This window comes from Callithrix jacchus, chromosome 2 (genome assembly GCF_049354715.1).
Source record: "Callithrix jacchus isolate 240 chromosome 2, calJac240_pri, whole genome shotgun sequence".
Classification (NCBI taxonomy): Eukaryota; Metazoa; Chordata; class Mammalia; order Primates; family Cebidae; genus Callithrix; species Callithrix jacchus.
This window is the reverse complement of record NC_133503.1, coordinates 142,087,525-143,240,957: the sequence shown is the minus strand read 5'-3', so window position 1 is coordinate 143,240,957 and position 1,153,433 is coordinate 142,087,525. Positions and strand designations below refer to the sequence as shown.

The 1,153,433-nt window shown below is 39.8% G+C and overlaps 2 protein-coding genes, 5 long non-coding RNA genes and 1 pseudogene across 29 annotated transcripts; 3 read left to right on the top strand and 5 right to left on the bottom strand.

The window, feature by feature from the left end:
• The first annotated feature begins 124,519 nt into the window (after positions 1–124,519).
• On the top strand, positions 124,520–131,765 carry LOC144581593 (uncharacterized). Its single transcript, XR_013532625.1, has 4 exons — positions 124,520–124,741; positions 126,687–126,840; positions 128,402–128,641; positions 131,518–131,765. It is a non-coding gene; the product is annotated as an uncharacterized LOC144581593 (long non-coding RNA).
• A 59,416-nt stretch (positions 131,766–191,181) lies between these two features.
• Positions 191,182–208,976, bottom strand: LOC144581594 (uncharacterized). Its single transcript, XR_013532626.1, has 5 exons — positions 208,898–208,976; positions 208,190–208,368; positions 206,390–206,488; positions 196,174–197,001; positions 191,182–191,694 (listed from the first exon to the last, which is right to left on the bottom strand). It is a non-coding gene; the product is annotated as an uncharacterized LOC144581594 (long non-coding RNA).
• Positions 208,977–241,820: 32,844 nt separating this feature from the next.
• LOC144581509 (uncharacterized) lies at positions 241,821–245,806 on the bottom strand. The gene is made up of 4 exons (XR_013532400.1): positions 245,759–245,806; positions 243,363–243,368; positions 243,018–243,183; positions 241,821–242,259 (listed from the first exon to the last, which is right to left on the bottom strand). It is a non-coding gene; the product is annotated as an uncharacterized LOC144581509 (long non-coding RNA).
• Positions 245,807–343,934: 98,128 nt separating this feature from the next.
• Positions 343,935–924,949, top strand: MAST4 (microtubule associated serine/threonine kinase family member 4). Of its 23 annotated transcripts, XM_035291488.3 has the most exons (31): positions 343,935–344,609; positions 504,100–504,253; positions 532,268–532,392; positions 618,709–618,783; positions 647,965–647,996; positions 664,793–664,828; positions 805,049–805,137; positions 845,556–845,625; positions 851,288–851,366; positions 856,860–857,017; positions 859,232–859,307; positions 861,061–861,270; positions 867,121–867,222; positions 870,819–870,951; positions 875,473–875,540; positions 877,763–877,848; positions 884,467–884,675; positions 886,031–886,169; positions 887,970–888,102; positions 889,069–889,234; positions 891,101–891,202; positions 896,926–897,048; positions 897,237–897,349; positions 899,723–899,850; positions 900,198–900,433; positions 904,395–904,595; positions 907,639–907,868; positions 908,747–908,869; positions 915,872–916,008; positions 918,029–918,210; positions 918,563–924,949. In XM_035291488.3, the coding sequence occupies exons 1-31, from the start codon at positions 344,241–344,243 to the stop codon at positions 922,432–922,434; spliced, it is 7,956 nt and encodes a 2,651-aa protein (XP_035147379.3). In that variant the 5' UTR covers positions 343,935–344,240; the 3' UTR covers positions 922,435–924,949. The 23 variants fall into 23 exon arrangements, with proteins under 23 accessions (XP_035147379.3, XP_054108196.2, XP_035147381.3 ...); XM_054252221.2 differs by lacking the exon at positions 618,709–618,783; XM_035291490.3 differs by lacking the exon at positions 664,793–664,828.
• Positions 734,224–734,334, bottom strand: LOC118151728 (small nucleolar RNA U3; annotated as a pseudogene).
• On the bottom strand, positions 745,560–754,762 carry LOC118151527 (uncharacterized). The gene is made up of 3 exons (XR_004739887.3): positions 754,360–754,762; positions 753,671–753,761; positions 745,560–749,190 (listed from the first exon to the last, which is right to left on the bottom strand). It is a non-coding gene; the product is annotated as an uncharacterized LOC118151527 (long non-coding RNA).
• A 7,104-nt stretch (positions 924,950–932,053) lies between the features above and the next one.
• CD180 (CD180 molecule) lies at positions 932,054–947,780 on the bottom strand. Its single transcript, XM_035291508.3, has 3 exons — positions 947,533–947,780; positions 935,923–936,089; positions 932,054–934,351 (listed from the first exon to the last, which is right to left on the bottom strand). Exons 1-3 carry the CDS (start codon positions 947,620–947,622, stop codon positions 932,623–932,625), a joined length of 1,986 nt encoding a protein of 661 aa, XP_035147399.2. The 5' UTR covers positions 947,623–947,780; the 3' UTR covers positions 932,054–932,622.
• A 41,946-nt stretch (positions 947,781–989,726) lies between these two features.
• LOC144581592 (uncharacterized) lies at positions 989,727–1,006,437 on the top strand. The gene is made up of 3 exons (XR_013532624.1): positions 989,727–989,815; positions 995,427–995,545; positions 1,006,198–1,006,437. It is a non-coding gene; the product is annotated as an uncharacterized LOC144581592 (long non-coding RNA).
• Positions 1,006,438–1,153,433: the final 146,996 nt, after the last annotated feature.

Sequence of the window (1,153,433 nt, the reverse complement as noted above, 5' to 3'; positions counted from 1 at the left end):
CCACCTGGGAATCTCCTGGTCTGTGGGCAATAAAGATCCGTCTGGAAATGCGGCATCCACTCACCCTCTGAGCTTTCTCTGGGAGCTGCAATCCTGAGGTGCTCCTAAAGGGCCATCTTGGATCGAACCTCTCTGTGGTTCTTTCTATCAGCTCCTCTTCTGCTGCTCCTCATGGATACCTAATCCTGCCTGGGTGCTATGAGCCCTCCCTGTGGGCTGTGTGACCAGGAAGGATCTATTATCCTGGTCTCCACACTCCATTTTAGCAGTTTCCAGCTTCATTGACCACATTAATATAAACTGTCTTCTTTTCAGGCACAAAGATCAACTCCTTCCCAAATGTTCTGATCATGGCCAGCTCATTGATTGTTAATGACTATGAATGGATATTAAAATTCATCTCTGAACCTCTGTTCAGTCCTCAATATGCAAAGAGAGGCTTTTTCCCCCTTGGATGGTGATAAAGATGATGATTTCATCTTTTTTTCTCATGGTCTAATAGGATGGAGACGAATCACGCCCAGGCAGTTTAATTGCATTTGTCATAATAGAGGCTGTCATTCTTTGGATTCTGTTTTATTAGCAGTATTTAAAGATCTACAGCAAATCAGATTGCTGCTCGGTTGGCCTAACAGCATGACATCAATTTAAAAAAAGATGAAAATAAGAGAAAAAAAGGAAGAAAGGAAGAAAGAAAAAGTTAACTAAACCTGTGACAGAGGCTGTTTGAAGCACTGGGCTAGGCTGGGGTCTGCTTGAGAGGGTGCCAGGAGCCAAGGGGCCCAGAGAGGAGCAGCAGGGGAAGGCTGCCTTTGAGGCTGAGCCACTGACCACACACCCTGAGTGAAGGGCTCCTGAGACCTTAGGTGTGTGTGCCCAGGGAGGACACTCAGGTTAGGTCTGCTTTCGAGCTTTCAAGGCTGGACTTTTTCCTGCTGTGGTTTCCCTCCTCTTCCCAGAAAGATCACAGGGTTATTTGGACCTCCATGATTGATGTCTTGAGTGGCTCTTGACTTTGGTGGGCTCCTCAGATCCACCATTTCTCTCTGCTGCCTCGTTTCCATCACTGGATTCACCATCCCTTTCTGGGCTTTCAGGAGCAGGCAGTGATTTTTGGCAAGATTAAGACCTCAGCAGTCCACAGAGGCATGTTTTTCAACTGTCTGGATGGGAAAATTCACTAAGCCTTTGGCTATGGTGGCACCTATGGGTGTCATGTTCTGGAGCACACAGCACTTGGTGGCAGCCCACTATTCTCAGAGGATAGTAGGGATGAGTTTTTAATACTTCGTGACCATTATTTGGTCTGTGGGAAAGACCATCTGCCAGGATCCATTTCCTAGGTGGAGGGAGGGAGGATGCTATGTAGCAGGCAAGTTTTGTGGTTGTATTTCCTTGGCCATTGCCTTAGAGTCTGAGTTTGAAAATCACCCTGTGAGCCTCCCAGTATGTGAGTGGCTATAATGATATATGAATAAATCTAAGCACCTCATGGTAGAAACTTCTTTGATTGACTTTTATACATTTTTTGGCAGAAGCTTCTTTAATTGCTTTTCAGACTTTTTTTTTCCCATTAAGAGGGAAAAGAATTTTAAGTCATCTGGCAGCAATGGTGTGTGTGTGTGTGCGTGTGTGTGTGTGTGTGTGTGAAGAGCTTTGGATCTTGATAATGAAAGAGGGACAGTCCTACCATCTTTCAGGGGCAGTGGTTGGGAGGAAGGTTTGTAAATAAAGAGATTTCTAGTGTATTTCTTACTACAGTATCTATATAAAGACCCAGTACAATATGAACATTCATGTCAGCACCCAAAACTAGACAACCCATGTTAGTCCATTCAGGCTGCTGTAACATACATAAAACCAAGCAAGATACTGGGTGGCTTTATACTCAGCAGAAATTTATTTCTCACAGTCTTGGAGGCTGGGAAGTCCAATATCAAGGTGCCAGCAGGTTCAGTGTCTGACTAGAGCTTGTTTCCTAATTCATAGAGGGTGCCTTCTCACTGGGTCTTCACATGGTGGAAGGGGCAAGGGGCCTTCTGGGCCTCTTTTATAAGGGTGCTAATCCATTCACGACAACTCTGTCTTCATGATCTCTTAACTTCCCAAAGACCCCACCTCCTAATACCATCACTTTAGGGGTTAAGATTTCAACATGAGTTGTGAGGAGACATAAAGAGTCAGTCCACTACAACCTAATGGCAGATTCTGGAAGTGATTCACTATAATTTTAAGGCAGATGGGATTGGACTAGGAGATATCTACCAAAGCTTTAGGTTTTTTTTCCAAAGCAGATTGTCTGAAAAAAAAGTCAAGAGATATTACATGTCTCCCCACAATTTGTCCTCTCACTAAAACAACAGGTCCTATGTAAATTGAAAATGATCAGTTTTACCTTCTGAGTACTCCTCTTTGAGGCTGGAAAAATACATTTTTCCCCTCCCAGGTGCCTCCCTTACCATCTTTCTACAACTAGGCAGAGACTAAAAAAAAAAAAAAAAAAAACTCAAAATTATTTGAGTATATGTGTGAGTGCACGTGAGTGAGAGAGCATGAACATGTAGGTACAATAGCACTATATATTCTGGGAGATGTAGTCTCCATAAATAAAGCATTAGGTAGGAGCAGAGACGTGAAGACATTGGCAGAACTCCAGTCTTTCATGAACTCTGTTAGTTCAAATATAAGGGAACAAGGAAGAAGATATATGTTGATACCTCTGCAGTCAATCAGAGGATTATTAATGAAAACCTTCATGGAACTGAGAATTAGCCTAGGAAACTGGCATATTACACTGTCTTTTGACAAACTTGTTTAGAGAGATGCTTCATTCAAGGAAGATAGAATAACATGGGGCACATAAAAATATTGTGGCGAGTAAAGGAAAGGATATAATATCTGGGCAATTCAGAGGAAAATCATACCTTTAAAAGTCACCACAGAACCCAGAGCACAGAAGAAAATTTCACAAAGATTTTGAACTTTCTTAAAATATGAATCAGGGGAGGAAGTCTAAAGTGAAAAACAGCTGGAACAAAGAGTCCGTTGCGTAAGACTGAAAAGGAGTTAGATGAATCAAGAGATTGACTCATAGCTAGAAGGCAATTGCCGAATTAACAACTACATTAAAGGCAGCAAAAGCAGAATTAGGGTGAAAAAAGTGGGTGCAAATGTCCTACAATCTCCTTTAAAGAGATTTTATTAATAATCTAGATTTTAAACTTCAGATAAATGAAAAAATCAAAGTGGATAGAAAAGAAGGAGAACATACTTAATTCTTTATCTCTAATAGGTGAAACTGAAAAAAACACAATTATCTCTTAGTGCTAAAAGAGATCTATGGCCAAAGAATTAATTTCAGAAGCGTAAAGTTTTTTCATGGAATTAAAAAGCTGATTTTCAAAACCCTGGAAAGTATAAAAACCAACCAAATAAACATAATACTAAAAACAAGAATCTAGAGAGTAAAACATAAAACATAGAATAGGAAATACATTATCTTTATTTAAAGAAATAGGTTCCATGTTCTCATGTGAGGTCAAAAAACATAATCCAACTTTATATTGTTGAAAAGCAATAGATCTAAAACAAAATGAAGCAATTTTTAAATGTAAAAGGATAGGTATATAATGATAATTAAAACAGGGAGAAATGTAAATATGAGGCAGAACATAAGGAACAAATTAAACAAGATTATGAGGCATTTTATGTTAATAAAATAAAATGTTTGCCAAAAATATATAAATGTCTTGAACCTTTATGAACTAAACAATATTGCTTTAAAATATGCAAAGCAATTGCTACTGGACATAGAGAATCCAAACATCAATAATAAAAGTTACTTTGTAATATATATAATTGCTATAGTAGAATTTACAATGGATAATTCTGCAATTTATGTATAAAATTTGGTTTATGAATATAAATAAAAAAACCTTTTTCAGCATCCATGAAAACACAATTAAAACTACTTCAAGTAGACCAGAAAAAAGTAAGCAAAATTTCCAAAACCTAAAAATTAATAAGACAGAAAATTTAAATAATTATAGATATAAAACACTTCTCTAAATAACTTTGAGTCTAAGTGGAAATAAAAACTGCAAGTACAGATGGAGGAAATAAGCATCATCCCAGAGCCTCATTATACCCTTAATTAGAATGTTCCATTTAGGAATTTATGGAATCTTTTTTCTGCATATCATTAAGAAAATACTAGAACAACCTTTCTTAGAATGGATTATGTAAGATTTCTTATAGGCAATGGGTATTCTGAGGTTTCCGAATATATCTTCCTCTTCTTCTTCTTTTTTTTTTATAAGATGGGGCCTCACTCTGTCTCCCAGGCTGGAGTGCAGTGATGCCCATGGCTCACTGCAGCCTCACGTCCTAGGCTCAGGTGATCCTCCTACCTCAGCATCCTGAGTAGTTTGGACTACAGTCATGCACCACCACACTTGGCTAATTTTTGCTTTGTATATTTCATAGAGATGGGGTTTTGCCATGTTGCCAGGCTGGTCTCAAACTCCTGGGCTCAAGGGGTTTGACCTCCCAAAGTGCTGAGATTACATGTGTAAGCTACCGTGCCTGACTCTAAACAGATCTTCTGACTTTACTAGGAGGCAGAGTCGCCCCCTCCCCAAATTAAAAATTTATTTCTTTCAATGTGAAAGCAAAATAAAAAACAAAATTTAATTCCCAAAATAAGCAAAAGCAAAAAACAAAACAAAACCCAAACAATAAAACAAAATAAACACCCAATCAAAAGAAAAAAACCTCAAAAAAACAACAAACTGAAACAAAACAAGATACCACCACCACCGTCACCAATATCCTTGTGATCTGGCACAGTGTAAGAACATTTTCCAATCCATCCCATGTCCAAGGCTTCAGTTTGTCATTGTCCCACTACTCTCTGATTGTTTCACCCATTTAAATGACCTGTGTAGCTCTGTGTGTTTGAATTTACAATCCTTGATAAAGGATAAGAGTTGAAGAACATAGATTCTTATTATCTTCTTTTTGGGTTAACAGCTATTATGCAGGAGTTTGCACTCACTAAGCCTGCTGGTGGCAGGGCTGGGGCAATCACCCCCGGTGCAAAATACTAAGTTCAGTCAAAGTCTGTATTGGGAAGGCTGCAGCAGGGCTCTGTCTGTGAGAAGAGTTAACTACATCTTCCTAAAGCAAAATAGAGAAATGGAAAAATGATTAAGGAATGATTGATAATAGCTGTAGAGTTATTAGAATAGTTTAAATAAGATTTCTTATAGGGCATGGCACTCTAAGTTTTAAAATATATTTTCTAGGTTTACTTCATTCCTAGGTATTTTTCATTCATGAATTTATACTTGCCTCATTCCAAAAAGGATTTGAGGCAGTTCCTAAGACTGTGGCATATTAATAGATGGGGAATGGTCAGCCCCAGGGAAAAGCAAAAGAGAAGTTGATTAATAATAAGACCAGCTAAATGTCAGCCTGCTTTTTATGATCACTTGCACTGACAATTCTAAACAATATCAGTTATAAAATATTCCTCTTTGCCAAGATAGACCACTTCACTATTTGTTATAAATACAGATAATATTTGTATTTATTTAAAATAGATGTTTGTATTTATTTTAAATTGCATATTATTTCATATAAATTGGAATATAGTTTGCATCAATGCTTTATTTGTAATCAAACTTTATTTCCAGTGAAAAATACGCGTGATATTCCTAAAGGATAACTGGTTGGATTTCTATAGTACCTAGCCCATGACTTGCTTAGATACATTAAGCTGCCTTTCTCTTCAGAAGCACTGCTCAGCCATCACCATTAGCCTAGTCCCATTGGTGCAGTGTAAGGTTGAAGAATTAGGAAAAAATCAGATTTTTGGCATGTGTTAGTGTTTCAAGCCTGTATTCTAAAAATGTCAGGAAATAGCACCCTAATTTCTGTTTTAAAAATAACTGTCATGTATATTTAGTGGTTAGCAGGACTGACATTGTGGCACATTCTTCGTAAACTGTTTGTTGGATGAATCTTTTCCTAAAATGGTGCATATCTATAACTTATATCTGTTTGCATTTAATCCACTTTAATTTATAACTCAGGCCATTCCAAGTATCTTCTCATTGGTTCTTCTTCATCAGATTGGGATGTTTATCCTCCCCTGTGGTGAGCAAATGTCACTTTGTTCTTCATAAAGTATTTGCTTAGTGTTTTTTTTTTTTTTTTTTTTTTTTTTTTCTTTTAATTTTTTATTGGATTATAGGTTTTGGGGTACATGAGCAGAGCATGCAAGACAGTTGCGTAGGTACACACATGGCAGTGTGCTTTGCTTTTCTTCTCCCCTTCACCCACATTTGGCATTTCTCCCCAGGCTATCCCTCCCCACCTCCCCCTCCCACTGGCCCTCCCCTTTTCCCCCCAATAGACCCCAGTGTTTAGTACTCCCCTTTCTGTGTCCATGTGTTCTCATTTTTCATCACCCACCTATGAGTGAGAATATGCGGTGTTTCATTTTCTGTTCTTGTGCTTAGTGTTTTATGTTCCGTGAGAGGAAAGGGAGGTCTGCAAACTGAAAACCTTTTCCCTTGGCATCTTGCTACTTTTCAGTTGTTAGGAAGCAGGTCCCACACATGCAGTTTAATATCTTTACTTGACATAGAAATGTTAGCAATCTGCATACGTGACTTTCTTAAGAAGATATGAGGCCCTTGACTATTCTTGGAGGAAACTAAGATAAAGTAAATGTATTTTAACAAAATACAGTGCTTTCTGCTCACCATTCTCTTTATTTTGAGTTATGGACTCCAGCGATATCTTGTTCCTCAAGAAAATTACTCAATTTTCAGGTAGAAAATGATCTGCTCTGTTTGGGTGGGTATCTACTGATTCCTTTTGGCAGTGGTGTGTGCCTGACATGTGGGATGGTGAGGAGGGATGCCTGTGCGGAGTGACGATGTGGCTCCTGCCAGCTGTAAAGCTGCAGAGATGTATCATTTTGCTGCAATTTGGTGTTCTTCTTGTAAGTGGGTCTGTCACCACCAGGCTCATGAGGAAAGGAGCCTGATAGAAAACAGAAACCAGCCTGAGCACTCGAAGGTCTTATGTGTGGCATAGTGCAAGCTAGTGTTACCAGGAGGGGTGAAATTGTTTGCTTTTGCCCAGACTCAGATGGCAAAGGCAAGTGTGGCCCAGATTGAAAGGAGTGCAGGAGGGCTGTGGGCTGTGGCCAGGCTTATCCCTGACAATGCCACCTGTCAGGTTTATCATGCTGGCCACAGGCGAGGTGTTTGGACCTCTAAGTCCAGGTGTTAACATGTAACTTGTACAAATTGTTCAAAGGAGCTCGGGAAGCTGTCAGACAAAAGTGCTGCAGGGAGAACAACACAACTGAAAAGGGAGATAGACAGGGCTGCAATCTCCCATTTTACAGACTTTTCGGTTCCCTCCTTTATATTTCCAGAGGAAGAAAAGGCACAAAATGCAGTTGTTTTATAGCTTGCAGAAAGTGACTTTGACAGGTTTTGGAAGGCCCACAAAGGACTGGCATTGGGGAATAGAAAGTCCTAACTGTCAGAAGGAGAAACAGGTCTAAAGGTTTTTAGGCACTTCTTTAGGGGGTAATTATGAATACGAATTGGAATATCTACTATATTCTTGAAGATGTATTCAAATCCACAACAAATTTTCTTTGGTCATCTCTCCTTTCTCTATGCTGTCAGAGTCCTTGAAAACTTGGTTCCCTAGTGTTACAGCCATATATTCAGGCAAATGCTCCAATAAGGGTTATATTAAAGCTATTTAACAACTGGCAGTGCAAACACCAACCAGTCAAATCGTGCCCCAATGAATCAATACAGATGCACACAACTGGCACAGCTGTCTTAGTACATGCTGGCTGAGTGTCAGCTGGAGATGACAAGGTGAGCTGACCTTGGGAACTTCAGAGTGTCCTCATTAGCTGCCTCACTTCACCGGAAAACAGGCATCCTTGCTCTTTCTCTTTCTGACCATGTCTATTTCTCTGTCACACAAGAGAAATGAGATTTATCAAGAACCAGAATAAGGGCCAGGCATACCAAGGCAACAATCTATAAAAAGCACTTAAACATCACTGGAATAAAAGAGAAATATTATGCCAGTTGACTTAGGGATTCTTAAAAAACTGGCAAAGTATAAATTTCTCTCTTATTGAAATAAACAGTAACCCGAAGTTGAAATATAAGGTAGTAATCTATTTTGATTTGTATTTCCGTGTGGGACAAGATTCATGAGCAAATGCAGATTTTATCACCAACTCTGAAACCTGCCAGCTGATGATTACCTGAAGTCTGGTCAAGCTCAGCTAAGAAATTGGAAGTAAACAAATTATGGTATATTGCTTTGTCCTAGACTTTGTAACAATGGTCATAGAATTTAGAGATTCCCAATAATTTGTCACTGGCACACTGAGACGTCACAGATGGGTACACATGTACTACAAGATATTGTTCCTTTTAGCCCTCCAGGTGATTGGGCAGGGTCTGTGGAGGCAGAGCTCCTGAGCAGCCTCATATGGGGCTCCCTGGAGGGCAGCCCGAGTGGAGCAGAGTCTGTGGTTGGTCTGTGGCACCCCTGGGTAACAAGCATGATGAGCAAAGCCAGCACTCATGGCTCTAGGTTGATGTGCTGTGGGAGGTCACGGTGCTCTACCACTCAGAGAGCACTTGAGCAGCCACCTGCAGCAGAGTACATTGATGCTGCCTGTAGTGGACAAGCGTCCCATGGAGCTGTTGGACAATCTGTGGTTTTGGTGCCTGAGGAGTGGATGGCTGGGCATGGGGAGGGGTAGAGGCTGTATATGGTTCCTGCGGGCCCAGCTCCAGGTCCTGTTTTAGACTTAGTCGCTCTTGCTATGTATTTTAGCCTCTCTTTTTTATGTATTAGTTGTCTAATGCTACTGTGACACACTACCATAAATTTAGTGGTTTAAAAGAACACAGATTTACTATCATAGAGTTCTAGAGGTCAGAAGTCCATAATGGGTTTCACTAGACCAAAATCAAGGTATTGGCCGGGTTGCTTCCTTCTGGAAGCTTTAGGGAAGAATCTGTTCCCTTTCCTTTTTGAGCTTAAAAGACACTTGCATTTGTTGGCTTAGACCCCTTCCTCCAGCATCAAAACCAATAGCACAGCATCAAGTCTCTCTCTGACTCTGCCCTCTGTTTCTCTTGTTGTATCTTCTCTGCCTGAATCTCCTGCCTATCACTTTTTCTTAGAAGGACTTTTGGAGTGACATTGGGTCCACACAGATAATCAGGATAATCTCTCCAGCTTGAGATCCTTAATTTAATCATATCAGTAGGGTCTCTTGCCATGTGAAATAACATTCACAGGTCTCCGGGACTGCAGCTGACATCTTTGGTGGGCTATTATTCCACCTCCCACACATCTGATGGCTTCCCTTGTCTGATCTGCAGCTGATTCACCCCAAAGGATGACATTCATGCCCTCTGTTTGAATGTTGTCATTATTTTGAAATACTTGATGTGAAAAAGTTTATTGGATTATAAATATAGTCTCATCATTAAATTATTTCATTATGATATTGGCCAATGGAAAAAAAAGAGTGGTTAGAGTTTTAAAATATAATTTGGACTGTTATACATTTTTCAAAAAAATGATTTAAAATTTTATATTATAATTATAGAAACAAAATTTCTCATTGGTGTGACTCATGGACTTGAAGGATTATCATTAAAAACTCCTGATCACAAATTATGTGCAGCCATTTCAGCTTTAAAATCTGGTATAAGAAAGTTATGTTTGTTATGTTCATGGAAGCAAACTTGAGTTTCGAACTCTAATTTTAAAAACTGTAAAAATTGCTTGGAAAGCAATATTTAAATTCAATATTTAACATCTTCCTTAATATTTTATATTTAATTTTTTGTCATGATAGCATAGAAAACAACAACAAAAGTCATGAGGTGTTTTATGCCAAGCTCCAAAAAGCTATCCCCGTATCTCCTCCAGATTACCTCAGTGTACAAATATTATCATTTTCTATGTGTGGATAATATGAAAACAAGTTGGAGAGAATGGATGTGAGATCATCCCTTGTGACTGTATAGGACCAACTCATAGCAGTTTTAAAGAAAACACTACAAAATGATAGACAATTTCAATATAAGATTGATTGCTATGTTTAGGAAACATAATAGATCCCTTATTTTGACCATAAAGAAATAAATCTATAGCTTTTATTCATAGAGTATTAGCCTTTCCTCATGCCTACTAGGGAATGTTGAACAAATTCTTATTATGTGAAGGGGTTCCCATTTATTACTCTTCTGTGGGTACCCCTTGTTTTGGTCTTTCCAAATTATTTTTTAAAGTTTCCTTAGATCCCTTTTCTTTTGTGGACACAGGGTCTCATTCTGTTGCTTAGGCTGGAGTGCAGTGGTTGGTGGGATCATGGTTCACTGCAGCCTCGAACTCCTGAGCTCAAGTGATCCTCTCACCTCAGCCTCCCAAGTAGCTGGGACTATAGGTGTGCACCAATGCACCTGGCTGATTTTTAAATTTACTGTAGAGATGGGGGTCTCCCTATGTTGCTCAGGCTGGTCTTCAATTTCTGAACTCAAGCAATTCTCCCACTCAGCTTTCCAAAGTGTTGGGTTTATTTCAGAATCTGTGGGTCTGTTGACTGTTTCAGGACCCTGAATAAATTCAGGTCATTTACCAGGCCTTTACTGGCCCTATGCTGGCTTCAGAGATAGAGAACAAGAGCAAGACATATATAAGAATTATTAGGGAGGATGAGCCAAGATGGCCTAATAGGAACAGCTCTGGATTGCAGTTCCCAGTGAAAATGCAGAGGGTGAGTGATCACTGCATTTTCAAACAAATTTTTACTGCCCACAGACCAGGAGATTCCAGGGTGAAAAAGCACTGCAAGTCTCCAGCGTGGCTGTTTCAGCCAGTGCAGTGGATCTCCGCACAAAAACTCACACAAATCCAGTTGCCATTTCAATTGGTGACTGGTACACCCGGGAAACAGAGTTGCCCATTCAACTGAAAAAAACGGGGGCTGAAATAAGGAGCCAGGTGATCTGGCTCAGCCATTCCCACCCCAACAAAGACCAGCAATCTAAAATGCTCCGGATTGAGAGTTTCACAGCAAGCACATCTGGACCTAGGATGGTCCAGCCCTGTGGGGGGAAGGGCGTCCACCATTACTGAGGCAGTCCACCACTACTGAGGCAATCCACCATTACTGAGGCAGTATGACATTACTGAGGCAGTCCACCATTACTGAGGCAATCCACCATTACTGAAGCAGTCTGCCATTACAGAGAGAGTCCGCCATTACTGAGACAGACTGCCATTACCAAGGCAGTTCTAACTATACCCCTATAAACAAAACTGCAAGGAAGTTCACACAGCAGCTGGGCAGAGCCCATGGCAGCTCAGCAACACCTCTGTTGGCAGACTGTGACTAGGCTACCTCCTCGCTGGGCAAGACATCTCTGAAAAAAGGCAGAAGCATGACAGGAACTTATAAATAAAGCCCCACCTTCCCGGGACAGAGCACCTGGGAAAAAAAGGCAGCCATGAGTTCTGCTGCAGCAGACTTAAATGTACCTGCCCAGCAGCTCTGAATGGAAAAGCAGAGCTCACAGCTCAGCACTTGAGCTCCTATCAGGGACAGACTGTCTCCTGAAGCAGCTCCCTGACCCCCATATACCCAGAGACACCTCATAAAGGAGAGCTCAGGCCGACATCTGGTGGGTATCCTTCTGGGACAAAGATAAAAGAAGAAGAAACTGGCAGCAACCTTTACTGTTCGGCAGCAACCTTTACTGTTCTGCAGCCAGTGCAGGTGATCCCCAGGCAAGCAGGGTCTGGAGTGGACCTCCAACAGTCCTACAGCAGAGGGACCTGACTGTTAGAAGGAAAACTAAGAAACAGAAAGAAATAACTTCATCATCAACAAAAAGGATGTCCAGAGACCCCATCTGAAAGCCACCAACCACTAAGACCACAGGTAGATAAATCCACAAAGATGGGAAGAAACAAGTGCAAAAAGGATGAAAACACCCAAAACCAAAATGCCTCTCCTCCTCCAAGGGATCACAACTCCTCACCAACAAGGGAACAAGGCTGCATGGAGAATGAGTCTGATGAATTGACAGAAACAGGATACAGAAGGTGGGTAATAACAAACTTCTCTGAGCTAAAAGAACATGTTCTAACCCAATGCAGAGAAACTAAGAATCTTGAAAACAGGTATGACAAAATGCTAATGAGAATAAACAGCTTAGAGAGGAATATAATTGAATTGATGGAGCTGAAAAACCCAATATAAGAACTTCACAAAGCATACACAAGTTTCCAAAGCCAAACTGACCAAGCAGAAGAAAAGATATCAGAGATTGAAGATCAACTCAATGAAATAAAATGAGAATGCAAGATTAGAGAAAAAAGCGTGAAAAGAAATGAATAAAGCCTCCAAGAAATACGTGACTATGTGAAAAGACATTTGATAGGTGTACCTGAATGTGATGGAGATAATGAATCCAAGTTGGAAAACACTCTTCAGGATATTATCCAGGAGAACTTCCCCAACCTAGCAAGGCATGACAATATTCAAGTCCAGGAAATACAGAGAACACCACAAAGGCATTCCTCAAGAGAAGCAACCCCAAGGCACATAATCATCAGGTTCACCAGTGTTGAAATGAAAGAAAAAATGCTAAGGACAGCCAGAGAGAAAGGTTAGGTTACCCACAAAGGGAAGCCCATCAGACTTACAGTGGACCTCTCAGTCAAAACCCTACAAGCCAGAAGAGAGTGGGGGCCAATATTCAACATCCTTAAAGAAAAGAACTTTCAAGCTAGAATTTCATATCCAGCCAAACTAAGCTTCATAAACAAAGGAGAAATAAAATTATTTATGAGCAAGCAATTGCTCAGAGATTTCAGCACCACTAGGCCTGCTTTATAAGAGCTCCCAAAAGAAGCATTAAACGTAGAAAGGAACAACCAGTACCAGCCACTCCAAAAATGTACCAAATGGTAAAGAGCACTGACACAATGAAGAAACTGCATCAACTAATTGGCAAAACAACCAGCTAGTATCAAATTGGCAGGTTGAAATTTACGCATAACAATATTAACCTTAAATATAAGTGGGCTAAATGCCCCAATCAAAGGCACAGACTGGCAAATTGGATAAAAAGTCAAAACCCATCGGTTTGCTGTATTCAGGAAACCCGTCTCACATGCAGGGATACACATAGGCTCAAAATAAAGGGATGGAGGAAGATTTACCAAGCAAATGGAGAGCAAAGAAAACCCAGGAGTTGCAATCCTAGTATCTGATAAAATAGACTTTAAATGAACAAATATCAAAAGAGACAAAGAAGGGCATTACATAGTGGTAAAAGGATCAATGCAACAAGAAGAGCTAATGATCCTAAATACATATGAACTCAATACAGGAGCACCCAGATACATAAAGCAAGTTCCTAATGACCTACAAAGAGACTTAGACTCCCACACAATAATAGTGGGAGACTTTAACACTCCACTGTCAATATTAGACAGATCAACCAGACAGAAAATTAACAAGGATATCCAGGACTTGAACTCAGACCTGGACCAAGCAAACCTGATAGACATTTACAGAACTCTCCACCCCAAATCCACAGAATATACATTCTTCTCAGCACCACATCACACCTACACTAAAACTGACCACATAATTGGAATTAAATTACTCCTCAGCAAATGCAAAAGAAGAGAAATCATAACAAACAGTCTCTCAGACCACAGTGCAATCAAATTAGAACTCAATTCAGAAACAACTCAGAACCACACAACTTCATGGAAACTGAACAACTGGCTCTTGAATGTTGACTGGATGAACAATGAAATGAAGGCAGAAATAAAGATGTTCTTCGAAACCAACGAGAATGAAGACACAACGTACTAGAATCTCTGGGACACATTTAAAGTAGTGTCTGGAGGAAAACTTATAGCAATAAATACCCACACGAGAAGCAAGGAAAGATCTAAAATCGACATGCTATCATCAAAATTGAAAGAGTTAGAGGAGCAAGATCAAAAAAACTCAAAAGCTAGCAGAAGACAAGAAATAACTAAGATCAGAGCAGAACTGAAGGAGATAGAGACACAAAAAAACCCTTCAAAAATCAATAAATCCAGGAGCTGGTTTTTTGAAAAAATCAACAAAATAGACCACTAGCTAGATTAATAAAAGAGAAAAGAGAGAAGAATCAAATAGATGCAATAAAAAAGATAAAGGGGATATCACCACAGATTCCACAGAAATACTAACTACCATCAGAGATTATTACAAACAACTCTATGCACATAAACCAGTAAACCTGGAAGAAATGGATAAATTCCTGGACACTTGCACCCTCCCAAGCCTAAACAAGGAAGAAGTCAAAACCCTGAACAGACCAATAACAAGGGCTTAAGTTGAGGCAGCAATTAATAGCCTACTCACCAAAAAAAGCCCCGGTCCAGATGGGTTCACAGCTGAATTCTACCAGGCATACAAAGAAGAGCTGGTACCACTCCTTCTGAAACTACTCCAAACAATACAAAAAGAGGGAATCCTTCCCAAATCATTTTATGAGATCAACATCATCCTGATACCAAAACCCAACAGAGATTCAACACGAAAAGAAAACTTCAGGCCAATATCCATGATGAACATAGATGCAAAAATCTTCAATAAAATCCTGGCAAACTGATTGCAACAGCACATCAAAAAACTTATGCATCACAATCAAGTAGGCTTCATCCTGGGGATGCAAGGCTGGTTCAACATATGCAAGTCTATAAATGTAATCCACCACATAAACAGAACCAAAGACAAAAACCACATTATCTCAATAGATGCAGAGAAGGCCTTTGACAAAATTCAACAGCCCTTTATGCTAAAAACTCTGAATAAACTAGGTATCAATGGAAAGTATCTCAAAATAATAAAAGCTATTTATGACAAATCCACAGCCAATATCATACTGAATGGGCAAAAACTGGAAGCATTCCCTTTGAAATCTGGCACTAGACAAGGATGCCCTCTCCCACCACTCCTATTCAATATAGTAGTGGAAGTTCTAGCCAGAGCAATAAGGCAAGAAAAAGAAATAAACGTATTAAATTAAGAAAGGAGGAAGTCAAACTGTCTCTATTTGCAGACAACATAATTGTATATTTAGAAGACCCCATTGTCTCAGTCCAAAATCTCCTGAAACTGATAAGTAACTTCAGCAAAGTTTCAGGATACAAAATCAATGTGCAAAAATCACAAGCATTCGTACACCAATAACAGACTTAAAGAGAGCCAAATCAAGAATGAACTGCCATTCACAATTGCTTCAAAGAGAACAAAATACCTAGGAATACAACTAACAAATGATGTAAAGGACCTCTTCAAGGAGAACTACAAACCACTGCTCAACAAAATAAGAAAGGACACAAACAGATGGAGAAACATTCCATGCTTATGGTTAGGAAGAATCAGTATCATGAAAATGGCCATACTGCCCAAAGTAATTTGTAGATTCAATGCTATTCCCCATCAAGCTACCAATGACCTTCTTCACAGAACTGGAAAAAACACCTTAAACTTTATATGGAACCAAAAAAGAGCCGGTATAGCCAAGTCAATTCTAAGCAAAAAGAACAAAGCTGGAGGCATCACGCTACCTGATTTCAAACCATACTACAAGGCTATAGTAATCAAAATGGCATGGTACTGGTACCAAAACAGAGATATAGACCAATGGAACAGAACAGAGGCCTCAGAGGCAACACCACACATCTACAACCATCTGATTGAAAAACCTGACAAAAACAAGCAATGGGGAAAGGATTCCCTGTTTAATAAATGGTGTTGGGAAAACTGGCTAGCCATGTGCAAAAAGCAGAAACTGGACCCCTTCCCGACACCTTACACTAAAATTAATTCCAGATGGATTAAAGACTTAAACATAAGACCTGACACCATAAAAACTCTAGAAGAAAACCTAGGCAAAACCATTCAGGTCATAGGCATAGGCAAGGACCTCATGACGAAAACACCAAAAGCATTGGCAGACAAATGGGACCTAATTAAACTCCAGAGCTTCTGCACAGCAAAAGAAACAATCATTAGAGTGAACCAGCAACCAACAGAATGGGAAAAAAATTTTGCAATCTACCCATCTGACAAAGGACTTATATTCAGAATCTACAAAGAACTAAAACAGATTTACAAGAAAAAAACAAGTGCATTCAAAAGTGGGTGAAGGATATGAACAGACACTTTTCCAAAGAAGACATATATGAGGCCAACAAACTTATGAAAAAATGCTCATCATCACTGGTCATCAGAGAAATGCAAATCAGGACTACATTGAGATATCATCTCATGCCAGTTATAATGGCAATCATTAAAAAATCTGGAGACAACATGCTGGAGAGGATGTGGAGAAATAGGAACACTTTTACACTGTTGGTGGTAGTGTAAATTAGTTCAACCATTGTGGAAGACAGTGTGGCGATTCCTCAAGGACCTAGAAATAGAAATTCCATTTGACCTAGCAATCCCATTACTGGGTATATATCCAAAGGGTAATAAGTCATTCTATTATAAAGACATATGCACACATATGTTCATTGCGGCACTGTTTACAATAGCAAAGACTTGGAACCAACCCAAATGTCCATTGATGATAGACTGGACAGGGAAAATGTGGCACATATATACCATGAAATACTATGCAGCCATAAAAAACGATGAGTTCATGTCCTTTGTAGGGACAAGAATGAACCTGGAAACCATCATTCTCAGCAAACTGACACAAGAACAGAAAATCAAACACCATATGTTCTCACTCCTAGGCGGGTGTTGAATAATGAGAACACATGGACACAGGGAGGGGTCAATGAAGTCTGTGTGTCGGGGGGGACTAGAGAAGGGACAGTGGGGTGTAGGGAGTTGGGTAGGGATAACATGGGGAGTAATGCCAGATGTAGGTGATGGGGATGGAGGCAGCAAACCACATTGCCATGTATGTACCTATGCAACAATCCTACATGTTCTTCACATGTATCCCAGAATGTAAATTCGATTATCTATCTATCTATCTATCTATCTATCTATCTATCTATCTATCATCTATCTATCTATTTATCTATCTATTTAAAAAAAAGAAAAAGAAAAGGAAAGAAAAAGAATTATTAGGCCAGGCACAGTGACTCATGTCTGTAATCTCAGCACTCTGAGAGGGGGCGATGAATGGATTACTTGAGGTCAGAAGTTAAAGACCAATCTGGCCAACATGGCGTTTCTACTAAAAATGCAAAAATTAGCCAGTTGTGGTGGCACGCGCCTGTAATCTCAGCTACTCATGAGGCTGAGGTATGAGAATTGCTTCAGCCTGGGAGATGGAGGCTGCAGTGAGCTGAGATGGCTTCAGGTCACTGCACTCCTGCCTGGGTGACAGAGTGAGACTCTTTCTCAAAAAAAAAAAAAAAAAAATTAGGTGGAGGTATAGAGAGAAATAGAGACATGCAGAAGAATGATGAAAGGGCAGCCATTAATTGTTGGCTTGTGTTGGAACACAGAGCATTTGTGTGTGTGTGTGTGTGTGTGTGAGAGAGAGAGAGAGAGAGAGAGAGAGAGAGAGAGAGAGAGAGAGAGAGAGAGCGAGTGCACTGCCTGCCCCCTGCATCCTCAGAAGGAAGTGAGTGAACACAGAAACTCCCTCGTGCTGCCCGGAGCTGCCATTGTTTAGTAGTGTTGTATCACCTTGGTTATTTATGCCTCTACCTCAGATTTCTTACCTGTAAAATGGGGGTAATACCTGTCCTATAGAGTTATAAAATTTTCTATTAATACGCTTTGCTTTTTAGAATAGTTGTAGGTTTGTGAATAAATTGTGCAGAAAGTATTATTTCCCGTATACCCCTTCTTTGCCTTTCCTATTTTATAGTTCCTCTGGGTTTTGACAAATGCATGTCATGTATTCATCATCACAGTATCATACAGAACAGTTTCACCACTCTAAAAATCCCCCGTGCTCCGTCTCTTCATTCCTTCCTTCCTTCCACCCCCACAACTCCTGGCAACCACTGATCTTTTGACTGTCTCTGTAGTTTTGTCTTTTCCAGAATGGCATATAGTTGGAATCACAGTAGGTAGCCTTTTTAGACCAGCTTCTTTCACTTTGAATATGCTTATAAAATTCTTCTATGTCTTTTCATTGCTTGATAGCTCATTTCTTTAGCCCAGTTTGCTTATCCATTAATCTACTGAGGGGTGTCTTGGTTACTTCTGGTTTTGGACAATTATAAATAAAGCTACTATAAACATTTGTGTGCAGGTTTTTGGGTCAATATAAGTTTTCAGTTCATGAGGATAAATACCCTAGGAACTCGATCACTGGAAACTACAAGCCTATGTTTAGCTTTGTAAGAAACTGCTAAACTGTCTTCCCAAGTGGCCGTACCATTTTGCATCCCCACTAGCAATGAATAAGAATGCCTGTTGTTCCACATCCTCACCAGCATTTGGTGTTGTCAGTGTTTTGGATTTCGGCCATCTGTAAGGTTTCCATAAGCACTGAACGAAATGACAAATGTAAATCTGATCACAGGCCCTGGTATAAAGGCGTTCGGTATCCAGCAGCTGTTGTTACTATCTTTGAGTACCTTTCCTCCTTTCCCTGTGCCCTTCTTCCTCTTCTTGGCCTGCTTTAATCCTCTCTTTTATTTGAGGCACAGTTCTCAGTTTTTAATTTTTTAAAACTCTTTCTCCTCCTCCTTGCCAGCCTGTTCCCCTGAACTCTTTGTCACTTCTCATTAGACTTGTGACATGCATGGTTCAAGAATCACCTGCAGTATTAGTCAGGATTCTACAGAGAAACAGACCAATAGGAGACGCTCTCTCTCTCTCTCTCTCTCTCTCTCTCTCTCTCTCTCTCTCTCCATCTATCTGTTATCTATCCATCTATTATCTATTGAATGATCGATCTATTATCTATCATCTGTTATTTATCCATCTATCTATCTAGGAATATTTGTTTTAAGGAATTGGGGGCTCACATGGTGATGGACACTGGCAAGTCTAAAATCTGCAGGATGGGCTGCAGACCCAGGGGAGACCTAGGGGAGATCTAGGGGAGAGCAGATACTGCAGTTCAAGGCTCTCTGATGGCAGAATTTCTTCTTGCTCAGGGGAGACCAGTTTTTTGTTGTATTTAGGCCTTCCACTGATAGGATGAGGCTTACCCACATTATTGGAAGGTTACTGCTTTACTAAAAGCTCACCAATTTAAATGTTAATCTTATCGAAAAACACCCTTACAAAAACATCCAGAATAATGTTTGACATAACATGTGGGCATTGTGACCCAGCTAAATCACATAAAATCGACCACTGCAAGTATGTGGATAGTGTTCTGACATTACATTAGGAGTGAGAACCTTGTTCTGAACTTTTTCTGTCCCAGGCGGCTCTAGCACTGAGGCATATTATAAATGGGCATGATAAATATTGGCTGAAAGGAAGCTTGAGGGAAAGTCCTTTAATTACCTGGTTTCAGATGTAGCACGGGGAGGGATAAGGTGACTGCCATATTACCAGAGGGATCATTTACATTAAAGTATTCCTGCATGAAGGAATTCACTACAGAGGTTAATTTTGAATTATGTGAAAAATTTAAAGAAATACTAAAGATAATGGTATTTCCAAATGAATTAGGAAGGCAAATTATTAACCTTTGTGATTTTGATTACCTGCCTCCTCTCCTTTTATTCCTTTTTCACTTTGGAAGGAATATAAAATAAGAATGAGCTGAAAATATATTTGCAGGTGTCCAAGGTTTCCATGGAGATAAATCTTTGTAATTATTACTGTGTGGGTTGTTAGGAACTCACCTGTGAGGTACAGTGAGTGGAAAGTTCTAAGTCTGTGGCTCAGCCAACGTGACTATGTAACCAGTCTTGGTTGGTGGTCCAAGTCCTCTCTCAGGGTTCCACCTTCAACCTTATTTCTGCTTCCTTCATGTTGGAATTCATACACTGTGAGATAAATACCGCATAGTACAGCTGAAGAAATAAGCAAACAAAGACCAAGGAGATCATAATACATAGGCTGGTGACTATGGTCAGGCAGATGTTAGCTCACAAGGAGAAGAGAGCAGAGGTATTTGGATAAATCCAGCCATCAGGAGCAACAACTGTAAATATTGTCGCATCACACACTTTCAGAACTGCAAGGGTTTTTGAGGGATTAAGGCATAGTTGGAAGGAACACAAGATCGAGAGTCAGAAACTCTGGGTTTAGAACTTCAATCTGCCATACTTATGTGCAATCTTAGCTAATCCAAGTGGCCTCTCTGAATTTCAGCATGATCATTTCTATAGTTGGGATAATAATTATATTTTCTCTTCATAGGCTGTTGGAGCAGTTGAATGAGCTGCCATTTGTGAAGGCTCCATGCCAATATTATTATTGAACTACATTCTTTCATTTTACTAGTGGGGAAGCCAAGATTCAGAGAGGTTGAGTGATTTTTCCAAGGTAGGATATTGATGCTGTAAAGCTTTGTCTTTCCTTCCAGTGCCTTATTGTTGACTCATGGATGATGAGAATCGCTAACATTCATTGAGCAGTTACCGTGTGCCACAAACTGTGCTAAATGCTTTATGTGTATTTTTTCCTCAGCAAAACCTTATGAGTTTGGTACTTGTATCAGTTTCCTACCGGTGCATAATAAACTCCCACATCGAGTGGCTTAAAACAATGCACATTTATTAGCTTACACTTCTGTAGCTTAGAAGTCTGGGCATGGCATGACTGAGTCCTCTGCTCAGGCTCTGATAAGGCTGAAATCAAGGTGTTAGCCAAGCTGTGTTTGTTTCTCGGGGTTTTGGGGAGAATCCACCACCAAGCTTATTCAGATTGTTGGTTGAATTTAGTTCCTTGCAGGTATAGGGGTAAGATTTCCATTTCCTTGCAGGCTGTCAGCTCCTCCTTGGAGGCCTCCCACACTTCTTGCCCCTTGGCCCCCATAGGCAGTTCACAACCTGGTCATTGCTGCTTCTTCCAGGCTAGCAGAAGTTCATCACTCTGGCTTTTGTTCTCTGTGTCCAGTTGAAAATGTTCTGCTTTGAAGGAGCTCACCTGATTAGGTCAGACCCACCCAGATAATCTCCCTTTCTTAAAGTCAGTTAGTGCCATATAACATAACCTAATCATATGAGTGAAATCTATCATCTTTACAGTCCTGGAAATTATGCAAGATGTATATACCAGGGAGTATGCATCTTGGGCTGTCTTAGAGTTCTACCTACCTTGGCACTATTAGTAACATTTCTGTTTTACAGGTGAAGAAACAGAAAGGTTAAGTAAACTGCCTGAGGCCACACAGTAGTAAATGAAAGAGCTAGGAATCAAAACTAGGACTGGCTGCTTCCAGAATCCCTGCTCTTAGGCCATCTGTTATGCTGCGTCTTGTTGCTGCCAAGACCCATGGAGCTCTGACCCTGTTCCTCTGACCAGGAGGGAATGACAGTGCTTGGTCTGACAAAATCTCTGTTGGAGATGGCCATCTACCCATAGTCACCAAAGTTTACCCAATGGCAACGTGGGCCATGAGTATGATTCTTCTGTTTACTATGCTACCTTAGGCCAGCAAAAACATTCTGGGGCCCTTAATTGATGCACGAATCCACTTTCAGGCTACTGTAAGAGCTGATTATGTCAAATGGCCTTTTCAACATCTCTGAAGAGGTGTCTTGCAGGTGCTGGTCTGTTTTGCTTCCTCCCAGGTAAAGCACATGCACTCCTGTGTACACAGTTCTCTCTTATTTTTTCCCCCACCCTTTTGAAAGAGGCATGCGTGTGAGGACAGCAGGTGTCTGGACATGGTCATAGTACCACCTATAGATGCAGAGGGGGAGACGGCCAAGCGGAGCCCATGCTTCATGATGCCCCCCCATCATGTTGCCACATGCCTGCCATCTCCTCCTTCGTGGTGTCTGTGTCTCCCTTCTGATGGGGTGGATCTGGACTCGAATGATGGGGCTAGGGGAAAGTGGCAGCTGGCCAAGGAGTGTTTTATTTCTGCAAGATAGTTCCCTTACTGCTCAGAGGTGAAATAAGCAGGGAAGATATCATGTTCGTATTTTATAGCCCTTACTCACTGTTGACCACTGGAAGAGATTTTTGGGGTTGAATGAAATATTCACAATCACCTACACATTGGCTTTAGTATTCGTCTCCATAGATGTCATCCTTTAAAAACACAACTTAAATTCCTTGGCTTGAATTCCTAAGCTTCTGTACAGAAATCAGGAAGAGAGGGTGTTCTTTGGTTAGAACTCATTGCTGACTAGGGACGTGGTATTTGTGTAAGGGTGGGAAGGAGTGCGATTCTTCCATTGAGGCAGGTTCTGGAAGCCTCAAAGCAGCACATTTGCTAGCCTGATGTATAATTTGGAGATTCCCTGTATGCTCTTGTCATCATTCCAAATGAGTTCCAGTAAACTTCTCCAGGATGCTCTTCCTTATTCCTTGGAAGGTTGTTGATATGGTTTGGCTGTGTCCTCATCCAAATCTCATTTTGAATTATAATGGCAATAATCCTTATGTGTCGAGTGAGGGAAGTGGTGGGAGGTGATTGGATCGTGGGGGGCAGTTCCCCCGTGATGTTCTCCTGATAACGAGTGAGTTCTCATGAGATCTGATGGCTTTGGAAGGCAGTTTTCGCTGCTCTTGCTTGCTCTCTCTCACCTGCTGCCATGTAAGATGTGCCTGCTTCCCCTTCTGCCAAGATTTTAATTTTCCTGAGGCCTGCCCAGCCATGCAGAACTGTGAGTCAATTAAACCTCTTTTCTTTAAAAATTACCCAGTCTCAGGTACATCTTTATAGTAGTGTGAACAAGACTAATACAGTGGTCTCAGGAAGATGAGAAGAAAAGACGGGAACTCTGTTAGCATAGTAACACTTTGTACTTTTGTGGCAAGCATGGTAAACAAGAGGAACATTTATTTGATTTGTTTTCTGGGGAGGCTCAAAAGAACCAACTTGTCCCTCTAGCTTCATTGAGGGAGTACACTGGGAAGGCCTCAGGAGATTGGTTAAAAACAATGAGGGGGCTGGGCATGGTGGCTCACACCTGTAATCCCAGCACTTTGGGAGGCTTAGGTGGTCAGATCACCTGAGGTCAGGAGTTCGTGACCAGCCTGGACAACATGGAAAAATTCTGTCTCTACAAAAATATAAAAATTAGCCTGGCATGGTGGTGCACACCTGTAGTCCTAGCTACTCCAGAGACTAAGGCACGAGAATTGCTTGAACTCTGGAGGTGGAGGTGGAGGTGGCAATGAACTGAGATCTCACCACTGCACTCCAGCCAGGTGACACAGAGAGACTCTATCTGAAACAAACAAACAAACAAACAAACAGACAAACAAATGGGGTTTGGGCAATGGGGAGAAAATGGAAGGAAGGCAAAAGCAAATGGAATAAAGAAAGATGTGGGCCGGGCGCGGTGGCTCAAGCCTGTAATCCCAGCACTTTGGGAGGCCGAGGCGGGTGGATCACGAGGTCAAGAGATCGAGACCATCCTGGTCAACATGGTGAAACCCCGTTTCTACTAAAAATACAAAAAATTAGCTGGGCATGGTGGCGCATGCCTGTAATCCCAGCTACTCGGGAGGCTGAGGCAGGAGAATTGCCTGAACCCAGGAGGCGGAGGTTGCGGTGAGCCGAGATTGCGCCATTGCACTCCAGCCTGGGTAACGAGCGAAAACTCCGTCTCAAAAAAAAAGAAAGATGTGGCCTGTGGGTAAACTGGAAGGCAAGGAAAGGGGAAAAGGGACAAACTCCTGTGAGTCCTCCTTTGACTCCATGTGAATGTGTGGCCACCAAACAATAAGTGATGGACTGAGGTTTCTTGCCCTTGCCCTGGCTATATAATTTGACTCTTGCCTCCTTATACTTCTTTGAGCTCCTCTATTGTCTTATGGGAGTTTCTTGCACAAATACATGAAATAATCTTGAACTTTACACATGCTTTGTCATTCTCAAAGACATTATGTGGTCTATATGACCTTGGCTTTGGTGGCAGGGGCAGAAAAGATCCACACTCAGCCTTTCATGCTCTCTTCTCTTCCCTGGGGGCTTGAAATCTGCAAACCACCCTCCCTTTCTGTTAGGTCTGTCAGTGCTCCCAGAGTGGAGGACATTCATTGGGAGAGGTGTGTCAGGGTCTGACAGGCAGACCCTGACCCCACAACGGATAAATAAATTCACTCAGACACAGACTATAGTGGAAGGGCAGGTTGAGGGAGTCCATGGCTGCCCATCCGAAGGAGTTCACAGCCGCTGGCCCTGACTCCCTGGCCTTGCTGGCCTTTATTCAGGACATATTAAATGACAATAGCTTTGAGTCAACACCACTAGAGGGTAAAGATTAAAGGCCAAGTTCTGAGGCTTAAAGCAAACACCATTTGTGGGTAATAAACTTCCATCAGACCTGTGAATAGGAGGCAGTCAAGCACGGATGGGCAAAGGTCGGTCTTAGGACAACCAGCCCTTTAGATAAACTCCCTTGCCTTCCCCTCTGTTCGAGCCTCAAGATAAAAGAACTAGCCACCTCTGTCCCATTCTTTCCTGAAGCTATGTAAACCACCTGGCATTCCAAGGTGATTTAGTGACTATAATCTATAACTATCTCTAATATTTTTCCTTGATTAACTTTGCCACCACCCTGACTGAACTCCCATACAGATGGGGAGCCATTCTATCTGCCTTAGTGAGGCCTCTGGCAGCAGTGAGTGGCAAAGGGTGGCCACAGGCAGCTGCATCATAGTGGCTCTGGTGGCACCAGTGGGCCTGTAGGCTCCTTGGCTCCCCATGGGCAACAGGGCACTATGTGCAGGTTCTCATCCACAGGCAGCAGCTTCTCCTTGGTGCTCCTATGCCCACACCAAGTCGTTTCTTTCTCATGTGTTCTTCCATGCCTTCTACCCCTTGTATAATCAACTCTCTGCTTCTACCTTTTTCTCCTCGAACCATCTCCAGGAGTGAAACTCCCTGTTTTTGTTCTCTTAGCTTTCAGGTTTGGTGTGACAGCTCTGTGGAGCCTTGCACCCATGGTTAAGAATCCTTACCATTGTTATCATTTTTTTCAAAGGCAACCAACCAGTAGACTGATGGACATATCAATACACTGTAGTGACTAAAGCTAGGGAAGAAAGTATAGGACAATGTACAGTGACAGAAATTTGAAGCTGAACTCCTCTTGACGGCCTCTGTCATTCTACTCATCAGGGTGTTAACTGTTACACAAGCTTTGTCAAAAGGTGACAGAATTCGTCTGTCAATAATGTATAATAAACTTGGGCTGACACCGGTTGCTCTACCAATTTTCTTAAGCTATGCTACAGCAGGTCCTCAGATAATGCCATATTCAGCGTCATTTTGTTATAATGTTGATGAGAAAAAAAATCGCTTTCCAGCTGGGGACACTGTCTATGTGGTTTGCCTGGTCTTCCATGTCTGTGTGGGTTTTCTCTGTGTATTCTGGTTTCTTCCCACATCCCGAAGATGTGTGTGTTAGGTGCACTGGCATGTCTAAATAGTCTCAGTTGGAGTGAGTGTGGGTGTGCATAAGTGCACCCTATGATGGGATGGTGTCCTGGCCAGGGGTGGTTCCAGTCTTGCAGTGTGAGCTGTTAGGATAGGCTCTGGCCGCCTGTACCCTTCAGGTGGTATAAGTGGGTGAATAATTATCTTATTCATTTTTATCAATTTTTTTTGAGACAGAGTTTCATTCTTGTTGCCCAGGCTGAAGTGCAGTGGCATGATCTTGGCTCACTGCAACCTCTGCCTCCCGGGTTCAACCAATTCTCATGTCCCAGCCTCCTGAGTAGCTGGGACTATAGGTGCCAGCCACCAAGCTCAGATAATTTTTGCATTTTTGGCAGAGACAGGGTTTCACCATGTTGGTCAGGCTGGTCTTGAACCTCTGACTTCAAGTGGTTCTCCTACCTCGGCCTTCCAAAGTGCTGGGATTACAGGTGTGAGCTATGGCACCTGGCCTATTCATATTTCTTAAGTGGATGTATAGCTCACATTTATTTCAATATTTAACACTGGAAATGTTTTGGTTTTTATTTATAAGTCTGGTGATGTTTTTGCAACCAGAAATACGCCATAGGAATTTAACTCTGGTTTATATCAAGTAGCCAATGGTAAAGTTGGTGTCTTTTTTTATTTTTTTTGTGGGGGTTGTTTTGTTTTTGCTTTGTTTTGTTTTGTTTAGAGATGAGGTAGCCATCTGGCCTGGGCTGGAGTGCAGTGGTGTGATCATAGATAGCTCACTGTAACCTCAAACTTTTGGGCTTAAGTGATACTCTTGTCTCAGCCTCCCAAGTGGCTAGGAGGACAGGCATGTGCCACCATGCCCAGCTAATTAAAAAATTTTTTTTTTTTTTAGAAATAGGATCTTGCTGTATTGCCCAGGCTGGTCTTGAACTCCTGGCCTCAAGCCATCCTCCTGTGTTGGCCTCCCAAAGCACTAGGCTTAGAGGTTTTATTTTAAGTTGCAGCAGATTGGTTTTATTTAAGTTTATATTAAGTTTAAGATTGGTTTTATTTTAAGTTGCAGTTTCCAAGAACCCACTGATGACATTGAGGACTTACTACATATTTCACAAAAGGGATGGGTGACATGCATATGATTTACTTTTAGAGAATGAAGCAGGGCATGAGTGATTAAGTTATATTTTTCAAATACATATTTACTTATGTATATTATTTTGAATATGTGTTTCAGATAAGATTATTTTATCTATGAGTAAGGATAATGGTACAAAGAACTCAAAAGGATGTAAGCAAAAAGAGATCTATTGGACTCACATAATTAGAAGTCCAGAGATGGGTAGGCATCAGTGCTGGCCTAATCCAGGGGCTCTTGCCCCATTTTCTTAAGATGTTCTTGGCCCTGCTGGCTTCTTACTTCTTCCTGGGCTTGTAGCAATGTCTAGAGAAAGAGTTCAAAGTTGTTTCTAGAAGCTTGAGAAGCCCTTAGAAAATCTTTTCTCGTGTTTTCTAGGTCCATATTCAGTCATATGCTCTTCTGGAACCAATTACTGGGAAGGCATTGGAATGGCATCACCTTTGGAATGTTCTGGAACTGGGAATGAGATTAGTTTTCCCATATGGGCTGCATGGAGGATGTTTCCCTGAATGAAATTAGGGTTTGTTTGGGGAGGAAGAAGATAAAAAGCGGTACCTGGATGATTAAGGCTGTGGAAAAGCAAAGTTCCCTTTGCTGCTGACTCCAAAAAGCTCTCCTTGTTGTTGATGTAACTGATGGCTTACAATTTTTATTAATTCAATGAACATTTATTCAGCCATTAAATCTGTGCTCAGCACAATGCCGATGCTAGAGATACAAAGAATAATGAAAATATTGTCCTATCCCTCAGGGATTTTACAGTCTAGTGGAGGAGACGTATAGGTGAAAAAATTATTGTTAGAAATATATGAGACAATTGTTGGATACAGATAAAGTGGAGTGTTATGAAAACTCAGAGGAAGGAGCAACTAAATCAATGGGTAAGGAGGCTGAGGAATAGAGGTCTGGGAAGACGGGGGAGGCTACCCTAGTCAGAGGGAAGAGCATGTGCAAGGGCACAGAGCCATGGAAGAGGGTGGGATGTTCCAAAAAATAGGACTTACTGTGTGAACATGACACAGGTGAGCATGTGGGGAATGGTGAGAGATGAGCCTTAGGCTCTAAGTTATAAAGAGACTTGGATTTCATCTTGTATATGACGGGGAGGGGAAACTTAGCAGGCAGGGGGTAACAGAATAGGACTAGAAAGTGTGTTGTGGTTTCAGTGTGGAGAAGGAATTGTGGGAGGTAAGACAGAAGGCAGGGAGAGTATTTCAATGGCCAAGTGAGAAATAAAAGGCAATGAGAACCTGAACTGAGCGACAGAGGGACTGGAGCAGAGGTGACAAATTCAAAGGAAATTTAGTGGGAGGAACCAGCTGGTTCTGGTGACTGCCTGAATTGGGGGAGGAAGGGGAGGTTGGGAGGGAGTTGAGAGGGAAGGGATGATGTGAGTCTGGAATGCCTGCTTGAGTGGCCAGATGGTGATGGTGTTGGTAATTGAGATGGGAACCCCAGGAGGAAAGGGGGCAGGTGTTGGGGAGGAAGATGAATTCAGCTGTGGACAACTGAGAACAAAATGCTGCAGCCATTGGTTGTCCTGGATGCCATCTAGGTGGCAATTCCAGTGGCATCCAGGACTACCAGTCTGGAGATGAGGAGAGAGCTCTGGTAACAAGTGGGGCAGGGTGGGATATTTGAGATAGAGGGCCGGGAAAGGTCATTTAAAAAAGGAAATATTCAAACATATTTGAATAAAATTATGAAGCAAGCCATGCAAATATTTCACACAGGTAGCTGGCCAGCTCTCCAGGCTGCTCTTCCCAATGGCTTTAGAGCCGTGGGACGGAGTGTTGGTGGGAAGATGCTCACTGACCCGTAAAGGCATATCCTCCTCTCTCCTCCTCCAGGTCTATGGGGCAGGAGGCTGTTCACCAGTGAGGCTACAGGCCTTGCTGTTGAGTGTGCGGAGGACTACAGTATTCCCTAGCCTCCAGCTATGCCCCCTTCTTTCCCCTTCCCACCCGATTTTTGAATCTAGCACTAGAACGACTCAGGTCTTTTATTTAGGACTTGACTGTAGCCTGTATCCAGCGGCAATGAGCTCCTCTTGATGCAGATACTGGTTCTGGGCACTAGAGGGTTCTTCTGAGGACCTAGCAGCCCTAATGAGGTGGAGGAAAACGTGTCCTCTTAGAATGGTTTCTTGCAGGATTGTGGTACAATGGATTAAAGCGGGGATGTCCACTTCTTTGGCTTCCCTGGGCCATATTGGAAGAAGAAGAATTGTCTTGGACCACACACAAAACATGCTAACACTAACGATGGCCAATAAGCTGAAAAAATTGCAAAAAAAAAAATAAAATCTCCTAATGTTTTAAGAAAGTTTATGAATTTGCGTTGGGCTGCATTCAAAGCAGTCCTGGGCTGCATGTGGCCAATGAGCCGCAGGTTGGACAAGCTTGGATTAAAGCATCATACAGTTTATGCAAACTCAAATTATGTTCTAATTTTGGCTTCAAAGCCACCTTATCTGGTAAATGCAATGACTAAGACAAAATCTCATAAAAGTCTTATTTCTTTTGTTGAATGAATGAATGAATGATGAATACTTTTGCAAAATTCCAGGAGAATTTCCAAAAAGGGATGTGAATAGGAAGTAAAGCAATTGCTGTTTTCCTTAAGGCAAACCCCATTTGAGTGTTATTCTCTGATGACCCTTCCTGCTGTTACTACTCATTTGAGCAGACATTTACTGGCTTTCTGATAGCAAAGCTCTCATAGGAGGGAATCTCTCAGCAGAAGGTGGTGGCTACTGGAATGCTGAGTTCTTGAAGACACATTGGACAGGTATTGTCTTGCTACAGTGAAGCCTTACTGTCATGTAATATACTAGACTATACTACACGGAGTTTATGCTAGCCAGGGCTGAATGGTACGATATTAAAGAACAGCAAATTCATTGGGTAAAAAGGGAGAATGTCTACCTTTTTTGGATAAAAAGTATTTTAAAAATCTAATCATTTCAAAAGGCAACATGCTGTTCGTTCTTGAACGAGGTTCTGCTTTAGTGTCATACTTCCTGCTCAGCTAGGTCTGTCTCAGGCAATACATATTATATTTTTAACTCACAAATGACATATTCTTGCTGCTACAATTATTTGCTGTGTCTAAAGAAAGCAGGTTTATGGTAAGCACCAGTTTAAATAAAAATAAAAAAATACAGCAGGCCTGAAGATATTCTATTCTTTTCTGTTACTGCGGCTACCATATTCTCATTGGATGTGAGTTCTCAAGTTCTGGCCCATGGGGAATGGGCAAGTGAAGACGAGAACTGCAAAACACGATACTCCGACCAGTAGGCAAATTTGGCGAATTCATTGTTTTCCCATCCTAAAAAACAACAGCCCTGAAGTCTTTCATGTCTGAAACCACTAGATGTCACTAGATATCAAGCTTCTTAGAACGGTGCTCTAGGCTTGAACAACCACCGCTCTCCTCATTCTATTAATACAGTATTTTAAAACTCTATTTGTACTGTATACATTTACACATTGAATCTTGCACATTTAATGTGACATTCATTCCTAGGAACAGAGCTACATTCTGACCGTAAGGCAGCTTACTTTTTGGATAGGAATAACTCCTCTAGTCTCTTCTTTATACGGCAAGTGAATTCAGATTTCCTTTGCTATTAAAATATCCTGGTAAAGATGTGCATGATTCGGTTTTCACGTTGGCGAAACACTTGTCCTTTGATGGGTTTTGGCTGACTCAGTGCAACGTGACAGAAGTAGGAGCTTGATTGCCTTGCTTGCGATTTTAGGCTCCTCAAGACAGTGTGATGCTTTCATAGAGGTCATTTCAGCCATCTGGGGCCTTCAGACAGGACCACCATGTAAACCATCTGGGACGAGTGAAGAGTCTGTACTGGTTCAGAGACCTCTATAGAAAAGATCTTTGCTAAAACAAAACCCCTTTCTTTGAAGCCCTTTAATCCCTTTATCTTTCTCCAGGCTTCCTTGTCATATTTTCTATGACAGCTCTCAGGGGACCAAAGCTGGCAGAATTTTCTATGCCTTGGGAATATCTAGCCCCATCAGTAATTCAGACAGTAGGAAGGAGAACTTGTTGTGTGTTCCCAAAGGGGCCCTTCAATTGTGCATTTAATGTTGATGACTTTCTTTGTCATGAAGAATGGAATTCAGAGGTGCATGGACCATACAGTCTAATGTTAAAACTTTGGAGCTATGTCAGGCAAAATTTCCAGAGCTCTTTCACATGTACTACTCACTTTATTCTCGCAACAATCTATTAAGGGAGGCAGGGTGGAAATTTTTATTTCCATTTCACAGGAGAGGAAGCAGCAGTTCAGAGAAGGTAAATGGCTTGCCCAAGGTCCCTCAGCTACAAAAGGTGGTGTCATGACACCCCCTTGCATCTCCAGGCTCTCAGGCTTTGAGACCTCCCTCCCTCAATGACACCAAACAGCTTCCTGTGGTGGAATTGTTAAGGGCGCCACAAGAAGTGGACCTCTAGCAAGGCTGCTTCCTCAAAGCTGGCAAAGGATCAGATACCTGGTGTGCAAGAATTCAGGGCAAGAGCAGAGGAGTCCCTGGTCTCTCTGCTTCCACCTGCCCACCTTCTCAAGGTATCCACCCAAGGCAGACTAAACGATTCGGATGATTGCTTGAATGGCACTGCTTGGTGAAACTGTTATTTAAAGACGTGAAAAAGAAGGGAAGTACAGAGGAAGCCTATAAAAATACCTCAACAACTGCAAGGCACTTCGGGAATAAAAAGCGTTCAAGATACAGAGCTTGTTTCATTCAAAAAAAGAATAACTGAGAAGGACAATTTGAATATTGTTGTCAAGTCAAAACCCAGAGTTTATCCTGGCCTTGGAGTGTAAGAGAAGTTGGACAGGATGGAGTAGACTGAGGCAGTGGGAACAATGGTACCAGGTGAGATGAACTGTGACTGCCTTCCCCAACCCTGAGAGTCAGGCGTGGGTGGCGGAGAGGGCTGGGAGAATTCTTTTGTCAATATCAGGAGCTACTGCTTGACTGAACTACAGCTATAAAGCATTTTGCTAACCTGATGAAAACCACTAGCTAATCACTAAAATAACTTGTTAATCTGTTGAGTGGGATCCTTTTCCTGATGAATAGAGACTTTGAAAAATACTGCTTAATCAATGATGATGACTGAGCTAATTTTCCACCACAGCCAATATTTGACTGAATGGAGCTGAAATTTCCTACTTACCATCCATGGCTGTTGTAAGTAAAAGCACCTGTCTGGTGTTATTTTTGAAAGAGGCCCTACCAGCAAATTCCATGTTTGTGAATTCCTATGTGGCTTGCTTTTCAGGCATATTCTGAAATATGAGTCTTTTCACCAGATGCGTAATTATTTCTTAGGTCCAGCCCTAGTGCCATTTGAGAAACAAGGAGTTATGTTTGCCTTGATTTCAGCAGTTCGTTTTGCAAGACCAGTTCTTCAGTTCTCATTAGAGCCAGTGGTTCTCAACCTTGGCTGCACATAAGAATTGCTTGGTGAGTTTTTAAAAATTGCTGATACTTGGGCTCCACCCCTGGATGTTCAGATTTAACTGGTTTGGGGTGGAGCCTGGGCACTGGTATTTTTAATAAGCATCCCAGATGATCTCATAGGTAATCAGGGTTGAGAACCACTGCATTCGAGCTACACTGGGTGAGCTGCTTTAGAGGAGGCCCTTCTCGCAGGTGTGGGTAATGGAGAAGCCCAGTTAGCGTAGCTTTTCACTCTAGTTTTCTGTTTCTGTGAAAGAAGCTTCATTCAAATAACTTAGTGCAAACATCTACTAATCAGTAATTAGTTTATTTAAGAGCTAAATAATATTTTAGCACCAAAATAATACTTTAACACCAAATTGAAGTGTCTACCATCACCTAGATGTAATATGCACCACAATTTGATCCAATGTTTCTCATCGTGTTTTTTGACCATTCCTATCAGAATCTGAATGCTTATTCACTTGCAGGTTTCTGAGCCCCATTCCAGACCTACCGAACCAAGCACTCTGGGTGGAAGCTCAGGAATCTGCATTATAGCATTTGTTCCAAGAGAGTCAACACTAATGCTTAACTGGTTTTCAATTAGTATTAACCCTGTTTGTCCCGAGGGCACTAGTAAATCTTAGTACTTTCAGCATTTTCTTATGTTTTTACAATTATAAGGCTCCTAGCCAGGTGGTCCCCACCACTTCTGCGTCAGAACCATACTTTTTTTTCCTGTATAGACTGTTGGCTGCTGAGAGGGTTGGCATGGTTTTAACCTTTCTGGCATTTTTGACCAACTAAAATGTCCCTTGTATCTTCTCTCAATTCTGTCACAAAGCAGAAAAAGAAAGAAAAATGAAGTAGCAGCATGGTATCACTGATCTGCTTAAGAACCCCATGATTGTCTATTTTCAATTAGCAGTTTCCCTGCCAGCTGGCCTCTAATGCTCTCCAAGCTTGCCCTGGTAGCAGGTATCCAGCTGCTTCATGTTTGTTGATTTACTTGCATCAAATCGTCCCTTAATAACTGTCTGTCATGGGATCAAACACTTCTGCTTTTGGCACAGTTTTCTCTCAAGAGCTTGGAGTTAGAAAGCCAAGTTCTACTCATGATGTTGAAAACCTGTCATTAGAAAACATGATGTAGGTGTAAGGTAGCTGTAAAATGCTTTCTTCATGCACATGAAATCTTTCAGATTCCTGCTTACTATTGTCCCTCTCCTGGTTCTGGCCTAAGGGCAAACAGATTCTGGGTGCATTCCTCATAATTCTACTATTATGTTGTCTTAAAATCAAGTTGCCTTGACTCCAACTCCCAGCCCACTGAAGGATCAATGTGATGACTTTTGGGTGAAAAGACCAGATTGAGCATATGCTAAGAGACCATATTTCCACACCAAATATATACAAATGCCAGAAATAACTAAATTATTCAAAGTCAAATTAAAAAGAACCAAGTTGAAATCTTAAAAATGAGAAACAGTCATTGAAATAAAAACTCAGTAGATGGGTTACCTTATAAGTTAGATACAGACAAAGAGAGAATTAGTGATTTGGAAGAGAGAACTGACACAGTTTTTCATATTTAGTACAGAGAGATCAAGAGATAGAAATATGTCAGAAATTAGGAATTATGGAGGATAGAATGAGAAATTCCAACATATATCTAATAGAAACTCTAGGAGCAAAGAACAGAGCTTTGTAAGGAAAGAATAGAAGTAATGATAAAAAGCCAAGATTCAAAGATGCAGTGGCTGAGTATTATCTAAATATGGAGACATGGGTTTCTAGAAGGAAACATTAAGAATGCCAAGGATTGAAAGAGAAAAAAAAATCTTTTGGTTAGTTCCATTGTGGTAGAACAGTAGAACATAAAATTCTAAAATCCACCAGAATTAGCTGTGAGTCAACAACAATCAAACTAAAAGCAGACATTTCATTGGTAGATGTCAGAAGATGATAGATACTACTCTGAAACGCTCTAATCCTAGAATTTCTTTATTTTTTTGTAATCCTAGAATTTCATATTCAGCTGTTAGGAACTTATCTAAGCCTAGTCAATCACTGCCTTACTTTTTGGATAAATTTTGGTGGCCTCCAGTGATTAGTCAGATTTCCTTCTGCACAATCCTGCCACCAGGTAGGATATTTATAATGAAAGCAATTATCAGGGTGAATTCTACCATGCTCACAAACATTTGTTGGTAAGCAGGCACAAATAATAGTCATGCTTGTTCTTATAAGGTTAATTAAATTCTATTTCTCCATTCTTTAGGTATTTCTAGGAATGCCTTGCATAAAAGACTCTCTAGAGGCAGATGTGACAATATTCTAGAAGCAGGATCAGCTGACTTTCCTGGTGGAAATTAACAGAGTCCTCTGTGAAATGGTAGAACACAGGTGGAAAGAGAGCCTATTGCTTTGCAGGGAGTTTAGCTGCTGGGTGGACCTAATGTTCCACCTGTACATACAGAAGTGAAGAGGGTACCTGTAGTATATTCTTAACCAGTCTGCAGAGCTTGACCACCAATTATTTCAACAATGAAAAACTATTTCTAAATCATCATGTTAATTGATGCTCTCCTCTGGTTTTAGACAGCAGTATTTAGTGGGCTTGCAGAAGTTGCCTCTAAGGAGTCAAATCTCGAATGGGATCTTTCAATTCTAATTAACCAACCTTGGAGTGTTTATCATTGATTAGGTACTTCCAATCTTAACCAACCAAAACTATCGATTACAACTAGCATATATTCAGCAATATATGTCATGCTAGCTACTTCTTCTGAAGTATTTTAAAGCAAATTGTAGGCTATATAACACCAGCTGGATGATATTTTAAAAATGAGGGAAAAATGAGGACATTTTAGATATGAAAGAATTTGAAGAGTTTACCACTCACAGATAGAAATAATAAAGGATGTTGTAAAGCTGGAATAAAGAGGGACCAAAAGAAAGGTATGAAGTGCAAGAACCAAACCATAACTTATTTATATGTTTAAAAGCAAAATATAACTAAAATTCTGACATAAAAATAAAGGTTCATTTGGGAAGGGAGTTAAAGCCAACTAAAGTTTAGGAGATAGATCCAGATAATAAATAACTTTAAACTCAGTTACAAAAATATAAAGTTAAGTATGTATTTTAAAATCTAAAGAGTAACCACTGAAAGAGTATAAATAGAAAGTGAAACTTTTATTTATTGTTTAAATTTTAAAAAATTAAATTACAAGTTTTATTACTTGAATAACCACCAATAGATTTAACAAAATAGATTTAATTTTACTAAGGAAACATTCACCCATCTATTTATTATGCCACAATAAATTAAATCACTAAGTAATTTTTTTTTAACTTTTATTTTAGATTCAGGTGTTATATATGCAGGTTTGTTAACTGGGTATATTGCATGATGCTGAGGTTTGAGGTATGAATGATCCCGTCACCCAGGTACTGAGTGTGGTACCCAACAATTAGTTTTTCAATCCTCCCCTGTCTCCCAGTATTCCTCGGGTTCTATTGTTGTCATCTTTATGACCCTGAGTACCCAATGTTTAGCTCCCACTTAAAAGTGAGAATATGTGGTGTTTGGTTTTCTGTTTCTGTGTTTATTTGCTTAGGATAATGACCTCCATATGCATCAACGTTACTGCAAAGGACATAATTTTATTCTTTTTTTGGCTGCATAGTATTCCTATTGTATATGTACCTCATTTTATTTATCTAATTCACCATTGATAGGCACCTAGGTTGATTTCATGTCCTTGCTTTTGTGAATAGTGCTGTGATAAACAAGTGCATGTGTCTTTTTGGTGGAGTGATTTGTTTGTTTTCTTCTGGATATATACCCAATTAATGGGATTTGCTGAGTTGAATGGTAGTTCTGTTTTAAATTCTTTGAGAAATCTCCAAACTGCTTTCCACAGTGTCTGAACTAATTTACATTCCCACTAGCAGTGAATAAGCATTCCCTTTTCTCCACAGCCTTGCCAGCATCTGTTATTTTTAGACTTTTTGACAAAAGCTATTCTAACTGGTGTGAGATGGCATCTCATTAAGGTTTTGATTTACATTTCTTTGATGATTAGTGAGGTGGAGCATTTTTCCATATGTTTGTTGCCTGCTTGTATGTGCTCCTTTGAGAAGTATCTGTTCATATCGTTTGCCCATTTTTAAACGGGGTTATTTGTTTTCTGCTTGTTGTGTTGTTTACATTCTTTATAATCTGGATATTAGACCTTTGTTGGTTGATGCATAGTTTGTGAATATTTTCTCAAATTCTGTAGAATGTCTGTTTACTTTGTGTATAGTTTTTTTTGGTGTGCCGAAGCTTTTTGGTTTAATTAGGTCCTACTTGGCAATTTTTGTTCCTGTTGCAATTGCTTTTGAGGGCTTAGTCATCAATTCTTTCCCAAGGCCAATGTCCAGAATGGTGTTTCCTAGGTTTTCCTTTATGATTCTTATAGTTGGAGGTCTTACATTTTTATCTTTAATCCATCTTGTGTTAACTTTTGTATATGGTAATGGTGGCGGGGGGCTGTTCAGTTTCATTCTTCCGCATATGGCTAGCTAACTATACTAGCACCATTTAATAAATAGGGAGTCATTTCCCATTGCTTTCTTTTTAAATTGCATTTTATGTTTCGGGGTACATGTGAAGAACATGCAAGATAGTTGCATAGGTACACACGTGGCAGTGTGATTTGCTGCCTTCCACCCCTTCACTATATCTAGCATTTCTCTCTGTGCTATCTCTCCCCAACTCCCCACCCCCCACTGTCCCTCCCCTATTTTCCCCCAACAGACCCCAGTGTGTAGTGCTCCCCTCCCTGTGTCCATGTGTTCTCATTGTTCAACACCCACCTATAAGTGAGAAAATGCAGTGTTTGATTTTCTGATCTTGTGTCAGTTTGCTGAGAATGATGGTTTCCAGGTTCATCCATGTCCCTACAAAGGACATGAACTCATCGTTTTTGATGGCTGCATAATATTCTATGGTGTATATGTGCCACATTTTCCCTGTCCAGTCTATCATTGATGGGCATTTGGGTTGGTTCCAGGTCTTTGCTATTGTAAACTGTGCTGCAATGAATATTTGTGTGCATGTGTCCTTATAGTAGAACGATTTATAATCCGTTGGATATATACCCAGTAATGGGATTGCTGGGCCATTGCTTTTTTGTTTTTTGAGATGCACTCTTGCTCTGTCGCCCAGACTGGAGCAAAGTAGCGTGATTTCAGCTCACTGCAGCCTCCACCTCCTGGGTTCCAGCGATTCTCCTTCCTCAGCTGGGATTAAAGGTATGTATCACCACTCCTGGCTAATTTTTGTATTTTTAGTAGAGGCAGGGTTTCACCATGTTGGCCACGCAGGTCTCGAAATCCTGACCTCAGGTGATCCACCTGCCTCGGTCTCCCAAAGTGCTAGGATTACAGGTGTGAGCCACTGTGCCTGGATCTATTGCTTATTTTTATTAACTTTGTCAAAGAAAGATCAGATGGCTGTAGTGTGTGCCTTTATTTCTGGGTTCTCTATTCCATTCCATTGATTTATGTATCTGTTTTTGCATCAGTACCATGTTTGGTTACTTATGGTATAGTTTGAAGTCAGATAATATAATACTTCCAGCTTTGTTCTTTTTGCTTAGGATTACTTTGACTATTCAGGGCCTTTTTTGGCTCTCTATGAATTTCAGAATTTTTTTTTTCTTTTTTTAGTTCTGTGAGATTGACATTGGTAATTTGATAGGAATAGCATTCAATCTGTAGATTGCTTTGAGCAGTATGGCCATTTTAGTGACATTGATTCTCCCAATCCATGAACATGGAATGTTTTTCCATTTGTTTGTGTCAGTGGGATTTCTTTCAGCAGTGTTTTATAGTTCTCCTTGTAGAGGTCTTTCATCAATTTATTTGGTTAAATGTATTCCTATGTGTTTTATTTTTATGTGTGGCAATTGTAAAGGGGATTGTGTTCTTTATTTGGTTCTCAGCTTGAACATTATAGGTGTATAGAAATGCTACTAATATTTGTACATTGATTTTGTATACTGAAACCTTACTGAAGTAGAAAGTAAAACTTTTAAACCAGAAGTAGAAAATAAAGATTATGAATGTAAAATTATAGAAGAAATGGACCAAAAGATACACACTAAACTCAGGGCAGCGATTTTCTGGGAGTAAAAGCTTGGGGTGAAAGCAAAAAAGGAGGGATGAGGTTCGTGGATAGACAGCAAATAAAATTGTTAATTCTGCATCATGGTGATAAGGAATTCCAAAATATTAATCTTTGCTATTTTTTGGCATTGTTAAAAAAAAAGAAGTCTTAAGGAAACCACATGCTACAACTGTGGATCAGTTTAAGTGCAGCAGCTTGGAGGAAATCAAAGACTTGGGTAAAAGGCACATGGAATGAATGCCTTAAAAGCAGGAACCAGCTATTTCAGTTGTTATATTAAGTAGAGACTCAATAAACTGTTGTAGGTGCAGGTTCGACTCTGAACATGCATCTACTTTCTTTCTGGGACTCCCAACCTCTCCAAGTAGCTATCTTTCTCTGAAGGGCCAAGATCTCTCTTGGGATTCTCTGCTGCTGTCTCCCTTGATCTATCCCTTCTGAGGGCAAGCCCCAATAGACCCCAAAGTGATTACGGCTCTTTGGTCTAACCTCAGAATGTCTAGCCTTTAGGTATTTTCAAGTTGTTTGGGTTCACTGAAACTTATAAACCCCTCTGTTGAAGACTACTGAATAAACTCATGGGAATATTTGAGGAAGCATCCTCAAAACAATTCCTCACCACTGCTGGCCTATGCCTGGGATGAGAGTATGCATCCTTCACCTTCATTACATGGGAGTGAGTTTCTTGCTCTACGGGCTGTTTATGGCAGCTTTTATCTCTTTGTAGAAGTGTTGTCATCCTTTCTCTATGACTCCAAGAGAACCTTTACTACTGGTGGAAGAATCTTCTACCACTTTGAGATGCTCCCAAAGAAATGGGATACCAAAAGAGTCAACTTCAGGTCACTGGAAATGGCCAAGCTGGACAGCGACCTATGGAGACATGGTGAGAGTGGATGGCCTCTCAGGTCCCTTGTATCTCTGAGATTCAAGGATTCTGGGATGATTGGTGCTAACCCCTAAAATCAGCTTAAACCCTAGGAAACATGCATGGATAAGGGGCCTCTAAGCAACTAGCAAATGTTTCAAGCAAAGAAGTAATGCTATTGGTAGAGATTCCGAGGTCAGATACCTTGTCAGTTTAGCAAGGTATTTTCTAATGCTTCTGATAGGCCTCCATTACAGACAACCATAAATTGCACCTGTGAATAAAGCTCTGCTGCTGCTGCTTCCCCTGTAGTGCAGAACTGACCAGGGACTCCCCTGATGGAAAGCTGTTTGCTTCGCAGCTAACAAAGGGAATGAAATTCTTTTTGAACTCTTTGAGGGAGACCCAGAAATTAAATTATTCTACTGTCTCTTGAAATCTAAAGTCACATGGCATCCATATGGTATTTAGTGCATGCAATCTTGTCGATAAGTTGTTAGGCGCACAGGTTTTGTTTCCTCAATTCATGTATTACCTTCTAGAGGGAGGAGTTGTGTCTTACACTTTGTGTCATTCACAGTGTCGAGCGGGGTATTCAGTACATATTGGTGCTTAATGATTGTTTATTAAATCATTGATATGAGCCAATATAGAGGTTGATAGAAATGACTAAGGTAAGTTTGTTTTAAAGATGATATTCAATGTGTCTCTTCAATAAAGACAATACTTACTGTTTTTTGCTCTTTTATCTTCATAGTCCACTTCTATACGTTCTCCTGTGGGTCATAGGACTGTCTTATGCATCCATACAAAGTGCAAAATGAGATGACATTCAAGAATAAACTGTGGCAAAACAGCTTCAAATCAGCCAAGAAGACAAAATACTGAGGGAAAATTGAATAAAGTTAAATACCCAGAGTAATGCCCCCTAAAGCACATCCCAAAACAAGGATTTGAGTGCATGTAGCTCACCTGGGAGTTCAGCCCAGAAGCCACTGGTAGAGGAGCAGGGAAGTGAGATGAGAAAGGAAGCCAGTAAAGGGTGTGTGAAAGCCAAGGACCTGGCGCTGGGGATGTGGGAGAACGTTGGGAGGCAGTGTAGGACTTTCCCCGGAATATTGGTTCAGCAGCTTTCATTGCTGGTTCAGGGTATTCCTGGGGGCATTAATTCCTTGGCTTTTCCACCTTACCCTGGGTTTCAGCTGGGTATGTTCCCAAGATCAGAAAAAGAGCCCTCCTCAATCAGACAGTCACAGGGGTTCCCAGTAAGCAGTGTTTGTCGTGGTGTGTGGAAGTGAAGCCGGGAGGATGGACAGGTTTCAGAGTGGCCGCTGCAGCCAGCACACACACATGTGCCATGAGGGAATGCTATGTGCAGCCCGGAGGGGACTCCTATGGTGGCAGCCCACATTTCTCCTTTCCTTGTCCCTGTCTCACTGTACCTGACTGTGGCAATTCAGCCTTGGGTCTGAGGTCAGCTTCCTCTGCTGCCCTCTTTCCTGAGCATTAGGTCAGGGTCCTCAGCTCTACTCCTGGGGTCAGGGCACCTGATGGCCAGGGAGAGCCATTTCTGGGCTGAGCACACTGGGGCAACTGAGAGGAGAACAGTGAAAGAAACGCTGTGTAACTCTAAATAGTTGTCACCTCTGCTAAAGTGGTATTTAAAGAGATTCAGCTCCCAGAGGTGTTTTAATAGGTGGCTCTCCATCTAGAAGTCTACAGGATTCCAAAGAAGAAATGTTTCAGGTGTGATTTGGGCACTTTGACAGTCTGTCTGTAGTGGGGCCTCAGGAACACCACATACAAGCAGGAGATCATGGCTCAGTTCCCTCCCTGATCCTGGCTCCACAGCCTCCATCTCCTCAGAAAGGGGACTATAGGAAACCCCATTCCCAGGCCACATAGATGCATCAGTCCCTGTCCCAGTGGCCCATACCTGATCCCATCAACACCGCCAGTCCTCTGCTGGGAGCAGGGTTCTGGGAGAGGGAATTCCCTTCTAGGAGGAGCTAGGCTAGGTAGAAGCCATACAACCTGAAGGGTCTGAGACTACCTGGGTTTGCAGCTCTGTCCACTTACCAGCTATAGGCCTTTGGAAAAGGTATCTAAATTCACTATGTCTCAGTTTCTGCATCTGTGAAATGGGATAATAATAGTACCTTCCTCGTAGGGTATGTGAGGATGAAATGAGTTATTTTGTGAGATGTGCTAAGAACTGCTAGGAAGTGCTGGCAGAATAAGTGTTGTGAGATGTACAAGACAGTGTTGTGGAGGTGACTGCCAGGGATGGGGCTATAGCAAGTGGTGGAATCTACAAGCTGTGTGGCCTTGGAAGAGTCATTTAACACCTTAGACTCTCCATTTCTCTTTGTAATATTTATATAAAGTAGTTGTGAGAATTAAGTGAGGTAAGGATGTAAACTATTGAGCACAGAGTTTGTACCATATAAGACATTTTCAATAAATATTGGAACTGTAGTAAAAGGTCTCGCTGAGGATTTACCTTGTCTTTTGCACAAGAGATGAAACCGCTGTGGTGAAACTGGAGAGGAAGCTTTGTCCTTTTTGGATGAGGGTGGGAAGGAGAGAAGATGAGGTAGGCATGGAATGGGGAGGGGAGAATGAGGAGAGGGAGTGGGACAAAGGGGAGCTGTGAGAATTTATCCAAAGGAAAGGACATCATTATATTGAAGGGCCATCTGCACCCCTGTGTTTATTGCAGCTCTATACGCAATAGCCAAGACCTGCAATCAACCTAGTGTCCACAACAGATGAGCGGATAAAGAAAATGTGATCTATATACACAATGGAATATTAATCAGCCACATGAAGAATGAAATCCTGTCATTTGTGGCACCATGGAGGAAACTGGAGGACATTACCTTAAGTGAAGTAAGCTAGGAACAGAAAAAGTTAAACACTGCATATTCTCACTTATATGCGGAAGCTAAAAATAGTTGATCTTATAGAAATAAAAAGTAAAACAGATGATAAGCTGGGAAGGGTTGGGGGAAGGAGGGATAGGGAGAGATTTGTTAAAGGACACAAGACTATGGCTAGATGGGAGGAGTGAGTTCTAGTGTAGGATGACTGTTTAAATAGCTAGAAGCAGGATATTGAACAGGAGGAGAACCACTGGATTTCAAAGGCTGAAAAGAAAAATCTGCCTGCTTTCTGGGAGTTGGAGGCACAGGCATGCAGATTATAGGGAATTGAAAGAGTCAGAGAGTTCTTGCTGTGTAAATCAATTCTGACAGACAATCCCTGGAATCCTGGAGTATGACTGAGGAAGGAGGGAGGGAGGACCAGCTAAGAACTGCTGTCCTAGAGCCCACTCTGGGGAGAGGGGTGCACAGCATTCGCTGAGCTGGGCATTAAAGTTGACCATCCTTCCTCACAGGACCAAAGGCACAGGGCCAGCACAGGGTGGAGGGAACATCTTAGGCTATGGGCAGAGTTCAAAAGCTATGTTGGTGACAGCAAGGAACCAGGCAGGAGTGGATTGTCAGAGACCAGTGCTTTCCTTGCTGAATGTGGAAGGCAGGCTAGCCATTACTATTGGGCTGTGGTTATTAGGAAAATAGTGAACTTATTGCTTTATGGTACGTGGGTGACTGAGAGACCATTTTATTTATTTATTTTTTTGGTTGGCGGTGGGGGGAAGGGAAGAGAGAGAGAGAGAGAGAGAGAGAGAGAGAGAGAGAGAGAGAGAGAGAAAGCGAGAGAGAGAGATGCATGCTAGCTATGGCCTGAATTAATGGAGCAGGTCTTTGCTCTGTGTCCTATTGGTAAAGATAGGAGAATTCTTTAGTGCTGTAGAGTTGCCTCTTCCCACTGGGGTCTTTGGTCAGGAAAGGCTTCTGTGACAAGAAACCCAGGAGCTTGACATGGACCCCTCCTCACACAGGATACTGACCACAGGCATTTGTAATGACTTCGAAATTCATGCACTACTTTTCTCATTTAATTCTCATGATAACCCTTCAAACAGGCATTCCTTTCTATTTTGGAGACGAGAAAATTGAAGCCTAGAGAGGTGCAGTCGTTTGCCCCTGGTCTCATGATGGAGGTGGTGCTCAAACCCAGGCTGATTTCCAATTCCACTTTGCTTCCCATATCCCATTCTCCCCCATGAGATTTCACAGTGTCTGTGTGAAATGCTCTGCATGCTGGGGTTGAATACGATGGCAGTTCTATTGCACACATTTTTCTTTCTTGCTGGGAGCCTAGGCTTCTTTAAGTGCATAAATAATACATAAATTAGTATGTTGAGCTGATTCCCACACTTTTTCAGCAGACCTTCAGTTCTTCCTGAGATCAATAAAGCTTAAAAGAAAAGAAAAAGCCAACTCAGCTGGTGTGAGGATCCTGGACCTTGCTCTAATACAGACCCTGCTCCTGGAGTGTAAGCCATGCTTGACGGCTCAGCTTTCTTGTCACTAATGAGGTGGGATGTGGTTGTGCATTGAAAATCTAGTAAGGACAAAGTGAGTGCACCACTGATTAAACACGGAGAGAAATTTATTTCCAAGGGGCTGTGTAAGCGGAGAAGCGGGAGAGGTGTGTAAGATTTCTCATTTGTGCAATGCATCCTCTGAACCATTGCGGTGCCACGGGCTGCCGAACTTTCCACAGGAGCCATTAGGGATGAAATCACACTGATGGAATGAAAAGAAAAATAACCAAAGACAACAGGAACAGCTCAAAACACCAGAAAAAGCAGCAACACTATATCTATCCATCACTGCCCAAACCAACATCTGGAAATGAACCCGGTGTAGCTGCTAACAGATGGCCCCTTGGTGTAAGTGGGAGGAGGCACCTGTCCAGGCACACACAGACCTACACTGGCTAAATTTCAGCCCCCTCATGCAGGAAACCCTCTTTCCAGCTGTACATGGTGCCCTGAGTATTCACATGTAATTCTCTCATCTTTCCACCCATTCTTTTTCTCTTGTTTTCCTTTTTTTAAAAGCTTGATAGCTAGCTTTTTTTTTTTTTAAGAACCATGAAGCTGCAGCCTCTGACATGATATGTAGATAAAAGATATCACGGGGATAAGAGCTAGAGAAACTTTAACAAGAAGAGCTTAGACCATTTTCAAAGCTCCTCCACAGTGCACGGAGGGGCCCAGAGCTGGCGGAGCGCTGGATGACATGCTCCTGCTCGCACCAAGGCCTCGCTCTGATGAGCTGGGCAATTGGGGGACTGTTTGAACAGACCAAAGAAAAATATCAAAAGGCAAATTGGAGTCAGGGAGAAAATGAATAGCCCGTGATCTCCAAGGGCGATTACAGAGGTAATGACAAAGCAGGCAGGTTTTTAAAGGGGCTGTTATTCCAAGAAAGGTAATTTTGTTCAACATTTTTTTTTAACTGAAAAGAGTATGAAGAGATCAGCACTAGCTAAATCATCACTGTCAGATAAAAGATAAATCTTTCATTAGGAACCATATCTTTGCATGCCCTTTTGACATTGAAGAATATATTTGATATAAGGATTTGGGGCTTTATCAAAACTATAGTATTCTAAAATAAACAAAAGCACAATGTCATGTTTTATTGGAGAACAGCCATAAAACAATGAAAAGAACTTTTAAGATTAATAGCATATTTTCCCTATAGGAGCTTTGCTCTTTCTGATAGTTTTTTAAGATCCATACGCGTGGAATGTTTGCATATTCAGCAAACATAGGCTTAGATAACAAGAGGAGCTGCCGTTAACCCCTATAGAGTCAGACTCCATCCAGCCTTCCAGTGCCTGCCAAGCTTGAGAAAGGATAAAAGAAGCTCTAATCAAGAAGAGAGCCTCATGAAACTGTCCTGCTGCTCCGCCTCCTGGCACTTGGTGCTTCCACCAGGTCCCTCCTTCCTTCCTCCATCCCCCCTCTCATTGGTCCCCCTCTTACCTGGCCTGGACTGTGCTCCTGCCAAGTCTCCCTGGGACTGGCATTGTGTCCATGTGATGGCTCTTGCCTTTGACTTCCCTAAGCCTGTGCCACATCACTGTACAGTCTGTTCCCATACCCCTGGGGAGAGCTCTGCCACCTGGCTGGTCTCCCAACTCGTTACCCTGGCTGTAATTCCTAGGTTCCTTTCCTTTCATCAGCCCCTAGCTTCTCTGGACATGACCTACTGACCGGCCGAGTCTCCTCCTCCTGCCTGCAGCTGTGTTCCCACCTTTATATCTGTCCTGCTCTGGTAGACAAATACCTTCATCAGGTTTCCAAACCCTTGATCTGGCTTATCAAAATGCCACTTCTTTAGGAAGAGTTCATGGATCTTCATTGAACTCTGCCATTAATAGACTCAGAGGCCCCCGTCTCTGTGTTTCTGCTCCATTCTCTGGTGACAGACTCCTCATCCTCCACCCAGTGGTTTTTCTCTACCAAAAGTCTTTATTACTCAGTGCATGCTTCCTTAGAATGTCAGCTTCTACGTGGCCCATCTTAGCCACCATGTATCCTCTCTCTCTCTCTCTCTTTTCCTTTCTCTCTTTATAGGTTTACCTTTCAGCTTCCCTTAATTATTGCCTCATTCTCTGATATTTCTGAGAAATTTTATTTGCCCAGCTTACATCTTTTATTTATTTATTTTGCATGAGGTTCAAAACATACAAACAAAATGAAAGAGGAAGAGAATTCACCTACAAATTGCTTGTTCATGGGACAGGTGCCTACTTGTAGTCTAATCAGTCTGGCTATAGGTTGTTCATCTACAGAAGGTGCTGTGGATGTGACATAGTTCCTAGCAAGGTCTTAGGGTGAAGCAGCACCATGACATGTCTAGTATTTACCACACTTTATTTGCTATAAAGTAAATAAAGTTTAAATTGAGAAATAATGAAAAGGATCTAGCTATTTCAGATGCATTCAAAACGGCCTTAGATCTTTCTACATTATCACAGTTCACCAAGTCATCCAATCCTCAGGGAAATAAAATTAATGAAATCAGATTCTGAAATTCTGAAAAAAAGAGAAAACACACACACTCAAAAAACAAAACAAAATAAAAAACTCTGAAGAGGCAGCTTTGTGCAGTAGAAAGAGTAGTGAATGAGCCCTAGAAAACTTGGGCTGTAGTCGCCTGTAGTGCCTTGCATGAGGCATTTCTCTGGGGCTGTAGTAGACACTGTGACCCCGTCCTGATCCCCATCACGGGCCCGTGGACCCATCTCTCAGCTGCTGAGGGCACTGAGTGCTAACAGCTCACAGCTGTTCCTTTCTCTGAGACCAATCCACTGCTGATAGCAGCTCCCCACTTTTTGGGGAAAAGCCTACAGCCAGAGCCCCTCAGGCCTAGCCTAAACTTTCCCAAGGTCACATCCTTAACCAGCACTTTCCTCTTCCTTAAACTGCTTGTCTTACTCCCTCAGATGCTTTTCCTGAAGAGCACTCCCTCAATAAATGATGGGCACCTGAATCCCTGTCTCAGGTCTGCTTTTAGTGAATGTGTGACCTAAGATAGCAACTCAGTTTACTTCTCTGTGAAGTGAAGTAGGAGGCTGGGCTGATTAGCTCTGGGGTCCCTTCCTACTCCGATATTCCTTGGTTCTTTTTTGTTCATTATCTCACTTCTATTTCCAAAATATACCAAGCTTAGAGAGAAACTGGTGATAGTATTGGAATAGCAGCGTTTCCATGTAGCTTACTACATAACTCACATAAGCTAAGGGTGTCTCTGCCAATCAGATCTCAACACTTCCTTTGGTTACCCCTGGCAATGGGCTTTGGAAGTGTTGCAGGGGTGACCACTACGGCGTGATTCTTATCAGTGTGCTTGTATTATACACACACAAAGTTCCTGGCTTTCTGAACCATGCAGACATTTCAGAGTGCTGAGTTCCTGGAATGTGAACTGTTCAGTCACTTCTATCAGCCTGTCTTGGTACTTGTCGACACCTAGGCAGGTGTTTGGAAGTCTCACATGGTGTTCTTCACGTAGAACAATGTGTAAGTCATTTAGAGTAATAGGCAGACTGTGTTCCAAGTTATTTGTATCTAAAAAATGTTAGTTGCACATGATTGTATTATTTTCAGTCTTGGCTTGGATCATGGAAAAACTGAAGATGCGTAAGATCATCAAGTTAATGGCACAAACAGCCCTGCAAAAAAGGGATCTTCTCCCAAATTCAATTTCTTACAACATAACTCCTCCAGAGTAATTTTTCTAACCATCCAGTGTCTCCTGTTTTGTCCTTAAAAGTTACCAGCCCGGGCAACATGGTGAAACCCCATTTCAACAAAAAATACAAAAAAATTAGCTGAGCGTGGTGGCATGCACCTGTAGTTCCAGCTACTCAGGAGGCTGAGCCTGGGAGGTCGAGGCTGCAGTAAGCCATAATCATGCCACTACACTCCAGCCTGGGTGACAGAAGCAGACCCTGTCTCAAAAAAAAAAAAAAAAGAAAAGAAAAGAAGGGTTAACAGCCTTTGCTAGAACTTTATCATATGACCATTGTCAAGTAGCCATCAGTGACTTTCACTTAGGAAACTATATTAAACGAACCTACTGAACGTGCAGTTCTTGGTGTGTAACTCAGGATCTGACGGGTTTCTCTTCTACTGACTTCACCTTGTTAGCATAACAAGGCACTCAACACTCCTGTGGCTGAATGAGTTTAGTCATCATTGGGAGATAATAATTATTCCCAAAGGGTTCTCTGAGGGTTGCTTAGGGAATACTTAAGTAGGGCTGCACCCCCAGTGGGGCTCTAAGTCAGCTCACAGTGTTACTTCTAAACACAAACAGGTAGCTAGGGATCATAGCGACATTGAATGCAGAAGTAAGTGGCTTTCTGCTATTTTTGTCCCCAGATCTGAACAGTCCCAAGCAGAGACCCCCTAGGGAGCTCCCTCTGCTTTGGGCCTTGCTTTGAGCTCTGAATGGGGTCTATGGTGGGAGAAAAAAGGACGGTGAAGGATTGGCATTTATGTATGGACTTTGTACTAAGGGGCCTGCCTGCCTTATGCCAAAGAGACCCACGGAGTTGACTCATGGCTCCTTTTATTGTGTGCTGTGTGTTCTCTTCAGTTCATTTTCCTAAAATCCAGGGCTATCCAGCTTCCAGGGTTCAGGAGAGGTATGGTTCAATGGAGATAGGACTGGGAGGCAGAAGACTAGGCTCTAACGACCAGTGTGAGCTTGGCCAAGTCACTTGACCAGCCAGGACTTATATTTCTTCACCTGAAACAGAAGGGGCTGAGGAGAAAATGCCTCTTTTAATCATAGAATTGTGCCATTTTAGACATGGTAAAGTCACAGAAATCATCAAGATCAACTTCCTCATTGATGGATGAAGAAATGAAGTTGAAGAGTCACTTCTGCTCCTGCCAGGTCTGTGCTCAGAGTCACTCAGCATGGGAGCTCTGATCACTGTGACTCCTGATTGTGCACCTGGCAGGTTTGGTGCTCACCCCAAACTTTGATGATGTTGGTGACCCAGAGTCAGTTTCAGGGTTTGGCTTAAAAGTAAACTTTGGGACCCTCTGGACAGTTCCCGGCACCTAATTTGCATGTACTACTCTATCTAGTGTAGGAAGAGTGGGTGTATAAAGATTAATTTTAAAAATTTAGGTTATTGCCAAGTTCCTTACATACCTGATGCTATAATTTGAATGTGTCTCCTCCAAAATTCAGGTATTAAAACTTAATAGCCAATGTGATAGAATTAAGAGATGAGGCCTTGAAGAAGTGATTAGGCCAGCAGGGCTTCTCCCTCATAAATGGGATTAAGGCCATTATAAAAGAGCCTCATTCAGCAGTGTTTGGCTCTCTTACTGTTCTGCCTTCCACATGGGAGGATTCAGCATTCTTCCCCTCAGAGGGCACAGCAACAAGGCATCATCTTGGAAGCAGAGAGACAGGGCCCTCACCAGCTGGCACTCTGATCTGGAACTTCCCAGTCTCTAGAACCATGAGAAATAAGTTTGTTCTTTATAAGTAATTCCAGTTCCAGGTATTTTGTTAAACCAGCACTAAGACTCCTGAGGAGAAGGCGAGGGGTTCATTCATACAATACTTGGTTGGGTGGTGGTGGCAGTGGGCACTGGGTCTGTGTCCTGGTCAGAGCATAGCACAGTGAAGGTGGAGAGAAGATGAGTATGATGCCTTGTTGGTGACAGAGGATATGGGTAATCAGCACACTTCCTGGTGTTACTGATTAAAGGGCTGTGGACTACTTCTGCGAAAGAGTCAGACCTTGGACAGGTTCACTAATTCAATAAGCAGGGACACTACTGTGAGTTGTTTTCCAGGGCTGAACTGAAAGTACACTTGATTGTCCTGCAATGATGGAGTTATAGAGTATGGGGACCCAAGATTAACCTTTCCAAAGCACTTGCTGGGAATCACTCTGGGTGTGGGTGTGGAGAAAGGAGAGAAAAACAGAAAAACTCAGAGTCAGAGTTTGAGGAGGGCTTTGTAAGTGAAGGTTTCTACCATCCCTTGGTAAGTGTGTCCCTTTAAGGAAGAAAGGGGCTGGCTCCCATTTGGATCTACACATCCCTGGGGAAGATCTCAGAATTTTCCATTAATAAACCTAGGAGTTTAAAGATCCATAAAGTTTATGTATGTGGGGAATTGAGTCGGTAGTCAAACCCTTGAATTAAAGCTTGATTTCAGAGTCTTAGTAGGCGTGGGTGAGGTGAGAATGTCATGGGTGCCTCCCCTAAACAAATGAATCATGGAAGAGACCTTGAATCATCTAGCCCCACCTTCCTCCCACCACAGGAATCCCTCACACAGCAGCTCAAACAGATGATCCTGTAGCTTCTGTTTCAATTCTTGCATTGACAGGAAACTAACAAACCTCTTAACAGTGATAGGCTTTAACAACCCACTATAGCTGACGTTAATTGTTAGAGGCTGCTTCCTTGCATGAAATTAAATATGCCTCCCCTTGACCATAGTTCTGCTCTCTAGAGCTAAACAATGATATTGACTTTCAACACACTGTCATTCCAAAGAGAGCTATTAAGCCCCCACCTTACTCTTCCCCCACTGTTTTCTTCTTCAGGCTAAATCTCCTCAGTTCATCCCCTTGTTGATCATGGAACACATCTCTAGACTTCTCTGGGCTCCTTTGGATGTCTTCTGATGTGTCAGCATTAGCTATGGCCTGGCCTCTTTCTTCTCTCTGAAAGCCAAGAGGACCATAGCACTGAGCTTTTCCTGCATGTGGCAGTTAGGAGTTTTCTGAGCCTTCCTAAATGATTTTTTGGCATAGTCTGGCCTGTCCTGTGCCTAGTGACCATTTATGATTGCCCAAAGGTGGGAGTTCTTTGCCAAGGTGGGGATTGTCTGGCCTGGAAAGCTGGTTTTTCCCAAGAAGTGTAGGGGAACTAGCTTGGAAAAGACTTGCCTGTCCTCTTCAAGGATCTGTCTACTCCTTAAAATAGTTCGCTCCTCTCATGTTCCCACAGATCATGGCCCCACTGTGGCCCAATGCCACAGCATAGAATTAATTTTGGTCCTAAAGAAGAGTAGATAAAGATATAGCATTCCTGATATCCATCTGTCTGTCCATCTATCCATCCATCCATCCATCTTTCCTCACATTAATCATTTATCAGCATGCACTAAGCACTGACTTTTTCATAAACCATGAACTAGGCGGGGAAATAGGACCTGTGAGATGTGTGTTCCTGCTGAGGAATCTCTCTTCTCTTCCTGAGCCCCACCCCTTCTGTAAGTAGTCAGAGATTCAAAGAAGGCTTAAGAAGCGTCAAGAAGATTAAGGCAGAGCCTCAAGAAAGTCACAATCTAAAGTAAGTTTATAATGAAACATTTCAATGAGGGGTGATAAGGTTTGGCTCTGTCCCCACTGAAATCCCATCCTGAATTGTAGTTCCCATAATCCCCACATGTCACGGGAGGGACCCAGTGGGAGATAATTGAATCATGGGGGTAGTTACTCCCATGCTGTTGTTCTTCTGAAAGTGAGTTAGTTCTCACAAGATGTGATGGTTTTATAAGGGGCTTCCCCCTTCACTGGGCACTCAATCTCTCTCCTGTTGCCCTGTGAAGAAGTGCCTTCCACCATGATTGTAACTTTCCTGAGGCCTCCTCAGCCCTGTGGAACTGTGAGTCAGTTAAACCTGTTTTCTTTATAAATTACCCAGTCTTAGGTATTTCTTCATAACAGTTTGAGAATGGTCTAATACAGTAAATTGGGACTGAGGGAGTGATGCACTGCTGTAAGGATACCTAAAAATGTGGAGATGACTTTGGAACTGGGTAACAGGCAGAGGTCGGAACAGTTTGGAGGGCTTGGAAAAAGACAGGAAGATGTGGGAGAGCTTGTAAGTTTCTAGAGACTTGTTGAATGACTTTGCTAAAATGCTGATAGTGATATGGACAATGAAGTCCAGGTGGAGATGGTCTCAGATGGAGATGAGGAACTTGTTGGAAACTGGAGTAAAGGTGACTCTTGATATGCCTTAGCAAAGAGCCTGGCAGCATTTTGTCCCTGCCCTAGAGATTTGTGAAACTTTGAACTTGAGAGAGATGATTTAGGGTATCTGGTGGAAGAAATTTTTAAGCAGCAAAGCATTTGAGAGTGACAGAGCATGAAAGTTTGAAAAATTTGCAGCCTAATGATGCAATAGAAAGGAAAAACCCATTTTCTGGGGAGAAATTCAAGCCTGCTGCAAAAAATTTGCATAAGTAATGAAAAGCTGAATATGAATCATTAAGACAACATGGAAAATATTTCCAGGAAGTGTCAGAGACCTTCACAGCAGCCCGTCCCATCACAGGCCCAGAGGCCTAGGAGATAAAAATGGTTTCTGGGCCCAGGCCCCCACTGCTGTGTGCAGCCTAGGTGCCCTGTGTTCCAGCTGCTCTAGCCATGGCTAAAACGGGCCAAGGTACAGCTTGGGCCATGGCTTCAGAGGGTTCAAGCCCCAAGCCATGGCAGCTTCCATGTGGTGTTGAGCCTATGGGTATACGGAAGTCAAGAATTGAGTTTTGGGAGCCTCCACCTAGATTTCAGAGGATTTATGAAAATGCCTGGATGTCCAGGCAGAATTTTGCTGCAGGGGCAGAGCCCTTATAGAGAACCTCTGCTATGGCAGTGTGGAAGGAAAATGAGGGGTTGAGTCCCCACACAGAGTCCCCACTGGGGCACTGGCTGGTGGAGCTGTGAGAAGAGGACCACTGTCCTCCAGACCCCTGAATGGTAGATCCACCAACTGCTTGCACCATGCTCCTGGAAAAGCTGCAGACACTCAATGCCAGCCTGTGAAAGCAGCCAGGAGGGGAGTGTACCCTGCAAAGCCACAGGGATGAAGCTGCCCAAGGCCGTGGGAGCCCACCAGGTGGAGCCCACCATGTGGTAGCCCTCCAGTTGGGAGCATCTGCATGACCTGGATGTGAGACATGGAGTCAAAGGAGATTATTTCGGAGTTTTAATTACTGCCTCATTGGATTTTGGACTTGCATGGGGGGTGTAGCCCCTGCATTTTGGCTAATTACTCCCCTTTGGAATGGTTGTATTTATCCAGTGCCTGTATCTCCTCTAGGAGGTATCTAACTTGTATCTAGGAAGTAACTAACTTGCTTTTGATTTTACAGGCTCATAGGTGGAAGGGACTACTTGCCTTGTCTCAGAGGAGACTTTGGACTTGGACTTGTTTAATGCTGGAATGAGTTAAGACTTTGGGGGAATGTTGTAAGGGCATAATTATGTTTTGAAATGTGAGAACGTAAGAGTTGGGAGGGGCTGGGGTGGAATGATATGGTTTGGCTGTGTCCCCACCCAAATATAATCTTGAATTGTAGTTCCTATAATCCCCATGTGTCATGGGAGGGACCAGTGAGAGGTGGTGATTGAATCATGAGGGCGGTTACCCTCATGCTGTTGTTCTTATCATAGGGAGTTCTCATGAGCTCTGATGGTTTTACTAGGGGCTTACCTCTTCACTGGGTACTTATTCTCTCTTCTGCTGCCTTATGAAGAGGTGCCTTCCACCATGATTATAAGTTTACTGAGGCCTCCCTAGTCATGCAGAACTCTGAGTCAATTAAACCTGTTTTCTTTATAAATTACCAGGTCTCAGGTATTTCTTTATAGCAGCATGAGAAGGGACTAATATAAGGGGACAAAAGGGAATATCCACTTTACAGGATGTATTAAAGGAGATGTTAGAATCTCAGTCAGTAGGATAGAAAAACTGGGGAGGTAGGAAGAAATAGCAAGCTTAGTCCAAAAAGCATATGCGTAGATCACCATTATGCCTTTTGTTTAATTAAAGTTGATATAAATTAATTTGCTGAAAATTTATACCACTCCAAAAGAGAGTAGGATATTTTCCTATTTATGACAAAGGCACATGGATTTTTTAAAATGCCAAGAATCCCTGGCTTGGAGTTTACTGGGAAGAGTTGGGCCCTTCGCTCACTGTTTCAGGTCTCCCTTTCTCCTGAGATGGATGTAGCTATTTTTACTTTCACTGCTTATGGCTTACAGTTCACTGGTTTTGAAGAATGGGGATTCTTTTCTTGGCACACCCTACAAATCATCTTCTGGGACTTTCTGTACTTCGGGTCTAGCTGCTCATGGAGTGAGGAAGCTGAGGAAGAGGAGAGAGGTTAATCAGCAAGAGTTGGCATCTTGTTGCTGTGTCCTCTACCCACTGTCTGGCTTCTCTGCAGTCCTTGCTGCTTCTGTGCCTGCAAACACCCAGGGTTCTTGGATCACCCCAAACCCTCTCCCTTAGCGAAACTGAGTCCAGGCCAAAGGTGGCAGATAGCCCACCACCCGCTGTGTACCACTGGGATGGTGCTGACATTGCAAAGGATGGTGCCCGTGGATGCAGAATAGTCAGTAGTAATGAAACTCCCAGTCGGCTAGGAATGTATTAATAACAGGCAGGGGAATATGCCAGGGTTTGCAGCATCTCATTCAGCTGCCTTGTACCAGCTGCTGGAGCCAGAGGGAACACAGCCCTACCTCCACTTTCTCATCCCTGCTCCCAGAATTTGCTCCATCTTCCAGGCAAGTTTCCCAGGTCAAATTGCCTAAAGATTTATCTCATGTGAGTCCTGGAGGACTATGCTCCTTTAGCTTTGTTTGCTTTACTCAAGCACCTGTCAGTTCCAGGTGGCATTTTTCTGTGTATATACTAGGTGCTCAAAAATGTTGGTTGAAGGAAAGATATATTGGGCTGATGTCAAGAATGGTTTTTGCCAGATAGACTTCTTGAATTCTGGAAATGATTTTCATGGAGGGAAATGTTCCTGTGTGTATTGAGAGTGATGAGCTGGTGTAGTTTTACTACTCACTTAGTTCCCTGCAGAGACGCTGGGCGGAGCATGTGCATCAGAAAGCCTGGAGGTTGAGAAGGAGAGCCTAGCACACTGACTGTGTCCACAAACAGAGATATTAGAGAAGCATCTGGGTCTGACCAGCTCAGGAACCTCAGAGAAGGAGGTGGGCTGCCTCAGGGGAGGTAGCTGACCAGCAAAGCCCCATCAGTCTCAGTAAGAGGGAACAGGACTATATCCATAATTTGCAGGGCCCAGTTAAAATAGAAATGCTGAGTCCCTTTTCCAAAAATTATAGACTTTCAAGATGATGATGGCAGATTATTAAACTAATCACAAACTCTTCTAAGTGCAAGGCTTAGTGCAGTGACCTGGATTATATGGCCCTGGGTGGGATCATTGCCTGTCCCTATTTCCACCTTAAAGGTGGACCAGGGGTAGCAATTTGGGAAAGTATTTTCAGTCATCTTCTCTCTGATGCATTCCTTTTTTACTCTTTCCTTGGCCCATTAGCATTAAGCCTGCTTTGCTCTGGTTGCAAACTCACTGTTTGTTAAGTATTACCCCCTTGCTCCACTCTTAGCAACTAGGAAGTCTGAGGTTCTCCACAGTGAATAATATTCTCTAATCCTTTCAGAAATGTTCAGTGGTATTTTTACCCCCATTTTACAAATAAAAAAACAAATGGTCAGAGACACAGAGTGATTGGGCTACGGCCACACAATTTGTAAATGACAGAACCAAGATCAGGATGGCTTCAAAAACCCATATTCTTTCCATTCCCTACATGGTCCTTGAGGGTATAAGTGGGTCTTGTTAATTTCTGTGTCATCTGCAGGGCCCCACACATAGCAGGCTCTCAATACTTTCTTGTGATAAGAGAAGCAGTCAGAGGTGAAACTTGAAAGAGAGATTTAGGGATCTTGACTCCCAGGTAGCACTCTGCTCACCTGGCTGTGGTACCATCCTGTCTGTTTCTGAGCATCCTAAAATAAAGATAGCTGCCGTATATTAGGAGCTTCCTGGATTATGGAGCTCCACTGATGGTAGGGGTTCCCTTGCTTGGGCTTGATTTGCACATCTTCCTGTCTCTGGTATGCACTGACCTAATTCCAGCCAACTGCGTTGTCCTGGGTGGGTTCTCTGCCTAAACTTCATCTCTTCTGCTGCCCTGGGGAGCTGGACTGATTGGGCTCTGTGCAATTTGCTCTACCCTCTTTTCCCAAAGATCAGCCACAGCAGGTCCCCATCAGCTAGCTCTTTGCTCCTTTTCCCCCAGGCTTCACCCTGACCCCCTCAGCTTTCCATATGCCCCTCCTAAACAGAAGGTAAGCATAATTGCTGTCATCTCTCCAAAAAAAAAAAAAAAAAAAAGAAGAAAGAGTAAGTGAGCACACAAGCAAGGAAACCATTTTTGAATGATGCCAATGAATCTATTCCCTACTCTTGCAGGGTGGGAGGAACAGGGAGATGAACAGTATTCTAGGTAAAGTCATTGTGTATGGCTGATGTCTCATTTTATGCCTAATCAGAACCCATTCCAGGAACCTGTAGAATGTTGGAAGAGCAGGTTTCACCGACATTGTAGGTTCATGTAAAATAAAGCTTAATTGTCTTGCTGCTTTCTAAAGCAAGACACATATGCACTGGTGCTTCTTGGCTTACATGCATTAGTCCTTTTTCATGCTGCTGATAAAGACATACCTGAGACTGGGCAATTTACAAAAGAAAGAGGTTTAATTGGACTTACAGTTCCACAAGGCTGAGGAAGCCTCACAATCATGGTGGAAGGCAAGGAGGAACAAGTCACACCTTACATGGAAGGCAGCAGGCAAAGAGAGAATGAGAGCCAAGCAAAATGGGTTTACCTTATCAAACCATCAGATGTTGTGAGACTCACTCACTACCATGAGAACAGTAATGGGGAAACCACCCCCATGATTGAACCATCTCCCACTGGGTCCCTCCCACATGTGGGAATTCAAGATGAGATTTGGATGGGGACACAGCCAAACCATCTCAGCTTATTGATTGGGTTACATCCTGATAAGCCCTTCATGAGTTGAAAATACTGTAAGTCGAAGTGCATTCAACATACGTAACCTACCGAATATCATAGCTTAGCCTTGCGTATCTTATACATGCTGGGAACACTAACATTAGCCTACAGTTGGGCAAAATCATCTAACACAAAGCTAATTATATAATAAAGTATTGAATATATCACGTAGTTTATTGAATATCTCCTGAAAGTGAAAAGCAGAATGGTTTTATGGGTACTCAAAGTACAGTTTCTACTGAACACGTACCGCTTTTGTACCATGGTAAAGTTGAAAAACTGTACGTCAAAGCAGCACAAGTCAGGGACCTTCTGTACACTTCACTGTGCTTGACTCGCCTACTCTGCCGTGGACAGGTCACGTGGCTCAGAGCCTTGGCTGTGGAAGATTGTCTACAGCGCTCTGCAGCCTGGACCCTTCATTAGATCCACCGCTCTCTAAATTATTGGTGCCTTGCTTAGCCAAAATTCCCCTGAGCCTCTGAGTGTGCCCACTAATTTAAGACTCTCCAGTTCAAACTCTTCTCTCGTTTTCCTATGGGTGTGATTAGGTTAGTACTCTGTGCAGCTTGGGATCTCACTTTCCTGAATTCTTTTTCAACTGGCTTCCAACAAAGAATAAATTGAGAGGACTGATAGGAATGTTCTGCTGATTCTTGCTGTTTGGGACAAGGGAGTGTATTGGCAAGTCTCATTTTGAAATTGTCACTTTTGTGTCCAGAGTATGCAACAGGACAGGTTTTTACATAAATAATGTGGAAAATTGATTGTATGTGCCTGCTGAACCATAGGGAATTTCTCTTTTGGAATCAACATTTAAGACATGCAATTCTGAGAACACTGCAGCTAACTGAAACTTCTGCTTGGAAGATCCTATTCTCTTGAGTCCTTCTGCATGAGCTGGTTCAGGTTTCATCCTATTTTGCCCCTCTCTTTTGCTGTATTTTTTAACAGCAGAGGAAAGGGAGGAAAACCGCTGATCTTCTGATGTTTATTTGATTATTTAGGCTAATTGTTCATTTGCTGGAAAGAATAAAAGACCAAGGGTCTTTAAAATACTACATTCTCTGTGTGTGTGTGCATGTGCATGCATGAGTATTTTTGCACGTACATGAGTGTATTCTTTGTCCGTGTGTGTTGGAAAATGAGATTTGAGCATCAAGCCAAAAATAAAGGCAAGAACATTTTATAAAGAATATTCCCCCCACCTCTTTTTTTGTGTTTTCTCCCACAAGGCACTGCCTTTCAGCTGTAATTATACCCTGTATTTACCACTTGCCGAGAATCACTTACACATGTCCCTGCATACTTGTACATCTTCATGTTTATCTTTCAATATATAATTGTGGTAGAGAGACAAAAGGGCTGATCAGATTTCAGGAGTAAGAAGGAAGACAGAAGCAAGCTGAAATCTGAGACCACAGCTCTCTATAAATGTTTGACTGAGGAAAGAGAATTCTATCTGCTGGACTTAGTGCTCAGACAAAAAGCCTCAAAACACAGGCAGACCTCTGCAGGCCATTAGAAAAACCATTTCTCCAGAATATGCGTCCATATAGAGAGGACAAGTAAAAGGCGGTAAAAGCCTGCCTGAAATTGTAGCCACTGGAGACTGCTGATGAAAATTGTGCATAGCTGAAAGAGCAAATCGCTCTAGTTTTTCAGTGATTGCACTGGATTTTGAAATTAAACCCAGCGGGGCAAACGTATCTGCCTGAGCTTCAAGAGAGGAAGCGGGCTGGTGGACTTGTGGGCTTGTGAGCTATGAGCATCTATTTTTCAAGCTGCAGAGCTCTGTGCCTGCCCCGCTGTAGCATCCATGTGACTAGAGCCTCAGGACTGGTGATGTCTTTTTAGCCTACGGTCGTAGGCAGAAAGGAAGCAGATTTCACCTGGAGAGTGTGGTGGAGGAAGCTAAGGGGCAGTGGTTTAGGTAGTAAATCACAGTTCCTTCCTTTGTTTCTTTCCACATCAGGGAAGCTTTAATCCTACTCCTCAGGCTAAGCTTAGGGGTGATTTAAACAGTTCAAAGTAAAGACCAGCTCTCAGAAAGCCTTCAAGATTTCTAATTTGTTTAGAATGTACTTGGTGCTGAAGGGACAGAGGTGCTGGAGTGTCTTCTTTTTAGCAAGAGTTAGGTTTTAAAGTCAGCTTGTGGGGTGAAAATTGTAGGTAGTCGCAATTAGACTTGAAAATCCTTTAACAAAGTATCCGTCAAGCTGCCTAGACCAGGGAAGGGTGGGGAAAGCGCTGTGGTTGGAGGGGAATGCCTGTCCTCACTCTCCTCTAGGCTCACTTGGGGGATCTACTCTCAGAGAATGGAGTAGGACCGGCAGTATCTAAGTTATTCTTCTCCCAGTCTCATCCAGCTAGCTGGGCTTTACTTGAACTTGCTTAAGTTAAATCCATGTAGGATGCAGTTTTACTCACCAATGTGTGGTCCAAAAAAATGTGCATTTGCCTTATTTGGAAGAGGAGGGGAGTGGGCAGAAAACCTAGGACTTGATATCCCCAGCTAGACCTCAGAGACCTCTGGCCTCACTGCGACACATTTTCAGGGCCTCTAGCTAACAATAACAGCTAAAATACAACACTGAAAATGTGCTAGGCATCCGTAAAAAGCGCTCTATGTATATCAACCCGTTCAATACCTACAATAACTTTATGGGATGAAGCTTTATTATCCCATTTTATAGATGAGGAAACCACATTTTAGAATTCATTCATAGTTTTGTTCCTGAAGTAGCCTACGAAGAAGATGAGTGTCAGGGGTGTATGGGTAGAGGCTATGGCTGGACATTTCAGCCTTTTTCTTGGGGCCTGATGGAGATGTTGTAGGTGGGAGGATATGCACTGCACATCCGCTGGGGCTTGGTGATGCCAGATTCAGCTGCCTTGCTCTCTGTCTCTGGGCCTTTGCACAGGCTGCTCCCTTTGCCTGGTGTACTTATTCCCCCACTTTCACCCTGGTAACTCTTATTCATCTTGTAATTGCCCTATGGGTTCTTCCAACCTGCTGATAGACAAAACCAGTTCACTGAAACCATGGTATAGCAGCAAAGAAAGAGTTTAATTGACATCAGACCAACCATGTGGGAGGACAGAGTTATTAATTAAATTAATCTCCCTGAAGTCTCTGAGGGTAGAGGTTTTCAAGGATAGTTTGGTGGGCAAGGGGCTAGGGAATGGGCCATGTTGATTGGTTGGGAATGAAATCATAGGAGTGTGGAAAATGGTCCTTATGCACTGAGTTCCCCTAGGGGTGGGTGTCGGTGGGGGATCACAGGACCCGTTGAGTCACAAGTTGCCAGTCCAGGTGGAGTCAACCCGTAGTCAGAAATGCAGAAGTCCAAAAAGTTCTACAATAGTTATATTATCTACAGGAGTGATGGGGAAAGTTACAAGTCTTGTGACCTCCAAAACAATGGCTAGCTGTCCTTTAACTATGCCTACATCTTAGCAGAATTAAGGACGTTCGTTAGTTTTACAAAGGCAGTTTAGTTTTGGGAAGGGCTATTATCATCCTTGCTTTCAGGTTAAACTATAAACTACATTTCTCCCCAAGTTGGTTGGCCTGTGCTCAGGAATGACCAAGGAGAGCTTGGAGGTTAGAAGCAAGACGGAGTCAACTATGTCAGTTTTCTCTTACTGTCATGATTTTGCAAAGTTAGTTTGTTTCTCCTGGGCTCCTGTAGTTAGTGTCTGTCACACCCCCTTCCACAACCCTCACTCTGTCTCATTTAGTAGACTAGATCCTCTTAGCCAAGGATGAAGACTTTCCTCTGCTGTCTCCTTAGCACTTAGCACAGTGCCTGGCTCACTGTAGTACTTGGTCAATGTTTGCTGAATGGATGTTGAGTAAGTAAAGAGAATGTAATTTCCTATCTAGTTTCTAAAACACAGACACCTCCCACTTAATATCAGTCATCCACTTCTAAAATTGAATATTATGCACAAAAATGCTAACCAGAGCCCATTTCCTTTTATTTGAAATGGGAAAAATTACAAAATGCTACACATAACCCCCAAATCCTTAGCCAGTTTCTGAAAATATAACGGAAACATAGAAAAATGCCCATATGTAACTAAAAAACGTGTATTAGGGTATAAAATACTTAAAACATTCCTTCACGACCCCAGACTATGCACGTGGTTGTTGACAAACAGCTGCTTTGTGGGCAGTAAAACCTTCTCTTCCCGTGTCATGGCTTTCCTCTCTGGATTTACTTGCTTCTCTAAGTTTTCTTCCAATACTTTCTCAAGTTTCGGGGAACTTTTACAATACTAAGCAAAAATCAAGGTAAATTATCCAAGGCTGTGGAAATATGTTGGGAGCAAGCACGGCACAGGCAGAGAGTGGCTCACACTGAATATGAAATCCTACCAATTGAATCTGGAATTGAACTTGTCTTTTCCCATACATTGTTTGGTTAAAAATAATGCCCTAGTTTTGGGATGTAAATGTATTTTTTTCTAAAATTCATACATCACCTGAAAAATGTTTTCTCATAGCCAGTGCCTTCCTTTCTTCCATCTGTTTTTTCTTTCTTCTTTCCTTTTTTTGCCTTCCTTTATTTATTTGTTTTTTGAAACAGAGTTTCACTCTTGTTGCCCAGGCTGGAGTGCAATGGCGCAATCTCAGCTCACTGCAACCTCCACCTTCCAGGTTCAAGCAATTCCCCTGTCTCAGCCTTCCAAGTAGCTGGGATTACAGGTGCATGCCACCATGCCCGGCTAATTTTTGTATTTTTAGTAGAGACAGGATTTCGTCATATTGGTCAGGCTGATCTCAAACTCCTGACCTCAGATGATCGCCCACCTTTGCCTCCCAAAGTGCTGAGATTACAGGTGAGAGCCACTGCTCCTGGCCTCTTTTTTCTTTCAAAGTAATTGAGTTCATAAAAAATTTGGTTATGACCAAGGAAGGGATCAGAATATGCCACTATGGCATAAAAATTATTCTGAGTAAAAGGCATTTGAGAATCAATAGGTTCAGGAAAAGTCTTTCTCTGCACTCCCTCATTTGCCTAAAACAGAACCTTCCAAAAGAATTCTGCATCATAAATCCTGCTTTAAGGAAGTGCCAGGGGAAAGGGTGGCTCTTGTTACCAGAGATGAGAAGTTGACCCCCATATGCATAAACATACCTTATTAAAATAAGCCGTATTGTACTATAAGGAATTGATTGATGTGATTATGGAGTCTGAGAAGTTCCATGAGCTGCTGTCTGCAGGCTAGAGCCTGGAATAGCTGGCAGTATGGTTTTAGTCAGATGCCACGTCATTCTAGAATCCTATTGACTTCAATAGAAATGGCACCATGATTGAGAGGCCAGGGAAGAGACCTAGAGACAGAGAACAAGACATAGGGTTTATTGGTGGGACTTATATACAGGGATGATCTGATGGGCTGGACAGGAGAACCACTATCATTTGTGACAAACATGCAGTTTGGCATTTTTCACTTAGCACCCTCCACCTAGCAACCTTCACCTAGCAACCTCCATTTAACCCAAAACAAAGGGCCTCAATCCCTTGTACAGCCTGCATTCCAAGGGATAGGCCAGGGGTTCAGATGTCCTTCATACATAAGGAATGAGTTTTTACATTGCCACTCCTGAATTCCTTAGCTTGAGACTCTGAACATACATTCTTCTTAGACCATAGGGTCACTCTTAGGGCATGCTTAAGTTGTGGCTATCAGGTCCTTCTGCCATACAGCCCAAAGGCCTGAACACCAGGAGAACTGATGGCTCTGGCCTAAATTTGAGGGCCTAAGAACTAGAGGAGCTGATGGTGTAAGTCCTGGCCTGAGGGCAGGAGATGAATATTCAGTTCCGGCAGCCAGGTAGAGAGAGTAAATTCTCCTTTCTTCTGCCTTTTTGTTTGATCCAGACCTTCACCAGATTGCATGGTGCCCACTCCTGTTGGGAAGGGCAGTGCACTTTGCTGAGTCCACTGATTCAAATGCTAATCTCATCTGGAAACATTCTCTCAGACACACACAGAAATAACATGCAACTAATTATCTAGGTACCCTGTGACCCAGTCAAGTTGACGCATAAAATTTACCACTTCACTTACTTTCCATTGGTTTCTTTATATGTTTTCCGGTCATTTCCCACCATTTGTTTTCCCTTGAAATCCCAACCCCTTCTTGTTAAGATGGTATATAAGCTCCAAGTTCTAACAGCTTCTTTGAGCCACTTTCTTTGTGAGCTCCCAAGTACATGCATATATACACTTTGTCTTTTCTTTTGCTAATCTGTCTTTTGTTGGTTTAATTCATAGACCCCCAAATCACTGAACCCAAGAGGATAAAGAAAAGTTTTTCTTACCTCATACTTTAAAAAGGTCCACATATTTCTAAACAGGACAGAGAGCTGTCTTTTGTGAAGTTTTTATGAATGATGATGCCAGCACGGATCACTTGTCAGTTTTTTAGGGGACAGATACCTGTCCTTAACTCTGAAGCCTGGCCCTAAAGTGGGCTTGGATCCCATTGAGAAATCTACCTACATGGCTCTTGGCTCCTGGCCATCCCTCCATATCTCTGGTCTATGGAGACACCCCAAATTCTTGACTCCTCAGTGTGATTAAGACACTACATCTTTTGTTATAAAAGCAAGTATCTTACAAACGCAGAGACACTTAATAATTGTTTCTTCCCTTCTTTCACATGGGAACATAACCCCTGAATTTTAGCTGAACATAGAATGAAGACTACATTTTCCAGCCCGCCTGGCAGTTGGTGCAGCCACATGACTGGTTCCCACCAATGGAATGTGAATGGAAGTGATATGGGTCATATCTGGGGTATTGATATTTTTGGAAGCCTGGAGGTCAACCAAGATCGCCAACATTGTCATAAGGCAGTTTTTTTTTTTCTTCCAGCTAGACCTTGTGCAAACTGCTAGAGCTCAAGATTGCACAGCTCGCAGTGAGAAATTGGGAACATGCTCAGCACAGTCCCTGGCGTGAAGGAGGAATTCAACAAATACATGTGTTGAGTGAATGAATGAATGAATAAGTGATGTTAGAGATCTAGGTGTTCATGCTGAATGGTGGTCTTCTTTCATTATTCAGGATGGATGACTTGTGAGTCAAAGACAGACTTAGTTCTATTTTTAGTGCCCCCAGGCTGCTGATTGCTGTCACCTGCACCTCTCCATTACCTGTATGAGATCCCTCTAGGTGGTAGCACCCTCCTTATTTTGTGTGGCCACACATGACCCCAATCCTCCCATAGTATGTTGGGGCCTAAAAAGGAACAGAGTTGAATCTAAAGCAGGTTGTTTTGTGGAATTTGCCAACCTGCCTTATGTCATAGCTAGTTTCTTTCTTTTAAAAATTATTTCATAGATTCAAGCATAGATTATCATATAAGCAAACAGAAACTTACTCCTTGTGTAGCAGAAAGAGAGTATAGTGCCTTGGATATAACAACCTTTTCCCATACAAGATAAAGTAGAAAGGGCCCATTTGAAGCCTTCCAGAGCTCAGTTACCAAGAAGTGCTAGAGTTCTTGGAGCTTAATTTTCTTGTATCTGGTGTGGCTGCCTTGAACTTTGCTCTCAATTGAAACAGGCCTTAGGGTGCACTAACCCTCCTGCATAATAGATCTAGCCATGCAGGAAGGGAGACAAGCCTGATGCTAGCTAACGGAGGCCTTCTGAGCAGCCTGCCTATATCCTTAGCACTGTGTCCTTGGATTTTTATCTTTTTTATTTGGAAAAAATTATCACAAGGACATGGGGCCTAGCAACATTGATTGTCTTGATAGTTTGTTGATTAAGTTCAGGAGATGCTGGCATCTGCAAATACATCTTATTAGGTATGATCAGACAAGTAAACTGTCCCTGCCCTCCAGCATGCTGTAATAATTAACTCTAATACAAACAACTAAAAGTTAATCACAGCAGGTGCAAAGCCAGGTTCTCTTTGTCTGCCTGCAAAACCTCTTTCCCACCATGCTTCATAAGGTGTTAGCTCTGAGACTTGGAACAGGTTCTTTGTAAAGGAGCCTTACCTTTCTGTAAAAGTGTTCCACATATTATTAATTTAATTAGGTTTGAAAAAGGTTAATCATGACATTTTAATAGCTTACGTTTCACATTAATATTCTGAGAACACTGTTTAGCTTAGCCACTTCTGATTCAAAAAGTTGTTTTTCCAGAAAATAAATAGGCTTTTAGGACAATTACAGAAAAACAGCTTTCATTTGATTAAGATGAGTATCTTGTTATTAAAAAACGTTATTGAAATGAAATACATATAAGACATTCCAAAACGTTAAAACTTTAGTTTGATACAATTCATCTCTGAGAGAGGGAGATGAGGCAGTATGTTTATGGAGATTATCTTAAAAGTGGCTAATGTCCTTCAGCAATAGGCAAATTAGTGGACTCTGCTTGTGATGTGCTGTGTATTGTCAACCTAATGTTTTATTTGTTTGCCTGAGAGCTGCAGTTTTCATTAGGGAGTTTAGAGAGCAAAGCAAGATGCTATTTACTATCCTGGCTAACAAATAACCTCTGTTCATGTTTCTTTTGCTATCATGGCTAATTGTTGCTTTTTAAAAATAGCTATTCAATATGCTAATAGATCCTGCAGAAACAGGAATAAACCATAACTTCCTACAGAGGGAGGCAGCAAGGAACAATTCAGTCATACATGCAGGTATGGCTACCATGTGCCAAGTGTTGTGCTAGCTTTGGGGGCACAGAGGCACTGAAGTCAGGGGCCTGCCCCCCAAATACTCCCCACGAACAGTGAGCTGGCATCAATTACATGATTAACCCTCATTATACAGTGTAATAGGTGCTTTTCTTGCCCCGAAGAAATACATGGGACAAGTAGTAATTAGTTCAGTCTGTTGTGACTGGAGATGACTGCAAAAAGCAGTGGGGAGCTGGGACTTGAAGGACTAGATGATTTTGCCAGAGGTAGACTTGCTTAAACTAGTGGTTCTCAAAGTCAGTGGAAAGTGGGGTGTGTGTGTGTGTGTGTGTGTGTGTGTGTGTGTGTGTGTTTTAACCAGCTTTCCAGGTGATTCTGATCCTAACTAAAGCTCAGAACGTGCTGATTCATGGCTCCTTTAGTCAACTGTAAGACATTTGACTTGACCAGAGTTTTGGGATTGATGATGGGGTGCAAGGATGGGATACCAGGCTGTGAAGCTGGAAATGTCAATGGAGGTCAAGTTTGAAGCAAGGGAAGGGAAGATATGAATATTTATATTAACTGTCTGTATGTGGGCTTTTGTAATGATGGTTCTGGTGCCAGGTAACAGGAACCAGCTGGAATGAGCTTAAACAAATAGGAGATTTATTAAAAAGATACCATGAGATCTCATTGCTATCCAAGGGAGAACTCAACAACCAGGCCCCGGAAAGGTATTTTTTTTTTCTTTTTCTAGTTCATATTATTTCCTTAGGATAGATTCCCAGATGTAAGATTACTGGTTCAGAGAGTGTGAACAATTTCATGGCTCTTGAGGCACATGGCCAAATACCTTCTAAAAGTTTGTAGCAGTATGCGAACCAGCATTGCACATAAACACTGGCTTTACCACATCCTTATCAACATTAATTATTTTGTTTCTAACTTGATAGGGGGAAATGATGCATCATTGTTGCTGTTTCAATTGATGGATGATTAATGAAGTCATTAAAATTGTGATTATTGACCAATTGTGTATCCCTCCTGAAAAGAATTTTTTGTCTTTATTTTATGAGGTGAGGACCTACTCTACTCTCCAGGGATTCAGAATAACCATAATTCTAGCAAAATAAAAAGGAAATCATATTGGTTTGGGTAGCTATAGAGCTATCAGCTTAACAATGAGAGCACTGGCATTATTGTCTTCATTAGCAGCTGAAAAGACCAAGGTGCCCAGAGAACCTGCCCAAATCCCAGCTCTGCCACTTACAGGCTTTGTGAGTTGGTGTAAATTTCTGCACTTCTCTGAACACCAATTTCTTCACCTGCAAAATAGGGTTAATCCACCCTATCTATTTATGTGATATTTTGAAGATCAGAATGAGGTCAGATACTTGAAAATGCTTGATAAATTCCAGAGAACTATACAAATGTAAGCAATTGCTATTATTATATTGGCTTGTACAAATGATCAGTCTCACGAGGTTGCATCAGGTCCAGGTCAGGACTTTCGCCACTGATTGAAAAGTGGAAACCTCAGCCTTTTCACTTCTCACGCAAGTGGGATTCAATTCATAGATGCAAATTCAGGAAAGACATTTATTGGGTTTGAGATATTTTTACTCCTACCAGCAGGTGATAGGCCTCACAAATATGTGGAAGGACCTGACATTTCAGACCTCTTGGGCGCACAATTTTCTCCTGTGTCCCTCCCTCCCTCCTTTCCTTCCTTCCAAGTGCCAAGCACTGGGAGTAAATAGCAAGCGAGAGGTGACCCACCTCCATTCTCACGGAGCTTATATAAGCGCTTATTCAGAAGGACACACTGCCCAGGTGTCCCTAGGCTTGGCATGGGTGTTCGGTTGACTGAAGAGTGCTTTAGACTTTATGAGGTGTGTTTATAGCAATCAATATATTTGATTTTTCCAACTTTACATTGTGTGGGACTAAGAGGCATAATATTTTGGAATCAGAAAGGTGAGGTATCTTGCCTAAAATCTCATGGCAGAGTCAGCTGTGGGGCTGGGACCTGTGTCCGTTTCCCTGGTGACTCATTCGGTGCCTTTGTCACAACACTACACTGTGTCCTTTTCATTCCCATATTTGCAGGGGTTGACTTGGCCCTGCTTTGATGAGGGAATCAGAACGGTGGGATTCCCCGGCAGAACCCTAACTCGCCGGAACACTGGCATGCTTTTGTGATGTGTGAAATGCTGCTCCAAACATAATTAAGAAAAGAAAGCTTGGCAGCCAGAAATTAAAAAGCTAAAAGAAAAGAGATACTGTCTGAAAAGTCCCCAGTGACCTAAAAAGCCAGGCAACGGTTCCGCCGGGGTCAGAGGGGCTGTTGCTGGGAGGTGTCCGTGGCGCTGCGACAGCTCAGCTCTGCTCTCTGATGGAAAAATGTCCTGCCAGTCAATGGAATTACTGGAGATGGTTCTGAGGGATAAGGGGAGATAAGTGAGGCAGATAGAAAAGCTTGCAGAAAATTGAATGAAACCAGGAGATGAGATGGGCTAAAAAAAGCAGGTCAGGGAACCTGAGTAAGAGAAGCCTGCATTGCTTAGCCGGTATTCACTGAGGAGGGAGAGAAGAGGTACAGTCTACACACTGGCTGGAGGGGAAGAGTCAGTCTCACATGGGCCTGGGAGTGGCAGTTTCACTCCTTCCTCTGAGTCCTCTGCACATCGTGGCTGTACAGTAGGATGATTTACCCGCCTGATGATCTCCTCCACCGGGCTGTGAATCCTCACAGGGCAGAACTACCGCGTTCAGCTTTTGTGTCCAGCACCTGGTAGGTAGGGTGCCCCGGGCATATCCATGCTAGCAAGCTGGCATGGGACCGTGCGAAGCAATGCCTGCTAAATTTCTGTTTAACACATTAACGTTTTCAAGGCATTGAGATATTTTGCCACAAAATAATAAATGCTACTACATATCAAATACTCCCTGACTTAAGTCAGGAAAGGAGCATGGAGCTGGATTTGGGAAATAATTCTGTCCCATGAATTTGCAGGTGAAACATAGATATGGGACAATTACTCTGTAACCCAGGCCAAGGTGATTTTTCAAAGACCTAAATTTCTGGGAAATACCTTAATTCTCTGCTTTAGTCTCAGGGAAGAATGGTTTCTCTGCTTTAGTCTCAGGGAAGAATGGTTTCACTGTTGGCTTTTGAATCAGATATGGGCTGTACCATCCTGCTTTCCCATGGACAGAAACAGCCTGCTCTCTGGCTTCACCTTCTGAAGCCTGCAATAGAGGAAGATAATAACGAGTCTCTTTTCTGCCTCCTTACTCTCTTCCTCCATCTTTTACCTTCTCCAGCCTCATCCATACACCAATGCTTGTAACCAAGGCAGCAGCTGCCTGAGTGACTCCAATTTCCCCAGCTTTTTGGGACCACCTTCCAGTTGACAGTGCAATAGAATGGTTGAATCTTTTTCTTGGGAAGCCTAGTATTTCCCCAGTATCTCCAAGAATTATGGATAGTCTTTTGTTTCTTCTCTAGCTCCAAGTCCCTACTTATGGTGAATTCTTTCTTGATCTTTTCTCCTTGTCTTTCCCCCAGTGTGTACCGTTTGTTTCTGCATGTCATCTCCCCTACAGGGGCACAGCCCCTTCATTCTCCTGTAATTCCCAGGACAACCATACACACAAAGCGACCTGGCTGAATTTTGGGATGCTGACTTTAGTGAGTACCACTGATTACATTGTTGTATCACATAACAAATGGTTTTCACAAAGTCAGGGGAAAAAAACCAGATATTGTTGGAGCTTCCTCATTTTCATTAGCTCTACAAACCACCATGTTGTTCTGGGTCTTCCAATTTCCTTCCTTCTTCATCTCTCTTTCCTCCCCTCTCCCAATTGCTTTATCCCTCCCTTGCAGATGGCTTTTGGAAACAGACTCAGGAGAAAGAAAGGGAGGAGCTGAACTGAGCCAAACCCAGTTATTCTTCTGAAATTTACCAATCATGGGGTACATTTGGGAAAAATAACTCCCAAGAGGGGGGATAAGAACCAGAGTGGAGAGAGGCCAGGAAAATTCTTCGTTGGGAAACTATTCTAAACCTGTTGAAATGTGCTAGTTTGTCATTGTCTATTCTCAGCCCAGCCTGACTGGCTTTTCATATCTAAATGTAAAACAGTAGCCAGAAGGAGAGCCTGTGATTTTCAGTGCCTCACTGCTCAGATAGTTTCACAGAGCAAATTCCTGCTGCACTTTAGCTGCCACTGTCCCCCTTTAGATGTTAAGTGTTACATGCCAGCCAGCAGGCAGCTCAAACCTTCACTGTTGGCTTTTGTTTTCATTTATTTCATGATAGCTCTCACTTAAAATCAACATTTATTTAGCACTTAATAATAGATCTGGGCTAGGAATGATGGAATATACAAATTTGATTAAGGCATACTCCTGGCCCTCAAGGGAGTCATGCTCTAGCAGAAAATAAACATAAGGTTGTGTCACCTCTTCTAAAGGGCTTTTGAAAAGATTACCCTACACCACCTGTGCAGTAGGGAAGGCAGATGATGACCTGACTTGGACAATGACAAAACAGAAACTCAGAGCTATGAAGTCACTAGTTCAGACTCTCACAGCTAAGAAATGATAGAACCAGAACTAGGACCTGTGATTTTTGACTCCTGATCTACTCTCTTTCCTTCTGTACCATAGGCCCACATTGGGTACATCACATTACCAAAAAGAGAAAAGAGGGTTCCAAACATTATTGGATTGTTTCCACATATGAAAAAAGCTTGCCAGCTCTCGGAAAGAAGAATATGTTGTGGTAGGCAGTAGCTTTCCTCTTTATCTTTTTCTTAAAGCCAGTGTCCAAATCCATCAGCCTTAATAAACCATTTGGGGATGATTTTCAGGAGAATTGTACTCCAAGGGGTGTTTAGATTTTTCAGGTTAGCTAGGTATAAATTGTTGTTTTATGAAAGTTGTTATCCTATTCATGGGTAGATTTCTAAGCAAATATTACTTATGAGAGCTGAATAATTATTGACACCCCAGGGTTCAATAAATACCTACTGAAGATACATAATTAGGCAAATTATATGATAAAGTCTATTTTGACATAATTTACTATTTTTTAAAGCTATTTATCCTCTCCTGGTTAAAGAAAGCACAGAGAAGAAGATGTGAACCATGAGTGTACAAAGCCTGTGAGGTGGTGAAATGCTAGAAAACAGTGAGGCAGAGCAGACACTAAATCCATTTTCAACATTATTCGAATCAGATCTTCATAATGAACTGTCATTTTCTTTATGGAAGGCTTTACACATTCCAGAACTGCTGTCAGCCATATTGAAATGTATGTCTCCAGAGCCACAAAGCAGAGAAAGGAAGCAAAGCTTCACGGCAATACTGAGCCGCTGAACAAACAGCTCGGGAAGACGGTCTGCTTCTGACTCGCTTCCTTATGGTTGAGTCACGTTGATTTGAGGTTTTTGAGTACTTGTAAAACAAAACACAACACATTTACCATTTTAATTGTCTCTTTTACTTTACTCATTCATTAGCACAAATAATTGAGAGTTGGACTATTTGAGATTTCTGTCCCTGATAGTGTCCAAGTTCTTCTGTAGGGCTGTATACAGATTATCCAAATATGTGTAGGCCTTTTCTTTGCTGTGGTCACTGAAAAATATATGAAGGTTGTGTGTGTGTTAGTTTGTATCAAGAAAGTCATGGTGATTGATGTAAATGAACCAGCCCCTAGCATGGTTCCTGGCATGGATGCTTGATTATACTTACTGACTGTAGATAAATACTATTGACTATTGGGCTATAGGCCGCTGATAAATGTAGAATAAATTATCATCACACTATTGAAACCATCACTATGATATTAAACACTTGTCTGCATGTGGCTTGTGTGGTTTAAGCATGTCTTGTCATATTACTCAGTATCATTTAATAAATAATAGCGTTTGAGAATAATAATAATCGTTATCATTTATTGTTTTGTAGGGGCTAGGATCTGTGCTAAGTGTTTTGTATATGTTGCTTCATTTCATCTTCTTGGAATTCTATAAGGTATCATTATTATCCCCATCTTAAAAATGAGGAAATTGAGGCTCTCTTTTGGTGGAAAATTTCTTAACATGAATATATTTAAATGTACCAGTCTAATCCTGTGTCTTCTTTAAGAAATCTTTCTTTATCTTAAGGTCTAAAATATATTCACCTAGATTTTCTCCTAAAGGTTTCAGTTTCTTTTTTAACAGGCAAGACTTTAATTCATCTGGAGTTGACTTTTACATGTGGGACCTTTGATTTTATTCCATACAGACAATTATTTTATTTCCAACTCCATTTAGTTAAGAGTTTCTCCTTTCCCTTCTGACATATCTTGCCAGCTCTGACATACATCAGTGATCCATATGTGCATCCACACAATGAGATATGATACAGCAGGTCAAAGCAGCCTATGTGCAGTGATATGAATGAATCCATGCAATATGTGATGGACTAATGAGGAGAGTGTGTCAAGAACCAAGAAATGTGATGAACCAAATTCTGTCCATCTGAGGTTCTAGGGGAAAAAGGCCAACCCCAGGCTAAAACAAGTTAAATGATTTGCCCAGGCTCACTTGGCTGGGAAAGTGGTAGGGCTTCAAAATTGTAAAACCAGTTCATCTGAGTCCAAATACCAAGCTTTTCCATCCGATAGTGTGGCTCGGTCCGTTTTATAACCTTCCTTGAAGAGATAACATCTATACTTCCTACTGGTAAACAGAATACCATGCAGAGTTAGAAGGCTCTAGAAGGTACCCCCATCTTAGATCCCCGAGGTCCTCGATCCAAGAGGCCATCTCCTCTCTCCCCTGCATCTCCCACCCCCATCTCTTCTAGGCTCCTTTCCACTGATGGATGTGCTTGAATTCTTGATTATGGTTGCATATACTTGCATCTCTTCATCTTGATGAAAGAAGAGCAAACCCTCCTTTGACAGTTTCTCCCTCCCCTCTCAGCACTTGGTGTATCTTGTCACAGTTCTCACTTGCTTATCCCCTTCTTACACAGAAGCCCTGCAGGGCAGGGCCAGCTTTCTTGCTCACTGTTGTGTGTACTACCTAACACGTGACTGGCCAATAGTAGGCTTTTAATAAATATTTGTCTAGTTAATGAATAAAGGCGGTATACTTACATGTTTTGAATCCACTTTTTTCAGTTTTTTCCTCATACTAGATCTCGAAAGAGTCCTGTTCTTGGGCGAGGGAAAGTGAAGTTGTTCTAGATGGAGAACTGATGATGTAGTAAGCCAGCATTGTGGTCCCAAGAACTGCTATCACGTGTTTCAGTTCTAGTAACCGGGTTCTTGCTTCATTCCTGGTTAAGGAGCTTCTACCTCTTAGCTCAGTGCCAGTAAATAGATCCCTGCTCAATACCTCTGGCAGCCCAAAGACATGGTCCTGCAATGAGCCTTGGTTTTGTTTTCATTTTTTAGACAGAGTCTTGCTGTGTCACCAGGCACCAGGCTGGAGTGCAGTGGCATGATCTCAGCTCACTGCAACCTCCGCCTTACAAGTTCAAGCTATTCTCCTGTCTCAGCCTCCTGGGTAGCTGGGACTATAGGCCATGCCACCATGCCCAGCTATTTTTTTGTGTGTTTTTAGTAGAGACGGGGTTTCATCATTTTGACCAGGATGGTCTTGATCTCTTGACCTCGTGATCCACCCACCTCAGCCTCCCAAAGTTCTGGGATTACAGGCTTGAGCCACCGCACCCAGCCGAGCCTTGGTCTTCTTGACTGAGTCCCTGCCACCCTTACCACATGCCCCAACACAGTTTTTCCTCCAGTCTGCAGCCCATGTGCCTCTCCCCTAACACACCAACTTCATTCTGCTTTGTGCCTCTTGCAGGGGCCTTTCAAAGAGCTGCGTATCTTACACATCTTTCCAGAATTTGTCTGCTCACTTTTCTTCATGCAAGTGCCCGTTCTAACATTCTGCTGATCCAGCCACTGTCCAGGAGGTCCTTAGGATCATTTCGGGCAGATCCACTGAGCCCTAGATTCTTGCTGTCCCTGAAGGATGGGAGGGTTGTGGTGGGGTGAGGGGGAGGAGTGGGACAGGAAGTCAGAAGGATAGAAGAAAGGAGAGCTCCAGGAAACTGGTAGCGGTCACAGTCTTGCTGTAGGTCCCACATGCTGTCCAAAGAAGAGGCTCTATCATAGTGAGAGTTGGTGGCCCAAGCTGAGGAGGAAGCATATGTTATTTGTCTTCTATTTCCGATACCTACCACAGAGTCTGAGATAAACAGGTAGTCAGGAGACGTTAGTGGAATGGCAGGAACATATTCTAGTGCAGGCTGTATCCCTAACACCCTAGGTGACTTTGGACTAATCAATTCACCCTGAGCCTCAATTTTCCCCTCTGTTAACTATGGATCATCATGACTCTTGTGTAATTTCAAGGGTGAAATAATTTAGTGCACTTGGGAATGTGACATCAATAATTTCCAATATTTTTTCAGCATGTTGTCCTGTCAGTAAAAGGTTTCAAATATATGTATTCCAATGTAAGTATATTTATGTATTTTTAAATTAGATATTCTTTAAAAATACATATTCTTAAAGAATTTTTAAAGAATTAGGCAAAAATAAATAGAAGTTCTAATGTATTCTTCTTATAACCCAGTGAATAATGTTGTACACCCCTGGATTGCATTTATCTTACTTTGGAGATCATGACTTTAAAGTCTGATATACACATAAGGGGGAAGACAAAATATTAAGTTGTTTTTACTAACTCTAATATATAAATATTATATTAGAGTCAGTAAAATATAAAGTTGTTATAAAATATTAACAACTATAAAATATTAAGTTGTTAACTTCTGACTCTAAATGCATGGTCTTTTCCAATGCCACTTCAACTCTCAGACACCAGCTGGGTGTCCTACAACTCAATTCAGTTCTGACATTATCTACCGAGAGTCATCATTAGATCCCACAAATTAAGGATTTAGTCCCACGAGATCATCCCCACTTTCAGATGCCAGTCACGAGTCCCAGGTTGTCACTGGTACTTCTGAACAATTGGCTATAAATTTAGGGAGTTCCCACAATACACTCTGCAGGTTCAACAATTTGCTAGAATGACACATAGGGCTCAGGAAAGCACTTTACTTAGTATTAATGGTTTATTATAAAGGATAAGATGCATGAACAGCCAAATGGAAGAGATGCCTAGGGCAAGGTATGGGGGAGGGTGCAGGCTTTCCATGCCTTCTCCAGGTGTGCCACCCTCCCAGTACCTCCTTGTATTCACCAAATCCAAATATTTCCAAACCTGCTTGTTTAGAGAATTTTTTTTTAATGGAGGAATATCAATTAAATCATTGGCCATTAATGATTGAATCCAACTGTATTAGTCCATTCTCATGCTGCTATAAAGGACTGTCTGAGACTGGATAATTTATAACGGAAAGAGGTTTAATTGACTCACAGTTCCGTGTGACTGGGGAGGCCTCAGGATACATACAATCATTGCGGAAGGGGAAGCAAACATGTCCTTCCTTTTATGATGATAAGAAGAAGTGCCGAGCAAAACGGGGAGAAGCCCCTTATAAAACCATCAGATCTCATGAGAACTCACTCATTTATCATAAGAAGAGCAGCATGGGGGTAACTGCCCCCGTGATTCAATTACTTTCCACAGGGTCACTCCCATGAGGCATAGCAATTATGGGAACAATTCAATATGATATTTGGGTGGGGACAGAGCCAAACTGTATCATCAATCTCCAGCCCTATCCCCTCTCCTAAGGTCCCCAGGTAGGACTGATAGTTTCAACTGTCTAATTCCAGGTTGATTCCTTTGGCAACCAGCCTTCATCCTGAAGCTATCTAGGGGTCCATCAAGAGTCACCTCATTAGCATAAACTCAGGTACAGTTGAAAGGGGCTTGTTATGAATAACAAAAGATGTTCCTATTACCCCATCACTAGGAAATTCAGGGTTTTAGAAGCTCTGTGTCAGGAAACTGGGACAAAGACCAAATACATATTTCTTATTGTATCACAAATGTTTATGGATTGCTGCTCATATTAACATTTTAGTGGTTAAAAAGTAATGCCCATTTGTTCATTAAAATTTGTCTTATCAATAAAGTACATTGTCTCAATGGTAAAAATATACACCACTTCCTCCACCCCATAGGATTCAGTAAAGTTACTTTCATATTAAATTTTAAAATGCTGATCATAAACATTTATGTTTTTCCTAAGTTGGCTCTCAACGAGAAAGGATGGCTCACCACCAGTTTAATGTCGCTAGTAACCACATGTGTTTCCTGGAAATGTAAATTCTTGTGCTTATTAAAGCAAAATTCTCCTTAGGGCACTATAAATAGATGTTGTGGAGGCATTACCCACATCAGCAGAGAAAACAAGTTTCCCTCTTCTGGCTCCATCAAATAAGTTACATTGGTAATAATCTGGGGTTCATTCATTCCTTCACTTAACAAATACTTATGAGTACCAGGCACTGGGCTAGTCCCTAGAAATAGGAAATTAAACAGGAGTGATAAAGTCTTCACTCTTGTTAAAAGAAAAAACTTCAGACAAATTTAACAGAGTTTAATTGAGCAAACAGTGCTTGAATCGGGCATCCCTGAACCAAAACAGGTTCAGAGACATTCTGGCATTGCCACGTGGTTGAAGAACAGTTATAAACAGAAAAGGGAAAGTGACATATAGAAAACAGAAATGAGGTACAGAAACAGCTAAATTGGTTACAGCTTGGTGTTTGCTTATTTGAACCTGATTTAAACTGTTGGCCATCTTTGATTGGCCAAACTGCATGATTGGTATAAACGTAGGTTACAGCCTGTTTACACATCCAGTTGGGTTACAGGTCACTGTGTAGGGAGAAGCATTTTGTCTGAAATTAAGATATGTAAGAAAGAAGTTTCAGGTTAAATTAATTCAATACCTTCAGGGACTTTACACACTGAGGTAAAAACAACACACAAATGAGATAATTGCAGACAGGTTTAGTTTATGAAGGAAACACTCTCAATGCTGAGACAGTGAACTGTTGGGGTAGGCGTGGAACCACCTGATGGTCAAGGAAAGCTTTTCTGAAGAGGTGACATTTCAGTCCGATCTGAAGGATGGGAAGCCTTATGAGGAGTATGTAAGCAGGCCTTGGGACAGTATTGGAAAGCACGAGCTGGGAAAGGGAAAGCTTGGAGAGTGGTAAGCTAAAGAGAGAGGGGCACAATGCACAGTTGAAGAGGAAGATAGAGACCATCCAGGCAGGAGGTAGAGACCATCCAGGCAGGAAGGTAGACATCATCCATGGAGGGTGGTAGAGACCATCCCTACAGGGAGGTCGACACCATCCATGCAGGAAGGCAGGTACCATCTGATACAGGAAGGCAGAGACCATCTAGGCAGAAAGGTAGAGATCATCTATGCAGGAAGGTAGAGGCCATCCAGGCAGGGAGGCAGAAACCATATGATGCAGGAAGGCAGACAATCCATGCAGAAAAGCAGAGGCCATCCATTCAGGAAAGTAGAGACCATCCAGGCAGGAGGGTAGAGGCCATTTTTGTAGGAAGGCAGGGAGCATCCAGGCACGAAAGCAGAGAGCATCCAGGCAGGAAGGCAGAGATTGTCCATGCAGGAAGGTAAAGATCATATTATGATTTACCTTGTTAAGTCATTGTAAGGAATTGTGATTTTTAAGTACCATAAGAGGTTATTAAAACTCAGGGAAGGACACTGTTTAGGGCATATGCTGTGAATAATGGGTTGCAAGCCTGGAATTGGGGTGGGCGGTTTAGTTGGTATAATGGATGTGAATCACATCTCAAGTATGCAGCAGAAATGTAACTCAATCTTTTCTCCAAAAATGTAGCTTCCCCACTCTTCTAGGTAGTAGAAACTCTATCTAGAGCCCAGCTTGTATAGATTCTAGACAATTGAAGACAAACGCAGTCACTTCAGTATGTATAATTTTAGGGCTTCACTGTTCCTCCTTCTCCTCTTTCCTCTAGGGCTAGTAGGGGTTCTGGGGTTTATTTCCACACCCTCAGGGGCCTGGGGAGCTGTATTCTGCTCCATAGGCAGCATCAGGAAGCCCAGCAGTTTCCCTGAGGTGAAGTCTCTGTTGGATTTTTATCGTATTTTCTTCCTCTTGCCAGGTTCCTGCAAATCAGCGGACCCTAGATTGTTGATACTACCAACTCTACCATGAATTTGAACCTCTGCTAAGCAACTCTGTTGAGTTTTGTCTTTTCTCTGCACTGAGGTAGGTACAGATGCAGGTCACTGTGGGACAAACGCAACAAGAAAAAAACGTCAGAAATAATTCCAAATGTTATCTCTCTACATTTTTTTTTTCCTGGTGAAGCTTTGAATATTTTCTTATGCTGTCTCCCAGTCAACCGCTCACTTCCCACCTCACTGTCTGGCAGCAGGGAGCTGGGGCAGAAAAATAGCAAATCTATTCTTTTTGTGGATGTTCTTTCCATGGACGTGTTCCTCTGAGGCATCCATTGCATCAGGGAAGATTAGGACATCATAGCAGGGAATGCAAAGAGAAAGAAGCCTCTGTTGCACTTTGAAGTATCAAAATAAGATCTTAAATATCAAAACAATAGCAATGTCTTCAGAGAAAATGATGCTCTGAACCTCTATGAGCTAAGGCCCTGGACTAAACAGTAGGCATAGAAGATGTGTCAGCGCAAGCTTTCTCCACCCCTAAAGAGCTGGTAAGGATTTCCCAGGCTACAAGGGCAGAGGCAAAGGGAAGAGTGGTGCCCAGGTGCCCTCACAGAAGGTGGGGAGTCGTTGCTTCCAGAAAACAGTGAAGGAAGGAGCAAAGAATGAGGCCTGATTTTCTTTCAGGGGAAATAGTTCCCCTGTGTGCACCCCTCATACCTTGAAGGACTGGGGGGTGGGGAAAGAGAATTCAGATGAAAAGAAAAGGAGGTCCTCAGGTCAGAGTTAGGTTTCAGTTACAGCTGGGAGGCAGGGCAGGCATTTAGCTGAAAGGGTGAGGGCTGGGGACTTTGTTTTCCACGGAGTGTGAGTTTCAGGAAAGCCTGGGTGTCAGTGTTGTATGAGAAGATCACGTCAGGAGAAATGAAGTGCGTGGTTGGTAGAGAAGAGAAATAATCAGAGGGACGTAGGTCTTGGGTGGGAACCAGGAAACAGGACTGGGACGCTTCCTGGGTTTATGTGACTCTGAGGGTTCCACCCCTAGTCAGCTGAGAAGGACCTGGGTCTCCAGAGGAGCCTGGTGACTCCTACCAGCAGCCCCTGTGACTGAGGAGGCATGAACGGCTTATGGATTCTAAGATGAGAATAACTGTCGTGGGCAATGCAAAGTTCCACATCCTTCCGAGCACTTTGTGCTTTGCCTGGTCCCTACAAGGTACATAGAAAATGGATAACAAAAGAACGAAAATGTGGATTTCCATTGAATTAGTTTGCTAGTGCTGCCATAACAAACTGGATGGTTTAAACAACAGAAAGTTACTGTCCCACATTTCTGGAGGCTGGACATCTGAGGTCAAGGTGTTGGAGGATTGGTTCCTTCTTAGGGCTGTGAGGGAGACGCTGTTCCCTGCCTCGCTGTTTAGCTTCTGGAGGTGGCTATCACTTTGCATGTGTTGACTTGTAGACACACCACCCCGATCTCTGCCTTTGTATTCAGTGCATTCTCCGTGTCTCCATCATCACAAGGTCTCCTTAAAAGTTCCCCACCATATTGGATTAGGAGCCCATCCTGCCCCTGTGGGACCTCATCTCATCAAATTACATCTGCCATGACCCTGTCTCCAAGGAGGGTCATATTTTGAGGAAGTGAGGCTGAGGACTTCAGCATCTCAATTTTTGCGAGGACACAATTCAAGCTGTGACACTTGTCTCTAGCTCCTCTTTTGCTGTGTGGTCTGGGTGCCATCAGCACATTTGAACTACTGATGCCACCTATGGAGTTAGTTTCACACTTCTCATGTGTAGAAATGTAGCTTTTTAAGTTTCCCTTTAGCTTTACTAGATTTCTATCTCTAGTAACTATGGTAACTGATACAGGAAGCCCAATCTAGTCATGCCCAGGTCAACTCAGTCCAATCCAGTGATTTCTCACTCTATTTGGGTTTAAGCTCAGTCACGTTCAGGTATTTCTCACTCCCCCTCCCAACTCCTTGGTGGGACAAGACTGTCCTTTCCTTTGTGGGGATGTTACAATGCAGTGGCATGGAGGAAGTGCTTGGATTTATGGTCATTTGAGCTGACATTCATGTTCTGTGTGCTGAATGGTCTTGATCATTGGCATCTGGTGAAGAACCGCCCCTCCCCGCCACCAGCTTTTGCTGAAGCAGGTGGGGATCACATCTTGGGACCGCGCTACCATCCATGGCTGTATCTCACACTTATGTCCGTAAGACTCCATCAATCTCTTTCCCTGGAGCATGGGAGGATGTGGTTGCTCTCGGCACAACTGCTGGGATGTACAGGATCCTGGAAAGCTGCTCTCTGGCCCAGTGTCCTGGACTTTTCAAATGCCAATTGGTCCTCTGTGGGTTTATCTGCAGGGCTTTTCAATGTCCCAGAGCCCCAGGTAGAAAGTCACCACCTGTCTCTTTTATTCCTGGGTTTCCTGAAACATACTTGAGGGTTCATGTGTCTATTTTCACAAGACGCACTGTTTATGGACTGTTATTATTATTTTTTTTTTTTGAGACAGAGTCTTGCTCTATCACCAGGCTGGAGTGCAGTGGTGCAATCTCAACTCACTGCAATCTTGGCCCACTGCAACCTCCGCCTCCTGGGTTCAAGCTATTCTTCTGCCTCAGCCTCCCGAGTAGCTGGGACTACAGGCACGTGCCACCATGCCCGGCTATTCTTTTGTATTTTTAGTAGAGACGGGGTTTCACCGTGTTGGCCAGGATGGTCTCGATCTCTTGACCTCGTGATCCTCCTGCCTTGGCCTCCCAAAGTGCTGGGATTGCAGGCATGAGCCACCGTGCCCGGCCTGGACTGTTATTTCTTAGGCTGCCTTTAATGAGCTGTAAGCCTCCTGTTCACCTTTGTATCCCCTGTGCCTAGCACAGTGTCTGACACATTGAAAATGTTTAGTAAAAGATCTGTTGAATGAATGATGCGGGAAAGCTACCTTCTGGAGGGAATATGTGCCATCTGCAGTGGATGCTGTCTTAGAAGTTACAATGCAGTGGATAAGTCGTGGGCAGAGTGGAATCCTCATTCAGATGCCAGCCCTGCTGTCCGCTAGCTGCACCACCCTGGGCAAGTGACTTGAGCTCTCTAAGCCTTAGCTTTCTAATAGATGGGAAATGACTTCATAGGTTGGGATTGGGTGTCAATTAGATAATATATATAAAGTGGCATGCCTCCTGCTGCTTAAGTAAGCACACTGTAAAAGGCTACTTTTATTGTTACATTTCAGTGCTTTCTTTTATTTATTTATTTATTTATTTATTTTATTTTGGGCTCTGGTGTACATGTGCACACCCTGCATCCTGCAGGATTGTTGCATAGGTATATACATGCCATGGTGCTTTGCTGTCTCCATCCCCCCACGGCCCGTGACCCTGTCGCCTACATCAGGCATTTCTCCCAGTGTTATCCCTCCCCATCCTCCCCTGCCCCTGCCCTCTTTCCCTCTCCTCCCCTACCCTCCAACCCCACACCTAGCCCAGTGAATGTTGTTCTTTTCTCTGTACCCAAGTGTTCTCATTGTTTGTCACCCGCCTATGAGAGAAAACCTGCGGTGTTTGGTTTTCTGTTCTTGTGTTAGTTTGCTAAGAATGATAGTTTCTACATTCATCCATGTCTCTACAAAGGACATGAACTTGTTGTTTTTTATGGCTGCATAGTATTCCGTGGTGTATATGTGCCACATTTTTTTTGTCCAGTCTATCACTGTTGGGCATTTGGGTTGGTTCCAGGTCTTTACTATCATAAACAGTGTTGCAACAAACATATGTGTGCATGTGTCTTTATAATAGAGCTATTTATAATCCTTTGGGTATATACCCAGTAATGGGATTGCTGGGTCAAATGGAATTTCTATTTCTAGATCCTTGAGGAATCACCACACTGTCTTCCACAATGGTTGAACTAATTTACACTCCCACCAACAGTGTAAAAGTGTTCGTATTTCTCCACATCCTCTCCAGCATCTGTTGTCTCCAGATTTTTTAATGATCGCCATTCTAACTGGCATGAGATGGTATCTCAATGTGGTTTTGATTTACATTTCTCTAATAACCAGTGATGATGAGCACTTTTTCATAAGTTTGTTGGCTGCATATATGTCTTCTTTTGAAAAGTGTCTGTTCATATCCTGTGCCCACTTTTGAATGGATTTGTCTTTTTTTTTTCTTGTAAATCTGCTTTAGTTCTTTGTGTATTCTGGATATTAGCCCTTTGTCAGATGGGTAGCTTGCAAAAATTTTTCCCATTCTGTTGGTTGCTGATTCACTCTAATGATTGTTTCTTTTGCTGTGCAGAAGCTCTTAAGTTTAATTAGATTCCTTCTATCTATTTTGATTTTTGTTGCCAGTGCTTTTGGTGGTTTAGTCATGAAGTCTTTGACTGTGCCTATGTCCTGGATGGTGTTGCCTAAGTTTTCTTCTAGGGTTTTTATGGTGTTAGTTCTTGTGTTTAAATTTTTAATCCATCTGGAGTTAATTTTAGTGTAAGGTGTCAGGAAGGGGTCCAGTTTCAGCTTCCTGCCTATGGCTAGCCAGTTTTCCTAACACTGTTTATTAAACAGGGAATCCTTTCCCTATTGCTTGTTTTTGTCAGGTTTGTCAAAGATCAGATGGTTGTAGATGTGTGGCATTGTTTCTGAGGCCTCTGTTCTGTTCCATCGGTCTATATCTCTGTTTTGGTACCAGTATCATGCTGTTTTGATTACTGTAGCCTTGTAGTATAGTTTGAAGTCAGGTAGTATGATGCCTCCAGCTTTGTTCTTTTTGCTTGGGATTGTCTTGGCTATGCAGGCTCTCTTTTGGTTCCATATGAAGTTTAAGGTGGTTTTTTTCCACTTCTGTGAAGAAGGTCATTGGTAGCTTGATGGGGATAGCATTGAATCTATAAATTACTTTGGGCAGTATGGCCGTTTTCATGATATTGATTCTTCCTAACCATGAGCATGGAATGTTTTTCCATCTGTTTGTGTCCTCTCTTATTTCCTTTTAGAGTGGTTTGTAGTTTTCCTTGAAGAGATCTTTTATATCCTTTGTTAGTTGTATTCCTAGGTATTTTCTTCTCTTTGTAGCAATTGTGAATGGGAGTTCGCTCTTGATTTGGCTCTCTGTTTGTCTGTTATTGGTGTATAGGAATGCTTGTGATTCCACAGTGCTTTCTTTACCTTCTGGGAACTCCTTAGAGCTTACAGATAAAATGGTTACTGTGAGCTCTAATGAGAGACCAGTACTGCTTTTCCTTAAATCCACTCTTGGCTAGTGGTTGAGTTGGGTTGATCAAGCTGAGCTCTTGCAGGCTCTGGAAAGGAGGAAGTGAGAGCAGCATGGCTGACACTTCCATGTTGGGTCACCTGAGAGCCTGGCCATCTTGGGTTTGACACTTGTAGGTCAGCCTAAAGGATACATGATTCTGGCAGCTGCTCATGTGTTCAGATAAAGGGTGAACAAAGTTACTGTGTTTGGTAAACAAAACCACCTTTTTTATTCTAGAAGGTATCAGAAGAAATCTGGACTTCAAATGCCAGAAGCATCAGAGATAGGCTGGAGATTCTAGACTACTGGGGAGAAAAATGATGTATTTTCTGGTAAGAGTTTCTTTTGGCATTTAGGGCATAAACAACACTATGGTCATGTGCTTTTATCACTGTAATGAAACAGTGGAATCTCCTTCTCTTCTATCCATTTTTCTTTTCTTCGCCAACTATGTACAGAAAGGCCCATTTGGGCTGGGGACCTGGTGACATCATTATTTTCTGTCTCTAGGTTGAGCAGATGCCAAGTTGAAGGTTGGCTCTTATTTCCACAATTAGGTCTCACTTTGTTGGGGAAATTTTCCAATGTGCCATTCCATTCTGAGCACCACACTTTAATTTTTGTGGAGGAAACTGAATGGAGTCTATCAAGTCTGAAGGGGTAGGTGAGTTGTCATGGAATACTGACCTCCTTGTTTCTAAAATGCATCAGGGGAAAATAAAATCATTCATGACTGGTACCCATACCCCAAAAATCAATCTTACATTCAGAGTAGAGTTTAATGAAATAAGCAGCTAAACAGAAGGCTGAACATCAGATCCGACTCCTGCAGCAGCTTGCTGCCTTGGTTTTCTTGATTGTAAAATGGGAATCAGAATAACAATCCCAATTAAATTACTGTTAGTTATTTCATCTCCTAATAGCAATAACTGATGGCATTTTTTCGAGTATGATATGCCAGGTGCTGTTCTTCACAACAACCCTCAGAGGTAGGCTTTATTATTTCCATTTTACAGGTAGAAGAAACTGAAACAAAGGGAAGTTAACTAACTTGCCTAGGTTTGCAGAGCCAGGAAGTGCAGGACCAGGACTTGGACTCAGGTAGTCTGACCCGGGTCAGCCTGTCCCTAATCATACTTTCATCTGGGCTCAATAATAAGGACCTGCAAAGATTGCTTGCTGGTGAGTAGTACGAGGTCATCCTCTGCTGGAAGTGAAGTGAAGTGATACAGGAAAAGTGAATTTTCCTGATAAAGGAAGCTTTACTCTCAAGGATCTAAATTTAATATTAGCCATTTGATGAAATCTTTTCATGAACATATCTCTTTTCCTCTATTGTTAAACAGAGTGTGCAAAAAGTGACATGGCCATTTATACCCTGATGTATGTAGCCTATACTGTGAACCTGTGCCAAACCTGTTCTGATGCCTCACTGATACCCCCTAGGCACTTCCATCTCCTACTAACCAATGTTAAAAGGAAAAAAAAAAAAAACCGCAGGCAAGTTAAGTTTAGGAGAGTTTAATTGAGAAAAAAAAAAAAACAATTTGCAAATCAGGCAGCCCTCAAAACCAGAACAGGTTCTAAAAACTCCGACCAGCAACACAGTCAGGCAGTATTTATGGACAGAAAACGGAAGTGAGGTGTAGAGCTCAATCGGTTACAGCTTGTGCATGCCTTATTTGAATCAGTTGGTTGCCTGTGAATGACTGAAGCTCAGCTGCTGTAATGGGACTGAGACTCAGCTGTTGGTTACAAAAGTATATTCCTAAATTAGGCTCTCAGTTAGCTTCCACACTAAGCCAGGCTGCAGTTCATTGCTCTTTATGAAGGACCCAATTGCAGAGGCAAACTCAGGCCAAATTTAGATCAATTTAACACCAAGGAGACAGGCACTGATATTGACCCATTTTTCTGATTATATAACTGAGGCACAGAGAACTGGCTCTGGCTCACAGAGCCTGGATTGAGCCTGGACCTCAATGTAAGCAGTTTGGCTTCAGGACCCTGTGCTCTTCCTGACCGACATTCTGAATTATGACACGGTGGAGTCTGTATGGCATCATGGTGGCAATGACGACCTTTAATGTTTATTGATTCTTGGTTCTGTGCCAAACATTGTGCTAGAAATGACAGAAGGAGCTTGTCCAACCCACAGCCATGGGCTGCGTGCAGCCTAGGATGTTTTTGAATTTGGCCCAACACAAATTCGTAAACCTTCTTAAAACATTATAAGATTTTTTTTTTTTGCATTTTTTTTCATTTTAGGTCATCAGCTATCATTAGTGTTAGTGTATTTTATGTGTGGCCCAAGATAATTCTTCTTCCAGTGTGGTCCAGGGAAGCCAAAAGGTTGGACACCCTTGTGCCAGAAGCGTGATGCACTGCTTCTCACTCAACCCACTCCACAATTCCTTTGAATTAGGTACTGCTGCAATCCTGTTTTGGAGCTCAGGGAACAAAGGCTTAGTAGAGAAGTTAACTAACTTGCCCGACAACACATAGCTAATAAGTGACAGAGTTAAGGTTCAAGCTCATAGGTACAGCACCAAAACTTGTGCTCTTTCAACTATGTAACTCTGCTTTTCCATACTGGCCTCAGTAAAACAGATGCCGACAGTTGCTGGTGATTCACATGAGGTTGCCCTCCCAGGGGGCTGGGCACAAGCTCCTGCTCCTTTGCTGACTTTTTTTCTGCTCAGCTGCTTCTACCTTCCCAAGTTCCAAGTCTTGGTCTCTCTTGCTCAGCAGTTCCCTGAACTGGTGGGATGCATACAGACTGAGCTGTGCTGGTCAGTGCTGGTTATATCCAGTTCACCCTCAGGCTGAGTCTGTCATTCAGTAATTTTGCAAGACGACCTAAAACCTGATCTAAGACCTGGTTCCCATCCCTACATCCGTTCTTTCACCGGGGCAACAATTTAGTGTTTTAAAAAAATCTGTTAGGAGCCATTATTAGATAGTGCAATTCACAGATGAACAGGGACCCTGAGAGTAGTCACGTGCTCCTTTGCGCAGTAGCACTAGGGTTATTGTTTCTATGGCAACGGGGTCAAAGTCATGCTAATAGATGGATATCCCCTCTTCATATGGAATCAGACAATGTTGTCTTCAGAGAAAAATCATGCAGCAGGCATAAATCTCTAAGTTTAAATTACGGTGTTCAAGAATGCAGGCTCATTTGGTCCTGGGAGCCCACGCAGGTTGGGTATGTTGTGAACACTTCATCCTCGTTCCCACTGTCCTCAGGTGTGGTGATTCTCTGCTGCCTCTGGGCTGTATTTGACACATAGACAACTTTGGCTTTGATTCTAGTCCATTCAATTTGCCATGATGCACTATGCAGTCATTTTTCTCTGGAGTCTTTTGCTTTTCCACTGTGGCTGCCAGGACTTGGCTCATTTTTGCTTTTATAACCCACAGAACAATTGATCTCTATTCCTTCCTTTTCTTCTTTCTTTGTCCCTCATTCTCTCCCTTTCTCTCATTCTTTTCTTCCTTCTCTCTTTCCATTCCACCCTTCGACACAAACCTGAAGGAAAACATCTAAAAATAAGAAAATTCAAATCCCTTTATGTTTTTTGTAGAAACCCTATTTATATTTACCAAATATCATTTCCCTATGGGCTTAGACTTTTAAGACAAAAGCCAGAAATATTTCCCGGCCACTTCTGTTTTCCACTCTGACACATGTTTCCTACTGACTATAGATGTACTTTGGAGATATTGCAGATTTGGTTCCAGAACGCTGCAATAAAGCAAATATCTCAAAACAGAGTCACATGATTTTTTTGCTTTTCCAGTGCATATAAGCTATGTTTACACTATAGTCTATTAAACGTGCAAGAGGATTATGCTTACAAAACAATGTGCATACCTGGATTAAAAAATATTTTGTTGCTAAAAAGTACTAACAATCATCTGAACATTCAGCAAGTCACAATCATTTTGCTGGGGAGGGGTTTTGCCTGGTTATTGATGGCTGCTAACTGATTGGGGTGGTGGCTGCTGAAGGTTGCGTGGCTGTGGAAAGTCCTTAAAACAGGACAGTAAGAGGCCTGTCTTGTTGATTGACTCCCTTTCACAAAAGATTTCTCCGTAGCTATGATGTTGTTTGATGGCATTTTACTCATGTAGTAGAACTTCTTTCAAAATTGCAGTCAATCTTCTCAAATCCTGCTATTGCTTTGTCAATTACATTTAAGTAACATTTGAAAATTTTTGTTGTCATTTCAGCAATGTTCATAGTATCTTCAGGAATAGATTTTATCTCAAGAAATCACTGTCTTTGTTCATCCATAAGAAGTAACTCCTCATCCATTCAAGTTTGATCATAGGATTGCAATTCATCTTATAGGTTTATTTCTAATTCTAGTTCTTTTGCTATTTCTACCACATACTCAGTTACTTCCTCCACTGAGGTTCTGAACCCTTCTAAGTAATCCATGAGGGTTAGAAGACCTGTTAATGTTGACATTTGACCTGCTTTTATGAATCACAAGTGTTCTTTAAGGGATGTAGGATGGTGAGTCCTTTTCAGGTTTTCAATATTCTTTACCCAGACCCACAAGAGGAATCACTATGGCAGCTATGGTCTTACAAAATGTTTTTTTTTTAAATAATAAAACTTGAAAGTCAAAATTACTCCTTGATCCATGGGCTACAGAATGGATGTTGTTGTATTGGCAGGCAAGAAAACAGCATTAATGTCCTTGTACATCTCCATCAGAGCTCTTGCATGACCAGGCACATTGTCAATGAGAAGCAATATTTTGATAGGAATCTTTCTATTTTGAGAAACAGGTCTCAACCATGCGCTTAAAATAGTCAGTAAACCATGCTGGAAACAGAAGTGCTGTCATCCAGCCTTTGGTTTTCCATTTATAGGGCACAGGCAAAGTAGATTTAACATAATTCTTAAGGGCCTTAGGATTTTCAGAATGGTAAATGAGTTTTGGCTTCAACTTAAAGTCACCAGATGCAAAGGCCCTAACAAGAGAGTCAGCTTGTTCTTAGAAGCTTTGAAGCCAAGCACTGACTTCACCTCTCTAACTAGGCAAGTCCTAGATGGCATCTTCTTTCAATATAAGGCTGCTTCATCGGCATGAAAGGTGTGTTTAGTGAGCTGCTGTCACCAATAATCTTAGCTAGACCTTCTGGAGAACTTTCTGCAGTTGCTACACCAGCACTTGCTGCCTCCGCTTGCACTTTTATGTGTGGAGACAGCTTCTTTTCTTAAACCTCATGAACCAACCTCTGCTAGCTTCACACTTTTCTTTCGTAGCTTCCTCGCTTCTCTCAGCCTTCACAGAATTGACGAGTATTAGGGCCTTGCTCTGGGCCAGGCTTTGGCTTAAGGTAGTGTTGTGGCTGGTTTGATTTTCTATCCAGACCACTTATACTTTCCCATCTCAGGAGGAAGGCTGTTTTGCCTTGTTATCATGTATGTTTTCACTGGAGTCACACTTTGAATTCCTTCAAGAACTTTTCCTTTGGATTCGAAACTTGACTGTTTGGCCCAAGATGCCTAGCTTTTTGCTCATCTCGGCTTTCAGCATGCCTCCCTCAAGAAGCTTAATCATTTCTAACTTTTGATTTAAAGTGAGATATGTCCAGGCCTGGTGCAGTGGCTCATACCTGTAATCCCAGCACTTTGGGAGGCCCAGGAGAATGGATCACTTGAGGTCAGGAGTTCGAGACCAGCCTGTCCAACATGGTAAAACCCCTGTCTCTACCAAAAATACAAAAGTTAGCTAGGTGTGGTGGTGAACGCCTATGGTCCCAGCTACTTGGGAGGCTGAGGCATGAGAATCACTTGAACCCAGGAAGTGAAGGTTGCAGTGAGCTGAGATCACATCACTGCACTCCAGCCTGGGCAAGAGAGTGAGACTCTGTCTCAAAAAATAAATAGAAACAAAAATAAAATAAAGTGAGACGGGTGCAACTCTTCCTTTTATTTGAACAATTAGAAGTCATTATAGGGTTATTAACTGGCTTAATTTCAGTATTGTTGTGTTTCAGGGAATAAGGAGAGAGAGGAGAATGATGGGGGAATTGCTAGTGGGTGGAGCAGTCAGAACACACACAGCATTTACTGATGAAGTTCACCATCTTATATGGGTGCAAGTTGTAGTGCCCCAAAATGACAGTAGTAACGTCAAAGGTCACTGGTCACGGATTACCACTGTGGGAGGGGAAGGTGACAGCGTCTAGCCACTTCATGAGATTCAGCCAAGACAGAGTTAGAAGGTCCCTTATTATCATGGGATGCCAGTAGATGTGGAGGGTATCTATGGATCAGCTGTGGTCAAGAGCATTTCTCATCCCTTCAGGCCTCATTGGCACTGAGATCACTGACTTATCTCCTGCTCATAGGTGGGCAAATAGCCTAAAGGACAGGAGAGAGGGTGTTCCACATTTATTTGTCTAGTAAGATCTTTTAAATAAGCCTATGTGGTAGCCAGGACTTTTCTTTTTCGTTTTCTTTTTATACAAAAATGAATGAGATAGTTCTTGCTCTTGAGAAGTTCAAAGCCCAGCCTAAGAAACAGAATTTTATGCAGAAAGTTATAGTCCCTAGGGATGTCCGTGTGTGTGTGTATGTGTACGTGTGTGTGCGTGTTGACTATTTTCTTACTTTTCTCATGTCTCTGCCCCAGTCTTCTCGAGAATATTGGAAATATCCTGTCCTGCCTGCCACCTCTTACCTCCTCTTCCCTGGAGCAGGAGGAGTGACTTACCTGTTTGCTGGGAAGGGGAGAAATTAACACCTACTGCTTCACGTGGGAAAGAACAATGTGTTAAATTAAAGGTCCTCATTCTCAAATGGCCCCTTTCCTTTCTCTTTGAAAACAGCTTCCTCATAGCAGCTATGCACACATGTGTTCTCTGTGTGACAAGAGACTGACTCCATCACAGAGGCCTGCAGTGCTCCGGTGGCTCTGGGTGGCCAGGTGAATAAGTCAGGACCAAGACAGGGTGAGTGTATTGGGGCGTGTGGCATATTAGGGAGTTCATTTGGCTGCAGGTGCGTCGCTTTTCCCTGTCCAGCTTCATCTGTCATGTAACACAGCTGATATTGTGAGCTCCATCTTTCAGTCTCACGTGCATTTCTCAATTGATTCCAAAAGCACAGGGGAGGGGTGGCATTTGTAGTTTCCCTTAAATCCTATCACAGGATGAGCACAATAACAGAAATATGAACAGAGAGCTACGGGGTCAAAGAGGAGGGAGTACTAGTCAAGAAAGCCTTCACAGAAAAGGTGACAATTGAGCTGGGACTTGAATGGAAGACATTAGCCAGATGTGACCCGGGAGCTTGACAGCTATCGGATTGTTCTGTCCCTACCTCAGCCTTAGCACAGGGCAGGGGACCCCTCAGGGGCTGCATAGTTGTTTGTGGAATGGAGAGATGACAACTCCTGGAGAACATTCCCTGAGAGGGAAACATGGGAGGGCCGCCTTTCTGTCACGCTTAACCTACCACCTCCAATGGCCCAAGGGCCACATGAATGGTGCACAGCAAGAAGCACAGGGCCCTGCCCCTTGACTGACCTCATATGGACATAACATGCAAAGTGCTGGGTAGACGAAACCCAGAAGTCAGCGATGAGGGTGGAGTGTGAGGATGATCTAGGGCTAGAAGTTTAGAAGTCAAGAAAATGCAAGAGCTTAACATGAAGGGCTTTTCAGAGAAGTTGTGTGCTTAAAAGAGAAACTAAGGAGAACAATTCAGGTGACATGGAGTCAAGACTTTTCTTAATACAGAATGCCATCATTGTTAGAGGATTTCTCCAGGGACTTGATGGTGGGTAAAGCATTAAGGGACTCAAGGAAAACCCGCTGCGCAGGCAGACAACCAACTTTTGTGGAAAACCAAGGACTAGGAAATTATTACTGAAAATTTGTTTTCTTGTGGTTAATCATTCCATGTTTGAGAGCTGGCAGTTTTTCATTGATGTAATTAGTGATTACATTTTCTAGAGGACGTTTTTCATGTCAAGCAGACAATGGCTTCAAAGCCGAGGGAGGATAGAGCTTCCTGGAGAGAAAAAGAAGTGACATACTGACACAGCGAAGGGGTGAAGCTGGATTTGACAAAAGCACCCTCTTGCATCATCAGCTACCTTTAAGCATCAGTAAACATGAGCTAATTTTCAAAATATAGTTGCAACCCTGTAATAACACACCCTTTGGGATCTCCAAGTGACTTGGCTGTGTTGGAACTTTGCTGGTTGAGTCCAAGTTCACCTCATCTCTCTCTCTCCTCCAGTACATACTGGTGTTAAAAATAGTCTTTATCTTTACAGGAGAAGAGGACGATGACAATACAGTGTGATAAGTGTTGTGAAAGGGGTAAGAATAGAATGCTGGAGAAGGGGGACCTAACCAAGCCCAGAGGAAGGTACTGAAGGCTTTCAAAGAGGCCACAATGTCTGAGAAGAGCTGTAAGAGGAGTTACTGTGATTTATTCCTCAGTAGTGGCTGTGAAAGTCTTCCTTGGAGCTAATGCTTCGAATCTGCCCTTCTCTTTATGTCACTCCTGGCTCTTGACTTTTGACCACCTGCCTTACACATCTGTTTGGGACTATTAGTATTATCAGTATTACCAGTATCAGCAGTGTCCCGGCTCCTCTGTACCCTCTTCGTCACCCCTGATTGTCCCAGCTGACTCTTGTGATGCTTATGTGACAACTGACCATGGGTACCAGGTTTGGCCCACTGACTTGTGCCATTTAGACCCCTTGTGTATTAATTAGGCTCTCCCAGACTTGAGGACCAAAGCCATGCTCCAGGATAGGGAGGCTACGTGAAGGTCACCGGAAGTAAGGGGACAGCAGATGTTTCAGCAGCTGTGCAGCCAAGACTCCTGGAGATCTGTGACATGGTTCTGGAGTGATCAGTTTGGCATTTCCTTATAATGGAGGCTCTGGCTCCTGCCTGCCGTGACTCTCTTGTGCTTGACAGTTAGCCTGTCAGTCTTGGAGCTGTCACTGCCTCTCCTGCTGCTGCTGTTTTCCCCTGCTCTGACTTCCCTCTGTCTCTTGAATTTGAGCATCCTCCAGGAATTGCTTCCCAAATTCTGGGTCTAGTTGGCATTGCTTGGGTAGCAGCTTTTCTTTTCTTTTTTTTTTTTGTTATATTATTTTACCAATGTCTATATTAAAGACACAGGGTAGCAGCTTTTCTTGACACAAATATAGGAGTGTATATGCCAGGGGTACCCCATGTCTTCTTTGCCCAGAAGGGGACCTGGGGCATGGCAGCAACCTAGGTCTCCACCTAGGACTGTCTGGTCCTGGGGAGGAGTTTTCATTCCTGACCACACCCTTGGTGCCAGAATGTCCAAGTATTCTGATCACAGATCACAAGTTTTGCCTGTGCTAGGATTTCGACAACATTCTCTACCTTGCATCCCCGGTCTTGATTCCATCCTCACTGTGACATCATAGCTTACTGTCATTAACATTTTATTAGGTTGATGCAAAAGTAATTGTGGTTTTGCCATTACAGGTAAGCCTAATACCTTCTCAAGCTATTATTCTTTTACAACAACACAATCATGTTTTAGGATGGACCATGAGGGCTACTGTTTTCTAGGCTTCGTGATTGACCAGCCCTGCCTCAGAAGCTCTCAGCCTGCCAATCCATGACTCAGCTTTGACTCCTCACATGCTCTGACCACTTACTTGCTGGGCTTTCTTTCACCTCGGCAGACTTCATCTTACTCCTAGCACTCAACTTGTTACAGCTGTAGGTTATATTCCTTTTAAAACAAATTTGCAGCCAGGCACGGTGGCTTATGCCTCTAATCCCAGCACTGTGGGAGGCTGAGGTGGGTGGATCACGAGGTCAGGAGTTCAAGACCAGCCTGGCCAATATAGTGAAACCCCATCTCTACTAAAAATACAAAAATTAGCTGGGTGCAGTGGCACATGCCTGTAATCCCAGCTACTCAGGAGGCTGAGGCAGGAGAATTGCTTGAACCTGGGGGGTGGAAGTTGCAGTGAGCTGAGATTGCACCACTGTACTCCAGCGTGGGTGACAGTGAGATTCTGTCTCAAAAAAATTTTTTTTGCATCATGTCACCTTTTTGCATTTTATAAATATTTTACATTGTTTATAGAGATAGAGTCTCACTATGTTGCCCAGGCTGATCTCAAACTTCCGTATGCACATGATCCTCCTGCTTTGGCCTCCCAAAGTGTTAGGATTATATGCGTGAACCAATGCACCCAGCCAGTTTTCATATTTTAATATGGGAAATAGAAAGCCCCAAGCTAGGGGTCCAGCCCAGGGTCTATCTCAGGCACAGACAAAGTAGGCCAACTCCATAGAGCCCAGGTCCCCCATATGATCTTCTGTCCTGTTCCTGGAAAGCCTTCTAGGTTGCAAAGCCAGCCGTGTGGGACAGCCACACCACATGGCACTCTTTTGGAAACTCTACAGAGATGAACAGAAAAGATTCTATTTAGAGGACACCAAGTTCAGCCTCAAAAGTAACTCAGTAGAGCTACTGGATGTTGCTGAGTTTTAAAAGGCCATTAAGGGTGTATGCTAAGGCGATTTTTCACCATCATAGGAGTCTCCAACGTTCTGCTATTGGCCAGGTTCACAAGCAGCATATATTATGAACTGAAGAGGATATGGGCAGTGTTTCCCCGATTTCAGCCTTTCATACCCTCATCTTCATCATTTTGACTTTATATCACCTGGACTATGATTTGTATTTTTTATTATTCTATTATTATCAACTTGTTTAAGACTATTGAAACAACTAAAACATAATATTCACTTTAATCTTATTCTAATAAGTAGTATCTGTGAAATATTTTTGATATATTGCTTATATTTTTCCTAATTAATATTAAATAAATTCAGAGCAATTATAATAAAATATTTGCTGTGTACCATTAAGTCCTCTTGTGTAGCTACATGGGGACATGTACCATACTTGTTAAAACATAGCCATAGAAGACCTTTAAGTGACCGTAATGGAATACTTTTTATGTCAGCAGACTCCATTCTATTCAACCAATTCACTTCCACTTAAGGGAGGACTTCCAGTGAATTCTCCTTGATGCAGCTATTCCTGATGCTTTGTCATTGTGGAAACCAAGGTCACTTTCACCAGGAACTTTAGTTCTTTACATGTGACAGACTTCAAACTCTCTCAGCTCAACAAATATTTGCTTGCTCACTACATGCAAGGTGCCATGTGAGGTGCTATGGATGGGGCACTCACTCATGGCCCTCCCCCTAAGCAGCTCCCTTCCCCTGTGATGTTATAAGGAAGGCATATTTCCAGAGGATGATGGGAAAGGAATGCAAGTTTCAGTTACTATGATATGATGCTGTGCCAGAAACCCCACTGAGGAAGTCTGTGGTTTAGGCTAGAGGTCTAAAGGGAACCTCTCCCTCCCCTAAAACCCAAACCTTCTGACCACTCTTCAACCACATCAAAGGATAGAAAATGAAACAGAGAGCATAGGAGAGAAGAGGAGAGAGAAATATATGGCTATACTTCCTCAGGCCCATTTACCTCTGCAACAAGGTCTAGTCATGTCCTAGAATTTCCAGTTCAGAGCCTCCCACCACCATCCCTGCATGGGGAGCAAGAAGAAGGGATAATGGAGAAGCCTATCTGGAGAAAGAGGCATTGAGGCAGATCCCTAAAGGGGGATAATGTTTCCAAATTTGTAAGCAGATTTAAAGCCCTCTTTAGGGACAGAAATGTTAGTTCTTTCTGTCATTACCTCTCTGGTCACCCTCCATTCATCTGGTATCTAAGTAGAAATTAATTCCATAAATATCAACAACAGAAAATTATTATGGTAGAGATCCCTGGAGCAATCTCCCCTGTGGCCTGGGTAGCTCTATGAAAATGCCACTATGCAATGACACTTGCTGGCTTTGGTCACCAGTCTGTCTTGTAGAGTAGGAAAAGTATGTAGTCTTAGATATGAGCCTGGTTGATGCGGGATTGGAATACTGCAGTTTGATTTTGTGCCAGTGTCATGATAAGCATACTACTCATTCCTAGCTGTATATGTATGTTTTGTAAGCCTATATTTGAAAGTGTCACTCAGCAACAGTCAGGAGCATACTCAGGGGGAGAAGCCCAATGCCCATCTCTTGGGGTCAGCTTAAGCTGACAGAATCTGTTTTGGGTCCCAGCCACTGCTGCTCCACCTGCTGGGACTCCATGAAATGTTAAGATGGCATCAACTGCCCTTTTCTGCCATCAATATGAGCATAACTCTGCCTAAAGTGGTAAGAAATTGTAACCCTGAACTCCTAACTTCATCTGGGGACACTTCCTTTTCCTCTTCACTGGGTCTGGGGAGAACGGGAGGTAGAATGAAAGCTTAATTCATTTTTGCCTGCACTGTGAGTCTGGCTCTTTTTGTAAACTACAGTTAGATGGAAGAAAAAGAGCCCACTTTATTTCTGCCACAGGAATGAGCAAATTAGTTCTTAAGCAGATGAATGCAACATCGGCTCTGTCACCAGCTCACCAGATGTCTAAAGAGAATGGATGACTCTTTAGACAACAACAACAAACATAGCACTTCATACACTTGTGAGAGACTCAACTGGAAGCTGTCTGCAACCTAGCAATTGCAAAAGGCTACTTGAGACATCTGTCACTTGAAAGAGACCATCTAAGGGACACGTTCCACATCATTTTCACTGAATCCTCTAAGTATCGTTTGTACATTAATTTAGGAAACAGCAAGTGAATACTTTTGAGGGCCTTAAAGAGAAGCCTAGCAGGAGTTAAGACTGAATATTATCCTTTTGTAAGTCCTGAGGGTTGATGGAGAAAGGGTCATTCTGCAATTGTCTTTGTATTTCTTTATGTCTATTTTTGAAAGTGTTACTGGTTATACAAGTCATGTTACATTTTCTAAAATTCATTGATAGGAAAAAAAATCTTTGACCAGACTAATGTATGAATTCTCCCAACAAATCTTTATGGAGTTTTTTTGTGAGTGTGTGTGTACCAGGCTCTAGGCTAGGTAGTGAAAAATGGATGAACAAAGTATGTTTTCTTTTGTCTGAAATAGAGTCTGTGCAGCCCAAGAGCTGCATTTGTTTTTGGTATATCTGGCAGTAGCACCAAACTAAATTTAGTGCTCAGAAGCATTAGCTACTACTTCCCAGGCACAACTATTTTATTTTTATTATTAATAAAATAAACTTTTCTTATTTTTCAACTTGATAAAACTATATTGTGAAGAGATATATTCTCATTGTAAAATTTTTATGCAGTACAGAAACGTTTGTCAGGTCTCTGTACTTTATACATCCTCTAATCGTATTCCTTAGCGACACCATTAGCTGTGTGTAATGCGTGAGTCCGGCTGTGAAACACACACATACATTCACCTGTCACACACACTTATGTTTTATGCCATTTTACACACACACACACACACACACACACACACACACACACACACACCAAGAGCAAGGAGATTGGAGTGGACTACCCCAGGTGCAGGCAATAAGGAGGTGCACTGTTAGAAGAGAATTGTAAAAAATAATACAACGTTCTAAAAGTAAATATGCTTTTTATTAACACCATGGACCAGTAATTCTAAACAATGTCAGGAATAAAATACTCCTCCTTATGAGGTGAACTTCTCTCCCCAGTCCTCCTCCCCTGCTGTTAAGCCTCTGAACATACACACATTTATACATAGGCAAACACATTTATATAGGCAAATATATAAAAGTATATGTGAACACCATAGATCTTTTGTAAAGTACAATTGGAATAATATGTATTATTCTTGAAATATTTTTCTATTAATTTATATTGGACTTAGAAGTACTACATCATTTCTTATATATCAAATTCTTTCTTAATGACTATCCATTCTATCATATGAATGCAGCATAAATTTCCTATCCAAATCTCCTATGTGTGTATATATATATTTACTATTACTATGAAAGATAGATGAGTTTTCCTAATGCAGACAGAGAGTCTTTTTCTTTTAATGGGTAAGTTTACCTCATTTATATTTTTTAAATAACAGATATATTTGTTACACCTAATTTTGTCACACTATTTGGTTATATTTATATTTTCCTTTGATATTGTTTCCTCACTTTTTTTGCTATTTGTTCTGTGCTTTCTTTTTCCTTGTCTTCTAATAATAATATTGAAACTTTTATATAGTTAAACTTCTATTTTTTGTTTTATTAATCTTGGACAGTTTTTATACCACATCATAAGAGAAGAGAAAATTTATGTTTCACACTTTCTTCCAGCTCCTTCCCCTCGTCTTACTTTTTACTTTTTTTTTATACTATAGAGATTTATAAGTTATACCAAGCTGAGCTCTGGGAACACTTACTGTTCAAGTACATTAACTACTTGAACTTATTACACACTCAGTGGTCACCAACAGGTTTTCATCCATGGCTTTCCCATTCGTGACATGACTTTAAACACTTTTTACTTATCTTTGGGTTGGGTTGGCTAGATTTTGTCATCACGTGTCTTTTTGTTTTAAAAAGGCCTCATATATGTGCCATATTATTAGAATTTAACATTATTAAAATTATTTTTCTGCTAATTTTAAATGTAAGACATATGTTTCTTGGGCCACATGTTTCCCCCATCAGAATTCTGTAGAAATTGTTTCACCAACTTTTCGCTCTGAATGTTGCCATCGAGAAGACTAAGGTCAGGAATTTACTTTTTGGGGAACGAGCTTTTTTTTTGAATGCCTGTAAGACTCTTTCCTTATTCTTATCTTCAGGGTCCCACTAAGATAGGGTTCTAATTTGAGACTGTATTTTTCTTTTTTTTGAATTTATTTATTATGCTTTAAGTTCTGGGGTACGTGTGCGGCTTGTGCAGGTTTGTTACATAGGTATACACATGCCATGGTGGTGGTTGGCTGCATCCATCACCCCATCATCTACATTAGGTATTTCTCCTTTTCCTTTGAACAAAAATTTTATGTTCTACAAATTTTAATCAGTAGATTTTCATGTTTTTCTGTATTTCGGGTTTTCTTTTTTCTATCTTTGAATATTTGTTTGTTTCTCCACTTTAGGAAGATGATGTACATGAAAAACCTCCTTACACTGACTATAATTTCAGTACATCTGTTCTTCTGGCTACTTCTTTTTTTTGTGGTTTCCAGAATTTGGCTTTATTTTGCAGTACAGAAATCATTTGGAGCCATTCTGAGACAGAAGTAGAGGCTCTGTGAAGTCAATACTGCATTGCAGCTTGGTCCACTGAAGAAGCTACACCTGAGATACTAAAGATGCTCTACACTTTACCACTTTGTGTTCGCTTCCTCTCCCCTTTTCTCTCATCAGCTTTATTAGGTTAAAACACCACATACAGGCTTTCTCCAAACGACTCCCTATGTCTGGAGTTTGGTTACAATTTTATGCCCACGTAAACCAAAGTTGTGGCTATGCTGTTTGGGTGCTGCCTTAACACTTGACATAACACAAAATGTAAAGTCATAGGGAAAACTTCTGGATGCTGTCCCAAACCATGGAATAATCAATTTAGAATCTCCTGAATGTCAAGAGGACAGATGGCACACAACCTGTATGGATCCAGCTCTGGGGTAGCAGAAGCACATTACTGCAAAGGCACACTGATCAAAAGATACAAATACTGTCTCAAGCATCAATATCCCAATATTTGTTTAAAACTGACCCCTCACTAGAGAAAAAAAGCCAGTTTGGTTGAATTGAACAGAATGTGGTTCTGCGAATTCTGAATAGCCACTCCATGAAAACAAGTTAATGCATAATATTAGAAAGATGAAGGGGAAGAGTATTTACTGGCACAGCAGTCTTCATTCTCTCCATTTTGATTACAAAAGCAGGCCTTACAATATTGATTTCATATGGGCATTATTTGCCAAATTTAAAATTTGTCCTAATTACATAATAACATGTACTGCTGTTAGTCTTCCCCATAGATGTCATTTTTCTTGTGCTTCATTTCCTCAAAGTCAAACTATGATCATGTCATCCTCTTACAGATGTTTTTAATGTCATCACACGTTGTCTCAAAATAACTGGTAGCATTGTATGTGCGGGAAATAAAGATCTGGCTTTCTGCTCCCAATTCTTTCATACCAGGAGGTCACTGATGCTAACAAATTTTTGTTCAGTTGCTTCCAAGAGCTCCAAAGCTGGTCTGATTTCCTTCTCGAGCCCCCTGGTTTCCACAGTTGTACTGAGTATGGCAAGGTACTTCTCTTGTGCCACCACATTGTGCACAGAGGACATCATACAGCCATAGATATCTGACTTTCAATTGACTTGGTTCTGTGGAATAATGATCTGGTAGGAGTTGGCATCACTGGTCTTCTGGCTACTTCTAATGCAAGTATCTTCTCTGTAATCTTTTTTATCATTTGCTCTTTTCCATTTCATTTTGTATGAATTTCTTTTTTTTTTAAATTTTTTATTGCACTTTAGGTTTTGGGGTACATATGCAGAACATGCAAGACAGTTGCATAGGTACACACATGGCAGTGTGTTTTGCCTCCTTTCTCCCCTTCACCCACATTTGGCATTTCTCCCCAGGCTATCCCTCCCCAGCTCCCCCACCCCCCGCTGGCCCTCCCCTTTCCCCCCCAATAGACCCCAGTGTTTAGTACTCCCCTCCCTGTGTCCATGTGTTCTCATTTTTCATCACCCTCCTATGAGTGAGAATATGTGGTATTTCATTTTCTGTTCTTGTGTCAGTTTGCTGAGAATGATGTTCTCCAGATTCACCCATGTCCCTACAAATGACACGAACTCATCATTTTTGATTGCTTCATAATATTCCATGGTGTATATGTGCCACATTTTCCCAATCCAGTCTATCATCAATGGCCATTTGGGTTGGTTCCAGGTCTTTGCTATTGTAAGCAGTGCTGCAATGAACATTCGTGTGCATGTGTCCTTATAGTAGAACGATTTATAGTCCTTTGGATATATACCCAGTAATGGGATTGCTGGGTCAAATGGAACTTCTATTTCTAAGGCCTTGAGGAATCGCCACACTGTCTTCCACAATGGTTGAACTAATGTACACTCCCACCGACAGTGTAAAAGTGTTCCTATTTCTCCATATCCTCTCCAGCATCTGTTGTCTCCAGATTTTTTAATGATCGCCATTCTAACTGGCGTGAGATGGTATCTCAATGTGGTTTTGATTTGCATCTCTCTAATGACCAGTGATGATGAGCATTTTTTCATGTTTGTTGGCATCATATATGTCTTCTTTTGTAAAGTGTCTGTTCATATCCTTTGCCCACTTTTGAATGGGCTTGTTTGTTTTTTTCATGTAAATCTGTTTGAGTTCTTTGTAAATTCTGGATATCAGCCCTTTATCAGATGGGTAAACTGAAAAATTTTTTTCCCAATCTGTTGGTTGCCGATTCACTCTAGTGACTGTTTCTTTTGCCATGCAGAAGCTGTGGAGTTTCATTAGGTCCCATTTGTCTATTTTGGCTTTTGTTGCCAATGCTTTTGGTGTTTTGGTCATGAAGTCCTTGCCTACTCCTATGTCCTGAATGGTTTTGCCTAGATTTTCTTCTAGGGTTTTTTATGGTGCCAGGTCTTATGTTTAAGTCTTTAATCCATCTGGAGTTAATTTTAGTGTAAGGTGTCAGGAAGGGGTCCAGTTTCTGCTTTCTGCACATGGCTAGCCAGTTTTCCCAACACCATTTATTAAACAGGGAATCCTTTCCCCATTGCTTGTTTTTGTCAGGTTTATCAAAGATTGTATGGTTGTAGATATGTTGTGTTGCCTCCGATGCCTCTGTTTTGTTCCATTGGTCTATATCTCTGTTTTGGTACCAGTACCATGCTGTTTTGATTACTGTAGCCTTGTAGTATAGTTTGAAATCCAGTAGTGTGATGCCCCCCGCTGTGTTCTTTCTGCTTAGAATTGACTTGGCTATGTGGTCTCTCTTTTGGTTCCATATGAAGTTTAAGGTGGTTTTTTTTTTCCAGTTCTGTGAAGAAGGTCATTGGTAGCTTGATGGGGATAGTGTTGAATCTGTAAATTACTTTGGGCAGTATAGCCATTTTCACGATATTGATTCTTCCTAACCATGAACATGGAATGTTTCTCCATCTGTTTGTGTCCTCTCTTATTTTGCAGAGCAGTGGTTTGTAGTTCTCCTTGAAGAGGTCCTTTATGTTCCTTGTTAGTTGTATTCCTAGGTATTTTATTCTTTTTGTAGCAATTGTGAATGGCAGTTTGTTCTTGATTTGGCTCTCTTTAAGTCTGTTATTGGTGTATAGGAATGCTTGTGATTTTTGCACATTGATTTTATATCTTGAGACTTTGCTGAAGTTGCTTATCAGTTTCAGGAGTTTTTGGGCTGAGGTGATGGGGTCTTCTAGGTATACTATCATGTCATCTGCAAATAGAGACAATTTGGCTTCCTCCTTTCCTATTTGAATGCCCTTTATTTCTTTTTCTTGCCTGATTGCTCTGGCTAGAACTTCTAGTACTATATCGAATAGGAGTGGTGAAAGAGGGTATCCTTGTCTAGTGCGGGATTTCAAAGGGAATGCGTCCAGGTTTTGCCCATTCAGTATGATATTGGCTGTTGGTTTGTCGTAAATTGCTTTTATTACTTTGAGATATGTTCAATCGATACCGAGTTTATTGAGGGTTTTTAGCATAAAGGGCTGTTGCATTTTGTCGAATGCCTTCTCTGCATCAATTGAGATAATCATGTGGTTTTTGTTTTTGGTTCTGTTTATGTGGTGAATTACATTTATAGACTTGCGTATGTTGAATCAGCCTTGCATCCCCTGGATGAATCCTACTTGATCATGGTGGATTAAGTTTTTTGATTTGCTGTTGCAATCGGCTTGCCAGTATTTTATTGACGATTTTTGCATCTATGTTCATCATGGATATTGGCCTGAAGTTTTCTTTTCTTGTTGGGTCTCTGCCGGGTTTTGGTATCAGGATGATGTTGGTCTCATAAAATGATTTGGGAAAGATTCCCTCATTTTGGATTATTTGGAATAGTTTCAGAAGGAATGGTACCAGCTCCTCCTTGTGTGTCTGGTAGAATTCGGCTGTGAACCCGTCTGGACCTGGGCTTTTTTTGAGTGGTAGGCTCTTAATTGCTGCCTCGACTTCTGACCTTGTTATTGGTCTATTCATAGTTTCAGCTTCCTCCTGGTTTAGGCTTGGGAGGACACAGGAGTCCAGGAATTTATTCATTTCTTCCAGGTTTACTAGTTTATGTGCATAGAGTTGTTTGTAACATTCTCTGAGGATGGTTAGAATTTCTGTGGAATCTGTGGTGATTTCCCCTTTATCATTTTTTATTGCATCTATTTGGTTGTTCTCTCTTTTCTTTTTTAATCAATCTGGTTAGTGGTTTGTCTATTTTGTTGATATTTTCAAAACCAGCTCTTGGATTTATTGATTTTTTGAAGGGTTTTTCGTGTCTCTATCTCCTTCAGTTCAGCTCTGATCTTAGTTATTTCTTGTCTTCTGCTAGGTTTTGAGTTTTTTTGATCTTGCTCCTTTAGCTCTTTCAATTTTGACAATAGGGTGTCAATTTTGGATCTCTCCATTCTCCTCATATGGGCACTTATTGCTATATACTTTCCTCTAGAGACTGCTTTAAATGTGTCCCAGAGGTTCTGGCATGTTGTGTCTTCGTTCTCATTGGTTTCGAAGAATTTCTTTATTTCTGCCTTCATTTCATTGTTTATCCAGTCAACATTCAAGAGCCAGTTGTTCAGTTTCCATGAAGCTGTGTGGTTCTGGGTTGGTTTCTGAATTCTGAGTTCTAACTTGATTGCACTATGGTCTGAGACTGTTTGCTATGATTTCCGTTGTTTTGCATTTGCTGAGGAGTGCTTTACTTCCAATTATGTGGTTAATTTTAGAGTAGGTGTGATGTGGTGCTGAGAAGAATGTATATTTCGTGGATTTGGGGTGGAGAGTTCTGTAGATGTCTATGAGGTTTGCTTGTTCCAGGTCTGAGTTCCAGCCCTGGATATCCTTGTTAGTTTTTTGTCTGGTTGATCTGTCTAATATTGACAGTGGAGTGTTAAAGTCTCCCACTATTATTGTGTGGGAGTCTAAGTCTCTTTGTAAGTCATTAAGAACTTGCCTTATGTATCTGGGTGCTCCTGTATTGGGTCCGTATATGTTTAGAATCGTTAGCTCTTCTTGTTGTATGGATCCTTTTACCATTATGTAATGGCCTTCTTTGTCTCTTTTGATCTTTGTTGCTTTAAAGTCTATTTTATCAGAGATGAGAATTGCAACTGCTGCTTTTTTTTGCTCTCCATTTGCTTGGTAAATCTTCCTCCATCCCTTTATTTTGAGCTTTTGTCTATCCTTGCATGTGAGATGGGTTTCCTGGATACAGCACACTGCTGGGTTTTGGCTTTTTATCCAATTTGCCAGTCTGTGTCTTTTGATTGGTGCATTTAGCCCATTTACATTTAGGGTTAATATTGTTATGTGTGAATTTGATACTGCCATTTTGATGCTAGCTGGCTGTTTTGCTTGTTAGTTGATGTAGATTCTTCATTATGTTGATGCTCTTTAGCATTTAGTGTGATTTTGGAATGGCTGGTACTGGTTGTTCCTTTCTATGTGTAGTGCCTCTTTCAGGAGCTCTTGTAAAGCAGGCCTGGTGGTGACAAAATTTCTGAGTACTTGCTTGTTTGCAAAGGATTTTATTTTTCCTTCACTTATGAAGCTCAGTTTGGCTGGATATGAAATTCTGGGTTGAAAGTTCTTTTCTTTAAGAATGTTGAATATTGGCCCCCACTCTCTTCTGGCTTGTAGAGTTTCTGCCAGGAGATCTGCTGTGAGTCTGATGGGCTTCCCTTTGTGGGTGACCTGACCTTTCTCTCTGGCTGCCCTTAGTATTTTCTCCTTCATTTCAAGCCTGGTGAATCTGATGATTATGTGCCTTGGGGTTGCTCTTCTTGTGGAATATCTTTGTGGTGTTCTCTGTATTTCCTGCATTTGAGTGTTTGCCTGCCTTGCTAGGTGGGGGAAATTTTCCTGGGTAATATCTGGAAGAGTATTTTCCAGCTTGGATTCATTCTCTTCGTCACATTCTGGTACACCTATCAAACGTAGGTTAGGTCTCTTCACATAGTCCCACATTTCTTGGAGACTTTGTTCATTCCTTTTTGTGCTTTTTTCTCTAATCTTGGTTTCTTGTTTTATTTCACTGAGTTGATCTTTGACTTCTGATATTCTTCCTTCTGCTTGGTCAATTTGGCTGTTGAAACTTGTGCATGCTTCGCGAAGTTCTCATATTTTGTTTTGCAGCTCCTTCAATTCATTCATATTCCTCTCTAAGTTATCCATTCTTGTTATCATTTTTTGGAATCTTTGTTTACATCTTTTTTCAAGGTTCTTAGTTTCTTTGCATTGATTTAAAACATGGTCTTTTAGCTCACAGAAGTTTCTCATTATCCACCTTCTGAAGTCTAATTCCGTCATTTTGTCATAGTCATTCTCCGTCCAGCTTTGTTCCCTTGCTGGTGAGGAGTTTTGGTCCTTTGTAGGAGGTGAGGCGTTCTGGTTTCAGGTGTTTTCCTCTTTTTTGTGCTGGTTTCTCCCCATCTTTGTGGATTTATCCACCTGTCGTCTGAGTAGTTGCTGACTTTTCGATTGGGTCTCTGAGTGGACGCCCAGATCATTGATGATGAAGTATTTGTGTTACTTGGTTTTCCTTCTACCAGTCTAGCCCCTGCACTGTACGACTGCTGAGGTCCACTCCAGGTCCTGCTAGTCTGGGGTGCACGTATAGCGGCTGCGGAACAGCGAGGGATGCTACCAGTTTCTTTTTCTGCTATCTTTGTCCCAGAATGATGCCTGCCAAATGTCAGTCTTCTGGATATAGAGGGGTCAGGGAGCTGCTTGAGGAGACAGTCTGTAGTTTATAGGAGCTCAAGTGCTGAGCTGTGGGCTCTGTTGTTCATTCAGGGCTGTTAGGCTGCTACGTTTAATTCTGCTGCAGCAGAACTCATTAAAAAAACCCTTTTTTTCTCAGGTGCTCTGTCTCGGGGCAGTTGGGGCTTTCTTTATGAGTGTCTATTGCTCTGTCCTGCCAACTAGGAGGCAGTCTAGTCACTATTTGCCTGCCGAGGCTCCGCCCTGCTGGTGTGAGGTCTGCCCTGTTGCTGCATGCTCTGCCCTGCTGCTGCGGTCTCCACCCTGCTGCCGTGGGCTACGCCCTGCTGCGGAGTCTCTCTGCTGTGGTGGGTTGCCTCGGCAACGGTATGCTGCGTCAGCAATGGGAGTTTACCTCAGTAGGGGCGGATTGCCTCGGTAATAGCGGACGACCCTCCCCCACCGAGCTGCACTGTCCTGGGTTCAGCTGTGCCCACAGTGAAACTCTCCACCCGGAGCATTTGGAATCGCCATTTTGTTTGTCCCACTGTGCTGGCCCAAACGCTGTTTTCCTGGAATCTCCTGACCTGGCTTACTGTCCAGGTCCCGTTCAATCAGATGGATATGCCAATCTGCCCTCTCAAGTCTCAGATTGCTGGTTCAACAGGGCACCCGGACCCATGCACTTTGTGTGGAGTGCTGTGGAGCGCCGCTGCTGCACTGCGCTGGTTCCCCACGTCTCTTTTATACCTGGGAATTTCCCCATTCTGTGGGCAACAAAGATCCGTCTGGAAATGCGGCCCTGACTCACCCTCCACGCGTTCACCGAGAGCTTCAATCCTGGGTTGTTCTCACCTCGCCATCTTGAGTCCATCCCCCCACTGAATTTCTTGAGTTATATCTCCATATTCCTGTTTTCAGCATTATATATTCTTCTTGCTACCTCTAGTGTGATTGATTTTTATTCCTATGTTTATATTCTTTTAAATTTCTTCTAATACTTCTTTAGTTCATTTTAAAATTTGCTTTTATTATTTTATTCTCTAATCTTTGATTCCATGCTTTTTTTTCCTTTACTTTCCCTAAAGAACCTAAGTTCTGTTTCCTTATAAATAGAGTAAAAGAATATAAAATTTCCTTACCTTTTCTTAAATGATTCTTTTTTTGGAATAATTTGTTTAATCTGCTTATTTTTTGGTAGGTTTGTTTCTTACTTCTTAGGTACTCTCTTTACGTTTTGCATCCTTTGTGCTAATATGTGAAGAGGAGCAGTCTTTACAGGAGGATGTGATCAGGGAAAGCCATGATGTTAATCTGGGAAATGTCTTATCATTTCTCTTTCTCTACCCTGAGGTCACATACGTCCCTAGTTTTCTGATCTTCCCAGTTGGGGAGAGCAGATTATCCAGATAGGAGGTCATTGCTGCTCTCAGTGCCACCTCCAACATACAACTCATTGCTTAAACCTGCTTTTTCTTCTTCTTCTTTTTTTTATTATACTTTAAGTTCTGGGGTACATGTGCAGAGCATGCAGGATTGTTACATAGGTATACACATGCCATGGTGGTTTGCTGCATCCATCCACCAGTCATCTACATTAGGTATTTCTCCTAATGTTATCCCTCCCCAATCCCCCCATCCTCTGCTATCCCTCCCTTGCCACTGCCCCCCAAAATAAGCCCTGCTGTGTGATGTTCCCCTCACTGTGTCCATGTATTCTCATTGTTCAACACCCACTTATGAACGAGAACATGTGGTGTTTGGTTTTCTGTTCTTGTGTCAGTTTGCTGAGAATGATGGTTTCCAGCTTCATCCATGTCCCTGCAAAGGACATGAACTCATTCTCTTTTTATGGCTGCATGATATTCCATGGTATATATGTGCCACATTTTCTTTATCCAGTCTATCATTGATGGGCGTTTAGGTTGGTTCTAAGTCTTTGCTATTGTAAACAGTGCTGCAGTGAATATATGTGTTCATGTGCCTTTATAACAGAATGATTTGTAATCCTTTGGGTATATATCCAGTAATGGGATTGCTGAGTCAAATGGTATTTCTAGTTCTAGATCCTTGAGGAATCCACACTGTCTTCCACAATCGTTGGACTAATTTACACTCCTACCAACAGTGTAAAAGTGTTACTGTTTCTCCACATCATCTCCAGCATCTGTGTCTCCTGATTTTTTTAATGATTGTCATTCTAACGGCTGTGACATGGTATCTCAATGTGGTTTTGATTTTCATTTCTCTAATAACCAGTGATGATGGGCTTTTTAAAATGTTTTTTGGCTGCATAAATGTCTTCTTTTGAAAAGTGTCTGCTCATATCCTTCACCCACTTTTTGATAGAGTTGTTTTTCTTGTAAACTTTTTAAAGTTCTTTATAGATTCTGGATATTAGCCGTTTGTCATATGGGTAGATTGCAAAAATTTTTTCCCATTCTGTTGGTTGCTGGTTCACTCTAATGATTGTTTCTTTTGTGGTGCAGAAGCTCTTAAGTTTAATTAGATCCCATTTGTCTATTTTGGCTTTTGTTACCATTGCTTTTTGTTTTAGTCATGAAGTCCTTGCCTACGCCTATGTCCTGAATGGTTTTGCCTAGGTTTTCTTCCAGGGTTTTTATGTTTAAGTTTTTAATCCATCTGGAGTTAGTTTTTGTATCAGGTGTAAGGAAGGGGTCCAGTTTCAGCTTTCTGTGTATGGCTAGTCAGTTTTCCCAACACCATTTATTAAACAGGGAATCCTTTCCCCATTGTTTGTTTTGGTCAGGTTTGTGAAAGATCAGATGGTTGTAGATGTGTGGTGTTACTTCTGAGACCTCCGTTCTATTCTATTAGTCTATATCTTGTTTTGGTACCAGTACCATGCTGTTTTGATTACTGTAGCCTTGTAGTATAGTTTGAAGTCAGGTAGTATGATGCCTCCAGCTTTGTTTGTTTGGTTTTTGCTTAGAATTGTCTTGGCTATGCAGGCTCTTTTTTGGTTCCACATAAAGTTTAAGGTGTTTTTTTCCAGTTCTGTGAAGAAGGTCAGTGGTAGCTTGATGGGGATAGCATTGAATCTATAAATTACTTTGGGCAGTATGGACATTTTCACAATATTTATTCTTCCTAACCATGAGCATGGAATGTTTTTCCATCTGTTTGTGTGCTCTCTTATTTCCTGGAGCAATGGTTTGTAGTTCTCCTTGAAAAGGTCCTTCACATCTCTTGTTAGTTGTATTCCTAGATATTTCTCTTTGTAGCAATTGCGAACGGGAGTTTACTCTTGATTTGGCTTTCTGTTTGTCTGTTATTGGTGTATAGGAATGCTTGTGGTTTTTGCATATTGGTTTTGTATTGTGAGACTTTGCTAAAGTTGCTTATCTGCTTAAGGAGATTTTGGGTTGAGACAATGCGGTCTTAATATATAATCACGTCATCTGCAAATAGAGACAATTTGACTTCCTCTTTTCCTAATTGAATTTGGTTTATTTCCTTTACTTGCCTGATTGCTCTAGCCAGAACTTCCAGTACTATATTGAATAGGACTGGTGAGAGAGGGCACCCTTGTCTTGTGCCAGTTTTCGAAGGGGATGCTTCCAGTTTTTGCCCATCAGTATGATACTGGCTGTGGCTTTGTCATAAATAGCTTTTATTATTTTGAGATACATTCCATCAATACCTAGTTTATAGAGAGTTTTTAGCATAAAGTGCTGTTGAATTTTGTTGAAGACCCTCTCTGCATCTATTGAGATAATCATGTAGTTTTTGTCTTTGGTTCTGTTTGTGTGATGGATTATGTTTATAGATTTGCATATGTTAAACCAGCCTTACATCCCAGGGACCAGGCTGACTTGATTGTGATGGATAAGCTTTTTGGTGTGCTGTTGGATTCAGTTTGCCAGTATTTTATTGAAGATTTTCACATCAATGCTCATCATGGATATTGGCCTGAAATTTTCTTTTTTAGTTGTGTCTCTACCATGTTTTGGTATCAGGATGATGTTGATCTCATAAAATGAGTTAGGGAGGATTCATCTTTTTGTATGGTTTGGAATAGTTTCAGAAGGAATGGTACCAGCTCCTCTTTTTACCTCTGGTAGAATTTGACTGTGAGCCCATCTGGTGCAGAACTTGTTTGGTTGGTAGGCTATTAATTGCTGCCTCAACCTCAGACCTTGCTATTGGTCTATTCAGAGACTCAACTTCTTCCTGGTTTAGTCTTGGGAGGGTGTAAGTGTTCAGGAATTTATCAATTTCTTCTAGATTTACTGGTTTATGTTCATAGAGGTGTTTGAAATCTCTGATGGTAGTTTGTATTTCTGTGGAATCAATGGATATCCCCTTTATCCCTTTTTATTGAGACTATTAGATTCTTCTCTCTTTTATTAGTCTGGCTAGCAGTGTATCTATTTTGTTGATCTTTTAAAAAAGACAGCTCGTGGATTTATTGATTTTTTTGAAGGTTTTTTTTTTTTTGTGTCTGTGTCTCTATCTCCTTCAGTTCTGCTCCAATCTTAGTTATTTCTTGTCTTCTGGTAGCTTTTGAATTTGTTTGATCTTGCTCCTCTAGTTCTTGTAATTGTGATATTAGGATGCTGATTTTAGATCTTTCCTTGCTTCTCATGTGTCTGGAAAAGTCCCTAATGGCTTCCCTTGGCTAGGAGAGGGGAGTTCTCTGGCCCCTTGCACTTCCTGGGTGATGCAATGCCCTGTCCTGCTCTGGTTTGCCCTCCTGGGGCTGCACCCACTGTCTAATCTAATCTAATCATCATTGAGATGAACCTGGTGCCTTGGTTAGAAATGCAGAGATCACTTGCCTTCTGCGTCGTTCTTGCCAGGAACTGTGCTCTGGAGCTGTTCCTATTCAGCCATCTTGGCAGAAGTCTGCTTAAACCTTCTTTATAATTAAAATGCAAAAGTACCAAATGATATAGGTTGAAAAACAAGTCTACCCCTACACTTAACCCCTTCCCCTGAGGTAACCACTCTTGCTTTTTGTGTGTATTTTTTTTTTTTTTTTGAGATGGAGTTTCGCTCTTGTTACCCAGGCTGGAGTGCAATGGCGCAATCTTGGCTCACCGCAACCTCCGCCTCCTGGGTTCAGGCAATTCTTCTGCCTCAGCCTCGTGAGTAGCTGGGATTACAGGCACGCGCCACCATGCCCAGCTAATTTTTTGTATTTTTAGTAGAGACAGGGTTTCACCATGTTTACCAGGATGGTCTCGATCTCTTGACCTCATGATCCACCTGCCTCGGCCTCCCAAAGTGCTGGGATTACAGGCTTGAGCCACCGCGCCCGGTCATGTGTATTTGTTTTGTGTATATCCTTCTGGACAAAGATTCTATGCATGTACAACTCTATTGTTCAAATAGTAGCACTGTATATGTATGGTTGAGTTTTCTCACTTAACAATATATGCTAGCAATTGTTCCATATTATCATATGTGGTATCTATCCAGTCTCGTTAATGCCGTATGGTGTTCTTTTGGACTCACAGTCAGGGCTTACTGTGCAAGTTCAGGCATTTTTGGCCAGCATAGGGTTTACAAATGATGAGGAGGAAATGTCTTCATTTGTTTTAACTTCTTCCATGCATACTTCCACCTCATGAGTGGCTGGCATTGCCAGGACCCCCTGGAGGCCTAGTAATGGCCAAGGGACAGAGTCAGCAGTCCTCTTGTTTGCAGAAGATAAAAGGACAATCAGTAATCCCTGCTCATAACTATGCTTGGCCAAGCCTAAAATACTAAACTAGAGGAAACTTGACTGCAGTAGCTTGATGAAACAGGTATTAAATGGGAAAGAAGATTATATAAGTAAATATGGTGCTCTAAGATCTTTGTTTTCTCTCTAGTTCCCCTTCCTACAAGAAGGGATGAAAACATCTTGATACCAAAATGTGTTTTGTTTTAGCATGTCAGAAACTTGGCTTATACAGCTGGCTTCACTCTGTACCTAAAATGCTTTTCAAGAAAACAATATAGTTATATCTGAGATTGGGACACAAATTCAAGTTAACTATATCAGATCAATTAAACAGATTTACGAAGAGCTGAGATAAGCTATCTGAAGTTTTAACCTCTACAATATTTTATTTTATTTTTGAGATGGACTCCCACTCTGTTACTCAGGTTGGAGTACAGTGGCATGATCTCAGCTCCCTGTAACTTTCAACTCCTGTGTTCAAGTGATTTTATTGCCTCAGCCTCCTGAATAGCTGGGATTGCAGGTGTGTATCACCACGCCTAGCTTTTTATTTTATTTTTAATAGAGACAGGGTTTTACCATGTTGGCCAGGCTGGTCTTGAACTCCTGACCTTAGATGATCTGCCCACCTCTGCCATCCACAGTGCTGGGATTACAGGCATGAGCCACCACACCCAGCGGGAGAGATTTTTAAAACAAATCTTGGGTCTGATTTCCCAACTTACATCCATTCATGAGGATAGATAGACATTTCTCCAGGGGCTATTTAGATTGCCTTTCCTGGTTAGGAAGAACTCTTTCCTGTGGTGCTTTCGGCTGCAGTAGAATTCAGTGTATTGTCTCCACACAAACCTTTCCACATAGCCGTTAGTAACTGTTGTTGATCTGTTGGTTGTGGTGAGAATGGAAATGTGGTTGAACACTCTTATTTAAAAGGTTCTTTTGTCTGGGCAGGGTGGCTCAGGCCTGTAAACCCAGCACTTTGGGAAGCTGAGGCTGGTGGGTCACTTGAGATCAGAAATTTGAGACCACCCTGGCCAACCTGGTATGTCCCTACTAAAATACAAAAATTTGCTGGGCATGGTGGCAGGTGCCTATAATCCCAGCTTGGGAGGCTGAGGCAGGAGAATTGCTTGAACTCAGGAGGCAGAGGTTGCAGTGAGCCGAGATCACGCCACTGCACTCCAGCCTGGGTGGCAGAGCGAGACTCTATCTCAAAAAATAAAAATAAAAATAAAAAATAAATAAAATAAGATAGTATCTTTTATTAGATGTATATTATGTGCTTATTATATTCCTGGCATTGTGCTAAGCATTTTATATGCATTATCTCATTTAACTTTTACAAACAACATGATTAAATAGAGTCAGACACCTGGGATTAAGTTTTGACTGTACCCGCCCTAATTCTTGGCAGGACTGTTCAACTTCTCTGACTTTGTTTTCTCCTGTATAAGGTGGGGCTGGTGATAGCAGTCACCTGGACAGTTGGGAATTCTATGAGGTAATGCATGAAAAGCTCCCAGCAGAGTGCCTGGCACCTAGTCAGAACTCATAAAATGTTTTTATATATTTGTATTATTACTTTTATTACTCCCATTTTATAAATGAAAAAACTGGGGCCCATGAAAATGGTGTGTCCTTTGTCATGTCATGCAGTCAATAAAATGGAGCTAGGACCCAGACGCTGGGCTGGTTCATGGTAGATACTGACCTGTTACAGATGATACTTCCTGGCCTCTTCCACATATCCAACATCACCTCTCTGGGGCTCAAAACTTTTTGGATGCCTTAACAAGAAAATACATTTGAATCTCCTCATACAATAGATGCATTCTCAAAGACTGTATTCATGTTGATTCCTGTTTTCCCTTGGCTTTCATTATATGAATACTTTTATGATTGTGCCTTTCTTTCTTGCTCAGTATTTTCATTCAAAGATTCATGAACACATTTGAATCCTCCTTTACTCTCTGGAATCTTAATTATTCTTTCAGAGTATTTATGAATTTACTGCAGAATTGTGCCTTAGCTAGAGTTACTCATAGGAGGAGCTCAGGAGCCGTTTATCAAATGTGACTAAGAGCCTCACTAACATGTGTCCCTCCACCAATGAGTTATTACATCTAAAATGTTTTGCTTAGAGCGAAAGATTGTTTTATGTAAAACCAAGCAGGTATTTACATGAGAGAGTTGCTTTTGTTTTGATTTTTTTGAAGTATGCAACTAATTATATCTGGAGACAAGAAGACAGCTTTTGTTATTTCAGTATCCTTTTTAGAAGATAACTCTCAAACTAAATGAAAGTATAGCAGATTCTCATTATTCATGGGAGTTATGTCCTATAAAGTCACTATATACACTGAATTAGTGAGTACTAAACAAGGGGAAATGCAGGGCCAAATTCCTGAGAGTGTCTGGTCATAACATTTTTGTCGATCAGTCAGTACATAACTTTGTTTTAGGTGTGTGTCTGTTTAAAGATATCTTATTTAATATATAGTTGACTCATTAACATTGAACTCATGGCCAGTGGCACTGACTCATGCCTGAAGGAAGCTTATCAAACACTGTATTTTCTCCTTAAGGTACATCACAGGCTTGCTGCACCCAGGAACAACAGCACTACATTTGAGGACCCTTTTAAACAGAGTAATCACCAATACAAAGCACAAAAATGCAAAAAAAAAAAATGTGTGGAGACTTAACACTGTGAACTTTTGTTCCAAGAACCACTGTAGGAACTTACCAAGAAAACCAAAATAATTCACAGATCCTTTGAAAGAAGTGACAAACTCCATGAGACAGGTAAAGAACTGTGAGTTCCCAGAGTGGGAGGGGGGATAGCACACACACACCGTGGAATACTATGCAGCCATAAAACAGAATGAAATAATGGCTTTTGCAGCATCTTGAATGGAGTTGGAGGCCATTATTCTGAAGTAACTCAGAAATAGAAAACCAAATATTTTATGTTCTCACTTATAAGTGGGAGCTAAGGTATAAGGATGCAAAGGCATCAGAATTATATGATGAACTTTGGGGACTTTGGGGAAGGGTCAGGGTTGAGGGATGAAAGACTACATATTGGGTACAATGTACACTGCTCGGTTAATGGCTACACTAAAATCTGAGAAATCACCACTAAAGAACTTATTCATGTAACCAAAAACAACCTGTTCCTCCAAAAACAATTAAAACAAAATTTAAAAATTATAAAAAATGCGAAAAATGTGGTACCAACCATACTACAAAAAGAACACTGGTCTACAGTGTGAAAAGAAAAGAAAATCTTGAGTCCCCAAACTCATTTTGCCAAAGAGAAAAGTTAGACTTGGAGACTGAGTCGCGCAAAAAGACTGCCTTTTGTTGTTTCTGAACAGACAGCTGTACGACAGAAGGCCACAGATTTCCCTGGATAGCCTCCCTTACTCTGACAATGTAAATTGACAGCTCATCTTCATAGGTACAGGACACAGACAAGACTAGAAATTGTTTCTCTGCCTACGCAGGAGACAAATGCATATGTGACTTCTTCCACTACTCTGTTTATTTTATGTTAAATGCACATTCACGAGAATGTGAACACTCATCTCACTACATGTTCTTCCTCTTTTATTTTTCTTTTCTCTTTCCTCTCCTGCCCATTTTTCCCCTTTACATATGAAGCCCTCAAACCCCTCTTTGGAAAAAGTGGGCACCACAGATCCTAATGTGACTTGTATCTCTTTTTCCTGGGTGCATCCTCAACCTTGGCAAATGAACCCTTAAATTGATTGAGACCTATCTCAGACAGTTTTTTTGGTTTACAACAGTAGGAGAGTTGAGACAGGAAGGCCTTGTGGACCTCAGCTGGGGAGCTGTGCACTGAATAGCTCAAATTTTTCACTGTTCTGAAGATGCCCACAAATGACTATGAAAGCTCCCGATCTTGATTCTGAGGTCACAAGCAGATTTTAGCAAGTAGGCACATTTGCAAATCTGGAATCCATAAATGATGAGGATCAACTGGGTAAAGCTTTTTGCCCGGCTTTAAGTTTTAACTTGTGGACTTTGGTAGATTGTTTTCAACAATGGCCTTCATAATTGGTCTCCCAGTGTCAGGCTCTCCACCCTGCAACTCTTGGCTCCCTCCCACTTTGATTCCAGGCTTGGATAATAAACCCGGTACAAGCAGAAGCTTGGAAAGCACATGTGCATTTTCTCTTTCTCTCTTGGACCTCAGCCATCACCATAAGAACCTGCTGGGCTCACCTGAAACAAGGGTAAGGGAGACAAATGGAGAGCAGAGTTGTCCCATACGAGTCCGTTCTAGACCAGATAACCCTGAACAGCCCACTGGCTGTCCACAGAAGAGTGAGAGAGCCCAGCTGAGATCACCCAAGCCCTGTTCTGGATCCAGAGACCATGAGAAATAATCAGTTATTTTTGATTTAAGCCTCTATGTCTTGGATGGTTTGTTGTACATCAGTAATGAACTGATCTGAGACTTGAGCATCTCTAATTTCAATTTAGGGAAGTTAGCACTCAAGATCTTCTGGAAGAGCACCAGGCAGCTATCGATGCTACAGCTACAAATCAATGCATCTGTCTTTTCATCACATGGAAGGTGGAAAAGGAGCTCAATCATTTCAACATAGACCAGAGCTGGGGTAGAACTGAGAGTATGGGTTTTCATATCTAGTTTCCTAGGCCTTGATGAGTAGGTATTCATTCCTTTTTATTTTCTTTTTTGAGATGTAGTATTGTTCTTTCACCCAGGCTGAAGCGCAGTGGCATAATCTTGGCTCACTGCAACCCTCGGCTCACTGCAATCTCTGCCTCGCATGTTCAAGCAATTCTACTACCTCAGCCTCCTGAGTAGCTGGGACGACAGGCGTGTGCCACCACATCCAGCTAATTTTTGTAGTTTTAGTAGAGATGGGGTTTTACCATATCGGTCAGTCTGGTCTCCAACTCCTGACCTCAGGTGATTGACCCGCCTTGGCCTCCCAAAGTGCTGGGATTACAGGTGTGAACCACTGCACCTTGCTGGTGTTCATTCTTTTAGTTGAGCTTTAGTCTGATTTAAACACAGCATGTTATTTAAAGAAATTCCACTGATAATGGTAGTTATTTTATTTATTTTGCACTGAAAGAAAAAAATCAGGCAGGAAAAAGGAGGGGTAGAGGTGGAAAGAAGGGAGGGAAATAATTTCTCATGTTCCAGCCTCAGAACATGAAGGGAAATTCACAAGGGGTACAATACATCAATAACTACAGCATATTTCTCTAGAAAAGCTGCTGGCCCCAAGGCATAATAAAAGTTACACTTAAGAAGCCCATAAACCTTTTAAAAGTCACATTTTGAATCAAAATAATTTTCTTATAAAATATTAATTCTCAAAATGAGCTGTAAAATATGAACACAGAATGGCTTGGGCTATTTTTATTTCTGGCAATAAAGCTAAAATTTCTTAGAGAAAATGACAGCTACTAGAATGTAATTCTCAGAGTCAATGAGTGAAAATGTGAGTCTGAAATTCACTCAGATTCAATTCAACCTTGGAGTGCACAGTTAGCAGCAGCAGGCTCTGTGCTAGGCACTGTAGGTCTCACCCATCCAGGCTGTTAGAGAAACCTCAAAATACAGCTGGAACTCAAAATGCAATTTCAAGGAAACTCATCAATCTTTGGTTACTCTGAACTTATTTTCTGGACACTGAATTTTAAACATGAAAAGGTGGATATGAACTAAAGACACAAACTAGAGGTCATTATTTAAAAACAGAAAAAACCCAAACTCACTTATTAAAGAACAGCTCTCAGTGGAATTGAAAATTCTTTAATTAACTGAAAATTACCTTAGGAAAATTTATGCAAATATGATACGTTTCAGTTAATGCCACAAGAATCAGGTCCCTGGCTTACGAATTTTACTATTGAGGTTTTGGGTACAACAAATATTTGTATGACAATGCATTCCTGTAACGGTATGGGTCCCTGAAGTCAGACTCTCTAGGCTCAAATCCTAACTTTACCATTTACAAAAATCTAGATTTTAGGTACATTTCTTAACTGCTCTGGGCCTCAATTTTTTAATCTGTTAAATGGAGATATTGCTATCACCTGCTTCATATCTTTGCAATGTGCATTAAATGAGTTGATATATGTAAGTGTTCATTCTCTGTCAACTATGAATAAGTATATATTCGCCACAACCAAGAACAAGGCCTTTCTTTGACACTTCCCAAATCCATTCTCTGACTCATCCCTAGTGTGTTGGTTCCAGTTTCATCCATGTTAATGTCTTCCTCTTCTTTCCCCCAGAGTAAATGAATTTCAGGCATTGCTGTGAGAATCCCACTGGGTACACACCCTTCCTATAACATGTGAAATTGAACACTAGTCCTTCCAGATTTGGCTGACTACACCAAATCAGCTTCTTGGAGTGGGAGACTACAGAAAATGGGGACCAATGATCTTAAGACTTTTCAGAGAACCTGTTTCCAGGCTGCTGCTGAACCCATAATGCCTCTCTCCTGTCCTCCCAAACCCTTCCTATCTCTTCCTGCCTCAACTGCCCTGCTTATCTGACAACGTAGAAACCCCCTGGGGTTGCTGGATCTGTGAAATCCCTGCCCAGGGATGGGCCCTATTCATGACAGTCTCTAAGAATATTTAGAGTATTTGTTTACATCTTTGTTGGATTTCCACGTGCTGTATTTGAAAGTAACTGAACTTTAATTCTTTACAAATTCATTAATTCATATTTTTTTTTACATTGAAATAATCTACTTACTTATGGCCCCAAATTTCCAGGGATTTTCTGCCCAGCCCTAGGAAATCTTGTGCATCTGGTGGACTCTGAGGCCAAAATGTACCTGAGTAAACTGAATGTATATCCTTGTTCTCCTTCTAACACTTTTTCAATTCTATTTAAGTGCAATTTCAGTCCAGAGCCTCTGGCAACTCCCTATGGCAGTCGCTGGGCCAACCTCCTAATTGACTGTCGATAGATCAGTTCTCATCTTGCCTTATTTAACTCACATGTTCTCTTGAGCTCCTGTTACACAAACAACATAAAGTGAGGGGGTCACCAGGGGTAAGAAGTAATTTAGAGTTGTAGGATGAGGTACTATTTGGAAAGGCCTGACTTCAGCTGACCCAGCCTCTGGCCATAATTCCACGTCACAGTCTGCACTGACTGTCATCAATCTTTCCTCTTCCAATTAGCCCCTTTCCCTAAAGAACAGTGACTCACCCACAGTTACACAGCATCCAGTACCAAAGCTAATTAGAAGTTAGGTCTCCAAGCAGTTCCTTTCCTTCCTTAGCAAAAATTCTTCCTGTTTCCAGAAACTGGAGTTAAAACAAAGCAAAACAAAAAACGCTGTGGTAGAGGATAATGACGCCTCTTTGTGAGATGGAATCTGCATTTGCATGTCAGCATGTTTGTTTGGGATTAATAAAAAAAACAAAGGAAGACTGAGGCAGGCTGTAATATTATTTGATCATAATAGCAATAATGGCTAACATTTATTCAGCATGAACAACAATCCACACATTGTGGCAAGAACTTTCCATTTTTTATCTCATTTTGACCCCCCACCACCCTCACAATAACCCTATTATTCATTTAAAAGACCTAGATGTAGTGCTTAACATGCACTTGATAAACGAAGAATACAGATGTGATAGGGATAACGTTTTCCAAATATGAAGCCAGTGCATTGGAATTTTGCTTCTCTATAGTCCCTGGTAGTCATTTTCTCCCTTATTTTGCCCCTGGGAAAGGGGCAGGATTGTTTGATGTAACATAGGAAGGTCAAGGATAGAAAGAAAGAAGAAGAGGAAATCCCTTTCCCCCAGCCCTGGGGGCTGTGGGAAGCAGAAGGGGATCATATGGGGGGACAAAGTGATAGAAACATGAGGCCTCTGACTTTGCTTCCTCTGGCTGAAGTCCGGGGGATGTGTGAATGTGTGTTTGAGGTGGCACGAAGGAATTGTTAGTTGAGGTAAAACTTGAAATCAGAGGAGATCTTGATGAGACATCCTGTTTGGGACTCAGGGTGAAAAGTGCCTTGCTGAATGAATGACAACCTTAGCAGCCAGGCTGTAAGGTGGAGAGAATGCCTGGACCCTGAATGCCATGAAACAGGTCAGCAGTGATGACTGAATAACTCCCTATGGTTCATGCCTTTGTCCTACTAAGTAACAGAACCTTAATTTGGGGGTAATCATTGACTCAGTTAAAAGACTACATTTCCTAGTCACCTTTGCAGCTGAAATGGCCATAGAACCAAGTTATGAACAGTGAAATATAAGCAAAATTTGAGTGGGACTTCTGGGAAGGCCTCTTAAAGGAAACCAGCTTAGTAGGGAGACCCTTCCCATCCTTCTATTATGTCCTATAAATTTCTATTTCATTATGTCCAGATGCATCATGTCATCTTGTCACAAGAGTTGATCTTCAGGACAGAAACGTGCAGCAAAGCAAACAGAGAGAGAGAAAGCCCGGCTCCTTGATGGTTTCATGGAACCACCACACAAAACCTGGATTATCTCCCTCTAGATTTTTTAAAGTAAGAGACTTGAGCTTCATGTGTTAACCCATTACTAATTTAGTTTTTTTGTTAGCTAGAGCTGAATGTGATCCTAAGAGATTGCGTCTACGTCGGGTTGGGCTGAAGGGATTGTGGAGCAGGTGGGCATGAGGAGGTGGGTTTACAGTGATTGCGGTGAAGTGAAACTGCCCCTAAGGGCTGAGAGTCTGGCTGCTTAATCTAGGGATTTAATGGAGCCACAGCAGATTGCAGGAATTCACAGTTCCAGTAAGGGCCCAGCTGAGACCAGGTAGGCAGAGGAGTTTCACCAGGCTCTGATTTAGCCAAGCGAATGAACAACGTAAGAGACAGACACTGCCATTGGATAGCAGTGGCCACCCTGCAGCCAGGTGAAGAAAGGGGATAAGAGGAGTCAGTAGACAGCACCAGGGCAAGCCCAGGTGGATCATATTTCCCCAGAAAACTCCCCAAAGGCCAGCTGTAACCATGAGAAGGAGAAACAGGAGGGAGTGAAATGGTGAAAGATTTGGTGTTAATCTGAGAGACTGAATTAACTAAAGAAACTGTTACAAATGTTGGATTGGGCTGATTCTCACTGGACTGAATTAAATTTGTTTTCTTCCCCTACTATCCAGTTGGCAGTGAAGGATATGAGAAGGATCAGTTCAGACACAGAAAAAACAGATGCTCGATACATTTGTTTTGCGGATCTGAGTATGGGGCCTAAATTGGCTTCACCATGACGAAGGTATTTTTACCTCCATTTCACAGATGAGGAAACTGAAACTTGGAGTTCAGTAAATTTAAAGTCACACAGCTCTTAATCATGCTCATATTTAGTATTTCTATGTCTAACCAATTTTAGGTGTGGGGGTGCAACCTGCCTTAGTCCAAGAGAAGGATTGGGTAGTTTGCACAGCCAGAGTTCACTTGCTTTGTGTGTTCATGTTGGATAGTGGATTGAATTAGAATTTATTTTCAGAGCCTCTCCAACTTCTAAACTCCTCTCCGCTAGATTATGCAGTATTTAGGAACTTAGTGATCTTGATCTCACTCCAAAATATATCAGCTTGTGGATATAAACCTATCATTCTTGTCCACTGAGATTGTCAACATATGCCTGATTTTTGAAATGAAAGTCAAAAGCCTATAGATTGGATCCACACATAAAGCAGCAAAACTGAGTCTACTAGATTTAAGGGGTACTGATTTATCAGGGTATATCTAAAAGGAGATGAGAATGGCAAAACCAAAACATTGGTCTTGGATCCCTGAGCAAATCCCCCGAGCTATGTTTTTCATTTTTCATGCATTTGTTCATTCATCAAATATTTTTTGCTTCCAATATGCCAGGCACAGATTGAGTAGGGAAGAAAATAACTAGGAATAGTTGCGTAGAGGCTGATCTCTCTGTGCTCTATTATCTTTTTATCATTTCTGCAACCTTTCCCAATTCAAATATTCCAGTTATTCCAGAAAATGCTATTCAGGCCCTCCAAGTAGAAAACATCTAAAACACAAACATCTTGTAAATTAAATATCCAGGGTAAGAGAAGAGGTATGAGAAATGAATACATAACACCTCCCAAAAGAAGGATTGCTCTCACTTAAATTCTAGAGTTCAGTTCTACAAGTTATCAGTAAGATCTGTATTTATGATTTATATACTTGATTTAGATATTTATGTTATGATTTATATATATATATATAATGTTAAATTATTAATAATGTGCCCTTTGGCCTAACAATCCCAATCCTAGGAATTTTTTTTTGAGATGGAGTCTCGCTCTATTGCCCAGGCTCACATGCAGTGGTGCCATCTTGGCTCACTGTAACCTCCACCTCAGGTTCAAGTGATTCTCCTGCATCAGCCTCCCAGGTAGCTGGAAGTACAGGCACGTGTCACCATACCTGGCTGATTTTTGTACTTTTAGTGGAGATGGGGTTTCACGATGTTGGTCAGGCTGGTCTGGAACTCCTGACCTTGTGATCTGCCCACCTTGGCCTCCCAAAGTGCTGGGATTACAGGAGTGAGCCACCATACCTGGCCAGATTTATCTTTATAGATATATTTGAACATGTGCCAAAAGATGTTTGCTATAACGTTGTATAAAATAACAAAAGTCTAGAAATAACCTAAGTGCCCATAAATAAGGAACCTATGAAATAAATTAAAGCATATTTCTATAGCGGAATACTCTGCAGCCATCAATAAGACTGAAGTAGATCTAGAGATCAACTTTTATGGATCTAACATGGAACTATTTTAGCACACTGTTAAGTGAGAACATTCAAGGGTCTTCCGTATGTCAATATGATGCTACTATTTGATATAGTCCATGAGGTGGGAACATTTATAAAGGAAACAAAAAAAAAAAGAAAGAAAGAAAGAAATGTTTATTTCTTGTTATTGAAAAGAACTTGCTAGATAAAAAACCCTGAATTTGTGCTGTATGCCCTGAATGTGAATCTAAAAAGCAAATTGGTTCCTCATATTAATATAGATCTCTATAGTCAGTTATGATGTGACTGAGATAAGCAGGAGCATAAAACAGGAGTCAGACAGCCTGTGGATTCCTGCAGGTATTGTCCCTGCTTTTTCTCTGGGTGAGGCAGGAAGGAGTGTGAGGAAAGAAGAAGGGAGTTCAGAATCTGGTAGAAACCAAAGCAGGGAAGAGGCAGTAGAAGGCGTGAGACAAGGGTGCTACACGCCTTTGTCTCTCCTCTGATCTCTATCTATTTGGTCTCTCTATCTGATCTCCTCTCAGCAGGAACATCTTCCACTCTAGAGATGCTGCCCCATGTCCCGTATTTGGAGCTGATGTGCTGAAGGATAGAGATGAAGAGGAAGCTGTAGCTCCTCACCAGAGCCAAGCATCCCCTCAGATAGGGTCAGTCAACCAAGCATCCCCACAGCCTGTCCTAGCATCTTTATGTGCCTGGCATTTAGGGTTCATTAATCATTCAGTGGGACAGATTCATCATGGCCAAACAGCTCTGTGTCACCATTTCCCTTGTGAATAGAATATGAACATAATTAAATATTTGCAAAAGGTGGGCGACAGATGGGCTGTTTAGAACAGCCTCATTTATGGTCATTAAATCGAACTTTTTGAAACAGCATCTGGAATGGTGATGGTCTCCTTGAGGGAAGGAATTGTAAACCCCACACTATCAGCTATCTGGTTCCATGAGCTTTCTCAGAATCCCAAGCAACTTTCCCACAGTCCCCCACTCAGGTTCCCAGGTCTCCCCTCCCAAACCCAGATTCCACTGGGAATCTGCGCCCCTGTCTCAGTACCGGAGGGACTCATTCCATACTGCAAAGGTCCTTCACTGCAGAGCAGGAGTTTTCAGCTCTTGGAGAGCAGACAGTGAGGGGATATGGACCCTTACCTCACATGGCACCATGCATAGTCACCCTGCTTTAGCTTGGCCCATTCCTGAATCTTCTTCCTTTCCTAATTGTGCTTGGGAGTGAGATACTAAACTACAAATACTGGTATACAGCTCATTTATGGAAGTAACAAACAGCTCCCATGAGAAGGCTGACATGCATTAGGCTCTGCGGGCGTGGGGATGTCCCGGAGTCCTGGAATCTGCATGTCTGGACTGCAGGGGGTGGTGGAGGCCTAACTACTCCTTTGGCATGTTTGGGTCCCCAGTGCAAGAGTTGTGAAGTGCTGTCTAAGGATGCACAGCTGGTCCTCAACACAGCTGCACTGGAAGCCAGGTTGCTCAGTTTCAGAGGTGTGCTTAGACACAGTTATTTGATGTGTGGGTGGGGTGGGAGGAGGCTAGTTTTCCAAGGAAAAGGGAGAGGCTCTACTTTGTGGTTTCTTCTATTCTCTGGTGACATTAGAGCCCTGCAGGAGTCAGGCCCAAGGACATTAAATGCCTACAAGCTCTGAGGCGCCATACATTCATTCACACTCTCATCCTAAGGTGTCCAGTTTCCTCTAGAGCCTCAGCCACAAATGCTCCTCTGCCACCCTCCCCTCCTTCGTCATGCATCCAGCCATCCCTCCTGAAGACCCAGGGCCTCTTTATCCCTGACGTCCTCCCAGCAGTTCCCGCCAGCCTCTGCCTCCTGGAGTTCAAGCAATTCCCCTGCCTTAGCTTCCTGGGTATCTGGGATTATAGGAGCCCGCTACCATGCCCAGCTTTTTTTCTATTTTTAGTTGAGATGGGGGTCTTGCCATGTTGCCCAGGCTGGTTTCAAACTCCTGACCTCAGGTAATCCACCTGCCTTGGCCTCCCTAAGTGCTGGGATTATAGGAGTGTGTCACTGAGGAGCTTTTTACACTCCCCTGGAAGTGTTGGTAGATCCTGCATAATCTGTCCTCTCTTCTCAACCTGCTTTGAGGAACTTGCAAGCCATGTTTGAAAAGGGTAATGAAGGCTGGTGAAGTGCAAATGCCACAAGCTTCATAGGGGCCTCACGGAGCCTAGAATCCCTGAAAACTTGACCTCCTGCTCCATGGCACCTGCTTCTCCTTGGACTCCAGCAGAGGAAAGGGCATGTGGGTCAGGCCCTGCAGCAGACGGCTCAGGGGAAAGCACGAGTGGAAACAGGCGGCTTGTGCTTCCATTCCCCTGCTTCGTTTGCTTCTTTTCTTCCTTGTTCGTCTCTGACTTGCAGCCTTTAGCTCCAAGCTGGTTTCTGCTCTGCTATCTAGGAGTGCAGTGTTAGAGGAGATGGGCTTCTGGGAGATCTAAAATTCCTGCCTCTACCACTATCAACTATAGGCCGAAATATTGAGGAAAAAGGCAGAATAAGTTGAGAGATTTAGGTGAGATGTGGGAAAGAACTTCTCAATCACTCTAGTACCTACAGACATCAGCACCTTCAGAATTTTTGAAACTCTACCCAGAAAGCCTTAAGGATGGCATAGGAGGAATCTGTATCATTTAGTGTAGGTGTGATTCTGTTTTGAGGTGGAAGGATGGATTAGAGCTGTGGTTTCCCCTGAAACTGGGCAATTTATTAAGAAAAGGAGGTTTAATGGACTCAGTTCCACATGGCTGGGAAGTCTCACCATCATGGTGGAAGGCAAAAGACATGGCTTATATGGTGGTAGGCAAGACAGAGTGAGAGCCAAGCGAAAGGGGAAACACCTTCTAAAACCATCAGATCTCATGAGACTTATTCACTACCATGAGAACAGTATTTGAGAAACCACCCCCGTGATGCAATTATCTCTCACCTGGTCCCCCTACAACACGTTGGAATTATGGGAGCTACAATTCAAGATGAGATATAGCTGGGAACCCAGCCAAACCATATCAATATATAAAATCTTAGATGATACGGGGATCAACATTGCTTATTTTAATATTATTCTAATTTTAATTAAATAAAGATTCCAATTTTATTATGTATTAGAAAAAAGCAAAATTCTAATTTCATGGCTATTATAGCCTAGGATGAGGCTATATAAAGGTGAATCAACACATAGTTGATTTAAGAAAAAACATTAAATGAATAGAATGATAGGCATGATGCAGGAATGGCAAAAACCACAGAGGTGGCACGCAGAGGGCTGAAGCCAGGGAAATGTTGGACTCTGTGACAAAGTTCCCACCCTGGTTTCTCGCTCCCACCACCTTTGTAAGGGTCTCAACATCATTTAGATCTTGAAGGTCTCCTCTCACCCACTTTCAGTGTTTAAGGCATAATGACAGGAGAGATTTCACCTGGCTAATGTGATTTTCAGGTGTTTGGTGAAAAGGCCCCTCAGCCCCACCCTCTTCAAGGGTAATGAAGAGCTCTTCTCCCTGGCAGCAGAGGCTGCTCATCATCCGCCATGCAGCATTGGGTGCACGACCACTGATGAAGATAGAATGACCAGGCCTGCAGCATTATTAATGCCAGCGTCGGATCTTTGAGCGTCTGTAAGTGAAACAGTGACATGCCCTTCACTTAAGCCCAGGAGGACAATGAAAGCTACTGTGCAGCTTGGATGGGAGCCAGAATCAGGCCTGTTGTCAGAGTAAAGAAATTCATTAAAGAAGATCTCATAGCAAGGGCTGATGAGAGGAAAATAAGAGGGGGTGGGTGCTGATGGAGAGGTAGCATATTAAAACTTTTTCCCTTGTGACAGCACGCACAAATGTCCCTGCTGCTCGAGGAGATTTATGACTTAGAGGTCTGGGGAGGTCCTGTGAATGCTGCTGATTACCTAGGCACACATCTGCCAACCCTCCGACTCCCAAGTCATAGTCCCATTTGCCTTCTGGCGTCAGAAGAAAGGGCTATCATGACATCCCTGTACAGACAGTAAGCTGGTAGAATTCCCAGCAGGAGGGTGTGTAGCCAATAGAGAATGAACGCATCTCAAGTCCAGTACACATAGTAAAATGATAGTTTGGGATCTGGATGTTAGTATACTCGGTACAAGTTTGCAAACTTAAAGGAACAAGACGAGTCACATAACTTCAAGTGTGCCAGGAGTATGGGTGATAGGAAATGCCAGAGATCATGCTGCCCACCTGAAGGGCTCCATGCCCCATTTAAAGGGGCAGCCACTACTTCGCACCAGCCAATTGTTTCAATAAGGGAATGCAGGCCCTTGTTCCTAGACCTCTTGAGCATTCAAGAAAAGCTAGACATAGATGTTTTTTAAATATATAGAATCTTCCAACTTGAAAACATTTAATTTACAGTTTAAAATTTTATTTGGAATCTTAAAAAATAAAGAGAAAATACTAGGTGGATCAAACAAAACACATCGTGGATTGGATTTGGCCTGTGGGCCCTGTGGTAGGCAGAATAATGGTTGCACAAAGATCCATGCCCTAATCCCCAGGATCTGTGAATATGCTATGTTACATAATAAAGGAAAATTAAGGTTATAGATAGAATGCAGCTGCTAACCAGCTGACCTTGAGATGAGAAAGAGTTCCCTGGATCTCACAAGTGGGCCCCATGTGATCCTTAAAAGTGAATGAGAGAGATGGAAGAGTCAGAGACAAAGTGATTTGATGTGAAGAAGACATGGTGCAATATTGCTAGCTTTGAAGATGGAAGTGGGCCATGAGCCATGGAAGGCAGGAAGCACTGGAAACTGGCACGAACAGTTTCTCCCCTCCAGCCCTGTTGATCTGTTGATTTTAGCCCAGAAAAACCTGTTTTGGACTTCTCTACTACAGAACTGTAAGGTGATGAGTTTGTCTCGTTAAATCACCAAATTTGTGTGAATTTGTTACAGCAGCAATAGGAACCTAATACAGTCTTTCTTTTCAAACTAATCTAGAGATTCAGATGGGGAATGGTAAATACAGTGAAAATAGGGGAACACTGTAAAACTTGATTTGCCCTTTCTAATAATGAGGGATAAATTGAGAGGATAAATGCTAAGCTTGGCTGCTTAAGTTCCTTAGTGACCATTTTGGTTAAAAATTACCTGCCAGTTAAACAGATGCATCTGAACTTTTAACTATGAGACACTAAGGCTAATACCAGGGGCAGTTTTTGGATCAAAGAATCCAAAATCTGATTCTTTGTCAGAGAATCTCTTAGTCAATAGTACCCAGTTTATAGTGGCAGAGATCCTTAGTGTTTACCACTATCTGTGAGATCTACTGTATTTCTCTGCCTCCCTTGTGGATGAGTTGGAGCCACATGGCCAAAGGGGTGTGGGCAAAAGTGACATAGGTTATTTTGAGGCCTGCTCCTTCAATATTCCCATATGATTTCCAGCTCCTCAGTCTTTCCCCACCATGGTCACCCTGGAAGCCTTGTGTTCCAGAAGATTAAGCTCCAAGACAGAGGAGGGCTGTCTCACCTGTGCCATGAGCAAGAAATATGCCTAACTGTTTGTGTCAATATTATTTACAGTTACTGAGTCTACAAAATGAACAAAACAAGATGGCAGCGTGGATGTGGAGAGACAAGTGAGTTGAAAACCCAGGAGAGATGTGTGCAATTGTTCAGAGCAGGACCATGTTTTGCAAAGTGTGATCGGTAAACCTCTTATGAAGACTGAACACAGGTAGGTGGAAAACAGAACATTTAAAAAAATGTTCATAGGCATGCATTTATTTGACTATGTATTAGAAAAAATTTATTCTAGCCTATATCTCCACCCTGTAATTTCATAGATACTTTTTGCCTAGGAGTCAACTAGGAGATTTATATTTTAGTTATAAAAATTATTAAATAAAAATATATAAGTGGTATATAGATATGGAAGAAAAATGTGAAAGTGGCATTTGAATAACTAAAATTTGAGGATGATAGAAGTAGGCATAGGAAAATAAATGTGGGTTGCAGTATATCACTGGAAAGAAAAGGCAGCCACCATGGCATTTGCTATAGGTAAGACACATTTTTATCTCTAAAATTCTAGGACTTAAAGGAGACCTACCAGCTCCTTGTTGCCTTTATAATCATGTCCAACTTCTTACACTTGGCATTCAAGACATTCTAGATATCTGAAATCTAACAATAGTTTAAGTTGCCAGTTTGATTTCTGTAGATCTGTGCATGATTCTACCACTGAATTCCACCCAACTTGTAAGGCACAGCTCAAATCCCATTTCCTCCAGGAAGCTTTATCGTGTTGCCCCCAAATAAAAGTGATTTCACCCCCTTTAAAAGTCTTAGAGCACCTGTTTCTGGTACCACCCAGACTTTGGTCTTTAAGTAGAGTTATTTGTGTAGACATCTTGCCTTTCCATTTAAATTTTAAGCTCCTGAACAAGATTAATTTCATTAAATTTTTCATACTTCCTGAAAATTTTCAGGAACATACAATCAACATAATTGTTGTTACTTTTTGTTGTTGAACATCTGTTTCTCATGCTTCAGAGCTTTTCAAAACACAAGCCAAGAATTGCTAGATATAGCAGAACTGAGCTCTCCTATGACATGAGGGTAATTTATTGAGCTTTATGTTTGAAGAAATTCTAGGCTTTAATGAAGATGGCTGTTGGGAATGTCATGAGGTTAGTTTATTAAAATGGTTAGACTGTTGGTGAAATGTTTTCAGGCAGGGCGTTCAAATAATAGCAAATGCTTAAACAAATATACCTCAAATGTAAATAACAGAATTTTATTTCTCACTTATCTAATAGTCAAAGCAAATCAGCTTTCCTTGACTGACTGGAATGTGGTCATTCAGGAACCAGGGCTCCTCCTGTCTCATGGAAGAGAGTGGCTTAGCCATTCTCTAAGACCTTGCCAGGTGTGTCCGGCTGGCAAAGACTAAACAGAATGTCAGGAGATGACAAAAGGATGCCAACTCATAGCCATTGGGTGAAAGCTAGTTACATGGCCACAGTTAGATGTTATAGGGATAGGAAATGTAATCCCTAGCTGCTTTCCATCACCGTTCTTAATTGTGCACGCTCTCTAGTCCATAGTTAAGAATTAGGACAGCCCACCAGCTGTCTTGCAGGTTTACCCACCACTTAATTTGACTTACAAAGAAATGTGGAGGAGTTTGGGAAATAATTGGAACAACAGGCGAAAACACAATAAGATGACCTGAGAAACAAGGGAAACAAACAAAGCCCATCTGGAGCCTTAAACTGCTCTCTTAATATTTTTAGGAGATGAAGAAAGCTGAGGTACTGAAGCCCAGGTATGCTGAGTTCTGGAATGTGAGAAGCCTGGATAGAGTGTGGCTCCTCTAATCTGTCTGTTTCTGAGAAGAGTTAGTTTGTGATTCCCATCAAGAAGAGGAGTGGAGTTGCCAGGCGTTTCCATCTCGACAACTGGCTGGGTTATGCTGCTTCTGTGATGGTAACTGCTGGATACGGGAGAGAAGAGCAAATCGCACTGGCACTCAGGTAGAATGCTATTTTCTTTTATTGCATTTTCATCTGTTCTTTTATTTGACCTTTACAATAATTTGGTGTAATAGGGAATATTACCACTTAACAGATTAGAAAAGTGAGGCATGGAAATTACCCAAGACCTCTCATGAATGTCTGAGTCAGGACTAGACCCTAAATTTTCCAACTCTACGTTTAAAGCCAATTCTATTACAGCACAATCTACTCTCTGTTGATTTTAAGCGAACATGAGAAATAGGTCAATTCTGTTCTCCAGTCTTCCCGGTTCTCTTTTCTATATGCTTTTGCCATCTCAAAGATTAGTTTCCTAGTTTCAGTCAACACCTTCTCTTGTTCCCTTGGTTGTGCTAACTTGTCTCTCTCCTACAGCCAATGGCGTTTTTTCCTGGTCTATAATCTAAAAAGATGAGGCTCTATGAGTAGGCATCTTGTAGGTGGATCTTGGGAACATGAGGGCCTGTTCCAGCACCTGCGAAATGTAATTAGACAATCACATGCTCCATAAACCAGTTCTGCCTTCAGCCAGCATTGCTGGAACCATCACTTCTTGCCAGAGTATAAATCACACAAGTCAAGTTTTATAGCTGTGAAGAATTTTAGAAATCAGCCAATCTAGCTATTTAAGTTTTGGCAATAAATATACGAGTAGTTGAAAAGGTTTTCAATTCCACTTGTGATCAGAACAATGCTTTTGATGATGGTTAAAACAAGAAGGTAGTTTTTCCATGTCAGATTGGCAAAACCAAAAATGTATCCAGTGTTAGAAGGGGTTTGGGAATATTGGCTCTCTTTTTATGTTGTTATATGTGTCAATTAGTAAATTTGGGGGTGGGGGTACTTTAGCACACTTCAATGAAAAAATTTAAATGTTGGTTGACACAGCAATTTTATATCTAACAACCCCCATACTTACCGAGGTGCGTAAAGTTGTATGTTCATAAATAATTGTGATCAATTATAATGAAAAAATGGAGAAAACCTAAATGTATTTCAATAGAGGAAGGGTTAAATCAGTTATGAAACATTCATATTGCCATATTGTGAAATTTTGTGGAACTATTAAAAAAATGAGTTAAAAATGTAAAATGGTACAATTGCTTTGGAAAACACTTGGCAGTTCCTCAAAAAGTTAAACCAAGTGTTACCATATGACTTAGCAGAATATGCCCAAAAGTACTAAAAACATATGCCCACATAAAAACTTGTACATGAATATTCATATGGGATTATTCATAATAGCCAACAAATAGAAGCAACCCAAATGTCCATCAGTTGATGAATAAATAAGTAAAATGTGATATATTTATCAAAAGGAATATTATTCAGCCATAACAAAGAAGTATTGATGTATGCTACAATGTAGATGAATCTTGAAAATATTACACTAAATGAAAGAAGCCAGACATAAAAGGCCAGATATTGTATGATTCTGTTTATTTGAAATGTCTGGAAAAGGCAAATTCACAGAGACAAAACAGATTGCTAGGTTCCAGGGACTGGGGAGAGGAAAAGAATGAGGAGTAACTGCTAATCAGTATAGGGTTTCTTTTGATGATGATTAAAATATTTTGGAATTAGACAGTGGTAATGATTGCACAACTTTGTAAACAATATACTAAAAACTAATGCACTGTACACTTTAAAAGGGCAAATTTTATGTTATGTGAATTATATAATATCTCAGTGTAAAAGAATGAATTAGATTTAGTTGTCTGAAATTGAGAGATGTCTGTGGTCCATTGTAGGGTTAAAGAAGTTATGGAACAGCATATAGCCTATTCTTATAACAAACTACATCAGTCATGGTCCAACCAGAAAAATAGAACACTCTCTAAATGTTTAAAGCAGTGAAAATTTAATTAAGGGAATTGATTGAAAAGGTAAAAAAGTACCCTACAAACTTAGGAGATAATGTTATCACAGCTCAGATGCTAAAGCCACTTAGTGTGAGCAGGAACCACGGAGGGTCTTTCTGATGGGAGCTGAAGCCATAGAAGAATGCAGCTACCACCAGAGATGCCAAGACAACCAGGGTGAGAGGGAGAAATGCTTTTGGCTTCTCTCTTCTATCCACCCTCCAGTCTTACCTGGTCACCAACCCCACTGGTCATATCTACTCGGAAGCCAGAGAGAAAGAGAACCTGAGAGAGCAGTTCCCAGAACAGAGAAAACGTGGATCAGAGCATGGATATAAAAACAAACAGGCAGTTGCGCTACATTTTTAATCCCTTTTGCAACCTGACATTTATTCTTATTTGCCTAACAAGAGGCATTTGTCATACAAATCAAAATGTTCTCACTCTCTCCCAACAAGGGGAGACCCAAGGTCCCACTAGTGTCATATCCATTTCAAGTGCATGATTTTAAACTGATACTATCCTTCCCAAAGGTCTGGATGCTGCTTCTCCAAGTCTAGATGCCTATCAACTTAGTTGTAAAGTTAAATATCACCAACACTCATCATAAAAAAAAGGGAAAAGGAAATAATTGAATAATATAAACCTAGCAAAAATATTTATAGCTGCTAGGGTCTACATTTCTGTAATTGGCCATGAGACAGCAGTTAATTTTTATAACTTCCTCTTTCTATCCCCCATTCCCTGTCATGCCTTTACTCAGCACTCCACCTCGTTGGGGTCCTTGACCCAGTGGAGCAACTGAAAACACAGTTCCTAAAGGCTCTAAGTCTTCATGGCCATGCCTTTATTGGATTGTTGTAGTCTTCTGTTGATCTTTACTTGTAAGTAGTAAGAGGCATCTCAGCATATCTCTCGCCTCCAACCATGGCCTCTTTACATTCATTATGTAGTAGCAATCCAATTTCCCCCTTGTTAATTTAAATTGATTTTATTTTCTGTCTTTTGGTGCAGTGAAATGAGGAAATCCAAATAGCTAGATGGCAGTTTTCCCTTCCACGTCCTGTTGAAGCAGTCCTCACTTGGGGACCAAGACTGCAGGAACAGGAAGCAAATCTCTAAGAAGAGGTATAATAGTGAATGGGGTAAGTTCTTATTCTTTGGTTCCCAGACTCTCTTTCTACAGAAGAAAGAGCACCAAGCATTTGCTGCAGTTAAACGCTTTTATTTTGCATTCTATAGCATGGTACCAAACCTCACAGGGTGTTGTCTTTCATCTCACGCTGTAACTGAGTCTGCAATGCACCATTTTATCAGGCCAGGTCCTTCTGGGCAGTTGAGGAATATGGTAAAGCTGGTAAATTCCATGAGTGTAGAGCCACTGCTGTACTTCCTTCAGTATAAAATGTATAACTTGCTCAGAATGTTACGTGAGATATCATGATGGTAAATGAAGAACTCCCCAACTCCATGGACAGTGGTGCTGACAGAAGAATGCAGAGCTCATTATACCAGAGAAGTTTTGGCATCCTGATGTAATTGAATGTAGGTAGTTGAATCCAAGTTTCAGTCAACCAATCAAGAAAACTGTGGAAACTGTTTCCAGCTGCATGAGCTAGAACATGGTCTGGAATCTTGAGTAAGTGAATCCTTATTGATAAATTCAGCCTCATCTCATGTTATTTTCTATTCTTGACTATCGTTCCAATTTACTTGCACAGCTGTACCAGGTTTCTGCTCATATGAATTAGCACGATCTTACATTTCCTTTGACACATAAAATATTTTTTCCCAGAACAGATCTTGCAGTTCTTCCCTGAGAGTATAATGGTATCTGATTCTTTTTATGCATCCAGAGCAATGAGAACTTGTAGGAGTAGGTCTGGAGGAGGATAGTATCCCATTGCAAGAAGCTGCCTGAGATATGATCATTACATTGGAGACTGTAAGCAAGGGAAGGCTAGGTTCCACAGACAGGAGCAGTTGGTCTGGCTCCACAGAAAGGGGGCCGAGAGGGATTTGTCAGTTAAAGTTTCTAAGCATTGCCAAACTACCCAAATATCCTCTGAAGGCTCAGGATCCCACATCTTCTCAACTAATGTCCTAACGTTAGCCTATGAGATGTGGCTAGGTTTTTTGTTAGTTTACATTGTAACTTGCAACATGCACAATTAGATTTTGGGCCAAATCTTCAGCTGTCCACTCAGTGGCTACTAAAAATACAAGATTATTTTAAGGATGCTAAAGAAGCCCATTGGTTCTGTACCTCTGCCTGAGCTGATAGTTTCTTTTCTGTAAGTGTTTGGCACCTTTAGAAGCAGGAGCCACCTAACAGCTTAAACCCATTGAGTGAATGAGTTATAGTTGTTGCTTAATGACAGAGACATGCTCTGAGAAATGTGACCTTAGGTGTTTTTCACAGAATTAGACAGTATGGCCAACTGCTCCAACCACCATGATATATGAGGTCTGCTGTTAATGGAAATGTTGTTATGTGGCTCATGACTGTATTTGATCTCCCAAGTCCTATCTTAACTGGCACATTACCCCAAGCAACCTTTAGGTGATAATTTAAGTAAATGTGTTGCCACTGCCTGCCACATTTTACTTCCATTTGCAAGGAGATAATCACTACATTTGTGCTCTACCAGGTGAGCAACCCAAATCAGAATTTGTCTCTTCTTTCTCCTTCTCTGCCTTCCTCCTCCCCTCCCCCTGTTTCTCCTCCTCCTCTGCCTCTTCTTCTTCCTCTTCCTCCTCTTCTTTTTCCTCTTCTTTCTCTTTCTCTTCTTCTTTCTCTTCCTTTTCATCTTTCAATAGATTTTGGGAATACAGGTGGCATTTGGTTACATGGATAAGTTCTTTAGGTGTGATTTCTGAGACTTTGGTGCACCCAGTACCCAAGCAGTGCACACTGCACCCTGTGTATTCTTTTATGTCCCATGCCCCTCCCACCCTTTCCCCCAAGTCTCCAGAGTCCATTATGTCATTCTTATGCCTTTGCATCCTCATAGCTTCCCACTTATGAGAACCAATCATGTTTGGTTTTCCATTCTTGAGTTACTGCACTTAGAATAATGGTCTCCAACTCCATCCAGGTTGATGTGAATGCCATTATTTAGTTTCTTTTTATAACTGAGTAGAATACCATGGGGTGTGTGTGCGTGTGCGTGTGTGTGTGTGTGTGTGTGTGTGTATTTTCTTTATCTTGATGGTTGATGGGTATTTGGGCTGGTTCCATATCTTTGCAATTGTGAATTATGCTACTATAAGCATGCATGTACAAGTGTTTTGTTTGCTTGTTTGTTTGTTTTTCATGTAATGACTTATCTTCCTCTGGATAGATACCCAGTAGTGGGATTGCTGGATCAAATTGTGTAAATAGTTCTACTTTTAGTTCTTTAAGGAATCTCTATATTGTTTTCCATTGTGGTTGTAGTAGTTTAGATTCCCACCTGCACAGTGTTCCCTTTCACCACATCCATGCCAACATCTATTGATTTTTATTTTTAAATTTTGGCCATTCTTGCAGGAGTAAGGTGGTATCGCATTGCAGTTTTGATATGTACTTCCCTGATAATTAGTGGTGTTGAGTTTTTTTTATGTTTGTTGGCCATTGATATATCTTCTTTGGAGAGTTGTTTATTCATGTTCTTAGCCCCTTTTTAATGGGATTATTTGATATCTTCTTGCTGATTTATTGGAGTTCCTTGTAGATTCTGGATATTAGTGCTCTGTTGGTTGTATATATTGCAAAGACTTTCTACCACTTTATGGGTTGTCTGTTTATTCTGCTGATTATTTCTTTTGCTGTATAAAAGCTTTTTAGTTTAATTAAGTCCCATCTATTTATCTTTGTTTTTGTTGTATTTACCTTTGAGTTCTTAGTCATGACCCCTTTGCCTTGGCCAATGTCTAGAAGAGTTTTTCCAGTGCTATCTTCTATAATAGAATTTTATGGTTTCAGGTCTTAGATTTAAGTCTTTGATCCATCTTGAGTTGATTTTTGTATAAGGTGAGAAATAAAGATCCTGTTTCATTCTTCTACATGTGCTATGCCAATTACTCCAGCACCATTTGTTGAATAGGGTGTTCTTTCCCCACTTAATGTTTTTGTTTGCTTAGTCAGAGATCAGTTGACTGTATTTGGCTTTATTTCTGGGTTCTCTATTCTGTTCTGTTGGTCTACATGCATGTTTTTATACTAGTTCCATGCTGTTTTGCTAACTATAGGCTTGTAGTATAGTTTGCGGTTGGGTAATGTGATGTCTCCAGATTTGCTCTTTTTGCTTAGTCTTGCTTTGGCTATAAAGTCTCTTTCTTTGTTCCATATGAATTTTAGAATTGTTTTTCCTAGTTCTGTGAAAAATGATGATGATTTTTTGATAAGAATTGCATTAAATTTATAGATTGCTTTTGACAATATGGTCATTTTCACAATATTGATTCTACTAATCCATGAGCATAGGACATGTTTCCATTTGTTTGTGTCATTTATGATTTCTTTCAGCAGTGTAGTTTTGCTTGTAGAGATCTTTCACCTCTTTGGTTAGGTATATTCCTAAGTATTTTATTTTATTACAGCTGTTGTCAAAGGGGTTGAGTTCTTGATCTGATTCTCACTTGATTGCTGTTGGTGTGTAGCAGTGCTACTAATTTGTGTATATTGATTTTGCATCCTGAAATTTTACTAAAGTTGTTTCTTAATTGAGAGTCTGTTCCTTAAAACTTACTCAAGAACTATATCATCTAGCAAAATAGAAACTTTTCTGGTGTTTAAAACAAAATGAATCTGCAACAAGGTGAATACACTTACCACTATCGAACTATACACTTAGAAATGGTGAAGATGGTAAATTTTGTTATATGTTTTTTAACCACAATTTAAAAAAACTAGTGTGAGTCTGGTATAGAGAATTGCTTTAATTCATGAGTGGGAAATGAGGGAAGCAAATAGGAGAGAGACCATCTAGTGATCAGCAGGAAGCCACTCCCGTCCCTCTGCTTGAAGAACAGGAGGAAGAGATCATGTTTCTGGACTTACAAATCAATGTCATCCTCTGAGAGTTGGAACCTGGTGGGCCTGTCACATGGGTCCTGAAGCTAAGGAGGGGGTGCCAGAGAAAGCAGAGAGAGGTACTTCCTCCCTCCTACTCTCTAATCTTGTGTCAGTGCTTTCTACTAGCAGAGCTGGCCAGATACCCATAGGTACAAAAGAAGAGCAGGAGAAGGGCAACCAGTCACTTGACCTGTACATTAATCTCTTTGTAGATAGATATAAATGCATAGAAACAATCTCTAGCAACAAACTTATAAAAAATAATAATATAATATTCACTAACAATAGTATATTACTAGGCATTGCAGAGACAACATATAGTCCCTGCCCACAAGAAAATTATCATTTGGGTTAGGGGTTGAGGGGGGAAACAGTTGTGAAAAATATAACACAAATAGGTTTGTGAGGTATGTACAACATTGAAAGAGCACAGTGAGAACTATGCTCTCTTGGGGGTTAGGGGGTCATCAATGAACACATCATGGAGTGAGTAAATTCTGACTGGGCTTTAAGGCCTGAGTAAGAAGTTTCCAGGCAGAAAAAGGGAGAAGATCTATTCCAGGCAAAATAATCATCATGTGCAACCAAACAGTTGTATGAAGATTGAATTGAGTTATTATTGACTAGTTATTCTAAGTGTGAGGTTCTATCTTTGATTACATACATGGTAGTAATTTGGTCAGAATTCTATTTTAATTTTGGAGTTACTTTTTGTTCTCAATTCTCATTTTCAGAGGTCCTTAAAAATCTAATAGACCGTAGCACTATGCCTGTGGTGTCTAATGGTTAAAACAGCCCTATCTGGCCTCAGAAAGAAGAAGCTATAACCATGTCAACAGGCTGTCCCATTCTTCTGTGCCAGGACATGTGGCAGTTCAGTGTCTAAGAGGGTGTGAAAAAGGCCATCTTCCTGCCTCTGCTGACCTCCCACAGACTCCTCTCTAGCACATCTCAGGCCCTTTTCAGGCTGCACATATAGAGCAGAAGCCCCAGGAACTATACTTGTTATTTTGGAAGAGAGGATGGTCAGTAACCAAAAATGACTGCTAAGTAGTGGACTGATCCTATGCATGACCCACTTCACTTCTCTACCTGCACATTGGAAAGCTCCAGGCAACTGCTGGTGATACCAGGGGCAAAGTGAGGGGTAAGGGGTCCTAGCCCTTCCATTCACAAGTCAACACAAGCACACATTCCCAAAGAATATTTTATCCAATTTGTGTGTTATGGACTGAATCGTGTCGACTCCAAATTTGTATGTTGAGCTCTTTACCTGTAATATGACTATATTTGGAGATAGGACCTATAAGGAAGTAATAAAGGTTAAGTCATAATGGTGGGGCCTTAATGTGATATACTGGTTTTCTTATAAGAAGAGGGAGAGACACCAGATCTGTAAACCCCTTCCCCAGAGCATAAAGAAGAGGCCGTATGAGGGCACAGTAAGAAGGTGGCTGACTGCAAGCCAAGAAGCAAGCCCTTGCCAGAAAGGAACCCTGACAGCAGCCTGCCCGTCAGTGGTGGTTTGTTTGGCAGCCCGAGTTGACTAACACACTGTTCTTTAGATTTAAGTGATGTATTCCCAATTACATACAAAGTCCAAAGGGTGTTACGGAATTGGAAGTTGGATCTATAAGCTTTGCAACCTGTTATATAGTCTCTCTAGTTTCTAGGGGTGATCGTGAGATAGAAAAGAGAAATATTAAAACAAAACAAAAAAGACAAACAACTGTAAGTGCAAAATCACAAAACTCATAGGAATCAAATATGCTAAAAAAAAATACAATGAGGGGGGAGGACTCAAGATGGCGCTGTGAGAACAACCCAGGATTGAAGCTCTCGCTGGACGAACGGAGAGGGTGAGTCGGGGAAGCATTTCCAGACGGATCTTAGTTGCCCACAGAACGGGGAAATTCCCAGGTATAAAAGAGACGCGGGACGCCAGGCAGAGGTCTCCGCTGGCGTAGCCGGCAGCCACTGGGGCTCCAGCCCGCGCCGGAGTGCAGAGGCGCTCCACAGCGCTCCATACAAAAGCGCACTGTTACGGGTGCCCTGTTGAACTGGCAAACTAAGACCCGAGAGGGCTGAACTTGAGACTGAACGGGTCTTGAACTGTGACCCAGCCCAGGAAATCCCAGGGACTCAGCGTTTCGGGGAGCGCAGTGCAACAAACAAAACGGCGATTCCAAACGCTCCCGGTGAATAGGTTTTTTTTTAAAGTGCAGCTCCGTGGGGGAGGGGCGTCAGCCATTACCGAGGCAATCAGCCCCTACTGAGGTACACGCCCATTGCTGACGCAGCCTGCCGCTGCCGAGGCAACCCAGTGCAACAGAGAGACTCCGCCCGCAGAGCGTAGCCCGAGGCAACAGGGCGGAGACCACAGCAGAAGGGCGGAGCCTGCAGGAAAAGGGCGAACCTCACACCAGCAGGGCGGAGCCTCGGCAGGCAAAAAGTGACTAGAGTGCCTCCTAGCTGGGCAGGACAGTGAGGCGGACACTCACAAGGAAAGCCCCAACCCCCCCCCCCAGACAGAGCATCTGAGGAAAAAAAAGGGGTTTTCTTATGAGTTAGGTTGCAGCAGAACTAAACATAGCAGCCTAGCAGCCCTGAATGAACAACAGAGCTCACAGCTCAGCACTTGAGCTCCTACAGACTGTCTCCTCAAGCAACTCCCTGACCCCTCTATATCCATAAGACTGACATTCGGCAGACATCATCCTGGGACAAAGATAGCAGAAAAAGAAACTGGTAGCATCCCTCGCTGTTCCGCAGCCGCTACAGGTGCACCCCAGACAAGCAGGGCCTGGAGTGGACCTCAGCGGTTGTACAGCGAAGGGGCTAGACTGGTAGAAGGAAAACCAAGTAACAGAAATACTCCATCATCAATAATCTGGGTGTCCACTCAGAGATCCAACCAAAAAGTCAGTAACTGCACAGAGGACAGGTGGATAAATCCACAAAGATGGGAAGAAACCAGCGCAAAAAGGAGGAAAACACCCAAAACCAGAACACCTCACCACCTAGAAAGGACCAAAACTCCTCACCAGCAAGGGAACAAAGCTGGACAGAGAATGACTGTGACGAAATGACGGAATTAGACTTCAGAAGGTGGATAATGAGAAACTTTTGTGAGCTAAAAGAACATATTTTAAATCAATGTAAAGAAACTAAGAACCTTGAAAAAAGATTTGAAAAAAGATTTGAGGAAATGATAACAAGAATGGATACCTTAGAGAGGAATATGAATGAATTAAAGGAGCTGAAAAACACAATACGAGAACTTCGCGAAACATGCACAAGTTTCAATAGCCGAATTGACCAAGCAGAAGAAAGAATATCAGAAGTCGAGGATCAACTCAATGAAATAAAACGAGAAACCAAGATCAGAGAAAAAAGCGCAAAAAGGAATGAACAAAGTCTCCAAGGAATGTGGGACTATGTGAAGAGACCTAACCTACGTTTGACAGGCGTACCAGAATGTGATGAAGAGAATGAATCCAAGCTGGAAAATACTCTGCAGGACATTATCCAGGAAAATTTCCCCCACCTAGCAAGACAGGCCAACACTCAAATGCAGGAAATACAGAGAACACCACAGAGATATTCCGCAAGAAGAGCAACCCCAAGGCACATAATCGTCAGATTCAACAAGGTTGAAATAAAGGAGAAAATACTAAGGGCAGCCAGAGAGAAAGGTCGGGTCACCCACAAAGGGAAGCCCATCAGACTCACAGCAGATCTCTCAGCAGAAACTCTACAAGCCAGAAGACAGTGGGGGCCAATATTCAACATCCTTAAAGAAAAGAACTTTCAACCCAGAATTTCATATCCAGCCAAACTGAGCTTCAGAAGTGAAGGAAAAATAAAATCCTTTGCGAACAAGCAAGCACTCAGAGATTTTGTCACCACCAGCCCTGCTTTACAAGAGCTCCTGAAAGAGGCACTACACATAGAAAGTAACAACCAGTACCAGCCATTCCAAAATCACACTAAATGCTAAAGAGCATCAACATAATGAAGAATCTACAACAACTAACGGGCAAAACAGCCAGCTAGCATCAAAATGGCACTATCAAACTCACACATAACAATATTAACCCTAAATGTAAATGGACTAAATGCACCAATCAAAAGACACAGACTGGCAAATTGGATAAAAAGCCAAAACCCAGCAGTGTGCTGTATCCAGGAAACCCATCTCACATGCAAGGATACAAAAAGGCTCAAAATAAAGGGATGGAGGAAGATTTACCAAGCAAATGGAGAGCAAAAGAAAGCAGGAGTTGCAATCCTCATCTCTGATAAAATAGACTTTAAAGCAACAAAGATCAAAAGAGACAAAGAAGGCCATTACATAATGGTAAAAGGATCGATACAACAAGAAGAGCTAACGATCCTAAACATATATGGACCCAATGCAGGAGCACCCAGATACATAAGGCAAGTTCTTAACGACTTACAAAGAGACTTAGACTCCCACACAATAATAGTGGGAGACTTTAATACTCCACTGTCAATATTAGACAGATCAACCAGACAGAAAATCAACAAGGATATCCAGGGCTTGAACTCAGACCTGGAGCAAGCAAACCTGATAGACATTTACAGAACTCTCCACCCCAAATCCACAGAATATACATTCTTCTCAGCACCACATCATACCTACTCTAAAATTGACCACATAATTGGAAGTAAAGCACTGCTCAGCAAATGCAAAACAACTGAAATCATAACAAACAGCCTCTCAGACCATAGTGCAATCAAGTTAGAACTCAGAATTCAGAAACCAACCCAGAACCGCACAGCTTCATGGAAACTGAACAACTGGCTCCTGAATGTTGACTGGATAAACAACGAAATGAAGGCAGAAATAAAGAAGTTCTTCGAAACCAATGAGAATGAAGACACAACATGCCAGAATATCTGGGACACATTTAAAGCAGTCTCTAGAGGAAAGTATATAGCAATAAGTGCCCATATGAGAAGAATGGAGAGATCCAAACTTGACACCCTATCGTCAAAATTGAAAGAGCTAGAGGAGCAAGATCAAAAAAACTCAAAACCCAGCAGAAGACAAGAAATAACTAAGTTCAGAGCTGAACTGAAGGAGATTGAGACACGAAAAACCCTCCAAAAAATCAATAAATCCAAGAGCAGGTTTTCTGAGAAGATCAACAAAATAGACAGACCACTAGCCAGATTGATTAAAAAGAAAAGAGAGAACAACCAAATAGATGCAATAAAAAATGATAAAGGGGAAATCACCACAGATTCCACAGAAATTCAAACCATCATCAGATAATATTACAAACAACTCTATGCACATAAACTAGTAAACCTGGAAGAAATGGATAAATTCCTGGACTCCTGTGTCCTCCCAAGCCTAAACCAGGAGGAAGCTGAAACTATGAATAGACCAATAACAAGGGCAGAAGTCGAGGCAGCAATTAAGAGCCTACCACACACAAAAAGCCCAGGTCCAGATGGGTTCACAGCCGAATTCTACCAGACACACAAAGAGGAGCTAGTACCATTTCTTCTGAAACTATTCCAAATAATCCAAAAAGAAGGAATCCCACCCAAATCATTCTACGAGACCAATATCATCCTGATAACAAAACCCGGCAGAGACCCAACAAGTAAAGAAAACTTCAGGCCAATATCCATGATGAACATAGATGCAAAAATCTTCAATAAAGTATTGGCAAGCCGATTGCAACAGCAAATCAAAAAACTTATTCATCATGATCAAGTAGGATTCATCCCAGGGATGCAAGGCTGGTTCAACATACGCAAGTCTATCAACGTAATTCACCACATAAACAGAACCAAAAACAAAAACCACATGATTATCTCAATTGATGCAGAGAAGGCATTTGACAAAATTCAACAGCCCTTTATGCTAAAAACCCTCAATAAACTCGGTATCAGTGGAACGTATCTCAAAGTAATAAAAGCTATTTATGACAAACCAACAGCCAATATCATACTGAATGGGCAAAAACTGGAAGCATTCCCTTTGAAATCCGGCACTAGACAAGGATGCCCTCTGTCACCACTCCTATTCAATATAGTACTGGAAGTTCTAGCCACAGCAATCAGGCAAGAAAAAGAAATAAAGGGTATTCAAATAGGAAAGGTGGAAGCCAAATTGTCTCTATTTGCAGACGACATGATAGTATACCTAGAAGACCCCATCGCCTCAGCCCAAAAACTCCTGAAACTGATAAGCAACTTCAGAAAAGTCTCAGGATATAAAATCAATGTGCAAAAATCACAAGCCTTCCTCTACACCAATAACAGACTTAAAGAGAGCCAAATCAAGAATGAACTGCCATTCACAATTGCTACAAAAAGAATAAAATACCTTGGAATACAACTCACAAGGAATGTAAGGGACCTCTTCAGGGAAAACTACAAACCACTGCTCAACGAAATCAGAGAGGACACAAACAGATGGAGAAACATTCCATGTTCATGGTTAGGAAGAATTAATATCGTGAAAATGGCTATACTGCCCAAAGTAATTTACAGAATCAACGCTATCCCCATCAAGCTACCATTGACTTTCTTCACAGAACTGGAAAAAACCACCTTGAACTTCATATGGAACCAAAAGAGAGCCCGCATAGCCAAGTCAATTCTAAGCAAAAAGAACACAGCGGGGGGCATCACACTACTGGATTTCAAACTATACTATAAGGCTACAGTAATCAAAACAGCATGGTACTGGTACCAAAACAGAGATATAGATCAATGGAACAGAACAGAGGCATCAGAGGCAACACAACATAGCTACAACCATACAATCTTTGATAAACCTGACAAAAACAAGCAATGGGGAAAGGACTCCCTGTTCAACAAATGGTGTTAGGAAAACTGGCTAGCCATGTGTAGAAAGCAGAAACTGGACCCCTTCCTGACACCTTACACCAAAATTAACTCCAGATGTATTAAAGACTTAAACATAAGACCCGGCACCATAAAAACCCTAGAAGGAAATCTAGGCAAAACCATCCAGGACATAGGAGTAGGCAAGGACTTCATGAACAAAACACCAAAAGCATTGGCAACAAAAGCCAAAATAGACAAATGGGACCTAATGAAACTCCACAGCTTCTGCACGGCAAAAGAAACAGTCTCTAGTGTGAATCGGCAACCAACAGAATGGGAAAAAATTTTTGCAGTTTACCCATCTGACAAAGGGCTGATATCCAGAATTTACAAAGAACTCAAACAGATTTACAGGAAAAAAACAAACAAGCCCATTCAAAAGTGGTCAAAGGATATGAATAGACACTTTACGAAAGAAGACATATATGAGGCAAACAATCATATGAAAAAATGCTCATCGTCACTGGTCATCAGAGAGATGCAAATCAAAACCACATTGAGATACCATCTCACGCCAGTTAGAATGGCGATCATTAAAAAATCTGGAGACAACAGATGCTGGAGAGGATGTGGAGAAAAAGGAACACTTTTACACTGTTGGTGGGAGTGTAAATTAGTCCAACCATTGTGGAAGACGGTGTGGCGATTCCTCAAGGCCTTAGAAATAGAAATCCCATTTGACCCAGCAATCCCATTACTGGGTATATATCCAAAGGACTATAAATCATTCTACTACAAGGACACATGCACACGAATGTTCATTGCAGCACTGCTTACAATAGCAAAGACCTGGAACCAACCCAAATGCCCATCGATGATAGACTGGATTGGGAAAATGTGGCACATATACACCATGGAATATTATGCAGCAATCAGAAATGATGAGTTCGTGTCGTTTGTAGGGACATGGATGAATCTGGAGAACATCATTCTCAGCAAACTGACACAAGAACAGAAAATGAAACACCGCATATTCTCACTCATAGGTGGGTGATGAAAAATGAGAACACATGGACACAGAGAGGGGAGTACTAAACACTGGGGTCTATAGGGGGAAAAGGGGAGGGCCAGTGGGAGGGGGAGGTGGGGAGGGATTGCCAGGGGAGAAATACCAAATGTGGGTGAAGGGGAGAAAGCAAACAAAACACACTGCCCTGTGTGTACCTATGCAACTGTATTGCATGCTCTGCACATGTACCCCCAAACCTAAAATGCAATAAAAAGAAAAAACAAAACAAACAAACAAAAAAAATACAATGAACAATTAGGAAAAAAATTCACCCCCCAAAAATTAATTTTATAAAACAGTCTTACCATGTCTTTATAATAATGCTTAAAATATTCAAAGAGCTAAATTTAAAAGGAATCCACAATAAAACATAAAATTATGAAACAGCAACAACAAAGGAGAAATGAAACAATAAGAAGTGAATATAAGGAAAAGATTAAATTAGAATGTTGGAAATAAAAAAATATGACAACCTAAAATTTTAAAACCCAAAGATAAGATAAACTTTAGGCTGGTCACAATCAAAGGCAGAATTAATGAATTAGAATATAGTATTGAGGAGTTCATCAGGATGCAACATAGAGATTGAAGAGAATTTTTTAAAATCTGAAAGCACATTTAGGAAACAAAGTAGATAAATTTAGAAACCTGGACAGATATCTTAATAGGGCTTCCAGAAAAAGAACTTGCAGGGAATAACCAAGAGTAATGTTTGAAAATATAATAGCCAAAGACGTTCCTGAATTTAAGAAAGACATGGTTTTGATTGAAAATGCACCCTGAGAAACAAACAGCATAAATAAGAGTAAACCCACACTGAGACATATTATGGTGAAACTAAAAAATACCAATGATAAAACCAAAAATGCTTTTGCAAGTGACCAGAAAGAAAAAACACTTTATCTACAAAGAGAAAGCGGTAAGACTGACCGCAGACTTCTCGTCAGCAACAATATATGCCAGAAGACAGTAGATTAGTTTCCTGAAAGCACTGGGAGGAATTAACAGGCAAACATAATATTTTACAGTCATGTAAACTATTATTCAAGAGTGAGAGAAAAATAATGAAATTGTTAGAGACTCTGTATCTAGAAGAGTTTACCATTCTCAGAACCAAATCACTACTTTTTTTTTTCTTAGACAGGATCTCACTGTCACACAGACTAGAGTACAGTGGCATCATCAACAGCTCACTGTAGCCTTGATGTCCCAAGTTCAAATAATCCTTCCACCTCAGCCTCCCCAGTAGCTGCGACTACAGCCACATACCACCAGGCCTAGTTAATTTTTGTTTTTTATTTTTTAGTAGAGATGACATCTTGCTATATTGCCCAGGCTGGTCTTGAACTCCTGAGCTCAAGCAGTCCTCCCTCCTCAGCTTCCCAAAGTGCTGAGATTATAGGCATGAGCCAATGTACCCTGCTTAAAAAGCAAATCTTCTGTAAGATGAAAGCAAGAGAAAAGGCTGAATTACCGTAAACAATTGTGTGCATACAAATAAATAAATCTATTTTAGGAAATTTAAAAAAGAATTTTTTTATTTCAATATATTTTGGGGAACAGGTGGTATTTGGCTACATAAATAAGTTTTTTTAGTGGTGATTTCTAAGATTTTGGTGGACCCATCACCCAAGCAGTGTGTAAGGTACCCAGTGTGTGGTCTTTTATCCCTTGCCATCCCCTACCCTTTCTCCTGAGTCTCCAAAGTCTAAATATATGTATCATTCTTTGCCTTTGTGTCTTATAACTTAGCTCCCATAAGTGAGAACATATGATGTTTGTTTGTTTTTCCATTCCTGAATTATTTCACCTAGAATAATAGCCTCCAATTCCATCCAGATTGCTGTGAATGTCATTATTTCATTCCTTTTTATGGCTGAGTAGTATTCCATGATATATACTGCATAAAATGTATAGTATATATATACTGCATAAAATATATAGTATATATATATACTGCATAAAATATATAGTATATATATATATATATATATACATACACACACACACTATTTTTTTTTTTTAATTTTTTATTGGAATTTAGGTTTTGGGGTACATGAGCAGAGCATGCAAGACAGTTGCGTAGGTACACACATGGCAGTGTGCTTTGCTTTTCTTCTCCCCTTCACCCACATTTGGCATTTCTCCCCAGGCTATCCCTCCCCACCTCCCCCTCCCACTGGCCCTCCCCTTTTCCCCCCAATAGACCCCAGTGTTTAGTATTCCCCTTTCTGTGTCCATGTGTTCTCATTTTTCGTCACCCACCTATGAGTGAGAATATGCGGTGTTTCATTTTCTGTTCTTGTGTCAGTTTGCTGAGGATGATGTTCTCCAGATTCATCCATGTCCCTACAAATGACATAAACTCATCATTTCTGATTGCTGCATAATATTCCATGGTGTATGTGTGCCACATTTTTCCAATCCAGTCTATCATCAATGGGCATTTGGGTTGATTCCAGGTCTTTGCTATTGTAAACAGTGCTGCAATGAACATTCGTGTACATGTGTCCTTATAGTAGAACGATTTATAGTCTTTTGGATATATACCCAGTAATGGGATTGCTGGGTCAAATGGAATTTCTATTTCTAAGGCCTTGAGGAATCGCCACACCGTCTTCCACGATGGTTGAACTAATTTACACTCCCACCAACAGTGTAAAAGTGTTCCTTTTTCTCCACATCCTCTCCAGCATCTGTTGTCTCCAGATTTTTTAATGATCGCCATTCTAACTGGCGTGAGATGGTATCTCAATGTGGTTTTGATTTGCATCTCTCTGATGACCAGTGACGATGAGCATTTTTTCATATGATTGTTGGCCTCATATATGTCTTCTTTCGTAAAGTATCTGTTCATATCCTTTGCCCACTTTTGAATGGGCTTGTTTGTTTTTTTCCTGTAAATCTGTTTGAGTTCTTTGTAAATTCTGGATATCAGTCCTTTGTCAGATGGGTAGACTGCGAAAATTTTTTCCCATTCTGCTGGTTGCCGATCCGCTCTAGTGACTGTTTCTTTTGCCGTGCAGAAGCTGTGGAGTTTCATTAGGTCCCATTTGTCTATTTTGGCTTTTGTTGCCAATGCTTTTGGTGTTTTGTTCATGAAGTCCTTGCCTACTCCTATGTCCTGGATAGTTTTGCCTAGATTTCCTTCTAGGGTTTTTATGGTGCCAGGTCTTATGTTTAAGTCTTTAATCCATCTGGAGTTAATTTTAGTGTAAGGTGTCAGGAAGGGGTCCAGTTTCTGCTTTCTGCACATGGCTAGCCAGTTTTCCCAACACCATTTGTTAAACATGGAATCCTTTCCCCATTGCTTGTTTTTGTCAGGTTTATCAAAGCTTGTATAGTTGTATGTATGTTGTGTTGCCTCCGGTGCCTCTGTTTTGTTCCATTGGTCTATATCTCTGTTTTGGTACCAGTACCATGCTTTTTTGATTACTGTAGCCTTCTAGTATAGTTTGAAATCCGGTAGTGTGATGCCACCCGCTGTGTTCTTTTTGCTTAGAATTGACTTGGCTATGCGGGCTCTCTTTTGGTTCCATATGAAGTTCATGGTGGTTTTTTCCAGTTCTGTGAAGAAAGTCAATGGTAGCTTGATGGGGATAGCATTGATTCTGTAAATTACTTTGGGCAGTATAGCCATTTTCACGATATTAATTCTTCCTAACCATGAACATGGAATGTTTCTCCATCTGTTTGTGTCCTCTCTGATTTCGTTGAGCAGTGGTTTGTAGTTTTCCCTGAAGAGGTCCCTTACATTCCTTGTGAGTTGTATTCCAAGGTATTTTATTCTTTTTGTAGCAATTGTGAATGGCAGTTCATTCTTGATTTGGCTCTCTTTAAGTCTGTTATTGGTGTAGAGGAAGGCTTGTGATTTTTGCACATTGATTTTATATCCTGAGACTTTTCTGAAGTTGCTTATCAGTTTCAGGAGTTTTTGGGCTGAGGCGATGGGGTCTTCTAGGTATACTATCATGTCGTCTGCAAATAGAGACAATTTGGCTTCCACCTTTCCTATTTGAATACCCTTTATTTCTTTTTCTTGCCTGATTGCTGTGGCTAGAACTTCCAGTACTATATTGAATAGGAGTGGTGACAGAGGGCATCCTTGTCTAGTGCCGGATTTCAAAGGGAATGCTTCCAGTTTTTGCCCATTCAGTATGATATTGGCTGTTGGTTTGTCATAAATAGCTTTTATTACTTTGAGATACGTTCCACTGATACCGAGTTTATTGAGGGTTTTTAGCATAAAGGGCTGTTGAATTTTGTCAAATGCCTTCTCTGCATCAATTGAGATAATCATGTGGTTTTTGTTTTTGGTTCTGTTTATGTGGTGAATTACGTTGATAGACTTGCGTATGTTGAACCAGCCTTGCATCCCTGGGATGAATCCTACTTGATCATGATGAATAAGTTTTTTGATTTGCTGTTGCAATCGGCTTGCCAATACTTTATTGAAGATTTTTGCATCTATGTTCATCATGGATATTGGCCTGAAGTTTTCTTTTCTCCTTGGGTCTCTGCCGGGTTTTGGTATCAGAATGATGTTGGTCTCATAAAATGATTTGGGAAGGATTCCCTCTTTTTGAATTGTTTGAAATAGTTTTAGAAGGAATGGTACCAGCTCCTCCTTGCGTGTCTGGTAGAATTCGGCTGTGAACCCGTCTGGACCTGGGCTTTTTTTGTGTGGTATGCTCTTAATTGCTGCCTCGACTTCTGCCCTTGTTATTGGTCTATTCATAGTTTCAGCTTCCTCCTGGTTTAGGCTTGGGAGGACACAGGAGTCCAGGAATTTATCCATTTCTTCCAGGTTTACTAGTTTATGCACATAGAGTTGTTTGTAATATTATCTGATGATGGTTTGAATTTCTGTGGAATCTGTGGTGATTTCCCCTTTATCATTTTTTATTGCATCTATTTGGTTGTTCTCTCTTTTCTTTTTAATCAATCTGGCTAGTGGTCTGTCTATTTTGTTGATCTTTTCAAAAAACCAGCTCTTGGATTTATTGATTTTTTGAAGGGTTTTTCGTGTCTCAATCTCCTTCAGCTCAGCTCTGATCTTAGTTATTTCTTGTCTTCTGCTGGGTTTTGAGTTTTTTTGATCTTGCTCCTCTAGCTCTTTCAATTTTGACGATAAGGTGTCAATTTTGGATCTCTCCATTCTCCTCATATGGGCACTTATTGCTATATACTTTCCTCTAGAGACTGCTTTAAATGTGTCCCAGATATTCTGGCACTTTGTGTCTTCATTCTCATTGGTTTCGAAGAACTTCTTTATTTCTGCCTTCATTTCATTGTTTACCCAGTCAACATTCAAGAGCCAGTTGTTCAGTTTCCATGAAGATGTGCGGTTCTGGGTCGGTTTCTGAATTCTGAGTTCTAACTTGATTGCACTATGGTCTGAGAGGCTGTTTGTTATGATTTCAGTTGTTTTGCATTTGTTGAGCAGTGCTTTACTTCCAATTATGTGGTCAATTTTAGAGTAGGTGTGATGTGGTGCTGAGAAGAATGTGTATTCTGTGGATTTGGGGTGGAGAGTTCTGTAAATGTCTATGAGGTTTGCTTGTTCCAGGTCTGAGTTCAAGCCCTGGATATCCTTGTTGATTTTCTGTCTGGTTGATCTTTCTAGTATTGACAGTGGAGTGTTAAAGTCTCCCACTATTATTGTGTGGGAGTCTAAGTCCTTGTGTAAGTCATTAAGAACTTGCCTTATGTATCTGGGTGCTCCTGCATTGGGTCCATATATGTTTAGGATCGTTAGCTCTTCTTGTTGTATCGATCCTTTTACCATTATGTAATGGCCTTCTTTGTCTCTTTTGATCTTTGTTGCTTTAAAGTCTATTTTATCAGAGATGAGAATTGCAACTCCTGCTTTTTTTTGCTTTCCATTAGCTTGGTAAATCTTCCTCCATCCCTTTATTTTGAGCCTTTGTGTATCCTTGCATGTGAGATGGGTTTCCTGGATACAGCACACTGCTGGGTTTTGGCTTTTTATCCAATTTGCCAGTCTGTGTCTTTTGATTGGTGCATTTAGTCCATTTACATTTAGGGTTAATATTGTTATGTGTGAATTTGATACTGCCATTTTGATGCTAAGTGGCTGTTTTGCCTGTTAGTTGTTGTAGATTCTTCATTATGTTGAAGCTCTTTAGCATTCAGTGTGATTTTGGAATGGCTGGTACTGGTTGTTCCTTTCTATGTGTAGTGCCTCTTTTAGGAGCTCTTGTAAAGCAGGCCTGGTGGTGACAAAATCTCTGAGTACTTGCTTGTTCACAAAGAATTTTATTTTTCCTTCACTTCTGAAGCTCAGTTTGGCTGGATATGAAATTCTGGGTTGAAAGTTCTTTTCTTTAAGAATGTTGAATATTGGCCCCCACTCTCTTCTGGCTTGTAGTGTTTCTGCCGAGAGATCTGCTGTGAGTCTGATGGGCTCCCTTTGTGGGTGACCTGACCTTTCTCTCTGGCTGCCCTTAGTATTCTCTCCTTTATTTCAACCCTGTTGAATCTGACGATTATGTGCCTTGGGGTTGCTCTTCTTGCCGAATATCTTTGTGGTGTTCTCTGTATTTCCTGCAATTGAGTGTTGGCCTGTCTTGCTAGGTGGGGGAAATTTTCCTGGATGATATCCTGAAGAGTATTTTCCAGCTTGGATTCATTCTCTTCGTCCCCTTCTGGTACACCTATCAAACGTAGGTTAGGTCTCTTCACATAGTCTCACATTTCTTGGTGACTTTGTTCCTTCCTTTTTGCGCTTTTTTCTCTAATCTTGGTTTCTCGTTTTATTTCATTGAGTTGGTCTTCGACTTCAGATATTCTTTCTTCTGCTTGGTCAATTTGGCTATTGAAACTTGTGTTTGCTTCACGAAGTTCTCGTATTGTGTTTTTCAGCTCCTTTAATTCATTCATATTCCTCTCTAAGTTGTCCATTCTTGTTATCATTTCCTCGAATCTTTTTTCAAATCTTTTTTCAAGGTTCTTAGTTTCTTTGCATTGATTTAATACATGATCTTTTAGCTCACAGAAGTTTCTCATTATCCATCTTCTGAAGTCTAATTCCGTCATTTCGTCACAGTCATTCTCCGTCCAGCTTTGTTCCCTTGCTGGTGATGAGTTTTGGTCCTTTCTAGGAGGTGAGGTGTTCTGGTTTCGGGTGTTTTCCTCCTTTTTGCGCTGGTTTCTTCCCATCTTTGTGGATTTGTCCGCTGGTCGTCTGCTTAGTTGCTGACTTTTCGATTGGGTCTCTGAGTGGACACCCAGAATGTTGATGATGAAGTATTTCTGTTGCTTGGTTTTCCTTCTACCAGTCTAGCCCCTTCGCTGTATGACTGCTGAGGTCCGCTCCAGACCCTGCTTTTCTGGGGTGCACCTCTAGCAGCTGTGGCACAGCGAGGGATGCTACCAGTTTCTTTTTCTGCTGTCTTTGTCCCAGGATGATGCCTGCCTAATGTCAGTCTTTTGGATATAGAGGGGTCAGGGAGCTGCTTGAGGAGACAGTTTGTACTTTATATGGGCTTAATTGCTGAGCTGTACACTCTGTTGTTCATTCAGGGCTGTTAGGCTGCTATGTTTGATTCTGCTGCAACAGAGCTCATTAAAAAACTCTTTTTTTTTTTTTTTTTTCTCCTCAAATACTCTTTGTTGAGGGGTTTGGGCTTTATTTTTGGATGTTCGATGAGGTGTCCTGCCCAGCTAGAAGGCAGACTAGCCACTGTTTGGCTGCCGAGGCTCCGCCCTGCTGTTGTGTGATTCGCCCTGTTCCTGCAGGCTCTTCTGTGGTCTCCGCCACACCCTGTGGGGGAGTCTCTTCATTGTAGTGTGTTGCCTCAGAAACGGCAGGCTGCATCAGCAGTGGGCGTGTATCTCAGTAGGGACGGGTTGCCTCGGCAACGGCTGGCTGCGTCAGCAGTGGGCGTGTGTCTTAGTTGGGGCGGGTTGCCTCGGTAGTGGTGGACGCCCCTCCCCCACAGAGTGTCTTGGACCATCTGCTCGGGATAGTTTGAAATCGCGGTTTTGTTCGTCCCACTGGGTATCCCAAACGATCTGTTCCTGCAATCCCCTGGGCTGGCTTACTGTCCAAGTCTCGTTCAGTCTCAAGTTCAGCCCTCTCAAGTCTCAGGTTGCCGGATCAACAGGGCACCCAGACACGCGCACCCTGTGGGGATTGCTGGGTAGGGCCGGCCGCCGCCGCCCCGGCTGCCGGCTTCGCCAGGCAGACCTACTGCCTGGCGTCCCGTGTCTTTTTTATACTTGGGAGTTTCCCCGTTCTGTGGGCAACAACGATCAGTCTGGAAATGCAGCTCTGACTCACCGTTTGCGGATTCAACGCGAGCTCCAATCCTGGGTTGTTCTCACAGCGCCAACTTGAGTCTAGTCCCACACACTGTTTTTTACTCTATCCACTCATTGATTGATGGGCATTTGGGCTGGTTCCATATTTTTGCAATTGCAAATTTGTATGTGCACAATTATTTTTTGTAGCTATATATTTATTCATATGCAAACAACTTATTACCACTCAGATGGTTCTTTCATAAAAAGATTGTTCTTTCTTTAAGTTGGTAAATTTAACAATTTGTTTAGAAAATAACCAGATGGGGACAGGGGTAGTCATTGTTTAGTTAAAGTGTGCAAAGTTCATTTCATGTTCTATAGGAGGATAGAAATAATGAACAAATTTAGACTTTGTGAGAAAATTTATGGCTAAATGTTTATGTTAAAAATTTAAAGATAAGCACCAAAGAAGATAAACACAATTTATAGACTGCAAGCCGGCAGAGGCAGGGAAAGAAGAAATATAGAAAAATATTATCAATCCAACAGAAGACAGTAAAAGGGATAAGAAATAAAGGATGGTAAGCAGAAACACAAAATGTAGTGGCAAAAATAACTCCACCTCTATCAGTGACCAGAATAAATGTAAAGAGATTATATTCACCTATTAAAAGATAATCTGATTGGATTTTTAAGAGAAAGACAAGTTATACGCTACACACAAGAGCTTCACTTAAATAAAGGCTGAAAAGAAAGCATGGGAGAAGGTGTGCCAGGCATAAACTACGCCGAAGAAAGCTGGGATTTTGGACTAACTTGAATTTAAGGTGGAAAGCAGATGATTCTGAAATCTCAGGTTTTCTCTTTGATCTTTCTTGAGGATTCCACGATGACCTACTGCACATCTATTCAGGGTACCACAGTTCTCTCCAACTCAGTTTTGCAAAACTGACATCCTTTTTCTTGCTAGGCTGTCTCTGGAGCAATTACTGGTCCCACTCTCCACACAGTTGCCCAGTTACCTTTGGTCCCCAGACCTGTCACTTTTTTCATTTGGTCTTGCATTGAGTATTAGGGCAATCAGAATATAGACTGTATTTCTCACTAGGGCCCAAAAACTTCCTGGAAAAGGATAGAACTCATGCCTTTAAGGAGAGTGCCCCCTGGAGCGCCAAGGGCAGAGGCAGGCTCCCTGCAGGCTGATACAGTCAGCAGCAAAGAAATGGAGACTGAACTCTCCTGTCAAAATTGGGTTCTGTCACCCCTGTCTTCTTTCTTTGACCCAGTTCCTCCCAATAAGGAGCAGAGCAGAGCAGCAATGCTGGCAAAGCCCACAGCAGAAAAGAAAGCTCTGCTGAGTGGTGAGAAGTGGCTTTAGGGGGACAGAGGCCGGGAGAACAGCAAGTGCTGTAAGGGTAATGGGTGGGCGGTAGGGAAGGAAACCAGCAGATACAGACCCACCGCTGTCAGTATGTCATATTCTAGCTCATCTGCATGCCTGCCTCAGAGAAGACGGGGAAGAGGGAAGAGAGGGCAGGAAGTGTGGAAGCCTCAGAATATTTTGGCCCTCCTTACATTTGACTATGTCAGTTCCAGGATGTTCACCTCAATCTGGCAGTCGACAGTGCCTTTTACAGCAACACAAATCAAATATTCTATTGGGTCAATGCAGAGCAGTCATTAAGCTACTCACCTCTGGGAATTGGATGCATCATTGTCGTCAAACTGATACTTTGCTGTCAAGCAGGCACATGTCTGACCGCTAAGGCATGGTTATTTCATGACCCAGACTCGACCACAGGGGACAGTAGCTGCAGTGCCCTTGTAAACCCCAGCCCTCCTTCTGCCTAGATCAGCACTCTGCCTTAATTGAATTACGTAAATAATCATTTTTTAAAATGCAACAATGAGGCAGTTGCTTAAACCGAATACATGCATTTTTGGTGGCTCTTTCTCCTCTGTACTTAAAGGGTCAAAGGCAAAGCAACCCTCTAATAGTTTGCAATTCTGGGAGTGACCAGAACTATAGAAAAGTGTCTGAAGAGCAGGGAGGAAGCCCCTCACTTTGACAGGCCTGTGGGATTCCCCCAGGGGCTTAATTACTCTGCTGTCACGATCCTCTGTTGCTGGCCAGAGACTGAGGCATGGACAGACACTTGCACAGTCCGAACGCACGCCTTCCCAGCCTGGCCCCTGTTTGAAGGGGAAGCAGCCAGGGCCCTGAGCCCCAGGAAGACCAGAGCAGGTAGGGCCTCACCCCCTCCAAGCCCCTAGTGGTGGGCGACTGAGGCCTGCCCATCTGCCACACTGCCTTGGTTTTAATGAAAACTGTCCATGTGCTGCTACTCACTCCTAATTATCTGTGCTCTGGCCTGCCTGGCTGACATGTTTATTTTGTGGCTGCCAGACTGGTGGAGATGGTTCTTTCATAAAGAATCACACCGCTTTCAAGTTGAGTTTTCTTTTTGCCCATCATTTGTTTTTGCAAACATTTCAGGATTAATTGAACACTGTTCCCCCTTCCAACCAAAACACGTGCTCGCCTTCCCTGCACAGTATGGCGATCTTGCATTTGATCATCTGCACACTTTCATTTCTGAGTCCCCAGTGCTGACAAAAGACCAGTCTTAAGTAACCCCAGGCCACTGTGTGGGAGAAAATTGAGTTTCATTTCAGATTAGCCTCTTCAGTTTCTGTCTCTGAAAAGCTCATTTTCTATAAATCTAGGTTTGGGTATCTTCAGGCTCACCTTGAGCATGCAGCTGCATATCTTTTGCTCGTCTTTTTAATTATCACTATGGGTTTGGAAGCTTCTACAATATGTCATGTTTTGAATAAGGGAAGAAGGGAAAAAAAAGAGTTAGCTCTGGGCAGACTTTAGAAGGTGTCAAATAAAAATTTTTCTTTTCTAACATAATTTCACCATTAAGACACCGTTGAAAAAATGTAGCTAGGGATTAAAATGACTGTCTCCTTTATCTCTACTATTGCACATCTCATTTTGTAAAACAAAACAAAACCAAAAAACTCTCTATCAACCCCGTTATCACCCCGTTTCTCTCTAGTGTTGCTTAATCCCAGTTGCACAGAAGAATCACCTAAAATGTACATAAAAATGTACCGATGTGTGGCAGGCAGAATAATGGCCTTCCAGAGGTGTTCCCATCCTGACCTCCAGGACCTGCTACCTTCCATGTGGTTAAAAATCTTAGGTGGGAAGATTATCCTGGATTATCTAGGTGGGCTCCAAAAGTAATCACAAGGGTTCTTAAAAACAGAAAAAGGAGGCAGAAGAAGAGAGTCAGAGTGAGATATCACCATGGAAAAAAGGCATAGCGAGATGCAACTTTGTTGGTTTTGAAGATGGAAGAAGGAGCTTTGGAGGTTTGAAAGGGAAAAGAGGCCAGTAGCAGTGGATCACACCTGTAATCCTAGTACTTTGGGAGGCAGAGCGGGGAGGGTCCCTTGAGGCCAGGAGTTTGAGATCAGTCTGGGCCACATGCTGAGACCTCATCTCTGCAAAAAATAAAACATTACTTGTATGTGGTGAAATGTACCTGTAGTCCCAGCTACTCAGGGGGCTGAGGTGGGAGGATGGAAGGATTGCTTGAGGGCAGGAGGTTGAGGCTGCAGTGAGCTGTGATCATGTCACTCCACTCCACCAGCTTTGGTGACAGAGTGAGGCCCCATCTTAAAAAAAAAAAAAGGGCAAGGAAACAGATTCTTAGAGTCTCTGGAAAGGTCTGTAGCCCTTCTGACACATTGAGTTTAGCCCAGTGAGACCTGTGTCAAACTTGTGACCTATAGAATTAGAAGATAATAAAATTGCATTGTTCTAAGCCACTAAGTTTGTGGTAATTCATTGCAGCAACCATAGGAAACTGATACATTGTGTAAATTTTCTCTTATTTATTTTCTGTCTCCTTGAGTCTAAATCTGGTTATGGGTCTTATGTATCTGGGTATTAAGATCTCTTATTGTTGTATTGATCCTTTTACCACTGTATCTTTGTTGCTTTGAAATCTATTTTATCAAATGTGAGAATTGCAACTCCTGCTTTTTGTTTATTTATTTATTTTTGCTCTCCATTTGGTTGGTAAATTTTTCTCCAACCCTTTGTTTTGAGTCTTTGTGTATCTTTGGATACGCCGTTAGGTTTTGGCTGTATCTTTCGATTGGGGGATTTAGTCGATTTAAATTTAGGGTTACTGCCATTTGATGTTAACTGGCTATTTTATCCATTCGTTGGTGTAAATTCTTCTTTATGTTGATGCTCTTTACTTTTTGGTATATTTTTAGAAAGGCTCATACTGGTTGTTCCTTTCTATGTATAATGCTTCTTTCAGAAGTTCTTGTCATCTTTACAATTACCGCCTTTCTAATTCCAATTTATTGATTCCCAGTGCTGGGATTCAAGCAACCCACTGCGCCGGCCAAAATAGCAGCGATAAGACTGATGGTGCTCTTCTGCCCGGGACTCTCTGGTCTGGCTTCCTTCTTGAGTCCGCAACAAGCGGCTCTGCCTTCCCGGAGCTCCAAATTAACACCGGTCAGTAAGGGAACCAGTCCCGTTTACTCTGCATGAAGAGCTGCCGTGCCAAGGCGCCGGCAAAACCGCTATGCCGGCCACAAGAGTAGCGCTGGTGACCCGTGGGGCTCCACCACTAGAAATCTGCTGGTCCGTGAGCGACGAAAATTCGTCTGAAAGTGTGGCGTCCTCTCGTTCTCTGAGCTTTCACTGGGACCTACAAACCTGAGCTGTTAGTGATCAGCCATCTTGGATTTCTCTCACCATAAGCTTTTCTTGATCCAGAACAAGTAAACTCAATAAATATTTATAGAGTTCTCCATTTTAAATACACAAAATATTGATCGGCCATTATTAATACCCATTTTTAGAATGAAGCAATATTCCTGTTCTCTCTCCCTCTTTTTCTTCCTCTTTCTTCCTCTCCTTCTCTCCTTTTTTTACTTTTCAACATCCCAGTACCACACACACACACACACACACACACACACACACACACAAATATATATATATATAGTGACTTTCTGGGAGAGGAGTACCACCAGGTTGCCTAAGAAGGGATTTAACAGCCCAGGTAAAAAACAGAGCAGGTGAAAACTCCCGTATTGATCAGTAGTGGGATCTCTACTAATGCAATTTCTCCCAAAGAAATAGGAAATCTCGTTTCTTAAAAAGAAAAAAAAATTGTAGGTGCTTTCATAAGTCAGGAGTAAAGAATAACGAGAAGTAGTAAAAAAAAACAATAAATAAAGCCTATGGTGATCAAATACAATCTTATTCCTAAAAGACTTTATACTGGAGAATTTGCAGAGACGGGACTTCCCAATACTAAACTCCAAAATTAAATAGGTTTCCCTGGTCCCCGGCAATACTGGGTTGGACATACCTGTCCTGGAGACAAAAAAAAAAAAATTTTCTCTAGACTACCTAAACCCAAATTCTGTGAGGTGGAGCCCGGGCTTTAATAAGGGTTCAAAGCTTCGCAGGTGATTCTCTTGTACAGCAGGCCTGGGTACCACAGAGTTGCACTGTTTCCAGGTCCCCACTCCCCCATGCTCCTCAGCCACTTACAATCTGCTGCTGATTCTTCTCACGCACCAGTTTCCTCCTTGTTGACGAGTCCCCTGGACACTTCTCCCTTCTTACTTTACTCAACACTGGATGCTTGACCATTTCCCTGTGCTGAAGCGGTCCCCGGATTTAGCGTCCCAGATACCATGCATGTGTTTCTTTCGCCTCTCTTGTCATCCTTGTGATTCTCTTTGGTTGCTGCTTTTCCTTGAACCAGTCTTTAAGTGTCGATGCTGGGAAGGGTACACGTTAGGGTCTGCTCTCTTCTCACTCTCCATACTCTTCCCAGGATGTTTTGTCTACCCCTTTGGCTTCTACGTAGTGATGAATACCTACCCTATATATTTTGCTCTGATCTCTTTCCTGCCTTTCACACCTGTATAGTCAACCATCTATCTCAAGCTCAGCATCTCTAATGCTGAACCCATTTTCTCTACCATAATTTCCTTCCTCTGACTATGATGTTATCCATGTGACAACTCGAGCCAGAAACCTAGAAATCATCCTGTCCCCTTCCACTCCCTTGCCTGTTCCTCCCTCAAATCTAATGAATCAATTCTCTCCATCCACTCACTACCACCTTGGTTCAGGCTACCTTCATCTCTACTTGAATTATTGCAAGAGCCAAAGCCATCACTCAAAAACAAAAATACCACGACTCTATGTAAAACACTTTAACATCTCTCTCATTCTAAGGAATAAACTCCAGCTTTTCACTTGTCTTCAAGACATAGTGGCACTTTGCTCCTCTTTTCCTGTCCAGTGGCACCTCCTCCCGTGCTGGCCTCTTTATCCTCACTCCACTCTCTGTCCAAAGTCTATGCCCAGGCCATTATGAACCACCACATTTTAGTTTTCTGAATTCACCATGCTTCCTCTTATCTTCAGGCTTTGCACATACCAACGTCTTCCTAAATATACTCTTCTCCCACTCTGAGACTAGCTAAGTCATTCCATGCATTGGTCTCAACTTAGCTGTTGCCATGGACTTTTGTCATTTTTTTTTTTAGCTGAATAGCATCCATTCACCTCTCCTTCAATATCCTGATTTCCTTCTGGAGAATTAACCCTTTTTTCTTTTGTGTCCCCTTGGTTGAATGGTAAATCCATGCGTCAGGCCCTATTGCAGAAGCTAAAGGGTGTAAACTCATTTCTCTTGTGGTCATGGTACAAGCAGGTAGATGAGCTGTGACCTAAGCTGGTCAATTAGATGCTTTCTTCCAGGACTTTGAATCTTGTACAAATAGTGCAAGGATGAATGAAATTGATATCCTGCCATATTAGTGGCAGGGCTCTGACCAGAGTGTTCTGGCTCAGAGATACTTCCTGGGTTCCTACTTCCTAACCCTTCAAAGCTGCTTTGCTTTCTGCCCTTTATAAGCCTGTTTCTCCAGATGTTCTATTTGTACTCAGTTCCCTTCCATTAAATTCTTTTATATTTAAGTTAGCAAAGGTTGGTTTCTGTTAGCATTTAAACTATATTTTCTCTGGCTCTGTAACCTGGACTGTAAGACTCTCCTATGGGCTTATCCTTCTCATGGTAGTTATTATAATGTATTAAAATGGCACTTTACTTCCTTTTCTCTCCTACTAGACATACATTTTTTGAGGGCAAGGACAATACCTTATTTATTATTGTATACCCAGTGCCAAGGTGGGATATAGTAAGCATTCAACAAACCTTTGAGAACACTGTGAATGCAGTTTCATCCTTTGATGTGAACAGAATAAATATGAAAAAGGCTCGTTGTCTATTGGTTCCAGTGTTTCCAAATAAGCTATTGCCAGCTTATTTAAATTATTGCCAAAACTTTTCACTAAGCCTTCCTCTGTCCATGGGCAAAGCGTGTAGACAATTGTGCAAAGCGTAAAGCAAACCAAATCAAACCCAAATTTAAAATATCAAAATAGAAACTCCCACTTCCAGGAAATAAACAGACATACTTTCCCTATTCCATTCCCTAAATGAAGCCAAACTTCCTAGACAATATGTATAAAACAAACATAAGAAGATTCTGAAAGATGGAGAGAAGAAGACAGACCAATGAGGGACCCCAGAACTCATGCAATTATGAGGTGGTGAGTTGCCTGAGTTTTTTTTTTGCTTCATATGTCTCAGACTCAGAGCTGAAGAAGCTAGCAACCTGGAAACACGAATGTACACTAGTATATAGACAGAACTCCAGCAAAAACCTATTCTTTCTAGGCAAAGGATCAAGAAAGGAATAGCCTAGCAATAGCTGCCCTATTCTAGTCAAACATGCTTTGCCCCATACCCACCAACACTAGAAAAGGATGACGGGAGAGCCTAGGATGTCAAGAGGTATTCAACTTCACTCCTGCTGGGGTGGTATCAGAGAAGCCTGAGTGGGGAGCCAGGACTTTGATCCCCATTGGGTGATAATGAGCACCTTCCTTTCTCCACATGGTATATTAGCGGGAACCACCTAGGTAGGACAGTGGTCTCCAGCTGCATCCATGTTACTGCAAAGGACATGGTCTCATTCTTTTCATGGCTGCACAGTATTCCATAGTATATATGTACCACATTTTTTAAAAATCCAGACTATAACTGATAGGTATTTAGGTTTATTCCTTGTTTTTGCTATTGTGAATAGTGCCACAATGAACATACACATGCATGTGTCTTTATAACGAAATAATTTATATTCTTTGGGGTTTATATCCAGTAATGGGATTGCTGGGTTAAATGGTATTCCTGTCTTTAGGTCTTTGAGGAATTGTCATACTGTTTTCCACAGTGGTTGAACTAATTGATACTTGCACCAACAGTGTATAAGTATTTCTTTTTCTCTGCAGTCTTGCCAGCTTTTGTTTTTTTTTTTTTTTTTGACTTTTTGGTAATAGTCATTCTGATTGGTATGAGATGATATCTCCTGGTTTTGATTTGAATTTCTCTAATGATCAGTGGTGTTGAATTTTTTCACATGATTTTTGGCCATATGTCTTCTTTTGAAAAGTGTCTGTTTATGTCCTTTGCTGACTTCTTAATGGGTTGTTCCCTTTTTCTTGTAAATTTAAGTTCCTTATAGATGCTGGATGTTATACCTTTGTCAGGTGCATACTTTGCAAAAAAATTTTTTCCATTCTGTAGATTTTCTGTTCACTCTGGTAATTTGTTTGCTGTGCAGAAGCTCTCTAGTATAATTATATCCTATTTGTCAATTTTTTATTTTGTTGCAGTTGCTTTTGGCATCTTCATCATGAAATCTTTGCCCATTCCTGTCCAGAATAATATTGTCTAGGTTGTCTTCCAGGGTTTTTATAGCTTTGGGTTTTACATTTAAGTCTTTAATCCATCTTGAGTTAATTTTTATGTATGGTATAAGGAAAAAGTCTAGTTTCAATCTTCTGCATATGGCTAGCCAGTTATCCCAACACCATTTATTGAATAGGAAATCTTTTTTCCATCACTTGTTTTTGTCAAGTTTGTCAAAAATCATATAGTTGTAGATGTATAGTCTTATTTTTGGGCTCTCTATTTGGTTCCATTGGCCTATGTGTCTGTTTTTATATGAGTATCATGCTGTTTTGTTTACTGTAGCCCTATAGTATAGTTTGAAGTTAGGTAGCATGGTGCCTCCAGCTTTATTCTTTTTGCTTAGGATTGCCTTGGCTATTTGGGCTCTTTTTTGGTTCCATATGAATATTAAAATAGTTTTTTCTAGTTGTATGAAGAATGTCAATGGTAGTTTAATGGGAGTAGCACTGAATCTATAAATCACTTTGGGCAGTATGGCTATTTTAATGATATTGAGTCTTCATATCCATGAGCAGGGAATGTTTTTCCATTTGTTTGTATCATCTTTGATTTCTTTGGGCAGTGTTTTGTAGTTCTCCTTGTAAAGATCTTTCACCTCCCTGGTTAGCTGTATTCCTAGGTATTTTATTCTTTTTTGTGGCAGTTGTGAATGAGATTGCACTCCTGATTTGGCTCTTAGCTTGACTGTTGTTGGTATATAAGAATGTTAGTGATTTTTACACATTGATTTTGTATATTGAGACTTTCCTGAAGTGGTTTATCAGCTTAAGGAGTGTTTGGATTGAGACTACGGGGTTTTCTAGATATAGGATCATGTCATTTATAAACAGGGATAGTTTGACTCCCTCTTTTTCTGTTTGGGTGCCTTTATTTCTTTCTCTTGACTAATCACCCTGGCCAGGACTTCCAATACTATGTTGGATAGGAGTGGTGAGAGAGGGCATCCTTGTTTTGTGCCAGTTTTCAAGGGAAATGCTTCCAGCTTTTGCTCATTCCGTATGATGTTGGCTGTGGGTTTTTCATTGATAGCTCTTATTATTTTGAGATATGTTCTTTCAATATCTAGCTTATTCAAAGTTTTTAACATATAGGGGTGTTAAATTTTATTGAAAATCATTTCTCCATTTATTGAGATAATAACGTGGTTTTTGTCTTTAGTTCTGTTTCTGTGATAAATCACATTTATTGATCTGTGTATATTGAATCCAGCCTTGCATCCCCAGGGATAAAGCCTGCTTGATCATGATGAATAAACTTTTTGATGTGCTGTTGGATTCAGTTTGCTAGGATCTTCTTGAGGACTTTTGCACTGATGTTCATCAAGGATATTGGCCTGAAGTTTTCTTTCTTTGTTGTAAGTCCACCAGGTTTTGGTGTCAAGATGATGTTGACCTTATAGAATGAGTTAGGGAAGAGTCCCTCTTCCTCAACTTTTCAGAATAGTTTCAGCAGGAATGGTGTCCCCTCTTCTTTGCACATCTGGTAGCATTCAGCGGTTTGTCCACCTGGTCCTGAGTTTTTTTGGTTGGTAGGCTATTTATTATAACTCAATTTCAGAGCTTATTATAGGTCTGGTCGGGGATTCAATTTCTTTCTGGTTCAGTCTTTGGTGGATATGTGTGTCCAGAAATTTATTCATTTCTTCTAGATTTTTGAGCTCATGTGCATAAAGGTATTCCTAATGGTCTCTGATAGCTATATTTCTGTGGGGTCAGTGGTAATATCCCCTTGTTTCTGATTGTGTTTATTTTGAGTGTTCTCTTGTTTCTTCCTGATTAGTTTAGCTAGTGATTCATCTATTTTATTAATTTTTTTTTTAAAAACAGTTCCTGGGCCTGTTGATTTTTTGAATGATTTTTGGTGTCTCAGTCTCCTTCAGTTCAGCTCTGATTTTGGTTATTTCTTGTCTCCTGCTAGCTTTTGGATTTGTTTGCTCTTGGCTCTCTAGTTTTTTTTAGTTGTGATGTTAGGTTGTTAATTTGAGATCTTTCTACCTTTTTGATGTGGTTTAGTGCCATAAATTTCCCTCTTAAACTGTTTCAGCTGCTTTCCAGAGATTCTGATATGTTGTATCTATCTTCTCATTAGTTTCAAAGAACTTCTTGATTTCTACCTTAATTTCATTATTTACTCAAAAGTCATTCAGGGCAAGTTATTCAATTTCCATGTAATTGAATGGTTTTGAGTGAATTTTAAAATCTTAATTTCTAATTTGATTATGCTGTGATCCAATAGATTATTTGTTATGATTTCAGTTCTTTTTCATTTGCTGAGGAGTTTTACTTCTGATTATGTGGCCAATTTTGGATTAAGTGTCATGTGGCAATAAAAATGCATAGTCTGTTGTTTTGCAGTAGAGAGTTGTGTAAATGTCTACCAGGTCCATTTGATCCAGTGCTGAGTTCAGATCTTGAATATCTTTGTTAACCTTCTGTCTCAGTGATCTGTCTGATATTCTCAGTGGGGTGTTAAAGTCTCCCACTACTTTTGTTGGGACTCTGACTCTCTTTGAAGGTCTCTTAAGAACTTGCTTTATGAGTCTGGGTGTTACTGTGTTAGGTACATATATATTTAGGACAGTTAGCTCTTTCTGTTAAATTGAACCCTTTACCATTATGTAATGCCCTTTTTTGTCTTTTTAAATTTTTGCTGGTTTAAAATATGTTTTGTCCAAAACTAGGATTGTAACCCCTGCTTTTTTGTTTTCCATTTGCTTAGTAGGTTTTTCTCCATTCGATTATTTTGAGCCTATGTGATCTAACTTGGCTCTGTGTCTCCACTCACATTCACATTTCAAATTTTAATCCCCATGTGTCAAGGAAGGGACCTGTAATCCCCACATATTGAGGAAGGGAAAGAATTGGATTATGGGGGTGGTTCTCCCATGCTATTCTCATAATAGTGAGTATCATGAGATCTGATGGTTTTAAAAGTGGCAGTCTTTCCTGTGCTTGCTCTCTTCTCTTACCTGCCACCATGTGAAGAAGGTACCATGTCCCTGTCTGCCATGGCTGTAAGTTTCCTGAGGCTTCCCAGCCATGTGGAACTGTAAGTCAATTAAACCTCTTTCCTTTATGAATTACTCAGTCTTGGGTATTTCTTTATAGCAGCATAAATATTAACTAATGCAGTGAATTGGTACCCAGAGCGTGGGGTACTGCTATAAAGATAACCTGAAGATGTAGAAGTGACTTTGGAACTGGGTAATAGACAAAGGTTGGAACAGTTAAGAGGGCTCGGAAGAAGATAGAAAGACGTGTAGAAGTTTGGAACTTCCTAGAGACTTGCTGAATGGTTTTCACCAAAATGCTGATAATGATGTGGGCAATAAATTCCAGGCTGTTGTGGTCTTAGATGGAGATGAGAAACTTCTTGAGAACTTTTGCTATGCTTTAGCAAAGAGACTGGTGGCATTTTGTCCCTGCCCTAGAGATCTGTGGAACTTTGAACTTGAGAGAGATGATCTGAAATTGTAACTTATGTTTAAAAGGAAAGCAAAGCATAAAAGTTTGGAAATTTTACAGGCTGACAATGTGATTACAAAGAAAAAAAGCCACTTTCTGGGGAGAAATTCAACCCAGCTTCATAAATTTGTGTAAGTAATGAGGAAGAATGTTAATCCTCAAGACAATGGGGAAAATGTCACCAGGTCATGTCAGAGATCTTGGTGGCAGCCCCTCCCATCACAGGCCCAGAAGCCTACGAGGAAAAATGGTTTTATGGGCTGGGTCCAGGGCCCTGCTGCTGTGTGCTGCCTTGAAACTTGGTGCCCTGTGTCCCAGCCACTCCAGCTCTAGTCATGACTTAAAAAGACCAAAGTACAGCTCAGACTGTTGCTTCAAAGGGTGCAAGTCCCAATCCTTGACAGCTGCCATGTGGTGCTGGACCTGTGGGTGCACAGAAGTCAAGAATTGAGATTTGGGAATCTCTACCGAGATTAAAGAGAATGTATAGAAATACCTGGATATCCTGGAAGAAGTCTGCTACAGGGGCAGAGCCCTCATGGAGAACCTCTGCTAGGGCAGTGTAGAAGGAAACTGTGAGGTTGGAACCTCCACACAGAGCCACCACTAGGGCACTGCCTATAGTGAAGCTGTGAGAAGAGAGCCACCATCCTCCAGATCTCAGAATGGTAGCTCCACGAACAGCTTGCACCATGTGCCTGGAAAAGCTGCAGGCATTCAATGCCAGCCCATGAAGAAGCAGCCCAAGGCCATGAGAGCCTACCCTTTGCATCAGCATGCCCCAGATCTGAGACTTGGAGTCAAAGGAGACAATTTTGGAGCTTTAATATTTAATGAATGCCCCACTGAGTTTTGGACTTGCATGGGGCCTGTAGCTTCTTTATTTTGACCAATTTCTCCCATTCATAACAAGAGTATTTACCCAATGCCTGTACCCTGACTATGTCTTGGGAGGAACTAACATTTTATATTTTACCAGCTCACAGGTGGAAGGAGCTTGCCTTGTCTTAGATGAGATTTTGGACTGTGGACTTTTGAGTTAGTGCTGAAATGAGTGAAGACTTTAGGGGAGTGTTGGGAAGGCATGATTGGTTCTGAAATGTAAAAAGTACAATGTTTGGGAGGGGCCAGGGGCAGAATAATGTTGTGTGGCTCTGTTTACCCATCCAAACCATATTTTTAATTGTAATCTCCATGAGTCAAGGGAGAGACCTGTGATCCCCATGTGTGGAGAGAGGTAAGTGATTGGATTATGGGGGCTGCTCCCCTCATGCTGTTCTCATGATAGTGAGTGAGTCTCATGGGATCTGATGGTTTTAAAAGTCATAGTTTTTCCTGTGCTTGCTCTCTTCTTTCTCTTGATGCCATGTGAATAAGGTGTAACTTCTTCTGCCATGATTTTAAGTTTCCTGAGGCCTCCCCAGCCATGTGTAACTATGAGTCAATTAAACCTCTTTCCTTTATAAATTACCTAGTCTTGGGAATTTCTTTATAGTGGTGTGAAAACGGACTAATACACTATATGTATTATTGCATGTGAGATGGGTCACTTAAAGACAGCATACCAATGGGTCTTGGTTCTTTATCCAGCTTGCCACGCTAGATCTTTTATTTGGGGCATTTATCCCATTTACCTTCAAGGTTAGTATTGATATGTATATATTCAAACCAGTCATCATGATGTTAGCTGGTTATTATGCAGACTTGTTTATGGGGTTGCTTTACAGTGTCACTGATCCATGTACTTCAGTGTGTTTTTGTAGTCATTGGTAATGATCTTTCTTGTCTATATTTAGTGCTTCTTTCAGGTGTTCTTGTAAGGCTAAAAATTATCTTATTTATCCTTCACTTGTGAAGTTTAGTTTGGCTGGATATGAAAATTCTGGGTTTGAATTTCTTTTCCTTACAAATGTTGAGTATTTGCCTCAGTCTCTTCTGGCTTGTAGAGTTTCTGCTGAGGTCTACTGTTAGTCTGATGGGCTTCCCCTTGTAGGTGACCTGACCTTTCTCTGTAGCTGCCTTTAACATTTTTTCTTTCATTTTAAACTTGAAGAGTATGATGATTATGTGTCTTGGGGATGACATTCTTGTGAAATATCTTACTGGGGTTCTCTGCAAGAAATAGGATTTCTACATTTATGTATATATCAAACATGTATATATATATATACACACATATATATACACACATATATATAAATATATATATACATAATCATAGCTACTGAATAAGCTATATGTGGAAGCACTGTATATAAATCGAAATGGAATTCTAAAAAATGTTTAAATAACCAGTGAGGAAAAGAAAACAAAAAAATAAAATGACCAACTTAAGCCATAAAATTAAATGTAAATAGTCTCAATTCACCAATCAAAAGACAGGGTTCGGCAGAGTGGATTGAAAAAAGTGATGTAATTACATGCCTTGTACAAGAAACTCACTTCATATGTGATGATATAGGCAGAGTAAAACTAAAAGGATGAAAAAATATATCAAGCAAAGCAGGAGTGGCTATAGTATTGTCAAATTAAGTAGACTTCAAAGCAAGCTACCAGAAGCAAGGATAACATAATAAAATAACAAAAGTGTCAATCCACCAAGAAGACATAGTGATCTTAAATATGTGTGCACCACATAATATAACTGCATAATATATGAGGCAAAAACTGATAGAACACAGAGGAGTGGGCAAACCAATAATTATAGTTGAGTATTTTAGAACTCCTCTTTCAATGTTTAATAGAACAGGACATAAGCTCACAAGGATATAGAATTTATGTATCAACTAACAAGGTTGATTCAAAATTTATAAAGCACATTAGTCAACAATATGGCACATTATTTGAAGTACCCATAAAACATATATCAAGATTGACCACATCCTGGGCCATAAAACAAACCTCAAAAATGTAAAAAGGCTAATACCTGTAATCCTAGTGCTTTGGGAGGCTGAGGTGGGAGGATTGCTTGAGGCCAGGAGGTTGAAGTCATTCTGGGCAATATGAGAAGACTCCATGTCTACAAAAAAAATTGTTTTAAAATTAGCTTGATACAGATGGATTAAAGACTTAAACATAAGACCTAACACCATAAAAAACCCTAGAAGAAAACCTAGGCAAAACCATTCAGAACATAGGCACAGGCAAGGACTTCATGACTAAAACACCAAAAGCATTGGTGACAAAAGCCAAGATAGACAAATGGGATCTAATTAAACCCCAGAGCTTCTGCACAGCAAAAGAAACAATCATTAGAGTGAACCAGCAACCAACAGAATGGGAAAAATTTTTTGCTATCTACCCATCTGACAGAGAGCTAATATCCAGAATATACGAAGAACTAAAACAGATCTATAAGAAAAAAACAAACAAACCCATTCAAAACTGGGCAAAGATATGAACAGACACTTTTCAAAAGAAGACATATATGAGGCCAACAAACTTATGAAAAAATACTCATCATCATTGGTCATTAGAGAAATGCAAATCAAAACCACATTGAGATACCATCTCACTCCAATTAGAATAGCAATCATTAAAAAATCTGGAGACAACAGATGCTTTAGAGGATGTGGAGAAATAGGAACACTTTTACGCTGTCGGTGGGAGTGTAAATTAGTTCAACCATTATGGAAGACAGTGTGGAAATTCCTCAAGGACCTAGCAATAGAAATTCCATTTGACCCAGCAATCTTGTTACTGCGTATATACCCAAAGTGTTATAAATCGTTCCGTTATAAAGACACATGCACATGTATGTTCATTGCAGCACTGTTTATGATAGCAAAGACCTGGAACCAACCCAAATGCCCAACAGTGATAGACTGGACAAAAAAAATGTGGCACATATACACCATGGAATACTATGCAGCCATAAAAATCTATTTGTTTGTATCCTTTGTAGGGATGTGGATGAATCTGGAAACCATCATTCTCAGCAAACTGACACAAGAACAAAAAATCAAATACCGCATGTTCTCACTCATAGGCGGGTATTGAACAATGAGAAAACATGGACACAGGGAGGGGAGCATCGTACACTGGGGTCTGTTGGTGGGGAATAGGGGACGGACAGCAGGAGGTAGGGAGGTTGGGGAGGGATAACATGGGGAGAAATGCCAGATAGAGGTGACAGGGGGATGAAGGCAGCAAACCACATTGCCATATATGTACCCATGCAACAATCCTGCATGATCTGCACATGTACCCCAGAACTTAAAATACGATTAAAAAGTATATATATCAAAAAATAAATAAAATAAAATTAGCTGGATACAGTGGCACATACCTGTAGTATTAGCTACTTTGGAAGTTGAGGCAAGATGATCACTTGAGCCCAGGAGATTGAGGATGCAGTGAGCTATGGTTACACCACTGCAGTTCAGCCTGGGTGACAGTGTGAGAATTTGTCTTGGAAAAAATACAAAAGAATTGAACTAATCAGAGTATGTTCTCTGACACAATGGAATCAAAGTAGAAGTCAGTAACACTGGGTGGTGATGTGGAGAAACAAGAACCCTCATATGCTGCTGGTGGCAATGTAAAGTAGTATAGCCACTATGGAAAATGATGTGGAGGTTCCTAAAAAACAACTTTTAGATCATCCAGCAATTCCACTACTGGATATATATTCAAAAGAAAGAAATCAATATATCAAAGAGATATCTACACTCCTCATTTATTGCAGCACTATTTACAATAGTCAAAATATGAAATCAACCTAAGTACCCATCAATGGATGAATAAATAAAGAAGATATGGTATATATACACAATGGAATATTATTCTGCCATAAAAAACAATCAAATAGTGTCATTTAGAGCAAAATGAATGGAATTGAAAGTCATTATGTTAAGTGAAATAAGCCAAGCACAAAGATAAATATCACATGCTATCACTTATGTGTAGGAGCTAACAAATGAGTAGGTTGGCAGTTACCAGAGGCCAGGAAGGGGAGGAGGAATAAAGGGGGAAAATATATAAATGTATTTATTACCACTGAACTGCACATTTAAAAATAATAAAGATGATATATTATATATGTATGTTTTACGTCAACAACAAAAAAACTTTCAAAAAATTAGAAGGTATTAGACCAGGTGCAGTAGCTCACACCTGTAATCCCAGCACTTTGGGAGGCCAAGGTGGGTGGATCACCTGAGGTCAGGAGTTTGAGACCAGCCTGACCAACATGGAGAAACCCCATCTCTACTAAAAATACAAAATTAGCTGGGCATGGTGACATATGCCTGTAATCCCAGCTACTCAGGAGGCTGACACAGGAGAATCTCTTGAACCCGGGAGGCAGAGGTTGCAGTGAGCTGAGATTGTGCCATTGCACTCCAGCCTGGGCAACAAGAGTGAAACTCCATCTCCAAAAAAGAATAAGAGAAGGTATAAAAAATATCTTCAAATATATAGAAACTAAACAACAGAATTCTAAATAAAAGAAAATGAAATTATAGCATATAACAGTTGTGGAACATAACTAACAGAGTTGAGAGATAAATTTATAGCACTAAATGGATACACTAGAAAAGAGGAGAAGTCTCAAATCAACAATCTAAACTTCTATCTTGAGAATCTCAAAAAAGAAGAGGAAAGTAAGACAAAATCAACAAAATAATAAAGAAAAGAGGACTAGGCACAGTGACTCATGCCTGTAATCTCAGCACTTTGGGAGGCCAAAGCAAGTGGTTCACCTGAGGTTAGGGGTTTGAGATCAGACCAGCCAACATGTGAAACCTTGTCTCTACTAAAAATATAAAAAGTTAGCCAGGCGTGGTGGTGGGTGCCTGTAATCCCAGCTACTTGGGAGGCTGAGGAATTGTTTGAACCTGGGAGGTGGAGGCTGCAAGGAGCCGAGATAATGCCTCTGCACTCCAGCCTGGGTGATAGAGCAAAACTTTGTCTCAAAAACTAAATAAGCAAAAAGAAAAGTTAAAAAAGAAAGAATAGAAATCAGTTAAATTGAAAAATGCAACAAAAAGACTGAAGAAAATCAATAAAACAAAAAGCTAAATCTTTGAAAAGATCTATAGAATTGTCAAACCTATGAAAAATGTCAAGGAAACAGAAATGACACAAACTGCCAATGTCATAAATGAAACAGGGGAAATCACTTTAGACCCTGAAGATATGAAAAGGTATTAAGAGAACACTACGAAAACTCTACACTTATCATAGATAAATTTGACAGTACAGGTGAAATTGATCACTTCCTCAAGAAACAACAAAACTACTACGGCTTACTCAATATGAAAAGAGATAACTTGAATAACTCTATAACTATTAAGGAAATTTAATTAATAATTTTTGAACTTCCCCAAAATAAATTTCCAACCTTAGATTTTTGCACTGGAGAGTTGTATCAAATGTTTAGAGAAATTAATATCAATCTTACAGAATCTCTGCTAGAAAAAAGAAGGAGGAAATAATTCTCAATTTGTTTTGTGAAATTAGTATTGCCTTGATACCAAAATCAAACAAAGACTATACAAAAAAAGAAAACGACAGATCATTGTTCCTCTGAATACAGATTCAAAAATCCTTAACAAAAGATTAACCAATAAAATTCAGAAATATTAAAACATTGCACACCATGAGTGGGAGTTTTCCAGGAAAGCAAGGTTAGTTTAGAATTTGAAAATAAACCAATGCAATCCATCATATTAAGAGGATAAATTGCAAAAATCAGATAATCATATCAGTAGATGCAGAATAATCATTTGACATCATAAATTCAGTACTCATTTTTGATAAAAACTCTCAAAAAATAGAACTTCAACTTGATACAAAGCATCTACAAAACAAAATTCTATAGCTAACATTAAAATTAATAGTAAAAGACTGAATGCTTTTCCTTTAAGCCTGAGAGCAAGACAAAGATGTTCACTGTTATTATTCTTATTCAAAGTAGTGCTTGAAGCTCTAGCCAGTGCAGTAAGGCAGGAAAAGGAAATCAAAGCCATACCGCTTGACAAAGAAGAAATAAAACTGTTCCTAGTTGCAGACAACATGATTCTCTAGGAAACAGCAAAGAATTGACAAAAAAAAAAAAACTCCTAGAACTAATTCAGCAAGGTCACAGGATACAAAATGAACAAACAAAATTTCATTGCATTTCTACATACCAGCAAGCAATGTGGTCAGTGAAATTAAAATTATTATATCATTTACAATCACCAAAAATAAAATATCTAGGTGTAAATCTAACAAAATATTACAGGAATTGTATGTTGGAAGTTACACAATGCTGATAAATGAAATCAAAGAAGATGTAAATAAATGGAGATAAAAACCATGTGCATGGATTGGAAGACTCAGCACAATAAAGATGTCAATTCTCCTCAAACTACTACATATGTATTACATAATTCCTATCAAAATTCAAGCAAAAATTTTTGTTGATATAGACAAGATTACTTTAAAATGTATGTGGAAAGAAAAAACCAAAATAGCAAAATGATTTTTTTAAAAAGAATAAAATGGGAAGAATTAGTTTATCTGATTTCAAGATTTATATAGTTACAGTAATAAAAACTGTGATATTTGTGGAGGAATAAACCCATAGATTAATGAAACAGAATGGAGAACCCAAAAATTAACCCACATAAATATGCCCAACAAATTTTTTACAAGATTTCAGTAGTAATTAGAAGAAGGAAATCTAGCCTTTCCAACAAATGGCACTGGAGCAATTGGACATTCATAGGAAAAAAAAAAGACTTGGCCTAAGTTTCACACCTTATATAAAAATGTGATATGTAAGACAATACATTTGGAAAACAGTGTAGGAAGAGAAAAATAATTCTTAGATTTGGCACAAAAAGTACAATCTATAAAAGGAAAAATTGATACATTAAACTTCAAAAAAATCCAAAAGCTTTTGCTCAGTGAAAGATCGTATTAAGAGAGCAAAAAGACAAGCTACAGACTGGAAGAGAATATTTGCAAACCACCTCCCTAACAAAGGACTAGTTATATAGCATCTATATAAAATTATATATTAGTATCTAAGATTCTCAAAACTCAAAAACAACCCAATTAGAAAATGGACAAAATACGTGAAAAAAATTTCACTGAAGGAGAGATATGAATGGCAAATAAGCACATGGAAAGATGTCTAACATCACGGATTATTGGAGGAATGAAAATCAAAATCATAATGAACTATCACATCACAAATATCAAGATGGATAAATTTAAAAATAATGGTAACAAATGCTGGCAAGAATGTGAAGAAACTGGATTACTCATCCATTGCTGGTGTTCTGGTAACCAGTAGGGTAGTTAATTAAAAAACTAATCATACAACTACCATATGACTCAAAAATTTCACTCCTGAGCATTTCTCCTAGAGAAATGAAACCATGTTCACACAAAACCCTATACATGAGTATTTACATAAGCTTAATTTATAATAGCTTAAAACTGGAAACAATCCAGATGTTCTTCAATGAGTGGATGATTATGCAAACTGGTACATTCATACCATGAAATACTACTCAGCAATGAAAAGGATTGAACCATACATAACACAATAACCTGGATGACTCTTCAGAGAATTATGCTGAGTGAAAAAAGCCAATCTCAAAAGGTTATATGTTGCATGATTCTATTTAAATAATATGCTTGAAATGACAAAATTATAAAAATAGTGAACACATTAGTTGGTTGTAGGACTTAAGGAGGGAGTGGAGATGGGAAGGAAATTAGTATGGCTTTAAAAGGCAACACAAGGAATTTTTGTGATAGGAATCTTTTGTCTTTTAACTGTGTCAATGTCAATATCCAGACTGGGATATTGTGCTACATCATATATACTATATAGTTTTGGAAGACATTAGCCTTGAGGAAAACTGAGTAAAAGGTACATGGGAACTCTGTGCATTATTCTTATGATTGCATGTGAATCTATAATTATCTCAAATTTTAAAAAATCAAATTAAAAAAACTCCAAATAACCAATTTATCTAGATGAGTTCTGTATCTGGCCAAGATGGAGTAAGTCCATCAGAGCTTACCTCTCCCATTAATTACAGATAAAAACTGTGGACAAAAACAAAAAGCAACCACATGAGGACAGAAAGTACCTGAGGACGGATAGTAAACAGAAGCAGGTGAATTATGGAAAGGAGCCACAACTTATAAAAAAGACACATATAGGAGTCAGCATCTCAATTTTCTTCTTGATTCTTTTTGAGTCTCACTCTTGCCCAGACGAGAGTGCAGTGGTGCATGTGATCTTGGTTCACCACACTCCACCTTCCAGGTTCAAGCAATTATCTTGTCTCAGCCTCCTGAGTAGCTGGGACTGCAGGTGCATGCCACCATGCTCAGCTAATTTTTGTATTTTTGTAGAGACAGGGTTTTGCCATATTGGCCAGGTTAGTCTTGAACTCCTGACCTCAAGTGATCCCCAACACCTCTGCCTCCTGAAGTGCTGGGATTACAGGCATGAGCCACTGCACCAGGCCTTTTGCCCAATTCTCTACTGGTTTTGTCCTGAGGCCCTGCTCCAGTCATGGATGGGGCTCTGAGGCAGGAAGCACTGTAGTGTGTGGCTAAAACCCAAAGAAAAATGTCATCTTTCTGGTCAGAGAAAGTGCAAAAAGTGTCCCCTGAGTGCCAGCGAATATGGAGGGAATCTCAGAGAGAAGAATATTGTGTATGAACCTAATTTTGTATGTGAGACCATGGAAGTTCTGGGTTTAATCCCGAGCTGCATATTTATGGAATAGACTCAAGGCAGCATCCCAGAAAAAATTTTGCATATTGAGCTAAGATTTAAATCACTGCCCAAGATCCAGATTAGTCTTTGGATTGTACATGTGAAGGACAGACCTAAAGAAGCAAAGTAAAGAGTTTGCTTTAGAAACTGAACTAATAATTACCACCCACAGAAGGTGTATTAGTCTATTCTCACACCAGATATGAAGAACTACCTGAGGCTCGGTAACTTATGAAGAAAAGAGGTTTAATTGACTCACAGTTCCACAGGCTACACAGGAAGCATGGCTGGGAGGCCTCAGGAAACTTGCAGTCATGGCAGAAGATGAAGGGGAAGCGAGCACATCTTACTATGGTGGAGCAGGAGAGAGAGAGCTAAGAAAGAAGTGCCACACACTTTTAAATAATCAGATTTCATGAGAACTCACACCCCATCATGAGAAGAGCAAGGGAAATCTGCCTCCATGATCCAATCACTTCTCACCAGATCCCTCCCCCAACATTGGGTATTACAGTTCAACATGAGATTTGGGTGGGGACACAGAGCCAAGCCATATCAGAAGGTGAGACAGTATTTGCAGTCTGAACCTAACTAGATTGATGGCCTTCTAAAATAAAAACAGCAGCAGCAAAATCAACACTCTGCAAAGGATTTTAACTGGACTGAAAGTCTACACAACAAAATACCACATTGTCAGTATGCAATCCCAAATTGCTCAATAAATAAAGAACCCAGAACTGTGATCAGTTCTCAAGGGGAAAAACAATCAATAAATGCCAACCCATGTAAACCAGGCATTCGAATTTATCAGACAAATACTTTAAAGTATGAGTATGCTCTAATGAGGGAACATAAGCACACCTGAAATGGGAGGAAAGGTCAACATCCTCAGCAGAGGAAGAGAAACTATAAAAAGAGCAAAATTTGACATTTTAAAGCTGAAAAATACAATATCTGAAATTAAAACTGCACTGGATTGGCTCAGTAATAAAATGGAGAAATTAGAAAAGTCAGTTAGTGGGAAGCTAAATCTGCAGAAATTATCCAATCTAAATGAAAGAGAAAAAAAATTGTTCTCTTCAGTTCATTAAAATGTGCATGACTATTGAAAGCAAAACCTGTAACATCGTCCGGTGGGATTTTCAACATATGCGTATATAATACATATTTATATATTATGCATATGTATATAATACATACGACAACTATGACATAAAGGTCAGTGCTGGAGGCTAAAAGGATCTGTATGGTTTTAAGGTACCTACATTTTACTTGACCTAAAATATTAATTCAAAATAGAGTGTGACAAGTCAGGCAGGTATATTGTAATTCCCAGAGAAACTAAAAACAGTAATAATCCAGAGATATATCAAAAATGCCAGTAAATGAATTAAAGTGAAATTTAAATTAAAACATTTAAATTAAACTAAACTCAACCCCAAAGAAGGCAGGAATGAAGAAAAAGAGGAACAAAAACAGATGACCTACACAGAAAACAAGTAATAAAATGAAGACCCAAATCTAACCATATCAAAAATTAGGTAAAGTATAAATTTAAGGACACCAAGAAATTCATTTTAAGTATGAAGATATAAACTAAGAAGATAGTAAAAGTTGTATCAAACAATAAGAGAAAGAAGGATGGAGGGTCTATATTAATATTAGACAAAACAGACTTGAAAACGGAATATATTACCAGCAGTAAAGGGGGCATTAAATAATGAAAAAGGTATATAAGGAGATATAACAATTCTAAATGTGTGTTCAGAAGTTGTTTTAATAGTTTGATAAAATAACTAGTTGATTAATTTTTTTTTGAGAAGGTGTCTTACTCTGTTGCCCAGGCTGGAGTGCAATGGCATGAGCTTGGCTCACTGCAACCTCTGCCTCCAGGATTAAAGAGGCTCTCCTGGCTGGGTGCGGTGGCTCATACCTGTAATCCCAGCACTTTGGGAGGCCAAGGTAAGGAGTTCAGGAGTTCAGGACCAGCCTGACCAACATGGTGAAACCTCATCTCTACTAAAAAAAATACAAAACTTAGCCAGGCATGGTGGTTGGCTTCTGTAATCCCAGCTACTTGGGAGATTGAGGCAGGAGAGTTGCTTGAACCTGGGCAGTGCAGGTTGCAGTGAGCTGAGATTGCACCGTTGCACTCCAGCTTGGGTAATAAGAGCAAAACTCTATCTCAAAAAAAAAGGAAAAAAAAAGAGACTCTCCTGCCTCAGTCTTCCAAGTAGCTAGGACTGCAGGGGCATGCCACTGTGCCCAGCTAATTTTTGTATTTTTAGTAGAAAGAGGGTTTCACCATGTTGGCCAGGCTGGTCTCAAACTCTTGACCTCAAGTGATCAGTTTGCCTGGGCCTTCCAAAGTGTGGGATTACAGGCATAAGCCACTGCGCCCAGCCTGATTAGAATTTTTAACAGCTTACCTTGGCAATGTAGGCAGAGTCTAAAAAGAATGAGTGTAGGCTTTATTGGAAATTTAAAAATTGTAATTGTGGTATCCCGTTAGTTGTTTCCCAGTCTGTGAAACATACCTTGGAAGAGCTTGTTCTTATCATACAGGGCAGGAATCTTGAGCTAATGTAACAAATGGTTTCTGATGGGCCAACTCCTGATTTCTGACCCTAAAAGGTATTAGTGTTTCACGCTATAACTTTGACCTGGTGTGAGTAATCATAAATGATCCTACACGCTAAAAACAGTATTCTACTTATTGCCCTCAGTCCTAGTTTGCAGGAAGCTTTCTGACTATCAACTGAATGACAGAGATACTGCTGGAAACCAAAGCCGTGGCCTTGGAGATTCTCTCATCTCCCAGCTTGCATGGCCTCTCCTTCTTGGCTGCAGGAGTTCTTGATAAGTGTGTCTGGCCTCACATGCCACTAGCAGGTGTTTCTTGAGTGTCCTTCTTTCCTGGGGTTGAGAGTCATTATCTGACTCTGATTCTTTCTGTATTTTCTCATAAGGTAAGGGAGAGATTATGGGCCAGCCTGTCTACTGGCTTTTGACCCATTTGCCAACTGTTCTTCAAGTCACAGGATAGAATCTATGGAGAGAAGTCAGGAATCAAAAAGATACTGGTGAATTGCTGTAATTAAATAAAAGTATGAGTGAGTTATAAGAAATAAACAGCAGGTCCAGGTTTATGTTTATTCTTTTCTTATCTTTTGTTCTTCCACCCCAAAGCCATTATGTTTAAAAGATCAGTTTCATTATACTCATCCTATAGGTAGGAGGCCACTGTAAGAAACCCTGAGAAAAGTGATAGCAAGGTCACTAAGAGTGAAGCTAGTAAAAATCAAGTTTAAATGGAGGAGGACAAAGAGCACACACATACTCACACATACACATAAACCTACAGTCTGTTCGCAGTCATGATGATCATTGGAACAACCCTCAATAAAACGTGTGCAAACAGAGAGCATATTAAAAGATGAATATTACATGAACAACCGAATTTATTCCATGAATGTAAGGGTGTTTCAATATTTGTATGTTTATTAATGTATTTAACATTAATGGATTCAAATATTAGAGAAAGATTTCCATCAATTTTTTGAGAAAATTCAATATCTATTCTTAATCTTTTTTAAAGTTTTAATAAAATGGGATTTGATAGATATTATTGTGTTATGCAAAACCAGGTATTATACCTATCAGGGAAAGAGTAGAAGCATTCCTATTAAAATCAAGAACAATGAAAGAACACAGCATCACTAGTGTAATTTATTATCGCTTAGTGGAGTTTTTCAGTACAGGTAGAGAAGAGAAAGACATGGCTGAAAAGTCGGGATGTAGGGCATAAAGTTATAATTATTAGCAGATTTATTTGCCTTGAAAATCCAAGAGACAATAAATTGAAATACTGTTATAGTCAGGGAATGTAGCAAGGTAACTGAGTAAAGGTAATACATGGAAATCAATAGCCTTCACATATGCAAATTATAATCGATAGGAACAAGAGGCCCTCAAGGGCAAATACAAAATACGTGAAATACTTAAGAATAAACTTAAGAAATGTACAAGATCTATAGGATGAAAACTTTAAATACTAATGAGGATCACAAAAGGACACTTGAACAAATGAACAACATACTGATAGAAAATTATATCATCATAAAGATATGAATTCTCCTTAAGGTAAACTAAATTTATAACATACTCTCAATAAAATGCAAATTGTAGGTTTTTTGGAACTAGACAAACAAATGCTAAAACTTATATGGCCCTGATTGCTTAATAGTAAAGCCTCTTAAAAAATTTTAAGAGGCTTTGACCTCTTGAAATTTATATGGAAAAAATAATCCAGGAAATCTAGGAAAGTTATGAAAAAAAATGAGGGATTGTTTCTACTAGATATAGAAATGTAATATTCAAAACAATGTGACACAGATGTTAAGTAGATAAATATACTAGTGAGAAAAAAATTAGAAAATCTAGGAATAGATCCTTAAGCATTGAGGAATTTATTTTGTGATTTTCAAAGCAGTGGGTGAGCTGATTATTTGTTGGCATTTAGCTCTGTTCCCAAACTTCCATGTTCCCCTCTGTCACAAAGGTGCTGGCTGGAAGCCAGAGTGCTACATTTCTGGATTTTCTTGTCAGCTGCCTATGGTAAGGTTCTGCAACTGAGGGACACTCACTGGTTGGGACTGAGGAACAAGAGGTAAGAAGGAGCCATTTTTCCGCTTCTGGTGCTTCTTCTGGCCGTAGGAGTAGCATCAACAGCAGGCAACTTGGGCTCCACCAGCATTAGTAAGAATGGTGGTAGTTTAAGGAGCTTCCTTAGAATGTAAGTTCCTGGGTTCCTGCTCAATGTCCATGGGAATGTTCCAAAAAAGCAATGGCCCTGCAGCCAGCAGCTCAGCAGTGAGCATAAACTGTCGGTTTCCCGCCAGGGGCACTAGCAGCATCATGAACACAGACTAGTATCCCTTTCCCCTGTTGCTTCTTTAGCTCTTCCAATTCTTTGTCACAAATTGTTTTCATTACTTTATTCTCTGCTGGAAATATCTAGAGTGCTTTCACATTTCCTAACAGGATATTAGCTGATCCAGGGAGAACATAGCAATTATTCAATAAATGATATTGGCAAAACTAGGTACAGTAACTCCTCACTTAACATTGTCTATGGCGGGGGTTCTCAACCCCTGCCATCAGTCTGTGGAACTGGGTTGCACAGCAGGAGATGAGTGGCGGGTGAGCATCACGGCCTAAGCTCCACCTCCTGTCAGATCACTTGCAGCATTAGATTCTCACCAGATCATGAACCCTATTGTGAACTGTACATGCAAGGGATCTAGGCTGCACCCTTCTGAGACTAGTCTACCCTTCTGAGACTCTAATGCCTAATAATCTGAGGTGGAACAGTTTCATCCTGAAACCATCCCCTGCCACCCTGGTCCATGGAAATACTGTCTTTCATGAAACTGGTCCGTGGTGCCAAAAAAATTTGGGGACTGCTAGTCTATAGGTAATTGGAAACTGGACACATAATTTTATCATAGGCTAATTAGGAGAAAAAAGCATTAAGTTCCTATGGCATATTTCTGGCACAAAACAATCACCAAACTTCTAAATAAATACCCCAATAGCTCTAATATTAAACACTGAAATGAGCATGAGCTATACAAACATTTAAGAAAGATTAATAAAAACAACTAAGATGACTAGCAAATTTGTGGTGAGTCCGTGAGTAACAGCAGGTGTAGTGCTGGTGGGTTAAATGAAGAAATAAAGGTTTGCAAAGTGAAACTTGTGAGGAGCACCTCTTACCACTATGCAGTTCAAAAACAATCATAAATGTGGCAGGCTTGCTGAGTGCTTTTGCACCTCATCATGTATTGTTGTGCATTTTCCATGATTATTGTATACTTCATGAATTTTTACTTTACAGTAATTTGTATTCATGTATTCCTTTTCCAGACTGCTTATTCCAGCTCAGAGTCAGGGTGGCCAGAGCCTATCTTGGCATCTCAGAGCATAAGAGGGGAACCAACTTTGGATAGGACGTCATCCCATCACAGGGCACACTCCCACGCATTTGCTCTTACTCATACTGGGACCATTTAGACATGCCAGTAAACCTAAGGTGCATATCTTTTGGATGTGGGAGGAAACTAAAGTACCTTGAGAAAGCCCACGCAGATGTGGGGGAGAACGTGCAAACTCCACATAGAGAGTGGCTCTGGCTGGAAAGAAATGTTTTTTCTCGTCAATGTTATGAGGAAATGATGGCGAACTAAATGATGTTATTCAAAGACCCAAGGTCAACTTCCAGAACTAAAAAAAAGATTTGATTCCTTACCTCACACTTTATACCAAAATATATTTTAGGTGAATCAGTGATTTGAATATTAAAAATATACATCACAAAAATATAGAAGAAAACAGGCCAGGCATAGTGGTTCATGCCTGTAATCCCAGCACTTTGGGAGGCCAAGAAGGGAGGATCACTTGAGCCCAGGAGTTTGAGACCAGTCTGGGCAACACCATGAGACCTATCGCCACAAAAATTTAAAAATTATCTGAGCATGGTGGCATGCAACTGTAGTCCCAGCTACTCAGGAGGCTGCAGTGGGAGGACTGCAGTGAGCAGTGATCATACCACTGTACTGCACTCTGGGTGACAAAGCGAGACCCTGTTCCTCCTCCAAAAGAGAAACACACACACACACACACACACACACACACACACACACACACGTATATATATGAACACATGGCAGATTTTTAACCATAAACTGGGAAAACAGACTTTCTCTTTCTTTCTCTTTCTTTCTTTCTTTCTTTCTTTCTTTCTTTCTTTCTTTCTTTCTTTCTTTCTTTCTTTCTTTCTTCTTCTTTCTCTTTCTCTCTCTTACTCTCTCTCTCTCTCCTTCTTTTTCTTTCTTTCGAGTTTCTCTCTTGTTGCCCAGGCTGGAGTGCAATGGCACAATCTCAGCTCACTGCAACCTCCACCGCCAGGGTTCAAGTGATTCTCCTGCTTCAGTCTCCCCAGTAGCTAGGATTACAAGCATGCACCACCATGTCCAGCTAATTTTGTATTTTTAGTAGACATAGGGTTTCACCATGTTGGTCAGGCTGGTCTTGAACTTCTGACCTCAGGTGATCTGCCTGCCTTGGCCTCCCAAAATGCTGGGATGACACGTGTGAGCCACTGTGCCTCATCTTGAAGGTCTTTCTAAGATACTCCAAATAATAGAAACATTTGAAAATTTAATTTCATAAGAAAGTTGGCATGAAAAAAAAATCCCACCACAAAGGAAGTTACCAAACAGGGAAAATATTTGCAATGCATATCCACAGACAAGCATCAAAACACCAACAGAAAAATCAACAAAGGTAATGGACAGTTTACAGAAGGGAAATGTGAATGATTTCTTCTAAAAAAAAAAACCCAGAATTCATGAGTGAAGCAATCGGTCTTGAGCTTTTCTTTGTTGGGAATTTAAAAATTCATGATTCAATCTCCTTCCCCATTATTGATCTGTTCAGATTTTCTATTTATTCATGATTCAGTCTTGGTAGGTTGTATGTATCTAGAAATTTCTCTTCTTCCAGGTTATCCAATTTGTTGTGGTATCATTTAACATACTACTCTCTAATGATCCTCAGTTGTAAGGTCTCTTCTTGTTTCTGATTTTACTAACTTGAGTTGTCTCTCTTTTTCTCTTTCTTTCTTTCTTTCTTTTTTTTTTTTTTTTGAAACAGTCTCACTCTGTCATCGGGCTAGAGTACAGTGGCACGATCTCGGCTCACTGCAACCTCCGCCTTCTGGTTCAAGTGATTTTCCTGCCTCAGCCTCTTGAGTTAGCTGGGATTACAGGCGCCACCATGCCTGGCTTTCTGTAGTTTTAGTAGAGATGGGGTTTCACCATGTTGGCCAGGATGATCTTGATCTCTTGACCTCGTGATCTGCCAGCCTTGGCATCCCAGAGTGCTGGGATTACAGGCATGAGCCACCATGCCCGGCCTCTCTTTTTTTCTTAATCTAGTTGAAGATTAGTCAATTTTGTTTATGTTGGAAGGTGTTGGATGTCTATTATTACCTTGGTTGTGGTGATGAGATCATGGGCACTTGCATATGTCCTAGCTCATCCAATTGTGCACATTAAATACGTGCAGTTTTTATATATCAATTATACCTCAAAACTGTTAAAAAAACTCACAATAAGGAAATTGCACATTAAAATCATAATAGATACCATTTCTACCTATCATATTGGCAAAGATAAAAAACAAGTTTGATAACTCACTGTGGCAGTGTTAAAATATATCCACAAATTTTTTGATACCCCTTTTCTTCAAGAGGTAGAGCTTAATTTGCCTCCTTGTGAATGTGGTTGGACTCAGCAACTCACTTCTAATGAATAAGACACAGCAGGCATAGTGGTTTGTGGCTTCTGAGACTGTCATGAAAGGTGTGGCTGTATCCTACTTGTCTCATCTTGGATCACTGTCTCTGGAAAAGGCCAATTGCTATGTCAGGAGGACACTCAAGAAGTCCTGCAGAGAAGTCCACATTGCAAGGAACTGAGGCTTTCTGCCAGTAGTCATGTGAGTGAGACGTTTTGGAAGTGGATCCTCCCACCCTGGATGACTGTACCATTGTCCAACCTCATGAGTCAGCGAGGCAGCTATTTAAGCTATAAAGCATTGTGGTAATTTTTTCTCTCTGTGTGACACAGGCTGGAGTGCAGTGATCTCAGCTTACTGCCACCTCTACCTCCTGGGTTCGAGCAGTCCCCCACCTGCAGCCTCCCAAGTAACTGGGACCACAGGCACAAGCCACTACATCCAGCCAATTTTTTGTGTTTTTTTTAGAGATGGGATTTCACCATGTTGCCCAGGCTGGTCTCAACTCCTGGGCTCAAGAAATCAGCCCACCTTGGCCTCCCAAAGTCCTGAGATTATAGGCAGAGCTGCCATGCTGTAACTTGTTACACAGCAATAGATAACTAATGAACTCTTTCTGCAGCGAGGTGTGTAGGAATAGGCACCCCATAAATTGCTGGTAGAAATGTAAATCAGATCAACTATGGAAACATATTAGATAATATCTGTTACAGTAAAAATGTAATTCCACAAGTGTACTTGCATAGGTGTGAAATATTCATTAAACAACGTTATTTATTATAGCAGTCTTTGTAATGATCAGACTGAAAACAATCTAAATGTGTATCATTACTAGGACTAGTTAAATAAATATGGTACATATCTATGATGAAATTCTATGCAGCTATTAAAGAGAATAATGCAATTCTATAAACAAAGAACAAAACAATGCACAGTATACTACCATTTTATTGTACAAAAGAAAAGAATGTATATAGATTATCTTTGGATAGCTACACATGAGATTGACAGCAGTGGAAAAGATGGGACTGAGGAGTGGGAGAGAACTTTTCACTCCCTGTTTTTGATACTTTTTGAAAGACAATTCTTTCATTATGTGTGTATATTACCTATTCCAAAAGTGAAAGAATTAGAAAACTAAAATAGATAAAAAGTCATTCATGTTAAGAGAGTGCTTATAATGTGTTGCTGATATAAGCCTGTAAAGCCTTCCATTACAATCATGATAGCTGGGAGAATATCTTCAAGCATGGAATATAACTTAAGAAAGTTATGACCTAAGCCATTGTATTTTCTTCTGTCTAGAGAAAGCATAGATTTATAGGAGGTGGATGATCTGCTTAGAGTCTAGATAAAGAGAAATTCAATAGGAAGGATTTGTTGGTGTTTACACAGACCGTGGGAGAAAGGCAGTATTTGGCAGATGTAAGTACTTTAATATTAGGGAAGTATACTTTATGTGATTCAAGAACATTCTGATTTTTTTTGTTTTTGTTTAGGTTCTGTGCTCAGTAAACTTTTAATTACTAATTGTTTCCCTAGTTTTTTACAGGCTCTCTGCTTAATATTAGACACACATATCAGTCACTGAAAAAATACAGATCTCATTAGAAATTTTTAAAAGGCATTTTACCCATTTATACATCAATCTTTTTGGAGTTGAATTTGTGTGAATCAGGCCAAAGAACCAGAACAGCAATGACTGCTCTAAAATGATGGAGTTTCTAGACACATAAAACTGAGGAGCAGAATCCACTTAGATTTCCCTCTGCCTTTGAGGCCTAGTAGAGTAGCCAGCCGATCTCTCTGGGAGAGTTACTCTCAACTTCTAAAATGCAATAAGCATAACAGAACAAAAGGGAAAGCATGCTGAACAGCAGTTCCTCTGAAAAATCCCCATGTGGTTTGATGATGTGATCTAGCTAAGAAGGCTGATGAAAGCTCAGGACCCACCATTACATAGGGACCCCATAATTGAAAATCATTACCCCACTGGGTTCTTCGTGTCTATTTGGAAGCCTTTGACCTTTGTAATTTGAGAGGGATGTGACCTAAGATCCTCACAGACTTCCAGATTTTCTGACACCTATAAGGATATCGTTGGCACTATGAAATACATGCATAATAAAAGTCAAATTAAGATCTGGATATGGAGAAATCAGTTAGGCTCACTCACTAGCTGGATGATTTAAATGACTTAACTGTTAAACTAACCTTGTAGCATCACTTCCGTTTTGTTTTGTTTGTTTGTTCCATAACCAGAAATGACTACATTGCATAGGCCTTTAGAGTCACACACAAATAACTGAAACTGCAAATGTTAACTTGGTGATTGTCAAAAGCCAACTGTACTGACCCTAGGTCTGGGCACCTCACTTAAAGGAATCATTGACTAACTTGAGAGGTTGAGAAGGGGAATATCTGTGTTTATGTATACATTATCCATCTATTCGATTACTCATTTGTTTAACTTAACATTTATTGAACATCTCTTTGCCACGAGCTATAGCATGGTTTTGGTAATCTGCTACTAGAACAGCGTAGGGAACTTCAGATGCACACCAAAAAGAAGATTTAGAGGGGGCATGACAGCTGTTTTCAATCATGTGAAGAGGGAGAGGGCTTATCTATGTTTTTCCAGAGGGCACAATTAGGGAAAGTGAGTAGAGATAAGAAGTCAGACTTGGGCATAAATTACAGAAGAATCTTTGCCTGTATGAGCTGACCAACAGTGGACCCACTGGATTGCAAAACCATCTTCCGGCAGGCCAAGAAAACTGCCAAAGCACAGATAAGGAAGATGGGGCCCAGAAAGTTTTAGTGACCTGGACAAGGGCACATGGCCGGTAAATGGAAGACAGTCCAGGTCATTCAGCCCTTGGCCAGTAACGATTTTAACTTTTGCTTTTTCAACCCCAAAGCTTCATGATGGATTGTAATTTTGATGAAGCACATGCTGCAAGGCTAATGTGTGGGAGTGAGTCCCTGAGCTAGCAAGTAAATACCCACATCTCAGACTTTGAAGTTCCATGCGTGTGGCACACGTAATAATTCTGGTGATGTATAATAATTTCCTTTTGTTTTATTATGAAAAGCAGTTAATGCTTATGGTAATGAACAAAAGTAAAGAAAACTAAGGAAGTGAAGGTTCTTATCAGAAATATGAAGGTTTGCATTAATTAGAGTGGCATGTTAAATTCAATGATGATGTGCATCTGTGAGGTACAGTTGTTTCATTGAATGTTCCATAGTTTTGGCTATCTGCCACAGGAGTATTTGAAATGTTCAAGGAAATGATCAAGAAGAAAAAAAGTATTCCGTACTCATTCCATTGTTTCCCACAAGTTCCCTTGTTCTATTGCTCTAAATAATTAGAACACTAGTTGTGGGGAAGGAGGAAAGATCCCTTATCAAATCTTATGAAGTGTGGGGAGGTATTGCACACAGGTGTCTCATGACGTGGCTTCCCTACAGCCCATGGGAGTCCCTGGCTCCTCGGACTTGTCAGATGTTCCAGGTTGGTGTGACTCAAAATACAGCCTCAAGGACAGGCCCCAAGTCTGTTATGTTTCTGTTTTTCCCTTAAAGGAATAGGCCTATTCTTGTCAGCTCTAGGCCTGAGGCCTTCTTTCAGCATCAACCACTTTAAAATGTTTCCCCAGGATAGCAGAGGCAGTTCAAGCTTAAACACCGAAGCTGTAGTAGGACTTTTCTGGAACTTCCCAGCCCTCCATGTTTCCCTAACATAGTTATCAGAGAGCAGGCTGTAGACCACCAGCGACAGCAGCGGCAGCATTAGGAAGATTGTTAGAAATGCAAATTTTCAATCCCCACCCCTGAGGCTCTGCATCAGAAACTCTAGGGGAGGCCTCAGTGAGCTGTGTTTTAACAAGCCCTCCTAGTGATACTGTCGCAAGCTGGAAGAGAAATGCTCCTAGGAGCAGAAATAATGACTTGGGTTTAATGGTTGGTTTGATGTCCAATCTTGGCCACCCAGCTTTTTCTCCCCCAAAGGAGTGCTCAGGGAAGCCAACAGTGATCTGAACATCTCTGTGTGCATCAAGAATCTACAGGGTTTGTCTGGGATTTCCCAGAACACAGGGCAGTAAGCAGAAAATGTTAGATGCCTTCTGGTTTGGCTCCCTGTGGTCCTGCCAAGGTTTAAGTGGCACCCAGATTTTTCATAAATGAAATAGAGATGTCAGCACACCCATGATGAACCATGAACAATGATCCAGCTTGTAGAAACTGTGCCGAGAGCCCCAGACCAGCTGCTTTTTGTGTATTTCTACCTATAAAGCTGTCAATGTAGCAATTTTGCCAGCTCCAATTTTACATGAGAAAGCCAAACCAAACCGTTTATATGATTCATATATTTATTAATAGAACTTTACCAAATCAAATGTTCAATAACTAAAATAACGGATTCTCTGCCTCTCGGTATGTTGTTCACCTAGTAAATCCTTCAGTCTCAGTCATTTCCCTCCTCCCTTTCTCACTTGGTTCTTGTTTTTCTTCTTTATGGCAGGCTGTGTTTATGTGACAGCTGTTTTACATTGATATAAACATGCACCCCACTCCAGCTGAATAAATGTCAAGAGAACTGTGGGAAGCCTGTTTCTTCCTGTTACATCCTATCCTGCTCTCAATGTGTGTGACCGCTAATGACAAGCAACATTTGCAGACGCCACACCTGTAAGGCTGTCCACATTCCAAGAAGATCCCAGAGATAAGGGAGGTCTGAGTTACAAACCCAGAGTGGACATTCCTCAGCAACACTTGGTTGCCGCCACTCACTGTTTATATTGTTGGTGTATTTACCAAGGCCAGGGTAAAAAACCAGAGACTGCTAAAAGGGGAGGAGGAATGGGGTGGTGGAAGAGAAAGATCTGAACTCGCAGCAGCAACCCTGAAGCAACATCTTCATAATTCAGTGGTTTGTGATTTGGAGAGAGGCCACCACAACACTTCTGGATTTTTTTAAACTAGAATCATGATATTGGTCTGAAGTGTCACATTTCCAGGTGGTGCGCTGGAAATAGTCTTTCTCTTTTCATTGAAGGCAGTTGATTTCAGACTTTAATCCTGAAATCTCTGCTTTTTTCCCTGTGATCTGAAGGAAAGAAACAGGGAAGGAAAGTGGGAAAATACTATAATTTGGATATTCATAAATTCTAATCAGAGAGTCCTGAATACATGTTCTCACTGAAAAATTAACACTAAAAACTTGAGGTGTGGTTCCCTCCAGCTGGAAAGGGCTTGGGAGCCTCAATTCCTGGCTGGAGGGCTTGGAACAAAATAAGGAACCAGTCCTTGTTCTTCCACTTAAGTGATGCCTATTGACAACCTGTGTGAAGTAAACTTCAGGTTTGCGGATAAAAGTAGGCCTCTTCCTATAAACCTCTCCCTGGTTGTTAAAGAAAGGGCAATCTGTTATGAATAGACCCATCTGGGTTGGCCTTTACCTGAGTGGCAGAATTCATTCTCTAGTGTGCTTGTTTTTTCTTTTTTGTTTTTTAACCAAACTCCGTGCGCTAAATAAAGGTCAGTGGAACAGTAGGCAGCCTGTTTCATCCTATTATGTCTCTTTCTTGCTACAAACCAGTTTAGCCTCCAAACCTTCCTGACAATACAAGGCTTTGAGGGTGGTGCTGCCACAGAGCTCTGCATGGCAGGGCTGTCCTGCTGTCCTATTCAGAGTCAATTTCCTGAACAGCATCAGGGTCCCATGGAAGCTGGGGTGGGTGAGATTGTAGCTAAACTGAGGGACAGGGTTTAACTCAGACTCTTGGAGGGTCTTGTGCCCTCACAGGCATTCCCAACATGGACACTGCCCCCTAAACAAAATTCTGGGGCTGGGGGTTATGGGTTGGCAGGGGGTTGTTTGGGAGAAAAGATCCAGTACATGGTTTATGTAAAGACGGTACGTGAGTTATGAAATGGAGGGCATTACTAAAGAAATAGGGGTCCAGGAGCAAATCAGTGTGTTATTACCCCAAGTAGTTCACCATGTACAATTAATTACATTAGAGTGAATTACAGGATGGGGCTCTGAAGGTAACATATATAGAGCACATACAATGCGCTAGGCATTGTTCATAATATATATGCAAATTGTCTCTCCTGCCCTTAATATCATGAATTCTCTCATTTGATCCTCTTAATAATCCTCCCATGCAGACACTCTTATTGTCCTCAATTTCACAGATGAGTAAATGAAGTTTAAGTAATGTGCCTGGGGTCACATGAGTAATTTAAGTGGAAAACCAAGGGATTCTAAATCAGGTGCTGTAAACCTAGCCTTTACTTGTAACCACTGTTAAGAACGAATCTCAAATGTTAATGGGCAACAAATCATCTAGAGATCTTGTTAATAGCAGAAACAGATTCCTAAGGTCTGAGGTAGGACCTGGGATTCTGCATTTTTATCAGGCTCTCAGGAGTTGCTGGTGCTGCTGAACTGCTCCAGGCTTCTGGCCACCTCTGGGTTGGAGCAAAACAATTGGCTCAAAGGCCCAGAGCCTGGCCTCCTCTCTCTCAGCACTGTGCTTCACATTGCACCAGCCCTCCCCTCCCTGAAACCCAGGAAGGAGACCGGGGAAGGGATGTCTGGAATTTCCATTGTGACACTTAATCCTAGGCTTTGGAGAAGGTCTCTGCATCCATGGCCATGCATCCCACCCGCTTCCTGTCCTCATGACCCTAGAGGCCGGGGTGTCCAGCAGGAAGAACATCAAAGCTGTACTGTACAAGTCTGTTCATTTCCCAGCTCCAACCCCTACCCTTGTCCCTGTTCTGATAATTTAAACTACATCCTACAGCCATAAGAAAACATTTTTGTGCATCTCTCATCTGTACTACTAGTGTGATGGAAACCACCCAGGATTGGAGGGCTGGGGCTGGAGTTCCATTCCTACTTCATATCTTTTTTTTTTCCATCTGAGGCTATAAGTTTAATCTTTCTAGCCCTTTATTTTCCCTATTTTTAAGTGGAGCTAATAAAACTTATATGGCTTGAGTCTGTGGCCCCACCCAAATCTCAACTTGTAACCCCCAATGTTGGAGATGGGCCTGGTGGGAAGTGATTGAATCATGGGGCAGATTACCCTTTTGGCACTGTTCTCATAATAGAGAGTGAGTTATCATGAGATCTGATTGTTTAAAAGTGTGTAGCACCTCCCCCGCCCTTCCTCTTCTTCTGGCCATGTGAAGACATTCTGCTTCCTCTTTACTTTCTGCCATGATTGTAAGTTTCCTGAGGCCTCTCCAGCCATGCTTCCTGTACAGCCTGCAGAACCATGAGCCAATTAAACCTCTTTTTTTTTTTCATAAATTTCCCAGTTTCACGTAGTTAGCAGTGTGAGAATAGACTGATAGAAAAACTAATCCCCAGTGTGTGGCCTAGGGATTCTCTAAGGACTAAGAAACTTGCATTTATGAAACAATTTGAACTTCCTTGGAAATAAGTTCTCATTATGGAAATGTGTGAATAATAATATAGGTATTGCCAGAGTCTATGAATGCCTTCTGAGGCATTCAGCAACTTACAATGCTTAATGACCAGTTCTCCTTCTGTTTGGTTTTAAAAACCTCTACTCATTATAGCATTTCCCTGAAGTAGTCAAAGAAAGTGGCTTGCTTGAAATTCACATTTGATTTCATCATCAGTCAAATTCCACTCAAGAGCCAAGACACTGCACTTCTAGAGACAGAATTTCCTATCGCCAACCCAGGCTGTAGTAGCAGTGAGTGGCCGGCTTCTATACATAAACAGGACATTTCCATTGGCTGTCCTAGAGCCAGACACCCTGCATTGGAACCCAAACTGCTTCTTTGTTTCCCTAAAATAGCCAGTCATTTGGTGAGTTCCAGACAGGTTCATATTCCGATCGCCAGTCTGAGAAAGGCAGGGCTGGATTAGTTGGAACAGCAAGAAAAAATTCTCCTGGCATTCTGGGAAGGAATGTAGGCTAAAAAATGTGTGTGATGGGTACTTTGATCCCTATCCAAAGTGTCACTTCTTCTTCTATAGTGTGCGGGAAACTGTTTTTGTCTGTGAGTAAGGCACGATTGCTTTATTCAGAAAAGGAGACATTCACCTGGAGCACTGTCTGCCTGGGAGTCAGGCAATCACATTGTTGAGATGGTGATTTCTCCATTGTTGAGAGTGCTTTCTCTTATACATGGAATGTCTTAATAATCTTTCTATCGCTTCATTACGACGTTATGTTTTTACTTCCCCTGTCTCTTGGCACACAGCATGGAGCTCTCCTGCCTTTTCCCATTTGATTTTCATTTGTTCCCCTGTCGAATGAATGCATTGCAAAGTGAAGGGTTCACATTGCTGGTGACAAGGCTGTGGATTCAGAAATCACTGATAAGCTTGGGGCAGGGCTGCATAAATCTAAATGCACTAAGAGACCTGAAGGGTTGGTTGGTTTGTTTCCTGCCAGTTTATCTTTCAATTTCATGTAAAGAGATGAAATGGTACGTGGGGTTTATAATTCGCCAAATGCCCCTCGATCTAATCAGTCACCCCTCACACTGACCATCCCCTAAAAGCTGGTATATCTGTCTGCTCTGGTCTGCTTCTTTCATTTGTTGCTTTAGTCTTCTCTAGATTTCTTCTATTTCCTCTTCCCTCCACTTCCTCCCTTTTTCTTCTTTTAAGTTTTTACTTTATGTCTGGGACAGCCTCCCACTTGCCTCCCCACCTCACTTAAGACCGAAGTCGAGATGTTCTCCTCTAGTAAATCTGACCACTAGTCAGATTTACATCTAGATGTAATCTGCTATGTGATCCCAGCATGCCTACCTCAACTTTCCTTTTCCCTCTAGTTTCTGATTAATTATCTTTAAAAGTCACAATTGACTATTACCTCTCTTGATAGGTGTGAATCCAATATAGTGTTCCAAACATGAAAATAGGCCTCTTTCCTGTAATCCCAGTACTTTGAAAGGCTAAGAAGAGCAGATTCCTTGAGCCCAGGAGTTCAAGAACAGCCTTGGCAACATAGTGAGACCCTGTCTCTACAAAAAATACAAAATTTAGCTGGGCATGGTAGTGTGCGCCTGTGGTCCTAACTACTTGGGAGGCTAAGGTGGGATGAGCTGTGATTGTGCCAGTGTACTCTAGCCTGGGTGACCTGTCTCAAAAAACAAGGGTGGGGGGATAGAGAAAGAAAATATGCTTTCAGTTGTTGTAAAAACAAAACCAATTCCTTATAATGTACACAAGTCTTCCCTGCACCCAGGTTGTGTTTTGGTTCTGTCCAAACTGACCAGTTCTGTCTTTTACCCAGTTCCCTTTTTGCCCTCTCCAGAGAGAAACACACTTAAGGGCCCAGGGAGGATTGGTTTATTTCAAAGTTTGAAATGCCCCATTCTTTATGGACAGCCAGAATCAGACTCTTTCTGGTGTAGCTTTCTCAAATTGCTGGCTACTGCAGGGGAGCATGGGTTTTACCACCCACAGGCTCCACTTCTTGATGGCTGTTTGACCTTGAGCTGAATATCCCCATCTGCAAAACAGGAATGACAGTATATACCACGTGGGATTGTTGGAAGGCTAAGACAAAGTAATTTATATACAATATTTACCATGGAGTCTGGCATATATATATATATATATATATGTTGTATGTATATGTTATATATAGTTATATATATGTTATATATTTATATATATGTTATATATATAACATATACATCATATGATATATATGATATATATTAGGAGATATATATATTAGGATATATATATATATATCATATATATATATATTAGGAGACCTTCTGGCCAGGCGCAGTGGCTGACGTCTATAATCCCAGCACTTTGGGAGGCTGAGGTGGGCAGATCACCTGAGGTCAGGAGTTTGAGAGCAGCCTGACCAATGTGGTGAAAACCAATCTCTACTAAAAATGCAAAAATTAGCTGGGCATGATGGCAGGCGCCTGTAATCCCAGCTACTTGGGAGGCTGAGGCAAGTGAATTGCTTGAATGCTTGAACCCCGGAGGCGGAGGTTGCAGTGAGCTGAGAACATGCCATTGTACTCCAGCTTGGGCAACAAGAGCAAAACTCCGTCTCAAAAAAAATAAAAAATCTTCTCTCACTTACCCAACTCAGTGCATTTGGTAAGGTATGTCTTTAAGAAAACTTGTCCAGCAGTGGAGCCAGCTGCTGGATAGTTGTTGTTTTTTTTTTTTTTTTCATCCTAATGAAAACACTCAGGACCCTGCCCTGGTTTCTCATGTATGTTCTTGCTGGTAACATACTTTGGAGGCACTGTTTTACCTTTATTTTTAGTGCTTTGGACTTTAGGGAATTGAGTCTTGTTTTATTTTGATTTGTTTTAGTTTAGAGGTGTGTGTGTGTGTGGTGTTTCATTGCCTGCCAGCCAGCCAGCCTGTCCTCTTCCCACTTTCTCATCTTTACTCTTTTCTATCTGTCTTTTCTTAAGGCTTCTTTTTACAAATGAATGGATGATATCTATATACTTCTCAAACACTCAGTGAGACTCAGCCCCTGTCAAACTCTAGAACATCCTTCTTGGTAATTTAAAATAAGGATGCAGAGAGTATGGTCTCACATAATGAACCCTGTCCAAGTTCTAAATCAGTCGATTCAGTGGTCAATACACTGACCACATGCATGTCAGTTGCTCCATAATCACTAGCCCTTGATATGATTTGTTTACCTAGATTGACCATTGTACCCCAACAACTTAATTGTTTTTCAATTTAGTATATTGTTTTTCTATTATTAGTTATGACTGTGGAAATAGCCAATTAGAGAAGAAAACTATTGAATAGGGATACCAGGAGGGCACTTCTGAATCTGTCTGTCAAAATTAGGTTTAGAGTTTCAGCCGGAACAAGGGTACACTAAGGCTCTGAACAAAATTCCTGGGCTGATCACTTTTGACTGATGTGACTGCTTAATTTGGTCAAAACACCTACTAATTTGATCAGATGGCCAACCTGACTGATAATGTATATATAACACTGCATGTACCCAATGGTGCATTCAAAATGGTCTCTATAGCAACTGTTTTCACTTATTCATTTACTCATTAATTCCACATATTATTATTGAGCATCCTTCTGTGTTCTAGGGGTTCTGAAAACTGGGGCTACAATAAGAAACAAAATAGTCTTTGTCCTCACAGAGTTATATTCTAGGGGAGAAATAGATAATAATAAAGAGAGCAAATAATCCATATGGTCATTTTATTTTTTATTAATTAATTAATTTTGAGCCAGGGTCTTGCTTTGTCGCCCAGGCTTGAGTGCAGTGGCACCATCACAGCTCAGTGCAGCCTCAACTTCCTGTGCTCAAGCAATTCTCCCACCTCACCCTCCCTGGTAGCTGGGATTACAGGCATAAGCCACCATGCCTGGCTAATTTTTACATTTTTTGTGGAGACAGGGTCTCACTATGTTGCCCAGGCTGATCTTAAACTCCTGGGCTCAAGCAAGCCATTCTCCAGCTTCAACCTCCCAAAGTGCTAGGATTACAGGTGTGAGTCACTGCACTAGGCCCATATAGTAATTATAACAGACAGAGGTGCTCTAAAGGAAAAGAAGGCAAAGGGTTGGAGAACAATAAAGAGGATCATTTTATATTAAAAGTGATGAGGGTGCGCCAGTCTGCAAAAGTGACATTTGAGCCAGTAAGGCAAACCCAATATGTTGATATCTTCCTGTCTGTCCACCCACTCTCTTTTGGGAGGAAGCCTGGAAATTTTTAGTTTTAAATCAATTTCCCTAAAATCTACAAAAATTACTTCAGAACTGGCACACCATGGCTGTTGCTAGAGCTTTCATTTCTGCAGGTTTTTACAAATTGTAGAAAATAGTGTAGATGAGCAGATTTTTCTGAAAGCCACAGTTTATAATCTTTTCCTTGTCCATTCAAACATGTCTTCTCTAATTTTTGCTTTCATTTATGATTTAAGAGCCCTTGTCTTCACAAAAAAATCACAGCTATTGAAAGAGAACTTAAGCAAGTGCTCAGGCAAAAGTCCATTTTGGGATAGATGAAACAATATAACACAAATAAAGTGTCTCTTCCTTCCTCCTACTTCTTAAATAATATTTTAGTCAAATCCCCCAAACCTTACTCCAAAAAAGAAAATGTCTCTGAAATTCTTGTAGTTCCAATCATAAAATATGTCTGTTGTGAGTTTTTGGTTTCCTGTCAAAGGTTTTTTTCTTCCTTACTGAAATCATCTCCATAAAGTATCTGAAGCAGTTGGGATTGTTCCACAGTATGTTTAGTTGAACTGGGAGGCTAATTGAATTTAGGAGTTTTTCCAAGGGGAGACCATGGTTGCATGAATGCATCAGTGACTACCCATGCAGATTCAACATGCATAAAAGAGAAAGATGCATTCTGTGTGTATATGGAAGCAGATTTCCCCAGGGCCATTTTTTAGTAATAATAACTAGCATTTATTAGTGCTTTCCAAGTACGAGGTATTGTTATAAAACCTTTTTAAACTTATTTTTCAAACTGTGATTATCTTCATTCTATAGATAAGGAAACCGAAAGAGAAGTTTAATAACCATTCTAGGATCACACAGCTAGAATGGGCAGAACCAGGAATAGAACCTCACTTGACTAGATCTGGAACCCACCCTCTTTATTTCTTGTTATACAACCTCTCAGTGGCAATCAATGTGAGTTACATATGCAGCCAGTGTGTACGAGTGTGATATCATGAGTTGCTTATGTCCTGGCATCCTTTCTGGTTAGTTGGTGGCCTATTCTGATTGGTAGGTACCCCTGCTATACTGATTGCTAAAATTTTTTATTCTATGGCAGCTTTAATCCACTTCTCACATCTCCAAGCTCTGGCTCTATGTCCTATATCTCATTTGCAGCAGAGGTCAACAGGGTGTCAGTTTTGCTGCTCAATTGTAGCAAAAATACAGTACAGAAACTGAAAGTATTCTTTGTATTCTTTAAAGATGTGCTGTTTCAACTTACTGATTTGATAAATGAGGAAACTGGGGCTCAAAACTGAGAAGAGGTCTCCAGATACACTCAGCTCAGACCTTGGTCTAGAACCCAGATTTTCTAATCACTGATGATCCTACTGTATATACCTTCTTCCTCCCCTCAACTCCTTCCATGAACTGTGGCCTCAGAAAAGCTCAGCATAGACAGGTTAGGGAGGGGGTTTGAGAAGGGGAAGAAAGGTGGAGAAGCAGAGTAACATTTTTACAACATGGTATACCATCAAAGCATTTGGAGATATTGCCAGAATGGTTGATTCCCATGAAACTGCTCTACCTGGTCCTACTGATCACTCCTCTCTGATTGTCTGTGTGGCTTCATTACTCCTCCCCCCATATATAATATTGATGCTCTCCAGGGGTCTAACCTTAAGCCACTTCCTTTCAAAGAATGCATTCAAACCCATTCTCCTGACCAACTTCCTTTTTTTTTGAGATGGAGTCTCACTCTGTCACCAGGCTAGAGTGTACTGGTGCAATCTTGGCTCACTGCAACCTCCGCCTCCCAGGTTCAAATGATTCTCCTGCCTCAGTCTCCTGAGTAGCTGGGACAACAGGCATGTGCTACCATGCCCAGCTAATCTTTTTGTATTTTTTTAGTGGAGACAGGGTTTCACCATGTTAACCAGGATGGTCTTGATTTCCTGAACTCACGATCTGCCCATCTAGGCCTCCCAAAGTGCTGGGATTATAGGCATCAGCCATGGCACCAGCCATGGCCAGCTTTTAACTGATATCACTTTAATTACCAATGACACATCAATGATTTATATCTATTTCTACGCTCCTCTCAAGATATAGACCCTTATTTCAAGCAGTCTAGGGCCTCAATGGCTCCAGCTCAACATATTTAAAAAAAAAAACATTATTTCCTCCCCAAATCTAATCATCCTCCAATATCCCTCCTCCATGACCCATGTCTTGGTTATGACTAATGCAATAAACCTGGCATTCACAACACTATTGCTCCCTAACTCACCTTCTATTAATTGTCAAGACCTGTTGATTAGACTGATGAAATCTCTCAGATCTGTCTTCTTCTACCCATACATTAATGCAGGCCTGTGGGGATTGCTCCCGTGTGAGGCCCCTAGGAAATGGGCCTCGCCATACGGTGAGCTTGAGCCCGGACACAGATCCCCGGTTGGGGGAGTCGAGCTGAGGGAAAGCAGGAACCGAGAGAGGGACTATGTTATTCTAAATAATTAACAGACATTACTTTATGGATATGAGGATTTGGGAGGCAATGTGTCCACTTTCGGCTCCTTATGGTTTATTGCTTGATTGTGTTCATTTTGGACCCTTGTCACCTTCATTGTAAAATATTAACTTAAGTATTTACACTTGGTAACTTACTTATCGTAACTTACTGGGTGTAACTGTAACTTACGTACGATAACTTACTGGCCGTGACTGTAACTTACTTACCTTGACCTATTGGGCCGTAACCTACTTACTGGAAGTAACCTACTTACTGGGCCTAACCTACTTACTGGACTTAACTTACTTACTGGGCGTAACTTAGTGGGCCTAACTTGATTACTGTAAATTAAGTACATTGATCTGGCATAAACAACTTTGACTTCAGAAAAGTATATAATGAAACGTATTGCAAAAATAAAATTGCTGCTTGGACATAGCCTAAGCCAGCCCTCCAGACTCCGCTTTCCTTTATTCTTTTACTTCCGCGCACTCTCTCCCTCAGGTTGAACGAGACATCTACGTTGGCGGTCTCGGGAACTCCTGCAGGTCGGTAGTCCCCCGGGCAGACGTGCCGGACCCCAACACAGGCCTCCTTAACTTTCTCCTGCATTGAAAAACAATGTTGAATAGAAGTCTAATATGCATATACATTCAGTATACAAATCATTGTATAGCTGAACACACCCATGTGACCAACACCATCCAGGAGCACAGTATTCCTGAACTACATCAAAGTCCTGCTTTCTCAAACACTGGTGGCTGATATTCCACTGCTGATGTTTGTTCATTTTCAGGCCCCAATAGTTACTAAAATTCAGATATCAAAGGTGGAGTAGCATTTCCAGCTATCATCAGTTAATGTATTGAAGCAGGAGCGGCCACAAACAAACCTCTCGAACACCAAACAGGGAAGGAAGCGGTGATTTTATTTGGCTGGGATCTGCGGCAGGCATAGATGCCTCAAGAACTGAGCTCCCCGACAAAGAAAACCCTGGCCCTTTTTAAAGGCTTACAGTCTAAGAGGTGCACCGTGTGAGAGGGTCTAGACCTAGTCTAGAGTGAGAGTCTAGACTAGGTGGGGGTCTGAGCAGTTCAACAAGAACAATACCTTCTGGGGAAAATTCCTCCATACCATGTCTGTGATTTATAGATAGGGTTGTGGTTAGTAGTAGGGGGTTTAATCCTTAACCTGGCCTGCAGCCCCAACCAGTCCTTCCACTGACCTCTGGCTGACTTTTAACTTCTTTTGAAATACAATGTAGAAGGCTAAAGGGGAAGTAGCCTTAGAAGCCTAAGAGGAAGGGGTCATCTTCCTCAGTTTAGCTAAGTGTGTGAATGATTTAAAAGCACAGTTAATAAATACAGAGAGAAAGAGCATGGGCCTCTGGGGAATTGAGAGACAAAAACTTACCCAAGGGTTGGAGGATTTTGAGAGAAGTGGTTAAAGATGCTGATCTACACTGCCAAAGACAAACCACCTGCTTAACTGTTTTGCTAAGGACAGGCTCCCGAGGTAACAAAATAGTGTAATGATATCCACTTGCCCCCAAATGTTCTGCTCCTTATTTGGATTCAGCAATTTGTGGTAGAACTTGAAGGATTCAGAATTAATAACAGCAGGAATAAAAGTGAGGGTGAAACTTCTGAGGCCTTTGAAGTTAGAGTAGGTGAGACCAAGGAATTGAAAATCCATTTATGAGAGTTTGCCAAACTCATGTTATATCAAGTTCATTCTCTGCCTCATGATAGATCAAAGTAAGATGCTCTGTGTTGAACTGCATTTGGGGGTGATCTTGAACAGCACATTACTTATCCGTAATTTGGTCCACAGGAAGGAGCACCTTGCAGCAAGGCTTGTTTAGATAGCTTTCTTGTTTCTTTTCTGCAGGGCCTCTTCTCTAACCTTAAGATTGCAATTTTACCCAAAACTATATTTATGCTTTTGGCCACTACTGCCACAGTCCTACCTATTTAAATAGCTGTTTGTATAGAAAAACTCTCTTGTTTTCTTTATAGCCATTAGAGAACACTCAGATTTACTTTTGATGACTAGAATATAGATTAATATTACTGGCCAAAGATATTGAAAAAAAGGGTCTTCCTTAGGCTGGCTCTCATGCCAAGAATTGTTACATGCCATGGAGTTATGCCAGGTAATTTTTAAGCCCAACTGAAGAGTGAGAAGTTTTCAAATGCAACTGAGTTGCTCCCAACTCTATCAGACACTATTCAATTGACCATGAAGATATCAACAGGCAACTCAGTTCCATTTTATTTCTTCAGAAACAACTGGATGGCTGCTGACTAACTCAGCTGATTCTCACATTCTCAGGCGGAGCTAAGTTATGCTAAAAGAAAGAAGGACACGTGGTTAAAGGAATACTTCATGGATGTCAGTTAAGAATTAATCAGATGCCTATTTGCCCTGCAAAAGTTGGGCTAGAGTGATGAAAGGAAATACTTGGGATATAGTAACACTCATGTACCACACATTTATTCTTTCCTTAAGCAGTCTGTACAGTGCCCGGAACTGTGCTAGTCTCTAAGGCTGTAAAGGCTAGGTAGAAAGACTACAGTCATTTATCTCCCCAGCTCTATTCTCCTTTTTCAGTCCCTGATTTGGGGATAGGGAATCCACCCTCCATGCTGAATCTGTGCAATCTAAGTACTTTTATCCCAAAATTCAGGGGTAGAATGTGTGACTCTGGCTTAAGCTAATTACTGCATTACATTACATTCCTCTGACCATAATAATTGATTTAAGAGATGTCAGGTAACCTAAACTGGTCTAATCAGAGTGAACGTCAGGCTTTTAAGAGAGCTTTCCACAACAAATCTTGCTCTTTCTGCTACCTGAAAGAGTGCTTACTCTTTTGTCCACCTGAAAGTAGTTGGCCACTAAGTACATTTCACCAGCACTTAGAGAGAGTTCCAAAAAGTTAGGATTATCATGGAGCTTAAGCATTAAGCCACTGCAGCAGAAGGCTCAGCCAACTGATGGTTAAGACTGGTTACAGTGAATTATTTGAGCTCAGAATCTAATTGTAGTGGAAGCTAATCCTAAACCCCTATACCCTATAGCCCCATATCCAACTCTTTGGGTAACAGATCAGGGTGAATTGGTCAGTGGATCTAGATAGAAAAAAAAAAGCCTAAGCTGAGTCTGTCTTCAATCTGTATTAACTTAGGATCAAGAAAACAGGTTGGAAGAAAGAGAGCAATAGAAATATAATAATATTTATGGGGGAAAGGAGTGGTTGGATTCTTTCTTTCCCTTTATGTGCTCTTCATCTTCAGGATGATACTGACTCAACTGAATGAAAAGTGGAAAAAACAGTTAAGATTTATAAACGTGTGACCCCAAGTAACCAGCTCCTGGTTTTTTAGTGAATTGACTTGCTATCTGGCCAAATCAAGGACAAACAGCCTTAATACAAGCCTTAAGAGTGTAAAATACGTAGAAAGTAACCAACAACTTCGTAATGTGACACTATGGAATGAAGTGGAGAACCCCCTAGTTTACTCAAAATGCATGTTCTTCTGTGAAATACAAGTTGAAGCAGAAAAAGGGAGGGCTTGGTTACTGAGAACAGCCTGGAGAGATGCTGACTCTGAGATGCAATTTGAGGGCCACAAAGAAAGACACTTCTCTGACCTCATGATTTTGTTAGGAATTTGGGTTTCTTTAATATAGCAGGAGAAATATAGTGCCTAATAACAATCTAAGAGGAGGCATGAAATCATGAAGCCACATCATATGGCTTCAAATGCTGCTAGACCATGTATGTGGCAGTGACAGTGACTATCCCATGTGTGGGTCAAGATGGCCATGGGGAGACTTAAAGAGACTGATCTAAATAATTATAAGCTTGCTTGGTTCAGAGTACACTGAAGTTTATACACCAAACTAAACTATATTATCGGTGCAGTTAATTAGAAATCAAGCAGCAACAGGAGGCCTAAGGTAAAGACCATCCAAGAGCACAGTAATACTGGGAAACACCTCGGGATGGTTGCAGAGCAGGGAATACTGCTCTGGTCCCACGAATGCCTTCTCAACATGGAGACTGTATGAGGGCCTCCTGAAGAGGGCTTATGCAAAGATCTCAGAAGGGAGGTGACCTCTGCTCACAAGATCCAGGAGGGGCTTTGCAGATGGGAGCTGGCAAGGAGGAGAAAAGCCTTGCAGGGCAGAGATCATGGAACACCTCAGGCTCTGCCTAGGTTCTCAGAATCTGGAGTGATTTTAATTACTCTATGTCCTCAATGCTTGGGAGATAAAAGCCCCTTGATGCATTGGGTGTGGTCAGACCGGGTGGCTCCTCATCCTCTATACTTCTGATGCAGCCACACCCTGATAACAATCAGTGATATACGTGTCTTAGAAGGATCTCAAGTGCTCTCCCCACCAGCTATCTTACCTACCCCTTCACCTTCCCCTTCCATGCCTGTAAGATCAATGAGATTATACATATAATAAAAGTGTTCAGAGCCCAGAGCTTGGGGCCAACATGTTTTCCATGCTTGCATTCATTGGTCCCCTGGACCCATGCTGTAAATTCTACTCTTGTGTCTCTATCTTTATTTCCTTTTCTCAATCCCTCATCACCACCGGGACTAAGGTAACCCACTTATGGGGTTGGGCTGGTTCCCAACACCTATGTATGTAAATTTTAACACTGTCATCATCACTTTCATTAAGATGGCAAATATTAGAAAAATGGGGCATGGACACTCAACTTCTAGCTCTCCATCTGGTATGCCTTCCTATTCTTCAGAGGCTGGAGAGGTAAAAGAAGCATAAAGAAGCATTTGCTAAACTCTCTTGCAGCTATAGCTCTTGATGACATTGAGTTTCTTTAACAAGATGCACCTAAAGGAGATTTGAAAGGCAGAAATCAGGCATTGGACATCTTTCTGCTGTTTTTGCTATATTTTTCTGGCCAGCAACTTGTGAAGGTGCTATACAGCACTTTCTCTGGAAGATTTTCTGCAGCAGTATTCCAATGTCCAGTCACTAGTTCCTGAGCATCAAGAGGTGAGGTGTGGAACATCTTTTCCATTTGCGAAGTCAGCACTTCTAGTGGGAACCTCATGAGTGCCTACTTTCCTGCCTGAGGCCAAGGTAGCAGTTCCCCCTGATGACCTAGACTTTCTCATGAATTTGCAAGTACCCATGACTCTTTACTAAATATGCTTCCACTTAAGGTAGCTAAGTGCTTTGTATTTTCTGTCAGTGAATACTGATTGACACAATCACCATGATCTCCCCAGCATTGAGGACGTAGAGTAATTAAAATCACCCAGATTCCGAGAACCTAGGCAGAGCCTGAGGTGTTCCATGATCTCTGCCCTGCAAGGCTTTTCTCCTCCTTGCCAGCTCCCATCTGCAAAGACTCTCCCGGATCTTGTGAGCAGAGGTCACCTCCCTTCTGAGATCTTTGCATAAGCCCTCTTATTATAAACAGCCATCATAATCAAAATAAAGCTGACTGTTTGAAACCAAATAATGAGAAAATAACAAGTGTTGGTGAGGCTGTGGGGAAACTGGAACACTTGTGTACTATTAGTAAGAAAGTGAAGTGGTTTAGGCCCTATGGAAAATGATATAGTGATTCCTCAAAAAATTAAAAATAGAAATTACAATATGATCCAGCAATTTCTGGGAATACATCCAAAAGAAATGAAAGCAGGGTCTTGAACACATATTTCTATGCCCATATTCATAGCAACATTATTCAAAATAGCTAAACAGTGGAAGCAATTCAAGGATTCTTCAGAAGATAAATGTATAAGCAAAATGTGATATATACATGCTATGGAATATTACTCGGCCTTAAAAAGAAAGGAAATTCTAACTTGTGCTACAACATGGACAAATCTTGAAGACATTATACTAGGTGAAATAACCCAGTCACAAAAGGATAAATTATATGCTTCCACTTTAATGACGTGTCTAGAGAAGTCGAATTCATAGAGGCAGAAAGTAGAATGGTGTGTGAACCCTGAATATCTGAGACAGGTCTCAGTTAGTTTAGAAAGTTTATTTTGCCAGGGTTGAGGATGCATGCCCATAACATAGCCTCAGGAGGCTGTCCTGATGACAAGTGCCCAAGGTGGTCATAGCACAGTGGTTTTATACATTTTAAAGAGACATGAGACATCAATCAACATATGTAAAATGAATATTGGTTTGGAAAGGCAGGACTACTCAAAGCAAAGGTGGGAAAACTTGAGGCAGGGAGGAGGCTTCCAGGTCATAGGTAGATAAGAGATGCATGGTTGTATTCTTTTGAGTTTCTGATTAACCTCTCCAAAGGAGATAATCAGATATGCATTTATCTCAGTGAGCAAGGGGTGACTGGATAGAATGAGAGGCAGATTTGCCCTGAGCAGTTCCCAGCTTGACTTCCCTTCCCTTTACCTTAGTTATTTGGGGCCCCAAGATGTATTTTCTCCACTTCTCTTTTTAAAAATCTTTTGGAGAAAGCATATTAAAAGATAATGAGTCTCTGGTCTCAGGTTTCATCTGATCTTTCATGGCTAGAGTGGTTTATTCTTAGTAGGTCCTAAATTATTAGGAAAGTGTATTTTTAGCAGGTTGCAAAGTCTCATGTCCTATTAAAAAATAGGGGGAGGAAGGGAGAACAACAACAAACAAAAGAACAATCCTGAAAAATCAATATAGGCCACATTACTCTGAAATCCATACATCAGCAGGAAGGTATGAAGGTGGTTTATGTATGTAAACAGGGTGCTGTAATTTTCCTTTTTTTGGTGGGGGTGGGGAGATGGAATCTTGCTCTGTCACCCAGGCTGGAATGCAGTGGCATGATCTCGGCTCACTGCAACCTCCACCTCCTGAGTTCAAGCGATTCTTCTGCCTCAGCCTCCTGGATAACTGGGATTACAGGTGTATCACCACGCCCCTCAGAGATGGGGTTTCACCATATTGATCAGACTGATCTCAAACTCCTGACCTTGGGATCTGCCCACCTTGGCCTTCCAAAATGCCAGGATTATAGGCATGAGCCACTGTGCCCAGCCAGGTTGCTATTACTTTCTTCTGAAATTTGAGTTATCTAGCTTCAGTTTCCAGAACCTTACAAAAGCACAGCTTAGTTTTCAGTGAATCCAAATTAGGAAAAATGGGGGGAAAAGAAGGAAAAAAACAGAAAACATTATTTTGAAGACTTGTAGCCAAGAGAAATTAGAATTTGGTCTGAACTATAGAAAATAATAAAAATGGAAAAACATTAGGCAAGACTAGAATCTAACAATCAGGTGTACTATAGTTTTTGAACCTCCAAGCTGTCCTCGTTCATTCCTGGGCATAGGCCGAACTAACTTCGGGGGAAACTTAGTTTGTACTTTAGCTTTGAAACAAAGATAATAATAGTCCTTTCTCAAAACAAATGTTACTGCCTGTGGACTAAACTGACTAAAGCCACAAGATTAGAAGTTGTGGCAATCTTACTAAATTCAAGATGTAGCTGTTTTCATTAAACCAATATCAATGTCTTATTTACTAAAAATTACACAAGCAAAGATTATTTTGTTTTGGGCTTGGTTTATAGTTTTGTAAACTCTGTACCAAATTTTGACACCTGATATGATTTGTCAGGGATAAATATGAAGTTGCTTAATTAATAAATGCAAACAAAAATATATGCTGGCAATTCTTAAGACATGTCTAATATTATAATTTAGCAATTATTTTAAAGCTAGCTTATTTATTAAAAATTTTACTTAAGTTACATAAACTTGAAAAAGCATTTGACTAGCTTTTCTTTTTTCCTCACGAAAGTATTTGATTCAAGTGTTTTTACTTTCTTAGGCCAATTAATTAGAGCTCTAGAGCTCTTTTTTTATATTTTCAGTAGTGAAACATTGTGTACACAACACATAAACACATAGATTTATTAGGCATGCCAATAGAAGTACATCTTATAGATTCACTAAAACCTTTCTCCCCATCTTATACTTTCAAATTCTTGATAATCTGTTTCAGTAGATAACCTGTATCAGTTCTTGATAACCCTAGGCAGTCATCAGCTAAATAGCCTGAAATTTGCATATTAAAGGAAACAACTCAGGTGAAAATAAAATAGTAAAATTTACATCACAAGGTACTGAGAGAAAAAGTCTGGTGTGCTAGGGAGAAATCAAAATGGATGTAATTACCAATTAAACATAAAATTATATACATTATAAAGGCCTTTTAAATACACACACAGATCCTATAGCTTTTAATTAAGAACGTTAGCCATGAGATAAATATAAGTTCACTGGCTTGCAAGCAAAACACCTATTGGATCCAAAGTGTGGTTTTTTAATCATAATAGAAAAAATAACAGAAGATTTAAAGCAGGCAGAAAAGAAAATAGAGAAAAAGGAGAACTTGGGAACTCTATAGTTTGCTGGTTGACCTTAGGTCTCTTTTTCCTTAATGCAAATGTGCACAAAAACCATATTACCTCCATTTTACATAAACTCTTGTAAGTAGAGGTGTTATAAAACCTGCAGAGTACTTACAAGAGGGTCATTCTTGTTTTCTCCTCATTCTCAGAGTATTTGTTTTACACTTTTTTATTTTTAAAGGAGTAACTGAGCTTTAGCCTAGGGCTACTGTGTTGTGGATTGATGTGTGCTGCTTGTGGACAGGACTCCACAGTGTGTCGCCACTGAGGCATTTCTGCTCTCTTATGTGTCTCAGTTTCTGTCTCCAGAGGTCTGTGAACTCTGAGAGGGCTCAAAACATGGAGTGATTAGCCCTTATATGTGTTTCCTGGATGAGCCTTTTAAAATCTGCCTGCTTTAAATCTGCTGTTATTTTTTCTATTATGATAAAAAAGCACAGTTTGGATTCAGTTGGTGTTTTGTCTGTGAGTCAATGAACTTGTATTTATCTCATGGCTAAAGTTCTGAAGTAATATATTTTTTTTAAAATTATTTTTTCTTGGGGATTACCCTTCGGGGCTGCTGCATGTCACAGGGGGTCAACCCCCAAGACACTCCCATGAGGACCCTGGTCACCCAGGGATGCCTTTCAGCTGGGAAGAGCAAAATGCCCCTTTTCTTCAGAGCTGAGAAAGCCCAGTCTCTCATTTACCTGTGAAAACAACAGTTCAGTTCCTCATGCAAATGTGCATGAACAGCTGAACCACGATTAATTTGGGGACAAAAAACAAATAGAGAAGACCCTTTAGAATGCATTCTTCAAACTAGAATTAGGATCGTTAAACAATAACTTCCTAGGAGAAAAAAAACAACAGCAGCCAAGACTACTTCCTGTAAACTGTGCTCAGCCACCATTATACATGCCAAGATCAAATCCTCTCACAGTACAAGGTAATCTCTGGTATCCCCAAAGCCGAAGAGGTCAGGTCATGCAATACAGAAAAACAGAGCTTTAGGCCTAAGAAGAATCTGCCCATCCCATGAGTCTTGAAACTCCACAAAGGAAATAGAACACCCCAAAAGGGGTGAGTGGCACCTTTGTTTTGAATTCTTTAAAGAAGTTCAAGTCATTAAAAACCTATTCTAGATTTCTGGTACTGCAGATGGCAAAAGCGGGGAAGGATGTATAGGGTGGAAGAAACTAAATGAAATAATATTTTTTTTAAGACAGGAAGCAAACACAGACACCAAGTGAATGTTTTGGGGTTTTTTGGGGAATTTCCTCCCTCTTTTGGAGCTATGAGGAATTTTAGTCAAGTTAGAGAAACTTTGTTAAACTGTAATTTGGAGTTCTCATTCAGATTTGACCAAGTCAGATAGATCTGATGGGAGAAAGACCAGAACAAAAATGACAACAAAAACCCCCAACAATATGATCATTGAGCACTCTAATGGTAAGGAGAAATTAAGACCAGCTCCTTGTTAAACTTCAGCCAAGACAAAACTCCAATTCTGCTACTTACCTAAGGATGTGTCTCAGGCTGAAGACTGCCCTCTACCATCCTAGAAGCAGGAAAAAAACTCAAACTTACCCTCGGCTGGGAGTGAGCTCAAAATCCATAAAGGAGTTCCCCGCCTTCCATCATCATGAAAACAGGAAATCTTGCCTTCCTTGTTGGAAGCAAGTAAAACTCGGAAAAAAAAAAAAAAAAAAAGGAAGTTGTACAGCAAAATAAACATTAAATCTTGACGAAATTTTGAGAGATCAGGGATTCTCTGGAGGGGGTGCTCCCAGATCTCAGCAAATTGTCCTATTGGCTTGAGACATAAAGTTAGCTCATGCTGGTACCAAGCACCAATGGGAGATTTGTCAGAGGTCAGGGGTACCTCCACTCAGAATTCTTTTGTGGTTACCAAAAATGTGAACCCCAAATATCTGAGACAGGTCTGAGGTAATTTAGAAAGTTTATTTTGCCAAGGTCAAGGACACAGCCCTGTGACACAGCCTCAGGAAGTCCTGATGACATGTACCCACGGTGGTCAGAGCACAATTTGGTTTTATACATTTTAGGGAAACATGAGACATCAATCAAAATATGTAAAATGAACACTGGTTTGGTCCAGAAAGGTGAGGCCACTTAAAGCAAAGGCGGGACAACTCGAAGCAGGGAGAGAACTTCCATGTCATAGGTAGATAAGAGATGAATGGTATTTTTTTGAATTTCTGATCAGCCTCTCCAAAGGAGGCAATCAGATATGCATTTATCTGTGAGCAAGGGGTGACTTTGAATAGAATGAGAGGCAGGTTTGCCCTGAGCAGTGTCCAGCTTGACATTTCCCTATAGCTTAGCGATTTGGGGCCCCAAGTTTATATTCCTTTCACAGGTGGTTGCTGAGTGGGGAGCAGATGGAAGTTATTGTTCAATAGGTATAAAGTTTTAGTTGGAGAAGATGAAAAAGTTTTGGAGATGAATGCTGGTGATGGTTTCATGACGATCTGAATATACTGAATGTCACAGAACTGTACCCTTAAATGGTTAAAATGGTAAATTATAGTTTGTGTATTTTACCATCATTTCAAAAAAACAAAAAGAGAAATCTAGAAGATAGATTTTCATTAGGAAATACTAAAAGAGGCCTTGGTAGGATGTGGAGAAAGAAAGAATTAAGAGGCAAAATAAAAAATAATGGGAGAGAAGTTCTTGGGTAGCTTGGAGAATGGGTTTCATTATCTGAGAGTTACCTATCTCCAAACTTTTAGAAAAGCAATACATAAATATATTTCAGTTAGTATTATTATTTTTTAAATGAGAAGTAATATACATCTGTACAGTGTTGATGTATGTTACACTCAAGGCAGAATTTCATGGATTCCATATGTCCATGTTTAGATCTCAGATTTAATTCCACAATAGGACATTTTAATCTATTTACAATGTAAAATAATAATGATAATAATATAATTTGAGAGTTGGCATGGAGTAATTGTCCAGGTTAACTTGTAATAGTACACCATGTATTTGCTATAACTCTTCTGTGTGACATCATAGTGAAGATTTGATTCAATTATGGAAGATAATCTGTTGGGAAGAAGTGCCAATGATGTTTTCAAAAGAATCTGTGAGTCCAGGAATACTTTGATTTCAAAGTAATTAATTCCAAGGGGAACCTTTCTGAGATGAAATAGTGAGGTTATCTGGCCATGAGAGCTTTCATAGTCATGAAGAAAAAAAGCACAAATCTTATGTTAAATTGGCATTGCATCAGGAAAAGAGCTAAAAAATGATTGATTGCAAATATAATGTAGGGAATAGGAGCATCTGGTTCACGCATAAATAACGAGGCTCTTCAACATATGGCACTAATTTTCATTTAAGCCTCTGTAATCTCACCTTTTCAAATTGCTGTGCCTTTCTCAAGATGGGCTGCTCTGGGTATCAATGTGGAGCAGATAGCACAGGGGAGAACAAGTGTCTTCCTGGCCTGTTGAAGTGAGGAAGAGGTGTTCAGTATTAATACAAGGGCTTGTGGCGGCTGTGTGTCTCTGGCTCCAGTTAAGTCACAATCACAGCTGAAACCCAAGAATGAAATGGCATTAAGTCCAGTCAGAAGGCTTTAAAGGTTTAAATTCTCCCCATTTCTAACACAAAATTGAAAAACTAGCTTTGGCAAAGCACAAAAAGATAACTTTTCTTTTTTAAGTCCATACCAAAGAGAGTTAGACTACATTTAGCGTCTAACTTTAACAAAACCAGAGGACTAATCAGCTCCTTCAAAGTTGGTGGCATCGATCTTTTGACCTTCCTTTTTTGTCTCTTGAAGAAGAGTTGAAGCATCATTCCTTCCGACTGCGGTGTCCTGTCTTTAGGCTTTCTTAACCTCCGGGCCGCCAGGCAAACCCTGGACACTGGGCCTGTCTGCACGCTGCTTCTAACAACTCACAGCATAAGAAACTGGGAAAAAATACATTTGCAGAGAGGGCTGTAGATGCCCAGTATTTCTGAGGTCATAGAGGGTAATGTTTCCTTTGGATTTAACTACTGAGAAAAATGTCTCTTTGGGAAACATTTCTCCTCGGCGAATGCCACATTTAGGCTTACCTTCTCTCAATTTTCTGAGGAAGGGATTCTAACCCATGGCATGGTCCAGCGTGCCTCACTCTTAGCCTGATCCTGAGTCAAGGCAGCTCACTTACTCAGCCAGCTGCAGCCATGATCTTTTGCATCATAATACAGATTATGTCCTTTTCCTAATCTTTGGGAACAAGTCCTGTTCTTATAAACAGCCATCCTGTCTTCTCATGGGAGAAACGGTGCAACTTTTCATGACCCTTTCTCATAAATCTAATTTTTAATTGTTTTTTTTTTGTTGTTGTTAAACAAAACAATTTTTAAAAAGCTATTCTCTGAGCTTGCTGGTCCCCTGTCTCCCTCTGGTCTGCCCCCTACCACTCCTGAGCAGGAGTCTCACACAAAGTCCCTAGCGCCCAGGGCTAAAAATGAAGCTTTACTAACTAAACCGTTTCATATAGATTATCTCTAATGGTTAAGATAAATATTTGTCTTTTCATTTTTTGTCTTATTGAGAACGTGTTGGAATTTCCCTGACAGTAGAATGCCGAGTCCTATCTCTCATCTCTTTGTTGGGGCAGTAGCTTTTATTTCATGTTCTGCTCCAGGGAAATACAAGTAACTGATTTCGTAGAATTTTTTCCTTCAGAAATGACTCATGTAATTGAGGGTTTGAGGCCGTGTAGACGCAGCATATGCTTTCTCCACTTTTCTAATACTTGAAAAACATCATATTGGTGTCTGATGAATTTTTAATTACTGATTTTAGCTCAGATTTTCAAACTATAAAGCTGATCTCATATTCTAAAGTTATCTTTCAAAGATTTATAATCTTTGCCAGGTGTGGTGGCTCATGCCTATAATCCCAACACTTTGGGAGACTGAAGTGGGCAGATCACCTGAAATCAGGAGTTCAAGATTAGTCTGGCCAACATGGTGAAACCCTGTCTCTACTAAAAATACAGGAAAATTAGCTGGGCATAGTAGTGGGCCACTGTAATCGCAGCTACTCTGGACCTGAGGCACGAGAACTGCTTGAACCTGGGAGGTGGAGGCTACAGTAAACTAAGATTGCACCACTGCACTCCAGCCTGGGCAACAGAGTAAGACTCTGTCTCAAAAAAAAAAAAAAAGGTTGATAATTGCCTTTTTTAATAATGATAGTGGATGAATATATAAGTTTTGAATCTACAGTAATTCCCTGCTGCAGTAAATATAAACAACCAACTGAAATACAAACAAACAACACCTTCTTGTCCAATTTATTTTTTCCTGTATATGTGATGGCTGCTAAGTATGTTCATTTCCCTAGTAAACTGTTCTTCTTAAAGAACATATCCCAGTAGACTGGGACAGGGGATAATTTAGAGGACAAAAGATGAATGAAGGTATATCTGTGTAAAACTCCATATGACTAGTCCTATTCTAGAAACTGAATTATATTTACCCAAATTTCAAAAATTGGTTATTTGCACACATTTCTGGCAAAACTTTGGAAATGCCAAATTATACCAGTTAGGACTTTCAGATTATAGGTTGAAAGCATGGTTAAATGTATTTGGTAAACATAACAGTTACTTGTTGTCTCTGTGGCAGCAAAAGCTCTGGAAAAATCTGCAGGTGGGGAAGGGATGGAGTTGTGACTCTGTACAGCACTTTATAGAGCCAGAAGCAGCTATCAGTTGGGCAGGCTGGAAAAGTGCATGACATCAGATCAGTCTGGCCTCTCTCATTATTATGCTTGAGAACTAAGCTCTGATTTTTTTCTTATCTTGCCCAAATTCCTATCTAAGGGATCTGGAGAATCATGCACTAAAAACTATTGTAGGATATAAGAATAAATAAAAGGCTCCTCTTCAAAGCTTTCCCCTTAGTTCATTACGAATAAATAATAGTTTCTTCAAAGGTTAATTTACTTTAAAGCTTTTTGCTACTAATCTTAAAGCAGCTGTTAGTCATACCAAAGAAAGAAGTGCATCCCGTGTTCTTAGTTCTTATACTTTAGCCTAGATGTTTGCCCTGACAGGCCTGGACAAGCCCAGGCAAGTCTTAGGTCATAGCTTATTCCCCTCCTTATTTGGAAATGTTATTGCTTCTCTAAGCATTCCTCAAGTTAGTTCCTTTTTTCCCTTTGTTCTCCTCTATCTTTACATCTTTAGAAAAGCTTTAAGTTATTAGCCAACTGAGGGCAGCCTAGACTGTGAACTCCAGTTCCAGCCAATGGAATCAGGACACAGCTGTAGGGCAGATGCGTTAGATGTAAATGGCCCTGCCTACTTTGTTCAGTGTCCTCTTGTGGCAAGATGGCTAACAGGAGCACCTTTTCTGGAGAAATCAAAGTTGCCTTGCTGAGAAAATTAAATTTATATTTGAGTGCTACTTCTTTTGCAGCACTGAAAATTCGCATATAACAACCATAAATTCTCATCAGATGGGTTTTATTTAACCGTATATATTGTGACTTATTTTCCAATCTGACTCTGGCATAGTATTATATGACAAAGAAGAAAATCAAATAATTTTACCCCAAAACATGTTTCTTTGCCATACTTCGAAATGACTCTGCAAAACTGTCCTTTGTGGGGCAAAATCTGCATCTGTAGAGAACCTCCATTAAGATAGCTAGATTTTTTTCTTCCAGGTCCTCCCAATCCTGAAGAGATGATTAACTGAGAGTCTAGCACCTTTTAAAGGTTGGAATAGGAAACATGTGTCATCTATTGTCTCTAAGGGCAGCCACTATGAGACTTCAAAAGAACCTTGGTCACCACAATCTTTTATCTCAACTAGAACTATTGATCCCAGGTCTTTTTTTTTTTTTTTTTTTTTCAGATGGAGTCTCACTCTGTTGCCCAAGCTAGAGTGCAGTGGGGCAATCTTGGCTCAGTGCAACCTCTGCCTCCTGGGTTCAAGCAATTCTCCTGCCTCAGCCTCCTGAGTAGCTAGGATTACAGGTGTGCACCACAACTCCTGGCTAACTTTTTTTTTGTATTTTTAGTAGAGGTGGGGTCTCAGCATGTTGGCCAGCCTGGTCTCAAATTCCACCTCAGGTGATCCACCTGCCTCCACCTCCCAAAGTGCTGGGATTATAGGCGTGAGCCACTGTGCCTGGCCGATCCCAGGTCTTTAGACAAACTTAACCAGTTGTTGATCAGTCAACCAGAAAATGTTTAAATTTACCTATAGCCTGGAAGCCCCGCCTCTCTGGACCAAACTAATGTATTAAATGTATTTGATTGATGTCCCATGCCACCCTAAAATGTATAAAACTGCACCCCAGCCACCTCGGGCACATGTTCTCAGGATCTCCTAAGGGCTGCATCATGGGCCATCATCACTCGTATTTGGCTCAGAATAAATCTCTTCAAATATTTTACAGCATTTGACTCTTTTCATCAACGTGCTTCTTCTAGGTGCTTAATCTGATTAAATCTAGTGGAACTTAAAAAAACAACCTCTATGTTTTAACAGTAGTTATAAAAATTATCACCACCATAGCAAAAATAGTTATTCATGTAAATATTTAGGGGGACTTTGCATATTTACTAGAAGATTGAGAAAGTGACTCTGCTTTTGCAAGCTATTTATTTCTTTTCCTGTTTATTTTCTTCTTCACTTTATTATCACAAAGAGGAGACACTGCCAGAAGTTAGTTAATGTGAGGAATATCTAGTCATAGTTTGTATATGGGAAATACAGGTAATTAAATAAAAACATTACTTATATAAATACTCAGTAACAAATGAACCTCCATGGGAAACTTCTGGTTTGTTTGTTCCCTACTAAATTCACCTTTTGCTTTCTTGCTCCTTTCCATTTGTTCCAGCTTGTACTTGCCCCCGTCTCTATCTGTTAATATTACATCATATTATTACAGCACAAAACACAATCCTTTACGAGGCCAGATATGATCTCCACCTTTGACCATTGTACAACTTAATTTCTGTGCCAGACACTTGACACTTAATCCCGAGAAATAGCTTGTATTAGAGTTAACACAACGAAGGTCTTGATTTGACTAGGGCAGTCCAGATTTACCTCAATTCCTGGCATCCCTTCTTAGTTAGTATTTGCCCTCAATTTTTTTTCTAACAAAGACTTACTAATAATGTCATTAAAATGAGCCAGGGTGAGCTTCATAGATCTCCACTTTGCACTTCTGCTTTCTGCCACAATCTCATCTAGCAGTTTGGGGAATTCACACACTGAACAGAGTTTTCTCTTGAACCTGTAGTTAAATATAAAGATGACTAGTGATTGTCTTTCTCTTTTTCCAACATTGTTAAGAGGTAGTGTCAACTAACATTTTCCTTTCAATGACAGCTGGCAGGATACTCACTGATGAAAGCAAGTGGTTGAGATGCAGGCAATGGAGGACAGCTTGCTCCTGCCAGCCTCAGGTGGTGATGGGAGGGGTTGGCACTGTCACTCCAGCTGGACACTTGGGTGCTCCAGCTAAACAGTCCTTCCATCCATTGTGCACTGAGAGAAGGTTGTTGGAATGCTCTTGCTGCAGCGGTCCTCTCCTTTATCATGTGGTGCACACAAGTATTGATTTATTTTATTATTTGGTAATATTTTTTTATTTCATAAAAAACCCTATCATCAGCATCACCTTTATTGTTATTGTTAAGATAAAACCCACAAACAAAAAAACCCACTATGTTAACAAATTTGAAATGTAAAACTCAGTTGTTTTTTAGTATATCTGCAATTTTATGTAAGCACCACCACTGTCTAATTTCACAACATTTCCATCATGCCAAAAAAAAAAAAAAAAAAAAGCCCTGTACCTGTTAATAGTCACTCCCTACCTCCCTCTCCACCTATTCTCTAGCAATCACCAGTCTACTTTCTGTCTTCAGGGACTTGCCTATTCTGGATATTTCATAGAAATAGAATCACAGACAATGCAGTGTTTTGCATCTGGCTTCTTTCACTTAGCCAATGTTTTCCAGGTTTATCCATGTTGTAGCATATACCAGTACTTCATCCCTTATTATGGTTGAATAATATTCCTCCATATGGATATATGACATTTTGTTTATCCATTCGTCAATGAGTGAACATTTATGTTATTTCCACTGTTTTACATTATGAATAATGCATCTATGAGCATTTGTGTATACAACATGTTTTCTATTCTCTTGAGTAGATACCTAGGAAAGGAATTATTGAATCATAGGGTAACTATGTCTAACTTTTTGAGAAACTGCAAAAGTGTTTTCCAAAGTGGCTATACTATTTTACATTCCTACCAGGAATGGAATGTATGAGAGTTCCAATGTCTGGACATCCATGCCAACACTTGTTAATGCCTGCCTATTTGATCATAGCCATCCTAGTGGGTGTGAAGTGATATCTCATTTGGCTTTGATTTAAATTTACCTAATGACTAATAATGCTAAAAGTCTTTCCATGTGCATATTGGACATTTGTGTATCTTCTTTGGAGAAATGTGTATCCAGATCCCTTGCTGATTTTTAAAATTAAGTGGCTTGTCTTTTATTATTGAATTGTAAGACTTCATTATATTTTTATATTAGACCCTTATCAGATATATGATTTGCAAATACTTTCTCCCACCAGTGGGCTGTCTTTTCACTCTCTTGATAGTTTTCTTTGAAGCACAAATGCTCTTAATTTTGATGAAGTCCAATTTACCTATTTTTTCTTTTGTTACTTGTGATTTTGGTGTCATATTTCAGAAGCCATTGCCTAATTCAAGGTCATTAAGACATATACCCATGTTTTCTTCTAAGTGTCTTATAGTTTTATCTTTTACATTTAGTTTTTTTTTTTCATTTTGAGTTAATGTTTCTATATGGTGTCATGTAAGTGTCCAAGTTCATTCTTTTCTTATGGACATTCAGTTGTTCCAGCATAATTTGTTGAAAGGCTGTTCTTCCTCCAGTAAATGGTCTTGACATCCACAGTTATAGGAGTTTATTGCTGGACTCTCAATTGTATTCCATTGATCAATATATCTGTCTATCTTTACGCCAGTAGTACATTGTTTTGAATATTGTAGCTTTGTAGTAAGTTTTGAAATCAGGAAGTATGAATCCTCCAATTTTGCTCTTCTTTTTCATAACTGTTTTTAGATATTAAAGTTACCTATTTAGCCTTAACTTAATGTTCAGTTAATGATTAAATAAAGATTGCTTTCAATGCGTGGAACAAAAGAAATTTCCCAGTCTTTTCAGAGGGGCTTTGTTTGTGTGTTAGGGTACACCTTTAACACTCAGTCAGGATGTTTACTACCTGCTTTAGTCTTTACTTCCCACTCTACAGAGGTCTTTCCTGAGCATGCAGGTAGTGCTGGGTATACATGTAATCTGCTAGATTCCTAGGACTATGTCAGAGCTTTTCAAAGGCCTTATTCCCTAATGCATCTCACTCTCAAAACTTTTCTCTCAAGTCTTTTGGTTCATCTATTATTTGCCCCAGCTATTATTAATATGTATTGCATCAGCAGGGACTGAAACATTTGCCCATAAATGTTTTCACGGAAGCTTTCTGCTCCTGTATCAGTTTTAGCACAAGAGAAGAGTGTCAGTCAGATGAGATCAAGGTAGTCATTTGAGTGGGTCTCCCAGGGAGCCAACAGACAGATCAACTAAGGACAATTTGTAGATGATGTCTTACTGCACTCCCCTCTCCTGGTAAGGTACAGGGAATGCAAGCTGTTACTATTAAGGCTACCATTAAGATGGGGAATGGAGGATTGGACTAGGGTAGGCTAAGATGCCACAAAGCTCATTATTATAACTGAGATCCAGCTCATTTTGCTTGAATAAATGCTCTCTGCATGGCTGCAAGCTTTAGGTTAGTTTTAGAAGTTCCAAAAAATTTATGATCATTTTTGCCAGTTTTTTTTTCATTGTTTTATGGAAGAATAGACTTTGGGAGTTCCTTACCCACTGTCAATTTTCTCTCAACAACAAGCTTTTTAAAACACATATTTAATTTAAAAAATTAAGAACTGAATTTTAATTTCTCAAGAAAATCAATGGTAAATGTATAATCTCAGCAAAAACCAATTCATTTTTACCATTCATCATAGAGGTAGTGGTGATGTCTCTGACCACTTGAATGCAAGAGATACAAATCTGCTAAGAACTATCAAGATCTACTTTAAAAATAGTTATTCTCTGAAAACTGTATCTGAGACAATTTAACATGTGTAGCTGCAGAGATTTATTTACATATCACAATCTTTAAAAGAGAAATATGACTCTTTTAAAATAAAATTATTGCTATTTTAAATTAATTTCTCTCATTTTGACTCCTAATTGCTCTTGTGTATGTACAAAAAATAGAGTGATAACTGTCCATGTGTTGGCTCCATTAGCAAAAGAAGAAAATTACAAACAGATAACTGAGGCCTGTTTTATATTTGTGACATTAGAGGCTTCAGAGTGAAAAGTAAGTCAAGTTGATACAAATGGTGGTTTATTTTTTTCATCAAATTCATGGAGTCAAAGTAAATCTTTTGAAAGTTCATTGCATTGAATTTGAAATATTTGACATCAACGTAGATTTCATTGTAAATACAGTTCAAAAGTTTAACAATGAAAATAAAATAATTTGTTTTTATAGTGTTAATACAAGTACAAATTTTGATAGACCACAGCATTACAGCAATAGCGATGTTCTTACTAAATTAGGAAACTGAGCAGAAATGTATTTGAAATTGATTGTGTGCACACACAATTCATAATTCAAAAAAGCTGTAATATTCTACCAATCAAAATAGAAGTTTTAGTTATTAATATTTATAAATATTTTAATATATGCAGAGTAACAGAACTACGAAATTTTCTGACAAAGCTGATGCTGAATACAGAAAGATAGTTCAATTTGTCTGTAAATGTTTTTCCTCTTCATTGTCCATCATCAGCTGCAATTTAGAAAATGTTGTGCCTTTGGAGAATGACTTTGTAAATTCACCTAAGTGACCTAATATGATATTATGTTATTTTGTAAATAAGTCCTTCAAATCTTGACTGCATTTTGTTCAAAAGCTAGCATTTAGCAATAAACAGAAGCAACATCCTTGACAAATTTTATCCTATATAATTAATTGCCAAAATTACTCTGAATGGAGACAAAAAGGCAATGCTTATGAAAATATTGAACTCAAATATTTATACATTAAAATTTTTAAAGGTAGAATTGAGGCTCTCCTCCATTTAGTAGAATTTACTTTGAGTTTCCTATATACCTCAGCTCCTCTAAGCGTGTATTTTCTAATCTAAAATATTATAATCAGGCCAGGCATGGTGGCCTATAACCCCAGCACTTTGGGAGGCCAATGTGGGTGGATCACTTGAGCCTGGGAGTTCAAGACCAGCCTGGGCAACATGGCAAAACCCTGTCTTTTCTAAGAATACAAAAATTAGCCAGGATGGCGGCACAGGCCTGTAGTCCCAGCTACTTGGGAGGCTGAGGCAGAAGGATCACTTAAGCCTGGGAGGTTGAGGCAACAGCGAGTTGTGATCATGCCATTGCACTCTAGCCTGTGTGACAGAGAGTGATCCTGTCTAAAAAAAAGAAAAAAATATATATATATACATAGTCTACCAAGAGAATTCAGTTTAAGATGTCAACAATATCAAATTTAGTAATTATAAATGCAACTTTGAAAATATTAAATTTTATGAAAAATAAAGAAAAATTATACAAAATAATTACACTTTAAAAAGTATCAGAAAAATAACAATTATATACCACTAGAAAACAAATTTGAAAATTAATTAAAATACATGAATATGTTTCAGGAATCATTATTCTCTTGTTTAATGTTCAGATAATCAAGATAAGAAATTTTTGAAAATTTCACTTTAATATACATAGACATGTAATGTTGCTTGTTAATATGTTAATTTAAATTTTCTAGAAAGTTTTTTATGTTTAAAATAATTTGAATAGAACATTTTTGTTGATCCACTTAAATCATGATACCAACTTGTTAGTTAATAAGCAAAAGTCTGTAAATTATGTAACTGTGGTTATTCTTAGTGCCTTTTTACTCTCAATGATATCCTGGTTTGGATGACAAATTACATAACCCTAGTTATAATTATTTGTCATATGCTTGGAGTGCCTGGACTTCTAGGTAATAACAGTGAATTGACATTAAGTTATCTCTCCTATAAAGCCCACCAAAATGACTCTAATGAAATAAAATGCTTTAAGTCCATAAAGCCAAAGGGTAGAGGCATGAAAACAACAAAGAATGCAAAATGGCAAAAATTGCTGTAAGATTTAAGGCAGATGGATAGGGTAACTGATTAAATAGAGCCAAGATGCTTCAATCCTCCTTTGTGCCTACAGAGGGGCAAGCTTATCACTCCGAAAAACCCCATCAACTTCAGGACTTGCAGAAAAGCACAGGTGAGGCATGAAGGTGAAAACCAGGGTTGTGACTGAGAGAGCCTGGGTAATGTAATGATTACCAGCCTTTCTCAAGTGGGGATTCTGCCAGATGATTAAACCCTGCAGAAAATGGTTTGAGCTACTAATCTCTCAATTCTGCCAAGGATGGCACAAACTTACTGCTACTCTCCATGCATAGGAGAGAAGTTTATTCATTCCCTGCAATGGATGCCTTAGTACATCACAGCTGAAGCCTCTTGCAGTTGGAAACTTCAGGGCCCTCTGCCACTCTGAGCAGACACTGTTGAAAACACTGGATTCTGAAACCCTTGGGGCCCTTCCTCCACCCTCCTTCCTGAATGCCAGCAAGAGGATTTATACTCTGCTAAGGCAGATTAAAAGATTCTTCCCTGGGGAGCATGAATAACTACAGAGAAAAGATCTACAAATACTGACAGTGAAACCCTCCAGTTTACAAGCCCTGCCAAGACCCCAGGTTTTCAATTAACATTTTAGTCTACCTCTTACATATGAGTGTCAACAGATTGCCAGAGGTTTGAAGGAGCCTTGGGTGTGAAAGACAAAGCCAATATCAGCAAATAGCAAATAAATCCCTAGGAGACAGACTGTGAAAAACCTGCAAGCTTTTTTTTTTTTTTGCCAATCAGTTTGAGCTTATGAAGTTGCTCAGGTTAGCCTTGAACTGATGACCTCGCCTTCGCGAGCGCCATGACCTCCAGCGGGAGCCACTTTGGACCCCAATTTTTTTTTTTTTTTTTTTTTTGCCAAAACCTGCAGGCTTTAAGGTAACTGTTAACTAAAAGCCTCAGAGATACATTGCATCCATGAAACAAAAAGAGCCAGAAATGTGTTAGATATAGATGTTTCTGTAGAACATTTAGAAGATAAAGTTGGGGAAATCACCTAGAAAACAATAGAAAAAAAAAAGGAAAACAGGAGAGAAAAAAAGAAGAAAATTAGAGAATGAATTGAGCGTCTAAAAAGAATTTTAGAGCTAAAACATGAAATGGAGAGGAAATTATTAAGGAAAGTATATAAGATTCCCAAGACTGAAGGACTCACATCTCCAGACATAGAAAGTTCTATCAAGTTCCCTGTACAAATAATAATTTCAAAAAGATTCATATTAATGCATACTAAAAAGGGAAAAAAGCAGGTCACATACAAAAGATGAGGAATCAGCCAGACATGTGACTAATACCTGTACTCCCAGCACTTTGGGACGCCAAGGCAGAAAGAGTGCCTGAGCCCAGGAGTTTGAGATCACCCTGGGCAACATGGCAAGACCCCATCTCTATAAAAAATTTTAAAATTAATTAAGCATGGTAGCATGTCCTGTGGTACCAGCTACTTGTGAGGCTGAGGTAGGAGGATCGTTTGAGCCTGGGAGGTTGATGTTGCAGTGAGCTATGATTGCCCTACTGCCCTCCAGCCTGGGCAACAGAGTGAGAGACCATCTCAAAAAAAAAAAAAAAAAAAAAAGGAATCAAAGTAACTTCAGGCATTTCATTGGCACCACAGAAAGCTTGAAGGCAAGGAGCGAGGCCCTTGAAGTCTGAGAAAAAGATTCTATGTTTAGTTTCTATCAGGGAGCCAAACATACTATTATTCTAACTCCTTGGCTATTGTTTTAAGCTACTGTTAACCTCTTGCTTATCAAGTTGCTTATTTACTTCTCAAAACTAGCAGGGTATCTGGAGTTTTCCTTGAAGGAACCCAAGATTTTCCCTTATTTCCATGCTTGGGTGGCCTGCAGGCCCCTAAGAGACATCCCTGCTCCATCTTGACTTCCAAACTAAAATTCTTAACCCAGACAAATTATCAATCAAATATGAGGGAAGAATAAAAGCATTTTCAAACAATTATCTCTCATGCATCCTTAAAGAATAACTAGAAGATGTTATTTACTAAGACAAAATGAGACAAAATAGTTCCTTTGACCCCTTTGTGGGGCCCATGAATGGGTGGCTCACTTACTCAGCCCACAGTGCTCAAGACCCTTGCAGGAAGGGGAGCATGCAGGTGAGTAAGTGCAGAAGCTGGGAGAAGCACCTTTGGGGACCAGTAGGAACAAACCCCTATACTGGCCTGTGGCAGTGTCTAGGTGTTGCCTGTGACCTCTCAAGCCCCAGAGGACATGTGTTACAGTGTGCTCTTTTAGCTTTGCTGTCCAAGGATGGCTTACGTGTTAAACAGCTCAGTGTAGAGTCAGTGTAACAGCCTCTTGCACCAGCACCTGGGTCCTTATCCAGTGCCCAAGAAGAAGGAGGTCATATGGACTTGAAGGATGGTGAATGTGGAGATTTTATTGAGCAGTGGAAGTGGCTTTCAGCAGGATGGGGAGGTGGAAAGGGGATGGAGTGGGAAAACAGTTTTCCTCTGGCTGTAGTCTCTGTACTGCCTTTCCAATCATGTTTCTGATGTCTAGCTGCTTCTCCTCTCAATGTTCAGATGCTTCTCTCTTTTGTATGTCCTTCTCTGCCATGCCATTTCTACTTCTCTGCCAGCAAAGCTTAGGGTTTTTATGGGCAGGCCAAAAGGCAAAATGTGGGCAGGAAAACAGAAATGTGAAGTTCTCATTTAGGACCGTGGGTTCCAACTTGAGGGCAGAGCCCTTGCCAGGAACCCTGCCCTCTTCAACCCAGTATTTCCTTGCCTCCTGTCTGTATCAAAGGGACTAAATCAAGAAAAGAGGAGTCAAGAGATCCAGGAATGAAAATCCAAAAGCAGTGAAGATAAGTCCCAGGATACTTGTGTGCAGCAACCTGGGTGTCAATCGACTCCTCTCGGGACAGAAGGACTAAGGATGCCAGAAGGGAGTCTCTAGGAATGAAATGCAACCAAAAGGTGATGTAATAAGTCTGCCTAATGAGAAACAGTATTAAGAGCAGTTTTATGGAGCTGTTGGAACTGTAGGAGGAATCAGCAAAAAGTACCCAGAAAATTAAGCAAATGGGAAAACAATAAGATCAAAGAAAGGAAATCATAAACATTACTTGGCTTAGCAATATACATTTATTCAACCATAATTGTATACACCTTAGTATTAAGTACACAAAAAATTGTGATTTAATCATGTGGGGATATTGACAGTAGAGGAAAGGAGCCAAAGTTGTAAATGAATCTGTTTTTAAAAAATACATTCATCAAAACTTTACCAGGCTCCTGTTGTGTGTCTAGCTTTGTGCTAGGCTGAGAGAGCAAGGTGATGAAGATATGTCTGTAAGGATTGCACAGTCTGATGGGAGAGATTGCAAATTAATTTGTGTTATTAAGCTATTTCCAGCAAATTCCCTGAGGCCTGGGTTACAGGTGTGCCCATTCCTTTCAGAAAGCTCGAATCCTTTACATGGATGGAAATTTACACTTGAAAAAAAATTCTTAAGTTAGCAATATTTTCACTGCAGGGACCTTTTCCTTGTAAGCTTTTGGTATATTTAGCATTTATTTACACACAATTAAAATGTTGTATAAAGTTAGAGACAGTCTACAATCCTAGATTTCACTTTCCAGCCAGAGAGAGTGTTATATCCTTGGGTCTTAAATATACTCAAGAAATTGCAAAACTTTCTCCTCACTACTCTATATTTATCTCTTGGCAGGGGACTAAGCTCCAGTAGGCTTGCCCATTTCCTTGGGCCTCTATGAGTACCATAGTTCCCCTAGGATTTATTATATTCATGGAACACTTATATGATTCACTTGATTCAGAAACAGGATGTTTGTCCTGCTTTAACATACCACTGGGACAAGTTCTGGTAAGGTCTGAAGGTAAACAAGCTCTTTGACAAGAAAGGATGGCATTTACTGAAAGAAAAATGTGATTAGGAAAAAAAATAAAGCCATTAGACCTCTCCAGCTGAAACTGAAGTCTTGACTCTGAGATTTCTGTCCAATAGAACATCCTGTAATCTGGGAATGTTCTGTGCTATCTAATACCTTAGCCTCTATGGCATTGGATTTGTGTGACTCTGTAGCACATTGGACTATGAGACCATTTAGTTTTTAAAATGTGGTTAGCGAGAACAAGAAACAGAAGTTTTAATTTCATTTAACTGTAATTCATTTAAGTTTATGATAAAATGGCCACATGTGGCTAGTAGTTACCATGTGGGATAATGCAGGTCTAGAAAGAAGCTGCTGTGTTTTCTGGTTCAATAAGTCACTAGATAATTTTTCAGGATTTTTCTGAACCTCTTATTTTCTTCCATTCAGGAACTAATAATAAGAACCTATAACTATAAGGGCCTGATTGATTATTTTAGAGAGAATGTAAAGAGGGAGAAGTAGAGATAGGCTTAAGGAATACAATAATCCAAGGTGGAGGCTGAGGTAGCAGCTAGACATGAGAAAGACAGAAGTACTGTCTTTGGAAGATGAGAGTAATGGGGTGAGGGAGGGGAGAAAAGGGAGGGAGGTAAGGGGATAGAAAGGAGGGAAAAAGGAAAAAAGGAAAGAAGGAAGTGCCAACGGGTTCTCCTTGCCTGCTGCCTAGACAAAGACAATTTATTAAGACAAGAGAATTGCAGTAGAGAGACTTTAATTTACTCAAAGCTGACTTTAGGGGAGATCACAATTTTATTATTACTCACTCAAATCAGTCTCCCCAAGAATTCAGACATCAGGGTTTTAAAGGACAATTTGGTGAGTAGGGACGGGTGAGTCAAGAATACTGATTGGTTGGGTTGGAGATGAAATCATAGGGAGTTGAAGCTGTCTCCTTGCACTGAGTCAGTTCCTGAGTCAGGGGACCACAAGACCAGATGAGCCAGCTGATCCATCTGAGTGGTACCAGCTGATCCATCAAGTACTGGGACTGCAAAATATCTCAAGCCCTCCTTAGGTTTTTCAATAGTGATGTTATCCCCAGGAACCTCCAGCTACATGACTCCTAAACCATAAACTTCTAATCTTGTAGCTAATTTGTTAGTCCTACAAAGGCAGTCTAGTCCTTAGGCAGGAAGGGGGTTTGTTTTGGGAAAGGGCTGTTACTACCTTTGTTTCAAAGTTAAAGTCTAAACTAAATTCCTCCCAAAGTTAGTTTGGCCTATGCCCACAAATGAACAACGACAGTTTAGAGGTTAGAAGCAAGATGGAGTCAGTTAGGTCAGATCTCTTTCACTGTAATAATTTTCTTAGTTATGATTTTTGCAAAGGCAGTTTCAAAATGAAGGAAGGAAGAAAGAAAGCTTAGAAAACACAACATCGATGCATCACTGAGCCTGGGGGCTACAGGCTGCTAGGAGAACCCAGCCTACTGACAGATCACACTACAAGTAGTGTGAACTCAATTCTTTTATTCATCTTACCAAATTAACCACTCATTTATCTAATTAATGTCTTCCAGTTTAAACATTTACATTGCCATGAATAAATATAAATGTACTTCACCTTGGTTAGCATAATTAAGGCTATAATTTTCTTTAAAATTAATAGATGAAATTTAATATATACATTTACTAATTAGCTATTTGAATACCATGTTCACAATGGCACATGTACACAAACACACACTGATAATCGTACCTTACCTCATTTCAGTAAATTACCTAAATCCTTCCTTAATTTATTGACTGAAGAAAATATGAGCAAAGATCTCAAGGAATTTCCTGTCATTTCTCTAGAATGCATTATGTCTTCCCCTCAGCTTGCCAATAAGGGGCTCTAACCTGAAATGCACAACCTGAAACTTTTCACACACACACACACACACACACAACCACACACACACACACACACTGTGCTGCTTAGTTTTTAAATAAGTCTTTCAGTAAATGAATAGATGACTGGACACACACACACACAACCACACACACACTGTGCTGCTTAGTTTTTAAATAAGTCTTTCAGTAAATGAATAGATGACTGGACACACATGCACACACAACCACACACACACACTGTGCTACTTAGTTTTTAAATAAGTCTTTCAGTAAATGAATAGATAACTGGACACACACACACACACAACCACACACACACACTGTGCTGCTTAGTTTTTAAATAAGTCTTTCAGTAAATGAATAGATGACTGGACACACACGCACACACAACCACACACACACACTGTGCTGCTTAGTTTTTAAATAAGTCTTTCAGTAAATGAATAGATGACAAGGCGCATACGCAAACACACACACACAGAGCATGCTACTTAGTTTTTAAATAAGTTTTTGGGTAAATGGATAGATGGCCGGACACACACACACACACACACACACACACACACACACACACAGCATGTTGCTTAGTTTTTAAATAAGTCTTTGGGTAAATGAATAGATGACCAGAATCTTCTGGGAGCTTACTTTCTATTGGAAGAAATAGCAAGTTTCTTTTGTCCAGATTTGGTCAAATCTTTGTCTTCAGAAAAGTATTAAATCTTTGTCTTCAGAAAAGTATTAAAATGAATTCTAAATTATCATAGATCTGTAAATCATGGCTTCAAAAGATACTCCCTTTGGAAAGTGAGATTTAATACAAATTTAAATAATTCGAGTTTGACTCATAACATTATTACCAGGGCTCATTGCCTCAGAGAAACCATTAGTACATCAAAGGGGACTGTTGGAAGAATTAGTTAAAACTCTGTATGTTGATGAAAAAGAATTGACTCAATGGTGTTTATTTATAATGAACACAAATAGCTATAGCAGTACTTCAAGTAACATAATTATATTTAGAACTTTATATTGGGTTCTGAAACACTTTTTGACTTCTTTCAAAAGTCAAGACTTGCTCAACAAGTCTTTAAGGAGCTTAAGAGATTAGCAGGTTAGCAAATTTCAGCAGGTTAGCAAGAAAAAAACAGCACTATTCAGGAAAAGAAAAAACAGATATTTTGGATAAAATGTTCTTCAGAGAGGCTGAAATTTTAGCACATTTTCATTCTCAGCTTCTTCAGTTCTTGTACTAGAAAATTATAAGGGTACATTTATAGTGACATACATTTGTCAGTCAGTGACATTTATTGGGTCTGTCCTCTGCAGAAACGTGAACTGACACAGTGTAAGGGATTCAAACAAACTGCAAGACCCGATCTTCCTCTCAAGGAACTGCACCTGAAAATAAATGAAAAGCGTATTCACAGAATAACATAGCAAGAGCGTGTGAATAGATTAAAATCTCTAGGTACATAATTAATGAAGGCTCATTGAGTAGAGGAATTAAGAGAATTGGGTCAAGTTAATAAGGAAAAGTTTTCATGGAATGATTTTAAACCAGGTTTGAAAGGTGAGAAAGAGTTTAATGGAATGGGGTGAGAGGATACATCCCTCATTGCTTGCCTATCCCCGCTTACAGATGAGTGTAATTTAGGGCTTGTGCAGCCAATGTCATTCTTCATATTGGTTAATGGTGTGACTGAAGCAAGGCAGCATTACACTGAAAATGCTGCTCAAGTGCCAGCTACAGGACAGGCAGGGGACAGGTTGGAATTCTATGATCCTCCTCTCTGAATGGCAAGTTCCAAGCTAACCTCAGATCAAAAGAAATAGCAAGAGTACAGAGCCTTCTTTTTTATTATTATTATTATTATTATTACACTTTAAGTTCTGGGATACGTGTGCAGAATGTGCAGCTTTGTTACATAGGTATACATGGTATACACGTGCCATGGTGGTTTGCTGCACCCATCAACCTATCATCTACATTAGGTATTTCTCCTAATGCTATCTCTTCCCTAGCCCCACACCCACTGACAGACGGTGTGTGATGTTCCCCTCCCTGTGTCCATGTGTTCTCATTGTTAAAGTCCCACTTATGAGTGAGAACTTGTGGTGTTTGGTTTTCTATTCCTGTGTCAGTTTGCTGAGAATGATGGTTTCCAGGTCCATCCATGTCCCTGCAAAGGACATGAACTCACCTTTTTTATGGCTGCATAGTATTCCATGGTGTATATGTGCCACATTTTCTTTATCCATCATTTCATTTATCCACATTTTCTTTATCCCATCATTGATGGGAATTTGGATTGGTTCCAAGTCTGCTATTGTGAACAGTGCCACAATAAACATACTCGTGCATGTGTCTTTACAGTAGAATGATTTATAATCCTTTGGGTATATATACAGTAATGGGATTGCTGGGTCAAGTGATATTTCTATTTCTAGATCCTTGAGGAATTGCCACACTGTCTTTCACAGTGGCTGAACTGGTTCACACTCCCGCCAACAGTGGAAAAGTGTTCCTATTTCTCCACAACCTCTCTAGCATCTGTTGTTTCCTGACTTTTTAATGATTGCCATTTTAACTGGTATGAGATGGTATCTCATTGTGGTTTTGATTTGTGTTTCTCTAATGGCCAGTGATGAGCTTTTTTCCATATGTTTGTTGGCTGCATAAATGTCTTCTTCTGATAAGCATGTTCACATTCTTTGCCCATTTTTTGATGTTTTTTTTTTTGTTGTTGTTGTAAATCTGTTTAAGTTCTTTGTAGATTCTGGATATTAGGCCCTTTGTCAGATGGTAGGAAGAGGCAACTGAGGTCAGGAAAGCATGCTGTACATTTTGAAACTAAAGAATTGCTAAGCAGAGCTGACTCTAAAGGCACCATGAAAGAAGGAGGGCCCACAGGGGAGTGTGCACCCTGTGGACCATGGGTATGGCAATGGAGCAAAAGGAAGCCCAAGTGTCCCCTACAAGGCAGGGGGGAAGTGCGTTCCTAACTACCAGGTGCTGAATACCTGCTTCTGCTTAGATGAGGTGATTGCTCTCTCAAGGAGCAGGAATGGGCTGGGAGCGGTGGGTGGCAGGAAGGGTTACGAGTTCAGGTGATTATGATATGGTGTCGCAAATGTTATCCTAGAGGTAAGTGTGAACACAGTGAGGACTCAGGGACATATGCTTCCCGGGGGATGTCTGAAGACCACAGACCTGGTGAGTAACATTTGACTTTTGAATCAGGCCTTGAAGACTCAGTAGTCATTTTCTAGGTCAAGAGGGTTGGGAGGTCATTTCAGGCAGGAGGACAAGTCAGCAAGAAAATACAGAAGCATGAAAGGGTTGTTTCATGTTTGAGCTACACATCTATTTTGTGAGATTTTTCTGCATCTAAAAAGGTACAGCCTGTACCTTGGAGGAAAGACCCCTATCTTCTGGGCAAGGGAGAGATAAGGGAGAGATAAGGAAGAAATGTTGGTCAGCACGCTTGTGAAAAGTCAAGCAGTGTCATGAATCCAGCTGCTCATTTGTAGGATATCCAGAGGTCAGAAGAACACATTGAACTGCACCATCAGGGAACTGTCAGCAAAATCCCCATTTGCAGTGTAAGGCAAAGGAAAGGACTGAGGAGGTGTCTGTAGGTTAAAAGAGATTTAAAACACATTAGTGAAAAAATGGGCCAGACTGAACTATAGTTTTTGCCACTTGGGTGAAAAGGAAAAACATAAATAAACAAGGAAGAGACTTCTATAGGAGGATTTGGGACCAGGGCACCCGACAGGGTTTTCAGAGCCACTGGAAAGTTCTTTTCTTGGTCTGAATGGTTGTTATAAGGGTGTTTGCTTTTATTGTTCATTAAGCTTAACATTTATTTTGTGAGGTTTTCTGTAGAGAAAAATTTTACCTAAAATTGTAAGTAAAGCTTTTCCAAGGGTGAACTGAGTTCCGTGCAGAGATGAGTCTTAGCTGTAGACAGAGGTCTTGCTGGAGCCAAACCCAGCACCATCCTAACTGAGCCAGAGAGAAGCTGACAGGAAAGACTGAACCTGCTGACGGCTGCAGAGATCAGCTCTGCCTTACTCTGACTGTGAGAGCGCCGATGCTGAAGGCACACTGCGGCCTTCCTGGTGAGCCATCCGCTTCCATACCTGCCTTTCCCAAGGCAGCAGCTTGTATCAAAAAACAGCTAAATAATAAACGATATGTTTTACCTGAGGTTCTCTTTGCTAGAATGCTGCAGATCTTTGCATCCTCCACTTATTGAGTAGCTTTTAATTTTAGGTAAGTTGGCTGAAAACATATTCATTAACTCTTCACTTTGCCTTTTAAGATGGAGGTCAATGTGGGTCTAGGGCAGAAAAAAAAGAAAGAAAAGAAAACCCCCATTCCTTTCTCTCTTACCAATAGTCTATGCACTGTGCAGGCCTGGTGTTGACTTTCAGATCACATCTCCCAGTTCCTGAGACAGTCGCACATGTTTGTTTTGTACCTAGGAGTCAAGCATCTCAAATGGTGGGGGTCAGCATTCAGTGTACACGAGCGCAGCCAGACATTAAGCAGGATAATAATAAAGCAATAAGTAATATGGTTAAACAAATACATTTCCAGTTGCCCTTGTCTTCTTCAAACATCAAATGCAGATGTTTCAGTCCTTATTAGCTCAGTGCTTGGGTCTCTCTCTGCTTTTCCCTGGCATGGTGGAAGCAGCATATCTCGAAGAGAGCTTTCACATAGAGAAGGCTGTCAGCCTCTCTTAAATATGAGCAAGTAAAAGTAACTAAGGACTGTTTGTGTGTGTTTGATGCTTTTGATACCAGCCCTTGTAGTCATTCTGGCTTGCTCGTTTTAATGAGTAAGGTTTGGTCCTTGCTGTCCTCATATGTGTTATTAACTCCACACACAAAGGCAGGGAGGATATGATGGGAATAGCAAGCCAAGGATCAGATGCTTCAGGTCAACAGGACATTTATAAACGTATACTCTTCAATGTCATGACCAAGGTCAACACCACTTGGTAGAGGGAAGAGAGACATAGGAGGAGCCTTGACAGTTTAGAGGGTGGGAACCAGCAAAAGTTAGCTAGCACATACTAGTTATTCATATAAGAGAGAGCTCACTTTAAATAGTTTTCATGCTGGTCTTTTGCACAGAATTTGTGGGAGTCTAAAAACCTCGGCTTCCTAGTATCCTTTTGAAGAGGCTTATTTCAGATAGCTGAGCATAATAAATAGACAGAAAGTCATCTAATTAAGCACAAAAATATTTTAAAAGCTTATTGGGTGGAAAACTTTCTGGAAAATGTTTCATGTACTCTTCTGAGTTGCCAATAGAGTGCAGACTTTAAAAGCCAAGAAAGCTAGAACACTCAGAGCCCCGTTTACTAATTGAATATCCTTTAGTAAATTAATTATCTTACTGAGCTTACATTTCTTAACCCTGTGAAATGGGCACAATTGCATTATATAGTTAAGTATCCAATAAATATTGGTTAATTGTGAGAACCCTTCATTGCTGGCCTCCTCTTGGGCTCCCAGCCAGGCTTCAGTCTTCCACATTTTAGAAAGACATTGTCAGCAGGGCGCTGTGGCTCATGCCTGTAACCCTAACAGTTTGGGAGGCTAAGGCAGGCAGATCACCCAAGGTCAGGAGTTCTAGACCAGCCTGGCCCACATGGTGAAACCCTGTCTCTACTAAAAATACAAAGAATTAACTGGGCGTGGTGGTGGGCACCTGTAATCCCAGATACTCAGGAGGCTGAGGCAGAGTACTGCTCGAACACAGGAGGCAAAGGCTGCAGTGAGCTGAGATTGCACCACTGCGCTCCAGCCTGGGTGACAGACAGAGACCCTGTTTTCAAAAAAATAAAAATAAAATACAATAAAGAAAGACATTGTCTGGAAACATGCTAATGTTTCAGCTGGAAGGTAACAGAAAGGATGGAAGGATACACTTGACAAAGTTGGAAGGATCCACAGTTTGAGGGGTTCTAGAAGGAACTGGGATGTTTGAGTAGAGCTGTGCTTAGGGCTGAGTGTGCAGCATCTGTGTGATATGGTTGAGAATTGAAAGATTCCCCTGCCATCTACCAACCATCATAGGATGCCCCTTTGGGGAAAGACATTAATCCTCTAGAACTTTTTTTTATTATACAGGGTCTTAGAAGGTGTGACGGACATGGCAGGGCAACAATACATAGATCCCTCTTCAAGGAAGGACATGCTGCCCAGCTGCAAGGCGTGTGTTCAGCCACAGCTTCCAGTTGTCACTTCAGGGTCAGCCTCAGCTTACTGGCCAAGGTTATACTCTTTTTGGAACATCTGCCAGCCAGTGTCTGAGCAAGGGGATGACAGCGGAGGGCACTGAGAGCATGCTTTTTTCTTCATGGCTTTCACTTAACAGCTGCGGGAGACAGTGGTGCTAGGCTCTGGCCATTTTGGCCCAACTTTGGAGCCTTCTACTAGGGAGCAGCTCCCACTGGAATGGCAGACACTTTTTCATGTCTGTATCACCATCTGGGGTTCTTCCTGCCCGATCTTGTTTCCTCCGTTTTCCTTTCACAGTGTTACTCCCCAGTAAACCTTATGTACACCTAACCCTGTCTCACCATCTGTCTGCTTCCTGGCACAGAATGGGTCTCATGTCAGCTAGGGCGGGGAAGAAGCATTAGCACAGTATAGACCAGTGAGTCAGGGACCGAGAATGGGCCAGACCTCTGCACAGTTTAAAGAGGATGAGAAAAGTTGTGAGGGCACATGAGGGGAGACTGCAGGCAGCCAGGGGACAGCTGCAAGACTGCAAGATTTGGGGTTAGGGAAGAGGGCAGTGCAGATCAATGCTGTCTCCTTCACCACAAGCTGAGGACCAGACATGGAGGGGATCCACTCAGGGTCACGGTGATCAATCAGGAACAGGGACAGACACATGGGAGGCAGGGAAGTTGCTGAACGGTGCTTTACACAGATGATCTTCAACCTCACAATAACTCTGCCAAGTTCGATACAAATAAGAAACAAATGAGACCCAGACAGTTTTGATACTTGTTTAAGCTGGTAAATGGTGAGAGTCAGCCTGTAGCTCCCTTGCGCTGAGATGCCTCTGGAAAGAAGGAGATGAATATTTTGTACTTTTTTGGGTCCACTCAGCATCTTTGCTTTTGGGAATGGGTGGTCATCATGCAGGCCTGCCTTTCTCATGGTGAAGGGTGGGCGAGGAGGGAGTGGCAGAATGCAGGCTGGCCAGTCAGATTACTCAACACCCCTGGACTTACAGAATGAAATGATCTGGGGAGAGCATGTGACCCAAAGGGGCCAATTAATGTATTACCCTGCCTAGGAAATAATTTGCTAGTGCAGTACTGCTAGGACTGGGGTGTTCTGAAATGTTCTGAAGGGACTTTTGGTGACTTCCTTAAAAGGAAGATATTAACTGAAGTGTAACTACTATAGTCTGCAGATACTCTCTAATCTTGGAAATAATAGTTCAACATAAAATATTTTAAAAGGAAGGGCCAGGAGCAGTGGCTAAGGTCTGTAATCTCAGCTACTCTGGAGGCTGAGTTGGGAGGATCACTTGGGCCTGTAGGAGTTTGAGGCTGGCCTGGGCAACACAGCAAGACATCCATCTTAACAAAAATTAACAATTTAGAAGGAGGGTTGTTGAGTATTATTCTATACTGTCTAGGTCTGAAATCCCAGACTCCAGTGGCTGGCTTACAGCTGCCACATCTTCAGGCTCCATTGATTTGCTGCTTCGTGTCTCATTGGTTTTCTGGAGCACTTGCCTTAGCTGGTGGTTATGGTAGTTCTACCCTCAGGGAAAGTGCTGGTGCTTCTTCTCTGGTTCTAAGACGGTATGTCTGAAAGGGTCTTTGAAAGTACTTCTAGCACTCCTTGTTTCAAAGATTGTGAGTTGTATCATACACAGTTACTCCTCTGCCAACTCTGCCCCAGAGTTTGATTTGAGAGATGCATTCAGTGTTCAGCCCGTCATCCTCAACTGCTGACTTGCTGGCTTCCCCAGCTTTCTATTTCACTGTCTCCCACCCTCCCCACATCATAGTATTCAATGTGTCATTAATATATGTAGTAATTAATTATACATTAATTATTATATGTAATTATAAACAGAGCCAATGAACTTGACCCTGTTTAAGGTGTTGAAGACACAATGGTGAACAACAGACAAGTCTTTGCCTCTGTAGGGTTTGTATTCTTGGGATAACTCACAATTAAATACAAGTCAACATTCAATTAACTGGCCCACCCTATTCCATAAACACACTTCTCTGTGTTCATATACATCCTTCCCCATGCCTTGGTGGAGAAGCTGTCCCTCTATCTACCACCTGGTAACCTGAGATATTTCCTATCCCCTCTTGACTCCTCATGGAAATTTCTCAGTAAATCAATTCCTCACTTGATTTGCTAGTTTCTTCATTTGATTAGCTAATTTCCTTTGCATGTAAATACGAACAGAATAAAGTGAAGGGCTCATCCAGCCCAGTCTTTGGGTGGTACTAAGAAAACAAGTATGGCAATACAGGTAGAGATTGCACGAAAAGCAAACACACCTGTACACATATTAATGCATTTTATCCTTTACTGTCTGTCATTAATCAAATATCTGGCACCCTTTTTTAATGGAAGAAAGTTAAACTCTTTTTTTTGTTCTGTTTTTTGTTTTTCTGAAGTTTCTTTTTTTAAATATATATATAATTTATTGTACTTTAGGTTCTGGGGTACATGTGTAGGTCATGCAGGATTGTTGCACAGGTACATACATGGCAATGTGGTTTGCTGCCTCCATCCCCCCATCACCTCTATCTGGCATTTCTCCCCATGTTATCCCTCCCCAACCTTTCTACTCCCTGCTGTCCCTCCCCTGACCCCCACAACAGACCCCAGTGTGTGATGTTCCCCTCCCTGTGTCCATGTGTTCTCATTGTTCAACACCGACCTATGAGTGAGAACATGCAGTGTTTGATTTTCTGTTCTTGTGTCAGTTTGCTGAGAATGATGGCTTCCAGGTTCATCCATGTCCCTACAAAGGACACAAAAATCATTTTTATGGCTGCATAGTATTCCATGGTGTATATGTGCCACATTTTCCTTGTCCAGTCAATCATTGATGGGCATTTGGGTTGGTTCCAGGTCTTTGCTATTGTAAACAGTGCCACAATTAACATACACGTGCATGTGTCTTTATAATAGAACGATTTATAATCCTTTGGATACATACCCGGTAATGGGATTGCTGGGTCAAATGGAATTTCTATTGCTAGGTCCTGGAGGAATCGCCATACTGTGTTCCACAATGGTTGAACTAATTTACACTCCCACCAACAGTGCCAAAGTGTTCCTATTTCTCCACATCCCCTTCAGCATCTGTTGTCTCCAGATTTTATAATGATTGCTATACTAACTGGCATGAGACGGTATCTCAATGTGGTTTTGATTTGCATTTCTCTAATGACCAGTGAAGATGAGCATTTTTTCATATGTTCATTGGGCCTCATATATGTCTTTTTTTGAAAAGTGTTCATGTCCTTCACCTGCTTTTGAATGGGTTTGTTTGATTTTTTTCTTGTAAATCTGTTTTAGTTCTTTGTAGATTCTGGATATTAGCCCTTTGTCAGATGGGTAGACTGCAAAAAATTTTCCCATTCTGTTGGTTGCTGGTTCACTCTAATGATTGTTTCTTTTGCTGTGCAGAAGCTGTGGAGTTTAATTAGATCCCATTTGTCTATTTTGGCTTTTGTTGCCAATGCTTTTGGTGCTTTAGTCATGAAGTCCTTGCCTACTCCTATGTCCTGAATGGTTTTGCCTAGGTTTTCTTCTAGGGTTGTTATGGTGTTAGGTCTTGTGTTTGTCTTTAATCCATCTGGAGTTAATTTTAGTGTAAGGTGTCAGGAAGGCGTCCAGTTTCTGCTTTCTGCACATGGCTAACCAGTTTTCCCAAAACCATTTATTCAACAGGGAATCCTTTCCCCATTGCTTGTTTTTGTCAGGTTTGTCAAAGATCAGATGGTTGTAGATGTGTTGTGTTGCCTCCAAGGACTCTGTTCTGTTCCATTGGTCTATATCTCTGTTTTGGTACCAGTACTGTGCTGTTTTGATTACTGTAGCCTTGTAGCATAGTTTGAAGTCAGGTAGCGTGATACCTCCAGCTTTGTTCTTTTTGCTTAGGATTGTCTTGGCTATGCTGGCTCTCTTTTTGTTCCATATAAAGTTTAATGTGTTTTTTTCCAGTTCTGTGAAGAGGGTCATAGGTAGCTTGACGGGGAAGCGTTGAATCTATAAATTACTTTTGGCTGTATGGCCATTTTCACAATATTGAATTCTTGCTAACCATGAACATGAACTGTTTTTCCATCTGTTTGTGTCTCCTTTTATTTCCTTGAGCAGTGGTTTGTAGTTCTCCTTGAAGAGGTCCTTTACATCGTTTGTTAGTAGTACTCCTAGGTATTCTCTTTGTAGCAATTGTGAATGGCAGTTCATTCTTGATTTTACTTTCTTTAAGTCTGTTATTGGTGTATAGGAATACTTGTGATTTTTGCACATTGATTTTGTATCCTGAGACTTTGCTGAAGTGGCTTATCAGTTTAAGGAGATTTTGGGCTGAGATGATAGGGTCTTCTAAATATACAATCATGTCGTCTGCAAATAGAGACAATTTGACTCCCTCCTTTCCTAATTGAATACTCTTTATTTCTTTTTCTTGCCTGATTGCTCTGGCTAGAACTTCCAATACTATATTGAATAGGAGTGATGAGAGAGGGCATCCTTGTCTAGTGCCAGATTTCAAAGGGAATGCTTCCAGTCTTTGCCCATTCAGTATGATATTGACTGTGGATTTCTCATAAATAGCTTTTATTATTTTGAGATACATTCCGTCAATACCTAGTTTATTGAGAGTTTTTAGCATAAAGAGCTGTTGAATTTTGTTGAAGGCCTTCTCTGCATCTATTGAGATAATCATGTGCTTTTGTCTTTGGTTCTGTTTATGTGGTGGATTACGTTTATAGACTTGCGTATGTTGAACCAGCCTTGCATCCCCGGGATGAAGCCTACTTGATAGTGATGGATAAGCTTTTTGATCTGCTGTTGCAATTGGTTTGCCAGTATTTTATTGAAGATTTTTGTATCTGTGTTCATCAAGGATATTGGCCTGAAGTTTTCTTTTTTTTGTTGAATTTCTGCTCAGGGTTTTGGTATCAAGATGATGTTGGTCTCATAAAATGATTTGGGGAGGGTTCCCTCTTTTTGGATTGTTTGGAATAGTTTCAGAATGAGTGGTACCAGCTCCTCTTTGTATGTCTGGTAGAATTCGGCTGTGAATCCATCTGGACCTGGGCTTTTTTTGGTTGGTAGGCTATTAATTGCTGCCTCAACTTCAGCCTTCGTTATTGGTCTATTCAGGGTTTCAACTTCTTCCTGGTTTACGCTTGGGAGGATACAAGTGTCCAGGAATTTATCTATTTCTTCCAGGTTGCAACAAGAAGAGCTAACAATCCTAAATATATACACACCCAATACAGGAGCACCCAGATACATAAAGCAAGCTCTTAACAACCTACAAAGAGACTTAGACTCCTACACAATAATAGTGGGAGACTTTAACACTCACTGTCAAAATTAGACAGGTAGAGGGGACAGAAAATTAACAAGGATATCCAGGACTTGAACTCAGATCTGGACCAAGCAAACCTGATAGACATATATAGAACTCTCCACCCCAAATCCACAAAATATACATTCTTCTCAGCACCATATCGCACCTACTCCAAAACTGACCAAATTGAAAGTAAACAAATGCAAAAGAACGGAAATCATAACAAACCGTCTCTCAGACCACAGTGCAATCAAATTAGAACTCAGGATTAAGAAACCAACTCAGAACCGCACAACTTCATGGAAACTGAACAACTGGCTCTTGAATGTTGACTGGATAAACAATGAAATAAAGACAGAAATAAAGATGTTCTTTGAAACCAGCGAGAATGAAGACACAACGTACCAGAATCTCTGGGACACATTTAAAGCAATGTCTAGAGGAAAACTTATAGCAATAAATCCCCACCTGAGAAGCAAGGAAAGATCTAAAATCGACACCCTATCATCGAAATGGAAAGAGCTAGAGGAGCAAGATCAAAAAAACTCAAAAGATAGCAGAAGTCAAGAAATAACTAAGATCAGAGCAGAACTGAAGGAGATAGAGACACAAAAAAACCCTCAAAAAATCAATAAATCCAGGAGCTGGTTTTTTGAAAAGATCAACAAAATAGACCGCTAGCCAGATTAATAAAAGAGAAAAGAGAAGAATCAAATAGATGCAATAAAAAAGATAGAGGGATCGCGTGGGGAGGGATAGCCTGGGGAGAAATGCCAAATGTGGGTGAAGGGGAGAAGGAAAGAAAAGCACACTGCCATGTGTGTTCCTACGCAACTGTCTTGCATGCTCTGCTCATGTACCCCAAAACCTAAAATCCAATAAAAAATTAAAAAAAAAAAAAAGATAGAGGGGATATGCCCACCGATTCCACAGAAATACAAACTACTATCAGAGACTACTACAAACAACTCTGTGCACATAAACCAGTAAACCTGGAAAATTACACTCTTGACAAACCGTGGTCCCACAAAGAAGCTACCAACTGGTTAAATCTTTCTGAAATAATTAGCTCTTCCCATTTTCTGATAATTTTGTCTAAATGTGTTTTATATATATTGAGACTATTTGGTTAGAGGCATAGAAATCCAAAATTGTTTTTTTTTTTTAAATTTTAGTTAATTTCTTCCAATTATCAGAGCATAACGGCCTGTTTTATACTTAATTATTGCCTTAAAGTTTATTTTGTCTGATAATATTGTCATCAATCTCTTTTATTCTTTCTTTATTATATCACGTCCAGCTCCTTATGTTTAAACATTCTGTGTTACTAAGTTTCAGGCATGACTCTTGTAAGTAGCTTATGATTTGATTTAGTTTCTTAAAAAACTAAACTAAATAGCCCCTGTCTTTTAAAGAAGTTGAATTCATCTACATTTGACACAGTTTCTGAGGTATTTAAATTTATTCTGCCTTTATGTTGTGTTTTCCGTGTATCAGTTTGTTTTTTCCTTTTGTTTCCTTTTCTGACTTTTACTGGATTTAAACTTCAAAGAAATCAACTTTTAATCCTTTTCCTCGTTTGGAAGTTACACATTTCATATCTATTTTTATGAGTTTTTTTCTTTAAAAATTTTAACATGCACAGCTAACAAAATCTAAATTATTGTTGCCTAGTATTTTAGTTCCATTTTATTTTCAAAACCTTTGACATCAGTAATTATTGTTAAAGTATATTGAATTTATCATCAGAAAAGAGGCCTCTTTGCTCAACATTGCACCCAACTTCTTCCTTCCGAGTGCAGTTTCCTTTTTTTCTGAATTATGGCTTATACTAGTCCTTTCGGTTGAGGGTATGTGGGTTGTAAACCCTTTCAGTATTTGTCTCAAAATATCTTCATTTTGACCTTGCTTTTGAATAACTTTGCAGTGCATAAAATCTGTAAGTTGCCTGTTATTTTCCGTGAAGATTTGATTCTATTGTTTGTTTGTTTTTTTATTCTGTTTGTTGCTGTTGAGAAATGTACTCTCAGCCATTATTTTATAGATACTCTGACTTCTCGGGTTGTTTATAACATTTTTCTCTTGATCCTTGCATGCGGAAGTTTTGCTACAATATGACTCAGTGTGGAGCTATTTATATTAACCTTGCTTGGGGCTTGTTATGTTTCTTTAACCTAAAGATCAAGCATGTAAAAATTTAGGAGAAAATCTCCACCATTTTCTGAAATATTGCTTGTCACCCATTTTCTCTAGACCAGGGGTCAGTAAACTATGACACATTGGCCAAACCGTTTATTGCTTGTTTTGACAAATAAAATTTTACCGGAACCTAGCCACACACATTTATTCATGTAATTTCTATGGCTGCTTTTGTGCTACAACTGCAGACTTGAAGAGTTGTGACAGATTATATGGCCCATGAAGCCTAAAATATTTACTGCTATTTCTTTACAGAAAAAGTTTGACAATCTCTGTTCTAGAAGCTCATTCTGAAACTTCTATTAGGCATAAGTGGGTTTCATTCTATACTTTGTGTCTTTAATCTATCTCCAGTTCTCATTTTTTTATAATTTTATTTCTCTGTGCTATATTCTGGGTAATTTTCTCTGGAGCATGTTTTAGTTAATATGTTCCTTTAAAATTATATGTAATCTAATATTTAATCCATCCATAGAATTATTTATTCAGTGATTTTTTTCATTTCTGAAAACTTTTTTATGAAATTTTAAAATCTGGCCAGGTGTGGTGGCTCATGCCTATAATCCCAGCACTTTGGGAGGCCAAGGTGGGAGAATCACCTGTGGTTGAGAGTTTGAGACCAGCCTGACCAACATGGAGAAACTACCTCTACTAAAAATACAAAATTAGCCAGGCATGGTGGTTTATGCCTATAATCCTAGTTACTTGGGAGGCTGAGGCAGGAGAATTGCTTGAACCCGGAAGGTGGAGGTTGTGGTGAGCTGAGATGGTGACATCACACTGCAGCATGGGCAACAAGAGCAAAATTCCATCTCAAAATAAATAAATAAATAAATTTTAAAATCTGTTTGTTCTTTGTTCATTATGGCATCTATTCTCTACCTCCATTGTCCATTTTGAATGTTTTAAAATGGATTCATCACCTTTGAGTTTTTATGGTTATTAACCTTCTGTTTGTATCTGCTGCCTCTTGTTATGGTGTGTCATTTCCTTTAGTGCCTTGTTATTTTTGTTTGTGAGCTCATCTTCAGTGAAGATTTGATTTTTCTTCCTGTAGTATTTTAGGGTGTCCCTGGGTTTTGGACATATCACAATAGAGAAGTTTTAATTTTGCTTTTTTCAGACACCTCAAGGATTCAATGCTCTGGAATCAATGTTCACAATATTTTCTTGGCTTAATGACTCCTGCACCTGTAAGCAATGAAAATTTGCACTGCATGTTTGGTACATAGGCTTGGGATTTGGATGTTTTTTAACTGTAGGCTTTTATCACTCTACTCAGACCCCACAATAGAGATAAGCATCTTGTGCCTTACCATTTACTTTTCTGAGCCTGTAGCAAGAAGTTTGAAGTTTGTTGGGATACCTTTTCATCAAGACGGCAACTCTTCCAGAATTCCAATTTTGGCTAGAATCTGATTTTCATGATTTTTACCTTGAGGAGCACAAGGACACATTTCTTGTTCTCTATTCTGACCCCTAGCTTGGGAAAGTGCTCTATCTAGGTTTGATTCCTGGATTCTCTCTTCCACCATGTCCACCCACAAGCATAGCTCTCTGGCTTCTGTTCCTCCTCATTTCCTTAAAAAACACAAACAAACCCATAACATGTAGTAAAGTTGGCATTTGAGGTTGGAGTTCTATGAATTTTAATAAATACAAATTTGTGTAATTAGGATATGGAACATTTCCATCATGGCAAATTTCCTCATTATTTCTTGCAGCTGGAGATTTATTTTAAGGTCAGCATTGTATTCACTTTTTATGTTGTAATTTGTGTATTATTTCTATGTATGTGTTTCAGGAATGGGGGCTGGATAATTCAGTTTGCCATGTTTTCAGGACCACAAGTCAGCTGTGCCCATTCTAACCAAAACACTCATGGTAGTCATCAACAAGTAATCCAATCATCTCGTGTATTAGTCAGGGTTCTCTGGAGAAACAGACCTAGAGGATGTGCGAATACATACAGAGATTTGATTTAAGAAATTGGATCATACAATTACAGAGGCTGGTAAGTCCAAAATCTTCAAAGTAGGCTGTTAGGCTGAGACCCAGGAAGGAGCTGTTGTTGCAGTTCTAAGTCTGAAGGACATCTGTTTCAGAAGACTCTTTCCTCAGAGAGGTCGGGTTTTTGTTCTATTCAGGTCTAGAACTGATTGGATTAGGCCCATCCACATAAGGCAGGGCAATCTGCTTTACTCAAAGTTATCCAATTTAAATGTTAATGTCATCCCCAAACACTTTTATTCAAATATCCAGAATAATGTTTGATCACATATCTAGGCACCAAGGCCCACAAGTAAAATTAAGCATCACAAGTCTGTCTCTTGTCAACTTGGCACCCATATGTATCTTCTTAAACCATACTTAATCATAAAGACAATAACAGGATCACATTTCTACCTAACATAATACAGCTATCTTTTTTTTTGAGATGGAGTCTCACTTTGTTGCCCAGGCTGGAGTGCACTTGTGCAATCTCGGCTTACTGCAATCTCCACCACTTGGATTCAAGTGATTCTCCTGCCTCAGCCTCCCAAGTAACTGGGATTACAGGTGCCCACCACCATGCCCAGCTAATTTTTTCTGTATTTTCAGTAGAGATGGGGTTTCACCATGTTGACCAGGCTGGTCTTGAACTCCTGACCCCAGATGATCCTCCTGCCTCAGCCTCCTAAAGTGCTGGGATTATAGGCGTGAGATGCAACTATCTTATATATAAATGAAAATGTACTAATCCTTTCCTCAGAAAAGCAGTCAAAGTCCCTAGGTGATGCCTAGTCTTCTCCTTGATATCTCATAACTTAAATACTTTGTTAAATTAAGGTAAATACTATGGTATATATCTTATGTTAAGTGATAAAGGGATAAGAGTAGGATGAAAACAAAGATGTTTGATACACACACACACACACACACACACATATAACAAAATAAGGAAGACATGCTCATCATAATTACAGTCCTTATTTCTGTAATGGGTCATGTGGTTGTAGCCAGTACTTATAACTGCCTTCTTCCACTGCCTATTCCACATTCCCTTTGTTCTCATCAAGCACCTTAGCTTGTTATAGTTCTTTACCTGAAGAAAGTGGGTGGGGATGATATCCAAAACCTTCATTCCTGAAGAGTTTGGGCCATTCGTAGCCCAGCCCAGGTTGGATTGTTACCGTTTTCCGTTGACTTTAATCACAGGACATTGTAATACCGAGAGATGCTTTAAGGGAACTCCTATATTCCAGATGTAGTCTTCGTTACCTCCACTGTGGGATAGCAGTCTTATTTCTCCCTGGTAATCAGAATTAACCACCATAGCCAGTATAGCAACATTCTTCATTGCCTGTTGATTTAGAGACATAAGGAGCCCAAAATGGCTGCATGCCAGAATCATTACTGTGATCCTGGTTCAACTAAAACCTCTAGTCTAGCAGAGCATAAGGTCACAGGGACAGAAAACATTTTACTAGTGAGTTACTAGGAGTAATAGTGATGCCACTCCATTACCATCCCTTAATTCCTGAACCCACTAATCTTGGCTGTGAGTACTATATATCCATAGTACTTATATCGGATACTAATTCAAATTATATACAGCCTTACAGAGAACCTTGCCTCAGCTCAGCAAGATATTGCCACCTACATGGAATGAAACTGTAAGGCCTAGCTGTAACAGAGTCTTCAAAAGGCCATTCCACTGTTCCATCAGAATGTTGGGGAACATGGTAAGACCAGTGAATTTCATGAGCATGGGCCCATTGCCACACTTTATTTGCTGTGAAGTAATTTCCTTGATCAAAAGCAATGCTGTGTGGAATACCATGATGGTGGATAAGGCATTCTCTAAGCTCACAGATGGTAGTTTTGGCAGAAGCATTACGTGCAGGGAAAGCAAATCTGTGTCCAGAGTGGTGTCTTTTTATTTTTCCTAGCACATAATGTTCTGGGTCGACCCTTCTTTCTAAAACAGTATATAAATATAAACACAGCTGATTGACTTGTTGCAGGTACCATAAAAACAAAAACAAACAAAAAAAAAAACAACTGGCAGCATGGAAAGGCCATGAAAGAATTAACAGTATTTAAAAACCAGAACAAATTTAATATCCCTTTATCTAAATTTGCTGCATCCACAGAAGTATGGAACCATTCATATTCCAGAAATCAACCTGAGTTACAGAAATTAAAACCTCTTCAAATATATCCTCAATCTTCCCTGGTACTAAGCACAGTCATCTTCTAGAAAGAAACACCAGTGACCCATATTTAAACTAAAGCACACACTGCTTTTAGTAAAAAAGCAAAGTCATTTAAAGCAGCTAATTAAAACACTATTTAAGCAATTGCAATGAGTTACAGGATCATAAAATTGTTAGCAAAGTAGAAGCTTGTCACTGAAGCTTCCACATGATCTTATAAACTAGAAGTAGACTGGTCAGGCTTCATAGACATCAGCTAAGTGAAGGCACCAAACTCCATTAAGTCCTCAAATTTCAGTGTCCTGTTTTTTCTGAGCATCACTAGAGCAAGAAAAGAAAAAGCAATGGTACGAGAACTATACCATAACCTATGATAGGATTAGCTTGAAATTTTAGCCATAAAAGCTTAGTGTTGATTTTCTTAATATATGTAAGCCATCAAGGTCTAGTACTTACTGAATGCTTATATATGCTTGTGTATTGTTGGCCATTCTGGGGAAGGATAAAGAGGTATTCAATACTATGAGATGCTTCAGCGTAACTGAAGAGAAAAAGACTTGGACAATTAAAGCCCAGGGCAGTGAGTATTACAGAGGACTAATTAGATGTGAGAGGTAGTGACTACCGCAGATCCTGGGGAACTTTGAGATGCTGACCAATAGCACCCCACCCTTAGCAGCTATTCACAGCAAAGATGAATTCACGACCACAAAAAAATTATGTTTTGTTCTAATTTGGATAAAACATTTTTATAACTTAAACTACCTAGTCATCTGTGCTGCCTGGAACAAGAACTTCCTAGGAGACCTAGTGATTCTGCCCTGCTTCAATTATAAATTCCACGCCCCATGGAGTTCTTATTCTTATACCTGTAAGGCCTGGCCCAGACACTCCCAGACAGGTGGTGAATAGTGTGAAGGGACAGGCCAACAGTCTCTGCCCTGGGAGCAGCGCATATCTTGGTGCACCCTTCTTGCCAGTGCTATTCTCCCTAACTTTGAACTTCTGAAGTCCCTATGCCTAGGTGTTCTAGCTATACCCGATCCTTTTACGTTGCCCGTTCTCTGGATGGTACTTGCCTGACTGCTGGGGTTGGCCCTCTGTTTCCAGTTCCATCTACTTCCCTCCATGTCCTTCATGGCTTCTCTGACCTGTCATGGAACAGATTGCTCATGTTGGTAGGAACTCTGAATCCTAAATAGCCATTCTGAAAGCTGAATTCACTCTACTGTAGATGATTTCACTCTTTGGATGTGGAAGAGGAAGAAGAGCCTTGAAGTGATGGTCCTCAGAGGTACCGTGTTGGTGTTCTTCTCCACTTATGCTTTTAATGTGGCTGTGCCTCAGGCTCCTGGCCGCAGGCCACTTCTCTTCTTACCCCCACTCTCTCTCCCTGGATGATCTCGTTCTCTTATGCCTTTAACCTTCATCTTTTCTCTGATGAATCCCTAGTCCCACCTCCAGGTTTTAGATGATCTGAGTTGGCCAGGACCTAAGCTGCTAGCCACAGAGGCTAACTCAAGCCCTAAAGTAAATTATCAAAGAGATATAGCGTAGCTCCCAGAGTTATTAGAAAAACTAGAGAACAAGATACGGAAAATAGGCTGGAAGAAAGGGAGGCAAAGCTAAATCACAGCATTTGTCCAGGAAGGTCCCTGCTGTCCCAAACACTGGACGCTGCAGTGCTGCTTTTTGGGAAATAGGTGTTGTTGTCACCTCCAGAATGAATTCTCCACTGAACTTGCTTCTTTGAGCAACTTGCTCCTAATTCAGACTCTCAGATGGGTGAATCTGACTGGCCAAACCAAGATCATATGCACATATCCTAGCTGCAAGGGGGCCAGGAAAACAAAAATCTGGCCTTTTAAGATTTTTATATTGGGATATGGTCTGTCCCTCCTCAGGATTCATTCAGTGGGTAATTTCCCACCTATCCAAAGCTGATGACATCGGGAAGTAGAAATAAATGAGGGAAAAGAGGAAAGCAAAGAATGGAAAAGAAAGGGAAAAAAGAAAAGTTCACCACAGAGACATGTTTTCAATTCCCACTGTACAGCTTTACTAAATCTCCTGCAAACAGCTCAAACTGTGCATCCAAAAATGAACTCTCCATCATTTACCCCCAATGTACTCCTCCTCCTCTCTTTTCTTTCTTGGTATCTGATTGTTTCCTCATTCATCCAGTCACTCAAGTCCCTAAACTCGGTTATTCTCTCTCCCTTCTAATGTCTCTGGTCATTAAATGCTTTGGAGTACATCTACTTTATGTTTCTAAAATGCATCTCTTTTTGTGAAAGGCCACTGCCTTTCCTTCAGGTCCAACACTCGTCAGTTTTTGTCTAGATGAGCATGGGAGCTCCCTAACGATTCTCCCAGCCTCTAACAGTGCTTCATGGCACTTGTCACAGTTGCCACTGCATTTGTTATGGGATTATTTGGTTGTCTCCTCCCCCTCATCCTCTTATTCTACTTGATTCTGTCCTCTTAATGCCATCTCTTTGGTTATCTAACAGTAGAACAGTGAGAGAACCATCTCTAAGTAGAGGGAATTAAGCTGTTTTATTATAATCTCAGATGACTGCCTTCTGCCTTTTCTCACCCTGAGATCAGGAATGCTATAGATTCACAATGTTCCCAGTAAATCTGACTCCTAGAAAAAACGAAAGGAAACAAATGAGAGGATAAGTACATGAAATTTCTTCTCAGGTCATCCTGAGTTCACTAGACCTTGAATGCAGCATGGCGCTTATTCTCATTGTTGTGATAGGAGTGTGGTGACTCGTCTTCTAGATGGTGCCCAGTGGGCCACATGTCTTAGTATGAATCCTTTTCTCTTCTCTCCCACATTGAACCTGGACTGGACCTGTGACTCACTTTAACAATCAGAACTTAGCAGAATCTAGTGCTGGTCCTGGAACTAAGTCTTAAGAAGACCTGGAAGTTTCCACGTCTGTGCTTTTGGAAATTCTGAGCTTCTGTGTTAGAAGAGTGGCTACCCTTCTGGAAACACCACATGGAGAGACCTCAGGAAGAAGCCATATGGAAAGGGAGAGGCCTTGTCCATCTGTCTCCACCAACGCCCCAGGTATATGAGAGAGCCAACTTGGACAGTCTGGTCATGTTGAGCCCCCAGATGCCCACAGTCTCTGACATCATGTGGAGCAGAAGAACTGCCCAGATGAGCCCAGTCAACCCAGTGAATCATGAGAATAAGAAAATGGTTTTTGTTTAAAGCTGTTGTTTTGAAGTGGTTTCTTATATAGCAGTAGATGTCTGAAACAGGGGGCATTGATTATGTGTGTGGTCTTCTTTAATTATTCATTTAACTGAAGTCCACTTCTAGGCATTTAGTATGTTCTTCAGTGGGTTGATATTAGCTATTGAATGCAAAACCCCTCTAGTTCACAATCAGCACAAGTCTCCGATTTTTTAAAAAGTGAACTTATTTGATGGCCCTTATCAATATTTGAAGCACAGAAAAGCACACACATAACAAAACCAGAGCTTCAGGCTATAAATAAGATTGACTGGATTCTACTTGCTCTTTTCTCCAGCAGCCTTAGCATGGTACCATTACTGTGGTCCATTAGATAGTTTTTTAGGGCCCTGAAATGGATTGATCTGAAATTCTCTTGGCAATGAGTAAGGACAGAAGTAGGTAGAAGAACGGAGAAGTTTTAATTTAGAGAAATTTTACTAAGTAAGAGGGAATATGAAAGAAAACCACCAAATTGAATAATGTCCATCATGTTTAAAGATGCTAATTTGACCCACTAGCAGCAGAGAATGAACCTTATCTTATGTTGACATTCCCCCTTACATAAAATAGAGTTGTCACTGGGAAGCAGCTGTCTGGCCAGGAACTGTGTCTCCCAGCACCCTCTGCATCTAGGTGTGGCCATGTGACTAGTACTTATCAATGGAATGTCAGTGGGAGTGACATGTGTCACTCTGAGCCATGGCTTTTCAGAAGTCATTCTTCATTTTCCATGTTCCCTTTTCTATTATGCTGGCTGGATATAAGTGACGTCAAGGCCCTAGGGGATGGCAGAGCTCCCAGATGGAAGAAAGCTGGATGTCTGAGTCATGGCAAAGAGAGCCATTCACCAACTAGGAAACCACCTAGAAATATTACATGGGAGAAATAAGCTTTTGTTGTGTTTGAGCATTTCAAAACTTGAGGTTTATTTATTATAGTAGCTAGCAATTCCCTGATGAATATAGTTGTCCACTTCTTTGAAAATTCACCTAATTTTTTCATAGATGAGATTATTACTAGTTCTGAAATGGGGGGTAAGTTCATTCATTTTCATTAGCATCTATTCTTACATCTATAAAATGGGGTTAATGCTCTGTATCTCCAAGGATTGTTCTCATACCAAGTGAGATAGTATCTCATTTATTGAATGTTACCATAAACCAGGCCCTATGCAAGGCACTTTACGTACCTTATCTCATTGAATTGTCCCAATAACCCTATGAAGTAAGTTCAGTTAGCCTCCATGTTTCACATGTAAGCAAACAGAAGCTTAAAGAGGTTAAGTACTTGTCCCATGTTACACAACTAGTCACGGCAAAGCTAGTATTTGAACACAGGCAGCCTGGCTGCAGAGGCCACATGCCCAGCACCAGGCCTATCTGACTAGGGCAATATAAAGTACCTGGCATGTAGCCTGATACATAATAAATGATCAATAAACATGAATTTTATTTCCCCTCCCCTTTGAAGAAAGAGACAATACAAAACCTAAGTATAAACATATACATTTTTAGTTAAGTGCACAAAAATACACACATACACTAATTTATACAACCTTCCCTCTATTCACATTTATATTGAGCTTTAGTATGTCTAAACTAGAAGTAAAACTAGAATTTCCTGGAGTTCATAGCCAGCACTGCTGCACAATATACATAGGTCATCTCAACCAAGAAGGCTGTTATTTTGTACTCACAGCCCAGCTGCAGCTACATGCTCCAAAGAAGCAGCATGAACACTGAAGAAATGAATCCCAACATGACTAATGCATTTTAAAGTTGCTTGTGAAACATTCATGTTATCGACTTGCTGGAGGAAAATTGACAGAAAACCTAGCTCAGGATGGACATTACTGCAGGAAGTGCAGGAACGCTGGGTCCCTGAAGTGTTTCTCATTTCATTTAATATACCACATATTTCTTGAAGTAAACTAGTTTAAACACCTAGTCTGAAGTATATCTTAGAAGTAAACTGAAGTTGGTAGTTTTGGTCATACAGCTCTTTATACCTGAAGTAGTTTTTTAAAAATTATAAAACCATAATGGGAATGCTACTGTTTCTCTAAAGTCCTATCAACTATTATTAGATTGTCTGTAGAGCCAAGCTCAGAGTGCTTTTTGAAAAAAGATGCAGCAATTTTCTCCATCCGAATTGCCATACCAAGAGTAATCTGTCTTCTGGGCTTTGGAGCTGCTGAACCACTTTATTCTGTTGCCTGAAGTTTCATCAAGGCAATATGCTTAATCAATGTTTGCTGATGTTTATGCTCTAATGCTTACTGACAGCAGGTGCAAAAAGAAAAAAAAGTAAAGTGAATCCCCATCTGCATTAAAAACCTTCCTTAAATTCACCAGCATGCTGTTTTGCTGTAATTTTAGTAGACAGGTGATTTTTCATGGCCCCTTCATGAGTTGCTTTCTCCCCTCTTGCTGGCTCCACTTCTCTGCCTGCTGTTCCCAGAAGCTGTGGTCTCATTTACCCCACATGTGGTAGCTCCTTTCAGGCTATCTACTTGGCTCGTTGATCAACTCTCCTTAGTGCTTGATTTTCATATCTGGTCCATGAAACAGACTCTATCCCTGAGTAACTTAGACTGTTGCTAACTTATGTTATGGACCAGAATGTGAACTTCCCCCTAATTTCAGACCTGGTAACTTATTGACTCTCTAAGTTACAAGAGTTTGGTATCCCGTAACCATGCCAAACGTGGCTATGGGGTACCTCATACCTGAGGTACAGGCATACCTCAGAGATGTGCGTGCTTGGCTCCAGACCACCACAGCAAAGTGACTATCATAATAAAGTGAGTCAAGTGAATTTTTTCCCAGTGCATATAAAAATTATGTTTACCTTATATTGTACTTCATTAAGTGTGCAATAGCATTATATCTATCTATATATTTATAACAACTTAAAATATTTTATTGATTAAAAAATGCTAGCAATCTGAGCCTTCAGGGAGTCATAATCTTTTTGCTAGTGAAGCGTCTTGTCTCCATGTTGATGGCTGCTGAGTGATTAGGGTGGTGGTTGCTGAAGACTGGCATAGCTGTGCCAATTTCTCAAAATAAGGCAACAATAAAGTTTGCCACACCAGTTGGCTCTTCCTTTCATGAAACATTTCTCTATAGTATATGATGCTGTTTGATAGCATTTTACCCACAATAGAATTGTTTTCAAAACTGGAGTCAGTTCCTTCAAATCCTGCCATTGCTTTTTCAACTGGATAATATTTGACCTTCTCTCATGAATCATTCATGTTCTTAATGACATCTGGAACTGTGAATCCTTTCCAAAAGGTTTCAATGCACTTTGCCATGATTCATCAGTGGGATCACGACCTATGGCAGCTATAACCTTACAAAATGTATTTCTTAAGTAATAAGACTCGAAAGTTAAAATTTCTCCTTTCAACTGGGCTACAGAATGGTTGCTATGTTGGCAGGCTTGAAAAAGACATTTGTCACCTTGTACATCTCCATTAGGGCTCTTGGGTGACCAGGTGCATTGTCAATCAGAAGTAAAATTTTATAAGAAATCTTTTTTTCTGAGCACTAGACTCAACATGGGTTTAAAATAGTCAGTAAACCATGCTGTAAACAGATGTGCTGTCATCCAGGCTTTGTTGTTCCATTTATAGGGTACAGGGAGAGTAGATTCAGCATATTCTTAAGGGTCCTAGGATTTTCAGAATGGTAAGTTGGCTTCAACTTAATGTCACCAGCTGCATTAGCTCCCAACAGGAGAGTAAGTCTGTCCTTTGAAGCCAAGCATTGGCTTCTCTCTAGCTATGAATATTTTAAGTGGTGTCTTCTTCCAATAAAAGGTTATTTCACTTACACTGAAGATATGTTTAGTGGTATCCAGCCTCATCAATGATCTCAGCTACATCTTCTGGATAACTTGCTGCATCTTCTATACCAGCCCTTGCTGCTTTACCTTGTACTTTTATGCTGTGGAGACAGTTTCTTAAACCTCGTGAACCAAGTTCTGCTAGTTTCCAACTTTCCTTTTGCAGTTTCCTCACCTCTCTCAGCCGTCATTGAACTGAAAAGTGTTAGGGCCTTGCTTGGGTTGGGCTTTGACTTAATGAAATGTTGTGGCTGGTTTGATCTTGTTTCCAGAGTACTCAAACTTTCTCCATCTCAGCAATAAGCCTGTTTCACTTTCCTATATTTCATGTGTTCACTGGAGTGGCACTTTCAACTTCCTTCGTGAACATTTTCTTTGCATTCACAACTTGGCTAACTGGCACAAGAGGTGTAGTTTTTGGCCTATCCTAGCCTGCCACATGCCTTCCTCATTAAGCCTTGTTGTTTCTAGCTTTTGATTTAAAGTGAGAGATATAAGACTATTCCTTTCACTTGAACACTTAGAGGCCATTGTAGGGTTATTAACTGGCCTCATTTCAATATTGTATCTCAGGGAATAGGGAAGCCTGAAAAAATGGGGAGAGATGGGGAAGCGTACACAGCATTTATCAACTGAGTTAGTTCACTATCTTTGGTGCTTGGTTCAAGGCACTCCAAAAATATTACAATGGTGAAATCAAAGGTCCTTGATGATAGATCACTGAAACACATATAATAACAATTTAAAAATGTGAAATATTCCAAGAATTACCAAAATGTGACACAGATGTGAAGTGAGCATGTGCTGCTGGAAAAATGGTGCCAACAGACTTGCTAGATGCAAGGTTGCCACAGACCTTCAATTTGTTAAAAAAAAAAAAAAAGCAATATCTGCAAAGCATGATAAAATGAAGCACAATAAAACAACATATGCTGTACCTTTTCAGAGACCTCAGAATAGCTTCACTGACCCAGTCTATTTCCAATGGTATACGATGGAAGGGCATTTAACCTAGGGAAGTCCATTCACTTTTATGATAGGCACTTAGCTAATTACCCTTCAATGTACATCTAACTATAGCCTCGTCCTCATTATTATTTTTTCTTTGCTGAAGCAAGGGAGATAAGTGGCTCACCTTTCTGCTCCCCATAAGGGAAGGATAGTTGATAAACTGAAGACAGTATACAAAGCTCTGGGCAGGCATTTTTTCACTTTGGCTTCTTTATTTCAGTTGACTTTAGATTCTTTTAGGCTAAGGTGACAATTTATTATCCATTTCTATTAAAGGAGGAAAAAGGAGAAGAGCTTGGCCTCATAGAAAAACTCCTATTGACTCTCTACGTTATTTTAGTGTTTCCAGGTCTGCTCCTGTCCTGCCAATATGCAGGGCTGCACTGAAGATCATGTAAACTCGAATGTCTATTTTAAAAGTTAAAGTAGTATTCAAAAGGCATTACTCTATCATGTAGCACTCTTAAAATTTTGGTAGCACCATGCATTGACAGCAGACTGCTTTGCATCTCAGGGAGCTACAATTAAGGCAGCAAAATAGAACCACAACATTAAATAACTGTTTAGTTTGCTCTTTCTTGAGGCAGGAAAAATACACCAACTGCCTTAAACAGAAGCACTCCACAGACTCCCTGAGGACATGATACACATTTTAAAACAACTGAGCTGTGAGTACACCACTGCCTCTTTACCAGCATGGCTTCTCCCTCTACCACACATTTCTAAAACACTAAAGGAAGATCTTGCTAAATCAGCTTTAAAAGTAATTTATAAAAGAGAAAAAGAGGTAGGGGTAGAAACCAAGTCCTTCAGGGGGTTCAAAGGCTAGGCACAGAACTACAAGGAAGAGAGAATTAAACAAAGCCATGAGAGAGATATCTCAAAACAAGATGCGTCAGAACCAATAGAAATTCAGGATCAATTGTGTCAGCAGATGAAAGACAAGACCCAGAAAAGTGAAGAGTATTAACTATCACCAGGGGAGACGCATCCTACTTACTAGAGTGAAGCAGACACTTTGTTTCTCTAAGGTGATAAGGCTGGCTTTTGAGTAAAGATCAACCAAACCGAGCAAAGCAGTTACATTTTCCCAGAAGACTGTGGTTAGGAACTGAGGAAAAGGTAAATCTGCTTTATAAAAAGCATTCTAGACAGCTTAGTTATCAAAAATTTTAGAGGCAAGAGTTCAGCCTCCTTGTTAGAGGAACTATTGTACCTAAACAGGGTCTACATCCCCTTGGCAGGTATTTTGTAGGAAGAGTTCCTCTGACTGTGCTTTAGTGAGTGACCCTTGCTGTTCATCTGGCAGGTGAGCAAAAAACCTGTTCCTCAATTTTGATTTAGCAGACTTAAATAAATGTATTGTTGGCTAAGAATCAGGAGCATGGTGTGATGGTAACAGTCAAGGTAGAAAGACTTGGCAGGAACTACTGCACAGATTCATCTAGACTGTATTTAGAGACCTGCAGGAGGAGATGGAGAGTGACAGGCTGCCAGTACTCTGTCTAGCTACCAGGAGTCTGTATCTATCCCAGTGCTGGAATACTTAAAACAATGCTTGAAATGAACCATACTGTTCATGCAGTGCCAATGATATGCATACCTAGAAAAGCAAAAAGGTAACCAAGTATAACTGTGAAATTGAAGTCTTCTGAATGTCTGTCTTTTTGGTTAAGATAAGAAAGCGTGCTGTCTTACCAGGATATGATAAGGACCCATATTCCTGATGGTCCATAGTCAATAGTAAAATAATTCTCAATTCTAAGGAGCAGATGGTGTAAACAGAGATAAAGTATCATGAACAGCAAGTGTGATTAAGTAAATGATTCAAAATGCAACGGAACTGTCATATGGTGGTTATCAATGTTGATATTCACTATATAGCAGTTCCGTTGCATTTTCTAATAGATGTAAATAGAAAAATGGGACAGCTTGGCTATTAATTGAATATTTGTATGGGCTGGGAAATTATTGTTATTGTGAAGTAAATTATCATTGCCATGGGGTATATGAGAAAACGGAACCACAGAAGAGTAAGTTCAGCCGATTTGTTCTGAGGAATGGGTAGGTGTGTCTTGAATGATAACACAGCTTCGGATTTGTTGATTACCTCGTTGTAACATAGTGCCTACTGCTGCTAAGTCCATGTCAGGAATGTGTTATACAGACAGAGTCTCATAAACTCATAAATAGGTTGATTTGGAAAATTATCTCTTAGGAGATTCCAGACAGCTTGTCCTCCCTGATCCCCTCACCAAATCTCTCAGTTGATAGAGTTTAGGTAGAGGATGGGTGAGAAACATTAAGATTTCTGATTAAACTTGGCATTCACCTTAATTTCTTTGGCTTGAAGTATTACTTGGAACAATTTCTTTGACATTTTTGTATTCTACTCAGAGCAAAGCATCTAGCATACTTTTGACCTGTTGAATGAACATGCCAAAGAGATTAAATGATAATTTACCTACCCTCCAAGTATGTTTAAATCTCCCAGTTGGATTGTGGATGCATCCACTGCTTCTTGAAGTGCTCTGCATTTTTGCTTTGTATTCTAGACTATATTATTATATGTGGACAGATTGAGTGAGCCTGTGCCTCTAGACTATGAACTTCACAAGTGCTTCTCAGTGGCTGCCATGGGACAGGTCAGCTAAAGCAGGCTGGAGTTGGGCACTTCCCTTCCTCTAGGTTAACTTCTGATAAGTCCCCAGCAGGTTAGAGTCTGGTTAGAGTTTCTCCTGAGAGCAGGCCTTGTTAAGAACTGAGGGCTTCTGGCATATTTCCGAAGCATTCCTTTTCTCCTCCCATCACCAGAAGCATGAGGGGGATTTTCCTTTGATACTTACTATGAGAAACTGTCAAGCTCTGGGAGATAAAACTCATAAAAGTATGAGAACCTCTCTCTGACTGGGTCCTTCTGGAATTGTTTTGAACTCTCAGACTTGTCCACACAGAGCCTTCAGCAATTTGACCATCACAGCTCAGGATTTCCTACCCCAGTCCTGGTTTCTGAGGTAGTTGCCACCGTGTCTTTGCCCTGGTAAGTCTTGAGTACACATTCACATTTAAAATAATCTTTTATTTCTGGTGAATGGAATGTCTTATCTTTATAAAGTATCCCTCTATCGCTAATAATGCTTTTGCCTTACATTTTAATTTTTATGATGTAGTCACGGTATTTTTATTTTGGTTAGTGTTTGGATGTTATATTTTTTCCATTGTTTTGCTTTTAATCTTTCTATATCCTGATATTCTTGATGTTATCTCTCATAATCATATTTTTTAAAATAAATTCTAGCTGCTGACCTTTGCCTTTTAATGGAAACATTTGGTTCATTTAATGTAATTGTCGCTCTATTAGGAATTAAATCTACCATTTTATTACATTCTTATTTCCATCTTTCTTGCCATCTTTTAGATTGATTAGAGTAGGTTTTATTATTCCATTTCCCATCCTGCCCCTGACTTGGTGGCTGTTCTGATTATCTGTTGTTATGTAACAAACCACCCCAAAAACTTAATGACTTATAACAATCATTTTATTTTGGTCATAATTTTGTAAATTGGGAACTCAAGAAAGGATTAGGCTAGGTACCTGATTTCTGATCCACATGGCATGGCTGTGGAATGAACTTGTAGGATGGCTTCTTTACTCATATATCTGGGCCATGGGCTCTGTGGCCAATCTCTCACTCCCTACCTTCTACTCACTCCACATTGTGTCTCATCTTGTAGAGTCTCCCCATGTGGCTTGTTCTTCTCACTGCACAGTTATTCAAAATACAATCATCGCTTGGTAGCTATTGAGGATTGTTTCTAGGACCCTCTGCAGATAACAAAATCCAAGGATGCCTAAGACCCTTTTATAAAATGACATAGTAGTAGATGCGTATATCCTAAGCACATCCTACCATACACTTTAAATCATCTCTAGATTATTTATAACACCTAATACAATGTAAATGCTATGTAAATAGTTGTTACACTATATTGGGAATAATGAAAAAAGTTTGTACATGTTCAGTACAGGTGCAGTAATTTAGATTTTTAAAAATATTTCTGATTTTCAGTTTGTTGAATCCATGGATGTGGAACCCACAAATACAGAGGGCTGACTGAAGTCACATTTACATACAGGCTGGCTTCCATGAGGCAGACGTAGAAGCTGTCAGACCAATTTATGGCTTTCTTGGAATTGACAGAGCATCACTTTTGTCATACTCTATTAGTCAAATAAGTGATAGAGCCCACTCAAATTCAGAAGAGTAGAGAAACAGAGACCATCTCTTTTTAGGAGAGAAGCAAAATCACATTTCCAAAAAACGTGGGAAGGTAGACATTGCTGTGGCCATACATCAGCCACTGATTATAGATAGACAAAATTAGACATTTTTAAACTGTTTTTGTTTCATTTTGTTTTGCTGCTTGCCTAGAGATGGAAACATAAATACTGATTTATTATGGTTTACTATACATCAATACTTTTGCCTTTTACTTGCCAATGAAAAGATCTTAGAACTTTTAAATCTCTCCATTCTTACATTTATGCCATTGTTTTTATGTATTTTAATTCTGCATTTAAGGATAATCACACCAGAAGTTATTACCACTGTTTTATATATCAATATTCATTTAGATTTTCCCACATATTTGCCCTTTGGTTGCTTTTCATTCCTTCCCATATCTTTGAGCTTCCAAGTGGGATCATTTTCATTGCATGTCCTTTAGTGTTTCTTATAATGTGTGTCTGTCAGTAACAAATTAAGGTTGTATCTTCTTTTTTGTATATTTCACTTTCATTTTTGAAATTTTTAAAATGAATACAGGTTTATATTTTGCAGGTATTTTGAGGATATTGTTCTATCATTCTTTTGTCTCTTGACTTTTCATTGTCTCTATAGAGAAGTGTGATGTTAATCTAATTGTTGCTTTGAAGCTCTTTTGGCTGCTTTTAAGATTTTTCTTCTTTCTTTTTCTTTCTTCCTGATTGTTTACTGGCTTGCTTTTAGTAATTTTGTCATTATATGTCTTGTGATCTTATACTGAATTATTCTGCTTGACATTTGGAGCTTCTTGAAAAGGTAGCTTCATGATTTTCACTATTTTTTTGGAAAATTATCAGTCATTATCTCTTTAAATATGGTTTGTGTCCTTTTCCCTTTATCTTATCTTTCTCGCACTTCCAGTACATGCATTTTAGACCTTTTCCATGGAAATTCTGTCTCTCACACTCTTTCTTATATTTTCTATCCTTATTTGTTTCTGTGTTTCATTCTGGATGTATTCTTCCAGTTCGTGAATTCTCTATTCAACTCTATCTAGTATAAAATTAAACATTTAATGAGTTTTTTTATTTTAATTATTATATTTTCCCAGTTCTAGATTTTACATTCCATTCTTTCAAAATGTAGTATCCAGATCTAATATAGGGCCCTTTATAATGTCTATTATTTCTCTTGTTTTTGAATTGCATGTTCTTTTTGGTTCACGTGACTGATTATTTGTTGCCATCTACTGGTGATTATACATTTTAAGATATAGAAATAACTTGAAACATAAGGATTTACTTTATTTTTGGAAGGCAACAAGGGTCATGGCTGTCCCTTAATCTTAATATAGGGATTGATATTATTTAATGCTAGGCTTCAGTGAGGGCCAGATTATTCTAGTTCACCTTTGTTTCTAAGTTATAGCCTCTATGGGTTCCAAAAAAATCATGGGAATTTATTTGGGATCTTCCTCTTTTGTGGGTCCTGGATTCCAATTTTAACTTACTTCGTGAGGCTGATAAAACCTCTGCTTGGCAAGGCATGGTGGCTCATGCCTGTAATCCCAGCACTTTGGGAGGCCAATATGGATGGATCAACTGAGGTCAGGAGTTTGAGACCAACCTGGCCAACATTGTGAAACCCCATCTCTACTAAAAATGCAAAAATTAGCCAGTTGTGGTACTGCACACCTGTAATTCCAGCTACTCGGGAGGCTGGGCTAGGAGAATTGCTTAAACCTGGAAGGTCGAGGTTGCAGTGGGCAGAGATCGGGGCAATGTACTTCAGCCAGGGCAACAGAGTGAGACTCTGTCTCAAAAAGAAAAAAAAAATCTGCTTAACTTCTCAGTTTCTCAGATGACTTGTTAAATTGTCAGTGCTCTCAGGAGATAAACAGATGTGAGTGCTGAGCTTACCTCCCTGGTTTTTCTTTCTTCTGTATCTTTACCTCATAATTTTTCATTGTCTTACTAGTTCCCCTGTGTTTTCAATGTTCCTTACTAAGTGGGATGTTCCACATTACCTAGCCCAATATTGACAGAACCAGGAAGCCTAGTCTCAATTAATTTAATTATAAAGCAAGTTTTGAATTTTACCTGATCCTCATTAGAGCTGGGATTGATTCAGAAAAGAATGCTAATATTAAAATATATGCCAGTTTCCAGGTTTTTTTTTTTTTTTCCGTGACAGAGTCTCACTCTGTCACCCAGGCTGGTGTGCAGTGGCATAATCTTGGCTCACTGCAACCTTCTGCTTCCTGCCTTAGCCTCCTGAGTAGCTGGAACTACAGGTGCATGCCACCATGCCCAGCTAATTTTTTGTATTTTTAGTAGAGACAGGGTTTCACCATGTTAGCCAAGATGGCCTTGATCTCCTGACCTCATGATCTGCCCACCTCAGCCTCCCAATCCAGTTACTTTTTAAACACAGTAGAATGTGTGAGGCTTACCTTTTCACAAAATGCAAGGCAATCAAAAACTGTTAAATAACAAATTGCCCCATTTTAAGTTCTTATACAATTCTCATCCACCCATGTTAAACCTTCCAATTTACATGACAAAATCAGCCTCTGTTTCAAAATGAACTTTTATGCTTGCAGTTAGAAGCAGAAAACCACTTTCACAATCTGGAAAAGGTCAATTCTACACCACAAGTGGAAAGGGCAGTAACTGATAACTGCTTATAATGCTCACAGCCCAAGTGAATAGCACTATCTAAAGAACATGCTTTATGTAATTTTAAAACATCTATTGAGCAATTCCTGGCTATAAGAGAGTATGCTAAGTTCTACAGCTGACTCACAAAGATGAATGAGTCATAGTCTTTCCTACAGACAATTTAAAGTTTTTCAGAAATTTATAATTATCTATTATTCAAAGAAGAGTCCTACTTGATATTAAGACGTATATTATAAAGGGATAGTACAATACAAAAGTGTGCTGCTTGTCAGGAACAGGCAGATGACCCAATGAAACAAAAGAGAAAACCCGTTAAAAGACGCATAAGTACCTGAAAACTTGGTATATAATGAGGTGACATCCCAAATCAATCTAGAAAGAATGGGTTAGTCAATAAATTATCCTGGGACAAATGGCTTTCCACCTGAAAAACTGAAATTGATCTTGCACATCAAGTAGAATATAAAAACCAACTGCAAAAAGTAAAATTATAAAGTTAATGAAAAAAGTGACAGAGAATATCTTTGTGACTTAAGAATCTCTTAAATAAGACTTTAGAAAGCATACATCCCCAAAATATTAGTGGGTTTGTATAAATATTAAAGATTTCTGAATAATAACAGGAATGATCAATAGAGTTAACAGATGAGTAACCTTCTGTGAAAAGATATTTATGGCATCTAAAATAGACAAATGGTTAATAAACAGCATATACAAGTAATCCCTTATTCAGGTCTCTACCCAAATATTACCGCTTCAGAGAAGACTTCTTTGAGTTTCTGAATACCACTGCCTCCTTACTATCTATTCCTTTACCTTAATTTATTTTTCTTCATAACACCTACCAAAACCCAACATTATATTATATGATTATTTGTTCATTATTCTTTCCTTTCTCTAATAAATCCTAAGCTCTATGGGTTTGATAAAAACCCTAAGCTCAAGGCTTTTTATCTGTTTTGCTGACTTTATTGTCTTAGTACCTTAGAGCCTGACACACAGTACATGCTCAATGAAAATTTGTTAAAAATGAATGAACAAACATCTGAAAATGGACAATCCCACAAAAAAGCATCAAAAGACAAGTATAGGCAATTCCAAGAAGGGGAACTCTCAATGGCAAATATGTGAGGAGATGGTTAGTCTCACATCAAAAATTATAAATAAATAGAAGCTTGAGAAAGCATTCTATGTCCACCAGATGGACAAAAATTTGAAAGTCAGAAAATTAAAAAGGAAGCAGGCAAATGGAACCTTTTAAACACTGCTAGTGGGAATGTAAATTGGTACAGCCATTGTGGAGAGTCATCTGAAAGTATTCAGTGAAACTGAGTGTGAACATATCCTACAACCCTAATTACCCCACTCCTGGATGTACAACCAGATTAACTCTTACACTGATCCAAGAGGGGAAATGTATGCAGATGTCTGTGGAAGCATTGTTTGAGATAGCAAAAAAACAGGAAACACTCTACATGTCCTTTAGTAAAGTACTGGAACAATAAAATATGGCAAGTGTACACAATGGAATATTATGCATCAGTCAGATATAACAAATTAAATTTACACATAATACCATAGAAAGAGCTTTTTCCTTTTTCCTAATTAAAATAAAGTAGTAGAATATTTTAAAATACAATGTATTATCTAAAAGCAGGTGGACAAAATAAATGGCTCTCTGATGAATACAAGTTTTTTTCTGAGTCTGTGGCTCTTGGTAGGAAGAAGATTCCTTCTTTCTAATATCCTAATATCCACTTGTGCTAATCAGTTTGTTTGTATTCAGGAGATTCATTTTCATCTGCAATTTTTGGTCCATTTTAGAATCTGTTTAACATCTACCTTGGGGAATGAAGGGCTATCCAGCGCTGTTTCTGGATCTTAATTCACTTCATAGCTTTGAAATTGAACAAAATTTACTACTTCAAGGTCTCTCCAACTGGGAATGTTGTTAAAATGCAAATTTGGATTCAGTAGACCTGGGAGGACCTAAGAGTCCACATTTCTGAAAAGCTCTAAAATATGGTGTGGATTCTCAGACCACACTTTTTGGAAGGGGTTGTTCTTAGGGAATCTGAGATCTCACCCAGGGTCCAGGACAATCCCTAGATTTATTCACATTCAGCAGAAGATTGCTGAAGTGGCATCTGGGGAACTGTAATGTACAGCTTGTTCCCCAATGCCAGACTAGAGAAAGATGAACATATTACTCCAAAGAGCTCCCATGTAGGAGGTACTGATGCTGGCTCACACCTGAGCCAATTGCATGCATCTCATCCAAACTCCATGTTTAGTGACATTCCAGTGGTATTAATACCTTGAATTAATATTATTAATATTAATAGCAGGGCCGGGAGCAGTGGCTCAAGCCTGTAATCCCAGCACTTTGGGAGGCCGAGGCGGGTGGATCACGAGGTCAAGAGATCGAGACCATCCTGGTCAACATGGTGAAACCCTGTCTCTACTAAAAATACAAAAAATTAGCTGGGCATAGTGGCGCATGCCTGTAATCCCAGCTACTCAGGAGGCTGAGGCAGGAGAATTGCCTGAACCCAGGAGGCGGAGGTTGCGGTGAGCCGAGATCGCGCCATTGCACTCCAGCCTGGGTAACAAGAGCGAAACTCCATCTCAAAAAAAAATAATAATAATAATAGCTTGAAATCAGCCTTGGGGTCAGTATTTACACGATGAAAATTGGCAAATGCTGTTTAGGGCTTTTTCCCCACCCCTCAGAGAGCCAGTCTGACCAGTGTTCAGTAGGAAGAGTACTACAGATGACCTTGGTGTGGACCCTGAACAGCACAGGTGGGAACTCTAATTTCCCACCATGGTTTCTGGTTGGGATAAGAGTCCAGTTTTAGAAGAATCAAATAGTAACTGGGTCCACCTAGAAGGGTGTGACAGAGAAATATAGAGAGTTACATAGGAAAATAGGAAATAAGGCTTTAAAAAAAAATTTCATTTTCCCTATGTCCATGTTCCTCACTCCCAGCAAACGTAGGTCAACAGTAAAGGAACATCACGCTTGCAGCAAGGGATCTGCAGCAGGAGCTGATGAACTCTTAAAAACAAATTTCTCATTTTAAGTATTCATACATATTAAAGTCAGGGAGGGAAAAATAGAGAAAATATATTATTTAGAACAGGAACACTTTCATTAAAGAATTAGTAAGTCGTTAGTGCTAGTTAGCTAAGAGCACAGAGGAATCAGTGCAGTAACTGGGGAGTTGAGTTCCTATTAAGAAACTCCTATTAAGAAATTTCTTCAGCTTATATATAATGGCTTTAGACAACTTCTGTGCATTTTTGGGGGCCATATTTTCCTAGCTTGTAAAGTAAGACAAAAATAACTTTTGCCCATTTCACATCCTTGCAAGTTCCATAGCATGTTGGGATAATAAATTAGGTTGAAATGAAAGTTAGAAATAACTGAAAATGACTTTGATTTATAAAGAAATGCCTATGTACTAGTTATTAGCACCTGCAGTCAGAGACTCGTGTCTTCCTTGGAGAGATTCAGTCCTAATAAAGCCCAGTTGGAAAGTATAGTAAGTACATAAAAGAAGTAAAGGCTATGGAAAATCTCAGTGAGCAACCACAGGAATGAGCAAAGAGCCTGACTAACATCCCTCACCCCAACGATGTGTTGTCATTACTGTTACAGTCCTATATTCCACAAGAAAGTCCTGTATTATAGCCACTAGCTGTGTAATTAATGTCTGTTCAGTGGGCAACTCAGGGCTTTCATTGCTTCTTCTAGATATTTATTAAATTAATATTTGCAAGCACATTTTAGGAGGTTAAACTTTGAGCTGTCTTTTCAAGGAACCAGTATTGTCACATATAATTTATATTCAGATTGAAAATTATAGAAAAACAGCAGTTACAAGATGTATAAAATGTAATCTTAAGTTTGCTAAAAGGTAAAAGTAAATGGTAATCATATGTGCCTTCAGAAATATGGGAGACTATTTACCAAATTATTTCTATGGCTATCTCAGGATGCTGGGATTATGGATGATACTGACTTTCTTTTATATATTTTGCTTCTTTTTCTAAATTTTAAAGCAGAAAGATTTATTATCAAGAAAAAACCCACTCTCTTTTTTTGGGGGTCAGTTTCCATGTTTAAATCTGACACTTTCAACAACATTTCATAAGACCTCAGATTTATAAAGTAACATCTTCAGAAAGAGTTAGGGCATGTAATTTGATGTTCTTCAGTATTGCCAGAGAATTTTGTATCTGGGATATATTTTGAAGCATCAACTAAAGCTTGTAGAGCCCCATACCTCTACAAGAAGCTTTTGCTTAGATGATGAATTGACATTTTAGAATAAGCTGATTTGTCGAGTCACTGTTGAAAGTGAGGATTTTCTATCTCACTCTCTAGCACTTCATCTTCTGGTCGATTCTGCTTCTTTCTGTTCCTAAAATCCTATAACTTGCACAGGCATGGCTTGCCAGCTGGAACTAGAGTTAAAGCAAACTAAGCATTGACATCATCTGGCCCAACACAGAGCCAAGGAAACGAACATGCCTAATATATGTGTGTCCTGATTTACTTTGGAACACTATTCTGTGGCTCAGAGAAGGTCAGTTATACTTTTCCACATCACATCCCAAAACCCACATACCACTGGCCAAAGATGAGAGTGTTACAAATGGTAAGAAAAGACAGAAAAATCCACCATATCATATGTACTCTGAACTGTCTGATATAGGGAAAGATTATGTCTTTGGTGTTAAGTTTAGAATATTTTAACTCCAGTATTTCCATCCTAGACTATGTGACTTCACCTGCTTCTAATTTGCATTTTATGAAAAGAATCTGTGGAGCACAACCCCCCTAGGAGACATTACCTCATCAATCCTCCCTATGGTCCTCTGGGAGAGATGGGGTCAGGCATGATAGGGAATAGAAAGCAGAAATTAGACTTTCTCTTAGAAACTCTACTTAGAGGCTTGGACACCAGTGCAGAAAGGAACGTGAGCTCCTGAGTCCATTTTTGGGGCTCCTGCACCTGGGACCCCCTCAGGGAAGTAGCTCCTTTACTTCAGTGCACCTGTCTCTGATCCATACCGTAGATTTAAGGGACCTTCTGGTAGAAGTGCCACTCTTCATCAGTCTCTTTCCACACAATTTCTGTAACTCCCCAGCATATTCCCAAATCCCTTTTGAATTTAGCTCAAACATATACAGACTATTTTGTTTGGTCCCCTAGTGTTGACTTGTGGTTTTCAAGCTCTTCATGAAAAGTGGAAAAAAAAATCTTTAACACAGGGATGGTGTTTTATGATTTCTGCCACTATTCACAGAACCTGCCTAGCACAGCACAACATAAACCCTATCCTCCACCTATCTCATCTTCCACCTTCTCATACCTCCGCCTGTCTCATCCTTCTCTACTCCTTCACCCAGCCTTATTTTTCTGATATGTATTTATTGCTTATTGTGTGTCTTCCCTCACTAAAATGTAACTTCCTTGAGGCAGGGGCTTTTTTCTGCTTAAAGGAGATGTTCAGCAAATGCACGGATATGTGATGTATATTTTTGTTATAACTGATTGTTGGGAGCTGCTTCTTCAGTTACTCTGCTCTGATGTCTTTATTACTATTTTTAAATCTTGCTCACAGAGTAACCAAGCAAAAGATCATAATTGACAGCTGGGGTTTACAGAGATGATGAGCCCACTTTTAATGGAGACTAGATGAAGGAGGGCAGAGGAAAGTCAGTTGAATTTTGTATGTAGAGGAGACACGTTTTCTGGCATTAAAGAAAGCTGTTAGCCCAAACAATTCAGAAAAATGTACCACCTAATAGAGGGGGCAGAGGGAGCTGCCACTGAAATACAAATAGGGAATCAAGCACTTTGCATTTCTTCAGGTTTAAAGAACCTCAGCACAGGCTGCACCTGAAGGATACTTGAGGTGGGGAAACTGGGGTGCTGAGAGATGAATTTATTCAACGTCACACAGCGACATAATGTCAGGGCTGGCTTCCAGTCAGTGCAGTATACAAAATACCCTCTAAGAAGTATTAACTTGCTCTTTCAAGATGATGCGGTAAGAACAACTCAGGATTGCAGGCCTCAGTGAACATGCAGAGGGTGAGTCAAAGCTGCATTTCCAGATGGATCTTTGTTGTCCACAGAATGGGGAAATTCCCAGGTGTAGGAGAGACATGGGATGCCAACGCAGCTGTTTTGGCTGGTGCGGCCTCTTCGCTGGCACTGCAGTGCAGCGGCACTCCACAACACTCTGCACAAACGCACTGGTCTAGGTGCCCTGTTAAACTGGCAATATGAGATTTGGGAGGGCAAATTAGCATATCCATCTGATTAAACGGGACTTGGACAGTGAGCTAGTCCAGGAGATTCCTGGGAAGCAGGGTTTGAGCCAGTGCAGTGGGTCGCTGCACGGGAAATCACACGGATCCCGGTGCCCTAACAGCAGGTGACTGAAATACCTGGGAGAGAGCCAACTGTTCGACTTTAAAAAAAAAAAGGTGCTCTGAGGCAGGGAGCCAGGTGAGCAGGCTCAGTGGGTTTCACCCCCAAAGGGACAAACAAAACGGCGATTCAAAACGCTCCGGGTGGAGAGTTTCACTGTGGGCACAGCTGAACCCAGGACAGTGCAGCTCAGTGAAGGAGGGGCGTCCGCCATTACCGAGGCAATCCGCCCCTACTGAGGTACACTCCCATTACTGATGCAGCCTGCCATTGCCGAGGCAACCCGCCATAACGGAGAGACTCCGCTGCAGGGCGGAGCCCGTGGCAGCAGGGCAGAGACCATGGCTGCAGGGCAGAGCCTGCAGCAACAGGGCGGACCCCACGCCAGAAGGGCAGAGCCTCGGCAGGGAAATAGTGACTAGACTGCCTCATAGCTGGGAAGGATAGTGCAACGGACACTAATAAAGAAAGCCACAACTCCCCGAGACAGAGCATCTGAGGAAAAAAAGGGGTTTTATGAGTCCTGCTGCAGCAGACTTAAATGCAGCAGCCTAACAGCCCTGAATGAAAAACAGAGCTCACAGCTCAGCACTTGAGCTCCTATAAAGTACAGACCATCTCCTCAAGCAGCTCCCTGACCCCTGTATATCCAAAGAGTCACCTCAAAAAGGACTGATCAGACTGACATATGGTGGGCATCATTCTGGGACAAAGATAGCAGAAGAAGAAACTGGTAGCATCCCTCACTGTTCCGCAGCTGCTACAGGTGTACCCCAGACAAGCAGGGCCTGGAATGGATCTCAGCAGTCGTACAGCAGAGGGGCTAGACTGGTAGAAGGAAAACCAAGTAACAGAAATACTTCATCATCAACGATCTGGGTGTCCACTCATAGACCCAATCAAAAAATCAGCAACTACTCAGACAACAGGTGGATAAATCCACAAAGATGGGAAGAAACCAGCACAAAAAGGAGGAAAACACGTGAAACCAGAAGACCTCACCTCCTACAAAGGACCAAAACTCCTCACCAGCAAGGGAACAAAGCTAGACGCAGAATGACTATGACGAAATGATGGAATTAGACTTCAGAAGGTGGGTAATGAGAAACTTCTGTGAGCTAAAAGAACATGTTCTAAATCAATGCAAAGAAACTAAGAATCTTGAAAAAAGATTCAAGGAAATGATAATAAGAATGGATAACTTAGAAAGGAATATGAATGAACTTGAAGAAGCTGAAAAACACAACACGAGAACTTCGCAAAGCGTGCACAAGTTTCAACAGCTGAATTGACCAAGCAGAAGAAAGAATATCAGAAGTCGAAGACCAACTCAATGAAACAAAACGAGAAACCAAGATTAGAGAAAAAAATGCAAAAAGGAATGAACAAAGTCTCCAAGAAATGTGGGACTATGTGAAGAGACCTAACCTACGTTTGATAGGTTAACAGAAGGTGACAAAGAGAATGAATTCAAGTGGGAAAATACTCTTCAGGATATTATCCAGGAAAATTTCCCCAACCTAGCAAGGCAGGCCAACACTCAAATGTAGGAAATATAGAGAACACCACAAAGATATGCCACAAGAAGAGCAACCCCAAGGCACATAATCGTCAGATTCACCAGGGTTGAAATGAAGGAGAAAATGCTAAGGGCAGCCAGAGAGAAAGGTTGGGTCACCCATAAAGGGAAGTCCATCAGACTCACAGCAGATCTCTCGGCAGAAACTCTTCAAGCCAGAAGAGAGTGGGGGCCAATATTCAAAATCCTTAAAGAAAAGAACTTTAGACCCAGAATTTCATATCCAGCCAAACTAAGCTTCATAAGTGAAGGAAAAATAAAATCCTTTGCGAACAAGCAAGTACTCAGAGATTTTGTCACCACCAGGCCTGCTTTACAAGAGCTCCTGAAAGAGGCACTACACATAGAAAGGAACAACCAGTACCAGCCATTCCAAAAACACACTAAATGCTAAAGAGCATCAACAAAATGAAGAATCTACATCAACTAACGGGCAAAACAGCCAGCGAGCATCAAAATGGCAGTATCAAATTCACACATAACAATATTAACCCTAAATGTAAATGGGCTAAATGCACCAATCAAAAGACACAGACTGGCAAATTGGATAAGAAACCAAAACCCATCAGTGTGCTGTATCCAGGAAACCCATCTCACATGCAAGGATACACAAAGGCTCAAAATAAAGGGATGGAGGAAGATTTACCAAGCAAATGAAGAGCAAAAAAAAAAAAGCAGGAATTGCAATTCTCATCTCTGATAAAATAGACTTTAAAGCAACAAAGATCAAAAGAGACAAAGAAGGCCATTACATAATGGTAAAAGGATCGATACAACAAGAAGAGCTAATGATCCTAAATTTATATGGACCCAATACAGGAGCACCCAGATATATAAGGCAAGTTCTTAATGACTTACAAAGAGACTTAGACTCCCATACAATAGTAGTGGGAGACTTTAACACTCCACTGTCAATATTAGACAGATCAACCAGACAGAAAATTAACAAGGATATCCAGGGCTTGAACTCAGACCTGGAACAAGCAAACCTGATAGACATTTACAGAACTCTCCACCCCAAATCCACAGAATTTACATTCTTCTCAGCACCACATCACACCTACTCTAAAATTGACCACATAATTGGAAGTAAACCACTCCTCAGCAAATGCAAAACAATAGAAATCATAATAAACAGTCTCTCAGACCATAATGCAATCAAGTTAGAACTCAGAATTCAGAAACTAACCCAGAACTGCACAGCTTCATGGAAACTGAACAACTGGCTCTTGAATGTTGACTGGATAAACAATGAAATGAAGGCAGAAATAAAGAAGTTCTTCATAACCAACGAGAACGAAGACACAACATACCAGAATCTCTGGGACACGTTTAAAGCAGTCTCCAGAGGAAAATATATAGCAATACGTGCCCATATGAAAAGAGTGGAAAGATCCAAAATTGACACCCTATCATCAAAATTGAAAGAGCTAGAGGAGCAAGATCAAAAAAACTCAAAAGCTAGCAGAAGACAAGAAATAACTAAGAGCAGAAATGAAGGAGATAGAGACACGAAAAACCCTTCAAAAAATCAATAAATCTAAGAGCTGGGTTTTTGAAAAGATAAACAAAATAGACAGACCACTAGCCAGACTGATAAAAAAGAGAGAACAACCAAATAGATGCAATAAAAAATGATAAAGGGGAAATCACCACAGATTCCACAGAAATTCAAACAATCATCAGAGAATATTACAAACAACTCTATGCACATAAACTAGTAAACCTGGAAGAAATGGATAAATTCCTGACACCTGTGTCCTCCCAAGCCTAAACCAGAAGGAAGCTGAAACTATGAATAGACCAATAACAAGGTCTGAAGTCCAGGCAGCAATTAAGAGCCTACCACACAAAAAAAGCCCAGGTCCAGACGGGTACCATTCCTTCTGAAACTCTTCAAAATAATCCAAAATGAGGGAATCCTTCCCAAATCATTTTATGAGACCAACATTATCCTGTTACCAAAACCCGGCAGAGACCCAACAAGAAAAGAAAACTTCAGGCCAATATCCATGATGAACATAGATGCAAAAATCTTCAATAAAATACTGGCAAGCCGATTGCAACAGCAAATCAAAAAACTTATTCATCATGATCAAGTAGGATTCATCCCGGGGATGCAGGACTGGTTCAACATACGCAGGTCTATAAATGTAATTCACCACATAAACAGAACCAAAAACATAAATGACATGATTATCTCAATTGATGCAGAGAAGGCATTTGACAAAATTCAACAGCCCTTAATGCTAAAAACCCTCAATAAACTCGGTATCAATGGAACGAATCTCAAAGTAATAAAAGCTATTTACGACAAACCAACAGCCAATATCATACTGAATGGGCAAAACCTGCAAGCATTCCCTTTGAAATCCCGCACTAGACAAGGATACCCTTTCACCACTCCTATTCAATATAGTACTGGAAGTTCTAGCCAGAGCAATCAGGCAAGAAAAAGAAATAAAGGGCATTCAAATAGGAAAGGTGGAAGCCAAATTGTCTCTATTTGAAGATGACATGATAGTATACCTAGAAGACCCCATCGCCTCAGCCCAAAAACTGCTGAAACTGATAAGCAACTTCAGCAAAGTCTCAAGATATAAAATCAATGTGCAAAAATCACAAGCATTCCTATACCCCAATAACAGACTTAAAGAGAGCCAAATCAAGAACAAACTGCCATTCACAATTGCTACAAAAAGAATAAAATACCTAGGAATACAACTCACAAGGAACGTAAGGGACCTCTTCAAGGAAAACTACAAACCACTGCTCAATGAAATCAGAGAAGACACAAATAGATGAAGAAACATTTCATGTTCATGGTTAGGAAGAATTAATATCGTGAAAATGGCTATACTGCCCAAAGTAATTTACAGAATCAACGCTATCCCCATCAAGCTACCATTGACTTTCTTCACAGAACTGGAAAAAACCACCATGAACTTCATATGGAACCAAAAGAGAGCCTGCATAGCCAAGTCAATTCTAAGCAAAAAGAACACAGCAGGGGGCATCATACTACCGGATTTCAAACTATACTACAAGGCTACAGTAATCAAAACAGCATGTAACTGGTACCAAAACAGAGATATAGACCAATGGAACAAAACAGAGGCATCGGAGGCAACACAACTTATCTACGACCATACAATCTTTGATAAACCTGACAAAAACAAGAATGGGGAAAGGATTCCCTGTTTAATAAATGGAGTTGGGAAAACTGGCTAGCCATGTGCAGAAAGCAGAAACTGGACGCCTTCCTGACACCTTACACCAAAATTAACTCCAGATGGATTAAAGACTTAAACATAAGACCTGACACCATAAAAACCCTAGAAGAAAATCTAGGCAAAACCATTCAGGACATAGGAGTAGGCAAGGACTTCATGTCCAAAACACCAAAAGCATTGGCAACAAAAGCCAAAATAGACAAATGGGACCTAATCAAACTCCACAGCTTCTGCACGGCAAAATAAACAGTCACTAGAGTGAATCGGCAACCAACAGAATGGGAAAAAATTTTTGCAGTTTACCCATCTGACAAAGAGCTGATATCCAGAATTTACAAAGAACTCAAACAGATTTACAGGAAAAAATCAAACAAGCCCATTCAAAAGTGGGCAAAGGATATGAACAGACACTTTATAAAAGAAGACATATATGAGGCCAACAAACATATGAAAAAATGCTCATCATCACTGGTCATCAGAGAGATGCAAATCAAAACCACATTGAGATACCATCTCATGCCAGTTAGAATGGCAATCATTAAATATCTGGAGACAGCAGATGCTGGAGAGGATATGGAGAAACAGGAACACTTTTACACTGTTGGTGGGAGTGTAAATTAGTTCAACCATCGTGGAAGACAGTGTGGCGATTCCTCAAGGCCTTAGAAATAGAAATTCCATTTGACCCAGCAATCCCATTACTGGGTATATATCCAAAGGACTATAAATCGTTCTACTATAAGGACACATGCACACGAATGTTCATTGCAGCACTGCTTACAATAGCAAAGACCTGGAACCAACCCAAATGGCCATTGATGATAGACTGGATTGGGAAAATGTGGCACATATACACCATGGAATATTATGAAGCAATCAAAAATGATGAGTTCATGTCATTTGTAGGGACATGGGTGAATCTGGAGAACATCATTCTCAGCAAACTGACACAGGAACAGAAAATGAAATACTGCATATTCTCACTCATAGGAGGGTGATGAAAAATCAGAACACATGGACACAGGGAAGGGAGTACTAAACACTGGGGTCTATTGGGGGAATAGAGGAGGGACAGCGGTGGGGGGAGCTGGGGAGGGATAGCCTGGGGAGCAATGCCAAATGTGGGTGAAGGGGAAGAAGGCAGCAAAACACACTGCCATGTGTGTACCTATGCAACTGTCTTGCATGTTCTTCACATGTACCCCAAAACCTAAAATGCAATAAAAATAAATAAATAAATAAATAAATAAAAAGAAGTATTAACTTAAAAATAAATCTATTGGGATCCCACACCTAGAAAGCTTCTATGGTTTCTCTTAATCCACAAAGTATCTTAGCTAGTTTTGCAGCGTCATTGATTACATAGAATTGAGCACAGCATTTTGTACAAGCTTCTGGTTGAATCAGTTCAAACTAGGTTATCCCTCGGTTTAGGTAAACAAAGCAAGCCTTAAAGGAAGACAAAAGTTCCCAGTCTCACAGAACCCCTAAGTAGACATCAATCTGTTCCAGCAGATGCTTACATTGCCTACAGTCTGTGAGGACCCAAATAATCACCATGCAGGAGTGTTCTTCAGGGCCCCACCTTTGAGCCTGTCTTTTGAAAAGCTGAGTGGGGGTGGAATCTGTCACTTCCTATCAGGCTGACAACTTGAGGGCTGCTTACTGACAAGGAGCAGGGCAGAAATGCTGTGCAGGTGACCTGCACGGGCCTTGAATTAAGGGTGAATCTCTCCTTGTCTATTGAGAGCTCATGGTAATCCTTGTCCTTAGAATGGCTCTCTGTCTACCTCTCCTCTTAGGCTGTGCATGTGATCAGAAAGCCAGTCCCTGCTCACTGTCACCTAAATGTTCTTTGTCTCCTCCACATTTACTCTTGTTATCCATCCTTCTTTCTTTATTTCATTTCCCTTCTGCTCTTCCTTTCTCCCTCCTATTCTTTCTCTCTCCCTCCCTCCCTACCTTCCTACCTTTCTTCCTCTCTTCCTCTCTCCCTTACCCTCTTTTTTCTCCTTTTCTCCCAGGATCCTAGGCCTGCCAATGACACTCACAGTCATTGCTTAGTTCTCTCCTGGACAGGCAGGGCTGAAAGAAGTTCCTGACCCCTTCCCTAGTACAGTTCTCAAGAGGTTCTTCAACAGGTAATTTCTTTATTCAAATGAAAACAATATTTCAGGCTATTGTATTAGTCCCCTATTGCTGCTCTAACCAACTGCCACACACTTGATGGCCTAAAAACAACACAATTGATGATTTTATTTCTGAAAGAAGTCCTAGGAATCAAGGTATCACCAGGGCTGAGCTCTTTTTGGAGACTCTGTTTCCTTACTATATTAGTCTATTCTCACATTACTATAAAGAAATAGCTGAGAGTGGACAATTTATAAAGAAATGAGGTTTAATTGCCTCATGATTCTGCAGGCTGTACAGAAAGCATGATGCTGGCATCTGTTCAGTTTCTGGGGGCACCTCAGGATACTTACAATCATGGCAGAAGACGAAGGGGGACCAATACTTCACATGGTCAGAGCGGAGGAAGAGAAGATACAGGAGGTGCTACAGACTTTTAAACAAGATCTCCTGAGAATTCACTCACTATCATGAGAACAGCACCAAGGGGATGGTGTTAAATCATTCATGAAGGATTCACCCCCATGATCCAGTCAACTCCGTGAGGCCCCACTTCCAATACTGGTGATTACAATTCAACATGAGATTTGGGTGGGGACAACATCCAAACCATATCACTTCCCTTTTCTGGCTTTTGGTGGCCATCAGCATTCCTGTTGTAGTCTCTTCATTCATGTCAAAAGTCAGTGACGCAGCATCTTCAAACCTCTTCTCTCTCTGGCCCCTGCTTCCATCATCACATCTCTTTTGACTCTGACCTTCCTGCCTCTTCCTTATAGGGACCACTGTGATTACATTGGATTCACCCAGATAATCGAGGAAATCTCCCCATCTCAAGTTCCTTACCTTAATTACATAGGAAAAATTCCTTTTGTCATGCCACTTTTAGGAGCTGTTGTTCTTGTGTTGTTTTGTTTTTGAGTCTTGCTCTGTTGCCCTGGCTGGAGTGCAGTGGTGTGATCTTGGCTCACTGCAACTTCTGCCTCCTGCGTTCAAGGGATTCTCTTAACTCAGCCTCCCAAGTAGCTGGGATTACAGGCACCTGCCAACATGCCTGGCTAATTTTTGCATTTTTAGTAGAGATGGGTTTTTACCGTGTTGGCCAAATTTGTCTCCAACTCCTCACTTCAAATGATCCGCCCTCCTTGGCTTCCCAAAGCGCTGGAATTATAGGCATGAACCACTGAACCCAGCCCATTATTCTTTGTACCACAGCTGTGAAGCCAGTGATCCCAGAAGCAAGTTACTGGCTTGAACATTCTCATTCAAAGAACAAGCAGCCTTAGGTCCTCTTGTGGGAATGAGCTCAGTTTCCCAAAACAAAACTAATAAATACTGGGCAGGATCATGCTTCTGGGAAAATTGTAGTCTAACAATGATTTGGTCTGGAGAAAGCTGGAGCAGTGGCATGGTTGAGCAGTGCTTCCTTGTACACCAGACTCAAGGTCTGAAGCCCAGCTGTCGCACTTGCTATAGGACCTTGGGTATGTTTGTTTAACCATAAGCAAACCTTTGTTCTAATTATAAAATGGGATTAAAAACTCTTCCCTCATAGGGTTATAGGATTAAATAAAATTCTATATATAATATACTTAGTATGGTGCTTGGTCCATAGATAATGCTTCCTAAGAGTTATTTCTTTTAACTCCTTCCTTAGTGATTAGACTGAAGGTCAAGAATGTAATTACAGTATGGCCAAAAGTAATTAGGTTAAGAGTAATAAAATAGACATTGAGCAATGATATTTTAAAGTAAACTCAGAGGACACACCCACACAATCCAATGGGAACTGACAAAATCTATTTCTTCTCATCGGGCTTTAGTCTAATTACATTTTATGTGTCTAAATTGAATGAGGATGTGTAAAGGAAAACCTGACCTGTCTCACGCTTATGCTTAAGAATCATAGAGTTCGGGCGCAGTGGCTCAAGCCTGTAATCCCAGCACTTTGGGAGGCCGAGGCAGGTGGATCATGAGGTCAAGAGATTGAGACCATCCTGGTCAACATTGTGAAACCCCCTCTCTACTAAAAATACAAAAAATTAGCTGGGCATGGTGGCACCTGCCCAGCTACTCAGGAGGCTGAGACGGGAGAATTGCTTGAACCCAGGAGGCGGAAGTTACAGTGAGCCGAGATCGCGCCATTGTACTCCAGCCCGGGTAACAAGAGCGAAACTCCGTCTCAAAAAAAAAAAGAAAAAAAAAGAATTGTAAGGCCGGGCGCGGTGGCTCACGCCTGTAATCCCAGCACTTTGGGAGGCCGAGGCGGGTGGATCACGAGGTCAACAGATCGAGACCATCCTGGTCAACATGGTGAAACCCCATCTCTACTAAAAATACAAAAAATTAGCTGGGTATGGTGGCACATGCCTGTAATTCCAGCTACTCAGGAGGCTGAGGCAGGAGAATTGCCTGAACCCAGGAGGCGGAGGTTGTGGTGAGCCGAGATCTTGCCATTGCACTCCAGTCTGGGTAATGAGCGAAACTCCGTCTCAAAAACAAACAAAAAAAAGAATTGTAGAAAACAAAATTTCTGCCATTCCCAAATTCGATTGAATCATATGATCTCAGGATTCAATCAGTCTTTAGGTATCATCCAGAACAATCTTCCAACAATGTCAGCATTCTTTGCTCAAACATTTTCCACAACAGGAATTTCACTACCTTTTGAAGTAGTTCATTGCATTGTTGGCCAGTTCTCACTAGAAAGTTTCTCATTTTTAGCCCAAAAAATAATTTCCTAAAGTTTCTATATTTTAATTAGAATTCTCCCCTCCAAATTTGCAAAACTTAATACTATTTGCATATAACAATTTTACAGATGTACCCACTCTGTCTCTTTTCATTTTCAAGTTAAAATTCCAAACATTCCCCAACCATTTGTTATTTACTATTGTTTTCCGGTCTTTCTAAATCTCCTACTTGCCCTTCTCTTACTGTTCTTTGATTTATCAATGTCTCTCCCAAATTGGGTCACCCAGAGCTAAATAGAGTATTTGAGATGTGATTATATTCATGCACAATATGTGAAACACTTATTTTTGTTGGATCTGGATTATATGTCTATTGATGAATTCTGATTGCATCAGTTTTGTTCAAAGTAGTCACATAGACTGTCATATGGCTAATTACAAGCTTGTAGTCAATCAGATCCCCAGGTTCTTTGTAAATAAGCATGTTTCCCCCATTCTTATCTGTTCAATTGATCTACTATGTTTGTTGTACAAACAATATTCCAGAATGATAGATAACAAGGAAATAAGGGACCCAGAATCTTACTAACCTGACATCAGCAATTTTCAGTTGTCCATGTTCTCACACATATGCTTATATAAATTTTACATAGTTTTCATCATAACCTAGATAACATTTCTTACCCCGACTTTAAAGTGTAATATATTAACATTTTCCCAAACGGCTACATTATCTTTTATAATTATATATACCCAGGCTGGAATGCAGTGGCATGACCATAGCTCATTGCAATCTTGAACTCCTGGGTTCAAGCAATCCTCCCAATTCAGCCTCCTGAATAGCTAGGACTATAGGTGCATGCCACCATGCCAAGCTAATTTTTTAATTTTTTTGAGGAGTTAGGGTTTCACTATGTTGCTCTAGCTGGTCTCAAACTCCTGGCCGCAGGCAGTCCTCCTGACTTGGCCTCCCAAAGCACTGATATTACAGATGTGAGCCCTTGCATCTGGCCCTGCCCTGTAACTATGTATTAAAATAGCTGCATTAAATTCCATAGTAAGACATCCCATACTTATCCAACCATTCCCTGTCTCAGACATTGAGGTTGTTCTATCATTCTACATAAATTTTTTCCCTTTGGGGGATTTCAATGTGATCCTTGAACTTAAATGGCTTCTTGGGCCAAAATCATAACTTTATAGTACTCTGTTTTAAATCTCCTCCTTTTTAGTTTTATTCCTGGTCCAGATTTCTATAAGATGGCTTTTCTAATCTCCTTTCTCCTTTGCTCCTAACATCATCTTTCAATTCAGAACAAATATAATAAACAGTAAGTAAGACAAGACCCTGAGACTTAAGTTGTAATATCCACTTTAATTCCTTTGGGGAGCTCATGACTATCTAAAACTCATATAAGAACCTCTGTCGGGCCAGGCGCGGAGGCTCACACCTGTAATCCCAGCACTTTGGGAGGCCGAGGCGGGTGGATCATGAGGTCAAAAGATAGAGACCATCCTGGCCAACATGGTGAAACCCCGTCTCTACTAAAAATACAAAAAAAATTGGCTGGGCATGGTGGCGTGTGCCTGTAATCCCAGCTACTCAGGAGGCTGAGGCAGGAGAATTGCCTGAACCCAGGAGGCGGAGGTTGTGGTGAGCCGAGATTGCGCCATTGCACTCCAGCCTGGGTAACAAGAGCGAAACTCCATCTCAAAAAAAAAAAAAAAAAAAAAAACCTCTGTCAGTGCCTGCCAAAGAGCTCCTATTTCAGGGGCAGTTAGGAAAGCCACCCCTATTGCAAATGTCCTTTTCATACTGGCTGGCTGATGCCTTAAATTAGTGGAGGCCAAATTTTGTAAGTTAGTTGGAGGCAGGCTGTGTGTTGCTTTCACTTACTGTATTCCCAATTAGTCATTGGAAGATCCCAGTGAATATTTATTAGTAGAAGGAATGAAATAATATGATATAATTAAAGACTTAACATTTAAATCAGCCTGCGGGAGATACCACTTCATTCACACTAATGAGTAAATTGCTCGTGTTAGTTATTTCCCTGGGAAAAGGTTTTACTTTAAGGAAGAGGGGTAGGAAGCACTTGAGTTCTGTTTGAGAGAAGAAAGTGATGGGCTTGGGACACCTATAGAAAAAGTACATTGTAATTTTGCCTATGGCCAGCCTTGTACTTTATAAACCTATCTATTAGTGCTATTATTAACCATAGAGACTTGTAACTTGTAGGGCCTGTAGATTCTGCATTATAAAATGTATGAGATACTTTTGTAGCCTTCTGTTTTCTGACTGGCCTGTTTAACTTGGGCCAATGCTGTTAAATAACTGAACCTGCCTTTGATGTTACTACAGAAATGTCTGAGGGTGGAAGTAAGACAATGGGTAAAAGTAAAGACTTGATAGTGTGTATGTGTATGAAGCTCTACTGTTTCTTGCTAAAGAGCCAGCAGGGTGTAGATGATAGATTGATATCCTTTCCTGACATTCTTCACTCAAATCAGGACCTGACTGAGATAAGAAGGAATATTAGGCTGACCAGTTGTCTCAGTTTGCCCAGGATTCTCTAAGTTTGAATACTGAAAGTTCCATGTCCAGGAATCCCTCAGTGCTGGGATAACAGGGATAATTACCCAGTCCAGGATCTGCCAGCAGTCTGATTCTCTGAGAATTAAGTTGAAAAAGGGCAAAATATCCCCAGATTTTTAGAACGTATGGCCAGGCCACATGGCATGGTCTATGGAGGGAACATCCTACTGCAGATTAACTCATTTGTATTTCCATTCATATTTGCATGAGTATGTTCAACAAACCATCACTTAGAACTGTGTTCTGAAACTAGAGGACATATGCACAGCTGATAGGCATATTCTGATGGGCTCAGGGTAGTAAGTATGTCTGGGACTGATGCTCTAGTGAGTACCTCAGTGGTACTTTCTGTCCAACCAGAGCAGTAAGAGACAAGAGATCCCTGAAAAAAGAATGGAAAGGCACCAGTTATTTATAATTCAACTTATGATTTGTATTGATTCATCTTTAGTTTCCAGAATAGAGACACTCTCCAAGTTACTAACCTAGGCTTTGAACATTCATATAGTTAGAGGGACACTGCTTTTCCTCTTGCCTCAGAACAGCTGCACTGCCCCAGCATTTGGGTCTCATTTATTACAGCATGACAAGCTGTGCTGAGTTGGAAACATTTCCTTGTGGTGGATTCATGTCTTTATCGCTTTTCTTGTTCTCTTTTGTTTTTTGATATCCACAGATAAACTCATTATTTCTTCTATACAAATGTTTTTTAACTTTCCCATTTTCCCCTAATTTTCTAGTCATCTCAGTAAAATCTTTTGCCATATTATCTTCTTTTTCCTATCCTGTGTGCCTTTTACAAGTATCTATATTGTTATTGTGTGTGTATATGTATGAATATGTGTGTGCACACGTATCTATATCCTTGTAGCCTGCTTAGATACACCTGTTTTAAGTAAAAAGGAAGGGCAGAGATTTGAGTTAAATGTATTATAGTAAAAGGTTGGGCGTGGTGGCTTACACATGGGAGGCCAAGGCAGGAGGATCACCTGAGGTCAGGAGTTCGAGACCAGGTTGGCCAACATGGTGAAACCCCGTCTGCACTAAAAATACAAAAAAAAAAATAGCCGGGCATGGTAGCACTCGCCTGTAGTCCCTGCTACTGGGGATGCTGAGGAAGGAGAATTGCTTGAGCCCGGGAAGCAGAGATTGCAGTGAGCTGAGACTGTGCCACTGCACTCCAGCCTGGGCGACAGAGCAAGACTCTGTCTCAAAAAGAAAAAAAAAATGTATTATAGTAAAAGCTCAGGACTTTCCATTTCTGAGCACTTGGAGGTGCTTGAAAGATTTCCTTCATAATTTTACTAAAATTTTACCAAAAAATTATTCATCTGCCCCTTTGCTTTCTACTAATTTAACTAGCCCTTTCTCAAACACAGTATTCAAAATAACAGAAGAAAATAATTTCCAACTCATATTTTCTTGTTTTCTTTTTAGAAAATGATAGCTAGCATTGTAGTAGCACCATTTTCTATTTTTTGTTCTAAATCTAAGGCATTTGCAACAATATTAGGTGTTAACGAAGGCTTTACACAGTATATAAAAATGTAAGCACTATTCTATCAGGAATCATTAGAAATAGAGGGAAAACAGGTGGTGATGTGGTCTATAGAATGTGACTAGATATTTGTGGTAATAACAGGGACAAACACATCAGGATTTTGTTCTGTGGGCCTTTATTTGTTATGGGAGAGGCCTCAGAAGTCTTTAAAAGAGACCTGCAACCTTGGATGTGCTTGAAAATACAGCAGAGAGTTCCAGTATGTTCCAGAAAGTTTTATTATACTCCAGTAGGCTCCAGCCTGAGACCATCACTAAGGTGCTACTAAGAGGGTGTCAGTCCTGCATGAGCAAGAAGTGATCAGAATTGCAATCTGCCCTGCAAGTGCAGCATCTCCCAGCCAGAGGAAGAAGCGCAACATCTTCCTCTCCGTAAGGAAGGAAGGGACATCTGTTTTGCCCTTCCAGTGGAATCTGCTTTTCCAGAGTCCTGACTGATGGAATGAGGAGGGCAGTTCTAGGCCATCTGAGTTCCAAACAAAGACTTAAATTACATTTGTATGCCAGAGACTTCTTGTGTTTTATGAAGGTCTTTTCATTAAATCACATGGCAAACCTGTAAAACATAGCTATTACCACTATTTTATAGATGCTAAGTAATTTGCCCAAGGTAATAGTATATTTCACTTCTCTCTCTCCCTCAGCTCCAAAGAATCAAAGCTCTGTTGATTTTTCCTTCAATATGCTATGCACGCTCATTGCCTGTCATTGTCACACCATCAACCCTGTTCCCAGCCAGTGTCACTTCATGCCCGTCACCTCCTGCAATCAGCTCCTAACCACTCTCCTGTCTGCAGCCTACCTTGGCATCAGGACATCCAAATAGCCAAACATTGCTGCTAGGGTTCAATGTTAGAGTCAATGTCATGAAACTGCTTTAGCTATGTCACTTCCCTATCCAAATTGTTCCAAGACCCCTCCACCCCCTTCCCTCTTCAGGGTAACGAACAAACTCTTCAGTGACATCCAAGGTCTTCCATGATATTTCCTCAGGCTACTTTTTCAGCTTTAGTTCCTCTCACCCTGCATGAGTCAAACTGTTTGTACCTTAAACAACACTTAGCCTCCATGTCCACCATTCTGCTTATCATGTTTCCCCACCTGAAATTCCACCTCCCCTTGCAGATGTCCTCCTCTTTCCCTGGAAAGCCACACTTAGGATCTGTACCACTCTACTGCTCTAATCCTTAGAGCCAGGTGACATCTCTTTCATTTCTGTTTAGTGTTGTTACTTTATTTTTTATGGTTATTAACTTTTCATGAATTTCCCTATTTTTCATGTTTTCTCAGTTACATAGGCAGCTTGGGGGGAAAAACCATGTTTTCTACTATTTTGATGTAGAAAGATAATATCTTGAAATATTAATCTTTGTGCTTTTGTTTTCTTCTTGTCCTTGTAAGTGACTTTCCTCCTCTCAGGCAGAGGCATGCACACTCCCTCAAGCAGAAAGATGCAGGCAAAAGAAAAGCAAGATTGTCAAAGTTCTGAGTATGTTTTGGTTTTTTTAAACTTGTTTTTTTTTAAAAAAAATTAATCTGTTTAATCACTACACATTTTTTTGAGAATTAAAGGGGAAAGTATGAGGGTTTTACACCATGCCCAGAGTTCATACCATAACAATGGAATTGGAAGGAGGATGTGGCTTTCTAGAGACCTGCATACTATTCATGGTGCACTCAGCCAAGGAGGCCTCTGTCTGTCTCAAAATTATACTGACACCTATTTAAAATGATCCGCAAAAACATCTACCGCCAATACCATGGTCCAGGACACTCATGACAGCACCAACCCTCAAAGATGATGAAGGCTTTGATGCCCTAGGGGAGATGGAAACAGGAAGAAAAAGCCCAGCACTAAGTCTTGGGCAGGACTTTGTATTCTACTCTCCTTGTATCTGTGGTGTCCCACACAGTAGTCACTAGTCATGTGTAGCTATTGAGCACTTGAATTGCAAGTGTGAATAAGGAATTGAATTAAATAGCTATGCATGGTTAGTGGCTACTGTATTGTATAGAGAGGCTCTAAAGAGCTTAAGCCAATCTATCTGATTCTAATGACTATCAGTGTCCAGCATAATTCCTGACACATAGTAAGCACTCAATAAATATGTCTGAAATGAATTAACGATTCACACTGTACAAGTACTAAATACATGTTGACCACTGTTCAGGATGGATGTGAAGCCTGTCAGCTTCAATGTTCTCTATCTACTGATCTTACAGAAAAGACTGCAGCTTCTTCTATGGAAAAAAAACTATAGGAATTGATTTTTTTCTAGGGTTGCATAATTCCCAAATCATTAACATTAACAGATAGCTAGCTATTGGGCCTGACAATCACTACACTGCTTTGAATCTGAAAGCATTTAAACCAGGTTTGCCAAAAGTTTGAATTATTTTCCTTGTAACACTGGGAACAGCACTTAGGTAACGTGTTTTCTTACTTCTTCAGGTTAGCTCAGTGTTATTATATATAATATGTGTAACCTAATTGTCCCAGACCTTGCCAACCTGTAGATAAAGAGATAAGGCCACATTACTATTCAGGTCACAGCAGCTGCAGTAGTTCAGCCTCTTCATGTCTCTCAGGTATTCTTACCATTGTTTCTGCTGCTGCTGCTTTGTAATAGAACACTCTCCAACTGGACAAAGCCTCCCTGCTCTGGGAGTTGCCCCAAGCCCTCAGATGGCTCAGCCTTCAAGAACACCCTCAGCCTAGGGCTGAGCCCCATTTTGCTTCCTTGGCCCTGAAGCAGTTGTTTATGTTCCAAGTCTCATTACAGGTTTTTTATTTCTTTGTTTCATTTCATTCTGCTTTGCCGTAATGAACAAATAAACCTTTGAGCTTTTGGCTCACCCCAGGCTTTTGAGGATGAAAAGCAGCAAAAGATTCGGCTGAATCAGGTAATCAAGAAATACTCGTGGATTCTACTATATGTAAAACTTCTATTTTTTTTTTTCAATCAGTAGATACTGAATGCACACCATAACACTTAGTATCTAGACATCTTGCCATACTTCTACCTTTCATCTTGAAAACCTGAAAACTGTGCATCTCATACCATGGCGATGCCGACCCATTAGGAATTATCAGCTACACCAGCAGCCAGATGCCAAACCAGAATGGGCTCAGCTGGGAGTCAGTACAAATCATTCCTTTAATCCAGAGGCCGTCAACCCTTCCAGAGGATCAGAATCACCTGCAGGGCTTGTTAAAACAGATGGCAGAGCCCCACCCCCAGAGTTTCTGATTTAGTTTTGGGTGCGACCTAAGAGGCTGCATTTCCAGCAAGTTCCTAGGTGATGCTGGTACTCATCTGAGAAAAACACTTGGAAAGCCATTGCCTTAATCATTTGGTGACTAACTTTCTGGGAGAAGAAAAGCATATTTGGATTGGATGTACGATAGTCCTCCAACTTCATTTTAGCTTTCACATGCCCAAAACATTCCTCAGTAAAGATCTTTCTTGCCTCAATCCAAGAAGGCAACAAATTTGAAATATGAGAATTCTTAATACCTTCATTCTCAGTTCTAAAAAAAAAAAATCAGTTGGTTTAGGGTTTCTGTGAGCTCTTGGGCAGCATGGTTTATACATGGTAGAAAGCAGTGATTCACTGGGGAGTCAAGACATTGAGTCATTTAAGTAAATCCTGCTGTAAAGACTTGACTAATTAGGTGGAGGTTTATCTGCCCTCGCATAAGAAAGAGTCCACTGTCAGATTGAGAGTGTTATTCTAATGATATAGCATAAAGTACTCCAAAACAATGTAAAACAGAAGACAACTCATTTTCTTATCATCATTTGGATAAAATTTCCCAAAAGCCACAAAACATTTACTTAGCTCAATTAATCGATTAACAAATCTAGTTATAATATAGATGTTTTATCCACAGGACAGTCAGCAACATGAAATGTTCACTATCACCAGATGTTTTGCTGTCAGGAAGATACAGTGTCACTTGAAATGTTTTAGGAACCTGGATTTTTCTCCGTATTTTATCGCTCTTCTGGTCAATAAATTCTACTTTCAGTGTAACCAAACTTCACTATGGCAATTTAAACTCCTTTCTCCTTGTTTCTATCTTGTGGATCAGTAATGAACAATAGTGTTAATTATCTATCAGCAATTATTCTTAATTTATTTGAAGACAGTCACTCTTCATCTTTTTCATGCGAAATTACCTCCAACCCTTTTTAAAATTTCCCTCATAGATCCTAATTTCAATCCCTTAATTTGTTCATAACTGTTCTCTAGGCTCTATTTTTTTTCCAGGCTCTTCTTTGAAAGCTCAGAGGCAAATTGGGAATCCCTTGCTCCTAACTGAGGTGCCCTCATCACATGGGTCCTGATGTGAGGTCTCCTAATACAGGATCTTCAAGGAGCTTCTGGGATTCCTGGATGCCCTATCCTTGTTTTGCTAAATCTGCCACCCATGAATTGGCAAAACATTGCATCCACATCTCCTCAGGCTTGAGGAACATGGTGATGTTGCAGGGTTTTGTTTTTAATAGTTAATTAAAAAAATATATATATATATGAATTCAAAGAGGATACTAGTTTTATACAAATTGATTCATTCACAGTTAAATAAAACTGACATTGGGTCCAATTAGTGAATGCAACTCTGCTTGGTTCATTTTTACTTGGGGTATACTTTAAGATGAGTTTTACATAAATGAAAGTGAAGACAGCTCTCATAGATATGTGATGAAAATAATAATTATCTTTTTTATTGTGAGAAACCTATTTCTCTAGGCTACCCCTAGGGAAGAATCAAGCTATATAGATAACAATGGCAGTGTCCTTCATTCTATTCCTCACCTACCCACTTAGTGAGGCCTGAGGCCCTCCAGCCTTCTTTCTTCCAGCAGATTCTCAAATCTCTGGACAGCAGTTATCATTTTTAAAAAATGATTCTGCTAGTGATGATAGAAGAGGATGAAGTTCTCTCCTCACAAATCACACTTAGATCAGCAATTACCAACCTTGGCTGCTATGTTAGTTATTGCTGAATAACAAATTTCCCCAGAACTTGATGGCTTCAATCACCCTTTGTTACCTCGAAGGTTTTGTGCATCAAGAATCCAAGCACAGCTTAGACTGGATTCTTTAGCTGTGGGTCCCTCGCAAGGCTACAATCGCTTAAGAGTCTCCACTTCCGAGTTCACTCACATGATTGTTGGCAGAATTTACTTTCTCATGGGTTGTTGGTCTGAGGTCTCAGTTAGTACTGACCTTTTGGCTGTAGACCCCCCACTTAGTTCCATACCACATAACCTCTCCATAGAGCACTTTACATTATGGGGGCCTGCTTCAAGGGCAGGAGAGAGGGTCAGCAGGACACAACAGTACCAGTCACATGACCGTTGCAGTCTTCAGTAATGTAATTACAGAAGTGGTATCCCATCACTTTCGCTGATCTCTGTTTGTTAGAAGCAAGTCACTAGGTCCATCCCACACTCAAAAAGGGTACACAAGAGCAAGAGAAACCAGAGTCAGGGACTGTTGGGGTTCTGCCTACTACTACTGCACACTAGAATCATGTGGAAGAGGAGCACTTAAACACCCCATGCCCATATTGCCCCCCAGATCATTTAAATTAGTTTTCATACATGAATGAGGTATAACTTAGGTATGATAACAAAAGTACACAATTGTTTAATTACCACCACAATCATAACATAGATTATTTTCAACAACCCAGAAAATTCTCTTGTATCCATTTATAGTTAATCCACTTTTCTACTCCAGCCCCTGGTAACCACCCATCTACTTTCAGTGACCACAATTTTGCCTTTTCTAGAATTTCATGGAAGTAGAATCATATAGTACATAGTCTTTCATGGTTTTTATTTAAAAGAATGCTTTGAAGATTCATTGATGTGGTTGCATGTAACAGTAGTTTCTTCCTTTTTTGTTGTTGAGTGGTGTTTCATTGCATGCATCTGTGATCATTTATTTGACCATAAATCGGCTGATGGACTTTGGACTGGTGTTTGGGTGTCATAAATAATGCTGCTATGAACATATGAATATAAATCTTTGTATGAACATACATTTCTGTTTCTCTTGAATAAATACCTAAGGGTAATTGTGGGTTACATGGTTAAGTGTATGTTTAACTTTACACAAAATGGCCAAGCTTTTCCAAAGTGGCTATTGCATTTTGCATTCTGACCAGTAATGTATGTGAGTTCCAGTTGATCCACACCCTCACCAACGCTTGGCAGGCTGCTAAACTTTAGTCATTCTGATGAGTGTGAAGTAATATCTCATTGTGGTTTTAATTTGCATTTCCTTAATGACTAATGATATTGAGCATCTTTTCATGTTCTTTTTTTCTTTTTGCAAATATTTTTCCAATTCTTAAAAATTTAGAGTTTTTCTCTTCTTCTTACTGAATTGCAAGTGGTCTCTATATTATCTTCATCAAGGCATTTAACAGATGTATGTTTAACAAACATGTTTTCCAAGTCTGTGGCTTGCCTTTTCATTTGCAGGACAACGTCTTTTAAAGCAGGGTTCCTCAACTCCCGGTTCCTAATAGGAGCTGAGCAGCAGGCAAGCAAGTGAAGCTTCGTCTGTGTCTATAGTTGCTTCCCATTGCTCCTAGTACCACCTGAGCTCCACTCCTGTCAGATCAGTGTTGGCCTTAGAGTCTCACAGGAGCACCAACCCTATTGTGAACTGTACATGTGAGGGATCTAGGATTCATATTCCTTATGAGTATCTAATGCCTGATGATCTGTCACTGTGTCCTATAGTCCCCAGATGGGACTGTCTAATCGCAAGAAAACAAACTCAGGGCTCCCATTGATTCTACATTATGGTGAGTTGTATAATTATTTCATTATATATTACAATGTAATAACAGAAATGAAGTGCACAATAGATGTACTGAACTTGAATCATCCCACAACTGTCTCTACCATCCCCCACACCCCTGGTCTGTTTGTCTTCCATGAAAATGGTTCCTGGTGCCAGAAAGGTTGGGGACTACTGTTTTAAAGAGCAGTTTTTTATTTTAATGAAGTCACATTTACTTTTTTGTTTTTCTCTTTATGGTTTGTGCTTTCTGTGTCCTAAGAAATCTTTGCACAAATATTTTTTCCTGTTTTCTTTGGGAAGTTTTATAGTTTTAGCTCTTATATTACGATCTATGTATGAACCATTTTGAGTTAATTTTTATGGGTGATGTAAGGTAAGGGCCAAGTTTCTTTTCTTTCCTTATGAAGGTCCAATTGTTCTACGTCATTATTTCACTACTGAATTACTTTGGTACTTTCATTGAAAATCAGTTGACCATACATTAATGAGTATATTTATGGACTCTGCTGTGATTCATTGATTTAAATGCCTCTTAGATAAATATCATACTTTCTTATCATAGTTTTGTAGTGTAAGGTGTCCCACTTTGATCTTTCTTTACAAAATGTTTTGTCTGTTACTGGCCACTTGCCTTGCCTTATAAATTTTAGAAAGAGCTTGTATATTTCTACAAAAAGATGGCTTAAATTTTGGTTGGGATTGCATTGAATCTATAGAGGAATTTGGAAAGAATTAACATCTTTACAAAATTAAATGTTCTAATGGATAAGATAAGCACAATATACCTCTCCGTTTTACATCATCTTGAATTTCTTGTTGCAATATTTTATAGTTTTCATTGTACAAATATTGTACATATTTTGCTAAATTAATCCATAATTCTTTCATCTATTAATGCTGTTATAAATGCTGTTGGAGTTTAATTTCCAAATGTTCCTTGTTAGTGTTTATAATTACAATTGATTTTATATATTAGCTTTGTATTCTATAACCTTATAAAAATCACTTATTTGTACTAGTAGCTATCTTTTTACATTTTTTAGGACCTTTTACATAGACTGTTTTACTGCTTTCTTCCTAATAGATATTTTATTTCTTTCTACATTCTATTGTAATTTTACTGATTTCTTTCCAATCTATATGCTTTTTATTTATTTTCTTGCATTTCTGAATGATTTTTTAAGCATGATTTTAGCTGTAGTGTTTTTTGTACATGCCCTTTATCAGGCTAAGGAAGTTCCTTTCTATTTCTAGTTGCCTGTGAGTTATCATTTTTAGATGTTGGATTATGTCAAATCTCTTCCTGACATCTATTGAGATCATCATATGTTTGGTTTTTCATCTTGTTTTTAGTTTACTACTATTGTGGGTTATATTAATTAATTTTTAAATGTTAAACTAACCTTGCATTCTTGGAATGAAATACATATGGTCATGATATATTATACATTATATAAATAACTGGGTTTAATTTGCTAAAATCTTATTAAAATTTTAGTATTTTTTAGACTTTCATTTAGAAGGGATATTAGCTCTGTTGTTTTCCTTTCTTTGAATTTTTTTGTTCTGGTATTAAAATTAAGACAATGCTGACTTCTTAAAACAAAAGTACTTGAATAGAATCAGTATTCTTTCTTTCTTGTTTGATGAGTTCTGTAAGATTTATTGCCGAGGTAAAAGGAAGAAACTGAGGCAAGTATAAGAAAGTGAGAAGTTAATTTATTCAGCTCCCTGGTGAGTTTCAGTGGTCCAAGGGGGGGCCAGAGAAGTCGCTCCCGGCTGTGCAGGGGTTTTATGGGGAGGGCAGGCAATTGATAGGGTATTGGGGAAACAAAGAGAAGGCATTTCTATTGGCTGTTGAGGAGCAGAAAGTGCATGGACTTAGAGTAGGAAGTACATGAAACTAGCTGTCATTGGTAGGTGGGCAGGACCTTGGGTATGTGGGCCTGCTGGGGGCGTATGGGGCAGGCTGTTGCTGGGCAGAGTATGGTGGGGCTTCTTTAAAAATTTTTCTGCAGGGTTTTCCAACAGCAGGCTGGAGGTTGGATGCATAATTTAGTGCTGAGTGTGGGCTTGGGTATGGTATGCAGAGGAGGGTGTGGGGAAGCTATGTGGGGAAGCCAGATAATGAGCTTGGGTGATGATGCAGTTATCAGGCACTGGAAAGTGATGAATGTGTCCGTTTGACTCCCAGCAAGGCAACTGGTCTTACAAGTTCATCAATAAAACAGTCTGGGTTTGAAATTTTCTTTATAAGAAGGTTAAATTACAAATTAAGTTACTTTTCTAGATATGAGACTGTTCAAGTTGTCTATACCTCTTGAATAAGCTTTGATTATTTGTATCTTTCAAGGAATTTATCCTACTAATCTAGATTTTCAAAATTATTGGTAAAAATTTATATTTTCTTATTATTCTTTTAATATTCACAAGATCACTGATTCTTTTGTGGTCAGAAGGCATATGCCATGTGACTTCAATTTATTAAAGACTTCTTTTGGCTCAGAATATTATCTATTTTGGTGAATTTCAATGTGTGCTTTAAAAATACTTTTTCTGCTTTTATTAGATGAGCTATTAAACATAGTTCCAAACAGAATCAATTATATTAATTGGTTGACGCTCTTAAGTTTTTTGTGTCTTTATTATTTCCTGTTTACTTGTTTTATCATTGACTAAGATTAGAATTTTGAAATCTCCAATATGAATTTTGTTTTATCTATTTCTTCTTTTGGTTCTATCAGTTTTATTATACTTTCTGTATTTTGAAAATCTATTATTATGTGCACATAGCTTTAGGACTTTTACATCTTTCTGATGAAATACCCTTTCATTATTATGAAATGTATTATTTCTTACTCTAGTAGGACAGTCCAAACTTCTGTCTTCCCTAGGCCACACTGAAAGAAGAATTGTCTTGTGCCACACACAAAATACACTATCAGTAGCAATAGCTGATGAACTAAAAAAAGAAATTGCAAAAAAAGTCTCATGTTTTAAGAAAGTTTACAAGTTTGCATTGGGCTGCATTCAAAGCTGTCCTAGGCTGCATGCAGCCCATAGGCCATGATTTAAACAAGCTTGCTCTAAAGTCTATTTTGTTTGATACTAACACAGCTATTTTGGCTTTTTGTACTTAGTGTTTACACGGTAAATATTTTTCAATTCTTTTACTCTTAACCTATCTTTTCCTGTACATTTAACGTTAGTTTCTTTTTTTTTTTTTTTTGTTTAGGCATCATATAGTTGGGTCTTGTTCTTACTTTTTCTTAAAATATCTGCCTTTTAATTAAGGTACTTAGGCTATTTACATTTAATGTAATTATTTCTGTGGCTAGGCTTAAATCTAATATTTGACTATTTGTTTGATGTTTGTCTTACCTACTTATTATCTTTCCTATTTCCTGCCTTCTTTCAGATTAATACTTTTAAAATGATTTTATTTTATTTCCACTCAGCTTATTAGTGATACCTGTTTGTTTTATTTGTTTTCAATGGTTACGCTAACATTTATAATATACATTTTTAGTTTATCAGAGACTAATGTCAAATAATATTGTACCATTTTACATATGGCTTATGATCTTACACCTGTTATGTGCACTTCTGTACTTTCACTGTTTGTGATTGTTGCTATAAATTTTACTTCATATGGTTTGTTTTACATGTTCAGAATATATATATATATATATATATAATTTTACTTTAATTTTATAAGATTTTAAAAGAGATATGAGCAGTCTTTTATATTTACTCACATATTTACCATTTCTGGCTCTCTTTAATACTTTATGGATTTCCATCTAGTATAATTCCTTTTATTCCTTTAATTTTGCTTGTAGCAAGATGGCCAAATATTGGCAGCTCTGGAACCTCACTCCCAGCGAGAGAGACACAGAAGCTGAGTGGTCTCCACAGTTCTAAACAAGGTGCCAGGTTCATTTTGTGGGTCTGGTTGGACAGTGGGTATAAACCAAAGAGGGCAAGTTGAGGCAGGATGGGAAACTGCCCCACACTGGAGGTGTGTGCAACTGACCAGAGGATCAGGGCTCTCCCCTTCTGGGACATCAGTTCGGATACTGCACTTCACCCAAGCCCTCCACAACCCACAGGACAGGAGATCTTTGCCAGGCTGAAAAGACCCTGTTAGCTGCCTGAACAGGGCTGAGCAGCAACTCTGGTGGTGTCGGGGTTGTTGGCACAGATCTAGGCAGAAGCACTGTCTGCTGCCAAGAAAGTCCTTAGGACGGAGCTACTTGCCCCCTAGAAAGAAAGGGAACCGGGGAATCAGGCAATATGGCTGGGAGGATCCCTCCCCCACAAAGCCCAGCAGGCTGAAGCTTTCTCACTAGACAGTATCTCAGCCAGAACATTAGTTAGAGAGTGAACAGGAATGATCAAGCTTGGCAGGGGGAAGTGCAGCTGCCATTGCAGAGGTAGGCCTAATCTTCCTGAGTAAACAAAAGATGCAGGAAATCTGCTCAGCACCTCCACTGAATCCGTGGCAGCCTAGCAGCACCTCTGCAGGCAGACAAAGGAAAGGCTTCCTCTCCAAGCTGCTACCTGAAATCAAAGCTAGGTAAATCCAAGAAGATCTGAAGAAACCAGTGCAAAAAGGATAAAACCATCAAAGACCAGAATGTCTCACCTACACCAAGGGAACCCAACTCTTCACCAGCAAAGGAACAAAAGAGGATGGAGAATGAATATGACAAATTGACAGAAGCAGGCTTCAGAAGGTGGGTAATAACAAACTTCTCTGAGCTAAAGGAACATGTTGTAATTCAATGCAAAGAAAATAAAACCTTAAAAAAAGGTTAGATAAAATGCTAACTAGAATAACAAGCTTAGAGAAGAACATAAATGACTTGATGGAGCTGGAAAACACAGCACAAGAGCTTCACAAAGCATACACAAGTTTCAATAGCCAAATCAATCAAGCAGAAGAAAGGATATCAGAGATTGAAGATCAGCTCAATGAAATAAAACGAGAAGGCAAGATTAGAGAAAAAAGTGAAAAGAAATGAACAAAGCCTCCAAGAAATATGGGATTATGTGAAAAGACTTAATCTACGTTTGATCAGTGTACTGGAAGATGAAGGGGAGAATGAATCCAAGCTGGAAAACACTCTTCAAGATATTATCCAGGAGAAATTCCCCAATCTAGCAAGGCAGGCAACATTCAAATTCAGGAAATACAGAGAACACCACAAAGATACTCCTCGAGAAGAGCAACCCCACGGCACTTAATTGTCAGATTCACCAGGGTTGAAATGAAGGCAAAGATACTAAGGGCAGCCAGAGAGAAAGGTCAGATTACCCACAAAGGGAAGCCCATCAGATTCACAGCAGATCTCTCAGCAGAAACCCTACAAGCCAGAAGACAGTGGGGGCCAATATTAAATATCCTTAAAGAAAAGAACTTTCAACCCTGAATTTTGTATCCAGCCAAACTAAGCTTCATAAGTAAAGGAGAAATAAAATCCTTTATGGACAAGCAATTACTGAGAGATTTCATCACCACCAGACTTGCCTTACAAGAGCTCCTGAAGGAAGCACTAAACATGGAAAGGAACAACCAGTACCAGCCACTTCAAAAAAGAACCAAATGGTAAAGACTAATGACACAATGAAGAAACTGCACCAACCAAAGGGCAAAACATCCAACCATTAACAATATGGCAGGATCAAATTCACACATAACAGTATTAACGTTAAATGTAAATAGACTAAATGCCGCAATCAAAAGACACAGACTGGCAAACTGAATAAAAAGTCATTAACCATTGGTGTGCTGTATTCAGGAGACCCACCTCACATGCAAATACACACATAGACTCAAAATAAAGGGATGGAAGATTTACCAAGCATTTGGAGGGCAAAAAAAAATCAAGGGTTGCAATCCTAGTCTCTGATAAAATGGACTTTAAACCAACGAAAATCAAAAGAGACAAAGAAGAGCATTACATAATGGTTAAAGGATCAATGCAATAAGAAGAGCTAACTATCGTAAATATGTATGCACCCAATACAGGAGCCCCCAAATACATAAGGCAAGTTCTTAATGACCTAAAAAGAAATTTAGACTCCCATACAATAATAGTGGGGGACTTAAACACTCCACTGTTAATATTAGATCAACAAGACAGAAAATCAATAAGGATATCCAGGACTTGAATGCAGATCTGGACCAAGCAAACCTAATAGACATCTACAGAACTCTCCACCCCAAATCCACAGAATATACATTCTTCTCAGCACCACATCACACCTACTCTAAAATTGACCACATAATTGGAAGCAAATCACTCCTCAGCAAATGCAAAAGAAGAGAAATCATAACAGTCTCTCAGACCCCAGCACAATCAAATTAGAACTCAGTATTAAGAAACTAACTCAAAACTGCACAACTTCATGGAAACTGAACAACTAGCTCCTGAATGTCAACTGGATATACAGTGAAATGAAGGGCAAAAATAAAGATGTTCTTCAAAACCAACAAAAATGAAGACATAATGTACCAGAATCTCTGGGATACATTTAAAGCAGTGTCTAGAGGAAAATTTATGGCAATAAATGCCCACATGAGAAGCAAGGAAAGATCAAAAATTGACACTCTATCATCAAAATTGAAAGAGCTAGAGGAGCAAGATTAAAAAAAAAACACTCAAAAGCTAGCAGAAGACAAGAAATAACTAAGATCAGAGCAGAACTGAAGGAGATACTGACACAAAAAATCCTTCAAAAAATCAATAAATCCAGGAGCTGTTTTTTTTTTAAAAGATCAACAAAATAGACTGCTAGCCAGAAAAAAAAGAAAGAAAAGAGAGAAGAATTAAATAGATGCAATAAAAAAATGATAAAAGGGATATCACCACTGATTCCACAGAAATACAAACTACCATCAGAGATTACTACAAACAATTCTATGCACACAAACCAGTAAATCTGGAAGAAATGAATAAATTTCTGGACACTTTCACTGTCCCAAGGCTAAATCAGAAAGAAGTTGAAACCCTGAATAGACCAATAACAAGCACTGAAGTTGAGGCAGCAATTAATAGCATACCAACCAAAAAAAAGCCCAGGTACAGACAGGTTTACAGCCAAATTCTACCAGACATATGAAGAGGAGCTTGAACCATTCCTTTTGAAACTATTCCAAGCAATAAAGATAGAGGGAATCCTCCCTAACTCATTTTATGAGATGAACATCATCCTGATACCAAAACCTGGCAGAGACTGAACAAGAAAAGAAAACTTCAGGCCAATATCCATGATGAACATTGATGCAAAAGTCTTCAATAAAATACTGGCAAACTGAATGCAACTGCACATCAAAAAGCTTATTCATCACAATCAAGTAGGCTTCATCTCAGGAATGCAAGGCTGGTTCAATATATGCAAGTCTATAAACATAATCCATCATATAAACAGAACCAAAGATGAAAACCAAATGATTATCTCAATAGATGTAGAGAAGGCCTACAACAAAATTCAAAACCCTCAATAAATTAGATATGGATGAAACATATCACAATATAATAAAAAGCTATTTATGACAAACCCCTAGCCAATATCATGCTGAACGGGCAAAAACTGGAAGCATTCCCTTTGAAATCTGGTACTAGACAAGGATGCCCTCTCTCACCACTCCTATTCAACATAGTATTGGAAGTTCTAGCCAGAGCAATCAGGAAAGAAAAAAAAATAAAGGGTATTCACTTAGGAAAGGAGGAAGTCAAATTGTCTCTATTTGCAGAAGACATGATTGTATATTTAGAAGACCTCATCATCTCAGCCCAAAATCTCCTTCAGCTGATAAGCAACTTCAGCAAAGTCTCAGGATACAAAATCAATGTGCAGAAATCACAGGCATACCTATACACCAATAACAGACAAACAGAGAGCCAGATCAAGAGCAAACTCCCATTCACAATTGCTATAAAGAGAATAAAATACCTAGGAATACAACTAACAAGGGATGTGAAGGACGTCTTCAAGAAGAACTACAAACCACTGCTCAAGGAAATAAGAGAGGACACAAATAGATGGAAAAACATTCCATGCTCATGGTTAGGAAGAATAAATATTGTAAAAATGGCCATACTGCCCAAAGTAATTTATAGATTGAATACTATCCCTATGAAGCTTCCACTGACCTTTTGTGCAGAACTGGAAAAAAAACACCTTACACTTCATATGGAACCAAAAAAGAGCCCCCATAGCCAAGACAATCCTAAGCCAAAAAAAATAAAAAAAACAAAAAATAAAAACAAAGCCGGAGGCATCATACTACCCGACTTCAAACTATACTACAAGTCTACAGTAATGAAAACAGCAGGGTACTGGTATCAAAACAGAGATATAGACCAATGGAACAAAACAGAGGCCTCAGAATTAACACCACACATGTATAACCATCTGCTCTTTGACAATCCTGACAAAAACAATCAATGGGGAAAGGATTCCCTGTTTAATAAATGGTTTTGGGATAACTGGCTAGCCATGTGCAGAAAGCAGAAACTGGACCCCTTCCTGACACCTTACACTAAAATTAACTCCAGAGAGATTAAGGGTGTAAACATAAGACCTAACACCATAAAAACCCTAGAAAAAAAATCTAGGCAAAATCATTCAGGACATAGGCATAGGAAAGGACTTCAAGACTAAAACGCAAAAAGCAATGGAAATAAAAGCCAAAATAGACAAATGGGATCTAATTAAACTCCAGAGCTTCTGTACAGCAAAAAAAAAAAAAACAAAAAAAAAAACAAACAATCATTAGAGCAAACAGACAACCAACAGAATGGGAAAAAATTTTTGCATCTACCCGTATGACAAAGGGCTGATATTCAGAATCTACAAAGAACTAAAACAGATTTACAATAAAAAAACAAGCCCATTCAAAAGTGGGCAAGGTATATGAACAGACACTTTTCAAAAGAAGACGTATATGAGACCAACAAACATATGAAAAAATGCTCATCATCACTGGTCATTAGAGAAATGCAAATCAAAACCACATTGAGATACCATCTCATTCAAGTTAGAATGGTGATCATTAAAAAATCTGGAGACAACAGATGCTGGAGAGGATGTAGAGAAATAGGAACACTTTTACACCATTGGTGAGAGTGTAAATTAGTTCAACCATTGTGGAAGACTGTGTGGCGATTCTTCAGGGATCTAGAAATAGAAATTTCATTTGACCCAGCAATTCCATTACAGTTATATACCCAAAGGATTATAAATCGTTCTATTATAAAGACATGTGCACACTCAACACTGTTTACAATAGGAAAGACCTGGAACCAACCCAAACGCCCATCAGTAATAGGCTTGACAAAGAAAATATGGCACATATACACCATGGAAAACTATACAGCCATAAGAAACAATGAGTTTGTGTCCTTTGTAGGGACATGGATGAATCTAGAAACCATCATTCTCAGCAAACTGACACAAGAACAGAAAATCAAACACCGAATGTTCTCACTCATAGATAGGTTTTGAACAATGAGAACATGTGGATACAGGGAGGGGAGCATCACACACTGAGGTCAGTTGTGGGAGGGCTACAGGAGTGGGTGGGGAGCGGGAGAGGGATAATGTGGGTAGAAATGCCAGATATATGTGATGGGGGATGGAGGCAGAAAACCACCTTGCCATGTATGTAAGTACGCAACAACCCTGCATGATCTGCACATGTACCCCAGAACCTAAAGTACAATTAAAGAAGAAAAGAAGAAAAAATTTTGCTTATAATTCATGTTGGTTGGTAATGAATTTTCATTGTTTAAAATACCTCTAGTTTGCTTTCAAATTTGAAATTGTTTTTTATGAGTAAAGATTTTTTTCTTTTTATTTAAATTATTTTATTTTTATTTTTTGTGGCTACAGAGTATGTGTAAATATTTATGGGGTACCTGAGATGATGTTTTAATATAGGCATGCAATGTCTAATAATCACATCATGGAGAATGGGGTATCCATTCCCTCAAGTGTTTGTTCTCTGTGTTACAAACAATCCAATTACTTTAGTTATTTTTAAATGTACAATTAATTTATTATTGACTATAATCACCTGTTGTGGTATCAAATAGGTCTTATTCATTCATTCTATTTTTTTAATACTCATTAACCATCCCCACCTCCCCAGCAAACATTTTTAGATTGACATTTTGTTCTTTTCATATGTTAAAGATGACTTACCATTGTCTTCTGAATTGCATAGTTTCTTATAAGAAGCTTGATGTCATTCTTGTCATCCTTTTTTACATATAATATCTTTCTTCTCTGGCTACTTAATTTTTTTTTAATCAGTGAATTTTAGTAATTTAATTTTAATGTGGCAAAGTACATTTTCTTTATGTTTATTCTACTTGAATTCATTGGGCTTCTTGAATCTGAAAGTTTATAGATTTTATGAAATTTGGAAAATTTTGAGCATTGTTTCTTTAAATATTTTTTGTTCTCTCCCCTCTTTTTTTCTGAGGCTCTAATTATGCATATACTGGCCCACTTGATAGTGTCCCACAGGTCACTATTACCCTCTTCTTATTTTTTTCAGTTGTTTTTCTGTTTCATTTTGGTTTATTTCTATTATTATTTCTTTAAATTTATTGTTCTTTCCTCTTCAGTGTCTACTTACTATTAATTCTACATGGTGTACTTTTCATTTAAGATGTTAGATTTTTCCTTCAGTAGTTTATTTGGATCTGTTTTATAGAAATTTTTTTCTCCATACCATGGTCATGTTTTCCTTTACTGTCTTAAACATATGGCATATTTATAATAGCTATTCTAACTCTTTTTTTTCAGATTCTTGTCTGCTAGTTCCACCATCTCTGTCATTTCAGGCTACTTCTGTTAATTCAGTTTTCTCATACATTTAGTTCTTATTTTCCTACTTTATTGTAGGCCTGTTAATTGGTTATTGGTTGCTACATGTTGTGAATTTTACATTGTTGATTGCTGGATTTTGTGGTATTCTTCTTAATAGTGTTGGATTTTTGTCTTAATGTACAATTAATTTACTTGGAATCATTAGAATCTTTTAAACTTCATTTTAAGTTTTGTTGAAAGAGTGGCCTTTAGTAATATGAGGCTAAAGAAAATCTGATTCCATCCTATACCTTATAGATTATGATTACTTTCCACTCTTGCTCTATATGAACTCTAGGAATTGTTCTGCCTAAATACCCTGATGGTTATTTTCCTGACCTCAGATTGTTTCTGCTCAGACACACACAGATCAAATCAGTACACAGCCAAAGATTGAAGAGAATCCCTCTATAGATCTCTTGAGTTTTTTCTCTGGGCAACTAGTACTTTGACCAACAATATTTTACTGCTTCAGCCTCCCTTAAGTCCTCTTTCTGTATTTTTACTGCATAGAGACTACTGAACTTTGAATTCCCCATCTCTGCACTGCAATCTAAACTGCCTCCTAAACAATAAACTGGTACAATTATTCAGCTGACCTTATTTGTTTCCCCTCTGTCAGGAATCACAGTATCTTGATTCAACATCTACATAGTAGGCACCTTCTAAGATGGCCCCTAATGACCCCAGCTGATATGGTTTGGCTATATGTCCCCCCCCCAAATCTCATCTCAAATTGTAACCCCCACATGTCAACCAAAGGACCTGTGATCCCCATGTGTCAAGGAATGGAAGTGATTGGATTATGGGGGTAGTTTCCTGCATGCTGTTCTCGTGATAGTGAGCGAATTCTCATGAGAGCTGATGATTTTATAAATAGTAGTTGCTCCTGCACTTTCATACTCTCTCCAGCTGCCATGTGTGAAGGTCCAAGCTTGCTTTCCTTTTGCCTTACACCATAATTCTGTTTCCTGAGGTCTCCCCAGGCATGAGGAACTGTGAGTCAACTAAACCTCTTTTCTTTATACATTACCCAGTCTTAGGTATTTCTTTAGAGCAGTGTGAGAACAGACTAATATACCAGCCTACTGGCATTTGTACTTTATATAACCCCCACCTCTCACCTGAGGGCTGGATCTAGTGACTAACAAATAGGATAAAACAAGTGTGAGAGGATGTTACTTCTGTGATTAGGTTATAGAAGGCTATGACTTCTAACTTCCAGCAGACTCATGCTGACTTTTGATGAAGCAAGCTGCCATGTTGTAGAGGTCCACATGGCAAGGAACTGAGGGCAGCCTTTGGCAAACAGCCAGCAAGTAACAGAGGACCTCAGTCCAATGGCCCAGAAGGAACTGAATCCTGCCAACAACCACCTGTGTGATCTTAGAAATGGATCCTTTTCCAGTTGCGCATTTAGATGAGACCACAGCACTGAATGCCTTGATTGCAATCTTGTGAGAGACCCTGTGCCCAAGAACCCAGTTAAAACATACCTGGATTCCTGAACCACAAGAATGGTGAGACAAAATATTGTGTGTTGTTTTAAGCTGCTAAGTTTTAGAGTAACTTTATACTCAGCAATGGATAATTCAATCTAAAAATCATTATTTTGTATATTCTGTCATTTTTGTTCTGTCATCTATGAGATATGAGGATAAATGAAGTCTTTGTTACTCTATCTAGGTCAGAAAGAAGTCCCAAAGCAGTCAAATTTATATCTCTAAAGACAGGACCAACTGCAAAAAGTTGACATATACAGTCAACTACAAAAGCCACTGTCTTAAATCAGTGATTAGTAACCTTTAATGTTCATGTGAATCACCTGGGAATCTTGATAGAATTGAACTACTGTAATCCCAGCACTTTGGGAGGCTGAGGCAGGTGGATCAGATGAGGTCAGGAGTTCGAAACCAGCCTGACCAACATGGTGAAACCCCATCTCTACTAAAAATACAAAATTAGCCAGGCGTGGTGGCAGGCACCTGTAATCCCAGGTACTTGGGAGGCTGAGGCCAGAGAATTGCTTGAACCCAGGAGGCAGAAATTGCAGTGAGCCGAGATTGTGCCATTGCACTCCAGCCTGGGCAACAAGAACAAAACTCCATCTCAAAAAAAAAAAAAAAAAAAAACCATTCCCGATTTAGTAGGTCTGTAAGGGGACGTGTGATTTTGCATTTACAGCAAACTCCCAGATCATGCTGATGCTGCTGGTTTGTGGACCACACCTTGAAGAGCAAGGACTTAGATTATTGAGTGCCTTCTGTTTATCTCATCTGTTGAGAAACTTAAGCTAAGTTACTTAACATCTGTACCAAAGGATATTTGAGTAGCTTTACTCTCTTATTCAAAAACACCACTCTCCATTATCTGGTGTCTCATTTATTTATTAATTTAGCAAATATATATTTTATATTTCTTACATGACAGCCCCTTTGCTAGATAAATGAGACACAGCCTCCTATCTCTTGTACTCTGCAGCCATTCTCAGTTTAGTGGTTAAAGCAGACGTGTAAGGAGGGGCTTTATAATGCAGGCAGATAAGTGCAAAACTAGAGGCACAAACTAATTATGAACTCTCTTTTAGGGTGCAAAGATCAGGGAGTCTTTTGAAGAGGTGATGTTTAAGTTAGGTTTGGAGATATGAATGTCCTTCCCAATGTGTGAGTTGGAGAGCCATGTTCACAGAGAGTAAATACTGGGACTTCCAGCTGTGCTTCTCTCACTGCTGGAGAGCCTTAATCTTGGTGTCTCAGGCCTGGATTTAGAGGCCTTAGGCCCAGATAACTGTTTGCTGTCATGCAAACTGGATTCTTGGTGGTCTTGAAGTCTCAGAACCTGGAGACAGGTGTACAGATGAGCCCTCACTGTCTTCACCCTCTGTGTTTAAGCAAACAAATTCAAGAGATATTATCTTATTTTTAGTCTCAAGTTGGTTTTATTATCAAAAAGTTTCAACTGTCAAAAATTACCATTTTTATCTCTACTCATTTTATCAGAGTGGAGTGTAGGGGCAGGGAGTGGAACAGATAGACTCTAACTCATGCTTCACATTTATTTTATACTTCGCTGTGTTCCTGACTGTTCCCATCAGGAGAAATACACGTTGTGAAACTTCTTTCAACACCCTTCCAAAATGTTTCAGATTAACAAATGAAAGTAATAGATGACCCTAACTATGCAGAAAGCAAAGCAGAGAAGTTTAAGGTTTTCTCTACTGGGACCATAGGGAAGAGATTGTTAGCTTCTTTTGTGCAATGTAGGCTTATGAACTGACGATAACCTGGAGTTTTTCCTGTTGAGGTGGAAAAGTCAGTCCCTCTGTATCGCTCCATAATTTGTCAGTAAAGATTGGAGAGAAGAACAATAATATATCCTCCCTACAGTTAGAACATGAGGCCTCTTTGCTGTTACTACACTGAGCCTAAACTAACTCAATGTCTCCAGAAAGGTGTAGCTATAGAGGTGATAAGTAGTCCAGCAAAGTCCTCACACCTACTTGCAAATTGTAAAGGCACTGGATCTTAGAATTAAATAGAAAGATGTTTGGCATCCATATTTGGAAGATGACTTGCTTCTAACTATGAAGATCCACTCACTGGTATACCTTCCCAATGTCTGAGGAAAGCATCCATGTGAATAATTGCTATTTGATGTTCATGATCCTGATTGTGATCTCCATAAAGAATAAATAGGGCCAGTGTATCAGTTAGCTTTTGCTGTGTAACAAATTACCCCCCAAATTTGGTGGCTAAGGCAATAAAATTGATAATTTCTTGCTATTCTGTGAGGTTTATGGGCACTTCTTATCTAGACTAGCTTAGCTGAGTTTAGATTGCATTGGCATCACTCATACATGTCTGGATTATTTAGAAAGGGCTGGCACAGAGCTTCTATCTGATACATCTTTCATATTCCAAAAGGCTAGCCCAGGCTTATTCACACACTGGTGGAAGAATTCCCAGAGAACAGCAGAAGACGGCAAATGCCAATGTGCAAGCAGTTTTCAAGCTTCTGCTTGCATCACATTTGCTAATGACCCACTTGCTAAAGCTAGTTACGTGATTACAGATCCAAGTGATGAAATCTACTCCACCTCTTGATGAGAAGGCAGCAAAGTCACGTTGAAAAGGGTATGCACATAAGGAATTGCAATCCACCATAAGCAGCCACATCTTGCTTTCTATTCTTAACACTCAGGTTAAATCATCTCACACGTCAGTTACGCCCAGCCAGTCAAGTAAGTGCAGGCTGGTCACTAACGGTAACTTTCTGAATTACTTGTTTATTCATCTCCAAGCTTGCCCCACTTGTTATTCATCTACCACACAGCCACTTAAGTGGCTGATCCTTTTAAATCTCATCCTGTCTCTTGTCTTATTCATTCTCACTTGTCTTTTACCCAAAACACCTAACAACTGTGGCCTCTGGATGTGTAGTTTCTTCACACTGGAAGGCCCTTCTACAGTTTATTTCTCTAATGAATGCTAATGTGTATGCTGATCCGTAACTCAAGTTTAGTTGCTGTTCAATCCTTTCATGACCTCCTCAGTTGGATCTACATAAGCTCTTACACCTGGGCTCTCAGGTCACCTCATTTATAACACTAGGGTTACACTGTAACATCACATCAAAATCCTTTATCACTGCCACTGGCCTATAAATCTCTAAGTTCAAAGAAGGCTTTTGGTCTTCTTCATCCTCTGTCCCTGGTGCCTAGTCCAGGGTCTGGCTTGCAGTAGCTGCTCAGTACTTGTTGATTGAGTACATATGGCACATAGTAAATAAGACATAAGTAATGCTGTACTCAGGTAGGTTATATGGTCTGGTTGGAAAGACTATAAATTTTCCTGTGAAATATCTGGAGAACAATGTAAGTTATTTGCTGTAAGAATTAAGACAGGGAAGAAAATATTTCCTAATTCGGTTTCAGGCGTCTTATGCAGCTTAAGTTCTTCCCTTTCCATTATTTTTGTCTGTCATCATTTTTCTGCAGCTCCAGTAACAACCGCTTTGGGTTCCAATCCCAGTCACTTTTTGACCTCATACAAGTTACCAGTTATCGTCTGAAAATCTCTTTTTCTTCATCTGTTTTCTGAGGATCTGTGAGGATTAAATAAACCAAGACACCTGAAAGCACTTGGCACAGGTCCTGATTCACAGGAGTGCTCAGTCAATATTAGTTTTTCTTAAGGTGCATAACATCATTATTGTAACATTTCCAAGTCCACGTCTACTCTTTTGTTCTGTCCCTAGTCATTCCTTTTCTTTATCATTACAATCACATTCTGGTGACTCTTCTCCCTAACCCATCCTGCAACTTTTACCTGTTTCCCTTTTCTAAAAGAAATATAACCACTTCCTTTGCATGTTTCAGAACCTTCCTTGTTTACCATTGTCTGCAGAATTGAGTTGGAATTCTGGCTAAGGAGGTCAGAACCTGAAGGGGATGGGTTCCTAGAGCCAAAGCTCCTGGGAGGAGATACTCACCTAACTACCACATCCCTGCGCCAGTGAAAGAGGACTGCCACTCAGGAGGACTATTTCTGGAGTGTTTACTGTATCCCAGGACTGTACTGAACACTGTACCTGCCTATGACCCTTTAATCCTCTCAATACCCCTATGATGGCGACGCTTTGCTCTCTTCATGTTATAAATGAGGAAATAGGCTCACAGGACTTAAGTAATTTGCCCAAAGTTACTAGTAGGAGAAAAAGGTGCTATGACATTTAAACCCTTGAACTCAACTAGTACATTACATTACTTCTCTTCAATCACCTGAAACCATTTTAGGGTATATTTATTTTAAGACATTATTAACAAAAAAATGACTAAAATGGTATTTAGTGCTTAAAGATATCACAAATTCTACCAACATGCCAGAGAGGCTTCATGCAGTCTTGTGAGCTCATTTTGAACTAAGATTTACTTAGTTTTATCTTTTTTGCCCAGATCAAACCACGGTTAAATCTTGGTGTTTGGTGGAGGCTTTTCCTGAGCACCATGTTGCTTATAATTTAAATCTCTGTAGAACTGTTTGTGTTCCTGTAGGGAGATCCCTTTACCTGGAGTTTTCTACAGTTAGCTCTGGGAATGCGGAGAGTCCTAAGTATGTGCACGCACTGCTGCTCTCTGGCCAAATTGTGCTTACCCTATGTTGTACCTGGTTTCACTTCACCAAGTATGTGGTTTTCTGGCCTCGTCAAAGCCAAGGATGAGTGGAGCAGTGAGTCACATCTGTGATCATCACTGTTTTCTCTACATTTTACAAGAGAACCCACAGAGACTTACAGGTTTCCATTCTCTTACCTGATCCTTCTTAGATATAATAAGAGATCAGAGAAAAGTGCTATGAATCACTTGGCAATGATGAGGAATGGCCTACGGCAGATAAATGAATATGTCAGGTGTGTGTTTTTTCCAAACCTAAAATATTTGCGTTCAATGCACTTAGCAGAGTTTTAATTACAGGGTATTAAACTCTTGGAGGTGTCATGGTTACTCAGAACTCAATTTGATGATCCTATGTAAAATTATAATAGTTACTGAGATGTAGTTTACATATATTCACAAAGTTGTGTGAACATCACCACTATCTAATTTCAAAACATTCTCACACTACAGTAACAAGCTCTGTATTCATCAGCTATCACTTTTATTACTGCCCTCCTCTAGCTCCTGGAAACCACTAGTCTATGTTTTGTCTCTTTGGATTTGCTCATTCTGGATATTTTATAGAAATAAAATCATACACATGTGGTCTTTCATGATTGGATTCTTTCGCTTAGCATAATGAGTTCAAGGTCCATTCACATTGTAGCACGTATCTGTACTGCATTCTTTTTTTATTGCCAAACAATATTCCATTGTATGGGATATGCCACATTTAGTTTATCCTCTCATCAGTTAATGGATATCTGGGTTCTTTTCACTTTTGGAATATTACAAGCAATGCTACAATGAACACTCACGTACAGTTTTCTGTGTGAACATGTTTTCTGCTCTCTTAGGTATATACCTAGGAGTGGAATTGCTGGGTCATATGGCAACTCTGCTTAGCTGTTTGAGAAACTGCCAGACTATTTTCCTAAGTGGTTGTATCATTTCACATTCCCACAAAGAGTGTATGAATGTTCCAATTTCTCCAAATTCTTGCTGACATTTGTAATTTGTCATTTTCATTATAGCCATCTAGTGGCTATGAAGTAGCATATCTTTCTGGTTTTCAATTTTTATCTTTTGCAATGGACTGAATGTTTGTCTTTCCCCTTCTTTATCCTCTCCCTGCCATGTGAGGAAATCAGGAAGAGGTCTGTCACCAGAACCTCACCATGCTGGCACCTGATCTCAGACCTGCCAGCCTCCAGAACTATGAGAAATAAATGGCTGTTGCTTAAACCAGCATTCTTGTGTTATTCTTGTGGTAGTAGCCCAAACTGACAAAGACATCATGGTAAAATATACATGAGATACAGTTGATCATGTAACCATTTATAGTGTACAATTCAGTGGTATTAAGTGCATTCACAATGTTGTGCAACCATCAGCTCTATCCACTTCCAGACTGTTTCTGTTTCCCAAACAGAAACTCTGTATTCAAGGAACAATAATTCCCCATGTCCTTCTTTCTCCATTGAAGTTTTGACTTGTGTTTTGCCAATGGTTAATGATATTAAACATCTTTTTATGTGCTTATTAGATATATATATATATATATATATATATATATATATATATATATATATATATCTTCTTTGGAAGTACGTCTGTTCAAATCTTGGCTCACTGGTTCAAATGTCTGCCTCCCAGCTTCAAGCAATTCTCCTGCCTCAGCCTCCAGAGTAGCTGGGACTACAGGTGCACACCACCACGCCCAGCTAATTTTTGTATTTTTAGTAGAGATGGGGTTCCACCATGTTGGTCAGGCTGGTCTTGAACTCCTGATCTCAAGTGATCTGCCCACCTCAGCCTCCCAAAGTGCTGGGATTTCAGGCATGAACTACTGAGCCTGGCCCTTTTGATTATTTTTAAATTGGGTTATTTTTCCTTTTATTGTTGAATTATATATTCTGAATACAAGCCTACTGTCAGGTATATTATTTACAAATACTTTCTCTGATTCCATGGTTTCACTTTCTTGGTGAAGAAAGCACAACTTATTAATTTTGATAAAGTTTCATTAACCTATTTTTATTGTTGTTTACTTGTGCTTTTGGTATCATATCTGAGAAGCTATTGCCTAATCCGAGGTCACAAAAATTTACCCCCATATTTTGTCTAAGAGTTTTGTAATTTTAGTTCTTATATTTAGCTCTATGATCCATTTTGAGTTAATTTTTGTATATGGTGTGATGTAGGGATCCAACTTCATTCTTGGATGTGAATATTTAGTTATCACAACACCATATGTTGAAAAGACTATTCTTTCTCCCATTGAATTATCTAAATTAAATTAATTGATTGTAAATGAATTTTCACATGTATTCCATTGATCTATATGTCTATCTTTATACCAGAATGACACTGTCTTGATTACTGTAGCTTGTAGTAAGTTTTAAAACTGGGAAGTGTGAGTCCTCCAACTTTATTCTATCTTTCAAGATTGACTTGGCTCTTTTGGATCTCATATTTCCATATGAATTTCATGATCAGCTTATCAATTTCTACAAAAAAAGTAGGGATTTTTATGGAGATTGTATTGAATTTACAGATGAGTGTTAGTAGTTTTCTCGTCTTAATAATACTATGTCTTTAGATCCATGAAGATACTTTTCCATTTATGTAGGTCTTCTTTAGTGTATTTAAACATTGTTTTATAGTTTTTAGCGTATAAGTGTTTGCGCTACTTTTGTTAAATTTATTCCTGTTTTATTCTTTTGATGCTATTATTTTCTTAACTTCAAATTTGGGCTGTTTACTGCTAGAAATACAATTGATTTTTGAATATTGATCTTGTTTCCTGAAACCTTGCTAAAAATGTTTATTTGTTCTAATAGTGGTTTTTGGTGGTTTCTTCAAGATTTTCTAAAAATAAGATCACATCATCTGCCATAGAGATAGTTTTACTCCTTCCTTTCCAATCTAATGCATTTATTTCTTTTCTTTTCTTTCTTTCCTCTTCTTGACTACCTTATTTTTTAAGAGACATCATAGCTCACTGCAGCTACAAACTTGGGCTCAAATGATCTTCCAGTCTCAGCCTTCTGAGTAGCTGAGACTATAGGCATGCACCACCATGCCTGGCTAATTTTTTCTCATTTTTATATTTTGCATAGATAGAGCCTCATTATTGCCCAGGATGATCTTGAACTCAGGGCCTCAAGTGATTCTCCCACCTCAGCTTCCCAAAGTGCTGAGATTATAGGCATGAGCCACTGCACCTAGTCTAGAATTTCTTTTGTCAGAAGAGAAAAAGTCAAAAAGGGCAAGGCCAAGAATGTCTAAGAACCCAGCATCTTGCAAATAAATCTATTTGTTGATATTCTTATTTTCTCATTCCCCAATTAAGACATCATTCCTCTCTGATTTCTCCATTTAGGAAGGAATGTGTAACTTAAGGCAGAGTACTTCTTTTAAAACATGTTCTTGGACATTACCCAGTGATCCATCAACCGGCGTTTAACCAGTTGTCTTTCACCTCCAATCTCCTGTCTTGTCCTAAACCACCATACTGAACACAAACGGTAGAAAATATACAATTTAAACAATAGAAACTGATGAACTTAGGTTGCTTTTCATTTGTATACCCCAACCACCAGATTATGGCTGTCAGTTTTTTCTTTTCAGCACTCTCACCCTGGCTTGTGATAGCTGCTTTTTTTTTTTTTCTATATCCCCATCTATGTCAGTGTTGGGAAATAAATGTCCCAACTTTGGAGGCTGTGTTTATCATCTGGTCTCTGGTGCACATGTGTTACTTAGCCTCCTTATTACCTGCCCAATGTAGAGAATTTCAAGTGTCTTCATAAATCTAATTTTAATTTTCTCTCAATAAGAACTGAAAAATATATCTAATTATAAGGACGCTATAGGCTACAATAGGAGAATATTGAATTCCTACTAATAACCTGAGAAGTCAGAAATAATGTGTCATTTTTGGAATCACTATATTATAATTTAAGCTGGCACAGCTATTTTTCAGGGAAGCAGTTGTAAAATAACAGAAAGAACAGTATGTTATGAGTGCAGTCCTGGGTTCTGGTTCTTCTGCAGCTAGCTAGGTGTGTGGCCTGGGCTAAGTTGTCACTTGAGCTCTCTGGGCCTGAAATGAAGCGTTTGAACTAAAGAATCCCTCAAGCAATGATGCTTTATGATCCTGTGATGTGAATGAGAGGCTCTGTATGAAAGCCTAGCAAAGTGGGTCTGTGTGCAAGCCAGAGCAAGAAGGCCACAACTTTCATGAAGCAAACTGCAGAGATGATGTCACCATAGCTACCAGGCCAGCAGAGTCTCTTGAAGAATGATTTGCATGAGAGGTTCAATTTTACATCCCAACACACTAATTTGCATAGTCTTTCCCTTCAAGATCACAAAGAGGGAGGGGAAACGTGACAAAATATGGTAATGGAGCATGTATTCTGGATGAGATAATTCTTAAGAACAGAGTTTACAAGGTCAGGATTTCAAGACTAGCCTGGCCAAGATGGTGAAACCCCATCTCTACTAAACATACAAAAATTAGGCAGGGTGTGGTGGCTCGTGCCTATAATCCCAGCACTTTGGGAGACCGAGGTGAGCGAATTTCCTGAGCTTGGGAGTTCGCAACCAGCCTGTGCAACATGGTGAAACCCCATCTCTACTAAAAAAAAATTACAAAAAATTAGCTGGCTTTGGTGGCATCCGCCTGTAGTCCCAGTTACTCAGGAGGCTGAGGCAACAGAATTGCTTGAACCTGGGAGGCGGAGATTGTGGTGAGCTGAGATCACACCACTGCACTCCAGCCTGGGCAACAGAGCCAGACTACATCTCAAAAAAAAAAAAAAGCGAAAGTTAGCCCGGCGTGATGGTGGGCACCTGTAATCCCAGCTACTGAAGAGGCTGAGACAGAGAATTGCTTGAACCCAGGAGGCAGAGGTTGCAGTGAGCTGAGATTGTGCCACTGCATTCCAGCCTGGGTGACAGGGTGAGACTCCATCTCACTAAAAAAAAAAGGAAAAAAAAAAAAGAACAGAGTTCATCTAAGCAGAAGGCAATACAAATTCACAGTCTCTTGAAGATAGCAAATATACAGCCTAGGGAGTTTCCTGTTTGATGTTTCTCCTGCTCTAGCCTAATGGCCATCCTGAAGCAGGGTCAGAGGAAGGCCCAGAAAAGGTCCCATAGCTGTGAGCTTGGAACCATTGCTCACCAATATGTGGCATGTCCTAGTTTGCCCAAGACAGAGTCTGTTTACACTTGTTGTATTAGTACATTCTCACACTGCTATAAATACCTGAGACTGGATAATTTATGAAGGAAAGAGGTTTAATTGGCTCACGGTTCTGCAGGCTGTACAGGAAGCATAGTGGCTTTGCTTCTGGTGAGGCCTCAGAAGCTTCCAATCATGGCAGAAGGCAAAGCAGGAACAAGGTGTTTCATATAAGAGGAGCAGTGCAAAGGGGCATGGGAGATACCACACACTTTGAAACAATCAGAACTCACTCACTAACACAAGGACAGCACCAAGATGGGATGGCGCTAAACTGTTCATGACAACTCTACCCCCATGATCCAGTCACCTCCCACCAGGCCCGACCACTAACACTGGGAACTACAGTTCAACGTGACATTTTGTGGGGACACAGATCCAAACCATATCACCTGTTATCTCAGATAATAATTATTATTGTTATTATTTTGAGATGGTGTCTTGCTCTGTTGATGAGCCTGTAGTGCAGTGTCATGATCTCGGCTCACTATACGCTCTGCCTCCTTTGTTCAAGTGCATCTCTTGCCTCAGCCTCCTAAGTAGCTGGGATTACAGGTACCTTCCACCATACCTGGCTAAGTTTTGTATTTTCAGTAGGCATGGGACTTCTCCATGTTGGCCAGGCGAGTCTCAAACTCCTGACCTCAATGATCCACCCACTTCAGCCTCCCAAAGTGCTGGGATTACAGGCATGAGCCACTAGGTCCATCTGTTTGTGTTTTTTAAGTAATAAAATAAAACATTGTTCAGTTAAATCCCTTCAGTTGCTTCATTTTCTAACAGTATCAGCTTCCATCTATTGTGTACCCACTTGCAGCATGCTCTGGACCAAGACATGAAATCTTACTCACAGCGCCTTGGCAGGGTATCATTAGTCCCCTTTAGATATGAGGAAACTGAGGCTCTGAGAGGAGAAAAATAGCAGATCCAGAATTTGAACCTAGGTCTGTTGGCATCAGAAACCATTTGTCATTATGCTGCTCTGTGCTTTTTGTTTTTTGTTTTTTAAAAAACAGAACAAAGTATTTTTAACGTTCAGGAAAGAGAAGTATTGTCTCATTTGTATTTTTAGATTTAGAATGCTGATAAGAAAAGTAATGAAGCACTTCAAATCATGGCATCGACACCCATTGTGTCTTCTCTCTGTTCCTCAGTTTCCTCTTCAGTAGTTTCTACCTCATGGCAGTGTTGTAAGGATTAAGAGCTAATATACACAGAGTGCTTAGAACAGTGCCTGGTGCACCTCAATCTCTTCATAACTGTTAGTGTTATTGTCCTCAACACCACCGTGGTCACGTGCTCATTTATACTTGAACGAAGTGCCCCTACTTTGCATGCTTCAATAATGAAGCTACTGCTCTCCAGCACCCTCGGCTCTTCCCAGCTACTGCACCTCTGCCCACCTGCCAGTTTCCACTTACTTTGCCATCTGTCTCTGGTTGTATTAATTTCTCATTAACATCCTTTTGCTGTTGTAATTTCAATGAGTACAAAATATGTAACAATTCTATGTTTTTACCACAGAAACATAGTTTTTCTCCTTCTATCAACCACCTGATTCATCCAGCTTTGAAAAACTGCAGGGCTCTGTGGCAATACTTGAAACATTATAATTTGAAGAGGTGAGAAAACTGGGGTCTCTGTGGCCATTTCTCAATTTTGCAATAATTCACAGTATCCCTTCACCCCTGAGTCTCTTTAGCTCTGAAAAATGGAGAGGACGTTTAATTTTGATATTCCTATATGTAATGTATAGTCTTAAGGTAGAGAACTGGTAGCTAACTATTGACTTAGGCATCATCATGGTTGAAGAACACAAAATATTGAGAATCATATAGAAAACATATTTCTAAAGTCAAATACAATCTTATTACTCAAAAGAATAGAATGTTCATTGTTATATCTAATTTTCATGTATGTGTCTTTCTAAATTGTATGTGTGTGTGTATATATGTAAACAAAAATGAGATCAAACTGAAGTACTGTTTTGTAGTCTGCTTTTTTCCTGTTACAAAATGCTGTAAACATCTTTCTATTCCAATAATATTCAGTTCTTTTTCTACTATTTTTGGCAGCAGAACTAATTTTCTAAAAGGAACCACCCCACATTAAGAAAGATCAAATGAGCTTTTGAGGTTGGAAAAGGAACGTGAGAGCCAGGGCGTTACCTACACCGTCTCCTTCTAGTTTTTTTCTTCCCAGCCCTTGTGTGTTGTTGCCCCTGCTATGGTTTGGATATGGATTGTTCGTCCTCACCAAAGCTCATGTTGAAATTGCATCCCCAGTGTGTTGCTGTTGGGAGGTGGGGCCTCGTAGGAGATGTTTAAGTCGTGAAGGCAGAGCCCTCATTCATGGGGAGCTTTCAGTAGTGAATGTGTTCCCATTCTAGAGGGACTGGCTTAGTTCAGGGGAATTGATGAGTTGTTATAAAGCTAGAGGGCCTTTATGTTTCTCTTTACTTATGTCTGCTTCCCTTTGAGGCTCTCTCTGCCATGCTTTAACACAGCATGAAATCCCTGCCAGAAGCCAGGGCCATGACCTTGAACTTCTCAGCCTGCAGAACTGTGAGCCAAATACAACTCTTTACTTTATAAATTGCCCAGTTTCTGGTGTTCTTTTATTGCAACGCAAAATGAACTAAGACATCCTGAGGCACCACCAAAGAACCCTGTGGATCCAGTGATCATTACAGCATGCCAATATATATTTAACCAGTCTCTCTTCATTTAGGTTATTTCCAAACTTTTTCGGTCATAAACAACACTGCAGTGAACATCCTTATAGCTAATCTTGGCACGTGCTATTTATATATTTAATTATTTCCTCAGAACACCTTTTAGAAGCAGAAAGAAATTATACATGTACTGTGACTCAGAGTCACAGTACATGTATAATTTAAGTTTTTAAAAATCAATATCGCAAAAAATGTCTTTTTAGAAAGTCTGTACAAATTAACCTACTAACCTTGGGTATTTTCATTACCAAAAAATCTGGGCCAAATGTTTTGGTTAATGGCAAAACCAGAAAATTGAGAGGAAACACCAGATACCATTAAATAGAGGAAGAGAGACAAGATTCTGTCACCCCACCCTCTCTTCCCCCGACACTCCCTCCCTGAGTTCCCACTTCCCTCCCAAAGGAATTTTGTTCTTTAATGTTTGCAGAGATCTCAAAAGCAAAGGTATTACCCTCTAAAAGCTTGCATTTCAAGGTTAAAAAAAAGATAATAAAATGTGAAGAAAAGTTTGCTCAGTCCTATGAACTGGGCTTAGGACAAGATAAAACATAGAAAACACACTTGAAGTAGGAATTCAAGAGTCAAATGACCCCAAGAAGGTTGGCACTTTGGCAGAACGTGGCTGGTAAAGGCAGATCCAACCTGGCCATATAATGTAGCTTACCCACCACGGTAATCATTCATTTGGCCCACTGGGCACTGGACTAGTGTTCCTACTTCAGTTTAATGGGAAGTCCTTGACAAAGCCATCTAGGAGATCCTTCTTCAGATCACTTCCAGCTTCCTGAGGAGAAAGTGCTGTTCCTGGTCATCTGCCACATCACCTAAAACTATTCTGGTGTCAATAAAATCACACTGGCTTGGGGGAGCAGCCATGGGTGAGGTAACAGTGAAATATCATCTCCTTCAAGTTGGGTAGAATTTTTTCCCCTTTCTCCTCTTAAAGAAGAAATTGGCTTAATTTTCCCAGGAGACACTTGTGTGCTCTGCGTTGGCTATCTTTGACTTGAGGGAGAGCTCTGCAGATTTCTCCGGAGAGGAAAAAGAACTTGAGGAACGAGCTGATGGTAGTAACCTTGGGTACACAGCAATGCTTTACTTTTCTGTTTGATTGCTTCTATTTTAGTAGGTCTCTGAAGGCTTTTAAGCTAGTGTTGTGCTTGCATTTCAAAGAACTTCTAAATTAAACTAAAAGTCTTTCCACAACAATTTCCTAAGATGTACATCATCTGTTAACGCCACACGTTACCAGAGGCCCCCATCTCCAGACTCAATACTGCACCAGGGCAGTTGTACTAAACTGACTGCCTCTTTGAAAACCTGAAACACACCTCATCTACTCAACTCTACTTCCCTAAAGATCCTCGGTGCTGGCTGCACTTCGACACCACTTGGAGGACTTTAGAAAGAGATGCCTGAGCCAGCCCCTGATAGTTGGACACATGTGGCCTAGGGTGGAGCTGGACATTAGACTGTTTTAGGAGCTCCCCAGGTGATTCTGTCAGAGGCCTTTGAACCAGAGCAACTCCATCTTAAATAGGAGCTAGGTAAAATGAGGCTGAGACCTACTGGGCTGCATTCAGAGAGGGTTAAGGCATTCTAAGTCACAGAGTGAGACAGGAGGTCAGCACAAGATACAGGTCATAAACACCTTGCTGATAAAACAGCTTGCAGTGAAGAAAGCTGCCAAAACCCACGAAAACCAAGATGGCCACAAGAGTAATCTCTGGTTGTCCTCACTGCTGTTCTCCCACCAGTGCCATGACAAATTCCAAATGCCATGGAAATGGAAGGAAGATACTCTATATGATCTAAAAAGGGGAGACATGAATAATCTACCCTTGTTTAGCACATAATCAAGCAATAACTATAAAAACAGGCAACCAACTGCCCTTGGGGCTGCTCTGTCTATGGAGTAGCCATTCTCTATTCCTTTACTTTCCTAATTAACTAGCTTTCACTTTATGGACTTGCCCTGAATTCTTTCTTGCGTGGGATCCAGGGATTCTCTCTTGGGGTCTGGATAGGGATCCCTTTCTAATAACAATTTCTATTAAGAATCTTGAAGTTTACCAAGTACTTCTCTAATTTCATCTTTTTGTCTAAGAATTGGGTTGAATTTAAAGCAGTCACATTAAGGAAGTTAGCAAAATAAAGAGAAAGATTGGTAGAGAAAAAAATTCTCCATTTTAACAATGAATTTCATTCTCCTAAAATAAAGCATAAATATTAGGTCAAGGTCATTAACTTACCTGGAGGAAGGCGGAGCCCTGAGGCAAAGACATAGGCAGTGTAGGACAATATGAAATTAAGATCGGTTTCACATATCAACACCTTCTTACAGTATCACTGGTAAATAGCTGGAATGGTTCAAAGCAATCATTCCAAGCCAAGTTCTTGGTGCTTCAGAAGGCTTCTTCCTCTGGATCAAGCACTTAATTACTTCATTTGTCTGGGATCTCATTGTGGAACTCATTACTAAATCCATCAGGACCTAGAGGGTGTCAGGATGATGTAGCAGTCTTATAAATTTCTTTATATTGTCTAGTAATTCTTATTGTACATTAAATGCTTGAGAATGACAGAAAGATGTAACTTATCACTGTGACTGGGAATGACTTTGAAAACATCTTTTTCTTTTTTTAAGAGGAGAAAGAGCAGTGGAAAGAGTCTTTTAAATCTCCAAATTAGTATTTAACTAAGTTAGCATGAAACCTGCTCTCTTTCAAGCCCTTGATTGCTTTATTAGAAGTAATTGCTTATCTCGGTTTAAGAAAATTGGCTGAGACAGGTTACTTGCTTTCATGTCTCATTCATATCCACTTTATATTAAGTATTATATTAAGTATTTTGAATGCATTTTTAACCCTTAATGTTTTGCAGACTAGACAGGAACCTACAGAAAGAAGAGATATGTTCTTTTAACATCAATATATTACTCTTATTAAAAATATCATTCTCACTAATGTCACATGGTCTTTTGGTACCTAATGATCTTGACAAGAACAAATACAACCATGTGGATTTGGAGTCAGGAGAGAATAGGGTCATTTATCTGTGGTACTGTGGGAGAGACATTTTCTTTTTCAATTTTCTTTCTCCGTTTTCTTATTACAATTACTGTTTGGGTTCATTATGATAACTCCCATCATTATGACTGTTCCAGCTCACAAGCTGGAAAAAGATTAATGGTGGAAGAAAATACAGTCTTTGGCATCAGAGCTACATCTAGCTGTTAATATAACAGAGTAGAAATACATGAAATCCATTTATAAGATTTATGCTTGTGATGGAGAAAGTAGTACAAGGTATAAAATGTTAAGATGCAGAACCTGACATGTTGGCAGGTATCATGTGAATTTCAATCATTTATTCATTCACTCATTCTTTCAACAAATCTTGAGCATTAATTATGTGTGCATCTTGTACACCGAGCTTGAAATGAACTCTAATAAGACCCAGCCTGAGAAGGGATGTGGGGTGGGAAGTATGTACATGTTGGCAGTTGGGGATAGAGGGCTTGCTTATCTGGTTTTGAACATTCTGAAGACGAGTTTTGATTCTGATTTATCCGGTGGGAGCCTCTGGGTCTAGGTGTCTGTTGTAATGATAACTAGCTTGTTTGTTTGTTTTAACACAAAGCTTTGTTGAGAGTAACCAAATCTACAAATGAAAATTGTATATCTACTAATTCATTCTATAGTACACAAACAATAAAAGCTCCACAGTGAGTAAATACAAGTCTAATTTCTCTTCACCTAAGAATCGGTAATTCTTCTTTAACTGTTGTAACTGTGAGAAAAGTTCGGTGCAGGCTGGGTTACTTTCTTCCAACATAGTAGTGTATCCATGTTGTTGCCTCCTTCGATGTTTTTCGAGATGCTTTCCTTATTGCAGATCCCTTATTACTAACTTCAGAGAGTAAGACTTTGCTTTTCTAACCTTGGGAGGGTCTGCTGTAGGTCTTGTTTATGGGAATGCACCAAATGTTCCCTCTGTGGGATTTCTTTCTCAGCTCTATATCTTTGGGTGGGGTGTTCTAAAAACCTTTGAAGCAGAAGAGTCATTTCCTGTTCAGAGGACTAAGTGTAAAGAAAGCCCTTTGTCATTGCTCAGAAATGGGCAGTGTATGACAATTGTGCAAGAGCATTCAACACTCTTCCAGGTAGACCTGGGTAGATCCGGGTGTTGCCCTTTAATCACTGCTGGCTCAGTATCATGCAGGTTATAATCAGCACTGTATTAGGCACTGGAGATGCAGCAAAAGGCAGTGTTCCTATTCCCAAGGAGCTTAAAGTCTAGTGAGGAGTCAGACAATTATAGGACCACATGACTAGTGCTAAGATAGTGGTAGGTATGTGAATCTCTGGTGGTCTAATGGTTAAGGGACTGACCTCTGAAAATAGTGGTATGTAGGCAGGGGGTGGGTGCTATGGGATCATAGGGAAAGGTTACTTAATCCAGAAAAGTTCAAATCATTTAAAGTTTTGTTAAGTATAATCAGCAACTGTAGTACTAGGCACTGGAGATGCAACAAAAGGCAGTGTTCCTGTCCCTGAGGAGCTTGTCGTCTGGTGAGGGAGTCGGACAATTACGGAACCATGTGACTACTGCACAAGTTTTCTAAAGTTGATTACTCCAGAATAATCTGGAAACTTTCTCTAAGATATTTTGCAGTTCTATATTAAAATATAAATATATATATATACATATATAAAATAATAAATAAGTTTTGTACTATGTTGTTAAGTTAGCATTCTGTTATTTTTCAATTTCATTAACCCTTAAAATGTGAGATATATCAGGAGGTGGTCAGGGAAGTTTTCCTACGAAGATCTTACCAAGGCTGAGGCCTATGGAAAAAGTGTCAGTAAGCCAGATAAAGCCAAGAAGGAGAGGGAGTGTGTTGTGTAAAGGGAAACAGCATACACAAAGGCTGAGAGAGGCTGGGCACTGTAGCTCATGCCTGTAATCACAGCACTTTGGGAGGCCGAGGCGGGTGGATCACCTGAAATCATGAGTTCGAGACCAGCCTGGCCAACGTTGTAAAACCCTGTTTCTACTAAAAATACAAAAATTAGTCAGGTGTGGTGGCGTGTGCCTGTAATTCCAGCTGCTCAGGAGGTGGAGACAGGAGAATTGCTTGAACGTGGGAAGCAGAGGTTGCAGTGAGCTCCGATTGTGCCACTGCACTTTAGCCTGGATGACAGAGGGAGACTCTGTCACACACACACACACACACACACACACACACACACACACACAGGCTAGGAGACAAGAAGCAATGGGTTTGGAAAGTTGGGTTGGTGCTTCCCATCCTGCACTGAAGAGAGAAGCCTAGAAGTGGGATGGAATGGGGTGGAAGAGTAAGCAGGAGTATGAAAGTGGAGAACCTTATATGTTCAGCAAGGAGTCCAGGCTTTATCTTGAAGGCAATGGAAGAAGAGGAAATAATATAGGCCTTTGAACAGGACTGAAACAAGATTAGATTTCTGGAGGATGAATTGGAAGAAAAAGACTGGAGGCAAGAAGACCAAGGGGATGCTGATGTAATGAACCATGGTAAAGAAGATGGCGATATGAACTTAGGCAAGGGATGATGGACTAGACAGTTACTTGGACTGGATTTGGTGAACTGGCCAATGAGGGGATGAGGAAGAGGGGAGAATCCTATTCCACCTTGGCCAACAGCCTGTGGGTCCAGGATGTTTTATAGGTCAAAATGAGTTTAATTATCCATATTTTAGGTAAATTTGCTGTAGAGACCAAGAGAGCTTTTCATTTCAAATCTCTACTGCATGAAATCACCTTCTAGCTTAGACAACTTAAAGTGCAAATATCAGGAGGCTTACCTCTCCAGGGAGGTACATCTGTTCTTTCTACCAAATGGCGTGGGTTTTGGACCTTGTTATTTTTGAATCAGTTACAGTCTCCCTGCCAGCTGAGGGCACACAACGTTTCATTCCTGGCAATACTGGAGTCAAGGAGCCCTACCTATCCTCACTCTAGGTCTGGAGTTAGAGCCTGTTGAGTCTGTGGTCTTTCTTTTGCTTTTGATATTTAGTTAGTAGGAAAACTGAGAGGATATTGAATTTCATTAACACTTACTTAGAAGCACACTTCCTTAGAAGCGTGGATATTGCTTGGATTCTGAACACTTTGAATCTTCACCAAGAAAAGGAACAAAATGCCATGGGAAAAGGGTAGGAGCTGTCTTTGGTTCTCCTTTAGCTCCAGTCCGTTTCTTGACATAAACTCCCTCCGTCCTTGCAGACCTACACCTATTTGGTCTCTACTGACCTTCATTATGCCCTAACCTGCTTTCCCCTCCCCTCCCCTCTTCTTGAGAATTTTATATATTTTGCCTTTCCATGCTGAACTATGGGTATCCCCTTTCTCCCTGGCCCCCCCACCGTAATTCTGCTGTTGTAGTTCATCCATAAGACAGGCACTCTGTCCTAATCCTGCTCTTAAACCTTAGTGTGCTTCACACTCACTGGAGATGCTTATTAAGCTCCTGAGCCACTCGTACTGTGTTTCTGAATCAAGAGAGATGGGCCAGGGCCTAGGAATCTGCATTTAACAGAAGGTACCCTCCCTGCTCCAGGTGAGTCTGACTTGGTAAGAAGACTACACTTTGAGCAACCCCATACTCTGACATAGCAGAACATAGCTCTACTTTTTCCTCAGGAGACCTGGGTTTAGTTCTAGTGATGCTCTTCACTAGTCCTGTGGTTTTGGGAAGTCACTTCAACTCCCAGGGCTTCTATTTCCTCATCTAAATCCTGGAAGAGCAAGGAGATACATTATGTTAGATACCTTAAACTCCCTTGCCCCATGGCCTTCCCTTCTTTCCTGCCTGGAAAACTCCAAATCTGGATGGCTCTACTCTCTTTCTTCTCTTTCTGCATCCAGGCTACTGAATGTGCTGAGAGAAAGTCCCTGGCCCAGGCCACTGGTGCTGCCCAGATGAGCTTTCAACACCATGCAAAAGATCATGGCCCTCCTCCTTTCAGCAACTTCTCTCCTTCCTTTTCAAATGCTCTGCTTTCTTCTCAAATGTCAGACCCAGCCATTCCTCCTGCATCTGAACATGTGAACTTACCTTTCAACCTGCAGAGAAAGTAGAAGCCATGACAGGAAATCTCTTAACTTCCTACCACCACACCTGCACATGCACTGGCTTCCACACCTGGCCTTTCCTGCTTCCTTCTATTGCATTGTCTCTCCTCCCGGATGCACCATTTTTCTCTCAGATGCTCTGGATCTTGCTCTTTCAGTCTCCTCTATCTCTCCTATATCTTCCATCTCTTCCTCTCTTCAGTTGTATTCCTACCACCCAGAGATTGGTGCTATTAACATATTAATATAATTCTTTTAGGTTTCTTAACAAAATGTGTAAGAGTACATTTTATTATATCTCATTGGGATTTTTATCAATTAAAGTTCAAAATGGAGCAGGGGGAGCAGAGTCACTATGTTATGGGACTTATAGGAATTGGGCCTTACAATCATGGGAGGAGAGAAGTGAAGGCCTGAGGTGGGAAAATTGGAGGAAGAGAGCAGTCATTTGTCAGTCAACTGAGAAGCCAAGCACTTCCTCCTGGATTATCCAGGAGGGTCCAACGTGGCAACAACCGTCCTTATAAGAAGAGGGAGGCAGAAGGATGTGACTACCGTAGTAGGAAAGGTGATGACGACTGAAGCCATACAAGGGTGGGACCTGAGCCAACACATGCAGGTGGCCTCCAGAGCTCAGAAAAGGCAAAGAAATGAATTCTCCCCTAGAGCTTCCAGAAGATACCAGTCCTGCTCACACCTTGCCATTAGCCCAGAGAAACCGATTTCAGACGTCTGGAATTCAAAACTGTAAGAAAATAAGTTTGCATTGTTTTAAGCCACCAAGTTTGTGGTAATTTGTTGTAGGAGCACCAGGAAACAAATGCACATATCCAGCCACAAAGGAGACCATCAAGGGAGCATCTCTGGAGAAGTCTGTCGAAAGCTGCTGCCTCAGTAGTTGGGCGCTCTAGGGATCTGCAGGCATCGAGTGCTGGGCCTGGGACTGCTGTTGGTTGGTTAGAGGGGCTAGAAACAGAAAGAGCTGGACACAGAGCGGAGGAGAGCTGGACCCCACTAGATACTCCTTTGTCTGTCCTTACTACATCTGACTGAAAATACCTGCAGAAAGCAATGGCCACTTTGTCACCTCTAAATTTCATGAGCTCCTCTTGAACCAGCTTTAGCCCATATAGGGAACAGAACTCTGGAACTCATAGTTTCCAGCTTAACCAAGTTGGCACAGTACATTCCAACATAGGATCATATGGTTTTATTGGTTTCCCATCATACTGAACATTATGGCAAGAGAAGTTTACTATATCATGGGATATTCTTCCAAACTAATTTAGAAGAAATGCTAATGAACCATTATTTATTTAACTGTTCTATTATTGCTAACTTAGGATGTTTTCCATTTTTCTCTTTCACAAACAGTGCTGCAGCAACTCTCTGTACATATAAATATTTGTCAGTATCTCTGACATTTCCTGGGAATGGATTCCTAGAAAGGCGATTACTAAATTAAAGGAAGTGAATTTCTACGGAGCTTGATGATTCCTGCCAAACTGCTTTCCAGAAATGATGTATCAGTTTTCATTCCTATTAACATTGGGCTCAGGCCAGCATCGAATATTATATTTTAAATCTTTTCAAAGAGGCATTTCTTGACTATCTCTGATACTGGTGATCATTACTGGCTCAGGAATTGGATGTAAAATGAGCTAGCTGGGACTGATGACACCTTCCTTTTACCTCTGTGGGTACCCACATCTTCAGAAGCTGCACTCTTGATAAAAAGGGACAACCTGTTCTGGTGAGGAATCTAGCATCTTTCAGTCAATAACTTGGAAGAAGTATGTTGCTTAACAATTAAATACAATCCTCAATAAACACATTATGCATAAGAAAAACTGCTGTTCCCATATCAGAAATATAGAAATGGAAATAGAAAGCAAGTGACTTTCCCAGGTATAGCTAGCAAGTCCCTAGCAGAGTCACACTTAGCATTTACTTTCCTGAAATTTTCAATCATGATTTAAGACATTTCAAAGCATCTATATTGTGCCAAAAACTAGATTCTCTATCACACATAGGAAAGCACAAGTTTTGGCTTATCACTAAAGTGCTAAATCACATTAATTGGCTATTTCCCATTGCAAATATTTGAATTAATAAGGATCTTTTCATCACACACAGTTTTAAACATCTTCTTGATTTTCAGTTTTGCTGCAACACAGATGGAAATAAAACAAAACTGTATCATGCTGAAGTGACCCAAGGAGGAAACCTCTCGCATAGATGATTTTGTGCAGAGAGTGAGTAAGCAGTCTATGCCACATCTTTCCCCAAATTTATATTTGAGCTGAAATGTCATGGTTAGATGGATAATCAGTGATTGGTACAGTGAGAAGAGAAATTAGTTTTGACTTAGCTTATCTCCAAACTGCAAAGCATATTTTTATATACAATTTCAAAATGATTATAAAATGATCTAATTTCCATTTATCAGAATTAGAGATGTTGAATGTCTGATGACTGGCTTGCTTTTTGAAATCTTATTTTAGAGTTATCAGACTGTCTGAGATCTTTGGGAAACTTCTGCATTAAGTAAGCCAATTGGCAAATAAATATCCACTGAACGTGTACAAAACTATACAAGGCTGAGCTACAGGGGATGTAGCAGAGATGATCAGTGGTTATCTCAGAGTGCTCTCTCAACCAGCAGCATCAGTAGTACTTTGGAACTGATCAGAAAGGCCCATCTTAGACATAATGGATCAGACACTCTGTGGAGAGGCTGGGCAGTCATGTTTTTAACAAGCCCCAGGGTATATGCTAAAGTTTATTTAAGGACTGCTGATTTCAGGAAACAGCTTAAAACAAACATACACACAGAGTCAGCTCTGGAAAAGAGGAAATATTGTGTCAGGAGCATATCAGAAAATTTGAAGAAGCCCTGAAAGACCAAAGCTGATGTGCTAACATTGGCAGAGGAAACGATAGCCCAAATAATGTAGAAAATATATATTAGCAAGGGAATGAGATGTTTTAGGAGGAACTCCAGAACAGGAGATACTAGAAATGGCCAGGGGAAAAAAAAAATCAAAGAAATAATATAAGAAAAATCCTCAGAGTTGAAATTGACATGTTTTCAAATTAAAAGTATGCACAAAATGCTAAGCAGGTTGGAATAGGCACATCTTGATGACATTTCAGACACTAAGGATGAAGAGAAAGTTTCCAGAGAGAGTAGGGGGAAGAAAGATGACTTAAACAGGAGAATCAACTTGGCATCAGACTTCTCATCAAAAACACTGAAGACTAACAGACACTAGGGAATCACTTAAAAATTTTAAGAAAAAAGTATTTTGAACAAAATATTTGGTTCCTGGAAAAACTAACATTCAAGTTAGAGGACAACAAGAAAATGACAGACAATTTTAAGTGCAAGCAAGTCTTGTTGCATTAAAGAATTTACAGAGGGATTAAAGTTTTAAAATATTGAGCCAGTTGGGAAACTGTATTTTAGTTTGAGAGAAATATTTAGATTATGGTCAGAATAATTCTCAAGAGAACATTTAGCAAAGTTACACATTTTAAAAATCAAAAGCAAGAGTAAAAGAGAAAGAGAGAGAAAGGAAGAAGAAGGAAGGAAGGAGGGAAAGGGAGGGAGGGAGAGAGGAAGGAAGGAAGGAGGGAAGGAAGAAAGGGAAGGAAGGGGAAGGGAAGGAGAGAAGGAAGGGATGGGAAGGAGGAAGGGAGGAGAGAAGGAAGGAAGGTAGGAAGGAAGGAAGGAAAGGAAAGGAAGGAAGGAAGGAAGGAAGGAAGGAAGGAAGGAAGGAAGGAAGGAAGCCGGCAAAAGTTAGGAACAAGTTCAGTTTCAGCAGCTTAGTTAAGTGGCAGAGAAAACTTATGACACTCTGATATCCATTTAGTGGCTTATGTGAAATGAACCAGTTTTGATGTCCAGTTTCTTCCACTTAGAATTTTGTTTTTTACATGTGCAGCAAAGTGTGGCAAGGGCTGCATCCTTGTCCTCCCTTTCATGGCACAAGCAGAGGGCAAAAAATAGATGGACTTCCCTACAGCTTCGTCATTGTCACCAGAAGGACATATAGTCTCTCATAGGAAAACCTCTCTGGTTTTCCTATGAGAGACTACATGCGGTCTTCCTTCATTGATGGAATTGAGGGACAGGAAAGGTACTGTTTGTCCTATGCATCAGTAGAGCATTGGTTTCCTCACATACCCCACATAGAACAGCTGGTTGTGCTTGCTTTGTCTCCCTCACTCCAACATGCAGAGAATGTACAACTCAGCCATTCATTGACAGTAGTTTTTTGACCCTGAAATATGTAAACAGAAGGATGGTCCAAAGTAATCATGAAGTAATCCTCTCATAAAAGTAGTAACAGCTAGCCTCAGGTACAGAGAGATTTCACATAATTCTGATGCAAGCTTCACAAACAGTCTCCTGAGGTGAGAAAGAGATATAATTATTATACGGTTTTTACAGAAGAATAATTTGAGGCTTAGTGGATCAAATAAAACATCCGAGAACATTCAGCAAGTTAGCCAGTTTGTCTCACTCAGTGAGCACTTTCTGTGTGTCAGAACTTGCTGTTCTGAACACATCTTTTAAAAAGGGAGGTAAGTCCTTCGATGGGGAATTTCTTGGCTAGCAGAGGGAGATGGGTGGTAAACATGTAAGGACATAGCAACAAAGATAATTTTAGGTATGGGAGATTGCCATGAAGAGGATAAAATAGGTCAAGTTGCAGAGGATGACTTGAGCTGTGGTGGGAGAGGGGCTGCTGCTTTAGCAAGCAGGTGGAGTTGGGGACGTTCTCTGGATTGAGATCTGAATGTTGAGAAGAAGGCCTGAGAGCACTGGGAAAAGAGGCACCCTAGCAGAGGAACAAGCCCCTTGAGACAGTAATGAACTTGGCATGTTCAAGAGGTACAAAAGCAGACCAATGTAACCAATGTGGTGAACAAGACAAGGCTGGTAGGAGACAGGGTCCAAGAGGTAGGAGGAAGCCAATCATGTAGAACTTTATGGGCCATGATGAGGAGTGTTGGTTCGGGTTTTATTCTAAGTGTAATGAGAAGTTTTGTTTATTTGTTTTTTGAAACATCTTTACCAAGGTATATTTTACAGATTATAAATTCAACTGTTTTGAGTGTGCAATTCAATGCTTTTTATAATTTGAGGAAAGCAACCATCACCATAAATCAGTTTTAGAACATTCTTATCCGTCCAATAAGATCCTTCAGTCCACTAACAATTATTCCTTTGTCCATGCAACTGCTAATCTACATTCTGCCTCTCTAACTTTGTCTTTTCTGGACATTTCTATAATAAAATCATACAATATATGAACTCTGGTGTCTGGCCTCTTTCACCAGGCATAATGTTTTTGAGGTTAGGTAGTATGTGTTAGTAGTCCGTTGCTTTTATTGCTGAACAGTGCTCCATTGTACAGATATGCCACAATTTGTTTATCCATTTATCTGTTGATGAACAGGTAGGTTGTTTCCAGGTTTTGACTATTGTGAATAATGAATGCTGCTATGAACAGTTGTGTACAAGTCTTTATGTGGACATGTTTTCTTTCATTCCTCTTGGATACGTACCTATAAATGGAATTGCTGAGTTATATAGGAGTTTCAGACACTGTCAAACTGTTTTCCAAAATGACTACACCATTTTATGTTCTCACCAGGAATGTATGAAGTTTCTCATTTCTCAATATACTCACTAACATTTGTTGTTGTCTGTTATATTTATGGTAACCATTCTAGTGGGTATGCAACTATATCCCATTGTGGACTGAATATGCATTTCCTTAATGACTAATGAGGTTGGAAGAGTTGGAAACAGGGAAAAAGATATGATATGATTTGTGCTTTGAAGACCAACCTGGTTGCTAAATAGCAAATAGACTATGGGCAGTTGGCTAGTTAGCAGACAGTTGCTATAATCCATAGGGCAATAATAGGGTCTTAGACTTGGGTTATGATAATGGAGGTGAAGAGGAGGAGTTTGAATAGAGATGCATTATGAAGGTAGAGCCAACAGAAGTGGCTGATGGATTGGATGTGGGATGTGGGAAGGAGAGGTATTTAGGCAAACAACTGGGTAGGTAGTGGTGCCATTTTTTGCCAAGGAGAAACCTGATGGAGGAGTAAATATGGTGGTGATATTGGGGTTCATAAACAATACCTATTTGATCACACTACATTTTGGGCGTCTATTAGACATCCAAGAGGAAATGTTGAATATGTAATCAGGAGCTCAGCAGAGAGTTCTGGGTGAGAGAAATTTGAGTCATCAGCATATAAAGGAAATTTAAAGCTTTAGGACCCAGGGAGAGAGTGTGGAGAAAAAAAGAATGGAGTGAATGAAACCCCAGAGGCGTTTTGAAAAAGTTGCTTATGGAGATCAGAGGGTAAGGCTGAAAATTGGAAAATTAGGATTAAGGTAAAGTTAGGCTGAGGGAAGCATCTAGAAATATGTTCATTTGACTGTACTGTCTGTACTGTCCATGACATAGTCACTAACCATGTGTGGTTAAGTGATCATTTGAAATGTGGCTTGTTGAATTGAAATGTAAGTACAAAATGCATACTGAATTTTGAATACTTAGACAAAAACAGAAAAGTAAATTCTCATTAGTAATTAGTGAAATGATATTTTAGATATACGGGGTTAAACAGTTATTAAAATTAATTTCACCGATTTCTTTGTGCTTTTAAAAATGTGGGTACTGGAACATTTAAAATTGCATATGTGGCTCACATTATATTTCTTTTGGGCAGTGCTAGTCTACAATGTTCTACCCACAGTCTCATCCTGGTTTTCCAGAAATGTCTCTGTGGCACATTAAGACCTCCTGCATAGGAACTTGAACTTATATAAGAATTCTGTATTTCCTCCCTTCTCACTACTGCACTTGACTATTCAAAAATTTTTTTAAAGAATTCTGTAGATATTTGCTACAAGCCTTTCTTAAGGTGCTACTAGGTATAGATGACACCCACGACCTAAAAGAACAGTGTCAGTGTCTTGGGTATTTTGGGTACGTGTTTACATTGTGCAGATAGACCAATATTTTAGCAAAGACAAAGCCACATGGATCATCTGACAGTTGTTGAGCTGGGAAACTACTGTTAAAATGGAGATACCATATCCTTGATATTTGTAAGACTAACGTGTCCTTGCTGGCTATAAAAATATTCAATCAAATAAATCCCTTCTTCCATCTGGTTAAATAAAACTTGATTAAATGAAGAGAAACTTCATTGTTTTAACAAGGTCACTGTATAAGTTAGAAATGACTTCATTTTTAAAAATTTTCTTTATCATCTTTGAGATTCTTTACATACAATAAAAATCAGTTTTTCATCAAGTTCTTGTCCTATTGCTATTATGGCAAGACTTTCCCTTCAGAAATAAGAATTCCCTTTGGTTAGAAATCATAGAGGCCAACTGTGCAGATGCAAGGTGCTGAGACTTCTTCACTCTTTTCCCTCACCCCAGTGAATGAGGTCATTTGAACAAAGTAATTCTCTCAAAGGGTAGAGTTTTTTATGTTTTACATGACAGATGATTGGGCAGATTTCATATATAACCCTGTGGGAGTTTTTGCAGTCTCAATATAGAAGTTTCTCTAGTGCTTCTGATTAAAATACAGAATTAAGAGGTATAGTAACAGCTCATCCACAGTGACTTCAACAGTTCAATGAAGGATTGGAGGCTAGTTTTGTGTAGGTTGTTAGAAAATGGAAGCTAGGGCCCTGCACAGTAGCTTGTACCTGTAATCTCAGCACTTTGGGAGGCCAAGGCAGGAGGATTGCCTGACCCCAGGAATTCAAGACCAGACTGCGCAACATAGCAAGGCCCTGTTTCTACCAAAAAAATTTTAACATTAGCTGGGTATGGTGGCCCACACATGTAGTCCCAGCTACATGGGAGGCTGAAGCAGGAAGCTCATCTGCACCCAGGAGGTCAAGGCTGCAATAATCTGTGATTGCACCATTGCACTCCAGCCTCAGTGACACAGCGAGATCCTGTCTCAAAAAAAAAAAAAAAATGAGAGTTAGGAAATATGATTAATCTGCCATATTGATCTAGGTTTCCAGGTGGACATTTCTATAAGGCTAGATCCTGCCTGTCCTACATGTGGGAAGGTCTCTGAGAGTTCAGTACCTTCCTCAGACAAACTTTTAGAAGAAGTATGACTTTTCTGGATGTAGAATACAAAAATTGTTCATTTACTGCTCTGGTTTCATGTATGACAACCTTTTCCATTTTAGTTTGCTGCATCCCTTTTAGAGTTCTACCTTCTATTAATATTTGTAATTGCCCTTAATATTGTATTATTTTGTATGTTACATAAACACAGTTAACATAAGGAGGAGAGGGTTCAAATTTCTATCACTTAGTTTTTGAAGATCTTGAAAGGAAATGGTTCTTTTATGTAGTTCAGGACTGAAGGTAGGGGGCTTTTAAAAACATGCTGCTGGGCTCCTGAGAGTAAAACTTATGTCAGCAACACCTTTATATGTTCGATATATTTTAAGGGGAAGAGAGATCATTAAAGAAAGTGGTCATGCTCTTCAACTGTATAGTCCTGGGAACCACTCACAGGAATAATAGCATTCCAGCCAGGGTGATCAGAGCAGATATGGCTAATAGATTTCAACCCGAGTTGAAATAATACATGATTGATAGGAGCTGCCTGCAGCGCAGCTGTGTTGGAAAGGATTTTGAGGCCACATCTGGGTTCACAGGACAAAGTGTGATTAATGATGTCTGCCATGGTTGTGAGAGGAGGTAGTGGTGGTAGCCACACCATGTACTTTTAATCCCTGAATGATAATCTTCTAATGAATAGAACTGTTCATCCATGAGGTTTCCAGATTGCAGTTGGAAGAATATGGGCATATTCAGACAGCGTGGAGATAACATGATAATTCTATTTGCACTAATTTTATTCAACTTGTAGTCAGAATGATTTCCTGACTTGCCAGAGCCAGTAAATTGGAGAATAAAGTATGTAATATCTGTATTCCCACTGCTTGTCTTAAACTTAAACACAGGACCATAATGTATCCCAATACAGGCGCAAATAGGATGTTACACAGAAAATGGGATATTAGGCTGTTTGAATTATCATTTTAATAAAAATCTCATGTTCCAGAGGGTGGGGATGAATTCTTTTTTACTTGCTTTATTTTATGCTTTGTTTAGTCAACACAGAGAAATGTAAAGAAGAGAGTAACATTTATCCATAATGCCTCTGCCAGGGATAAATATTGCTAATATTTTAGTGTGGAACCTTTTAGAGTCTTTGCTGTGTATATGTTTAAATTTTGGGGATCATATTATAGATCCTGTTTTTAGCTTAAAAATTTCATTTAATAGAATTTAGACTTCCTTCTAAGTTAATAAATATGACTGTTTTATAGTATTTAATGGATCAATAATACCATCACTTCGATGAATACCCTTGTATGTAAATATTTGTTCACTAATTATTTTCTTAGCATAATTTTCTACAAAAGCATTTGCTAAGTCAAATTTATAAATTTTTGTTTTTTATTTTAAGGGCTTTGATACTGTCTTCCAAAAAAGTATTAGCAATATACCTGATAACTCTTGAAGGGTGTGACATAGAAAGCCCAATGCACTTGCTAAGCTTGCTACTCTGAGAGGGCAAGACAGCCTGAACTGCCCCCGTCCACACACCCACACAGTCTCTTTCTCTACTCAATGATATTACCTATCATGATTGTGGAGACCATAATAATTCAAAACTGTGGCAGCCAATTCAGAAGCAGGCATGTGCATTTGGAGCCCTATGGAGTGGAATCAGATAAGATCACAGCAGGTTGGTTGATTCTACAGGCTAAGCATAGTTTCAGCTGTCCCAAGACTGCTGAGCTCTCCGGAGGAACCAAGCAATTCTGCCTTGTACTTCCTAGGACTTGCTGGGTTCATGTCGACAGATTATGCAGATCCCCTGCTTCCTTCTGTTGATGAATCTCTGAGGTTACCTGCAAGCCTGTGGAGTTTGGGAGGCTGGGGAATGGAGAGCTGAAGTCTAGAAGACTGGGCTTCAATTTTCTGGGAGTGCTTCCCCTCAGAATGAACATTCTAAGGAGGGTGGAGTTAGTGACCTCCTTCAAGAAAGGTTCCTGTTGTCAATGAGTGAGTTTTATTCTATCTAAATATCTTTTCTTTTCTTTCTTTCTTTTATATTTGTATAAATTTAAAGGGTACAAGTATGGTTTATCACTCCTGAGATAAGACATATCTATTTTTATCCCATTCCATCATTTTATTTTTCCTTATTTGACCCTCAAAAAGTCCCCTTTGTCATTTGTGTCATCTGAACAAGTGTTCAGTGTTGTGTATGAATATCAAAATAAATGACTCATACATCGTAGTTAGCAGTATCTATAAAAAGTAGGAAATTGAACCTTAAATAATCTATGCCTACACAATTTAGGGGAAAAAGTTGTTTCTGTTTCATTTTCAAATAATAGAATCAATATGTAGTGATTTGAACTTCAGAGGTTTCATTCTCCCTATAAATTGTGGTGTTGGTACCTTTTTAAAACTAGTAACTAGAGCAACTAGGGCAACTACCTCTGCACATTGGAATGAAGAGTGAGCTGGAAGGCATAATAGAAGACTGTGAGCTCATGATTTGCAGGGTGAATTTCCAAACACACCCAGTCTGGAATGAACAGTCATTATCAGTGGTAACGGAGTTTAATTTCTGACCTAAAAATCCACTGTGAAAACACGCACACACACACACCCTTCCCAAGAGACTAGAAAAAGAGTGAAAAATTTTCAAATTCCATTTGTTGGCCAGGCATGGTGGCTCATGCCTGTAATACCAGCACTTTGGGAGGCAGAGGCGGGTGGATCACCTGAGGTTGGGAGTTCAAGATCAGCCTGACCAACATGGAGAAACCTTGTCTCTACTAAAAATACAAAAGTTAGTATTTTTGTAGGTGCATGCCTGTAATCCCAGCTACTTGGGAGGCTGAGGCAGGAGAATCGCTTGAATCCAAGAGGTGGAGGTTGCAGTGAGCCGAGATCATGCCATTGTACTCCAGCCTGGGAAAAAAAAAAAAAAGAAAAAGAAAAATGCATTTGTTTTCTTCTTTCTTTCTTTCTTTCTTTCTTTCTTTCTTTCTTTCTTTCTTTCTTTCTTTCTTTCTTTCTTCTTTCTTTCTTTTCTTTTTTTTGAGATGGAGACTGACTCTCACTCTGTCACCCAGGCTGGAGTTCAGTGGTGCAGTCTTGGCTCACTGCAACCTTCACATCCTGGGTTCAAGTGATTCTCATGCCTCAGCCTCCTGAGTACTGGGATTACAGGCATAAGCCACCATGCCTGGCTAATTTTTGTATTTTTAGTAGAGATGGGGTTTCACCATGTTGGCCAGGCTGGTCTCGAACTTCTAACCTCAAGTGATCCATCTGCCTCGACCTCCCAAAGTGCTGGGATTACAGGCATGAGCCACCAGGCCCAGCCCCATTTATTTTCTAAAAACATATTTTAAAAGTTTTAATTCCTTATTATCAAGCTATAAATAGATTTGATTCCTTTCTCAATATGTGCGGACTGTGCTATATTGTTTGGAATTGTGTCATTTAATTTGATGTCTTCTTACAAACATTTTTTAGTTTCATTAAATATTCTTCAAAAGTGTCACTTTTAATGACTTTGTAGTTTTCCACAAAAATAGATATCAGATTAATTTGACCAATTTCCAAATGATTTCTTTTTTATTATAATATATTCTATAGTAGAAATCTGTGTACATAAATCTTTCTATGCATTTCTGATTCTTTTCTTAGGATAAAAATTAGAATTGAGTCAGTCTGAAGAATTTTACCCCATTTATATTTTAACTTATTTTTAAAAATTGAGATTACATTATATATAGACTGTCACTCAGATTTTTCACTCTGCAAATTGTGGGCATTGTTCCATGTGATTATTTATTGAAAACATGATGGTCTGTTTTAGGGGCTATATGATAATATACCTTTGGAATATGCCATCATTGATCCTGTTAAAGCCATTTCCTATTATTAAATAATACAGTTGTTTCTACTTTTTTGATGTTATAAATATTACCATTGTGGACATCCTTGTATACATACTTTATTTCATTAAGAAAATGTTCTAACACCAAGCTTCAACAATTATCCGCACATAGCTAATCTTGTTTTGCCTATAACTTCCAAATCTCCATTTCCCAGTGGATTATTTTGAAGAAAATAGCCCAGGACATTTTTGTTTCATAAGGTACAATAAGAAGGTGATCATTTGGGGGCAAATAACAGCATTACGGGGCCTTTTTGTTGGACATATCTAAAGTTTTTAACTCAGTAATTTCTTAGAAAACTGTTAGAAGACTCACAAGAAGTAGAAAACAACATTGTTTAAAAAATGTTGTTTTCAAGTAAACATACTGTTCTTAATTTTATATTAGTGCATTTTAGGTTTTGCCCAGTTGTCTGAAAGCAAAGGAGTCATCATTAGGATATTCTGGCCAAAGACTGGTTGAGATAGAGAAAGTAATTGTCGCTCTTCCAAAACAAATGTTACCTTCTGAATATCCATAAATGGTAAAAAGAGAAAATGCTAAAAATAACTAGAAGACATATTTCCTTTATAAATTGTATAAAAATTTTTGTAATTGCACTGAATGCTTTTAGTGCTGCATGTAGGAAGAGAGTGAATGTGTGGTTCATAGGAGGAGAAAACCTGTTCATTGTGATTCTCTAGAAATGGAGTAACAGGCTTTTTAGAGAGTGGTGTATCATGTCCCACCCACACTGAGCTATGTGAGGGAGACTAAAACTATAAACACATCCCTAAAATATTTAAGTACGTCAGAGATCAGTTATCAGTAACAGACACTCCTTGTCCTTAGAATCCAGCTGTATTATCTGCACAGAAAGTCGCCTGCCCCTTTCCCATCCACACTCTCCAGCTTCCTCATAGACGCTTCTTCCTTAGTCAACAAATATGTATTCATTACTCACAGAGGATCCAACAAGATGTTAAGTCTTGCTTTTAAGTCTTTCCATTCACAGTACTATTGGATCAAAATTATTTTTTCCAAACATAGGACCAGTATTTCCTTAGTTCCATTTTTGAAGTCATCTGTCTACTTCCTCTTTTCTTCTCTCACTAACTTTAAGCCCTTTGGTCTCTCTTTGAAGAAGTTGTCTTCAGCCTTCTTTTCTTCTCTCATTTTCTTATTTACCTATCCCACATTTTTTTATTTTCAAAACTATTTTCTCAACTTTGCTCTATTTTCAGGCTCCCATCTAAGATTTGAGTGACTCTTACCATATAAACTGCTCACCTTTACATCCTGGTAAAAAATAAATAAATAATTAAAAACAAAGCAAAATAAAAGCAATAAAAAATACTGTCAAGGCCAAGCATTCAGCCCTAAAATGATTGCCTTGCTTTTCTGCTAGTGTAAAGTTAGCACTACTAAGGTAACCTTATTTTATATATCTTTACTAAAAATCGTAAGTTCTAACTAGAAAAGGTAACTTTGGAAAAGCTTTGCTTTGTGACCCCAGACTATTTGGAAGGCAATTTTACTTATGAAATTATGATTCAGGATTGATTGCTCAAAGCAGAATGAGAGACTTGAAGAGATGGCAAGAACTTCTAGTTTGGGGAAGAGAATGTCCTAGGATACTCATGCTATAATTGCAGAGGAAATATCAATTTCCACTAAGATTTGTGGAAATTTGGAAAGTGGGTGGGGAGGGAGAGGAACAAGAACGTGTTCTAAAAAGAAGAGAGCTAGAACTTGTGGAGAATTTCTTTATCAGTAGCCTAGAAAAGTAAGTGGTTACAGGAATGTTCTGTAATCAGAAATAGACAAACATTTATCAATAAGAGAAAGTGATCTAGAAATTTAAGATTTGGCTCTTGGGAGGATAAAGGGTAAATTAATCATAATTAAACTCATAATAAACCCAGGATTAAATTAAGTAGTGATTAATAACAAGGATTATGAAAAAGGAAGATGTAATTGTATCAAGTATCTGACAGTTCTTTAAAGCCTATCCTAATTATATGTCCTATTTAAACAGAGCAATTAGTAATACTAATAAATATTTGTGCTTGTCTGTTTTAATAAAGAATTTTGCTTTCATGTACAGAAGCATAATTACAGAGGAAAACATACATACTAATCTTTCTCATTTAATAATGCTTATGGGACATTAATTCTGGGAGCAACAAAACCGTAACCACCACTAACACTATGACAGCTAACAATATTTATAGATTAAATGTTTATAGTCCAAGTCCTACTGATGGAATAGAGTTATTTAAGAATTGACCTCAGAAACCTAAATTTACAAATGTGAGGCCCATTAAGAAAGAAGTAAGACACCTTTCTCCTAACAAATAATCATCAGCAAACATTTAAAATGGTGTAATTTGATCACTTACTATGTGCTTAACCAATGTACTTGTATAATACCTTTGAAATATTACCTAATGTATTTTTTTGGTTCCTGTAAAGTCTTAGTTGCCCCGTTTCCTCCCCATTGTATCCAAGGTCTTTATTGTCTAAGAAACTTTGTATACTGCTTAGGATAGAGCAATTTTTACATTCAAGAAAGTTTTCACAGTCCAAAGCAAAGAAAATAGGACTGGGAGCTCAGGAAGAGAATGTGTGGAGTGTTCTATTTACTCTTATTGCATAACAAATCACCCCCAAATCCCTAAGGCCAACCCAGATTTAGGCAGAGAGGACCTAAATCCTACTTCTCAGTGGGAGGAGTATCAAAGAATTGGAAGATGTGTTTAAAGTGCCCCTCAGGGGACTGCATCTTAGTTCAGTTTTGTCAGATCTGTAGATATTGAGTAGTTGTCGAATTGTAATGGTGGAGAGAAAGGCTAAACAGGATGCTAAGTCTATAGACACTTACTGGAGAGAGACTGAAATAGAGTCCATTGAATAATCCAGTTGGCAAGAGTAATGTTTGTGGAGGGAAGTTGAGAAGGTGAACCTGAAAAGTTTGTGGAGACTTGCATGCTAGGCTAAGAATTTTGTCATTTACCTTATTATCAGTGAGCAGCCCTTGACACAAAGGAGAGTGACATGATCGAGACAGTGTTTCTGAAAGATTAATCGGGCATGGAGGTACAAGATCATTGGAAGGACCAGACTATAAGAAAGAAAGTCATTTATAAGGCTGTTGGAGTAATCATAGGGGTGTTGAGGCCTACTTGAATTGAGGGAATGGAGTTTGACACAAGGAAGAAGAGATGATGGGAGAGTTATGTGAAGGAGAAGCCAACAGACTTGATGACTGATTGGTTATGGAGAAAATCTTGCCAACTGGAGAGTTAGTTGCATCCTATGGAGGCGACATGAAATAGCTCAGGTGTCCTGTGCTGGCAGCAATTGTAAGAATTCTTCAACTCTTGAGGCGGTAGCTCCTGTTCTTACACTAGGCATCTGGTTAAATAAGTACAATTAATCTTCATCCAAGCAGTATAATATGTAAGATCATGGTTTTAAATTAGGAACTGCAAGAGTTCACCATAATTGTGAATTTATTCATATTTTTATTTATAAAAAGTACTCGAGAAAACATGATAATAACAATAAGAACAATAGAACCAGCAATTGAACTTCATGCTGTCTGGAATTTTACCCTATTCAAGAAGAGCTCTTGGCTTTCCCTGTTGGTAATTCATATTTCCATTGGTATGAACAGGCCGAGAATGGGTATCACTCACTTTTTTAATTTATGGCCTATTCTATGGCTTTGAAATTAAGTTTGCATTGAGTGTTAGTAGATATTCATTACCTTTCTAAAATACCACTTAAAAAACTGATTGCTTGGGGAGCAGACGGCAAAGGAGACATCTTATATTCAGATAGTTGATCCCATTCATAAAATGCTACATATATGAATTCTCCTGTATTTACAGTGTATACTGTTACTTCTACTAGTGGACCAGGCTGACTCTCCTGGGCTTCTTTGCATCTTTTCTGTTTTAAAACAATCTTTATCTTGTTTCTGGAGTAAAGCTTTTGTGTTCTGTAAAATGTTATGCATGTTGACAGCAAGATATAAATAATGAACCATCTAAAGCAACATTCCAGCTAGCTAACACAATTTAAGAGGCTGATTTATACTGGAATTTTCAAAAAAAGCACAACAAATGAAAAAGAGGGAAGAAACAACCCACTAGAAATGAAAAAATAAGATATAAACAAATCTTTCTTCACAAAGAACATCCCACGTATGGATGCCTGTGAGACTCAGAAATTACTCAGTCCTAGAAGTTGTGAGCCAAGCCTTCTCTGAGGTGCCTTTCTTTCCTCCAAAGAAGTCATAACAGGTATATATAGAGAGATCTATAATGCCTTTCTGTTGGGGAAATGAAAGTACTTTCAAAACAATCTCATAACATTGTGATGGAGGAAATGATGGCAGGTTTTATATTACCCCCATCATGCAGGTGATGGAGGCCCTGATAAATGGAGTCAGTGGCAAAGTCACAAATAGCAGCCAGGCCTTCTGATGTACAGCTACGACTTCAGTAGTTAAATGAAAAATATGTTCCTGGTTTGTTCAGCCCTTTCTCATCTTTCAGAGAGAACCTTTCTCAATTGGTTTTAACCTTTGTTCATTCCAGCACAGACATGCATTCCTCCCACTTCCAAGAGACAGGGCTCCTGACTCTAATTTTAAATTTGAATCCTACATTGCAAAATGATATCACAAACAATAAGTGCTAAGATCAAACATCAAAAATATAGTTGGAGAATCAAACTCATAAAAGCAGAAAGTAAAATGTTGGTTGCCTGGAGCTAGGGGGAGGGGAGATGGAAAGTTGATGTTCAATGTGTATGGTTTCAGTTATATGACATGAAAGAGTTCTAGAGATCTGCTGTAAAACATTGTGCCTGTTGTTAATGATAATGTTCTGTAAACAAAAATTTGTTAAGAGACTGATTTAATGTTGTATGGATTTTTTAATCCCAATTTAAAAAATATAATTGCAATATACCCCTGCCCCAACAACAGCTTTACGACCATATGACTACTACTTTGGGGAATATAGTGATACTTTACTGTTTGGGGAGTTATACACCTCTTTTGAATCTGATAAAAGCTACACATGATCTCCCCAGAAAGATACACATCCACAATTACACAGGCTCCTGAAGCCACTTCCATGGTTCCATGAAAATCTTGGTTAAGAATCCAATATTGTAGGGAGAGCATGGACTTGGGAGAGAACTTGTATTAAGTCTTTGCCCCATTTTACTGTGTGACTTTGAGAAAAAGTATTTAATTTCTCAGCACTCATTTTTCTACTTGTAAAATGGGAATTATGCCCTTGAAGTGGGGTTATTGAGGAGATTAAATACATAATGCACATAAAGCATTTTGTACAGTGTGTAACATTTAGAATGTATTTAGTACATGATAATTCTTTTCCCTGATGAGATATTTAGTGGAGAAATGACTCTAATGTTTGGAGCAGGCATGCTGAAGCTGATGCTCAGGCCCATATCTACCTGATGGCTGAAAACATTAGCTAGGGGCAGACTGGTACAATTAATCAAGGGTTGGAACCTTTTAAAGTCAAATCATTTTGGTTTACCCTGTTAGCCAAATCTTTTACTATTCCTTCTACATTATGATGGTTCCCGGTGGTGTGAATCCTATCTTCCCAAGATAGCATACAAAGCTCCCACATTTCTCAGTTTCTTTGCCGCCAGGGTGCAGTCATGTGACTTGGGTTCTTGCACATACAGATATGTAGATACAGAAGTGATGCATATGAGGAAGGAGGTGGGGCATAGGACATCAATTCTGCAGGCACAGATGGTAGGAAAGCCAACATGGTTTTGGAATCATGAGGAACAGAAATTTCCTTCTCTGCCAGTTCTGCATTGAGGTTCTGAGCACTGGAAGCTCACTCCAGAGCCTGTTTCTTCACTTCTTCCAAAGACTCAGTGAGCGTTCTAATGTCTTTTAGTAATCCACGTCCTATTTAAACCAAATACAATGGATTACATGATTAGTAATTAAGAACCCTGACTTTCATAATGCTTATGTCCCAGCATTTCCTTTTATCTTCCTCCTGCCACAATTCCCTTGTTAATCCTGAAACAAGAATAAATGTAATAAGGGGTCCTGATATTCTTACATGAGTAAAACTTATGTAAGAATGGGGCTTTTTGTAAATAAGGGGCATAGACTCTTCCCACTTTGATTAGGGTTCTGAGAGATGTCTTTGGGATGCCTGCAGGAAGAATCTTGCAGCTTTAGTCTCAAGAGCTCCTCAGGTGTTCCTTCCCCTATTCACCATGTTCATGCAAGCAGTGCTTATTAATTTGGATGTTTTAGGAAGACAAATAGTTGTAAAGAAACTACTATGAGCATAACAAAATAATAGTGGTTTAAGTGGAGGCTTTCTATGCAATTATTATTTTTATTAAAATGAAGGACTATCCAGGAATTAGACAACTTTATTAGATAAACAGATGCTTTTTTCCTCCTAAAATATTTTGGGTTCATTTGATCAGTCTATACAGTGCTTAAACTTTTTTTTGGATAAACACAGGCTTTAATAAAGCTTGTTTAAAGTCGCATAGTGGCAATGGTCTCATTAATTCATTCAATAAGTATTTATCATGAACTACGGTATGCCAGATATTATGTTAGGTGACAGCACAAACAAGATGCTGAATCGGTAAGATGCAGTGTGTTCTCTTGTCCTCAAGAGTCTTATAACCCAGTGGGAAGACAGACAGACAACTCCAACATAGTATGGTGCTAGGATCTGTTGCTTCCAGAACTGGAAATAGTCTTTTTTTTTTTTCTGCCAGGACACTCCTTTTTTTTTTTTTTTTTTTTTTTTTTTTTTAAAGTAGTTTAACCTCCAGTAAGAGGAGTTTCTTCTTACACCTGAAACGTTAATAAAATTGCTAAAATTTGGTGGAAACGGCACTCTTATCAAGGTCAGGAATACATCTTTAAGTTTAGTATCACTAATACCTTTTGGGTTGCATTCAGATGTCTTATTTCCACCTGGACTAAGTGGAAATACAGGTCAGCACACCTGTATTTCTTAGGGTTCCTTGGTGGCAAACAACTGCTGACTTTAGCTAATTCAATCAGAAGGAAATTTTATGGTAGTTCAGAAAATGAAAGGAAAAGCTGGAGAATAAGACTTGGAAAAGTACTGGAACCATAGCCACTCTGGATCTGGTTAATGGGAACTAATTGATAATCTTGTCCAGATACCACTGACCTTGTCTTATTCTTCTCAAAATTCAAAGTCCAAAGATAGCCCAATTCTGGGTTGATAAGATTGAGGCTGCCTTAAATGAAACATGTAATTCCTTGAAAACAAACTGGGATATTCCTATCAAAAGGAAGCAGAATGGATATAGGCAGCCAGATTCCAAATTTGTCTACCATTATGTTTATGCTTTGTGTATGAGGTTCTCATGGTGCTTTCCATGGACATTTTCCTGGGTGGATATTGGCTTTTAACAGAGCTGTTGCTACTTACAATGTTGTTCTCACCCCAAGATAGGAACAAAAGTTATTTTCCTTGTGTAAGGAGAAAGGAAGAAGGGCAGATGGGGCTACTGAGGGCTGAAGTAGTGGTTCTCAATCTTGGCTACCATCAGCATCACCGAGGGACTTTTGTATCTTAATTATTTATTTTAAACTAATTTTAGACTTTAGAAAAGTTGTAAAAAAAAAATAGAAAGATTTCCCTAATGCCCTTTACCCTGCTTCTCCTAGTAACATAATTATAATCACAATATAAGTATCAAGAACAGGCAATTAGCATTGGTTAATTATTTAGTAAACTACAAATTTTCCACGATTTTTTTCCTCATGTACTTTTTTTATTCCAGTATCTTATCCAGGATCCCAAATTGTACTTAGGTGTTACTTTTTAGTTCCTGACACAGTTCATCACACTTTATCTTTCACCACCTTGATAATTCTGAAGAGTAAGAAGTCATTCTGTATAATGCCCCTCAATTTGGGTTTGCTGAGTTTTCTCATGATTGGAGAGAAGTTATGCATTTTTGTCAAGAGTACACAAAGATGAGGTTGTGCATTATAGCAAGGGGTTCAGGATGTTGATATGTATTAATAGTGATGTTCCTATGGTCAAGTTGGTGTTTGCTAAGGCTTTCATTGTAAAGTGACTATCTTTGTATTGGTAAGTATGTTAGGGGAAGGACTTTGAGTCTATGCAAATCCTTTTCTTCTCAGACTGTTGCCTCCAAATTTTGACATACATTTTTGGGTCTTGCCAACCCAAAACGATAATTGCTGTGGTGTTCTCCAAATGGTGAATCTCTCTTTCCCTCTTTTCTATGTTTATTAATTGGAACTCTATTGTGAGGAAGAACTGTCTCTGCTCCTCTGCTTACTTTTAAATTTATTATTAATTTATATGAGTTTGGACTCATGGATATTTATTGTAGTCTATGATTTAAAACCCAATGCTATCATTATTTATTTGTCATTATGATTTGAATTTATTTTTAAATTGCTCCAGCTTTGGCCATTGAGAGCTCCCTTAGACTACCACCTGCTTTCTTTCAACAAGGTTCCATCTTTTATTGACCATTTGCTTAATTTGTGCACCATGAGTTATTTGAGGCTTATTTTGTATTTTCCCCACTTCAGCCCTAAAATCAACCACTTCCCACCTGAGGAACTTGTTAAATCCATACCCCATACCCCAATCCAAGCCAATCAAATCGGAAGAGCTTGGGGTGGGACTCAGGTGTCAGTAGTTTTAAAATTTCCACAGGTGATTCTAATGTGCAGCTGAGTTTGAGAATCACTGGAGTAGAGTGGTACTCTGCTAACCTTAATGTGTCTACGAAGCCCCTGGGAATCTTATTAAGACTGATTGAGTGGGGCTGGGGCAGGGACCAAGAGTCTGCATTTCTAACAAGCTTCCATGTCTGCTCATTGGCAGATCAATGAGGAAAAGGGGGCAAGAAGACAGTATTTCTTCAAGTACCAAAAGCCTTAAAAAGTATTCCCAGGGTTGCAAAGTGGCTTGTTGCTGCAGAGAAACTCATTATTTGCTAGCTAACTATTCAGCATCATTTTATTTTCTAATTAGTTGGCATTAGTGGTAGAAAGAACTACTTGCCATATAGCATAGACAGTCAGGGAGATTGCTCTAAGAATTGAAAATAGAAAATGGAATCCTTTGACTCAGAAAGCAAACCTCCTTAATGAATCAAAGCTAGTTAAATGTATTTGCCTGTCTTCTATTTCCTGAACAGGCAAAGAGTACTGAATAAATCTTTTGGAAAAATGAAAAGTGATAAAAGAACATTTCAAGCTGAAAGCATAGCAAGAAAATCCCAGATGTGAGTATCCATTTTGGAAAGACAAATGCAAAAGATTGGAGTCTTCTGTGGGAAATAGGTCACCATTTTGTATTTTGTTTGAACAGAATCCTCAAGGGAACATCATCCTCAGTTCTTTTTGTGTATTAGCTCAGTTTTTCCAGCTGTTTTTAGAACATGCAATTCCTGTTCAGCTGCTTAGCTGCCTTTGTCTCCTCAAGGTGGTTTGTCTTTAGGAGAATAAGAAGAAACAGGTCCAAAGAGACACAAGGTAGTTAAGATCATTCCAACCACCTTATTTCTATAGAGCCATGCACATTCGCCCCATAAAATGTCTCTTTGATCTCCAAATTAGGCTCATCTTCAGTACTACTCAAGGTTTAGAACACCTGATATTCTTTTGGGGTAGTCCTTTAAAAATACAGATTCCCAGACCTTTGGGTGCGGCCAGGAAGCCAGCATCTCCCACTCCCCTGGCCATCTAATACAAGTGTTCCACATATAACACATTCAGAAACTTTGATCAGAGAGATCAGATCAGCAGCATACTCCTCTTTGGTCCATCATTGGCTTGTTTTAATTTGCTAACTTAGCTCAGTTTCTCATCCTTCTCAACGTCTAGGTGAGAGAAACTAACAGCAGCAATTCACACGATTCCTCTTCCTCCCCTGTTCTTTTTGACCATCATTTAAAAATTATCTGAATTATCTTCTGGAACTTTGTATCGAAACCCTTCCTTTTCTTAGATAAAACAAAACCTTGAGAGGCTCCAGGGGCTTTTCATCCTGGCTGGATGATCAGAAACTTCCATCGTCTGTATCATGCCACAGCCTTGCATGTAAATCAAAAACTCCAGTGTAGTGCACTTCAACAGCCACCTTTTGATAGATGTTTACATTGTCTTGAAATTACACTTTATTAGTCATGGGGGAGTAGGCAAACCCATCATTAATAATGATAATAAAAATAGCCTACCAAAGTTGGATAATATCATCTTCATAATTCAAAGATAATCTGATATTTAGGACTTTTTAGTGTATTATAGAAACATATTTACTTGGGATTTTGCAAAAATATTCATTCTGAGTTTATGATATTCTAATTTCATCTATGTAAGAAAGAAGGATAGTTGACCTTTCTCCCAACCTAACATTTGGGAGAAAGGTAGACTTTCTACTGGGAGTAGACTTAAGGGTGTGATGACTTGTGGGAGTAGACTGGGAGTGGACTTAAGGGTGTGATGACTTGTGCTAGAACATCCTCCATTTGGAAGAGACAGAGCTTGACATTCACAACAGTCCCCACCTACATGGCACAGACAATAGAGACTCCCAGAAGAAATGTCTCCCATCACTTCTGAGAACAACACAGAAACCAGAGGTGAGCATTCAATCACAAAACACAATGAACACTTACCAGATTCCCAGGGGTGTTGTCCTTGAACCAAACACTTTGGGAGCATGTCTCATAGAACACATGGGACTGATTACCTTGGAGTAAGCTGACCTTGTCTCTCCTCCCCTTAGCCTAGTCTGGTTCTGTCATGTGAAGCTACACTATTGGCTTTTCAGAAGTTGTGATTATGTTGTTTTTATTTTTCTGGCTTCTGCCTATGGTGAAACTGCAGAGAAAAAGCTGTGCTTTCACACTCACCTCTGGTTCCACAGCCTCCAACACTAGACACATTTATAAAAAGGTCTCTTGGAGGGGGAACATTTCCGTGAACTGAGGAAAATATTTATTATTTAATTAACAAGATATGAACGTTGAACTTCAGGATTTAGATAAATCAAAACCGATTTTGGTCCAGTGGTTTGCCAACACTCCAGGAAATTTATCCATGGGTCCAACTAGGATACTTCTGGGAACTATCCTGACTCTGTGGTCATCTTCCATTTATAGTTATCCTTTGAGTTAGCTCAGTTCTGCTCTGGATATGCTTAGCCTGGACTACAGTTTATTTCCCTCACAGGGAGGTGTGGAGGTGACCATGTACACACACACACACATATATATAAAAGTGCAATAAATTATATATCTATAGTATATAAATTATATATTATATAAATTATATATTATATAAATTATATATTATATATATTAATATATTATAATATATTATATTATATATTAAGTATATAATATAATATATTAAATATATTATAATATAATTTATAATTTATATAATATATAATTTATTGCACTTTCGGTTCTGGGGTACATGTGCAGTATATGCAGGATTATTGCATAGGTACATACACGGCAATGTGGTTTGCTGCCTCCATCCCCCCGTCACCTCTATCTGGCATTTCTCCCTATGTTATCCCTCTCCAACCTCCCCACACCCCACTGTCCCTCCCGTGGCTCCACTGAACAGACCCAATGTGTGATGCTCCCCTCCCTGTGTCCATGTATTCTCATTGCTCAACACTTGCCTATGAGTGAGAACATGCGGTGTTTGATTTTCTGTTCTTGTGTCAGTCTGCTGAGAATGATGGTTTCCAGCTTCATCCATGACCCTACAAAGGACACAAACTCATTGTTTTTTATGGCTGCATACTATTCCATGGTGTATATGTGTCACATTTTCCGTGTCCAGTCTATCATCGATGGGCATTTGGGTTGGTTCCAGATCTTTGCTATTGTAAACAGTGCTGCAGTGAACATACACATGCATGTGTCTTTATAATAGAATGATTTATAATCCTTTGGCTATATACCGAGTAACGGGATTGCTGGGTCAAATGGAATTTCTATTTCTAGGTCCTTGAGGAATTGCCACACTGTCTTCCACAATGGTTGAACTAATTTACACTCCCACCAACAGTGTAAAAGTGTTCCTATTTCTCCACATCCTCTCCAGCATCTGTTGTCTACAGATTTTTTTAATGATCGCCATTCTAACTGGCGTGAGATAGTATCTCAATGTGGTTTTGATTTGCATTTCTCTAATGACTATTAATGATGAGCATTTTTTCATATGTTTGTTGGCCTCATATATATCTTCTTTTCAAAAGTGTCTGTTCATGTCCTTTGTCCACTTTTGAATGGGTTTGTTTGCTTTTTTCTTGTAAATGTTTTAGTTCTTTGTAGATTCTGGATATTAGCTCTTTGTCAGATGGGTATATTGCAAACATTTTTTTCCATTCTGTTGGTTGCTGGTTCACTCTAATGATTGTTTCTTTTGCTGTACAGAAGCTCTGGAGATTAATTAGATCCCATTTGTCTATTTTGGCTTTTGTTGCCATTGCTTTTGGTGTTTTAGTCATGAAGTCCTTGCCTGTGCCTATGTCCTGAATGGTTTTGCCTAGGATTTCTTGTAGGGTTTTTATGGTATTCGTTAGGTCTTATGTTTAAGTCTTTAATCCATCTAGAGTTAATTTTAGTGTAAGGTGTCAGGAAGGGGTCCAGTTTCTGCTTTTTGCACATGGCTAGCCAGTTTTCCCAATACCATTTATTAAACAGGGAATTCTTTCCCCATTGGTTGTTTTTGTCAGGTTTGTCAGAGAGCAGATGGTTGTAGATGTGTGGCATTGCCTCCGAGGCCACAGAGACCATGTACACTTATAAACTGCAAATTTTGAAGTAGAATGGGAAATCTATTTAGTGGACTACAACTGGCATCTTTATTCTCAATAAAATATAAATTTCAGGCTGCATTACTTAAAGGAAGGGTAAGTATTATTTCATGACATTTTATTTGCATTTGCAAGTATGCATGTGTGTCGTGAGTTCCAGCGTGAAATATATTTCTTTTCTGAGGTTCAGATTTAAAAGGTTAAAGAAATACCGATCTAGTACTTGACTTTGACCTGTAGAGGTTAAGATCACAAATGCTGGAGCCAAATGTTCAAATCTGAATCCTGGCACCATCACTTGCTAGCTGTGTGACTTTAGCTGAATTACTTCTCTGTCATAGTTTTCACACATTTCACAAGTATCATATGAGAATAGCAATAGTAGCTACCTTATTGGGCTGATATGAGAATTAAGTACATTAACATTTTAAAGTGCTTAAAATTCTGCTTGGCGCATAGTAAGTGCCTTAAAAATGTGGGAAAAACAAATCTGTTCCTTAAGTATTTCCTTTTACATATTGAATCAACACAACAAAGTTTCTTCCCTATGGATATTTACAATATAGTATATATATATATATATATATATTTGAAAAAGCTGTCTGTTTTGAGTGGCATTATATTAATACTAGAATACCTAAGAAAGAGAGGCTTGGAACCAGACTGCTGGGTTCCAAACCACTGCTTACTTGTTGTGTGACCTTTCCAGATCCTCAGTTTCTTAATCAATAAAATGGGAATAATAGAATCTGTTTCATGAGGTTGTTGCCAGGATTAAATGAGGCCATCCAGAGAAGATGCAGAGGACTCAGCGATAACAACTACTGTCATTCTTGCTGTCAGTTATTCAGATCATGACTTTGCTTCTTATTTCCATATGTACTGAAAAGCAAACCCTTCCTCTTCTTTTATGTGCATGTCTGAAATTGTCATTTCAGTTCAGCTCTGGTGAATCAACCACATAGGGGCTCAGATAAAGACCAGAACTCCTAAACAGGAAAGTAATTGTGAGGCCAGCGTTACATTCGGACTGCCCCCCTGTGCTCTCTCTTCAGCCTTGCTCTCACAACTTAACTGCCACTAGACCTGCCCTTTTGCCTCAGCAGGTCTTCATATGCCTGTGGATAATTCCGAAGTTTTACAATGAAAGCCTGACAGCTGGAGTCCATTTTGCAGTATGGCCGTCTAAGGCACGATGGACACATCACATTTCCTTCCCCTTCATCCTGAGGGTAGGTAACTGATCAGGACCAAGGTTGCTGTCCAATCTGATGACACCCTTTGTGTGATGTATCACTTGTTAACACCATGATAGCATGAAAGGCTCATTAGCTGAAGGGACTTTCAATTAGGATCCTCCAGTTCTTAAGGACCTTTGGCAAGGCTGTTCACAAAGAGAAATCTAAGATGCTCCAGGACCTGCTACTGTTTTTCTGTAACTCTTTCCTCTTCTCCCACACACACATTGTTTCCTGTAGCACTTATCACAGATTCTAAAATGGATAATGGAACTATATTATGCAGTATTAATCTCTTGCTTGACCATAAGCTACTCAAGGGCAGGGGACCTCACTTATTAATCTTTGTATCTCCTGCAAGCATCTGGCACACATCTCAATCAACATACATGGAATTGAAGTGGTTGAATTTATACCCCAGGTCACTGTGCCAAAGCTCAGAATGGGGCTAGAGCTGAAGGCAAGAGAGGAATAATTTATTTCCCACTGCTGAGCTGACAGCTGGCTTCCAAGGAAATTCCAGTCACTGGACAGGCAGCATCGTCCAGTCCCAGGGAGGGCATAAAGGGCATTCTATTGGTACCTTTAGTGAAAGTTCTTTCTCCTAGTTCTTAGAGGTAAGGAAAATGAAGCAACATGTTCTTCATCCTGTTGGTTTACAACCCAGGGCTAGGAGAACTTACATTGGAATGTGAATCCTTTTCATCATCTGCTTAGCTGATCATACCTAGACAGACAATGAGTAGCACCACAGAGCTCGGTCCTAATTAAATACAAGGACATATGTTGTTATCTTCCTCCCTATCAAAAGGTGCCAGTCTCAGACTTAACTTTTTAGTTTACAAACAGGAAATAGTCTTTAAAAAACTCTCCGTGTAACCAAGCCAGACACTCTGCTGTTGCATTATATATATTTGCTTTAAGCCTGCCCATAGCCAGACAAGACCAGTAGCCATTTACAGTTGAGGAAACTGAGGTCCAAAGAGCTGAAACGGAAAAGCAGAGATTAGAGGTCACCTTCCTTTGGGTTCGCTCACTATGCCACGAAGTTTCTCTTTTCCTCCAACACTCTGGTGGGTCCGCGTGCGTGCGTGACTGTGTGTGCGCTTCCTTTTTTCCCTACAGAGCCCTCCTTCTCCTTCTGGTCTGATTTCTCGATTCCACTTTTTGGAGACAAAGTCCAATTCTCCTCCAAGGTCTCACCATCCCATTGCCGTCTCCCTGTGACGTCCCAAGGATGGTGCCACTCCCCCGCTAAGTTCGGAGTCTCAGCCTTCCGCTTCAAATCTGGGCTCCGCCCCCATCCTCCGGTCCCAGGTCCCCGTTCCCTCGCCCCAGCGCTCCAGCCGGACCAAGGCCGGCGCCCGGGCCCCGCCTCCCCTACCTGACGCCCGCACGGCCGGGGGCGTCGCAGCCTCCGCCCACCGGCGCGCCTGCCCTGCCATTGGCTCTGCGGGCTGCCCGTCTCCTCTCTCCGTCCCGGAGGCAGGTTTTGCCAGAGAAGCCGCAGTCCCGGCGGCTCGGGCGCAGCACTGGATCCCCGTGGAGTGCGGAGCGCGGCTCGCGGACCCGCCCGAACATGTCCCCACGCGCGCAAGCCCTCTGCGGCTGCCGACCTCCGGCGGCTGCGAACTTAGCAGTGGGCTCCTACGGCCCCGCCGCGGCCATGTAGTCGCCGGCGGGGCTCCCTGCAGCCCGGGAGCGGTAGCACCAGTGAGCCAGAGCCCAGGAGCCCGCGTCTTCTCCTGGAGGCGCTGAGTGCGCGCTGCGCCCCCGCCGCCTCTCGGGCAGCACTTTGGGCCGGACGGGGAAATGGGGGAGAAAGTTTCGGAGGCGCCAGAGCCGGTGCCCCGCGGCTGCAGCAGCCACGGCAGCCGAACTCCAGCCTCTGTGGCGGTCGCCGCGTCCTCTCCGGGTGCTTCCTCGGCCGAGTCCTCCTCGGGCTCAGAAACTCTGTCGGAGGAAGGGGAGCCCGGCGGCTTCTCCAGAAAGCAGCGGCCGCCGCCGCCGCCGCCGCCGCCGCCGGGAGGCGCCCTGGGAGCCCGGCCGCCCGCCGCGTGGGCTCCGGCACGCGTGTTGCTCGAGCGCGGAATCCCTGAGCTGCCGCCGCCGCCCCCCGGAGAAGCTGCGCTGCCCGTGCCCGGGGGCAGCAGCGCATCCCAGGAGGAGCAGGACGAGGAGGTGGGCCCCGCCTTTCGCCATCTCGCCCCCTTTGGGTCCCGGCAGCCGGTTGACCCCAGCTTCCCACCCCGCGCGCAGGCGGTGGGCAGGAGAGCGCAGTGGCCGGGAAATGGGGAGGGAACCCACGGGCTCTGCCCGGAGCGCGGGGCAGCGACAGTTAGGAGCCCCACTGTGGTTGTTACCACCGAGTGTGTGTCTCCAGGTGCTGCCAGATGATGTGTTTTAAAAATGTCAGAGAAGCAAACTCCTTCATGTCTGTATCTGCCTTGGTCGGTCTGTGCATGGATGTGATCTGGACACCTGGCAGGTCACCACAACTCAGCTCTCTGATTCTCCAAAGTGGGCGTTGTTTCCCACAGAAGGGCTTGGGCCGAGGGGCAGGGAGTTGAAGGGGAGAAATGGTGCCTTGGAGGTGGGAGGCAGAAGGGCAGCGGGGCAGCGGTAGCCGCGGAGTTACGCGCGGGGGTTTCAGTGGCGCCAGCCCGCCCGCGGGTGGTTTTGGCGCGTCCCCTCTCTGGGAGAAGAGGACTCCCCGCGCTCCCTTGGCGGCGCGGGCGTGCGCGCGCGCCTGCAGCTCCAGTTCAGACTTGTTTCCAGCGTGTCCAGATGAACGCTTGTCACCAAAGCGAGTATAGATCGTCTTATGTTTTGGGGGGCGGAGGGGAGGGGGTTCTGATTCTGCCCAGTTTCCTGGAAGGATATTCCTCCAGAACTTGTGGGTCGCTTCCTGACACGCTGAGCATAGGACCCTAGTGCCCTCCTGGCTGCTTTTTCTGGCTTATTTTCTGCTTTTGGAGGACAGTTACAGAAGCGTACGATTCCTCATGTCTTGAAGATTGTTTGCTTTGGACGTTTCTTGTGGGGAAGTCATCTTGATCAGGCAGGACCATAAATAAAACATCACCCTAACATAGACTTATTGTGAAATTATTTCCTGAGTGCCAGCGTTGTATTTTCCTCATCTCGGATGGGGTTAGCTTTCGTAAATAATTGCCATTGTCCCTTAGAGTAAGCAATCAGAGGCCACTGTCCTGAGTAGCCCCCAGGGCCCCCAGCTTGGAAGCAAAAACTGGATCTGGCACAAGGTGAGAGGAGGCGAGTCCTAGCCTGGCAGAGATGGAATAAGCCTTAGCTGCTTAGCTGGTCCTTGGCCAACCCTCTTGCAGTAACCATGACCCATTCCCTAATTCCCCTAACCCCCATTGCAAGGATCCTGATTAAATGTCTGGAGACTTGCTTTCTAGAACTGTCTCTGCTACTGAGCTGCGAGACCTTGGGTATATCACTTCACTCCTCGAGGTTCAGTTCTGTAATCTGTGAAAGGGGAACTTTAAGTTGACGTTCAGTTTCACATTCATCAGGAATTTCAGACGAATCCTCAGTTCCAAGTCGATCCTAGCAGCGGGATATCAGGAGTTTGCTGAGTGCTTCACCCACCACAGAGCTACATCCTGGCAGAGATGACCAAACCCTGTACTGTCCCAGCGTTCCTCGCTGATTACATCTCCCTTTCAAGATGCGAGGCACGTGTCACGTGTTTGCTCCTTAACTTCTCACTCTGCTTCCAGAGATGAGCACACTGGCACTGGGAAGCTGGGGGTGTATCGTAACTTAATGATTTACCAGTAGATCCTAATTTAGTATTGCAGCTGGTAGATAAGAGAGTAGTTAGTTGCTTTATGCCTTCTGTTTAGCTAGAAGGATGCTCCATGGTAAGTGATGATCTTGCAGGTGGAGGGGAGGGATGTTGTCAGGGAACTTCTGATGTCGCTGATTTACTGCCTGGCCCCAGGGTCACAGTGCTTTGCCTTATTGGAAGTCGATATAATGATAACTTCTTTCACAGGCAGTGCAGTGAGAATTGGTTGACTGAAATACATTTTGGAAAGTGGAATAATTACATAACATGGGTCACTATTTGTGAAATCTCAGAATCGCATATAAACTGATACATATTGCAGTTTATTACGTAGCTTAACCTGTGGCATGGGATGCTGGAAATTGCCCAGGAGCAAAATCTTGACTTGCTGTGAGAATTTTAAAGTGAAACTAAAACAAACCTTGTAGTTTTTTTCCCCTCTTATGGAGTAGAGGAGGGATAATCTTTGTGAAAGGGATTGAAGTCCAGTGCATTTTCTGGTTACACTGGTGATGGTATGGGGCAGGGGGTCATTACTGTTTGTGGGGTTGTGGACCTCTTTAAGGATCAAATGAAAACTCTCTTGTTCCTCTCCTCAAAAAGCACACCAGAGGATTTGGGAATGCCAGGTAATAAACACTCAGTTTAGTGGAAAGATTTTGGTTTAATTTCTAGCTCTGCCACCTGGACCAGCTGTGGGATTGTGGACCATTTGACTTCTGCAAGTCTCAGCTTTCTTACCTCTTAAATGGGAACAATAGCAATAGGGTTAGGCATTTTACACGTGCTATCTAATCCTAGCACAGTAGCCAACATACAGTATCAAATGCCAAGTGTTAGCAAATATTAATTTTTTAAGTTCATTTGTGACGAAATTTTGCAGACTAGACCAAGTTGCATTATCCTGTTGTTTATTAATGCATAATTTATATGCTACCTAGTTTCAGAGACTTGGAGGCTATGTCTACTTAGTTTATTCCCATTTTATGAGTATAAGCTGGGAAACAGTTTTTGTCTCTAGTTGTTTTGTGACAAGGCAGAGTGAGTGTAATGTTATACTACTGTAGCAAGGCACTGTATAAAGCATTAAAAGGCTTGCGTACAACTCAAGAAATGGAAAGAAGTTCATTTTAAAATTGTTATGTCTAGCTTGGTGAATTGATTTTTCCAAAGGTTTTTTTTAATCCCCCCAGTAAGTTATTGTATCAGTTTTTGAAGAGCAGCAAAATTCCAAGTTTCTGGTGTATTATGGCAGTGCTAATTTCTTTGGCAACCTTGTTAAAGCTGTTTTGAATGTATTTAGTAATGTCAACAGAGTTCGACCTATTTTGCTTTATCTTACTGTCAATAATTGTATAAACTTATAAAGTCTCACATACTTAAGTGAGCCCTTTAAGCTTTTGATGTCTTAAAAAACGTAGTTTAATGTGACAGTAATGGTAATTTTTATGTAGTTAACGTCAAATACATGACAGCTAGACATACAGTATGACGTTTGTTTAAGAAAAGTGTTTCTGACTTTTGCTCTTTCCCAAGCCTTTGAATTTGAGGTCCATGTGTGTTGAGGAGGTAGCACACTTCATTTCTGAGAGTTAACACTCTCAGAAGGACTGTTCCTCTGACAATATCTCTGAGATTTGTCTTTAGGCATTCTGCCTTGTCCTTTCCCAGAGCACCCTGTGATGACTTTAAGAAAGTACTTGGGTGCTGTGTGGTAACTGTGTCAGCAAACTGGCAGAGGGCAGGAATTTTGTCTTTGTATGCTTAGCACGGTACGGTTAATATATTAGTACGGGCTCAGTAAATATATGTTGAATGAATGAGAAAAAATGGCATCTATGAAAATAGTTGCACATTTGATTGAAGGGTGCCTGTGTGCACTCATTTATTTTGTCTGTTGTTAATTATGATATACAAACCTCTAGATCTCTTATCAAGAGAAACCTTGTGGATCACAGTGAGAAATGAACGTTTTTTTCCAGGTAAATTTTGAACAGTCAGATCACCGAGGTTCCTCAGAATGCCTTTGAAGAGACCTATATATTAACTGTTACTGACTCTCCTTTTCATTGTGTTTATTAGAACTTGAAATGTGCAGAGATTCTTAGCATGGCAGAAAAAGGCTTAGTAATTAAGGATTTCCAACGCAGCAAGAGAGAACCCAGTCCCTGCTATACTAAGGGACTTTTTTTGTTGGTGTAAGTTGGGAAATGGTTTCCCTTATTAACAATAGGCTTATAGTGATAGGATGATTTTAAATTGTTCTGTTAAGTGGTATATGAACATGAGAACTGCCTTTAATATCATTTTGGATATGCGTATGGGGTGGGGGTTTCCCACATGGTACTAATGCAATAGATGAGTTTTTGGTGTTTATTGGTTAAGAAATTAGCAAAAAGCAAAGAGGAATTCAGCAAAGCTTTTCATTAATTTATATTTTATTAATCACAGAAGCTACCTAATTCTAAAAAAGAAGTAGTGCATAAATCTTGGCATATTTATTATTTAGTCTACTTTTGGACTCTACTGAATTCAGTAAGACCCACAAGATCAGAAATTCAGTCAACCAAAATGTGTGGAGCCTGACTCAGAGACATCGTCCTGGGCACAGAGATGTTTTTGACTCGAGGGAGCTTCTCCTCTATTAGGGGACATAGTCACTAAGCACAAGATTATGAATTAATTGGTTTCAAAATGTGGCAGGTGGGGAACAGGCTGTGAGGTAGTGAGTGGCTGCATTTGTAACTCACTGAGTCTGGTGTTAAGGACTGAGTCAATGAGGAAGGGATCTGTGAGCTGAGACCCACAGAATGAGCAGGAGTTGGGTGGGGGGAGGGGAAGGGAAGGGCTAGATGTGGTCCAGGTAGCAGGAGGCCCTGAAGCAGGAGACAACATGGTGGGTCCATGGCTCTGAGAGCATTCTGGGTTGTTAGGTGTGGAGGAGAGAAGAGCATGCCATCTCATGACATTTGAGAGAGAAGCAGCAGTCGGGTCAAACAGAGCTGTCTGGACTTCATTCTAAAGGCACTGGGAGCCGTTGAAGGATTTGAAGTAAGGAAGTGACCTGATCAGATTTGTATTTTGGGAGGGTCAGGAAGTATGAAACCCACTTGCTGGGAACTGTTGGTTTAGCCTAATTGTTCCAGAGTTGGAATTGATAACCTGAGAAGTCCCCTTAGTAAATTGTGTGGAGGTTAAATGGGGTCATTTCTAGTAGCTTAGGTACTCCAGGTATATACATATACCTTTGAAATATATACATGTGAATATGTATGAAATACATATGAAATACAATAGGAAAATACATATGAAATACAATAGGAAAATAATTTTGATCTGTTGAAGAGAACACCTTAGTGTTAATGTTAATGATACTTTTCACTGCCATGCTGTTGTAACCCTAGTGTTGAAGGAAAAACTTTATTGACATGAAGGGAGAGCCTTGCAAATGCTCATTTCCAGGGTAAATTTCTGGGACAGATTTACCTGGGCTGAGTATGAGGGGGAGACGGTGTGAGGTTGTGCCTCTCTGTTGACAGAAAGCGTGGTGTTTGGGTACTCACACACGTTGACAGAAAGCGTGGTGTTTGGGTACTAACACACATTACTAGAGTCTTTCTTGGATTTTCTTAGAGAGGAAAGATCAGTACCAAAGAACAAAGGCTTTTACTCTCCACCTCTGGTCTGAGGTACTCCAGGGAATGTCAAATACTTAATATTTTGCCAGTGTTTTAGTGACAAAGGCTGTCCACTCAGACCTAGCGGATACAGTGTGGGAATCCAGGTGGATTTTTTTTTTTCTAGTTTGGCTCTGTAGGGAAGGGCATGGAAGTGGGGTACAAAGATGATAGACTGGAAAAAGAATCCTCATAGAATGTGCCCCACAGTGAGAAGGGACATGATCTTGGTGACTTGGCCTTAGAGAAAGACGAGTGGGGGCCAAGGGGTTTGCATCTTAGAAGAGATGATGGTATGTTTTAGATGAAAACCACTCTGTGTTGTTTCTGATCATGTTCTTACATTCTGTATTGTTGCCAGAAAGGGCTTGTGTTCTTTTCCTTCATCCCTTTGGAGCTAGCAGCTGATGTTTCCCTGCACTGAGGTCAGGGTCTGTAGTGACTAAGGGCACAGATTTTTGATCTTGGTTCAGCCACTTACAGGCTGGTTGACTTTTGCTGTGTTATTATTGCAGAGGCTGTTTCCTCCTCTGTAAAATGGGTATGTAGTTTTTATTCCTGAGGGTCGTTATGAGGATTAATGAGATGTTTTATGTAGAGTACCCAGCATGATGCTTAGTGCGTAGTAAACACTCCATAATGATATTTGATACTAATACTGAGTATGGAAAAGCTGGTTTATGCAGAGTATTGGTACCATCAGCACCATAGGAAGGTACATAATAAGCAAGAAACCTGCAAGTCCCTTCCCTGATGGATTATGCATCTAGCATATTTTGTTGGTAATCCTGGCAGGCTCTTTCATTCATGAGTAGGTAGATATGTAACAGTTATCCCTTTTAATTTCATGGGCAGAGCATTCCTTCTGAGATATTAACAGCAAAGCTTTATGGTATATGATTCATTAATCCTTCTATTAAGACACCATCTCTCATTTGCTCATGGAACCTGTTCTTAGTGATCAGTTATTAAATAATATCCTGCAAGTCTTTATGAACATGTAAATTACTAGCTGCACCCAGGGATTTAGTCAGAAGGCAATGTGTCAGCTGTGTGCTGGTGCTGGTGACATGACCATGCACTTCATTTAAGCGTCCTAGAATATTGATTTGGGGATGAGAAAGAAGTAGGAAGGAAATCAGGTGATTATCTGGAAGTCAACCAAGCTTGATTCATACAAGCATGAGGGATGGGGCAAGGCAGGCGGTTTGCAGCCACCCCAACTTCTCAAAGGGGAAATCGGTTAGGAATGCAACAGAACTCTAAAAAAATGCAAGAACTCCTGTATGCAGATTACCTAACACAAATTCTGTTTTGTCTCCTTGGAATGGTATAAACGTTTTGTTTTTTAAGACAAAAATGCAAGTAACCTTGTAGCCCTTTTGATATAACTCAGGTTGGTACAGTGATTGCAGCTCACTTCTCTTCCAAACAACTGGTGTTCTGCCCTGTGCACTTGTTGACATTTATACAACTTTGCATCATTGAGTTCAAAGGATCTTGTTCTCTTTTATATGTCTAGTATTTTGTCTGGCTTCTTATTTGATGACGATATTTTAGGTTAAAGCATACCAAAATACAAAATGAAGCAGAAGTCGGCTTCACCAGCAGTTTCTGTGCATTTGTGTTTCTCCCTCTCTTTGCTCTTCTCTTACCGCCCTCTCACCTGGTTCAGAATTCCTAGGAGGGGTTGGATAATAGTTACCCGTGCTTCCAGGGTTAGGAGAGAAAGCCATGCCCTAAATGTAAAATGTTGGTTCAGGACTGTGGTTCGTGGTACAGACACATACTCTGAAGTCACATTTAAGTGTATGGAACTTGTGTGAAATTCCTGGTGTCTATTCCAGCCTCCCTTAATGAAAAGCAGTCACTGCTTATTTAATGATTTGAATACATAGCTAGACACGTGTCTGTGAGACAGCTTATAAATTTGTATCCTAGGCCTCTACTCTTGCCAGCCCATCAATTTGCCTCTCAGACACAGTCGATATAATTTTGATTATGATACTTACTTCCACTGAACCTTGCAGTCCAAATGCTTTGTAATGATACTGGGGAAGAGGGAATGATGGTAGGTGGGAGGGAGATGGAATACTGACACATTGAACTTCTTTTCTTAACTAATTTTATAGGCTATCATCTGGAAAAGGAAAATTTAATTTTAATGTTCTTGGTTTGTACTTTTGCGGTGTTTTCAGCAGACAGCAAGATCACAAGTGCACCCAATTTAGGGCAGATGCGTGTCTGTTAAACTCACATCAGATGTGGGTCTTTTCGCTTCTGCCTTAGAACTTGGCTAGCTGCTCTTTAATAAGCTGAGAAGTTAGGTGTGTTAGTTCGATGTACACAGATGCTGACACTGACATTCACAAAATCCACACATTTGAAATTACTTCTTAGGGCAGTCATAGACAGCAAAACTGCATTAAGGTATTGAAATGGAACGAAGTGATGAAATCCATTTTCTATATAAACGTTCAACTACTAATTTCACAAATTAGTTTATGAAATAAATTAGTTTCATATAAGCCTATCTAGTTCTACACAAGACAAACTCACAAAACTTGCTTTTCACTCACACCCTTTAGCTGGAGTGGCTTGATTGAAATAACCTCAGTCCTCTTCTGGGCTTCATTTTAAGAGTGGCTCTGAGGATACTTAGGTGCAATGAAGAAGAGGAGGGGAGGATTGCTCTAGAGTAGAAAACTCAGGCCCAGAGAAAGAAATGCAGAAAGATTTTACTTTAGGAGGAGGGTTTCAGACATCTCAAATGAGTAAAATATATATATATACCTGGAAAACCCAAGAAAATGTTGACCTTCCTGTCCTCATGGCTCTTCGCAGACTGGTAAGTAGAAATGCTTTGTTAAGTCTGTGCAAACTTAGTTTGAAAATTGAGGGTGCCTGAGCAGGAGAGTCAAGTAAGAAGACTGTCTCTTTGCCTTACATTTTGGTACTTTACTGTTCAGAATATTACATTGGTAAATTTTAATTCACATACTGTTTTCTTTCCTTGGAACTTCTTGGTTATTTGTTCTACAGGCATTGACCAAGTTTCTCTCATTGGCAACTCTGGTTTATTGTTGCTTGGGGACTGGGACATTCCCCAAAGAACCTGCCAGACCTTCGAGGAGCAGCTTTAATCCATGGTGATGGGTGGGTCCTCACCACGATGCAGGTTCTCTTTTCAGAGGACAAGGGATTAAAGGGAAATGACAACTTTGAACTCTCTTGATTTTTCTTCTTAGAAACATCAATCCACTTTTGACATTAATTTCTTCCTAGAGAAAGCTCAGCCTAAGTGTGTGAGCAACCTGAGGGCAACGGTTTTAGAATGATAGGGTAAGACTGGCTGGGAAGAGTTATGCTAGTAGAGTAACAACAATGACAATTTTGTAACCTGCTAAAATCATACTGTTTTATATTCTTTTAAAGTTATTTCTGAATCATCAGTTTCTGTGTATCAGGTTACCTGTCATTCCTTGTTCTTGTTCTTGCTCGTTTCTTTTCTTCTTCTCTATCTGTAGCTTTGTCATCAGAATTTTAAAAAGACTACAACAAACCACTTTTGCTAGAAGATTGCAGAAAAACCTCTTGTTAAACAGAATGTTTGGGGTTTTTTTTTGGTGACTGAATTTTATGATTCATAAAGGATTAATTTGAAAGTTCTTTTTTTATCTCACCTTGTTGCTTACCTCTTTTTCTATAATGTCATGGTGTGTTTTCCTGCCTTACCATTCTGTGCTGAACAAGCTTTTTTTTTTTTTTTTTTTTAAAATAATTGGATGTCTTGTAGTGCTTTAGGGCTCTCACTCTGAGCACCAATCATCTTTGATACTATTGAAGATGTGAAGGTAGAAAGTGAATATAAAATTGTGCTGTTAACAAGTTATCTTGATTTCTTTTTTCTCACTTTAAAAGCTGAAGTTAGCAACATAAGTTCTGTTTTTGGAGGGTTGCGCTGCATTATTTTTGTTCCTGCTTTGTGCCAGGTTTTGTATATGTTGTTAATATTTGTAGAGTACTTACAGTTTGCACAGCCTTTTCTCATATTGCCTATTTTCTATACATTTCTCTTTGTAAATCTCTCTCTCCCACTAGTTCGTAAGCCCCTCAGGTGGAAACCATGTCATATCAACTCAAGTCTTCCGACAGAGCAGGGTGCATAGCATATCGTGGATAATAATAATAATACATGGCATTAAATTGCAGCCAAGACGTAATGTGTGGCAAAGCACCATTCTGAATGTGAATTTACTCATTTAAATTAAATAGTAAATGAGTTTATGAATTTACTCATTTAGTTTTTACACAAGCCTTTTTGACATGCAATTCATAATTAAGTCGGTATACACTATCATGTTACAGCTAAGTGACCCATTTAACCTCATACAGGTGAGGAAGAGAATAGTAGGGAGATAACGGGACAAGGGCAGGTTTGAGGAGATATCAGGCCTCTTGGTCATATCTGCATCCCAGAGCCTAGCACAGAACCTTGCATGATGTGGCACACAATGATCGATTGCTGAATAAATCATCTGTGCACTTAGCATAAAGGTTTAGATTAAGTGTCTGTGGAATCTGTTAAAGTTAGTGTCAAGACTTAAAGCTGTTATAATCCTTGGTTTTAGGACATCAGTGAATGGGATGAGTGAGTTTCTGCAAATGAAAGCGTTTGCCTGTAAACCAATTCTTATTTTCCTGCTGGCTTTCGGAAATTGTATCCTGCCAGGATAATTCCTGGTTATTCATTAAAATCATACTTGTAGCAGTTAAGACATTTTTGACTACATGTTAAAAGGAATTATTTCGATTTCTGATGAAGTATTGACAGCTAGCTTTAACATCTTAATAGTAATATTGGGCTGTACTCAGTTCTCAGGGTAATGCTGCTGAGAGTAGAAATGGATTGTAGGAATTTCATCAGTAGTGGATGTGTTGGCCTGGAAATTGGGAAATCTATACTCTTGCCTTGGCTTCTTGCTCCGCAAATTATTAGCATCTCTGATCCTCATCTGCGATGAAATAAGAGGTCTTTCTTAGCTCGTTTTTTTTGCTTGCCTCTTATTATAAAACATTACCTTAAAAACTTAGTTTTATCACTCTGCTTTTTTAGGACCTGTTGATTGACGTTTTTCTTTTGAAAGGCTTGATAATTGTTGGTATTTTCTGATTTGTCAGTAGGCACATGTTATTTCTGTCCCCCCAGCTTTATTAAGGTATAATTGATAAAAAGTGTATATATTTATGGTATACAACACAATGTTCTGATATGTATACATTGTGAAATGATTAAATCAAGCAAATTATATCCATCACCTCGCATGCTTACCATGTTTTTCTTTTCTTTCTTTCTTTTTTTTTTTTTTTTGACAGAGTCTCATTGTGTTATTCAGGCTGGAGTGCAGTGGTGCAAGATACTGGCTCACTGAAACCCCTGCCTCCTGGGTTCAAGTGATTCTCATGCCTCAGCCTCCTGAGTAGCTGGGATTACGGGCATGTGCCACCCTGCCTGGCTAACTTTTGTATTTTTAGTAGAGACAAGAGTTTTACCATGTTGGCCAGGCTGGTCTTGAACTCCTGACCTCAGGTGATCTGCCTGCCTTGGTCTCCCAGAGTTCTGGTATTACAGGTGTGAGCCACTGTGCTTGGCCCATTCATTTTTTTTTTTTTTCCTGATGGAGAGAACATTAAGGTCTGTGTATATATTCTTGACAAGAATTCTAGCAGAGACCCTTACTCATGAATTCTGCCTTTCAGATAATGCTTACATAGGAATATATAGATTACTGATATGTTCTGCTTTAATTTTTTTCACAATTATTTAGTATGTCTGTCAGTATCTCTAACAAGTGTTGAGGGTACTGTCTCTCACCTCCCAATCCCTGCAGAGAAGTTTGACTCCAGAGAGAATATGGTCAGTTCCATGTTGTCGTTGTTGTTTTTGAGGTGGAGTTTTACTCTGTTGCCCAGGCTGCAGTGCAAAGGCATGATCTCAGCTCATCATGACCACTGCCTCCCTATTTCAAGCAATTCTCCTGCCTCAGCCTCCTGGGATTACAGGCATGCACCACCACACCTAGCTAATTTGTGTTTTTAGTAGAGTTGGGATTTCCACATGTTGGTCAGGCTGGTCTTGAACTCCCAACCTCAGGTGATCCGCCTGACCCGGCCTCCCAATGTGCTGGGATTACAGGGGTGAGCCACCACGCCCAGCCCAGTTCTGTGTTTGTCTTGATGCTGGAGTACTCTGTTTTGTCGTCTCACCCATTCTAGTTCTCAGGCTTCTGGGTGGCTTTTGAAATACTTAGATACTTTGAATCTCTGAGCATGGCACTTCAGGTTTAGAGTAAGTCTTGTAATGAAAGACTGGTAGAACCAGCAGGGGAAATCAGGTGGAGAATGTGAGACTTTTTTTTCAGTACAGGGTAACTTTAGAACCTGTGAATTAGGATCTTAACTATCTGAGCTCGGACTGTCCTTTAGAAAATGCTGTGGTGTGGCTGTTGAGTTGTTTTTGAAGTAAAGTAATCTTAACACTAGAAGATATTGTTCTAATCACAAAGAATGGTTTTTGATGCTAGCTCCTGGAGACTGAGTGCGGAATTGGATCTTTCTCCCTTAGATTTTTTTTTTTTCTGCAAATCCTTGGATCAGTGGCAGAGTCTGCAGGCTCCAAACAGAAAGGCTTGGGTTTGGATTTTGCTGCTGCCTGGGATGATTTTGCTTGGGCTACATGTTACAAGTCTATCACTCCTGTGTCCTAGACCAACTACTTTTGATTTTAAAAAATTAATCTTTTATTTAAAAAGGTGTGTAGGATCTCTCTTCTCCTAGGCAGTCAGGGCTTTCCTGTGTGTTCTGGACATTAGCTGCTCAGCTCTTGAAGTGGACTAAATGTCTGTTTGCACAGTTAAGTTACAGTCTATCAAAACTTGTTTTTTACCGTTGTGTTGCTTTTCTTTTGTTGTTGTTTTGTTTGTTTTTGAGACAGTTTCAGGATCTGTTGTCCAGGTTGAAGTACAGTGACACTATCTCAGCTCACTGCAGCCTCTGCCTCCCAGGCTCAAGCCATCCTCCCACCTTAGCCTCTCAAGTATCTGGGGCTACAGTTGCATACTACCATGCCCAGCTAATTTTTTTTTTTTTTAATACTGGGTTTTGCTGTGCTGCAGGCTGGTCTTGAACTTCTGGACTCGAAAGGGTCTTGAACTCCTAGGCGGAACTAGGGTGATCCACCCACCATAGACTCCAAAAGTGCAGGGATCACAGGAGTAAGCCACCGTGCCCTGCCTGTTTTGTTTTGTTTTGTTTTGTTTTGTTTTAAACAAAGACAGACAATTCTCAGTTCTGGACTAAGCTATTGGTGAGCTGTTTCATAAGTTCATTTGAAAGTCAGTTGTTTGGAACTTGGAGTGTGTGGTGCTATAGAAACTAATGGATGTGAAGCCAACCAAATGAAACCACCATCTTGGCATTCATCTGTGCTTTAGTTTCCTTTAGCGCCATTACAGAGTACCACAAACTAGGTGGTTTAAACAACAGAAATTTATTGTCTCACAGTTCTGGTGGTTAAGAAGTCCAAAGTCAAGGTGTTGGCAGGGTTTTATGAGGTTGGTGCAAAAGTCATTGCTAGGTTGGTGCAAAAGTAATTGGGGTTTACTAATAGCAAAAACTGCAATTACTTTTGCACCAACCCAATGGTGACTGGTTTTAAATCACCATTTAAAGGAATGATGATCTGTTCAGTGCTTCCTTGTCATCTTCCAATCGCCTCAGGTGCTTCTTGGTTTGCAGATGGCCACCTTCTCTTGGTGTCTTCACATTTTCTCTCTGTACATGTCTATCTCTGTTCACATTTCCCCTTTTTATAAGGCCACCAGTCATTCTGGATTAGGGCTTACCCTAGAGACCTGCTTGATTACTTCTGTAATTCTTGTGTATCTCCACATAGCTTTAAATGGTGATTCGGTTTATAGATCAGCCTACAAAAGCCTAATTAGTTCCCAGGATGATAAATTCCTAGGAATAGGAAATTTCTTCAAATGAAAATTATATAATATTTGTCACTAAGATATAGTTTTCTTAAACCTGAGTTAAATGGATGTTCAGTGAAATGGTGAAGACAGTAGAATTTTGAACGCGAAAAGCCAAAGGCTATTTTACATCCAGTTTTCCCTAGAGAAGTTGAGTGAATACCTGGCCCTGAGCATTGCCCAGGCCCTCTGCCTCTGTGAGCCACTCCTGCCCCTTGGTGCAGTGCTACCTTTAGCATTTTGTTAGAAGACAAGTTCTACTGGGGGTGCTGAAGGCAGGTCTGTCTTCTCTATGGTGTTGGGCACTACAGCAGCTTCTGGGGTGGATGACTATGTGCAGGTAATTCTCAACATCTGCACACCTGGAGGAGCAGGGCCTTATCCTACCTGGTGTTCTGAGTTAGGGAACAGGTAAGTTGGAAGAGGGAACTCACAGACTCAGCCTTCACTCCCAGCCACACTGTGGCTCTGGGGAGCCTCTTAGAGACATGGCCATGACTTTTCTTTGTCTTTAGGACATCTTCATTGGATGCCCAAGACTCTTTCACAAATGGGGGCACATTATTTTAACACAAAGCTAAATGTCTCCTACTGCTTTTCAGCTGATGTCTAACAGGAGATGCCAGTGAAGGCTCAGAATTTAAGAGCAAAGTGGTCACTTCAGAAAATCCATCAAAATGCCTTTAAAAATAAACCAAGTGCTATTACTAGAAATTATTATAACCAAGGGTCCTTGGTCCATAACATTTTTTTCCCTGTGTAACAGAGCTTCTAACACATTTTAATTTGCATGTTCTGTCTCCTGCTCACCAGCAGACTTTAAATTCTCGTATGGTTTTTCTTTTAGTCTAAACTCAGATAATGAGATAGCTCCTGTAGATGAGGCTTTAAATAATTGCTACATGTCTTTGTTCCAGTGGGGACCTTGCATGCAAGTGTGGTTTTTTAGGGGCCTCTTTGTTTTTGGAACCCAAATCCACAGAGTTTGCAGAAGGATATCCGCCTCATTTCAATGTTTTTATTTATTGTGCTGCAAGCCGCTGGTTTTTTCTCCTCCTCTCCCCCATCTCTCTGTCCTTCTCTCATGAGAGGGTTAAAGCTGCACTGTGGAATTAGTGCAATTTGTTCCTCTAAGACATGGCAAAGGCCCCATCAAAGTAGTCTACAGTCAGGTTCTAGCAATGAGAGTGATTCCTTCAGAGCCTCTCTTGATATGTCTTTAGGGATCTTCTGTGGTATTTAAAAGGAAAGTGAGATATAGGTTTTTAAAAATGATAAATATAGTCTTACCAGTTCATTTCATAATGAGAGGTGTAAACCATGGCTGGGATACGTCGGAGGGTGCTCACTTAGTACTCCTGAAAAACCTCTAATCAGATGGGCACTTTCTTGAATTGTTTAATACTGTTACCTGCAGTGTTTAGAAATTTATTTTGACATTTAAGGACCTCTAAGATGTAAATTTAATTACTACTACTACTACTTTCTTTGAATGAACAGTGGTGGATTATATAACAGTTGCCACTAAGATACAGTTTTCTTAAACCTGAGTTTCATGGATGTTCAAAATTTTGTTTCTAATGTGTAATATAGGTTAATAACTTTTAAATCATTTCTCTTAGATCTTGGGCAATCAGAATAATTGGAATTTTGAGGGGTAGCTTTAACATCTTCTCACTTAGGATGTCCTAGAAAATGAGGGCTTAATTACAGCAAGGTTTTATGTGTATGGCTTGTTTTAACCCACATTTGCAGGCTAGAGCTATATCTCTGGCAGTGTTCAAAGTACTGGGCAGGTGAGTGGGCTGAGCCAAATCAACCTCTGAGGTTGAGGCTTTATTTTTGCAGTGCTTCTTGTAGAAAAAGGACAAAATGTTGTTAGAGTACTGGGTGGGTGAAATGTAGGGTCCTGGAGAGCAAGAGTGTTACCTTTGCACTGTTTCACATAGTGAGTGCTGGTGAAGACTTTTTTATTGGTGGTGAGGTTTGGGACTCCCTCAAGTACCCTGGCTGCTGCTAACTCAGCTTGCTTTGGGGAATAGAGCTGGTGTGAAACTGCTAGTTCTTTTTCTTTGTCGAGTCTACAGGTACTGAACCTTGATACTTGCACAGGGCTGTAGGAGTTGATGGGTGGGGAGGGAAGGAAGATGCAAAAGAAATAATGGATCTGGTCAGTGCCTAAAGCAGCCTGTAGTTGGGTTAAGAGACAGAGCACACACAGTGACTTGACCTGAATGTGCACAGTGCACTATCAAGTGAAAAATGGGAGTCAAGCTGAAAGTGCCTACGGAGAGGGAACCAACCTGCTGGATTTATCTGTAAGTGGATTTTCCATGGTGACGTGAACATTTTAAGCATTGGAGAGAAGAAAAGGAGGAGGTTGTACAAGATTTAAATTATTTGGCCTATCAGATATGTTTGCTATAAAGAGTTACAGTCTTGGGAAAGTCTTCTGCTTTTCTCTTTAAAAGTCATAGTTAGGAGGAATAGTATTTGATGGGTTGTGTTTTACATATGTTATAGGTAATTCTGTGTCTGTCGATTAAAAATAACTGAAACATACTATGAGGATCATAGTGTTTTCTCTATTAGTGAAAGTTTATTAGTGGCTTTGTGTAGTATCATGATTGCTGTTTTTTTTTTTTTTTTTAAGATTTCTGTCTTGCTAGGTAATTAAGCAATGTTTACAATTAATGTATGTATATTTAAATGGAGACAGGGTCTCGCTGTGTAGCCCAGGCAGTCTTGAACTCCTGGCCTCAAGCTGTCTTCCTGCCTCAGTCTCCCAAAGTGCTAGGATTAGAGGTGTGAGCCAGTATGCCCAGCCTGATTAATACCATCTAAGTCATTGTCTTAGGAACATTTTGTTTTTGTTTATTGTGGGGCCAGAGTTTGGGGAGAAAGTATGTTTGACAAGAATTTTCCAGATAACCATTTTTTGTAATGTCTTTTTGGGATAGCATTTTCTTCCACTGCTTTGGGATGTCTTTTGGTCACTTATTACTTGAAATTTGTCAGATTTAGAGTGGTGATGATTTTGCCCAGTTAGAATTTCAAATACCACTTGTGTCTCCCCTCAGGTGTAGTTGGAAAAACTGCTTCAAGGAGAAACTCTGAGCCTCTGATTTCTTGACAGGAGTCATGGCTGCCATCACAGTGGAGCCCCCTACATGGGTGAGATCTTGATGTCCTGTGGCCAGGCTGCCCCAGGCCCCAGGAGCTTCCTGAGACCTCTGAGATGTGTAGACTTGCTGACATTCTCAGCAGCCGCAGAATAACTGGTCTTACCAGGCAGAACCTGTGATTTTATAAGGTAGTTTCTCCTGGCCTCAAACCTGTGATTTTATAAGGTAGCTTCTCCCGGCCTCAAACCTATCAGGGTGGCTAATTCTTAGTGTTTGCAGGTGGAGAGGGAAGTGAACCTACTGATGAAAAACCTAATTTGTGAAAAAAAATAAAATAAGCTGGATTTTATCTGTCTCTGTCAGTATTCTGCAAGCATAGGGGAAAAATTCCTTCCTCACAGATTTACTGGATACCAGTCATAGTTTACTGGTGTGGGGCCACCTGTGGCAGCGTGGCTGCTCTCAAAAGCCGTGCACATTTACGAAGCAAGGCAGCCAAGAGGACTGGTGAAAATGAGATTATAGCATGAACGGGGAAAACTTAAAGGAGAAGGTGCTAGGTATAAATGTCTAAGCCAGAATGGAACAATGAGGGCAGTTCAGCTTTTATAATTAACGTTAAATTCTCAAAGGAACTTCTCTTTCACCCTACTCACTCTTCCCTGGCCTGGCACATCGTATCCTTCACCTTTCCCTCAGGAAAAATAAATATGAAAGCAGTCTGTGAGGCCCCATGTGGGTGTCTGGCCAGTTCAACTACTTCAAAGATTCTCTGTCTCAGTTCTTTTTATTATAACCACAGTATGTACTCTGGACTTTTGAAACTTGTAGCTACAACCATGCTATTAATCTTAACTCTAAAAACTAAATATTCACCCTCTCCACCTAGAGCTCACAGTCAACCTCATACATGCATGAAGTGATAGAATAGAAGCGATTCCTGTAAGACTTCAGTCTTGGGGCATGTGAAGCCAAGGAGTTTACCCGCCCTTATTAAATTGGTATTTGGGGTCCCTAGAATTCTTTGACTGTTGATGAGGGCCATGAGATCCCAATCTTGGATTAAGTTTTGAGAAGAATTCTATTGGAGATTTTCTGTGTTGCAGAAGAGAAGACCATTCAAAGGACTCCCAATTTTCTCATTCCCTGGAGAGAAAATTCCCTCTTGTTGTTTGAATTGGCATATTTCTTTTGTGCCAAAAAGAGACAAAAAGACTTGGCTTTACACCTCCCAACGTGATGGGGCTGCCAGAACACAGGTCTGGGGAGAGCAGGGACCTTATGGGTCACATGCAGGGAGAGATCGATCTATCGTCCCCTTGTCTTGGGAGGCAGTGGGGTTCTCCTGCTGGAGATATTTTTGTCTGCAGTGCAAGACAAGGCATCCTTTCTGATGCTTTGTTTTTGGGTGGGGCACTGGTGGCAAAATCATCTTTTTGGATCTGTTAAATCTGTGTCTTGCACTTTGTATTTTCTTTTTCTGGTATTTCAAACAGGAACCAGGACCCTTGTAAGACCTTGCCTTGGGGATATTTGCCTGGCAGGAAACCGAAGCAGTTTGAAGTTGAGGCTCCTCTCAGTTGCTTTGTAAAAAGTTTAAACCTACGGAAGAGAGAATGTTGTGTGTCCTGGTGTGGGAGGGTGGTTCGTTTGTTTTAAAGGAAGAGAGAGACAGAGAGAGTGAGCAGATTTCCCTGGGCCAGGAAGGGAGTCAAGATTAGTGGGTCCTTGGTTACAGGGATTGGGGCCCAGTAAACCTTTTGGTGGTAGCATAAGGCAACAGAGGTCACTGGCTACTTGATGGGCCTGGGGAGGCTGGACTTTAGACACTGGGTTTCCTGCCTGGCAGAGGTTCAGGTGCCATAGGAGCACAGATACGCTGATTTTATGGGCTGTGGGTGACCATGAGGATTTTGGCAGCAGGGACAACAGGCTAGAGGCCCTTCACTTTCTGTGACATCCAGGAATAGCCCTGAGGGATCAGTTTCTACCATAGGCCTTAGAATCAGAATGAGTTTGATCTCAAGAGAAAAGTGGCCAGGCGTGGTGGCTCACGCATGTAATCCAAGCATTTTGGGAGACTGAGGTAGGAGGATCATTTGAGGCCAAGAGTTCAAGACTAGCTTGGGCAACATAGACTCAGTCCCTTAAAAAAAAAAAATTAACTGACTGTGGTGGTGCATGCATGTAGTCCCAGCTACTTGGAAGGTTGAGACGGAGGATTGAGCTCAGGAATTCGAGGCTGCAGTGGGATGTGCTGGCATCACTACACTGCAGTCTGGGCAACAGAGCTAGATTCTTGACTCAAATGAATGAATCAACGAATGAATGAATGAATGAAGTATTGAGACCCAGACAGATTGAAAAGGATCTCTTATCTCAAAGTTCATGTTTTTCCTTCTGTTTCTCCCATTTGCCTGCCCTCAGCAAGGTAGTTGCTTCTTGGATCTGGGCATTACCCAAAGGTCTGCTGATGAACCTACCCTTGCCATGTTGTAATGTTTTCTCTCCTCTCAAGACTGTGAGCTACATGAGAACAGAGCCCTTGCTTGTCTTACTCATCTTCATAGCCACAGCAGTTGCCCCCCAGTATGCAGTAAATCTTTGTTGACCAAATAAATGCGCAGAGGAAAACTTTATTCTGCAGCTTAAGGGAAGTTGAAGCTCTGAAGTGAATGCCAGCCACTGAAAGACTGATAAAAGAAGAACCCCAGGAAAGAGGTCCCCTCACTTTACCACATAGCGCACAGGCAGGTGCAGTGCATGCATTTTTCACATTCAATCCATGTGCCACCCCCCCAACCAGCCCTCATCAAGGTGAGCTGTTCAGAGTTGGATTCAAAGAAGAGAAGTTTTAAATTTTGTTCCCTCAAATTTTAAGTTTTATATGTTCAAATAATACATAGGAATTAGTTTCCAGAGGTCTAGCATTCTAGCTGGCCAGTTGTTACCCATTAGGCAGAACTACCTGGAATAAGACCAGCTCAGGCTGGCTGTACATCTGGGGCTGGTATCTCAGGCCTCCTGGTTCTCTTCCCAAGGGCCTTCTCAGAGTGCTGGTTTAAGGGGGTGAAGCCCAGAGTGGGCCTCTTGGGAGGCGAAGGGCTTCTCTTCTGGATTGACAAGTTCTGAAAAACCCTCAAGAAGCCAGGGTTTTGCTTTCTCAAGCTCCTGAATGGCAGCTAGCAGGGGTCTCTCTGTGAAGGGACAGCTTAAGAGAGTGCCTGGACACCACACACTCTCTTCTGAATAGGCACACATTTCAAAATGTTTGTGAAAGCAAATTCTGGACAAGAAGACTAAGACTTCCTTGCATAAATAGTTTTTAAGTACTGCTCCTTTCTTTCCTTTTACTAGTAAGTTTCCCTGACAGCACTGCCTGCTGGCAGCTCTTCTCTGCAATTGGTTGCTGAATTGCGATGCTCAACTATCTGTGTAATAACATGCTATAAAAACATAGAAAGCCAGGAAAAAGTGGTTTTAACTAAAGTGGCTGAGCCTTGAAAATAGGCACCTTGCACATTCACATCTGGACTGAAAGGAGAACATTAAACCTGTCATTAATGATTTAATTTTGGATTTTTTTCTGGAAGGTAAAGGGAAACATTAAAATGGAGTATGAGCCATTCAGATTACCTTCAAATACAACCAGGAGCAGTATCTCATTAAAATATTTGGGTTTTCTGATGCTATTAATGAGAAGTGACTCTCTCTGGCTGTTTAGCTTTTGAAAATGTGGCTAACACATTGTAGCATGCAGTAGACCTCCACGAAGGCCAATGCTGGGCACTGCACAGGTGCTATATGTGCATGATGGCATTTAATTCCATCCTCAATCTTTCCAGGAAGGTGGGGAATATCGCCATTTCCTAGTTAAGGAACGGGAGGCTTAACCAAGAATAAATTTGCTTATGGTTTGCGTGATTTCAAAACCAGTGCTGTTTCACACTTTGGGTCAGTAAAAGCACAGAGAGGGTATTTTTTTTTCTTTTTAAAAGTTGCTAATGAATGGACATATCAATTTATTGACAGTTACTTTTAAAAATATAAAAGATTATGTAGAGCATAACTGCTGAGCTGTGCCTGAATTCCTGGCTCACAAAATTGTGAGTTAAAATTAAGCAGTGGCGGTTTTAAGCCTCTAAGCTTTGGGACAGTCTGTATCACCCAGTAGACAACCATACCCTTTGTTCTTTCTGTTCCTCTTGCCCACATGCATGCTCATCCTCTCTCCACAATCCACCCTCCCCATGGTACCCTTGAGGAACTTACCATAGAAGCACAGATGTGGAAAGGCAGTGACCATTAACAAAGTAAAACATAAAGCAAACTAATAAAGGGAGAAAGACAATGCTCAGGAAGGCCAGAATGCAATAAGCAGAATATTTAGCCTGTGTTCCTGGCAACTGGTGTTGCGTGGGGAACTAGGTGCTGGGGCAGTAGTTTTGGTCCCTGCTGTGATTCCATTCAAATCCCCTATGGAGCTTTGACAATGTCTACACTGGGAGACCCTGATTCTGGGAGGAATCCTGGAGGCTCCTGACTCTGTGTGTCTCTGTGTGTTAAAGGCCTGTGAGGTGGTTCTGTGAGTGGCCAGGGTTGTAGGAGCACTGGCCTCCTGCCCATTGGCTTGTGGAGAAAGAGAATCTTTATTGCCCAGTGCTCTTTCCTCCCCACGGTCTTTTCTGCACAGGAACTATGCCAGATGTTTGCATGTATCAGCCCTTTTATCGTCATAGCAAATCTGTGAGGGTTCAGGGTAGTACCCCCGTTTTATAGGCGAGAAAACAAGGGTTTCAGAGAACTCAAGTCACTGGGTCTTCCAGTGACAGGGATAGGATTTGAACCCGTTTGTTAGTGTCTGACTTTGTTACTCTGATGTCCCTTGACCTCCCTCAGCATAACAAAGGATTTTGGACACTTGGTTCTACCTGCATTGTTCATGACTCTCTTTGTAACATGTAGAAGACTCTGGGTTTTAGTGTGTATGTTTTTGCTTTAAAACATGCTTACAAATGTATGTCACCACCCCAGCCTAACCTGTTGGATGAACATTAATATCTCATTACAGAACTAAACAGTTTCCTCTGTATTGAAGGGAGACAGACATGCTGGTTTAGAAGGCCTCAGATGAACTAGATGTGACTTTTGGATGTTTATCCTGATCATTTTTGAGTGGATCTTCAAGTAGCAAGGCAGCTATTAGAAGTGTGGTTCCCGTTAGGAATGTTGTGCTTTTCATTTCCTTTAGTAGTCTGAGAATTGCTAGTGCATGTTTTCTAAAAAGAAAAGGATTTTTTTTCCTGACTTTAATTTTGCTGAGTGGATGGATATGTGAGTGTGTGAGGAGACAGGAAATGGAGAAGGAAGCCTACCTCTCTCCCTTTCCAGGCTGTCAGTGTCTTTCTGTGGTCTGTAAGCCTACAAAAGAATGTTTTCCAGCAAAAGCACCATTTTATAAATATAGTATTCTTTTCTTGGCAATGCACTAAATGCTGGCCTGTCATCCCAAATCTTGTGGAGGACAGTAACAGTAGGGATAGCGGAAACAGAAGAAATTAGCAGGTGAAGAGAATAGCACTTGTCTGATACTTTTTGGTCATTTGTTAGTGCTTCCTTCCTCAGGTAGAAGTGTGGCCATTGTGAGGGAGTAACTTTTCCAGGAGTAACTGTAGTAGACGGTTTTACGTTTGTGGACCTGATGGGGTTTCTGCTCTTGAACTTTTGAGTCCTAAACACATCAGGAGCTTGCTGGTCACTGAATTATGCCTGTGCTACCCTCAGAGTAGAGACTTGGTGTGTGAGAGCCCCAGGGTATATGTATTTCACTCACTTGGAGCTGTCAGGTCTTATCAACCTTTCATTAGGAATATTTTCCTCCCCGAAAGCTCGTAAAAATTCATGTTGTAATATCAATGCCTGCAGGAACCTGTGGAATTTTGTTGAGCTGCTTATATCCTTTTCTCTTAATAGATACAGAGATATAGAGAATGATACATTCTCCTCATATACACGGGTACAGGTGTGTGCTTGTGAATCTATAGAGGAGGCGCATGTATGTGCAAAAGTAAGTTTGCTGAGGGAAATGACATAAACTAATTTTCACCCTCACTGAGTCAATGTGACTAAGATATTTCTATGCATGGTCTCAGAAGACTCCATTCTGGGGAATGCTTTAAATTTTATTAACCTTGTACATACATATTTTGCCAGATTCCTATTCAGCATTCTTCTTTACTTTATTACCATAGTGATGCTTTGTTTACTCCTATATCTGGAAAGAATAGTAGATTCAAATTTAAAAAAAAAAATTTATATCAAGGTCACTTTTTTGTTCAAAACAATAGATTTGTAAATTCTTACCAACTCTTATATGTCCTTGAGCCCTATAAAGAAAAAAGTATTTTGTATATATAAAAAATATATAAAAAAAATAAAATAAAATAAATAAAAAATATATAATACCAGAGAATAGGATATATATTATACAAGATCTATAGGGTATATATTTTACAAGATATATAGGATATATAATCTATATAATTCTGATTATACCAGAATTTTAGTATTTTAAATATAGTTCTTGAATGAAAGATTTAGGTTGCCTTTTTTTTTGATGGAGTAAGAAAAGCGGTAATAGTTAAAAATAATTGTTACCTGGTGATTATAGTTCACTGTTAGCAAAATATTCTATAGGACAAATCACATCCCATTATGCTGAAGATTAAACCCTGGTATAGTAGAAGGTAGATACTTCTGTTTTCTCTAGCACTTTCACAACAAATTGATTATATTGTATTGAGTATAAATATTTGTGAGTGGGGAAAATTTGTAGAAGTCTGCAGTACTACTTGCCTTCCATATTAAAACCATATGAAGTTATGCCTGCAAATTAAAATATTGTAAAAGCTCAGTACAATTTTAAATTTTGAACAAAGCTATCTAGTACTTCTTCGTTTGTAATAAAGTATCATTGTGTGAAGTTTGTATGGATGGGCACATCATCTGTGATACTTGCCGTTATAATGGCAGTCAACCGTAACTGATGGCCTTTAAAAAATACAACACAGCGCGGCCTTTAGTAAAACAAAACAGTGTGTAGCATTTCCATGGAAATGCTGTAGGAGAGAAACATTTAGTTCTGTGAGCAGTAGTCTTATTTATGGAATGGTAATTATCTTAACATTTTTGTAAATTATATGAGAAAATATTTGCTAGTTCTTGTTTTTTACATCTTTTTTTCCCTCCTACTTCTGTGTCCATCTCTGTTTTTCTCTCATCTCATATGGGGGCAATTCTGTTTTTACAGGTCCTGATTTTTCAAAAATAAGTCTCACCAGAAGTGATAACTCATTTTGTTAGAATGGTTGCGAGCTCAAAAGTGGAAGATTATGACTTTAGTTGTGACCTAATCAGCCCGAGCAGGTGCATTCTGCAGTAAATCTACAGTAAAAGAGATACTGTTTTAATGTAAATGTCCCCCCTAATCCAGAGAAAGGAAGACATGTATAGGAAATGACAAAGCAGTTAAGTCAGAATTGTTCCTAAATAGATTGTTTTTTTTTCCCCTGAATTCTCTGAGCACCAGCAGCAGTGTCTGTTAAAGTGAAGAAAGATACAAATGAAGAGGAGTTGAGGATGACTGTGTTAATTTTTGTTCTGAGGGATCAGAAATGCTAAAGAAAAATGAAGTCAGAGATTTACATAAATATGTGGGAGCCACAGTAGTGTCATGTTCATTTTAGGGTAGAATTTGATTCTGGGGACCTCAAATAACAGAAGATGATTATATTAAAAATGACCAAGGCCCTACTGTAAGGTAGTTTTAACTTAAATGGCATGTGTCTTGATAGGTCGCTTTATAGTGAGGATCTAGAATTTTTCTCATTCTTCTTTTGTCTCACAGTGTGCTATTGTATGAGAAGCCACGAGCAAAGGTTTGGATAGCATGTCTAATAATCAGAGTATGTAGAGAGAACAGGGCTCCACTCTACTTTGCATTTTAGTTAAGTTGGTTTTTAGAGAAGCACAATATTTTGACTTGAAAGGCATTAGCCATATCTACATATTTACTTGGGTGGTGGTTATAAAAGTATCCTGTATTTATTTATGACACTGTGCTTTCATGTTTTAGGTATTTTTCTGCATGTTTCACAATAAAAATGGTTAAAAGTTGCTAGTGTGTTCTAGACCTTTCAAGTCACCATACCAATTTATTCATTTCTCCATCTACTCAACAAATAGTAATTGAGCACCTGCTGTACATTGGGTACTGTTACTGGAACTCGGAATACAGTAATGGACAAAGCAAGCAAAAGTCCCTGGTCTCATGGGGTTTCTATTGTGCAGAGGGGAGGCAGATAATATGTTAGGCAATGGGTTAGAGCATGAGTTGACAATCGTAAATACTTCAGGCTTTATGGACCAGATGGTTTCTGTTGCAACTACTCAGCTCTGCCACTGTAGTGTGAGAGCAGCCATAGACAATATGTCCATAAAAGGTTATAGCTGTGTTCCAACAACACTGTCATTTACCGAATCGTGCAGTAGGCCAGCTTTGGCCCACAGTCCTCTGTAGTCTGCAGCCCCCTGTGTTAGATGGTAGTGCACCCTAAGGAGAAGGAAAAACGAAAGTGAATATGGAGTGCTGGGGTGTGGGGTGCAGAATGTTACAGTTTTTGGCAGCATGATCAAAGATGATGTCTCCATGAAGGTGACTCATGTAAAGATTGGAACAAGATGATGTGTTTGGACATGTGTCTATCTGGAGAGAAGGGGAAACAGCAAGTGCAAAGGCCCTGAAATGGAGCATATTTGTAGAATACGAGGAATGGTAAGAAGGCCAGAGTGGAGCAGAATGATTATGGGAGAGATTTGTAGGAGTGAAGTGTAAGGCCATGTCATGTCACCTTGTAGGTCCTTGTATGGCATTTTAATTTTTCTTTCTCTTAAGGCTTAGAAGTCAGTTTCATAGTCACTGGAAGGTTTTAAGTAGAAGGATGACATGATTTAATTTTTAACAGGTTCACTGGCTTCTGTATGGTTGGAGTGGAAACAGAATCAGTTAAGAGGTTGCTGCAGTAATCAAGTGACAGATGATGGTGCCTGGAGCAGGTTAACAGTAAAGGTGACAAGAAGCAAACTGGCTCCCAATGTGTATTGAGCATAAACTTGTCAGGATTTGCCCACAGAGTGAAAATGGAAGATAACTGGAAAAATCAAAGAAGACTTCTAATTTTGGACCAGGTGAACTCGAAGGGTAGAGTGCCATTTATGGAGTGGGGAAGATGTAGGACAACCAGCCTAATCACAACTTTGCTGCACAGAATCCTAGACCCAATAAAGCACCAGTCTGAGATGCCAAGCTTACTAAGGTTGTCATTTTCTGGTTGTGCCCTGGTGGCCATAGGTGCCCTGTTCCTAATGCTGCAGCTTGTGCTGTCTGTGGTGGGGTTTGTTTGTAGCCTTCAGTCTGTTGCTAAGTTATGGACTTTGTGCTACTGTGGGTCCCTGAGAGTCTTGAATTCTTATGGGACAGGTGAAGGTGACATATACAGATCCTTTGGGTGAGTCCCTTTTGATCCATAAAGTTATCAAAAGAAACCCTGATGCCCAGTGGGTCACCAGGCAAACCCTCAAACACAAGGAGATGTGTGGGCTGACATCTGGTGGCTACAAGGGCTATGGCCTTATAAGAACCACGGTTCAAAAAACTGATACCAAGGCTTCTTAAAGTCTTAAAAAGTAGAAGAGGGAACATTCCCACACTCATTTTGAGGCCAGTGTCGCTTTTATTCCAAAGCCAGACAAAGACATCACAAGAAAAGAAAACTACAGGCTATAATCCCTGATAAACATAGATACAAAAATCCTCAATAAAGTACTAGCAAACCACATTTAAGGATGGTACATTATGACCAAGTGAGATTTATCCTTGGGATGTAAGGATGGTTCACATACAGTGTGATATACCACATTTACAGCATAGAAGATAACATTATCATTTCACCAGATGCAGAAGAAATATCTGACAAAAGTTAACATTTTATGATTAAAAACTCTCAACCAAATAGGCATAGGAGGAACTTAGTAAAAGCCATATGTAAAAAACCCACAACTAACACTATAATCAATGGGGTAAAACTTAATGTTTTTCCTCTAAGATTTAGAGTAAGGCAGGGATGCCATATGTTATCACTTCTCTTCAACATTGTACTGGAAGTCCAAAGCAGAGAAAACAGGCAAGAAAAAAAGGCATTCAAATTAGGAAGAGTCAAAATTATCTGTTTGCAGATGTCATGATCATATATACATAGAAAATCCTAAAGACTCCACAAAAACTATTAGAACTGATCAGTGAATTCAGTAAAGTTGTGAGATACAAATATAGACATAGAAAAACAGTGGCATATCGATACATCAGCAGTAAACTCTCTAAAAGGAAAATTAAGAAAATCTCATTTACATTAGCAACAAAAAGAATAAAATACTTAGGAATTAAGAAGGTGAGAGACTTGTACACTTAATAGACTTGTACACTTATACTGGTGAAGGAAGTTTAAAACATAAATGGAAAGATCTCATGTTCACAGACTGGAAGAATTAGTATTGTTAAAATGTTTATACTACCCCACAATACAGATTCAATGTAATTAGTATCAAACTCTCAATGATAACTTGTACAGAAACAGAAAAAATAACCCTAAAATTCATATGGAACCACTAGCCAAAACAATCTTAAGCAAGAAAAACAAAGCTGGGGGCATCACACTTCCTGCCTTCAGATTACATTACAATGCTATGGTAATCAAAACAGCATGGTACTGCTATAAAACCAGATATATTGGCCAATGGAACAGAATAGAGAGCCCAGAAATAAACCTACGTGTTTTTGGTCAGCAATTTCTATAAGGGTGCCATGCGTACAATTGGGAGAGGATAGTCTTTTCAGCGAAAGAATAAAATTGAACCCCTGTCTCAGACCATTCACAAAAATCAACTCAAAATAGATCAAAGACTTAAACATAAGACTTGTAATTCTAAAAGTCTTAGAAGAAAACAGGGAAAATCTTCTTGACCTTGATCTTGGCAATAATTTTTTGGATATGACAAAAGCAAAAACAGATGTGGTATTACATAAAACAAAAACGCTTCTGCATAGCAAAAGAAATAATCAACATGGAGTGTTATTATTTTTTTGTACATGGAAAGCACTAGAGCACTACCTAGCATACAAAAAGCATTAAATAACCTTGATATTTTTTTAAACTCTGGTGGTCTCCCTCAGCTCACTGTGACACTTGGCCCTATTCCTTTCCTTCATATGTGTGTGTCTGTATTCTCCAGCAAGATCTTATATTGAATATGGGATTTAGATTCAGATAAATGAAAAGGCCACCTACAGAATGGGAGAAAACCTACCTCTCTTGCATTCACTTTCCTTCTGTGGTCTTTAAGCCTGCAGAAGGATGTTTTCAAACAAAAGCACTTTTTATAAATACAATATTCCTTCATGGCAACACTGTGAATGCTGGCCTGTCACCCCATGACAGGGATATAAGCCTTATGGAGTAAAAATATTAGCAAACTATATATCTGATAAGGAATTAACATCCAAAATATATAAAGAGTGAAGATAACTCAATACCAAAAATGCAAGTAGTCCAATTAAAAAGTGGGCAAAGGACCTAAATAGGTACTTGTCAAAAGAAAAAAATTCAGATGGCTAACAGGTATGTTTAAAGGTGTTCAACATCTTTAATCACCAGGAGTCAAAACCATAAAAAGACAACAGATAAATGTTGGCGAGGATATGGAGGAAAGGGAATCCTAGTACACAGTTGGGAATGCAAATTAGTATAGCCATTATGGAAAACAGTTTGGAAATTCCTCAAAAAGATTAAAAAAAAGAAGCACCATATGGCCCAGCAATTCTACTTCTGGTTATATGTCCAAAGGAATTGAAATCAGGATCATAAAGAGATACTTGTACTCTCATGTTCTTAGCTTTATTATTTACAGTAACAAATATGTAGAAACAACCTAAATGTCACTCAACAGATGAGTAAAGAAAACAATGGAATACTATTCAGCCTTCAAAAAGAAGAGAGTCCTATTTGCAACAACATGGATAGAACCAGAGGACATTAGGCTAAGCAAAATGAGACACAGAAAGAAATATTGCATGATATGTCAGGCATGGTGGCTCATGCCTGTAATCCCAGCAATTTTGGGGGGCCAAGGCAGGTGGATCACCTGAGATCAGGAGTTCAAGACCAGTCTGACCAACATGGTGAAACCCTGTCTTTACTAAAAAATACAAAAATTAGCTGGATATGGTGGCAGGCGCCTGTCAGAAGGCTGAGACAGGAGTATTGCTTGAATCTGGGAGGCAGAGATAGCAGTGAGCCAAGATCATGCCATTGCATTCCAGCCTGGGTACAAGACTCTGTCTCAAAAAAAAAAAAAAAGAATATGGAGTGACATTAGTCAAAGGGTACAAAGTTTCAGTTATGTTAGATGAAGTTCTGAAGATCTAATGTACAGCATAGTGAAGATAATATTTTATTATATACTTTGCTAAAGAGGTAGATCTTAAATCTTCTCACATACACACACACGCACAAATGGTAACTGTAGAGGTAAAGGAGATGCATTTCACAATGTATATGTAGGTAATAGAGATGCATTTCACAATGTATATGTATACCAAAGCATCAAGTTGTACCCCTTGAATACGTACAGTTTTCATGTTCACAGTGTCTCAATAGAGCTGTTAAAGAAAAATAATGGGTTTCCTGCACTATTGATGGTTCTCATTGTGTGTTTTGGAGAAGGTCCAATACTCTTCCACTGCACTGTTAGTACGTTTAAGTAACATGTAAAATACAGCACCAATAAGCAATTTAGGACAATGATGTCTGTTTAAAATGTTCTGTAAGTTCTCTGCTAGAACATTTGCAAATTGTTTCCCAAATGCATCGCAAATTTATGACAGTTAAAGTGCAATAATGATTTAAAGACTGAAGCAGTGTTTTCTGTTTCTCATAAGACAAATGCTTTAGTCTTACCTTTATCTTATTAGAATTAGAGTTATATGTCAGTGCTGAAAATGCCATGCTGTATGGTATAAAAGGTATAAAATCCTTTTAAGGGGTGAGGGTTGAGGTTTCTGTTAAACACCTAAGTGGAAATCTGGAAGTCAGAAAGGACACCCAAGCTAGGGAGCTCTGGGACCAATGGGATCATTGCGATAGCTATCTAATGCCCAAGGCACTTTGTGGCTTACCAGTCAGGGAGATACAAAGCAACTAGCAAAGGGTACTTACTAGGTTGAATGGCCAAAGATAGGAGGTTTGTATTAGTCTGTTCTCATGCTGCTAATAAAGATGTATGTGAGACTAAGTAATTTATAAAGGAAAGCAGCTTAAAGCAGCTTAATTGACTAATAGTTCAACAGGGCTGGGTAGGCCTTAGGAAACTTACAATCCTGGCGGAAGGGGAAACAAACACATCCTTCACTTGGTGGCAGCAAGCAGAAGTGCTGAGCAAAAGGGGGAAAAGACCCTTATAAAACCATCAGGTCTTGTGAGAACTCAGTATTACCAGAAAAGTAGCATGGGGATAATTGCCCCCATTGTTCAGGTATCTCCTACCAGGTCATTCCCATGATACCTGGAGATTGTGGGAAGTAAATGATGAGATTTGGGTGGGGACACAGCCAAACCAAATAAAGGTTTAAAAGGAAAACAGTGGTGTCCTGGAAGGCAAGTAAAATGTTATTCTGAGGAAGAGAATGTGATCAACCATGTTCAGTGCTACTGAAAGGAAGGCAAGACTGAGAAGTGAGACTTCACCAGGGTGGCAGTCATAGACGACTTGGTTTAGAGCGTTGTTCTAAACCAAGAGTAGTGTGGTGTGTTTGCATGAGGATTTTTAGATCAATGGCTGTGAATAATTAAACTCAGCATATGCAATTTGGGCATCTGTGACCTGCATTAGTAACCATTTATCATGGTCATTATCATTTTAGTATTAAAGAAAAAACCTTTTATAGCAAAAACTAGAATTTATTTTTTGCAGAGGTGGGTTTTCACTATGCTGCCTAGGCTGGTCTTGAACTCCTAGGTTCAAGTGTTCCTCCCACCTTGACCTTCCAAAGTGCTGGGGTGACAAGTATGAGCCATGTGCCTGGCCTTTTTTTTTTCTTTTAAAGTATACTCCAGAACTGCAAAATAAGGAAGGTCACTGTGAGTAGATCAAAGATGTAGGAGGAAATTGCTGCTAATCTATTTAGCTAAAATGACATGTTGATTATTTACAGTGATTTCATCTAATGAAGTCAGGTTGAATTCCTTCCTATGGATTATAGAGGGAATTCTGCTTGTGCTCAGAGGATAAAATTAATATCAGGAAATTGGAGTAAAGTGAAATTTATTACTTTTTTTTTTTAACCTTCAATCAACTTGCCCCAGCAAAGGGAAAATTAAAGATAGAGGGAAAAAAAGTCATGGTGAAGTTAGCATATAAGAATGTATGATGGCAGATCCTATGCATTCGCTGAAAGAGGAGGGCCAAAACTTGCTTCTGGATTTCGTAGCAGTATAACAGCCTTGGCAAAGAAGGAAATGTGATTATGTGATTCAGTATTCTGAAAGCAAAAGCAAAACAGTTACTCAGGAGAAGCAGAGCTTTTCTTGGTATTAAGGTCTGATAAAATTTTTCATAACATAGAAAATGTTGAATATTGAATGTACAGTGTCCTCAGCAATGTCCCTGCAATAGATATTCCAGAGTTACCTAGAATTGTATAATATCTTACACTGAGAGATCAAAGCATGATTACATTAGGGACCCAAACAGTGTTACCATTTTTTGGAGAAAATCCTTCACAGCACATATTGGTATTGTCCACTTAAGGTCATCTTCATGTGCTTTGAAAGCTGAGTGAGTGAAGGCTGAGGTCTTGTGGAAATTGAGCCTGCATCACTAATCGCCAATACCCAGGGAGGGGGAGCCAAGGAAGGCTGGGCTTCTTGCTGGAATCCCTTTAGATAAAGGAAACATACTTGGCATATAAAATATGTTCTCCTTGCACCCAGATTCCTCAAGAAGGTTTATTGCAAATTCTGGTTTTGACACTGGTGGTTTTACTGCAAACTAGAAGAGGTGAGTGTATTTTCAGGGAGATCTGCATTTGATACCTGTGCAGTTAGCTCTGTGATGAGCCTGGCAGACTAGTGCCTTGGCCTCTCCCTTTGGAAGCCTTTTTCTTTCCAATCCCAGCTGTCCTGCTCTGTTCAAGTTTTAGCGAATTACTGAGAGCATTTCATATTTAAGATTTTGAACCATTTCCACCTGGGCCCACACATATCTCCATTTATCTCAGTGAAAGAATTTCAAGTGAAGCTTCAGTGTGTTGTACAGCATTTATAGCAGCTGCTATCTGCCTGTCTGCCATTCCATTGGTATAAATTGAAATGTGGTGGAATAATCTGAGCTATCGTTGGAGCACAAGGAATCATCTGCCCATGGCCTCTGGGAGCATGGTCTCTGCTCATGCTGGGAGCTGATGAAAGAATGACTGAGAACCTGTGGACTAATATTAAAACAACTTATTAACAAGTTATTACAGTGCTCAATAATTTTAACCAACTGCAAAGGTGCTTATGAGTAGTTAATATTCACATTTGAATAGGAATATAGTTTTATTATCTCTTCTTGGCCTTTTAGCTAAGGTGAAGTGTGGGAATAGAGTTTTATTTAGAAACTTTGAAATATTTGCCTTAGCTATTTATTAACTTGTAAGTAACAAGGATGGAGCGGTAGGCTTTTTCAGAATGGGGTAAAAGGTTTAATACCAATTTTTAACTTGTTAGGTCGGATTTTTACAGAAAAGAAAGGACCTTACTAGGGAGTGGTTCTCAACACTGGGTGCATGTTAGAATCATTAGAGGATGAAAAAAAATCCTTGGCCCCACTCTCTGGACCAATCAAATCAAACTCCTGGGGATGGGGCCTAGGTATTGCTGAAGTTCCCCAGGTGCTTCTAATGTGCAGCCAGGGCTGAAAACCACTGCTCCAGGATATTACAGACTCTGGCTGTTAGAATGTAGTGATCTCAAACCATAACTTTTTGGTTATAAAGACTTAGTAAAGTATTTAAAACTTGATCAGTTTTGTTCTGTATCATTATGTCAAATCTGCATCCTGTTTTCATCACTTTGGGAAAATTATGACTCTTTAAATACGGTGGATAATAGTTGTAATTTTGGATTTTGTCACTTTGGGGGAGGTGGCTTGGATAGTATCTAGACTGAAGTTTATCCTTGTTCTATCTTGAAAGGGGGACTTTATTATAACATAGGCAGCATAAACAAAGTTGTAAAGGGAGTTTAATATAGGTTATAAAACAAATTTACAAACACTTTAGAGTTTATATTGAAATTTAAAGTATTCACATATTATATATATCATTGTTTCTAAAGGTTCTATAAGGTTGCACCTGGCAAATCTCATCAACTAGTTTTTAACATAGTATGTTTAGTTAAAATGGACTATTTAGAGCTCTTTGAGAAAACATTATTTCATCAGCTCAGTTTTCTCAGATAGCTTAGGGTTAATCCCAGCAGAGAACATCACTACTTAAAAATAAAGAAAGAAGTAGTTCTGTAGAGGGATCTCTCTGAATCTCTGCTGCCTTATAGATTTCTAGATAATTAAACTGTTATATTGGCTCAGGAATGACATTACAGACGCATGGGCTAGGCCATAAAGGTGTTGCATTCAGGAGCAATTGGGAAGGCTGCTGTTTGTCCTTTTTCTGAGTGCCTTCAGCCTACTAGCTTTGGGTTTTACCTTATTTTTATTTTTAAATTTAAGACTTGGTCAGGCTCATACTTTATAGTTTTTCTTGAATAGTCTCCATGTTTTCTTCTCTTTTTTTATTGATTCTAATCTGCCATGGATCTGGAAACCATGTGATCAAATTAGTTAGCATTGTGAATTAGTTAGAATCGTGGATCAAATAAGAATGAATAGGTTGTCAGCAAAGGCCTAAGGACTTCTACAAATAAAATCTGTGAGTTGCCATAAATGGACTGAACTGACTTTTTGTTTGTTGCCTTATTTCTGGTCTTTTACCTATGTGCTAGAAAGCTGTGCTTGATGGTAATATCTAAGTAGAGGGTAAGGAGTTGCTATACATAAAGCAGTGAATGAGGTATAAATGAAAAATCTGGAATTTGGAGTTTCTGTGTTTTGTGTACGCTTTATTTCTAAATCTAAATCTCTTATTTCCATACTGGATCTTGCTGAGGAGGTAAGACACATACACACATGAAGGAGAGGATCCACAGGCCTGCCGAGTGTCACAGTGAGCTGTGGGAAAACAGAGTTGGGAGAGTGAATCGTTACTTAATGCCTTTTGTGTGCTAGGTAATACTTTGTATGTACAGTAAGCTTCCCAATAACACCCCCAAATAATGTAACTTTGGACATAAAGGTGTTGGTGATTGTTGGATGCTTTGGAGACAGGCTAACAGCAGAAGCTTGCCCTATATATAACCTCACAAGAACAAGATTTTATATTTTACATGATTTAACATCTTGAACCCTTTATATAGTATTGTATGAAATTTTATTGTATTCATTTAATCCTTGAAAAAAAAGTGTAGGTATTGCCATCCCCATTTTACCAAAGGGGAAAGTGAACCAAAGGGAACTTAAATGATCTGCCAAGAGTTGTTCAGTTAATAATTGGCAGAGCTGGGATTTGAACTGAACCTAGGCAGTTTGACTTGAGACCCCCACGCTCCTACAAGCTATGCTCTGTTGTCTTGGGAGATGTTTGAGAGTGTTCTATTCGTCAGCTGATTTTGAGTTTTTATTATAATGATATGCTTAACATCATAAAAATATTCTTCTTTGGAGTATTTTCCTGAAAAAAATTCTTAAAATATGGGCATCATGGATGGGATTGTGATTGCCTGAAAATCATATGTTAGAGTCCCCACCACCTCAGAATATGCTGCTATTGATAGTTCTACTATTGTCAGCTTCTGAAGAAAGCTATTAGAAGTAATGTAGAATTATTTCCTTAGTGTTTTTCATTTATACTTTTGCAAAGTAATTCTACTGGAGTGGTAGAAATCTGGGGAGTATTTTTTAAATGCCAGTCCTAATGGTGGGATTCATGTTATTAAAACAAATTGAACAGGGGCTTTAGAGAAGTCATCTGGGCGGCTAAACTCCCCGCTGTGAAATGGGGATGGCAGTGTCTGCCTCATGTGGTGTTTTATTTAGTAGGCGGAGAGTATAGCCATTATTCACCCCTACGTTTGTGTACAGTGCACCCCTCTGCATACTGCAACCTAGAGATCTTGTTTCTAGTTTGTCCACGTAGTTCATTACAAAGTTCTGCTTAAGTTATTTTGATGAAGTGAGCTCTCTCTGTGTATATGTATATATGTATGTTTTATGACTGATGTAGATACTTGGTAATACTCAGTATAAAATATTTTCAAGACTAAAATTTATTTTGGCTTCAATATATAGAATGACATAATTCAGGAATTGTTGGGAAGTGTGAAATGAAGTGTTTTATCTATAGATAGGCAAAATACACATTTACATATGTGTATAGATAAAATAGATATATAAATAGAATAAATCTAAAATCATAAGTAAAATACAGAAATACACATAGTATACACACCCATGTAAATTTAGTGCAAATGAGTTGAATTTTTTCTTTTCATTCATTAACCAGTAATTTAAGTTACTTTTCTGGGGTAGTCTATTCAAATATCCTGAATTTAAGCGACTACTTACCAGTGTAAAAGGGATGCTTTAGAAAAACGCACCATCATTCTTCTGTGGCTTACATATTCACATCACCAGTCATGTACCCCTTGAGGCTCAAATACCCCAGTTTGAGAGCCTGATTCTGAGGCCTTCATTGCCTCCTTGCCCTTGTGTCTGAAAGACCTTCAAGTTAATTTTTGAAGACAGTCTGGTCATGCCTGTAGCTGTTTCTTTGAATGACTGTTCTACAAAGGTGAGAATGCCATCTTTTCAGGAGAAGTTTCCTCAGCACTACCACCTCCAGGTTGTATGAGCTGTAAAACATTTGGATTTGTACCTGACTGGCAACTGAAAGATAAGCATCAGGTGTGTTACAGGGTGTACAACCAGGAATTCATAGACATGCAGTGATCTAACCAGATTGGGAGGATAATAGTTATGGAGACCTGTCTGCAGGTTATGCAGTCAATCGAAAGTTTTTTGATTAAAAATATTTTATCTTCATGCTTTCTTTGCCTGTCATTTGGTCCAGTTTATCATATACCCATTTGTGTAGCAATATCAGGGGTTTCCCGAAGTCCCTCTGGCATCCTGTTGGATTTTGTTGCTGGGAATGTTAGATTTTTAGTAATTAAAAACTTTTAAAGATGTTTTCAAGAATTCAAATATTTTCTCAAAGCATCCACTGGGGACTAGGTTTGTTTATTTTTCATCTAGGTTACCCACCTTTGTTGCTCAAGTTTTAAAAATCTATGCCTATCTTTATTCTTTGGTATATGCTAAAAATTTGTTGCTGGATCCGTTCAGCTTACCAGACAGCTGATTCCTGAAAACCTGGTTTTAGACTTGTTTCTTTCTGAATGGTGTTTTGGCACAAGGCTGTCAGCTTGCACTGTGGCACACTCCTGAGAAAAATCCTTGTGAAACCCTTATTTACCATGAGGATCATCTTACACAGCTGCCTTATTATGAGGACATGGGAGACCTTCCCCCCTGCTCTCAGTACTGAAAGGAGTTGTTCTAAAGTAACTGGTTTGTTTTTTTCCTTAGGAACATTGTTTTTTGTGCAACTCATCCTGTTTCTTCTTCACATTGCCCACGACCACACCAAGAAGCCACAAGGCCTCGCTGTAGTGCCTAGAACTTCAAATTGTGGATTTTCATTGTTGTTTTGATTCTTTAAAAAAACAAATTCAGTCTTTTGCTCATCTTTTTTGAATTCTAAAAAATGCATGTCTTTTTTCCTGCTGATTTCTTCTCTGGTAGAAAAATATGCCCCCCTTTTTGGAGACTGCTGTAGATGCTTTGTTGATGCTGTAGGTGAATGTTGGTGCCAATTTCATGTGGTCTTCTTGCCAATGAGCAGTGGAAGTTGTTTACACTTTGTTGTAGCCACCTGAACCTTGGGGCTGTTGTGAGGACGTTGGGATAGGCCCAGGGTAGGGACTGAGTGGTAGAATCAGCTCTATCCCAGTTGCTTTATGCTCGGCTCACTATTCTGAAGCCCAGCCTGAGCCCTCTGCTTCCTTTTCTTAGGACAGTGCTCTAAAGGGCTCCCTGGTGGTCCTGCCCCATCAGTGCTCCAGATGTGACCAGTTGTGCAAAAAACCCAATCCTGTCTCCGAGATGCAGGTCCTGCCATCCTAGTATTGTCTTTGAAAAGCATTGGGCCTTCATTCACAAGTGACAGCGGTCTATACTAAAGCTCATTGCTGTACATCAAATACATCATTGCTGTTACACTAGGTTATATGCAGACCTAAAGAGCACCAAATCTTCCTGGCTTCAGACAGCATTATGTTGCTTATCACAGGCCTATAGGGGACCCAGTCTCCCTGAGAAGCTGCCTTTCCAACCTTGCTGGTAACCATTCCAGAGAAGGAGCTTTGGGAAGTTTCTGTCAGCAGTTAGATGTCCTAGTCTGGAAATGACACACCAGTTTTGTGTGCACCTTATTTGCTAGAACTTGTCACCTGTTCCAGGCAGTTCCGTTATGTTCCTGGAAAAGGAAAGAACCAGAAATATTTGGTTTGTCACCCTAATGACTAGATCTTGGAATTAGCATTATGTTTTTATTTTTTATACTTACCTTCCTACTTTTGTTCCAGAAAAATGTTTTCTAGGATATTTAAACTTCAGAAAAACAACGAAGTTTGGGGCAGAAATTAGTATAGGAATATATACTGGAACCATGTGTGCAACTGCTGCAACATGTATATCGAAACAAACTGTATGTTTGTGGAAGGTGGACATTAAATGGAAAGCTAAACCTTCTGGCAGCCCATGTGAAAAGGAAACTTGACCCATGAAAAACTTGACCCATAAGATTGTGGATTTTTTTTTTACAGGCAGAGTTGCCCAGCCTGGAATGCAGTGGCATGATCTTGGCTCACTGCAAACCCCGCCAAGATTAGGAATTCTTAACGTGGAGACAGGGGAGATGTCTCTGAGCTCCCTGAAATTGTATGCAAAGTTGGGCATGTGTATTTGAGAGAGAGGAGTCATAGCTTTAATTAGATTCTCAGGGACGTGTATGACCACACTCCCCACCCAAGGTTAAAAATCACTGCATATAGACTTTTTTTTTTTCTTTTCTTTTGAGACGGAGTCTCACTCTGTCGCCAGGCTGGAGTACAGAGATGTGATGTTGGCTCTGCAACCTCTGCCTCCTGGGTTCAAGTGATTCTCCTGCCTCAGCCTCCCGAGGAGCTGGGACTACAGGCACATATCAACACGCCCAACTAATTTTTGTATTTTTAGTAGAGACAGGGTTTCACCATGTTGGCCAGGATGGTCTCGATCTCTTGACCTCATGATCTGCCTGCCTCGGCCTCCTGAAGTGCTGGGATCCCAGGTGTGAGCCACTGCGTGCAGCCAAATATAGATCTTTTAATCAGAAGATGCACCATTGACTTCTGATGCTTAGCCCAAGCAGGAATTCCTTCCTGGGATAATTTTAGGAGATGGGAATATAATAAGTGTTTCCTGCACTTAATAGTAGACACGATGAGTTTCATAGGCATGTTTATTACAGTGCTCCGCAATGTAAACTGATGGGATTCCACAGACGCTAATTCCAGTAAAAGCAAAAATGGCGGGGCGGGCGGGGGGTGTTGATAGCCAGTAGTGGTGGTGGTTGGAACAATAAGATGCTAGGCCAAAACTGCTTTTCTGCTGATCTGACTAATCTAGATGCAGATTAGAGAAGAAAAGGTAGATTCCATATCCTGTAGGTTGTGATCCCTAAACTGAGTTTTTGGTAAATGTCTGGTGGTAATGACATTGTGATTGTATTTACCAATAGTACCTGGGGTGTAGCTTTCCTGTGTTGCATATTTTGTATGGCACATATGGCCAGGATATATGGTATATCAAAGAGAAAGTCATGCTACTTCCATTTGGAGTTGAGCTGAAGGCGTGTCTGGGGAAGTGCTGAGATTGTCCTTAGAAATCTTTCTCTTGCCTAAGAGGATGGTTAGCTTCCATCTTTTTCTATGTCCCAGAATATTTTAAATATGCAAATTATAGTTTTTGAAAGGTAAATACTTTATTATTAATGTGTCATTGTTAAAATCTCAGAAACTTAAAATATAAAAAACATCATTTGTATATACTAATGATCTAGAGATAACGCCACTGTGGAAACGTTGGTAGCCTTCTAGACTTTCCGTACATGCATACACATTTAATAAAACCAAGATGTGAATCATAAAAGACATGATTTATCAGTTCAGTTTTTTCTCCCACTTAAGCCTTTTTTCCATATCAGAAAAGCTAGACTTGTAAAAAGTGATTTTATATTGTATAGATATGCTAAAATGTAACTAATTTTCTATTGATCATAGGATTATTTCCATTCATTTTTTTAAATGTTGCAGTTGCAAACCATGCTTTGATTACACTTTCACCTAAGTATAGCTGTTTGATCCTCTCTTTAGGATAAATTCCTAGAAGTCATATTGCTGGGACAAAGAGTAGATAGGTTTTTAAAATGTTGGATATGGGGGCCGGGCGTGGTGGCTCACACCTCTAATCCCAGCACTTTGGGAGGGCGAGGCGGGTGGATCAAGAGATCAAGACCATCCTGGTCAGCATGGTGAAACCCCGTCACTACTAAAAATACAAAAAAAATTAGCTGGGCATGGTGGCGCATGCCTGTAATCCTAGCTACTCAGGAGGCTGAGGCAGAATTGCCTGAACCCAGGAGGTGGAGGTTGTGGTGAGCCGAGATCGCGGAGCCGAGATCGCGCCATTGCACTCCAGACTGGGTAATGAGTGAAACTCCTGCACTCCAGACTGCTTAATGAGCGAAACTCCGTCTCAAAAAAAAAAAAAAAAAGTTGGAAATGTATTGCCATGTCATCCTTTAGAAAAGTAATATAATGTATGTTAGTATTTTTCGCATACTTTTACCTTTATTAAGTAAAAAAAGTATTAATCTGATTACATGAGTAAAATTAAAATATTTAAACATTTGTGATTAATAATGAAAATATTCTCTTGTTTTAATTTGTACTTCTTTGATAACTAGTGAAGTTGAAAATTGTTATGTTTATGGGCAGCTTGCTTTTTTTCCTCCAATGTGCTTGTGTCCTTGGACCTTTCTCTGCTAAGTAATCAGTCTTTCTCTTACTGATTTGTAAGAGCTGCAAATATTTTTAGAGTATTGATGTATTGATCCCTTCCTATCAAAGTTAGAAATTGTTATATTTGGGGGAAATTTTCCAATTTTTGTGGCTTGAAAATTTTATTATTTTTATTTTAAAACGTTCTTTTGTTGTAGGTAGAAAGTTTTGATATATCTTCTTTTTCTTTTGAGACAGGGTCTCACTCTGCCTCCCAGGCTGGAGTGCAGTGGCATGCTCACAGCTGACTGTAGCCTTGACTTCCCAGGCTCAGGCTATCTGGTCCTCCCACCTCAGTCTCCTTAGTAGCTGGTACTACAGGCATATGCCACCACACCCAGCTAATTTTTGTGTTATTTTGTAGAGGTGGGGTCTTCACCATGTTGCCCAGACTGGTCTCGAACTTCTGAGCTCAAGTTGTCCGCCTGCCTTGGCCTCCCAAAGTGCTGAGGTTACAGATGTGAGCCATCACACCCAGCCTTTTAATGTATCTTCTTTAGTTGTAATTTATTTCTCAGTTTTCTTAATTAAATTTTTATAGTTTTTGTTTCTGTATCAAATACTTCAATTAAATAAGCTACCTAATCTCTGTTCAAGGAATCTTCAAGAGCTCCTTACTCTTACATTGTGGCAGCTCCTGCTCAGGGGTTCCTGCCCTTCTTCGTGTCCTGAATTCCTCTGATAGTCTGGGCAAGTCTTTGGCAGTGGTTTTCCCAGCCACAAATGGTGGAAGTGATCCCTGCTGTGCATAGGCAAAATGTGGATGTGTGGCCTGGAGACAATTTAAGAACAATATTAAAACTGACGAAAAGCTGGCTTCCTTTTCTGTGCCGGCAACCCTAAGTAAGTCGACAATAGATGCCGCTTTCATCCGGGGTCACTCCGGCCTCTCTCCCCTCATTATGCCACTATAGGGTAAGTATCCCTTATCTGAAATGCTTGGGACCAGCAGAATTTTGGATTTTTATAAAAAGTTTTTTGAATGTTTCCATATATGTAATGAGATATCTTGGGGAATAGGACCCAAGTCTAAACAGAAAATTCATTTATGTTTCTTACGTATCTTATACATATAGCCTGAAGGTAATTTTTACAGTACTTTAAATAATTTTGTGTAGCAAACAAAATTTGTGTGCATAGGGCTTTTCGAAAGCAAAGGTGTCATTCTTCCAGCCATCTATGTGGACAATCTGTGGTTGTTTGTCATCACTATCATTCCTGACTCTGAATCTGTATACCTATTAATAAGCAGTTATTTTCTTACACTTCTACTGTGACCTTCATGTCATGTTAGGTGTAGGATTTTCTACTTGTGATTTCCTCTTGGTGCTCAAGAGTTTCAAGGATGATGTTTGGGTTTTTGGTGTAATTAATTGGGTGCCATTTAATGAGATGGGGAAATGACGAAGAACACTTTTCAGGGGTAAAGCAGTAGTTACAGGTTCTGTTTTGTACATGTTAAGTTTGGGATAGTTATTAGATCACGAAGTACATAGTTTGGTGGATGATTGGGTACTTGAGTTGGAAGCTCAGATAGCATATAGACGATATTTAATGGCGTAGGAATTGATGACTTGTGTAGAGAGAAGAGAATGGGCCTTGGCTTAATCCCGAGGAGCTCTGATAGGTAGGGGTTTGAAAGAAGGGAACAATTAGGAGAGCAAGAAGGAGAAGCCAGAGAACTGAGGAAAAACCTGGATGGAATGATGTCATGTGAGCCAAGAGAGGAGAGTATTTCAAGGAGGATGTGGTCAGTGTGTTGATTAGTGCTGTAGTGCTGAGAGGCAGCTTATGTGTGCCATTTTTTTTTTTAAAGAAGAAACAAAACTAGAAAACAACCAAAAATTAGTTGGAGAAGGAAAGGTAGAAGAGGAAATACACTGTGTTTTGTATATTTGATTTTGGAATTAAGTAAATGCTTTACATACTTGTAAAGAAAATTAAGACTTCAAAAGCAACATGAAACAAATTCACATAATTATATTGAGAAAGTAGCATAACTCTTGGGTGGAACTGTATCAAATGACTTTAAGCACGGTGTTTTAGTATATGCCTAAGGAAAAAAACAGCCAAACAGTGCTTCAAATGCTTTTAATAATCATGTTGTTGATAATAGGGATAGTTTCACTATTCTGAGACTGTTATGTGTGCATGTGGATTAAAACAAATGAATAGCTATTTTGGTGGTGTTCAGAACTGGGTTTTTTGATGTGTTTATGAAAGAAGGTAAAAATGTAAGATTAAAGCTAAGTAAGAACCTTGTAATCTTGAATTTAAATCAGTGTTATCTGCATGCATTCATGATTTATTTTTATTTTAAAATTTTTATTATATATATTTAAAGCACATGGCATGTTTTTATATTCATAGTGAAATGATTAGTACAGTGAAGCCAATTAATACATCTATCATCTCACAGTTACCTTTTTCTGTGTGCAGTAGGGCATCTAAACTCTACTCTCAATAAATTTCCAATATATAATACTATATGATTATAGTCCCCATGCTGTCCATTTGATCTCTAGAGTAATTCATCCTACAAAACTGCAACTTTGTATCCTTTGACCTGCATCGCCCCATTCCCCCTTCCTCTATTCTACTCACTTTTTCTATGTATACAACAACTATTTTTAGATTCCACTTATGAGATCATGCAGGAGTTTTCATCCTGTGTCTGGCTTTCTTCATTTAGCATAATGTCCTCCTGGTTTATCCACATTGTCACAAATGGCAGAATCTCTTTCTTTGGGGCTAATATTTCACTATTTGTATAGATAGATGGATATCTCACAATTTCTTTATCCAGTCATCTGTTGATGAACACTCAGGTTATTTCTGTATCTTGGCTATTGTGAATAATGCTGCCATCAACATGGGAGTGGCAATATCTTTATGAGGTGCTGATTTCATTTCCTCTGCGTGTGCCTAGAAGGGAGATTGCTGGATCATATGGTGGTTCTATGTTTAATAGTTTGAGGAACTTCCACTATGTTTTTCATAGCGGCTGTACTTTACAATCCCACTAGCAATGTACCAGGGTTTTTCTCTAGCACCTTACCAGCACTGTTGTCTCTTGGTCTTTTTGATAATAGCCATCCTAACAGGTATGAGATGATATCTCATTGTGGTTTCGATTTGTGTTTTCCTGATTATGAGAGAGGTTGAGCACCTGTTAGCCATTTGAATTTCCTCTTTTGTGAAGTGTCTCTTTAGGTCCTTTGCCCCTTTTTAAATTGGATTTTTTTTTTTTTGGCATTGAGTTTCATTGAGCTCTTTATGTATTTTGGATGTTTACCTCTTACCAGTATGTGGTGTGCTCATGATTTGCTTTATTTTGTTTTTTGAGACAGTCTTGCCCTGTCACCAAGGCTGAAGTGCAGTGGTGTGATCTCGGCTCATTGTAACCTCCACCTCCTGGGTACAAGCAAATCTTGTGCTTCAGTCCCCTGAGGAGCTGGGACTATAGGTGTGTGCCACTACACCCACCTAATGTTTTGTATTTTTTTTTTTAGTAGAGACAGGATTTTGCTATGTTGGCTAGCTGGTCTTTAACTGCTGACCTCAAATGATCTGCCTGCCCCAGCCTCCGAAAGTGCTGGTATTACAGGCATGAGCCACCGTGCCTGGCCTCATGATGTATTGAAAAAATGTATTTGCTTGTTCTTCCACCAGAAAGGCCTAGAAATAATGTTCAGTCCAGTGGCAATGAGCATCCCTAGTGCTAAGATTGTGGTCTCTAAATACTACTTTCCAGCAAGAGGAACTAGGCTTTCTGAGAGAAATGGCTGATTCCAGGTCTGGTGTGGAGAACAGAAATGATGAATCAGCAATAGCTTGTCAAACCAGAAAACAAAGAAGCTGTCAAAGACTACTGAGGTTGTATTCAAAAGGATTCAGGAGTCTCTCATTGGCTATAAATGTGACAGTTTGGAGATCAATAAAAATAACTATACAGGATTGAAATACATTCAGTATATTTAAATCAATGACTTAAAAATGATACCAAAAAACCCCCTAATTAGTCACCTTTGAAGGGTTAGCTTGTTACTTTGAAAATGATAAATAGAAAACAATAACCATTCTGCCTTTCCAGTTGGAATTGTACCTCAGGATGATGAATAATTAATAAGTTTCTCTTTATAGAAGTATTTTAGCTAATAAATGAAGAATTGGTAGATTTAGAATATTACCATTTTGTACACCATAATAAAATAATGGATTCAGGCAACAATCATTAATAATGCCTGATATCACACAGAGACAACCAGATATTATGTATTTCCTGAAGGAAGTAGATAGCATCACCTAGGATATATTCTTAAAAAAAATTGAACCTGGCTCTGTTCAAGTCTTTGGATCTAACTGCCAATTTATAAGAAATATAGTGGAAAGGGGAACATGTTTAATGATACCATGCAGATGCAGTCAGAAAAATCTGAACCAGGAACAACTGTATACAAGATAAACTATAGAGTTTCTTTAAATAAATCACAAATGATGAGAGCATGGAGGGAGGAACCTCAACATTATAAAATACTTAAGTGTATCAATTGTAATGTGTAAACATTATTTTCATCTTGTTCAAACAGACCAACAACATCTTGAGTCAGTTAGGGAAATTGAACAATGACTGGATATTTGGTATTAAGGAATTACTATTCATTTTTTTAGGTGTGATAATGATATTGTGATTATGTTTTAAAAGAGTTCTTTTAGAGAGGTGTACAGAAAATTGATGATATGATGTCTAGGGAAGTGGGCAAGGACAGAGTAAACAAGAATGACTGCTGATTTATAATCGAAGCTGGATTTCTCTACTTAAAGTTGTTTCTTTTAAAAATGACTCTTATTTACACCCTCACCAAGAATAGCTAGATATAAATTATGATGTTATTACTCATGATTATACACCCTGAGAATACTCAATTCTGAGACTATTCAAACAAAACTGGTGGCTGAGCATTTTGTCAGATATTGGTTCTGAATTGTGTATTGCCCTCTCTTACAACACCTGGTGGTTTTCCTCTAGGAGTTTAGGATGGGTGTGGCATTAATAATACCTTGGAGTATTATTTGCTGTGGTTTCTATGTTGTTATTGCTTATATAGCTGGAACGCTGGGAAGAAGAGGTGCCATGCCTTTAGTTTAAATTGAACCCATGCCTTTTTTTTGTAGTTTAAGCAATTATTTATTTTATGAATTCACATAACAAGAAGTCTGGTGGTAGGCTCGATAATATCATTAAGTATCTCAGTTCTTTTTTATTTGCCCTACCAAATCTTCCCGCCCCCCAATTTTAATCTCATATATACATGTATATGATTAAACTGGCTTTAAATGAGCACATTTTTATTGCCCATGCTTTAGCAAACATTGTATCAAAAGTAAGTTAATTTGGAGAACTCAGTGACACCAGTAGGCCTCCAACACTCAGACTCAGCTACATGCATTCATTTTGGGAGTTCTTAACTGCTGGGATCATTCAGACTCACTACCTTCTTTGCCTAACTTTTAGAAATTAACAGTATATTGGAGATTATTCCATATCATCCTTTTTTTGTCATACAATGTAACTGTTTTTATTTTTATTTTTTTTTGAGACGGAGTTTCGCTCTTGTTACCCAGGCTGGAGTGCAATGGCATGATCTCGGCTCACCACAACCTCCGCCTCCTGGGTTCAGGCAATTCTCCTGCCTCAGCCTCCTTGTTTTTATTTTTTTAATACAAGTGCTCACATTGATTTTAAGTACTTTTGCGTGGTTGGAAGGAGTTGGCTTAGAGCTGATGCTTAAGAAATGGGTATGCAATGGAACAATGGGGGCTGGTCACGGTGACTCACACCTGTAATCCCAGCACTTTGGGAGGTTGAGGCAGGTGGATCACTTGAGCCAGGAGTTTTGAGAACAGCCTGGGCAACATAGTGAGACCCCCATCTCTATTAAACAAAAAATTTAAAAATAAATGGGTATACAATATAAAATGTCCCATACAGAAAAGACAGATGCAGTTCAGTAGTATATTTTGATTATTGTGCCAACTCTAAAACTCAGGCTGTTTAAAAGGTAAGGAAAGGAAAGAAGCAATAGGATAAAAGGTCACACCAACATCCTGTTTCTTTATCTGTCTGGTGGTTACATGGTGGTTACTTTGTAATGATTCTTTGAACCTATGCCTTTTGAACAAAAACCACCATGTAAATGTGAATTTCAGAACATGGGCCATTTAATTTTTCTTTCAATGGGCTGAATGATTGTTTAAAAATATATATGGCTGACATGCTTAGATCTGTATTCTAGGGCAGAAATGTTTTCAGGTTGAGTCAGTTATTTGACATTATAGAATTAAACATAAAACTACTTGCAGGATAGAAAAAAATCTACTTGATATGTTTTTGTTTGCTTTCCATAAAATGTCAGGAAAATATTTTCTCAGAAGAAGGGACTATTTGGACTTAGTGCTGAATTCAGGAAATCTGTGAGGAACTTCCCTCAGTATTGAGTTGAAGCCCAGTAATATCTGTGGAAGCCATTGCTGCGTTCCTGTGGTATGAGAGAGACTATATATTATACCCATATATGTCTTCTACTTTAAAAGTTTTGTTTTTCAGTGTTAGTCATATGTAAAGTTCAAGTTAGCAAAAAGAATTAAAAAGAGCGATAATTTAAAGCTGAGAGGAAACAAAACAGATATTGAGGGGATTTTAGTGAGAGTGGTCTTCAATACTTTATTGTTATGCAGAGGACAGATGCCCCATATTCTGTCACCTTCAGACCAGGCCTCAGGCTATATGTTTGAATTTCTCTTTTTTCGACTTTTTTCTGTGCCAGAATTTCCTTGTGGACGTGCTTTGCGTTTTGCTGGTCAAAATGAGTTTCTTTCTTTCTTTCTTTTTTTTAAACATCATACTCCTCTGGGTTCAATCTACCCCTGAAAAATTAAACTGTATTCCTTCTGTTTAAGCCATGATTAAGTTTAAATGCAAATGGAAAATCCATTTGCATCCTAAATTGTTGCTGATGTTTCTGATTCTAGGGGATTTATTGAGCAGGAAAGAAGAGCAATAGCTTGTTTTGTTTTTTTCTTTAAATTACATTTGGGTGACCCAAATAGCTTTCAGGAGTATAAAATGAATTTTGACCAAGAGTTATAATAGTCATTATTGGGTATATGAGTTAATAATGTGTCCTATATTCTGGAGTCTTTCTTATAAATAAAAGTGTTGATCTATAAGCTTTTTTAAAAAAACCCTGTGTTCATGGATTGTTAGTACTTACTGTATTTTAGTAGTTAATAAACTGTTGGAGAAAAGTCCAGTTTGACTTGATTTTTTTTTTCAGATTTAGAAGGAAAATTAATATTCTACTAGATGTAGGTATGAACAATTTCAATAGCTTGTCAAATCTTAAATTCTCGGAATAGTAGCAAACAGCCTTATGTAATACAGATTTACTTATCAGACTTTCATTTCTCTGGGGATTATATTCAAGGGATGTTTAGGAGATTATTGGCTTCATGGCCAGTTTGCATTTAGGCAGAGGAAAGGATGAAAATGCTAATGGCAAAAGCTTATTGTGCCAATCAAAGTCTATGCTTTAGGTAACTTTTGTTCATACATTCCCATTATTTTTCTCTAGTTGCTTTGTTTTTTCATTCAACTTATAGACAGAGATCTTATTGGCTCAGCTTAGTTTAGAGATCGAATTTCTCTGAGAGAGGTACCTACACCTTGTAGAATTATTATTGTTCCAGAACGGGAGTATTCCATCTGGTATGCTTGGCTTCCAAAGGATACAAGTAGGAGTGGTCAAGCCTAAAGAAGCTGGCATCCAAACTGACACTATATAGTCTCCCAAACAGGGATCTGGAAGAGATGACCATGAGGGCACAGTTCTAATGAGTTATGATTTTTTGTTTTAGACAGCTGCATTCGAAGTAGTTGTTTTTGTTTTGAATGAAAATTGGATAAGATGCCATGTATAGGATATTCTTAGGTCTTTAAAATGTACTCGTTCGTTGTCATAGCCAGACTCTGTCCATGGTGGTATGGCCCAGTCTTTTAATTTGGGAGGTTATTTATCAAGGGATAATATCCTGATGACAGTGTCAGAGTATCAGAACTAAGTGGGACCTTATAAATATTCCAGTAGAAAGATCAGAGGTGGGATCGATCTATGAGCTTCTTGGGGGTGGGGGACTGGGAGTTGGGGGAACTGATCTGTGTGCCCAGAGTCGCATAGAAAGTGTTGAGCGTCTGTTTCTTTTCAGAGGTCAAGTGGGGAGGGGAGACACTGGGGCTGTAATCCAAATAATGGTATTGGTGCCCAGGAAAGATTAGAACCACTCTAAACCAAACTCTTTCATTTTGCAGTTGATAAAACTAAGGCCCAGAGGGATGAAGAGTTGTACTTCAAGTCATTTTTCTGAGTCATCAGACAAATAGAGATTAGAATCTAAGTTTCTGTTACTCTGTTGTTTGTAGAGGCGCACTGATTTTTATAGACAGTTATCTAAAACGTGGCATTATAAATTTAATTCTTGCGGACTGAAATGGATGGGGAAAAAGTTATTCCAGTTATTTCTCAGAATGAAGTGCAAAGACGATGCCTAAGCCAATGTTATTTTAATAATATGATTAAAAACTCAGCTGGGGCTTTGGGGAAGTGGTAGTGGTGTTACAAAAAATTGAAAGTTGTGGAATATTTCTTTTGCTTTTATTTTCAAATACATATGTTGACCATTTTCAGCCAGTGGAACATAGAGAAGAGGTTTATGCTTTAATTAATTTAGCAAATGTCTACATATAGAGGGACTTTAATACATTTTTTTCTCCCAACCGCTTAAGTGTCTTGAAATCACAGATAGTATTTCTTTTTTTTTATTTAAGTTTAACAGCCCTTTTATTATTAAATAAGTAAAGGTAAATTAGAATTAAAAATATGTGCTTTTATAAAAAACCAGTTTGAACTGCAGCATTTACAGTTTTACTTTTCAATTTTCAAATGTTGAAACTTTTTGTCCTTCAAATTCTAGTCCATTCCACCTTTTTTTCCTTTTCCTTCTTTTCTCATATATGGAACATTCTTTCTAGATGTGAAATTTTTTCCATCTTTGGTTTTAAAACAGTTTAGACAGAAATATTTTCTTCCCATAGACTTAAAATAGTTGTTTTGTTCTATATCACTAATGTTCTGATTTTACTATAACAGGTTAAAATGTTCTGGAATTGAGATTGAGAGCATAGGAAATTATAGGACATTTGGCAATAATTGAAATAGAGGTTTTTTTTGTAGTCTAATTCCTCTTCTGTCATTTCATAGTTGTTTACACTACAACATATAGTAGGTAAATGTTATAAACAATTTTTTCCATTTAATCAGATATCAGGATTAGAGAATATTTTGGTTATTAATCATTATTAATGGATATATTTTTAAAATGTTTTGATAACTCATTTTTATTGTTTTCAGAGTCCAACATTTATAAGGGATGACACTGGTTATAGGCTGACATCAGAAATTGAACTCTGACAGGAACATAGCAACGTATTTCTTAAATCCCAATTATAGGCTGTGATTTTAACCCTTCTTATAGAAGCCTTTAGCTTCGCTAAGTACTAAAAATTCTCTTCAGTTGCTAGGCTTATAAAAGGGACATTCTGTCCTTACTTGTCATTTTTGTTTTATTTAGGAATAAACAAAAACATGGTGATAAAGTCTAAACCTAATATAATTTTTCCAGGAACCTATATTACTATTGTAAGGAAGAATATAGCATGTATTACCTATATTCATAGAGATATTAATTTTTTAATTCTGCTTTAACACCATGTATTAGAAAATCATTATACCCTCTGCTTCCCACTTAACTCTAATTCATGTTTCACTTACTTCTCAGCTTCAGTGGATGATGTCAGATGTGTCAAGAGCACTTTATGAAATCATTTATCATGACTCTGTAAGAATAGGCCAAATAACTCCAGAGTGCTGTAGCCCCAAGCAGCTACCCTCGCTGACAGAAGCAAATGTCAGATTCAAGATAGACATCAGGTTTCTTTGTAATGCTAGGCTATATAACTTTAAAAGCTTGTTGTATCAATGTGATTGAAAATTTAAATGACTTTTAAAATAACCTTTAAATAAGGTATCTTACTTAGTTGTTTGTCGTTCCTGTTGATTTCCTATTTGGAGATATGCCCTCTGCTTCCAAATGTAATATAACATCCATTGGTTTTCCTAGCACACTTAACTGGCCATAATATTATAGGATTAAGATTTGGGGTTATGAATGTTAGTGCTTTGTATACTGAATTTCTGGCCAAGTCAACTGCCTCTTCATAGTCTGTGTCCCCATTCTCTCCTAAACACTTGGGATGTTTTTTTAAAGTTTGGCTCCAGGATCACTGATTTGGACATCATTTAAATATTTTATACTTCTAAAACAAATCTTTACATGTTTAAAGAAATGGTGAGGTAGCAGAGCCCTTTCCAACACTAGTCATTCTGACCTCTGATTCACCTCTCCTCTCACTCCCCAGTGACTACCCCATGTCCTTGAGTACAACATGAAAATATTTTTTTTCTTTTCATTGCAAAATATCTAAGAAATTGTTTTTACCAAATGACACTGGGTATTGAATAAAAAATCAGAAATGTTTACTGGAGGTTCCAAATTATCATCTAATGTTTTATATAGATAAACCAAATCTAAAAACATTTCATCTAGAATTATCTGCATTATTTCAAATAAAGAAAATAAAGAAGTTAAAATGTCTTAAATAATCTAACTGTGGTATAAGTGGTTTGTAGTTTGATTGAAGACTCAGTATTGTATAACCAAACAAAATTCCTGTGCTGTGGGAGTGATGTGGAGTTTCCAGCTCCTGAACATAGCACAGGAAGTAAATGCCCAATTATCGACTCACACCTGGCCAGCTCCTGCCTCTTTTCCCACTGGCAGACCATAAATGCTTCTTGAGAATTTACTACTTCATTCACTTTTCATACCTCTACTCTTATTGCCTTAAACATAAAGGAAAATATCTGGGTTTTTTAGTTGAACTTTAGAAATGTAGAGAGAAAGGTAAGAATTAGACCTAATTCTAACTACCTGTACTCTAATTACATCTGGTAAGTCATTTACATTATTGATGCTGTACAACTTGAGGGAAATTCCTGACTTCGTTTGAGTGGTAAACGGGTGTGTGTGTGTGTGTGTGTGTGCACGCGCGCGTGCGCGCAAGAGAGAGAGAGAGATTGATTTAGTATTTCCTTCTTATTTATTTTCAGACTTTGTGACAGTGTGGTAATTTGGGCCATAATATTAAAAAAAAGTCATAATTCTGAAGCTGCTTTTTGCTATAGATACCAGTCATTTTAGGGAAGTTTTACTCAGTTATTTTTACTGGAGTTCTCTGTGCTATGATTAGAACAAGAAGATTTGGGAAAGTTTAACTTGGCATGGCAAAGAAGGATCTGAGCAGAAAAATATTTGGTGAAAAAAGAATAAAATGAACAGGATGCTCAAGAGTGAAGTTCAGCAGAAGCAGGAAAATAGAAAGAGCGCTTGTGTTATGTCTTTTCCATAATTGATATTTTGTTTTTTATACTGGAAATGCCTTAGTTGTGTATTTAACGGTAGCAGAGAAAGACAGTAAGGCTTGGTGACTTTTTTTTTTCTTAAATGAAATTATTCTGTTTTGTCTTTCACATTCCTATTGAGTTTTTTACCCAAGTCTCCAAAGAAAATAGCCTTATTAATTTTAATATTTCATTGCAGACTAACAATCTCAGTAGAATAGATTGGTGCTCGATTGAACTGTATCCTGAGATGTTTCTTAATGAAAGCCTTGTCAAATATTTTATTTTTCTTCTGTGTTTCAATATTTGAATTGTCATCTGGTAGAATGACTTTAGTATGCTTGATTTACCAGTACTGCTAAAATGGAGTTGGTTTTTACATTATTTGCAGGGTAGTCATACTTGTAAGTTCTCAAAGTAAAAAATCTTACAGTTAGACTTGGTGTTTTATGATTATGACCATCCAATATGAATTGGGGCTGTTTAAAAAGATTAAAAGTTTAAAAACCTTTAAATTTCATTTTTCTACTTAGAATTGCACAACGGGGTGTCTGGACATACCTTCAGAAGTATAAGTAATAGGTATATGCTTTAGATTTCAAAAAGTACATAAAGAATGTGGTGGTCTCCAAGTGTCTGTGTTTCCTCTCTTGATTGGGAGTTCAGGGTATTCCAGCTTTTGTGATTCAGTGTTTCACGAAAGCCACTGCCCAAACACTGAATCAATCGACTTGGTTGTCTTACCACTTGTAGAGAGAATATTTATGTATAAATGCTCTTATTGAATGTGGACCAAATTTGGGCTGTTGAGTTTTGTTATTCGGACATACTCTGGGTTGTCTGTCAGGTAAATGGATAAAGCATCAAATGAGAGGTGAGAGCAATTGCCGTAATCAGTGCCTGCACACGTGTGTTGAGCCAGGTTCTGTGTGTGTCTCTGTGGTGAGTAGCACAGGGCTCTTCTATGAGCGGCCCATCACCTGGTATAGGGGAGCAGAAGTGGGCTTCACCCTTCCCCTTTTAGTGTATAGAGCAATCTGTGATGCCTTTGAAAGAATCATTTGTCAAGTCCTACCCATGTCTTATCTCTTCTTTTCATTATAGCAGCTCTTCGATTTTTAGCCTTTGGTTATTTTAATTGAACTATTGGAGCATTCTCAGCTCAGAGATCATTTCCACCAGGAGGACTTCCCTGGTCCCATAAACTGGGTCACATCCTCTCCTATGTGCTGCTATAAAACCCTACCTTTGTTCTTTCTGCTGTCTTTTAGCACCATAGACCATATTGGCCTTTGTAATGATATTTCTCCCTCCTTTGTAAGGACCTTGACTATGAGCACTGCCTCTTTCACTCTGAATCCACCGGGCCCCAGCACTTTGGGAGTCTGAGGAGGGTGGGTTACGGGAGCTTAGGAATTTGAGATCAATCAGTACTGCCATCTCATACACTGTGTTATTTGGGGCATGGCATTTTATCAGTTTCTCAATGATTGCCCATTGGCTCCTCACTTTCAGGGCCTATACCAATTCACTTTAAAAAAAAAAAAAAATGTCAATCTTAACACTTCTCATAGGCTAATTGACCATGTTCCAACTTGGACCATGTATTCCAGTCAAGCATTGCCACAATAATGTTGAATGACACTGTCCTCTAAGTCAGCCTATTCAATAAACATATATTCTCAGATTCATGGTCCTGCTGGTAGGATATGGACTTGCAGATCTAGGCTCAGCCTGGCTGGTGGCTCTGCTTCAAGCTGTGGTCTGGCTAAACTTGTCTCCTTGCTCTGGCTTGGACTCCTATCTGTTCCATACACGATCCTTCTCAAGTGTCCCAGGGTGGAAGAGCAGAGACTACTAGGCAGCATTTCTCATGGTGATAGAAGACTACCTGGCTCTACAGAAGAAAAGATAAGCCCTGATCTGTAGCATTTGCCCATTTCTGTGGAGTAAATACTCCTACCACAGCCAATTTCAAGCCACCAATATGACATCACTGGAAAGAACAGCACAGTAGCATACCATTGTAATAATATTTTTCATCATACAGCTGAAATAGACAACCTCAAAAGCATAAATAAGAGGAGAATGTAAAATACTTAAGTTATGAATTTTGAGTATCATTGTTTTGCTATCATTTAATTTTAAGCAAATGTAATTTTTATTAGTATGTTTAGCCAATTGCCCTGTTAAGTTCCTGAAAATTAAATCACCATCATGAGCTGGTACAAACTGGGTCTAGCACATCAGTGGGGTAGCCCAAATGCACACATGGAATACTCTAATAGAGCAGTACTCCAGAACTTCACTGGGTTAACCCAAATGTATAACATGGAATGCTCCATTTTAATATGTTGGTATTTTGATACATTACTATGTTAACCCAAATTCATGTGGTAAAACCTGGGCTCCGAACTGGCACATTGTCACTTCTGTTCATATCCCATTGGTCAAAAGGAGTCTCATGGCAGAGCTCAAAGTAAGTGGATGGACAAGCACACTCTGACTGTAGGAGGAAGAACTGCAGAGTCACATGGCAAAGGGTGTGGCTACATGGAGGGTGAAGAATTGGGGCCAGTGATTCAGTGAATTACTCCTGTTACATACTTGCCATGTCACATAGTAGAGCAAAATCTATATTATGTTAACTGCACTTAACCCCATCTTTGAAGTGTTGAAACCATACTTTTGTGGGAGTATCCATATATGTTCTGTTAGCAGATTTGATTGGCAATCTTTTTTTTTTTTTTTTTTGAAAAAAGTATGTCTCATACAGTGTGATAGCTGCTATTCAGGAAAGATGTTGGGGTAAAAAAAAATGAAGTCTGAATTTTTACTCTCCATATTGTGAAGCTTTCTCAGGCATTATAGATACAGATGGCCATTTCCTACTGGATTGCTACTTTATCATTTGATCTTTCTATACTTAATTTTTTCCCCTGAGGACCTTTGTCTGATATTACATACTCAGCCTTTTTCTCCCATGTTTTAACTTTATGTGTTTGTAGTAGCATTGATAACTTCATAAAATTTGTCAAAATTGTTTTTTGATGGTTTTTAATTCACTTTATTTGGGACAGCATCCAACAGTGATTGTTACCATTGGAAACTTAACTAAATTTCAGATTTACTGGATGACAGTGTCTTACTTTATTTGTGTGTGACAAACTCCTCTGAAATGTAGCATCTTAAAACAATACTATCTGCCGATTTCTGGTGATCAGGAATCTGGATATGGCTTGGCTGGGTGCCTTGGCCTCAACTCTCTCACAGTACTACACTCTAGGTATCGAGCCAGGCCTGCAGTCTCATCTGAAAGCTCAGCTGGGGGAAGATCTACTTCCTAACTCACTCATGTACTTATTCCTAAGATTCACTTCCTCACTACTGTGGGGTGAAGGGCCTCAGTTCCTCACTGGCTGTTGGCTATGTGGACCTCTCCATGGGTGAGAAAAGCCACAGTTTGTATGTTTCTAATGTTGGAAGTGATAGTCCATAAGTTTGCCATGTTCTGGTCATCTGACACAAGTCACTGGGTCCAGCCCACATTCAAGGGGAGGGGAATACCTAGGGGCATGAATCTGAGGAGGTGGTGATTATTGGGGGCGGTTTTAATAGTTGCCTGCCATAATTTTATTGTTGTATGCTGGCACCCTGTAAAATTGTTTCTCTTTTACAGATTAGAAAGTGAGGGAGCAAAGAAGTTAAATTATTTGTTTCAAGGCCAGGATACTAGCATAAAATATAATTGGTTTTTCAGCTTGGATTTTCTTCATCCAAGAAGACAATTTGAAACTTTGAGGTCAAAGCAAATGCCAGAATGTAAGCTGGGCAAAGGAGACGATCATTGTAATCATATCACCCTGCTTTGTGCCAGGAATGTAATAAATATTTAGTAAGTAATGAGTATTTCACAAGTGCTTGTACCGAATGAATGATTAAATGTCAATGATAGTATATAGCTTTCTTAGTTGTTCCCATTCTTGTTTTCTTTGTGTTTATTTCCTTGACAAAAGAAAAAGAGATGGTACAAAGTATCAAAAACATTTAAATTTTAAAAGTTTATCATCTTGGCTAATTTATATTACTGCAACTTGTTTAAAAATGGTTGCTCTGTTTTCCTAAGACTCAAGACTAAAGTAATATAACAAATTTGACAAACTAGTTAAAATTTGTTCTTTATTTCAGAAAAAGGTGTAAAAAACAATATGACATCTATCTAAATATCCATGTTTCCTAAGAAATAGAATTCAATCTTTAAAGCAAGCTGCGAGAGAATAACCTAGTTTTCCTCATTTATTTTTGTTGGCAGTTCTTAGCTCATAGTAGATCTTAAGAATTCAGTTGCCTAAATGTTGTATGTCTATTTCCTTTTAACGATATGCCTGGCTTTGAGAATTTTCTTTGAGTTTGGGCATAAACGAATATTACATTTAGCTTTCTTTAGGTTCCTCTTTTTATTTGAGGGAAAAAAAATTGTTCTCTTTGAGGCAAGCGCTCTCATTGCTTCTCCCCACCAAGTACCAACCTTGAACATTTGAATCACTGGAATCTTTATCTTTGCCTTGTTAATGTGGATGTCGATGCCTTTGTCAGGCCACGTGGCTCTTTCTGTAGGAAGTAGTTCATATCATAGCCTATGATGTCATAACTTTTCAAAAGGGCAGAGCTGTGCTAGATCCATAATAGATTTTCAGTAGTTCATTCCTGCCATCAACCTCATTTAGCTAGTCTTAAGTGTTAACAGTAAGTATAAGGCTGGGCATGGTGGCACGTGCCTGTAGTCCCAGCTACTCAGGAGGCTGAGGCAGGAGAATTGCCTGAACCCAGGAGGCGGAGGTTGTGGTGAGCCTAGATGGCGCCATTGTACTCCAGCCTGGGTAACAAGAGCGAAACTCTGTCTCAAAAAAAAAAAAAAAAAGTAAGTATAAGGACGAATTTATCCCCTTTTTCTGACCAAGAGGTGGCAGTTGAGGGAACTTGTGCAGTCTTCAGTGTTTGTTGCTTCTCTCTTCCCCTTGTCAATACCTTAGCAACCACTCCACCTTTGTGGGTCTCCTTGCCTCCAGTCTTTTCTCACTTGGTGGGTCCTGTAACTGCTGTGCCAGTCCCCTCCCAGTGCCAGTATGATATTTCCTACTCAACCTATGGAGGTTTCTTTTTGGTGATCTCAGATGTAAATGCTTCAGTGTCGCATTCAAGGCTCTTTCTAATCTGGCCCTTCATAATCTGTTCCCATGCTGCCCAGCTGGCCCTCTGTTCAGCAGCATGAGTCTCGCATGTGTCATTTCCAGATGGGCCAGGGTGATTCACATGTCCTTCCTTGGCATCTGCTTTGCTGGCCTCCTGTCACTGTGTAAGGCCATCTGAACTCTTCTCCAGTCCTAATTCAACTCCTCCACCAAAGCCCAGTATAAGTCTGGGTTTCTCCATGTAGCCTCTGATGGCTACGGTCATTCATTCGTCTCTCTCACTGGGTGCTTGTGATCTCTGCCATACCTTTTGACAGTGTGCATTTTTATCTAGTTAGTGTGTTTTGTTTCCTCAGTAAACTTGAAAGTTCTCTAAAGGAGGAGCATATCTATTACTTTTTTCCTTAGAGCCTGGCATAGTGCTGAACCACATATGTGTCCCCAAATTCATTATTCAACAATTATATATTGAATACCTTGTGTTTTAAGAGACACTGTACCAGACATTCAGCCTGCATTGTTAAATGAATTAGATAAAGTCCTTGGCCTCATGGGGCTAACAGATTAGGGAAGGAAGCAGACATTAAATAAACACATGCTGTGATAAGTGCTGTCAAGGAATTAGTGTGCTGTGATAAAGAACAGGGGCTACACATGGGATGGCCAGGGGAGACTCCTCTGAGGAGTAATGTTTAATAATGTCCTGATGCTAAAGGCTAGTGTCTGGGAAATAGAAGTGGTACAGAATAATGCTCCCTTAAGTAGTCAGAAAGGAGAATGGTATCCATCAAACATCCTTTGCTCCAATTGTTTTTATAACGCAATCAAAGGTGGTTTGGTTCTAAAGGACTGTGGTTGCTGTGGAGTAAATACATCTCTCCCGGAGCTTCATAAAAGGACTGAGATTGAGATGGAGCGATCAGAGAAGACACTGGAAGGGAGCTTGAAGATGAGAACAGAGCCATGGAAGGTGCCATTTTGCAATTTTTGATTCAGAGAAGAAATGAGATAAGGGAAAGGTTCAGGTGCACAGAGGAGATAGGTGAAAATTAAAGATTTAACTGTTGAAATTTCTTTTGACTACAAATTAAGTATTAAATGCGGAAATGAAGTTGAGAGGAATTTAACCACTGCATCAATAAAACAATTTTAATAGAACACATAATTAATTTTTCATTTTATTGACAGGTGGCTTTATTCAGAATTATGTTAAGATTATTTTTAAGCAGGAAACAAACAAGATTTAGCTCAGAGATGAGAGGATCACACAAAATTAAATATGGAAATTCTAGGTTGCTGGGATATGCTTTCTGTGATTATGTTTGGTTAGTGGCCAACAAGTGAATGCGTTATTTCTTTTTTTTAGGGAATTTATGAATAGACTGAGTTCTGTCAAATTATTTACATTGAAATTGTAGGTTTTGGTGAAAATCTAGAGACCTAGGTTCAATTATATTTGTTTCAATATTAATAATAATAGCTAATATTTATTGAGTGCTTTACTAAATGCACAACATTGCACTAAATGCTTTGCATTCATTCCTTGTTTTTACCTTCACCTCAGCAGCAACATTATGAAGTAGGCACTGATTTTAGCTCCTGTGATCAGCTCAGACATGTTGTGTCATGATGGGAGTCTTGGAACTTTGGTGTTAAGTGCTTCATAACTGTCTTTAGGGTATTGATGCTTTGCTGTTAGAAGATTGCTACACATTAAAACAAAAGAAAATTGGGGCTCATGGGATTTTCATAGATGACTAGGTTTAAGCATATTGTAGCTGAAGGAGCTGAAAGACATGTAAGTGATTTACTCAGGTTAATGTAGCTGGGTAGCAGCAGAGCTAGAATCAGAACCTAGGTATTTGGTTTCTGGTCAGTAAGAAAAGAAGACAGAGCCAATTTTAGAAACTGAGAGTTACTAGGAGGAACAGTAATCTGGATGTTAAGAGATTTCATTTCTAGGGGCGAATTTGCCAGAGACCAGTGATCTTGATGCAAGGCAACCTTTTGTCCCAAGTTTCTTTGGCAGGATACCAATTTCAGGGTGGGTGCAGCATGATTTGACAGCATATACGTAAACCTAGGGCTTCCTAAGGAGAGAATACAAAGCTCTTTGCTACAAAGAAAGTACCTAGAGTAGTTTCTCTTTCAAGTTTACACCCCAATTTGGGAAACAAGATGCATCACTTTGTAATTATTCTACACTTACTCATGCATCATAATGCGGTGTGAAGTGCATGTGTGTTAACATTCATATTGTGGAAATTGCCTCATTAGTAAACAAGCCAGCCTAGCTGAAGCGTGGTAGGTAGTATCTATTGTGAAGGGAAAGAATGGCTTGATGCAGAACTTTTAATGTGTTTTAAAAAATTGTGATCCACAAATGATTAGCAGTGTCTCCCCCTACATTTATTTTTTAACTTGGAAAATACTTATTGAAAATATAAGTGCTTAGAAATTTAATGGCTTTGAAGGTTCAATAGCGGTGTATAAAAGCTGGGAATGGCATCTTGAAGGAGATGAACCAAGAATCTGGAAATGAAGAAAGCAGGGTGTGTGACTTCCCAGAGAGGGTGAGAATGGCAGGCTTGGTGAAGCGGCCACAGGTGGGCCAGGGGCACAAGTGGGGCTGGTGTAGCAGAGGGGCTGGAAGACCTTTCCACTTAGTACTTGGCTTAATAATGGACTGACCACTGTATGTCAGTATTGCTCAGGGTTAGAGTTTGCTCCATTTTTACAACCCTGAAATAATGTAAATGTTGTGTCCACTTGATCTTTCATAAGATTTGCCTTCTCTAGCACGTTTTCCTCAGAAATTGCCTGTTTGCTTGCTGATGAGGTTGGGAATGTTGTTAAATCCTCTTCCATTAAATTCTGCATTTAACCCTTTTCCATTTAATCAGTAATTGCAACAGCTTCCCTGGGTATGTTAGCTCCATTTAACAGGGGAAAATAAGCTTGTATGTCTCACCCATCAGTCACAGGGTTATCTGGTCTTTTGTAATTGGGATATTGATGAGACTGTGTGGGTGGGACTCTAGATTCAGTTAAAAAAACTCTGATATCCTGCCTTGATTGGGTTCACTTGTTTTTCCATCCAATGCAGAGACAATTCCAAGGTAGCTCACTTTCTTGGCTGAAAGAATGCTTTTTGCATTGCAGGTGCACTTGCTTTCTGCTGTGATTGACTTTATGAAGTAAGAATACCTCCAAGTTTTAAAGTACCCTAAAGTGTTAGGCCCACATATATTTTATAAATTATTAAGTAAAATGTTTTTCTTCTCTTGTGCCTTGGAAAGGGAAAAATGCCTGTGTTTATACCTGTGAGACATAATTCTTGGGTATGGAACACATGTAAGTGCAGATATTGGGTATATTGGTTTCATTTTTCCCAAGCAGAATTGTATTTTGAGAGCTCATATGTCTTACTTTGCCCAGTAGCATCAAATCTCTCTCTCCTTTATGTATTTATTTTTGCAGTTAGCCTGTAAATATTATTCACCCTGTTTCTGAGAAGATTCTGTAAAGGTAGGAAACTTAAAGAAAAATGTTTGTTCCAGAGGTTTTATGAATTATTTCTACTTCATGAATTGATTGCTGATCAGCTGAATAAATCATCTGTCTTTGCCTTTTTTAATGACAACACCATTCATTGTTGTTTGGGCATTTGGGTGTCCAGCCTAAATCAATAGCTTATCTAGTTTACTGGGCGACAAGTATAGAAAAAATTATCATTGTTTTAATAGAGAACACTGTCTTATCACCAAGGAGAATATCTTCAGAGTCTCTAATAGTTTAGCAGTCTGCAAACTGATGACAATTGGACAATGCCCAGAGACCCCTTAACATTCTAATTGTATCTTCATGGAATACATTTATTTCTATCCTAATATTGCTTACAAAAGAAATTGCATGTTCTGTGTTAATGTGCTGATATTCCATCTACCTCCTGATATTCCATCTTCCTCCCCCATTCAGTTGGAATATTTTTCTTCAGCATTTTACAAATGAAGGTAAAATTGGTATTTGTAGTATAATTTCCTGTATACATTTCCAGTTAATTGAATTTTGCTTCTGTAAATGTATGGCTCTGAATGAAAGATACATGCATGAGTAATATCAGCAAGGGAAGTTTAATTTCCATTCAGCCTGAGTTCTGCTTATTTCTGTGTGTTCTTTCTTCCTATTTTGCTGCCTGTCATTTCCCTTATCCATGGAGATGACTGGAAAATGTGCCGTGGTTACTGATGGTTGTATAGGTTCTTTCATTCTAATGGAATGTGACAAAACATAGAAATGGTTAAATGGAACCCACCCATACAGGTTGGGAGATGGCAAAGCAGAAAATAAGTGAGGAAAGTAAAATGTTGAAACATACTTTCTTAAAATGCTCCATCGTGCTTTTATGTGGGGGAATATGTTTGTGTTAAACTAGAAGAATAATTATATACCAGCTTAGGGTATGCATGTATATAATTATGTAATGGATACTAGTGAACTTTGCATGATCAGTTTGTGTTTTCCAGTCCAAGGTAACTTGGTGCTGCCACTTCAGGACCTGGGGGTCACGCTGAAGAGAAGCATTAATTGAAATACATTCAGCATGTGAAGAGAACTGGGAAATAGGAATAATTGGATACAGGCTATGTTTTTCTGCTTTTTAAAATTTGCATCTTGAAAATATATGGGTCACATAGTTGGCTTTTAGGCATAATTATGAACATACCTTTGATTCTCCAGCTAAACATTTTAGGTTGGCCTGTCCAGACTAAAAGGGAATGCAGTTCCATTCTTGAGAAAAACAAAGTGCTGCAAAGACTGGCCTATTTCCAACCAAGTTTTATGTGAGCTTAAATGTGTTAATTGTAGAACTGTTACCGTTTTTCCCCCCTCTTTCCTTTTAAATCAATATCAAATTAAACCTAAGTAAGTGGAATTGTCAAGGCAACAACTAGCATATAGTTTTTCAAGGAAAACACTTTACTGAGAAAAGAATACCCAGTATTGTTAAAACGAACTTTCAGAAAAGCAGCATTTTGTAAAATAAGCATTATGAGTTTGCAGAGTGTGGTGGGAAAAAAGCCTGGTTTGTGAGTTCAAGCACTGTCTCTTTAATGCTTCCTTCATTAGTGACCTTTGCATGCCCCCTGGGTGCCAGACACTATACTCTGGTTTAGAGATGCAGCAAGAAATACATTTAGCTGGCTGGATGGCTCAGGCTTGTAATCCTAGCAGTTTAGGGAGGCCAAGGTGGGAGGATCACTGTAGCCCAGGAGTTCGAGACTAGCCTGGGCAACATGATGAGAGCTAGTCTCTACAAAAAATTAAAGAATTAGCTGGGCATGTTGTTGCATGCCTGTAGTCCCAGCTACTTCAGAGGCAGAGGTAGGAGGATTGCTTGAGCCCAGGAGTTCAAGGCTGTAGGGAGCAATGATTGTACCACCGCACTCCAGCCTGTGCAACAGAGCAAGACTCTGTTAAAAAAATAAATAAATAAATAAAAATTCTCACAACAGCTTGCAAGATAGGTGGGGAAGCTACTTTGCAAGTACCCGGGGTGCCATGGATGTCATGTTGTTGGCGGCAGGAGGCAGACAGGTTCCTGGGAGGGAAGGGATGGGTCCCTGGTGAAACCTCCACTTCAAGCCAGGAACAGCCTGAAGTATGGGGGCTAGGCTGCCAGTTCTGGGTGAAGCCCACAACTAGAAATGAAAACTTCCTTGATGACTGTTTGGCCAATCAGATGGTGGGAAATATATCTTCCCTGTTTGATAGCTGGGATGTAGTAGGGCTGGTTCTTGAACTTGGGTCATCTGATTTCAAATCTGTTATCACTGATGTAACACATTGCCATACGTATCCATCTCAACTGGATGCTGTAACCAATGAGACAGTGGATTTGTAAACAAATGTTAGTGTTTTAATATGAAAGCTGGCCTTAATATCCAGAGTTTTAAAAGATTTGTAGGCCAAATGGTGAGCTAATCAACCCTGCATTTTCCTTTAAAGATTCTATTTTAAAGCCAGTTTAGCTTTATGTAGACCCTAAGTCATAAATTCAGATGTATTTTTTGTCATCATGTACTCATCCAATCATTCATTTCATTTGGCCAACATTGATTGATATTTTTCCATGTCTTTCATAGACTATAGAAATACAAAGATGAAGAAAGCATAGTCTTCACAAGCAGCTTACAGCCAAACAAGAGATCCGTAAATATGACAATGCTGTGTAGTGCATGTGCCACCAGAGGTGTGAATAACGTATTGAGAGGGATGCCTTTCACAAAGAGGACAAGACATTTGTTCTGGTTATCCTGGGATGAATAGGAGTTTGCTGGGTGGAAAAGAGATGGAAGGGTTTCCTTGGCACTTGAAGGAGTGCTTGTGAAGACACAGAGATGTGGTTCACTGCTGTATGTTATCCACAGATGGGTATTTAGCTCTCTATTCTCCAAAACCAGAGGATATGGGATTATAAAAGTCAAGCCTCACATCATCTCAAGCCTGACCATAACCAGGACTTACTTAGAGAACATCTGTAAATATTTAGTAAACCTTTATTCCATGTTGTCTGCAATATCTTGAAATCTGGTAAATACAAGAAAGCCGGTATCACTTGTCTGACCATGGTCTAGGAAACATTGTCTTCATTTGCAAGTCAGTAGTTTTTCTAAGCCTTGGGAAGGATTTTAATTTTGAGGATTAAACTATTTTTTTGATGGTAGCAAATATTTTAGAAATATTACATACAAATAATTATCTTGCTAATTACTAAAATAAAAGTAATATAATTAAATTCTGTAATTCAGACTTGTCATTATGGTGATTGGATTTCCCAACTCCTGTGTGAATTTCTAAAGTTAATTTCATTTAATAAAAGAATGTGTCTTCTTGAAAGCTTAATTTCTCTTAGCAGTTGACTGTTACAGTCAGGCTTTCAATATTACTACCTTGCTAAAATGTGAAAAGTCACATGTTGGCATGCAGCGTGTTTTTACTGCAGTAAATATGCTGAGTTAATGAATGTTGGGAGAGTAGTATTTCCTCTGATCCTCTTGTCATCCCTGCTGTCTGTATCAGTCAGGATTAGATTCAGTGGGAAGAAATGCAATGTGAACATAGTGGTTTTACTCTGATAGAGGTTCTGTATGTTCTCATTGAAGGAAACATGAGGTGGGCAGTCCATAGCTGGTCCAGTGACTCCTATGTTCCTTTGGGAAATCCAGGCCCTTCCTCCTGACATTCAGTCATCCTTGGCCTGTGGGTGTTCCCTCATGGTCTTCAGATGATTGCTCCAGGTCTAGTAATTGCATCTGCTTTCCACACAGGATGAAGGGGGAAGGGAAAAGACATGCTCCCGCTGTGGGCTTGGCCAGAAGCCCCTCTGGCCACTGTTTAAATTCCACTCACTGAGCAGGACTGTTTTGCAGCTACTCATAGTTACAAAGGAGTCCAGGGAATGTAGCTGTATTTTTCCCTTTAGTTTGTGCCGGGGCAAGTTGTTCTTCTGAAATAACTCTGAACTCGGGTAGTGAGAAAGAAAAGGAGGATATTTGGTGACTGCCTATAGTATTTGTTGCACTACCTGCCCCATCTAAGGGTTTTCAGATCTGCCTGTTCAGAGCCTGTCTTTCATGCATTTACCATATCACATCTCTTGATCCAACGAGAGAAAGACCAAAAGTGAAAACTCAGAGCCACAGCGGACACTTGTATTTGCCTTTCATAAGTTAGGAAATAAAATGGACTACAAAAAAGAATTTAATATTTTTAACCAAAGGTTTGAGTTCTAAGAGCTGTGGTCAGTTTTATTAATAGGTCCACCTAAGTCTTTATTTTGAAAGAAACAGCAGGATGTCATATTCTGTTATAAGCTAATATACTTTTTGGCTCCTAACCAAACCAAAAGAGAGTCATGCATTATAGGTGGTATTTCTTTGGTGGTGATAATTAAAACAAGTAGGCTTGCCCTATACTATGCCTGGTATTCAGTGTACTAGTTAATCCCTCGATTTTTTTCTTTTTAATGAGCACTTATCAGGCACTATTCTAGGCTCTGGGGAGATAGCAGTGAAGAAAACAGAAATCCCTGCTTTCGTAGAATTTGCAATATAGAGTGTTGAGTGAGTTCTATATTATCTGATAAATGGGGCTATATTTTTTTAAAAAAACACTCTTTGGACTATTGTTATTGCCCTTCCATTTTGCTTTCTCATCTTTCACAATTTTGTTGGCTATATATGAGGCATACTGGTTAATTAAGTTATAGTTTAACATTTCAGAGAGGCAATCAAAAGTTGCGAGCAGAAAGACTTGCCTTTAGAGTCTGCCAAATCATTTCATTTTAAGCTCTTCATTTCACATTTCCATCATGTAAAGTACCTTAATTACAGACTATTCTATTTCCTAATTAAATATTATAATATAGGCAAGGATTTTAGTTCTGTAGACACTTTGTAATATGCTTAAGAGCACTTAATAGTCTGAACTTTGGGCATGTAAACACAGTTTGTTTTAAAGATAAAGGGACAGTAGTATTTTAAAAGCTATAGTTTAGTATATGAATGGGAAGCATGCTGGATGCCTTTTATTGCGTCCATCTGTTTAAAGACAATGAAAATAATAAATTGAGAAATCTTCTAGGAGACTAGATTATTAGCCAAGGAATATGCCCTTCTTTTGAAAAAATTGGGTGATCTCTTAAAAATATTTAGTGATAGTCCCTTAAAGATATAAAGATATTTAGTGAAGTCTTTAATTGTGGGTTTCTTTCTTTCTTTCTTTTTTTTTTTTGATAGAGTCTCTGTTGCCTAGGCTGGAGTACAGTGGCTCAATCTTGGCTTACTGCAACCTCAGCCTCCCAGGTTCAGGTGATTTTTCTGCTTCAGCTCCTTAGTAGCTGGGATTATAGGCGCCCACCACCACACCTGGCTAATTTTTGTATTTTTAGTAGAGAAGGGGTTTCACCATGTTGGTCAGGCTGGTCTCGAACTCCTGACCTCAGGTGATTCACCTGCCTCAGCCTCCCACAGTGCTGGGAGCCCCTGCACCTGTTCTCCTTTATATTTGTGGTCTTTGCTTGCTGTGCCCTCAGGATTGTATATTTATGCTTATACTGTATGCCACCCACTTCAGTGCATGTGTGTATACATGGATTGTTTTAGTATCTTAATCACAAAGTCCTTTTTAGGAATGGTCTCCTTTGTGATACCCTTGCTTTTTAGGAGTGGTCTTCATCTATTCATATAAGTCAAATTAATCAGTTGATGTAGTTCTTCATTATTCCTGCCTTTGGTGATTATTTTAGTACCTACCATATGTCTGGCTGATTTCTTAGCAGTGAACAAAACAGACAAAATTACTGCCTTCATGGAGTGTCAAATGTAGAAAGGAGACAAACCTAATTTAAAAAATTGATGTCAAATGGAGAAAAATAAAGCAGGTTAAGGGAGATAGGATTGAGAAGAGTTGCTGTCCTTTATTGGTCAGTTTTGGGAAGTATCCTTGAGATGATTATTTAAATAAAGAGTTGGAGGAAGTGAGGGGTGATTCACATGGATGTCAGGAGAAAGGGTGTTTGAGGTAGAGGGAACAGAAGGTGCACAGCCTTGGAAGGAGCATGTTTGACTTCTGACTTGTTTGAGGAACAGCAGTGGAAGCCACTGTGGCTGAAATAGAATGGGCAAGGGACAAGGAAGAAGGAGGTGAGCTCAGAGAGATAATGGGGCAGATTATATAGGACCTGTGGGCCATTTTAAGAACTTTACTTTTTATACTGGCTGAGAAGAAAAGTCAATGGAAGGTTTTGAGCAAAGGAATAAATGACATTTCTTAAGTCTTAAAACCAAGATCACTGGCTACCATGTTGAAGATAGATTGTGGGAGGCCAAGGTGAAGGAGGAGACCAGCTGGAGTTAGTGCAGTGACACCAGGAGTGGGGATAGTGTTTGGGCCAGGGTGGTGGTGGTGGTGGTGGTGGTGGTGGTGGTGGTGGTGAGAATTAACTAGAGTTGCATCCCATATGCATTTTGAAGATTAATTCAAAGATTCACTGATGGACTGGATGAGTAGGGTGTAAGAAAGAGAGGAGGTAAGAAGAGTTTCTGGTATGAGAATAGAATTGGCATTTACTAAGCTGTGGAAGATTGCTAGCGGAGAAGGTGCTGAAAATCAGGAGTATGAGGCCAAGTGTGGTGGCTTATGCCTGTAATCCCAGCACTTTGGGAAGTCTTGGCAGGTGAATCACCAGAAGTCAGGAGTTCAAGACCAGCCTGGCCAACATGGTGAAACCTGTCTCTAATAAAAATATAAAATTAGCCAGACTTAGTGATGGGTGCCTATAATTCCAACTACTCATGAGGCTGAAGTAGGAGAATTGCTTGAACCTGGGAGGCAGAGGTTGCAGTGAGCTGAGATGGCACCACTGCATTCTAGCCTGGGCAATAATAGTGAAACTCTGTCTCAAAAAAAAAAATCAAGAGTTTGGTTTTGGTTTTGGCCATTTTAACTTTGTTGGTGGGCTTACAAGACAGCCAAGTGTAGATATCTAGTAGGCAGAGGGATCTAAGAATCTGAGGTTAAGAGAAGGGGCTGGAAATAGTAATTTGGGAATTATCAGCATAAAGGAGGTATTTAAAGTCATGAGACTGGATGAGACCCTGAACTTGGTAGTGTAGATAGAGAAGAACAAGGAGAGATAAGACTTGCTCAAAAGCCAAGAGAAGAAAAAACCAAAATAGAAATACACAATCCAGAAAACAGGCACCGATTTTAAAATAAACTATCAATATGTTCAAGGAATTAAAAGATGAGATTGTGAATTTTGTTAGGAGAACTGGAAACTTAAAAACAAATGGAAACATTACAACCAGAAAGTGAAATAATCAAAATAAGGAACTTAATAGAATTTTAGAGTCATCTAAAAAGAGTTAGTTAACTGGAAGGCAAGTCAGATGGACATCTTCAGGCTGAAGCATAGATAAGAGCTGAAGAGGTATGTGGTAATGTGGGTGAAAGGTCTAACATATGTGTCACTGGAGTATGAAAGAAGAGGAAAGGTGGAATAGAACAGAGCACTATTAGAAGAGGTAATGAGTGAGAATTCCTCAATACCAAATAAAGAGGAATGGGAGGAGAACTTGATAGAGTGCATATAGAGAATTTTTTGAAGAGTTTTGTGTAAAAGAAAGAGAAATGAGGTAATAGCTATTGGGAGACAAGCAAGTTTTATTTGTTTGTTCCTTTTTAGGTATTAGCACATGCTATGTGCCGATAGGAATGATCCAGGAGGGAGACCAGTAGAATGGGAGAGAGCAGGGACAGTTGCTTTTCATGTACTTTGTCCTTTAATAGGTAATAATAGTTGGGATCCAGTGGCAAGAACAAGATGAACATTTCTTCATGACTATCTCCAAATCCGTATTTGCCTTTAAATTAAACAATTAATGAAGAAATAGATCTGCTGTAAGAATACTATTTCTTAGGAAGTAGAGAAGTATTTTAAATGGTATAATTCTGTCTTTTATTTGCTCTAGTTTTAATAAAATTTAATAGCAACATCTTTCTCATGCCCTCACCCTAGTGATCACCTAACCCCCATCTCCTACAGACGACTTCAGTATGGAGGCACTTAGGACATCTGGGGATGTTTTTAGTAGCAGTATTTGAACTACAGAGTCATTGTTAAGATGGCTAGCTTGGGAGACAGATTGCTGAGGTTTGAATCACATTTTCTTCACCTATTAGGTGTGGAATTTGGGGCAGATTATGTAACCCTTCTGAGCCTCAGTTTCCTCATTGGTAAAATGTGGTGGGATGGTATGTTAGTATCTACTCTATGGGGTTATTGTGAATATTGAATGAATTACTATATGTCCCTAGGGCAATGCCTAGCACATAGAAAATAGTTCATAAATGCTTCTTCCAACTATCCCTGGTTCTGGTAAAACCTATTGGAAGTAGAAGAGTAGTTCTCACATTGACAGTACAGTAGAGCCCCATTGGAGCTTTTAAAAAATACCAATGGCTGGGCACTTTGAAATTCTAGCGTAATTGGTTTTGGTCAGGTCTGAACAATTCAGTTTTTCCAATTTGTAACCAGGGTTGCAGTGGTCCAGGAAGGTGATTGATTTAGTTATTCAGTATATTCCTGCCCTCAAGAATCTTTGCATTAGTCTTAGATTTGCCAAGACCATGTTTACAAAGGTACTTTTGATTGAGCCTTTAAAACTTGACTCATATTTTATTCTGAATGAGCTGGAAATGTCTGTGATGGTAATGATGTTTATCTCTCCAGACCCCCAGTCAGCTTGAAGTGTACCATTCTTGCTTCCCATGTCATATCTGGTCATCCGTATTCTGTTGTATGATTCTCTTTCATGGAACCTTGTAGTCTAATAAAAATTGCACAAATCATACCAAATGAATTGTGTGGTATGCCCAAAATAAAATGGAGTATTTATTGTTGCACACTTGCTTTTCATGTGACTTAAAATGTACAGCCTTTGGGACAGTTATTGTCACATTAACTCCACTGTGGCAAGGCAAGCTAATTTAGTAGAGAAATTGGCTGGAGTGTCTCATCTAATAGAAATAAACATGAAACCACTTTAGTGTCTCTTCTTCTCAAGGACTGCTGTTTTTCCATAAAATTTATAAGCCCACAGTTTGATACTGAAGCCCCTATAACTCATGCAGCTGTGACTTTATAATTTAAAATGTCTCTTTTCTGTAAATTAATAGTCCTGAGAAATGTGAGGCCATTTAAAAATCACAGCATGCAAATGAAATTTTCAAATAAACTTTTGGCATATCTAGTAAAGGGGCCAGGTGACTAAACAGATGCTTATAATGAAGCATCGCCAATGCTAGGGTAAAAATAAGGGTTGGTTTGTGTGCAACCAGGTAGCAGGGCAGTCACTGGGGCTTGACTGGCAGCCCGTGGAAAAGAGGCGGTGTCTGCAGGATCAGGAGGCATAGTCAGATAAAAGGTGAAGGGAGGATGCTAACATCATGCTTTGGGCTAAGGAGGAGAGCATATGCTGGTGAGAAAACAGTGTAGTCCGAGGGAAGTTTGTAGTCCCTTTTTACTCAGAAATGAATTGCTTTAGACCATGACTTCTGTATCTAGTCCTTCTACCCATGGTTGACATTGAAACTTGTACAAAGGAATGATATAAGAAAACATATGGGTGTTTGATTTGTTAGTTGCTCTTCTTTCAGATGGTCCCTCATTCACACCTAGCTAATTACACCAATTAGAAATAGTAGGTTATACTTAATTCACTACTGTACTATAATTGCCAGTGTAGTGTTCCTCTGGGAGAAACCTTCTTTGTCTTGTTTTTCTTTTTCATGAGACTCAGTCACGTTTTAGGATATATGATGATGTTTGCTGCTTATTACATTTCTCTCATCTTTTTATGTGGCCAGAACTAGGTCCCCAAATGCTGCTGGCAGAATTATCAAATGCAGTGACACCCAGTTAGCAACCCCAGAGTTGTGGTTTATCACCAATTCTCACCTAGTTATTCTCTGTCCTTGTTGATGCCGAGTTCCTACTCCACCACTTACGGTCAGTGAATTTTATTTTGTACTTCATTTTACTGCAGACAGACTGAAATGTTACGAACACTAAGATTTGGTATAATTTTGTTTAAGAGAACCTTCAGGAAATCAGACTTTCTCAATAGAACTGTCTATGTTTTTGAGATATGATTTGCTTAATATTCAGAGGTAGTAGAATGAGGAAGCCGGAGATGGGAGGAAACCTGGCTTTGACCAAATTTGATCGACAGCTTCTAGTTGCTGAGATACCAGCAAGAGTGGGACTTAGCAGAGCTGTTTTGGCATGGTGGAAGGATCCAGCGCGGGAGGCATCCGAAAACTACCCTAGACTTGCAGAGGGAAAAAAGCACCCAGGAAGTGTACAGAGCTCTAAAAATAAGGAGCTTACTGGATATAGCGAGACTGCAGCATCCTTAGTACATGTTCCTTTTTCTAAATCTCAGTCTAGTGCTTGCATAAGAATTCAGTTAGAGGAAAACTGTAGAATCAGCATGAGAATTTTCTTCTCCAGCATTTACCACATCTCAGGCTTAGTTTTCAGGGAAGCTGGACTTAAAGAGATAGGAGGGTGATCTTCTCAACCTCCAGGTGATGTGCTCTGGGGTGGGGATGCTCCTTGAAGTCTCATAATCTCGAAATGTGCCATACCTTCTACAGAGTGGGTGCTCCTTGTGGAGAAGGGGGTGTACCCTATGCATATTTATTTAAAATGAGAAGAGATCAGTGGGTGTAGTGAAAAGTACCAGTTTCCATACAGCTCCTTTTCTTTGCAACACTGCATGGCTAAAACACATCTGAGGCTATTTGAGGATGGTTGCTGTGGGAGGAAGCAGGTCAGGATCACATACAAAGGATTGTAGCTTGCTGCAGTCCAGTGGAGGTTCTTCCCCTGGGCTCAGCAGTAGTGGGAGAGGTAGGGAGCAAAGACCAGGCAGGAAAGAAGGGTAGAGCTAAGGCTGGCTGGCACTGGGCTGGGAAGTCCGACAGGTGAGCAGAGTATGAACTTGAAGCTACTGGCTGAAGAAGGTGTTTGAAGTGCTGCTCGCAGTGCCCGCACTGAAGAAAAGGAAACTGTTGAGGGTCTGGAGAGCTTGCAAGAGCTAAGGGGAACTGTTTCTGGAATGAGAGAGCGAGAAGTGCAGTGGGGGTGAGGGTGTGGAGGAAGGAGTTTTGCTTTTGGGCTGGGTCACTGGGTGTTGGCATTTGAAAGGTGACATTTGAGGTAAGCTTTGAATGAAGAATAGGTTTGCCAGGAAAAAAGGGGGCAAAGGCCCCATACAACTTCCTTAGTGTGAAGTTGAATGTCTGTGCAGCATTCAGGTAGTAGGAAGAAATGACAAGAGGTGAGCCTGAGAAGCCAGGTGAACTGCTGGGATGTGCAGGGTTTTCTAATGCCTAGCTCACGTTTGGCCGTTTACGCTGCAGAATTGGGGTGAGTTCCAACAAAGGTGTGGCAGTTAACCTTTTGCACTGCCTGGTTATAATTTTTGTGAGGCTGTTGTGGAAAGTGACAGTCCTGTGCATCTTCATCTTATTCAAAGGAAGTATAAGAGCAAATATGCCAAGGTCAAATATAAATGGCACTTGGAGTTACTGTGATTTTTGGATTAGTCATAGGTCTTGGAGACTCATCTCCGGAGGTATGAATAACCACTCCTTAGGTTGTCTATGGGTCTCAGTTTTAAGAAACATATAATTAAAATATTTTAATTTTTAATACAAGCATACTAATTTGCAATAATTTACCAACTCTTAATCATTGATTTACTTTTCTCTTAGGTGAATTGATTCCTTCTGGCGTTTGCTATAAATCAGGATTGTGGAAGCCATTTAATTGTGTTATTTGGTAAACATGAACTATATTATGTTTTGGATAAAATACACCAGTTACCATGAATGTTTTGGCTGGGGAATTTCTCAGGAAAACTTTTTAATTGAAGGCATATAGAAATATATTAAGAAGTTTTCTTTTCATTGAGATGTAAGGCAGTGTATCTCACTAGAACTGTTTTGCACTGAGTTCCCTATAAGAACAAACACAGAATATGTTCCCAAGAAGATGAAGGGCTATGATTAGGCAATTGGCTAGAAAAAGTAAGCATTTTTTTTTTACCCTTCTGTAACTCTAAAGGTGCGATAAGGATGTTACTTGAAAGTTTTCAAACAAACTATAAACATTACTCACATACTATAGCTTACCTCAGCATAATTATTAATAGCGCACTTTCGCTCTGAAGTGTCCCAATTTGGAAAGATAAATTATTTTGTCACTTTACCTATCCATAGGCCTACCTCCCTGACACAACCACTTTTACAGTGATGTTGCATTTCAGTCTTTTACCATGCATTAGTTTTTTCTTATATAGTTGCTGTGATAGTGTGTGTGCCATTTCATAGTCTTTTTCACTTAATCTCTTATAAGCATTTTCTGTTTTGCTGCACAATTTCTGTATTTTTAAAATTGTTGCTGTGTCAGTTAAAAATGCATTTAGGTAAAACCCAGGTGATATAGTATCTTAACCAATAAGGAGTTTGTCCATTTCTATTTTACTTAGCAAGGGCTGATGAAGTGGCTCTAGGATGTTACCAAGGATGGAGACCTTGTCTTCCCGTTCTTTTGTTCTTTGGGGCCTTTTATCCTCCTGCTGTGTTTCCAGCATCACATTTGTGTTCCAGTGTGAAGAGGCTACAAGAGTGAAGGGTAAAAGGGGACCTGCCAGCTAAGTCTGTCCCTTGGCAGAAATCTTTCCCTAAGACCTATCTAGCAATGTTTCCCCAAAGCGGCAAGATTATCTGGGAAAATTTCCAGTTCTGTGTTGGCAGATGACCAGGAAGATGGGGCTGTTAATGGCTTTTTGGTAGCCAGTCCACAAAATCTGCCACCATCATAAAATAGTCTTTCCTTAACATGGGAATATGGTTTTGGAGATAATAACTTTCCCTCAAGAGTTAACCACTGTCGTACCACTATAAAACTCTATAACATCCATGACTGAGCAAGAATGATGAAAGGTTAAATTGAGCTCTTCTAAGTGAGGTGCAGTGATCTTACACAGAGTCCAAGTTAATTTTTTTTCCTAATATAATTCTGAAAATAAAGCCAACTAATACACTCACTCTTTAAAGAGTATGTGATTCGTTATCCTAGATTGTGGTGAGCCCAACCAACTTTAGAAGGTCATTAAAAATATGAAAAAAAAATGCTGTTTAATTTTTAAAAGCATCTTGTAATGTCAGATGTCTTACAAAGTAATTTCTCCCATTTTTAGCTCAGTTAGAAACTCACCAATGATGTTCATGAATATTTTAATTTGTTCAAGTACGTCTAAGTGTCTTAATTTTGTTTGATTTAAACATATAGTGTATTTTATTTAATATCTGGTACTGCTGTGAATCTAAACCATGTTCAGTAAATTTTGGATACGAATAATGAAATATAATTGATTTACACACAGACATATGTGAGTTTTAGCTCACCACTCTTACTCAGATCATGTGTGCATATGTGCATAACCTACCTTACCCCTGAAGAAAACCTGCCCCTAACTATTGACACTGGGGAAACGTCTTTTTGTCAGTTGAAAACTGTATTAAGTGAAATGTCTTTCCTTTTTTCCTCCTTCTCCCATCCCCCACAGGCAATCATTTTAATGTACGTCTTTTTATTTGAATAAGTTATTGCACAACCAGTATTGTTTCATTTGAATGTATTTTTATTTTCTATCTTATATTGCTTATATTATTTGCATTTAAAAAAGGCATATATCCCCAAGGATTCTGGAAGTAATCAGGAGAGAGAGGAAGGATATGTAGTATCTTAAATTACACATTACATAAATCACCATGTTTCTCAGGTCCCTTTTATATTGGCCTGTCTCTCTGCTGCCTGTGATGCATCCACCGCAGTTTACTTACCACTTTCTCATTGATGGGTTGCTTTTGACTTCTGGCTACCACAGAGAGTGCTCCAGTGAATTTTCTGTCCGTGTTGCTTTCTGGACCTGAGTGAGGAAATCCATGGGATTTATACCAAGGGGCAGGGCTGTTGAGTCACAGAATAATTATATACAATACATCATTTTATAATACTTAAACAGTGTCTGATTGCTCTCTCTAGTGGTCTGTCAGGTACATATCTTCCAGCCCTTACGTGAGGGGTCCTCTGCCTCCCACATCCCTGCCAGCCCTTGGTCCTTTCAGCTTCATGATATCTGCTGATCTGATTGGTGTAAAGCAGTAACTTTTTGTTTTAATTAGCTTTTCTCTAATTACCACTGTTTGAGCATGTGATCAAGTGCATATTATTTTGTTGTGAGTGTTTTCCTCTTCAGTACATTGCCTTTCATATCCTTTGGCCATTTTTTTTTAACTGGAATTATTTTTTGTTGATCTGTAGGAGTTTCTTGGGTATTGTAGAATTTAATCTTTTGTAAGTTTTATACATTTACATTGTATGCTTACACTTTCTCAGCTGCATATTAACTTTGTCCATAGTGGTCTTCTTTAGACAGAAATTCTAAAAGTTGGTGTCGTTATTATAGTCTTTTTTCCCCCCAGATTCCTAGGCCATTAACCTGTCTCCTTTATTTTCTTGGTTTTAGATGTTTTCAAAGTATTTATTGTATTTCAATTTTGAATAAACATCATTTTTACTTAGCATCTTATGAAGTTACCATCTCTTTCTGAAATATAAATTGCTGTATATTTATTTATGGGACTCCAGTAGGCTAGATTTTTGTTTGTTTGTTTGTTTTCCAGACAGAGTCTGGCTCTGTTACCCAGGCTGGAGTGCAGTGGCTGCAATCTCAACTCACTGCAACTTCTGGCTCCCGAGTAGCTGGGATTACAGGCGTGCACCGCCACACCCTGCTAATTTTTTGTATTTTTAGTGTGATGGGATTTCACTGTCTTGGTCAGACTGGTCTCAAACTCCTGACCTCCGCCCACCTCAGCCTCCCAAAGTGTTGGGATTACAGATGTGAGCCACTCCGCAGGGCCTAGGGTAGATCTTTTTTTTTTTTTTTTTTTAAAGATCTCTATGTGGAATAGCTAAACCTTAATAGAAATGGAAAGTTTTAGTTTCTTTCATGGTGTTTGAGCCTTCATCTTTCATTAGCATAACAAACAGGTCTTCTACATGAAACTGTACCTTGCGTTTTTATGTTAGTTAAAAATTTTAAAACAGCATTATGTAATGAAAGGCTCTCAGGATTACAGAAAGTCAAAAAGTGATGAGTTGGAAAAGTCTATTCAACCTTGTTTCTCCAGAAGAGAACTTAGATATATAATGCGAAAGTTAAAACTTCTCAAGAATGTGGCTAATCATTGGGTCAAACAACCTGATACTCCCTTAAAAACAAGAATGATTATACTGCCTCAGAATTTTTGGAGTATAAACTTAGGAAGGATGACTTGGGAATTAAATGCCTTATTGACCTATGTTGGAATAAATCGTGATGACTAATATTTTTGGGGGGAGGAAAAGGTAGTAAGGCGTGAGAGAGTAACTGTCTTTCTTTTAAATATATCCAGAGGCCAACTACCTGCTCAGTTTGCTGTAAGAGAGTTTCCAGACCCTTGTGGGCAAAGACCACTTAGCTATTCAAAGAAAAAAGCACAGGGTTACAAGACTACTACTTGGAGTTCTGGATCCATTGTGAAGGAAAAATACTAAATTCTTGTTTGCTTCTGTATTCTTGTTAAAGAGACTGATAAGATGATTGGAAAAGGTGGGGACAAGACTTGGCGAGAGGGATTAGAAACCTAAGACAAGTGAAAAGATTAGACAAATAGCACCCTTTAGTCTATATGAGTTCAGATTCTCTCCTATGGATGAATGGCATCCCAGGGTCCTGAGAAAACCTGTAGCTGGAATTGCTGAGCTTGCAACTGACCCATCTTTCAGAATTCCTGGGGATTGAGAACAGTGCTATAAGTGGTGGAGATAGTTGCTTCTCATTTTCAAAAGGCATAAGGGTGGATTCTTTTCTGTTGCTATGGACCCTGGCCAGAATTCTAGATTTATTCACCAATAGATTTGTAGGCTGTTGTGAGAGTCTTTGATTGCAAACAACAGAACCCAAATCTGAGTAACTTAAACACAAATGAATATTTTTAGAAGATATTGGACATCTTGATGGAAAAACTAGAGACCCAGTCTCAGAAAATGGCAGGCATCAGGAGAGGCCAGGCAGCTAAGAACACAGCCAGCCTGTGCTGAAGGAATGGAGACCTTAGAAGGCTGCCACAGTGCCCTGCTATAGGACGGTCACTGCTGCCTGCTGGACTCTTGACTCTGCCTGCCATATGCATTCTGAACTGCCCTCACCTTCTGTGCCATGCACTCCAAATGCAGTCCTAGATAGGCACACCTGTTTGCTGAGCCTAGGTAAATTGTCTATGCTCTAGCTGCCAGTGTTCTGGGAGACTATACATGCATTTAGCTTCTTTTTTACCATTCTTAGTAGAAGGTGGAGTTCCCCTCTCCACACTAGGTCTCACTTGTGGCAGAACCCTCAAACATAGTAAGGGTGTTCAGAAACTGGACATCCAAAAGGAACAGCAAACCTTCACTATAGTAGTCCAGAAGACAGGAAAGAGATTGCCTCTGGGAACCAGCGTGGTTAATGACAAGCCGTTCATATCAGATGAAATTCATCCTTTTTGATAGGATTTCTCAGTTAGGAAATGGTTGTGCTGAATTTTAGAAAGGCCTTTGCTGAACTCCCACAAGTCTCATGTCTCAAGTCTCATGTACAAGTCGTAACTGATTGAACATCTGAATCCAAAGAGTGTCGGGTAATGTGAGTGATGCCTGGAGGCATCTCCAGGGAGTGATCCTGGGCTTCTTAATGACTTGGCCAAGAACATCATGGGGAGGCTCATCAAATCTGCTTTTGAAGTTAAGCTGGAAGGGCTAGGGAGTTCATTGACAAAGAGAATTAGGATCCAGAAAGATCCCTGTGAGTTGGAACAAAGAGCTGAATCTAACAGAATGAAATTTAATAGGGAATAAATATTACATCTTGTTCTGATGTTCGGGAAACCAGCTGCGTCTATGTGATGAATAATAAAAAAGGAGCTACTTTACAGCATCACATGTGAAAATGCCTTTTTTTTTTTTTTTAAAGATGGGGTTTCACCATGTTGTTCAGGCTGGTCTTGAACTCCCGACCTCAGGTGATCTGACCGCTTTGGCCTCCAAAGTGCTTGGATTACAGGCATGAGCCACCACGCCTGGCTTGTGAAAATGCGTTTAACATTTAAGTTGAATGGAGATATATGAGTCAAAAGTTTGACAGCTTTTTAAAACTAAAGCAAAACTCCTAGGGTGATCTTACACTGTGTTAGTGGGAATCACGTGTCCATCACAAGGTAGAGATTTGCCTTATTTTGTGTGGCTTAGGTGACACCTAAAACTTCACTGGTTTTTGGACACACTCAAGAATGCTTTTTTGGGCAGAGAGCAACCAAAATGCAAGTGGATGTAAAAGTTTGGCATGTGCAGGGCGATTAAAATGGTGAGTTGTCACCTTGGAGACCTGGGAGACATGTTAGCTATCTAGAAATACAGGCAAGGGTCTGTAAGCAAGCATAGGTGGTGTGACTGTGGAGGGGAAGAGCCAACAAGTGGATGTCAGTTGCAAAGAAGGAGATTTGCAATACCATGTGCTGACTGTGCTTGATGGAAAGTAGTAACTTGCACATCACTTGTGACCACTACTTGTGGCCAACTAGGCTCTTGGGGGATATTCAGATATTTCATGAGCATATTTGCCCATGTTACTTTCACAGGCCTTAAAGTCTCCCTGAATGTTGAACTTCCCCAAGACTCTTTTCCTCACAAGGCTACTGAAAATTTTAATATCTGCATGGGGTTAGTGAAAGACTCAGAATAGCTTTCAGACCTGGGAATACGAATTCATCATAAAGCTGGAAGTCTTAATAGAGAGCAACATGAGACAATAAATATTTGATTTGAAAAGATGGTATCATAAACCAATCGGCAGAGCACTTGCTGAGAATGAAGGTTTTTCTTAATTGGCACCAGGGTGCCGTAACACAAGTGGCCGCTCTTTAGGAGCTTGTAGTCTTCACATTAAAGGCATTTTATTTTAAATGTATTTTCATCCTTAAGATGTCAGTGTGTAGAATTGCCTGGCTGATCAAGGAAATTCTAAAGGTAATTGCTATGGGAGTTTAACTTGCCAGAGACCTAGAGAGGTCTCTTTTATACATTAAAAGATGTAAACAAGTTGCAAAATAATGGTTCTGTCAAGAAAATCACATATTGATTCATCATCCAGTATTGGGAGTTGGGCTAAAGGGTTTATAAAACATCTCCTTTCTGAAGGTCATCTAGTGGAGGGGTGGCTCTAGGATTTTGTAGATTTGTAGCCTGCATGGTCACCTTTCTCAGTGGACATTTATTGAGTGCCTTCTGCAACCATTATTGCAACTGAGGAAAATTCTGGCACAAATATGCAGAATCAAAGTTAAAAGTTCTAAAAGTGGTATTTTCAAGGTTTTTGGCCTTTACAATGCAAACAAGTGCATGTATCTTCTCTAGCCGTAGTATTTATTGAGAGAGATTAGCATAAAAGTAGTTAGCTTGCAGCAGGATTTGAAAATTATAGCCTTGTAAAGGATCCCCAAGTTACAACGGCAATCACCAGAAACTGCATTGTAAAAGACTGTGCTGCTGTCTTGACTAATTTCATTCCTTTGGCATTTTTCCTCCCCATTCTCTAAGCTCTCTCTTGGTTTATTGTTCTGGAATAATGAAAAACTGTCTGAGGGTAAACACTGCCAGATATCCATTTTTGCACTTGCTCAAAGTTCATGTGTTCAAAATTTGGTCAGCAACATTTATTGAGTTCCTACTGAGTGTCAGGGTACTAGTGGTGATTAAAAAAAATTGCTCTCTCCTGCAGGTCTAGACCAGTAAGAGAGATGGAAAAGGAAATCTACTGTGTGTGTCTGCTATGCAAAGGGAGCTTGGGATGCCCAGAGCAGAGGTGTGTGTCTGAGGAAGGGTTCCCAAAGAAGTGATGTTTGAATCATGTCTGGAAAAGTGGGTAGGAATGTACCCCAGGCACACTTATGGCAGGGTGACTCCAGTAGAGAGAATAGCATCTGCAGAGGTTTGGAGGAGGTGGTGGTGGATCTGGAGATGGATTTGGAAAGTGTGAACTTTCGGGCAGGGTTCTTGTGGTGTGGTTCTTTATCAGAATTGCCCAATGAACTTGTTGAAAATGCAAATTCCTGCATCTAATCCCTCCCCTTCCCCTTGAGATCAGTTTTTCTGGAAATGGGACGGGCATGTCTGATTGTGAAGTCAGGCAGAGTTTGGGAACCTTCTTCTATGGGAATTAGAAGTATTGAAGAATCTAAAGTTGCAAGTGCCATGATTAGGTGAGATTTTTAGGAAGATTTTTCTAATCTAATTTGCGACAACATGGATGAACCTGGAGAACATTATGTTAACTGAAATAAGCCAGGCACAGAAAGACACATATTGCATAATTTCACTTACTTGTGGAATCTAAAATAGTTGAATTCATAGAACTCAGAGAGTAGAATGTTAGTGGTCTGGGGCGGGTGGGGTGTGTACGTGGGGAATGGGGAGAGTCGGTCAAAGGGTACAAAGTTAGGATGGGTAAGTTCTGAAGATCTGTTGTACCACGGTGACTATAGTTAATAATTAAAAATTGCTGAGTAGATCCTAAATGGCAAGTGTATGAGGCAAGTATGTTCCATAGCTTAAGTTAAGCATTTCACAAGGTGTATATATATAAACTACAGATTTTTTTTTTTTTTTTTTTTTTGAGATGGAGGCTCACTCTGTTGCCTGGGCTGGAGTGCAGTGGTATGATCTCTGCCCACTGTAGCCTCTATCTCCTGGGTTTACACCTCCATCTCCTGGGTTTACACGATTCTCCTGCTTCTGCCTCCTGAGTAGCTGGGATTACAGGCATGCACCACTATACCCAGCTAATTTTTGTATTTTTAGTAGACAGGGTTTTGCCATGTTGGCCAGGCTGGTCTCAAACTCCTGACCTCAGGTGATCTGCCTGCCTTGGCCTTCTGAAGTTCTGGGGTTACAGGTGTGAACCACTGCATATAGCTTCAACTACAATTTTTGTCAATTATAACTTAATAAAGCTGAGGAGCAGGATGGTAAGAAAAGATTACTCCGACATGAAGTCAGGTGAAAATGATGTGAACTCGGAGGCAGAAGGGATATTGAGATAGTTTGGGGGAGAGGTAAAGGCAAGGATTAAAGCTCTAGTGGGGGCTGACAAGGAAAGCAACACATCTAAATCATATGTAGGAGATGGAATTGGCCAGATTCCGTGGTCAGTTGTATGTGATTAAGTGGGGACAACTCCTTAGTTTCTGGTAGAAATCAGATACCCTGTGTTCAGAGACACATCAGGGGCATTGTTGTGGTAGCTGCCCCAGTGGCATGTGCTGGCTCGAAGCAGCTTCTGTGTCTGAGTATTTTGCCCTCTCTTATATCCTAAGTGAGAAAAGAAGATGGTATGTGTATAGACTCAGCTGAAGAGAAGACTTGGTGAGATTTTTCTCTTCTTCATTTGCATACTCTTGCCTCTCTTCCTTCACCACTAAGGCTCAGTGTATCTGGCAATTCTGAAATGAACCTGTTGCGTGGAAATCATCCGTGGTGATACCGTTCCAATGATTCTAAAGAGGTGGAAGCTGTAGGCTTCTCGGTGGGGGTGGGGTTGCAGGCTCTCCAGCTGGGGAGGCACTTACCTCTGCATGCTGAGCATATATACTTTGCATGTGTCCTTCACAGCAGGCACTCAGCCTGCCATGTGCACAACTATTATTTGTCTCTAACCTTGACCACTGCCACTGGTCTGATGACGGAATTCATCATTCTCCAAAGCCCATATTCTGAATCACTAAACTCAGTGTACAACACTTTTTTCTTTATGTGACAGTTAATATTACTTATATCATTTTCTATTACACATAAACTTTAAACTCTCTGTGTGTAAATTGGCTCCTTCCATCCCATTTGGGTAAAGACTGATCATGGGCAGCTTGAAGAAAAAAGGAGAGCCTTTTGTCCTTAGCAGAGAATCCAGTTTTATTTGTTTGGATTGGGCCTCTGGCCTAAATTTGAAAAGATGCACCTAAATTGGAGGCGAGCTGGGGAAAGGCTGAGAATACACTTTGTTCTGAACCGGGGTCCTTCTTAATTTACTAGTTCCTGGCTCCTTTCATATATAAAGGATGTGCTAAATTGAAGCAGAGTTCTGTTGATGTTCTTTTTTACAGGATTCACTGGTTTGTAATCTAATTTATTTGGTTGTCTTAGAAGAAAATAAGGAAGAGCCATGCAGCAGTTGCTAACCCTGAATCTGTGCTGTCATTCATTGTCTTTCCTGACTCCCTTTGTCCTCCAGGGTACTTCCTCACCTCATTGACAGTCCCCTCTGCAACTGCTGCCAGTGCCCCTCCTCCCTTAGTAATTAAAGAGGGAATGAGAATGTCAATTCAACTTCTCACTGAGGGCTGGCGCTAACCACAGATCTTATTTTAGGGCAAGGCCTTTCCCCTCTAGCTTCTTTAAATCCCCTATTAATTCAGATGCTTTATTTACTGAACAAACAAGCCATGATTTCACAGAGAACAGTGAACAGGGGCTATATTTCTGGGGGAGAGAAAAATAAAGCTCTTTGTGCTGTTCTGCTCATGCTAAAGTGTGGGAGAGGTTTTACCACGTTCTTTGTGGTGTCACTCCCCACCCCCAAAAAAGGAAAGCCTGTAGGTGAAAAAGTAAAGAGTGGAGCAATGTCCTGGGGGTTTTGATAAACGTTATTTTTATGGGCAAGATCTTTCAGGAGTCTTTTCTAGAGGAGGCGTCACCTTGACCTGGAGCAAAAGCACATGAAAGCACATGAAGTCATGCCACTCAGTCTGAATGCCCAAGGGCTCGGGCCTCCCAGCACCTGGGCTGGTTGTTGACATTCTTCTGGGTCTCCCGGTCATGGTGGCACATGCCTTTGGCCACAAGGGAGACCAAGGCAGAGTATGATTCTACTCCAGAAGGTATTAACAGTGTGGTATCCCTCCCAGATCCCACTTTACTTTACCTCTCATACCTGGGCTATACATATGCATACCAAAGGTGCTAACTTTGCAAATTCATGAAGCAAAAATATATTGGGCTGTCAGATTTAGTCTCAAAAGCACTTTTCACAGTAACACTATTTCAAAGCTAGAAGGGACCATTAGAGAACATTTCCATTCTCCTTATTTAACAGAAAAAGACCCAGAAAGATGAAATGATTGCCTCAGGCCCTGTAACTTCTAAGTATTTACAAGCAACTGAGTCACATGTGAATCCAGGTCTCTGGATACTTCTAGATTTGCTTTCCCAGCTGCTGGGCAGGGATGACTTGAGTCAGAGTTTCAGCCAGTGTGGTCCAGGCCACCTGCATTAGATCACCTGCAGTCCATTGAGAATGCAGGTTCCTGGGCCCTACTCCAGAGTGACTGAGTCAGCATCCTGGTGGGGGTTACTTGGCAACCTGCGTTTGAAACAAACTTCCCAGGTGCCTGTCACTACGCTGGTGTTTGAAACTGTCCATGGACGTCCTCAGACTGAACTTGGGCTTTGCCCTTGTTCAGCTGCAGGCTTCTTCTTGAATGTGCTGCTTTGGCTCTAATTGCTTTGCATTTGTGCTTCTCATGCAAAAAGGCACATCTTGGCTGATGAGAGGGCATTGCAGGAGGATCTGGGTGTTCTGGAAGTGAACTGTGATAGGGATAGTGCAGTTAATGCTTATCCAGCTGTATCTCTGCTGTCTTCTCTGTCCTCCCAAGCTGCCTCTTCATTCAACAACAGCAAACTTATTTTTAATTGTCATTGTTTTTCTGCACATCTTTCCTCTAAGGGGCATTGGGCTCCCCCAGATAGCTTTAGCATCATAAACTCAAGTTGGGTTCATTTGCAGGGCTGGCTGATGATGCCTGGAGCGTCAGTTAAAGTGACTGGTTACTCCAGAGAAGGCAGGAGGACTGGACAGCCAGCCAGTCTGTCATGTGTATGTGTGTTAACTGCTTAAATGCGTACACAGGTGTCCAGGCTTTATTTCACATCATAAACACACATGCTTCCTGACCTACATGAAGGCATCTAGGTTGGACAGGCCTGCCGCCACTCCCTGGGATGAAGCTTCACACAGGCAGAAATTAAAAGGCTGCTCCATAGGTCAAGGCCGAGAGCAGTTGTGAGTGGCCCCACACCCAGAAATGGATTAGAGTCCACACCTGGCTTTGAGTGCTTGGTGCCTGAACTGCAGAGGCACTGAAGTTAATATCATCAGCATTTTCATGAATACAAATTACAGTTTAAGTGCTTTCTTGTTCTTATGAATTCTCAAAGAACAATGTGAGGAATCACCTAGACATTAAATGTTTTCACACACGAAAGGTGCTGTGTCAGTGCTGCTAGTAGTGAATTGCGTCAACAGCTAAGCTGAAAATAAAGGTGGGTTCAGTTGAATTAGAGCTCTGGAGTCAGATCTGGTTTGAATTCTGGACCTACTATGTGCCTAGCATTATAACTGCGAAAAGAGGACAATAGTAGGGTCTATCCTTAGAACTGTTACGTTAGATAATGCATAAAAGATCTACTGTAGTGCCTGGCAAAGAGTAAGGAGAGAAGTGAGCATTATGTGTTGTTGCCTTAGAGTGTCATTGGTAGCAGTCTACTTATCTGAAGAGGTGAAGGCGAAGGGAACAACTACATCTGTAAGCGAAGAAGACCATTTTTTTCCCCTAAGAAAAGTGGGTCTTGCTCTGTTGCCCAGGCTGATGTCACTGTATCCAGCTTCGTCTGGATTTTAATTCCTCAAAGCCCCACCTTTGAAGAGGCTTTTTTGTGTTGTACTGTGGATTGTGCTTTAGCCATCCTCTTGGCTGGTGGTAATGAGGAATGCTGGATGGAATAAAGGGCAGGAGAAGGGGTGGTGGGGCCTTTGGAGGAAAGAAAGACTCCCTAGAGCAGTCCTATACCCAGGGCTTCCCTCCATCAGGGATAAGACCCCGAGTTTTAGTGTTGGGTATGCGGTCCCTTCTGATTCATCAGCATCTACCTCACTGTCCCAAAGCATAAGCTCCTCTTTCGCTGAGGTCTTATCAGCATCATTTTGGCTGCCATGTAAAATTTAAATTTCTTAATTAACTAAACTCCCAGTTCTAAATATGGAAGTTAGTCCTCTGGCATCACTTAGGTTGAAGCAAGAATGCCATTAAGAGCAAACTCTTGGATGCCCCTTTGCAGTTTGTTTACTTTGATTTTTATTCTGGTTCATTGAACTGTTGAATGCTTTCTGCTGCTTGGTGACCCTTTGTATTTAAAAGGTACATGTGGTGGTGTTTTCCAGATTAACCTAGCATCTAGTGCCTAACCTGATGTAGTAAACATCTGTCTCCGTACTGCTGTTCCTAAATGTACTATCCTGTACTCTCTTAGTTGACTTGCCTTCAAGACCTTTTCAGCTAGGATCAAGGTTCGTAGCTTACCAAAAGTAATGTAAGATGAAGATCTCAAAGGTAATTTTGTTGTCATGCTGGCATTCATGGGGCAGATTTCCCTGAGCAGCCATGCCTACCTAAAAACAACTCTGGATACATGCAGTTGACCTGCCCTGGGGTCATTAAAGGTTCTGTGCCCCCAGAGGATGGCCTGAGACTGGGATTTGGTTTGCCCCAAGAGCAAGTAAGCTAGACCCCTGGGACCCATCCTCCAGCTTGCTTTTCTAGCTTTGAAAAAAGCAGTAGGCCAAGGTTAAACATTATTCCGCTTGGTACCATGAGGTGGGCTCACAGGTGCTGCAGAGACTGGTATTCCCATCCACCTGGCACCCAAGCATGTCCTTTAGCATGAAAGAAAAGTTGGAGTGTAGGGCAGGGGATTGTGCTGGGAAAGTAGGTATGGCGCCTTAGGAATGACTGTCAGATCACAGGAGTCATGTGTCTTTCACTGTAATCTCTTAGGTGTTGGAGAACAAGCTTTGCTACATTAAGTACTAATGTGGCCGTCTATTTTAAAAGACATAGTAGAGTGAGAGGATGATTAAGGAAGGTCAGTGGGTGATGAAAGCTGAGGCAGTGCTTGCTCTGCAGAGCCTTTTAAAAACATCTTTCCATCCAAATAGGGCACAGATCTAAGGGCCCTTTCCCTGCATGGCCATCCTGGCTAGCCTGCCATGGGCACTTAAAGGCTGACAACGAAATTGGAGGAAAGGGATGGAATCTATTATACAGTTGTCGGAGGGAAAAATGTAGTTGTTTCTTTTCTTCCAGCTGTACCAGGAGCTTTTTTTTCTCTTTTTTTTTGTGTTCTGTTCTCAAAGAGCACTAGTTAATAATTCACATGAAGTTACCAATTAAGTAGAAATTTCATTTGAAGTGACAGTAGGTTCAATTAAATGTGTTTGGAAATCAGGTGCCTAAATTGCTCTGGAAGGAATCTGAATATTTATGTATATATGCATTGTGAATGTGGGTATGGATGCCTGCATGTTTTATACATACACATTTCACTGAAAGTCAGGGTCGAAAAACTGCCTAAAGGGCTAGTTGCTAGTCACGTGTGTAATTAATCACACATATAAAATATAACCATTGCTTTGTGGGCTATAAGCAGAGGGATTTTTATTTTCATCCCAGTGTTCCTGGAAAGAGTAATGCTAGTAATTTTGGGGGACTTACAATTTAAAAGTTGGGGAAAGAGGAAGAGGGGTCACTGTCTCAGTTTAGAAATGCTGCGGAGAGCCAGCAGTTGATGGTATTGAGTCAGCACCTGCTGCTCAGCACTTGCAGGAGGTAAAAGGGCATGATACTGACTGCTACAGTCTAGTAAGTTCTTTTGGCATAAGAGCAAACAAATGGGTATGGGTTTGGGCATGAGTACTTGTAAAAAAAAAAATAATAGCTGGATGGGTGGGGTGGCTCATGCCTGTAATCCCAGCACTTGGGGAGGCCAAGGCAGGCAGATTGCTTGAGTTCAGGAGTTCATGAGCAGCCTGGGCACCATGGTGAAACCCTGCCTCTACAAAAAATACAAAAATTAGCTGAGTGCAGTGGTGTGCACTTGTAGTCACAACTACTTGGGGAGGCTGAGGCGGGAGGATCACTTGAGATTGTGAGACAGCGGTTGCAGTGAGCTGAGATCCTGCCACTGCACTCCAGCCTGGGTGACAAAGTGAGACTTTGTCTTAACCCACCCAAACCCCTCAAAAAGAATAGGTAAACACATAGTCAAATGAGTTTTTCACAGATAATTTGGTGTATTTTAAAGGATCAGAACAGAAAACAAAGAGCTGGAAGAAATTCTAGGGATTAACAAATAAAACATTTGCAGAATTGTTTTAATGGAGATGAACACAATAGACAATTTTGCTTTCTTCCTAGAGAATTTTTTTCTAAAAGAAATCATTGATAAAATAAGGAACGAAAAAAAAATCGTTAATAAAACTAGGGAACAAAATTCCCCCAGAGAATGGTAGTGGTTAAGTAGGCGTTTCATAGAAACAACTAGGTTTACTATAAGTTTGCCCTTTGAGTCGTCTCGGGGAACCGTGTTTAGGAGGGAGAAAGCTTATTACCTCATGCATTGCTATGAAAAGAGAAGTGTTTTCTACTAAAGTTTGCTTTAGAGGAAAAGGTATGCTTGATCCTGTCACTTAATATAGAGGTGAAAAATGCACTCTAGAGCAGTGGTCCCCAATCATTTTGGCACCAGGAACCAGTTTTGTGGAAGACAGTTTTTCCATGGACTGGGAGCGGGGGTTGGGGAGGATGGTTTCAGGATGAAACTGTTCCACCTCCGATCATTAGGCATTAGTTAGATTCTCAAAAGTAGCACACAACCTATGAGAATTGAATGCCACCACTGATCTGACAGGAGGCGGAGCTCAGGCTGTAGTGCTTGCCCACCTGCTGCTCAGGTGTGAGCTGTGTGTCTCAGTTCCTAACAGGCCATGGACTGCTCTGTGGCCTGGGTGTTGCGGATCTCTGCCCTGGAGTCAGACCACCAGATTAAAATCTTGGCCCTAACAATATCTTTGTGACCTTAGGGTATTAACCTCTCTAAGCTTCAGTTTCTTTATTGGTAAATGAGGATAATAACATTACTCACCTCATAGGTGGCTGTAAGATTAACTATATTATGCAAAACAGTACCCAACACAAGAATCTGTTTAACAAATGTTAGCCAGTAGTAGTTATTACTATTATTATTGCTATTGTATCAGTATGGCTGTGTACACTTCCAAAAGTAGATGAAAAATTTACAGAAAAGTCTTGAGTAAGCAAACTAAAGAGTCATAACAAATTTGCTAATTTGGATATTTAAAAATGGGATGAAAAATCTGTCATGAAACGAAAGCTATTTTAATAAGACTTAAAGAAGGGTTCCTTGTTAACATTACTCAGCCATTCCCCATGAGGACATGATTTTTCATTAACTCTGCTGCCAGGATGGCATTTGAAAGTAGCACATTTTCTGGTATCAGAATTCCAATTGGATGCTTCAGATGGATTGCTTCCTCGTTAGTCCATAACTAGCTCTTCCCCTGTGATTCTTCCCTGCCCTCCAACCTACATTTTTGGCTCTTTTAAAAAATTACTTTGTATGTTTCAGTCTGTCCTGGAAGTTTCTCCACCCTACTGTCTTGTAAGAGTTTGTGAGCTCAGAGGGTAGAGACTACAGCTTTAATATCGCCAGATACCTAAGTTGATGCTATGTATATAGAAGGTATTTATATAAAAATTAAGAATATAGCCATTGTATGTTAGCATTATTTAGCTAATTTAAAACTTTTATTTATAGGGGTTTTGAACTGTTTGCTATTTGTAAGACTGGAAGTCAAGTGTGCAAAGAATGTTCTTAAAAATGTGTTTTCAGTGGATTGCTGGAAATCCTAATTTCAACTAGTTGATTTTGTAGCTTTCTTATTGCTAGCAGCTTTTTTTGGTTGTTATTTTAGGTTCAGCAGGTATGCACACAGGTTTGCTACCTGGATATATTGTTTTAATGGTGAGGTTTGGGTTTCTAGTGAACGCATCACCCAAGTAGTGAACGTGGTACCCAATAGGTAATTTTTTTCCCATCACCCCCTTCTTCTCCCACATCCTTATGGAGTTCACAGTGTTTGTTATTTCCGTCTTTGTCTATGTGCACCCATTGTTTAGTTCCCACTTATAAACGAGAACATGCAGTATTTGATTTTCTGTTTCTGAGTTATTTCACTTAGGATAAAGGTTTTTGGCTCCATCCATGTTGCTGCAAAGGACATGATTTCCTTCATTTTTATGACTGCAGAGTATTATTCCATGGTATGTATATGCCACATTTCATGGTTGAATCCACGACTTTGCTATTGTGAATAGTGCCATGATAAACGTAACAGTGCAGGTGTCTTTTTGATAAAACAATTTCTTTTCCTTTGAGTAAATACTCAGTAGTGGGATTTTTAACAGCAATTATTTTAAGGGTAAAGTTTACCTTAAAAATGACTTAAGTTCAACTGTTGTTTTCATTTGAAGATGATGTGGAGTTTTTCAGGTGCAGAGGTGTGGCACACAATGTTAGCTCATGATAAAGTCGTTACATAAGTAGTTGGACTGTCCTTATGTCCAAATCATACGTCCATGAAAATGGTTGAGCATGTTCTTTGTTGGGTAAACCTTTAGCTTGGTTTGGACATTAATACCGAATGGCCCACTATCTATCTATAGTCATGACAGCTTTTGGATTTGGCTTTTTAGCACACTTTCTGGTAGCTTCGCTAGTCTCTGCCCTAGAGCATGTTGATGTCAAGTCTACCAAAAGGAATGGCCTGTTTTCCAAGACAGCTGTGCAACATTGGTGTCAACTGGGCACATCAGTAAGGATGCCTGCAGTGATCTGACACACCCACTCAAATGGATATGAGGTAACCTTAGGAATGTACTGGCAGTCGTATTTCCTGAAGTGCTGTCATGGTTTCAGACCAACTTTGGATGAGCCGAGCCTTATTGGCCAGGCTAATTTCCACAGTTGCCATTTTGGACGGCTGAATTCTGCAGAAGTTGAACCAGAGTGGGTGAGGGACCCTGAGCTATGTTGAGAAGAGGTTGCTGTCGCTTTATACCTCTTATTCTGTTTCCTTGAACGAGAAAAGTACCAGTCTTTCCAGAGACTCTCTTAGATCATTGGTGAGTAGAGTGCTATCTTTTTTTAGTACTTCTGGAATAAGACAGAGGGAAGTATGATTTCTGTATGGTACAGAAGTTACTTAGGGAAAAATGATTCCCATTCTAGTTTCAGTGATTTCAGGGGCTGAGAGCTAGGGTGACTTTGTGGAATCTTAGGCTATGGGAGGGTTGGGGAAGAACCTTGCTTCCCCAAGACTGGCCACTAAAGCCAGTAGGACAGAGCCCGTGAGGACCTTTGCATGGTAGCCCTAATAGTATGTTGGGATTAGAGATGTAGTTAACTGAAGAGGAACATTATGTGAAATTTAGCTGAAAAGCTCTACATTTACACATATGTCTCTACTTCTCTTCATCAGAATAGAACCTCAAAAGGGCATTTTTTTCCAAGCTTTTCAATGTTTATTCTACCCTTAGGAAACAGTTTTAAAAGGAAGATCTGAGGGTCTCTTAGTAACAGTGTCTTCAGTGTCAGTAACAGTCTTGCTTAAACAGTTCCTCTTTTTGCAACTTAAGCTTTAGTGAAAATTAAAACAGTGGGTTACTCTGATCTTTAGAAAATTTCTTCATATTTGTGAAGAACATTAATCGCCACTTAGTATTCTTGTCTTCAGGCTATCTGATCTCATGCTGCTTTTATCATTCTGCCGTCTTAACATCTTGTGAGTGCTTAGAAGAGAGACCAGGGTCAGGAGCAGTCTCTACTGTCCCCTCATCAGAGGTTCTTCAAATCCAGGAAGAGGGGAAGATTTGTTTCCTGGACTTCAAGGAGACAAATTCATTTAAACTGAGCCCCATCCACAATTTAGTGCTTTTGCCTGCCCTTGTCATTGCTGTCTGCAGGAATTGACTTTTAGCATTTTTAGTTGAGCTTTTCTTTTTCCAGGTGTTTCTCTTTCTCTTACTTTGCTTTCCTTCCTAAACCTACCAGTGCTCTGTCTTCTCTGTTAAACTTCAGCCCACTGCTTTATTGTTTATTTGACCTGCCTTGATCTGAAATATCCAGTGGCTTTGAAAGTCATTGGGAGTTCTAGGCCTGCCCTTGTCCAGTGTACACTGGTTAACTTTTAGAGTTTGTCTGTCCCCAGAGTTGATAAATAACATCTTCAGTGACTATGTAACTTTAGCTCAGCATTTCTGATTAAACGATTTACTGTTTGCCCCAACGGTTATTAAAATGCACAGTGCCTTAGGGTAGTGTATTGCACAGTGCTGTCCATATGGAGGGCATAAGGAGTGCAAGAAGGTGATGCCATCTCTACTTATGTTTTTTGAGTAGCCTACTAAGCCTACTGAATAGTAGTAATAATAGATCTTTTGGGCTTTTGTTTTTTTCACATGAAGCCTCCTCTACTGGAAAGCTGTAAGTGTATTATAGACTGTGCTGTGGAAACTTTGAACAGCTAGAATCCTTTCAGTTGCATTAAGCACCATAAGTAATGATTAATCTGTGTGAGATGATGGAAAAGCTCTGACTTAGGGAAACTCCACTCCTGATCCCCCACTTATGCATGTGACCTTGAACAAGTCATTTAGCTTTTTATATCTCAGTTTTATCATTTGTCAAATAAGAACCACCGTACTTGCCTTGTTTACCTCAGAGAATTGTTAAATTGAGGGTCAAATAATGACTGTAGAAGCAATTGAAGACCTTTGGAAACTTGTCAGGGTAAGATATTTAGTGTTGCTATTTAATAAGTATAGGATTCTGAAATCTGGGAAGGGGATTAATTTATATGATTCTCTTGTTTTAGAAACTCCACAACCCTTATTGAGGAATTGTTGAAGTTTGTTTCCCTTGTCCAGGATTAGAAAGGGTTTGCTGTATTTTTCTTGCAGTTATTGCTTCCCAGTTGTGAGCTAAAATTTCAGATGCCACTGGCTAGCAGTTTTTGGAAGATTTTCAACTCCCTTTTCTTCAAATACAAGAATGTTCTGAATGACCCTTATGTTCCTTTCTCTTCCCTTGATTATAGTATCTAAGCAGTTCTAGCCTTTCTTCAGATACTTGTTTGTAGTTCTGAGAGAAGAAAATAGTCATTTAAAGAACTTTTTATCTAGCACTGTTGAAAAATTGAGAAGGTGACTTTAAGAGAACCAGAGCAATAGAAGTTTTGGTGAAGGTGTCATCTCTACTTTGAAAACCTCATTCCTGTTCTTTTTGAATATATGAACATGTTCACTGGTGGTTCTGCTGATGATGCCTTTAGCGGGGTGGCTACTGTTTCTCCAGCAATAGGCATCCTGTGAGGCATCCTGAAGTAGAATGTTGATAGTTGCTTTCAATTTTAGACTGATAAGTAAGGGCATTTGAATTTCAATATACTTACTGTGTGACTGTTACTGAGTATACTTTGACCTATAATACTGCTTTAACGTTATCTTCCCAGTAACTCTCTTAGAGTGACAATAACTTAGGTTAGTAACTTGCCTAGGGTTCTGAAACCATGTAAATGGTGGAGCTGGAATTGCTGTTATTGTCAGTCATTAGCCTAGATAAGTTTTCTTCTTCCTACAAATTTTATCTACTAAAAAATTTTGAAAAAAAGACATTCTTCTTTGGAAAACTAGGGAATGTCAGAACCCTTTGGAGATGGTTTATAAAGAATCTTTTCAGTACCTATTGATTATGATAGATTAATTTTAAATTACCCTTTTCAAGTGTCTTAACTGCCCTAGGGTTTTTGCTAACTCCAAAGAAATGTCTCATATGCTATTACTGCCATTGTTTGATATGCAAAGACTAAATTGAGTAAAAGCTTTTCGGAATGGATGGATTACAGTAAATAAAAGGGCTACATAAAAAATGAACTTGTTGTCTTAGACCATTCAGGTTCCTATAACAGAATACTATAAACTGGGTTACTTTTAAAGAACAGAAAATTTATTTTGCACAATTCTCGAGGATGGAAAGTTCAAGCGTCTCATTAGGGCCCACTTTCTGGTTCATGGATGGCTGACTTCTTGCTGTGTCTTCACTTGGTGGAACAGGCAAGGGACCTCCCTGAGATATCTTTTATAAGGGCATTGATCCCATTATGTGGGGATCTGGTTTCATGATCCAGTCACCCCCTCCACAAAGCCTTGCCTCCTAATACTATCACGTTGGGGGTTAGGATTTTGACATGAATTTTGGGGGAACACAGACATTCAGTCTATTGTTCTTAGTAATGGCCATCTCTTCATTCTCTATGGTAATGATTGTGAGTGTCCCAGGCTGAGAGTTTATTAATACTGTACAGTAAATGCTGCAAAATTTTATTTTGACTCATCCCAGGGTAAGAATTTTACATGTGTATGTGTAAAAATTATAGAAACCCAAGGACATATATAAAATGTTTCTAATGAAAGTTATCTTTTGCTTTTGTGTAGCCTTGAAAGAGGCTGAAGGTTACACTGTACTCTCAGGTATATTATATAAAGTGTGCTTTTTGCGTTTTTTGCACTCTCATGCATGCTCTCACTTGTATGCTCTGTCTCTCGCTCCCTTGCTTGCTCTCTGGCAGTCTCTCAGGTGTTCAGTCACATGTCAAGAGAAACATCTCAAGAGTTACAAGAACATTTAACCTCAGTTCTAACTTTGCTGGGCCTGATACTTGAGCATGCTTATTCTTTTCGTTGCTTTTCAGTATCCCCTGTCTCCCTATATAAGCTCTTTTGTGCTCATATTTTGTTCTTTGTTCAAATCTACTTCTCTTTTGAAGAGTCTCTTGTTTCTTTCTCTCTCTCTCTCTCTCTCTCTCTCTCTTTCTCTCTCTCCCATATTGTAGGACTGTCCTGAGTCACATAGACTAGATCTAGCCTGGAGAATAGCAGATGGAAGATGAACATGGGCTATTATCCTTTGTATGTTAGAGGCAATAGGTGTTCCACCATCAGAACACTTAAGGTGGTCTTTTACTGACTGCTTCTGGGCAGTGGACTTATTAAATCATTATGCCAGGGGTCCTAATATATAAAACAACCAACTTGATTCCCTTACCATTTTTCACTAATTCTACTGTGAGGGCTCTGGTCATGGCCTGCTTTCTAGCTCATTGCTGACTTTCTTGCAATGTCCTTACTTGGTGGAAGGGGCAAGGGAGTAAGTATTCCAGTGGGCTTTGAAGTTGGTTGGTGGTAGCTGTCAGCCAGCTAAGAAGAAAAGAGAAGGAGTGTGCTTATACAGTCTTGTCTGTCAATCGAATAATGAAATCTATTGCTCATATAAATATATTTCTCTGATTTTAAAGTTTGTATGTTTTTCTTTTTTTGTTTCACTAACATGCTCCCAGGTGAACTGTAACAATATCAACAATAGTACAAAGGTTACAAGATTTTACAAGATGGTTTCTAGGGATTCAGCGGATCCCTTGCTCTATTTAACATGTTATTGAGACCGAAAATTTGCAGGTCTGAATTTAGCAGCCAATCCCCTGGGAATGCGTAACTAATGTTTCTTGTAATGCTTTGCCTTGCTTTCAACAAGTCATTAAAGATCGGTGTTGTAATTACGTGGATTATAAATGTTTTACAAATGTTGACTGTGTTTGATACAGTTTTACAATTGTAAGGCATCTAAAAGAAATCTAAAATATTTCAAAAAGTGTGGAAGTTTTATAGGTATAACAAAAGCTGCAAAGTAAAGACTTTATTATTCATCCTCGTATTCTTTTAATAAATTAAGCTCTTTAGGGAAAACCATGATTTGGGAATGAAATCGTTGAACTACCAAGTGTTTATTTTGTTTTCACCTCACCACAAGAAAATGAAAGAAATGCATTTGCCACAATTCACTAACAAGATGAGCAAGATGTGATTTTAGGAAGATTTATTAAATGCCTACTATTATAATAGTGTATATATAGTAATACATATACTATTACATAATATATATATTACATTATTATATATATACTGTTATAATAGGCATTTAATATATATAGCATCAAATATATATATATATATGCTATCAAATCTCTTAAGATTATAAAGCAGTGCTAGATACTATCAAATGTCTTAAGATTACAAAACACAGTGCTAGATGCTATCAAATCTCTTAAGATATGGTCCTCGCTTTCCTAGAATTTTTGATCTAGAAGGGGTGCATTTAGACAGCAAGAAGACATATAGGTGTGCAAACGTGGAAAGAGAAACAAGCTAGCAAGTACTTTGGTAGGAGTAGAAGGTTCTTACCCAAAGTTGTGGTGATCACACAACTAAAACTTTATACAAGGGGAGGGATTTGCTCCAACACTGAGGTATGGAAAAGGCTTAGATAGCTAAGGAGAGAGTATTTTAGGTAAAGGGAATGGTACATGAACATACTTGAGGGGAGAGGTCAAGCTAGATTTCAGTTGGCTAGACTGAATTTTAGATTCATGGTGGCTGGGACTGGTTTTCAAGATGGACTAAGCATCAGAATTGTCAGGGAGCGCATTGAAAGAATAAGATACACAGGACCCACCCTGGAGATCTTGAATTTGAATTTCTTGAAATGGAGCCTGGAGCTTGGGTGTTTTTTCAAAAGCTCCCCAGATGAGTCTAAGGTGTGGGCCTGTCTTAGAACATGCCACTGGCATGAGAGGCCAGTAAAAGTGTGCTGAAGGTCCACCCTTTTCAGTGGTTTCTGGCAGCCAACAGTCCTCTACCTTAGCTCATATAAGTCAGCTTGGAAGTAGGGAAGCTATTTTCTCTGCTGCTGTTGACACTTCCCAGCTGTTCTTTCTCCTTTAACCATCTGCACTCCTCTAATTATCAGTGATGTTGACCTTTTTTTGTGTGTGTGTTTTTTTGAGACCAGGCCAGAGTGCAGTGGTGCAATCTCAACTCACTGCAACCTCTGCCTCCTGGGTTCAAGCGATTCCTCTGCTTCAGCCTCCTGAGTAGCTGAGATTCCAGGCACCTACCACCATGCCCATAATTTTTTGTATTTTCAGTAGAGATTAGGGTTTTGCCATGTTGGCCAGGCTGGTCTTAAACTCCTGACCTCAAGTAATTTGCCCACATCAGCCTTCCAAAGTGCTGGGATCATAGGCATGAGCCATGCCTAGCTGATGTTGAGCTTTTTTTCACATGTTTGTTGGCTGCACAAATGTCTTATTTTGAGAATTGTCCGTGTCCTTTGCCTATTTTTAATAGGGTTGCTTTTTTTTCTTGTAAATTTGTTTAAGTTCCTTGTAGATTCTGGATATTAGACCTTTGTTAGATGGATAGATTGCAAAATTTTTCTCCCATTCTGTAGATTGTCTGTGCACTCTGGTGATCGTTTCTTTTGCTGTGCAGAAGCTCTTTAGTTTAATTAGATCCCTTGTGTCATGTTTTGCTTTTGTTGCAATTGCTTTTGATGTTTTTGTCATGAAATTTTTGCCCCTGCCTATGTCCCAAATGGTATTGTCTAGATTTTCTTCTAGGATTTTTATAGTTTTGGGTTTTACATTTAAGTATTTAATCTATCTTGAGTTAATTTTTGTCTGAGGAGTAAGGAAGGGGTCCAGTTTTCATTTTGTGCATATGGTAGCCAGTTTTCCCATCACCAATTTTAAAATCCTTTCTCTATTGCTTGTTTTTGTCAAGTTTGTGGAAGATCAGATGGTTGTAGATGTGCAATCTTGTTTTTGAGCTCTCTATTCTGTTCCACTGGTCTATGTGTCTGTTTTTTTTTTTTTTTTTTTTTTTTAACCAGTACTATGCTGTTTTTGTTACTGTAGCCTTGTAGTATAGTTTGAAGTCAAGTAGCATGATGACTGTATCTTTGTTCATTTTGCTTAAAATTGTCTTGTCTATATGGGCTGTTTTTGGGTCCATATAAATTTTAAAGTAATTTTTTCTAATTTTGTGAGGAATGTCAATGGTAGTTTAATGCAAATAGCTATTAAATACAGATTACGTTGTAATCTGTAAATTACTTTGGGCAATATGGCCATTTTCATGATATTGATTCTTCCAAACCACAATGAGATACCATCTCATGCCAGTCAGAATGGTGATTATTAAAAAGTCAAGATTAGCAACAGATGCTGGTGAGGCTGTGGAGAAATAGGAACACTTTTAAACCATTGGTGGGAATGTGAATTAGTTCAACCATTGTGGAAGACAGTGTGGCAGTTCTTCAAAGATCTAATACCATTTGACCCAGCAATCCCATGATTGGTTGTATACCCAAAGGAATATAAATCATTCTATTATAAAGACACATGCACACATGTGTTCATTGCAGCACTATTCACAATAGCAAAGACATGGAATCAACCCAAATGCCCATCAATGATAGACTGGATAAAGAAAATGTGGTACATATATAGCATGGAATACTATACAGCCATAAAAAGGAATGAGGTCATGTCCTTTGCAGGTACATGGATGAAGCTGGAAGCCATCATCCTCAACAAACTAACACAGCAACAGAAAACCAAACACCACATGTTCTTACCCATAAGTGAGAGCTGAACAATAAGAACACATGGACACAGGGAAGGGAACAACCCAGGGCCTGTCCGGGGCTTGTGGGGCAAGGGGAGGGACAGCATAGGGACAAATAGCTAATGCATGCAGGCCTTTGGGAGGCCCAGGTGGGGAGGATCACCTGAGGTCAGGAGTTTGAGACCAGCCTGGCCAACGTGGCAAAACCCTGTCTCTACTAAAAATACAAAAACTATCTGGTTGTGGTGGCAGATGCCTATAATCCTAGCTACTCAGGAGGCTGAGGCACAAGAATCGCTTGAACCCACCCAGGAGATGAGGTTGCATTAATACCTAGGTGACGGGTTGATGGGTACAGCAAACCACCATGGCACATATTTGCCCGTGTGACAAACCTGCACATTCTGTACCTGTATCCTGGAACTTAAAGTAAACAAAAACAAAAACAAAAACTCTTTGTCTCATAGTAGGTGTACAACACATTTTTCTTACATGAATGAATCAGTCATTAACAGTACAGCTGTGATTGTGAAACTAGATGTATGATAGAAGCTGCCTGGTTGTGGTTACAGTCATTTATGGTGTTGACTGCAGCCCAGTGTCTTCTGCCCTGTGGCTTTGCCTCTATTTCCCTCCCTTCCTTCCTTGAGGTATAATAAAGGTGTTAGAGCTAAAATGGAAACTGATAATTTTATTTCCTCTATTGGCAGCAAAGAGAATAATTAACTGTAGTTTGAAAAGCAGAATTATATTACCTTTACGTTTCTTAGCAAGATATTTTATAGAAATGATTCTATTATTTCATGATGGAAAATATGTGATGGTTTATCACTCCATTGTAACTTTGCCTCTTAAAAATTTTTGTTCTCTCTTGTTTCTGTATTCAAATTGTCTTTAATCTTGGTAAATTCCTTTAAGCCTTAAATTTTGATATGATGTGCTTAAATATTCACTGAATATTCGCCTGTTATGATGTGATGCAAAACTGACTCTGGGCTGGGCGCGGTGGCTCATGCCTGTAATCCCAGCACTTTGAGAGGCCGAGGTGGGTGGATCACAAGGTCAGAAGTTCAAGACCAGCCTGGCTAAGATGGTGAAACCTGTCTCTACTAAAAATACAAAAATTGGGGCAGAGGACTCAAGATGGCGCTGTGAGAACAACCCAGGATTGGAGCTCTTCTCGTTGAATCTGCAAACGGTGAGTCAAAGCGGCATTTCCAGACTGATCTTTGTTGCCCACAGAACGGGGAAACTCCCAAGTATAAAAAAGACACGGGACGCCAGGCAGTAGGTCTGCCTGGCGAAGCCGGCAGCCGGGGCGGCGGCGGCCGGCCCTACCCAGCAATCCCCACAGGGCGCGCTTGTCCGGGTGCCCTGTTGAACCGGCAACCTGAGACTTGAGAGGGCTGGACTTGAGACTGAACGAGACTTGGACAATAGGCCAGCCCAGGGGATTGCAGGGATTGGGATACCCAGTGGGACGAACAAAACCGCGATTTCAAACTATCCCGAGCAGACGGTCCAAGACGCTCTGTGGGGGAGGGGCGTCCACCACTACGGAGGCAACCCGCCCCAACTGAGATACACGCCCACTGCTGACGCAGCCAGCGTTGCCGAGGCAACCCGTCCCTACTGAGATACACGCCCACTGCTGACGCAGCCTGCCGTTGCTGAGGCAACATGCTACAACGAAGAGACTCCGCCGCAGGGCGTGGCGGAGACCACAGCAGAGCCAGCAGGAACAGCGCGAATCACACAACAGCAGGGCGGAGCCTCGGCAGCCAAACAGTGGCTAGTCTGCCTTCTAGCTGGGCAGGACACCTGATCCGACATCCAAAAATAAAGCCCAAACCCCTCAACACAGAGCATTTGAGAAAAAAAAAAAAAAAGGGTTTTTTAATGAGCTCTGTTGCAGCAGAATCAAACATAGCAGCCTAACAGCCCTGAATGAACAACAGAGTGCACAGCTCAGCAATTAAACCCCTGTAAAGTACAAACTGTCTCCTCAAGCAGCTCCCTGACCCCTCTATATCCAAAAGACTGACATTAGGCAGGCATCATCCTGGGACAAAGAGAGCAGAAAAAGAAACTGGTAGCATCCCTCGCTGTGCCACAGCTACTAGAGGTGCACCCCAGACAAGCAGGGTCTGGAGCGGACCTCAGCAGTCGTACAGCGAAGGGGCTAGACTGGTAGAAGGAAAACCAAGCAACAGAAATACTTCATCATCAACATTCTGGGTGTCCACTCAGAGACCCAAATGAAAAGTCAGCAACTACGCAGACGACCAGCGGACAAATCCACAAAGATGGGAAGAAACCAGCGCAAAAAGGAGGAAAACACCCAAAACCAGAACACCTCGCCTCCTAGAAAGGACCAAAACTCCTCACCAGCAAGGGAGCAAAGCTGGACGGAGAATGACTGTGACGAAATGACGGAATTAGACTTCAGAAGATGGATAATGAGAAACTTTTGTGAGCTAAAAGATCATGTATTAAATCAATGCAAAGAAACTAAGAACCTTGAAAAAAGATTTGAAAAAAGATTCGAGGAAATGATAACAAGAATGGATACCTTAGAGAGGAATATGAATGAATTAAAGGAGCTGAAAAACACAATACGAGAACTTCGCGAAGCAAACACAAGTTTCAATAGCCGAATGGACCAAGCAGAAGAAAGAATATCTGAAGTCGAAGACCAACTCAATGAAATAAAACGAGAAACCAAGATCAGAGAAAAAAGCGCAAAAAGGAATGAACAAAGTCTCCAAGAAATGTGGGACTATGTGAAAAGACCTAACCTACGTTTGATAGGTGTACCAGAAGGGGACGAAGAGAATGAATCCCAGCTGGAAAATACTCTTCAGGACATCATCCAGGAAAATTTCCCCCACCTAGCAAGACAAGCCAACACTCAATTGCAGGAAATACAGAGAACACCACAAAGATATTCCGCAAGAAGAGCAACCCCAAGGCACATAATCGTCAGATTCAACAGGGTTGAAATAAAGGAGAGAATACTAAGGGCAGCCAGAGAGAAAGGTCGGGTCACCCACAAAGGGAAGCCCATCAGACTCACAGCAGATCTCTCGGCAGAAACACTACAAGCCAGAAGAGAGTGGGGGCCAATATTCAACAATCTTAAAGAAAAGAACTTTCAACCCAGAATTTCATATCCAGCCAAACTGAGCTTCAGAAGTGAAGGAAGAATAAAATCCTTTGTGAACAAGCAAGTACTCAGAGATTTTGTCACCACCAGGCCTGCTTTACAAGAGCTCCTAAAAGAGGCACTACACATAGAAAGGATCAATCAGTACCAGCCATTCCAAAATCACACTGAATGCTAAAGAGCTTCAACATAATGAAGAATCTACAACAACTAACAGGCAAAACAGCCACTTAGCATCAAAATGGCAGTATCAAATTCACACATAACAATATTAACCCTAAGTGTAAATGGACTAAATGCACCAATCAAAAGACACAGACTGGCAAATTGGATAAAAATCCAAAACCCATCAGTGTGCTGTATCCAGGAAACCCATCTCACATGCAAGGATACACAAAGGCTCAAAATAAAGGGATGGAGGAAGATTTACCAAGCTAATGGAAAGCAAAAAAAAGCAGGAGTTGCAATTCTCATCTCTGATAAAATAGACTTTAAAGCAACAAAGATCAAAAGAGACAAAGAAGGCCATTACATAATGGTAAAAGGATCGATACAACAAGAAGAGCTAACGATCCTAAACATATATGGACCCAACACAGGAGCACCCAGATACATAAGGCAAGTTCTTAATGACTTACAAAAGGACTTAGACTCCCACACAATAATAGTGGGAGACTTTAACACTCCATTGTCAATACTAGACAGATCAACCAGACAGAAAATCAACAAGGATATCCAGGGCTTGAACTCAGACCTGGAGCAAGCAAACCTGGTGGACATTTACAGAACTCTCCACCCCAAATCCACAGAATACACATTCTTCTCAGCACCACATCACACCTACTCTAAAATTGACCACATAATTGGAAGTAAAGCACTGCTCAACAAATGCAAAACAACTGAAATCATAACAAACAGCCTCTCAGACCATAGTGCAATCAAGTTAGAACTCAGAATTCAGAAACCGACCCAGAACCGCACAGCTTCATGGAAACTGAACAACTGGCTCTTGAATGTTGACTGGGTAAACAACGAAATGAAGGCAGAAATAAAGAAGTTCTTCAAAACCAATGAGAACGAAGACACAACGTGCCAGAATCTCTGGGACACATTTAAAGCAGTCTCTAGAGGAAAGTATATAGCAATAAGTGCCCATGTGAGGAGAATGGAGAGATCCAAAATTGACACCCTATCGTCAAAATTGAAAGAGCTAGAGGAGCAAGATCAAAAAAACTCAAAACCCAGCAGAAGAGAAGAAATTACTAAGATCAGAGCTGAGCTGAAGGAGATTGAGACACGAAAAACCCTTCAAAAAATCAATAAATCCAAGAGCTGGTTTTTTGAAAAGATCAACAAAATAGACAGACCACTAGCCAGATTGATTAAAAAAAAGAGAGAGAACAACCAAATAGATGCAATAAAAAATGATAAAGGGGAAATCACCACAGATTCCACAGAAATTCAAACCATCATCAGAGAATATTACAAACAACTATATGCGCATAAACTAGTAAACCTGGAAGAAATGGATAAATTCCTGGACTCCTGTGTCCTCCCAAGCCTAAACCAGGAGGAAGCTGAAACTATGAATAGACCAATAACAAGGTCTGAAGTCGAGGCAGCAATTAAGAGCCTACCTCACAAAAAAAGCCCAGGTCCAGACGGGTTCACAGCCGAATTCTACCAGACACACAAGGAGGAGCTGGTACCATTCCTTCTAAAACTATTTCAAACAATCCAAAAAGAGGGAATCCTTCCCAAATCATTTTATGAGACCAACATCATCCTGATACCAAAACCCGGCAGAGACCCAACGAGAAAAGAAAACTTCAGGCCAATATCCATGATGAACATAGATGCAAAAATCTTCAATAAAATATTGGCAAGCCGATTGCAACAGCAAATCAAAAAACTTATTCATCATGATCAAGTAGGATTCATCCCAGGGATGCAAGGCTGGTTCAACATACGCAAGTCTATCAACGTAATTCACCACATAAACAGAACCAAAAACAAAAACCACATGATTATCTCAATTGACGCAGAGAAGGCATTTGACAAAATTCAACAGCCCTTTATGCTAAAAACCCTCAATAAACTCGGTATCGATGGAATGTATCTCAAAGTAATAAAAGCTATTTATGACAAACCAACAGCCAATATCATACTGAATGGGCAAAAACTGGAAGCATTCCCTTTGAAATCTGGCACTAGACAAGGATGCCCTCTCTCACCACTCCTATTCAATATAGTACTGGAAGTTCTAGCCAGAGCAATCAGGCAAGAAAAAGAAATAAAGGGTATTCAAATAGGAAAGGTGGAAGCCAAATTGTCTCTATTTGCAGACGACATGATAGTATACCTAGAAGACCCCATTGCCTCAGCCCAAAAACTCCTGAAACTGATAAACAACTTCAGCAAAGTCTCAGGATATAAAATCAATGTGCAAAAATCACAAGCATTCGTCTACACCAATAACAGACTTAAAGAAAGCCAAATCAAGAACCAACTGCCATTCACAATTGCTACAAAAAGAATAAAATACCTTGGAATACAACTCACAAGGAACGTAAGGGACCTCTTCAAGGAGAACTACAAACCACTGCTCAACGAAATCAGAGAGGACACAAACAGATGGAGAAACATTCCATGTTCATGGTTAGGAAGAATTAATATCGTGAAAATGGCTATACTGCCCAAAGTAATTTACAGAATCAACGCTATCCCCATCAAGCTACCATTGACTTTCTTCACAGAACTGGAAAAAACCACCATGAACTTCATATGGAACCAAAAGAGAGCCCTTATAGCCAAGTCAATTCTAAGCAAAAAGAACACAGCAGGGGGCATCACACTACCGGATTTCAAACTATACTACAAGGCTACAGTAATCAAAACAGCATGGTACTGGTACCAAAACAGAGATATAGACCAATGGAACAAAACAGAGGCACCGGAGGCAACACAACATACATACAACTATACAATCTTTGATAAACCTGACAAAAACAAGCAATGGGGCAAGGATTCCATGTTTAACAAATGGTGTTGGGAAAACTGGCTAGCCATGTGCAGAAAGCAGAAACTGGACCCCTTCCTGACACCTTACACTAAAATTAACTCCAGATGGATTAAAGACTTAAACATAAGACCTGGCACCATAAAAACCCTAGAAGGAAATCTAGGCAAAACTATCCAGGACATAGGAGTAGGCAAGGACTTCATGAACAAAACACCAAGAGCATTGGCAACAAAAGCCAAAATAGACAAATGGGACCTAATGAAACTCCACAGCTTCTGCACGGCAAAAGAAACAGTCACTAGAGTGGATCGGCAACCAACAGAATGGGAAAAAATTTTCGCAGTCTACCCATCTGACAAAGGGCTGATATCCAGAATTTACAAACAACTCAAGCAGATTTACAGGAAAAAAACAAACAAGCCCATTCAAAAGTGGGCAAAGGATATGAACAGATACTTTATGAAAGAAGACATATATGAGGCCAACAATCATATGAAAAAATGCTCATCGTCACTGGTCATCAGAGAGATGCAAATCAAAACCACATTGAGATACCATCTCACGCCAGTTAGAATGGCGATCATTAAAAAATCTGGAGACAACAGATGTTGGAGAGGATGTGGAGAAAAAGGAACACTTTTACACTGCTGGTGGGAGTGTAAATTAGTTCAACCATTGTGGAAGACAGTGTGGCGATTCCTCAAGGCCTTAGAAATAGAAATTCCATTTGACCCAGCAATCCCATTACTGGGTATATATCCAAAAGACTGTAGATCATTCTACTGTAAGGACACATGTACACGAATGTTCATTGCAGCACTGTTTACAATAGCAAAGACCTGGAATCAACCCAGATGCCCATTGATAATAGACTGGATTGGAAAAATGTGGCACATATACACCATGGAATATTATGCAGCAATCAGAAATGATGAGTTCGTGTCATTTGTAGGGACATGGATGAATCTGGAGAACGTCATCCTCAGCAAACTGACACAAGAACAGAAAATGAAACACCGCATATTCTCACTCATAGGTGGGTGATGAAAAATGAGGACACATGGACACAGAAAGGGGAGTACTAAACACTGGGGTCTATTGGGGGGAAAAGGGGAGGGCCAGTGGGAGGGGGTGGTGGGGAGGGATAGCCTGGGGAGAAATACCAAATGTGGGTGAAGGGGAGAAGAAAAGCAAAGCACACTGCCATGTGTGTACCTACGCAACTGTCTCGCATGCTCTGCTCATGTACCCCAAAACCTATAATCAAATAAAAAATTAAAAAAAAACAAAACAAAAATTAGCCAGGCACAGTGGCAGGCACCTGTAATCCCAGCTACTTGGGAGGCTGAGGCAGGAGAATTGCTTGAACCTGGGTGGCAGAGGTTGCAGTGGGCCAAGATTGCAGAAAAACAAAACAAAACAAAACTGGATAACACATTCAAGTGTCTTTTTATTTGTATAAAATGGATTGCTTATTTCTCTTTAGATCTTTGAATACTAATGTACTGAGATCATCTTGGGAATGATTTAAGGCTGATTTGCAAATATATTTTTAATGTTTTGTGCTGCATTATAAGTGCTATTTACATTTTAATATAATAAAGCACATTTATTATATTAATTATGAATATAATTAACTAATTACCAAAATAATTATTGGTTATCATTACTAATGACTAACATTATCTTATTTATATCATTACTAGGCATTTTTGAACATGTTTCAACAAATCATGATTAACTTAAGGTTTGCATTCTAGTAAGTGACCAAAACTTGGCTGTTTTTCTTTATAGGTTGCACGGGCATGCAGTGATTCCCATGACCTTTGAGATAAATTATACAACTTGCTTTTTAATGAATTTATTTTAAATACATTTTGAGAGATTATGGAACTGATACTCACTGTCTTCTAGTACCCAGCTGTGTTTTCTCTGTTGTTCTGCCTGGTTCTTTATAATTAATAATGTGTCTCTGTGTCTCTCCTCACAGAGAGGGTTCTGTAGCTCTTACGTCTGATTTTCTGTTTCACTCCTTGCTTATCTGTATTTCAAGCCTAGATGTGTTTATCTTTCTAGTTTTTGTGGTACATTAGGCCTTGGTTTTCTGATCCAGCATACTGAGTTTCTCAAGAGTTCAAAGCATTGCTGTTTGAATTTGGGTGCTTCTTTCGTTAGGTCTTCATTTCAAAGGTTACTTTTTCCTTTTTCTGAACTTGGTTTTCTGTAGACACAACATAAATAATGGAAAAAGTAGTGTATTTGAAATAAAATTAATAAGGTCAGTACTTGATGCTGGAATTTCACTGCCTTGAGCAAGTTGCTTAACCTTTTTTAACCTCCATATTTTTTTTTATCAAATGGAAATAGTGATTTTAGCAAACTTATAGGTTATCATATCAACCTTATAGGTTTTTTTAAATGAAAATTCCCTATGAGAATTGGTTTTCACCTTTTAGAGGACTCTGCTTTACCTAAACCATGAACTTTGCAAGTTAAAATCTTTAGAAAATTAAATTCATATACAGTTCAAAATATACCAGACTACTTTTACATTAATTTTTGTCTTTATTCTTTTGTTACTGAAAAAATGTTTTTCCCTGTGGAAGTGTTTTGGGATATGATTGCTTTTGCTCAGACAATTGTGAGTCCTGAATGAGTGCTACTCCCAGGAACAGATAGAACAGTTTCATGATAGAAAAAGTCTCTAATGTTGATTGGCTCCTTGGCCCTTTCCTCTTTCTCCCATCAGGGGTGGGAGCATTGGCTGCTGGACCTCCTGGTCCAGAAGTGGGTAGCTGCCTTATGCAGAGCAGAGCATCCTCATTCCAGTGGTCCTTCCACCACCATGGGGTTCACTCTTGTTTTTATTCACTCACCACCACCAAGTATTTATTTAAAACTTTCTACAGGCAGGCTTCATTCCAGGCTGTAAAGATAGTCTTTCCTCTCATGGAGCTGACATTAGGTGCAGAGGGAATGCAGAGGTGGGCAACACAAAAATAGTTATGTTATGTCAGTGGTCCAGTGGCATGCTAAGATAAAAATAAAGCAGGGTAGGAGTCCCATTGACGGATGCTGTGCATGTATGTGGGGAGTGATATTTTAGATAAGTTGGTCAGGGAAGGCCTTTTAATTAGGGTAACGTTTGAGTAGAGGCCAGAATGAAATGAGACAGCCAACTTTTAAGGGAATCTGCTGCAGGCGCCTTCCAGGCAGAGGAGCAGCAAGTGCAAAGACCCTGAGGTGGGACTGTGTTTGAAGATAAAGAGGTGAGTGTGGGTGGAGTAGAACAGGCAGGAAAGGAAGGGCAGGCTGACAGAAGAAATCAGAAAGGTACCAGAGACCTAATCAGGTAGGACCTTGAGGCCATTGTTAAGTCTTGGCCTGTTTTACTGAGTGGATGCAAAGTACTGGAGGGTTTCAGTGTGAGGAGTAACATAATTCAACTTACCATTTTGGGAGGATCACTCTGGCTGCTGTGTTGAGAATAGACCACAGGAAAGTGGGTGGAAGTGGGTAGATCAGTGAGGAGGCCACTGTAGGAGATCAGAAGGGGGATGACAATGGCGTTATAAGGAAGTGGCCAGATGTGACCAGAACCTGGACCTATCTGAAGGGTGGACCTCTCAGGATTCATTATGGATTAAATGCATATCCTTGTGGCTCCTTTCCTCTGACAAGGTGGCTGGCATGGCACTGCTAGTGCATTCTCCATCCTTCCTTAGTGTGTTCCTCATGTGGGGAGGGCAGGGGAATGGCGGGGGAGGGAAGGGGAATGGCGGGGGACGGCAGGGGAATGGCGGGGGAGGGCAGGGGAATGGCGAGGGACGGCAGGGGAATGGCGGGGGACAGAGGCTCTCAGCTCAACAATTCCTTTGGCATTTTGAGAAAGGCTTGATTCTCAGCAGACAGATTCAGGAAGAAGATGATGCTGACTTGATAACAGTTCTTAAGTTTTAAGCTTACTTTATGCAGCATTTATGACACGAGCAGCTTTAAAAATGATGCATTTACCAAGCCATTTAAAAATGCTAATAATATTGACTATCTTACATGTATGCATGGATGATCATTGTCATAAAATCACTTTACATTTTAAGTAATATCTAGGTTTATTAGTTGAATCAGTGGGAACGTGGGGGTGTAGGGGTAGGGAGTGGGAGCAGCAAGATCAGCACTCTGTCCTGAGTCAGTGACCCAACTTCTGCAGGGTGAACTCTACAGGGATGCAGCAGTGGGTGTTGTTTATTAACAGCTTTATTGGGATGTACCTTATATACATGAAATATGCTCATCTTGTGTGTACCATTCAGTGACTTTTAGTAAACAGAGTTGTTGTCCTCATGCTCATTTATAGTCACTCCCTGTTCCATCCAGAAGAGTGGTTTTGTTATTCTTAGGCATGTCCAAGCTTCAGAAATAGTCATTAAGCTAGTATATAGAAGATCAAGTCAGGAGGAAAGAAGTATGCTTATCTGTGCGCCAGTTTGATCTCTTTAGGCAATCAGAAAATGTGAGCTGTCCTGGAAACACAAAAATCATAACATTTGGAGCCACAACATTTTATAGGAACCTGAAGCATTAACACATGTAAACATTACTACCTCGTCCATATTTTATAGAAAGTGCAAGACGGTTGTAGGTGGATGAGGTTGGTCAGTGTGTTTTTAGTGGTTGCCAGGGTAGAGGAAGGCCAAATAGACCAGTTTTCATCAACATAATGTTGTTCCTGGGTTAGTGTGTTCCAGAGTTTCATGATTAAGAAACATACTTCTTGAGTACCTGGGTTTTTTTTTCTTCTGTAACCATTTATATCTTATTTTATTATACCATGTCTACTTGGAGTGCTAAAATTACCCTTCTAGAGGTACACACAGTTGGGTTGACTCATTTGTTCATTAAAAAAAATAGTTGTAGTGTATCAAGTATGTATTAAGTGCCAAGTGTTCATCATCAGTTTCCTTATCTGTGAAATGGGGATCCTGAGAATGGCCTCATGGGTTGCATATAAATCAGTTAATAAGTTACTCCTGTCAATGTAACATGCCTCGGTTTTGAGCTACAGGCTAGACTTTGTTGACCGTAGATTCTTCATCTCTGTTGAAAGCGCCTTTCTTCTGCATCCTCCCTGCTGTTTGTTCCTCTGCTCATCCACTCTTAAAAGCTTACTGCTAATCCCTGTTGCTCTTGTTCCTTCACTTCCCTCTTTCTTGTCTTTTGTGTATTCTTTTTTTTTTTTTGAAATGGAGTTTCGCTCTTGTTACCCAGGCTGGAGTGCAATGGCGCGATCTCGGCTCACGGCAACCTCCGCCTCCTGGGTTCAGGCAATTCTCCTGCCTCAGCCTCCCGAGTAGCTGGGATTACAGGCACGCGCCACCATGCCCAGCTAATTTTTTTCGTATTTTTAGTAGAGACGGGGTTTCACCATGTTGACCAGGATTGTCTTGATCTCTTGATCTTGTGATCCACCCGCCTCGGCCTCCCAAAGTGCTGGGATTACAGGCGTGAGCCACCGCGCCCGATCTTGTGTATTCTTTTCATATGTGAGAATCTTGAGCTTGCTTCCTGGAAAGCCGTCAGGGAGAAGTTTTAGATGTTTTAGAGTGCTAAGCAGTCCTAGAGAAGGGGTCACTCAACATAGCACAAGAGTTTTGGTGCTTCCTGGCCTGGGATCAAGCTGTGAATGTTTGGTGCCCATCAAGCCACAGAAATTGTTGCTCCACAGTTATCCGTAGTTCCTCTGCTGCCCTAGTTCTTGGATGAAGATTCATTCCAAAAATGTCCCGTAAACCATCTCTGGAGAGTGGAAATTGGAGGATCAGGTTTCCTGCTGTTTATTTACATGCAGTAGTTTGGAATTCTGCTTGCACAAATTCACTTGAGATCATCTAAAGATTAAACTTACTGTGGTGCCATCTGAATTTCCCTGTAGCTTCCTTTTTTCTGTTTTTAATGGGTATAGCGTGAGCATGTTCAGAATGATAACACCAGAAACCTCACTGTAATCAAATACCTGTGCTGCTTCAGTTCCAGAAAACTCCCAGGTGTGTTTCCAGTCTCTACTGTACATAGGGATGTTTTAAAAGATAAAACAAAAGATATAAATGATAAAAGGAAATCTGAGCCAAATATGTAATTATACAGATGAATGTTGTGTTATATTGGACAGCAGAGGCAAATCATGTTTCACAGGAACAGTTTCAGGTTCCCCTGAGTGCTTTGACACCTCCATTTAAGATGCTGTGAAATGAAAACTTAGTTGATTACAAAACTGCATTTTCAGAATGCATTTTTGTAGCCATATGCCTGGCGCTTACTGTTAAATATTACTTAAAACCTGAGCACTCAAAGCTTCATGAGTTTTTAATCAGAAGATATGTTTCCACGATTCCCTTACCATATATTCATTTTGCTGTAATGAAGGATAATCAGTCATGCAACCAAAATTAATAAATTCAAAGTCCTTTTATATATCACATGAATAGCTAGCATTTTTGAATACTTGCTCTATGTTGGGCAGTGTTTGAAGGTTTTATGTAGGTTATTTTGTGTCATTCTTCAGTACCTCTTGGAGGTAGGCACTGTTATTATTCCTAAAATTTAGGTAGGGAATCAAGGCTTAGTAAGGTGAAGTAACTTTCCCATGATTACATATTATGTGAGTAACAGTGCTGGATTGTAATCCAGTGGCCTTAGCAGGTTCTCTGTGCTGCTTTGCATCTTAAAATATACTCAGAATAAGAATCACTTGTGGAGTTTAATTACTGTGAAGATTCCTAGGCTCTACTTTAAGTTACAAAATCTAGCCCCCCAGATGATGCTAGCTAAGTTGATCCAGGGGCATATTTCAGAAGTATTGCTGTACTGTCCTCAAAATCTTTTTTATCATCAACAGGACAAAGGATGTTAGAGAAATGCAGAGACCTTAGATGAGCAAATCCATGCATTTGATGATGACTGTAATTCACACCAGGGGCAGAGAAGATTCAGTAAATGTCATAAAATGTGTTGGAGGACAGAGCTACGCCTCAAACCCACCATTATTCATAATGCCACATGAAATGGGAGGGCAACTTAAAATTTAAAATGAAATTCATGAGAAGAGATGGCAGTATTTCAGGGAGTAGGGCTCTGTCTTTTGTCCCTTAACTTGCTTTCCTACAGAGAGGCCCTCCCCATCAAGAGACCCGTGTCATCTTAATAAGATTCCAGTAAGAGGCTCCTGAATTCCGGTCCCTCCTTGGGGAGTCCTGTCAACTAGCCAGTGATGTTGAAAGTGCTGGAAGATGTTGCCCTTTTGTGGACTGGATATATGTCACAAACGGGCTTCTGGCTCACCATTTGTTTCTAGCCATTGTTTCCAGCCAGGTTTCTGGCACCAGTGCTGTGATAATAGAGCCACAGCTGTGTGTTCCTCATACCTGGGTTGGATTGCCATTCAGGTAAGAGGTCATTTAGGTATAACAGTTTGCTAAGTCTGCCGTAACAAAGTACCACCAACAGGGGGCCTTAAAAATAGAAATGAATTTTCTCCCAGTTCTGGAGGCTGGAAGTTCAAGATCAAGGCGCCAGCAGGGTTGGTTTAATGAGTCCTTGCTTCTCAGCTTGTGACTGGCTCTCTTCTCTTTATCTTAACATATCTCTCTATCTTCCATGTCTGGCTGTCCTAATTTCCTCTTCTGATAAGAACAACTGTCGTATTGGATTAGGTACTTAACCTAAATACCTCTCTAAAGGCCCTATCACCAAACACAATGAATTCTGAAGTTCTGGGGGTAAGGACATCAACATGATTTTGGGATATGGTGGTGGGGGAGCAGAATATAATTCAGCTAATAACCATGGGAAAATGTTAGCTCATAGACTGATGGAAACCAAGGGCAGGGGTATGTGCTGTGGTAATGAACAGTGGCTTATACATACACCCTGGAACCCAGGTTAATTTCTTTTGGTATCATATGCTCAGGAGTGCTTTATTCAGATAAGACTTCAGAAGAAGAAAGACTTACTAAGAGACAGAGCCTATATTATCATTGATAACAGTAACAGCTACCATTTGAGTGCCTATTTGTACCGGACCCTTTACACGTCAACTCTGGTCCCTGCAAGGATGAGGATGATGCTGGTAGATCCATCGTAGAGAAGACTGAAATTCAAGATAATTGAATGACTTTTCTGAGTGTGTAACACCAACTGAGACTCAAACCCAGCTCTGCAAAGCTAGTCCACGTTTCACTACACTGTGTGGCCTCTGCGTCTCACTTCTTTTATTTGTGGAAAGAGTGCAGGACTTGGAGTTGGAAGATGAAATTCATGCCGTGGCTTAACCGTCAAAATCTGACTATCTTGGGACAAATTTAACTCTGTCTGAACTTTAGTTTCTTGACTGGTCACATGATATTGGTGTTAATATTTCTGTCACTGGCAGTATAAGCATTACATGACAGTGTGCATAAACCTCTCATAAGGTCTAGGTCATGTTGAATTTTGTTGTTAAAGTAGCATTGCATAATTACACAGAGAATCTGGTAGTGAAGCCCATCATACCTAACAGACTCTGGGTGAGCCACTCTGAGCTTCAGTTACCTTTTCTATAAGAAGGAAAGTGGTCCCTGGCATGCAGTAGCAAGTACAGACTGTTCGTCTGACCTCCTTATCTGAATTGAGTTTGCTGTTGGTTTCTGTTTTGTCTAAATTTAGCCTTCCATTTTCTGTTATTATGAGCATCAAACATTCATTTTCCCCTGGTGATGGTGAGCTCCATGTTTGGCTGTTAAGGTTTTAGATGGGCAGGCTGTTGCAAACCCATTTAGTAGCCATTAATCATTTAAAGTAACAAAATACTATCCAGAAAGTGGAGTTTCAGTTTTCCGTGCATTACCTTTGACCGTAAGTGAATTTATTTCTTGGGGTGGTAGCAGTGTTTCTAATAATATAGATGATCAGGGAAAAAAAGCATTAAATGCTAAAATTCCTTAATAATGAGCAAATGGGATCAAAAATGGGTTAGTAATAAGAATTTATATTGATAGATAATTAGGTCTTGCACAAGCCTAATGCACGTAAGTTTCTTTACTAGGACCATGACTGGTTTTCAAACTTGGGTTTCTCTTTCTTCCATGTCTGTCACTTCTTTATTCCAAAGGTACCTGAAAACTTTTTTTTTTTTTTTTTGCAGGTGGCTGTATTACACAAATATTCAGTGACATTAATTTTTCTTCTTCGGTTAATATTATTAAATATTGCACATTTCCAGGAAAGCACTAAGAATATTGCAGATACCACCCAGATTTTGCTATTGCTGATATTTTTCTTTGTTTGAAATTAAAAAAAAATCTGAAGCCTAAAATTTACAGTTTTACTTTATAGGCAACAGGGAATTTGTTATGTTCAGGAATATTGAAGCATCAAAATGAATTTTTTTTTTGAGACAGGATCTTGCCCAGGCTGGAGTTCAGAGGTGCAGTTATAGTTTACTGCAACCTCAAACTTTAGGGCTTAGGCAATCCTCCTGCCTCAGCCTCCCAACTAGCTGGGACTACAGGCATGTGCCACTGTGCCTGGCTAATTTTTTTGCTTTTTTTTGTAGAGATTGGGTATTGCTATGTTGTCTAGGCTGGTCTTGAACTCTTGGCCTCAAGCAATCCTCCCATCTCAGCCTCCCAAAGTGCAGGGGTTATAAGCATGAGCCACTATGTACAGCCTCCAGAAATGAATGTTTAAGGCCAAATCGGCATTCTGGCTGTCTGTCTCTGTTTCTTTTTATAATTATTGTAAAACTTACATCAATTATATAAATTCAATTAGGTTATATATAATACTCATTTTGGTCAAATATTGTAAAAAAAAAATTCCCCAGACTGTTTGAATTCTCACTTTATAACTCACTAGCTTTGTGATTCCTAACGTCTCTGAGCCTCCTGTGGCACCTATGGGTGTTAAGGAGCTTTTAAGCTTTGGAAATGAAGTATTCACTCAAATTTGGTGCCATACAGGCAAGTGTGTAAACCGTTTGAATGTTAGGACTGGCTGTCTCCTTTTCCAGCCAGTGGTTTCTAGTGGCCCTTCATATAGCTTGATACCCTTGACTCTCACAATAAAAGGGAGGAAAAGTGCTGGTCTCCACTACCTCTCTCCTTACTTTCCTGAAGTCAGGCCTTGCCATCTGCGGAGCTGGTGTGATCCATTTCTGCTTTGATCCTACTGACAGTGCTGCAAGCTTAGCTGCTTCCATTTATCTCCTGGATTTAGTAATTTTTAGTTACAGAAATGATGTGACTGCATTGAGATTCATCCTGATCTGATTTGCCAGAGGAAGCACGCAATATTTGATTTTCCAGATGGAGAAATATTGTACTTGTTTTAAATTCTACCTGCAATAGGCAGTGTCTGTTTTACAATATATATTATACCATGTCAAGGTCAGACTATTAAGACTTTTACTCTTCTATTACTTGATAAGTGGACAAAAGAGAAGGGCACTTTAGTAGCATCTTGACCTTGTTAGGTGGCTGCGGTTTTTCTCACTGATCATTTTTCTTCCCCTTCATCTTTCTTCCTTAGATGTGGGTCTACAGACACACTTTACATCTTCTTTAGCCCAGTGAGTTCCTGGGACTTGCCTACTAAATTCTTATTCTACTTTTGTTATGTAAAATAATAGGCTGAGTTTTTGGGGAAAAAATCTAGGTTGTGGAGTCTTTTTTACTCACAAATAGGTATCTTCCTTCTGTATAAAGCATTGGCTGGTTCGTTTGCCAGGAATGTAATTTTTTTCTTGTGGACTCACTGTATGGATTGTCAGTGGGCTTATATTTCCCTTACTGTGTGAGAATGGCTAAACTCTGGCATTGCTCCCAGGTGGTGCTTCCCCAAATGGGATGTATTCTATGAGTCATTTGAATCTGATAATTAAAACAAAACAAGATATAGCTTTAAAAAATGTGTTATTTATGTATAACATTTAGAGAGAACAGTATGCACATTATGTGTTTACAATTTGATGAATTTTCTCAAAGTGAATATGCCTGTGTAACCAGCACCCATATTAAGAAAGCAGTTATTATTCCAGAAGCACCCTCACCTCCTTCAAGTCAGTGCCTCTTCCCCAAGATGAGCACTGTCCTGACCTCTAACACTGGATTAGTTTGGCTGGTCTTTAAACTTTATACAAATGTCATCATACAGGATGTTCCACTGTGTCTTGCTTCATCTACGAAATGCTGTGTCTGTGAGGATCATCCTTGTTGTGTGTAGCAATAGTTTATTCTTTCTCATTTCTGCATGGTTATGCCATTCTATTATTATTTACCTATTGTGGTTGTGACAAATTATCACAAAGTTTGTGGCTTAAGGCAAACAGGTTACTTCTTTTATGGCTCTAGGGGTTGGAAGTCCAAAATCATTTCACTGGGCAAAAATCAAGGTATTAGCAGAGCTCAGTCTTTTTGCAGGCTCTGGGGGAAGAATCCATTTCCTTGACTTTTCCAGCTTCTGATGGCCGCCGAAAATCTTTGGCATGTGGCCCCTTCTTCCATCCTCAAAGCATATCATTCCAGTATCTACTGCCTTTTTATATCACCTTCTCCTCTTCTGTCATCAGATCTTTCTGCTTCCTCCTTATAAAGACACTTTTGAGACTGGGTGTGGTGGCTCATGCTTGTAATCCCAGCAATTTGGGAGGCTGAGGCAGGTGGATCACTTGAGGTCAGGAGTTCAAGACCAGCCTGGCCAACATGGTGAAACCATGTCTCCACCAAGAATACAAGAATCCAGGCATGGTGGCGGGCACCTGTAATCCCAACTACTCAGAAGGCTGAGGCAGGAGAATTGCTTAAACCTGGAAGGTGGAGGTTGCAGTGAGCTGAGAACATGCCACTGCACTTCAGCCTGGGTCATAGAGAAAGACTCTGTCTCACCAAAAAAAAAAGACACTTCCGATTCTATTCGAGGCCTGCCTGGATGATCTTGGACAACCTCCCCATTGTACGACCCTTAATTTAATTCACATCTGTAAAGTCTCTTGGCATGTAGGATAACTTTCACCAGTTCAGGAGATTAGGATGTAAATATTTTGGGGGTGCCGTTTTTCAGACTGCCATGCCCGTTGTGTGAAGATACTGTCATTTATTTATCCATTCTACTGTTGATGAAATTTTTGTGTTGTTTTCATTTTGGAGCTATTATGAATCATGCTGCATAAGTATTGTGCATGTTTTTCTGTGTCTGTTATACACACGTGCTAGTGTATGCATGCACATACACAACACAACACACTTATGTGGTGTGTATATATTTAGGAAGCAGTCACATGGTAAATGTAAGTTTAACCTTGGAACATAATGTCAAACAGTTTTCCAAAGTGGTCGTACCAACTTCTGTCCCTGCTAGTGGTATATGAGGGTGCCAGATATCATTTATAAAGAATAGAGCATTCTTTATAAATAGTTTGGTAGTTTTGTTCCAGGATTAAAGCCATTGTTAGCCCTCATTTTACACCCTTTGTATATGTTCCAGGATTTTTCAAAGCATGTTTGTATGAATAGGAATCTGCAGAGACTGTCTGAGAAAAGACTTATTTGACTTATTTTATCAAATTAGTGGACCTTGCTGGGAGCCTCACACTGCAGATGAACACATTAAAGGTCTTAATCTTGTTTAACTTTATATTTGTTTGCCTTATTTCTGTCAAAGTGGATTGAACTTTGACTCAGTTTCCCTCTTTTGATGTCTCAAACAAACAGAGTTCCAAGAAATACCCTTTGAAAATTCCGGATTGAATCATAACTCAGAATGTTCTTTGCTGAAAAAGTAATGAGAAGTTTCCTTTTAGAAGGGGGGGAAAAAACCCCACTAGTATGTCTTTGAGTATTCACTCCATAAAGACCTATCTATAGAGAAATAAAAACTACCAGAAAATGGGTTGAATTCGCTCCTATTTGGTTTTGTTTTAGTAAAACCTATACATTAGGGAAAGTTGATTTCCAATACTGCAGTCTTAAATTTCACAACAAGGAGCCCGATATATAAAAAAAATTTCTAGTAACTGAGAACAGTGTCAGTGGGATTCATCCAAAAATGTTTGTCCCTGATATACTTATTTTCCATCTGGATCTCTCGACACATTCCCCCACTCCTACCCCTGCTCTTACTTTTTTTTTTACTTCTCTAAACCAGCATGTAACAGAAAATCTGCTTCTTATTTCTTCTTTCTTTTAGTCTTTATTTTTTGTTGTTGTTGACTTAAATTCTAATCTTGTTTGTATGGATGATGTTTTTCCTTGTACCATATAAAGGTCAGGATCCCTGCTCTGAGGCCCACAGCCCACCTGGAAAATACCCAGCTCTCCTACCTCAAGCAGCCCTGTACCTTTCCTGTACCTTTGCCAGTGGTGATCTGGGGAGGACAGGCTGAGACTGATGGGACCATAGAATATGAGTAAGAGAAGCACTGAGAGTGGCTGAAATGTAATTTAGAGGTTAAAATAACCAGTGTATGGATACTCCTGGCCATGCGCTCTGTAATTACTTCACCCTTCTGCCTTGACTTATATTGAGGATCAAGCTAGACATGAATATATTACTCAAATATTAAGAAGTACACTACTCAACTGACACAAGAACAGAAAATGAAACACCGCATATTCTCACTCATAGGTGGGTGATGAAAAATGAGAACACATGGACACAGAAAGGGGAGTACTAAACACTGGGGTCTATTGGGGGGAAAAGGGGAGGGCCAGTGGGAGGGGGAGGTGGGGAGGGATAGCCTGGGGAGAAATGCCAAATGTGGGTGAAGGGGAGAAGAAAAGCAAAGCACACTGCCAAGTGTGTACCTACGCAACTGTCTTGCATGCTCTGCTCATGTACCCCAAAACCTATAATCCAATAAAAAATTAAAAAAAAAAAAAAAAAAAAAGAAATACACTACTCACATAATATTTTACACTATGAAGTTTGGGCTTGTTTACTCCCCTACATTTCCTTTGCATTTCTTCTTCAATTGAACCAATATCTTTACTAGAACTTTTTAATACATGTTTTAGTTTTGCATTACTCATTGCAAACGTTTCATAATCATGCCCTTTTGCGGGGTATGTTGTGATGCTTTTATTAGTAGATGAGTTGTCAGTATTTATCTCTTTCCACAGTGGCTGGTAAGACAAGTGGAGAATTAGAACGGAGGTTTTAATCTAATTTGGTGATCTCAGTTTTAAATCTGAAGACTTAGAAACGAGGCCTGGACCAGATGTCCTCTTATTTTTTTCATGATGGTCTAGTTCTCTCTCAGCGATGACAATTACAATAGCCAAAATTTATTTCCGTGTGCCTGATACTCTCATAAAAATCTTATATATATATATCTCAACTGATTTAATTCTGATGATAATTCCATGAGGAAAGTACTTTTGTATTCCTGTTTTACAGATAGGAAAGTTGAGACGCAGAGCTTTGTTTAAGATCACCAGCTGGTAAGTGGAGGAGCCAGCATTCACACATAGGCGTCTGACGCCACGTCCCTCTTCTTCTTAGTCTTTCTGCTAAACTGCCTCTCTCTGGTGACACAGATGACTCACCCAAGCTGCTCTTTAGTCTCCAGTCTTTTTCAACTACTTAATATACAAGGGGGAGACGTGAGTCGCCTGAGGATGTGCAAATCCGGCCCATTGCTAGTTGTGCATGAGTATGTTCCTGGTGGTTGGGGAGGCCTCTTTAGCCACCAATCTCTCTGCCTTGCCTGTGTCATTGAAACTGTCCACTAGGTTTTGGTGTTTTCTCCTTAGAGAACACAAGAATGGTGCTCTCTGACTTTAAAAATCCAGCAACTGAGAAGGACAGACCTCTCGTTTATGAAGATAACATTGAGAATCCCTCTCTTGATGTGCCAGTGTCTGGACAGGCCTACATTAATCCTACAGCACAGTGATTAGAGCCATGGTCTTCCTTTCTTCTGCATCTCACTTTGGTCCTGTGCTCATACTTGGCATATCCTTCTGCTGGCAAATCCTGTTTCTCCACTGAAAGTGAATTCCTTGCATTTTCTTAAATCCGTATCTGAATATAATGCCCAGAACTTCCTTCATAGCTTTTCCTGCTCTTACTGCTCTTTGTCTTTTTAAAACAATACCACTTTTTGGTTAGTGAATTCTTGCTTTGCCGTTCACTGAGTGGGAGCCCCTGCTCATGTCCAGTCACTGGAGAAACAGTCAGGCATGTCTGTTGTACTTTGTGGTCCCCATAGCTCCTACCTGTGGTTTTACTAGGCTTCTTTTGTCTCCTGCCCTACTAAAGCATTGGCTTCTCTCACTTTCATTCTCTCCTTCCATTGGTATTTGAATCTGTTTACCCCACCTAAGGACAGACCTCTGGCAGACTGGTCTTTGAAGTCAACAGATATGGGTTTATGTTACCCCTGGGGTACATGATGACTTTCCAAGAGGCACTGGGCCCATGGAGAGTAACAAGGAAATTATTTCAGATGTTCGGCTTCCCTATATACTCTTTCCTAAAACAGATCCACATGGGGCACAGCTGGACTAATGGGTTGCCTGGCTTTACCTCTCCCAAATCTCATGTCTTGTAGTCACAGGAAGAAACACCTACTTCTCTGGGTGCCAGAAAAAGGGGCAATGAGAAGATTGTTGTGGCATAGAGAGAGGGCATGAATCTAATGTCTTAGAAATTAGTTCTTTTGCAAATCAAATGTCTTCTATCTTTTTTAAACAAAATTGAATATGACCCTGAACAATTTATGAAAAAATGGTGTTTATCATGTAAGTTTGTATTTATGATTTTTTTTGGGCATAAATCTCAGGAATTTAAAGAATTAAGGGCCACGGCTATCACAATGCTTCTTTAATTCCCATCAACTAGTTTACATAAACAAGGCTTTTGCTTTAATACTAAAAAATGGAATGGAATTACTGTTGAAATATTTCTTATTCTGACAATAAAAATATTCATTTATAGATACCAGTATCAAATCATTTTGTCCATCTCATTGAGGAATGTATTTCCAATAAAAATTTACTTTAATGCTTTAATTTTTAATTATTATGAAATTATACATTTGTTCTGTCAAATTGCATTCTACTAATAGTTTTAATGATAATCCAGATTAAATTTTTAACATCTAGAACCATTTGGTCACAGGAAAATAAATACATTTTTAATTTTCATAACTATTTTTGTTGCAGAAAGAGTATGATAGTGTGATCAATAAACCCTAAAACATGAAGATGCTTTATTGGAATAAAATTCTGTGGGAGAAGTGGAATAGAAATGTAAGTTTAAAGAAAAAAAAAAAACTATAAAAATATAAGTGTGAAAGGAAAAGTTGTTTATGTATATTTTACGTGGATCACTAGGTATGTAAATAACAATGGATACATTTAAAAGATTGAATAAAAGCAGTTTCATTTTAAAATTTCAATATTTACAGTACGTCAGAAATCATATATCATGCTACTATTTAAAGCTAGGATGAACAATTTTAGATTTTTTTTTCTCCTCTCTCTCTCTCTCTCTCTCTCTCTCTCTCTCTCTCTCTCTCTGTGTGTGTGTGTGTGTGTGTGTGTGTGTGTGTATTTAGAGAGGGTGGTCTCACTCTGTTGCCCAGCTTGGAGTTCAAAGGTGCAATTACACTTACTTCGAACTCTTAAGCTCAAGCAATCCTCCCATGTCAGCCTCCCAAGTAGCTGGGACTACAGGTGCACATCACTGTGCCCAGCTAATTAAAAAAAAAATTTTTTTTTCCTGTAGAGACAGTCTCCCTATGTTACCTAGGTTGGTCTTGAACTCCTGGCCTCAAGCAGTCCTCTTGCCTTGGCCTCCCAAAGTGCTGGGATTACAGGCATGAGCCCCTGTGCCCAGCCTAGATTTTTACTTTAAATTGTGTTAGAACATACATGTATTATAAAATTCTTTGTAGACCACTTTTCCAGGGCATCTGACCTGGACAGGTAAGGCTCATGATACAAGGGTATATCCCTTGTTGTGTTTTTTGGCTATCACCTTGACCACATTAACCAGTGAAGTAGAGTCCCATGAACAGAACTCATGTCACCTTTATCAGTTATATCTTTCCCATCTCTTTTGACTCAGTTCCCAATAAACCAAGCAACATCCATTCAAGAAACACAGGGCTCCTAGTGCATTATACATGGGTCTCACAGGTGAAGAGGACAGAATTCTTCCTCAAGGAGCTCATTCTGTAGGGGGAGACCAGCCCTTCTAATCCCAGATGGCGAGTGTTAAGCTGGAGGGAAGCAAGGCCTTCCATGGCACATTGGACCCTGAAGAGGAGGGTTTCCTAGAGGATCCTGGACCTCAGGCTAAGCAGAGTCCTGGAGGATGGGCCAGGACGGGCCCAGGACTATTCAGCCAGGTGAGGGAGGAAGCTACCCTATATTCAGTGACTTGGAAGGTAGAGAAGGAGGGATTCATTGCTGGCAAAAATGCTGTTATGAAGATAGAAATATGGCCAAGATTCTTGAACCACAGGTCAAGGGGAGAGGGAGATGCCTATTTCTATGCTTTTTAAAACATTTCTTCTCTAAATAATTTTCTTATTAGGCAGAGGTCATAGTGGCTATTTTTACTTTTATAAATTAGTAGCTATGCTTATATTCATAAAGAAAAGCCTCCTCTGGCCCTTTTAGTTTTGACTGTTTTCTAGCAAATTGTGGGTGAGTACCATACCCAATGTATTAATTTTGACATATGGTTACACCCAGTGCAGCCTCAGCCAAGCAGTCCCTTGGGGTTACAAAAGCATAGAGTTAAGTTTCCCAACTTGGAAAAAGGCTTTCAGAAATGAGTTTCTCACTCCACTTGAAGTGACTTTGCTACTATTTCCCTGGGGAGGTTGCTAGCCATTTAATGGATCTCCATGTTTGGAAAATAAATTCTTCCTAGCATTGCAGTCTAAGGTGTTTTTCCCCTACCCCTTGACCTCAGATTTGTGTGGTGGAGGCTGCAGCTAATCTTCTTTATGTTTATATTTATAAAACATTTCCAGATGATTATCTCTTCCTGGTCTCATTTGGCTAGTCCCAGGTATTCGTTGTCTCAGTCTTTCCCAGTTATGCATAGCTGTGCTCACTGCCTGAGGGAAGGAAGGAGGCCGTGGGACCGCTGGATCTAAGCCTGGTTCCCACCACCTCCCGACAGCTGTTAGCCTTCCTCCATCCCTGAGCTCTCACTGGGACATGAGGGACTGACTGCATTTCAGCTGTGACAATGTTTTGTTGCTCTTGGCCATTCCACAGCGGCTTACATCCTGTGTGCTTTAAAAAAATGTCAGAGTCTATGGGGTGAGATGCTCAGAGACAGACTATATATATTTAAAACCAGTTTTTTAGGTTTAAATTTTGCTAAGAAAATAAAACATAAGCAAATGAGAGGAACTATATTTGAAGGTTTTCTTTTTTTTAAAAAACATCTTTTACAGTTTGTCTTTCAGTACAAGTGATTAAGTTATGATGTCACCTTGCTCATTAAATTAGGCACCCAGCTGCTTCTACATGTTGCCATTTTGGTATGGTGAAGACTCTTTGGTGTCTTCTGAACCTGAAGACCCCATGAGGGTCTGGGCCAGTTCAGGTGCCCAGCAGAGGCTGATAAGAGAGTGAGTGTGCTTGGCCTGTGGGTGGCGGTATCTGTCTCAGGGCCCATGGCTCTGGCAAGGTCATGTGGTAGATAGCCTTTCAGAGAAAGGGCCTGAGGGTTTTGTGGACAGCCTTAAAGATACCTATTACAGCATTGTTTTGTCTCTTTGAAAATAAGAAAACTGAGCTGTTTTGAGAAATATGTCTGAGTTTTTACTAATGCCTAATCTCCCCAAGTTTATCTGGATATGCTCTATGCCTGTAAAGTTCTTGTAAACCTTCATTATCCTCCTTGAATCTGCTTCCTTATTTGTATCATGCATTCAAGGTCTTCGTCCCTCTCGAGTATTCCATTTGTCTTCTGTGCCTCTTGCTCGATTTTGAGTTTGTCAGTACAGCTCTACATTTGGAAGGAGTGACCTGGCGTCGTTCTTAGTAATAGCTTTGTAAATTCACGTGCTTAACTCAGACTCTAACTTCCCTATTCTTTGGTCTTTAACACCAAGCGGAGTTATACACCAGCATTACCTAAGCAACATCCAATTTCCTGAAGTGTCTGTAGGAGAAGTGGAGGTATTTCAAATACAGAATGGTTGGGGTGAGTTATGGAAGTGAACTGTATATGTTTGGAAATTATTTTCCTTTTTGGGGGCTAAGAATCTAACTCCTTGGACCCGAGTGAAGTTGTATTACTGTAGGGCTAACCACCACCAAAGGCACCACCTTGGGTATGTCTTCTTGCTTGGCTACTTTAAAAGCTTTCTCAAACCCAATGAGTTGTAAGAAAAGACGTTATTATTTCTTTTTGGAGGAAATATAAACTAATTTTTTTCCTTATGAGTCTTCTTCCCAGTGGGAAATCACAGAGAAACAGGGTGGGGAAGCAGGCATAGGAGTTTTAAATGTTTTCTTTCCTAGGTTGAAGAATTTCCTATTTGTAAACTATCAGCTGAGTAAACATTAAGACCAAATGTTTAATGGGTTATACATTATTCGAAATTGTTTACAAAATGAGACAAAACAATCTTGTCCCATTTTTTAAAATTTGTTTTGTAGATTTCCTTTTCTTTTTTTTTTTTAAATTTATTTTACTTTAAGTTCTGGGATACATGTGTAGAACGTGCAGGTTTGTTACATAAGGATACATGTGCCATGGTGGTTTGCTGCACCTATCAACCTGTCATTTAGGTTTTAAGCCCTGCATGCATTAGGTATTTGTCCTAATGCTCTCCCTCCTCTTACTCCCCACCTCCCTGCTTTTCTTAATTAATTGAAATTTGGGCAAATACTAAGATCTATTACATTGTTGAAACAAAATGCAACTAAACTAGACTTTTTTTCCTTAAAGTATTTGTACTTTGCCTGAATTTGTGCTTGAGAATTTTGAAGCAGTTGTCATAGTCATAGTACCTTATCTTCTTTGAGGAGAGCGAAGAGTTATCTTTATAGGGAGTTAAGTATCAGTGATAGGAACAGGTATTCTTGTTAAAATGTAATAATAGTAATATTAATATAGCAGCTAATGCTTATTAAGCATTTATGTGTTTCTGAGGTTAATGCAAATGTTGACATTTAACAATATGGTCACATTATATTTTTTGTGATTTTTTTTTGAAGTTTTGATATCAAGGTTATGCTGACTTCTGAAAAAAATGAAATGGGAAACTTTGCTTGATTTTTCTATACCATGTAACATTTTCAATAGCATAAAAATTCCATTAAAAAATTTGGTAGTGTTCCCCTGTAAATCATTGTCAGCATTGTCTATTTCCATATAGTTATTGAGTTTTTCAGAGTCTACTTTGTGAGTCAATTTTGGATAATTTATATTTTCTTGGGAATGTCTCTTTCATCCATTGTATTTTAATTTTCAGTAAAAAATTATATATATTCTTTATACTTGTATTAAATTTCCTTTCTCTTCTTGGCTTATATCCATTTTCTTATTTCCTATGTTGTATAATTGTATTTTCTCTCTTTCTTGATGAGCTTTGCAAGAGGTTTATTTTATTGATCTTTTCAAAGAACCAGCGGGTTCCACTGTTTATATTCTAATCCTTTAATTTCTGCTTTTATCTTTTTAATGATTCTTTCTTTTGTTTCTCCGAAGTTTATTTGGCAGGGTTTTTTTCAGCTTGTTGAATGGAATTATTTTTTATTGTTTAATAATTTTTAAGGTGACTTTTTAACCTTTTTGGCCTTTTTAAGGTGACTTTTTCTCATTTTTTCTCTCCTCAAACTTTAAACATCTGTCCTTTCATTTTTGCTTTTAGCTGATGACCTTGATGCCTGTATTGGTGAGAAAATGGAAACATAAGAGAGCCTCCAGAGATTCCCCCATCATGTTTTCCCCACTGTCAGCATCTCCACTCTTCCCTTCCCTTCCTGCTTGTTGTCTTAGGTACCTGTTCATGATTTTGCCTAAAGCCAGTGCCTTCCTGTGTTCCCCATCCTGTCTCCTCTCACCTAGTCTAAGGAAAGCTCCCTGCATTTCTCGCCACCTCTTACCTCATCAGGCTTTCCTTCTCTCCCACATCATACATGTCTACATGCAAGTGTGCTGTCATCATTCCATCTTCCATTAAGCTTCTCTTGCTCTTACTTTATCACCAGATACCTGCAATTTTATTGCTCTGCTGTGCAGTCAGATTCCTCTGGAGTTACACTTGCTGTCTCAAATTTACTTCCCCCTACTTTCTCTTGAACCCAGTCTATAAGGCTTTCATCCCTTGCTCCATAGAGACTGCTCTTGTCAAGGTCATAATCACCGATCTCCACTGGTCATTGAAATATAATGGTCAGTTCTCAGGCCTCATCTTGCATGACACAGTTGGTGCCCACTCGTGTAATGTGTGGTCCTCACTTAGCCTCTAGAACACCTCCAACTCTTAGTTGTCTTCCTACCTTAACTGGTTGCTCCTTCTCAATCTCCTTTGCTGGTTATTTTTTTTTCTCTTTGACTTCTTAATGTTAGGGAGTCCCAGAGTGTAGACATAGTCCTTCTCTCTGATCTGTTTTTACCCTGTCTTTGTGATCTCATCTAGTGCAATAGCGATCACCTATGAACTTATCGCTCCAAAATTTATGTCTCTAGCTCTGAGATCTCTCACAAACTCCACATGTGCACATCTAACTGCCTACTCAATATCTCTACTCGAATGCCTAGTGGGTACCTCCAACTTAACCTGTGTCCTGAACTGAACTTCTCATCTACCCACCAGTCCTGTTCCACTGGACTTCTCTAGACCAGGAAATGTCTGCTTCATTTTGCTAGTTGCTCAGGCTCCACCGAAATCATTCTTGACTGTTTATACTCCATATCTAAACTATTAGGCAACTCTTTTTGCTTTACCTTCAAATATATCCAGAATCTCATCACTTCTGACCTTCTGCACTGCTACTCCCTGGTCTAAAACAACCGTTTCTCATTGCAAGTGCTGTAGTCTCCTAAGTGGGCTCCTTGCTTCCATCTCTGTTCCACCCCACCCCCATGGCGTGGGCTCAACAGAGCAGCCAGAGTGATCCTTTTGAGATGTCAACCAGACCACTCTTCCATTCAAACCTCTGAAGTTTTGAGGAAAAACTCAAATTCTTACATGGGACTTGGCACCTATTACTCCTCAGACCTTACCAGTTCCTACTTTTTTATCCCTCATTCTGCTCCAGCCATGTGGCTTCCTTGTTTTTTAGATGTGCCATGCTGTTGCTGTTGTCTCCTGGCTGTTTTGAGCCTCTGTGTAGAAATTTTTCCCTTATCTAGGGGCAAATCCTTCAATTAGCCAAGAGGCTAATTCCCTTAACTCCTTTAAGTCTTCACCAAATGTCATCTTCTCCATGGGGCTTAGAGTGACCACCCTGTTGAAACTGTAGTCCTTCCCCTTCCCCATTTACCTGGTTCTGTTTTTTTTTACATAGTATTTTAAATTATCAAATTATATAACTTATATTTATTTATTTTCTGCCTCCCTCATCAGAATGTAAATTCCAGCAGGCAGCAGGGCAACATTTACTAATGTGTCTCAAAGCACAAAGAACAATGCCTGGAACATTGAAGGAACTCAATAAATATTTGTCAAATAAACAAGTGAATTAAGGCTATGAATTTTGCTGCGAGAAATATTGGCTGCAGCTCATAAAATTTTATATCCAGCATCCTCGTTGTACTTTGTTTCTAACTAGTTTTCTGGGATTTGTAATCTATTTCTGAGTGGAGAGAGATGACTGGTTAGGGAGATAATCAGCTGCATAGCAAGGGAGAGGTGTCTGGGGAGCTATGCCCTCCTTACTTCTGAGACAGAGTCTAAGGATACCTGCCAGATATTTAGTTGAAAAGAAATATGTCTGAGTAACGGAAGTGGTGGAATTATGAAGCAGCTTCCCACCATTTTAAATAAAATCTATTAATGGAGTGAAGTGAGGGTGTTATGAACAGAAGCGTGGGTATGTTTCTGCCTTTAAATCATAGTGGGTACTTTACAGATTTTGACAGTAATTTGTATCTTCAGCAGCATTGGTTTTTGGAGGTAATATGAATAATCACTCCTTTCTAAGTCTCCAGTGGCACGTTAGTGAGAAATTGGGAGAAGCAGCACCAGGAACTTAGATACCATTTTAAATCAGGAATCTGTTAAGGTATAAGTTCTTGGAAGCCCTTGTCCAGAAAGTTAGTTGACCATTTCTAAATCCTAAACGGTTCTTTTTTCTGTCAGTGATTGAAATAATTCTTCCCAAACACAATGGGATCTATTTTAGATTCTAGAGTCTTGCTCTCATATTAAGCCTGATTTATTAAACATCATGAGAAATTGCCTAGAACTAAGTTTGTTCCACTGCTATAGAAGTGGCAGTGCTGTAGACTACAATTGCTGAAAAAAGGTTTAGCTATGAAACTGCTGACTTTGCCCTTTCAGAAGGCTACTTCTGGAATTTTTTAACAATGATGTCTTTATTGATAAGAAAGATGCTAATTATTTTTAATCATATGTTGCGATATGAAGAATTTGATATATTAAGGGAAAGTGCTTGTTCCCTTATGAAAAATTTGAGGTTTCACTGTGGCTTTATAAATCCATGAAAATAGGAATCTTTGGAGGTGCCTTTTCAAGGAATAATCTTAAGTAGATTGTTTTACTTTTTAGTCAGAGATTCTTATATAAAAATTTTCTCACTTAACCAGATCATTTAAGAGGAAACACCAAATAAATTACTTAAAACAAAACTACATTTTTATTAAAACATTACAGGTTATGACTTCTTAGTTTGTGTGAGTCTCATCTGTAGGAAGAACGTTGGTGATGATGAAATTTACTCAGGCAGATTCTCTCCGAAGCAGCTGCTGGACTACCTCCCGTGCCCCCACCCTTCTTTGCTGATGACATGGCCAGGGTATTTCTGGGGATGGTGAGTTGAAGGGAAACAAGGGGGATATTTTAAAAGTTTGACTCAAGAATGTAAACTATAAAATTGTCACTCATAGTGGAATTATTCTCATTTTATTTCTAAGCAAACATGCTGATTGCATGTTGGCCCACTTTACAAGCCAGGTATTAATTTTCTTCCTAGCAGAGGAAAGAGCTCGGTTCACTCTGTTCTCTTTCCTTTTACAACAGTTATAACAACATTTGACTCATGATATTTTAGTTGTAAGTTGTTGATTTAAAACTACACTTATAAGGTGTGGCGCACAGAGGAATACAGGGCATGGTTTTGTGTATTGACCTGTCAACCCTGGTTAACTAGGTTGTCACAGAGCAAGTTTTAAACTCCAACACAGTAAATTATCCAGGTGGGATTCAGGCCACTTGTGATGAGTTATGGATTTGGATTTGGGTTATTCTTGCCTTAGCTTGGTAACAGGAGAGCATATTTATGTATCATGAAATGTAATACCTTTTCAAGTAGTGTTATGGTCATGTTCACTCACGGATGGGGATATGTTCTGAGAAACATGTCATTAAACAATTTTGTCATTTCCCAAACATCATAGAGTGTACTTCTACAAACTTAGATGGTGTGGCCTACTACATACCTAGGCTATTTGGTATAGCCTGTTGCTACTGGGCTACAAACCTGTACGGCATGTTACTGTACTGAATACTGTAAGCAGTTGTAGCATAATCATAAGCATTTTTATACCTAAAAGTATCCAAACATAGAAAAGGTACAGCAAAAATATGGTATTATAGTCTTTTATAATAGATAATTATAATGTATGTGGTCTGTGGTTGGTTGAAACATTATACAGCACTGACTGTATCTTAAATGGTCGTTAATACTTGCTTAAAGAATCTTACTAGTTGATGAATTCAAATATTAGTCTCCCTCTGTAGGCCACAGCCATCCCCTTGTTTCTCTTTGAAAGTTCTGTTCTTTTTGAAAACACTTAAAATGATTATTTCCTTATTTTTCAGCTAATTGTTTCTTGGTCTTAATGAAATATGATGTTATTTTAAAGAAATAGTGGTATTTCTGGTCATAGGATTTTTCTTTTTTAATTTTTAAATTTCTGCCAATTTTGTTCAATTGATATCTTAAGGACAAAGTGACACTATATACTTTTTAAAAAAAAAATCAAAACACCTATATTTTTTATTTGCTCAGAAAGAAACTTTAAAAGATGGCTTTGTGCTTTTTGTATTTACAAATTTGTGTTTTAATAAAAATTACTTAATACATGTGAAATTTAGTTTTAAACTTCAAGAACATTTGCATATTTTATCCTTCTCCTTGCATTTTTGATTTTTAAAATGATTGTAAATATTGGATCTGCCTGTGACTTCTTGTCAAATAAAAGCCTCCTCCCCACAAAGAGTAAGGTGCCTGATGATCCACTTACTTTAGCTGCCTTCTGAGCTTTAATGGTTCTATTATCAGCAAATATGAATGCTCAAAATATGAATACTAAAAGCCCTGTCTTTTATACCTTCATGCCAAAGAAGAAATGTCTTTTCAAAATAGTGTTCACTTCCAAAAGACACTTCTTCACCTTCTGAAAACTTTTTGGATGACCTGCCCGTACTGCAGGTATGGTGATATTGTGACATTTCTGTTTTCTTTTGGTCACCTACCTGATCTGTCTAGCCTTATATTTTTTTCTATCCTGTGTCCATTGAATGAGAAAGAGTATGAGGCAAAAAGAATGCATCATATGTGAGTTTCTGTTTTCACTTTTTAAAATGCAAATATTTATTTATTGTGTACCAACTCTGCAGGAGGCACTATGATAGGTGCCAGGGATTCAAAGTTGAAATAGGTATAACCTCTGAGGTTGATGATATTCACTCATTTATTCATTAAGCAAGTCTCTTTTGAGTGCCTCTTATGTAGCAGTAATAAAACAAATAATTAAGCTGGCATTCCTGGTTGTGGAGATACACACAAACTAGATAATAAGTTAAAATCTGTATACATATATGAACATTGTGTGTGTATGTATGTGTGTCTGTGTATGTACACATAAGTTAGCTAATAGTAATAAGGAACAAAAAAGGGAAACCAGTGGAGGGAGCTAGGAAAGTGGTGGGAAGGCAATGATGGGTTGAAAACTTAGATAAGGTGGTCAGGGAAGGGAGGGAGGGTCTCACTGAAGTGATGTTTAAGACTCAGAGGAAGTAGATAAAATCCTTCTTGCCTGGTGGAAGTGGCAGGCATATAGGTAATCTAATATTCATGGGGGCAAGAGAGCAGATAGATATAGAAATAGAGTATGCTGGAGCCCAGAGTAGGTTCACTTAACCACATTCCAAGGTCCCAGCAGGCCTCATTAGAGGAAAAGACTCCTGGGTGGAATCTCAAAGGAAGAGCAAGAGCACAGAGGCAAGGAGATGACAAGATAGCTGCTTGGATGTTCCTACTGAGCAGTTACTGAGACTGGAGTTGCAGTTGAATTTGGAAGGTGCTTGGAATCAGTTTATGGAGTACCTGGTACACCATGCTAAGGGAGCTTTGATTTGATTCTGTAGACATGGAAGACTTTTAAGTTGGGGACTGACAGAGTCAGATCTGCATTTCAAATAGATCAGGGGTCCCCACCCGCAATCTAAGGTTCTTACTGGTCCATGGCCTCTTAGGAACTAGGTCGTACAGCAGGAGGTGAATGACGGGCAAGCAAGCATTACCGCCTGAGCTCTGCCTCTTGTCATATCAGCAGCATTAGATTGTCATAGGAGCGTGAACCTTATTATGAACTATGCATATGAGGGATCTAGGTTGTGTGCTCCTTAAGAGAATATAATCTTGTTCCCACTTCCAGTCCATGGAAAAATTATCTTCCATGAAACTGCTCCCTGGTGCCAAAAAGGTTAGGGACTGTTGAAATAGACCATTTGGCAAAGGGGTAGAGACTGATTTAAGGGGGCCACGCAATATGGTGGAGAAGGGTTTGGAGACTGTTCCAGTGGTTCTGGTGAGAGATACTTACCTTAGTTAGGAAATGGTGTGCACAGGGAGTGGGGCATAGTGGCCAGGAAAGATTTAGGAAGTAAAGTCAGCAGAACTTAATGGTTGCTTTTAAGGGATGAAGATGAAGAAGAGTCAAGTATATTTTTAAGTTACAGTAAGAAATACACTTAGATCACAACCTGGTACACATGCTGCCAACACACATAACTAACTGATCATAGAATACGTTGCTGAAACAAGAATGTTTTACCTTTCTGTGGCATACTCTGATATTTTCTCTTCCATTCTATTTCAATTTCTGTAAAATGCTAGCATTGACTCACTGCATTGTTTCCACTAATGGGTCAAGATCCACGGTCTGAAAGTCACCCACACAGGCGTCTCTCAGGTTATCCTGCAATGGACAGGATATTTCTTCCTCCTTGAGTTTCCTTGTGGTCCAGTGTACCCAGATGCCTTTCACTCAGTGGTGGGGAGAGAGGAGGAGGGCAGTAAGTAGTATTATTTTTAAGTTTAGTGCCCTATAGAAACATTTGAGGCAAAGTTGTGCTGACCACTTAGTAAGCCAACTGATGGCCACATTGTGGAACAGTTAAAGAGCTGCCCACAAAAATATGTCATGTGCCTCTGCCAAGAGGATGGTTAGTTGTGTTGCAGATGTCATTTATGAGGATTTTTTGGAGGGAGGGGAGAGGGCTATCATGTTTTTCTACTCCCTTTGCTGCCAGAGTGCCTGTTCTCATTAGAAGACAGAGTCGATAAGAGTTTTGGGTGCCAAAAGGGCCTCAGAGGTCATGAGTCCACAGCTCCCTTATCCAAAACTGGTAATTCCTTGGTGTTGCCTGTGGTCATGGGTCACTGCTAACTCCTTATGACTCATTTGGATCACTCTTTATAATGTTGCAGTGGGAAGCCCCCTGCAGCTGCAGTGTTTGCTTCTGGGACTCTGTGTTGGGTCCATGTTGAAAACCATTGTTGGTTTTCTCTGATCAAATAACTCAGGTTGTTAAGCTCTAAAATGGGGGTTAATACTCAGTTTGATTGTTTCATGAGGATTAAATGAGACAACATGTAGAAAGTACAGTGTCTGAGGCACAGGAAACATTTAAAATAAATGGCTACTGTTATTTTCTTCCTGTAACTAAAATATTATGGACATTGGCCTACTTTGCTCATTTTAATTTGCACTAGGAAAGATGTGGAGCCTTTCTCACTTTCATATATAGAATGAGCTAAAATTAAAGTTCTTCTGTTGATGTGTGCTGAAATTTTTAACAGAGTATAGAAATTTCCATGGAAAATAAAATGCATTTGAATTCAGGAAGAAGGATACTAAAATACATCCAAGTTGAGATGGTTCCATAGGTAGCTTCTTAAGGATCTCCGTTTTGAATTTGCTTAGGGTGAACAAAGCTGTTCAGCAGTGCTGGCTTTATGCCCGTGAATGACATATAATTATATATAATATTGAACATTGTAATTTATTTTTGCTGTAGTCCTTTGCGTCATGGGTCTGCAGTGCATGTCAAATGACTAAAGTTAAAATTTTAAACATGAGATTTATTTGAATGATGGAAATGTCATGACTAAGGGATTGATTTCTTTTGACTAGTGCAAGTTAGAGTTTAGCTCAAATCTTAGGTAAAAGCCTATGGAAATAGGTAACAAAGGACACCTTCATTGGAAGAATTTTATTGGGACCAGTTTTTATGTTCTCTTTAAGTCAAATGTGGAAAACAAGATGAAGGAATGTTATTTTCCTTTGGAAGGACATGGCAAAAAGCTCCTTAAGAGAAATCGTGATGGCTTTCTTTATACCAGTGTGTGGTAAGTATAAGTTTATAAGGAAATTAACACCAAAAGCCTGTCTCTTCTGCTTGGGTCCAATGGGGAGGATAGAGGCTTACACTGAGGAGAGGAGGGAGAGAAGATTGTTGAAACTCTTTGGTTCCTGGGTTGCTTGGGTACCATCAGCTTTTTGATAGTTTTTGTTTGTTTTGTAAACACCATACTGTATTCTTAGGGAAGTTAATTGAAGCAAAACCACATAATATTTAGCTCTTAAATTTGCATTTTAGAAAAGAGAAAAAAGTAGAAAAGCACGTAATTGACCCATTTGAAACAACGGATAAGTGTGTGTTTTATTTCAGTGAGTGCAATGATTATGCAATTACGAATATTTAGGTATGAATTTTGTGCTGTGATTTGAGTAAGAATAGTATAGCTTTTATTAATGCTAGGCTTTGAAAGGGGAGATCTGTTAAATGATGGAGCACATTAGAAATCAGGTATTGGGGGTATATGTGTTAATATGAACATTTACATTACAAGTGAAATATCAACAGGCTTTGTTAGATGATGCTGTTGATTAGCTTAAGTCCTTGAAATTCTATACATTTAAACAGCTTGGTACTTTTTTTGCTTCTGTTAAGCAGTGTGCCCACACATTTGGTCTTGCTACAGCATTCTTGTTTCATAATGGAATGTATATTAACTATGCAGGCCCGTCATAGAGCAGTGTTTTAATCATTCTCTATTGATTTATACATCACATCAATGCTGCATATTGAGGGCCTGTTATTCTAAGTCTGCTTTACTGGGATTCTCTTTCTGTCTACCTGACTTGCATAATGTTCTGGGACCCTCTTAATTTTTTCCCACTCTGTGGGCAGCGTCGTGATTAGGAAGGGACAAAAGGTTAGACATATTGTTGCTTTCTCTCAGCTTTCTGAGGGGCATAGGAGAAATAATGGGCTTAGAGAAATATTGTCATTGTCTGTAACTGATAACAGGTATCAGAACTTATTTAAAATTAATAAATGCTGAGTTTCGAGCTTTGGCATGAGCCTGAATGATTTATTGCAAGCCGTAGACACCAAGAGAATGTTTTGCATTTACCAAAGCGGTGGGGTAATGACAAGAGGACTGTCAGGGATCAGCCTAGTGAACAGTGGTTGTTCTTTGAACCCAGGATTGTTGCTACAAGCTGGCCAATATGAATGGGAATAATTTATTTTTTTAAATTTTGTCTTAATGTTAATTTGAGAAAGAGGAAGTATAGATCTGGTTGATGTGGATGAAGGATGCCTACATAGGCTTGAATAAATAAATAGAATCCCCTGACCTCTGTCTGCAACCTAGAATCTCATTTGGATTGAAAGACTAGAGCTAGATTTTACACATGAAGAAAACTCTGCTCACTTCATTATTATTCATGGTGAAATCCCCAAATCTCCTCCCTGAAGTGATATATTCTTCCCAGCAAATTAAAACATCCTCTTTTCTTTTAGAGGCCAAATGATGATGGTGTCAACTATTGATGAAGATGAATAGGTAATTCTTTTCTCAATTTATACATTTCCCCCCCCTACTGTTCAGGATGGGATTTACTCATTTAAACCAAGAGCCAATATTTCATTAACTTTGCTCTCTGTAGGTTGTTCACATTGTGTAAATCTCCTGGTCAGGTAATGGAGGAAAATGTTTGAAAATGTGATAGCTCATCATAAGCGCATTTGACATAAGCATATTTGCTGATGACGGATTGCCAATCACTGGTAATTTAAAGGGATTCTGAGCAGTAGTTAAGGTAGAACATTTTCTTCAAATTAATCAGTTAAGATCGGGATAGCTTAAATTACAAATATCTTTCAGTTTGTAAGGAAAATGTAGATTTTGGAAGCAGATTATCATGTCACTATACCTACACCTTATGCCTACCTACTGTTTTTTTTTTTCTCTACTTAATTCAATTATCATGAAAGAAAATGTTGGTTGACAACATGCCATTTTGCTTTACGGATCCACATATGCCACTCCCCTCCCCCCCAAAAAGGGAAAAGAGTACTTTACACAAATGTTGAAAAATGAGAAACTGGGACTAGAATGGGATAGTTGGCTTTTAAAATTATTTAGATATTGGCAATAGAAATAGATATCATATCCTATCTAAGTAGGTATTGGAACTTTAATCAAGTGTATCTTTAAGAGTTTAACCTAGTTATGCATACTATATAAAATAAGCATTAGGCCACCTCTGAAAATTATTTTGGTTTTTGTTTATGAAAAAACTAAAATGGTCCATGGGTGAGTAAATTATTGTTTAGAGGCATTTTGGAGCTCCCACAGGGATACACAATTGCATAATAACACTTCAGTTTAATCATGACATGTTTTATGATAAAGTAGCATTGGGTGCAGCTTAGCAATATCCAAAGATCAGAACATCTGTTATCTGCAGAGACACTGGGGCATATCTGTCAGATATATGTGTATAGAATAAGGTGTTTCAGTTAATGTGTCATGATAGTTTAATTACATCACCTTTTTTGGGAGTTTGCTTCATTCCACGTACAAGAGCATCCAATGAGATGGCAACCTATTAATTTTTCTCTCTTTACCAGCCTTCAATTATGCTATTGCTTGGTTAGGTAATATCTGCTTATTTCTAAAAGAGAAAAAGAAAAAAAAAGTGTTCATCATTCTATTAAGCTTCCCTATGGCATTTAATCTTGTTTTTGAAAACCACTTTGTCTTGTTTCTCTTTCAGCCTTTTTTGTTGTTGCTAAGAAAAGGCAGTCTTTTTTTCTGGCTTGTAGTCTTCTAGCTATCCTCCCTCCTTAAATATGGTTGGTCTCACCTTTGTCTCCACTCTCATTTCTCTTGTGGTTTCTACATTGCATCTCCCAGATTTATTGCTTCCGCTTGATTTTTTTCCTGCGCCTCTTAGCTGGATTTCACCTGCTTTCTTGATAAATCCATTAGGGTATCCCAGAGGCAACCTGAATTCAACATGTATAAAAGCAAACTTCCTATCTTTCCTCCTCAAGGCCGAGCTACCCTTGCTCACTGCAAGTAAGAATCCCATGAAGATCTGTGACTCTGTCCTCCTTCACCTTCCCTTCAGGTAGGCAGAAAGACTGCTCATTTTACTTTCCAAGTGCCCACCCAAGTGTTCTCCCTTCCTGTGATACCAGTCCCATGCAGGCCCTTCTCAACAGCTTCCTCACTGGCCTCTTTTCCTGTCTCATCTCCTCTATCCAGTTCACTTCCTAGACCACTGCTTGTGTGGTCTTTCTAAAGCATGTGTCTAATTGTACTATTTCTTAGCTTTACAATGTCTGGTTTCCTATGGACTTTCGGTTACTGCTCTCTTCCTCTGACCATTCCTCTCTCTTTCCTGCTAACTTTTTCCCTGTTTTCCTTCCCTCTTTCCCCAGCCACACAAATGAACACACAATTTTCTAATCCTATTTTTACAAATTATGGTTTCCTTTCTTCTCCACTGTTAGCACTGGTTGGAAGACGAGTTCACAAACTAGCCCCAGCTTCCTCTTCTGGCAGACTGTCCCTCCGACTGCCGTTTGTCCCACCTTCTCCATCTTTCCCCCAAGCCCCATTTTCTGACTCAGTTCATCATTTCTTCTACATACTACCACTTCTCAGGCTTCCACACTTTGCCTACGCTGTTGCCTCTGATAGAGAAGCTTTTCTTAACATTGCATCTTCTTCCTGGAAGCCTTTGCTGACCCAGGCAGAACCACTCGCTGCATCTTCTGTGTTCTTCTAGCACTTTGGACACACTTCTCTCCTAGCACTGATCACTTTGTGCTGTAGTTATTTACTTAGGAAGTTGGCTTCTAACTGTGGTTTCTTAAGGGCAAGGACAATGCTTTGTGAACCTTATACATCTGGTGCCTGTGCTATGTAGGTAGTCAACATTTGTTCTTTGACTGAAAAACTGAACAGATGCATACTCCATCTGCAGATGCTCAGCATCTAGTTGTGTTGGGAACTGGGGACAGAAAATGTCCCTTTTTCCACTTGGGTCTTGGTGTATTCTAGCTCATGAGAAAAAGAAGGATGGGACCCGTGTGGTTTGTGGAGTGGGCTGATCAACTTGCTCTGTCTCTTGCCCAGCTGGCTCTTTCCTTTAACTTTCTTCCTAGTATTTTGCCATTCAGTCTCTAAGGCTCTGCTTGTTTTGGAAGATGTGAGAATGATTTTTTCTGTTCCAATTGGAAAGTCCTGCTGTTCTCTACCTGTACCCCCCTACTTTTTTTCACCATCATAATCCAGGTCTTCCTTCATTGAGTTTGTTTTTTATGCTTCAAACTCCATGGCTGGTCTTCCAAATCTCATTCCAAAGCCATATTCTCCAGGGCCACCAGGCAAATCTGTCCCAACCTTTGCTTTCAAGAAAAATGGGTTCCTTTTGCCTGTCAAATACAGACATTGACATATAAGACTTTTCACTAAACACCCCCTCCAGTTGTCCCCCCTCTGTCTCCCTGCCTCCTCCCTCCAACTGTTCTTCTCTCTCTTCCTCTGACCATTCCTCTCCCTCTCCCTCTAACTTTTTCCCTGTTTCCCCTCCCTCTTTCCCCCACCACACACATGCACACACAGTCTAATCCTATTTTACAAATATGGTTTCCTTTCTTCAGATAAGTCATTTACCAATTCCTACCATAGAAATTCATCTTGTAGATAGCTTTCATTCTGTGGGTTGGAACCCATGAGTGGGTTATAAAATTGGCTTAATGGGTCATGACTTGTGTTTTTTTAAAGTGAAATTATAATCAAAGATACCAGAAAATGTGCATTGTAGTATGGCTAAATTATTGCTTTGTGGAATGCTTACTTAGTGGTATATGCCTGCTGGATAATAATCTAAAATGTCTTAGTATGGTTTGTAGTTAAATAATATTGAAAGTTACTGATGTATAGTAGTACAAAACCATGTGTTTCTTCAATATTTAACCAAAAGCTTACTTCCTTCATAAACCCTTTTGTGACAAGATAATCTATACATAGCCCTGCCATGCAAGCTTTTCTGTCACCTTCTTTACCAAATTTTAAACAATTTTGTGGATCAAACTTTGCTTTTCTCCTTCTGTACTATGTCATTTTTGTATTTTTAATGAAAAGTTGTTATTCTGTGACCTTGTATGTATCTACATATTTTGTAATTCTCCCATAGTTACTGTGTGAGACTTCTAAAACTCCCCAACTAGATTGCAGACTTCAGGAGGCTTTTAGAGAATTCTGGGCACCAGGTCAGGTAATAGATCTTAAAGAGCCAAAAGAGAAATAAACTTAGATGATGCACCCAATTCCTTAATTTTTCAAGTGAGGAATTGAGGCTGTGTTCGTCCATTCACATGCTGCTATGAGGAACTGCCTGGGACTGGATAATTTATAAAGGAAAGAGGTTTAATTGGCTCACAGTTCTGCATGGCTGGGGAGTCCTCAGGAAACTTACAATCATGGCAGAAGGGGAAGCAAACACATCCTTCTTCACTTGATGGCAGCAAGGAGAAGAATGAGTGCCCAGCAAAGGGAGAAGCCCCTCATAAAACCATCAGATCTTGTGAGAACTAACTCACTATCACGAGAATAGGATGAAGGAAACAACCCCATGATTCAGTTATCTCCACCTGGTCCCTCCTGTGACACATGGGGATTATGGGAACTACAATTCAAGATGAGATTTGGGTGGGGACACAGCTAAACCATATCAGAAGTTTTCCAGAAAGATCCTCTTTTTGAATAGACCTAATCTCCAGTCATGAGCCAAAAGGAATTGGAGGCATGTAATGAAATGAGTCTCTGGAGAAGATAATATTTAAATGAAAATAAAGATTATATGTCATAGCAATAATGTTATATGTTTCCCTCAGATGCTTATGATTAACTACAGCATGACTTTGATATGTGGCTATGGAAACATGTGAGCTAAAAATACAAATAAATGTCATCTATATTCCCTCCCTCACTCTGTTTGTTCTACCCTTCCTCCCTTCTATACTGAATTCCTGAAGGCTAAAACATGTCTTACTATTTAGAACTTTCTGTGCAAGGTATATATAGCTGTTAGTAACTTGGTACATGCTGTTATTGGCTGGCAAGGAAGAGTGATCCACAGAACTTCCACTGGTTTGGTAGCTCCTGAACTTGAATCTCAGATGGAGTCCAGGGCATTATAGGCTATAGGCTATATTGTGTAATGTGGGCCATTTATCCATTGCACTGAAAATTCTTAACTATTTTCTACCTCATATGCAGCAATTTTTATTCCTTTGTAAATAGAAGAACTTAGCTGAAAATGATGTATCTCTGAATCTGTGTATTTTCTGTTCAAGACTAAATAACCTCTTAATGTTTTCCGGGCTCTCACTTTATAGAACAGTGCTGTCCAATAGAGCTTTCTGAGATGTTGGAAATGTTCTATATTCTACAGTGACCAGTATGGTAGCCATTAGCCACATGTGGCTTTTGAGCTCTGAAAATAGGTTAGTGCAACTGAGGATCTGAATTTTTAGTTCAAATTAAATCTAAATAGCCACATGTGGTTAGTGGCTACTGTATTGGACAGCACAGTGTTGCAAGCTTGAAAACACATCAATTTGTGTTCTTTCTCTCCCAGTTTCTACCTGTTCTGACTCTCCCCACCCCTTTCGATGTCATTCTTTGTATTTGTTCTAGTTAGTCCTTAATTATTCCATTGGACACCTGTTAGCATTCCATGCTCTGCCCTTAAGAATATCCTCTGTCCTGTATCCAAGAACCTGTCTTGGAAGACACTGCAGAAACTATGAGAGGAGATTTTATTTTTATATTTTGAAAATTCTTGGTGCCTAATTTACTTGTCATTCCCGTTTTCTTTCTGACAGCATAAATGCAGTTTATGTAGAGAAACTAAGCTTTTTTTTTTTTAAAAAAGGAACATTCAAGTGAATCTTTTTTTCCACCAGTATTATAGCCCAAAATTATTTAAGCCATTGAAACTAATGAGAAGTGCTCAGCTTGCTATCTTGGAACTACAGAAAATGTTTTATGTTCAGAATTAATCATACAAAATAATTATACTTAGTATCAAAATGAGGTTAAAAATGTAGATCTCACAAATTTCGGTTTCATGCAGATTTCATTTTGGTTCAGTTACTATTGTTTGTAAAAAGTGATGTCAGAAATACTAGCAAATGTTAATTTTATGTAAATGTTACTTATACATGAACATATGTATTTTGTCCCCTGTGATACTTGGTATACAGTAAGATGGAAGGTAGTGTTTTCAGCAACTTGGAAAAGAGGTGAGGCTAATATCTAATGTTACATATTATGTGATACTTGGCTTATTAAATAAAATCTTGTATATTTTTTTTCTTCTGGTAGAGCAAGATATACTTATTCTGGGATCCATACCCTTGGACAATTTATGGATAATCTAAATTTATTAGCAAAATTTTGTTTTTATCTGTATATGTGTTGATTTGGAGAGAAGTGTTGGACTTACAAAGGGATCTGTGACTCTTAAGGTTAAAAGTCACTTGTTAGGTTGAGAGATTCTTGATTGCAGAGGCTATGTTCATCACTGTACCCCCACCCCCATTCCTAGTGTAATGTCATAACATAGAGTAATTACTTGAGAAATGCTTTTGAAATGGAATTGGAAGCCATTTCTTTCACAGGTGACACACTGCCTTTCTTTTTAAGCAGAAGGAATCTATGAAGACCTTTATTGTTTCATGCTTCTGATGTTAGGTTTCCATTATTGCTACAAGATAGGGTGATATGGAACATTTTGTCTTAGAGGAAATAGCTGTGGGATTGGGGGGTTCTGGAGAAGTTATTTTTCCTATTTCTATCACATGTTTTCAGATATCCTGTTTCAAAGCTAGCTCCATGGCAGACCCTAGCACCATCCTGTTTGTTTTAATCTTACCTCACCCGCATACTACTGATCCTTCCTTTCCATCCTTATTCATAAACATTGTTACAGAAGGTAAAGCAAACCTTGGGCTGCTTAATGATCATCTCCCTGCTACCATTTATACTCCAACTAAGAAAGAAGCAAAAGATGCAGAATGCCAGGAGAAGGAGAATACTTTGGCAACCATGTAGTGAGGGATTTTTTGTTTTTTGGTCCTTGTATGTGTGTGACTTGCCTAATATGTGCCTCTTAGCCTGCTGACACACACACATACAACTGGAGCTGTAGGTTTGCTCTGGGTCAGTCACTGAATTACTGTTTAATAAAACAGCGAATTACCCAGAGAATGAAATGCAAGTTCTGAGGAAGGGAAGAAAGGTAATAACGATTCATTGCTGCTGAAGACGACAATGGGTCAGTGTCTGGGAAAGTGATTCCTACTAGGGATATTTTTCTAAGTTCTTTAAGTCTTTTTTTGGATAAACGTGGAGTGTGAGGACATATGGATTAAAGTATCTTTCTGCAGTCCTGCATTCAGGTACTGTTAACAGTGGCCTATGCTTTCCTTTGCTCTTTTGTAGTTCTTCAAGAGTTTGAGTCATAAAGTGTGAATCCTAGAGATAGTATAATACACAGAGATGAAACTGGTTTTCAAAGGTGATAGATGGAAGGCTGTTTCCAGAACATCAAGGTAGCAATGAAGGGTACTACTCTTGTACACTTACAGATGATGAATAGAAAAACCTAGGGTTAGGGACCAAAGAATGCTGTACTTGCTTTAACATCAGTTATATCTGAGTCGTATGGGTCAGCGTGTAGTCCTTTCTGTAAAGTCACTATGAACAGCTCATTTGCATAACGTATGCACACACTCGGGCTAGAGGACACTTGATACAGCAGTAACCTTTTCCTATGTAATAAATTATCCCCCAAATTGAGTAGCTTAGAAAAATGTTATATCCTGGTTTTTTGAGTTTAGAATTCAGGAGTAGCTTAGCTGGTTGGGTGGTTCTGGCTCTGGATAATTCAGGAAGGTACAGCTGGGACTGCAGTCATCTGATGGTTTAACTGGGGCTGGAGGATCAACTTCCATGACAGTTCCTTTATGTTGCTGGCACATAGATGCTGGCTGTTGTCAGGAAGCCTCAGTTCCTCCCATGTGGACCTGTCCATTGGGCTGCTGAGTGTCCTTGTGATGTCCTTATCAATGAGAGAAAATGCAAAGAGGAAGCCACAATGTCTCTAACAGTCAAGCCTCAGAAATTACATGCCACCATTTATGCTGTGTTGTTTTTCAAAAGCAAGCCACTAAGTAGAGCCTGCGCTCAGGGTGAGGGTACTACCTGTTAAAAAGAGGAGTACCAAGGAATTTGTCTGCCTATTATGAGATCACCACACCTGGGCAGCTGAGTCTCTCCTTGGCTTCATATCTCTCCATGTACTTTGATCCCATCTGTCTTCTACTTCTGGATTCTTTCCATGTCTAGGGCACATACTGAAGCGGCTGCTTCATCGTTTGAGGTCCTGTGCTTTTATGGAAAGAGCTTTAGGCTCATTAGAGGCTTCTGAGTGATAGGTCTACAAGACAAGTCATTCTTTTGCTAATATTGATCGCTCCTTACAGTATAACTTCCAAGTCACTCTCTTGACTTCGATCAATCAGAGAATTCCTCAGGACTGCTTGAGGCAGATATGAAAAGAAGAGAGTGAGGCTAATTAGAAAAGAAAAAACTAAAAAAGTCCTGCCTATACCCTGTCTCATCATTTGTATTCTTTAAGAACATAGTTCTTGACTTAGTTCAAGAACTTCCTTCACAGGAAGGACATGTAAGTTGTTCCAAATTGGAACAGCAAATAGGTCTCCTTGGAACTCCTTATGCTGGGTGAACTCTGCAAGGAGAGCTGACAAATTCAGCCACAGATTTTTACTGAATGCCTACCCTATCAGTTGGGAAGGGTGATGACAATCCTTGACCCTCAGTGACATAAAGCACAAAGGTTTATTTCTTACTCATGCTTTATATCCATTGTGGGTTGACTGGGGCTCTGCCTGGCAGTGTCCTCACTCTGGGCTAGGCTGATAGAGCAGCCCCTATTTGGATCAAGCAGTCACTGAAGCAGAGGTAGGTAAGAGTGTTCTGGGGGATCTCACACCCACAGTTAAGTACTTTAGCCTGGACAGGACACACCCTGCCTTTTCTTATACTCACTGGTCAGACCTTGTCACCTGGCCCTGTCCAACCACAAGGGGCCAGAGAGTACAATATTATTGTATGCCCAGAAGGTGGAGAGCCCAACAGAGTCTACTTGGCATTATTGGCTTTCACGCCTGCTATGTTCCAGGCCCCTCTTCTAGCCTCTGGGGATTCATCCGGGAGCAAAACCAGACCCAACTCTCTGCCTTCATGAAGCTTATATTCTAATGTGGAAGGGAGATAAGAAGCCAACAAGTAAAGTGTGCAGCGTGTCAGATGCTAGGTACTGCGGAGGAGAATATAGCAGGAGAGGGCAAGAAATGGATTCTGTGTTCCAAACGTGTTTAACAGAGGCCAGTGTAGGTGGCCACCATGCCCTTGTCCTTGTTGAAAATACTCTGACTTGGGTCTACTTTCTCAGATCTTGATTGTGCTGAATACTTAGCTACTGCCAGGACTTTTGCACTGTGAACCACACCATACTTTTAGGCTGTTCATAAATCCCTTTCGTCTTATTTCTTTGACATTTTATTTCTAACTTAAGTACTAATGCTGATTAAATTTTTGTTATGAGATAACTGTGACTACATAAGACTAAATTGGAAGAAACCTTAGAAGGTTTTTGGTTGATTACTTCCCTCTTTTAGAGCAGTTATTGAAGTCTTAAATTATTGATACCTTCATTGCCATTTTCCTATAGATCTTTTTTTTTTCTCGCTTAATTGGCTACTGTGATGAGGAGTGCTTTATGATCATGCAAAAAGGGCCGTCACTTAAATGCGTTTGTGTGATTTATGTAACAGTCATTCCTAAGTTTTCTAAAGTAATTTTTGAGAGTTGAATTTCCTGCTTTTTCCTGTATTCTCATTCATTGTGAAAATGGGGAAATGGCACATAGTTCTCATTTTTAGTGAAATATCATTTATGTAACATAAAGTGTAAAATTATGTTATGCTTCCTTCCTCAGAGGACACACAGTTGTTTAGGTACATTTTTCTTCAGTTGTGGGGGCAGCAGTCATTCTCATTTCATTTCCTTGACCTCCGTATCCTCTGGGAAGGAATTCTTGGGAGAAAAAGAGGATATGAGTTACACTGGTTTGCCTCAGTCACAGAGGGGTAGAAATAGGTGGTAGAGAATGACTGGGCCCCTTCCTGACCCTGCTCCAAGGAATTTTTGGAAATAGCCCGCCCTCCTCTCTTTTCACATAAATAGAGGCATTTCGACTTTATTCCAGTCGTCTCTTCACTCCCCCTCAACAGCACAACTCTTAACGGCCTGGGGTAGATGTCATCTAATAATAGCATCAAGTATAAGTAGATGTTTATTCATATGGCACATACACCAGGTGTTAAGTATGTCAAGCCTTTTGCTCAGTGTTGGGGGCCCCACATAAGACATCAGGGTTCAGAGTGGGCAGCGACCCATTAAGGAAGAATGGGATGATGTTTTCCCATGGCAAATGCTAAAACAGAAGAATCAGCTGAGCATTTTTGTACATTTTTTTTCTGCCAAGCAGGATGTTATTTTCCATCACTTTTTTTATATCCTGCCTTTTTGTAGGTGACATTTATTGAGGAACACTCCTCGCTCTCCAAGACATGCTGCTGTTGAAGTTTGTCGTGAATGATTTTTAGGTTTCTTATTAGTATTATGTTTAGGCCTATCAGGGAATTAATCCATATCCTTGTCTTGGGAATACTGGGAGGTAGTGAGAAGTCACCAAGAGGCATCAGAGCTGCTAGACCTCTGGGAGGAACTGAGCGTGGATGTGGGTGGGTGGCTGCTGGAGGACTCATCAGTTGTGGTCTGCATAAAGTCGAAACCCTAAATTAAGTTGAAAGGCCATCTCATCACTTGAGGAAAGCATTAAAGGCTGATGTAAACTCTTAAAAGAGACAGAGCAGGCCAGTGGAAGGCAGCAGAGAACACGCTGTGAGGCAGGAAAGATTAGGAAGTTGCTGTATGTCTTGGCTCAGAACATTGGCTGATGATTGATCTTGAGGAACACAGTGAAAAGGTGCTGTCTCTTAAATTTAAATTATGTTAGCTGTGGAGACTCCTCAAGCAATAGCAGTTCCTGCTTGTGGAATGCATAAGTCCACATGGCAAATGCTGTGTTTTTCTACCTTAATATTCTCATTAACCACCATCTCCCAGAAAGAAGGTCTACCGAGTGCTTGTTACATCAGCGCTTGGCTCACAGAAGGTCTGCAAATATTCATTTCCTTTCTCCTTTCTTCTCTCCCATCCATCAATCTTCCATAGTTTGGAAGTGTTTTGTTTGGAGGTGATCTTAGGAGGCTTATATAATGTGAAGGTGTAGGAAGTAGAGAAATTCAGCAAGAACATGATTCAAAAAAGAGGGTGGAAAAGAAAGCAGGCCCAGTGGAGCCTCTTCCACCTGTGCTACTTGGATTGGGTACAGTCGTCGCTTCAATCTGTTGGTCTGTGGCTGGGTGACAGTGCTGGTGCTGCCTGTGGGAAGATGGAAGGGAAGCAGGATGGGAACGGCATGTGTCTGACAGCTAACCGTGGGGCTCTGATACCTTGGGCAAGTCACTTACAAGCTCCAAAAGCCTCTGTTTCCTTATCTGTGAAATGGGGGTGATAATAATACCACATCAGAGGGTTGTTTTAAAGATCAAATGAGATAATGTTCTGAAAAACACTTAAGATGGTGTCTGGCCTGATTGGGGGAGGACTGCTAGATGGTGACCATGGAGAAAGGCGACATTGCTTATCCCCTTGCTTGCTTCTTCTCAAACATACTGAATGCACTCGGACTTCAGGGCCTTAATATTTGCCATTTCCTTCTCCTGGAAGCTTCCGCTCTCTGTACAGCTCACCCCCTTACTTCCTTTGAGTCTTTGTTCCAATGCCCCCCTCTTGAGAGCAGTCTTCTTTAATCCCTCATATGATAGACTAACCCTTGTTCTCTGTCACATCTCCTGCTTTCTTCTTCACAGCCCTTATTACCACCTGAAGAAAGGGACTTTGTTCTGGTCACTGCCATCTGCACAGTGGCCAAGCCACACTTGGCACACAGTAGATGCTCAGTGAATTTATATAAATCAGGCACCCACAAACCTGTTCTGCAAAGGGCCAGATAGTAAATATTTTAGGCTTTGTGGGCTCTGTGGTCTCTGCGGCAGCTGCTCAATGCTGCTATAGTAGGCAGCATGTAGACACGACATAAGTGAACGAGTGTGGCTGTGGTCCAGTAAGATTTTATTCGGCACACAGGCTGTAGTTTGCCAATCCCTGGAATGTCAATATCAGTGAAGGTCAGGAATGTACCTTTAGTGGATATAGTGGTTTGAGCTTGGTGGGAATGGGGCCTCTCAACAGTGGACTCTAAAGGTGACTGTAACCTTTAGAGAAATATGTGGAATTGGAGGAAAAAGAAACCCGTAGCCCTGGTGGAAAGGTGGCCTGGCTTCTGGCAGCTGTGATGATACTCATGGTCAGGGGATCGGTGTGCTTCACCAGCCAGGCCAGTCAGATGGGCATGTTCTCCTAAATCAGAGCTGGTCTTTCATTTCTTGTGAGCTGATTTTTGTTAAACACTTACATGGCAGGGGAATTCACTGCTGAAAATCCCTGTATAAGGAGAGGAAATTGAATTGATCTCCTGTAAGTTCAGGTTTTTATATACCAGAGCCCTGGATTTACTGAAAGGATGAGGATCTGTACCCCTAGAGTGGAGTGCTGTGTTCTCAGGCAAATTTCAAGCTCACACTCAGAACCTTTCTTTAGCTTTTGTTTCCAGCGTTCTGGTCCACATGCCTTCAATGCAGAGTTGGTCCACCAGTGAGGTGCAGGCAGGAAGGGGAAAACAGACACTTGGAGCGTGGGAGACGGTGCTGGGTCAGATGCTGACCGTACAGTTGCTCTCGTGGTTCATCTGCCTGAGTCTATTTTCAGAGTTCTTCAGATGCCAGTGTGTTCACGCTTCCCGAGGCGGGGACTGGTTGGCACTGCAGCTCGTTAGGTTGTTCCCTGGGGTTCTTGCTTATTAGTGTGTTTTGTTTTTGTCCTTTGGGGGGAAAGGAAACAGAATTGCTACTTTTATTGGCTAAGATTGGTTGTAATTTTATTAATAATTTCAGAATACAATTGTTTATAGACGGGGTTACAAAAAACAAAAAGGAATGTGATACAGCTCTCAAAGCGTCCAAGCACTCTTCCAGCTGCTGCTTTGGCCTTATTTAGGCAGCCCCACCCAGTCCTTGGGGGCTGCCTGGAAGACTCAAGGGATTCTTGACAATGAGTTATTTTCTGTTTTTACTACACTGTGGCTTCTGGTGAATACTTCTTTTAGTGGAGTTGTGAACTCGTACCCAAAGGCGAAATCTTTTCCTTTCCTGATTGCATGTGGACATGGGGACATCTCAAGTAACCTTGTGCTCTTGCGGCCTACAGGAGAGTTTTCTTCTGGCAAGTGGATGAGTCAGGTCTGTTCAGAGCCAGATCTTGTCGTCAAGAACAAATACACAGAGGAGGTTTGAGGGATGGTTGGTCAGCTCATCAGAATTCAGAGTACAGTGTAATCAAGTTGCTCACATGCTCATAACGGGGTGAAGAGTAGAATAGGAAGAAAAGTTCAAGTAGATTTGTTTTCTAGGGAATCTGTCAAGCTATTAATTGTGAATAATGGCTTGCACTCTCAATGTACTTCAGGACCTTGATATTTGCAGATTTCCTGGCCTGGAAGCCTCCACCCCTGTGCGACTAGCCAGCTTCCTTCCTTTGTGTCTTTGTTCAAATGCCCCCTCTTCAGAGCAGCCTGCTGTCATTAGAGCCGCCCTCGTGCTTTGTTTCATCTCCTGTTTTCTTCTTCACACCCCTTTCTTCTGTTTTTCTCATTGCATTTCCCACGTCCTCTCTTCCTCCTCATGTATGTATTTCTGTCATTTTCTCCTTCCTCTTTTTCTCTAGTTCATGTTCCCTCACGAGGTTCACAGGTCAGACCTGGCCTGTCTCTTGAGGACGGAGAATTCAGGTGGGGAAGTTTGCCTTGGGATTCAGCTCTGGGATGGTGTGACCTGGGAAGAGGGAAGCTGGGGTGTCAGTGCCATTATCCAAGGTTTCAAAGCAAGCCCTAAGTCCGGGGTGTGCCTCCCGCAGAGGTGGGGCAGGCATTTGGAAATGCTTTGGGCAATCTGGCACAGGTCTGGCACTGGGTCAGAGTCCAGTCCTCCACAGGCTGCGTTTCAGAGGCCGGAGTCCATCAGTGCAGGCCGCTGGGCACGAGGTGGCCCTCAGTACTGGAGATCTGGGGACACAGGGCAGGGAGACTAGTTATGGAGAGGCAGAGACTCAGCCCAGGAAAACAGGGAGGATAGCAGGACAGAGACCCAGTCAGATAGAATTCAGGGATAAGACAGATCTGTGCTGAGCCAGGGGGGCTGTTGATTTAAGGTCTTGGAATTTTAAAATATGTTCTTGTGGATTATACTTAAAATTATTTATTAATAAATATTAAAATTGCATATTATCTATTGTTTTGGCTAAGAGGGAGATGATTGGTCTTCGATTCTATGGCAGGACAGAACCTCAAATAGAAAGAGGAGAGGACACATCTCTGGGGAACTGGGGAGCTAAGCAGGGCGTTGCATTTTCTGAACATCTCTTATTTGGCCACTTTCTTCTCTTTTCCTTTTCCTCTCTCTCTCCTTTATCCCCCAGTCATCTCCTTCTCTTTCTTTGCCATTCCCTTCATGTTCTCTGGTTATTTTTTCCTTTAAGAAGAAATAAAGCTGATAAGATAGCTCACATGACCCAGTGCCCCTCCATCCCCCAGAGCTGTTTCACCCTCTTACATTTGCCAGTTGCTCAGTGGTTGTCTTTCTGAATGATTTTCATTTTAACCACGTGGGGCCCCTGAGCTGCTGAGAATTCATGACTCGTGGTTCTTAAGAATGCTTTTCTTAAGAACATTTATTTTGCCTCTTGGGTTAGAGCTATCCACTGTAGAGTTCCTCAAACTGTTCATTTTTCCTCTTAATATGAAGTCATGAAATGAATATTAATTTTTAGCATTTGTTCAGTTAAAGAGCTTAAACATTATTTTATAAGAAGTATATATTAGTTTTTGCACTGCTATAAAGAAATATGAGTAATTTTCAAGGAAAAGAGGTTTAATGGCTCATGGTTCCGCAGGCTGTACAGGAAGCATGGCAGCTTCTGCTTCTGATGAGGCCTCAGGAAACCTACAGTCTTGATGGAAGGTGAAGGGGAAGCAATGTATGTCTTACATGGAAGGAACAGGAGCAAGGGGTTGCTCTATACTTTTAAACAACCAGATCTCAGGATAAATAACTCACTGTCACAAGAACAGCATGTAGAGAATGGTACTAACCTGTTCATGAAGGCACCACCCCCATGATCCAGTCACTTCCCGCCAATCTCTTCCTCCAGCACTGGGGATTGTAATTCAACATGAGATTTGGGTGGGGATACAGATTTAAACCATATCAAAGAGTTTATTTTAAAGTTTTTTTCCAGAAACTTGTATAAAGTTTATTTTTGGCTTCAATACATGTTACTGAGCAGAAAGTCAACAACTGATTATTTTCCTTTATAGTTCTGAAAAAATGTACTAGGCTGAGAAAGAGTAGGGAAGGGGAAGAGAATAAACAATTGAGAGCATTTTTGATATCAGATATGATCCCAGGAGCTATATATTGAGGAGGATATAATTTTCCTTATTTTATAGATGAAATTAAACTTTGTTCACCTTTATATAGCTGATGAGTGGTGAATGAAGTCCCAGCTGTGGGCTTGCCTCAGACCACTGCCTTCCTGGTTGCCACTGTTTTTTGATTCTTTTGGGTGGTGGGATGTGATGAGCTGCACGACGCCTTCAGCATCTGGTCCATAGGAAGCAGTTGCTGCCTAAAGTAGGGTAGATAAACATCTTAAAGGATCTTAAAGGCCCATGTTATGATGTGTGGTGCCCATGGGGTGGGGAGAGACTATTCTTTCTCTTACCTCTTAGAACATGGTGGATGGATTTGAAAATCAGAAGGAAACTTATTATAGCACGTGTTTAGATAACATTAATTATAAATTATTCAATATCAATCATTGATTAATGATCAATATACAGCTCCTTACTGCTCTGTGCTCCTTCCTGGACTGGTTTCTGGGTGCCTGAGAAGACCATAATCTATAAGAGTAAATGCAATTCAAAGCATTAAGCAATACCAGCATTGCCCTGCCAACAAGGCAAGGAAAATAATTTATTAGGTGCTGGACTACAGCTTTCCTCAAAGCTGCAGAGTTGCTTGTACCTGACTCTCTCCTGACATTTGCCATGTCGTCTTCATGGTTGTGGTTTTGTGTCTGCAGACTTGGATGGAAGTGCCCCAAGGAAGATGACTGTATCTTTTCTGTTTTCTAGCTTTAACCCTTAGCACAATGTCTACTCCATAGTAGACATTTGGGTAAACAAATTTTTCTAAAGCAACTCTGGATTGATTATGTAGGAATAGAAAACCAGAGGAAATCATACACTTGATTGTAACAGAGGGATGAATACTGAGGTACTGCAGGAAGCACAGCGTGTAGGCAGTAGATTGTGGATATAGAAATGTGGGGTCTGCGTTTATGCACCAGTCATCTTTCTAAATCTGGCCATTTCGTTTGACTTGTCTGGGCCTCCATCTTTCAGTAAAACCAAGAATTTAGATTACAGATAATTTTTGGTCCTTTCCACTGCTTAATGTCTTGTGATTCTGTAATTCTCACTTAAAAATTGCTGCTATAGAAACCCTAGAAACTACCTGTATAGCCAGCCAATTAGGATTGAACTGGATCATTTGGACTGGTTGACAGCAGGTTCTAAGAATTCTGTCTTTCTGAAGTCTTCTCAGACTGGTGATGTAAGAGGAGGTTAAGGTTGACTTTCCAAGGCTTTGAGTACCTTGCCACAGTGAGACTTTCTCTGGGACGCAGTCTGGAACAGAGGAATAAACATGGGCTTTGGAGTTGGGCATCTTGGGCTTGATTTCTTGCAGTAACTCCTAATGAGCTGAGAGCTGTGAATGATTCATCTTTCTGGATCCGTTTGCTCTTTGGTAAAATAGGAATAATAATTCTGCCTAGTAGGGAGTCTACTTTCTGGCCAAAGCTGGAAGCAGGCACATAACGTCACATTTTGTGGCATCATGTGGGAATATTCCCCTCTGACTTTAAATGGAAGGAAGATGACTGGTGAGCAGCATATTCTCTTCCTGCTTGTTAAACATGGTCAGACTCTTTAGTTCTGCTGCTGATGGGGACGCCATGGTATCAGGGGAATTTAATGACTGCAGATGAGTAAACAACTTCAGGTATAGATCAAACACCTCAATAAACATCAAGGAAACATCTAGAATATCAAGGTGACAGGAAAACAGGTGATGTATATGCAAAGTCAAATTTGTATTTTCTGTGTTCTCCCAGTGTTATTGTTCCTAAAGTTCCTAAAGATTGAGAAGGGATTCATAATCTGAAAACTGTGCACAAAGTGCCATGTTAAAAAAAAAACAACTATAAAATGATATTAGCTCTATTCATTATTTTTTACATTTTGAGACTGTTGAATATATTGCTTAATCACAGTCAGTTGCAGTTAAGTGCCTACAGTGTGGTGCTCTGTCCTTGGGGCTGTGATGAAATTGTATTGCTGGTGGTGAATGTGTGCATGTGCATGATGTGTGTGTAGTTGTGTGTAGAGCAAATGAATTGACTTTCTTGAAGTTGAGTTGACAGACAGCCATGAGATAGCAATATCAAAGTGCTAATTTACATATTTCTCTTGGAAGGGAACAAAGAAAATCAATTCTCTTAAGAAATGAAACTAGTGATACAGCTCTGTTTATGTGAATGCCATTGTAGTTTGATCTAATACTGTATTTTAGGATGTTTCTGAAACACTTTTTATATTTCTATTGAAATTTGTGATTCAAAGAATTAATTATAAAAACAAAGATGGAAAATGATATTGGTATCTAGTACATCTTCCAGTTTAAATACATTCTATTGATGCATTCTTTTTTTTTTAAAAAAATGGACATTTATTGAGAAAGTGAATTGCAGTGAACAGTTAAATAGTTTGAGTAAATTGATGTTGTTCAGCAAATTATTTGCTTACCAAATATTTGGTGACATGAACAATTTTTGCTTAGATTTTATCTGTGCTCTTCCTCTGCCCTGCTTCCTGTTCTCAAAAGGTTTTAGGGTGACCTACAACGACACATAACTCAGCAAGGTGACACACTTGAAAACAGCTGAAGAGGGACAAAAAAAAAGAGTGAGTGTAAGGCAGGGGTTGTCAACAGTGACATTGCCGATGCTTTGAGCTGGATTATTCTTTGTTGTGGGAAGCTATCCTGTGCATTGCAGGAAATTAAGCCTCCCTGGCCTATAGCCAGCCCAAGTTGTGACAACCAAAAATGGGTTGAGACATTTCCCTGTCTCTTCTGAAGGGTAAGGGGGTGGAGGGGAAATCTCCATGAGTTTAGAACTGCTGGCTTAGAGGGTAAGGTGAAATCTGGACCAAGGTTAGCACAGCAGATGGATCCATGAAGTCTCAGTTGGATATAGGGCATGCTATGCCTGTTGGTGATGGGCTGTGGGCTTTGCCTGGGGATTTCTAGGGACTGAAGTAGAGAAACATGACTAGTTATGTGGGTCACAGGGTTCCCAGTATAAAAACAGTCCTAGTGCATGGAACTGAAAGGATTTTCTCCAGATGTTTTTCCTCCCCAACTCCGGTGAAGCTCCCAGTGGGCAGGGATTTTTGTCTGCTTTGTTCTTTGCTGTTTTGTGAACCGCTGTGCCCAGAGGAATACCTGGCACACAGTTGCTTAATAAATATCTATGAAAAGAGATGGCTCTTCACAGGGAAGGATACTATGCAATATAGGCCCTTCTTTACATGTTTGTAGGAACAGAGTGGCAGGATTTATAGGACCGTTTCTTATAGTATAATTAAATGGAAGAATGCGTTCTGAGTGGCATAATCCAGTGTGAATGTCAGCAATATCAATTAAATAGGTCCCAGGATGCTGTGGTCTAGGACAGTAGAGGTCTTAGTGGTCTGACTCAGTCTACAGACAGATTTTAAGATGCTAGGGAAGGGGCCACTCAGGCGGGCTATTTAAATAGAGCTGCAGGTTGTACCAGATGTCAGGCCAAGGGATAGTGCTGCAGGTTGTACCAGATATCAGCCTAGGGTGATAGTGACATTTATCAGTATCACTTGTTACTGAGTGCTTCCGTGTGCCAGCTCTTTTCATGCATCATCTCTCTGCATCATCTCTGATGTCCAGTCTCAGAGTTCCCTCTTGCCCAGGACATGACGTTGGGATTCTGTTCCTGGCAATTCACACTGGGGCTAGGTTCCTCACCACTGTACTGGTCCACCTCATGCCAAAAACATAGCTGCAGATGCCCATAGCACAGGCGATCATGCCCTGCGCTCTGGAGTACAGGTGTGAGCGTTACAGCCTGGAATGAAGTGAAAGCAGTTTAAATCAAATTCTCACTTGAGCCATAAACAAAACACAAACCAAAACCTTGGTACAATTGTAAAGAGTTTAATTTCCTCGTGAACCATTGATGATGATGTACACTCATAGAGACGTTTGCCTAGACAACGAAATGACTTTGTATATGAAAATGATGATAATAATCATAGCTGACATTCATGGTGTATTTCCTTTGTGCCAAGCACTGTCTTAGGTGCTTCACATATATGTCTCTTCATCCTCACTACCACTTCAGGAGCTAGGTATTTGTTACTAACTTCTTGTGGTTGAGGAAACAGGCACAGAAATAGTTAAATATCTTAATTAGTATAGTAAGTATTGGCCCTCATCTGAGCTCCTAACTGCTGTGGAATTAATATGAATCCAATAATGAGTGTTTTAACTGTAGAAGTCTGTTCTATCAAATTTTAAAATATTGATTGTAGGCTTTGGATTAAAAGTAAATAAAATCCAATTTTGAAATAAAGTCATTTCAGGTTGCCAGTTTGGTTCTTTATTGGGTGGCAGGGATGAGAGAAAGAGAGCAGTTAATTGGGGTTACAAGCATAGTCTCTGCGGTTTTATAATCATTCATCTATTTTTATATCTTTGGTTTCTTAAAATATTTAATATCAAGAAACAGAATAACTGAACAATGTCTTCATAATCTATTTTGCTAATCAGTCTCTTTCTCTTTTTTTAAGCATAAAGACTTTACTGGTGAGCCTCTCATTATGTATGCAGATGACACTGGTGATCCCTTTGAACTAATGAACTTTGGCCTTAGGGCACATACATTCTGGATGAGTCTTTAAAATGCATGTGCCACATCTTGGGAATGAATGTGGGCTTACAGAAAAGAGAAGTGGAATAGGAAAAGGTTGGTTGGATTTGGACAAGTAAATATGCTAGCAGGGATATAGTCAAAAAGTTGAATAATTATTGAGGAATTACCTTTGGAGGTAGCTGTGTTCAAAAATTAGCATATTAGTTTGGTATATGGAACAGATTCTTTGAAACAATGTGGTTTGCCATAACCTGAGGGTCTTTTCCATACATGAAGTAAGTGTTCAGTTTTGTTAAAATACTAGAGACTCACTTTAGTTTCCAGTATGTCACCTTGAATAACATTTAATATAATTTTAATCTATTTTTTAAAATAATTAAAGCCCTTTATGGCATGTGTTTTCTATTTTTTTCCTATTATATTTTAAAGTAAATACCAGAGATTTGCAACTCATTTGCTCTTTCCACAAATATTTACAGGTGCCTTTTATGTAGTCTGCTGTATTTCAGGGATACAGAAGTGGACAAAACAACACAGTGCATAATTTGATGTAACTTTAATTTTAGCAGAGGGAGAACAGCAAGAAACAAGCACAAAATCTCATATGTCATGTGGTGACAGATGCTCTGAAGAAAAGTAAGAACAGGGAATAAAGGTTGGGTGTGCTATTTTACATAGGCATTTACAGAGGGCATCCCAGGAAGAGTGACATTTGAATAGAGACCCAGAGGACAGAGGGACACAGTAGCTAATATCTGGAATATGTCTCAGGTAGAAGAAATGATAAATGTAAGGTCCTGGGTGGGAAGATGCCTGGGGCATCCAGGGTCTGCCAAGAGACCAAGCTGGATCAAGTGGAGTGGTAGGAGCTGGGACTAGGGAGAAGTCCAGTAGTGGAATTGGAGCATCTGGCTTAATGGTTTAGAGGGGTCACTGCTGTGGTGCTGAGAGGATGGAAGCACAGAGACCTCCTGGGATGCTATTGCAAGAGAGAAGGGGACGGCAGGGACAAGGGTGGTAGCCATAGAAATGGTGAAGTGATTTTGGATGTATTTTGGAATTTGAGACTGGAGGATTTACTGGTTTGGTATGGAGTGCGAAAGAGAAGTTAAGAATAACTGAAAGGTTTTGTGACCTGAGTAGCTAGAGAAAACGGAATTGCCATTTACTGAAATTGGAAAAATCTTTCTCTTTCTGCTTATAATGACCATTGTTAATATTTAAAAATTATGAATTATAGAACCCATGTGCTTGGGAATAGAAGTGTCTGGAAATGAGGCTGGAGAAAATTGTCAGTTAAAAGGCTGAAAGTTCTGTGTTCGTGGATAGTTCTAACATGCCTTTTTATAAACAGATGGATGGTATTACTAGGGCTTAGGGCCATAGATAAAGAAATCTGTGGTCCATGTTTGCAGATGGTTGTGATGGTGATAGTGGAGACACTAAGCAAAATGAGATTGAGGCTTGTAAATGATGTGCCTTCACTTTTACTTTTAAAATTTATTCTTTTAATTTAAAAATAAATAAAAATTATACATATGCATATGCATCATAAAATCTTAAAATATGTATATATTATGGAATGGCTAAGTCAAGCTAATTAATGTATGTATTATACATATTAGTTAATATATATTAATATATGTATTGCCTCACATGCTTATCGTTTTTGGGGTGTGAAAACACTTAAATCTACTCTCAGTGGTTTTCAAGAATGTAATACATTGCTATTAAATACTAACTATGTGCTTTTAATCTTCATTGATATGGTGAAGCCACAGTGTCATCGTGGAGGATTCATTTTTTTCTCAGCCTGATAATTTGTAAATAGTGTAGATAATTTGTAATAGGTGTAGAATTCTAGTGATCAGCATTTCTATAGAACTGACAATTTTAGAAACTTTTAATACACCTTTTATCACTTAAAATGCTAACATGTTTCCTGTGATAAACTGCTAGCAAGAGCAGGTATATATCCCTCACTTCAGGTGGTATGCTATGCCCCTGACTTCTTCATTCAATAGTGTGTAAAAGAACCTCTTCCAACTTTTCTATGGCTCTTGTAAGAACTAAGGAGGTTGTAAGAACTAACATAGGAATTTTTAAGCAAATCCAGTAACTACAAATCAGTGTTTGCTATTGGTTCGTGAGGTAAGGTCATACTGCTATTTCAATCCAGGATACTATGTGGCCAGCAGCACGTAGGTGACCATGGAGTAGTGTAACTGGGGGACAGGAGGTTCTCACTGTTCCCTGATTGGATATGTTTTTTTCCAGGTACTTGGGCTCTCACTCACCCAGTAATGGGTAGGAGACTCTGGAGGTGTGGTGCTATTGTTCAAGTAAATATCGGACCCAAAGAGTTTTGCAGAAAAGCAATTTATTAGGCTGAGAGAGAGATAAAGAGAAGTTGTGGGAGAGAGAGAGGGCACTCTCACACTGTCACGGGAGGGGATCCAGAGATGGAATCTGCACAGGTAAGGGGCAGGGGGACTTTTAATCTGGGAGTTACTCCCACCCCATTCAAGTCCTTGTCCCATGAGAGGAGTTCCCTCAGCCTTCTGCTGGAGTGATTATCTTTGACTTTGACATCACGTTGGCCGTCGGGCCCACAACAGAGCTCTTCCTTCCAGGGCTTTTTGTGGGCTTTTCTAAACAAAGGAAGCTCACCTGGGCAGTCTACCGTTCCTGTGCATGTGAAAGTAAGACAAAGAACTCTAGGCTCCCGGCTGGAGATGTGAAAGAAGGCAGGTAGGGCATGTCGCTGGGAAGTTCTTGCCTTTGAAACCCCGCCCCTTGTGGACCCGGGAAGAAAAGTTAATACAGTCCCTCAGTAGGACCTGGCCCTGTAAGAGTACACAGCTTGCTTAGGGAGAGGAACCACAAGTGTTTGAAGTAAGGGTATGAGGCCCAGGCTTAGATGCTCTTGAACATCAGTGAACGTTGCAAGATAGCAGGGTTAGTTTGATTCCTTGTAGTATGAAGACTTTGGGGGTCTGGAAAAGTTGGAAAACATTAAAATGAAATTATTTAAAGGACAAAGTCCAAAGTGACATGTTTGATGTCTACCATAAGCTCTAGGGTGTGATGAAATGTTTTTAAAGGGATTGTGAGTATTTGAATCAGGACAAAAAATGAAAAATAAATTGCAGAGCTGCAGCGGACCATTTTTAGAAGCTTTGACTAATTGTAGAAAGAATAGTAAAGCCAGTGACAACAGAGCAAATTTGGAAAAATGATCTATTTCGAGAGAGCCCTGTTGGGAGTGTGATTTGATGTGAAGAAGGAAATGGGATCTGGAGCATTGCAGTCTGCTTATAGGTTTTCTGCTCATACTGTGCTTAAAACATTTGCAGCCCTCACAGTTCACTGCGTCAATTTTCCCAGATTTAAAATAATACTCCCTTCTTGGGTTGTGATTTTGATTAAAAACCCTGGCTTATGGACTAATAGCTCATGTCTCTGTATGTGTGATGTGTGATAAATTAGATTTCCCCCACTTTTTCTCTATACTTTCTCCTTGATTTCCTTCTCTTTCTTCCACATTTGTTTCATGTCTTTCATGGCTTTGTTGGAAATATGTAAGAAAATTACCTCATTCCTATTTAGGAATTATCTTCTTTCCTCTGCTTGTTTTTTTACCCTCTGTTAATCTGTGATACAGCAGTCTTCCCCAGAGTAATTAATTGTAATTCTACAAGCTGAAAAAATTTAACTTCTGGTGAAAACTAGCAGAAGCTGATGAACCTTAAATGAGAAATATTTGTATTTTCTGCAGCTGCCACTCTTAATTAAAGGGAAATATCTAAGTAGGACGGACCCTAACTTGCTTGATTGCTTTGCAGAGTGGGCATCCATGCTTAGTCCATTTACTCTGACTACTAAATAGTAGCTGTTACGGAACATTTTGTTAAATGTCTATGGCACATTGCCACCTTGTGGCTGCAAGTTTGTCTTGTAATGTAAAAGCATTTTTTTAATGTTAAGTCTACCCGATATAATCTTATGTTACATTTTTTCCTAGTGTTTATACTTTACCTTGCTCACAAAAGATTTGAGACCCCTTATAAGAGTACATAGGATATGGCATAGGAGAACTTAAGAGAATACTCTTGTTCTTAGAAGAGGCATGTTGAAGTATTTGGGAGTGAAGAATCACACTGCCTGCAACCAAGTCAACCGTTCATGTGTGAAGAAAAGGAGAGAGAACAAAAGCAGTGTGGCAAAAGGTTTACAACTCTCCATTGGGAATACAGGTGTTTACTGTGCTGTTCCTGGAACTTTCCTGTAGTTGCCAATGTTTTTCTGAAAAGCTTCAAAGTTGAGAAAATTGGCAGAAAAAATAATTGGGGTAAGAGCACAAAATGGAGCCAAGAAAGAGGCAAAAAATAACCTCTGCGTTCTGTAACGATCTGACTCCAGATTGAACCCAGCGATTTGGTTCTGCTTTTTCTAGAGACTAGACTGAAACTTCACCTTGGAGGCCCTGCTAGGTAGGACATTATGTAATGAACACCCGCCCTCTATGAGTACCTTATGATAAGTACAGCTCTGCTTTTGAAAGGGTGTTTTTTTTCTTTTTTCCCAAGTACACTCTTGAGTCCCTTTTTCCTGTGGATCTGGCTTTGATCTTGGAGTAGATGGGCAGCCAGTTCTTCAAGGGCCTCTTACTGAAGTACTGACCTGCAATGGGTGTGAGATGGTACTTATAGAGAAGTGCTTGAAATCCAGGTGTTAGGTGTTACTCATGAACACAACTGTGCTGAAGGGAATCTTTTAGTAGCTGAACATATGAGGTCTGTTCTATCTCAGCCAACTTGGGAAGGGTTGCTCATAAACAGGATCAAATTTCTTTTTGTGCAATAGTTTTTATTTTGTTTATTTCTATTTATTTAATTATTTTGTATTATTTATTTTTTGAGATAGTGTCTTGCTCTGTTGCTCAGGCTGGAGTGCAGTGCTGCAGTCATGGCTCACTGTAGCCTTGACTTCCTGGCCTCAACAGAGTCTCCTGCCTTGTCTTCCCAAAATGCTGGGATTATAAACATGAGCCACTGCACCCAGCCTGTGCAGTGATTTTTGAATATGATGCAGTGCATAGACAGATGAATGGATGACCTAGTCTCCAGATTTCTATTTCTTATAAATATATCCTTGATAATCTTAACCTGAAAAAAACTCAGACAGATATAACCAGGTGACCACCTCTTTTCCCCATGAAAACAAAACAAATCTCAGTGAAACGGCTTTAAAATGCCCAGCTTTGAATAATGTTACTTGGCTTTTCTGTTTTTAAATTTCTACAAAGTTAACCTTTTTTCTGTACTTTTTTGAGACATCTTTAATAACTAACTGGACATACACATGTGTACATGAATATTTTTGTCCTTTGTAACTATCTAGACACATATTCATATGAACTTACTTGAAGGTGAACATTTTAGAAGGTATGGCTCCATTAAGTATGAGAGGCTTTCTTATAAAAACAGGCAGATCTTGAAATAAGTGTTGTGACACAAGGGATTCTTTGTAGAAAGCTTTCTCTTGAAGTGACTTTGATTTCTCTGATTCTTGTGACAGATTTTCTTTTAAAAAGCTATAAGGTGATGTAGGGATGTATTGATTTCCATTAAGGGCTAGGGTGCTTAGAAATTTCTCTCCTGTACAACACATATTTGTGAGCAATATGTGAATTTTCTTTTGTGACCAACTAAAGAGAATGATCTATTGCTTCTCTATAGAGCAACAATCTTCAATTTTGGGGGAGACCAAGTACAGAAAGACATATTTTATATAATGACCTAGGATATACACACATACACATATAACTGAATAAAAGATTTCATGAAACAATACTTTCCCTTTCTTAGTTGGACTCTGATAATTTTTTTCTATTGCATTAAGAAACACCAGTCACAATCTACCAAACTTGACTTCATGACCCACTAATATCTTGTGACCCATAGTTTGAAAAACACTGCTGTCAAGATTTTGCAGCAATCCAGACTCTCTTTCAGATGGAAGGCGTGACAAAGAAATTCTGAATTCTCTAAGGAAACCAAATTAAACACAGGGTTGGGAGAATGGGGTTTGGAGAAGGAAAAGGAAGAAAGAAAGTGTGCATGATTGGTCTTTCATTCTAGGCTGTGTTGATGCCCTAGTCAGTGATGTCATTCTTCTTCTTTCTGCAGCTTGACCACATATTATCCCCTCCACCCATGCCGTTTCGGAAATGCAGCAACCCAGATGTGGCTTCTGGCCCTGGAAAATCACTGAAGTATAAAAGACAGCTGAGTGAGGATGGAAGACAGCTAAGGCGAGGGAGCCTGGGAGGAGCCCTGACTGGTGAGTCATGGTGGCTGGGTTGAGAGAAGGAATTGCGTTTCTTGTACAGGGTCCTGCGTGGCCCCAGCGTTTCACATGTAATCCACCTGCTTAAGAATGGTCCTGCCTCTGCAGAACATTTCATAAAAATCTTATGCAATCCAGAAACCAGTTAAATTGATAATTTTATTAGTAAACTTTGCTGAAATATAATTTACATGCAGTGACTTATCCCCAGTTTTAAGTGTACATTTGGATGGAATTTTGCAAATTTATACCTCAGTTTACCGCCTTGATCAGGATATAAAATGTTTCCTTTGTTGTTCCTAGTCAAGACCCACCCTCTACTCCCACCCTAAACACCAAATCCTTGGCCCTAGGCAGCCATAGATCTGTTCTCTGTCATTATCGATTAGATTGACCTTCTCAAGGGGTTTATGTTAATGGAAGCATAGGGAGTCTACTCCTTTGTGTCTGGCTTCTTTTGCTCAGTGTGATGTTTTTAAGATTCACCCATGTTGCTGTGAGTATTAGTAGCATACAAATAGGTTCTAGTGTTCTATACTACTTTAGGATAACTATAGTTAACAATTATATATACTTTCAAATAACTAGAGGAAGGATATTGAATGTTCCCAACACAAAGAAATGATAAATGTTTGAGATTATGGATATGCTAATTACCCTGATCTGATCACTATACATTATATGATCGAAAGAGCACTAGTACCTCATGAATGTGTATAAATTATTCTTTGTTAATAAAAATAAAATTAGAAAAGAAACTGCCAAATGGTTTTCTAAAATTGTACCATTTTACATTCATGACTGGTATGGATGAGTGATCCAATTGCTAGGAGTTCTTGCTAACCTGTGGTACATAGATGTATCACATTATGGTTTTACTTATGTTTCCTTGGTGACTGGAGAATAGAGAACATCGTTGCATGTGCTTATTGGACATTTATTTGTATTTTGTGAAGTATTGCTTCAATTCTTTCACCCCTTTTAAAATTTCATTGTTAAAATTGTGAAATGTTCAAATTCAGAAAACTCACAAATTATTTTTGACTTGCAAAATAGCCAAATTAAAATAAGTTAAAGTATAGCTTTTAAAAAGTAACTCACCATTTAAAATTTTACGTTATTAAGTTTAGCTATAAGTCACTGAAAGCTAGATTTCTTTTATTCATCAGAGTGCTTTTTCCTCTACATATAAATATTTTTAGGGAACTTTGTTTCTTAAAATTCCCAAACAGAGTTTTTTTTACATATGATGGTCTCGTCTACCAGTTTAAAAATGGCCTGGAAAATAAGTTGAATTACTCATTTTTTTTGGAGAACTATGGATTTTTGACTTTTTGGAGATTAAATTTCTGGGAACAGAGTGCTTCCTGCCACATGATTAGTGGAGTCTAGGATATCTGACCTAGCGTGCCACACTGCTGGAACAAAGGGCAAAACGACCTCAGGTCAAGGGGGAGAAATTCATCAAAAAAAAAAAAAAATTGCTGAAATTCAAGTTTAAGGCATATCTTTTCCCTTGAGTTTACTGATGCTTTTCTAATGCTTGTTAGGATATTTTCCTTTGCTTTCCTTTTATAAGTGCAGACTGTTTGCTTTTTAAAGTAGGAGATCCCAAAGATTATTCTAAATGTTATAGGTAAGAAAATGAAATTTCAAAGGTTGAAAGACTCATCCTCTGATTAATTTCACTTAGGAAATTTACTTATCTTGATTCAACAGTTTTTGACAGATAGGAGAGGCAGTAATAGTTCTATCCACTTTTGCTAAAGCAGTTTACATAAAGCTTTAAAATAATGCAAACATGAAATTCGGCCTTCAGCTTTGAAAATAAATAGCTGGACTTGATTCTCTTGTCATGATTTTAACAGCTCTAGCAAGTCTATCCTTATACAATTACTTTGCTACACAGTTATTTTTGAGAACTAAATATTTGGTCAGATAACTTTTTAAATGCTTAATAGTCCTTAGAAAAGCTAAAAAAAATCCATTGAACATCAGCCTGTTTTTGAAGACAGCTCCTTGAAAGTTATATTAGAAAAAAAAAAAACAACAACCATTTTTAATTGTTCCTCTAGATACTTTAGCTGAAGATTTAATGAAATAATATATACCAAATAGCTAGTCCAGTGATAGGACCTATTAGTATTATGTGCATAACTAATTGAATTTGGGGGGATTTGGAGTTGATGGGTACATGGGCTCACGGAAATCAGTTTGGTATCTTTATCAGCTGGATTGCTGCTTTGTGTCAGGCGCTGTGTTCATGTCAGGCTCGTGTCAGATGTTGGAACTCAGAGAAGACGGCATCTTCCCTGAATTTTCAAAAATGTGTTTTCCACTAGGTTTAGGTCACTGTAAATAATTACATGTGATCTCACCTTGGACATACCCTTTTGCTAAACTTAAATTAAGTCATACTGGTTTTTCCATCAGAGGCCCATGCCTGATCCAATCTGTTACTTAATGAGTGACCACTTTCTCATTGTTTTACTTTGTTTTAATCCAAGGATCTTTTCTTTGGCAGTATTCTACTTTCCTTAAAACAAAGATTTTTAGTTTTTATAGTTGGACAATTTTGCCAACCAATAATCCTTGATAAGTTTCACTAGACTTTTAGCTGTTTGAGAGGAAGATCTGTGACCCATTTATATATATATTCCTGATAATGATAGCTAACATTAAAAGCTTGCTATATAGCAGGCACTGTTTACGGAATTAGATTTATTGACTTATTTAATCCTCACAACATCTCTATTTGTCTATGAGGTAGACACTGTTATCCCATTTTACACAGAGAACACTGAGGCACAGGCAGGTTGAATAACTTCCTCGAAGTCACAGTGCTCACCACAGCAGAGCCAGGATTTGAACCTAGGCATCGTGGCTCCAGAGTTCTTGCTCACAACTGCCACACTGTTCCTAGCATCATTAGTACCTAGTAAGTTTTAAATAAACTCTTAATTCCAGCAGTATTAACTGCAGTGACTCTTACATGGGAAAATTTATTCTCTCAGTTGGAATTTGTGGCTGACTCAATCTGTACGGCTCCCAGTTGTTTAATTATAAGAGTAAAGTAAAACTAGGCAATTAGTACAAATTTAAAACCTTAAACTTTACACATTGGTTAACTCAGAAATTCGACTGCTTAGAATTCATCACAAGGAAATAGTTGTATGTCAAGAGAATTAACCTTGGTTATATCTAAAGCAGCACCATTTATAATAATTAAAATTTCATATTATCTAAATAGCGACAAATGAATACTGATTAAACATATTATGGTATGCACATAAAATGGAAAACAGTTGTGAACACAGAGAACATATTGTAAAAAAACATGTTTTGATATTGAAAGAGACTCACAATATGTTAATGTGAAATTCCATTGTTAAATGGTCTCATAGTGTCTCATGCTTCCTAAGACTTGCTATATTTGTAATTAAATAATTGTATACAGATGGTCCCCCACCTACTATGGTTTGGCTTTTGACTTTTCAACTTTATGATGAGTTTAGTGGGGTATTAAATGCATTATTGACTTAGGATTTCTTTTTCTTCTGATGGTGGATTTATCTGGATGTAACCCTGCTGTAAGATGAGGAGCATCTGTCTTTAATGAGGAGGAGGAAAACAATTACTTTATGCTAAGGAATTTTCTCAAAATGGAGTGATGGTTGAGTAGGCTCTCTTTAAAAATGGGCAAGTGAAGGATGCTATGGCCATTTTCTACCCTGCAGCTTAATCCATGAGACAGTTTTTGAGCCCAAGTTTTTCTGTGGCATTTGGTGGTGTATCAGTCAGCGATAGTAATGTTGCATAACTGCAAGCATCTCAATGGTAGACAACAATAAGTATTTTTTTTCTTGTTCACATGGCTACAGGTCAGTTGGGATTTGGTTATAGGTCACTCTGGGACATATTGGGTTTGGTTCCAGGATGCAGTTTGGGTCCAGATTTGCTCTATGTGTCAATCTTCTTCTTTAGACCAGCAGCTACCAAAGGCATCCTCTTCTGGTGAAAGACAGGAGCATGAGAGGGCAAGTTCTCCTGTACAGGCACATTTCAAGGTTCTGGTATCATGTCTGCTAATTTTATATTGGCTAAAGCAAAAAGCACAGTCAATCCTGGAGTCAAGGAGTAGTCGCACACTTCATCTTGATACCTTGGCCAGGATGCAGGTAGTCATGTGCCACATAAAGTCATTTTGGTCAGTGATGGGCTGTATGTGTGACAATGGACCCATAACATCATAATGAAACTGGAAAATTCTTGCATGGTAATGTCTTCCTGATCCTGACTCTGTGTAGGCCTAGGCTAATATGTTTGTGTCTTCGTTTTTAACCAAAAATGTTTAATAGAATAAGGATATAAAGAACAAAATATTTTTGCACCGCTCTACAATGTGTTTGTATTTTAAGGTAAGTGTTACAAAAGTCAGAAAGTTTAAGAAGTTCATAAAGTAAAAATTATAGTAGGCTAAGGTTGATTTATTATTGAAGAAAGAAAAATACTTTTTATAAATTCAGTGTAACCTCGGTGTACATTGTTTATAAAGTCTACAGTAATGTCCTAGGCCTTCACATTCAGTCACCACTCACTGACTCACCCACAGCAACTTCTAGTCCTGCAAACTCTATTCATGGCAAGTACCCTATACAGGTGTACCACTTTTTGTCTTTTCTTTTATATTTTTAAGGTAGCTTCTCTGTGTTTAGGCACGCACATACTGGTCGTTGTGTTGCAGCTGCCTACAGTATTAAGTGCAGTTGCACACTGTACACATTTGCAGCCTGGGAACAATAGGCTATACCCTGTGGTTTGGGTGCATAGTAGGCTGCACCATCTAAGCTTGTGTAAGTACACCCTATGATATTTGCACAATGACAGAATTGCCTAAGGAAGCACTTCTCACAGTGTATCCTTTTTGCTAAGCAGTGCATGACTGTATGCACAGTTGTCCCTCAGTATCCACAGATTCCAGATTTCAGGATACTACAGTTCGTAATTGCTCAAGTCACTTATATAAAATGGTGTGGTATTTGCATGTCACCTATGCATATCCTCCTGTAAGTTTTAAATCATCTCTAGATGATTTATATCACCTAATACAATGTAAATATTAATATTCTATAGTTGCTATACTGCATTTTAACATTTGTATTATTATTTTTATCGTATCATTATTTATTTTTGTTTTTTCCAAATACGTTTGATCCACAGTTAGTTGAATCTGGATGTGAGAACTGACTGTCAAGCTGTTCCAGGGGAGTACAGAATTGGAACTGATCATTCAGTCTATCCTGGCTAGCTTCTTTAGAAAAAATCTTTTACAATAAAATATTTTATTTACCTATTTTTAAGTTTCAAAGTAATTTGTGTTCAATGTAGACAAGTTAGAAAATACAGACCATGATAATGAAAAAACCCAAAACCCTGTAATTTCAGTATGCATAGACACTCATGATTGAAATGTTCACATTTTCTTCCCTAACTAAACTTTTGAATCTCTAAGTGCATTAGATTAAAGATGAGAAAATAAGCAGGGCCTTTTTCGCAGGGCTGGCATTTAAACGGCAGACCTGGAGCTTACTATGCACATTACTGCCTGGATTTCTTTTTTATTTTGGAGGCTGATGTGTTTCCTGTCTTGAAGGTCCACAGCTTGCTAAATAGGCACCTAGAAGGCTTGTATAAACATTGACTGAGCTTTGGAGCCCCCTGATGAGGAAGTGGAGCATTATTCTAATCATTATACAGACCCTTAAGTCTGGGCATGGGTATTGTTGGTAGTGTGCCTGACAGCTCACAGCGAGGAAGCTGCAGAATGAGGGACAGAATCTCGGATCTTGAATCCTGGCTTCTTGATATGCAAATGCACGCCCCAAATCCTTGTCCTGCATTCTACAGCTGTGACGTATGTTGCAGCCTTAACAGCCAGAAAATGAGTGCTGCTTTTCCCCATGAAGAGAGTTGTTTTTTTTCCCCCAAATGTTTGGGTTGGTTGGAATGTAAAAGAAAGACAAAAATCTATATATGTGTATAACATGTACATAATAATAAGAAATCAGCTTTGTAGACAATATAAACTAGAATCTTAAAGCTGTTAGAATCATGATGTTCTATCTTGGGAAGAAAGTTGAGAGGGTTTTCTTTTTTGGATTATGGAAATCAATTTGGAATAAAATCTGAAAATTTTTAAAAAGGCATTTTTGAGTGTTTTTTTTTTATTTGAAGAGAGAAAGGAACAATACAATCCCAGAAAACATTCTTTACTTTAAAATTAACCTTTAAGCCATTGCTTTTAAGTACTGTGTAGTATCTAATGCATTTGTCCTCCTAAAGCCCTCCTTTCCTTAGTGTGCAAGGCTGAAATAATTCAGATGAAAGATAATTTATATAATAAATGGCTGTTTTATGGGTAGCTTCTGTATTTTCTAAATATCACACCTAAATACAACTTAAAATCTCCTATACACTCTAGATTTCTTCAGTTTTGTAACACCATCAAAAGAATGCCTGTATAAAAATGGTATGTGTTAAGATAACACACATGTGCTGTGACAAGCAAACCAGAAAATATCAATGGCTTACCACAACAGTAGTTTATTTCTTGCTCATGTAGTAGTTCAAAGTAAATGTTTGCTTTTATAGGCAACTCTCTTCCCACGGTGACTCAGGGACCCACATTTCATCTTCTGGTTTTGCTCTTAATGGCCTTGAGGTACCCCATTTCCAGTTGGCAGAAGTGGAAAGAGAGAGGAGAAATCCTCCTGACTTCTTAAAAGTCCCAGCCTGGAAGAAACATGATCATGGCACTTTCTATTCTTTTGGAAAGATCTAATCATATGGTCATAGATGAATGCAAGGGATGTGTGTGTGTGTGTGTGTGTGTGTGTGTGTGTGTTGGCAGGGGATGGCAGGGAAATATAGTCCCTGCTGGCCTTGCCTCAGCATTCAGCTAGACAAGAGATGGGGGAGCAGGGCACATACTAAGTCAGGAAAGACTGGGAGAGAAATAGATTTTTTTTTTTTTTTTTTTTTTGAGACGGAGTTTCGCTCTTGTTACCCAGGCTGGAGTGCAATGGCGTGATCTTGGCTCACCGCAACCTCCGCCTCCCGGGTTCAGGCAATTCTCCTGCCTCAGCCTCCCGAGTAGCTGGGATTACAGGCATGCGCCACCATGCCCAGCTAATTTTTGTTGTTGTATTTTTAGTAGAGACAGGGTTTCACCATGTTGACCAGGATGGTCTTGATCTCTTGACCTTGTGATCCACCCACCTCGGCCTCCCAAAATGTTGGGATTACAGGCGTGAGCCACCGCGCCAGGCCGAGAAACGGATTTTAACAAAGGCACAGGATGTGATGAATTCCGTTTGGGATATGTTTGAAATGCCAGATGAGACATGCTAAATAGGCATGTCAGGTAGAACTGTGGAATCACAGAAGGAGAGAAGCATCTTCAGAGGAGGAAATGATGTCAAACCATATGTTGGCTGCATGTAAGAGAGTAAGATGAGGACAGGAAAGTCTCATTGGATGGGACAGTGTTGTCACTGAGTAGTCTTGGTCCTGGAGAGAGTATTAGGGTTCTCTAGAGGGACAGAACTAGTAGAATATGCATATATATATATATATATATATATATATGGGGAGAGAGAGAGAATATATATATATAGAATATATAAAATATATACATATATATATTCTATTCTGTGTGTATATATACACATCTCGACACACATATATATCTCTTATTAATAACCCCACATATATAGTGTATATAAAGTATTGTATACACTATAATATATATATATAGTGTATATAAAGTATTAAGTATTAACTCACATGATCACAAGGTCTCACAGTAGACCATCTGCAAGCTGAGAAGCAAGGAGAGTAAGTCCAAGTGTCAAAACTGAAGAACATGGAGTCTGATGTTCAGGGGCTGATGGGCAGGAAGCATCCAGCATGGGAGAAAGATGTAGGCTGGGAGACTAGGCCAGTCTAGTGTTTTCACGTTTTTTTGCCTGCTTATATACTAGCCACACTGGCAGCTGATTCGATTGTACCCACTCAGATTAAGGGTGGGTCTGCCTTTCCCAGCCCATTGACTCAAATGTTAATCTCTTTTGGCAGTACCCCCGACAGGCAGACCCAGGATCAATACTTTGCATCCTTTAATCCAATCAAGTTGACACTCAGTATTAACCATCACAAGTAGGGAAGTATAGACAGGTGCGAGAGTGGGATGCGATGATACAAAGTGGTCATTAAAGAATCAGAGATGGCTTACATCTTGATAAATAAAAGTACAGGTAACTCTTTTGAGAAGAAAATGTACTATGAAAGGGACTAGAAATATAAAGTATGAGCTGATAGGGTATGAGGGGTAAGCAAGAGCCATCTTAACGTGGGAATCATGACAACATGTTTGAAAAGCGCTGAAGTTGGTTTGGGTGAGAGAGAGAACGGCTGAAGAAGGTATTTGGAGGAACAGGGCTGCGTATCCAGAGCACATGTAAAAGGATTGACCTTTTATAGGAAGAGGGGCACTTCCCACATTGTCACAGGAGGAAGAAGGAGAAAACAGATGCCAAAGCAGTTAGTTCAAGTGCACCTATACCATGGAATACTACTGAACAGTTAAAAGGAACAACTGTTGATACATGCAGCAATCTGGGTGAATGTCCAGAAAATTATGTTAAGTGAAAAAGTCAGTCCCAAGAGGTTATACTGTATAATTCCACAGATAGCATTCTTACAATGACAAAATTCTAGAACTGGAAAACTGATTCATGGTTGCCAGGGATTGAGGGAATGAGGTGGGAAGAAGTAGGTATGGTAATAAAACAGTAACATGAGGGATCCTTGTGATGATGGAAATGTTCTTTTATCTTGACAGTGTCAATGTCTGTTCTTGGATTGTGATACTGTACTAAGGTTTTTCATGATGTTGCCATTGGGGAAACTGGGTAAGGAGAAGTACCTGGGATCTTTCTGTATTATTTCTTGTAATTATATGTACATATATAATTATATCAAAATGAGATAATTTTAAAAATTATATCACTAATCTTAATGCATTTGCATTTTTAAAAAAGCAGAGAGTTTAATAGATTTAGTGGCTTCACTTTTCTCAGTGCATTGTGAGAGACCATGGAAGGAAGGGGTGCAGTTGGGAGGGTTGTATGGGAATTGAGGAGATAAGGAAGTGTGACATAGTCTTGAAGAGTAGGAAGGGAAGCTATAAATGTATTAGGATTTCCTGAAAGCATTGACAACCCATTTAAAGTCTGAGATCATGGATTGAAAGTGAAGCCGGTCTACGTGTTTGTGCAAAAGGTTAAAGCACCAGGAAAATTCATAAACTGGGTATATTGGTTCCACAAAACAGAGAGCGGCCTGGTCAAGGGTCATTCATAACAGTGGTGGAGAGGGTAGAGCTGAGCTGTATAGGAATGAGAGGCAGTTTTCCTGCCCATGGTGAGATATTTCTGGGGCTCGAACCAAAGCCAGGGGGAATTTGGAAAGAGGACTAGAAGCTAGGACTTGGGTGCATGGTGGGGCTGAGGAGTGAGCAGTAGGTGGACTGAATTGGACTTAGCCCCTGAAGGAGGACTGAAATGTTAATATAGTCATGCATTGCTTAATGATGGGATACATTTTGAGAATGTGATTTCCTAGTGCAAACATCATAGAGTATACTTACACAAACCTACGTGGTTTAGCCTACTGTAGCCCAAATTGCTCCTGGGCTACACATCCTTAGAGCATGTTACTGTACTGAATATTGTAGGCAACTGTAACACAATGGTAAGTATTTGTGTATCTAACATACCTAGCATAGAAAGGTTTAGTAAAAGTGCAGTGTTATACACTTATGGGACCAGCCTCCGATGTGTAGTCCATTGTTGACCAAAACATTATTATGTGGTACATGACTGTGTTTTGAAATTTGGCACAGTTTGAAATTTTTAAAGGGCAGAGATCTTTACAATTCTCATGATGGTGCTCTCTTGTGATATTCCCAATTTGGGTTCTTGGCTCTTGGCCAATGAGAAGAAAAAACCCAGATCCACATGAATTTACACTTAAGATTTTCCTGACTTAAAAACATCCTGCTGGTATTTGTTTTGCTAGTTCTTAATTCTTATAAAATCACTACGCTGAAGGCACATAACCAAGGACAGGAATTCTCTTGAGTCAGTCTCATGTTTTAGAACTTAAAAAATTGTGTAGTTCATCAATAATGGTTTCTGAAGCTGAAGAATGTCTCTACATATTTTTCTGAGCCACCAGGCAATAAACAGGCAATTCTGTTAGCATCTTCTTACTGGTGACAATGCGTGATTTTAAGAAGCTTTAAAACCATTTAAGAAGCTTTAAAACCAAATGTCTTTATTGCTCCTATGACAATTTATATCCTGGCTATTTTGTTTGCTAACTAGTTGTTCTAAATAGAACGTGTGACTATTTTGATGTATCTTTGTTAAGTGTTGCAATTTCTCCTTGTCAAGAGTAGGAAGGTCTCATGAGACCACGACTTAATGGGCCACGCAGCTGTCAGCAAGTTCCTTTGGCAGATGCTGCCTCCCAGTGGCGCTCTGTCAGGGAGCCTTCTGCCGAAGCTCATCTCCCATGCAGATGGCCTACTGATGAGTCATTGCTCCTCTAACGGGCTTGGCTCACGTGGTGATTCCCAGACCCAGGTCACCTGCCACTTAGGAACTGTCAAGTGGCCACCACCTTGTTCAGAGCCAGGCTGCAGCCTCTTGGAAGCCCAAATCTCTCCTTCAGACATTTTGCACCAATGAAACCTTACCAGGAGGCGACAAGACAGGCATGAGGAGAAAATTAAGAGCCTGAATGGTGACTTTAAGAATCAAAGGCATTTCTCTCACATACCTAGAGGCAGATGAGAGACTGGGCTCTTTGCTTTAATGTGTACCTGAGCTCTGGAGAGTGTTGGGAGCCATGCTTGGTCAACAAATCGGGCACTTCAGAAATCAGTTTTACAGTTCTGTACCTGTGAGTTTGAAAAACTTAACACTTGCTCCTGAGTGTTAGTTAATGTTTTTCATAGGGGGCCCCGTTTCTCTTAAGATACCTGAAGCCCGTTTTGCAGAAGGAAAGGTAACATGGGCCTTCAATCACTGTTGACATAAAATTTCAAGATCACTGGGGCAGGAAAATGCTCAGATACAGCTAAACCGTTATCAGCTGCAAAATAAGTTGGCTGTCCAGACCTTGCCTAGGTGTGTTAGACATGGCAAACCAAACCCAGTAACTGGAATTGTTCAACATACACCAGAGAGGAGGATGTCTGGTAGTCATTTAAAGTTTTCGCTGGCATGACTTTAAAAGTTGTATTTCCATCAGAAGGCTCTGTATGCCAATTCGACTAATGAAGAAACTTAGTAGAAACAAAAAATATATAGAATACTAGGATCCGTGAATAGGAGGCTTTCTCTCCCCATTCCTTTCTTTTTTTTAATGTTCTAGTGTAATTCTACAAATAAGCTTTGGTCCTTCCCAAGGAAACAAGATTAATTTATTGAATCCATATATTAAAAATTTAAGTTACTTTGTTCTTAAAATTCTCTTTAGAATAAGTTTCAGGGCCTTTTTTTTTTTTTTTAAACCTGTTATCAAGGTGTTAAGCTCTTTGGAAGAGGTGAAATCATGTTCCTTCTTCTTTCCACTGCTTTTTAGTTGTGTTATTTTAGTACTTTCCTGAAACTTTCTTTCCTTTAGACAGGATGGATGATGGGCCAGGCATGGCTGGGTGTGGCTTTTCTGTCCTTCATGCACTGTGCACTTTTAGGTTCTGAAAAGCATGCTGATCCAAGCTTGTTTTCTCAGTTCCTTATACATGCAGCCTCTCAGAGGTGAAGTGACCTTAGCTCCTCTGAATCTTTGGTAGATATAAGGAAACCACAAACGATGACTTGATTATATTACAATTAAGAGTGTGAAAGATTTATTGAAATACTAGAAAAGCAGTATGAACTGGTAAATCTCATGCTTCGCATTCTTGAATTACTGAGGAGGAGGAGATAAGGTTGGGAAAGGTAAGAAGGTGGTGGGTGGTGCCATTTCATACTACACTGGAACCCATATGCAGAGTTGGACGTAGCACTGGCTCTTCTGGAGAGCCAGTTACTGTTTGTGTTTCAGTTTCTATTTTACGCTTTTCTATTCCCTTTCTTCATGTTTCAATTTATGGGTTTTTTGTTTTGTTTTGTTTTGTTTTAAGGTTTTACCCTCTTACAGGAAGCGTGGGGAAAGGGTGTCTGGCTTGACATACCCTACTGGGTTCCAAAGTAAAAGGCCAGTGACATTGTATTTCATACAACCACACTGCAGTGCCAGTGAGGTGCTAACTGCTCATGTACTGGAATTGGTAAATTGCACTGTACCTGAATCCCTGGACAACAGAGGGAGGCAGTAGCAGGGTGTGATGCAGTAGGGAGCGGGGGAGATGTGGATCAGAGAATGGGATCACTGAATTAAATGGAATGAAATTTAAAGAAAGCAGGTGACTCACCTGGGTGGAGATAGCATCTTGCCATCTTGTACTGCTGTTTCAGGGTATAAAGGGAAGGACGTGAACTGGAGATTTGAGGCCTAGAGTCTAGCCCCAAGTCAACATCTAAGTAGCTTTCATTGCTGGGTCTCAGTTTCTTCATCTGTAAAGTGGGTGGGTTGGATCCTATACTCTCAAGGTCTCTTTGAGTTGAATAGTAAATAATTTTAGCTACCATGTTAAGAGGGAGGGAAAGTCTTTGTAGAGAAAGGCTTTTCTTCATTTTCTAGTCCCCGCGCCCTCCCTTGAACCCTGTGCACACACACGCACTCTATTTGTTGCTGTTGAAGGAAGTCCACCTTTGCCTCTGTCAGAGCTGATAGTGGGTGTCCTGTCACCTGAGCACACCCACGCCATTCATCTTTTGCTTATAGCTCATTTTTAGTGGCCAGTCAAAGCCACTGGGAATGTAGAAGTGTTTTTAACTTCCCGGATGGAAACTGAAAATGATGCTGACTTTCTGTCAGTTCCACAGGAAAAAGAGTAGGCAAAGAAATGCGAATGCCACCAACCGGGAAGTTGAAAGATTTATAAAAATTAGTGTTTCTGATATATTAATGACTTTGGTGGTGGTAGCCTACATTTGTCATTGTCATGTTCCATTGTCATTCAAGTACTTAATCAACATACATTGTCAGGGCTAAATTTATTTTCTTGTGTCTGCCTAGCCAGATAATTTCTCTGTTCTTTGACAGTCTTGTCTCAGGCACCTGAGTCAGACCTAAGCGTGAAGGGAGAGCAGAGGGTAAGTCCATCCTTGCATTTAACTCATTGCTGACTTGTGAAAGAGAGAATGATATTATTTAAATGTGTTTCCTTTTTTGGGTAAGAACATAAGGGGAATCATGTCATGGTTTGTGTCCTCTCTAAAATTCAGGTGTTGCCAGTTTAATAGTATTTAGAAGGAGGGCCTTTAAGAGATGATTAGGCTATCCTAGGACTGCTCCCTCATGAATGGGACTAAGACCCTTTTACAAGAGGCTTCTTTTACACAGCAGCATTTGGTGAGCTTGCCATTCATTCCTCCTCTGCCATGTGAGGATGCAGCAAGAAGGCCCTCACCAGGCCACGTGCCAGCACCTTGATCTTGAACTTCTAGCCTCCAGAGCTGTGAGAAATAAATTTCTGTTCTTTATGAATTACCCAGTCTCTGTTATTTTGTTGTAGCGGCATAAACTGACTAAGACAAATTGTGACAGCTGTACATTATTAATGTGGCACCAAGTTCAACTTTAAGAAGGATTTAGCCTTGTGCAGCTCCCAGCTTTCCAGTCTGTGAAGAAGAGGCATATACATATATAATTAACATACATGGACATTTATGTGTTTACATGTATGCATGCACACACCACATTGCACCCTTGGTTTTTATTTAGTTTTTATGTAGGATGGCCTGTATTTTTTCCCTGAGTTACTCTGAAGGACAGTTAATAATTATATATGTTATTGACCTTTTGTTAAAACTTCTGAAACAAGTTTTTTTGTGCTCAGATGAAGGAAAAAGTATTTAGATTGGTCTGATAAATTTGAATTCTTTCTTTTGTTAAATAATGAGAGCTGCTTAAACCTACTGTTTCTGTTTTTGTCTTGGTTGCCAGGAATCTCAGTGCAAAGTATTTTATTTTGGTTTTGCTCCATTTTGCTAGCTTTTGGCTGCAGTGGTGTATATATAAGTAACATTAAAGTGGGGAGTAATACATCATGCGCATACCTGCGGCTGTGAGTGTTGTTGTACCCCTGCCCTCTTAGGTGTATAAACTAATAATAAGCATGTAATCTTTAAGGCCTTTTTCTACATTCAGATTCCATTCCAAACATCTTGATCTTACTTTTGATGATTCTACCGTCTCTCTCTCCTTTGATACCATCTTATGTTCTTCTTTTCTTAAGAGAGAGATCACTTTCAATTTGTATTATTTTGTACCTATCATTCCTTTTGCTACTTTATAAATTTCTTGAGGACTTTTTCCTTGTATCCTCAAAGCAAAGCATTGTGTATTTCTAATTCTTATATGGTTGCCAGATAAAATATAGGATATCCAATTAAATTTTAATTCAGATAAGCAACTAATAATATTTTTAGTATCCAGTGCAGTATTAGGAGCATGTATATTTAAATTTACTTGCATTTAAATATAGGTTTGCATCCTGTATTTTGTTTGCTAAATCTGGCCATCTTATCAATAAATACTGGAATCGTTCTGTACCTAAGCTTTATCAGACTTGTAGTCTCATAGGTACAGGCATGGTATGAATGGCAGGTGTTTACAGGCATTACACATAGACATTTCTTTAATATCATTTTCCTCTCTCTTTCTCTCTCTCTCTCTCTCTCTCTCTGTGTGTGAGTGTGTGTGTGTGTGTGTGTGTGTGTGTGTTTTCCCCCTGTAGCTGCTTACTCACATGGGAGTCAGGACCATCTTTGCAGACAACCCCAAGCAGCTCTGATATATGATACACTATACTCTTTGATGTGTAAAAGTCTGTGTGCATATGTCCTGTTGCAACACCTTCAATAGTCACAGTGCTCTTTGTGGATCAAATAATGGGAGATTTAATGCATTTAATGAAATGGCCAGAAGAAAATGACCCAGCTTTCAAGCTTGAGAGATGGCCATTTGGAGGGTAATTGGAGCAACTGACAGACTACCTTCCCCCAACTCAGTCCACTGATTTCCCCATGAGTGTGGCTGAATTTTCTAAAAAAGAATGCTAAGTAGCTGGCAAAACTGTTACTGTAAAACATGAGGCATTGACCCTGGAGTTCAGGGCTACTTAATGTCATCTCAGCTTTCAGAAGTTGTCAGTGGCTAAATGATAGACCACAAATGGAAAGGCTGAATTCCAGCCTTACACCTGCCATTAATTTTTAAGCAGTGCTGAGGCAGACGTGATGCTAATCTTGGCTTCGACTTTTCTCATCTTAAAAACAAGGGCATTGTTTTGTGAAGCAATTGGTGGGTTGTTAGGATTTAATTCAGAGTGCAAGGTTGGATAACAATGGTTCTTAGATCCTTTTGCTTTGAAACCAGGCAGAGTGGTTATTAACTAACGTTCCTCATGCGGGAGGAGGAAGAGCAGGTTATAAAGTTCCTGAGATCTCTCACTTCAGAAGTAGGGACCTTTTACAACTGGCCATTTGGAGGTGCTGGGGGAGATGTACTCTGTGGTATTTTTGAGGAAATATTTTATGATTATGCTCTAGATTTCTTGCTTATTCATTGATCAATATTGACAAGCATTTCTTATGACAAAAATATTACATTTTTCAGGTAGCATACATAGATATTGTTGTTGAGGAAGAATTTGAAATCTATTGGAAGAGACCTAGCATGGAACTAGAAAGTGTTCCAAAAAATAGATGTGATTACATGATTATGAAATACATGATAATGTGACTTAGACTGTATGTAAGAGTTTCCTTGTAAAAACAGACAACCTGTTAAAAAATTTGACTTGTCTGGAAGTTTCTGCATAGGTTATGATCTGGAGTTTATTTTGTCACCTCTATACTGGCTTTTGTTCTTTTTTTTTCTCTTGTAAAACTGGTCCCCACTTCCTTAGCCTCTGTCATAACTGTGAGATATAGGGCTGTTGTCAGAAATGTTTTGTGTCTCAGGGCTGCCAGTGACATTTGAGTGCAGCCATCAAAGCATCTTGGTGAGCAAAAGAGCATCACTGAGTAGGATTCATAATTTCTCCAAGTAAGATATCAAGTATAAGTTGGCCTCTAGGGTATTGAGGTTAATTAGCTTACCTTGAAAATATACATTATTATATTGTGGAGATGGTAGACTCCTTTTGAGATGGTTTTTAGAAGAGAAGATCAAAGCTGTAAGTGACATGATCTCCTCCAGATCAAGTTTAAGGCCTCTGAGATTTCTTCATTATTGTTATCATTATAAAACAAACACTTGAGCCAAACTTAAATATTCTTCTAGACAATGTGTAACTAAATAATGATGAAAAAATATGATCCTTGGGAGAAATATGAGAGACAGATGGAAAGTCAATACACACGGACTGAAGTATCTGATTCTGTTAAATTCTAGTGTGTTTTCACATGTAGGATATTGTGCTAGGTGTGACGTGGGGCTACAAAAACAGATGAGATGCAGAAGTTATGGTGTAGTAGAACATGCTGTGTACAGAAATAAATGGCACTCTGTACACATGCACCTACACATAGGAGCGGGTGGTGTGATGGGGAAGGTAAGGGTAGTAGCCTTCCTGGTTGGCACCATTGGCATCGAATCCACAAACAGGATTCGATGCTAATGGTGCCAAAATGGGTAAAAGCATCCTGGAGGGGAACCTGAACTACCACTGAGTACAAACTGTGTGTTCAGTTTTGTGCTGGGCATTTTAACATGTGTTACTTACTATCATCATCACTAGACACGGGGAAATCGAAGCTCGGAGAGGTAAAGTTATTTATCCAGGCTCTCTAGCTACTAAATGGTGAAAGGAGGATGCAAACTGATATCTGACTGCTTTTCCATTCTGTACTCGTGAGTTCACCTGGTAGATAGAACGAGAAGCAGGTATGCTGTCAGTGCCCAGTGCTGGAGAGAATTTGATCTGGTCCGAAGATGACACCAAGGAGGAGGACTGTTGCCAGGAGGAGCTGTTTAACAGTGAAAAGTAGAGCGGATTAAAATGTAATTATTTATTGTGGGCCTTTTGTCAGATGGTATGATAGATTCTGTGTTTAAATTCTAAATTAGTTCTCATCACCTCAGACGATTGGTATTGTCACCATTGTACAGCATGTCTACAGTACCGGAGGCTTAGAAGATTAAGAAGCCTATTCAAGGTCAAACGGCGGATACATGATCGTAGTCAGGGTTTGGTTTTAGGATTTAACCTCATACGTGGGACCCATGTGATGGACTTGAAATCAACAGTTTGATTTTATGAGTTTAGAAATTAAGGGTGTTTCCCTTGAAAGGGAAAGGATCTGGAGGGGACAGTAAACACATTTAGGTGGAGTGAAATCTTAGAAAGGACTGCACTGATTGGATTGAGAAGTCAGTGTGATGGGGAGGAGAAAGAGATGACTCGTATTCATTTGATTATTATTTTAAAGAGGGCCAGGTACTGGTCCTCAGGGAGGTTTTAGAAAGGTATAGCTAAGGCTGCTGGGGAGAGGGAGGATAGGGAGGAAGACAGAAGCAGGAGCTGACAAGTAGTTTAACAGCTGTTCCACATATCCACAAAATGACTCTGAGAAAAAATGGTTCTATTTATTTGCCGTTTCCTTCCATATATCTTGCCAGCAGCATTCATCAATATCTGTCATTTCCCAGGGGGGTTAGACATGTCTAGCAATTCATTCTACTGAATTATATTTCAATACACGAATTGAAGGAGGCCAGATTGCAGATGTTAACTCTGACCTCTGCCCAGCATTGCTCACACACTGCCACCACCCACCTCTTTGGGTGCCCTCACTCAGGCAGACATTCATTCTAAGCAACGCTGCTTGATGTCAGAATCTTGTTACCATGTTCTCATTAGTGTAGGCTCTATTTAATACTTCTTTAAAAATCAATTTTAAGTTGTCACATTAGTCTTTTGTCTATGCAGCTGGAGTTTGGGGCCAAATCATTATTTATTTTTTGATAAGAATTTTAAATCCAGACACATGCCAGCTGAAGGGCAACTACCGCCTTGGTGGTCTAGGTATAACAGGGAGTTGGTGATCAGGGCTTGTTCTCACTGCAGAATGGAATTTGCTGGGTGTTGGTAAACTGAAAGGCAGTGATATGCTTGTAATAATAGAAACGTTATAGCTTACCAAGCTTTATCGCATGCATTAACTTGGTCCTAATATCTGCCGCTTACTAGAATTTGACTGAGAGTGGTCATCTTGGTGGATAAGAAATTCTGTTTTTTTATGAACAAATTAAGGGAAAGTAAAAGAAAGGTCAAATATATTTCTCTTTAAGTCCCTGACTTTGAATGATTTCCATTTAAAAATAAACTATATGTTAGCGTTTTTGCTCTTTTATCATATCATGGCCAGAGTAACAGGGTGGCTATCTATGAGTAAGGGTGAAAAGATGACTTTATCTTTGAATCACCTTGTGTATTACCCAGACCAAAAAGTTCTTAACACTGCCGCTCTGTTTCACAGTGGCAGTGGCAGCTTGTGTTTCTGCTCCATAGCCTCATGGTTTGTTCAAAGACTTTGATTTCTGTATTGCAGGCCTGTATGTTCTGTCATTTTTCACCAGTCCCTCGTTCTCTCACGGCACGGAATTGGGCTTTTTAGTGAGTCCTTAAAACATTTGTCAGGTACTCAGTCTGTCTGGGCTTGCCTGAAAGAAAAACTTCTGATACCTGTCCCCCTTGCTAGGAGCTTCCTTTCACAGTGTTGCTCTGACTTGCTCACCAGGCTTTTACCATCAGTAATGTTGTTAAGTATGCAATGCTAGTGATAATATTCTAAAAAGTGAAATTGGGTGTCTCGGTGGATTTGAGTCTTGTGGAAAAACAGTTTAGCAAAAGAAATTGGAGCCTGACAGTCTTGACCAAGACCGTGATGGCCTCTTGGCATCACCCTGCTCCAAATATCAGCCTTCCAAAAGACTCATGGGTGCTCTTGATCCAGCTTTTAACTTCCTCATCGGTTGGAGATCATTGGTTAGTAGTCAGTGATGCCTTTAAGTACTTATGGTCAAAGCTCTGCTTTGGACTTCCCTTATGTGAGTAAACACACAGCTTTTTTTTTTTTTTTTAAGGCTAGAATAGCTGCTCAGTATAGGAGTCAGTGAACTTCTGCACTTTCTGGTCACAGGTCTGTTGGTTTCTCAAATTGTATTCATTTATGCCATTAAGAGGAGTGATTTAGCAGCATTGTTGATGCTGTCTAGGTACAGTCATTCTTTTGCGGTGAGGACAAGAAATTGGAAGTCAGTCACCCATGTGAGTGGAAGATGAAGGGAACCATGTCTCTATGTTGTGGGAACACAGCTAAAGATGAATAAGGGAGGCTGTAATTGCCCATGAAGACGAGAGTCATGACGACGAGGGAACAAATGTTTAGGAGTGAGCAATGGGGCAGAGAAGAAGAATCTCTTTGATGGTGATGGAATTAGGGTGATGGCTGCTGAGTCATGGATTCTGCCCAGATTCAGACATGACTCTATGTGGTATTTGCGCCTTCTTCATTTCTTAAGTTTGACAGGTTCTTTAAAAACTCATTTCCCCTAACTTTTAAAATATTGGGAGGGTTATGTTATAAAGTATAATTTGCAAAAGCAGGTGGTTGTGTAGTTAATGTGGATACCTCCTTTTGGACAACAAAAAGGATCCCCATATTTTTTCCTCTTTAAGGTACAGTGATATTGGCCAAGCAAGCGATGGGGGGCAGGTTAAACATTGTGGTAAAATATATACATAACAAAGTTTACCATTTAACATTTTTACATGTATACCATCAGCACTATCTCCAGAACATTTTCATCATCCCAGACTGAAATTCCGTACCCATTAAACAGGAACTTCCCATTCCCTACTCCCCCCAGCCCCTGTCAACCACTGTTATACTTTCTATGAAAGAATGTATTTGACCATTCTGAGTACTTTACATAAATGGAATCATACAGTATCTGACCTTTTGTGACTGGTTTATTTCTTTCAGCATGTCTCCACTGTTCATCTGTGTTGTAACACAAGTCAGAGTCACCTTCCTTTTTGAGGCTGAGTAATATTCCGTTGCTGTATGTATCACATTTTGTTTATCCATTCATCCCTCAATGAATACTTGAGTTGTTTCCTCCTTTTGGCTGTTGTGACCAATGCTGCTAGGAACCTGGGAGTACAAATATCTATTTGAGCCCCTACTTTTACTTCCTTTGTGTACCCAGAAGTGAGATTAAGCAAGGGAGATTTTACTAGACACAAAGGAAGGTAAAATGGCGAGGATGTCCCTCCTCCCAGGTTAGTGGTGGGTGTGATCTTTCTGGGAGCTTCTGAGAGAGCTTCAGTAGAGATGTGTAGGCAAACAGAGGCTGGTAGCCAAAACCTATTAACCTACTATGTACCTGTAAAGATACAGGATGAGAGAACAAGGTTTGGCAACAGAGTCTACCCAGTCTGCCTGCTCATGGCACCAATTCAGAGCCAGCTTACCATTGTTCTTTTTGTTTCTAGTCCCTTAACTTCTGTAGTGCTACCCCTGTTCTTCCTGCATCCCTTTTACGGCTTTCCTTAATTTCTCCCCAAAACCCTTGAGAGCGATATCTGGGCCACTTCAGCTTCCCCTTTTCCTGGTTGGTACCTTAGCGGGATGTACACATTTTTTTCAGAGTTCTCCTGTATGATTGAGAAGCAGAAGTTATATCAAGAGAGTGCTTTGTTATGTAGTTACTAGGTCTTATTTTCTCTTTGATGTCCTGCTTGTAGTCTTACATTAACCCAAAATGTAAGACTGTAGACTGGCTACTAAATGTATGTGGCACTTCAGGTGATATGGAACTTTTTTAATGGATGCTTTCAAATCTAGTCAGGTACCATTATTCTCCAATGATGAAGTAGTTCTCCAGAGACTGTATTTAGTTCGTTTATGGCCATTCTGCTAAAATTATTGCTGACTTGGTATTTTTCCACTTCAGCAGGATACTTCCAGCTTTGGGGTGCTTTGAAAGCGTGTATCTTGGCTGGGCATTGTGGCTCACACCTATAATCCCAGCACTTTGGGAGGCTGAGGTGGGCGGATCACTTGAGGTTAGGAATTCGAGGCCAGCCTGGCTAATGTGGTAAAACCGTGTCTCTACTAAAAATACAAAAATTAGCTGGCATGGTGGTGAGTGTCTGTAATCCCAGTTACTCTGGAGGCTGAGGCAGGAGAATTGCTTGAACCTGGGAGGTGGAAGTTGTAGTGAGCTGAGATTGTGCCACTGCACTCCAGCCTGGGCCAACAGAGTGGTACTCTGTCTCAAAAAACAAAACAATAAAACAAACAGAAAAATGTGTATCTTATGTTGAAAAGATGCCTTTATGAAGTCCTGAAGTCCTGCCTCTTGTTTCCTGGAATTCAGGATGGAAACAAAGGAAAATATATTCCAGGGGAGGTCATATATAGCCTTGATAGAACCAAAGCATGATCTGGGTCTAGATTCAGTAATGTATTTATTTTACTATACACATAACTGTACAAGGCTACAGAACTTCTCACTCTTAACTCTGTTAGCTAGAGGCCCTTTGGCTAAAACAGCAAAAATAACCAGTACAAAAAGGCGATTCAAACAACCCACACCTCTATGGTTGAGACCTGAAAAGTTCTTGTTATCAATCTAGCCAACTGATTCCAACTTTAATACAGACGGTTGTCTGTTGCCTCTAAATTTCTAGTCATGTCAGTAGAAAACATTTGTTACATGTTTCAATAAACATAGTAGAATTTTAGAAACATTTTCCCAAAGAATACAGAGCTAATCCAGTTCCAGTTGTAACAACAAGCTCAATTCGGTATTAAAATAGAGCAGCCAGATTGCCAGGCAAGCTAACCTCTCATACAACAAATTGGAAATGGTATTATCCATTAATTTCCACCCTGTGCAGTTGAATAATGCCATTGACAGATGCTAATTTTCTTAAATTGTAGGCAGCAAATGATGCATGAATACAACAGCAACACACTTTTTAGAGGCTCTTGATAGTCATCAAAAAGTGAATTTATATAAAGTTTGATGTAATCACTATCAACTATGGTATCATGTTAGTGCCTTCTAATGACTGTCTTAAATCCATCTGTTGTCCTCTTTTCTCTATTAACACTAATGGGGTCTAGGCAGGAATAAAACATCCCATGTGTTGTATTAACAGACCCTCCAATTTATAACATTCGTATGATTCCTCAGGACAAAACCTATGCAAATAATGACATCTAAAATCTAACTCATCATTGGATTATAAGCATTTTATTGTATATGTATATAAGTGTTTCCCAATTTATTTTTTTCCAGTGGCTTAACAACATTTTATTTCTTGCTCAGTGTATGAATTAATGTGTGTTCGGTAGCTCTTGGTGTTTCTTATCATAGAAGCTTGTATTTATTGAGTATTCATTCTATATTTTCTATTTTGGGATTTTACAACAGCCCTACAAGTTTGGCCCTGTCCTACTCAGGAACCTGAGGTTTGGAGAAGTTCATGTTGTAAGTAATGGAATCAGTTTGGGAGTTTAGAATAGGAACTCAGAGTTCAATGTTAAAGTTAGCTACGACAAGAGCAATTAATTTTTATCATTACTGGCAAGGATCTTTTTATCTTCTTACATTCGAAGAGAGTGCTAGATAAGAATATGGGCTAAAGACAAATTGGTTATTGGATGTCAAAGTTTTGTCTTTTGGGTTAGGCTGTTGAGGTAACAGAGGAATTAAAGACACACCTTTGGTCTCATTACCAAGATTGGACTTACATGAGATAGCACAAATAAAATGTACATAATAATGTTAAATTGAGTGATTTCAGAGAAGGACGAGATGGCATGCATGCTTGTTCTCAGTGGTCTCTGCTTTACATTACCCTGTGAGATGTAACAAAACTGCAGTATTCAAAGGGTGGCTTGGAGTGTGGGAAGAGAAAGGGTGTGGCTCAGGTGTTCCTTTCTTTGTGTTCCTCAGAGCTGAGTGCTGGTTCTCAATTCTGTTCAGAGTCCAGCTTCTCATTGAACCACACCTGGTCTCACTGAGCCATACCTGGTTTCATTGAGCCAGGGTCCTAGCTTCCATGAATTTCCTGTACTGAGGCCTTACCTGGGAGCTATGCTTGCTTTTCTTCCACTCTCCCACTGGCAGAGAGAGAGCCTTTCCCAGTCGCTGTTGCTGTGACTTTGATGTTGAAATGATGATGCGATTCCTTGTGGTTCCTCTTTGCTTCCATTCCCCATCAACTCTCTCCCCTGACTCCTTGCTTTCTAACCCAGGACCTAAGAGTCCCCGACAATCACCCAGACCCCTGGGGTCCCTGACCTGCGCTGCAGGAACTACCGTCTTGCAGAGTGGAGGGAATGTGCTCCTGGCTAGTTTGCCACACAGGAATACAGAACACATTTTTTGCTAGGAATTATTAAAAGTTAATATTATAAAATATGTACAGCAATTAATAGAGGATAATTCTATACAACCCCATATACCTACCAGCCAGCTTTATCAAAGCTTAATATTTGCTACATTCTCTAGATACATTAAAACATTTCATATTAAATTTATTAAAGCCACAAGTCAAAACCTTAATTCTTCATTTATACTTTTAAGTTGAAGTAGTAAACCCTATTATTTTCTGCTGGTAATTTTTAAAACAGTAAAATATTACAGATCCAGCATACTCCTCCCTGCACCACCTCCTCATTTTCTCTGCCAGAGATGACTACAATTCTGAATTTGCTATTTATCACTTACAAGAAGAAATATTATTTGTTTCAGTATCTTTCAATATTATTCTTTAGCGTGTGTGTGACTTGGCTTAAGAACCAGTTACCATGTTTTATTCTGTTGCTATGGTGGTGGTGGAGGATGCAGGTCTTATGATAATGTGAAGAGTAATAGTATTATTGACTGCTTCCATGGCCTAGGTCGAGTGACTAAGTGTGTTATCTCCTGTAATCTTATCTGCCAGTTTGTAAGGTATTATCCCCCTTTTAGAGATGGGAATATTGGGAGCTTGGAAATTAAGTAAGTTGCTCAACTGCATGTGACTGTAAAAACTGGGTTGCAGACTGGGCGTGGTGGCTCACACCTGTAATCCCAGCCCATTGGGAGGCCAAGGCATGCAGATGGCTTCAGACCAGGAGTTTAAGACCAGCTTGGCTAGCATGGTGAAACTCCATCTCTGCTAAAAACAAAAATTAACTGGGCATGGTGATGCACTCCTGTAATCCTAGCTACTCAGGAGGCTGAGGCAGGAGGATTGCTTGAACCCGGGAGGTGGAGGTTGCAGTGAGCCGAGATTGTGCTATAGCACTCTAGCCTGAGTGACAGAGTGAGACCCTGTCTCAAAAACAACAACAAAAACAAACAAACAAACAAACAAAAAAAACTGCATTGCAGACCCATTTGTGCCTTATTCCAAGCCTGTAGTTTGAATCACTCTGCTCCCATCTTTCCAGGTACTTTTCTCCCTATATATAATATAGATTATTCTTATATCAATATAGAATAATTCTATCTTAATTTATAACTTGTTTTCCACCAAGCATATGTGATGAATATTTTCCTGGGGTCCATTGGGCTTTTGAGTCGGAATCCTGATTTTTGTCCATTTGGGTAGCTATATCCCCTTGCAAAGTTATGTACCTCTATGGGTTTAAACTGGAGATGATAATACCTATTACATACAATTGTTAGGATGTTGCAGTGCCTGATATATAATAAGGTCTCAATGTATTTTAGCTATTATGTTATACTTATGAAGGAAATTTAAGAAAATTATCTGTTCAGTAGTTTTCTTCCTTTTGAAACTTGATCAAGTATTGTTATAATGGTATAGTTTCACTGCATTTCAGTCAGCAAACATTTATTGAACATTCACTAAGTGCCAGGGCCTATAGCAGGTACTGGGGATACAGAAAAGAATAAACTTATTTCCTCACAACAGGGGAATTATAGAGACAATCTAATAATTATGTTCTGTTTTATATTATTATTATTATTTTATTTGTTGAGATAGGGTCTCACCCTGTCACCCAGGCCTGGAGTGCAGTGGTGCAAACTTAACACACTGCAACCTCCACCTCATAGGCTCAAGCGGTCCTCCCTTCTCAGCCTCCTGAGTAGCTGGGACAACACCTGGCTAATTTTTTTTTATTTTTTGTAGAGACAGGCCTCACTATGTTGCCAGGTTGGTCTTGAACCCTTAGGTTCAAGGGATCCACCCACCTTGGCCTCTCAAGGTGTTGGTATTACAGGCATGAGCCACTGCACCCAGCCAAATAATTATTTTCTGCTAAAGGAAAAAAAGATTTGTCAGATTCTTCACTGAATAAAAGTACTTTGCCTTTAATTTTTTTTATTACTACATTAAATTCTCCAAGTTTTTTTTAAATCTACCCTCAGTTTTCTTTAAAATGAAGCATATGGAAGCAGAGCAACAGTGAGGCTATAGTGGGTTCTTTCCTTCATATAAACCTTGACATCGTGTAGCTTCTCTACCTTTTATCATGCCTTGACATGACATGAACAAAACATGAACAAAGAAAATCCAAATAAATACAAACAAAATATAGAAAATGACATAGGAGGGAGAAAAAATGGATTCAGATTATTAGAGGTTTATATATTGTTTACAAGTGAGTTCTTCAAATACTGAGTGATTTCTGTATTAAATCATTTATTCCTATAATATTAATGCAGCATTCCTAAATGCAGCTATAGTTTTCCTGTTCTTCCTCATTAATTACCTGCTTTTGGGCCTACAGGGGACCTATTTCTCAAAGCCATTCTTGGTTCAGCTTTTAGTTCACATTTCAAAATAAGGCAAGGAAAAGATTAAAATTCTAGACTTCAAATGCAACATACATTGCACAAAAAATATGTCTGAATGTTTTCAAGATGGTGATCAGAGAACCACAGTGGGTAATTTTGTTTGAATTTTCAGTGATAGTGTTTGTTTAAATTAATTGACATTTGCTACATTTATTTGCTTGGAAAAGGTCAATCTATTATGTGGGGTTGGCAGGAAGCATGTGACAAAAATCAGTATTACATTTTTTTGTGAGAAAATATAGGTTATAGAAAGACAGTCTAAAGGTAAAATCACTAAAGTCTTGATAGTAATTTTCTCTGGTGTGATGATAGGTAATTTTTCTTCCTTAGTATATATGTGCATTTTCTTCTTGTGAATGAAAAGCCCATCCCAAATAAAAAAGATACTTTTCATTTTTACTACTGTTATGGCTAAATAGTTGACATTTACTGAGTGCTGTACTTACAGAATTCTCTAATCCCCTCAATAACTCTAGATAGTTGAGTCTATTGCCCCATTTTAGAGATGGAAAAACCAAATCCAAGAGAGACTAACTTTCCCCCTGTCATTCAGCTGCAGAGCAGGATTTCAAAAGGAGATCTTATTTTTCTCCAGAGTCTGGGCTTTCACTCTATAATAAAAGAGTAAAAAAGCAATTTTGGCAATTTTTTTCCTCTAAAACTAAAATATACATTTTGAAAGCAGTTGGCTTAAATAAAGCAATGGACCTTTTAACGTGGACAATTGATAGGAGATGCCCCAGCTCCTGTGCTTTGACAGTACTGGTAGTTAGCATGTGCAGTAGTAGTAAACTAGTTGATATACTGCAATCATTATTAACTAGTGCAATATGCTTGTGAGATGCATGCCTGAGGGAAGAATGAGGAACAGATGTTACCTGTGCTGCAGGACCACCAGCTATGCATGCTACAATCCCTCATGATTCTGAAGAGGAATGAGGCTGGAGTCCCCACACATGTGGCCCTCAAATGAGATTCTCTGTGCTGTCTGCCATCTTTTCATTGTCTGTCTTTTTTTTTTTTGGAAGGAAGAATGTCTACTCGTCCCTTCATCATTTAGTAAGTATTTATTGAGCAGCTATTATGGTCAGTCATTGTGCTAGTATTGGGGCAAAGCAGATGAAATTCAAACACAGTCTCTGCTTTTACTGACCTTTATTGCTATGTGAATATTCATGCCCATACTAACATTCCGGAAGTCAAAAAACATCATTTCTTGTGTGTTAATATTAGTCAAGTCCATGTATACCAAGGAAGTAATGTAGTGTGAATTGGTTCAGCTGTTTGACTTTTAAAAACATATATGTCTATATTAGAGTTCAAGGTTGATAAAAATTGCTCAGTCAACCTAGACTGACATTGATGTCCTGATTTATGCAAATGGATATGATTATGTATCCCACATACATGGTTGGATGACCACCTACACTTCAGAGAAAAAGGGGGTTGGGGGAGAGGCACCAGCCTCATTTCATTTTGAAAGAATTCTGTTTCCTTTTATTGGTCATGATCTCCACTTTGTGGATTATTTTCTAATTGAGTCCTAGATCACTTTCCATGTTAGATTTTTTCCAAGAACACTTATAAATGCACACAGTTACTTCTGTGATGCTGAGAATGCTTTGTGTACTTATATATATATCCTCAACACATAGGCAGATGGAAAAAAAACACCTCATCCTGCTTTGATGAGGCTACTCTCATGCAGGAGATGATGTTGGAGGTCAGGGCCAGACCCTGCCACTGGATCTCCTGACTTAATTAGAACAAGTTTTCTCAGGTTGCTATTAATAAATGTTATTACTGGGTATGGCAGAAGTAATACAGAACAAGGTTGGCCGGGAGGAGACACCACACCCCCGCCCACATTGCAGTAAAACTACTACTGCCTGCCTGTCACTTACATTTTCTTCTCTTTAACTCCAACAGGGAGGTACCTCCTTCCAAACCCGGTGGCGGGACAGGCCTGGCCGGCCTCTGCAGAGACGTCCAACCTCGTGCGCATGCGCAGCCAGGCCCTGGGGCAGTCGGCGCCCTCTCTCACCGCCAGCCTGGTGAGTGTCCGCGGGCGCCGGTGGAGGCTGCTCCAGCTCACCACCTCCCAAGGGACAACTTAAGTTAATTTAGACTTACCCACATGTGACGGTAAACACAGATTTGGCAATGTGAAATTCCTTGCTTTCAATGTGCTGGTTTCTACACCTGTACCCAGTTTGGAGGATTTCTCTCAATTTTGGCCCCATCTTTTGGAAAAGTTGCAAGAATAAGAAAAATTCTTAGAATACCAGTTTATCCTTTATCTAGCTTTGACTAATTAACGCCTGGCCCGATTAGCCTCATGATTTTCTTTCTCTTTATGTGTATGTGTATGTATGTGTGTATGTGTACATACACACATGATTTTTTGAGCTGTTTGAGAGTGCATCTTCTATCACAGACCTTTGTTATCACCATTAGCAACTTGAGTAAATTTATGGCTGATACAGTCCAGTTATCTACTCTGCCATCTGTATTTCAGTTTTATCAGTTGACTCATTAATGTCCTTTACAGTATTTTCCCTCCTCCAGTGTAGGTTTCAGTGTAGGGTCATGTGTTGCATTAAATTATCCCTCTTTTCAGCCCCCTTTAATCTGGAATCTTTCTGTAGTCTTTGTCTTTTATGACATTGACATTTTTGAAAAATATTTTTAATGGCTTATTTCTAAGGGAATATTTCTCATGTTGGTTTGTTTTCTCCTCATGGTGAGATTCAGGATTTTGCATTCCAGGTAAGAATGGTACGACACTGGTGATATCATATCCTCTCAGGGAATGAGGTTTGGAGGCCCATCACGTCCATCTGCCCCTCTCTGTGATACTAATTTTGATCATCCGGTCAGAATGTTGCCTGAATTCTCCACTGTAGTTACCACTTTCTCTCTGCAATCTATGAGCAACCTGGGAGGTACTTTCAAGCAATAAAAATTTTCCCCAAGAATCCATTGGTGATTCTTGCCTGGGCCATTCTTTTCTATGTTTGAAAATGGTGAGTTTTCAACTTCACTCTCCATAAATATGTGTGTATTTGTTAGTAGCATGGACTTGCACATTTCTATTTTATTCCCAGTGTAGACCTTTATATTTAATATGATGCTTATTAGAATTTTTTTTTTTTAATTTGCTGGTGGGCCTTTGTTTTGGCCTTTGGCTCAGCTTAGAAGTCTGTACAAGTTACTTTTGCTTGAGTAGTAGGGTTATATGATATGGAAATAGATTTTAAACATTTTTTATTGAAGGTACAAATGATTTATAAATCTGTGTATTGTGTCTTATAATTTTATGCATTGTTAATAAATTATGTTGGATATTTGGAAATAATGCAATAATGGGTAGAGATTTTGTTTAGGTCTAGCCTCTAGTCCTGCTTTTGCCATTAGATAGCTGTGTAAACTTGGACTAGTCCATTTCTCAAATTCTGTCACCTCATTTATACCTCTTAGAAAAGAAGAATCAGGAAATTCCAGAGAAGAAAGGGACTTTATAGATTCTTTAATGCCTCTTATTGATGTTTGCGGAGTTGCGTTGTACAGTAGGACATTCCTCACGCTGATGATCCTCTACCCCATTGCCCCTGTCTTAGAGCTGTAAGCCATTCTTCTCCCAACTCTGCCTGACATGTATCATGGCACACCTTTGCTTTTGTTCTTTGTTTATGCTGATTATCTCCCTGCTAGACTGCAAACCCCTTGAGGGCAGATTCTTGTCTGATTTTTACTTTCTAGTTTTCACTGCTCTCAGCACAATGCCTTGCACATAGAAGGCATTCAGTAAATAATGTTGAAGGAAAAAGTAATTATTTATGGAAAAGTGACAGATACCTTTAGTTGCAAGGTGAGCATGATGGTGTGATTCTTCATGCTGTAATGGGTGGCCTAATAAGGTCATCCATGTAAAACCTCTACGGCTTTGCTGGTCAGTGTGCATCTTACAATTGTGATTGGCCTTAAAGTCCATGTTACAGGCTAAATCCCTTCTAGTTTAACATTGGCCACTGAAAAAATATGGTGACAAAATTCGTGAAGAGATTATTAGTGTCTACATTCAAGGAAATTTCATTAGTCTGCATTTAAGCAATCATATAGTCACATTTGTTTACATATTTTGTGGATTCATTGAGTAACTTGAAGTGATATGTGTGTTCAAATGTGGGGGAATTGGAAAGACAAGGAACCAAATTGGGTTATGTCCAGACGATAGGATTACACTTGATATAACAATTCTACTACCAATTACAACAACATACATTTCAGAAAAGTATAGACCCTCAACATGAGAGTTATTAGTATGTTAGTAAGATATAAATGAAGGCCCTGAGGTTTGGTTGGTATGAATTTTAGTAAATGCATGACCTTTAGTGATTTAAATGCCATAGGCAAGATTGAAGGTATTGCTAACTACCTTCTCAAGGAGGAGATTAATTCCTAGCCTGAAGTATCCAGTTTTCCTTGGCAATGCTAAATGTAGTTGTGTTGCCTCTCCCAGACACATTGGGCATTTCAGATAAATGGCATGTTGCCAATTCATCCTAAGTAGCCTGGTAGCTGGCAGAATACATGCTCAGCCAGTGTCCGCCTGCTGGGACACCAGCCGGGAGTGCTGATGAAGTGTCAGATGTATACTTCATATACATTAATCTGAAGAGGGGAAAACTCATTTTCCCATTTGCTTCCTCCATCTTTCTGTCCCTCCCCACACACATGGGTAGTTTATCACAGAAGTCATAGTCGTCAAAAGCTGGGGGATTTATACTGATGCTGCTTTCTGCCAAGAAAGATGGAAATTTCAGGAGGTAAAATCAGGACCAGTGGCAACTTTTTTCTTTGTAGGCAGATAAGGTTGTAAGTCTGGAAGACAGAAGTTTAAAATCGCTTTTGTGGCCATCATCAGAATTCGTTACTCCTTTTGTACTTTAAAGTAATAGATAGATGGCAGAAGCACCATGAACATTTGTTTCCTGCATTTTTCTCCAATTTTCTGTTTGGTTGGAATCCTATGTTTCATCTTTTTTGTGTGAAGGTTTCATTCACATTCTTCCCATTGAGGTCCTTCTTGACCATCCTATTTCAAACTGTTCCCTATATTGCTTGTCATATATCTCATTTCCTTCATTCATTTTTCTCCATAGTATATCATTGTCCAGTATACTATGTAGTTTGCTTATTGTATTATATATCTCTTACTACTCTAATGTAAATTTCATGAAGGCAGAGATAATTCTGTTTCCCCAGCCATTTCTCCAGTGCCTAGAATAGTGCCTGGCACATAGTAGGGTGCTGAGTAAACTTGTTGAATACCTAAACATACGTCTCCCTTCTGTACATTTTCAGTGCTCTAGAACAGGCTCTTGTAACTTTATGGTTTTGTTTTTAATCTGTGATGTTTTATGTTTACATTATGTAGCCTTACTAAGAAGCTATTCTTTAAGCCAGAGAGAAATTAGCCATGTAAACTTTATTCAGGAATTAAGCTGTAATGGTTCAGTTAGAAAATGAGAATGAAAGGGAAAAGCAGAGTGGTTGAGAGCATGGGCTGCCTGAGCTCAACTCCAGCATCTACCATTTATTAGCCTCAGTTAGGGCTAACTGTGTGGACTTCAGTTTCTTCCTTTGTGAAGTGGGACTGTTGGTGGTAATAACCTCATAAGGTTACTGTGAGGATTAAATGAGTGAACTCTTGTGCAGTACTTTGCATAGTGGTGCCTGTCACTGAGGAAATGTTATCATTAATGTTCTTGGAGTTGGTAGGAAAAGTATTTCTTGGAGGTTGTGAGGTAGCTTTAGGTGGCTGGTATTATCCAGAAGGGAAGAAAACAAGCACTTTTCCCTTAGGAGATTTAAATTGAGGTAGGAGTTTAACCTTTTGTCCTTACCTTGCATGAGGAAGAGTAGCTTGTTTCTTTCCTTCCTTCCTTCCTTCCTTCCTTCCTTCCTTCCTTCCTTCCTTCCTTCCTTCCTTCCTTCCTTCCTTCCTTCCTTCTTTTCTCTTTTCTTTTCTTTCTTTCCTTAAAATGTGCCAACCAAACTGAAGGAGATCTAGAATTCTTAACTTTTTCAAAGGGACAAGGTGCTTTCAGATACTGTATTTTAACTTTAAAATATTAGGTTAGGTGGTATAATTTTATGTTTCTTCAGTGGCTGTCTTTTGACATCACATACATTTCTTTTAATGGAAAAATTATATTTCATGATGTTCTATAAATATTAAAACCAAACTCTTTAAACTAATATATTCAAAGAGCCTTGATGAATATTCATCTTTTTCCGTTTGCAAAAAAAAAATGCATTATAAGAAGTCAAGGAAAATTCACTAAATGTATGCAAAAGTGTATTTTTCCTTTTTAATTCATTCAGAATGTGGAGACATAATGTCAGCATTTATTTAGGGTACAGACTTTATTTGCAGTCGTTTAATATTATATCAATACTTCATTAGCCTTATAGCTCAAACACAGAAACCTGATCCGAAGTCCAATTAGTTAACTCTGAGAGAGTATCTGTTAAATATTGATGTAGGAACAATTTGAATGACCTTGAATAAATTGCTTAACAAAGGTTGTAGAATTCATCTATGAATTAACATTTCTCTATTGCCATCATGACTCAATTCAAAGGCTGCATAATATTCCAGTATATTGATTTATCATAATTTATTAAACTATTTCCCCTTTTAGGTTATTTTCAGGTTTTTCCTACTGTGAATAATGGGAATGAGTAGATTTTAAATAAGCCCTTATTTGCCTCTAATGATTACATCAGGTAGATTCTTGGAGTGGGATTATTGGGGCAAAGAATATGAGCATTGTTGAGGTTCTCCATAGCTCTTGCTAAGATGTTTCTAGGGATGCCATACAAATTTGTCTTTTAGAATGGTAAAGTTCATCTCACTTTACCCTGGTCAGCAGTCAATATTGTCATCATTAAAATGGCTGGTTTGGTTATAAAATAATCATTCTTTTAAATTTATGCTTTAGTGAAATCGATATGGTTATTGGACCTGTTGAAGTCTTACACTAAAGCCAGTGGATAAAGCAAATGTGAAATTAGGGTTATCTGTGCTGCCTCTTGTAACATCTTTCTTTTATTCCCAAATCAGCTTACCAAACCAACTGTTGGTAACCTGTATTGCTCTTGGGATGCAGGAACTGCTGAGTGTGATTACAATGTGTGTAGCTGAAGGCATTATTCCACGACTCAGAGTTTTTTTCATCTGGAAAGTAGTAATCTCAATTGTGAAATAGTGCCTTCAGCTGTGGACATTATAATCAGAGTCTCTGGAGTGTTTGTATTCCAGGAGTAATACATCTCATAGTTATTACCCTCTGAGCTAGGTTCTGTTTATAGTGAAGGGGTGAATTTTCATAACTCAGTACTGAAAAAGCAGTAGGGAGCCCTGAGCAGATTATTATAGGTCAGGCCTAATTCGTGAAGGTAAATCTCATTATAGGCTCACCTGGGCCCATCCACAGAGTAGCTGGTTTAACATGAGTCTGTAAATCAAAGATCAGCTTAAAATGAAGTCTAAAATCCTCTCTGTAATCCAACTATTGTTTCTGTAAAGAGATTCTCTAAATGTGTATTCTTACTGTAAACATGCTTGGGTGCCTAACCGGTAATTATCAGGTATGTGAAGGACATTGCGAATCGGTCTATGAATGAGTGAAGAGCTACATATTTGGGGGAGAAGTTTGTTTTTCCTAAAATGAAATTCTACTCAGAGCAGCCACTTAAAATGTCCTTGTGTTTTAGTATTTTTTCTTTTCATTTTGTGAAGATTAAAAAATGTTTATTACCTTCTGTAGGTGTTGTCCTTCCTGGAAAGGATGGGGCATCAGCTGGAGCAGCTCTCTGCATGGGCTGCTGTGTGGGTCTCTGCGTGGGTGTGCCTGGACAGATGAGTCAAGTGTGGACTTCTTGTTATCAAAGGCCCATTTGACAGTCAGTGAGGCAAGTGGTGCCCATATAGACTGTGTGGGATTTAAAGAATAGAAGCACATGCCCTCTTTTAATTATTTACCATTACAGAGGGGACCAAAACAAATTTGAAACAGCAATATTACACATATATGTACATAGATTTCTATGCGTTAGAGCTTATTTATTACCTGTTTACCCAACTGGTGTACCCATTTAGGAGGTGGCCAACTTGTCCACCAAGCATAAAGAGATGACCCATAGGGTGGTAAATGCCTGCACCTAGCTGTCCTATTCCTTACTGTATCTGTAGCACCAACAACAGTACCTGGCCTGTAATTAGTACTTAGAGAATACTTATTTATTAAACAAACACAGGAGATCTTTCTGTCGTTTTCAGAGGCTCCTGGTGTGCTGTTTCCTGGTGCCCAGTTGAATGGTTAGGCTGTTCAGGATTTTACCGGCTTCCATGTCTGAGGAAATGATTAAGGTAAGGTGGCAAAGCAGTGACGGCCACTGTTACAGAAGTGCCCACTGGTGTGGACAGGTTCCTCTCTGGTGTACTGCTGGAGTGACACAGTTTGTCCTTTCTGGAATCCTATTTCCTCCCATGGTAAAATATCAGCATTGACCTGTTTGCTGTCTTATTCTCAAAAGAAGCCAAGAAATCCATAATAATTAGACAGCAGTTTGTTGGGAGAAAGGTGTTGGGATGTAGCATTTCCTGTCTTGGGAAAAATGAAAAATTATCCTTTTACTTCATAAGCTTCTTAGGAAATTCCTTTTATTGTGGCTCTGGGAAAACATTCCTCCATATGTTTCCTACCTTGTTTTCTAGATATAGTTTTATGGTTAGTATGATGAGTAGAAGTGGTCATTATACTTATTTCTGGTTCATTGGCACCTGAAGCTTCAGTCTACTGTGGGATTCTGAATCAGTGTATTCCTCAGGATGCTTATTGATCAGTTACTTGGCTATTAATGGATTCCCTCTTATTCAACTAGTATGAAAAGCTATATGACACATGGTCTTGCTTTTAAGAAGTCTGTAAACTAGTTGGAAGAAGACTTCTGGAAATCTGAGAGCAAGGTAGAAGATAAACATGCTGGAGAGTTTTCAGCCATGAGAATTCATAGAAGCAGAAGAATGACTTGACCTGCAGGTGTCTGGAAAAACTTCGCAACTTGAACTGAGTGTTCAACGTTGAGTAGGTTTTGGTTAGGCAAGATTCAAGGCCAAGTAGAAATTGTATACAGTGCGATGTGGTAGGAAGTGGTAGATAAAGTAGATAAAGGTGGACAGTGCAGTAGACAGTAATGTTGTTCCTTCCTTCCCTCCCTCCCTCCCTCCTCCCTCCTTCTTCTTCTTCTTCTTCCTCCTCCTCCTCCTCCTCCTCTTCTTTTTTTTTTTTTGAGACAGAGTCTCGCACTGTCACCCGGGCTAGAGTGCAGTGGTGCAATCTCGGCTCACTGGGACCTCCACCCCCAGGGTTGAAGTGATTCTTCTGCCTCAGCCTCCCAAGTAGCTGGGATTACAGGCACCTACCACCACTCCCAGCAATTTTTTTGTATTTTTAGTAGAGACGGGTTTCACTGTGTTGGCCAGGCTGGTCTTGAACTCCTGACCTGGTGATCTGTTTGCCTCGGCCTCCCAAAGTACTGGGATTACAGGTGTGAGCCACTGGGCCTGGCCACATTTCTTCTCAATGTGATATTTCTAGGATAGATAAGAAGGCAGAGGAACCTCCTGAAAACTCAGAGGCTCATGGATATCAGTGATCAAATGAATTCTGACTTAATCTGCACTCTAGAAACCACCAGCAGCAGCATCATGGTGATGTCATATGAGGTGGATGAGGGAGCCTTCACTTAATTTTCCTAAGTTTAGCAAGTCTTTTTAATGTAGGAAATCTCCAAGGTAGAAATCATGGTATCTTCTAGTACTTTAGCCAAAAGGAAGTAAGTCTGTGTGTTTGTTAGATTCAGTGGCTAGATATTCATCGTGGCCTACTGGATTGTGAGATCTTTGTGATCTGACACTGGTAATTCGTTTTTAAGTGAAATGTGGAGCAATGTGATAACGTCCCACTTAGCTCTTTGTGATATACTAAATCTTATTGTTCAGGGCACATAGAGATCGAGACCATCCTGGTCAACAAGGTGAAACCCCGTCTCTACTAAAAATACAAAAATTAGCTGGGCATGGTGGTACCCACCTGTAGTCCCAGCTACTCGGGAGGCTGAGGCAGGAGAACTGCTTGAACCCAGGAGGCGGAGGTTGCGGTGAGCCGAGATCGTGCCATTGCACTCCAGTCTGGGTAACAACAGTGACACTCCGTCTCAAAAAAAAAAAAAAATCTTCAACAATGAGTGCTAAGTAATGGCAGGCATTTTTACAAATAATACATGAAGGTATGAAGCCCTTGCTCAAGTTTTCATAATTTTGACCCTATACTAGGACTGGTTGTCATTCCAAGCCCTAGTGCTTCTTCAGGTTTGTTTCCTCAGATCCCAGACTTCTGTTTCTTCCATCTGTCTTACTTATATGTCTCTGTATCTTTCTTTCCAAGGTGATCCACTACCAGAATTCAAGAAAACCTGAATTCTTCTCTAGATGGTCTCTATTCTAGACCGTCTAAAAATTGAAGATACATTATTGTTTTCACAGTAGGATTCTGTATTTACTGAGTAATAACTGGGTTCTAGTATGTCCTGGATGGATATGTAACCCCAGGAAAACAGGGGTATACATTTATAATTCTTTTCACAAGAATTAATGCCTCTTCTAGTACTGTTAAGTATGAAATATCTCTTCATTGCCTATAACCAGTGTCTTTTTCTTTGATTAGAGATGCCTCCTGCCTTGTTTATATGGGTGCTTAGTTAGGTTCATATGGGTATTTCTTTCATTGTTTGTCTGTATAAGGGTAAGTTGGCATTTCTCTCCCTTTGGTTTCTGAAATACAGTGATGACGTTTAGCTTTATAAATATTGTGAACAGGTGATACTTTGTCCTCCCTTTTTATAAAGCTCAGATTTAATAGTCATTAATTCAACCTGGAAACATTTCTGAGTTTTGTTCTCATTTTCTAGAAACATTCATCTCCTTGACAGATTCACATGGATGGGGGGGAGGGTTGAGGGTTTCTCATCTTTAAGTGCCCCTGGAGTTCGTCACAGTAACTGGCGATAGTGAGGCACCTGCCACTTTTTTTCCTCTGACATCAGACTCCTCTTCCCAGACTCTTCCTTATTCTGGAAAGAAAAGTCTTCTCTATACCACTCTCTTCTCTGCCTGGACAATACCTGTTGCTACTTGAGTGCATGCACTGCCTCTTCCTTGCCTTCTTTACCCACCTTCACCCCAACCGAGGTTACATGACCCTCCTTGGAATTGTGCATGTTGGAACCAGAGCATTTATTATATAATTATATAGGACTGGAAGCATTTCTTCCTGCCTATTCCCCCTTCTCTCATCATTCCTGAATGGCCTGACTGCCTAAAGAACCCAGAAAAATGAGCTGTAGCTGTTGAAGACATGAATCTAGGATATTGCCTTGTGTGGGCTCTTTTAAATGATACCAGATGATATATGGACTTATATTGGGTTGTGCCCATAGCATCTCTACATTTTAATTGAGCTTTGAGAGCCCTCTTTTTGAATATGAACCCTGGAATTGGAGAATTTCATGGATGGAACAGATAGATTTGGGGTCACCCCTTTCTCGTTGTCCAGAGGGATCACACTCTGTGTGGCCCTAACCGAAATTGTGACCAGTTGTATAAGTACTTGATTTAGAATTCAATTATAGGCAGTTTAGAGTAATGTTAAGAGCATGGGCTCCAGTGCCTGGCTACCTGGGTTGGAGTCTTACTTTACCACTTACTAGATATGTGACCTTGACCAAGGAATATAACCTTCCCACGCATCTGGAAAATGGGCATATTGATAGTACTTATCTCATGTTGTTGTTGTTGCTGAAATCAAGTGAGATCATACAACTGAGGCTATCCACTTGGAACACAGAAGACCACAATGAATATTAACTATTATTATCATCTTAGACAAGAGGAGCTGATGTATTATTAGATTATGGAATTTAAGTTTCATTAACTGCACATCCAAAGTTTACGGTTTATAGAACTGATGAAGCTGGCCTTGTGAAGATAAGCCTTTCTACGATTCTTTTCAGATAACTGCAGATCGGCTATGCTTTTTCCAGGGTAGTTTATCAGACATGAGGCTTGTTTGAGATTAGAAGTTATGAGGAAAGGATAATAAAACATCTTTGACATGAGTAGACTTTAAGAGATGATGCCTTAAAATAAAGAGGCATTCTTTCAGTTACATTTTGGTAGATGGGATAAAGAAAAGGTGGGTACATATACACCATTGAGTATTATGCTGCCATAACAATGAACAAGATCATTCCTTTGCAAGAACATGGATAGAGCTGGAGGCCATTATCCTCAGCAAATTATCGCAGGAACAGAAAACCAAATACTGCATGTTCTAACTTATAAGTGGGAGCTAAATGATGAGAACACATGGAAACAAAGTGGGGAATAACAGACACTGGGCCTGCTTGAGCGTGGAGGGTTGGAAGAGGGAGAGGATCAGGAAAAATAACTAAGGGATACTAGGCTTAATGCCTGAGTTATGAAATAAGCCGTACAGCAAACCCCCATGACACAGGTATACCTATGTAACAAACCTGCATTTGTATCCCTGAACTTAAAAGTTAAAAAAAAAAAACAAATAAATAGGCAACTAGAAAAAAGAAACCCAACTCCTTTCTTTTTATTCCTCTCATTGGATTACGCAGAAAGATTACACAAAAGATCAGGAACCTGCTCTTTGTGAATCTTCTTTTTGTATAAAAAATATGACTTGTAGGTGTTCATCATATACAACAAAAAATGTAACTTGTACCAAAGTCTTACTCTCTTTTTAGTTAACATTTTGTATACTACTACTGCAGTACACGTGTATTTGGACCTTTAGAATATTCACAGTTTTTTACTGAAAGTGTTGTTAATATTGCCATCTTTTTTTTGCCTTTGCCAAATTTAACTATCATTTGACCAGGTGTAACAAAGTTAGATGCCTGTTGGGCCTCTAACATTTTTTCTGGCTCAGCCTATCAATAAAAACATTTTTTTTAGTATGCCTCCTTAATATGTAAATGTATTTTAATGTGATTTTTATGTTTCGAGGAGGTACTGAAAGTATTTTAACAGGCCTGTGTTAAAGGACATTTACTGTAGAATTTCAGAAGGGACCTGGAGGCAAATTCTTTTGCCACCATCATGGAGAGAAGAATCTTGGGGTAGGTGATAGGGAGGTTAAGGTGTACTTGGAAGTTTGTGGCCGTGACTATCAGCCAACCTGTAAGGAAGTGTGTTAGCCATCAGTAATGGTACATACCAATTATCAGCCTGAATATCAATGTATGAAATGTTCTATGAAAACTCATGTTCTAGTATTTGTTTTCTAAACCCCAGTTGATTATATTGTGCACCACTGGGGTGCCTGTACCTTGATTTTTAGACCGCTGGAATAAACCACAAGGTCTGCTTTTTAAATCAGCTACAGTAGAGCTTTACTGATTAAAAAGAGTTTTCAATATTCAGTGAAGCTGTCTGTCTTTTCTTTTTGGAAAGGTTTATTTTATTTTTAAGTGGAAAAATAGCAGATCTTTGTTACACATGTCATTAACTGCCACTAAATTGACACAAGTGTTGACAGCTATTGTGAGAACTATTTCAAAGCTAATTATGTTAATTAGAATGTAACATACCAGTAATTGCATGTATTCAAACATCATACCATCACTTTTTGTGTTTTCTTTTCCAGATGTAAGACATTCATTTGTTGCTTGAAAAGCTGCAGAATTATAACTAAGATAACAAATAATTGTCAGCAAATAAAATTGGTTCCTTAGAAATATACTCTAATTGGTTAGCTATGTAAAAGACAGAAATAAATGTTAGCATGTTAAGAATATAAATTAGAAATTGCTTATGAAATCCTTAGTTTTGGGCTTTTCATTTAAATAAGCCCTCTTATTGCAATTAATATTATCGTTTGGTTTATGACCCTTAAAAATATATTCCCTTTCAGCATTTCTTGGGGTTCTAATTTAGCTTTCTTATACATGTTAGACGATTTGCAATTTAGATTTTAATTTGATTTCTATTCTTTCAAATACCATTTTTCTTGTATTTCATTTTTATTTAAAGCATGATTCTCTCTGTATTCATGGAAGCTAGGCATAAACAAACTGCTAGAAAAATCAAGCTATTAAGTGAGCTGAGAACATAAAACATTTTAATAGGAATTTCTTATAACTAAACTAAGTATTTGAGAGCTCAACCAGAGAATTATGGCTTCTTGGAAACAAACTTTATGCGACTTAGTGTTCCTAGTCTACCCTCTCTTACAGGTCTTTTAAAAAAAAAATAGGATTTTTATTGTTGCCTTTAAATCTTTGCCAGTTTTTGCATATGTAAAGGGTTAACTGTGTCTCTGCTTGATGACTTGGGGGCCATCACTTGTTTGAACTTGTTTGAACACTGAGTTTTGGTCTCTGTAGAACTTTAGAGTTTTGAGTATATTTTTTTCTATTGAGAGTCTTAGCATGAGTGTCTCTCTTCTAATTTGAGAGTGTGGGGATTGTTTTATTTTTCCAGTTGTGATCCTCATAAATCACCCCAACACTTTCAGTGCCATGACCTTAATTCTCTAGGACATGCAATATACCTTTCCCAATTAAGTGGACTCATGGTCTGGCTCAAGGGTGATATTATCAGAACGGAAGAACACTTCTTCTTGACCCCTCTTAGAATGACCACTGTGTAATTCTGCTTGCCTATACGGGGTTCTGCCTTATTTTCTCCTAAGATTTTTATTCACTGTTTTGGAGGCTGCTTTCTTCCTTAGCATACAGGCTCTTGGCTTTGCTTTATTTATTAACTGTTCTTCAAAACATAGCAGATGATGAAAAAGACTGGCATGTTTGAGGTTGAGAAACTTAGGACTGAATTCTAGTACTGACATTTCTTGGCTCTGTAATTTTGGACATCTGTTTCTTAACCTCATGGGACTTGGGGGTCTCCATTAATAAAACAGGAATGGTTAATCCTGGCAACATTGTTTTAACAATTGTGGGACATAATTCATATCAGAGCAGACTGCTAAGTATTGGGTGTTCTTTGTGTATTTCTCCATATACATGAGTCTGTTTCTGGACTCTATTTTGTAGTTGGTCAATCCATCTATCCCTGTGCCAGTGTCACGTTTTCTCAATTACTGTAACTTTTAACAAGCCTAAATAACTGATCGAGAAAGTTCCCTCATGCTGTGGTTGATCTTCAAGAGTGTTGGCTGTTTTTGGCAGGTTTATCTTCTGTTTGAATTTGCTCATGAAATTCTGTAAGCTGATTGAGATTTTGATTAAAATTACATTAAAAGTGTAGATCAATTTGGGAACATTGACATTTTTATTATGCTGGGTTTTACTATTCTACAGCATGGTATATTACTCCGTTTACTTAGGACTTTAATGTTTTTCAATAACGTTTTATTTTTTACAGAAAGAATTTGTACATCCCTTGTTAGATTTATTCTCAGTAACTTCAATATCCTTTTAAAATGAACATTTCTAGCTGTTTGCTAATGTATTCGAATTCAGCTGGCTTTATTACTTAAATTAACTAAGATTGCTAACTTACAATGATTCTTATCTGTAGATCTGGAGGAGGGGAAATTTTGTAGAAAGTAATGATCTGCAGGTAAACTGGTGGCTTTTTCCTTTTCCAATCTTTGTAGCTTTTCTTTCTTTTTTCTTATTTTCACTAATTAAGACTTCCAGGATTAAGTTGAATAGACATGGTGATACTACACGTCCTTGTCTTCATCGTAAAGAGAATGCTTTCACTATTGCATACTAAGTATGATAAATGCTATGGTTTTTTTTTTAAAGCTCTGTATCAGATGAAGAATGCCCCTTGTTTCCTTAATTTTTTCTTTTGCTATTAAATGCTTTTTCTACATTGATGGCCATTAATCTTACATTTTCAGAAAAAATAAGACATTGACATGATAAACATGTTTATACAACATTTTCTTGCATTTAGTTTACTAATAATTTGTTAAGGATTTTTCTGTCTGTGTTTATAAGTGGGATTAACCTATAGTTTTCCTTTTATGGACTGTCTTTGGTTTTAATATCAAGGCTATGGTAGCTGAACAAAGTAGGAATGTATATCAGCCAACTATTACTGTAATAGGGGTGCATCATAAATTACAGTTTCCCAGTGGCATGCATCAATAAGGATTTCTTGCTGTGGGTCTGTGTGCTGGCTAGGTTAGCTCTGCTTTGGCCATGGATCTGTGGTTCCATGTGGAAGCATGGCTTCCATCACTGTCTGTCTGGTCTATGTGTCTTCCAGTGGGACCCGGGTGGAAGGGCACTTATCTGTGGTATGTTCTTCACCTGCTGAAGGTTAGAAACTCTTTGAGTGGTGAGAAGAAACAAAGACTAGACTTCGAACTGACACAGTGTCAGTTCTGCCTACTGGCCAAAGCAAGCCACATTATTAAGACTGGCATCAGTGGAGTGGGGAAGTCTATCCTTCTGATAGAAGTAGAGAGTGGGAAGGGTGTATTTCCTAAACAGTAATTTGATCTACCACAGGGAAATGTCCCTCTTTTTCTAATCTCTGGAAGAGTCTAAGAAGGGACTCTTCTGTATGTGGCCTTTAGAGGCATCTGGACTTGCTATTTCCTTTGTGGGGGACTTTTGATTGATCCAGATTTTTTTTTTTTTTTTTTTTTAATTTTTTATTGGATTATAGGTTTTGGGGTACATGAGCAGAGCATGCAAGACAGTTGCGTAGGTACACACATGGCAGTGTGCTTTGCTTTTCTTCTCCCCTTCACCCACATTTGGCATTTCTCCCCAGGCTATCCCTCCCCACCTCCCCCTCCCACTGGCCCTCCCCTTTTCCCCCCAATAGACCCCAGTGTTTAGTACTCCCCTTTCTGTGTCCATGTGTTCTCATTTTTCATCACCCACCTATGAGTGAGAATATGCGGTGTTTCATTTTCTGTTCTTGTGTCAGTTTGCTGAGGATGATGTTTTCCAGATTCATCCATGTCCCTACAAACGACACGAACTCATCATTTCTGATTGCTGCATAATATTCCATGGTGTATATGTGCCACATTTTTCCAATCCAGTCTATTATCAATGGGCATTTGGGTTGATTCCAGGTCTTTGCTATTATAAACAGTGCTGCAATGAACATTCGTGTACATGTGTCCTTATAGTAGAATGATCTACAGTCTTTTGGATATATACCCAGTAATGGGATTGCTGGGTCAAATGGAATTTCTATTTCTAAGGCCTTGAGGAATCGCCACACTGTCTTCCACAATGGTTGAACTAATTTACACTCCCACCAACAGTGTAAAAGTGTTCCTTTTTCTCCACATCCTCTCCAGCATCTGTTGTCTCCAGATTTTTTAATGATCGCCATTCTAACTGGCATGAGATGGTATCTCAATGTGGTTTTGATTTGCATCTCTCTGATGACCAGTGACGATGAGCATTTTTTCATATGATTGTTGGCCTCATATATGTCTTCTTTCGTAAAGTATCTGTTCATATCCTTTGCCCACTTTTGAATGGGCTTGTTTGTTTTTTTCCTGTAAATCTGCTTGAGTTCTTTGTAAATTCTGGATATCAGCCCCTTGTCAGATGGGTAGACTGCGAAAATTTTTTCCCATTCTGTTGGTTGCCGATCCACTCTAGTGACTGTTTCTTTTGCCGTGCAGAAGCTGTGGAGTTTGATTAGGTCCCATTTGTCTATTTTGGCTTTTGTTGCCAATGCTCTTGGTGTTTTGTTCATGAAGTCCTTGCCTACTCCTATGTCCTGGATAGTTTTGCCTAGATTTCCTTCTAGGGTTTTTATGGTGCCAGGTCTTATGTTTAAGTCTTTAATCCATCTGGAGTTAATTTTAGTGTAAGGTGTCAGGAAGGGGTCCAGTTTCTGCTTTCTGCACATGGCTAGCCAGTTTTCCCAACACCATTTGTTAAACATGGAATCCTTGCCCCATTGCTTGTTTTTGTCAGGTTTATCAAAGATTGTATAGTTGTATGTATGTTGTGTTGCCTCCGGTGCCTCTGTTTTGTTCCATTGGTCTATATCTCTGTTTTGGTACCAGTACCATGCTGTTTTGATTACTGTAGCCTTGTAGTATAGTTTGAAATCCGGTAGTGTGATGCCCCCCGCTGTGTTGTTTTTGCTTAGAATTGACTTGGCTATGCGGGCTCTCTTTTGGTTCCATATGAAGTTCATGGTGGTTTTTTCCAGTTCTGTGAAGAAAGTCAATGGTAGCTTGATGGGGATAGCGTTGATTCTGTAAATTACTTTGGGCAGTATAGCCATTTTCACGATATTAATTCTTCCTAACCATGAACATGGAATGTTTCTCCATCTGTTTGTGTCCTCTCTGATTTCGTTGAGCAGTGGTTTGTAGTTCTCCTTGAAGAGGTCCCTTACGTTCCTTGTGAGTTGTATTCCAAGGTATTTTATTCTTTTTGTAGCAATTGCGAATGGCAGTTCACTCTTGATTTGGCTTTCTTTAAGTCTGTTATTGGTGTAGACGAATGCTTGTGATTTTTGCACATTGATTTTATATCCTGAGACTTTGCTGAAGTTGTTTATCAGTTTCAGGAGTTTTTGGGCTGAGGCGATGGGGTCTTCTAGGTATACTATCATGTCGTCTGCAAATAGAGACAATTTGGCTTCCACCTTTCCTATTTGAATACCCTTTATTTCTTTTTCTTGCCTGATTGCTCTGGCTAGAACTTCCAGTACTATATTGAATAGGAGTGGTGAGAGAGGGCATCCTTGTCTAGTACCAGATTTCAAAGGGAATGCTTCCAGTTTTTGCCCATTCAGTATGATATTGGCTGTTGGTTTGTCATAAATAGCTTTTATTACTTTGAGATACGTTCCATCGATACCGAGTTTATTGAGGGTTTTTAGCATAAAGGGCTGTTGAATTTTGTCAAATGCCTTCTCTGCGTCAATTGAGATAATCATGTGGTTTTTGTTTTTGGTTCTGTTTATGTGGTGAATTACGTTGATAGACTTGCGTATATTGAACCAGCCTTGCATCCCCGGGATGAATCCTACTTGATCATGATGAATAAGTTTTTTGATTTGCTGTTGCAATCGGCTTGCCAATATTTTATTGAAGATTTTTGCATGTATGTTCATCATGGATATTGGCCTGAAGTTTTCTTTTCTCGTTGGGTCTCTGCCGGGTTTTGGTATCAGGATGATGTTGGTCTCATAAAATGATTTGGGAAGGATTCCCTCTTTTTGGATTGTTTGAAATAGTTTTAGAAGGAATGGTACCAGCTCCTCCTTGTGTGTCTGGTAGAATTCGGCTGTGAACCCATCTGGACCTGGGCTTTTTTTGTGAGGTAGGCTCTTAATTGCTGCCTCAACTTCAGACCTTGTTATTGGTCTATTCATAGTTTCAGCTTCCTCCTGGTTTAGGCTTGGGAGGACACAGGAGTCCAGGAATTTATCCATTTCTTCCAGGTTTACTAGTTTATGTGCATAGAGTTGTTTGTAATATTCTCTGATGATGGTTTGAATTTCTGTGGAATCTGTGGTGATTTCCCCTTTATCATTTTTTATTGCATCTATTTGGTTGTTCTCTCTTTTATTTTTAATCAATCTGGCTAGTGGTCTATTTTGTTGATCTTTTCAAAAAACCAGCTCTTGGATTTATTGATTTTTTGAAGGGTTTTTCGTGTCTCAATCTCCTTCAGCTCAGCTCTGATCTTAGTAATTTCTTGTCTTCTGCTGGGTTTTGAGTTTTTTTGATCTTGCTCCTCTAGCTCTTTCAATTTTGACGATAGGGTGTCAATTTTGGATCTCTCCATTCTCCTCATATGGGCACTTATTGCTATATACTTTCCTCTAGAGACTGCTTTAAATGTGTCCCAGAGGTTCTGGCATGTTGTGTCTTCATTCTCATTGGTTTCGAAGAACTTCTTTATTTCTGCCTTCATTTCGTTGTTTACCCAGTCAACATTCAAGAGCCAGTTGTTCAGTTTCCATGAAGCTGTGCGGTTCTGGGTCGGTTTCTGAATTCTGAGTTCTAACTTGATTGCACTATGGTCTGAGAGGCTGTTTGTTATGATTTCAGTTGTTTTGCATTTGTTGAGCAGTGCTTTACTTCCAATTATGTGGTCAATTTTAGAGTAGGTGTGATGTGGTGCTGAGAAGAATGTGTATTCTGTGGATTTGGGGTGGAGAGTTCTGTAAATGTCCACCAGGTTTGCTTGCTCCAGGTCTGAGTTCAAGCCCTGGGTATCCTTGTTGATTTTCTGTCTGGTTAATCTGTCTAGTATTGACAGTGGAGTGTTAAAGTCTCCCACTATTATTGTGTGGGAGTCTAAGTCCTTTTGTAAGTCATTAAGAACTTGCCTTATGTATCTGGGTGCTCCTGTGTTGGGTCCATATATGTTTAGGATCGTTAGCTCTTCTTGCTGTATCGATCCTTTTACCATTATGTAATGGCCTTCTTTGTCTCTTTTGATCTTTGTTGCTTTAAAGTCTATTTTATCAGAGATGAGAATTGCAACTCCTGCTTTTTTTTGCTTTCCATTAGCTTGGTAAATCTTCTTCCATCCCTTTATTTTGAGCCTTTGTGTATCCTTGCATGTGAGATGGGTTTCCTGGATACAGCACACTGATGGGTTTTGGATTTTTATCCAATTTGCCAGTCTGTGTCTTTTGATTGGTGCATTTAGTCCATTTACATTTAGGGTTAATATTGTTATGTGTGAATTTGATACTGCCATTTTGATTCTAAGTGGCTGTTTTGCCTGTTAGTTGTTGTAGATTCTTCATTATGTTGAAGCTCTTTAGCATTCAGTGTGATTTTGGAATGGCTGGTACTGATTGATCCTTTCTATGTGTAGTGCCTCTTTTAGGAGCTCTTGTAAAGCAGGCCTGGTGGTGACAAAATCTCTGAGTACTTGCTTGTTCGCAAAGGATTTTATTCTTCCTTCACTTCTGAAGCTCAGTTTGGCTGGATATGAAATTCTGGGTTGAAAGTTCTTTTCTTTAAGAATGTTGAATATTGGCCCCCACTCTCTTCTGGCTTGTAGTGTTTCTGCCTAGAGATCTGCTGTGAGTCTGATGGGCTTCCCTTTGTGGGTGACCCGACCTTTCTCTCTGGCTGCCCTTAGTATTCTCTCCTTTATTTCAACCCTGTTGAATCTGACGATTATGTGCCTTGGGGTTGCTCTTCTTGCGGAATATCTTTGTGGTGTTCTCTGTATTTCCTGCAATTGAGTGTTGGCTTGTCTTGCTAGGTGAGGGAAATTTTCCTGGATGATGTCCTGGAGAGTATTTTCCAGCTGGGATTCATTCTCTTCGTCCCCTTCTGGTACACCTATCAAACGTAGGTTAGGTCTTTTCACATAGTCCCACATTTCTTGGAGACTTTGTTCATTCCTTTTTGCGCTTTTTTCTCTGATCTTGGTTTCTCGTTTTATTTCATTGAGTTGGTCTTCGACTTCAGATATTCTTTCTTCTGCTTGGTCAATTCGGCTATTGAAACTTGCGTTTGCTTCGCGAAGTTCTCGTATTGTGTTTTTCAGCTCCTTTAATTCATTCATATTCCTCTCTAAGGTATCCATTCTTATCATTTCCTCGAATCTTTTTTCAAGGTTCTTAGTTTCTTTGCATTGATTTAATACATGATCTTTTAGCTCACAAAAGTTTCTCATTATCCATCTTCTGAAGTCTAATTCCGTCATTTCGTCACAGTCATTCTCCGTCCAGCTTTGTTCCCTTGCTGGTGAGGAGTTTTGGTCCTTTCTAGGAGGCGATGTGTTCTGGTTTCGGGTGTTTTCCTCCTTTTTGTGCTGGTTTCTTCCCATCTTTGTGGATTTGTCCGCTGGTCGTCTGCGTAGTTGCTGACTTTTCGTTTGGGTCTCTGAGTGGACACCCAGAATGTTGATGATGAAGTATTTCTGTTGCTTGGTTTTCCTTCTACCAGTCTAGCCCCTTCGCTGTACGACTGTTGAGGTCCGCTCCAGACCCTGCTTGTCTGGGGTGCACCTCTAGTAGCCGTGGCACAGCGAGGGATGCTACCAGTTTCTTTTTCTGCTCTCTTTGTCCCAGGATGATGCCTGCCTAATGACAGTCTTTTGGATATAGAGGGGTCAGGGTGCTGCTTGAGGAGACAGTTTGTACTTTATAGGGGTTTAATTGCTGAGCTGTGCACTCTGTTGTTCATTCAGGGCTGTTAGGCTGCTATGTTTGATTCTGCTGCAACACAGCTCATTAAACAACCCTTTTTTTTTTCTCAAATGCTCTGTGTTGAGGGGTTTGGGCTTTATTTTTGGATGTCCGATCAGGTGTCCTGCCCAGCTAGAAGGCAGACTAGCCACTGTTTGGCTGCCGAGGCTCAGCCCTGCTGTTGTGTGATTCGCGCTGTTCCTGCTGGCTCTGCTGTGGTCTCCGCCACGCCCTGCGGCGGAGTCTCTTCGTTGTAGCGTGTTGCCTCAGCAAGGGCAGGCTGCGTCAGCAGTGGGCGTGTATCTCAGTAGGGACGGGTTGCCTCGGCAACGGCTGGCTGCGTCAGCAGTGGGCGTGTATCTCAGTTGGGGCGGGTTGCCTCGGCAACGGCTGGCTGCCTCAGTAGTGGGCGTGTATATCAGCTGGGGCAGGTTGCCTCCGTAGTGGTGGACGCCCCTCCCCCACAGAGCGTCTCGGACCTGGGATAGTTTGAAATCGCGGTTTTGTTCGTCCCACTGGGTATCCCAAAGGATCTGTCCCTGCAATCCCCTGGGCTGGGCTACTGTGCAAGTCTCGTTCAGTCTCAAGTCCAGCCCTCTCAAGTCTCAGGTTGCCGGTTCAACAAGGCACCCGGACAAGCGCGCCCTGTGGGGATTGCTGGGTACGGCCGGCCGCCGCCGCCCCGGCTGCCGGCTTCGCCAGGCAGACCTACTGCCTGGCGTCCCGTGTCTTTTTATACTTGGGAGTTTCCCCGTTCTGTGGGCAACAAAGATCAGTCTGGAAATGCAGCACTGACTCACCGTTTGCGAATTCAACGCGGGCTCCAATCCTGGGTTGTTCTCACAGCGCCATCTTGAGTCCCCTCCCTGATCCAGATTTTTAATGGTTATAGGACTATTCTGATTTTTACATTTTTTTTTCTTGAATCAATTTGGTGCTTTATTATTTCATGGAAATTTGATTAAGTTTGAAAATTATGTTTATGCATTCTATGTGGCATCTTTAGTTTTAAGCCCTTTTTCATTCTTAATATTGTTCAGTTTTGTCTTCTCTCTCTCACTTAATTAATTTTTCTGGAGGTTTGTCTACTTTATTAATTGGGAATGGCTTCTGAATTTCATGTCATGCTTAGAAGATACTTTGTCATCTTCAGTTCTAACAATACTGTCTCTTATTTTCTTCTCATATCTTTATGGGTTAATTTTTAGTGTTCATTCTGTTTGGAACTCATTTTTAAAAGGAGTAAAGGAGCAGTTCATCTTCTTCCTCTTTTTTCCAGACATAGCCAGTTATTTCAGCACTATTACTGGGCAACTTTACTAATCTATAATACTACTTTTTGCATATACTAAATTCCTAATTACATTATAGATCTTTTTCTTGACTCTATTCTGTTCCTTTGATTTGTCTTCCTGTATTTGTATCACATCATCAAATTCTTGTCATTTCATGGTATGTTTAATGACTAAGTAGGACTGGTAGAGGAGCCTTATAATGCTTGCAGTTAAATTTATTTTCACTAATATTTAAAAGACTTCTCACTTTAACATTTTTCTGTCTCTGGCAATATCTTGATCATTTTCTTGGAGAACCAGTGAGGAAAAAAATATCATCTCTTGTGAAAATATTGAACTGCAGCTGCTTTTGTACCGTCACAGTCCTTTTGGGTTGTCACTGGGGAGAGAAATTGTAGTTTTGGCAGTTTTTCTTGTTCAGCTCCTAGCCTGGGCACTGCACAGTGTTGAAAGGCTATCTCCAAGGCTGATGTAACTAGTTCTCTTGGATTTTTATGACATAACTCTGGACCTTGTTGCTTCCTGGAGCAGGACTCAATGATGACTTTAGCTATCAGCCTATGAAGCTGGAGCTGGATGGTGGCAGCTCTCCAAAGGCTGGGGATATTTTCAGAGACAGGAGTTGAGATTGTGAGGTCCAGATCTCCGTTTTCACATGGAGATATGCTTCCATTGCCAATCTCAGGGGCGACTGCATTGATTTTTATGAAGGGAGAGACTCAGCTTAGCAGATGTAAAATTATAAATGCCTCCAACTGCCATGCTAGCTGTAGAGGTGTTCTCTGCTGTAGTAACTTTTTCTTGCTGGCAGTGTCACGTTAGCCAACCAAAGGGGAGGTGAAACATTAATGACTGCACCTCTTTGCTGGGCACGCGCTTTTTCCCTAAACTATCTCTACCCTGAGTTATTTAGAACATCCTCCGCCGCTTGTGCTGATGAGAAGGATGTGCTCAAAGGGGGATGGGTGCTGACAGCACATCAGGAATAATTCCCCTCATCCATCAATCCTGACAACCCTTGGATTCCTTACCCTGTCAGAGCAGGAAGAGGCTTGGGCAGGATTGAATGGTCCCCACTTGTCTGACATTTTAAACAAATCTGCATCTGATATGAAATTAACTAGATGCAGCTGAAGTTGCTGATGACAACAGTTCTCACTAAAGTCAGAAGCTTATAACCTGTCCCACAGGCTGTGGAGTGTCGCATACTTGCATCTAAATTATGAGCATCATCTGTGCCCTGTCTGTGCTGAAAGCTCTTCATTAAGAGGGAAAGACTGGGAGTCCTGTACCAGGACAAATAAAATTATGTTGTTGATCAGGTAGAACTTAATTTAGCTCCCTCTCTCAGGATCATAGATCTGCTTGATCAGTTGGGAAATTCAGGATTAGATAATGCCTGCATGCATTCTTTACTGAATATTTTCTATCATAAGTTGAAAAATTCCCATTGACAATTTTAAAGAATTTTCTTAAGAAAAATCGTGCATCACATACAATCATTCATAACATCTTTGAACATAAATTTCCTTTTTCTTTTGTGCATTCTAGTAATGTGTGATAAAAAATGTGCACTTTTTCATTGTATCTCCTGTTTTCCCCAGGATGCCAGTCTTGGGCTGAATTTCTTATTTCTTATGGTTTTCTTGCCTGTGTGATTTTATTTCTGCCTTTGGCTTTCTTTCCAACCCCATTTTCCTTTCCTGTGGTTCATTATCTGGCAGTGGAACGCTGCGGGCTTCCATGTGGTAGCAGGTGCTAACCCTTTGTCCTGGGCACCATGTCTCACACTACTCTTACCTTCATTAGATTTTTCAAAATTTTTAAATTTTTGTGGGTACATAGAAGGTGCATATATTCATGGGGTACATGAGATATTTTGTTGAGACATCCAAAGCATAATAATCACATCACGGAGAAAGGGTATCCATCCCCTCAAGCATTTATCCTTCAGGTTAAAAACAATCCAATTATACTCTTAGTTATTTAAAAATGTACAATTAAATCATTACGGACTGTAGTCACCTTCTTGTGCTTTCATATAGTAGGTCTTATTCCATTCTTTCTATTTTTGTGTGTATCCATTAACCATTCCCACATTTGATCTCTTCTCACTCATTCTTCTGATTCCCCGTGGCCCACTTCCCCTGTACAGAGGAGTTTGTTTGCATTCTCATGCTCATGGGAACTGTGGGACTGAAGGTGCCCTGTCTGTTGGGCATTTCCTCCTCAGCCTCTCCCTAAACCAGGCGAGGACCTGGTTCGGGAAAGAATGTGTCCCTCAGGCAGCTGCTTCTCTAAGACTGTGCCATCTTCCACCTCCCCCATCAGTGCTTTTTTTTGGCTGCATTTATATCAAAGCCGATATCCCTGCATATCTCTAGATGGCAGCATCCACCTCACTCTGCCTTGAGGCTATGTTGGAAAATAGCAGTTGACTTGCCCCAAGGATAATGTTTACTGTGCTGCCCTGTTCTTCATCACGCATGTTTTTCCTTGCGCTTTCTTCTCTGCAGACAGTCTTGAGGTAGAACATCCAGTACACTCTTTCCCCAGTTTAAGTCAGAAACATGAATCTAATCCTTCTGTCGTGTTCAGTCCAGCAAAACTTTGTTGGGAAGAGCAGTGCTTTACACTGCAGCCTGAGGGTGTTAGGTAATTTTGTGCAGGACTGCTCATGGGGGCTTGTGGGTAGCGCTGCTGTCTGATGAAGGAGGCGAAGTGTTAACTGGCAGGTCCCGTTCTCATAGGCGTGCCCCATGCAGGCTGGGCAGCCCCTCTAGCTTATGAAGCTCTACTTTGGTTTTCTGAACAACTCAGTTTACCATTGATGTCAAATAGCCCCCATATTAACTCAATTAGGTTGTTTTTTGGTTCTGAATACTTTACATTTAGAGTTCAAATCAAGCACAGAAGAATGTTTCATTTTTAAAAATAGTACCGTGTTGGAAATTTAAGCTAGTTATACTTTTTGTTAACCCACCTGTTCTCCCATGAAACTTTGGACTCCTTGAAGCCCAGCTAGGGTCGTGTCTCTGTGTCCTCGCTGTTGGCGGATCAGGGCTGAGACACAGAGTCCTTGAGAAACGTCACTTGCATTCCAGCATCCTCTTTGCCCTGCATTTGGTAGTGCCTCATACCATAGCACAGACATTTATCTCAGAATATAGAATATTTAAACACACATTTTCTCTGCCTTACCTTCTGTGTTCCGGTGGAATTGTGTTCAGATGATTTAAACAAAACCTGGAGCAGCTCAGCAGGTGCCTGTGTTCTACTGGAGGTGGTGCCTGTGTCCCAGGCCAGCCTTTTCCCTGCCTTCATGGAAATTAAACCCACACAATAGAGATGAGCCAGACTGAATGTAAGAAGCATTTTTGTACAGCACTTCATTGGGAGCTGTGCAGGTGGAAGAGGTATTTCTTTTCTGAGGGTACTTTAAAGATGAGACCTAGAATTTCTCCCTGATTGGAGGGATCATTCCTAACTGTTGATGACACTGTTCCTGTGTGTCGGCAGGTATGTATCCCCTCCATTCTATGTTTTTTTTTTTCTTGATGCTTTTCTCTACGTAGTTTGAAATAGGGCCGGGTGCAGTGGCTCACACCTGTAATCCCAGCACTTTGGGAGGCCGAGGTGGGCAGATCACAAGGTCAGGAGATAAAGACCATCCTGGCTAATACAGTGAAAACCCATCTCTACTAAAAATACAAAAAAAAAAAATTAGTTGGACATGGTAGCATGCGCCTGTAGTCCCATTTACTTGGGAGGCTGAGGCAGGAGAATCGCTTGAACCTGGGAGATGGAGGTTGTGGTGAGCCAAGATCGTGCCACCGTACTCCATCCTGGGTGACAGAGCGAGACTGTCTGAAAACCTGCCAACCAACCAGCCAACCAAGCAAACAAACAGAACTTCCTCCCCGCCCCCAAAATGTGGTGTTCAGTCAGCCAGCTTTGGACTCTGAGGGAAAGGTAAATGAATTCTGGGAGAAAACTTACGTGGAGCTGGCCCTTAAGACATTTCTACAGTGATCGCTAATTAGAAATGTTCTTGCCATGTGTCACTTTTCTAATCAACTAGAGGAGCCTTAATGGTCACCCGTGTCACCATTACAGATTCAGAACTCTGTAGCTGTGACTGGCAGTCAATCAACAACAACTTGTAGCGTCCTCGTTTGGGGGATAATCTTCCTTGGAGGAAGAGGTTCAGTCATTCTGTGGTCATGTTCCTTCCTTCATCGCTGCTGATTTGCATTTTCACAGTAGCTTTTTAAATACAGGATGTATGAGAAAGAAAAAATTAAGTAGCCCACAGTGTCGCTACTCTGTTGACATTTTTATAAGAAGTAATACATATACAATATTAGAAAATTCCAAGAACATAGAAAGATACAAAAATGATTCCTTTTTCTCTCTCTCATACTTCTCCCTATGAGTAATTATTGCTATTTGTTTCATGTTCCCGAAAAAAATTTACAATTAAAATATATGACACTTATACACAGTTTGAGACTTGCTTTTGAACTTCTTCTGAAGATCTCTTATAGTAGTACATAGAACTTTCCTGCATCCTTTTTAATAGTGGCAGAGTATGTCATTGCATAGCCACACATTCGTGTAAATTGCCTGACCAGTCCCTGGAGGGATGGACTCTCAACAGTTTTAAAGCCTGTGACCTCTATGATGTCTGGTATGAGAATGCTGGCACATCATTACTTTTAGTTGTAAGGGGATTTATAGTTGGTGAGGTACATCTTCTGGTGTATAGTCAGGTTGCCTTAGAGTGTGTTGTGTTATATTAAATGATAGGTAGTATAACAAATATACTCAAAGTTCTCACTGGCTTAACATAATAAGAGTTTGTTTCTTCCTTACCTATAGGCCATTTTTTTCAGGGCCATGACCAGCTCCACCTGGTCACTCAGGGACTCAGGCTGACAGATGTTCTGCCATCTTTATGTCACTTCCAATGTCCCCCTGGGTGTTGACATCCTGATTGAGATATGGGAGAAAGAGTGTATGGGAAGTGTTAATGGGTCAGATCTTGAAGAGTGGCACACATCTACCCATATTCCATTGTCTGGAACTCAGTCTTGTGACCACACCTACTGCAGGGGAGACTGGGAAATTTATTCTAGCTATGTCCCCAGATGAACAAGTAAGTAGCCAGTTAATGTGGCCAAAAGCATGAATAGGAGTGCCACCAAAGCATCTGTTGCCCTGAGAAGTAGTGTGTCTGGGCTGCCTGCCTTCTTCTCCAGTATAGCCAGCATTGGGCCTACAGTTCTGGAAGGGCTGCTACCCCTCCACTCTGCAATTCTTTCTGCCTTCCTTCCACCGTCCTAGGCTTTACTGACTGTCATAGGGTACTGGCCATATGTATAGATTTTGATCCATACGTGTGGCTGAACTTCAGCAGAGAAGGGAGGCAGCAAAGTGGGATGGGAAAGTGTTTGCTGAGTCCCCCAGAGGACTTCTCTGTGAAAGCAGAAGTTATGATAAAGCTGCTCTCACTTTGCAGAATGACCACATCCTTTCCCTCTGTTCTTCTAAGGGGTGACTGTTTACAGGAAAAACATCACTGGGGGATTTTCAGGCAATGGCTTTCTGGAGTAGAGCAGGGCCAGGCATGCACAGGAGCCAGGCAGAGGCTTGGAGGATCTGCCAGGCAGAAGTGGCTCATGTTGGCCTCTCCTGTGCAGCAGCCACCTGGGCTCCCTCACAGTTGGCCTCTGAGCACTGCAGAGAGAGATGTCAGCAACGCTCTGCTGCCTCTCAGCTCTGCTGCTGAGGAATCCTCGCCTAGCTGTGGCCAGGAATAAACAGCTTATGGCTACATGCACCTTGATTGTTTGAGAATTAGTGAAGATAATATATTATTCTGCAGCAGCCCTCTGCTTTTTGTTTTTAATGACACCATTTTTGGGTAGGAGGAAAAAATAAAAAGCACCCTATATTCATGAAAAAAAGATACCTAAAAGACAGACTCATCTAAACGCATTAGAACTTTAACTGCGAAAACGATCCAGGAAATGTTGGGAAATAGGTTCTTTGTCCCTCTACCCAGCCCCCTCCTTTGCCACTTTTATTTGTTTTTATTGAAATAAATTAGATGCATTTCCAAGCTTGGGAAAGCCTAGGAGTATTTCTGATGATTTGATAGAACATATAATATATCCTGGTTAGGTTAACATCTGTTATCTTAAGCTTTTTAGTAGTCAGTCATGTCAAGAAAGTCTAATCTGTGAACATCTTGGTTTAGCTATCTGTTGGGTCCTAGTGCACTCACATGCAAAGGGAGCAAATGGGCAGATGAAATGAGTTTGACCCATTACTCTCAAATGACAAAGGCATTGCACACTCTAAATAATGGTTTTTGGATGCTTTTCTCAGAAAGGAGAAAAGATATTTAAAACATAGCTACAAATGCAGCAGGGGTGGGTAGAGAACTGGGTGACTTTAGGAATCAATACTAGAATTGTGTACCTTGGCTATAATTTACCAAAACATCTCCAAGTATTCAACAAGATGTCCATGAGTGCCCTAATTTTACAAATGAAGCAATTGATGGCTGACTGTAAACTGCTTCTTAGCTACAGTCTAGGGCTGTGTTTGGATGAGGAGGGAGAGAACTGCAGACAATACGATGCAAGGCTGGTGCAGGCTAGTTGGATAATGGTGAGATCTTATGCATTAGAAGGCCATCGATAAGTCTCATTAACACACAGCCATTGGGTATGGAGCTGACCGCTGAGTCACGCCAGACCAGGAAGTATGCCAAGGAAACAATCAATAGAAGATATATTACTGAAAATTAATATTCTGCTGCTGAATTATTTTTATCGATTTAGGGATTTTGAAAATGGCCTTAGATAGTTTTATGAACAAAAAGCCATTGTATTTCTTGAGCAGAAGACCAGAATAACAGAGGAAATCCCATCTGTAACACAAAACCTTGAAACATGGCCCGGGAAACATAAAACTTATCATCTGTCCTCAGGAGAGCCCCTGCCTATGTTTACTTAGAGAAGTGGTTATCTTGCAGAGCCACATGGGTACAGCTTCATTGCCATGGTCAAATCTTGGCTCCGATAGAACCTGTGTTCAATAAATAGTCAGAAGAAACATTAATAGCATAATCTACAAAGTGGAAAAATAGAAATGCAACGTGTGAAGTAGGTCAGACCATTGAATTAGGTAGATGTAGGGCTGAAGGTGAATGTGTGAGTTTTGAACATGTGGGAGAAGGCTGTGGTTTGCTCAGAAGGACAGCTCTTCTGCATTGCCCTCGGTACGTAGTAAAGCTGTGTGCTGTGGGGGGTTGTCAGTGGGTTTGGGGAGCTGCTGCTCTCAGTCATGTATGCTTACCTCTTCCTGCTCCTTTCTGTTGTTATCTTCCCACTCCCTTCCATTCTCATCTTCCTTGTTCTCTCCTTTTCCTTCTGAAGTCCCCTCCTCTCTTGCAGTTTAGAAGTGTGTTATTTATGAGAAATGAAAAGTGAATACTGATAAGAAGCAGCATCACTGGGGCTCAGTTTACACATCACTAAAATGGAGCATTTGAAACACATGGTTTCCTGCTCTGAAGTGGAATGTTTTTAGGATTCATGTAAGACTGATGGTTCTTATGGATGCATTTCCTGGAAAGTGTTCACGAGAAGAATGTTGTTGCATTCCAAGGGCTTTTAAGGAAGTCGAATTCCTGACAAAAATTTTCTTAGGAAATCTTGCTGAATGTATAGTTATTAACCTTCTTTCACCTTCCTGTGGGGAGCTTTTCATCTCAAGACTTTTCTATTAAGTTGAAAAAAATTGTGTTTGAGATGTATTTTCACAAATATGTATAGCAATTATAGAGGAATGTTCACATTTGGTGAATCTGGGTATAAGCATGTTTCTTATTCTAGCCTTCCAACTTTACTGGAGGTTTAAAAAATTTTGAACTAAAATATTGGAGAGTAAAAATGGACAAGTATATTTTACTCCCTTAAAAAAACTAAGACAAATGAAACAGTTTATTAACTGAATTTTTCGCGGTCACACAAGAGTGAGATGGAAGAACCAGAAAGAGATTCTAGCTGTTCAGTTACCTTTCTTGTACTTTTCGGCCATCTCTGCTCCCGTAGGAAAAGCAGATATAGGAGAGTTTCCTCCAGGCATAGCTTCTGAACAAAATATCTCTGAGTCTTGCAACACTGACATATATTTTTACTTATAAATTATCCAAATGGGAAAACCAGAAGATTGGTACCTAAGTGTCAGTTTTATAAAACTGCTAATTAAACGGCATTGAGTAAATTCACCTACTGAGAAGAAATAGGTAGTTTTAATTCTGAACCTGGAATTTTTATTTCTGACAACTTGAAACAGAAAAATGAGTCCATGGGAAGTAGTATTTAGTTGTGAAAGAAGGAATGTTAGATGCAAATCTGGTAGTTTGGGAGACAAAGTAAGAATTGCATGCTGCACTCTTACATTGCTTTCAGAATTGTTTCGTTGGAAGGTCATTGGGAACATGAGATAGTGTGATAAGGCCTTTAATTATCCTGCTTGTCTGTCATCTCTGGAAAGTTAGGAGACAGGAGCCGAACACTTTCTGATCCATCTGATCCCAGGGACCTGTGTGGGTTAAGAAGAGGATATGTCTCCAGGGGCCACTTTTTAGGAGCAGACAGTGCTGTTTTCCTGGCTCCTTCTCTCCTTTGAGACCTTAGGGAAGGATCTGTTTTTCAGTTTTGTGATGTTACCTGGTCTCACAACAAATTATGAAATCAGAATAACCTGTTTATGATCAACATTTACCTCAAACTTAACGGCATTTGGAAAAAGTTTTTTTTTTTTAAATAACTTTTAAAAAAATTAGTAGAATCACTTATTGTGCCTCCTCAGTGCCAAGGAGCTCTTCTGAGCGGGGTCATCACTGTGGGAGGGAGGTGATCACTTTTATCCTGGCCTGGCAAGCATTGTCCTGTTGTGGGGTATTTTTCACCTTTGGTCACCTCCTTTGTGCCTAATCAAGCTTGAGGAGCAGCCACAGATATGCGGAAGATACCAGCACTCCCTTCTGGCTCATTCAGAGCATCACCTTCTAGAGCACCTTTGATGGGGCAGGCTCCGCGTTTCTCATTATATGATCCTCTTTAACATATTTCTACTGATTTTCATCTCCGAAGAAGACAAGGTGAAGTGCACTGATGAAGGTAGTATTTTGTCCACTAGGTGGCATATCAGCAAATGTTTGCAATGGATGGAGGTAAAAATGGGGATTTTTAAAAAAGATGTGTCTGTTATCCATGTGAGATAAAGGTATGCCCTATGTGCAAGGTGATTCGCCAGGTCAACTGGGGGGAGAAAACGTTCTAATTCTCTCAATGTAACAAAATTGCCGGGAAGAACTTTTAAAATGCTAATAGATTGGTTGAAATTAAAAAGTTTTATGATGTGTCCTGGAGATTTTTTTCTCCCACAGCAGTTGGGCTGCAGATTTCTGCTGCAAGTAAGAGAATGCTGTTAATCCTGCTGGCATTTTGAGTATATAGAATAATGTATGGAAGATGTTTAGACATCCTAGGCTTATGTATTGGAATTATGTTCTGAAAATGGTGCATACTTGAGCTAGAGAGGTTCCTACCAGTAACTTTTAAAAAAACTGGTAGAAGATGTTAGGTATAACTTACATTTGAAGGACTACACTTCATGTTGCTAGAATGCATTATGCATAATCCTTATTGCATGCACAACTAAACATAGCTGAATGAATAGCCCATGCTGAGCATGTATTAGTTATGATTTTTATACCAAAATGTTTAAAGATACTTCTTTTTTGGTATAAAAATGATGACTAATACATGTAGATAATACTGTATTTAAGGTGAATACAGTGCAGTATTTTGAGAGAGACTACATTCACATAACTGTGATTACAGCATATTGTTATACTTGTTCTATTACTATTAATCTTTTACTGTACCTAATTTATAAATTAAACTTTATCATAAGTATGTATATATATTAATAAAGAAAAACAGTATATATGGGGTTTGGTACTATCTGTGGTTTCAGGCATTCACTGGGCATCCTGGAATCTATCCCCAGAGTGTAAGGGGGGTCTGATTTACTTGTATTTCAAAAGAAAAATAAGACTTAAAAAAAATTCTGCCTTTTATTAAAGTATTCAGATTTTGTTATAATTTCCCCCTAAAAAAATTGGTATTATTTCTGATGGCTTAGGGTATTGCTTTACAAAGAAGATTCAGATTTAATTTATTAGGTTTGTCTGTAGGTAAAACAGGATACATACATCCTTTCGAATCCAGTTTTCTTTAGAGGACAGTTGAAGTGCACAATTAACAGGCTCCTCACAAACGTCCTTACCTGCTGGCCCAGAGGAGAGTGGTGACAGGTTTTCAAGGTTGTCAGGTAAGGTATGGATTCATCACCAGAGTTCAGGTGGCATTCAAGAATCCTCAAGGAGGAAAAGAAGGAGGAGCCCGTTTGCTTTTAATAATTGATCCATGTAATGTGTTTAGTAAAGCCAAGAGAGATAGGACTTATCCAATTCACTGAACTTCATTTTTAGAGTAAGACTTAGGAAAAGTGCCTTGTCTTTCCATGAAAATAATAGTCTTTGGTGAAAAGAGATTAAAGGCATATTATTTTATCGCAAGCTTGTCTAACCTGCAGCCTGGGATAGCTTTGAATGTAGCCTAACTCTTTAAGAAGTAAACTTTCTTAAACATTATGAGATTTTTTTGGATTTTTTTTTTTTAAAGCTCAGCAGCTATTGTTAATGTTAATGTATTTTATGTGTGGTCTAAGATAATTCTTTTTCCAGTGTGGCTCAGGGAAGCCAAAAGATTGGACATCTCTGTTCCTGGCCACAAGAATCAATGCTTCCTTGCCCTTCTGTTCCCATGAGTCACCTCTCTCATCCCCACACCTTTCCTCAAGTTTTATAATCATTTATGAGAAATATTACAGGAATATAGTGAGAAAGTCTTTTAGGTATTGAGCTGTTTTATGTAAGAGTGTATTAAGTAGAAGGAAAATACACTCTGTGAATCTGGAAAGAGGGAAAGAGACAGAACTCGTGGGGTCTGGTTTTCTAGACCTGTACAGGTATCGAAGTCCAGGATATTTTGAGGTTGGAGAGAATGGCTGCACCCTGGCTGCCATCACACTGCATTTTCAGCTCCATTACCCCTGTTTGCCTTTGCACATGCTGCTCTCTGGGCTTGGCATGCTTCCCCAGCTTCCCATCCGTCCTCTACCCCACCTAGAATTTCTGCTTCCATTAGACCTGGGATTTCTAAACTTATCTGCACTTTGGAATCACCAGGGGTGACTTCAGAAACTACTTACTTCCAGAGATTATGATTTGATTGGGTTGTTTATGGCCTTAGTCTTTTTGAAATTTATAAAAGATTTTCCATTGATTCTAATGTGTAGATAAATTTGAGAACTGCTGTTTTGGACTCTGTTAACCTTCTCTCTCAAACCTTCCCTTACTCTCTACCCTCCCCTCTGAGTTATTCCTTCCTTGGTGTTCCTGCACTACCAGCACCTGGAGTGTCTTGTCCCTGTGTCTCCACTTATCTCCCCTTATTTTGTTTGTTTACCCGTGTGTCTTTCAACCCCATGACTGCATTCTGGTGGGACTGAGCCTTTTTCCTCTTTCTGTTCTCAAACATCCATCGTAATGTCTGATTCATAGTAGATATTTAGTGATTGGTTTTTGAATCAAGGGGATAAAACCAAATAGTAATACAGTGATTTAAACAAATCAATTCATGCACTTCAGTCTCAGGGCATTTTTATTGTCCAGGTAGATATTTCTCCTTTACTTGAAAAGCACTGACTCCCTAATCTCCTGTTATTGCTTAAAGCAATGATAAGTGTATAAAATTAAAGAGGAATATGTTCTGTTGTGTGGTATTAGCTTGAATCACAAAAACCAGCTTTAGATAAGGGGACAAAGAGGGCTAAGCTTATAGTCAATAACGCTCAGGGAAGTGAGAGTGAAGTGTTGTCAATTTCTAACAAAATAATTCCCCATTGCCTTACTTAAAGAATATTAATTTATCTAATTGATGATAATGTGGTCAATTTATTATAGCATTAAAAATGCAAATCAGCTAATATTCCAAAATATTCATTGATGTGCCTGAGAGTTTTCAAATTTTATTTTATTAGGTGATAATGGGAGGCATAATTGTTAATGTTTGATTCTGGCAAAATACAATTAGTTTCTGTGAAACACATTGTGCATTAATGATATCATTAAGATTAATGAATATAAATGAATGAGCTGGGGATTTCAAACAGAACAGAGGGACTTTATATCAGTGTATAAAACTTGAGATAGATTGCCTTGATTTTTAAGGATAATATGCTAGAGCCCCTATTAAATTCTTATATAAAATAGAAAATAAATACAAGAAATTAAATCAACTTCCAGAAGGATTAAACTTCTTAAACATCTACTGCCATTTTTTGGAAGACTATTGTAAATGGATTTCGATCAAAGAAAGCCATCCTTAAATTTTACTTTAAGAGCAATTTTAAAGACAATTTAAAAAAAAATTTTCCAGGACCTGTATACATAAGAGTGCATGTACATTTTGGTTATAAATCATTGTGCATTTAAATTAGATATGACTTTAGGATGTTCTTGTGTCTTCCAGATGTTCTGCCATCTATTTTTATAATTTTAAAATGTTATTAAGAAAACTAGACATATGTTTATTTTTCTTGAACTAAGAGATGGAGAAAGGCAATACAGAGAGGAGGTGCTCATCAGGGTCTTAGGGAAGAGCCATGGTCTCAATGTATACCCTGATCCCAAGAATCATACGGTATTTTGAGTATTGATGCTTGACTCTGTGGTTTTGTAGTATCAAAAGAAACTTTGACACTAAAAAGAAAAAAAAAAAACAGAACAGATTTCACTATGCTTTGTGCCCTTGTAGTTTAAGCACTGTAATTTCCACATCTTCTTGCTCAACTAGATATATACAAATACTGTGTCCTCAGGTGGTGCTTAAAGTGACTTCTTCCTACGTATATCTCCTTGGTCTGATCTTCACTTAATGCTTCTATTTCTCCCACCATATGCATATGTATGTGTGGGTACGCACACATTTGGTTTTTTATTTGTTTGTGTGTCTATCTGAAAGTTCTGCAGGGCAGTGCATGCCCTTGGATTGCTGCTGCAATGGTGATGAGAAGGACGAGGAAAGTGCAGGAAGAAGGGGAGGGAAGTGTTCTGGAACATGGCAGCCGCCTTGGCCCTGCGTTCTGGCCTACAAAGCCCGAATTCTCTTGTTAGCTCTGCCTTTCTTCTGTGTTCATGACCTTGGGCTCTTCTTGTAACCTCATTATCTCACTTTCCTCATTGGTAAATTGGACCGGTCTCTTCTCTTTCTACTTCTCAAGAAACTGATGAGGATTAATGAGATAGAATCTGGAGCCCATTTTGTGTTAAAAAGAATATACTGAAGGGATGCTAGAAGACAGAGTTAATGTACTAGAGAAGAGGAACACACATTGCTTACTGTGTTATATGATAGAGTCTCAAGGAGCACTTCTCTTTCAACTGTTAACTAGTCAGCAGGTGGCAACCTCATTTCTATTTGCGTCTGAAATGGATGACATGTTAGTGCAGGATGATAGGAAGTCAAACCAAATGTAGGGAATAGGGAGTAGTGGAATGAAGAGCAAGATTCAGGGGGAAACATCTAGACTTCTGCATTGCTACCTAAAATAAATTTAGCTATTAAAAAAAATTTATATATCTCTCTCGGACCTATTTGACTGCTCAGTATTTGTGGAAGTCACCAGAAATGCTTGGCAACGTGTGCAATTGTAATGCAAACAAGATCAGAGTAAAGCCTGTGGTCAGAATCTCAGAATTAGTTTAACGTGATGCTCGTGGGTAGACCAGTGCTGAAGACATTATCTTAAACTGAGGGTTTAAAATAGTCAGCTAGCGCAGGTGGTTCAGATCTGTGTTGTAATACCTGTCAGTATAAAAACACAGATGTAAGAAAGAATGCTTGATTAATTTCATGTGGGATCCCACACTAATTTTAGTTAAAATGTTTGTCTTTGGTCAATCATATTTTAAATTCCAGGGTGACAAGTTTAGTTTTTCTCCTTAGAAAATTTTCCAGAGTTTTTTCCATTTTATGTTAACTTTTTTTTTCGAGAAGTTTGGCTAGGCAACAGTGCATTTAACCTAGAACTTAGCTTCTCCTCACTGTGGGATATTTTTTTTTTCAACAGGATCTCACTCTGTCCCCCAGGCTGGAGTGCACTGGTGTGATCTCAGCTCACTGCTATTTAGATCTCCCAGGCTCAGTTGATCCTCCCACCTTAACCTCCTGAGTAGCTGGGACTACAGGCACACAGCACCACATCAGCTAATTTTTGTGGCTGTTTTTTTTTTGTTGTTGTTGTTGAGATGGTATTTCAAACTTCTTAAACATTTCAAACTGTCTCAAACTCCAGGGATCAGGTGATCCACCTGCCTCAGTTTCCCAAAGTGCTGGAATTATAGGTGTGTGTCACTGTGCCCAGCCATTGTGGGATTTTTTAACACCTATGTAGCCTGAATGTGCTTTTCTAGTCTCTGATGTAGTAACTATACTTGGAATATAGAGTCCAAAATTTTAAAAATAATGATTTTCCTTGATCTTTTATCTCTAGGTATACATTTTCACTTTAGGAACAATTTTAAGAATATTGCTCTGTTTCAGAAGCTCATAAAATTCTTAGATGATGTCAGTAGTATTATCTTTAGTAAACATACATGTTAACATATGAGTTTCTAAAGCTTGTGCAGTTGATAGATATCCTACAATGGCAATACTGCCAACATCACTTCACTCATCTATTCCCATCTTAATCTGTCTGTTAATATGAAATATGGGATTTTGCCAAATATTAGTTCATGGTCCCAGTGTTAGCTGTGCGTCATTTAGACACGAAGGGACATAATTGAAAAAATATATATTGGAGCTATTTCCAATCGTCAGATCTTCATAAATGCTCTTGTATGAAAAAAATGAAGTTCTATTACCCAGTTTTATTAGAAATGCTATATTTTGTTGGATTCGCATGTTTTCAAAGTAGAGAATATTTTCCTGTTGTGATTGATGTTAGAGTATTTATGAGGATAGTCTGCTATATTTCATATGTATATGAGGGTGTCATTGTTAAAATGTTCAAAAGAAAATTATGTATGTGATTTATATTTTATTATTTCCTCCTAGGATGTAATTTTTTCAATACCATGATTCCTGTCATATTGTCAGTAGTGATTTGATGGCTAATATGCCAGAAATAATTAGATAAAAAAAAGGTGATGCAAACGTCAAGGCAATATAGCTTTCTTGTGAGAAGCCTTAAGCAAAATCATGCATGTTACATTGTAGAAATCACCAATTGCATACATTTAAGAAGTCTTCAGGATCGCAGGTGGAAAGGAACATAGCTGAATGCAGGAAGCGTGGGATACAGCATATTTCATAGGTATATGCTTGCTGCTGACCCCACCTGCAATTTTTGCTAAATGAAACGTGTTTTAGAAAATGCCACACTTTGGAGAAATTCAGACTTTTGTGTGTTATCAGTGGGAAGGCGTTAGAGCCACTCTTTTCTTTGGTGTGGAAAAAAATTCCTTCTTTTCCTGGAAGGCAGCTTGTCCTTTGTTTTAGTCTTTCTGACAGGTTTAAAGTCTGTTTTCTTTGGTGAGAAAAAGACATATACAGTATGTGTCTGCTGTTTCTTTAACTTTGTTAACCTTAGAAGTTAGAACTTTATTTTAAAATTTCAAATGACTGTTTTAGAATATAGGGAAAGAAAATTAGTGGTTTTGGTATCTGTTCCTGAGTGTAATATCTCTTTGTACTTTAAATATGTGGAACTGGTTTCCAGTGTTATTTTACTTTTGAATTTTGATGACACTGGTAATTAATATCTGGTTCATTTGTATGTTACTTTAATGAATAGTAAATATTTCTAAAGATTAGCCATTAATAACAGCAGGTAGTAATAGTGTAATATTATGGCATTAATTTTAAATGGTAATAAAGACTCATGTCAACCTTAGCTAAGGATTTAACATGTTCTCAGAGTTAACATTAATGCTGTAGTGTGTGTTTTAGGCACGTGAGCCTCTCCACTCATGATTGGTTTCTGAGCTCTGCTGTCTGATTCGGGAGACTGGTGATGAGGAGGGGCTGATGGGAGACCTTGGTATGCTCAGGACAGGAGCCTTGAAGCCAGGAAGGTAGCTGAGCAGCCTTGTGAAACAGACACTTGGTGTGATAGTAATGGCCTGGAGGAGGAGGAGGGTTGGGAGACAGGACTGTGGGTTCACTAGGGAGGGACCATGTGTCCACAGTGAGGGGCGTGGGCTGCTCTTACCTTGAGGGCAGTGAGACCAGTTTCCCAATTTCCCAGATGGTTGCCTCTTCTTCACTTCCCCAGCTTCCTGATGATAAGCCCATAATATTTTCATTTTACAGACGAGAAACCAAAGCTCAAGGCAGTTCAGGGACTTGCCCAGCCTACCAGGTTTTTCCTTGGCAAAGCCTGCACAAGGACTGGCTGTTAGTGCCTGGTACTTCTAAGTACACTGTGGAGTCATGGCTTCCAGAAAATCAAGGCAGACGTCAGAGTTGGGGTTTTTCCTCCTTTCTTCCTAGCACTACTCAGAACAGAGTGAACAGCCTTGCCCTGAGTCATTTCACCTAAAAGGAAAGAGTGAATTAAGGAGTGGCCTTCAAGGGTAAATTCCAGAAAAAGCATCAGACTAGCAAATGAAGAGCTGCCAAAACCCCCGCAAGTTAGCAGGGATGTATGTTATGCCTGGCATGGCAATGGAAAAGGGGCTCTTGATTTTGTGGAATCCACTTGATTGTAAATAAATGTGTTATATTTAGGACTGTATAATTTTGAAGTCAGAAGGATGAAGAGTTGTTCAAACTCAGAGTGCAGGCCCAGAGACATTTAAGAGGAAAGTAGTAAGAAACCTGTTTCTGGTCAGCCCTCTTCCTCCATCCCCTCCTGCTGAGGGGGTATCTCTAGCTGGGGCCCTGCTGCTTTTTTCTTTTAGAGGCACATGGCTCAGAATTGGGGATTCAAGATGCTCTTTCTGGTATGTTCTGACCATTGACAGCTTATGATGTGCTCATTTTTCCTTAGGAGCTAAAAGATCTGTCGCTTTTCACATTATTAATTCACTTTGAAAGCACTGTTTCCTTCTTTGTTTAAACTCCAGGAGTCAGTAGAACATGGTGTTAGGAGCCCAAACTCTGGAGTTAGCCTGATCAAAGTTGGTATCCTATCCCAGCTGATATGTTTGGCTTTGTGTCCCTACCCAAATCTCAACTTGAATTATAATCCCCGTAATCCCCATGTGTCAAGAAGAGTCCAGGTGGAGGTAACTGGATCATGGGGGCGGTTTCCTTCATGCTGTTCTCATGATAGTGAGTGAGTTCTCCTGAGATCTCATGGTTTTATAAAGGGCTCTTCCCCTTTGGCACTTCTCCTTCCTGCCACTTCATGAAGAAGGTGCTTTGCTTCCTTTTCACCTCGGCCATGATTGTAAGTTTCCTGAGACCTCCCCAGCCATGCTGAACTATGAGTCAATTAAACATCTTTCCTTTATAGATTTCCTAGTCTCAGGCAGTTCTCTTAGGTAGTGTGAAAATGGACTAATACACCTTGGCTTGGCTTGGCTGTGGAATCTAAGAAAGTTATTTAACTTCTCTAAGTGTTGATTCCTCATATGTGAAATGGGGATTATAATGGTTCCTCATTCATGTGGGGATTTAATGAGATGATACATATAAGATACTTAGAACAATGACTGGCACATAATGTGATCAACAAATGTTGGCCATTGTTTTTTTTTTTTTTTTTTTTTTTTGAGACAGAGTCTTGCTCTGTCACCCAGGCTGGAGTTGCAGTGGTATGATCTTGGCTCACTACAACCTCCATCTCCTGGGTTCAAGTGATTCTTGTGCCTCAGTTTTTGAGTAGCTGGGGTTCCAGGTATGTGCCACGACACCCTGCTAATTTTTATATTTTTAGTAGAGATGGGGTTTCACCGTGTTGGCTAGGCTGGTCTTGAACTCCTGACCTCAGGTGATTCACCTGTCTCAGCCTCTGAAAGTGCTAGGATTACAGGCCTGAGCTGTGGCACCTGGACAGCCATTGTTATTAATATTTAGAATTGAAACATGGGGGAAAATAAAGTACAAAAATTAAGAAAATTTAAATATAGACACTAATCTCACAGCTGGGTTGCTCTTTGGCATTCATGATATGATTATACTCACAATAATGGATGTATATATTTTCATGAATCATCTGTTTCTCCTTTGTAACCTTTTATGACCTAATAGTAAACATTCATTGGCCACTGGCAGTTATCTATTAATGGAAAGAAGTAATCAGTGAATGAATGGAGGTATTCATCCACTTGGCCATGTTGACTTACCTCTGAATGAACATGTAGAGAGACATATGAACCCTTGATCTGTTGTCTACAAGTAACCAACAGGATATGTATTTTGTGGCTGTCTACCTTGTTGAGAAGTAGTGATCATGGTCACACTTAACGTAAGAAGATGTTTAAGAGAGATCCCACCCCAGATTGTGGTGATGTTATTGGAAATCACATTCCTAGCACACCAAGAACTCTGACTGGTGGGATGAGAGAAAGGCAACACAGTGGTACTCCTGTCATTCCTCCTTCTGGCTAATGTGGCAGGAGAAACAACTTCTTTATCAGAAAATGATCCTCTCCACTGCCCTCCGACTTCAGCTCCCATGGCTTTCGGATAAGCAGTTCAGTGAGAGCTGCCAGATATGGCTGGATTAGGCCAGTGGAGTGGAGTGGAGTGGAAACTCCTCAAATGTTCCTCACAGCACTACCTCAGTGAACATTTCAGTTGCTGAAGAATGGGTAACATCAGAAGATTTGTTTAGTTTAGGGTAACTGACACAGAACTAGTGAAGAGAGGTAACTTATTTCTAAGTACAGTCATGTGTCACTTAACAGGGACAAGTTTGGAGAAATGTATTGCTAGGTGATTTCATTGTTGTGTGCACTTATACAAACCTAGATGGTATACTCTGTTGCTCCTAGGCTACAAACTTGTACCACATGTTACTGTACTGAATACTGTAGTCAGCTGTAACACAATGGCAAGTGTTTGTATATCTCAACATAGAAAAGTTACCTTAAAAACACAATATAAATGATATTTTATATCTGTATAGGGCACTTATGAATGGAGCTTGCAGGATTGGAAGTTGCTTTGGGTGAGTCAGTGAGTGAGTGGTGAGTGAATGTGAAGATCTTGTACAATACTGTGTACTACTGTAGACTTTACAAATAATGTACACTTAGGCTACACTGAATTCATTAAAAATATTTTTCTTTATTCAATAAATTGACAGCATACTGTAACCTTTTTACTTTATAAACTTTTAAATTTTTTCACTATTTATCTCTTAGCTTAAAACACATATTATGTGGCTGTACCAAAATACTTTTCTTTCTTTATATTCTTATTCTTTAAGCTTTTATCTATTTTTTTAAACTTTTTAAACTTTTTTGTTAAAAACTAAAACACACAAACACACACACACACACACACATACACTGGCCTAGGTCTACACAGGGTCACTATCATCAAGGTGTCATTAGGCAATAGGAATTTTTCAGCCCTATTATACTCGAATGGGACCACTGTCATATATGTGGCCCATCACTGGCTGAAATGTCAGTATTATATAGCACATGACTGCATGTGAAAAATATCTGACCATGTGAATCAGAGGACAAACCCATATCCTTGTACCAAACATCACTGTGAACAGTATTACCAAATGTCAATGTATGCCTTTTTGAAATATGTTCAACCAAATGTTTTCTTTCCTCCTGGTTTTTCTCAGTTGATATTTGGAATTGTTTTTGTTTCTGCAAACCATTTAATTGCAATAATTATTAAAATTTAAATTTGACCCCTTACAGTGACCATGGATTTTGAGTATTCCAGGAAGTAAATTATGCCTATAATAGAGTAGGCCTGTGGTGTATCCATAGAAATATTTTTTTTAAATGAAATACCACAAAACCCCTGGCTTTATATTACAATTAATGACAAAGCCTACCAGATTTTATTATTTGAATACACATGTAAAAGCAATACATATTGAGGCTGGTACTTTGTGCATTGACTCACAATATTGTGAACATATTCCATGAAGGTATAAAATCACAGGAAAAATGAGTTTATTAATGGAAATTAGGCTAGATCCTAATTATTACCTGTGAATAGTGTCATCATTTGAAGTTTTTATTGCATTTTAACACATGGCTTATCTTGATGAGAAAATATATAGCAAAGGGTAAATGTAGCAATTTTCCTTTTACTATTCCCTCAGCTAAGCCATTATTGCTTGATGTTATTTTTCAGCAGCCTTTCATTTTTGTCCCAAATGTTTTTGCCTCCGGCTGGTTTTATTTCTTTAAAACGTATGTGTATCACTTTTCAAAATGATACATTTTGACAGGTAATCGATATTTTTTCATACTAGATTTGATGGCATGATGGTTATAATCCTCATTTTAGACTTAGTTAACGGTGGAACACTCACTTAGATTTTATCTTCAATATTCTTTTGTTAAGAAACATACTTTTCGTCCTTAGCCAGATTCTTGTTTATCACTCCCAGCACTTCCCAAACACCTCCAGATGCAGAGCACCTAAGATGCATGCTCGTCAGCTGATGTTTTGACAGTTTGTCCTCAGAATGTCTTCTGTTAGTACCTCCAACTAGCTTACACAATTGGACACAGAAGATACTTCTGGGCTTGCTACCTGTTTTGTTTAGTTCTCCTGGTGACCCAATTTGTGTTTCAAGGGGAAAAAATGGTTTGCTTTCCCCCTGCCCACCCTTTTTATTTCTCGTTGGAACTTGGTACACTCCACTAGACCACAGTTTTTCTAGAAGGACCCGCACAATGAAGATTGTAGTCCTCAGAGTAGATGTGTATATGAGTACACCATGCTTGGCTTTTGCTTTTAAAATTTGAGCTTCTTGGGTCAAGATATTTTCCAAAATTAGTCAGGACTGCCTTATGCCTCTGTGGGCAGATAGCAATGACACTGTAAGTTGATAAATATATTCGGAGCTGCTGCCAAGGCTTTGTCTAAAACAGTTCTTCACATTCAGGGAACTTTTGTGCTCCTCTCTCAAGAGGGTGACTTGAGGGAGAAAGCAGGCAACAACTGTCATTTCCTTTGTTTTCATTGAAGAGCCAGATTTTCTCTTTGCAGGAATAGATTAAAGTGCAGGTGAGCCTGGGAAGGTTGGAGGTTTATTCTCCACCAGCATCACGGGTTGTCAAAAGATATAGCAAAGCTGGCCCTTTCTCCCTCTCTTAGGTGGTTTTGGTTTCCTTTATTTTGTCCTTTGATTTAAACAAAAAACATAGTTTTAAAAATCTTTTTTAAAAATTCATTTGTGCTAGAATTTGTTGGTACACTTTGACTTGAGGACTGACCAGTTTTTGTGCTGGGTTTTGCTTTGGAGATGGTATTACTCCTGCACATATAAGCAAGAGCTAAAAGCTCTCTGGGGCTTTGTTTCTCAAGTGGTATGGTGAACATGCCTAAGTGGAAAACCCTGACACCCTTCTCTGCTAGGGGTGGCATTTCTTGACAGGCTTCTCTTTGTATGTCTGGAGACATATGCAAAGACCGTTTGGGAACATAAAATTGAATGCTTCGTCTTCAGTGGTTAGATTCATAAGTCCCTCAGCTATTTTTAATGATATAACCTAATCCATTGATAGCAAGCCTAACAGTCTGTTAACCACGAGAAAGAGATGGAAAACTAGTGGAATAGCAGGTGAATGGGTAAGGAACCACTAGACACTTCCTCTTCCTCTCCTACATTTAAACATCACTAGATAACTAAGTTAGGTAAAATCCAGGAATTACTGATTTAAAAAAAACTTTTTATACCTGTCTTCCTAACTTTCAAGAAAAATAATTCTTCTAAGGGTTAGAGTGAAAGAGGTGGTTCCTAGACAAAGTGCAGATAGTCCTTGTATCTCTCAGGTTCAAACTAGTCTCTGAATTTAAATATCTTTAGAATAGACACCAAGGAGGAATAATTTGTTATAAATTGGTAGTATGGTATGTTGCTACTCCTGTGCCATGCCAGTAATGAAAACTTAATATTCATCTCTTGGTTGGTTTCAACTGAAGTAAGATGAGGATGAGTGGAGTAAACAAGCTGAAACAGACTGTGAAATTGCACATGATGGCAATTTTTTTTTAGCTGCTTATAGACTATACATAGGTTAAATATTCCAACTAATGACAGCTCTTAGAATCTCCTCCCCTTTTTCATTTTGGTCAGGTATCAGCAGAATTAAGTTATTATCATGAGAGAAATTAAAATCTAAACCGTTTCTGTCTTTGGGCTAGAAATTGACTGGCAGGTATTTATGTAAATGAATGGGCTTTCACGCTGGGAGGTGTAAAGGGTTCGGTGGCTGGAGAGCAGCTGCCTGGAGCCCTCCGTTTTCAGGTTTGCAGGCAGCATGTGTGTTCTGCTACATTTTTGTTTTCTTTGATGCCTCAGAAGAGATGAACGCCAGGCATAGTGGTGCTGCTTGGCTGACCAGCTGTGCCCTAGTTTTTCACCGTCCCAATCAGCGGCTGCCTCTTACAGAGGTGTCTGTCACCGCTGATTTACTTAGCCACAGTGACCTTATAGTTGCTTCAGAAGGGGCTTGACCCAAAGCTACTGCCGAAAGCCGTTTAGTGGTCTCCTGGAATGCCATGGCCAGCATTTTGAAGAAGGGAAAATAAGGATCTCATGATTTCTGTTTAATAGCAAGAGCCGCCTCCGCCTGGATAAATGCATTAGGTGTCTGAACCCACTTGCTGCTCTCTCCCACCGAACTGCAAGCATCCGTGATCTCCGAAGTTGCTGGAGTGAATAACTAAGCTGGACCAGCTGACTCCGGGCTCCAATCAGCTAGAGCGTGATGTAAGTGTTTAGCAGCTGCGGGGCTCTGAATTAGCGTGCCGAAGTAGAGGTAGTACAGCATGGCTAGACTGTTGTGAGAGGCTCAGAGAAAGCGGAGGGTGAGATGGATGAGTCCAGCATTCTAAGACGAAGAGGGCTCCAGGTAGGAGATTGCTCCATTCTTGACATGTAGCATTGTCAGTGGCCAGCCATTGAGGATTTCAAAGTTCTCTTGTCATTCCTTTACTGGGCACGAATATGTGCATAGTTCTTAGTATATACATGGCATCGCTATACGGAGTTTCTAGTAACAGGTATGACACATCCCAGGGTTCAGTGAGGAAGCTGCTTTTGTCAGAGACAATAGATATGACTTTGAGTTTGACACTTTGGTGGTTTGTTTTTTTACTGGTTATTCAAGAATAGTTAAATCGTGGCTGGCAGTGACAGCTGATGCACTGATCTGGCATGCTGTCAAGTGTCTGGGAAGTCTGTCTAGGGGTAGCAACTCCTTTCAGTTCTGGGAACACAGGACTCAGTTTTGTGTCGGGATCAAACTCTGCTCAGCGGCATCTGTCTGATCGCCTTGCAGTTGTGTGCAGCTGCTGGGAATTTTCCCCATCAGTGAAATGAAAGTTTTTGCTGGCAGCTCAATCAAAGTTTCCTGTAATTTGTTTATGTTGAGATGAGAAAAGATATGTATCTCACTGCCTTGCTTTTTTGTGCCCAAGTTTCTCTAATGAAATTACTCTGACTTTATTGTACAAATGCATTCTGAGTTAAAACTTGGCAAATCAGAAAACTTGGAAAAAAAAAACACATCTGCTTGGCAGTTTGTGAGTTTAAGGAAGCCAAAACATAAGTATGTTCAACATTAGTACAGTTAACTCCTGCATAACTCTTTGTCCTGTGTATGAGTGATATTTTTCTTTGTGAAAGAATCTAATCAGCCATTATTAAACTCTTATATATTATTTTGATGTTAAAAAAATGCTTGGGAATATAGAATATATAGCACATTTAGAAATGTTTCCTTAATATTAAGTCTTTGAATCTCAGCTGGTCTAGCTGTCTGCTTTTTGTTCTAAGTATCAATTATTAATACTAATATTCATATTACTATAATATTAATATTATCATATAGGCAACTAAAGGATTATTTGCAGCTAAACAAAAGATGGATTAGAGAAGTTGAGGTTTCATACCATCTATTGTTCAAACCTAAGTAAACAGACTACCTCCTTACTGAATTTCAGTGTGGTCATTGTTTTTGAATGCACAGTGTGGTTACTCACTGCTGTGGATTTCCTTTCCTTTGTTTTCATCACCCCTATAAAGTTCTGGTAATGCACAGCTGTTTGTCTCCACGTCCTCTTTGGGGTCACTGATTAAATATGGAAAGGCTCTTTGTTAAAAAGATGGTTAACTCTATTAAACTCTGAATAGTTCAGATTATTAGTGACTGGATAGTAATTCTTCTGTGAGTTTTCTCTTTTCTTTAATTGGTTTTAATAATCTGAAAATGTGTTTTTCAGAAAAAATTCTTTTTTGAGTTTTTGTCATTTCTGTAAGATAAATATATTATCACAACTTCAGAGGGGATGGTTGAAGCATATGGTGCTTCTGAGGGGCATGGATTTCATGGGCCTTTAATTTTAGAAATAAAGGAATCATTATTTTTCATTAATTAAAATAATGGAGCTGTTTTTTATTTAAAAGGTTTGCTACAAAACAAAGGAATACTTGTTAATACATTATTAGAGAGCTAGATTTTTATTGTACTTAATATACTTTTACTACACCTGCCATCAACTGTATAATGGATAAAGAATGTTTTCTCTTCTGGATGAGATAAGTCTTCATGCTGTGAAAAATAACAACATAAAAGTGCTTAAAAGTTCTGCCACTTCACGTTTACAACTTTACTGTGGCTTTATACAAAACCTATTTTGCTTTTACGCCCATTGCATCTAACATTTAAAGAAAGACATTACATAGAGTAGCTGTTTTTAGAAATTCCAATGTAAGGAAGCTATTTACAGAATACACACTTTATGTGTTTGTATTACCACAGATGTCACTGTAGAGTTCGTAAGAGTACCGCCACCTAGTGAATTTAAGAATTAAGTTAATTTACTAATATAGCTATGTGGAACATTTGAACATGCCAATGAGGTATACCTGTGTTAGTAAAGCTGGGCTGAAACCTGCACATTTCTATTCCTGGCTCCAACCCTATGTTGCAAGGTCATCCTGAGTAGGTCACACACCCTCATGGTGTCTGTGTATTCTTCTGTAAAATGCAGACTGTAATGTATGACTTTTGACTGTACTAAGTAGATGCATATAACTGAGTTGTTTAAATGCTAAGGGTTATATAATAAATGTACTAACATCTAGGAGGAACTCAGTAAATATTGTTGCAAACCAAGGGATGATTTCTTTATAACATTACATATCATTGCTTATGAAATGAACTTGTTGTATTTATACACCATGTTTGTTGTCTAAATTTTTCCTTAAGTTAGAACAGTTATCAGTAAAGCTAGTAAACATTTCTTTACAGGGATCATTAGGACAGACTAATATTGGTGAGTTTATATTATTTTGAAAAGCAGCTGTGCATTGAATAGATACATAATATGTGAGACTAACCAGGTCTTTAACTTAAAGCCCAATGCCAAAAATCTGGAGTATATACTCTTCTAATTCTCAGAGATCTAATTTTATAATAATATAGTATATGTTTAGTGTAAAATGATGCAGTATGTATTTAGAACCAATTTTTAAAAGTTCAGTACCTCTAGCCTTTGAAACACAGGACTATTAGTGGTGTTTTTAGAATTTGGACTTTGAAAAATTATTTTTAGTCAGAACATACAATTTTTCAAAGTATGACAACCTCATAAAATGGCAGCACAACTGAGTTGTTCATCTTAAGTGACTACACTTTTCCATCTTTTCTATGGACTGTGTTAATATTTCCAGTACTACTGATAGCACTTCAATCACTGCCTTTGAAATGAGAATGAGAGAAAGAGGCCCCAATGGTTTTCACTGTTAGAATCTAGGAAACTTTTCAGATTGCATCTCAAAACACAGTAAATTCTGACGGATGGATAGGCTTGGGCAGACCTTGGACTTGGGGCAATTTGAATTTCTAGACAGGTCTAATTCATCAAAGGATAACTGGCTCCTTTTGGGCCTAATATTCCTCATACGTGGATCATATTTTTTAACTGTCAGGGAAATTAATTGTTTCGGTGATTTCTGTTATATGTTTCACTTTATTTGCTTTAATCAAAGTGTCCCTATCCCTAATGTGATTGATTCTAAGGCTGGAGAACAATGAACAACAGGCAGGCATGACTTACTAAAAGAAAGGGGCATCCCAGAGCAGCTGACAATGCCTCTCCTGCCATCCTCTGGTGCTTTGCTTTTCCTGGCATCATCATCTCATGATCACTCCTCCTTCATCCCCCTACCCCGGCAATTAAATATTGCCATTTCCATCCACCTGCAGACTCTCACATGCAACTGGAATGTGAAAAAATGTTTTCCCTAAATTTCTTATAAGAGGCAGTTAAACAACAACAAAAAACATCTAAATGTTTATCATTTAGATTTCTAGATTTGTGAGTGTATTTAGGTTTTTTGCTTTGTTTGCTTCTCTTTCTTCTAAACATAATCTCGTACTTTCTACCTACATCCCTGGGCCTTCCCACCTTATTTAAAACAACAACAAGAAGGTAACCTTCTTACCCTGGCCTAGGCTCTTATTTTCCAATGGCCTTGGTCTAGAATTCAATTTTAGAAAACATAAAAAGTAGATTCTTATGTTCTGACAGAGCATCAAACTGCCTCTGTCTCGTGGTGCATGGATGTATATTCAAGTTATAATGTCTCAGTGTTTCTTCTGTGTCAACTTTAACATAAGTATGCCTATGTTTACACTTTACCTGAAATTCAATACTAGGATCATTACATGGGAGTATTACTTTGTCTATATTTGAAGACTCTGGGTGGCTATAGGGAAGAAGTCTAGTTGGAGGATTATAATAGAAACATTTATGATAATATTAATTCCTCTTGGGGATAAAGCACTTTTGTTCTTCAGCAATTCCAGAAAGACATTGAGACATCTTTGGGACAGGAAGTATCCATATGGCAAATGAACTTTTTGCAGTTGTGAGTCCTTAGTTTATTAGACAAATCAGTGTTATGTATGAGTGGTATTTCTTATCCATTGGAAGAGTTCAATTTCTGCCTCCGAGATAGATACAGTTCTGTAGTTTCTACTTCCTGATCCTTAGGGGATAAAAATGGCATGTCCTCAAAATTTTATGTTCAGAAAAAAATTCTATTTTATACTCTAACAATTGATTTTAGCAGTGTAAAATAAACACATTTGTTTACTAGCTCCATTTTTGCATATTCTGGCTCTCTGGCACAGAATTGCAGGCGCAGTGGCAATTGTTAATAAACTACAGCATTGTCATTCTCCAAATCATTCTAGTTCCCACCTTTGATTTCTCCATCTCTTGACCTCTGTCACCAAACCCTGTCAATTCTACCATCAAAGTATGTCTACAGGCTAGGCCTAACTTCTCCCACACCTGGATTGTGGAAATGTCTGGTACCCCACTGGACCCAGGCACTTCTCCAGTCCACCCTGCTGCTTAGCCCAGAGCCCATATCACTGCCCTGGTGTAAGATCCTCCTGTGGCTTTCTGTGATCTACTTGAGGATAGGTTAAAAATGCTGCATACTGCGAGTTTAGCCACAGGCTTCCTTTTGGGTCTCATCTCTAAATCTTTGCCTTCCAGATCCCTGTTTCATAACCATGTCTCCCAGTGTTTGGAATCTCCAAACTGTATGCATCCCATTTACCTATTATAACCTTCCTTTATTTTGCCCAAATTCTTCCTGCTTATTAGAGATTAATATGAATTTAAATTTTCATGAAATTTTCTATATTTACTGCATTCCAATTTGAACTTTATAATAGTCATGATTTTATTTGCAATCTAATCCTATAACGTGTTATTTAATTTTTTAATTTTTTGAAAAAGAGTCTGGCTGTGTTGCCCAGGCTGGAGTGCAGTGGTGTCATCTTGGCTCACTGCAACCCCCGCCTCTTGGGTTCTGGGTTAAAGCAATTCTCCTGCCTCAGCCTCCCAAGTAGCTGGGATTACAGGCATGTGCCACCACACCTAGCCAATTTTTATATTTTTAGTGGAGACAGGGTTTCACCATGTTGGCTAGGCTGGTCTCAAACTCCCGACCTCAGGTGATCTACCCACCTCAGCCTCTCAAAGTGCTAGGATTACAGGCGTGAGCCACTGCACCTGGCCTACTATGCTTTAATTTAAGTAATTTATTTAAAATTATTTCATGTAGGAGTATCTTACACTGAAAGTATAAAATCATTGAGGATTAGTGGTTTTAGAGTCAATGTGTGTTTAGTGCCATTGAATAGCTCTGTAACTTGTGTTAAGTTTCCTGATCTCTCTGAATCTCCATGTCCGCTAAATGGAGATAACTAAATGAGGTGTTTAAAGATTGAAGGAGATTATGAATCTTTTAGCACAGTGCCTGGCACATTGTTCTTAGTTAATCTTAGCTCTCTTCCCTCTATCACCACTAAGCCTTGCACAGCAATTTTAAGTAATTAAATATGGGTATCAGGCAGGGTCTGCAATGAAAAGATGGCATACTTGTCTTGGATAATTCGAGAAGAACTTAATAGAGGGATTGTTGGCAAAAGTATGGGCAGGAATTGGGAAAATTTAACGGATGGCGCAGTGCCAGGAGCTAGAAGTGAGAAAGAGCCATCACCACCTCTAGGCCTAAAAGGGTGAGAGAGGAAACAGTTATAGAACCAGTAGACAGCAAAGAAGTGAGACAGGAGCTGTGACCTTAGGTGAAAGCACACAGCCAGTCATATCTGCAGGGCGGGACCAGGGGATATCTCAGCCTCATTTTGTGAACTCTTGTTGTGCTCCCCATTAGCAGAATCGAGGTTGACGCCAGAAGTCAAGGGAGCCCATGGATGTTGTCCATTCAGGCCAGACTCCAGGACCCAGCATGGGGCCGGGAGTAGCTCCAGATGGGCAGATGGAGTACACCTAACATGGTTTATAAGGAACACATGCTGAACTACCCCTTGCTCTTAGCATTTTGCAAGCCAAAGTCAGTGTTCAAGTGTTCATGGCATATATCACTGGGGCCTGAACTGAATTTAGGAATTTGAACAGACTCAAAGCTGCTTTTCGTGAAAAGCCATGCCCCGCCCCGCCCCCCATTGCACACAGCTGTGTGAGATAACATAAACTTTCCAATCAGGCTCCTGATCCTCATGGGAAAATGTTAGTGCATCCCCTTCCATTTTAGTATCTGAAGCACATGGCGCTCCTTTGAATCAATAATGCAGGATACCTGTGCTGCAGGTCCTGCAAGCTGTCTCAGTTTTAAATTGCTCTGCTCTACAGATCCTGTGATAGCTTGGCTCAGAGAAGTGATGTGTGAGAGGAATAGCCCATGAGACCTCTTACCACTTATCTCCTGGATTCCCAGAGGTCTGCCCTATAGCAGGTCCTATCACCAGAATGCAATGCACCTACATCACCCATCTCTGCTCCCCTTGAAACCCCTTTACAGAATTACAACTTCACATTATGTCCTTGGCTTTTATTGAGTGTTGCTAAAAGAAATGACTGTGAGAAAACATCTTTCTGTAAATCTCCCTTTGAAGTCCCTTCCGTTATGTTGTGCCCTGTCTCTTATATTAGGCCCACATGATAAATTAGAGTTCAACACTAAAAAAGTTTATCCCTCTCTAGGTGAACCAGTTTACTTCTTTTAATCAGATAATGAGAGCTGTGACCCATCCTGTGTCTTTCTATTCTTGCCTTAGTAGTCCAGAACTGAGTTTCATGCTCAGTTGCAATAGCTTTATGGATAAAATTAGCTACCACTTCACTGTTAATCTTATGGTTCCTTTTTGAGAGTTGTATGGTTTTATTTATTATATAAAAAATTAACTTGCCTCAAAAGATTTCTTAAGATGACCACAAATTTTTGGTATTGCATTTAAAACAATGAAGTTATTTGAAAGAATGACAAAAGACAAAGGAGACTGAAAGCCCAGCTAATCAATAAACTAGATAAACTATAAAAATTGAGAATTACATGAACTTGGGAAGATCAATATGCATGCAGCCACCAATCATTTTGTTGTCAGCACTAGAGCGTAACTAAATAGGATATTTAAATTTACTTGAAACGTACATTTCAAATAAATTATACGTAACCATAGAGCTTTTTAAAGTGTCTTAGAAATCATTTTTTTTAAAAACATTTTTGGAAGCAACCAAAAACATGGAGATTGGCAGCTAACATGAAATACACGTTAGAAGACCACATTGACGTTAAAATCATGCTTTTGGGCTGGGTGCGGTAGCTCACACCTGTAATCCCAGCATTTTGGGAGGCTGAGGTGGGTGGATTGCTTAAGTCTAGGAGTTTGAGATCAGTCTGGGCAACATAGTGAAAACTTGTCTCTACAAAAAACATAAGAACTAGCTGGGTGTGGTGCTGTGCACCTGTAGTCCCAGTTACCTGCGAGACTGAGGCCAGAGGATTGCTCGAGCCTGGGAGGTTGAAGCTTCAGTGAGCTGTGTTTGCGCCACTGCACTCCAGCCTCAGTGACAAAGTGAGACCCTGTCTAAAAAGAAAAAAATCATGCTTCTGACAAATATTTAATGATTTGAGGAAAAGCTGAAAATAGGGTCAAGTGAAAAAAAGAGCAGGCTAACTGTATATGTAATATATATACAGATGATTTAAAATGTACATTATATGTTGGTGAGGTACAGAGAAAAGGCAATGCTCATACACTGCGAGTGGGAACGTAAATTAGTTCGACCATTGTGGAAAACAGTTTGGCAGTTTCTTTAAGAATTTGAAATAGAACTACCATTTGACTCAGCAAATCCATTATTCGGGATATATACAAAGAAATATAAATTGTTCTACCATAAAGACACATGCACACATGTGTTCGTTGTAGTGCTGTTCACAATAGCAATGACATGGAATCAACCTAAATGCCCACCAGTGGTAGACTGGATAAAGAAAATGTGGTACGTATGGAATACTGCACAGCTGTAAAAATGAATGAGATCATGTCCTTTGCAGCAACATGGATGGACCTGGAAGCTGTTATCCTAAGCACACTAACGAAGGAACAGAAAACCAAATATTGCATGCTCTCACTTTGAAATAGGAACTAATCACTGAGTACACATGGACAAAAAGAATGGAATAAAAGACACCAGAATCTACTCGAGGGTGAAAGGTGGGAGGATGGCGAGGACAAAAAAACAACCAGTGGGTGCTATGCTTATTACCTGGGTAATGGAATAATCTGTACACTAAACTCTCATAACATACAATTTACCTGTAAAACAAACCACAGGTACCCCAGAACCTAGTCAAACAGTAAGCATGTTTTAAAAAAGTAAAAAAAAAAATGTGCATCATACACAGATACATAGACATACATACATGTGTCTGGGTAAAAGACCATGTGGCAACATTGTGCGCACGTGTGTGTGTGTGTTTGTGCCATAGCCTAGTGGGATAGAAGGAAAGAGCATTCATGAACTTTTGAGTGTTAACATTGTCTCTACCTCTTACTATGTGACGTTGGCCAGGCTATTTAATTCCTCACTAATAAAATACTAACACTTAATTTTAGCAGAGTTGCTGAGTATGAATTCAAATGAGGTATAGAAAGCCTAAAAAATATTTACTGAAGCTAACATTGAGAACCTATTTTCTTTTTCTTCGTCATTATTATCTAAAATAACATGAAAATGCACGAGAATGTTAATATTTATTATATCTTAGTGGGATCATAAGAATTTTTCTTTGAACCAATAGTAAGCATGTTTTACTTTATAATCAGTTAAATAAGAGGGTTTGGGGTACCTGTTTTTAACTTCCTTCATTGTCTAAGTAAAACCCTTATGTAGTATTTAGCACCATCAATGAAAGGTCCTTAAAGACTCTTTTCTATTTTGTGCAGTCTTTTGGAATTGAGCAAGATATATCAACTTTAATGTGGTGCATGTCTCTAAACCTTAGGACCTGGTTCATATGTAGCTGGCTACCCCACTGAACTGCCTGGAAAGCTTTCTAAAGCCTATAGTCTGGATACAATCCACAGCAATTCAATTAGCATCTCTCAGTGGTATGTAGCCAGAGTTGAAACCCAATTCTCCCAGGAGATTAGGGGTCCAGGTAACTCCCAAGTCATCAAACCTACAGCTTCTTAATATCCAAATGTAAAGTTTGACAGCCTTTAAAATGTAGGTCAATGCTTTGGTCTCCTTTCTTTGAGACCCGAGTTTTTTTGTAGTTGTTTGTTTTCTTTTCAATGTGGAGGTATATAGAAGGTGGTTATACTCACTGTATTTGTTTGAGTTTCCAAATAACTATGATGATAGTAACATGAGAGCTCAAACCATTAGCCAACCCACCTTGGGGGGCAATTATCATAGTGGGGTAGCTGGAGGCAGCTCTGGACCATTACCTCGAAGGGACCCACAGCACTGGTAGTGTCCAGGTGCAGTTTTATGTTTTTACAATTGCTGGCATATGCTCCATGGTTTCCATTAGGAAACCACCTCAAGGGCATGATAAGACATTTGCTTTGCCCCTTGAAATGTTTTCCTTATGCTAGAGATAATAATGCCTGTGATTTGGAAACCTTTATCATAGATACTCTTTAATAATGTACATGTTTGAGTTGTCAAAACATTGGCTATTTTACTTAGATTGTGAATGCATGTGCTGTTTTGACGAGGTAGTCAAGGCAGAACCCCATTCTTTGCTTTTCCTTCATCAAATGTTTAATAATAATAATAATAGCATGTGTTGAACTGTTTGTGTCAGAGAACTGCGTGCTGTGTCTTAAATTTACACTATTGTACTTTTATCTTAGATTCTAGCAGTACAAAAATGAGTGGACTATGACACTGACCTGTGAGGGGTTTCTGTTATTTTAGGTGAGACACACAACAGTTTCTGAAATAGCAAGTGCTGCAACTTTCATCAGTCAAGATACTGGGGCCCTGATCATGGCGCCCTGCTCTGTCGAAGGAGGCCAGGAAGGCTTCATGTAGGTGGAGATATTTCTGCCAGATGGTGAAGGATGGACAGGCACTGATTAGGCAAGGTGAGGATTCCAGGCAGAGGAAGCAGCAGTGTGTGCTAGGCATGGTGGCTGAACAAGGTGCACCTTTTTCAAGGAATTACAAATAGTGTATGTGGGAAGCAGGAAGTGATGAGCAGAGTCCCAAGAATGATGCTGTTTGTGTGCAGGGATTTGGGCTTTAGAATCTAGCAATGGGAAGCCATTGAAAGACTGAAAGCAGGGCACAGAAATAATTTATCAACTGTGAACTATTCTGTCAACTATTAATAAAGAATACTTAGGAAGAGGCCAAGAATAGAAGCAAGAAAAACAGCTAGAAAGTTAGAAGTGAGGGGATGACAGATGATGCTGCTGGACTGAGGTGGTGACAGTGGAATGGAGAAAAGGCAACTGACGGTAGAATTAACAGGACATGGTGACCTATTGATGGTTGGCAAAGGAGAGATGGAAGAAGCTTGAGGTGACTCTCCGGTTTCAGGAGTCAGGGATTAGAAATGAGCAAGAGATAAATGTGACTTGGATGCTGAGAAGAGAGTTCATTCTGTGAGTCTGGAGTTTGAAGCACTTGTGGAAGCCATCTAGGTGCAGATGTTCAGTAAGCAGTTGGATATGTAGTTTTAAACTTCTAAAGAGAGGTTGAGCCTGGAGAGACTCTGAAGTTATCAGCTTTAATAATTAATTGAACTAGACTATGAATAAGTAGAGAATGCAATTTCTCCCAGACTCATAGATTTCTGTTAGAATAGTTTTCAAGAATTATACCATAATGAATATTTTAACACTTATTTTGCAGGAATGGTTAAAATTACATGGTGCACAAAGTAGTTCTGTGGTTTAGTATCAGGTTTTGAAAATAATATGTCCAGCTTTGAAGATATATAGTTTTTTTTCCCCCAAATTGCTTCCAACTTTGACAACTTGCCTACAAGTCTCATTCCACTACAGTTTTTAAAAGGCAGAATGAAGCGTCTCAAACTAGAGGCCATAATGGAAAAAGCAATTTATTTTTAAATGAAGATGATGGGGTTGGTGTACTATATTGCTTGAACAGTGAGTGAATTTAAAACCTGAGTGAGATTACATCAAATTCAGCCAAGATTTTTGTTCCATTTGAATGGAGTATCTGTAATTGAAGATGGGGGGTTCAACTAAGAAAAACACGTGACATGTACATTTTTATCAGTTTTCTTGCACTCTGTTTCCAGTTTCTTTGTGCATGTGTGTCTGTGTTCACAAAGCCATTACATCATATTGATAATTAAAAAAATGATGCTTTCTTGGGCAACAAATGAGAATACAAACTTAATTTTACAGCATCACTTTCTTTTTGAGCTTCTGCCTCGTAGTTTAGTATGTTGAGAACATGCAGTCCTCAGGAAAGTGGTAGGAAGTCAGAGGTAGGATCTATTACAATGAGCTCAAAATGATTAGAGAAAACATTAAATATTTTCTAACTGGAAATTTTAAAATGGGGAATTTTTCAGCTTTGTGCTAAAATTTAGAAGCTAGGTCTAGAAATATTTCATTTTATATGATTTTTGTCTTAACATTTTCATGATGAGATAGGGATTGTTTTATATTTTTTAATTACCTGTTTTCTCAATTTTAGCATCGTTGTGAATGAAGGTAAAGACTGAATTATATCGATTCAAGATTGATTTGACTATTTGTATTTTTTCATTAAAACTATATTCCAAATATAGATTAAGCTCACAGATTCATTTTCCATTTCTGTGTAGCAATCAAGCTAAGAGACAATATGGTTACTCTTAGTCAAACTTGGACAGTGTGATAGACTCAATCCTCTTACTTTTCCACTTCCTGTAATAGATTTGTACATGCATTCTCTTGCTTGGCCTCATGATAGGCGAGATACTCCTGTCTTCCACCTCTTGACTTCAGGCTCAGCCATGTGACTTTTCATTGGCCAATGAGCTATTAGTGGATGCGTCATGAGCAGAGGCTTAAAATATGATTCTGCAGGTTCAAAGTCTTGTGCTTTGGTCATCTACCTCGAGAAGAACATGTCCAGGGTAGCTACTGCCTGTTTACTCTGGGTCCCAGAAGAAGCCCCTGGGGAGCTGACCTACGTAAACCTGCAGCCAGGAGTTAAGACCAACACACCCACATTCTTCCTCTAGGCCTACAAATGTGAGAATAAGTTTTGTAATGAGTTGTTATCCAGCTTTATGATGACAAAGATGACTAATAAAACAAGCTTATGTTGTGGTTAAGAGCACTGAAGCACACTACTAGAAGCACTGAAGTCTATTCGATTTCTGTTTGAATGTTGACCCAGCACTTATTGGCTTTATTTTCTTGGGCATGTTATTTTCTTCTAACTTTATTTTGCTATCAGTAAGACATATTACTTACCTCCCAGGAGCATGGTAAAACTAAACAAGTTGTGTGCATGTAAATTACTTAAAGCAGTGTGAAGCAGAAAGTAAGAACACCACAAGTTCATAGTAAGTTGTGGCTGCTGTTACTCTTATATTTGTTGACAGCTGAGCCTCCTCGTCTGAGCCTCCCTTGCATCATACAGCTTTCTCATGTTCTACATGTGTGACTCTGGAGCAGGTTAAAACTTTTCTGAGGCTTAGTTTCCTTTTCTATAATATGAAGATACTAAAAATTACTTGACAGGATTATTACGATGACTATATCAGTGGTACGCAAATATCTGTCTTAGTCAGTTCTGGCTGCTCTAACAAAATGACATAGACTGTGTGGTGTGAACAGCAGACATTTGTTGCCCACAGTTCTGGAGATCAAGGTGCCAGCAGATTTGGTTTCTAGGAGGGCTCTCTTCCTGGTTTGTAGAGAGTTACCTTCTTGCTATGTGGTGAAAAGATATCTATGTGTTTTCTGTTTTTGATAAGGGCGTTAATCTCATCATGAGGGCCCCACCTTCTTAACCTAATTTAACCCTAATTACCTCCCAAAGGCTCCATCTCTAAATATTAACAGCATTACTCTGTGGATTAGGGCTTCAACATATGAACTCTACAGTGGGGCGGGAAGCGGATACAAATATTCAGACCACTGTGTTAACACTGGCTAGTGAATGAGTACTTAATAAAAATAACTTTATTATGTTCACTATTCATATATTGCTTCATTCTCTTGTTCATTTCTTTAAGCTCAGTTTTTCACTCCTAGTTTTTGAGTTTCTGTTATGAGCTGCACATGAAGCCTTGTACATTTGACTTAATTCTTGGTTTCTAGCAATCCCTGTTTTCATTACATTGAAGTAAGAAAGACTGTGGAAGGCAGAAAGTAAAGGAACAAAAGTGCTGCAATTAGGAAGGCATATATTAATGAGGTTATTCAAGTAAATAGTGCTTGTGTATTTATTATACTATACTTTTGCTCCTGTAGGCTTTAAAACAGTAACTTTGGAATAAGGGGATTTATAAATGGCAAGAAGTTGCTAATGTGGAACCAGTAAAGGCTTTTGATTGCAGAATTACAAAATGCTAATTAATAGAGATTCAGCATTAGAGGGCATGGTGAATGGCGTAGGGGTGTGGAGTCACGGGGACTCATATATATAGCATGTCTTTAGTAATCGATGTGGCAGAGATGGCATCTAAAATGCTTTTGTTTTAAATGGACAAAATTTGCCAAACACCTTTTTATCTTTCTATCTGGAAAAATGTTTCAACGTGTTGCTTTTCCATCTTCTGATTTTTGTGTATGGTTCCTTTTTCTTCCCCCAAATGTTGTACACTGTCTTGTCTGTTTCATTTCCACGTGTGGGTTCACTGACCACATTAGCTAGTAGCTCCTAGTATTATATGTATCCTGTCCAGAATTCGTTCCAAAGAAAACCTGTGTCTTCAACATACTTGCTTTGAAATTATTTTGATCTGTATCAGTGGGAATAGGTTTTGAGATCCTGGATATTAACTTCTGTATGCCACTTTCTCTAGAAGCTAATTGACTGATTTGAGGTGGAGGCGAGATGAGAGAGTCTATACATTTGACCAATTTCACAGAGCTTACCTTGCAAGCTATTGAAATGCAAATACAGACTAGCTTAGAGAGTCTAAGAATTCACATATTCAGTTCTTTGTTTTCTTCTGAAAAATAAGCATTCAAAATTCATGCACATTCTATTATTCATGTGCCTTATATTTAGGTTCCGCTTGTATGTCTAGATAAATCTTATCACCATTATTTAAAATTTCATGAATGAAACTTTGCATCTCTAATACCAACACTAGCCTAGACCAATCAAAATAATTTGAAATGCAGCCCTTAAATGAACACTTCCGTGTGTCTGTATATATACATTTACACACACACCTATGCCATTGCCTTATGTGCAACTGTCTTTTAAATCTACTCCATGTAAAATGAGTAAGAATTTAAAACTTCTTTTATATTGTTTTGCCTCAGGAAAAAAAATGGAATCTTTGGAATGTGCTGCTTAAAAGGCTTTCATGAGATAGAGCATTAATGTCAAAGCACATTTTCTTTGTTTGATAGTTGTCACATTCGTGGTCCTGAAACAGAATACTCTTTCCTGTGTTGTCCATTCACCTGTATTTTAAAGTCATCCACCACTTTTCGTTTGTCAAGTACTTTAAAAAGAGTATTGTGTGTCAGCAAGATATTTCCTCTGTCATTTGATCTGCTCTGCAAGTTAGCCTTTGTGAACAGTTAATGCCTTCAGAATCCTTTTTTCCCCTAAGCCGTGGTCACTTCTTAACAGAGGGGAGAATGATTTTCTAACCAGATCCAAGACTCCCCCAACTGAGTCTCCTGCCTAATGCCTGTTGGTGCTAGCACTAACATTTTCTGATGAAGTCTTCTATATGTGATGAGGCTGAGTATCCGGCATTAGGTTTGAAAGAAGGAACATAGACTTAAGTGAAGTTCTTTGTTAAGCTTTATGTCCCCATAGAATGTTGATGATGGTTTGAACTGAGCTTTCTGTCACTTTCTGGGAGCCATATCAAACAAGCCTTTGTCAGTTCTCTTTGCTGTCTTTGAAGTTCTGTACTTTCCAGGTAGGGTCAGTTTTCTGGGAAAATAACAAATATTCATGGGAATTTTGATGCACAGCCAGGGTACATTAGTGGCTCCAACTTAGAGCACAAAGGGGTTGGACAAAGTATTGGAATTGGACCCTCTTTCCTAGTTTCATGGATCATCTCAGGTTTTAGCTCCCCACACCCCCAGGCTTCCAGATTTGCTCAGATGGATGTGCTGGGGTGGATAGCAGTGGTGGTGTACGGTGGCTGCATCATTTCCTGCCTCCTCACGCAAGGAGGGTGTCTTTCATTATAATAGCCCTTCCCGTCATTGTCAAACGCTTTCCTTAAGTTGTTTGAAACTGAAAGCTGGTGTGAAGTCTGGCATTCATCCTAATAGCTGGTCCCAGTCTTGTGTGTGTGTGTGTGTGTGTGTGTGTGTGTGAGAGAGAGAGAGAGATGGGGTGGGGGTGGTTATGGGTTATTGGTTTCTGCTATCTACAATTCCCCCTTCCTCCTGGGTTTTCTCAGTTATGGACTCTTGTGACCTTTTCAGCTTTCAGATGCAGACACACATTTATGTTCTTTTCATCAGTATTATGGAATCACTTTGGACATAGTATAAGAATGTTGATTTATTGGAGTATCTTTGGATTTTATCTCTTTGCTGAAAATAGTAATCACCTATATTCTTCCTAGTGCTGTCGTCTCTTGGTATTAACTTGAGATCTGTGGGAATTGTTTTAGCTCCGTGGGGTCATCATTGGACCATCTCACAGGAACATTCATTCACTTGCCCAATGCATATTTGTTGTGCATTTTTGCTTTGTGCCAGGCTCGTTAAACAAGGGGAAATAAGTCCTAATTCCAGTTGTCTCCTGGGAGCTTACTGCCAGAAATGGAGATGGCACGCTGGTAAATAGACATTGCAGAGTGAGTCCTGTGACGGTTAGCCAGACATGACACATAGTAGGTGCTCAAGAAATGGGTAAGTCTGAGAGTGTAAAGAAGTGCTGTAAGAGTACCTAAGAGGACACTTGTCCAGCTTTGGAGTTATCAGAAACCTGGCATCAGTAGTGTAGTTTGGCAGTGATTACTGTTCACCTTACATTTTGAGTACCATTGAGAAATTCAAAGGGAAAGATCCAGTAGACAAGAAGGATATATATGAGCTTGGAGAGATAAGGATGCAAATGGCCTAGAGATAACAGTCTAGGTGTCCTTATGTTATGGGTGCTAAATGAAGCCATAGGAGTGGAGGAGATTACCCAGTGAAAGCAGGAGGGGCAAGAATAAAGGAGGACCTAGGAGATAACACTGACCCATTAAGGTCACTAATCTTTAGGAACACTTTAAGATTAGTGGGCCAAATGAATAAGTAAATAGACATTTATTTATTGGATAGTATATATTTGACCCTCTTCTGTGCTGGGACTTCAGGGATGCATCCTATGTAAGAATCATAAACATAACATTTATTGAACTTTTAAGTGCCAAGTGCCATTCTGAGTGCTTTACATTCATTTCATTTCTACCACAAACCCTTGGAGGAGGTGCTGTCCTCCTCAGTTTTTAGAGAAGAAAACTGGAGAGTTACCTGACCTTTAGCGAATTCATAGAATTAATAACTGGCAGAGTCTGGCTTCAAACCTAGATACCTGGATTCAAATCCAGGCAGTTTGGTCACATTCTTACTGGTCTTACGCTTTTTATTTTTGCCTCTTTCAAGTAGGCCAGACTGATAGCCCAACTTATAGGTATCATCCACTGTGACAAGTTCAGTAGCAGTTATATCCAGGATATCATGGAAGCTCAGAGATGGGTGTGGTTGTGTAGCTATGTGAAGGTGGTTAGTTGGATAGAAAAATTGTGATGAGTCCCATATATCCACACTTCTCCATTAGCCTTGAGGAGATAAAGTTATGATGTCTTTTTTTTCAGTGAAGGCTTAGAGAGTGATACTTGTTCTGGTTATTTTATCCATGGGAGGCAGGATGAGATAACGTCCATTATCCTAAGAGGCAGATTTCCTGGTCTATGGAAGTACACCTAGTTTGTTGCAAGAGATTAATGACTTGAGTCCTGGAGAAAATAGTTAATCCATGACTGTAAATTAGAAAGTATGTAATTGTATCACAAAAGGTATGTTATGGTATAAAATTTCTAGAACATTCTCTTGAAGGCTGAATTCCATAAACTAGTTGGTGTACAGAGAGTCAGGCTGTTAAACGGAGAAATAGGCCAAAAACAGAAGATTTAAAATTTTAGTAGCTGTTTAAGTTAATTTTGGTTCTTGAAATATAGGATGAATGACATTGAAGGGGCTCATGGAGATAAAATGGCGTCTGGAACATTTATTTAATCTTATGGAAAATAATTTTGAGTTGTATATAACATTGCCTATAACTTTGTATGACTTGACTAAATTCAGATCTTCCTGCATTAGAACATATGGTTCCCTGATGGTAACTACTTTCCAGGTACTCATTTCCCCAGTGCCTTCTTTATCAGCCCCTTTTTCCTATTTGGGAAAGATGTTCTTTCTTACTGGAGATTAACTAGGAAATACATGGCCTCAACAATAACTCAGAGCTATTTTGAGTGTCTGAAGAAAGCTTGTTTAGGAAGATGGCAGTGACATGAAAAGTAGGGACAAAAGATAGTTTTGTAAAAGTTGACTTGGATCCACATCTAAGGGAGCATGTGATGTCGATCTGTCTTAATTCTGTCCCAGAGACCAGAAGGATGGCATGTGACCTACACTGAGTCTAGCAGAGTGAATTTCTGTCCTGTTATTGGTACTGCTGAGGCAAAGATGCTTTTTTTGTTGGACATTAATTGGGAGATACAAAACCTTAACAGGGCTGGGCATGGTGGCTCATGCCTGTAATCCCAGCACTTTGGGAGACTGAGGTGGGTGGATCACCTGAGGTCAGGAGTTCAAGACCAGCCTTGCCAACATGGCAAAACTTCGTCCCTACTAAATAATACAGAAACTAGCCGGGCGTGGTGGTAGATGCCTGTAATCCCAGCTATTTGGGAGGATGAGGCAGGAGGAATTGTTTGAACCCAGGAGGCAGAGGCAGCAGTGAGCCAAGATTGTTCCACTGTACTTTAGCCTGGGTCTCAAAAAACAAAGCAAAAGAAAAACAACAGCAACAACAAAATCTCCCAAAATTAGCCAGGTGTGGTGGGAGACTGTAATCCCAGCTACTTGGGAGGCTAAAGCATCAGAATCACTTGAACCTGGGAGGCGGAGGTTGCAGTAAGCCAAGATCTCACCACTACTCTCCAGCCTGAGCACTGGAGAGAGACTCTTTTTCACAACAAAACAACAACAACAACAACAACAAAACAACCTTAACAGTAGCGCAAAGTTACTCTGAGTGTATGAAGAAAGATCGTTTTAGAAAAAGGCAATGCCGTGTAAGATGAGGCCAAGACATGGAAAGAAACCAAGTTCTTACAGCCACTCTGAGGCCACTGGATCAAATGCTGTCCTAAGCAAAACCTCTTGCTGGACTTTTGTGTTGCATCAGTGAATAAATCCTTAATATTGTTTAAGTCACTGTGATTTGGGTGTTTTGTTACTTGGAACAAAAAGTATCCTACTTTTTGGGGATTTTAATTTGCTTACTATTTACTTAAGATATAGATTTTTCTTTTGAATATTCGGAAATTTTTATTTTGGTATCAAAGTAAATTTAGTGTATCCCCCTTCTAAAATGTCTTGCTTTTTTCTTCTACAAAGATTTCTTATGCTTTGTTATTTTACAATTCAAATATGTTTTATATATGAATAATTTGTTTATGGTGACGTTAGAATAGGCAGAAATAAGGTGATAACTTATGGAATGCAAATTATTTCATTAACATTTGTCATAAAATATTAATTTTTCTCTTTTGAAGGATTAGTATGTGCTTTTACTCTACTAACCTCTTAAAAGCAGGCAGATGGTTTTTTGTTTGTTTGCTAAGAATTACTAGGCATGACTTCACCAATGATTAGTTAGCCTCCGTTATTATAATTTTTAACTTAAATGATTTGACAGTGATAAATAGCTGATGTGGCAAGTCTGCACAAAGCTTTATGTGGTTATTGCCTTTTATCACTTGTGCTGTAAATAATTGTTCTCATCTGTCGGCTCTTAGATGCAGTTTTGAGAGGATTAGGATGTATGGAACAGAAAACCCTGCCTAGTGATTTTTTTGAATTCTCTATTTCTTTTCCTTCTTTTCCTCCTCTTCTCTCCAGAGTGTTTACTTGTGAAAGTTGTACTCATGATTCAAGATCCAATTCCATAGACCCTCTTGCCAGACCACATGTATGTCTATAGCTGCAGCGTTTATACACATGGCACTAGCAGCTGGGATGTCTGGTGTGCTCATATCAGAAAACTCTGACAAACATGAAATGATTGCCTTTTATGCTGCCTTCCCCAGCGTTATGCTCTTCCTGCATCATCAGTTGAAACGATGGAATTTTGTTGAGGGTCAGAGCCTCTGCAAAACAGGAAACCCGTTGGACTCAGTGAAATAATGACTCTCAATATCCCCATTAAGGATAATTGGGGGTGTCCTTGCTTTAGGTTTCCTTGGCTCCTTTATGCATCTTTGTATTGTGTTAAAGGGGTCATAAACCAAACTGGAGATCTATGTCTAGAGGCTGAGCCTGCAGTGTTGTTGCAGAGCTGATGGAAATTTTGTGGGGGTTCTAACTTTGTCCAGTTTAGTCTATTCTGGTTCATACCCCAATTCAAAGCTGAGGAAGTAGCCAAAGACAGGAGTCTATCAAGTCTTCATTAAGGAAACATCTGTGCCCTCTTCCCGAGGAGCTGTCTCTCCATTTGTTGGCTGGCTCTCCCTCCTTCTGCATCCAGTTCCCTGCTCCTGTCTGTTCTCGCTTCTACCCCTCTACCTTCTCTTTCCCCTACTCTTCTTCTGCTTTCCTTCCCCCTTTTCTCTTTTTTTGAGACAGAGTCTTGCTCTGTTGCCCAGGCTGGAGTGCAGTGGCACGATCTCGGCTCACTGCAACCTCCACCTCCTGGGTTCAAGTGATTCCCCTGCCTCAGCCTCACAAGTATCTGTGACTACAGGCACATATCACCACACCTGGCTAATATTGTATTTTTAGTAATGACGGGGTTTTGCCATGTTGGTCAGGCTGGCCTCAAACTCCTGACCTCTGGTGATCCGCCTGCCTTGGCCTCCCAAAGTGCTGAGATTACAGGCGTAAGCCACCGCGCCCAGGCCTCCCCCATTTTCTCTTCTCCAGTCCTTTTTATTTACTCCATCTCCTTCTTTGCTGGAGTTCACTTGAGCATTTTTTTTGCCCGAGAAGTAAGCCAGCGTAAGGGGTTCCTTCTGCAGACGCCCATCCCCTAGCCGAGCTCTGGTGAGAGTCTGTGGAACTGCCTCTTGCCTGTCTCTTTCTACCCCATGGGTCTATAAACTTCTTAAGATCAAGAAAATTGTTTTGCCCCAGTTACGTCCCAATACATGGTCAATAAGTATTTGTTATTTTCAAGGGCTGGAGTTAACCGTTGACTTTAATTCTCTTTGTGTTTTTGAGCTATTCCATGAGGAATCTGTTACGTATTATTTTTATAATCAGAGCAGAAAGTTTAAAAAGAAATATAATTTGATAAAAGCTGTTCACACAATAGAGGAGACTTGCTCAAGGTCTGCTCAGATGTTAATGGGGTCCTTGGCAAAAAGCATATTACCTCACAGGCATGAGGCAATTATTTATAGTGGTTACATCAGCCAGTATAGAGATGATGAATTCTGGATTCATGTCCCTGCGCATCCTCTGACTCACTGCAGAATTCCAGGTAAGGAATTTGCCTGATTTGCCTTTTATTGCCTCTGTAAGTCCTCCAGGGTTCAGGTTTAGAGCTTTTCTGTTAAAAAAAAAAAAAAAAAAAAAAAAAAAGTAAAGCATTCTTTTGCCTTAACAGCTGAAACCTGAGGTGCTTTAGAATGAGAGAATTACAGAATTTTAAGTCTAGGAGAGAAACCTTTGACTTGATCTAGCTTCACTTCATCTTTTGGCTAAGAACACTGAATTTGGTAAATAAAATGAACTGAAGTTATCAAAATAGTGAACGTCAAAATCAAGGTGTTTTTGTTCACAGTTGTCAAGCATTCCTTTGTTTGTTCTCTCTCTTTCTACACATAGCGTATGCTTGAGTTCTTCTGTGTGGCCACATTGAACTACAGGTGGAGCGTCTCTCATCTGAAAGTCCAAAATCTGAAATGCTGCAAAATCGGAAACTTTTTGAGAGCCAGCATGATACTACAAGTGGAAAATTCCACACCTGACCTCTTGTGTGGATGGGTCACAGCCAAATCACAGTCAACCTTGTTTCATGCACAAAATTATTAAAATTATTGTGTAAAAGTATCTTTAGGATAGGTGTATAAGAAACACAAATGAAGTTTATGTTTAGACTTGGGTCTTATCCCCAAGGTGTCTCATTATGTATATGCAAATATTCCCAAATACCCCCAAATTTGAAACACTTCCGGTTTTAAGCATTTTGGAGAAGGATTACTCAACCCATATACTTCCAAAAAAAAAAAAAAGAAACTAGTTCTTGCCTAACAAAAATTACTCTATTTCAGAGTGTTAATTAATATCCTTCAGTGTGTCTTCTGATTCAACTTAGTAAATTGTAAAACCCCACCCCAAGATGTTGCCACCATTTGAAGCCTTAAAAAAAAAAAAGCATACATGTGAGAAATGTGTTCTCTTATAATGGAGAGAGGGTTTCTCCAGCAAGTACTGCTTAGGCATTATTTATACTCAGTGCATGCCCAGCAACATTTTCCCATGGATGTTAATGTCTTTTATAATTTCGAATGGTTTCAAATCCTTCTCAGATCGAATGAAATTTTAGCACAATATTTCATCTTGGCCCTGTTTATTGTAAGAGCCATAATCTAATTTGTCTGTCTGTCTGTCTGTGTCTGTTATGTCCAAACGTTCTGTAATATTTCCCAAATCAACCACTTTGAAGTCTACATTCTGCATTTTCTGTCTTTGTATCTATCTATGCAAAGCCTCAGGAAAAAGGCTCAGAGAAGAGAAAAAGAGCTGGGTAGAGCATCTCCTTAACCAGGGTTTAATAGGAGGGTGGGCAGGAGCAACAGTCTAATTGATTAGGCTGCTGAGCAATTTGAGGCAACCTCTTAGTAACAAATTTTTGTTACACAAAATTTAACACCTATGGCAAGAGCCATGAGGATGCTGCAGTGACCTCACATGCATTCTTTTTGTGTTGACCGTTGCTCTCAAAGGACAGTTTAATTCGTGTGAGATACTGTTGCAGCTTGCTGTCCCTTTTATTCCTTGGGACATGACTCTTCAGAGTCGCTGTTTTCTTAATGTTTTAAAAACCTGTGCTACATATCTAAATCGCTTTTTATTTTTATTAGTGCCACATATCATGGGTCACTGTAGTCCCTGCACTTTTTCTCCTTATGGAGGCCCTATTTGTATCAGCATTTCCTTGATGCCGACTTTTTGTACTTTTTGTTGAGATGGGGGTTTTGCCATGTTGCCCAGGCTGGTCTCAAACTCCTGGGCTTAAGTGGATCTGCCTTCCTCAGCCTCCCAAAATGCTGGTATTACAGGCATAAGCCACCACACCTGGCCTATTAACTCTATTTTATAAAAGAGGAAACTGAGGCTCAGAGATGTTTGACAGATTGCCTGAAAACCATAAGGCTTGTCTGTGGATACAAATCTGTTTTTTTGGCTTCACAGTTTGTACCATGGTCTGGCCCTTTCTTACTGCAAAATGATTTTGAGGAAGAAGTTGGGCTGGGTTTTTGCACAGCTGAAATTAATTTAGAATATACGTTTAGCAACATTTCTCCCCTTTAGTTAGAAACACAGATAAATCTTTTGTATAGAAAATACCATTGCAGTGTAAGTTCTCAGAGTTCCATTGTGTATAGTGGGTTTAAGTAAGTTACAGAGATAGCTGTCAGTAATCTTCAAAGGATATCCTAATGAAATGTAAACTATCTTCCCTCCCTAGATAGAATTCTCATTACGTTCTCTTTGGTGAGTAAAGAAAGAGGTATGCAGAAAGTATGATGAACTGAAGAGGAAGAGTGTAAGATCCTGTTTGCAAGTGATAAACAGAGATGGCATATGCTTCTCAACAGTGTCATAGTAGATGGTACACCCTGGTCAAAGCCCAGAGTGAGTCTAAGAGGAAGGCGGTTAATAATCTCAAGTCTTTTTGTGATTTCCCCCCTACATATTCTGGTGTCTATTCCTTAGTTCATGGCCTTAGTTCATGGCCTTGTGCCATGACTGGTAGAGAGTCAAGGTATTGCTTCTAATGAAAGTAAACTTTTGTTCAAGTCATGTTGGTTAAAGTGGATTCTATTAACAGGAAGAAAATTGAGGCATGTTCGAAAAAACTTGCATAACCAGTGTAGTAATTTAATCTACCTGGAGTAAGGGTAACTATTCTAGTCACGGGTTTAATAGGTCACGTGTATGTGTGTGTGTGTGTGTGTGTGTGTGTGTGTATTTATTCTAAATGACCACATTTCTTTAGGTTGCTTAGGATGCTGTGGAAAAGCTGATGGTATTTTAAAAAATAGTATTAAAGAAGTGTTTTATGAGTAAGTGAGAAAGAACTCCCCTGTTTGTATGGGTTTGTCCCTTCTTGTTATTAGTATATGGTGAGAGGGAAAAGTTGCATCACAAAATACGGAAGTCTAACATAAGTGATCTCGTTCAGTAATGCTTACATGTTTATTCTGAGTTTGTGCAGAAGTTACTAAGTCTCATCAGAAAGAGCAGAATGTAGACTTCAAAGTAGTTGATTTGGAAAATATTACAGAATGTTTGGATGTAAAGTTTTTCAATTCACTGCTTCATGGGTTTTCTGCCTGTGGGAATAGTTTTCTGAATGAATGGAAGGAAAAGACCTAATTCCTGCAAGGATTTTTTTGTGGAAAAGGAAATTAGAATTCTGTTCTAAATATATATCTTATGTTTTAAACAGATTGAATAAACCTTTAAGTATCTTGTTAGCAAAGGTATTTTGATTATATGTTTAATAAATTACTTATAGGGTCAGTAGAAATTAAATGTTTATAACACATCATAGTTTAAAGTAAGCTAGGGAAGTTGCATAAATAGATTTGTCACAAATTTTGCAAATTTGCCTTTTCTACGAAGGCAGGGACTGTGTCATATTTATTTTCATTTATTCATTATATTTATTTTTATAAAAGATGATGTCTCCCCTTGTTGTCCAGGCTGGTCTTAACCTCCCCAGTAGCAGGATTGCATGTGTGTACCACTGCCCCCGGCTAGTGTCATTTTTAAAGTTAAATTTTGTGCCTATACTGCCTAGCACAGAGTAGATGCTTATTGAATGAGTCTGTGAAAGAACAAGAAACAGACATCAGACATTCTTTGCCTAAACTATCTATATTCTTGGTGATTTTAAATCATGATTAGTGTGTTACTAGTTATCTCTGGCTTTGTGGCAAATAACTTCAAAACATAGCTGCTTCAAACAACAAATATTTATCATGTCATAGTTTTTGTGCATCAGGAATCCAGATGCAGCTTACCTGGGTCATCTGGTGCCAGGTCTGTTACGAGGTTAATATCAAGGTATTGGTTGGGGCTGCAGCCACTTCAAGGCTGGACTCAGGGACCACCTGCTTTCGAAGTCCACTCAGAACCTTGTCATACTGTCCTCCTCATGGGACAGCTCACAGCATGACAACTCACTTCCATGAGACAGAGGGAGCATGGGAGAGAGCAAGAGAGGGCAGGCAGGTGACCCGTTCTTGGAAGGAGAAGTTACAGTTTTGTAACCTAATCTGGAAAGTAACACCTCCTCCCTTTTGTTGTGTTCTAGTCCTTGGAAGTGAACCACTTTATTCCATACTCAAGGACAGACTACAAAAAGGTTTGAAGACCAGACGCCAAGGATGATTGGGAACCATTGTAAATGCTGCCCCATCAGTTAGAAAAGGAAAGAGATGTGAGCTGGGAGCATCTCCACAGGCAGAAGCGGTCACCCTTTCTTCACTGCTTTGCTATATTTTGTACCCGCCTTGACATTAGCCATTTATGACAAGTGTGTGTGAATTCTGCCTTGCTAGATTATGAGTTCCTTGACGACAGAGACTTCATCCTGTTTATTTTTGTGTCTGTGTTCACATGCTGTTTGACACTCATGTATTTAGAAAATAATAGTGCTATGGTTTGGGTCTGTGTCCCCGCCAAATCTCATGTTGAAATGTAATCGCCAGAGTTGGAGGTGGGGCCTGGTCGGAGATGTTGGATTGTGGGGATGGATTACTCATGAATGGCTTAGAGCCATCCCCTAGGTGATAAGTGAGCTTTTTCGAGATCTGATGGTTAAAAGCGTGTGACACCTTCCCCACCTGCCTCCCTCTTATTCCCGCTTTTTTCCATGTGGGACTCCTGCTCCTCCTTCACCTTCTGCCATGATGAAAAGCTCTCTGAGGTTTCCCCAGAAGCTGAGCAGTTTGCCAGCTTTAGGTAATTTCTTTATAAATTACCTAGTCTTAGATACTTCTTGATAGCAATGCAAGAATGGCTTAATACAAGTAGAATGAATCCATGATTAAGAAAAATACATTTAGAGTTGGACTAGGTGGTGTTTGCTCTCTTCATTTTCGTTCTTCTGATAACAGAGCAGGAGATGAGGATTTGAGGGCAAGTAGCTTCGGGATGTTGTCAAGAAACAGGAATGAGGGAGGAGAGATAAGGAAGTAATGCCAGTGTAATGGAGCTGTGATGGGCAATGGGAATGTCATTTGACTGTCACCTCCTAAGCTACTCTGAAAGAAACACTCTGGGATTGGCTACCTGAAGGACGTTTATTGGAAACCAGAGCATTTATCCACCACCAGCTCCTGTGCTCATTGGTGGTGGTGGTTGTCCCAGGGGAATGGACTTTGTTTCACTTGTCGGCCTTAGCAGGCTCACATGGTTTTGGAGAGTACCTGGGGCAGAAGAAGAAAAGTGTACAATGTGTCTGTTTGAGATGGGACACTTGGCCAGGCCTTGTGGCTCATGCCTGTAATCCCAGCACTTTGGGAGGCCAAGGTGGGAGGATCACTTGACCCCAGGAGTTTGAGACCAGTCTGGGCAACATAGCAAGACCCCATCTCTACGAAAAATATTAAAAAATATCCAGGTGTGGTGGTGTAAGTGGCGCCTGTGGTCTAACTTAGGAGGCTGAGGTGGGAAGATTGCTTGAGCTCTGGAGTCTGAGGGTGCAGGGAGCCATGATTGCACCACTGCACTCCAGCCTGGGTGACAGAGCAAGACCCTGTTTCAAACACCAAAACAAAAGAAAGGGATAGGACACTCTGCATGAGGTTAGTCCGAGCTTGCACTGAGTCCCCACTGTGGCTGATATTGAAGGGTGCAGGGAGAATCTGCGGGATGCGATGCAGGCCTCCCCGCCTCCCAGTTGTGTAATGTCAGTGTTGGCAGATGAGGCACTAAGTCCGGATCCCAGGTAGGACCTTAGACCTTGATGGTTTGGATGGGAAATTGAGATCAGAGACTTGGTTAGCCTTCACCTAGAACTTAAATGGAGAAATCCTTTTGTACAGTATTAGTGGAAGTTTTAAGTTGATTTATTTACTGTTTCCACTTGAACAAAAAGAAAAGAGAGATACGGGTCTCGGTTTTGAAGTTATTAATTGCCCTCACATGTGCCAGTCAATGTCAGTGCTGTCTGGAGGAAAAGATTAGAAGTTCCTGTGTGTTGCCTTTATCAGGAAGACACACACTGACTGATTGCCTTCCTGATTTTAAATCTGATTTGGCTTATATCTGATTTTGAGTCAAATACGTGCATTTGCACAAAGACAGCCCTTATGCCCATGTTACTGTAGGAAGATCTTTTGATTGTGCTTTTTATTAAATTAGACTGTCCTCTTGTTTTAAATAGTGACTAGACAAGAATTATGGTGATATGGTTACATGTACAGCTGTTAAATGTGGTCTTTAAAATAATTTGAAAAGGTTGTGAAATGCTGAATGACATAGAGAATGATATACAAACACCTCTCTATCTGACATCTAAAATTAAAGTTCACATTTTGTCATATTTCTTCAGAGAGTATTTTTTATAAAAGCAATTGGACATTATAAAAAGAAGAAAACTTAAAACATGAAGGAAATACAACAGGACAGAAAACCTCTCTTCAGTCTTTTGTTCTTTTCTCTACCTTCCCTCCTGGAAGCAAACACTGTGGAGGTTTTGATATGCATATTTCTAGTTTATGTTTTTCTCTTACGTCTATATTGTAACTTTTTTTTTCCCCACAGAATAGTTCATACAGATTTAGTTTATTCATTTTAAGTGCTGGTTAGTATTTCATGTCATAAATATACCACAGTTTATCCTTTCCTCCAACAGTAAACGGGTGTTTCTAGTTTTGTTTTGTTTTTCACTATTAAAAACAATGCTTCAGTGGACATCCATGTGTGGATTGCTTGCTGTCTGTATGTGAGTGTGATTCTGTGATCTATGCCAAGAAGCAGAGTTGCTGGGTTCTATAGTATACACATTTTTAACCTTAATGGATATTGCAATAAACTTGTCAAAGTTCTGAATCATTGTACACTCTACCGTATGATCTGTTTTCTTTTATACTAACATTTTGAGACTTTTTGATTTTCACTATTCTGTTTGGTGTGAAGTGACGACTTTGTTGTTATACTAAATTATACCAAAGAGGTTATGTATCTTTTTATAAGTTTAATGGCCATTTGGGGTTTCATGTATTCTAAGTCATATATTTTGCCCATTAATGTCAGTGTTTTCCTTTTTCTATTAATGTATATATTTTAGATATTAGAAATATCTTACTTCATTCTTTAATTTTCTTTAAAATTTACTTATGGTGTCATTTGTTATGTAGAGGATTGAATTTTAATGCAGTTTACTTTTTTAGTCCTTTTTAATGAGCTTGCTTTCTCTACCTATTTAAGAAACATTTTCCTATATGCAGGTTATAAAGTACATTTTTTTCTAAACTTATTTTTTTTAAATTTTTTTGAGCTGGAGTTTCACTCTGTCACCCAGGCTGGAATGCAGTGGTGCACTCTCCGCTCACAGCAACTTCTGCTCTCTGGGTTCAGCTGATTCTCCCTCAGCCTCCTAAGTAGCTGGGACTGCAGGTGCATGCCACCATGCCTGTCTAATTTTTGTATTTTTTACATATTGTAAATACATTTGTATTTTTAGTAAAGACAGGGTTTTGCCATGTTGGTTGGCCAGGCTGATGTCGAACTCCTGAGCTCAAGTGATCCACCTGCCTCAGCTTCCCAAGGTGCTGGGATTTCAAGTGTGAGCCACCACACCCAGGCTTTTTATCTAAAATCTTAAACTTGTGTTTTGACATTGTTTTTAATTTATCTGATTTCTGTTTTGAGTATGGTGTGAGGTACGGATCAAATTTATTTTTCCAGACAGAGAGTGAATCTTTGGCATATCATTACTTAGTGTATCTTTTTTCTTGCTTGTTTCACCACCTCCAGTTTATACTACATTCACATTGGTGTGAGGGTCTGTGTTTCAGTTGTCTAGTTGTTACAGTCTGTTTATTTGTGAGTGAATCCCGCATGATTTAACAACTGCAGTTTTGTAATAACCCTTGACTTTTGTAAGGCATATCTCTTATTTTTGTTTTGTTTTTTTAAATTTAGAATTGATTCAGATATTTTTGGCTATTTATGCTTTTAAGTAAGTTTTTAAAATTGTTTAATTCACCAAAACAAATTTACTACTTATAATTTTGGTTAGAATTACAATGGCTCTTGAAATTAATTTGGGCAGTATTTGAGACTTTCCTTCTTTGTATGTAGTATATGTTTCTGTTAATTCTGTATTCATTTGTGCCTGTTAAGCTGGTTTACAGTTTCCACTATATAGATGTTGTTCATTCTTTGATAGACAATATTTCTAGATACCTTATGATTTTTATTGCTATTGTGAATTGTATCATTTTTCCTTTAATGTTTTCTAATTATTACTAGTATATATAAATACTATTTATTTTTGTATATTGGTCTTGTATCTAAAATCTCTAAGCTCTTTTAATAATTCAAAAAATAATAATATGTATATTAATAGAATCTCATGATATTTTAGTAGAGACATTCTATCAACTGCAAATAGAATAGTTTTTTAATTATTTGCTTTTCTTCTATTATTGCATTAGTGAGAACTTTTAGTATCTTGATAAATCATAGCAATATTATAACCTTGTTTTGTTGTGCAGCATCAGAATTAAATACTGCCTCTTTTTGCTGTCTCTAATCTTTATGTAATCTGTTAGACATACATTAAAATTTCTTATTCTGCCCTCTATGTTGGTAATTGTCATTCTATCTTTTTGGAATTTTGACATTCCTTAATACTATACTACATTTAAGTACTAAAATACTGGAGTTTTTCTTGGTGCAAATACATTTATTTAAGACACAGGTTAGTGTCTCCAGTGACCCTTGGTTCTCTCTCAGTCCCACCACTATTGTCCTTCCTTGCCTCTCCATTGCCTTAAATCTGTTACCTTTCCCATAAACCCTCCTGGTTCCACCACCAGTAGGACTGGATTGGAGAATTTTCTTTTGACTAACTCTTCAATTCATTGACATCTTTAGACTATGTAACAGTTAAAGGTCATCTATATCTTACCACCTATTTTTATCAAATTCAAAGATAGCTAGAAAGGAGTGATACTGAGGAATGAATTAAACCTAGCCCCTGGTTTTGAGGAAAGTGGGTGAAGGCTTGTCGCTGAGGGCAGTATCACAGAAGATGAGTGATTTAAATACAAGAGGAAGAATAACTTAATGAAGACAGCACAGTCCATGAGCATCTCACATCCTCCTGAGTGTGAGTGACAGCAGTGATGGCAGAAGTGAGTGCCATGCTACCTAAGGGCCCATCATCCTAAAAGCTAGGCATGCATGAGACTGTAGGTCATATCGTTTATGGCTCTTTCAGAATTGGACTTTTAATAGAGCAATAGATTTTGGATTAAGTCGGTACTTGGAAGTCCTTAAAACATCTTAGCATACTTGAGGTCACTGAACTTAAAAAGAAACTGAGGCCGGGCGTGGTGGCTCACGCCTGTAATCCCAGCACTTTGGGAGGCCGAGGAGGGTGGATCATGAGGTCAAGAGATCAAGACCATCTTGGTCAACATGGTGAGACCCCGTCTCTACTAAAGATACAAAAAATTAGCTGGGCACGGTGGCGCATGCCTATAATCCCAGCTACTCAGGAGGCTGAGGCAGGAGAATTGCCTGAACCCAGGAGGCGGAGGTTGCGGTGAGCCGAGATTGTGCCATTGCACTCCAGCCGGGTCACAAGAGCGAAACTCCATCTCAAAAAAAAAATAAAAATAAAAAAAAATAAAAAATAAAAAGATAACTCAGTGCCACCTTAAATAAATGATTTGATATATTTTATTAATCAATTATGACTAAGGAGAGGCTCTTTGGGGTGGTGGTTAAGAGCACAGACCCTGGCCAAATTAGATTTGAATTCTAGCCTCACTTATCAGCTCTGTGCCCTCAGACACATTTTTAAACCTGTACACCTTTATTTTCTTATCTGTAAAATGTGCATAAAAGTAGTGTGCATTTCTTAGGGCTGTTATAATGATTACAGTGGTTGATATATGTACAACAGAATGTAACACATAGGAACTGCTGTATGTAACTACTGACTATCTTAAAAAAATAATAGATTCACAAGAATATTTGCTCTTTTAAAGTGCAAATTATTGCCTTGCAGTTTTATTGAGGTAATAAAAAATGCTATCCTGGCATTTTATTTTTGCCCATAACAGAGGTTCACAATTAGAGAACTGTTGCTCATAGCTATAGGTCATGGAATACTCCTTGTTCCTTTGGGAATGCTTCAGGATTAAGAATTAATGAGTTAAAGACAGAAATCTTACAATGTTTCTTTAAATATCTTTCAGCTGCATAAGATTAGCACATTTTTCTTGGCAAAGATCACCTTTTTCTTTTTTGTCTGGAGTATTTTTCGTCAGCGGACTTTCTTGTTTTTCCTTCCGAACACTTCCTGTGCTTCTATCTTTCTGTCATCTGCCCTTATTCTATTCCCCATGCCTCAGCACTTCCCTCCCACCACTTCCCAGCCTCGAACTTAAAAAAAGAACCCAACTTTGTTCATCGATTGTTTAGCATGCTTCCTTCCGACTTTGCATGCCACTAGGCATCTGGGACAATCGGAGTGGAAGTGTGCTGACAGCATGGGAGAGGCACTCTGGATGGCGGTGGCACTTTCATGATGAAGTCAGAATCCCTGGCTGGCAGGCAACAGAATGCAGCGCCTGAATCTGATGCTAGGAAGGCCATCTATGGGGCCATTTGCTCCTAGTCTGGAGTCACTGCTCAGTTATTTTCAAAGAGGTTCGCTCAGGATTTGCCTTCTAATTGGGTTACTGTAACTAGAGTCACCTATTGCTGCTTTCTGCTACATGTGATTTATTTAGATGAAGACAGGGGATCTAGACATGAATGGTCCCCACAAAGTCTGGAGCTCATGGGTACCTGAAGCCCCTATCTAGGCTCTAATGGTTTCATTCAGAAATGTAGAAAATGCTCAAAATCCCCATGAAATCAATTATGTGGAGTTTATAACTGGAAGTGAATTGGGTCAGTGTTAGCGATGATACAAATTAGCAGGTACTGCGAGCCTTCTCTCTACCACTAGTGACCAACCTTTATTAAGTGCTTACTCATACCAGGCATGTGCTGAATATGGTGTATGCATAATGTATCTGATAGCCCTATGGAGGTAACTATTATCGCCATTATACAGATGGGGAAACTGAGGCTCTGCTAGGTATGTAAGGCCAGAATGTAAGCGGGTCATTTAGACCTTTTTCACTATGATAGAGTGCCTTCCACACATGCTATGTGAACCCCATAGGGCAAAGCCTAGCAGTGGAACCACTGTGGGGAGCCAAAATGTCGTGTTTTACATTCTCCCAGTAAAAGTAGGCGTGTGTTAAAGAGTGCAGAATGACATTATGGCAGTGTGACCTGAACGTGAATGAGGATGATTTTGTTTGCATTTGTTTGAAATGTGCAGACAGAGTTCATGTCCTCTGAGCCTTGGGGCTTTTATTAATAAGAGGGAGGGATAAGATGACCTTTCATCCATATACCCTATCCTAGATTTGTAGTGATTACGCCCCTGGTAGAAGATGTAATTATTGTTGTGTTATAGATTAACACTGTTTATTAGGTGTTCAGTGTCCTAATGATGATTTGGGTGTATATGTGGGCTCTTCATCTGTTTCACATAGGAATCTGTGTGGTCAGAAACTGCCAAATGAGAGTGAGTTCAGGCAAATGCTATCCTACCCCAGTTGGCAAAGCCAGTCTGCCTCTCCTTTCCTGGGACCCTGACTGTCCTCCTTATGCCTGCTAGGACAAATGAAACAAGTCAAAACAGCTTTGATGAGTGTAGTGCATCCCTTACTTAATTAAAACCCCAATCAAGTCTAATTATCAGAGCCATATTACTTGCTGGCAATAGTTTGCTTTGGGTACAACTTAGAGCTATGTTGAAAATTTTATTTTGCCTTCAGAAAATTGGTTTACCTTTAGATTTCTGCCCCCCAGATTTCCCTGTGGAAAATTGGTTCTCTTAATTTAGGTATCTTGTAATTTTACTCATTAAAAAATGTGCCATGTGATATCATTAATTTTTTTTCTAAATCGAAGGGACATAAGTGGGCTGACATATGTGCTGCAGTATAATTGTGCTGTGTGTTTGCAGCTCCAGTCAGTAATTACATCCATAAACTTATTGTCTAAGGTAAAATATGTTAACTGGTCTTTGACATAAAATTCATTAATTTGAATCAATATGTAGTGTTTTAAAATGCTCTAACAAAAGATCATTGACCGATGGATATAATGTAGTCTAAGACCCAAACATTTCTCTATGAACATCAGTCAAGGTAAACGTTTTCTAAATAGCTTGTGAATACTATGATTTCCAAAACACAAATTATGAAGGCTACAAGAAATTTGAACTATGACATGAGCCCAATAATTGAATTTACTCATCTATAAAACAGAGTATCTTAGATATTTTTGGCCTTTGTAAAATTGAACTAGCTTTCAGGCAGAGTCTTAGAATTTCAGACCTCAAATCCCCGTGCCTAATTACAGATATGGATGTCGAGGTCTAGAAAGCCGGAGTGACTTGGCCTGCATCTACCACCAGTTGGTGGCCAGGAGGATAATTGTGTCAGTTTCTCTTCCTGCTGCCCTTCAGAGAACTCCCTTCTCCGTGGAATGAGTGGATTCTGTATGGAATGGCTGTTTTACTTTCCTAATGTTGAATAACTTTAAAAGGCAAATTGAAGTATAACAGGTTTGGGAAGTAAATTTGAATTCAAAGTAAGAATTTCATCAGGAATCCAATCCCAGGGTTTCCTTTTGACTTGAGACTGCAGACCTACAAAAATTACAGTAATGTGAAACCTTGACAAAAGAAAAATCCCAGTGATTAGATATGTGGGCTTCACAGATAATATCTAGTTCACCCCTTCAGCATTTCTGGGAAGTGAGAGCCAGAGGAGAAAAACTGCTGTGCGGCTTCCCCGCTCAAATTGTTTGCCTCTCCTCCCATTAGACACATAGGCAAGTCCACTGTGTTTCTTTCTAAAACAGAAAAATGTTGAAGGTGAAAAACATTCACTTTAAGAAATTGCTCTTTAAGAAACTGGGACTGGTCAGAGAAGGAACAAGGGAAGAAGTCCCTGTGGCTGCAGCTGACTTTGGCCCAGTGATTGTGCAGGTGACTTCCGGCTTCAGTGTGACCTTCACTTTGTGCTTTTCCCCATATATCCCTCCTCCTTGTTTCCGTTTCCCTCTCTTCTCCCAACCTCTACCTCTTTCCCTTTTTCTTTTCCTCTCCCCATTTCTCATCCTTTCTTTTGCTCCCTCTGTACCCTTCATTCTTCTTCCTTTTCCTTCTCCCCACCTCCTCAGCTTCCCCATGTCAGCCCCCTGGTGTCTGGTTGGGTTCAGCCCCTTGGGGAGATCCTTGCAGGAGACTGGAGATGAGAAGGAAGGAGGCAGAATGGAGAATGTGATGGAAATCTATGCTCGCTGGCTCCCTGAATGTGGCTTTAGCACTAGATGGCTTAATGCTTTACTGAAAAAGGAAGGGCACCTGTCAGGTGACCTCTTCTCTTTTTGGTTCTGGAAGTGGCTTCCTTCCTTTTCCTCTTTAGGCCTGGGGGTGGCAAAAGAGCCCTACTCATTTGTAAGTAATCCCTTCATTGAATTCTTCTCAAACCACCCAGTGTGAGAGTTAGATCTGTTTCTTGCAGGAATCCTGACTGAAACACTGGATATGCTTGAGCTGATGATGGGTAACTATGAGACACACACACATACTCACACACACACACACTCTCACACACACACACACACACACACACACACACTCTCTCTCTCTCTCTCTCTCTCTCTCTCTTTCTCTCTTCATTGACTAGTTTAATAAATATTTATTGAACAACTATTAAGTGCCAGGTAGAGAACAAATGAGACAAAGTTCCTGGCTTTGTGGAGCTTACAGAAAGATAAACACAAACATATACAATATTATGTAAAGTAATAATAAATGTTATGGCATAAAGAAAGATGGCGAAAAGTAGTGATGGGGGCATCCTTTTTTTAGAGGAGGGGACATTTGAGCATTCCTGAATGAAGCAAATGGGCATTCTTTGCAGAATACATAAGGGAATGTTTTCCAGTAAAGGGAATCCCAGAAACCTTGAGCTGAGAAAGTGCTAGGAGAGCTCTGGGAACAGCACGGAGATCAGTGTGGCTGCAGTGAAGTACGAACTGGGAGCGGGAGTGTCATAGGAATCCAGACAGGCACCCAGGCTGGACCCAGAGAGTAGAGGAAAGGGAAGGGGAGGCTTGGGAGGAAAGTGACATCGTTTGTCTTATGAGGGCATCTTTGCATATTACGGCATCTGCCCTTGGGAGAATACAGAGAGAAAAAGTAACGGAAGAGAGATATGAGGCTATTGCTGGAGTCTTGATGACTCGGATGGTGTTGTGAGTTGAATTATGTCCCTCTGAAAATGTGTGGAAGTCCTGACCCCCAGTCTTGCAGATGGGATGAAGAGACACAAGGAGAAGACAGCCATCTAGAGGCCAAAGTGAGGCTTGGCACAGTTCCTTCCCTCTGCCCGCAGAAGAGCCAGCCCTGCCCACATCTTCACATTGGACTTCTGGTCTCCAGAGCTGTAAGACAGTTTCTGTTGTTGAAGCCACCCAGTTTATACTGTGTTACGGCAGCCCTAGCAAACTCACACAGATGGCTTAGATAAGGTTGAGGACAATAGATATAAGAAAGGGCAGAATTTGAAATACATTACGCAGTTAAAACCAGTAGGATTCGCTGAGGCATTAATGTAGGGGCAGGGCTAGCTGTTTGGCTTATGGGAGAGAGAAACTGAGATCAAGAATGAGACAGCAATGTTGTCTCCTGGGTCATGAGTTAGAGCCACTGGGTAGATGCTGGTATTCTTGCTGGAGATGACGAACACTGGGGAAGGTGGATTTGGTGGGCAAAGGTCAAGAATTGGCAAGGGACATGCGACATTTGCAATCCCTGTTTGACATCTCAGATAGTTGAGATGTGAAGGAGATGTGACAGAGTTATAAATGCCAGCTGTGGTGACCATCACACTCTACCACTGCTGCCTCTGAAACCATACATCTTGGACTGCTCATTTCCCTTTGCGGGCCTTGCTTTAGCATTGGTTTTTCAGAGGTAGGGTGGGCACCACTGGTGGCATGCAGGATTACACTAGTCAGCACACAAATAATTTTAATTTAGCATTTAATATTTTTAAATACGTATAAGGAAAAATGCATATTGCAAAGATACATTTTCAAGATGTTATTACATAGGCCATCATTAAAATTGAAGTATTTAAGTTTTTTTAAAAAAGCAAGTCATCTATTTAAATAAAACTGTTAAGAAAATAGCACAGGTAGTATGTAATAGTACTTGTAGTACTACATGGATATGGGAAAAATTAATAAATGATTGAAAGTTTGGGACACAGCCTAAATAAAGCATTTATTCTGAGTTTCCTATCTGTCTCATCACAAAAAAACATTTTCTTAGGCCTGTTTTTAACTACAAGTCACATCATAAGTAAAGACCAGTATTTGTTTGAAAAACCTGGAAATAGGCTGGGCACAGTGGCTCATGCCTATAATCCCAGCACTTTGGGGGGCTGCGGTGGGCAGATTACTTGAGGTCAGGAGTTCAAGACCAGCCTGGCCAATATGGTGAAACCCCATCTTTACAAAAAATATGAAAATTAGCTGGACCTGGTAGCACGTGCCTGCAATCCCAGCTACTTGGAGGCTGAGGCAAGAGAATCACTTGAACCCTGGGGGTGAAGGTTGCAGTGAGCCAAGATCGTGCCGCTGCTTTTCTTGCCTGGGCAATAGAGTGAAACTGCATCTCAAAAACAAAACAAAACAAAAATCAGGAAATAGAGTACATTGCTGGTAGTTACTGCCAACAGTATTGGCAAGTATTGTTTCCTGGTGTAAAATATGAACATTACAATGAAAAAAGTTAGTTGCTGTCTTAGGGTGTAAATTTCAGCAATGGGAGTATCCTATTTTGGTGACTTACTTTTCAAGCTAATTTGAAAAGTCTGGGTTTAACTGCACTTTTCTGGAGATGAGGGAAAATGATCTTTTCTCCTTACAAGGTTATTAATAATAGAAGTTTTATAAATTGTGATTAATTCCATGGGCTTTTAGAAGCCTATATGTCATAATTGAAAATGTGCTCTACTTCTAAATGGCTCATTTCTTTGATGTTCATTTGTGTTTCTGATCTCTATTTTGATATGCTTGCTAATGGTTAAATCTCCCTGTGTTACAGAGTCTATCAATTGATTTATTTTCATGGAATGTTTTTGACTTTGCATAATCCTATGTGGCTTTACTTATGTTCAGGTGCCCCTTTAATAGTGATTATTTGTAACAGCTTTGTTACATTGAAGTATAGTGTTTAGTAAGAGCTTTGGTTGGAGGTCAGATACAAACTCAGAGTTGAGTAGATACGTTTATTCTCTGAAAATGCATGTGATTCTTTTCAGAATTAAAACTCTTGTTTTGTTTTTTCTTTTGAGTCAGGGTCTTGTTCCATCACCCAGGCTGGAATGCAGTGCATGATCACGGCTCACTGTAGTCTCGAACTCCTGAGCCCAAGTGATTCTGCTGCCTCAGCCTCCCGAGTAGTCAGGACTATAGGACTATAGGTAGTCAGGACTACCACACCGGGCTTTTTTTTTTTTTTTTTGAGATGGAGTCTTGCTCTGTTGCCCAGGCTGGAGTGCAGTGTGTGACCTTGGCTCACTGCAGCCTCTGCCTCCTAGGTTCAAGCATTTCTTCTGCACCAGCTTACCGAGTAGCTGGAACTACAGGCATGTACCACCACACCTGGCTAATTTTTGTATTTTTGGTAGAGATGGGGTTTCACCATGTTAGCCAGGATGGTCTCTATCTTCTGGTCTCATTATCTGCCCGCCTTGGCCTCCCAAAGTGCTGGAATTACAGGCGTGAGCCACTGTGCCCAGCCTATTTTTTTTTAAGTAGACCTCCACATGTTGCCCAGACTGGTCTCTGATTCCTGAGTTGAAGGGATTCCCCCCACTTCAGCTTTCCAAAGTGCCCGGCTCATTAAAACTCTTTTGAATGGACTTTTAAGAAGCAGTCTGGGAGGCTTTCAAATACTTAAATATTCTGTTATTTGTTTTTTCTGGTTTTTCAATGTTAAAATTTCTAGGCTAGAAATACCTAATGACAGATTTTTTAAATAGGACTAATGCTAAAATTGTAGACAGTTTAAAATTTTCCTTATGCCTCTCATTTTGATATACAATAACTTATAGCTGATTTAAAGAATTAGGCTTTTATAAATTGTCTGATGTTAGCTACTAAATTCTCTGGGCACCCATTATTTCATGCCTTATACATTGTTTTCCATAGAGCATTCTCGTAAATATGTTTACATGATGCAAATTAAAGTACTAAGCTATCAGATCTGTAATGTTAAGGGAACAGTAATTTATTTAAAAAGTATGATCTGCAGTGTTAGGGATATTTATAATTTCTAAAATGACTTAATAGGAGAAGGCTTGGTGAAAGCATTTAGCATAGTGATGAAATATGTCTCATTAAGTTTCTTCATTCATTATGCACATGTCGACTCTTCTTTTGTTAGTCTCTAAGAGTTTATTTACATTACTGGGGGTTGCTTCTTTTATTAATGTTAGTTATCCCAGCAAAATGATTTTGGTTAGGTTCACCCAAGCAATAGAATGTGCTTCCTTTTCCTCAAACTAATGGTGAGGAATCCACCCCATCCTCTGCCAGCTCCTCTGGCAGTGAGGAGCCCCTATTTGCATATGTAAATAAGCCATTCAGTTTAGAGCCCTGTGGGGCTTGCCCAGGTCCAAGTTGTTATTTTGCTGATGCTGATGGCATTAACCAGGAGGTAAGTGATACCAGGAGACTGATGTCTCAGTCTGGAATGACAGTACCAGAGTCTGAAGGCTGTCATTTAGAAAGAGAAATGGGTTCTTAGAACTTAGAATTTGGGAAAAGAAAACGAAGTCACAAATTTTGCCATTAGTGTCGAGTGACATAATTTAATGTTTTCCTTAACACGGAAAACTATGTGCACAAATCTGTTATATAGGATCGTCCATTCCCTGTGATAGCACTTATGAGAGCCCTGTTTGCTTTTTCAAAAATGTATAGAGTATTACATAACTGAACTGATATAGCTGTACTTGATTGACTAAGCTCAAAGGTTTATAGTTTGTACCTTCCTTGGATGTGTCATAAGATCTGGTAGGTAGTAAGACTGGGAATAGGGAAAGAAAAATATTTTCAGGTAGGATCTCCCTAAAGTGAAGAAGCAGGCATGTTCAGCTTCTAAAGAATTAAATTCTTCTCAAAGGTTCTCATCTTGTATCTAGCCATGTGCACCGCCTTTCCACAAAGTCTCAGTGCCACCTAACTAACATATACAACACACACACACGCACACACACACACAAAACCATCACATCACAAACCCCCTTTTTTTTTCAGCAATAGAATACCAAATGACTAGTTCATTGAAAATTAAGGTTAGTTTAAGTTATGAGTCACATGAAGAAAAATATACAATTCCTTTATTTTCACTCCATATGCAATTTATTAAATGACTTTAATCCTCCAGGCTCTTCCTTGTTTCTATGAAGATGTATTACTGGAATCTCTGTGTAAATACATTGATTACTTCATAGCCCTATTTGTTCATTGCAAGCAGACTATTGTTACAGATTTATTATACTTGAAAATAAATTAGATAAAATGGAGACCAGGTTTCAAAAACCTAACCCTTGAAGGATGTTCTTGTTCTCTTGTCTCCCACCTACTGGGAGTTTAAGATTCAGATCCTGGGTTTAATATCAACATCTGCCCCCTGCTGAGTTCATGGTACAATTAGCTAATTAAAAAAAAAAAAAACATTTCACCTTGGAGTCAGAAGAAGAGCAATAAACCACAGGTCCAGAATTTAGTTAATTTGCACATTGACTGTAATTGTGTATTTAATGCTGAGATTAATTTTTTTTCCTGATGAGTAGGAGCCTGGCACTGTGCTTTGGAACTCTTAAATCAGTTGTAATCATTCCATAGGGAAGGTTAATAAGGGTGGTTAGTTCTGCAGATAGATTAATGAGGATAATTATTTATTTATATTTGATAACTTCTTTTAGGGAGAAAAAAAAGCTTTAAAACCACCTTTTGATAAACCATTAAGTTGAAAGGAACACTTTTACATCAAACTAAATAAATAATCTATTATGCTTTTTTTCAAACACTGTATTTCTCATGTGAAAACTCTTGATTCTGTAGAAATGAGAAGACATGCTCAGATTTTCGCCTGGTTTTGTTTTGCCCGATATTCAGAGATAGCTTCTCTGTTCTTAAAGCTTTGGTACATTTTCTAGGTCAGCTGAGTTTCAAGACTATTTCCTTGCATTTTTTTTTTCCCAAAGAGGGTAGAGAAAGAATGCATGTTGGTAGGGCGGATACTAGGAAAAACATAATCCTGACTGGCAATCTGCTGTTTATATCATTTCCGTTTTGAAAGGTAAGCATTATACGGTGGACACTGAAGCAGTGATTGTTGGCCACTCAAGTGGGTATGATTGATACATGTCTTGAAAGAAATAGAGCTGTTATTCCTAGAAGGAAAAAAAAAAAGAATTCTTAAGTTCTTGTAATGCAGAAATTGCATTTTTATCTGAGGAGGTCTTTTCAGCTTCCTCTGTTAAGAGAGCTGAGCAAATGCTAGCCCTCATCTGAGGGTCATTTTGTTGCTGGTGTTGGGGTCTCTCACTTGCATGGGGCCTTTAAGCCCAGGGATTTTGTGAGACCGTCTCTCTGTTGCTTTATCTCCTGTTCCCTGTAGTTAATGCTCACAGTGGGCAGTACTTGCTTCTTAAGTTCTTGTTCACTGTTGTCTAGCTCTGAGAGATGGAGAAGTAAAACTCGATACCGTTAATGGAGGCTCCTCTTCCAAAAATTCCCCTTTAAAAAATAGTACCTTGGGTTGTATGTTTGTGTGCTTGGCATGGAATGAACAATAGGGAGGTGTTACTCCTTTCCATGTGATCCACATGTCCAGTATGTATAGGAGGGCATTAAAGGATTGGTCTTAAAAGAGACCACTCTTTCATATAGGTTTAAATTACAAACTTAATGCTACATCTCTGTTTCAGCCAATAAAATATAATATGCATTTAGAGGCAGAGTTTTTGGTGGCTGTCATATACCATGAATTCTTCCAGGATGATGGAGAGAGGAGCTTCTGAGGCAGGAGATTTTTCATGATTCAGAGGAAGATTGTGATTTCCGCATCATTTTGCTCATATCTAAATGGGTGACATGTCTCACCTTAAGAAGACTCTGTAATGCTTTCTGTAATTTCAGGAAGATGGACTTCATATTCAGAGAAATCATGTTCTAGTGTTCCTTAGTATTTTTGAAATAGAGACAATTATAAAGTAATAGAAAAATAATGCAAATTAAACTAAAGTACTAAAAATGAATATTTGATGGGAAGTGTCTTACTGGGTTGTGTTTGTGACTATTACACACATACACATACAAGTTTGTTTATAACAAAATAGCTTGCACATGACGTGCTTTTGTTGGGGAGAACATGCCTTGTGTTTTTGTTATTGATGTTTAACAAGAACAAAATACAGTGCCGTTAAACACTGTCCCTCTCCCTTTTTTGACCATTTCTCCATCCCACGCCCCACCTTCTCCCTTCCCACCTCTCGTTCACTCCCCATCTTCCATTCACTGTCAGGAAGGGCAGCCTCCGAAGAGCCATTTCAACTCAGCCCGGCATCGCCAGAGACTAGTGGACCCAGCTGCTTCAAAAGTGAGTGTGTCTCGTTGCCCTGGGCAGCGGGTGTGCATGGCGACGTGGTCTCACTGCGGTAAACAGGGTGTGGGGTTTTATTTATGCCGGTATATTCCAGGGCTTTAGAATATGGATATTGACAAGAGTCAAAGTCTTCTCTATTAAATCAAGACCATGCACACCAGTGGTGTTCTGGTAAGTGTTTAACAAGCAGTCCTGAAAACGCAACAAATCCCCAATTATAGTATTTGCTGTTTTCCCTGGTATAGATCCACCCACCATGGCCAGTTTCTGGTACCAGTGTGACGTCATTGAACCCAGAGCTGGGAAGGGAGGCCCAGTGGAACACTATTGTAGAGTTGTATTATGTAGTTTTTCCACCGTATAAATACAATTGACATAAACCCTAGTAAAATGTAGCAAACTAAATAGGAAGTGTATCAGTTTTAAGTATCTATTACACTTGTTTTCAATACAATATATTTACTTTAAATTTAGATATTTTTAATTCATAATAATGGCTATTTTTAACAACTGGCTTGGAAAACTCCTGAAAATTTACTGAGCTGGTATAGGTTGGCTCCAGGGCAGTGTTTATACATGTTACATACTTGTTGGGAATAGTCTTAAGCCAATTGGTCATGCCCAACTCGTTTTAATAGATAGCAATAGCCACAGAAAAGTGGCTGAAGTTTTGCGTGAGGATTTGCTCATCCCATGCAGCTCAACTCAGTCTCAGGCCAGTTCTGTATAACAGACTTTTATTAAACAGTTATTAGCAGACAGGCAGGAAGCATTCATGAAGCCGGTCCCGTAAACTCAATGAAGTCCCAGCTTTCTTTCTTTTTCTTAATTTTTATTTTTATTTTATATTTTTGGTGCCGTGACTTGGATATGAGCTTTCCGGCCTTTTAAAGTGCTCCAGTCAAATTTTTCTGGACAGTTCCACTCCAGGTCAACATCTCAACTTTCTGGAGGCACAATTCTCTCACCTTTTTAGTGAGAACTAGGGAATGGGAATCCTCGAACCCAGTTGCTGGACATAAGGCCATTTGGCAATTAAACATCAGATGTCCTGAGGATGCAAATTGTAGACATCCCTTGATTCTCATGCCCTGTTCATACAAGGGTGGAAAATTTTGCCAATTCACTTATCTTAAATCCTACTAGTTTCATTGATGAAGGCCTGTTTTTTAAACATCTGCCACACGAGCTGCAAGTCACTGATTTTAATTTCACCAGTGAAAATCCATTTGAATATGCCAATTAGAAAAATCTCTGGTGTTGAGTAAAACACAGATAGCTCTGATATAATGCTAATTTACCACCCTGGGGAAGTAAATTCTGATTAGGACCACTGACTGTGTATAGGATATAATTTTTTTTTGAGACAGTCTTGTTCTGTTACCCAGGCTGGAGTGCAGTGGCACGATCTCAGCTCACTACAACCTCCACCTCCTGGGTTCAAGTGATTCTCCTGCCTCAGCCTCCCAAGTAGCTGGGACTACAGGTGCCTGCCACCATGCTCAGCTAATTTTTGTATTTTAGTAGAGATGGAGTTTTACCACGTTGGCCAGGCTGGTCTTGAGCTCCTGACCTCAAATTATCCACCCGTCTCAGCCTCCCAAAGTGCTGGGATTACAGGTGTAAGCCACCGTGTCTGACCAGGATATAATTTTAATCCATAAATGTATTACATTGCCTATGCTGAAGTGTTTGAAACTAGACTACAGATTTCATAGCTCTGTCACATTAATTAAGTGTCTAGGGCATCCTTTCCTGCCGAGCCCCAGACAACTCACTTTAGCTCAGTAGCGTTGCGATGAAATTATGAAAGTTCTATTGGTATATGAAGGAGAAAATAGACGAGCTTTGAATAAGTCATATGGTTTCATCATGAAACACGTAAATTTTGCTAAAGTAGAGCACAACTCAGAGTTCGGTGGAGCCTTCTTGGACCCTACCTAAGAGTTTTAACTAATGAGGCACTAAAATACTGGGCGAATTAAGCACATCTACTGTTATACACAGCATGCACCTCTTGATCAGTGGTGTTTTAAGGACTCAGCTCAGCATGTGTTTGTGTTCCCCCTCCTTTTGTCTTGTATTCATTTTATTGTGTCTTGGCATTTGTGGAAATACTGCGCCTCACCATACAGTGTGTTGTTCTATAGTATACTATCAGTTAGCTAACTTTCTCCTACTGGTGATGAGAGTCTTTTTGTTGTTCCATTTTGTTTTGAGCAAGAATCATGGGTTCTTTTTCTAGACAGACTTTAAGAGGAACTCATTAAACTGCCATAGAGAAGATGTCTGTTGCCTTAATGTGCTGTGTGAATTGGTTCAGCCATGTTACCAAGTAGGTTTAAAAGGTCACATTTTTTCCTCCTCAAAACACTGCAGTAGTAGAAATTTGAGGAGGGCCTAAAAATCTTTTCTAACATTAGGAAGCCATAGGAGAAGCCACAATTTGCTGTGTGGATGCATTACTTGGACAATAAATGGCAAATGGAAATGTGCATCTGTATGGCCAATGACCTTTCTTTATAAGCACACTTTGCTTAGATTCTGCACTATATCATTTTCAACTCAATAACCTGAGTTGTAGTAAAGAATGCTTACAAATTACAGGTTCCTGTATTCTGGGGATCAGTAACAAAATGGTAAACCAGCTGCCAAATCTTTTGAGAACATTGATTTTATTGGGAGTCAACATTGAAGAAGTGTGTTCAGATAGAAATGTTTAGCTTTCCAATGGCAATATGATGTGGTGTAAATAATATACTGAACTGGATTGTATGTTGAGCTTTGTCATTAACCAGCTCTGTGGACTTGGGTGATCATTAACACTGAGCCCCAGTGCTCTAGATTTTCTCTTCTGTGGGAGAGAATAAGAAATGTTACGGGCCGGGCGCGGTGGCTCAAGCCTGTAATCCCAGCACTTTGGGAGGCCGAGGAGGGTGGATCACGAGGTCAAGAGCTTGAGACCATCCTGGTCAACATACTGAAACCCCGTCTCTACTAAAAATACAAAAAATTAGCTGGGCATGGTGGTGCGTGCCTGTAATCCCAGCTACTCAGGAGGCTGAGGCAGGAGAATTGCCTGAACCCAGGAGGCAGAGGTTGCGGTGAGCCAAGATCGCACCATTGCACTCCAACCTGGGTAACAAGAGCAAAACTCCGTCTCAAAAAAAAAAGAAAGAAAGAAATGTTATGTTAATCAAATTACAGAGTTGTTGCGTTTTTCCATTAAGGCTCCTTATACTAGATACATTACCATTTAGTCCGAGGCTTTTGACTGGTGTTTCTCAATCCTAAAATCCCTTTACAGGTGTCATCATTCCTTATTCCTTGGAAAGTATTGTTATTAGGCAGTCTTCTCTCAGTATCTTCAGAGGAAGTTAATTTTTAAAAGAGAAATTACTTTAAAGCTATAGGGAAAATATGGACCAGAAATAAGAGGCTCATTTTCTACTCAAGGAGGTGGCTTTTTTTTTAAGCCTGACTTTTTTCTTTGTCTTAGAAAGCCTTTTATGCTTTGAATATAGGAAAACAAGCTTTTAAATCTGTTTTATTTGAATTAGAGTAAAGGGTTGGGGGAAAGCAATAAGATAAGTAATGTGCCTCTGATTGGCTAAGCTTGTCTGTTGGGAATTTCTAAAGTGCCTTTCACTTTGAGAATATGCTCTCACCTGTCTGTCCCTCAGTATGAATGCTGTAATACAGCAAATGAACAAAGAACGAAGCAAAGCGGGCAATAGGAATAGTAGTTCAAAGACCATGGAGCAGTTATTTGTCGAGCTGGTAAAGGCCTCTGTTAAATAAAAATCTGTTTGATATGGGAGGATCAGGGACATGATCTGGTGGACAGAAGAGAACAAGAGTGTACAGAGGATTAGTTTTCAAATCTCCTGGCATTTCAGCACAAAAGAATGATGAAGATTTATTCTAGATGAACTGTCATTTTACATTGGAAGCTTTGCTGATCCAGAATAAATAGGTTCATATAAAGATCGTATGAAATTTTGAGTATGTGAGAGTAAATAGTGGTAGGCATAGCATCTGATAAATTTCAAAACCCCAAAAGTGTTGTAACAGTCTATCCTTCTTTAAAAAACAAACCAATCTCCCCAAATTCACAGATAATCCAACTACCCAAAACCTAAAATACATTGTTTCAAGCTAATATAGGGCTTGAAAATCTTTCATCTTAATTCTCAGCAATTTCTTTACCTTTCTCTAACGATAACAAGGTTTCTAAAACCTGGGCTCTCCTGCTGGGAAAATCAGCCCAGAGCTATCAGAGCAGATGGTCTTCTTTTCTCATTACTATTAAACCTTTTAGGATTGATCCTTTTTTCATTTTTACCTATCCGAAGAATAAGTGTCTTTGAGACCTTAGAAACCCACTGTTCACAGGGGACAAGAAGCTGCCTCAGCCAGAGTTCATAGTTGTATAGATAATATAATATAAAGGCAATGGAAAATCAAGGAATTGTGTTTCTGTCTGTAGCATCAAAAAAATAGGTTGATTTTTAAGCACTAAGGGGATAGGCTTTAAAATATCTGCATTTTTGAGCCTTATTATGCATTGAGTTTCTGGATGGTAATTAACACCTTCTTAGTCCCAGGAATTTCAAGTGTTAAAGAATAATTTCTTCTTTTTTGGAGGGTGTAATACTTGTTACTAAATTTAAGGACATAGAAAGACGGGGAAGGGATTGGAAGACTGGTTGCCATAATTATTCTGGGAGTATTTTAGTCACATAAAATGTTGTACTATGTAAACTTTTTATAAAGGCTTTTAGGGATGATAAATTTCTAATAGAAAATTCTGAGGCAGCATATAGTTTTTGTGTGTTTTTATATCAGTCATCTATAAATTATCTTTGATTCCAACTAACATGAGCATGAATCTCATTTCTGAACCTTATTAACCATGACTTTAAGTCAATTACTTAATCACCCTGAGAAAACCATAGCTTCCTCATCTGAAAAATGGGGAACAAAACAGTAACAGTCTCATCAGGTTATTTTGATGATTAAATGAGATAATACATAAAAAAAATTTTTGCCACATGCTCAGGCACTTAATGAGTACCAAATTGTAATAATCTTTTAAATTATGATTACTGTTACTATAGTTATTTGGTAATCGTTATTTCTTTTTCCCTCGTTTGTAAATAAGTGGCTAGGACCACATGATTGTTGAGTTAAAATGTCTGCGTTATTAAGTCTATACAGTTCTATGTATTTTTATCTTTTTATTAACAAAAATTTTTACATACAGGGTCTCACGTTGTGACTCAGGCTGGGGTGTGGCAGCAGTCATAGCTCGGTGTGTTCTCTAAGTCTTGGGTTTAGGTGATCCTCACGCCTCAGACTCCCAGATAGCTAGGACTACAGGTACACACCATTATACCTAGCTTACGATTTTATTTTTATTTTGGTAAAGACAGGGCCTTGCTATGTTGCCCAGGTTCTCTAACTTTGGGGCCCAAGCAATCCTCCTGCCTTGGCCACCCAAAGTGCTGGGATTACAGGTGTGAGCCACTGTGCCTGGCTCCAGTTCTATTATACTTATTTTTAAATGCTTATTATACACTCAGCAGTGTGTTAGCCATGGAGGAATATAAATTGCAGTATTTAATTCTGTATTTAACTGGCAAAAATAAATAAATAAAGCAGAGACAATAATGTATTGTCTGGTAAACACTATCAATGCAGTACTGATTTGAGTGGAGGGAGATCTGAGTGGCAGCCAGAGAAGGCGTCCTTGAAATGGTGGTTTTCCATGTGGTTCTAGAAGGTGGGGTGGGACTTTTTAAACAGAACGGGCTTAGGCATGTCCGGAGGGAATGTGTCACAGGCCAAGAGGAGATGGAAGTTATGCTCTAGTCATGACCCTCTGGTGGGAGGCACTGCAGCTCTGAGGTCACATGGCCCTATTTTCAAGCTCTGTATACCAGCTGTGAAGCCAAGGGAAAATCTTTTATCTTATCAGTACAATGGGGGAAGTCACAAACATGTACTTCATTAGGAACGCTATAATTAGATGGCCTGGTGAGCCTATTCCATAGAGTGATCAGGCTGTATCAGCCTAAGTACAGCTAGTACTTAGTTAAGTTAGACATAGTGTGCCCTATTACCCAGTGGTCTCAATCCTAAAGAAGTCGTGTTTGTATGAGGACATGTACCCAGGTGCCTTTTGGAGCACTGTCATGATAGAAAGTCAGGGGTTTTGTGGGCATTGACAATTGAATGTGGCAGGGTAAATGGGGAAATGCCATAGAGCACCATTTAGCCATTGGAAGCAACAGCCCAGAGGAACATGCAGCAATACGGATAGAGCCTAAAATGTATCACTATGTGGAACCAAGCTTAACAAATGAGTTCTGCAGTATCATCCTTTTAACGTCATTCAAAAGCACACACCACACAATGTACACTTTATAGAAGCATGTGCAAATAGCTGAATATCCATCAGATACAGACAAAGGTTGCTTGGAAGTAGGAGGGGAGGACCTGGGACTGGAAAGTAGGCATGGAGGTAGGTCAACAGATGGGTGATTGAGGAATAGGAGTTGCCCTACTCTGTCTTCTACACTTGGATCTCCACAAGAAGAAATAGGCAAAGAAATAAGATATAAGGGAGGCCTAAATGCTTGAGAAGTAGATGCAGCCACCTGTAAGGGAAGTGCTGCTGTGGGGAGCAGTGGGATAGATAATACTGACACAGTACTCACAGGGGCCCAACGTAGTTGCAGGTGCTTTACATACCTGTGAACTCCTTTCATCTGCACAGCAACCTGAGGATTTTGGGTACTGTTAGCACCATTTTGTAGGTGAGGAGACTGAAGCATGGTGAAGTTCAGTTACTTGCATAAGGTCGCACAGCCGGTAAAAGTGAAGCCAGGATTCAAGCCAGGTTAGTCTGGCTTTGAGTCCCTGTTTTTAACCACCAAGTCTTGCTGACTCCTGATGGACGTAATAAAGTGCAGACCAGAGGTAAAAATGGCTTCCACAGATGGTACCACTGTCATGGGCCGGGCGTTTGCAACTGCTTCCTCTTTGTGGAGGCTGACCATTTTCTTTCAATGTGTGCATATGTATATAAAACTTTCTATTGAAATATAATATAGACTCAGTAGTATACGGCTTCCTGAATTTCCACAAACTGAGCAAGATCAAGCAACACAAATCAAGTGACACAGAACAAGATGGATAACACTGAAAAACAAAAACTTTCTTTAGAAAACAAAAACTTCTATCATTTGTACTAGGTACTAAATTATGATGCTGGAAAACAACATCATGAAAACATAAGCCTTTAAAAGCAAAAACAATAGAAATGTAAAACATTCCGAAATTGCTAGATGTATAAGGCATTCCTAAAGCATAGAAAAAAGCCTCTACCTTTTCATTGATTTTTTTACTGCAGTTAGTTGCTTCTGTTATGACTGGCCGGGAGGCATGGATGACTCATGAAGGAAAGCAGAAAAATCTCTCAATGAATTTAAAGGCAGCCTCCTGTTATCAAAGGATAAAACAGTTTGAGCTGCAAGCATTAGTTAGATATAAATAAATAGATAAATACCTCTCATCATTTGGATCATAAGGAACACCTGGCAGTGGCCAGATAAATGAATTTTCTTCTCTCCTGGTCATTGTTTAACTCTGTGGGACAACTGTCTTAGATGTTCAATGTCAATTCCTGTGGGCCACATTTGCCAGTTTGCAGGACAAAGCTATGACAACGTGCATCACACTAAAAGGATAATGTTTTCTCCTATTTCAAATGGTCAATTCTCTCTCTTTATGTCCAGAAAAAGTGTCATGTTGCATTTTGGGGCTACTCTTAACATGTCTTCTACCTACCTCGCAAATTTGTACACACCAATTCAGAACCTTTGGGCAGTGAGGTTAAATAACTCACACAAGATCCCAGAGCTAGTAAGAGGTGAAGCAAGAATTCAGACCAGTTGATCTCTGTACTTTACCATCATAGCCTAGTTCTTGCCACTAACATCTAGGAAGGGCTGGACCTCTTTCCTGGGGCTTGGACTGTGCCGGGCAATGTAGGATTTCTCAGGGTTCAAGAGGAAGGCAACCACTATACCTTCTTTTTTTCTTTTTTTTGAGACGGAGTTTTGCTCTTGTTACCCAGGCTGGAGTGCAATGGCGCGATCTCGGCTCACCGCTACCTCCGCCTCCTGGGTTCAGGCAATTCTCCTGCCTTAGCCTCCCGAGTAGCTGGGATTACAGTCATGTGCCACCATGCCCAGCTAATTTTTTGTATTTTTAGTAGAGACGGGGTTTCAGCATGTTGACCAGGATGGTCTCGATCTGTTGACCTCGTGATCCACCCTCCTCGGCCTCCCAAAGTGCTGGGATTACAGGCTTGAGCCACCGCGCCCTGCCTCTTTTTTTCTTTTTTAGCCTCAAGTAATGTGATGTTCATTTTATCTAAGTGCGAGAGAACTCTTTTGGCTTAGAATCACTCTCTCTGGCCCCTGGCTCCTATGTAAAACTGCAAAGCTGACCAAACCGTTTTCATTCTCCTTATAGTTCCTAGCCCAATTTACAAGGATTTCTTTTGTCTCTGTTGGTGTTAACAAGAACTCCAGACCCCAACAATTTTATTGAAAAATAGGCAAAGTAAACAAACGAACAGTTTACAAAAACGCAAATATGAATAAATGGCTCATATGCATAGGAAATTATTTTCAACTGCTTTTATAAGGAAAGTACAAATTAAAAATTGTACTGAGGTATGTGTGTGTGTGTGTGTGTGTGTGTGTATGTGTGCGTGTGTGTGTTTGTGTGTGTTTGTTTTACCTACTGGATTGGCAAAAATCTAAAACTGGGAGTATTTCCAGTTTCTAAAACTGAATCTAAAACTAAAAGTATTTCATAGATATACTTTATGGGAAAATAGCTTACTCTCTTTGTTTGTTTTGTTTTTTTGAGACAAAGTCTCACTCTGTCACCAAAGCTAGAGTGCAGTGGTACCATCACTCATGGCTCACTGTAGCCTCGACCTCCCCAGGCTCAGGTGATCCTCCCACCTCAGCCTCCTGAGTAGGTAGGACTACTGGCGACTGTCATCATGCCCAGCTAATTTTTGTATTTTTTGTAGAAATGGGATTTCACCATGCTGCCCAGGCTGGTCTCAAACTCCTGGGCTGAATCAATCCACCAGCCTCAGCCTCCCAAAGTTCTGGGATTACAGGCATGAGCCACTGGTCTGGGAAATAGCTTTCTTACTTGTAATCCTGGTGGGAGTATAGGTTAGAACAACTTCTGCAGAGGGCAAATTGGCAATGTTAATAATACATGTACCTTTTCACCCAACAGTTCTTCTTTGGGGAGTAAAGCCATCGGATAGACCAGTGTACATGCTGAATGAATCCTGGAAAATATTATTTATTATTGCATCCTTTTTACCAGCAAAAGATTGGAAATAACCCAAACATTTTAGTAGTTAAGTGGACAAATGAATTGTGTTTCATTCATGCCATGGAATACCATTCAGCTATATAAAAGACTGAAGGCTTTGCACTGCTATCAAAGGATCTCCTGATCAGAGGGAAAAATCAAAGGGCCAAATAGTAGACTTAACATGTTTCATTTTCTGTAAAAGCAGGAGAGGAGTAACAATATGTACTCATTAGCTTATGTAATCGTATACTACATATTAGCTCATTTTGCTCATAAATTCTGGACAAGTTCATACAAAACTTACACTGGCTCTCTCTGGGAGAGTAATGTGGGAACTGGGTGAATGGGGGACTAGGTGGAAAGGAGTTTTTTAAAAACTAAATGCGTCTGTATACTTTATAGACCATGGTAATATGTTAACCATAAAAAAAATGTTTTTTTTTTAACATAAAAATATCCAGAGCTTTTGACCCAGGGTTTCTTTTTTTCATTCTGAGCCACCCTCTAAACCTCCCTGATCACTTCTAACCTCTACTGGATTCCTCCTGAATTGCCTAGCTTCTCCTTAACAATGGACCATTTAAGGACGTTCTTCCTCCTCTAAAGTTTATTGCAACAAAAGGAGGAGAAGGTGAAGTAGAAGACTATAGAGCTTACCCGGTTTGTTTTCAGCCTAACATCTCTTTACTTGGACCCATACAAGTAATTCTACGGAGACTGGATTCTACTTATTTTTCCATGATGCTATGTATAGGTATGATAGAAACACAGTATTAAAGCACGAAAAATACCAAAGATAAAAAATATCTTTGAAACTCAGTTCCACTAATGTAATATATACTGAGCATTCACTTTTTGGCCAGGCACTGTGCTAAGTGCTGGAGACTTAGTACTTAGACTGGAAGGTGAGTATAGCCTGCTGCCTTTTGAAGAATCATTCCCTAATCTTTTTTTGAAACACTTCTTATTAAAGTGTTTCAAAAAGTGTTTCTTTTTATTAAAGATCGTACTCACTATGGCTATTAAGATTTTTATTAAAGTGTTTCAAAGTATCGATATTTTAAGTTTGATATTATCACATAGATCTTGAACAGTTTTTCTTTCTGTTGTAAGAGTAACACATATCTGGAAAAATGCAAGTATCGCTGAACTTTCGCAAACTGACTATACTCATGTAATCAACACCAAGATCAAAAACAAAACAGCATCACCAGCCCCCAGAAGATCCTCTTTGTAGCAAATTTCAGATTTTTATTTTGAATTTCCTACTGTTTTGAAGTTTTGTTTTTGTTTTCAAAATCATATTTTTCATGATATTGCTTCCTAACATTCTAATTTATTATCAAGCAAAATGACAGCTGTTTTGATTTTTCTGTTTTTAAGGAAATGATGGGATTTTGAGAACATGGGTAAAATAAAGAATACATGTAAGTATCATACTCACTATGGATCTTAAGATTTCAATTGCTGGAATTTCTGTATTAAGTCCACTTGAATATTGTGACCAAAAACATCTGGGAGGAAAATTGTATTTCGTCAATTTCTCTTTCGTAACACAGGAATGCAGTTATCTTTCTCCTTTTTTGCAGCTGGCAAAAGTTGAGGATTCATAGATGAGTTGTTACAGTCCCACCTCTCCTTACTGGGATTTTTATTTTTAGGACTTTAAAAAACCGGTGAATTACAATTTGTTGACTTTTCCCAGTCATCAGAGTTGTGCTTGCCAAAGACTTGTGTAACAGGAAATTTGCCAAGATGGGATTAGCAATTTGTTTGGAGAAAGGGTGTAGGAAATATTTTAAATTTGAAGGTGAAAAGATCACAGACGAAGTTAAGTATAAGTTACTCAATTTGGCTTCTATTTACGAAGAACTATTATGAAGAATTTTAGGGACTTCTGTGTTTTATTTGCCCCTAAGTCCCCTTACCTGTCAGACAAAAAGAAAAACAAGTCAAAACATAATGAGCAACTCTTTAAAAAAATTAAGTTAAGCATTTAGCTAGGCAAGTTTTATCAAGTTTTATCTTGCTTCTGTGGATTCTGGAAGGAGTGTGTTCCCTAGCAGTGCTTGAGAAGAGAAACCTGGCACAGGTTTTGCTGGCCAGTGCTTGGAGGCCAGTGATGCCTCTCTTTTTGTAACTGGTTTCAGTATCTTGATAACTCTGTTGCCTGTTTTAAGATTTTTCAGGTTATTGTGTTTTGGGATTTTAAAATTTTGTTTTATAGATACTCCCTTTTCATTACCTCACACACGTGTATCTATTTCCTGCCTGAAAAAGATTTGACTGTGATATGCTCATGTATGCTTTTCCTTGAATTTATTCAGCCTAGGATTTGCTGAGCCTCTAGGGTATGTGGATTAATGATTTTCATCAAATTTTGGGATGTCCATGGAAATTATCTACTTAAATATATTTTTTAGACCACTTTCTCTCCTCTCCTGGGACTCCATTAATAGCTATACTAGGAAGTTTAATATTGTCCCACAGATCTCCCACACATCTGTCCCACACAGTGCCCACTTAGGCATTCTTTTAATTTTTGTCTTGTTTTTACTTTTTTCTCTTGGCAGTTCATTTGGGATAATTTCTATTATTTTGACAACTTTGCTGATCATTTATTTTGCTTTACTCTGCCAGTTAGTAAGCCCATTTCATTCTAATATATTATTCAGGCTAGATTTTTCTTTTCATAATTCAGTCTCTCTGCTAAAATTTCCCACACCTCTGTTTATGTTGACATACATTTGCTGCTGTATCCTTTAGCATAGTTACTCTTTAGTCTGTCTGATAACACCAGCAGCTTGACTGTCTCTGTATCTGTGTGTCTTCTCTTGACCATGGGTCATAACAATACCCAGACCTAGCTCAGGCAGGGAGCAGAATGACTCAGCACCCTGCTCCAGTGTATGATGCAGAAGAGGCATAACTTTTTCTGAAGCTAAGTAGTATTTACCTCAGCATTAGTTTCTACCAATATTTAAAATGTTTGGCACCTACTTGAAAAATTATAGATATGAGAAGAAGAAAAACACTCCTATTTCTGAGATTTCCTCTTCCACTTAGGAGGTAGGCTATGACCAGGGACCATTGCTTCACTCTAACAGTCAAAATAAGCTGGGTAAGTTAAAAAAATCATAGTTTAAAAAATCATTAAAAATGCTAAGGACATACATAAATCTTGAAAAAATAAATTCCAGAAATTGGCAAACTCTTCAAAGGAAAGAAGCAGCCCAAGGTTTCTCTCACCCCTGGTGGATTGGCAGGAGGAGGAGCAATCTGCCGTGGATGGGGTAAGAAGGATCAGCCAAACTGAAAACCTACTTCTCACTTCTAGACTTTCTGTCTTCACTCATGTTGTGAGCAGTGGTCTCTTGTGATTGTTTATATCCATGTGGAAATCTCAGAAATAGGAAATTCGTTCAAAGAGACTAGGAAATTTGCCAATAGGGAAAAGAGAACAAAGATAAGCCTTGGCCATTGGTAAATAGGACACAGTGTGTTGTTCTGTCACTGTTATAAACACATGGACATGGTAACACTCCTTATTTGCTGGGTTTATCTTTCTTGTGAACTGCAGGCCTACCTATGGAATGGTTGTCATGTATTTTTGTGCCTTATGTTTATTTCTTTAGAGATTTGATCACTGTAGTAGTACACAAGGGATTTGTTCAGAAACAAGACTAAAAGCTCGATTTGTTGCTGCAATCTTGCAAGTGTACAAGGGGACACTTGATTGAATTACAGCATAAGCCACCTGCCTCTTTGATCATAATACAATTCAAGAGTGAAATTCTAAGTTACTAAGTAAAATAACTGGTATATGGTGTGGTAGTAACTTAGGGTCCATTTTTGGTACAGTCATTCCATGATTGCACAAAAAGTAGGGCTCATATAAACCTCCATTTCCCAAAGTAGCACACCCTATGTTTCCCCAAAAGGTGTTTCATATTAAATTTGGGTAGAACCGGAGATTATGTTTCTTGCTCTTAGAAAATAAAATGCTAATGATTTTAAAAAGTCTTGGGGGAAATCTTAAAATAAGTAAATCTTCTAAGATATATTTAAATAGGTGTTTCTCAAACTTGTTTGAATACAGAACCTTTTAGCAGAGGAACCTTAAGTTTTTCTTGTCAAAACCATTAGCAAAGTGCCGAACTCTCTTTGGGGAAATGTTGAGTTAAATGGACTCTATTGGTCTTTATTTTGGAGAGTATGAATAATTCGTATTGGACCATCGTTCTGTACACCTGGGAAACATCTTCTCCACTGTTTCCTGAGAAGGACCCAGGAAGCTTGCATTTGGAGGAAGGAAGAGCTCTAACCCAGAAGATAGCATGATTGCTTAGGGTCTCCTCATTGTAAGTGTTAACGTTGAAATGCTCTGCCACTGTAGGGGATTCCTGGTCTCGCCTGCCTGACTTGTCCAAGGACTGTCCTAGTTTGCTAGTCCAGGAAAATAAGCTAGGTCAGCTGTCATATCCCCCCAAATGAAAAAAGACAGCTAGCTGCCTAGCCTGCAATTGGAAGGAAAGGTCAATCAATATATTACTTTTCCTTCCATGTGTTCCTTGGCCGCCGGCAGAGTTGTGCCTTCTCACTAGTGGTGGTAATCTCTTCTGCTAAATTTTATTTTAACCTTGCAAATAGGTTAAAGGAAGGGCACAGTTAATAACGTCTTCTCCCATATACCTCTGAGCATATTATTTGGGCTGAATCTTGCTCCTCCTTTCCCTAGCAGTAAGCCCTGCACAGTCCTGTTTTAATGGAGTGTTATGCAAATAGCTGGATTTATTTATTGTGGGAATTTCTCCTAGAGCTCTGTCATGCTCTTGCACAGACAGAATGCAAACATTTTTGTGATTTTTGACAGTAGCTGGGATCTATGTGGAATAGGGGGTTTTCAAAACATTTCTCAGTCAATATGTTTACTCTACTTCACCAGCCATGCAGTGTGATATGGTGCATCACCAGTACTTGAAATAGACTGCAACAGGAGGTCAGAATGAAGCATAGATTTTCTAACACAGCATGTTAGATGAAATGATTTTGTGTACTTTGAAGTGGAAAATTCAATCAGAATTTTCCACACTTTTTTGTTAAAGCAACACTGTTATTTATTGATGAAAGGTAGACTGAGAAAAATACAAAATGCAGAGTCTAGCGTATTGTTCCTGGTCACAGCAAGAAATACTTTTTCTCTTGTAATGAAAGCTTCTCAAGATAAAAAGGGTTTGCTTAAAATACACAGATATGGAATGCTTGGAACATATGCCAATATGTTTAGCGTGTGGGTGGATAAAAATGGAATTCAGCTTTTTAAGAAGTTTGTGTTTCATTAAGAAATGGACTTCATGCTTGATAAATGGCGATTACAATTGACCAGGTAATCCATTTTGGGTTAGTTTTGAAGTAACAGAGTTCATTTGGAAAGCACCTGAGAGTGTCAATAATAAATTCAAGAATAGATTCTCTAAGTTTTCAGTAGTAGGATTAGAGAGTATTTAAATTTATTACTAGTTTTCATCTGTCCTTCGATGCACTGAAGATATATCAGCATAACTACCTATTATGTAGATGAATAATTTATACTTCCAAATTGCAAAAGCTTAGGGCTGCAATGTCAGATTTGTGCATGAATATTTAAGATAGAATAATAATCTAACACTAGAGTACTCAGTGTGTGCCAGTCACTTTTCTAGGTACTTTACCTGTATTATTTCATTTAGTCCTCACAACAACTCTATAACCTCTCAAATCTACAATATCCAGCCATGCAAGAAAGCCACAGAGAGGGTAGGTAATTTACCCAAGGCCATATGGAAGGATGAGGCCGGCACTCACTTTGTCATGCAGACTCCCAAGCCAGACTTCTAAGCCACTCTGCCAGGCCATCTCCTGAAGCTCTGTTACCTCAATATTTTCACCCTGGTAGTCCTAAGTAGGGGCGAGTCAGCCACTTAATTTAATTAGCATATAGGACTTTTGTTTTTAGATTTTCTTTAAAAGAGGCATAATTCTTCAAGAGTCTCTTTTACTCTAGCTGCTAATTTTTTCTGATTGATATACAATTCTATTTGTGTAATTGTTTTCTTTTTTAAACTAGCATTTAAAGAGACAGAACCATTTACAAGTGTTAGTGCAAATTCATCAGCTTGTCCAAATAGTGTAGCTTCAAATGATAGTTTAGGCTGCCTAAAAGTTTGTGTTGTTCAAAGTTCATTTGTTCTAATGTTGAGTCTTTCCACCCCCTTTGTTCATACTATTTTATGATATCATCAGTGTTTGTCGTTGCTATGTGTGTGTTTAAACTTTTATTATGAAGAAAGTGAGTCCAGAATCAGCTATCAGTTTCATGTTTCCAAGGCAATCCAGTGTAATTATGCGTTAAAATAAAACACACCTTCTGTGTAATTCAGTAAGTATGCCAATCCAATATGATCTAGTATAGTTTTTATTTTTCAAAGGAAGAACCTAGTTAATGATAGAAATTAAAGTGAAAACCACCTAAATTCATTCATACATTACAGATGACTACATTCACCTATAATTAGAGTAGGGTCTTTTTGCTTAGAAATTACTTTTATTTTTTTGGTTAACAAAAATAAGAGGCCACCTTATGAACATTTTCGTAAGTCTCAAAAATAAGTGTCCACTCAGTTGCATAGTCTTTGTGATCCCAGAAAACCACAGGGGATCATTTTGACTTTGAGGGATGGATTCTGTCTTGGTAGTGAGAACAAAATTCAGTCTTTAGGAAGAAGCAATTAAAAACCCAGAGCCTTTTATTGCTTTTGATGCTTTGAAAAAAAAAAAAAAGCAAAACTTCACTGCACTGAAATATTTTCTGCTAATTAACTGTCATAAATATGATGCCATTAAGCTTGGACCCTCTTTGGTTAACTTCAAAGTCACTAACACACACTGTGCAGCCCTCCCAAATATATTTTGGAAAAAGGAAACAACTTGACAGATCTGTAATCAATGTTTTCAAGGCTTTTGTTTTTCATAGAACCTAATCCTAATTTAAGAACATTTGTTCATTTTTTTGGGGTAACATGCACCAGCTTTTATGATACCAGGGTTGTGTTGATGTCTGGTGTGCATTTGAATACACAGTTCCAAAGCTAATTTGCAAAGTTTATTTAGTACTAGTATCAGCTAGGAATGTACTTAGCTGCAGGTAACAGAAACCCCAACTAATAGTAGCTCAAGTAAATAGGAATTTATTTTTCTCCTATAAAAATGTTTGTTGGTAGAATGTCCAGGGCTGGTGCAGTATGGAAACAGCATCATCAGGGACCCTGGCTACTTTTGTCTTTGGTCCTTATTTTTAATGAGAGGACCTGACCTTGGACAAATCATGACATAACTTTCCTAATACTCAATTTTTCCATCTGAAAAAATACTGAACATTCTTCCTATAGTTGCTGGATAGTGGTGAGGCTTACATGTAATCCTATATAAGAAAACGTGCCTTTCAAGAATGAAGTTGATTTTTAACACTGCAGTGGCAACCACAGCTGCACTAGTTTTCATAGTCGTGATGTGCAGGGGAGTGTGTGAAGTAGGAAATTGGGGGATTCTGGGATTCTACCTTAACCCATGGTCTTAATTCTTGAAGTTCTCAATTCCAGCATACTTCCAGATGATGCTATTTAAAATAGTACATTGGAGAAAATACTTAAAAAAAAAAAAAGGCAGTTACTGTACCCTGTAACAAATAGAATCTATTACTTATTAAGTGATATATATCTTTTGTAAGCTAATTGTTTATTCTGTGACCTCTTTACAATAAATTTCAGTACCATTAGAGGCTTAAGTTTACATTATTGATTATTTGAATATGTGTGTCATTAATCTCCCATCGTGCTCATACATTTTATATGTACATTTTAACTGTCGTTTTTGCATTTAGATGGAGAGGAATGGCCAGAAGTAGACTTGTGGGTATTAGCTTCATATAGCACTTCAAGAGGTCCCTTGAGCTGATTTGCCAGTAAATTTCTACACTAAAATAGGCTTTCAGAATAGGGACTGCTAGATAAACCACAGGGTGTCTGTAGTAAATAAAAATGATTAATCTCAGCAGAGTACATTCACTATCACTGGTCAAATAGTGTTATCCCATTCTGTTTCCTGCTTCTATAAAAAGCCTTTTTCTTTTTGTATTAAGGTTGTCTGTACTTTTAATAGAACACATGAATTATTATCTGATTTTTAAAAGTCGGTTCGTAAAAGGATATTGATTCTTCAAATTAGGGGCAGTTGAAATGTAAGTTTGTAAGCAAACTGATCCTTTGAAGTGTCTTGGAAAGCCCTGTCAAGAAAACTCATCGTAAATCCATGTGAGATACACCTTTTGAAAAATGATCACAACTCTTAATGACTGACTGTGGACTGGAAAGTGGGGTTGGTGTGGAAAAGCAAACGAACTGAAAAGTGAAAGCAGAAATCTGTTAGGCAGGGTTCTTTCTAGTTGTTGAGTTTTTATGCCCCATCATTGATATTCACTTCTTCTCCAGGGCATTTTCCTTGGTAGTGAGAAGACTCTAAAATCAAGTAAAGCTTTTGAACATTGAAGATGTTTGCCGCTGTTCTGTTGAAGAATACTATAGACTTATAGTGATTCTAAAAGGTGTCTCATATCCACTGTATTAACTAGCTTTTTAGAAGCTTATGAACATTGTAGCTTTTATTGATTCTAGGGAATTGGACCCAACAATAAGCAATAAAAGTCAGTGGTAACTTTCTTCCCATATAGGGTTGTGCAGATCAATATTTTGAATTCGCTGTAATTTGCTGGTAATGGATGGAAGAACTGAAAAAATTGTGGAGACTTGTGGGGCACAGCTGTGCGGTGTGGCCTTTTTATCTAAGCTCACCGTAGGTCACAGGCTTTCTCAACTAACAAGAAACATAGTTAAGTGGCAGGGCTGATATGCATATTTATCAAGAGCCTTTATAAATCTTGCTAGGGAAAAAAGGAAATCACAAAAGTTATCCACAATGACTTTCATTTTATAGAGATCCTGAAGGACCTCTAAATGTACACTATCTTAAAGGCAATTAAAATTCTAAATATCTAGCATTGGTGTTTGATCTCCCTCTGCTAAAGTAATTTTCCTACTGATTAATAACAGTGTGTGTGATTTCACTGAAGCCTAATTTGCTTCAAATCTTCAAATGTATTCACAGCCCTGCACCCAGGTTCAGTATTTAGAAGTGGAGAAGATGTGCAGGTCACACGCCCTTGCTCTTTTATTGAGTCCATGCTGTCTCTTTACCATAGCTCTGTAGTTGTGTCCTACATTCCGTCTTCTAATTCAAGTAGTACACTTAAATAGTCATAGCTGACATCTAAGGGTGCTTATGTTTAGGAACTGTGCCATATGCAGGACATGTGTTAGCATTAACCTTCTCAAAGCTATGTAAGTCAAGCTATATTATCTTCATTTTGTAATTTTGGAAGTTAAATCTCAGGGAAGTTAGAAGTTTGTGAAGGATGCTTTTTAGCATTGTCTTGGATTAGAATATGGGTATGTCTGACTCCTGATCCTATTTGTTTAATCACTATGAAACATACATACTTAAATAAGGATTGTTGTAAGCTTTGAGTCCAGTTGATCTAATATGTGTTTTCTGTTTTTGCTTCTTTTGTTATGAAGCACTTTGCCTTCTCTAATTTGATCAAAACTAGTTTGTTTAATTTTTAAAGTGACGCAGAAACTTTTGTTTGAAAGAGACAGTTCTTTTGTTCTTTGAGAACAAAGTCAACACACAAAATATAATATGACTGTGGGCTGGAAGCTATTAACCTTGATATAATAAATGTACTGTACTTAGTATATAATAAACAATAAACTAGAGCTGTTATTCATATAAGTGCCGGTTGTTACTCAGCAAAACCCTGCAGAGAACCATGTAAACTTTGACTTAGGAGACAGATTTCCCTTAGGTCATACCGACTTGGAAGACAGTATGTATACAAATGTCTGATTCTCAAGCTTGAATTTTTGACATCAAGTGTATAACATGTTAGGAAGCATCAAAACCCATAGAAATTGGCTAGAAAGGAAGCTTGTTTTATTTGTCCATTTACTTGACGTTAACTGATTATTTGACTTGTTACGCTTCTTCTGCTTTAGAAGGTCTGTGTTAAAAGTATCATATTCACAGGGCTTTGCTTCAAATAAAATCAGAGTCTATAAAAATAAGTGTGAAATTTGTTTAGACAGAGTTGCCAAGATCTGTGTTGTGACTCTCCTAAGATTAATTGACAGTGTGTTATATGAATGAAGCTTGATAGTCTACAGGAGGGGTTTGTGGTGCAAATGTATCAAGTCATTACTTGGTGATGAAAAATTATTAACATACTCTGGACTTGGGCGAATGTGGATTCAAAGACAAGCTAAGCCTCTACCAGCCCTGTGACCTTGTGTGAGTGACTTAGCCTGTCTGTGCCTCAGTTTATCTGTAAAATAAGAATAATAATGAAGCTTAAATAAGATAATGTATGTCACCATGTTTAGCTTTTCATTCTAAGCAAAATCTGGGATTTTATCCTGCACTTTCTCTCATATTGCTGCTCATCAGGGACATACTGATGTAACTTAAATGGTTTTGCCATCTTTTCATCCACTTTCAGATTTTCATTACATTTAACTTCTGAAAGGCCCTCTGTGCTTTTGGATAGTCTTTTTTCCTCATCTCTGGATGGTACCCTGTCCTGAGCTCCACTACAGCTGTTCTAAACCAGCCAAGAAGTTAAGCATTTCCTCTCAACTCCTGTGGATCCTATACACATTTCTCTCTTGACTCTGCCCCTCCTCCTCCTCCTCACTGCATCTTCTAGTTCCTGGCCCTCAGCCATGCTTCCTGGAGAATTAAAGAAGTCTCCTAACATCTTTCCCATGTTGCCCTCCCAGAGCCATGTGACACCCTAATGCCAGCGTGATCTTTTTTAACACGTTGATTAGGGCATCCTATTCTTCTCTTTAAAATGTTCCATGAGGCCGGGCATGGTGGCTCACACCTGTAATTCCAGCACTTTGGGAGGCCAAGGCGGGTGGATCATGAGGTCAAGAGATTGAGACCATTCTGGCCAACATGGTGAAACCCCGTCTCAACTAAAAATACAAATTAGCTGGGTGTGGTGGCACGCGCCTGTAGTCCTAGCTACTCAGGAGGCTGAGGCAGGAGAATTGCTTGAACCCCGGGAGGCGGAGGTTGCAGCCAGCTGAGATCGCACCACTGCACTCCAGCCTGGCACCTGGCAACACAGCAAGACTGTGTCTCAAAAAAAAAAAAAAGTTTCATGAGCTCCTCATTGCTTATAAGGTAAAGGCAGCCACTCCCAAACCCTTCTCTGATGTGACCCTGTCCCTTCCTCCATACTCCTGTCCTGCTGATTTTTCCTTCCTGTTCTCTGTTCCAGCCATGCTGTTTCCTGGGAGTGTGTTCTGTTTTACTCCACCCTACCTGACTACATCTGTTCTCTCTTCTGGAATTCCCCTTCCTCACCTACTCCCAAGGCTACCTGGCAAACTCCCAGACATTGCAAAAGAAAGACTGGGCTCAAGTATTGTGTCACTTAGGAATTTTTGAATTGCAAAGACTAGAAAACACAAGTTAAACTGGTTTAAATAGTAAAGAGAGTCGATTGGCCCATATACCAGGAAGTTGAGATATACACAAGGGTAGATGTATTGTTTCAGAGATTTCACCCAAAACCCAGTTTCTACCAGGCTTTCTTGTCTGCCATCTGTGATGCCTGTTCTTGTGGCTGCCATTAGCTTCGTGGGTTTAATGCTGCTGCTTTCCTGTTAGCTCTCTCAGACAAGGGAGGAAGTTCTTTCCCAGAAGCCCTGAGCAAACATCATTTTGCATCTTATTTGCCCTGGTTTAGTCACATGTCATCTTTAAACCAATTACTTTGACAAAAGCAGTGAGTTTTGTCATTAGTTTAATTGAAGCTTATCCTTGAGGTTGAGGGTAGTATCAGTTCCACTATATTTTGTTAGCATGAATAGCAGAAAACATTGAGGAAGGAACAGTCCTGACTCTCCTCAAAGAAACTGATCACCCTCCTCCCTTTTGTATGACTGTATACTTCGAAAAGACCTCTATTCCAGACCTTTCACACTGTATTTTACACTGAGTAAAGTCCTTTATCCCCAGCGTCTGGCACAGCACCAGCCATATCCACCTTTACTAAAAAGTGTGTGATTGAATGAAGGAAACCCATTTTGTTTGCTTTAATCCCCAAATGTGTCCTTGCCTTTGCCCTTGGTAGAAGATTTTTGCCTTCCGAGTTACTGAAATTACAGAACTTCAAGTGAATTGCTTCAGTTTTACTTTGCTCATCTTCAAAAAGTACCTGTTTTCACCTGTTCCTTTCTTCCTCGTTAGGGGAAAGAATTCCCTCTTTTTATTATCGGTACCAGCCCTCCCTGCTTGTGTGTTTATTCAAACCACTCCTTTCAGTCCCTCGCATCACCACTGTCTTCCACTCTCTGGCATTCCCATGGTGGAGTATAAGGGAAAATATTGGAACTGGGTGATATAGTTTCACTTGATTCCACTATCTCACAGCTTTGCAACTCTGGTCAATTGCCAGTCTCCTCTGGGCTTTCCATGGGAAGACTTGTGTTTACTGTCCGGGCTGCCAGCTGATTTTGTGATGAAGCTTATAGACTCAGTTCATGATAAAATCTTGCAAAACCGCACTAGACACTTACATCATGACTCAGAGACTTTGTCTATATAAAGGGCTTATGAGAACTGATTCCATAGTCTTATTTAGGTTTATGGCAGAAAAAAAAAATTGGAAAGAAAGGAATAAGGTAGCTTTTTTTTTTTAATTTTTCAAAGAAAGTGAGTGTTGTGGTTTTGATAAAAGAAAGTTTATGTATAAACCCAGCAAGCATTTTGTATTAGCCTTTCGTGGTTTATTTTGGTGGTGGTGGTGGTTTTTTTTTTTTTTTGAGACAGAGGCCCAGGCTGGAGTGCTGTGGCACCAGCTAGGCTCACTGCAACTTCTGTCTTCGGGTTAAAGCAATTCTCCTGCTTCAGCCTCCTAAGTAGCTGGGACCACAGGCGTGTGTCACCACATGCTGTGAATTTAATTTTTTTTTTTTTTTTTTTTAGTAGAGACGGGTTTCACCATGTTGGCCAGGCTGGTCTAGAATTCCTAACCTCAAGTGATCCACCTGTCTTGGTCTCCCAAAGTGCTGAGAGATTATAGGCGTGAGCCACCGTGCCCAGCCAGTTTATTTTTTTAAACTTTACTAGCACAAATAAATATATGAAAGTGCATTATGATTATAGATACAAAAAGAAAATGACATGAAATCTGTGAAAAGAGAAAGATAGTTTAGGATTCTTCATCCATCTCACATTTCCCTCAAGGATTTTACTGATATGTTACAGGTTGGATAGTTGGACTGTTTAGGCGTTTCTATAGGGATCTCCCTTCTGGTTTTGTAGCTTTACTCTACGGTGTTCATTTAGAAAAACATATATTTATGGGCAACTTACTGGATTTTTCAAGTGTTGTTACAATGTAGACCATTTTTGCCTTCTGATGATTTACAGCCAAGCCTCATATAAGATCTGGTTCTATGGTATGAACTTTTTTGTCCTGTACTTCTGCCTTCACAAGTGACTCTCAGAAATGCACACCAGAAAAATGGGGTCCAAAGCATTTCTTTAGGAGATCCCATCCCTGGATGAACCTGTACACCCAGCCAGCTAATTTTATGCTTTGTCAAATAGTAAAAGCCCCATTTTGAGTACCTTTCTTTGCCTCACACTGCTTCCCACTTGCAAAGGAAATAGCTAAAAACCTGAAACTTTACCTCTGTAATGACAGCCTAGAAAATTAATATTCCCCAAAGAAAAAAACAATCCAAAGGCAAATGTTTTATGTAAACCAATAGTCCTTAGGGGGACTTAAAAGTACCAACCTCTAATAAACAATGTAGGCAAACCACTGTCTCTCTTGAGATCTCTAGGGTTGAGGCTCAGGCATTAGTATTTTTAAAAACTCCCTAGGTGACATTAATGTGTCGCCAGGCTTCAGAACCACTGCTTGAGCTGAATTATCTCATTCCCTTTTATTTTCTCTCCTCTGTTAGCATTTTCACATTCAAGAAATACTGCATAATCTTGCACCTGGTAATAACTCTTTTTGTTTTATATTTGTGTGTTTATCTTGCCCCAACTAGCTTTTAAATGTGTTTTATTTTGTTTTTCCTCATCTGTCCCTAAAAGCGCCTGATATACTGCCTTACACATCTTGGCTTCTTTGAACTCTCTACCTAAATTAATTGTTAGTGCAGAGTACTTGTAGTAACTCAGTTGTAGGATGAGGCCACCGATGACTAATGAAAGAATGATAATGGTGGGGAAGCACAGGCACTTTAAATTTATTGGTATCAGGAAAGTGGTGAGGGAATGGTGTGTGCTGGATATTGCCACTCTGTTTGTGAGTGGGGTTTGGGAGTGGTGGTGTGGAAGGCAAGTTGCTCAACTTCCAAATTCTTTTTGTTTTTTGGAGGAACTCCCAGAGTATGGATCTTGGTAGAGTTGGCCCTGCCTCCCACTACACTAGTAAGGGAGCCAATATTTTCATGCCCACTTTGAAACTGGGGCAGAGACCCAGGTGTAACCCTCGCAGGACACCTGCTAGGAGAGATGAAGTGAAGGTATGCGGGGCAGGTAGCGATTCTCCCTGGAGGCTGAGCTCCCACTCAGTGTTCAGCTGCAGAGGTGTCCTAACTGGGCTGTTCCCTGGGTGTGGTCATATTCTCTGGGTTTAATTTTTTGGTTCCTGCCTACTTTCTGACCTTGTCTCCCCAACCATCCTATTACCTTTAGCAGTGCCAGTAGCTGTTCATACATAGATTGCTTACTTGTCAGTCTCATTCAGTTTCCACTGAAGTCAAGAACTCCAGCTGCTGGGTCGAGCAACAGGTCAGTTAACAGTGTATAGCACAATCCTCCCTTCCTCTTTATATTAAATGGTGAAGCGCCCATAGCTTTGTAACCAGGTGTGTCTTTGTTCTTTTTTCTTTCTTTTTTTTTTTTTAATTGAGTCTCTCCTGTTTCATCTAGCCCCCTTGGCTTTACATAGAATCTCAGGTCATAATGACTCCAAAATCAACCTGCAACCCTGACCTTTTTCTTGCACCCAGATTCTCTGTATAGTTTCCTGTTTGAAAATTTCTACTTGGAATTCTTACAGATGGATGTCTTGAATGTAGCATGTCAAAGCTGAACTGTTTTCCCATCAAACTCCATTTGCTCAGGCCAAAAATTTATGACTCCTCCCGGCTTTCTCTTTCACGCTTCACATCCAATTTGTGTGTAAATCTTATAAAGACATATCTTAAATCTGACTACTCCTTACCATCTTCATTGCTGGTCCTAGCCAGAATCTGTCTCACCAAGAGTATTTCTATAGCATCCTAAAAATTTGATATTAAACATTGCCTTAAAGTAAGCTTAGAATATTTAGATATTTATGTGTTCATTTCTCCTATTCTCCAGCCCCACACCAGTCTTTTCTTCTCCCTGTCTCCCCCTTTTGATACGCTTTCTTTAATATTTTGGAATAATTTTAAATTTATTTAAAATGTATAACATGGCTCAGAAAATTATTGTATACTCTTCCCAGTCTCTCATAATGTTGACATCATACATGTCAAAATCATGACAACATTGGTACATTGTCATCTAAACTACAAACTTTATTTAGCTATCATGAAGTTTTCCACTAATGTCTTTTTTCTGATTGAGGACCCAATTCAGGATTCTTCGTTTATTCAAGAGTCTTTATTGCATGTAGCCACCCTTAGTCTTCTCTGATCTGTGACGGTTGCTTAATTTTTTCTTGTTTTTCACAATCTTGACAGCTTTAAGGAGTACTGATCAGATGTTTTTAGAAGGTCCCTCCATTTGGGTTTGCCTGAGGCTTTTTCATGATTAGACTGATGTTGTGGGTTTTGGAGAGAATGCCACAGGCATCAAGTGGTATTCTTACAAATGGACATCTTGAATACCACTTCTCATCCATCATATCAGAGGATAACAGCATGACGTCAGTGTGATTTACCACTGATGATGTTAGCCTTGATCACTCAGTTATGGTGGTATCCGTGGGTTTCCCCACTATAATGTTGCTATTGTTCCCTTTCTGTATTCTCTTATTTGCAAGTGAGTCACTAGGTCCCAGGCCACTCTCAAAGAGAGGAGAATTAAGCTCTACCTCTTGAAGAAGGGAATATCTGCAAACATTATTTGGACTTCTGTAAATGTCCTATTTTAAATCATAAGTTCACCCTTAGTTAAAAAGAGTTCAGAGATTCTCTAAACACATGCAGCATATATAGCCATATTGTTTTGTTTGTCTATGAATAGCTATTAAATACTAAACATTGTGAATAGTTTTTAAATTACCATTGTGAATATTGCTAGTTCATATAGAACATTGCAGTTTTCTCTCCATCTTCATGAATGAAACAGTTGCTTTCTCTGTCTGAAGCTAAGGATGACTGGGAGAAAGGAGCAGAATCATTTACCCTTCTTTCTTCTCGGACTCTCCAGGAGTTTCCTTCCTGGATTGGAGGGACCTTTTGGTATCCTCAGGCGATTGAGGGATCTCAAAAATAATAGGATTCTCAGACAAGATTAATTTTATTTAATCTTTATTTTTCATGCAAATATTTGTTAGTTAACACTCGAAAGTCAGTGGGGGAAGGATACAGTATCAAGCAAATAATAAACAGCAAATCTAAAAATGTTAAATGTTATTTGAGTAATCCATATTAATGAAAGGATACAGTATCAAGCAAATAATAAACAGCAACTCTAAAAATGTTAAATGTTATTTGAGTAATCCATATTAATGAAAGTCTAGGAATTTTTGATCTTAAGAATTTCTTTAATCCAGTGACAATTAGCATATTGTTTAGTTCAGATGGATACTTCTTGCTGTTGTTTCTCTTTTTTCCCTTTTTCTTTTCTCCTCCAGCTCATGCCTGACAGTAAATTTTTAACACACACTCCACATATGTCAAGCACTAGCTTAGGTTTATGACTCAGACCAATACCATGTCTCATCTAATTATCTAAGTATGTGTTAGTGACCTTATCCTGACATTAAGAAAATAAAATGAGGACACATACACAAAGTACCACAGGGACTTTGGTGATAAAATGCCTTGATGCTGTTCATTTATGTCTGGCGGGTGCAGATTTATCAGCATGTAGCCCTCATTCGTTAGAGCAGGAGCTGCTCCCTGCTCAGGCTGCAATTGCTTAGCCCTCCTGGTATTTGCAGACTTTTGCAGCTACTGTTCACAAGGTCTTGGCCACGGCACATTCATTTCTCTCACTTTATTACCATCACATCTGATTCCAATTTGCTACCAAATTGAGTTTCCAGTCCTGAGCCTGACATTCAAGCCATCAGGTGGATTAGCTCCTTCAGCTTGGTTAGCGTGGTAGCTTCAGGTCAGTTGACTGTGGCCTATTAAATGTCCTTTGCTCCTCATCTTGGAATCTCGGCTACTGTCCTGTGGAGCAGCAGTGCTGGGTTACCCACTGTAACCTTTCTCCTTGTTTAGAACTCATAATTCTAGACCTACTGGAAAGACTTTTGATTAAAAACAGAGTTGGTTTTAATCCCTTATCTTGCTGTTTCAGCAGCTTTTTTCTCAAAGTAAAGCAGCTGGTTTATGCTCGGGTCATTTGGTGGAATATGACTGATGGAACTATTTGGGTCATTCCTTTGGCCCCTTTCCTCTTATATCTTCTGAGTGATCTATTTGCATATATAGTTGAAAGAACATCTGATTTATTATTTTTGTTGTTATTAATGATAACACCTCAGGTAGCTTTTATGTGGCTGTCCAATCAACTTATTGGACAGAGCAGTATTATTCATTTGGTCTCTAGGCCTTCTGGTCTGCAGTGGTATCAATTCCTTTCCAGGAGAAATGGCCAGAGCCTCATACAGTGGTGTACTCTGTAATCTCAGCTACTCAGGAGGCTGAGGCAGGAGAATGCTTGAACCCAGGAGTTTGAGACCAGCTTGGGCAATGTAATGAGACCTCATCTTAAATGTAAATAAAAGTTAAAAAATTAAAGATAAAGTCTGGTGAGCTGTTATGTCTAGGGAATTCTCTCTTTCTTTTCTTTAACCTGAATACAACACCGATTTCTCAATGCTTATCATAACCAAAGAGCCTTGTGCAGAAAATTGCTCATTGGTTTTCTATTTATGTTTCGGTTCCGAAGGAAGACTGTCTTGGGCAGACTTTTCTCTTGTCATTAGGGGTTTTAGTAAATGAAGGTATATTTATGTTTCAGAATCAGGGAGCCAAGTTTAGCAAACACTATAATTTCTTGGAGCTAATCAAGGATTAAAGAAAAAAGCAAAGCAAAACAACGAAACAAAAAGGCGCTTTACCACTGAACCCTAGAGTCCTTGAAAATGTTTGCTATTTGGAAAAAGAAGACAACACTTCATTCCTAAAATTGCTGATTGTTTTCCTTGCTGTTGAACAGTTATATGATTACTATAACTCTGTATGGAAATATATTTTCCGGTTAATAAATAAGGCCTGCTGTGTTTAAAACAGCAGCCACAGAGCTCTCCTCCCCTCTGGTCAGATGCTCTCAAGGCCATTTTCTGTAAGCTGTGCTGGAGTAAGTTGCGCTGTAGATAAGTGATAGGTGAGCCTGCTGTCCATGACAAACATTCAGTACAAATCCGAGACAGGAAAGGTGAGTTTGAAGCTGATGGGGGAATACCTTTTGAAGGATAATGCTCAAGCACCTGAAAGGCAGAAAAATAAATAAGAATTATGGACATGAATAACCAAATTCAGTCACAGTACTCTTCATTTTGAGTTTAAATAGCCAAATGACTCAGGGCTTCCTATTCTTTGATAATGAACAGCAAGTAATTATTCTTGAGCTTTGAAAACTTTATTGCTAGATAGAGGTATTTCTGAATCTATTTTTGTTTATCTTTGGTTGGTTTGATTTCTTGGGTGATTTTTTGGTTTTCCACAGCCTCTTGATGATTAGGTAGATAAGAATCTCAAATTGAGGTAAGTGTGAGGATGTCCTTTTAAAACTCTGAAGCATTCTAATAATTGTAGTGGTTGTCTGATTACCTTTTAGAAGTTGATTAAGCTATTTTTAAATATCCCAAGGAATAAATGCCTGTTTTGAGAAGTAATACCAAAAGGAAATCTTTTCCATTATCATTTAAAGAATAATAAGAAAGTACAATCTTTGGGATGCATAATGTTTTGCGTGAATATATTTCTATTGAGGGCAAATAGTCTGATTTCATTGTCCTTTTCATTGTACCTTTCATTTAATTATAATCCTGTAGAATGTCTCCTACTTCTTATATCTATATCCTGTTTGGATAAGTTTCTGTATGCTCAATTGTAGGGCCATGTAAGTCAACTCAGTATTTTACTGTAGTTGCTTTGGGAAGATTGATGGTTTTGCTGCTCTGGAATTCAGGTAAGCTGTGTTTGCACTTTAAACACAGTGTGTAAAGAGAACCGTGTAAGAAGGGATCCAGCATAAAATTATGACGTTAAAATGTTTTCAGTATAGGAAATGCCAAATCAAGTGTAATGAAGGATGATGCATTCTGTGTTATCCATTTGGTATCCTAGTAATCTAAGCTTAATGTAGCATCACTTATATATGTTTTTTTTTCTTTTGCAGAAGGAGCTGAGTCTCCCCAGAAGAGGAAGTCTGTAAGTAGTAGTATTTTGTTTCCTTGTTTTCTTTTTATTAATATATAGTTTATGAATCTTCTCTGATTTATTAGTGGAAGTTGCAGAATTAATGGTAATCAACTGAATTAAGAAAATAAGCTGAATTTATTTTTAAAAGTCAGACAGTAATGGTTTTATGATAATTTCCAGGGTTTCTTCTATATGGCCATTGTAAACCTAAATGCATATTTATTCCTGAGTCTTAATTTTTTTTAATGCTGTTATATAATCAAGCAGAAATATTATATGGTCAGCAGATAGTATAAATTGATCTGAATCAAGAATTAGTGCTCTTATGTTCTGAAATCCATTTTTCTTTATATTATGGATTTTATGTGGAGTAAATTATGTACTTTTGCATTTGAGTTAGAAACTTCGAATCAGTTAAACTTTCCATTATTAGTTCTAGATCTTATTGAACTGATTCATGAATACTCTTGTAGTAAAATAATGGGTTTATGAATTTTGACTTGATTTCTTTATACTGTGTTATAATCTTTTATTTTTAAGGCCAATAATATATTTGCATAAATCGCACTTTTTTCCATTAGCAAGTTGCAGAATGAAATTGAGGTCAGAATTAACTATTTTCAATATTTGACTACATTTAAGGTCAAATTTGTTATCCAATAGTACTGTGTAAGGGCTGGTCTGGAAACATTTACATTTGATGTCTGATTTAAGTTGAATAAGTTAGTAGATGGAGGAGCTCCTTTAAAAAATATTAGTATTTAAGATAAGTTTTCACCACTCTCATCTTGGTGGATTAAAAGAAACATACGGTGACTGTTGAAATATAAGATTTATTCTTTTGGCTAAATTTTAGAAAATTTCAGCCTTTGCATCTAAGAACCAAAAATTCATCAGCTGTACACATTTCTTTATTGTCCATTTTGTTTCCTGTCCTTTGTACAAGTTTAGGCTGCCAGGCAGACACTGGATTATTATTTTTAGAGAATGTGCCTAGATAAATTGTCACTAGCTTTCAGCTTCCATCTCTCTGTGCTAGAGTTTAACAGAAAATAGTTTGCTATAGGAAATGCCCTTAGAATTAAACTCTTTCCTCTTCTGCATCATGATTAGGACTCTGTTGCCTAAACTTGGAAAGTCCAAACTTTTTGATATTTCTCATGATGAGGCAGAAGAAAAATAGAAAACTACATGAAATACTTTTACAGAAAAAAAATCTCATTTGCTTGTTTGTACCCTTTCTTTTTTATTTGGAAACTTCAGAACTTTAGTCAAATCTTGTTTTTAGCCTTTTTAATAGATTGCACATGGGTTTTATTTTTTATTTCTTGTTTTATCACATTAGTGTTTCCAATAATATAAAGATCGTGTTAATTATGGAATTGGATTTCATGTTTCTATTTAAGGGGCATTTCCTCTTTTGCACTTGTCTAAGTCTCAATTCTGTTCAAGTTAGCTGATAGCCATGAGTTGATGTGAAAATATGTGATAAAGAAAATATTTAAATTTCTTTATTTGAGAAAATGGTGTCTTTACTGAAAAAAGAATGATGATGTAAGTTTGTTTGGAGCCCATCCTTTGGAAACATAGAGGTCTGAATTACATCAGAGCCATTTAAACTCCCCTCCCTATTAAAAGTCAATTGAGCATTCAGATGATGAGCATGAAGCAACGGTATATGTATATGTGAACACTAATCTACCTTTTTTAGTGAATTCTGGGAAAATTAATACTTCCAAGTGAGGTAAACCAAAAGTAAACATGCTTTTTTGTATTTTCTGTTAAACACAAATATTCCCAATGCTTGACATAGCTGTTCTAGAACCCAGTGTCATTCAGCATTTTCAGTGAATACTGTACAGATTACTCTCCTCATGCATGCAAGGTTCTTTTATGACTTTGAGAAAGGGAAAATGGTTTTTAAAATAAATGCTAGAGTGATTTTATACAAATCTAATGAAGAAAGGCAGAAATGTATCTTTATTGGTATCATAATAGTACCTGATAATTAAACCTGTTAACACTTTCTTAGTTTATTTACTGCATACATGCCTCCTCCATAAATGCTGTGAAATCTTTTTATATTTTCTCTCAGAAAGATTGAGGATTTGCTCCTGCTGTTCTTTTCAGTCTTTTTTTTCCATATTAACAGTGAGCAACTGCACACAGTGTGATGTATTTCTTATTGTCTTTGATTATACAGCAAAGTGATCCAACTTGTTAGAGGTCATATACTTTGATAAAGGCTAAAAAGGCCTTTATTTTTATTTATTTGCTGCTTCAAATCTATATGTCTTGAAGAATAGTATTTTTTAAATTGCATTTTTATCATTCTGAAACTTACGGGGTGTTCCAGATTTTTTGGAAAAATTTGAATATTGCTTTAAATGAGCTTAAAGATAATTTTTACATCCAGAATCATGGTAAAAACATGTATTAAATTGAAAGCTTTCACAAATAAAAGACCACAGGAAATGTGTTTCTTGTTATTAATTGAAAGTATGAAAAAGCAAACTATTCTGTCTAGAAAAAAGTTCAGATCCACACTAATTTATTATTTGCGGTCATTTTAACGAGAACTAACTTCAAGAGTCTCTTGCTTTATATACATTTTTAAAAGATGCAGAAGCAATGATTGTGACCTCCTTTTCTTTATGGTACAAAGGGTAATGGACAAGAGAAGTGAAGGAAACTGCTTTCTAGGCAAGATGCTGTTACAAGATAAGCAACTAACTCCAGATCACTTTTCCAGAGGCATTCCAGCTTCCTAGACAGCTGTATTTTAGCTATTTCTCTTCTTTTTCCATTCAATGAATAGCCATGTGCCAAGGCTTCTTCTGATCCCAGATTCTTTCTGTATTTTCCCCCTCATTCTGCTTGGAACTAAAGTCATCTCATTCTCTTATCACCCTCCTTCCAGCTACCTATCAAAATCATCATATAGTCAGATAGTGAAATATTATACAGCAGGTAAAGTAATTAAACCAGTGTATATGTATCAGCAGGTATAATTATCAAGAATATAATGATAAGCAGTGCTAAAAGCAAATTCTGGGTACAAGATGGCATTTATATTATAAAACTTAAAAATATGCAAAACAATAGGTTGTTTCTGAATATGGACATTTACAGTAAAGGTATAAAAACATGCCTGGAGAGCAGGTTTATGGTAAAGGTCACTTACTAGTGGAGGGAATAAAATAAATTGGATTTGAGAGGGCTCTATGAGGAGTTTCATGTATATTATTAATGTGGTAGTGTGTATATGGGTGTTTATATTATACCCTCTACATTTTTGATATTCTTGAAATATTTTATATAAAATATGGAGTGACTGTATGGAAGTAAGATTTAAATTGTTTTAACCCAGTGTTTATGTAGATTTTTAAGTAGTTTGAATAAAAATTGCGTGAACACTCTATTTTGAATAACAAAATATATCACACCTGTGTTTTTTGTGTGTATTTGGTTTATATTGTCTCATAACGAAGGTTGCTCCAAATAAATATGATTTGACAATATCTGAAATATCTACAGTGGCAGACACCAATTGGTTAAATGCCAGAATATCACAGAAAAAAATTATGATGAAAATTTTGATAATCTTGAAATGCTTTATTATATACTCCCCAAAGCCAGGGGATGAAGGAAATGAAATAATAGCATTTGTGATGGTATATTATTACACATAGCTTCAGAACTAGATTTGTTGCTCTAGACTGTTATCCCATCAAAGAGACGTGACTCTGAATGCCTGTTCTTCGTGTTTAACAAGGTGCCTGGTATAAAAACTACACAGTGCAGACAGTCACAAAGTCTGTACAAATCTGCCTCCCCCTCCTAGATTGGGAGCCTCCAAGTGGTGGACCTGCCCTGTTCTCTTAGGTCCTGTCACTGTGCTTCTCCAAGAGGACAAGCTGTGATGCTACAGCTGGATGCCTGAAGCCAGATCCTTCACGGTTTCAATTCATTGTGGAACACATCAACCTTCCGGATGTTGTTTGATTTAGATTTTTTAATAATTAATTTGTATTGTCCATATTTATGGAAGTGCCGTTGTTGTGCTGGTACTTTTATCTAAAATTCACCCATATTTTGAATCCTGAAATTATATTTCTAAGTGGAAAAATTCACTGGGAAGTGTTTGTTTTCAGACAAGGAAAGTGCAAAAAGTAGAAAAGCCCAAGACAGGAGCCCAAGATGATTATGAGCAAAACCAAGGTGTCCCTGGCAGCCATGATTTATTTTTAAAGGACCCCTTTGTATTTTGTTAATTGCCTAAATAAACAGCTCTCCAGGATAGAGATACTTCTTTTTACTTGGGATTCCCTGGAGTGCCTTGATGGTGTTTATACTCTGGAGAGAGGAGCAGGGAATTGGCTCAGGCCAGCTCCTGTGCCTCCTCCTGCTTTTAAATGGTCTTTCAGATGTCTCCGTAAGGAGCAGAAGGAAACTGTATTATCTATTCTTAGCCAATAGAGTCTCCCTGCTACTTAAAATGACCTTTCCTCTACCTTGTTTAATTCTAAGCCGTGGTGCACTGTTTCATGGAGCCTTGGAGGTCTGGGATCTATAAAATTATCTGCAATTATCACATCATTTTAGTAGAAGCAGTGACTGACACTTGGCAGTTTCTTAGCTTTAAGTTCTCGGGCCACGCATGCTTGCTTGCTTGCTTGATTGATGGATTGTTTTATGATATTTGATTGTGACAGCTGTTTTAAATTTATTTTTATTCTAGCCCTTTCCCCCTACCTCTCTGCACTAGTAGACCTGGTAGATCCCGGTGTCTATTGTTCCCATCTTTATGCCCACACACATGCTTTAAGTATGCTTTTAAAAAAAAATATCCAGGGCCTGGTGCAGTGGCTCACACCTGTAATCCTAGCACTTTGGGAGGCTGAGGTGGACAGATCACCTGAGGTCAGGAGTTCAAGACCAGCCTGGCCAACATGGCAAAATCCCATCTCTACTGAAATACAAAAATTAGCTGGTCGTGCTGGCACATGCCTTTAATCCCAGCTACTCAAGAGGCTGAGGCAGGACAATCACTTGAACCCAGGAGTTACAGTGAGCTGAGATCACGCTGCTGCACTCCAGCCTGGGCGACAGAGCAAGACTCCATCTCAAAAAAAAAAAACCAAAACCAAAACAAAGGAATATCCAGCAGCAGCAACCCAAAGCAGAAGCAGCTCCTAGTATGTATAGTAGTCCTGGAAAACTATGTCTCTGCATGCTGAGGAATTGCTGAAAGTGTTTAAATTATCCCAGAGGCAATTTAAAAGGTTTGGCTTATTTTATTTAACTGATCTAGCAACAATACTAGCAGCTGATTACAATATTCCTCTTTATAGAGTTTGTCAATGAAAAAGAGTCAAACTCTGTATAATATTTGAAGGGATTTATTCTGAGCCCAGTATGAGCGACCAAGGCCTGAGGCACATCCCAAGTGGTCCTGAGAACATGTGCCCAAGGTGGTTGAGTTACACTTGGTATTACACATGTTAAGGAAACAGAAGATACCAATCAATACATGTAAATTGTACATTGGTTTGGTCTGGAAATATGGGATAGCTGGGTGGGTGGTGCTTACAGATTATAGGTAGATTCAAAGATTTTCTGACTGGCAGTTGGTTGAAAGAGTTGTGATTATCTAAGACCTGGAATCAGGCGAAGGGAGTGTCTGGGTTAAGATAAGTGATTGTGGAAACTGGGGTTCTTATTATGTAGAAGAGATAGTAAATATCTCTTATCAGAACTTAAGAGGTATGGGACTCTTAGTTTAGTCTCTCCTGGATCAGGAAAAGCCCTGGAAAAGGAAGAGATTCTCTACAGAATATAGGTTTTCCCCACAAGAGACAGATTTGCAGGGTCATTAAAAAATGTGTCAAAAAATATATATTTTAGGGTAAAGTACTTTAATTTCTTTTAGGGCCTGCCATCTGTCATGTGATCCTATACTAGAGTCACATTGTAATTTGGTCTCTTACGCTACAAAGAACCTGTTTTGTCAGTCTTAAGATCTCTGTTTTAATGGCAGCTGGTCAGTTGTGCTGAATTCCAAAGGGAGGGAGGGTATCATGAGGCATGTCCAACCCTCTCTTATCATGGCCTGAGCTAGTTTTTCAGGTTTACTTTGGAATGTTATTGACTGAGAAGGGGGGATTCATTCAATCAGTGGGGGGGCTTAGAATTTTATATTTGGTTTACATGTTTTTATGGTTTTTCTCCATTCACCCTTTCATTATTCAGAGTGGTTGGAGTCTAGCAGGGCTGGCCTTGGAATAAGTGGGCTAGGTATCTACTGGCATTTGATAGTTTTAGGTCTGCTAGGAGGCCCACCCTGCTGACCACAAACGGGATTTCCATCTTAAACACATCTACCACATGTCAAACATGCCAGTACTAGAAGTCATTCTGCTGGATCTTGGAGATGTCTTTGGTACCTTTCTGAAATGTACCTACCTTTAGTCAGGGCAGGTTGTCACCCAAGCTAAATTTAGCATAGCAGAAGACGATTCATTAATGGGATGCCCCTGGTGAACTGGCAAGAATCAAGGTTAGCAGAAAGTTGAGCAGTTGTTGAGAATCATTTTACCATATGAATACATTAATAAATGTATGAAAAGAATAATAAACTTATTTTACCACTCTCTAATTTTGCCTTTCTTGGTTAAGGGCAGGAAAGGGTGTCCAGAGATGAGATGGACAATGAGAGTGACCAACAGAGGGAGAGAATATTGTGAAACAGTAGTTGGGACAGCAAAGCAGGGGAGCTTGATGGTAACTTCTGGGTGGAGCTGGGCCTGCTGGACTTCGGAGATAGAGTTTGTCTTACAGTAGATATATTTGTTGGAGAACTTCCTCCTCAGTTCAGCTAAAGCTGGACTCTTATCATACAACCAGGAAAGATTAGGCTCGTGGATCTATAGAAGGGCGGAGAAAATGGAATTTACTGGGCGAAAAGGAAAAATAACTCTAAGTAAAGTGAGAGTGAGTTGGGATTCTGTCTGTGAGGCAGGTTTCCTACCTCACAGATAGAATCCCAGGTCACCACAAAGGAACAGAAAAGGCCAGGCTTCTTCCCCTTGCAAAAGGTGCAGACTTCCCTAGTCTCTACCTCGTCCTCACAGGGCACAGGTGGGCGTTACTCAGAAAGAATCGGCCAGGAAAGCGTGGGCTTCATCCAGGACCAGCAGGAGGGATTCCAGCCTCCAGACTGTTTTAAGCTTGAAAGTGGGATTTCACCAGGGACCCATGGCTGTCTCCTGTCTCAGTCATATTGAATTGTATGTATTGGAATAGGGTATTTCTAAAATTGGAATTCCTAATTTTGACATAAGATAGGAAGTAAGCTTCTATATAATTGAATAGGCATAGGTTGATGTGCACACACGTGTGTTTGTGTGTATGTGTGTGTGTGTCTGTGTCGTGTATGTGTGTCTGGGTATTTTTTTAAAGGAAGACTTACATTCAGGCCTGTTATGTATCAGAAAATACTGTCTTGACTGCCTGTTTAGAAAAGTAGTTTGAGTAAAATGAGATTATTTCTAGAATGCAAGGAGAGGGAATCACGTTGGTTTTCCAACTTATTTGAATTACATTTGTGAGATTTTCAGCAAAGTAAAGGCAGTATTTCCTAAAAGAGAGGGAAAGAGTTTAAGTCAAACAAAATAAAGGACTTGTAAATCATATTTAGATAAGTTTTAAAATAAATTGTTTTCTTCTTAGCACTCTCTGGTCTTCCCACCCCCACAAATATTGAAGCAATAATTCAAAATATCTATTGTCAAAGCCACATGGAAGTCCAGTGTCATGTTGAATGTTAGAAACCCAAAAACAAAACGAAGAAAAATTCGAGTGTCACATCAGAATTAGCATTTAAAGTGGCATGTTTATATAAAAAGAGAACGGTGTAATCTATCCTGAGAGCAAAGAGAGGATTTCAGACTGTGGAAGAATGTCAATTGCATTTATATATTCATCGAATAGCCAGTTTGGTATTTGGCACGTAATTGCAGCTTTCCTTATCACACATGCATTTGTCTTCTGTGAGGTGGGTAGGGAAGAGATTTGGAAGATAGAAACAATGTAGGATGGATGTTCTTACCTTTGAAAATTATATGAAGACCTTAGTTTTGTCCCTGGGGAGAGGGTGAGGTTACCAGTGGGGAGGTTTATCAAAATATGTGTGCATTGCCAAACACCCTTGGGAATGCAATCAGAATCTAGTGTGTATTGAGGGCAAGGTAAGGCAGAGGCTAGTATACTTTTAACCACTTTTCAAGGTGAATCTAAAATGCCACTCCCAGTTGAGAACTAATGTTCTTAGTTTCAGGGGGTATGCATAGTGGTGAAGTGTGCTTTTGGATAGCCAAAGGCAGGAGCAGAAGTTTCCTATTTCATATTTACTGGAATAACTTTTTAGCAAATCTGAATCAAGTAGGATTGGGGTAAAGATTTTTAGTGAGCAGTCCTTTTCAACAAGGCTTATTTAGAGTGGCCCACTGAGCCAGGCAGGTATCTGTGCTGTCTCACTAAAAGCCACCTTCTCACATCTATTACTCAATAGATAATCAGTCATTGAGCAGCACTTCAGAGCATGGACTCAGAAGTCACACAGCCTAGGTGTGAATCCTGTCTCTGCCGTTTAGCCAGCTGTGTGACCTTAACCTCTATATGCCTTAGTTTCCTAAAGCAGAATGAGGATATTATTGTGTCCTCAAATTGTTTAGAGGATTAAATTAATATTTGTGAAGTGTTTAAAATGGTCCCTGGCATACAATAATTACTGTATGTTTTTTTAAATAAATAAAATATATTGGGAATTATGCTCTTCTTTCTCTCTCCCCAAATCATTTATTTTTGTCCTGTTGAGTTAGGCAAAAGACCACAGAGTAGCCTGGAGAAGTCCCCTTAATGCCAGATCATTGGAGTAGCATTTTTTCAGGGGCTGTTCTGCTTCCGTGAAGAGGTGTGAAAGGGGTAGTTGACCCGATGTCCTTCAGTAGATCTTTCACTTGTACCCTGCATTGGTCAACCCTGAGAACACAAGCTCTTTGCATTGCTGTGGAGACAGACTGCACATTGTTCTGGCTCAATATCATCAGGCCTTGAGGGAACTCACTCCCTGTCCTCAGTGGCCCCTCTTTCAGATTTAAGCCATCCCTTCTCAGCAGGGTAATCAGGCCACTCCTTGAAATTGTGTTTTGGGACTGACAGGTGTTGAGAGAATAATATGCTATATTATAGCTGTCTATATGGAAAATTTTAATCATAGAATTTCAGAGCTGAAGGAAGCCTTAAGAGAAGTCTGACTGAAAATATCTTTATTTAGTAAACAAGGAACTAATGACTCACAGGATTTGAGGCTTGCTTGTACTCAGAGAGTACATATGTTGATTGCAAACCATGACCAGAATTGAGGGTTTCTAAATCCCAGGGACTGGCAAGCAGCCTTTCCTTTTTGAGGTCAATGTGCTTGGGTCAGAAACACAGATATCAGCAAGGGAGTGGGTATTGATATGCTTTGGCTGTGTCCCCACCCAAATCTCACCTTGAATTGTAAAAATCCCCATGTGTCAAGGGTGGGGCCAGGTGGAGATAATCAGATCATGGAGACAGCTTTCCCCACACTGTTCTCATGGTGGTGAATAAATCTCACAAGATCTGATGGTTTTATAAATGGGAGTTCCTCTGCACAGCTCTCTTGCCTGCCACCATGTAAGATATGACTTGCTCCTCCTTTGCCTTCCGCCATGATTGTGAAGACTCTCCAGCCATGTGGAACTGTAAGTCTCTTAAACCTCTTTCCTTCGTAAATTACCCAGTCTTGGCTGGGTGTGGTGGCTCACGCCTGTAATCTCAGCACTTTGGGAGGCCAAGAGGGGCAGATCACCTGAGGTCAGGAGTTTGAGATCAGCCTGACCAGCATGGTGAAACCTTGTTTCTACTAAACATACAAAATTAGCTGGGCATGGTGGCGCATGACTGTAATCCAAGCTACTCAGGAGGCTGAGGCAGGAGAATCACATGAACCTCGGAGGCAGAGGTTACGGTGAGCTGAGACTGCGCCATTGCACTCCAGCCTAGGCAACAGAGGTTGACTCAGTCAAAAAAAAAAAAAATTACCCAGTTTCAGGTATGTCTTTATTAGCAGTGTGAGAACAGACAAATACAGATATGTTTTGTTTTATAAAGAAAGGTGAGCATCAACATCCACGGTATGGCTCAATAAAGGGTAAAACTCAGAGTTTGCTTGGCTTCACCATGCTTGTCATAGTTTCTTTGAATATTTTGGAAAGCAAAGCCCCGAACTCACCCTAAAAGTCTACCCTTACCACTGTAGGCAGAAACCTGCAGTGACATACCTGGCACTACCAGGATGCTGAGTTTACCTCAGACTGATCAAGAGGGTAGTGACAGTCACACGGATGGGCTGTTATGGTCCCAGCTGCAGTAACTGGCAGTCCCCAAATATATTCATTAGCCAATTATCCATGTGAACAGAGCAGCTGAATTCTGAATTCTGTATTGTTCTCTCTTTATCCCCATTGTATGATGGCAAGTTGGGTCCTGGTAGCTCTAACAGGGAACCATGGAAAGTAGGACTTCTCTTGTGTCCCAGTGTTTCTTGGAATCCATGCCATCTCTTCTGCCATTTTGACTCTTGAGACTTAAATAATTCTTTTACTCCTTGTGGCAGTAAACTGTCAGACTTAAGCAACTAAAGGAAAATACATCAAATATTTTTCAGGATTTCTTTCTCTACTTTTCTGAGTTAAGGACCTCACCCTCTGAGGATTTTGGTGGGTCATTTTTTTTTCATCTGAATACACATGTGTTTTCTTTTAATAGGTTGTTTTATGAAGTCACCTATTCTGGGATGATGTTGAGGGCTTTCCTATGCTTAAGTAGGGGAACACGAGATAAACCCATGGAGATGCCAGTAACTGCACACTTCCTTCCAGTGGCCATGTGAACTCTCCTTCATCCCATGCATCACTCAGATAACTTTTGACCGGTACCATAAGGAAATTCTCTGTAGATAGTTTTGTGAACACATTTGCATGAGAGGAAAAAGTTTTGTTGACTACAGTCTATACATTTGATTTGCATGTGGAAATGGGTGGCATGAATCTAATGTAGCATAGACAGACACAGTTAAAACTTTTTTTAGATTGCAAATTCTAATAATAAATTCAAGCCAGGTGCAGTGTCTCACTCCTATAATCTCAGCACATGGAGAGGCCAAAACGGGGGGATTGCTTGAGGTCTGGAGTTGGAAACCAGCCTGGGCAAAATAACAAGACCCGGTCTCTACAAAAAAAAAAAAAAAAAAAAAAATTAGCTAGGTATGGTGGCATGTACCTGTAGTCCTAGCTACTAGGGAGGCTGAGGTGGGAGGATTGCTAGAACCCAGGAGATTGAGGTAACAGTGAGCTGTGATCATGCCACTGCACTGTAGCCTGGGTGACAGAATGAGACCCTAGCTCTAAAAAATAAATAAATGAATGAATTTAAACATGTATATTAGAAAAATAATCTTTCAAGAAATATTTACATATTTTATAGATGTTTATGTGAAGGTATCTTTTATCAAAATACTAATTTAGCTTATGCTTTGTGCTCTTTATTGCACAGAAAAAAATGTTTTTAAACTTTTGGTATGTCATAGAAATCAAAGGGATTAGCCTTTCAGTAACATAAGCACCAAGTGCCTAATTCTTGCTAAATCCTGATGTTCCAGTGCAGTCTTTTATTGTTATTGGTGGTGATGGTATATACTTTTACTTAGAGGGGTCAACTTTGAGGCAGAGATTATCTCCTAGATTTATTTTATTTTTAGGAAATCGAGGAGGGCATTTGATTTGAGAATTTGGTACTGTGTGCCTTCCATATGTGGCTGCTGTGGAACAAGTGGTAGTGTTAATTGCAGGAGAGGGGAACCTTCCCCCTGGACTAGCAGCAGGACAAAGTGAGGGAGAGTTTTGCTCCTTTTCTCAGCTCCTTTTGGCCTCTCTGCCGAGGAAATAAACATTCAAATTTGCTTTGCATGGGGCACTTCAGTGGGTTTACCAGGGGCTTTGTATTTTAGTATGTAAACTATAGTGTTTAGTATCTTAACAAATCAAGAATCAATTATCTGCGAGAATAAGCAGAAGGTTTTTTATGCCTAGAATAAATTAGTTTAAATGCTACAACCAGTCCTTGTAGATTAAAGAAGCACTTGGAAGCGATGAAGTATATTTTTAAAATGTACTCGACATCATACACTGGAATGAAATTAATAGATCACTACACAGGTGTCCTGTCTTAGGGGAATAGTGGTAGCTTTTTAAGGTGGATTTTTAAGGTACTACCAATATGTAGATACAGTTGAATCTGATAGAATCATGGGGAGAAATGTTGTCATCAAATATCTGGCTAAAAGTATATTATTTAATTATTATCTTTGAGAATTCAGGCCACTTAGCTTTATTCTGTTTTTTTTGTTGTTGCTGTTGTTTTTTTTTTCTGCTGAAAGATGTTGGTTGGACATGCCTTTAAGACCACAGTAGAGATGGTGGTGGTTGTGTTGGGAAGCACTTCAAAGGACAGTTAAAGCAAAGAAACTACAAGTTGGTTTTTGTAAGGATCTGAGTCTTCCCTCCCAACACACACCACATCTACAATTTAATATCATCTAGGCCATATTATGTTAATGCACCCAACAATTGTGAATTCTGCTTATGTTAACCCACAGAGGAATTTAAAAACCACAAAACAAAACCTCTAAAACTGCTTCCTTTCATGGATTCCCAAGTAGCATGAACCAATTTCAGCTGTCCCTGCATGGTATAGTAGTGAGGTTTTTCCCAATAGCTAGCATTGGATTTGTTTCTTAAAAAAAAGCATCATTGAGACATAATTGGCATACAATAAACTATACATAATTTAAAGTGCACAATTTCATAAATTTTGACATGTGTATACTCCTGTGAAACCACGAGCACAGTAAAGATAATAAAGTATCCATCTCCCCCAGAAGTTTTCTCCTGTCTCTTTGTCATTGCTCCCACCCCACATCCCCAACCAGGCAACTACCAGTGCTTTCCATCCCTAAAAACTAGTTTGCATCTTTAAAAAATTTTACATATATAGAGTGATACTGTATGCACCCTTTTTCTGGCCTGGCTTATCAGTGTAATTATTTTGAGATTCATCCATGTCATAGCATATGTCGATTAGGGTTTTTTTGCTAAGAAATATCCTATTAAATGACTGTGTCAGTTTCATTAGTCTCTTGCCGCTGGACATTTGGGTTATTTATTGCTTTTAACCATTATAAACAAGCCTGATATATGTGATCTGTAAATGTTTTCTCCCAGCCTGTGGCTTGTGTTTTTATTCTCTTTATAACATCTACTGAAAAGCAAAAGCTTCATTAATTCATTCTTTAGGTGCTTTTGGTGTTGGATCTAAGCCATCTTTACCTAATCCAGGTCACAAAGGTTTTCTCCTATGTTTTCTTCCATAAGTTTTATAGTTTTAGATTGTACATTTAGGCCTGTGATTAATGTTGAGTTGATTTTTATACACGGGGGTGAGGTGTGGCTTGAAATTCATTTCTGCATACGCATCTCTAATTATTCTCGTACCATTTGTTGAACAGGCTATTTTTTCTCCACTGAAATGCTTTGAACTTTTGCCAAAAATTAGTATCTGTGTATTTTTGTTTCTATTTACAGACTTTCTGTTTCATTAATTTGTCTTTATATCAATATATAGTCGTGATTATTATAGCTTTATAATAAGTCTTGATCTCAGAAGCATTAGTCTTCTAACTTTGTTCAACTTTTTTCAAAGTCGTTTTGGCTATTCTAGTTTCCTGAATTGTAGAATCAGTTTGTCAGCTTCTACAAAAAAGCCTGTTGAAATTTTAATTGAAATTGTATTGAATCCTTAGATCAATCTGAGGAGCTATGAAATGTTGACCAGTACTTGCACTGAAATCATAGTCTTAGAGATGGATTAAATATGACAATGTGTAAGCCGATACCGTGTGGAAAGAGGGGATGTAATGGCCCCCAAGATGTGCTGATGGAAGAGAGGAGCCAGACTGGGGAGAATGAGTTGAGTAAGAAGTTATCATAAATGAGCAAATACTTTGTCCAAAGAGCCCCTCAGAGAAGTGCAAGGGATGTATAGTTTGGTGGGTGGTTCAAGGAGCAGCTCAAGTAATGATTTAAAGCTAAAGTCAGAAGGAACTAACCACATTTCTTCTGGAAGGAAGAACTACAATGGAGAGCTCAGACTTGGCATGTAGAGGGGGTAGAAGAGGAAGAGTGTGACTAGAGGAGCTTCAGTTTCTGGGGAGAGGACCACCAGTCCAACACATTGTAATGCAGGGGACACAGAGGGTGATATCATGCTTTAATGATTGCTACAGTGTCTGAGTCCAATACAACAATGAAGGTCAGTTATACACTTGAACTGATTGCTAGGACAGTGTGTCTCCACTGGGGGTGATTTTACCCCCAAAGATGACATTTGGCAATGTCTAGAGACATTTTTGGTTGTCACAACTATTTGGGGACCAGGGTTTCTCCCATTGTCTTCTAATGGAGAGAGGTCAGGGATACCGCTAAACATCCTACAGAACAAGACGACCCCAGAGAATTATCTGCCCAACGAATTATCTGCCCAAAATATCAGCAGTGCGGAGGATGAGAAACCCTAGTCTAGAGCGCAAAAATCAGAAAAGAAGGTGGAGGCCAGCCAGGTGTAGTGGCCCATGCCTGTAATCCCAGCACTGTGGGAGTCAGAGGCCAAGTGGATCACTTGAGGTCAGAAGTTGGAGACCAGCCTGGCCAACATGGCGAGATATTGTCTCAGCTAAAAATACAAACATTAGCCGGGAATGGTGGCACACACTTGTAATCCAAGCTCCTCAGGAGGCCAATGCGGGAGAATCACTTGAACTCCAGAGGCATGAATAGCAATGAGCTGAGATTGCACCACTGTACTCCAGCCTGGGCATCAGAGTGAAACTCCATCTCAAAAAAAAAAAAAAAAAAAGGTTGCTCATAGCTGATTGGTTGCTATGAGATTTCATATGTTTTCTTCTGAAGAGAAGTATTCTCTTGTGTGGTGACTGTGGGAAGTTACCCTGGATCGTAAGGAATTAGTCTGTGGGAGTCTTCTTCAGGGATATTTTCAGAAGATTTCTAAAAAGGTTATCAAATAAAGCTAGTTTAACAAAAGAATAGCTTGACTACAGGTAATTGGAAGAAAATTTTAGCATTTGAATTAGGGTGATTAAGAAAATTATTCTCTTTGGACATGGCATTGTCCATAGATGAGTTTATCAATTAGTGTACTTTTTTATTACAACTAGTAGAAAACCTAACTCACAGTGACTGGGGGACAAAAATTGCCAGCTGTGTAACTAAACAGTTGAGGCTGCATTGGGGGTCTGGTCCTGAGGCTTAGTGCTATCTCAGGGACACAGGTCCTCTTGCACTGAGAGGCTGGCCCCAAGGCTCAATGCTGTCTCTGGGTCATAGGTCCTCCTGCACTGGGGGTCCCGAGACTCAGCACTGTCTCAGGGACACAGGTCCTCTTGCACTGGCTGCAGGCTTTTTTCCTGGCTCATCCCTCAGTAACTGTCTACAGTTTCCAAAGTTAATGGAAGAAGAAGAAATTTTATTCTCCTATCGTTATGGATTTCTCTTTGGTTGGACCATTTTAAACTATGTGTTTAATCATGAACATGGGAGTATTTCTAGCATTACCAGAGCATCTAGCTGAGACCTGCTCTATCCAGTGCAGTAGCCACTAGCCACATGTGGCTGTCAAGCTCTTGCAGTGTGGCTAGACGAAACTGAGATCCAGAAAAAGAATGAGAAATATCTCATTAGTAATTCTTATGTTAATAGCATGCTGAAATGGTAGTATTTGTGGATATATTGGGTTAAATGTTATTAAAATTACGTTAACCTGTTTCTTTCAAAGTAATTTTAATGTGACTACTAGAAAATTTTAAATTGCCTAAGTGGCTCTGAATTGTACTTCTGTTGGAAAACAGTGGCTTAGACCATTCAAGAGTCCTTGGGAATGGAGCGTAGTCAGTTCCACCCAAACCACATGGCTGATACACAGAGGGGAAAGAGATGGAGTGGATATTAAGCACATACCCCCAAATGAACACAGTAGTGAGATGCATAGGCAAAGAAAGAATGTTTGTTCATTTGCTGCTGTTTTCCTAAAGATGAATGTATAGAAATACTACTAATGTACAACCATTTAAAAAAGTTAATAATGTAGTTTTGAAAATTATGAAATTAATGTTGTGCTCATAATAACTAGTGAAACAGCACAAAGATATACAAAGAGGAAGTAAATGATCCCCATCCCTTCCAATCCTTGTCTCTATTCACAGCCTTAGGTGGTCATTGTTAGACTGGTCTGTGTTCTTCCATTTTTCACTTTGTATGCATACAGGTGCAGGTATATTCACATACCTTGATTTGTTGCCGTTGTTGCTACTGCCTGTCTTAACAAGAATGTTAAGCACTCACTCTTCAGTTTGCTTTTGTCACCTTATCAGACTTCCAACTCAGTAGATACAAACTGATCCCATTCATTTTAATAATTATATTATGTTCTACATTATAGATATAGCTCATTTTATTTAACCGTTTTCTATTAACTGACATTCTTGTTCTTTTCAGTACTCCCTTTCTTCCCTACCCACAACAGACAATGCTGCAATAAACATTTTATACCTATATCCTTACGTACTGGTCCTTTTGTCTCCATAGGATAGATTCCCAGAAGTGGAATTGCTTGGTCAAACGGTATGTGTATTTCTAATTTTAATAGTTATCACTTTACCCAGAAGAATAGCAAATCACCTTCACACATAAGAATGCCCATTTCCTACACTCTCACCAGCGCTGGATGTCACTGCCCTTAATTCTTTCCAATCTTATTTTGCCTGGTCATTACTTTAATTTGCATTTCCTTCACTACCACTGATGTTGAGAATGTTTTCATATGTTTACTGTTCATTTACATTTCTCCTTTCTTCATTTCATGCTCATTTTCACTGCCCATTTTTCCAGTTATTAGTGTTTTTCAGTTTCTACAAATTCTTAATGAAAGTATTAATCCATTGTTATATGTATACAAATATGTCTTTGCAGTTTTTATCTGTTTATGATATCTTTTGCTAAATGAAATTGTTAATTATTTAATCAAGTATGTCTGTCTTTTTCTTTATTGCTTCTGAATTATTTGTTTTGCTCAGAGTGGTATTGTCCACCCCAAGGTCATGCAGATATTCTCTTAAATTTTCTCATCATTTTAAAAAAACATTCAATCTTCAACTTACAATTTCGTACATGAGATGAGGTAGGATTCTCTTTTCTTTTTTTCTAGATGGATGACCAGTTACTTAAGTCCTAGTTAATACAAGATCCTTTATTTTTCGTGGGATTGAAATTGTTGTCCTTGTCACATATAAAGATGCCATATATATTTGGAACTCTTTCTGGGCTCTATTCTGCTCCTATCTGTCTATTTCTGTGCCAGAATCTTTCTGTTTTGAATATGCTGGCTTTTCTAGTGACTTGTAATTTCTGGTAAGTCCTCCTTCACTCCACTTTCATACTTTCATGACTTTTTAGCCAGTTATTTTTCCACATGATTCTGGTTTAATAAAAATTTTAAAATTGAAGGAGTTTTATTTCAAGTGCTTTTAAAATGAAAGGTAATATAACACTATGCAATAAATAGAACCAAAAAGTTAATATTTCTCAGTATGGGGATCTCTTTATCTGATGCCACTAATTGGAAAAATATTTACTGAGAAACTAAGGGTTACTACTTCTGTCAGTTTTAATTCTTTAAATGTGATTTACTTTATCTCTGAGATAATTATAAAATTATGCCAAGATGCACGTATTGGGATACAGCCATGACTTTTCAATCATCCAGTAATTACTACATTAAAGCTTAATGGGTTAAAGTTTTCAATGAATGTAAGTTTTTAGCTTCTATGTCTGTTTATGTTCCAAATTATGAAGTATACCCATATCTGGATTGGCTTAGAAATTTGTAAATGTAATGTGAACAAAGAACTGTAACTGAAGTGCACAATAAACCATGTAGTTTGAAGTCTTTTATGATTTAATTCTTTTTAAGCTTAATGTTGAATATTACATGGATTTTGGAAATTGTCACACTTGAGACTGTGGGTAAAGTTTTCTAGTATTTGATATGCTTTTGACCATTCTTAATTTTTAACTTATACTATATTAATATGATATTCACCTAATTGTATTTACTGACATTCTTCTTCGCTTTTTGGCGTTCATTGGCTGGTATAATACGAAAGTAAAAAATACCTTGTGTTTTTCTAAACGCCTCTGAAATATTGGAGCTAAACACTAAAACTCTCTGAGATTAAAAATAATGGTAATTTTCACTTACAAATGAACACAAATGTGAGGTCTCTATTTTACATATGGAAATAGAGGGACATCCCATGTAGGTTCTGCCTATGTTTACTTGATTAAGTAGAAAAAAATTATTAGTTTATTCTGTAGCCAAAAATATAATGGCAAAATGATTGTTATTGTAATTATTACTGAATGATATACTTAGATAAAATAAAATTGTTTTAAAAGTTGAGATTCCATTTGTGACAGGCCTGGCCAATATGGAGAAACTCCGTCTCTACTAAAAATACAAAAATTAGCTGGAAATGGTGGCACATGCTTGTAATCCCAGCTACTCATGAGACTGAGGTGGGAGAATTGCTTAAACCCGGGAGGTGGAAGTTGCCGTGAGTCGAGATCACGCCACTGCACTTTAGCCTATGTGACAGAGTGAGACTCCATCTCAAAAAAAAAAAAAAAAAGAAGGTGATAAACAGTTACCTCCTCTAGTACTTATATAAAACCATCTAGTAGACACTTTATTTACCCTGGTTTTGGTCTCCACTATACTACATTTTTCTCCACTAAAGGTTATCATAACTGGATATCATGGTTGATATAGGCAGAATTTTGTTTGGAACAGTTTCTTTTTCTTTTTTCTTTTTGCTAATGAACAAGAATGCTTTTAATGATGTATGGAGGTTGAGCTATTAAGGGCAGATGAACCAAATTGAGGTAACTTCTGCTGGCCTGTAGTGAAAATTTAAATAGCAAAAAGGAAATGGTAATTATAAGCTGTTTGAACAAGTTGAACCTCTCAGAAGCTAAGAGTCAATCATGATATAGTCAAAGGTGACAAATGATACAAACTATGCTAAATAAAAGGCATATTTTGTTCCAGTATTTTCAAATCTGTATTTTGATCAACTCAAATTGTGTTTCCTACATTTGTTTTAATCATTATCAAAATTGACAGAGTTGATAAATATTAAAAAATAGAGTATATTTTAAGTATAATTATGTGTATCTGTAAATTCCACATTGTTAATTTTAAAGTAAAATTGTTTTAAAATACAGGTAGAATTTGAGATTTAAAAACACATTAAAAATCAATAACAGGTGTCATAAGATTAACAGCTGTTTCTTTTATAATACTTGCATTTAAGTGTTATAAATATGTTTCTCTTATAACTACATTTAATGTTTCTTTTATAATATATTTAAGCCTTTAATTTGTTCGAGGGCTTTCTAATTTCTAATGACTTTGGAAGGTAGAGTTGCTTACATTGGAATAGAGAACTTTTCTGTTTTTGTGAAACAAGTAGACATAAACAACCGGAAAGCCTGGGGGTTGGAGTGAGGATTGGAGTGCGCAGACAGTGTGACTGTGGACTTTATTATTTCCCAAACCAGAAAAGCCGCAGCTGCTGCAGTGGACCAAGATGCCCAAAAAGCCACTTATGATTAAAGGGGACAAAGTGATAAGCTGGGATGCACTAGAATAATAAAATAATGCTCACATGACTTAAAGAAAAAGGTGGGGTGTCGGGGGTTGCCCTAAAACTGCAACATTGGATTAAAAAAATCACATATGTTGACTTAAATGAATCAACTAAGGTTATGTTAGAGCCCCTGAGTCTGACCTAAGGATAGGAAGCAAATGAGTATTCTGTGCTGACCAGAACATGACAGTATACTTCCAAAAATATTTTAGGTCTCATGTTCAAAGCAGTACTCCATAAAGGCCAGGGATATCACTCCTGGTCCTAATGAGGTGAGGTAAACTGGAGCCCACCTTCATTTAGAGGCATTCTTAATCTATATCAAACTGAAACCTACAACCCTTATGTGACATTGTACAATATGAAAAATAGTACCGCTAAAAATTAAAACTGTGGCCGAGCACGATGGCTCATGCCTGTAATCTCAGCAATTTCGAAGGCCAAGATGGGTGGATCACTTAGCTCAGGAGTTCGACTAGCCTGACCAACATGATGAAACCTCGTCTCTAATAAAAAATTCAAAATATTAGCTGGATGTGGTGGCACACGCATGTAATCCCAGCTATTCAGGAGGCTGAGGTGAGAGGATAGCTTGAGCCTGGGAGGCAGAGGTTGCAGTAATCCTAGATTGTTCCACTGCACTCCAGCTTGTGTGATACAGTGCGACCCCATCTCAAAAAAAAAAAAAAAACTGAATCAAGGTCAATGTTTTGTATACATTAAATATCAATTTAAGACTTGTAAAGTTTGCCTACAAATGGCCAAGATAAAATATAACTTAATGTAATGTTCTAATTAAATAATATCTTTTTGTTAAAATGCTGCCTTTATTAAATATTACCTTCATGTATTTGGTACCGCCTTAAATTGTCTTAAAATGAAATGGCACCAGTCTTCCTCTGTATTTTGCCTTAGTCCACCACTAGAGTACGTTAAGCCTCCTCCACACAGGAGGTAGCAAACTACTGACACAACAGATTCAGTGCTCGTGCAGGACTTCCGTATTGCTGAAATCTTAAATGGCTCTGTCAGTGGGAAAGTATAGCATCCCAAGAGAAGATGCAGTTCTTTCAGAGCACGGATCCACTCTGTTTCCGGGCTCACTGTGGGAATTGTAAATCAGCTGTAATTGTGACCTAGTGCTCGTCTTCCCTGCTAATAGGTCTTCTCGCTATTTAGAGATGAGTTGAGACTGCTCCATTTATTGGGATGAAGCCATTGGGTCAGTAGTCAGTGACCCTTATTCTCTGTGCCTTAAAGAGAAATAGCAGCCTCTTTCCTTTGGGAACCTGTTGTGAGTTGGTGACATGTACTGCCAGCTGCATTTAACTTCTAGGTTATGTCATGTTGAAAGACTGTCTTTTAAATTGACACATTGAATTTGGTCCATAGTTATGAATCCCCACAATACTTGTATACATCTCAATGTTTAAATGTCAGCCTATTATTCATTTTCTGCTATTATTTCTGCTAAAAAATGACGAAAATTCTAATGAATGAAATAACTATTTGCACAAAAATACGCTATCTCTGCTAGTGTTGCCTTCCAGCTTACTATTGCTTAGAAAAAGATAGGACTATTGAGATGTGTGAATAGAAAACTTCAAAAGTGAAGCTGTCAAAGCAATGGGAAATAAAGATATTTTAAATATAATTGTAGTTGAATTCAGTAGTGGAAAAAAAAGTCAAAGGATTTCTACTTAATGCCATCCTGAGGTGTGGAACATTTTAAAAGAATGAGTAGGATATTCACAGGAAGGAGAGCACCTCAGCATTCTCCAATTTAGGGCGGCACATGTTCCCCAACCTCCAATTTATCTGACCAGGTCTCCACTGTATCTGTTAAGGCCCCTTCATTTTCATCTTCTCAGATGTCCAGCTGTGGAGCATAAGATCACATTTGTTAGGGACACTGTGATTGAACAAATATTTTTTTACATGGTGCTTTCAGAAGAATTCTTTTATCTCTGAGATGGCCAGGATCCTTGGAAGCCTGAACAATGAAAAATCTGAGCGATCTATTTTGGCAGCAGAACCCTATGAGCTCAACACACTTTGAAGTGGATTGCTCCCCATTGTGGGGTTACAGTAAAAAGTGAGGTTTTTCATAGTCCTTGTATTAATGTCTGCAAAGCCAGATGGCTTTGTAAAATGACTGCAAAAGCAGTATAACTGATTAAAAGAAATTCTGGGTAAAGGCTTTCATACCCTGTGTGAGTCTGGCAGAAAGCATTGTCCTTTTGGGATACGTTAATATTGGGAATCTCACTCTCCTATCTTCAAGGGTCAGCCAAAGACAATTGAGACAGGTGTTGGTCACAGGAGCTGTCAACAGGAAGGCTGAACAAAATAAGTCTAGCTGGCCATTGGGAGAATTGCCACAAAGCAAAATAATGCAACTGGCTGGGGAAGGACGTGCTTTAAGGGCTATAGGTGGATCTTCCTAAGGTTGTGGCTATCACATTCTGTCTTTCTTGGCTTTTTGTGGTCCTAAATCTGCATCCTCTTGTAACCCCCAAATTCCACTGTCTCACACCTAAGGGTAACCAAACTCATGCTTCTTCTCAGTGTAGTCTAAATGACTCCTGATGTTGCAGAGATCTTGCTTTTTGGCTGCTGCTCTAGAAATCATCCTGCCTGCCTGTGTTTGTAACCCTGAATGCTGACCTTAACCTCACAACACAGTCATATATTTCAAATTGTTTGGGGTAGAGGGGGTTGGTGAAACTTGGCCTTGTACGTAGAGGAATTCAGAGATGTGACAGATTGTTCTCTGGCTTCATAAGCTATCATTCAATTATTGGGAAATGGCATTCGGGATAGAAGGAACAAAAAGCTCATCTTAAGGTGCGTTTTAAAAACCTGTCGTAAAAGAGTTAGGTGGCCCTGGTTTAGTTGCTTTTCCATCATCAGGAAACCCTTTAATCCTTCAATGAATGACATATGGTAGGGTTTTAAAAACCAAGCCACCTTGCTGTTCCATTTTCTCCTTGTTGCCATCTCGTCTCCCTGACTCATCAGATTTGAGTCTGATCTGCTTGCAAAGTAGGAAAGGCAGAGGGCCTGGCACCTGTGTATTCAGTTGAAATAGCCAATTTCAGAAGAGTTTGTACATTTTGACCTTTCTGAACTTCTATGGATCTTTTCAAAGAGGGAAGTAGTTCTAACCTGGAGGCATTCTCAAGAATTATTTGGAAAATAAACGGATATGTGTATCCCTATTATTGTGGCCTATCTTTTGAGTAAAAATATAGAATTTGTAATATTTTAATAGGACTGATTGGTTTTTGGAGAAAGTAATTTAAATAATATTTCAATTAATCATGTAGGTGGCCAATTTAGAAAAACTAGAAAATGCAGATAGGGAAAAAAAGCATTTAAATTACCCCATATTGTATCACTTAGGGAAAAGATAGTTTACAAAGCAAAGAACTAAGCTTCTACTTCTGTCTTTTGATGCATTAAGTAATTTTTCCTGTAAGTACTTTCAGTGTTACAGTGTTAGCATTTTATTTTACTGTGAAAATTCTTAGATCATAAAGCGTGAATCATTTTTCTGAATATTTCTATTGTAGAAAAATATAGAAATGTGGAGAAGAAGTTAGTTTTTACCCATAATCTAACTATGTAGGATAGTGGGGACAAATGTTTTACTATGTACTTTTAGACTTTTTTCCTAAATTTTTATTTGATGATTATTGACTCTTGGCATGGGTTTTCTTTCTAGCTGGGAAGTACTTTCTATAACTGACTGGTTTTATGTTAGTTGAGTGCTCTGCTTGCCCACAAAATTTGTTGCATCTTTAAACAGAAGCAGTCAGGAGAGCAAAGTGCTGGATGTTTTTTAGTGGTCACGTAGAGTTGTTTAGGGTACTGAGGCGTTTCCTTAGTTTCAATAACTCATTTTATAAAATTCCAAAAGGTAACATTTTTCCTTCAGCTATTGGTGATAATTTGTTTAGGTTCAGGAATGCTTTTACATTTTATGTGCAGAAAATCACTCTAAACAACACATTTAATAGGTTCCAGTAGTCAACAGAGATGCTATATTCATTTAGGGAATATAACAGATTTTCTTTGTTTTTCCTTAACACTTGGGGCTTAATAAGATTTCCGCTGAAACCAGCACTGTAGCCGTTCTTAGCCAAGTTATGACTTATAGAGTGATATATTGATCATGGAGGATTTCCCAGAGTTCCTCAGGATATATCGTTAATGTAACTTTGTCTATACTGTCCTGCTGGAGTGGAGGCTCCCCAGGGGTAAGGAGTTTTGTTCCCTGCACTATGCCTAGCATGTAACAGGTGTTCCATAAATATTTGTAGAATATTGTTTTGTGTGACTTTTAAATCATGTGTCTCCCTTACTGCCTAACACTCTCATTGACTAACCCTTTAATTAATTGATCAAGTAATTATTGAATATCTACATTAAATTGTTCTATCTTTTAATAAGAACATGCTATGCTCCAAATATAATGGTCAATGTTGAGCCCTCCATTTAATGAGCTTCCAGCCTAGTACAATTTTTTTTTTTTTTTGCATTTAAGTCTTTTATGAGAACAGATGAGTGATGGATTCACTACTAATTAATGTTTTACCAGTCTTCTATATAAAGGAGTATAATTTAATTCTCATCCATTTGGGTTTTTTTGTCAAGGAGAGATTTCAGCATAGGTGATGTAGGCGCCAATTTACTGATATGAATTAAGGAGTTCCAGAAATAGATATCTATGCAAAGTATTTCCCATTGGTCTGGCTTGAATTCCCTATATCACAGTCTTATTGGTGGTGGTGGTGGTGGTGATGGTGAGATAATACTGGTGAAAAATAGATATCAGTTGATAGGAATAAAATTAAAATTTTCTGGCTGGGCATGGTGGCATGCCTGTAATTCCAGCACTTTGGGAGGCCAAGATGGGTGGATCATCTGAGGTCAGGAGTTCAAGACCAGCCTGACAAATACGGTGAAACCCCATTTCTACTAAAAATACAAAAATTAGTCGGGCATAGTAGGGTGCACCTGTAGTCCCAACTATTCAGGATCCTGAGACAGGAGAACTGCTTGAACCTGGGAGGCAGAGGTTGCAGTGAACAGAGATTGTGCAATTACATTCTAGACTGGGTGACAGAGAGAGACTCCATCTCAAAAATATAAATATATGTATTTTTTCCATTATTGTTCCTATGGCTTGAATATATTGATTTGATTGTTTTTGTTTTTGTTTTTTGGGTGTGTGTGTGTATGTTTTGTTTTTGGTTTTGGTTTTTGTTTTTTTTGCTATATGAAGGAAAGAAAGGAAAGAGTTTTTAAAAAAATGAAACTGATGGGACTGTGGCTAAGGAGCACCATCAATTTGGGTGGATTTTCTTTGTATTAAAAGTATAAAGATATGCTAGAGAATAATAAACACCAAATTTACATCAGTGGTTACATCTGAGGGGAGAGAGAAGAATGGAGATCAGAGAGAGTTGCCAGAGCCTTCAGCTGTGTTTCTGTATCCTTTATCCATTTGGGTAGTTAATATACAGATAGGTATTCATTATATGAGTCCCTTCCTAGGTTTTTTAATTAAAAATAAATAAATAAAATCTGGAGAATGGATATGCATGGAAGTGAGATTTCCTCCCATCCACTTTTATCATTAAAGGGTTTGGCTTTCTTCTCCAGCTTTTTTAGCCTCTTCTGTTTCCAGTGTTTTCCAGACAGATCCTGTGGCAAGATGGTCAGGAGAGAAAGAAAGAGAGATGTTATGGAAACAGAGAATTATATTTAAGAGACAGTGACACATAGAATACACTGAGATATTTAACCTTGTTGAATCCTCAGGAGTGAGAGGTTATACCTTCAGATGTGTAATCATTTACTTGTCCTCTTCTTTCACTCAAATGGTTTCTGTTTCTACATAAGCCTTTGATAGCTACATATCCAGGTGTTAATATTACATGTGCAGGCTCTTAAATTTAGGTACCCAATTTAGCAGCACCTGACTTCTCATTATCTTGCTCATTGTAGTATATGATCCCTATCAGGATGGAGGGGCCGTGTGCCTGCCCCTAACTCTCAACCAGTGAATATTCCTGGAACCACCCGTGAAGTCTGCATGGCTAGAGCCCCAAGTGTGTAAATGATAGTGGCTGAAGGGTCTTGAGAAGTAATTTGGTGGAGACAGAGGGTGGGCAGAGAGGCACACACAGTGATGTGGACACTTGAGAGGAAAGGAAGCAATGTGCTAGACCCAGGAAGGTGGGTGAAGATGTTCCATCTGCCTCGTGTATCAGTTTGCTAGGGCTGCTGTGACAAAGTATCACAAATCAGGTGGCTTGAACAACAGAAATTTATTATCTCACATTCTAGAAGTTAGCAATCTGAGATCATATTGCAGGCTCGATTCCTTCTGAGGACTATGAGGAAGAACCTGTTCCATGCCTCTCTCCTAGCTTCTGGTGGTTTGTGGGCAATCTTTGGCTTGTAGAAGCATCACCTCCATCTCTGCTTTTATCTTTCCATGACATTTCTCTGGCCTGTATGTTTATCCCTGTGTCATAATTTCCCTTTTTTATAAGGATACAGTTATATTGATTTACACTTCACCCTAATGACTCTATCTGACCTTGATCATCAGCAAAGATCCTATTTCCAAATAAGGTCATATTCAAAGGTACCAGGTGTTAGGACTTCAACAACTTTCAGGGGGCAGAATTCATTGGATAATACTGCTCCATTCTCATCCTTACTGCTCAAGTCTAGAAGGCAGATTCTACCTGTCAGTAGACATGGCCCAGTCTGAGCGTGTTGTGGTTTCTGGGATGTCTCCTCTTTTCTTACTAAGTTCTTCAGAATGGGGTCCGCAGTCTCATTGATAGACAGTGAAAGGAAAAACTCAAACTTGTTGGGGAGAGGACAGTTGAAGGATGCATTTGCCAGAGTGCAAAGTCAGGAAGAAGTATGAGCTGCTCTTTGCTACTGTTTCTTTCACACTCGATCAGGCTTTTCTTCACACCTCATTAAGGCAAAATCTAGTTTATCAAAATCCAAACAATTCCACTTTCAATAATGGCAGATACCATCTCTACTACATTACCTGTTAAATGGGCCTTTGTGAGTAAACCTGGAAACCTCCTCACTATTTATATTGTTTCTCTAAGAATGTGGGCTGATTTCTCAAATTTACAGATGCACCTTCAGAGCACATCTCTGTATGCTGTGCAGATGAGCTGGGGAAATAGGGTTGGTCAGGACTAGGGGTCACGCCAGCCTGAATTATTCTTCCATGCTGAGTGCTTCTGGAAAGATACAGAAGAACACTCTGGGCAAGGGTGCTCTTCTGTGCTAGGAGGCCATTGCCTGCTCAGGGGTGGTGTCTCCTTGGTGAATGGTGATTCCCCTGAGGTGTAGGAGATCATGCTCAGGTCCAGAATTAAAACTGGCTGATGACTGGGAGAAGCATCAGCTAACCCAAGGTCTGTGTGTATTCGCTGTGCTCTCCAGAGAGAACCAATAGGGAGGGGATGGATGGATGGATAAGAAGGCATTAATTAGGGAAATTTGCTTACATGATTATGGAGTTTGAGAAGTCCCACAACAAGCTGTCTACAAGCTAGAAACCCTGGAATGCCAGTAGCATGGTTCAGCACAATACAAGTCTGAAAGCCTCAGAAGCAGGGAAACTAGTGGTGTAATTATCAGTCTGAGGCAGAAGCTGAGAACCCTGGAGGCCATTAGGGTTAATCCTGGATTCCAAAGGAGTTCTGATGTTCAAGGGCAGGAGAAGATACATGTCCCACCTCTAGGAAATGAAGAGGAAATCACCTTTCTTCTGCCTTTTGGTTCTATCTGGGCCACCCTCTGATTGGGTGATGCCTGCCCACATTGAGAGCAAATCTTCACTTAGTTTATGGTCTCATGTGCCGATCAATCTCCTCTGGAAACACCCTCAAAGACACACTCAGAAATAATACTTTATCTGAGATGTTCTCCAGATTTTTTCTTTTTTTTTTTTTTTGAGACGGAGTTTTGCTGTTGTTACCCAGGCTGGAGTGCACTGGCATGATCTCGGCTCACCGCAACCTCTGCCTTCTGGGTTCACACAATTCTCCTGCCTCAGCCTCCCAAGTAGCTGGGACTACAGGCGCGCATCACCATGCCCAGCTAATTTTTATATTTTTAGTAGAGACGGGGGTTTCACCGTGTTGACCAGGATGGTCTCGATCTCTTGACCTCATGATCCACCCACCTCGGCCTCCCAAAGTGCTGGGATTATAGGTGTGAGCCACTGTGCCCGGCCCAGATTTTTCTTAATCCAGTCAAGTTGACACCTTAAAGTAACCATCACACTGTACTTCCCCTTTGCCTTAATGAGAAAACTCTGCTTTTTGTCAGGGGGGTAATGTTTTAAAAGCTGAAGGAATATACCTGTCAGCCTCCCTCTCTCACAGCTGTACTACATTCTGGCTGATGAGATGTAAGCAGAGGGAATTACGTTCAAGGGTGGACAGCTGGTGGGGATCTTTTTTTCCTTTCTCCTTTCTATCTGGAATGAATTTGTGTTGGCCAGAGCTCCAGCAGCCGTACTGGTCCATGAAATAAACATGAAGATAGACTCTTCGTGCTAAAGATGATGGAACTGAAAGGTAGAAGTGGCTTGAGTCTGATGATTTGGTAGCTAACAAACCACCCCTGCTTCTAAACTTCTTTTACCTAATGAAGCAATAAACTATTTTGCTTAATCACTTATTTGGCTCTCTAGTTATCTGCAGCCGCAGCTAATTCTAACCCATACAGAGATCCTTTCCATAGGAACCCCAATCACTATTCTGTAGAGGATATAGTATGTTCAAAAACAAAAGCCAGCCAAGTGGAATGAAGAGAGTTACTTTCCAAGACCTAAAGAACAGTGGGTCTCCTATATGCATGGTATCTTTTCCCCCAGGCATTTTTAATGTAAGCAGGAAGAGAAGATTGAAACTGTGCCCCCCTTAGCTGCTCCTTTATTTCATAAAATTTCACTTCCTAATACCATAGAGGGTTTTGGCCGTTACCATTTTCTGCTAGCTCACATCGAGTTCCAGTAGCAGCATCTTGGCAGTAAAACACTGTTTTGAGTACTTCATTGCTTTTTACTGTTGTTTCAGAAAGGCGAATAGAAAACAGAAGCATGTGCTGATTATCCAGTAAGAAGTGTAGTTCCCATACACTAAATGCAGCTGACACCACAGGGAAATTTGGCTTTCCAAAAAGGTCTAATCTTTAGCTTCAATAGGCATTCATTGTATTTGAGCCAGTGGTGTGTGTATATGATTGTGATTGAGAAGAACAAAGAGGATGTGAACAGGCCGGAAGTATATCATTGAGGAGTGTATGAGGAAGAATTAGGAAGTTTGAAATTTTTTATGTCTCAAGGAATAAAAACTTCCCTGATAATATGTATTTGACCCTTTGACATGTTTTCAGGAATGTATGAAGCAGGAAAGCAGAGAGTTGCCTTTATACCATTCCATCTGGATTCACTGTCTTTCAGCAACTGAATGATTCTCTGTTAGAGTATTGTGGATTGAGAGGAAATAATAATGCTGAACCTTTGAGGAAGGAGAAGCAGATGGATGGAATTCTTGTGGCAGAACTGAGCTTGTGTACTTGATCTTATGGAAGGTATTCACTCCCCTTCCATTTGTGTAGGATAAATAAAGGTTACTGTAAAGTTTCTTTATCTATCTTGAATTATTCATGCTTCTCTGCATCTTTGGATTTATAGCCAACCCTCAGAGGTGAAGATTTTCATGGAGGACCAGATTTCAGGGAAATACGGCTTCTGAGAACTTATTTTATCTCTAACAAGGCCAAACCGGTTTCTAAGTGTCTCATTTTAAAGTCACAATGATATGAGACCCTAAGTAATATCTACTGCTTGGGGAACTTAGAAGGCAGTTCATGCTATCCATTTATACTTACCTGAGTATATAAAATGATATATTTTCTCACTGAATATGTTTATCTTTATTTTTATGGGGTTTCAGACATTTGCAAGGGTTTTTAAAGGTTTATTTTTAATCACAACTCCTATTTTTTTGTTACTGTTTTTTTCCCTCCAGCTATTAATGTTTCCAGTTGTGAGTTCAACTTTTCTTGGTGCTTATCAGGAACCTAATTCTTTGTTGCGGGTGGAATTTCTGTGCTGGGTTTGTGGAAATCTCTTCCTCCCTATATCTTTTTTTTTGGGGGGAGGGAGTGATGTTGCAATGAGGTTGATGAAAGGAGCTGAGCCAACTCTGCAGTTTTCTTAATGTATTTCTAATGAAGTTATGATAGTTGTCACTTGCTGATGAAACAAGATTGAGCTAGACGTTATGTTGGATTTCATTTATTGATTTCTGGTTGTTCCGTGGCTATCTAGAAAGTGTGGAAATGGTGTTTTCTTTATTCATTCAGTACTTGGCCCCATCACAAAAAATATTTACCTAATATTGAAGATAGCATTGCTGCCTGAAAGGCATGTATATATTAGTGCACTGTATTTTAAAAAGTAGGGAGGATATAGCCTCCAGTTTCCCCAATGCAGAACTATAATAGTTTCCCACTGAAATTACGGCCAGAATGAGAATGCTAACTCCTGGTGATTCTGTAGTATGGTCTTACCAAACCTTTAAAAGTACATGGAAGGAGGCATGAAACCATGTTATCTTCAGGGAATTATAGTTAGTATCCAGTTTTGTTTTTTCAGGGGTGGGAGGAGTGGTAGAGGGAGTATGTCTTGAATAGCCTAGCTGATAAGAAATATCACATTGATTTCTTCCTTTAATGAAACTATCCCTTCTGAATTGCTGTACATAAAAATCTTAACTAATGAGAGGTTTTTATAGATAATCTGTTTGTCAAACTGCAATTTGAATTATTTGAGAGGCTTTTGGAGATGAGTAGGTAAAAAGTCTTCATCAGGTCTGTCACCATTATCAGAAACATGCCAAAACGTTATCAGTTTATATGAGATTGGCCTTTTCATTGGGAATTCTTGGGCATGGAGAGAGGGCTTCAGTCCTAGAAATGAATGTCTTCTTTTATCTTCTAGTTTACTTCCTCAAACAGTAAATTCATAAGATGGTTTTTCCGTAGAAGACTTCAGTTTCATTAATTTATTTTAGCTGGATAACGTGATTTTGGAAGTAGAGGTGACTGAGATCTCAAGGCATATTTCAGGAAATAACAGTTTATTTTCTCACGAAAAAGGGAAAAGTAGAGAAAAAAAGGTATGAGATAAATGCATGTTGAAATTGTGCTTATGCTTTGAATTAAATTCCTTGCATGGCTGATTCTTATTTAAGGCCAGAAATGATGAAACCTTAATCTGAAAGCTACAGTATAGACTGAATAGGTGATGAAACTTTTCTCCATATTGAGATTGGTAATTAGTTATGCGTGGGTCATGGGGTTGATGATTAGTTCTGTTCCTCAGAGCATGTCTGCAATCTTTGATGTCTACTTAAGCTATGTAAATAATTGGCACAGTTTTTGTTATTACTTTTCTATTAGTCTTTGATAGAGTGAAACTTGATATTTTCTCTGACAAACCATGAAATTTAGCAACTAAATCCTTTTATCCATCTAAAGTCTGCACTTGTTGAAAATAAGTCTCAACCAAACATCGTGTTGAGGATTTCAAAATATTATTTAGTGGTTCTTTGGCATCTAGTAAACATAGATATTCATAATTATTTCTTTTTTGTTTGTTTGTTTTTGAGATGGAGTCTCGCTCTGTTGCTCAGGCTGGAGTGCAGTGCCATGATCTTGGCTCACTGCAACCTCCGCTTCCTGGGTTCAAGCGATTATCCTGCCTAGGCCTCCTGAGTAGCTGGAATAACAGGCACTTGCCACCACACACGGCTGATTTTTGCATTTTTAGTAGAGACAGGGTTTCACCATGTTGGTCAGGCTGGTCTCGAACTCCTGACCTCATGATCTGTCCATCTCAGCCTCCCAAAGTGCTGGGATGACAGGCGTGAGCCACCGCACCTGGTCAGCTTTTCATAATTATTTCTAATCTCCTCATAGTTATGTCCTTTAATTCTCACCTAAATACGAATCATATTTTGAAACCCATACACATTAGGAAGCCAGAGATTTTTTGCCTCTTCAATACCTGATATGACTGACTTTTGCATATCTCAAGTTTATTATTAATTAATACATTTAATTCTCCAAAGATTCTATTCATATCTCTTTCATTGAAGTAAGCTAATAACTTAGAGTTCTGGTAAGCTCCCTATGCCTTCATTGCATTTATATGTCCCTTTTATGTGGAAAAATCTCTAGTAAATATTTCAGTGATGATGAACTATTTTCGTAATTTGACTCACTGGAAGTGAGATTGTGAGATCTGGAATTGTAGATATGTGTGTTTAAGCTTTCATCAGCAAAATCTATTAATAATTGTTCCACATTCTTTTACTGCTGTGGAAAAAATTATTTTGGGTTCCAACTTATTTTTGTCTTGATTGCATGCCATCATCTTATTTCTCCTTATTAAATAATGCACCTCTTACAAGCTATTCTTATTTGCTCTTGTTTGGGCATTCTCATCCTGGAATTAGTGGATAGTTTTCAGGAGTCTATGAATTCCCTGAAATTGTATGTAAACGTGTGCATGTCTTTTCTACAGCTTTCCTCTGAGTCTCAAAAGTCTCCTTGACTCCTGAAAGTAAAGAAATTTTTTTGCTTTCTCATGGAACTTCTTCCTCTACCTAAATCTGAAGCTTCTTGTGGTACCATGATCTGCCTGACACTCGTTCATTATGGAATACCTAATGGCAAAGTGGCTGCATGTAGAGATTGCTGAGTTCGATGCTTCCAAAACCAACTGGTAGTAGTTTGTCTTTATATTTAAAGGTGTTCTTCAAATTTAAATAATGTATGAAGGTCATTTAAAAGAAAAAAATCTGTACCCACAATATTGACTTAAATTGGTTTTATTTTAATGATACCTTATTGCTTTATTTATTTTTTTGAGATGAGTCTATTTTGCCCAGGCTGTTCTCAAACTCCTGGCTTCAAGTGGTCCTCCCACCTCAGCCTTCTGAGTAGCTAGGATTACAGGCATGAGCCACCACACCTGGCTTTAATGCTACTTTGTTTACAAAGAAAAAAGTCAGGTATAACTTGTGTATTTAACAGTTTTTCTGCTAAAACAATTTAAAACACAACATAATTGCAAAAAGGTAGCATGTAAAGTAACAATATGAATTTAATATTGCATATTAATGATGATACTTTGCTGAAAGTAAATCACCCTTTACAATGTGAATATACTATTGACTGCTCTGGCAGAGGCTTTCTTTATTTTATTTTATATTTTTGAATTGTTATGTTTATCATAAGTAATCTCAATTCTCCTGTAACTTTTCTGATACAAAGCCCTTAGTGACGATTCCACAATACTCCTTAATATCATTTGGTCCTCACTTCATTTGTGTATTAGACCTCTGATCTTTTCTCATTAGCTCAGGGAAATTGAAGCAGTAATACTTAGCCAACTTGATTATTAGTTCTTATGAAATATGACACTGAAATCATGGAGCTGTATGAAATTAGAGGATAGTAATTATACATTTCCTATTTTGTAAGACTGTTAATGACATGGCAACATAATTTTTTTAATGTAGTAAGTATTCATATATCCCTGAAAAATTTTTTTCAGATTACAGTTCGAATAAAACTGACATCGAATATACTATGAGTAAAAATTGGTGCAAATTACTTTTAGTGAATTAACTGCCTGAACCTAAGCTTTGCAGTTTTTGTTATTTGGCTTTTGCTGTTTCCTTTTCTAAACCCAGCCTTGGTTAAGCAGTCTTATCTGCTACAGGTAAACTAACCTGGCAGCAAAGGAGGAATTCAAAGGGTAGGATGACAGAGAATGTTGGCAAACCGCAAGCTCTGATGAGTAAATAGGTCTCTGCCGTCAGTGGTAACATGGGACCCTTTATTGGATGATTCTATAATTTCTGTAAATATGTTTCCCAAAGACATATGCATTTGAAAGCAATAACTACTATAGTTATGATCATCTCCACAGCATTTTTTCAGGAGGTGAGGCTGCCTTCCAATCTAATTCTGCCACTTTGTAGCTGTATGACTTTGCCTCTGCTAAAGTAGGATGGTGGAAATAGGACCATTCTAGGGATTTTGTGCCAGAGTATATCAAATGTGCTTTTCACAGTCCTTGAATTACGCTTGGCGCAAGTGGATATTTGCTGACTCCTAATACCACTACCAGTACTACAAGAAGAATATTCCCAGTAACGACTCTTCAAATTCATTTCACATGCAGAGAAGAGAAGTAAAGGTCTGAGACAGGCATTCCCCATTTCTCAACTCGCAGTTAGTCATTAGATTTTGATACTCTGTGGTACGATGTTTTTAGCATAGAAGGTGGTGTATTACCATTAGCTTGTTTATGACAGGAATTACCATCTGCTAGGGTACCTGTGGAGGCCAATTATATTGGAACCTTGCAAACTCATGACTACCCTCCAAATCTGCCCTTTTCCAGCCTGGTTATCCCTCTTTTAAATTTCCTCAGCCATCGTTCTAATCTGTCCTTTCTTCCCTTTCTGTTCTGGGAAACTCTAAGGGAAGCTTAGTCAGCTCAGTACCTAGTGTGCCACTTAATGCCAAAGCAGTTGTAGCTACATTTGCCGCTACTGTTCTAGCTTTGTGCTCCTCGGTTGTCAGATGCTTCTCCATAGACACTTCCCCTGCCCCTAGTCTTTAGTTCTAAGGTTAGGTTGTGTTACCTCCATTGAACTGATGTGAATACCAAGGCCCAGAATGATTATTTAACCTGCCCAGGGTCTCAAAGCTAGTAACTGACAGAGGATCCAAACTCCAGTCTTTATCATTCCTTAGACTATTCCCTATTTTCTTGTCTTTTTGTTATTCTTGTTTCAAAACGAGAAAGTGTGATTTTGCGTGGGGCAGGGTCAAGTGTTTCAAATGGACTGTATCAGTGAGAACATATTTATAACAGTCTAATTCCTGGCTTTGCCATGTAATAGCTGAATGATCTTTTACAAGTTATGTAACATCTCTGGTCCTTACTGTCTTCACGCGTACAATGGAGATAGTCATATTGGCATGCTTATCATGTGTTATTACAAAGATTAAATAAAGTGATATTTTTAAATGTACCTTAAACAGTTCCTGATTAATGTTAACCTTTCTGTGGGTTTGTTAAATAACAACAAAAATGTCTTCAAATTATAAAGCAATGAAAATGTCTTTTTAAAATTTATTTTCCCAGCATCGTCTTTTTCTTAGATAACCTTCAGTGCTGGGCTCCTTATGTGGCCCAAACCCTTGCTTTTAGAAAATCCTAAGACTGATGTCTGGGACCTCGCTTATATGCTCTTTATCATTAGCAGTATCTTCTGTGTTACTCAGAAGCTCTTGTACCCACTTCTTAATTACTCAGCCCTTTCTTCTGGATCCCCTCTCTCCTCCTCACTACAGTGTGGCTTTAACTAAGTCTCCCACTGCTTTCTTTCTCTCTATTCACTCTGCAAAGGACAAATTCCAGTAAGCTTTCACTCAATGGAGGTGAAAGGACAAGAATCCAGGCTTTTGCCATGGGAAACACAGTGAGAGAGGCACTCATATTATTTTAAAACACTTATGGTACATTTAGGCGTGAAAAATATTGGGGAGGTACAGTGAACAGGACAGACATGGCCCCTTTTGAACTTCATAAGTACTCACTCAAATTAGGAGAACAAAATTCCTCTGACCAGAAGGGCTAAGGGATACCTCAGTGCAGCTTCATATGTACTGCTTCATTTATTGCACTACCAGACTGTCTTCCTACCTTTGAATCTCTAGTACTTTTAAGTATATGGCACCTAGTGGTCATGGAACAAATGTTAGTGGTCTAATGGATTGGGCATTTATTTTGGTGCATAGTAGAATAACATTTTCTTCCCCTTTTGCTAACCACTTTCTGTCCAGTCAGTTAGTAATCCTCCTCTCCTCACTGATTTGTTATGTCTCATTATATTTAATATGTATTCTTTCTGGTTTTGTTATCTGTATTTTCTTCAGCTATCACTATACTATTTTTAACAAGGGTAGGCATCTGTTTTTGTATTTGCTCTTCTTTTACAGGTTTTTTTTTTTTTTTTTTTTTGAGACAGAGTTTCGCTCTTGTTACCCAGGCTGGAGTGCAATGGCATGATCTTGGCTCACCGCAACCTCTGCCTCCTGGGTTCAGGCAATTCTCCTGCCTCAGCCTCCCGAGTAGCTGGGATTATAGGCATGCACCACCATGCCCAGCTAATTTTTTTGTATTTTTAGTAGAGACGGGGTTTCACCATGTCGACCAGGATGGTCTTGATCTCTTGACCTCGTGATCCACCCGCCTCGGCCTCCCAAAGTGCTGGGATTACAGGCTTGAGCCACCATGCCCGGCCCCTTTTACAGGTTTTTATGTGGTATGTTCATCTCATTTTCTTCAACTATTCGTTTTTTGTTTTTTTTTTTTTCTTTTTTCTAAATAAGTATTAGAATCATGGTTGAGGTTTTCCCTCCATGCTGAATTTCCCTAAGGCATATATTAAAACTATGCATTTCATTTAGGAGAAAGTATCTTCTGGTGGCATCTCATTTTTCTTCTATGAACATTTTTTATATTCAGTCTAATGACACTGGTATTAGTTTCTCTCTCTAAAGTTTTTGTTTTCCTTGTAGTTAACCCATATTTTTATTATGATTATACCTTGAGGGCATTTTTATTTTAGTTTTGTTTCTGTGTTAATAGTTTCTTCTTTTATATCACCTTTTCTTTTTGTCATTGGTAGAAAAACTGGAATTTTATGTATTTCTTGGAATCTATTCAGGGCATTTAACTTTTATATTTATATTAATTCCAGTAGTTTTTCAATTGAGTCTGTTTGACTTTCTAGATATAAAATTATGTACAAATAATGATAATTTTTCTTCTTTCTCAATATTTTTACCTATTTTTGAACTTTCATATTACATTGAATGTTATTCCAAATCATTATTACATAATGATTATGGTAGATGATTTTTTCTTATAATGCTTTTAATGCCTTATTAAGATAAATCTAGACTGTTACTGTAAAATATGCTCTCTAGTATAAGAAATATTAAAATTTAAAATGCCATATTACTTAAAATTTGTTTTTAGTTATGTGGTAATTTTGTCACCTAGTGCCTTGTTCATATTTAAGTGACAGCTTCTTGCTATCGAGAAAGAGAAAATGGCTTCAAGGTAAGAAAAAATTGCCTGAATTTAATGGATTTACATCTTTTAAACAGAAGGATACTGTCTAATTGGCTTAACAGTGGTAATGATTGTGTTATATTCGTGAGTTTAAGGAGGAGTTGGGCAAAGGCCAACCAGGCTATCTGTTGAAAACCTAGGAGAACCTTCACCCTGGGAGTGGGGTCGAATCCGAGATATACCAAATTACACCTAAACCGTAACCAGCCTAGACTGCTCAGCCATGGTTGCACTAAGGTGATTAATTCTCTATCTGCCTATATGAGGAAGAGTAACACACTCTTATAGAAAATAGCATCCTTTAGAACATGTATTCTCAGTAGGCACAAGATTGCTTCTTCTGATGTGAAACAAATATTAAATGTTACAGTGATTTGTGGACCTTCAAAAACCTACAACATATAAACTGATACAACTGGCAGGTTGGGGGAAATTAATAACAAAAAGCCTAAAAAGTTCTTTATGGGGATAATAGTGAAAAATAAAGGTTGGGGAACACTGATTTAGAGCCTTTTCAGTTTTTTAGTACAATACCTGATAATTAAAAGTTACAGATATTCTAAAAGACAAGAACATGTGACCAAAAGAGAGTAGAAAGACCACATAATGTACAGTTGCAATTTTGTTCCATAGATTGGAGTTAGAACATATGTTAGACATTGGAGTTACAACATTATGACTTAAAAATGACATGATTACTGTTAACTTATATTAATAAGTTGATTAAACACAATAGAAGGCAGGATTAGTAAACTGGAAGACAGGTTAATAGAAAACAACCTGTCTGGACCAAACCGAACTAGAGAGGAAATAATATATAAATGTATTCCACTTGCAATCTGTTTGCGATGTACCATCTTTTCCCATATCCTTGCTAAAAATATGTATTTTAACATAGTTTATATTTTGCCAATTTCTGTTTGAAGTGATATCCCATTGTTAATTCACATTTCTCTCACTAACAACATTTTACCTTTTTATTGTATTTTGCTAGTTAGGTGTTCTTTTCTGAGAAATATCAATTCATATATTTGCCATTATGTCTCTGGGGTCATTTGTATCAATTTGTAATTTTTTTCTGAGATAATAACCTTTTGTCATTTCTGTTACAGATAAATTTTCTAGATCTACACATAAAACATTTGTGATTAATATACTGTTTTATTTTACAACAAATAAATCTGGATTTATTTGTATACAGGATACCTCAGAGATATTGCTAGGGTTTTTATTTCCCCCAGACCACTGCAGTAAAGTGACTACAATAAAATGAACATTATAATAAAGCAGCACACAACTTTTTTTTTTTAATTTCCCAGTGCATATAAAAGTTATGTGTATGCTCTACTGTAGTTTATTAAGTGTGCAGTAGCATTCTATCTATAAAAACAGTGTCCATTAGCTAGGCTGTGGTGGCACATACCTGTAGTCTCAGCTACCCAGTAGGCTCAGGCAGGAGGATAGCTGGAGCCTAGGAGTACCAGGCTGCAGTGAGTTATGATCATGCTCATACACTCCAGTCTAAGCAACAGAGCAAGACCCTGTCTCATAAGTATATATTATCTATACACATATTTTAATTTTAAAATACTTTATTGGTAAAAAAAAAAAAAATAAGACCCTCTGAGCCTTTAGCAAGTCATAATCTCTTTGCTGGTGGAGGGTCTTGCCTTGATGTTGATGGCTGTTGATTCATCAGGCTGGCGGTTACTGAAGGTTGGGGTGACTGTGGCAATTTATTGAAATAATTTAACAATGACGTTGCCACACCAATGGACTCTTCCTTTCACAGAAGATTATCTGTAGGGGTCAATGCTGTTTGATAGCATTTTGTCCACAGTAGAAATTCTTTTAAAATTGGAGTCAGTCTTTTCAATACTGCTATTGCTTTATCAACTAAGTTTACGTAATATTCTAAATCCTTTGGTTTTATTTCAACAATGTTCACAGCATCTTCATTAGAAGTAAATTCTACCTCAAGAAATCACTTTCTTTCTCATCCATAAGAAGCCACTCTGCATCCATTCAAGTTTTATCATGAGATTATAACAATTCAGTCACATCTTCAGGTTCCATTTCTATACCTAATTTTCTATTTCCACTACATCTGCAGTTCTTTTTTCCACTGAAGTCTTGAAACCCTCCCAGTCATCTGTTAGAGTCGGAATCAACTTCTTCCACCCTTCTATTAAGGTTGCTATTTTGACCTCTTTTTATGACCTTTTTAGAAGGTTTTTAATGTACTTTGCCCAGTTCCATTAGAGGAATCATTATGGCTGCCATAGCCTTAAGAAAAATATTCCTTAAATAACACAACTTGGAAGTCAGAATTACTCCTTAATTCATCGTTGCAGAGTGGATGTTTTGTTAGCAGGCATGGAAACAACATTAATCTCTTTGTACATCTTCACCAGAGCTCTTGGGTGACAAGGTGCATTGCCAAAGAGCAGTAATACCTTGAGAGGAATCTTTTTCTCTGAGCACTAGGTCTCAACAGTGAGCCTAAAACACTTCATAAACTGTGCTGTGAACAGATGTGCTGTCATTTAGGCTTTGCTGCTCTATTTATAGAGCACAGGTAGAGCAGATTTACCATCATTCTGAAGGGCCTTGGGATTTTCAGAATGATAAATGAGCATTGGCTTCAACTTAAAGTCACCAGCTGCATTTGTTCCGAAAGAGTGAGTCAAGCCGTCCCTTGAAGCTTTGAAGTCATGCGTTGACTTATCCTCTTTAGCTATGAAAGTCCCAGAAGGCCGTATTGTCTGCATTGGTAATCTGTTATTTAGGGTAGCTAGATCTTCTGGGTAACTTGCTGCAGCTTCTACATCAGCACTTGCTGCTTCCCCTTGCACTTTTATGGTATGGACTTCTTTCCTAAAACCTATGCTAGTTTCCATCTTCTGCAGCTTCCTCGCCCTTCTTGGCTCCCATAGAATTGAAGAGAGTTAAGCTTTGCTCTAGATTAAGCTTTGACCTAAGGAAATGTTGTAGCTGATATAATCCTCTGTTCAGACCACAAAAACTTTCTTTGTATCAGCAAGAAGGCTGTTTTGCTTTCTTACCGTTTGTGTGGTCACTGGAGTAGCACCTTTAATTTCCTTCAAGAACTTTTCCTTTGCATTTGCAACGTGGCTACCTGTTTGGTGCAGAAGGTCCAGCCTTCTATCTATCTTGGCTTTTGACATGCCTTCCTCATGAAACATAATCATTTTTAACTTTTGATTGAAAATGAGAGATGTGTATCTCTTCCATTTTTTACTTGAATGCTTAGAAGCCATTGTGGGGTTGATAATTGGCCAAATTTGATGTCATGTCTCAGGAAACAGAGATGCCCATGGAGAAGGAAAGAGATGGGGGAACGGCTAATTGATCAAACAGTCAAAACACATACAGCAATTATCAATTAAGTTCATTGTCTTATACAGACACGGTTTGTGGTGCCCCAAAATGGTGATAATAGTAACATCAAAGATCATTGATCATAGATCACCATAAAAGATATAATAATAATGAAAGCATTAGAAATATTGGAAGAATTACCAAAATGTGGCTTAGAGGCAGGAAGGGAGCACATACTTTTGGAAAGATGGTCCTGATAGATTTGCTCTGTGCTAGGTTGCCACACACCTTAAGTTTGTTTAAAAAAAAAAAAAAAAAAAGCAATTTTCTGCAAAGCACAATAAAAATCGGTATGTCTTTTCTGAAAATTATACTGGAAGACTATATTAGATAATAAAAGATTAGCTTTCACAGCATATTCTAAACAACATTGATAAGCATGTAGACATTATGTTCTATATTCCAGACTGTCATACATGTTGGTATGTGCATGTATCTTATAGTTACCTGTGGTAATTTAGCTTGTTGACAAAAGCTGTTGAGTACTCCCAGTTAGGTTTCTTCAAGACCACTTTTTTGGTCTTGAATTAATTATGTCAGGTGACTTAATGCTTAAAAATTAATTAATATAACCATTGTCTGACTTGTAAATTAAAAAGTCATTTAGCTATAATTAAATAGTTAATGGCTGTCATGCAGTGTGAAATATCACTCTGTTGATATTGGTATGATAATGTGGGTGAAAGTGAGAGAGAGTGAGCATGTTGTGCCCTTGCAGATCTGAAACTGTTTGAATATTGGCATATATGTGTACAAAAAATGTTTATTGATTTCTTCCTGTCATGATAAAGTAGCCATGATCAGCATCATGCTTCCAGTGTTGGAATAAAGGTAGTCATGTCATGAATGATAGTATAACATAAGGATTACTTCTTTCATCTTTGGAAGCTGGCTTTCTTAGTCCTTTCAGGCAACTATAGCAAAATATATAAGCTGGGTGGCTTATAAACAGAAACTTATTTCTCACTTTCTGTTGACTGAGAAGTCCAAGATCAAGGTGCTGGAAGATTCTGGTCAGGGCCTCTTTCCTATTCATAGATGGCCATCTTCTTGCTGTGTCTTCTTCATATGGCTGCAGAAAGGGGTGTGGCAGCTCTCTGGGGCCTCTTTCATAAGGTACTGATGCCATTTATGAGGGTCCTGCTGCATATCCTAATCACTTTCCCCTTCCAAATGCCATCATATTGGAGGTTAGGGTTTTGGTGAAACACAAACATTCAACCACCTCATCTAGCACTGGCCATCTCAATTCTCCTCTTATCACCCCACTTAACCTTAGAAGAGTTAACCTTTCTATGTCTTAATTTTCTTACCAATGAAATGAGGTTGATGATAGTATGTATCTCACTCAATTAAAAGTGAAAATGCACGTTGAGTGCTAGCCCAGAGCAACCGTTTATAAATGGAAGCTATGGTTAGTAGTCCTAGTAAAAATGCATGTTCACATTGTGTTTAAAGGTGCTTCCCCATTTTAGAAAGTTGTTAATTTTTTTTTAAAAGCAAGCATGGCATGCAGGGAAGTTTCAGGAGCCTAAATAGCTCTTGTTGTCATTATCTCATGTACTCTATAGCATACAGTTGAAATATAGTTATATAAAATTAAGATAGTAGCAGATGTCAAGAGACTCATTTGTTTAATGGAATTGCTTGGTGAATGCATTTCTCCAAGTTTTGTGTTTAAGCAAAAGTTATTACTAATAGTACCTTAAACTTTTTAGTAATTATTTGAATAATTTTATTATCTCTTCTGAAACACTAAGATATCAATTACAGTGCTGGGAAATGTGTGCTTAGAGAAAAAAACGTGCTATCTTTTCCCTATGGTAGCATTCTGAAATGTTTTGAGGCTACGCTTAATGAACATGCCATTTTTTTCCCCAAACAATCAAAGTTAGAGCATGATAAATAACAGAAATTTCAAAATCATTACGCAGTAGCAAAGGTGTGTTTTATATTCACTGGTCTCTGATGAGTCAATTTCAGTTTTTAAAGAATCTCAAGCATTCTTATAGTATTAATCTTGTGTTTGACATGGAGGTTGAGACTTCTTAAAGTACACGTAATCCTCTTCCCATTCTTTGCTCTATTGATTTGTTAGAGTTGATGTTTAAAAATTTCTAGTTTTAAAACATTTTGAGGGTATTTTCTGATTTTGTTATTTTCAAAAAATAGCTTACAATTTCTGTTTCCTTCTGAATATCATTGGTGCAGCTATTTGCTTTCTGCATGGCCACGTGAGTTGTGTTGCATCTGTTTCTAAAATGATGTGTTTAATTTTCCACCAGTACGGAAAGTTGGTTGTGAATTGCCTTATGTGATAAACAAATGGGTTTTTAAAGTTGCTTCAAAGGTCATTATCTTCTACCTTTGGTGGTGGTTCTGAGTACTTCTAAAATAAAAATCTTCAAAGCCATCTTTAGGTGATACCCTTCCTTTCCATTATGAGAATGAAATTAAAAATGTTATTAAATTGGTAGTTACTTGGCTTTAAATTGAAACTCTGTATTAGCATAATAGAAGGCACTAGAACTTCTTTCTAAATAAGACTTTCTTTACAGAAGATAGATGCTTTATGAATGTCACTTGCCTTCCTTTTCTTTTTCTAGTATGTGTGTTTTGTGTAACTTCTGATGTTTCTTCTCCCTGTAGTTACAGTAACACATAGACTTATAACTAGGTTTTTAAATTAGTTTCCTATTGCTGTATAATAATTTATCACAAACTTAATGGCTTAAAACACCCATTTATTACCTCACAGTTCTGTCAATCAGAAGCGTAGACAGGGCTCATCTGGGTCCTCTTCCAAGCTCTCCTGGCTGTTGGCAGAATTAGTTTTCTTGCAAGAGTAGAACTCATGTCGCTTCCATGTTCTTTGAGGTTGGCAGTTCTCTGACGCTTCAGTCAAAGATGATTGACTGATAACCTCATCATGGGAGTCATAGCACGTCCTTTCCACAGGCTCTGCCCACAGTCCACAAGACCATGGGGATTATACAGAGTGTCAGTCCTTGAGGGGGGTCTTAGAATTCTGCCTGTCATATCCTAGGTTTTAAAACGGGGAAAGTCATTTAAGGAAGGAAGTAAATGAATATCTGTCAACTAGGTTGCTAGGTACAATGTATAACTTCCATTTTATAAATGAGCGAAACTTAAATTTGCAAAGACTGATTGGCTTGAGATATGACTGATTTAAAGGGCGGTAACAGACATTCTTAGAGGCAAAAACTACAATTGAGTGAGAGCCTGGTTTTTAGTTGTTTTTGCTAAGCAGTTCAAGTTTCAAATGAACTCTCTTTTAGCAGTTCACATTCGGGGGTTGTTTAAAACCTATGAACCTATTTCCCCAAGGAAATCATGCTATAAATGATAAGTTCCCAATTGGCTCCACAAAATCCAACTTCGCACATACTCTCAGGAAAAATTTGTCTTCAGGGTCATCCAGAACCTCTTGGGCCCTAAGCCCTGTGCCCCATGAAGGTAATTGAGGCCTTATGGCTGCCTTGTGTGGGGACAGCTTCTCAGAGATGAAAGTTACTATGACTCATCCAGGGACAAAGAGAAGCATGTACTGTGCCCTTAGCTGTCTCTGTGTCTGCTGGAGGTAGGTGAAGGCATTTGCTGCATCCACTCTGTTTTGGTAGGGAAAGCTTCCAACACTGAGCATTGGGGTCATATTTAATTTATCAATTAGTTAATTATGGTATATCCTATATACAGAATCTTACTGGCTGAATGATCTTTTATAGAGAATCATTATTTAGTGATAGTAGCTTTTTAAGTGGTGCCCATTAAACTTGCAGAGCAGGTTATGTGCTAAACTATTTAACAAGCATCTTTATCCTTTGGCTAGGTTTCTCAACTATGTTCCTTTGAGTCTGTGTAAAGAGATGGCTTATAAGGTGTATATCAAACAGGTATTTATGCATTAGGTACAAGGGTTTCAAAATAATGCAGCCTCTCTTTTTCTCTTCTTCCCATTTCGAGTTCTCTCACGTTCTTCTTGTCTTTAAAATGTGCTTGAGAAAAGAGGGAGAAACATGAACAATTCCCAGGGAATCCCCACAGGAAGGAGGAACCACTCTCAAACTGAAATTACTGAAGAGAAGCGTCGTGCTGCTCATGACTGGAATACAGAGGAGCTGTGTGTGCCGAAGGTCAGATGGGTGATTGCAAAGGCAAGAAGTCAGAGGACGGAATACCTCATGTTATTTTCTTTAACTCTTTTTGTTGCTTTGGTCTCTATTTTTATACCTCAGTATCATGCTTTGTGACTTAGATGAAATTATTGAACTGCTTTATAGCCCTTATTGATGTTTGCTTAAATTTAGACCTTTCCTAATTCTAAATTTTACTTTCTTTTCATTCACTGCCTCAGGTAAAATAAATAAATAAATGAATTCTATTCCCTTTTGATCTTCATTTCAGGTTATTCAAAATGTATGGCTGACAACCTTCAAAGGAATGATACAGGCATTGGATGTTTTATTCAGTATATTGCTGCTCTGCCCTTTTGTGCAGCTATTCAAATTGCTGTGGAAGTGCCTGAAAGGTTGTCATGGATTTTGCCAACAGTAAATGACAAGCGGTAATATATATGGTGAATGTTCCAGGTGTATTGGAAATTACTGTTGCAGCTTCTATTTCATGGAAGTTTGTTTTTCACTTGATGCTAAAAGTTCAGTCTAAATTCTTTAGTCAGATAGATGCAGGTCTTACCTCACATGTAATATGTGGAATAAAAATAATTCGGAATGCAATTATGAGTCAGGAATGCATAAAAGCACATAAGAACTTTTCAAACAGATTGTTTTTTAATAATTCTGTGCCTTTGGGACAAATGGCATTCTTTTTTCTATGCCCTCCCCACTTTAGACGTCCACTTTCTTTTTCATTGGCTGTAGTGAAACTTTGGAAGATCATTACCTTACTGCCCCCTAATGAAATGTAAATAAAATGAATGATTACAGCTTGATTATGGTCTGGTATTTATGAGGCTCCTGGTAACTTGCTGCATAAATTTAAGTATATGAGTAAATTCTCTTAGGGACAGTCAATGTGAGAGTATTTTATTTTTCTTTCTTATTTTTTATGATGTAGTAATTCTTTTCACCTCTGGATTCTTTATTGTTGTTTCTGCCCTAGAAGAAGTAGGGCCACAGAAAATGAGTATATTTTTTCTGCATGACTTTCATGGTCCCTGTAGGGTTTGGACCAGACCTGAGTTGCTGCCTGATCCTGGCCTGCCAAAGGAACACTGAAATAAAGGAACATGGTTTTTTTTCTTCCTGTGCCCTGTCCATCTCCCTACAAAGAAAAATGTATGAGCATTTCTCTCTTCTGCTTTTTCTCTCTTATAAAGCACATCAGATTTCAAGTCTGTACTTTTGTGGAAATCACAGTGTAATGGGTTACAGTCATCTCTGATTCTTCGAGGTTTTGAGTATTTTAAGCTTTCTACTTTGCCATCCAGATATTGGAAGCTAACCTCCCACTCACTTTACTACTCAACACAGCTTCTCTGTGCAGCCTCTTCTTTCTAGAATTGTTATTATAGTGAAATAGCCATATAATCCTCCTCTGACCTGCTAAGCATTTCCCCATGGCAGGAGACTGCTTTTTTCCTAAAGTTTGTACACGTTGGCAAAGCCTGGTTTGGCAGCATATTCCAGATCCCACAGGAAAAGTAAGATATCTTTAATTTAGATTTGAGATCATGGGTATATTTTAATTCTTAATGTTGGGTCTCAAGAATTTCCCCTCTTTATAGTCAGTAGCTGATGATGTGAGGAGGCAGCATGAGACTGTAATTGGTAAAGATATATTAATACTCACTTAATAATCTCATGTGGCCCGGAAACTTTTTAAAAAATCTAATCTCTTTCCCCTGCAAAATACAAAGGAAAATAGAGGTCTAGATGACAGAGTTCTTGTATAAAATGGACTGTCTCTCTTATGCACAAGCCAGGTATCACAGGTTCTATTCCATCCCGCACACTCTGAGTATATAGAAGGAGTGGGTAACCAAGGAGGCTGGTGGCTTAAAGATTTAAACAGGCTGAGGGACTAATTTTCTAAGTTGGCTGAGCAGATGGAAAAGGAAAGGCAAGATGAGAACCTGTGCTGTATTCTGAATTGGATTACCTGTTACAGAGCCAAAGACTGAGTTCCAAAGAACCAAACTTGGAATGTGAGGGTGATAAGATACATGTGCAATCTGATTCCAGGTTTTAGATTATCTAGAGAGGCCCGGAGACTTTTAAAAAAAATGTAATCTCTTTCCCCTGCAAAGGTGGAAAGGTGAATGGCATTACTGGCATTCACGTATAAAATCTCTGTAATATCACCAGAGATTGCTCTTCAATAGCTCTCTGCTTGTTTGGTTACCGAATTATCAAAACATGTGCTTTTATGCTTCTTTCCTACCTCCTGATACCCAAAGCCTTTGTTGTCCCCCTGCTCCCCAAGTTAGGCAGGTACAGTAAAGTCCCTCAGCCTGTCCTTTTCAGGGCAGCTTGCACCACTCCTCCACAGCACTTAACAAGCCCTGTAGCTACTCTTGGTACTAACAGCCATGTCACTGGGCTTTAAAATGCTGTCTGTGTTCATTGGTGTGGCTGGAGCTTAGTAAAGCATGGCAAGTTGGACTTCTTAAGATGGCCCAGAGTGATATGAATTTCTCTAGTCAATAATGGGTAAATAAGCTATCTGGAAATAGTCTCCCAGTTGAATTTAACACCCCTTGTGACTATACTTTTAGTAATCTTTGTTAGCTAATTACCTCTTTGCTTGTCAAGTATTTATTGAGTGCCCACTATGTTGTGAGCACTGTGTTAAGCGCTTAATATTAAACAGTGACTAGAAAAGGCATGTGACCCCTGCCTTCATGGGGCATTTAATTCACACCTCCCAACAAATTTTTAATGGCATTTTTTAAAACATTGCATAAAGTCAGATATATATTGGATATACATGCCAAAAAGTAAGCTGGAGGTACTTGGCAAACAACTATGAATGCAAAGAATAGCAAATAGACAAAAAAATTAAATGAATGAGTACGTTACCTGGAAAAATACTACTGGAATCATTTTGTCAAACAACTTGTCCTTACTGTGATCTGGAAAAGCCTAGCTTACTGTAATAGAAAGAATGCAGTAGTTGGAGTCAGAACTGATTTCCAGTCCCAGCTCAATCAGTTACTAACTATTGATATTGGGCAATGATATGGTTTTGCCCTGTGTCCCCCCCCCAAATCTCACCTTGAATTGTAATGATCCCTATGAGTCAAGGGCAGGACCAGGTAGAGATAGCTGAATCATGGTGGTGGTTCACCTCATGCTGTTCTCTTGGTAGTGAGTGCGTTCTCATGGATCTGATAATTTTATTATTTAAGGGGCTTCCGCCTTCACTCAGCACTTCTCCTTCCTGCTGCTGTGTGAAGTAGAAGGTGTTTGCTTCCCCTTCCACATGATTGTAAAGTTTCCTGAAGTCTCCCAAGCCATGCTGAACTGTGAGTCAGTTAAACCTCCTTCCTTTTACCTGGTCTCGGGTATGTCTATTAGCAGAGTGAGAACAGACTAATACAGGCAAGTAATTATTTTGGTCACAGATAGCACTGTAAAATTTATCCCGTTAAGATTCTGCGTTTTCTGTTATACCTAGGGTTCTATATTTTCCCATGGATTTGTCTTTTAATTCTATTTTTCATGGTTCTGATTTAATTTACTTTTAATTGTCTACTTTGCTTCATTTGTTGGTTTAACGGAAAGTTACTGAGTAGTCTGTTTATGTGTGTGCTCTTACGTATTGCCTCAAATCCTCGATAGAATGATGCTGAGGATAAGTAACTTTTTAAAAGAGGGAGTGCATTTGAGAAGTGTCTGAAAGCTGTAAAAACCTCTAAAATAGATTATTTGCTTTATGAGAGCTACAGCTTGAGACTTTGAGGAATCCCCAAGTTCACAGGCTTGGAAAATTTTTGCAAACTGGTCCTGTTCATGCCACTAGCATATAGTTCAGGAAACAGAACATGATTCTTACGTCAGAACTCCCCTTTGAAAATCCTACCACTGCCTCATCTCACCCTTCCCCATATTCCACCATCTTAACCACTATCTTGACTTCTAATAGCATAGGTTGCCTATACCAGAAATTTGAAGATTGATATATATATATATATATATATATATCTCAATAAAAGCAGAGTCATAGGGTAAATATAGTAGTGTACTTTTTTCTTTTTTTTTCTTAGTTGTGGATAATATACCCAACATATAATTTTCATTTCAACCATTTTTAAGCATACAATTCTGCGCATTAAGTACATTCACATAGTTGTGCAACTATCACTGCCATGCATCTCTAGAACTTTTTCATCTTTCCCAACTGAAACTTTTTCATCTTTCCCAACTGAAACTTTTCCATCAAACACTAACTTTCCATCCCCTCTTCCCCTAGTCTCTGACAATAGCCATTCCACTTTCTGTCTCTATGAATTTGACTACTCTAGAGTAGCTAAATAGAGTAGTAGTTACCTAGAGTAGCCTCATACAATATTTGTCTCTTTGTGTCTGGCTTATATCACTTAGCATAATGTCTTCATAGTTCATCCATGTTGTAATATGTGTCAGAACTTCTCTTCTTTTTAAGGCTGAATAAAATTCTGTCGAATGGGTAATACCACATTTTGCTCATCTATTCATCTGTCAATTGACGCCTGGCTTGCTTCCACTTTTGGCTATTGTGACTAATACTGCTGTGAAAATGGGTATATACATGTCTGAGTTCCTGTCTTCATTTCTTTGGGAATATACCCAGAAGTGGAATTGCAAGATCATATGGTAATTCTGTGTTTAAGTTTCTGAGAAGCCACCGTACCATTTCCTGCATTGGCTGCACCATTTTACATTTCCACAGTTACACTTCCTTTTACTCAACATTATGCTCAACATTGTGTTTGCAAGGCTCATCCACATTACTACATGCAGTTGTGGGTCATTCAGTCTCATTACTGTGTAGTGTTCCATCATGTGAATGTGCCATAATGTACTTAGCCATTTTACTATTGATAAGCATTTGGGTAATTTTCAGCTTTTGGTTATTGCAAGCAGTGCTACTATTAGAGGGTATTTTAAAATTGGGCCTTAAGTTTCTGTAGCTTTGTGACTTTTTTATGGAAATGAAAACATTAAATTGAAGACATTATTTGAACAACAACTCATAATGCTTTCTGATTGTATCACTTGGTAATTTAAATTCCATCAAGTGATGGAATAGCTAATGCCTGTTATCCTAAGAGAAGGGGACTTGCTTATCACATGACTGGAAAGTTTAGGTGTCCAGCTTCCAGCAACACTGACCTTACTCCTGCCTCCTGGCCACATCAGTCCAACCTCTGCTTTTGTCACATCTCCTTCTCTAACTCTGTCTCTTGTATCCCTCTTTTCTCTTACAGGAAATCATTATTACATTAGGTCCACACAGATAATACAGAATAGTCTCCTCATCTCAAGACCCTTAATCATATCAGCAAAGCCCCTTTTGTCATGTAAAATAATATATTCACAGGTTCTTGGGATTGCTACATCTTTAGAGGGCTATTTTGCCTTCCATGATGTGTGTGTGTGTGTGTGTGTGTGTGTGTGTGTGTATGTACGTACGTATTTTTTTCCCACTGATGAGCCAATGATAATGTTCCTCTCCTTTATAACTTTGTGCTTTTTTTTGGAGTTAGTAATTGGGATGTTTCTCTTCTTTTTAGATTATAGGTAGCTGTCTTGAATCCTTTCCACACTCTTCAATAGAACTATAAAACTCTTGTTTGCACTTTCCATGTTCTCAAATATACCAGATTACCTGTAAATTTGTTTTTTCGCAAAGTCTTTTCCTGGGCCCTCCCTTGTTTCTTTTCCAAGCTGGATGATGTGCTCTCTAGGTCTGCTGGATGGTGGCAGTTTCTGGTGATTTCCCTTCACCCTCATTAACATCATGGTAATTCCCTTTACCTTTCTCCATGTACTGCCCTTTCTTTGATCTCATGCATTTCTCTTAAGTGGTTTATTTCATTGTTCATGTGGAGCATGTCCTGCAGGAGCTTCTTGAGAAGAGGTGTACAGGTGGCAAATTTGACACCTTGAATGACAGTGATGAACCCTCTCTGATAGTGGAGAAAGGGGCCCGTGTTGTTTGGGGAAGGAAGAGAAGCAGGAGAGAACAGAGAGAGAGACAGATGAGGAAGAGAGGAAGATGTTTCCACCCTGGTCTTTTCTCATAATGCCTCTGTAGGTTAGAGTCACATCTTAGTCATTTTGCTTCTCTCATGTCTCACCCACAGTGGACACTTAAGATATGTTCTTCGACGAATGAACACATACAGATAGCCTCAGATTTCCTGCTCTTTGAAATCGTAGAGTCCTTAGAAGCCATTAGCCAGCTTCTTATAAAGACCTGCCCAAAAAATGAACTCCAGTTATTAAAAGATGCCACCAAAATCAAACCTGTTTTTACCTCCTCATCATACAGAACTTAAATCTGATACCCCCATTAACTTTTATTCTACTCTTCCTCCTTCACCAGATGATACAATCCTGGGTACCTTAACTTATGTATGGTTCATCTTTGCATCCCTGATAATGTCATAAATTGTATAATGCTCAGTAAAGATTTGTTCCATGACTCTTCATTGCACACACAGCCTTTCTGGTGTGCACTCATTGAGCTGGCCTTGTTCCAGCATCAGAGACTTTGCAGTTGCTGCTCCCTCTGCCTGCAGCACTCTTTCCCCAACTCTGGCAATTTTCATTCTGCAGATGAAGCTTGCCCATCATGTCATCTTCCCAGTCCGATCTAAAGATACTGTTTGTTTACTGCCCATCATCCTGTGATGTGAGTATCTGTCATTATCAGAAATGACCTTATGTGTGTCTTTATTTATTTTCCCTGATAAATGGAGACTCAATAGATGTGCCTTTCTGTTTCATCCACTGTTGTATCTCCACACCTAGAACAGGGACTGCTGAATAAAAGTGTATTAAATGAATGATGTGAGCTGTTGAGAGAATGACAATATTAATAACATCACCTAAACTTTACTGGATTATGTGAGAGGTTAGAGAGCACATACACATTCACCTTCTTTGAAAGTTTTCCTCAACTGTGCATGCCTTTTAAGAATATAGAAATAGGCTGGGCACGGCATCTCACACCTGTAATCCCAGTACTTTGGGAGGCTGAGGTGGGTGGATCATGAAGTCGAGATGAGACCATCCTGGCCAACATGGTGAAATGCCGTCTCTACTAAAAATACGAAAAGTAGCTGTGCATGGTGGCATGCACCCATGGTGGCATGGTGCCTGTAGTCCCAGCCACTCGGGAGGCCGAGACAAGAGAATTGCTTGAACCTGGGAGGCAGAGGTTGCAGTAAGCTGAGATTGCACCACTGCATTCCAGCCTAGCAACAGAGTAAGATATTGTCTCAAGAAAAAAAAAAAAGAAAAAAAGAAAAGGAAAGGAAAAAGAATATAGAAATAATTGAACATTCAGGGAATGCACATGCCCTACGATTTTGTGTATTCCTTATGAGTGCCTTGGATTTAGAAAGGAAAAAGGTGAGAAAATATTGCATTGGGGAGATCTGTCCCTTGAATTTCATCTGAGAAGCCAAAACTCTTACTTTAAACTCCTATCTGCCCAGGTGCATCAGACACATGCAACTGGCTTTATTCTTGAGCCAGCCTATTTAACAATGGCCTCAAAATAAGCAGTGGTGAAGCTTATTTTGTATGTAGTTTGGGTCATATTGCTTTTAAAAATTCCGTATCTAGGTTGCTGTTCCTGAATGGCATGGAGACCCTGATAATTAGGTTTCTGTGACTTAGAGACAGTTCTGAGGCTCTGTCTATAACAAGCCATTCCTCCTGAAAACAGGACAGACGTATATACAGATAGTGAAGTAATATTCCCAGAGAAAAAATGTGGCATGAGAAGCAAAACAGTTACAGCGTTCCTCCCTCACCCCATTTGCATGCAATGAAATCAGAACTGACATGTTAAAATGAGTCAGTGATGCTGAGGGTCCTGAAGAAATTGACCCTTGTCTCTAGAGCAAGGTTTATAGAATAGCAGTTTTGATTTGGGGCTGGATAATTCTATGTTGTGGGGCAGTATCTGTATGCTACAGGATGTTTAGCAGCATCCTGGGCCTCTACTCACTAGAGACAGCAACCCCCTCATTCCCTGCTGTAAAGAGTAAAACCAAAGATGTCTTGAGACATTGCAAAACCTGGTTGAGAACCACTACTCTGGAGAATGCGTAGAAGGATCTAGCCTTAAACCATGCCTCTGGGTTTGTTTAAAACCCATATTTCCACCATGAATGCAGCAGTGGTAGAGAAGACTCCTTAACTTCCACCTTGTCATACATATGTCTTCTCAGTCATACCAGAGTACTGTGGTTTAAACCAATATCTTCCCCACCCACCCACCTCTACCAGAAATATATCACACTACTCTAGTGTAACCTTAGGCTCCTTCTGTAGGCATGTGTGTACAGCTAGTTCACGATGTATGCCTTCCAGCCAGCAAAGGTCTTTTCTGGGTCTTCATATGGTATCTGAACATGTCCCAATTCTCCAGTTTCTTATGACCACTCTTTGAGGTCATTGCTTTGATGCTGTTTAATTATTTAACACTGTGGTGAGCTACAATTATATAAAAAATGAAAAAATCTCTTGAATTGGTGGTTTCTCCAACATAGGGAGGGTCATTCATTCATTTCAGCACATATTTATTGAATACTTATGTGGGCTGCTCTTGGCAGTAGCAATAAACGGCTATAGACAACACACAACACACTTGCCTTCTAGGAGCCTACACTCTGATAGGAGAAGACAGACAATAAGTAAGTATAACATATATTAGGTGAAAAATACATCAAGATGAGAAGAAAGGCTGGGCACGGGACTCATGCCTGTAATCCCAACACTTTGGGAGGGTGAGGCAGGAGGATTACATGAGCCCAGGAGTTCAAGACAAGCCTGGCCAACATGGTGAAACCCCATCTCTACTGAAAATACAAAAATTAGCTGGGTGTGATGGCAGTGCCTGTAATCCCAGCTACTCGGTAGGCTGAGGCAGAAGAATCATTTGAACCCCTAAGACGGAGGTTGCAGTGAGCCGAGATCAGGCCACTGCACTCCAGCCTGGGTGACAGAGCAAGGCTCTGCCTCAAAAAAAAAAAAAAAGAAAGAAAGAAAAGGAGAAAGGCCAGATGTGGTACTTATGCCTGTAATCCCAGCACTTTGGGAGGCTCAGGTAGGTGGATCACTGGAGTCTGGGAGTCTGAGACCAGCCTGGACAATATGTTGAAACCTGTCTCTACAAAAAATACACACACAAAAATTAACTGGGCATAGTGGCATGCGTCTGTGGTCCCAGCTGCTTAGGAGGCTGAGGTGAGAGGATTGTTTGAACCCAGGAGGTGGAGGCAGAGGTTGCAGTGAGCCATAATTGCACCATTGAACTCCAGCCTGGGCAGCAGAGTGAAACTCTGCCTAAAAAGAAAAGAGAGATGAGGAGAAGGAACACTAGATGGGAAGTCTTGTGTTTTTAAATAGGATCAAGCAAAATGTAAAGAAAGTTCAGGAGCAGGAAGTTTGGACATCTCAGTGTAAAAGAGTTCTAGGCAGTGGGAATGGTAAGTGCAAAGGGCAAGAGGCAGGGCTGTGCTTGGTATATGTGAAGGGTAGTGAGGAGTGTTGGGGAGGGAGCTGTAGAAGAGCGGGCGTGGATATGTGCTGTGGACATAGCATATGGAGCCCTGGCAAGACTCTTCAGTTTTTTATCAGATAAAATTTCAAGCATACACTGAAGTGCAGAGAATAGTGTAATAAATCCCTTATTTGCCTATTACCCAAGCTTAATAAATAGTAACCAAAGCCAATTTAATTTTATATACTCTTACTCCCTCTACCCAGATTATTTTGAAGCAAACTCTACATGTATTATTTCACCTGTAAATGCTTTTATATGTGTCTATAAAAGATAGGGAATTAAAGGTGATCATGATCCAATATCACACTTTAAAATGATTAGCTAGTTATAGCAGATAATATCCAAACTGTGTGTGCGTATATATATACATATACACACACATATGTATCTCTATTCAATATATATTTCAGGCTGAAGTGTGTACATATGTAATATGCTGATTTTTCTAAATGCCTGATTATGTGTGTGTGTGTTTATAGTTTGATTAGTTTGATATCAAGATCCATTAAAAAATTCATATATTACAATTATTTGATATGTCTCTTAAGGGTTTTGTTGTTGTTCTTGTTGTTGTTTTTGGTAGAGACAGGGTCTTGCTATGTTGCCCATACTGGTCTAGAACTCCTGGGCTCATATAATCCTTCCACCTCAGCCCCCCAAAGTGCTGGAATTACAGGCATGAGCCACTGTGCCTGGCCTTTTTTCAAACTTTGGGTTCCCCTTCCATTTCTTTTTCTCCCCATTAAATTTTTGAAGAAACCGGGTCATTTGTTCTGACTTTCATATCTAACTTTTGTTGATCACATCTCTGTGATACTGTTTTAACATATTCCCTTGTCTCTATCATGTAACTTGATATTTTGATGGCGAGGCTTGGTTGTATCCAGTAGTGCTAGAGTCTTCTTGGTAAGATTACATTATTTGTGTTGCCTTGAGATGCTCATGATATCTGAGATTTCTCTCTTTGTGATGTCAGCAGTCATTGATGATCTTGGCTTAGATTCCCTGGTTCTTTAGAGTTTGAAAAATCGTGACATTTATGACTGCAATTCCTTCTTTATTTCCCAATTGGAATGAACAATTTCACTATCCATGAGGTGTAACTCACAGGGGAGGCAGAGATGTGCTTGATTCTTTCCCTTTATCAGTTTTCAAGATTACTGTGGTAGTTCTCTAGCATCCTCTCAAGTGATGTTACTTTCTCTTCTCTTCTTGAACTCATGAGTTTAAACATTTGATATGTGTGGTACATTACCATTGTCATTCCTATTGATGCTTGATTATCCCATTTAGGGCCTTTTACTCATAGGGAAGCTGTTGGAGGGTTTTGAACAGAAGAGTGACATATTCTGAAAGAGATCACTCTGGAGTTTATGTGGTCATCAAAGTGTAGAGGGTACCAAGGAGGAAGTAGAGAGACCAGTTAGGAGGAATAATCTGACCAAGACACAATATATTTAGGATCAGGGTGGTTTAGGTGGAAATAGTGGTGGCATTCTGGATATTTTATATTGGAAGGAAGCTTCTTTCAGGGTTTGGAGGGTAGGATGATGAGTTTGCTTTTGGATATGTTAAATTAGGGGTAGTAGAAGGAAATTGAAGTGAAAATGTATTGTAGCCGATTGGCTATATGGAACTGAAGTTTACTTCAGAAGATCTGTGTGTGGAAGGCTATTGAATAATATTCTGATGTGTTTCCTGAGATGATGGTAGACCTTAAAAGGTTAAAGAATTTGGGAATTTAGCTATATTTTTTGGCATACGGTTTACTGATTTTTTTGATTTGGCATATGGTTTACATATGGCTACTGATTTTTTCTTTTCTTTGTTTATCATTGTCTGGCTTGTGACAAACCGCATGCTTTCAAACTTTCCCTGATCAACTTTCCTAAGGAAAGTTGATTCCTCTTTTTTGTGTTCTATTATATCTTGTTTGTTTGTTTGAGTTGGACTCTTACTGTGTTGCCCAGGCTGGTCTCAAAACTCCTGGACTCAAGCAATCTTCTTGTTTCAACATTCTGGGTAGTTGGGATCCATTATATCTTTAGTTTCCTTTTGTGATAAATTACAATAACTTTTTACATTTCTGTCTGCCTCTTGGTGGAGTCCATGACTTTATTTCAAGTATGGATTTGTTACCTCTAATGGGCAGTAGGATTGGTTGGTTCTGTGAGCTCACACTGAGAGATAATGGTACCTAGTTAACATTAACAGATGCCCCAGAGCAAGTTGATAGGTAAGGACCTAGTGTAGAAAAGAGTTCTGAGAGTATCCTATAAACCTTCGCTGGCTCACAGGCACCTTTGTAGAGTTAGAAACAGGTAGCCCTCCAGAAGCTCACAGAGCTGAGGGAGACTTGGTGAAAATGAGAAAAATGAGGTGAAGCAGCCCAGAGCCAGGTGCAGGCATAAAAACACAGAGAACAGACTGGATGTCGGTTCCCACTTCCCTCCTTGCCCAGGGCACGGCCTGAACAACTGCCGGTGCCATCCCTGCCTAGGCAGGCCTCTGGGATGAATAAACACACTGGGATCTAATCCTAGTATAGCCTCCGACTGTGCCCTCTGTTTCTTCATCTGCAAAAAAACGGAGTTTGATTTCATAGCCTTTGAAACATAACTGCTTGAATATACTTGCTATTTCACCGCAGTTTGGCTCTGTCCCTCTCTCTCTCTCTCTGTGTGTGTGTGTGTGTGTGTGTGTGTGTGTGTGTGTGTGTGTGTGAGAGAGAGAGAGAGAGAGAGAGAAGGATGCCTTGTACTTGAAAATTAGAATTCTTGTTAAAATAAAGCTCTAATTAGTTGTAGTGTTTCTTCTCAACAAGCCAGGGGATGCCAAGTTTTAAAACACTTTAAAATGCATTAGAGGAAGTGAGTCAGTTACGTTCTTCATACGCGACAATGGAAGTACACTTAGTGCCAAGTTATGAATGCTGTGAAAAATTAGGTTTTTGAATAAATACAAGGTGAAACTTGCAGGTTTTGAAAGCACATGTTCTCTTTTTCCCTCCTTGTTCATATTAGATCGCTTTTGTAAAGTATACAGCACTGAGGTCTTAAAAATGAGCTTTTCAAAAATAAAAATGCAAATGCCTATCTCTTGCGTTTCCAGTTGGTAGTTTCCTATCATAGGGTTTGCCTGTTCACACAAGTCTTTGCCACACAACAGAGTCTGACTTCCCCCAAATTAATGCAGTTAGTTTATTCCTCTTTCTGATGATTGCCATATATAGAGAAAGATCTAATTATTTTTATGTGGCACTATTCCTCATTTCTTTCTTGGGGACTATGAGTGATTTAGTTAACTCCACCAAGGGAAGTGTAAGACGAGCCTCCACAGGGTGGCTGAATTCTATTCAAGAGCATCACAGGGAGGTGGGGAGTAGTTGACGGGCGCTGAGATAAACTCTTTTACAAGTATGACACTGTTGCTTTATTTTTTTGCCCCAGTCTGCAGGGGCAAAAGGACTTTTCATTTCACTGAGGTGAAAAGTGGGTCTGTGAGTGGAGCGACTTTCTTAAAAAAAAAAAATCAAAAACCAATTACTTGATATGCAGAGCTGCAAGCCTCGTTCCTTTAACAAAATCAGTGCAGTGTGCACTGCCGTTAACCTGAGGAAAGCAGCTGACATCTCTTGATTACAGCTAGAGGTGGAAGGACCCAAACTTGCAGCCTCCCCCTCCCCCTCGAGAGAGTGTTAGTCCAGTCCTTTAGAGAGGTTCGGTTTGGCTCTCTGTCATCACCGGGACGCTAGCAGGGAGTGTGTGTCATGGTTACAATAGAGTGTGCTAACATATAACAAGCATGAAAGCCCAGCGGGAAAGGCTACAGATTCCGGGGCTGACCTTGGAGTAAGTATTGTCTGTCTTTAATATTTTAATGCTTTCTGCATGGCACTTGCTTTCCGGCGACCAATAGCTATTTAGCATTTGTTTGTACTGACAGCCTCAGAGCACTGCAGTGTGAGGTGGAAGAACATGTCTTAAATGCATGGCATTTGGTTTCAGCAAATGTGGACACCCAGACCAGCATTTTGCATTGCAGTCAGAGGAAAAGCATTGCTGCATATTTAAAGTTACTAAATCCCAGTTCTGGAAACATCTTAACAGCTCATTGTGAAAGAATGTAGCAGTAGGCCATGGTGTATCTGTCTTTTTCTCCTTCTCTCTTACTGTTTGTTTATCCCCATGTTTCCTTTTTCTAAAGAAAGGCCTCTGTCTGCATTGAATAATAGAAGACATTACAATGGATTAGAGTCCAAGAGAAGGGTTATTTGTGACATTCATTAAATGTGATCCATGTTTTATCTGTGCAACAGAATATTAATGAACTGTGGTACATTTAGAATCCTCGCTGCAGAATCTCCAGCCACTGCATGCAGTGTGTTTACCTAGTTGAGCTGTGTGTTTGCTTAGCTGTTTTTTTCTTTAACCCGTTAACTCATCTGACTGCCTTCTGATGTGATGTAGCTATATGAACATGTCCACATCTAATCTGTGGCGCAGAAGTTAGACATCTGTGATGCAGGAAGTGTCAGCAAATTTTTATTTTAAATCTGTTAGTCAAAAATGCAGAAGCTGTGAGTTAGTCTGTGCTGGCACACTTAAAATAATAAACAGTAAAATATAAATCCGGTAGAAAAATATAAATATCCCTCTTTCTAACTTACAGCACAGATAGAAAATTACATTTTAGTGGAATCTGTACAGTCCCAATAATCTCATACTGGACTGCCTCCAGAAAGAGACTGCAGGACTGTGCTCAGTTCTGAGGATTAATTATTCCTCTTGAATTCTGTAGATGCATCATACAAGAGAAATTATTTCCTTAATTAATAAAAACATGACATTCTGAAGTGAATACTTTTCTAATCAGTCCTTGCTCTAAAATTGTGCCCTGATTTTATACTGATACAGAGCTCACTTACAAAAAGTTAGAGGGCTCTTACAACCTTCTTGCTAGATGTGACATTTTTCATATTAGAGGTACAAATATTATTTACCCATTGCCCTAATATTTCTCCCATCTCCACCCCCACGCTAACATTCAACTCTACCATCTGTGTGGAATATTTTAGTGGCATGCACTCATTCTTCTACTTAACCCTCCTCTCTCTAGTGTTCTGGAAATGCACAACTAAGTCATAGCTCTATCTTTAAAACCCAGGAGCATTAACTTCCAGCTTTGCTTTTGCCTCTATTTTTTGTTGTGCTGTTTCCTGGTTGTTTTCTTTGGACTTAGTAGATATCATTTCACTTTAGGCTTTTTCTTTCTTTCCTCCTCTTCCTTTACTTTCTTTTTTCAATCTTGCCTACATTAAGAGGAGACACTTCAAAGTAGCTTTTAAAAAAATATCAACTCAGTTGTAACAAACGTTCCATTTTATGATTAGAAGGACTGAATTATGCCACAAGTTGTATGACCTTGCTAACGTCAACACAGGATATAGCAGTCAGCTAATCACAGGGGATCCTTGGATGTTGTTTTGGTATCAGACCACGCCTCCTCCTTCTATCCTCTTATCTTGGTAAATATTACTGTGCATTTAAAGTAGATAATTCTGTCCAGTGGAGGAGCGTGAGAGTAGAATAGATGTCATTGCAGTATGACATCTATTGTACTATTGTACATACTAATGTAATTTACTTTGAACATTTTGTTTACCTTGAAATGAAAAATTACTCCAAAATAGACATAGCTAACTTTACATTCATTCATAGAAAAAGCTAATTCTGCAGTCTTTGAATGAATTCAACTTCTAGCCACTGCAGAGGAATGTTATAATGGAAAGTCTTATCACTGAATCTATTAAAAACAAATTTAATGTATATAATTTTAATTTGAAATCTTAGAGTCCTAACTCACAGCAAATGTGTAGAGCAGTTTTGAATCTTTGTTCATGAGACATTATTGTTTTTCTTTCAGAAGAGTTTATTCCATAAGCACTGCAGCTGTGAAGTATTGCATGAGCCTATTTTATGCTCTGTAGATGCAATCTAGAATTTTCCATCTGATTGTCAACAGCACAGGGCAGTTTCTGATTCCTGTTTTAGACATTGAAATCCTAGGTGTGAGACATCAAATATTTATTTTAGAAATTAATAAGTTGTTAATTTATGCAGAAATTTATGATGCCTAGATGGCTTATGCCTAGCTTTCCAGTTTCTGAGAAAAATCAGTTTTTTTGTTTTTTCTTTTTTCATCGTAAGAATAGAACTGGGTACAGAGACACTTCATAGCACTCATCATGCGCGTTTCCGCATGGAGACAGGGAGCAGTGTTAGTGCCTATGCCTGCCAATTTTAGGACCGGAAGGAATAGATAAGACTGTACTTAGACAAAATGATGGATATATCAGGGGACATTCCTGAGAGCTTTCCAATGAGCTGCTAAGTTAGAGTACGGTATGTTTAACAGCAGCAGCTTTTGAATATGCTCTGAATGTATAAGGAAATAATTCCTTACTAATTCCAAATAATGGTACCAAATCAAAGAATGGTCTTAGAATATATAAAACTTTACACTGTTGAAACATTATATTTTAAAAATTAGAGGATTTTAAGCAATAATTTTATATTTCAGTTTAAGACAAATACAGCCAAGTCTCAATTATCCATATAATGGGAGACAAGGATGGCATTTAGAATTTGCAAACCATCGTAAGCCCAAATCTGATTTTAGCCATTGTTGCCAACTCTGTGCCAATGAAGGGCAAAACTAGCTTGAATCAGCTGAAATGCAGCTCTGTTCCAAGACCTCATTCTCCAAGATAGGAAAACATGATACAATACACAACCATCGTCCAGCAGAGAGGCAAAATGTGTTCTTTAAGAAACTCTCTGCACTAACCAGGCACAGTGATACGTGACTATAGTTCTTGCTGCTTGGGAGGCTGAGATGGAAAGATCTCTTGAGCCCAGTAGTTCAAGTTCAGCCTGGGAGGCATATCGAGACCCCCATCTCTAAAAAAAAAAAAGACAGACACGGTGGTTCATGCCTGTAATCCCAGCACTTTGAGAGGCTGAAGCGGGAGGACCACTTGAGCCCAGGAGTTTGAGACCAGCCTTAGCAACATGGCAAAACCCCATCTCTACAAAAAAAAAAAAATACAAAAATTAGCCAGGTATGGTAGTGCGTGCATGTAGTCCTGACTACTTGGGAGGCCAAGGTAGGAGGATCACTTTGGGCTCAGGAGGTGGAGGCTGCAGTGAGCCACAATTGTGTCACTACACTCCAGCCTGGATGACAGAGTGAGCCCCTGTCTCAAAAAGAACAAAAAGAAAAAAGAAAACAAAGAAAAGCAAAGAAACTCATTGCACTATAGCAGGAGTTTCTATTGTTCACTTCAGTCTGAGAGTTGGGACCAGAATACCTACAGAGTACCTAGCTAATTTTTACTTTGATTTTGCTATACAAAAATAATTGGGTAACTGACTAGCATCAAGTTCATACTTTAATAGAGCTATTGGTTAAATTGTTGTACTATATCTAATTTAAGTTTTGTCTCCCTAAAAAAAAGAGACATGAGGCCAGAAAGAAAAAAAGATGAATGAACTATATTCCAACCACATTGTGGTGAATATTTGAGAATTGGCTGGAATAAGCTTGGTGGTTTGGATGGGAGGGTGAGCAGAGGGAGGCAGGGATTATAATGGTTCATTGACAGCTAGATTTGAGAAGACCTCTTTAGAAGGTAAAATAATGCACAGCTACATGTAAGAATTTTTGAAATTATTTATTTTGAATATACACATAGGAACACTTTTTAATCATTGCCCCTGAGTATTAGAGAAAATGTTGGGTCTTTGTTACAAGGAAGACTTGTTTTTCCTTGCAAAAGTGCTTAAAAACGTATCTTTCTATGTGGAAATGTTAGTTGCTTTGCTTTTTAAAAACTATGATATTTCATCTAAATTTTTATTTGCGTTGTCTTTAACCTAGAATAAAATATACTCAATATAAAATGGCACTGGATTTTCTCTGATGGAAAAATCACATGTCAAAGATATCTGCCAAGTTGCTTTGTGACAAAGAAAAGGCTCAAATAAAAATGGCAGCTGTAGTTTTTAAAATGTAAATTTCAGCAGGAAGTATTTTACTTGTTCTGTATTTTAGAGCTGAAAAGGGCAAGTGATTAGATGATTACCTAGTGGTGTTGATAAGCTTGCCATAGTGATTCTGGCGTAAAGGGAACACTGTCCCTTAACTGAGCTATGCTATTTTTACTGCAATCAATTCTCCCACTTGGAATGACATTATTTTAACTTTCAGTCTCACTCCCAGGAGCCTGAGTCCAACCCCAACCAGCCCAGGCAGTCCTTGTAGTCCTCTCTTGGCTTTTCACTTTTGGAGGTAAGCATGCTCCAGGGCCTGCCCAGGGCTGCTTTGTCTTTCTGTTGGCCCATTTCCCACCACCAACATTTGATTATTTCAGACTCTGCAATCTGCAGTAATTGTTGCCTAGCGTTAACATACAGGGTGAGGAAACTGGTTGAATTGTTTACTCCATGACTTACTTGATCACTTATTCCATTTTGCATATTTACTAATTTCACTTGATGTCTCTTGAGTCATGTTCAACGTCTGTGTATATGTGACAGTTTTTTGTTTTGCTTTCTTAGGAAATGATCTGCACTAAATTCTGTACGTTTTGATCAATATAAAGATACAATTTATTAGTTTCTAGAAAACATTTCCCAATTCATGTGAGTGTATTATACTACCTGTTGCTTCAAAGTATTCTATACACTGTTATTTACAGAATAATGTATTTAAATTGTCTAAAGGGTTAATATTTTCAAAATCTTTTGTAGAACTCCCAGTTATATACTCCTTTCCCCTCACTCATAGGCTGATTCTATTCATTCTTCTCTGTGTGTTGGAGAAATATCCCCGAGGAACTCTTACATTTTAGCATAGTTTGTTATAAGAATACAAGATAGAAAATACTGCTACCATTGTATCTGTAGCATGTATATTCAAATAGACTTTTCATTAATTCACTGTTTATGGTTATAGTAAATCGCCCTGTATCTCATCGGAAGACACACAGAGTCCCCAGCGTCCCTCTCCCCTTTTTAAAATCCTATGGAAGAAAGTAAAATCAAATTCTCCATTGATGAAAAGGACAACTTAAAATTTTTTATGAATACTTTTTGTTTCATAAATGCAAATAAATGACAAAACTGCCACTTACGGACAGTTTCTTAAAAATACTAACTTACAAGCTTTAGATGATATCAGTGGGACAATTTAAAAAATTTGTTTCTTTCATATTTCTAAAGTAAGGCTGAACTGAAATCTGCGAAGAATAATTGACTAGGGAAACAATGACTTGGAATTTTAGTTCTACTCTTCTGCTGATGGGATTATATTTATTATTATAAAAGTGACTTTAAACATAAAAGTTCTGTGTAATAGCTTTTATAAAGCATCCTCTGAATTTAATAGATTCTAAAACATAAGAGTAGCTTTTTTTTTTTTTTTTTCTATCTGGAGAATTCCTTTGCTCTTCTAATTTATCCAACTACAAGAAATTGAACTGTGTTCTCAATTTTTTTCTTCAGTGAAATATATTTTCATTAAATACAGTACTCGTATTTCCTTTTCTTTATTCTTCCTAAAGACAATAGGCTATTAAATATGAAGATGCCATCACTACTAGAAGAGAAAAGAGAATTAGATTCAATGCAAAGGTAGTGCAGAGGAAGATGAGATTCTGAAGATTGTTTTTGGGGAAAAGTTTTAGGGAACTGGTTACGTTTCAGCTGGACCTTGAAAAATCTTGGAGGTTCAGTGGGGAGGGATTGGTGGTGGGGGTGGGTGAGGTGAAGGATAAAACCAGACAGAGAAAAAAAAATCTAGAATGTAAGAAAGCATAGCACACAGTAGAAGTAATGTATGTCACTAGGACACAGCGTATGTGAAATAGAAGAAAAGTTTGGAACTGTATAGAGATTGATGTAAACTTGAAAATTGATTTGGGGTCATGCTAAGTAAGGCGTTAAATACTAACATGAAAAAGTTCGACTTTCATTTTGTAAGTGTTCAGGAGTCAGAAGATGTTTTGAATAAGGAAATGACCAATCTGACCAATATGAAGTATAGATTGTATTTTAGGCAGAAATGCCAATGAGGATGCTAGTACAATATATTATGAGTAACCAGGTCTGGGATTAGGACAATTGCAATAAACTAAATTAAAATTTGCTAAGTAGTTTATAGTTGGCCAACTGGTTTTATATATGTGATTTCATTCCATTTAATCCACCCAATACTATGTGAGACAGGAAGGAATATTGCCTTTGTTTACAGATGAAAATGCTAACACACATAGAGATTTAATAGCTTAACTAGGCTAGGACTCAAAATGAAGTCTCAAATCTTTCCACTGTGACTAACTTGAGACATACACACGTTGCTCTGAGATCATTTATACTGAGTTTTAATTATCTGGTTTAGGTAGACCTTGTGACCTTCTTTAGTCATTTTCATTTCCCCAGTGCCTCACTCTATGTATGTAATGTATTAAGTGTTAGAAAAATGTTTATTAAAGAATGAATAAATGAGTGAATAAGACATAGATGTCTTAGTTACAGTGCTGCTAATATACCAACCACCAAATAAACATATTCAGGGGCTCAAATACAATGGAATTGCATTTTTCACTCATAGATGAAGGGTTTGGGGGAGAATATGCTCCATAGTGTCATTAAGGAATCCAGGGGGATCTTTAACCCATGGCCTTCAAGGATGCCTTGGGCATCAGCATTTAGCTGGTGGAAAGGGAAAGAGCATGGAGGATTGTGCACTGACAGACCTTAAGGTGGCACACATTACTTCCATTCACATTATGACCTAGAATGTAGTGGTCTGACTGTATCTAACAACAGGGAAGACTGGGAAATATGGCTTGCTGGTGTCCAGGAAAAGGGGGACATAAGTTTTGTCAAACAGTTAGCAATCTTTGTTGTAGAAGTTGATGAAATAAAGGTGCCCCATAGCAGCGGTTCAGCAAATAATTTTCAATGAATAACTTACACCGTGATTTCTAGCATTAATGACTTGAACCCCAATAAACAGAGTTAGGGAGGGAGGAAAATGGTGTAATGATGAGTCTGGTCATAAACACAGTGAGAAAGTTCTAGGTAGAGATATCTAGTTGGCAGCTTTGAATTGGGTATCTCTGATAGTGTGCCCCAAAATGATGGTCTAATATTATAAATTGTAAGACTCCAAATATGTTCATGCTATTACCACAAAAAAAGCATTTATGTATCCCTGTGCAGATTTTTTTCCCTCACTTAGATTATGAAGGGTCAAATTTGTTCTTTATTCCTTTTTCATGAGTGGGGCTTGAAGGTCTAGGAGAGAGTGGTAGTGGCATCACAATGTCTGTGCCATTTTGAGGTGCTGACACATAGAGTGTCTAAATATGGCAATGGGAGATTCTATTCTTTTCATAGTAAAGCCTGGAGGCAGGCTGTGCAGAGACATGAGCCAACTCTCCATCTCCAGCTGAACTCCAAGGGCTTCTCCAGGCGAGACTTCCTGAAGGTTGGCCATAAATAAGAGACCTGCGGCTTCCAGGACAGACAGCTCAGTTGCTAAGTAGGATTTACATTTTGTTTGGTATGTCTGGGTAATAAGACCCTACACTGCTGTATGGAGGTTATGGTAAGTCAAATTTAGGCTCAATATGAAAGAAAGGATTTTCTGAGGAAGGTTTCTGAACTTTTAATGGGCTGCCTCATCAACCGTCTTTCAGGCAGGCCAGGCACCCATTGAACTGGAAAGATGCAGAATGTATTCCTGCAATGAGCAGAGGATTAGACCACATTATTCTCAAAGGCCTTTCCATCTTGAAAATGTCACACTCCTTTTAAAAAAATTTTCGAGCAGGGCTGGAGAAAGAGGCAAAATACACACTTTGTCAACAAACTAAACATATATATATATATGATATATGGCCCCAAATATATGTTTATCATTTACCAGTGTGACAGAGAGCATCTTCAAGACTTTAAGTGGAATTTATGTACAACTTTCCTTTCTTCCTTCTGGGGCAATCATAACCACTCAAAATTTCCCATGACCCCCAGTACTTAATAAATTGGCTACCACTTAGGAGCTGTTTGTGTAAGGATGACATCAACACCTTCTGAGTAATATAGATGTGACCTGTGCCAGCTCCTAATCTGGACTGTGATTAGATAGCAAGCTTCCAGAAGAAGCTACCTCATTTCACATTCTCAGTGTCTTTTCTGGCATGTAGCATGCCTCTCTATCAGTAGGGACCCAGTAAGTAGCTGGAGGCTGGGCCACTATGACTCAGTGGCCAAGTTTCTATTATGCTGTAGTAATGTTCTTTTGTATTTCTGTTTCATCTCCCAGCATCTTCCTGGATGATAACCACTCAGGTACCTGCTGGCTGCATGTCCTGTGTTCCTTGTATTTTACTTCTTCCATCCTTTTCTTTGCATCTCCATTTGGTTTCTGGAGTCTCAAAGTGGTAAACACACAGTCAGCTATGCCAGAGTTGGCAGTAGAGAAGGTATGCTGTTTCTTCTTCCATCTCCCAAATCTATCTCTCCCTGTTTCAGCTGTGACTGAAAACACACATGTCACATTGCTGGTAGGCTATAGTACTACTTCCAGAGAAGAATGCTATCACTGTGCTATAAACTCCACGAGGACAACCATTTTTGTCTACTTTTTTTACACATGTATCCACAAAACCTAAAATAGTTCCTGACATACATAGGAGAGGCTCCATAAATATGTATTGATTTAATGAATGAATGTGTTACTCCCTGAGACTCAAGCATGTTCTGATGTTTTTACCTGTGCTTAAACATGAGATACAGCTATATAGTACGTACATTTTGAGAGTGGTGCTGACACCTTGAGGGAAAGGGCTTATATTTTGATTCTTCTCTAAATAGCAAGTTATTAGCCATCAAAAGGTAAAAGCTAACTAGGTATCAATTATAAGTACAGTAAGGTTTGAGGACAAAGTAGAAAGTCATTGTTAATGAAAGTTAAACCCTAGAGTAGATTTACAGATATGCCTGGCTATGGTAAGGGACAGCGAAAATGATACAGAAGTTATGGCAGATCACACACTGAAGAGGGTAAGTCACTCTAAGGAAGAGGAGAAGAATATAAGCTCTGGAGAGCAAGGCCTGTCTATCTTATATACTGCCATCTCCCTAGCACATGTAGCATAATGTGGTACTAAATAACCAGGTACTAATTAGATAATTATTATTATAATTATTGAGATGGAGTTTCACTCTTGTTGCCCAGGCTGGAGTGCAGTGGTGAGATCTCAGCTTGCTGCAACCTCTGCCTCCCAGGTTCAGAGGATTCTCTTGCCTCAGCCTCCTGAATAGCTGGGATTACAGGCATGTGCCACCACACCTGGCTAATTTTGTATTATTAGCAAAGATGGGGTTTCTCCGTGTTGGTCAGGCTGGTCTTGAACTCCAAACCTCGGGTGATCTGCCTGCCTCAGCCTCCCAAAGTGCTGGGATTACAGGCATGAGCTACTGTGCCTGGTCACAAATAAATTATTTAGTTTTTGTCATTAAATGTGTTTTGAAGCAATAAGAGAATTCTGAATTGGGGGCTGCTTTTAAACACCTGACGCCCTTCATTGAGTCTGTGTTTCTTTGTGACCACATTCTGCCTGTGGCTGGGTCACTGCTGTACCTTTCAGGGTTATGGTCCTCCATATCCTCACAGACCCCACCTGGCTAGCTTCATTCATTCATGTTAACCAACTGGTCCTGGAGACACTTGGGTTTGAGACTCTGACAGACTAGAAGTCATGGTGTCTGAATCTTGGTCACTGCCCTCACCACATAGAAGCATTGTGATAAATGCTTGATTATGAACACGTGATAAACTTCTTGATTATGAACACGGTACCAGCCCTGTGGGTGTGGGGCTGCGCAGAGATGAGGAAGGTTGGTAGTGTCAGCTGTCACTGGGGTGGTGTCAACAAGCCGCTTAGCACTCCCTCTACCCTACTCTTCTTGGACCCTCATTGTCTTTATCTATTAATCCCCTACCTCACTGGCAACGTAAGAGTAGTAGCTTATGGATTTTTAGTGCAATAACTTTGTGTGAGCAAGAATGGGAGCATACAGTGGTCCTAGGGAGTGATGGGCAGGAAAGGTAAACAACACCTTATCAGGGAGGGATCCAGCGTAATTGTCACCTAGTCCCATTTTGCCAAGAGCTGGCCCATTTGTCCTCTTGCTGCTTGGAGAGGTTACTGAGTATCCATGGCTGCCTGAATCCCCCTCACTTCACTTGTTGCCATGGTGAGGGGCAGACATCATAGGCATTTACCAAAACACATGGCAATATGTTGTGATTTAGTGTCTCCTTTTCACAGGGAACCTGTAAGACTGGAAAAGTCACCTGACTGCTAAACCCTTTTAGTTTCATTTGAGTTTTAGGATGAGAGGCCCCATTTGTCTTTTTTATTCTCTCTCTTTTTCCCTCTTTCACTTTGTGGAGAACATTGAAAAAATCTGAAGATGCTCGTACCAGATGGTAATTTCTTTGTACTGTAAGACACCAGTTCCTGTGCTTTTGTGGATGTTTAATGGTTTAATGAAATCCCGGAATTTTATTTCTGAATTGTCATGTAGGATCGAATCTGTGTCATGCAGGCACTCTTAGGAATGGCTCAGCTAAGCAGACATAAGCTTGATTAGGAACGTGGTGCCAACCCTGTGGGTGTGGGGCTGGGCAGATATGAGGAAGGTTGGCAGTCTCAGCTGTCACTGGGGTGGTGTGGACAGGCCACTTAGCACTTCTCTCCACCCCACTCTTGCTGGTTTCTGCCAGTGCCACCACCTGGAGACTTCTCTTGCTTTGTAAGAAAGATGATGTGTGTGTGGTATTCCAGAGAAGAGGATAGGGTAGGAGATTTCACGTGGGTAGCAGTGATGGGGAAGGGTAAGCATAATAAACTTACTGCAGAAACATTGTTTCCTTTGGCTTTTCTGAAATATAGTATCTTTGAACGCATATTATAAGCCGATTCGCTATAAAGTCACAGAATGTAGGGGATGAAGTCTTATGAGGTCAGATGGCAAGCAGAGCTTTCAAGTCCATGGGGTCCTGGCACAGCTGAGTCCTGGCAGTGCCTTCACTCATCCATGCATAGACACCTACATGTTCCAGGCCCAGCCAGCCATTCCAGGGCCGTGTTTGTCATGATTTGTGTTTTTTTCACTATGCACTCACCTTTTCACTTTAACTTTTCTGTTATGTTAACTTTTCTGTTTTGTCTACTGACTTGGGTTAAAGGCCCAAATTACTAAGCTAGGTATTTGCATGTGCAGTGGCTTAGTTCCCAGCATTGATGGGGAGCCTGCTACATGCTTGCACTGTTCTTAGTGCTGTTCATATGTTAACTCACACAGTTTTCACCCTGTGGCTGGAAAGCAGGTACTGTCTTCATTTTACAGATGTGAAAACTGAGACACAGACAGACTTACCCATGGAGCCCACATATCTCTGCTTGCCCAGATGTGGATTGATGTATGCCCTTTTATTCCAGTGTGATTATCAAAAGCACCCCCATTTCACTTTCAAAACCTCCAAGTTTGACCAACGTATTATGCCCTTTTCCCAGTGTCTAGAAAGTGACCTGGTCTGGTTCAAGCTCAAGCATCTGGCTGGAGAGCCCGTGCCCCTATTCTGTGGCGTCAAGCCACACCATGTTTCTTCAGGACTTCAGTTTGTGGTCATTTTCACTCGCATTCTCAGTGGAAGATTCTGTTTGCCGGGAGGTGGATGTGTAACTGTGTCTGGAGCTCTCTTGCTTAGTTCCCTAGATGTTTTCAGTCCTCTGTTGAGAATGCACTCATGGGTGTGAGGAGCATGCTTTGACTTGTGAAGCCCGATAATTACTTTAAAAATTTTTTATTTTAGACAGCACCCAGGTAATACAAAGAGGGTTAAATTGGATTTGCTTTGGAAATCAGGCCATGGGCACCAGCAACTCCAGTCTGAACAGCCTGTGCCTTGTTCCCTCAGCCCAGGCCAGCCTGCTACTGCCCTGGGGGTGAGTGTTCTCACCATTGCTGTGCTATTCAGAGGGCTCTGGGAGCCCTTTAAGAGACCAGTCTCTTCAGGCCTGAGTAAGAATTCCCCACCCCATTAGCAAGCAGCCTGGACACTTTCTTGCTCCCATCCACTCTTACACATCTCTTTGGACCTTGTAGCGCAAGATGATTCATTACTGTGTAGTCTTTTCTGGGCCACAATATTGTGATTACTTTACTTAAGCAACTTTTTAAATTTTGGTTTTCAAATATATTAAAATTATTCTATGGAGGCTTAACAGTTTTCTTTCTCAGTTGATCTTCTTGGGGCGAATAAAAATTTACTTTGCTGTGTGTGTGTATGCGTGTGCATGTGTGTGTTGGGGAAAAGTTATGTCCATAGATGTTCCATTTTGTTACTGCATTTCTTTGTGACAAGAGAAAAAGGCATTTCACATCATTTTAAAAAACCTATTTCCAACATTTAAGATGTGGATATAATCATTAACACACCCCCCTTGTTGATATGAGAATGAAGTTGTGATATTCTTTGAAAGCATAAGATAGTTATGATAATGTGAAACTCAGAGATGCCTCAGTAAAAGGAGTAATACAAAAGCAAAAACTTAAAAAGAAATGTCAAATTTCTCCAGCAGTAACATAGAAAATAATGCACCTTGAAGGTGGTGTGAGAATTAATTAGGTAACGTATGTGAAATGTTCCAAGAAGAGTGTTCTTTTTGTTATTATTAGTGTCATATTGTTCTTGCAACCCAGCATTCAAAATGAACTACAAAACCCAACCTTTGTATCAAGGATGTTGCATATTCTAATTGAAATGATGGTGAATGATGAGGTGTTATGAAACTGGGAGAGCTGTACTAATGGTCCCGGGTGAAAAGGAGATGAGCTAAATTTCATGGATTCTTGGGCTTTTCTACTTATTTCTCTGACAATTTGCTCAGCTGAATCATTACTGGCTCCAGTTAATAAAACATTATGGAGATACCCCACATTGAGAAGAACATTTATTTTCTTGCGGTTATATTTTTTCTCTACTCTTTATATAAAATACAAATTTGGCTCAACTTTAATCTGGGTCAAAAGTCACCTGTAATTCTTCCATTTTCAAAATCTCTGTGGCATGCACATGTGTGGATTTTGGGGGCATATGTGCGTCATCCACTAGGAAGTCCTGTTGATTCTGCCTTTGCAATATGCAATGATGACCACTTCTCCTATCCCACGTTAGTTTGAGCCGCTACCATTTATCCCTAGTTTTGTGTAGTAACATCTTAGCATGTCCTCCTGCTTTAGTTCAGCCTTTGCCCTTCTGCAGTCAGTCTCCGTCCAGCTCTTAGAGTGATCTTTGTGGAGTGTGAGCTGTTCCTGCTCAGAACCTTCCTGTGAATGCCCACTATCTTCCGTGATCCTGCTTCCTGCCGTGTCTCACTCATTCTCTCTGGCCTCGTTGAACTCTGCCTTTTCTTGACCACCTGAAGCATGTTTCTGTGTCAGGGCCGATTATTACCTGTTTCTAAAATATTCTTTACCTTCCCCTGCAAATTTCTTTTTTAAATTCCAAACCTATTTTTTAAAAGTTGAAAAAATTGTATGACCATGTTCATCTTGATTCACCAGTTAATACTTGCCACATTTGCTTTCTCTCCTTCCTTCTCTCTTAGTCCCTAGATGTATTTAAAATGTTTTTACCTGCTGCTGGACCATTAGAGAATAATTTGCAGACATTCAGATACTTACCCCTAAATACTTACGCATGTATCTCCTAAGAATAAGTACATTTTCCTGTATAACTACATTATTATGATAGCCTTGAAATTGAATATTATTATATGGACTGTGTCAGCTTTCTCCTATTTCAAAAAATGTGTCTGTAAAAGTTTTTTTTTAATTCAGTATTCAATTAAAGATCATATGTTCCATTGAGTTATCGTATCTATTTCTTTAGTTCCCTTTAATTTAGAAAATTATGGTGTCTTTCTTTATCCTTTAGTACTAGACAACTTTTCTGTTGAATGTCCCACAATTTTGATTTGTCTGGTGGTTTTGTTATCTTTAGATTCAGGTTAAACATATTTGGCAGGTGATGATGCCCTCATAGCATCATATCAGGAAGTCTAAAAGCTGGTGTCTGCCAAATTTTTCCTTTATGGTGATTATGCCTTGATCTTATTAAGTAATCTCTGGGGCAAAATTTTAGTCCATATGAAAATACTCTTCCCAACAAGATTTCACCCAGTGGCTTTTGAATTCATTGATGACTTTGCTTGAATCATTTATTACATTACTGTTTGTCACAGTTTTTTATTTCTACTATTAATTGGTGTTCTTTGTTGAAGAGTTTTCCCTTCTTTCTCTCCCTGCATTTTTAGGAATATTGACTCTTACATTTTTCTATAGAATAAAATGGAAGACGAATACATATTTGGTGTGTAATAATCTATAACCATCATTTCTTTTTTGTGGGTCAAGTTGTCCTAAAATTCTTCAGTGGGAAGCTGAAGCATTTGAAGCTGGCTCCTCGGTCCTTTTAACATGATGCTATTAATCTCTGAGCACCTCCTCACTTTCTGGCGCAAGATGTTCTAACTGTCCAGAACAGCTGAAGGAACACTGAAATGATACCTGGATGGCACTCTCCTTCACTTCCCTAGTGTCTGTACTAAATGTTACTGTATCCAAGGCCTTTCCTCGCCACTCTATGAGAGCACCACCATCACCTTTTAGATTGCTTCATGATGTTTCTTATAGTGAATATCTCACTTGACCTGATACATAACGTTTATTTGTTTGTTATTTATCTTACCCAGCTAGCATGAAACCAACAAATTACCAGAGATCTGCCTCTTTTGATTATCATTGAGTCCCTAGTATCTGGCACATAATATGTCCTCCACAAATACTTGTTACAGAAATGAATGAATGAATGAATTTATCCTCACTTTGAGCCTACATCAAGCTCTTCTAGCTGAGCTGCCACTGTTTTTTTATTTCATGACACTGAGATGAATCGGGCTGACTGCAAGGGGTTTATAGATGTTTGTCTGGAGTTCATTGCAGTTTTGCTTCTAGTAGTTTTTCTGCCTTCTGGTTCTGGTAGTATCTGGAAGTATTACTAACAATGCATTACAAATGTCACTCACTGCAAGGCACTTGTCATGGACAGTGGAAACATTTTATGATGCATTTCCTTCTTCTCTAGCTTCTCTGAACAGGAGGTTTGGCTATTTTAGAAATAAAAAATGAAACACTTGACTATGTTAGAATTTTTTTCACCATGGAATCTAATGCTGGCAACTAAAGATTGAGTAGAGTAAGGGTTTTATTTTCTAATGGAAAAAAATAACTATTTGTTCTGTTCATAATACCTTGAAAGCTTTCATGGGATTTGCAAAGTATAAGAGTTGCTTCTCATCTTCAAAGAATTTCTATTCTAGCTGAGATGGTAAGAATTAAGAATGTGGGGTAAGAATTGTTCATATAGCTGATGCATGTCATGAGCTGAATGGTGGCCCCAAAGATATCAGGTTCTAACCTCTGAAACCTGTAAACATTACCTTACTTAGAAAAAAAGCTGTCTTTGCAGATGTGATTAATTTAAGGATTTTGAGATGAGGGATTATCCTGGATTATCCCAATGGTCCCTAAATTCAATCACAAGTGTCCTTACAAGAGAGGCTGAGGGAGATTTGGCCCCCAGAGAAGCCAGAAGAGGCAAGGAGCAGATTCTCCCCAAGAGCCTCACAGGGAGCTGGCCTATTGACACCTTGATTTTGGCACGTTGACACTGATTTTGGACTTCTGGCCTCCAGGCTGGAAGGATATGTCTCTATTGTTTTAAGCCACCAAGTTTGTTATCGTTTGTTACAACCACTGCAGGAAACAAATGCAGTGGTAAACTGTACATGCTCCCGTTTTTTCCTGGGACCCTGAAATGACTGAGGGCAGTGTGGTGGGCACTTTTGCTGTCATGTTACAGAAGAAAGAGCCAAGGGATAACGGAGCCTAGTGACTTGAACCAGCTTTTCCAACTCTTAGCCCAGTGCCCCTTTCACTGTGGCCCGTGCCTCCTCCTAGTGACTAGAAACAGCACTGACTGAGTGCTCATGATGATAGTTTAAAAAAGACCACTGTGGCAGGAGAGATCAAAGACAAACGTGTGTGAGGTAGAAACACAAGGGCATCCTTAAAGGAGAAAAATATTGAGAGAGTCAAAAGGTGACCAGTCCTGCTCTACAGTCCATGGACATATTCCCTGCTTACATGCTCTTTAGCCTGGACACAGTGGCTCATGCCTGGAATCCTAGCACTTTGGGAGGCCGAGGCGGGTGGATCACCAGGTCAAGAGATCGAGATCATCATCGTCAACATGGTGAAACTCTGTCTCTACTAAAAATACAAAAAATTATCTGGGCATGTTGGCGCGTGCCTGTAATCCCAGCTACTCAGGAGGCTGAGGCAGGAGAATTGCCTGAACCCAGGAGGCGGAGGTTGCAGTGATACGAGATCGCGCCATTGCACTCCAGCCTGGGTAACGAGAGCGAAACTCCGTCTCAAAAAAAAGGAGTTAGAGACCAGTGAGGCTCGAGAATTGCTTGAAACTAGGAGGCAAACAAGGTTGCAGTGAGCTGAGATCATACCACTGCACTCCAGCCTGGGTGACAGAGTGAGACTCTGTCTAGAAAAAAATGCTATTTAACCTTCCAGGTGTTAGATGCCTCTGAGCATTGTGTTCATGTGTTTGTCTGTGCATGGAGAAGAGAATCCCTTGCCATCTAGTTGACAGCACATTTTAGCTTTACCTCATGGCGTCGTTGCCTCTGCTGTTGCCATGTGCATGTGCCATGTACATGTGGGTAACACCAACATGAGACTCCAAGAAAAAGCTGTGGGATGAACCACATGGTTCCAGGCCTCGGAGGCATTATCCCTTTCTGGGAGGCACTCAGTCAGGCTCACTCCTTCCTGGCAGCCATCAGAGCTCTCCTGCTGCAGGCCCTGCTGTGAACTGCTCCAGGCCTCTTGATCTGCACTGCTGCCACCTCTGCATATATGGTGGGGCCTTCCTGTTCTCTAGTTTACTAAACAGTCCTTTTGCTTCTGTGAGCCAAGCACAATACTGGGGAGATGAAGATAAAAGGGATTCCATCCCTCCTCTCAGGAGCTCTCAGACTCATATGGGAAACAGAAGGGAACTAGCTTGACTGAAGATAGCACAAGTATGGAGACAGTAATCTCATGCTCTCCCTCTGCCCACAAGTTTGGAGAAAAGAACGATGTGTTTAATGCACAGGTCTTTACAGTCTTATTCAGAAACCAGGAGATGGAAGGGATTCCATAGGCTGTGGCATTCAGGAGGGAGATCTGGATAATTAGCTTTCCTACAGTGTTGATCTGGAGATGTTGGTGTGATGATTATAATGTGTTATAATTCTTCACCCATTACCTTTATGAAACCTGTAAACTACCTGGGAGCCTTGATCATGCGGACTTCCTATTTAGCTCAGTTTGGGATTAAATAGAATATGGATAACTAAGTACTCTTTTTAACACTTTCAGTAGCCACTGACCCCATCCTCAACTTCTTTGCATCTATAGTTTTCTATTGGCAATGATTGGAAATATAAAAAGAGCTAAATTGTATAGACATCGCGTAGAGAGCAGCAGGCCAAGAGCTTTAAATCAAGCTGCAGATCTCTGTGGCACTGGGGTGTGGGGTCAGCCTCAGGGCCGATATAGACAGTCTCACCTTCATCAATATGGGGATCCTTTCTGTTAACATACATTTTTTTAGATGTTATGAAATCCCCCTACGTCATCTCTCGATTGAGAAAGTAAAAGCAGAAAATGACTGCAACTTCAGAGCACTGAATTTTTAAATTTTATTGATCACAACAGTGGTTATACACATTTGGAAAAAAAAACTACTGACCCTGTATATGACTTTGTTTATTCTGTCTATTGTCAGTGTTTAGACGCACAAATCTCTCATAACAGCTTCTCGGGTGTGAGTCGCTGTTCCTCACCTTGATGTCCCCATCAAGTTCTGCCCTTGGGTTTACCTTGGCTGTTGTTTCCAAAAGGAAAACAGATTATACATGATCACAGTTATAGAAATAAATAAAATGTCATTTGATGTTTGTTTTTTTTTTTTAAATTTTGAGACAGAGTCTTGCTCTCTGCACTCAGGCTGGAGTGCAGTGGCACGATCTTGGCTCACTGCAACCTCCACCTCCCGGGTTTAAGCAATTCTCCTGCATCAGCCTCCCATGTAGCTGGGTCTACAGGCACCTGCCACCATGCCTGGATAATTTTTTGTATTTTTAGTAGAGACAAGGTTTTACCATGTAGGCCAGGATGGTCTTGATCTCCTGACCTCGTGATCCACCCACCTTGGTCTCCCAAAATGCTGGGATTACAAGTGTGAGCCACCGCTCCTGGCCCTGATGCTGTGTGTTTTTGTGAAAGTCAGAATTGAAAGACTTTGGCATAAAATGTATTTTCTTGTTTTGTCAGTTCTTTGTATAGGTTTGTACCTTCCAGTGGCATCTTAGAAAGTACTGGGAACTAAAGAGGATTCAAATTCAGAACCTGGAACCCAGTGATCATCCTGTCTCCAGAGGCATTTTTATTTCTATTCTCTGCTTCTTTGGAGCTTCAAAGTAGATTTTCTTTTTTAGTGTAAAATCAGCTGCCTAAAGTACTGTTGCTGTAAAATCACACACATACATTTTTATAGTGCTTGCTTATTTTGAGGCACTGTTTTTTTATATGCACAAGTCTGTGAATTTGACTGTGAATGAACATGAGAGAGGATATACTTTGAAATTATTGTGATCATTTTAATACAGAACTAGAATCAGAAATGATCTTTCTAGTAAAGTAAAATGCATTCCTCTATTCTCCCTTGACTCTATGAGTTTTACAGTTTTTTAATCCCATCCAAGGTTGGGTGAGTTGTAGTTATGAGAGTAGGGTTTACTAAAGGAATTAAAGACCTAAAATACCCCTATGCTAATTATTCTGTGTTTTAAAATCAGTCTTTAGGAAGTTTTCTTAAAACTCTGTTTAAGTTGTGGCGTATCAGCAAATATAACCCACTTTTGTTAGGTTGCTGTACTAATGCTGTGGGAAAGATACCAAGAAGAGAAGATGTTCTTATTTTAATTTTAAATAGCAATTTAGTTAAGCTAGACACCTGAACAAAAAATGTACTGAGCTACGAATACCACACAAGTGGTATAATCAGAGGCCATGGGAATTTAGGATCAGGATTTAAACTGGACTGTGAAGGTTGATTAGGGGCTAAGTACGTGGAAAGGAGGAGGGAAGTTGGTTGGGGATGTGCAGACGAGCAGGAGTGAAAGGGACGATGTAGACTTCGAGGATGCTGGGTGAGACAGCTTGCCTGAGCACGCACATAAAGTGAGCTTGAGGACAGAAGGGATTTCTGTGGAAGAGGAACATTGGAAATAGACTATAATGTCTCATATGCTAGTCTTGATGAGTTTTCTGTTTTTGGTGTAGGACATGTCTAGAGATTTTTTAACTAGGAAAATAAAATAAACATGGTAGTTTAGTAAGATTTCAGCATGACAGAAATTTAGTCTCAATAGAGTAGAAGGAAAATGCAGACAAAGAATTATAAAAAGCTGAACAGAAAGGCAGCCTTGAGAAGGGGAAGGCAGAATTGAAGGTGTTGTGAAAGAAGAGTTGACAGGACCTGCTGAAGGATGGGAGGCTTTTTACACAGATTGGGAGAATTGTGATGTCTCAGAAGCAGGATCACAATCCATTTGGAAGATAGCAGTTTCACTTTTAGCTGTGGGTTAGTAATATTGAACCTAAAAATGATGGCACAGCAGCCAAGTAGAAAGATCCAGCATGCTGTTGGAGATGCACCCCGGGGATAATATTCAGAACTTCCTATATAATGTAGATGAAGGTGTAGGAGGTATCAACATTCTGCTTTGGAGAAACACCTGAATAGCCTTAAGGTCCAATTTGGGCTCACCCTCTAGATCTGCTAGAGATGCCCTAGAAGCTAGAGAATGATCCTTGGTTGTGGGTGCAGGGACATATTTGTTTGTTTTTTCTACTACTAGGATTGGGCTGCTGGAATTGAGTGTCATTAATACATCAAACTAGCTGTCAAGAGACCAAATTAGCTTGCTTTTGAGATACTTTTCACACCCCAGATACGGAAATTTCAGGCAATAATTTGTCTATCTTGTAGGTTCTTTACAGGTATTAGAAAATGTCATTGAACTTTGTGAGAAACAATGGTTATTGGTGCTCTTCTAGCCCGATGGCTTAACAGTCATTAAGAGTGTAATTCACATGTATATAGAATACATTTAACTTGGAACCATCTGCCTATTACATGTACAGACAGTTGTTGTGCATCTGACCAAATTTTGCAGAACAGTTCTGAATGATGTCATCTTTAATTTATCAAGGGAAAATCATTGTCCAGTACCACTATTACAGCAAGATTCTTTGTGTGTAGAAGTCATTTGAGGAAGAATATATGCCTTCCTAACTTCAAGCTACTTGCTGGATGCAAAATTCTGTTGGGATATACAGAAATGTTTCATCAGTTCTGAGTAGCTGGGTCAGGGGAAGTAGATGAAATTTACTGTCTCTAGCAGTGCCTGAGATGTACATGTCTGGCCAGAGATAAGTCCCCCAAGAGTCAAGGATGTTCTGGTGAGTATAGCCAGCTGCCACCGCAATGCTACGTGCATGACAATGCCTCACACTTGTCTGTGTGTTCATCACTTACACCCACCTCCTTTGAAAAGGATTTAAGATATTTTACATTAAAAAAATACATATGAAATTAGTTAAAAAGGATAAGCAAGAACTCAAACTCTAAGATACTTTTATGTGGCACTTGAGTAAGGTAACTAATCTAATTGAGGTCTAAATTTATCTTGGTTTCCTGATAATTATAGAAGGGAAACAGGATTGATCTCACTGACTAAAGAATCCATGTGTGGTTTTGGAGTTCTGTGCCTTGTCCTTGTGGAATTTTATGGGAAATCTTTTAGGAAATGGCTGATGACCTCAATTCATCAGAAAGGGTGAAAATATATTTTAAACGAGTCCTTTTTGGTATGGTTCAGCAAAGAATGTAAGTTCTGTATTTGTTACAAGAATATTGGTTTCAGCAGCAATCTAATTCATCTAGGGCCACTCAGAGATATGTTTACATAGCACGTCTCTCTTTGCCTTTCAGTTATCACTCTTCTCAACTTAATTTTGACCATTTCCAAGGAGTCTTCAGTTTTAGAATAAATGCTCTGGCTGGGCCTAGAAAGTGTAGTTATTCTGGGGCAGTCAGGAAGAGAGCCTTCTGCTTTTGATGCTGGTGAAGCACCTGAGGACTGGCAGTAGCAAGTCTCTGCCTCTTACCTGAGGAAGTGAACTGCTGGGATGTTTGTTGATCAGGACATTTTTTTCTCATAAAAGAATAAAGACTATGCTACAGGAAAAATAGTGCTGAACTGAGACTGCAAAGCTCTGCACAGTGGAGTATGGGAGAGATCATTTGGGCATTTGACTTTTAAAATCAAAAGTTTGTAACCCTCTACCTTTTCCATTTACTTCATAATATGGTAAAATGTGTGACTTTGAGGGGCATCACTTATTTTTAAGCCTCCAAGTGGGATATTTTGCAAAACGTTACCTAGAATAGCTGAATATGTTGATCTGATGAATATAGTTATTTAATAGTTATGTTTTTTATCTATTGAAAATTATCCGCTCTAAATAGAAGATTGTTTTGGAAAGACGTTGTACTATGCAGTCAATTGTCCATTTCTCTGCTTTAGGAGTGGCTAATAATGGATACTTTCTGACCACATCCACTCAGAACTTCGTGTTGAGAAAGATTCTGAGGCTCCGCCTGGGACGTAGTGGCTGAAAACTGTATAATCAATCAGCAGTATTTACTGCGGTGATGGCAGGATGGGGGTGGGGATGGCATGCACCTGCGCCAGGGATTGACCAATGGAAATTGTGTTTAGAAACTGGCAGGATTGCATTGAATTTATTTTGTCAGAAATTGACCAGAAGCTTCCGATGCTTCTAAAAACATCCTTAGTTTATTGTTCTTGGAGAGCATGGATTCCATAGCCCTATAAACAGATTTGGGTTTTTGAGAGAGAATGCGGGCTAGGGTCATGCTTATTTTTGCCCCATTTAAATTTGAGATTTCATTTTTCAAGAGAGACTTTGATTCTGAGGGCTGTAGAGTAGTATTGCTTCTAGAGGAGCATTGAAAACTCAGTGTCTCTGCCAAGATCAATTGGCTCAGTAATTGTTAAGTGCTCTCTAATTTGAGGACACTTCTCACACACAAACTCTTATGGATTCTCATAAAAACCCAATGAGATCATTCTTATTATTTATTTGAACTTTACCCATGATTTTTTTTTGTGTTTGAGACAGCCATAAAATGATTTGAGGCCTCAATTTTGTGGGAATAGATAGACTAGGTAGAGTTATTTGATGATGTTATTCTTATTTCAAACATGAGGAAATCAGGATTCACGGAGAGAGATTAACTTGTTCAGAGACTTAGAAACTAGGAATTAGCAAGGCCAGGATCCAGTCTGCTCCTGTATAATGGCTTTGCACATCTCAGCTTTCTGTAGGTGACTGTTCTTTTTTCTTTACATCATCGGCCGTATCCCATTCTGAACCACGAGCATCCTGTGTTTGAGAGTGTGCGCTTTCTTTTAACTTCTCCATGTTTCCTTACTTCAGGAGACTAAAGTCAATTCTAATAACAATTTGGTAAAGTGTCTCACTTGGCATGGAGGGTCATTTAGAGACGTAATATTGAGTGATCTGAATGTGTCTGGACATCATGACCTTATACCATGGCATAACTAGGAAAATTGTATCATAAAAGAGTATTTATTTTGCGTGTATTTCTGAAGCCATCCTGACAGTCTATTGGAATCTCCTGTTGGTAGTCAGGGAGAACTATCAGATCCTTAAAAAATGACATCAATAAACAGCACTTAAAGAGCTGACATTAGAAACAAAACTCATGTTCCCCTTGAGAATGCCATATTGCAGCTTAAGCCCATACCCTGGGCTGTCTTGGCTTAGTAACAGCATCTTGCTCTGACGGCCTTTTGTTCTCCCTAGCTGATATTTTGGCGGTGGATATCAGCACATCAGTTAATGTGCTTTCCCTCCTGTAGGAACTGATTTGACTACAGTTATGTTAGCTCATATTTTCTCCCTCATTAAAGTGCCTATCTGTAATTTGTTCGAAGGAGGTTGCCAGCCTGCAGCCACTGTTGGAGCATGGTGCCCTTTTACTGGTGATTAATTTGCACAACTATACAGGGTTCATTGTCTAGCTGGATTTAGTTTTAATATCAATCTGAATTACACTAAAATAGATATCAAGGAATGCTGCCTCACTCATCAGAGAGTTATAGCTTTTATTGAGGAACTAGCATTTATATAGCATTTTTATTTAGGGAGCTAAACAGTGAGCATGCCTGCACTATGTAGCTGACTTCATTTCGTGGAGGTAGATACAGTTTAAAGTTTCAACCCTTTGCTGCCATGGAGCTTTTCCTGTGCTCTTCATGGCTATGTGTACCTTCTTCATTAGTAGGATATGAAATGTCAGGAGTAATCAGTTTCTGCTCCAGGCAGCATTTGTGGGTGAGATCTGTGGTCAAACCAATGCATAGATTTAGTTTTGGAGGCAAAAGTTAATGTCACTTATCTCTGAGGAGCTACTTTTCCATGATCTCAGATGTCCATAGATTAGCCTTGTTCCAGAATCTATATGTGTGACTTTCGAACTGATTATTTTTATGATTTTGATAGAAGCTAGGGATTCTGCTTTAATGGTGAAGAGAAGGTTATTTCAATATACCTAGACCTCCCTCTGAGACATTTTAACTACCATTTGCATGACACTTGCTTTAAGGGACTTGGGGCTATTTACATAGTATCTCTGAGTGCCAGTTTCCTCATCTGTATATTGGGGAAGTTAACATGAACCATTCCATGTTTGAGGATCATTATGTAGCAGGCACAGGGGAAATGATTAGTAAATAGTTTGTACCAAACTGAGGAGGAGGGGAAGGAGCAGGGATTAGAGGTATTTGCTTATGACATGTTGTGATGTAGTTATTTTTTATGTAATGTTGTGATCTGTCAACAGAGGGTTTATGCTAGTGTTATGACTTACACAAAGCTTTATTAGAGGTGGAAATCCTGGAGGAATACAAAGATGTAACATAGGACATCAGAGAATGGAGCTTATAAAGTGAAATATTGTTAAATTCAAACAGGAGGACAGAGAAAGCAGTCCTGGACCACGCCTCTCAGAATCTCCTGACAGTGTTTAGTGACACAGAGGAGGCACTATGTTCATTCACACAGTCTTCCTTTCAGCAAGTGCTTTTGAGAATCTGCCACCAGCCCGGTTATGTTCGAGGCTTTAGGGATACAGTAACATACAGAATAGAGAAAGTCTCTGCTCTCATGGAGCTTATATCCTAGTGGGGTGCAGGGATTGGGAGAAGAGGATGTTACATAAACCAGAAAAACCCTGGAGAGTGACAAGTGAGCTGCAGGGAAATAAAACAGGGGAATCCGTGGCTTCTTTCTTCCTGAAGGAGTGGCATGTACGCTGGAACTAAATGACCTGAAGGCAACAGCCATGAGAAAACCAAAGCAAAACCCTCCCAAGTAAAGAGACCACCCAAGGCAGGAGCAACCTGAAGAAGAGTGGTGTGGGCACAGGGCACACGTGTGGATGAGTGGGCAGAGAGGCCAAGTGCATGGGACTTCATAAATTGGAGTAGGTAGGTTGAGCTTTCCTTTAAGCAGGATGAAAAGAAAGCACTTGATATTTTTATTTTTTTATTTTACTTTAAGTTCTGGGATATAAGTGCAGAATGTATAGGTTTGTTACGTAGATACATGGAAAGCACTTAATATTTTAAAGTAGGGTGATAACATAATAGGATTTGCCTCCTTAAAGTTTCCTTGGTTTCTGTGTAGAGGGTGGTTTGAGCTCAAAAAGCAGTTTAGAATGACAGATAATGTTGCCTCGGACTGTAGGGGTAAATAGTGACATTGGAGAGAAGTAGGTGGATTCAGGCTGTATTCGGAAGGGGAAATGTGTGGAGCTTGCCAAGAGATGAGTTGGAGGATGGGGGCGGCGGGCGCTGGGGGAGTGGAGGAAGACGACAAAAACAAGGATGGATCCTAGATTGTCCACTGGACTAACGGAAGATCATGGTTCTGTTTACACAGGTGGGGAAGACTCAAGAGGGCAGGCAGCAGGATCATGGAAAAAAATTAAAAGTTTTGTTTAGTTTGTGTTGAATTTGAGATTATTATATGATACCCATGTGGAGTCTGGAATTCCAAGGAAAAGTTAGGTCTGGAGAAGTAAATGTGGGACTTTTAGGCAAGTAGGTGGTATACAGGGCCAGGGGACTGGTGAAGTCAGCTAGTGAGAAGTAGCTTCAGGACAGATTCCTGAGACACTGCAGATTGAAATGTCATGCTGAGAATCCAGAGGAGGCATGGCCAGAGATTAGGAGGAAGACCAGGCAGGTGGTTTCAAAGAAGCAGAATGAAGGAGTTTCAGACAGGAGAGTGGTCTCCTCTGTGGAGTGATGCTGAAAGGTTTGTGCCCATCTGTGCATAGGCCATGGAATTAAATGACCAGTTTTAGGAGGGTTCAGGAGAGGTAGGTGAATAGAAGGTAGAATGCAGGTGCTGGAAAAAATGTTCGACCAAAGACAAAGGCGTTTAACATGCCAGCAGCTCGAGAAGCCCTAGACTTTCCTGCTGGGCAAATTGGAGTTCTGGATCTCTGAAAGGTACCTAAGAACTAAGAACTATCCTTCTTGATGCCTTTCCCTTCTTTGTTACCAAATCAGGTTTATTTTTAGTGCCAGCCTTATCTAAGCAGTAGGCCTGGAATGATTTTACAACCTACTATTTATTTTCCTTTTACCTGTAGCCTGCTTGTGTGTGTCTGTATAGCTGAAAAAGCGTTTGGAATAGGTAAGCTAGGAAGTGGGGCTTAGAGGAAGGATTAGGTTTTGGGGTAAGTGGAACAAGGGTGTACGGGATGGGAAGGGAAATCACAACAAAGTCATAGAAGGTAAAAATAACTTTCATATGTGGAGCCGCTTCCTATGTCATAGAATTAGAAAAAAAAAAATGGCAAAGTATTTAGCACAGTAGTGAAAACTCCAGCAGTTAGTACAGCAGCAAGAGAAACCTGAGCTTCATTTATTCCTTGCATTTCACCTACTTCTAAAAAAGACTCAGGTCACCTACATGTAGACCTACATGTAGCACAGTATAGAACCACTCATTCATCCTATAAACATATTGATTGTCGATAATGATCCCACAATAGAGGCTGGGCTACCAAGATGGGTGACCCATGACCTTCCCTCAAATGAAACAGACATGAAAACAGCTGTAATATAATAACAGACCAGAGGAAAGAGGATTAATTCTGTCTAATTCTGTTTCAGCAGGATGTAGGAGGATGAAAAGTTGTCTATGAGGAAGAGAGGAGGAGCTAGCGAGGCATCCAGTGCTGGCCGGGCAGGGTCACAGTGGAAGCAGAGTGCAGGGCAGGTCCCTGGGGAACACAGTGCTGGGAAGGGGAAGGAAGAAACATTATGTGCAGAGTGTGGAAAGGGAAACTGAGCTGAAGCGAGACTTGATTTTGTAGACAGTATGGATACATATGTTTTCACACAGAGAAATACTTGTTCTTTATTTTAGAAAGAAAATCTGTAAAGGTGCATCATATCACTCTGTCTTTTCCTCTGTTTATTTTTAGCCCTGTGTGTTCAAATGCTGAGAGAACATCACCCCTTGGATGAATTGCCACCACATTAAATAAAATATATCTAAAGATCATATTCTTTCCTTTCCAGTACTTTCTCTTTCTCCATGTAGACATATTAAAAATATATGTATACATTTAAAATGTATATATTTATTTATTTTGAGACAAGGTCTCACTGTGGCTCAGGCTGTAGAGCAGTGACATGATCATAGCTCACCGCAGCCTCAACTCCTGGATTCAGTCGATCCTCCCACCTCCTGAGTAGCTGGGACTACAGGTGCACATCACCATGCCAGGCTAATTTTTTATTTTTTAGAGATAGAGTCTCGCTATGTGGCTCAGACAGGTCCCGACCTCCTGGCCTCAAGCAGTACTTCCACCTCAGCCTCCTGAGAAGCTAGGATTATAGGTGTAAGCTGCCCTGTCCAGCTAAAACTGTCTATATTTTGTTTCACACAAATGTGCATGTACACGTGTGTGCTCTTACACACCTCTCAAAATCTTAAGTCCGAGGTTATATAAACTTTCTTCCTCAATGCTTGTGTATTTAATACCCTGAAAAAATAAAATGTTTTCTAATGGACATATTGTAGCTCAGAGGTTTTTTTTAAGTCAAATATGTGTATAAGTGTGTATAAAGTTTATGTGAAAGAAACGAGAGCCTTGTTTTCAGAAGGTCTTCTGTGTCGTGAAGGTGACATGTTTTTGCTTTCTTAAATGACTCTATATATGAAAAAGGAGTCACATTTTTATAGTTTATTTGGTGTAACCCTCCCTCATTGGCATCCAGATATAAAATATGCTGATGAATCCTGCTCAATGTGTTTTGAAAATCAGAACTTTTCAGATGAGCTAGAGGCCTGGACATCTGAATGTCTTAGGACATAAACTGCTCAAAATAATTACTATACTCTTTTTTTTCTAACTTTTTTTTAGGTGCTCCACAGGTTCAGAGAAACTTCTCAAGTAACAGACTATAGAAATGATTCCTAAAGTATGGTGTTTAATTTCAATATGCTTAAGGAAAATCCAGTTTCCTTTGTAAAATGTTCCTTATGTAACAAAACTGTACTGAAAAACTGTGGTATTTTTCTTTCTCTTTATTTTGTCTCCCTATACCACTGAGAAGTTAATGGTTTAAGGAAAATATTTCAAGCCCTGCAGATCATGTCAAATATTTGGTTTGGTAGGATTAATATTTTACTGCAGAGTGACAGTGGTAGTGCTGTCCTAGTTTTAGGGATGATTATGTAAACTAATGAGCCCCATCCATTAAAAAACTTAGGGAAACAAAAAGCTATTTATTATGTGGATTACACTGACTATAGTTAGAGGACACAAATAGTTACAATGAGTTTGCATTTAATTAAAGTTGCTCTTTTTGTGATGCTGAGGTTAATAATTATGACACTGTGCAAATGTTTAATTCCTTTATTAAGAAAAAAAAACTCGGTGGTTTGTTATTTTGTCCTTTGTGCTCTCCTAAAGCTGGCCTAAAGCTGACTTTTCACTTAAGTTTACCATCCTCTGAATTATTTCCATTACAACAGACCTCAAAAATTAAGTTAGCTGGGGTGTTGTAATTGTATACTTCAGCCACTAGAGGGAAGACACTCTAGTATTTATTCTGGGGCAAGAAAAGGTGCTTAATCTCTGATTCTGTGCTTAGTCACTGACCTTTAACCTGAATGTGGTTATCTTTAGCATTGGGATTACCTTTCTCTCTCTATTAGAGAAGAAACTTTGGGAAGGAAAAGGTAGAATTAAGAATATTGGACTAGAGCTTGGTATGTGGAGATACCTGCCTGAAATTTGGGGTTCATCCAGTTCTTTCAAGACATCTTCCAATGGGCGAGCAGCTTTGTTAGGGGAAATGAGTGATTCTTCCAGAACTATTTTTCTGTTAGGTATAAAATAACAGCAACACGACTAACATTTCTGGAATATCATACATCGTTTAAATACTTTAAAAATACTATCCTAGCAATGGTCCTTTGAGGTAAGTACTATATTCCCATTTTACAGAACAGGAAACTAAGGTACTTAGAGGTTAAGTAACTTATCCAAGATCACATAACTAGAAGCTACTGATGCTGTAATTAAAAATATGGGCAGTGGTTCCAGGATCCATGTTCTCAAGCACTATACAATACTGCCTTTCCACTTACACCCAGTTTCTCAAGCACCGAGAGACATTCACAGAGTTTTGACAAGCTTGAGTCAACAAAGAGGAGAGAGATTTTAGTTGAAAACCACAACAAGAAAATTGTAGCATCAAAATTTTTTTTTTGAGACAGAGTCTCACTCTGTCGCCCAGGCTCGAGTGCAGTGGCATGATCTCGGCTCACTGCAACCTCTGCCTCCCGGGTTCAGGCGATTCTCCTGGCTCAGACTCTGAAGTAGCTGGGATTACAGGCACGTGCCACCGTGCCTAGCTAATTTTTGTATTTTTGGTAGAGACTGTTTCACCATGTTGGCCAGGCTGGTCTCAAACTCCTGACCTAGTGATCCACCCACCTTGCATTGTTCACATTTTAACGTTTCTAGTATCAGGTTGTGGCTTACAGCTTTATTCAGAGAAATAAGACATATTTGTAAATGTAACATACCAACTTCATTAATTGTTAAATTCAATGCTCACAGAAACATTGTATATGAAAACAATTTCTATTTGAGATCTTTGAACTTCATGAGAATTCCTAATTGTGTGTGAGGATTACTGAGATATGAAGTGAAAATATAAAATACTTACAGGAAAAAATGTTATGTGGAATATTGGTGTATTTTAATTTGTTTGACACTATGTCAGATGGGACTTCCAAAGGTAAGAGTTTCTAGGACTTTGACATTGTTAAGTGGGATTCGTGGAAGTATATTCAAACTGCACCTGCCTCTCCTTATACCTGCTTGCTCATAATCTGGTTTAGGCTCCTTAATTTCCCTTCAGGAAGCCAGTTATTCTTATCAAGGCTTCAAAAATAGGCCTAGTGTTGAGCATGTGGAAGAGCTGCTTGTCTTCAGAGTGGTTTGACCCAGTCATTGATCAGCTGAAGTTTTCACTGTCTCACTGAGGCATGTGGCAGCCCAGAATTCATTCAAGCAAACTGGGCAGTCTGTGGTATTCAGGAATGGAGGCACAACAGGAATGCAGGTTTGTGGCTTTGATCAAAACCTCTATCCGCAAACAAGCATAGCCCTGTGAATATGGTGAAGCATAATTTTTTCCCCATTGACATTTTAAAACCAGTTCCCTTATAGAAAGAAATACAGTTTTGGACAAACTTAAGGGAATTTCAAATAATTTTCAATAAACAACACAGTCACACTAAGCAAATTATTTTCAATTCCGGAATGAAACATTTTTCTAGGATATGTAAAATGTGATAGTTTTATTTAGTAAAAATATGAAGGAACTTTTAGACTATCTTAAATCTCTGTTTTAAAGGATTTTTACTTCATCTCTCATATTCTTTAAATTTGTAATCAATGCCAAGATATTCAGATACCAGATATACATAAATAAATGAGCTGAGAAATGTGCTTTTGTAGCTTGATTCTTGATCTCCACCTTAGGGCATTTCTGTGCTCTCCGGCAAGCCCTCACAGGTTTCGTAGGGAGACACAGAGGATTGAGATTAGAATTTGCCAGCTGTTGACAGATCTATGGAAAATTCACTATGGTAAGAAGTTAAGATAATTTCATAAAATGAAGTTTGTAAATTATCAATGGATTTCTATTATTCATGCTTGTTTTCTTTTAAAGACCTCTTTAAAAATGTATATGGTGTTAGAAACTATTGATTTTGTTTGGAAATCAATAATAAACCACAGTTAGAAATACAGTCTAGGTTGGGGATGGTGGCTCACACACATAATCCCAACACTTTGGGAGGCTGAGGCAGGCAGGAGAATCACTTGAGCCCAGGAGTTCAATACCACCCTAGGAAAACATAGGGAGACCTCTACTCTACACAGAATTAAAAAAAAAAAATTAGTGGTCCCAGCTACTAGGGAGGCTGAGGTGGGAAGATCCCTTGAGCCAGGGAGATCAAGGCTACAATGAGCTATGATTGTGCCACTGCACTCCAGCCTGGGAGATAGAGGCCTTGTCTTCCATCACAAAAAAAATCCATTTATTAAGTTCGTTTATATTCACATTTAAAGAGCCATATGACCATTCTATATTACTTCTCTCAGTTGTTGATAAATTTATCTGGTCATGTTTCTCTATGAGACTTTTTCTTAAGTTACTTAACTGGATTTGTAAGTTTCTAGGTATAAATCTAGAGTTTCTGGAAATTGGACCGATAGATTACATGTGATTTCTTTGGGGAAACAGATATTGTTTTATTTATTGGACTATTTCTGAGAGAAATAGTTATGAATTTAGTTATTTTCCATTGAAATGCTAATTCTTTGGATAAAAAACTAGGTTCAGAATTATTTCAGTGAAAGCTTCTCAAAAATAATGACTCAAATTTAGGACCTTAAATTGCTACCCCACTCAAAGAAGAAATTATGTTCTAAACCGCTCTGAAATATCAGTCAGTTGAGAAAAGGGATGTTACAGAGACTACAGGCATGAAACGGTCTTCTGATACTTTGACATTATAAAAACTGGCTGGGGCAGGGTGCGGTGGCTCAAGCCTGTAATCCCAGCACTTTGGGAGGCCAAGGCGGTTGGATCACCTGAGGTCAGGAGTTTAATACCAGCCTGGCCAACATGGTGAAACTCTATCTCTACTAAATAATACAAAACTTAGCCGGGTGCAGTGATGGGTGCCTGTAATCCCAGGTATAGGGAGGCTGAGGCAGGAGAATTGCTTGAACCTGGGAGGCAGAGGTTGCAGTGAGGTGAGATTGTGCCATTGCGCTCCAGCCTGGGTGACAGAGTAAGAGTTTGTCTTTAAACAAAAACAAAAACAAAAAACCTGGCTGGCTGGTTTCCATATTCTGGTCTCTTCATTTGTTCACTATTTCCCACTTGTTCTTTCATTTGCTTCCCTTGAAGAGTAGCACATTGAAAAAATTCAGTAATTTTGGCATGGCTTATATTTAGGAAATGCCACCAAGAGTTCTTTTCCCCTTCTCCTTGAAAATTGTCCTTGTTTGGATACTAACATGTTATATGATGTGCATAACCCCCTGGTCCCATGTTGACAGATGGGTATTAGACTCACCCAGACTATTACCTGTCTTGTATCTTTAAAGCACATATGAAATAGCCTTTGTGATTGGGTGACTGGGCCAGTGTTCTCTATTATGTGCAGCAGGCGTCACTCCACAATAAAGCTGAAAGTAACAGACAATAGCTCAAGTTTTAGGTACTTTACAGATACCTGGCAGCTCACTGAAGCATGTCCACTCCTCTTTCTGGGACAAAATCATTGGATGGATCTTTCTGAGCCATAATTTCTGCAGTAATGTTTCTGACGCTATAATACTAGATACAAAGGATAAATAGAAAAATGATTATTCTGAAAGGGGAGAGAAAGGACTTCGGCAGTATCTGATGCCACTCGAGATGTTAAATGTGGTTATGTTTATCTTTTAGCCCCAGGCAGTTTATAGTTTAGGATTTTTGAGCGATTGAAGGATGCGCCTCCTCCCTGAGCCCTCACCAAAGACAGCCTGGGCCCTCCTGCTTTTTTTCTGTGTGTTTTGCATCAAGCAGTGTTATTTGAATGTAGTTATAGTTCCTTCAGAGAAGATGAGTTGGCAGCAAGGCAGATGAATATAGTCATGGAGCAAGTTACTAAAGACTTGGAAATCACTCTCAAAATATATAATGTGATTTAATATATATTATAAAACAATGATAGCAGAAATAAAATAATAAATCACTTAAGATGAACTGTTTCCAGTTTTCTAAGGTGCCTATGAATCTTTTTCTGTATGCATACATGATTTTATGATTGCAATCATAACATAGATATACTTTTTCTGTTGTTTTTTTTATGTAACATATTACCATGCTATATAATCTTCATAATGATCATTTTTGGTGTCTGCATAATTAGTAAATAAGCCATCTACTCTTGATAACTATGAGGAAAATAAAAGAGGTAGTGTCTATATCAAGGACTGGTGGCCTTTTCAGTATTTCGCATCTTCACTTCTGGTTTTCTCTAATGGAAAGAAATGGGGAGATGGAGTGATGGCTACCTCTCCTTGGGAAGCATGTATCTAAATTCTGATAGGTAGCATCATCTACTAAATTCAGACTTCCAAAGTCATGGGTAGACTCTGCATCACCTAAACCTTGTATTCCATCTAAAATTTTCAGTCCCCTCTAAACTGTAAACCCAGCTAGATGGTCACAACTTCTTCATTATCAACTAAACATTAATTCTTAAGCATTAATTCTTAGTCATCAATCTCATCTAAAGCCTTAGGTGAAATTGATTGTCTGTGCAATACAGGCAAGAATGAAATGTAGGAACTGGCAGTTGTGAAAGAGGCCGAAGTGTGTTGGGAAAGGATATGAACAGAGGGGGCTGATTGTGAAACATCACTCAGATGAGCTCATCTGAAGTCTGTTCAACTTTGTACCTCCTCCTAATACAGTGGAAGGTTTCTCTGTGTGAGCTGATATTTCTGAGTGGGGAGCCCCAGACTGTGAGGTGGTAGCCAGCAGATTGCAAACCTTGAGCACTGTCAGTGTAGCACTCTTGATTCTCATCTGTTCTCTGCTGTGGCTGTATGTGTTGATCATGTTTCCAGCAGGATTTAGTTTCTACCTTGGAAAAAGGTCATCCTGCTCGAGTTCCTGTTTTTATTCATCTTTTTAGAGAAGACAAAATAATGCTGTACTTCAGCCATACTTATTGAGAAGGAAAGTAAAAGGCCAATAGTGGTTTTTGGTTCATTTATTAATTAACCATTTAAATATGCCTGAATGTCATTGACTTTTTATTGTTCATTTCATTACTCATTATGCAGATTGTCAATAATGATAGTTCTTTAAAAGAAAATCATCCAGCCAATTGACAAAGGCAACTGATTTTGGAAGCAGCCCTTAGGGCTTATCTGTAGAAGTTGGAGAAATAGAAAAATAACTGTTTTTGTTTTTAATTAACCTTAGAAAAAAATGAGTGTGCAACCATTCATTCAGCTGAGTGTCTGCTGTGTACTTTGAGACATACACAGATGAATAGAAATTTTCCTTGTACTTGGAGATCTTTAAGCATAGCAGGGAATTAGACCTGGAAACCCACATAATTGTGCTACAGTGGAATGATTGCTATAAAAGAGGCATGCATATGAATAACATTCACTGGGGATCCAGGAGAAAAAAAACATTTATGTCTGCAGGAAAAAGTCAAGACCATATCACTGGAGAGGTGACCTTACAGCTCATACTTGAAAGAAGTGCAGAAGGTTTCCAAGCAGAGGAGCTGGAAATTCTAGGAAGAAGAAACAGGATGTGCAAAGGCATGGCAAGGCAAAGGCATGGCAAAGGTCTGCGAAGGTGTGGATGTGCAAAAGCGAGGTGTGGCAGAGCTTACCGGGTCTGAGGAGCTTAAAGTAATTCAATATTTCTGGCAGGTACATAAATGACAGAGGACACATATTAAGGGGTGAGGCAGGACAAATAACAAGGGATCATAGCATAAAGTATTCCATTAAAAGAGGTTTTGATATTTTTGTGGAGTACTTCTCAAATTTTAAGAATCACCTGGACATATTGGTAGAATGCAGATTTCTGGGCTGTGCTTCCAGAATTTCTGAATCGACAGGTGTGCAGATGATCCCGCACCAGTATCTGCATTTCTAACCAGCACTCCAGATGATTCAGTGATGGTAAGACAGAAACCATATATGGAGAAATATTGCTGTGGAACAATGGGGATCCATTCAACTTTGTTTCATGGGAGAGTGATATGACTGCATGCACATGTTTGAGCTGAGCAATTCTGAAAGAATGGCTTCGCATTGACAGTGAGAAGCACCAAGAGAAAGGAACGGTACTGCATTCATCTACACGGGAGATCTCAGAAGCCATGACCAGGGTCATGGGAAATGAGGAGAAAGCATGAAAATCTATTGTTCCTTCATCATTTTATATAGAGTGAAAACCTTTACCCAATTTTCTGCCATTTTCCAATTTTCCAATCTAGCTAGTGTATTTTTCAGTCACTTTTAAGTGGGATTTGCTTTTCTCTTCATTTTTCTATTTCTGCTGTGTACACATCATTTGTTTTTTTTTTCCTTCACATTTTAACCTCCTTTATAATTCTGTACATGCTTCATTTTCTAAATGCTACTTAAAAAGACAGTTCTTTTTTCATATTCATTTATTCATGACTCATCTGTCGCTCTATTGGGTGGCCTGACTGGCTGTTGTTCTTGTTCCTATTAACTGGAGTAACTTTCTTTAAAGTTTTTTTATCACCAGGGACTTTAGTATAGTTGTCTTCTATAACATGTGTGACAGTACATTGAATACAAGAATATTTCTATGGTCAGCACCAGAAATGTTGTCTTTATCTTTTCGTATTCTCAGTCTAACTATATAAAGAAGGTTAAAACTGAATTATCTAGTCTCAGGGAAAATAACAAGTTTGTGTGTTTTGGAGAAAGGAGGAAGTAATCCCAAATTATAGCTATTTAATTCTTTGAAATGAAGAGCATTATTTTTTATCATATACATGTCTGGGTAATGTTAAAAGTAAGTTTGCTTCTCAAGAGTTGATTTTTTTGAGCAGTGAAAGAAAGCTTTCATTATACAACACAGCAGAGGAAGCAGGTCTGGAATTCAAAATTGTTCACATAAATGCACAGCCTCACCAATCTACAAATAATGGTACATATATTCAAACAAAAGCAAAGCACTGTGTGGATTTAAAACACAGTCAGCTTTGAAAATACTCATTTGCCTAGTTGCCATAGACAGGCAAGGATTTATATGTAGAAAACAGAGATATTTTTCATTTTTATATTGTAAAATTCCTGGGAGTAGGAAAGACTTTTTAAAAGCAATTTTAGTATTTATTTTCAAGACTCATAGAGCTCTCATTAATACATATGCATTATTTCATGTGTCAAAAAATAACAATCAAATTTTATGAAAATACCAGAGTAAAAGTGTATTTTATTTCTTAAGTTTGTAAACTCTTCAAAGTATTCTAAAATTCTCAGGAACTTGAACTTTCAGATCATGATAACAGGACTGTCAAATGTCTGGCTCCTGGAAATCAGAAAATTTTTAAACCGTAAAACAACCTAGGCATAGCACATTGGCTCACATGTGTAATCCCAACACTTTGGGGGCTGAGGCAGGAGTATTGCTTGAGTCCTGGAGTTGCAGGTTGTAATGAGCCATGATTGTCTCTTAGCACTCCAGGCTAAGAGACAGAGCAAGATGCTCTCTAAAAGAACACACATACGTGTACACACACACACACACACACACACACTTGTAAAAACCATTAAGAAGTATAAAAGAATAAGTCATAATTCTGTACTTATCGATGTTATTTAAAAATACTTTGCTGGATGGTCATGGTGGCTCATGCCTGTAATCCCAGCACTTTGGGAGGCTGAGGCAGGTAGATTGCCCAAGGTCAGGAGTTTCAGACCAGCCTGGCCAACATAGTGAAAACCCGTCTCTACTAAAAATACAGAAGATTAGCTGGGCGTGGTATCAGGCACGTGTAATCCCAGCTACTCAGGAGGCTGAGGCAGGAGAATCGCTTGAACCTGGGAGGCAGAGGTGGCAGTGAGTGGAGATCATGCCATTGCACTCCAGCCTGGGCAACAAGAGCGAAACTCCATCTCAAAAAAAAAAAAAAAAAACAACTTTGTTGATTTCCATCATTTTTATTCATATACAATTATATATATATTTTAAACAATGTAAATCATAGAACTTCAGTTTTTCCTGATTTTAAAATATTCAGGAGCATTTCCCATTTATTACATTTTTTAAAAAGATATCATTGTTTTAGTTTCCTCTGGTTACTGTAACAAAGTAGCTTATATTTATTTATTCTGTAAGAAACTAGCTTATATTTATTTATTCTCTTAGAATTTTAGAGGTCAGAAGTCTGAAATCAATTTCCTTGTGCTGAAATCAAGGTGTGAGCTGGGCTGATCTCCCTCTAGAAATGCTGAGATGGAATCTGTTTCCCTGCCTTCTCCAGCTCCTAGAGCTGCATTCCTTGCATTTTTTGGCTCTTGGCCCCTTCCTCCATCTTCAAGCCCAGCAGCCTAGCATCTCACTTCAGTGCCACATTGCTGCCTTCTTCAAATATCCCTTTGCCTCACTTTCATAGAGACACTTGGGATGACATTTAAGGCCCACCTGGATAACGTAGGACCATTTCCTCATTTCAAAATTCTTAATTACATCTGCAGAAGTCTTCTTTGTAAGGTAACATATTCACAGGTTCCAAAGATTAAAACCTGGATATCTTTGGAATCTATTATTTAGCCTACTGTAATGGTCTTTACTGGTTTTCTAACATTCTATTTTATGACTTTTTTAGGATTTACTAACAATTGCTCTTGTCTTGTACTTTTGGCTTTTCCCCCAATATTATGCTGTTATAAGGAATTCTGAAAATAATTTCCATATCCACAAATCTTTGTGTGCATACTTGATTATATCTTCTGTATAAATTTTGCATATAAAATTATGCAAATATTTGACTAGTTATCATAAAATGTATCATTATTCAAATATATGTGTGTATGTGTATATTATATGTACATATATATGGATACAGGCATTTATATATGTGTTTGGACACATACAGATATATGCCTACTACATGTATATATATGTATGTGATCATATATAGGTGTATTTGTGTATATGTTTTCATTCTCCAAATTGCTTTCCAGAAATTAGTAGAGAGTACTTACTTCCCTATGCCCTCACCAACATTATTTTTTTTAGTTTTTAGCAGTAAAACAGGTAAAATTGATACTTGAATTACGTTTTGTTTTGTTTAGACAGAATTTTACTCTGTCACCCAGGCTGGAGTGCAATGGTGTGAGTTCAGCTCACTGCAGCCTCCATCTCCCAGGTTCAAACAACTGTCCTGTCCCAGCCTCCCAACTAGTTGGGATTACAGGCACCCACCACCATGCCTGGCTAATTTTTTGTATTTTTTAGTAGAGACAGGGTTTCACCATGTTGCCCAGGCTGGTCTTGAACTCGTGACCTCAGGTGCGCCACCCACCTCTGCCTCCCAGAGTGCTGGGATTAGAGGTGTGAGCCACTGCGCCTGACCTGATTGATGTTCTAATTACATTTTATGATAACTAGTCAAAGTTAACACTTTTCATGTCTGACATTATAGGGATTTCAAATCCCTATGCATTAACATTTCTTTTAAACTTTTTGTTGGTATAGAACTGATAAAACTTAATAAATATAGGTACTAAAGCTTGCTTGAGAACTCCTTGACTAAATAACTTCATGTCCTCTCTGACATATTGTATTTTCTGATGTGTGGAATAATTGGAATCGATCTTAGCAATGGAAGGAAATTCTTATTGTTAGAGAACCATGTGATTTCTACCTCTGTATATGCTCCCTGTATGGTACTTTGATGGAAACTCATACTTCTCATTTTAATGGCATAATTTTCCATAACTTTAGATGTATGACCTGGAAAAAATATTCAAGAAAAGAAGAACGGGTAAATTAACCTTAATCTTAAATTACAGAAAGGTCTTAGTGTCAGCTACTAAAGGGCTAAATATAACCATGCTGACCCACTTAAACCAAATTGACACTTCTTATAATTGCACTATAATTCATGTTCAAGAGCAGTATAAAAAATGATGTACCTTAGACCCAAGCTTTTGGATCAAGAAGCACCTTGTCCTTGAAGTTAATTCCAGATTGAGCGTCTAATGCAATGATTAGTAACTGGGGTTCACTGTTACCATCAAAAAGGATTTAGCTTTTCATACACAACTACTTGTATATTTAAACATAAACACAATTCATGACATATCATAGTTTTTTTTTTTTTTTAGATTTTGAAATTTGAAACAATAGACCTGCCTAATAGGTACAGCTTATATAGATAATGGAATGGACTCATGGACCCATGAAACTGAAATTGAAATGGACAGAAAAAGCTTTTTAAAACGCATACAGTCTTTAAAATATTAGGCACATAGCCCTAACTTTGTTATTACACATCTTTCTAACCTGGACCAAATCCATCCTCACTATCTTCCTTCCCCTGCCCACCCCTTCACCCCCCAGTCCTTTCTCTATCTTTTCTTTCCTTTCTTCCTTGGCTTAATATTCATCCCAATGATGATAGTGATGGTTTAAAGAAGAGGGAATAAAGCCCCTGCCCTCAAGTAGCTCTTACTCTAATAGGGACTGCTAATGTGCATAGACCTATTTGGATTTTGATACAGTGCAAGAACCCTTTCATGGAGGAGCGCTCATGAGCAGAGCCCAGTAGAGGGATATCTAATTCATTGGGAAGCAGCGGCTCCCCTGAAGATCTGCCTAAAGTGACAACAAGGTTGGTCTTAAAACAAGATAGGAGTTAGGTTTTCTGTTTGTCAGGTGATGCACTGATCTCCAAGTGTTGCTCTCGACTTCATAATTGGATTGCTGTCTGGGCTGGAGGCCAGTGCTCCACGTGGTTTACTGATGGATCTTCCAGACAGCTGTTTTAGAATGGAGAGATACACTTATCTCTGGATGTTGCCCAGTAGTATCCTTCTTTTGCATGACCCCTTCCTCCCTGTAAGGATGCCATGCGTTTTCTGACAGTGCATCCATCTCTTCTCCTACAGGAACTCTATTGGGGGACTAAGCCATGGGACTTCTCCCAGGAACTTCTCCTGCTTGAAAGTCAGAAGATAGAGTGCTGGAGTGTGCTTTCAAGACCTGATTCTGCACCTTCCCCAGGCCTATGGGCATGTGTATTCTACTCTACTTATCAGGCATACATATCAATAAGTCACTCACCATGCCCTGGCTTCTCTTAGATTTTGTTAAGTTTTATGCTAATCCTTTTGTGTTTCTGATTTTCCTGGGATCCAGAGAATGCCTGAGAAAGACCTTGCATTCTCTTCCCATTCTGGCCAGTCTTCAGCCTGTCTTTTACTTGCTTTAGACTGTATCCTTTATACCACCTTTGGGGATTGCATAGTTCTTTGCTAAACCTGTCAGGAAATAGAATTCTTATTTTGTTTCCTTTGGTTTTTTTCCTTTTCCTTTTCTCGCTTCCAGGTTAATGTTTTCTTTATTTTACTCATTCACTTTAAAAATCTGAATGTCTCTTACCCTGTGGTCTTATTTAAAAAACATTTTTTTTTGGTATTTTCCAGGATACTACAACCCTGACTCTTATCTAAGTTTTCAGCATTTAGACCTATCTCTACAAGTTCATTTTCATCTATCTTTTTATCTTCCTCTATATTTTAGCAATGTGAGTGCTAATTTGTTTAACACTAGAAACGCTTTCTGTCAGCCTGTTCCTCATTGATGTAACTTTCTTCCCATTTCTTTCTTTCTTTGAGACAGAGTTTCACTCATTGTTGCCAAGGCTGGAGTGCAGTGGTCCGATCTGTGCTCATTGCAACTGCCACCTTACAGGTTTAAGCTATCCTCCTTTCTCAGCCTCCCGAGTAGCTGGGACTACAGGCACGGGCCGCCATGCCCAGCTAATTTTTGTATTTTTTTTTGTTTTGGAGAGATGGGGTTTCACCATGTTGGCCAGTATGGTCTTGATCTCTTGACCTCATGATCTACCTATCTCGGCCTCCCAAAGTGCTGGGATTACAGCCATGAGCCACCGCGCCCGGCCCTTTCTTCCCATTTCTATCCCAGTACTAAATTTTATTTCTTGGGATGTACAAATGGATCAAAAGGATTGCTCATTTAGGACAGCTGGTTTGCAGTTCACAGTTCTAGCCTCGAACTCTCAAGACTGCATTTAGAAAGTGATCAAAGTGGACTTGAAGGTGTGGACAGCTTTGGGGAATTTGTCACTTCTAAGTGCTCTGAAAATGGGAATGGGAAGAGGTCAAAGTTAGTTTAGGGCAAAATCCTTAGACCAGGCCAGGGTCAGGTGGAGTACTTATGAAATCTCAGCATCAACCCCACTCTCCTTAGTGTCTTATTGGGGATGGCCTCATGGCTCGAGTGTCCTGCACAGGGAGCTGACAGCTTTGCTGACTTCACATCCACACTAGAAAACTGAGCCTTTTCATAGAATCTAAGTTCAAGACAAGACTCCAGGCATATTATCTTTTAATATTGTTCTATGTGGACCGGATAAAACCCCTTCCTAAAGGGCCTGTGTCAGTAAGTGGGCAGTAGACAGAATTCAAGTCAGGAAAAAGGACCTGGCATTTTGTTTGTATGTGCAAGGGGAGGTAATAGTGAAGGATTTGAACCTTTCTTAAATACTTATTTATTCCTAAGCATGCATTTTATCAGGATAACAAGCTTATTTTTCAGTTTCATTTACCTTATAAAACCGATGGCTGACAATATCATCCTGATTAAATGAATGAAAATTTTGAATCACAAAGCTTGTCTATTGTTGTATAGGCTTAGTTGTTACACAATAGAAAATCTTGCTAAATATCTGTATATTGACCTAGACCAGCTATAGTCTTCAGAATTTATGGTCTGGGCATGGTGGCTCACGCCTGTAATCCCAGCACTTTGGGAAGCTGAGGCAGGCAGATCATGAGGTCAAGAGATGAAGACCATCTGACTAACATGATGAAACCCCGTTTATACGAAAAATACAAAAATAGCTGGGTGTGTTGGCATGCACCTGTAGTCGCAGGTACTTGGGAGGCTGAGGCAAGAGAATTGCTTGAGCCCAGGAGGCAGAGGTTGCAGTGAGCCAAGATTGCGCCACTGGACTCCAGACTGGTGACAGAGTTAGACTGTCTCAAAAAAAAAAAAAGGGGGGATTTCCAGTAATTTCAGTTCCCTCTTTGTTCTGCAGTTGAGTTTTACTGCAGTTGCAACTGTAGTTTCTGCCCATATAATTATTTTGTAGGAAAATGTCAGTAGTTCTGACAATTTTAATTCTTGTGCTCACTGACTGTTCTACCTTCTGAATCATATGTTCCCAAATCAAGTCAAACAGGTTAGAAGACAAGTCACACTTAAGTGTCACATCTACTTTTCATGAGTGTGGGAATGTATCTGCCACTTTCACTCACTATATAATTCATTCTGGCTCCTCATGCACTTAACCTATTTTTATTTTTTCAGTTTGGATACAACCCAAATCCTCCCAAGCCTTCTAAATGCAAATATATATTAAAGTATATGTAGTTAAAAATACTTATGTCTTTACCCATTCCTCTGAGAATTTTTGTAGAGGCTTTCTCAAAATGCAAAGAGTAGAGGTAGTAATAACATCTGATCCTTGCAGATCGGGGTATTTGTTATTTAATCAAGAGCAGAAAAAAACATTTTATGTCATTGATTTATCCATTTTAGTTGCTATCATCTTTATAGGTTATGTCCCAATACATGGGCATTTCTAGAAAAACTATAGAGCATATGAGAGTTTGGGGAGGTACTGATGTCCTGAGGTCTTCAAACCACCTAGAGGTTGTGTTTTACCCACTGTATCATCTTCAAGTTATCTCTGCTCAAACAGCTCTATAGAAAATCCACTCTTGTTTCAGCTGTTTTCATCTTTGGATCCAAACCCTCTCTCACACAGTTCTTGTAGTTTCACATGGTTGTACTCAACTATTGCTTGTTCCCTAAGTTTTTTCTTCTCTGCTTTCCACACAGAGTTCTTCAACCCATAACTTACATAGCACAAGTTCATGTCCACCTTGATTACTCTTCTCTGTGCATTCTATCATATGTAATTATCCCTCTTGATCTTGGATACCTACAAGTGAGCACAAAAAGTTATTATCTGGGCCTACTTTTAGGAGGGGACATGGGACTCAAAGGGAATTCTCCTTGGGTTTGATTGTGACATTTCTTATAGCCATGTAAAGACCAGAGGAATGTTAGCACTGCCATCTTTCCAGCTATATGATATAGATAAAAATAAGTAAATACGAGAAAGTATTTAGAATTTAACAACGTCTTCATGGAATTCTTAAAAATTCAGTATTCTTTGAGAAAAATTAACATATCTACTAGTACTAATAGTTTCAGTACATCTTAAGAGAAATAAGAGATACCTGGGCTTCTGAAGTATCCATTCAAAAAGGATATTAAATGCCTATATAAACCCAGGAGTTGTCAAGTTCTGAAAATATGGAGATCAATAGAATGTGGCTTTAGCCTTGAGGAACCCAGACTAATAGGGAAGACAGCAGTAAACAGTGAATTATATGCAGTGTGATCAGCGCCCTGGTAGAGACATGTTGAAGACCCTAGAGAGTAGAAAGAAGCACATTGTGGGGTGTCCTCTGCTCCAGTCTTTTTTTTTTTTTTTTTTGAGATAGAGTTTCGCTCTTGTTACCCAGGCTGGAGTGCAATGGTGCGATCTCGGCTCACCGCAACCTCCGCCTCCTGGGTTCAGGCAATTCTTCTGCCTCAGCCTCCTGAGTAGCTGGGATTACCTTCACGCGCCACCATGCCCAGCTAATTTTTTTGTGTTTTTAGTAGAGACGGGGTTTCACCATGTTGACCAGGATGGTCTCGATCTCTTGACCTCGTGATCCACCCGCCTCGGCCTCCCAAAGATGCTCCAGTCTTATATCTGTCAACATAGTGTTCTTTTAGTGTCTGTATACAGCTAACATTTATGTGCAGTGTGTGTGTAGACATTGCATGAAGGGGTTAATGTATGCTGTCTCCCCTTCATTTATGTATATCAGCTTCTTAGAGGTTGGTCCTATTATGGACCCAATATTGCAGTTGGGGAAAATGGGAAGATATTTAAAGCCATAATAAGTGTTGTATCCAGAATTCAGACCCACGATTTTTGCTCTTAATCAGTACTCTGTGTCACCTGACTAGGAGAGGGCCGACCCGAGAGGAAATCAGTTTCATGGACCTTTGAGAGGAGGCTGTGTGTTAATTAAAGGCTAGGGCAGGACGGGTACTTCTCAGACATGCTCCAAGTTGTTCTTGAGATCACAGTTCCTATCAGGTTTTCTCTGGAGGGAGTGAGTAGATAATTGGGATTTGTTTTTTGGTCTTGTCTTTCTTCTTTCTAATGTAGGCCACAATAATTAGATAAAGAAGATCCCACAGCAGGCTTTTTGTTTACCCCACCTACCTTGTCAGTGGACAGACCCTCTACCTTCTCTTTATCCTCCAATTTTTGTAAGCGAGTTTGTTCCTAGTATTTACTGGATGGACTAGGCCATTTTTAGAGGTTATTTTTGCTGAATATATATATTTTTGATATAGTATTTCTTGCCATATTACACCAGATTTAAGACAGCTAATTTAAATTATTTTTTTCTTTATGTACTTCACGCAAACATTCATAGATGGAGGAAGATATTTAAATACCATGCCTTTCTTCTAAATGAATAACAAGAACATTGATTCAGCCCCCCCTTCATTCCGTCCTTTCAAGGTCTAACGTACTTGAAGGGGCACTACTTATAGCATTTGCCACAGAAATGCCAGGTAGTGTCTTTCCACGTCGTGACTGACCATTACCTAGATCTTTAGTTGCTGGCCGTGAAGCCAAACAGGTGTGCACCATGGTCACTGATGGAACAGATGTAAACTCATAAATTTAGTTTACTGAGGTTTTCAGTGACTGTGGCTTCCCGACCGCGTGCTTTTCCTACACAACCAGCGGCGTCCGGGCAGAGGAGTCACGGTGGACTTCCCCGGCTCCCGCGGTGAATCACAGGTTGGCCTCGGGTGCGCTTTGCACACACCCGGAGCCGCGTCGGGTTTCTTTATTTATTTCGGGGACGGATCCATTCCAGGCTTCGGGACGGGGGAGCAACAGTGGAGGCTGCGGGGCTGTCCCGGTGCCTGCTGGGGTCGCACCGAGGCTGCCTGCTCTTTTTCCCGTGAGCCCCTGCTCCCCAGAGGCGGCTGGGGCTGGTGAGGGGAGCCGGGACGCTGGGGGTTAGGGGAGGGCGGGTGGGAAGCTGGGGGCGCGGCCACCAGGCTGGCCGGGGACAGGGCCCTGCCGCCGCCTCCTTCCAGCCGGACCCTGTAAGGGTCCACAAAGGTGTCAGGGTCAAGTCCTCCAATAGGCCCATTTTTAAAAAGTGCTTTCAAGTTTCCGTTTTCTTCTGGAGGGGAGGGCAAGAGCAGCTTTTTCTACTCAAATTCTTTTCCTTGTATGTAGATACCAAAAGGAAACTCGGCACTGGGCATGTTCGGATGTGAATGGTTTTGCTGATAAGCAACAGCCTCCGGAACCAAAGCCTCAAAATAGTCGTCTCCCCCGCCCCCCGCAGAAGCGGCGAATGGTATCTGCCAAACAGATGACAAAGTACCTCGGACTGAATCCCACAGACAGCGTTTTGAGCAGAACACACGGCTCAACTCTTGTAATTACTGTTTATAGCTGGCCGAGGCTGACTAGGAGAGGGCAGACCCGAGAGGAAATCAGTTTCCCGGACCTTTGAGAGGAGGCTGTGTGTTAATTAAAGGCTAGGACGGGACGGGTACTTCTCAGACATGCTCCAAGTTGTTCTTGAGATCACAGTTCCCATCAGGTTTTCTCTGGAGGGAGTGAGTAGATAATTGGGATTTTTTTTGTCTTGTCTTCTTTTTTCCCTTTTTCTTTTCCCTCTCCCTATTTTGGTCGTATGGCCTTGAACCCACAGTGAATTGAAGAAAGCAAGAAATGGATATGTCTGACCCTAATTTTTGGACTGTGCTCTCAAACTTTACTTTGCCTCATTTGAGGAGTGGGAACAGGCTTCGGCGAACACAAAGGTAAAAACGCGGGGATCTCTGCCTGGAGAGGGACTGCTTTCACTCCCTAGGGGCCCACAGGCCGAGCTGCCTGAGCCCCTCAGGAGCCGGGGTTTTGTGTATTGGGTGACACTTGGAAAAGTTTATGCCCTGCTAGGAGACGGGCAATGCTTCAGGTATTTCATCGTCCTTGTGGTTTCCTGGGTAACCCTGATAAATGTGCTGCTCACAGTTTTTCTCCTTTTGAAATGTGGATAATAAGACATTTCCTTGTGAGAGGTGGGGAGAGAAAAAAGGAAGGAGGAGGAGGAGGTACTTTGTGTAAGTCTGTCCCTTTGATTTGATCGTGTTTATCCATTTCATTCGCCCAGATATTGAGACTTCTGGTACTTCTTGTTGAGCCCTTCAGATGTTCCTCTCTATTAAATACTTGATCTTTCTAAGATGCAGATGTACGATGCAAGGATAGCCCAGGTTAGCTATTTCATACTCTCTGTGGAGAGACAGAGCTACATAACTTTGTCATTTTGATTTTTCAGTGGTTTGCTGGCATTTATTACGGACTGGCCTTTTCATTTTGTAACATATATTTGACGGAAAAGATAGGGAAAGAAAAAGAATGTTAAAGTCAAGATGAGGCTCATGCCACAAGTGACAGGCAGTTCCGAGAGTCTGCTGACACTTGTATTGAGAGACTATGATTTTAAAGGAGGCATTTCTCACCACATCAGTGTCCAGCACAGAAAAGTAGGATTGTTGTGGTTTAGAGGGGGCACACCCTCTGAGTTGTGTTAATACTGATTCTTCGTTTTCCTTTAAAACTTGCCTTGCATGTACATGTGAACATGCATGAGAGCAACTGTGCAGTCAGATAAACAGGATGCAGCCTATCAGATTTGGAGCTTCACAATCTCTGTGCTTCAGTGTTCAAAGAACCCAAGAAAACGGCTCGTTCTTTTTTGGTTATACCTATAAGTTTTTGTAGTATAAATGTGGATATATGATGCTTTGGAAAACTTACTTTTTCCCTTCGAAATTTATCATGGTGTTTCTTACATTTCAGAAACATCCTGGAATACACATATACACTGTTTATGTACATGGTTGCATACACAAATCACATGTGCACCTGTGTGTATGAGAGAGACATCTGGCAGGTTTCAAAGTCGTGTTTGCTTTTTGATGCAGTTCAAAGTGTTGATACCACTAAACTATGTTGGATTCTGTAGTTGTGCCTTTTAAATAATGTCACTATTTAAATAATGTTTTTCTCATTCTGCCATATATGGTCAGAGACCCTCTCTTGTCGTATTGCTCATTTTTGTTCAAGTTGTGTCAGCCATGCACCAAATCTCCAAGACAACTAATAAAGTTGAACAGAGGTACATGCTATATATGAACTAGGCCACTGCTCCTCATAGTGATAATTTGCATAATTTCTTGCTATTTCAGCTTGACAGAATCCCTTAAATATTTCTGAGTACTGTATCCTGGCGCAGTACAGCCTCTACTCTTACCTGGAATGAGTTCTTAGAGAAGTCTGTTCTGGCATCACATGTGTGTATCTTAACCTGTAGAGCAGTTGGAGCCTTTCTTCTTCCTATCTACCTGTTGACAGTAATACAGAGAGAGTCAGATGCATGAGGATTCTCAGGCTGCTCTGAGCCTGGCTTTAGGGAAGTACCTATCCAGCCTGAACACTCCAATTCAGACATCTCACACTGACAGAGAGCGTAGGTTCTAAGGTAACCTGAATTCTTCACAGTAAAATGGGAGAGCAATGGGTGAGCTGTTTCCACCCCAAGTCATGAACCCGTATCTTCAGTTTGGCAAAATATAAAGGAAAGTGAATTTTCTTCTCTCTCTTTTAAGAGTAGAGGTTATGACAGCCTATTTGTTACTGGAGATTTTTAGGTTTTGCAGTTTGGAAATAAACACCCCAAAGATCATCTCTATATCCATTGAGTCATTGTCTGTCTCAAAGGGCTAGCATTGCTTTGTATTTATTACGTAGATTCAGAAGGGCAGGTGTTCTCATCTCCAGGGCAGTATATGTGGCTATTGCACACAGTGATCAATTCTGGCTCCATGTCCTCCCCTAAGGACGTAAAACATGTGCTTACATTGTGACTACCCCTTTTGGGATGGATTTCCCTTAACTGTTCTAAATCCTGTTTCCTTTTCCTAGTCTAACCCCATTTCTTACCTGGCTGAGTAGTTTGTCTCCTTTCCAAAGGACCTTTTTCTTCCCACATTGTCCTGTTTTGCCACCCTCAATGAGGGCATCCCTGGTGTCCAGGTGAGGACACTTTGTTCTCACCATCAATCAGATATGCCTTAACCCTTGGGATGTCTCCCATGCCCAAATTTAGTTCCTTTTCTGCACACTTGCTGACTTCAGTGACAGACTGTTCATTTTGAATATTTTCTCCCAGCTATTTGTTCTGATTAACATTGTAATCCGGAGGACTTTATCTTAGCTTTTACTTTAATATCAGCTTCTTGCTTCTATCAAAGAGTGAAATTCAGCTTTGAGCCTGTGAATGAGCATCTTAGAACCCATAAGGATAGAATATTTGTAGCACTTCAATAAGAGCTTGAATGGTTTCAGACTTACCTTAAACCTTTATTATGGTAGAACTTGTCATCATGGAAACCTTTATTATGGAAGAACTTGTCATCATGGAAACCTTTATTATGGTAGAACTTGTCGTCATGGAAACCTTTTGGTTTGCTACATTACATTTGCCATATAGTTCAATGTGATGCTGGTTTGTTAGTTTGTCCTCTCAAAGAAAAATAATTTAAGGTTTTTCTTACAACTCACAGCCCTACTTGTGCGTGTAACTCTTGGGGTTCCTAGGGAAAGAAGCCTACAGACGTACTCTCAGGCCTAGATTCTCGAAGATGGCAGAGTACTGATGAACTGAAAGACTGTCCCTTGTGCTATGTCCCGAGCATGGTATATTATGCCCTTCATTCTTTTTTGTCTTGACCATGGCAGACATGAGATTGTTGGGACACACACTGGCTTTTGTCTACTGTTTTGCTGCAAAGCTTACATGTTCTATTGGAAATAGTTCCTTTTATATATGACTGGTTTTATCACTTCTCTCTCTTTCCCTCATTTCCTCAAGGTAGTCTCAATACAGTCATTCACCTGCTGCTTTGAGGGACAGAAACCTAGGCTTAAATGAACAGACTTGTTACACCAAAATTTCTTGTTTTAGACTGAAGTAATGGTTGCAAGTTTTCAAGATTTTCAGTTTCCTAGGTCTGTGGCTATGTCATTCATTGAGGATCCTCTTACAACTCAGAATGGAAATTAGCTGGCCAGCATTCATATCACTGCTTATGTTTATAGCAGCTTTTCTTTGCCCATTGGATTAAAAACTTTTGGCGGAAACAAATCAAGCTTCTCTTTTAATTATATTTGCTCTCTGTCACACCTTAAGGAAAGAACTACAATTGATTTCTAAATGTTGCTGCTAGGTTTTGAGTTGGGCCTTAGTTTTGCTGAAGTACAGTCTTGAGAATCCAGAAGATGCTTCTGTTTTAACGTCAGTGTTCAGAAATCTGTTGTTTTCATTTTGCTTAAGAGATAATCTCTCAACCTTGATGATGCCTAAATCAATAAAACCATTATCCATGCTGATGGGTAGTTTGTGACTCAGTTTATCACTTTGAGCAAGTTTCCAAATGTGTTTTTCTAAGAACCAAAAAATAAGTTTTGGGGGTTTTTATTTTGGTAGTTGTTTTTTGCAGAATTTGCATTACTCAGCAATTGCTATGAGCAGCAGGTACCTTCAGGGATCTTAAACTAAATCCTGTAGTTGTCAGGATGTACTGAATTTTTTATGTATTCGGCATCTTCCCTTCAGAAACATCTCTAGTGTTTGATGAGTTTTTCCTTTGTTTTGCTTATGAATGTATGTCATGACTATAAGAGGTATAGAGAATCTTCTTCCTTCTTGCCTTGGCATTCCAGGTGTTAGTAAACTTGTACTCACCGCTTTTACCCAAATCCCAATTAACTCCACATTTATTAAGTACCTATTATGTACTGTGACCTAATGCTGAAAGCCGTAGGTATGCTTTCAATGAAGACAAGTAAATGAATAATTGCAAACCAGGGCAATCAAGAAGTATTCACAAGGTACATACAAGCCATGGGAGCGGTCAGTGGGTAAGAGAGAGTTTGGTCTCAGGGAGCCAGAAGAGGCTCCCCATAGAAAAGGTTTTGAAAGATATTTTGGTGTTTATGAAAGTGAAGAACAGGGTCTTTCCAAGGGACAGGAGAAATGGTGTGTACAAAGGCCTGGTGGCCTTGGCAATAGAGTCCCAGGAACTATACATAGCTTAGTATTGCAGAAGCAGAGAGTTGGAAGGGGCAGTACTACACAATGGTTAAGAGAGTCGTTCTGAAGCCCGTTCACCTGGGTTAACATCTTAGCCCTATCATATTAGTTATGTTAACTTCTTTGGACTTTAGTTGCTCCATCTATATAATAGGGATAGGTATTTATCTTATAGGATTGTTTATAGGATTTGTAAGATTAAAATGTATTCATACATGTAAAATGCTTAATGCAATGACTAGCATATAAAAACTCAATAAGTCTTAGCTGTTAATATTATTACTGTCATTATAACATGAAGATGAGTGAAGCTGGGGTGGTGGAGTGCTGAGACACTTGACATTTGAAGGAGTTTGGTTTTGATACTGTGCTGGGGAGACATATCTAGCCACATTGGGGTTTAGGTCTGGGAGTGGGGATGAGACCTGGAAGCCAATTAATAAGTTCTTAGGGTAGTCTATTTAAAAGATTTTGCAGGACTAAAGAATGAAGTGAGACTGTGCCTTTGAGAGAGATTAAGGATATGTATGACATTAATAGAAGGCAATGGGCCTTTGGCTCTGAGGGAAGAAGGATTCCATGATGGCCCTGGGATTTTTGATTCCAGGAACAAGGGAGAGGGAGGAACCACCTGTACTTAATGAGAGTGAGGCGGGGGAAGAACATATATTGCGCTTGCACCTTTTATCCCCTAAAGCTCAGTTAAATCCACATTTGTTGAGGAACTATTATGTACTGAATACTGTGGGATACTTATTCCTTCATTCAGCCAATATCCTGACCCTGTTTCCCATGCTGGGATCCCCACTGTGTCAAGGGACACAGTGATGTTCAAGATACAGCACTTGGGCCTCACCAATAAACAGGTGTCTAACTCAGTCAGTTGCCAAATTGTGGTCAGTGTTCCAATGGCTATAAGCAAGAGCTGAGATGAGAACATAACCATGTGGGGTGGTCATGGGAGTTACTTCCGGTAATGTGGTCAGAGAAGGTCTTTTGAGATGCTAATATTTAAGGGAGCCCCAAAGGATGAGAAAGAACAATTGTGGGAAGAGTTTGGGGAGAGGCATCTGGGAACATCAATGGCACTGAGACCAGAAAGAAAGAGCCCTCTTGGCAGGCCACTCAGTACATAAATCCAGGACACTCAGACAGGCTGTACCAAAATAATAAACGTGGAACTCACTATTAAGACCGTCTGAGAAATACATCAGATTAATACATGGGAGAATTAAAGATACCCCACTTAAGGAGTAGGCAGAAATGCAGCAAGGTATGAGGTACAGGAAAGAGACTTAGTGGGGAAAAGTCCCCTAAGAAGGGAGGGGGCCAGGAGGGTGCTCTCCAGGAAATCCCAGGAGGAAAATAGTCAACATGCCCCAGCACTCCACAGAGAGTTGAAGTGAAGGTGTGTGTTATATCGGGCAACTGAGAACTCATGGATGACTTCGCAGGAACAGGTGCCTCAGGGTGGGGGCGTTACAACCTAGAAAAGAGTGAAGCAAGGACTTGGAGAACATGGGTGGTGACCACTCTCTGTGGGCAGCTAAATATGGCAGCAACACAGCTATAATGGCCTATCCTCTGCACATTCATGGCTGGCCCGTCAGCCCTCTTTTCTGAATCATATCCCCTTACTCATTGTTGCTCACTTTGTTGTCTGCTTCATTTCCCAAATTGGCAATGACAGTTTCTTTTTCACCTCCCTCTGGAAGCTCAAATTTCTTCCGTAGCCTTATGACTGTTCCTTTCTGACATGTTTGTGATGGCTGGAGTTTCTCTTGCTGTAAAGCCCTGACTGGGTGTCTCTGGTTCACACACACCACCTGTTGCTCTCCTGATCCCCTGGTAGTCTAGTCACAGGAGACTGAAGCCTGGCCCCACTTGTTGCTCCTCTCCTCCTCTCCACACCTGACCTGCAGGCTCTGCCCCTCCCTGAGTCCCCACGCCCATTTCCTCCCACTCCTTGCTTTGCCCAGGCCTGTTTCATAGCTGCTTCCTTTCATCCTTGTACTTTGTTTGTGCTCCTGACTGTGTCTTCTGCAGGCAGGACAGGCTTACAAATTGTGCAGGGCTCACCCTGTTAGTCCTTCTCTCATTTCTGCTTAGCTCTCATGTTGCTAATATTCCATGACACTGTCCAGCAACCTGGGCTGCCCTTGCTCCTGACCACCCCTCCCAAGCCTGGTCGGGGATACCCCTAGAGCAGAGGAGAAAACTGAGTTCCAAGCCCAGAGCTGCCAGCAGCTGAATGGCTTCTGTTGAGAGCCTGGCTGTCCCAACCATGGCAGCATTCTTCAGATTCTGGGCATCTAAGTCTTACCAGATACAAAGGATGGGAGCAGAAATATGCACAGATCAAAAATGTTGCTTTTAGCTTCTAGTGTGAAACTTACAGTAGGAGATCACAGACTGTTTTGCCCCTGGAATATGTAGGGGTTTTTGTGAGACAAGAGGGAGGGAGGAAGTGAGGAAAGGAGTGAGAGAGAGAAGGGGAGAGAGAAATGTGTGAGTGCAAAAAGTAGATTTCAAAAGGAATTCATTAAAAATAAAACATGAGAATTATGGAGCATATGTTGCATGGTGAGGCATGGACTATTCATTGCTAGTGTGTGTGTCTTCACTCTCAAGTCAATGGTGGGAGTAGTATATTGATAAATGTACAGTGACGGGTAGAACATTATATTCTTTAATGGTTTTGCTTGCTTCTCTTTACGCATCTATACTATTATCAGAAGCTCAATACCTTTAAACAGGAATCATAAGCTTCAAGATAGAGACCATTTGCCTTCTGGGTTAAAGATTGACAGGTGTTGGGGTCAAGGAATCATTTGAGTTCCTGTGTGGAGATGGCCCATAGAAGAGGAAGCTTGAAGTAGGACTCAATCTGAATAATTTGGGAAAGTCCTCCTTCTGTTGGTTGAAATGAAAATAGCTGGTCTCTCACAGAGAGGGAAACTGGAGGCCCTGGACCTCAGCCTCACCCTCCATACACACCCATCTCTAGTGTGAGTAAGCATGCACAAAGCTATGTTAATCTGAGTTGTCTTCACTACCTGTAACTAGTCATTTGGGAGTGACGTCATGGTAACTGAGTAATCCTTTTGAAAGTTAAATAGTAGAGTCGAGATGTTAGAATGGTCCTGGGGCTACCTGGATGAAAGTAGACACAAAGTGTGCATAAAATCGTCTACTAAAAGTAGAGTCAATATCTGTCGGTAGGATCTTGGTTTTTTTGATATGTGGCACATTTTGTGTGCCAGATCTCTAAATAAAAGTTTATACATTTGTTAAAATTTGTAGTTCTGGTACTCTCCTAATTTCCAGGCAGATAGAAGAAAAGAAAGGAAAAAATTCCGCTAGGAACATGGTTGTAAATTCTGAAAATGTTGACCTTAAACCTTAATAGAGTAAAAGACCTGTGGGAATTTTAGCTACATTAATGTCTACTGGACATGCCTATTTGAGAAGGTAATTATACTAATCTCACAACTGACATGTCATGTTGTTTTGTTTTAAAGAAAGAAAACATAGCAGAGAATTTAGGCTTTGATCAGTACTCGAAGGTAAAATAGATTGGCAAGAAGAATAGGTAGTCATTAATGTATATCTCTTATCTAAGCACCCCATTGCTTACTTTATTATAGAATCCTGGGAATTTTTACATTCTGCTTTTTGGTCCTACATTTATCAGTGACTATGATTTTGTCAGAGTTTGGGGGCTCTTAGCAAACTGTAATTGCAGATGCTAGTACAAAGAAAATGCAGCTCCTGACATCTGGTAAGCCTACCACCATTTGTATTCTGAAGTTCTTGAATAAGCTTGTAGCTGTTCAAAGTAAGTACCGGCCCCCTGTGCTCCTGGAAAGTTTCTAACCTGACACGGAAGTTCAAGTGGCAGTATCTTTTGGAGGAAATATGTTAGATTCTGAGTGAATCACATGGGTGGAGGGAGTGAGAAACTGAAGATTGGTGAAATTTGCTGAGGTCTCCTAGGGTCATAGAATTAGAAGGGGAAGAAAGCTGATGGATTTACCAGGTCCATTTTGCCATATAAGTATTTGTTGAAGCTGTCTTTAGTATGCTTTATTCTATCTAATTTTAAATGTTACAGTATATGTTTATGTCTCAGACTTTACTGTGTTTCTTCCTTAAGCGTCATTATTAGAATATTATCTAGTGATTGACAAATTTCGCAGCTATGAAATTTGTAGAAAATCACTGAACCCATAGCTTACATAAAAAATCACTTATGCATCTTTCACATTAATGTATTCTAAAATGCAATATGATGGATATGTTTAAATTGGGAATTATAATAAATAAATGTTTTACTTTTATAGATGTATGCAGGGGTTCAGAGAAAAAAAATTATGTTTGGCATGGGAAAAACTCCCAGCTGAATAAAACACTCGAGGAAATATGGTAAATGAAGCCTTTGTTACTCTAAAACAATAGCGATTAAGTGGCTATTATGTAATGTTATTTCTTATGTCTGATTTGAGTGGATTGTTGATCTTGGAACTTGAGATATAATTCCTGTAAAAATATTACTTTCACTTGGCTAATCTCAAGACTTTTGATACCAAAATCAAAGACTTTTTCAAATAGATTACCTAGATCAGGAACTAAGCTCTGGAGGTACTGAAGCTATGTCAGATTTTTTTCCCACGTAAAGACTGATTTTATGTACTTGCTATTCCCCATCCTAGTACCCATCCAGATAAATACAAGTAATTTGCTAACCCCAAAACTGGTTGATTGTAAAATTAACCTAGGCTTGCTCAGCCACTGCAAAGGGCAGACATGCAGCAAAACGACTGATAGGCACATCAACTGCCTTGGCAAGTTGAATGGATGATTCTAAGTTTGCATTTCCATAGTAGGTCCCCAAACAGAAGGATTTCTCATCTTTGATCTCAAATGGCCTTAGTGACCAGTGGAGCTAAACAGATGTGGGATAGTTTAGGTGGTTTAGGTAGTAGTTTTTGTTACAGATTCTGTAAAATAAGACTCTAAGCTTATGAATCCTAATTTCCTATATGTTTTAGGATTTGATGTCTGGGGTTACATATTTGAACCATAGAATAAAAGTTGCTATATTTTTACTGTGTGACCTCTAAAATTTATATGTAGCATTCTTTCTCAGTAGATGCCTTCTCTCCTGTGTAGTTCAGGCCAGTTAGCCTCTGAAATCAAGGATTTTTTAAGCTGAAAACTCAATAGTGGTTTTCTTAACATTGGAATCCAGGCTTAAGATCAGAGACCTGCTCTCTTCAGTCCAGTTGTTGGATCTTAGTGCTTTTAATGCTATTTTACCAACATAGCCATGGGCAAAATGCCATTTTAGCAGATAGACTTCATTTTTCTGTAACATTGTGATTGATTATGTATTACTTGATGGCTTCCTATAAAGGAAGCTCTTTAATCAAGAGCAATTGTGGTTTTTCTTACCTTTTGAGATTTAACCTTACAATTAGTCTACCGTCTCACATCAGACCTAGGGTGTTTTGGGGGTCTAAAGGTACAGATATTGAACTGGTTAGATATTAATATGATACACCTTTTTGATACCATTTCTAGGATATAGAAACATTCCATGGAATGGGTCCTAGGTTGAAAATCCATGAGGGAAAAGGGTTCTGACTCTTGGCACTGATAAACACATTCAGAAATGTTGTATTCAAGCCAGAATAAATATATATACCCTTTATACTTTTTTTCAGTTAGCAGAAGTTACATCTAAACACTTATTTTGGCATTAAGGAAGCTCGTCATGACCTATTGTTCCAGAAAGATTATAGTCTTCGTTTTAAGCCAGTTCTTTAGTTCCCATGCAAGTGGCATGCCCAGCCTGGAGCTGAAGAAACAACCCCTGCTTTTCAGACCTTCTATTCTTATAGGTGTGTCCAGCAGGCAGTGGCTTGTAGCTGTTCCTTCAGCCACTTAACAGGTTTGATTTCAAAGCTTTTTAATAGAGAAACTAACATGTTTGGAGGGGATTCATGGCCCAACATTTATGGATTTTGTTGGGAAGTCTCAGGTGTGTATTTATCTTAAAGTATTCGTTAAGGCCTATTAGACTAAAGTCATTGTGTTTGTGCTTTGCTCTGTTTTGTTTTTGCCTTCTAGTCCTAGAATGAATTTGTTAAGATTATCTCAGGGATTGGATTGGGAGGGAGTAGTTCCAAGTCCTGAAGGCTATGTACCTCCTATTTCAATTCCTTTTCTTTGGCTATCTGGAAGCATTGAAGAGGAGTCAAGTGATTATAAATTTGGCCAAAAGACAGAGAAACGGAGAGCTGAAACATGGGAAGTTAATTACATTTACAGATACTTGGAGGGGTTATTTGTGAGTCATGCATCTCTCTGTGACCCTTTTACTGCTTTGGGAGCTTGTGGATGAGCCTGAATCACTCTCTGAAACCTGATAACCTGATAACCTAGTTTGGCTAAGTTTGGCTTCTGTGAATAGGGTGTGAGGATTTATCACATCACCTCATTTTTTCATTTGTATGCCAAATGTTTATTGAGTACCTTTTATGTGAGCAGGGGCCATGATTATCACCTGGGAAACAAAGATGTACAGCATGATCCTTTCCTTCAAGTAGCTAAATGTACTGTTCTTTAGACAGTAACACAGACAAGAATTAGAGTAACAGGTAATAACTGGTAGATCTACCAACATCAGCCGAGGATGAGGGGGGAAGAATATCTTTGCAGACAGTTTGATATATATTGTCTCATTTAATCCTCACAACAACTCCATGAAGGATATGTTATTATATTTATTATACAGATGAAAAATTTGAGGATTAGAGGAATTATTTATGCCCCCACTTCTCACCAGTAGTAAGTGGTGAATCTGGATAAAAACTTTACTGAATTTTATGGCCAAAAGAAATATAGCTCCAACAGCATCCTAATTGTTGAAAATAATATTTGTAAAGCAAGATTTTAGTACCTTTTTAATTTTATAGGACAGTAGCTTCTTGGCAGTTCAAAAGGTATTTGTGGAATATAGAGCTCTGGTAATTTTGATCTTTGGTATAGAAAATTCTGCCTGCTGTCTTGAGGGAAGAAAGTGAAAAATAGAACTAGGTTTTACTTTGTTTTAAGATTGCCACCTGCTGATTCTCTTTCCTATTAATGGAAATTGTAAATGTATTCTGCTGTAATTTCCTAATCTTAAAGTATCACAGTTTACGATGGTGTTTAAATGGGTTTGCGCTTTTAAATTGAAGCTTTACTTACAGTGTAGCTCTGCACAGCTGCTGTCTTCCAGGCCTTTGAATGAGTAACACCACATGCACTCAGGCTTCTTTTTTCTGAGCTTTCCCTTTGTGTCTTATAAAATCCTGCACATTCACATAAATGTATACATTACACACACATTTTGAAATCCATGCCAATCTTGTAATAATGCATATAGTTCGAAATCCATGCCGATCTTGTAATAATGCATATAGTTCATCTCTTAGAAAGGATAGAATTTCTTTCTGCTTCTATGGTAATACAGTGGGTATGCCAGAAAATATCTGTTGGGAGATTTTAGAGATGAATTACTTATAGGCTTCTTTCCTTTTAAAAAATATAATAATTCTTCTTGAAGATGCTGTTGCTAACTGTTTTTAAGGAGATGACTCAATGGCACTCAAATATATCTTTTCCTTTGAGAAAATTACTGTGTTTAGAGAACAGAAAATTAACTGCTTTGTAATGCATAAAAGAATTGCATAGGAGTAGACTATAAATAATCTTCAACACACAAAGGACACAAATATTATGTCCAGAGTTCTCTAAACCACACACACAAAATCTTTACTGGCAGTCTCTTAGCTTTTGGTGATACAATATGTGAGCTGTTTTTGAGGAATAGCTGCCTCTACCTAAGGACGGAATGAAAGAAGTTTTCCCTTTAGGGACTTTTTCAAAGGTTAAAAAAAGTGTATTTTATAACCACTAGTCTAGGCCCAAGACTGACTCAGATTTGTACTGACACAGGGTTAATCACTTCTATTTAGTTCAGGCAACTAGGTGTTAGTTTTGTTTTGTTGAGACAGGTTTATTGAGATACAGTTTACACACAGTAAAATCATCCCTTTTCAGTTCTGTAGTTCAATAAGTTTTAATAAATAAAGTTATGTAGCTAACATACAAATAAAGATATAGAGTATTTCTTTTTTTCTCTTTTTTAAATTTCTATTTTTTTGAGATGGATTCTTGCCCTGTCACCCAGTCTGGAGTACAGTGGTGTGATCTCAGCTTACTGCAACCACCACCTCCTGGGTTCAAGCGATTCTCCTGCTTCAGCCTCCCAAGTAGCTGGGATTACCAGCTGGAGTGTACCACTACACCCAGCTAATTTTTGTATTTTTAGTAGAGGCGGGGTTTCATCATGTTGGCCAGGCTGATCTGGAACTCCTGACCTTGTGATCTACCTGCCTCGACCTCCCAAAGTGCTGGGATTACAGGCATGATCCACTGCGTCTGGCCAGGTATTTCTATTATCTCAAAAAACTTTACATAGATTTAGTAGTTTAATAATTCTAATATAGCATTAGAATAAGATGTTTTCTTTGCTCTCTTTTTCTATTTTATAATTAAGCTTTACATTTTGTTAATATTTCACAATTTTTTCCTAATATCCTTTTTCTATTCCATCCAGGATACTATGGTACACTATGTCACCCTCTTTAAAAATCAGTTTTATGAGGAAGTGATTAATACATAGTTTGATTACATGGTTGATAATGTCAAGTGAAGTACCAGAAAAATGCATCAGAATGAGATATTTGAAAGATAAGGAAACTAAATTGTGTGGACCACTCTTAATATATAATAGGCCATTTGGCTAGGCGCACACAGTTGCTCATGCCTGTAATCCCAGCATTTTAATAGGCAAGAGGGTCACTTGAACCCTGGAGTTCAAAACCAGCCTGGGCAATATAGGGAGAGCCTTGTGTCCATAAAAAATTTTTTAAATGTGTGCCTGTGGTCCCAGCTACTCCGGAGGCAGGAGGATTGCTTGAGCCTGGGAGGTAGCAGCTGCAGTGAGCAATGATTGTGCCACTGTGTTCCAGACTGGGCAACAGAGCGAGACCTTTTCTCAAAAAAAAAAAAAAGTCCCTCTGATACTACATAAATGAAAAACTTATAAGAAACCAGATCGACAGATTTGACTAGCAGGAAATTGTTAAAAATAATTTGGGGGTGTTTACAGGGGAAGGAACAGGGCTGTGACAGTGGAGGACTTGGAAGACATGTAATTTAAGATCTAGACTATGATTGTTGGAAAATAAACATGGAGATCCAGAAGGAGTCTTAGAATTTTTCTATGCAAGTGAAGATGGAACAAAATATGTATTTGACAAAAGATAAATTATTGGTACCTTATTTGCTTTATAAAATAACTTATGAAGTCCTTCTAGTATTTTTATTAAATTTTAATTTTCATAAAACTTATATAACCTTTAAATCTTAAGTTAATACATGCTGAAGACAAAGAATGGGGAAAATGTCTTTTTTAAAAATCACCCATATTTTAGTACTCAGACATAACCACTATTAAACACTTGGTGGAGTAATATTTTCCTGTCTGCATTTGCACACACATGTGCATGCACATCACAAAGTATTATATTTTACCTCCTGGTTTATGATTTGCTTTTTTCCCTTAATGAGATTCCTTTAAATGCCCAACTTTGCAATGGTAAGATTTCTAGAAATTAAAAAAAATACCTATAATACAGAAGAAGACTGGGGCGGGTGGATGGTAAGTCCTGGGGCACATTGGAAAGGCCTCCTCTGAAGGATGCTGTGTTGATGTGCAACCGCAGCCATTGTGGGTGTGTCCACAGCTGGCTTCCTGGTATGTAGTGGAGATGAGCCCATTGACACTAGTGAAAGCATCCTGAGTGGGCTTACGTTTTAGGTCCTGTTTTTCTCCAACTGTATTCGGATCTCTCTTGAAATGCTCCCTTTAAAAACACTAATGCTAGCTCAGAAAGACTCCGATTACCATCTCCGCACAGGTTAAACCTCGAGATCTAAACTTTATCCCTTATGTAGTGAGCAGGCTTGCCAGGTGGCAGGTCAATTAATATATTTTTGCAAGCTGTAGACATGTTTTTCTCCATGGTAGACCAATGAATCCATCTGCACCTCATCTTCCTTCCCCACTAACCTTTGGGGAAAAATCATTATTTAATTTTCAGACATAAGTTGTGCAACTTTGTAAGTGATACTTTCTGCTTTTCTGGGGAAGTAATTTTAATAATTGAAACTTTTTTAACTATAAAGATGTGAAGAACCCTGTCATGGACTAAAATATATGGACATCTATGTTCTATCCAGGGAATTACTTTTTTTGAAAGTTTGGTGTATGGAGTCATATGTTGAAAATCTGATTCATGGAGGTATAATCTGGAATAGACTTTCAGAAACATCAAGTTGAACCCGCCATTGAAAGATGAGGTAATTAATGTTTAGATTAAAATTTCAAGCTGGTAAACAACAGAGATGGTCTGGGAACCTTGTCTTCAGATTCCAAAGTAGGACAGCCATAGTGAAAATAGAATCTTTAATCTCTCAAGGGGAAAAAGTGGAGTGAAAACCTAGTTAAGAATCAACTAGGAGAAGTGTGCTCATATTTATTGCCTATTCTCCCTTGAGTTTCAGGCACTGAACTGTACATGTCACCTCTACAGTGTCTTTTTGCCCTCGAGTGGCAATTCAGATCAGCAGGTGATTAACTGTTTAGTGTCTATGCCTTGCCTCCCAGTTCTGTTGAAAGTTTCTGAAGGACCGATTGCCACATCCTCTTTTAAAGCACTTATGGATAGTGCACTACCTGGTCATGTAATGAGTGAATTACTGAATATATAAATATAAATAAGGTTGCTTTACAAAATTCTCTCAGAGAATGTTGGAATTCTAGGAGCATGACGACATTATAGCCTTTCCACGATCTGCCACATTATCATACAGAATTTGGCTTCTCTCCCCTTTGGTATGAAGGAATTTAGCACTGACTATTGTAGAAGCTTCTCTTGGAAAGACTGTTCCAGCATGTTTGATGTCCTCCATGTTTTGGGATAGATGGGCTTAAATCAGTTACTGCTAAACAAGAAGGAAGGTTTAAGACTTGGCATTTTTCTTTTATTCAAGTTGATACTTCTTCCTCTGTATTCATGCTAAGAGGCCCTTTTCATATAGTAGAAAGGATTTAGACTTTGGATTTGGACAAATGGTTGGAATCCAGAGTTAGACATCTGACCTTAGTAGGTCATCTTACCTCTGATGCTTTGTTTCCTCATCGTTAAGTATGGGAAATAATCAGCAAGCCTTTTTTGTACCATAAGTAAAACAGATTATGAAGCACTTGGAGCAGGTGTAGACAGACTACAGCTTGCAGACCCAATCTGGCCACTGCCTGGTTTTGTGCACTGACCTTTGTTAGAACACAGCCACACTGATTCCCATGGGGATGGTCTGTGGCTCTTTGTGCTACAATGGCAGAGTCCAGTAGTTGCCACAAACTCTGGCCTGCAATTATCTGGCTCTTGACAGAAAAGCTTTGCCAACCTCTTACCTAGGACAGTGCCTAGCAAATATAGAGATTCAATAAATTGTAATTTTACCCCTTTTCCACTGGTTGTTTCAAGTTCAGGCTTCCCTTTAGGCAACCTTTGAAGAAAATTAGTTCAGGCATGGCCTTCTCTGGTAACCCTTCTAAAGCCCCACCCAACTTCTGGAGTATAGCCAAGGCCTTGAGCCATGGTACAGGATAGAACATGTTGAAAGAGCTATCTTCTTGGCTCCCACCCCCTGATATGTGTTATGTCCTGACTTGAATTGTATATAGATTGTGACATATCCCAGTTTAGCTTAGATTATTTCTCACTATGTATCACAAGGTGAATCTAGTTTATACTTCTTCAAAAGCTTCCAGACACAACCCCTAGAACTGGAATTTTCTCATTTGAAAATACACTTTAAAAAAAGTTATTACGAATTACAAATACCGTATTTAGCAAGGGACCTTCTGAAGTCATAAACCAGGAGCTTCTGAAGGACTCTGAGCCATTTGAATAAATAAGTACTCAAGGAGCAGTAAGGTTTCTTTGGTGTGTTCATTTTGCTTCATTTTCTAAGCAAAGTGAATTCACAGTTTCTTAGCAGTTTTGATCAGGGACACCCTAGTGTCTGGTAGTAGACTCAGACTGAGAATAGACTGGTAGAATGTGCCAGGTGAGAACTCACTGATTGATGACCGCACTCCAACTCCCACACACTGCGTAGAGAAAGAAGAGGACTTCGGAGAGCTGTTAAAGGCAGTTAATATTTTTTATTTTAAAAAAATGTATTAAGGAATCATTTTTAGGATACTAAAATAATTTATTTGTTCAATATTTTAACATTTCCTTGTGTCTTAAAAATATTGAAGAAATTATAAGAGCATTACCCAAAATTTTGTAAAGTCCTCCTTGATTCTCTCTGTCCCCTACTTCCAGCATATTTTAATGTTTCTTTTGCTTTCACATAGTACTGTTAGCATTCATTTCAACATGTTGTAATTCTGTATATACTTATCTGAATTCCAAGCTTACTGTGTCTGGAGGCACAGACTTTATGCCAGGATAGCGCCTGGCACATAATAGACACTTAATAAAGATTTATTGAATGAAAGCGCCACACAGTGAGCATATTCGTGCATATAGCTTTTTCTATCTTTTGGACTATTTCCTTAGGATAATTTCCAAGAATAGAGATTTCTATGCCAAAGTGACGTGAACATGTTTATGAATCTTAATACATAATGCCAAGTAGCTTTGTGTCTACTTGAGGTGCCTTCCAAGTTTGTGACTCTCATATTGCATGATACATTATTGCTAGCATGTCTGGTGTTCCATATTTTCTCTACCAAAAAAAATGACAGTAGGGTACATCATTGCCAAATTCAAGTTTGGAATGAACATTGCATATACTTTAGGACGAAGTGCTTCTAAAGAATAAAATTCCCTCATGTGGAACTTGCAGGCAGCAGGGCAAGGTACTGGATAAAAGATAAAGTTACGGGGCAGAGAACTCACGGCGTTTCATTACCACTATGAACTTTTACTGGATTGTCATCAATATTTCAAGGAAGCATTTGAATATTTTCATTTACTTTTCCCCTTTAACACATTTAATGTTCAAACATGAAACATTACTAAATGCAAATTGCTGTTAATACACATTCCACGGTCTGCTTTTATCAAAGTTTGAAACTGTTTGTGAAATGTATAATGCATTTCCATCTTCAATTGATCTGATTTGTGTGTGTGAAATAAGATTGAGCCTCCATGCTGTGACCTTGAGCAACAATAGCTTTTTCTTTAGTTTGTTATTTCTCCTCCCATACTCCTAGAATGTGGCAGGCCCATAAATTACCAATGATGAATAGCCGTGTCTACATTTTGGTGCAAGTATGTAATTGATGAACACATAGAATCACCCAAGTGATAGCTTATAAGATGGCATGTAAAGTTGTGCGGGCTAAGCTAAATAGAGCAAGAACGATGTTCTATTAGAAATATTCTAATGAAAAGGAAGGTTCAACAGATATTCTAAATAATTATGATTTATGATTACTCTAAGTTACATATTCCATTGTATATGTGTTATTTTCCAGCTTAGCTTCAACCACTTCAGTCTCTGGAGAGACAGTGAGATAAAGGAATAAGAAAAACTTCTGATGTCCTAGGTATAGGTTTCAGATAATATCCCTCATCTTTTCTATCAAACTAGAGTCTGTGGGCCTTGACCTACTTAGACATTTTTAGGAGAATCTTTGAGAAGCCAATAATTACATGGCAGCACATAGAGTCCTGAAAAGGACTCTATGAACAATGATGTCAGTGTTTCCAGAGCCCATTGCTTCAAGACCTTAAAGATGCATCTAGGTGGCTCATGGATAATCAAAGTAAGCAAGTCTTTCTGTGGACCCTTGATCCTGTTATTTAGACAGAGCCAAATCTTTCTTATGTGTATTGGAGTGAACATGCTGGAGGATTAAGAACAGATCCTCCTAACCCAAAGGCTTTATTTTAACACTTTGGAGAGATTAGTATTTTTATTCCGAGTTATTTGCAAACTTATGGGTGGAGGGCAGGATGGTGGAGTAATTATGACGTGATATTTTGAGTATTTGAAATACTATTTAGCAAGTGTAGGATAAATATGCCTCCTTATTCATATTCTGTACTTTTAAAAAAATTTTTGTCCAATTATTGCTCCATATCTTCTCCATTCTGTTTATCTCTTTTATTATTTTTAGGATAGAAAAAAAATGTTTAATTGTGTACACATGCAGCTTACCATCTTGACCATTTTTAAGTGTATACTTTGTAGTGTTAAGTACATTGATAGTGCTATGCAGCCAATCTCCAGTACTCCTTTCATCCTGGAAAACAGACTGTACTAATCAAAGAGCAGCTCCCCATGCCCCCTCCCCCAGCCCCTGGCCACCCCCATTCTAACTTTCTCTCTCTATGAATTTGACTATTCTGGGTACCTCATTTAATTGGACTTATGTAGTATTTGTCTTTTTGTGGCTTGCTTATTTCACTTAGCACAATGTCCTCAGGATTCACCCACGTTGTAGAATGTGTTGGAATTTCCTTATTTGTTTCAGGCTGAACAGTATTCTATTGTGTGTGTGTGCGTGTGTGTGTGTATACACACATACACATACACAATTATACAAGCATATATATGGAGAGTGCACTGTTGTGCCCAAAATGTGGGGGATATATATACACACACACACACACATACATGCACACACACACATATGTATATATACTTTGAATGTATAAATACATTCAAAAGACTTTAGAATGTGTTTTCTAGAAAGGAGTGTGTTATCTTCATCCTAAGTAATGTTGAAGTACTATTTGCAGTCATTGAAGATAATCCTCTTTGGTGGTAAATAGGGGAACTGATTTTCTGTTTCTTAGATGTTTGAGTTTTAACACTTAATCAATATCTAAACTTCCTTTTGAATACTTTGAATGAAGAAACTTGTAGATCCACACATGCTGCTGCTGATGAATGACTGTAAGAAGGAAAGAGGTGATGCATGTGAGAGCCCCATGCCTCATTCAGTGCCTAGAACATGCTTCCATTTTATGTTATTTCTTTTGCGGATCCCATGTTTTTTTTTTTTAATTTTTAGCTAAGGTCTACTAGAATGAAACAGTGTAATGAGATGAGCCCTGAAATGTGATTCCAGAGATGTTGTTTTATATAACTGTGTACCCCATGAATATGTACAATTGTTATTTGTCAATTAAAAATAAGAATTAAAAAAGAGATCTTATTTCTGGTCACATTTCTGCCACTGACTAGTTGTGTGACTTTGGCAAGACATTATGGATTCTCTATGGCTTAACTTTTTTTTAAAATTAAGGATTCCCTTGGCAGTATAGTAAAGCCTATGGATGTCATTTCAGAATAATATTTTTAAATGCATAACATAAAATACATAATATTATAAAGGAAACCAATTATGAAATAATCATCAACACATTAAAATGTTTGTGATATATGTGGTTCTTTATTAGCATATCACATGTCAAGATCTAGAGGCATGTCTAGTATCTACCTCTCTATGGTAGATATACTACCATTTGAAGTGATAATGAACACAAATAATATTTCAATATATCTGCAACAACTGTTAATGTGATATGGAAAATACACGGCTAATACTATGACAGTAGATGTATAAACAAAGGAGATGTTACATTTCAGTTTCTGGTTAGTAAAAATAATAATTTTTTTAAATAACCCAAGTTCATGAACCTATGAGTTCTATTCATAGACATCTTAGAAGTCCACAGACTCCAGGTTAGATGTTCTCTGGTGTTTCCAGTGGCTTAAACACTAGTAGTGGATTGAAAGGCTGACCCAGGTGGCCTCTGGAGTTTGTCATGAAACTTGATTATCAGGGGCCTGGCATAACTGAAAGGATGTTATGCCAAAAAAGTAACCTTTGATTTACCTGGTCAGCACTCCAGTCAGAAAAGTACTGGCTTTCATCAGTTAAATTTACCTAGCATGTGGCTAGGAAAGCCCAGCAGTATATTAAAACAAAGAAGAACTATATGAAAAGAGTAGAGTAATTATCACCCAGATCATGTGCTTTTGGAGGGCCCCATGGCCAGGACTTATGGAAATGTGACTAAGTCCCTGCACTTTGTGTAGTACTTTAAAGGAGCCTGTATCTTTCAGCATCTCAGCATTCCTTTGTCATAACTGCACGCCTTTCCCTAATTAAGTGTGGCCATGAATGTATAAAGATTGTGTACTGCACCTACCTACTTGTCAGGCTTGAATTGGTATTGCTCAGCTGGAAAGTAAAATCTTTGAAATACAAAAAAGCTAAGGAATAATAATGATAAAGTACTTCTCATCTGTTAGTCTTAAAGCAGTTTTCTTTCCTAGAGTTTATAAGTGTTTTAATGATCAAGGTCTAAGTATGTAATGAATAAGAGAAGTGGCAAGCAAAATTTATCCTAACCTTTTCAGAGGAGTGAAGACATTTTTTTCTCATTACCTGCATACCTACCACCTTCAATGCTACATTTTGGAGGGGAAAAAATATTTTAAGCGGCAAAGCCTCAAATGCTTTTAAATGTCATGCCACTTGCCTACTACATCAGCGTCTCACAATGGTTTCTAATGGAGAGGAACATTCTTTTTGGGTTTATAGTTGCTGTATAAATGCCTCTGTTTATCTGGGTACAAACTTACCACCTGATAGACTGGAGAGTAGAGCAAAGTGCAGAGATTGATTTGTCTCTCTGCTTGTGAAATATAATTCATGAGACCATCAGCAGAATGCTTTGGAAACATGGAATTATTTTTAGGTTATAAGATCCGCTACCAAATTAGATAGGAAGCATGAAGCATAGACAGTAAGCAATTTTTCCTCCTTTAGTTGCTGCTGTGGATCAATATATTTTATTGACTCTTCTAGTGTTTGCATACAATTTTCTATCATGGTCGTTTATGCTAATCAGCATGAGACAGAATAATTGTAAATCATAGCCCCTTAGACACACTTCTGGAATATTTGAGGACACAGAATTCTGTTTTAAAGAAATGGAAAAACAATTGATTTTTTAATGACTCATGGAGGCTGACATAGATGTGGAGGGCAAGGCCTCCCTCCCTCCTTCTCTTTGGACCTCACTTTATATTAATATTTTAATTCTTAGTGCAGATGAAAAATTCTCTGAAGAGAAATCAGGTTTAAATTAGCCAGTTAACTTTATTTGTGAAAATCCAAATATCTCATGTTAAATATGGAAGGTAGAATACAATATGTCCTATTTTTAATGATTTTACATTAGATTATTAAAAGTTATCTTCATCAAGAACGCGTGTTTATATAATTATTGTAAAAATATTAGGGTTATTGCTAGAAGTTATATAAGGATATTTATCATCTATATTTTTAATGATATAATTAAGAGAATTAGCATAGAAGATAGCAGTTTTATACTTTAATGTTGTACTAAGAAAAGTGGTTTGAGTGCTGTTCACATTTACTGGTAGTACTGAACTCATTGAAATATATAATTATTACCAAAACAAAATAAAATCTATCTGTCTTGACCAGCAGTTCATACAGATGTTCTTTATTTTCATCAGAGCCCAACTATGCTGTGGAAACAAAATTGAATCTAGCTACATACCATATCTCCATATGCACTCACAGATGAATGTAAATATATGTTGTACACATAAGGATCTGGAGGGGCTAATCATACCTCCTGGTACAACTGCAAAAAGAAACACAGATTAGTGATAGGGTCTTAGACGTGGCTCCTCGATGCACAGTTGATTCTAACCATAGAACTGCATCAAAGATGGCAGAGCTTCCTTCTAGTTTTCTTTTGATAATTTCCAACAAAAACTTTACCTGTTGGAATAAAAACTAGAAACTGTACACTTTATAAGAATAAACCTTTTCAGTTTGAAAACATGTTTGTGGATTGTTAAAGACTAGAGAGTTGGATGAAGAAGGAATTTTTTGACTTCTGGTCTGTATTAAGCAATTCAGATAGGAAATATCCTTACTTCCTGGAAGCTATTTTTTAGAGAAGGATCTGTTGTTACGACCGCCTCTAAGTTTAAGACATGCAGAGGAGATTTCACTTGGAGATGAGGCTTGGAATTTGGAGTTGAGTGTAGTTGACTCTCCATTCTCTGCATTTATTTTTTTTTATTAATTCAGTAATACTAGTTGAGCACCTTCCATATGTTAGGGATTGTGTTGGAGAAGCAGTGGTGAAGGAGACAGATGAGTCTCTACCTTCTTGAAAGCTTGCAGCTTTATGGGAAATGCTGTGGAGTTGGGTTTAGATACAGGAAAAGACAAAGAAGTAACAGAATTTACAGTATCGTGTGAGTATATGTCTTACACCCTCTTAGCCATGCCATGAGAGGGGGTTATAGTGGACTTTTAGGGCATCTAAGAGATACACAACAAAAAAGTGGGCTGTAAAAGAAGTCAACAACCTTGATGAGTCAGAAATCATTGAAATGTGGAAGACTATAATCCAGGCCAAAAAAAAAAAAAATACACAAAGCAAAGAGACTCTGGAGTGAGAGTTGAGGAGAAATCCCATTAGAGTGACAAACAGGGAATTTACTCTGAAGGTAGGAGGTGCCACTGAAGGGTTTCGTACAGGGCAATAAGATCACATTTGCCCATAGGAAAGATTTCTGGCAATAAAGGATCGAATTGGAGTTGTGCAAGAAGGAGTCCAGGATGTGAGTTAGAGCAAGCATCACAGGCTTCTGGGGCAGATGATGCTGAAAGCAGGTTGGTGACCGTGAGAATGAAGGGAGATGCTCAGGAACTGGATTCTGCAAGACTGGATGACTAACTGAACGACCAGAGTGAACAGAGTGAAGAAGAGCCGAAGTGGAGGTTGTGCCCATGGTTCTACTTTAGCGTGTTTGATACTGAAATTGGGAACACAGGAAGCAAGATACGTTGGATGAAGATGATAACTTCAGTTTGGGATTCATTGGATAGGAGCTTCTAAAGACACACTCAAGTGGAGATGCTGGATATGTGGATCTGGATGGAAGGCAAGACAATTCTAGGTTGGGAATTAAGAGTCATCCACCACTGGACATGGTCACTCATGCCTGTAATCCCAGCACATTAGGAGTCCGAGGTGGGTGAATTGCTTGAGCCAAGGAGTTCAAGACCAGCCTGGGCAACATGGCAAAACCCCATCTCTTCAAAAATTAAAAAATAAATTAGGTAGGCATGGTGTCATGTGCCTGTAGTGCCATCCATCTGGGAGGCTAAGGTGGGAAGATCACTTGAGCATGGGAGGTTGAGGCTGCAGGCAGCCATGATCACACAACTGCACCCAGCCTGGGTGACAGAGCAAGACCCTGTCTCAAAAAAAAAAAAAAAAAATCCATATACATAAAGATTAATGAAGAGTGCCAAAGTTAATTAGTGTTGAATATTTCTTTTCCAGGAGCTTCAAGTATTTATGGCTTGCTTAGACCCAGGTTAGAGTCTAATGTTTCTAGCCCTCTGCATTCCCAAAAGAAATCAAGGTACGGGTGGGGAGACAATTTGTACAGGATTTAGAAAGTGTTTTCTAGGAAGGACAAGCCGTAGAGCCTTATCTTTCCCATAGGCATATATGTTTCGTTTACTTTGGAGTAATATTTGGGATGTAAACATCTTTGATTGTATGAGGATCAGATACCTACTGAAATTTCATCAAACCACTAGCATGTTTCTTTCAGTTAAGTATGTTGAGGGACCTCACTATTCTGTGTATTTCATCTCTAAGAAAAAGGAAATAAGGCTGGAGAGGACTGAAAGAAATTGAGCACGAAATTGGGGTTGCAAAATTCTATGGCAAGGTGATACTGCTTTTTGATTGTTGGGTTTTGTTTATTTTTGACAAAACAAAAAGTGTTTGCTACTTAGAAAACCTTTATTGGCAGCATGATTTCCGTGTCCATGAAGAAGAAAAGTGAAGTGGACAGAATAGTAGGAGTTTTAGAAGGAAAGTACATTTCCTCATAGGAGAAAGGTAGGAGAAAGGAAGATACAAGCTTATTGCTGTTGACTTTATAATTTAATATTAACAACATTATTGAAATGGCTGGGACTTGGAAAGTTTGTCCTGTTTACAGGTCTGATCTGTAAGTTAATCCTAATTATTCTGAAACTAAGACTCATGTATTATTTGTATACATTTTGAACTTCTCTAAATAGTATGCTTAAATTTTGTTCAATGAGATTTTTTTCAATTAAATAAAAAGGCATATATGTTTAAGGTTGAAATTTACTACTATTTCACATGATTCCTTGTTAAGTGTCATATATATTTAGGAGCATCTAGGAAATTATAAAACCATATTTCAAATTAAATGTATATTTCTGTTATCTAAATATTTTGTATACATATGGGTCATTCACATCCTTATAGGTTTTTATTTAACAAGTCATTTCTCGGGGCAATAAAACATAAAGGCTCTATAGTTACTTTAGTAGTGGCAGGCTATGATATCTCTATTCCATGTTGCTTTTGTTTTATAGTCTTAGAAGCAATATTTGATGGTTTAGAGTTGTTTTCCTTTTAAACTTTGCCTTGAACCAGAGCACTGAATGAGAGCTCTGAAATGACCATCTGATATTTATTGGATATAGCTGTGGTAAAATGACATAATCATCATTTTGGTTTTGAAGAGGTAACCATAGCACTGGTGGCAAAAACAGATCATCTGAGTGACATTTTAACTGAGAAAATAAATACCTTTTCATTTCTGTACATCACCATTTAAGAGCAGTCCTGGGGCAAATTGGTCAGAGTCCCAAGGGGTGATATTTAGAATAAGATCTGTTTTGTATGAGTCATGAGGTTGTGGTTTTAAGCCCTTCCATTCTGTTTTGTAGTTTCAAGAAAGTTAAGTTTGAAACATTAAAACCATACAAACATTGTATATTTGGAACATCTAATGTCTTCTAAGTGTTCTGTACCTCAGCACTTTTTTATCTTGGGTGTTTGTGTCACTCTCTTACAATGTCTCCTTTTATAAAGCCTTGGGTATCTCAGTTGCTTTGTTTTTATTTCGTATTGTAGTTCAACAGAACATTGTGCTAAATAGGCCAAGGTCATAGGTGTTGATTCTGTGCCAATTAACTTTCATGGTGAAATCGTTTTTCTATAGCTTTAGCTGGTATTTCAGAACTTACTGGAATTTGACTACTTTTGTTCAAAGTGTGGATGATGCTGCCTAACTCATTAACTGTTCTGTAAAAAGTGAAACTGATGTCTATTGGGTATAACACTTCCACACAGAATATTTTTTCCTATGTGAGAGAAAGCATTTACTTTCATCTGTGGATGATCTCTGACTCGAGTAAAATGTACGCATTTATTAAACAGATGAATAACAGTTCCTGGTGGGTGGAGATTTATCAGTCTTTAAATTAGTACCCTTTGCTGGTGTCCTCTGCATAGATACAGAGAATCTGTCAGCTCCCTGGTTAGTCCAGCAGAAAGCACTGGGCATTTCCCAGAGTTGATGGCAGAGGAGGGTCGTCTCTTCTCACCTTTTTACCCTGATTTATTGCCCTTGAATTTTTTAATAAGGACATATTTTAAGTTCTGTCTGGGGACTGAGTGCTTGGATCATTCATGCAGTGAACTTTGAATAAGTTGGAAAGATTGGCTGGGCCCTATTATCATAATGGATGGTGACTATTTGACATTTACAGTGGTATGCTCCATTTGCACTAAAATAAATGAATTTGTATTTAGAAATAATTTGCAAATTTCTTTCCCTATCACATTTAAAATAGAGGTTATTTGCATTCAAAGTTAAACACTGAAAAACTGCAGGCAGACTTAGTGAAGATTTGTCAAATACATGTTAATTGGTGTGTCACACCATTAAGCCTGATTGTGCTGATCTATTAGCTGGAGAAAGAGCAGGAATTTTCTTATTCCTATATCCCTAAAATCCAACTTATTATAGTTTCTAAAGAGAGGGGGACTTCTCTGAAGTGAATGTTCCTGTTCAGCCTGCTGACCTTACTGCCTAGTGACCTATTTATAGGTCAGCATGGCAGTTCTCCCTGCTGAGTCCATTTTTATTCCACCTTGTTTCGTTAGAGAACTAATTTGTACAGTCTTCCAGGTGGAGAACTAGATCACTGGTGTCCTTTGCTGACTCTGATATATGTGGAAATGAGTCAGTGGAAAATTCAGTTACTCATTGTGACCTACTTCTGTCACTTGCATTGAAGGTGTGCTTATTTGTCAAAAGCAGTCTGCCCCCCTTCCAAAAACTCTTGCACTGTGGCTGCTTTAACTCATTTAACATAAAGATTCTTTCAGAATGTTTGCAGTTGCCTGAATCTTTCTGTGAATTAACCTGTTGTACCTGTAATCCATTTTAGATTGAGCCCCTGGAGGCCAGTGAAACAATCTGACTTTGTATAGCTCTCAGCACAGCCTGATCCACACTCTCTGCTTTCTCATGAAGATTCTAGGATCTTTAGGAGAAACTTTAAAATGGAAACATCCACTAATTTAAGAAAGGGGGGATTTAACAAAGGTTAGCATTTATTACAGCTAAACTCCCCCACCCACGTTTTCAGCAAAATTTATCTTTTCTCATTTTTATTAGCTTATTCTTTCAGAATATTCATTTATTCAGCAAGGTTTAATCAAGCGTGCCTTTGTGCCAGGTATTGCATTAGGGTCACAGAAAGAACAAGATATATGCTTGCCTGCCATGCCTAGTAGGAGAGCTATAAGGTGTCCCGGTAAATAAGACCAGTTGTAAACACTGTTTTTGTTTTGGGGGAGAGCAGAATTATTTTACGTCAAGACCAAAATAAGGGTGACTTCTTACCTGACTTGATTACTTTCAGCATCATAGCCTGGTCTGTCTGGATCAGAGGGTTTACATATGTCAGGATGTGCGCTGGTTATTTACCATAGAATTTTAGGTAAATGATGAGAGGATTATTGAGAACAACAGAATTCAAAACCCTTGAACAAGAAAATGTTGTATATCATATATGTTAAGCAGAAATACACAAACACATGGTAACTAGAAATAACATCTAGTAGCTCAGATCTGCTGCCATGTCCAATATTGTACAGACCACAAAGTATGAAAAGTGATGTGTCATACTTATACATATACAAAACGAATTTCAACCCAACATTAAGATAATTACTTTATGTTGTAGAATAATATATAAATACTTTTTGCCCTGTTCTAACCATGCTTACAAAGACTTTCAGAATACGAATGAATGGTCATACCTATAATAAATAGAAACTAGTATTTGTTGAGGAGAATGATATTCCTTTGTAAACCCATCTCATTCTTGGCATTTCATTAGTTCTTACTGTGAACATCGAACCCTTAAAAAAAAAACCACTCTTGCTGACTTGGTAACACTTTTTAAAAAGTGGGAGCTATTAACATTAAAGTAACAGTGAAATTTTGCTCTCAGCTAACTGATCGAGTTGTAAGGATTACTTTTTTGGATTTTCACTTCTTTGTGTGTGTGTGGCTTTGTTTTTTTCTTTAGATTGTTACAGATACTTCTCCTTTTTGAAGAAATTACACAGAGAAGAAAACCAGAGTCAAGCTGAGCTACTCCAGGTTTGGAGTAGCATATTGCAAGATAGGCACGATTTATACTCTAAAAAAGATGCTGTGTTTTTTGGCCAAGGAACAGAAACTCCTGGTCAAAATCATAAGTGAAGCAGCCAATTCTAAAGTAACTGAGTGTTAGTTTGCCTTAGTGAAACAGTTACAATGCTAAAGCAGTGATGTGTGGTGCCCTATGAATTTTGTTACATTACAGTGATCTAGATTTTTGTAATAGGATAAGCTGATTAACTTTGACTCTCCTGTGGGAAGACAGTCTGCCTGTGGGTTTCATTTGTTTGTTTCTCATTACCACTGCCACCTTTACCCTGGGATTTGTAACCACATTCTGATAAGCAAAATAAGTTTAGGTTTCAAAGAAAAGTATCAGTTTATTGTCAAATAATGTGGCATTGCAAATCTGCATCTACTTATGCCATCCATCTGCAGATGTGTATAAACAATGAAGTATGAGATTTTTTAACTTTTTTTTTTTTGAGACGGAGTTTCACTCTTGTTACCCAGGCTGGAGTGCAATGGCACACTCTCGGCTCACCGCAACCTCCGCCTCCTGGGTTCAGGCAATTCTCCTGCCTCAGCATCCTGAGTAGCTGGGATTGCAGGCATGCACCACCATGCCCAGCTAAATTTTTTTGTATTTTTAGTAGAGATGGGGTTTCACCATGTTGACCGAGATGGTCTCAATCTCTTGACCTTGTGATCCACCCACGTCGGCCTCCCAAAGTGCTGGGATTACAGGCTTGAGCCACCGCGCCCAGCCGAGATTTTTTTAACTCCTATTTCACTTTAGATATGTAACCCTGTTTATCTATTTGGGCTTAAAGGAGAGAAACTCTTCACGGCAGCTTACTCTTTACCGCAGACCACATTTCAAATAAGAAATTGAGCATAAACCAGTTGGCCAGTGTCTTAAATACAGAATGTCTTATGTAGCTTTGTACAGTCTCTCCATTTAAACAACTTGCCTGAAAGGCTTATGTCTTTTGTTGTGGTGTCATCACAAGCCACACTTAAAGAGTTTGTAATTGTTCCTTAGAGTTAATTCAGATGTTTTCTGCTAAGTTGCCTTTATGTAAGGTACTGAAAGCCACCTGGACCCTGAACGCTTGACGTAATTGAAATACTCTCTGTCCACCACAAAAGTATGGCATTTCTGCAACCTATATGGAAAGGACTCAGGAAGGAAATGGATGGAATCCATGTCAAGTCATACTTGTGGGTCTGTTTAGGCTGGGTAGAGATAGGGGTAGGGGTTATGTAACAATGATTTCAAACCCACAACATCCCTTCATTCTCTTTGGTGCTAGATTCCTAACTTATGTGTTTGCCCCATCAGTTCTCTAGCCAGAAGTTCAATAGCAAGAGTCAGGTGACCTTCCTGAAATGTCAGACACTGCAGTAACAGATGATTCAGTCCATCTCACTAACCCCAGGACTGCGCGCTTTATGCTTTAACAAGTGACAGTGTGATTCTAGTTAGATTTGGCATTGCAGCTTTGACTTTGTAAATTTTCTGCAAATTGGATGTGAGACACGTTGTATTCCAATGCAATATGATAATGACGGCCCAAATATAAATTCAGTAATTAAAGCTCCAAAAGGAGTGAATATATTTAACAATAAAAGCTGGGAAAAGATGACGTCTGTGGAGTTAGTTCTTTATTATTTTAGAGTAGCTGGTTATGTCTAGCACTATAAAAATTGTGTGCTCTATGTGGATTTTCTAAAAGGATAGTATCTTCATTGATGAGTGCACCCATGTAACTCAGAGGGTTAATTTATAAACCAAAAAGGAAGTTCCCCTGTAGGACTGCTGGTTTAGAGTGAACCCTAGAGACATAGTGGTAAAACCTGCATTTACCTCAAACCTCTACAACTCAAGTTGTGTTTGTTTTTTTGTTTGCTTGTGTTTTTTGCATTTTAAATAAAGGAGTCCTTTTTCTTTTGGCTTTGCTATTTCTGAAGTTCACCAAACCTGCCAAAGTCTGGCTGTGTCTCTGCCACATCATTAATAACTATTAGCATGGGCCTGGCCTGGCTTGGCTTTGATTAGCATTGCTGTGACTACACAAGGAACAGCCATTGGATTGTAATTTAAGGTGTGCAAACAGTTCCTTTCATGAGTAAACTGGTCAGCATTCTGTGCTTTGTTTTTGTTTTCATGTTTTAAGTCAGGTTCTGAGGAAGGATAGATTTTGGCTTAAAAAATGGCTTACAGTATATTGATAATTTACTGAAAGACAGTTTGCTGGTATTCTCAAGGGTTGCTGTTGAGTAAGTTAGGACTGATTAGTACTTCTCAACCAAGCGGGATCTACTATGTCAAGTTTTCTACTGTAGCTGCTTGTTGTAGATTTTATGCTGTGGTCAGGTGACACAGAAAACAGGAATCACTTTCTACTCATCAGAGTTACTTATTGTCCAAGCCCACATGGAGTGATATGGCTGGTTTTAAGCTGGGATGTGGTCCTCCTGGATGCCTGTGGTGGGCAGGAACATCTGTAACTGGCACTTGCAAAGTAAGCCTGGCCTCTGTTCTTCACTGGGTGCTGCTCACCTCTTTCCCAAACCACACAGTGCCCACCATGGGGCCTGTCATCTTCCGCCCCTTGGAGTCCTGCACTGGAAAGGAGTAACAGGTCTTTGTTACTCACACGGTTAGCTACACGACCAGACACCACTGCGTTTACATCATATCTAGGGTACCTATAACACCTAATACAGTGTAAATGCTGTGGGGAGGCCAGACACCACTGCCTCCCTCATTCCCCACCCCACTCTCAGGAAAGCAGACCCCTATCTAGGCGTGAGAAGCTTACCCATTGCATTCCCTGTGAGGGTGTCTCAGGAAAGAGCCTGGGTTGGGGCTTGCTGGTAACATGCCTGCCAACATCCACTTCCTTTCCTGGGACCAAAACTCATTAAATGCCCTTCAAGGCCCAGGAGACCAGACTCTGAACACTAAGACTTCCTGCTACAGGGGAAGGAAAAAATGCTTTCTATTCTCTTCCAGCAGAATGAATACCACAAATTAATATCTCAGTAAAGTATCCAGTTGCAGAACCATTGCCCACCCTCTCTAGCTTCTGCCTTTCTGCTTAGAAATTGTGGCTAGCAATATTTAAAAGGTATCAGCTTTTCTTGGTAAAGCTCACATTTTCCAGGTTAAGAGGTTAAAATATTCAGGATTAAAAATTTTTGAAAACTAGAGCACAAGCATACATAGACTCATACTCCCTTATTCCTGCCATGGAGAAGTAATCACCATTATGATTTATGTACATTTTCTTTGTGTTCTCTGTGCAGTAGTCCCTCACTGTCCTGAGGAGTTGGTTCCAGGATCTCCCTTGGAAACCAGAATCTGAGGATATTCAAAATTTGAGGATGTTCAAAATATAAGATGGCGTAATATTTGCATACAACCTACCCATATCCTCCTATATACTTTAAACCATCTCTAGGGTACTTATAATACCTAATGTAATGTAAATCCTGTGTAAATAAATCTGTATTATGTAGGGAATAATGGCAAGAAAAAAATTGTCTATACATGTTCAGGACAGATGCAATTTTTTTCACCAAGTATTTTCTGTCTGAATTTGGTTGAATCCATGAATGCATGACCCACAGATACAGAGGGCTGGCTGTATTTTAACCATGTTTAATACCAGCCTTTGAATGTTATATATTTTCTCCAATATCTTTGTAAGCATTTTTGAAGTAATCCCATCTTGTGGTTATGGCATAGCTCAACTTCTTATTCAGGGTTTTTAGGAGAAAGAGACTAATCATTTGTCCTACACTGTCTTTTGTTCATTGTCACCTCAGAAAAAGGTCAAAAAAAGGATGTATGTATAGGAGAGATTGGTTGCTAATTGGCTTGATTTGAAACAAAAACCTGCCACATAAAGGCAACAGTGAATTCCAGGGTGGTTGTTGAGCAGTCTCAAGTAAAGCGGAAAGGTCAGGTGCAGTGGCCCATCCTGTAATCCCAGCACTTTGGGAGGCTGAGGTTAGAAGGATCACTTGAGCCCAGGTGTTCAAGACTAGTCAAGCAACATAGCAAGTCCCCATCTCTATAAAAATAATCATAAAAATAAGAAACAAAAAAGTTAGTGGCCAAGCATAGAGGTGATTGTTGAGTGCTCCAGCTTCCCTGTTCTTGGAGAGCAAGCCTGTTCAGTGTAAGGCTCAGTCCATGTTCCCTTTGGAAATACGCTCTCTTCCCTCAGTTCTAGACTTTGTCATCATTTGATTTTAGGCCAACGTGACTCAGATAGAACCAGATCTGTATTGTGGGGTAGAGTATTAAAAATGTGTACTTCATTTAGTACGTAAAAAGTATTTGGAGGAGAGAAGAACCAAAAAATGAGCTATCCTAAGAACGATTGTCAACCCTATTTCAATTCCTGGATCTTAATTTAAAAAAAAAAAAAACACTTAAAAAAGATCAGGGAAGTAGTTTTCTTCATTTCTGTACAAATTGATTAACTCTCCTGGATAAGCTAGAGATTAATCTTTTTGAGGTAAAGTCATCTCTTAGAAGAGAGAGTAGAACACTAATCAATGTTCTTTCTCTAAGAGGAAGTTTTAACAGTTGAAAATGACCCATCTCTGAAGCAAAGCTTTGACAATGAGAGCCAGGAGAATTTGGGAGATAGAGTTATCGTTTATAATTAATATATCAACTCTTTCTAACTGTGGTGCTAGACTCATTGGTCAGGTCTTCTGTTTTTTTGTTTGTTTGTTTGTTTTTTGTCTTTTTAAAACTAGAACACAAACATTAATTGTTAGTTCATCTGGTATTTGCTGTAATATAATAATCTAAAAAATCATAAGTGGAATTATGTTTTGCTTAAGTGTATTATGGACACATTAAATAATCTTTCTAGGGACCTCTTCTTTTCCTTCAACCTTTTTTACATTTCTTAATGATAAAAAAAAATTGCTTCTTTGTTAAATATCTTCCCTTTCCTACAACACTTATTTCAGAAAATGCCTAAGATGGAACCACTTTGTCTGTCTGGCTATTGAAATCTTTCTCTAACAGTTGCGTTTCTAATTTAGATGATTTTATATGCTGCTTTACCTTATTTTTGCCTTAGTTTCTCTTTTTTTTTTTTTAACATAGCTTTTGTCAAATCTTAGGTAGACTGATTCTTATTTATTTTTGTCCTCCTAGTTATACAAAGTAATTTAACTGAACAATGGATCTATTTAAAAATGCAAGGAAAAGTCACCCTCCCTAGATTTCCTGATTGCAAACTTCTTGTAAGCACTTGTCTTGGGTCCTGGTACCAGTCCTCTGCCTGGGGCAAGATACTCTAAAAAATGTTGGGAGATTTTTGGTGGAGTAACACAGCTATTTACACATCAGAAAAACAAGTTGACTTAAAACAAGGAAACCAAATTGATGATGGTATTGGTGGAGTGGAGTGGGAGTTAACTTTGTCCTATGAAACTATTTATCACCAAGTGCTAGTCTTCAATTTGTAGAAAGACAGCATAACCTCATGCTTACCACTCATCTGCCTTCTTATACATTATTTTAAAATATTGACACTTTTAGATATAAAAGTAGATGTTCATGCTATTTTTTAAAAAAATAAAATAAAAAATGACATTATTTAAAATACATAGCATCAAATTTTTGGCGGATTGTCCATGAGGCAATCTAATAGTACAAATTGTGTTTGCTCCTTACCATATACTTCTGTGAGTTCAGGAAACATTGCAGCCTATTGTAATAAACAGTTACTGAAGCTAGTATCTGAATGAAGCTAGGCCTCTGGAGAGAGATCCTTAATTTAAGGATGTAGAAAACACTGTTTCTTTTATGTAAACGAGCCCCATAATTTTATGATTGTAGTGCGAATGAAAATATGTTATGACCACAAAGCCAACAAAATGACTTGCTTGGTAGCTATTGACAGGTTTTATTTTCAAGTTGGATTTAACTGCATTGTTGTTTTCAGATGTACTTTACCCTTTCAATAGGATTTAGGGTATATTTAGATAAATACTAATGGGAAGTAAGCAGTAAAAGAGTTCACATTTGTTTCTTTCGTGGTATCATTGATTTCCTTTCAGTAAGTTGAGGCATCCTAATACTGGTCTTGATAGGCAGTTTAATTTCATGTGGGTGAATTATTCAGGATTTCTTTCAATATGGAAAGTTGACACAGTGGGGTGCCATCTGTCTATACCATTGAATTTCTGCTTAGAAATGCTTCCATGTGAAAGTCAGGGATTCCATAACTTTCATAAACAGGAATCCAGGGACACAATGAACAGGAACTCTCTGAGTCACTGCAGGGAATGCAGAATGAGTTTAGGTTGGGTATGTGGTGAATATGGCGACGAGGAACTGATGTGTTATCCTGGAGCTTGGAGTACTTACTAATAAGGACCAAATCTCAGGCTAGGGACAAATGAGTTCATTAAACAGAAGGCTGACCCTGTGAGAAACAGGTGGTCATACCCATAAGAGGTAGGCCAGAGATCAGAAAGTGACTGAAACCACAGTTAAACTTCCCCTTATTAACTGGGGTATTCTGTCTCATCCAATCTCCTGCCATAGTTTTAATCTAATTCACACCACTTAGTGAGGCCTCTTTCTATACACAGATCCCTCTCCTGTCTGCTTTCTTAGAGTCTAGGGAGTTTTTGGGGGATAGTAATGGTAGAAGATACCAGATTAAAGGCATGACATCTTGAAAGAATAAATGCAGCAGAAGAATCTATAATATAGGGTCACAAAGCTATAGGATTTGTAAATAGAAGATTTTTTAGTGTTGAGTTTGCTTTATTTTGATGTATATATATAACTTGTCTCACTAATGCAATGAGTATGTCTCCTTCTGATCTGCTGGCCAGATTTGCTTTCTGATGCATGTTACAATGTGGGTGTTAGTTCTTAGAAGCCAGTGCATATGAGGATGCTTCATATCATAAATCTGATTTCTGGGTTCTCTTGAACACTAAGAGATAAAAAACCAAAAAAAATCATGTAAAAGAAGGTATGATCCAGAAATGTGGATTTGATTTTGAAATCCACTAAAAAACAATAGAATTTAAAAAAATCTGCTATGTGTGTAAACACTGTTCTCTCCCAGGTTGTGTCTGGCTAGATCTGTTGGTTTGGGCAGGCATAAGGAAGGAAGTGCCTGCTTCATGGGTAATTTGTGTGTTGGGTCATCTAACTATGGATCTTTGAGAATACACTGTGGAGGACGGAGTGTCTGTATCATATCATGTCCACATCTCATCTATCTACATGAGCCTGAAAAATCTGTACACAAGTGTATCCTGGGATAAAAATCCTGCCCCACTTGGTAATGTTGGGCTTTCTGTCTGCCAGGTCAGACTTGCTGCCTCCAGAAAAACCTCACAGTCTGTTGTGAAGCTCCATAGCTTGACCCATCTCTTGTACCTGATCCTCAGGCTGCAGATTCAGAAGTCTGGTTTGGTTGGTATCTGAAGAACCAGCTCCATCTCTTAGGTGTGGATTCCTAGTTACCAAGCTCATATGATTACTATGTATGACCAGAATGCTGAGATGTTAATTTATAAGGGTACTTATAATCATTATTGGGCCTAGGCCCCTCAAAAGTCTTATTCCCTGCTTTGTAGACAGTCTAGCAAGATTGTTAAAAGCCCAGGTTCTGAAGGCAGACTGCCTGGGTTTAGATCCCATTTCTCCTACTTACTAGCTCTGTGATCTTGGGCAACTTACTGAACTTCTCAGTTCTTCAATTTTAAAATCTATAAAGATGTGGATAAAAGTAAGTCCTACCTTACAGAATTGTCATGAAAATTAAACCATTGCTTGGAGTGTGTTCAGTGCTTTGTCAGTGTTAGCAGTTATTATTATTTTTGTTCTTTTTTATCACTTTTGGGCAGACCACTCCATGAAACTAATCAGAAGGTTGTCTGCGGACTGTGGTAGCAGAGCAAGACTGGGCTGATGTGCATGGTTTTGACAGTTGTTCCAAATCACTGAAGTCTGTTGAGTGCAGTCCCTTGCATGTTGCTCCACCTTGATGTTGACAATTAGAAGCCCTTGGCTAGTATTTGGGTGGCTACTTTGAACTTGTGGTTCTGAAGCTTTTGTTTTTCTTTGTTTCTAAAGCCTGCCAATTATACTTCTTACTGGTACATGCTTTCTATAACTAGGATAATATTTACATTTACTATCAAGTCTTGCTGCCCTAGAACTAACGTCTTGTAAGAAAACAAATATGCCTGAGAGAACATATACAAGGGAGAAAGACCAGATATTTTATTTGGTTCTTTTTTCTTCCACAACATCAAGTACTCTAGAATTATTTTGATGGCCAAGATTTATAAAGCACTTGCTGTTTGCCAGGCACTGTGATCATTTCCTTACATACATTATCTCATTTAATTGCCACATAGCCCTTTGTGGTCATTGATAGTCTTTTCGGTTTTTGAGACAGAGTCTTGCTGTGTCGCCCAGGCTGGAGTTCAGTGGTGTGATCTCAGCTAACTGCACCCTCCACCTCCCAGGTTCAAGTGCTCCTCCTGCCTCAGCCTCCCGAGTAGTTGGAATTACAAGGCATGCACACCATACCCAGCTAATTTTTGTATTTTTAATACAGACAAGGTTTTGCCATGTTGGCCATGCTGGTCTCAAACTCTTGACCCCAGGTGATCTGCCTGTCTCGGCTTCCCAAAGTGATGGGATTACAGGCATGAGCCACAATGCCTGGCCATGATTATTTATATTATTATCCCTGTTCTTTTCTTTTTTTTTGAGACAAAGTTTTGCTCTTGTTACCCAGGCTGGAGTGCAATGGCGTGATCTCGGCTCACTGCAACCTCCGCCTCCTGGGTTCAGGCTATTCTCCTGCCTCAGCCTCCTGAGTAGCTGGGATTACAGGCACATGCCACCATGTCCAGCTAATTTTTTTTTGTATTTTTAGTAGAGACGGGGTTTCACCATGTTGACCAGGATGGTCTCGATCTCTTGACCTCGTGATCCACCCGCCTCGGCCTCCCAAAGTGCTGGGATTACAGGCGTGAGCCACTGCGGCTGGCTATTATCCCTGTTGTACAGATCAGTAAACTGAGGCTTAGGAGGGGTTGGAATTTGATACTAGATCTACTAATGGCAAGTCCTTATTTCATGGCTGCATTCTCCTATGGAAGTGAGTCCATTTAAAACAGAACTATGTATTCCTTTGTAGAGCAGAGTTACTATATGTTCACATAAGAAGTAGTTGAGTGCATCCATATGTCTCATGCAGATTTCTAACTTCCAGTGTATCCTGGTTGTGGGAGCCACCTAATCTCCCTTCTTGGGCTCTGTTTGCCGGTAATTGGTGGTGCTACTTTGGCAAAACACTTCATTGTCTTCCAGACCTAAAATTCTGTTACTTACCCCACAAATTACAACAGCAAGGAACACTCATTACCCAGACTGAATACTGAGCATCTTAAAAGCCAACATCTTCTGGTAATTCCCCAGCCCTCCTGTCTTTAGCAACAGAATTGGTTCCTTGTGGCCAATTTCATCTTTGCAAAATGAGAGAATGACTAAGAAAACATTAGTGGATGCAAATGAGGAAAAGACGAGACATCTGTCAAGTTAATTAAGGGAAAACATTCCTTTGACCTCTTTTTTTTTGCCCATGCTTTTCACCAAGGTGGGCTATTCTTCCCTCCTTAGAGGCTACTTCCCTTTTCGTGTTGAAAACAAAGAGTAGGGACCAAGCACTAACGTATGGGCTAAACACACAACTAATTTTAATATCCATTTGGCAGTTTTCCTGTTGCTTCTCCATTTAGGAAACATTTTCTTCTACTTCTGCCCATTATCACAGCTTTGACATTCATGTCATTAACAGAATGTCATTTTGCAAGATACTGAATTAGGAGCAGCTAGCAACAAAATATGCTGAACAGAGACACTGGCTTTTTGCCACATGACTTCTCACAGAAAAGAACAAAGTGGAGCTCTGGTGTCGGTTTCACATATTTGTATGTTTGTGTTCCGATTGTGGAGGCACATGAAATCAGGGACAGTTCACTTGTGGGCAGAGCGTTATGCCAAACTGCTATATAAAAGCAAAATGCTGTAGAGCTGGGAGGTGTTAAATAGTCATGCTGTTCATTCTGGGCTTGAAATAAGTTTCTGCTGAGTGTCATAAAAGGAGATTTGGTGGTCATGGAAGTAAACCTCCTTCCCTTTTGTGGGTCAGAAAGAGGCAGTCCTTGGGTCCTCTGAAGGAAGGAAGGAACAGACCCTTTTATTTTTATGGGTGGTGAATAACTATGTAGCTAAATTACAGACTAAAATATATTCACCAAATTAAATATTTCTAGAGGTTGCAAGTTAAACTGAGATTTAATTTCTGTATTGAGAAGGCTGAAATGGGTAAAACTGTATTATAGTAGTTCAGTTGCTATGTGTATATTCAAATAAGTTTTGGTTATAAGGACATCTCCCACTCAAGCTTTTAAAGCCAATGACCATTTCATAAAAGCAAGGAAAGTGGGACATGAGGTACCGGAGAAAAAAGTTCACAGTAAAATTTAACTGTGTTATCTCCAAGAAGAAAGATTGGAACATTAGATTTCAGTTATTGTATTAATTCTGGTTGGGACTGCCTCCACTGTCTAAGATCTTCTTAAGAGTTACTTCCTTGTCCCCGGCCAACTGAGAATAATCCAATGCCATTAAATTAAATTGATTAAGGTAACTTTAACAGTAGGACTTTGAACTTGGTTTTTCTGCTACTTGGAAAAAGATATATCAAATTGTGACTTTAATACACTCATGTTGAGTACAAAACACGGAAGTTAAAAAGAAAAAACAACTTGTTTATGACATACACACATCTCCCCTACCCTCAACACGTACTTGTAGAGGTTTAGAAAACCATTACTTTGTGTTTTGTTTACCTTTTCTTAATTCCCTAGTATGACTGTTGATTTCTCTTTGGTCCCTGACAATCACCGACCTATGGACAGCCAACCACTTGGATGTCTGTCTCATAGGTATTTGATCTGACCTTTCCCCCTTATAAAACTAGCCCCCCCACCTCCACCTCGCCTCCAACTTGCACTCTTTGCTACTTTGATAGCCCAGCTCTAGGTAGGTCAGCCAGGTCATAGCTGCTTTATCTTTGCAGGATGGACTAGACCATGTGAGTTTTGAATGACTTTATACTATGTTTTAGGTAGCATCAGCCCTTGGAGAAATTTCCCACGTTACAGCACTTGCCCTTAGATCAGAGATAATTACCTGGCCTTTCCAATACTTTCTTCCCATCTTCATCTCAAATGGTAATACTCTTTATTGTGTGTCTTTGATCTTTGGGCTGTTGTGCTAATCTTAAATCCAAAAGCCATCTCCATCATTGACTCTCCCAGCCCTTGAGGTCCTTCCTGTAAATAAATGGCCTGCCCTGATGACTTAGAATTCCTGGGGTGGGCATGCATGCTAGGTATCTCTTATGACTCATGTTGCAGATAAATTGCACTAAAACATTAATAGGCATTGAGATATAGGCCCTTCTCACTTTAATTACTTTTTACTTCTAACATTTAAAAAAGTTGGATTTATTCTGTTAATGCAAACATGCTTCCTTCCTCCCACCTTTTTTTTTTTTTCCAAATTAGAAAGGATCTTGCTCTGTTGTCCAGCCTGGAATGCAGTGGAGTGATCATGGCTCACTGCAGTCCCACCCCCTAGGCTCAAATGATCCTCCAGCCTCAGCTGCCTGGGTAGCTGGGACTAAGGCACATACCACCATGCCTAGTTATTTTTAAAAATATTTTATACAGATGGAATTTCCCTATGATACCCAAGCAGGTTTCAGACTCCTGGCCTCAATGAGCCCTCCTGCTTTGGCCACTGAAAGAATTGGGATTACAGGCATTAGCCATACAAATTCCATTATTTCCAGCTTCTACTTAACTTGGATTATTGTGTCTTGCTCCCTCTTTTAATTAGACTGATGATCCCACTGCAGTTTTATTCAGAATGATATGTATGTTGATTGTTCCAGCAGGATGTTTCATACCATGCATCCAGCACCACAGACTTCATCAGCTCTTTGTGTTTTCTTAGCTATGTACATCGCCTTGATTAATCCAGTAGTATTAGACTACATTATATCATCTTAGATCAGTTTAGTCATATAAATTGGACTATATGTTTGTCTTCCATGTTAAATTATAAACTTCTGGAAGGCAGAGACCACATTTAGCCAGTCATTCAAAAGTATTTAATGCATCTCTATTTAATTATTTTTTTTATATATTCTTCTGGGTATCCAAAGAGATTCAGTGTTATATAAAATATAATCCTTGTCCTCAAAAAATGTATAGCCCACTCCTAGGTTGTAAGCTTCACGTACAATCCCAAGTTATGTGTTATGTTATTGAGTAAGTGACCATCAAGTGACACTGTGCTTGCCAGAATTACTGCAATACGACAAGGTGAATATCAGGCACCAATGACACATGCTAATACCATGACATCAGAGCCCACCATGTTAGCCATGTAGAAATAGCTATGTCGACATGTCTACCTTTGAAATCGAGCCACAAAATGGAGAATAACTCAGATGAAATGAGTTGTTAAAATGTACAGTCATGCACAGTGTAACATTTCAGTCAACAACAGACCACATATATGAAGGATCACATATGCAAAGGTGGTCCCACATGATTGTAATATCATATTTTTACTGTATTTCTATGTTTTGGTCCTGTCAACCTGAAAGGAAAAGTCTGAGCCAAAATTAGGATAAGTAGAGAGTTTCATTGGGGCTAAGTTTGAGGATTGCATTCCTGAGCATAGATTCAAGTTGCTCTGCATATACACTCCAATTAGCAGTTACCGGTCGATTTTTTTTTCTTTCTTTTGAGACTGAGTCTCTCTCTGTTGCCAGGCTGGAGTGCAGTGGTGTGATCACAGCTCACTGCAGCCTCCTCCTCCTGGATTCAAGCGATTCTTCTGCCTCAGCCTCCCGAGTAACTGGGACTACAGGCACCTGCCACCACGCCTGCCTAATTTTGTGTTTTTAGTAGAGATGGGGTTTCACCTTGTTGGCCAGGATGGTCTTGATCTCTTGACCTCATGATCCACCCGCCTTGGCCTCCCAAAGTGCTGGGATTATAGGCGTGAGCCACCACACTGGGCCACAGGTAGATTTTTAAAGGAAAAGATAGGTCCTAAATTGTTTACGAAGAATTTACGTTAAAATAACACAAGCTATTAATTGTGTTTGCATTGTTATTTCTGTCTTAAATTCCAGGAACATGAAGATAATGAGTGAAGCAACTAGTCAGAAACGAAATGCCTTTTAACAATTGTCCCCCAGGCATGGTGGGGACGTGACTGAAGTCCCTACTCCTGTCTCTCTGGGCCTGATACATTTGTCTTATCTCACGTAACTCCAACTGCTCTGAGCGATTTTTCTTTTTTCAATACACAAATACTTACCATTGTGTTGCAGTTGCCTGCAGTGTTCAGTACAGTAACATGGTTTACAGGTTTGTAGCCTGGGATCAATAGACTATCACAGAAAGCCTAGGTGTGCAGTAGGTGCTACCATCTAGGTTTGTGTAAGTGCACTCTGTGATGTTTGCACAAGGACAAAATAGCCTAACGATGCATTTCTCCAAATGTATCCCTGATAAGCAACAGGTGACTGTATTTTCATCAGGCATATCACTGAACTTTTGAAATTATTTAGGGAAGTCCTATGAAATGAATGGATAATCCACAATACATAGTATGTTCTGTAAAATCCTAGTGTTTATCGTTTATGAAAATGTGTTTAAAAGCTGAATGAGGATTTATCTCACGCTTTAGCAACAAATTTTTGTTTTATCTCTTTTCCAGATTCTGCCTTAGAATGTAGTTACCTGTGAATCAGTCTTATCTCTCCTTTTATACTTTAAACACTTTGAAGCAACTTCATTTTCTTATCTCACACAGTACTTTGTATATGGGAATAGGCATTCCAGAAATACTTGTTTTATTGGATAGTGCCTTTTCTTTTTTTTTTTTTTTTTTTTTTTTTTTTGTGGGGGAGGAAGGCAGGAAGGAAGGGAAGAAGGACGGTAGGGAGGAAGGAAGGGATGAAGGAAGGAAGGAAGGAAGGAAGGAAGGAAGGAAGGGAGGAAGCGGGGAGGGAGGGAGGGAGGGAGGGAAGGGAAGAAAGGAAATCAAGCAATGAAAGAGACATTGCCGACCTGGATCTAGAGGTTTACAAGTTGATTTCTTTTTTTTTGAGAGAAGGAAAGAAAAAAAAAAAAAAATAAGTAAAGGAGAGGAAGAAAGAGGAAGAGAAAGAGGGAGAGTAAATGGAAATATTGCTTTATTTTGAAATAAATTGGGTATTAATAATGGCCAATCAATGTTTCATTTAAACTAATGGGTAGGTGTGATGTGGTATTGGCAAGAATGTATATTTTGTGTATTTGAAGTGGGGAGCTCTATAAATATTTATTAAGTTTACTTGTTCTGGATCTGAGTTCGAGTCCTTGATATCCTTATTAATTTTCTGTCTCATTGAATCTAAGTCTCCTATCTGGGTGTTAGGATCGTTAGCTCTTGTTGTTGCATTGATCCTTTTACCACTATATCTTTGTTGCTTTAAAATCTATTTTATCCGATACAAGAATTGCAACTCCTGCTTTTTATTTATTTATTATTTATTTTTGCTCTCCATTTGGTTGGTAAATCTTTCTCCATCCCTTTGTTTTGAGTCTTTGTGTATCCTTGCATGTGAAACAGGTCTGGATGTAACATGCCGTTGGGTTTTGGCTGTGTCTTTTGAATGGGAATTTAGTCAATTTAAATTTAGGGTTACTGCCATTTGATGTTGACTGGCTGTTTTATCCATGTGTTGGTGTAAATTCTTCTTTATGTTGGTGCTCTTTACTTTTTGGTGTATTTTTAGAAAGGCTAATACTGGTTGTTTCTTTCTGTGTGTAATGCTTCTTTCAGAAGCTCTTGTAAAACAGGCCTGGTGGTAATAAAATCTCTGAGTTCTTGCTTGTTCATAAAAGATTTTATTTTTCCTTCAGTTGTGAAGCTTAATTTGGCTGGATATGAAATTCTGGGCTGAAGGTTCTGTTCTTTGAGGATGTTGAATATTGGCCCCCACTCTCTTCTGGCCTGTAGAGTTTCTGCCGAGAGATCTGCTGTAAGTCTGATAGGCTTGCCTTTGTGGGTTATCTGACCTTTCTCTCTGGCTGCCCTTAGTATCCTCTCCTTCGTTTCAACCCTGGTGAATCTAACGATTATGTGCCTTGGGGTTGGTCTTCTTGAGGAATATCTTTGTGGTGTTCTCTGTATTACCTGGGGTTGAATGTTGACCTGCTTTGCTAGTTTAGGAAAATTTTCCTGAATAATATCCTGAAGGGTATTTTCCAGCTTGGATTCATTCTCTCCGTTGCATTCAGGTACACCTATCAAACGTAAATTTGGTCTTTTCACATAGTCCCACATTTCTTGGAGACTTTGCTCATTCCTTTTTATCCTTTTTTCTCTAATCTTTTCTTCACGTTTTATTTCATTAATTTGGACTTTGACCTCTGATATCCCTTCTTCTGCTTGAACAATTCGAGTGTTTAAACCTGTGCATACTTCTCGGAGTTCCTGTATTGTATTCTTCAGTTCCATTAATTCACTCATACTCCTCTCTAAGTTGTCTATTCTCAATAGGATTTCATCAAGCCTTTTGTCAAAGTTCCTAGTTTCTTTACGTTGGGCTACAACATGTTCTTTTAACTCACTGAAGTTTGTTATTATCCATTCCTTGAAGAGTGATTCTGTCATCAGGAGGCGCTCGTTCTCCATCAAGCCTTGTTCCATTGTTGATGTGGAACTGTGATCATCTTTAGAGGGAGAGGCGTTCTGACTTTGAGTATTCTCAGCTTTTTTACGCTGGTTTCTTCCCGTCATTGTAAATTTATCCTCCTCTTGTCTTTGAAATTACCAACTTTCAGATTAGGTCTCTTGAGTGGACGTTCAGGTTGTTAGTTCCCAGGGCCAGAGCAGCGGCGTTAAAACTGATGGTGCTTTTCTGCCCAGGATTCTCCTGTCGGGCTTCCTTCTTGTGTCGGTAGTAGGCGACTCTGCCTTCCCGGGGCTCCAAACCTCGGTCAGAAGGGGAAGCGGTCTCGTTTACTCTGCTCCGAGAGCTGCCGCGCCGAGGTGCCGGCGGAACCGCTGTGCCGACCACGAGAGTCGCGCTGGCGACCCGTGTGTTTCCACCACTGGGGGATCTTCTGCTCCGTGAGCGACCAGACTTTGTCTGAGAGTGTGGCGTCCTCTAGCTCTCCGCGCCTTCCCTGAGAGCTGCAATCCCGGGATGTTAGCGATCGGCCATCTTGGATCGTTCTCCCGGATAGTGCCTTTTCTAATGTCTATATGTTCAGCTGTTTCTCTTTTCTTCTACAAAGACAGAAAATTGGGCCAGACCTCACTGTGGATTTATCTTAATGGATTAAATATATATTCCAGGAAGTACTGTGTAAGATAATATAAATTTTCCAGTTGGCTTTCTTCAGAATTTTTGAAAGCTTATTCCTTTCTCTAGCTATTGAAATTAGCCTGAATTTTTTTTTGTTCACAGGTGAAACAGTGTAGGCAACCATTTATTCCCTTTATGATTAATGCCTTTAAAAGTTTTTCTGCTAATAGGAAAGTTAAGTTCAAGTATCAAGCCAATAATATCAATAATTACGTCCCCCTGATCACTATTACCTGGATCATTACATAGATACAAATATGGAAAGGCCTGAGGCACTCGTGCTTGAGCCACCTCAGGATCAGCACTTGCTATTTCTCCAACTTTTTTTGAGGCTATGCAAAAGAGGACAGACTGATGTAACACTTCCATTGAATTTTGGAGCTGTTTTTATACAAACTGATTTTTAAAATAAAATACTATATTTTAAAGCAGAATCACAGGTGATAAGATTGCATTCAAGATGCACATCAATTCGACTTCCCAGCTGGTCTTCCTGCTTCCTCTTTTAATCCAGTAGCCAGAACAATTCTCTATAAACAAAAGTCAGGTTATGTTCAGAACCTTCCAACAGCTTCCCTCGTCATTCAGACTAAAAACCAGACTCTGCCCTGTGGCCTGCAGGCTGCTCCAGACCTGCCTCCTAGCATGGCTCTGCCATCCTCTGCTGGCAGTCTCCCCTGGCTCCCTGCACACCTGCCATGCTGGCCTGCCTGCCCCTCCTGGAACACTTCAGCCTCAGGACCTCTGCTCTTGCTGAATGCTCACTTCCTTGTTTCCTGGTCTTATCCTCTCTCACCTCCCCAGTGAGGCCTTTCCTGACCACCTATTTGAAATTGTGAACTCCCACATCTGCCTTGTTTATAATATAGGAGGAATATAATGCACAATTATTTTTCCTCCATCGCTATCTCATGTAATACAAATTTGACAAATTTGTTACGTTCATTTTCTGCTTTTCCCTCCAAAATGTAAGCTCCCTTGAGAGCAGAGATTTTTGTTTGTTTCGAATAGTACCTAGCATATCTTATGCACTCAGAAAGTAATTTATTGAAGGAGTTAATGAAAGCCTGGGAGGAGCCCTGGTTTCACGGGCCATAGGGAAGATGGAAGACAATCCCAGCAAGTTTCTTAATTTCACATTAGTAGCGAAGAGTGTGTGACAAAGGCAGAGAACAGCTTTGTTCTCTGCCACCTTCTAAGGAGGAATAGTGCTTATCCAACCAGCTGCTAGGTGCAGTCTTGTGCTATTCAGAAAAAGTAGTGGAAATATAGACTTGAAGGTGCCTAGAAAGAAAGGGTTGGCTGATTTACATGAGAAAAATAGTTATTTCTGGGAGAAGACAGGAGAATGTAGGCAAAAATGGAGATATCCAGGTGAAGCAGCAATAAGCAGAATTTGGGGAAGAAGTATCCAAAGAAGATTTTAAGGAATATTTGCTTTATGTTGCATGATATAATTTTTCCTTGAAATATAGCCTCTTATCAAAGACATTTTTCAAGGCTTTTTAAATCAAATGTGCAGGGTTCTAGATCTTTAATGTTGCAAAGAGGAAAAAAGTGTCCATAACATATAATTTTAGTGCATTTAGGAGTCCTAAAATTTGCTTCAAAGTAATAATCTTAAAAAGGAATGAATTAGACCCATATTTATGTTGCCATGGTTAAATCTCAAAAACGTAATGTTGAGTGAAAAAAAAAATAAGTTGCAGAATATCTATAATGTATAGTGTGTGCTAAAGTATAATTTATCCAAAAGTCAAAAACATGACTGTCATACAAATATAAAATGAACATGTATCAAATATTTGATTTAACATATCAGTGAGGGCAACAGTAACATATTAAAACAGATTCAAAGAGATTTTGAAAATCAGACATATATGAATATATATATACACATATATAGTCTGGAATTATGAATTTGCTTATAGATGCAAAACTAGTTAATATCTCATAGGACTGTGATAGTAAAGATTTGAGGTCATCTTTCCTTGGGGTGGATATTAATTGTATCTTCACCAGATAAAATTCATTTACATTATTATGGATAAGAATTATTTGCATTACTCCCAGTTTTCTACTTAACTCCCGTTTCTACAGAGTTTTAGAATCACCTAGTCAATAGAAAAACAATATATATACCTTTACATAATCAAATAATCCACAGGGATTGTCCATTATAAAAGCCCAACAAGCCACTGAAAGGTAACTATTAATATCTTTTGTACAATTTCAAGTCACTGTTTTTTCCTGTTACGTGATACTACTAGTGAAAATATGGAACCACACACATGTAGCGTGGTTATAGATATGGCATATATATATGCTGCCATACCAAGAATGAATGGGAAAGCTACGAGTCCCGGTTGTTTTTTTTTTTTAGAGGGAATTTTGCTTTTGTTGCCCAGGCTAGAGTGCAGTGGCATGATTTTGGCTCACTGCAACCTCTGCCTCTGGGTTCAAGCAATTCTCCTGCCTCAGCCTCCCAAGTAGCTGGGATTACAGGCCTATGCCACCACACCCAGCTAATTTTGCATTTTTAGTAGAGACAGGGTTTCTCCATGTTGGTCAGGCTGATCTTGAACTCCTGACCTCAGGTGATCTGCCCGCCTCAGCCTCCCAAAGTGCTGGGATTGCAGGAGTGAGCTACCATGCCCGGCCTCCCAGTTCTTTCAGTAATTGCCTTTGGGGACTGGAAAATGTTACTGGTTTGGGCTTCTGAGAGTACATTTTGTTCTCTCTCTAATGTCTGTATCTTTTTTAAAGATTGGAATCAAATGGGAGAAATGATACAGTTGCTTGTGCCAGTGTGGTAGGAATTGTTGGATTATTTTTGTATTTTATTAAAATTTTTGAGACCAAAAGAAGTAAGTTTATGACTATCTCATCTATTTCAACCCCTTCATTGTAAAGAAATAGAAACAGAAACCTGCTTAGTTCATGACATTTATTCAGCAATACCACTTTAGCTAGACAATTTCTGCCTCCTGGTCATGCCCTATTTCTTCCACTTCAGCTTTCTTCTTTGTTTAAGAAATATTCAAATGTTCATTTTCTATTAAGGTGTTAGGAAATAGTTAGCAGATGTTCATGGACAGTAAAGCTTTGGTCTGTGATTGGTCTCCTGTGCAAATTTATCAAATTTTCATCAGGATGAAGTAATAATTCTAGCTTTCTAGAATTACCAGGGCCCCTCTTACTCAATTCATGATATTATTACTGCCCCTCAATGGTGGTTAGTCATATGTTCTACTGCATGTTAACCTTTCAAGTCAGCTGTGAATGTAAAAATCATTGCCTGTTGGGGTATTCTCCCCTCATTGTTCTTGCCATGGTCAGAAATATTCAGAATTTATGTCTCAAAGTGAATATAATTTAAAATTAAGTTGGATTTCAACTATTCAGAATAATTGGAAAAGGCCACAGCCTGGTGGGTCTCACAGCTTTTAGAGACCTGGTAGGGGATGGTTAACAGGTTCTTCTGCCAGGAGACAAGTGGCAAACGCAAATGTGAAACTTTTACAAGTCCCACCAAGCCTTTCTTACGGAGCTCTGGGCACAAGGACAACTTCTGCAGAAGTGGAATGGGGTACTTTGAACAAAAAATACATACAACTTCCCCACCTGCCTCCAGCTTAGTAGCCCATATTCCTCTGTCCCTCTCACACTGAGCCAGGCCTGACTTGAATGATGAAATGCATGACCTGTCTATCTTCCTAGCAAATGGGAGGTGCTGTTGGCAGTAATTAAGAAATTAAGAAGCTCCTTGTGAAACTGTTTTTGTGATGGTAACAGTGAACTCAGGGAGCAGGTGTGGTGCCTTGTTCAGTCCTCATTTTCACCTGCTTGAGCAAAAGCCATGTAGACAAATAAAACACTTCCTGGTGGTGACCTCATGTTACTCCACAGCATCTCCACCCAAGCACCTGACCAGCTGTGACATTCTTACATGCAGTATTCTGTCCATGCCTGCTTGCCTCCTGCCCCTCAGGGGCAGCCAGTCCTTCTCCCTCAAGGTCCTATCATCGCAACATCATTCCCCCTTCCCGTTCTTCTCAGATTCCGTCATCAGCAAGGTGCATTTCTTGTGCCCTGTGTCTAAGTTATCTTTCTGTGCCTCATAGTTGCCCCTAGGTGGAGCTTCCCAAGGAGATACCTACCGGATGAATGAATGACATAAAACTAAATGCCTACTTGTGATCATCAGCCCCTGTCCTAATCCATTGTTTATGCCATTGTCTCAAGTTCTTATATGACTATCTTCTCAGGCTAAATTCTGATTTTGCAAGTAGTGACTCTGTGCCATTGTGTTGATAGAACAATAGCAGCCACCTTCCAAATTCAGAGAACAAACTGTGCATCTTATCCACAGGAAAAGTAAGTTTTTCCATGTGTTGCTTTAGCTGGAGAACTGAGAGAGGAGGTACTTTGTGGGAAGTGGTTAGTCCCATGTTTGGCTTTCAGATTGGAGCATGGACATGGTGAACGGCTTCTAGTTCTTGAAGAATGATGTCAAAAGAATGCATTTGGGAATGGAATAGCTGCAACTCGAGTTCATAACTTGTCTTTAGTTTCATTTTTGTGGTCATGTTCCTGTGTCCCTAACGATGAAAACTGGAGATAACTCTTTACAAGCCCAAATTCTTGGATAAGGGTGAATTATAACGAAGAGATTTCTGCAACAGGAGAAGTAGTATTCATGTTGAATCTGGTCAGATGTCACCTGTTTTTCCCTTGGGTGACTTTGCTTGAAAAAAATCAAGGCCCAATTGACTTAGTCATGTTGGTGAAAAAGAAGGAGCCTTTATTTTGCGTGAGTGGAGATGTTTCCTCTGTTTTATCACTTAATGGATTAAATAAGTAGGTGGGGTCATGAACACCTGGAGAGACTGCCTCCCATGCAGCTGCCATAAACTTCTGCTTTCGTGGGCAGAAAACTGTGTGATACCTGGAGGACAGAGGTCAGTTCAGCATTTTGTACCAATGTTATTATTAACATGGGCAGTGCCAGGTGCTGTGGCAACCTAGGTGGCAGGTATAGTTCCAACTCACTTGGAGTTTTTTTTACTGTTGGGGTTAAGTATAGATTTTAATTCATTTATTTGGAATCAGGTACTTAGAGTAATAAGATTAGGCGACTGTCAGATATATCAGAAGCAGGTAGTGTTGAGATTGTATGACTCTTCCCTCCTGTACCCTGGAAAAGTTTTCTATAGAATATCTCGGTAGGGTCCTGGGATTTTAAAAGTAAGTGTGTGTGTGTGTGTGTGTGTGTGTGTCTGTGTCTAAAGATCTAGGTATTTGGGGATGAAATGCAGTGTAAAGTGTCCCTCTACTGTTGAGAATGTTAGCAACAAATTCATTCATGAAGCTAGGACCCCACTTCTTAAGTATAGAGATTTATTTTGTGTACATGTGAAAATATATCTTAGCCTATATTATATAAACACTAGTTTTGCAACTTTGGGATTATTTGATGTTTAAAAGCTTTCTATTTCATTGTTGAGCGAGATTCTAGAAAGTCCCAAGTCTCTTATAATTTTAATATCATCTCTAGCATCATGTTAAAAGGAAAAAAAGGTTAGAGGAGACACTTTCAGTTGTGAATTATGCTTTGATTATTCATGGCTTTTGTCAATAAAATATACCTTTGATAATTTGTTTTGTGTCACATACTACCAGTACATTAAATATGGTAAACTGTTCAAATTGTGAGGTAGTTTGTTTTTAACTTCTCTTTAAACTTGCTCACGTATTCATAGATGGAGTAGCCTTTTTTCTTTCACTCTACATTGCATTCATAATGAATCACCTGTTTATAAAGATTAGTAGTCTTTATAGAGGAGTGGACGCACACAGGATGACTGTAATATTAATCTGTTTGTACATTGACCAAACAAGCATATTTTATTTGGGGGTTTTTATGTGGACATTTCTTTTTGAGATTTTTCTGAATCACATTTTTGAAATCCCTTTTCTACCCCTTTTTGATAGACTTTAATTAACTAATGCAATTGTGAGGTTTTATTGTACATGTTTTTATTTGTTTTAAATCTAATTTGTTGACTGTTTTGCCTCTGGTGGTGTATGTACCTTAGTATGTATGGTAGTGTACATTTCTTAGAAATTTTTTAAGTTTTACTTTAGGACATAACATTTTCTAAATTTATATCAGTATATTTCACTGATATACCTAGTTAAGAAATTCATTAGATTGCTATTTGTGTTAATACACATTTCTTATTAATATTATTTATACATATAAACATTAATAAATATGTTGAAATAGATCTTTAAAAATGATGTAGATCAAATGCTAAACATGAAAAAATACAGCATTTTTATAATAACCTGAATTTCAGTTTATTTGCAGAAAGAAGTTTGCTGACATTTCCAGGATGTAAATCTCTCATTTATAATTTCTTTTATCAACATCAGCAAGTTAATATATTTAATATTTCTGTATTGGAATGAAAGGAGACATTAATTTGAATTAACACTAAATACATTATACAGTATCTTTTAAAAACAGTCAGACTATCTGATTTAATGATTATGAATTTAATAGGTTGAATACATTTCTTGATAGATGAGTTGATAATATCCAACCCACCTTCACAATTAAATATCAAGGGTCTATTCTTATTAACAACTTCTTTAAGGCTGAGTAAACATGATCTTAATTAAACTCACAGATAATACTGGGGGATGCTGATTGCTGCAATGCAGAAAATAAAGTGATGCAACCTGATTTTAAGAAATTATAAATATGGGACTGTTGACAAATGATAATAAGCAGCAAACATCTAAGAGAAGATCAACTCCCAAGTCCGTATTGCCAAAAGAAATTGGGTTTGGTTTTGAAATGTATTATTTGAATATTTAGAAATGTTATCTCACTATACCTAACTTAGAAGTCCAGTGAAAATTTCTGTTTCAGGAACCTAGAATAACAGAGGTCTGTCCTGCATTAAGAAGGCCTTGCAATAAACTCTTTTTTTGTGTGTGTGACGGAGTTTTGCTGTTGTTACCCAGGCTGGAGTGCAATGGCGTGATCTCAGCTCACCGCCACCTCCGCCTCCTGGGTTCAGGCAATTCTCCTGTCTCAGCCTCCAGAGTAGCTGGGATTACAGGCACGCGCCACCATGCCCAGCTAATTTTTTGTATTTTTAGTGGAGACGGGGTTTCACCATGATGACCAGGATGGTCTCGATCTCTTGACCTTGTGATCCACCCAGCTCAGCCTCCCAAAGCGCTGGGATTACAGGCTTGAGCCACCATACCCGGCCCTGCAATAAACTCTTAACGGTGGTTGAGGGCAGCACAGTATAGGAGGATAGAGGCATAGAGCCCTGAACCTTGTTATAGGTGAATTAAATGAGATAACTTGCTGGGTTTTATTACCCTTCTCTGACTACTGTATTGCTAATAGAGAGTGAAGGGCCAATCTGTTTTGAAGAAAGCAAATGAAAATAAGATAATATCCACTTCACCATTTTGTATTTGTCTTATTCTTTGAGGTTTGTTAAAGTTACTTTGAAATCAAATTAGCCATTTTATAACTTCCTACTAGCATAAACAGGAACAAATTGTTGCCTTGTGCCCATGTGTAGTAATTTATTTCAATGCTCTGGATACTCAGGAAAAAACTAGTAGCTAGCATGCTTGTGAAAGAGGACCACCACTATTATTTTAATACACTGGGATCTGATTTTATGATCCTAGACCATTTACCTTAATAAAGAATTTGTAAATGCTGTATACAAGATGAAAAATGGATGAGTGGTGAGATACATTTATCTTAGGCATCAGCTATTCTATTGACAAAAGGCACAAATAAGAAATTTGTCTAAATAATTAGATTTTTAATTAGCGCATCATTGTAAGATTAATGTCATTGCGCTTCATTGCATGTAATTTTGTTTTAGAAATTTTGTGTCAACAAAGATGCTACCTGTGGTTTGCTGATTTGAATCCTTAATTTATCACTTGTGTGTATGGTGTGTTGCATATTTGCAGTCAAGAGCTGGAAGAAGGCATTTGATTATTGCTCCACTGGTGGTGAGGAATATTGATGGTGTTGTGCTATATGAATACATTATATTTTCTAATTTTCAAGAGGCAGCCACCCCTCCAATATTCATGAATGCATAATTGTAATAATTTTAACAATAACATGAGCAGATAGGTTGTGAACCTGGTCCATGTCTACCTGGAACATGCTTGAACAACATTATTGATGCTGTATTCTTTTTAAACTTTGCTTTTTCTTTCCTTCTGATAGTTGCCGAACAAGCAACCGGAAAAGCTTGATAGGCAATGGGCAGTCACCAGCATTGCCTCGACCACACTCACCTCTCTCTGCTCATGCAGGTAATTGATTACCCTTTCTTGAGTTTTGTTTTATTTATTTGTTGGTTTTGAAAATAATACATTTTGAGATTTGGTATGTCTTCATATGTTATCTTTGTGTTCCTGTTGTTTTATCCCTAAGTTGTTGTTTGTGATATGTTAACCCAAACCTTGTCCTCTCTGAGTGTTTGGACTCTGAAATACAGAATTCCTTTTTATATGGGGTCCCTTTTCAATTATTTCTTTCTCTATTTCTAAATGCCTGGATTATACGAGACATGGTTTCCATGTTAGGAATATCCTTGGGAAATGTAAACATGATAATTCGTGTGAAAAGTATTAATGTTAAGAACTATTCAGCATATTTCTCCCTAAAATTGGACTTGTCTAATATCTTATGGTAGTCATTTTAGGGACAATGAAGATTCAAGAGATGAGATCTTTGACCTCAAGTACTTTATCGAATTATAAGGAATGTTAGAGTTGTACTATAAAAACTAGACAATGGAACCTGCTTTATATGGGATGTGTGTGGTTTTTGTTTGTTTTTTTTTTTTCATAGTTCTAGCCATGCTGATGCAAAAAAAAGAGAAGGGTCAATTCCGAAGGGAAAGTCTAGAAGGGTTTAAAGGAGCCATTTGCCCAAGATGTTGGAAGATGAGCAAGACTTTGTTGACAGGTAGAGTTGGAATAAGAGAAAGGGAATTCTCAGTGTATGGCTAGAGTGTGGGATGTGTGTGCTTCATTAAGAGAACATAAGATTGGAGAGGCAGAGGAAGGTCAGGAAGTGGGAGGAAGTTTGACTTTGAATGCCTTTGAGGGTTTAGAGGAGGATCTGTGTTACAGGAAGGTATCTTCAGGACTGTAAAGGATAAAGGTCAGAAGGATGAGCTCTTAGCCCTATTTCACTGTACTCTTGTGAAAACTCTTAATTTGACACTCATGTGTTCTCAGATGATCTTCACTTCATATTTAAATATATGGGTAGCACTCTCACCCAGAAAGCAGCTCTTAAGCTCAAGGGACCTTTCAGTTGAGAATGGGAGTTGTCTGTTATATTGGGGAGAAGAAGGGAGAAAGAAGTAGTTGCTCCTTTAGAGTGAAATTTTATTTTCTCCATAGAAATAATTTAAGGTGGTGAATTAAAAAGATAAAAGATAAATAGGAAAAATTATGACAATGTAAAATGACCGCTAATATCTATAAAGGCCTCTTCCAGGTAAAACGTTAGAGTTAGAGAAGCTCTTAATAGATGAAGACGAGTTCTAGACTACTCACAGCAGCATCATTTGTAATAGCTAAACATTTGAAGTAACCTAAGGATTTATCAGTTGGAAACTGGTTAAGTGATTTGTAGCATAGTTATATCCAAAACACTTGTGCACATAGGAAACAAGTGAACACTGCTCAGATTTGCGTGGATGAAACTAAAATATATTGTTGGACAACAAAGGCAAGTCACAAAAAAATATTATGTAAGCCTTTCATATAAAGTTAACATGCTACATACAATATTTTATTTAGGGATATGTATGTATAAAATATATATTACATGTCCTAAAATACAATGTTTATGTAATATATAAATGTATATATTATATAGTCACTATATTATATTTTAGACATTTTTATGATATAGGAGCCTAAAGGAAAACATGGTAATGTTAAATACCAATTTCATGGTAGTAGTTACCTCTGAGAGGGCCTGAGAAGGATATAATTAGGGAAGAGATGTAAGCAGTGGTAACATTATATTTCCAAAGCTATGTGATGAGGATACATTACTTCTATTACTACCATTTCTGTTTTTGAGACTGATATTACACTACTATCATTAAAAACCCTACAGACGGTCAAACAAGGCCAAATACCTTAATTGGGACATTACTCCAGCACCCAGCACAGTGCCCAGCAGTGTATGCTAGATGCTAGGTGAATGATAGATTCTATTTTTTAGTATATAATTTAGTGATGTAAAGATTTAAATTTCGTCCTCTTTGTAGTATTTATAGCAATTTCATCATTCTCTATGTGCTTGTTGATTAGTCTTTTATAGCTGTGATTTTCTTCACTTCTAATATTTAGAAGACAGAACATGTGGTTAAGACTTTAATGATCATTTTATTTATTTTCTTTTCTCTCATAGAGAGAAGTTCTCTTAGCTTAAGTTCTCTCTCCTTCAACATTAATTTAGAATTTAATCAGAGGAGTAGGCAGAGGGAAGCCTTTCAGGTTCTAAGAGTGGGTTTTTTTCTTTTTTGAGATGGAGTCTCCTTCTTTTGCCCAGGCTGGAGTGCAGTGGTGTAATCTCAGCTAAGTAGAATCTCTGCCTCCCAGGTTCAAGCTATTCTCATGCCTCAACCACCTGAGTAGCTGGGGTTACAGGCATGCACAATGATGCCTGACTGATTTTTTATTTTCTTATTTTTAGTAGACATGAGGTTTTGCCATGTTGGCCAGGTTGGTCTTGAACTCCTGAGCTCAAGCAGTACTCTCACCTCAGCCACCCAAAGTGCTAGGATCACAGGCATGAGCCAACGCACCCAGCATTGCTTTTCTTTGTTACAGAGCCAACAGGGTGTTGTTCTCTCAGAGGCAGTAGAAGCCTGCCAGACATTCTGTGAGAGTAGATTCCTATTTCGTTATAAAAAGAAGAAGAACATGTGAACACAATACAGGACCAGGCCTCAAGTCTTGATAACATGCAGTGCCTCTTCACCGACCATGCCTTTTGCCTCACCCTTTCTGTTACTATGCTCTCTCTCCTGCCTTGGACACAGAGTGCCAGGCGAGGCTTTCTAGACATCTCCAGCCAAACAAGAGAATAAAAATCTTCATCTCTCGGCACTTACTAACCTAAAAAATAAAGTTGCACTTTCTGTTTTTCTTAGGTAGGGATTACATGAGCCAGGCCACTCATCATTGACACCTTGTTTGTACCCATCAAAAGCATTGGTAGAGATAGGGACATTAATTTGTGTACAGGTATCAACAGTGCTGTGGGTGGAAAGAGATACTGGCATGCACAGTGCTCTGGAGCATGTTTTCACAAAACAGTGATTGTGGGGAGGCATGGATTCCTAAAAGAACAGTGAATAGGACAATCTCATTAAAAAAAAAAAAAGAATGCATAGAAAATCAGAGGCTTTTAGTTCTGGGAAGATTCTGAGCATGAAAAATAATCCAGAAGTCCCAAAGGGAAAAAACTAGTGTGTCTCTCCTAAAATGAAAATTTCTGTGTCATAATCTCAAAAGAAACCAAGTAGGAAAAATTGTGCCCATAACTGATTGCTAGTTTACATGAAGAAATTATGTAAATTGATATGAAATGGTGAATGCACCAATAGAAAAAATGGGCAAAAGGTGCAAATACCATGACATAGGGAGAAAATGATCAACAAAACATGAAATGATACTTTATTGCAATTATTAAAAAAATGTGGCCAGGCACACTCACACCTGTGATTGCAGCACTGTGGGAGACTGAGGCAAGAGGATTGCATGAGCCCAGGAGTTTGAACCTAGACAACACAGTGAGACCTCATCTCTACAAAATTTCTAAAAATTACTAGGGCATGGTGGCACATGCCTGTGGTCCCAGCTACTTGGGAGGCTGAGGTGGGTGGATCGCCTGAGCTGGAGAGATCAAGGCTGCAGTGAGCTATAATGGTGCCACTGAACTCCACCCTGGGTGAAAGAGATAGTATCATTCACCTAGCATGGTGCCAAAAACCTTTTTTAATTGATAAAATTCAGTGATAGCAAAGATGTGGGAAAGTGGTCCCTTTCCCATGATCTAAAGGTTGATGTGAATTAGTGTAACCATTTAGTTAGTGGTTATCAATATTGGTGAACATTTCAAATGTGTTTACCCTTTTGCCCGGCAAATTCATGTAAAGAAATTTATCTTACATATATTCTCAGGGAATAATAGAAAATTATAAGTATAGGATTGCTTGTACCTAGCAAATGGAAAAGTACCAGCTTTTTGTTTAAATTGCTCTTCAGTAATGGACTAGTTAAGTAAATAATGATTCAGGGGTATAACCCAGCACTAAATAGTTGTTACAGAGAACAAGGTGAGATTTTCTGTGCTGGTATTGTAAAGATACACAAGATACATTGTTAGGCGAAAACACTGCATGTTGTCATTTCAAGTACATGTGTGTTTTAGAGTGTGTATACACAGATGAAAGCACACTTGTATACCATGCATAGTCATAGAAATTTGCAGAAAAAGAAAGGAGGAACCATTAAGTGTTTAGGGAATAAGAAAGTAGAGAAATTAGCACATAGTGCCTTTCTAATAAAAAGAAACCTCTGAAAATAAAACCCAAGGCGAAGTGCAGTGGCTCACACCTGTAATCCCAGCACTTTGGGAAGCCAAGGCAGGCGGATAACAAGGTTGAGAGATTGAGACCATCCTGACCAACATGGTGAAACCCCATCTCTACTAAAAATACAAAAATCAGCTGGACTTGGTGGTGTGTGCCTGTAGTCCCAGCTCCTCAGAAGACTGAGGCAAGAGAATCACTTGAACCCAAAAGGCGGAGGTTGCAGTGAGCCAAGATTGCGCCACTGCACTCCAGCCTGGTGACAGAGCAAGACTGTCTCAAACAAACAAACAAACAAACAAACAAACAAACAAACCACAACAACAAAAAACAGTATGATATTTGCAGTAGTTTTCTTTTTTTTTTTTTTTTGAGATGGAGTTTCGCTCTTGTTACCCAGGCTGGAGTGCAATGGCACGATCTCGGCTCACCGCAACCTCTGCCTCCTGGGTTCAGGCAATTCTCTTGCCTCAGCCTCCTGAGTAGCTGGGATTACAGGCACGCGCCACCATGCCCAGCTAATTTTTTGTATTTTTAGTAGAGACGGGGTTTCACCATGTTGACCAGGATGGTCTCGATCTCTTGACCTCGTGATCCACCCGCCTCGGCCTCCCAAAATGCTGGGATTACAGGCTTGAGCCACTGCGCCCGGCCATATTTGCAGTAGTTTCTATTGCTGAGTAAGAATTACCCATAATTTACTGGTTTAATCAACATGCATTTATTAATCTTACTTTTTCTGCTCAGGAAGAATTCTGGGCAGGTTTACCTGGGTTCTCTGCTCAGGGTTATAAGGCCAAAATCGAGGTTGAGCTGGGCTCTCATCTGGAGGCTGGGAAAAAAGACAGATTTAGATCATCACCTTTGTAGGACCGAGTTCCCCACCTTGTCCTGGCTATCAGCAAGGGGTTTCAGCTCCTAGAGGCTGCCCTGGCTTTCCGCTCCTAGAGGCTGCCCTCTGTGATCCTGTAGCCAGCAGGGCACATCTGGTCATTCTCACATTTCAAATCTGACTGCTTCTTTTTCCATCAACCAGAAAAAACTCTTGCTTTTAAAAGGCTCACTTGGTCAGGTGAGGCCCCACCCAAATAATCTCTATACTTGAAAGTCAACTGATATGGGACAATTACAGCTGAAAAATATCTTCATAGTAGTATTCATGTTTGATTGAATAACTAGGGGACTGGAATTTTGAGGGGGTCATGCTTAGAATTCTGCCTACCACAGTAACAATCTGTATTTTGATTTAAATGGGTAAAAGTGGTAGTCCTAAGAGTGATACTTAAGAGGATGAGCCACAGAGGAAAAGGAGATAAATAACTGAGACACAGGGACCCCAGGCTTTTAAGGTGCTTAGGTAGCAAATGTAGCCCTGTTGGCCAAATACCTATTCTTTGTGTCTTCAGAGTTGTTTTACTGTGAATTTGCCGGTGGCTACTTTGATGTATTTTTTAAAGGGTTTCTATAAGGAAGGGTGGAAAGGAGTTTCACTTTTCTATTGGGCAACTTTAGGAGTTATTAAAGATAGGAAATCTCCCTAAATATCTGTCTATGTGTATATATAAATTTAGGTTATAAGGAGACTTCATTTCTTAAGGGCAAGTCACCACTGTGTTTATGCAGCTGTGTTCTGCTTGTTTAGGGTAGGCACATGGGATTTTGGCAACAAAACAAAACATCCTGAATCCCACTCTTCAAAATGAATCATGTGAACATTTTAATGCACATCCCTTCATTATCTTCTCTGCCCGCATCCCACAATCACCCATGGGGCTTAACGAATAAAACCCAGCTTGTAACTTAGGGGGTTTCCAAGGAGAAACTATATGACATCATATACATTTTTAAACATAATATCATTATTTCAGAAAACTCTAAGGACCTCCTTTTTCTTTTTGTTTGTTTTACAGTCTCTTTTTGAGCAACACAGAATTGTTTGCAACTTGCTTACCTTACACTTCAGCTGTATCAGTTCCACTCACCTCAATCTTGCAACTCATTCATTAGATGAGACACTAAATTGGATTGGGGTAAAGGCGATGGTTTTATGAATAGGCATGTTAACTCAAACAATTGAAAGTTAATAGTCTGGCAATAAGGTAGAGATAGGAAAAATAAACAAGGCAGACTAATAAGTTCAGAGAAGGCGCTCTGGTGTAGAACAGGGTCAGCAGATATTCCAATGTGCCAGAGATGCTCCTGGGAGTATCACTATTATAACCCACTGCCATCCTTGATATCAGCCTGAAACTTTGTAATATTCTGCTGCCCCAGGACTTTGAACTGTAAACTTGGAAGATCTATATTTGGGCCTTAAGGTATTTAGTAAAACCTGAAATGTTAGTGCACAATGCCAACCGAGCACTTACTCTGTTGACTAGTATGCATATGACTCTTTTGTTTTAAAATTTCAAGAGGTTTTACAGGCTGTGTGGCCATGACTCTAATCTTCAAGACTTGTTTGCTTTAAAAGTGTGTTTCTGATTATAACAGTAAAGCTAATAGTTAGTAAGAAATATGAAAAATCAGCTGGGAAATATAAGTCCTCTGTCAACCTATTACTCAGAGATAATCCCTGTTACCAGTTGATTGTATCTCAGTCTTTTTTCCTGTATATACTGTGTGTGTGTGCGTGCGTGCATGTCTGTCCATCTATATACATGTGACTGAAATGCCTATGCTGAAACTTTTATTTTACTCCCCGCTTATCACCATCGAATATTATTTTTAAAAGTCCTAATACAAGCCAAACATTATATCTTAGTATTTGTAATGTACATGTTTTATTACTATGGGATTTAGAAATTTTCCATACTCATTAACCATTCATATCTCCTTTTATTATTTATCTTTATTTTCATCCTCAGTCCATCTCTTTTGTTTAATTTTTATTTTATTTGTTCATAAGAAGTGAGAATTGATATTAATCTTAGAGAATCTCACCAGTCTCTGTTTCAATTTGCCATTTCTCTTTTTATAAGGGAGATTTTTTAACTAATAGAAGTTACTATTTTTCATTTGTGTGTGTGTGAATGGTCCAATATGTCGGTCTTTTTTTTCTGATTTCTTCCATGTTTGTTGTGTGTAGTTGTATAGAGTTTTGCTTTTTTTTTTTTTTTGAGTTGGAGTCTCACTCTGTCACCACAGTCTCAGCTCACTGCAACCTCCGCCTCCCAGGTTCAAATGATTTTCTTGCCTCAGCCTCCCAAGTAGCTGGGAGTACAGGCATGTGCCACCATGCCCGGCTAATTTTTGTATTTTTAGTAGAGATGGGGTTTTACCATGTTGGTCAGGCTGATCTTGAACTCCTGACCTTGTGATCTGCCTGCCTCAGTCTCCCAAAGTGCTGGGATTACAGGCGTGAGCCACCATGCCCAGCTGAGTTTTACTTTTTTAACAAGACTGGTCTTGCTCTCAACATCACCTGCTCTGATCTCATTGTTTCCTCTCCCTTTCTGCTTGACAAGTTCAGTATCAGTGATGCGTTTCTTTACCTTTTCATACTCAGTCTGTCAGTATAGGGTGACAGTTTTCCTAAGCAGTGAGCAAGTTTTTGGGCAAAAAAAAAAAAAAAATTTGGAATCATTTCTAACCTGTATCAGTGAACCTACAGAGGAGGTAAGTCTATAAGCCAAATGGGCATTACAACAGTTCTTCTCACCTCCCCAGACTTCTACAGGTGACTTATACACACACCTTTCTGCTCAGGTACTTGTGGTCCCATCAGATTTTCATGCAGTGCTCAAAGGAGAGGCCATTACTTATGAATTTTAGTTTGCTGGTGAGAACAATTTAGTCAGTAGAGATGAAAGATCTTTAGGTGCCAGTGAAAGAATTCTGCTTAGATAAGGTGAGACTGGAGACATAGCCCTGAGTGAAATATTGCCTTTGTTTTGTTTACTTTGTGACTTTCATTCAAAAGCTTTCAGCAGGTTTTCCATGCTTGAAATATTATTTCCCAAATGGTTGAACCTGCTTTCTAGATCTTTAATAAAAATGTTCATTCAGCAAGGCAGTGACCCTTCTTTGGCTGCATAGACATGATAGCACGAGACAAACAGTTCCCTCACCTCTTTAAATTTGGGGAATAGGACAAAGGAAGATTATGTGCTCACAGAGTCATAGCAATTAATTGTTAGCCTTAGTAGGAATTAAGTTTGCTGGTACCCACATAGCCACTGTTTCTTTAAAATAATGTTAACTTTCTTTTTTGTTTTTTTCAGAGGGATTTCTGACATAATACATTGCCTTTTTAAAAAAAATTATGTCAGTCTTAACAAAATCAACTTGTAAAACCTTATCTTCAATTTAGAGCACCTTGCTGTCCTCCTCATAGAGTGTCATTTTATGTTGGTAAAATAGGCAAATTGTATGGCTAAACTTTATCCAAGTGATTCCCCTTAGTCAGCCATAGGTAGAGCATCACCTCGGAATCATCTAATTTTATTACAACCATTTTCACTGAGCCCCAAGATCAGATTTCTTATAGTATATATGTCCAAGCTGTGTCATATTACAATGCATCTGTTCTGTGATTTCAAGTCATTTCATTAATCAGTTTCCCTGCATTATGGAGAATACCATCTTTCTGTTTCATGCTGTGCTCCTTTTTTTTTTTTTCCTGTTCTTTGTGTAATTGCCAATTGTTACCTAAGTAATGACACATCTTGCCCTTCCTGCTTAAGGAAAATAATGATAAAATCAGATGGACTGACGTCAGTCCATGTGTTTTCCTAATCTGGGGTATTGCTTTCTGTTGAGTCAATAATCGAGTGTATATACCAACATCATTAGTCTCTGTTAATTCCTTTATGTAGATTCATCTGCCCTGTGCCCTTCATTTATCATTTTGGCCCTTTAAGAAGTCTATAATGTTGACATATAGTCTATTCCTAATAATAATTCAATGACAGACATCGTTCACATTTCCCTAATCTTTGGGTATGAGAGAATTTAATCTGAATGGCCTTTGGGTTAGATTTTTATTCTCTCCTTCATTATAAATTAAAGCTCTTGCAAGCTGATCCTACGTTTAATTTTAAAGCTCCTCCATGTTAACAAAAATGGTAGCACCTTTTCCTTTTTTTAAGAACATGGGTCATCCTGGGCAGCCACCCATAGGGTAGGTTTTTCATTCTGTTTCATTTTGCCTTTTAATGAAAAATTTGCAGCATTTTTGTTGTGTTTATGTATCAACTGGGGATTATCTTTAGCTAGGGTTGGTTGCTGAAGTACCAGTTGGATCTTAATTACGTGTTTTTCATGTTAATTGATAGTATTTAAAGAATGGATGTAGGGTGATAGAGAGTTGATCAAAGGTGACTTCCAGCTTGTTGAGAATATGGAAGACTGGATGGGGCATTTCTCAAGATAGAAGAAACAAGAAAAATGAATCAGAGGTCATACTTTCGAGTTTACTTCCCTGCATATTGGGCCAACTTGCTCATGAGACATATAAGTGATATAAATAGGCAGTTGTTATTCCATTCGTCTGAAACAGAGAGGTTGTGTCTGTGTTGGTGATATCAGTTGGAAGCATTAATTCGCTGATGGTATTTAAAACCATGAGAAGGGAGGGAATCATTGAAGGGAGAGTTTGGAATGAGAAGAAACCAAAGCATGGCTCTACAATGCTAGCATTTTAAGGTGCTGAGAGGACACATGGCCAGCAGGAGACTGAGAAGCAGAAACCTGAGAGGCAGGAGGGAAGGCGGAGAATGCAGTGCCAAAGAATCCAAGAGAGCAGATGGGTGCCCACAGTGAGGAGGGCGTCTGTCTTAATATCAAGTCAGCTAGCTCTATCAGGCACTTCAGAGATGTTCATTGAAATAATAAGTAATTGTTTATAGATAAATGGCCAAAGCCTCATTTGACTCTTGGGACCAAAAATGTAGTATATGCCCCAATGCAAGTCAAAGATTACTTTCTCCCGAAAGAGAGTCTTCCTAAATATTGAAGTACCTACAAAGCCCTATACATCATACATTATCTTAATTATTTTATTTTGAAAGTAGTTTTAGCAAATCTTTTATTTGCCTTATCTATAGTATAATCTACTTTAACCACTGCTAAGCTGAAAGGAGGCTGTTGCCTTTCAAGGTCTTCCGTAATTGAGTTGCCAAGGTGAGACTGATAAACAGCCTCCCAAATCCAAAAGCAGCCAAACAGGGTACTACTTCACCTCTAAAACAGTGAAGTGAACAGTGAAAAAGAAAACTTTCTATTTTTGAAAGAAAATTGACATTGGGACTTATTGCAGTTACTTTTTCCGTAAGAAGAGATTCTTACACATTTTAGAGAGGGAAAGAACTCTTGAAAAACTAGTCTCAAAATCGTCAACTTCTTGAAAGTTATTGAGATAGGAGAATTTTTTAATTTCAAATTTTGTAAAAGAAAATACAATTGGAAATTAAAATAATTGGTTTATCAACTTTGTCCATTTTTGGAGTAGACATTTTCAGATTTAAATCTGGTACAGCATATAATTATATGTTCTATTGCTTAAAATATGTCTAAATTAATAAATAGTATAAAAGACAATGTATTAGTGTATACTAAATCCCTAAAAATTTATATATTCAAGCTGGAAAAATAATTTTCTCATCTGCTAATTGAAAATGGGAGATTGCCTTGTGTCTAGGATTGCTTTTGTTCTAAGACATGTTGAGTGAGCACCTAGAAACTAAAAGGTGCATGTAAATAAATCCTTACCAAGTCACTTCTTACTCTTGTGCTTTGCAGAACGTGGTGGTTTCTGACAGGACAGTTTCAGTGACCATCACAGTGATTTCAGAGGCTTTGGCTTTTCTGTTCCTAGCTCACTCATCACCACTGTTTTCTCCTGTTTATCTCTGAATTTGATTCAGCAAATCCTCAGCTGAATGTAAATACAGACTGTCTTCCTCCAGTCATTAGCTAGTGAGTGTGTAGATTTGTATCACAGGCAAACTAACTGTTCCACAGAGACAAAAGGACTTGAGGCAGGGGCCCTGTTAGTGTGGGATCAGCCAGCTGTCTTCATGAAGTGCCCAGTGCCATAGACAGAAGGCTGAATGCTCAGCACAGACACAGTAGCCTGTACCTATCAGACAACCATAACAGAAGTTTAAAAGTCTGTAATTTAAAATCAAGTATATATACTAAAAAGCATTTTCCTTTTTTTGGCACATTTAAATATCATGTACAGCAATGATATCTCATATCTTTGAACTTATTCACTCTTGCAGCTTCAGCTTTATGATGCTTTAATGCAGATTTTTAAAATTTAAATTTACCGCAGCAATGTGTGAGTACTTCTCTACAAAAGCCATGTAAACTGCAGGCTTTCAAGTTAGGAGTAACAGTGGGTGATTCCAGAGCTTGTCATGAACTGTGCTAACCCAGCAGTTTAGAGGGTTCCACCCTGGGGAGGAGGAGCCCATCAACACTCTGCATTGAGCTGGTAGCATATATTTGGTTTCCCTAGTCTAGAGAGGAGAGAGGTGGATAAAATTTAAAAAGTGTATAAACATAAGAAAAGTCATATAGTTTTAGTGGGGAGATTTTGCTTGAAAGTATTGGAGATATGTTAGATGTTTTAAGCTGTATATATATTCAGTGTAGAAAACTTGGAAAATATAACAATAAAGAAGAATTTTAAAATCATCTGTATTATTGCCCTTAAAAGAAATGCATAGATAAAAGAAAATATAAATAAATAAATAAAATTGTCTGTATTCTTAGCCATTACTCAGAATTAACTACCTAACATTTGAATGTATGTTTGTGTATTTTCTATATGTATATCTATTATAATATAACATGTTTACATAAATTTTTGTAAGTATAAATGTGCAATCATAGATACAATTTTATGTTTGTTTCATTTTCTTTTAGTATTATGTTTTGACTGTTTTTATATGTCATTAAATATCTTTTTTAACCCTAATAGTTGGTTTCAAAAGATACAAAATATTCTATTTTATGAAAGTACCATAACTGCCTCCCCTAATGGACATTTTGGCTGTTTCCAGTATTTTTTGTTCTTATAAGTAATGTTGTGGTGAATAGCATTGTTCATGAATCTTTGTGATCAACTCTGATTAGTTTCTCAGCTTCATCCAAGAAAAATGTTCTTTTAGATGTTGGCCTTTTATTGTCCTGTATTCGTGTTGTTGGGCTTTCCATTATTGCCTGACTTAGATTTTTGAGGCCCTAGAAGCCAGAGATTGTATCCACAGGAAATGCTCTTTAATGCTTGCTGCAAATGACCTTTAATAAGCATCAAGAATGTGTTGTATAGGCACCAAAATAACTTTACACACATCTAAGTACCTCTCGAGTATGTTCTCCCCAGCTGAAACAATACCTAGTTGTGTTAAACTTCCAGGAACTTTATACCCAGTGACATTATGGTGACCTTGTGATGTTAGTGAGATGAATGAAGAAGGAACTATTGCAGGAGGCTACAAAGCTATCACTTTTGTTCCTCCCAGACACTGAGGACTCAACTTCAGTGTAGAAACCCCCATCTGCAATGTCACTCAGAAATTCTGCTACCCGAATGCCTTTGATTTTGAGGTGGTTGACAATTGATGATGTGCTGAATGGTATACATAATAAATACTGGACCTCAGGATAAAAGATTTGGTCTATACCCAGCCCACCCGGTTATCAGCAGTGCTACTTTGGGCAGTTCACTCTGGGTATCAACCTCATCTTTCAAATGGAAGTAGTCAAACTTGCTCTTGAAACCTCATATGATTGTTTACATGGGAAAGTATTTTCAGTATTATAAAGTACAACAACAGTGTCAAGTTTTAAGAAACTACCGAAGGATTATTACAACCAATCTGAATTTATAGCTAGAAATTTATAGCTAAAAATGATAGGACATCATAGTGTGTAAATTCAGAGTAAATTAGGACACAGGCTTATTGGCATCTCCAAGTGGATTATTGACAAAGGCATGTGGCATCCCCTGTAACAGTCTCTGCTGGGATACACTTAGAGTAGCCTATGATATTTTCACTTTGGTATACCAACCTTTGGGGGTCCCTTTGCTGGTGCAGTTACTCTAGTTTAAAGCTGATTTGGGAAATTAATGGTATTTTTTTAAAAATCTACTCCAGTGGATCAGAACCATGGCAGTTCCCAAAGGGGCTGCCTCAGTGATAGGGAGTGGGAAGGATGATGTGGTAGTGGAATTCACAGTCCATACCCTACCTTTGCTTCATTCAACCAGAGAAGCTCAACCTATCCCATTTTGGAATAAGGAGTAATCTTTTGCTTGAGCTGAAGAATTGGTGTACACACACATATACATGGGTTTGAAATCATTCTAGAAAACGGAGACCCAGTACACCTAGTGTCCAGGATCTCGTGACTTGCTGGTGTCCGAGCCAGCTCTGAAGCCCTGCTCACCAGATGTCTGCATCTTGCACCCCTCCCAGGGGGTCCCTGGAATCTGTCCCTGAAGATGCCTTCTAGAAGAATCAGGGAAGATCTGGGACATCTCAAGAGTGAGCCTTGATTCACTCTTCTCTCTGGGTCCTGAACACAGTGTTTAGATTAATGATTTTCTTCATTTAAGTTTCATCTGTCCTATTCTCATGCTGCTATGAAGAACTAGAAACTGGGTAATTTATAAAGGAAAGAGGTTTAATTGACTCACGGTTCTACATGACTGGGAAGACCTCAGGAAACTTACAATCATGGTGGAAGGTGAAGGGGAAGAAAGGCACTTTATTCACAGAGCAGCAGGACAGAGTGAAAGCAAGCAGGAGAAATGCCAGATGCTTATCAAGCCATCAGATCTGGTGAGACTCACTCACTATCACACGGGAACAGCATGGGAAAAACCACCCCATTATCCAGTCACTTTCCCCTAGATCCCTCCCACGACACATGGGGATTATAGGAACTAAATTCAAGATGAGATGTTGGGTGAGGACACAGCCAAACCGTATCATCTGTCAAAGAACTTAGGTCCCCACTCAAAATAGATAGTGGTGGTGGGGTGGGGAGAAACCTGGCTTTTCCAAAAGAAACATAGGCATTTTGTTGTTTACAGGCATTTTGTTGTGATATTTATCATCTGTCAAAGAACTTACGTCCCCCACTGAAAATAGATAGTGGTGGTGGGTGGGGAGAAACCTGACTTTTTCAAAAGAAACATAGGCATTTTGTTGTTTACAGGCATTTTGTTGTGATATTTATCATTTATGGGATGTTTTAAGCATAGAAAAAAATTCTATAGGAATTTAAGTATAGAAAAAAATTCTATAGGTATTTTTTAGGAATGAACTATATTGCTGTGGTACATTAAAATAGTAGTCAAGAGATAAGCAAGGTAATATTAAGCTAGCAGGTACCATGCAACTAAATCAGGAGAAGGGTAGTCAGCAGGGATGGCACCTACCTGAGAAACATGTGGACTGAAAGAGGAAAACTTCTTAACCATTTTCATAAAAACCATGCATTTCCTGAGTATTCTGCTGACTCTCCTGCTGACATCCTTCTCATTGGTGGAGAGTCACTGATACATGTGTACCTAAGGATGACGTCAAAGCATGAGCATTCTAAAGTGGTCCGTCTATTAAGGTATCAGATGAACGGAGAGACTGGCATTTAATTACATGGACTATGCTCATCTTTTTTGTTTGTTTGTTTTTATATTGAGTTTTAGGTTTGGGGGTACATGTGAAGAACATGCAAGGTTGTTGCATAGGTACATACATGACAATGTGGTTTGCTGCCTTCTTCCCCACCTATATCTGGCATTTCTCCCAGTTATTCCTCCTGAACTCCCCATCCCCTGCTGTCCCTTCCTTAGTTCCCCCCCATAGACCCCTATGTGTGATGCTCCCATCCTTGTGTCCATGTGTTCTCATTGTTCAACACCCGCCTATGAGTGAGAACATGTGGTGTTTGATTTTCTGTTCTTGTGTCAGTTTGCCGAGAATAATGGTTTCCAGGTTCATCCATGTCCCTACAAAGGACACGAAGTCATCGTTTTTTATGGCTGCATAGTATTCTATGGTGTGTATGTGCCATACTTTCCCTGTCCAGTCTATCATTGATGGGCATTTGGGTTGGTTCCAACTCTTTACTATTGTAAACAGTGCTGCAGTGAACATATGTGTGCATGTGTCCTTATAATGGAATGATTTATAATTCTTTGGATATATACCCAGTAATGGAATTGCTGGGTCTAATGGAATTTCTATGTCTAGGTCCTTGAGGAATTGCCACCCTGTCTTCCACAATGGTTGAACTAACTTACATTCCCACCAACATCTTTTATCCTTAGATATAAAGGAATTATACTTCAGGTTAATTTTCTTAAAGTTTTATCATGGTCTGCTAACAATCAAATATAACTTTGAACAATTATCTTTTTATTTTTTTGAGACAATCTCCCTCTGTCACCCAGGCTGATGTGCAATAGTGCGATCTCGGCTCACTGCAACCTCTTCCTTTGGGGTTCAGGCGATTCTCCTGCCTCAGCCTCCCTAGTAGCTGGGATTACAGGTGTCTGCCACCATGCCCAGCTAATTTTTTTTGTGATTTTAGCAGAGATGGGGTTTTGCCATGTTGACTGGCATCTAACTCCTGACCTCGTGATCTACCCACCTTGGCCTCCCAAAGTGCTAGGATTATAGGCATGAACCACTGCTCTTGGCCTGAACAATTATCTTAACTTGGCTTTAATTTCCTTTTCTGTTAAATGAGGAGATTGGAGATATATGTATCCATATATATAAATATATATTTATACATATATATAATTTTAAAATATTTTTTCTAAGGCTGTACCTTCATATTTCTAGTTCTTTTGCTTTAAAGAAGATTTTCTTTTACCCTGTGTTCTCAGGATTAATTTATACCTGCTTTGTGTTCTCCACTGGAGGCATGCTTTTAATATTCCAGGTCTAATGACAAATGACACTCTCAGCATCTAAAATATTAAGGAGAAGAGGATGGGTTGGCAGTTTGGATCCAATAGACATAAGATGTGAGGGCATGCCCAGGTGACCCCCACATGTCCTGGGTATGCACTCTGCATTTCAACAGCATCTAGGACATATGTGCCCTTTTGGAAGGAACTTTGAGAGGAAAACAGGTTGTGCTGTGGACCGTGCCTTCCAGGAACTTTGAAGGCCAGGCATCCCCTTGTTTATCTAGAGAAGCAACATATCTCAGTTTGTGATAATTATATCTATCCACCGGAACAATTAGGCCTAAAGCCTATTTTTGCACATGTGGGAAGGCACTAGAAATCTGCAGTTGTTACCAGAGTGATGGGCTAGTGTCTGAAGGAATGAACTTAGTTTTGAAGGCTTTGAGAGAAAGAGAGAAAGCGTGTGTGTGCGTGCGTGCGTGTATGTGTGTTTGTTCCTCGGGGAAAGAACATGCCCTACTTCAGTGTTTAGAGATGCAAATCATCTTAAATAGGCCAAATGCAGGAAATGAAACAAGTTCCTTAATTGGTAAAAAGCCCACTTCCTTGTAGGATCAGTAATTTGGCTTGGGAATGAACACGTTCTAGCATCGTTGAAACTGAAAGAAAGAAAGGTGAATTGGTTCACATTTGGTGCTCTTATGCCATTATTTCAGCAGGAAATGTGGGTTTTAAGCTTATCATTTTAATTGACAGGTTTGATTTCCAAAAGAGAAGGACCAAATGCAAATTATTCTCCCTTCTCTAGAGGCACAGACAGTCTTTTAACACCAAGAGATACGCATACCTCCCCTAACAACACATTTCACATAAGCAGTAGCAGTCTGCCTTGTCAGTGGTTCTGTGATTCTGTTTCATTTCATCCTACTGTTCTTATTGTTGACAAAAATGAGTGATGTTCATTTCTTCTAGTGATGTGAGGCTTTAACTGTTTCTGTCATAAGTATAGTGTGCCTATCTAACCTGAATCTTACTTAGCATTCATTTCCTGAAATTGTCCTTACTAGCAGGGTAGAAGTTAACAATATCTAAATTTAAGTTGCTGACCTTTATATACTTCAGAATAAGCAGTTGACTTGTAAGTTTATGTTTGATAGCTAATCATGTGTTCTGCTTTTTATTAAAATACCCATAACATCTGCCACCACCTACTATTTGTAAAACTGCTATAATACTGGAACCTAGGAATATACCAGTGACCATTCACATCTTTAGTAGGAATGAACCCTGTTACTTGTGTCAATACAAAATCTTGTGTCAGTAGTCAGCTCATGGCTAGACCACAGAAGCAGGATGATAGTGAGATAAACAGGAAACAGAAAATAGATTTCACCTCCTGTACTGCATAACCTGACATCAGAGACTTTATACCTGTGCCCACAATCAGAATATCTGGCAGTCGCCCCCCACCCCACATCACAAATAACTGCATTTTGTGCTGATCAGAGCCATCCATTGCCCTTCCAACAGTATTAACTTTCTGTAGGAGATTTAATAAAGTATACTTTGTAGTATTAAACATCCCACATCAGATAAATTGGGGATTCATTTATTAATCTGTAATAATATGCCTCTGTGGTGGGGGAGCCAGATAAATGGAACAAAATCAATTATCAAAAATACTATCAGTGAAGACTTTCATAAGTTGGAAAACAGTAAAACAGGTACAAATAGTGGAAACAAACAAACCTCTGCTCTAGAAATAGTCTTGTGGCTTTAAAATTTTTAAGCAATGAAGGAAAAACACCTACAAACATCTGAAACTATCTAAATAGAAAAAAAAATTGCTTACAAAGGAATAAAATGCATGTGGACCTCAGTCATACCTTTCACTGGTAGATGATGATGTAATGGCCAGAGACCTGTTGTTTGCTAAGAAGATATAGGTAGGTAGGTAGGGAGGGAGGTAGGTAGATAAAATCATATATTCAAGAACACATAAAATAACTGTCCATGGATCTTTCCTGGAAAAATCACTTAAAGATATACAGAAGATGGCTGGGCACAGTGGCTCACACCTGTAATCCCAGCACTTTGAGAGGCCGAGGCGGATGGATCACCTGAAGTTAGGAGTTTGAGACCAGCCTGTCTAACATGGCAAAACCCCATCTCTACTAAAAATACAAAAATTAGCTGGGCATGGTGGCATGCACTTGTAGTCCCAGCTACCCAGGAGGCTGAGGCAGGAGAATTGCTTGAACCCAGGAGGCAGAGGTTGCAGTGAGCCAAGATCATGCTGCTGCACTCCAGCCTGGGCAACAGAGGGAGACTCCATCTAAAAAAAAAAAAAAGAAGATGACTGAAAAATTTAAATGAACTTAAATTGGAAAGAAAAGTTATAAAAGTACAATAGTATTCATAGAAAAGTGAAATTTTGGAATGATGCTTTAAAATGTAGTATAAATGATACTGCAGTAATAGCAATATAGATCTAGAACTCAAATTAACTAAGATCAAAGACAAGGGTGACAGAAATACACATGTGGGAAGTTCTTTAACTTACTTTGAGGAGTAGAGGAGGAAGCAATTATAAATACTGTATTTTTTTTCAACTAATTAAAATATGCATGCAGGTGTTTTATTTAAACATTTCAGAATAATAACTTACTAGCATGAAAAGCAATTATTTCCTTTTATGTTACTGAAGAATAAAAAAGAAAAATAACCATCCAGCAAGGAGTAAGAAAACTCCCAACTTTACTTTGAAATATAAATGTTAAAATGTGGTAGAAAAGTATAAGAATTATTTACTGTGAATTATTGATATTCTAAGAGTGCTGATTAGTTTAATATTATTAACTCTACAATGCATCATAGCAGCATATCAAATGTTCATCTGAATAGACATTGAGAAAGACCTTGATAAAATTAAACTTTATCCATTTCTGCTAAAAGTTATTTAGACTATGAGAAAGAATTGAGAAATCCATAATGTAAACAGACATCTAAGTTAGACTAATGGTCAGTGTCTTACATTAGTGAAAACTAGGAGGCATTCTGTTAAAATCTCTCCTCCTTAATATAATACTTTATTCTACACATTCTTTACAGTCAGATAACACAAAAAATGGAAACAAAATGTATAATTCAAAGATGGTAAAATCTGTTATAGGACATAAAGAACCTAGAAAATCTAAGAGAATTCAGTGAATACGTCTTGAAATTAATAATGAAGTCAATTGTATATAAGATGGATATATAGAAGTTTATCCTGTTGTATATTTTCAACTATGACAAGTTAGATATGATAGTGGAAGAAAGGGATGATATTCTATGTCAGCATTTCATGCTTTTTTCCCAATACCCCCACCCCACTGCCCACCCTCCAAAAGGGCAGAAAATACCATGCTTTGAAATAACTAGAAGATGTGAAAGGGATTGCTATGGAAACACAACAAAAGTTTATTTGAGAACTAAACTGATATGAATAATGGAAAGATATGTCCTGTTTATTGGAGAAAAGATTATTATTTTCCTCAAATTATAGTTCCGATACACTTTCAATTAGACTTTTCCTGAGTATGTATATTTGTGTTTAACTGTTTTCTTTGTTGCAAACACTGAATGCACTCTGTCTAGTTTAACCAGGGGAGGAATTTATTAAAGTATATTAGGTAGCTCACAGAATTAGTAGTAGTACCAGAGAATGAGCATTGGAGGTCAAATATCCTAGAAGAACACCTAGCCCACACCATGGCACTGTGCCAAAGCAGGTCCAGTTCCTGCCACTCCTGCTCTCTGGATTCCAGAAACTCTTGACACTGTTACACTGATGCTGTCCAAAAGCAATGCCTCTGCTACCACTTTTGTCACCCAAATAGATTTCTTTGACAGGTATTATTATTATTCATTGTTTCAAGCCAAAGTTGAATTTAGTTTAAAACCTCAAAAAAAGGCTAATCTGTATTCTAACTGCAAGGAAAGTTGGAAAGTGCTTGGTGGTAACAGCCCTACAGAGGCAGGACGTGACTCACAATACGGGAAATTTCTCTTACATAGGGAGGTTGCTTAGAAGATAACTGGGGGACCAAAAAGACGACAAATGTTTCCAGTGGTAACTTGATGTAATGACTCCACGGTACATCTAGAAAACTCAGTAGATGCAATTAGCCCAGTAAATTAGTGAGTTGGACTTGACCTACCTGAGATTAACAGGTGTCATTAAAGTGACACTCCAAGCATTCATATATGAATAAGAATTGGAAGGAATGGATGAAAATTGGTGAAGAAAACATCACAAACCACTGCCAAGGAAATAGTTTAATCAACAAATGGTATTGGGAAAAGTATATGAAAAATACTGAAGGTGAGTTTCTTTCATACTATATATATACTAAAATGATTTTCATATGGCTTTTAAATTACCTGTAAAAGTTAAATGTTAAAAAGTAAAATTAATAAATAGTTGAACATTTAATATATTTAGGCTGGAGAAATATTTTGAATATGATAAAAGTAGAAAAAGTTACTAAAAGGAAAAGATTGATAATAGAAGTTTAAAATTCTGTAAACTAAAAAACTCTGTAAACAAAATTAACACACTAACAAATAATACAGGACCTATCTATGAGAAGTATAATGGGCAGAAGATCAATACTGTTAAGTCATAAAGAGGTTTTTTTAATGAACATATGAAAATACTGCCCCACTAAATAAATAGGCAAAGGACATGAACAGACAGCTCACAAAAGAAATAGAAATGACAGATAAACAGATGAAAAGTTCAACCTCTTATTAATAAAATAAATATACATCAAAATAATGAGATATCAGTTTTCACCTGATTTGCGAATATTAAACAGCAAACATGGTAATATTCATTTCTGATGATATAGTGAAATGGCTATCTTCACTACGTTAATGTAAATTTACAATGGTTTTAGAGCAGCTTGAGACTTTGTGTCACGAAGCCTAAAGCTAGCTCACATCGTTTGAACTATTATTTGCCTTTTATGAAATATAATTTAAGAAAATAATCAGAAAAGTACTTAAATATATATTTTAGGATGTTAATTGCAGCATTAATTTGTAATAATTCAAAATTGGAAACACCCTAAACATTAAATACTAAGAAGAGTGATGGTTCTGGAACGTCTGTGTAATAGAATAATTTATAACCATTTCAAAATCATCACATTTTTGAAAAATAGTAGCATAGGAAGATTGTAATTTGTAACTTTATAAAGAGAAGGACACAAAACTGAGTATGGTTTATGATCTAATTTGAAAGTATGTTTGTATATACATGTACACATTGTCAAAAAATAGACACTACAATGTTATATTAGTAGGATTACCAATTTCATTTTTATACTTTAATGCATTTTGCAGATCCTCTACCATGATCATGCGTTGGAGTCAGATTTTTAAGTTATTTTTTTTCTTTTCCTATGGATTTTAAATGTTACACCAGAAAAATCCCATGTGTGTACTGCTTTCACCCTCACCATCTGCCTCAGTTTAAAACAGTTAAACAGTTTTACGTGTAGCATTTTCCAGTATTAGTAGCAGTACTAAAGTTATCCCCTCAGTCTAATTTGTCCTTAGCCCCATGGTAGTGACAGGCATATGCTACTATATTCTACCTAACATCCATCTAGAAATGTATACGTCTGCTGGAGGTTAGTGTAGGATCTGAATGAAGATTGGAGTGGGGTGTTTTTCTTTTTTGTTTGTTTTCCTTTTTAGAAACGGTTTTGCAGTGGCATGATCGTGGATCCCTGTAGCCTTGAACTCCTCAGGCTCAGGTGATCCTCCCACCTCAGCCTCCTAAGTAACTGAAAACTACAGGCATGCATCACCATGCCTGTCTAACTTTTTGTACTTTTTATGGAGACAGGTTCTCCATGTTACCCAGGGTGGTCTTGAACCTCCTGGGCTGAAGTGATCCACCCACCTCAGCCTTTCAAAGTACTGGCATTACAGGCATGAGCCACCACACCTGGCATTGGAGTGTTTTTTATGACACACATTGCTGAGTAAAAATGTCATTGGTAGGGAGTTGAGTTCATTGATGGTGTAAAATATTACAAAATAATTTAGCAGAAGTTTGTCTTCTTTATTTTATAGTTAAAAAATAAATAAATAAATGTCCTAAGAAACATTGTTCTCCATTAAGATTCCAAAATGGTAAATCCTCCAGCCTATAGAGGAAAGGTCAAAATTTTGTTTTGCTCTAACCGTATATCATAAAATATGAAAGCTAAGCACCCCTTAGGCTTTATCTCACCCATTTTTTCCAACTGATAACACATTTTTAAGTTTTTTAATCATACTATGAAATGATTAGCTGTTATAACATTTGAAGTTTCTTATTTTTGAAATTATAATTTAATTAAATTAATAACCAAATGTAGATATTGTTATTTGTTAACTTTATTACATGTCTTGGTAAAACAGAGCCAGGAATTTCTACTGTAGTAGCCCTGGAAACTCGTCCAGGTGTAACATTGGTGAGGTACTAAGGCCTGACACCATCCACCCTACTGCTTCACTGTGGGAGATGCACCTTGATTGCCCAGTGGCCTAATCTAATCCAGTGAACTCTTTCTGGAAAAAAAAAAAAAAAATTGAGCCTGAGCACCCTGCAGGATTTGATACCAGGAACCATCTCCAATTTTTGAGTTGTTACCTTCTCTTGTTTCCTGTGGTGCTTGCTTCTGTATTTCTGTCCTTGTTGGCTCCTTTTGCTTCTTGTGCCATTTTAACTATCGGAATCCCTTGGATCACATTCTCTGTCACACTTACTTGTGGCATAAACTCTTTTACCAAGGTCCTCTCTTTCATGCATGTGCTGATTTTTCCCACAGCTTTATCTTGGGTCTGGACATTTTCTCCTGAACACATGTATCTGTTCACTAACATCCTCTCCATGTGATTCTGTCCCACCAGCACATCAAATCCAGCTGCTACCCAATACCAAATTTATTTTCTCAAATTTCTGTTTATTCTCTCTGTTATTAGTGACAGAATACACCTTGTCACTCAAACTAGAAATCTCAGCATAATCTCCTGTTACACCCTCTCTCCCACTTTCCCTCTGAGAAGTGTTTTACATCTGACCCCTCTCCCCAGCGCCATAGCCACTGGTTCTGGGATTTTGCAGTGACAGAGAACTGGAAGCTGGCTTTCTCAGGCTCACACTTCCTGTCCTCCACCTCCATCAAATCTCTCTTATACATTGAAGCTCGTTTTTTTGAAAGACATGAACTTAATTATGTCTTTTACCTAGTGTAAAACATTTCATGGTTCATCATGACATACAGGGAGTATAGTGGTTATTAAAGTGATTCCCAGAACAGTAGCAGCATACGCTGCCCCTGCCACAGACTAGGTAGAAATACACACTCTGAGGCTCCAACCCAGATCTACTAAGTACGTGACTGTGAAGGGCAGTGCCCAGCACTCTGGTCTAACACATTTTCAAGGTGATTCTGATACACTCTACAGTTGGAGAATTATTGCCCTGTAGGTTCTAAAGCCTGGCTGTGCATTTGAGTCACTTGTGGAACTTAAAAACATACCCAGACCCAAGGCCAATTAAGTCAGAAACTTAAGGTGTCTGGCCTGGTCAGGCATCAGTATATGTCTTTTTAAAAGCTCCCCGAGATTTTGATACATATAAGGGTAGAGAACAACTTAAACTGTAAAATTTACTCTTTTTTTTCCGGCAGAATCTAAAGTAGTGTTTCTGAAACTTGAATGCACAGTGGAGTCACCTGGGAAGCTTTAAAAATGACTGATGATTGCCCTCCACCTCCCTCCCCGTTCTGATTTAATTGGTTTGCAGTGTGACTTGGGCTTTGGGGTTTTTTAAGTTCCCTAGGCGATTTTAATGTGAAGCCAAGGTTAAGATCACTGTTCTAAAGCTAGGATTTCTGAAACACTAGTATGCCTAAGAATCACCTGGAGTACTTGATAAAAATAAGGGCCCTACTCAGGTGACGAATAACCTGGAGTACTGCCATAAAGAATATATCCAACTGGCCCCAACTGTTGTAGTTATGCTTTATCCATCCACTTTGCTCCTCACCATTCACTACTCTGCCTTGATTTCCTACAACTCTCCCTCCCTGGCATCAAATTACTTCACATTCCTTAAATGTGTCTTGCTTAAATCATTGGAAGAAAGTATAGGTTATTCAAGCCAATAAATTGTGCTAAATCAATTGATTAGCTATTTGGAAAAGAGGTAAGCCAGATTGCTATCTCCTTACAACAAATAAGCCTCGTGTAGATTTTTTAAAATTAATTAAACCATTAAAAAAATAAAATAACGCAGAAAAAGCCCAGGTGCAGTGGCTCACACCTATAATCCCAGCACTTTGGGAGGCTGAGGTGGATGGATCACCTGAAGTCAGGAGTTTGAGACCAGCCTGACCAACATGGTGAAACCCCATCTCTACTAAATACAAAAACTTAGCCGTGCATAGTGGGGTGGGTGTCTGTAATCCCAGCTACTGGGGAGGCTGAGGCAGGAAAATCACTTGAACTCGGGATGCAGAGGTTGCAGTGAACCGAGATTGCACCATTGTACTCCCACCTAGGCAACAAGGACAAAACTCTATCTTGAAAAAATAATAATAATAATGAAAGTACGAGAAAAAAAGGATACATTTAGAAAATAATTTGGGATTGCAGAAGGGCTTTCCAAACAAGATACAACACCTAAAAGCCATAAAGGAAAATGATAAATTTGATTAGATAAAAATTTTTCCACCGAAAAGTTACCATAAGCAAAATTAAAAGATAAAGTAAGTGAGAAAAACCAGTCTTCAATATATTGACAGGGTTGCCTTGATGTGGAAAAAAGAAAAGTAGCAATAAAAGACTAACAGAAGAACTCAGTGGAATAAAGTACAAACTCTGGGTAGTTTGTACAAAAAGAAACACAAATCATCAGTTAACATTAAAAGTGCTCAACTTCACTCATAATCATCTGAAGAAACATGAAATGTTATATGATGTGATGGCTATGTTCATCAGCTTGATTGTGGTGATCATTTTTAATCTATTTGTATAGCAAAACATTACATTGTACATCTTAATATATATAATTTTTGTCAGCTATACTTCACTAAAGCTGGAAATATATATCAAGCAATCTGATGTTACCTATCAAATTACCAAAATCTGAAAATATTTAGTATTGGCAAGGTGGAAGGTAGATAGCATCCTATATGCCACTAGTGAGACTATCAGTGCAGTGTCTTTGGAGAGCAAATTTAGCAAGAAGGACCAAAATGAAAAGTGCGCTGTACTCAACTGTACCCAGCAGTTTTGCTCATAGGAATTTAGTTCTTCGAAATGATCGCATAAATATTTAGAAGATATTCATTGAATCTTCAAAACACTAAAATCAGTATAAATATGCATTCATAGAATACTAAGTAAATGATGCTAACTGAAATACTGGAATATTATTTGGTGCTGAAAGATGATAGTAGAGATTTAGATAGGCTGACACAGAAAGTTATAGATAATTTAAAAATAGCAACTAAAGAATTTTAAGATATATAAACATAGGGCATTATATTTGATATGGTATTATTTTGGGAGGAATTTTTATATACATAACATAGTCTTGTGAATATATACATATTTCTAGATAGGTACATACCCTATCAAAAGAGGTCACTTCTGAATAGTGGGACTGGGGATGCAGAAGTGGGGGTGGGGACGCAAAGTCTGGTACAGAGCCTGACAGAAAAGCGTTTGAATGAATCAGTGAATAACAGTCAGAGGTTGAGAGAGGTTTTTTGGCTTTATCATAATCTACTTGAGTAATTTGAGGTTTTTTATGTATATATCACTGCTTTTATAATAAAAATTAAAACATATAAAAGTGTGCAGTTCATTTTTGGGACTCTGTCCCTTCATTTTCCTCTGCCTCAAAGCCTCCTTTCCTTTCACTTTTTCTTCTAGTCCCCCCTGCAAAACTGTCTGTTATTGTCTCTTCCGAATTCACAGCTTCCCTAATTTATCCTTACCACCATGAACACAGAGTCCCGTAGTGCTCTGCTGGGTCTCTCTTCCTTGCCTAGTGGGTTAGAGGCTTGTAGTCAGGGATGGTCTGATTCAGCCTTCTTTCTCCAAAGGCTACCAGGGACCTGCCAAAAAGTAGGGAAAAGTGGCAGTACTTTACTATCTGACTTCTTAGCACTAGTCTACCTTGTAGTCACACCTGACCTGACACACAAAATAGCTGACCATTTCTGACTCCTTGAGTATTCTCAGAATACACAGCTTTGGCTTCATTAAACACAGTCTTCAGAATGGTTAGCATTCCATTGCATCCCTTGTCACTACCAACATCACTTGAAGGAAGCCCTGGGTATTATTTGTTTTTGACTCTCTGGGCCTAGAAAAATGTCCAGCATATATTAACCCTACATAAGTGCTTGCCAAATGATTTTGCCAAATGATAAAATTTTTAAATATGTGTTGTTTAGGTACCTACTTTTTCTTTAAAAGAGGGACTTAAAGACCCCATCATCTTCTTTAAGAGAATAATTTTCTTCTATCTCAGTTCACCCCAGAATACCTGAAGGATTCAACACCTAGAACTAACTGTGGCTGTGTAAGGTATTGATTCTCTGAAGGTTGACATTTGTGCAAACAGAATCTCAAAAGTTGTGTGTGGCTTGAAACAAGCTTCACTAATCACACTTATCAATTATTTTCAGATTATCTACTAAAGATATTGTAGATGAATGTACAGAACATAAGTGAAAGGACCTGAATGGCCATGTTCTATCATGGATAAAGACAAATTATGTTTTATGCAAGAAGGAATGATAAGAATGAGAGTGAATACCCTTAGTTTTGCTTCTGATAATGACTTGTTGAATTTAGATCCCGTGCCTTGATTTTAACATTCCCAATAATTTTAAATATTCTAATATTATATGGACAATATGATGAGCATTCTGCCTCTTAAAAAAATGAAAGCAAGCATGAGATGCACAGATTTTAAGTCAAATATGTATTGTTAGGTTAGGTACTGGATAAAATGAAAACTGGTTTGAACAAACACAAAGTTGATAGTGAAAATGTAACCAAGGTTATGATTAATGTTTTCTCCCATTATATATATAATATATATATTCTTTCAATATATTAAAAATATACATACATTTTTTAAATGTAGGTTTTAAATCTTAGGGAACACAGGAGCCATAGAAGCTTAGCACATGGGGAGGGGTTCCTATGTCATAGGGAAAGGAAAACTGTGTATATAATTGGGTAAGAGTAGCAATAGGATTTGGGGTAGGGGAGGTTATGTACCTGCTTAACCTGGGAGGATACCTGTGGGCATTTGTGATTTCTGGATTATTGACATGGTATGATACTGTTTGTTTGGTTTGATAGGGAAGGAATGTCATATCCTAATGCGGTTTTGAGTCTACTTAGAGGTCAAAGTGAGGTGAATGTATAAAACAGTCATCAAGCTAGTAACTGAGACAAGGAAGCAGAGATGCTAAATTATGGGAGAAAATGGGGAAGTGAAAAAAATTCCAAGACAAGTGGAAGCTTAGAGTATGATTTACAGTACACAAGAAATTCTAAGGCTGTGGTTCTCAACGCTGGCTGCATATTAGAATTATTTCATTTAAAAGGGGTGGGCCAACTTCACCACTATATCTCTGTAACACAACTGCACTTGCACTTCTAAAACTATAAAAATATATATTTTTTCAAATATTGACATACATAGCATTTGATTTTTAAATATTCTAGTGTGATAAAGCATACTTTTTGCGAAAATAAAATTTATATTCCCCAGATATTATAAATATAGAAAGCTAATGTTTTGTAAATAAGATGGCAATTTTTCTGTTATGTGTAATGACATTTTAAATATGTTTCAGAAAGTGACTGGGATTAATCACAATGGGAAAAATAATTTTACAGTGAAGAACTGGTGGACACCACCTTAGCCACATAACCAAAGTTATCAATAACAGGATAAATCAGTGCCGTACCTCTGGATATGTTACCCTGAGAAGATACTTCATCACTTACGTGATAATTGCTCCCCCCGCCCAAATTTCATACCTGAAACTATTTATAAGAAAATACTACGCAACTCAAATTGAGGGACATTCTGCAGAACAACTACCTGCAATCTTTCAAAGTGTCAAAGTTATTAAAGCAGAGGTACAACTGAGGAAGTGTTTCAGACTGAATGAAACTGGAGAGACATAGCAACTAAATGCAATGTGAGATGCTGGATCAGATACTAAATCAAGAGAACAGAATAGCTCTAAAGGCCATTATTTGGACAATTGGTGAGATTAAATTTAAATATGGAATACAGATTAGATAATAACATTGTATCAATATTGTATTTCCCAATTTTGAAAATCAGACTATGGGCATGTAAGAGAATGTCCTTGGTCACAGGATATATATACAAAAATTTAGGTTTATAAGACACTATGTTTCTGTCTTATTTAAATAATATTAAAATATACATTTAAAAATATAGAGAGAAATAGTAATAAAGTAATTGTTTTAAATGTTAAACAGGTAAATCTGAGTAAAGAGGGCAGAAGCTCTCTGTATTATTCTTACATCTTTCCTCTAAATTTGAAATATCAAAATAAGTCACCCAAAAGGGGGGTTGGAATAGGGCCTGGATATCAGCATTTTTAAAACTTCAAAGGTGATTCTGATATGCAGTTCAGGCTGACATCTGTTTATTGATCTAAGGAAATGGAGGAAGTGAACGTGAGAAAAGTATTAGAGGAATAAATGTCTACAGGCCAAGAGTTTCCAAGATTTCCTCTATGCTTTGTGGGAACTGAAAAGTCAGAATTCTGATTTGATAGATTCTTGGCACATCACATATTATTTTATTATGAAGCAATAGGGTTAAATGCCTTTGATCCTTTAAGTCTGAACATACTTCTAAAGTTAGAAATTGAAAAATGATTAACTTAAAAGGAAAAGGAAGAAACCTTTCCACATATTTTGCTTCTTCCAGATAGAACTTGTGGGCCGGGCGCAGTGGCTCACGCTTTTTATACCAGCACCTTGGGAGGCCAAGGTGGGCCGCCTGATTTACCTGTTTAACATTTACAATGATTACTTTATTGCTGTTTCTCTATATATTTTTCACGAGGTCGGGAGTTCAAGACTTGCCTGGCCAACATAGTGAAACCCCATCTCTACTGAAAATACAAAAATTAGCCAGGTGTGGTGGTGGGCACCTGTAGTCCCAGCTACTTCGGAGGCTAAGGCAGGAGAATCATTTATACCTGGGAGGTGAAGGTTGCAGTGAGTCGAGATCATGCCATTGCACTCCAGCCTGGGTGACACAGCAAGACTCTGTCTCAAAAAAAAAAAAAAAACCACAAAAAGAGAAATAGAATTTGTGCATAACCAAGGCAAACAAAACATTTAGCATTTAGCATTTGTTAAATGGGACGACATTAAATTTAGTATTTATTTTTTAACTGAGACCCAAAAGAAAGAGATTTATAATAGAGAATACCTTTAGATTGCATTTAGAAAATTATATGGATAGTTTCATTTAAATACTTTCTCTTTGACTAGAAATTACTCAGCAATTGAAGCAAACAGTCTGAGAAGAGCCAATTTCCTGATAACATCCACCCTTCTTCTAGGCAAAAGGGGGAATTCTTTGTATCTAATTATGTTAAGGAATTAAATCCCTTCATGTAAGATTGAAAAAAATATATGCACGCATTAGATTACATTCTTTAACTCAGAGTCTTATCCAGATTCTGTCTATAATTAATTATGTAAGATTAATATAATGAATTGAGTTTCATGAAACTGCATGAAGCTTAGGAATATCTGTTACAGTGGCTATATTCTTACCTCCCTTCCTTGACCTTACAAATGCTACTCAGTAACTTTAAACAAGGGGTAAATGTAATCTCCTCTCTATTGCTAGGAAGATGAATTACTGTAGATGGGAGGAAAACATACAACTAAAAATCAACTTTCTTCATCACTCTTGACATTCACCAGTCTTTACTTGGGATCACCTTGAGATGTGACATCAATTCAGAGTAATAAGGAAGGGTCAATGAAAAGCTAAAACATTCTCAAGAACCCATTATAACACATCTCCAAGGGATTCCTGTCAATGCCATGGTATTTCAAATACAGTACACAAATTCCAGAGAAACAGCTTCATAAAATGGAAACAGTGAGTGTCTGTGCAAGTCTTATGACAAGAAATTGACCTCTTTTTGGGTCTCTCTCCTACTCCCTACGTGTTTTTCTCTCTGTAACCTCATCAGTCATTCCTTAGAAAACATTACATGTCCATTTATCAACAGTCTGTTGTGAAACAGTACATTTTCTGTAGACTATTGTCATTGGCAGGGTTTTCTTAAAAAGTAAATATATTTAACAGCTTTGGTTTAAAAACGTTTCTTTGTCACATGGTTAAGGATCCAGAATTGGTTTCACGAAGTGAGTCTGGAGTTGGATATACACATCTGTGTCTATCGGTAGATGATTAGCTCCTTACGTCGTGTTTACCTATACTCTGTTCCAGCAGATAGCTCAAAGCCCTGTGCATAAAAAGAACTTAATACATAATTATTAAAGTAAAAAAAAAAGTTTTCAGTTTGCTATATGACAAGGACTAGATTAGACACCAAGAACTCAAAGTATACTTTTTGAGTATATAGATGTATACCTTGAGTTTATCCCTTACCATCACTTACAATTATAAATTATTTAGAGAAAGAGAGAAGTGGAATGTAGTACACCTATTGTTATATTCCATTTAGTTTTACTTATGGGGAGAGGAGACAGAATGATCAAAATGATCATTATCCAAACTTTAATATTTAGCCTGTAGAATTTTCCTTATCTACAAATATTTTACTTAGCATTGTTGACTGGTATTAATGTCTGAAATAGATTACGGCTATTAAATTCATTATGCACTAAATATGAGATTAAAATGTTATTTGCTCTAATGTACAATAAAAATTATAACAGGATTCTTAAATGTTTAGGTACTCTAAATGTTACATTTGAGAACTGCAATTAAGTGTAACATCATTATATATAATTGCATAATTGTGGACTATGAGCATATTTAATATATTTGAAATTATTTTATATGGAGCCTCCTTAAGTTAAAAAAAAAAAAAGACTAAAGCTTGCCCAGGTGTTCAAATTTTGCCCTTAATTCTCTCTCATACTGATGAACCATATTCTCCCTCAGTCTTGTTCATCTCAGTTAATGCCACCATATACCCATTTGCTTCTAAAATCTTTTTTTTTAATTTTTTAATTTTTTAAATTTTTTATTTCATTTTAGCTTTTGGGGTACATGTGCAGAACATGCAAGACAGTTGCATAGGTACACACATGGCAGTGTGTTTTGCTTCCTTTCTCCCCTTCACCCACATTTGGCATTTCTCCCCAGGCTATCCCTCCCCAGCTCCCCCTCCCGCTGGCCCTCCCCTTTTCCCCCCAATAGACCCCAGTGTTTAGTACTCCCCTCCCTGTGTCCATGTGTTCTCATTTTTCATCACCCGCCTATGAGTGAGAATATGTGATATTTTTTAAGTCTTATTTGCTTTCCTTTCTCTTTTATTCCACTCAATCCCAGTTTTCAGCCAATCCTATTGGGTCCGCTGCCAAAACATAGTAGCTCTTCAATAACCCTATCTAAATCACCATCCCTCTTACGTTGTCTATGCTGGTAGCCTCCTAACTCATCTCCCTGCTTCCACTCTTGCCTGCTTAAAGCCCATTGGCCACAGAACAGCTAGAAGAGTCTTTCTAAAATGTAAATCAAATCATGTCATCCCTCTTTACAGAGTAGATGATTAGTAAATATTTCTTGGCTGAATCAGTCAAGCAGTGAGTAATGGTGCTACAGCTATGGAACGGTCAATAAGACAGGAACTGGAAAAACCAAAGATTCAGAGAGCCCAGATTATAAGAAAGCCTTGATTCATTGTGTATAATTCTGTCTTTACTTGAAACTTAAGCATATGAGTCTGCTTCTATTCACTGGCCTGCCTGTGAACACTTGACAGCTTACCCAGAGAATTCCACTGACAGCCAATCAAGGTTTTTTCTTGGCCACTTAGAGTCTAAACAGCTGCCCAGGTTTAATTAATATTCTACAATTATATCTGGAGTGGATCCAGTTTCTGAGACAGGTGTCTAAATAAAAGGAAGATTCCTAGCTCTCTTCATGAGTCACCTGTCTGAGTCTGGTGAGATAGACTCAAAGTTCTCAGGGGAATAGAACTGTTATTTTACAGAGTTCACTCAGGTTGAGGTTCCTGCATCATGCTCCAGTGCCCACTTTATCTGCTGGTATTCATCATGCAAGATCCTGGGTTTGATTCTGTGACGTTTGGTTTTAGGATGTTTAAGCAATGTCCATCTGCCAGGAATCTCCAACAAAGCAATAAGAAACACAGCACTGATTGTTATGGTGCAAATGTCACAACTCATTTAAGGGGATCGTCAAGTAATGACAACAAGGATTCAAATGCGGGCTTACTCTTGATCCACTAGGAGTTTAAATGGCAATTATCATTAATTCTTGGACTCCCCCGGTCCTGATAGAAATTCAAGTCATCAGAAACTATCATTTCACAAACAGACAGCTATTAAAAGCACATTAATAATCTATAGAGGGCATAGCATATGCCTTTTAAAAAGATTTGCAGCTTGCTTCTCTGTGGCAAAGACACAGGACTTCTCCAATCTAATTACAAAGCAATCAAACAATTTAATTAATCTGGAAATCACTTTCTTAACAATAGCTGCCACTAAAATGAGGCACCCTGTGTAGCACCATTAGGTAAAGCATGTTTTTCATACACTGCTTATGTATTAGTCGTGCTAATTCCCCATGGGGATCATGGAGTTAATTACCGACCTAATGCCTGACCACTGCTAAGGTTTACTTTGCCAGGTCAGAAATAGCAGCAGTGATACCTGCAGTCTATAAAGTGTCCTAGCACTCAAACATCCAAGAGCCAGCAAATCCCTGTGAGCAGCAGGATTTTAGTTATAAGCAAGTGCTGCACATATGGGCAGAGAATTAACCGGCACCAGTTTTCATTTGAGAGTCTCTCAGGTATTGCTTTACAGATGGGTGGATAAATTCAGAGAGCAGTGCTATGAGGAGTGAAGGTCATGTATAGGACTCAGGTTTCACTCCGTTTTGCTCTCGTCCTGGGAAGCACTATGCATACACATAGCAGTCAAGTCCTCATCGCTGAGTTTAGAATATATGTGTGTATGTGTGTGTATACACATATATATATATTGTGCTTTATAATTTGGCGTGTTCTAAATTAGCAGTATCTTGATCACTGTATAACAAAATAGTATTGCTAAGTCTTCAGAGACTGAGTAGGAATCAATTTTTATTTTAAATAAGAACAAAGACTTCAAAGATTGACTTCTATCTGCCTAATCTGCTAGTCTTGTAATTCCTCCCTAAGGAAAATGGAGGAATTTCTGTAACACATAACACAAAAGTCTGTAGAATGCCCATTTACCCTTTTCTTCTGTTACCACCACTCCACTTCTCTCCCAAAAAGTCCTGCTGGGGGGTCAGTCATTTTCCCAGTCTACCCACATTGGAAACATTAGTCACTTTTTTAGTCTACATCCTTTTTCATTTGCTTCTTATCCACTAGCAACTATGCTTGGTTTGCCCACCAGAATATCCTGTCTGGGTCTTGACATCCTTCCCTGTCTTGGTCTGGGTCCCTCTTCTGCTACTCGGCTGGCCACTCATACCGAGTACACTCAGGGTAGGTTAGAACCTCTGGCATCTCTCTCTTGCCTCCAAGTATTTCTTAAAGCCTCTAACTAGTCAGTAGCAATAAGCACAGTTTACAGTTCATTGGCTTTCCTGGTCTGAATTGCCTTCGGTCAGAGAGCCTGTCTCAGTTCCATGCCTGACTGTGTTTAGGTTATTTCTTTTTTTCTTTTTTTTTTTTTTTTATAAATCAAACAGAGGCTTTATTTCTAGTGATTAATGAGCTTAGTTAGAACGTTTGGATTTAATCACCTCCCTTCTACAGCTTTTTTTTTTTTTTTTTTCTTTTTATGGTATTTTAGGTTTTGGGGTACATGTGCAGAGCATGCAATACAGTTGCATAGGTACACACATGGCAGTGTGTTCTGTTTGCTTTCACCCCTTCACCCACATTTGGCGTTTCTCCCCAGGCTATCCCTCCCCACCTCCCCCTCCCACTGGCCCTCCCCTTTTCTCCTCAATAGACCCCAGTGTTTAGTACTCCCCTCCCTGTGTCCATGTGTTCTCATTTTTCATCACCCGCCTATGAGTGAGAATATGCGGTGTTTCATTTTCTGTTCTTGTGTCAGTTTGCTGAGAATGATGTTCTCCAGATTCATCCATGTCCCTACAAATGACACAAACTCATCATTTCTGATTGCTGCATAATATTCCATGGTGTATATGTGCCACATTTTCCCAATCCAGTCTATCATCAATGGGCATTTGGGTTGGTTCTAGGTCTTTGCTATTGTAAACAGTGCTGCAATGAACATTCGTGTACATGTGTCCTTATAGTAGAACGATTTATAGTCTTTTGGATATCTACCCAGTAATGGGATTGCTGGGTCAAATGGAATTTCTATTTCTAAGGTCTTGAGGAATCGCCACACTGCCTTCCACAATGGTTGAACTAATTTACACTCCCACCAACAGTGTAAAAGTGTTCCTTTTTCTCCACATCCTCTCCAGCATCTGTTGTCTCCAGATTTTTTAATGATCGCCATTCTAACTGGCGTGAGATGGTATCTCAATGTGGTTTTGATTTGCATCTCTCTGATGACCAGTGATGATGAGCATTTTTTCATATGATTGTTGGCCTCATATATGTCTTCTTTCGTAAAGTGTCTGTTCATATCCTTTGCCCACTTGTGAATGGGCTTGTTTTTTTCTTGTAAATCTGTTTGAGTTCTTTGTAAATTCTGGATATCAGCCCTTTGTCAGATGGGTAAACTGCAAAAATTTCTTCCCATTCTGTTGGTTGCTGATCCACTCTAGTGACTGTTTCTTTTGCCGTGCAGAAGCTGTGGAGTTTGATTAGGTCCCATTTGTCTATTTTGGCTTTTGTTGCCAATGCTTTTAGTGTTTTGTTCATGAAGTCCTTGCCTACTCCTATGTCCTGGATAGTTTTGCCTAGATTTCCTTCTAGGGTTTTTATCGTGCCAGGTCTTATGTTTAAGTCTTTAATCCATCGGAGTTAATTTTAGTGTAAGGTGTCAGGAAGGGGTCCAGTTTCTGCTTTCTGCACATGGCTAGCCAGTTTTCCCAACACCATTTGTTAAATAGGGAATCCTTTCCCCATTGCTTGTTTTTGTCAGGTTTATCAAAGATTGTATAGTTGTAGATATGTTGTGTTGCCTCCGGTGCCTCTGTTTTGTTCCATTGGTCTATATCTCTATTTTGGTACCAGTACCATGCTGTTTTGATTACTGTAGCCTTGTAGTATAGTTTGAAATCCGGTAGTGTGATGCCCCCCGCTGTGTTCTTTTTGCTTAGAATTGATTTGGCTATGCGGGCTCTCTTTTGGTTCCGTATGAAGTTCATGGTGGTTTTTTCCAGTTCTGTGAAGAAAGTCAATGGTAACTTGATGGGGATAGCATTGATTCTGTAAATTACTTTGGGCAGTATAGCCATTTTCACGATATTAATTCTTCCTAACCATGAACATGGAATGTTTCTCCATCTGTTTGTGTCCTCTCTGATTTCGTTGAGCAGTGGCTTGTAGTTCTCCTTGAAGAGGTCTCTTACGTTCCTTGTGAGTTGTATTCCAAGGTATTTTATTCTTTTTGTAGCAATTGTGAATGGCAGTTCGTTCTTGATTTGGCTTTCTTTAAGTCTGTTATTGGTGTAGACGAATGCTTGTGATTTTTGCACATTGATTTTTATATCCTGAGACTTTGCTGAAGTTGCTTATCAGTTTCAGGAGTTTTTGGGCTGAGGCGATGGGGTCTTCTAGGTATACTATCATGTTGTCTGCAAATAGAGACAATTTGGCTTCCACCTTTCCTATTTGAATACCCTTTATTTCTTTTTCTTGCCTGATTGCTCTGGCTAGAACTTCCAGTACTATATTGAATAGGAGTGGTGAGAGAGGGCATCCATGTCTAGTGCCGGATTTCCAAGGGAATGCTTCCAGTTTTTGCCCATTCAGTATGCTATTGGCTGTTGGTTTGTCATAAATAGCTTTTATTACTTTGAGATACGTTCCATCGATACCGAGTTTATTGAGGGTTTTTAGCATAAAGGGCTGTTGTATTTTGTCAAATGCCTTCTCTGTGTCAATTGAGATAATCATGTGGTTTTTGTTTTTGGTTCAGTTTATGTGGTGAATTACATTGATAGACTTGTATATGTTGAACCAGCCTTGCATCCCCAGGATGAATCCTACTTGATCGTGATGAGTAAGTTTTTTGATTTGCTGTTGCAATCGGCTTGCCAATATTTTATTGAAGATTTTTGCATCTATGTTCATCATGGATATTGGCCTGAAGTTTTCTTTTCTTGTTGGGTCTCTGCCGGGTTTTGGTATCAGGATGATGTTGGTCTCATAAAATGATTTGGGAAGGATTCCCTCTTTTTGGATTATTTGGAATAGTTTTAGAAGGAATGGTACCAGCTCCTCTTTGTGTGTCTGGTAGAATTCGGCTGTGAACCCGTCTGGACCTGGGCTTTTTTTGTGTGGTAGGCTCTTAATTGCTGCCTCGACTTCTGACCTTGTTATTGGTCTATTCATAGTTTCAGCTTCCTCCTGGTTTAGGCTTGGGAGGACACAGGAGTCCAGGAATTTATCCATTTCTTCCAGGTTTACTAGTTTATGTGCAGAGTTGTTTGTAATATTCTCTGATGATGGTTTGAATTTCTGTGGAGTCTGTGGTGATTTCCCCTTTATCATTTTTTATTGCATCTATTAGGTTGTTCTCTCTTTTATTTTTAATCAATCTGGCTAGTGGTCTGTCTATTTTGTTGATCTTTTCAAAAAACCAGCTCTTGGATTTATTGATTTTCTGGAGGGTTTTTCGTGTCTCAATCTCCTTCAGTTCAGCTCTGATCTTAGTTATTTCTTGTCTTCTGCTGGGTTTTGAGTTTTTTTGATCTTGCTCCTCTAGCTCTTTCAATTTTGACGATAGGGTGTCAATTTTGGATCTCTCCATTCTCCTCATATGGGCACTTATTGCTATATACTTTCCTCTAGAGACTGCTTTAAATGTGTCCCAGAGATTCTGGCATGTTGTGTCTTCGTTCTCATTGGTTTCGAAGAACTTCTTTATTTCTGCCTTCATTTCATTGTTTACCCAGTCAACATTCAAGAGCCATTTGTTCAGTTTCCATGAAGCTGTGCGGTTCTGGGTTGGTTTCTGAATTCTGAGTTCTAACTTGATTGCACTATGGTCTGAGAGGCTGTTTGTTATGATTTCAGTTGTTTTGCATTTGCTGAGCAGTGCTTTACTTCCAATTATGTGGTCAATTTTAGAGTAGGTGTGATGTGGTGCTGAGAAGAATGTATATTCTGTGGATTTAGGTTATTTCTGACTCCCTTCTGAAGTCGATTTCTGTTTCTCCTCTTACCTAAAACCTGCTGAACTGCCCTCAGATTGAGCTAGTATCCCTTTTCCTTAAGGAATTATCAGTTGCTGTAGCCCACATCACTCTCACTCATCTTCTGTAATATCCTCTGACAGTTAAGAGCCTTAATGATAATTCATGTGTGTATGTATATGTGTGTGTACATATATACATATTTGCATTTTAATTTAGCTTTTGGTGTGACATGAAACAGAAACATCTGTGATTAGTAAGTTAATACCGATGGCTCTATAGTCTTGAAGTAGAAGATATGGGAATTTAAGTTTGGTTTTATAGCAGTGTAGTAGATAAGAAGAAAAGGAGGAAAATCTTTAAGTGATGGACCTAGAAAGGCAGCCTAAGATGCAAGGGCAAAATCTGAATATGGGAAATGGTTAGTGGCAGCCTTGTTTTTTTTTTTAAGAGCAGAGTTAAACTCACCTATCTCTTTATGTATATCTCTGCCCATTCATCCTGAAGGTGATGGGTCACCATGGGGACCATTCACTAATATCCCTAAAAGTGAAAAGGGTTTTAAGTCAATTCCTTGTTTCTTCCTTCTTCAGATTAAAATATATATGTTAATAAGCTCTTTGCATTGTTCTAGTTGATCACATTAAAATCTTCAGATACAGTGTTTTCTTTACCAAGAATACAGGGCTAAGAATTTGGTGCCAGGTTTCTTTGGCAGTATGTTTGTAATTTAAGTGAATTGGTGTAGCAGGGATTGTTCCTAGAATGTCTTGGCTTCAGATAAGCAGTTGTTGTGTTATGCCTAATAATCTACTGGTAGTTTGCTCTTTTTGGTGTGTGAGCAAATTGAACATTTTTCCCACACGAAAAACAAAATTTATATGAATATTTCTGGAATTAGTTTATTTCCTTTAGGAAACAAAATTTTTAGCCATCTTGAAATTTTGAGATTTTTAAAGGAATATGAAGAGAAATACACAAGCTAAATTAGGGGTGTGGGGAGTGGGGATGAAGGCTGTTGAGAGAAGTTGAAAGAACTATATTTAGCTGGGTAGGTAAATGGACAAAATGAATCCTGGATTACTGGATGGCAAAAGCAGAATTCATTTCTCCAGGGGCCCAAGGAACAACAGATGCAAAGCCATGATAAATTTCATTGCAGCAGGGGGAAAAATGCTTCATGATTCTCTATCCATAAAGAAATGGGCTTCTCAGTGCTTCCCGGTTAAATAGCTGTGATTGTGCTGTCTGTCATAAAGTTAATGGCATTTGTTGAAGACATCACTATAAAATTTGCAACCTTAAGTTAATTGAAAAATTTCAGTAGAGATATAACCAGTCCAGAAGTCCTCAAGGTAACACTAAACGTATCCTCCGTAATGTGTTAGTCTATTCTTTCTGTGCACTGGGAATAAATTGTTTACCTTTATAGCCAGGTACTGACTTTAACATAAAATCTTGTATTCCTTACACCCAATTACAATAGTCACTTTCATTAAGAAACCAGTAACGTGGCAATTGGCTTGCTGTTAGGGATTAAACGTAGTTTCCTGATTTATGTTTCCTTTTTCTAGAAGGTACAGGATTGCTTTGCAGCCTTTCCTCGCCCCCTTATTTAAACAAGCTACAGTTCCATGCGGTCCTCAGACAATTCGCCAATCTAATTAAACATGCAGAGGGAAGCAGGGTGGTCTGGAGTGTCCTGAACTTGCCCTCACCAGCTGCCGACCAAGCTTTCTCAATGATCAGCAGCAGGTTGAGTGGGCTAATGGAGAAAGTAACAAGCCCCAGAGGAGCTGCCCTCCTTCCAACGAGCAATCACTGCTCCACACCACCCGCGAAGGCCTGGGGAAGACGAACTCTGCCAGCTTGTGTGTGGCTGTGGCTTTTAGAGCCTGCCCGCCAGTCACAGTCTAGCTATTTAAGAGCAGAGGGATTGTTGAGGAAAATATTGACAAGGGGTAATCCTGCTGAGCCACTTGGCAATGCTGAGATAGATCTGGGTCTTTAAGAAGTAGGTCCAAACTGCTGGGGGTCTTCCTAGTGTTTTACAACTAGTTTTGACACATCCCCCTTTAAAATATATGCTTCAGAATATGAGGATTTATCTTCAGAAACTCAGACTCTTTTTCCGTCTACTGTAAACAGAAAGTACTAAGGCTGCCTGCTAAAATGGAAAACACCTCCAACTGAAGCATATGCTTACCCATGCATCCTGTTCATTGAAATGTTAGTGTCTGGATGGTCACAACCAAGACTTTTACATATTTATTATTCTATCAGACTGAAATACTTGTATTGTTACATCGATGGAGGACTTCTGGTTGGTGATATAGGTGAATGTGTTTATTCATGTGTCTTGCACACTTAGAAAAGTGTGCTGGAACTCATGATCCTCCATCCCCATCTCCTCCCGCTCACCACCATCCCTGGTCCAGGTAAAACTAAAACATTATTGGAGGAAAGGACATTCTACAGAAATGTAAATAAACTTATTTCTAGGGAGAGGATTCTGGATATGGATACTGATACAAAAACAAAATCATGTAGTAACTTTTTCTCTTTTCTCTCTCTCTAGGAAATAGCCCCCAAGATAGTCCAAGAAATTTCTCCCCCAGTGCCTCAGCCCATTTTTCATTTGCACGGAGGTAAGGACTTCTTGTGAGTGGAGGCATAAAGTCTTATAGAGAGAATCCCATTCCCCTTCTTCCCCTCCCCACTTCTCTCCATCCTTGCTGCCCACTTCTCTCCATCCCTGCTTCTCCCTTCCCCGTTTTCCCCCTCCCCATTTCTTCCCCTCCCCATTTTCCCCCTCCCTGTTTCTCCCCCTCCCCGCTTCTCCCTCTCTCCACTTCCCTGCCTCCTCGCTTGCTCCTCCCCGCTTCTCCCCACCCCCTGCTCTTTGCCTTATGAAGCCCCACTCATTATTCTGTAAGGCCTTCTCCAAAGCCCCACTGGCCAAAGGAGCTTAGGCTACCACAAAGCTTTAACACACCTGCTTTAACAGTTTCAAGCCAGAAATTTAGTGATCCCATTGAGAAAAAGCCATGCATGGGGTATGGGGTGTTTTCTGCTTTCTCTTCCTATCATGTTTGTAATTGGGCATCTCCAACATCAAAGATAGATGTCTCATAACTGGACCACTGAGTCAAGAGGAAATGTTTCTGTTGTTCAGAGGATGGCAGGCACATAGTGTCATATGGCAACATGTTCGTTGTGGATTTTCTACTGTAATGTAGCTGAGTCGGAGGGCTATACACAGTCATCTTTTCTGTGTTCTGCATGTGGAATTCATTGGCTTCACCCTGTCAGATGCAAGGCATCCCATTACTGGGTGCCTTCATCCCTCTCACATGCGTAGCTTGTCCTCTTCTGCCTAGGAAAAACACCGAGAAAACAAAATGGCACCTTCAGCCAAGTTTCTGAATTATCAGGATAAACTTGGTTTATGGTCTGAATGTCCTAGATGTTTGCTCAGTTTTCCTCAGAGTGCTAACTACATTCTGAATTGGATTAAAATAGCGCTTAATAAAGACACATAGGTAGGTTAAAAAAGAAGACTTGTTTTTACATACGTGACTAACCAGCAAAACTTGCAGTGTCCTCACAACCAATTGTCAGCATGTCATGCATTTTATATTACTAAGTCTAGAAAAAAAGGATACATTTGCAGCATTTGCAGAATTCTATATAATTAAGATTCCATTATAAATCTGATATAAAAAAGTTTGTTCTTTCATAGTTTAGTTGTTTCCCATCATGTGTTAAATGTCTTTATGTATCTCACCATGGGAACGATTCAAGACTGATTAAAGCATCATCTCCAGGGAACTTATTGAGACCCATACAGTTTTTACCCCTAGCTCCAACTTTTCTTTTTTTAGCTTCTTATTTTAAGTACTGTAAGAAAATGTACTGGTCCCAGAAAGCCTGTTTGCCTAATGAATATTAATTTATAATAGTGCTACTATTCCAAGTAGAAAAAAAATCCTATAAAAACCGATAAATAAGTGTCTATTATAGTCTTTAAAACATATCTCTATAAAGGGGAGAATGCATTTAATTACTGTAAGTAATAAGAAAAATGGAAATCTCGTTATGGAGTGCATTTAAACATGACAGAAATCATAGTATCTTAATTCTGGCAGATTTATAAAAATGAAGAGAATCTAATAAATAGGTGACTGGAGGACAGACGAATCTGGTTTCCATGCTATAAAAAAATACATAAACCCCCAGGCATGTTAATTTTTGACAAATCAACCACAAACCGTGACAGGAGATTATCACAGGAGACCTCTAGTTCATTTTGCATGAATTTCCAAATGGAGTTCCCGCCACACTCTTCAACAAGTATTAATTTAGATTAGGACATGAGTGATCATCATTTTAAACTGTTATTTAAGTAAACAGACCCTGTGCTATGAAAACTCAAATTGGTGAATTTTTATAGAACATCTGGGGTATTTCTCTCCACTTTAGAGTTCATTTTTCCTCAGGCAACATGGAGATTCCACCCCTAGGCCTCTGTTACCCTCCATTTGGTGCACATTGCTGAGCCTTTAAGAAGTAATGTCATTTTGAGACTCCCACATTTTATTGTTTTGTAAAATTTAGTACAACTAAGGAAAGACTGCTCTGTTTTTAAAAGCAGTCTTGGGTAAAGAGATAAAAGTCTGGCTTATTAATCTTTTCTGATCTTTCTTACATTATGTGATAATATTTCCCTAGCAGCCATCCCCTGTAACTAAAGTCCAAGTATAGACTAGAAAGTATGATAACACAGACTTGCTTTCTGTATTTTCAAATGCAGATTTGAGAGTGAAATTATCAAATTAATTTTTTAGTATTAATAAAATGAAAGATGAAAGTGAGAACCATAGCATAGATTTTTGTCTGGAGCAAGGAAACATTTTCACATTGCTGATTGTGGTATTAATATACAATCCACCTGATTGTGGACTGACTTAATCCTTTTTTCCCTGGCGGTGAGATGGAGGTAAAAATATTCTCCTGCCTTTCCCAGGAGTTGTGGAGGTTTATGTATTGCAGATCGCTTTCACTTTCGTTGGAAACACAGAGCCCTCCAAGAAATGCTGTAGTTCTCTCCTACTTGCTTAGTTACTATTCACTAGGTTAAGTCTCCAAGTATATTTCCACAAGCAAATTACTACAACAGACTTGCCTGCTGAGTTCAGGTCATCAGACAGTTGTTGAGTACTGGGCTGGAAGTCAGGCCTGCTTAAGATTATTGGCTCTGGTTATCAGTTTCCAGATTAGAGTGTTTTTCCTCTCCCCTTCTGTTTTTATTCATTTGAATCTGCTGAGTCTGATCTTTGTAACCTCCTAGTTACACCTTCAGAATTCTGGAGTAGATTTTAGTTAGCTATATTTACATAGTTCAACTTGTTCCAGCATCAACTAGAATATTCGGTGTATCACTCCAGGTAACTATCACAATAATTCTGCTTCCTCTGGAAGAGCCAGGATGATACTGGAACTTTTCATTCTTTCTTTGTTGTATGCCATATTAATCTAAATTTTTGTGAGTGGTATTGAAATGAGGGTTTTTTTTTTCTGCTAATCTTTTTGTGTCCTGTATTCCCATCAGATGTTTTTCCCTTCTTACTTTTTCATTTAACATAACACCAAGATTGCCACCCCCAAGGAAAAAGACTCTTTTCAGAAAAGGCTTATTGCATTGGCAAAAATGTAGTCTTGTCTTCTGATTACATTTTATTGGTAGCCACTGCAAAGAAAAGACAACATTATTAGCAGGATCCATATTGTACTTGTGTGATAGCTTTCTTGAAAAAAGGGCATGCTCTCTCTTAAGTACTATATGTAGCATGTATAGTAACTTCTGATGTGCAGTTTTCATGGTAATAAAAATGCAATGGTCCTTTGTGCTCCATTTGAGTAAATAGACACAGACAACTTAGAGAACTTTATGAGTTGTAAATTATTTCTGGTCCATGGCTGTACAGAGTACTGAGCACATTCCTGTTTAAACGTCTTTCTAGTTGTGTGTTTTCCGGAGCAAGCAAATGTAATTTATGCTTCAGAACTAATAAGAACGTGTCTTCTCTTGGAATTGCTCATTCATCTGAAATATGTTCATTAATACCTGAGGGGAAGGAGAGTTAATGAATCACAAAACAAAATCATGGTGGGGGGGATTGTGTCCCTCACTCTTTCCAGAGACAAGTTTCTGATAACTGCTATTGAATGGACTGAATAATTCTTTTAAAATCATATACTTTTCTTACTTTATCAAATTGGAGATGCTTAAGATAAAGTACAGCCCATGGATTCTTAACTATTTAATAAGTAGCCAAATAAAATAGTGTCAATTTAACAATCTAATATCTTTCTAAGTGTGTTATTATAATTACTTTCTTCTTAAATCATTAACATTTTCAGTTGTTTAAAAGTACTTCAAAAGAACATGTAGCTTATCCCAATTTATTTTGTCTGATATATTTACATACATCTTGTTTTGCTTCTTTTTTTAAACATACTTGATTCAATTGTACTCCAATCATGGTACAGAAATGACAGGTAAATTTTACTAAAACCTTAACATTGTAGTAGTTACGTGATTTGTCCACTTGAATTTTTCCATTTTGTTTTGTGGACCATTGCATTTATTGGAGGTTACATCCATGGCAGCCTATAATTTTATGTTTCCATGAATGTAGATTTAGGCTAGAATGTTAGTTTTTCACATTAACATCTAACTGTGACATTTCTCACATTCAAGTCTAATGCTGCTCAATTCCCTAACTTTAACTTACTGTGAATGGATCTCTGGTAAATTTTGTCCACTCTTGTCACTTACTTGGCAAGTTAATATAATCATGAATTACAAAATATTCATATAGGACACTGCAGTCTTACTGATCTAAGAATGCAGTGTTGCTCTTTTTACAGTGTGTTTTTCCTGTTTTACCCCTTGACAAATCTGCATAGAACCTTCAGAATGTTCTGTCGTTTTTAAGGCACAGTCTTTTTTTTTTTTTTTTTTTCTTTTTGAGACGGAGTTTCCCTTTTGTTACCCAGGCTGGAGTGCAATGGCGTGATCTCGGCTCACCGCAACCTCCGCCTCCTGGGTTCAGGCAATTCTCCTGTCTCAGCCTCCTGAGTAGCAGGGATTACAGGTACGCGCCACCATGCCCAGCTAATTTTTTGTATTTTTAGTAGAGACGGGGTTTCACCATGTTGACCGAGATGGTCTCGATCTCTTGACATCGTGATCCACCGGCCTCAGCCTCCCAAAGTGCTGGGATTACAGGCTTGAGCCACCGCGCCCGGCCCTAAGGCACAGTCTTATCCAAAACTGCTTTTAAAGTAATAGCTCTGGAATGCCAGAGATTTCAGAAAATTTGCTTTCTGGTGCCCCCTTCCCTTTGCAGCAGTATTGTTTCCACTGCTGCATTCACTCATCTGAGACCCTTGTATTGACCCTTATTCACGGCCAAACTCCAGCTGAGAAGCCACTCATTCTATCATCACTTGAAGGTAAAAACCACCCACTTTAGGGCTCCTGCCGGCTTTGCCTCTAAGACTGAGGCAAACAACTTTACTCTTTGCATTAAGTTCTATCACTGGTGGAGAAGTTTTTATTCTGCCCCACTGTTAACTGGCCAGAGCTGGGCTGCTTGCTCAAAGACCCTGCAGGAGGCTTTGCTGTAACAAGCCAGGTCATGTCAGAAGGCAGTAACTCTTAAGAGATTCTGAGCATAAGGTCAGTTACTTACTTAATACTAAAGTTATTTGACACTTCAGGCCTGAGCCAGCCAGGAGCCCAATGATCCCTTCTTCCCTAAGCATGATAAGTAGATCCGCTCCCTTGAAAATTTTAAGCAGAAAGTGTTTTGGATGCTAAGCAAGTCCCTACAGGCTCTTGTGCCATGTTGGAAGTCAGGCCCTTCCAAAGATCATTTGCTCTGGTTATCAGTTTCCAGATGAGAGTGTTTTTCCTCCTCCCTTTCTGTTCTTATTCATTTAAATCTGCTGAGTCTGACCATTGTAATTATCCCTGGTATTCATTTTGTCAAAGTCTATTAGTGAAACATCAATAATATGGATCAGCCCATTCACTTTCTACTTGTTTGGTTGTATTGATTCAGTTTAAATAAAAGTCAACCTACTATATAATGTTTGTTTACCCTCACCCTTGCTGAACATTTCCACATCCTCACAGACTATGTTTGTGTCATTTGTTTGAATAAAAATACTTGGTTTCCCTGGGGTTTCCATGTGATAGTACATCAGTGTTGGCCAAAGCTAAACTCACTTTCTCAATAGGACTGATGGACGCCGCTGGTCATTGGCTTCTCTCCCTTCCTCTGGCTATGGGACAAACACACCCAGCTCTACGGTCTCTGTAAGTGCCTGACTTTTTTTTTTTTCTCTCCCTGACAACAAAAGAGCTATTACACAAGCAGTGTTTTCTCTGGGTGTTTCCTGGTAAGAGGGGAAGATAAATTCCATGCGTCTGCCACTCTGAATAAGCGCCGCATCAAATGACGGCCTGACAAACATAAAAGGGGCGTACTTTCGCTGCAAGGTTTGACATTGTAGTGCATAGATTGAGTAAGTTCCAGGATCACAAGTCTGGAGAAGACGGGAAGCTTTCTTTTTAATAACATTTGGTGTAGTTTGGGGGAAGAAACACAGTCTAGTTTTATTGCTTTGGTTCCATGCCAGTGACATTAGTGCTGAAAGTGCCATTGAACTTTGATAGACTGGGTCTTTCTTCTTATGTCGCTTAGAGAGAGGTTCATTGTGTTTTGTTTTCTCTCTCCTTCAAAGAAAAATGAAAAGGCAAGCCTTAATTTCTGCCTTCCAGGTAAGAACTTTTTTTTAAGAGGAGATTAAAACAACTTAGAAGAAGGTTAAGATAAATAGAGACGAGGTGGATCTCTGAAAATAGGATAGAGGGAAAAGGATACTCTTGCCCCAAACTATCAACAAGAGACCTAGCAATTACTGGAAACAATTCAGTAGGTTAGATGTATTTTTTTTTTGTTTGCATTATTGGTCATGTGGGATTACTGTATCTGCAGGGTGGTAGAAACAAGCCTTCCATTGAGAAAGGCCTAGGAGGTTGTAGGTGTTCAATAAATGAAGGGATCTGGCTCTACTTGTGCCAGCCAGGAATGTGGGCCTGTGCCTCATTTTGTCAAAATCTCTGGTTTATTCTTTAGGGATAGCCATCTATTGTATTTTTTATAGCCCCAGCATTGTTTTAAGCACATAGATTTAGCCACTTAATAACACTTGAATGACAAGAAACTACAGCTAAATAAACTCTAACTGATATCACTTCTGCCTTATACTGATGTATTTCCAGAATTCCAAGTATAATTATATAATGTAGATTTTCTGGAGTACCTTTAAAACCAAATTGTTAAAAGCTGTTGGGTTATTTTTACCATCTCCTTATGGTATTTCATTGAGCAGAGGTAATTTATTTTTCTATCCATTATTTCATTTTGTTGTGCTATATGAGTCTATTGTCCATTTAGATCATACTTTTGGAAACATCCTAACCACCTTGAGTGGTTTCAGAGGCACATTAGCATCAGTAAAGGATGCTTAAAAATCCTGAATAGCAGCAATGAATAAAACCGTTAGTAAATAGGCTGGGAGCAGTGGCTCATGCCTGTAATCTCAGCACTTTGGGAGGCCGCGGTGGATGGGTCACAAGGTCAAGATATCAAGACCATCCTGGCTAACATGATGAAACCCCTTCTCCGCTAAAAAGACAAGAAGTAGCTGGGTGTGATGGCACACACCTGTAGTCCCAGCTACTCAGGAGGCTGAGGCAGGAGAATCACTTGAACCCAGGAGGCGGAGGTTGAGTGAGCCGAGGTCAGGCCACGCACTGCAGCCTGGGCGACAGAGCAAGACTCTCTCAAAAAAAAAAATTGTCAGTAAATAATACTGAAGTTATCCTTGATTCTTCTGGCAGTAACTATCTTTGGTTATTGGCCAATAGTTTAGACATGTCTCTTAATTCCAATTTGTTTTTTATTTCAACAATATCACCTTGCATTGCCTTTAGTCAAGTTTTATTATAACTTGGACATACAAATCTCTCTTTTGCGAGTAAAATAGGGTAGAGTTCAAGATTTGTATTCTTTCCATCTTTAGTAAATCATTTACCATTTTTAAAACTGAATCCATAAAAAAAGGTGAGCTACGTAAAATTGAACCCTGTTTGGTACAAATAATTTTTAAAATAATTTTGTTTATAAATACTTGTTATATGCCAGGCCCTGGTCTGACTTCTTAAACTCTGTTGGCTCATTTAATCCTAGCAACATATCCCCTATGATATGTTTTCATTGTATAGGCCAGAAATCTGAGGCACAGAGAGATTGTTTAACTGAGAGATTGTTTACTCTTCCCTTATTTTCTCAGTAAGTATACAATAAGCAGTTTTAGACCCCAGTCTCTTGGCTCTTTTAAAGGAATTTACATATTTCTTAAAGTAAACCTTGTTTACTTTGACATTTCTTAAAGTAAACCTAGTTTATTAATGAAGGTGACCTGGTCATCAGTCAAAATGGAATCGTTGCCGTCTCTAAATTCTGTATGTGCCTAGGGAAGACACCCCTGACACCGTTTTTAGTCATACACAATTGTGTTTCTAACAGCTCTGCTCTGAAGTGTTTATTTTATTGAAGGCATTAATATCATATAATGATTGGGCTCAGTATTCCTGTTTTTCCTCCAGAATTTTAGCTTCCAGAATTATTCCTTTTGCCAAAAGACAGAAGGGACTATTTAGATTATGGACTGCAAGTGCTGTAGTGTGAAAGTTCAATTAATTTTTCTCCTTATTGGTTGTTGATAAAAGTGATGAGTGAAAACTAGAAAAGCTACCTATTTTTCTCAATTTCTTTGTGTTTTTATTCTTTAAATATTAGAGCAAAAAGTGTAAAACTTCTTAGTAGTTGCAGTTTTTTTCTTTTCCAAATCTAATTTGAATCACTGTTAGATTCTCATTTCCCTGGGTTAACCGTTAGTCATTTAGCCAATCAGAAATGTACTTTAGCTATTTAAAGTACATTTAAAGTACTATTTAAAGTAGCTATTTAAAGTACTATTAAAAAATCAAAATGTAGAATATATACAAATAAAATTACAAGCACTTTGAAAATATAGTTTAAACTTTACAGATAATTTCAGCTGTTGATTGAATGCCAGACTGAAATGTAACCATTATAATATCTGTATCCTTTGGCTATTATGGAAACTACAAAATTGCTTAATGTTAAAAATGCTATATTCCAAAATTGGAAAGATTTGGCCAGATGAAGTAAATCAGTCCTCCCAGAGAGTATTCAGTGTTGAGTTTCTTGTAACATCACAGTCTTCAGTTAAAAATAATATGTGGACCTTTTCTAATATATTCAGATAATAATTCTTAATTTGAAATAAGTATTATAGAATTATAGCAGTAGGAAGATACTTTCCCATATGTTTCTTACCAGATAAATTATTTTCTGCTGAGTGAAAGTACAGAAATAAGAATATAAATACTCATAAAAATATGAGGTATGTCTGTAAAATGACATGATTTTAATAAAAAGTAGAAACTTGAATATGCATATGAATATTAGCCTTTGCAAAATGGTTACCTTGAGAGACTCAATGCTGTTTGAGTGATATCATGACTCAGAACATGGTTTTGGAACTCTAACTGCCTTAAGAACTAGCAGCATAATTTTCTGTGTAACTCCATTCTTTGGACCCCTCTCTGAAGTCATAGTTACTGTTCCCGTGCAAGTACAGTTGCATGGTGTCTTATGTGAGACTCTTGAGCCTGCTGTGTTTTGGAATTAATTTTTACTTTTAGAATGGTAACATCCCTGTTCTGTATATAATAGACCAGCAACAGTGGGGCCAGCCACTCATAATCAAATATATTAATATTTTTATAGCAGCTTGAATCAACATTCACACTAAGTAGATTAAATAGCCAAATGTGGGTGAAGGGGAAGACGGCAACAAAACACACTGCCGTGTGTGTACCTATGCAACTATCTTGCACGATCTGCACATGTACCCCAAAACCTAAAATGCAATAAAAAAAAAATAAATATTTTAAACAGCTTCCCATCAGTTCAGTTGGTACTTTGCCACCAAAACAGATTACTGTAAACTTAGGAACAAACTTCTGAGTTTGTGGGTTTTGAAATCTTGGATATAGGATTGTGGACATTGATTCACCTTTGAGACGTATCTATAGATTCTTTTTGTTTGTTTGTTTGAGACAGAGTCTTGCTCTGTCACCAGGCACCAGGCTGGAGTGCAGTGGCGCGATCTCAGCTCACTGCAACCTCTGCCTCCTGGTTTCAAGCAGTTCTTCTGCCTCAGCCTCCTGAGTAGCTGGGACTACAGGAGCGTGCCACCATGCCCAGCTAATTTTTGTATTTTTAGTAGAGATGAGGTTTCACCATGTTGGCCAGGATGGTCTTGATCTCTTGACCTCGTGATCCGCCCGCCTCAGCCTCCCAAAGATCTGTAGATTCTTAGTTCTGTTTTTCTCCTTGCTAATTTCTTCATCTCTTCTCTTATCACTACTGCTTAACTCCTGCTTGCATTGAGTTTGTTTTTTTCCTGATTTCTTGTCTTGACTTAGTTCCTGTGTTGTATTTCTTTTTTCCTAGCAAAAAGTATTTAAGGCCATGAATATACTTACTGAATGGAGTTTTGATTTGTCTCATAAGTCTTTCTAGTAGTGTTCTCATTTTTTACGGCTTATAAAATAATCACATTACATTATAAAAATCCTTTTGTCTCAATATGTACTTGGTAAGTTGTTTTGTAATTTCAAGTTATAGGAATAATTTTTAAGCTTTAGGCATTAATTTCTAGTTTTGCTGCATTGCAGTGCTTCAGTATTTATGAGGGGTATTCTTAATATAATGATGTTTTTAAAACATGCTTACTAGAGCTGACATTTTTAAATAGGTAGTATCTTTCAATATATGCTTATTCTATGTGTTTCCATTTACTAAAAAATTTCTCAATCTCTTTAACTAGAATTACAGAATTTACCTCCACCTAAAAATGAAAACAATAAATAGTTTCTTTGATTTTTAGTTAAATGTTTCAGATTGATTAAAAGCAGAGTTATTTAGCTGTTCACCTTTCCTTTCTTTTCTTGTTTCAAATGTTGAATGATGGTTTTCAAAAAGCAAATCTGCAGGCATGGAACAAAAAACTCACTACCAATTAAAGGGTTTTTTTTTTTTAAGTGATAGTCTTAGCCCTCCCACTCGCCCCAAAGAAAAGGAAGAAAGAAAATTTAATTCCAAATCTGAAAACAGTGGCTTTATCGTGAAAAGTATATTCTTTAATCCGTTCCATTGTACCTATGGCACACACTGATGCATTATAACGAGAGGTTTCATTACCTTATTGACGATCTCAATTCATATCACTGATTTCATGTTATTAACCTAAAAGTCAGCATTTGATTTTGAGCAGCAGTAAACTTGGGAGTGCCATGTTCAGTTGAGAACTAATCTGTGATACAGTGCTCCCTAACACCACCCAAGTGGTCACTTTCTTGCTTTGGCTTTGACTGGTTCCAGTCCATTTTCAGAGCCTAGATTTTCTCCAGAAAGAAAACTATCTTTTGGGAAATTATAAACAAATGAAGCAAAATATGGAAAGCATTTTGAATTCTGAGAGAGAACATTAAGGTATACATTTAAGGCAGTGGTTCTTATAACTTTAACATGAAAAAGAAACAATATAAAGTGGTAGTATCACCCAAGTTTAGCTCATCTATCTCTCCTATTCATTTGAAGAGTTTCTTTCTGAGGTAGTCATGTGACCTCACTTTGATTTGTTTCAGTCATCCTGTTCCTCCCAGGAGAAGTTGCACCAGTTACCATACCAACCAACGCCGGATGAGTTACACTTCTTATCGAAACATTTCTGTACCACTGAAAGCATCGCCACTGACAACAGATGCAGGAACACGCCGATGCGCCCCCGTTCCCGAAGTCTGAGGTGTGTGGGCCTGGCTGAAAACCATTACTTAAATTGGATTCTCTATTTTAAAACATTTTGAGTGAACACTTGGGTCCTTTAGTTCATATGTGTGTTAACTGACTTGCAAACTCCTACAAATATAGTGCAGTGTTTCCATGTACACATAATATTGTTAATTACCATTGAAGGGCATCTTATAATTTTCCTTTTAAATTCTCACAATTTGCTGATTGCTGCAGTAGTAGTAATCATGATGGTCTCAGGGGACTACCTGTGAAAACATCTAGCCATTGGAAATTTCAAGGCAGTGCAAAAGCAGTTAATATTATTATGTTAAGAGGTAACAGCTTGGTGGAAACAGGACAACAAGTATAGGAGGATTTTTTAAAATTCCAGATTCCATATTACAAAATATTAATCTTTTTATTCTCTCCTTTCATCATAAGTTTTACTTTCTCTAAGACTATGAACACAGTTTTAGGAGTTGAAGTTTCTGGTTGCTAAATGTAGTCCACCTGACACTGAGTATAGCCAGTTTTACTGTGAGTTTGTTTCTTCAGAAAGCAGAATCTAAAACGGAGCTTTCTGTTCAGGATGTTTCTTAGGGAGCGCTTTTGAAATTAGCACCTGTGGGAGGGAAGGGGGAGGCAGGATTGGGCAAAGGGAGAAGTCCAGCATCCTAGCCACTCCCCAGAGAGCTGAGGGATGACAGGACTCAGCAGAGTTGCTCCTCTGGCCCAAATGTGCCTTCCTGTATATTCCTACATCAGTCATTGGATTTCTCACTGGATGTGGCACCCTGGGAAAGACTCAGCTTTGGGCAAGATGACTCCTTGCAGCTGATGCCATCCCTGCAGGGACTGACAGCTGAAGTTCTCTGTGGACAGTACTCCTAGCAGCAAGGTAACAGGTCATTCTTTGAAGGAGGGATCAGGACAGAGCATCACCTCATCCACTGAAGTGTGAGATCTTGAGGCTATGGAATTAGTGCCATGACTCCCACCTTTAATGCCAGCACTACTGGTGGCCAAGGAGGGTGAATCACAAGGTCGGGAGTTTCAGACCAGCCTCGCCAACATGGTGAAACCCCGTGTCTACTAAAAATACAAAAATTAGCCCGGCATAGTGGTGAGTGCTTGTAATCCCAGTTACTCAGGAGTTGGAGGCAGGAGAATCACTTGAAACTGGAAGGTGGAGGTTCCAGTGAGCCAAGATTGTGCCACTGCACTCCAGCCTGGGCAGCAGGGCGAGACTTTGTATCAAAAAAACAAACAAACAAAATGCACTTTGATATACTGATTATATTAAAAAATTGTTTATCAGGTGGTCAGTTGAATATAAAAGCTTAATGAGAACCAATTTCCCTTTGTATGTTTTCTATTCACTTAGTCTCATAAACTAATACTAAATATAGCCACACTGGATAATTGTGAGACATGTCAGATTATTCTGAGATATGGAATTAACAAGTGGTTTTACTACTTCATCTACAGGCACTGTGTTTTACTACATTGGTGCCATTTTTTTGTTTTATTAAAGGAATTTCAAAGATGCATAGTATAAGCTGTATCCACCCAGGAATATAAATACACTGAAATTACACAACTACATACAACTGGGAAGGAAGATGAACCTACTATTGAAAAAGTAAAGAAAAATGCACCACAGTTATATGCCTCTGTTTCATATATATAATGCCTACCTCAGCATCCCAAATAAATATTTGCTAGGCTAGAAAATGGATTTCAATTATAATACCTGTGCCATGGAAGACTCCCAGACCTCTTCAGTGGTGTGTGGCAGAGCGCAGGTGTATGATAAAAGCATGAAATCACACTGTTAAACGTGTCCTAGATGTTGCTGTTTGTAGCTACCCTATTTTGTTTTATTTTGCAGTTTATTAATTGTTTTCCAGATCTCATGCAAGCTCATACTACATGCATAATATAATTTCAGTTTACATTTTCTGAACTAGTATTGTATTGTAACTGTGATGATTTTTGTGGCATTCCACTTGAGCTTTCTTTTTCAGTCCTATTCAGAGTGTGTCTGTGTTGGTGGGTATGTATGTGTGCATGTGTACTAATGACTGATTGTGTAGTTTATTATCTAATATTCTTTTCTTACAAAGATTGCATAGTATTTTTGATGCAACTGACTGTTTATAAATAAAAAGCTTATTTTCATTTCATGCTGTGGCAAGTTTAAAAGGCTAATTTGCTTTGCTTGCAGCCCTGGACGTTCACCCGCCTGCTGTGACCATGAAATAATTATGATGAACCATGTCTACAAAGAAAGGTTCCCAAAGGTAATGAATTGAATTGAAGATGCCTAGCATCTAAATGAACAGGTTGCATAGGTTTAGAGTCTGTAAGGTGGTTTTGTTAGGGGAAGTAAGGGTCCAATCTGGTAATGATTTGCATAAAACACCTCCATAGTCTTCTTAGAAAGAAAAAATAACTAAAAAAAAAAATGTTAAGCTAACAACTGCTGAGAACTAGCTGTGCTCTCTCTGTGTGCTGAGCTGGATCTAAAGTGAACCCTGCCACTTGTGCAGCACACACGGGGTGGGCCTGGTGAGGTACCGTAGCGGGGGTCTACTTTGAAAGGCCTCTAGACTGTGCATCTTGTACCCATGTTCTGGGCCTGCTGCTGTATTTTAAGTAGAGACTGTTTTTCTCTGTTAGAAGCCTGTAGATTAGTATGTCATGAGGGTTGTTGGTTTTCTTTTCCCAACCTTACTTTTCTGTGATTTCCCATCTCTTTAGACATTGTATTTCTAACCCTATTAATTTAGAAGAGAAGGCACAGTTGTTGTGTTCCCCAGTTAGACTGGAGGAAGGAACGTGAATTGAGAGAGCAATTGTGAAGAGTTGCTGCCAAGCACCTGGCTGCAAGGACCTGCTCTCACATGGTCTCATTAGCTCACCTTGTTTCCATGCCTTTCCCACCAAAGCATTTCTGCACATTTGGGAGAAGGCGACCACCGCTCTCCATGCTTTTCCTGATTCATCCCCACAACCTGTGTTTCCCTAAGCAGGACAACAAATGAAAATCTTTGGTTTCATAAATCAAGAGTAGCGTACTTATTATTTGTAACAAACCCAACATTTATGTCATAAAGTGGTTTTAGCTATTTATCACATGTCACTTGCTCACCAGGGAAACAGATACTAACTGTTACCTAGTTAATGAAGGTTAGGATATTAGAGAGGGGGAGGAGGAGGAGGAAGGAAGAAAAAGGAGTCTCCCTGCATATATAATTCACGTAAGCAAGGAATGTGGATTAGGCAGTGGGTGACCAGAGAGAATGGAATGAAAGTTGGAAAGGAAATTTTAGGTTTATTTTACCAAGGGAATCCTCTGGGCCTTTTGCATAGGATGTAGCTTTTCAGAAAAAGGAATATGCCGTAAGATGTGTGCTCCTGGCACATTAAAACCTAGCCAAAAAGACCCATTTTTGGCTTAGGTTGTAGAACTCTAGAAACATCCTGATGTTTAAGTACAAAAGCATAAAGAAATAATTGATATTTTGGACAGTCCATCTAAAAGAGCCCAAGATCTTAAATGAAAGCATAACAATTCACAGATACCATTTGAATTACTTGAAGAAGCGTACAGGGACCATTTTACGTTTGATAGAACTCAGAAAAGGGAGGTTATCATTCTGAAATACTCATTTTACTTATGTATCCTCAGATCTTTATTTCACATGCTGAGGCTGCTGCTACTTTTTTTAGCAACAGTTTTAGCTTCACAACAAAATTGAGCAGAAGGTACAGAGATTTCCCATGTACCTGGGAAGGCTATGCATATGCACCCCCGACAAGCATTAGGGTTCATTCGCCCTTTGTGTTGTACAGTCAGTAGGTTTGGACAAATGTCTAGTGACATACATGTGCCATTATTTTATCAGAAGTGAGGCTTTTAAATTTAATTTCTACAATCCTGTTTAACAACTTGCGGGTGTCTCTGAAAATGCTATAAAAATGTGATGGTCAAATTGTTTATACATATGTTTTCTCGTATTACATCCGTGTATACGTGTCTTCTCTAACTAGGCTACTGCTCAGATGGAAGAACGTCTAAGGGAAATTATCACCAGCTACTCTCCTGACAATGTTCTACCCCTAGCAGATGGAGTGCTTAGTTTCACTCACCACCAGATTATTGAACTGGCTCGAGATTGCTTGGATAAATCCCACCAGGGCCTCATCACCTCACGATACTTCTTTGAATTACAGCACAAATTAGATAAGTTGCTACAGGAGGTAAGAATCATGCACCATATAGTTTTCTGATTTATTTGGCTTTTCCTTGAAAAAAATTTTTTTTTCTTTTTTCTTTTTTTTTTTTTTGCTTACAAGGTATAACCATGAGATGGAGTTCACATTCTAGAGAAGCAAAGAAGAAGGAAAAAAAAAAAACTCATGATTGCTACTTGCCATAAATTGATTCTGGTCATTATTTATAGTAACAGAAAATTAATGTAATAACCTTTACAGCAACATTGAGACCCAACTATCTATGACTCTAGGATAAGTAGATAGTGAAGGATTTTGAAGCAGTGATTTTCCCCCTTTAACCATAAAGTTATAAATTGCCCGAGTGTATGTGTGTTATTTGATGATGCTATCTAGTTCTAATATCTGAGAAAGCTAAATGGAAAATTGCTAGCTTCTTCCAGGCTGTGTGTTCTATTAATTAACCAACATGTGGTGTTGGATAGTAAACGGCAACCTAGATTTTCATTAGTGTCAGTTCTTCTTCTAACAAAATACCCAATTTCCAAAATGACAGATAAACACAGGACCTATCTAACACTTGCATGCCTAGCACCTGATAACACCCAGGACAGAAAGAGAGGCTGTATGGGGGAAAGGAATGCATGTGTAATACTGCTCTTCTGACTGAAATTGACCAGCCACAGCCTACAGTGAAACATATTTAGCTTATGTATTTGTATACATTATATTTCTGTATCTCACAGGCCACAAATTATACCTTTGTAAACATAATTATAGATAGTTTCCACTAAACATGAATATGTAAATAATTTCAGAAAACTGAAGGAAAATATTAGCATCCTAATTTTTGAGAATTCTACCTGTCCTTGCCCCTGTAGAATTTAGCTGGTGAGATAAGATCCTTCTCTGGCTGGCAGCTGCTGCTTTTCTCCCCTTTGCCATCTAGACCTTCTGTCCTCTTTCCCGATTTCTCACATTGCAGCCGACTGCAGTCCACTGAAACAGTGCCTTTCAGACTATCCTTAGGGGTGAACACATTGTTTTGGGGTTTTTCTGTCAATCTCTTACTTGGCATGGACCTGTTCTCTCCCATAAAGTAAAAGGAAAATGAGTTGTACAGGAAAATGATCATGCATTTGGGTTTCCTGGCAATGTAAAATTGTTAAATGAGTTACATTACAGTGTAAAATTGCTGTAAGAGTTGCCAAATGCTTAAAATTGTACTTTCCTTGTCACACACAGGTAACAGTTCGTGGACTGGCTCCAGTCCACAGGCTGCCCTTTGACTGCTCTACACTAGAGTAGAAAGTCTCTGTGGGCAGGGACATTGTCTGTTTTGTTAACCTAGGGTGGTATGTGACACGTAGAAGGAATTCAGTATTTTTTGAGTGAATGGCTTCTGTTATCCCTCAGCTCACTGACATCCTCCTTCCTGTCATATCCACTGGATGTTTTACTGGAATATCACTGCACTCAGCAATATTAGAACCCTCTTTTTCTCTGCCTTCCTTTTAATTTATTATTCTTGGGACATCTCTGACCATTTCTTCTCTACCTCTTCTAGGGGTTTCTCTTCCAACTCCTGTTTTCTACAAGGTTTCGCATGATCTCATCCTTAGTCCACTCCTCCTCCCTCTGTCCTAGTGATCTTGTTGGCTGACTTGAATTAAAGACCTGTAGATTCTAATGGCTTCAAATCCTTATCTCAGACCAGTAGTCATGTCTCACATTTCAGAATCATGGGTCCACCTGCCTACTGAATATCTTTCCACCTGGACAGCCCACGGAAGCAGCAGTCCCAAGCTATCTAAAACTAGACTTAGCATTTCCTCAACCACACATGCTTCTCCTGAATTGTTCTCATCTATCGTTGGTACCGCCATCTACCCAGCCTCCTGCTAGAACTGAGAATACTAGGCTCTTCTTTCCCTTCATCAAGCAACCCATTAGACCGTGGTAGTTTACTTCCTAAATATTTCTGCAACCCTTCTTTCCTGTTCTATAATCACTACCTGGCTCAGACCCTCATCCAGCTCAGACCTTCATCCTCACCAGTCTTCCTTCCTCCAGTCATAACTCTTCAAATCCATACTTTTATGCAGCTGCAAGAATATCTATCTAAAATCCTTTGTTGGCTCTATTCTGCCCTTAGGTAAAACCATAATATGGCACGTGGCTGTGCCCTTCCTCTCAGTGCATTTAGCCATAATGCATTGTACTGATCTCTGCCATCTCACTTCACCAGCAGACAGGAGGCTCTTTGAGGAACAGGAATCATCTCTAACTCCCGGTGCCAAGTTCAGCATGTGGTGTTTACTGGTTCCTCAGAAACCGTGGAAGGGAGGAAGGAAGAAAATAGACAAGACTTCATGCCAAAATATTCAACCTATTATAATGTATCAAGTAATCTAATTATGCTGTTGCTTCAATCAAATTAGAGTTCAGAAAATGCTGGAAACACTATGCATACTACTATTTAGGAGACTATTTTGAAAGTTATGTTTGCTAAATGGTGCACTTTTTAACAGAAGAGGCAGACACAGGAATTCTGTAGTCAGCCTCTGTGAGATACTCCTAATTCTGCAATTCTGTCCCAGGGTATTACCATAGTTACAGCTTAGTCCTGTGTTTTTCATTCCTTTATAGGCATGCCCGGGAAAGGGTAGGATTGCTATCCAAAGCTATTTACACTGAAATCCCCTACTTAATTTTGTTTCTCTATGACAGACCCAGCAGTGTTTCATGACAATTAAAATAAAATCTTAGGGTTTCACAGATCGTGTGAATGAACCCTATTACTATTTTTAAGATAGTGATTTTTAAAGAAATTTCTTTGTTGGCCATAGAAGCATCGTATACTTGTGGCATAAAGATCTTGTTGGGTATAAATAAGAATGATTTCTAGTTTATCTTTATAGATAAAGAGCTTCCTTCCATCCTTTTGTAAAAATTTAAACTATTTGCATAATCACATTTACAGTATTTTTCCAGAACTTGGAGCTAATTTGCTGCAGTGGGCTTACCCTTTTTAGACAGAGCCAAATTGTGGAACTTGCCTTCGTTTCCCCAGGATGCAGCTGTCAGTTCCCAGATGTGACATTCTGTGCTGTGGAGCTATCTCCCAGCCATTTTCCCCATTGTCTGTTTTTTGCATAACCCAGGTAAAATCCCCCTAAGATTTGAGCAGCTTAATGTCTTTTTAAATTCCTGAGGCCTTAGACAATTCCAGATGAATGCTTTTATGTCTCCACTCTTTTTGTACTTAGAGAAGTTTAGTCAAAGAAAATAAAATACATAGGAAGCTCTAACCTACTTTCTCAAATTTGGGTCATGGTTACGTTGTTGTTTTTGAGATGGAGTCTCGCTCTGTCACCCATGCTGGAGTTCAGTGGCTCAATCTCCGCTCACTGCAACCTCCGCCTCCTGGCTTCAAGTGATTCTCTTGCCTACCCAGTCTCCTGAGTAGCTGGGACTACAGGCACGTGCCACCATGCCCAGCTAATTTTTTGTACTTTTAGTAGAAATGGGGTTTCACCATGTTAGCCAGGATGGTCTCCATCTCCTGACCTTGTATCTGCCTGCCTTGGCCTCCCAAAGTGCTGGGATTATGGGTTTGAGCCACCACGCCCAACCATGGTTATGTTTTATAGTGGCCAACCCTTAAAATGCAGACACAGGGTATCCATTAGTGTTTCCCCTTTGGAGTTTGCTGGTAACAGCCAGGAAGCAGTTTCTCTTCGAGGGCTAATTGTGTCTTTATTTTATGTTATTTTAACAGAGCTTCTTCTCCCCACTTAAATTGTAGATAAAATACTGTTTAGGTTAATGTAAATTATATGTTTTAGCACTGGTTGTGGCTGATCATTCTTAGAAGTAAAAAAATTGGAATGAATTTATTATTTTTATGATTTTTGAATTGGAATTTCTTTAATCTAAACTGACTTTTTAAGTTTATTAAGATATAAAGTTCTCCTTTCTTTTTGAAGAGACAACCAAAATGTGTTTAAGCTTTTCAGATTTTCCTTATATTCCTGAATTTATAAACCAAAAATTATTAGAAGAAAGTTCAATATCCTGTTCAAAGTGTCAACTAAGAAGTTAGGTAGTTTTTTGCTTCATCTTTAAAGTTTTGTGTTTAGTTTGGTTGATGATAAACCATAAAGAAGATGTAACCATATTTCTTGGCATTCAGTGGACCTTCCAAAAATCTATTTTTGTTGCAAAGCAAAAACTGGGAAGAAAATTTAAAGGCAGTTTTAGTATTTGAGATGCATATATGTATGCACATCGTTATATATGTCGTAGCATCCTTCCTGGTTACTAGGACCTGTCATAGTTACTATTGATTTTCTTTGAACATATTCTATTCTATGATTGTTTACCAATGGTCATTTTTTCTTTTTTCTTTTTTTAATTTCAAAAGTTAAATGTTTTACTTTTGCCTCTTTATGGTTTCTGTACCTGTGTTTTGGAAAATGACTTTTGATTTGATGGCTTAAATTCAGCAGACATACTACTTCTGAGTATAAACATTTTTTATAAATTTTGTCTGCCAGTTCTTTTCATGAGAGTAGGGGATTGGTCCTTGTCATGGTAAAGCACCTTCAAGAATGACTGTAAATATTTATTACCGTGTCTGTGAAATTATATTATGTTGTACCAGCATCACCTTGATATGTTATTTTTAAATCCTTTGTTTTTAAAGCATAAAAACAAAGATTAAGAAAACTTAAAAGTGAACATAGAGAGAAGTTTACATTGAAACCTCTAAAACTTGTTTTATGCCTGTCTTGATATAGATTTATCTGATTTTTTTCCAGAAAATATTATTGAAAATGTAAATGACTATTAACAAACAGCTTTGCTCTCAGAATACTTATTTTGCTTGGAAAATATATAAAATAAAATTTTAGAAGATTTTAAGTTAGTTAAATTTTACCAAGTTAAGTGCCTAGGTATTATTACTTATTCAGTGTGTGAGACTGAATTCACATTTACATACCCAGGTATAGATTCATCATCCAAACTCCAAAATGCTCTAGAATATGAAACTTTTTATGTGCCAACATGATAACACAAGTGGAAATTCTCATACTTGACCTCATGTGATGAGTGCACAAAATTCTTAAAAAATGTTGTATAAATTTACCTTCAGGCTGTATGTATTAGGTGTACAAGAAACATATGAATTTTGTGTTGAGACTTGGGTTCCCTCCTCAAGATTTCTCATTATGAATATGCAAATATTCCAAAGTTTGAAAACAATCAAAGACTGTTGATCCCAAGCATTTTGAATAAAGGATATTCAACTGGTATAAACTTTATCCAGGTAACACTTGAAAAAAGCATTGCACACTTCTTAGGTGTGATGATATAACTAATCTATAGGTGAGTCATATTGTATATGTGAAATATATTTCAAGAATGTGTTAAGTGTCCAGGATAACAGAAGCAGTCCTTCACTGTATTAGCCATTCTTATGTCCAAGATGGTCTATCTGGAAAATCAAGGTTCTTGATCAGCTTCCTACTCTACTTGTACCATGTGCTTACTGTGTTGTAAACTTTTAATGTCTCCTTCATTCATGGTTCACATTAAGCGCCCTTTGATTTGATTTTTAGCACAGATAGTCTATCAGAGCTTTGTAATTAAGGTTTAGCTAATAGAAAGATTTTGTAGATATAGGCGTGTAACGGTGTTTGTTCATTTATATACAGATAATGTCTGTTCTTTTTGTCAGTCTTTTAACAGTATTTTCTAAATCACTTGATTTTTTTTTAGCATTTGCAATGATCTAATTAGCATACTTTGCTGATTTTCTTTTCCATTTAGTGGAGCAACTGCATCATCACTCTCTTTATTGCTTTCTCATAGGCTCATGATCGTTCAGAAAGTGGAGAGTTGGCATTTATTAAACAACTAGTTCGAAAGATCCTAATTGTTATTGCCCGCCCTGCTCGGTTACTAGAGTGCCTGGTAAGTTGCCCCTCAATGTGACTATAATAATTTATTGTTAACTGGGAAAGCAGTAACCATCAGAAAACTCCAGCTTCATTTGGAAAGAGTCAAGGGGAACTACAACTTGTGAATGTTTATGATGACATCGATATGTGACTTGTCCTTCCTGATTTTAAAGAGATTTCTAAGACTTTTGCTGTATTAAGTGATAGTTATATCATATTCTAGTCAAACTTGAAATATAATCATGAAATAATATGCTTGACCTTAGCATAATTACTTTATGTCACAGCTAATTTAAAATGCTTGCTGTATCTCACTTTTTTTGGAGTTGCCAAGATGCAGAGAAGGAATAGAGATAAATGCAGAGATAAATAGTGACCTGTGATTATAATTATTATTTGTCTCTAAAATGTGGCAAGTTAGAAAATAAGTGCTGGCTAGCATCCCATTTGGGAAAATACAGTAGAGCCTCATGTAGACCTGAAGGAATGAGACTTTTAGAGATGGCTAGTTTATTTTGACAATTATATATTTTTAGCTAGGATCAGTGGCTCATGCCTGTAATCCCAGCACTTTGGGAGGCTGAGATGGGTGGACTACCTGAGGTCAGGGAGTTCAAGAACAGCCTGGCCAACATGGTGACACTCTGTCTCTACTAAAAATACAAAAATTAGCCAGGTATGATGGCACATGCCTATAATTGCAGCTACTCAGGAGGCAGAGGCAGGAGAATCACTTGAACCCCAGAGGAGGAGGTTGCAGTGAGCCGAGATCATGCCACCGCACTCCATTCTGGGTGACAGTATGAGACTCTTTTCTCAAAAAATAAAAAAGGAATACAGTTATACATTTTGATCAGTGATCGTTTTCCTGTTTAAAAGTTTTTATCAAAGTCTGATTTGAGGTTTCAGTTAAAACTGTGAACAAATATTAAGCTGTGGACATAAGAATTATTTTATGTCCACAGCTTAATATTTGTTCACAGTTTTAACTGAATATAGGATAATATAGCATCAAAACTCACTTTTAAGTTCCACTGGCTATTAAGGTAATTATAACACCACATACGATACAGCTTTTCAGAAATACACACACACATACATAATACATATATGGATGCAGTGCTTTGGTCTTGCCCTTATTTTAACTACCATCCATAATGGTTTATAATTGTGAAATAGACACAGCACCATAAATATATATCAATGCCTTATAAGACACAGAGAGAAAATCTTGAGAAGAAAGGTAGGGAGTTGGGAGGTATAGGAAAGGACTTTTTATCAATGGTGAGGACCCTTAGAATCACAGACTTAAAGACACCATTTGGCACTGAGTGTCGCTGGAAGGCTAAAGGGAAAAAAATATCTTGGATGCCTCAGGGAGAACTGGGTGACTAGTAAGTCCAGGTAGAAAAGTTAGTTAACGTTTTACTGCCTCTCCTGTTGTAGCTTTTGAATTAGGGACCACATGTTGCTACATGGGTACTTCCAACAGTTGTTTAATTTAGAGGAAAGTGTCATTTAGCATTAAAACTTGTTTTTCTGGACAACAGCAGATATGCTAAGAGCAGATCTTGCTTAAAAGAGGAAATTAACTTTCTACAGTAATCACCCATAATTAGAGGAGAAAAAAATACAGCTTCTCAAAGATAGAAACGAGTGAACTTAGAAGTAGCTCAGAAATACTGCTGCTTTCAAAGTACTCTTTAAAGCTTAGATGAAACTGGAGTTTCATTGTGTTAGGGGATGCTTCCCACAACCTACCATCTTATCCCTGCAGTACCCAGGCTTGCTCTGTCCGTCACTGAAGTAGTTATATATGTAAAAGGCAATGAGTATTTATACTGGTTTGACTTTACTCCATTTGTAGCAAGTTTTTTTTTAATATGGCCTTTAGAAACTCTTGAGTAATTCTCAGGTGAAATGCTGAGATTCCAAACTTGCCTATTTCCGGGATTAATCAAAATGGGAAGGATCCTGGGGGAAAAAAATTCCAGGAAATATAACTGACATTAATAACTGGGCTTTAAATCTATAAGCATAATTGTTTACAACACATAAATATATGCCCTTTGGTATATGCCCTTTGGGCATAGAAGAGAAAACCAAACTTGGTTTCTCCTGCTGTAGTCTCACAATGTGATTCTGACACCAGTTGTGTGAGAACCCCACACAACAAGCAAGCAAGCAGTTCTGCAGCAGACACCAGCTGGGTGGCCTTCAATTCCATTCCAACCCACTATCTACCCAGAAATAGCATCAGATCCTGCAGGTTGAGGGATCAGTTCCTCCACAAGAGTGCCCCTATTTCCAGTACCACTTGCAAGCTCCACATTGTTTTACCTGTGCTTCTCACCATCTGCCTGTAAACCCAGGTTCCCGTGACCCCCTCTTTAGGTTTGATTAGTTTGCTAGAGCAGCTTACAGAACTCAGGGAAGCACTGAGGTTTACCAGTTTATTATGAAATACATTAAAAACTGTGCAGATGAGCTACATAGGGTGAAGCTTGGGGAAAGGAGTGTAAGGCCCCATGGGTGCACTACCTTCCAGAAAAGTCCACACAATCAGCTATCTGGAAGCTCCCCAAATGTAGTCCTTTGGGTTTTATGGAAGCTTCAAATAGGTATGTTTGATGACATCATTGGCCATTCTTGATCCACTTAACCTTCAGCCCCTCTCTGAAGTGGAGGTGAGGATAGGGCTGCAACTCCTAACCCTCTAATCCTATGGTAGGTTCCCCAGACAACCTGCCCTCTTCCAGAGACTTACCCAGGAGTGCCCAGCCACCAGTCAAGTCACTAGAGTACACAAAGCCACTATTACTTTGGATATTCCAAGGGTTTCAGGAGTGGTATTTCAGAAAACAGGATGAAGACCAAAAATACATTTGATATTATCAAAGCATTCATCTGGAGTGTGGTGATTGAAGATTTTTATTACACCCTAGAAGCAACAGACAGCCACACACACACACACACACACATACACACGCACACACATTAAATAGATAGGAAAATATATTCCCAAAATTTTATAGAAGACAGAGGCTTTAATTTCCTATTTTTTCTTTCTTGGTCTTTACATTATGTGAATAGTAGTTACTTAATTTTATAGGTAACTAATAAAAAAATAGTATCTTTGAAGTTTTTCTTTCTGATGTTTTTGGATACTTCTATATTAAGAGAGTTTCCTGCAGCATTTTTGAGTAAATGTATTCTAACATTCCTTTTGTTGCTGGTTGAGTGGAGAAAGAAATTGAATCTCAAATCTTCTGGATGGAAATTCCCAGATTTTATAACTTTGCTAGAAAGGCACAATTAAAAATCAGACCTGTTCATTTCTGATGAGATAGATCTTAAGTGGAGCATAGTACCCTGGAAATGATCATTATCTTTGGGTTATCAAGTGCATAAATATGTTGGCTTAGAATATGAATAGGCTTCAAATATGAAGTGGGAATTACATACTTTTTAAAGCCATTTGCCTCCTTTCTGTGTAAGTAACCTAGAGCCATGTATTTCCAGCAGTTTTATTGTGAATGGGATTTATGTAATAAAACCTCAGACAATTTTGGCTCAAAGAAGTATCCGTCTGTGTTTGTCTTCTACTAGGAGTTTGATCCGGAAGAATTTTACTACCTATTGGAAGCAGCAGAAGGCCATGCCAAAGAAGGACAGGGTATTAAAACTGACATTCCCAGGTACATCATTAGCCAACTAGGACTCAATAAGGATCCCTTGGAAGGTGAGTCCCTGGACTGGTCCTACCTTTGACTTTGTTTGTACTGTCACCTCATAGAAGAAATCTAAGTTGCAGATCTTTATTTTTCCTTATGTTTTGGCTCTATCTGTTGAAAAGTCCATATTTGGGGACTGGTTGCTATTTGAAGAAAATAGCCATAAATTGGGTCCTGAGACGTGAATGAGCATGGCCCATTTTGTGTCTGCCTAGAGTGTGGGTCAGGCCTTGACATCCTAGAAGCCTGACAGCCTAAGAATGCCAGAGTGTCCCAGAAGGGTTTCGAGTTCAGTCTTCACTAAGTAGTTTTTCTCTTGCAGAGCTCAGTTGGGCTCTTCTTGAGAGTACTTTTAATTTTTAAAATGTTGCTAAAGAAATTATCATTAATTAAACTGACATTTTAATTTGGAGGTAATGTAATCGATGATAGATTACTTTAAATTGAATACGGTATTCATAGGTATATTCTTGTTTACTTAAAATATAAAAAAGATGGAGAGTCTATAAAAATGGTTTTTTTAAGCTTATAAAAGGATTTATAGGCTGGGCGCAGTGGCTCACACCTGTAATTCCAACACTATGGGAGGCCAAAGTGGGTGGATCATGAGGTCAGGAGTTTGAGACCAGCCTGGCCAATATGGCGAAACCCCATCTCTACTAAAAATACAAAAATTAGCTGGACATCGTGGTTTGTGCTTGTAATACCAGCTACTCAGGAGGCTGAGGCAGGAGAATTGCTTGAACCCAGGAGGTGTAGGTTGCAGTGAGCCAAGATGGCACCACTGCACTCCAGCCTGGGCCACAGAGTGAGACTATGAGACTCCATCTCAAAAAAATAAATATAAAAAAGGATTTATGATTGACTCACATTTTAAAATAATATTATTAAATTCAATACAGAGAATAGGACGAATCCTGCTAGTGAATTTTGAAAAATCTAATATATGTAAAATACTCCCCCGACAACCTGTTCCTGTTCATGATGATTTAGGATTATCATTTGTAACATTTAGGTTATATACTCCCCAAAAAGACTCAAAACTATCCTTGACTTCTTCATTCAGCATTGTCTTACTGGTTCATTAAATTGAATTTGCAAACAGTGTTTATCTTGTTAAATTGTTTGTAATGGTGGTAAATGTTGTCACAGAGTTTTTTCCATCTGAAGCCAGGAAACCTGCTGCTCTCTGCCCTGCTCTCCAGTTTCCCGGGTTTGTTTGCTCCTATGGCCATCATATCTTTGCTTCCAGTGAAATGATGCATGCATTACAGTGAGATAATGCCAGATAAATTTATACTGTACTGAAAGCAATTCCACAAGAGATTCATCACTTATCAGAGACTGGTGGCTGCTTTTCTCAAAAGTTCCCTGGGGAGAGATTTTTCCCCATGGCTTTTAAATTACCATCTTTACCTTTTTGAATCATGAGTCTTCAGAAATGCTTTAAATCAATGAAATAAAAAGGGCAGATGTTTAATGGTATTTAGATGAGTTTTAAAAATCACTTCAGGCATTACAAAATGATGCCTTGGCTTCCAGCTTCAAAAGCTGACTCTTGGTTCCATTCCATTACTACCCACTGCTTACAAATAATATGTATTTTTCAGATAATAGTTACTTAGCAGAAATTCTATTTAAAACAGAGCCATTTTTTAATTTGTTTTTTTATGAAAATAGTTGGACTGGGGGAGGCTGTCAAAGTAGATTATAGTGACTCTTCACGCCTGTGTAGTTAAGATTGAGTCAGCTCTTGAATCGTAGACCAAGTGAGTTCTTTAGTTTTCTTACCTGACAATAGCTATCATGGTAGGCTGAAGTTTGGTAGGTGAATAACCTGAGGCCCGTGTATAAACTATCTTTATAGAGGCTCTAAAAAAATGAATAGTGATCTTTGACAAGTTCAGAGTTTAATCACTGGATATTGTGTTGTTTTTTAATTGTTGACCCTTAATTTATGATCTGAGGTTAGTTTTTGGCTTTTGTTATTTTTATTTTTTTTAAACTTCTTGCTCCGTTGCCCATGCTGGAGTGCAGTGGTACCATCTCAGCTCGCTGCAACCTCCGCTCCTGAGTTCAAGCAATTCTCCTGCCTCAGCCTCCTGAGTAGCTGGGACTACAGGTGTTTGCCACTATGCCCAGCTAATTTTTGTATTTTTAGTAGTAACGTGGTTTCACCATGATGGCCAGGCTAGTCTTGAAATCCTAACCTCAGATGATCCACCCACCTCAGCCTCCCAAAGTGTTGGGATTACAGGCATGAGCCACCGTACCTGGCCCTGAGGCTAGTTTTTAATGTTTGTTAACATTTGAAATATGACTTTTCCACATAATTTAATAAACAATTACACCAAGATGAGTGGGTCACCTGAGGCCAGGAGTTAGAGACTAGCATGGCTGACATGGTGAACCCCCGTCTCTACTAAAAATACAAAAATTAGTTGGGCATGATGGCGAATCTCTGTAGTCTCAGCTACTTGGGAGGCTGAGGCAGAAGAATCGCTCAAGCCTGGGAGGCAGAGGTTGTAGTGAGCCGAGATTGCACCACTGTATTGCAGTCTGAGTGATGGAACAAGACTCCTAGAAATAAATAAATAAGTAAATAAACAATTAAAAACTTTGATTATTCTACATTTGTTTCCCTTTCTTGCAAGCATCTAAACCAATATACCTTAGGCCTATCCTTTGAAGGTTAGGAATTGGGAGTTTTGGAGTTGAGCTGCCCAGGTTTGCACCCTGAGCCAGCACTGCATGCTCAATGTTCAGTTATTCCAGAATCTAGAATTTATAAATTTTTATCTAAAGGTAATACTCCAATGTTGTTTTGCTTTGGATATGTGAACCTTGACCATCCAAATTGATGCACCTCTTTGTGCCTCAGTTCTTCCATAAAAATGAGATAATAATAGTATTTATTTATAGGATTGTTTTGAGGATTATGTATTTATCTTTGTAATTGCTTAGCATAGTAAGTGCTTAGTAGATGTTAGCTGCTGTTGCTATTTTATTTAAACACTACTAATTTTTGCCCCTTTGTCTGAGAGCCCTTCCAACTGGATACATTTTAGTTTACCTCCAAGACCATAAATCTAAGGTGCTAGTCACACTGGAAATTGACATCATTTAAATGAAACCAAGAAAGTGCATAGTTTGTGCTAAGCTCATTTTTATTCTGGAATTTCCCCTATCGATAAACTGAGAAAGTTATTGTCAATGTCCAGTTATTCCAGAATCCATATTTATAAATTTTTATCTAAAGGTAATACTCTAGTGTTGTTTTGATTCATATCTCTTATGTATAATGTCTGCCCAAAAGGGATAATCATGTTTATAAGAATATGAATACCTAAAATAAGAACCTAAGAAATAATATTTTTAATTATTTAATTTTAAATATAATTATGTTTATTTAAGTTGAAAATTTTAAACTTAATATATTGGGATGCACACAACAATATTTAACTGAAAACTATAACTTTTATTATTCATGTTCAATTTTGAAAAATTGGAAAGTACAAGTAAAAGAAGAAAACTTTAATTACCTGTGAGCCTATCACTCAGATAAGCCCTGTCATAGTTTTAGAGAAAATTATTTTGTGTTTTTAAAATAAAATATGATTTTTTAAGTATAAAAAAGAAAATGAACAGTAAAAGCATTAGATTTTCTCTTTTACCTCTATGAATTCAATGATACATTCCAATGTGAGTTGAGCAATTTAGACACCTTTGTCTCTTTTAACTAAATCACCAGGGTAGTAATGTCAAGCATGTGATATCCAATCCCAGATGGATTACACAGTGTAAGTAATAGTAATAAATAACAATCAACAGTTAATGAGCTCTTAATTTTTAGTCAGTATGCTAAGAGCTTTACATGCATTATCACATACAGTACTCATAAAAATCTCTAAGAAGTAAGTAATGTTGTTTACATTTTACAAGGGAAGAGCTTGAAGTTAAAGGTCAGTCACTAAGTGCAGATAGTAGTGGTAACCGAAGTCTTTTAACCTCCAAATCCCTCTTAACCACCATTATTACTTCCTCTCTGACAAATTCTTAGTGTCTTTGGCAGGGTATTTCTCAGGGCATATGGAGAAATGGAACAAGAGATAAGCACCACAACTTAAGAATCATTCCCTAGTTGTAGTCAGTGCTTATTTGATGCCTGCCAGAACCTGGAAAGACTTGCCTGTCTCAGATACCTGATTCTAAGCAGAGATGTTGACCTACCAAAGCCTTTCCAAGCTGTGGTGATTGCATCAGCCAATGAGATCCTATGCCCAACGTCTTAAGTTCCTATGTCTAGGTGTTTGCAAGAAATGGGGTTCCGGCAAGGGGTATATAATGAACAATTTCAAAATAACAATTGCTGCCTCTTTTTAGATTTAAGATTTTTCCATGGGCACATTGGAGTATAGAGCAGTTTGTTTAATATGGCAGAAATTGTTTTTCTTTTGTTTCAGCTTAGTATTCTTATCCAATTGCGATATTTTTATAAAGCTTTACTGGCTTTTTGTTTTTAAACTTAGAAATGGCTCAGTTGGGAAACTACGATAGTGGGACAGCAGAAACACCAGAAACAGATGAATCAGTGAGTGTAAGTATCTTTCTTGATGAAATATGATGTTGGTTTTTCTGTTTAGCATCTGGAGACTTTGGCTGTATTCGTTTATTTATGCACCAAATGTTTATTATGCTTCTATGTGCAGGGCACTGTGCCAGGCGCTAAGCATACAATTTTAGTCACTTCCTTCAAAAAGAAACAAAACTTAATAAAATATCACATGCAAAAATAGAAATGATAAATAGTAATAAGATCTGTGAAGAAAAAGGACCATGTACTACTAGAATATAACATGAAGATATTTGCCGTAGTCTGTCCAGTTCCCAAAAATTTCCCAAGGAAATGGCACTTGAGCTCAATGTAACAGATTACTAGGGTAAGAAGGGGTAAAAGGAACATCCACAGGGTACATCAGAGGACTAAGAGCAAGGGAGACAGGAGGAACTAGAGCACTTGTGTAAAAACTGGATGCTTAGGTTCCTGTCGTTCAAGTTTGTCAGGTGTTTTGTTTTTGTTTTTTAAGAGCAATGGGAAGTGACTGAACTTTGGAGGAGTGTATGGATATATGGGGGTGGGAAGAGTGGATAGGGAGATAACACAATCAGAGTTATGGATTGAACAAAATCACACTGACTGCAGTACAGAAAACAGTAGTGTGGGAGGAGGAGTGAGGGGTGACCATGTCAAAGCCAGGTCAGAGGCTGCTGCAGTGGCATAGGGGAGAGACTCTGGATGCTGGTGCCTTTCTCCTTAATTGTGAACATCAAAAGAGGAACCACAATGGAGCAGATTAGGGCTTAGGAAAGCAGGAGCAGGTTGTGTATCCTGGGGGATAAGAACCCAGGCTCTGGGGTCAGGTTGCCTGGATTTGAAGATACTCTGCTTTCTACTAGCTGGGGGATGGGGGAAATTTCTCTGTGCCTCAGTTTCCTTGTTTATAAAAGCATAAATGAGATTTTTATATAAAATGGTTAGGACAGTATCACATAGTAAGTGCTAAATAAATGATAGCTGTTCTTGTTAATTTTATTATCTGATTCATAATTTTGAATGTATCGAGACGAAAGTTCCTTTTAAACATACAAGAAGATCCATCAAACTGGCAACTGACACTCAGAGGGAGTTTCTGGTAGAAGTGGAAGTGCCTTAGGAGTCATCCAGGAACATAAATGAGATCACTCAGGTAGGGAAGAGTTAATGAGATTAGGAGCCTTGTACAGAGCCTTGCAGCCCAGAGCAATGAAAGAGCAGTCACAGTGAGTAAATTACCTTCCAAGCCAGTATGAAGTAGGAAAAAAAAAAAGAATAAAAAATTAAAAGAGTAATAGTGAATGACTGAATAAGTAAGTGGTCCCAGTATTGAAGTCTAGAGGAGACAGATATTTCGGGTTGTAGAGATCACATAGCCCCAAGGCCAGAGTGTTGGGTGGGTTATCTTTGTAGACACGGAAGTCACCCTGGATAGAGAGCTCTTGGGCAGAGAGGAAGGTGGGTAGCCAAGTCTTCTAAATAGGAGTGGGACGACAGGGTCAGCAATGACAGTACTGAGTTGAGGATGATGGCGTTTCTTCCAAACAATAGGAAGGGAATTCTGGACTCTTGCACAGGGGAGCAAAGAGCTGGTAACTCCGTCTCCAGACTAAGATAAATGGGGCCTGAGATAATTTTTTTGAAGCATTTTTTCTATTCCTATCCTTTGAGCTAAACTGTTTGAAGAGCTGCTGTCTTTTTGAAACTTGTTTTGTTAGCCATGTTAGATTTCTGGCATGGAAGTAGAGAAAGGCAAGCATTCTATAGTTGGGTGTACCATGCGTCACCTACCACTTTACTGAGCAATGAAGATTGTCACAGGAATGAAAGAGACATGCTGTGTCAGGGATAGAGCCCCATGTAGAGTCACTGCAGCCCATTCTTCTCTGGCTGACTGAAACCAAAAGGAAAGTATGGCATTTTGGAGTTAAATCTCAAAATGTTAAGATTAGGACAAGACCAACCTGAGTAGTTTACAAAATCAAAATCAGGAATTGTCCCTGGTTGCCTGGAAATGTGGATTTGCTTAAGTGACAATGTCACAAGGAGTTTGTCAGCATTGCTGTGGATGAATGCTCTGTAAAGCTGTCCCTCAGGTTCCTGTGGCTGGAATACTGTACTACAACATACTACCTAATATAGCACATAATTCAAGTATTATCTATTTTGCTGATAAAATAATTTTCTTCTAAACTACCTTTTAACTTCCATATTTTGTTTCCAAGAGCTCTAATGCCTCCCTGAAACTTCGAAGAAAACCTCGGGAAAGTGATTTTGAAACGATTAAACTGATTAGCAATGGAGCCTATGGGTGAGTAATTCAAGAGAAGCTCTCTGTTGTATTTCTACACACTCAAGTAATGTATTTATTCTTCACATTTATCTAAGGCCAAATAGATGCTGTATAGGGACTTGACTTTTCAGGTCCTGCTCCTTCCCTGGGGCTTGTGCTGTGCAGCAGAAATCACTTCTTACCGGACACCTCATCAGAAAACATGCCAAGTGACCAAGGAGTTACTTTAGAGGGTTGGAGAAGAAAGGAAAAAATTTGTTTACTCTTCTTTCTGCCTCCTTCATTTTTGCCCTTTTGGGTTAAAAGAAGTACCTGACTCTTGACTGAGATATATATGTAAATATTAAATACTATATTATATATAACCATATATTTATAATTTTCTACATGGTATTACTACATGACAGTTAGCCTGTATTTCCTGTCTGACCAGCAGACAACCTTAAGATAAATGTCTTTAAATAAGTCTGCTTGAAAGTTTAGAGCAGAAGTGTCCAATCCTTTGACTTTCCTGGGCCACATTGGAAGAACCGTCTTGGGCCACACATAAAATACCTTAACATGGACAACAGATGATGAACAGCAACAACAGTAATCACAGAAAACTCATAATATTTTAAGAAAGTTTACAAATTTGTGTTGGTCAGCATTCAAAGCCATCCTGGGCTGCATGCAGCCCGGTGGCTGAGGGTTGGACAAGTTTGAGTAACAGCAATTTCAGTTTAAATTAAATTAAAAGATTTAGCAATCTTTTAGTCTTTATTTTTGTTACCACAATTATTTTTTAATTTTGGGGTTTTTTTTTTAATTAAAAATTTTTTTTTTTTTTTTTGCGATCCTAAGATCTTGCTCTGTCCCTAAGGCTGGAGCACAGTGGTGCAGTCATAGCTTACCCACTGCAGCCTCTAACTCCTACACCAGGATTTTCAAAATTGAACTGTATGCTCTAATTTAATCATATTAATAGTGCTCCTTCCTTGATTCATTTTTATAGACACACAGTTTCCTCCTTGTGGCAGTAAATAGTGACAAGATTCATCTGAGTTACTAACAGTTTAGAAGGCAATTAATGCACAAACTATGACCTGATCCATTTTAGATAGCCCAAGAATTCTAGTTTAATTAAGTGTTAATCCCAATTCCATCTATATATGAAGAGCAATAAACAATCTCATAGACATTTATTGCCGTTTACCACACAGATGAGCAGATGAAATAAAAGAGGTTTTTGTTGTGCCACAAGGGATGTTTCTGTTACCATTTTTTCACCTCGAATATTTTCCACACCATTAACTTAGGAACTTAAATATTTGTGAGTCCCTTCTATGCTTCACTGATTTGTTTTTAGGATTTGTCAAATGCCATATTTCCTGTTGTGGCTTATAAATGCTTTCTTCTGTTCTATTTTTGCAATATTTTATTTTTCAAGGACTTCGTTGAAACTTTTCTATCTAGGAAGGTGGTTCTAGCATGCAATTCTTTGTGGTTTCTATTTGCTTATCATTTGTTTTTTAGTTCTTTACACTTTTGGAAATGACTTGGAGATTTCTTTATTCATTAGGGAGAAGATTAAACTTTGATTTAATGGGTGTGTGGGTTTGAGCACTGCCAGATTTTATTAGCAGTGGAATTCTGGAATAAGATTATCTACGAAGCACCATTTTTAAAAATTCAGGCATCTATCTTAGCAGTATTTGGAGTTCTAACTGGTTGAGTAAATCCATTTGTAGTGCAATTAAACCACTGTATAGTAGTTGAGGTATATCACACTTTAGGGAATAGTTGGGAATATACAAGAAGTTAAACAAGCTGTGAATCAGTAAACACCCAGGATTCAGGCCAAGTCATTAATGGACTCACAAGCTGCCTGTGGGAGCCTCTGCTGATCAGCCGAAACTCTTTTTTTCTCCTCTCTTCTCATATTTAATCTCTCATTGTATTTCTGATAGATTTTCTCTACATTTTAATAATCTTTAATTTAAAATTTGAATGGAACTGCCCCTGTTGATTCACCTAGTCAGTGAGGCTGATTGCAGGCTTATGGGAACTGGCTGAACAAATAAATGTATCTGCTACAGGTGGCTGAACTGAGTTTCTAGAGGCTTTCTTAGGTATCCACCTACAGGGTCTGCCACGCACATCAGTGGCTCAGAGAGACACCAATGCCATGATGCTTCAAAAATTGCTGCAGCTGGGAACTAACCCTCTCATTAGGAAGGGCTTCTATCTGTAGTGCTAAAACACACATGGCTTTCTCCGCATCATACTTGGTGAAAATTCATGTTATAAAGCCAATTTGATAAACATCTGAAATCCTTCTATGTTTAACATGCTTCTGATCTGGAACAGAACAGGACATTTCACTGACTGGAAGTGAAATGTGCCTTTTTGCCAACTTAGTGCTTTATAGAAAGCTGGCGCCATGTGCCCGGCACTGCCCTGGTTTCTTTATGTATGTTCTCTTCTCACAGAGCCCTTGTGTGGTTGTTGATATTATTTCCACTCACATGTAGGAAAAGAGAGGCCTGGAGAAAGAGTCACAGATATCCTGATACTGAGAGGAGCTCTTTTCTCTTTGTAAGGTATCCATTTGTGAAAGTGTTTAGCCATACTTATTGGGGTGTAGATGTCCTACTTCTTCCAGTGAGCACTTCCACCAGGATCTTTAAGTCATAACTTCAAGTATTTTCAGAGTAAAAGAATAAAATGGACTTAAAATTTTAAAAGTAAAAAACTAAATTTGAAAGGCCCATCATTTCTTCCCCACTTTTCCTTTCCTTTTAATCCTGATGCACATGATTCTCTGTTACCTGTGAAGGGGCCCAGGACATGTCCCAGAGAGGCCCATGTGCGCAAGTGGCATACATCCCATTTCCCACATGCTCTCCCTGTAGCCCTTCTCTCAGCTGTCCTCTGGCACATGCACCCACATTCCCACGTGGAGATTTGCTACCACCGAGTCACGTATTGGGCTCTCAGAGTCATGCATAATTTTATACACGCTAGACATTCATGCTCGCAATAGGGCTGATTCATTCTGATCCAGGTCCTGTCAGCTTCTAGCCGCTCTTCCCCACCCTCCCACACCTCAGTTCTGCATGGGTGGGGAGAAGTTTGGCTCAGAGAGTACTAGGGTCCTTGGTTACCTCTTTCCTGCCCCTCACCTTCTACCCTTGGGTTTTCCTGTTTCACAGGGAGGTCAGTGTAGGAAGAGAGGCAGAAGCAGCCTCTTCAAAGGAAGCACAACCTCTGGGACCAGGAAGCAGAGAAGAAATATGAAGCCATATCAGTTCAATGCAACTTTTAACACTGGGAGGTTTCCAGTCCACTTAACAGTGTTACATGCCTGGCTGTCAGATCTCTCCTTGTTTCTCTCTGTCTCTCTCTCTCTTTGCTAACTTTAAGCAGATTTGGAACATCAACTTAAAAGAGGAAAGGTAAATGTGAAAGGCAACAATTATTACTCAATAAACAAATTTCAACCTGACGAATAATATTCCCAAAGCAATACAGAAATGTAAAAACTCAAAAACAGACAAGAAAGCAAACAGAAAATCCACTTACAACTAATTCTAATTAGGAAGTCAGTTTGACCTCTGTTACTTGATCGAGACATACATGTCCTGAGGCAGTGATATTTCAAGCTACCTATAAGATTCTTTTAAATTGGTTTAGATCAGTTTTCCCAAGGATTAACTGGTTATTTTAAGTACATCATAGCAAGGGAAAGCAGAAAGTGAAACAAAATTTTATGAACTGAAAATCTGAGAATAAAGACTAAAGCCATTTTTCACACAGTGCCACAGAGACCCAGTCAGGATGCTGGTCAAATTGGGCCTGAGGCATATTTGTCTTTTATTCTTTCATAAAATCATGTATGATTCCATTCTTCTTCCTTCACTTCCTATTCTCAAACATATTGCAGAGCAGTTGTTTATGTAAGAAATGGTAACTTTCAGTTGAAAATCAGAATAGCCACCTAGTGAGCATCTGTGAAATTCATAATCTACATCTAAGGCTCCTCAGCACTAAACTTACTCCAAACCAAATATTGAAGGAAGAGATAGAAAGTAGCTGCATACCAATTGACTCTCGAGAATAGACAAGCTATAATGGAAAGATACTGGTTCCTCACTGTCAGTATTTTACATTCTTGCTTTCATTTTAAAATATGTATTTCCTGTTTGAAAAACATTTATCTATCAATGCTTATCTTCTATTTAAGGGATGGCCAGGTAATTTCCTGTGCTCCTTTGTATCTCTGTCCTGCTACCGTCATCTGATTAGGAGTAACTCTGTAGTTGGTTGTTTAATTTAAAAGTTGGTCACGGTAGGAAATAATTTTAAAAGATACATATTTTAAACATTTTAATTTAACCTAAATATATGTAAATTTCCTGGTCTTTTGATGGAAAATCTTTTCAAGAAAACCAATATGAACCAGACTTACAATACATTGTTTCTGTTTTCCAATTTTAGCTTTAATGGTGAAACAAAAACTTGAAGCAATATGAATGTAGGAATCTAGATTTTTGTTATTTTTTTCAACTTTTGCAGATCTTGTCACCCACATTAGATCAACAGGGATTTTATTTAGTAACTCAAATTTATTAAGACTTTCTAAAAAATTTGTTTAGTTTTCTGTTAAACAGTCCTTTCCCTTTTTATACTCGTGTTTCATCAGTTTAAATATTTGTTTAAATTAATCTTAATATCAAATCTAGCCAGCAGAACAGATGTGGGAATCCCTCAGAATGGTGGGAGCCCAAGGCTCTGGTCATCCTGAAGAGGATTACCAGTCAGCGTGGAAAACGTTGGGCACCCAGCTTGCTGGTTTACGGTGGGAATGGCAGCACTGGATTGTGACTTGATTATGGGGAGTGTGGTTAAGAGAGCTTTTTACTATCTGATGAAGGAAGAACCAGAAAACAAAAGAAATAAGAAGAGAAGAAAAATGTGAGCAAAGCAAAATAATAATAATAATGTTTAGACTGAGACAAAAATGTAGACATGTGATATGCCAAATGAAGGAAAAAGATGAGCATGATGGGAAGACAGAGATAAAGATACACATATATGAAAGAAAAAGTAATTCCTAGTTAAATACTTAAGGGAAAAATGTTAATGTTGATTAAACTGGGATTGAATATACTTGAGATTTATGTCGGTGAATCACCCTGATATACTGATTGAGCAGGAGCATAGGGTATCATAGGGCCCCCTTGCAGTCATTGCTCAGGGACAGTTAAGTAACTAGTAGAAAACGCATCTCAGATCACATACCCCCTGTTTTATAAGGTGGACACTGGACATACTTTACTGTGATTGATGGCTCTCAGGCAAATTATTTCTTGTTTGATCATTAGAGATTTCAAGCTTGTTCTCCCATGATATTAACAATTGAGGAGGACTTGTGAGGAAGGAGCCCATCTAAGACGTGTTCCTTGTTGCTCATCATTTCCAAATGAGCTTTTAAGACTCCTCCTTCTAATTCTTTTCTTTACATTACCCCAAGCCTCAATGGGTCCCTTGTCTTTACCCAGGCATAATTGGCTCTATAAAGTATTGTTGAGACTTTAGGCAGAAATCGAGTGCCACCTGGTCTGGTGGTAAAGTTCCCTGACACCTTGACTTCAGGTCTAAGAGAACAGAAACGCAGCTCCATCACTGGCCTCCTGTTATGCCAGGAAGTGCCTTTCCTGTTGAAACAGCCATGGGGGTAGCAGTGCTGAGAACTGCACTGAGGAAATATGTCACCCTTTGTTGCAGGACAGCCCCATATTATGTGTCACATACTTCTTATTTATCTGGAAATTTCACTGGAAGTAAATTATTCTAAATTGGAAGCCAGATACTTTAAAAAGCTATGGGTTATTTTTGCAGATCCCAAGGGTATCATTTAGAAAATTATTGCTTTAGGGACGGGGTATGGTGGTGCATGCCCATAATCCTAGCACTTTGGGAGGCTGAGGAGGGCAGATCACTTGAGGTCAGGAGTTTGAGACCAGTCTGGCCAACATGGTGAAACTCCATCTCTATTAAAAAACACAAAAAAAATTAGCTGGTCATGGTGGTGTGCACCTGCAATCCCAGCTACTCAGGAATCTGAGGCAGGAGAATCGCATGAACCCAGGAGTTGGAGATTGCAATGAGCCGAGATTGTGCCACTGTACTCCAGCCTGGGTAACAAAGCAAGACTTCATCTCAAAAAGAAAAAATAAATTATCACTTTAGTTGTTGAGAAATATGTGTGTAATTTTGTTCATTCTTTCCTGTTCTGACTTACATATCGGATTTTGATGTGTTTGTGGAGAAACTGAAAATGTCAGCTCAGCTACCTATTAGGAAATACCTCACTCTGGGGACTGCTCATTTCCTTTCTTCACCAGTGAAGATGGATGTGATGCCTAAATATGACCCTCGACCTTTAATTGAAAGAATTTGAGAAAAAAAAATTAATCTAGCCAAAGGAGTTTAGCCTGGGATGGGATGTTTGTAGCTGCCAGCTTGTGTGAGCTAAATTCCACCTGCCATGGGAACTTTTAAAGTGTTGATGATTTACATGGTTTACTGTATCCCAAAAATATCCTTACTTTCTCTGTTCCTGCCAACCTCAATACTTGTGCTCCTTTTCAGGGCAGTCTACTTTGTTCGGCATAAAGAATCCCGGCAGAGGTTTGCCATGAAGAAGATTAATAAACAGAACCTAATCCTTCGAAACCAGATCCAGCAGGCCTTTGTGGAACGAGATATCCTGACTTTCGCAGAAAACCCCTTTGTTGTCAGCATGTATTGCTCCTTTGAAACAAGGCGCCACCTTTGCATGGTCATGGAGTATGTGGAAGGTATGCCAGTATTGGGCACAGAGAACACGACACCTGTACCCAGAAATCCCTTGCTCATTTGTGTTGTTGAAGCTTTCTGCATTTGTGCCACATAAGCGCTGTATCCACCTAAGAACTGAAGCCAGGCAATGAGATGGCTGCATTCCCAGTCATTATCTTCTGATAATTGCTTGTAAAGTGCCTGCTCTGCTGTAACAAAGGGAAAATTAGTGCTCTCTGGAAAAAGGTTGTTTATCTTTTTTAATGGTTTTTAATCCTAACTACCTCCTCTCAATTGGTCATTTAAGTTGGAATATAAGTGATGGGATTTTTTTCTACTTATTTTTATTACATACCATAAAAGTACTCATCACAATTAGTCTTCTTTCAGAAAAAATTAAATATATATTCTTTTCAGTCTATGGTATGAAATAAAAGGGAAAAGGAGATGCATTCAAGAAAATGCACCCAGTCTTCCCGATTTGCAGCTTTTTTCTTTCTTTCTTTAAGAGGTTTGTGGTCTACCTTTTCAATTCTCCAAGTAATCTTATTTCTATCAGTTTTACATTACGGTTATGAGTTCAAGTGACCATGACTTGTTGACATAGAGTTAAGATGAATAACTTAAGCTGTTGTCACTGAACAGAATCCCAAAGCTGTAAAACTCAAAGAAACATTAGATATCCTTTTAGTTTAATCTTTCCATTTCATAGATGAGTGAAATAAAGTCCAAGAAAGGAAGACTTACTAGATATTGAGTGGTAGGTAAAAGACAAAAACATAGCTTGCCTTTTTTTACCCAGTGTTCTTTCTACCCCACCAATATTTTGCTCTTTTAACCTGTTATTGTTATCTTAACAAAAACAAAAACTAACATTTATCACATATTTAATATGCGATATGTGTTGGGCAGTATCCTAAGTTCTTTATATAGATTATCTCATTTACTTCTCATGAGAATTCTAACAAGGATGACATTATTACCATCCTCATGTTACAGATGAAGGAACCAAGAATAGCTTGGTAAGAGGCAGAGCTAGAATTTGGACTCAGGTAGTGTGATTCTAGAATCCATGTTTTATGCTGGTATATTTTAAATTGTTACCATGATCCTAAAATTATGCTAGTTCTTCAAAGTACTGTTTCACTTCAGAGCCAAACCTTCTCTCTTCTGAATACTACTTCTTAAATAAAAATCTGTATTTTCTCCATACCATAGCTTAGTTAGAAACATGTTAGGTTAGCACACAGACTCCAGTTATGACTATGATATGCTGTGAGTAGAGATGATTTCACCTTGAAATTCTGTGGTCTAAACTGATGGTCTTCATTAAGCCTTGATGCTGTAGCTACTAACTCTTTTTCCTGTGTTATAGGGGGAGACTGTGCTACTTTAATGAAAAACATGGGTCCTCTCCCTGTTGATATGGCCAGAATGTACTTTGCTGAGACAGTCTTGGCCTTGGAATATTTACATAATTATGGAATCGTACACAGGGATTTGAAACCAGACAAGTATGTACACAAATGAAATATATGTCTTCTTTTGCCCAATACAAAGTTCTTGTATGTTTATAAAGATGTTTTCTTTTAATGCAATGCATATTTTAAAATTCTTCCATACATAACGTCCAAAATGAGTTGTTTTAACAATATATATGGTAATTTTTATGTAAATCTTTAAGGGATGTGCTTATGTGAAGTTCAGGAAACTCATGGAAAAAAGGATATGATGTGTATATATATATATTTTTATGATTATACCTTAAGTTCTGGAATACATGTGCAGAACGTCAGAATGTGCAGGTTGGTTACATAGGTATACACTTGCCATGGTCATTTGCTGCACCCATCAACTCATCATCTACATATTAGGTATTTCTCTTAATGTTATCCCTCCCCTAGCTCCTCACCCCCAACGATGCTTATATTAATAACTTATCAGCAACAAGAGAAAAAGATAATGATAAAGCCAGAGTTAATTTTTTTTTTATTTTTTTAAATGATGTAAATGTGATAATAGCTTCATAGAATGCTACTAGTTTTTTTCTGGATAGTTTCTTTATTTGATGTCATACTTAGATAACTCTTTCCTACTCCAAGATGAAATGCTTGATACTACATTCTGTTTTACTCACAATTTAATTTTTTATTAATGTTTAATTTATGTGAAATTCATTTTGGTGTCTGATTTGTGATAGAATTTTTTCCCCAGATGACTAGCTATTCATCTCGACACCATTTATTAAATATTTCATGCTTTCTCCAATAATTTGAGATGCCTCTGAAAACATTACATATTAATATGTAAAGACTTTAAGTGTGCTGAAACGTTTATGATAAAGTTGACTCAAGTTCATTCTAGAATATTTGAAAAATTCAGGGGAATAAAAAAATAGAAAAAAAGTAGCCACAATATTACCAAAGACAACTATTAAAATTTGGGAATATTTCCATCCAGTAGCTTTTTAAAAAATACCTCTATTCTTTAAATTTTCAAATTACTATAATACTATATATATTATTTTAAATTTTTATTTTTCCACTTAAAATGAAAGGTTTTAAATATTTTCAGTTGCAGATTCTTTGCATGTGTAGGAAATACAGGTTTTGTGCTTAATGAGTAGAAATTTAAATTAGATCTGGAAGTTCTATTATTTTAGTTAAATAATATTTATTTTCTAATATTTCATTTCTACTATTAAAAATAGAACTATTATTTTAAAATGACAGCTGGAAGTTCTATTTTAAAATTTTACTTTTCCACTTAAAATGAAAGGTTTTAAATATATTCAGTTGCAGATTCTTTGCATGTGTAGGAAATACAGGTTTTGTGCTTAATGAGTAGAAATTTAAATTAGAGCTGGAAGTTGAAATCTGAAACAATACAATATTTGTCTGTTCTTCTTTGTCTTACGTCTCGTTTGAATAACAAGTTGCTTAGTTCCTAGTGTATGCCCTTTCTTTTTTATTTTCTTTTTATGAAAATGGAAAGGGATCAGAGTTTCATACTTGAATTTTTCTAAGATTTTTCTAACAATTTTTCAAAGTGTTGTAAACGATGCTGTATGTGGCTGCTTCAACAAAGATTAGCTATGCCTTGTCTCTAGCCCTCCTTTGTGAATTACACTCAGCTGCTAGATGCAAGTATTTGACATCTTGGTGTGACTTCCTCTCTTTCCAGGCTGGGTTTTGTAATAAACTTGATGCGCATATATTAAATAGTCTTAGAAATGGATGGGGGTAGAGGGGAAACTAAAATAGATAACCAGTTTATAAAGTGATTAATGTGTTATATGTCCTTCTGCTTCATAGCTTGTTGGTTACCTCCATGGGGCACATAAAGCTGACAGATTTTGGATTATCTAAGGTGGGACTAATGAGCATGACTACCAATCTTTATGAGGGTCATATTGAGAAGGATGCTCGAGAGTTCCTGGATAAACAGGTAAGCTATGGTGCCATTTAGTTTATTGAGAAATACAAACTATGGTATTGCTGGTGGAGTTCAGCATCAACTTGTGTGGGCCATCTTCACATTAATGCTGGTGGTTTAGATGTCTGTATAAACCTTGGATTTAATAAAGTGCAAATTGCTCCCATTTTTCTCCCTGGGCCTCTTTGAACTGTGTGCTCCCTCTACATTCCTCCCCCAACATTATGATCTATTAACAAGACGAACAATCTAATTGCACACAAGTGAAAGTTTGAGAGAGACAAATGGAAAACTGTTTTTGTAAGGAATTCAGGAGTCTCAGTAGAGTACTCGTGAAACTCATAATGCATTGTACCATCACAGGTGCTAAATCCAAGCCACGGCCCATTTCGCTTTAAGCATGCCTCATTACCATGTGCCCACAATCTGTTCATTGTAAAGTTACTTAAGGTAAACACATCTCAACTGTCATTGCTTTTATGAAATAACCTATGTGTGAATGTATTTTGATCATATAGATACTAAAATGATCTCTGACAATGACAAACTTAAAAATGCTTTTAAATATAAAGATTATAAATGGTTTAATATTGTATAATAAGTAAAACTACCAAACAGGGTCAAATTCTCAATTTGAAAGTAAACATTACATACAATTTTAACATTAGAACGGAACTGTAAACTTTCCAACTTTGGTAATAATTCTTTGCCTCTGTATTTTAAATACCTTCTTACAATTATTGCCAGGCATATTTGTAAACTTTAACAAAACAGATTTGTGAGTTGTCTGCAGAGTATACAATATCTGAGTTGTTTATGGATTTATAACTAGGCTGTTTGCTCTTAAGTTCTTTGTCCATGTGGTTCCATGTGGTTGAGCAGGTGCGTTCTGGGCAAAATAATTGGTGACTAGCCATCTTGCTCATTTTAATTCATGTCTAATATTCTAATTATTCTAATATTGCAATTATCTTTTAGGTCTGTGGCACACCTGAATACATTGCACCAGAAGTGATTCTGAGGCAGGGTTATGGAAAGCCGGTGGACTGGTGGGCCATGGGGATTATCCTCTATGAATTTCTGGTTGGATGCGTGCCATTCTTTGGGGATACTCCAGAAGAGCTATTTGGACAAGTCATCAGTGGTAAATATCATCCGGAGTTATCTTTAAGTCACTGTTGGGAAGCAGCTATTTAATGTAAATCTGTTGAGTGTCACAGTTTTTACTACTAAAATGCTAACCTTTATCAAACAGTTGAGCCAACAAATTAAAAGAATTCATTCATCGAAGCATATAACTAACATTCTTCATCTCAAGAGAGCAATTTTTGTTGAGAATTGATCTGAAGAAATTCTGTTAACATAGAATTTGGAAATGTACTGGCAACAAAATCATTTTTTATAATGTGCTTTTTCTGCAAAGGAAATTGGTGTGGGGTTTATAGGCAATTTAATTGCCATTTGGTCTTCCTTTCCATGATAAGAAAGTTGTGCCAGGGAAGAAAAGGTTAATGTGGGTAACATTTACATAAATGGGGAAAATGGCTAATGGCATAATGAAGAAATTAACAAAAATGTAATAAACCCTAAAACAAATGTCTACCAAATAATAAATAATGAGAATGGGAAAGAAGCAATTTGAACCCACAGATTGTTAATGATTTCATTGGTAGTTGTTATGGCGTAATGTTATTTCTATAACAGCTGTTCATCTTTCATTTAAAATTCAATAATTTTTAGATCTTAACCTGCAAGCTGACCCTAACTATTGTTATATGGCTTGTGGCAAAACTAAATGATAATTAAATAGGGTCTATCACTACTCTACCTGCTGATTTTATAAATTTCCCTGGAACATAGATCAAAAAGGCCTCTCTTCCTGAAAGTTTGTCAGGCATCCCTGACATCTTTATCAGCTACCTACAGTCTATTTGGACTGTGTTTACAGGGTCCAGCAGTGGAAGTAGGGGAAAAATTCATTTTGCATATGAGGAGCCCCTTTATCACAGCATTCTTTCCTATCATTGACTTTGCAAGTCTGGCATATTTGTAAACTTTAACAAAGCAGATTTGTGAGTTGCCTGCAGTGTATGACCCCTTTATACAATATCTGAGCTGTTTATGGATTTATAACTAGGCTGTTTTCTGATATACGAAGGCCTGAATGGCAAAGGGAATCAACTGTTTAATTAACACAAGCAGCAAATGCTGGCTTTGTTCTTGATGCCTTACGGCTCAGATGCATATTCATGTTTTATTTTCCAAATCAGATTTAAACTGCAGCAGAGGAAGCTAGAGGCAGGCACACACAGAAATAACTCATGTTTTTATTGCATTTCCGTACACACAAGCATGCACACCTATCTTCAGGCAAACTCCTTCAGAATGAGAATGTATTCTTAATATTTATGACAGATTTTAAGTACTTCCATTACTATGATTTCTTTGTTATTTCTTCTTCTTCTTTTTCTTCCTCTTCTTCTTCTTTCTTAGCATTTTCACCTCTTTTTTTCTCCGCTGGAAATAGTTATTTTTACAAAATCACTTTTTGCTTCCTAGAGCTGAAGAATTCTATAGCTGTGGCTAAATTCTCAGCTGTGGAAATTAAAAGTGAAAAATCTTACCCTGAGATAATCCCTAGATTGGTAGCCACCTGAAATGCAGGTGTTTAGAGTTTCTGTTATTTTAATTCTTTTAATAACTAGGGAGGCACTTTTGGAAGCCAATGCTTGGAAAGAAAAATGAATTTAAAAAGCAAATGAAAGATTGGCTTATTGAAATATTCTCTTCCTACCTTGTAAGAAGTCTGTGCTACTTATGTCTTAAGAAACAATGCTTCTCAAACATGACTGTGTTTAGGAATCAACTGAAGATCTTGTTGAAATGCAGACTCTGAGTTAGTGGGCCTGAAACTCTGCCTTTCTGACAAATTCCCAGGTGATATCCATGCTGCTGGGACCTGGAGTAGCTTGTAAACAATATGCTTATAAACAACTTTTCTTCCTTCTAGATGAGATCAACTGGCCTGAGAAGGATGAGGCACCCCCACCTGATGCCCAGGATCTGATCACCTTACTCCTCAGGCAGAATCCCCTGGAGAGGCTGGGAACAGGTTAGAGTCCATGTGTTTTAATTTTGCTAATATGCAAGATCTAATATCTACATGGAGCGCTCCAAAGTTTTTGTTGTTGTTTTGCTTTTGGATAGGCAACATCTGTTAGTTGATGTAGAACATGACTGCAACACATTATAGCAATAATATTTTGAAATTTGTTTTCTGATTCAAAACAGTGTGTACACTGAGAAAGTTGGTCGTCTTTGTTTTTTGTTGTTGTTTTTGTGTTTGGCAAAGCAGAAATTAGACTTAATTTGTTTCAATAAATAAAACTTCTCTGGAGGAAAACCTCAAAGGCACATGTAACTCTTCTGTTCTGAAAAGCATGCATCTTAAATGACTTGAAACAGAGGATTTGATATGTGGAGCTCTTTTTGTTTCTGTCTTTAAATACACATCCCCATACGGATTTGACCCAGCACATTGCTATCCACAAGCTTTGAAATCCGTTATCAGTGCTTGAACTAATTACTAGAAATGAGTGCCTGGGGTTGAACCTTGCTGTCCTATCAGAGTGATCAGCACCATGACCCGAGAAAGAGAATTAAAAACCACTGCCTTTCAGGATTAATGAGATAGATTTCTTTCTTACTGATTATTTTTTCTGGCAGTTCTGCCAGCATGTTATTCCCTTTTCTTCGCTGTATTCTGAATAGACAGACTTAGCGATCCCAGTATAGACTCCCAGTCTGCCCAAGTATGTGAATTTATGTAGATGAGACTAAATATTAAATATAAATGCACATAGTCTAGCCAGCATCCGTAATTTTCATCAGTGAAAAGTGTTGGCTTGATGGGTTGTTTACTCTGGGATGTTTCATTCTACCCCCATTTTAATACAAATACCAGAAAATACTGAAGAAATCATTTTCTCCCCCATTTGTTCCAAGACAAAAATTTGAAACAGCTCCAAATATTTATTGTGTAGTATTCTCCACATTCACCCACCGATTCTCCTGTTGGAGGGCTCTGTTCTTACCTAAGTATAGAATGCTGTGCTACTAGAGTTTGATAATGCATTACAGCAAGGGTCGGCAAGCTACGGCCAGATTTGTCCCACAGCCTGGTATTGTAAATAAAGTTTCACTGAAACATCTCCATGTCCACTCATTTAGGTATTGTATGGCTGCTTTCATGCTACAAGGGCAGAGTTAGGTAGTCGTGACAGAACATATGGCCTGCAAAGACTAAAATGTTTACTGTTTTGCCCTTTACACAAATGCTTTGTAGACCCTGCATTAGAGAATCCAAGAAGGCTTAAAATTAGAACTTGACTAGAAAACTTGTTTTAGTTGAGCCTCTCACTAGAGCACCTTGTGCCTTTTTACCTTTTTCAGTGCATGAGTGGACTTTTAACCTGAAAAGCCAATGTAAATTGAGCTTAAGGCCATAAACTCCGCAGTCAAATAGCCTGAGTTTAAATCTCGAAAAAGATTACTTCTTTTTCCATTGCTCATCTCCGCATTTGTGAAAAGTAGCTTTTAGAAGTGCTGTTTCATAGGATTATTATAAGGATAAAAAGAAATTATTCTAGGGAAGAAGAGGCATTCTGCTGGATGGCTTTTTAAAACAATTCCTCCAGAGTCATCTGCCTCATTAACAACAGTTTTATCTTAGAATTCTTTTGTAGGTTCATAAACTGACATGATTTCTTATTCTGTTACGAATGCACACTGCTCTAGTCCTTCAGTAAGCCCATAATGTGTGTTTATTGTTTGGTTGGTTTTTGTTGGGTTTTTGTTTGTTTGTTTGTTTTGTTTGTTTGTTTTGAGATGGGGTCTTGCTCTGTCACCCAGGCTGGAGTGCGATGGTATGATCTTGGCCCACTACAACCTCTGCCTCCTGGGTTTTCTCATGCCTAAGCCTCCCAAGTAGCTGGGACCATAGGCGCATATTACCATGCCTGGCTAATTTTTGTATTTTTAGTAGAGGGGAGTTTGCCATGTTGGCCAGGTTGGTCTTGAACTCCTGGCCTCAAGTGATCCACCCATCTTGGCCTCCCAAAGTGCTGAGGTTACAGGTGTGAGCCATCATGCCTGACCTCATCATATATGTTTCAACCCCTGTTACCTGAAGTTAGGTGTGGAATTTTCCACTTGTGGTGTCATATCGGTGCTCAAAAAGTTTAAGATTTTGGAGCATTTCAGATTTTAAATTTTCAGACTAAGGATGTTCAACCTGTATTCTACCCTGTATTTACTCCTCCAAGAAAACTTGGATTCTTGGTTGTGCTTGATTTAACTAGACAAGGATGTGATAATGTTCAGCATATCTGTGTTTATAAATCACATGCTGCAAGTTACTTCTCTGCACATTTTCTTTTTGACTGCTACTTTCAGTCTTTTTAGGGTTTGACAGTTTGAAGAAAAAATCCCCTAACAGAAACACAGAAGAGACATTTAAAAGACCCTACTCAAGCTCTTAGAATTGTCAAGTACTTGCCAAACAGGCCAGTCCAACATGACAGGTCCCAGTAGGGCCTGGAGACTGAGGCTAAGAATCCCACAGGCCTGCCTTGCTGCTTCCAATGACAGCGTTTTGTATTTATGCATATTTAGTGGGCAAAATAATGCACCGTGAAAATGTGCGAATGCACATTTGCCCAAGAGATTAGAGAGGCTGAGAAAAAGGGTGTGAAGAACATAATGGATGTTTAAGAAACTTCCATGAAAGGAGAGAAAAGGGAAAGTGTTAGTGTCAAAGCATAAATTGCAATTTGGGAGCTTGTCCTACTGGAACTATACTTTTGAACTTGTCAAGTATTGAGTGACAGCCTGACTCATTGGACTTCAGAGCTGCTGAGACATCACTGCTACCCATGTCTTGAATAGTTTCTTCATTGCTCTGAGTCTCAGTTTCCTAGTCTATGGAAATGGGCATTTTATATATTTCACAGGATTATTGTGAGGCATAAATGCAAAAATGTTCGTGAAGGTATATAGTTCATTTACTACGTACTGAACAGGAGCTCAAGGAATAATGTTTCCCTTCCCTTCATGATGAATTCTTACAATGAGAACTATTATTTGCATGAGTGATTTGTTTTTAGCTCATGATGCTATCACCCATATTTTACCAAAAGCTTAGCCCAGAGGTCATTTCCAATTTGTTCCTTTCTTTTCTTCCTTTTATCTCCCTAAGTGCATAAGAAACTGGACCCACTGATACCAGCTTTTCATAAGTGAGGCACAAAGGCCAAAGGGTGAGAAATGTGAACTAGATCAACCATGGGCTGTGAGTCCTTCAGGAGGACCCATTTGTCCTTGTCTACACAGATGAAACGAAGGCTCTCACCAGCTTGGGTCCCAGAGAGTAGTAGGCGGGAAGGGGTAAAACCCTTAACACTCCGGCTATAGTCTGGTTGAGCTCTTGGCTGTAGGGAAACTGCTTTTCTGGTAAAATTGAGCAACCCAAAATATCAGGGCTGGGCCATTGATGTGGCCCCATGAGCAGCAGCTAAAGTGATAGTCATTGTGGTATAGTGGAACCATCACTGCACTAGGAGTCCAGAGGTGTGTTGTGGGCCACTAACTAGGGCTTTCCCTATCCAACACCTACCCCATGCTGACGACCTCTGTGTTGGATAGGGAAACAGTTAAGCCCTCTTAGCTTTTATATTCTGTTTCTCCAAGTAAAAGAGCACTAGAGGGCCAGGTGCAGTGGCTCATGCCTGTAATTCCAGCACTTTGGGAAGCCGAGGCAGGCAGTTCACTTGAGGTCCGGAGTTTGAGACCAGCCTGGCCAACATGGAGAAACCCCATCTCTACTAAAAATACAAAATTAGCCAGGTGTGGTGGTGCATGCCTGTAATCCCAGCTACTCAAGAAGCTGAGACGGGAGAATCACATGAACCCTGGAGGCAGAGGTTGCAGTGAGCCAAGATCTCACTGTTGCACTCCAACCTGGGATCAACAAGAGTGAAATTCCATCTCAAAAAAAAAAAAAGCACTAGAAGAAAATGAGATGGGCAACTGTGTATAGGGACATTGATTGGGAATAGGTGAGATTAGGATGCATGGTGGGCTGGAATGAGACTCTGCAGAGATGCTGCAGAACAGCCACATGAGGTGGCTGTCAGGCTCAGTTTCCCAGTATTGGCAGTTCTGCATCTGTTTGCAAATCAATGCAAGAGAGATGGTGGAGTCGTTTAGTGCCACTAAAGCATGCCTCCACCTTATATGTGGTACTGAGGTTGGGCCTGGGTATTTTTAGGCAGGCCTAGGTTCAGCTTTGAATCTTTACCCTCTAGGGGATCGTGGTTCATGGTGCTTTATTGCTTATGCTTCATTTCCACATCCACAGAAGGTGTTGTTAATGCCCACTTGGTATGGTTATATTTGATGATATAATTAAAGGAAATAAGACACCTGTCCTGTAGTGACATGTCTAATACAATACATGTCACAAGTTGGCCCTCAGTCATAGCTGCTCATGCTTACTGTCAGACTTCAGGATTTTGCTGGAAATGTGGAAACCACCTGCATAGAATCGGGTAAATATTACAATTAAATGTTTTGTAAAGAAGAATGCATTTCCCCCTTTTTTGAGTAATTTCCTCGCTTTGCTGTTTTCACTCCATTCCATCGTTTTCAGAACACCAATTTGCCCTGGCTGGGTTTAGAGTTAGAGCTGACACTATGCCTTGTGCTAGAGTGGTCCAGTGAGGACAGAATCCAGTCTTTGATCCACAGACAGCAACCCCCAACCAAGATTCACAGCCCATTTTGCATTCAACTTGGCATTTCTCATCCTGTTCTTTTTGTACCCCACAGAGGACAGGATGAGAGGCCTGGTTGACAACTACAGGAAAGAGGCATTTACTTGCACCTAGCAGAGATCCCTTGGCAGGGAGGCTGATTAGACTCTGTATCAGCCTCTCAGAAATCTCTCTTCCTAGAGTTTTTTCAGGATTGATGTGTTATTTCCCTCTCCCATATATGTGCTGGTAGCAGGGTGGGGGTCTGATTTTTCTGCTATGATATTATAACATGTACCTTTTTCTTTTTGTATGGGGTATAGTGTTAATATTTTTGATTGGCCTGTCCTTTAAAATTACTCTTTAAAATTATGAACTGAATTGAAAACATTTTACTATCATGCTGACTTGGCAAAAAGAAGCCTAAAACTTGGAAATGGTGATTGATATTTTGGGGGCATTATAAGTCTATAAAAAACTGGTTTGTCAGTTTCCTATCTAAGAATCTGCAATCCACAGAATCTAATTCTTATCTATGTTAATGAGCAATCTAATAAAATTGAATGGTAATCTCTATAAATAATATTTAGGAAAAAAATATCAATATGAACTTTACCTCCAGAGGAAATGTTGCTGTGAACACATGTTGTACCTTGTTAGAATTTCTTTGGGTTTTTAATGAGAAAGTCTGCTGTGGGCCAATATTTATCTGCCTCTCCAGGTTCAGCATAATGTGATTGTAAGTGGCCACATCATTAACCTTTGAAAAATGGAGGAAGTCATGGAAAAAAACTAACAAAGAAAAAAACAGTGCCGTAGCAAATGCTGTTAGCAACATCAAATCTCCTCCTGATAATTTAACAGAAAAATGTGTGGGGCTTTGGTTGTAGAAAGAAAAAGTATGATTTTCATGTATGTATTTCTCTGCTGATACATTTTCAAAATTGTTAAAAACTGATCTTTGCCTTTGCTTAGTGGGGATAGTTTAACACTTTCTTCTCTGTCTCTACCTGTCCCCTTCCAGGTGGTGCATATGAGGTCAAACAGCATCGGTTCTTCCGTTCTTTAGACTGGAACAGTTTGCTGAGACAGAAGGCAGAATTTATTCCCCAACTGGAATCTGAGGATGACACAAGTTATTTTGATAGTATGTGCTTTATCTGAGATAAAACATTGTTTGGCCTTTACCCGTTAAATAATTATCTTTGCTTTTGAACCTTTTCATATCTCTGAGTTCTTAAACATAATGTTGATTTGATACAGAAATTCATAATTAAAATATCTAAAAGCTGAAAATCTGACTAATTGGACCTGTTCCCAAACATTTCACTGCAGCTCGGTCTGAGAAGTATCATCATATGGAAACGGAAGAAGAAGATGACACAAACGATGAAGACTTTAATGTGGAAATAAGGCAGTTCTCTTCATGTTCACATAGGTTTTCAAAAGTAAGTGAAATGTGGCAAAAACATACAGAGTCCCTCTGGGAGAATCTTCCGCTGGCCAGTTCTTATCCCTGAACAGCTTGGACACTTACCCTTTCCGGGGTTTGAGGTCTCCTATGCTTAAACTTCCTTTTTGTTGAAGAAAAGTGACCCCATCAACTTATAGTCTGTCTCTATCCTATTGTGATAATATATTTCTCTCTCCACAAATTAAGATCTGGTTTTCTTAGAGACACAGCCTTGCACTCACAGTCTTATTTTTGGACTGTGTAACTGCTGCTTATATGATGACCTTGCCTTGAACATCTCTCACCTGGCTCAGTGCCAGGCTGCAGAGGCATCACTCATTGCTTTCAACTTAGGGTGAAGAGCATGAGCTTCCCTGTGTGCAGTCTTCTCCTAGGGATTACACAGAGTATGACACAAGGAGAAGGCTCAGTCCTTGACATAAGCAAAGATAGCTGGGAGTTGACTATAGGATTGTAAAGTATCGTAACTGCCAGGTGTGCTGGCTCATGCCTGTAATCCCAACACTTGGAGAGGCAGAAGCAAGAAGATAGCTTGAGCCCAGGAGTTTGAGGCCTGCCAGGGCAGTATGGCAAGACCCCGTTCTCCATAAGAAGGAAAAAAAAAAAGACAAGAAAAAGAGAAAGTCTCATAACTAATAAATAGAAATTGTAAGCCGTATTGAAAAGGCAGTAGGAAGCCAAGCTAGAATCATGAAAATGATAGAAGATAATGAAACTGGTGCTTGAGAAAGATGGCTTTTTGCCAGTAGAGGTAAGATTTAGAAAACAGTCAAAACAAAGAAAACTGATAATTCTGAGGCAGTACAGTGCCCTAGGAAAAATGGAAATCAACCTGAGGGCACTCTACCTCCCTTTTGCTATTTTCTTTTTTTTTGAGACGGAGTTTCCCTCTTGTTACACAGGCTGGAGTGCAATGGCACGATCTCAGCTCACCGCAACCTCTGCCTCCTGGGTTCAGGCAATTCTCCTGCCTCAGCCTCCCGAGTAGCTGGGATTACAGGCATGCGCCACCATGCCCAACTAATTTTTTGTATCTTTAGTAGAGATGGGGTTTCACCATGTTGACCAGGATGGTCTCTATCTCTTGACCTCGTGATCCACCCACCTCGGCCTCCCAAAGTGCTGGGATTACAGGCGTGAGCCACTGTGCCTGGCCCCTTTTGCTGTTTTCATAGCTATGTATTTTCTGTTACCATGACATTTTGCATGATTATTGTTTAGCTTTTCTATAACATTTAGTGACTTTAAAGTGCTCTGTAGTTTTTTCGAAATGATTACCTACATGTACCTGCAAATTGGCCAGCACTACCCTCCCTGTTTGTGGGAATGGCATAGAGGTAAAGATTTCCCGGGAGAAGGTGATAGCCAGTTTGTCCTAGACCCAGGGCAGAAGCTTTGCTAAGTGTGGGCTAAGACTAGGACTGTTCTCTGACCTGTAAAAGCCAACCCCTAAACACCGTTTCGTCTTTGCCTTAGTGGGTGTTTCATTTTCCCACTGTTTGCTGTTCTTTAGCCACTTTCCTTCTTTTCCTAGTAGATTATAGGAGGCCTGATAACCATTCCCATCAGAACAGCAAGTGTCTGAGCAGGGCAGTAGGGAGTGCTTCCTGCCCTAGGCTCTTAGATCCCCTTGATACCTTCTCTCCTTCCCTATGAGACAACAAGAGATTCAGAGGTAGCTGAGACCTTGGGCTTGCCTGAGCTCTGATCCCCTTCAGGAATCCCAGTACCACATAGGAAGCTGCCTGTCTATGTATGTGATTTGTAAGCCAAGCAAATACCTCTGGGTTTTAAAAGCAAATGTGCACTGCATCCCTGCCACACCACCACCCAGTCTTGAAACAGATAATTTATTATTCTGTTTGCACTCAATTCCAATTCATTTTTCTTCTTCCTACCCCTGACTGGTGGCCATTAAATCTTTTTCTCTGTTATTTTCTTTTTCCAATTGACTTCATGGTTAAAAAGTAATCAAGACATGTATTGATCCTGAGGCCTAGAAACTCCAGTGCATCTGTAGATTGTGTTTGCAGATACAAAGTCCGCAACAAGATATGATGAGAGAGGGTGATGAACTCATAGCTCCCTATTCATATATGTGTACACACACACAAACACACACATACACACTCACTCACGCTCTCTCTCTCTCTCTCTCACTCTTTCTTTCTGACCCTTCCTCTCAGGATTCTGGTCAACAATACTAGAAAGTACTTTCCGAATACACAATTCACAATTTCCATTCAGAATGTAGTTATCCTCTCAGGTTTTTCTCCCAAGACTTGGAGTGTTTTTCTGACAAACTCTTTCTAGAGATAATAATAAGCACCGATTATTTGCCTTCCAGGTTTTCAGCAGTATAGATCGAATCACTCAGAATTCAGCAGAAGAGAAGGAAGACTCTGGGGACAAAACCAAAAGCACAACCCTGCCATCCACAGAAACACTGAGCTGGAGTTCAGAATATTCTGAAATGTATGTGAAATGCCTCTTAAATAATATAAGCAATAGCTACTAGAGCAGCGTTTCTTAAACTTCAGTGAGCTTCAGAATACGTGGGAGGCTTGTTGAAACACAGATCTCTGGCCCACCTTCAGAGTTTCTGATCCAATAGATCTAGGGTGGGGCCTGAAAATGTGCATTTCTAACAAGTACCCCGATTATGCAGATGTTGTTGCTCTGGGCACCACACATTAAGAACCATTGCACTAGACATGTCCTGGTTAGGCTGACCCAAGTCCCATTTTCACCTGATTTCTTCCACAACTCACCTTGAACACAGTTTTCTAGTATGTATGTATGACTTTGGTTTTGTTTTTAAGGCAACAGCTATCAACATCCAACTCTTCGGATACTGAAAGCAACAGACATAAACTCAGTTCTGGCCTACTTCCCAAACTGGCTATTTCAACAGAGGGAGAACAAGATGAAGCTGCCTCCTGCCCTGGAGACCCCCATGAGGAGCCAGGAAAGCCAGCCCTTCCTCCTGAAGAGTGTGCCCAGGAGGAGCCTGAGGTCACCACCCCAGCCAGCACCATCAGCAGCTCCACCCTGTCAGGTAAGCCCTGGGCTGTGGTACCTGACATCCTCCTCAGCACGCTAGGTGTCTCCTAGGGCTGGCCTCGCCAGGCAGTAAGGATGGCTGCTTTATGCTGCTAGACTTTCTCCATGGTCTCAGTCCTTAGGCTTGGGACACAATCTCCTGAGAGCTAACATCAGATGTCTCAGACCCCTCCTCAGTGCACAGCCAGGTAGCAAACTGTTCTTGCTTCAGTTTAACCTTGGGGCCAAACTTCGCTCTCTCAGCCAGGTGGCAGGGGATCTTTTGAGGGAAGTTAGAACGTGCTAAGGGAGCATGTTCTCAGCTGTTGATTCAAAGGTATGTCTTGTGTAGTTGTATCTAACTGAAATTCAGTGTAAGAGCCAGTATCAGTAGTCAACTTGTCAGAATTACACTTGAAGATGTCTTTAATCACCCATAAGACACAGTATAAAGCCACATTTCTCTCTAGCATTGAAATTGATGGTTGTTTATTTGATGGAGTTGGCTTTTGTTAAGGGGTTATGTTGTACCAAATAATTTCTTTCTCCACACTAGACTTAAGCTGAGTGCAGTAAGACACTTAATGCTGTCCTGGTACATCTAGGACTGAGGAGGAGAAATGGGGGTCAGAAATACTGAGATTTAAATTGGTATTTTACATGCGTATGAAATAACTCCACTGCAGAAAAAAATTACCTTCCCCATCTCTGGATAATTGGAATAAGAAACTCCTGAGATATATTTGCATGTATGGGAGGCAGTCATGGTGGCTTGGGGCTTTGAAAGTACTTTTTTGATGTTACCTTTGTGTGATGTAACCTTCCTAACAAGAGGAACAGTGTCTTCACAGATTTTTAAGAAGCTTAATATATCATGGATACGTGCTGGTCCTTAGTAATGGTGGTATCCTCACTAGATAATCAAACTTGCAATTAATTCACCAACAAGCCGTTTAAGTTATTTTAAAATATCATTTGGTTTATAAGAATTTTATGTGCAGCATATTCTTCCATAGAGTGATGTGTATTTTTGCTTTTTCAAAAACTTAAAGATGGATATGGCCTAGGATTGCTGTAATAAATGTTTCCATTAAGCTACATTAAATATGCTGTATTGATAACCATGAATGATTCCAAGATTTTTCATCAACATTTTTTTGAACTAACTAAATATTCATAGTGTAAGCTTTTTTTTAATCATTTCAAGAAAAACAAATTTTATGGGCTGGATTTATTTCAACCTCTGTGAAATAAGTCTGGATCTGTGAAGCTTCACATGTCCTTACAGTTTATTGTGGGGAAAAATAATGTTGGATTTTCTTCTTTCTCTTCACCTCAGTTTTGTTTTCCTGTTCCATAATTCTACTTATCCTAACCATAAAGCTAGGAGAACAGCAACGAGGAAGTAGTGTAAAGGCAACTTATTAGACTAAGATTTCTGACCATCTCTAGCTCATGTTGATGCTCAGATCACATGTAGATACCTTGGCATTTTCCATTATTGGTTACAAAGGCCTTTATCTGGTTCTTAGTTACTTTACTCTGAATAGAGTATATTCACCTTCATTTAAAATGTATTCTTGATACAGTGAACTATTTACTATCTCCTAGTCATCTCAGCCTACTCACTACCAGAAAGGTAGGAGGGGAAGGGAGGAGAATTGTGTCTAAGCATTTGATTGATTACTCTCATAATTAAAAAAAATCCACCTAGGTCCTGCCATGCATTTTGATTAATAGATTCAAACCATCTTTCTCTCTCTCTCTCTCTCCCCCATATACACACTAAAAATAATCAAAGGCCTTGGGGGCTGTGCAGAATAGAGAGATGAGCTGATTTGCTTATAGCCAAGGGTAATTAGGCAGTCTGAAAACCGTGACTGTAGTAAAATTAAATTTGTTGATTTTTATATTGCTCCACCACCAAAAAGAAAGAACCCTTGACATTTAGAGAACATTAAGGTGACATTATCTATCATTGGCAGAAAAGAAGCACATGCTTATATGCAGTGTTGCAAAATAAGATGGCAGAGGCAAGAGGGAGAGGTGACACAAGGTTGGGTATCCACACTCTGGCATTTCGGGAAGTCCAACTTTATACTTCTTTCTCTTTTTTCATGACTACATTGTATTTGAAGCCATGAAAAATAAAAGTCTTGAAGTCCTAGGTGTCAGGCTCGAAGGTATCCAGTAATTCCTCATTGTGAAGAGATTCAGAGTTTCATTTTATGCTTGTCAGTGATCCCATCCAAACCAAATTACAAGCAAGGAAGTGTGCACCTTACTCAAGGGGAAGCAGAAGTTTTTATCAAGTCCTTCCATAGTTGATTTTTGTAAGAGAATGGAATATACTGTTAAATAAGAATATAAAAGTAAAAAGATTGATATTTGCCTAGCATATAGGAGTAAAAAGATTAACATTTGCCTTAAGATTATCTTCCTGTGTTGGTCAGTCAGGTATTATGTGGAAGTCCACGAGTCTCTTCCTGTACATACACATAGTAGATGACCACAAAGTGTGCCATGCCTAAAGCCACTGTCCCAAGTCCCCAGCTTCCCTTAGCCTAGACCACAGATGTAAGGTCTGTACTTTGTTCATGAGCTTGGGCCAAACTACAACTTTATAGCTGAGCTGTGTCCAAATAGTAGTGCATGAGAAACGCTAGTTGTCTAAGTCTAACTCTTTCCTATGCAGAGTATCACTTGGGCAGCACTTCAAAATGTGCTGGCTGGTCTTTCAAAGGATCATTTATTGCAATGTGAAATACTCTGCATGGATTGTATCTATAAAAGTGATGAGAGAGTTGATGACTTTTAAGCACAGGGGGCTTATAATGTAGCATTTAGAAGTAAAAATGAGATGAGCATTGTCTCTCCTGGATGGACAAAAATGTGCTATCAATGATGTTTTTAAAGAAAAAGAGGATAGAAAACCCATAACCTGGGAAAGGAAGAGTAGGACAAATTGAAAGGAATAGCTGCTCAGCTTCTCTCTGGGGGACTCAACATGTCACCCTGCTGCAGAGCTTTCTTTACTCTTGGCTTCTGCATTCACCGGCTCAGCACCAGTGATGTTCCAGTTCCCCAAACACCTCCATGTTAATCCTCTCTTATGCTGCGTTGTTGAGGGAAGTCCCAATTTTTTTAAGTTAAAAATAACTCCAGTTTATATTAAAGATTAACAAAATTAAAAGTAAAGAAGATGAAGTTTAGAAGGATGAGGAAATAACATGAGGATGGAGCAGCATATGATACACTGGATTAAAAGCCAGGAGGATGAAGTGAGCTTGAGTAATGGAGGGAGTAATATTCTTTGTCTTGCTTGTCCTTTCAAATGTACAAGAAGCTTAGAATGAAAGGAGGTATACGGGCTGAGAGGTGAGAAGAGACACTTTAGGCACTTTTCTATCAGTTACATACCTGAGCCTAGTATGAGGTGTGTTCTAAGAGCACAGACAAGGAGTGCACATAAGTCTACAGGGAGTGATGAAAAGGTCCATGTGTCAAAATTAGGATTAACAGCATTGATAATGATAATCATCAGTATCATAGGGTAATCACAGTATGAAGTGGATGACCATGGTGTTTGGGAGGTAATGTTAGATTCATAGCCCAGCCTTTCATGGTATCAGGGGTAGAAGCACCAGAATTATCTCTGCACGCTTTCAAAAATATGGATTATTGAAAGAAATTAATTCCTCTGGTTAAATGGAGTCATGGATTGAGAATTAGCAGACTGGTATACAGGTAGAATGAAGCCTGAATAGTCGCCTCTTCCATCTCTTCCTCCTCCCCATCACCTTTGTCAAACCAATCACATGTTGTTAGTGTTCACCTGACACTGTATGGACTTTCTACTGGCCACATAGGAGTATGTTTTCCAGCATTTACTCTTCCGGTTCTTTCTGTCTTCCCCTCTTCCCGCCTCTCCTATGCTAGAGTTTCCTGAACGTGTTTATCCCTTCTTCTTTGTACAGTTGGCAGTTTTTCAGAGCACTTGGATCAGATAAATGGACGAAGCGAGTGTGTGGACAGTACAGATAATTCTTCAAAGCCATCCAGTGAACCCACTTCTCACATGGCTCGGCAGCGATTAGAAAGCACAGAAAAAAAGAAAATCTCGGGGAAAGTCACAAAGTCCCTCTCTGCCAGTGCTCTATCCCTCATGATCCCAGGAGGTAGAGAGATACTACTTGCATGAAATTGTGTGATTTGTGCATGTGGTCCCATCCCTCCTCTCCCAATTTGGAATGCTGAATGAGATACAAGATTGCTTGAAGTAATAACGGGTCATGCCCTAGGACAGCTCTTGAGAGCTTCTGCCTGCAGACCCTTAATTCTCCCTGCAGGATTGGTAGGGCCCCAAAGGAGCATTTTGGCCTGTTTCATCTTACTTTCTGCATCAGGGGTACAAGAGAGGCTTCCTTTCCATAAAGGCTTGTTTCTGTTTTGTTTCCTTTCCTTTTCTTTTCTTCCTCCAAGTTAAGTGATAAATTTTCCTTCCTTGAATATTTTTTTTTCTCTAGACTACACATAATTTTTAGGCACTTTATAGAGCTGTTTACAACATTTGTTTTAGAAAACTAAGTGTATACTTTTTCTCATCTAATTAATGAGGAAAATAGATACAGAACCTAAGCTTTTCATTTCTGGAGATAGAGTCACAGACAGTATTGAAATTCTAGGTTTTCCCAACCCTGTCTGTTGAGCTATGCTTCCTCCTACTGGTAGCAAACCATCTTCTGCCCTGTTTTGGAAAACTGGGCTTAATTAAGGTTTTGTTGAATTGTAGTATTTTCCCCCACAAACTGGTTTTGCCTCTATTGATCACTAAGTCTGTAGTATCCCACTGGCAGAAATGAAATATACCACCCTGATGGTTGTGATATCACTCAAATGACAAGAAGAGAGTAGAATGGGACTCCAATTATATTGCAGATGGCTTGTTTTCGGAAGAATACAGACCATGTATAAAAGGGATTGTTTATGTTTTTAAAATTTCATATTTGTCTAGAAAAAAATTTGACATAAACAAATCGTCATTTGGGAGTAGTGCTCACTCTAGCAGATTCAGTTTCTGGGAGGTGTGTCATTTAACACCATAAAACAAACACCTGTAACCCTAGTATGTGTGACTCTTTATAAACTGATGATGGTCCCAGTGCAGCTGCACAGTTGGGAAGGTAAGTTGGATATTTTCCAGTGTAGTTTTGAAAGCTTGTGAGAAAGCCCATACTTTGACAGAATAAAGAAAGTATTCAATTTGGGGAAATGAGGGAGACCATCAGAAGGTAAAGAATGGGACGCCTGGCCTTTCAGCAGTTTGGATCTGTGTGTGTCCACATGTCCTCCTCCCGCCTGCCTGCATGTCTTGAAGTTCCCTGCCTGCCAGCATGCATCTCTTCACATGTCCTTTGAAAGTCAGGAGGGAGCCAGCAGAAGAGAACCAAGATGCTACATGAAGTCAGAGAAGGAAGGAGCATGGGTAGTGATAACAGTTGGCTTTGCTCTCTGAACAAGCATAAGAATTGAAATAGTGGGTAGTATGGATACTTCTAGCTTGCGGTAGCCACAGTGGAACTCAACCACACCCTAATGAGCCTTCGGTAGCACTGGGAACCTTGTAGCCTGGCTCCAGCTGAGCTCATTTAAACCTCAGCATGTTTTGTAGATTATTCTGCCTTTTCTCAAGTGCACGTGCACACACAGTTTTACAGGACCGTTTAAGATCTGTTTGGATTAACATAGATGAAACAGGGATATGAACTAAAAATAAAAGTGTATTTGTGTCTTAGTTCATTTCTGCTGCTATAACAAAATACTTTAGTCTGAGTAAGGTATAAACAACAGAGTTTGTTGATCCCAGTTTTGAGCCTGGGAATTCCAAGATCAAGGTGCCAACAGTTTCAGCATCTGGCGAGGGCTTGTTCCTCATAGACAGCACCTTCTCTATGTCCTCACATGGCAGAAGGGAATTTGTAAGGGCACTAATTAATTTATGAGGGCAGAGCCCTCATGACCTAATCACCTCCCAAAGGCCCCACCTAAAACCATCACCTTGGAGGTTCAATTTCTACATAGGAATTTTAGGGGGACACAAACATTCAGAGCATAGCAGTTTGCTTGTAAAACAAAGAAAGCAGTAGAATTGGTGGTTTGGAATATGCACTGAGATCCTCTTCTGTTTTTTTTTTTTTTTTTTACTTCACCTGCATTATCCTCTCAGAAACCTTATTAGAATTGCAAGTAATATATAAAGAGAATCAGTTGTCACCGCAGTAATGTTCGTTTATAAAGAAGTCACCACTTCATTGTTTTCTGGATTAAAATTTCTTTCTTTTCTTTTCTTTTTTTTTTTTTTTTTGAGACAGGGTCTTGCTCTGTTGCCCAGGCTGTAGTGCCCTGGTACAATCACAGCTTACTGCAGCCTCAACTTTCCAGGCTCGGGTGATTCTCTCACCTCAGTCTCCCAGGTAGCTGGGACTACAGGCATGTGCCACCATTCCTGGCTAATTTTTTTTGGATTGTTTGTAGAAATAGGGTTTTGCCATGTTACCTGGCTGGTCTTGAACTCGTGGGTTCAAGAGACAGGTCCACCTTGGCCTTTCAAAAGTGCTGGGATTACAGGTGTGAGCCACTGCACCTGGCCAATTAAAATTCTTTAATCAATATTCATTCAATAGCATTGTAGAAATCAGCTGGTAAATGATAAATTGCTTTCCTGGCCATGTGTGTTGAAAAGAACCATCTTAAAATTGTTTAGTGAAGAGTTTGAAATTCAGTATCTGTTACTATAGTATAGATACTGTATAATCGTCCACAGACTGTATAGTCTTCTCCATATGAAGACATACTTGAAATAAGTGCATCTATGATTTATTTCTTAAAATAAAACCTTAAGTAAAAATGTCACAGCCAGAAAGTAACTAATCTTTGTGGTGTCTTTTAATTAGCATTGAAACTAAAAAATTATAACATGAGAGTATTAACTGAAAAACTAGTTAGAATAGCAACACTCTTAAAGTTTGACAGTTTTACGATTCAGGCTAGTTACTGATAGAAACATTTTTATATTATTTCATCTTTATTTTGCTATTAGAAACAAAAGGATTTGTGTTGTGACTGTGCTCCCAGTCCCAGCAGGCCTCGTGTGGTGAGGGTTGGCTGCATGGATGCCTGTGTGCACCACGTGGGCTTTGATGACTGGCTTCTTCGTTACAGATATGTTTGCTGTTTCCCCTCTGGGAAGTCCAATGTCTCCCCATTCCCTGTCCTCGGACCCTTCTTCTTCACGAGATTCCTCTCCAAGCCGAGATTCCTCAGCAGCTTCTTCCAGTCCACATCAGCCGATTGTGATCCATAGTTCAGGGAAGAACTATGGCTTTGCCATCCGAGCCATCCGGGTGTATGTGGGAGACAGCGACATCTATACAGTGCACCATATCGTTTGGGTAAGACCTGCATGTCTCACACTTGGGATTTTTCATTTCCAGCCAAGCTGCAAAGTGGATAAGTTGGCTGATAAATAGCAAATGTGTTTACTTTTAAGCTTGCATTTGGGACCTGTTTGATATTCTTACATCCCTGTATGTATATGGTGGAATTGAATTTAGCAAAAGCTAACATCTCATAAGCCTGTTCAGTTTTTATATTTGATTCTTCTTTCTTACATACCAAACTGATAGAAATAGTCAAAGGCAATCCTGTTTCCTTCCTTGTTTTATTTTTTCTTTTTATCCTAGCTTTCTTTTATTTTTATTTTTGAGAAAGAGTCTCACTCTGTCACCCAGGCTGGAGTGCAGGGGAGCAATCTCAACTCACTGCAACCTTCGCCTCCTGGGTTCAAGCAGTTCTCCTGCCTCAGCCTCCTGAGTAGCTGGGATTATAGCACATGCCACCGCACCCTGCTAATTTTTGTATTTTTAGTAGAGACGGGGTTTCGCTATGTTGGTCAGGCTGGTCTTGAACTCCTGACCTCATGATCCACCCTCCTCAGCTTCCCAAAGTGCCAGGATTACAGGCGTGAGCCACCGGCCTTCTTTTTAAAAATTATCTTCTCAAATCACCTGAAATGTTTTAGTCATTCATTTTTTTTTTTTCTTTGTGGCTGTGGTACTTTCAGTCTGAATCACCTGAAAATTTCCAAGTACCATAGAAAGTTTCCTATTTTAGAATAATGACAGAATAGGAATAGTAACCATACCTTTTAAATTTTCTATTAGAATCTTAGGACATTTGCTAATTAACTCATTATTTTTCCAGAAGACACAGTAGGTGTTAAGAGTTGTCATTTTTTTACCTACAAATATCCTCTCCTCTTGGACTTTAGAACGTAGAAGAAGGAAGTCCAGCATGCCAATTAGGACTGAAGGCTGGAGATCTTATCACACACATCAATGGAGAACCGGTGCATGGACTTGTCCACACAGAAGTTATAGAGCTCCTACTGAAGGTATTGTATTTTTTATGTCAGGACCATGCAGATGAGGCAGGTAGCCCAAAGGGGCTAGTACCGGGAGACTGATTTCCCTGTGGCATACCCATGTCTCAGTACTGAGAAAGTATTCAGTCATCTCGGGTTTAATCTTACAACAAAGACATTATGATTTCTTGTTTTATATCATGAAATAATGTCCTTCTATCTGCGTATTCATTCCCTAATTTAATTCTGCTTCTCATTCTAAATTGTTAAGTACTAAGAATTCTCTTTGTGTATATAGTTCACACAGTGACATCTATTTGGAAGTCACCTGTCCTAAAGGTGACTTTTTTCAGGAACTTCTAGCAGGTTTTATTCTAGTAATAGTAGAAGACAAAATTGTATTAAACTGTGAGGTTTGATCTGAAGGTATAGTCTGGGAGTTAGAGTTCTTTTGAAAGACAAAATTGTAAATATATACATATGTACTATAAATTATAGAGAGTAAATGGTAGTGAAAGAAGAGGTTCTGGCAATTATTAGGCCTCTCTCTCCTCCATACAAATTTCTGTTTAAATGGAGGGATTAATTTCTATTTAAAATGTTGGCTGAATAGAGACTATGGAGTAAGAAATTCACAGGAAGCAGGAGAGAGAGAAAGGACACACACTGATCCTCTTCGATAGTTCTGTTCAGTTATTTGATTTGCTACTTGCTGACTTTAGAATATAAAGTTATGGTTCACATCAGAATAAGAAAAAATATATTGAAATATGTATTGATAAATATACATTTGCTTATTTTGCTGAGACATAATTGATCACTTTCATAATTTATTTTGTGAAGTATTTTAATAGGATTCTGTATTTTAAAACTTCTCTTCCTGCTTCTATGAAATCTGAAAGTGTATTTTTCCTAGAGGACTCTGGCAAGGTCTCTTAGCAGTCTCAGATGATCCCATTTCTATTATCTTGCCCTCATCTGGTTATGAAGAACCTTGCACAACCCAAAGCCTTCATTCCTGGATGCAGTCAGTGCTGTCACTGAAATTGCTTAAACATAGTGGAGTGGAGAGCCATTGGCGCCCTTTGAAGCCATGGTGTACTCTGTCACGAATCCAAAGAGCATTCTGCCTGTCATAAAGGAAGCACTGGAGAGGAGTAAGCAATGTCATGAAACCAAGAGGATACAAGGGATTTAATTATCCTCCCAGTGAACTGTGTAATCATGCAGCTTTCTTCCAAATTTAACCAATGACTCTTGAAAACAGAGTATTAAGTAACTGGTGTCAGTGCTGGGCTCCTGTGTGCCATCATTGGCTTAACAGCAGGGAAGTTGGCTATATTGTGGTACTCTCAGATGCTGTTTACACAGTGTTTTATTCTTGCAGAGTACTGTATGGAATGTTATGGCACTCTTAGAAAAAGGTGGAGAAGTTTTGACAGAGGGCTGTAGGTATATCCTTAGAACTGCCTAACTACATGTATAGTGTTTGTCTTTTGTGTTATGAATATAGGAAGCATTTTCCATGTTGCATAAATTCACATTTGGTCTCATTTACCTTCACAACTTGAAAGTGAACCTGCTATGGAAGCACTGACTTCCATGCACAGGCAAACTTGTCCAAAGTCATTCAGCATCCTAGATCCATGCAGTCATAAAATGTCATGGTTATCCAGTTCAGCTCCCCATTGGCTATGTGAATCCCTGACAGTGTTTTCCTTCAGCTTCACCTCAAAGCTTTCCTCTCAGGAGGAAAGCTTTTAGGCAGCATCAGTCCTTCTGAGAAAAACTTTGTAAGTAGACTGAGGTCATTCTTCACCCACTAGAGTTACAGTTGGAGACGATACTTGGCCCAGTCCTGTTACCTGTTCCTGTTAGCCAGGCTTAACTTCTATGATCCAAGAAACTTTCTTTTCAACCAACTTTCTTTTTAAGTATAGCATTAGTTTACATCCCCAATGCATAGGAGAAGCCCTAAAACTTTACTAGCCTCTGCTTCAGAAATTTCCTTTCCATGGGCACTGGGGAGCTTCTGTGTACTCAAATAGGGACCATCAAATAGCTTGATTACCACCCTCCCATATCTGTCAAGCCCCTGATATGCACAGAACCTTGTGCAAAATACTGCAATGGCCACACAAAAATGACACATACGGTCCAGGCGCAGTGGCTCATGCCTGTAATCCCAGCACTTTGGGAGGCCAGGCCAGGTGGATCACAAGCTCAGGAGTTCAAGACCAGCCTGGCCAAGATGGTGAAATCCCATCTCTACTAAAAATACAAAAATTAGCTGGGCGTGGTGGCAGGCACCTGTAATCCCAGCTACTTGGAGGCTGAGGCGGAGAGTTGCTTGAACCGAGGAGGTGGGGTTTACAGTGAGCCAAGATCATGCCACTGCACTCCAGCCTGGCGACAGAACGAGATTCCATCTCAAATAAATGACACATAAGGATGATAGTTAATAGGGCAGGAGCTCTTGATGCCTGCCACTCTTGTCAGTTGTTTTACAGGAATAAACACATGTAATCCAAACAGAGTTACTCTCTGAGGTAGATGCTATAAATATAAATGTTCCCATTTCACAGATGAAAAAAACAAAAGCAGAGAGAAGTTGTAAAACAGCCTAAGCTTATCTACTGGGAAGGAGCAGAAGATGGTTTGTACCCAGGCAGTGTAGCTCTGGAGCCTGCACCTCCCACTAGCACAGCTGCTGCATGTAAAGTCCTGACACTGCTCTGCATGTAGAGTCTCCAGTTGCCAGTAACTTACAGTCTAGTGTTCACAGGGGGAAACAATGGCAATATCAGGCTAAAGTCAAAGTGTTCAACTTAAGGAACAGACTTAAGGAACACGGCAGAAGTTCTGAAGGAGGGATGGCTTTTCTCCAGGGTGGACAGGAATGGCGTCAAAGAATTGAGGGTTATCTGTGCAAGGCTTTGATAGATGGGTGGCGATTCAGTATATGGTCAGGGGTGCAGGATAGTCTAGGCCAGACGATGAGGTGTGTAAACACAAGGACAGGAGATCTCAAGGTTTACGAGATGTACAGGTGAACCAGGCTGAAGCCTGGGTTAATGTGAGAATAGTGTGCAAGATGGCTGAGATTGGGTAGTGAAGGGGGTGAACCAGGGTGAGGATGCAGGGGGGCTCATCCCCCATCTGCACTTTGCAGAGAAGGAAATGCAAAAGCAGTTGTTCAGTGAGTTACCCAGGGCCAAACTGATAAGCTAACATAGAACCAGAAGAAATTGGACTGCCTGACATCTGCTATTGTATTCAATTCAGCAACTTAAAATAATTTTCTTCACGCTGTGCACCACTCATGAAAGTAGTTTAAGGTGAATTAATTGAACATTTAACAGTCTGCCAGGTACATTTTTGTTATTTTTTAAACAAGTGCCACAGAAATTCTCCTGTAGGAGGTCAGTCATTAATGAAGAGAAAGTTAGTTGTGAGTAAACCGACCTAGTAAGCCACCTTGAGCAGTTCAGGTAGCACTCGCTGTAGCTGGATGGATCCACCAGGTGGCAGGCTTCCCAAATCTTGCCCATCATTTTTCCAATCATTTACCATTTTTGTAACCATTAATACTTCCAACCTAATTATTGTACTCTGCATCCTTTGTGTCTTAGAGAAATTGTGTTTAGTATATGCCTGTAAGTTAAATGAACTGTCCTCTGGAATAGCCATTTATGGAGACAAGAAACAAAACTGGCTTTTGTCTTTATAGGGGAAGGAGCATTTGTAGTCTAGTGATGTGCTGTCACTTAGCAAGCCCTGGTCTTCACTTTTTTCTGATGATAAATATGTGCAGGATTTATATGTGTCTTATGCAATTTTATATGTTTATAGCTTCTTCATTTCATCTTCACAGTCATACTTTGACCATGCCACATGTCAATCATGTGCCTGGTTCCCTCATCACCACTCATTACGTGCAAGCTATGCACTGTGCCAGTCTCAGGAGAGGTAGAGAGGACTGGGGGAGAGGGGTGTTCCCTGCCCACACTGTGCCAGGCTCAGGAGAGGTAGAGAGGACTGAGAGGGAGGGCTGTGGAGAGGTCTGGGAGAGAGGACTGTTCCCTGCCCACACTGTGCCAGGCTCAGGAGAGGTGGAGAGGACTGGAGGAGAGGGGTGTTCCCTGCCCACACTGTGTCAGGCTCAGGAGAGGTAGAGAGGACCGAGAGGGAGGGGTATTGAGAGGACTGGGAGAGAAGACTGTTCCCTGCCCACACTGTGCCAGGCTCAGGAGAGGTAGAGAGGACTGGAGGAGAGGGGTGTTCCCTGCCCACATTGTGTCAGGCTCATGAGAAGTGGAGAGGACTGTGGGGGAGAGGCGTTCCCTGCCCACAGGGAGCACAGTTTGGCAGGAGGAGGATTGGAGGTGAGCAGCAAGAGAACCAGCATGGGCTCTTCCACTGGACTCTCAGTGACTTTGGGAAACAGGAACCTCAGGGTCTCAGAATCCGTTTTCTTCATCTGTAAAGGAAGGGTAACAAGCTCTTTTAGGCCATGAGGGTAAAACAAACAGCCCTTATGACTTGTTTGTGAAAATAAGCTCAGAGAATATGTATGAAAATGGTTTAAAAAGAAATATAAGCTTTTAAAATGCCAAGTATTGTTAGTCTCCTATGGATAAAGATATAGAAGTCTGTGCTGGATTGTGTTAGAAAAGAGTGGAACTGGATTCTGGCTCTAGTGGCACATGTGATAGAATAGCCCAGTGATCATTATAGTTCTGCACATCCACTCTCTGCACATGGAAGCAGACTGAAACAACGTCAGTGACAGAGGAACTCCACCCATGCTTGTTGCTCCTTTCCTTCACCATAGGAAAAACTAAAATTTCAGCATGGCCTCAACTTGTGAAGAGAAGACCCCACTCCAAAAAAACCTGCAATGGTAGACCTTACAGACTTATAAAGTGATTTTTTCATTAAAGAACAAATAGAATGTAATCTCTGCTATCAGATAAAGGTTTATTTTTAAAGTTTTGGCACTTGCATAAAGAACGTATAATTTATTATTTTACAATAGAAAACAAAATAAACTTTTTTCTCTTATTGAAGTTAAACCCCCCCTTTCCCTAAAATATTTTCTGCAAATATGACATTAGATATGAAAGTATATGTTCTTAAACAGAACAGAATTCTAAGTCAGCCTTGGTGGTGTGCTCCTGTAATCCCAACTACTCAGAGGCTGAGGCAAGAGGATTGCTTAAGCCCAGGAGTTTGAGGCTGTGGTGAGTGGTGATCACACCACTGCACTCTAGCCTGCGCAACCGAACAAGACCCTATGTCAAAAAAAAATTTTTTTTAATTAAAAAAAACTAAAGAACTCTAAAACTAATAAGAAAACATTCAGACCTTCCAATATTAAACTGGAATAAATCATTTCTTAAAAAAACAACCAAACTAAATAAGGAACAACATCAACCTTATAAGAATTTAAACATAGAAAATAATGGGCCTGGCACGGTGGCTTACACCTGTAATGCCAGCACTTTGGGAGGTTGAGGCAGGCAGATTGTCTAGATCAGGAGTTTGAGACCAGCCTGACCAACATGGAGAAACCCCATCTTTACTAAAAATACAAAATTAACCAGGCATGATGGCATATACCTGTAATCCCAGCTACCCAGGAAGCTGAGGCAGGAGAATCACTTGAACCCGGGAGGTGGAGGTTGCAGTGAGTCGAGATGGTGCCATGGTACTCCAGCCTGGGGAACAAGAGTGAAACTCCATCTCAAAAAAAAAGAAAAGAAAACAATAGCAGTAGGGAAGGGAAAATTTTTCCAAATTATATAACGTGCAAAATAAAAAAACAACATAGAACTGTAAATAAAATGAGATATAAATTAGTTATAATGCATGTGTACATATGTGCATATTTGCACATGCTTGAAAAAAGACCAGCAGGAAGTATTACTAGTGGTTGGGTGGTAAGCTTCTCAATGATTTTTTTTAAATACTTTCCTATTGCCTTCTTATTGTGGCATGGACTACTTCCCAAATCAAGGGGGAAAGTAGTTGCTGTCTTTAAGACAGTCATTACCTGTCTTTTCAGTCCTCTGCTGCTACCATACCTAACTTCCCTTCACTTGGTACCACATTGAGCTGAGCTCTAGGTATCTTTCAGGCATGGGTCTTTTAAAAGATCCTTTTCCTTGTACCTCTTATACTTTCATGGTAATCGGGGCCATCTCTGACCTTGAAAGGTCTGGTTTCTTCCCTGGTTATTGTGAAATTCAGGAAGGGTAATTGATGCCCTTGGCCTGGCTGCTGACTCCATGCTCAGTTCCTTCCCAGAGGCAGCCGAGCAAGCCCCTTCCTAGGACTGAGAGAAAAGACACAGAAACTCACCAGAAATTACCTTACCCTGCATGACCTGGTTAAAAAGAGGTTTTCCTACTGGCTGGCATAAGTATTCCAGCTTTGCAAACTAACAGGTTTTATGATGATAGAAAAGGAGCCTTCTAAGATAATTAAAAATAAAAGTCTCATTCAGTTTTGTTACTCTACAATTTTTAGGCCAAAGGAAGAACACAAAAAGGAGAAAAAAGAAAAATCAACCAAGAGCAGACAGCCACTGGGCACATTAATACTTAATACCTGTGGAAGTAGTTATCTTATTTATAGTGTTCTTTCCTTGGGTTGCACTGGGTGCAAAAGGCTTTCCAGACTTGCTCTCATGTGATCCTCCAGAGAGCCCCAGGAGATAGGTAGGATTATATTGTTAGCTGGTACAGGAAGTTGATGTGTAGGGAGGGTAGCAGCCTGCTAGGCACAGAGCTTAGATGTGAACTCCTATCTGTGGACTCCAGAGCTCACCCTCTTAAAGAAACTTTATATTTTGCCTTCCACCCAGTTTGTATTCTGGCAGGACTTCTTTGATTGAAGGGTTATTTAGAAACAGAGGCCTTTTATATGTATGCTCCTTTCTATTTGTATTTGTCTATGAATCTCTCATCTCTGTTCTGATCTTGCTTCATCACAGCATTTCCCTTTAATATCACCTCATCTTTTCTATAGAGTGGGAATAAGGTGTCAATCACTACTACCCCATTTGAAAACACATCAATCAAAACTGGACCAGCCAGGAGAAACAGCTATAAGAGCCGGATGGTTAGGCGGAGCAAGAAATCCAAGAAGAAAGAAAGTCTCGAAAGGTTAGTAAAATCAGTATTCTTTTTAAAAGTTTGGTGTATAACTATGTTGGAGAAAAGTTACTCCTTAATTAGATACTTACATATGAAGATCTATTTTTCTGTGAGAAATTTTATGTTATGGTTCACATATATGTATACATTGAAGTCCATATTCATAATAGCATTAATTTCCGTAGTAAAAGGATTTACATATTTACACTGTAGATGGATTCCAATTGGTTTTTATCATGTGTGAATGCCAGGAAAAGCCCTTTGCTGTTTTTTAAACCTCTTCACTTGATTTCAGTTGAGTTGGATTGAGGAACTGAAACTTCAGGCAGTTTTTAACATTAAATCTACTTTTAAAATATCCTTTGCATTATCAAAAATCAAAGAGTTGCTATTTTTAAAATGCCAGATATTCTAAAATAACTGTATCTTTAAAGGTTCCAAATGAGCCTAGAAATAAAAGGGCTTTGTTTTACTCACTGAAAATCAAACTAGCTTACACGCTTCTGCAGCCTGGAAAGCACCAATCAGTATCTTTTCGTGCTGTTTGTAGACACTAGCAAGGTGTGTGTATGTGTTTCTGGAAGGGCTGTTTCTTGCCAGGCAGCTTTCTGGGTGTGCCTTTTTTGCAATCCCACAGCTTTTCTTCTTTGCCCAATTGGACCTGATGAGTCACATCATATTAAAAGGATTTTTGATGATAGAAATGTAGAAAAATAAGCCAACAAAAACAATATACTAACTCGGGGCGGGGGGAGGGAATAAAGTTATGCAATTATGTTTCATACGGCCCAGCTGTGAACAATATTTATAATATAAAGTAAAACGCCAGCCATTTTTCTAACCAAAAATTTTGCTTTCCTTATATTGGGAAGAATAGGAAAGAGGAAATATATTTGATTGCAAGGTAGAAGGGGGTTATATAAGAGCTTAATTCTTATATTTCACAGTATGAAATCAATAGATAATTTCTAAAACTGAAAAGCTAAAAAATAGCAGTATACACACATTATTTAGCAATATGTAGACAAATGGGAGAAGAAACAGGTAAAAGAATACAAAGCAATTTCTTTGGGGAGTAGAGAAAAATTCGAGTAGAGGAGTTGCTGGTTTTCATTGTAAGTTTACAGAACTATTTGACTTTTTCACCTAAGTTCATTTTTTATTACTTTGAGTAAAATTACACATACACAAGTTCTGGGTTCCTTCTTTATTATTATGCTTTACATTTTGATTGTGCTTTAAATCATTTAGAACAAATTGTTTCAAGGGCTATCGACCAGAAACTTTCTGTTTTAAGCTCATGTGGAGTGGGTTAGGTTTACCATATATAGGCTTATATGGTAAAAGAACTCTGTACAGCCTGATGTCCTGATAAGCTGTCAGAAGCTTCACTTTTTGCCTTAAGATGTGCTCGTTGAGTACCACCTGTACATTTGCTTCTGCTGCCCTAGTGTCTGCTGCCCTGCCATTGGCTTCAGCTTCACCTTTCTCAGTTATTCTATGTAAATGTACAGCCTGCATTGTTGTTAGGAACCGTCAGGAGCCCACAATGGAATAAGCACTGCAAATTAACCCTTCATTGGCCTCTGCCCAGCCTATCACCATTTAAGAATTTGATTTCTGGTATAATGGTTTTGCTTCCAGAGGTTTACTTTGTATTATCTCTTAGTTAAATTGTGTCCACATGTTTAGGGGTAGGTACTTAGAAGCTTTCAAGCAAGAACATCCTCCTCGTAAACCTAACAAGTAAATGAATGTATTTTTAATACACTTTATTTTTTTCCTGTTTTCCTAGCTCTTCTTAAGTGTTTAGAATTGAGAGAGCCTCCACTGTCTATTATCAAACACTCTTCCTTTATGTGTCATAAGACAGTTTCTAATAGGAAAGTGATGTGCTGTTCTTTCATAGGATCTGCTGTTGTATCACTCACTGTCTCTCACGCAGAGTTATTCAGCTGAGCATACTGTAGGGAGGCAGGAATCATTCTGAAAGAAGACTCTGAACAATGTTTTCCTGTTTTTGCTCTAGGAGGAGATCTCTTTTCAAAAAGCTAGCCAAGCAGCCTTCTCCTTTACTCCACACCAGCCGAAGTTTCTCCTGTTTGAACAGATCCCTGTCGTCGGGCGAGAGCCTCCCAGGTTCCCCCACTCATAGCTTGTCTCCCCGGTCTCCAACGCCAAGCTACCGCTCCACCCCCGACTTCCCATCTGGTGAGTCTCCTGGTCCAGACAGCAGAGGGGAGGGGAGGTAAAGTCATCTTGTGAGGTCCCAAAACACATGAAGCTGTTCCAGCTGAAAGAAAGGCTGAAGGTGTAAAATATAAATACAGATTTATAGAGAGGTCATAAGATGTGGCTATTCTAACCAATCAAATAAGGCCAGAAGTACGGGGCTGCACCTTGGTGTGGAGAGTTTTATCTGAAAAGTGTTTATTCCACTTGTTAAATGCTGAGGCAATGTGCTGACCTTACCTGGCCTTACCAAATACAGTCTGGGCTACAACTGTGAAATAAAGGGGAAAATGACTGTGGATGCTCATAGCCTTCTGTTTTCCATCTACAGGTACTAATTCCTCCCAGAGCAGCTCTCCGGGTTCTAGTGCCCCCAATTCCCCAGCGGGGTCCGGGCATATCCGGCCTAGCACCCTCCACGGTCTGGCACCCAAACTCAGCGGGCAGCGGTACCGGTCTGGGAGGCGAAAGTCGGCTGGCAACATCCCGCTGTCCCCACTGGCCCGGACGCCTTCTCCAACCCCGCAACCCACCTCCCCTCAGCGGTCACCGTCCCCTCTTCTGGGACACTCACTGGGCAATTCCAAGATCGCCCAAGCCTTTCCCAGCAAGATGCACTCCCCGCCCACCATCGTCAGACACATCGTGAGACCCAAGAGCGCAGAGCCCCCCAGGTCCCCACTGCTCAAGCGTGTGCAGTCCGAGGAGAAGCTGTCGCCCTCCTACAGCAGTGACAAGAAGCACCTGTGCTCCCGCAAGCACAGCCTGGAGGTTACCCAGGAGGAGGTGCAGCGGGAGCAGTCCCAGCGCGAGGTGCCACTGCAGAGCCTGGACGAGAACGTGTGCGATGCGCCGCCGCTCAGCCGCGCCCGCCCGGTGGAGCAAGGCTGCCTGAAACGCCCGGTCTCCCGGAAGCTGGGCCGCCAGGAGTCAGTAGATGACCTGGACCGCGACAAGCTGAAGGCCAAGGTGGTGGTGAAGAAACCAGATGGCTTCCCAGAGAAACCGGAATCCCACCAGAAATCCCACGGACCCGGGAGTGATTTGGAAAACCTAGCTCTGTTTAAGCTGGAAGAAAGAGAGAAGAAAATCTATCCAAAGGCTGTGGAGAGGTCAAGTCCTTTTGAAAACAAAGTGGCCCTGCAGGAAACGCCACCGCTGGGCAGCCTGCTGAAGGATGCTCTTCACAAGCAGGCCAGCGTGCGCGCCAGCGAGGGTGCCACCTCCGATGGCCCAGCCTCTGCAGAGCACAGCCAGGGTGGCGGGGACTTCAGACGGGCCCCTGCTCCTGGCACCCTCCAGGATGGTCTCTGCCACTCCCTCGACAGGGGCATGACCGGCAAGGGGGAAGGCACAGAGAAGGAGCTTCTCCGATGTGAGAAGTTAGACAGCAAGCTGGCCAACATCGATTACCTGCGAAAGAAAATGTCACTGGAGGACAAAGAGGACAATCTCTGCCCTGTGCTGAAGCCCAAGATGACAGCTAGCACCCACGAATGCCTGCCAGGGAACCAAGTCCGACCCATGGGTGGGCCGCAGGAGCCCCCACCAGCCTCTGAGAGCCGAGCTTTTGTCAGCAGCACTCATGCAGCTCAGATGAGCACCGTTTCTTTTGTTCCCCTCAAGGCCTTAACTGGCCGGGTGGACAGTGGAGCAGAGAAGCCTGGCCTGGTTGCTCCTGAGTCCCCTGTTAGGAAGAGCCCCTCCGAGTATAAGCTGGAAGGGAGGACTGTCTCATGCCTCAAGCCGATTGAGGGCACTCTGGACATTGCTCTCCTGTCTGGACCTCAGGCCTCCAAGACAGAACTGCCTTCCCCGGAGTCTGTACAGAGCCCCAGTCCAGGTGGTGACGTGGGGCCCTCTGTGCCACCAGCTCTCCCCAGCGGCAGTGGGAAAAAGAGTGAAACTGCCAGTGCAAGAGAGCTTTCTCCTGCCGGTTTAAAGATGAATAAATCCTACCTGCTTGAGCCTCGGTTCCTGCCCCCCAGCCGCAGTCTCCAGAATTCACCAGCAGTTTCCCTGCCCTGCCCAGAGTTAAAGAGGGACAGGAAAGGTCCCCATCCTACTGCCAGGAGCCCTGCAACTGTCGTGGAAAGCAATCCCCAACAGAGAGAGGGAAGTTCCCCCAAACACCAAGACCATACCACGGACCCCAAGCTTCTAACTGGCCTGGGGCAGAACCTGCATGCTGACCTGGCCAGGCCCCGTGGCCCACTCCCACCGGAAGTTTCCCCCTCAAGGGAGAAGCCAGGCCTGAGGGAATCTGCTGAAAGAGGCCCTTCCACAGCCAGAAGTGAGCGGTCTGCCTCGAGGGCTGACATATGCAGAGACCCCTGCATGCAGCTGTGCTCTCCAGAAACTGCTAAAACCAGTGACAACTCCAAAAATCTCCCCTCTGTGGGAGGGACCCACCCACATTTCTACACACAGACACAGGCCATGGAGAAAGCATGGGCTCCGGCTGGGAAAACGAACCACAAAGATGGTCCAGATGAGGCAAGGCCCCCGTGCAGAGATGACTCCTCTCTACACTTGGCTGGAACTCCCTGTGAGAGGGAGCTGGGCAAGGGGAGGCATGGCGTGGAAACCAAGCCTGACGTCCCTCCTGCCAGGCGGTCTCTGCAGCCACCTGGAATTGAGAGTGGGAAGAGTGAAAAACTCTCCAGTTTCCCATCTGTGCAGAAAGATGGTGCCAAGGAACCTGAAAGGAAGGAGCAGCCTCTGCAAAGGCATCCCAACAGTATCCCTCCACCCCCTCTGACGGCCAAAGACTTGCCCAGCCCCGCTGCCAGGCAGCCTTGCAATTCCCCGAGCCACGCCTCTGGCAGAGGGCCAGGGGCGAAGCCCAGCGCCCCAGAGCCCAGCCCGAGCCCCCAGGACCCTCCCAAGCCCGTTGCTGCACACAGTGAAAACAGCAGCCACAAGCCGCGGCCTGGCCCTGACCCAAGTCCTCCAAAATCTAAGCACCCTGACCGATCCCTCTCCTCGCAGAAACCAAGTGTTGGGGCCACCAAGGGCCAGGAGCCTGCCATTCAGTCCGTCGGTGGCTCTAGCAGAGAGGGGAAGGGCCACAGTAGGAGTGGGCCGGATGTGTTTCCCGCTACCCCAGGCTCCCAGAACAAAGCCAGCGGTGAGGTCGGCCAGGGAGAAAGTGGGCCCTCTGTCCGTCTGCACACTGACGGGGGTCCTCTAGACAGCAAGCCACAACCCGCCAGTGGTGGGCGGCCCCTGGAGGTGTCGGAGAAGCCCATGCATTTGCCAAGGCCGGGACACCCAGGACCCAGTGAGCCAGCGGACCAGAAACTGACCAGTGTCGGTGAAAAGCAAACCCTGTCTCCAAAGCACCCCAAACCATCCACTGTGAAAGATTGCCCGGCGCTGTGCAGGCAGACAGACAAAAGCCCGAGTCAGCCGGCCGCCACCACCGACAGGAGGGCGGAAAGGAAGAAATGCACCGAAGCACTTTATGCTCCAGCGGACGGCGACACGCTCGAGGCCAGCCTTGCCTTTGCGCACGGCGAGGCCCGGCTGAAAGGCGCAGAGCGGCCAGCCGCGGGGGTGGGGAAGGGTTTCCCGGAGGCCAGAGGGAAAGGGCCCGGTCCCCAGAAGCCGCCGGCGGAGGCAGACAAGCCCAGCAGCGTGAAACGGTCCCCCTCAGCCACTGGGCAGAGTTCTTTGCGATCCATGGCCCTCCCGGAAAAGCCTCTGAACTGCTCCTCCAGCTTCCCTGAAACCAGGCCGGGAGTTCGAGAGGCCTCTACAGCCTGCAGCGACACCTCTTCTGACAAGGCCGCCGGGGGCGCGCCGGAGCCCCCAGCCTCCAGCAACAGGAACCATAGGAAGGCTCAGCCTGCAGGGGAGGGCCGAACCCACATGACAAAGAGCGACTCCCTGCCCTGCTTCCGGGTCTCCACCCTGGCTCTGGAGTCACACCACCCCGACCCAAACACCATGGGCGGAGCCAGCCACCGGGACAGGGCTCTCTCGGTGACTGCCACCGTAGGGGAAACCAGAGGGAAGGACCCTGCCCCAGCCCAGCTTCCCACAACGAGGAAACAGAACGTGGGCAGAGATGTGACCAAGCCATCCCCAGCCCCAAACACGGACCGCCCCATCTCCCTTTCTAATGAAAAGGACTTTGTGGTACGGCAGAGGCGGGGGAAAGAGAGTTTGCGTAGCAGCCCTCACAAAAAGGCCTTGTAAGGGGCGGGCCCCGGGCAGGACTGTGGAGACCCGTCCTGAATGGGCGACTGTGTCTTGACTACCTTTCGAAACCAGCACTGTGTGGGAATGTCCGCCAGGCAGAGCTCAGAGCCTCATTGAGAAAGGGGAGAGAGAAAGACAAAGAGGGGCCCTTCTTCCAGATGCCTTCCCAGTTGTAACCGGTAAATCTGTTACCAGATAGTGTTTGTACAAAAAACAAAAACAAAAAAATTACCTTTACAGTTGAGGGTTGCTGAGGAGAAAGATTCTCTCTGTAAATATATAGCACCGTGTTTGGTTTGGGATGTAGAGTCTATACCTGGCTGCTGATTGAGTCGTTTACTACAGCTTTTTTTAAATAAGATTTTTGCTTTACCATTTATCATAATGTAGTAATGAAGCAAAATGGTCAAAATTGGGTGTGTGTGAACAGAGATAATCCATATTCGTGTATATACACATCCACCTACATGTTTTGGTCTGTGGTTTAAGAGAATATTTCAAGTTTCCATTTTTATAAGCTAAAACATCTGAAGTAAAGATGGAAGAAAGCCCTAAACACAGTAGATTGAGTTTTTATGTGTGTTTTAACCAGAGTTTCTGATAGTACTGTATCTGGCTACCTTTATTTCCAGATCTAAAGCAAGAACTACTCTACTGCATTTGAAATCCTCCTCCATTAGGAATGGCCAGGACAAATGGAACTAGCCAGTTTCCTTCCACAGCCATCCCAATGGACACTTGATCCCTGGTCCAACTATCTAAAAGGCCAGTTGGTCTTACCTGTGGATGTGTATGTCTGGTCTTCACCTGAGGTAGAGTGGGGACAATAAACACACATCAACTTTCTTTTGATTTTCTTTCTTTTCCTGCTTTTCAAACTCTTAAACTCAGGCCTTTATGCTGTGAGTGACTAGTCCAAGAAGCACACATTTTGTAGTAGTCCTGCACCAGCCCTGCTCTTGAATAAAAAGGAAAATTACTGGCTGCACCCAAATCTTCTAGTACTTAAGTCAGGAAATGAGCATCAGGCATTGGAAGAGGTTTTAAATTTGCTTTTTAGAGGAAAAGAACTGGGGGTGGATTTTGGCATCGTAGCATACATATTAATAAGGAATAATCAGGACATTAGATACATTTTAATACATAGCTGGGGCCTTATGTTGTAGATGAAGCTTGCTGTTTTTAGCAAGTTCCTGGGTTTCACATTCATTTCTGATGCATCTAGTAGCTCCATACATTTCATAACCTGATCTCTTTATTTGTATGCCAAAAATACTGTCTTAATAAAGAGCAGCATTTTTGTAACAAAGAGACTCATTGGAGCTATTTGGTGCTTGAATGTGACCATCCTTTTTACTTTTGCTAAGCCTTATTTAAATTTTGTATACCGTGGAATATGTAGAATTTGTCAAATCATTTTAGTGCCGAAGGTTTTGGATTTTTTGTTTCCGTTTTTGTTGTTGCAGTTTCTTTTTTTGGTGGCTTGTTTTGTGTTGTAAGATGGCACTTGCTGATGTAAGTACTAAGGCACTAAGAGAAAATACAGATAAGTATTTATAAGATGCTTGGGAACCATAGCAGAATTTTTTTTTGTTCTGTAAGAGAAAAAAAATCACCAATAAATAACTAATCTAGCACCCAGACTCCCTTGGGGATGTCTTAGTATCTTCAGGCTATAAAATTGTTCATCTAAACACAGCATCATCTGATGGCCGTATGGATTGTAAATCTTCTAGTAAAGCTGTAAACTCCACTCTGAAAACAAAGGCATAATTTAACCGGCTGCTCAGTTGTCCTTCATTATAAAATGAGTTGGCATTGGCAAAATGGAAAAAAAAAGAAAAAGAAAAGCCTCCTCCTTACCCCTAATTTTTTTCCATATGGTTTTAGCCATTCCCCATGACTACATTGTGAAGCTGTTAAAAACAGAAATATTTTACAAGAGCTTAAATGGGTTTCAAAACTGGTCTCAACGTTTATAATACATATCTGTGTTTGGCAGTTGTCATAACTCAGTCCTTCTACATTCAGCCATTGGGACAGGTCTATCGGGGAGGTAGTTCATGGTTTACAAGCCTTTGCTTTTTAACTGTCCAATTTCCTTTAAAGCACAACTAGCTATTTGTTTACAAATGATATTTTTATGTATATTTTGTATAGTGTATCATCATTTTTGCCAAATATGTTTTTCATTATGAATGAGTAAAGAGTACTTAAGGTTGCATTCATGTATTACCTGTTCGTTGTCGTAAACCTCTCCAATCAGCTGGTAGAAATTCTCCTCATTGTGTTCTATTTGGTCAGTCTCTGTGTGATTGTAGGATGTGCTCCTTGGTAGTACTCCCAGCTGTAGATTTACCAGCTTAAAAGTTTGTTAGGATCTGTGCAATAAAGTGTTTGCAGTCTTATTTTCTCTAAGAAATTCCTTATGGATGTCATAATTGTTGTATATTGAACAAAATATTTATACTTATGCAGTTGCATAACATTGAAATAAAAATTTAGCATGAAAGATGACTAATAAGCTTTTTTCTAACATACTCATATACATTCCACCTCCAAAAAATATTACTGATTATTACTCTGGTATTATGGAAAGGATGGGTTTTTGCAGATTACTTTTTGCTGAGTGGAATTTTGCCTTTTTTTTAACTTACACAAATATTGTTCAAGATTAAGTCCTTTAGCTGGGCATAGTGGTGCTCACACCACACACACACACACACACACACACACACACACACACATGCTTAGCACTGAGCAAGATGCTTTTTATCAGCCGTCTTACTTATCAACACAATTCTCAAACCAGGTGGTGGCATTCCCATTTTATAGATGAGAAATCAGGCCCAGCCAGGCTACATCGTTTGTTTAACATACACCCTGGAAAGAGAGCTTGGATTAGAATCTGAATTTTTCTGGTTCTGATGCTCTTGACCTTTCTTAGTATTACTAGGTGCTGTGTAATTGAATTCAGATTCAGGCCTCCCTTTGAATGATCTAAGCTATTTTTTGTCCTCTTTCCATGTAGAAAACTCATATGGCACTACGTGATAAATTTGGTGATCGGTGAGAAACTGTTAAGTGAAGGAAGCTAATAGTTCTCTGTAATAGGGTTTCTTTATCAGTTCTAATCAATCAGTAGATAATTTCTCATCTAGGATTTTTGGTTCACAATGCAAATGTAACATGCAAAAGTGTAGCTATAGTAACTACAGAAATTTGCTTCCTTCATTCTAGGCCATGCATTAAGAAAAGTTATGGTAGGGCAGTTCTCTAAATTTAATTTTTCTCCTGCCAGGATGTTTTTATCCTCAAAGCAATCATTTTGTGTTATTCTTCTCTTTCTCTTCCCCCTACATGTCTGATATATCAAGAAAATCTGGAAATGACTAAGGCTTTGCTGAACCTTGGTTCAATTATGTTTTGTATGCTGAAAGCCAATCAGCCTAACCCATGTTCAAGTTATCTGGGAATTAAGACACCTCAGATCCTGAACTGGAGTCATTAGCACTATTCCTTATAGGAAAACACTCAGCAACATCTCACTGGTTTCTGAGACCCAGCATTTCAAAACACAAGATCACTATCTCTTACAACATCACTGGCTGAATGTCGGGCTGTCAATTCCAATACTTGTATGCAGGCAAGCACTTGAAAAAGGGAATGGGTCTGAAGACTGAAGTTCTCTGTACATTCTGTGACATGCCAGTTCAGTATGTCCAGATGTGGGAAAAAGATCTGCATATGGCTACAACATATCACCCCGCACAGCTTGAAGAAATGTCTATTGCTCTTGTAAAGTTGAAGGCCTCTAATATATAGTCATCTGCCGTTTCATTAAGTGCTGCCGGGAGATGGCTGTCAGCATCTGGGAAAGGAAGAATGAAAAGATGTTTGCAAGGCCTGCAGCAAGCATGTTGCAGCTTCAAAGTCTGCATGTGTCAGGCTGGCATCACCATATCCTCCAGCCTTAACCTGTCTAAATAAAAATAATTTGCCTGAAAGTTCTGTCCCTTTGGAATATGTATGCTGTGTTAAACAATGCTGTACTGAAGTAATTTTCCTGAGTTGGAAACATACCTACTCCTGTTGCGGCTGGAAGCAATTCTATGGACATTCCCTGTAATGCATGTCCTACTGTCCCATTCAAATGGGGATCCTTAGAATAGCCATGGCTCCCTCTGTTCCCTCAGAAAGAGGAAAGAGCAACACACAAATCTTGGGCTTTACCATTTGCATTTGAAAACAAAGCCTAGGCTGGGCATGGTGGCTCAAGCCTGTAATCTCAGCACTTTGGGAGGCTAAGGCCAGTGGCTCACCTGAGGTCAGGAGTTCAAGACCAGCCTGACCAACATGGAGAAACCCTGCCTCTACTAAAAACACAAAATTAGATGGGTGTGGTGGCACATGCCTGTAAGTCCAGCTACTCGCAAGACTGAAACAGGAGAATCCCTTGAACCCGGGAGGCAGAGATTGCGGTAAGCAGAAATTACACCACTACACACAAGCCTGGGGGATAGAGCAAGACTCTGTCTCAAAAAAATAGAAAAAGAAAACACAAAGCCTTAGAAAAACACTGTCTCCTTTCAGTACCTGTATATTCTCACAATCTATAATCTCTTTGTTTTATATCTTTTTAAAAGCAAAAGTCTTTCTTAAAAAAAATTTAATTTTTCTCCTTATTGTCTACAGCTAGTCATTGAAGACATATTGGAAATGTATAGATAAAAAGAAAGTACTTGAATCACTGAAATCCTACTGGCTACTCTGTTTCTTTAACTGACGGTATTTTGTTTTGTTTTATTTTGCTGAATAATGAAATAACAGTGGGCATGCTCTTCAGCCCACTATTCTGCTCTTCCGCTTGTGTCACCAAAACACCTGGAATTTGTTTTATGTCCTGCTGTTCACTGCACAGAAAGCCAACCCCTGAGACAACAGGTATCACCAAGGAAGAAGGCTTTAATTGGGTGCTGCAGCAGAAGAGATGGAAGCTCAGTCTCAAATCCATCTCCCTGACCAACTAAACCAGGAGTTTATATAGCATATAGAAACAATGTATAAAGTATAACAATATGTAAGAAAAAATGTGAGGGACAGGTGATTCTTACTGGGAAGCATGGGCAATAGTGATATAAAAAATGTAACAATGTGTAAGAAAACAGGAATTTGGGAGGGGCAAGGAAGCAATCACAGTGAATGAGGGGTGTGGCATCTGGTGTGGCAATCTGGTTTCAGTTCTTTGATACTTTTTGTAAGAGGTCTGAGGTCCTTTTCTGAGAAAGGAACTCCTCAAATAAACGTGTTTCAAGCATTAACAGCAGAAGGGTCCATATCTTATCCAAAAAGCAACTGTCTATGTAACTCTTGAGCCAGTTTCACCTGAATATTAACACCAATATATTTCAATGTTTAGAAGGGGTTAACATATGCTTCTGCAATATGTATAATGGCTGCATGGCATTTCATTATACGTTTGGGCCATACCACTTTCTTTCTGCGTGTGTGCACATGTGGGTGTTAGAGGACCTCAGGTGCAGACCATGGAGGCCAACTCTTCTGTTCTTGGCACATCAACCTTGGCCTATCATAAGATTCATTTACTTATCTCAATAGTCCCTTCCATTCCCCACCACCACCCCATAAACAATTTTGTCGCTGGTTTATCTTTTTGTTTTTGTTCCTGCAAAATATATGTATCGTTTTTAATGCATGCTTTTTTAAGTTATGTAGATGACCATGTTAATATATTATTTTGGCTTTTTTCTCCCATTAAGTTCTATATGTTTACGATTCAGTTACATTGCTATGGCTGCAGCTAATCCACTGCTTCTAATTACTGCATAGCGCCCAGTCTTGAGCTTCTTCCCAGTTTTACCCGCCTACTTCCTAGTGCAGGACACTTATGTTGCTGTGAACTTTCCCCTCCACAAATAATGCTACAATGAATATCTTTGTGGACATAGGATGTTTTCTTGGGCTACAACCTCAGAGCAGCTTGTGGGTAATATACTTGATTTGATTCATTGTTGCCAGATGGTCCTAGAATGGCTGTACCAATCTACACCCCCATAATCAGGGCATGTAGTTCCTGAAACCACACAGCCACAACTACACTATCACTCAGCTTTCTCTTTTTGCCAGTCCAACAAATATAAACATTTATCTCATTTTAACTTGTATTTCTCTGATTGCTAATAGAATCAACATGTTTTTAGTGTTAAGTTGTTACACCTAAGAGCATGGAATATCTCCACATGTATTCAGATCATCTAATATACTTAATCATTTATCTATTGTTGCACACTTAGGTTCTCTCTAAGAAAGAGAGAAAGAGAAAAAGGGAGACCCAATTTATTTAGAAAACCCATTAATCAACATGAAGGGCGGAGGAGGAGATGGAATGGATGTTCTGGTGGCCACTTGTCCTCTGCTTACCTTTGCAGGATCTAGCCAAGAGCTCAGAGAACATTAACCAAAGATGGGGAGTATTGGAGGATGGTGTTCAATGAACTTCACTGCTTAATCGTTCATGAGCAATAACAGCTTTTAAATAGAATATGTAAATTAATTCTTACCTTTATCAAGTTCCACGTTATTCAAATAATTATTTCAAATTGCTAATAGCTAGGATAAGGTAGAGTGGGTAGAGGGTGGATGGGAGAGCAGGGTGGCTTTAGGAGCAGGGTCTTGGAGTCTGGCGGTGTCAGCAGAAGGGACTAATGAGCCACCTGACCAAGACATTTCACCCTTGGATTTGAGGGCAACTTAGCGCTTTCCCCCCATTTTGTTAAGAAATTTCCTCTTATGGGACATAAAGCAATTCTCCAGCTCATTTGACTCATGGGGCCTAACATATGCTTCTGCTATTGGTTGATAACATTAAAATAAGGGAAAGATTTTACATCTTTACCTGAGAGTCCAGGGCCAATCCCAGTCTAACAGAATCCCAACATCTAGGGGCGAAGCACCAGAATCTGTTTTGTAAAGAAGTCCTGGATTATTCTGTTGTTAAACTGGAATAGCCCACTGGGCTCATCCATTCCTCCACAGCCTTCAGGCTAACTCACACCCTGTTAGACCTTCACACTCTTAATTTGTCAGGCCATCAACTCCAGCCCAACACCTGGGACACCCCCAGTCATGACTTGCTAAGAAAAAAGCACATCCCCTCTTGCTTTAATTCAATTTTCTATTCAACATTCAGGGCCAAACAATGTCAGCCACCCATCTTGCCCACTATACTAATATAGGAAAACATTCTAGAGCCATTTGTTTCATACTTTTGTAGGTATCAAAATCGCAAACAATACTGATTAGAGAGGTGGACAAATAAGAATGGAATGAGTTTTCTGTCTTGGAATTTTACAGATAATGCTTGGGTTCAGGGCTGTGCTGTACTCGGTTAGTGGCTGCTGGCACAGGGTAAGATGTAATTCTCTCTCAGATTGTAGGAGTTGCAGCTCATGCAGAGAGTCCTCTGTGATGGAGGCCAGTCAGCTTTTATGGACTTCAATGATATTTGCTTCAGTACCCTTTGAAATGCAGGGTCAGCTCACTGAGCTCCATCATGCAATCATAACACATTTTTATAGGAGTAGCTTGTCAGAGCAGCAGCAACATGCAATACATAAAACCAATAAACACACCATGTTACAGATTCTATCCTAGTAAACAGGATAAAGCAATAAAATTGACAGCAGCCATCAAAAAGCTCCCTTTCTGACTTTGTGGGGTGAATTTACTGTTGGTTAAAACAGAGGAGCTGTCACAAAGCCTTAGATCAGTTATGGAGCAACGAGCTGCATCACAGAGAAGGGAGTGGGCCTGAGAAGGGAAAGCAGGATGGACCACTATGCTTTGCTAAGGCTTGGGCCTCTTTCATTGTCTTGTTTTTCCAAGTTCCATATTAAATATTATGGAAGGCAGTATGTCTATGAGTAGATAAATCAGTAATTAATATACTCCATCTGCAGTTTAAATCCCTAAGGCAAGAAAGAGCTTACATCTGACAGAATATGCAGGAACTCAATGGGTTCGTGCTGTCTAAGACTGGATTCTTAGAGTGTGGACCTTCCCCACTCTAAGATGGGAAAATCAGGAGGAATACATTTATAACTAAGAATAGGGAGGGATTTTACATGGAATCATTTGGCTGGGAATCCAGAGCCACCTCAGTCCAACAGATCTGAGGGTGAGGCCTGAGAATCCATTTTGTACAGACTTTCCTAAAATATTCCAGTGAAAAACATGTGGGATGCCCAGGAAACAGTGGAGATGTCAGGAGCAAGAGTCAATAGGACAGGCATGGTGGCAGAACTGGAAGCCATCAAGGCTCAGGGATTAGGACATACTAAAAATATTTTGAGTCCTTACTATGTCCCAGGCATGTTCTAGGACATCCTTGGGCAAAGACCCTCTCATGAAGCTTGTATTTGGGAGAGACAAGACAGATTAATTAAAACAAATGACGAAAGTAATTCCAAACACTGGTAAGCATTATAAAAATGCTAAAACCCGGTGTTATGAGAGTGAATTGGGTGATGCATAGAGGTTGCTTTGGATTAGCTAGGTCAGAGAAGCGCTCTCTGAGAGAAGAAAATATTAGCACTGAAATCTCAAGGAGATGAGGGCACAAGCCACTTGGAGGCCAGTAGCAGCATCTTCCAGGCAAAGGAAAAAAAAGCAAATTCCAAGACCGAAAATCCCTGAGCAGGGAAAAGCTTCACCCACTCCTGTTCCCTGCCTGTCTTGCCTTTCCTGGGGGTGAAGAGACAAAGAGGATGACCCCCGAGTTTCCACTCTGTTCTGATGTCCCACTAGTATGCCCTCAACCTAAGGGCAAATATATTCTGCTTGGTTTGATCAATTTTTACTTCGATAGTCTATCAGAACTTCCTAACTATAAATTACCATCTCTATCGCTACCCTAAAATTGGTTATGGATCTGAATCCAGGCTTTATCAATGCACCCCTTGAGTCCAGGAACTCCCACCAAGCTTGTCTGGCAATCAAGACTCCAGAAGATAGAAGCATGTGTGATATGGCCCTTTAGGCCTAAGTCATGACATTGCTCTTCGTCTCTCTTCATTCAATGGTCCAGGCCCCTGTTCATTGCTGGTGTGACCTTTGCTGACATCCCTAGCCTCAACAGAAACCACTTCTCTCTAAGCCAGCTTTACGGTGTTCCCAACAGCTGGCATGCAGGGATGTCTTCTTCCTAGTTTTCATGTAAATGCTCTATTTCAAATGTTCTCCGAAGCAAACAGGCTTTTAAGGGCCAGCCTGAGAACCGAACCACCATTCATCTCACAGTTCTGCTGGGAAAGCGTCTTCCAAGAACCGAATGCCTGAATGAGAAGCCGTTTTGGATCACGGCTCACCTGCAAGTTAGGATCTGTAACGTAAGAGCCAGCACACCAGATAGGCAGAGAGAGCCTATCTCTGCCTATTTTCTGAACTGAGTGAGGCAAACGTGGCAGAAATTCTAAACCTTGGGATGGGTTCTTTTTTTTTAACAGCCATTCACACCCTAGGGGCATTTAGAGACCCTACAGACCTAAGGATTAAGAAGATGAATGGAGTCTATTTGATACCAAGTTTCATTTCTGTCTTTTCTTCTAAATTTATTGTGTTTTTCTTTTTTTATTTAAAGTAAGCGTTAAGACTTTGTCTCCAGCTAAGTTTCCCAAATGACTACATTACCGAGAACCCAGACCCAAGCACAATGCTGTAGGCAGGGGTGGGGTGGGGGGAGGGTAGCAGTGCTAGCTTCCACTCTGCCAAATTGTGGGGACTGATGATCTCCTTTCACGGACATGGTGTCGGATGCTGGGAGGGATGTTGGTGAGTAGAAGGGTGACAGCCTCCCCGTGGATGACTCTCAGCTGGCAGTTCTTGCCCAGCCCCTCCCTCTGCTTCCTCCCACCTTCCACATGTGGAAAGGGCTCTGTGCCTCTCACAGCTGTGTCAGGCCCTCTGGCCTGAGCCAGTGTCCTTGCCTAAAGGTTTGTTAGCGCTGGGACTCACAGGAGTAAGACGTTCAGAAAAGCACAGTGAGTTCCTGCCCAGCTCCAGGAACCTATCGGAAAAGTCTGGTCTGGTCACCAGCAGATGACAGTTCCTTCACTTACAGCAATTTTGCTAAGCACATTTATTTGCTTTCTCTGAAAACCTTCAGCACTACACGGGTTGGTATTTCCACCTGAGAAGGTATTTAACTGCAAAGAAGAGCAGAATAGTGAACAATAATAAAAATACTATGAGAAAGAAAATGCCCATGGCTGTAATCCCGCAGGACAGCTTGACATCAGATAGCTTAACTCCCTTTAGAGGTGGCGGGTTTGCGCACATGGTCTCCTCTGAGTCTTCGAGTTTGTGCAGGTTTTCTTTGTACCATGTTAAGAAATGAATATTTGAGCAAGTGCAGTCCAGGGGATTGCGACTCAAATTAATGGTGCTCTGCTGGGACAAGATGGGGAGGAGATGGGATGAGATGATGTTAATGCTGTTGGCAGCCAGATTGAGGTAGATTCCCTTAAGATGGCCAAGAGTATCAATGCTGTCGCATGTCAGGCTGTTGTGGCTTAAGTCTACATGGCTTATATTTTCCAGGCTGTAGAATGCTTGCCGGTCTATGGAGAGGAGATCACAGGAGGATAAAATCAGAGTCTCCAAGCTGCCCACGGTCTGAAGCAGGTTGGTCTTCAAGATAGTCCCATCTTGAAAGTGATTCCCTTTTAAGCTGAGATACCGGAGAGCCGGTAGGCCTGCTAGAAGATGCTGATTGCTGGTATCAAGGAAGCAGTAGGTGAGATTCAGAACCTGTAGGAAATGAAGGTTTTGGAAGGGACTTTGTGGACCATTAATGTGTAAGCGGGTAAATGTCAAATCCAGGAGTTCCAGCCGAGGACATTCCTTGAATGCCTGACTCTGGAGACCAAGAGGCTCATTGTAGCTCAGGTTTAAGATTTGCAAGTGGGACAGGTTTCTGAGTTGTAGACTGCAGCAGTCAGAAGCCTCTATGTCATTATGGCTTAAATCAAGTGTCTGAAGGTTTCCTAGTTTCTCCAAACAACCAACACCGAGGTTAAGTTTCCTCACGTTGCCTCTGATGTGGAGGTGTGTAAGGGAGGGGAAATTGGCAGCATTGATTTGACACAATTGGTCAAAATGATTTACACTGAGAACTAATTTCTTGAGCAAGTTCAGACCCTTAATCCCAGAGGGCAACCCTACCAAGTGAGTTGCTGTCAGATCCAGTTCCTGGATTTGGGTGAAGCACTGAAATGTGGTGGATGAGAAGTCAGAGAAACGGTGTTTCTGCAGGTTGAGGCTCTCAACAGACATTTCACAGAGTCCCTTGAGCACGGCTGAACTAACGTCTTTGTCATCAGTGTCATCAAACACTCCCAGCCAGAGAGACTGAGTAGTAGAGTTCTGCAGACCGTTGAATATAACAGACAAATCTGAAGTTCCTCCGAAGTTCAAACTTTGGAAGACTGTTGAATCAAAAGCCCCAAGCTCAATATCTTTAATATCATTGCCATTGAAGTTCAGGCTTAAGTTGGTGGCCTGCTCCAGAGACCGGATGTCTTCTCTAGAGAGGTAGTGTATAGCATTATTCTGAAAATCCAGCACTTTCAGATTCCGTGCTGGGAAATCTTTGGGGAACTTAATGGAGGAAATGTGGTTGCTTCCAAGATACAAGCTTTCCAAGTTTTCCAGATTGTGCACTGGAATAAACTCGAGATTGGATATTCCCGTTTGGATTAAGAAAAGATGCTTTAGTGACTTGGGGCCATTAAGTGATGTTTCTGCCATGAATATCAAAGGATTTCCAGTTAACACAAGTGTGCTCAATTGATGATGGCTTTGAAAAGTGCCTTCATGTATCCAGTTAATCTGGCACCTTGAAAAGATAATAGTATTTAACAATAATTAATTTGAAAAAAGAAAAAAACCCCACAGTGACACACATTAACAAAGTCATCTTTTGTATCATTCAAAATCAGACGTCAAAACTTTCTTCAGTATCAACAGATGGTCTGTTGAAGGAATTAATGAACAGCCTCACTTCTGAACACTCTGATTTAGATTTTTTTTCCAGGTGTCTCACCCCTTAGGTTGAGCCCTCAGAGATTTGTGCCTGTATTCTAAAGAACCATGGGTCATTTGATTCTGGGCAAAAATCAAACTATTATTTACAGTTTTAAGTAATACAAAATATATCATGTAGAATGCATAATAGATAATATATGAATATAGGATACAAAACATATAAATACAAAAATCTGTGCTGTCCTGGGCAAGTTACATCTTTTCTCAACCTCGGTATTTTCATCTGGAAAACCATCCTGGTGTTCCACCTAAAAATACTGGAGTACACATACACACGCACACACACATACACAGATGGCCTCCTCATCTAACCAAAAGCTGGATGATAATATGCAACATGGAACCTCACAGTGGTGGTTGTAAAGGTGAAGTGGTACGATGGATTTGGACATTCTGTCCACAGAAGCTGAAGGTGAAGGACAAAATAGAAGAAGTAGAACTGCTGTGAGGGGTGCAGACTGCATGCACATGAAGCACCTGTCCCCCTTACACACACACACACACACACACGCGTGTACACACACAAACACAGTACAGCCCTTTCATTTTCTTACATTATTTTATCTTTTTTTTTTTTTTTGAGACAGAGTCTTGCTCTGTTGCCCAGTCTGGAGTACAGTGGCACGATCTTGGCTCACTGCAACCTCTGCCTCCCGGGTTAAAGCAATTCTCCTGCCCCAGCCTCCTGAGTAGCTGGGATTACAGGCACGTGCCACCATGCCCAGCTAATTTTTGTATTTCTGGTAGAGTCAGATTTTCACCATGATGGCCAAGCTGGTCTCGAACTCCTGACCTCATGATCTGCCCACTTTGGATTCCGAAAGTGCTGGGATTACAGGCATGAGCCACCGTGCCCAGCCTCTTCCCTTATTTTCTTGTAATACTTCTGCCTACCGGTTCTCAAATGCTGGCTCAGCCTGTGGAATCTCAGTTCTGCCACTGTAACAAAATAATGGAACTCATTTTCCAATTTGTAGGGGGGAATAGTAGACAGTGTGCTTTTCTCCTCAAAAGTTTTCTTAAATGTCATTACCAAAAAACACACTATGCCAAAATTTAGCATAGTTTGGCATCTGATTTAGTACAAGATTATTTTCATTTTTGTCATCAGTATTCCTTAGAAATGCTCCAACAGTACTACTGATGCGACTAGTTTGAGAGCAATTCACTTTGTTCTCCATTGGTGATGTTTATTTAAATTTCATTCCACCCACAGAAATAGAAGTATTTCGTGGGAAGGTTTAAACATGAGGATAAGCAGATTGTCCCTGGGCCCCAAAAGAAGGTCCTGCAAATAAACTGAACACATACTGTATTTTTATCTAAGTAAAACATCTTATATTAAATAACTCAGATACATACCTAGTTAAATCCAAAAAGGTAAGATTCATGAGTCTCTTGAAGGTTCTATTGTGAAGTGTAGGCAAAAAATTAAAGCCAAATTCCAGAAATTGTGTTGTGTTTGGTAGAGTGTCAGGGATTTCACTGAGACCTAAATTTTCACAGTTATATGTTTTGTTGGCTTCTTTCTGGTGGGAGAAACAATGTAAATAAACATTAGACTTAATAATTTGATTGACTATCTAGCAAAATTATATGTTTTACCTTCCAAGCAGCAACCATACTTCTAGTGATCTTTACCAAATATACACTTGCCAAAAACAAGATGATGTATGCACATTATTGACTGTAGTTTTTTTGTAATAACAAGATTGACAATAACCAAGACTATTAATCAATATAGGACTACTTAAACAAAACATAGTACATTTGCAAATGAAATTCTCTGAAGCTGAAAAAAATCTTCATATATTGATATGGAGTGATATCCAGGATCTATTTCAAGGTGAAAAAAGCAAAGTACAGAACAATATACATTGTGTGTATAGTGTACAGTGTGTAGGATACTGTACAGAGTATGCCTTTTGTGTAAGAAAGGTATGCGTGAATTTTCTCATATTTGTTAAAACAAACCATGCAAAAACTCAAAAACTGATTGCCTTTAAGAAGAGGGAAGAGACCAGATAGAGGAGCAGGGATAGATGTGAGACTTCTCTGAATGCACTTTGTTTTACAGTTTTGATTTTGGTTGAATGGAAATGTTTAGCTTCAGCTTGAAACAAACAAATCAACCCTAGGTAAACATCACCAAAATAAGATAATCAAATATTACATACTTTCTGATGTGGTACAATGTGAGGTATTCATTGTCTATGAAGTATTCTTGCCAAAAAAAAAAATTATACTTGAAACTCTTCAAGATTTCAGGTTTAACTTCACATCTCAAAGTGATATGGTGGATTTAAGTTAAATAACACCACAAGGTAGCAATCCACCAAATGCTGAATGTGAGATATTCTATAGAACAATGGACTTTGTTTTATCAGTGTGTGTATGTGTGTGTGTGTGTTTGTGTGTGTGTGAGAGGGAGAGAGAGTGACAGAGAAAGAGAGACAATGAGCAAGAGAGAGAATGAGAGAGGAGATAGTGCTTGTTAAAAGACACAGAGCCAAGACTTGGAACCAACCCATCAATGATAGACTGGATAAAGAAAATGTGGCACATATACACCATGGAATACTATGCAGCCATAAAAAAGGATGAGTTCATGTCCTTTGCAGGGATGTGGATGAAGCTGGAAACCATGATTCTCAGCAAACTAACACAGGAACAGAAAACCAACCACCACATGTTCTCACTCATAAGTGGGAGTTGAACAATGAGAACACATGAACACAGGGAGGGGAACATCACACACTGGGCCAATTGAGCGGTGGAGGGCTAGGGAAGGGATAGCATTAGGAGAAATACCTAAAGTAGATGACAGATTGATGGGTGCAGCAAACTTCCATGGCATGTGTGTACCTATGTACAAACCCACACGTTCTGCACATGTACCCCAGAACTTAAAGTATAATTTTTAGAAAAAAGACACAAATGTAAAATCTACTTAAGAGACATAACCATCAAATAATAGAGTAGCCCTCATTTAGATTCTGATCCAAATAAAGTAGTTCAAAAAGACATTTTATCGACTGTCAGGGAAATTTGAATGAGGAAAGAACTCGGCGATATGAAGGAAGTCTGGATTATGTTCATGATAGTGGACTCATGATCATGTAAAATAAATGTTCTTATTCTTTTGAGATGCGTATTTAAATATTTAGGAGTAAATCAGCATGATGTTTGGAATTGGCTTTAAAATGCTTTGGCAAAAAGGAGGAGAGGACTGTAGAGATGAAGGGAGTAGGCAAAATGCTGATGACTGTCGAATATTGAGGTTCTTTGCTACTATTTTTGTATAGGTTAACTTTTTTTCTTAACACATGCTTAAAAACTAGCAGGGTGACATAGACCTGAGGCCTTGCAATCTTGAAGTATGAATTCGTTTTAGATCTCTGGATTTGTAGGCTGCCGATAACAGACCATAGGCTTTTGGGCACAACCCTAAACCTAAGTACAGAGAACTTCCTCATCCTGCGCCCCAGGGTAGTTATGGATTCTGAAGCCTGCCAGTCATGGCCTAACACAAGTTATATGTTGAAATAAGTAGGTAAAAATGGGAAGTGGTTGTTTAGAAGCCTATAGAACTGTGGGGTCATTATATATCTGGCTAATGCTTTAGGATAAAGATTAGTGGGGGCAGATGGGAAGGTCTAACAGGGCAGATATAAAACTCTGATGGAGTATATTTTGCCTGCAGAGTCTCCTTGGGAAGATATAAATGATCTCCGGGAAAAGTTCTTGCTATGCTTTGAATATGTCCTCCAAAGTTCATGTGCTGAAAACTTAATTGCCATTGTAATAGTAAGAGATGAGGCTTTTGGGAGGTGATGGGATCATGAAGACTCCACCCTCATGAATGAATGAATGCTATTGCAGAGTGCGTTAGTTATCACGGGACAGGACTCCTGATGAAAGGGTGAGTTAGGCCTCCATTTGCTCTGTCCACGTGTTTGCTTGTACCTTTTTACATGGAATCACACAGCAAGAAGACCCTCACCTGATACCAGAGCCATATTCTTGGGCTTCCCAACTCCCAACTATGGTAAATAAATGACTTTTCCATACAAATTCCCCAGCCTGTGGCATTCTGTGATAGCAGCAGGAAACTGAGTAAGACACAAGAACACCGTCTTACTCAGTTTCCTTGGGCCAGCTCTCAGATCATCTCAGGCTCCAGGTGAGTTCATCCAACCTTCCAGCCCCTGCCTTTCCCTGAAACACTGGGGCTCACTAGATGCCCCACTGAGACTTCCCTGGCCTGGAAAAGATCTGTTCTGTTACACTCCAGATCAGTGGCTTTTCTCATGCTGAGTTGCAAACAGTTCTGCTTAGTGGGAAACAGAACTGCAAACATCCTGCTTTGCTCTGAAGCAGAAGGCTTTTGAGATGTCCCCACTGTAACCTCATTTTCTTTCACTGTAATTTCTGCTTAGTGATGCACTTTTTTGTAGCTGCAGAACATGCTCATATACAGAAAGTCCCCAGTTTTCCTCGGTATTGTGACATTATAACTGTCACTGATGAAAACGCTTTATTTATATTTCCCTGTAATTTATTCTTCATTTTATAGACCCAAAGTCCTCCAGGCACTGCCACAAATCCACATAATGTCCTTGAAATGCATACTTTGCATTTAAAACTTAGATTTAGCTGACTGGTGGGGAAAAAACCCACGTGTTGCCAGACCTACCCTCAGTGCCAATGAATATGGACGACCCAGAGAGAATGTGCATGTGCAGCTGCTGCCCCCATAGTTGCAAAGGTGCTGATTAGCTTGGAGGAGACATTTGTATGTTCTGGTCTCCTTTGGCATAACCGATGTCACATACGGTTGGAGAAAAGGGACTTCCTCAATTTTCTCATTCTATTCTGGCCCTACAGCAAAAGGCTCAATGCTGTCAATTCCCTGCTTCTCCTGAATATATAAGTGCCCATGACACCTAAATTATTCTGTGCCTGAGCCTCTTGTGTGCTTTCCTAAGCACTTTACTGCGCTAACGTGATGCAGAAGATTGAGAATACAGGAGGAGCTCTACTAAGCCAGTGGCCTGAGTGAGTTCCTTGAAAATAGAAAGAAGGTAAATGAAGTAGCTTGGTTTCAACCCAGTGAAAAACAGAATGAGTGGATGACGCTACCGAGGAGTATCAGGAAGGCCACCATGAGTCTGTGCCATAATATTGAATCATCTCTAGTTAGGTGTAAATGGCCATGGATCCTCTGCCTTTGATTGCTAGGAAAAAGAAGCAAGTGACGAGAAATGCAGCTGATAAAAGAATTTAGAAACCAAACACATTTTAGAGAATGTCTAGGACTCAACATACACGTGGCTCTTCCCTTAGAATTTCTGTAATCACAATTGTATCATCAAAATGGCCACGATGATAGAGATACCAAATCGCCACATGCTCTGGAATCATCTAGGAAGCATTAGATTGTTTTCAGTCTATTGTAATTTTTTAAGGCAGAAAGTACACACATATGCATGCGCACACACACACTATTAGTCACATTCTTTTGGATTGAGAGTACACTACCGACATCATCACCTTTAAGCCCTAAACACGTCAGTTTATATATCCTAAAAACAAGGATTTATAGGACTACAGTGCCACTATGAAATTCAGGATGTATAACATCGATACAATGTTCTTATCCATCATACTGTGTATATCCAAATTTTGCCAATTGTCCCATTATTGTTCTTTACAGTAATTTTTGATTTTCCAATTCAGGAGCACACATTGCATTTAGTTGTCATATCTCCTTTGACTCTTTAATCTGAGACAGTTCCTCAGCTTTTCATTGTCTTTCAGACGTGAATATTTTTTGAAGAATACAGGCTCATAATGTGCAGAATGTCCCAAGTGATGCGTTTGTATGTTTCTCATGATTTGACTCTGGTTATACATTTTTGGTAGTAATAAGGGTGTGTCATTTTCCCTATCAAGATTGAAATCAAACTTTTTGAGCATGAGTTCTGATACCCAGGCTTCCAGAACAGCAGAATGGCAATGCAACAGAGTGAAAGGACAGGGTGCAAAAGAAACACTGGGCCAGGCAGATAGCATGGCCACCGCCAGGACCGCATGCTTCTGCTGCTTTTTCCAGGCAGATAACCACTGCCATTGCAGTTTCTCTGATCTCCACATGACCATTTCCTATAAACCCAGCTTTCTCTTCCTAGAGTAGTCCAGAAATGTGGTCAATTTCCAAACTCCCCTTTGCGCTTCTCTGATTCTGCTGGCTCCACCGCAGACTGGACTTCTTGATGTGAACTCACACAGACAGCAGAGCTGTGGCAATGTCACGTGGTATTTATGACAATTAACTCATTCCCGTCACTATTCTAAGTCAAGGGGCATTTGCACTGGGCCCCACTGTGCACTGGGACCTGTGCCATCCATTTTGTCTCTAGCTCTGTCTCAGAGCCATGCTCCCAGAGCTACATCTGTATTTGCAATCCTTTTTCCCTCTAGGTATGCATTTGCATTTTTTCAATCAGGCTCTTATTTTCCTCCTTTCTGCTGTATATCTAACTCCCTCTCATTCCACTGTATTTTCCCTCCTTGCAAGTGTTGAAACATTTTCTAATTTGAAACTCTTTGAATTTCACTCAAGTGCTTATTCTCACCTTTTCGGATTTCTCATCTGCACTTGACACATGCAGCAGCCAGCCCCTCATGCACGAAGAGTCTGGGACACTGACCTCCAACCCTTCCTCATTAATCATGCCTCCATCCGAGATAGAGCAATTTCGACTGAGCCAAATCCCACAGCAACAATTACTCTCTGAAAACAAAGCAAACACTCCCTAGAGAGCACTTCCCTATAACTTTGTTGTCAATCTTATTCCTCCAGGCAAAGGACATTCCAGTTGCATGCACTTTATTTTCTGTTTGTCTGTAAAGTCAGACTGCTTGGGTTCAAATCCTAGCTCTCAACCACCTAGCTGTGTTCTCTGAAACTCCCTTTTCCTCAACTGTAGATTGAGGTTAGTAACTTCAGCTTGCAAGTTTACTGTGAGGATTAATGTGATCATGTGTGTCAGCACTAAAGAGAAGTTAGTGTTTAACTGGATCATCACAACCTTACATCATTATCGAAAGATATTGGGAAGCCCCTGTGTCTATCAACTTGGGTTTCCTTCCCAAAAAAGAGCTCTGCTAACCAGTCCCCCTTTATTCCACACCTAGGGACTGAAGGACTCTCTTCTATCATAGTATGGAGGGAAAAGGATGGCCGAGCTCGCTTGAAAAGGGGAGGCATGCCCACATTCCCAAATAACTATTTCAAGAGTGCATCTAAAATCATGCCACAATCCAAATCACAGAACACTGAATTCTAGCTACTCTTTGCATATTTGTCAGCTTCCAAAGACTTGATATGGGTCCTAATATTTTTGCTTAAGTCACACATATACAGGGACACAAACATTCACAGAAAGGGAAACAAAGAGAGAGAAAACATGTAGCATTTGACAATGGAAGAATCTATGTAGACTACATAATCATCTTAGAACCTGTAGGTAGGTTTGAATATTTTTCCAAACAAAATGTTTTATTTAAAAACTAATCTTGACTCCAACTTGTATGCAAAAACCAAAAACAATTCAGATGGATCTAGATGTGAAACCTAGAAATAGAAAATAAATACAAACAATAAAGCTTCTAGAAGAAACATCAAACTCTTGAGGTAGGCAAAAATTTCTTAAACAGGACAGAAATTTACTGAAAATACAGAAAAAAATAGTAAGTTGAGGTTTATTAAAATTAAGAACTTTGGTTCATCAAAGGACGCGACTAGGAGAGTGGAAAGGCAAGCCACAGAGTGAGAGAAGGTATTTGCAATCTGATGAAGGACTTATATCCACATTACATAAAGAACTCCTACAAATGAATAAAAAAAAGGCAACCCAAGTGAAAATGAGCAAAACACTTCAACAGGCATTTCACACACATAAGAAAGAATATGCAAATGACTGATTAAAGTACAAAAATGTACTCAATTTAGTTGTTCACCAGGAAAATATAAATTAACTCCCAGTGAAATACCAATACCCACTTATCAGCATGGCTAACATTTTAAAAGCAAACAATACAAAATGTTAGTGAGGCTTTGGAGCAATTAGAACTTATGTACATTGCCACTGAGTATAAACTGATACTAACACTTTACAGAACTGGCAATATCTATTAAAGTTTAAACATATGTTTACCCATGATCAAATATACCCACTCCTAGGTATATGCCTAATAAACATTTGTACATCTGTTTACTAAAGATATAGACAAGAATGTCCAGCATCATTCATAATAGCCAAAACATTGGAAACATCACAAATGCTCATTGGCAGTAGAATGCATAAAGCAATGGTGGCTCACTGATACATCAGAGTAACATTCAGCAGTGAAAATGAACAAATGATTGCTGCACACACGAATAAGTCTCACAAATTTAATGTCAAACCAGAAAAGAAACAGACACTAAAGAGTACACACTGTATGGTCCCATGTATATAAAGTTCAAGACCAGGCAAAACTTGTTTCTGGTGATGGAAGCTAGAATACTAGATGCTTTCAGGGGCTAATGACAGGGAGCAGGCATGAGGACGGCTTCCGAAGTGCTGAGAATTTTCTACCTCTTGATCTGTGTGCTAGTAACACGGATGTGTTCACATGGTGAAAACTCATTTAACTGCACACCTATGACTTGTGAACTTTTCTGTATGTATGTTTTATTTCGACAAAAAGTTTTTTAAGCTCAAAACAAAAACCTTATTTTTAGGCTAGGGCTTACAAACAAATGTGAACTGAAAGAGCCAACCAATCCTTCAAATTGAATCCTCTGTTAGGCCTTTCTTGCACTGTTAAAAAGAAACACCCAACACCGGGTAATTTATAAAGGAAAGAGGTCTAATTGGCTCACTGCTTCGAAGGCTCTACAGGAAGCCCAGTGCTGGCATCTGCTTGGCTTCTGGGAGGACTTGGGACTCTTGCAATCATGGCAGAAGGCAGAGGAGGAGGAGGCAGGCACACTGCATGGTGAAAGCAAAAGAGAGAATGACCGGAAGTGCTACTCTTCAATGACCAGATCTCAGGAGAAATCATTATCACCAAGACAGCACCAAGCCATGAGGAAGCTGCCCCAATACACCTCCCTCTAGGCCCCCCCTCCAGCCCTGGGGATTACAATTCAACATGAGATCTGGGCAGGGACACAGCTCCAAACTCTATCAGATCCCAACTGGCTAACTGGGCCTAAATTTTAAATAGAGCCAAGCAGCCAGTTGCTGACTAGAGGTCACATGTGTACTCTGAGTTTCTGAAAACCCTCATCTCTGTTTAATTTTGAAACTTTCAACTCTCAACTGAACAAACCAGACAAGGCTCCGCTTTATCAACCAGTCAGGACTCAGCTGCACCAACCAATTAGAACTAAGCAAATTTGAATGTTTCTGTTGCATAAATGAATCTGATTGGGAACCTGAGTGGGAAACCTCCCTATATAGAAGCCAAATTCCATATTTGTTCTCTGGAATGCACCTTCCAAAGGCTATGTGCCAAAAGCTGCAGTTTCCCCAGTTTGCAAACTGTTCATTGGAATAAAGTCTCCTTCCTCAAATTCCTCTTCAGAGAACTTTTGTTCACAGGCTTAATAGGGTAATGCTGGTCACATGAACATGCAGACACTATGCATGAGCTGAAGGGGGAAGAAGAAAAGAGGAAAGGAAACCGTGGGCGAAGGGTGGGTAAAGTTGGGGGTGATTTACACTTGAAAAAAGGCCAAACCCTTAAGTCAAAGGCAAGAGTTTATTCTCTCAACCACCCTTCCTTTTATCCCCGGCCAGCAGCCTGGAAGTTCCAGACTGTCAGGAATAAGTTCCATTTGTCTTTGCATCCTCCAGCTCCCTCCCTAGTATCCACACGGTAGCAAGGGCTCTGTAAACAGCCTTAGATCTGCTCTTGAGGACTCACACATGATGGATGAAACAAAAGAAAATATGGATCCAATGCTAATTGAATAGCTCGCAAGTTCATTTAAAATCAAACTTCTATTTATCTACCTTTGGTTTATGATGTTGCTTAAAAAAAAAAAAATCAAACTTCTTTCAGAGGGACAGCTGCAGGAAGGTTGTTGTTACGAAAGGGTTCAGTTTCATCTGGCTTATCCAAAAAGGAAAGCCTTTGCTACCACACAGGGCCGGGCCTGCAGACCCTAGAACCCTGAGCACCACTCCTGAGACATGAATAGCACCGAAGGCCCCAGAACAGGCAGCCAAATGACTAGACGGCCTCCTGCTGAGTTAAACTTGTGGGTGTATAAGAGTGGGGCATTTTAAACAGCCTGCTTTCCAATGAGCTGGAATAAATGGGGATACTATCCCATCAGAGGCTCTCACTAGGAGGTGATAACCTATGTCCCTGATTACTGAGGGGATGGTGTCCTCATTTCTACTCACTTTCCATGCCTCCTTCATGTCTGTATGACATTGACCTGAAACCACCTTTGCAAAATTACGACAGAGAAATATGACATAGTTGACTCCATCTTACTTCTAACCTCCAATCTCTCCTTGGTCATTCTTGGGTGTAGAGCAACCTGAATTTGGGATATATTTATAGTTTAACCTTAAAGCAAGGATAATAGCCCTTCTTAAAATGAAAGCACCTTTCGAAAGCTAATGAAAGACAACCAGGTTAGGATTATAAGAGGGGCTCGAATTCTGCTAAGATGTTGGCATAGTTACTCCTTACTGTTCAGGAGTCATGTGACTAGAGGTCACAAGATTTGTGACTTCCCTAATTACTTCTATAGATAACATCACTATTATAGAACCTAATAATTTTTTTTGAGGTATCTTTCAGACTAACCCCACTCAGAATCCTGACTCAACCCATCCTGTGGCCCCACCCAGAGGTAGACATGAGAACTATCTTCCAAAACCTTATGACTTCATCCCTAACCAGTCAACATTTGCCATTCCCGTGTCCCCTGCCCACCTAACTATCTTGAAAACCCCTAATCTCCAAGACTTTGGAGTCACCGACTTGAGTAATAACTCTGTCTTCCACCTGGTATGGCCAGTCTCACATCAATGAAACTTTCTTTACTGCAATGCCGTAGTCTAGGCAGATTGATTTTGTCTGTGCAGTGGGCAGGGAGACCTTGTTGGCAATTACAGACCTTCCAACCTGAAAGATGAGAGGACAGCCTTCTGGGGCTGACAAAAACTTCTCACTCTTCCCCTTCTGTTATGGGCTGAATTTTCTCTCCTCCACACCAAATTCACATGTTGAAGTCCTAACCCCCAGGACCTCAGATTGTGACTGTATTTAGAGATAGGACCTTTAAATGGGTCATTAAAATAAGCTGAAGTCTTAATGCGATCTGACTGGATTCCTTAAAAGATGAGGAAATTTGGACACACAGGAAGACACCAGAGACACTCATGCACAGAGGAAAGGCCATGATAGGACACAGAGAGAAGATGGTCATCTGCAGGCCAAGGATTGAGGGCACAGAAGGAGCAAACTCTGTCAACACCTTGATCTTGAAATTCCAGCCTTCAGAACAGTGAGACAATCTATTTCTCTTGTTTAAGCTACCCAGTCTGTGGTAATTGTTTTTTGTTGTTGTTTGTTTGTTGGTATATTTTTTGTTTGTTTGTTCTGAGATAGAGTCTTGCTCTGTCACCTAGGCTGGAGTGCAGTGGCACATTCATGGCTCGCTACAACCTCTACCTCTTGGGTTTGAGTGATTCTCCTGCCTCAGCCTCCTGAATAGTTGGGATTACAGGCATATGCCACCACACCCAGCTAATATTTGTATTTTTAGTAGAGATGGGGTTTCACTACGTTGCCCAGGCTGGTCTTGAACTCCTGGTCTCAGGCCATCCATCTGCCTTAGCCTCCCAAAATGTTGGGATTACGGGCATGAACCACCATGCCCAGCCCAGTCTGTGGCATTTGTTATGACAGCCCAAGCAAACCAGCACATGCCTTCCCAGCTTTTATTTATCATGGGCATGGTGCCTCCTCCTGGTCTGCTGCTGGTTCCTAATGCCAGACCAACAAGGCTCTGCTCACCCAGTTCTGAGCCTTACCCCAGTGCTGGCTTTGCTCTGCTCTTCCTTATCCTTCTGGCCTCCTTCTAATACTGCCCCAGGGCAACTCTACATCTGGCTACTCCTGGCTCTTACTCTTAACCCCAACCCAGACCAGCAGCCACCAAGACCCATTGTCCCTCCTGTATGCAGCCTTTGTCTGACAGGCCACGTGGTATTGAACACTTGTGGGATCAGAGAAAGCAAGAGGAAGTTTGAGGCATTTTAGAGGATGGCAAGAGACGGAGGCCCTTCTCCTTTCTGTTCACCCCCTCCAAGAATTTCCCACAGGTTGATAAATATTGTTATGGTCCAAAACAGAAGGTGTCATTTGGCTATATTCTCAGATTTTACTCCTGTGGGTTAGTAAAACAGATGGAGGGCTGTCCAAGTCGAGGAGAAAGCCAGACTCATTCAGAATGATCTTTTCAATGCTCTAAAACCTGGCACAGGCTTGTCTTTACTAATTCTCACCCTGAGAGCCAGGAGAACAAAGGACTCATTGGGATACCGCCATGTGAGAGTGGGGATGTTAAACCAACAGCTCCCCCAGGCTGAGTCAGGTTGAGGGGTCTGCTTTGTGCACAGAGACCCTGTTGATATCTTATGACCCACTTGGGATTATTTGGGGGGATTGTTTGAAAAAGAGAAAAAGATCTCATTGCTTCCTATTAAGATGCCACCAGATGATCTCCCGGCTGAGCTCTTTGACTTTTTTCTCACAATAATAAAAATATATATACCTCATTTCCTTTTTAAAGACAGTGGATATTGAAATGCCAAAGCTCAAATTGGACCGCATGCTAAATCTCAAAATTTTCAGATGGTTTAATCTGGATAAAGACAAACAGTTTGGACTCACCTCAATGCACGTCTGATCCAAGGAGGCGATGACTTTACAGCTGGCAGAAAACAGCACCACCAAAAGGAAGCAGCTGCAGTCAAAAGCCATCGTAGGACCAGTGCAATCCCAGTGTGTTGGGTTTACCTAATGCTTGGAGCTGAGAAACTATGAAGGCCCTGAAGCTATCAAACTATGAAGGCGCTAGCAATTTGGCAGCCAGGGAGGTAGTCAGAAGGGTGATCTTGGAGCAAGAAATACTGTTGACTGCTCAGCATTCTGTGAGTCTGTGCTAAAAAAAAAAGGAAGTCCCTTTGCATTTGCATACTAATCATCTTTGCCAAAAATAACTGAGGACCCAGCCCCAGAACGGCCCAGTGCATTTTCTGCCACTGAGCATGAATCAGTTGTACAGTCCCTTTGGGCTGATCACACAGACTTTCATTGTGATGGTTCCAAGTGACTTTATGCCAACTTCAAGCATTTGGCTAACTCCAACAGCTTCTGGTCCTTTTCCCCGAGAGAGGCTGTGGAAGCTCTGCCCACCAAGGAGGTCACTTTCTTGGTTGTCCTAGGTGAGTGAGTAGAAGAGGTGTTGGAGAACACTGGAAGGGCAGAGCACTCTATGGGGGCAGATTAAAGAATGGAGCCCTTCATGGCACCTGCTGAGCTGGGAGCTGGAGCAGGAGGGAGCAGGCTTGAGAGTGTATCTGCTCCTTGAGGCTCAGCTGCTGCCTTGGCCACCTTGGCCATCCCCTGCTTGGCCATCCCCACCTCTGGTCTTCGTGTAGGAGGAATATGACTTCATCCCTTGACCTGGTGTTTCAGGCTTCTTAAAGCAGTTGGGGTGAACTCCCCTCTTGCTCCTTCCTAACCTGGCCGGGGGAAGGAGGAGACACTGTTATAGAGAGAGCAGCCTGGCTAGGGGACAGCAGAGTTAGGGATGCCAGCCTTGGCTCTGTTTCTTCTTAGAAATAGTTTTGAAGCAGGATTGCAATTACCCTTATCATGGAGCAAGATGTGGCAATGATTAAAGAAAGTCAAAGATCAAACATTCCTCAATAGGCTGCCTTTAGCTGCCTGTTCTATCTGTTCTGCAACCCTCTGGAATACAGGATATATTTCGTGTTACTGTCCTCCCACTCCATTTCCAAGAACCCAGTTCTCAGTATTAGAGTTCACAATGGCTCGATTACTACTGCTACTACCACCGCCGCCACTATTGTATTACTATGATGAACAAAATGACTATAGTGTCTGCCACTTATCGAGTCCTTACTATGTGTCAGACACTGTGTCAGGTTTAATTTTTGTTTTTTGCTGCATTTCCCTATCCTTGAATATTTCCACATATTCTATAAAAGAGATGTTATTATTTCTCTTATTTTACAGATGTAGAAATTGATGCTTAGAGAATTAAAACCTCTCCAAGGCACACAATTAGAAAGTGGTGGTCTAGGGCTTCAGATCCAGAAAACCTCACTGCAGAGACTGTGCTACTACTCTTCATGGTTTAAGAAAGGATTTTGTGTTGGAAGGAGCTGAAGAGTAGATGAGGTGAAGAATGACGTTCATTAGGAGATTTCAGAGAAGATGCCAAAAGGCAGAGGGGACTGGAGGAAATAGGTACTTGGCACTCTGCTGGGGCTGCTACACATATTTGGGCTTTTCCTAGTCACTCTTAAAATGACACCTTCAACAAAATAATCTCTGAAGATGCCATCAGCAAGACACAGTCTACCTGACCAATGACAGATCACCTTGCTTCAAAGAAGACATCCATCAGTGTGCAATGGGAAGAGCTGAGGACTGGGAAGGGTTTAGTGCTAGACCTGAGATCCTTGCCTGCCAGCTGAGTGACCTTGGGCAAGTCACTTCACTTCTCTAAGTCTGTTTTCCCATCTGAAAAACAAGGAATTAGAATTCGTGTTCTGCCTACATCACCAGGTAATTATGAGGATCAAATAGGAACATATCTGTGAAAATGCTTTCCTTACCTTAAAGTCCCACATAAATATGCAGAATGTGAGGCAAAGACTAACAAATTCTGATGTCATGTAAATATCACTCTCAGGAAATTGTCTACTGCCCCAGAGATGCTGAAAGGCATATTACGTTCCTTCTTAAAGAAAGGTCTGATGGCTCAGTTAAGGCCATCAGATTTTGTCATTTTCTGAGGCTACATTATTTGCATATGATTTGCATGTGTTTGTATAATGAATTCAAAAGACTCATTGCAAGTATATGAGAGCAAAAGAAAATGAATGAATATGAGTGACCTTCTGCCACAGCATTCAAATCACATATTCAGGGCATAATACTCTGAAATATGAAATAGATTAAAATTTAAACTATTACAAACAGATGAGAAGATAGGTTTTAGAGTTTAGAGGCAAGAATGAAACTCTTATTTGGTCCCAGAATTTGGATATAAAGCATCACATCCTCTTACAGGTCACCCCATCCTGAATTTCATGCCTGAATTCTCTCCTACAGACCCCTTAATTCACCCCTCTCTGTAGACAAAAACATACTGAGTTATTTTTCAGTCCATTCTGAAATGCCTCAGGTGACTGAAAACTGATAATTCTTCACCCCCAATGGTTTTGGCCAATTTTGATTGTTCAAAAGTTTTTATCTTACACTGAACTGTTAAAGTCTCCTTGGCTAACAGAGGAAGTTCAAGGCCTTTTCTACCTTCAAGTATCTGAAAATAGCTACCATGTCCCTGAATCTTTCCCTTTCTAGGTTAAAAATCTCTAGTTCCTCAAACTATGCCATAAATTAATGTATTGCAACCTCTAGCAGACTGTTTATCTAAATGTTTTCTCAATTGCCCAAGGCAAGCATGGACTTGAATTTCAATCCTAGCTTTGCTACTCACTGTGTGTGTCACTGGGGCAGTCTCTCTGAGTCTCAGTTTGCTTATCTGCAAAATGATGGAGTTGAACTAGCTTATCAACAAGGTACTTCTTTATTTAAAGCTCCATTATTTATTTCAAAACTATGATTTCCAATTTACTTTTGTAATAGAATTTTTGGCTCAAGCCAATAATATTGAGTTACCCTTGATTTGTCTCACATCTTCTTGGCAAACAAAAATTACAGAGAGAAGTTTAGCTGAGTGATGGGCACCATGATTTCTGTAATCCCAGTTGACTCACAGTGTTATTGAGGGATAAAATTGCCAACCCCCATGCCGAGAACCAGTTCTTGCAGAGATATGGAGAGGGAGAAGAGAACATGAGAAAACACACCAGAAATGTTTATTTCTACTGAGCAGCATCCATGTCAGTGAGGAAACAACAGACTGCGGACCCCAGAAGTTTTCAAAAGTTCAAGCACCCTTGTATTAGATATTAACATATATTTATATATAAATCCCAAATCATTGTTTTTGTTGGTGTGCTGTCTTTTATTCTACTACATTTGCATGCAGTTTGTCCCCTGTGGTCAGCTGTCTCCCTGTGGGAGACCCCATAGAACTACCGAATTTCCTGTCTGGTGAGGCCCATACATTCACTTTTTTGTTGCCATGTATTTATAATCTGGGAGTGGCCTGGGGCCCTAGGATGCCTTATTTGGCTCTTCAATCTCTTTCCTGGTGATAACTCAAAGGAAATTTGCCTCAAAAGACTAATTTACTTTCTTTCAAGGATATGCAAACCCAAATATGCTTTTGGGATCTAAATTTAGCCAAAAACTAGATGTTTTTAAAATAATTTCATTACATAATTAAAACAAGTAATTTATGTTATATCTTCTGGACACCAGTCGGTATTAAACTGACCTATATTTTTACCCTCTGTACATTTAGTTGTAGTTCTGCTTTTTGTTCAAGCCTGCTTTCCTACATTCCTGCCTCTAAATGGTTAAATATATTTGCTTCTAAAATTTTACATGAATATTTTAAATATTGTATAGTCAGTTTTACTCTTTATTGTTATATTTCTCAATATGTTTATTTTATTTTATTATTATTATTTTCAAATGAAGTCTCGCTCTGTCACCCAGGCTAGAGTGCACTGGTGCAATATTGGCTCACTGCAACCTCACCTCCTGGGTTCAAGCAATTTTCCTGCCTCAGCCTCCTGAGTAGCTGGGATTACAGGTGTGTGCCACCATGCCCAGCTAATTTTTGTATTTTCGGTAGATACGGGATCCACTATATTGGCCAAGATGGTCTCGACCTCCTGACCTCAGGTGATCCACCTGCCTTGGCCTCCCAAAGTGCTGGGATTACAGGTGTGAGCCACTGTGTCCAGCCTGTTTTTTTAAAAAATCAAATTATTATAACCCAAGGTTCAGAGCCATAAAGGCCCAAAGTCAAGCCCACCTCTCTCTGAGGGTTACTGTTATGTTGCTTTATGAGCACACCAGAATGGAGCCCTCTGTTCCTCTACTCCTGCTTTCTTGTCCTGCTGTTTATGCTTCTGTTTCCGTGGTTGATGATACTTATGAGGCCACCAGGCTAGACAGAGCAAGGGATGCCGATGCCCTTCTCACAACTTGAGAGGAGACCGGGCTCTCCTCAAGACTGGCTTGTTTTTTTAGGGGAAGAAAGACTTTCCTCTACCTTCTTGGGTTCTCAGACTGGGGCCTGTCAATTGAACTGGCAAAAGACAGATTAACAGGAGATAGAGCATAATACTTTTATTTGATTGTAATATTTTTATGTGACACAAGGGCTTTCTAGAAAGACGGGAAGATCCCAAGCAGTGGTTAGACCCAGAGGCTTATGTACCATTTGAACAAGGAGCAATCAATTGTGGAGTTGTGACAAGACAAAGAAAAGGGATTTGAGCTAGAGCAGTGAATTGTGGGAAAGTGACTGGGAAACGTATGGGGGAAACTAATGAAAGGCAAGAGTTAAGTAAGGTCTGTTTTGACTCTGTCTCCAGTGAGAAGAACATTCTCTTATTCCTAGTACAGGAAGGGTAGCTGTCTCCTGGGAAATTTATATCCTATTTTTAGGTAAAAATGGGAAGACCAGGAAGCCCCTCCTGCATCTGCAATTTCTTAATTACCTTCAGGTCAAAATAATCAACACATCAAAGTGGTGTATTTTGGGGTGTTATATTCTGGTCCCCTTCAATTTAACCTTCAATGTCAAGCTCAGCTGTGTACTTTTGAAGCTAGACAGCCCTGCGATGCTGACCCTCATCCAGAACTATTTCTCTGCACTTTTTTTTTTTTTTGCTCTTGTTGCCCAGGCTGGAGTGGAATGGTGTGATCTCAGCTCACTGCAACTTCCACGTTCCAGGTTCAAACAATTCTCCTGCCTCAGCCTCCCAAGTAGCTGAGATTACAGGTGACTGCCACCACACCCAGCTATTTTTTTTTTTTTTTGTATTTTTAGTAGAGACAGGATTTCACCATGTTGGCCAGGTTGGTTTGAACTCCTGACCTCAGGAGAATTGTTTGAACCTGGGACGTGGAGGTTGCAGTGAGCTGAGATCACGCCGTTGCACTCCAGCCTGGGCAACAAGAGCAAAAAAAGAAAAGTGCAGAGAAAGAGTTCTGGATGAGGGTCAGCATCGCAGGGCTGTCCAGTTTCAAAAGTACACAGCTGAGCTTGAAACTGAAGGTCAAATAACACATAATTCTTGCCAAGCATGGTGGTTCATGCTCATAATCCCAGCTACTCAGGAGGCCAAGGCAGGAGGATCACTTGAGGCCAGGAGTTCACGACCAGCCTGGGCAACACAGCAAGAACTCTGCCTCTAAAAAGTTTTTTAATTATTATTTTTGTAATTTTCTTTTTAGAGACAGAGGCTCACTCTGTCCCTCAGGCTGGAGTGCGGTGGTGCGATCTCAGCTCACTGTAGCCTCGACTCTCTGGGCTCAAGCAATCCTCTCACTTCAGCCCCCCAAGTAGCTGGGACCACAAACATGCACCTCCGCGCGTGGCAAATTTTTGTATTTTTTGCCTGACATAAGACAGGATGTGAAAAATGTTCCTGAAGGGCTAAAAGTGAATAATAACATAAGTAAGTTGAATAATAATGTGAGTAATCTCAACTCTTGGGACTGTTAGACTCATTGATTGTTCATTTACATTCTTAATGAAAAAGTGACAGGGTTGGATTAGATGATTTAAAAACTCATTTTTAACTTAAAATTTCTGATTGTAATGCACCACTATTGAAACTACTTTATTGTAGAGTTGAGAGTTTATCTCAGAATCCTAATTCCCAGCCCTATGCTCACTCTAGTCTCTGTATCTCAGTTCCTGTTAATATTACACTCATTTACAGTTTAAGAGAAAAACCCTAAGGATGCCTTTAACATTTCTGCCTTCAAACAATGCATCAGATGAAACAGAAGCTAGTGAATGGTACTGATGTTATGGTGAATTGAAAGTTAAAGCTTGACAAATATTCCAATATGCTACATATATTTTCAGAACTATACGCATGTAACTGGATGACCACAAAAAATAGTGAAACCCAGATTTGGGGAAATGTTCCAACACCAGATAGTTTTCAAATTGCTATAATGAAGGCCCAGAGAATGAATATTTCCAATATCACTTATCTTGAAAAGAGGTAAATCCTGGGGCAGGGCGGGCAAACGTCTTTGGATCAGACAAGTAAAGACGTCCCCTTCCCCTGAGTATGGAAGCCAAGAAGATTTGGGCTCAGAGGCACCTCTGTGACAAAAACTTCTCTATGTGATGTAAGGATACTGTGCCTGCGCCATTGCTCTTGGTGGCATTGGCAGCAGTGCCAATAACAGTACAGAGAGGGCTGGGTGTGGAGGCTCATGCCTCTAATATCAGCACTTTGGGAGGCCGAGGTGGTTTTTCCTCTCAAACTGTAAATGAATGTAATACTAACAGGAACTGAGATACAGAGACTAGAGTGAGCATAGGGCTGGGAATTAGGATTCTGAGATAAACTCTCAACTCTACAATAAAGTAGTTTCAATAGTGGTGCATTACAATCAGAAATTTTAAGTTAAAAATGAGTTTTTAAATCATCTAATCCAACCCTGTCACTTTTTCGTTAAGAATGTAAATGAACAATCGATGAGTCTAACAGTCCCAAGAGTTGAGATTACTCACATTATTATTCAACTTACTTATGTTATTATTTACTTTTAGCCCTTCAGGAACATTTTTCACATCCTGTCTTATGTCAGGCAAAAAATACAAAAATTTGCCATGCGCGGAGGTGCATGTTTGTGGTCCCAGCTACTTGGGGGGCTGAAGTGAGAGGATTGCTTGAGCCCAGAGAGTCGAGGCTACAGTGAGCTGAGATCGCACCACCGCACTCCAGCCTGAGTGACAGAGTGAGCCTCTGTCTCTAAAAAGAAAATTACAAAAATAATAATTAAAAAACTTTTTAGAGGCAGAGTTCTTGCTGTGTTGCCCAGGCTGGTCGTGAACTCCTGGCCTCAAGTGATCCTCCTGCCTTGGCCTCCTGAGTAGCTGGGATTATGGGCATGAACCACCATGCTTGGCAAGAATTATGTGTTATTTCTGGCATAAAGCACGTGTGAGTGACCAGGCTGATACCTTGTCCATATTCAGTTTGTGATTTTAAGGAGCAGCTCCTCAGTAGGCAAAGTAAAAGTAAGAGCAAAAATTAAATGTATGTAGGGAATACGTACTATATGCCAGGTTCTCTTGTAAACACCTGATGTCCATTATCACATATAATTTTAGAACAACTTGTTGATGTAGGTCGTATTTTTATTCCAAATCTATAGACGAGTACACCAGGGTCAGAAATACACACAAGGTTGCAGGTCGGAAAGTGGAAGTTCCAGGACTCCTAACTCTCTCTGATCCCAGACTCACTCTTGCCCCTCCACCATATTGCTTCTCAAGAAATCCCCTTGCTTATAGTGGAAAGAATCCCAGAACCCCAGCCATATGGCAGGAAATGTGTTCAGCGCGGACTTCTCAGGCACTCAGGTTTGCATTCAGGCCCTCCCAGTTTGCGGTCCTCTGTGGGGATTCTTTCTGGCATTTATCTGACAACCACATTTCATAGGATGGAGAGGGTATTTGGAAGAGATGTCAGACTTAGAAATTTAATCGGCTGGGCCAAAAGCAATCAAGATGCCATCTGGACAGGCTCTGACTTCCTGCCCAGAAGATAAAGACATCTGGACTTAGTAAATGCCAAGGACATGCTGACTTGGTCCCCAAGCCTGTGGGCCACTCCTCGCTTCTTGCGGATGTATTTTCTTAATTGCACAGAATCTATGGGCTCTGAGCTACTGCCAGGACCACTGAGTGCCTATGGCTGTTGACCACCAAAGTAAACACTGCAAACTATACTGATTTTCCAGTGCTAAGGAGATGGAGTGACTAAAAAGACCACTGTAAGCAGGACTCTTTAATGACTGGGCAGGCGGAGGCTGCCCGAGGCCCAATTTATTGTTGATACAGTCTCTGAATTAGGGCACATGATGACTGCTGATCGTTAACTAGGGCTGTGGGGAAATGTTAGTACATGTGAAGAAGCTAATTAAGGTGGCTTGCCAGGTCTGCATACTGAATCTCTGCTTATTGCCCCTTCTTCCTCCTGTGAGGGAGGCTCTCTCCAATCACGTAAGATCTCCAGCAGTCAGCCTGCCTGGGAGTGTCCTGGATAGAATATGAGGGGGCTTGGGGATGAGCCTGAGAACTAGAAGTAAACGGTTAAGATTCTGCAGAGGGCTTTTATTATGGCAGTATCTGAACATTTGCACGTTTTCTAAACATCTTTCTAGAGATGACTTGGATCTCACATACCAGTTTCTGTCTGTTTTAAAGCAGAGTTTGTCCAAAGTCACCAAATTTGGTATAGTTGGGACCAAAATGCTTTGCTTTCCCCCAATAACTTCCCCAGAAGAAAGTGCTACTTGCTCCAAGTAGACTCGTGATTTTCTGTTTTATAAATAATACTGAACAAAGCTATTGTATAGTTCTCTTTCAGCTTCTGCATGGCTGGAACATATGTAAGATATTTTAGGTTTTTGAGATTTGCTTTTTCGGGGCAATTTACATTTGGGAGTTTTCATTTCAAAACAATAAAAACTACTGTGTCTCTGAATGTTTCCCAAGTTTTCAATTCTAGCCTAAGATCTGAAAACAACTATCATTTCTGACTTAAGAACAAAACCAAGCCAACCCCAATAGCAGAAAGGTATCACTTTACATGGAGATTGATGGAGAGTTGGTCAAAACCTTGTTCAATCCTTCTGACCTCTGTGCTCAGGAAATCGCATCTTCATTAGTTTTCTTTGATTTTCATAGGTTTCACTTGTTTCTTTGCCTGTCATTTATTTCCCTTTGACTGCATTTTCTTTCTGAAAATGTTTTTCCTGTAAGGCCGGTTTGGTCAGCATTCAGTTCTTTCTTTAATCGGGCCTATCTCTTTTAGCTTTCATCCCTCAGACTTTTATGTTCCTTTTTATTGTTGAACCTCACTTGAGGCTGTGGTTTTTCATCATCTTACCTTCCCATTTGTTCCTTATTCACCAGAACTTTGTTTCTGTGGGATCATCATCTTTCTTGGTCCATGGTAGCACCCATTTGTTTTCTTCCCTCAGGGTTGGGGCCCACTCATCTGAGTCCTCCGGGTTGCTCAGATGCCTAATCAGCTCAGCAGGCAGCACCATCAGAGAGGAAACCCTACTGAGACCCCAGCTCGGAGTTTATTCCAGTTCAGGGTCTGGGACCTCGTGGCCAGCTGAGCCACACTGGGATGTGTTGGGAAGAAGTAAGTCAGGGATGGTGGGTTCCAGCCCCCTGACATGTGGCATGTTCCATAGCCCTGACATTGGCCTATACGGTAGGCAGTTCACCTCTGAGGTGGGACACACCTAGTTTTTTGACTTTTTTTTCTGCAAATGAAATGCAAGATATGAAGCCTGTGGAAAAGAAAATAAGAAGCTAAGAACTGGTGTGTCTCAAGATTTTCAACCAGAGAAAAAAAATCCAGTTTATATTGCTGAATAAGTATATACCATGATAAGACCAGCCATAAAGAGACAGGAAGGTAGTAGGGACAAAGTCCTTACAGAGAGATACCATCAGCAATGGCCACGTATGTGATATGCTGACATTCTAGTTCCAAATTCTAGCATAGTTTTTCTCTTTGGAACATAATTACTATAGCTCCTGTGGCAGCCTATAATTAACAACAAACAAACAAAAAAGAAGTAAAAAGAGGAAATTCTAAAATTCCCTTTCCACATTCTAAATATTGTTTAATTTGCTTTAAACAAATCCTCCATAACAATTTTAATTTGTAGAACTGATAAACATTATTTTATCAAATGACTTATATTATTTGTGATTGCGCTCACAGAATGGAGTTTTTGTAGAATTTCTTTAAACTGTAACAAACCTGGTGCTTTTTTTGATGACTTGATTTTTAAAAATTTAACTACACATATCTTGGCTGTATAAAGTGAGGCTGACTTGTAACTTTGAAATGTGCACATTAAATAGTCAAGAACCAATAAACGGAACAAATGACAAAAATTGTTTGCTTCAAGTGAGTCAGGCATGTCAAAACTACTTTCAGAATTGGTTTGGAGGTAGCCTAGGCCGTGGTTTTCAGAGAAACCTGTACAGCTGGGTGGGGCACTGCGGTTCGGTAGTTTCTGGAGAGGTCAAAATGTGATGTCAAAATGGTGTGCTAATATGGGGAATGACTGAGCTCCATTGCAATTCAGACCTAGATGAGGGGTTAAGGCACCTGCTAGCCCCAGGCCTCAAGCTGGGTTGGGAGGCTGCCCTGAGACCCTGGGCAGGCCCTGGTGGAGGAAGCAGTCAGGGACCTCCGGGACTGGGGGCACGCTAGCTATTGTGTTCTTGTGCCATCACCCTGCATGTTCCCAGAGCAGCTTCTTGCTTCATTTTGCTTTCTCTTAATAAATGACATGGCAGTCCTCCCTGCCCCAAAGTGAAAAATTAATTTCAGGAATGCATTTTATTTAACTCAATATATCAAAATGTTATTGCAATCATATAAAACCAATATAACTGATGTGAAATATTAGTGAGATGTTTACCTTCTGACTTCATAGTATATCTTCAAAATCCAGGGCTTGTTTTACATTTCCATCACATCTCAATTTTGGCACTGTATTTTCATTGGAAATATTTGATCTGTATTTAGATTTCATAAAACTCATAGCCAAAAAAGTAGATTGACATAATCAAGTTGTTCAGGAACACTTGCAAGTTTTTCAGCCACTGAATCGAGTATTAGTTTCTAATGTTCAAACAAGTTAAAATGAAATAAAATTCAATATTCAGTTTCTCAGTCTACGTTTCAAGTGCTCAAGAGGCACATGTGAGCTGGAGAGAAGTGAAACCAAATAAACACGGATTAGCGAGTTCAGATGAAACAGCCTCCTGAAATCATCATTGACTGATGACTCTTCTCTCTAAGCTACCTCAGCACAGCAAACTGCTGGCAGGCCTGGAAGTCTGGGTTTTTGGCATGGAGTGTTGTCAGGTTCACTCCTACACAGTAGGCAACGACGGGAGTTAGTTTGCAAATGTTAACCCTGCCACCTAGTGACCACTTTCTGAATGTCACTTGGAGATTACCGTCTGAAAATTCCTATCGACCTCAGCCTGGCCGCCCTGTAGACATCTCTGAGACGTTCCCCTGCTTGGGCAGGCCTCGTGTGGCACGATGCTGGTGATGTGTCATAACGGTTTGGGGGCTGCGTTAGAGATCCCTGGAGAATAAGCACTGAGTTATCGTCTCCCTTTGTTTCCCACAACAGTAAGGTGCTTGGAGATCCAGGAGCGTGTCTCAGGAGCACCCTATGTGCCGAGGAGATGACTTCTGTTCCCCCAAGGGTTAGAGTTTCCAATTTCTCTTGAGCTTGATTCAATTGTAGCAACTGAATCATCTGTTTGTTAATATGCGTCCCTCCTCTATTGAACTGCGAAATCTGTGAAGTCAGGGACAATGTCTTTCTGAGGTTTGAGCCCCACCCCCTAGTTTGGTGTCTGCCTGACACCTGTCAGGGGAATGAATGGCTGGATGCTGCGGCTGTAAACTCCCGGTCTGCCCAGCATTCTTGCCACAGTTCTCCAGATGGGGTACCTTCCCTTCTCCACTGTCAGGATGAACTGTGTCATCTTTCTTTATGTTTCTTCAGCCCTCAGCCTCCCCTTCTTCCATTACATGCTGAGCACATGCTCAGTATGTGACCTTGCCTTGAATTTTGGAAACAGAAAGCTGCAGCTAGGAACTTCCCAATTTACACTCAAACCTTCCTATCCGTGTGGCTGCACACACACCTGATCCTCCCTGGATGCACTGCCATGCTTTCCAGGTGTGCTCTGAACCACTCATTGGAATCACCTGAGGAGCTTTGACAATGATTGATTGATGCCTGGGTTCCAAATCAAAAAGTCTGATGTCATTCAACTTTGGTTTAGGCTGGGCATGTGGATTTTTAAAAACATCCCCAGGGGATCCTAAACTACAGCCAGGATTGAGACCTGCTCTCTGCACCCTTCATTTCAGCCTTCGCAGGCTTCAGCAGGTAGCCCTCTCTCACCTGCGTTTCCAACTGTTTCCGTTTTGGGGTCATTTTCCAAATCATATGCAATTGCCCTAAACTCTGCCGTATGAAATTAAGAATAAAAAAGCCTTTCCTGGATCCAATATTCATAGCAACGGTCTGCTTTCTTTATGCACTTTCCAGGCCAAACTTCAAGAATAAGTCGCCCACACAGGCTGTTTCTGCTTCCTCATCATCTCATCATAAAATCTACTCCAGATTGGATTCTGTTCTGGAGGTGATTACCCTGTCATTCAAAACCACTCACCTCCCTTGGCCTTCAAGACCCCATGTTCTCCTAGTTTCTTTCTCAGGCTTCCTTTTCACCTGATCTTCCAATGTTGAGAGTTCTTCAGGACATATGCTTGCTATCTTTCTTTCTCACATCGCTTCCCACAGCTTTTCAGTCCCTTGGATTTTGGCACATCGAGCACAGGTGCTCAGACCATTCCATCAGTCCCATACCTGCATGTCCAAATCCCTATTTGGCCTTCCTTCCAGAGGTGTGTGCTAGACACCTCAGATTTCATGTTGCAAATGAAATGATTTTTAACAAGTTTATTTTAAATTATTATTATTATTGAGACAGAGTCTCACTCTGTCACCCAGGCTGGAGTGTGGTAGCACAATTTTGGCTTATTGCAACCTCCGCCTCCTGGGTTCAAGTGATTATCCTGCTCAGCCTCCTGAGTTGCTGGGATTATAGGTGTGCACCCCCATAGCTGGCTAATTTCTGTATTTTTGGGTGGAGATAGGGTTTCGCCATGGTGGCCACGCTGGCCTCAGGTAATCCACAGCTTTGGCCTCCCAAGGTGCTGGGATTACAGGTGCTAGTCACCACACCTGGCCCCAGATGGAATCTTGATACACCACCCACTCCACACACACATACTTAGAGTCTTCTTGTATAATAGTCCCTATTGTATTAATTTCCCATGGCTTCTGTAATAAAGTACTAAAAATGAGTTGACTTAACCCAACACACATTTATTTCCCCACAATCCTGGAGGCCAGAAATCTAACATCAATTCCTCTGGGTTGAAATCAAGGTGTGGGCAGGGCTGTGCTCCCTCTGGAGGCTTAGGGTTGAATGTGTTCCTTGCCTGTTACTGCTCCTGTTGGCTGCCGGCATTCTTGAGTTTATTAGTCAGGATTCTCCCAAGAAACAGAACCAATAGGATCCACCCATCTCTCTAGAGAAGACCCATGCTCCAGCTCATGTAGTCGTATAGGAGAAATTCCCTCTTACTCGGGCTTTTTCTTCAACTCAAATCTTCAATTGATTGAATGAGGCCCGCCCACTTTGGTGAAAGCAATCTACTTTACTCAGTCTATTCATTTAAATGTTAATCTCAACCAGAAACACCTTCACTCACATTAAAAATAATGTTTGGTCAAATGTCTGGGCACTCCATGGCCCAGTCAAGTTGACACATAAAATTAATTGTCACACTTGACTTGTGGATGGCATCACTCCAGTCTTCCAGCATCTTAGGTTCTTCTGCCCTGTCTTTACATAGCCTTCTGCTGTGTGTGTGCATGTGTTTTAATCTCCTGCCTCTTTTTTAGAAGGATACAAGTGACTGCATTTAGATTCCACCTAGATAATTCAAGATCATCTCCCCATCTCAAGATCCTCAATCACATCTACAAAGATGACTTTTTCTCCAAATAAGAGAGCATTTATAGGTCCTAGGGATTAGGACACGAATTTCTTCAGAGGACCATTATTCAGCCATCAATTCATACAACAGCAATTATATCCACTCATTGTCTTAAACCAGAAATTTGGAACTCATGTCTGTCATAAAATTCTCCTCAACCTCACTGAATCCATCCATCACTTCTGTATTTTCTATCTTTTAAAAAAATCTTGTTTTCCCAGGATCTCCACCAGATTCTCACAAATAAATCTTAAATTTCCTCAGTAATTTCCCTCTCCTGTGCCACCAACCTAACCCAAAACATAGTATCTTTCCCATTCTTATTTAATAGTTCATTTGTGCCCCTTGTAACTTTCTCTTTACTTGTGATGTTATTTGTTAAGTATCTGTCTCCAGATTATCGGCTTTGTGAAGGCAGGACCATCCATACATGTTTTGTTCCTCATTGTATTTTAGGTCTCAGCATAGTGCTTAGTGCAGAGTCGATGCTCAATAAATGTTTAACATATATATGAATAGACGGATGGCATCTTTTCCACCATTAGGAAGCTCCCAGTCTGGCAAAGGGACCATTAAATATATTTTTTAAACCATAAATTACTTTGTTGATTTAAACTGTTCCTACTGAGAACCATCTATATGCCAGAGATTGTACTAAGTTCACAGGATCCACCAATTAAACATAATATGAAATTCCTTGTTCTCATGGAGCTTTCTATTTTAGCTTGGGAGAAGACAGGTAGAAGGCATAATATATATAATAAATGCACTTTATATGCATATATGTGTTTATAAATAACCTTAGAAAGGGATGATGTGAGAGAAATAGAGCAGTTTACATTTACAAGTTTTAGATGGTGCAGAGCTTTTTGAGAAGCTGAAATTTGAGAAAAGGCCTGAAGGAGCTGAGGAGGATGAGTCAAGAATGCATCTGGGGAAGAGCTCCCCGGGCTGAGGGAGCTGCACCTGAGGAAGCCCGGGAGGCAAAGGTGGTCCTAGTCAGGAAGAAGATGATGAGGAGTCTGCGTGGCTGGAGCACGTGAGCTAGGTGGAGAGAGACCAGAGATGAGGCAGCGCTGTCACGGGCGCCAAGCTTGTAGGATCTTTTAGAACAGAGAAAGGACGTTGGTTTCTTGCAGCAGAGGAGGGACATCATCTGACATATTTCAAAAGTATCTCTCTGGCTCCTGTGTGGACTGCAAGGGACCAAGTGTGGAAACAGGAGCCCAGGAGGAGTGTTTCCAGCAACTGAGGTGAGAGGTGATGGTGGCTCGGACCAGGGTGACAGCAATGGGCGTGCTGAAAAACAATCAGCTTTTGGATATATTTTGAAAACAGGGCCAATAGGATTTTCTGACAAATTGGATATGGAGGGGTGGGGGTTTGGGGGAGGAGAGAGAGGGGAGAGAGAGAGGTCAAGAATATCACCAAGGTTTTTGGCTCATGTAACTGAAAGCTAGCCCATATTCAGAGTTTTGTCTGGAACTTCTACCCCAAACAGCTTAATTCCGCTAAAGTCACTGGAACGGCTCAATAGCGCGGAACTTTCCCAACAGCTGCATGGAGTTGTCATCTGTCTTTCTCTGGAGAGTGTCTGATCCCTTCCCTAAACTTATGCCCTGCTCCTCTCCCCCATCTGCACACAGAGGACTTGGTCCGATTCCACCTTCCGAACAATGCTCAGCCCACAGCCCTCATTCCCTCCCTGACCAACAGTAACTGTGGGCCCTTGACCTTCCTCTTGAGGTTGGTCTTGGTATTTACACCCGTGGCTCTACGTAAGAACATGCTTGGGGTGTCTTTCTGGGCCTTGCTTTGGGTATGTGCCTAGGGCTCTAGGAGGCTGGCAGTCGTGTTGTTGCAGCAGAGTTTCTCCTTGTTCTGGTCTGGGGCAGTTGAGGTCATTCAGCCCCTGGATCTCTGTTGGCACAGGTGGCTTGACCGAGTGCCTCTTTAGGTAACTGTGACCTGTTTAGTCAACTCCTTCCTGGAGTTTTGATATTGTTGCTGTCAGGGCCTTTGGGAAAGTCTATATGACAGGCTCAGAAGCCACAGCTGTTCTGAAATCAGGCTCCTTTCCCTGTGTTAGTGCAGCGACGCAGATGTGTAGAGCGGGTGCACAGGGCTTTGAGGAATGTGGTGGAGACTCAGTGGCAAGAACAGTTGTCTGTGATTGCTGGGCCTTGTTTTGACCCAGTCCCTCACCCCAGATAAGCCTCTCAGCAGGGAACATGGAAGGGTCAGGCCTCTCACGTTTCCTCCCCTGTGAGATTGGATCGCCACTGTGATGGGATTTCTCCCCATCTTCGGTTGCTGGGTAGACTGTGTGTGTGTGTCTGCACATGTCCGTGAGCCCACAAACCTTGTATATTTGCAACAAAATGTCTCTGGGGAGAATGAATTTAAATGGACTCTCAACTATTTGTTCTGGAGTGGCACATGTTTACTTAAGTCAACAGCCTCCTTCCTAAATGCAGTCACAAGCTCTCCCAAACTCCACAGACACCCAAACAACTAAATATTCAGAGATCCGTGCCCTTCCCCTGCTCCAGCCCTGCAGGCCTGCCTGGGTTGTTGGGTCTGACCAGGAGCGGGCTGGGCAAGGTGGTTGGGAGCTGCCCGAGCTAGCGGCCCCAGGAGAGTGAAAAGCTCCTCCGTATTCAATAACAGGAAGTGCTGGCAGCCTTCCCTGGTTAGGGAACTGAAAGTGGTGAAAACAGAGGATGCATTTCTCAGGCTATCCGATAAAGGCCTCTGCACTGAAAACTGCTTTGGAAGAGGAACAGAGACTTCGCTGGTTTCTTCCCCATGCTTTGCCCTTGCCCTAATTAACTTCTGAATTTACATCACCTGTGAGTTCTGCTATACTTCAAGGACTTGGGTGGAGAGGTTTGGGACAGTGGCCCACAAGGGACTGTCCGCATGACCCTTTAGAGACACCCGTGACCTGGTGCAGAGCTGAGCCAGATTTGGCCACACTGATTGGGGTGCTGACTCAACACAGCTCATTATAGCTGATTGAATTTAGCTTTCATTACCAGGCAATCAAATTAAAGGGCAAGAAGGCGATTTTTCTCTGTTCTGAAAGTGGTTGCAGCAAAACAAACTATGAAGCATTTATTCTGTCTTGTATAGTTTCGACTTGGCAGAATCAGAGGGAGGTAGGTGTGTGTTTGTAGGGGAAAGTGGGCTCTGATGGCAATATTTTCTCCAAATGCCACACATGAAGCAGGAGAGGTGACAGCCAAGCCTGCAGGGACCCTATCTCTGAAAATGTGAATGGAACAAAGCTCTTCTGGGCCCTGGATGATTTTCTTGCATGCTCCTGGGGTCTAGCTGGTTTAAACTCTTGAAAGCTGCAGTGCGTTCTTTGATATACCTCATGTGAAGGGACATTTATTTAGCATCAGCTATGCGCTGGGCACTGCTCTAAGGGCTTTGCATGTATTCAGTAAGATTTACAAATTACTGAACATTGTTAAGAACAAAACCTAAGGAGCACAGGAGTGTGCACCGTGTTTTTTTGTTACTATTTAAAAAAGCCATCATTACATTGAAAGTGAGGGGAAAGTGAAACGGTACCCAAGAAAACGGTAGTGGTTGTCTTTGAGGAAATGAACTCAGGGACTGTGGTGTGGGAAGGTGACTTTAAAGGTGCTCTGAATTATGTTTGACCATGTGGGATGCATTCTTGTTTCAATATAAAAATACTGGCCAGGCACTGTGCTCAAGCCTGTAATCCCAGCACTCCGGGAGGCTGAGACAGACGGACCACAAGGTCAGGAGATTGAGACTATCCTGGCTAATACAGTGAAACCCCATCTCTACTAAAAATACAAAAATTCACCAGGTGTGGTGGTGCGTGCCCATAATCCCAGCTACTTGGGAGGCTCAGCCAGGACAATCGCTTGAACCCAGGAGGCGGAGGTTGCAGTGAGCCGAGATTGCACCACTGCACTCCAGCCTGGGCGATAGAACCAGACTGTGTCAAAACAAAACAAAACACTGCGTTTATTTTTAAAGGGAATAAAATGAAAACTTTATAGGCCAAGGCAACGTTATGGGTCAGATCCTAGGGGCTGAATCCTGGAGTAGGGCAAGTCCAAGGCAATACTGTATGTAGAATGGCAGGGTGGGAGGGGGAACTTTGAGAATGATTTTGTCTTCAGACAAAAAGACACAAAAGAGCTTGCGTCCTGGTGACTAAGAAATAGCTCTAATCTCAAATTGGAAGCTAGAAATTTAGGAAGGAGAACTCGAAATAGCAGTAAAGTCCTCTTGATGTGTACCAGGGTCAAAGTAAAATGAGAAATGTGAGCCCACCCCTGTAACTCACCCACTAAGTATGTGTTCTAATTCCAAGATTTCCTCACTCTGCAAGTTAGGCCTCACTTTCCCATCCTACCGGACTCAGACCCAGCCGATGAAAACCTACGATGTGCCTATTGTCTATTCACACAGTCAGAACGCTGGCCCAGTCATCTGGTACTCATGTATATGTGTTATAGATGGAGGTCACTGTCCTAGGGTTGTGTGGAAGCCAAGAAAGATGGGATTCCAGGCCTGCCATTCCTGGAAACCACACTCTACAAGGATAACCTGCACCAAAAACTCTAATGGAGAACTGACTGTGATGAGGACCACCAGGGGAATAGGTAGAGGTTATAGGGTTTCAAAGAAGAGAAGGATTACATTAGTCAAGAGGCAATTGGGGTATTCAAAAAGGGCTTTGCTTGCCATTGGAATTCTGGGAGAGGGAAGGGAGGATGTTTCATGCAGAGAAAGCGGCTTAAGCAGGGAACAGGTACAGAAGTGGTTGAAACTCATTGGAAAGGGAGTTGAGGGAGGACAGCCTGGAAAGATAGGGAAGGGCAAGCTCACAGGGGGTCTTGAGTTACACATTCTCTGTAAGCAAAGGGAAGTCATTGCATCGTTCCAGGCAGAGGAGTGACAGGACTTGAGCTGCGGTGCAGTGGAGGGTAAGAGGTAAGAATAAGCATTTGGAAAAGGGATTGGGAGGCTTTGGGATTCATGGTCCAGCTGAGAGCTAATGAGAGTAGAAGGAAGGAAGTGAGAGTGAGAAGCAGAAGGAAGGAAAAGAGAAGCCATTAATGACTGATTTTTCAAAGGGCAAAGAAGGTAAATGACAACTGATTGGGTGTCAGAAGAGAGGGGGCCATGGGCGAGGTTTTGCGCCTGGTTCATCAGGAAGAAAGGGCTGAGATAAGCAAGTTTGGAGGCAGTGGTGCCAAGGAAGATGATGAGTTAGCACAGGGACTCTGGGGATCTTGAACACAACACAGAGAAGTCTGAGACTGGAGTTGAGCAGAGAAGCCAGACATATTTTTGGTAATGACTTGTGTAGTTGAAATAGTCCAAGCTCGGCTGGGCATGGTGGCTCATACTTGTAATCCCAGCACTTTGGGAGACTGAGGCAGGTGGATCATGAGGTCAGGAGTTTAAGACCAGCCTGGACAAGATAATGAAACCCCGTTTCTATTAAAACTATAAAAATTAGCTGCGCATGGTAGCAGGTGCCTGTAATCTTAGCAACTCGGGAGGCTGAGTTAGGAGAATTGCTTGAACCTGGGCAGCAGAAGTTTCAGTGAGCCAAGATCATGCCACTGAACTTCAGCCTGGGCAACAGCGTAAGACTCTGTCTCAAAAAAAAAAAAAAAAAAAAAAAAAGGAAGAAAGAAAGAAAGAGTCTAAGCCCAGAGAATAGATGATCTTTGCAATTAAAGATTTTTGAAAGAGGAAAAAAGAAAATGATCTGGCAAGGAAAACCAAAGAAAGAGGAGACAAGGGCCGGGCGCGGTGGCTCAAGCCTGTAATCCCAGCACTTTGGGAGGCCGAGGCGGGTGGATCACGAGGTCAAGAGATCGAGACCATCCTGGTCAACATGGTGAAACCCCATCTTTACTAAAAATACAAAAAATTAGCTGGGCATGGTGGTGCGTGCCTATAATCCCAGATACTCAGGAGGCTGAGGCAGGAGAATTGCCTGAACCCAGGAGGCAGAGGTTGCGGTGAGCCGAGATCGCGCCATTGCACTCCAGCCTGGGTAACAAGAGCGAAACTCTGTCTCAAAAAAAAAAAAAAAAAAAAAAAAGAGACGAGACAGAATGAGAAGTAGAAGGTGGGGTCATGGAATCATCATAGTTCTGGCGGCGCAACAGCAGCATAGGAGTTTGTAATAAAACTTGCTACACACAGAAGTTTGAGGAGGATGGGATGAGAAAGGCCACTGTTTAAGGCAGCTCAGTGGTCACTGGTAACCTTCAAGAGAACTATTTTTGGAGAGCATTGGGTGAAGGAAACAAAAAGTTTAAAGCATAGTTTGCAAATTTCAGCACTGTAGGTTGAATTTGACAAGAAGTATTTTATTTGATCCTCAATACTTAAAACATCAAATATATTTATAACATTTAAAAATTGGTAGATTTCACATAAAAATTCATCATTCCAAACCCATGTGATCTGGCCCTTCAGGGCCCTCATTCCTCTGTAGCCGGGTGTTGGCTGGAACTCTTCTAGCAGAGGCATGGGTGGGGAAGGTAAATTGAGTTGCCCCCTCTGTCAATGCAGGACCAGCCAAAACTGGGCCTACTCTGTTGATAATGGAATGTCAAGTTCCCTTGTAGGTGGAACAGAGCCAAAACTGCAAGTCACATAGCCTGGGCCTGCACAATAGAAAAACGCCTAACAACAGCTGGAACCAACAATTCCTCCCCCTGGAACCAGGAAGACTGTGATATGACTCGAACTCTTTAAGTGAAAGGCCCATTGGCCCAGAAAACTTGGGTATAAAATCCACCTCAACATACTTTACTGTATATGGTCAGATTTGAAGCTGTCCAATCAGACCCTGCCAAACCAGCATTCCGAAATCCTCTCCCTTGCCCTAAGACCCCTTAAATCTTGCTCTAGACTGCAGATTGAGGAGGCAGATTTGAGCATCTCCTGTCTCCTTGCTGGCCAGCCATGCAATCAAGCCTTTCTTGTCTCAAAAGCTGATGCCACAGTATTGGGTTTTTATGTGCATCTGTCAGCAAGGCTCTTTGCTCTATGACACCTCCAGTGTGCCCCAGTGTCTCCTTGCCTGGCTCTTTCAACTCTAGCCTGTCTATTTGCACTTCTGGTGAAAGCATGTGGAGGTGGTGAGGGAATACAGGTTATTTACATGGACGATGCCTTCAAAAGTTTGGACATGATGTGCAGAAAAGAAAGAGGATGCTAAATCAGGGTGCCAGGGAAGATAAAGTGGGTGTGTTCGGGTAAGACAGACTCAAGCCCTTTTTGGTGTTGCCCAAGGGGCAACTTAAGTAAAGAATAGGGGACAGAAGAGGTTAGAAAAATGACTGATAAACTCAGAATTTGATGTGGGAACTAAGAAAGAGGCAGCTTTAAAAAGGAAGGGGAATCTCTGCTTTTGAAGTAGGAAAGAGAGCAAAGAACAGAAATTGTACTTTAAGGGGCAACTCTAAGAAGAAGAGGAGGGGGTCAGGCATGATGACTCACTCCTATAATCCCAGCACTTTGGGAGGCCAAGGTGGGCGGATCACCTGAGGTCAGGAGTTTGAGACCTGCCTGGCCAACATGGCGAGATCCTGTCTCTACTAAAAATACAAAAATTAGCTGGATGTGGTGGTGGGCACCTATAATCCCACCTGCTAGGGAGGCTGAGGCAAGAGAATCTTTTGAACCTGGGAGGTGGAGATTACAGTAAGCTAAGATCGTGCCATTGCACTCCAGCCTGGGGGTAGAGTGAGACTCTGTCTCAAAAAAACAAAGAAACAAACAAAAAAAGAAGAGGGAGAGGAGGAGATGCAGAAGAGCTGGAATAATGTCCCTCATTGGGTGCGCTAATAAAACAGGACTTTGGCCAAGGTAAATCAGAACATGTGGGTGGGATTCTGGGGCAGAGCAATAATTTGGTGGCCCTCAAGTGGATCTTCTTTAAGTATTTGTCCAATAGCCATTTAGTGATGGCAAGGAGATGCCAATTTTCTCTTTAAAACATTGCATACCTCTGTTTATATTTTGAAATGTAGGTTTATTATATGCACTGAATATAGTATACTACTTAGGTGAAATTGTCTTTCAGCTCACATTTCTTCTGTAGTGTTAGGCACTCCCATTTACTAAGTATGGAGAAAGTTACAGGGACAGTTAGTAACATTTTTTCCAAAATGTATTTAATGGTTGTTTTGTAAAATATCACATCCATGATAGCAAAACATTTTCTTTATTTCTTTGGTTCATTCTATGTTTTTTTTTAGACTTTTTTTTTTTCCTGAACCAGACAACTTCCTAGGAGACTTATTAGAGTGATTGCATTGAGATGATAAAGTGAACCAGTGTGATGGTGGATGGGAAGGCAGCCTGCATTGTGCAGTGTCTGTATTTCCTTAGCTCCTCAAATGTGCCAGGATCTCCAGATCTAATCCCGAGATCTGTGATTCTGTCTCCGCTGAACCATCCGAGGTGCTGGGGTGTGCCACGGAGAAAGGCTGAGTCACGTAGAATGCTTTTAACTTTACACATTGGTGGGAACCAGGAGTGGGCTTCCATTTGGCCGGCGATGTGAGGAGTGTCATGTGGCAAGCCGAGGTCACTGACAACATATTGCAGATTTATTTCCCTGTTGGTTTAGTTCCCCTTTCTGATAAATTGGCCGCTGTAGTAGCTGGCCCACTCCTTCATCTGAATTTGGATGGGGTTTGGGCTCAATATGGAATTGGTTTGCTGTCAGTATTGCTGAGGATACGAATGGAGGTCTTTTCAAGGTAAATAAAAGGATCACGAAGCCTTGGACAGGAGGCTGCAGATCTGTGGCAAAGGCAGAGACTAGAATGACTGTCTCAAGAGGCCAGCAGGGTGAGCCTGACTGAAACGACAGGCCTCGCAGGCTCTAGTAGGGCCAGACTTGGGTTGTGGACTGATGGCGGCCAAGGGTAGTGGGGTGGCTGGGAAGGGAAAGAAAGAAAACTAGAAGTGTAGAAGTATGGGGAGCTGTAGTCAGATTTTGGAATTCTAGTCTCCCTTATCATTGTAGTGAAATCTTTTTAAAGTCTCTTTTTTAAAAGTACAGTCAGGAGGCTGGGTGGCTTACACTTGTAATCTTAGCACCTTCAGAGAGTGAGGTAAGAGGATTTATTGAGGTCAAGAGTTTGAGGCTAGCCTGAACAACATAATGAGACCCCTGGGCAACATACCAAGACCCTATCTCTACAAATTAGCTGGCTGTGGTGGTGCAGCACTAGCTGCTCAGGAGGCTGAGGGGGAGGATCACTCTAGCCCGGGAGTTTGAGTGAGCTCTGACTGCGCCTCTGCACTCCAGCCTGGGTGAGGGAAGGAGACCCTATCTCTAAAAAACAAACAAGCAAACAAAAAGTACAGTCCTACAAAATGACAATCTTAAAAACACTTTGCCTATGACATGTGAATTGCTTTGAGACTGTCACCATCAAAGTTTCATGTCCCTAAAGCACTTCCTATTTCCAGATTGCCTTTGGTCTGATGTGTACATCCAAATTGTAATACATTCGTGGCAACCTCCAAAATAATGCATTTCTCACGTGATGGCACATGACACATCACTTTAACTTTCATTTTCCTTTTTTATTAATCATAACTGAGTAGCATTGGTTACTTATACATATTGATGACAGAGGAAGCCTCCATGCTCCACGGATATATTTACATCTTATTAAAATCATGAAATTAGCATTCAAAGAGGGAGGAGACACATCATGATGATAATGCCCATGGATTCAGCTCCCTGGGTCTTGCTTTCCTTATTGTAAACTCTAGAGGACTGGTGGTGGGGTGGGCTGGAGAGTTTCTAAAGCACCTTCCCATTTTTAAATGTCTAAACATATGACAAAAGCTAGGATGGTGTTTAGGACTGAGTTTGAATGTTACTACAATAAGCAGGCAGCAGCACAAATGTCTCAGGTTGGGATTTGTGTTTGCTTGTTTTCTGTTAGGAAAATAGGCCATTTGTATCATTAGCTCAAACAACTCTTGTGAACTTCAAGAAGGCAATTATTATTCATTACATGTTTAAAGCTCCCTATACTAGGATATACATTTGTAGGCTGAATCCAATAGCGCTCTTTAGAGAACGCAGGGAGGCCTTATATAATCAGTGTGAACGGTATATTTATTCTCCTGTGGGATTTAGGATACGGCATTACTACGCTATGTGATTCTGGAGGTGGTGGGGTTTGCTTCCTTGTTTGCCTATGGATTGTGAGGTGCTGCTGATGTCCAAACCTGGCACAGGGACCTATGAATGGCATGTGTCTTTACTGAAATGATCCCACTCTATGGCCCCTACAAGAATGGAAACTTTCCCAGGGAACCTTTGAAGGAAAAGGTCCCAATTTCTGTGGTTTTACTTATTTCCCCTTTTTGAAGCATTCAGCTTTCAAGCATTGCCCTTCTGCTGGTGCTCACAGGTATATTGCTGGTCAACATGGGTGAATCCTGACAGTAAGAAAACCTTGCCGACTCCAGCTGTATACCCCCTTTACTGGTCAGAATCCCACACTTCCCAAATCAGCATATTGACGGTATCCATGGAAATGGTGTAGTAGCCTCACTTTTCTTCTGTCTGCTTCCACCTGGGAAACTGCATTGGAATGTGTCTCTTGCTGGTTGCCCTTATTGAAGGTCATAAGGAGTAGCTGATGAATTCTGGTTACCTGATATTTAGTTACCAGGCCCCCTAAAACCTCACTTCTGGTGGGCAAGTCCTCTGAATCCCACAGCACAATATGCTGTCATTTAATCAACTCGTTACCACATACTGTGAACAGCTGGCTTCTCATCCTGGGCTAAGGAAGTCCTTAACACAGTCTACTTTGAAAATGGGGACTTAGGCCAGGTGCTGTCGCTCACACCTGATCCCAGCACTTTGGGAGGCTAACGCAGGCAGATCACCTGAGGTCAGGAGTTTGAGACCAGCCTGGCCAACATGGTGAAACCCCCATCTCTACTAAAAACAAAAAATTAGCCCAGCGTGGTGGCAGATGCCTGTAGTCCCAGCTACTTGGGAGTCTGAGGCAGGAGAATTGCTTGAACCCGAGAGGCGGAGGTTGCAGTGAGCCAAGATCGTGCCACTGCACTCCAGCCTGGATGACAGAGAAAGACTCTGTCTCAAAAAAATAAAAAGAAAAGAAATAATGGGGACTAGAAATCAAACAGAATTCTCTAACTCTGTGGGACTAGGGTTAGATACCCTGAGAAGTTCCTGGTACCTAGTGATGTCAAAGTTTCAGTTTTGAAGGTGTGGGCTATGAATGGCAAGTAAACAACAGGATATGTGTGTGTGTGTGTGTGTGTGTGTGTGTGAGTGTGTGTGTGGGTGTGTGTATGTGTTGGGGGGGTGAGAGAGGAGAGAGGGAGAAAGAGAAATTTGGAAAGATAGTGCTATGAAAAGATTTTCTTTTGGCTATTTTGTTGTTTCTCTACAGAAGGCATGGTTTAGAATCACTGTACTATATTCTCATTGATTGCTTTATTAATCATACATGTGGCTACTGTGGAGGTACATTGTCCTGCATTTGTTTATACAGCTTCCAGGCAGGGACTAAACCAGGAGGAGGGCACACTTTTCCTCCCAGGGTCTCTCTAACAAGTCTACAATACATGGTAGAACAGCCTCACTACAGCCAGGAAAGCAAGATTATTATCCTCATCTCCATTACTAGCATAATGATGGAAAGCCTGCTGTGAATTTCTGTGGCATGCATTTTTGACTACTTTATTTAAATACATCTGGAAGTGGTACAATCCTTTTTACTTTCTACTAGAATTGAGAGGGTGTTAATCATCCCACTCAGGTTTGACTTCTGAATCTAAATACAATGGCATCTTAAAATCTAGGCAGAGTGACTAGGAACGTGGAAGATCAACATGGCACCAGGAAGACATGGGTTTGACTTTCTCTCCTCCTGGTCATTGATTGAATGACCTCCAGCGAGGTACTTTGCCTCTCTGGTATCTATACACCTGGTAAAATGGTGCCTGCTCTTAAAAATTCACAGCAAAATAATTTCAAATAGGGGTATCTACAGGGAGTTGCTTTTACATAAGTGGAGTTGTAGATATAATCACTGTTATTCCTTCTTCTCACTTGAAATGTGATTTGTCACCTGACTTCAGATGTTTCAGCCACTGTCAGTGAGGTTGGACTGACCAGCAAGGCAAAGCACAATGTTATTGTTGAGTGCAGTGATTTCTAAACTAGAAGTGGTGTGAACGAACATCCCTATCTTGTTCCTGATTACAGAGGGGAGCACATTTAATATTTTAATGTTAAGTATGATGTCAGCTGGAGGTTTTTCACTGATCCTCTTTGTCTTAATGAGGAGGCTCCTTTCTATTCCTGGTCTGCTGATAGGTTTTGCAATGAATGAATGTGGAATCTTGTCACAAGTTTTGCTTCATCCATGGTGATGATTCTATGATTTTTCTCCTTTTTTCTGTTAATGTGGCAAATTGCATTGGGTAATTTTTGAATATTGAAGTAATCTTGCATTCCTAGGATGATATCCATTTGGTCATGAGGTATTATCTCTTGTATATGTTGCAGATTTTTATTTGTTAATATTTAAAGACTTTTGATTCTATGTTCATAAGTGATATCAATCTGCAACTTTCTTTTTTTGGTAACATCTGTCAGATTTCCATATCAAGGTTAGTCTGGCTTTAGATTTTCTGATAGTGTAAGAACGACATTATTTTTTTTCTTAAATGCTTGATAGAACTCGTTAGTAAAAGTTATCTGGGCCATCAGCTTTCTTGGTGGTAAGGTTTTTAATCACAAATTTAATTTCTTTAATAGGTAAATTGGATAATAAATTTAATAAACTCAATAAAGTAAATTTAATAGATACATTTAGATTTATGTATTTATTCTTGTTTTTTTTCATAAATTGCATTTTCCAGAAATTTGCTCATTTCACTTAAATTGCCAAATTGATTAGTGTCTGTTTTTTTTTGAGACAGAGTGGTGCTCTGTCGCCAGGCTGGAATGCAGTGGTATGATCTTGGCTCACGGCAACCTCCAACTCCCTGGTTCAAGCTATTCTCCTGCCTCAGCCTTCTGAGTAGATGAGATTACAGGCACATGCCACCAAACCCAGCCAATTTTTTTATTTTTAGTAAAGGCGGGGTTTTACCATGTTGGCCAGGATGGCCTTGATCTCCTGACCTTATGATCCACCCACCTTGGCCTCCCTAAGTGCTGGGATTACAGGCGTGAGCCACCGTGGCTGGCCCGAACAGTGTAATTTTTAAAATAATATGCCATTATTATTTTTCAATAACAGCTGATGTAACTATACTAATAGACCTTTAAGTCTGTTACTGGTAATTCGTATTTTCTATTTTTTTCCTTGATCAACCTTTCTAGAAATGTTTCAATTTAACGAATGTTTTAAAGCACAGTGTTTTCTGATTGTTTTTTGTTTGCTAGCTCATCAGGGTCTGTTTTTGCTGCGGCTGGATGGTCGGCTAGTTTTAATGTTATGTTAGAGATCTGCTCCACAGTGCTGTTAGGGGATTATAATAGCGAATGATAACTAACAGCTAAAGTAAGCGACTTACTAAACTTCCTAGAGGACAGGTTACTATGTCGTGTACTTTACATAGACCATCTCTACTCTTCCATGCTAAGTTAGGCATTATTTTACCAATATTTCCAGGATGAAATGGAAGTTTGGAAAGGTCACATGCCTTTCCCAGGGTCACACAACTAGCTGTGGCTGACCAGGAGCTGGGAGCCTGCTGCCTGCTAAGCCTGTTATGAGATTTCCTCTCTATCATGTCGTTTCTCTGCAGGGCTTGGAGGGATTCTGGTTGAGTTGATGGATTTGATTTTTCTTGTCTCCAGCTTTTTCCTAGCCTTCCACTCTCACTCATTCTCAGACAGAATGTCCTCTTCCCTCTGTCAGGACATATCCCTATTAATTTAAACCCTGGTTAAACACTCAACTCCTCTTCAAAGCGAGTACCAATTCACCCTAACCTGTGATAAAACTGTCCAAGTGCAGGTGTTCTAGTTACACAGCTGTAGACGAGGCCTGAGAGTATGAATTTATCCTTAAAGATAATTCAGTTAAGTGGCTGGGCGCGGTGGCTCACGCCTGTAATCCCAGCACTTTGGGAGGCCGAGGCAGGTGGATCACAAGGTCAAGAGATCAAGACCATCCTGGTCAACATGGTGAAACCCCGTCTCTACTAAAAATACAAAAAATTAGCTGGGCATGGTGGTGCGTGCCTGTAATCCCAGCTACTCGGGAGTCTGAGGCAGGAGAATTGCCTGAACCCAGGAGGCGGAGGTTGCGGTGAGCCGAGATCGCGCCATTGCACTCCAGCCTGGGTAACAAGAGCGAAACTCCATCTCAAATAAATAAATAAATAAAAAGATAATTCAGTTAAGCAGTAACAATTCATTAAACGAAAGTTAATGTATCATGGTTTTTAATGATTTATACCCAACGAATTCCAAAAACGATGCCAGACAGCTTGAAACAGTATGCATAACATTGTGCCAGACTTTATTTATATTAGTCCTTTTCCCCACAAAAATCCCAGGAGGAAGGGATCATGATTCATTTCCAAGTTCATATAATAAAAAAGGAGCATGTTCAAATTTATGCCTCCTTTCTCCATGCCTATGCTCTTTCATCACACTCACCTGCCCATTTACTATTTATACTATAGAACCAGAAAGATAATTAAAAATATAATCATGCAAAAGTTGTTTATAATATTGAAACCACCTTTGCGAAATTATGACTGAGACAGTGAAAGAGATGTAACTTAACCAACTCCATCTTTCTTCTGACCTCCAAGCTGTTTGTTCATTCCTGGGCTTAGGCTGAACTCATTTTGGGAGAAACTTCCATAGTTTACACAAAGACAGTAACAGCCCTTTCCCAAAGCAGACCTCCTTCTTGCCTGGGGACTAGATGGCCTTTGTAGGACTGACATTAGCCACAAGATTAGAGATGATGGTTTTGGAGTCATGCAGCTGGAGGCTACAAGATTCTGACCCTCCCCAAACTGCTCCTAAGATCAGTGCTTGAGATATTCTGCACTTGATGGATCAGCTGGCACCACCCAGATTGATAAACTGGCTCATCTGATCTTTTGGCCTTCACCCAGGAACTGATTCAGAGCAAGAAGACAGCTTCAACTCCCTATGATTTCATCTCTGACCAATCAGCTCTTCTGGCTCCCTGGCTTCCCTCCACCCACCAAGTTATTCTTAAAAACTCTGCTCCCCGAATGCTCCAGAAGACTGATTTGAGTAATAGTAAAACTCCAGTCTCCTGCAGAGCCAGCTCTGGTGAATTTTTCTTTCTCTATTGCAATTCCCCTGTCTTCATGAATCCGCTCTGTCTCAGCAGCGGGCAAGGCGAACCTCTTGGGTGGCTACAATATCAGTGACCAGATTCTACCTCTGTTACATTAATGTTTGGAGATTAGCATGAAAACTTGTTCTGAGCTTCCTGGTAGGAAGGAAAAATAGAGAAACAGAGAGAGAGAGAGAGAGATGAGAGAGAGGAGAGAGGGGAGAGAGAGGAGAGAGAGGAGAGGAGAGAGAGAGTCCTATGTTCTTACACATTTAAATGTGTTTAAACATAAATATACAGCAGTAAATTTAATGAGAAAATTTACACTTAATTAAACAAGTCAGACTGTGGTTCAGTGAAAAATGTTTGAAGTCACTGTTACTCAGTTTCAAAATGTTTTAAAAGTAGGTTGTTTAAATTGTAATCAATCCTGAATAGCATAGTTTACTAAAGTACAGTGCTCAAGTTAATAAGATGCAGCCAAATTTATACTCGCTTTATGCTGTGTAGACCTTGCTAGTCTCTGGTGCCTATTCAAGACGCTGTGGTGGAAATATGGACATCAGAGAGAAGAGGGCTGGGTTTCCCTCCTGGAACCTTCATCCAACACCAGGTGGGCATGTGGCACATTAGTTGCCGCCAAACTCCCTTCCTTTGAGGGTCCTCTACCACTACCTCCAACCCCTTGCAAGAGTACCTTCTCCGAGCATCTCAGATTGGCGATTCCTTCTTCAATCTGATTCTTTTTTTCCTCTTTCCAAGATTCCTTACAGTTTATGGTCCATGGGAAGATTCCTACCCTTGTCTCTGATTACATATATATGTGTATGTACATATGTACATGTGTGTGCATATATGTATATGTATGTATGCACGTGTGTGTGTTTCTATCATTTCTAAGGACCTGGAACAGGAGAACACTGTGTGTGCTTAGTCCACCTTCTCGTACTCTCAGAGCCTGCTTTCAAATAATGACATAAGAAGCTGTGCAAATAGAAAGCAAATAAAAGGCTTATAAAAAATAAGTCGATTGTTTAAAGCCCTGAATCAAATCCCAGGCCAGCCCTGCCCTTTTAATGGACAAGTTCTACATACCAATCTGTAATGATTTAATCTATTTGCAGAAATACCTGTTGATCAGAAGGCCCCTAATATGTATGTATAATATAATAATTGTATATCACTATTTTGTTTATTGTTCTATTTGTCTTCACCTCTGGATTATAAACTCCTCATGGGTGGAGGCCCCTTTTCTAGGTCTCTCAGATCCTTTTGGGAAACATCAGAAGCAGGCCCAGGAAATTCTCACTAAATAGTGGTAGACAGTCTAAAGTGCCTTGAGCCACGACAGGAGACATTTAGTAAACGGGGGGAAGATGACTTAGACGCCTGGTGGGAGAGACAAATCATGCAAGAGGGAAGGAAACAGGCTGGGCAGCCTCGCTGTCTGCTTGCGGGACTTCTTATTCAGGCTCCAGCAACCTCAGATGGGGAGATTACAGGGCTTCATGCTGTTCCCCTACCCTGCACCATGGAAGGGACACTTGGTAGGGTCATCAGGCAGCTGTGATCTGCCATGACTCGAGGTTGGGTGGATATTCAGGCAGATATTTGTTTTTTGAGCAACCAGACAGGCTGTCTCCTGAGATCTGACCAAAACTGGAACTTGGAGGAGATTCAACTGGCTTTGGTTCAAACCAGAAAAACTGAAACAATGCTAATAGCCAGGGAAGGAACTGTGAGAAATGCTGACTCACCTTCAGTCCGTAGTCTATAAACCCTTAGCATGAGGATTTGAGTAGCCTGGGGGCCCCTGCGGATACGCTTCCTATGCAGAATTATGAATTCAGTTTCCTTCATGGGGAAGAATGATAACTAAAAATTTGTAATAATAACATTAAGTGATATTGCAGCTATGTGGACATAGGTAAAAATGACAGAAGCATATTCACAATGTAGAAGGTTCTTAGACTGTAGACAATTAGACTAAACTCCTTCAAGAAATCCTAATGATGCTATTTATTGAGTGTTGACCATAATTGAATGTCAGGCAATCTAACTATCCGGACTCAGTAGGTGAAGAAGAATATGTCTCCTAAGATGGAAATAAAATGGAGGGGAGAATTGGCCAGAATGTTGTTTCTGTTGGTCAGTGCTTTGGAGTTAGGTGGCCTGTTGTAGCTACTGGCAGCCTGTCGTGGCCCTGTGGACCTGGTGCCTAATCCTTGTGTGTTAGAGTCTTCTGTGTGTGTCAGAAGAAAGACTTGTACCTTATGTTAGGTGGTGCTAGCTTGAAATACAGCAGCCAGACTAATTCTATGACTTCTCTCTCTCTCTCTCTCTCTCTTTTTCTGTCTGCTGTCTCTCTGTCTCACACACACACACACACACACACACACACACACACACACACACACGTATGAGGGAGAGCAAGATGGAACAGGGAATGTGGTTGAATTTTCACAGCCTTGAATGAGAACTTCTTTGTTAGTGAAAAGCAAACAGAGCAACCTGCACACGGGGTCAACGTGCTCTGGAATGCAGAATTGTTTGTCTCCAGACAAACAGCCGCCTGATGTTGAGTTTACATGATATTTCAGCAAACTGAAACAATGAGAATGTTTACCATGAACGCCAGGCCTGAGCCATAAAGTCGGGGTGAAGAAGATCAGGGTCACTAACTCTGATCCGTAAGGCTGTCAGCAAACAGCACGACCTCTACCCAGGGCAAAACAGCTACTTAGCCCAAGTCAACCAAGGTTCTTAAACCTCAGACTTGGTGGATGCAAAGCTGAATAGACCCAAGCTTCTTCATAGGGCATGACTTTAAGGACCCTGTTGAGGTCCAGCTGAAGACAGAGAAGCAAATAATGGGGATGTGATTTTTCGTTAAAGTAATATCCATTTTAAAGGCAATATCCAGTTTGAGTGTAGTAGAAGGAAATTCAGAAATGTTTCCAAGGGGGAGGTAGCATTTGAGTTGAAACTTGAAGGGAGAGTAGAAGTTTGCCAGGACATGGCCGGGCGCGGTGGCTCACGCCTGTAATCCCAGCACTTTGGGAGGCCAAGGCGGGTGGATCACGAGGTCAAGAGATCTAGACCATCCTGGTCAACATGGTGAAACCCCGTCTCTACTGAAAATACAAAAAATTAGCTGGGCATGGTGGCGCGTGCCTGTAGTCCCAGCTACTCAGGAGGCTGAGGCAGGAGAATTGCCTGAACCCAGGAGGCGGAGGTTGCGATGAGCCGAGATTGCGCCATTGCACTCCAGCCTGGGTGAAAAGAGTGAAACTCCGTCTCAAAAAAAAAAAAAGAAGTTTGCCAGGACAGCACACTGGAGGTGATGGGGCAGGAGTGGAGGTACATTCTGGACAGAAGGCGAAGTAAGTGTGAGACGTGAGGTGCACAGACATCCCAGAAACTACCACACATAAGTTAGTATCGTCAAGGTGGAGGTGGGGACGGCCGGGGTGGGGGTCTGGGAAGGTGGTAGCCAGATCAGGAAGAGTCTTCTGCGTAGATCAGCCTGGGGGAGCCCTGTGGTAGGAGGGATCCTAGTGGAAAATGTTGAGCAGAGGGAAAGGCTTGGCCATTTCTCCTTCTTAGAAAGATCAGTGGCCTCAAGAGGACAGGTTGCAGGGTGGGCGATGAGAGGAGGTGATGTGGTTCTGTAGGGAGAGGGAGGGCAAGTTTGCAGTGGACACTGACTGGGAGCCTCTGGGGCTCAGCTGAATAATCAGAGACAGACACAGCAGCTACGGGGACTGCAAGGATGGGGCAGTGGGAGTGGGAGGGTGGTCAGCCCTGGCTTGGAGCTGCCCCAGGGCCTTACCCTGGCTTCTGTCAGCTGTTCTCCCTGCTGGACAGTGGCATCACCACTGGCCTGGGGCATCAGGGGCTGGATAACAAGGTCAATCACAGGTTTTAATAGAGTTCAATAATAGGTTTTAATACATATTTGCTAATTTGATATTTGATGGAGTCAAGCACCGGTATATAAACTGGGGGGGGTAGTCGTGAAGAAATCACAGCAAAACCTGGTCCTTGGAGAACTCATGTTTCAGATGATGAGGCAGGAAATCAGCAATAGAAATAAAATACATAGAAAGCTAGGTGGTGAAATATGCCATAAAGAAAAAGTAAGGTTGGGGCCGGGCGCGGTGGCTCACGCCTGTAATCCCAGCACTTTGGGAGGCTGAGGTGGGTGGATCACACGGTCAAGAGATGGAGACCATCCTGGCCAACATGGTGAAACCCTGTCTGTACTAAAAATACAAAAATTAGCTGGGTGTGGTGGTGCCTGCCTGTAATCCCAGCTACTTGGGATTCAAGGAGAATCACTTGAACCAGGGAGTGGGAGGTTGCAGTGAGCCGAGATTGTGCCACTGCACTCCAGCCTGGCAGCAGAGACTCCGTCTCAAAAGGAAAAGTAAGATTGGGAGGGTGTTTAGCAATTTTAAATGATGTGGCAAAGGAAGGCTTCTCTAGCAAAGACCTTTAGGATGGAAGGGGCCATGGTTTTGAGATGGGAGAGAAAAACATTCCAAGAAAAGGGGACAGTTTGTGCCCAGATCTCAAGCTGTACATGCACTTAGCATACTGGGGAACAGCAAAAAGGCCAAATAATGTGGGGGTCAAATAATATATACGCACCCATCACCTCCACTCGCCAAGTGAGTCAGATATATTCTCCTGCTATCCCTGGCTGTGCACAGCCCGCCTCTCCTGCCCTTCCAGTAGCAACTCACCCATGGTCAGTACAGGACATTTTGTAAGACAACTGGCCTGGACACATGTAAAAAGTCACTGTCATTAAAATGCAAGCTAAGAGAACTGATCTTTATTAAAAGAGCTATAGTAATCTAACATAGTGCTTGAGATATTGGGATAAGGAAAGCGATTGGAATATGGACTAATAGTAGATGATATTGTGAATGACTCCTAATTTGGTAGGTGTGATTTTGGTATTAAAGTCTTGTAAGAGAATGTCCTTATTCTGAGAAAACAAACACTGTAATATTTAGGGGTGAAGCGTCATGATATCGGCAACTTACTTCCAAAGGGTGAGGCCAGCACACACAGGGCCACACACACACATAAGATCAAATGGATATGTAGGTAGATAAAGCAAAAAATGCCAACTAGGAGCCCTTGGCGAGTGTAGGTGCGGGTGTGTATGTGTTTGTTGTACTAGTCGCCTTTCATTGTTGAACATTTCATATTAAAAAGTTGGAGGAAAATCATCTGTCCTGTGGTCTGTTTGTTTTGGGTCTGTTTTTGGTTGCTGTTATTTATTCTCCTGAGTTTCCGTCCAGCCCCCTAGGCCATTTATTTATTCCAGATGGGAAACGTTTGCCAGGGGAGACTCAAAGGAGACACCGAGTGTGAGCATTTGGGTGTGGTGTCAGAGTGGGTGGCATTCCAATTCCAAACCCTTTTGGGTGGTGGGCCCCTAACAGGACAGGCCTGGGAGTGAAAAGATGGTGGATGCCTCACAGTTTTACAAGACACTTCCAGGACAAAGAGAAGGCAAAGAAGAAATGCAGCTTTGGAGAGCCTCATTCCTCTCTGGAGTGCATGCTTTTCCCTGATGTCAAGATTCTAAATTATTCCACTGTTTACCTGCTGCGTGACTTGACAAAAGGGTAATGTGATTTAGAAACTCAGCGGTCATCCAGAAAGTCTATTTTCAGCCAGGCGGTTACCAGGCAATGTCAGGGGATCGGGCTCTGCTGTATTAAATTCCAAATTTAATCCAGGAGCTGATGTGTCTGTGACTATCAGAAAAGCCCAATGGCCTTTTGCATGGGTTGTATCAATTCCATACAGTATTTTCCATGTGGAAGTAAGAATTAACACATCCAGAAAGCCAGGCTTAGCACCTTTGGATCTCCTGATGAAAATCTCAGCATATTGTTAGGATGTGAGCATTTATATACATGCCCCGCTCTGTCTGCTACGCAAGACAGAAAAATAAAAAAATCTCCCTGGAAAAATAACTTAGATCTTGGAGAAAAGAAGAATGCAGGTAATATAGAATGAGTTCCCTGAAGATACAGTTGTTTGCAGTCTTTTACTTTGTTTTAAAAAGTGTTTTGTTTTGCTGCAGGAATAGAAATAAAAGATAAAGATCATTTGAAAGTAAGAGAAGAAGCAGAAAGACAGTATTTGTTTGTAGCCTTGCCTATTTTTGAGACAGTAATAATAATGGACACCAACCCAAGGACAACTAGCGTTTATTGAGTGCTTACTATGTGCCAGGCATAGTAAGCACTTTCTACCCTTGCTAATTTAATCCTTGTGACAAATCTATTGGGAAGCTTCTATTATTATCCTCATTTTAAGGGAGCTGAGGCCCAGAGAAGTTAAACAACTTGTGCGAGGTCACATGCCTAGTAATTAACAAAGATAGTATTCCAGCTATCTCTTGAGGTAAGCTAAATAAAATTGTATCCTATTTTTTTTGTAGAACCATGTATCTTTGTTCGCTCCTTTCTCCATAGTAAAGTTTGTTCTGGTCCCTCTGTAGGATTCCAGTATATTGAAAATGCTGGTCCCAAGTATTTCTATCAAGTCAGATTACTAAGTAGCATTGTGAGGGGAGTGGTTCCCAATCGTGACTCTGGACCTTGGGGCATCAATCATTTATTATTATCACTAACAATAGCTTGCTATGTGTCATCTGTGAATATGTCTTCTGTGACATATTTTATGTTTTATTTCGGTATTTAAAAAGAATTTCATGATTCATGATAAAAATTATGTTGTAAAGCAGGACTAGGCTATACATATTTGAAATGAGTTTCACAAGACAGTGTTTACCTTTACTATGTGTGACACACTTTGCTATTTTCCATTTAATCTATTTCAATTAAAAATGCTGACTGTGGCTGGGCTTGGTGGCTCATGCCTGAAATCCCAACACTTTGGGAGGCTAAGGCTGGTGGATCACCTGAGGTCAGGAGTTCGAGACCAGCCTGGCCAACATGGTGAAACCCTGCCTCTCTAAAAGTATGAAAATCAGCTGGGTGCCATGGCAGATGCCTGTAATCCCAGCTACTTGGGAGGCTGAGGCACAAGAATCTCTTGAACCCAGAAGGTGGAGGTTGTAGTGAGCCGAGATTACGCCATTGTAATCCAGCCTGGGTGACGAGTGAAACTCTGTCTCAAAAATTAAAAAAAAAAAAAAAAAATTGCTGACTGTGACATGCTAATTGATTTTACATCCTGACAAATGGTTTAAGGAAACAACTTCTTTAGCTCATTTTGGTTTTCACAAGAATCTTATGAAGTCAATATGATTTTAATACTCATTTTACAGATGAGAAAACTGAGTTAATTTGCACAGGGTCATGCAGAAAAACCAAAGTCCATAGCTTATACTTTGCATTGTATTCCTTTTTCAAAACAGATTTAGTTATGTTGAAGAAACAGCTTTCCAAATTCTCATGTACTTAGTGCATTGACTGTGGACTGAATAAATACAAGATCTTGCACATATGTGTGCATGGGTACTGTTCTAGATCTAAAATATACAGATGGTGTTGTGATTTACAAAAATAAAATATTTCTAAGTACATTTAAATTTACTGTAGTTTTTAGTTATGCATGTTTTCAGTCAACTGATTAAAAATTACCACATTCAATACACAACAATCTAAGAAATTATTTGAAATTAGAATTTCTTTTCTTCCCCTAGGAAATTGATTGAAACACAGAGGTCACACTTGCAAAGAAGCAGGCTTAACCAGGGATTTATGAGTTACATTTTTAGTTTCTCCAAACTTAGCATATGCATCAATTATTAGAAAACTACAACAGTATTAGCAGCATACAGGAATTTGTCATCAAGAGAAATTACTGATATTTTCATATCTCACAATGTTGCACATATTCCAAAATATCATCTATGCTCATCATCACATCAGAATTCTGCTAGTTATATCTACCTTTAGATAGTCATATTTAGTGCATTGATAAACCACTGCATTAGTATATCACAAAATTTGCTTTGTCATATTCTGATGGATAATTAAATTTCAATATAATTTTATGAATTCAAATTCATTATAATTTAGAAAATAGGAATATAAAAAGGATTCTCGGGCCTCACCAGATGACCAAAGTGGGACATGGCTCCAAAATAGATGAAGGCTTTAGCTAGAGCAGGGGGAGGGGCTTGAACATAGCTGATGGTCTATGGATTGCCTCTTTAGAACTGGGTCATCTTTCTAGCTATCCAAGAGCAACATCAATTATTGTGGACTGTCGGGCAAATGGGCAAATAGGGTGCCATTTCTAGGAGAGGTGGAAATCAATGAGGTACAGTGCTTTGGTCCTTTAAGTCTTTCTCTGGTCTCTGTTCTACCCTGCTTATTTTAGAGTCACGTGTTTGTCTTCTTCTTCCCTGTGATATGCCTCTGCCTCTTGTTATTTGCTGTACAAACTCATGAAAGGACCTGAGAATTCATTAGTGTGTTTTCCTGAATTTAAGTTGAGAAAGTCACTGTGGTTTATTGGATGCTTATTATTCCTGGTCTCAACAAAAAACCAACATGACTGATTTTCTTCATAACAGGGTGGCAAAAGCCTACATTTCTGGACGGAGTCCTGACATTAGTCTTCCTAAATTATCATATTGCCTCACAGAAATAAAAGGCTGGGGAAGTGGCCAGTGTTTTAAATTATTTCTAGGCCAGCGTTGTAAAGTGCTGTGAACACTAAGTAATACATAACAGACCTACACTCTCACAAAAGTCTCTGCTCTGATGAAGCCTTGTGATGGTTTTCATTTGTGGTGTTAAATTTAGCCATAAAGTTCTGTACATTTACAGAAAAACATTATTGTATGATGTATGAATTTAAATGTTTGACAGAGCAGAATTATTTTTATCTTGGGATCATAAAAATACACGAGCTTTAATTTACCTCTGAAATTCCTTTGAGGTGGTATAAACTACATTATGTTATCACAGTTATCTTTCTTAAAAGCAAGCTGAATAACTCCCTCCTCTTCTGCGGTCTTCCATATTCCTCTACTGTCGATAGATGGAGTTCAAGGTTCTTAGGATGGAATCCAGTGTTCATGGTCTGGGATCTGCCTACCTCTTCCACTTCAAGGTTAGCCATTTCCTCACATGTATTTCTATTTTAACCTTACTCACGGTATTTTGCATTTTCCTGAACACATTTTGATTTCTCCAACTTGCACAACTCTGCACAGGCTATTCAATATTCCTTCCTGATTTACTTCCTGTAAAACACCTATTGGTCCTTTGAAACAACTCTCAAGCTTTACCTTCATTCTAAGGTCTTCCTTTATGTTGACCTCCATTCATTGCTACCTATCCACTGTAAACAGGAGAAACTGTCTGTGTTCTCCTATTAACTGACAGTGTTGATCTGAATGCATTAAAATGGTTTGTTAGCGTAAGAACAGTGTCTGCATCTCTATTCCAGGTGCTCGGCATGTGGCAGAGGCACGTAGGATGTTGAAGGAATATTGAAGTTACATTTACGTAACTGATGGCATCTTGGGAGGACAGAGTAGTACAATTTAAGGATTTCATGCTGTATGGATCACTACTTGTACGGTTTCTTACAACCTCTTAGCCTACCTTTTGACTCCAGGCATTGCTATGATAACTGCGTGATTGTAACCTATCAGCCTCTTCTTTCAGCTGCACCAACAAACTCTTGCTTTCTGACCAGGGGCTTCTCTGAGGCTGTTGCTGACTTTGCAGAAAGTAGGTTAGCCATTCTGCCCTATGCACACTCTGAAAATGAGAGCGAATTAAAATCCCGTGGGGCAATGATGGGAGCTGAAGACAGTACTTCCCGTGGCATTCCTTAGAAAGACATACGAGGACTCATTCTACAAGGCAATCCAAGGCGTCCCAAGAGGAGGGCTCCTCCCTTGCCCATGCCAGTGACAGCTCAGTAAAAGACCTCTGGAATGACCTTTTCCTCCTCCTGTTTCAATCTGCCTTGTTCTTTCCTCCTGTTCTTTGGAATCATTTCCCGAACTAAGCTCTCTTGTCTCAGGTTTAGCTTTTGGTGAGAATCCAGGCTAAGACAGCTTGTTTAAAATCAGCTTCACTCAGTTAACTTTTTCTTAGATTTAGAGATGTTTGGAAACTATTTACAAGTCTCATAAAATAAACACTAAATAAAGATGGTATAGAAAACAAGTAAATAGGGTGGCATCCATTATATTGTATGTAAATGTGCTATAAAGTATGAAGTATTTTGTGAATTAGGCATTCTTCTTTCTTCAGTCAGAAGACAGACCCAGCCAATTGCTTAGTTTTGTGAAAACATTTCTCCATAATTCTACAGCTGTGTCTTAGATGGTAACTGAATAGTAATGTTTTGATTACGGCTTTGCAGATGGTGAGGCCCTAGACACAGCAGCTTTCTTCAATCAAGTGGTGAGGTCCTAGAAGACACATGTCCTTCCCATAGGTCACTGCAAGGATCTTGAGCATGAAACCCTATGCTCAGAGCAGTGGGCTGGAAGCCTTGCTCCAGTGTGTGTGTGTATGTTTGCATGTGTGTGAGTGTGTGTACATGTGTCTGTGCCTGCATGTGTGTATGTTTCTTTCTGTGTAAGCACCAAGTATGGATTCCAGTGTAATTATTCTATATATTATAATCTTCGGATTACAAATAAACAAATGGTATTTCTTTTGGTAATGAAGGGTATTGGACAGTAAAATTGATATCCGAAACCTGTACATTACAATCGCTTAAACCATAGAATTCTTGTATCTTTTGCAGCTAGAAGAGACATTCAAGGTCACTCAGAGCTACAGACCTAGATGGTTTCCAACAGAGAGCAGCACTGGAACCCAGGCCTCTGGAGGCCCCTTCCCATGGTCCTTCTGGCACATCACACAGCCTTCTCTTAATGATTCTTCTTTTAAACCAGAGGTCAGCAACCTTTTTCTATAAAGGGCAAGATAGTCAATTATTTTGGCTTTGCAGGCCAATGGTCTCTTCTGCAGCTGCTCAACTCTGCCTTTGTGGTGCGAAAGCAGTGGTAGAGGGTCCTTAAATGAAGAGTGTGGCTGTGTTGCAATAAAGGTTTCTTTACAAACATAGGTGTAGGTTTGACTTTGCTGACAGGCTGTGTAAAGACCCCAGTTTTATACTGTTAAAGTCATGACAATTTCTGTTTGATGGTCACCAAGCTAGAAGGTCAAAGCCACAACCTAGCCTGGGGGTGAGGTGAGCTTTCTATCACAGTCCCATGACTTGGCTTCCTTCCAGGACTGCATATGCTCAGCTCTCCAGCAGCCAGGAGAGTGGGCCTGCCTCCCACAGTGCTCCGGTTTCCAGAAGGAATCACAGATTCCCTTCCTATGCAGATAAAAGAACAATTGTACCACGGGAGAACTTACTGGAAAGCACTGCAAGGTCACCAGGAAGGAACAGGAATTCATTCCTTGGTCACAGCCTTCATAGTCTGGTTGGGAGTCAGTCAGATCTAAAAGGTCAGCGAGAATGCACGTCTGACTCTGGCAGGCCTCCAGCACCTTACAGTCATGCGATGGTATGTTGGGTTGTAGTTATTTTTAGAGCCCATTCAGTGCTTCCTTTGGCAGCCCCAGCCATGTCATCCTTCTCAGTCAGGTATATAATTCCCCTCACCATTTTCCCCTCACTTATTATCTGTCAATGCAAAGCTATTGTTCCTGTTAACTAAAATCACCAATAAATGAAGATACTTTTTCTCTCCCTTTTGTCTTCCATAAAACTTGACTTTTGGGTCCTTTCCCCTATACCCTCATCTCTGGGACTTGGTCCCAGGTCTCAATCCCTAGAAAGCAAACATCTTCCATAAAAGGTCAGCACGGGAACTTTAGGTGAAACCTTATACTGATGCCAATGGGCTAGATGATTGCTCTGGTGCTTGTGTGGATTCATGTGTGTACAAGCGTGTTGCGTGTGTGCATGTGTGTCTGTGTATCTGATTTTGATCTTTAAATTAGAAGGTCACTTTTCCCTTGGGCCCCTGCGGAAGGAAGTTCCTTCAGCAGCCGGGGCGCCCTTGGTTAGCCTCCGGGTGGACATACTCTCTTCATTATTCTCAAGTCTTCATTCTATCCCTCCCATTTTTCACCACGTGAATCCACATTATGTTCTGTTTCAAAGTTGAAAGAGACATGAACTTTCAAAGGCTGGGTGAAGGATAGAATTTTCAAGGAATTTAATAAACCAATTCTCAAAAAGGGACATGCAAAAATAAAATTAAAAAGGGATCTGCAGTTACCTTTCCTCCCATCTTTTTTTTCTTTGCCCTGATTTCATCATCTCTAAAGTTACCTTTCTTGACGATCAAATGGACAGATCTGTGAAAGGGCATACATTGCTAATGGGTCCTTGGAGTTGAAGTGATTTAGGGAAAAAATATCATACATTATTATTATTATTTTCTCCAAGTAGCACTCTGGTGCCGGGGGAGAGGGATGCTGGTAGTTGTGTGAGAAGCAGCAGAAATGAGGAGGAAGGAAGGAAGGAAGATTTGATTATTTCTTCATAAACAAACCAATTCCTTTAGCACCTGCTATGGTTCCTGCTGCTGTGAGAGGAATATCAATGGCTTCAGTATTCCGCTGTTTGTGGCTGGGAAGTATTTGCCTCCGTTCTGGGTGGCTTAGTTTTCAGACTGGCCTTAGGGCAGAAAATGTGGAGATATAAAAGGAAAATGTTGGCCAACCTGCCCTAAATCAGGTGAGTTTTCTCTCTAAAGCCCATTTTGGAGTTACTGCCTCTCCCCTTTTTGTTTCTTTGCAGCCTTCGGTTAATTTTTAGTTACATTTCTTTTCCCTGATGAATGGCATACCCTTAAGTGTGCAGGTTCTACTGTTCTGCTCACATTAACGCTGTTGTTAGTTTTTTTGTGATAACCTACTTTGTTTTGATAAAATCATGATTTTCTTCAGCAACACTAATGCAAAGAAATGATTCATGAGCACAAATGAAAGAAACAGCTTACAAAACAGAAAAAGTGAGGAAAGAGAAGTTATGTTGGGTGGATACATTAGAAATGGATCATTACCACCAGGTGGCGCTATTAAAACACCTCATTTAAAAATTCTAAAAAAGGGTTGCAAATAAGGAAAATTAAAGTCTTTCACACAGAAAATACTTTTTATCAAAAGACTGTGTGTGTGTGTGTGTGTGTGTGTGTGTATAGAACGTAATTGTTTTAGGAAAAAGTCAATGTTATAGGAAGTGGTAATAATTTCTTTTTAGGAAGGTGGCTCCCAATTGATATTCTTGTAAGTTAAATACTAAAGCTTTTGAATATAAATATATTTAATCCCAACTAGACCTTTTCTAGAATCTTCTGAAGCATGACATTGTAGACATCAGAAAGATGGTTTATGCTTACCATTCCTCAGTTCACTTTGATTCTGCATGGAGAGCTTGCACAGTGGGGGCATTTATTTGAAGACAATTAGTACCCCATTAGGGGAAACGTGAAGCCTGCAGGTCTCGGATGTTCCTGACTGCTTTGGGAACTTGGCGTGTAGAACGTTGGTAAATTAATACTCCGTGGAAGAGAGTTCTTTACTTTAAAACATGTTGTCTCCCTGCTGCCCGTACCATTGTTATTTAAAGCGGACCTTTTCATGTCAGTGCATGCTCTGCGTGCATAGGGAATCCATTTACCGACAGAGAGATGAAAAGCTGATAGTTAGCAAGTTTGTACATCAAAGATAGGGTGTTGATATAAAGGTCCAGATAATCTTACACTTGAAGAAAGGCCAGGAGTGGAAAGTGATCTAACACAAAAAAGCATTAACGCCCTGAATTTTACATTGATTCTCCCTATTTCAGCCCCAGAGCAACTCTCTGAATCAGATGATGTTGGTAACTCCATTCTTAAGGCGAGGCTCCAGGAAGTTAAATAGCCTGTCAATTGTCACAAAGCCTGATTCTGTATGACAGAATCAGGAGTTAAGCTCAGGAATTATTCTAGGGGGAGAAATGCAAGGAAGCAAAAGGGAAAAGGCATATGTTGTCTTGCAGTTTGTGTTTAGATAAAACCTGGTAAAATAATGTGGATAGCTTTGAAAGAAAGTAGAAAGAGACATATACATATATATTCTCCTTTTTAAATATAATTTTTATCAATTTCTATCTCAGCATACTGTAGCATTTTCCATCATTCACAAAGCAAGAAGCCTGGGAAAACTGCTGGGTTTTTCTATACCTGTGGAAGACCATACAAGCTGCTCATGAAAGGTGTAGCTGTGACAGCTCCCTGGTAATTCATACCACAGAGGCATTGACCCAGCTGGAAATGCCATGCATTATATGGAAATCAGCTGGTCCCCACCTGATAAAATATATGTTAATGGGGATCTCTAACTCCAAGGAGAGTGCCTGCGGTATACCACACACTCAGCATATTGGCAGGTTCTGAGCCTACGGCAATATAAAACCAACAACTTTGTATTCTTTGAAGTATCTAATGAACTCTGCATTTGTTGTTAGACTTTCTAATTGAATTTATTTAGGGTAGTGATTTTTAGCCATATTTTGTAGAGATGCTTCTGTGTCCACCTGGGAAGTTATGTAGGGGAAACATGGTATACAGGGGGCAGTGGTGTGTTGGGGGTAGTGGACTTTGCCATCCATGCTAGCTTATGTTACAGCAGGTGGGCTAGTTCTGATACACGTGACATTTCTAATGCTGTGCTTGCTTATTTTGAATACTTAATTTTGATGTCCGGTTCTATGATACATCAGGGATCTAAGTGATTTATTTGAAACAATTCATCACATTATACTTAAAGGATTCAGACTCTTTATGATTTTTTAAAAATGAGAAAAGATCCCCTGTGTTCTATGACTATCAGAATTGAAGGTGACACATTATCTGAAAAGAAAAAAAATTGTACAGGTCTCAGAGAGATGCATCACAAAGGAATTTAATTCCTAATTTGATAGAAATGGAAAGAATCTGATTCTCTGATGATAAATCTTGAATCAGCTGGAGGCTGATTAATATATATAGAAGTAACAGCAACTAAAAAGTGTTTCAACAGAAGCAGAAGACCTGGGGTCTATGTGGAAGATTCTGATTATGTCCTCTAATGGTTCTGAAACGTGACTGGGAATGCCATTTATTTATTTGTTTCTTTGGTCACTGATCCATTCATATGTATTCTGAGGATGGGTCTTTTTTGTTTTTTTGGAGACAGGTTCTTGCTCTGTTGCCAAGGCTGGAGTGTAGTGGAGTGATCACAGTTCACTGTAGCCTCAACCTCCTTGACTCACTCAAGTGATCCTCCCACCTCAACCTCACACATAGCTGGGACTATAGGCACACACCATCATGCCTGGCTACTTTTAAAATTTTTTGTGGAGACGGGGTCTTGCTATGTTGCCTAGGCTGATCTTGAACTGCTGGGCTGGGGCGGGGGGATCCTTAAAGGTGTGCTGTTCATATTCTAGCTTAGTAATTGTGTTTTCAGACATTGGTGTCACAGAAGTGCCACCTGCCTGTTGTTCTGATTGCACTGTTGCCATTTGCCTATTTTGCTAATGGTTTGCCACCATTGAAACATGGTGTGATTTGGTCTAGTTCCCAGCTCTGAGAGACCACAGGAAACATGGACAGGTAGCTGCTTGATCCTCCCAAGCTGCAGCTGCAGACATTCCTGGGCGTGTGTTGGGCAGTACACACTGTACTTCCTGTGCCGTGCCCACAGCCAGTTGTCAGGCCCTCACCCCTGAGGGCTTCGGGGGATACATGGGATAAATTTGTTGACTTGGGCTCAAGGTCAAGTAGTCTATTTTAGAAACCCTAGGAGACTTAGTTTAAAGAATATTAAAAGGTCTTATAAAATAGGTTTATAAGGTTGGCTAGCAGTTGATTTGTTATGAGATGGAAGAGTCATACATTATCTTGGTATTTAATCAGTTAATAAATTGTTTCAATATGGTATATCCTTTTTTTTGTAAAACAGTTTTCTCCTAATAGCAAAGGATGCCAAGATTATTGCAGTCTTTGGTAATCTCCTGTGAAATATGCCTTTGCATTTCTTTTCATGAGTTTCCACCCTTCCCAGTATCAAGAAACAACAGAGGAGGGGGAAAAAAACATTCAGGGAAAATCACCAAATGCAGAGTCAGGAATGAAATTGAGGTTTTCGGGCTCCAAATACAGAATACCATTTTGGCATTATAAGTTGCCAACTGGATATTGCGTAGCTTATCACTAAGAGCTTGAGATTCTGGCTCCAGTTTTGAGACTCATATACGCCCAAGCCAACTGTGAGGGAGCGACCCCTAAGGTGCACATGTATTATTGATTTATTTACACAAAACCTCATTCCATAAAGGAAATAAAGTGGTCTGCAACAATAACATGTACAGTGTAATAATGGTAAAATGTCAGATCGGGGAACCAAAAGATAGAGATCAGGATGCAAGGCTGATACGAGCTTAACCAAAGGACTTCAAGTGTGTTATGAGGGCTCAGACAGCTGTTACAATTCAGCCTCACGTCTGGAAGCAAGCCAAACTGAATCCAAGTGTGAAGGGGGCCATGAGACAAAAAGTAAGACGCACAGAGCTTGCTCTGACAATACATTATATCTTTGAGTGTTCAGAATTTTCATTGCTCCTTAAATCACTCATTTCACTGCACACTAGACAGCAAAATAGTTTAATCCTATTAATTTGTCTCTATATCAAATCACCATTAGTGCAGAGAAGGGGCCCTACGTAGGTAAGCTTTGCTGGCCAAAGAAGGTCAGGTCAGGAGCTTAGCACCTGGTAGCTGAGATCCAGGCAGGCAACCCGAAAGCCTTGGAACCTGTGCAGGGAGATGGAAGTGTGAAGCCAAGGAGCTCCACCGACAAATGTGATCTACATCGCAGTTTTTGTCTTTGTTTTCTAGCATTGGACCTGGTGTACTTGATTGCAAACTAAAAGTAAGGAAAGGATTTCTAATTGCTTTGTAGAGAAAAATATACTCTTAGTTCTAAGAAAAGAAAGAAAGTGGTCAAGAGATGCTCTCTTTCCACACAGGAAGAGATAGAAAACTTTTATTTGATGTTAGCTGTAATAGGATCATTCTAACAAGGCCAAGTTAAGACTCAGGGAAGCAAAGAATTCAGGTGAGCATGATTTTATTTCCCAGTGATATAGCTTGGCTCTTTGTCCCCACTCAAATCTCATTTCGAATTGTAATCCCCATTCATGGAGGGAAGGACCTTTAATCCCCACCTGTCAGGGGAGGGAGGTGATTAGATCATGGCGGTGGTTTACCCCATGCTGTTCTTATGATAGTGAGTTCTCATGAGACCTGATGGTTTCATAAGGGGCTCTTTCCCCTTCGCTTTCTCCTCTTTCTCTTGCTACCAAGTGAGACGTGTCTACTTCCCCTTCTGCCATGATTGTAAGTTTTCTGACGCCTCCTCAGCCATGCAGAACTGTGATACAATTAAATCTCTTTTCTTTATAAATTACTCAGTGTGAAAATGGACTAATATACCCAGTCTTTCACAAACTTTCATGTGTTAAATTGTGATGCAAGGAACAGGTATCTGCAAATGACCTCTGGAGGCCACTTTGGGTTGCCTTGACAAAGATTCAGGCCTTACCCTCTACCAGAGGGAGATCCTGTGCCCAAGCTCAGCTTCTCTCATCTGGCATCTATACCCAGATCATCTAGCATGCAGGAGTCTCTCTGTACTCCCTGCATACCCTTAAGAAACACATAGAGACAGGGGTGTGGGTTCCTTTTGCGGAATGTAAGCCTCGCTGCTTGTCCAGCAGAGTTGCCTTGGTCTACAACTCCATGGGGACAGTGGGTGACCCCAGCCTCCTCTGCCCCTGTGGAGCCTAGCTCTGCAAGTCTCCATTTTCTACACTGAAGCCCTTTCCTTAATTCATTCTCTGTGGCTTGTGTTTGCTCTAAGCTCCACACATGACAGGTTGCAATCCATAACAGACTCACATTTAGAACAACTGTTCCAAAGCCAACAGAAATGGGGAGTCTTTTAGAGTCTAGGTTTATACTGTGACCCAGAGGTCTGTTGAATAACAGCAAAATGGCATTTTCTTAGGATTAAAAATTCTATTGTGTTCAGGGTTATTCTCATCATGAAGCTAATTGACTCTTCTTAGGCACCATGATAGCCTCAGAGGGTACAATGCTCCCTCTACTTAAATTCTCATCTTATTACTGTTAATTGTGTTTTTCTCTGTAGGTAAGTACTAACTAGATTGTATAAAGAAGTGCTTCTGGTCAAATTTCTTATTGACTCTCAAGTAGAGGCCTTGTCAGTGCAATCACTGTCACTACTGATTCTATCTCCAGCTCAAGGAGGTGCTTTGCTGTGCTGGCTGCTTGGTGAATGAATTCTTGCATTGGTGACAAATTCCAGCTCTAATGTCATGAAAACAGTACAGTCTTATGCAAGTGGAAGTCATCACTTGGTTAGTATTCTTTTCATTGTTGTTGGAACATTGGTTAATTTAATTCTGTCTCTGAATTGAACTTTAGGATTGTTTTTATGGCAACTAAGAGCATTGCTCATAAATGAGAGAAAATGAGGACTGAATTGGTTTTCACAAGTCTTTCTTTTAAGTTGTGTCTGAATATAGCAGAATCATATGGTTTTGGCTGTTGTTTTAGCGTAGTTTACTAGGTAGATTCAAATAGCTTCTGAGTCCATAATGTCCCCCAAAACAGAACATCTGCGTATGCAAAGCCTTATATTGCATATGAAGCCCATTAGGTGTACTCAGCTCTATATATCCACCACTTTCAACATCAACCAAGGATTTTGAGTTTTAGACAAAAATCTAAATCATTAAGTGGAATAAAAAATTGTGCCATTTAAGTTAAAGTGCTAGAAACATAAATATTATGATAGTAAGTTGAGGATTATATGATTATACATTGCAGGAAGATTTTATTTTTTACCACTAAGTGCACACAATTTTATTGATATTCATCATAATCTTTGGTTCAAGAAATATATGGTTCAATATTTTTAATATTATTATAAACATCCAGGGACCCACTGTCCAACCCCAGAGCAAGGACATCACCAAAAGTGAAATCTACTGTTACTATTACTCTTTATTGACTTGTATTTTCTTCTAATAGTTGTTTTAATTATCATTTGCATCATAATTTTATTGAGGCTGAGCCACACCAGTACACAGATTTTTAAAATATATCAGCTATTAAATTTTACTCCCACAGCTATATAAACTGCATGCCACAGAAGTTTAAGCTAATACAACCAATACTGTATACTTTTGGCCAATCGGAAAATATCATACTCCTTTGGGAGTTCTCTATTTGCAATTGCAGCCTAAACTGCAGACCTCATGAGAGAATTCTACTCCTAGCAGGCATCAATATCCTAAATTCCTGAGCCTACGTGATTGTTAGTTGCAATCTTGGTTCTTCCATCTATTCATTTATTCAGAAGAAATTTTCTGAGCATCAGACACTGAGCTTGGCACCATGGTTTCTAACACAAAATGGGGGAGTGCACGTTGTGGAGAGATCATTGTAATTCAAAGTAATAAGTATGAGAAAAGCTCTGTGCTAAGGAAGTAGTTTGAGCAGGAGAAAGGAAGCATACTTCTTTCTGTTCTGGGAGTGTTAGGGAAGGCAACCGGAGAAGGTGATATTGACATGAGGATTTTCCTGCTGAAGAAGAGGGGGAAGTTTAACACAACACCGAATAAAGTTACTTTAATAGAGAATGGGGAGGGAGATTTGAGACGACTCCTCTTCCTCCTCTGAAACCCTGCTGGTTTTGTCCAGTTGTTTTCACCTGCCGCTAGTCAGAGAATGAAAGGCTTCAAACTACTCTGAAATCCCATCCCTTAGTTGGAGTTTCTTCTGTGCCAGATGCTATTAGAGCTCAGGTTTTTTGAACAAATGGAAAGATATACTCGTACTGTCTCAGAATGTGTCATGTATAAATATGATGAGCAACAGGCATATAGTGGGGAAGCCATTGTGGATCCAACATCTTTACTAACCCCAAGGATAAAAGACTGTCCTCTAATTATTGGTGATACTACAGTGCCATTCTAGAAGTAGCTGCCCTTCTGTCTCTTAAACAGGTATGTAGTTTTGTCTTTTCTCCAATGGAAGTACAAAATGCATTTGGAAAACTCCCAGGAACCAAACAGAGCCATGTCCCCTGAGGCTCCTACCTCACCTGGTTGCTGGAGATAATGGGGGAAAGTCTAGTAACCAGGGATTAGAAAATCCCCTTTGAGGTCTACAGTCTATATAATGATGCCGTGGCGACAATTCTTTTTTTCTTAGAGTAATTGAGTTTAAGGCTTATAGTAATATGATTCTATAGCCAGAGCAGACAGCAGATTTCTGTGGACCATACTCTCAATTAGATTTCTGTGGCTTAGCCACAGGAAGCCATCAGAGGTTAAAGACTTAATTTTTCTCAATGGTCTGTCCTGAAGAAAAATGACCAGTAAGCAGTTTTCCTACCGCCTCTATGTCTTGTAACATTTTAGTTTATCTGCCCTTTCCTGCCATTGTCATGATGGCTATTTATTGTTATGGTTGTGATAAATGGGCGGATGATGTCCTCGTTCTCACTTTCAGGAATTATCCTCTAGTTTGAAGAGTCTGCCCTGTGTGCTGGGAGACACACAATTCATCCAGACTGACCCCAGATCTTCTTTAATGGGCATGGGTTAGATTCACAAAGTTCATTTTCTCTTCTCCTTCATAAACCTTAGTTTTAAAATCACCCCCATCTGGTGGTAAAGAAACTCATTCAGAAGATTCATTTCAATTTCCATTCAGCAGATGGAAATAACGGACTTTCGTGGACTGTGCTGAAAGTTATTTTCAGTTTTCAAAAACACCAACCAGTGCTCGTGGGCCAGAGGAAGATATGACAAGGCAATAAGTGCTAAGGTGCAGGGCATGATCTAATTGATACTTGGAAGATGCTTGGAGGGTTCTTTCCCGTGCTTTATAATCTCGAGGGCATAAGAATGGCATTACCTTATTTTATTTCTTCTGACACCATGGGTGCCCTCTAAGGTGAAGACTTGGATATTCTGCATTTTACCAAGCAGTGGAAACTTACCATCAGGAGCTGTGTCCTGAGAACAGGTCACGATTTGTAATGATACCTGCAGAAAGTCACAGGGAGGGCTGGAAACCAGAAAATCACGATTCAATTTCTGCCTCTCCCTTTGATTCTAAAGGCAATGGCACTGGATTTTTTTTTTTTTTATTCATTTCACTTATTGCAATGATTAATTTTATGTGTCCACTTGACTGCCCAGAGAGCTGGTAAAGCATTATTTCTGGGTGTGTTTGTGAGGGTGTTTCTGGAAGAGATTAGCATTGGAATGCTGGTAAAGAGAATCTGTCCTCACCAGTGTGGGTGGCATGATCCAATTCATTGGAGGCCCAAATAGAACAAAAAGGCAGAGGAAGAATGAATTCAGTCTCTCTTCTTGAACAGAGGCATCCATATTCTCCTGCCCTCGGATATCAGAGTTTCTAATTCTTGGGCCTTTGGACTGCAGGACTTACACAGCAATTCTCAGGCCTTTGGCCTTGGATTGAGAGTTACACCATGGTCTCCCTGGTTATTGAGCCTTTGGACTCAGACTGAATTACACTCCTGGCTTTCTTGGTTTTATGTCTTGCAAATGGCAGGTGGTGGAATTTTTTGGCCTCCACCATCTTGTGAGCCAATGCCCATTATAAATTTTCTTTGAGATCTCTCTCTCTCTCTCTCTCTCTACACACACGCACACACTCATACACACACACACACACACACACACGTGTGTTTTTTTTCTTGTTGGTTCTGTTTCTCTAGAAAACCCTTGCTAATACACTTATGCCTTTTTTTGTTTATCTGTAGAAGTGAGTGGATGACTCAGGTTTACCTCTTTTACTTTGTAAGACAAGGTGCAGAAAGTCCCTGTTCATCACATCCACTAAGGTTGGGGAAAGACATTTATCTCTTCCCTTCCTTCTTAGGACACAAGTTCACAGGAAAAAAAGACATGAAAAATTTCTTGTTGGTTATCTTTAAGTTACATAAGAACCTCCATAAGCTTTCCCGAGTTCCTTACAAATCCCCACTATTTGGATTCTCTTTGCAACATTATGATGTAGGTACAATTATCATTCCCATCTTGTAGACAAGAATACTGACGCACAGAAGGGTAAACTAACTTACTTAAGTTCACACAACTAGTGAGATGTGGAACAGGGATTCAAACTGAATAGTTTATTCTGGAGACCCCACCCTCACTCTGTATACTTGGCTGTTTCTTCTCTAGTATTTCTTAGGAAAATATATGCCGCACATCTGTTTAAAAAGCAAAGAAGCTGACTTGCATGTACAACTTCTTTATTATCAGGGGTGACTGGTAATTTTGTGCCCACCATTTTTCAAGTTCAGTGAGTGCTGATCCTAACTAAGGCCACTCACAATTTGGAGGATGTCACAAACAGGATTGTTGGCCGTTTTGGTGACTAGCTTACCCTTCCTAAGATTTAAGAAAATTGTGTTCATGAGCTCAAACCCAAAAAGTATTAATGAATCAAACAATGAATGAGCTTCTCAACTGTAAACTCCAAAGGAAAGTGTAGAATAAGCAGTGACTGTGTTTTGATAGTGAAGGTCAAAGAATTCATTTCCTTCTTCAGAATGAACCACTTTTACTGTGTCAGACTTTATAGTCTTATATAATTTATGTACTCCCCTGATGTTGGAGGTTCATGGAAATTCACTGAAACTGCTCTAGGAAACCGTAATCATCGATTTATTGAATTTTGGATTCTCCTCTGGGGATTATGTTTAATGCCCCCTTTTTAAATTCCAATGTTCTGTGACATCTGAGCAATGAGTATTTTCCCCTAATGTGGTATGAAGATTACAGACCCAAATTGTGTTGATTTGTAGCAAAATGACAGTTACTTGTTGACTCGTTAAACCGTCCTTGTCTTGGACTCTATGTTCCAGTATAGGGTAGGGAATAAATTGCTGAAATGTCTATTCTTTCTGAATTTCAGAAAACAAATTGCAACAGAGACCTATCCCAAATTAAGTGTACTTCCTGTTTTCCACTTAATTTGGAAGTTTCATTTAATCTAATAGTAATGCTTTCTGGGCTTTAAATTCCACAGCTCTCTGCTGTAAAAGGTAACATAGGTAAAGATGCTAGTTAGTGAGTGAAAATAGCTCAGAAATGGTTAAAAGGCAACATATCATGAGTTATCTACTGTGTGCCAGGAATTATACTAGTGCTTTATAGTATAAAGCCAATTCTCAAACCAATCCTGTGAGAAGGTTACTAATCACACCATCTTATGACTAAATAAAGTAATATTCTAAGACTTCGAGTATTTTTCCCATTCAAGTTAAATAAGGACTGGAGCTGAGATGCAAATATGGGTCAGCCTGTTGTAACACGTGTGCTGCTTCCATCAAACAATGCCCACCATGAGTCAGAAGTTCTGGATTTGTTCATTCGTCCATTTATTACACAGATTTTTCTTGAGCACCTACTATGCACCAGTTACTCTTCTAGTCTCAGCAATTCAACAGTATTCAAGATAGAGATTCTGACTCCTCTAAACCCTTGCCTTCAAAGTGAGGGACAGTTTGAAGGGAGATGATACATAATACACAAATACATAAATATCATTGATAATACATGTTTTTATGAAAATAAAACAATGGGATTTCCTCTACATCAAGGTCAGGGAGGACCTTGTTGAACAGGTGGCATGGTGAGTTTGATCCGAAGGAGCAGCTATGTGGGAGAAGAGCTTCCAGGTAGAGGGCACAGCTTGTATAAAAAGACCCTAAGGAGGAAATGTTTACATGGGCAAGTGAAAGAAGGAAAGGGTGGTGAAGCATGCTGAGCAAGGGAACAGCAGGCAGGAAATGTGGCTGGAAAGGTATGTGGAGCTCACATCATGTACAGTCTCACTGGCCAGAGGAAGACGTTTGGATTTTTAATGTGTTACGGGAAGCACCTGGAGGGTGCTAAGCAGGGGATTGATATGACTTGTTCATTTCTGAAATCCAAAGAATGAGTTTAAGGGGGGAAGTGTGGCATTGAGAAGACCAGTTATAATACTAACAATACAGGCAAAAGTTGCTGGTGCACCAGGGTGGTGGCAATGGAGATGGGGAAGAGTGGACTATCTAGAAAGGAATCCTGGAGACAGACTTCTCAGGACGAGCTGGTGCCTCTACATGCTAAGTTTTGTTGCAAAAGAAATGGGGGACTTTTCAAAGACAATTAGTAGCCTTTTACAAGCTTGGCTGGGCATCGACCTTGTGAAAATGAAGACAAGTTGGATTTAAGTCTAAGTTTCACAATAAGGAGTTGTAAAATATAACAGGGAAGAGGTTCCATTCACATAATAGCAAACATTATAATATATATGCAGAAAGAGAATGCATTATTGAGAGAAGTCAAAGAAAACCTGAATATATAGATGCACCTTGCTTTTCCTGGTAGGAACAATTTACTCAAATTGTAAGGCTATCAATTCTTTTGAAATTATTGCAATGGTATAACAAAATTCTTACAGTAGAAACATTGTTTTTGGAAACAGAATAGTTGTTAAATGCATTTAAATGAATAAACAGTTGGTAACAATGAAGAGAAAACTGCCGTCTGAGACATTAATATGGCTTATAAAGCTATACTAATGAAAATAGATAATAGTGGCATAGGAATCAGGACAAAAGTCTATGAAATGGAGTAGTAATTCTAGATATAAATAATTATACATAATGTTTTGGTATAAAATAGAATATAATGGATTGACAGATTGTATAGTAAATATTATAACATTTGAATTAATTATAAGAAATGAAGTACATGTCACATTAAAAATGCTGCATAATTTAAATATTTCAATGTAAAAAATAGTTTGGAAGTATAAGAAGAAACTTTAGGTGAGTATTTTTATGACTCTGAAGTAGAGAGAGATTCTTTTTAAAGATGATATCAATAATAGAAACCACAGAAAAACCCAAAACATTAAGTTCTCTGCAATTAAAACAATTAAAAATTAAAAGAAAATAAGATAATTTGGAGAAACATATTTGGCACATTATTTTGGCAAGCAATTAGTATACAACAAGTCCTAAAGAAAAATAAGTCATTGACATGAGTAGGGATTTCACCAACGATGTAATCTAATCTCAAAGAACACAGGAAACATGTTTCACCCAGTAATGATTAAGGAAGACCAAATACAGCATCAGTGAGATTTCATTATTTCCCCGTTCAAATTGGCAAAGATGTAAAATGTTTGCCGATTTTATCAACAGTATCAACTGATATTGATAATAGTGTGCAGAAAAGGAGGGTTTAATACGTTGCTGAGAGAGTGAACATTCATATACTTTCCCCAGGCAATTTGAAAATTTGTGAAAAATATGCATTCTGTTTCCGGGAATTTATCTCAAGAAATGAAAGTGTGTGTAAGAATTTACCTATTAGAATATTTATCACAGTACTCTGTATAATGCCCATAATGTCCAAGAGTTGCTTACATACATTATGGTACAGGGATAGCCAAGGAAACCAATATTAAATATGATGTGGTAGAAATGTGTTTATTGATGTAAAAAGACCTCCACAACATATTTAAAATGAAAATAGGAAGCTTATACAACAGTACATGCAGCATGATCTCCATCTTCCTTTTTCATTAAATTATGAATATAAGTGGAGGGTATGTCTGCAGAAGAGGTTTCTTCCTGAAGTTATCCCAGAGTGACTATGGGTATAGAGCTGACCTTGCACAACACAGAGGGTAAGGGAGCCGCCTCCAACCAGAGCTGAAAATTCTAGTATAACTTTTGACTCCCTCCAAACTTTACTAATAGTCTACTGTTGACTAGAAGCCTTACTGATAGCATAAACAATTGATTAACACATATTTTTATGCTATATGTATTATATCCTACATTCTTAAAGTAAGCTAGAGAAAGTAAATGTTCAGAAAATCATAGGGAAGAGAAAATATATTTATCATTCACTAAGTGAAAAAGTGGACCATCATAGAGGTCTTTATCCTCCTCATCATCTTCTTGAGTAGCCTCAGGAGGAGGAGGAAGGGGAGGGTTTGAGCATGCTGTCTCTGGAGTAGCAGAGGTGAAAGAAATACACTTGTAAGTGGACTCATGCAGTTCAAACCATGTTGTTCAAGGGTCAACTATAGTTGTTTTTGCTCCCCTTTTTAATATGTCTAGTAAAAAAAATTCTATTAACCTATTTGAAAGTATGGTCTCTGGATTCAGGTGGACCTGTGTATATCTTGACACCAGGAGAGTTAAGTAATACAACCTCAGGCTTTCACCTATAAAACACATATGCAGTTGTGCACCACATAATGACATCTGATCATTGACAAAATGCTTATACATTGAAGGTTCCATAAGATTATAAAAAAGTTGAAAAGTTTCTATCACACAAATACTTACCATTATGTTACTATTTCTTTACACCATTTAGTACAGTAATCATACTGTGCAAGTTCGCAGTCTAGGAGCAGTAGGCTGGACCATATAGCCTAGGTGTGTAGTAGGCTATACCGTCTAGGTTTGTGTAAGTGTACTCCATGATGTTTGCTCAACAAAATTGCCATTTAACCATGCGTTTCTCAGAACATATCCCTGTTATGAAGTGACTCATGACTATATTTCTTATTTCTCATCAGTATCAAAGAGTGTCACAATGCAAGTTGCCAACAGCCAGGGCAATGCAATGACCACTTTGGCAGGATGATAAAACTACCCTGACATTACTGTTTCTGGGTGTAATTCCTGAGAGTGCCACATTCTCTACAGTTTCAGTTGATCAGCTGTGAAACTAGTTGGTCTTGGAGAAAAATAGGCTAGGAATAGCATCTGTAAACACTTTTAAGTAGTTCTAATGTTTTCCCACATGATAGATAAGCAAGATATAGCATATTAAAGCAACAATGAGAAAATGTAACAGTTTGGTTTGTTTCAGAGGGTTTGTGATACAAACATAGTGCATGTGACTCCTTCTGAAATATGCCCTGAAGGGGGCAGGGACAAGTCTGTGGGTTATTTATCCCCAAAGGTGTCTTTGTTCAGACCCATGGTCATGCCATGCATGTTTCAATAAATAATATTTTCCAAAGTGGTGCCTCTTAAGCTTTTGTTTAGTTACACTTCCAGTTCTCTGGGGCTGAAGGTAAGAAGAGAGGATTAATACGCCTTAGATGAATGCTCTTTTGTCATTAAACTCTTGACTCCTGACTCTGCTTTTGTTCTCTTGCTCAATTTTTTCTTTCTTCAGCCTATCTGTGAAACACATTAATCTCCTATTTTCAATTTTCATCCAGGAATAGATAGACTTAACTGTTATAGAGGAATGCTTTATCCATGCTTTTTTCATATTTTTTTTTGTGTGTAAATGCATTATTCCATCTGAAGGTTGCAAGGAGTAGGGTATTCATGAAGTTATAGAATCTCTTTGTCTAGTCAAGGAATGCCACCAAAAGTTTTAAAGGAGCTTCCCATCTAGTCCTTTAAGCTAAGAAAGTGAGTGAGTCTGGGAATGGCCTATGGATTTTTTTTTTTTCCCAACAGGCATTGATTTTAGTTGCAAGAGAAGAACTGGAGCCAATGAAATATATACAGGCTGACAAGTGGCTTGAGTTAATATAGAAACATACAAAATAATGGGAACTAGGTCAAAAATGGGAAAAAGGCACATAGCTTAAATGGAGACAGGCTTCCAGACAATGAAGGGAAGAGGATCTGGCAGTAATAGTGTCTATAAACCCATACCCATCAGCTTCACATCTGGTGGTAATTAGGAGGCCAAAGGAATACTGTGATGAATTGACAGATGACAAAAATGGAAATAAGAAAGAGTTGATAGTCTTTGTGGAGCTGGATGGACTTACAGAGGATGAGAGGGCTTGAGTTAGAAGGAGAATGTAGGGGAGCTTCTTTTCCAGTCTCTTCATGAATGGCCAGGGGATTGGCACACAGGAGATGAGAAGGAGACAGAATGGTAGACGAAGGAATGGTGAAACGATGGGCATGAGATTTTCTATTGCACTGACCTGCTAGGAGTTCAGGTGTCACCACCTGTGACTTCATTGGATACTCCAGTTTTCCCCAGTGAGGTTGTGGCTTTTCTGTTACTGTTAATTTGCAACAGTCTCCCTGAAACCAGACTCTAGGAAGAAGTCAACTACTAAGTGTGGTCCTTCTTAAGTAGGACCCCTACATCTTCCCTAACATCTTGTTAGTCTTTTTCCCTCCAGCCTCCTGCGTCCCAGGGTGGCCATGCACGTTCAGACATGACAGTCATTTGGACTTTAGCACTGATTCTCCAAGCTTTGCCAGTCTCTTCCATTATTGAACCAGGACACATACCAGCTGGGTTTACGAGAGCAGCTGGATGCCTTTCAAGACTCATCTGAACTTCAGCTGCAGTGTATTTTTGTGTGTTTGTCTACATTAGGGAGGTCTGATCATGCTGGGAAGCGGAGCAGGAATCCTTTCTTTTCTATTTGCTCTGCAGAATGCCATGTGAAGGAGGTGTCCAGTCAATACTGTAAAGTAGAATTCCTACAAAAACAAGGGAATGGACTGTACAGAAGGGACCAAAGGCTCATACAGACATACTGAGCTCTGGAATATGAATTCAAATGTGGCTCCTCTTCGGCATTTGAAACCAATGCAATGTCCTAGGAGGATGGGAAAAGTGCAGTCTGTAGAGTGCTTTTGTCAAGTCAGTCCCCAGCAGGGTTAGGTTGATGCTCTGAGGCCTCTTAAGGTGTAAGAGAAATATCAAACAGCTAAGCTTAGCAGAGTCCATCCCAAGGGAGGGGCAGGAACGCTCATGGATCAACTGAAATGCTCATAGTTCCTTTACCAGGAATGACTTAGGCACTGGCCTCCAAATGTGAGAAAATTCTTACTGTGAGGACAGTTAAATGGCTCACATGGACTGTGTCTCCTGATAAGCCTTCATGACAGTTTGATGCCTAGTTGTATGACAGTGGATGCTGTGATTCTGAGATTTCTTATATGTTTGTCTTTCAGAATGATTCCTAGTTACCAGGATATGCAATCTCAGCCAACCCTTTGAAAACTAAAGTTAATTCATTGGAAATAAGCACCATCTGGGGTACTGAGAGATACATCCATGGAAAAAAAAAACCCACCATAAATGGTGAGACTTTCAAGTCTTGGGTATTCTTTTAGGTGGTTGGGGAAATGCATAATTAATAAGTTATTGCTTAGACAGTAAAATAAATGTTGATAAGTACTAAGAAAAAGAAAGGCAAGAAGGGCTTAGAAGGTGTGGGAAGGATTGACTTTGTCTTAAAATATTCAGGTGTTTGGCAGTACACAGACACAATTTTTGATATCAAGGTGATTATTTTCAAGTTATATGGTAGATATTTAGTTTGGGTGAATAATAACATTTGAGATTTGCATAACACATAATTTTCAAAGCACTTTTATGTTTATTATTTACACAAACTTTGCTTTCACCAATCTCATGTAGATAACTCCCTGGCTCCATTCAAGCTCAGATTTGAATTATATTAAATGTAGTCTTTACAATGCATTTAGGTGATTCCCGAAAAAATGCTGTGTTCCGCCTTACGACTGTCTCACAGTGAACGGCATTAAGCATCCCTTCAGGAAACCTAAGAATGAGACGTCTCCCCAATGGCCTGGTGGACTCTTAAGGAGCTCTGGAGTGGGGAGTTGTTGTTCGACACATTGGCAGGCCAGTGTTCTATTACATGGCTTGGGATATTTGTGAGCATAATCTTCTTCCTCCTTCATGTATGTAGATCATGTAAGTGACAGACTCTGTAGCCCATCACAGTCCCATAGTGTGGACATTTCACGATGATTGTCATGCCCAGCCTCTGATACTCCAGCTCGGCTGTGCATTTCTCCTTGGTTGTCCTACTTTTCATATCAAATTCCACTTGTCTAAATGAAGCTCATCCTCCTCTGCTGAACCCTTCCCATCTGGCTTCTCCTTTCAAATCTTAAATCTTGGAAGATTCTTTACATCCTCCTGCCACACCTCCCCACCTTCCCAATTAGAAATCTGCTCATTTTCCTGTCCTTTCTTCTAATTGCCTATGGGCCAGTTCAGGACTTATAAACTCTGAATGCATGTCTGGACAATGATGATAGTCTCCTCCTCTCTGGTCACCTCAATGTCAGTTTCAATGTTCTCTTCCTTCTTTTTGGCCTCTCATACTCTGTGGGGATAAACCTCATGCCCTAATTAGACCAATCTGAAAATGCCTGGTAGGTTTCCATTTTCTGTGCACTTTGCTTATCACCCCTCCCGCTGGTCCCCAGTTAGGAGAACCAGCTTCCCTTCTCTCTGCCCTCTCTAAATCTGACTCACCTTTCAAGATCACACTCAAATGCAACCTTCTCAAAGATAGGGTTGCTAGATAAAGTATAGAATACTCAGTGACGTGAATTTCAGATAAACAAATACTTTTTTTTTTTTTTTTACTATGAGTATTTCTTAAATGTTGTATGGGGTACATGGTAAATATTTGTTGCTTATCTAACATTGAAGTTTATCTGGGCAGCCTATATTGTAATTTGTTGTATCTGGCAACTCTTCTCCATGAAGTTCTCTTTGACTACTCTGTCCTCCACAGAGCTTGGTCTTGGTCTCAGTGGAAGGCCTGCCGCACTTATAACCTTGAATCTTTTCACAAGAAAGTAGAGCGTAACTAGAAAATTAAAAATGAGCACTGGAGCCAGGTACAGTAGCTCAAGCTTATAAACCCAGCACTTTGGGAGGCTAAGGTGGGAAGAGCTCTTGACTCCAGGAGTTTGAGACTAGCTTGGACAACAGAAGGAGACCCTGTCTCTACAAAAAATAAAAAAAATCAGCCCATCACCATCAGCAGGTGGTGTCTGCCTGTGGTTTCAAATACTTGGGAGGTTGAGATGGGAGGGTCACTTGAGCCCAGGAGGTTGAGGCTGCAGTGTGACATGATCACGCCACTGAGCTCCAGCCTGAGCAACAGAGTGAGATCCTGTCTCAGAAAAAAGCACTGTTATTATTTAATGCAGATGTTACTGAAAACCTACTATGTGCCAGGAAGGGTGTAAGGCAGGGTGGCCACAAGGATAATACATGTCTCTGTTCTCAAGAAGCACCTAGTGCAGCAGGCCCCATGAGCACACAATTACATGGTAGCATACTAGCAGCCACTCACGTTCACTATGCTTGCATGAGCTTGAACTTGAAGGATGACGAGACATGGGGGAGCCAGGAAGAAGAATGTTTTTGGCTGAGAGAGAAAGATATGCAAGCGCCCAGATGAGGGAGAAATTATGAAATGACCAGGAATTTGAAAGAAGTTCATTGTCGCCTGAGGGGGAGTATGAGTCATATAAGATAATGCAGCGGGGTGTCTGCAGGTATGGTTGTTAAACACTGACCAGTATATCACTGAAGATGAGGTTTGGAAAGTGGACACAAAACAGATCATGAAGATTTTGCATGTCATGCTCAGGAGGCTGAGTTTTATCCTGAAAGCCATGGAGAGCTATTGGACCATTTAGGGTAGAGGCATGCTCAGACTTATGTTTTAGAAAGATAACTCAAAGAATGAACAAGATTGGCATCAGGGAAACAAACTGGTAGGCAGCTGCGGTGGTCAGGCTAGAAATATTGAGGGTGGTGGTATTGGGGTGGGGCAAAATATTCAGGAGTTGCTAAGGGTGTCATATCAACAGGGCCCAGCAGCCAAGTTGGATATGCCTGGTGATGGAGGGGAGACATGGATGTTTCTGGCTTGGACAGCTGTGGGGATTGCAAGGGCATACTTCGAGTTAGAGGATACAAGAAGATAAGCAGGCTTTGGGGGTGAGGATTATGAGGAGCTCTGTCTAAACTTGTTTCATCTCATAGCTGGCATTTACTATATTTTTTGTTGTATTTTGTTACTCCTCTTTTTAAGTGGACTCGGATCCTTCTGAGATCCTGGTCAGAGTAACCAAGGTGGGTATGCCCTGTGCCTTTCGCTCATTACCACCCCTCTAAAGGTCACCCTGCCAAACATGAGTCCATGAGGCCCTGTACTAAGCCTGTGAGCAGCTGCAAGCCATATCATCTGCATAGTTGAGCACAGCAGGAACTTTGAACTGGGACCCAATTTCACCCTGAGGATGTGCTTCTCCTCTGAGGGGAGCTAAGCCCCCGGCTTGACCTGGCTCCCTTCTGGGAGGGAGGACCATGTCTCACATTTGACAGCAGGAGGCTGCAGGTCAGTGGGGTGATGACCTGGCCCTGGGAGACCTGCTCTTTCTCTCAGCAGAACCCCATAAATCCTTCAAAAGGAAGTAAGTAATTCCCTTGGGATCAAGAGAGCCCTGCACATTCTTGAAATAAATGAAGGCAAAATGTACAGGGATTTCTGAGAAAAGTAAATGTGGTGTGAGCATGATCCCTGGGTGTTACTATGCACAGAGAATGCTTTTCTCCCCCCTCTCCTGAATGGTGTTCTTTGCTCTCTAGTTAACTCATGCACTGGATTTGATCCAAGTACATTTTGTTTCTTGATTTCCAGCCAGGCTTCTCTCAGTTGTGATGCATTTTTTTCTTTGCTTCCCTCCTTCCCTAGTCCTGTTCCCTCTTTTTATAATCCTTTCAACTTTTCCATGTGACTGAACCAACACAGAGGAAAACCCACCGGCTTAGGTAGGGCTTCCACCGGAGGAAAGCCAGAGGGACTCCTCTGTGAACGGCCGGCCCCTCACTCAGCCTCAGCCTGCACGGCTAGGTTTGTCTGAGGCAGCTGAAGCAGAAAGCGTTTGAACTCTGCCCCCTACCAAACGATTTCCAGATGTGTAAACCCCAGCCTCCCGCTGCACTCTGACTGTAGCCCTGCCAACGTACATCTGCAGATTGCTAGTGCACAGGAAACTTGAAAGAGTATCTTTTACAACATCTGCTCTCTTTTCCCAGCTTTCCCTCTCTGCCTTCTCGGACTTTGCCCCATATTTTATATCCTCCCTTCAACAAATCCGTTAAAGAATCGCTGCACAGCCCTTCTCGGCTCACAGGTGCCAGCTGTCTGTTTCACCCCAGAGCCTGTTCTTGGCTCTCTGAAACACCACTAGAATCATTGACCGAAGCACCACTAGAATCATTAAAGAAGCTTATTGGACTCATGGAGGGGAAAAAAAGAACCAAGTTTTCTCCACTGGGTTGGTGCCAGTCCACAAGCTGCAAAGGGAGATTTAGCCATAAGGAGGTCAGAGCAGAGCCCTAAAGATGGAAACCTGAGTTCACATGGAGAGCTTGCCTGCTATACTTGAGAGAAGGTGGGGTCTGCTAATAGGGGGAACCTTTCTCCATGGACATTCAATTTCTTGGAACAAACAAGGCAGGCTTCTGTAAAATGGGAAGAATTGCTGTACAGAATGAGTTCCTTGCCTCTCCTCTTCCCTAGGTGTGCTACCCATCAAGCTAAGAGGCCAGAAGAGGATTGTTTCATAATGTGGCTCAAAGTGGGGAGGAAAGAGCCAGAGACCCTTTTAGTACGATGGAGCAGATGATTTTTACTGAGGCATGCACTCTCACTAGGGAAATGACTTGATTGCTGTGTAAATAGATGCTTGACCTTCATCCTGCCCTTCATCCATATGGAACCTAAATGCTCTCCAGCTCCATCCTGGGGACATGGAATGGAGCCAAGTTTCACAATCTTGGCAAGAAAAAGAGGGTGCACAGTAGAAGGGAGCAGAGAATAGAATGGGCCTATGGGCTCAGGAGCCTCAGGGAGGAACAGTTATAGGTGAGAGGTCCCCACCTCCAGGGGACCTATGTCCTAGGCATGCAGGCCTATCTGGGAGGCAGTGAGCTAGCGGAGTCAGGGAAAACTGTTCCTGATTGTCACCCACAGTGGGCCTAATGTGGCTTAAGAGGTGACTTTCTGGTCCCTGGTAAGACCATCTCACCCTCTTATCTGCAGGACATAATAGTAGGTGGGTGACATTTATATTTTCTGCTTGGATAGTCCCAAACACTTTACACATACTGAGGCTCTCAGAGGAAGCCTATGGCTTGGCTGAGTTACTGCCACAGTAGCCTCCCTATTTACAAAAACAAAATCCACCAAAATACATTTGCCTTGTACTTCAAGCAACAAAGATAAGAAAAACAAGGGGAGAGATAAAGCATGTTTTGGAATTCCTTTCCTTCACCCATATCTTTCCTTACAGGTTTTCCAAAGACATTAGAACACCCCTATAGCCATAGTGGCTCCTTTTTAAAGAGGAGAGAAATCTGTAGATTCTTCCATATGAGGGTGGGTCAGTAAAGGTTAGCCAACTATTTCCTCATGCATGATTATTTAACTTATGATTAAGCTATGGTGGACTGTTGGAGCTCTGATACTCTGGCAACCGCCTAAGGGTAGAACACAAACTCCTTTTCTAGGCAGCATTGCTGATGATAAAAATGACCTCTTGGTAGATTGGTAGATTGCATCTGGACTGGAAGGAACCATAAACAAATTATAATCTGCTGGCGACCCAATGCTTTGTGCTTCCCTGAATGTGGTTAGGTTTTTTAGGGTGCACCTAGAGGCAATAAAAATGATGTCTAGGGGGTTGTCCAGGAGATGTTGGCTCCTTTGGGGAGTGAGCTTTTTAATCAGGGTAGCTCTCACACCTGCCCAATGCGGAACTCAACTTTCATACCTGAACTGCATCTGGGTAGAAGAAAATACTGGATGGCTGTGAGTTGAGAGGATCTGATGAAACACAAGGTGTATTTGACACACCTAAGCCCAGGGTCAGACAGATTCTAAGCTAGTCTCAGATGATGATCTCTACCTCCTAGTATTGTATAATCCTACCCCTTGAGTAACTTGCTTCCAACAAATAGAATATGCAATATTGAAGGTGTTACTTCTGTTATTAGGTTAAACAAATTGTTATTTTTGTCTTGTTAGCAAATTCTTTCTCTTACTGGCTTTCATAAAGCAAATTGCGATGTTGGAGAGGCCAACATGGCAAAGAACTGAGGGCACACGATCGTTCACAGTTAGCAAGCCACCAAAGTCTTCATTCCAGAGCCTTCGAGGAAGAAAATCCTGCTGACAACCACGTAAGTGAGTTTGGAAGCAAGTCTTCCTTTAGTCAAACCTTCAGATGAGATCTCAGCTCTAGCCGACACCTTGAGTATAGGCTCGTGAGAGTCTGTGAAGAAGTCTAGCTAAGCTCTCCCTGGGTTCTTGACTGTCAGGAACTGTGAGATTAAAAAATATATATATATTGTTTTAAGCTGACAAATGTTAGGGCAGTTTGTTACTAGGATGATCAACAGTGTTGGTTTTCCCTAGACTATCCCAGTTCTAGCACTGACAATCCTGAGTTCCAGTAAATCCTTTAGCCTTGGACAAACTGGAGCAGTTGTCATTCTATTTGTGACAGACAACTAGTACACGTATGCGTAAGTTATTGCTCACTTAAGCCAGTGTATCTTCAAGGTACACTCATCGAAATGGGTGTTTTGGGTCTAAACAGTAAATTCATCTGGAATTTTATATTTCTAAATTCCCCTTCTTAAGGTTTGTACTATTTTGTGCTCCCGTCTGTAAGATGAAAATGCTGGTTTCTCTATGGTCTTCTGACAGTTCGTTTTCATTACCAGTTTATTTAATAATTAAAGCAATTTAATCTTTTATTATTTAAGTGTAAACTGATTCATAATCTCTTAGAATAAATACATTTAAACATAATTAACTCTTGTAGAATTCAACTGCATGATTTACACTTTATTTCTATGAACTCATTTCACTGAATATACTAAGAGAAACACAAATTTAACTGAATGTAGTCTGACTGTTATGGTGTACGTTTGTGTGTGTGTGTGTGTGTGTGTGTGTGTGTGTGTGTCTTCCACCTCCTTCCCCCATAACTTGGTTTTATATAAGTGATTGACTGGACTTTCAATTTCATCATCATTCTCTTGGTCTATCATGAGTATAATTAGCCCAAATGGCATGTTTATCTTCAGTAGTGGATTAGGGCACCAGAAGCACATGTGATGTGGTAAAAGGAAAGGTGGTGGTTTGAGTGGGCCCCTTTGTGATTACTAGCGGATTTGGCAAAGTCAAATGTCTATGTCCTCAGGCAGGTAAGGAAGTGAGCATGGCTAGATTGGGAAGCCAGTGAGCTGGAGAGTATATTCCCTGTATAAGTGACCAATTCCAGCCATCCTGTGGCCAGGGAGGGGTGAGCCCAATTTGCTGTTGCAGTTTTTCAAGATAAACTGGAATCCCAGTTTTAGGAAATCTTCAACTGTGGCTCCTTACAGCAGAAAAAGAACACAACATCCAGCAAAAGCCATATCTTTAGGCCAGCATTGCCTTGCAGGTTGCCAGTCTGGGGATGTGGAAATGTGAAAAAGAGAAAAATAAATCAGCGTTACTGAGCACCTATGGGCCACTGTTTCTCACCGAAGGCTGGGATACGCACATTATTAACCTAATTTTCTGATCAAGACACTGAAGCTCAGGGAAGTTCAATAACTGGTCTAAGATGATCTAGAAAAACAGTGGCAGATCCACGGCCAAGTCTTTAGATCCCTAAATCTCTATCTTCACTCTACCAAGCCATGATGGGAACCCTCTCTGGTGTAAGTGATCTTTCATTTCTTTAGAAAGCATGTTACAGAGCTGAAATAAAAAAAGCAATATCCCCATTCCTCTTAACTTTGTTACCCGGTGGCATAAAGCACACAGATCCACTTGTGTTTACAATTGTTTGGGAAGTGTTCTTGTGTGGTTCCCTGTGTGAGACTCCATGGAGTGGCATCTTTGGTGTGTGTACAGTGGCTTCCTTTCAGCTGGAAGGGAAAGGAACAAAAATCTTTCAGTTTTTATTTCCACTGTACTGGTTTGAACCCCCTTCTAAGAACCATTAAGGGGATGAAGGAAACTCAAATGCAGGTAAAATTAGCTTCCAAGCCCAGCGCAAGATGAAGGGTTCTGCCATAGGCCCTGTGCCTCGCGGGGCTTTCGATCTTGTTTATCAGCCTCCTGTTTATAGTGCCTGCGTTCCCCAGATGGTTTCCCAGGTCAGTCTGGGAGGTGGTGTTAGTGGAGGATTTGTGAAATAGTGTGAATGGGGCTCTTGTAAACAGAAATGAGGCTGAGAAGGTTCAGGCCCAGTGGCAATCAGTTATGCTGGCTGCTGGTCTTCTTTGCCTTTTATAACTGGAACAGGCTCTCTTCTTATTTGATTTTATCATTTCTTTTAGTTATTCTTTCATAAATCTGCTTATGAGCTCTTCAATCAGCAGTTCTCCCTATTTTTTACACTAATCTAGGGCCTCATTTTTTTTTTTTAAGGTTTTGGAACTTGTACCTTTATTTCTGTTTTGGAGATGTAATTATGTTTGCAATGATTTTGAGAAAATTGCCTCTGTTCTTTATTGTCCAAATAGGTCAGCCTCTACAAAATGCAGAGTTTTGTGGTCTAGTAGGATGAGTTTTGATGTTCTTTGAGTACACTGAGTATTAATATAAGAGGATGGGGAAGTTAGTAATTTGGCTGCTAAGGTAACTTTTTCCTGGTTTGGAGCAAGTAGCGGTGCTAGGTATTCTTTTCATGCAGTTCTGGAGACATGGAGAGTTGTGACTTGTAACTTGTATGATTCTCTTCATTTTCTTTATAACTAAAGAAGAAAAGAGAGATAAGCAAAGTAAAATAATAGAAATATCCTATGACATCAGCAAATGTGTTCTCTAAAAGCTGAACCAGGTGAAAAATCATGCTATCAACAACTTTTCATTTTTAACGTTCTCTCTCTAGTTTTCAGTATCATTTGATAAAGTTAATTCGATCCTGGAATAAGCTAGGAATTGCTTTGGATTACTACTAAGTGAGACGTTAACAAAATAAGGCCTCGTGTGTTTCCTCTCATGTGAAACAGAGGCAAGGAGTCCAGGACTGTGACAGCAGCTCTGCAGTCATAGGGATCCCTGGCTCCTTCTGGGTGCTTTGCTTCTCTGTCCTCAATGCTTGCTTGCTATGTCTGAGGTTACCTCACTGCCGAGAGATGGCTGCTGGAGCTCAGTCCATCACTTCTGCCTTGCAGACATCAGGAAGAAGGAAGGGAGGTGTAGACAGGCACCGGCGACCCACTCAAATCAACTGCTTTTGAAACATTCAGAGTTTCCCTGAAGTTAACATTCACTGATAACTTCCGCTTCATTTGAGAGCAACCTGCTTCTGTAAGACAGGTTTGGAAATGTGGTTTTTCAGCTGGGCACACTGCAAGGCCTGATCATTCAGGTGTCTGTTATTAAGAAGAAGGTGGAAAGGCTGTTGGGTGGGGGAGTAGCCACTTCTGCTTCGGTCCCTGTGCCTTACTCCTGGCTCTCTGGTGCATTCTGGGTAGGCCAAGAGCTCTGGTGGTAATGGTGATGGTAAGGAGCACAATCCAAGCAACAGGCTACCATGATCAGTACGGTATGCAATGAACTCACACAAGGCCTGCTTCTGTGGCCAAATTAGCCATGTATACCCATATCCTTGTATTATTACCATATCGTTATAATGTGGTGTATTAGTTTCCTATTATGGCTGCTGTCACGAATTACCACCAATTTGGTGGCTGAAAAAAAAGCAACAGAATTATTTTCTTTTGCAATTCTGAAGGCTGGAAGTCCAAAGGCAGTTTCATGGAGAAGAAATCAAGGAACAGACAAGGCTGCACTTCCACTGGGGAATAATATAGAGGAAAACCATTTCCTGCCTCTTCCAGCTTCTTGCAGCTGCCAGCAGTATTGGGCTTGTGGCTACGTCACTCCAACCTCTGCCTCTTTCTTCACATTCTCTTCTGTGTCTCAAAATTCCTTTCCTTATAAAGATGCATGTGATTAATGTTGGACAGACCCAGAAAATTCAGGAGAAGAATGCCTCTCAAGACTCATAACTTAATCACACCTTTTGCCTTAAGGTGATATTCACAGGTTCTGAGGATCAGGATTTGAGCATGTCCTATTGGGGCCATTCAGCCCACTACATGGGAGAAACATGTATTCTAGTGTGTACATGTACCACAATTTAGGTCTATTTCCTAGTTGATATTCACAGGGATTGTTTCCAGTTTTTGACAATTATGAATAGAGATGCTAGAAACATTTTTGTATAGATTTTTTTTTGCATAAAAATGTATATTCGAGATTGGGGGAAGATGGCGCTGTAGGACCAACTCAGGATTGCAGCTCCCAGTGAAACCGCAGATGGTGAGTGCATGCTGCATTTCTAGATGGATCTTTATAGCCCACAGACCAGGAGATTCCCAGGTGTAGGAGCTGCATGGGCCTCCAGCGCGGCTGTTTGGGCTGGGACCACAGTGCAGCAGCACTCCATACAAAATACACTGGTTTGGTTGCCCTGTTAAACCAGCAATTGGAGATTACGGAAGGCAGATTAGCACATTCATCTGATTAAACGGGACTTAAACAGAAAGCCAGGCCAGGAGATTCCCTGGGCAGCAATGTGGTTCCAGCCAGTGCAGTGGGTCGCTGCACGGGAAATCACACAGATCCCGGTGCCCTTTCAGCAGGCGACTGGAACACCTGAAAGAGAGTCAACTGTTCAACTTAAAAAAAAAAAAAAAAGGGCTCTGAGGCAGGGGGCCAGGTGCTCAGGCTCGGCAGGTCCTACCTGCACAAAAACAAACAAAACAGCAATTGGAAACACTTGGGGTTGAGAGTTTCATGGTGAGCACAGCTGAACCCAGGATGGTGCAGCTTGGAGGGGGAGGGGCGTCCACCATTACCGAGGCACTCGGGAGGTATACTGTCATTGCTGACGCAGCCTGCCGTTGGCGAGGCAACCCACCATAACAGAGTCCGCCACTACAGAGGCAGGCCATCATCACCATGGCAGCTCTAACCACACCCATATAAACAGGACTACAGGGAATTACACACAGCAGCAGGGTGGAGCCCATAGCAGCAGGGCGGAGCCCATGACAGCAGGGTGGTGCCCACGGAAGCAGGGCGGAGCCCTTGGCAGCTCAGCATAACCACTACAGGGAGGCAGTGATTAGACTGCCCCCTTGCTGGGCAGGACAGTACAACGGATACTCTAAATAAAGCCCTAACTCCCCGGGACAGAGCACCTGAGGAAAAAAAAGGGGCTTTATGAGTTCTGCTGAAGTAGACTTAAAGGTACCTGCCTAGCAGCCCTGAATGAACAACGGAGCTCACAGCTCAGTACTTGAGCTCCTATAAAGTACAGACAGTCTCCTCAAGCAGCTCCCTAACCCCCGCATATCTAAAGAGTCACCTCACAAAGGACTGATCAGACTGACAGTTGGCGGGTATCATTCAGGGACAAAGATAGCAGAAGAAGAAACTGGTAGCAATCCTCACGGTTCTGCAGCTGCTACAGGTGTACCCCAGGCAAGCAGGGCCTGGAGTGGACTTCAGTAGTCCTACAGCAGAGGGGCCAGACTGTTAGAAGGAAAACTAAGAAACAGAAATAGTTTATCATCAACAATCTGGACATCCACTTAGAGACCCAATCAGAAAATCAACAACTACTCAGATGACAGGTGGATAAATCCACAAAGATGGGAATGAATCAGCACAAAAAGGAGGAAAACACCCGAAACCAGAACACCTCGCTTCCTACAAGGGACCACAACTCACCAGCAAGGGAACAAAGCTGGACAGAGAATGAGTGTGATGAAATGACAGAATCAGACTTCAGAAGGTGGGTAATGAGAAACTTCCATGAGCTAAAAGAACATGTTCTAACTCCATGCAAAGAAACTAAGAACCTTGAAAAAAGATTTGAGGAAATGATAACAAGAATGGACAACTTAGAGAGGAATATGAGTGAATTGAAGAAGCTCAAAAACACAACATGAGAACCTCGCGAAGCATGCACAAGTTTCAACAGCTGAATTGATCAAGCAGAAGAAAGGATATCAGAAGTCAAAGATAAACTCAATGAAATAAAAGGAGAAGCCAATATTAGAGAAAAAAGCACAAAAAGGAATGAACAAAGTCTCCAAGAAATGTGGGACTATGTGAAGAGACCTAATCTACGTTTGATAGGTGTACCTGAATGTGACGAAGAGAATGAATCCAAGCTGGAAAATACTCTTCAGGATATTATCCAGGGAAATTTCCCCAACCTAGCAAGGCAGGCCAATATTCAAGTGCAGGAAATACAGAGAACACCACAAAGATATTCCTCAAGAAGAGCAACCCCAAGGCACATAATCGTCAGATTCACCAGGGTTGACATGAAGGAGAAAATGCTAAGGGCAGCCAGAGGGAAAGGTCGGGTCACCTGCAAAGGAAAGCCCATCAGACTCACAGCAGATCTCTTGGCAGACACCCTACAAGCCAGAAGAGAGTGGGGGCCAATATTCAATATCCTTCAACCCAGAATTTCATATCCAGCCAAACTGAGCTTCATAAGTGAAGGAAAAATAAAATCCTTTGCAAACAAGCAAGTACTCAGAGACTTTGTCACCACCAGGCCTGCTTTACAAGAGCTCCTGAAACAGGCATTACACATAGAAAGGAACAACCCATACCAGCCATTCCAATAACATACCTAATGCTAAAGAGCATCAACAAAATGAAGAATCTGCATCAACTAATGGGCAAAACAGTCAGCTAGCATCAAAATGGCAGTATCAAATTCACACATAACAATATTAACCCTAAATGTAAATGGGCTAGGCACACCAATCAAAAGACATAAACTGGCAAGTTGGATAAAAAGCCAAAACCCATCAGTGTGCTGTACCCAGGAAACCCATCTCACATGCAAGGATACATAAAGGCTCAAAATAAAGGGATGGAGGAAGATTTACCAAGAAAATGGAGAGAGAGAGAGAGAGAGAGAGAAAAAAGCAGGAGTTACAATTCTTGTCTCTGATAAAATAGACTTTAAAGCAAGAAAGATCAAAAGAAACAAAGAAGGACATGACATAATGGTCAAAGGATCAATACAACAAGAAGAGCTAACGATCCTAAATATATATGGACCCAATACAGGAGCACCAAGATATATAAGGCAAGTTCTTAATGACCTACAAAGAGACTTAGACTCCCACACAATAATAGTGGGAGACTTTAACACTCCACTGTTAATATTAGACAGATCAACCAGACAGAAAATCAATAAGGATATCCAGGGCTTGAACTCAGACCTGGAGCAAGCAAACCTGATAGACACTTACAGAACTCTCCACCCCAAATCCACAGAATATACATTCTTCTCAGCACCACATCACACCTACTCTAAAATTGACCACATAATTGGAAGTAAAGCACTGCTCAGCAAATGCAAAACAACTGAAATCATAACAAACAGCCTCTCAGACCATAGTGCAATCAAGTTAGAACTCAGAATACAGAAACCAACCCAGAACCACACAGCTTCATGAAAACTGAACAACTGGCTCTTGAATATTGACTGGGTAAACAATGAAATGAAGGAAGAAATAAAGAAGTTCTTTGAAACCAATGAGAATGAAGACACAACATGCCAGAATCTCTGGGACACATTTAAAGCAGTCTCTAGAGGAAAGTATATAGCAATAAGTGCCCATATGAGGAGAATGGAGAGATCCAAAATTGACACCCTATCGTCAAAATTGAAAGAGCTAGAGGAGCAAGATTAAAAAAACTCAAAACCCAGCAGAAGACAAAAAACAACTAAGATCAGAGCTGAACTAAAGGAGATTGAGACACGAAAAAACCCTTCAAAAAATCATCAAATCCAAGAGCTGGTTTTTTGAAAACATCAACAAAATAGACAGACCACTAGCCAGACTGATTAAAAATAAAAGAGAGAAAAACCAAATAGATGCAATAAAAAATGATAATGGGGAAATCACCACAGATTCCACAGAAATTCAAACCATCATCAGAGAATATTACAAACAACTGTATGCACATAAACTAGTAAACCTGGAAGAAATGGATAAATTCCTGGGCACCTGTGTCCTCCCCAGCCTAAACCAGGAGGAAGCTGAAACTATGAATAGACCAATAACAAGGTCTGAAGTCAAGGCAGCAATTAAGAGCCTATCACACAAAAAAAGCCCAGGTCCAGATGGGTTCACAGCCTAATTCAACCAGACACACAAAGAGAAGCTGGTACCATTCCTTCTGAAACTATTCCAAATAATCCAAAAAGAGGGAATCCTTCCCAAATCATTTTATGAGACCAATATCATTCTGATACCAAAACCCGGCAGAGACCCAACAAGAAAAGAAAACTTCAGGCCAATATCCATGATGAACATAGATGCAAAAATCTTCAATAAAATATTGGCAAGCCGATTGCAACAGCAAATCAAAAAACTTATTCATCATGATCAAGTAGGATTCATCCTGGGGATGCAAGGTTGGTTTAACATACGCAAGTCTATCAACGTAATTCACCACATAAACAGAACCAAAAACAAAAACCACATGATTATCTCAATTGACGCAGAGAAGGCATTTGACAAAATTCAACAGCCCTTTATGCTAAAAACCCTCAATAAACTCGGTATCGATGGAACGTATCTCAAAGTAATAAAAGCTATTTATGACAAACCAACAGCCAATATCATACTGAATGGGCAAAAACTGGAAGCATTCCCTTTGAAATCTGGCACTAGACAAGGATGCCCTCTTTCACCACTCCTATTCAATATGGTACTGGAAGTTCTAGCCAGAGCAATCAGGCAAGAAAAAGAAATAAAGGGTATTCAAATAGGAAAGGTGGAAGCCAAATTGTCTCTATTTGCAGATGACCTGATAGTATATCTAGAAGACCCCATCGCCTCAGCCCAAAAACTCCTGAAACTGATAAGCAACTTCAGCAAAGTCTCAGGATATAAAATCAATGTGCAAAAATCACAAGCATTCCTCTACACCAATAACAGACTTAAAGAAAGCCAAATCAAAAACAAACTGCCATTCACAATTGCTACAAAAAGAATAAAATACCGTGGAATACAACTCACAAGGAACGTAAGGGACCTCTTCAAGGAGAACTACAAACCAATGCTCAACAAAATCAGAGAGGAAACAAACAGATGGAGAAACATTCCATGTTCATGGTTAGGAAGAATTAATATTGTGAAAATGGCTATATTGCCCAAAGTAATTTACAGATTCAATGCTATCCCCATCAAGCTACCATTGACTTTCTTCACAGAACTGGAAAAAACCACCATGAACTTCATATGGAACCAAAAGAGAGCCCGCATAGCCAAGTCAATTCTAAGCAAAAACAACACAGCGGGGGGCATCACACTACCGGATTTCAAACTATACTACAAGGCTACAGTAATCAAAACAGCATGGTACTGGTACCAAAACAGAGATATAGACCAATGGAACAAAACAGAGGCACCGGAGGCAACACAACACATCTACAACTATACAATCTTTGATAAACCTGACAAAAACAAGCAAGGGGTAAAGGATTCCCTGTTTAACAAATGGTGTTGGGAAAACTGGCTAGCCATGTGCAGAAAGCAGAAACTGGACCCCTTCCTGACACCTTATACTAAAATTAACTCCAGATGGATTAAAGACTTAAACATAAGACCTGGCACCATAAAAATCCTAGAAGGAAATCTAGGCAAAACCATTCAGGAGTAGGTAAGGACTTCATGACCAAAACACCAAAAGCATTGGCAACAAAAGCCAAAATAGACAAAATGGGACCTAATGAAACTCCACAGCTTCTGCACGGCAAAAGAAACAGTCACTAGAGTGAATCGGCAACCAACAGATTGGGAAAAAATTTCTGCAGTTTACCCATCTGACAAACGACTGATATCCAGAATTTACAAAGAACTCAAACAGATTTACAAGAAAAAAAAACAAACAAGCCCATTAAAAAATGGGCAAAGGATATGAACAGACACTTTACAAAAGAAGACATGCATGAGGCCAACAAACATATGAAAAAATGCTCATCATCACTGGTCATCAGAGAAATGCAAATCAAAACTACATTGAGATACCATCTCAGTTAGGATGGCGATCATTAAAAAATCTGGAGACAACAGTGCTGGAGAGGATGTGGAGAAATAGGAAGACTTTTACACTGCTGGTGGGCATGTAAATTAGTTCAACCATTGTGGAAGACAGTGTGGCAATTCCTCAATGACCTAGAAATAGAAATTCCATTTTACCCAGCAATCCCATTACTGGGTATATATCCAAAGGACTATAAATCATTCTACTATAAGGACACATGCACACGAATGTTCATTGCAGCACTGTTTACAATAGCAAAGACCTGGAATGAACCCAAATGCCCATTGATGATAGACTGGATTGGGAAAACGTGGCACATATACACCATGGAATATTATGCAGCAATCAGAAATGATGAGTTTGTGTCATTTGTAGGGACATGGATGAATCTGGAGAACATCATCCTCAGCAAACTGACACAAGAACAGAAAATGAAAACCGCATATTCTCACTCATAGGTGGGTGATGAACAATGAGAAAACATGGACACAGGGAAGGGAACACTACACACTGGGGTCTATTGGGGGGAATAGGGGAGGGACAGCAGGTGGGGGAGCTGTGGAGGTATAGCCTGAAGAGAAATGCCAGATGTGGGTGAAGGGGAGGAAGACAGCAAATCACACTGCCACGTTTGTACCTATGCAACTATCTTGCATGTTCTGCACATGTACCCCCAAACCTAAAATGCAATAAAAAAGTATATGAAAAAAATGTATTTTCATTTCTTTTTGATAAATGCCTAGGAGTGGGATTTTGCTGGGTTGTATGGAAAAGTATGTTTGACTTTCTAAGAAACTGCCTAAGAGTTTCCTAAAGTGGCTGTACCTTTTTGTGTGTCCACTGAAAAACTATGAGAGAGTTCTAGGGCTCTGCATTCCTGCCAGCCCTTGGTAATGACAGCTTTCTGTTGTTTGTTTACATACTAAGAAGTGTGTAGTGTTGCCTTGCTATGATTTTAATGTACATTTCCCTAATGGCTAACAATTTTGTGCATCTTTTTATTTGCTTATCTGCCCTCTGTATCTCTGTAATGAGGTATCTCTTCAAATGTTATTTCCATTTTTAAGTAAGATTGTTTGTTTTCTTTTTAGTAAGTTGTGAGAGATCTTTATGTATTCTGAATAGCAGTCCATTATCAAATATGTTCTTTGTAAGTATTCTCTTACAGTTTTCACTTCTGTTTTCATTTTCTCAACTATTTTTTATACAGCAGAAACTTAATTTTGATGAAGTTCAGCTTATCAGTTTTTTGTTTTATGATTCATACTTTTGTGTCCTATCAGAGAAATTTTTGCCTAACCCAGTTTTGCAAAGATTTTCTCAAATGTTTTCTTCTGGAAATCTTGTATTTTCGAGATTTTATCTTGAGGCATATGACCTACTTAGAGTCGATTTTTGTATGGGGTATGAGGTATAAGTTGAGGTTTATTTTTTTGCCTGTGAATGTTTAAATTTTCCAGCATCATTTGCTGGAAAGACTATCCTTTCTCCTTACCTCCACACCTTTCTCAAAAATCAATTGACCATGTATATGTGGGTCTTCTGTTGCTTTGTGTGTGTTTATCCTTTCAGCAATGCCATATTGTGTTGATATTGTAGCTTTATAAAAAAAAATCTTGAAATTATGTAGCAATAGTTCTCCATTTTTTTCTTTTTCAAAAGTGTTTTGTCTATTTCGGGTTTTTACTTTTCCATAAAACTTTTAGAATCAGCTAGTCAATTTCTTCAAATATGCCTTTGGGATTTTCATTGGATTTGCAATGAAACTATAGATTAATTCAGAGAGAATTGGCATCCTAACTATATGTGTGTTTATTTATCTATCTATAGATTATGTATCTCACATATATGTATATGTATTTGAGATGGGGACTCATTCTGCTGCCCAAGATGGAGTGCTTGGTGAGATCCTGGCTCATTGCATCCTAGACCTCCTTGGCTCAAGTGATCCTCCCACCTCAGCTTCCTGAGTAGCTGGGACCACAGGTGAGCATCACCCACCTGGCTAATTTTGAAATTTTATGTAGTGACAGGATCTCCCTATGTTGGCCAAGCTGGTCTTGAACTCCAGGCCTTAAGCAATCCACCCACCTCTGCCTCCCAGAGTGTATTACAGGTGTGAGCCACTGTGCCTGGCCATCTTTACAATATTGAGTCTTCCAATTTCTGAATGTGTTAGGCTCTCCACTTGTTCAGGTGTTTTTGTAAATCTACTTAAAACATTTCAATTTGTAATTGTCTTTTTTGTATATAAAAATTACAATGAAAAATATTGGCCTAGTATTGTAAGACCTTGCTAAAGTCACTTATTAATTCTTGCAGCCGCGTGTGTGTAAATTCCTTAGGATTTACCACCTACGAATCATATTTTTCTGGATATAGGGGCAGTTTTATTCCTTGCATTGCAATCTGGATGCCTTTTATTTCTTTTGGTGCTTTATCGCACTGTCTGGGACCTCTAGTAATATGTTAAACAAAAGTGGTGGGAGTGAATATTCTTGTTTGTTCCTGACTTTAGGGGAGAAATATTCGTTCTCACAACATGAATTATGCTATTAGCTGTATGCTTTCCATAGATATCCCTTATCAACATGAGCAAGTTCTTTTCTAAGTTTTCTGAGAGTGTGTCTTGTAAATGGATGCTAAAATTTACCAATTCTATTTCTGCATCTGTTGAGATGATGATATATGGCTTTTCTCTTTTAGCCTGTGATACAGTGATTTTTGAATGTCGAACTAAGTTTTGAATGTTGAACCAATTTTTCATTTCTGGGATAAATTCCATATGGTGATAACATATTATTCTATTCATATATTGATAGTTCAACTTGTTCATGTTTTGTTAAGGATTCATGTTTTGTTACATTCATGAGGGATATTGGTCTGTAGTTTTCTTATAATAGCTATGTTGAGTTTTGGTATGAGAATACTGCTATTTTCTCCTCTGCATATTGTTAATTCTACTTATTTGGGAAGTTTCTCAAACTGGCTTTTATATTGTTCATTCTCCATCCCTTTTAATCTTTAAATAGGTCACCAGGACACCTTCCCCAAGTTGATCTTTCTATATATGCATCTTTTTCTAATATGAATATTAAACATATACCACAAATAAACATGTTGAAAATATGTTATCATTTGCCCTCCTATTTATAAGCCCTAATTTCCCTAAAAATATTAGTAGCAAATGGAGGGATGGTGTAGGGAGAGAAATGGTGTTTGTATAAGAGCATGAGGCTTCTGTGCTGGTTCTACCTTTCTATTTGCCACCACTGATTGTATGAGTTCCGTGTTCTAGAAATTGTGTTTAAATATACTTTATGGACTTTGCCTCATATTCTTCCTTATTCCTATAAAGAATTTGTATTTTTTCATTTAACAGATGAGGAAACCAAGGGCTAGACATGTTAGCTTGTCCTCACAGTAGGAATTTGAAACAAGTCTGCTCCGTTCCTTCTGGCTTTGCCATCTGAAGACAGAGGGGGCTCCCTCACTGCTGTCCACTGTCATGTGACTGACACTCTTTCCTTCCTGCAGCGAGGCTGAGGAGGCCTGGCCTAACTTTCCCTACCACATCTTCTTTCTGGCATTCAGTGGCATGCGAAAGTTTCCCAAAACAGCAAAATTGTAAAGCAGATGGCAGAACCTTTCTCTTTTTGTACCTTTCTCCTCTGCTAGACCCAGCAGGTGATGCTCCCTACCAGGAGAAAGAAAATCCCTGTGGGTTGGCAGAGCTCACGAATAAGATACCTGTGATCCGCAGAGCTGAGGAAACCTTCCACAACATACACACTGGAGGCCAGCAGTAAGGACAGAGAATCAGGGGCAGTGAGTGTGGGAGAGGGAAGGGTGAAGTGATTCAGAAGTATGCAGCAGCTCAGTGGGTAGAAAAGGGGCTAGGGGGAGGGATGTCTGAGAGACAGGGGCATTTGGTGTCTCTCCTTCTCCCAGGTCTCTCTTGTGCAGGATGTGTGGCCCAGAGGCATAGAAGCCATGGGGCATCTTTCCAGGCACTCAGGGATGTGTCCAGTACGCTCCCCTTCCAAAGGGAAATTAACAGAGCCTTAATGGGTAGAAAGCATCTGTAGTGAGAAAAACTTGGAATTATATTAAAAAAAACTTTCCTCCAACCATGAAGGGAGCCAAGAGACCAAAGAATGACTCAGACAAGTCCAATTTGGCAAGCAGGTGAGATTATTAGGACTTACATACAAGGCGCTCCCGACAGCAGCAGGGCAGCTATACATACCCATGCCATCTTCCATTCCTAAGCTGCTTTGAAACGAATTTTCTGATCCTTTGCCGTGTGTGTGTGTGTGTGTGTGTGTGTGTGTGTGTGTGTGTAATGGGACTGTTTGCCTTGGTAGGTTTTCAGATACTCTGCAGGATGTTTGGGTTCTCAGGGACACCTGCTCCTCAGTGGGGCACCATGGTCTTGGCTCACAGCCTGGCCTTCAGCATTCAGGAAGCAGATATACACCCTTTAGTAACTGGGTGGGAAACCTGTCACATGACGGCTCCACTTGGGGAAAGGCTTGGATTTGGGATATCGAGACTGTGGAGTAGGGCACTTGTTGGGCTTTGAAAAGCTGCAGAGGTGAAACTGCCACGGAGGCTCCCTCCATTTCTCCAGTATACAGTTCTGTCACTTTTTTCTGAAAAACTTACTTGATAACATTCATGGAGCTGCTCATCTTAATATGGGACTCTGTGAGATAATATGGCTTCCTCTTCCTAAGACCCATCCCCACTGGCTGCCTTCAGTTGCAGTCCCATAGCCCTCCTACTTCACCAGCCTGGAGCCAACCCAGGCATCAATTTCTTTCTTAGACACTCTCCTCTGCCCTGCAGTGCCTCATGCTGCGAACTCTCCTGAGGTACTTTGGCCCCAAGTTTCTATTACTGGCTCTTGGGAACACCTCTCAGCATTTCCTCTCATCTTAAGCTCATCTCTGCCATTTTCCATTCCAGTACGTACATTCCAATTGCCAAGATTTTAGTTTCTGAAAATGGATGGTGCTTAAGGTCTTAAAGTGGCCAGACCCAGCCACCATTCTTATTTCTTCAGTGGAAAAAAAGGACGATTTTCTGATCATGCAAAAATGTGAAGATGAAGAGAAGCATAAGTGGAAATGAAAGTCACCCACAACAACACCCAGAGAGAACTACCATGAATATTTTGTTGAATTTTCTTGTTTTTCTTTTTTAAAATGTATTTTACAGTCAAGGTTTGTATCTTATTTTTGTCACTTGATTTTTTTAATCAAGAATATTTTGACTTTAAATATCACTAGAAGATAAATTTTAAATTTAAATATGTGGGAAATGGCTACAGAGTATTCTATTGTATGAATGCAAAATGAGTTAGTCTACTACTGGATGTTTGCATTGCTTAAAGGATAGATACCCAAAGTAGGGATTATTGGGAAAATAGAGTATTTTAAAGATATATTGCCAAGTTTCTTTATTCAGAGGTTGTCCCAATGTGTATCTAGACCAGAGGTACATGGGAGGCACATCTGACCATATACACCAAGGATTTGGTGCTGTACTTGCCCAAAGATAATGAACAGCAATCCCTTAAGTGAATCAGTTCATCAGTCAACCTATGAGTGTTTATGGCTGAACTCTGCCAGTTACTACTTGGATGACCATTGGCATCTGGCCTTTCTATCTGTACCAGTAAAATGGAGAATTTAATAACACTTCCAGTAAAATGGGTAGAGTCTTTATAGTTTCTTTGCTTTCATTTTAGATGGTTTGGTAAATAAAATAAAAAATGAAAAAAATATTTTTATAAACCGTAAAGCACCATCCAAACACATTAAGCACTGCTGCATGAGCAGTAATCTTCTTGGCCTTGGGGGAGAAGGGATGTAAGAAATATATGGAGTATCATTCTTATAATTCAAGAACTTTAAACATTGGTAATATTCTGCATGTGGCATCATTACAACAACCATGTATCCAGGATTTCCTGGAACTGTCCTCCCTCTCCCTGAAAATTCCATGTGCCAGACATTGTGTCTCAATTTTTGGTTCTGAAATATATTAATTACAGACATAAGGTCTGTTTTATAGGAAAGTTTATAAACCTCATTGAAGTTAATAAGATTAAGGATGATTTTTTGCAATAATGTAAATTTTTTTAGTTTTGAAAGATGAAAAAGGCTAGTTGCATAAATATATTACTTCCTTTGCTTTTGGTGAGTCAAACATTGTGTGTATGTGTGTATCTGTGTCTGTGTGTAAACATGTACACACAAATATATTTTTAAATGGCAAAAATTCTCTCCTTTGAGATTGGTAGTACATGATCTAGTTTCATGTTCCTTCCTTAAATATAAAGTTGATTTTAAATCAATTAAACACAAAGGAATGGCTCTCCTCCCCTCCCCTCTCTCCTCCCCTCCCCTCTCTCCTCCCCTCCCCTCTCTCCTCCCCTCCCCTCTCCCCTCCCCTCCCCTCTCCCCTCCTCTCTCCTCTCCTCTTTTTTGTCCTGTCCTGTCCTGAAACTTGATCCAGCCAAGTGAAAATCTTCCATCTCGGCTAAAAGTTTGTTTGCAAACTGATATTATCCTATAGTACCATCCTGAAAGAAAGAGGTTTTGCTGAAGGTAAACGTTTATAAGAGAAAGCATTTTTGTAAATAAAATAAATCCTGTTTTACTTTGTTTCTGTGACATGCTGAGTTGGGTAGCAGGTTTAGCTCACTGATGTCCACACAAGTAGGGACACTGAAGAACAAATGTTATTCTCACGATGACTCTAGCAGCCGTGATCGTGGTGCGCTCTGATGGCCAACAACATGGTTCATGATTTTGACCGGAAATGTGCACATCATGTTTTCTCACACAAGAAAATGTTAAATGAGTGCATCATTAAAAACATCCCACTTGTCTGTCCACTTCTTCCTGGTCTTCTCTGAAGTAAAACCTAAGCAGAAACCTCCTGAATTTGTTGTGTTTTCAAGGGCTTATTGCTCTAACCGTACCTGACACAAACATATACAAAGTCAAACACCTAAGTTCCTAGCCTCAGGGATCTCCACCTGGATTCTGGGGCTTCCTTGGATACAGATTCTGGAAATTGCATGAAGAGGTTGAAAGGAATTGGGTTCTTCTCATCCCTGCCCACCCTCTCCCTTCATTTATCCTATTCTTCCTCTGCCATCAAGAAACCCTTGCATCCTTCCCTGGGGAACCTGAACATCCCAGGAGAAGCTGGGTTTGAAGGCCAGACACTCCTCACAACCCACCTCCTCTAACTCAACTCCAACCCCAGATGGGAGTGGTTGAACCTAGATTATCTCAATACAGATAAAAGACTTTCAACATGCAATTTGCTTAGTAGTTAAGGAGTATGCTTTGGTTAGGCCTAATCGTCCCTGCCAAGGTGCTGGAAGTGGGAACATCAGGGAAACCTTGTGTTGAATCAAGATCTGGTGGCCTGGGACCACTCAATCATTGCCAGATTCTGGCATTCTCTACCTGAATACACCTTTGGACTAGAACAATGCCAAGGAAAGAAATGAGACTCAAGTGTCCCAGCCTGTTCCACAGAGGCCCTTTATTGCAGGGATTGTCAGCTGCGGTGTGGGAGGACAGCAGAACCTTTGTGAACCATATGTTCCATACATAAATCCTGTTTTACTTAAAGGGTTTATATATAAACTCTTTACTTACAGGGTTTGTATATAATTTTAATTGGTAAAAATTAAAAATGTTAAAATTATATATTAAAATTTAAAAATTATATTAAAAAATCTATTTTGCTCCAGCCCCGACTAACTCCTTTGTTAAAAATCAAGCCCCTTGTGAGCAATGTTTTTGATTAAAAAGTGTCACATCTCTTAGGTGGGTTGGGGATGGAAAAAACTTGAGAACAACTTTGCTAGTGGACTTTATAAAGCCACAGGCCTGAGATCTTTTCCCATTCCCAAATCACTCTAGGCTGAGCTGCTAAGTCCAGGAGCTTGATAGGCAAGGACTTATGCAATGAGAAAACAGCACTAAACACTCAGAAGGACAACTTTAATATGGAAACCTCTCCTTTCCACAAATCTGTGCCCATGCAGCAGCCACAACAAATGGGGCTATAAACAATGCCAATTGTGCTGACTTCACAGCACACATAGATGGCAGCCACTTCTCAGATTCGTTTTAACAAAGGGATAAATCGAACTTGCTGTCGGTAAACAATCCCGCGTTGTCTTCCCTCTCTCTCGCCACATTCTCAGAGCTCTAGGAAGCACTGAATGCTTGGAGTCAGAGCCCCATGTGACAGTCAGTAGATACATGCCAACTACCCCAAGATCCAGACTTGCTTGACACTTGATCTGGACGTGACCATAACAGCAGCATTAAAACCTTTAATCCAAGTAATTTTCATCCATGGAGGGTCTTTTTATCAACAGAGCCTAGTCTAGAGATCTGCCCTGGCGGGCATGTGGAATGTCTAACAGATTACTTAGCCCAGTGCCATAAACTGAGGGACCATTTTCCTCTCTCTCCCTCCTCAGTGTTTAGTGGATATAATTACACGTTTGTGTGATTACAGTCTGTTATTTACCATGAGATAATAGGGTGGCCAAAGCAGCTTGAGTGCAGGAATTGAAAATGCACAGATCATTTACTTTAATGGCTGTACAACCTTGGAAATTGTCAGAGGGTCAGAATTTCATGACAGAGTACCTTATGTCAGGTCTCAGCGTTCAAGAGGAACATGGCCTCTGGGTTCTCTGCTTTGGTGAAGGGATCTTTAATGGAGAAAACAAACCTCTCCCCTTGGGGTCTCTGGAAAGGTACCCAGAAGGCTCCCTTTTCTTACCTGTCTCTCTCCTGTGATGCTGCAGAGAAATGGACAACTTTTGTAAAGAGCCAGCTCTTAGGCTTTGTGAGTCAGAAGCTCTCTATTCAACTCTTCCAATGTAGTGCAAATGTAGCCATAGAAAACACAACACGTGAATGAGAGGTGTTGTGTTACAGTAAAATTTTATTTTGGACACTGAAATCTTTTGAATTTTGCATAATTTTTCAGTGGGACAAAATGTGCTTTTTTGATTTTTCAGTCACTTAAAGATGTAAAAACCATTCTTAGCTTACAGTTCATACTAAAATAGGTAGCAGACTGATTTGGCCTGCAGGCTGTCATTTGCCGACCCTTGTCTTAGAGCAACTCAAGATGCGACATGGAATTTGGAAGGGAAAGGCCCTGCAGGGCTCCTTCCAGCCATGAGGATCTGACATGTGGGTAGAAAAGCCTTATGCCTGGCCGGAAGGAGCTTGGCCTTAGTGTTCTCATCTTCCCTTTTGGGCTACTCTTATTTCTCTAGCAGTCTGATTTAGGAATAAACTAATGATTACAAAGTCCTCAAAGGAACATGAATTCACGTTCAAACATCTTTTACGTTGTGACTTCCTTTTTTTTTTTTTTCAAATTCATTGTGGTTTGGAAACATTTTATTCCTCTTTAGCCAACTGTTCTGGGAGTGTTGTTGGCTTTGAAAATTGCAGTAGTTTCAATGAGATAAGCTCGTCAGTTAGATTTTTGAAGCAAAGGAAGGTGTGAAAAGTCATTGAACGTCAACACGCTGATGGGGGCATTTTAGGTTCGCTGAGTGCCCAGTGGAGCCCACTTAAAAGCTTTGGCTCTTGTCCATTTCTCTGTTCTTGTGTCTGCATAGAAAAAAAAAAACTTTCCTCTGATATCTTTTGGTTTTCAGTGATGTATTGCTTTTGTGAAGCTTTCAGTGAAAGAAATAGTTTTGAACATCTATGTGTCGGGTTCTATACTTGAAAATATAACAGACTCTTTGGATAAGATTCCTTGTGAGAACTTAACCACGACTTATAATTTTCTTTTGTAGAGCTGAACAACCTTTAATATGCCTTTAATTTTGTTACCTCTAAGGATTTCAGGCCCCCTGACCTCAGATAAAAGACCAATATATGGGAATAAGAAAAGGTGAGTGGATCACAAAAGGCCTCTTTTGCCTTTGCCTGCACTGAATCTGTCCTTACAAAGGAGCTGAGAGAGATAAGCCTACAAGTTGCTGTCACACTTCTGTCAGAGACTAGGTTCTCTGCCTTGGTGAAGGAATCTTCAATGGAGAAGCTCCAACACAGCCCCCTCTCTCTGATATTTTTTGGCAAAGAAAGAAGGCAATAGTCTTGCCCTTTTTAATGCATGTAGCGTTGAAAAGGATTTTGGAGCACAGTTTATAGTACAATTAGACGGAAAGTCTTAATGTCCTTCATAAAAATGTTGCATGGCCTCTGAAAATGCTCAGTAGCTTTATCAGCCACATTCAGAACTTCAGCAAGCAAACAAGGCTTTCTCCCTCAGTCTACCTGGCTCAGACACATGGAAGGGCCCAGTGCTGAGCTGAGTAGCCCTGGGTCAGGGAACGGTCAGTGGACCCAGAGTCCAACCCTGGACAATTGTTAATGGGTATTACCTGTTTCAGGGTTGTTCTTAGCAAAAGAGAAGCAAGCAGCTTTTCTATGTCCTCTACCCCCAGGTGGGTGCAGGCAGCTTTGAGTACAGATAGCTGTTCCCAACTTAGAGGGAGGGAATATTCATGGGACTGGGAAATTTTAAGGCAGTGACTAAGAATTTACTCTTCCTCAGTTTCAATTTTACCTGAAAATGCGACATGATAATTCCTGCCAACAGTGCCTGCTACAGAGGAACTTGGAAACACAGGAATTTTAGGCATCGACACACTTCTTTATGATAGCCTATTGTCCCTACCTGAGAGTTAGTCCTTACACTTTTTTTTCTGTGTCCCGTCTCTCTCTTCCTACCTCACATGCATTAAGACACACACATATACAGACATGCATACACACACACACACACACACACACACACACATTTCCTACTTGAGACCTGTGGCTAGACACAGTGCTCATCCACAAACTACACAACTCATTGACTGTGTGTAGGTGGCGGGAAGGACAGCTTTCAGTACTAAACCAAGCAAGTGCACCCTCCAAGCCCTGAGGACTATTCCTCTCATTGGCTGCCAAACAAATACTATTAAAGGTGCTTTGCATTTCCATTCCCTATTCCACCTCCGATAAAGAAATAGAACGATTGGTTCCATGGAATATGTGAAAAGCATTGTGATTATAGCCAATATTGACTGAGTGATTACTATATGCAAAGACACTGAGCTAGAGATAAGGAGCTGAGTGATGAGACAAAAAAGGATTTGCCACTCTCTGGGCCACAGATTACTTGTGTAATCGTCTTGGGCAAGTCTCTGAACTTCTCTGGGACTGCACTGAATCTCTAGTATTGGCCCCTGCTCGGACTGTCTAAGAATTCAACAAAAATGGGGAAGCAGGAGGGAGGGATAGCTTTGGTGTCAGGAGCAGAAATGACTCCTGGAGAAATGTTTGTTCAGTGACTTTACTATCCAGAAGAAAGAATGAGAATCCATAAATGAGGTAACAGCCACTTGAGCAGCCCACTGTCAAGGGAATTAACCAGAATTTGGAGATCCCGTTCAGAAATGAATCATTTGCCTCTTTCAAAATAAGGAGCTCTTCCACCTGCACAGGTTGCTTACAAGGGGAAGAAGAAGGAATTTTCCTCTTCTTTGGCTGGTTGTCACCTTGGTTCTCTGTCCCTGCTTTGAATAGACCAAAGGATCGAAGTAACTTTCAGTGGATGCTCCTTGTGTATGGACGGTTTGGAATACAAATGAAGTGCAGGAGGAAAAGTGAAAGCCTGGAAGCCACTAAAAGCAGCCTTCAGTCACACTCTTCTTTAATGACTTCCTGGATCATCCTAGGCAAACTTTTAAATCTCTGTTTGTCTTCGTTTCCTCGTTTTTACAAAGGGGGCTAATAGGAATTCTTCCTGTTTGGGTAATAAATTACAATTTTCATATGTATGCTCATTTAACTTCATGTGGGAGGTAGGTGAGGAGGAAGACAGAAGCTAATTTGCTCAAATCCTTTGATAATAGGCTGTCGCGTGAACAGCTAGCTATGAGACGCTTTTGAACTAGAGTTCTAGTGTATCTGCAGCAACTTTTAAATTGATCTTTTAGGAGCCCTTTGACCCTGAGGTTCCCTTGAACTTATAGCCATTATAAGAGTGGTTCTTACAAATGTCATTACCCATGCACAACACAAGATTCTGATTCTGCACATCATGAGAGCTAGACTTATCTCTAAGAAATGTGTTGCTGTATTTCTTCCAACTGGCACAATAAGCTCTTAGAAACGTTAAACACTACTGAGGCAGGCATGGGGGATTCTAGATGCATTGAGCTTGTACTTCCCAGGTGGTTGGCTTTGTAGGTAAAGCACCCAGCACAACATAAGTGGTTGCTTCTTCCATCTAGTTTGTCACTAACCCTTCAGGGTGAACTTAAGAATGAAATAGCAATTTCTTTATTCTTCATCTCAATAGAATTTTGAAGGATTCTTGCTGTATTGTGCATGGAAAGCCCTCATTAGCAATGCAAGCCCTTCAGAAAGCAATGAGTGACTCATACAAGGTCCAGAAATAGTTCTGAGGAAAATTGCTTTTATGTAATTTTTTTCTCAGAATGTCATGCTGTGAATACTTATTATCTCAGCAGAAACACGTGGGAAAGATCACATCTTCCTGGGCCTGCAGGGATGTTCTGTCTCTCAGAGTCATGTCATTGCCTCACAGGCCTCCAGAAGCCACAAGAAATTTGAGAGAAACTGTTTAAGTACAATAGGGGAGTGAATAAATGCAGGGTATATATAAGCAGTAACTCATATCTTCAGTTTTAATAGTAATGCATTTAGCACATATGCTTTGGTTTATTTTTTGTTAGCCTTGTTTTTGTTCCCCAAGATAGACTTAAAAATTTCAGAAAAAAATTATGTTAAAATATAAATGATACAAAATTTACCATTTTAATCATTTGAAGTGTATTTTCAGTGACATTGAGTACATACACATTTTTTATATTTTTTATTGTACTTTAATATCTGGGGTACATGTGCAGAACGTGCAGGTTTGTTACATAGGTATACATGTGCCATGGTGGTTGGCTGCATCCATCACTCTGTCATCAACATTAGGTATTCCTCCTAATGATATGCCTCCTGTAGCCCTCCACCCCCTGGCAGTCCCCAGTGTATGATGTACCCCTCCCTGTGTCCATGTGTTCTCATTGTTCAACTCCCACTTATTAGGGAGCCACATGAAGTGTTTGGTTTTCTGTTCTTGTGTCAGTTTGCCGAGAACGATGGTTTCCAGCTTCATTGATGTCCCTGCAAAGGACATGAACTCATCTTTTTTTAAGGTTTTATCGTATTTCATGGTGTATATGTGCCACATTTTCTTTATCCAGTCTGTCATTGATGGGCATTTGGGTTTTTTCCAGGTCTTTACTATTAAGTACCCGCACATTTTTATGACACCAGGTTCTAGTGCCAAGTCAGACTGGCACTAGAACATCCATCTCCAGAGCTTTTTCATCTTCACAAACTGAAACTCTTACCCATTAAACAGTAACTTCCCATTTTCTCTCCCCTTGGACCCTGGGAACCACCATTTTGCTTTCTGTTTCTGTAAGTTTGACTGTTTTCAGGTACCTTAGATGAGGGGAATCACACAGTATTTGTCCTTTTGTGATTTGCTTATGCCACTTAGCATGATGTCTGCAAGGTTTAGCCGTGTTGTAGCATATATAAGAATTTCACTTCATTTTAGTCTGAACGATATTCTATCATATGTATATAACATATTTTATTTATCCATTTACCCATCAAAGGACACTGAGGTTGCTTCCACTTTTTGGCTATTGTGAAGAATGTGGCTCTGAACATGCGTATGCAAATATCTGAGACCCTACTTGCACATTGGGGAGTTACATACCCAGTGAAATTGCCAAAAAGGGGATTCTTGAAAATGAAAAGGGAAGCTCCTGAGGGCATTAGGTGATAGAATTTTTATTGCATCAATAAATTGGAAGAGAAAGGGCAGAAGTATATTACCCAGGACTCTGAACCTAGTGAGATGGAGGAAGGTGGTCACCCAGGCAGGGTAGAGAAGGAGAGAGGGGCAAGCTTGATCTAAAAGGTGAAGCTATTTGCAGGCTGGGGTTTAGGCCTTAAAACATTCCTTGGAGGGGTGTTAACCTGCTTAGAAGGAACTCCTGAAATGTGAGCCCAGGTAAGCACATCCAGGGGCCATTTGAATGGACACCACCAGGTGCTCATTCAGAAGACTGATACCAGATCTCCCTCCTCTGCTGCTGGGTGAGGTCCTAGCATGGAGAGCTCTGCCTGTAGCACAGTGATTACCTGGCAGCATGATGTCTGCTGGTTTTCCCTAAGCAAGAAAGAGGAGTGACCTCGAAGTGTTCTGAATTGAAAGCTGTCCTGGAGTGGAAGAGATGGACACATTTCCTGCAGCTTCCTGGGTTCAGTTGGACATTGGGAGCCAAATCAGATTCTGAATCTTAACGCATGGCTTCTAAGGAGCCCTCAAAGGGTGACTCTGCTGTGTGCAGCATTCCCAGCTGTGAAAATCCTGTGGGTTAGAAGGCAGATGAGATGGGGGTAGGCATGGAAGTCGTAGCAAAGGCTTAGCATGGTCACCCTTGGTGGACTGAACTAGTCTGACCTGGCACTAGAACCTCTCCTTCCTAGGACAGGCCCAGCTGGTGCCCCAAGGACTTGCATTTTGTTCCATGCAGCCTCTTGCATTAGGCAATGATCATAGCACCCTGGATTAATGACTGCTCTTGGAAAGATTAGCATTCTACATATTTGGTTTTTGAAAAAATTTATGTAACTGGTGTTCTGCTTTTTCCCAGAATATTTGCCTCTCTAAGGACAAATCCTTGCTCTTGTAAAGGGAGAAAGCGATCCAAAAAAATATTGGTACACAGTAATTTTTGATTAGCATCCCTAGCCAAGTGATAAAGGTATATTACATGCTCTGAAATTCTTTAGGCAATGAATCAGGGATTTGGGTGGGCTCTTGCAGAATTCATTCATTCTTCTTGCATTCATTCATTGCCTAAAGCTTTGCAACACAATAGCTTACACTTCAGGCCCGGATTTCAAGGTCTCATGAATCAGTGATGTGAGGCGGTGAGCGAGAGGGTTTGGCCCCGTGACATCTTGGAAAGTTTGCCATGATTTGGAAAGAATGGCAGCCTACATTCTGAATAGAGAAAGGAAAAAGGGGACAGAATTCTCTGCTGAACAATAATCAGAATAAGATGGAACTGCTTCAAAAAGATATCCAGCCAGTGGTAGAGGAGTACACCTGTGCATGTGGTGAATGTTGGGGTCCAGGCTTGGTCACGATCACATCTGGGGGCAGACTGACTGGGATCGATGGGATGCTCACTTTAAGAGTATCTAGGTAGCTGTCATAAGAATGTGTTTTATTCAGAATAAAAAAAATTCAATGTGTTTGTAAAAACAAGGATATTCTTATTTAGTTGTCTATGTTTCTGACATTTTGACTTGTGGCTCCTTGAGACTTGAATGGCAGCAGAAGATAATAACTTTTATGTGTGTTGGGCATGAGATATAAACAAAGTAGGTATTTCCTTTATGATTCACAAAGTAGTGGAAAGGATTCTGTTTTAGGAATCCGGGGCAATGGAACTAACTCTGTTACCCTGCTGCAACTCTATTTGAAACTATGATGTGTTATTTTACCCACCAGGCCCTCTGCTTCCTCACATCATTATGGGGTGGAAGTGGATTGAAGGTAGCTGGGTTAGATATCCTTTATCCATGACCCAGAGGACTTCAGCGGTCTTGCCAACCCTCTGCAATAGTTTATAATATGTTATGTCTTTGTGCATATAAGTATTTTTTTCTCAAAAGAAGGCTCATTGCTTCTATCACATTTTTCTAAAGTGGTCTGTGGCTCCCCAGATGTTAAGAACTCTTGTGTTAGATGGCTAAAGATCTCTAACACTTATAGTCCTTGAATATGCTGTTGCACATCTGTGACTCTAAGGTTAATCCGGTTTATTATGAGAGGTGACTGTGATGGTATCTTCCCTAAATCTGTTCTGTTTCACTGTAATGTGAGAAAGGTTGCAGGTATGTAAATTTTTCTAGTTCATTCATATTTTCTGGTCTCAGCTGGCCTTTCTTGGGAAAAATAATTAAGAAGTAGGAAATGGATATCTTTAGCCCCTTTAATCTTTGCAACTCCTGGTTGTGTCTGCTCATCTCATCTCTCAGGGTCTCACACAGCCCCATTGTGAAGCCCAAGCAGATTTCTGCTCTAAGCTCTTTTTCCCTTGATCCCTTTCTGCCTCTGCCCCACCCTTACTCTAGCCTTCCACCCAAAGAGAGATGCTCCTTGACTTATGATGGAACTGCATCCCGATAAATCCACTAAAGGTTGAAAATGCATTTAACACACCTGACCCATCAAACATCAGAGCTTAGCCCAGACCACCTTAAATGGACCCATACAACTAATTTACAGTTGGACAAAAATCATCCAGCAACCCAGTACACTGCAGAATATCAGTGTTTAGCCTCGTGACTGGTAGCTGTGGCTTGCTGCCGCCACCCAGCATCACGCAAAAGTATTGTACTACATGTAGCTAACCATAGAAAAGAAAAAAAATTCAACATTCGATGATTTCTATGATGCATATTGCTTTTGCCTTGACATAAAGTCGAAAAATCGTTAAGTTGAGCCATTGTAAATCGGGGCCATCTTAATGCCTATTCTACATCTATTCTTTAAACAATCGACTGTAATTGAAAAGCTAAATGGGGAATGATCTTTGGGCAGGTGAATCTTGTAATACCTCAGGGATCCCGTCTGCCTCTGGTCAAGGAACATCTGCTGCTAACTTACTGATCTCTGTACGTGCAAACAGAGGTGGAGATGGAGGGATGTGCTCTTTCTGAAGGGGAGAGTTCCTGGTGCAGATTTCTTACTGGCTAAACTTGTTGGAAACACCCACAGAAGCAGCACAGCAGACCATTCTGCCCACAAGCATTTTAAAATAAAGAAGAAAGAAAATGATCCTCTGTTCGACATACACAAAATTCACTGTTTCAAAAACTCTTTCAACATGATTTTTGTTCCTTTAGATTTCTTGTTCCAAGGATTTTGCCCCACCCAGCAGAGGAATTACTGACTAATCTGAGAACTGTGTCTACTGCCCTGAAAGTGACCTTGTCAGTGCAACACCATGTCTCAGAGATGGTCACAGACAGGGCATGGGTCTTCCCAATGGAAGTGACAGCGTGTGTGTGGTGGGGGGGGTGGAGAGAGAGTTTCGCCAATACTGTTATCTCTGTTCATTAGCAATATTCACAGCTTGGCTTTCTTTGAATTGTGGGAAAACTCCTTTTGTGAAATGACACCTGAGACTGTCCAATTGTAAGGCACTGGGTGAAGTAAACCAAGAGAGAAGTTGATAGGGCACTGCTGTTAAAGGTTGCCTTGTATCTATTTTGCAAAGCTTGCTGAAGTAAGAGTTGGATGGTGCAATAGTGAGGTCTTCCTGTGTTCTCTCACAGGCACTCTGATTTTGTTTTCAGAGGATAAAAATTCGTTTTAAGCCATTTGGAAATCTGAAAACCATGGAATTTCTTTTTTCTTCACCTTTTAAAAACAATAGTTCTTCTCCATTTAAGATACATTAATGTACAATTTTATTACAGGAATTACTTTGTGAAAACAAATTCATAGATTCAATTTTACACTTCTTAATGTTCCCAGCACCTATCAACAGGAACACATGTAGCCCCGCAATTCATTTCTCCATTTATGCAGGCTACATTTCAATGTAGGGGACAGTTAACCTTTTACCTTCCATTCCGTGACTCTCTTTTATCAGCTTTCTTGATTTCCTCTATGTAGGAGACATTTCTATTCACATCACATGTTGTCAAAGCCCTCTTGTGGGAAGTGGTTTAACTCTTTAACAGTGGCCCTTTGATAGCTAAAAATTTGATGTTCAGCAATTACTATTTCTTTTTGAGAACTCCAAGTACACCCAGCATTGCAGTTTTTTTTTTTTTAAACAATTGGCTCTTTTTTTCTGGGTCTGTTTCTCTTCTCACTTGGCTCCCCATAGAGATATGAGACAGGCCCTCTGTTTCTATTGAAGTAGAACAGCTGACATTTATGGCTCAGCTGGAAGTAGAGAGGTGGATTGACTGATTCAGGCTTTCATTTTTTTTTTCCAGCTGAAAATATGATATGAGTTTGTTATGCTTGCTTAATCTTATTTCAGGCTCCCCTATAAAAATCCTGGTGGGAGAAAGAAAGCAGAGCATCAGCCTATGTGCTGAACTTGGAATAAGAAACTTTAATCCTTGGAAAAATGGTATTGTGTAAATTCCAGGTTGCAACTTGTCACAGTATATTCAGACAGTGGCAGGAACATTTTATTTTTTGTTTTAATGCTCAGTTCACACAATAGTGCATTAAAGTAGCCTTTTGAATGTTTATTTCCCTTAACTTTTCTTTAGGCCTATATTTATTTTATTTGACAGAAACCCTACTGGCTTATATGAAGTGAACCAGATGTTTTGCATTTACAGATGGTGCACCTGACAGAGTTTGGGCAGGTTTGCTAGTGGCCAGCTGTTTGCTTGTGCCCTCAGCATCGGTATATATTTTGACTGCAGAGAGCAAATAAAAGGCCCATTGATTGAGCAGTTACATGCTGAGTCCTGTGCTTCATGCTTCAGGTTCGTTGGTGAATTTAGGACTTACAAGATCCTATGAGACAGGTCTTCTTACCAGCCTACCACTTTACTGATGAGAAAACTGTGGATCAGAGAAGAGAAATAGCTTTTCCAAGGTCACATTTGAAGTTAGAAAGCAAGCCGGGCTGTCTGAGTACAAATCACTACTAGGTTATATCACTTTGACTCAAATGTCAGATGGAACCCCTCTTGCCACTTCAAAATGAGATTGCATTGAAATCTACCCCCATCCAAAAACCTGAGAAAAAGTCCAGGAGCACTGTGTGTGTCCCTGGGATGTATCATCTCCAGGAGGGTTGGTTCAGCTGAGTGATGAAGAGCCTGGGATCTGGAGCATGTTACTCAACCTCCCGAGCCTCGCCTACCCCCTCTAGAACACGGAGGTCAGGATAGCTTCTACATGAGATGGTCGTCATGAGAATGAAATCGGTTCTTTCACCACAGATGTGCCTCAGGAGAGTCCTTAGCCCACGGCTGTGCTTGAGTGTCAGCCCTGTTGATTATTGTGGATGTCACTTCTAGACTGGTTCTCCTGCCTCTGCTAAATAACTTCAGGGTATGAATGGTCTCATCCTTGGTACTTGGGTATCTCACTTGTGTTGTGTCAATCCTGACAAAGACCTTAGCCATTTTGATTTCCATAAAACTACCCTTATTTCTCCAGCCCCCTGCCCCCACAGTGTGTGTGTGTGTGTGTGTGTGTGTGTGTGTGTGTGTGTATTAGGTATTATCAAGGGTTTGAGGGAATCAGGGAAGAATGTTACATTTTCACGTCTCAGTAAAGATCATGACCTCAGTTGAGAGTTAGATGCACTTTTTCTTAAAAGTCCACGTTGCTCATGTCGTATTTTTGATTGCCTTGTCTTCTGCTAACCCTTGTCCTCACATTTTCCTATCCTGCCTTCTTAAGTTGTTTTCCTAAAGAAACAGTTTTCTAAAGAGAATTCAGGAGCTGTCCGTTAAGGTAATTTCTTTTTAACTCTAACATTGACTTTAGGAAAGGGAAGCCTTGTTGTCATTGCTGGTTCTTTCCTTCTCTTTCTTTTCTCCCTCCCTCCTTTCTTTCCATCTTCCAAAACATAAGAAAAGTGCAAAAGTAACATTGCATATTTTCTAATATCAAGAAAAATATGTCTTGAAATGTGATTTTATCCCTTTCTAGTGCTATTGAATTTTCAAAGAATTTTTCCTTCTTCTGCTAATTACTTCTTGGAAGACTGTATTTGTCATACCCACCTCCTAGCTCAACACAAACTGCTAGTGGACCCACTGCAGAGCTGTTATCTGAGAGCAAGCTCCTCCTTCAGCAGGACAGCCTCAGTGTGCGCCTCATGCATGATTCTATCTCCCCACTGGCTCCATGGTGCTAAAGCAGGATGGCTGGTAAGGGGCAGGATGCTCTTTCTAGATGGCCTCCCTCCCCTCAAGGTAGGAGCCCACTCCCTTGGGAAAGAGAAGCAGAGAAAAAGTGAAAAGAGGCAGGTGGCTTAAAAGAGAGAAAAACCTGGGCAAAGAAGAGAGGAACTTACTATAGCTGGACTGACCTAGCAGAAGTGTGGTTAATATAAACTGTATTGTGTGTGTGTGTCTGCATGCACGTGCGTGTGTGTGTGTGGGTGTGTGTGCATGCAAGCACACATACTTTGTTATGTAACTATTTTTCTAATTGCATTATTAATGGTTATAAAATAATTTGGTTAAGAAAGCATAAAAAAAAAAAAAACCAAAAGAGATCAATAAAATACTCAAACTTCACCGCCAGAGAAATCTCTGCTGAAATGTTGTGATATTTCTGGCAGTGGTCTTTTGCTGACTATATACACACATATATAAAACTTACATTTTAGATCAGAAATGAGCATACATCTGTTCACTATTGATAACACTATTTAGGACAAAGCAGAATAAATATGTCTTTTGCATGACAAGGGGAACTTACTCCCTGCTTGTCACAATGTTCTGGGAGCCTCTGCTTCTTTCGAGTGAACTCACCATTTTGTAGAATTCACTCAGCTCAGTCATGTGTGTCTCATCGTTCACTTCCCTACTCATCCTCTTGCATCCACTTTCTTCACCCTGTAGTTAATTCTAAATATCCTCAACTCTCTGTGTATCATCTGGCCCCATCTGGAGCTTCACAGATTGAAGGGCCTATTTGCAGAAGGTTTTAAACATGGAATGATCTGCAAGAGACACCTACTGTGTTTTCATAGGCACCTCCGAAAAGTATCATTTTAACATTCAGAAGTAAAGCAGGATAGTAGTCGGTTTGGAGTACAGTCTCTGAAGGCAGGCAGACATAGGTTCCGGTTCCTTTTTTTTAGCCACAGTTTTATCATTGGTAAAATGGTAAATTACTCTGAATTATTACAAAGATTCAATGAGATAACCTAGGATGTGCTCAGTACAGCATGTGGAGAGTACTCAATTTGTGAATATAATGGTTCACCAGCTGCAAGATCATAGAACAAAGTATTTGTATGATATTTTCCCAAGGTGAACCAGACAAGATTGAACTTCCCTGCAAATAACTGACTTTGAGTTGAGCTGAAATGATAGTCACAGTGCAATATGATGGTAGTAATAGCTACTTGAGTGCTTCATACAACCCCAGCACTTCACGGGATTTCATTTAATTTTCACTGCAATCCTGTGAAAGGGATACCAGCATTTTGTCAGTTAGGATATTTGAATCAGTTAGGAAGCTGGTTTAAATGATAAGAAACCATGACAGGAAGTCCAGAATTAGATCTGTCTGCAGAGTTTGTTGATTCAATAATCCAGAATGTCAACTGCAATCCTGATCCTTTCTCTGTTCTGCCATCTCCTACACTGGCTTCACTCAATGGCTAGAAGCAAGATGGTGGCAGCAGTTTCGGGCATCACAGCCAAACATAGCAAAGTTCAGAGTGAGACCATATGTTCGTGTGCCTGTCTTCTAGAAGTGAGAAATATTTCCCCAAATGTCTGCAGCAGATTTTCCTTTCTGTTTTATTGTTTAGAATTTTGCCCATTTCTGAACCAGTCACTGGGAAAGCAAACAGCATTACCCTTAGATCAATCAGGTCTATTCCCTCCTGGAGTTAAGGGTGGTATAAGTGCTCTAGGGCTCATGGCTGTATGAAAGGGGCTTTGTTATGAAAGAAGTGTGAAAGCAATGTTGACACCCAGTAGCATCAACTTAAAGGATCAGCCCTATTTTTCAAATGAGGAAATGGCAGTCAAAAAGCTTAAGTAGAGTGTCTGGAATCCTGTGACTAGCAAGGGACAGGGACAAAATTCTAATCCATGGTTCATCTGACTCTAGTGATTACACATACCTCTAAAACAGGTAAACCTGTAGCTTGTCCTGTGTCTTGCAAATACTCAAGCCATGAGATTACAATAAGTAAGATTATTTTAGGAGACTGTAAAAGCTTATGGATCAACCAAAGCTCACATTTTGCAATGCAGCCAGTGTGATCTGGAATGAAGCCAGAAATGGAGTAGGGCCTCTGGAGAAGCAGTGGAGGTGGAAAGGTGGATTATTCTACAGTGACAGGTCATACAAAGAACATGTGTGGTCTTATCCCTGAGTCCAAGCTGTGGCAAGGTTAGCAAGACAGGAAGCAGTGTTCCCACTACCCATCAGTGATGTTTCCAATGCCAGCTTCTAGGCTCTCTATTCTTCACAGATGTTTACTGAGCTGTTTATCAAGAAAGCTAATAGAGAGAAACAATCTTTTCATTAATATGCTGGGTGAAAAGGAGAGTAAAATGTTTGCATGAGGCCCGAGTTAGAACCAGAGTCCCCTGGCTGGGTGCTCTTACCACATTCCTGTCTCTCTGCCAGCTCTGCCAGCTGCCCCACTTTGTGGGCTCTGGGATCCGATCTTTGACCTTTCCTTGACTTTATGTACTTTCCCTGACTATCTTCAAAGACAACTCGGATGCCAGTGACATTTAGGTCTATGTTTCAGACTCCTACCTTTTGCGTAAACTCTAGGGCTTGGTCCCACCTATCTTTGTGTGCCTTCATCTGATTACTTCATAGGCTTTAAAAACTCAGTATGACCAAATACATTCGTATCTGTCGCCACTCCCTCCAAAACACAATAGAAATGTTTTCTATTCCATCTGGTTACTATTCTAAGAATAGAGGTCTTGGGTTCATTTTGATTCTGAAGTCCTGAGAGACAACTCAGTAGTTGACACATCCTGCTCCTATTCAACCACCTCCATCTTTCCACCTGTTGACTCTGTTCTAGTTCAGGCTTCATCCTTTCATGCTTAGGCTATTTCAGTAGTCTTTGCCTTGCTGTCTCTCCTTTTATCTTTCTGCCCCATCAAACCCATATTCCACACTGTCAATGAAGGTATCTTTCTGAAACATGGACATGGTCCCAGTACTTCTCTGCATAAACTCCAGGAGTGTTCTCCAATGTCTACGGGGTAAAGTTAATCCTCTTCAGAATATCACATAAAGCCATTCACAGTTTTGTCCCACTTTACCCTCAGATAATTTTCTTATCCTTTGAAGAACTAATACCCATCTTTCAAGACCCAGCACACATATTCCTCCAGATTTCCCAGGTAGAACTAATCATTTCTTTTCTGTGCTCCTCTGGTGTTTTGTGTATACCCTGGCATCCTGACATTGTGCCTGGAGCTTTATATTGTAATGCATCATTTTTAGGCTGTGCTCCTCTAAACAGCGAGGATCATGTTTTTCTTTATATTTGCATCTCCCATTTAGCTAGTGGCATTTGGAAGACGAGTGTTATTGGAAAGGAAATAACTTCTTTCAGATTTGTGCAGTGAATGTTCATAGTGAAACACTAAACTAACCAGTGCCTGTATTTCAGTTGTTCTTTTACTTATTCTTTAACCTTCCCATTTTTCATGTAGGCAACACATACCCTTTATAACAACTTTAATTTTTGGTAGTGATCCTCACCCTTAGGCAAGAGGGTAGATGAAGGTACTCCTTCCTCCTCGTTTCTAGAACATTACTGCTCTATACTATTATAGATATGTTTAAAATCTTTAAAGCTATTGCTATCAGTTTTAAGTTCATACCATGTGCCAGACTTAGTTCCTTATTATTTATTTCAATTATTTCAATATCTCAATAACCATAGTACTACTTTTTCCCCAATTTACAAATGGGGAAATTAAAGCACAGAGAGTAACTTGACCAAGATCACACACTCAGTAAGTGATGAAACAGGGATGCGAGTCGAGGCTGTCCTGTGCCAGAGCCAGTGATCTTGACCACTAATGGCCTCTGGAACCACTAATGATAGCCTTGTTTTTATCTTATAGTCACTGTTAATCATTTGTTTTCACAAAAGATGCGACACCTCAATTAAAATCATTAGTGGTCAGGAGCAAATATGAATATGTTTGAATTTCTTGCTTTTGGCATCTTCTAGCTGGAACTCTGTTCTAATCGACACATTCTTCTACTGATAATGGACTCAAGACATTTCATCTCACACTCACTTAAGTTAACAAATGATCACTTCTCACGGATGTGGGTAACAAGAGAGCTGAGTCATTAATTTGCTAAAATGTTTTCCCCATTGTGAACTTTAAATCTTTTCTCTTTTATCCTCATAATAACACACATATTTTTTATCCCATCTACCCTGATAAATAACAGAGAATCTTGCTACAGATTAGAAATTCACTGACTTGGACCCTGAGGAGGAAAGGAAGGGGAATGCACTCCCAACCAACAACCATCAAAGGATAAAAGAAGGGCTCTAATTACTCTGCTGGAGCGGGAACCCATGGGTACAGGGGTCTGAGCATTTGAAACCCTCAGGCTGAAAAATCACTTACCTTTCTGCTATGTGTGTGTGTATCTGGGGCTGGGTCATGTGGAAGGAAAGGAATAAAATAAAATCCATTTAAAATTCAGAGTTCACCATCATTTTGCTTATACTCTGGAGAGAAGACAAATGATCCTGTTACTTTAAATATAGCATAGACTGCCATATAGATCTTATTTTTCGATCTTTCATATTTTCTTCCTTTTTCCTCCCTCTCTTTGCCTCCCTATTCCTCTCTTCATGTGTTATTAGCCCACAGGTTTTCCGTGTTCTGCTGCTGGAGTCACTTAGCTGCTTCGTGCAGTTGTTCTGGGATCATTCTATGTGTTTGTGTACTCTCTCCTTATTTAGAAAGAAGTCTTGGTATCTGCCTGCTTCCTCTCCAGACTGCCCCCTTATGATGCAATTTTGTGTATAAATTGTGTGCTGGGCAGTGGCTTGGGAACGGGCTCCCCTGTGGATGGCCAAAGGCCTGCACCCCTGGGCCAGTGGTTGAAGAATTCTCCTTCCGTGGTGTACAGCCTTCCTTGTTTTGTGGGCCTGCATTTTTGTCTCTAATCAAATGTCTCTGTTTAAAATCAGTAACACTACATGAGGGCTGATTCTGAGAATTAGAAGGCACTGGGATGGAAAAGTTGTAAATGTGTAGGGCTGGGCAGCCGAGGTCTGATTTGTTCAAATTAAGTGAGATAAACCCCATGGAATACTTAGAAGAGAGATCAGCATATTCAGGCTCTGACCAATGGTTTTTTTCCCTTCTTTTAATTGCCCTTCAATTATTTTTTTCCATAAATACTTAATACCTGCTCAAGCTTCCCAGAGGGAAGAGTGCTGTTTTTGGGGGTGTCAGGGGTGTAAGGATGGGATAGCTTACAAAATGCATAGATAGAAACTCATTTGAGCCCCTTTGGTGATATGATATTGTTTGTTACATTCTACGTTGGCAAGTTTTCATTTTTACTTCACATCATGGGTTGATGTTCGGATAGTCAAGTCTCATTCTTTCTGTGATATTTAAGTCTCAATTGGTCTACCTGGGGTGGTGGAAGGACAGAGAACATCAAAACATACACAAAAATAAATCTCTGATGAACACAGGTAGAATGCCATGTAAAAACGAAGGCAGGGATATGGGTGATGCTTGCATAAGCCAAGAAGTGTCAAAGTTTGCCAGCAAACCCCTGGCAGCTGGGAGCGAGGCATGGAACAGATTTCACCAAACGGCAGACACCTGGATCTGAGGATCCTAGCCTCTGGAACAGTGAGACAATGTTTTTCCGTTGTTTAAGCACCTCCCCCCAAAATAAAAATAAAAATAGAAAACAAAAATAATCCTCTCATGATTTACTGTTCTATGGAGCTTGAAGGGGAAGAGACACCACATTTTAAAATTCCCAGCCCAGTGGCCATGAGTTTCTCACGTGCTGGGTTGCACTTCCCTACATGGTCGAGACCTGTTGTGAAATTCTGAGTGTTGGAGGCCTTTCCAGGGCCGCCCTCAGGAGAGAGAAATCCTGCTGCAGGGTAACTCCCTAGGATTAGAAAAATGTAGCTTCACTGGCCAACTGAAGCAAGGAATGATTCATTTCCTGTAATTAACAGAGTAAGAAAGACGTCGTTCACAAAGTTCTTTAAGCTGGAAAAGCACATTATGTGAAATACTCATTTGCTGATGGTTGGCATGAACTCTCCTAATTTGCCTTCAGCAGCAGCATTGCTTTCGGACAGGTCCAGATTCTAGGGGCTATTGGGTCACATGCTAAGTGGCTCAGGTGCCTGATGTGCAATTAGTTGGGGGAGAAAGGGCATTACACTGACTCAGCCCTGGGCTAAAATAATGACCTCTGCTTCCCCCTGGATGATATATCGATGTTTAATCCTCAAGTTGCTATAGAACATTTCTAAATATTTAGGAATTGAATTGCAAGTTAAAACTTTCATGTTTAGGCTCTTCTAGTTAAAAAGCAGCTAAAAAAAAACAAAACAAAACAAATAACCTAAAAAATGAAAGACTGAAGACTCAGCCTCACATTCAAAATTGTGCTGGTTATTATTTGTAGATAACCCCTTCTTGGTGGACTAATCTTTTCCCTCAAAAAACAAGTTTATGTCATATAGTCTATTAGTTTACTTTCTGATATTGCCAGATTATATAATCACAGGTTTGAGTTGATAGAATACTCCTTTTTAAGGGGCTGAAATAATTTGATCTTCTTTCCTACTTAGTTTCAGAATGCCCACAGGAGAAACAAGATGGCAACTAAATTTTCCTTTTTTACAAAAGGTGCCTACAGTTACAGAGAGGGTAAGTAATTTGCCTAGGATCATGTAGCTACAATTGGGATCTGGTATAAAAACCTAAGTGTTGTTTGCAGGTTAATGCTACCAGCACTTGACATTGATACCCCATCTTGAATGACGAATAATCTCTATGTATGAAGTACTTGAAGAGTATGCCCTTGGCTGTCTATCTCTGGGGCTTCTGTATGATGCCTGACTTCCTTACCACAAGAATTTTATGAGGTTGGCATTTTTATCCCCATTTCACAGGTAAGAAAATTAAGGCTTCAGGTCATATAGTGGGCAGAAGTAGAGACAGGGTTTGGACTCACATCTACCTGACTCCCCATTATCTACTATCCACTAACATATATAAGAAAAGATATCTGGACAGGAAACATACAACAAGCAGTGGCTCAGTGACATCCAGGAGTCAGTGCCCTAGGAGAAGCTGAAGAGTAAACATTTTAAATAAATGTTGATTTTCTGGCTCCTGGTTATAAAGAAATTGTTGGTGTTTCCTTTTAGCCAGAGTTAGTATTCTAAAAGAAAGTGAGGGTTGCAGCTAACAGGGTTTTTATATCAGAGGGGAAATAAAAAGAGCACGAAAAGGAAAGGAGGGACTTGAAGACAACGTCCATGCAGTGTGGCATTGGCCAGTCCTGAATGTCTTTGGAGAGATCTGATTTTGGTCAAGGACACTGGGCAGAGGGAGAAGGGGTAGGAAAAGCATCAGTGGCAAGATATAACTAGAATTCATGAGCCTCAGGGCCCTCATCCCCTCAGAAAGACAGCAATGCCACCTAAATGCCAAAATCCCGGGGGGAAACAGTTAAAACCCAAGACACTCAAGGAGAGAAGGGCTTTGGAAATGCCAACAGGAGAAAAAAAAGATTTTCCTGGCTCAGGCCCTCTTTGATGACCTAGGAAAACTGGCTTGGGAAACAAAGTAGGGTGAAGTACTGTTCTGGGATCAGCATCACTTGGGAGCTTCTTAGAAACCAAATGCTCAGGCCTTACCCCAGAGCTTCTGAATCAGGAATGCTGTGAGGGGCCCTGCTGTCCAGGTTTTAGTCAGCCCTTTAGGTTCTGCATGTACCCATTCTTTGAGAACCACCGTTCTGGAACATACGGAGGTGAGCCCTGGGCAAAGGGCGAGAGAGAACCTTGTCCTAGGTACAACTTTACATTTATTAATGTGATTATTTGCTTCATAGGCATGTGCTATCCTAGGCTGTCAGTCAGATTGTATGGCACACAGGAAGACACATTTCTCAGATTCCCTTGCAGTCAGATTGGAGCCATGTGATGGAGTTCTGGCCAATGGAATGTCACGGAAGTGAGGTCATCCATGTTAAACCCAGGGTCCTGGTTGGTATATGGCCGGCCTGAATGGGGACTCTGTTAAGTAAACTTATATAAGGCAACTAAGATCTGGGGGTTGTTTTTCACAACAGCTTCTGTTCATTTCCCTGATTAATATAGACTAGCAGCAAAAAAGAGGGCAAGGTCTCATATGTTTTTGCTCGTGATTATATTTGGGGTGTTCACTGAAATGTTAACCAATGCTTTTCAGTGGGACCAGTCAATCTACACAGACACTGACTGGTGGGCTTATGGGGTCCTGCAGGCCCTCTGCATTGCCAGGGTTAACCCTTTAGATCAGGGATTTGGGGGAACTCCAGAGGTTCAGAGGGAGGAGGCATTGGCTGAGGCAGTATAGAAGAGCTTCGGTATTTTAACAGCCCATACAGCTGTACTGGTGTATGCCAATTGTGTCACTAACATTCAGTACAGTCATGGCACAAGAAGGCATACAACAATTTTTTTTTTGAATCAAAACCAGATAATTCAAGCATAATGCAGTTAAGGTCCTATTGAGCATTGAGGATAAAAATTGCAGACATCTGTTAGGAGTCTCCCTGGTACAAATTGTCTGCGGGATCTAAGAGCATCCATGTGGGCTCTATTTGACCCACTTCCTTGCTCTGAAAGATGGATGGAGACCTCCTTTAGAATGGAGGCCCTTGACTTTGTTGGGTTTCTGAATCCCTTTGGTGTTTAGTTTGAGCTCCTTTCCTAAGCAAATGCGCATATACCCATGAATATAAGAATCTGAATACAGTTTTAGGGAGTTCATATATCCTTTGGGCTCCACCTCCAGGAGTGAAAAGTAAAACAAGGAGGAAAAGAATTTCCGGAAGTGGCTAAGTGTGAACCAGGACCTATTCGCCTTTGAGCATAGAATATGTATAAATTGCAAAACCACGACATAATGAGGTTTCTGCAGCGTCTGTAACTTTCCTGACATTTTATTGTCTCAGTTCCTGTCTTCTCATCTGTAGTGAATGGCAACAGAAACTTAAAAAAACTGAAAAGAGTGTTGTAGCTTTGTGTAGAAATGAGTATTAGTGTCATAATTTGTAGTATTCATGTCATAATTTGTAAATTGAGTTTGACTTATATATCAAGGCAATGTATAAAAATGCTGCATGGGGTGCCCCGGCACTTCCTTCTCTGTCTCAGCTTCTTAGAGCTACGAGAGGTTCTTCATGCTGCCAGACCCTGTTTATTTTCACACTCACCATAGGGGACCTGCCTTCCTGTTTCCCCACTGGATATAAAAGCTGTTGGATGGTGAATCCTGCAGATTTGATGGGAGGAATTTCTGGCTAGTGGGAGGTGGAATGATTCACTTCCTGATGTTAGTGCAGTGAGAAAAATCTCATTCATAAATGTTCTGTCACTTGCAGCAACTTTAGCTTGACTACTTTTTATTACTGGATCATTCTAGCCACTGATGAGTCTTCGGCATGATCTGGAAGGATGTGAGGACACTTGCTATTCCACAATGGCCTCTTTAAGGAATAGGGGGCACTCCAGGGACCAGAGGTAGATGGTCATCCTGAAGCAGAGGTCAAGGTTATACTTGACAAAACAAAGCATCAGTTTTTTGTTTTGTGTGTTTTTTTTTAAGATGATGTAAGTCAAAAATCAACTCCCATTGAAGTTAAAAAAGTCCCGGCTGCCTAGCCCGGTTGCTGTCAAAGAAGCCTTTATTTTCTCAAGTCTGAGAATTGAGTATTTTAGGGAAAGAACTTTAGAGGCCTTCTGCAATTTGCAGATGAGCTTGAAGTCCTGGGAGATGAAAGAGCTTGCCTAAGGCCAGTAGCTGTCAAGGGGATGATAGTACTTCCGCTTGGATAGGGCAGGGTTTTTGTGGAGAGGTATGATAGGGCAAAGGTGAAGAATGACCAAAGGAAGGGGTTCGGGCAAGTTTGGAAAGCCTTAGCAAGGATTTGTGCTTAATCTTGGGAACCATAAAGCATTACTCAAGATGTCTGAGAGTGATGGAACCAGTGCCAGGTTTGTCCATGAAATAAGATGGGAGTAGAACAGATAGGGCACATGTGGTGGGTGTGTGGAAACAAATCACCTGATTAGTAATTTTGGCTTGAGCCTACCAGGAGTTTGTTGCTCAAACTGAGGCGGTCCTCATCCTCACATCCCTGAGGGGTCCCCTCCACATGTGATGGGCTGGCGAGGCTGAGCCAAGGACAGGGGTGATCGGGGAAGAAGGACATGTTGCCAAGAATGAGAGAAGCAAAGTAGAGGCCAGGAGTGAAGGAATAAACAAAACTGGAACAAGGGAGGATGCCAAAGGGCCTGGAATCATGATCTGTCAGGAGCTGAGGAGTTCGTGGGATTTGGAGATCCTCCTTGTGTAGCTCATCAAAGCAAGGGCACGAAAACAGACCACCAGTCTCCGGAGAAAGAAAGAAAAGGTGCTGGGCCTGGGGCATGGGCCTGGTGTTCTGTGCGCACTGACTCATTGCCTGCTGAGTCTCAGGGAGGTTTGGTTATTTACACTCAATTACACATCTTAACTTTGCAAATGTTGGCACTAGGATGTAGGCCCCCTATTCCACTGGTTTCAGTTGCAATCAGATAGGAAAAGGAGGAGATTAGTGCCTGACATAGAATTAAGTCCTCAAAAATGTTTAGATGAGACCACTTTGTTGGTAAAGATATTGGTAGCTCACTGCTACCAATTTTCACATTGGTAAAGAGTCATTTCTCATGTTAACCTGGGTAGGTGGCACTGAGTAGAGATATCTTGGTGGGGATTGAGCTTACAAAAAAAGAATTTTGATGGGGTTGCCTGGAGGAGTGAGAGTGTACCACATCTGAAAAATTGCTTATTAGCTGGCGAAATAAATGCTCTTGGATTACTCAGCGCAGGAAGTGAGTTGCACAGCAGATAATGAGGGGGAATTTCCTTCCCACCCGTGGTGAAAATGTAGACCAAGCCTCAGTGGTCAAGCTGGTGAAGGGGTGAAGTGAAGGGAGGAAGACGAAGAGGGGTGGGATTTATGATCTCGGCTAGAAGCAGAGTGGAACCTCATCTCAAACAGGAGACAGCACATGGATGGACTGGCATTAAAAGTCCCTTTTAAGAGGCTCTATGTGAGGCCCCATGAAAAAGTTTATCACCTAGATGTGACATTTTAATGCAATTAAAATGAGCCTTGACAAAGTTGGGTCGGATGGGAGTGGGGGAATGGGGATGGTCTGTGCACTCCAGCTCTTTGTGAGGTGAAGAGAATGTATATAAATTCTCTAAAAAGCCTCAGCAGACCAGTAATTATGGATTTTGTGTAGTTCTGAGAAAGCATTTTAGTTTGGCAAACAAATCAGTGCTGTGTGTCCCCAAAGCCCAGTGGTATTTGCCTGCTTAGCTTTTGAACTCTGAGAAGTGGCACAGCAATCTCCAGTGATCACAGGAGATTTCAGATCACCAATAGGTTTATACAAGGAACATCTTAACACATGGCTTAAGAAAACCTCACACTCTAATTATGTACTGAAAAAGGTCATTGCATGGAATTTCCTAAGAATTCCAGTGTTTCCTACAGAGAGGGTTACAGGCTGAGGCCATTGTGACATCCTGCTGTAAAGCCAGTTTTGTGCACAATTTCCATGGAAAATTGGGGAAGAACTCTACAGCCACAAAGTCTGTGTGAATTTGGAATGCTTTTCCTTCTAGCAGAATCGTTGGTAAAGAGATTCTAAGGGAGTGATGTATATGGAAAACGTGGGAGGATTTTGAAGATTTAAAAATAACCAACACATTCTTGGGTTCATGTGACTATAACTCTATTGTGTGGTTTCTTTGAAGCGCTGGGTCTTTGGACTGAAATTTAAACTCATCTCACTGTGGCCTTTGGAAACAGAGCATTAAACCTCTGTCATGTACGGTAATGCTGGGGCAAATGAGGACAGAAGATAATTGTATTCCTCAATATTCACACTATTTTTAGATTAGGGAGGGTGAGCACTTATTGAAGTGGGTGTATGTTTGTGTCGCTTTTCTGACTCTTACACAGATGCAGCAATCATGCAATGATTACCAGCTTACACAAGATCACTAAGGCCATGAGAGGCAGTGGATGAAAACTTCAGGTGGGTTTCAGGTACCTGGGATATTGGCAGGGAGCAAACCTATATGTGTCTCTAGGGCAAGATCTAATTGTACATGCATGTGAGTGAGACGGTGAGTCTTATTTTAGTCTGTTTTGTCCTACGGTTATGTAGGGCTGAAGTTACCTGTGTGGACAGACTTATCTGGCAGGGCAACAGCTCTAGAAGGTTTGAGGTGAGCAGATTCTATGTCAGAGCAAAGACCCTTTTTAGAGGCAGTTACCAGTGAAGGTGTTTTCTAAAATAACATTACGACTTCTCACTTACTGTGTTGATACCTATTAGGGTTTCTGTTACTACTATAATTGGACTTCTGAGATCCAGGGTCCAAAGCCCTGAGTGCCCTGGGAAGTGACTTCCAGCTTTTAGCATGGCATTCCTCCTTTTCAGCCAGCCATACCTCTTACCTTCTTTGTGCTGTTGACAGAACAATTATTGATCACCTGTTGAGTGTTTCTCATCATATTCTCTGGTTGCTTTATTCCTGGTAGTGCCTCAGCTTTTCTAGGATGGAAAGTGAAACTCTTATTGCTTTGTCCTGTGGAGGAGTCTTCTATTTGTTGGCACAGTCTGTAGAGTATAGAACATAGCACAAAAACCTAAGTGCTATTTGCCAAATACTTCTAGTTCTTCTCTCTCCTGGGTGCTTGTGTGGGCTGCATATCCCAGCCCCCTTGTGGTTGAGAGGGGTCATCTAAGTAGGTCTGGCCAATGAGTTGTGAGCAAAGCAACATGCATCACCTCTGAGTTGGAATATTTCATTGCCAATGTGAGACCCTCCAGAGCTCTCCCTTACTTCTGGAAAGTGCTTAAGATAGTGACCTGACTATTATAAACAGCCTTTCTGCTGACCCATGATAATATATCTGCAATGCTTAAAGTCACCGAAATTTTGGGTTGTTATTGCAGCATAACCTGACCATTCTTGACCAATTTAGACAGTTTCCTTTTATGAAAATTCAGGATCTTCTTCCCTGTTGGGGATTAGCCTGTTGTGATTTTAGAGGTTCCAGAAAGGCTGTTCTACTTCATTATATCACCCCCTCTACATATCTACTATACCACCCCCTGAGCTAACCACACCTACCTGAAGCTATGTGACTTAGTGCAACTCATTTTTTGTTTTTTTTTTTCCTGAGGCTTTGCACTCTAGAATGAAAGATTGGAGGAGATGACCTCCAAAGCCACACTCAGTCAGCTTTCTCTCAAAGGCAAATTGTCTCTTAGGCAGCTATTCTGGTAAGGCTAACAGCCTGGGATGGATTTTGCAGAGTTTATGGATCCTTTTTGAAGGCCACAAATGTTTCTGCCCTTTGTTCATTCTAACATCAAGGTCTTTGCAGGTTTTATTTCTTCTGCCTTAGTTACTCAGGCTTAGGGATCTCAACTGTCATCTCCCTAGAAAGGCTTCTTTTGACACCCAATGTGACACAAGTTACTCACTCATATTACTCAATTTCATTTTCACCAAGTCTTTAACAGTGCTTGCTATGGTCATTTCTGTTAATTATGTTATTGTGTAGAAAATAAACTGCACTAGAGCAAGGATCTTGTCTTTTTCACTCTTGCCATATTTTCAGTACTTACTATGGAGCCTGGCACATGTTGGCCCTCAGTTAATACCGGTTGAATGAATGACTCCTGTGCGAGGAGCTGGATAAACTAAAGGGAACAGCAGCCTGAACCATGTGTGAGTCACAATAAGCAAGCTGCCATCCATGTGCTTGCTCTTCTGGGCAGAGTCTACACACGAGAACTCGTTTGTTGGGAGCCTAATCAAAACAAAAGCATTTCCCTTGGTGCTTCCTATACCTGGAGAATCAAACTCATAGAAGGTATTTCTCTTAAGGTAAAGTTTAGGTGTTTGACAGCAACAAAAGCACAGTCTATCTGCTTGTGAGGAACAGGGCAGAAAGCTGGAGACAGGAAGAGCTGGCCTAGGACCTCAGCAGCACCAGCACCCTCTGTGGTTCTCTCCCTCTGGCTGCAGATAAGACCAGGAGTGAATGTTGCTTTATTTGCTTAGAATGATTACAACACTTTCAAGGAAGAACTTTTAAAGAAATTTTTCTATTCCCAAGACTCCCACTGTGTATACTTTGCAGTGAATTTCTAAGTGAGTATATGAATATTAGTTTCATAAAATCTTGGTCTTCTTTTCATTATTCATTATCCCACTTCTCCACATATGTCTATTTAGTAATAGCCATAAAATGAAATAAAAACTGACAACAGAATTTCATTTGATTTTATTTGGGAGAGTAGACTAGCTCTTTAAGTAGCATCCATATTGCTCTTCAATGAATTAGCAAGGGTCAGTTTGGAAGCAGGCAGCTCTGTCTTCTTCTCTTGATTTCAGCTGGTATAAAATATAGATGTCAGAACATTGAAAAGCCCTGCCACTTCCACTGCCAGCATGACTGTGTGCATGGATGCCAGCTCCTCCACTGGTGCCTCACTTCTGCTGATACACAGGTTCCCCACCATGCCATCACCACTGGCACGTGTGTGTATAGACACCCCACCCAACCCCACTGGCACCCCACATGGTTGATGCATGTACACCTCACTGTACCCCCACAGCTGCAGCTCCTGGCATATGCAAGTTAGCATGGATTCTGCTGCTACTGCCCCTATGTGGCACTTTGGCCAGCACTGCCCATTGGAGTGCTAAAGCCAGTGGACCAGAAACACCTCAGTCCCTCCAGTGCCACAGATTTCTAATCTTGAGGGGCAAGAGAACAAAGATGGGGGCTTGGTACCAGCCCCTAAAAGTTAGAGCACACAACCCAGGAGTGCTGAACTAAGACTTGGTCCCCTGAAATCTTTCAGAATTGAAGCCAGTCACCTGAACCCAACTTATACCACAAGCAAACTTCCAAGAGCATCAATGAAGATAGAAGTATGCTCAAAATGCACAACTTGATATTAAAGAAACATCAGCCCACACAGATGAGAAAGAACCAGCACAAGAACTTTGGTAACTCACAAAGCAGAGCATCTTCTAGCTCTGAAAAACTGCATTAGTTTTCCAGGAATGGTTCTTAACCAGGATGAAATGGCTGAAATAACAGACATAGAATTCAGAATATGGGTAGAAATGAAGATAATTGAGATTTAGGAGAAAGTTGAAACCTAATTCAAGGAATCAAAGAAATAGGATAAAATGATAAAGAGATAAATGATAAAATTCAAGGAATCAAAGAAATAGGATAACATGAGCTAAAAGATGAAATGGCCATTTGAAGAAAGACCCAAACTGATCTGATAGAGCTGAAAAACACATGAAAATAATTTCCTAATACAATCATAATTAACAGCAGAATAGACCAAGCTAAGGAAAGAATCTCAGAGTTTGAAGAATGGTTCTCTGAATTAACTCAGTCATAAAAAGGAAGAAATAATTAAAAGGAATGAACCAAGACCTCTAAGGAATATGGGATTATGTAGGGACCAAATCTGTGACTCACTGGCATCCCTAAAAGAGAGGGAGAGAAAGCAAGCAACTTAGAAGACATTGAGGAGGATATTGTCCATTTTGAAAATTTGCCCAACCTCACTAGAGAAGCCAACATTCGAGTTCAGAAAATGCAAAGAACTCCTGCAAGATGACAACTATCCCCAAGACACATAGTCATCAAATTCTCCAAGGTTGACATGAAAGAAAAAATATTAAAAGCATCTAGAGAGAAGAGGCAGGTCACCTACAAAGAAGCTCCATCAGGTTAACAGCAGATCTTTCAGCAGACACCCTTCAAGCAAGAAGAGATTGGGGGCTTATATTCAACATTCTTGAAGAAAGAAACTTCAACCAAGAATTTTATATTCAGTCAAATGAAGCTTATAAGTGAAAGAGAAATAAGATCCTCTTTCAGATAAGCAAAGGCTAAGAGAATTTATCAGTACCAGACATGCCTTGTAAGAGGTCCTTAAGAGAGTGTTAAATATGTAAACAAAAGATCATTATCAGCCACCACAAAACACACTTTAGTACGTAGACCATTGATACTAAAAAGCAACTACACAATCAAGTCTACATAATAACCAGCTAACAACTTGATAACAGGATCAAATCCACACATATCAATATTAACCTTGAATGTAAGTGGGCTAAATGCCCAAATTAAAAGGCATAGAGTTCTTGTCTCAGTTTGCTGAGAATGATGGTTTCCAGGTTCATCCATGTCCCTACAAAGGACACAAACTCATCGTTTTACTCATAGGTGGGTGTTGAACAATGAGAACAGATGGACACAGGGAGGGGAGCATCACACACTGGGGTCCTTTGCAGGGGGACACAGGGGAGGGAGAGCAGTAGGTGGGGAGTTGGGGAGAGATAGCATGGGGAGAAATGCCAGATATAGGTGATGGGGAAGAAGGCAGCACATCATACTGCCATGTGTGTACCTATGCAACAATCTTGCATGTTCTTCACATGTACCCCAAAACCTAAAATGCAATTAAAAAAAAGCATAGAGTTGCAGGTTCAATAAAGAAGCAAGGCCCAATGGTATGCTGTATTCGAGAGATCCATCTTACATGCAATGACACCCATAGGCTCAAAGTAAAGGGATGGAGAAATATCTTCTAAGAAACTGAAAAATAATAAAAAAAGAGCAGCAGTTGCTCTTCTAATTTTCAACAAAACAGACTTTAAAAAATGATTAAAAAAAGACAAAGAAGGTCATGATATAATTGTAAAGGATTCAATGGAACAAGAAGACCTAAATATATATACATCCAATACAGGAGCACTAAGATTCATATAACAAATTCTTGAAGACCTATGCAGAAACTTAGATAACCACACAATAATAGTGGGAGATTTCAATACCCCACTGACAGCATTAGACTTATCATGAAGGTAGAAAACTAACAAAGATATTCAGGACCTAAACTCAACACTTGACCAGATGGACCTAATAGATATGTACAGAACTCTCCACCCAAACCTGAAAGAATATACATTCTTCTCATCTGCACTTGGCACATACTCTAAAATCAACCATGTAATAGGCCACAAAATGATTTTCAGCAAATGAAACAAAACAAAACTGAAATCATGCCAACCACATTCCCAGACCACAGTGCCTGTGGTCCTAATAAAAATAGAACTTAGGAACACAAAGAAAGAAACAACAGACACTGGGCTGTACTTCGTGGGGGAGGGTAGGAGGAGAGGGGAGAGGAGCAGAAAAGAATAACTATTGGGTACTGGGCTTAATACTCGGGTGATTAAATAATATGCACAACAAACTTCTGTGACATGTGTTTACCTATGTAATACACTTTCACATGTACCCCCTAACCTAAAATATAAGTTAAAAAAATAAAGAAAAATTAATGCTAAGTAAACCATACAATTCCATGGAAATCAAACAACCTGTTTTTGAATGACTTCTGGGTAAACCATGAAATTAAGGCAGAAATCGAGAAATTCTTTGAAATGAATGAGAACAAAGATACAACATACTGAAACTCAGTCTCTACTAAAAATACAAAAATTTCCTGGGTATGGTGATGCATGCCTGTAGTCCCAACTAGTCTATTTGGGAGACTGAGACAGGAGAATCGCTTGAACCTGGGAGGCAGAGGTTGCAGTGAGCTGGGATTGAGCCACTGCACTCCAGCCTGGGTGACAGAGTGAGACTCCGTCTCAAAAAAAAAAAAAAAAAAATCCTCAACAAAATAGAGATTGAAGAAATATACCTTGAAATAATAACAGCCCTATGCCAAACCCACATCCAACATCATATCAAATGAACAGATGCTGGAAGCATTAACCTGAGCACAAGAACAAGACAAAGATGACCACTCTCACCATTCATATTCAATACAGTAGTGGAAGTCCTAGCCAGAGCAATCAGGCAAGAGAAAGAAATAAAAGACTTCCAAATGGGAAGAGAAGAAGTCAAACTATCCCTGTTTGTAGACAACATGATTGTGTATCTGGAAAACTCCATAATCTTGGCCCAAAAGCTCATTCAGCTGATAAACAACTTTAGCAAAGTTTCAGGACACACAATTAACATATACAAATCACTAGCATTCCTATACACCAATGACAGCCAAGCCGAGAGTCAAATCAGGAACAGAATCCTATTCATAATTGCCACAAAAAGAATAAAATGCACCCCACCTCCACCAAAAAAGAATAAAATACCTAGAAATTCAGCTAACCAGGGAGGTGAAAGATGTCAACAATGAAAATTACAAAATATTGCTGAAAGAAATCAGAGATGGCAGAAACAAATGAAAAAACATTCCATATTCATGGATAGGAAGAATTGATATTGTTGAAATGGCAATAGTGCTCAAAGCAATTTACAGACTCAATGGTATTCTTCCCAGAAGTAGAAAAAAATATTCTAAAATTTGTATGGAACCAAACAAGAGGCAAAATAGCCAAAGCAATCCTAAGGAAAAAGGACAAAGATGGAGGCATCATGTTACCTGACTTCAAAATACTACAAATATGACTTCAAAATCATGTTACCTGATTTGTAGTATTTCAAAAAATACTGCAAATACTGACTTCAAAATCACATTACCTGACTTCAAAATTATACAAGGCTAAAATTTTTTCTTACTGTAGGTCAAAGTCTAGAGGTTTTTCTCAAATTTTAATGTCTATATTGATCACCGGGGAATATCATTAAAAGAAAACGCAGATTCTAATTCAGTAGGTCTAGGAGGCAGGCTGAGATTCCGCTTTTCTAATGAGCACCTTGATAGAGCCTCCCACTTTGCACCGCCTCTTCCTGCAACAGGAATGGTACTGGTACAAAAACAGACACATTGAACAATGAAATGAAATAGAGAGCCCAGAAATAATTCTATACAACCATCTGATCTTTGATACATTCAACAAAAACAAGCAATGGGGAAAGAACTCCCTAATCAATAGATGTTGCTAGGATAACTGGCTAGCCATGTACAGAAGAATAAAACCTTATGCCATATATAAATATCAACTCATCATGGATTAAAGACATAAATGTGAACTTATACTATAGAAACACTTGAAGAAAACCTAGAAAATAGCATTTTGGACATAAACCCTGACAAAGATTTATGATGAAGATGCCAAAAGCAATTGCAACCAAAACAAAAATTGACAAATAGGACCTAATTAAACTAAGAGCTTCTGCACAGCAAAACCAAACCAAACCTAACCTAACCTAACCAAAACAAACAAACAAACAAAAAACTATCAACAGAGTAAGCAGAAAACCCACAGCATTGGAGAAAGTCTTTGCAAACTATGCATCTGACAAAGGTCTGATATCCAGAATCTGTAAGGAACTTATACAAATTTACAGGCAAAAACCAAACAACCTCATTAAAAAGTGGGTAAAGAACATGAACAGACGCTTTTCAAAAGAAGTCATATGTGCAGCCAACAAGCATATGAACAGATGCTCAACATCATTAATCATTAGAGAAATACAAATGAAAACCATAGTAAGATACCATTTCACATCAGTAAGAATGGTTATTATTAAAAACAAAAGATACTAGCAAGGCTGTGGAGAAAAGGGAATGCTTATATTCTGCTAGTGGGAAAATAAATTAATTCAGCTACTATGGAAAGCAGTTTGAAGATTTCTGAAAGAACTTAAAGCAAGACTACCATTCAACCCAGCAATCCCATTATTAGATATATACCCAAAGGATAAATCATTCTACTGTAAAGACACATGCATGTGTAAGTTTGTTGCAGCACTATTCACAATAGCAAAACATGAAATTAACCTAAATACCCAACAATGGTAGACTGTATAAAGAATGTGTGGTACATATACACCATGGAATACTATGCAGCCATAAAGAAGAATAAGCTCTTGTCCTCCGCAGCAGTATGAATGGAGCGGGAGGCCATTATCCTAAGCAAACTAATGCAGTAATGGAAAGCAAATACCACATATTCTCACTTATAAGTGGGAGATTAACACTGAGTACACATGGACACAAAGAAGAAAACGATAGACACTGGACCCTATTTGAAGGTGGAGGGTGAGAGGAAAGTGACAATCAAAAACTACCTATGGGGTACTATGCTTATTACCTGGGTGATGGAACAATGTGTACACCAATCCCCTGTGACACACAATTTATCTATATAACAAACCTGCATATGTACCCCTAAAACTAATATAAAAGTTGAAAAAAACATTTAAAAACCTGATTTTTAGAGTGTGTAGTTTCTTTAGAAAACATCCATTCATTGTCAAATGTTTATCAGTCTGTTGCGTACTAATAATAGAGTCCACAACTTACATGGACGTGAGGCAAAAAGCTGGCTAAGCAACCAGGGGATCAGCTCAGTTGACCAGTGTGTTCATATAGCCTATAAGCCTCTGGAAAGTCAGTGAATCCAATATGTAATTCAGAAATCAGAATTAGTTCATTTTTAAAATATGTGGTTTTTATGCGTAATGCATTTTTCATTTTCTTCTTCTGGAACATGGAGGGAATGGAACCTAATGACTCCCGCTTTCATACCCAAGACATCTTTAGCTGCATTGCAGGACTTTTCACCAGCCAGAGAATTCGGTGTGCCTATGAGATGGCTGGTGAGCCTGTTGTGGCTGCTCTCTGCTTGGTGCAGAGGATTGGGCTCAGCATACTCTCAGCACAAGGGCCAGTTATTCAGGCCTCACTGTTGACAGAGCAACAAATTGCTCTTTTGTGGGGCTTGGGGAAGTCACAATTGGTTGTCTGTTTCTTGATGGACACAATAAAGAGACAGAGCAGCTCCTCCTTCCTGAGCCCAGCACAAGAATTCAGGCACTTTGCCTCTGCCCACTAAGGGGCTCTCCCTGCAGAGTCAGTCGGGAAACCCTCTGTGACTCAGCTCCTTCCTTTGAAACGTGGGTATGGTCAGATTTATTCAGGAGCTATGAGGCATGCTTAAAAAGGCCTTCAAAAATGCCAGCTCCTGCAGATTATTCTATGATTTGTGAACTGGCACAAAGGTTGGGGAATTTCCCTTTGTTGGATGTAGGTCTTGGCTTTCTGTGTGGAAGTAGGGTTGGCTGGCGTAGATTCCCTTGGTTTCTTCTCCTTCCTCTTGGGACCTAGGTCACACAGTAGGCCTTATCTTTGGCTGTCAGAACCCCATAAGCCCCACCATATCCCAGGCCTCTCTGTATCTCCTCCTGTATCTCATACAAACTCACTTCTAACTGTCAAAGGATTTGAACAGATGGTTTACATAGAAGGAAATGTAGTAAATGAAACATCACATGGAAGAAATATGTAGCCTTGAAAGTAATGGAAGAAATGAAAATGAAAGCAACTTGAATTAGCAATAGTTGTGACTGATCAAACCCAATAGGCTAAGGGGAATGCCCATTAATTGCTTTGTTAGACGCTCTCTATTGTTCTAGTCTTCTGAGCAGTGATTTGCCATGGTGTAAAATACTTACAAACGTTTTGAGGAATATATTCCAAAAACAAAAAAGTGATTATTTAAAAATGTTCATAGCAATGAGGTATACTGATTAATACATTAAAAAGAGGCCAGGCATACTGGCTCATGCCTATAGTCCTCATGCTTTGAGAGGCTGAGGAAGGAGAATAGCTTCAACCCAAGTGTTCAAGAAGACCCTGGGAAACAGAATGAGATTCCATCTCTCCAGAAATTAAAAAAATTAGCCAGGCATGGTGGTGCTTAGCTGTAATCTAGCTTGGAAGACTGAGGTAGGAGGACAGCTTGAGCCCTGAAAGGCAAGGCTGCAGTGAGCTGTGGTTATACCACTGCACTCCAGCTGGGGCAACAGAGTAAGATTCTATCTGAAAACAAAACAAGACAAAACATACATTAAAAAAGGGAAGAATAACCCGAATTGCCATTGTCTCTGGTAGGAGATTTTCACCTTCATAAGACATATTGAAACAAAAAATGGATAAAATTACTATGACATGCAATTACCGAAATGTTAACATATAAGTTCAGGGAATTACATAATATATATGATATAATAGTGATTGAAAAACATTTTACTCACATCAATTATAGCTGTGTAAAAAGGCATTTGTGTGTTCTTATGACTTCCAAAATGCACTTAGAATAATATACAATGATATGAATTTGCTTCAGTATTTACTTATTAAAAATATAGAATTTTATTAAAAAGTTAGTAATAACAAAACAGATAAAACAAGTCCAGACAATTTGCCAGTATGTCTTTCTCCTGGAAAGAGGCATGAATGTTTGCTTCTCCTTTCTCCAGCACATGGTACCGCACCCGGCACTTAGTAAATGCTCAGTATATATTGGCCAAAAGTTGTGAAATGACAGCCAATTACTCTAGGACCAGGCTTTCTGCCAATGAATCTATGCAAGTATATTGACTAGCTAACCATTTCTGTTGCTGTCTTTTCTACTTAATGGTTTTATTCAGATTAGGTTCCCATGTATCCAGAGAAGTCTTAAGAAATGAGTTCAATGCCAGGAAGGGAGAAAGGTCTGGATGATTTTGGTGAGAAATTCCTTTATTTGTATTCAAATAGCTACATGTAAGAAGTCCCCCAAGTAGACCTTGTCCTGGCAAAACAATAATGAGGGGAGACTAATATCTTTTTCTCGTGATCCATCTTGTGATGCTCTCCTGTGACACACAGGAGAATAGAGAGCCATGTAAGGAGTTTAATTGTTTAATTGAAATAGACTTCTGAATATTATTATTTCCTCACATCTTCAGAGAATAAGCAGAGATTTCCCTGAAAGAAATATCACTGCTTTTTAAGACAGGAAATAAGGTGGCTCTTGGAATTAGAGGAGGAAAATGCTCTCTCCACTACTCTCAAAGTCATGCCAATGTCATGGGGTTGGTGGGGAGGGGACATCTGAACACAGTATAGTTAATGATCGAAGCTCCTCTGTCCTAGCTCTTCTGGCCCTGGGTGGGGGTGTGGTAAGATAATTTTTTAAAATAATATAAAGAATAAAAAATAATAATTTGCTGTGGGTGGGGGTGTGGTATGATATTCTGGCCCTGGGTGGGGGTGATAATGTGACTGTCTCTGTGAGTGTGTGTGTATGTTTGTGTACTGAAAGTATAGTATAACTAACTGCAGTAGCATTGAGAGTCCAGGCTACAATGATACAGAGTAAATAGAGTTGCAGTAGAAATTTTCTCTATTTACTGCAAATCTGGAACTCTTCATTTTAATCAACAGAGATGCAGTCTAGGTTCACTAGGAAACAGCCTGAGGCAAAAGCAAGTGTGCTTTTCTGTACTTTACGGAGGGAGCACCATTCCAGGGAAGCAAGAATGAGAAAGAAAAAAACGATGCCAGATGGGAGAAAATACAATGGAGCTCATGTTACTGCATGGACTACAGCTTCATACCATGCACAGCTGACTACTCAGCCACTGGGATGTCTTCACAGAGGCCTCGTGAAGAAGCAGCTCAGAACCCACCTCCCTGCACTTCTGGGTTGTATATCTGGTCACTCTGGAAAAGAGCTGGGGAAGCCAAGGCTTCTATGGGTCCAGCCAGCCAGTGCACGGTTTCTCCTTGTCACTTGTGAATTGAGGGTCCACTGATCAATGGTAGTGGTAATGGCGGCAGTAGCCCCAGTAACAGCAGAAGTCTCAGCTTTCTTCCATGGCGATATTTGCTAGAGCTTCTGTTGTCCTAGGTATAAAAGGCCTGTCTAAGGCCCAGGGGGAGTCGGTGGGTCTGAGCAGCACACACTGAGTCTAGTGCAGGTGGGTGTATGCTGATATGGCCACAGTTCCTCTAGCTCTTTATTCAGTCCATAGAACTGAAGCAAGCTGTTAGAATGCCAGTATCAGTGGAGGGAGGGACATGCCTTGTTCATTGCATGTTTCCCAGCAGTGGACAATGATCTTGCTGAGCTGCTAGATCACTTATTTTCAACAACACCAAGTAATGGTTCTGCATATGACAACATCAGAAACGATGACCCTGTATGTGGCAAATGCTAAGATTGATTTTGTGGTTTTCTCCATGAGACAGCAAGAGGACTGACTCCATGGTGGGTTAGCACTCTTGAGGTGTTGGACTTATCAGAGCAAGGGAAAGAAAGTTACTTATCCTTGATAAGGAAGCTTAGAATCATTTAATTAGAATAGCTAAAAAATATGACCTAATTTCAATATCCCAACTTAATGAGAAGGGACCTACCTATGGTCCATAATCATCCACGCATCTCGATCACATTCTGAGACATGAATGAGTTATTTGTTAGGGTAAAAAATGAGAATGCAAAAGCTGGGAGATATTTGGATGTTCCCTGGTAGTGATTTGGCTTAAGATAGCACAAATGTGATGGCACCAATGGTAGTCTAATTATAGCTTGGTAAGGCTCAGTACATGGATTGAGACATACACATTCCAATAATTCAGCTTTTAACAGCATGTGGAGTACACCTTAGTCACTTAGTCAAGAGGCTGGAATCCACACCCTGCCCCACATTTAATATGTTAGTTTATATGTACCATGCTATTTTGGAGAGTAAATAATAATTCGCTGTGGGAAACCTGAATGATAAAATATCTATTATGTGAACAGCAATTTTATTTTCTCCATTACCAATAAATACTTATTAAGCACTCAACTGAATTTTAAATGGTATTTGGTTAGGCCCAAAATAGGGTTTTTATCTTGATGTTACGTATTTTTAAACATTGAAGTTAGAGTTGATCAATGAACTTTCCATTTAGAGGATCTGACATTTCTCCCATGAGTCCTGTCAGTTAAATAAAAGATAACAAGATTAAAATTCCTGTAATGTCAGACACTTTCTGTCTTGAGGACTTGGTTTGTCTTTTGGGTATATGATGCCACCAGAACATCTCACTCCTGTTCTTTCTGGCCTCATCATCTTGGTGAATTTATAGTTGTGGCTATTTAAGTGGGTGATAGCATTAGGCCATAAAATGAATTGTTGATTTAAAATGAGTATTGATTAGAACCCAATCAATGAAGAATAAGAAAATATATATTTTTTATCTGTATAGAAGGAGTTTAATGTTATTTAGGAATGGAATAATAAGTCTCTGGGTTTTGTTTGATCCCTGTTTTTCTATGCCTGGACAAGACTGACACTTGTATTCATAGATCCTGTGGCATCAATCACATTCTGCTTTATACTGAGGCTGTTTTGCAACACTCACCGGAATGGTTTGGCTTTGTGTCCCCACCCAAATCTCATCTCAAATTGTAATCCTCACAAATTGTAATCCCCACATGTCAGGGCAGAGACCTTGTGCGAGGCGATTAGATCTTGGGGATGGTACCCCCTTGCTGTTCTCATGGTAGTGAGTGAGTTCTCATGAGAGATGATGGTTTTAAAAGTGTTTGGCAAGTCTCCCTTTGCTCCCTCTCTCTCTCCTGCTGCCATGTGAGATGGGCCATGCTTTCCCTTTGCCTTCTGCCATGATTGTAAGTTTTCTGAGGCCTCCCAGCCATGTGAAACTGTGAGTCAATTAAACCTCCTTTTTTTTTTTTTTTTTAATTTTTTATTTGATTATAGGTTTTGGGGTACATGAGCAGAGCCTGCGAGACAGTTGCGTAGGTACACACATGGCAGTGTGCTTTGCTTTTCTTCTCCCCTTCACCCACATTTGGCATTTCTCCCCAGGCTATCCCTCCCCACCTCCCCCTCCCACTGGCCCTCCCCTTTTCCCCCCAATAGACCCCAGTGTTTAGTACTCCCCTTTCTGTGTCCATGTGTTCTCATTTTTCATCACCCACCTATGAGTGAGAATATGCGGTGTTTCATTTTCTGTTCTTGTGTCAGTTTGCTGAGGATGATGTTCTCCAGATTCATCCATGTCCCTACAAACGACACGAACTCATCATTTCTGATTGCTGCATAATATTCCATGGTGTATATGTGCCACATTTTTCCAATCCAGTCTATTATCAATGGGCATTTGGGTTGATTCCAGGTCTTTGCTATTGTAAACAGTGCTGCAATGAACATTCGTGTACATGTGTCCTTACAGTAGAACGATTTATAGTCTTTTGGATATATACCCAGTAATGGGATTGCTGGGTCAAATGGAATTTCTATTTCTAAGGTCTTGAGGAATCGCCACACTGCCTTCCACAATGGTTGAACTAATTTACACTCCCACCAACAGTGTAAAAGTGTTCCTTTTTCTCCACATCCTCTCCAGCATCTGTTGTCTCCAGATTTTTTAATGATCGCCATTCTAACTGGCGTGAGATGGTATCTCAATGTGGTTTTGATTTGCATCTCTCTGATGACCAGTGACGATGAGCACATCGTCTTTCTGCACATGGCTAGCCAGTTTTCCCAACACCATTTGTTAAACATGGAATCCTTGCCCCATTGCTTGTTTTTGTCAGGTTTATCGAAGATTGTATAGTTGTATGTATGTTGTGTTGCCTCCGGTGCCTCTGTTTTGTTCCATTGGTCTATATCTCTGTTTTGGTACCAGTACCATGCTGTTTTGATTACTGTAGCCTTGTAGTATAGTTTGAAATCCGGTAGTGTGATGCCCCCCGCTGTGTTCTTTTTGCTTAGAATTGACTTGGCTATGCGGGCTCTCTTTTGGTTCCATATGAAGTTCATGGTGGTTTTTTCCAGTTCTGTGAAGAAAGTCAATGGTAGCTTGATGGGGATAGCGTTGATTCTGTAAATCACTTTGGGCAGTATAGCCATTTTCACGATATTAATTCTTCCTAACCATGAACATGGAATGTTTCTCCATCTGTTTGTGTCCTCTCTGATTTCGTTGAGCAGTGGTTTGTAGTTCTCCTTGAAGAGGTCCCTTACGTTCCTTGTGAGTTGTATTCCAAGGTATTTTATTCTTTTTGTAGCAATTGCGAATGGCAGTTCGCTCTTGATTTGGCTTTCTTTAAGTCTGTTATTGGTGTAGATGAATGCTTGTGATTTTTGCTCATTGATTTTATATCCTGAGACTTTGCTGAAGTTGTTTATCAGTTTCAGGAGTTTTTGGGCTGAGGCAATGGGGTCTTCTAGGTATACTATCATGTCGTCTGCAAATAGAGACAATTTGGCTTCCACCTAAACCTCCTTTTAAATAAATTACCCGGTCTCAGGTAGTGTCTTTAGAAAGGTGTGAAAGTGAACTAATACACTCATTTTTTTGAGACAGGTCTTGCTCTGTTACCCAGGCTGGAGAGCAATAGTGCAATCCCACCTCACTGCAACCTCTACCTCCAAGGTTCAAGTGATTCTCCGCATTAGCCTTCCCAGTAGCTAGGACCACAGGCATGTACCACCACGTCTGGCTAATTTTGGTACTTTTAATAGAGATGGGGATTCATGATATTAGCCAGGCTAGTCTTGAACTCTTGGCCTCAAGTGATCCGCCCGCCTTGGCAACCCAAAGTGCTGCTATTACAGGATAAGCCACTGTGATTCTGGCCTACACTCACTTTTTCACTTAGATTTTAATCTGCTTGAAGTCAGTGATGGTTTGTAGTATTCTCTACAGAGTCTTGAATTTAGTAGTTCATGTTCTTGATTGCATAAGAACTGAAATTTCCAGTAAATTATCCAAAGTTTTAGCTAAGGATGTGTTTCAGTTGCCTCAGAACTCTGAAGCTTTGTAGAAGCATTCTGACACCTTGCCTTGAATCACATTTCAATAAAGATCCTTATAAACTACTTCCAAGTAGGTGAACTTTTTTGAATGTCATTATGTAAGGAACCATATGGAATAACATTGGCACCCCCAGTGACACTAAAGATCTGTTCCAAGCATGCCTGAGTACAAAGCCCATTGATTATGTCTGCAAATGTCCTGAATCTTTGAAGAAAGTATAACCACTTACATACTTGCTTCCTTTCATCAGAGTCCTTTATTTGCTTGGAAAACACTGGTTCATGCGCTACTCTGAAAATAGGGCTGAGTCTCGGGAATTGACAGGGAGGATTCAGAATTGCTTCTGGAAAGTAAAACAGGCATCCAAATTCTCTTGAGATAAAGTTTTAGTTAAATCACAACTCTTTATTTGGTTCTGCATAGTCAACACCCAGGTTTTTTATTTTTTTATTTTTTTTGAGGTATAGTCCTAGGAGCTGTTAGTACCCGTGACCTTCTAAAGTCATGGCAAGGCTTAGCAGAGAGACAGTGTTGGAGCTCGAACTAAAGACCCTGAGCAGCTTGTGAGGAGTCATATTTGTCTGGTTCTATTTTTCATAGTTGCTTTGAGCCATGAGCCCCCAGATGTTCAGCTGAGTCTTGAAGATGGTGGTGTTTAAATAAAGGACTCCCGTGGTCAACTTCAGCCCAATGGAGTCTTGAATGTAAACCAGGTGGAGGACTGTGTTATCACTAACATATACAATATTTACTTCTTTTTATACTTTGGGAGGTTACATCTTTCCTCTTCATTTCAAAATATTGGATTCAAAGGGCATGTGCCTGTGAATGATGTGGTAGCTATGTGTGATCACACATACTGCTTTCTTTCTTTGAATCTTGAACTCCCAAACCCTTTCTAAGAATATCACAATGAGTCCAGGGTGCCTAATACTTCTTCCTTGGACCTTCTCCAGGGTTTTGAGCCAAGGACCCTCAGGGAAACTGTACCCATGGTGCCTGAATGGAGGAGAGAAAAATGTGCCCTCTAGACATTGTTGTGGGTTTCATGAATGCTCAGAACAGCAGCCTTTACATCAATCTTGCTTAGTACTATAAGAGTGAAATTGAAATCTTCCTCACACAAAAAAATGATAAATGCTTGAGGTGATGAATACCCCTACTGCCATGATTTAATCATTACTCATTTGTAAGCTTGCATCAAAATATCATATGTACTCCATAAATATGTACAGCTGTAATGTATCCATAATAATTAAAAAATAAAAAAAATTTTGAAAATCTTGTTTAGTGCTTGCATTAGGGGAATCTGGCCATGCAGGTGGTCTCCTAATGCATAGAGATTCCTCTCCATCCCTTCTTGTCTAAAGCTAGATATGAATATGCATGAATTTGAATATAATTAGTCACAGAAGAGATGCTGTGAATCATATCATTACCAGGGGAAATGGTATACGGTACTGCTTTTGACAGAAACAATGTTTCATCCACATTTGGAGCTTCTTGCTTTCATTTATCAAGCGATTGTAAAGGAAAGTCTAGCATAAGGCAGACATATCTACCTTCTCTTGAAATAGGGCTCTCTCAGGGACAGACATTATCTGGTGTGGGAGGACTTGCTTTCTTGTGCCAGTGGTGATTAAATAACAGCAACTAGAAAATAGCCTTGGTACATAGTGCCTGTTGCCATTTGTCATTATTGTCAGAATGTTTTAAATTGCCCAGGGGTGTTTTTTTCCTTGTTGTTATTGGTTTAATTACGGCAATGCCATCCTATGGGAGAGAACTAATTAACCCTCTGTCAAGAAACCAACTCTGGTATATTGCATATGACATTAATGGCTTGGAGTGTTTCAGGGCAACTTTTTAAAGCTACTTTTCTGTTTTGTTATTATTGTTGACACCTTCAGAAAAAAGTTATTTTTTTTTAAAGCAAATACAGTTGTATGTAACCTTTTGAGACTGATATGTGTATTGTATTGCTGCTGATAATAATTATTTTAAAAGGATGATAAATAAAGGTCAATTTAGTGAACTACAAGAGTTTCTCACAGAGGGTTTACTACCTGAAGTAAATGGAAAGGAGATATTGAAGCCAGGAGAGGGGAAGGAAGCTGACATTCTGTAGATGCCGACCAAACACAAGATACTTCATATCTCCGCAACCCTGCAAAGTAGGACTTATTTTCCTATTTGTATAGACGACAAAATTCAACGTTCTGAATTCTGAATTTAAAATTAAACTGCAGAGCCAGTGGTCAAATATAATTGCATAATTTCAAAGGCGGGGCTTTCCCACAAAAACAAGTGACAATTGAGTAGTGCTTGATACCTTAGGAGGCACTCTTCTACTTCCTAAGCCACTTACTGTGGTAAGCCACTTACCACATATTTTATATATATAATTTCAATTGAGGTTCTGGGGTACATGTAAAGAACATGCAGGATTGTTGCATAGGTACATACATGGCAATGCGGTTTGCTGTCTCCATCCCCATCACCTATATCTGGCATTTATCCCCATGTTATCCCTCCCCAACTCCCTACTCCCAACTGTCCCTCCCCTACTCCCCCTTGACAGACCTCAGTGTGTGATGCTCCCCTGTCTGTATGCATGTGTTTTCATTGTTCAACACCCACCTATGAGTGAGAACATGTGGTGTTTGATTTTCTGTTCCTGTGTCAGTTTGCTGAGAATGATGGTTTCCAGGTTCATCCATGTCCCTACAAAGGACACAAACTCATCGTTTTTAATGGCTGCATAGTATTCCATTGTGTATATGTGCCACATTTGCCCATCCAGTCTATCATTGCTGAGCATTTGGGTTGGTTCCATGTCTTTGCTATTGTAAACAGTGCTGCAATGAACATTCGTGTGCATGTGTCCTTATTATAGAAAGGTTTATAATCCTTTGGATATATACCCAGTAATGGAATTGCTGGGTCAAATGGAATTTCTATTTCTAGGTCCTTGAGGAATCACCACACTGTCTTCCACAATGGTTGAACTAATTTACACTCCCACCAACAGTATAAAAGTGTTCCTATTTCTCCACATCCTCTCCAGCATCTGTTGTCTCCAGATTTTTTAATGATTGCCATTCTAAATGGCATGAGATAGTATCTCAGTGTGGTTTTAATTTGCATTTCTCTAATGACCAGTGATGAGCATTTTTTCATATGTTCATTGGCCTCATATATGTCTTCTTTTGTAAAGTGCCTGTTCATATCCTTTGCTCACTTTTGAATGGGTTGGTTTGTTTTCTTCTTGTAAATCTGTTTTGGTTCTTTGTAGATTTTGGATATAAGTCCTTCGTCAGATGGGTAGATCGCAAAAGTGTTTTCCCATTCTGTTGGTTGCCAGTTCAACTAATGCTTGTTTCTTTTGCTGTACAGAAGCTCTGGAGTTTAATTAGATCCCATTTGTCTATTTTGGCTTTTGTTGCCAATGCTTTTGGTGTTTTGGTTATGAAGTCCTTGCCTATGCCTCTGTCCTGAATGGTTTTGCCTAGGTTTTCTTCCAAGTTTTTTTTATGATGTTAGGTCTTATGTTTAAGTCTTTAATCCATCTGGAGTTAATTTTAGTGTGAGGTGTCAGGAAGTGGTCCAGTTTCTGCTTTCTGCACAAGGCTAGCCAGTTTTCCCAACACCATTTATTAAACAGGGAACCCTTTCCCCATTGCTTGTTTTTGTGAGGTTTGTCAAAGATCAGATGGTTGTAGATGTGTGGGGTTGCCTCCAAGGCCTCTGTTCTGTTCCATTGGTCTATATCTCTGTTTTGGTACCAGTACCACACTATTTTGATTACTGTAGTCTGCTAGTATAGTTTGAAGTCAGGTAGTATGATGCCTCCAGCTTTGTTCTTTTTGCTTAGAATTGTCTTGGCTATGCGGGCTCTCTTGGTTCCATAAGAAGTTTAAGGTGGTTTTCTTCAGTACTGTGAAGAGGGTCATTGGTAGCTTGATGGGGATAGTGTTGAATCTATAAATTACTTTGGGCAGTATGGCCATTTTCACAATATTCATTCTTCCTAACCATGAGCATGAAATATTTCTTCATCTGTTTCTGTCCTGCCTTATTTCGTTGAGCAGTGGTTTGTAGTTCTCCTTGAAAAGGTCCTTTACATGCCTTGTTAGTTGTAATCCTAGGTATTTTTTTCTCTTTGTAGCAATTGTGAATGGTAGTTCATTCTTGATTTGGCTCTCTTTAAGTCTGTTATTGGTGTATAAGAATGTTTGTGATTTTCACACGTTGATTTTGTATCCTGAGACTTTGCTCAAGTTGCTTATCAGTTTAAGGAGATTTTGGGCTGGGACAGTGGGGTCCTTTAAATATACAATCATGTTGTCTGCAAATAGAGACATTTGACTTCCTCCTTTTGTAACTGAATACCCTTTATTTCTTTTTCTTGCCTGACTGCTCTGGCTAGAACTTCCAATACTGTATTGAATAGGAGTGGTGAGAGAGGGCATCCTTGTCTAGTGACAAATTTCAAAGGGAATGCTTCCAGTTTTTGCCCATTCAGTATGATATTGGCTGTGGGTTTGTTATAAATAGCTTTAATTATTTTGAGGTACGTTCTGTTGATACCTAGTTTATTGAGAGTTTTTAGCATAAAGGGCTATTGAATTTTTTCAAAGGCCTTCTCTGCATCTATTGAGATAATCATGTGGTTTCTGTCTTTGGTTCTGTTTATGTGATGAATTATGTTTATAGACTTGCGTATGTTGAACCAGCCTTGCATCCCCAGGATGAAGCCTACCTGTCCATGATGGATGAGCTTTTTGATGTGCTGTTGCAATAGGTATGCCAGTATTTTATTGAAGATTTTTGCATCTGTGTTTATCATGGATATTGGCCTAAAGTTCTCTTTTCTTGTTGAGTCTCTGCTGGGTTTTGGTATCGGGATGGTGTTGGTCTCATAAAAAGATCTGGGGAGGATTTCCTCTTTTTGGATTGTTTGGAATAGTTTCAGAAGGAGTAATATCAGCTCCTCTGTATGTCTGGCAGAATTCAGCTGTGAACCCATCTGGACCTGGGCTTTTTTTGGTTGGTAAGCTATTAATTGCTGCCTCAATTTCAGCCCTTGTTATTTGACTAGTCAGGGTTTCAACTTCTTCCTGGTTTAGGCTTGGGAGGGTGCAAGTGTCCAGGAATTTATCCATTTCTTCCAGGTTTGCTAACTTATGTGCATAGAGTTGTTTGTAGTAATCTTTGATGGTGGTTTGTATTTCTGTGGAATCTGTGGTGATTTCCCCTTTATCGTTTTTTATTGCATCTATTTGATTCTTCTCTCTTTTCTTTTTTATTAATCTGGCTAGTGGTCTGTCTATTTTGTTGATTTTTTAAAAAAACCAGCTCCTAGACTGATTGACTTTTGAATGGTTTTTTGTGTCTCTGTCTCCTTCAATTCGGCTCTGATTTTAGTTATTTCTTGTCTTCTGCTAGGTTTTGAGTTTTGTTTATCTTGCTCCTCTTGCTTTTTCAATTTTGATGATAAGGTGTCGATTTTAGATTTTTCCTTGCTTCACAGGTGGGCATTTCTTGCTATAAGTTTTCCTCTAGACACTGCTTTAAATGTGTCCCAGAGATTCTGGTATGTTGTGTCTTTGTTCTCGTTGGTTTTGAAGAACATCTTTATTTCCACCTTCATTTCATTGTTTATACAGTCAACATTCAAGAGCCAGTTGTTAAGTTTCCATGAAGTCGTGTGGGTCTGAGTGAGTTTCTGAATTCTGAGTTCTAATTTGATTGCACTGTGGTCTGAGAGACTGTTTGTTATGATTTCCATTCTTTTGCATTTGCTGAGGAGTGATTTACTCCCAATTATGTGGTCAATTTTAGAGTAGGTGTGATGTGGTGCTGAGAAGAATGTATATTCTGTGGATTTGGGGTGGAGAGTTCTGTAAATGTCTATTAGGTTTGCTTGTTCCAGGTCTGAGTTCAAGTCCTGGATATCCTTGTTAATTTTCTGCCTTGTTGGTCTGTCTAATATTGACAGCAGAGTGTTAAAGTTTCCCATTATTATTGTGTGGGAGTCTAAGTCTCTTTGTAGGTCATTAAGAACTTGCTTTATGTATCTGGGTGCTCCTGTATTGGGTGCATATATATTTAGGATTGTTAGCTCTTCTTGTTGCATTGATCCTTTGCCATTATGTAATACCTTTCTTTGTCTCTTTTGATCTTTGTTGGTTTAACGTTTATTTTATCAGAGACTAAGATTGTAACTCCTTCTCTTTTTCACTCTCCATTTGCTTGGTAGATCTTCCTCCATCCCTTTATTTTGAGCATTTGTGTATCCTTGCATGTGAGATGGGTTTTCTGGATACAGCACACTGGTGGGTTTTGACTTTTTATCCAATTTGCCAGTCTATGTTTTGATTGGGGCATTTAGCCTATTTACATTTAAGGTTAGTATTGTTATGTGTGAATTTGATCCTGCAATTTTGATCCTAGCTGGTTGTTTTTCCCATTGGTTGACTCAGTTTCTTCATTGTGTCAATGCTGTTTACCATTTGGTACATTTTTAGGGTGCTGGTACTGTTTGTTTCTTTTTATGTTTGGTGCTTCTTTCAGAAGCTCTTGTAAAGCAGGCCTGGTGGTGATGGAATCTCTGAGCAATTGCTTGTTCATAAATAATTTTATTTCTCCTTTGCTTATGAAGCTTAGTTTGGCTGGTTGAAAGTTCTTTTCTTTTTTTTTTTTTTTGGGAGGAAGGAAGGGAGGGAAGGAGGATGGTAGGGAGGAAGGAAGGGATGAAGGAAGGAAGGAAGGGAGGAAGGGGGAGGGAAGGGAGGGAGGGAGGGAGGGAAGGGAAGGAAGGGAAGGAAGGAAATCAAGCAATGAGAGAGACATTGCCGACCAGGATCTAGAGGTTTACAAGTTGATTTCTTTTTTTTGAGAAAAGGAAAGAAAAAAAAAAAAAGTAAAGGAGAGGAAGAAAGAGGAAGAGAAAGAGGGAGAGTAAATGGAAATATTGCTTTATTCTGAAAAAAATTGGGTATTAATAATGGCCAATCAATGTTTCATTTAAACTTATGGGTAGGTGTGATGTGGTATTGACAAGAATGTATATTTTGTGTATTTGAAGTGGAGAGCTCTATAAATATTTATTAAGTTTACTTGTTCGGAACTGAGTTCAAGTCCTTGATATCCTTATTAATTTTCTGTCTCATTGAGTCTAAGTCTTTATGTATCTGGGTGTTAGGATCGTTAGCTCTTGTTGTTGCATTGATCCTTTTACCACTATATCTTTGTTGCTTTAAAATCTATTTTATCTGATACAAGAATTGCAACTCCTGCTTTTTATTTATTTATTATTTATTTTTGCTCTCCATTTGGTTGGTAAATCTTTCTCCATCCCTTTGTTTTGAGTCTTTGTGTATCCTTGCATGTGAAACAGGTCTGGATGTAACATGCCATTGGGTTTTGGCTGTGTCTTTTGATTGGGGGATTTAGTTGATTTAAATTTAGGGTTACTGCCATTTGATGTCGACTGGCTGTTTTATCCATTTGTTGGTGTAAATTCTTCTTTATGTTGGTGCTCTTTACTTTTTGGTGTATTTTTAGAAAGGCTAATACTGGTTGTTTCTTTCTGTGTGTGATGCTTCTTTCAGAAGCTCTTGTAAAGCAGGCCTGGTGGTAATAAAATCTCTGAGTTCTTGCTTGTTCATAAAATATTTTATTTTTCCTTCAGTTGTGAAGCTTAGTTTGGCTGGATATGAAATTCTGGGCTGAAGGTTCTGTTCTTTGAGGATGTTGAATATTGGCCCCCACTTTCTTCTGGCTTGTAGAGTTTCTGCTGAGAGATCTGCTGTAAGTCTGATAGGCTTGCCTTTGTGGGTAATCTGACCTTTCTCTCTGGCTGCCCTTAGTATTTTCTCCTTCGTTTCAACCCTGGTGAATCTGATTATTTGCCTTGGGGTTGCTCCTCTTGAGGAATATCTTTGTGGTGTTCTCTGTATTACCTGGGGTTGAATGTTGACCTGCTTTGCTAGTTTAGGAAAATTTTCCTGAATAATATCCTGAAGGGTATTTTCCAGCTTGGATTCATTCTCTCCGTCGCATTCAGGTACACCTATCAAACGTAAATTTGGTCTTTTCACATTTCTTGGAGACGTTGCTCATTCCTTATTATCCTTTTTTCTCTAATCTTTTCTTCACATTTTATTTCATTAAGTTGGACTTTGACCTCTGATATCCCTTCTTCTGCTTGAACAATTTGAGTGTTTAAACCTGTGCATACTTCTCCTGTATTGTATTCTTCAGTTCCATTAATTCACTCATACTCCTCTCTAAGTTGTCTATTCTCAATAGGATTTCATCAAACCTTTTTTCAAAGTTCCTAGTTTCTTTACGTTGGGCTACAACATGTTCTTTTAACTCACCGAAGTTTGTTATTATCCATTCCCTGAAGCGTGATTCTGTCATCGGGATGCGCTTATTCTCCATCAAGCCTTGTTCCATTGTTGATATGGAACTGTGATCATCTTTAGAGGGAGAGGTGTTCTGACTTTGAGTATTCTCAGCTTTTTTATGCTGGTGTCTCCCCATCATTATAAATTTATCCTCCTGTCATCTTTGAATTTACCAACTTTTAGATTAGGTCTCTTGAGTGGGCTTCCCGGTTGTTAGTTCCCAGGGCCAGAGCAGCAGCGTTATAACTGATGGTGCTTTTCTTCCCAGGATTCTCCTGTCTGGCTTCCTTCTTGTGTCCGTAGTAGGCGACTCTGCCTTCCCGGGGTTCCAAACCTCGGTCAGAAGGGGAACTGGTCCCATTTACTCTGCACCGAGCACTGCTGCGCTGAGGTGCCATCACAGCTGCTGCGCTGGGCTCTGGTGTGCTGGGGGCCCATGTGGGTCCTCCAAACCTGTTTACTCTGCTCTGAGAGCTGCCGCACCGAGGTGCCGGTGGAACCACTGCGCCGGCCATGAGAGTTGCACTGGCCACCCGTGTGTTTCCTCCACTGGGGTATCTTCTGCTCCGTGAGCGACCAGAATTTGTCTGAAAGTGTGACGTTCTCTAGTTCTCCGTGCCTTCCCTGAGAGCTGCAATCCTGGGATGTTAGCAATCGGCCATCTTGGATTGTTCCGAAAGTTATTTTCTTTAAGGGTGTTGAATATTGGCCCCCACTCTCTTCTGGCTTATAGGGTTTCTTCTGAGAGATCTGCTGTGAGTCTGATGGGCTTCCCTTTGTGGGTAACCTTTCTCTCTGGCTGCCCTTAGAATATTTCCTTCATTTCAACCCTGGTGAATCTGATGATTATGTGCCGTGGGGTTGCTCTTCTTGAGGAATATCTTTGTGGTGTTCTCTGTATTTGCTGGACTTGAATATTGGCCTGCCTTGCTAGGTTGGGGAATTTCTCCTTGATAATATCCTGAAGAGTGTTTTCCAGCTTGGATTCATCCTCCCCATCACATTCAGGTACACCTATTAAACGTACATTAGGTCTTTTCACATAATCCCATATTTTTTGAAGATTTATTCATTTCTTTTTACTCTTTTTTCTCTAATCTTGACTTCTCATTTATTTCATTGAGTTGATCTTCAATCCTTTCTTCTGCTTCATCGATTCGGCTTTTGAAACTTGTGTATGTCTCATGAAGTTCTTGTGTTGTATTTTTCAGCTCCATCAATTCATTTATATTCTTCTCTAAGCTGCTTATTCTTATTAGCATTTTGTGAAACCTTTTTTCAAAGTTCTTAGTTTCTTGGCATTGGGTTAGAACATGTTCTTTTCACTCAGAGAATTTTGTTATTACCCACCTTATGAAGTCTGTTTCTGTCAATTCATCAGACTCATTTTCCATCCAGCCTTGTTCCCTTGCTGCCGAGTAGTTGTAATCCCTTGGAGGAGGAAAGGCATTCTGGTTTTGGGTATTTGCATCCTTTTTGCATTGGTTTCTTCCCATCGTGGATTTATCTACCTGTGGTGTTTGTGGTTGGCGACTTTCAGATGGGGTCTCTGAGTGGACATCCTTTTTGGTGCTGATTAAGTTATTTCTTTCTATTTCTTAGTTTTCCTTCTAACAGTCAGCTCCCCCTGCTGTAGGACTGCTGGAGGTCCACTCCAGGCCTTGCTTGCCTGGGGATCACCTGTGGCAGCTGCAGAACAGAAAGGGTTGTTGCCAGTTTCTTCTTCTGTTATCTTTGTCCCAGAAGGATACCCACCAGATGTCATCCTGGGCTCTCCTTTATGAGGTGTCTCTTTGGTTACAGGAGGGTTGAGGAGCTGCTTGAGGAGGCAGTCTGTCCCTTATATGAGCTCAAGTGCTGAGCTGTGAGCTCCGTTCTTCTGTTCAGCGCTGCTGGACAGGTATGTTTAAGTTTGCTTCAGCAGAACTCATAACTGCCTTTTTTTCCCAGGTGCTCTGTCCTGGGAAGTGGGGCTTTATTTTCATGATCCTGCCATTCTACTGCCTTTTTTCAGAGATACCCTGCCCAGCAAGGAGGTGGCCTAGTCACAGTCTGCCAGCAGAGGCATTGCTGAGCTACTGTGGGCTCTGCCCATCTGCTCTGTGAACTTCCCTACAGTTTTGTTTATAGGGGTATGGTTAGAACTGTCTTGGTAATGGCAGTCTGCCTCAGTAATGGTGGACTGCCTCAGTAATGGCAGACTCTCTCTGTAATGGCAGACTGCTTCAGTAATGGTGGATTTCCTTGGTAATGGTGGACTGCCTCTGTAATGGCAGACTGCCTTGGTAATGGCAGACTGCCTCAGTAGTGATGGACTGCCTTGGTAACAGCGGATGCCCTTCCCCCCACAGAGCTGGACCATCCTGGGCCCAGCTGTGCTTGCTATGAAACTCTCAATCCAGAGCATTTCAGATTGCTGGTCTTTGTGGGTGTGGGACCAGCTGAGCCAGATCATCTGGCTCCCTGTTTCAGCCCCTTTTTTTCATTTGAACGGGCGACTTTGTCTCCCAGGCATTCCAGTTGACAGTTGAAATGGCGCCTGGATTTGCGTGAGTTTTTGTGTGGAAACCCACTGTGCTGGCTGAAACAGCAGTGCTGGAGGCTCATGGCACTTTTCTGCATGGGAGTCTCCTGGTCTGTGGGCAGTAAAAATTCGTTTGGAAATGCAGTGATTACTCACCCTCTGCGTTTTCACTGGGAACTGCAATCCAGAGCTGTTTCTATTCAGCCATCTTGGATCCTCCAATTTTCCTGTAGCATATATTTATGTCTCTATGAGATAAACTATGTTAGCTTCATTCTGAATTCCATTTTATATCCTGTCTTGTTTTTTCCTGTCTTTCCTTAGTCCCATTTTTTTTGTATCATCTTATATTCTTACATATTGATATCAGCTGTCTTAATGCCTTTCTGAAAAAAATCATAAAGTCTAAATAAATAACAATTTTGACAATGACCCTATAAGGTAAATGTAACCATTATTGTTACTATATAACGAGTAATGTGGTTAGATAGCTCCTCCTAGAAAGAAACTTCCCAGCCTTGGAGATGATTTCTAGTACTAATGTGTGTCCCTTTCCAGGAGGAAATACACTGAAATAGCCTGGTCAGATTTCAACACCCTCATGGGGCCACATTTTTCAGTAGGATAAGTCCCACTCATGAATATGGCTCTCTCTGCTGCTTCCTCCATCTAAACAATGATTAGATAAGTACTTGGCCCTAGACCTGTTATTTCTTCCCTTTCTTGATTGCTAGGCAGCCAGGTTCTTCTCAAAAACACATTTATGTATTTGGGAGTTCTCATCACATTTAACTTGGTGGCTGAAAGAAAAAGACCACACTGAGGTGGTAAACTTCTATCAAAGACTCTTGTCTAATTTCCCAGGCAACTTTGGTTTGCAGGCGATGTGCTCCTGGCAAATGGTAAAGTGGAATCTTACTTCCCAGTTCCCATTGTCCTATGTATATATGCCCCATAGGAAACCACAAAGTTGGAGGTGGGTGGGGGGATGCAGATGGTGGTGAGGATATAGGGCAATGCTTACTGGGCCAAGGCAGAATTTGGACCTTTTGGAATCCTGGCTGTATTGCCACTTTACTATCTCAGCTAAATTTCTTCCCTCCCTCCCTCCCTCCCTCCCTCCCTCCCTCCCTTCCTTTCTTCCTTCCTTTTTTTGTGTATCAATGTCAGTGACTTCTTACATTTTATTTTCTTTTTAATTGAGAAATAATAATTGTGTATATTTTTTATGGCATATACTGTGATGTTACAGAGCACAGTGTGGATTTACAGATTTAGAGTACAGTGTGATTCCACATGTATACTTTATGGAATGATCAATCAGGCTAATTCACCTATCCATCACCTCAAATATTGAACATCTTTTTGATGAGAACATATAAAATCTTCTTTTAGTAGTTTTGAAATCTACATTATTATTTACTATAGTAATCATGCTGTGCAATAGATCACTAGAACTTATTCTTTTTGCCTACTGAAACTTGGTACCCATTGGTCATTTTCTCCTCTTTCCCTCTCTATTGCCTATCTCCCAACTTCTGGGAACCACCATTCTACTCTGTATTTCTATGAGTTTGACTTTTTCTAGATTCTACAAATGAGTGAGATTATATGTTATTTGTATTTCTGTGCCTGGCTTATTTTACTTAGTATATGTTTTCTAAGTTCATCCATGTTGTTGCAAATGACAGAATTTCCTGCTCTTTAAAGGCCGAACAGTATTTCATTGTGTATATACACTACATTTTAAAACTCCATTCATCTGTTTATGGGCGTTTGGTAGTTTACATATCTTGGCTATCGTGAATGAGGCTGCGATGAATGTAAGGGTGCAGACATGTCTTTGACATCCTGATGTCAATTCCTTTGGATATTTGCCCAGAAGTGGGATTGCTGTATTGTATGATAATTTTATTTTTAGTTTTTGTTTTTTTAGAAACTTCCCTACTGTTTTTTAAAGAGGCTGTATTAATTTATAATACCACTAGCAGTGCACAACTGTTCCTTTTCCTCCTCATCTTCTCCAACACTTATCTTTTATCTTTTTAATAACAGCCAGTCTAACAGGTTTGAGGTGATATCTCGTTGTTTTAATTTGCATTTCTCTGATAATTAAATATGTTGAGTATTCTTTATATATCTTGGCCATTTGTATATCTTCTTTTGATTAATTTTTTTTGTGGTCATTTGCTCATTTTTTAATAGGATTGTTCTCCTTTTATTGAGTAGTTTGAGTTTCTTGTTTATTTGGGGTATTAGCCCATAATTCAATGCATGACTTGCAAATATTTTCCCCGATTTGTGAGTTGTTTCTTCATTCTGTTAATGGTTTCCTTTGTTGTGCTGTGTTGTTTCCATTTTCAGTTTGATCAAATCCAGTTTATTTTTGCTTTCATTGCTTGTGTTTTGGGGTTTTACCTAACAAATCACTGCTGAAACCAATGTCATACAGGTTCCACCTATGTTTTCTTCTAGTAGTTCTACAGTTTCAAGTCTTACATTTAAGTTTTTAATCCATTTTGAGTTAATTTTTATGTAAGGTTAGATAAAGGCCCATTTTCACTCTTCTGCTTGTGGATATCCAGTTCTTGACACTATTAATTAAAGACTGTCTTTTCCCTACTGTGTGTTCTTGGTAACTGTGTAAAACATCAGTTGATCATAAATGTGCAGGACTATTTCTGGGTTCTGTATCCTAGTCCATTGGTTGGTGTGTCTGTTTTTATGCCAGTACCATGCTGTTTTGACTACCATAGCTTTGTAATATATTTTGAAATCTGGTAGAGCAATGCTTCCAGCTTTGTTCTTTTTGCTCAAATTCGCTTTGATTAATTGAGGTCTTTTGTGGTTTCATATACATTTTATAACTGTTTTTATCTATTATTGTAAAGAATGATAGAGAGTTCATTGAATTTGTAGATTACTTGGGTAATATGGGCATTTTAGCAATATTAATTCTTCTAATCCATGAACCCAGGATATCTTTCCATTTATTTGTGTCTTCTTCAATTTCTTTCACCAACATTTTATACTTTTCAGTATACAGATCTTTAACCTCCTTTGTTAAATTTACTTAGAAGTATTTAATTTTTTGATGCTATTGTAAATGAGATTGTTTTCTTAATTTTTTTAGTTTGTTGTTATATAAAAATGCCACTGATTTTTATAAGTTAATTTTTTAATCTTGACACTTTACTGAATATCTTTGTTCAGTAAAGTAATAAAGTACTGAAAATACAATTTGGCTTTGTAATACATTCCTAAACATATTACAAAGCTATGATAGTTCCAACTTTTGTGTGTGTGTGTCTTTAGAATTTTCCATATACAAGAAGAGGCCATCAACAGAGACAATCACTTCTTTCTTTCCTATTTGGATATCTTTAATTACTTTTCTCTTGCCTAATTGCTCTGGCTGCTAGAACTTTCAGTACTGTGTTGAATAGAAGGGGTGAAAATAGGCATCTTGGTCTTATTTCAGATCTTAGAGGCAACGTCTCAACTTTTCACCATTGAGTATGATGTTAGATGTGGGCTTGTCATATGTGACCTTTATTGTGTTGAAGAATATTCCTTTATACATAATCTTCTGAGAGTTTTTAATTATGAAAGAATGTTGAATTTTGTCAAATGTTGTTTTTGGCATCTATTGAGATGATCATATGGTATTTGGCCTTCATTCTGTTAATATGGTGAATCACATTTATTGATTTGCATATGTTGAATCATCCTTGAATCCTAGAGGTAAATCCCATTTGATCATGGTGAAGGATCATTTTGAATCTTTTAAAATCATTTTGAAGGATTGCAGAATACAGTTTTATAGTATTCTGTTGAGTTTTTGCATCTATGTTCATCAGGGATATTGGCTTGTAGTTTTCTTGGAGTGTCTTTGTTTGGCTTTGGTAACAGGGTAATGGAGGCCTCATAAAATGGGTTTGGAAGTATCCCCTCCTCTTCAATGTTTTGAAAGAATTTGAAGGCATCTGGTCCTAGGATTTTCTTTGATGGGAGATTTTAATTACTAATTTAATCTCCTTACTTCATTTGGTTTGTTCAGATTTTCTATTCTTTGTAATTCAGTCTTGGTAAGTTTATGCTTCTAGAAATTTATCCATCTCTTCTAGGTTGTCCAATTTGTTGGCATATAGTTGTTCATAGTAGTCTCTTATGATCCTTTATATATCTGTGTTATCAGTTGTAATATTTCCTACTTCTTTTCTGATTTTATTTATTTGAGTCTTCTGTCATTGTTTTTCTTAGTTCAGCTAAAGATTTGTCAATTGCGTTCAGGTTTTCAAAAAACCAACCCTTGGTTTCATTGATCTTTTCTATTGTTTTTCTAGTCTCTATTTCATTTATTTCTACTCTGATCTTTGTTTTTTCTGTTAATACTGGCCTTAGTATGTCCTCCTCACCCTCAAGTTCCTTGAGGTATAAAGTTGCTCGTTTGGAATTTCTTTTTCTTTTTTGATGTAGGTCTTTTTACTATAAACTTCCCTCTTGACGCTGCTTTTGCTGCATCCCATAATTTTCCTTGATTCCTCTTGTTATTGACTTCTAGTTCCATACCATTGTGATCAGAAAAAATGTTTGATATTATTCTGATCTTCCTAAATTTGTTTAGACCTGTTTTATGACCTAACATATGGTCTATTGTGGAGAATGTTCCCAGTGCACTTGAAAAGAATATTCATTTTATTTGGTTAAGAGGAATGTTCTATATATGTCTGTTAGGTCCATTTGGTCTAAAATGTAGTTCAAGTCCAAGGTTTTCTCATTGAATTTATGTGTTTTTGAGACAGAGTCTCATTGTGTCACCCAGGCTGTAGTGCAGAGGCATGATCTCAGCTCACTGCAACCTCCACCTCCCAGGTTCAAGCGATTCTCCTACCTCAACCTCCTGAGTAGCTGGGATTACAGGCATGCCACCATACCTGGTTAAATTTGTATTTTTAGTAGAAATGGGATTTCACCATGTTGGCCAGCCTGGTCTCAACCTCCTGACCTCAAGTGATCCACCCACTTCAGCTCCACCTCCAAAGTGCTGGGATTATAAGCATGAGCCACTGCACCCAGCTTTCTTATTGAATTTTGCCTAGATGATTTGTCTATTGTTGGAAGTGAGGTATTTAATACCTTATAATCATTGTGCTGCAGTCTATGTCTCCCTTCAGATCTCTTAATGTTTGCTCTATATTTAGGTACTCATCCCAATTTCTAATTTTTTTTTTTTTTGGAGGAGAAATAACTTACTATAAGAGAAGCTCGCTGAGTTTGACACTTCCTCAAAGTGTGGTCTAGAATAAAATTGTTAAATACCTGGAGAAAGGATAACCCTCCTTCCTTCTGCATTTTATAGTGAACACCAAAAACTATTTCCCTGTTTTCTGCCAAGCTTCATGGGCTTCACAATCCCATTCTACATCCTTATTCTGTCAGTCATTACCTATTGATTAGAGATGGCATACATTAGAAACACAGTCACCAATTTGGATGAATCAACCAGGGCTCTTGTCTTATAAAATACTTAAGAAATTCTACCCTTTCTTTAGAACTGTGGTGGACTCATAATATATGCTTACAAATATTTGTTAAATAAACGAATAAATATATAAATGAATGTAAATGAGACATATTACTTTTTACATTTATTTTTAATGATTCCAGAAAGAGAAAAACCTCGATTCCACCGAATGCCAGTTAGGAAGCATTCATTCCTGGGAGCTGCATTGGGAAAATCCACTCTGGAATGGAGGCATTACTGAGAATATAGAAAAAAGAAATTTAGGGACAAAAGAAGCCTCAGTCCCATTGTTTGATCCCAGGATAGAGACTGGTTCAAAACCTGCCCTACATCTGTATTTTCTAGTAATTGATCTAAAAAAAATTGCTTTTTATCTAAGGTGCTTTGAGCTGAAATTTTTGTTAATTGCAACTGAGGTAATTATAAATCTGAGGGATGACATCAATGACAAGGAAGCTTGGATTCCGAGATGAGAGAAGAAGGGCAAAGCAAGAGCTCAGAGTAGGAACAGATGAATAAAAGCTTCAAGCACTTCAAAATTTTGCCTACAGTAGGCTTGATCTCTCTTGCCTTCTCCTCAAAGTATTTTTGAAGGCAGTGTAAGCTCTGATAGGAAATGATGCTGAGCTCAAATCCCTTATCTAGCACTCTCAGGAATGTGACCTTATCTCAGACTTAAGCTTCCTTGTGTGTAAATGGAGGATAACACCTGCTTATAGGCATAGGGGGAAATGAATAAAGTAAGCGCCTGTCATTCCTAGCACATAGAGTGTGCTCAGTGATGTAAACGTTCTCTTGATTTGGTGATCTGACAAAGGAAAGTTGAACAATTATGTCCCAGATGGATGTTGAAATATTTATTCAAAAGTAGTTAATGCTATGTAAATGATGTTTCTAAATTGCTGCCAATTTTTGAAGGCCTAGAGTTTCATATAATTAATTAATGACTTTCAAAACAACTTCTAAACGGCAAGACTCCGTTGAGAGAGCAAACGCTTCTTTTGGAGGAAAACGGGAAGATTTTCTGTTTTTTATTTGGAACAGCTATGGTGCAATTCCTTTTACATGATTTTGCTCCCCTGAAACATAGTGAGGCTGATTGAAGGATACATAAATTAATTAGGAAAGACCTCCTTATTGTTGCCTGGAGCAAATTTATAGCTACAGAAGATACTTGGAGTCATGTGTTTTATTCACTATAATGTTCAACAAGTTTGTGTGTATGAGACTCAACATGGCTTTTTCTGGACCTTCGAATGAATGGAACCTGGTGTATGGCAAGATCTAGGTGTTGTGCTACTTTCCCATGGTAAACTGAGCGCTTTCCCTAAAAATAGTTGAGTTTAAGGCCAATTTCCAACATTTTCTTTTAACATTAGATTCAGGTGATTGTGCATGTTGCAATTCATTTCATTTTGGGTCAACTTTGTGGAATGCCTACTGTGTGCTTGTTAGAAAAAAGTTTCACAGCCGAATGTTCTACCCCAGAGCACTATAGTCTCTGTGGTCTGTTTTGGTATTTCTCCTTAAGTTCATTACAGGAGTTTTATTTATGTCATTTGTTTTCTATTTTATGCTGTTCTAAGTTGTAAACATGCCACAACCTTTCTCTTCTTCTTAGCCTTATTTATGTTCTTTGGAATTCATACAGACACATCTTGATGTTCCGAGGAGCTGTTACTAATGTGCCCCTCTGGGATCAGTCTGATTTTGACTATGAGAATTGGCATCTTTGAGATCTCATGAATGAGAGCCCCACATCAGCAACTTCAGACCTGGGAAATGCCATCCCATTGTTCCATCGAGTCTGACTGTGGGCCAGACTGAGACAGAATGATAGATGTACTATAATTCTTTGAGGCTGTGGATGAAGTTTTTTTTTTTAATACATTTTTTATTTTGGAATAATGTTAGATTCTCAGAAAAGTTGCAAAGAAAATACGGAGTGTTCCCAAATATTCCTCACCCAGTTTTTCCCATTGTTAATATTGTTCCTTATCATGGTACATTTGTCAAATCTAACAAACAAACATTGTTATAGTACTATTATTAACTCAACTCCAGATTTTTTTATATTTCACATATTTCCACATTAATGTCCCTTTCCTGTGCCATGATTAAATCCGGGGTACCATGTTGCATTTAGTTTTTGTGTTTCCATACTCTCTGTTGTGTGGCAATTTCTCACATCGTTTCTTGACAGTCTTGAAGAGCGCTGGTCAGGTATTTTGCAGATGTTCCTGATTTTGGATTTGTTTTATGTTTTTCTCATAGTTAGGAATTATGAGTTAGAGAAGAAGTTCCTAACCAATAATCTGTCAACGTGAAATGTTATCGGGGAACATGTAATTGACATGATTTATCACTGATAGGTTAACCTTGATCATTTGGTAATAATAGTGTTTACCAGGTTTCTCCACTGTGAAGTTATTATTTTTCCCTCTTCATAGTCTATTCTTTGGATACAGATCACTGAGTCCAGTCTACATTCAAGGTGGGAAGGGGTTTAAACTCCACTTCCTGGATGGAGGAGTATCTAGGTATAGTAGATGGAATTCTTCCATAAGAAAGAGTTGTCCCTTCTCTTTCAAATGATTTTTTTTTTGAGATACTGATGGGATGGAAGTCTTCTAAAACAGTAAGAAGTCTAGTGCATTTTTTTTTTTTGGAGATGTATAAATGTTGATTCTCCCACCTGTTTCTTTGAGAGCATTAGGAGACTTGAGAAAATTCCTGGGCAAAGATTTCTGCTTTACCCAGATAAAGGCAGGCTTGCCCTTGGCCTACGCTTCAGCTCCCCTTCAGCTTTTATCTGGGTCTGCTTTTTCCTAAATGCTTACCAGGAGCATGCAGTATCCTTCAAAGACCACGTCCCAGGTACCCAGGACCTTGGAATTCTCTTAGCCAGAATGGCTCTGAGCCTACTTCCAGAACCTCGAAGGTCTTCTTCTCTGGGCCCTTTCTTCAGAAGGAAGACTTGGCCACTAATGTGCATAGCCCTAGGCCTGAGGGGTAGTCAGATGGCTGCTGTGGATGGAGTCTGGATATGCAGTCTGGGATAGGTGGAAGAAGAAAAGTCCCTTCCTCATCAACATGCCACATTACTCAAAAATATGATATCAACATGATTTATCACGGATGAGGTTAACCTTGATTGCTTGATCAAGGTAGTTTTTTAAATGAAAACATCAGAAAATTGACCAGTGCCTCTTTCAAAAGCTCTTTCATTGGGATTCTTACTGCTGAGAAGTGGTTTTGAAAGTTATTAAATAATTACATGAAACTCTAGGCCTTTCAAAATTCAGAAGCAGTTTAGAAACATCATTTATATAGGATAGAGATGTAGAACAGAGTTGAGTTTGGGGGAAAAAAAGGATAGAGCTTGGGTCAGAGGCTGGCATTAGTTCTCCTCTAGATGCCATGTTCTAATGCCATATTCTGGTGCAAATTCTAGTAATTTGGAATTTGGACATCCAGGTTGTTTGAAAGAGGATATTTGTTAAGGTAGGAGAATAGAGCACATCGTATTTAGTAGTTTGTTTCCTTGACTTATAATTTAGACATTGGTGTGTGGGCTGCCACAGCCCCGACAGTTTGAGGCAGGCCTGTTTCTGTGAACAAAGTTAAATGCAGAAAATGTCAGGGCTGTTGACCATAATCTGTCCCCGAACTCCAGCCCCGTGGAATGCAATGCCCTCAAGACAACAGCTGTCACCGGGCATCCGTGGACTTCCCTTGGGGCATACAATTTTCTTCACATTCCTTGAGAGGCCTGAGTAGAGAGCTTTGCTGCAGACACAATAGAGGGCTTGTCCTTGTATTTATCTCCTGGGAATTTCCTTTATTCACCTGGAATCCCATGCTCACGCTTCTCCACCTATCCAACCCTCCACTGTCTGGAATTCTGTTTCTTCCATGAAATTTTCCTTAATTCCACAATTCCCCTTTGCAGAAATGTGATAAGGTCCCTTAGTTGCAGTTGTGGGTGTCCTCAGATGCCTGCCACTTTTTTCCAGGCACTTTGAATGCAGTGCTGGTAGGAGGTCACAAGGGAAATGGTGGCTCCCAGATCAGAGGGCTGTGTGGCCCCAACCTCTATGTCATCCTCAGGCACACTCAGCATGGCTTTATACTCAAGTGGCTGAGTATAAATGTGTTATTTAAAAATCTATCTAAATAAGATGTATATTAGAGCAAGGCTGAGATAAATGTTTAAGAATAGGTACAAATAGATGGGTATTCACTATTCATTATTGATACACTAATCATTATTTTCTCCTAGATTTATTAAAATGTTTTTCGTAAGTCATCTGCAATGAATTATTTGAGTCAAAAGCTCTTTTGGGGGAAGATGTGGAACTCTAGGATTTCGAGTAACCCTAGGAGGTGCCAAAACCCTGTGGTCATATCCTAATCAAAATGACTTATTGCTCTTGAGGATCATTTTTCTTTTCCAGCCATGCGTGGGACTTCAGCTGTCCTCTTTCTCTTCATCTTTTTTTTCAATAGCTATATGGGAACTGTCATTTTGTTTTTAGGGCTAATCAAAAATACACAGAAAATAATGTCCAGGTTGGAAGAAACTCTTCTTTATCTTGTTCCTCCCCACACTGACTTCCTTCAGGAAAGTACTAAAGGTGTATTGTTTTTACTACTTGTTTTCACAGCTTCGTTTCTCTAAAGATAATACATTCCTCTTCTTTTTTTAAGAAAAAAGGTTTATTGAGCTATAATTGATAAACAAATAATTATAGATATTTAATATGTACAATTTAGTGACTCTGAATATGTACAAACACCCCTGATACTATTACCACAATCAAGGTAATAGACAAATTCAGCATCTCCCTCTATTGGGGCACCAAAATAAGAGGTCCCTTTCTCCCTCCTTCCCTCTCTCTGCCTCCCTTCCTCCATCTTCCTCCCTTCCTCCCTCTCTCTCCCCTCTCTTTCCTTTCTGTATTTTTCTTTCTCGTTTCCTTCCTCTCTTTTTTCTTTCTCCTTTCTTTCCTTTCCTTCATTTTCTTTCTCCCCTTTATTCTTTGCTTTCCTTCTTTCCCTTTTCCTCCCTCCCTTATTCCCTTTCTTTCCCTCCCCCTCCCCACCTCTCCCTGACCCCTCCCCTTCCCGCCCCTCCTTCCCTCTGTAGAAAGACTTTATATGAGACCTACCCTCTTGACAAGTTTTGAAATGCAAAATACTATATGGTTAATTTTAGGCAGCATGTTGTACAGCAGATTTCTAGAACTTACCCATCTAACACAACTGAAACTTTATACCCACTGAACAATGAGTTTTTCAATATATTCCTCCTCTGCATTTACTAATCTTTGGTTTTGAAAATAAGGTCACTGTGGGTAGCAAATGTGTCGAGGTTTTGAAATAGAGAAATAAAATGTATTCATTGTAAAACTCCCATTATGTAATTTCAATTTCACATCATTTAACATTTAGTTATATTCTGTCTTTCTCTTGTTTTATTCATTCATGCATCAAATATATATTAAGCACCTACTATTCTAGGTCCTCAGAATAGAGCAGCGAACATACAGACAAAACTTATCAGTGTTATGAAGAAAAATAAAATAAGAAACAAGGATAGGAAGTGCTGGAGTGAGAGTGGAAAGTTGCAGTTTAAACAAGATGATCATAGAAGGTCTTACAGCAAAGGGGATACCTAAGCAAAGATGGATGAAGATGAGGGTGCAAGGCATTTAGATCTGGGAGAAAAGCATTGGAAATACCAAGTGCAAAGTTCTGAGGGAGCAGGCCTGGTGTGTTTGAATAGGGAGGAAGCTGGGGGAGAGCAGGGTGAGTAAAGAAGTTCAGAGAAGAAGAGGCTGGCTGACAAGTGGGACCACCTGCATAAGATCTTATAGCCCATTCAACACCATCCCTGGCCCTACACACCAGGGGCCAGTAGTATTTCCTCACCAGCTGTGGAAACCAGAGCTGTTCCCTATGGGGCAAAACACTGCCATTAGAAAAACGCCGTATTGAGAGAACATGTGGCAACTATGACTGTGGTTTCTTCCAGGTCTAAAATGCAATTATTTTGAAACTACTTTATAGGCAATCCTTCCCTCATTTATATACACATCTTAAAAATTCTGTCGAACACCAGACTCACTAAACTTAGGATCACTTCCTTTTTTTCTTTCTTTCTTCTGTATTTTCTCCCTTTTCTTATCTATGAGTCATGGAATATGATACTTGTGGGAAATAAGTGTAAGAATTGAGGCAAAGTTACATATTTTTCATGAAAAAGAAAAATTAAATGTTTTAATTTAAAAATACCATAAAGAATCAATGCTATCTATTTTAAAGCTCAAACTAATATACAAAAGCCAGGATCGGCAACATCTTCTGTTCTTACCTAATAGTCTTTTCATTCAAACCCTCCCTTAAGCGGCAACATTCAACCTTAAGCATCAGGTTGAATAGAATAAAAATCCATCTGTATTTAATATTTCATGGTCATAGTTAATTGGTAACATTATGAGAATATGGCTTCCCACTCTGAGGGTCTATCTTGGGAACAGAGCTACACCACTGCAGGCATCATGTTAGGATAATACACACTTGAAGTTCCAATGAATGGCTTTGAAATGAACTCCTGAAAATGATTTCTAAGTGTATGACAGCATCTGCTCTTTATGATTGACTTACAGCATACAGTTAGTGTTCAGAGGGGCAGGCAGGCAGTGGGTTCTGTGGAACTGAGTCCCAATGTGGCTTTAAAACAATTTTGTTTCTGGCTCATGAGCTAGAGAATTGAGATGAACAGTGCTAATGGTTCCTGATACCACCCAGTGACATCTGCCACCTTCTCCAGTGAGTGCTTCCTGCTAGGTATTGTAAGGAGTCAAGAGTCATGGCCCCTAAGGATGTTCTGTCTATAGAGCAGGCAAGAAGAGTAGAATAATGTACAGAAAATGCAAATATACATAATGCCATCTATGTTTCCATCATCCTGAGAGCTAAATAATTGTGGCTGGCGGGAACAGAGTAAATAACAGGGGCCAAGTGGGGTCAGTCAATAACCACCCAGAATAAATTGCTAATCAGAAGTGGAGCTAGCACAGGCTGATAAATAACAAGGTTACTTTATCTGAAAAAAGAACCTGCTTTTCCTCATGTTGGTAATTATATCAGTACAGCGAAAGAGACAATTTGGCTTCCACTGGGTTACTGCCAGATGATGTTCTAAATTGATTACACGTTCTCAGGCATCCTTTCCTCCAGTGGCCTTGCTGGACTATAAGTAGCAGCTAATCCCAGTTTGCATTACCTAAGTAGCTTGATAATTGCCTTTGTGCCTAGGGTGTGTGTGTCCTGAAAACCTGGCTCAAGTCCATGCAGAGCAGTGCTTGCAGACTTCACCATCCACACTAATTACGTGGGGATCTGGTTAAAATGTAAATTCGAATTCAATAGGTCTGGGTAGCGGCTTGAGATTCTGAGTTTCTAATAAGCTCCCAGGTGAAGCCCAAGCTGCCGATTCATGGAACACAATTTCTTTCTTAAGCAGCCATGCTGTGCATAAGCCCCGATCAATTGCTGCATCGGGGTGCACTGCCTGTGTAACTTGAGGAGCTGATGGGTGACACCCCCACCACATTTGATCAGAAGAGTACTGGGCTGAAGAGTCCATCAAGGGGAGGGAGAGAGAATTTGAAAGCAGTGGCAATCGTAGAAGTGTGAATTTAGGGTGATGTCAACAAGACAGCTGACTAGAAGTGCCTAGTGCTCACGTCCCCTAACAAAAAAGGAACCAAAACCACAAACACACAACTACTTCTTAACTAGAGTGACTAAAAGAGAGTATTGGAGTACAGCAAGAGAGTGATGGAAACCCTGTGAAGCACAGAAACTCAGGAGAGCCTCGTAGAGAAGGGAAGAGAATGCCTCACTTCTGGCACCTTATTACCCAGTCAGCATCAGCTCAAAAACAGAAAGGGCTTCCCTCTGTTGGAAGATAAGCAGGAATCCTCTGGAGGCCTCTGTCTCTGCTGTGTATACCTGCAGTTTTGAATACTGGAGAATCCTGAAATCCTCACAGTCCTTGAGCCCAGCTTTGGGAGATGCTTGGAGTTCATACAGCTGTGCTACTTCAGAGGAAGTGCCCACTTGTGCCCTGCCCCCCATGGCCCAAGCTGCTACTGTGTGGCACCATGTTGAAATGAGAGCCAGTGCTATGGTGTGTCCTGCCCCAGGACCCAGTAGCCACTACATCTCTCCATCCCTGAGGCTCTACCATCATGGCACCATGCTCGCATACATGGTAGCATGTTGTATCCCAGCCAAGCTGCTGTAGCTCCCTACAGCCTGGGAACAAGCTGCCTAGGAGGCAATTCATCTCTCAGCAGCTGCTACACCATGGCTCCTTAGAGCCTGGGTCCAGTGGACCAGCCACATCTCCTGGACACCTGAAGCAACCTGGTGCCCCACACTAAGGGAATGGAACTTCAGCCTAGGGGATCAGCCTCATCCTCAGTGCCTAAGGTCACACAATGCCCTGCCCTATGAGGACCAGGTACACTTGTCCAATGGAGAAGCCACTCCAGAACAGGCAGAGCAGACATATCCCTCATTGCCTGAACCAACCTGGTACCTGATCCACTGGGAATCAGGGTCTAGGAAACTCTTACTTATCTTTTTCCCACAAGGAGAAGCCCCTTGTAGTCTTGAGCTGATCCTGACTGGGGGATAGAGTGGCAGAGAGGCCATTTCCTTCCCTTTTCTGTGTGGCTGCCTTGAGTTTCAGTGCTTCACCGGGTTTCCACCAAACCCTTCCTGTACTGCAGCACTCTCTTTTAGGTACTCTAGTTAAGACATAGTTGAGTATTTGTTATTTTGGTTCCTTTTTGATGGGGTTGGGATGAGCATCATGTACATCAGTCAGCTGTCTGGTTGACATCACTCTAAATCGCTACTCTTCTTTTATTCCCAGTTATTTCAAATTTCACTTCTTTCTCTCCTTGATAGACTCTTCTTCAGCCCATTATTACTCTAAAAACGGGTTCAGTGGGAGCAGCTGTACCCCTCAGTGCCTGAGCTAAAGTGGCACCCTGTCCCTTGAGGAACTGGGGAAGTGAGGCCCTGGCCCTGCAGAGTATCTGTCCCTTCAGGCACCTGAGCTGATGTGGCACCCTGCCTCCCAGGAAGACAAAAACTTGTTTGAGCTGTGCCACCACATGCTTTGGACCAAAAAGCCACAGCACCCCTTCTTGCTGGATCTGGATCAGCCCTCTAGAGTCAAGTTACTGAGGCGCTACACCTCCCTGGGGCATGGAGCCATTGTTGCACTGCTTCCTCTTTCCTGGAGCCCAAGCCACTGCTGTGCCATGTCATTCCTGGGTCCTCATTGCCACTGCACCTGGCCTTGCAGAGCCTGGGTTATTTCTGTGTCCCACCACTTCAGGGTTCAGAGGCACACAGTGCCCCCTCTCCTGGTGCCCAAGTTGCCACTCTCCAGAAACCAAGCATCTTGAACACCCCTTCTTCCCTGGAGCCATGCTGGTTCCCAAGATCAGAGTTACAGCTACCTTCTTGTCCTCCTGGGCCTTAACCACTGGGGAGTGCCTCAGAGTCACAGTCCTTAGTTTGGTGGAAGAGCTGCATCGCCTGTGTTTCAGAGAGTAAACCTATTCAGAGAGTCTTTCCCTATGAAAGCCACTATAAATTTGGAAGAGATGACTGTTCCATCAGATGTGTAGATATCAGTACAGGAACACACACAACAACAACAACAACAACAACAACAAACATGAAAAAGCAAGAAATCATGATGCCACCAAAGGAACACAATAATTCTTCAGTAACTGACACCAAAGAAATGAAAATTATGAGTTGTCTGGAAACGAATTCAAAATAATATTCTCTAGGAAATTAGGTTAGATACATAAGAATACAGATAGACAATTCAATAAAATTAGGAAGACAATCCATGATCTGAATGAGAAATTCAACAGAGATAAATTTCATAAAAATGAAGTAAATAATAATAGCATTCTTGGAACTGAAGAACTCAATCAGTGAAATACAAATTACAACTAAGAATGTCAACAGAAGACTAGATCAAGTAGAGGAAAGACTCTCTTAACTTGAAAATAAGTCTTTTGAAATAACCTAGTCAAAGGGAAAAAAAGAAAAATAATGGAACAAAGTTAAGAAAGCCTACAGAACTTACAGGACATTCCTTAAGTGAGCAAGTTTTTTAATAAGGGAGTTCCAGAAGGAGAAGAGATGAAGAAAGGCACAAAAAATTAATAAAATAATGACTGAGGACTTTCCAACAGTTAGGGAAGAGATGGACATCCAGATTGATGAAACTCAAAGCTTCCAAAACAGGATTGATCCAAAGAGATCCTCACCAAAGCATAGTATAAGAAAATCAAAGTCAAAGACAGAGGGAACTTTAAAAGTATCAAGAGAGAAGTGTCAAATGGCATCCAAGGGTATCTTCATTAGACTATAAGTGGATCTTTCTTTCTTTCTTTCTTTCTTTCTTTCTTTCTTTCTTTCTTTCTTTCTTTCTTTCTTTCTTCTTTCTTTCTTTCTTTCTTTCTTTCTTTCTTTCTTTCTTTCTTTCTTTCTTTCCTTTCCTTTCCTTTCCTTTCCTTTCTCTCTCTTTCTTTCTCTTTCTCCCTCCTCTCCCTCAAAACTCCCTCCCTCTCTTCCCTCCACCCTCTCTCCCTCCTTCCCTCCCTCCCTTCCTTCCTTCCTTTCTTCCCTCTCTCCCTCCCTCCCTGCCTCCCTCCTTTCTGTTTGTTTTCTGAGATGGAGTCTCACTCTGTTGCCCAGGCTGGAGTGCAGTGGCTTGATCTTGGTTCATTGCAAACTTTACCTCCTGGGTTCTAGTAATTCTCTTACCTCGGTCTCCCGAGTAACTGGGATTATAGGCATGCACCATCACACCTGACTAATCTTTATATTTTCAGTAAAGACAGGGTTTTTCCATGTTGGTCAGGCTGGTCTTGAACTTCTGACTTCAGGTGATCTGCCTGCCTTGGCCTCCCAAAGTGATGGGATTACAGGCATGAGCTATTGCACCCAGCCCAAGACCATTAGTGGATTTCTAAGCAGAAAACTTGCAGACCAGGAGACAATGGAATGACATATTCAAAGTACTGAAAAAAACCCCACAAAAAACTGTCAGCCAGCAATAGCATAACCACAAGTCTGTTCTTCAGAAATAATGGCAAAATGAAGTATTTTCATAAAAGCAAAAGCTGAGGAAATTCGTCACCACCAGACCCACCTTACAAGAAATGCTTAAATGAGTTTTTTGACTGTAAACAATGAAAACATATGAGAGTATAAAACTCACTAGTATGGTTAAATACATAGTCAAATTCAGAATACTCCATGAGTGTAATGTGTAAACCCTTCAAACTTCTAATAGGAAGGTTAAAAGTTGAAATAATTAAAAATATACTCACAATAAATTGTGCAGAAATATACTATATAAGAAGCTGTAAATCCTGACAACAAAATTATAAATTATGGAGGGGAGGGCAAGAGTCTAGAGTATTTTTAAGTGACCAAAGTTAAGTCATTATCAGTTAAAAGTAGTCTATTATAAATGTAAGATGTTTTGCATAAGGCCCATGTTAAGCACAAAGCAAAAAATTAAAAAAAAATTTTTTTAACTACAGCAGATACACAAAGGGGAAAGAGAAAAGAATGAAAGCTAAGAACTATAGAAAATCACCAATTCACAAAGGAAGACAAAAGAGAAGGAAGGGAGCAAAGTATCTACAAAACAACCAGAAAATAACAAAATGGCTGCAATTAAGTTCTTACCTACCAATAATAACCTTGAATGTAAATGGATTAAACTTTTAATCAAAAAACATGCTGAATGAATTAAAAAACAAGATTCAACTATATGTTGCCAATAATAAACCCATTTTAGCTTTAAGGACACACATATAGGCTGAAAGTGAATAAATGGAAGAAGATATTCCATGCAGCTGGTAAACAAAAGAGAGAATGAGTGGCTATACTTATATCCAATAAAATATAATTCAAGCAAAAAACTATTACAAGAGAAAAAGAAGGTAATTATTTAACAATAAATGAGTCAACTTATCAAGAGCAGTTGTAAACATTTACATACCCAATATCTGTGCACCTAAATATATAAAGTGAACATTTCTGATATGAAGGGAGAAATAGATAGCAATGCAAATAGGGAAGCCTGTAGCCTCACTTTCAACATGGATAGACCAACCAGACAGAAAATCAATAAAGAAATATTGGTGAACTCTACTCTATATTAAATGACCTAACAGACACATATAAAACTTTCAATCCAAGAGCAGTAAGAATATATGTTCTTCTCTTGTGCACATGAAACATTCTCCAGGATACACCATTTACTAGGCCACGAAACAAGTCTTAGTAAATTCAGGAGGACTGAAATCATATCTAGTATTGCTTCTGACTACACCAATATGAAACTAGAAATCAATAACAGAGGAATTTTGGAGCATTAAAAATATATGTGGAACTTAAACCATATGCTCTTGAACAACCAATGAGTCAAAGAAGGAATCAAGAAGGAAATTTTAAAAATCTTGAAACAATTGACAATGAAAACAGAACATATCAAAACCTATAAGATGCAGCAAAAGTAGTTTGAAAAGTTTATAGCAACAAATGCCCACATTAAAAAAGAAAGATTCCTAAATAAATAGCCTAAGATTACACCTCAAGGAGCGAGAAAAGTAACATACTACATTCAAAGTTAGCAGAAGGAAGTAAATAATAAAGATCAGAACAGAAATAAATAAAATAGAGAATAGAAATACCATGTAGAAAGAATGAATAAAACCAAGAATTGGTTCTTGATAAAATAAACAATAGACCAAGAAAAAAGAGAGAAGACTCAAATAAATAAAATCAGAAATGAAAGTGGAGATATTACAACATATGCCTTAGGAATTAAAAGGACCCTAAAGGACTATTCTGAACAATGACATGCCAACAAATTGAATGGCCCTGAGGACATGCATAAATTCCTAGAAAAAGATTACCTACCAAGATTGAATCAGGAAGAAATAGAAAGCTTCAACAGACCAATAGCAAATAAAGATACTGAAGATGTAATTAAAAACCTTCCAAGAAAGAATACCATAGGACCAGATGGCTTTGTGGCTGAATTCTATCAAACATTCAGAGAAAAACTGCCAATACTTCTTACATTTTTCTGAAAAAATAGAGCTAAAAGAATATTTTCAAACACATGAAGTCAGCATCACCTTAATGCCTAAGCCAAACTAAGAAAGACACTGTGAGAAAATAAAACTACAGACGATTTTTTCTGATGAACATTGATGTAGAAATCTCCAATAGAATATTACAAAACTGAATTCAATAGCACATCAAAACAATTATACATAATGACCAACTGGGATTTATCCCTGGCAATTAAAGCTGGCTTAACATATGCAAATAAATCAATGTGATACATCACATCCACAGAATGGAAGATAAAAACCACATGATCACCTCAATTCACATGAAAAAAGCATTTGCCTTTCCTGATAAACGCTCTTTACAGTTTAGGCATAGAAGGAAAGTTCCTCGACATAATAAAGGCCATTAAAAAAAACACACACACACACAGAGCTAAAATTTCAATAAACAGGGAACAAATGAAAGCTTTCCCCCCTAAGATCTGGCACAAAGCAGGAATGCCCACTCTTGACACTTTTATTCAATATGGTACTGGAAGTACTCACAAGAGCAATTAGGCAATAAAAATAAATAAAAGGCATCCAAATCAGAAGGGAAGAAGTGAAATTATCTCTATTTGCAGATGACATAATTCTATATGTAGAAAACTTTAAAGATAACAGAAAAATTATTAAAACTAATGAATGAAATCAGTAAAGTTGCAGGATACAAAAATCAACATACAAATACTGGTAGCTTTTCTATACCCAAATAATGACCTAATGAAAAAGAAATCAAGAAAATAATCTAATTTACAATAGCATAAAAAATACCTAGGAAAATTTAAACCACATAGGTGAATGATTTGTACACTGAAAACTCTTAAACATTGCTGAAAAAATTGAAGGTCACAAATAAATGGAAAGATACCTGTGTTCATGGATTGAAAGAATTAATATTGTTAAAATGTCCATACTATCCAAAGCAGTATACAAATTTACCACAATCCCTATCAAAATTCCAATGGCATTCTTCACAGAAATAGAAAAGAAATCATAAAATGTACATGAAATCACAAAAAACCTTGAGTAGTAAAATTAATACTGATAAAACATGTTGGAGGCATCACACTTCCTTCCTGATTTAAAATTATAAACTATAGTAATCAAAACAGTATGGCCTGAGCATATAAACAATAACATAGACCAATAGAATGTAATAGTTCAGAAATAAGTCCAGGCATACACAGCTAACTAATTTTTCACAATGGCACCAAAGGACACAATGGGGAAAGAATGATCTTTTCAATAAATGGTGCTGGGAAAACTGGATTTTCCTACATGTAAAAGAATGAAATTGGATCCTTATCTTACAACATACACAAAAAGAGACTCAAAATGGATAAAGAACCTGTATGTAATACTTGAAACTATAAAACTCATAGATGAGAACATAGGGGAAATGCTCTATGACATTGACTTCAATCATGAGTTTTTTGATATTATACCAAACTCTCAAGCTACAAAAGCAAAAATAAATGAATGCAATTACCACAAACTAAAAAGCTTCTATACAACAAAGGAAATAATCAACAAAGTGAAAAAGCAACCTATGAACTTGGAAAACATGCTTGCAAGCTACATATTTAATAAGGGATTAATATCCAAAATGTATAAAGAACCCTTACAACTCTGTAGCAAAATTTTTTTAAGAACAAAGGATCTGAATTAACGTTTCTGCACAGAAGACATAAAAATCGCCAACAGGTATATGAAAAGATGCTTAACATCATTAATTGACAACATATAGGTCCTTTATCCATGTGCACATTGGACTAATGTGCAAGGTGAAAGCTATAGTTGATAAAATCGTACTGTATTAGGAATTTTTGTTGAACAAGTAAATTTTAGCTGCTCTTGCCATGAAAAAGTAACTGTGTGAGATGACAGGCAAGTTAATTTGTATCACTATAGGAACTATTTTATTATCTATATGTATCACATAACATCATGTTGTAAACCTCAAATATATGCAATAAAATTTACTTAAGAAAGAAGTTGTGGATTTAATTCTTCTCTCCAGTCCCTCTTTTTTCTGGGGTGGGCATGGGGGGATTCTCTCTTTCCTCTCTTCAGGGCTGCCTACTCTCTTCCCTCCTGCCCAGCCCCTTACACAACAAGAGACCAAGAAAACTGATTCAATTGCTTTGGGTTGGGGCCCAGGCTTTCTGATTGCTAACTCCTCCCCAGATGATTATGCCACACAGATCTATTCGAGATGTACTGATTTATCATCGTAAAAAATACTTTATTTTGGGGGGCCAGGCACGGTGGCTCACTTTGGGAGGCTGAGGCGGGCGGATCATGAGGTCAAGAGATCGAGACCCTCCTGGCCATGGTGAAACCAAGAAACCTTGTCTCTACTAAAAGTACAAAAATTAGCTGGGCGTGGTGGCATGCGCCTGTAGTCACCACTACAGGCGGCTGAGGCGGAAGAATTGCTTGAACCCACAAGGCGGCAGTTGCAATGAGCCGAGATTGCGCCGCTGCACTCCAGCCTGGCGACAGAGCAAGGCTCCATCTCAAAAACAAACAAACACCGAAAAACAAAAAACTTTATTTTTGAAACAGCCTTAATTCAACACCTAGAATTGCTATATGCAATTAAATTCATAATACTGATTCTTGTTGATGATAACCAACATCTCACATTTAACAAAGTTGATCCTATTCCACATCACTGCAGAGTGTAGTCTCTTTGTCACCTGGACTCCTTGGCAACAACCTCCTAGCTGGACTGCTTCCCCACAGCCGCTCCTCACACCATGGCCACTTCTCTAGGTTCTGGAGAGCCTGTGACGCTGGTATCAGTGGAAGCTTGAGATACAGAATTCTAGGCCCTGTCCCAGATCTAGTGAACTCAAATCTGCATTTTAACAAGGGCCCTACTTTCACATTTCTGGGCTATTATTTTAAAACACAGTTCTTTCCAGTGACTCTCTGCATACCTTCTGTGTTGCTCCTTATTGTGTGTGTCTGGAGTTCAGCTCAGGGTTCTCTGCCTGCTGAGGACAATGGAGGGAGGGACCTGCTTTCCTTCCCAACACCTTGCCCATTCTGGAGTTTTCAGTCTGCCAGATGGTGGTGTGACTTCTTTCATTGTATGAAACCACGCACTGTTGGGTATAAATTTTTCCCTGAAGAAGTGAAATTCTGACTAAATCAATTTGCTTTTGGGTCTGCGCTGATTCCTGAACCACAGGGTAGGTAGTGTGGATCAGTGTGGTCCTGAAATTCTTATGTAGGTTGCCTTGATGGGTGTGGTGGCTGTGTGGTCCCCGTGAAGCATCTTGCATTCTAGGTGTCAGCCTTCTGCTTGCAGATGGCCTCTTCAGCACAGCAATCTGGCTGTGATGAGCCTCTGTTGCTCCTTTCTAGACTATCATCTTCACAGCCCAGGTTGCATAAATGTCCCCATCGATGAATGGAAGTATCTGTATTCAAAAATGAACATGCCAAAGGCAGCTCAGACTATTTTTCCCCCTGCAGCTTCCTGTCATTTGTGGTGTTCTCTTCATAAACCGCAGGGCTCGCAGTAACGAGTGGCTGTTTACAGAGCTCTGGCTGTAATTAAGTTAAATTGGGTCTGCTCTCTGAGTATGGTGAGGAAATATACTGACATCCATTATGCACAAGCTGGATGGGGGAAAAACACAATTCTTGTCGGTTTTGATACACGTTCAAGCTGGAGGACATGTGAAGAAAAACTTTTGTGGATCAAAATAGTGTGTTATGTTAGAAGCAGAGCTGCCAAGGAGCTTCTGGCATTGAGGTCAGGAAGAGAAGGCAGGAAAGGCCAGATATCTGTGGCTGGGAGGAGAAGAGCATGACAGTGGGAGGGACTCTCTGGAGTGACATGGTTGGATTGGAGAGAGAATTAGTAGGTAGTATCAATACTTTCAGGGTGAATGTCCCAGAAATAGCCCATCCTAAAAGTTGATATTGCCCTGCATTCTACCTTGGCCACTCTTTATCACATACCTCTGTTTTTCTTTTTCATAGAACTGATCACAATCTGAAGCAATCATATTGATTTATTTGGTTGCTTATTGTTTGCCTTCTCCTCTAGAAAATTTAAGCTATATGAGAATAGACATCTTACGTGTCTTGCTATTGCTATACTCAGTGCTTGGTATTGTGACTAGAAAATACTAGGAGGCGTATTCGTTTTCTGTGGCTGCCATAAGAAATTACCCAAAACTAGGTGGCCCAAAACAACAGGAATTTGCTCTCTTTCAGTTCAGGAGGCCAGAAGTGCAAAGTCAAGTTGTTGGCTGGGTTGGTTTCTTCTGGAGATTCCTAGGCACAATCTGTTCCAGGTCTCTCTTCCAGTCTCCGGTTGTTGCTGCCAATCCACAGGATTAGCTCCTTGGCCTGTAGCTGTATCACTCCAACCTCTGCCTCCTCTGTCAGGAGGTCTTCTTCCCTGGATGTATCTGTGTCTCATCTCCTTTTCTTATAATGACATCAGTCACCGGATTTCTTAGAATCTACCCTACTCCAGTATGACTTCATCTTAAAAATTACATTTGTAAAGATCCTATTTCCAAATCAGGTCACATTCTGAGGTTTGAGGTAAACACTATTCAATGCACTAGAGATGCCCAACAAACATGTGTCGAATAAATGAGCCATATAAAGTTTCCTGTGACCTTTGGGTTTAAGCTCAAGGGGAAGTAGAGGACAAAAAATAGGAAGAGGCTACTTTTGGTTCTGAATAATCTAGAGGGCAGCTCAAGCTTGTTTGCTGAGTACAAAAACCCCGTTGTTCTCAGAAATACTCTGGTAGGAAGACATTGGGGAGTAGATATTGTTATTTACTATGGGAAGGTTGGTGGATTTCTAAGCAGAGGCAGTAATGTTAGCAAGGCTCTTGGATGAAACTACTCATGTATAACTGGGGGGTTCCTCTTAAGCTGTGTGGGCTTGGGGCACCAGCAAATAAGGATGTCAAAAAAAATGAGAGCATCTTAAGAAAGTATTTGAATTAAAAATTTGTTTGAGAAAACACCAAAATCATCATCATGAGAAAAATGATAACTTAGTTAGGTTTTTTAATACCTGTTCTTTAAAACGGTTTTGATTTTGAATCCCATATGAGCTAGGGACACTGTAATATTCCCAGTGCTCTTCAATGGTTTTAATCCAGACCTTATTGAACCCCCATACTTCTAAAACCTCCAGCAGAATAAAGCAGGGGCCAGAGAAGATAGCTGCTCTTTGTAAGCTTCTGTCAGTTTCTGTTTAGCTGGAGTTTTAAGCTGACTAATCAAATCTGTAAATCAGTGCATTTGAGATAAAGCCAAAATTAGATTCTGGACTATGGGAAGTCAAGATGCTATGCTTGATAATATGGAAGTCACCCTTCTTGAAGTCAGCTTGGCATCTGTGAGAGATGGAGATGCTCAGGGGTCCTGAGCTCCCTGAAGTTGAGCCATAGTAAAGTAAGATCTCCCTTCTGTCACCCACAACAGTTGGGTGGCCTGAGAAAATTGAGGCATAAGCTGATCACACCATCTGTGGAATGGCCTGGTTTGTGGATCCTTTGGTGGGAAATGTTCTGTGTAGGGTTTTTATTCTGCATGGCTACTCCCTTGAGTATCCCCTGGATTATCTATTGTTATACATCATATCCTGGTCTGAGTCATTTTTGAGATGGCTAATGCTTAGGAAGAAGTAATTCAGGGAAAAAGATAACAGCCTGGACAACTGTTGTGAGTTGGCAAGAATTGACCCACGGGGAGGGAAGAGTCACTAAGAACAAGATGGCTAATTGAGGTGGCAACTGACAGTTAGGACTGATGTGTGTAATGTGTAAGTATCTTGAGAGAGATTGAAGGGAGAAACTTTTCAAAAGACTGTACTTGATTTCTGGAAGTTCTGCAGAATGGGTTCTTGGACTACTGAGTATTGAAGGCAGGAATGACTTGTGACAACTGAAGTGATGGGAAACCCGATCGTACACTCATTCAAATTCTTCCAAAGTTACTGGATTTTGATATATCTTGATTCAAATTGTCTGCTACTGGCATTTTTTTTTCTCACCTACCATTATTCATTGACTGCAACTAATTCATTTCTCCAATTGATCTGTGAGTTGCCTATAAATTGCCACATCAATAACCATTGTTCCAGCAACGTGAGGCTTAGCTGTTGAGGTCTGACAGCTAGCTTAAACAACACTGTGTGTGGGACTCCTGGGGCACTGGGACTTTGCCAGCTCCTGAAAGGCAGTAAGTGATGTTTACTCACAGACATGCTGGCTGTGGTAAGGTATTGCATAGAAGAATAATTAGCATATGATTTTTAAAAGAGTTTCTTAATTCAGAGGAGCTGTATTTGTTTTTATGTGAATAACAAAGAATGTCCTGTTCAGTGGACTCTGGAAATGAATGCTTCAAAGCATGCGGCTCTTAGAAAAGAACTGGAAATTTGCACCTATTTGCATTGAGTAATTATCATACTTGTGGGTAAAGTAGGAACATGGACAATTGTAGTGCCTGACCCGTCACACCCTGCCCTTGTGGTGAGGAGATCTGCTCTGTTCTAGGGTGACTGAGGTTCCTGCACATGCAGAGGCTCTTCAGATACCTAGTTAATCCCAAGGACGCCATTTTCTTTTGAATCAATAACATCTTTGGCTCCCGGCAGAAGGCTGAGTGTGAACTTTCTGTGGGCCCTGTCAACAGCTGGGGATTCCTTTCCTTCCTCTTCTGTTTTCCTGCCTCCCACAACCTCCCAGGAGGCCGGATAAAAGAGTACGACATTGCTTTTCGTTTCTTCTCTAGCTTTGATTTCCTCCTCTTCCTTTGTGTTTCTGAACACTTTAAAACAAGCAAACAAACAAAGTGTAACTCATCTTCTCCTTAGCCTTGGTCTCCTTCCTGGTGTTTCCCCCCTTTATTGTCCTACCTTATTTTCCTGCTTACTTATTTCTCAGTTCCTGAATTCTCTTCTCTCTCTTTGTATTATTTAGGATTTGGGTTTGGCTGCTTCAAAGCAGAATAAATAACAGTGGCTTAAATTAGATCAAAGTGCATTTCTCTCTCATATAACTGTATGAGCTGGTAGGTGATGAGAGGGGTGGGGCAGTTGACTCTGTGTAGGGGTCTAGGAACCCGGGCTTCTTGTAGCTTGTCTTGCCATCCTGGAAAGGGGTTGCTCCCATGCTCTCGGTCAGTGTTGACACTCCATGACTCCCACATCTGAATTCCCTTCCAAAGAAAGGAAGAGGGAAGATGTGGAGGTAAAGGGCAAACTGGTAGGTCCTGGAAATTGCGTTTAGCACTTCCACTGGCATCCTTCTGGTTATGTTTAGGGACAAAAGAGTTTGGGAGGAGTCTCCAGGTGGTGGCCAAGCACTCAGTTAAAACTCAAGGGGCTCTGTTATTAAAGAGAAGTGGAGAATGATGTGAGGAGCCATGAAATAGGAGGTTAGCTTGTCAAAGTACTAGCTTATGCAGTGGGAAGAAGAGAAAGAAATACAAAGTATTTCAGACGGATGCCTCAGCAAAACAGCCCCAGTCTTGGTGCGTGGATGTAGTTGGGCCACATCTATAATTCATGCTGAGTGCTCTGTGTAGAAAACCAGCCTATCAATTTACTTTATAAAATAAATGTAATATATCTGAAAGGTCTCCCTCCCATTGAGTAAAATCAGAGTACAGATCAATAATGGATTTCTGGTCAGTCTGCCTTAACCTTGTCAGAGCTGGGTTCACCTAGGAATGTGGCCAAGTAGGTGTGATGTGTTTTAATTTTGTGGCTCTTTTTTCTAAGCTGTCAGTATGAGTCCCAGTGGGGAGAGCAAGTCACAGTACATGGATGTATTTCCAATCAGTTAGCTCAATATTTAATCCCTTTTATACAGACTGGTAAATAGCCCTCTGATGGTAGTGACTTGTAATTGTAGCTGACAAGGAGAAAACAACAATGGAGCCAGTTATTTAGATTACGTTTCTTCAATCCCTTGGAGCAATTTGGTCCTTTAGAAGAGTCTGCCATCCAGGATGCATACTTTCTAAACTAAAGGTTCTTATTAAATTTGCTCTGGGCAGCTCTGATGAATGAATGCATTGGTAAAAATCCTTTTATGTTCTGGATGCTTTTTAGCAACTGGTTAGTCCCTGTGGTTTCTCTCCTCTAATTGTGCACAGCAGGCTGACATGAAGAGCGTAACCTTTTCGTGAGGTGTGAAAATGCATTAACTTGTGCTATTATTTTGAAGTCATGGCTACTGTTGGGGTGAGCAACATGGAATAAATATACACCCCTGAGTCTTCACTGTTAAGAGGTTTTGTAACCTTTTCTTTTCTCCCTATTTCTAAAAGCACCCTTGCAATTGCTTCTTTTTGGCTTTAAAGAAAATATTTTGAGTGGTAATATATATCAGAATAAAGCGCCAACTTTATTTTCAGGATTACATTCACTTATTTATCGAACACTGATTGAACAGTGACTGCATGCCGGCCCTGTGCTGAGTGTAAGTAAATGAAGACAAATAAGACATAAACCATGCCCTTAAGAAACTCGTATATTATGAGTAAGATAAATTAATGTTACCATATTGCATGCTTTCTTGAGTGTAATAAAGAAGAAAAAAGCAATTTGTAATTCATACAAATTATCCAGATATAAATGATTACCCTTTCAAAGCACTAGTTGCACATGTAATCTTTTACTATCATTCACGCTTGCTTTGCATGATAAAGATATTAAAGAATAAATCTGTTTTTATTTTAGGTATCAACATTCAAACTCTAAATTATTCTTCTAAAGGCCTGCAACACTAGATTTGATTGCATTTTCATTGCATCTGGGACATTTCCAAAGCCTGAGATGCTGTTGTATATTACTGCTACTGACACTGTAGGTTTACCTGCATTGCCTTTATTCCTCCCTTTTCACGTCCTTTCGCATTGAGAAAGGTGACTCTCTTCCTATCCAAGGTTAATTTTTGTCCATTTTTTTTTGTTAGTCCAGTCTTTTCCTACTGCTCCGAGATGTCTATCTCGTGTCCCTGTCTACACTTTTGCTTCTGCAGGAGGCTCTCTGCCTACTAGGGTAAATTCCACCAAGATGTCAATGTGCCATGCACTCTCCATAATAAAACTTTATCTCCTTCAACCTCATGCCCCCTCTGGTAACTGCCCTATCTCTTGCGCCTTGTCTTCAGAACCAATCTTCTAGAATGAGTTATTTACACAGATTTTTCTCCTTTTCTTTTCCTAAGTCATTTATACCATATCACTTCACTGAAGATTTCTTTCTTTTCTTTTTTTGTTGACACAAGGTCTGGCTCTGTTGCTCAGGTTGAAGTGGTATAATCTTAGTTCACCGGTTGCAACCGCCTCCCAGGCTCAGGCTGTCTTCCTGCCACAGTCCTCCATATAGCTGGGACTACAGGTGCATGCCACCACACTCAGTTAATTTTTGTATTTTTTTTGCAGGGACTGGATTTCCCCATGTTACCCAGGCTGGTCTTAAACTCATTAGCTCAAGCAACCCACCCTTCTTGGCTTTTCAAAGTGCTGGGATCACAAGCATGAGCCATCACTCTTAGCCACTGAAAATATTTCTATTAATTCGCTAATGACCTTCTTGTTGCAAAGCTAATTCATATTTTTCATTTTGAATTTACTTTTATTTACCTGCAGTATTGATGCTGATAATAATTCTCTTTCTAATTAACTTAAAAATGAGACAAATGCAAGGTACACTCAAGGTAAAATATTCCACCAAGACTGCAGGTACATTAAGTGGCAATTTGCAGCCTCCTTTTCTCTGTGACTCTCAAGTCTTATTTCTTAAGGACCTATTTTTGACCATCTTTTCTGCATTTCTCCAGAAATATTCATTCAGATTCAACATTTAAAAATATACAATGAGATCATACCACACATATTCTTCCTCAACCTGCTCTTTTCATGCAATGGATTTTGAACATCTTCACATTATCTGCACATACAGATTCCATTCTTGATAACTGCAGCATATGATTATAAACTACTCCTTCTGAAAAGCTCCTGCTCTCCAGACCACCACAGTGCCCCTTCTTCCTCTGAGCATTTTCTCAGTCTGCTCTGCAAGACCCAGTTCCTGTTCCTGTGTTAGTTTGCTGAGGATAATGGCTCATTTACAAGTGGGAGCTGAACAATGAGAACACATGGACATGGTGGGAGGGGAATAACACACACTGGGGTCTGTCAGTGGGTCGGGGGTGGTAGGAGGGAGAGCATCCGCATCAGGATAAATAGCTAATACATGTGGAGCTTAATACCTACGTGATGAGTTGACAGGTGCAGCAAAGCACCATGGCACACATTTACCTATGTAACAAACCTGGACATCCCGCACATGTGTCCTGGAACTTAAAATAAAAATTAAAAAAAAGGTAAAAAAAAATCATCCAGTTCCTATTCTAAGTCTCAACTCCTGCTCTCATCTTCTCCATGGTAGATCTACACCCATTGTCACTATTATGTGCTGCTGACGCTCTGATTTTTGTCCTTCGTTCAGATCTCTCTTCTAACTTCCATACTGAACTGCCTATGAATATTTCTGCTTGAATATACTGCAAAAATCTAGAACTCAAAACATCAGGAACTCAACTCATTATCCTCTTTTGATCCTGTTTCCCTAAACCTGCTTTTTCTCTCTAGTTTCCTGTCACAGTGAATGCTATTTCCATCCAACAAACTGCTAATGTCCGACACATGGAGTCCCTCTTAATTTTGCTGTCTCCTCAGTCTTCATGTTAATCACCCTTATTTCCTTTTAGTTTTAAAATTTTTGTTTATTTTGTAATTACAATAGCTTTTAGGGTACAGGTGGGTTTTTGTTAGCTTGTCCTTTTGTCCCTAAACATAAGACTCAGTTTTAACTGAGGGCGTGGTCATGACCTGGAGACTCCTCCCAAACTCTTTTGTCCCTAAACATAACCAGAAGGATGCCAGTGGAAGTGCTAAATGCAATTTCCAGGACCTGCCAGGTTGCCCTTTATTTTCACATCTTCACTCTTCCTTTCTTTGGAAGGGAATTCAGATGTGGGGGTCATGGAGTGTCAACATTGATGGAGAGCATGAGAGCAACCCCCCTCCAGGATGGCAGGACAAGCTACAAGCTAACAAAAAGCCACCTGTTTTTGGATGAATTATATAGAGGTGAATTCTGAAATTTTAGTGCACCTGTCACCTAAGTAGTGTATATTTTACCCAATATTTAGTTTTTTTTATCTTTTATCCTTTCCCATCTGTCCCCTTCTGAGTCTCCAAAGTTTGTTATACTACTCTGCATGCCTTCGCATACTCAGAGTTTAGCTCCCACTTGTGAGCAAGAACACATAGTATTCAGTTTTTCATTTCTGAGTTGCTTCACTTAGAATAATGGCCTCTAGCATCCAAGTTGCTGAAAAAGACATTTTATTCCTTTTTATGGCTGAGTAATATTCCATGGTGTATATATACCAAATATTCTTTTATCCACTATTGGTCAGTGGGCACTTAAATCTGTTCCATGTCTTTGCAATTGTAGATTGGTAATCACTAGTTCTTATTGAGTTGAATTTTTAAATATATTTTTAACATAACCACTTATTTACATCCTCACTGTTATTTCCCTAACAAAAGCCAACATAATTTCTCATCTAAATTATTGTAATAAGCCTCTTAATCAATAACCCTTCCTCTAGTTTTCTTATCTTTCAATCCATTTTTTCACTGAGTGATATTTCTAAGACATAAGACATGACAAAGTCTAAATTTCTCCGTGCAGTCAATAAGAGCCTTCAAAGTTCAAATGTTGTTTGTTTTTCTGGTCTTATACCTCATCACTTTGTACCTCAGTTCTACAAAGCTAGGATGAACTTCTTTGCGGTCCTAAATGGGCCTGACCATCTCCCATCTCTGGGCTTTTGCCCACACTGTTGCTTTCTCCCAGAACCCGTCTTTTCCATGCCTATTCTCTTTCTGCAACCTGACCGACTTTTGTTCGACTTCTGGTCTCTGCGTGGATATAATTTCCTGCAGCAGTATTTTTTTCACTTTCCCCTAAATCTGGTTGGCTGCTCGTTTCACGTGTCCACACCTCCCTTCACACTCATTACAATTCTAATGACATTGCTTTGTAAGTTCTCATTTCTATGACTTCATCTCTTGCTATATTGTAAGCTTGCTGAAGACAACGATCATGGCAATGTTATTTTCAGCTCTGTCTGCCCTTACCGCTTAGGCAGAATAGATTATTAAATATTTATAGAGTAATTCAGTTTCATGAAATAATGTCTTAACATCATGAGAACTGACAGTCCTTTGCTAATTTTCTGTCTGTTGATTGGGATGCGGATGTACCTATACCGTATCTATCCTTCCTCCAATCTCCTGCCCAATTGGTGCATGTTCTTATTTCTTTAGGGAACTCAAGTAGAAACTAGACTCGCAGATCCTTAATAGAATCAGGAAATGACTAATAACTTTTTCCAGCCTTTCCCAAGTTGACATGCATATCTCTCCTGTGATAGTATCCTCCCAAAGCACAGAAGGCCCAATGTCATGTCTGCCCTTGGCATTGGAAACCTCTGTGGGTACCACTTGTTATAGTCATGAGGCTGCAGGACCATTCTGACTCTCAGAGGACCTCTTCTCTATAACAAATAGACAGTGATGACATTGGTCTGGCCGAGATATGAATCTTAAGATTCTTATGAGTTAATTACCTGCTGAAAGAAAGCTAGGAGGGTGATAAGAATGCCAAGTTTCAGGAAAAATTTAAAATACCCAGTACTTTACTACAAGGTAAACATTAACTTCTGGAAGGAAGAAAAAATGTGTGGCCAGAAAGGTGATGTGTTTATAGAATTCTCCTTATAGAATGTCACCATGGGGTCCTATGGATTTAATTACTGCCATTAGCCTAGGGGCCATCCTGGAACTGCTTATCGAATATTTTTCTTCTTTGACTTAGAGATGGAGAAGTGTAATAAATTCATAAAATACTTGGAATGCAAAATTTATAGGACTTGTGATTGAATTTGAGAAATGATTGGGAGCTATTGGGAATAGATTTCTAATGTGGATAACTAGATAGATAGGACTCCATAAAAAGTGTAAAAAATAGAATGAGAAGTAGATTTGATGGTAAGAGAGGAATAATATGATTTTTGACATTTTCAGCTTCACTTTTCTGTAGACCATTCAGGGGAAGATGGCCATCATGATAAAAAGTTGTGAAGCTCATGAGAAATATCATGTGAGAGAGAGATTTTGGGATTCCTCAGCATATAAATGTTAACTAAAACCACAATGACAGAAAAAATTGGCTCTTAATTTTCTCTCACTGGCCGTTCAGGCAAGGGTCCCCTATTCAACTCTGTTACCGCTTTACTTGAAATTTCCAAACCAGGTCCCACTCATTCCTGTATCCAGTAACAACTTCTGAAAGGCCAACACATTTATGATTCACTTTCTGATGTCAGAGACACTGGTGCTTCTTTCCGCCTGGGGTGGAGAATCCGAGAGTGAGTATGTGTAGCATGACAGAAGGAGAGGTAGGCAGAGGCAGAGGAATTCAGCAAGGACACAGAAAAGAACGTGTCATAAAAGCAGGAGCTACTCCAGGAAGCTGAGTGGGGAGAGCTTCAAGAAGGAGGGAGTGGTTAGAAAACAACTCCTTTGGATTTGCCTCTGAGCTGATAAAATCTGAGTTTCCTTGGATACGTTCTCCCAGAAGACGGTGACCACAATTGCCCCATTGCTTGCTGCTTGCTCTGATATTTTTCATCTTTAAGAACATTTCTAGAGGGAGCCAGAGTGAAGGAAGATGAAAGGTCTCCCTTCGAAAAGTGTAATACATGGGGGAACGAACTACTTTGGGAAATTACACTTAAAGTGATCTCCATATTAATTTATTCTATGGATGGGAGGCTCAGCTGGCTTCTTCTCAGACCTGCATCCCCTAGCAGCTTGCTTTATTGGTTTTCTACCTTGAGCAAGGCCACTTCACTAGGCATGGCTCAGCATCCAAGAATACTGTACTTGGATATCACTGGGCTTCCCTGTCAACTACAAAGATGGGGGCATGTTATTTTGAGAGGAACCTTCACCCATGTGTTTCAACTAGGTTATGAAAGTGAGCATTACATTTTCAGTTTAGCAAAACTCTCAAGGAATGTGGGAAATAGCCATCCTCAGTCTTTCTCTTGAAAAAGGGGTTCAGGGTTGAGGAGAAGGTCATGGATGGAGTAGAAGGTCAGCAATGTATGCCTTGCACATCACTTTGTAACTTTCTTTTTAAAACAGAATCTTGCTCTGTCGCCTTGGCTGGAGTGCAGTGGTGTGATCTTGCGTCACTGCAACCTTTACCTCCTGGGTTCAAGCAACTCTCATACCTCAGCCTCCCAAGTAGCTGGGATTACAGGCATGTGCAAAAATGCTAGGCTAATTTTTTGTATTTTTTGTAGAGATGGGGTTTTGCCATTTTGCCCAGGCTGGTCTTGAACTTCTGAGCTCAGGCAGTCTGCCCGCCTTGGTCTCCCAAAGTGCTAGGATTACAGGTGTGAGCCAATCTTTTAAAGTCACTTTTCATTTTGTTCATAGTAGTTTTGATGAGGCTATGTCCTAATATTCTCTTCAAATAAGTTTAGTTAAAATGCTTTGCTTTGGTAAAACAGATCCCAAGTACATGCCTTACAGATTGGAGAGGGCCTGGGAGGTTGGAACGAGATTAGGACAGACAGCAGCGCCAGCAGTTCCTTCAGTGCGGAACAGCCATTTAAGCTACTTGTGGCTGTGGATATTTTAAGGGCAATGGAAAAGAAGTTATTGAATATCATTGTGTTGGGTGCTGCCCACACATGTGCTATTGTGTAAATATTACTGTTCCCATTTTACCTGAAAGGGAAATGACAGAGGGATGAACTTGTCCAAGGCCACAATGTAGTTTACAAATGTTCTGACTCATGAAGTTCCCAAATGCAGGAAGATTTCTAATGAAAAAGATGAGGCACACACTTGATTTGGGTAACACAGTGCCTTGATCAGAACATTATTTTTGTTTCAATGCCAATAACCCCAGTATTTTTCCAGCGGGATACTGATGTTTTGTCTTTCTTCCTCACTTGCTCAAATAAGTCAGAGTCATAGACGTTTAAAAGCTTAAAAAGGTAATTGAATAAACTGTCTTTGTAAAAGCACTCTGGGCTTAAGGAGGTTTGACTGTTCTGGCTTATGTTAAAGACAGAGAATTATATTTTAAAGATAATTGCATGCTCTTTTTGATAAGCCAAAATATTCACAAACACAGGCATAGCGTCAGCCTCATCTGCTGAGCCAGCTGATGGCTACGATTAGCTTGCGGGTAATGACTCTTCTATTCCTTAGGGGGAAGAGAGTCCTGCAGGATCTTAGTGGGTGAAGGAAGAACAGACTGGCTCAGTGGGCTGCCCAGCACACATAACTCAACACTGCTTTCAGGATCTGGTGCCTTAATTCAGAAAGCCGCGAGTGAACACTTCATGACACACTGATGGTTAAGTCATAGAGGAGGCCCTAGGAAATGACACGCAACTGAAGTTACACAGCCACTTGCATTATATTATTTCATCTCTCTGATTGCTTCTGTAGTATGTATTGAACTAATACTCACTGATTCCTCCTTCTCTGTGGCCTTTGCTAGTTTGTCCATATCTTCCAGATCTATGTGCTTTCCAATGCTAGGACCCCCGCTTCTCTCTATCTGATTCACTTACTGAACTATCTTATCATAGCTCACCAAATATCACCTGGAAGCTGCTGACTTCCACACATGTCTTCAACCCAACTTCTCCAAACTCCAGTTCATATCTAACGGCCTCCTTGACATTTCCTCTTGATTTCAAATAGATTTCTAAATCCTATGTGTTCAAAATGGACTGACTTTCTAATCACCAACATTCTGCCTTCCATCAGCCTATTTTTTCTGTATCTTAGTAAAAATCCGTCCAGTTTTTCAGGCTAAATAACTTTTGAGTTATTCTTGACTTCTCTCATTTTCTTACTCTCCATATCTAAACCATCAACACATTCTATTAGTTCTATCTCCAGAATGTATGTGGAAGCCAACCACTTTTCACCATGTATTTCTGTATCATCTGAATCCGAGACACTGTTGTCTCTCATCACCCTTACCCAACAGCCAGAGTGATCCCTTTAAATGAGATTTAAAAGGCATTATGTTCTGTTCAAAACCCTCCAGTGGATTCCTTATCACTTGGAACATAAGTGAAAATCCTTATAGTATCAATGATACTCTGCTCCTACCACCACCCTGTCTCTTCTTTGACCATGTGCCTTCCTATTTTCGCCTGGCTGACTTCCCTCCACCCACACTCATCTCTCTGCTAGTCATTGAACATATCAGACACACTCACTCAGAGGCTTTGTTAAAACACAGATTTTTTTCCATGCAGCAGGTCTGGGGTGTGACTGGTTAGTTTGCATTTTTAGAAATGCAGATTTTTAGAAATAAAAACCTAGAAAGGTTCTTGGTGGTGTTGCTGCTGTTGCAGGGGTCACATCTTGATAACTACATGGTGGTATTTGACGAACCAAATCTCTGGGTGAGTGGATGGAAGCTCTGACTTACAGTATTTGCTCATTTCTGTGATGTGAATGCTTCCACCATGGCCAATATCAAACTGATCAACTGGCTCACACAGTTCCTGAAAACTTAACAATTGGCTATCATGAGTGCACCAGCATAGCCTCTGCTCCAGAAGAGCTCTCCAGGGCCTGCTTGGGGGAAAGAGTCAAGGAAGGGAGCAATTACCTACTAAGCATTTACAATATGCAAGTCACTGTTCTGGTCCTTGACATGAAATATTTCACTTGGTCTTAATAACAAATATGTGAGATTATGTTTTGCAATTTTAGTTTTTTAGAGGAGGAAAGTGAGAAGTCAAATTACTTTTCTTGAGTTACATAGCTAAGATATGAAACTAGAAACCCAAAGTCCTTCTCCTTCTAAAACAAAACAGTACCTTTGGGCTCTTTGGGTGGTCCCGTATCACTGAGACATCACTGCAGGGCTGAGAGATAAAAGATGTGAGAAGCTGAAGGTAACCCATGGCATAGATATAGTCTGACCTTAAGGGTGACACAATGTTGTCCAGTTGAGTTTTTGGAAGGGAGCTGTGACAAGTAAACATATACTAAAAGTAGGTTAACCATGTGGGGCTCTCGGAGCTGATCCCAGCCAGTGAGCCAAGTGCAGCTAGAGAACATGTTCCTTCCCCTGGTTACTGCCTGATAATCCAGGAACTAGTAAGTGCAGATCAAAGGAGACTGCAAAGCTCATATATTGAGAATTCTGATGCCAGGTGCTGCAATAACCTTCCTTTGAGGGCGAGTAAATTCCCTCAATTGATGGAACAGAAGTTGCTCCAGGCAAAGGTCCCACTTGTTCCTCTGGTTAATTGCCTTGCTACCCTCCTTCTGGATGAAGCTTCAATCACTGTACTTTCTAAGCTTGGAACCCCTGGGACAGGTTTCCACTGGCATGCTTTGCAAGCAACTGGGGTGATTATCCAGGCATCAAAATTGCTTTCCTCGGGCTTTTTTAAAAGCCAAATTTAGTTTCTGCTCTTCTGAATCGTCTGGAACATTGCCCTCTGGCTCACCATCCTGTGCCAGTGGAGACCTGGTCTCAGGCTGGGCAGTTGAGCTACCTGGCCCAAACAAAAAGGCTCTGGGCTTTAAAGGTTACAAACCTTATGCTGACCCAAGTGTCCAAGGCAACGCAAAACAAAGTTCAGGTGATGAAAATCAAGTTGCTGCCTTGTTCTTGGGCTATCTGATGGAGAGTTCTGGGCTCCTGCATCCCCTGAGGCATTTTGATGGAGCTTAAAGTGGCAGAGGAAAAATAACCCTGAGGAGGAAGAGGGAAGGTTCCATCTCTCTTCTGTGGATGGGCAAGCAAAGGATATTCCATTTCTTTCATCTTTACATATTCATTCACTCACTCATTCACTTATTCAAATACCATTAGAGCAAGTATGGTGGAAAACTAGAGGAAAGAGACATTACTCTGAAGATGAGAGAACACTTCTTGGAAAGCTTTAAGAATAATTTTTGGTGATGCAGTCATGAGGGCATGCTAGGTGGGAGGAAGGGAGAGACTCAAGGCTCAGAACCTCCAAATGTCAGAATGTGGTGGGTTTTTTTTCCCCACCTTAAAGGACAAGAATCAAGTTAAAGCCACCAAAGTGTGGAATTCTTTTAACTTGTTATGTTTCATCTGAGGCCCTTCTTAAAATCCTCAAGATGGATTGAGAAATGTGCTACCATTTCCCTTTTTCCTGGTAAGACCTCCTATACCTTAAAGCCAAAAAGTAGAAAGGGATTTGTCTGATATGAATCTGCTTAGAGAGAGTGAAGGCTAATTTTTGCAGTTAACATGACTACTTCTTACCTGCAGGGGGTTCTTTGAGAGAAACTAATAACAGAGAATTGAAATGTCACCTTAGTGACTAGATGACCTAGGGATGCTGAGCCGGGACTAAGCACACTCACTCACGCAAGCTCTGACAGGAGAAGCGGTGGGGGCTTGGCCCCGGGTGTGAAAGAATCAAGATACTGAGAGAAGCAGCCCATGTTTATTCTTCCCATTACCTCGTTACCACTCCACTTCCCTCAGGCGAGTGAGAAAAGGCAGGGTGTGGGGTGTGGGGAGCCAGACCAGCATTGTAACCCCAGTAGAGTCCCCTCCACCAGGACATTGGAAGCGAGGAAGAAGCATTTAGCTCTAATATCATGCAGTGGTCAGAGAACGGAAATGTGGCCGGAGGTTGTGCTTGTCCTCAAAAGAGGCAAGGTGAAGGTCTTCCACAAAGCAGGGTCATCATGTAACATGGTAAGGAGCAGGATCAACATGAAAAGAAGAAATAGCAGGGCATTTCTTTTTTCTTCTTATATGAGATGTAGATATGGGAAAAGCTTACCTTACAGAAACTAGTTCTGGGCAGACAGCCGACCCTGAGTGGGTTCTGTTGACAGTGATTCCTGGCAGGGAAAAGAGGAGTGAGAAGAGAAGTAAGAAGAATCAAGAGAGAAAGGGCTGGGTGCAGCAAGAGATGGGTCTCGGGAGCCTTTGAGGCTTTGGGAATAAAGCAGATGTAACTGGACTCTGTGTCTCCAGGACTTTATAAAAGAAAAAATGATGGGCTGGGCGCGGTGGCTCACGCCTGTAATCCCAGCACTTTGGGAGGCTGAGGCGGGTGGATCACGAGGTCCAGAGATCGAGACCATCCTGGTCAACATGGTGAAACCCCGTCTCTACTAAAAATACAAAAAATTAGCTGGGCACAGTGGCGTGTGCCTGTAATCCCAGCTACTCAGGAGGCTGAGGCAGGAGAATTGCCTGAACCCAGGAGGCGGAGGTTGCAGTGAGCCGAGATCACGCCATTGCACTCCAGCCTGGGTAACAAGAGCGAAACTCCAGCTCAAAAAAAAAAAAAACAACAAAAAGTAAAAAGGATGATGGCCATTTTGTAGGGCAAGAGTAGAATAAGGCCGAGTTTGTGCTGTCTTATGCATTCAAAAGAGAGAGAAGGAAAGAAGGACCAAATATGGAATTGGACTTCATTTCTAAGCATGAACCTTCATCACTTTCATCAGTAGCCATCTGGCATGCTGTGTTTCATGGCATTTCTCTAAAATGACTGGCAACCTCCAACAGTTTCCTTGGCACTGCCACTGAGAAGCCTCCGTCCTTAGCGATGTGCTGGAAATAGTCAAAGCTCAACACACGCAGGTGATGATACTTCGATTATCAGCACCTTATTCAACCCCAGTACAGCGAAGCCCTCTTCTCTGTGTGATACTTCCAGGTACAGATTCAGAACTTCTTTGGTTTTGTCTTCTTGTCATGAGGCTTCTAGAAAGAGTGCCAGTAGTGGAGAAAAATAACAACACACAGATACATATAAAAATCCTCCCTTCCTTTAGGTTTCCATATCACCGTATTCACATATCTTTACAGCACTTATTACATGGTACTATAATTATCTGTTTATATGTCTGTCTCTTCCAGTAGATTTTAGCACTTAGAGGAGTGAAAATACATCCATTTCCTCTGTGCATCCTCATCACTGAGCACAGATGCTCAAGAAAGGCTTGGATGGACAAATTTTTCAGCTTTATGTTTTCTACCCTCAGTACAACTGATTCACACAGGCAAAGCAACCACCCATTTTCAGAATATAAATGAAACTCAACTTTTCCAAAAATGGATAATTCTGAAGAAGATTTTCTTTTGTTTTCTAAGAAGTATGGACCTTTCTTAAGGTGCTATGAGAGGAACCAAGCCAACACCCAAAGCAGCTCTGACCAAGAAAACCAGGACATTTTCCACAAGCATGAAAGTGTTCTAGTATTTCAGCCAACATTTGGATTTGGCAATTGATTTGGCTGACTTGGTCCAAGAATTTATTCATGCTTTCACACACCAAACTGAATCTCTCAGTGTTTTGGAAGAGAATATGTATATATATATATATATATATATATATATATATATATATATATATATATATAAAAAAATCACATACACGAAGATTTGACAGACTGATGAAAGTTTACAATAATTGTGTCATAAGAAGTTTACTTTATGCTAGAGGGAAGAGAAAACATACAGAACCAAGATTTGAACAGAACTAAGTTCTCTGAAGAACGAAGCCCATAGATTGTCAAGCCCTTGTAACATTTTATGAGAAAAAATTTGATTCAGCAAATAGCTTTTATTGACTCAGTTTGTACATCCAAATGAAACTGCTTGTTTTATGTTACAGTTGGTTTCTAAACCTGCTGCTTTATGTTTGTATCTGTGGGTGCACATGCATACCATCTACTCAGTAGTATTCAGTGATGTCAAATGCCTTGCTAAACAAAATGGCTGCATCTCCAAACCTCAGTGATGGCTAAATTACATGTAACAATGTTTGACACAGCAAAAATTCCTGAGCAAGTGAAGAACTTGGGCTATATCGTGAAGATGTCACCGTGGTTTTTGACTTGTCATCAAATTTTCTTATAAGAGTTTTCAGACTACTAATTCTCTGATGTGAAGTAGTTTCACTAGTTGACAATGCTTTCTGAAACTGTCTAAGTTCTGATGATTTTTGTTTGTGGTGGTATTTGGATAGCCTCCTCCAGGATCTACTTTGTAGAATTTCACTACTGAAATGCACATGTAAATATCCCCAAAATTGGAATATCTGTACCAAGCCTCCATTTGGTACAGATAAGAAACACTATGTTTCTTATCATAAATAAATACTTAGTAAGTGGTTATGATTATTGTTATTGTATATGTGTTTGTTTCTCATTGTACTTTGACCACTTTAAGGTCAGAGTAAGTCTTACTCACATTAATGTGTCCAGCATGTCAAAATTCAGACCAGAGTAGCAGTTTGAAAAGGTAACTGAATGAATGAATGAATGAGTAAAGAAGTATCAGAGAGAAAGTAAAACTGCCTCCTAAGTATTTGGCTTACAGCCTACACTTTTAAATAATGAGAAGACTTCCTGCCCATTCCCAAAGCCTTTTGTAATAAAAAAAAATCAGGTTACTCAATTAGAGCCTAATACTAAAAAACTTGGAGCCTTTGATTCCTAGATGAAAAAGAAATTAACTATATCCCCCAAATCACTGAAAGTATTCTTAACTACAGATAATTATTTTAAAATGTTTGCCATTACTCTTCTGGTGATTTGGATGAGACACACACAGAGAAAGAGAAAGAGAAAGAGAGTGAGGGGGTACGATCAACTCAACAAGTTTAAAAAATAGTTAACAGTAATCAGTATGTTTGCCTACTAAAGGTAGGAATTTTACTTTAAAATTTAGAAAATTTACAGTAGTCAGTATGTTTGCCCACTAAATGTAGGAATTCTACTTTAGAATTTTAGTCAAGAGTAATCAATATGTTTGCCTACCAAAGGTAGAAATTTTAATTTATATATTTTAGTTAAGGATATAACTTTAGAAGTTATATCCTAGAGGTAGCACTATACTAGAGAACTGATGAATCAGATAATTAGAGGGTTATGGGATTATAACCGACCCATGATTCCTGAATCTCAGCCTGAATCTTAACTGGGTACCCTGACTGTGATGGTTAATTTTATATATCAACTTGGCTGAGCCTTAGTGCTCAGATATTTGGACAAACATTATTATGAATGTTTCTGTAAGGATGTTTTTAGATAAGATTTACATTTAAATTAGTGGACTTTGAGTAAGGCAGAATATCCTCCATAATGTGGGTGGGTCTCATCTAGTCAGCTGAAAGCTTGAATAGAATATAAGGATGATCTTCCTTGAGAAAGAGGGAATTCTGTGGCAATGGCCTTTGGACTTTTATGGGCTCTTCCTGGTTCCACAGCAGACTACCTTTACACTTGAACTACATCTGTTTTCTGAGCCACCTGCCAGTCTTCCCCATTAGATTTTGGACTCCCCAAGCCACCAGAATCATGTGAGCCAATTTCTTAAAATGCATCTCTTTCTATATATCCACACATCCTATTGGTTCTGTTTCTTTGGAGAGCCCTAATATACTAACCTACAAGATCTCTAATTTTACAGATTTATGATGATTATGTTACTTTGCTCTGGCTGTATCATTAAGAAAACAGCCTGACTTTTATCCATTGATTTTCAGAATGTTTCCAAAAGGTTCCTAAGTCGTATTCTACACATGTCCTGTGGACTGCCTACATCTATTATCTGGGAGCTTGCAAAAAGTCATATTTCTAGGTTCCACTTCAGATATATTGAATTCTAATCTCTATGGGTGAGACTTGGCAATCTGTGTTTTTGACTAGTTCTTCTAATTCTTGTGCATACAAAGTTTGAAAACTACTAGTCTACTGGATCCTATGGTCTCTGTTTCTGATTTTATGCAGATAGTGAAATTACTGGGAAAGAGAGTATTATAACTGAGACCAAAACTAGTAGCTGAAGAAGGATTCAGCCGTGGGAATAACAGGCATTTAGAGAATAAATTTTATACGGATATACATTTACTTCTACATATGGGTTATGGTTGGGTTATACATTTCTTTGAAATATGGAATCTAATTGTTGTTATTGGATAGGATTATATGACAGATTCAAATTAAAAAATTACAGAAATAGCCCACAATTCTTTGATTTAAAGGAAAATTGGGAAAACACTAAGGAAATATGCAAAGATGCAAAAGAGAGTGACATGGAGGGCCATGGAGAAGAAACAGGCATGTAGAACAGCAGGAAAAGACTGACTGTAACCTGGAGTCTGGTTTAGAAATGCACCTGCAGGAACTGATAGAGCATGTGTAGTATCCACCTTCTGGCTGTGGCCAATTCTTAATTCTCTAAAGGAAGGTAGGGTAAGGGAGAGAGGAATGAATGGACCTTATCTCTGTAATGTCGATGCCAATTGTGTAATGCAAAACAACACATGGGATAAGCTTTTCATCAATTCTGTGCCAGAAAGATTTTGACCCATTTCTGATTATAGAAATGAGTAGGTTTGCAAAACAATTAGCATATGGAATAGATTATGAAGCTGGTCATCTTAGCATCTGGCTTACTGATACTCCACATTTCCTATAACTCTAAGACATAAGAATAGCAATTCTCATAACAGATGTAGGCCAATAACAGATGAAGAATGACTTATTTTCACCCAGGGTGACCCTTGTAGTTATTAACATGACATTGATTTCCTGTTTGCTTTTTCTGAATTGTCCTGGAAAATGATCTTTAACCCCTAAAAAGTCATGAAGACTAAACAGTCAGAGAAGTGAAAGTTGATGAAAGAACGTAATTCTTTATATTCACTTTGACTTTTCTGTAAGCTATTCATATGGGCGGATTAATTTTTCAGAGGAAGACTCATTGGTTAAGTTCAAAGTGATGACAAGTAGTAAAGTTCAGCTTAAAATGCTCAAAAGTCCCATTTTATCTCCCTTTTATATCCAGAAATTTTTGGAAATAAGGACACCATGCAAAATCCTTGGAAATTTAAACTACGTAAGATATTTTTAAGTTAAAGGGATTAGACTGCATGTTTTCTCTTCAGAAAAATATAGTCAAACTATTTAGTTATTTTAGGCAGACTTGTGAGTTTTGGGACCTATAAATCCTAAATTTATTTTTAAAACCTTTGGGAAGAGAATTGACTATGAAGAAAGAATCCAAATTCCTATGGTTACCACTATTGAACAAAGAAACACTACCCGCTCCTCTTCTCTGTAATCAAAAACAAAAACTGGTTATAAAACCTGAAGGCATTTTACATTTTATTTGGTTTGTGGAACAGGGTGAAAAATAAAATGCCAATAGTGGATCCGTAAAATTGGTCTAGTCCAGGGGTTGACAAACTCTGGCCTGAGGCAAATACAGTCCACTGCCTGTTTTTAATATGGGATATGAGCTAAGAATAATTTTTACATTCTTAAGAGATTGTGAAAAATATAATAAAGAAGCATATTCAGCAGAAGTCATATGTGGCCCACAAACACTAAAATATTTACTCTCTTTCCATTTTTAGAAAACGTTTGCTGACCCCTATCTACTCTAAATAAGAAAATATTTAGAGCCGTCCTGTTGCCTCTGTGATCCCTGACAATCGCACGTCTCCTCTGAGCCTGCTCCCTTATCTGTGGCTTTGGGATGATTAAATCTGATCAAACTTACAAATAAAATAAACTGTACCTGTTTACCAACCTCTCCCCTTCCCTCCATCCCCGTCCCTAGCCTCTGGCAACCACTATTCTATTTTTGCTTCCATGAGGTTTGGTGACCTATTGCACAGTAAGGTGACCATAGTTAACACTAATGTATTATATATTTTAAAATAGCAAGAAGAGAGGATTTTGAATATTCCCACTGCAAAGAAATGACGTGTTTGAGGGAATGAATAGTCAATTATCTTGACTTGATCATTACACAATGTATACACGTATCGAAACATCAGAATCCCTGTAAATATGTACAATTATTAGGTCTCAATTAAAAACAAAATAAAACTTAAAAATGAAAAAGAAAAAGAAAAAAGAAAATGGGGAAATTTGAAAACCATTTCTTGCCCCTAGACATTGGTTAGTAACATCACCTAAATCTTGCAGCCGCTTCCCATTGAAAAATAGAGGTTTTGATGGAACTGCTCTTAAATTGGGGAGAAGGAATTGGGGAAGATGAATTTTTATTTTGGAGAAACTTTATTTTAGGGACATTGTTTTTCATTAAATAATTTGCTTTGAAGACACATTGCATATTTATCCCAAACTAAACTCGTACTTTGGACAAAGTCTAAGCAATGGCTTACCTTTTTTGGGTAGATAAAGTTATCCTTCATAGATTGTGCCAATTATCACCACAGGAAAGTGCCTGCATGACTGGAGGAAGGGGAGAAGAATATTGAACATATTTGAAAACAAAGCCTTTTGAACACCCTCACTTTGGAGGTGTGAAGATGATATAGGGACCTGGATGTTGGGGAATTACTGAGACCCAGACACATGTGAAATGACAGTGTCTGGAACAGGGAAAATGTGGACATTAACCTTCTACTGAGAAATGAGAACGTTAAGTGGAGACCCAAAGCTCTGGCAAAGAGGGTGAGAATATCTCTTGACGTGGAGGAAGCAGAGTGAGGCAATAAAATTATTCACAAATGAAAATGATCATATCCTCAGTGCCACACTCCAGAAACGGGGCTGGCTAACCACATTATTACCTCATTGAATATTCACAACCACATTGTAGGAAGGGGAAATTATCTTTCTTTTTTTGGTAAAGGGGCTGAGAAAGGTCACAGAGAACTGAAGAAACTTGTTAAGGTCAAACTAGACAAGAGTACCGAGGAAGTCCCAGGAAGAGAAGAGTAGGAGGAAAGAGATAACTGGCTGAAACCCTGAACCCTCAATTTTGATCATGAAATGTCTGGATTTTATTGCGTCATTTTCTTTTTTTTTTTTTATTCCATTTTAGGTTTTGGGGTACATGTGCAGAGCATGCAATACAGTTGCATAGGTACACACATGGCAGTGTGCTTTGTTTGCTTTCTCCCCTTCCCCCACATTTGGCATTTCTCCCCAGGCTATCCCTCCCCACCTCCCCCTCTCACTGGCCCTCCCCTTTTCCCCCCAATAGACCCCAGTGTTTAGTACTCCTCTCCCTGTGTCCATGTGTTCTCATTTTTCATCACCCGCCTATGAGTGAGAATATGCGGTGTTTCATTTTCTGTTCTTGTGTCAGTTTGCTGAGAATGATGTTCTCCAGATTCATCCATGTCCCTACAAACGACACGAACTCATCATTTCTGATTGCTGCATAATATTCCATGGTGTATATGTCCCACATTTTCCCAATCCAGTCTATCATCAATGGGCATTTGGGTTGATTCCAGGTCTTTGCTATTGTAAACAGTGCTGCAAGGAATATTCGTGTGCATGTGTCCTTATAGTAGAACGATTTATAGTTCTTTGGGTATATACCCAGTAATGGGATTGCTGGGTCAAATGGAATTTCTATTTCTAAGGCCTTGAGGAATCGCCACACCATCTTCCACAATGGTTGGACTAATTTACACTCCCACCAACAGTGTAAAAGTGTTCCTTTTTCTCCACATCCTCTCCAGCATCTGTTGTCTCCAGATTTTTTAATGATCGCCATTCTAACTGGCGTGAGATGGTATCTCAATGTGGTTTTGATTTGCATCTCTCTGATGACCAGTGACGATGAGCATTTTTTCATATGATTGTTGGCCTCATATATGTCTTCTTTGGTAAAGTGTCGGTTCATATCCTTTGCCCACTTTTGAGTGGGCTTGTTTGTTTTTTTCCTGTAAATCTGTTTGAGTTCTTTGTAAATTCTGGATATCAGCCCTTTGTCACATGGGTAAACTGCAAAAATTTTTTCCCATTCTGTTGGTTGCCGATTCACTCTAGTGACTGTTTCTTTTGCCATGCAGAAGCTGTGAAGTTTCATTAGGTCCCATTTGTCTATTTTGGCTTTTGTTGCCAATGCTTTTGGTGTTTTGTTCATGAAGTCCTTGCCTACTCCTATGTCCTGGATAGTTTTGCCTAGATTTCCTTCTAGGGTTTTTATCGTGCCAGGTCTTATGTTTAAGTCTTTAATCCATCTGGAGTTAATTTTAGTGTAACGTGTCAGGAAGGGGTCCAGTTTCTGCTTTCTGCACATGGCTAGCCAGTTTTCCCAACACCATTTGTTAAATAGGGAATCCTTTCCCCATTGCTTGTTTTTGTCAGGTTTATCAAAGATTGTATAGTTGTAGATATGTTGTGTTGCCTCCGGTGCCTCTGTTTTGTTCCATTGGTCTATATCTCTATTTTGGTACCAGTACCATGCTGTTTTGATTACTGTAGCTTTGTAGTATAGTTTGAAATCCGGTAGTGTGATGCCCCGCACTGTGTTCTTTTTCATCTGTCATCCTGATGATGCCCTATCCTAAATGGTATAAGTGAAGGACCCTGCTGGTGGTGATAAAGCTGGTTGAGTAGCGAATTTAAGGCAGGTGGGAGAGGCAGCAGTTTAGGTTTTTTGTTGTTTCAATTTTTAAACAATCCACTCATATGCAAATTATTGAAGTGAGAAAAACCGAATTTTACCTCTAGACTAAGGAAGATTCTTTACTAGGCAATAATTTGTTAGTCTAGTTTTAGTAACAGTGGCATACTTGAAAGTAACACAACTTCTTTTCAAGTATTTTACAATTTAGATTGTTGTGAATTTATGCCAATTCAGTTATCTGCAAAACATGGTAATTCAAACAGTTCAAGGGAGGGTTTCTGTACATAGACTCAAGGTTAGAGGAACACCACATCCCTATTCACTAATATCCCAGATCTTTGTATCATAGTATTTCATGGTGTTGGACACACAGGAAATTTCAGGGGCATTTAGTCCAACCCTCCTTATTACTCATAAAATGAAACTAAGGTATGTAGAGGTCATGTGGTTTGTCCAAGGTCAGACAGTGCACCTAGGTAGTGTAGATGAAGTGCCAGATGTGAACTATGCATGACTTAGATGTAGCTTCTGTTGTCTCTGAATGGCCTACCTGTCTGAAAGGGAGCTAAATCTGAGCCTTGATATCTTTAAGGAGTCTCACTGGCCATTGGGACTCCTCAAAGTCTACATTGAGTCCATCTGGAAAGGGCCAGTGGTTCATCCTCACAGGGATAGATATCTACTCTGGGTATGTGGTTGTCTTTCCTGTTTGCAGAATCTCAGCCAGCATGACTATCTGGGGATCCATAGAGTCTCAGCCAGCACCGCTATCTAGTCTGACCTACCAAATGTGAATCCAACCAGGGACCTAACTTCACAGCAAAGGAGGAGTAAGAGAGGAATCATGACCATAGGATCTGCTGATTTTATCAAATACTTTGCTGCCTATCATCCAGAAGGAGCTAGCCTCAAAAAGCCATGGAGTGGCCATCTGAAGGCCTGGTTGAGGCACTGGCTTAGAGGCAACTCTCTGAAAAGCTGAGGTTCTGTCCTTCAAGATGCAGTATATGCATTAAATCAGAGACCTCTCTATGATACCATGTCCCCAACGGAAAGAATACATTGGTCTGGGAACTAAGGGGTGAAAGCAGAATTGGCTTAACTTAGCATCATTCCCAGTGATCCACTGGAGATTTTGTGCTTCCTGTTCCTGAAACTCTGGGTTCTCTGAATTGGAGGTCCTGGACCCCAGAGAGGATACCTCCTTCCAGGGGACATAGTCAGGTCCTATTGAAGTCCAAGGTACTCCTCTTGCCAAAGCACTCTGGACAACTTTGTTAGGGACCATCAGGCAAGAAGAAAAGTCACCATCCTGGCAGGGGTACTGGCTCCTGACCAGCAGGGAGCATAGGGCTGCCTTTGCACTATGGGGGCAGGGAGGAATGTGTGTGGAACCTTCTGATACACATTGGCATCTGCTGACACTCTCTACCCTATGACCTGTGAGTGGATACGGCAGCAACTCCAAGCCCAGAAAGGTATGCCTGTCAAGAGTTCAGATTATTCAGGAATGAAAATTTGGCTCACATCACCAGGTAAGCCACCAAAACCAGCTGAGATGATAGTAAAGGTGGTAGAATTTAGAATGGTTAGTGGAAATGGGAGAGGATGAGAACCTGTAGTGACTCTCAGGTCAACTAACATCCTTAAGTAAGAGGGGCTGCAAGGAGCCATGAAGCAGCATCACCCAAGGCCGTGTGCAGAATAGGTCTGTGCAGTACAAGAGGAGTGTGGTGGCCATGAAAGGAACTCTCAGATCTCCTGCAGTGAGTGCCTTATTGACTAATGGCCCCACCTGCCATCAGTTCCCACTGAGTACTGGCTTGTTCCTGCTGAGGCCACACTTCCCGCAGGCTTCTCTCAGCCCATGACTGAGCACTGCAGGGATTAATGCAAGCTCTTCCCTGCAGGATGAGAGCCCTCTCTGATGGATGACTTGGCTTGAGGATTTCCTATTAGCTCGGTCAAGACTTCTTTGGAGCTACACTGAAATCTGAGACCCCTTGTCCCCATCCCTCTTTCCTTCCCCATCTCCTTCACAGGGCTCAGACCCACATCACAGTTTGAATGGTTGCTGCACATAGCCATTCCCAGCTCATTCATATACCCTGTCTTCTCTGGCTTCCTTCCCTTTCTCCTTCATAAATGTTTCCTCCATAAATCTCCTGCATATCAAATCCAATCTTGGTTTCTGTTTTTCAGAGGACTTGAACTAATGCAACAGTGCTCTTAACACTTCTCACTGAGTCTTCTGTGACTGATACTGTTTGTGAGATATTTTTCAGCCTGCATCTTCTTCCTCCTCCTCTTCCTCCTCCTAACATTTCTCAATTCTCCCAACCCAAAGTTTTTTTCCTGATGGAGTGGATAACTCCTGAAGTCCCTTTTATTCCTACCATAGCAGCTTAGATTTTTATATCCAAATTATTGAGTTAAAGTCTTTTGTCAGTAAATGACATGGTACTGTCAGCCTCTTTCCTTGAAGATTCTACTCTAGGACCTTCTGCTTTACAGTGAGTCCCACACTGATGAGAAAAATTCTCAAAGTGTGGTGGCCGCTCCTGTCCGGCAGACACATGCAGACCCAGACTTGCTGTGGCCGCTTAGTGCCGCTTATCAGTTCAGCATTCTTTATAGGTATTTAGTTAATCCTTGCAAAAGTTCCATGAGGTATATACTATCATTATCCTCTTTTTACAGATGGTGAGATAAAGGACAGAGTATTTAAATAACTTTCCATGAACCTACAGCTAGTAAATTCTATGAATGCCAGATCTGAACCAAAGCACTATGAGAAAAAGAGAAAGGAGATGACAATTAGAGAAGATTGGATCAAGGAAGCCTTTGTTTTTTTCTTGTTTTTAAAATCAGAGATTTGAGTTCCTCTCTCCTTTTCTCAATTCTGGTCCTACTTTAATTAATTAATTATAATTCACTACTTCATGCATTTATATTTTTATTTAGCAAAATGCACGTGTTGAGCACAGCAATTTCCTATTTATTTATTTGCTTGCTTGCTTGTTTGTTTGATGATAGAAAAAGATCCACTAAGCTGCAGAATTCTCTGAGACTCAGTCTTTCTTGCCTTGTCTACTCTTGGCTCTTGTTGCACTGCTACTGAAAAGAGCATACTTCCTGGACATTCTCAATTTGCAGATGTACAAGCTTCAACCAAAATCTCTTGATACTGCAAAAATCTGGTTGTTTACTCTTTGTTGTTCTTTGTCTTTAAACAAAAATGAAGAGTATACAAGAACTCTTACAGGACCCTACACAATACAGAGCTGTGACAGATGGATGTGTTTCTCACATGAGTTTCTGGACACCATACGTGAGCCTCTGGCAGTGCCGCCTGTGTGCAGGGAAGGGGTGGTGATGAGTGTTCTCAGGAAAGTCCCTCATGTCACCAGCCTCGGGCCCTCTGGATACCCAGCACATTGGAACAGAGTTAAATGGAGCTTCAAGGATTTGTGCAGGTGGAGTGGAACAAAAGGACAGAAACAGCTGATCAGCTTTAAATGTCTAGGCGGCTAAATCAGGATTAACCTTTTTGGCTTTTGTGCTGATGAGATTTGGAGAGCCCTGCACGTCGCCCAGCTTAGAAGCAGATTTTTCACTAAATAAGATTTGTACTGTTTATAAATATCAGCCATTAGATAACTTGGTTCACACCACTAGTTAAAAAATAATAATGCCCCTGAGTTGAAATCTATATGTTAATTTTATATTCTGCTTAAATTAATTGAATTGATATGAAGATAAAAATATTTGGTAATGTATGTTTCAAGCTGTGCATTACTGGGAAAGTTTAAAAAAACCACAGACATTTTATCCAATCTCATTTTTTCAGTTTGTCTATGGATGATGTTATCTTTCTTCCAGCCAGATAATTAAGTACTTGATGGCACTTGTTCATCCATTGTCCAGCATGCAGCGAGTCTTAAAAATATGTCAGAATCAGTCTCTGCAATTCCAAATGAACAAAAATTATGTCAGGGGAAGTAATATGCATAAACTGACTATACGCCAGACACTTCATTTTCTCTTTAACTTGTTTAATTCTTAAAGCATCCTATGTTAAAATAAAGACTTAGAGATTCAAAGATGTTAAGTAATTTGCTTGCAGTAGGTGGCAGAGCCAGCTTGAGACTCACATATTGGAACTCTAGACCCAGTCATTTATTTTCTCACTGTGTTCTTACTTTGCTGTGAAGACTCCATAGAAAAGTATAGAAAACCATGGGCTCTGGAGCCAGAAAAACTCATGATCGAAAGGTGCGTCTGCTATTATTATATTTGTAAGACCTTTGGAAGTCATTTAGTCTCTCTAAGACTCTGTTTCCGGGCCAGGTGCGGTGGCTCATGCCTGTAATCTCAGCACTTTGGGAGGCTGAGGTGGGCAGGTCACGAGATCTGGAGGTCAAGACCATACAGGCTAACATGGTGAATCCCCATCTCTACTAAAAATACAAAACTTAGTCGGGTGTAGTGGTATGTGCCTGTAGTCCCTGTTACTCGGGAGGCTGAGGCAGGAGAATCGCTTGAAGTTGCAGTGAGCTGAGATTGCTCCACTGCACTCCAGCCTTGGCGACAGAGCGAGACTGTATAAAAAAAAAAAAGATTCTTAGTTCCGTATCTGTAACATGGAGGTAATTTTTAACAACACAGCGAGTTGTTGTTTTAGTGATGACATGACATAATATAGGTAAAATGTTTAGCATGCTCTCTGGCACATCATTAGCTATATCATTCAATGGTAATGATATCCAGCTTTTTTTTTTTAAGTCAATCCATTGGATACTCTTAGCATTTAACAACCCATAGGAAATAATATTTTATTTTATTTTTAAAAATAACATCTTTTTTTGAAATAAGTTCAATCTTTCAGATTTTGCATTATACCATATCTCCCCTTGTAATGGAGTTATGAGAAAGGGAAGCAAAGTTGATATCTAGCTGGTTAAATCTTAATCAACATTATTAACTATAGGGCACTGGGGTTTGGTTAATGGCCTCATGTTAGAGCACCAACTGGATTCACCTACCTTTGTACAATTTTTTAAGGATTCTTTCTGTTTCAGTTTTGCTGCAGACCAGATCAGAAGGCTTAGGTCAAAGCTGAAAACCTGTAGTAATAGGATTCAGAAATTTGGAGAGCTAAGCTAGGGGATGAAATCTCAACTATAACTTAAAAGGGCTGACTCCACTTCCAATGACAAACTCTGTGACCTGTGCCATCAGAGGTCACAGAGTTTGTCATTGGAAGTGGACAAGTGGAAAATGGACAAGAGGACAGTGAACAAGCGGACAATTCATCAGGAAGGAATTTGTTCTCTTAATTAACCTACCTCTTGGAGAGGATCTACTTGGACCCATCAAATTTCAATTGGTAGGAAAAAAGGTACAGACAGTTTTCAGGTCACTTTGAAATACTACATGGGCTAGTTTGGTGTCTAATGTAACAGTTATGTATGTTTCAGTGGCTCCATAGTTAGACTTGTTGGACACTGAGGAAGCCATCTATCAGAGAATTGGGAGTTTATAATTTAATGAATACCCTTTCTTTTATTACTGTTAACATTATTCTGTATTTTCTTAAGCTGTATTTATTTTGATGATTCTAGCCACCTGTTGTTCTGAGAGAGGCTACAACTTTTCTTTCCTACAAAATCGTTATTCCTTCTTACTTTTATCATCTTCCCTTTAGAAATGCTTAAGCAATGTGTGTTGTTTGTTTACAGACAACTTATGCATATTTCTGTTTTTTTAACATGACCATTTGACCTTAGGGGCAAATCATACTTACAATGTCCTTCGTCCTCTGAATCAAGCCATATAATTTCCATCACTGTCAATGCTGCCAACTGTAAGTGGAGACAGAGACTACTGCAATATGCTGATCTGATTTCATAAACATTTGGTTCTACTCACGTCACGTGCATATTATCATGTGAGATATATTATATACAAAGGCTTAGGTCCTCATAACCTGAGTATTTATTCTGTCTGTCCCCCTTATTCATCTTTGTCTTGCTGCTTGGAGGTTGGCATTTGCGCACAGATTGCTGTGAAAATGTCCATTAATGCCTAGAGAATATGAAAAATGGCTTGGGCAGATGTAGGCAGCTGATGCTGATTTGGGTTAACAGCCCCTTTATGTCAATGTCCACATTCTGGAGCTGATTAAAAATAAGATTGCTTCATCACTCAGAACTTATCAGCTATGTACATATGTATTTTTGTATCAGATATATGAACCTAGAGAGAGATGTAGACTATAGTTAACTTTTAACATGAGTTGTCACGGGTGGCTAGGATAGGAGTGATTATTAACTTTTGCATATAAAATTATTATATTGTAATATTATATTGTAATTTTACATATAAAATTATTATATTGTTTGATGTATTACATCAGACACATAGTACTTTTAGAAAAACCCAGTAAAATAAACAAAACACAAAGTATAATTTGACAAAGAAAAAATTTATAAACTAAATTAGTGATTCTCCAAATTTTACGTGCATTCTTGTGGATCTTGTTAAACTGCACTTTCTGATTCAATTGGTGTCGTCGAGTGGAGCCTCTGTTGCTGCATTTCTGGTTTTTTTTGAGATGGAGTCTTGCACTGTCACCCAGGTTGGAGTGCAGTGGCGTGATCTCAGCTCACTGCAACCTCTGCCTCCTGGGTTCAAGCAATTCTCCTACCTCAGCTTCTTGAGTAGCTGGGATTACAGACACCCACCACCATGCCCAGCTAATTTTTTGTATTTTTAGTAGAGAAGGGGTTTCACCATGCTGGCCAGGCTGGTCTCAAACCCCTGAACTTGTGATCTGCCCGCCTCAGCCTCCCAAAGTGCTGGGACTACAGGGGTGAGCCATTGCACTTGGCCTGTTGCTGCATTTCTAGCAAGTTCCCAGGTGATGCCAATTCCATGAACCAATCTATGGACCACACTTTCAATAGCAATTAAAATAGGAGAAAGATAACAGAACTTGTTTCTTATCAATAAAAACAAGATGGAAGTAGTGTTGTCATTATTCTATTTCTGTTTCTCCTTAAAAATATTCTAGTAATTTCTAAAAATCTAGATAAAATTTAATGTACATCTTCAAACCAGACTAGAGAAATGGCTTAATAGGCAGTCGATTTCTATAGCACAGTGATAGCAGAGTAAGCATCCTCTATAAACAATTCTATTTAACTCGATCAAGCATGCATTTACTAGAAAAGCATTTGCTTTCAGAGAATTAGATGCTGTCTGTTTTCACCAAGAATTTATGCTCTTATTACAAAAATAAGAAAAATTATTCTTTGCTCTAAGAGAGTAGCATTGTTTGTAGGAAAATGGGAGACATAACTGTTTAAAGTCAAGTATAAGGTTAGTACAAGGAGCACGAAAGAAGGCTGGGATCACCCAGACAAGCAGCTGAACTTGGAGTAAGTTCACGGGACCATTAGGGCTGAATGGCATCAAGTACCCAGGTTGCCTCTTTAGATGAAGTCGTTGTCTCTGGAAGGTGACTCTTGGATGATTGAGAGAAGCTTAGAGTTTTTTCCTAGGTTCAGGTTTCACGCAGCCAAAGTGGGATTAGCTGCTGATTAGCCAGGAATTGCTGACTGGGATCAGTGCTGTTCAGCAAAATCGCATTCTCCCCATCACATCCTCATATTCAATTACTCTGACTAAAATAAGTATTTGGGTTGTGTCTGCCAGATGGTCAGCTTTCTTTTCCCTAGAAGAGTTGTTCATTAAAGTGGATTAGGGAGAAAAATACTTGGTAGAAAATGTATAAATAAATGAATTACTTATTATATCTTTGTTCTGTTATTTGAAGATCCCATAAGGGAAATAGAAAAGAACAGAAAAACTGTTCAGCTTGAATTCCTGCTGTTTCCAAAGCAGATTAGGCAGACAGTATGCCAGACTGCCTGTATCTTTTCATACCACTCTGCAAGCATGGCTTATGGTGCATATAGTTCATGACTTATTGCAGTCTGGATTTGTTAGTAATGTTTTGCCCATTGTCATTATTGAAATAGATAGCTTTTTAAAAACATGATCATTCTCATTTGATTTTCAATGTACATTTTGTTTGTACATGACTTTATTTCATTTAGGGACCTATTTTTTTTCACAATGGAAGATAAAATGTAATTTGTATGAAATATAATGAGAATAAAAAACTTCTACCACAGAAATTGGATTTGAATCAGTTTTTCACAATTGTGTTCATGGTATTAAGTGGAGGTTGCCAATATTACTATAAGCAATTAAAATATAACTAGTTCTGTAACATAGAAGGAATGGATGTTTCACATTTCCAATTAGCTGTGGTGAATTGATGACAATTTCATTCAATAACCTAGTCAAGTCTGTGACCAGTGACAGTATAGTATGTCAGTATGTGAACATTTGCAAATTAATGCTCACCTTACAAAATCAAATAAATTTGGAATTACTTGAATTTGCTTTGAGTAAAGAATTTTGATGAACTGTATTTGCCAATTCTATTTTCAGACTTACTTAGCCTTTTGTGTCTTATTTATTTTGATTTTGTTGCCTTCATTTTGAAAGTTCTAGTAGATTCTGTGTAAAGCTGGTTTTTAATAGAGTTGTGAGATTCTAAGCATTTTTATCTGTATTGAAGAAATAATAAATGAACCTATACTTCTTTGCCAATGGATCTCTTATGTCTATTGACTTCCATATGCTACCCATTAAAATAATGGGTTTCCTTAGGTACATCAGGCAGAGCTGTTTGCTCTTTTCTTTCTTCATTTCTGCCCTCTCACTGCCTGTCCATTTCTGATGTGACCATCGTCTGTATGTAGGTGACTTACACATCTATCCTCTGAGCATGGTTTCTGTCCTAAGCTTCAATTTCACTTCTCTTTCCTTCTGATGACTTGGTAGTCTTCCCACTTAAAATTGAACTCAACTTTTTCTGTTACTATCATGTCCTACTCTAGGTTTCTGTATTTCTTTTTGATGCGCTCCCACTCTTACTGCAACTCAAGACTTCAGTCTTCTTGTCTTTATGTCTTCCTTTCCCTCCCATCCTTAACGTAGGTCTCTGTCATTCAGGTCCTAACCATCAACTCCATTCTCATTTGTTATTTCCCATCACCACCACACCCTCACCCTGCGCTTCTCATGCCTGGATTATAGCAAAGCTTGCTTGACTGATCTTCTCATTTGCTCCCACTCGCCCCTCTTTCCTCATTTCCCATCTGGTTAATATGTGCATTAAGGACAGGGCTATTCCTTAGAATTCTTGTATCCTCAGAAGAGAAATTCCCACAATATAGAATTCAAATCTTGTTTTTCAAAGGAACAAGAGGTCATTTCTGATAGTCACCATATGTCTCTGGTTAGAAATTTGAAACTAAATATGGCACAGGCTTCATTTTAAAAATGTTATGCAGAACAGTTAATTTTCTGTGATTAGCAGTGGCTTGGAAGATCTGTACTTTTTTTTTCTTAAGTTCTAAATTTCTCAACCCTAAATTTTCATAATAATGGCAGTATAAGCAGGATTGACATGCACAGCGCAGGGTAGAAAAATCTATAATTTAATATACATTTTTATTTGAATAAATAAAGTTTAAACTTAGCAAGAACATTTTTTTCTCTTATTTTTCTACTTAAAGATTTTTAATTAACAATGGTAGATTCAACTGTAAAAAGAAAAAATAGACTTATAAGATATGGATTTTAAACAACATTTCTTCTTTTTCCATAATTTGTTTAATCTTTCTTTCTTCAGTGAGAAAAACTTGAGAACATAGCACATGTATCTGAAGCTGTTTTCCTAGATACATGACATCTACGCTTTGGAGAAAAAATAGTACATTTTGCTTTGCCAGTTATACATGGACTTAATTTTAAAAGATCATTTTATTCATTAGCAGAAAAAATGACAATGATGAAACAACAAAACCCACCATCACTGCCCCAGAGCCAGCAAACAAGAAACCTCGTATCTTTTTTATACCGTTTTTAAATCTAATGCTTTCTCATGCTTCTCTGACTGGTAAAGTCAATGTTATGTGAGGATTTAGCAGACTTCTCTCCTCCACCCTATCTTCCTGATTCCACATATCCATTGTGAAAGGAGTCCTGTGAAGGTTGCTGGATATGTGTCTTCAAAGATTAATCATTATTTTTGTACTCAATGGAAGTTTTAACTTTTTCTTATCTGCAGGAAGTGTAAATCTCACGAGAATGCAGCTCATTCCAAGAACATAAATTCCTACATCTTTGTGGCAGATATCACATGTGGCCCTTTGTATCAACTAACTGAACAAATCCTCAAGAGATCCAGGCCATCTTAATGTCCTGAATTTATATTTAAAAGCAGAGGAATCATGTGGTAAGATCATTCTCTGTACCTCAATCCCAACCCAGAAACAATTTTCATTAAAGTTATCAATAACTTCCCAAATTGCTAAAGCCAGTGGACATTTTAGTCATTTTCTTTGACCTCTCAATGGTTACCTATTCCCTTTCTTTGAAATTTTTTTCTCTCTCTGTCTTCATAATACGACTCTTTTTTGAATTCTTCCATGTCTTCTGACTGCTCTTTCAAAGTCTCCTTTGATGGTGTCTCCTTCTCTTACCAGCTGATAATTGGAGATACAGACTGGGTCCTGGGCCCCTTTCTGGTTGGACTATTATTTAAACCCTGATGCAGATGAAAATGCCTAGATGAAGAGTATGAGTAGTCCATACTAGCTCTGTATAGATAAATCACAAATTTTAATTTCAGGTTCACACGGAGACCAGAACACATAGTCAAAAGTCTATTCTAAAATTCATTTGAATGTACTATTGGCATCTTAAACATAATCTTTATCTCCAAAGATGTCCCTTAGTTTTCCTTCTCTCCACAAATGGCATTTCTATCAACCCAGTGGTATGAGCCAGAAATTAGAGGTCATCTTTGACATCTCTTTCTCCCCCAATCTCCACATCCTGATGACTTCTTCAAGCATATTTTGAATCTCTCTGTGTCTCTCTATCTTTTTCTTCCCTATACTGGCTCAACTCACAATCACAATTCTCCTGCAAATATTTTCACAGCTTCCAAGCATCCTAATTGTTCCTTATCTTCCTAATAGCTCTTCAGTATCCTTACTTATGTCCTCAACCCTTTTTCTACACTGCTGCAGAAGGGAATTTCCCTTCTGCTTGAAGTTTGTAATAACTTCTTATTGCACTTAGAATAAAACCCAAACTTGTCCAGATGGCTGGTGCACAAGGTTCAGTGGGATCTGATTCTCGCCTGCTTCTCTGGTGTCAAGTTGTGCTTCTTCCTTTGCTCATGATAGGTTTTTAGTTCCTAATTTTTGAAACATGCTTTTTTCCTGTCTCATGGGCCTAGTGTTTCAATTTCTGGGACACCTCTCCCCACTGTTAACTGAAAATACCTGCTCATTCTTTAGTAATCAGCCCAAAAGTCACCTCCTGAAAAATGTCCTGTAACTAGGTCTCTCTGTGATAATCTCTTATTATAATCCTTATTATATATCCTTATAAATCTTTTATTATTTATTTTTCACTCCTAGAATTTATATTGTCCTGTATTTAAGAGATTGTATCTCTCACATCTCATTTCCTAGAAAACTCAAGCCCTGAAGTTTCTCTCTCACTCACTCTAGCTTTTGTTTTCTTCTTTTCTAATGCTAGATACATAGAATCATGCTCTGAATATGGCCATCTCTTCCTAGCAACCTGCTTAACAAAATTACATTGGGAGCTTGGAATAGTAGGATAATTTATATCATGCAAATCAGTAAATGCTATACATCAGGCACCCCTCTCCCCAGTTAGTTATTAAACATTTGCTACCAAACCACAGTACACATATAAGTGCATATACAGTTTACTAAGCAATTGTGCTAAGCACCTAACTGGTATGCATATTTCCTCATTTAATAGAGTAATCATGTAGTAGATATTGATATATCTCCATTTTACAGGTAAGGTAATAACTTTGGAATTGCCAGATGTTCATCCCCTCATATAGCATATAGTTAGCATTGAATAAATATTTTTGTACAATTGAATGAATGAATAACTTGGGAAAGATATGCCTGCAAAAAAATTATGTACCCTTTTTATATTCTCTTTAATAAGATTCTGTTGCTGCCCACCTGTAAATTTTAGTAATGTTAATCTCCTGTTTTAAACATTTTGAAATTGTAGAAGATATTCATGTTTTTTTAAGTATCCTCTTCCAACTACCTTCTCCATAGCAGTAACAAGTAATGTAAGACAGTTTAATATTCTCTAGAAAGTTCAAGGGAAATACATAAGAAGCAAAATTTAGGTAGCAGGCCAAATTGTCTTTCAGGTCTAAAGGCAACAGACTGATCTTGAAAATAAAATAATTCAGGAGAATCAAGTTATTCTTGAATAATATTCTATACTATGCAATTCAGCCAACCAAGAGGTGAATCAAACAAAGAACAAATGGAAAAGTTGTAATAGAACTAACATTATGCTTTAAATCATTTTCACTTTAAAACTGGCAACAACTGTGAGAATTTTAATTGTAGAACTGAATGAAGATGGTAGAAACATTGAGCATATAAAATAATGTAACAAAAAGCAAGATGTGAAGGAAGATAAGGAGGAAGAAATGTAAGATTAAGATTTTTTTCTCTTACAGAATGTCAATGAGTATTGACTAAAGTTAAAATTATTCTAATTCTTAAAGGTTTTACGTATTATATTTTTAACTGGATGATCTGTCTAAAATGTAGCTGTTTATTCAGTTTTACTTTGTTTTCTTCTGTTACATTCAAGTAAAATCAAGTTCAAGCTTTTTATCCAAAAGTACACTATATAGTATGGATCTAGTTTAATAAAATGACCTTTGTCTGTCTGTAAATCTCATCTGCTTTTTTTTCTGCTTTCATGAAGCTTTTTTTTGAGAGAGAGGAGGCAAGTTCAGTCCCCAGCCCCTTAATATGGCTTCTGGTCATGAGTCTTCAGTAAATGGTAACGGTGGTAGTAGAGATAGAACAGTGGTGGAGGTGGTGGTAGAGGTGGAAGTGGTGGTGGTAGTGGCAGTATTATGCATCAAGGTATAGGCATTAAGGATCACTAAGCAACAGCGATCTCAGCATTAATTATTTATGCTATGTTGAATACTATAGGGAGGCTATAGAGGAAATTTGTTAACAGCCTAGGATTTAAAATTAAATTTGAATCTTGGCTTCTTCACTTAATTGACTGATAACTAGGCATACCGCTAAACTTCTGCTTTATTAACTCTAAAATATTATCTACATCTTGGGACTGTTCTTAGAATTAAATGAAGTAAAGTGTTTCCCTGACATATATGAAGTGTTCAATGCATGCTGATTGGTATAGCTGTAATTTCTGCTGCTGCTGTTATTCCCTATTAAAAGAAATCACACTTCTTTTTAGTAAATTGTTATTTCTAAGTGTGATTTGCTTCTATCTAGCAAGGCTATAGAAATTCAAACACATTCTGATTTCCTGGACATTAAAAACTCTAATGACTACTGAAGGGAAAAGCTTAGTTTGAAACAAAACAAAAGATTAGGTTGACCTACTGACTTCCATTCCATTTGGCTCCCTAAGTTCACGACTCAACATCCCCCCTCTGCTTCAAACATGTAGCAATGATAGATAGAAAGTTTAAGGAAGAAAACCAATAGGACATAGCTGTGATTCAAAACAAGAGGAATATCTCCTTGTCCCCAAATGTGTAGAAATGAATGAGAATCAGTACAGGAGGCTGAAGCCAACATCTTTCTGAATTCTACTTTGGAAGGAGGCAGTGGCAATCTGGAGTTCAGCTCCTCTGCCATACAGGGGCCTGAAATTGCCCTACCAAGAGGAGACACCAAAACCAGGCTCATTACTTGAAAACTGATTTTCAACTGGGGATGATTTTACTCCTTATAGGGTTATTTGCTTTCTTGCTATTGAGTTGTTTGAGTTCCTTATGCATTCTGGATATTAACCCTTTATTAGCTGTAGTTTTGCAAATATGTTCTCCCATTTTGTAGGTTGTTTCTTCACTCTGTTGATTCCTTCCTTGGTTGTACAGTGCCTTTTTAGTTTGATGCAATCTTATTAGACTATTTTGCTTTTGTTGCCTATGCTTTTGACATCATGTTCAAAAATTTTTTGCCCCAAATGTCATGGAGGCTTTCTCCAATGTTTTCTTGAAATAGTTTGAATTTTAGGTCTTACACTTAAGTCCTTAATCTGGTTCAAGTTGATTTTTGTATATAGTGTGATAAGGGGGTCTCATTTCATTCTTCTGCATGTGGATATCCAGTTTTTCCAGCCCATTTATTGTTGAGACTATCCTTTCCCATTTTGTAATCTTCACATCTTTGTTGAAAATCAATTGACTAAATGTACTGATTTACTTCTGACTTTTCTCTTCTGTATCATTGGTCTATGTGTCTATTTTTATGTCAGTAACCATGTTGTTTTACTTACTATAGTTTTGTAGTAGATTTTCAAATCAGGTAGTTTGATGCCTACAGTTTTGTTCTTTTTTTGTTGAAGGTTGCTTTGGCTGTTAGGTTGTTTTGTGGTTTCATACAAATTTTAGGATAGCTTTTATTATTTCTGTAAAAATGCCATTGGAATTTTGATAGTGATTGCATTGAATATATAGATTACTTTGAGTAGTATGGACATTTTAACAATATTAATTATTTCAATCTATGGACCTGGGATATCCTTTGAATTTGTATTTATCTATTTCTTTCATCTGTGTTTAATGGGTTTCAGTGTACATATCTTTCATCTTTTTCATTAAATATATTCCTAAGTATTTTTTGTAGCTGGTATAAATGGGATTGTTTTCTTGAGTTCTTTTTCATATAGTATATTGTTAGTCCATAGAAATATTACTGATTTTGTATGTTGATTTTGTGTCCTGCAACTTTACTGAATTAATTTCTTAGTTCTAACAGTAAATTTTTTTGTGGGGGTCTTTAGGGTTTTCTATATATAAAATAAATGAGAGTTTTTATATAAGAGAGAAAAAAGAAAATGAGTCAAGGTGAAAATATTAATTTATTTGAACTTGTATCACTGTTTTTCAGATGAAAACTTCTAGTGACTGGTATGGTTTTTTTCATCATATGCTGACATACAAAAAGCCAGACACACAAACGTCATCTGTGAACAGAGACCATTTAATGTCTTCTTTTAGATTTAAAGGCCTTTTACTTTATTTGCTTGCCTGACTGCTCTGGCTAGTACTTCCAGTAAATACTATGTTGAATAGAAGTGGCAGATGGTCACCCTTGTATTATTTCTGATCTTAGAGGAAAAGCTTTCAGTTTTTCACTATTGAGTATGATGTTAGCTATAAGCTTGTTGTATACGGCTTTGACAATCTTATTTGTCCATATGCCTAGAGACACCTAGAAAGTTATCTGTAGAACATCGTGTCAATTTGAGAAATTGTGGTGATTTTCAAAATTCTCTGTTATTACTTGATTTATTGGTGAGCAAGCATCACTTTTACAAAAACAATACATTCTTTATTTTTCAATTTGTTTATTGCTTTAAATATGGTGATTGTAAAGAATTTGTGCTTAGACAAAATATCACCTAGAGAGTAATTTTGTTTTGTGTGTTTTAATTGGACATATTGGTGAAAAAGGAATCAACCATGAGCTAGCTTTAAAGTATAAGTAATTTGGATATTGGAAATGAACTCTCTGCTTTGAATCCAACTGAAGAGCAAGGTTTACCAAATCTCTGCTCTCTCCATTAGTGGGAAGAATGATGAGGCATCCCAGGGCATGTTCATGGAAAGCAAATGATATGATTTCCCCATTTAGCCACAGTTGGCTAATTATGTTAATTATAAGACTGCAGGAGAGTTGCAGGGAGTAAGCAACTCCCCTCAGCATGATGACTTAAATTTTACTCTAAGAACTAGTTTTGAGTTGCTAATCACAGGCAAAGAATGAAATAGCATAGTTATTTCTTTACCTATAATAGATATATAGCCAAGAGAAGAGAGAAAATTGGTTGGGTAGTCATGAAACTTGACCCTAAGATTAAGTGAAAAGACTTTTAACAAAAGATTTTAGAAACAGGACTTAAAACCAGAGTAAACTAAATATTTATAGTTGGTATACCTTCAGTGGGTACGCCAATACTTCAAAAAATATTGTCCTCACTCATTGATAAATTGTACAGTGTTTCTCGTCATGCTCTGGTTTTTCCCTTGATGTTACCTTTTTTTTTTCTCCAATACGATTAATGTGGAATTTTCTTGGCAAATGAATCACAATAAAATTACCAATTTCTGAACTGATTTCACCGTTCTTTAGATGAAAACTGCTAGTGTGCCAGTGTGATTTTTTCAGCATATGCTGATATACACACAAAAAAACCAGATACTATTTTTGATGCTAGTGATCGTGAGTGGTATTTTGGGCAAGAGCATATGTCCTCCTGTTGTGTGGTTTTTTATTGTGGGGCCTCTCCTTGTTATGATGACCACGGAATTCTTTTATTCTTCAAAGGGACTCTTTATGGTTTTTTTTTTTTTTTGAGATGGAGTTTCACTCTTGTTACCCAGGCTGGAGTGCAATGGTGCAATCTCGGCTCACCGCAACCTCCGCCTCCTGGGATCAGGCAATTCTCCTGCCTCAGCCTCCCAAGTAGCTGGGATTACAGGCATGTGCCACCATGCCCAGCTAATTTTTTGTATTTTTAGTAGAGACGGGGTTTCACCATGTTGACCAGGATGGTCATGATCCACCCACTTTGGCCTCCCGAAATGCTGGGACTACAGGCGTGAGCCACCACGCCCGGCCCTCTTTATGGTTTTATTTATTTATTTTTTTTAAATTTTTTATTGGATTTTAGGTTTTGGGGTACATGAGCAGAGCATGCAAGATAGTTGCGTAGGTACGCACATGGCAGTGTGCTTTGCTTTGCTTCTCCCCTTCACCCACATTTGGCATTTCTCCCCAGGCTATCCCTCCCCATCTCCCCCTCCCACTGGCCCTCCCCTTTTCCCCCCAATAGACCTCAGTGTTTAGTATTCCCCTTTCTGTGTCCATGTGTTCTCATTTTTCATCACCCGCCTATGAGTGAGAATATGCGGTGTTTCATTTTCTGTTCTTGTGTCAGTTTGCTGAGAATGATGTTCTCCAAATTCATCCATGTCCCTACAAACGACACAAACTCATCATTTCTGATTGCTGCATAATATTCCATGGTGTATATGTGCCACATTTTTCCAATCCAGTCTATCATCAATGGGCATTTGGGTTGATTCCAGGTCTTTGCTATTGTAAACAGTGCTGCAATGAACATTCGTGTACATGTGTCCTTATAGTAGAACAATTTATAGTCTTTTGGATATATACCCAGTAATGGGATTGCTGGGTCAAATGGAATTTCTATTTCTAAAGCCTTGAGGAATCGCCACACTGTCTTCCACAATGGTTGAACTAATTTACACTCCCACCAACAGTGTAAAAGTGTTCCTTTTTCTCCGCATCCTCTCCAGCATCTGTTGTCTCCAGATTTTTTAATCATCCCCATTCTAAGTGGCGTGAGATGGTATCTCAATGTGGTTTTGATTTGCATCTCTCTGATGACCAGTGACGATGAGCAGTTTTTCATATGATTGTTGGCCTCATATATGTCTTCTTTCGTAAAGTGTCTGTTCATATCCTTTGCCCACTTTTGACTGGGCTTGTTTGTTTTTACCTGTAAATCTGTTTGAGTTCTTTGTAAATTCTGGATATCAGCCCTTTGTCAGATGGGTAAACTGCAAAATTTTTTCCCATTCTGTTGGTTGCTGATCCACTCTAGTGACTGTTTCTTTTGCCATGCAGAAGCTGTGGAGTTTGATTAGCTCCCATTTGTCTATTTTGGCTTTTGTTGCCAATGCTTTTGGTGTTTTGTTCATGAAGTCCTTGCCTACTCCTATGTCCCGGATAGTTTTGCCTAGATTACCATCTAGGGTTTTTATCGTGCCAGGTCTTACGTTTAAATCTTTAATCCATCTGGAGTTAATTTTAGGGTAAGGTGTCAGGAAGGGTCCAGTTTCTGCTTTCTGCACATGGCTAGCCAGTTTTCCCAACACCATTTGTTAAACAGGGAATCCTTTCCCCATTGCTTGTTTTTGTCAGGTTTATCAAAGATTATATAGTTGTAGATATGTTGTGTTGCCTCCGGTGCCTCTGTTTTGTTCCATTGGTCTATATCTCTGTTTTGGTACCAGTACCATGCTGTTTTGATTACTGTAGCCTTGTAGTATAGTTTGAAATCCGGTAGTGTGATGCCCCCTGCTGTGTTCTTTTTGCTTAGAATTGACTTGGCTATGTGGGCTCTCTTTTGGTTCCATATGAAGTTCATGGTGGTTTTTTCGAGTTCTGTGAAGAAAGTCAATGGTAGCTTGATGGGGATAGCATTGATTCTGTAAATTACTTTGGGCAGTATAGCCATTTTCACGATATTAATTCTTCCTAACCATGAACATGGAATGTTTCTCCATCTGTTTGTGTCCTCTCTGATTTCGTTGAGCAGTGGTTTGTAGTTCTCCTTGAAGAGGTCCCTTACGTTCCTTGTGAGTTGTATTCCAAGGTATTTTATTCTTTTTGTAGCAATTGTGAATGGCAGTTCGTTCTTGATTTGGCTTTCTTTAAGTCTGTTATTGGTGTAGACGAATGCTTGTGATTTTTGCTCATTGATTTTATATCCTGAGACTTTGCTGAAGTTGCTTATCAGTTTCAGGAGTTTTTGGGCTGAGGCGATGGGGTCTTCTAGGTATACTATCATGTCGTCTACAAATAGAGACAATTTGGCTTCCACCTTTCCTATTTGAATACCCTTTATTTCTTTTTCTTGCCTGATAGCTATGGCTAGAACTTCCAGCACTATATTGAATAGGAGTGGTGAAAGAGGGCATCCTTGTCTAGTGCCGGATTTCAAAGGGAATGCTTCCAGTTTTTGCCCATTCAGTATGATATTGGCTGTTGGTTTGTCATAAATAGCTTTTATTACTTTGAGATACGTTCCATCGATACCGAGTTTATTGAGGGTTTTTAGAATAAAGGGCTGTTGAATTTTGTCAAATGCCTTCTCTGCGTCAATTGAGATAATCATGTGGTTTTTGTTTTTGGTTCTGTTTATGTGGTGAATTACGTTTATAGACTTGCGTATGTTGAACCAGCCTTGCATCCCCAGGATGAATCCTACTTGGTCATGGTGGATAAGCTTTTTGATTTGCTGTTGCAATCGGCCTGCCAATATTTTATTGAAGATTTTTGCATCTATGTTCATCATTGATATTGGCCTGAAGTTTTCTTTTCTTGTTGGGTCTCTGCCGGGTTTTGGTATCAGAATGATGTTGGTCTCGTAAAATGATTTGGGAAGGATTCCCTCTTTTTGGATTATTTGAAATAGTTTTAGAAGGAATGGTACCAGCTCCTCCTTGTGTGTCTGGTAGAATTCGGCTGTGAACCTGTCTGGTCCTGGGCTTTTTTTGTGTGGTAGGCTCTTAATTGCTGCCTCGACTTCTGACCTTGTTATTGGTCTATTCATAGTTTCAGCTTCCTCCTGGTTTAGGCTTGGGAGGACACAGGAGTCAAGGAATTTAACCATTTCTTCCAGGTTTACTAGTTTATGCGCATAGAGTTGTTTGTAATATTCTCTGATGATGGTTTTAATTTCTGTGGAATCTCTGGTGATTTCCCCTTTATCATTTTTTATTGCATCTATTTGGTTGTTCTCGCTTTTATTTTTAATCAATCTGGCTAGTGGTCTATTTTGTTGATCTTTTCAAAAAACCAGCTCTTGGATTTATTGATTTTTTGAAGGTTTTTTTGTGCCTCAATCTCCTTCAGTTCAGCTCTGATCTTAGTTATTTCTTGTCTTCTGCTGGGTTTTGAGTTTTTTTGATCTTGCTCCTCTAGCTCTTTCAATTTTGACGATAGGGTGTCAATTTTGGATCTCTCCATTCTCCTCATATGGGCACTTATTGCTATATACTTTCCTCTAGAGACTGCTTTAAATGTGTCCCAGAGGTTCTGGCATGTTGTGTCTTCGTTCTCATTGGTTTTGAAGAACTTCTTTATTTCTGACTTCATTTCATTGTTTACGCAGTCAACATTCAAGAGCCAGTTGTTCAGTTTCCATGAAGCTGTGCGGTTCTGGGTCGGTTTCTGTATTCTGAGTTCTAACTTGATTGCACTATGGTCTGAGAGGCTGTTTGTTATGATTTCAGTTGTTTTGCATTTGTTGAGCAGTGCTTTACTTCCAATTATGTGGTCAATTTTTGAGTAGGTGTGATGTGGTGCTGAGAAGAATGTGTATTCTGTGGATTTGGGGTGGAGAGTTCTGTAAATGTCTATCAGGTTTGCTTGTTCCAGTTCTGAGTTCAAGCCCTGGATATCCTTGTTGATTTTCTGTCTGGTTGATCTGTCTAATATTGACAGTGGAGTGTTAAAGTCTCCCACTATTATTGTGTGGGAGTCTAAGTCTCTTTGTAAGTCATTAAGAACTTGCCTTATGTATCTGGTGCTCCTGCATTGTGTCCATGTATGTTTAGGATTGTTAGCTCTTCTTCTTGTATCGATCCTTTTACCATTTTGTAATGGCCTTCTTTGTCTCTTTTGATCTTTGTTGCTTTAAAGTCTATTTTATCAGAGATGAGAATTGCAACTCCTGCTTTTTTTTGCTCTCCATTTGCTTGGTAAATCTTCCACCATCCCTTTATTTTGAGCCTTTGTGTATCCTTGCATGTGAGATGGGTTTCCTGGATACAGCGCACTGATGGGTTTTGGATTTTTATCCAATTTGCCAGTCTGTGTCTTTTGATTGGTACATTTAGTCTATTTACATTTAGGGTTAATATTGTTATGTGTGAATTTGATACTGCCATTTTGATGCTAAGTGGCTGTTTTGCCTGTTAGTTGTTGTAGATTCTTCATTATGTTGATCCTCTTTAGCATTTAGTGTGATTTTGGAATGGCTGGTACTGGTTGTTCCTTTCTATGTGTAGTGTTTCTTTTAGGAGCTCTTGTAAAGCAGGCCTGGTGGTGACAAAATCTCTGAGTACTTGCTTGTTCGCAAAGGATTTTATTTTTCCTTCACTTCTGATGCTCAGTTTGGCTGGATATGAAATTCTGGGTTGAAAGTTCTTTTCTTTAAGAATGTTGAATATTGGCTCCCACTCTCTTCTGGCTTGTAGTGTTTCTGCCGAGAGATCTGCTGTGAGTCTGATGGGCTTCCCTTTGTGGGTGACCCGACCTTTCTCTCTGCCTGCCCTTAGTATTCTCTCCTTTATTTCAACCCTGTTGAATCTGACGATTATGTGCCTTGGGGTTGCTCTTCTTGCAGAATATCTTTGTGGTGTTCTCTGTATTTCCTGCATTTGAGTGTTGGCCTGTCTTGCTAGGTGGGGGAAATTTTCCTGGATAATGTCCTGAAGAGTATTTTCCAGCTTGGATTCATTCTCTTCGTCCCCTTCTGGTACACCTATCAAAGGTAGGTTAGGTCTTTTCACATAGTCCCACATTTCTTGGAGACTTTGTTCATTCCTTTTTGCGCTTTTTTCTCTAATCTTGGTTTCTTGTTTAATTTCATTGAGTTGGTCTTCGGCTTCAGATATTCTTTCTTCTGCTTGGTCAATTCGGCTATTGAAACTTGTGCATGCTTCGCGAAGTTCTTGTATTGTGTTTTTCAGCTCCTTTAATTCATTCATATTCCTCTCTAAGTTATCCATTCTTGTTATCATTTCCTCATATCTTTTTTCCAGGTTCTTAGTTTCTTTGCATTGATTTAATACATGTTCTTTTAGCTCACAAAAGTTTCTCATTATCCACCTTCTGAAGTCTAATTCCGTCATTTCATCACAGTCATTCTCCGTCCAGCTGTGTTCCCTTGCTGGTGAGGAGTTTTGGTCCTTTCTAGGAGGCGAGGTGTTCTGGTTTCGGGTGTTTTCCTCCTTTTTGCGCTGGTTTCTTCCCATCTTTGTGGATTTATCCGCTTGTTGTCTGCGTAGTTGCTGACTTTTCGATTGGGTGTCTGAGTGGACACCCAGAATGTTGATGATGAAGTATTTCTGTTGCTTGGTTTTCCTTCTACCAGTCTAGCCCCTTCACTGTACAACTGCTGAGGTCTGCTCCAAGCCCTGCTTGTCTGGGGTGTATCTCTAGCAGCTGTGGCACAGCAAGGGATGATACCAGTTTCTTTTTCCGCTATTTTTGTCCCAGGATGATGCCTGCCAAATGTCAGTCTTTTGGATATAGAGGGGTCAGAAAGCTGTTTGAGGAGACAGTCTGTACTTTGTAGGAGCTCAATTGCTGAGCTATGAGCTCTGTTGTTCATTCAGGGTTGTTAGGCTGCTATGTTTGATTCTGCTGCAACAGAGCCCATTAAAAAAACCCTTTTTTTTCCTCAAATGCTCTGTGTTGAGGGGTTTGGGCTTTATTTTTGGATTTCCATTGAGTTCCTGCCCAGCTAGGAGGCAGACTAGCCACTGTTTGCCTGCCGAGGCTCCGCCCTGCTGTTGTGTGGTTCTCCCTGTTGTGCAGGCTCTGCTGTTCTGCTGTGTTCTCTGCCACGCCCTGCGGCGGAGTCTGTTGTAGCATGTTGCCTCGGCAATGGCAGGGTGCGTCAGCAGGGGGCGTGTATCTCAGTAGGGACGGGTTACCTCGGCAACGGCAGGCTGCATCAGCAGTGGGCATGTATCTCAGTAGGGACGGGTTGCCTCGGCAACGGCTGGCTGCGTCAGCAATGGGCGTGTCTCTCAGTTGGGGCGGGTTGCCTCGGTAATGGTGGACGCCACTCCCCCACAGAGCATCTCGGGCCATCTGCATGGGGATTGTTTGAAATCGCGGTTTTGTTCGTCCCACTGGGCCACCCCAAACGTTCGTCCCACTGGGCCACCCCAAACGCTCTGTCCCTGCAATCCCCTGGGCTGGCCCACTGTCCAAGTCTTGCTCAGTATGAAGTCCAGCCCTCTCACGTCTCTGGTTGCTGGTTCAACAGGGCACCCGGACAAGCACGCCCTGTGGGGAGCGCTGGGCAGGGCCAGCCACCGCCACCCTGGCTGCTGGCTTCGCCAGGCAGAGGTTCTGCCTGGCGTCCCGTGTCTCCTCTTCACTTGGGAATTTCCCCGTTCCATGGGCAACAAAGATCAGTCTGGAAATGCAGCTCCGACTCACCTCTCCGTGGACTCAATGAGAGCTCCAATCCTGGGTTGTTCTCACAGTGCCATCTTGAGTCCTCCCCACCTCTTTATGGTTTTAAATCATAAACTTATAAAGTAACCATTGCAACTTTCTACTAATAGGATTTTATGCTGCTTTGTTTCATAAAAGTAAACAATATTAATTACATTATTTGTTAAAGTCTTTCATGGGCTATGCTAGAGATCTAATTAATATCTCTAACATTGTTTTAGGAGGAAAATGGGCTTAAATATCAAGTTCAAGTTTACAAATAACAATTTGGAACACAAATCTTTATAAAACTTTGATCACTTAAATGTAAAGTTCTGTATTCAGTTTATACTGAACACGTATTATGGGCATGGTATATCAGAAAACAAAATATCTACACTAGAGGGAACATACAATCTGTTGAGGAACTTGTAATTTAATAAAAACATTAATAACATATAATGATGTACTTTTGAGGGCTAAATGGGTTGTATCAAATACATGTTATTAGAGGCCAGACTCATGAAATTATTCAACTGAGAGAATATACTGAGTCTTCCAGACGTGCCTTTCTTTATATATATATATATATATAAATAGTGCACTTTAGGTTCTGGGGTACATGTAAATGAACATGCAGGATTGTTGCTTAGGTATATATACGGCAATGTGGTTTGCTGCCTCCATCCCCATCACCTATATCTGGCATTTCTCCCCATGTTAAACCTCTCCTACTCCCTACCCCCCACTGTCCCTCCCCTAGTCCCCACACACAGACCCCAGTGTGTGATGCTCCCCTCCCTGTATCCATGTGTTCTCATTGTTTAACACATGCCTGTGAGTGAGAACATGAGGTGTTTTGATTTTCTGTTCTTGTGTCAGTTTGCTGAGAATGATGGTTTCCAGGTTCATCCACATCCCTACAAAGGACACAAACTCATCGTTTTTTATGGCTGCATAGTATTCTATGGTGTATATGTGCCACATTTTCCCTGTCCAGTCTATCATTGGTGGGCATTTGGATTGATTCTAAGTCTTTGCTATCGTAAATAGTGCTACAATGAACATACATGTGCATGTGTCCTTATAATAGAATGATTTATAATCCTTTCGATATATACCCAGTAATGGAATTGCTGGGTCAAATGGAATTTCTATTTCTAGGTCCTTGAGGAATTGCCACACTGTTTTCCACAATGGTTGAACTAATTTACACTCCCACCAACCGTGTAAAAGTGTTCCTATTTCTCCACATCCTGTCCAGCATCTGTTGTCTCCAGATTTTTTAGTGATCACCATTCTAACTGGCGTGAGATGGTATCTTAATGTAGTTTTGATTTGCATTTCCCTAATGATCATTGATGATGAGAATTTTTGTTATATGTTCATTGGCCTCATATATGTCTTCTTTTGAAAAGTGTCTGTTCATATCCTTAGCCCACTTTTGAATCTGTTTGTTTGTTTTTTTCCTGGTAAATCTGTTTTAGTTTTTTATAGATTTTGGATATAAATCCTTTGTCAGATGGGTAGATTGCAAAAATGTTTTCCCATTCTGTTTGTTGCCAGTTCACTTTAATTATTGTTTCTTTTTCTGTGCAGAAGCTCTGGAGTTTAATTAGATCCCATTTGTCTATTTTGACTTTTGTTGCCAATGCTTTTTGTGTTTTAGTCATGAAATCCTTGCCTATGCCTATGTCCTGAATGATTTTGCCTAGGTTTTCTTCTAATGTTTTTATGGCGTTAGGTCTTATATTTAAGTATTTAATCCATCTGGAGTTAATTTTAGTGTAAGGTCTCAGAAAGGGGTCCACTTTCTGCTTTCTGCACATGGCTAGCCAGTTTTCCCAACACCATTTATTAAACAGGGAATCCTTTCCCCATTGCCTGTTTTTGTGAGGTTTGTCAAAGATCAGATGATTGTAGATGTGTGGCATTGCCTCCGAGGCCTCTGTTCTGTTCCATTGGTTTATATCTCTGTTTTGGTACCAGTACCATGCTGTTTTGATTACTGTAGACTTCTAGTATAGTTTGAAGTCAGGTAGCATGATGCCTCCAGCTTTGTTCTTTTTTCTTAGAATTGACTTGGCTATGTGGGCTCTCCTTTGAAGTTTAAGGTATATTTTTCCAGTTCTGTGAAGAAGGTCATTGGTAGCTTGGTGGGGATAGCATTGATTCTATAAATTACTTTGGGCATATGGCCATTTTCCTGATATTGAGTCTTCCTAACCATGAGCACGAAATGTTTCTCCATCTGTTTGTGTTCTTTCTTATTTTGTTGAGCAGTGGTTTGTAGTTCTCCTTGAAGAGGTCCTTTATATCCTTTGTTAGTTATATTCCTAGGTATTTTATTCTCTTTGTAGCATATGGGGGATATCCTTATGCAACAAAGATAAAAGAAGAAGAAACTGGCAGCAATCCTTACTGTTCTGCAGCCACTGCAGGTGATCCCCAGGCAAGCAAGGTCTGGAGTGGAACTCCAGCAGTCCTACAGCAGGGGAGTCTGACTGTTAGAAGAAAAAACTAAGAAACAGAAAGATATAACTTCATCAGCAACAAAAAGGACATCCACACAGAGATCCCATCTGAAAGTTGCCAACCACAAAGACCAGAGGTAGATAAATCCACAAAGATGGGAAGAAACCAGCATAAAAAGGATGAAAACACCCAAAACCAGCATGCCTCTGCTCCTCCAAGGGATCACAACTCCCAACCAGCAAGGGAACAAGGCTGGATAGAGTATGAGTCTGATTAATTGAAAGAAATAGGCTTCAGAAGGTAGGTAATAACAAACTTCTCTGAGCTAAAAGATCATGTTCTAACCCAATGCAAAGAAACTAAGAACCTTGAAAAAAGATTTGACTAAATGCTAATGAGAATAAACACCTTAGAGAGGAATAT

Bases quoted from the DNA above. Each gene is read 5' to 3' on its own strand.
- MAST4 (XM_035291488.3), top strand. From the start codon at position 344,241: ATGGGGGAGAAAGTTTCGGAGGCGCCAGAGCCGGTGCCCCGCGGCTGC. The intron at 647,997-664,792 runs GTAAGTAGTAGT...TTGTCTCCATAG, and splicing joins CTCCCCAGAAGAGGAAGTCT to GATAGATTCCCAGAAGTGGA. The intron at 877,849-884,466 runs GTGAGTAATTCA...GCTCCTTTTCAG, and splicing joins ATTAGCAATGGAGCCTATGG to GGCAGTCTACTTTGTTCGGC.
- CD180 (XM_035291508.3), bottom strand. From the start codon at position 947,622: ATGGCTTTTGACTGCAGCTGCTTCCTTTTGGTGGTGCTGTTTTCTGCC. The intron at 936,090-947,532 runs GTGAGTCCAAAC...TTCTCCCACCAG, and splicing joins TGGATCAGACGTGCATTGAG to AAAGAAGCCAACAAAACATA. The intron at 934,352-935,922 runs GTATGTATCTGA...TATCTTTTCAAG, and splicing joins ACCTTTTTGGATTTAACTAG to GTGCCAGATTAACTGGATAC.